This window comes from Ovis aries, chromosome 25 (assembly GCF_016772045.2).
Source record: "Ovis aries strain OAR_USU_Benz2616 breed Rambouillet chromosome 25, ARS-UI_Ramb_v3.0, whole genome shotgun sequence".
Lineage (NCBI taxonomy): Eukaryota > Metazoa > Chordata > Mammalia > Artiodactyla > Bovidae > Ovis > Ovis aries.
This window is the reverse complement of record NC_056078.1, coordinates 11,359,479-12,512,911: the sequence shown is the minus strand read 5'-3', so window position 1 is coordinate 12,512,911 and position 1,153,433 is coordinate 11,359,479. Positions and strand designations below refer to the sequence as shown.

The 1,153,433-nt window shown below is 40.1% G+C and overlaps 7 protein-coding genes, 1 long non-coding RNA gene, 1 other non-coding gene and 3 pseudogenes across 33 annotated transcripts; 4 read left to right on the top strand and 8 right to left on the bottom strand.

Moving 5' to 3' along the window:
* Window positions 1-4,764: 4,764 nt before the first annotated feature.
* LOC114110787 (heterogeneous nuclear ribonucleoprotein C-like) lies at window positions 4,765-22,050 on the bottom strand (annotated as a pseudogene).
* A 3,295-nt stretch (window positions 22,051-25,345) lies between these two features.
* LOC114110852 (junction plakoglobin-like) lies at window positions 25,346-32,756 on the bottom strand. Its single transcript, XM_042241131.2, has 2 exons — window positions 30,386-32,756; window positions 25,346-30,042 (listed from the first exon to the last, which is right to left on the bottom strand). Exon 1 carries the CDS (start codon window positions 32,635-32,637, stop codon window positions 30,400-30,402), a length of 2,238 nt encoding a protein of 745 aa, XP_042097065.1. The 5' UTR covers window positions 32,638-32,756; the 3' UTR covers window positions 25,346-30,042; window positions 30,386-30,399.
* Window positions 32,757-42,416: 9,660 nt separating this feature from the next.
* On the bottom strand, window positions 42,417-72,322 carry ZNF248 (zinc finger protein 248). Of its 4 annotated transcripts, none has more exons than XM_060406401.1 (6): window positions 71,881-72,322; window positions 70,962-71,107; window positions 70,831-70,872; window positions 51,130-51,256; window positions 50,755-50,850; window positions 42,417-45,489 (listed from the first exon to the last, which is right to left on the bottom strand). In XM_060406401.1, exons 3-6 carry the CDS (start codon window positions 70,843-70,845, stop codon window positions 44,000-44,002), a joined length of 1,728 nt encoding a protein of 575 aa, XP_060262384.1. In that variant the 5' UTR covers window positions 70,846-70,872; window positions 70,962-71,107; window positions 71,881-72,322; the 3' UTR covers window positions 42,417-43,999. The 4 variants fall into 4 exon arrangements, with proteins under 4 accessions (XP_060262384.1, XP_060262386.1, XP_042097066.1 ...); XM_060406403.1 differs by having other exon boundaries at window positions 42,417-45,486; XM_042241132.2 differs by having other exon boundaries at window positions 70,962-72,322.
* A 22,265-nt stretch (window positions 72,323-94,587) lies between these two features.
* On the top strand, window positions 94,588-94,659 carry TRNAS-GGA (transfer RNA serine (anticodon GGA)). The gene has a single exon. It is a non-coding gene; the product is annotated as a tRNA-Ser (tRNA).
* A 4,135-nt stretch (window positions 94,660-98,794) lies between these two features.
* LOC101119014 (zinc finger protein 33B-like) lies at window positions 98,795-124,543 on the top strand. The gene is given in 8 exon segments (XM_027962133.3): window positions 98,795-98,873; window positions 103,770-103,828; window positions 106,504-111,847; window positions 112,106-112,201; window positions 121,738-122,001; window positions 122,004-122,133; window positions 122,135-122,818; window positions 122,820-124,543. Coding segments are annotated over 6 exon segments (2,508 nt in total). The 5' UTR covers window positions 98,795-98,873; window positions 103,770-103,828; window positions 106,504-111,672; the 3' UTR covers window positions 123,979-124,543.
* A 3,112-nt stretch (window positions 124,544-127,655) lies between these two features.
* LOC101118756 (son of sevenless homolog 1-like) lies at window positions 127,656-131,426 on the bottom strand (annotated as a pseudogene).
* A 17,290-nt stretch (window positions 131,427-148,716) lies between these two features.
* On the top strand, window positions 148,717-148,807 carry LOC114110883 (U2 spliceosomal RNA; annotated as a pseudogene).
* A 16,790-nt stretch (window positions 148,808-165,597) lies between these two features.
* ZNF25 (zinc finger protein 25) lies at window positions 165,598-193,457 on the bottom strand. Of its 9 annotated transcripts, none has more exons than XM_060406562.1 (8): window positions 192,803-193,015; window positions 192,125-192,323; window positions 191,297-191,368; window positions 191,077-191,189; window positions 172,004-172,130; window positions 171,615-171,710; window positions 169,713-169,776; window positions 165,598-168,937 (listed from the first exon to the last, which is right to left on the bottom strand). In XM_060406562.1, the coding sequence occupies exons 4-8, from the start codon at window positions 191,089-191,091 to the stop codon at window positions 167,884-167,886; spliced, it is 1,356 nt and encodes a 451-aa protein (XP_060262545.1). In that variant the 5' UTR covers window positions 191,092-191,189; window positions 191,297-191,368; window positions 192,125-192,323; window positions 192,803-193,015; the 3' UTR covers window positions 165,598-167,883. The 9 variants fall into 9 exon arrangements, with proteins under 9 accessions (XP_060262545.1, XP_060262547.1, XP_060262546.1 ...); XM_060406564.1 differs by having other exon boundaries at window positions 192,905-193,015; XM_060406563.1 differs by lacking the exon at window positions 191,297-191,368.
* A 12,411-nt stretch (window positions 193,458-205,868) lies between these two features.
* On the top strand, window positions 205,869-208,764 carry LOC105604932 (ral guanine nucleotide dissociation stimulator-like). The gene is made up of 3 exons (XM_027962221.3): window positions 205,869-206,679; window positions 207,609-207,802; window positions 208,079-208,764. Exons 1-3 carry the CDS (start codon window positions 206,486-206,488, stop codon window positions 208,270-208,272), a joined length of 582 nt encoding a protein of 193 aa, XP_027818022.2. The 5' UTR covers window positions 205,869-206,485; the 3' UTR covers window positions 208,273-208,764.
* Window positions 208,765-346,775: 138,011 nt separating this feature from the next.
* On the bottom strand, window positions 346,776-434,068 carry LOC100527962 (KRAB-domain containing protein). Of its 10 annotated transcripts, NM_001348418.1 has the most exon segments (7): window positions 347,950-348,054; window positions 348,056-348,137; window positions 354,471-354,575; window positions 372,210-372,305; window positions 372,962-373,097; window positions 388,596-388,732; window positions 389,824-389,981. In NM_001348418.1, coding segments are annotated over 6 exon segments (468 nt in total). In that variant the 5' UTR covers window positions 388,611-388,732; window positions 389,824-389,981; the 3' UTR covers window positions 347,950-348,020.
* Window positions 434,069-436,015: 1,947 nt separating this feature from the next.
* On the bottom strand, window positions 436,016-444,587 carry LOC132658621 (uncharacterized). The gene is made up of 2 exons (XR_009598486.1): window positions 436,501-444,587; window positions 436,016-436,267 (listed from the first exon to the last, which is right to left on the bottom strand). It is a non-coding gene; the product is annotated as an uncharacterized LOC132658621 (long non-coding RNA).
* A 4,596-nt stretch (window positions 444,588-449,183) lies between these two features.
* Window positions 449,184-1,012,840, bottom strand: CHRM3 (cholinergic receptor muscarinic 3). 5 transcript variants are annotated; one of them, XM_027962271.3, is made up of 5 exons: window positions 1,012,128-1,012,840; window positions 853,921-854,029; window positions 750,754-750,816; window positions 706,872-706,974; window positions 449,184-457,163 (listed from the first exon to the last, which is right to left on the bottom strand). In XM_027962271.3, the coding sequence occupies exons 4-5, from the start codon at window positions 706,967-706,969 to the stop codon at window positions 455,372-455,374; spliced, it is 1,890 nt and encodes a 629-aa protein (XP_027818072.1). In that variant the 5' UTR covers window positions 706,970-706,974; window positions 750,754-750,816; window positions 853,921-854,029; window positions 1,012,128-1,012,840; the 3' UTR covers window positions 449,184-455,371. The 5 variants fall into 5 exon arrangements, with proteins under 5 accessions (XP_027818072.1, XP_060262381.1, XP_060262383.1 ...); XM_060406398.1 differs by having other exon boundaries at window positions 1,011,074-1,012,177; XM_060406400.1 differs by lacking the exon at window positions 706,872-706,974.
* Window positions 1,012,841-1,153,433: the final 140,593 nt, after the last annotated feature.

Here is a 1,153,433-nt window from a genome sequence, read left to right as displayed (position 1 = left end):
CATGAATCCACCACGAGTGTACATGTGTTCCCAATCCTGAAGCCCCCTCCCTCTGATTTAAATTTTTTGACACTCTGCAGGATTGCTCAGGTTCACTGCTTCCAAAGGGCTTTTGTCTATGAGTTTTCTCATTTATGATAACTGACTTTTGGATGAAAGTTCTTTCATATTCATTACTTTTCCAGCATGGGATTTCTTTTGGCTATCAGAGCCTGTCTTGTAAAAATCTGTTCGAGATTCATTAAATCCAGAGTCTGGCTCCAAAGTTTTAAGCTGAGGAAGGTATTCATAATGACTGATATCCTTCCCATTTTTATTATATTCATTAAGTTCAGCAGACAGTTCTCTAAGCTTAGTATTGAAAAGTGACTTCCCACATACAATACCTTCATCAATCATTTCTTAAACAGTTTCTATTACTGATCATTAATTCTGAAATATATTTTAAATTTTCTCACATGAATCACATTTATAGTGTCCTTTTCTTGAACCTACAGGATTTATACCCATAGTAAGTGTTTTTTCACATGAAGTATTTCTCTCTTTAATCAGTATTTTGTTTTTGATGAATATAAGCTGCCTGGATTGTTGATCATGAATGTTCTGGCCTCTCCAGACTTTTTCTAGAACAGAGGAAGATTGACAACATCTCATGAATCTTACATTGGTTTTGAATTGGCTTTCTAATTGTATTTAAATGTATTGTATTTAAATTGTATTTAAATTGGCTTCAGACATGGTTGTCCAGGAAGAAAATGTATATTCCTCTTAATTAGTTGTGTTCTATTTAATTATTGATTAATCTATCTCTCTATGTCAAAGACCCTTTTGTAGTCTTATAAAGGGGGAGATTGGCCTGTAGTTTTCTTTTTATGTGGCATCTTTGTCAGGTTTTGGTGTTAGGGTGATGGTGGCCTCATAGAATGAGTTTGGAAGTTTACCTTCCTCTGCAATTTTCTGAAAGAGTTTGAGTAGGATAGGTGTTAGCTCTTCTCTAAATTTTTGGTAGAATTCAGCTGTGAAGCCATCTGGACCTTGGCTTTTGTTTGCTGGAAGATTTCTGATTACAGTTTCAATTTCTGTGCTTGTGATGGGTCTGTTAAGATTTTCTATCTCTTCCTGGTTCAGTTTTGGAAAGTTGTACTTTTCTAAGAATTTGTCCGTTTCTTCCAAGTTGTCCATTTTATTGGTGTATAATTGCTGATAGTAGTCTCCTATGATGCTTTGTATTTCTGTGTTGTCTTTGTGATCTCTCCATTTTCATTTCTAATTTTATTGATTTGATTTTTCTCCCTTTGTTTCTTGATGAGTCTGGCTAATGGTTTGTCAGTATGGTACTGGCACAAAGACAGAAATATAGACCAATGGAACAAAATAGAAAGCCCAGAGATAACTCCATGCACCTATGGACACCTTATTTTTGACAAAGGAGGCAAGAATATACAATGGAGAAAAGACAATCCCTCTAAAAAGTGGTGCTGGGAAAACTGGTCAACCACTTGTAAAAGAATGAAACTAGAACACTTTCTAACACTATACACAAAAATAAACTCAAAATGGATTAAAGATCTAAATGTAAGACCAGAAACTATAAAACTCCTAGAGGAGAACATAGGCAAAACACTCTCCGACATAAATCACAGCAGGATCCTCTATGACCCACCTCCCAGAATACTGGAAATAAAAGCAAAAATAAACAAATGGGACCTAATTAAAATTAAAAGCTTCTGCACAACAAAGGAAACTATAAGCAAGGTGAAAAGACAGCCTTCAGAATGGGAGAAAATAATAGCAAATGAAGCAACTGACAAAGGACTAATCTCAAAAATATACAAGCAACTCCTGCAGCTCAATTCCAGAAAAATAAATGACCCAATCAAAAAATGGGTCAAAGAACTAAACAGACATTTCTCCAAAGAAGAGATACAGATGGCTAACAAACACATGAAAAGATGCTCAACATCACTCATTATTAGAGATATGCAAATCAAAATCACAATGAGGTACCATTTCACGCCAGTCAGAATGGCTGCGATACAAAAGTCTGCAAGCAATAAATGCTGGAGAGGGTGTGGAGAAAAGGGAATCCTCTTACACTGTTGGTGGGGATGCAAACTAGTACAGCCACTATGGAGAACAGTGTGGAGATTCCTTACAAAACTGCAAATAGAACTGCCTTATGACCCAGCAATCCCACTGCTGGGCATATATACAGAGGAAACCAGAATTGAAAGAGACACGTGTACCCCAGTGTTCATCACAGCACTGTTTTATAATAGCCAGGACATGGAAGGAACCTAGATGTCCATCAGCAGATGAATGGATAAGAAAGTTGTGGTACATATACACAATGGAGTATTAATCAGCCATTAAAAAGAATACATTTGAATTAGTTCTAATGAGGTGTATGAAACTGGACCCTATTATACAGAATGAAGTAAGTCAGAAAGAAAAACACCAATACAGTATACTAACACATATATATGGAATTTAGAAAGATGGATGGTAACGATAACCCTGTATGCGAGACAGCAAGAGAGACACAGATGTATAGAACAGTCTTTTGGACTCTGTGGGAGAGGGAGAGGCTGGGATGATTTGGGAGAATGGCATTGAAACATGTATAATATCATATATGAAATGAATTGCCAGTCCAGGTTTGATGCATGATACAGGATGCTTGGGGCTGGTGCACTGGGATGACCCAGAGGGATGGTATGGGGAGGGAGGTGGGAGGGGGGTTCAGGATGGGGAACACGTGTATACCCGTGGCAGATTCATGTTGATGTATGGTAAAACCAATATAATATTGTAAAGTAATTAACCTCCAATTAAAATAAATAAATTTATATTTAAAAAAATAAAAAGAAAGGGGGAGAAAACAGGCAGTTTGATACATGTCTTTGGTTTCTCCAAATGTGATCTTTAATGCTAGGTAAGAAATAAGTAGACCAGGTGGTGATCCTTGCATCGAGATCAAATATTTAAGAGCTTCATTTTGAATGCTGATACAGTCATTTTGGTCCATCAGAGCTGTTTAATACTACATCTATGCTAATAATGAATTCCTAGTTTTTCCCAAATCAATATTCTAAACTTACCTCATTTTGCAAGGAAGCCTTACTCTTGCAATAGTCGTACTTCTTAACTCAGTTTTACATCCTGGTTAACACATCTCTGATTTTTATTAATTTTAGGATAGCAGAAAAAGGTTTATTTCTCAAGCAACTCTTCTATCAATCAGTTAATCACTGAATATATTGTTCTTTTACACATGAACATTAGGAAGGGAAAAATTGAGGCACTTATCTAACAGGATTATAAACAAGTGAGAAAAAGAAACTCACAAATCAACATACGTAATTGTTAGTAGAGCTCCTAGGAGCAAATGGAAAACAAGAAGGGAGAAAACAACAATAACATTTAATATGAATTAATGCTTAATTGATTTAATCCTCACAACCTTTGAGATTGGTTCTATTTCATCCCCATTTTACAAAGAGGACACTAAGGCATATGAAGATTAAGAACTCATCTAAAGTCATATAGCTAGAATAGTAAAGAATAGTTTGTTGAAAGCAATTAAAACAAGCTTACAATTAAAGATTTAACAAAACTACAACGAAGTTACACTTACATTGGTCAGAATGGCCATCACTAAAATGTCTACAAATAACCAATGCTGGAGAGGGTATGAAGAAAAGGGAACCCTCCTACACTGTTGGTGGGAATGCAAACTGGGGCAGCCACTATGGAAAACAGTATGGAGGTTCCTCAAAAAACTAAAAAATAGAGTTGCCATATGATCCAGCAAACCCACTCCTGGGCATATCACCAGACAAAACTATAATTCAAAGAGAAACATGCACCCCTATATTTATACCAGCACTATTCACAAAGTCAAGACCAGGAAACAACCCAATTGTCCATCAACACATGAATGGAAAAAGAAGATGTATACAAATGTATACAGCCAGAAAAATGAGTGAAATAATGCCATTTGCAGCAACATGAATGGACCTAGAGATCATCATACTAAATGAAGTCAAACAGAGAAAAACAAATACCATATGATATTACTTATAGGTGGAATCTAAAATATGACACAAATTAACTTATCTACAAAAAAGAAACAGACTCAGAGACATAGAGAACAGACTTGTGGTTACCATGGTAGAGAGGAGGTAGGGGAGGGATGGATTGGGAGTTTGGGATTATCAGATGGATACTATTGTGTATAGAATGGATAAATGACAAGTATATATCACAGGGAACTATAATCAAAATCCTGTGATAAACTATAATGGAAAAGAATATGAAAAAGGGTGTATGTATATTATGATAATGGATCGCCATGCTATACAGCAGAAATTAACACAACACTGTCAATCAACTATACTTCAATAACATTTTTTTTCCTGGTTTAATAAGGACTTGTTTATTTTGAGAAAAAAGGTCCCAAACATCAGGCTGTTCACAAAAATAGCACACAGTATCAACTTTAGAAGACAAATCTTAAGACAATTACACTAGTTATTTTTCTAGAAGATGCATTTAACATGACAACTCTTGTTCACAAAAATACATTGTTACATTTGTGTTGAAAAGCCTCACATAGCACTCTTATGTGGGGTATAACACACATACCTGTAACTCAAAGCTGCTCTCAGGGGCTACTCGACTAATGAGAAGTTAGAGAAGCAATTACTGTATGACTGGAAAGAACTGTACTCCCTTTATAACAAGATATTATTTTGGAGACAGTTGATAAAAACCATACATCCTTTTTATTGTTAGGTCATAATGAGGTATCAAAATTAAAAGCAAAAATTACAGGGTAAGACAACATAACTACTAGGAGGGTCAAAGGAAGTGAAGAAGTATGAATTAATGAACATGGAAAGGACAAGGATGGGGAGAACAATGAGCATGTGCTAAAGATACTAGGGGAGAGGATCTGGTGAAAATTTTGATCTTAGACAAGTGCCTAGGTAAAGAAATAATGGGACAAGATTTCTAAAGCCTGCTATGTGCTTAAGAGTCATCCTCGCCATTGGCGCTCTGTCATCCTCTCCTTCCTCAGCCTCTTTTTCATCATCCTTGATCAATTCCAGCTGGTCATCCCCCCAATCTTCATTATCATCATCACCCAGTAGGTTCCCCTCCTCAGCAGAATCTGACCCCTCTGCATCCCCCTCAGACTACATCTTCCCATTAGTCTCATCTTTCTTAAGGGAGTTGCTGCTCTGCTCCTCTTCTGATTTATCATTCTTCATCTCTCTTCCTTGTTTGCTCTGTTCCTTTTCAATTTTTTTCAGGCTTCCCAGTAAATAATCCACTTTTTGTTTTATCTGGGTTAACTCCTTCTTAATAGTCTGAAGGTCATCTCCTTTCAACTTTCCAGTCTTAGAAGAAGATCCCCGCTGTCCGCTCTTAGAATTGAAGCCACTTTTGCCCCTTCATGAGGTGTTTCCTGATACACACTGGCATTTTGAGGGCACTATAGCCCACACAATAGGAGGAGGATGAGGAACATGTGCTGGGTAACTGTACATCCTGTCCTAATAGTCCCGTTCAAAGTCATAGTCCAAGTCAAAAGATGAGCCTGATATCTCTGCTGTAGATCATTTCACACCTGCTTTTCCTTGGTTCACTTTTAGATTAGTATCTAAAAACCTGGCCAGCAATCATACTGCCATTCTCTCCGGCCACAGCATCCTGGGCATTTCTCTCATTAACATACTGAACGAAGGCAAAGCCCTTATGAACAGAGCAACCCACAATTTTGCTGTATTTTGAGAAGATTGCCTCCACGCCAGATTTCTTGACCACAAAGATATTGAGATTCCCAATGGATACATGAGAGTTCATGGAGTGAGGATCTGTCTTGTTGGTAACATTGTTGGCAATTGTCTTTGATGATAAGGTGCCTCACAAAGCTGAAAAATGTAGCTGAAGATAAAAAAAATCTCCCAGGATGGGGAAGGGAGAAGATTCTATTCTGAATCTCCTACCCCTGGATTCTATGTGGAGAAGCTAATTGCTGCTCAAGGTCAGCGACGCGGTGGCAATTGCTCAGTCTTCACCTCTTCACAAAAAAATCCAATAACATTTTTTTAAATTAAAGATTTAAGGTTTCTTATGAGGCAAAATAAACTTTAACAAAAGATCTATATATGTTTCAGGATATGGATCTAGATGAAATTAAGCCTAAGTTTAGGACAAATAGAGAAAAGTAAAATTTGATTAGGAAACACAGGGCCATAATGATAGTCCTTATAAAAAACAGAATTATAAATTTGGAAATTATAGTACATATAGATTTATCTTCTTAGGCTAGTGTCAACATATATTTTACAATTTTGGTAACCAAATCTGTCAAATGCAATAAGAATCCAGATATGTGATAATATGGTTCTGGTTCTAGTTAAAATTCATGACAACTGAGCACACTAAAGGAACTTAGGCATAATAATAACAGATAACCGATACTGAGATAAACTTTATAAGAAAGAATGATAGAGATGGCAGTTTAAGAAGATTCCATACGTGCTAACAGGAGAAAAAGGAGGACCTTGGGCATGTTACTTAGTCTCTGTGGACTTCGGTTTGTTAATCCAGTAAAATGGTAACCATATTTATACTGTTATATCATGGGGTAATTGTGGGAAGTAGATGAATTAATACACATAACCTGCTTAGAATGGTGCCCAGTACACCGTAGGCTATAATGCAAGTGTTGATTATAGTGATTATGAGATTGCCACCAACTTCAAAGTCATAAACATAAAGAAAGCTTAAGTCCTGAATATGGGTTAATAATCACTTAAAAACATCTGAGAAGAGCAGAAGGTAAAAATAGAGCCTTTACAGATATCTCAAATTGGACAAATGACTACATAAGCTAAAATTTATTGATTTAATTAACTGGTGCTGGTTGGTAAAGTAGACAGACAACAGACGGATAAATATTTAGGAAAGGTGAGTGTGATCAAATTAGTTCTACTTGCCAAAGGCAAATTTAAGTGTATTTTAGAAAGGATTTTGAGTGCTATCAAATAAAGTACAGGGACTTCCCTGGTGGTCCAGTGGTGAAGAATCCTCCTGCCAATGCAGGGGACATAAGTTCTGTCTCTGACCCAGGAAGATCCCACATGCCTCGAGGCAATTAAATCTTTGCCTACAGCTACTAAAGCCTGTGTGACTGGAAGCTCATGCTCCACAACTAGAGAAAGCCCCAGTACAGCATCAAAGATCCAGTGCAGCCAAAGATAAAAATAAATTTAATAGTAATAAATATATAAAAACAAAAATAAATCACAAAGGTAAAGAAGGTAATTATCAATTTGGGCAAAAAAAAAAAAAATGGTAATGAAGTCTTTAACAGCAGGGATAACAGCGAAAGTGAGTCAGGATACAGAAAAAAATATGAGGCATTTTACCACAAAAGGAAAGAAGGAATGAGCAGAAAAACTTGAAGGCACAAGAATCACAGATGTTTATAATAATTTCTCAAGAACATATCTAAAAATGATGATGGTCAAAGGACTATGTGAAAATAAGAGGAAATTTGGCAACTGAAAGCGCTACTGAAAGAGGAATTAGGAAGAAATAAATATTCAAGAAGCAGTAACCAAGAATTCAGTTCAGTTCAGTTCAGTCGCTCAGTCGTGTCCGACTCTTTGTGACCCCATGAATCGCAGCACGCCAGGCCTCCCTGTTCATCACCACCTCCTGGAGTTCACTCAGACTCACGTCCATCGAGTCCGTGATGCCATCCAGCCATCTCATCCTCGGTCGTCCCCTTCTCCTCCTGCCCCCAATCCCTCCCGGCATCAGAGTCTTTCCCAATGAGTCAACTCTTCGCATGAGGTGGCCAAAGTACTGGAGTTTCAGCATTAGCATCATTCCTTCCAAAGAAATGCCAGGGTTGATCTCCTTCAGAATGGACTGATTGGATCTCCTTGCAGTCCAAGGGACTCTCAAGAGTCTTCTCCAACACCACAGTTCAAACGCATTCATTCTTTGGCACTCAGCCTTCTTCACAGTCCAACTCTCACATCCATACATGACCACAGGAAAACCATAGGCCTTGGGTAATGTCAGAGCCCGAAGTTTCTCTATAAACACTAAGCATAGAAGGAGCACTTCCTGAGAGGAGGTGACATTTCAAGGTGTTAATTTAAGTATTTGAGGAATGGTGGTTGGATAATCCTCAAACTTTGAAAAGGTATGAAGCCTCTAAAAAGAGATTTCCAAAAAGGTTTCAAAGATCTTATATTGGGTTGACTAATGTCTACTCCAAATTCATGTCCACCCAGGATCTTAGAATGTGACCTTATTTGAAAAGAGGGTTTTTGCAGATGTAATGAATTAAGATGATGTCATAATGGATTAGGGTGGGCCCTAAACTCAATAAGACTGCTGTCGCTACAAGAAGATGACACACAGAGGTCATGTGACAAATGGAAGCAGGGACTGGAGTAATACAGCTGTATGTCAAGGAGGGACAAGTGCTGTCGCAACCACCAAAATTTAGGAAGAAGCAGAAAGGACGCCCTCTTAGAGTCTCTGGAGGGAGTGTGGTCCTGCTGACACTTTGATTTTTCACTTGTAGCTTCCAGGACTGTGAGAGAATAAATTTTCTGTTGTTTTAAGCCTCCCAGGATGTGTTACTTTGTTACAGCAGCCAAAGAAACTGTAAGTGTCAAGCAACTCATGGTCCACTTGAGATCTAATTTCCATTAGCTTCCGCTGCTTTGGTACACAATGACTCACCAGGAAGGCTTTGGCTTGAGATCTCTACCTCTGTTATCCAGGGCTCTATTCCCAGCTTAACTGGGAGATTACAGCAGGTTTGGTTATGAGACACCCTGTCAATGGGAAGTGACACAGGGCTCATATCCAGACACTTGTGCCTCATGGCACCTCAAGACTGTCATGCATGATTACAGTGCTTATATCAACCTCAGCAGAGTAGGACTTCTCACCAGGGGCAAAGACACTGACCTCCTTCCTAGAGCCTCAGAGTAATTAAGTTAATTCTGAAGACTTCCCTGGTGGCTCAGTGGGTAAAAAATCCACCTGCAATGCAGGAGACATAGAAGACACTGATTTGATCCCTAGGTGGGAAGATCCCCTGGAGGAGGAAAATGGCAACCCATTCCAGTATTCTTGCCTGAAAAAATCCCATAGACAGAAGAGCCTGGCGGTCTACAGTCCAAAGAGTGGCAAAGAGTCAGATACATCTAAGTTACTGAGCACACAGCAATGGTGGTCCAGTGATTAAGAATCCTCCTGCCAATGCAGGGGACACAGGTTTGATTACTGGTCTGGGAAGATCCCACATGCTGTGCAACAACTAAGCCTGTGCATCACAATTACTAAGCCCCTACTCTAGAGCCTGCAAGTCGCAACTACTGAGCCCATGTGCTGCAACTTTGCCTAGAGCCTGTGCTCTGAAACAAGAAAGGTCATCACAATGAGAAGCAACAAAGAGTAGCCCCCGCTCACTCCAACTAGAGAAAGCCAGTGCCGCCATAAAATAAATGTTTTATGAAAAGAATTTTTGAACCCCAAACTTTAACATTAAAAACAATTCAACTCTTCAGAGGTTTGATGTTTCATCAACTGAAAGTGGAAATCAGGCTCCAGAAGTAACATGGGAAGCTCGGCTTACTCACTGAGACCAGGTTGCTACAGTTTTCCAGCATCACATCGCTATACAAGATCTTCTGAGTTGAGTCTAGCCACTGCCACTCTGCCTGGATGAAGTTGGTTGACACATCCTTGAATGATACTGGTCCCTGTAACAGTACATTTTATTTAATCTGAATTGTTAACAATTGGAGAATGTGAAAAATACGTATAAGAAATGGACCTTATTGCATGCACTGATACAAGTTATAAAAATTTGATTTGATGCATACAGTATATGATGTTTTCACTTTTATGGGAGAAAGAGGTATTAGAAATAGCTTGTCAACAAGCTTAGTGATTAATTACTGAACTAAAAATCCTTCTATTGGACTTCTCTGGTGGCGTGGTGGTTAAGAATTCACTTGCCAGTGCCGGTGACATGGGTTCGATCTCTGGTCCGGGAAGGTTCCACATGCCACAGGGCAACTACGCCCGTGCACTGCAACTATTAAGCTTTGTGCTCTAGGGCCCAAGAGCTGCAACTACTGAACCTGTGCTGCACAATAAGAGAAGCCTCAGCGATGAGAAGCCCATGCAGTGCAACTAGGGAGTAGCTCCCACTTGCTGCAACTTGAGGAAGACTGCGCCCAGCAATGAAGACTCAGTGCAGCCGAAAATAAAATAAATAAATAATAAAGGAAAGAAGCTTTAGAAAAGCTTCTGTTGAGCTCACTACTCTGTACATGGAAACATTCTAATTGCTCAGAAAAAATCAAGATCAGTAAGCTTAAATTCTAGTAGCAAAATAGATATACAAGCATCTATTTACAATAAGATATTATAGGAACTATGTAGAAACGCTTACAAGATTGTTGTTTAGTCACGTAGTCATGTCCAACTCTTTGCAACCCCATGGACTGTAGTTTGCCAGGCTCCTCTGTCTATGGGGTTTCCCAAAGAAGCATACTGGAGTGGGTTGCCATTTCCTTCTCCAGGGGATCTTCCTAACCCAGGGATCAAACCCACATGTCCTGCACTGGCAAGCAGATTCTTTATAGCTGAGCCATCAGGGAAGCCTGTACAAGGCATATAGTGTAGACATAAGGAAGGAAAAATTAGTTCCATTCTATTATTATGTGGCTGTTATAAGGCTGAAAATCTCTGAGTAGTTGTATTACGTAAAAATATGCATTAGCCTCCACGTGGTCAAATGCATTTTGTAGGCATTTAAAATGTATTTTAGAAGTTCAGAGGAGAGCAACTAGGGTATGTGTTAGAGCAACAGAGTAAAGGTGTAAGGTAAGATAAAGAACTAAACTAGGCCAGACATGGAATAATTCAGAACCAGTTTCTATAAATCAGTGCTCTCCAAACATCCTTTGATCATCACTCCATCATTTGAACTATACTATTTGTATATATTGTATATAAGTACATGTAATTACAACCCAAGCATTATTTAATGAAAATCACTTTCTCAATTTTAGATAAAAATTTAATACAAATTGTAATATCTTATTCAGAGATTCTGATGGACAGTCTTGCGCATCTCCTGGAATGCCCATCTCCCATTCTGAAAGCTCCCACTCCAGAAAATGTGGAATCAGTAAAAAGATGTGAATAAGCCCTGGACTTACATAATTTCAGATTTAACATTCTGGAATGGTGGTTCCCAATTCTGCCTGCACATCTGAGTCACCTTAGAAAGTATATAGACCAGACTCTATAATGTTATATTTTTAAAAAATGTTCAAAAGTGGTCAAACCCACAGAAATACTGCAAAAATAAAATGTGTACAAGGAATACGCACATATCTAGATTCACTTTTTGTTAACCTTTAACCCATTTTGTCATTTGTAGGTGTTCCCTCTTCTTCTTTACCTATGAACACATATCTGCTAACATACACTCACACTTTTTCCTGTACTATTTGAAGCTAAGTTACATATATCATGGCCATAAATATTTCAGTGTGTATTGTTAAGAATAGGGATATTCTCCTATATACCATGGTATAGTTATCAAATTCAGTATATATCACATCAACATGATACTTTTTTTTTAAGTTTCTTAAATTTATTGAGAAGTCTGCATCTGTCTTACATTACATATATTGTTTGAGCAGTTGGAGTTTAACTTGTTATTCATTCAATGTAAATAATGGTTTTTTGGGGGGAGGTCTAGCATAAAGCATTGCTGGCAAAAATCTGATAATGATCTAATTTTCTTTCTTTTGTAAGTCACTTGAACTTTTCATCTCGTTATTGCTCCTTTTTTTCCCCTTTTTTAAAGTCAAGTAATTGTACAAATATGTCTTGCTTGACTTGATATGCTCAGATATAAGTTGTGCTTTTTCTTTTTTAAAATTAATTAATTAATTTCAATTGGGGGCTAATTACTTTACAATATTCTAGTGGTTTTTGCCATACATTCACATGAATCAGCCATGGGTGTACATGTGTTCACCATCCTGACCCTCCCTTCCACCTCCTTCCCCATCCCATCCCTCAGGGTCATCCCAGTGCACTGGCCTGAGCACCCTGTCTCATGCATCGAACCTCAACTGGCGATCCATTTCACGTATGGTAATATACATGTTTCAATGCTGTTCTCTCAAATCATCCCACCCTTGCTTTCTCCCAGAGTCCAAAAGTCTGTTCTTTATATCTGTGTCTCTTTTGCTGTCTCGCATATAGGGTCATCATTACCATCTTTCTAAATTCCATATATATGTGTTAGTATACTGTATTGGTGTTTTTTTTTTTCTCTGACTTACTTCACTCTGTATAATAGGCTCCAGTTTCATCCACCTCATTAGAACTGATTCAAATGCTTTCCTTTTAATGGCTGAGTAATATTCCATTGTATATATGTACCACCACTTTCTTATCCATTTGTCTGCCGATGGACATCTAGGTTGCCTCCATTGACATGGTACTTATATCTGTTATATCTCTTATGTCAGTTTTGTTAATGGACACAATAACCTCTTTTACAGAACTTTCCTCTTCCAAGCAGATTCAGTCTGGGGTCAAGTATTGCATTTAGTTGCCATGTCTCTTTAGGCTCTCTTGTTCTAGGACATTTCCACAGTTTTTGTCTTTTATGACACTGGCATCTTTGAAAAATATGATTCCCAACCCTTTCTAAATGGGCTTCCCTGGTGGCTCAGAGATAAAGACTCCACCTGTAATGCAGGAGATAAAGGAGATACAGGTTCAGTCCCTGGGTGGGGAAGATCCTTTGGAGGAGGGCATGGCAACCCACTCCAGCATTCTTGCCTGGAGAACATCATGGACAGAGGAGACTAGTAGGCTATAGTCCATAGGGTCACAAAGAGTTGGACATAACTTAAGTGACTGAGCACAGCCTTTCAAAAAATTAGAATGCTCACTTTCGGTGTGTCTGCTGTTTCCTCGTGGTTAGGTTCAGGTTATGTGAACTAGGCTGGAAAGTGCATAGGTGATGTTGTTCCCTCCATAGGCATCCCATCCACAGCATATGCTGCCACTCTCCCTCAGTGAAAATGCTAAATCTGACCACTTCGGCAAAGGGTTGTCGAATTTCTCCACCAGATAATTACTGCCTTTTTTAAATTCCCTTGGAACTAATAAGTGATCTCTGGGGAGACTTTAAGACCATGAAAAGCCCTCAATCCTCATCAGATTTAGCATCAATTGATGATTCTTTTTTAAATTTGCAAATTTTCTTTTTTCCTTTGGCCACACCTCATGGCATGCAGAACTTCTCCGACCAAGGGTCAAGCCAGTGCTCCTTGCAGTGAAAGCACAGTCTTAACCCCTGTACCACCAGGAAGCCCCAGTTCATGATTCTTGCCTGATACAATCTTCACTATGATAAATGCAAAATGTTTTTCAGCTTCTGCACTCCTTCCATATTTACCAATTTGCTCTTAATCTACCATAAGCAAGAAATCTCCTTTCTGCCAATTTATTATACATATAGACTCACAAATTCCTATTTTCCCCAGTGGTTTACAATTCATTATTGTACCTAATTATATTGGTGTTCAACTATCTCAAATTTGACTGGTAGAAGCCCCTTCAACCTGACACGCCCTGTGGTTACTTTGAATACTTCTTTCCTTTAGGGCATAACACGATGTCCCAAATTCATCTTACACTCATCCTGCTCCAGCCCTGGAACAGTCAATTCTCCAATGAGTCCTGGTTCCTTTCAGTGAGGAGTGGTATTAGACATCAAGCTCCAGATGCGAGGTGTATGCCAAAATGCTGTTGTTTTTTCTTTTAAATTATTTGGCTGAGCCAGGCCTTAGGGCAGCATGTGGGACCTTTAGTTGTGGCATGGGGAATCTTCTTTTTTTCAGTTGCAGCATGTGGGGATTTGGTTCCCTGACCAAGGATCAAACCTGGGCTCCCTGCATTGTGAGCATGGAGTCTTAGCCATTGGACCACCAGGGAAGTTTTAATCACAATGCTGTTTTTTACCCCTAACTTTTTCATTTTGATTTTCAAACTTAAAGAAAAGCTGAAAAAACTAAAATGAACACTTGAATAATCATCACCTAAATTCTTTTGTAATATTTTTGGTATTTCTTTCTATATATAACTTTTGCTGAATTACTTGAAATTTGCAATGATCATGCCACTTCACTCTTCTATATTTCAGCATGTATATCCTTAGAATAAAGTCACATTCCCATATATCACATTCATACCTGAGGAGATTAATTCAATAATATAATCTAACACAACTCTTATTTATGCAATTTTTCAGAATAGTTCCCCAATCCAGAATTCAACCCAGTCTCACATATTACACTTGGCTGTTGTGCCTCTTCTATCTTCTCTAGTCTAAGAACAAAGTTTATCTTTTTGTTTTGATTTTTTAAAATATCCAGGACTTCTCTGGTGGTCCAGTGGTTGAGACTCCACGCTTCCAGCACAGGGGGAGCGGGTTACATGCGGAAGCAGCCAAAAATAAAATTAATTAATTAAAAAAAAAAACCAGACCAGCTGTCTTGTAAAATATCCCATATCCTGGATTTGTCAGATTGTTTCCTTATGGCTAAATGCAGATCGACTTTTTATATTTTGGAAAAGAACACAACACAGGTGCTTTGCACACCTCTTATGGCAACAGAAAGGGGAACTAAACACCAGATATGTCTCTATTGGTGAAAATGAGTATGAGTATTTGGATAAAGTGATGATCACCAGCAATCTCCATTGTAAAGGTACACTTTCTCCTGGAAGTGATAAGTACTCTGGGGAGAGAGAGGAAGCAATGCTTTAAGGCCTTATAATTATTTAATAATTAACCTGTTCACCTTCAACATTTCAGTCAATGGTTTTAGTACCGATGGATGATTGTCGTAAAGTCAGTTAATACTGTGGGGCTTATAAAATGATGATTTTCTTACTCTAATTTCTTCTGTATTTGCTAGTTGGCATTTTTTTCCATGAGGAAGAGCTTTCTTTCTTTCTTCTACATCTCTCTTCTGTATTACTAGGAACTCATGACATTTTTTTGGTTGTTGTGTAATAATCCATTACCAGTTATTCTTTTTGAAGCTAAGCTGTCTCAGTTTGGTCAATGGTGGCCTTCTGAGTTCTTTTAATCAGGTATTTCAGTACATTTTTATTTATAGCATAAAATCATTTTCCAGAATTACTTTATACTTTCCATGTCCCATCTGCAAACAATACAATTATCAAAGTACAATTATCAAAATCAAGAAATTAACAGCATAGGAATTCCCTGATGGTCCAGTGGTTAGGATTCCTCACTGTCACTGCCAAGGGCCTGCATTCAGTTCCTGGTCAGGGAACTAAAATTCCACAGGCCAAAAAGAAAAAAAAAAAGGAAATTAACATTGGTATGCTATTAACCAAACTAAACTCTTTATTTAGATTTCACCAATTTTTCCATTAATATCCTTTTTTTGTTCCAAGATCTAATCCAGGATTCCACACTCTAAGCTGAATTAATAACTAATCAAATAAATTAGAATGCCCAGAAATAGATGTGTGGAGACATGGTAATACACTGTGGCATCACAATTGCAATTACATTACAATTACAAACAATAATAATGAGTTGGTACAACTGGCTTTATGTGTTAAAAGGTAAAACTAGATTCCTTCCTCAAACTATCTACAATAGTGAATTCCATATTGATTCAAGGCTTAAATATTTTACTTAAATATTTTTAAATAGTATTAATATTAATTAAATAAAATACTATGATCTTGGGTTAGAGAAGAATTTTAAAATAAAATTCAAAAGAAAAAGATCAAATGGGAAAGATCAAAAGATCAGCCTATACAAAAATACAAAACTCTCATAAGGCCAAAGGCACTGCAGAGGGAGTTTGGGAGAGTTAGAGAAAACATACACAAAAAATATAATAGAAAAAGAATTACTGTTTAAAATGTATAAAATATTATTTAAATTAATATAGAAAAATATAATTTAAAAATGAAGTCATTCACAAAAGCAACGAAAAGCCAATATATGTGATGTACAAGCTCATTAGTAATCTCAGAGTGAAAGTCACTCAGTTGTATCCGACTCTGTGATCCCATGGACTATACAGTCAATAGAATTCTCCAGGCCAGATTGCTAGAATGAGTAGCCATTCCCTTCTCCAGAGGATCTTCCCAACTCATGGACCGAACCCAGGTCTCCCACATTGCAGGTGGATTCTGTACCAGCTGAGCTACCAGGGAAGCCCAAGAATACTGGAATGGGTAACCTATCCCTTCTCCAGCAGATCTTCCTGACTCAGGAATCGAACTGGAGTCTCTTGCATTGCAGGCAGATTCTTTACCAGTTGAGCTACATGGGAAATCATTTCTGGAAGTAATCTCAGAAATGCAAATTAAAATTATGAGCTTTTTTCAGAAATGTGATTGGCAGACTTCCCCTGTGGTCCAGTGGTTAAGAATCTGCCTGCCAATGCAGAGGACATGGGTTTGATCCCTGCTCTGGGAAGATTCCACATGCCAAGGAGCAATAAGCCCAGGTGCCACAACTACTGAAGTCTGCAAGCCTAGAGCCCATGCTCCACAATAAGAGAAGCCTGCAGACTGCAATGAAGACCCAGTGCAGCCATAAATAAATAAAACAGTCACAGTCAAATTTCTTTAAAAAAAAAAAAAAGAAAGAAATGAGATTGGCAATACATCTAGAGTCTGACAATACCAATTGCTGATTACTGGCAAGAAAGCAGGGTAAGTGGCAGTCTTATGCACAGCTCTACCATCTAGCTAAGGGAAATACTCATGCAGAGCTATTTTAAGGGCATGCAGACCATTCAACCTTCTTCTGATATTCTAGATCTTACTGCTGGACCAAGCAAGACCATTGGAAAATTGCTTATTCAAACCCTGTAATCGACTGAACATTTGTGTCCCCTCTTCACTGTCCCAGTTTGTATGTTGAAGGCCTAATACCCAATGTGATGGTATTTGGAGATGGGGCCTTTGGGAGATAGTTGGCTCATCAGCATGGAGGCCTCATGATAAATTTAGTTCCTTTAGAAGAAAAGACAGAAGAGAGCCTGCCCCGCCCCCCCACCCACCGCCAGCTCTCTTTCTCAACCAAGTAAGGATACAAAGAGAAGGTGGCCATCTGCAAACTGAAAGAGGGCCCTCAGTTCAGTTCAGTCGCTCAGTCGTGTCCGACTCTTTATGACCCCATGAATCACAGCACGCCAGGCCTCCCTGTCCATCAACAACTCCCAGAGTTCACTCAAACTCATGTACATTGAGTTGGTGATGCCATCCAGCCATCTCATCCTCTGTGGTCCCCTTCTCTTTCTGCCCCCAATCCCTCCCAGCATCATAGTCTTTTCCAATGAGTCAACTCTTTGCATGAGGTGGCCAAAGTATTGCAGTTTCAGCTTCAGCATCAGTCCTTCCAATGAACACCCAGGACCAATCTCCTTTAGGATGGACTGGTTGGATCTCCTTGCAGTCCAAGGGATTCTCAAGAGTCTTCTCCAACACCACAGTTCAAAAGCATCAATTCTTTGGCACTCAGCTTTCTTCACAGTTCAACTCTTACATCCATACATGACCACTGGAAGAACCACAGCCTTGACTAGACGGACCTTAGTTGGCAAAGTAATATCTCTGCTTTTGAATATGCTATCTAGGTTGGTCATAACTTTCCTTCCAAGGAGTAAGCGTCTTTTAATTTCACGGCTGAAATCACCATCTGCAGTGATTTTGGAGCCCCCAGAAATAAAGTCTGACACTGTTTCCACTGTTTCCCCATCTATTTCCCATGAAGTGATGGGACTGGATGCCATGATCTTCGTTTTCTGAATGTTGAGCTTTAAGCCAACTTTTTCGCTCTCCTCTTTCACTTTCGTCAAGAGGCTTTTGAGTTCCTTTTCACTTTCTGCCATACGGGTGGTGTCATCTGCATATCTGAGGTTATTGATATTTCTCCCGGCAATCTTGATTCCAGCTTGTGCTTCTTCCACCCCAGCGTTTCTCATGATGTACTCTGCATATAAGTTAAATAAGCAGGGTGACAATATACAGCCTTGACGTACTCCTTTTCCTATTTGGAACCAGTCTGTTGTTCCATGTGCAGTTCTAACTGTTGCTTCCTGACCTGCATATAGGTTTCTCAAGAGGCAGGTCAGGTGGTCTGTATTCCCATCTCTTTTAGAATTTTCCACACAGTCAAAGGCTTTGGCATAGTCAGTAAAGCAGAAGTAGATGTTTTTCTGGAATTCTCTTGCTTTTTCCATGATCCATAGGCTGTTGGCAATTTGATCTCTTGTTCCTCTGCCTTTTCTAAAACCAGCTTGAACATCTGGAGGTTCACGGTTCATGTATTGCTGAAGCCTGGTTTGGAGAATTTTGAGCATTACTCTACTAGTGTGTGAGATGAGTGCAATTGTGTGGTAGTTTGAGCATTCTTTGGCATTGCCTTTCTTTGGGATTGGAATGAAAACTGACATTTTCCAGTCCTGTGGCCACTGCTGAGTTTTCCAAATTTGCTGGCATATTGAGTGCAGCACTTTCACAGTATCATCTTTCAGGATTTGAAATAGCTCAACTGGAATTCCATCACCTCCACTAGCTTTGTTCATAGTGACGCTTCCTAAGGCCCACTTGACTTCGCATCAAGAACCAAATCTGTCGGCACCTTGACCTTGGACTTTCTAGACCCCAGAACTCTGAGAAATAAGTCTTTGTTGTTTAATCCACCAGTCTACGATAATTTGCTATAGCAGTGTCAATGTTTTAGTACTCTAGAAGACTCCTCTGTGGGTTCTCTTTTGCTGTCAGGAAGATTAGAAGCCAATCCGCAGGTTGACTTTCATGACTCCGGCACATTATAGAACCTGCAGATATCTATACTATGACTCAGCTCAGCTAGTGACCTGATACTCTGTACAGTTTTTTGACATTGATTTTCATGTATTTTTACCTTTTTATTTTAATACTTGTTCCCTTACAAATTGCACAAAGTTCATTGTAAAACAAAGTGGGAATAAACAACTCACCTTGTGATCTGTTCATTTCTTGATTCTCTTGGAAACCTGAAAAGAACCTTAAAGGTACAGCTGGGGATGGAGAGAGAATGAGGTCCTGTGCAACTGAGCCTGCTGTGCAGCTCCCAGAGTCAGCTGCCTATTAAGCTTCAAACAGCAGCTGTCTACAGGCCCCTGTGAGACAACATCCCTTTAGCCCTAAGAAGGGCAGGACAGATCCTGCGGAAGAGCACCCATGTGTCTACGTTGACTCTGATAGGTCAGAGAGAGTTTGGAATGTGATTTTTTCACTGAATGAAGGTACATATTTCTTCAGGAGGGCATGGCAATCCATTCCAGTATTCTTGCCTGGAGAATCCTATGGACGGAGGAGCCTGGCAGGCTACAGTCCATACGACTGCACAGAGTCAGACATGACTGAAGCAACTTGGCATGCATGAATGTACACATTTCTTACTACTTTATAAAGAATTCATCTTTCCCTCCCACTGACTAAAATAAAAATGAACAACAGAGGACTAATTAAACAAAGTACAGTACAAAGAAGACTGCCTTCATTAGAACCAACACTGCAAAAATAAATAAAATCAGGGAAGCAAGCAAGTAAGCCCTGGCTGTACTGTGTCTCTGCATTCTTAGTGACAGTGTTTGGACCTTAAGTTAGAAAATCCTCACCAACATCTCCTGGAAAGAGATAGAGTACTTTATTTACTCTTAGTTTCTCAAAAGGATCTTTTAATAAAACAACTTGATGTCACTTAATTATTAAGAGTGGACAGTAGTGAGTTCTCTGGGCATGCCACTAATAAATTATGTGACTCTACACAACTCATTCATTTTCTAGGACCATTTTTTTTCACCTCTCAAATAAAGGCAAAACAAAAAAACAATCTTCAAAGTCTCTATACATATTGATTTCTTTAACAATCAGAATTAAAGGAGCAGTGATGCCTCTCTGTAGACTGTGTAAAGAGTAAATGCAGGGTGAAGGGAGTGGACTGATTAGGGCCAGCAAGAGGGGCAATTTCCCCTTCTATAGGCAGTAATTCTTTTGCTGAACTGTGTCCTCACAACGCTGCCTCCTAACTGCCCTCAGCTGTGCTGCTGGCCCCTTGCTCATGCTGAGCGTCATCTCAGTTCTGAAAGCTGCTCACTGGACAGTATGCAATGGCTTCTGGATGTAATGACATCACCCAAGCCTTGCTCACTCTGAGTAGGGGAACCAATAATTGCACCCAGGAAATTCTTTCTTGGGCCTCTTTTGCCTCCATTCTGAGCTCTGGTAATCTTCCAGGGAGGGTTTCTATGGATTGCCCCTTCTCACCTCAAGAGCTGTTTCGTTACAAGAAAGCTGGGACCAGGGCCAGAGGGACGAATTAAACTTAGTTGGAACTTTCAAACAGGGCCCCCAATCTGACCCTCATAGAACATACTTTCTCTAAGGTTCATGGGCTGGGTCATCTACAAACTCAAATAAAGGCTTCCAAGAACGAAGACAGAACAAGGCAGACCAGGCTTGGAAATCTCAATTGGGCTGCCTGTTCCAAGGGCTCAGAAGGGTCATCAAGAATCCCCAAGACACAAGGGCCAAGCAATGATTCAGTCCATATGTATTTCACAATTATTTCCTTGGGATCAAGAAAGAGGTATCAGGGCCCAATGCTATGAATAACGATGCTGGGTTTTAAGCAGGGTGGTTTAGTAGAAAGAACAAGAGATTTGCAAAAAAGGAAAAAGAACACTGAAAGTTGAAAATTAGATTCCCACCGCTGCTGACTCTGTGATCTTGGATCACTTCACCTCTCTGAGCCTCAAGTTGTCCCCTCTCTTAACATGAAGACAGTTAAACCCACCTCAGAGATAGTTGTGAGAAATGAAGATCTCTGATGGAAAAAACCCAGTTTGTGTGTGTATTTGTATATTCATAATATATATATTGGGCTTCCCAGGTGGTTCAATGGTAAAAGAATCCACCTGCCATTGCAGAAGCTGCAGATTTGGGTTGGATCCCTGAGTGGCAGAGATCCTCTAGAAAAGGAAACGGCGACCCATTTCATTTCGGTATTCTTGTCAGGATAATCCCATGGATAGAGAAGCCTGGCGGGAGTAGACAGGGTCAGAGGAGCCAAGATGTGGCAGAGTTGGACACAACCGAGCATCCATACACTACTACTACTACTAATACATACATTATATATACAGCGCAGAACTGCATGAGTTGGGTATTACTAATATTCTTGTTTTGCAGAAGACGAAATTGTACCCCCTGCAGTTAACTGTCATTCCCAGGGTTGCTCAGTGAAAGCGCTGGAACTGGAATCCCGCTCAGACCGCTCCAGCCAGCGCTCCCTTTCCTTCCCTAGACGAACACGCACGAACTGTGCACCGCCACGGAGCTCGTGACCCCGGGTCCCCATTGTGGAGGCCGGCCCCTTCCACTGACAGAGGCGCCTCCACCCAGCGGTCCCTTTAGCAAGACAAGGCGGCCTACTCTCGACCTCTCGAGCTCAAGTGCAGCGGGGTCCTGCAGAGAGGTCAGCTGGGCTCCTCCCAGTCCCGCCTCCGCCCGCCCCCGAGCTGCGTCGTACCCGTCTTCCCTCCCCTAACCCTCCCGGGCTCACCCTCTGCTCCCTCGTTGGGTTGCACTGGCTCCTGAGGAGCGCAGACTCGGAAGCGCAGGAATCGCTTCCCGAAAAAGGCGGTAGCCTAGGGAAAGACAATTTACAGCTACAAGCGGAAGTACGCCTGTGCCAGCGGAGCAGCGTCGTCCATTACCCTGGTGAAAACTGCATTTCGCGTAAATCCTTGCTATGGATAATCTCGAGTTTCTCTGTTAAACGTTCCTGTTACCTGGCGCCCAAGATTTGTAAACTTCGCCAGGTTGTAGAATAGAACTCGACTTTACTGACATAGGGCTTCCCCGGTGGTTTGGGGATAAAAAATCTGCCTGCAATGCAAGAGAAGCCCGAGACGCAGGCTCCATGCCTGGCTCAGGAAGATCCCCTGGAGGAAGGCATGGCAACCCACTCTAGTATTCTTGCCTGGAGAATCCCATGGATTGTCTCCATGGACAGAGACTGTCCCATGGATAGAGAAGCTTGGCGGGTTGCAAAGCGTCAGACAAAACCAGCCGACTTGAGCACACACGCACATTACTGACATAACACCTAGGTGTAATGCGTGATTCTTGACTGGATCGGCTTAAATCAGCTGCAAAAGACATTTGGGGAACAAATAAGGGTTAATTTTTACTTATTAAAATTGAACTGTTAATGATATTAGGAATTATTGTTATTTTTAGTGTGATAGTAGTAAGCGTTGTAGGAAATGCTAATTTTTAGAAATGCAATACTGAAGTATTTAATTAAAATACTGTGTGTAAAAGTTATAAAAGGCAAATGTAGCAAAAATTCTCAGCGTTTAATCTAGGTAATGAATATAGATATTCATTTTATTATTCTTACTACTTTAACAAAAAACAGATCAACAAAAAAACATACAACCAGTGTATGTGTGTGAATAACCACATATTTTAGAACTAGCTTTTTCCATAAGGATTACACATTTGACTGGATGTATTTTAACATAAATCTAAAACCACTGTAGTAAATTTATTTTTTAATGCTGATTTTTTGCTTCTGGCATTAATTTGGATATTTCAGATTCACTGTACATTCCATGATGTTGGTAGCATTATTTCGTTCTAACATCAGACTTTTGTTCCTAAGTTAAGGGTTTTCTGCTTTTAATTTCACTAATTTCTGCTCTTATCATTATTTTTTCTACATGCTTAGATTTGATTTTGTTATTCTTTTTCCAGTTTAAGATGGAAACTTCATTTTCTAATATGAATATTTACCACTGTAAAATTCCTCCTAAGTGCTGTTACTTATATGCCACAAATGTTGACATGTTATATTTTCATTTGTTCTATTCAAAATGTTTTGATTTCCTTTGATAGTTCTCTTTGACCTGTAGATTATTAAGAAGTATTTGTTTAATTCCCAAGTGTTTGGAGATTTGCCTATCTTTTTATTATTGATTTCTAGTTTAATTCTATAATGCTCTGAGAACATACTTTGTGTGATTTCAGTTCTTTTAAATGTAATATTTGTTTTATATTGGAGACTATTCTGTGCAGACTTGGAAAAATGTTTATTTAATTATTGAGTTTAATTCAGTTCAGTTCAGTCGCTCAGTCGTGTCCGACTCTGCAACCCCATGAATCGCAGCACGCCAGGCCTCCCTGTCCATCACCAACTCCCGGAGTTCACTCAGATTCATGTCCATCGAGTCCGTGATGCCATCCAGCCATCTCATCCTCTGTGGTCCCCTTCTCCTCCTGCCCCCAATCCCTCCCAGCATCAAAGTCTTTTCCAATGAGTCAACTCTTCACATGAGGTGGCCAAAGTACTGGAGCTTCAGCTTTAGCATCATTCCTTCCAAAGAAAGCCCAGGGCTGATCTCCTTCAGAATAGACTGGTTGGATCTCCTTGCAGTCCAAGGGACTCCCAAGAGTCCTCTCCAACACCACAGTTCAAAAGCATCAGTTCTTCAGCTCTCAGCCTTCTTCACAGTCCAACTCTCACATCCATACATGACCACAGGAAAAACCATAGCCTTGACCATGTAAATCATAGTTGGTTGATGGTGTTATGCAAGTTTTCTATGTCCTTGATGATTTTTCTGTCTACTGTTTCTACTATTGATAAATTGGCATTACCCAATTGTTCCCTCCCTGTGTGCACACTATCATTAGCCATAGTAGTCTCTACCTTAGGTTGGGAAATAGCATTGCTGCAAGAGGGGCTGGAGCAGGAGCCTGATGTAGGCTGGGAGGTACCCTGCGATGGTCATGGCATGCCTGCCAGAGTCCCAGGCAGTTTTCAATCTACTGCCTCTGTGCTGTGACCAGGAGTAAAGCAAAACTGTGCACATACTCCTCAAACTAAGAGGCAGCTAAGAATCTCCTAACAAGCTAAGAAGGCTCATATTTTCTGGTATCAGACCCCCATAGCTGAGGTGCCTAATGTGTAGTTCAAACCTCTCACTCCTCAGGGATGTAGCTCCTCCTCTGTGTCCACCACTAGGGATGTGGGTCCCAACCAGGTCACTCCTTCCTTCCTGCCAGACCCTGTAAGGATCTTTCTTTACAGCCTTGGTTGTAGAAGAGCTGTTCTGCTAGTCTCCGAGTCGATTTGAGGGAAAGTCATTCTATATGTTGTTGTAGTTTTGATGTGTTTGTGAAGGAAGGTGGGCTTGGCATCCTCCTATTTGCCATCTTTATCTTGCTCATGTTCTCTATTTCTTCATGAGTCAATCTCCACAGATCCTATTTCTTCATGAATCAGTCTTTGTAGGTCTGTGTTTCTAGGAATGTTTCATCTATGTTATGCAATTTGTTGGAATAAATTACTCAGTACTTTCTTTTAATTCTTTTTATTTTGGTAGGATGAGCAGCTATGTCCCCACTTTCATTTCTGACTAGTAATTTGAGCCTTCTCTTTTTTAGTCAAGCTAAAGTTTTGTCAAGTTCATTTATCTTTTAAAAATCAATTCTTCAGCTTGCTGATTTTTCTGTTGCTTTTCTATTGTCTATTTTCTTCTACTCTGTTATTATTTCCTTCTTTCTGTTATGTTTGAATTTAGCTAGTTCTTCTTTTCCTAGCTCCTAGTTTGGTTGTTTTGAGCTCCTTTATATTTTTAAATGTAACTACTGATAGGTATTGCTTTCATGGAATCCATAAGTTTTGATATATTGTTTTTGCTTTCATTTGTCTCTAAGTATTTTACAATTTCCCTTGTAATTTCTTCTTTGACCCATTGGTTTTTTAAGTGTGTTTTGTAATTTCCATAGATTTGTGTATTTTCTAGCTTTTCTTCTATTTATGATTTCTAACTTCATCCTGTTGTTGTTGGAGAAGATACTTCTTATGATATCTATCTTTTAAAATCTATTGAGAGTTAACTTGTGGACTAACATAGCCTATTCTGGAGAATGTCCCATGTGCACTTGAGAAGAATGTGTATTCTCCTGTTGTTTGGTAGTTTTCTATATACATTTGTTATATCTAGTTGATTTACTGTGTTTTTAAAATCCTTTATTTCTCTACTTCTATCTAGTTCTTCTATCCCCTATTGAGAATAGAGTATTAAAGTCTCCAAGCAGTATTGCAGAACTATATATTTCTCTTCTTTTCTGTTCATTTTTGCCTCATCTATTTTGATGGTCTGTATTAGGTGCATAAATGATTATTTTTGAAACTTTTATTGGGTTGAACCTTTTATTGGGTCTGATTCCTGGGTTTGGAAGATCCCCTGCAGAAGCGAATGGCTACCCACTCCAGTACTCTGGCCTGGATAATTTCATGGACAGAGGAGCCTGGTGGGCCACAAGTTCATGTGGTTGCAGAGTCAAACATGACTGAGCAACTAACACTTTCACTTCACTATACTTCTTTACAAAATTTATTTTTAATTGAAGCATAAGTGCTTTACAATATTGCCTTGGTTTCTGCTAACATCAACATGAATTAGCCATAGGATACATATGTCCCCTCCCTCTTGAACCTCTCCTACATCCCACCTCATTCCACTCCTCTAGGTTACAGAGCCCTGGTTTGAGTTCCTTGAGACATACAGAAAATTCCCATTGGCTATCTATTTTACATATGGTAGTGTATGTGTATCCATGTTACTCTCTCTATTCATCCCATCCTCTCATCCTCTCCCCACCCCCATGTCCATAAGTCTGTTCTGTATGTGTCTCCACTGCTGCTCTGCAAATAGGTTCATCTATACCGTTTTTTTAGATTCCATATATATATGTGTGTGTTAATATATGATATTTATTTTTCTCTTTGTGACTTACTTCACTCTGTATAATAGGCTCTAGGTTCATCCACCTCATTAGAACTGACTCAAATGCGTTCCTTTTTATGGCTCAGTAATATTCCGTTTTATATATGTACCACAGCTTCCTTGTCCATTCATCCACTGGTAGACATCTAGATTGCTTCCATATCCTAGCTTTTGTAAATAGTGCTGCAATGAACACTGGGGTACATCTCAATGTATTTCTCAATTTTTATTAACATAAAATATAATGCTTTATCTCTTAAAATTTTAAAGCCTTTAAAAAAAACTGATAGTATAGAGACCTTTGCTCTCTCTTGGCTATTATTTGCACATAATATCTTTTTCAATCCTCCCACTTTTAATCCATTTTTGTCTTCAGATGAAAAGTGAATATGTTGTAGGACAGCATACCATTGGCTCATTATAAAAAATCCTTCTGCCAATCTTTGTCTTTTGATTTGAGAGTTTTATCCATTTACATTTATTTCACTTATAAGAAAGGATTTATTTCTGTCATTTTGCTATTTATTCTCTATATGCCTAAGAACTTTTTTCCCCTTATTTTTTACATCACTGTCTTCCATTTAGTCTTTTTGTAGTGAAGTGTTCAGTTCAGTTCAGTCACTCAGTTGTGTCTGACTCTTTGCGACCTCATGGACTGTAGCACGCCAGGCTTCCTTGTTCATCACCATCTCCCAGAGCTTACTCAAACTCATGTCCATCAAGTTGGTGATGCCATCCAACCATCTCATCCTCTGTCGTCCCCTTCTCCTCCTGCCTTCAATGTTTCCCAGCATCAGGGTCTTTTCTAATTAGTCAGTTTTTTGCATCAGGTGGCCAAAGTATTTGGTGTTTTTAATTTTCTCCTAATTTCCTTTTGTGTATTTTCTATAGCTACTTTTATTTGCATTTATTGTCAGGATTATATTTAACACTTTACAGTTAATAACATTCTAATTTCAATTTATTCCTTAACTGTAATAAGATATGAAAATTCCGTTTCTTTACAGCTCTATTCCAACCCCTTTCAGTTACTGATGTCGTAAAATTACATCTTTGCGCATTATGTATCCCAAAACATACACTAATAATTTTCAATGCATCTATATATTAACATAGAAAAAAAAGTGGAGTTACAAAAAGTTATAGTAATACTAGTTTTTATAATTATTTATGTATTTAACTTTACCATAGATATTTATTTAACAGTTTTGAGTTTCTGTCTAGTGTCTTTTCATTTCTATCTTAGGGACTCCTTTTCACATTTTATTAAGGATGGGTCTAGTGGTAACAAACTTCCTCAGCCTTTGTTTATCTTCCTATGTCTTAGCTTCTCATTTTTGAAGGACAGTTTTGTAGGATATAGGATTCTTGACTTGACAGATTGTTGTGTTTTTGTTTTTCCTTTAGAACTTTGAATATACCACCCACTGCCTTTTGGCATCTAAGGTTTCTGGTGAAAAATCTAGTGATATTCTTCTTGGTGATTCCTCATTTGTGATAAGTTGCTTCTCTTGCTGCTTTCAAGGTTCTCTTTTTGTGACTGGCTTTGGACAGCCTTTCTGTGAAAAGTTTCTGAGGTCAATATTTGAGATGCATTTTGAGCTCAGGTAGACACTTATTTGTCTTTTCCTTGCTTCTTTCTAGTAAACTACATGTTCCATGATTTAGCCTAGATCTCTCATGATGCTTTCAGTCTCCTTGGAGAGAGCATAGGACCTCTTGATTCTATGCTCTGCCTTTTCCCCTTTGCAAAAATCTCTGAGCCATGCCCCAGATGTAGGAGTGGAGACAGTGGCATTCTTCTGTGACACCCATAGTTTAGAAGGATAATGCTGTGTGGACATAGTAGCCTCTGGTCTTCTCATTTTCCCTTTTGGCTTGGAACCTCTACCCAACATAGTCAAATTGGGGGTGATTGGGGTTTCAGTATTCTCAGTGTGTTCGGGAATAGAAGCTCTTGGCTTTTCTTCAGGTGCACTTGTCTACAATGCAGGCTGTACAAGAGGCTGCAGGAGAAATGTAAGAAATAACTGGAAGCCTGCCTTTCCCAGACAGATGCCATAGCATGTGACTGGAGCTAGGGAGGCAGGGGTGGGGGTAGTTGAGGTTCAAATACCACAAACTCCTGCTGTGCTTAATGAGCGTAAGTAGATTTTCTTGAATGTTTCCTCTTTGCCATATGCCTTTAGGACAATTTCCAGAGACTTTGCTTAAAAAAAACTTTCATTACACATCATGTAAAGCATCTGCTTGCTTCACATGGGAGTGGGTCTGTATAGTCAAAAGTAACTGTTTTTACATTTGCTGCCATTCTGGGAGTAATAAGTAACTGTTTTTATGTTTGTTGTCCCTGTTAGAAAATAAGCTCTATAAGAAGACAGAGATTTTCCCCAGTTTTATTGAGATATAATTGACATATAATATTGTGTAAGATTAAAGTGTAAAATGTGATGATTTGATACACTTGTAGATGGCAAAATGGTTACCACCGTAAGGTTAGTTAACATATTCTTCACTTCACATTAATTACTTTTTTGTTGTTATGATGAGAACAATGAAGCTGTGCTCTCATACCAACTTTCAATTATATAATACAATAGTATTGACTCTACAGTCTCCAAGCTCTTTTTTAGATCCACAAATTTATTCATCTGATGAATGAATTTGTATCCTTTGCCCCACATCTTCTCATTTCCCCCACCTTTCAGCCCATCAGCATTCTATACTGTTTTTAGATTCCACACATAGATGAGATTATACTGTGTTTGTCCTTCACTGTGTGACTTATTCCACTTGACCTAATGCCCTCAAGGTCTGATAGACCTTGTGTTATCTCATATGGCAGGATTTTCTCCTTTTTTGATGGCTGGATAATACTTCATTGTATATATGTAAAATATGTATATATTATTTCTATTTTTCCCCTTTGTCAGTAGACACCTAGGTTGTTTTTATATTTTGGCTACTATGAATAATGCTGCAATGAACATGGGTGCAGGTATTGAGATTGTGATTTTATTTCTTCTGGATATACACTGAGTGGGATTCCTGGATCCTATGGTAGTGCTGTTTTTAACATTTTGAGGAATTTCTGTACTGTTTTCCTTGGTAGCCTTACCAATTTATATTTCTACCAGCAGTGCACCAGAGCACTCTTTTCCTCACCAACACTTGTTAACTGTCTTTTGGAACCCATACCCCTTGCAGTGAAAGCATGGATTCTTAACCACTGGACTACCAGGGAAGGCCCTGAAATGTCTTTTTTTTTTTTTTTTTTCAGTGTGTTAGTTTTATTTTCTTTGCTTTGGTCTATACAAAAAAAAAAAAAACCAATAACCAAAAACATAAAGCGATCATAATAAAACTCTGCTGGGACCTCCCTCAGCCCCCAACACCCATGTGCAGGAGGTAGTGGTGGGGAGTTTGAAATAGGAAGAGGAAGAGAAAGCCCCTCACCGCACACCAGAGGGGTCAGCCAAGAGCACTTCTCGGGGGTCAGCTAGGGTAGTTGTGTTGGCGGGAGGAGGGTTCTAGGGCACTGTCCCCAAGCTCCCCTAGGAGAGGCCAAAGCCAACTGAGTGTCCTGGGGCGGGGACAATCTCTCCATGTCTCCCCCCCATCTTCCCAGAGGATCCCTGAACTTTCTGGGCCTTTTGGCCTTGAACCTGGGGCCTGGAGATCCCGGGGGCTCAGCACAGTTGGAGTTCAGTGACCAAATCAGAAGCCAGAGCTGTGGGGCCCAAGCCACTGGAGACGGGCACCCTGGGAGGAGGGGGGAGCTTCGGTGGAGCGGGGACAAGGTGGGTGCCTCGAGTCTTAAGTTTTAGTGCCAGGGCCTCAGGGGTGGGAATGGGGTATCAGGCCCTGGACCCACAGCCCAGAACAGAAAAGCAGGAGCAGATCACTATCCCAAGAAAGACCCCAGAGGACCTCTGGAGGCACGGGGCTCGGCAGGAAGTTGCAGCCCTGCTGCCCAGGTTCAGGCACTTGGCTATCTGGCCCCATCACCTGCACGGAGAACCTCTCAGATGGGGAACCGCACCTGGGGGGGTTGGGAGGGAGCAGACACAGACACAGGGGTTAGGCCAGGTCCATGGCCCTTGGAAGCTCGTGCCACTCCTGTGTCACCCACCCGCCATCTACAGAAGGGGCAGGAACTCGGTGCCCAGAGCAAAGATAATAGAACAAGGCAGGCAAGGCATGCCTTCCCTGGGGCAGCTCAGCACCCAGAGGCCCCATGCTTGCTCCCCCTTAAAGGAGCCAGGGTTTCAGGGAAAGCCTGAGAGGCCTCCCGTGAGAAGGAGGTCGTAAGGGAAGGGAAGCCCAAGTCTCAGCAGCCCACAGGGGGAGAGAGAGCTGCAAAGCAGGGGGAGGGGGCGCCATACTAGGGTCCGGGCAGCTAGGCCAGCATGTGGTCTGCAGTTGGGTAGGGGGGCCTGAGGCCGTCGCTGTAGGTGTCAATGGGATAGTCCCCATCCATGTCCATGTGCATCTCCAGTGGGTCCATGGGCACGTCGCTCAAGTACATGGGGCGGTAGGTGGCGTCCATGTCATCAGCATAGGGTTCATTCATGGGGATCATGCTCTGGGCAGCCTCCCAGGCGGCAGGGTCGTGCTTGAAGAGGGAGTTAGTGAGCTCCACAGACACCCGTTTGCGGTAATCTGGGTTCTTGTCCTCGGAGATGCGGAACAAGACGGCAGCGGCGTAGGTGGCGGTGCCCTCATTGCGCGAGTGCAGTAGCTCCATGAGTGGGGCCGAGGCGCCCTCCGCGTCAATGGCGTCCGCCGCCTCCTTGTCCTGGGCCAGCTCGCACAGCACCCCGGCGGCCACGCGCTGGATGTTCTCCACCGAGGAGTAGAGGAGCTGCACAAACAGGGGGATGGTGTTGAGTCGGAAGATCTCCATGCGGTTCATGGGATCCCGGGCGAGGATGTGCAGGGCTCCAGTGCAGCCTTCCACAATCTCCTCCATCCTCACGCCATCCGTGTAGGGCTGCTGTGTGCCAGCAGCCACATGGCGCTGGGCATCCTGGTGGGCCTTGACCAGCAGTTGGACAAGGCGGGGAATGACCGCTGCCTCCTGCAGTGGGGCATGGTTGGCTGGGCACAGGGCCAGATTCCTGATCAGGCCAATGGTTGCCTTAACCAGTGGCCACTGGTTGGGCTGGTTGAGCAGCTTGACGATGGCCGGGATGCCATAGTTGAGACGCACGGAGTTCTGGGCCATCTCAGCCTCGGGGTGGCGGCTGGTGAGGTGGCGCAGGGTGCAGACGGCGGGCTCCGCGATGTCGTCCTTGTCGCCCGCACGCAGGATGGCGTGGATGAGCGCCTCCACACCACTGTTCTGTGTCACCAGCGTCTTGTTCTTGCTGTTGTTGCACGTCAGGTTGGACAGAGTGCCCGTGGCACAGGTGAGGACGTTCACATCGTCCACGCTCAGCTGGTTCACCAGAATCTTCAGCACGCTCTCCAGGCCCTCCTGCTTGGTGGCCACATCCGAGAGGTTGCGCAGGGTCCACAGGCAGTTCTGCACGAGGCGGGGGCTGTTGCTCGTCAGGTGCTTGCCCAGGGCCTGCATCCCACCAGCCTCCACAATGGCAGGCTTGTTGCTGGGACACACGGACAGCACTTTGAGCACGCGGCTGGTGGTCCAGAGCAGCTTCTCATAACTGTAGTTACGCATGATCTGGACGAGGGCCTGGGGTCCTCCATTGGCCAGGATGATGAGCTTGCTCTCCTGGTTACCATAGGCCAGGAGCTGCAGGCAGTCGGTGGTGATGGCCAGGAACTTGGGGTTGTTCTTGTTGAGCAGGGGCACCATCTTCTGCAGCCCGTCTGCCAGGTGCACTGCCATCTTGGCACCCTCCTGGTAGAGCAGCAGGTTGTGCAGCGTGGTGATGGCATAGAACAAGACCGACTCCACAGGGGAGCTGAGCATGCGGACCAGGGCAGGGATGCCACCCGACTTGAAGATAGCAAGCAGCCCCTCGCGGTGGTGGGAGAGGTTGTGCAGGATGCTGGTGGTGCAGTGGGCGGTGTCCAGGTCGCTGGTGTTCTGCATGGTGCGCACGACGGCCGCCACCAGTTGGGGCGAGCCCATCAGCGCCCGCCGAGATGCCTCCTTTTTGGACAGCTGGTTCACGATCATGGCCGCCTTGGTCACCACCACCGGGTCCTCATCATTGAGCAGCTTGGTGAGCTCAGGCAGGGCCCGGGTGGCCAGCTCAGCGTCGTCCTGGTAGTTGATGAGATGCACGATGGCCGACTTGAGGAGTTGGGATGGCTCGGCCAGCCGCTGCAGGTTGGTGGTCTGCCCCTCCACCTGGGTGGCCAGCAGCAGTGAGCTGTCCTCTCCTGTCACACCGGGACACATGGCCTCCCGCACCCGCTTGGCTCTGGCGGTCGTGGACATCTGGTACTCCAGGTCACCTTGGCCCGGGGGCACCGACTGGGTGTAGGTGGTGGTCTTCTTGAGTGTGTACTGGCGCCCGCAGGCCTCGTCCTCCTCCATGAGGCCCTTGCTGCTGACCGAGGGCACACAGGTGTTGGCCCCCGAGTGGATGCCAGAGTCATAGGTATATGTCTGCTGCCACTCGGTCACCTTGATGGGCTGTTCGATCAGGTTCATCACCTCCATGGTGGCTGCTGCGTTTGGAGTCTGGCCGGGCTGGGTAGGGGTCGGGCCGGGATGGGAGCCGGCGCGGGCTGCGAACTGAGATCTGCGCGCTCGGGCGGCGGCTGCTCCAGACTCTGGCCAAGGCAGCAACCTGAAATGTCTTTTTGATAAGAGTTGTTACTGTGAGGTGATATGCCATTGTCATTTTGACTTAATTTTCCTTGATGATTAGTGATGTTATTTCAACATCATTTATGTCTTTTTTGAAGGTATGTCTGTTCAGTTCCTCTGCTCATTTTAAAGCAGAATTATTTCAGGTTTATTATTTTTTTGCCTTTGTGTTGTGTGAATTCCTAATATATTTTGGATATCAACCCCTTACCACTTATATTATTTGCAAATATTTTCCCCCACTCCATAGTTTGCTTCTTCTTTTGTGCAGCTTTTTAGCTTGATGCAGTCCTACCTGTGATTTTTGCCTTTGTTGCTGGTGATTCAGGTGTCATCCAAAAAAATAGTTGCCAATGTCAAGAAGCTCTTTATGCATTCACCTGGGAGTTTTACCATTTCAGATCTTATGTTTAAGACTTTAATCCATTTTAATTTTTGTGAGTGATATAACATAGAGATCTAGTTTCATTCTTTTGCATATGAACAGTCCAATTTCATTCTTTTGCATAAAGTATACTTTGATTCCCCTTTCTTGAGTGAATCTACTATAGGTTTTTATTTTCTGGTTACCATGAGGCTTATTTGAAACATTTTACTGACAAAACAGTTTAAGCTCAAAACAGCTTCCATCACATACATAATCTGTGCTTTTTTAAATCCCCCCATTTTATGCTGCTGATTTACATATGTTTGTATTGTATATCCATTTACTATTATAGCTATAGTTATTTTAATGCTTTTGTCCTTTTAGGTTTATACTGATACTAGAATTAAATGTAGTATCTAGTATCTATTAAATACTATTAAATCTAGTATCTATTAAATACTAGAATAATATGTGGTGTATACTGATACACCACATATTATAGTATTAGAGTATTCCAAGTCTGACTTAGAATACCTATATTTACCAGTCTGTTGTATATTTTCATGTTATTAATTAGCATCTTTTTGTTTCTACTTGAATAACTCCTTCCAGCATTTCTCGTAAGGCCGATCTGTGAGTGAGTGGTAGTCACTCAGTCATGTCCAACTCTTTGTGACCCCATGGACTAGAGCCTGCCTGGTTCCTCTGTCCATGGAATTCTTCAGGCAAGGATACTGGAGTGGGTTGCCATTTCCTTCTCCAGGGTATTTTCCTAACCCAGGGATTGAACCCTGGACTCCTGCATTGCAGGCAGATTCCTTACCATCTGAGTCACCAGGGAAGCCTACTATTAAAGAGACTTTTCTAAGTATAAAGACAGGGCAACTCAAAAAGTATCAGCAGATATATACTTGACTTTATCTTATAATCTATAGACAATATATTAGAATATGTAATGAATCCATACATCTTTTCCAAAGGAATACCCAAGACAGAAGTAGCAATAAAGTTATAAGTGACAATCATTAATCAGATGAAATAATTTAGACGAAGGCCAATCTAGTGGTGATGAATTCCTTCAGCTTTTGTTTGGGAAAGTGAAGGACGACTTTGCTGGGTAAAGCATTCTTGATTAGCAGTTCTTTTCTTTCAGCACGTCAACCGTAACCTGGCTTGCAAGATTGCTGTTGAAAGATCCACTGATAGCTTCATGAGGGTTTCTCTTGCTGCTTATGTGTCTTTGAATTCAGATAGTTTTATTAAAACGTATCTTGGAAAAGATTATTTTGGATTGAAATGATTGGGTGATTTATTGGTTTCATGTACCTGGCTGTCCAAATCTTTCTCTTGGTTTGTTAAGTTTCTAGCCATTATTTATTTAAATAAATTTTCTGTCTTTCTCCCTCTTTTTCTGGGTCTACATGATACATATATTGTTTCACTTAATGGTGTCACATTAGTCCCATAGTCTTTCTTCATTCCTTTTTTCTCCTCCTGTCTGGATAAATTATAAGTGATCTTTTTGTGGGGTTCACTCATTCTTTCTTCTTTAAGGTACAGTCTGCTGGTGAAGTTATTTTTCATTGTGTTGTTCAGCTAAAATCTTGTTTTTTTGTTTTTAATGCTTTCTCCTCATTGAACTTATTTTGTTTTTGTGTTTTCCTGATTTCATGAAATTCTTAATCTGTGTTCTCTTGTAGCTCTCTGAGCATATTTAGAACAAGCATTCTGAATTATCAAGCAATTCATGAATCTCTATTTCTTTGTGGTCAGTTAAGGGAAAGGCTACCCAATCCAGTATTTTGGCCTGGAGAATTCCATGGACTGTATAGTCCATGGGATTGCAAAGACTCAGCCACGACTGAGTGACTTTCACTTTCACCATAAGTTTACTGTTTCTTTGCTATTGTCATATTTCCCTAATTTTTCATAATCCCTGTATCCTTGCATAGGTGTTCATACAGGGGTTGGTTGCAGACACACAGTGGTGAGGACCAGGGCCAGCAACAAGGCCCTGCACCAGCTGTGGGCACACTGGCTGTTGTGGGGGCCCTGGCTGTTGGTGTGTACCCCTGTGGCTGCAGGGTGTCTCCACAGGCCCTTACTTTCATGACAGCGAAGCCAGTGAAGGGAGTCAGGTTAGGAACATGCAGGTGCACAGCTGCAAGGGTAGTTGCCGGTGAGTGCAGTGGTGCAGACCAGTGACAAGAGACAGGGCTGAATCTGGGTCTAGATGCAGTTAATGGGGCCCTATTGCCAAAAATGGTCCATCTAGTCAAAGCTATGGTTTTTCCAGTAGTCATGTATGGATGTGAGAATTGGACTATAAAGAAAGCTGAGCACCAAAGAACTGATTCTTTTGAACTATGGTGTTGGAGAAGACTCTTGAGAGTCCCTTGGACTGCAAGGAGATCCAACCAGTCAATCCCAAAGGAAATCAGTCCTGAATGTTCATTGGAAGGACTGATGCTGAAGTTGAAACTCCAATACTTTGGCCACCTGATGTGAAGAACCAACTCATTGGAAAAGACCCTGATGCTGGGAAAAGATTGAAGGTGGGAGGAGAAGGGGACAACAGAGGATGAGATGGTTGGATGGCATCACTGACATGATGGACATGAGTTTGAGTAGGCTCTGCAAGTTGGTGATGGACAGGGAAGCCTGGTGTGCTGCAGACCATGGGGTTGCAGAGTTGGATTTGACTGAGCGACTGAACTGAACTGATTGCCATGCACTCCTATGGCTGTAAGGTACAGCCACAGGCACACAGCAGTAGATGTTAGTGACATCGTTCAGGCCAGAGTAATGCAGTGCACAGCTGGCAGTGTGTTAGCTGCCAGTGAGTTGAGAGATACAGTGCAGTGACTTGAGATATGGCTGAATCCAGGCCCACAAGCATTTATGGGAAACTTGGCTGACTGCACGCACTTCCATGGCCACAGGACAGCACAACAGGTATGAACATGGCAAAAGAAACTGGTGACGAGAGTCAGGCTGGCAAGGACTTCCGTGGCAGTTCAGTAGTTAAGACTTTGCCTTCCAGTGAAGGGAGTGTGGGTTTGATCCCTAGTTGGTGAGCTAAGATCCCAGTGCTTTGTGGCTAAAAAACCAAAACATATAAAACAGAAACAATACTGTAACACATTCAATAAAGACTGAAAAAAAAAAAAAAACCAGGCTGGCAGTATGCAAATGCACAGCTAAAGGAGCTAACCTCAAGGGTGCCTATGGTGCTAGAGGTTAGTGTGGGGTCTAGGCTGGTGTCTTACACTCTCCCAGCTGTAGAGGTCTTCACTATGTGCTCTTGTGGATCCCAGGCTCTGGAGGAGGGGGTGGAGCTGAAAGGAGTAAAGAAGCACTCAGGCAGCTGGTGTCTGTAAATGCAAATATCTGTTGGGCAAAAACTGGTGAAATCTGCAGGGACTCTGTGGCTGTGCTGGCTGTTGGTTTCTTCAGTGGGAAAGCTGCTGAGATCCTCTGCAGAACAGGTGACTCAGAACTGTGGTTATTCCCACTGTGTGACTGATACTGGTGGCCCCTGCTCTTCCTTGTTCCTAGCTACCTCTGTTCACCTCAGCTGTGCCAGTTTCTGGGTGGAGTGAAACCTAAATGAGTCCTTCATGTGATGCCCTGAAAGGCTGGGGAGGCTGGCTGCTGGCCTGCTCCTCCTTTTTCAAGAAAACTTTCTAGCTGGGTTGTCCTGTCTGGCAGTGAGCCTTGCTGGCCAGGGTGAGTGGGATGATGCAGACAAAATGAAGCAGTACTTCCTTTCCTTTTTGAGTTCTTCTCAGGTTTCTTGTTTTGCTCTGTTACTCAGGCTTAACTGGACTCCTGAGATCTCCCAGAGCTGTTTTTGTTCCTCTAAAATTATTTTTTGATCTTTGTTGGGGGATGCTGGGGTCTCCTACTTCACCATCTTGGTTACATAAGTCTCCAAAGACTTTTTTGTTTGATTTTCAAATAACTCTAATCAATTGTAAAATTGTCTGACTCCTATCTATTGATTGAATGAATAAATTTAAAATTTACTTGCTTATTTAAGTCCTATAACTCTATAAAGTAGGTACTGCTGTCATTCGCATTTCAGAGAGGGATAAACTTAGGTTTTCAGTGGCTCAGTGCAGAATGCCTATGTAGAATCACAGATGTATTATTAAGTAGTAGAATCTGGACATGTATGCAGACATAACTCCAAAGTCCATGCTTGTGAACAGTGTGCTTTACTACACACCACTAACACCCCATAGCCTCAGCTTTTACCAGACAGCCTTTAACAACTCTTCTCAATAGCAGGCATAGACCTCATGCCCTGGCATGTACAGCTCTAGAAAGATCTTCTGGAATTAAGATGTATACATTTTACTGCACACATCTGGCTGATGACATAAGGAGCTTTCCTCAAGGAAAGTAACAAATGCAACCACAGCCCATCCCCTGTTTAATTCCAGTCTTCATCCTCTCTCTTTGCATTGTCCCCATTATGCTGAAACACAGACCCTGGAGCACAGCCTGTCTTCAGAGGCCTTTATCTGAAGGTAAGTCCAGGGTAGGCACAAAAATATTATGGGCATAAATTAAAATGTAAATGGACCCAACTGAGAAGCATCTGGAGAAATTTTGGAATCTATCCACTATAAAATAATCTTCTTTTCTGACTGTCAAACTCCACAGAACCCCAAAGTGCACAAACTTCCTTTCCAGTTCTCTGCCCCAACCAGGTCTCTGAAGGTGAGACACTGGAACCTTAGGAGGCTGGAGGCAGTGAACTGCACATGTGCAGAGCAGAAGGCTGCACCTTGCCTTCCCAGTGTCAGAGGCCCAGTTAGTCACTTTCCTGGATTCAGTGGACATTAGCCTCTATGGTCCCTCCCTTCAGTGCTTCCTAAATAAATAACCTCTTCTCTCAGGAGATGCTCCTCTTTTATAATCCCAAGAAGATGATTCAGAAATGGGCTATAATCACACCTTGACTCTATACTAACATAAAACTACCCCAGATGTATGTCACCAATATATCTACTTCATTTATGAATACAGGTACAACATTTAAATAAAGCTGAAAACAGAGGCCAACAATTTAAAAGTGTCGTATCTATGGTAATCAGGGTTTCTCCTGGGTTGCAAATTATGTTAAATTGGAAAAATTACACAATTATGAAGCAAAAATGAAAACATACAAAAAAACAAATATTACTCAAAAGAAACCCCCTTCTCTCAAAGTTAACTTTAAGTACCAGCTCTTTTTTTTTTTTAACAAATGCTTTGTGACTATCTTTTCATTGAGCATACAGTGAAAATCTTTATTGGTAAATAAATTTTAATAATATAAAGTGTCCCTCTTATGTCCACAATAATACAGTCAAGAGGTTTACAAGTTCAAAGAAAAATATGTAGACATAAATAACAAATATGAAGAATCTATATGAAGGAAATGAACTTTATTAAACAACCATTTAAAAGATTTAATTAGAGGTACAAATCATTTTTCTGAATAAAAAATGAAGTATATTATGGCACAACATTCCCAACAAAATCTCAAGTTACTTATTTCTTTTGGTTTCATTGCTAGAACAAATGTAAATTTTATGTGTAATATTGGGAAGAGCCAAACATTTTGTGAAAATGGAGACTAACGCTTATCTGAAAATGTATCTTTAACAACTATAATAATCTAAATATTTTAGCTTTGAGTGGGGAAATATACATGTTAAGTCCTAAGATTGTGATAAGAATTTAGTCTATGATAGTGTTTCAAAGAAGTGGAGAGAAATGGGCCTATTTAATTAGTGGTGTTGGGATGGCAGAGTAAGACAGTGTGAAAATAACTGGGATTCAACAGGATAAGCCTTCCCCAAAAAACACAGATAAAGGTTCAGGGCAACCTACCAATTGGAAGATGCAGTCTCCAACTGGAAGCAATAAACAGGGTAGTGGCTGAAGACATATAGTTTACCCATGAGTTGAACCCTCCCAGAGTCTATGGCTCTGCAAAGTATACCTTCCCTGTTAAGTATAGACTGGATATGAAGTGATAGGTCGTATCAGGCAAGAGGAGGTCAAGTTCAAGATAGAAAATGGGCCCAATGCCAAAACAAAACAGGTTATACATATATATGCATTATATATACACAGCTTCTTCCAGATATTCAAATGGCTCCTTCCCTCCATGCTGGCCTCCCCACTGAGGTCTTTCCCTTTCCACACTACATAAAATCACTTGTTCTGACAACTTTTCCCATTGTATATAAGTGGGAAAATTTTATACTTATCATCATGTTCTCCCATGGAGATGTATTTTCTTGATATGGCTGCTGACAGCAAGAAGGACACAAGCTATCTGGTCATGATGACTTTTCAATAAAAATACTTTAGAATGGGTTCTCATTGGCTTATTTTTAACAAAGGATTATTCCTGCATGAATACAGACATGGGGCCAGAAGAGATGGTATCATCTGAGGTAAATGCCAACTCCATGTACACAAAAATAGGTTATATTACTAGAAGAATGTATAAGAGTTGCAGTAGCCACTACATAATCTTTTAAAGTCCATAATCTCAAATTCCTTCCTTTTGTCTGAGGAACTAAGTCTCCCCTTTCCCAGCCTGCCCCTCCTTTCACACTCAGGCTTGTCTTCCAGACAATGAGAAACTGGTGTCTACTCTTAGACACACACTGTTCGAGAGCAGGTTCCCCTCAGATACTTGGGGAGGTGGAGAAGTGAGGCTTAATATTTTTCATGCCACCCTGAACATGTTTGGAGTCTAGAGTATGGGATGGTTGATCCTCTCTGGGTTCAGAATCCTCTTCCACAAAATAGGGGAGGTTATCCCTATGTAAAAGAGATGATCTTATCCTGAATTTACTTCCAATAACACACAGGCCAAACATTGTCAGCTGTCTAACCCCTCAAAAAAGGCTCAAGTCCTTAGAGAATAAAGAGGGTTTTCAGAATTCCTTGAAGGCCCTAGTGATGACAAGCTCTGCTCTTGTCAGTCTTTAATTATATTTCTTAAAATGGAAGAACTTGGTGAAGTATGGCAGTGCTGATTTGTAGCTTTCCTAGGACTATGCTGATTATGCCAGGGCCCATACTGTGAGAAGAGCGCATACATACTCTTTGGAGCATAACAGAAGAGTGTTCTTCAATCCCTACACGCAATAGTTATCGCCCCTAAAATAACAATTGGCTTTTAGATCAGCATGTATCCTGGGTCTTTTGCCATGTAATTTCACACATATATGGGCGCCCCCTAGTGGCTCAGATAGTAAAGAATCTGCCTGCAATGCAGGAGACTCAGGTTCAGTCTCTGGGTTGGGAAGATTCCCTGGAGAAGGGAGTGGCTACCCATGCTAGTATTCTTGCCTGGAGAATTCCATGGACAGAGGAGCCTGGTGGGCTACAGTCCATAGGGTCACAAAGAGTCAGACACACTGAGCAACTAACACTTTCACTTTCTTAACCTTATGTATCTACCTACAGAGAATTTATAACACCCCAGTGTCCTATTTTATGGGCACTTGAATTTTACTGATCAGAAATACTGTCAAAATATTATATTTCAATTAAAAATCCCATAAAATGTATTTATTATAATATGTGAGTAAACATCTACTATTATGCTACCTAGAGAGGTAACCAGTTACCCCAGTGGTCATATCAAGCCAACAAGAAAAAGAACGAATTAATCAAACAGTGCAGAGAGGACTTGCTATTTATTTGGAAGAACACAGAGCTGCTAACCTCACACCACATATGACAAGAAATATGTGGGGTTATATGAATAATCAAGTTAACAGGTCTGCTTCACGTATATCAAACGAGACATACCTGCCACAGTGCTCAGTTCCAAAAGGGATTTACTTATGACAGCATAAAAGCACAATGAAGCAGAAATACTTAACTTTCAACTAGAAGCATAACTTTATTTCTAATATTGAGCCATTATATAGGAGTTTACAGGAATCAAAAACACTGTGCTGCTTATTCTCCAATGGCTCCACCCAGACATTCCCCTCTACGTTCTCTGTGCCCATGTGGGCTCACTTGCAGATGGCATCTGATTGGGTTCCAGGAATGTGGTCCATAATTTTGGAGATGACAATATCTCCCATGAGACGGCCCCTCCTCCACAAGAGCAGCAGCTCTTACTGGGCTCTGGTTAACACCTGCTTTCATCCTTTGCCCTTATGGACTTAGAAGGGTAATGGCCTCCTGGGGACACTAATCTCTAGGTGCTTCAATATCCCTTGTTTCTGGCAAACCACTGTAGTTAAGTCTCCCATGAAAGTCTTCTTAGTTGGATCAGAATTGTTTTTCACTAGAACCATGGCTGATACAAACATCCCTCCCTATATTAATTTGTTAAGGAAAATAATTCATCTCTAAAACTGCTGTATAGAATATTAACACTTCTATTAGAAAAGAATTCATTTGAATCAGGTGAATGCCTTTAGTGCTAAATAACAGACATCTCCAACAATAAACAATAAACCTCTTTTGTCCCAGTAATACAAACTCCTAGCAGATAGCAGGTCCAGAAAGAGTTGTGCGGTTCAGTGACAGTACCTCTGAGTCAGGTTTTTCCCATCTTGTGTACTGTTCTCTTCAGGCTATTGCCCTACCAGGCCACAACTATAATCTAGTATAAAATACAGCCATGAAAAAGTTCAGCAGATGAGAGACAATCTCTTCCATGTCATGACAATATTTTGTCACTGAGTTCTTTCCCCAAAGCACTGAGAATATTTTCCAAGTATCTCATTATTCACCTGCCCATCCCAACAAAATCACTAGAACAGAATATTCATGATTAACTTAAGACTAATGTGGCTGCTACTGCTGCTGCTAAGTCACTGCAGTCGTGTCCAACTCTGTGTGACCCCACCAGGCTCCCCCATCCCTGGGATTCTCCAGGCAAGAACACTGAAGTGGGTTGCCATTTCTTTCTCCAATGCATGAAAGTGAAAAGTGAAAGTGAAGTCGCTCAGTCGTGTCCAACCCTCAGCGACCCCATGGACTGCAGCCTTCCAGGCTCCTCCATCCATGGGATTTTCCAGGCAGGAGTCCTGGAGTGGGGTGCCATTGCCTTCTCCGACTAACGTGGATTTACCCCTAAATCATCTGGGGAAAGGATGGACAAAAAGACAAAACATGGCCCAACAAGGAAGAAGCAGGGAATGGCTATTTGGTGGGCAGTGTTTCTTGGAACTTCTTATCAGTGTTTTCCAAAGAAGCAAAGAAAACAGTAGGACAAAGGAGAGAGAGATAGTATATTACATTCTATTAAATTAAATACATAGTTCCTGAGTTACATACAACTTGGGTTACACATATCATGCCCAAATAGATACAGCAATAAAGCACCAAGAGTAGGACAGAAGCATTTCATTATACAACACTACTTTTTATTTGCTGAATACTGTGAGCATTACTGTTCATAACTGATGTTAACCTTTGCAAAATTTATGTAATTATCATTGTTATTAACAGCATTCACATTATTGACTGACCCAAGGCAGCTGAATAACCTCAGGAAAATATTGTTTGGCCTTTTTATCGAAGTGGAAGCTCAGTAATAATGGCCATACTCATTCACATATGCCAGCAAAATTAGAAGAAAGGTAAGCAACAGGTAGTAAAACAGCATATACTGGCGACATTACAGAGTCTCTGGTAGTACTGAAAATAGGGTTGATGCATAGGTAGTTAAAAACCTCCCAAAAAACATATTTTGGCTTCTTTTTTGAAGAGGCCATTCAGCAGTAATGGACAGAGTCATTTATCTATGGAAATGGGAGAAGGGGTATGTGGCTACTATTTTAAATTTGCCAAACGTATTTTCATATATACACAGTGATGTACCACTGTAAATACTCCCACTAATGCCACACTACCAACACGATGGCACTGAACATAGGGCTGGTCACAGATGTATAGTACTACATCATTATATAATATTCACCATGCTGATTTAACAATATAGATAACCTAAAGAACAAAGATAATAGCAAAACGCTGTGAAATAATTAGGAAATGATGAGTGTTGAGTATGTATTACCTTTGTTTTTTTTTAATATTATTTAACTGTAAATTAATACTTTAAAATAATGACTGTGTTTAACAACTGGCTCATAAAATTCCTGAAAATTTATTAGCAGTGCTTGCAAGTTAGTGTAAACTTACTGCAGCACATCACTGTGTATTGGTAAGTGTGTATACATACATTTACATATACATATATACATAATTATTGCAACCTAAAAAGACATTGATGGTATATAGTGTGGGAAATGTTAATATAGACTATAACAGTTAATTAAGAGTTTAGATTTTCTCTTCATAAGCATGTTAGGCTCTAATATACCAATCAAGAATACCTCAAATTTCTATGATATTAGCATACCCACAAAAGGCTTGCAAACATCAAGGACTCTTCATATAAATGTTTAATCTGTTGTCATTTAACGTCTTAAAACTTCAGATTCCACTGTGAATATGACTGCAAATGAGTATCATCTATTATATTAACAACAATAAAATTTTTGTATCACATCCAGAATATGGCACTACACAACATAAATTCTAGACAAAGGTGTTATTTTCCACCATATTATGTAACTGAATTTCCCTTCAATATAAATTTTCTGATGAAAAGTTTTACTTTTTTTTGGAAAGCTTTTACATATTCAAAACATGAATAAGGTTTTATTCTAGTACTAATTATCTGAATTACAACAAAACCTCACTCTCTAAAGGAATTTGTGATATTCTTTGGGTTTCATTCATCTCATTTTAAAAACCTGTATAACATATTTGAAAGTGTGGATGAAGGCTTCTTAATGTTCAGGATGCTGAAAGAGCTTTCACCCTTGTGTGAATTCTCTGATGTTTAGTGAGTACTGACCTCTGACTAAAGGTTTTCCCACATCCATTACACTCATAGGGTTTCTCCCCTGTGTGAGTCCTCTGATGTTTAGTGAGAGCTGATTTCTCACAGAAGGTTTTCCCACACTCATTACATTTGTAGGGTTTTTCTCCTGTGTGAGTTCTTTGATGTACAATGAGGTTTGATTTCACACAGAAGGATTTACCACATTCATTACATATAAAGGGTTTCTCTCCTGTGTGTGTTCTCTGATGTACAGTTAGGGCTGACCTGTGGCAGAAGGATTTTCCACATGCATTACATTCATAGGGTTTCTCCCCTGTGTGTGTTCTCTGATGTTCGGTGAGGTTTGACTTCACACAGAATGTTTTCCCACACTGCTTACATTCATAGGGTTTTTCTCCTGTATGTGTTCGCTGATGGTTGGTAAGATGTGGTTTCTGACAAAAGGATTTCCCACATTCAGTACATTCATAGGGTTTCTCTCCTGTGTGTGTTCTCTGATGCTGAGTGAGGTTTGACTTCTCCCAGAATGTTTTCCCACATTCACCACACTCAAAAGTTTTTTCTCCTGAGTGAGCTCTTCGAAGTTGGGTGAGATGTGACTTCTTGTTGAAAGTATTTCCATTTTCATTGTGCTCATAAGGTTTTCCCATGTGTACTATCTGATGTTTAAAGAGAGCTGACTTTTCCCAAGTTTTGTGACTGACTTTATATTCATGGGGAATCTTTCTTGTGTAAGTTCCCTGATGGATAACGAAAGCTGAATTGTCGTAGAAAATTTGCCCATATTCATTATATTCATAAGGATTGTCCCCCATAAGAGCTCTCTGATGTCCCAATCTTAAATCCATATAGAAGGACTTACCACAAACGCTGCATTCACATGGCTCCATTTCAAAATGAGTTCTCTGAGATAAACTGAGCTTCAAACTTTGGATGAAGGTTCTTCCACATTCATTATATTTACAGTGTGTCTCTCCTATCTGAACTTTCTTATTTGTGAAAAAGGCTGCCTCTCCATGTTTGCCTCTTCCATTTTCATTATACTCAAAAGGCTGGTCAAAAATTGACTGAGTGAGATCCTGTCCATGATTGAGGACATTCTTGTTTTGATTATAAGATTTCCCTCCAGGAGGAGTTTTGTCATGCCCAATATCAAGGAGCAATTTCTCATATACATTAAACTCATCAGGCTTCTTCCTAGAATAGTTCTTTCTGTTAATAATTAAGCCTGAAATATTTTTCAAACTCACTTCACATGAATCACATATTTTATATAGAAAATTGCTTGAAAGAATGGAGTCTGTACCTAGATTTAAAGTTTTCCTTACTCTGTCATCACTATCTGTACTTAATGTTTTGCTGCTGGTGAAAGCAAGTTGCCAAAAATGTTCATCTTGATTTTCCTGGGTGCTCTCTATTAGGTCATCAACTTTCCAGTCTTCTAGAAATGAGAAAAATAACCACATCTTATGAATCCTAGTACACTTCTAATGGAATTTGACTTTTACACAAATGCCCTATTACACAGTCAGTTCTTTTGCTTTAGGCTCAGTTTTCTGGTGTGAGCTAAAATCCAGCATACATTTTCTTTACTTTTCTGGTTTGAGTGGAAAATAAAAACATGCTTCAGTAAAAATAGGGGAAGGAAACTGGCAATAACATTTAATACTTTATTAATACACACTTTAAAACTAGACAGAAAAAGGTGAAATACATTCAAAACACAGGGAACCAGAGAGTGGCTGATTCAGAAATCAAGAATCTCAAGAGAATGGAGTGAGCCCAACAGAGACATTGAACACTGAATATCATTACACTGAAGATTAGTAGACAAGGGCTTTCAGAAAATGAACTATGTTTGGTGGAAACAAAACAGTCCTAACCCCCTCAGACACTGATTACCTGGTGTGATTCCTACTAGATTACTCGCTTCTACTCTACATATCAACACCAGACTAAAGTTCTGAAAACACCAACTACCTCAGGTTCAGAAGAATAGTCTGATAGCCCAGGATTCCTTTAATTCACATGGAATAATTATAAAAAGACATGGTAAGCAAGAGATGGAGATTCTGTAAGAGTTATTCGTTTAGGGAACAGCAAACTCCAAGAACTGAGGTTTTTTGTTTTGTTCATTTGTTTTTAAAGAAAAATAGACTGTTTAAGAAACATATTAGAGGATGAACTCAGTTTGACAGAGGCAGATCATACTTTCTTGTCCTTACCTTCCCACAGCTTGATTACTGTCGTAGGATCCTCACTAATGTGCATGTTGCTATTCCTTTTCCCCATTTGATATATGAACATCAAAACAAATTTCTGAAGGTACCTACTTCCTCATGCTCTAAAGGATTTAATCCAGACTCTAACTCTCTATCAAGCTGTGATTCACAACACAAATGCCCAACAGGAAATACAAAACAGATGATGGACAGACCATCTCTGCAAAAGGACCAGGCTTATTCTGTTTGCTCACAGCTGTTAATGAAGTTGTCCCAACCATAAGACATATGCTTCTTTATTTCAATCTGCTGCCTTACTTTCCCCCAAAACAATTTTGTTCCTGAACCAATACTGATCTTTAAGTCTGCTTTCATATCTAAGTTTTTCATTTACGTCAAGGTTTTCTGCTTTCATATCTAGACTCATCTGTGGCTTTTACTTACAGATGAGACCTAATAACGATCGTATTTTTCTATTAATACATGGTTCTGAGGCCTTCAACAAACTTTACTGTAAAAATTCTTGGCTATTCTTTACTGTCATTACTCAATGAAACTGGCTTCCCAGGTGGCTCAGATGGTAAAGAATCTGCCTGAAAAGGAGGAGACCCAGGTTCGACTGCTGAGTTGGGAAGATCCCCTGGAGAAGGAAATGGTTACCCACTCCAGTATTCTTGCCTGGAGAATTCCATGGACAGAGGCCTGGTGGGCTATAGTCCATGGGGTCACAAAGAGTTGGACATGACTAAGTGACTAACTAGGTGAAACAATATTAATCATATGTTAAAAAAAATCTAAGACAGTCCTGAGCCCATGGCTCCAAAGACTGATAATAGTTACCATCTTGACAAACACAAATTAAAACAAAAACTGAATTCATATTATGAGTTCAAGTCACAATTCTATAAGTCCATTAAAAAATATTTGTGCAGTTCTAGCTGGATATTTAACAAATTACTCATTCTGAACAACACACCTTTTATGTAATTAGTTACACTCCAGCCTTGGCTCTCCTTGGGACCTGAACATCCTCCAGGAAATGCTACTTTAATTTAAAACAACAAACCACAAAAGTAATAATAAAATAACAAAGCCAACAAACTGTACAACATCCCTATCATTTTCAGTCTCTACCTGCTGCCTTTAGAAGTTACTACCTGTTTAAGTCACTGTAAGATGAAACAAGTCCATTGCTCAATGATACACCCTGTGTCATGACCACAGTCTAGGCAGGTGTTAGCAAAATTCTATTTCCTCTAACTTCACTGAGGAGACAGGACATTTATGATTCTTAAAAACTGATGTGCATATGAATTATTTTCCACGTGTACTTCAGGATAAAATAAGGGAATGTGCATTTAGTAAAAATACTATAGAATGCTTTCTGAATGGATGAAAAAGAGTGATCTCTTCTAAACTTGGTTCAACAAAGTAATTATTAAAACATCAGAATCAGGAGAAGTATGAAAGGAAAGTACGGATACTTCTAGTTCTGGCCTCAACTATGTACTTTATACCATTTATGGTGTGTATGTATATATATATGTGTGTGTATGTATAGATATAGATGTATATGTATATATGTATACACACACACACATATATATTACATATATAATATATGTATATATATCTATATATACTGAAAGTGAAAGTCACTCAGTTGTGTCCGACTCTTTGTGACCTCATGGGCTATACAGTCTATGAAATTCTCCAGGCCAGAATACTGGCGTGGGTAGCTGTTCCCCTCTCCAGGGGATCTTCCCAACCCAGGGATTAAACCCAGGTCTCCCACACTGCAGGCAGATAGATTCTTTATCAACTGAGCTGTGAGGGAAGCCCAAGAATCCTGGAGTAATGTATATATGAAACCTCCTATTCCATCTCAGATTCTAATAATTATCTCAAGCTTCTCTTTGGGAAAACAAAATCTCAGCAATGATAGAAATCCTAAGCAACAATCATATCATCAGGTATGAGTTTTGGGGCTACAGATGCTAGTGGGTTAGGGTTATAAAACACAGACTATTTAAGTTACAGCAAAAAAATTGATCACTAACTTAAAATAAGTGAAATAATAACGCTTTACCCTCTGAGCCACCAGAGAAGCCCAAAATAATAACAAGAAGCCATTGTTATAAACCATGCAATGTTTAAACACTTTGCATACCCAATTTTAATTAAGTTACTTAAAAGGCAAAATAAACCAAAGTGAAAATTATAGAAAAAAGAGAAAATATTTAAGAGTGAAATTTAATATATAAGATAGCATGAAGTTTAAAATGAACTCTGGAGAACAGTAAAAAAGATACAGATATGTAAAACAGTGCTAGACTGTGACAGTCACTGAAAGGAGACTCTGATTTCATTTATTAATAAGGATCAACTTTGTTAGGCTACTGAAAGATTAATTGGATACTTTAGGTAGAAGAAAACAACAACTAGGAAGATCAAGTCAGGTATCAGGGACAAGTGAGAAAATGAAGAGATGAAGATGAAGAAGATGGAAAAGAAAATAACATTAGGAATTTGAAAAAACTAGTAACAGGGTAAAAGGTTTAGGACACTGAACCCATGGTTGCCATTTAAGGTAGTAATGGATGGCTGAATGTTCCTTATTTGACCCCTGGGAAACCAGGCTCTCTGATTTTCAAGTGACTCAGGCTGTTCCCCTCAGTCTCCTCTAATGACAAGATTTAGTGGATTTACTCACCTTGTAAAAGCAGTACTGCCCCACGACTACCTCTCTCATTTACAAACAACCACTTTCTAGAAAAGGGGTCAGCAAACTCTCACTGCAAGGTTGTGGGCCTAGAACTAAGGATGTTTTTAAGTTTTCAGAGGGAAATATACAGAAAAGGCAGCAGAGAGGAGTGAGGAGGAAGAGAAAGAAGAGAAAGATTTAAGAGGAGGAAGAGCAGCAGCAGCAACTGAGACCATGTGTGGCCCACAAAGCCTAAAATATTTACTGTGTGGTCTTTTACAAAGAAATTCTATGTATGTGTCTCCCAGAATCTAGCAGTTATCCCAAGCTTCTTGTGACCAACTGTACTAACTCTCCTCTAATCGCTCCTCCAAGTTTTTTCTCTCAGTAAATGGTACTCTAAGTTATCAGAATCATTGGAATTCATGCTCAACTCCTCCTTCTCTCACACTCTATATCTAACCTAGTAACAAATCCTCTTGGCCTCATGTTCAAGATATATGTACAAATCCACTGTTTTTCAGCATTTCCAACATAGCCTGAGCTACTAGCTTCTCTCCTCTGGGTATACAATAGTATCCTAACTGGTATTCTTTCCTTGCTTGTGCCTAAGCACCATCCACCCATCACATGGTCACAACAGAGAAGTCAGAGAGATTCTTTTAAACTGTAAATCCAATCTGCTAGCTTAATTTGGTTTATATATACTGAAAAAAGCCTGAGGATTTCCCACATCACTCAAAATCAAATTAATATATCTACCACAGTCCATGCTACTTATGACATCATCTACCAATCTCCCCCATGCCCACTCACCTCCATCTACCATGACATCCTTATCATTCCTCAGATACTCTAATAGCACACTAGTCTGACAAGTTTAACACCAGGACCTGATGTTCCCTCTGCCTGGAGTATTCAGAATCCACAGAGCTCACACTTTAATTTATTAGAGACTCATATCTATTATGTACCTCATAAAATATATTTTCTCTTGAAATGAAGTGAAAGTCACTCAGTCCTGTCCAACTCTTTGCAACCCCATGGACTATACAGTGCACGGAATTCTCCAGGCCAGAATACTGGCGTGGGTAGCTGTTCCCCTCTGCAGGGGATCATCCCAACCCAGGGATTGAACCCAGGTCTCCTGCTTTGTAGGTGGTTTCTTTATCAGCTGAGCCATGAGGGAAGCCCATTTTCTCTTGAATTCTGTACCAAATAGCATGTTATCATTCTCTAACCCCCTTGTCACTGCTTCAGCTCTTCACAGTACTTACCACCACCCAACACCATGTGTGTGTATACATGCACATACATCTTCATACATACCATGTATGCTTTTTGTCTCTCACTGTAATACACACTCTGATAATAGGGACATTCTTTTAATTATGTATAAACATAATTGGATCATACTGAATGCTCACCATATATTTGTTAAATTAATATATGAAAGTATTACATGAATCATACCATCTAACAAAAGATGTCCAAAGACAATAGATGGAAGGTGGACAATTTTAAAATAATCAAGAAAAATTATCCCAGATGGAGCCAAATGAGTTTGGATTATGGATATAGGTAGATGACTCTAAAATGTCAAAGAACAAAGGGAAGCATTTATGAGTGAAAGTGACATACAGAAGAATGTGATTAAGGAAACATAAGTATGTGGGCCAACTGTCAATCACTTTCAAAGGTCAGGGGTTGGAACCATATACCAATGGCCTAAGATCTCATTTCCTCTGGCTTCCATCTGCCTGTGAACTCACTAACTCACCTGAGCGGCACTGTTTTGGGAATCTCTCCTCTAGTATCCAAGGTTCTTCTCCTTGCTCGATCTTGAAGATCACTTCTGGCTTAGTAATACAATTCCCTGTAAAGAGAGTAACACAGGACTATGGCTGAACAATCTGGCTTCAAGAACTCTAAAAAAATGATGGGGAAGAAAGGTACAGCTTTGGGAGCTATCTAAAAGAGGTGCCTAAATAAACCAATTCCCAAGGGAGGTAGACTGCAGCATACTTTATAGTGGCCAAAAGGGACCAGTCATCTAAGGCCTTGAATCTCCATCAGAAAATTTCACAGGGAGTTTTTACATTTCATCAGCGAAGAAATGCATGCTACTGGTAATCATGTGGAAAAGAATTCTTACCTACTGAGACAAGGTGGCTATAGTTTTCTAGGATCACGTCTCTGTATAATATCTTCTGAGCAGGATCCAGCAGGTACCACTCTTCCTGGGTGAAGTCCACACATACATCTTTGAATGACACTTGCTCCTGTAACAGTACATTCCTTTTCTATAAGAAATTGTCAGAGCTATACGAGTGGAAAATCTTTAAAAGAATGACTTTGCCAACAAAGGTCCGTCTAGTCAAAGCTATGGTTTTCTAGTAGTCAGGTATGGATGAGAGAGTTGGACTATAAAGAAAGCAGAGCACTGAAGAATTGATGCTTTTGAATTGTGGTGTTGGAGAAGACTCTTGAGTCCCCTGGACTGCAAGGAGATAAAATCAGATAAAATCTGAAAGGAAATTAATCCTGAATACTCATTGCAAGGACTGATGCTGAGGCTGAAGCTCCAATAAGCTGGCCACCAGATGTGAAGAACCGACATTAAAAAAGACCCTGATGCTGGGAAAGATCGAAGGCAGGAGGAGACGGGGATGACAGAGGATGAGATGGTTGGATGGCATCATGGATGCAATGGACATGAGTTTGAGCAAGCTCCAGGAGTCGGAGATAGACAGGGAAGCCTGGCATGCTGCAGTCCATAGGGTCACAGAGTTGGACATGACTGAGCAACTGAACTGAAATGAATCTCTTTAAATTTAGGACTGCTTTCTTTAATGCTGGGCTTCCCTGGTGGCTCAGCTGGTAAAGAAACTGTCTGAGATGTGGGAGACCTGCGTTCAATCCCTGGGTTGGGAAGATCCCCTGGAAAAGGGAACAGCTACCAACTCCAACATTCTGGCCTAGAGAATTCCATGGACTTGCAAAGAGTTGGACACAACTGAGCGACTTTTGCTTTTGCTTTTCTTTAATGCTATACTATGTAGGATAAAAGTAGTATCTTGTATAAATTGAGTTTCCATGAGAGGGTGGAAGGGTGGTCCTAGTTGCTACAAATATTATTCTTAATGAGGAGACATATACATTAACATGTATTAAACTGGAAACTGTAGGAGCTAGCACTATACAAAAAGTAGAATGGGATGACCAAGAAAAAGTTATTTCATATTATCTTTTGTATTATAAAGTTAACTTTCACTAAGGAAGTAAAACTCTCAGTTGTTAAAATGAAAAGAAGGATTAAAACTAATATGTTATGGGCCCTAACCAAGCTCACTCATGTCTGATTAAAGTGACAGGTTCTGTATTCTACCTGCCCAGCAGAAAAAAGGATGAATCCTCTCTACTTGAGATAACTTTTGGAGCCTCTCCTAATATCTGTGTTGTTAGATATAATGCTCACCATCCAACAGAAAATTTCATGTTATATGAAGAGACAAGGCCAAAGGAAAAGGACAATAAAAGCATAATCACAGTGGTTGTTTGAGGAGGCCTTACAAAGAGCTGAGAAAAGAATAGAAGCAAAAGGCAAAGGAAAAAAGGAGAGATATACCCATTGAATGCAGAGTTTCAAAGAAAAGCAAGGAGAGATAAGAAAGCCTCCCTAAGTGAACAATGCAAAGAAATAAGAGGAAAACAACAGAATGGGAAAGACTAGAGATCTCTTCAAAAAAATTAAGAGAAACCAAGGGAACATTTCATGCAAAGATGGGCACAATAAAGGACAGAAATGGTATGGATCTAACAGAAACAGAAGGTATTAAGAAGAGGTGGCAACAATACACAGAAGAACTATACAAAAATATCTAAGTGACCCAGATAATCACAGTGGTGTGACCACTCACCTAGAGCCAGTCAAGTGGGCCTTAGAAAGCATTACTATGAACAAAGCTAATGGAGGTGATGGAATTCCAGTTGAGCTATTTCAAATCCTGAAAGATGATGCTGTGAAAGTGCTGCACTCAATATGCCAGCAAATTTGGAAAACTCAGCAATGGCCACAGGACTGGAAAAGGTCAGTTTTCATTCCAATCCCAAAGAAAGGCAATGCCAAAGAATTCTCAAACTACAGCACAATTGCACTCATCTCACATGCTAGTAAAGTAATGCTCCAAATTCTCTAAGCAAGGCTTCAACAGTACATGAACCATGAACTTCTAGAATTAAAGCTGGATTTAGAAAAGGCAGAGGAACCAGAGATCAAATTGCCAACATCTGTTGGATCATAGAAAAAGCAAAGGAATTCCAGAAAAACATCTACTTCTGCTTCACTACGCCAAAGCTTTTGACTGTGTGGATCACAATAAACTGTGAAAAATTCTTAGAGAGATGGGAATACCAGACCACCTGACCTGCCTCCTGAGAAACCTGTATGCAGGTCGATAAGCAACAATTAGAACTGGACATGGAATAATGGACTGGTTCAAAATTGGGAAAGGAGTATGTCAAGGCTGTATATTGTTACCCTGCTTATTTAATTTATATTCAGAGTACATCATGAGAAATGCCGGGCTGGATGAAGCACAAGCTGGAATCAAGATTGCCAGGAGAAATATCAATAACCTCAGATATGCAGATGACACCACACTTATGGCAGAAAACAAACAGGAACTATACAGCTTCTTGATGAAAGTGAAAGAGGAGAGTGAAAAGCTGGATTAAAACTCAACATTCAAAAAACGAAGATCATGGCATTTGGTCCCATCACTTTATGACAAATAGATGGAGAAACAATGGAAACAGTGACACTTTATTTTCTTGGGCTTCAAAATCACTGCAGATGGTGACTGCAGCCATGAAATTAAAAGACACTTGCTCCTTGGAAGAAAAGCTATGACAAACCTAGACAGCATATTAAAAAGCAGACATATTACTTAGTCTACAAAAGGTCTGTATAGTTAAAGCTATGGTTTTTTCCAGTAGTCATGTATGGATGTGAGAGTTGGACCGTGAAGAAGGATAAGCATTGAAAAACTGATGCTTTCAAATTATGGTTTTGAAGATTTAAAGTCCCTTGGACTGCAAGGAGATCAAAGCAGTCAATCCTAAAGGAAATCAACCCTGAATATTTCAAATTACGGTTTTGAAGAAGATTTAAAGTCCCTTGGACTGCAAGGAGATCAAAGCAGTCAATCCTAAAGGAAATCAACCCTGAATATTCACTGGAAAGATGCTGAAGCTGAAACTCTAATACTTTGGCCATCTGATGCAAAGAGCTGACTCATTAGAAAAGACCCTAATGCTGGGAAACATTGAAGGCAGGAGGAGAAGGGGACAACAGATGAGATGGTTAGATGGCATCACAGACTCAATGGACATGAGTTTCAGCAAGCTCCGGAAGATGGTGAAGGACAAGGAAGCCTGGCATGCTGCAGTCCATGGGGTCACAAAGAGTCAGACATGACTGAGTGAATAACAACATAGAGACTCAGATACTGTAACACAAAAGAACTTCAGAATGAATTACAATTAATATAAAAGAGGAAAATATGAACAAAATAAATGAAAGGATGGGAGAAGTCAACAGATACATTTTATGTCTGTTGTAGATAAAGAATTAACAGAGCAGGTCTGAGACTGCTGTCTTCTGAAAGATCTGCTACAAGCGTGTCTCATGGCTGGTATCTGGGAATTTGGAGTTCATGATGGTTCTTACCAGTTCTTGGTAAGAATGGTTCACTGAGCCTGAACTGTTTGTGTGAAGTATATGTTTTTTTCTGCTCATGCACATTCCTTCTGGAGTCTGAGATTTTGTTAATATGTTAAGCAAACAGTACCTACGTGACTAGCCCCTAATAAAATCAAAGCTACTCCATTTTGTAAGGTTCCAGGAAAAGAGCCTTTGGAAATCCCCTGACCTCACCCCCACCACCTGCGAACCAATCAGAACCCTTGGCCAGCCCAGGAAATTCGAGTCAAGCCCAGGAAATTCGAGTCAAGCCCAGGAAAGGAGAACCAATCAGAACTCAATACCTAACCCTTCACCAGAAGGTGACCAATCAGACCCGGAGACTCCCGTTTTTTGAATTTTTCGCGCAATAATACCCTATATAAGCAATGTAACCCAGAGCTCAGGGCTCCTCCCTATAGCTGCTGTGTCGGTATCGGTGGGAGCCCCAGCTCGAGCTTGGTAATAAAAACTCTCTGGCTTTTGCATCGGATATCGGCTCCCTGGTGGTCATTGGGAGATTTCGCGACTTGGGCATAACATTTGGGGGCTCGTCCGGGATCTCCCACTGGCTCCACGGGAAGACCGATCCAGAGAGTCATCTGCAGCCAGTAAGCTTTTTTCTGTCTTTCTTTTCACTCCTGGTAGGGCCTGGTATCTGAGACCGGTATATGACTCAGGCAGATGCGCCGGAGAGTCACCGGTGGGGGTCGTTGGGAGATGTCCCCGACCCCAGCGTGGGGGGATGGAGTGCCCCTGTTCTCTGTAGACGATAGCAGGTCGCTCCCGCTGAATGGCTGGAGGCCGTTGTCGTTCGGTTTTACCTCCGGATTCCTGGAGGTGTATTTCTCCTGTCTCTCTTTCTGTTTGTGTGGCTGTTTGTATTGTCTGTGTTAATTTACCAACATCTGACTGATCCAGGGACGATGGGGCAACACCATTCTAGCCCCACACCTCTATCCTTGGTTACTGATAATTTTAAGGAGGTTAAGATGTGCGCTCATGACCTCAGTGTAGAAATTAAAAGGAATAAATTAATCACTTTTTGCAGTGCAGAATGGCTGACCTTCCATGTAGGCTGGCCCTCAGAAGACACCTCTGACTTGGGAACTTTACACCGGGTTCTGACCGCAGATCGGACACCCTGACCAAGTTCCCTTTGTCAGCACATGTGTCTCCTCGGACAATTCATTTCCAAGTGTTAGACAAGAGCCCAGTTTCGGGCCCTGGAAGGGGTCCCTCTTCCTGCAACAAATGGTGACTCTGGCGGGGACTCTTCTTCACCGAGACTGACATCCTGACCACTCGGGGTACTCAGGGACCAGCTTGCCTGCCAATGGACCAGACCCAGCGGCCGCAACTGGGACCCTTTTGTCCCTGGTCTCCTCCTGACTCGGACAACTGGCCAGAGTGCCCCGACCAGTAAGGAACAAGAGACTTTATTGATCTCTCTCCCCTTCCCTCTCTGTCTCCTCTCCTTAACCCTTCCTGTCCTTCCCTGTTTTTCTAGTCCCCCGGTCCTGGACGCAGGAATCTGGTCGAAGGGCCCTCAGCCTGAGCTGAGGATTGGAGACTGATCACCTCCTCTTGGCAGAGAACTCGAATTCTGGTTCTGATTTCTGGTAGGGCCGAGTTCCAGTCCTCCCTTCTCTGGAGGCCCAGGGAAAAGTCCCGTAACGCCTGGGTATCTGTAGGTGGCAGGAGACGTCTGTAAGACCACCCCTTTTGCCCCCCCCCCACCCCCCGCCTCCTGCCTCCTCTCCCTTCTTCTTCAACCTGGCTTCCTTTCCTTCCTTGAAATCTTTGATGTTAGTACTTGGATCTGAAGTTCTGTGTCTCTATAGGAGGTTTTCTGAAAGACTGTATTTTTGTATTTAATGGCTTCTCTGGTGGAGCCGAGGTTAAAGCGTCTGCCTGCAATATGGGAGACCTGGGTTCATCCCTGGTCGAGAAGATCCCCTGGAAAAGGAAATTTTGCTTTGTCTGGCAACCATGTGGTTTACACCTGCCGCCATTTTGTTAAAACTTGATTTTTTCCCTGTGCCTTGAGACCAGGGCTCTCAGGAACACTTATCTAGACCATCTCTAATTCCTGACACTGAAAAAGAAAAAAAAAAAAGACTTAAAGCTAGATCTTACACTGTGTCTGTCTAAATATGTCTTGGTAATATTTTTGTATATGATCTCTATTTATTTGGCTTAAAAAAAAGGTAAGCGCTTACAAATCAAGTAATTCTAAATTAAACAATAAATTCCAGGTTTATGTGAACTGGGAAATATTCAGTGTTAAATACCTGATATTAATGTTTGTTTGTTGACCTATTTAATATAGACATGTCTTAGAGTACTTAACGTTAAGTAAAATATTTTCATGGTACCTAGGTTTAACATGAGTTAAATATTATATCTGTTACAAGTTTGTCAACAAGAAAATTACCTCAAGTAAGAAAAACTTCTAAAAAATGTAAATGAGATATGAGCATTTAGATAAACTCTACTAAGAATAATTATGCTTTAGGAATGTCTGTCTGAAATAGTCTGTCCAAATTGGGGTAACTTGAATTGGGTTGTGCTAAACTAAGTGATGGAAGTTCACTGACTAGCTAGCTCATTTCCAAATAGAGTAAAATTTTGAAACATTTATTACTAAACATTAGTTTCCTCTTACAAAGAAGCTAAAAAATTTGGGACTGTTAATGACTAAAAATAAGCTGGTGCAAAAACTTAAATTTGGCTTTTCTCTCTGTTAAAAGGACACACTTTCTTCAGATGTTGAACTGCATTTGACAATAGATTTAAGTTCATTTGCTTCTTAAATGGTCTGTTCTGTATTCGCCTCTGAAATCCCATATTGTTACTTTGGCTGAGTGAATAGCTATTGTTTCACAGCGACCTATAGTTCCATCTGACTGAGTGCTCAAAACCTTTCTGATATTCGTTGACAAAACTTCCTAAATCATTCTATGAAGCACTTTTGGCTTCTAGCTAACTTTGGGGTGCTTCAGAGGGCCCCTGAAGCATCCCAAAGAGATATTAAACTGTGTTTATTTGGTTGGTTAAATTACATTAAAAAAAGATTATCAAATGAGTAATAAATCTGCTCATATTATAATATAGGGTAAAGTTACTAATACAGATATCCTAAAAATTATATGGAGTTTTTAACATTCTGATATGTCCTGGTATTTTAATGAAAAACCTGATGACTTCACAAAAGTTAGCAAAAGGACTAAATGAACCAGTAAATATGCTTATAACCTTTATGGTTTCTATCTAAAAAATTATGGGGTTGAATCTTATGTTTTCAGGGAGTAGCGGAAATCTTCCTCTCAAACTAATTATGACAATACTTTGGTAAAATTAAACGTTATAAACAAAACAATTATATTTTCTATCTGACTCCTCCAAAGATTAGAAGTTCTTAGGTTTCCAGTAAGTTTATCAAATGAGTTAGGAAGGTTTTCTAATGGATACAAAAATCTCAAGAAATTTTTGAGACCTTAAAAGGGAAAAATTCACCTAGATTTGTAATGCAAAATCTGTGATAAGCCTTTGGTGTGAGTTTCCCGGCCCTGTTTTATTTTGAAAGTTCAATCTGAGACTCTATAAATGTTTCAGCAAAATAAAAATCTATAATCAATTATGGTTACAGAAATCATCAGACCAAAATTAGTGAGAACAGACCTATTTTGCAAACAAACTAGCCTTAATTTGGTTATATTTAATAAAAATAAGGGTAACTTTAAGGAAAAAAAGATATTTCGAAATGTTAAATACCAGTTTGTTAATGGAGGTCTGCATCTAGTAAGACTCATCTCTTAGATAGTTCTTTACTGTTATGTAATGTTAATGTAAAATTTAATTGAATTCTTGAAGAACAGCCTAAGTTTGTTTCTGAAGCTTATCTCCGTAATCTATCTTTGGATGAAGATCAGATGCCTCATGACCTGCAACCAGGACTGGAAAAAGACATAATTTAAGGCACTGTCGTCTCCAACATGGATGGAAGGACTTTTTTTATCAAGAGAAACTACACTACACCAGGATGAGAAGACGACGACATCAGAGGTAGACAGCTTCCCCAAGATGCGGGACCTGATTCGTATGATCATTTGTTTTCTTGACTTCTTAGACCTTTGCATATAAGTCAAATGCTTTTCTATCATAGGCCTGATCCTATGCTAGTTTCAAAATCAATCCAATTGTTGGGTTTGTGGCCAATAACCTGTGTCTAGTTCTGGGTTACCCTGGTAAATTTCTCTATTACCAGACTCTAACTGGTTGGCCCTGAGAAAATTTACTTAAAAAATTAAATCAAACTAAAGATAATCAGTCTAGTGACACTAGAAAACTGGGCTATGTTCCTTATAGATGGTGCCAATATATAATTTCCCTGGAAGATAAAGATTCTACAGGTCAGACTAAGTCAGATAACCTGAAGATATACTGGGCTACATCTAATGGAAGTTCTTAACGTAAGTCTTACTTGTGACTTTACTAATACTGCTGGCTATGTTATTTGTATTTCACCTGTTTTACAAAATTGCTGTTTCTTACACTGTATGTGTGTGAGACCTCTAATAGAATAATATATAGTCCCGTATGAGATCAATGATGGTAACAGTGTAACTCTAGATATGGCAAGAAGCAACAAGAGGGAATATTCTCCTGGACCAAAAAGCTAGTAAGACAGGTGGTCCAGAGAATTTTAGATACTGTTTTATGGCCTAGTCCAGTAACAGCACATTGAGTGGCCTGTTTACCTGAGAATGGACACTCTCAGCACCATGGGATAAAATGGTCATGAACTGCCCCCCTCATAATATGATCAAGTTTATGAGCAAAAAGGGGCTCTGCCAACTGAAGACTGACACTCGCCATCTGCATCTACAAAGATCAAACCATGGCCGCTGCAACTGCTGACTTTCAACGCCCCTGAAAAAGGAGTTCAGGGTGAAAATCAAGAATGAGGCACTCTGTGCTCTGGGAAAAACTGGCAGAACAGGCCTTCAGATAGTTAGATCTTTTCAGGAAAAGATTTTATGAGTCCCAATTCTTGCATCTTCTCATACCTAGAGAAACTGACGTCATTAACAGTGAAATCTGCTTTGGCTATTAAGGAAAAGTTTACAATTAAAAGTCAAAATAGAATAGCTATGGTTCAGATAATCCTGGGAAATAACTAGGTGATGCTATGAGTGTACTTTCAGATTAGACCTTGTGTTGCTAAACCCTTGAGTTTTCTGAGTCGTGTCAGGCTTGGATGCCACCATTTTCAAAACAATGTCTGCTGGAAGCTACTAACCTGACTTTTTATAAAACTAGGCAACTGGCTACATGGCTACAAGTCTCCCTGATGTGCCAGGTCCAGACTGGGTTTCAGACCTATTCTTCTAAAAAGAAAAGAGATAAAGATTTTAATCATACAAGACTCAGATCTAAAACTTGGAACTCAGAAATACTTCCAATTCAGTGTCTATACTCCCAAGCTGGGGCAGTCCTATGCCCCATTTTGACAGGAAGTTATCACAGTCACAGTTGCCTAGTTCCCTAAAATTAAAACTGAGCGGGACTCTGGGGCTCTGGAGTGCAGATCTGTTCTGTGTTCTCTATTTCTTATCTGTAGGATATAGACTTTGTTCAGCCTCCTTGGCCTTCGCTGAATTCCAAAGCATGGACTCAAACAATTGCTAATCAGGGAAGGGAGGGGATACAAAAACAGAAACCATCAAAGGTTGGTACAGCCTCCAGACAGTCCTGGTTCCTACTCAAAGAAATATGCATAACAATGTCTTTGAGCCCCCATTCAGGTGGAAGATGGTAACTTCAGACTGAACACAAGATTCCTGGAGCACAGCTCTGTTGCCTCACCACCAACCTATCAGAAGGGGTCACAAAGCCTGCAACCCTCACCCCAAATGTTGCCTTCTGTTTCCAGGGACCAGAGATGACCATCCTGTTAGGTCTCCTGTTTGGCCCTCGTCTATTTCATCTCTGAGAGGGGCCAACTAAATTGCTGTTACTACAAGGGTAGAAGCTGGTTTCAGATGTGGAAAACCCCAACTTAGATCAGGTAGAGAGAGACTTCTGCTCTGCTAGGCAGGCCTACGCCCATGCACAGCAGGAAGAAGTTACAGAAGAAAGAGACCTCTGCCCCAATTCCCAAAAAGTATTTTGAGTATGAAGTCTCTCAGAGGGCCTTTGTGCTGCGTTAGGGGAAGAATGTTGTTTTTATGTAAATCACTTGGGAAGTCAAGGAGTCCCTGGCCAAGATAAGAAAAGGGCTGAGTCAAAAAAAAAAAGAGAGACAAATGTCTCAAAATTGGTTTGAATCCTGGTTCAACCCATTCCCCTGGTTCACAACTCTCATATCCTCCTTGGTGGGGCCCCTGATTATCTTGTTACTGCTACTCACCCTCAGGCCATGCTTACTAAACTTAGTGGCCTTCATTAAAAACTGCATCAACACAGTGCAGCTCATGGTACTCAGATCCCAATATGCGGCCCTGCCAACGGTCCCCTTAGCAGGAGACAATATAGAGCTGACCTCAGACCCATGATTGGGTCTGTCCTGGATCCTAGAGAAGGGGGGAATGAAGAATCAAAGCTACTCCATTTTGTAAGGTTCCGGGAAAAGAGCCTTTGGAAATCCCCTGACCTCACCCCAGCACCTGCGAACCAGTCAGAACCCTTGGCCAGCCCAGGAAATTCGAGTCAACCCCGGGAAAGGAGAACCAATCAGCACTCAACACCTAACCCTTCACCAGAAGGTGACCAATCAGACCCGGAGACTCCCGTTTTTTGAATTTTTCACGCGATAATACCCTATATAAGCAATGTAACCCAGAGCTCAGGGCTCCTCCCTATAGCTGCTGCGTCGGTATCGGTGGGAGCCCCAGCTTGAGCTTGGTAATAAAAACTCTCTGGCTTTTGCATCGGATATCGGCTCCCTGGTGGTCATTGGGAGATTTCACGACTTGAGCATAACAAAACATTTTGAATGCTGAGTGTCTAATGAGCTTCCCTGGCAGACATTCCACATTTGTCATCACATCTCATTGCTATAGGACTTAAGCCTGTCCTGGGAAAAGTCTTAGGAGCTTATGCCTGGCATCCTCTACCTGGGACTAAACCCCAAGTATCTTTTCCCTTTGCTGACTGTGCTTTGTATCCTTTCACTTTAATAAGTCACAGCCTTAAGTACAACTACATGCTGAGTCATCCCAGAAAATCACTGCACCTAGTGATAGTCTTGGGGACCTCTGATAAATGTGTATGCAAACATGTACATGTACATACATACATGCATAAAATGGGCATTCCAAAGTAGAAAATTATAATATCTGAAATTAAGAACTCATTAGATGGCTTCGTATGTATCCAACAAAAGTATCAAAATACATACAGCAAAAAGTGACAGAACTGAAAGGAGAAACAGGCAAATCTATAACCACAGCTGGAGACTTCAATACCCCTCCAATTGTCCTGAGAAATCAAGCAGGCAGAAAAGCAGTAAGTATATAGATGACCTGACCAGTACTGTCCATCAACATGATCTGAAATTTCTAGAATATTCCATCCAAAAAAATAAACCACACATTCTATCATTCTATTCTACCTCTTATGAACATTCACCTACATAGGTTATAGCCTAGGACACAAAACACACCGTAACAAATTTAAAACAATAGCTATCATAAAAAATATATTCTCAGACCACAATGGAATTAAAGAGAAATCAATAAGCAAAAGATAGCTGAAAAATCCCCCAAATACTTGAAAATTAAATAGCATTTAGGTCAAAAAAGAAGTTGCAAAGAAAATTTCAAACTACTTTAAATGAAATGGAATAAAAATGCAAATATGATGTATCAAAATTTGTGGGATGCAGTGAAAGCAGTACACAGAGGGAAATTTATAGCATCAAATGTATATATTAGAAAAGATTTCAAATCAATAATCTAACCTTCTATCTTAGTAAACTAAAGGGAAAAAAAGGCAAACTGAGCCCAAGCAAGCAAAATAAAGGAATTTTTATTAAAATAAATCAGTTAAATTGAAAATGTGAAAAAAATAGAAAAAGTCAATAAACTGAAAGTTGCTTCTTTGAAAAGATCAATAAAAATTTTAAAAGCCTCCAATCTAACCAAGAAAAAAAGAAGCAAACTGTGAATCTCAGAAATGAAAGACAGATTGATGCTACTAATCCTAACGACATTAAAAAATAATAAGAGAATACTACAAACAATTCTGTCCCTGAAAAATTGGTAACATAGATGAAATTAAAAGACACAGCTATGAAATTCACACAAAGGAGATACAGATAATGTGAAAAGATTCATTTCTGCTAAAAAAATTAAATCAATAATTAAAATACTTCCCAAATAGAAAGCACCAACCCAGACAGTGTCACTAGTGAATTCTAATAAACATTTAAGGAAAAACTAATACAATTCTCCATAATCTCCTCCAGGAAATAACACTTTCAAACTCATTATATGAGGCCAACATTACCCTAATACCAAATTAGATAAGGATATTATGAGAAAAATAAAGATCAGATTATCTTTCAATAACAGAGATGCAAAAATCCTCAAACATGGGTAAATCAATGTATAAGAAGAAATATAAACACAGCCAAGTGGAATTTATTGCAGGTATGAAAGGCTGGGTCAACATTAAAAAAAACACAAGACAAGAACAACATTATCCAACATATCAGGAAGTCAAAGAAGCAAAATGACACAATAATAGCAACTAATGAAGAAAAAACAGTCATTTATGTTAATGAAAAACAAAAACAAAAACCAACCTCTCAACCTCTCAGTAAACTAGGAATAGAGGGGAACTTTCCCAACTTCATGAAGAAGAGAACATCATACTGAAAGGTTGTTGCTGAACCATGAAAGATGCTGGGATTCTTGGCCTCTGGAGAAGAATTCAATCCGGGGCCAGAGATGAGGCTTGATCGCTCAGAGCTTTTGTGTAATAAAGTTTTATTAAAGTATAAAAGGGATAGAGAAAGCTTTTGTCATAGACATCAGAAGGGGGCAGAAAGATACTCGCCTGTTAGTCTTTAGCTGGATGTTATATAATTACTAGCAGTCTGTTAATGAAAGGAAGCAATGTCTCAAAACTCAGAGAATGGCACCAGGCCCCTCACCCACAGGATGCATTTTGAGATAATCTTGGCACCAGGGGGCTCATCGGGGCCATAAAATGATTGACTTGAATCTTGTATAAAGGCAGATTATCATACAAATAGTTTCATTTACATAGATTAGGAGAACAATGTATGAGGATAGCAGAGCGGTTTGTCAAGTCAGTTCTAAGTCTTTAGGTGGAACCGACTTGAAGACAGAGTCTGGGGTAAATGTATAGCACATTAACATAGCTTAAGACAAACATTTCCATAAGAAAAATGTATTTGTTAGCTCAAAATTTGAGAAAAGTTAAGTTCAGGTGGAACCAGGTGTCATTATGGCAACACAGTATTTTAAGAGAAACCTCTTTTTAAATTTGTGTAGAGAAGGGGAAAAAATATATCACCAGTTTGTTTCCTCTTGCTGCTTAAGAGAGAATTTTTGAAAAAATGTCTGATACTTGCAGGCTATTTCCTCTGTTTGGAGACCCCTGGCCTTCCTGCCTGTTACCCTCTCAATACTTGCTGTTAGGAGATGATACTTTTCCCTGAAGTGCAGGAAAAGAGAAAGGATGCCCTGTTTCAAGACTATTATTCAAGTCCTAGCTAGTACAGAAAGACCTAAAACAAAACAAACAGAAAAACCTGAAATAAAAGGTAGATGATTAGGAAGAAAAAATAAAACTGTCTTTATCTGAAGTCAACATGATTGTCTATGTAGAAAATCCCCAAGACTCTGAAAAAAGGAAAAGAATAAAAATCCTGGAAGTAATAAGCAAATATAGCAACATCATAGGATACAAAGTCAATATAAAAAAACCAACTGTTTTCCCATATCAGAATAAACTACTGGAATTTCATATTTTGAATGAAAAAAAAAAAAAACCATTTACAACACCACCACCACCAAAAAAAGGACTCAAATATAAAAATAATACAATATATTACAGGGATATACAGAAAAAAAAACTGATGGAAGAAATCAAAGATCTAGATAACAGGAAAGACAGTCCATATTCATCACTCAAGACAATTCAGTATTGTTAAGATGTCAGGTCCTTCCAATTCAAATAAAAATCCCAGCTATCTTGGAGATGCTGACAAAATGATTCTAAAGTTTATATAGAAAGGTAAAGCAACCAGAATTGCCAATGGAATATGGAAGAAGGAAAAGGAGGATTTACACATTACCTGATTTCAAGACTTATACAAAGCTACCAAATAACATGTACAAATAACCAGATGTTCAAGCTGGATTTACAAAGGCCAGAGGAACCAGAGATCAAACTGCCAGCATCTGTTGGATCATCAAAAAAGCAAGAGAATTACAGAAAAACATGTACTTCTGCTTTATTGACTATGCTAAAGCCTTTGACTGTGTAGATCACAACAAACTGTGGAAAATTCTTAAAGAGACGGGAATACCAGACTATCTCACCTGCCTCCTGAGAAACCTGTATATAGGTTAGGAAGCAACAGTTAGAATGGACATGGAACAACAGACTGGTTCAAAACTGGAAAAGGAGTATGTCAAGGCTGTATATTGTCACTCTGCTTATTTAACTTACATGCAGAGTACATCACGCAAAATGCTGGGCTGGATGAAGCACAAGCTGAAATCAAGATTACTGGGAGAAATATCAGTAACCCAGATATGCAGATGACACTACCCTCATGGCAGAAAGCAAAGAGAAATCAAGCCTCTTGATGAAGGTGAAAGAGGAGAATGAAAAAGCTGGCTTAAAACTCGACACTCAAAAAATGAAGATCATGGCATCCGGTCCCATCACTTTATGGCAAATAGATGGAAAAACAATGGAAACAGTGACAGACTTTATTTTCTTTGGGCTCCAAAATCACTGTGGGTGGTGACTGCAGCCATGAAATTAAAAGACACTTGCTCCTTGGAAGAAAAGCAATGACAAACCTAGACAGCATATTAAAAAACAGACATTATTTGGCCTACAAAGTTCCATATAGTCGAAGCTATGACTTTTCCAGTAGCCATGTACAGATGTGAGAGTTTGACAATAAAAAAGGCTGAGCTCTGAAGAATCGATGCCTTCAAACTGTGGTGCTGGAGAAGACTCTTGAGAGTCCCCTGGACTGCAAGGAGATCAGTCAATCCTAAAGGAAATCAACCCTGAATATTCACTGGAAGGATTGATGCTAAAGCTGAAGCTCCAATACTTTCACCACCTGACGCTAAGAACCGACTCATTGGAAAAGATGCTGATGCTGGGAAAGATTGAAGGCAGGAGGAGAAGGGGACAACAGAGGATGAGATGGTTGGATGGTATCACAGACTCAATGGACATGAATTTGAGCAAGCTCTGGGAGATGGTGCTGCAGCCCATGGGGTAGCAAAGAGTTGAGCACTTTGAGTGACCGAACAACAACAACAAATATCCAAGACAGTGCGTTATTGGTGAAAGAAGCCCACAGCTTAATGGAACAGAGTAGAGTGTCCAGAATAGAGTGTTCAGATCTACTGAAATACAGTCACCTGATGAAATTAAAAAAAGTATAGATGATGTATAATACCATGTAAGTTTTAGGTGTACAACACAGTGGTTCACAAGTTGTAAAGACCATATTCCACTTATAATGGTTATATAATATTGACTATAGTCCTGTGTTACACAGTATATCTTTATAGCTTTTCTATTTTATACATAGCAGTTTGTACCTTTTAACCCCCTACTACCATGCTCCTCCCCACTTCCCTCTCTCTACTGATAACCACTAGCTTGTTCTCTGTATCTGTGAGTCTGTTTCTTTGCTGTCATATTCATCAGTTTGTTTTAGTCAATTGATTTTCGACAAAGCCCCAAAGGCATTTAAATTGAAAAAAGACAGTCTTTTGACATATGATGCTTCAACAACTCTACATCTATGCAAAAAAAAAAAATGAACCTAGACGCAGACCTTACACTTTATACAAATGTTAACAAAAATGAATCACAGACCTAGATATAAAATGCAAAACTATTAAATTTCTAGAATACAGAAGATGGGAGATCTATGTGATCTTGGGTTTCATGAAAAGTTTTTGAATACAATAGAAAAATCACATTCCATTTTTTAAAAAATACATGGATTGGCTTTCATTAAAAATATTTTACCCTGCAAAAGTCATTTCTAAGAAAATGAAAGGACAAGCCATAGACTGGGAGAAAATATTTGCAACATATATATCTAATAAAGAAGTTGCATGTGAAATATATAAAAGAATTCTGAAAATTTAATAGTAAGAAAATAAATTGCCTAATTAAAAAATGGATAAAAAATGTGAACAAACAGGTCAAGTAAAGACATACAGATAGTTCATAAATTTATGAACAAATGCTCAATGTCATTTGTCATTGTTGTTCTTCAGTTACTAAGTTGTGTCTAACTCTTTGTGACCCCATAGACTGTAGCCCATCAGCCTCCTTTGTGCATGGGATTTCCCAGGCAAGAATACTACAGTGGATTGCCATTTCCTCCTCCAGGGGATATTTCTTACCCAAGGGTCAAACCCACATCTGCTGCATTGGAGGCGGATTCTTTATCACTGAGTCACCAGGGAAGCCCATTATGTGTATTAGGGAAATGTAAATTAAAACAAAAGTGAGACACCACAACACATTTTTTAGAACCATTACATCTAAAACAATGACAACGTCAATTTCAGGTCCAGATGAAGAACAAGAGGAATTCTCATTCATAATTAGAAATATAAAATGATACAGCACTTTTATAAAATAATTGGGCAGTTTCAACTTTGTACAAAGCTGAAGTCTTAACATATGATCAAGTATTTTTAATTTCACACTCTAGCTATTTTAAAACATGTATCTATGTAAAAACCTACATATGTTTCTAGCAGCTTAATTCATAATGACCAAAAACTGGAAGGAACCAAGAGTCCACAGGTTAGTTATTTTGAAATAACTTATATATGTATGCTGGAATTCAACAATTAAGTAAATGAAATGAGGATGGTGGTGGCCAAAATGCTGGAATGGGAGTTATAGACAAGCAAGGGGACAAGGTGAGAATGTTTCAGGTGATAATGATTATAGCAGGAGACATTAGTGTGAACTAATACTTAGCTTAATATAAATACAGATGGTTACACACTGAAATATTCATAGATATATGTTAGTATACATATATATTTTCTTGTTCAGTCAGCTGACAGGATCTATAAGTAATTACAAACCAATAGCATACTCAGCCCCCCAATCTTGGTTTCTAACACCAAGCTCCAATAAAAGGAAGCAGAGCTCTTCAGGGGAAAATGGCTTATTCTAGGGCAGGAAATATGAGCCTGGACTATCTTCTAGCATCAGAAAGTATAGAAGAAATACTCAAACAGAAACACAACAATGGGGTTTGTTGAAAGTGCTCTATTTAATAACCAAGCTGGAACAAACAATTTGAGCAACAAAGTGAACAAGGTAGTACTGGACTATAATAAGTAAAAAAATAACTAGCCATGAGTTCATATTGATATTAAACACTGACTGAGTTTGCTTGCTCGCTAAGTCTCTTCAGTCGTGTCCGACTCTGTGAGACCCCATAGACGGCAGGCCACCAGGCTCCCCCGTCCCTGGGATTCTCCAGGCAAGAACACTGGAGTGGGTTGCCATTTCCTTTTCCAATGCATAAAAGTGAAAAGTGAAAGCGAAGTCGCTCAGTCATGTCTGACTCTGTGACCCCATGGACTGCAGCCCACCAGGCTCCTCCGTCCATGGGATTTTCCAGGCAAGAGTACTGGAGTGGGGTGCCATCGCCTTCTCCGCTGACTGAGTTAATAAATATTAAAATCTCCTGTGCAGAATGCCTAACAGTTTATGTGGATACTCCACTGAGAAGGAGGTGTGGTATAACCCTCCACTTCCTTCCAAATAGTATATTATGAAAACAGAGGGGAAAAAAGAGTGACTTTACAGTGGAGAAAGTTAATACCACACAGCTTCAGGCTGATGATCAATAGTGGCACATCATTTTTTGAAAAGTGAAAAGTCATGTGAGAATTTACCCCTGATAAGACATGACCAAATGACATTTTACCTCTGTGGTCTTTCTCCAAGAAAACAATTACCCCAACATAGTTATAGGACAAACAGTAGACAATTCCCATGTGAAGGACATTCTATAAAACACCTGATTTGTACTCCTCAAAACTGACAACGTCTTAAAAAACAAGGAAAATCTGAGGAATTGTCACAGCCAAGGGGAGCCTAAGGAAACATGATGACTAAGTGAGATGTGGTATCCTGAAGCAGAACACCTGCATGGGGAGGGGAGGGAAACCAGGAACACTTATCAAAAGACAAATGATATACAAGAAAATAATATTCTGTAACTTATATGAAAGATAAGCATTAGGATCACTAACATGCAAAGAGCTAACCAGACATTGAAAAAAAGAAAAAAAAGCCAGAAACCTAAAAGCAAAATGGGTAAAAGATAAGAACAGATCACAGAAACATACAAACAAGACATCTTTTAGATATGTGAAAAAAATCTTCAACCTCACTGAGCATTAGGATAATTACAGATGTAAACTACATAAAATACAAATTTTTACCTATCAGATGTCAAAATCCAAAAGTGAACCACATTATTTTTATGGGAGAAGCGGTGGAGAAAAAGCACTCTCATGCAATGCCAATGTAAATACAAAGTATCTATAATCCCACCAAACAGATCAAGTTTATCAATTGTAGTCAACCGTTTGGGAATTTACATATTCCCAAATATCACTTCTGGGAATTTACCTGACAGAATTAATCTCATTTCTGGGAATGTATATGACAGAATAAACCTAATGTACAAAGTTATTCATTAAAACATAGGTTGTAGTAGCAAAAGGTTGGAAATAGTTAATTACTAGTTTAATAAACTGTGGAACATTCAGAATTGAATTCCATGTGATTATAACAAAGAAAGAAGAAATCTATGTTCTGTTACAAAAAGATTCCCTGGGACAAGCTGAACAAAGAAGTGAAAAAAAGCAACCAAAAAAAGAAAGAATGGGAAACAATGTTTAGACTCACTACTTAGTGTGGTTCTCTGAGCAGCAGAATCAGCTCCAGGTATGTACAGGGACATCTAAACTTAAAAAGCACTAAGTATAATAGATTCCCATTTAAATAAAAGAGGGCACATACTTTCTTTCAACTGAATAAAGAAACATTGGAAGGACAAACAAGAAATCAGAAATAATGTATACCTATAGCTGAGTGACAATACACTGCAGTTCATCTGGGACTGTCCCAATATATGCCAGTTGTTCCAGCATAGTTGTTAATAAAACCTCTCTCACTCTCAGTGAAAGAGATACAGTTTAGATGCTAAATAAATCCTACTTGGAGGAAGCCTAAGGTACAGAGAGGAAGGGATGTGAATTTTTATTTTCTCTGTATCACTTACATTTTTTAAAAACCATGTTAATATACTAACAATTTTAAAGTATTTTAATTTTTAAAGACAAAAGTTGTCAGGAAAAATAGGTATCTGAGAAGGGCAGTTGTCTAAGAACAGGGAAACAATGGATAAGCAATAAACCCAGGGATAAGCAATGTTGAGGCAAAAGGCAAAGACAACTTCATGAGGCACAGAAGTTAGGAAAGGGAGAACTAGGAACTTAGCGTCATAGACAACAGAGGAGACTTTCAAAACAGACTCCACGTAATAGTATCAAATGCTGCAAAAGGGTCCACTAAGACTAAGACAAAGACAAAAACTGGACTTGACTACAATCTGGTGGCTTTTTCAAGAAATGATTCAGGTGGAGAGGTACTGAAGGAGCAAGACTGCATGTATTAGGTTGAAATTTAAGTGGCAATGCAGAAACAAAAGCCAGGACTATCTGCTACTGAAGCTAGAAACACAAATGAGCTGACACACGGTTTAATAAACCTTTAAAAACTTTAGAAAACTCATTTTGGATAAAGTGGGGGAAAAAAAAAACTCACCTGGGATTTGTTCATTTTTCACTCTTAGTGGAGGAGGGAGAGCTGAGGGAGAAAGAAGGAAGTAAGAACTTGGCTTGTCCTGTAGTTTCTAGATTCACCAGCCTACACAGCTCCACACACAAGACACTTACCTGCTCATATGTGGCTCCCATTTATGTTGACCTTAGACCTGATACTTTTCACTGAGTGAATGTAAACTTTTGCTTCTTACTGATTTATTACCGGGTTTCCCTGGTGGCTCAGTCCATAAAGAATGCTGGAGACCTGGGTTCGATCCCTAGGTTGGGAAGGTTTATTACCAATTTAGGTTTTGTGACACAGAAAAATTAAAAACATGAGAGGATGCTTAACAGAACAGTAACCTAAAAGATACACTAGGGATTTGTCAAAACTGAGGTTCTGGGGGGTAAAAACACCTTCTTACTGTTGTTGTTTAGTCACTAAGTCCTGTCTGACTCTCATCTGCTGACACCATTAATCCTATGAGATCAGATAATCAAAGAAACCTCTGAAAAAAGGGATGGGGGTGTTTAAGGCAAGATTTTTTTTTTTAAAGTTTGTTCTAAGCCGCTTACACTTTTCAAAAGGATCTTTTCATAAAAAACTAACTCTGACCTAACAAAATGACAAAATGGGCTGTGGCCCAAGAATCTGCAGACCTGACTTTCAACTGTGATTCTGTCACTAACAAACTGCATGATCAGAGCCAGTCATCTTCTCGGGCTCATTTCTTTTTGCATCTTTCAATAAGAAACTGATAAGCCAAAAAGGACCTGTCTGCATTACCATCCTGTGTGTCTGAGGCTAGGGGGAGCAGGAACCTTAGCATTTCTCTAGATGCCATCAACAATGGAACACTGCTCGAGGACAGCTAACCTCAGCAAAGAATGAATGGAGAGTTAGGAGAGGAAGAGGTGTTAGGGACGGATAACGACAGAATTTTAACTATGGCTGGTGAGCCTTTCAACCCCAACCATGGCTTCACAAATTTATAAAGCGGTGTCATTTCCTGTGTAGCCTGTGTGTCCACCCCGCTCATCTCCAGCTCACCTCTCTCTTCTTAAATTTGTCCCAGACCTTCCACCATCACACAGCCTTCGATGGCTTCAGGACACCGTGTCATGATTATATACAACAAATAACAAATGAAGATATAACAAATAATAACTTAGGATCCGAGTAATGTTAACAGAGCCAGGAAAAGGCTTTGGTGGCTAGGTGGTCCAGCCCCTTCCAATCCATTTCACAAACGACTTAACTGAGGGGCCCAAGCTCCAGCCGCCTATACAGAACAAACACAACAGCAGCTGACAAAACGTGGGCGCTCAAAACAACCCAAAGCGGCAAGCACTATAGAGGTCTGCATTTTACAGATAAGAAAACCAAGTCTCTAGGCGGCGATTTGGTCCTGGAAATTCATTTATTTCGGGGCCCTGCAGGAGACAATGGTCTATAGCCTCCCGGCTCCCCGTAAGCCTGGCGCAGAAGAAACGCATACGTCACTACGTGAAGTGCGCACAAACATGTCACACAAGCGCAATCGCTTTCCCCCTACCTCCTACCCGCCCGCCCCCCACCCCCGTGGGCCCAGCGCACACTTCACGCACGCGCACTCCCCACCCGCGGCCACAGGACAGCGCCGCCCGCTCCGCTGAGGGGCGGAACACCTGCAGACCGAGCGAGCCTGAGAGGCCGCGTTCCCACACGGGACTCTGGCCCCTTAAGGCAGAAGCGCCCCCGCCTGCCGTCCCTTCAGTTCTGCAGACGCTGCAGACTCCCGGGGTCGCGCAGTGTTCGCGGGGCTCCAACCCACCACCCGGCACCGCTGCCTCGGCCGGCTCTCCCAGCCGCGCGGAGCCCGCTCGGCCCTCGCCCCCACCCTCCGGGGCTCACCCGCAGCTCCCTCGCCCGTGGACCTGGAGGCCAGGGATTGTTTCCCACGAGGGGCTGGAGGCCGCGGAAGGACGAGCCAGGCGGAGAAGGCGGGGATGCACATGCGCAGAGGGAGGGAGGGAGCGGCGCGGCGCGGTGCGGTAGCAGAGAGCTGGAATTTAGCTCCTGGTAGTTTGCTTTGGAAAAGTGGCTCTACCTATAGAAGCATGCCTCGCTCCTAAATTGTAAAAGTAAGCTAATAGTAGTACAGTACCTAACTAACGGTTTTTATGAAGATCCAGAATGTTTGTCTTGTAAAAGCACTTAGGATGAGTTCCAGCACATAAATTGTTCAGTATGTTTCTTAAGATTCTTTCCAAATATACACCATGCCCACTCTAGAAATCAGCTGGAGAGTTTCTGCCTTATTGACTGAACTGAGAGATTACTATCTGTTATACTCACTCCTGCTACCTGAACCCTGGATTCTGTCCGTGTCCCATAGATGTATGTCAAAGCAGTGTGCATTTTTGACTAGACACATCAAGTGATACCTGAATTTTATTTATGAAAGTGAACAGATGTTATTTTAGTTTTGATAAACTTATCTTCTAGCAGTTTAGACAGCAAATTTATGTAAACTAAAATGATATCTGTGAGCAGCAGAGTTGTTCTCTGGAATGAGGAAAAAAGCGACCTAGCAGTTCAGTATTAATAAAAATTGTTCATATATGCGAAAGTGTTCATACATTAAACTTAAGGAAGAAAGCACTTTCTCATCTTTCCAAACCAACTATGTTTTCCCTGGAACCAAATATATATTCTTTTATGTGGGCATTCTCATGACATTTTTAACACAGTATAATCATATGAGCCTGTTAGTTTATGATGAACTTTTCATAAAAGACTATGTAGTTAACTCTTTCCGGTCAACGTCGTTTAAAATTTTTTAATAACTTTAAGTTGCTCAGGTTGGTCCCATGTACTCTTCAACCAGTTTTTAACCTTAATTGTTAACATTTTGCAAAACCGTGGTACGTTTAGCAAAACTAAGAAAGTGATATGGGTACAATTCTAATGAAACTACAGAGTTTATTCGTTTTTCCATTAATGTCCTTTTTACTGATCTAGGATTCAATCCAGGATACCACAGTATGTTTAGTCATCAGATCCGTTAGGTCTCATCCAACCTATAATAGTTTCTTGGTCTTTGTCTTTTATTACCTTCAGATGTTTGAAGAATAGTGGTCACATATTTTGAAGATTGTCCCTAAATTTAAGTTTGTCTGATATTTTCTCCTGATTGGACTAAAGTTTAAGATTTTTAGAAATATCTCAGAGAGGATGTGTCCTTCCTGTATATGAGGGGACACATGATTATCAACATAACTTATATTAGCCTTGGTTACTTCATTAAGGTCGTGTCTGATGAGTTTCTCCACTATCTTTAGGATTTTTCCCTTTCCAATCTATGCTTAGAAGTCCAGTGTATACACTGGTTACAAAGTCCAGTGCACTCAGTGGGGGCAGAAATAAGCTGCATCTCAAATTTAGGGTGATATTTTTAAACTGCCACATTTAGTAGTAAATTTGGGTTGAGAACCTTTGAGGTTACGCAGATATACTCTTCCTACTTAGAGTTTTGGCCACTAATTTTACCTTTCATTGGTGGGTCTTGCATGCAACAGTTATTACTGTGGTATTCCAGTTGGTGATTTAATATTTCACCGCTTTCTTCTTTATTAATTGGAAATCTTCTGTAAGGGAAGATTTTCATTCCCCAAATTTATTTATAACATCATTTATTTATATCAGTATGGATATTTGTTTTATTCCCAACTGTCGGGGGAGTGTGTAATTTCCTCGGTTCTGTCTCAGTGCAAAGATTTGAAATGGCAGATCAGTGTTACAGCTTTGTTACAGCCCAGTTTTATTTGGTGAGCAAAGGATAGTACCTCCTGGAGGTGTGAAGACAGGCTGACCCAAAAAGGACAGAGGCTCAATCTTGGCTCCTCTTTTTATAAAAAATGTTTTGTCTCCTTCTGCTGAGCCTGTCCTATGTAAATTGGGCTAGAGGTCTGTTTGTTTCACCTGTGGTACTCACTCTGGTCCTCAGATTTTCTTTTGTTGCATTTTCACGAGCTTTTTCCTTTCTTTGTCTTTTAGCCACTGCCATTTTGGACTCTTTTTTCCATTCTAACTACCTAACATTCCCCCCTCAAGAGATGGGAGGCCCGATTCCTTGGGAATAGGGGTGTTGAGGTCTCTCTGGCTACTTCCTGCTGAGCTGGGATGACTAGGGGCATTGGGCCTCCCTCTCTTGCTAGTCTCAAGCTTCAGAGTCCTTATAGCAGTGTCCATCTAAAGGTGAGTGATATTTTCTGTGGTTGGGTGTAGTTTTCTATATCCTTGTTGAACTGGCATTGCATGTTGTAGCTTGTTGGCCTGGGCAGACAAAATGGGTTAGACAGTTGCTAATACATGGAGCAATCATAAGCAGCATTAATATGGTGATAACATGGGTTAGTAGATGCATTAGCCAACTCCAAATTCCCCTTCACCAGGAGAAGGATCCCCCAAAGAGAGATTATAGCCACCTTGAGGACTCTCCAGCTCGTTCTTTTGAGATCCCATAGGATCTGAATGTTTTTCTTGAGGACTGTGAGACTTTCTTTAACTTGGCTGGAGGTATTTACCCAGCAACAACACGTCTCAATCAAGATGGCTCAAGTCCCTCCTTGTTCAGGGATCAGGAAATCTATCTTCTATCTATTTTGGAGTACAACCTCTGTCAAGCTGTGTTGGCTCTTTAGAGCTATTCTGAGAAACCTTATTCCTGGAAACTTAAATTGAGGATGTTCATTAGAATGACACTCATTTGTAGTCCTGGATAGATATCTCAGATCTCCCAGGGGCTCACAGGTGTACTGAGTGCCCTCTTCTGTTTTCTTCCATGGCTTGACTCGTAAGTAGTGAATCCAGGATTTGTGCCCTGGTACCTTGACTGCTGTGGGGGTAGAAAGTATTACAGGGTAGGGGCCCTTCCATGTGGGCTAGAGTTGAGCCTTTGGAGACCCATCTTTCCAGACTTTAATTAGGACTTGTGTCCCTGGAGCATATAGTGGTGGCTCTTTAGAATCTTTTGGGTCCTGGTTGATACCCCACAAGGGTATTTCTTGTTGGAATTGCCCAGTGGCCATGGTGTAAGACCAGAGGGTCTGAGCCTCTGGATCTAGGAAGAGGTGATTGATATAAAACAAAATGTCTCCAATATAGCATCTCATAACGGCTAAGACCAACCTTTTCCTTAGGGGCAACATGGGTGTGGAGGAGAGCTATGGGTAAAGCCTCCTTCCATTCATGGGAAGTCTCCTGGGTTATCTTCGTTATTGGTGATTTTAAGAATTAGTTGGCTCTTTCTACTTTGCCTGAAGGCTGAGGCCTCCAGGCACAATGGAGGTAATAAGTAATGCCCAATGCTTTAGAGACCCCTTGGGTGACCTTAGAAGTAAATGATGTCCTATTGTCACTTTGTAATAACCTGGGCAGACCAAATCTTGGAATGATTTCATGGAGCAGTTTTTTTTTTTTTTTTTCCTACCTCCTCAGCCTTCTCAGTCCAGGTGGAAAAATCTTCAATCCACCCTGTGAATGTGTCTATCATGACTAGTAGGTATTTATATTCTTGAGAAACTGGCATCTGGGTGAAGTCCATCTGCCAGTCCTCTCCTGGGTATGTCCCACGCTGTTGGACAGGCTGGAGTCTTCTAGCTCCTTGGAGTTGTTTAAGTGGCAAGTGGGACAAGAGGAGACCACTTGACTTATAGTCATTTTGGAGGCCTGTTCCTCTGAAGGACCTTTCTAGTAATCTTTGGAGGGCCTTCTCCCCTAAATGAGTGGTGGCATGTAAGGAGTTAACCAACTTCCCCTGGAGGTTCCCAGGCAGAAAAAAGAGTCAAGAAGTCCCTCCTTTTGGAACCACCCCATATCATCTTCTTGAAAGCCCTCACTCTTAGCTTTAAGAGTCTCACTTTCAATATATGAAGGAGTTTCTGGCAAATTAGTCTGTGGAACTAAGGTGGCAGCCCCTACTAGGTCATTGTTCTGTAATGCTGCTCTCTTAGCTGCCTGATTGGCTGCTTGGTCCCTTGTGCCACTTCCATGCTCCCCTTTTGGTGTCCTCTGAAATGGGAGACTGAAATCTCAGTGGGCAGATGGACTGCCTCCAAGAGCCTAAGGATTTGATCACCATGCTTGATTTGGGACCCTGGGGTGGTCAAGTAGCCTCTTTCTTTCCAAATAGCAGCATGTTCATGTAGCACCAGAAAGGCATACGTGGAGTCAGTGTAAATGACTACTCTTTTTCTTTTTCCCAGCTCTAAAGCTCGAATCAGGGCTATGAGCTCAGCCGATTGGGCTGAAGTACCGGTGGCAAAGGTTTAGCCTCTATGATCTCAAAATCAGAGACTACTGCATATCTGGCTCTTCTTTTTCCATCCAACACAAAGATGCTTCCATCAGTGTGCCAGATTTGCTGAGAATTGGTCAGAACATCTTCTGACGATCTCTCTCAGGGTTTTGAACAATGGTCCAAAGTTTCTAGGCAAGAGTGAAGGGAGAGAGCCCTTGGGGGTAGACAGGAGGATGGCTGGGTTAAGAACCTCACAAGGGGATAGATATAGTGAGGCCTGGATTTTCCATCAGCACTACTTGATATCTGCGGATCCTTTGATCAGACATCTATAAATGGCTTCTGCCATTCAGGAATTATTTCATTTGGTGGCTGGTAAAAATAGTTTGCCCCCAAGAGAGAGTTTTAAAGCATCTTCTATCAGGACTGCAATAGCTGCAAGATTTTGAAAGCAGAGAAAGATCTCTTCCCAATAAGGGAGTAGGACACTCAGGGACCACCAGAAACTGGTGGGAAAATATTTGTCCATCCAAGCAACTAAGAAGTGCTCAGGTGAATCTTTTTGTAATTGTTTTTCCTGTAGTACTCAAAATGGTACAGGTTTGGGAGGAGAAGGCTCCAGAGTAGGAGGTCAGGACAGAGTAGGTAGCCCTTGTGTCAACCAAGAAATTCTCGGCTCTACCTGCCACATCTTGCTGCACCCTTGGCTCCAGCCCCATGAAGGTTATCTGTGACCAGTGGGCTGGCTGGAGTGAGCCACTTCAGTCCTGTCAAACAACCATCGTGAGGGAAAGCTTGGCCCTTAACCCTGAGGCTCTTGGGTCCCAAGGACAGTGTACAGTCCATAGTCCCAGTTGATAGCATTTGTAGCAAGCCATTTTAGGAGACTTGCCACGGTTTGGACACTCTTTGGCCCAAGGTCCCGCCTGTATACAGATTAGGCATTTACCTCATGCCTTGTCCTTCAAGTACTCGGGGTTTGCCATAGGGCTTCCCTGAAGGGCGGCCAGCATCTGGGCACACCCTGTCTCTTTCCTTTTCTTCCTTTCCTGGGCGTTGGCCTCCCTCTCCTGTTCTAAAAGGTATTGGTGGCTGTCTGGACCATCTCATCTAAAGAGGCAGCAGGGTCCTGCTTCTCTAGCTGTTATAACTTTATCCTGATGTCTGATGCACCTTGGGAAAGGAATTTGTCCTTTAAAATCACCTGTCCCTCGTAAGAGTCTTTAAGTCCATATTGGTAAACTTTTGGAGGGCCTCTTTCAGACTTTCCAGAAAGGCAATGATGTTCTTGTTGGACTCCTGAGTTATTGCTGAGACCAGGCACATTCCCACAACTAATAGGCTTCCTTCTATTTCCATGGGTGGACTTCCTTAGGGGTGAGTTTTTCTGAAGCTTATCCTACGCAGTACTGTTGCAACCTGAGAGCTGGGCATCCCTGGGTCAGGTGCAGATCCCCAGGCAGACTAAGGCATAATAGCCTCCTGGAGATCAAATCCCTGGGCAGGCTGAGGCAAGTTAGCCTCCTGAGAATTGGGTCCCTGGGCAGGTCGAGGCATGTCGACTTCCTGGGACCCTTGGACTGGCAGATTCCTGAGCAGGTTGAGGTGTGACAACCTCCTGAGGACCTGGTTCCTAGGCAGGTCGACCTCCTGGGACCCCTGGACTGGCGGATCCCTGAGCAGGTTGAGGTGTGACAACCTCCCAGGGACCAGATCCCTAGGCAGGTCGAGGCAGGTTGACCTCCTGGGATCCCAGGCTGGAGTTGGGCATCCCTAAGGTCGCTAGCATGACTAGTGCTGGGTAGGATTAAGGGGTTGTAATCTTAACTCATTGCCAGTTTCTCCACTGCAGATGGAAATAGGTACCATGATGTAAAGCAATCCAAGCCTGTGGCCTGAGACTGAACCTGGCAAAATAGCCATGAGCCTTATCCTCTTATTGCTCTGAGATAGTATAATTTCCTCACTGATTTCCTCCTCTAGTCCTCAATAAGAGCAGCTTAGGGTGTTTCCAATGGTAAACATTTCATTGTAATAGACCCACTTTAGGTAATAACAGAAGTAATGACAAATGAGTGGGTTTTCTGATCCTGTTAGGGGCATTAAGAATATTTTAATAAGCTTGGTGGATGTTGCCTACAAAGGGGCAGGGTCCTGGTTGTAGGAGTTAGTAAGTGGCTTAAGGACAAATTGATAATAGGCAACAGACAAGATGTTCCATAAAAGTGGAGTGGAGATTTGATCTGAGGGTATGTTTGTAACTTTAGGAGAAGGATGGTAAGGGTTTGGGCCCAAACAGCCTGCAGGGCTAACTCCCAAAGTGATAAACATTGTCCCTGGAAGCCCAATTGCCCTTGAAGGGATGCCACCAACAGATGGACTTCTGGAAGGTACTGTGTGCCTGTCACCCACCCTAGCAGGTCCACTGAGAGGCGCTGTTGTCATACATGTAGGAAACATGGAAGATGAAGGCCTGACTCTATAGAGGGATTGGATACCATATAGTATTTCCCTCCCCAGGGCCAGCTGTTTTCTGGTTGTCCTTCCAGAAGATTTATAGACGCAATATTGTGGGCCCAGATGGGGCTCATGAAAAGAGCATGAAACAGGACTGAAGGGGGCAGGGAACAACTTTTGAAAGAATAACATAGCCCAAGGGCATAGCATAAAATGATTAAAATCAAATGGGTCCAAGATAGCAGACAAGTCAAATTTAACTAAACCTTGATCCTCAATCTGCAAACTAAATAACATACCCAGAGGCACCAGAACAGTTCCAAGGCACTATCAAAAGACCAAGGACTGGGTGGTTCCCCAATTGTTGGAATGATCCTCCCACTCATTAGCATATGAAACCACCCAGCTCACAAAAACTAACCACACATTTCATGGCTGCCATACTCACCTCTGTGATGGCACACACTGTGGACTGTGCTGCTCTCTGAATCCAAACAAATCTACCTCTTACCTATTGCTGTGTCTCTCACTGAATTCTTGTTGCAATAAGACATCAAGAACCTGAGCTTCATTATGTCCTGAAACCAGGCACCGTGGGCTTTGGCCTTGCTCAAGTCCTGGAAGAACCCAACTGAGTGACTGAACATAGCACATAGTACCTGCCACGTGGGTTTGAGTCCCAGTTTTAGGTAAACAGTTTCAAATACAACTTTCAGAAATGGAAAGATGATAACCTGCTCTATACTTTGTAAACAGTGACATACATGGAGAGAGAAACTGAAGGATGGGAGGAAAAAGCAGTGGGAAAAACGTGCCAAGGAACCCCTTTCAAAACTCGCTGGAAAATCTGCTATATACCTGACCTGTGCACACAATTTCCATTGGCCTGATCCTTGGCACAAAGGAGGTTAAGGACAGAAGAACTCTCACCGGCTTGGGCAACAGCTACTAGGGTGCAGGACACAGCAGAGCCTTTGGGACACACTGGGGAGTATCCCCTGCCAGAGTCCCTCAGTTGCACCCACTGCTCCTCGTCTGTTCTCAGGGGGTTTGAGGAAACAAGAAACGAGAGATTGTAAAGGAATTAAGATTTTGTTAGCCATATGTCCTTCCAGACATAGGGGCAAGAACCTCCTACCTTAACTGGAGGTCTTCTGGAATCTGACACTGAGCCACATGAGCTTTCTGCTCTTTGTTCTTGTCCCAGTTGCCAGCACGCTAGGCTTCTTGTCACTTCCACTGCACTGGGTTTCCTTTGCATTCAGCTTCCACCATGTGACTTTTCACCAAGTTGGGCTTCTGCTGTGTTTGGTCTCTGCTCGCTGGGGCTGAGCTGGGGTTGTTTCAGCCAGGTTAAATCTGAGACATGTCGGATTTAAGGCACCAGATATGTTGGGGGGAGTGTGTAATTTCCTTGGTTCTGTCTCGCCACAGCAAAGATTTGAAATGGCAGACCTGTGTTACAGCTCAGTTACAGCTCAGTTTTATTTGGCAAACAAATGATAGTACATCCTCGAGGCGTGAGGGTGGGCTGACCCGAAAAGGAGAGAGGCTCAATCTTGGCTCCTCTTTTTATATGTTTTGTCTCCTCCCCCTGAGCCTTCCCTATGTAAACTGGGCTAGCCAGGAGAGCTGTTTGTTTCAACTGAGGTTCTCACTCCATATGCAGATTTTCTTTTGCTCCATCTTCATGGGCTTTTTCCTTTCTTTGTCTTTTAGCCACTACCATTTTGGACTCCTTTTTCCTATTCTAACTGCCTAACACAACCATGGTTATTCAACCTGTTAATGAATCACAAGTCTCTGCCCGAAACACAGTGAGGCCCATCAATACTAAAATAGAGTTTAGTACACAGAAAGGCTTATTACAGATTCATACAAGGAGATGGGTGACTGATGCCCTCAGAATCCCAAAGTTACTGAAAACTTTCGACAAGCCCCTTTAAAAGCAAAAGGTGAGGGATGGGTGTGGTTGTTGCAAATTTCTTGCTGTAGGATCTTCTTGAGGTCAGGTCATGGCAGATGTTCCTGTAAGTCTCTACCAAATGAATGTTATTCTCTGTCCTGAAAGAAAGGGTAAAATCCCAAGGCATAGCTTTCACCCTCCAAGGTCCCAGTCCTGGCTAAGAGGAGGCAGATCTCAGTTGGTATTTCCTTCAGGCCAGGTTCCCACACCCTACCCAGTTGTCATCCCTGAGGGAGTGAGGCACCCAGCCCAACTGGCCCTCAATCTATTCAGGGTGCCTAAATGGGAAAATCATATCTCAGAGACTGTGACCAAAACAGATGGCCACTGCTATTAGGTCTCAGAGACAGGGATCAGGGAGAGGTTCACTGCTACCTCAATACCTGTGCCAATACCTGGTGAAGGGCCTTAGCAAGGGCTCTGGGGCCCTACAGAACATAGTTCCCACTCTGTTCCCTGGGCCTTTCAACCCAAGGCTGGATGAGCTGGAGGGCCTCAAGGAGAAGACCTGAGTCTGACTCTTACCTCACTCACCACCTGATGACCCCCACACCACTGAGCCTTGGCTGAATCACTTCCCTAACAGTTACTTGTAGGCAGGGCCCATTGCAGCATTGAACACTAGCTGAGCAGGACAACTAACGGTCACTTATTGACAGTTGGCTGCTTGTGGGAGGGGCACCCTGAGGCATCAAACAATGGCTGAGCAAGACCTATTGCCTGGTAACAGAGTGCAGAGTAATGAGGCACAGCAATGGCTGCCTACTAAGGGCTGTGCTCAGCTTGCTTTGGTACACCCTCTGGTATGTTTTCTTTCTGTATTTTACCCTTTTCAGAATGTCACATGGAATTATGTGTATTGCCTGGGTTTGGCTTAGCAAAATTCATGTAAGATTCATTTATGTTGTCACTCCCCACTTTTTTAGGTCAGCTCTTTTGCTCCCACTCTTTTCACTTCATTCAGTACTTCTATATTATTATGTTGTTCAAAGTGTTCTATGTTTGGGCATTGAGAGCTATCATAGGTTAGCTTTTGGATCATATTAAAGAGTCAAGCAAGAGAGTTCCAGAAAAACATCTATTTCTGCTTTATTGACTAGGCCAAAGCCTTTGACTATGTGGATCACAATAAACTGTGGAAAATTCTGAAAGAGATGGGAATACCAGACCACCTGACCTGCCTCTTGAGAAATCTGTATGCAGGTCAGGAAGCAACAGTTAGAAATGGACATGGAACAGCAGACTGGTTCCAAATAGGAAAAGGAGTGCGTCAAGGCTGTATATTGTCACCCTGCTTATTTAACTTATATGCAGAGTACATAATGAGAAACGCTGGACTGGAAGAAACACAAGCTGGAATCAAGATTGCCGGGAGAAATATCAATCACCTCAGATATGCAGATGACACCACCCTTAATGGCAGAAAGTGAAGAGGAACTAAAAAGCCTCTTGATGAAAGTGAAAGTGGAGAATGAAAAAGTTAGCCTAAACCTCAACATTCAGAAAAAGAAGATCATGGCATCCGGTCCCATCACTTCATGGGAAATAGATGGGGAAACAGTGGAAACAGTGTCAGACTTTATTTTTTGGGCTCCAAAATCACTGCAGATGGTGACTGCAGCCATGAAATTAAAAGATGCTTACTCCTTGAAAGAAAAGTTATGACCAACCTAGATAGCATATTCAAAAGCAGAGACATTACTTTGCCAACAAAGGTCCGTCTAGTCAAGGCTATGGTTTTTCCTGTGGTCATGTATGGATGTGAGAGTTGGACTGTGAAGAAGGCTGAGTGCCGAAGCATTGACGCTTTTGAACTGTGGTGTTGGAGAAGACTCTTGAGAGTCCCTTGGACTGCAAGGAGATCCAACCAGTCCATTCTGAAGGAGATCAGCCCTGGGATTTCTTTGGAGGGAATGATGCTAAAGCTGAAGCTCCAGTACTTTGGCCACCTCATGTGAAGAGTGGACTCATTGGAAAAGACTCTATACTGGGAGGGATTGGGGGCAGGAGGAGAAGGGGACGACAGAGAATGAGATGGCTGGATGGCATCACTGACTCGATGGACGTGAGTCTGAGTGAACTCCGGGAGATGGTGATGGACAGGGAGGCCTGGCGTGCTGTGATTCATGGGGTCACAAAGAGTCGGACACAACTGAGCGACTGAACTGAACTGAAAGAGTCAGACACGACTGAACGACTGAACTGAACATATTCTTATCATTTAAAAAAAATAATAGTTTTTTTTTTTCCTTTGGCTGCACTGCATGACTTCGGGATCTTAGTTCCTGACCAGGGATCAAACCCATGCCCCATGTATTGGAAGTGCAGAGTCTTAAGCACTGGATCACCAGGGAAGTGCCAAAAATAGCAGTTTTATTGAGATATAATTCATGTAACATACAACTCATTCATTTAAAGTGCACAATTGTACAATTCAGTCATTTTTAGTGTATTCACAGATAAGAGTGATCATCACCACAGTCAATTATAGAACTGTTTCATCAACTCAAAACAAATTCCATATGCTTTAGCAGTCATCCCGGTGCCTTCATCCCCCACACCCGTGCAACTACTAATCTATTGTTGTTTCTATATAAATGGAATCAAACAATATATGGTCTCTTGTCACTGATTTCATTCACATTAGCATAATGTTTTTCAAAAGTCATCCATGTTTTAGCATGTATTAATACTTCATTCTTTTTTATGGTTGAATAATATTCTGATATGTGGAATAATTTTGTTTTGTACCACATTTTCTTTATCCCTTCATCAGGTGATGGATGTTTGGGTTGTTTCCATCTGTTAGCTATTGTGAATAACATTGCTGTAAATATTCATGTCCTGCCTCTTGAGAAATCTGTATGTAGGTCAGGAAGCAACAGTTAGGACTGGACGTGGAACAACAGACTGGTTTTAAATAGGAAAAGGAGTGCGTCAAGGCTGTATATTGTCACCCTGCTTATTTAACTTATATGCAGAGTACAATCATGAGAAACGTTGGACTGGAGGAAGCACAAGCTGGAATCAAGATTGCCAGGAGAAATATCAATCATCTCAGATATGCAGATGACACCACCCTTATGGCAGAAAGTGAAGAAGAACTAAAAAGCCTCTTGATGAAAGTGAAAGAGGAGAGTGAAAAAGTTGGCTTAAAGCTCAACATTCAGAAAACGAAGATGATGGCATCCAGTCCCATCACTTCATGGGAAATAGATGGGAAACAGTGGAAACAGTGTCAGACTTTATTTTTTGGGCTCCAAAATCACTGCAGATGGTGACTGCAGCCATGAAATTAAAAGTCACTTACTCCTTGGAAGAAAAGTTATGACCAACCTAGAGAGCATATTGAAAGGCAGAGATATTACTTTGCCGACTAAAGTCCGTCTAGTCAAGGCTATGGTTTTTCCTGTGGTCATGTATGGATGTGAGAGTTGGACTGTGAAGAAGGCTGAGCGCCAAAGAATTGATGCTTTTGAACTGTGGTGTTGGAGAAGACTCTTGAGAGTCCCTTGGACTGCAAGGAGATCCAACCAGTCCATTGTGAAGATCAGCCCTGGGATTTCTTTGGAAGGAATGATGCTAAAGCTGAAGCTCCAGTACTTTGACCACCTCATGTGAAGAGTTGACTCATTGGAAAAGACTCTGATGCTGGGAGGGATTGGGGGCAGGAGGAGAAGGGGACGACAGAGGATGAGATGGCTGGATGGCATCACGGACTCGATGGACGTGAGTCTGAGTGAACTCCGGGAGTTGGTGATGGAACGGGAGGCCTGGCGTGGTGTTATTCATGGGGTCGCAAAGAGTCGGATACAACTGAGCGACTGAACTGAACTCAGCTGAAGATTTGTTTGAACATGTTTTTGTTATTCTTGGGTATTTGCCTAGGAATTGCTGATTCTGATGTTAATTCTATGGTTAATATTTTGAGGAACTGCCACTTTTTTTCACAGTGATTGCACCATTTTTCATTCTCACCTGAAGTGTATGATGGTTCCTATTTTTCCATATCCTTACATACACTTTAAAAAAAAATTTATTTTGGGTGTGCCACATGGCTTGCATTCCCAAGTAACTTTGCAAGGATGCTAAACATTTAAGTCCTGACTAGGAGAGCAATGGTCTAAAAGATAATACCTCAGAGGAAATGGTTAAGAACCTGAGGTTTTTATGGGGAATGTTACCTCAGGCAGATGGTGCCAGGCAGTTAACAAGGCCCAGCTCCTCCCCAGGGCCAGGCTCTGAGGGGCACCTTCTGAGGTCCTTACTGGGGATGCACTTCCTGACTGGTGCTCAATGTCTCTGCTTTAAACCAATTATCCATTCCTCCTCTCATATGTGATGGCAGATGTGCCATCATCATTTAATATGGCATCCTTATTAATAAGGCATCATTAATATGGCAATATCTCAGTGGCCATCATTTAAATATGGCATTGAGATCTGAAGATTACCAGTCTGTATTGAGTACCTTTTGCCATATAAAGGTGCAGGTTGTCAAACTGGAAATGGTTCAGAAAGCCATACATGTGAAATGGATTCATGTGGCTGGTGTTGGTTGGTCAGGAACCAGAAGAAAATGTCAGCAGTGGTAAGGTGCAAGATAGTCCCCAGAAGAGGTCAAATATGAAGCTGGCATCTGCCAGGAGTGGGCAGGGAGGGCATGCTCCATGTAATGTGGGCTCACTACCAAGAGACATGCAGGCCCAAGGCTGTTGCTCCTTGAAAGAACTCTAGCCTCACAGACACCCTTACCCCACCCAGCCTGCCTGGCCCGTTTCCAAGGTTGCCTGCACTGCCTTCCAGCACACATGCTCACAGGCATGTGTGTGTCCACAGGCCCTGAAATGGCTGGTCCAAGCCTGGCTTTGACAAGAGTCACAGGTGTGGCATGCAGCCATAGCTTCTGCATTAGCAACAGTCTTTTCCCTTTAGCCCAGTCCGTGGAGGTGGACATGTTGCCATGTTCAGAAAGGCAATGAATCCAGGCAACATTTGTTGCAACCTGGATGCTGGGAGCTGATTCCAGTTGGTCTTAGAGAGGTTATGGTAGAAAGTGAAGAAGAACTAAAGAGCCTCTTGATGAAAGTGAAACAGGAGAGTGAAAAAGTTGGCTTAAAGCTCAACATTCAGAAAACTAAGATCATGGCATCTGGTCCCATCAGTTCAGTTCAGTTCAGTTTAGCTGCTCAGTCGTGTCCGACTCTTTGCGACCCCATGAATCACAGCACGCCAGGCCTCCCTGTCCATCACCATCTCCTGGAGTTCACTCAGACTCACGTCCATCGAGTCCGTGATGCCATCCAGCCATCTCATCCTCTGTCGTCCCCTTCTCCTCCTGCCCCCAATCCCTCCCAGCATCAGAGTCTTTTCCAATGAGTCAACTCTTCGCATGAGGTGGCCAAAGTACTGGAGTTTCAGCTTTAGCATCATTCCTTCCAAAGAAATCCCAGGGCTGATCTCCTTCAGAAAGGACTGGTTGGATCTCCTTGCAGTCCAAGGGACTCTCAAGAGTCTTCTCCAACACCACAGTTCAAAAGCATCAATTCTTTGACGCTCAGCCTTCTTCACAGTCCAACTCTCACATCCATACATGACCACAGGAAAAACCATAGCCTTGACTAGATGGACCTTAGTTGGCGAAGTAATGTCTCTGCTTTTGAATATGCTATCTAGGTTGGTCACAACTTTTCTTCCAAGGAGTAAGCATCTTTTAATTTCATGGCTGCAGTCACCATCTGCAGTGATTTTGGAGCCCAAAAAATAAAGTCTGACACTGTTTCCACTGTTTCCCATCTATTTCCCATGACGTGATGGGACCAGATGCCATGATCTTCGTTTTCTGAATGTTGAGCTTTAAGCCAACTTTTTCACTCCCCTCTTTCACTTTCATCAAGAGGCTTTTTTGTTCCTCTTCACTTTCTGCCATAAGGGTGGTGTCATCTGCATATCTGAGGTGATTGATATTTCTCCCGGCAATCTTGATTCCAGCTTGTGTTTCTTCCAGTCCAGCATTTCTCATGATGTACTCTGCATAGAAGTTAAATAAGCAGGGTGACAATATACAGCCTTGACACACTCTTTTTCCTATTTGGAACCAGTCTGTTGTTCCATGTCCAGTTCTAACTGTTGCTTCCTGACCTGCATACAGATTTCTCAAGAGGCAGGTCAGGTGGTCTGGTATTCCCATCTCTTTCAGAATCTTCCACAGTTTATTGTGATCCACATAGTCAAAGGCTTTGGCCTAGTCAATAAAGCAGAAATAGATGTTTTCTGGCACTCTCTTGCTTTGTCCATGATCCAGCGGATGTTGTCAATTTGATCTCTGGTTCCTCTGCCTTTTCTAAAACCAGCTTGAACATCAGGAAGTTCATGGTTCACATATTGTTGAAGCCTGGCTTGGAGAATTTTGAGCATTACTTTGCTAACATGTGAGATGAGTGCAATTGTGTGGGAGTCTGAGCATTCTTTGGCATTGCCTTTCTTTGGGATTGGAATGAAAACTGACCTTTTCCAGTCCTGTGCTGAGTTTCATGGCAAATAGTTGGGGAAACAGTGGCTGACTTTATTTTTTGGGGCTCCAAAATCACTGCAGATGGTGATTGCAGCCATGAAATTAAAAGATGCTTACTCCTTGGAAGGAAAGTTATGACCAACCTAGATAGCATATTAGAAAGCAGAGAAGAGACATTACTTTGCCAACAAAGGTCCGTCTAGTCAAGGCTATGGTTTTTCCAGTGGTCATGTATGGATATGAAAGTTGGAGTATAAAGAAAGCTGAGCACCGAAGAATTTGATGCTTTTGAACTGTGGTGTTGGAGAAGACTCTTGAGAGTCCCTTGTACTGCAAGGAGATCCAACCAGTCCATCCTAAAGGAGATCAGTCCTGGGTGTTCACTGGAAGACTGATGTTGAAGCTGAAACTCCAATACTTTGTCCACCTGATGCGAAGAGCTGACTCATTTGAAAAGACCCTGATGCTGGGAAAGATTGAGGGCAGGAGGAGAAGGGGATGACAGAAAATGAGAGAGTTGGATGGCATCACCGACTTGATGGACATGGGTTTGGGTGGACTCCAGGAGTTGGTGATGGACAGGGAGGCCTGGCGTGCTGTGGTTCATGGAGTCGCAAAGAGCTGGACACAACTGAGTGACTGAACTGAACTGAACTGAACTGAGAGCTCCTTGTGGGCACCTACATGAGTGAAACAGTTCCATCATCACCTGCAATTTGTTTCCAGTTTCCCAATTTCCTGGCCCCAAAGAGAGTTTCTTTACTGGGTTGAAAAAAAAAAAGAAGGAAAGAAAAGTCTTCATTCTGCCCACAGTAGGAGCAACCCTAAGCCCTTTCAGTCTGTATAGTTGGTCAAGCTGATTCTGAAGCTATTAGTGGACAATATTGAGTTTCAGTTTAGTTGGAACATTAGTAAACCAGGACCTAGCAGTCAGAGAATCATCTGTGAAATGAAAACCCCAAAGAGCTGGTGACTTTGGGCTTTTTTGAGGCAGCACAGAGAGAGATAAAATTTCCTCCACAGAGATAGCTGCAATTAAAGCTGAGATGCTACTGCATTTTCCAGTGTACATATCCATTTCACAAGTGAAGGTTTCTTTGGTCCTTTCCCACCTTATCCATCATGGATTCAAGGTTACTCACCCTCAAAATGGACATAGGAGGCTCACGAGGTCTCTAAGTATCAGGAATTTAATTGGACAACAGCTCAGGAACAAGGTATTGTAATAGCTGTAGTAGCCATGCCAAAACCCAAAGTTCAAAGCCATAAGAAATACCAGTCCCTTTGCCAGAGGTTCTAGTAGGCAAAAGGCATCAGTGTCAGAACCTTGTACCATCGCCAATTCCTAAATAATTCAATAAGGTGAGGGGAACTCGTGTTAAATCATGACCTGATCACTGGTGACTAATGACCAGAAAGTCAGGCCCAACGTTCTTCTCTACCTGCAGTTCTTCAGCCATGGGATGAATATCCTGTGAAACTTATGAGACAGGGAATTAGAGCTTATAATATTCTACTATAATTCTAATGCAAAAACAACAGTAAAAATGTACATCAAGGGACTTCCGGGGTCCAGTGGTTAAGATTCCAGACTTCCAACACAGGGGGCATGAGTTAGATCCCTGCTCAGGCATTCCACGTGCCACATGGATGTGGCCAAAACATTTAAAGAGGAAATGAATTTTAAAAAGTCTTGTTTTAAAATATTGTACATCAAATCTGTCCAAAGGGCCCCACCCACAAAGTCGCTTTTACATTTTTTTCTTTTTCACTGCATTGTTTCTTTGAACTGGCTCAGTTGGACACGTGTGGTTTTCTGTTTGTTTGTTTTTCTCCTACAGGAACACAAGAGCTTAACATCTGCTTGTTGCAGGCGTTAACAGCTTCCAGATCTTGGTACCTCTTGGTTGGGGGTTTGAAGGAGGGGATTGAAGGATGGAGAGTATTGGATGCTAGGTTATGGAGATGGCTGAAGCATTTGAGATTTAATTTTTCTCTTTGGTACATATCCCCAATCTTATCTCCTCCTGTGTGCCTTCCGGCATCTGGGGAGCACTGGGCTCAGGAGCTTTTTCTTTACGCCCCCTTACATGAAGCAATGGCTCTGCCCTATAGTCCACAGCACCTTCTGCATCCCTGTCCAGTGCCTTTTTTCCCTCAGGGGACCAGGTAGGGTGGGGACTAGGCTGCCTGTATCCCATACAGCTCTAAAAGTTTAAGACTCTTCCCTGAGGTCCCCCAGCATATTCAGATTGATCTATTAGGGTCTTTGACCCCCTTAAGGATAGGAAGAACCCATCCCTCATTTGAAGCAGCTGAAGTTAGGGTAGATGGCAGATGAGGAATCAGTGAGACATAGAAAATACTAATATCTCTGCACAAGAGAGACACATTTACTTTCAGGTTTGAGCAGCTGCTTGCAGCTCACTCCTCCCAAAGACCTATAGATGCAGCTCTGGAGACTCCTTAACTCTTCTTCCATGTCCCACACGAGTTTGGTTTTTGTTGTTAGTCGCTCAGTTGTGTCCAACTCTTTAAGACCCCATGGACTGTAGCCTGCTAGTCTCCTCAAATTCTCCAGGCAAGAATACTGGAGTGGGTTGCCATTTCCTTCACCAGGGGATCTTCCTGACCGAGGGATCAAACTCCGGTCTCCTGCATTACAGGCAGATTCTTTACCGTCTGAGCCACCAAGATTTCTTGTCCCATGTGAAGTAAAGAACAAATAACAAAATTGTAATTCAAGATGCTTGTTTCAGTCCTAATTCCTGGTACACGGTCAGCAACCACCTTTCATATGTTGTGGCTTTTGATCTATTAACAAGTTCTGCCTTTCCATTTGTTTATACTTTTGGTTTTCTTTCATAAGTTGCTAGCTTTACATTTACACCTGAATATTTCATTTTCTATGGAGTAATTGTAAATGGTATTGTGTTTTTCAGTTCAGTTCTCATATGCTCCTAGTTAGTATATGAAAATGTGATAGGTTTTGCACCCTATGATCCTTTTTGTACTTGCTTATTAATTCTCAAAGATTTCTATAGATCCTTGGGATTTTCTACATAGACTATATACAATATACTATGTCATTTGCAAACAGGGATAATTTTATTTCTTTTTCCTCCCAAACTGTATGCCTTTTATTGCTTGTGTATCTATATGTATGCTTTATTGTACCATCTAGTACTTCCAGTATTATGCTGAATGAATAAGCATGGTGAATGATGATGTTCCTGACTTTAGGAGGAAAACATTCAGTCCCTCAACACTAACTGAGATGTTAAATGTAGGATGTTTTGTAGATAATCAAGATGAAGTTCCCCTCTACTCCTAGTTTCCTGAGAGTTTTTATTTTTATATCATGAGTAAATGTTGGATTTGATTAGATGCTTTTTCTGAGCCAGATATGATCATATGACTTTTCTTCTTTAGCCTGTTGATATGGTGGATGTCACTGATTGATTTTTTAAAATCTGAACCAGCCTTCCAAACCTAGAATAAACTCCACTTGATTATGGTGTATAATTCTTTTTATACATCATTGGATTCAGTTTGGTAGTATTTTGCTGAGGATTTCTGCATCTAAGTTAATGTGAAATACTTGTCTATAGTTTTAATTTTGTACTGTCTTGATTTGATATTGATATCAGAATAATACAGATGTCATAAAACGAGGTGAGAAGTGGTCTGTTTCTGAACAAGATTGTATATAATTGATATGAATTCTTCTTTAAATTTTTCATAGAATTCTTCAGTGGGTCTGGCATCTTCTTTTTAAAGGGAATTTTTAAAAGTACAAATTCAATTTTAAAAATTGGCTATAGGACTCTTCAGATGTCTATTTCATCTTGGTCGAATTTTGTAAATTTGTTGTTTTTGAGAAATTGATCTGTTTTTTCTGTTTTTGAATTTATGCTTATAAAGTTGTTCACAGTATTCTCTTATTATCATTTTAATGAATAAATGATCTATAGTGAAAGTACCTGTTTCTTTACTCACATTGATGTTTTATGTCTGTTTTTATCTTTGTCAGTCTTGCTGGAGGTTTACCACTTCTATTGATTTTTGGGGGCACCAACTTTTTCTTTCATTGATATTCTCTGTTGCTTTCCAGTTTTCAGTTTCATTGATTTCTGCTCTATCTTCAGTATTTCCTTTGTCTACTTACTTTGGGTATATTTTGTTCTTCTTTTTCTTAAGTTTCTTGGAATAGAAACTAACATAATTGATTTGAGATCTTGCCTTGTTCCTGAAGTAAGCATTTGGTGCTATAAACTTCTCACAACTCCGCTTTAACTATCTCAGATATTTTGATAGGCTGTATTTTAATTTCCATTCAGTTCTATATATTTTTAAATTTTCCTTTGAGACTACCTCTTTTATCGACTGTTATTTAGATATGTTGTTAAAATTTTCAAGTGTTCAGAGATTTTCCTATTGTCTTTCTGTTACTGATTTCATTTTATTACATTGTGATCAGAGAGAATACTATGTATAATTTCAGTAATTTTAAATTTTATGAACTTATTTTATGACTCAGTATGGTCTCTCATAGTGAAGGTTTCTTTGGTACTTGAAAAATATATATATTCTGTTGATTTTGAGTAGTGTTTTATATATTTCACTTAGGTCCTGTTAGTTGACTGTGTTGTTTTTCTGTATTCTTATTTACTGTTTAGTAGTTCTAAGAGTGGGGTGTTGAAGTCTTGAACTATTAATATAATTGTGGATTCATCTGTTTCTCCTTTCATCTCTATTATTTGAGGAGAATATCAATTCAAATGACAGTAACTTTCCAAGTGTCTTTTTCCTCTGTCTGCTTTCAAGGTTTTTCTTTGTCTATAGATTTTTATTTTAAGTTTAATTATGATGTAACTTGGTATGGATTTCTTCAGGCTTATTTGAGATTTGCTCAGTTTATTTTATGATTATGGCTTAATTCCCCCCCCCCCACCCCCATTTATGAAAGCTTCAGCCTTTATTTCTTTAAGTACTTTTTCAGTTCCTCTCTCTCCTCTTCTTCAGGGATGTTAGCTCTTTTATTGTTATCTCAGAGATCCTGAGACTCTGTTCATTTTTTCAATGTCAACTGAGTAAATTCTATTGATCTCAGATTCACTGATTCTGTCCTTTTCATTTCCACTCTACTATTGATCCCACACAGCTATTTACAAAATTTAGTTATTGAATTTTTTCAGTTCTCTAATTTCCATTTTCTTCTCTCTCTCTCTCCCTTTCTCTGTCTTTCTCCCTGTTCCTCCCTCTCTCCCTCTCTTAACTTTTATCTATTTGCTGAGATTTTTCTATTTTTTTCATTGGGTTTCAGGCATATTTGTAATTTTGATGATTGACAGCTGCTTTAAAATCCCAATCAGACTATTCCAGTATTTAATTCATCTCAATGTTGGTGTCTGTCTTTTTTTTCATTCAAGTTGTTATTGTCCTAGGTATTGGTATGATGAGAGATTTGCAGTTGTAGCCTGGACATTTGGGATATTATATTTCAGGACAATTGGACCTATTTCATTTTCTTTTTAAATAGGCAGTCCCATTGTTTAGTTGCAGCATGAAAACCTGGTTGGAAGTGTATGTTTTGCTTCTCACTGGGCTTTGCTGATACTACCCTGGAAAAAGTGGAGTTCTGACTCACTTTGCCTTTTTGTAGATGGGTGGGATATATTGTCAGTCCCTGCCTCAGTCTCATTGACATGTTCTTTGCAGAAAAGGGCCCTGACTCACACCATCTCATTGTCTCCAGCTGTGCATGTAAGCTCGCTCCCTGCTGGGCCTTGCTGATACCAGGGGAACAAGGTAGCTCAGTACCTGCCTTCCACCCATAATTCTTTTTTGATGCTGAATTGTGGAGGCTCAGCTTCTCCTGTGCCACCTGACATGAAAGAAATGGGAAGTGGAGTGTCAACTATCTCTCCCTTGAATCACTTGCTCTGCTTCATTGTTGCCAGTGGGGGTAGATACTTAGCTGCTCATTGGGCTCCCCTGACATTAGGTGGTTGGAGGCACCAAATTAAAAGAACTTATATTGCCTTATTTAATCTTATTGCTGCCAGGTCACTAAATAGCTTCAGCTACCCACTGGGCCTCACTGACACTAAAGATGGAAAGAAAGTGGAGTGCTGAGTTGTATTACCTTGCTCAGTCGGATCAGTGACAGGACTCCTCTGTCATTACCTTTGCAGAGGAATCCAAATACCACTTGCTTCCACTAGGTGAGAGATGAAAAATCAGCTCCTGGCTCAGCCCCATTGACACTTCTGTGGTAGCTTAATCGGAGAACCTTCTGCTTCTTATTGAGTAGAGATGGAAATTCACATCCCTGCTTGTGTTGCATGGCCCAGCAGGGGAAATTGAAACACTGCCTACTTTCACTAGGAAGGAATGGTGAATGAGTAGGGGAATCAGAGCACCATCATCTGCTACCACACAGCACAAAGTGGATGAGTGGGTTCTGTTAGGCATCTCTTTTCTTGGCCCTTTGGCTAGAGGGAAACAGCTTGGCTTTTGTTTTATTTTTGGGCTTCTCTGGTGGCTCAGAGGTTAAAGCGTCTGCCTGGAATGCAGGAGACCCAGGTTTGATCCCTGGGTGGGGAAGATCCCCTGGAGAAGGAAATGGCAATCCACTCCAGTACTCTTGCCTGGAGAATCCCATGGAGGGAGGAAACCTGGTAGGCTACAGTCCATGGGGTCGTAAAGAGTCGGACACGACTGAGCGACTTCACTTTCACTTTTATTTTCGGGCTTCTGCAGTCTGAGATGTATAAGAGGTAACAAGAAAACCAGGGGAAATCATCACCATTGCTCTAGTGGTACTATATGCCTTGGTAGTCCCACAGACAGTTTGCCTTCTTTCCACCTTTCAGAGACTTTCTATGGTTTCTTGTTGTATTATGTTCAGGATATTTTTGTTGTAAGAGAGAATAATTGTAAAAAATGGGATGACTTCACCTTGGCCAGAAACAGAAGTCTGTTTGAATTTTATCAGTGTCAGACATAACAGCAGCAATGAATAAGAGCTTCTTTTAGGGCTGTCATGGAAATTGTCTGGTTCTCACACTGTGATTTTTGCTGAGAAATCTCACATTGTGATTTTGCTGACAGACCTAAGTTTGTTATTTCCTCTTTGTAAATTCCCAAAGGCACTCAGAAGAAATTCTTCCACACCACAATCCTTATATTCATCATTACTGCTACAATAGTCAAGTTCTATAGTCTCTTGGGCCAGCAAGACATACGTTTCAGTTAGTGCTTCATACATGGTAGATTCATTAATTGTGATGTCTCTATATATCATGCATTACAATGGCAAGGAGAGCAGTACTGCATTCAAATCAAAAGGCAGAGCCAAACCAATCCTAAAATTCCATTTTGTGTGAGTGTCTCCTGAGATCACTCCTGATATCAGTTCTGTATTGATCACTCCTGATACCAATTCTGTATTGATCAGAGCCAACATAGCACTTAGTAACTTGAACTGGGAAATTTTAATATAAGGAATTATTAATTATAAAGCAGACTGTAGTATTGAAGGATTAACTTCAATTAGTAAATATTAACTCTCATTAGTAAGAAACAATGAGAACTTTCACATTCTTGGTTGAACTACAATTTTTATTAAAAACATGTAAAACCACTCCCACTTGTGAGTTAGTATATCTATGTTATTACTTTTATATGCCATCTACTGTTTCATGTTATGTATCAGTATAGTTTAAGTTGCTCTCAACTGTTATTATGAAGCAATTTGCAAAATATGCAAGATGGCTAATTGTATGTGATAGCAACTCTGTATGTTAAACCACTTGTATTCCTGGAATGAATTCTACTTAGTCATGGTGTATAGTCTTTTTTGTTTAATATGGTGTTGGATTTATTCAATAGTTCGCTAGTATTTTGTTGAGGATTTTTATTTCCATAGTGATAAGGAATTGTCATCTGTATTTTTTCTTTTTTGATGTCTTTGTATCAAGGATAATGCTAGTATCATAGCATGAGTTAAGAAGTCACCTCTCCTCTGCTATTTTATGGGAGAGTTTGGAAAATTCTTTAAATATTTGATTTTGTTGTTCAGTTGCTAGGTCATGTCTGACTTTTTGTGACCCTGTGGACAGCTGCACAACCAGGCTTCCTTATCCTTCACTATCTCCCGGAGTTTGCTTAAATGAATGTCCATTGGGTTGGTGATGCTATCTAATTATCTCATTCTCTGCTGCCCCCTTTTCCTTTTCCTTCAGTCTTTCCCAGCATCATGGTCTTTTCCAATGAGTCAGATTTTGCATCAGGTGACCAACGTATTGGAGCTTCAGCTTCAGCATCAATCCTTCCAATGAATATTCATGATTGATTTCTTTTTGGAGTGACTTGTTTGATTTCCTTTAAGTCTCTTCTTCACCACCACAATTCCAAAGCATCAATTCTTGGGTGCTCAGCCTTCTTTATGGACCAGCTCTCACATCCATACATGACTACTGGAAAAACCATGGCTCTGACTATATGGACCTTTGTCGGCAAAGTGATGTCTGCTTTTAATACACTATCTAGGTTTGTCAGAGCTCTCCTTCCAAGGAGCAAGCATCTTTTAATTTCATGGCTGCAGTCACCATCCACAATGACTTTGGAGCCCAAGAAAAGAAAAAATTTCCCCTTCTATTTGCCATGAAGTGATGGGACCGGATACCATGATCTCAGTTTTTGAATGCTGAGTTTTAAGCTAACTTTTTCAATCTCCTCTTTTACCTTCATTAAGAGGTTCTTTAGTTCCTCTTCTCTTTCTACCATTAGAATGGTATCATCTGCATATCTGAAACTGTTGATATTTCTCCTGGCAATCTTGATTCCAGTTTGTAACTCATTCAGTACAACATTTCATATGTTGTATTCGCATATAAGTTAAATAAACAGGGTGACAATATACAGCCTTGTCGTACTCCTTTGCCAATTTTGAACTAGTTAGCTGTTCCATGTAAGGTTCTAATTGTTGATTCTTGACCCACATACAGGTTTCTTAGGAGACAGGTAAGGTGGTCTGGTATTCCCATCTCTTTAAGAATTTTCCACAGTGTGCTGTGAGCCACACATTCAAAGACTCTCGTAGCCAATGAAGCAGATGTTTTTCTGTAATTCCCTTGCTTCCTCTATGATCCAGTGAATGTGAGCAATTTGATTTCTGGTTCCTCTGCCTTCTCTAAACCCAGCTGGTACATCTGAAAGTTCTCCATACATGTATTGCTGTGGCCTAGCTTGAAGGATTTTGAGCATTACATTAATAGCATGTGAGTGAGTGCAATTGTATGGTAATTTGAACACTATTTGGCATTGCCTTTCTTTGGGATTGGAATGAAAACTGAAATTTTCCAGTCCTGTAGCCACTGCTGAGTTTTCCAAATTTGCTGGCATATTGAGTGCAACACTTTAACAGCATCATCCTTTAGAATTTGAAATAGCTCAGCTGGAATTTCATCACCTCCACTAGCTTTGTTCCTAGTAATGCTTCCTAAGGCCTACTTTACTTCACACTCCAGGATGTCTGGCTGTAGGTGAGAGACCACACCATCGTTATCCAGGTCATTAATATCTTTTTTGTATGTTCTTCTGTGTATTTTTGCCACCTCTTTTTAATCTCTTCTGCCTCTGTTAGGTCAGAATTGCCTCTGTTAGGCTGGAGTTAATATTGTCTTACAATTACCACTGGTGGGTTTGTCTTTAAATTACATGAGAAACAAAAGAGCTACTAACAAAAACCCCCAAAATACTGGTTTTTATATTTACTTATGTAATCTTCACTGGTATTCTTTATATGTTAATATGACTTTAAGTTATTGTCCTGTTGTTGAGTAGCCTTCCTTCTCAGGCTAACAGACTCAGTTAAGAATTTCTTGTATGGTAGGTGTAGCTTGGGTCAAACTTTAATCAGACTTCTCTCACCCTCATAAGCCCCTGAACTTTCTCCTAGTCTGACCAAACGCAGATATACAGAATATCCCTCTGTCCCTTAAGGGCTCATTCTAAAAACGGCTAATCAGAATCAGACAAATTTCCTGCCAGACTACCCCATCGTGCTGTTTTTTCACCTCCTCCACTCACTTGCCCAATTAGTTCCTGTTATTCCTGTTAATCCTTCTTATTCCTTCCTAGGAAAGAAAAGCCTTTTTCTTTTTAATTTTGAGATGCTTTCTGATATTTAAATCAGGGCATTATTTCTACTGCAATAGTCTTTTAAAAATGTTTCTCTTTACCTGAAGCCTGGATTTATTTTTACTTGATAGCTGAAGTGCCAATCTACGTTTGTCATTGCTGAAAGAAAGGCTTTTATTTATTGCTTACTTTTAAAGAGTACTATCTTATTGATACTATTTCCTAGTATTTAATTCATTTATGTCTTGGGATTTAAAGTAACTTTCCTATTTTTATTCATAATTTACATTGATTTGCAACTTTGCTTCTTTGGGCAACTTGCTCTTTTAAAAGGCACATTGGCTGTGAGACTTTTTCTGAGGTACTAAAAAACCCCAAACAAACAAACAAACAAAACCCCTCAGGGCTGCCTATAGCAGAAGTGATAACCCTAGCCCAGAAACTCTGAATTCCTAAAGAAGGTGTCAGATTTCTAAAATTCCCTCAAGGTCCTCCGGCTTCTGGGAAACAAGAGTCTGGAAGTTCGACAGCTCGCCGCGCGTGGTTATGGGACTTGCTCGTCTGCCGCTCCTTCTGCGCATGTGCAATACCCTTTAGGCTCTACCTCTAAAATGTCTCAGGAGGTATTGTGGGAGACGGTTCCGAAGCGTCTAGGTCTGCGTCCTCGGCTTTGAGTAGGTGCCGCCCGAGTAGGAATGGCAGACGAAGCAGAAAGGTTGGGCGACAGCTGAGGGGTACCCTGCGCGGCTCCAGAGAGCGGGCGGGGGGCGGGACCCTCGGCGTCAGAACCTGAGAAGGCGGACAGGTAGGGCTGCCTAAGCGGAGTCTCTGTCAGGGGAAGTAGCCAGAGTCGGACGAGGGGACAGGGGACCTCGGTGAGGCTGCGGTTCCGCATGTGTCCGGCCTCTCCACGAGGTGGACTGCGTAGATGCGAGCCGGGCAAGTACATAGGCATGATGGGTGAGCCCTGCCTGAAAGAGGGGGCGGGTTTGAGGGACGCTGCAGTTCAGGGCAGAACTTGGTACATAGGAATTATCCGGCAGTTACCTCGTGGCACTTCATTTCCTCATGTGTAAAACTCGAGGAATTAATAACATGTGCCTCGTGGGGGTTGTTCAGAAGATTAAATAACATAACATAGTGCCTGGCAGTAAATATTAGCTGCTGATGTTCATAGAAATAATCATTCTTCTCACTCATTAGTTTGTGGCTCACACCTTCTCATCTAGGATAGTGTAACTCTCCGCACTGTGACAAATTAGGACATTGAGACTGAAAGGACAGTTATATATTGAAAGTCATGAAATTATCTGGTAACTAGAAGACAAACATTTTCTCCAAATGTCATGATCTTCTGCCTTTACTATCTTGATTATGAAAGCCAGCTTTGCCTCATCCGCAGCACTTAGCAGAAATAATTTGACGTGTTAATACATAATTTGAACGTTTGAATATTTCCATGTAGCACCTCTGTATCTGAGATTTCTGAATGCTTTTGGAGTCCTTGGGAAGGGCAGCATAATTGTTTCCGAGTTCTGTAACAGTCTAGCTTTCTCTGTGATCTGAGCAGCATGCGTTTGAGTTTATTCAAGGTCTTACATGATAGTCTGTGGAATAATGTGTACAAAGAGTTGAACTGCGAGCTTTGGTGAAGGTTCCAGTTAAATGAATTTGTCCCTTAGGCGCATTTCTCATCTATTTTGGAATAAAGTGCCTCTTGTGAAGTAAGAAGGAGAAGCCTCTAGGAATAGAATACCACGTGGGAGAGAACTGCTCCACCATTTGAGTGAGTTTCTTAGTAGAGCAGGTCCCAGGTTTGAAGCGCCTGTTCAGAATGAATGAAATTTGGATGATGTTGCCACATTCAGAAGCCATCATAGGCTGCCTAGTGGAACAAAGTCCGGACCAAGCTTTAGAAGAGAGGGGGACTGGGCTGAGAGGAATGAGGGAGGGTTAGGCTACTCAGGAAACTTAACTTCCTTGGAAAGGTTTTGAGGAAAAGGTATGGGGAAAGGAGATTTAAGCTATATTGGAATAAATTCTGTTTTACCAATCCTGGTTTAATCCTCAGTTCAGTTCAGTGCAGTCGCTCAGTCGTGTCCAACTCTTTGTGACCCCATGAATCGCAGCACGCCAGGCCTCCGTGTCCATCACCAACTCCCAGAGTTCACTCAGGCTCGCATCCATCGAGTCAGTGATGCCATTCAGCCATCTCATCCTCTGTCGTTCCCTTCTTCTCCTGCCCACAATACCTCCCAGCATCAAAGTCTTTTCCAGTGAGTCAGCTCTTCGCATGAGGTGGCCAAAGTACTGGAGCTTCAGCTTCAACATCATTCCTTCCAAAGAAATCCCAGGGTTGATCTCCCTCAGAATGGACTGGTTGGATCTCCTTGCAGTCCAAGGGACTCTCAAGAGTCTTCTCCAACACCACAGTTCAAAAGCATCAATTCTTTGGCGCTCAGCCTTCTTCACAGTCCAACTCTCACATCCATACATGACCACAGGAAAAACCATAGCCTTGACTAGACCAACCTTAGTCAGCAAAGTAATGTCTCTGCTTTTGAATATGCTATCTAGGTTGGTCATAACTTTTCTTCCAAGGAGTAAACTTCTTTTAATTTCATGGCTGCAATCACCATCTGCAGTGATTTTGGAGCCCCCCAAAATAAAGTCTGACACTGTTTCTACTGTTTCCCCATCTATTTTCCATGAAGTGATGGGACCGGATGCCATGATCTTCATTTTCTGAATGTTGAGCTTTAAGCCAACTTTTTCACTCTCCTCTTTCACTTTCATCAAGAGGCTTTTTAGTTCTTCACTTTCTGCCATAAGGGTGGTGTCATCTGCATATCTGAGGTGATTGATATTTCTCCTGGCAATCTTGATTCCAGCTTGTGTTTTTTCCAGTGCAGCGTTTCTCGTGATGTACTTTGCATATAAGTTGAATAAGGAGGGTGACAATATACAGCCTTGACGCACTCCTTTTCCTATTTGGAACCAGTCTGTTCCATGTCCAGTTCTAACTGCTGCTTCCTGACCTGCATACGGATTTCTCAAGAGGCAGGTCAGGTGGTCTGTATTCCCATCTCTTTCAGTATTTTCCACAGTTGATTGTGATCCACACAGTCAAAGGCTTTGGCACAGTCAATAAAGCAGAAATAGATGTTTTTCTGGAACTCTCTTGCTTTTTCCATGATCCAGTGAATGTTGGCAATTTGATCTCTGGTTCCTCTGCCTTTTCTAAAACCAGCTTGAACATCAGGAAGTTCACGGTTCACGTATTGCTGAAGCCTGGCTTGGAGAATTTTGAGCATTACTTTACTAGCGTGTGAGATGAGTGCAGTTGTGCGGTAGTTTGAGCATTCTTTGGCATTGCCTTTCTTTGGGATTGGAATGAAAACTGACCTTTTCCAGTCCTGTGGCCACTGCTGAGTTTTCCAAATTTGCTGGCATATTGAGTGCAGCACTTTCACAGCATCATCTTTCAGGATTTGAAACAGCTCAACTGGAATTCCATCACCTCCACTAGTTTTGTTTGTAGTGATGCTTTCTAAGGCCCACTTGACTTCACATTCCAGGATGTCTGGCTCTAGATGAGTGATCACATCATCATGATTATCTGGGTCATGAAGATCTTTTTTGTACAGTTCTTCTGTGTATTCTTGCCACCTCTTCTTAATATCTTCTGCTTCTGTTAGGTCCATACCATTTCTGTCCTTTATCGAGCCCATCTTTGCATGAAATGTTCCCTTGGTATCTCTAATTTTCTTGAAGAGATCTCTAGTCTTTCCCATTCTGTTGTTTTCCTCTATTTCTTTGCATTGATCGCTGAAGAAGGCTTTCTTATCTCTCCTTGCTATTCTTTTGGAACTCTGCATTCAGATGCTTATATCTTTCCTTTTCTCCTTGGCTTTTCACTTCTCTTCTTTTTTTTCTTTTTTTTTTCACTTTTTTTTTTTCACTTCTCTTCTTTTCACAGCTATTTGTAAGGCCTCCCCAGACAGCCATTTTGCTTTTTTGCATTTCTTTTCCATGGGGATGGTCTTGATCCCTGTCTCCTGTACAATGTCACAAACCTCATTCCATAGTTCATCAGGCACTCTATCTATCAGATCTAGGCCCTTAAATCTATTTCTCACTTCCACTGTATAATCATCAGGGATTTGATTTAGGTCATATCTGAATGGTCTAGCGGGTTTCCCTGCTTTCTTCAATTTGAGTCTGAATTTGGTAATAAGGAGTTCATGATCTGAGCCACAGTTTAACCCTACTCTATTTTTCACTCACTGGTCCCAGATTTTGAGCTCTTATTATTGTGAATCTGGCATCTAAAAATATTCTGATGATTTTCTTACACACATCAGTATAAGAAGAGTTTTCTATTTGTCTTGTTAATAAGTTGGGAAAAATTGGTCCTGAGGGTGCAAGTGAATTTCCCTGGTTTTGTCTTAGTGGCAGAGCCAAGAAGATATGTTGAGTCTCTTGATACCCAGGCCAGTGGCTGCTGCATCATCACTGGTAAAACGTTTATTAAAAGGCAACTTTTTGAGGATCTATACATACTTTTTTTACTTTTATCCATTTTAATGCTTTTAAAAAAATTTTTGATTTCTTAAATTAAAATATCATTGACTTACAGTGCTTCAGGTGTACAGCAAAGTGATTCAGTTATATATGTATTTATACCTATATATACAGACATACACAAACACATATATATGTATGGGTGCATCCTTGCTAAGTTACTTCAGGCATGTCCAACTCTTTGTGATCGTATGGGCTGTAGCCTGCCAGGCTCCTCTGTCCATGGGATTCTCCAGGCAGGAATACTGGAGTGGGTTGTCGTGCCCTCCTCCAGGGGAACCTTCTCAACCCAGAACCCATGTCTCTTATGTCTCCTGAATTAGCAGGTGGGTTCTTTACCACTAGTGCTACCCGTGAAGCATATGTATGTAGATATATATATGTGTGTGTGTACACACTTTTTCAGATTCTCTTCCCTTATAGGTTATTATAAGATATTGAATATAGTTTCTTGTGCTATACAGTAAGTCCTTGTTATTTATCTATACATATACATTGGAAAAACTTAAAAAGTAATGTTACCTTAAAGTGCCTCCTTTCCTTTTTTTATAGCTTTGGGTGAATTCTCTGTTTCAAGTAGTAAATAAGAAAATAACCATGTATGTTACAATATTTGCTATATAACTTAATGAAGGCTTAGTGTTCCTTCATTTAGAATATTGTAATTTAACCAATTTCTTTATAATTTTTTAATTTCTTTCAAATAAAGAGCTACATATGTTGTTTTTAAAAAGTAGAAACTAATTTCATTCAGCCAGTGAAAATTTTTCACACCCAATATCTGCATGACCATATCACAGTCACACATAGACATGTGGATACTTTTTCTATATGTCCCTTCTTGCCCCTTCTCCAGGATGTAAAGGATAGTCCTTCACAGAGAAGCATTTTAACCAGGTGATGTTTGTAGCTATTTAAATATGCAAATCCAAGAGTTGCAGGCAATCTGTACCTCTAATGATTTTATTCCTTTTTTTCTATTCCAGCTATACCTTCAGAGATTTCAGCATTTTTCCAAGACCAGCCAAATATGAAGAAATTCTGTGTGAGTTGTTGCAAGTCTTTCTACAGTTTGTTTTATATTGTATTTGAGGTTAATGACTCCTAGACTTGAAACAGAACAGTAGAAATATATCAAATGAACCTGAGGGAAACAGTCTAGCATAATTGTCCTCAAACTTTAATGTGCATTAAAATCACCTGGAAAGTTTGTAAAATCCAGAATGAGGCCTGAGATTGCAGGTGATGGTGATATTAACCTTTCCAGGCCAGTAGCATTGGAATAGTAGGTCACTAGAGCAGAGTTGGCAAGGAGACACACACACTCTCTCTGTCTCAGTCTGTCTGTCTCTCTCTAAGAGGTTATGTGGTTATCAGAGCGAGCTGCAAATATTTCTGACTGTTCTGGTAGTCATGGCCAAAAATTAGACTCCGTGATACATGGCTTTCATTGATCATGTGAATAAAGCTGCCTGATTCCTTTTGGAACCTAAAGACTTTCTGGCATTGAAACCTGAAAAAAAAACAAAAACAAAAAACTTTTGTTTCTTTTCATGTAAATGATGAACAACTTTCTGGTGGCAACCATGAAATAAATGCTTGAAATCATTCTTCAATGGATGCAAATAATGGTCCCAAGTAAAACTCAGTTAATGAGGTTTCTCAGGAGACCATATTACTGATGCTTGTGTAGACAGCTTTCTGTTGTCTATAGGATGTTTTTTTTCCCACTCCTGGATAAAACTATTGTTAGAACATCTACAGAATAAGTTGATTGCATGTCCTTATAATAAACTTATAAAATTCTCAATCTTGCTCCATATGTAGTGTTCAGTTAATAGAAGACATTTCTGCACATAATCAGATTTCAGTCTCCTTCATGCAGAATGAATTCTTCCTCATCATTTGCTAGAATTTGGTCAGTAAAAGTCACCAATAATATATATTGTTTAAACACACATAAACAATTAGCCATTTTAATTTTAGTTTTTAGTTTTTCTTGGCTGTGCTGTGTACACAGCATGCAGGATCTTAGTTCCCTAACTAGGATCAAACCCGTTCCCCCCTGCAGTGGAAGCAGTGTCCTAACCACGGGACCGCAGAGTCCTAACTACGGGACCTCAAAGTCCCCTACTTAGCCATTTTAGAGTGTAAGTTCAATGGCATTTAATACATTCACAGTGTTGTGCAAGCATCATCATTATCTAGTTCCAGAACATTTCCATCATCCCTGAATAAAACCTAATACCCTTTAAAGTCATTCTCTATTCCCCTTTTACCCCAGTGGCAACCACTAATTTATGCTTTGATTTTAAAGACTTGCCTCTTCTAGCTATTTTATATAAATGTAACCATACAATATGTGTTTTTTGTGTCTTCCTCTTGATATAATGTTTTCAAGTTTCATCCATATTGTTGTGTGTATCAGACTTTATTCCTTCCCCCAGCTTTGATAAGGTATAATTGACAAAATTGTAAAATATTTCAGTTGTATATCATGACAGTTTGATATGAAAGGATTCCTCCCATCTAGTAAACACATCTGCCACCTCACATATTTATCTTCTTTTGTGTATGAGATATTTAAGTTCTCTTTTAGCAAATTTCAGTTATATAGTAGTGTTATCGACATAGTCACCATGTTATACATTAGATCCTCAGACCTTTTTCATTTTATAGCTGATAGTATCCTTTTACCAAGATTTCATTTCTTTTCGTGACTCAATAATATTCCACTGTATTGATGTACCTCATTTTGTTTATACAGTTATCAATTAATAGACACTTTACAGCTATTGTGAATAGTGCTGCTGTCATGTTCGAAAACCTGTCTACTCCCTGTATCACTGCATCTTTTCCTGTCTTGAATATTCCCATTAAAGTAATTGTATTTCATTTTTTTTTAAAAAAGAAAGAAAACCTGTTTTCAACTATGGTATTGGCTTAGTAGTGCAAGTGCTGGGTCCTGTGTTAATTATTTTTAACTCCATGAGGAACCACTAAACTTTTTCTGTAAAATGGCTGCACAATTTTACATTTTTACTAACAATGTATGCGAGTTCCCGTTTTTCCTCATCCTCAACAGCACTTGTCTACATTTTTTTTATTATAGCCTTCCTAGTGTATGTGAAATCATATTTTACTTTTCCCTAGTAACCAATGACCACCTTTTTATGCGCTTGTTGGATAGTTCTATATATCTACTTTGTAGACATGTCTATTCATGTCTTTTGTCCATCTTTAAATTGGGTTGTTTATTATCAAAGCATTTTGAGTTCTAGGCTTTCATCAGATATGATTTTAAAGTATCTCTTCCCATTCTTTGACTTGTTTTTTCATTCTCTTGATTGTATATACTTTGAATCAAAAAAGATTTTAATTTTGATGAACTTTAGTTTATATATTTATCTTTTGTTGTATGTGCTGTTGATGTCATATCTAAGAACTTGTTGCCAAATCAGGATCATGAAGATTTACTATGTTTTCTTCTAAAGTGTTACAGTTTTAGCTCATATATTTAGGTCTTTGAGTTAATTTTGCATCTATAACAGGAAGGGATCCAATCTTGTTTATTTGTCCCCACACCATTTGTTGAAGAGACTGTTTTTCCCCTATTGAATGGCCTTGGTACTCTTGTTGAGAATTAGTTGACCAGAGATGTATAGGTTTGTGCTAAATCACTTCAGTCGTATCTGACTCTTTGCAACCTATGGACTGTAGCCCGTCAGGCTCCTCTCTCCATGAGATTCTCCAGGCAAGAATACTGGTGTGGGCTACCATCCCATCCTCCAAGGGAATCTTTCCAACCCAGGGATTGAACCACATCTCTTATGTCTTCTGCATTGGCAGGTGGGTTCTTCACCAGTAGCCCCACCTGGTAAGTATAGGTTTATTTCCAGACTTTCAGTTTCATTCACTGGATTTATATGTGTTTCGTTATGCCAGTTCTGTACTGTTTAGATTCTCTAGCTTTGTGGCAAGGTTTGAAGTTAAGATGTGTTAGTCCTGTGATTTGTTTCTCTTTGTCAAGGTTGTTTTGGTTATTTGAGGTTTCTTACATTTCCGTGTGAATTTAAAGATCATTTCCATTTCTGCAAAAAAAAGTCCAGTGGATTTTTCATCAAATGTGTGAAACCCTGGGAAGTATTGTGATCTTGACTATATTAAGTATTTTATCCCATGAACAAGGAATGTCCTTCCACTTATTTAGGTCTTTAATTTCTTTCAACAAAGTTTTGTAATTTTCAGTGAATACAAGTCTTGTACCTCATTGATTAACTCTATTCTGAAGTATTTTATTCTTTTTGATGCTATCATAAGTAGAGTTGTTTTCTTAATTTACTTTTGGATTGTTCATTGTCAGTGTATAGTAAAAAAACAGTTTTTTTGTGTTAATCTTGTGTTCTACAATTTTATTGAATTTATTAGCTCTAATAGTTTTTTGATGGATTCTTTGGGATTTTCTGTGTATAGGATTATGTTCTATAGATAGAGATAGTTTTACTTTACTCTTTCTAATTTGGATGCCTTTATTTCTTTTTATTGCCTGATTTTCTCTAGCTGGAACTTCTTTTACAGTGTTGAATAGAAGTGCCCAAAGTGAATATTCTTGTCTTATTCCTCACTTAAGTGGGAAAGCTTTCAGTCTTTTACCCTTAAATATTTTTAGCTGTGAGTTTTTCATGCATGCCTTTTTATCATGTTGAAAAATTCACTTCTGTTCCTAGTTTATTGAGTGATTTTATCCTGAAAAGATTTTTGATGTGGTCAAACGCTTTTTCTGCTTCACTTGAGCAATTTCTGGGGATTTTTCATCATTATTTAGTATATTAAATTGATTTTCTCATGTTGAATTGCTCTTGCATTCCTGGTATAAATTCTCCTTCATTGTGATTCATGATTCATTGATAGCTGCACCAGACGACTTGTGGAATCTTGGTTCCTCTACCATCGGGTCGAATCTGTGCTTCCTGCAGTGGAAGTACAGAGTCCTAACTACTGGACTGCCAGCAAATTCCCCATGACCCTTTTAATATGTTGTTTGGACTCAATCTTACAGTATTTTGTTGAGTATATTACATTTATATTCATAAGGCATATTGACCTGTAATTTCATTTCATTGTGATTCCTTTATTTGGCTTAAATATTAGGGTAATCAACACTGGGCTCATTGAATTAAGAATTACAGTTTACCCTTGAACTACATTGGTTTAAACTGCATAGGTCCATTCATGTAGATTTTTTAAGTGCTAAATATTACAGTACTGCACAATCCACAGTTGGTTGAGTCCACAGGTGCAGAAACAGATAAGGAGGGCCAACTCTAACTGCACTGAGGTCATCACCCCTAACCCATGTGTTTTTAAGGGGTCAACTATATTTCTTCCACTTATTTTTGGAAGAGTTTGGGAAGAATTAGTGTTAATTCTTCTTTAAATGTTTGCTAAAATTCACCAGTGAAGTCATCTGGTTCTGGACTTTACTTTGTTGAGAGATTTTTGATTACTGATTTGACCTCTTTGCTTGCTATTCACTTTTTGTATTTCTTCCTGAGTCAATTGGTTACTTCTGTGTTTCTAAGAATTTATTCATTTAAGTTTCTAATTTTTTGACATATAATTGTTTGTAGTATTGTCTTTTTATTTTCTTTTTATTTCTGTTAGGTCAGTAAAAGTATTTTCATTTCTGATTTTAATATTTTGAGTCTTTTCTCTTTTTTCTTTGTCAGTCTGGCTAAAGGTTTGTTAATTTTGTTGATTTATTTTCAGAGAAGCAACTTTTGACTTTGTTTGTTCTATTTTTATACTCCACTTATTTATCTCTCTAATTTTTATTATGTGTTTCTTCTTGCCAGAGACAAGAATATATAATCCTTGCTATATCACAGTATCACCAGGATAGATACAAATGGGGAAAACACTTATGACAGTTAAGCAGAGATTGGAGTATTGCACCTTCAATCCAAAGATTGTCACATATTGCTGGCTACCATCAGAAGTGAGGGGGAGGCAAAGATAATATCTGTCTAGAGTCACAGAGGGACTTTTAAAAAATTCTAATATTTATTTAAGATTGGTCCAATTTGATTAATACTTTGTTTATTAAAGCCATGTAATGTTTTATTATGAGACCATACCACATTTTAGTTTTCCATTTCTTTACTGAAAGACACTTGTCATTTCCTTTTTTTCATTGTCATGTATAATACAGGCATACCTTGTTTTATTGTGCTTTGCTTTATTGCACTTAACAGATACTGCATTATTATTTTTTTAAATAAATTGAAGGTTTATGGTAACCCTGCATTGAGTCTTTGGCACATTGTTCCAAAAGCGTACACGCTTCATATCAATGTGTCATATTTTAGTAATTTTCACAATATTTCAACTTTTTCATTATTATTATATTTGTCATGGTGATCTGTGATCAGTGATCTTTGATGTTACTATTGTAATTGTTTTGGACCCCCACAAACCACATTCATGTAAGATTAACTTACATATTGTATGTGTTCTGGCTGTTCTACCAACCAGCTGTTTCCCAGTTTCTTTACCTTTCCTCAGGCCTCCATATTCCCTGAGACATCTCTCACTTTAAATCAAAAGCTGGAAATGATTAAATTTAGTGAGGAAAGCATGTTGAAAGCCTAGACAGACCAAAAACTAGGCCTCTTGCACCAAACTGTTAATCAAGTTGTGAATGCAAAAGAAAAGTACTTAAAGGAAGTTAAATGTGCTACTCCAGTAAACACACACATGTTAGGAAAGTGAAACAGCCTTATTATGATATGGAGAAAGTTTTAGTGATTTGGATAGAAAATGAAACAAGCCACAACATTCCCTTAAATGAAAGCCTAATCCAGAGGAAGACCCTAATTCTCTTTTCTTCAGTTCCATGAAGGCTGAAAGAGGTGAGGAAAGCGTCAGAAGAAATGTTTGAAGTTAGCAGAGACTGGTTCATGAGGTTTAAGGAAAGAAGCTGTCTCCATACCATCAAAATGCAAGGTGAAGCAGCAGGTGCTGATGTAGAAACTGCAGTAAGTTATCCAGGAGATCTAGCTAAGGTAATTAGTGAAGGTGGGTATACTAAATAGATTTTCAGTGTAGACAAAACAGCCTTAAACCAGAAAAAGGCAGAACTTCCCTGGTGGTCCAGTGGCTAAGACTCCGTCTTCCCAATGCAGGGGGCCCAGGTTTGATCCCTGGTCAGGGAACTAGATTCTGCATGCCGCAACTAAGAGTTCCATGTTGCAACTAAATTTCTTACATATGCAACTAGAAGATCCCATATGCCACAGTGAGGATTCCATGTGCTGCACCTAAGATCCAGCACATCAAAATAAATAAATCTTTAAAAAAAATCATTAAAATGTCAATAAATTTTTAAAAAATTTGAAGATGCCATCCAGGACTTTCATAGCTAGAGAGAAGTCAATGATTGGCTTCAAAGGACAGACTGACTCTCTTGTTAGAAGCTATTGCAACTGTTGACTTTAAGTTGAAGCCAGTGCTCATTTGACATATGAAACGTCCTGGGTCCCTTAAGAATCTTCTCTGCTTTTGCTCTGTAAATGGAAGAACAGAGCCTGGATGACAGCACATCGGTTTACAACATGGTTTGGTAAATATTTTAAGCCCACTGTTGAGACTTACTGCTCAGAAAAAAAAAAAATTCCTTTCAAAATATTACTGTTCGTTGACAGTGCACCTAGTCATCTAAGAGCTCTGACTGAGATGTACAATGAGATTAATGTTGTTTTCAATGCCTACTAATACAACATCTGCAGCCCACAGATCTAGGAGTGGTTTTGTTGTTCACATCTTATTATTTAAGAAATACATTTTGTAAGGTTTTAGTTGCCATAGATAGTGCTTCTTCTGATGGATCTGGTAAAGTAAGTTTAAAACCTTCTGGAAAGGGTTCACCATTTTGGAAACCATTAGGAATGTTTCTGATTCATAGGAAGAGGTTTGTGTATAGACATTAACAGTCATTTGGAAGAAGTTGATTTCAGCCCTCATGGATGACTTTGAGGAATTGAAGACTTCAGTGGAGGAAGTAATTGCAGATATGGTAGAAATAGCAAGAGAACTAGAATCAGAAGTGGAGCATGAAGATGTTACTGAATTATTCCAATCTCTTGGTACAACTTTATTGATAAGGAGTTGCTTCTTATAAATGAGCAAAGAAAGTGGTTTCTTGAGATGGAATCTACTCTTGGTGAAAACTGTGAAACAGTCTGTTCAGTTATGGGAAGTAAATATTCAGGTGCCTACCTACATTTTTTTCTAAATCATAAATTTGTAAATAAATTTCCCAGATGCAAGAGTAACCAGATATTTTGGACACCCCTATTCTCAGGTGTTAGGTCCAAAATTATTCAATAACTCATTCCTTGAATACCTCTATAGCTTTTTATCTTATCATAGTCCTGAATGGCACTCTCTTATGTGCTAATTGTTATTCTTTTAACTATATATTTTAGATGCATACATGGTTATGCTGTGGCCCTATGTTCATGAATGTTACTCTAATATTTTTTTAACCTTCTCAGTGAAACCTACCCTAATAGCAGGAATAGGTCTTTTGTCCCCTTTGTAACCTTTGCACATCTTTTCACTACAATAACCTCTTATTGTAGTTATATGTATGTATGTTTGTTTTCAGATTATATGCACCTTGATAAAAGTAACATTGCTTTGTCTTCAGATTCCCCCAAAGTAGGAGAGTTCTTTATGGCTTGCAGGCACCAATAACTTATAACAATAGTAGGGAATATCTATTATGATGTCTCTCTCTCCAACCAAGTAGAATGCAAAAGTAGACATCACACACATTTTTATTAATGCTGAATAGTGAACAGTATAACCACTTCATGCATATTTTCCATGTCTTCCAGTTATTACTTGAATTTGAACACAAATGTGCTATTTCAGGGATCCTTATCATTTGAGGATGTAACTGTGGGCTTCACTCAGCAGGAATGGCAGAAGCTGGACCCTGCTCAGAGGACCCTGTACAGGGATGTGATGCTGGAGAACTATAGTCACCTCATCTCAGTGGGTAGGGATTGTTTTCCATGTAGATTCCTAGTTGCACATTCTTGCTTATTGCTAAATTCTGTGGGAGCTTTTTTAGATTTGATCATATTTAGGCTTCAGATTTAGGGTGATTAGAAGGATTGTTGAAACACTATAAAGAATGTTTTTCTTTTTCTAGTAAAAGTTTGAAATGGGTGTCTGAAGTTTCATTTTCTGTTTTCTTCAGAAGCCCTAAAACCTGTGAGTCTATCCCAATTCCCATATCATTTCCTGTTCACAGGGTATTGCATCCCTAAACCAGAACTGATCTTCAAGTTGGAACAAGGAGAGCAGCCATGGGTATTAGAGACAGAGTCTCCAAGCCAGAGCTACCCAGGTGAGTTAGGGTGTGTTAAATAGGGCACCTGGTGACAGGTATGAATTCTTTTTTTCTTAATTGTTGCTCATATGTTCATTTTTTCATTCAACAAATATTGAGTGCCCATGAGCATCACTCAGGTTTTAGGTGTTGGAAATACATCAGTGAACTGAATTTCGTCCCTGACCTCATGGAGCTTACATTCTGATAGGGAGAGAAGGACAACCAACAAACAATAACACATGTATATACATAAAATATGCCAGTAAATACCAAGGAAATTGAGAAGGGTAAGAATGATGGAGTGTTATACTTTAGAAAGGATATCAAGAAGGGCTTTCTGATGATATCAACTTGAATAAAATGAGAATGAGAATCATGGAGAGTCTTGATGGCAAAGGTAACATCAAATGTCAGTCTACTAAGGCAGGCATGTACTTGATGTGTTTGAGGACACATAAATATCACTCTGGATTGGGGGAAATGAATGAGCAATGAGTAGTAAGAGTTGGCATTGTAAAGGCACTGGGAGCTCAAATTATGTAGGGCCATTTGGGCCATGATAAGGACTTTGATTTTATTCTGCGTGAGATGAGAAGCCATTGGCATAATTTAACCCAGTAAGCAACATACATTGATATGTCTTTTATTTATTTTTATTCTTTAAAAAAATTTTTTTTAATTTTTTTACTTTACAATACTGTATTGGTTTTGCCATACATCTACATGAATCTGCCACAGGTGTACAGAATTTCCCACTCCTGAACCCCCCTCCCACCTCCCTTCCCATGCCATTCCTCTGAGTTATCCCAGTGCACCAACCCAAAGCATCCTGTATCCTGCATCGAACCTAGACTGGTGATTCATTTCTTATATGATATTATACATGTTTCAATGACATTCTCCCAAATCATCCCACCCTCTCCCTCTTCCACAGAGTCAAAAAGTTCTGTACATCTGTGTCTCTTTTGCTGTCTCGCATACAGGGTTATCGTTACCATCTTTCTAAATTCCATATATACGTGTTAGTATACGTGAGAATTGGACTATGAAGAAGGCTGAGCGCCGAAGAATTGATGCTTTTGAACTGTGGTGTTGGAGAAGACTCTTGAGAGTCCCTTGGACTGCAAGGAGATCCAACCAGTCCATTCTGAAGGAGATCAGCCCTGGGATTTCTTTGGAAGGAATGATGCTAAAGCTGAAACTCCAGTACTTTGGCCACCTCATGCGAAGAGTTGACTCATTGGAAAAGACTCTGATGCTGGGAGGGATTGGGGGCAGGAAGAGAAGGGGATGACAGAGGATGAGATGGCTGGATGGCATCACTGACTCGATGAATGTGAGTCTGAGTGAATTCCGGGAGTTGGTGATGGACAGGGAGACCTGGCGTGCTGCAATTCATTGGGTTGCAAAGAGTCGGACACGACTGAGCAACTGAATTGAACTGAACTGAACTGATACTGTATTGGGGTTTTCTTTCTGGCCTACTTCACTCTGTATAATTGGCTCCAGTTTCATCCACCTCATTAGAACTGATTGAAATTTATTCTTTTTGGTGGCTGAGTAATACTCCATTGTGTATATGTACCACAGCTTTCTTATCCATTCATCTGCTGATGGACATCTAGGTTGCTTCCATGTCCTGGCTATTATAAACAGTGCTTAAATTGATCTCTCTAACTGCTGAGTGAAGAAAATATTGGGGGAAGAGGGCTGAAAGCAAGAACATCAATCTGAATAATATTTCTGTCTGTGTAAATGTGACGGTAGCTTATCCTTGGTTGAAAGTGGTGAGGAAGAATAAAAGTGATTGGCTTCTGGATGTATTTTGAAGGTGGGAACCTATAAGATTTTCTGTTGAATTGGACAAGGAATATGAAAAAAAGAGAAGAGTCAAGAAAGACTCCAAGGATTTCATCCAGAAAAACTGGATCAATGAGCACCAATTGCCAAGATTGGGAAAAAATGGGGAGAAACAGTTTGGGAGGAGTTAATAGGAGTTTAAATTGCACACATCAAGTTTCAGGTGACTATAAAATATCCAGGTTTACTTGTGAATAAGCATTTGGGTATACAAGCAGAAGTAGATTAGGGTAGAGTCCAGGTGGTAGATATTTATTTGAAAAGTGTCAGCTATCACAGTATTTAAAGCTTTAAAACGTAGTATTTAAAGCTTCAAAATGTAGTATTTAAAGCTTCAAAATGTAGTATTTAAAGCTAAGGGATTAGATAACATCTGTCCTTAGGAGGAGGAATGCAGATATTTGAAAGGTCTGAAGGCTTATACCCTGCGACACTACCTTTCAGAAGACGTGAGAATGAGATGGCTCAGCAGAAAAAAGAGAAGAAGCATTTGCAGATTGGGTGGAGAATGTGGTATCCTATAGCTAAGTGAAGATAATATTTAAAGGACAGAGTGAACTTCTTTGAAGAAGGATGTGTGAAGTCAGCATTTTCTCCATCCTTGCCTTCAGGTCATCCAGAATCATTAATATAAATGAGCAATACAAATTCAGTTTATGACATTAGAGAATATCTAAAATCGCAAATCAGCACAAGTATAAAAGTGTCAAAATCACTGAAAAATCCAAGCGGGAGTATATTTATGGCAGATGGATGGAAAACAAAAGCATTTCTCTTAGTAAGAGAAATTGGCAAAGTACTTTTTGGGGACAAAGTCAAGTAAGTACTCTTGAGGTGTGAAACCTAAATCTTTAGATTAACCACAATGTGGCACCCAGGGAGGTAGAACTTTGGATACAGTTTGATTCTGCGAAGCAGACTTATTAGGGCTAAGTGTGGAAACAGATACTTAAACCATATTTTTCAGTAGTACTCTTATTTCTCTAACAATGTAAGAAAAGACTTTCTGTTTGTAGGGGGGAAAAAAACCCTCTCAGAAACCTAAATGTGGGTTAATAAACTTACATGCTATCTTAGTGGGTAATCCTAGAACACTGAATTTAAAGCAAAAAGTTACTTAATAGTAATTAGCTAGGATGTACAGTCAGTTCAGTCACTCAGTCATGTCCACCTCTTTGCGACCCCATGGACTGCTGCACGCCAGGCTTCCCTGTCCATTACCAACTCCTGGAGCTTTCTCAAACTCAAATACAGACCACCTTAAAAAATTGAGAAAATGAGGAGTAAGGCTGGTAAGAGGAATGGTAGGTACAAAGGGGCCATTACCTAGTTAGCTATGGCTCTATGATAAGCACCTCTGGTTTCACAGTCAGCAAGACTTCATAGTCTTCATGTGAGCCACTGTGACCTCAAACAGTCTGCCAGAGAGGTGGAAGGGAAGTTTCTGTCTTCTTGTTCCTCTCCCTCATTAGATAAGACTGGTCTGTAGAGTTTTTAACTCCCTCTCACTTATGGATTACATCAGACATCCTCTCTAGGTAACTGCTGGGGAAGCCAAAGTCTTCATGGCTCCAGTTAGCTCCTTAGGCAATGTAGTCTCTGTGAAGTCAGCACAACATTTGGTGTTCCTCAGTCAGTAGCTGCAGTGGTGCCAACCCTGAATCCATGATTACCAACAGAGCAAGCCATTTGCTACTCTGTTGAGAAAGGAATGGAGATCTGAGTTGATCTATATACCGAGTCTGGTATGTGTGTAAAGCACTTGTTCATAAGGAATTATCCTGTTGGCCTAAGACGTGGCTCTATTCCCTCTCCCAAGTAAATCTCGTCTAGTTGGCTGTTTCTTAAAAAGCTCATGTTCTTTGAAGCTGAATAATCAAAAAGGAACCAGCACAAATTCATTCAAGACAATTACAAGAAAAAAGAGGTGGAAAAGGTAACAAAAGTAGTAGATTAGATAGAGTTGTCTTATCTTAGAGTTGGACATGACTGAAGCAACTTAGCAGCAGCAGCAGTATGATCATAGTAGTTATAAAGTACATAAGAAACATTATAAAATATTAAACCATGAATTTTAAATAGGAGAATGCATCGATTACTTCTGTGATAGAAGAATTCAAGAAATATGCTGCTGCTGCTGCTAAGTAGCTTCAGTCATGTTCGACTTTATGCAACCCCATAGATGGCAGCCCACCAGGCTCTCCCGTCCATGGGATTCTCCAGGCAAGAACACTGGAGTGGGTTGCCATTTCCTTCTCCAATGCATGAATGTGAAAAGTGAAAGTGAAGTCGCTCAGTCGTGTCCGACTCTTCCCGTGACCCAATGGACTGCTGCATACCAGGCTCCTCCGTCCATGGGATTTTCCAGGCAAGAGTACAGGAGTGGGGTGCCATTGCCTTCTCCGAAGAAATATGCTAGTAAGGTAGAAAACAATTATGGGATGTCAAATTCAGAAAACAGTTGAAACAAAATCAGTGAAGTAAAGAAATTGGAGTAATCTTAAGGAAGAATAGGTACTGCTAAAATTCTATTCAGAAAGATGAGCAAGAAGAAACTGACATAAAATTTGAAGTAAATAACAAGGAATAAGAGAGATTCAATATGCATTCCATAAAAGCAATTCCTTCTCCAAAATAGAAAATCTTAATAACAGCCAGAGGGAAAATCACATTGCCTCCTAAGGAATGAGACACTGCTCAGTTCAGTTCAGTTCAGTTCAGTCACTCAGTTGTGTCTGACTCTTTGTGACCCCATGAATTGCAGCGCGCCAGGTCTCCCTGTCCATCACCATCTCCTGGAGTTCACTCAAACTCACATCCATCAAGTCGGTGATGCCATCCAGCCATCTCATCCTCTGCCGTCCCCTTCTCCTGCCCCCAATCCCTCCCAGCATCAGAGTCTTTTCCAATGAGTCAACTCTTCACATGAGGTGGCTAAACTATTGGAGTTTCAGCTTTAGCATCATTCCTTCCAAAGTACACCCAGAACCGATCTTTAGAATGGACTGGTCGGATCTCCTTGCAGTCCAAGGGACTCTCAAGAGTTTTCTTCAAAACTACAGTTCAAAAGCATCAGTTCTTTGGTGCTCAGCTTCCTTCACAGTCCAACTCTCGCATCCGTACACGACTACTGGAAAAACCATAGCCTTGACTAGACGGACCTTTTTGGCAAAGTAATGTCTCTGCTTTTGAATATGCTATCTAGGTTTGTCATAACTTTCCTTCCACGGGGTAAGTGTCTTTTAATTTCATGGCTGCAGTCACCATCTGCAGTGATTTTGGAGCCCCCCCCCCCCGAAAAAAAAAAAAAAGTCTGCCACTTTCCATTGTTTCCCCATCTATTTCCCATGAAGTGATGAGACCAGATGCCATGGTCTTAGCTTTCTGAATGTTGAGCTTTAAGCCAACTTTTTCACTCTCCTCTTTCACTTTCATCAAGAGGCTTTTTAGTTCCTTTTCACTTTCTGTCATAAGGGTGGTGTGAGATACTGCTAGAGACATCTAAATCGAAGGAACAAAAAAAAGCGTCAATCTAGAATAATGAACTCTGGAAACTATTTTTTAAAGAATGAGATTTGTCTAAGAGAAATAAAGCCAGATAAGGCAATATAGATTTTATTCATTAGCTATTGCAGTAAGGGGATAAAGTTTTTTTTTTTAATAAAACTGAGTTCAACTCTGAATACAGCAAAGACAGCTGAAGATTTGTAGCCAACAGAGTGAAGGGGTAAGTGAATAGAAAATTACTAAGAGTTAACATCAAGGGTAGGAGATTCTTGCTAAACTGACCTTATAGAATTCTTGCTAAATTCAGGCTAAGGGTTTATATATCAAGGTTGAAACATGAGGAACTTTGGGTGAGGAAATACCAAGGGTAAGGAGATTCTCCCTAGACTGACAAGGATTCTTGCTAAAACTGCTCAGGAGAAACAGACACGAAAGGCCAAGGTTGAGACCTAGTCAAGAATAGGTCTCAGAGGAGCTTAACTAAAATTTAGTCAAGGAGAGAATCTTTGTCAGGATATATTGTTACATTTGGATTGGTCCTGAAATAAATTATAGAAGCAATACCTTTCATTTTATAATTTTGTTAGTAAAATTCTAACAGAGATACTACAGGAAGAGACAAAAAATAAAACCAAAGAATACTTGAGAGGAGTTGTAAGTAACAATAAATTAGTAAACTTATGGTAAGTCTAAGCAATATATGGGTAAAAATAATTATGATACCTAATTTGTAAGGCTAAAAAGACTATGATATACTAAAACACAGTTTCATAATTGAATTGGGAGTTGATCAAATTGCATTTGATTCTTCTGTTAGAAAAAGAGGTTCAGATTATAGAATCACTTTAGATTTTAAGTTAAATATTAATGACAAAATTTAAGGGACAGCCACCTAAAGTGGAGAAACAGGTGTGTATAACCTTCAAAGTTGTATAGAGGAGAAAATGAAAAAGATAAAAAACCAAATCAGTCTAAAACAAAGGAAGAAAGGTACAGTAGAAGTAGTGGTAAAGCTGACAGATATAAAGCAGAAAGTAAAATTTGACCGACAATGTGATATAATAATGACCATAATTGTATAAGGACTAGATTTACCAATCAGAAGTAAAATTGTCACATTGGATCTTCAAAAATAAAATAATCTATAAGACATCAGGTTTTAGTGACTTGATGTTTGTCTTTAGCATCTTTTGCTTTTGCAATAGTCAGTGTTTTACCTGTCTGCAGAGTATCTCTCACAGGATACTCCAATTCCTCCAGTATGGCAAGCACTACTGTTGAAATCATCATTCACAAAGCGCAATCTTCCCTGGTGGCTCAGATGGTAAAGCATCTGTCTATAATGTGGGAGACCTGAGTTCAATCCCTGGGTTGGGAAGATCCCCTGGAGAAGGAAATGGCAATCCACTCCAGTACTATTGCCTGAAAAATCCCATGGACAGAGGAGCCTGGTAGGCTACAGTCCATGGGGTCACAAAGAGTCGGACACAACTGAGTGACTTCACTTTCACTTCCATGAACCTTCTACTGTTACAACTGACATATCATCATTTTATTTTTCTCTCATCCTTTCTTACAGATATTATTGTTATACTTTTGTAAAAGTGTTAAAAAATATTTTTATTTTCTCATTTTCCGCTGAGACCACCCAAAGCACTAACTATATTCTTTTAGTTTGTTCTAATTTCTAAATGAAATTATATTATGTTATTAACTTGAGTTACCTTTTTCCCAAAATGTAATGTATGACATTTAAGTTTTTCTCTTTTAATCATGCTTAAAATACTGCTATATCTCATCTCTGTGAAACAAAACTGGGAGTGCTAAACTCGCATTTACTCTTTCCTGAATATGATCCATATATATGCTTTCCTTTCCTACAGCTGTGTCTTGGATTCTGTGTACTTAACGATTCTCATGAATTAGTATGTGAAAGTACATGGAGCAGAGCCTGGGTTGTGGTGATAGTTTGTTAATTTTCCTGTTACTGTCATTATTAACATTTTTTAGCTTTTGTTCTTTACTTTCCTTTTTAGATTGTTTCTTGATTTTGATTTTGTTTCCCCAGCTTTTATGAAATATTTCTTGCTTGTTTTGATTTGCCTTATCAGCTATAAATTCTGATTCTTGATAGTGTATGGATATTGAATGAGACTATTTTCTTATCTATGTTATGCTTTTTCCAAAGAGAGCCTATCTTATTTTGTTATATAACTTATGTGTGTTGTGTTAGTCACTCAGTCATGCCCGACTCTTTGTGACCCCATGAACTTCAATCCACCAGGTTCCTCTGTCCATGAGATTTTCCAGGCAAGGATACTGGAGTGGGTTGCCATTTCCTTCTCCAGGGGATCTTCCCAACCCAGGGATCGAACCTGGGTCTCCTGCACTGCAGGCAAATTCTTTACCAACTGAACTACAAGATATTAGATCATTTCTTAATTGTAACTCCTGATGAATGAGAGGCCCTTCATATTGATTCATTCAGAAAACACTGCAAGAAAATAACTTTTCAATTCAGATATTGAGTTATAAACCTCTAGATTCTTGTTCAGAAATTAAAGGTTTGAATAAAACTTGAGATTTGTGTTTTGAAAAACACACAGCTTGTTAAGGACCACTAATTCCAGTACTCAAAGGAAATCAGAGGTAATTACTTGTAATCATAGGTTACAGTTAGAAAAAGGAGAAGAAAAAAAAAGACAGCTGAATATTTTAAATTTTAGCAGTTATTAGAGGGTATTTATGCTACAAAGGAGTATTGTTCAGTGTTGTGACAGAATTAGATGTACAGAATGTAATTATTTTTAAATTTCAATGTAAATATAACTTGAAATTATAGAGATGTTGTAAAGATTTATTTGGAAACAGATATGACACAGCGTAATTTCCCTGATGTTTAATGTTTAGGTTCTGAGCAAAGCCAAAATGGAAATGTAAGCCTATTTACTGAAAGTCTTGGTTGAACTTGAACAATTTCTGGCAACTTAATAGTCTGTCATTTTGAGAAAGAATATATTTATTATGGCTTTATGGAGTGATAGTATAGATATCCAACATGAATATAGTTGGCAAAAAGTATTTTTTCCCCTAGAATTGTACCTATAGTCTATTTAGTCTAATGGTGCTTGGAGACAAAGGGCTCTGGACAGGTTTTTGAGTAAGGTCATTGTTGTTGTATTGGACATACTGAATAGGAAGATAATAAGGTGAAGTCTAGCTGAGAATTCTTAGGGTAAATAAATATAAGTATCAGTAATTATTTTAGGTTAGGTCCTCCATGGTTTTAAATATAAATAAAACCCAGAAATGCAGAGATATGTTTAGAAGTTTTAAAAATGTATTAATGTATTAAATTCATCACAGCAAATTTAAGATGAGGAAAAGTTAGCATTTGATAGTAGGTAAGATAACTTTTGCAGAAACTTAGAGAATCAGATAAATATACCAAAACTGAAAACAAATAGATCTGGCCCTCTTTCAATCTTTTTTGTCTCTTTGATTTTACATTCCTGGTAGACATTTGTAGACTGTAAGTCACATGAGTAGAGGGAGAATAAGTTAGTAGGCTGTTACAGGTGTTCTTAAGCAGGAACAAATTGGTTCTTTTCTATAAATTTAATTTGGAATTAACAGTATAATAATATATTAAAAAATAATTTAAAGAAGAGAATTCAACTAGAAACACTGGAAACATGTAAAGCATAGAGATTTAGCTATAGTATATTAAGTATAAGAAAATTAGATAAAGTCTAATTTGTTTCCTTCAAAAGATCAAGTCAATCCTCTGATATCTCTCCAGGGTACTCTTATATACTAACCTTCATTTCTTTTCTGGTTTTCTGCATTTCCCAGACCTGACTCAGTCTTTTTTCCCCAAAATATGTCTTCCTTTATTCACTGTGCTTTTATTTATTTTTAACCTCCATATTAAGTCTTGAAGTATTTACCTATGTAAACATTGTCAAATGTAGATGTCTTTATTGTGAGTTTTTATTCCCCATTTCCACTATGTCAAGTTTTGTTTCTTTCTTCTAAGCTAAAAGAATGGGGCACACAGACATCTTGTATTACTCTTATTTAAAGAAACTGAGTCAGTCATATAAAAGGGTATTTGTATATAAGGGTAAGTTTATCATAATTATAATAAAATTAATAACATACAGTTTTTTTGTCATTTATAGAAGTCTGCAGGATTGTTAACCAGCTGGAACAGAGTCAGGAAATGCACAACAGACATTTCTGGCAAGCTCCATTTATCAACAACAAAACACTGACTATAGAGAGAAGTAATGTATTAGGAAAAATGTTTAATTTCAGCACATACCCAGTTTCTTTCATAAAAATATCCTGTAAATGTGACACAAGTGGGATGAATTTGAAATATATTTCAGAATTAATTATTGAGAAAAACTATTTAAGAAAGAAGTCTGATGATCTCAGTGCATATGAAACTTATTCCTTCATGTTAACCGTGAAAAAGCTCATGTAAGAGAGAAACCTTATGAATTAATTAAGAATAGAAAGTATGTCAGTCAAAATGAAGACTTCTTTCCATATGAGAAAATTAAACATGTAGAGCAGTCTTGAATATAAAGAATGTGGTGAAAATTTCTGTGAGAAGACAGTTTTCATCACATATAAACAAGCTCACAAAAGACAAGGTCCTTGTGAACATAATGAATGTGACAAAACATTCTGTAATTATTCAATTCTCATGGTCCATAAGATAAGAGAAAGTCTTTATGAGTTTAATGAATATGGCAAAACCTTTGAAAAGGTATCTCTCTTGAAACATTTGAAGCTGAAAGATTATGAACATAATGACAAAGTGGATAATTTCAGCAGATCAAACTTTCTTGACACAGGAGAGAGAACATTTGAATGTAACAACCTGGGGGAACCTTTCTGGAAGTCAGTTCTTAATGTAACTCAGAAAACGTGCATAGGAGACAAAGTCTATGAATGTAATGAATGTGAAAAAGCATTCTGTGAAAAGTCAGAACTCACCAAACATCAGAGAGTACATACAGGAGAGAAACCTTTTGAATGTAATGAATGTGGGAAGTGCTTCTCTAGGAAATCCCTTCTCACTTTACATCAGAGAATCCACACCGGAGAGAAACCCTATGAATGTAATGTATGTGGGAAATCCTTCTCTAGGAATTCACACCTCATAATTCATCAGAGAACTCACACAGGAGAGAAACCCTATGAATGTAAAGAATGTGGAAAAAGCTTCTACCATAAGTCATATCTCAGTACACCAGAGAATTCACACAGGGGAGAAACCCTATGAATGTAGTGAATGTGGGAAAACCTTCATAAGCAACTCAGTTCTTACAATACATCAGGAAACACACACAGGTGAGAAATCCTATAAGTGTAATCAGTGTGGGAAATTCTTCTCCAGGAATTCATACCTTACAATACATTAGAGAACTCACACAGGTGAGAAACCATATGAATGTAAGGTATGTGGGAAAACCTTTTGTCATAAGTCAGATGTCACCAAATACCATAAAACTCACATAGGGGGGAAACCCTATAAATGTAATGAGTGTGGGAAAACCTTCAGTCGCAATTCAGGCCTAAAAGTACACCAGAGAACACACACAAAGGAGAAACCCTATGAATGTAATGAATGTGGGAAATCATTCTCTGAGAAATCGGTCCTCATGGTACATCAGAGAATACATACCGGGCAGAAACCTTACAAGTGTAATGAATGTGGAAAAACCTTTTACAATAAGTCAGATCTCACTAAACACCAGAGAACTCACACAGGTAAGAAACCCTATGAATGTAAGGAATGTGGGAAATTCTTCTCTAGAAATTCATATCTTACAGTTCACCAGAGAACTCACACAGGGGAGAAACGCTATGTGTGTATAAAATGTGGGAAAACCTTCTACTATAAGTCTGACTATATGGTACATAAGAGAACATACAGAGGGGAGAAGTCTTATTACTGTGATCAGTGTGGGAAAACCTTCACTTGCAATTCGGTCCTCAGATCACATCAGAGAACTCACACAGGGGAGAAGCCCTATGAATGCAATGATTGTGGGAAATCTTTCTCTGAAAAATCAGTCCTTATTGTACATCAGAGAATACACACAGGGGAAAAACCTTATAAGTGTAATGAATGTGGGAAGCCCTTCTATCATAAGTCAGATCTCGCTAAACATCAGAGAACACACACAGGGCAAAAACCCTATGAATGTAGTCATTGTCAGAAAACCTTCAGTTGCAACTCAGGTCTCAAAGTACATCAGAGAAAGCACGTAAGGGAGAAAGCCTATGAATGTACTGAATTTGGAGAAACCTCTAAGAAATCAGTTCTCACAGTACATTCAAAATTACATCCAGGGGGAAAATCTTTTAAATATATTAATAGCAATGAGAGAAATCTTAGTACCTAGCTATTCATACCTTGAAGTACTGTGGGAAATTCATACAGGACATGACCCTTATTAATGTAAAGTGGTAAATTTTTTACTCTAAGTCATATTCCAAAGCAAATGAAAGAGTTACCATGGGAGAAATTACTATGAATGTGATGAATATTGTTAATAAGACAACTTAAAATGAATACATGTGGAAGAAACCCTACTAATATATGTAGGGAGTATGTGGAAATATAAATTAAGGCTTATTAAATAAGTAGGAGATAATCTTATGAATGAAATCAAACAGATGTGGGAAAATTTTCTTCCAGAAGTTGGCCACTACTAATAGATACACCACACCTGGGAAAAGCTGTCAACATCTTATATATTTTTTGAGACCTTCATACACAAGTTGTACTTATTGCATGTCAGGCAAATAATAGGGATGATATCAATAATACAGCCTATATTTAAAAAGTGCCATTTTATTGAACAAAGAAATTGATACTGAGATGAAATCTTAAAGATTCTTTGAATGTGAAGGTTTTAACAGAATTCAGATTTTATTATAGCTGAAGTTTGTTTTGAAGGAAGTCTATCAACTTAGGAAATATGGACAGAAATTTTCCTCTTTCTAAATGTTATGTTTTATACTAATTTCAAAATTTTTCATAGAAATGAAACTGAAAATAGACATTTACAAAAATATTAACTGTGGAATGTGAAGCTTTTTAAAAAGCACACATTGAATAATCTTCTAAGTCTCTGATTTTACTTTTGGAGAAACATATGTCACCTCATGGCCCTCCCCATCATGAGTTATTACATATGTTTGATGAATCTAAACCCCAACTGTGTTATTACTCATGCAAATACAGTTTCTGCATGTCTGTATTTTCCTATCTGCGGTTCTGTGGTTGGTTGAATCCACAGATGCAGAACCTGAGGGTATGGAGGGCCTACTGTGAAAGACTTGAGCATCAGCTGATTTTGTTATTTGAAGAGATATCCTGGAGCCAATCCCCAGCAGATGCTGAGGGGTGACTGTACTGCATAATGGTTTCGTTCAGCCCCAGGCCTACCTCTGGGGCATCTCAGAATGGACTAGATACACATCAGAACAATTGCCAGGATCAGCAACAGGTAGCTTTGAGACTGCTTCTGCTTCCTCTTACTATGTTCAGTAACCAGAAACATTGAGTGTGAATGAAGCTGGTGTACTGGCTAGAATACTCTAGTATATATGACCTCAGTGCCCCCCATCCAGATTCACAGGAAGCTTTTCATAGTCCATTCTGCAAACTGTAACCATTGCCATCTTCCACAGATTCTAAATTTGGTTAATATTGATCCCACACATCTTATACTTTTACAATAATGCACATATATCATTGCATGTATATATGTGTAATAACATTGTTTCACAAGTAATATCAGTGAGAATGTTTTATACAACTTGCTTTTGTCTTCAAATGTGTGGTTTTGGTATTTATACATGTGGGTATATTTTGCTTTAGTGGATTCATTTTAATAAAACAACCCAAACTAAAAAGTGGCAAATGATTTGAACTGATGCTTCACAAAATAAGATATGCAGTGGCCAATAAATAAGTGAAAAATGCCTAACGTCATTATTCATTAGGGATATTCAAATGAAAACTGCAATTAAATAAAATAGCTATTAGAATAGCTATATAAAAAGGTGACAATATGAAGCATTGACAAAACCGTGGAACAACTGCAACTCCTGCACACTGCTCACCGAAATGTAAAATGGAACAACCATGTCAGAAAAGTTTGACACTACATATAATAACTGTAACAACCCAGAAATCTTGCTCTTCAGTATTTAACCAATCAATATAAAAACAGATGTCTACACAAAAATACACATTAAGTTCATTACAGCTATTATCAAAAACTAGAAACAACAGATGAATGAATAAATAAATTGCAATATATGCATACAATAGAATACCACTCAGCAATAAAAATGAAAGTGTTCACTGCTCCTTTCAAACTGAGTGACTGCATTTCCATAGTATGGTTAGAGGGACAGCCACGAGCCAGAATATGGAAAACCAGTAAACTTTTGTGGAAGAATGAGGGAAAATGACAATCTAGCATAAGTTAACAGTTTCCTAAATATAAATCATATACTTGGCAGTTACATATTTTTAAAAGTTCTTCTATCATTGTTAATGACATAAAACTTCTCGTTTGAAAGCAAGACCACCACATTTTGTTTGTGTAGGGAGGGTGAGTAGGGGAATGTTCTTAAAATTGGTATCAGTTCAGTTCAGTTACTCAGTTGTGTCCAACTATTTGTGACCCCATGGACTGTAGCATGCCAGGCTTCTATGTCCATCAGCAACTACTGGAGCTTGTCATGTCCATCAAGTCAGTGATGCCATCCAACCATCTCTTCTGTCATCCCCTCTCCTTCTGCCTTCAGTCTTTTTCAGCATCAGGGTCTTTTCTGATAAAATTGGTATAATTATTCTTAAAAAAATAGAAGTACTTCTTTGGTGAAGCCTCAGTACCCATTCAGTTTGCTGTAATAATCTGTAAGCAGAACAGCAATACAGTGCTGGGCCTTGATTCCAGTAATGTCAGGTACCACATCCTTTTCTCACAGTCCTCTGAATGATTTTTAAGAAAATATTCTAAAGGAGGACAAGTAAAAGCAAAGAAAAACAAAGGAGGATTTCAAGATCCCTGTTAAAGATTTATTTTTAAAAAGTGCCTAGTATTTTTGAATTATAAAAGCTGTCATCCTGTGGGCCTTCTGGACACTAGACTATGTTTTCTACCCCTTTAATGACAAAGATCACCTCACAAAAAGAGAATTTCTGCTTACTGGCTGGAAAAATGTCCCTTTACTTGATTTTCAAGTGCAATCAGTTATCCAGTTCCTCTAGATAAGTCTTTCCGTATTTTAAACACATACCATTTCCATTTTGTAATTACATCTAGGTTAAAATTTATTGTCTTATACTGCATCTTGAAGTAGAGTCATTAGTATTTGGAGTTCTCATTTTAAGCCCTCAATGCTGCCACATTCAGTGCATCCACCACCGGCAATGGATTTGGGGCTAGGAAAACATACATCCTGGTACAGAGGAACTTGGGAAAAATGGTCATTCTCCAACAGTGGTAGTCCATCTCTGTGCATGGATGGGTGTGTGCTCCATTTTGTAAGATTTTGGAGGGAGTTTAGGGAATATGTTGAGAAGTGCTTTGTCATCAAGGAACAGGTGACCCAGCAGTGGAATGCAGGTCCACTTCTTGTGTCGGTGGTGATGGCAGATGCCTTCTTGTGGCATGTGAAGAAGGTATTTGAGGAGGAGGTGGTGTTAAGGGGAAAGGGCCCTTTGGGACAAAGACATTACTATGGTCACTTTTTTCCCCAAAGTGGGAGGTTGGAGGTATAGTGGTGAGTTTAAGAAAACATCAGGTGTCCTCATGGGTTCTCTTGGAGGTAACAAGGAAGAGCTTTCAGGAGGGCCTGAAATAGAGGTCTGATCTGATACTGAATATTGTGGTGAATGGGCTTTTGGCTGGGTTGCCCCGGAGGAATTGCTGGGTGACTGTCTAAATGCTTAGACATCATCTTTGATGGTAAAGATTCTGCTGGAGCAGATTCTTGTCATCTTAGTGAAGGAACAGGAGGGTAGGAACAGGCACTTCATCAGTGCTCTTGGTTAAACTTATAGATGATACTGAAGCAGATCTTGAATGAAAGGGCTTAAATGGTCAGAGTCAGGTATGCTGCAAACATCTGTGGTACTGGAAGCACCAGAAGCAGGAGAAGGTATTGATGGTGTTCTTGGAGAATTTGGTGCAGATGCTATATTTTCTGTTTCAATTGCAGGGGTTCTATTTTAACTATTTTTCCTTGGCTCTTGCTGTGGAGGTGTGGGATGTCTCATAGTACCTGGTCTTGGGTTTAATGGACAAATACTGGATTTTAGTGAATGGCTATATTCTTTTGGAAATCTTGGGAGAGGCTTAGGGTTTCATGGTTCTGCTTCTAGGTATTTGTTGAAAAGATAGCCTGTAAATTCTTTTTCCATGCTGTTTCCCATTGGATTCAAGTTTTCAAAGAACTTTTTGATACCTGATTTTAGTCGTAAACAATAAGACTGATTTTGGTATTTCTGGATTTCACCTGCAATTTTCTGCAATGTTCTTCCCTTTACTAAAGTTTATAAGCTCTTTTCCATGCCTTTTTAGGACCTCAGGACTGCCTTCTTCTGTTTTCAAGATATTAGATAAATTCCAAAGAAAGGCACATATGGTGGATTAACAGACCTGAGTTTTGCCAAATATTTCTCTTTTTTTCCCCTCAAATGTTTCTTACAGTGATCTTCCCATAGTTCATGAACTGTTTGTAAAATTTTCTTTTGGCAGCTTTGTATTTGCTCAAACATGTGGTCTAGTCTGTAAACAAGTAATTTAACAGCACAGCCAACCTCAAGGACATCATTGACGTTCAGCTCTTGAAAGACTTGCAGAATCTCAATTATTCAGCTCACAACAGCTACTTTTTCTTCTAAGTTTTCAGCCTTTTTATTTCTCAAACCACAGAGTGAAATTAATGGTATGCTGGATCATTTTCAGAAGGGTAGGAGAATTAATCTCTTTGTTTTCTTTTGCTCACATACTTTCAACTAACTCTGATGACTGTACAGTGTGATATAAATCTGATTCAAATAGAGTGAGCTGTCGAGCAATTTCTGTTGGTTTAAGGAGAGCAGGTCAAAAGTCTCTATGTGGTCAAAATTCTCTCTTTCCACCAGGTCTGCTTATATGCCATTCATCCATGGGAGGTGAACTCTGAAATGTAATATTATGACCTGGTCCATTGTCTCTTGCAGTTCAGTTCTTTTCCTTTTGATTATTTTGGTGATGGATTCAACCCATTTTTTCATTGCTTTACCTCTTACTGTTCCAGTAAATTCCTCCATTAGCTGCAGGTGATCTGAATCTCTTTCAAAATCATAGTGGTGCACTACTCAGTGCCAGCATACATTTAATGCTCACACCTGCACAGGTTGTATATATATTTTTCTAAACCTTTTTCAGTTCTGCACTCAAGGGCTAACCTTCTCTAAAGCTATGCAGTCAGCTTCTGTTGGCTCAGACTCTGGAATTTCAAACCTTTCTATTAAAAGACTCAATAGTTCTTAAGGTTTACAAAAGGATCTATATGTTGTAAGAAATGTCTGAACAAAATTGGAATCTATGTATATTTGGTATGTGAGCCTCTCTGTAAGTTTAATAACAATTCCTGCTTTGATGACTGGAATTCCAGCTTTGGGCTACTTGTTTTCTTCAAATATGATATTTTCTTCAGAATCAGGCTCTGCAAATCTATAAACATCAGCACTAGGGAGCCTCATCTGCTCCTCCTTTTCTTCCTAAAGTATTGTCACATCAACCATCCTTTCCAGTGTTCTCTGATATGATAAAGATATCAATGCTGCCATCCAACTGTTTTTCTCTTCATCTCACTTGGCAGAAAACATAACAGTATTTTCATCTTTTAAATTATTTCAAAAGCATGCTTGTACTCACTCGTGTCATCTTTGTCATTAATTTGTAGCTTTCTCATAAAAAACTTTTCTTTAAAGGTGATATTCTGCATTGCTAGCACGAGGAAGTTTTAGCTACCCATGATTTGATTTACAGCAAATCATTAAGCCATCAAAGAGAAATACATTTTTTTCATGTTTCTCCTACATGTGTAAGAGTTCCTTCCATTGCAAATTCATTGCAGCACTGTCCAGCATCCTTTCCTCCCAACCATCAATATTTTTCTGAATCTCATTCATTTTCTTGATTGCTAGTTGTTTCCCCTTCATTTGCTGACTGTAAATCCAACATGCAGATTCACCCAGTCTACATTTTCCAAGACTTTTAGAACATACTTTTTTCCTATACCACTATGAACATTAAGCAAAGCTGTTATTGCTTGTTTCAAACATTCCTTGTCTTCTTGTTCTTCACTCTTATTACTGCTTCAGAAATTTGAAGTAATGTAGACAGTGGTAAATGGGCTAGAAGTAGCCTGGGTAAAACATATTGAACAGCTTCTTTGAAACCTTTGCCTATTGACTGAGAAGATTGGGGGCAAGAGGAAAAGGGGGTGACAGAGGAAGGTGGTTGGATGGCATCACTGACTCAATGGACGTGAATTTGAGCAAACTCAAGGAGATACTGAAAGACAGGGAAGTCTGGCATGCAGTCTGGCAGTCCATGAGGCTGCAAAGAGTTGGACATGACTTAGCGACTGAAAAACAACAAGAGTGCCACTCCAGGCTTTGATAACTGACTAAGGAAATGATCATGAAAACCAGGTCATAGAATATCTCGAGTGTATGATTCAAATGGATCAAATGCCAGTTCCTCTGCTGTCTTCAAAGCAGCTTCCTACTAATGGATGGTGACTGCCTTCATCTGTCATTTCTACAGTATCTTCTATATGGCCCAGTAACTTTCCATGAGGTTCTTGTATATCCACTATATGACCAAATGTATTTTCTACATCATTAGCTGAAAAACAGTTTTGTGTTAATGACAAAATGCTCTCTAAAATTGTTTATAATTTAATTTCCCTTATGTATGTCAAATTTCTGCCATAAATGCTTTTACAAAATCATAATAACATTGCTCTCCTGAGGTGGAAGGCTCTTTCATAAGTTAAAGATAATATATCTTCTACATCTTGATGAACCATATCCATCAATACTTTATCAGCATATATTGCCACTTTAATATCTTGTTTTGTAATTTTATAATGCTGTATATTTTGCACCAACTTTTAAAATGTCTGCAGAAATCTATTCTAACGCTGTAAACAGAAACCTGGTGGTCAGTTTTATAATCTAGGACCTCCTTTAACAAAAGATGAATTTTTTTTCTACTGGGAGAGAGAAAAAATTTCTTTGCTTCCTCTTTTTAGTATCCAACTGGGCATCAACTATTGCCCATTTATCAACTGGATGAGGAAAACTTTTTGGAACATGTTCCTCTACATCTGAAGAACTTAGGGGCTGAGCTTGACATTGCATATTTAATTGCTAAATTAATTCTTCAGCATACCGGAGAGCATCATCACTAGACTCAACGGTAGGATGAACTTGCCCCTGAACGTTTTTCAACGTAGACACCAGCAGCCCCCACTTGGGCGCATTCTTTTCATCTAAAAACTCAGAGTAGCTGCTGCGCCGGCATGCCCCCTTCTCCGGGGAGGGAGAGGGCCAGCGGTGGCCGGGCTGGAGGAGTCACCAGAGGGTGAGCTCCTAGCGCAGAACGGGGCTGCAGTCTCAGCGGATGGCCTGGACGCCGCAGGGGGCCGAGCTGCCAGGCTAGCCCTGGAGATGAGGCTGGGGGTGAGGCTGGCGCCTGGCCACCCATCCTACTGGCACCGGCTGAGGAGAGAGAATGCAGCCGGTAGGTGGCGGTGGCGGCCTCATCGGGCAACACGACCCAAGGACCCGGCCTCTCACCCATCTCCGGCCCGCCGTCGCCTCCCTAGGTTGCTCTCCACTGCAGTCGCTGGACTCCGGGCTGGTCGGCCCCCGTTGCAGAGCCGGTGGCTGTGGGAGGAGTGCGGAGGGACGGTCCAGCCTGGCCCATTTTCTTTTAAATTGTTTTCTGTTGCCATATACTCCACAGCTATTTCCCATTAAATTCTGAAAGAGATGGGCATACTAGACCCCCTGACTTGCCTCTTGAGAAACCTATATGCAGGTCAGGAAGCAACAGTTAGAACTGGACATGGAAGAGCAGACTGGTTCCAAATAGGAAAAGGAGTGCGTCAAGGCTGTATATTGTCACCCTGCTTATTGAACTTCTATGCAGAGTACATCATGAGAAATGCTGGGGTGGAAGAAGCACAAGCTGGAATCAAGATCGTCGGGAGAAATATCAATAACCTCAAGTATGCAGATGACACCACTCTTACGGCAGAAAGTGAATAGGAACTAAAAAGCCTCTTGATGAAAGTGAAAGAGGAGAGTGAAAAAGTTGGCTTAAAGCTCAACATTCAGAAAACGAAGATCATGGCATCTGGTCCCATCACTTCATGGGAAATAGATGGGGAAACAGTGGAAACAGTGTCAGACTTTATTTATTTATTTATTTTTTGGCTCCAAAATCACTGCAGATGGTGATTGCAGCCATGAAATTAAAAGACGCTTACTCCTTGGAAGGAAAGTTATGACCAACCTAGATAGCATATTCAAAAGCAGAGACATTACTTTGCCAACAAAGGTCCATCTAGTCAAGGCTATGGTTTTTCCAGTGGTCATGTGTGGATGTGAAAGTTGGACTGTGAAGAAAGCTGAGTGCTGAAGAATTGATGCTTTGGAATTGTGGTGTTGAAGAATACTCTTGAGAGTCTCTTGGACTGCAAGGAGATCCGACCAGTCCATTCTAAAGATCAGTCCTGGGTGTTCATTGGAAGGACTGATGCTAAAGCTGAAACTGCAATACTTTGGCCACGTCACATGAAGAGTTGACTCATTGGAAAAGACTCTGATGCTGGGAGGGATTGGGGGCAGGAGGAGAAGGGGATGACAGAGGATGAGACGGCTTGATGGCATCACTGACTCGATGCACATGAGTTTAGGTGAACTCTGGGAGTTGGTGATAGACAGAGGCCTGGCGTGCTGCAATTCATGGAGTCCCAAAGAGTCGGCCATGACTGAGCGACTGAACTGACTGACTGACTGACTGACTGACAGTACATTTGTTACAATTAGTGAACCAGTATTGAGATGTTATTGTTAACTAAAGCTCATACTTTAATATTTAGATTTCCTTAAGTTTTCCCTAATATCCTTTTTCTTTTCCAGAATCCCACTTATTCCCTCATCCTCATCCCTAGCAAGCCACTAAATCTCCTGTCTCTATGGAGTTGCCTATTCTGAACTTTTTATATGTAAATGGAGTCATATGCTATTTGGCCTTTTTTTCTCTGTTTTTTTTTTTTTTTTTTGACTTAGCATGAGGCTTTCAAGGGCCATCTTTTTAATAACATATAAGAATACTTCATTCCTCTTTATGACTGAATAATATTCCATTGTGTAGTTACTATATTTTGTTTATCCATCCCTCAGTTGGTGGACATTTGGATTGTTTCTCCTTTTTGCCTACTATAAATAATGCTGCTATGAACATACATATTATGTATTTTGGGTGAATACTTGTTTATAATTAGAAGTGGAATTGCTAGGAACTGCCAAACTTTTCTACAGTGGCTTCACCATTTTACATTCCCACCAGAATGTATGAGGGCTCCAATTTTTCTAATACTTAACTGCACTTGATACTGTGTATATAAAACATTTACTCATCCTCTTGGATGTTGGTATCTTACTGTGGTTTTGATTTGCATTTCCTTAATAACTTATAGTATTGAGCCTCTTTTCATGAACTTCTTGGCCACTAGCATATCTTCTTTGGTGAAATGTCTATTCAATTGAGTATTTTCTCATTTTTAACTGTTTTTTGTTTTTGTCTTGAGGTATAAAAGTTCTGTATATATTCTGGATTGTATACCTTTATTGGATATATAATATGTAAATATTTTCTCTCATACTGTAGGTTGTCTTTTTACTCTTGATAATGTCATTTCTTTGATGCAGAAATGTTTTCAGTTTCAATGAACTCCAATTTCTGTTTTTTGTATGTTTGGATTCATATATCTATATAAGAAATTGTCTAATTCAAGAACGTGATGATTTTTGCCTGTTTCCTTCTGATAGTTTCATATTTTTTAGCTTTCACACTTAGGGCTTTGTCTATTTTGAGTTAATTTTTGTATGTATTCTCAGGTAAATATCTAACTTCATTCTTTTGCGTGTGAAGAACCAGTTGTTCCAGAATCATTTGCTAAAGAGACTACTGTTTTCCTGTTGAATGATTTGGTATTACCCCTTACCCCTATTGAAAATTAATTGAGCACAGATGTATGGGTTTATTTCTTGACTCTCAGTTCTGTTTTATTGGTCTATATGTCTAGCCTTCTGTTAGTACCACACCATTTTGATTACTGTAGCTTTGTAATCAGTTTAAAACCAGATTGTGTGAACCTTGCAACTTTGTTCTTTTTCTTTATTGTTTTGTCTGTTCGGGATCCCTTGCAAGTTACTTATAAATTTGAGAATCACCTTTTTCATTTCCGTAAAAAAAAGCTTTGAATTTTGATAGGGATTATAAATCTGTAGATTGTCTTGGGTAATATTGTGATATGAACAGTAGTAAGGACTTCCAATTCAGAAACATGAGATGTCATTTCACTTATTTAGGTTTTTTAATTCTTTCTGTGATATTTTGTAGTTTCAGTATTAAAAGTTCTGTACCTCCTTGAGTAAATTAATTCTTGGTATTTATTATCTTTGATGAAATTGGGATAAAATTAATTTCCTTTTTAGATTTTCATTGTGTATAGAAATAATTGATTTTTGTGGGTTATCTTATATAATGCCACTTGCTGAATGTTTTTTTTTTTTTTAGTTTTAATCCCCTTTGTGTGAATTTATTAGGGTTTCCTAATTGTAGCTTCACCTCATATACCACTCATCTCTTCAGGCAGCATCAGTCTGTAAATATTTTTGACAGATTCTCCCTAAGAAGCAGCTTTAATACTGGACCAGTTTTGAATTAGCTGAAATAAACCCAAAGCTTTTGAGCTGTGCTATCAGACAGGTCAGATAAATAAATTATAAGTGTTTGTGAGTGGGGTCTGCTGTGATTCTTCTAATACTGGAAATGTGGGATGTCATTTTGACACTTTATTCCTGAGCTGGAGAGTGGAGACTGTATTGGGGGCAGTTTAGAATGTCCCAAAGTGTCACTGTTCCTACCCAAAATCAGCCATGTTCCTTGAATTAGCACTCTCTGACTTGGTTACAGGGTTTTAATTTAATTAGATTTCATAAAGTTGATTCTGCCAGTTTTTACCCATATTTTTGTTGTTTTTATGGAGTTGCATAATTTTGAATTCCTTATTCCACCATTTTTGCTGAAAGCACTATGATCTGTTTTGCATTAATTTTTATTAAACATGTAGGTCTGTGTCTGTTCTTTTTTTTTTGGATGTGGATTTCTAGTTGTTCATACCCATTTGTTGAAAAGAATACCCTTTTCCCATTGAATTCTGATAAGAATGACCTGGGTTCCTAGAGATGACTCTCTAAAGGTACAGAGAAAGGATATAAGTTCCACCAAGCAGAAATTTTGTTTCCTAAGTCCATATCTTTTACAGTATCTATAAGGCTTTTGAGATGAATAGGGAAGATTTTGAGATTGGTAAAAAGGATAAGTGAGATTTGAATTGCTTTTGCAGCTGCATTTTTGTTCTTGTGAAGACTAAATTTATAAAACAATACCAGTTATTTTTTTTGATTCCTCAAGAAATTGGTTTGCAACTTGAATCACATCAAGAAGCAAACTCATCCATCAGACTACATTATCTTTAGTTTGCTCCTTTATATTAGAGAGAAGATCCTCAACCAAGATGGAAATCAGAAAATTCCATTGGTCTAGATTTACAGCTATTTCACTTTGGATATAATGCTTTTCTTTCCTTCTGGTTACACAGTTTCATTTTAGCTTAGGGGAGAAGGCCTTTAAAAATTTCCTGTGAGGCTCTGAATATCACCTTCCAGTTTGGCCAACTGCTGACAATAGAGCTACTTAAAAGAAAAAAAAGTTATTTTTCAAATAGCTTGCCAGGTTTCAGCAGAGACAAACAGCAACTATTTCTGGCAGTACTGAACAACCTCTTAGTCATAAGAGGCCTTGTCAAAGAGTGCAAAAGATACTACCCTCTCAAGATCCAGAACCACTCCAAAGATAGCCAAGAAAGTTAAGACAGTTCCTGAAAGCTAGCAGTGGTTGATAGGACCCTAGCCACAGATGAGGTGAAACCCACCTTTTCTGTCCTGCCATATTTTTTGGCCCCCAGACTGACAGTTGAGCTGCCTACATATGTAAGAATCAATAGTTTTCATGTCCCAGTGATAGCTTATGGTAAACGATGTCGGATTCGTGATCTCCAAAGAAGAAGATTTAGCTTCCAGACCACGGACTAGTCTTGATCACTCAAGAGCTTTTGTGTAGCAGAGTTTTATTACAGTGGAAAAGGGACAGAGAAAGCTCCTGACATAGACATCAGAAGGGGGATGGAGAGTGCCCTGCTTACTAGTCTTAGGAAGGGAATTATATACTTTTAAAATTGGTTATTACAATAAATCAAAAGAATGTCTCAAGGTTGTAAAGATCTTACTAGACCCACTCCCACAATTTACATTTTAAGATGACAGGATTAGAACTAACAATAGAAAGATTTTACTCAGTTCAGTTCAGTCACTCAGTTGTGTCCGACTCTTTGCGACCCCATGAATCGGAGCATGCCAGGCCTCCCTGTCCATCACCAACTCCCGGAGTTCACTCAGACTCACGTCCATTGAGTCAGTGATGCCATCCAGCCATCTCATCCTTGGTGGTCCCCTTCTCTTCCTGCCCCCAATCCCTCCCAGCATCAGAGTCTTTTCCAATGAGGCAACTCTTCACATGAGGTGGCCAAAGTACTGGAGTTTCAGCTTCAGCATCATTCCTTCCAAAGAAATCCCAGGGCTGATCTCCTTCAGAATGGACTGGTTAGATCTCCTTGCAGTCCAAGGGACTCTCAAGAGTCTTCTCCAACACCACAGTTCAAAAGCATCAATTCTTCGGCGCTCAGCCTTATTTATGGTCTAACTCTCACATCCATACATGACCACAGGAAAAACCACAGCCTTGACTGGACGGACCTTAGTCGGCAAAGTAATGTCTCTGCTTTTGAATATGCTATCTAGGTTGGTCATAACTTTTCTTCCAAGGAGTAAGCATCTTTTAATTTCATGGCTGCAGTCACCATCTACAGTGATTTTGGAGTCGAAAAAAATGAAGTCTGACACTGTTTCTACTGTTTCCCCATCTATTTCCCATGGAGTGATGGGACTGGATGTCATGATCTTCGTTTTCTGAATGTTGAGCTTTAAGCCAACTTTTTCACTCTCCTCTTTCACTTTCATCAAGAGGTTTTTTAGTTCCTTTTCACTTTCTGCCATAAGGGTGGTGTCATCTGCATATCTGAGGTGATTGATATTTCTCCTGGCAATCTTGATTCCAGCTTGTGTTTCTTCCAGTCCAGCGTTTCTCATGATATACTCTGCATATAAGTTAAATAAGCAGGGTGACAATATACGGCCTTGACGTACTCCTTTTCCTATTTGGAACCAGTCTGTTGTTCCATGTCCAGTTCTGACTGTTGCTTCCTGACCTGCATACAGGTTTCTCAAGAGGCAGGTCAGGTGGTCTGGTATTCCCATCTCTTTCAGAATTTTCCACAGTTTATTGTGATCCACAGAGTCAAAGGCTTTGGCATAGTCAATAAAGCAGAAATAGATGTTTTTCTGGCACTCTCTTGCTTTTCCATGATCCAGCGGATGTTGTCAATTTGATCTCTGGTTCCTCTGCCTTTTCTAAAACCAGCTTGAACATGTGGAAGTTCATGGTTCACGTATTGCTGAAGTCTGGCTTGGAGAATTTTGAGCATTACTTTACTAGCATGTGAGATTTTACTAGAGCCACTCCTATAATATACATTTTAAGATAAGAGGATTAGTCAGAAAGTTTTCAGGAAGGAGAAACTGCCCTCAAGCAGGATACATTGTTGTTATATAATCCTTAGTACAGAGTTTGAAATGAGTTGGTCGTGTAATCATTAGTTCCAGGCTTAAAGAAAAAAACGTTTTATGTGACTAAGACTAAGGAATGTAGAGAAGAAAGAAAAATCATTTGTCATTTCCTCCTGAGAACTCCAAACCCCTTTCTCCTCCTTGGGGACCCTGGACTTCTCATCAACCTGCCTAGGGATTGACTCTCATTCCCCCATTTTCTTTCAGGAGAATATGGCTGCCAAGGGAAAGGGGGCATCTCTCTCATTCTGTAACTACTTCCTGCTGTGATGGGGCACTGTCCCTAAGTTGCAGAGGGAACATATTTTCCTAACTCTCATATTGAGGGTCTCTGATCCAGCGGCCCCATGTAATAGTTGGAAGAGACTGTGGCACTCATAGGAGCCTGGACAACCATTTGTAACTTAAAAGCTTTCAGATGGTTAGAAACAAACCCAGTTGTACAGTTACAGACGTAAGGCAAAATAGTCATTAAACCAAGTTAAAACATAATCAAAATTAAGTCATGTTATGTCCATAGTTAAGGTACAGTCTGTTATACCAATCCATCTTAGGATTGTTAGATGTCATCAGAGCAAGAAGAGGCATCGCACATGATTGTTGTTGGTGAAGGTATTTGCAGAGCTGAAGAAAGTCCTTTCCTTGAAGCAGAGAAACACACCATGCAAAGCCTTCAATTGATGAGGAGGTTGAAAAGCTGAAAGCTGAGTCACATAGTTAATTTTAAGGCTTCAGGATCTATGACAATCAGTCAGTCAGTCGGTTCAGTCACTCAGTCATGTCCGATTCTTTGCGACCCCATGGACTGCAGTATGCTAGGCCTCCCTGTCCATCACCAACTCCCAGAGCTTACTCAAACTCATGTCCATTGAGTGAGTGATGCCATCCAACCATCTCATCCTCTGTCGTCCCCTTCTCTTCCCACCTTCAATCTTTCCCAGCATCAGGGTCTTTTCCAATGAGTCAGTTCTTCACATCAGGTGGCCAAAGTATTATCTGTGCACAAAAACAGTCTGCCATAGAGACAGTCCCTTTACATTTCAAGCTTTCATTAAAGCTATGGGTAAAACTTAAAACCAACTGTCTTGTGTTTCCTGAGTTAGTTTACACAGGTATCTTTTAATAACATCACTAGCCTTTTCAATCCTTCCAGAAGATTGGGATCTCTAGGAACAGTGTAAATGATATTCTATTCCTAGAATTTTGACACCCCCTTGAATTATAGTAGATTTAAAGATGGAGCATTGTTGCTCTGAACTTTAGAGTTTAAGATCCCTCTTACATCATGAAAAATCAGTACAGTAAGATTTTGCCCGTTAGTAAACTTATGAGCTTTCAGTTCAGTTCAGTTCAGTTGCTCAGTCGTGTCCGACCCTTTGTGACCCCATGAATCGCAGCACGCCAGGCCTCTCTGTCCATCACCAACTCCCGGAGTTCACTCAGACTCACGTCCATCGAGTCAGTGATGCCATCCAGCCATCTCATCCTCGGTCGTCCCCTTCTCCTCCTGCCCCCAATCCCTCCCAGCATCAAAGTCTTTTCCAATGAGGCAACTCTTTGCATGAAGTGGCCAAAGTACTGGAGTTTCAGCTTCAGCATCATTCCTCCCAAAGAACACCCAGGGCTGATCTTCAGAATGGACTGGTTGGATCTCCTTGCAGTCTATGGGACTCAACAACTGTGGTCTTCTCCAACACCACAGTTCAAAAGCATCAATTCTTCGGCTCTCAGCCTTATTTATGGTCTAACTTTCACATCCATACACGACCACAGGAAAAACCATAGCCTTGACTAGACGGACCTTAGTCGGCAAAGTAATGTCTCTGCTTTTGAATATACTATCTAGGTTGGTCATAACTTTTCTTCCAAGGAGTAAGCGTCTTTTAATTTCATGGCTGCAGTCACCATCTACAGTGATTTTGGAGTCAAAATAAATAAAGTCTGACACTATTTCCACTGTTTCCCCATCTATTTCCCATGGAGTGATGGGACCAGATGCCATGATCTTCGTTTTCTGAATGTTGAGCTTTAAGCCAACTTTTTCACTCTCCTCTTTCACTTTCATCAAGAGGCTTTTAGTTCCTCTTCACTTTCTGCCATAAGGGTGGTGTCATCTGCATATCTGAGGTTATTGATATTTCTGCCAGCAATCTTGGTTTCAGCTTGTGTTTCTTCCAGTCCAGCGTTTCTCATGATGTACTCTGAATATAAGTTAAATAAGCAGGGTGACAATATACGGCCTTGACGTACTCCTTTTCCTATTTGGAACCAGTCTGTTGTTCCATGTCCAGTTCTAACTGTTGCTTCCTGACCTGCATACAGATTCTCAAGAGGCAGGTCAGGTGGTCTGTATTCCCATCTCTTTCAGAATTTTCCACAGTTGATTGTGATCCACATAGTCAAAGGCTTTAGCCTAGTCAATAAAGCAGAAATAGATGTTTTTCTGGAACTCTCTTGCTTTTTCAATGATCCAGCAGATTTTGGCAATTTGATCTCTGTTTCCCCTGCCTTTTCTAAAGCCAACTTGAACATCTGGAATTTCATGGTTCACGTATTGCTGAAGCCTGGCTTGGAGAATTTTGAGCATTACTTTACTAGCATGTGAGATGAGTGCAATTGTGCGGTAGTTTGAGCATTCTTTGGCATTGCCTTTCTTTGGAATTGGAATGAAAACTGACCTTTTCCAGTCCTGTGGCCACTGCTGAGTTTTCCAAATGTGCTGGCATATTGAGTGCAGCACTTTCACATCATCATCTTTCAGGATTTGAAACAGCTCAACTGGAATTCCATCACCTCCACTAGCTTTGTTCATAGTGATGCTTCGTAAGGCCCACTTGACTTCACATTCCAGGATGTCTGGCTTTAGATTAGTGATCACATCATCATGATTATCTGGGTCATGAAGATCTTTTTTGTACAGTTCTTCCATGTATTCTTGCCACGTCTTCTTAATATCTTCTGCTTCTGTTAGGTCCATACCATTTCTGTCCTTTATTGAGCCCATCTTTGCATGAAATGTTCCCTTGGTATCTCTAATTTTCTTGAAGAGATCTCTAGTCTTTCCCATTCAATCTTTTGCCTTTTCAGGCCTGACTCTGCCAGGCTCCTCTGTCCATGGGATCTCAGACCTAGTTGCTTCTAATAAGTTTTTTGTCATATCCTGTTTTTCTTAAAGGTTGTGTCCTCCTCCTCATTCTTCTAATATTTGTGCACTGTCCCCCGATTCTTTCCCGTCTCAGTTTCTCCAGGCAGTTTAAGGAAATAATTGCTAACAGTTTACTGGAAGATTCTTCAGAGTCCTGTCAACCCTGGGAAAGCCCCATATGGGGATTCTACGTTGGGAGTGAAAATGGGGGCATCCAAGTTGTTGTGGATGATTTGACAAAGTTTTCAAGGACATTCTTTTTTCCACTATCATCAGTTCAGTTCAGTCGCTCAGTCGTGTCCGACTCTTTGTGACCCCATGAATAGCAGCACGCCAGGTCTCCCTGTCCATCACCATCTCCCGGAGTTCACTCAGACTCACGCCCATCGAGTCAGTGATGCCATCCAGGCATCTCATCCTCGGTCGTCCCCTTCTCCTGCCCCCAATCCCTCCCAGCAAGTCTTTTCCAATGAGGCAACTCTTGGCATGAGGTGGCCAAAGTACTGGAGTTTCAGCTTTAGCATCATTCCTTCCAAAGAAATCCCAGGGCTGATCTCCTTCAGAATGGACTGGCTGGATCTCATTGCAGTCCATGGGACTCTCAAGAGTCTTCTCCAGCACCACACTCAAAAGCATCAATTCTTTGGCGCTCAGCCTTCTTCACAGTCCAACTCTCACATCCATGCATGACCACAGGAAAAACCATAGCCTTAACTAGACGGACCTTAGTCGGCAAAGTAATGTCTCTGCTTTTGAATATACTATCTAGGTTGGTCATAACTTTTCTTTCAAGGAGTAAGCATCTTTTGATTTCATGGCTGCAATCACCATCTACAGTGATTTTGGAGCCCCCCAAAATAAAGTCTGACGCTGTTTCCAGTGTTTCCCCATCTACTTCCCATGAAGTGTTGGGACCGGATGCCATGATCTTCGTTTTCTGAATGTTGAGCTTTAAGCCAACTTTTTTGCTCTCTTCTTTCACTTTCATCAAGAGGCTTTTTAGTTCCTCTTCACTTTCTGCCATAAGTGTGGTGTCATCTGCATATCTGAGGTGATTGATATTTCTGCTGGCAATCTTGATTTCAGCTTGTGTTTCTTCCAGTCCAGCATTTCTCATGATGTACTTTGCATATAAGTGAAATAAGCAGGGTGACAATATGCAGCCTTGACGTACTCCTTTTCCTATTTGGAACCAGTCTGTTGTTCCATGTCGAGTTCTAACTGTTGCTTCCTGACCTGCATACGGATTTCTCAAGCGGCGGGTCAGGTAGTCTGGTATTCCCATCTCTTTCAGAATTTTCCACAGTTGATTGTGATCCACACAGTCAAAGGCTTTGGTATAGTCAATAAAGGAGAAATAGATGTTTTTCTGGCACTCTCTTGCTTTTTCCATGATCCAGCGGATGTTGGCAATCTGATCTCTGGGTCCTCTGCCTTTTCTAAAACCAGCTTGAACATCAGGGAGTTCACGGTTCACGTATTGCTGCAGTCTGGCTTGGAGAATTTTGAGCATTACTTTACTAGCGTGTGAGATGAGTGCAATTGTGCGGTAGTTTGAGCATTCTTTTGCATTGCCTTTCTTTGGAATTGGAATGAAAACTGACCTTTTCCAGTCCTGTGGCCACTGCTGAGTTTTCCAAATGTGCTGGCATATTGAGTGCAGCACTCTTACAGCATCATCTTTCAGGATTTGAAACAGGTCAACTGGAATTCCATCACCTCCACTAGCTTTGTTTGTAGTGATGCTTCGTAAGGCCCACTTGACTTCACATTCCAAGATGTCTGGCTCTAGATTAGCGATCACATCATCATGAATATCTGGGTCTTGAAGATCTTTTTTGTACAGTTCTTCCATGTATTCTTGCCATGTCTTCTTAATATCTTCTGCTTCTGTTAGGTCCATACCATTTCTGTCCTTTATCGAGCCCATCTTTGCATGAAATGTTCCCTTGGTATCTCTAATTTTCTTGAAGAGATCTCTAGTCTTTCCCATTCTGTTCTTTCATTGTTAGTGTATAGAAATGCAACAGATTTCTGTGTATGAGTTCTAGTAGTTTTCTGGGAGCATCTTTAGGATCTTCTACGTATAGTATCATGTCATCTGCAAACAGTGACAGTTTAACTTCTTTTTCCACTTTGGATTCCCTTTACTTCATTTTCTTGTCTGACTGCTACTAGCTAGAATTTCCAAAACTATGTTGAGTAAAAGTGGCAAGAGTGGACATCCTTGTCTTGTTCCTGATCTCAGAGGAAATGCTTTCAGTTTTTCAGCATTGAGTATGGTGTTAGCAGTAGGTTTGTCATATATGGACTTTATTATGTTGACGTATGTTCCTTTTGGGAAGCCCTGATGGCTCAGCAGGTAAAGAATCCACCTGCAATGCAGGACCTGCAGGAGACATAGGTTCGATCTCTGGGTCAGGAAGATCTCCTGGAAGAGGAAATGGCAGCCCACTCCACTATTCTTGCCTGAAAAATCCCATGGACAGAGTATCATGGTGGACTACAGTCTGGAGGGTTGCAAAGAGTCGGACACAACTGCGTGATTAAGCGTACATGCATGCATGTTCTCTCTATGCCCACTTTCTGGAGAGTTTTTTTTTTTAATCATAAATTAATTAGAGCTTTTGTTCTTTGTAGCTCCCCCTTCTCTAGAGCTCTGCCTCATGAATCTCTGCTTTGACTTGGTATTTGTGGTCCTCTGCCTCTTCAACTAAACAAGATCTCTGTGTTCTTGTGTTCAGTTTCAGGTCTCCTTACCTCATCATGTTCTGTAATATGGCTCCAGGCAGAAAGCCGGAGTGATCAGGGATTGCCTCAGTTTTTTCCTTCTCCTCTGGTCAGTGTCTGAAATCAGTTGTTTCATATATTTTATCTTGTCTGTTTGCTTACCACAGTATAGTGAGTTTCAAATCTTTAACTTCATCATAATTAGAAGTGGAAATCCTTTTTTTAGACATTTTAATGTGTGCCTCATGTAGATGTGTAATTCTGTAGAGCAAGCCAAGGTTTTCAGACTTGTTTATCCTTAATACACTATAGGAATACATTTTACTTCTCAACAATATAAATCACAGACAATTTGTTGTATATATTTATTAAGTACATTTTATTAAGTACCTTCTTTCTGCTTGGTAGAATTCTAAGATCAAAGAATATAGCTGTGAACAAAACAGAAGTTCTGCCCTCATGGTGCTTTGATTCAGGGTGGTGGGGTTGTGGATGCACCATAGAGGCAACTGACAATAAGAAGATAATTAAACTACATGGTGAGTTAGATGGTGATAAGTATTGTCAAGCAGAGAAAATAAGTATAAGTAATTGCTAGGGTGGAGATTTATTTCTAAATAGAAGGCTCACGACTTTGGAGACTGACCAGTCTTGGGATCTGCAAAGTGAATGAGCAAGCTGGTGATCCAGGGGAGATGATGGTGTATGTTCTGCTCTCAAAGTCAGCAGGCTCAAGGCCCAGAGAGAGCTAATTTTTTAGGTCAAGTCTGAAGGCAGGAAAAGCCAATAGTCTTAGTCTGAATATGGCTAGGCATAATGAATTCCCTCTTACACAAAAGTCAGCCTTTTTGTCCTAGTCATGCCTTCAACGGATTGGAAGAGGGCTTTCCACCTTATGGAGAGCAATTTGCTTTACTCAGTCTTTTGATTTAAATGTTGGTCTCATCCAAAATAGATACACCAAGAAAATGTTTGACCAAATATCTCGGCATCTCATGGCCCAGTCAAGTTAACACTTCAAATTAATCATCACAGAAACCTAACTGACTAAGTTGACTTCACAGCTCATGAGTAGATGATATGCACTTTTCAAGTTATTTCTATAGTTTGTAAACCTACTAGTGGGATTGTATCATCATAATGTTCCTGCATTTGAATATGCTTTGTCTATTTGTACTCTCAGTTCGTGATAAGATTAGTTTAATAGAAATTCCAAGAGTTGTTTTCCCCATGCTCCAGCGACGTACATTTTCTACCCTGGACTTAGCCTCCCCTTTCCTAGTGTGTCTATCTTCCTCTATGTCATGATTATTCTATCTTGGACTTGTTCAAGAAAAGAAGTGCTATTACCTCTGAAGGACATTATCTCTTGAGTATCATCATGATCTCCTCCTCCTCCCAATAACAGCCTGTCTTTTGCCCACAGTCAGGGTTGTTACAGATCTGGATACAGGATAGGTTATGCTTAAAAATCTTTCACAAATCAGTGCATGGTTTAATGGCAAGTTAGATAAAATTCCAAATTGAAGGACTTTTGAAAATGAAGATTGGAGAAATAAAATGATTTTTTAAAAAACTGATGGGCAAACTGATGGATACATGCAAAACCAAAACTGACTAAAGAATAAATAGAAAGTCTGAATGGATCTGTAGCTACTAAAACAAATTAAGTCAATAATCAAAAGCCTCCCAATAAAGAAAACCCAAGATTAGATGGCTTCACTGTTGAATTCTACCAACGTTTCAGAGGAGAAAATGACTATTTGAAAAATACGAACTGTGAAAGTAGTAAGTTGGGGGAAGAAGAGAATTGGAATGCTGGTGCATTGCTGATAGAATTGTAAAATGGTACAGGTGTTTTGGAAACCAATATGCTATTTCCTCAAAAAATGAAATGACTGGTACCATATTATGCAGCTGTTACACTTCTAGGTATATACCCAAAAGAACTAAAAGCAGGGACTCAGACACTTGCACATCACTGTTCATAACCATGTTATTGACGACAACCAAACGGTTGCAACCCATTGACAGATAAATGAATAAACAAAATAGGGTATATACATACAGTGGAATGTTATTCAGACTTTCAAAGGATGAAAATCTGACACATGCCACAACATTGATAAATTTTGAAAACATTTTGGTAAGTGAGATAAACCAGGCAAAAAATGACCAAAATTGTATGACTGTATCTATATGAAATACCTAAAATAAGAAAATTCATAGAGAGAATAGAATAAATGTTCTTAGGAGTTGGGGGCATGAGGGAATTGGGAGTTATTGTTTAATGGGTACAGATTTAATATTTTGATGAGGAAAAGTTCTGAAAAGTTGATATTTGTGATGGTTGCACAACACTCTGTACTGAAAATCACTGAATTGTATGATTAAATATGGTTAAAATGCTAAATCTAATGTTACATGTAATTTACCATGATGAAAAAAAAATCAGAACAACATCAGAAAATAGACTAAATAACTAACCCTAACCCTAACCCTAACCCTTGATGTCATTTGGTGTCCTTGGGGCTTAGATTCCTTGTAGCCCTGAATGTTGGAACACAGAATGAAGCAGGGCAAAGACTAATAGAGTTTTGCCAAGAAAATGCTCTGGTCATAGCAAACACCCTCTTCCAACAACACAAGAGAAGACTCTACACATGGACATCACCAGATGGTCAACACTGAAATCAGATTGATTATATTCTCTGCAGCACAAGATGGAGAAGCTCTATACAGTCAACAAAAACAAGACCAGGAGTTGACTGTGGGTCAGATCATGAACTCCTTATTACCAAATTCAGACTCAAATTGAAGAAAGTAGGAAAAACCGCTAGACCATTCAGATATGACCTAAATCAAATCCCTTATGATTATACAGTGGAAGTGAGAAATAGATTTAAGGGCCTAGATCTGATAGATAGAGTGCCTGATGAACTATGGAATGAGGTTCGTGACATTGTACAGGAGACAGGGATCAAGGCCATCCCCATGGAAAAGAAATGCAAAAAAAGCAAAATGGCTGTCTGGGGAGGCCTTACAAATATCTGTGAAAAGAAGAGAAGTGAAAAGTCAAGGAGAAAAGGAAAGATATAAGCATCTGAATGCAGAGTTCCAAAGAATAGCAAGGAGAGATAAGAAAGCCTTCTTCAGTGATCAATGCAAAGAAATAGAGGAAAACAACAGAATGGGAAAGATTAGAGATCTCTTCAAGAAAATTAGAGATACCATGGGAACATTTCATGCAAAGATGGGCTCGATAAAGGACAGAAATGGTATGGACCTAACAGAAGCAGAAGATATTAAGAAGACGTGGCAAGAATACACAGAAGAACTGTACAAAAAAGATCTTCATGACCCAGATAATCATGATGGTGTGATCACTAATCTAGAGCCAGACATCTTGGAATGTGAAGTCAAGTGGGCCTTAGAAAGCATCACTACAAACAAAGCTAGTGGAGGTGATGGAATTCCAGTTGAGCTGTTTCAAATCCTGAAAGATGATGCTGTGAAAGTGCTGCACTCAGTATGCCAGCACATTTGGAAAACTCAGCAGTGGCCACAGGACTGGAAAAGGTCAGTTTTCATTCCAGTTCCAAAGAAAGGCAATGCCAAAGAATGCTCAAACTACCGCACAATTGCACTCATCTCACACGCTAGTAAAGTAACGCTGAAAATTCTCCAAGCCAGGCTTCAGCAATACGTGAACCGTGAACTCCCTGATGTTCAAGCTGGTTTTAGAAAAGGCAGAGGAACCAGAGATCAAATTGACAACATCTGCTGGATCATGGACAAAGCAAGAGAGTTCCAGAAAAACATCTATTTCTCCTTTATTGACTATGTCAAAGCCTTTGACTGTGTGGATCACAATCAACTGTGGAAAATACTGAAAGAGATGGGCATACCAGACCACCTGACCTGCCTCTTGAGAAATCTGCGTGCAGGCCAGGAAGCAGCAGTTAGAACTCGACATGGAACAACAGACTGGTTCCAAATAGGAAAAGGAGTACGTCAAGGGTGCATATAGTCACCCTGCTTATTTAACTTATATTCAGAGTACATCATGAGAAACGCTGGACTGGAAGAAACACAAGCTGAAATCAAGATTGCCGGCAGAAATATCAATCACCTCAGATATGCAGATGACACCACCCTTATGGCAGAAAGTGAAGAGGAACTAAAAGCCTCTTGATGAAAGTGAAAGAGGAGAGTGAAAAAGTTGGCTTAAAGCTCAACATTCAGAAAACGAAGATCATGGCATCTGGTCCCATCACTTCATGGGAAATACATGGGGAAACAGTGGAAACAGTGTCAGACTTTATTTTTTGGGCTCCAAAATCACTGCAGATGGTGACTGCAGCCATGAAATTAAAAGACGCTTACTCCTTGAAAGAAAAGTTATGACCAACCTAGATAGTATATTCAAAAGCATAGACATTACTTTGCCAACTAAGGTCTGTCTAGTCAAGGCTATGGTTTTTCCAGTAGTCATGTATGGATGTAAGAGTTGGTCTGTGAAGAAGGCAGAGCACTGAACAATTGATGCTTTTGAACTGTGGTGTTGGAGAAGACTCTTGAGAGTCCCTTGGACTGCAAGGAGATCCAACCAGTCCATTCTGAAGATCAACCCTGGGATTTCTTTGCAAAGAGTGATGCTAAAGCTGAAACTCCAGTACTTTGGCCACCTCATGCGAAGAGTTGCCTCATTGGAAAAGACTCTGATGCTGGGAGGGATTGGGGGCAAGAGGAGAAGGGGACGACCGAGGATGAGATGTCCGGATGGCATCACTGACTCAATGGACGCGAGTCTGAGTGAACTCCGGGAGTTGGTGATGGAACGGGAGGCCTGGCGTGCTGCGATTCATGGGGTCGCAAAGAATCGGACACGACTGAGCGACTGAACTGAACTAAACTGAAGCCCTGAGTGTTGGCTGAATCCATGGATGTGAAACCCAGGGATATGGTGGGCCAACTGTAATTTTCTATACTTTATTTGAAACCATTACCAGTAAACTATGAGCATACACTAAGAAAATGGTACAAAAAATAGGCACTGTTTTTTTTTTTTTTTTTTTTTGCCAAAGGTCACCTTTCAACACGATCTATTCTGAGGTGCATCCTTCAGAATTATTCTGAATCACTTCTCGGCCTTTTGGCTAAGATCAAGTGTAGAATTATTCTGAGAGTTCTCAGAGGTTTTAAACACTGTTTTCCCCAGTGACACTATTAACTTTCCCTCCTTTCCTGTCACATTCTCTTCATTCCCTCGATTTCCCCAAGATGACCTCCAAAATAAACTACACCTAACTCCTGGCCTCAACCTGTGGTTTATGGGGAATCCAGCAATGTGGGAGACCTGGGTTAGATCCCTGGGTTGGGAAGATCCCCTGAAGGAGGGAATGGCAACCCATTTCAGTATTCTTGCCCGGAGAATCCCCTTGGACAGAAGGGCCTTGTGGGCTATAGTCCCTGGGGTTGCAAAGAGTCAGACACAATTGAGCAACTAAGCAGAGCACAGAGCAGTACCATTGATTCCAAAAGTGACTCTAGAAATGAGATCTTCACTTTTGGAATCTAGAACTTGTTGTTCAGTCAACTCAGTCATGTTCAACTCTTCACAACCCATAAACTGCAGGACACTAGGCTTTCCTCTCCTTAACTGTCTCCCAAAGTTTGCTAAGATTCATGTCCATTGAGTTGGTGATGCTATCTAATCATCTCATCCTCTCCTGGCCTCTTCTCTTTTTGCTTTCAATGTTTCCCAGCATTAGGGCCTTTTCCAATGAGTTGGCTCTTCGCGTCAGATGGCTAAAGTATTGGACCTTCAGCTTTAGCATCAGTCCTTCCAATGGATATTCAGGGTTGATTTCCTTTAGGATTAACTGCTTTGATCTCCTTGCAGTCCAAGGGACTCTTAAGAGTCTTCTCCAGCACCACAATTTGAAGGCATCAGTTCTTTGGTGCTCAGCCTTTTTTATGGTCCAACTCTCACATCCATACAGTAGGTCACTTATTAATAAAATGACATTCAAGGTCACATTGCTAATGGTAAGTGGTATGAGGATGATCCTTGTTATTCTATAATGTCACATTTAGTATGTGATATTATAATTCACATTTAATATCACATACCACATTTATTCTTACATGTGGTAGATTAGGATGAGTAAGGGTAGATGTTTTCTGCAGTAGCTCTGTCTCTTAAACAAGATGGGGCAATGGTAAGTTTATGAATTGTGGAATTGCTGACTTTTCTGCCATAGAAGCCTTGAAGACAGGTTCAAGTTAGCTAATTATCTATACAAGACACACAGTGAAGGATAATAGACCTCTGTAAAAGCATCCAAAATATCCATTTATCCTGAGATACAAGCCAAGTCCTGTAAATCATGCCTGGTGTATAATTGATATTCTGCAGGATAGCAGTATTGCAAAGATAATTACAGTGGTGTAGGTCTGGTAGATTTCTTGTACAAAATTCAGAAGTCTCATAAAGGAGTGGCAAATTGAGACCTAGAATGGGGAAATTGGTAGCAATACACTTGAGACTCTTGAACCCATAGGTTTCTTTAAACTCTTTAGGCTGGCAGAAGTGATTTCTCTTTGAAAGGGAGGAACACTGTACTATTTCCTTAGAGACTCTGCAGATACTGAACATGACACAAATCCCTTTCAAGATGATTCTTGGCCTTCTCAAAATCTACTCTACTTATTGCCTCTATTAATGTTTAATGTAATTATTGATATGATGAATTTGGTCCTATAATTTTATTTGTTTCTGTTTGACCTGTCTGTATTTTTTTGTTATTGTTGTTCTGTGACCTCTTGCCTTTTTTTTCCTGTTGAATTTGCTACAAATTAAAAAAAAAACAAACCTATAACTGAATCACAGAGTTGTGTTAATTTCAAAGTGATTCAGTTACACACACATATACACACACATATTCTTTTTTTAATATTTTTTCCCATTATGGTTTATCATAGGATATTAAATCGTTTTCTGTGCTATACAGTAGGACCTTGTTGTTTATCCATTCTATATATGAAAGCTTACATCTGCTAACCTCAACCTCCCACTCCAGCCCTTCCTCGTGCCCCTCCCTGTTGGTAGCCACAGTCTGTTCTCTATGTCCCTGGTTCTGTTTGTGTTTCATAGATAGGTTCAATTCTGTCATAATTCAGATCCTAACTTTTTTTTTTGTTCAGTCACTCAATTGTGTCTGACTCTGCGACCCCATGGACTGCAGCATGCCAGGATTACTAGTCCTTCACTATTTCCCTGAGTTCGCTCAAACTCATGTCCATTGAGTCCATGATGCTATCTAACCATCTCATCCTCTGCTGGCCTCTTCTCTTTTTGCCTTCAGTCTTTCCCAGCATCAGGATCTTTTCCAATGAGTCGGTTCTTCACATCAGGTGGCCAAAGTATTGGACCTTCAGCTTTAGCATAAGTTCTTCTATTGAATATTCAGGGTTGATTTCCTTTAGGACTGACTGGTTTGATCTCCTTGCAGTCCAAGGGACTCTCAAAAGTCTCCTCCAACACCACAGTTCAAAAGCATCAATTGTTCAGCACTCAGCCTTATTTATTGTCCAAATCTCACATCCAAACGTGACCACTGGAAAAACCATAGCTTTGAGTATACAGACCTTTGTCAGCAAAGTGATGTCTCTGCTTTTTAATATACTAAGTTCTTCATAGCTTTTTTTCCCCAAGGAACAAGCATCTTTTAATTTCATGGCTGCAGTCACCATCTGAGTGATTTTGGAGTCCCCCAAAATAAAGTCTCTCACTGTTTCCTTTTCCCCCCATTTATTTGCCATGAAGTGATGGGACTGGATGCCATGATCTTAGTTTTCTGAATGTTGAGTTTTAAGCCAACTTTTTCACTCTCCTCTTTCACCTTCATCAAGAGTCTCTTTAGTTCCTCTTCACTTTCTGCCATTAGGGTGGTGTCATTTGCATATCTGAGGTTATTGCTATTTCTCCCAGCAATCTTGTTTCCAGCTTGTGCTTCATCCAGGCCAGCATTTCACATGATGTACTCTGCATATAAGTTAAATAAGCAGGGTGACAATATATGCTTGGATGTACTGCTTTCCCGATTAAGTGATATCACGTGGTACTTCTATTTCTCTTTCTCACTTACTTTACTTAGTATGATAATCTCTATTTGCAAACATATTGCTGAAAATGGCATTATTTCCTTCTTTTTTATGGCTGAGTCATATTCCATTGTCTATATATACCACTGCTAATTTAACTTCTATGCAGAGTACATCATCCGAAATGCTGGGCTGGATGAAGCACAAACTTCTATGTATTGTCTCTATGTACCACTGCTTATTTAACTTCTATGCAGAGTACATCATGTGAAATGCTGGCCTGGATGAAGCAGAGGTGGAATCAAGATTGCTGGGAGAAATATCAATAACCTCAGATATGTAGATGACATCACCCTTATGGCAGAAAGTGAAGAACTAAAGAGCCTTTTGATGAAAGTGAAAGAGGAGAGTGAAAAAGTTGGTTTAAAATTCAGCATTCAGAAATCTAAGATCATGGCAATGGTCCCATCGCTTCTTGGCAAATAGAGAAACAGCGGAAACAGTGACAGACTTTATTTTCCTGGGCTCCAAAATCACTGCAGGTGGTGACTGCAGGCATGATATTAAAAGATGCTTGCTCCCTGGAAGAAAAGTTATGACCAACCTAGACAGCATATTAAAAAGCAAGACATTACTTTGCCAACAAACATCCATATAGTCAATGCTATGGTCTTTCCACTAGTCATGTATGGATGTGAGAGTTGCACTATAAAGAAAGCTGAGCATCGAAGAATTGCTGCTTTTGAACTGTGGTGTTGGAAGAAACCCTTGAGAGTCTCTTGGACTGCAAGGAGATGAAACCAGTCTATCCTAAAGCAAATCAATCCTGAATATTCATTGGAAGGACTGATGCTGAAGCTAAAACTCAATACTTTGGCCACCTGATGTGAAGAACTGACTCATTGGAAAAGACCCTTATGCTGGGAAAGATTGAAGGCGGGAGGAGAAAGGGATGACAGAAGATGAGATGGTTGGATGGCATCACCGATACAATGGACATGAGCTTGAGCAAGCTCTTGGAATTGGTAATGGACAGGGAGGCCTGGCATGCTGCAGTCCATGGGGGTCACAAAGAGTTGGGACATGACTGAGTGACTGAACTGAAGTAAACTGAACTGATATGTACCACATTTTCTTTATCCACTCACTTGTCGATGGACACTTAGGTCATTTCCATGTCTTGGCTATTGTGAATAGTGCTGCTATAAACATAGGGTGAATATAGGGGTGCATTTTTCTGTTTGAATTTTTTCTAGATATATGCCCAGTAGTGGGATTGCTGTATCATATGGTAATTCTATTTTTACTTTTCTGAGGAACCTCCATGCCATTCTCCACAGTGGGTACACCAGCTTACATTCCCACCAACAGTTTAGTAAGGTTCCCTTTCTCTATACCCTCTCCAGTATTTGTTATTTGTAGATTTCTTAATGATGACCATTCTGACTGCTGGTACCTCATTCTAGTTTTTACTTGCATATCTCTAGGAAATAGATGGGGAAACAGTGTCAGACTTTATTTTGGGGGTCTCCAAAATCACTGCAGATGGTGACTGCAGCCATGAAATTAAAAGACACTTACTCCTTGGAAGGAAAGTCATGACCAACCTAGATAGCATATTCAAAAGCAGAGACATTACTTTGCCATCAAGGGTCTGTCTAGTCAAGGCTATGGTTTTTCCAGTGGTCATGTATGGATGTGAGAGTTGGACTGTGAAGAAAGCTGAGCACTGAAGAATTGATGCTTTTGAGCTGTGGTGTTGGAGAAGACACTTGAGAGTCCCTTGGACTGCAAGGAGATCCAACCAGTCCATTCTAAAGGAGATCAGTCCTGGGTGTTCTTTGGAAGGAATGATGCTAAAGCTGAAACTGCAATACTTTGGCCACCTCATGTGAAGAGTTAACTCATTGGAAAAGACTCTGATGCTGGGAGGGATTGGGGGCAGGAGGAGAAGGGGACGACCGAGGATGAGATGGCTGGATGGCATCACCGACTGGATGGATGTGAGTTTGAGTGAAGTCTGGGAGTTGGTGATGGACAGGGAGGCCTGGCATGCTGCGATTCATGGCGTCGCAGAGTCGGACATGACTGAGCGACTGAACTGAACTGAACTGAACTGAACTGAATAATTAATGATATTGAACATCTTCTCATATGGCTATTGGCCATCTGTATGTCTTCTTTGGACAAATGTCTCTTTGGGTTTTCTGCCCATTTTTCAGTTGGGTTTGTTTTTGTTGTTGTTGTTAAGTTTTATGAGATATTTGTATTAATATATTTTAGAAATTAAGCCCTTGTTGGTCATATCATTTGCAAATATTTTTTTCCCATTCTTTAGGCTGTCTTTTCATTTTGCTCATGGTTTCTTTCCCTGTTAAATTTGAATATTTTAAAATTCCACTTTATCTATTGACTGTTTATGTATATCTCTTTTCAGTTCAGTTCAATTCAGTCTCTCAATCATGTCTGACTCTTTGTGACCTCATGAACCGTAGCATGCTAGGCCTCCGTCCATCAGCAACTCCCAGAGTCCACTCAGATCCATGTCCATTGAGTCAGTGATGCCATCCAACCATCTTATCCTCTGAAGTCCCCTTCTCCTCATGCCCTCAATCTTTCCCAGAATCAAGGTATTTTCAAATGAGTCAGCTCTTCGCGTCAGGTGGCCAAAATATTGGAGTTTTCAGCTTCAACATCAGTCCTTCCAATGAACAGCCAGGACTGATCTCCTTTAGGATGGACTGGTTGGATCTCCCTGCAGTCCAAGGGACTCTCAAGAGTATTCTCCAACACTACAGTTCAAAAGCATCAATTCTTTGGCGCTCAGCCTTATTTATGGTCTAACTCTCACATCCATACATGACTACTGGAAAAGCCATAGCTTTGAGTATACAGACCTTTGTCAGCAAAGTGATGTCTCTGCTTTTTAATATGCTATCTAGATTGGTCATAACTTTCCTTCCAAGGATTAAGCGTCTTTTAATTTCATGGCCACAATCACCATCTGCAGTGATTTTTGAGCCCAGAAATATAAAGTCAGCCACTGTTTCCACTGTTTCCCCATCTATTTGCCATGAAGTGATGGGACTGGATGCCATGATCTTTGTTTTTTGACAGTTGAGCTTTAAGCCAATTTTTTCACTCTCCTCTTTCACTTTCATGAAGAAGCTCTTTAGTTCTTCTTCACTTTCTGCCATAAGGGTGGTGTCATCTGTGTATCTGAGGTTATTGATTTCTCCTGGCAATCTTGATTCCAGCTTGTGCTTCCTCCAGCCCAGTGTTTCTCATGATGTACTCTGCATATAATTTAAATAAGCAGAGTGACAATATACAGCCTTGATATACTCCTTTTCCTATTTGGAACCAGTCTGTTGTTCCATGTATCTCTTTTGCATTATGTATATTGTAATTTCTCTATGAGTTACAATATACATCAACTTTTCACCATCTATTTAGAGTTAATAATGTACCATTTCTCATAAAATATAGAAACCTTGCAAATATAAAAGTCCATTTCCAGCTACCTGGCACTGTTTGTTTTGTTCTTGTTGTCATACCTACATTATAAGCTCAAAATGAGAGATGAGTTTCTTTTAGTTCTGGTTGTTATGGACTGAATGTTTGTCCTCACTCCCAAATTCATTTGTTGAAACCCTACCCCAAGTGTGATGGTGTTTGCAAGTGGGACCTTTGGGAATTAATCAGCATTAGATGAGTTCATTGTACCTCCTAGGTACAATGGGATTAGTACCTTTTAAGAGTCACCAACGAGTTTGCTCTCTTTTCTCTGGTCTCTGCTACATGAGGATATAATGACAAGGGTGTAGTTTTTATCCCAGAAGCAGGCTCTCTTCAGAACTCTACTATGTTGGCACCCTAATCTCAACCTTCCAGTTTCTGGAGCTGTGAGAAATAAGTTTCTGCTGCTTATAAGCTCCCCAGGATATGATACAACTCACTACATTATTCCTAGTATGAAGGTGAAGGTGAAGTCGCTCAGTCGTGTCTGACTCTTTGCGACCCCAAGGACTGTAACCTACTAGGCTTCTCCATCCATGGGATTCTCCAGGCAAGAATACTGGAGTGGATTGCCTTTTCCTTCTCCAGGGGATCTTCCTGACCCAGGGATCAAACCCGGATCTCCCGCATTGGAGGCAGACACTTTAACCTCTGAGCCACCAGGGAAGCCCCTTATTCCTAGTATATGATACCGCATATATGGTACATTTCTCATGTTCACAACTGGAGAAGGAAATGGCAGCCCTCTCCAGTATTCATGCCTAGAGAACCCTGTGGACAGAAGAGCCTGGTGGGCTGCTGTCCATAGCGTCACACAGAGTCGGACACGACTGAAGCGACTTAGCATGCATGCATGCATTAGAGAAGGAAATGACAACCCACTCCAGTGGTCTTGCCTGGAGAATTCCAAGGGCAGAGGAGCTTGATGGGCTGCCATCTATGGGGTCGCACAGAGTCAGACACAACTGAAGCAACTTAGAAGCAGCAGCATTGTTCACAACAAGCAAAAAAACTGAACAAGCATTGAAAAATCAACAATTTTTTTTTAGGTCAGTCAGAACATTGAAGCCACATGACAGAAGCCCAGGAGGAGAAGCCTACCACTGGAACAAGTACTTTACAGCAGCATTCCTGTAATTAATGAATTGTAGGCTAAGTTGAGAGTTAAAAATTCTGAGGGGAGGCAGTCCTTGATCAGTTTGTCCTCCAAGAACATGACCAAATTCTCACTGTGAAAATCATGAAAAAAATCCCTCTGTGCTTCTGGCAGGGAGAAGGGAAAAGTAACCGCTTAAAATATGCCTTTAATTAGGGCAAACCATTTTCTCCTTAACAAGGCCTGACCTCAAGATAAACTGTTAAACCAGAGCCCAACCTGAGAGAAGAGACTCATCCCAGACTCCTCTAAACTTACTATCTCACCGAAGTGTGGCAGGGGAGAACAAAATTGAGCAACACTTATTAAGGTGACATCATAGGCACACATGCTCACTAAAAGACTGAGACTTAATCATAGAACTATAAACACCTCCTTCCTCTCATACCTTATCAATGTATCAATTAACTTCCTATGGAATACCAAGAAACTGAAAGAACTAAAAGCTAAAAGAAGCTAAAATACCAACAGCTGAAAGAACTGCAAGCCTAAGATTTTATTTAAGAAGGAGTCTCTAAGGAAACATAAGGACAACAGAAGAGGGAGACAAAAAGACACTAGAGGGAATTTTAGCCTCTGATGCACAGCTATAACAAACAGTAAACACAGCCTACCTCATAGCCACATAAAATCAAACCTCACATTAAAAGCTTATTACATCAGTTCCTTTAATTGAATACATAATTTCTTGCTTTTAAGCAAAAAATTACAAAGCATGCTAAAAGGAAAGAAAAAGGGTTCAAAAGGCAAAGCATGTTTCAGAACGTGGTTCAGATATGGAAAAGATTTTAGACAGAAATTTAAAATAATTATGATTAATATATTAAGAGCTCTGCTGGAAAAAGGGGACAGCATGTAATAACAGAAGGTTAATGTAAGCAAAGGAATGGAAACAATAATAAAGAATAAAGGGAAATGCTAGAAATCAAAATCACTCAGTAAGAATGAAGGCAGTATGCTGAGTATAACAGGGAAAGAATCTGTGATCTCAGTGATGTCAATAGAAACTTGCCACACTGAAAATTAGAAAAAGGATAATAAAAAGAATAAAGGAACACAATTTTGAAGAACTGTGGAACACTTACAAAAGTTAACACATTTTAATGGGAATATCAGAAGGAGAAGAATGAGAGAAAGAAGCAGAAGAAATATAAAACCACAGATCCAGGAAGCTCAGGGAACACCAAGCAGGATAAATATGGGGGGGAAAATCTACACATAGGTATCTTATATTCAAACTACAGAAAAATAAAAGGTAAAGAAGAAATCTTGAACAAAGCTAGAGGAAAAATATATCATAGCTACAGAGGAGTAGGGATAAAAATTACATTGTTCTTCTCTTCAAAAACTATGCATGTGAGAGTGGAGCAAAATATTTAAAGATTTAAATATTAAAAAATCTAGATTTCTATATCCAGTGAAACTGTCCTTCAAAAGTAAATAAGAAATAAAAACTTTCTCAAGTAAACAAAATTGAAGGCATTTTCCACCAGTAAACCTTGTAAAACATGTTATTAGGATTCTTAAGAGAGAAGGAAAATGATATTAGAAAGCTCTACCTGTGTAAGGAAAGGAAGATATGAACAGGAATTATTAAAGGCCAAGTAATGTCTTCCATGTTTCTTATTCTTAATTAATCTAACAAATAACAATTTGTTCAACTTAATACTAGTACCAGTAGTCTCAGTAATTATAGATTTGTGTAAGTGAAGTGAATGGCTGCAATATTATAAAGGGTTGGAGAGATGAATTGGGAATACTCTGTTATAAGGTACCTGCACCACCTGTGAAGTGATACAGTGTTGTCTGAAAGTGGACTTGAATTAGTTGTACATGTATATTTCAAATTCCAGGACAACGAGTATAAAAATTTTCAAGAAGTATCTCAAGAGATAGAGAACACAAGTCACAAAATGGGAGAATATATTTGCAAAAGGCATGTCTGATAAAGGACTGTTATCCAAAATATACAAAGAACTCTTAAAACTCAAGAATAAGAAATCAAGAAACCTTATTTTAAAATGGGCAAAAGACCTATATAGATACATCACTAAAGGAGACATAAAGATGGCAGATAGCCATATGAAAAGACACTCAACAAATGTATCATAAGGGGATTGTAAATTCAAACTGTTCTCAAACTACACTGGACATCTATTAGAATGGCCATAATTCAAAACATTGACAACAAACTCTGGCAAGGATGTCAAGCAACAAGAACTCTTCTTCATTACTGAAAGCTTTAGCTTATCTTGGAATCCCGGATGAGCCCCCAGGATGGAAGCTTTATGCTTAGCCCCCATGATGATAGCTTACACCTTGTCTTGGGATCCCGAGCGAGCCCCAAGACAATAGATAAAAACTTACAGTGTTCCACCACATCCGTTGCCTCTGAAGGAGAAGATTTAACTCTGGGACCAAAGACAGTCTCAGTCACTCAGAGCTTTGTGTATTATAAATTTTGTTAAAGTGATAATGGCAGAAACATAGACATCAGATGGGGGTAGAAAGATGATCTGCCTTGCTAGTTTTAAGCAGGAAATTATATACTTTTCTGCCAGCTGCTGAGAATAGAAAAAAATATCTCAAGGCTTTAAAAATTTTGCCCAAACCATTTCCCATAACATACATCCTGGGATGACATTAGCACAAGACTAGCCAGAAGGAAGGGTTAACCCAGAGCTCAAGGCTGTGGACCCAGAACTTCTCCCATAACACACATTCTGAGGTCAAAAAAGGTATGTCCTTGAACAAGACTTACTGCTGCCTACAAGGCCCATGTGTCTAAGGCAAAAGAATGAGAAAAAAAGATGTTCACCTCCTCCTAAAAGGGGCCTTAGGCTTGGATACCTTATAAAGTGCCTAAGTTAACCCTCTCCCTACTAGTGGGAATCCAACGTGGTACAACTTTGGAAGATGCTTTGGTAGTTTATTACAAAGCTAAATATACTTCTTTTACTATATAATCCAGCCATTGTGGTGCTTAGTATTTCCCCAGTGGTGCTGAAAAACATATGCTTACTCAAATACTAGCACACAGATGTTTATAATAGCTTTATTCATAATTTCCAAAACTTGGAAGCAACCAAAATGCCCTTCAACAAGAAAAACTGAATATCCAAACTCTGGTATATCCAGACAATGGATTTCGTTCACTGCTTAAAAAGAGGGGCGGGGGGGTGGGTGGGGGAAGGTGCCAAGTCATAAAAAGATATGGAGGGACCCTAAATGCATACTACTAAGTGAAAGAACCCAATAGACTAAATATTGTGTGATTCCAATTATATAAAATTCTGGAAAATGCAAAACTGTGGAAACCATAGAAGAATGAGTGGTTGCCACAGATTGAAGCAGAGGGCTGAATACGTGGAGTACAGAGGATATTTAGGGAAGTTAAACTATTTTATATAATGTAATGGTGGATACATTTCATTATACATTTGTCAAAACCCACAGAAGATACACCACCAGTAGTGAACCCTAATATAAACTGGACTTTGGTTAATAATAATGTCTGTATGAATTGTAACAATTACACCACTCTGTGCAGATGGAAGCAGGGAATGTTGATGGTAAGGGAGGCGGTATATATGTAGAGGCAGGTAATATATTGGAAATCTTCATATTCAATTGTGCTGTTTGCCTAAATGTGCTCTTAAAAAGTCTATAAATTATAAAAAGTTATGAAATCAATAAAAATATAAGTGTAACTGATATGCAAAGAGAGGAGAGAATATGGAATAATATAAAATACTAAAAACCAGAGAAAACATAAAAGAGTGGAAGACAAGAGAAAGAATAGGGTAAAAAATGGAAAACAGTCAAAAATGTGGTGACTGTTACTTCAACTATATCAACAATAAATTTAAATGTGGGTGACCTAAATACACCAATGAAAAAGAACTATCAGAGTGGATAATGAAAGCAAGACCCAACTAAATGTTTTCTACAGAAAGCCCACTTTTAAGCAGTGGATAAAGATATACCATGCTAACACTAATCATAAGAAAGCTAAAGTAGCTATATTAATTGCTGTAGACATCAACACTCTTCTATTAGTAGTTAATAGTTCCAATAGTCAGAAAATCAGTAAGGCTATAGTTAATATAACTATCTAATTGACATTTGTGGAATACTTCATCTAACAGCAGCAGAATACACATTCTTCTCAAGCTTGTATAGATCACACTCTGGGCCGTTAAAATGTACCTTAACAAATTTAAAGGAATAGATATCAAAGTATGCTCTCAGAACATGGAATAAAGCTAGATATCAATAACACAAAGATAGTTATAAAATTCTAAAGTAGTTTGTGATTAAATACACTTCTGAGTAATACATGGATTAAATCTCATAAGAAATTTAAAAATATTTTTAACTAAATGAAAATATGACCTATCAAAATTTATAGGATAAACCCAGTACAATGTCATGTTTTTTGCTTTAAACTGTTATTTGTATCTTCAAGAAATTAAGAGAAAAACTGTTCTTTAATACTTATCCAATTATTTACATTTCTGGTGCTCTTCATTTGTTTTTTAAAAAATCTGAGGTTTTTTTTTTTCTGGTATCATTTTCTTTCATCTGTATGAACTTCATTTAGCATTTCTTACACTTTAGCCTGGTATATAGGAGTTATCTTTGTTTCCCATTATCTGAAAATGTCTGCTTTTAGCTTTCATTGTTTAAGGATACTTCTGCTGGATTGACTCTTTTTTCCTTAAAAGATGTTGCTTCCCTGTTTTCTGCCTGTGGTTTCTGGTGAGAGTTCTTTGGTTATTCACATTATTGCTCCCCTGAGTGTAATATGTCTTGGATATTTTAAATATTTTCTTTTTATTCATGTTTTTGGAAGTTTGACTCTCAAATATCTAGACTTGATTTTCTTCATATTTATCCCATATGGAATTAAATATTGTTTTTGTACATTTCTCTATTTCTAGATTCAAATTTTGCATGTTAGACTTTTGGATGTCATACAGGTCTAGTATTCTATTTATTTTTTTCAGTGTTTTTTTCCCTACCTCTTCTTTAAATACTTCATTTTCTTTTATTTTTTTCCTCTCCAAAATCACTGATGCTTTGCTTTTCCATCTTGTTCCTGCTATTAAATCCATCCAATGAATTTTTTATTTCTGATTTTGTGTTTTTCGGTTCTAAATTTTCCAATTTGTGCTTTTTCATCATTTCTATTTATATGCTAGAATTTCTTATTTTTTCACTCATCATGAGTATATTGTCCTTTATGTCATTGAATTAGTTATAATGGACACTTTAAAGTTCTTATCAGACAGTTCCAACACTGAGTAATCTTGATACTGGCCTATGTTGGTCATATTTTCCCTTCAGAATGAGTTACATTTTTTTTTTGGTTCTTCATATGTTGAGTAATTTTATAATGTATCCTGAACATTTAAAATGTTATTTCTGGAGATTCTAGATTCTGTTAAATTCCTCTGGATGACTTTGTTTTAGTAGGCAATTTAACTTGGTTAGACTCAAACTGAAACCTTATCTTAGTTGCAGATCAATCAGTTCAGATCAGTCACTCAGTCGTGTCTGAGTCTTTGCGACCCCATGGACTGCAGCACACCAGGCTTCCCTGTCCATCACCAAATCCCAGAGCCTACTCAAACTTATGTCCATCACATGGGTGATGCCATCCAACCATCTCATCCTCTGTTGCTCCCTTCTCCTCTTACCTTCAATCTTTCCCAGCATCAGGGTCTTTTCCAATGAGTCAGTTCTTCACATCAGGTGGCCAAAGTATTGGAGTTTCAGCTTCAGCATTAGTCTTTCCAATGAATATTCAGGATTGATTTGCTTTAGGATTGACTGGTTGGATCTTCTTGCAATTTAAGGGACTCTTGAGAGTTTTCTCTAACACCACAATTCAAAAGCATCAATTCTTCAGTTCTCAGCTTTCTTTATAGTCCAACTTTCACATCCGTACATGACTACTGGAAAAACCACAGCTCTGACTAGATGGACCTTTGTTGGCAAAGTAATGTCTCTGCTTTTGAATACGCTATCTAGGTTGGTCATATCTTTTCTTCCAAGGAGCAAGTGTCTTTTAATTTCATGGCTGTAGTCACCACCTGCTGTGATTTTGGAACCCCCCCAAAATAAAATCTGTCACTGTTTCCATTGTTTCCCCATCTATTTGCCATGAAGTGATGGGATTGGATGCCATGATCTTAGTTTTCTGAATGTTGAGTTTTAAGCCAACTTAAATCAGACACATCACTTTCTGTGTAATAACATCAATTTTATTTCTTAGTATTCTTAGCATTCATTCTCTAGCAAGTGAATTTTTAGTCTGTAAGACCTGTACAGTTTAAGCTGCTTTATTATTTGTCCCTAAGTCAGACATAAATAATGGATCACACATTCTGATAATATTCAGCCATGGCTTTATTCTTGTAGCATTTATTTGTGATTAAGAATGTAAATACAGAAAATGGTCCTTTTCAGTGTGATTTTAAGGCTTACATTGGTTGGTGTCTCTTTTCACATATTTAATCTGTTCATTATATAAGCATAAATGTTTCTGGTGACCACTTTTGGAAATGCAGTTTTCACCTGTTGGGCATATGACTGTGTACATGTTATTAGATATTCGATAATCTCAATTTGGAATCTGTGGGGAGAAAATTCAATCCAAGTTTCAGATCATTCAATAACAATTTCATGAGAATTTATAGAGATTTTAAGATATAATCACATTGTCTTTATCATCATAAAAGCTGTAGAACTTTAGCTCTGAGAAATATTAAGCTTTTTCAAAGCATAGTGTATTAAGCATCTTTTTAAATTTTATGTATCTTATGATGTTTTGACATCTTATGCAGCTTGCTGACCAGGGAGACACTTTGTCTCCTAGGGCTAGCCATTTCTTAGAGATAGTAAAGGTATAGAGCCAGGCCTGGAGCATATCTTTCCTGTACAAAATACCAATCTCTCACAGCAACCCAGTATTTTCTCTGCCCTAAATTATCATGAGACCATGTACCAGTTAACTACACACAACTTTATAGCCCACAGCTATAATACTCTATGAAGGAGTGTCCAACAACATCTGAACTTAACAGATAAGGCAAGATCTTATCACCTGTTGAATTTCTTGAGTAGAGTATTGTAAAAAAAAAAGTATGGATAATTCCCCCCTTCCATTGGGGTTTATTCTTTGCTATATAAGTTTCAAGGTCTGGATATAGTTGGGATGACACCATGCAGTATGAAATAGTCTAATTTAGCCAAGATTGCTTCTCTTTCATGGAAACAGGGTGGTATTTGGGAGGTAAGTCCTTTTTAGAAACTAGACTAAATAACTGTCATAGTATTAATGGTGGTAAACTTCTAAGGGATAATTATACTGCATAAGTATTACTGTGAAAGACGAGTCTAACCAACATTTGAAACCAAAAGCTTGACTTACTGCTTTTCTGTTTCAGCCATCTTATTACTGTGTAACAAAAACACCTAAAAGGCTTAAAATAACAACTTATTATTTCTCTATAGATAAGAGTGGGTGATTTTTCTTCTCCACTAGTTAATATCTGTAGCCTCTCATTCAGCTAGCATTTAGCTAGTGATGGGGCTAGGCTGGAAGGTCTGAAAAACTTCACTTATATGTCCAGCACTGTGGGGTTTCACCCCCAGTAGCTTGAGTTTCTTCACAAATTGGCGATCTCAGACTAGTTGTACTTTTTCCATGTTATTAGCTTTGAGAAGTACAGTGGAAGCTGCCACACTTCCTAAAGGGGAGGCCTGACACTTCTGTAATATGCTAATAAGCCAAAACAAGTCACAAGACCAATCCAGATTCAAGAAGATGGGGAAATGAATCTGTCTCTTATGTACAGACTAGCATGAGGGAAGGAATTGATACTGTCCATCTTTGACCATCAAACTAACCAAAAGAGGCCTATATTTGTAAATCAGTCAGAGAAAGAAATGATACAAGGTTTGGGGAAATGGGGGATTCAGGGATTTGTAGACTTTCCAAAGCAGGTATGTTGAGGGACTGACTGGCTCTTTCAAAAAGTGTAGTAGTCACTGGAGTAGGCCGTAGCTGACTTGCTGAGTTTCCAGAGTGTGTCAGAGTGAAAGCTGTTGCTTGGCTTTCAGAAATGAGTTGTCACAACTAGCTGATTTTCATACGTATGTGCACTAGTGAGAAAATTCTCCAGTTAATTGCTATTAGTGTCTGATTGCTTGTCTCTGATTATCAATTTTGGTGGTTACTAGTTCATGTCTTGGGGCTTATGGCCAACAGTGTCTCAGGTTTTCTTCAACTTGGAGACTAGCAACATTTTACTCTTACCAGAGTATTAGTTTTTAAAAGTATTTTTATTAGTACAGGCTTTATTCTGAAAGCACATTTGCATCAGTTATTGGACTGTCCCCAGAAAGTACTAATTTTTATTTAATTTTTGATTGAGAGGCCCAAGGAAGTTATACAATGTATTTGTTTTCACATTGAAATAACACTAAAGAGATTGTTTCCTCTTAAACATATATCAAGATGGTATGCTCATGTAAGAGCTGAATGGAATACTGGTAACAGTAGTTTAGCAGGGAGTATTCAGAAGTTATATAAGCACAAAGTATACATAAGATGTAAGCAATCACTAAATATACTAGGTGTTCATTAATATTAAGCATCAGATGAATCAAAATGGAAGCTGAACATCATAAAAGTCCATTTTATTAGGAAGGGGAAATAAGATGGCAGGATTTAGATTGGAGCAGCATTTGACAATGGCACCCCACTCCAGGACGCTTGCCTTGAAAATCCCATGGACAGAGGAGCCTGGGGGGCTGCAGTCCATGGGGTCGCTAAGAGTCGGGCACAACTGAGCGACTTCACTTTCACTTTTCACTTTCATGCATTGGAGAAGGAATCGGCAACCCACACTCCAGTGTTCTTGCCTGGAGAATCCCAGAGACAGAGGAGCCTGGTGGGCTGCCGTCTATGGGGTCGCACAGGGTCGGACACGACTGAAGCAGCTTAGCAGCAGCAGCAGCACCATTTGACAATTCTATGAAGTATGGGCAATAAAGTAATTTTACTAGTTATGTAGCTGGTGGAGTTGGGTATTCTTTTTGTTGTTGCTCGGTTGCACTACTTAAGTATGACATAAAGATGTATTTTATTATGTGACAGAAAATTAAAAAATGATACAGGGAAAACTGGCCATGGACATAGAAGAAAATATAGGAATACTGTTGAGTAGGGATCAATTAATTTAGACAATGTTTATTTCATAATTTACTGCTACATTCCATCAGGGTATCTGTTTTGATACTATGACAGTCCAGCAGCTAAAACATACCTTTGAAAAACAATTCTAATGCTTGTAGTCTTATAATGCACATAACAAAGATATTGCAAAAAACCTCCATCTACCCACAAACTGATATATGCCTAATTTCTGAAACACATACCATATATAAAAATATACCTCTGTGTTGGCTGTGATGCTTTCAGCTCTAAGAAAACTTGAGTTTGTAAGGTACCAGAAAGTATCTTAGTCCCTGTGGAGCATATGGTCTTCTTCAGCCTACTCAGCTCTGCTACTGTAATATGAAGGCAGCCACAGGCAAAACAAACATTTTTTATTAGTGTTCTAACAAAAGTTGAATTTACAGACACATAAGTTTGAATATCGTATAGTTTTCACATCACAAAATAATCTTTTTCAACCATTCAGAAAGGTAAAACATTGCAGGCAGTGGGCCAGATCTGAATCACTTGCAGAAAAATGTACAACCAAATCAAAGCAAGGCACTGCAGCAGTAAAGTGAGGGGCGAATGCTGGTAGCCAACCTTTTATTTTGCAGAATAATTCAAGAAATACAAATTATTATGATAGTACCTAACATATAGCTCTTCCTTTGTTTCAGACACTATTCTAAGTGCTTTAAAAATATTAACTCATTTACAACTCAAAGCAATCCTATTATCGCTTTTTTATGAAAAAGGAAACTGAGGCACAGAGAGGTTAGGTGTGTGCCTCATACTAGAAACAGCCTGGGCAGTAGGAGTCAAAAGTCCGTACTCTTAACCTCTATGTCATGTTGCTTCTAGTAGAAAGAAAAAGGTAGTGAAGAACATTTATGACTCTCATACAAAATATAAATTCAGACAGCTCTGCAACTTGCTAAAACAACACTAACATAGATATTTCTTCATATAGTATTATTTTTTATTGTATAGGGATTTTCAGCTATTTTAAAAAATGAACTTGTTGTTGTTTAGTTGCTAAGTCATGTCCAACTCTTTTGTGAACCCGTTGACCAGAGCCCTCCAGGCCCCTCTGTCCATGACATTTCCCAGGCAAGAATACAGGAATAAGTGGGTTGCCATCCCAACCCAGAAACTGAACCCATATCTCCAGCACTGGCAGGAAGATTCTTTACACTGAGCCACCAGGGAAGCCTTTTTCCTGTAAATGTATCCCTAGTGTAAAATTTGGCCAACCATAAGAGAGTTGCAAATTTTACAGAAACATTTTTATATTCTTTCTGAAGGATTAGTTCAGTAAAATCCATATCCATTCAGAAATAGGGGGGGAAAAGATACATTATAATTTTAAAAGAATACTACACTTAAATATACACTCTGTTAACAACAGGAGTCCCTGCTGAGACTAAATGAGAGATATCTTCATACACATAAAAGTTACTGAACTAAATAAGGCTACATATTTCACTGTGTACAATTATGGATGGGTTCACATGCACATCAAACATCCACAGTCTGTGTTCTGTAGCACACTGACATTCACACATAAGTCCTACATACTAAAGGACTTTTCACATGTGTTAATGATGTCACATTTTTCAATTTATTTGTGCTTTTTACAAAACTTCATATACCTGACATTTGCAGGTTTCTTTAAAACAACCTTGTAATCAGATTTCTGCAACATGACTCCTAGTATAAGTAGTTCCCTTGTACATATTCTCTCAGAATTTGTGTTTAAAAGGTTTCACATATTTAAAACATTTTTAAAAAAGGTTTATATCACTGATCTGACATTCACTGAAACATCACTTCTTGATAAAGCCTTCCATGTAGGTTGTAATCTTTGTGATTATCTCCTTTTAGAATGTGCTAATGAGTTCAACTGGTATAAAAAGATTTCTGAATGCTCAGGATACTGATAGAAATTCCTCATTTATGATGGCTACCCTGACAGAAATTTCCTGATATTCACTTTTCTTACAGGATTTCTCTTATATGGTTTAAATGTTGTACAATAAAGTATGACTTCTCAAAGAGAGGTTTCCCTCATGTTTTACCATTTGTAGTGTTTCTACCATGTATGTTGTCTGAAATTTAGTAGAAGTCTGACATATGGTGAAAATTTCTCCCTAACAGATTTATAGAATTTCTCCCCATGATGAAAGAATTGGCTGAAATTTTCTCATATTGATGATATGTCTTTGTCTTGTGTTAGTTATCTGATTATTCTGAAGGACAAATTCAGACAGAATTCTCCAATTGATATTGTTTATAAGCTTTTCCCTTCTGTGTGTGTCTTCTGATGTGCAGTGAGTTTTGATTTTTGAAAAAATGTTTCCTTACACTCCTTACATTCATAGGGTTTCTCTCCTGTGTGTTTTCTCTGATGTATAACAAAATGTGACTTCTGAGAGAAAGATTTCCCACATTCCTTGCATTCATAGGGTTTCTCTCCTGTGTGAGTCCTTTGATGTAATCTGAGGACTGAATTCACAGAGAAAGATTTACCACATTCATTACATTCATAGGGCTTCTCCCCTGTGTGTTTTCTCTGATGTTTAGTGAGGTCTGATTTATAGTAAAAGGTTTTTCCACATTTATTACATTCAAAGGGTTTCTCCCCTGTATGAGTTCGCTGATGTACTGTTAAAGCTGACTTCTGGTAGAAGCATTTACTACATTCCTTACATTCATAGGGTTTCTCTCCCGTGTGAGTTCGCTGATGAGTTTTGAGGTGTGAATTTCTAGAGAAGAATTTCCCACATTCCTTACATTTATAGGGTTTCTCCCCTGTGTGTGTTCTCTGATGTACTGTGAGGTGTGATTTCTGGGAAAAGGACTTCCTACATTCCTTACATTCATATGGTTTCTCCCCTGTGTGTGTTTTCTGATGTACCATGAGGTATGCCTTAACATAGAAGAACTTCCCACATTCAGTACATTCAAAGGGTTTTTCTCCTGTGTGTGTTTTCTGATGTTCCATGAGGTGTGGCTTCTGGTAGAAGGATTTCTCACACTGATTACATTCGTAGGGTTTCTCTCCTGCATGAGTTCTCAAATGTCTACTGAGAGATGACAGATGGTAGAAAGTTTTCTTACATTCTTTACATTCATAGGTCTTCTCTCTGGTAGGAGTTTTTGGTTGTCTTGTGAGGTCTCCATTCTGAGAGTCGGATTTCTCACATTCGCTGGGTTTGTCCTTTGAATGAGTATGCTCATGTATCATGAGGATAGACTTCTGGTAGAAGGACTTTCCACATTCATTACATTTATAGGTTTTCTCATTGGTATGAGTTTTCTGATGTTTCTTGAGTTCTCCATTCCTAGAGAGAAATTTCCAAATTTGTTAATGTATAAGACTTTGGGGTGAGGGGGTGGGGGTTGGGTCTGCTGTGTATATTTTCTAAGTAACTCTGAGAACTGGTTTCTAGAGGTTTTTCCAATATTCATTAGATTCATAGGGTTTCTCCATTGTGAATATTCTATGTTGACATATACTGTGGTTTAACATTTGGTAGAAGGTATTTCACTTGCATTATATTCTCCAGGTTTCTCAACTGCCTGAACTTGACTTTGTATAATAAAGCCTCTATTATTATGTAAATAAGAAGAATCAAAAGGCTGTTTGAGAGTTTTAATCTCCTGATCTTGAATTATAAAAGGTCTCTATTATGAAAGAGGGCTTTCCCATTTGGATTATGTTCTTTGGAATTTGCTTCAGTTTTCTCATTCATCGTTAACTAGTGGAGAAGGCAATGGCACCCCACTCCAGTACTCTTGCCTGGAAAATCCCATGGACAGAGGAGCCTGGTGGGCTGCAGTCCATGGGGTCGCTAACAGTCGGACACAACTGAGTGACTTCCCTTTCACTTTTCACTTTCATGCATTGGAGAAGGAACTGGCAACCCACTCCAGTGTTCTTGCCTGGAGAATCCCAGGGACGGGGGAGCCTGGTGGGCTGCCGTCTGTGGGGTCACACAGAGTCGGACATGACTGAAGTGACTTAGCTGCAGCAGCAGTGCTGTTCCACTTCCAGTACCCCTATTAAGACTCCTTCTTAAAAAGCTTCTAATCTCAAAATTGAATTCTTGAACTTGCCTTGAATTTTCAGCTTGGCTTTCCGGGCATCTTGCTCCTTGGTCATGAGTATTGCATAGGTCTTCTACAAAGGAATCCAAAATTTAATACTTTATACATCTTAACACATTATTATGGTCATAGGGTGGATTCTTAGGTTTCAGGCTATTATTCTCAAATGAAGGAGTTCTTAAGTGCAAACTTCCTCTATCTCAGGGGCTTAGAAAAAAATATATAAATAACACTAAAACCTGCTATAGCAAAGAGGGAGAGATCTAGTTATAAATTCAAATAACTTTGACACTACAAATATGACCTTAAAAACTTGGAGGAGAAAGTGAAGACAAAAAAAACCCCCACAAAGAATAGGGAGCAGAAAACAAAAGGTATTCAAAGTGCTGTTGAACAAGAATGTGAGACTCATAGTGCACGATGTGAGCCCATTAAGGACAATGAATAGTAAGTAAGGTGGATAAGGAAAATTAGTAGACAACTGTGTTCACTGGAAATATCAAAGGAAAGATTACATTAGATGAAGGAGCTAAGTATAGGTCTTTACCCACTCAAACTTAGTTTACAGTGTTAGGATTTCTAGTAATTAGACTATAAACTTCCACTTTATTCTTCTTTGCCCATACCCAACAATCTAGATGTCGAACACTAAACTGACCTTCTCAGAACATCCATTTCCTCATGTTTAGAGGAAAATTCTTCTCCTTCTAGTTGGCTGGTTCAGAAGACCCAGAAACACACACATCCAAAAGGAAAGATTTAAGAAAAAGCAGAGTACAAGCCATCCCACAGAATGAATTCTCAGTTGTGGCACCAGAGATTTTCAATACCGCCAAATACTGCATCTGTGACTCAACACTAGTCTTATTCTGCTTTTACATCTTAGCTCACACATCTATGCTTCAATTTTCTACATGATCTTTAAAGGGTAATTATTCAATGTCATTCTAGAATCTTTACAGACCTTCATGTTTATTCATTTTTAAATGCTTGAAAGAAAAGTGAGCTTATGAGTAGAGATTTGGGGTTAGAATTTCATGGCACTTGTAAGGAAAACATAGTTATTTGATAGGGATGTGTGCAAGGTTAACTTGGGATACTCATGAAATAAGATCTTATGTATAAAAAGCATTTAAGAGAGCAGATAAAATGAAGATTAGCACATGTTTTGGGGCCAGAAGGGAAAATAAGATGCAGCAGGCAATAAAGGGCCAGACTAGTTCTTGACAGAAAATTAGGTGTATTTTGTATCAGCTCTGAAATAATATAGCTGATGAAAGGCATAATGATTTATAATCCAATTTCAGAGATTAAAGAGAGAATAGTAAATTTAAATGGGTGCTGAAAATCTAAGACATTTTATTGTTAATGAAAGGAGGAAAAATGGTACTTGAAAATTTTATAAGGTAGATTTTATAAACACTTTAAGATTATAGCTGCATACTTTAATGGCAAGGAGTAACTGGAAATTCTAGCAAAAAGACAAAATGAGAGTTTAAGTGAAAGAGAAATATATCTACTTTAAAAATGTCAAGCAAAAGAGGGAATTTTTTTTAAACAAAAAATCAACTATCTCCATCTGCCCCACACAAAAGAGGGAATTTAGATGGGGAGAACAAAAACTGGAGATGTGATTTATGTTGCTTACATATGCAGATCAAGCATGCTCAATCATTTCCAAAAGTTTAGGGCATTTAAAAAAGAGATTCTTGAAAAAAAAAATTTCAAAAAGTCAAAGGCACCACTTCCAACCCCCTTATGGAGAAAGAAATGGCAATCCACTCCAGCACTCTTGCCTGGAAAATCCCATGGATGGAGGAGCCTGATAGGCTACAGTCTATGGGGTTGCAAAGAGTCGGACATGACTGAGCGACTTCACTTCACTTATACAAGTTATACTTTCTAACTTACCAGGGTTTTTCTGACGTGGAAATTGTACTTCTAATATCCATGGTTCTTTTCCTTGCTTCAACTTGAAGATTGCATTTGGTCTATTTGCACAATAGCCTATTAATAGAAAAGATAAAATAACACAAATTACTTGGAATACAGCAACTCTGAAGGATAAGGAAGTGCAGGTTGGGATCAGAACAATGAAGGTCTCACATAGATTTGGCAAATTTATTCTATTAGGGGAGTGCATGGGGACACAAGTATTTTTCTGGTACCTAAAATGGATTCATCAACTTTGACCCTGAAAACCATGCCAATATTCAACCCTACAGGGGATTTACAAATTCCAGTAAGTGAGAAAGGAAATGCAAACTACTGGAAGTTACAGATGGAGAAGATTTCCTCACCCACTGAGATGAGGTGACTGTAGTTCTCCTGCATTACTTCTCTATATAGGGTCCTCTGAGCAGTGTCCAGCAACTTCCATTCCTCCCGGGTGAATTCCACAGTAATATCCTTAAATGTTACTGGTCCCTGAAACAACATATTTCAATTCAAACTGAAGTGATCAAAATAGAGTACCATTAAAAAGACAGGTAAACTAGCTGTTAATGTGTTAACTACAGGATTTACTCTGGAGAGTTAAGATATACTGCTACTCTGTACCCTGTTTTACACATATATAAAATATCTGTTCAGTATATATTTACTAAGATATCACTCCATGCCTAGAACTCTGCTAGAGATACAGAGATGAATGAAAGCAACTATTCTTGTCATCAAGGAGCTTACATTCCAACAGAGAGGCAAAGATCAAATTCATAAATACAATATGCATAGCAGGTGCTATGACAGAAGTATGTACAAGATAAAAGATGGTCAAAAAGAATGGCCAAGATGGTGAAGGAAGACTCTGAGCTCACCTCCTTCCATAGGCACACTGAAATTACAACTATTTACAGAGCAACTATCTTTGAAAATGATCTGAAGAGTAGCAAGAAAGACTCCCTACAACTGAAGATATAAGGAAGGAACCATAATGACCTAGATAGGAGGAGTGGAGACACCTCTCTAGTAGTCAAGACCCACATCCCTGAGTAGGTGACCCACAAATGGGAGGCTAGTCAAAACTGTAGAGGTTCTCCCCAAAGAGTCAGAGGTCCAAGCCCCACATTGGGCTCCCCTGCCAAGGGGTCCTGCACCAGGAAGACAAACCTCGCAGAACACCTGGCTTTGTAGGCCAGTAAAACTTGAGAGCCAGAGGGCTATAGAAAACAGACACTCCACTCTAAAGGACATATGCAAAATCTCACATGGTCCAAATCATAGTGCAGAGGCAGTAATCTGAAGGGAGCCTGGCTCAGACCCATTTACAGATCTTGGAGAGCCTCCTGGAGAGTCAGCAGGCAACTGGAACTTCTCTTGAAGACACAGACACTGGTAGCAGCCACTTTGGAAGCTTGTTCTACCATAAGGATGTTTGTTCTAATAAGCACCATTTTGGAATCGTCCCTCTATCCTATTAGTGCTGAAGGCTTACTGGCCGACCAGTGAGCCATCACCAATCCCAGTACACTTCAGGCTATTCTGTCAGCTGCACTGGGTCCCAGTCCAGGAACGCCATAGGACATGCAGCCAGCCAGGCAGGGACCCAGCCTCTCCCAACAGTGGGCCAGTAGCCACTGCATGAGGCAGGATCTGGCTTCCAACAGGGCTGAGGGTCAACCCTGGCTGCTAGTTTGCCCATAACAGTCAAGCCCACATTAAGGAAGGATTCATGTAGCCCATACATAAGGAGCCCTTAGAGCTTATAGCTCTGATGATCAGAGAAGCATATACTGCTAGGTTTCTCAGAACATCTCCACTTAAGATAACTTCTCTAAGATTGGGAAATGTAACCAACTTACCAAATGCATAGATATAAAAACAGAGGATTAAGCAAAATGAGACAGAGAAACATGTTCCACACAAAAGAACAGGACAAAACCTCAGAAAAAGGACTAAATGAAGTTGAGAAAGCATTCTACCCAATAACAATATCTTTTATGAATACCTTTAACAAGTTACTAGTAAATCAAATCGAGCAAAATAAAAAAATTAGATTATAATTTACACCTTGACTTTGTGTGATTTATCCCAGGAATTCAAGAATGGCTCAACATACTAAAGTCAATCAATTACATTAACAGAGCAAAGGGGGGAAAGTAGATCATTTCAGATGATGCAAAAAAGCATTTGACAAAATTCAACACTTTCATGATAAAAAACATTTAGTAGACTAGAAATAGAAGGAAACTCCTTCAAAATGATAATATTTTTAATCCACCTCTATCCCAGCTAACTTTATACTCAACAGTGAAAGACAAAACTACATATCCCTTTTGGCAGATTAAAAAAAAAGAATATCCCTAAGAATCCACAAAAATAGAGCTAATAAACAAAGTCAGCACATTTCAGAATTATAAGATCAACACACAAACATCAGTTGTGTTTCTATTTACCAGTAATGAAAACCCAAAAGGGAAATTAAGACAATTCCATTTAATGTAGCATCAAAAAGAATAAAATACCTAGGGATAAATCTACTCAAGGAGTATATAAGACTTACACACTGAAAACTGCAAAACATCACTGGAAGTATTAAAGAAGGCCTAAATAAAAGAAATGATAGTATGTGTTCATAGACTGTAAGACTTAATATAGTTCAGGTGACAGTACTACTCAAAGGAATTTATAGAATCAATGAAATCGCTATTAAAATTTCAATGACTCCTGCACAGAAATAGAAAAGCCAATCCTCAAATTTATACAGAATTGCAAACAGCCTCTAACAGTCAAACAAAATTGGGAAAGAAACAATCTTAAAATCTTACTGTTAAAAGATGACACAAAAAAAGAAAACTACAGGCCAATATCACTGATGAACATAGATGCAAAAATCATTAACAAAATTCTACCAATCAGAATCCAACAACACATTAAAAAGATCATACATCATGACCAAGTGGGCTTTATCCAGGGATGCAAGGATTCTTCAATATCTGCAAATCAATCAATGTAATACACCACACTAACAAATTGAAAGATAAAAACCACATGATTATCTCAACAGATGCAGAGAAAGCCTTTGACAAAATTCAACATCCATTTATGATAAAAAATCCTCCAGAAAGCAGGAATAGAAGGAACATACCTCAACATAATAAAAGCTATATATGACAAACCCACAGCAAACATTATCCTCAATGCTGAAAAACTGAAAGCATTTCCCCTAAAGTCAGGAAGAAGACAAGGGTGCCCACTCTCACCACTACTCTTCAACATAGTCTTGGAAGTTTTGGCCACAGCAATCAGAGCAGAAAAAGAAAGAAAAGGAATCCAAATTGGAAAAGAAGAAATAAAACTCCCACTGTTTGCAGATGACATGATCTTCTACATGGAAAACCCTAAAGACTCCACCAGAAAATTACTAGAGCAAATCAATGAATATAGTAAAGTTGCAGTATATAAAATCAACACACAGAAATCCCTTGCATTCCTATATACTAATAATGAGAAAATAGAAACAGAAATTAAGGAAACTATTCCATTCACCATTGCAACGAAAATAATAAAGTACTTAGGAATATATCTACCTAAAGAAACAAAAGACCTATATATAGAAAACTATAAAACACTGGTGAAAAAAATCAAAGAGAACACTAATAGACAGAGAAATATACCATGTTCATGGAGCGGAAGAATCGATATAGTGAAAATGAGTATACTACCCAAAGCAATCTATTGATTCAATGCAATCCCTATCAAGCTATCAACTATTTTTTCACAGAGCTAGAACAAATAATTTCACAATTTGTATGGAAATACAAAAAACCTCGAATAGCCAAAGCAATCTTGAGAAAGAAGAATGGAACTGGAGGAATCAACCTGCCTGACTTCAGGCTCTACTATAGAGCCACAGTCATCAAGACAGTATGGTACTGGCACAAAGACAGAAATATAGATCAATGGGACAAAATAGAAAGCCCAAAGATAAATCCATGCACCTATGGACACCTTATCTTTGACAAAGGAGGCAAGAATATACAATGGAGAAAAGACAATCTCTTTAACAAGTGGTTCTGGGAAAACTGGTCAACCACTTGTAAAAGAATGAAACTAGAACACTTTCTAACACCATACACAAAAATAAACTCAAAATGGATTAAAGATCTACATGTAAGACCAGAAACTATAAAACTCCTAGAGGAGAACATAGGCAAAACATTCTCCGACATACATCATAGCAGGATCCTCTATGACCCACCTCCCAGAATATTGGAAATAAAAGCAAAAATAAACAAATGGGACCTAATTAAAATTAAAAGCTTCTGCACAACAAAGGAAACTATAAGCAAGGTGAAAGGACAGCCTTCAGAATGGGAGAGAATAATAGCAAACGAAGCAACTGACAAAGAGTTAATCTCAAAAATATACAAGCAACTCCTGCAGCTCAATTCCAGAAAAATAAACGACCCAATCAAAAAATGAGCCAAAGAACTAAACAGACATTTCTCCAAAGAAGACATACAGATGGCTAACAAACACATGAAAAGATGCTCAACATCACTCATTATCAGAGAAATGCAAATCAAAACCACAATGAGGTACCATTTCACGCCAGTCAGAATGGCTGCTATGCAAGTCTACAAGCAATAAATGCTAGAGACGGTGTGGAGAAAAGGGAACCCTCTTACACTGTAGGTGGGAATGCAAACTAGTACAGCCACTATGGAGAACAGTGTGGAGATTCCTTTAAAAACTGGAAATAGAACTGCCATATGACCCAGCAATCCCACTGATGGGCATACACACCAAGGAAACCAGAATTGAAAGAGACATGTGTACCCCAATGTTCATCGCAGCACTGTTTATAATAGCCAGGACATGGAAACAACCTAGATGTCCATCAGCAGATGAATGGGTAAGAAAGCTGTGGTACATATACACAATGAAGTATTGCTGCTGCTGCCGCTAAGTCACTTCAGTCATGTCCTACTCTGTGCAACTGCATAGACAGCAGCCCACCAGGCTCCCTCGTCCCTGGGATTCTCGAGGCAAGAACACTGGAGTGAGTTGCCATTTCCTTCTCCAGTGCATGAAAGTGAAAAGTGAAAGTGAAGTCGCTCAGTCGTGTCCGACTCTTCGCAACCCCATGGACTGCAGCCTACCAGGCTCCTCCATCCATGGGATTTTCCAGGCAACAGTACTGGAGTGGGGTGCCACTGCCTTCTCCATATACACAATAGAGTATTACTCAGCCATTAAAAAGAATACATTTGTATCAGTCTAATGAGGTGGATGAAACTGGAGCCTATTATACAGAGTGAAGTAAGCCAGAAAGAAAAACACCAATACTAACGCATATATATGGAATTTAAAAAGACTGTAACTTTAACCCTGTATGCGAGACATCAAAAGAGACACAGATGTATAGAACAGTCTTTTGGACTCTGTGGGAGAGGGCAAGGGTGGGGTGATTTGGGAGAATGGCATTGAAACATGTATATTATCATATGTGAAACAAATAGCCAATCCAGGTTTGATGCCTGATACAGGATGCTCAGGGCTGGTGCACTGGGATGACCCAAAGGGATGGTATGGGGAGGGAGGTGGGGGGGTGTTCAGGATGGGGATCGCATGTACACTCGTAGCAGATTCATGTCAATGTATGGCAAAACCAATATAATATTGTAAAGTAATTAGCCTGCAATTAAAATAAATAAATTTATACTAAAAAAATAAAATCTTACTATTAAAGCCTCAGTATCAAAACAGTGTGACTGGCATAAAGAAAGACATATTGTCCAATAGATAGAAACGAGAGTCTGAAAATAAAACCATACATCTATGGCCACCTCATTTTCAACAAGGAAGTCAAAACTATTTGATGGAGAAAGAATAATTTCTTCAGCAAATGACACTGGTAACTAGATGACCACATGCATAAGAAGAAAACTTGGCCTCTACCTCACTGCATTTAAAAAAATTAATTCAACATTGATCATTGACCTAAAATTAAGAGCTAAAAATATAAAACTCAGAAGAAAACATAGGAATAAATTTCCTTATCTTGAATTTGACAACAGATTCAAGATATGACACCAAAATGTACAAGCATTAAAAGAAAAATAAACTGACCTTATCAACTTTAAAACTTTTACAGGGACTTCCCTGGTGATCTAATGTTAAGACTCTGTAGTTCCAATAGAAGGGGCATGGGTTTGATCCCTGGTTTGGAACCTAAGATCCCATATGCCACACAGTGTGGCAACCAAGAAAATATAATAAATAAATTAAAATTTGCATGCATCATAGAATAGTACCAAAATAGGAAAAAAATATAACTCACAGAATAGAATATTTGCAAATCATATATCTGATAAAGGTATATTATCCAGAATATATAAAATATACTTAAAAATTCAATAACAAAAACCCCGGCAAAAAATGAACAAAGAAATTGAGCAGATATTTCTCTAAGTTATACAAATGAGCAGATGAAAAGATGCTCAACATCATCATTAGTCTTCAGGGAAGAGCCAAATCAAAACCACGATGATATCACTTCCCATTCATTATGATGGGTGTTAAAAAAAAAACAAACAGAAATAACAGGTAATGGGGAGGATGTGGAGAAATTGTCATCCTTATACATTGCTTGTGGGAATATAAAATGGTACAGCTGCTATGGAAAAGTTCGTAACTCGCAAAGTTAAATATACAATTACCATTCGGTTCAGCTCAGTCGCTCAGTCATGTCCGACTCTTTGTGACCCCATGAATTGCAGCACGCCAGGCCTCCCTGTCCATCACCAACTCCCGGAGTTCACTCAGACTCACGTCCATCAAGTTGGTGATGCCATCCATCCAGCCATCTCATCCTCTGTCGTCCCTTTCTCCTCCTGCCCCCAATCCCTCCCAGCATCAGAGTCTTTTCCAATGAGTCAACTCTTCGCATGAGGTGGCCAAAGTATTGCAGTTTCAGCTTAAGCATCAGTCCTCCCAAAGAACACCCAGGACTGATCTTTAGAATGGACTAGTTGGATCTCCTTGCAGTCCAAGGGACTCTCAAGAGTCTTCTCCAACACCACAGTTCAAAAGCATCAATTCTTCGGCGCTCAGCTTTCTTCACAGTTCAACTCTCACATCCATACGTGACCGCTGGAAAAACCATAGCCTTGACTAGACGGACCTTTTTTGGCAAAGTAATGTCTCTGCTTTTGAATATGCTATCTAGGTTGTCATGACTTTCCTTCCAAGGAGTAAGCGTCTTTTAATTTCATGGCTGCAGTCACCATCTGCAGTGATTTTGGAGCCCCCAAAAATAAAGTCTGACACTGTTTCCACTGTTTCCCCATGTATTTCCCATGAAGTGATGGGACCAGATGCCATGATCTTCGTTTTCTGAATGTTGAGCTTTAAGCAAACTTTTTCACTCTCCACTTTCACTTTCATCAAGAGGCTTTTTAGTTCCTCTTCACTTTCTGCCATAAGAGTGGTGTCATCTGCATATCTGAGGTTATTGATATTTCTCCGGCAATCTCGATTCCAGCTTGTGCTTCTTCCAGCCCAGCGTTTCTCGTGATGTGCTCTGCATATAAATTAAATAAGCAGGGTGACAATGTACAGCCTTGACGTACTCCTTTTCCTATTTGGAACCAGTCTGTTGTTCCATGTCCAGTTCTAACTGTTTCTTCCTGAGCTGCATACAGGTTTCTCAAGAGGTAGGTCAAGTGGTCTGGTATTCCCATCTCTTTCAGAATTTTCCACAGTTTATTGTGATCCACACAGTCAAAGGCTACAACCCATCAATTCCACTTCTAGATACATACCCAAAAGATTTGAAAACAGATACTTGTACACAAAAGCTATAGTGACACTATTCACAAAAGCCAAAAAGTGAAAGCTACATAAATCTCAATCAATGGATGAACTGATAAACAATTGTGGTATAAACATACAATGGAATATTATTTTTCATTAAGTATTGATACAAGGTATAGGGTGAATGAACTTAGAAAACATGCTAAATGAAATAAGCCAAACAGAAAAGGTACATATTATATAATTCCACTTATATGAAATATTCAGAATGGGTAAATGCACAGAGACAAGGGCTGCTGCTGCTGCTGCTGCTAAGTCGCTTCAGTCGTGTCCGACTCTGTGCGACCCCAGAGACGGCAGCCCACTAGGCTCCCCCATCCCTGGGATTCTGCAGGCAAGAACACTGGAGTGGGTTGCCATTTCCTTCTCCAATGCATGAAAGTGAAAGTGAAGTTGCTCAGTCGTGTCTGACCCTCAGCAACCCCATGGACTGCAGCCTTCCAGGCTCCTCTGTCCATGGGATTTTCCAGGCAAGGGCTAGGAGAGGGAATAGGTTAACAACAGGTTTCTCTCTCAGTACCCAAAACTCTGATCGTTAAACACTTACCAGCATATTGACTACCAACCAGTATCTCTCATGATTATGATACAAAAATCTTCAACAAAATATCAGCAAATCCACTACCTGATTTCAATACTTATCACAAAGCTGTATTAATTGTGTTATTAGCAAAAGGATAAACACTCAGGATCAGTGGAAGAAAAATAGTGTGTCCAGTAATAGAACCACACATAATTTTGATAAAGGTTCAAAAGAAATTCAGTGGATAAACAGTCATTTCAGAAAACAGTGCTGGAACAATGGACACTTAATCAAACTCCAGACTTTCACCAGTCCTTTCTTTAATGTCCCTTTTTCCATCCCATGATCTAATTCAGAATACTATATTACATTTAGTTGTCATATCTCTTATGGTTTGTGACAGTCTTTCCTGTATTTTATGACTTTGACAACTTTGAGAAATACTAGACAGATACTTTTTAGAATGCCTTTTAATTTGGATTTTGTCTAGTGTTTTTCCATTTGATTAGACTGAGATTCTCTGGGAGAATAACCCAGAGCCCTTCTTATCACAGTATATCAGGGGGTACATCATATCATAGGTGATTAACCTGGATCACTTTCTAAGGTAGTGGTTGCCAATTTTCTCCACTGTAAAGTAACTATATCTCCTTTTCATACTCTATTCTTTGAAAGCAATCACTAAGTCTAGCCCATATTCAAGAAGGGAGGGAATAGGTCCCATGTCCAAGAAGGGGTAGAATCTAGATATATTATTTGAAATTCTTCAGAGGGCTCTCTTCTTCCTATTTATTTATTCAATCATTTACTTATATCACTATGGTCTCAAATATTTATTGCTTAGGGTTAGAATCCAATACCATGTTATTTATTTTGTTGCTCAGATTGTTCCAGCTTTGTTATAAGTTCAGTGGCCACAGGACTGGAAAAGGTCAGTTTTGATTCTGGTCCCAAAGAAAAGCAATGCCAAAGAATGCTCAAACTACTGCACAATTACACTCATCTCACACACTAGTAAAGTAATGCTCAAACTTCTCCAAGCCAGGCTTCAGCAATATATGAACCATGAATTTCCAGATGTTCAAGCTGGTTTTAGAAAAGGCAGAGGAACCAGAGATCAAATTGACAACATCCACTGGGTCATCGAAAAAGCAAGACAGTTCCAGAGAAACATCTATTTCTGCTTTATTGACTATGCCAAAGCCTTTGACTGTGTGGATCACAATAAACTGTGGAAAATTCTGAAAGAGATGGGAATACCAGACCACCTGACCTGCTTCTTGAGAAACCTGTATGCAGGTCAGGAAGCAACAGTTAGAACTGGACATGGAACAACAGACTGGTTCCAAACAGGAAAGGAGCATGTCAAGGCTGTATCTTGTCACCCTACTTATTTAACTTAAATGCAGAGTACATCATGAGAAACGCTGGGCTGGAAGAAACACAAGCTGGAATCAAGATTGCTGGAAAAAATAACAATAACCTCAGATATGCAGATGACACCACCCTTATGGCAGAAAGTGAAGAACAAAAGAGCCTCTTGATGAAAGTGAAAGTGGAGAGTGAAAAAGTTGGCTTAAAGCTCAACATTCAGAAAACTAAGATCATGGCATCTAGTCCCATCACTTCACGGCAAATAGACTAGGAAACAGTGGCTGACTTTATTTTGGGGGGGCTCCAAAATCACTGCAGATGTTGACTGCAGCCATGAAATTAAAAGATGCATACTCCTTGAAAGGAAAGTTATGACCAACCTAGACAGCATATTAAAAAGCAGAGACATTACTTTGTCAACAAAGGTCTGTCTAGTCAAGGCTATGGTTTTTCCAGTGGTCATGTATGGGTGTGAAAGTTGGACTATAAAAAAAGCTGAGTGCTGAAGAACTGATGATTTTGAACTGTGGTGTTGGAGAAGACTCGAGAGTCCCTTGAACTGCAAGGAGATCCAACCAGTCCATCCTAAAGGAGATCAGTCCTGAGTGTTCATTGGAAGGACTGATGTTGATGCTGAAACTCCAATACTTTGGCCACCTGACGCAAAGAGCTGACACATTTGAAAAGACCCTGATGATGGGAAAGATTGAGGGCAGGAGGAGGAGGAGACGACAGAGGATGAGATGGTTGGATGGCATCACCGACTCAATGGACATGAGTTTGGGTAAACTCCGGGAATTAGTGATGGACAGGGAGACCTGGCGTGCTGTGGTTCATGGGGTCGCAAAGAGTCGGACACTACTGAATGACTGAACTGGACTTGCCATGAGAAGCTCTTTGGGGTTGGTGCCTATGTCCATTTGACATGTTCCCATCACTGCTTTTCAGAAGTCCTTAATTTCTAATACTACAAAGTGCTCTGGGCTTATTTTATGTTAACCTTGCCTTTGCCCTAGAATCAATCATTTTCTCTGTGAAATTCTGGTTCCCTTTATTGTAGAATGATATTTAGAAACAAAGATCTGTGTGCAAGTTTTGCTCATGGTTACTGAGATGTCACTGCTTATAGGCCCTCTCAGCAGACAGTAAGTACATGTAAGTTTGCATATTAACTCATGTACATACACATCTTTAATTTTTTCTGCATCATATTCATGCTAAGTTAATATGTGTTAAGATAACATATATCATTTGCTTTTCAATAAATGGCAATAAAAAAAATGAGGATCCATACACAAAAATGAACCTTAGTCAGTAACTTATTCTTCATAGAAAAATCAAGTACAGATCTAAATATAAAATGTTAAACTACAAAATTTTTTTAAAAGAAAAGTCTTTGTGACTTTAAAGACATTTTAGACATGATACCAAAAGAAATTAAAAAGAAAAGTCTGGAGTTCATCACATTTTCATGAAATACACTGTTAGATGAATAAAAGATTAGCCACAAATAGTAAGGAAAATATTTGAAAATCACAAATCTAACAAAGTATTGTTCTTGTATACAGAATACATAAAGAATTTTGAACATTCATTAAGAAAACAGCCCAATTTAAAAATGAACAGAAGATTTGAAGAGACACTTAACAATAGAAGATATATGGCTAACATAAGCACATCAAAAGATTTTCAGTATTATTAGTCATTAGAAGAATGCATATTAAAACCACAATGGGATAGCAAAGCACACCTATCTAAATAATTTTAGAAAAAAAGCAAACTGAAATACCAAGTGCTGACAAGAATGGGAAATAAGTGGAACTCTGATACACTGCAGTAAGAGCACAAGCTATTCAAGAAAACAATTTGGCAGTTTCTTATAAAGTTAATTATAACAATACCATATGACCAAGTAAGCACATGCTGAAGTATTTACCCAAAGAGAAATTAAAATCTGGGTACACACAAACATCTGAATGCAAATGTTTGTAACAGCTCTTTTCGTAATTGTCCCCCCAAACCAAAACAACCTATATATTTTTCAACTGGTATATGGGGTACACACATACAACTGAATTCTTATTGTTTAGTCAACAAGTCACATCCAACTCTTTTGCAGCCCCATGGACTGTGGTCCACCAGTCTTCTCTGTCTGTGGGATTTCCCAGGAAAGAATACTGGAGTGGGCTGCCATCTCCTCTTCCAGGGGATCTTTCTGACCAGGGATCAAACTCGTGTCTCCTGCATTGGCAGGCAGATTCTTTAAAACTGCTGAGCCACCAGGGAATTACCATATGATCCAGCAATCCCACTTCTAGTTATGTATACAAAAGAATTCAAAGCAGGGACACAAACAGATATTTGTACACCAATGTTCATAATAAAAGCATTATTCACAATAGCTACAATGTACAAGTAACCAAGATGTCCACCAACAAATGTAAACAAAATTATGTATATTACATAAGCAAAATGTAATATGTATCAAACAATGGAATATTATTTGGCCCTAAAAAGAAGGGAATCCTGTGACATGCTACAACATTGGATGAGCCTTAAAGACACTGTTCTGAGTCAAATAAGCCAGGACAAATACTATAGGAGTCTACTTATATAAGGTACCTGGAGTAGTCAAATTCATACAGACAGAAAGTAGAATGGTGTTTCCCAAAGTATGGGGGGAATGGGAGTTATAGTTTAATGTGTGTGGAGTTTCAGTCTGGGATGATGAAGAGAGTTCTGGAGGTGGATAGTGGTGACAGTTGCTCAACAATGTGAATATACTTAATGCTACAAAGCTATACATTTAAAATTTGTTATGATGGTAAATTTTGTTGTGTGTATCTTACTACAATTATAAATAAATCAACTACACTTGAATTTTGAAAAAGAAAAAGCAAAGCAAAAAGCAACCTACCACAAACACAATAAAGGCAGCTATATGAAAGCATCAAATATTAACTTAAGCACTAGAATTTGAAGGGTAAAGATCCAAGGGCTTCCTTGGTGACTCAATGATAAAGAATCCATCTGCCAATGCAGGAGACACGGGTTTCATCCCTGATCTGGGAATAGCCCACATGCCACAGCTCTTCAGCCTGTGCTCTAGAGCTTGGGAACCAAAACTACTGAATCCCCACATGCCCTAGAGTCCATGCTCTGCAGCAAGAGAAACCCACACACCTCAACTAGAGAGTAGCCCCCATTTGCTGCACCTAGAGAAAGTCTGCACAGTAATGAAGGTCTAACACAGCCAAAAATAAATATTTTTAAAAGATCCAAGAAAAAAGTGAAATTAATTGAGATAAGTCCTACCCCTGCTTAGAATTTTCAGGGCATTTTCCAATTTCACAGTCAGGATAAAAATGTAAAGCAAAAGCACCTCAGGGCTAGCATCTCTAAAATAAGGATAAAGAAACAATTCCTTAATAGAATGTAGAGGAGCGAAAGAGAAACTGATCTTACCTTAACAATGAGAACAAGCCCCTAACCTAGAAAACTGTTTTCTAAAGTCAGAGATTTGAGAATCTAAAGGTAAACAAAGGAAAAAATTCAAAAGAGATAAATATTTCAAAAGTGAACAGAAAACCACAGTTTATTTCATTCTTCAGGGCAAGCACATAAGAGAGGAAACTGTTCAACTTTTAATAAACATTTAATGTTTGCTTATGATCTTGTGTGATATATCAGAATCTCTAAGAACTCTGGTCACAAAGCAAGCCAACACCAACTTGCCGGTTGACACTACCTGGTAACTGAATGGGGATTTCATGTTCAAGAGGTCCCCAAACAGAAGCTTTGTATCTGCAGAACTTCTTTACTTCCTATCAAATGTCACAAAGTGATGTTTATTTTAAGCTGGGGAAGCAGTTTCTGGAACCAAAGGAAAGCATAATTTATATGGATGCTCTGAAATACAAATACTATCTCCCCCCATCAGTCAGTTCAGTCGCTCAGTCGTGTCCGACTCCTTGTGACCCCATGGACTGCAGCACACCAGGCTTCCCTGTCCATCACCAACTCCCAGAGCTTGCTCAAACTCATGTCCATTGAGTTGGTGATGTCATCCAAGCATCTCATCCTCTTTCACTCCCTCTCCTCCTGCCTTTGATCTTTCCCAGCATCAGGGTCTTTTCCAACGAGTCAGCTTTTTGCATCAGGTGGTCAAAGTATTGGAGCTTCAGCTTCAGCATCAGTACTTTCAATGAATATTCAGAACTGATTTCCTTTAGGATTAACTGGTTTGATCTCCTTGCAGTCCAAGGGACCCTCAAGAGTCTTCTCCAACACCACAGTTCAAAAGCATCAATTCTTCCGCAGTTCAAAAGCATTAATTCTTTGGTGCTCAGCTTCCTTTATGGTCCAACTCTGACATCCATACATGACTATTGGAAAAACCATAGCTTTGACTAGATGGACTTTTGTTGGCAAAGTAATGTCTCTGCTTTTAAATGTGCTGCCTAGGTTGGTCATAGTTTTTCTTCCAAGGAGTGTCTTTTAATTTCATGGCTGCAGTCACCATCTGCAGTGATTTTAGAGTCTCCCCCCACCAGAAAAATAAAGTCAGCCACTGTTTCCACTGTTTCCCCATCTATAAGTAATGGGACCAGATGCCATGATCTTAGTTTTTTGAATGTTGAGTTTCAAGCCAGATTTTTCACTCTCCTCTTTCTCTTTCATCAAGAGGCTTAGTTCCTCTTCACTTTCTGCCATAAGGGTGGTGTCATCTGCATGGTTGACACCAGGTTATTGATATTTCTCCCTGCAATCTTGATTCCAGCTTGTGCTTCATCCAGCCCAGCATTTTGCATGACGTACTCTGCATATAAGTTAAATAAGCAGGGTGACAATACACAGGGGATGACAGAGGTTGATATGGTTGGATGGCATCACCGAGTCAATGGACATGAGTTCGAGTAATATCCAGGAGTTGGTGATGGACAGGGAGGCCTGGCATGCTGCAGTCCATGGGGTCACAAAGAGTCAGACACGAATGAGTGACTGAACTGAACCAAACTGAATACACAGCCTTGATGTACTCCTTTCCCAATTTTAAACCAGTCCGTTGTTCCACTTCCAATTCTAACTGTTGCTTCTTGACCTGCATACAGATTTCTCAGGAGGCAGGTAAGATGGTCTGGTATTTCCATTTCTTTAAGAATATTCCAGTTTGTTGTGATCCACACAGTCAAAGGCTTTGGTGTAGTCAATAAAGCAGAAGTAGATGTTTTTCCCTAAGTGCATGGCAACAACCCTCCAAAGGTTGGGAGCAGGGCACTGGGGCAGAAAGAGACATCTCAGGTGCTAAAAGCTCTACAGGGCAGGAACTCCTCAGTCACCTGAAAGAAAAGCTGAATTCTACGCTATAAAGCACATCAATGGAGCTTTGGTAGTGTTCACCACCCAATCCCTGCTGAAGGGAAAGCCTTGATACTGCCCTCAAATCATCTGATGTTGGCGAAGAACTGTGTCTAACTAAAGCCCAGGACCAGCTCAGCTACATATGTGATTTAGCAAGCAGAGGAAGGGATGTGCCTTTTTCTGGAGGTATTGTTTACTTCAATCTCTACTGTACTTTCACACATAATGTCTAGCACAAAATAAAGAAATAGGAGACATGCAAAGAAGTAGAAAATTTTGATTCATACTGAACAAGGGAGCCTACTGAAACAGACCTACAGATTAACCTGGATGTTGCGATTAGTAGATAAGGACTTTAAAGTAATTACAATAAAACAAAATAAATAGAATTAAATGACCTACTAAAAAAAATAGAAAATACAAATGAAATAATGGGGAATATTAGCAGATTAAGAAAAACAAAGAGAAAAAAACAGGAATTTTTAGAACTGAATAACACAATATCAGATGTAGATTTTATAGGCTTATGAATGAAGAACACTGACAGAGCAAATGAAGGAAGCCATAAACTTGAAAAAGGTCAGCTGAATAGAAACAGCCAACCCAAGGGACCCCACACACAAAACAAACCTCAACTAGATAGATCATCTGAACATTTGGGACAGTATGTACATAGTTCAATATTTGTGTAACTGGAATTTTAGAAAGAAAAAGAGGATGGGGCAAAGAAAATGTCTGAAGAGTGAGTTCTGAGAATTAAAAAATAATGATAAAAGGTAACAACCCATAAATCGTTGTCATTCTTCAAAAGAGGTAAATACAGAACAAATCATGCCTATGTACATCATGGTCTAACTATTGAAAACTAAAGATAGAATGAAAATCTGAAGCACAGAGGAGAAAACACATTATATTCAGGTGGATAAAAGGAAGATGAAGACAAGCTTCTCATCAAAAACCACAGAAGCCAGAGGACAAAGAAATCCTAAAAATGCAGAAACAGAAAACTCTCAACACAGTTCTATACCTAGCAAAATATCATTCAAAAACCACAGTGAAATAAAGACTAGCTAAGTAGATTTGTCACCATCAGTGCGGAAGTAATACATGAAATAATAAAATAAGCTGCTTAGACTGAAGGGAATATATACCAGAGAGAACCGTAGACCTGTAGGAAGGAATAATGAGCTCCCAAAGCAGATATATATATAAACGGTAAGAGTTAGTTACACATGTGCACACATGTTTCTTTAGAATATTAATATTGTTTAAAGCAAAATAACAAGTATTTGGGGTTAAAAAATATAAAAGATACAAGGACCATAAGGTGTGAGGGTATAAAGAGAATTATACTGATAAAAGTTCATTACACTGTTCATGAGTATAGTATTTGAAGACACCATTATTTTAATGGTGCATGTTGTAATCTCCAGACTAAGGAGTAAACAAAATAACACGTAAAGCTTCAAAGTCAATAAAGAAGAAACAATGCAAAACTCAAAATACTCAAATACTCAATCCAAAGGAAGTACAATAAATCTCATTAGGATAAAAAGAAATATATATAAAACATACTAGAATAAAAGTTATCTTAAAAAGCAGCTAGCCCCAAACAGACAAATTTACTTCAAAGTTAACAGGTGAATTTTCAATAGTACTAGTAGTAGAAGACAGTGAATGCTTTTCAATGTTTTAAAAGGTAAAAACTGTCAACCAAGATTTCCACACACAATAAAAAGCTCTTTGTAGATATTTCATATAGAGAAAACTGAGAATTTCTACCAGCAGACCCTCACTAAAACAGGCAAGCAGAATAAAAACAGTAACTAAAAACGCTATTTTCAAACAGATAAAAGCTGATGCCAGTAGAACTTGAGAGATGCAAGAAATAATTAAAGATCTTCTAATTTGGCGAAAATGCCTTAAAAAATCAAACTCTCTGCATAAAATAAACTTTTCCAAGAGTTTGTAGTGATGACTGCACTTGAAATTATTTCAGAAAATAAAAAGGTTACCAATTATTTCTGTTGTCCCAAACTGACCGTTCAGCAGTAAGTTACAGAGACTAACGTAAGAAAAATGTCACGTGCCACCCCTGAATTAATACTATAAGGAAAAATTTTAAATGTGTTCAATACTGACCAAAGCAGAACTGTAGAATAGGTTAAAATTTTCCCTCTTTCTAGAGTCTCTATTTTTCCCACATTCAAGCCCAAAGGCTATGATTTCTAGTCAATAAAAGAAAATTTCCACACTGAAAATTTATGGCATGGTGGTAATAACACTTCCCAAGTTGGCTGAGAGGACTATGTAAGACAAACTACATCAAGCACTTACCAAAGGGCCAGGAATTTCATTAATTGCTAAGTATACTGTTTTGTTTTTAAAAATTACATTCAAAAAGCAAAGAAATGGTTACCACAAAATTCAGAATTTTCTCTGGTTAATGGTAGGATGAGATCTTAAGGAAGGGCACACAGGGTAATTTTCATTGCTTAAGTCAGACAGGACATAGAGTAGTATTACTTAATTAGTATTCCCTAAATTATACCTATATGTTATGTATATTACTTTGACTGCATAAAGTATGAGTTTTTAAATAATTTAATGAATAAAAAATTAATTTCTATAGCCAATAAAATCCTGCATATTCTACTCCCTGTACCTCTCAGACCTTAAGTTTCACTGCTGTCTCCCAAGTTCACCTCTCTCTAGTTTCAATGTCCTAAATACTGTTTCTGGACCATGCCTCATGGTGTCTGCATCTGCTTTTCCATCTGTGAAGAATGCTTTTCCTCCAGATTTCTACCTGGATATCTCATTTAATTCAAGATATTCCTCAAATATTACTTTTTAGGGTGTTATTCCCTAATCAACTTACTCCTTCTTCCTCACTTTTAACATGCTGTTCTCTTACATTGCTTGAGTTTACCTTTGAGCACATACATCAGAAATACATCAGAAATATTGACACACTTTCTTAACATTAAAAATCACATTCATTAATACTTTTATCAATCTCATCAGAAAAATCTTTATATATTAGCATCTGTTAACTTGGCAAGTTTTCCAACATTCTGATTTTCACTTGAAAGCACTTTTAATGTTAGCAACAAATACAAACAGGTATTTTCCATCATTTGACAGGCTCACTTCACTCATTTTTGAGAAAATGTATGAATACCACGTGAATACCATAGTTTTTATGTCAGTTGCTCTTTCACATAAAAACAAGAGTTCATGAAAAAAAGTGGCTAGGTGAGCTCACATATCTATCACTGTAAGTGCTTTTCCTCAAGACAACCAACCATCATATACCAGTATGCAGGAAATTTATGAACTTTCCATTTCATCCCACTGGGTAAGAAAAAGATGTGTACTCAAAGGTCAAGATTTAATCAAATTAATAATTGTTACTGTTTCATCAAAGACATCCTTAAGTAAAGGTGGCAATTTTTTTTAACTACGCAACCTATTATGGAGGAATATAATGTCATTGGTGTCATCATCCTGATTTATGCCAGACAGGCAGCTGTGCTTTTATACTATCAGTGCTAATTTCATCAGTGTAAAAGCCAATTTGTGCCCTGGTATTATGTTTTGACAGAGAAGGCAATGGCAACCCACTCCAGTACTCTTGCCTGGAAAATCCCATGGACGGAAGAGCCTGGTAAGCTGCAGTCCATGGGGCTGCAAAGAGTTGGACACGACTGAGCGACTGCACTTTCACTTTTCCCTTCCATGCATTGGAGAAGGAAATGGCAACCCACTCCAGTGTTCTTGCCTGGAGAATCCCAGGGACGGCGGAGCCTGGTGGGTTGCCGTCTGTGGGGTCGCACAGAGTCAGACACGACTGAAGTGACTTAGCAGCAGCAGCATTATGTTCTGAGGGGCTTCCCTCATGGCTCAGATGGTAAAGAATCTGCCTGCAGTGTAGGAGATCTGGGTTCGATCCCTGGGTTGAGAAAACCCTGGAGAAGGATATGGCAAATTGCTCCACTATTCTTGCCTGGAAAATTCCATGGACAGGAATATGGAGGGCTATAGACCATGGGGTTGCAGAGAGTCAGGGACGACTGAGCACACACATTATGTTTTGACCTCACAGACTCACTGAAGGGTCTTGGGGTTCCCAGAACACACCTTGTAACTGTTGTTGTATTCAAACAATATCTTCCCCAAAGGTGATTTTTAATGATTTCCACTTTTCTAATTTAATATATGGGCTCTCTCATAAAACTCACTGAAAACTTACACACAGAGTGAAATAAAGAAAGAGGTAAATAAATGACTCACCCTGTACTTGTTCATTTTCTGCTGCTATTGGAAAGTATAGAAACTATGAAGTCAGGACAGGAAAAGCTGAAAGACAGAAGTCCTAAGAGATCTTATCTTGAAGTCAGGATCACCTGTGAGAAATTTACATACAACATTTTAGTAAAAGATAAACCTCTGGGAAAATGTCCCTTTGAGCCACAAGAAGGAATAGGAAGGACCATGATAAAGGAGTACCCACCTGTCCATTGGTGACTCATATAATCTTGATGAATCTGGACATTTTTGAATCTAAACATGTTTTTCCTATTGGCTGTTTCAAAAATTATGTGTCCATTACTAAATAATACAAACAATTGAAAACTTATATGTCCAATAATAGAAAATTAGTTAATCAAGGTATATAACATATCCAAAGTATGGAACTCTATAATGGCATTACAAATAATGTTTGTAAAGAGAAATATCTCTTAATATGGAAAATCTTTAAGTTACATAACAATTTTGCCTATCAATACTATAAACCCCACAAGGTTAGAAAGTCTTCAAAGCTCTCAAAAATAGGATGTTTCTTCTTCCTAAATTTCATTTTCTCCAAAATCACTTTTTCAAAAACTTTGACTATAAATGGTATAGTGACAAGGAGGCTCCAGCTCTGCTAAGCTCTATTAACAAACCTAGTGATGGTCTTAGTTCTATGCTTTTATCTTTAACATGAGAAGGAATTAGGTAATTTTAAACAATCATGTACTATTCTAATTCTGTAAATCTTCAATTCAACACCACAGATACAATAGAACCGGGGAATGCACTGTCCCCTCCAACCTTGGACTGGGGCCTAGAGCAAATAAAGTGCAGATAGGCCTTGATGAATTCTGACATAGCCATCTAATCTCTTCACAGTGACACAAATTTCACTTCTAAAACAACAATTTGGCAGCATAATCCCCAAACAGGCACTTCATCATGTAGCGAGCAAAAGTTAACTAGATGCCATAATGTGAGGTCCTTCCCATATGCAGAGGATACCACTTCCAGCTGCCCTGGTACTTACAAAACATCTACTTACTAAGTCTAGATGCACCATCCAATCAGAGGCCGTATGATATCACCTTCACAATATGGAGCATGGATGAAATTGCAGTTTTCATCTTTTTAAAAAGTCTGTCCCATTTCCGACCTGGCTTGGATACGATTCTTAGCTTCTCCAGTAAAACTTAAAATTCAGGGTTTCAACTATGGTTTAAATTTACATGTTTAACAGCCATCTGAGAATACACAGGTCAGAGAATGCAGAAGGGCCTTAATTAACCTTTTACACAGGGGTTCTAAGGAAAATAGAATACTGTAAAGTAAGATTCCTGGAGAAGGAAATGGCAACCCACTCCAGCATCCTTTTCTGTAAAATCTCATGGACAGTGGAGCCTGGTGGGCTGCAGTCCATGGGCTCCCAAAGAGTCAGCCACGACTGAGCGACTAAGGTAAGACCTAGATCCACGACACGCTGGTGGTACTCAGGGACAATCACAGTATTAAATAAAACTTCAGGGTGGGAAACAGCATGAATACGGAGTAAAACAAATCAGAATTTAAATCCCACCTGCTAATGATGGCTAAACCAGTTTATCTCTCTGAACCTTTAGGATCTGTATTTATTAAATGGAGGTGGTTAATACCGATTCAAAGGATGGTTATTATTAAATGAGCCAATAATGAAAAGAACAGCATAATGAGAAAAGCAGCTCACCTTTATTGAAGCCTTATCATACTTCATATACACTACCTTATTTAATACAAGAAACGACCCTAACGGCTATTGTACTCTTACAGATGAGTATCAGAGTCCTACCGGATTAACCTGCCCATTTACCGGCGGGCTCTGGAGTCGAGCCCAGGTCCCCCTGGTTTCACAGCGCCACGTCTCCAGCAGCCAGCGCCGCCCACGCGCCGGCGCGGACGTGACGGGCTTGGGATACACGTCACAATCGGCCGTTCTCGCGCGCACAATCGGCCGTTCTCGCGCGCGCCCCAGCCCTCCGCCAGCCACCCCTTTCACGCAGGTCGAGAAACGTGGCTCCTGGAGAGGAACGGGGCGGCAGACAACCGTCCCTCCGCCAGGCCCCTTGCCTGGCCTCCTCCCCAGGCCTCCTCGAAGAGCAGTCCGCGCGCAGAATGGGGCGGCCGTCGGCTGCCAGATTTCCCGACTCGGCGCAGCCGCGGAAACCCGGCTTCCCCCCAACCCGGCCTAGCGCCCGTAGTGAGGCCTCCGACACACCTGCAGGGGCTCGGCCTCCGCTCCTGGCCCGCGCAGCTTCCAGGCCCGCCCTCTGCGGCGCCGAGCGGACCTGGAGGCTCCTGAGTCCTCTCCCCCCGGGGGCGTTAGGTGGACAATGGCGACCACTGAACGGAGGTGGAATTGCTCATGCGCGGAAGGCTTCTGCGCCCCACTCGGGAATTGCGCTTCCACTTCGGGTGACGTCACGAGGATCGGCTTCCCGCGATCTGAGCGGGTCCTTTCTTTACTCTCAGTGGAGACGGGTTAGAGCTGGCCATCCCCAGTGTGCGGTTTGAAAACAGGAAACTACCGTGAGGTAGTGCGGTGAATAGCCATAGTAATATTTAAAGATCGTACTCGGAGCTAGGGGGATGAACAATGCGTAGTAAACGGTGTCAAGTTTTCTCACTTTTATCTTTCATCCTAAATTCACGTGGTAATTGGGGTGGCCATCTCTTATCAGTAAATTGCTTTTATCCGGATGAAAAGTAAAGCTTAGCAAGTAGTTACAACTTGTAAACGAAGAGCCTGGGAGTTTAGTACAGGCAGGGGGAGATGGGGTGCTATCTTCCTAGATGTTTGTTTACATTTCAAAGACATGGCTCCAGGGCTTTTAAAGGTATTCCTGGGTGGTAAAACTAACAAGAGGTTTATTTACTTTTTAAAAAGATTTGCATGCATCTCAAAGGGACAGAAAAAGGATTTCAATTACAAGTTTTAACAAGGAAATGCTCTAAGAAAAGAGGGGAGGAAAATCTTCCCCCTTTTTGAACCAGGGAAAATTCAAGTTTTCAATATTTGTATTTAACAGGAAACTCTATAAAACTTAATTTGAGTCAAATGACAGTTTTTTTTTCTGAGAGTTTGGTTTTGTTTTCCTTGACAAGTAATTTTAAACTTCATCAGGAAATGCATAATTTCAAAAGAATAGGTGCGAAATTTTATTGGAAATGCATACTGTTGTAAACATAATTTAAAATTTGGTGCTGGCTTCAGAGAATAGAAACAGATCCAAATACATAAGAACTGAATATGTGTTAAAATTGTTATTTAAAACTGAAAATAGCTTGGAATATTCAGTTAATGATTTGAGAAAATAGGGTTATTAATGGTACATGAATTCAGCATGTAAAGTTAAAAAGCAAACCATCAATTACTTAGAATATAAATAAAAAGTTTTAAAGGACATAATTTGATATAGCATGAAACAAAAAGCAGAAACAACAAAGAATATAACAAAGTGAAATCACAGACTGAGAAAATATATTGAATGATTATGAGACACAGATTTAACACTCGTGCATAAACTACTCACAAATTAATTGAAAGATGAACATCCAATATGTAATAAAAATAGAAAAAGAATATCCTGTTGCAGATTTTCATACAATCTACGATGCAGTGGACTGCCAGATGCTTCAGTATTCTATTTACTGTTGCAAAAGAAAATATATGGACAGTTAAATTATGACAGGCCATTCACTTTAAGATGCATTACAAATCCAATTTCAAAGCTATTAAAATATGACAAAAAGCATGTCTTAGAAACACTGAAATGTAATCATAAGAAAATACAATTAGTTACTATGTATATGAAAACTTTGTAACATCACCAGACATCAAGGAAATCTTAAAATGAACATGAAACACTATTTTGTCTACAGGTTTCAAGTTTCATTCCTTTTAGAAATTACTGCCTTAAGTAAAAACCCACACAGAAATTTCCCGAATTTTAGTTTCTTCATACCACTTACCCCAGTGATTTCTCTTTGACAGGCCCCAGGAAATGATGGTAGAGTAAATTTGTAGAATGATACTATTTATGTGGCCATTTTATGGTCAGGAATTTTTGGCATCTCTTAAGAGCATTTGAGTTTCTCTGCATTTCTCCAGTATCCAGATCTTCTTAAACTATGTTTTGTGCCTATTCAGTGAATTTGGCCCAAGTTTTCTGAAAACCCAGCTTCATATTTTAGAAGTCAGTAAATTTCAAGATAAGTGGCAATTTGGCGTCGTTGGTAAAGACTTTAGATAAAGTGAACTTTTGCTTTGAGCTCAGGTACCAACTGCACACCACAGGACTGAAACTACTCTTCTGAAACAAGGAGGACCACCTAGAAGACATCACCCTGATCTGACACCTTTTACCAAACTATATGAAAGTGTATGTGGTATAATTGTAGTAACAGATGACTTAACAAGAACAAAAAAGGTGAAGATAATCATATAAACACCAAGAATTCAAACAAAATATTATCAACACCTGAAGTCCCTCTTAAGGGACCACTCTATTACTACTCCTGTCCTCAAAAGTAGCCCCATCCTGACTTCTTTCTTTGATTTGTCATAAAAACAAACATAGTTCCCTTGGAAGTACAGTTTTTATAGTTTTTATCCAGATATATGCACAGAAGTGGAATTGCTGGATCATATTTTGTTGTTCAGTTGCAATAGTAGAATGCTATGTGACCCCATGGACACCAAGGCACCAGGCTTCCCTGTTCTTCACTGTCTCCCGGAGGAGTTTGCTTACACTCATGTCCATTGAGTCAGTGATGCCATCCTATCATCTCATCCTCTGTTGCCCCCTTCTCCTTTAGCCTTCAGTCTCCAAGCATAAGGGTCTTTTCCAGTGAGTCAGCTCTTTGCATCAGGTGGCCAAAGTACTGGAGCTTCAGCTTCAACATCCATCCTTCCAATGAATATTCAGGACTGATTTCCTTTAGGATTGACTGGTTTGATCTCTGCAATCCAAGAGACTCTTAAGAGTCTTCTCCATCACCACAATTTGAAAGCCTCAGTTCTTTGGCACTCAGTCTTCTTTATGGTCCAGCTCTCACATCTGTACGTGACTACTGGAACCATAGCTTTGAATATATGGACCTTTGTTGGCAGTGATGGCTCTGTTTTTTAATATGTTGTCTAAGTATGTGATAGCTTTTCTTCTAAGGAGCAAGCATCTTTTAACTTCATGGCTGTAGTCACTGTCTGGAGCCCAAGAAATGTTATATTGTATTACCTGTTATAAAACAAGCCTCTTTTAGGAAAATCAAAAGTTGTATGGTCATACTTCAAAAAGCTAGTAAATAGTTATTTTTCTCAACAAAGATCTTTATCTGAAGTCAAAACAGAGAAAAAGTATTAAAGTCTTGGTTCTTCAAGAGTAGTACTTAAGTAGAACAAATTAGACCATGGAGGCCTTCAATCAATAGGGCCTAATTCTCTCCTTGAGCCCGTGTGTCAAATACTCACAGTTGATAGTACTTTGTGTCATAAAGTCTGGGATAAAACTAAGTTAGTTTAAATTAAAATGTTAAGACTATATTTCATGTGTGAGGGAAGCATCTGAGGTTTTCTGGTAGCAATTTTAGGATGCTTCTCTGTAGGACCTTTGATAGGGAAAGGAGGTAGTGGGTAGCTCAAGCCATATTCAGTTTTCCTTTATGTCCTCTTTCTGGTTAATAAGATGTTTATCCTCCTCTTGAGTTCATTCGCTCAGTTATGTCCGACTCTTTGACCCCCATCGACCCCATGGACTGCAGCACGCCAGGCCTCCCTGTCCATCACCAACTCCTGGAGATTGTTCAGATCATGTTCATTGAGTTGGTGATGCCATCCAACCATCTCATCCTCTGTCATCCCCTTCTCCTCCTGTCTTTCCCAGCATCAGGGTCTTTTCCAATGAGTCAGTTCTTTGCATCAGGTGCCAAAGTATCGGAGCTTCAGATTCAGCATCAGTCCTTCCAATGAGTATTCGGGACTGATTTCCTTTAGGATGAACTGGTTTGATCTCCTTGCAGTCCAAGGGACTCTCAAGAGTCTTCTCCAACAGCACAGTTCAGAAGCATCAATTCTTCGGCGCTCAGCTTTCTTTATGGTCCAGCTCTTACATCCATACGTGACTAGTGAAAAATCCTCTTAGTGAGCGGTTAAGAAACCCTAGAAAGGGAGTTCTAGTTCTGAATAGTTCACCCTGGATTCATATTTGACACCAACCATGCCCCTGGGTTTGAACACTGCAGCAGGTAGATTTTGAAGCTCTTCACCTTAAGAAAAACCATGCCTTGGCTGGTAGAAACCAGAGAGACAGAGAAATAACATTTGGAGGCTTAATACAAATTGTTGAGTGAACACTAATGCAAAATCAGACCTAATAATTCTACCTGTAGAATTTGACTACTTAACATATATACATTACCTCCAAACATTATTTTTTTAAATTCAAAAGGCTGGAGGCCTAATTTTTAAGTGCTTTATTGAGGCATAATTCATGGCTGTGCAATTCGCCAATTTTTATTGTAAACAGCAGTAGCTTTCAGGAAATTCAGTGTTGTAGAACCATCATCATAATCATTTTAGAGCCTTGTCATCATCCAGAAACACACCTTTTACTCATAGCTGTCAATTCCCACTGCCGTCCAACCTCTCCTAATTGTGGACACAATGAATCTACTTTCTGTCACTGTGGGTTTGCTTGTTCCACAGTGGAGAGCTTGTCTACTCCATAAATGGAATTATACAATATATGGTGTTCTTGAATGACTTCTCTCACTTACCATAAGTTTGTAAACCCTAACAGTGAATCATACAGAATTTGGTTTCTTGTAGCTGTAAGACTGTGAAGGTGGCAAGTGTGAAGGTTGACTGCTTTTGCCTACGGATGCCCTAGATCCCAGCAGCGGTTCCTGCCATTCCTCAGAAGACCACCAGAGGGTGGTGTGTAGCTGCTTCTGATAGGCACACTGTCCCATTCGAAAGTGGTTCCTTTCTAAGTTCAGTCAGTTCAGTGGCACAGTCCTGTCTGACTATTTGCGACTTGGTGGACTGCAGCACGCCAGGCTTCCCTGTCCATCACAGACTCCTCTAGCCTCCTCAAACTCATGTCCATAGAGTGGGTGATACCATCCAACCATCTCATCTTCTGTCGTCCCCATCTGCCTTCAGTCTTTCCCAGTATCAGGGTCTTTTCCAATGAGTCAGTTCTTCACATCAGGTGGCCAAAGTATTGGACTTTCAGCTTAGCATCAGTTCTTTCAATGAATATTCAGGATTGATTTCCTTTTGGATGGACTGGTTGGATCTCCTTGCAGTCCATGGGACTCTCAAGAGTCTTCTCCAACACCACAGTTGAAAAGCATCAATTCTTCTGTGCTCAGCTTTCTCTATAGTCCAAGTCTCACATCCATACATGACTACTGGAAAAACCACACCTCTGACTAGATGGACCATTGTCAGCAAAGTAATGTCTCTACTTTTAATATGCTGTCTAGATTGGCCATAGCTTTTCTTCCAAAGAGCAAGCATCTTTTAATTTCACAGCTGCAGTCACCATCTGCAGTGATTTTGAAGCCCAGGAAAATAGTCTGTTGCTGTTTCCATTGTTTCCCCATCTATTTGCCATGAAGTGATGGGACCAGATGCCATGATCTTAGCTTTTTGAATGTCGAGTTTTAAGCCAGGTTTTTTACTCTCTTCTTTCGCTTTCATCAACAGGCTCTTCAGTTCCTCTTCATTTTCTGCCGTAAGGGTGGTGTCATCTGCATATCTGAGATTTGACGTTTCTTCTGTCATTCTTGATTCCAGGTGAAAACCTTTCCAATATAGCCTTCATCAAAACAGTTTTTATGAACTTAGGGGAATTCTTTAAGGTATTTTTGTTTGATTTTGTCTTCAACCTCGTTTGGAAGCTAATTAAAATCTCATCAAGTGATAAATTGAACAACTGACTGAAAGTTGTTTCTTGTGATACAGACAAGCATTTAATTTTATGTGTTCACCCCTTTTCTCTGTCCACCTTTGTCCCTTCCTCTCGATGTCTATATACAGCTATTTATAGGTATATCATATTTCACAATCTATATAGTTTATTAGATATATTTTTCAATCACATTGCCCTTTTTTGTGTGAGTTGGATCTTTGGGTGTGACAAGGATCTGTGTCCTTGAAAATTATGTTTCTAATTGTGGAAGAAAGGAGAAAAGATGTCACAGAGAAGTTAAGTAGAAATGTCGACGTTCTCAGTTTGATTGGATATATCTGTAGACAGCTACCAGAATATTTTAGCATACATGTAATATCTAGCTCTTCCCACTGAGAAGACCTAGAAAACAATGATCAAATCAGAAGTAAGGATTCCCAACATCCTACTGTTCCATATTTAATATTCAATGCCATTTTCCAATAAAAGAAACCAAAGCTTATTGGAGAAATGACTGATTCTAGTCCTAAGCAGGAGATTCACAAGAGTAACTTGAAGCATCTTGCCAAACCAGATAACAGGAAGCATTCAGAGTACAAGGGTCACATCAAAATACTTGAACAGATTTCAGGTGTTGAAGGATGGGGCAATTTCAGTTCAGTTCAGTTCAGTCACTCAGTCATATCCAACTCTTGGTGACCCCATGAAATGCAGCACACCAGGCCTCCCTGTCCATCACCAACTCGCAGAGTTCACACAAACTCATGTCCATTGAGTCAGCGATGCCATCTAAGCATCATCTTCTGTCGTCCCTTTCTCTTTCTGCCTTTGACCTTTCCCAGCATCAGGGTGTTTTCAAATAAGTCAGCTCTTCGCATCAGATGGCAAAATTATTGGAGTTTCAGCTTCAACATCAGTCCTTCCAATGAACACCCAGGACTGATCTCCTTTAGGATGGACTGGTTGGATCTCCTCGCAGTCCAGGGAACTCTGAAGAGTCTTCTCCAGCACCACAGTTCAAAAGCATCAATTCTTCTGGGCTCAGCTTTCTTTAGAGTCCAACTCTCACATCCATACCTGATTACTGGAAAGACCATACCTTTGACTAGACAGACCTTTGTTGACAAAGACTGTCTCTGCTTTTTAATATGCTATCTAGGTGGCTGCAGTCACCATCTGCAGTGATTTTAGAGCCCCCAAAATAAAGTCAGCCACTGTTTCCACTGGTTCCCCATCTATTTGCCATGAAGTGATGGGATCAGATGCCATGGTCATAGTTTTCTGAATGGTCATCGTTAAGCCAACTTTTTCACTCTCTTTTTCAGTTTCATCAAGAGGCTCTTGAGTTCTTCACTTTCTGCCATAAGGGTGGTGTCACCTGCGTATCTTAGGTCATTGATATTTCTCTCGGCAATTTTGATTCCAGCTTGTACTTCTTCCAGCCCTGTTGGGAGCCGCATTAGGCATTACTGACAAAATAGAGGCATGGCCCTAAACCCCCTTCCTTTGTTCTGTAGGCATGGACCCAGAATGAAGGAGTTAGGCTTTGTGATTCTGACTTGTTTTTTCCTTTCCTCAGCTGAATTGACTGAAGAGAATATTAAGGTGCTTATTGTTTTTGAGAGGAGCATGAGAAGTCATAAAGCCTTCTGCAGCCATGCTCAAAGAATAATTCATAAAGTTAATCACTGACATTTGTTCAAGGACTTTTACAAAAGAGTGTTCCAGGGTGAGCATGAAGGCCGCAGCTTGAGACCATGGGAGGGATTCCTCTCTGAAGCCTATTTGTGAGAAAAGTGTTTATGGCAAAAGAGTTTGCTGAATTTAGGGTTTAGGAATAATTAAAATAGTTAGAAGCTAAAGACTTAAGGATTGCTATAACGTTACAATATTCTACTATAGCTTATAAAAATTGGGGACTTTAGAGATATTATTAGCTAGAAGCCCTTTCTAAGAAATAGTGAGCTTAGGATACTAGGGGCAAACAGGACTTAGAAAGATAAGAAATAAACTGAGGGATGTGGTATGCAGCCCAGACATTAGCATGAGTTACAGTGTATTCACAAGGACACATGAGAAGAAGTAGATATGAGAATCGCTGAGGAAGAAACTCCTTTTGAGGGGCAACAATGATTTTTGGAATAAAATAAATCTGGGTCAATGGGAACTAAAAATATCAAACCTCTGACCTAATGCTTTTGTAAAAGTATAAAAGAGAATCATAAGCTTGAAATAAACAGGCAGTCCAAAAAAACTGAGAGGCTGCCTCAGTTTCTCGCCGACACTGCCCATCCCTTCAGGTTGAATCCCTGGCTGCTGGAGCTGGACTCTGGCACAGCCCAGCATTTCTCATGATGTACTCTGCATATAAGTTAAATAAGCAGGGTGACAATATACAGCCTTGACATACTCCTTTTTCTATTTGGAACCAGTCTGTTGTTCCATGTCCAGTTCTAACTGTTGCTTCCTGACCTACATACAGGTTTCTCAAGAGGCAGGTCAGGGGGTCTGGTATTCCCATGTCTTGAAGAATTTCCCACAGTTTCTTGTGATCCACACAGTCAAAGACTTTGGCATAGTCAATAAAGGAGAAGTAGATGTTTTTTTCTGGAACTCTCTTGCTTTTTCCATGATCCAGCGGATGTTGGCAATCTGATCTGATTCCTCTGGCTTTTCTAAATCCAGCTTGAACATCTAGAAGCTCACGGTTCACATACTGTTGAAGCCTGGCTTAGAGAATTTGAAGCATTATTTTGCTAGCATGTGAGATGAGTGCAATTGTGCGGTAGTTTGAGCATTCTTTGGCATTACCTTTCTTTGGGATTGGAATGAAAACTGACCTTTTCCAGTCCTGTGGCCCCTGCTGAGTTTTCCAAATTTGCTGGCATATTGAGTGCAGCACTTTCGCAGCATCATGTTTTAGGATTTGAAATAGCTCCCCGGGAATTCCATCACCTCTGCTAGCTTTGTTTGTAGTGATGTTTCCTAAGGCCCACATGACTTCGCATCCGAAGATGTCTGGCTTTAGGTGAGTGATCACACTATCTGCCATTAGAGCAGTGTTATCTGCATATATGAGGTTGTTGATATTTCTCCAGGCAATCTTGATTCCACCTTGTGCTTCATCCAGCCCAGCATTTCGCATGATGTACTGTGCCTAGAAGTTAAAGAAGCAGACTGACAATACAAGCCTTGATGTTCTTTCCCAATTTCCATGCAGTTTGTTGTTCCACGTTCAGTTCTAACTGTTGCTTCTTGACCTGTATACAGTTTTCTCATGAGGCAGGTAATGTTTTCTGCTATTCTCATCTCTTTAAGAATTTTCCACAATTTGTTGTGATCCACCAGGCTTTCCTGGTGGGTCAGCTGGTAAAGAATCTGCCTGCAATGTGGGAGACATGAGTTTGATCCCTGGTTTGGGACAATCTCCCAGAGAAGGGTAAGGCTACCCACTCCAGTGTTCTGGCCTGGAGAATGCATGGACCGTATAGTTCATGTTCTCACAAAGACTTGGAAACGACCAAGAAAATTTGACTGACAGTCAAAGGCTTCGTTTTATGTAGTCACTGAAGCAGAAGTAGATGTTCCTCTGGAGTTACCTGCTTTTCTATGATCCAGCGGATGTTGGCAACTGGATCTCTTGTTCCTCTGCCTTTGAAATCCATGTTGTTCATCTGGAATTTCTTGGTTCATTTAATGTTGACCTAGCTGGAAGAATTTTGAGCATTAACTTTCTAGCCTGTGAAATGAGCACAGTTAAGTGGTAGTTTGAAGATTCTTTTGCATTGCCTTTTGTGGGATTGGAATGAAACCTGAACTTTTCCAGCCGTGTGGCTACTGCTGAGTTTTCCAAATTTGCTGGCATATTGAGTGCAGCACTTTAACAGTATCATGTTAAATACCTCAGTGGAGGGATCTGTCCCCTTCAGAAGCTTTATTTGTAGTAATGCTTCCTAAGACCCACTTGACTTCATACTCAAGGATGTCTGGCTCTAGGTGAGTGACCATCCCATGTAGTTGTCCAGGTCATTAATACCTATTTTGTACAATTCTTCTCTGTATTCTTGCCTGTTCTTAATACCTTCTCCTTCTGTTGGGTCCACACCATTTCTGTCCTTTATTGTGCCCACCTTGGCATGAAATGTTCTCTTAGTATCTCTAGTTATCTTGAATAGATCTCAGGTCTTTCCCTTCTATTGCTTTCCTCTGTTTCTTTGCATTTTTCTCTTAAGGTTTCTTATCTCTCTTTGCTATTTTTTGGACCTCTGATTTAACATGGTTGCATCTTTCCTTTTCTCATTTGTGTTTTGTTTCTCTTCGTTTCTGAGGTATTTGTAAGGCCTTCTCAGACAAATCAGAACTTACAGCCATTTCTCAAATGGGATTACTTTTGTGTGCTTCTTTGCTTTTAAATTGTGTGCATTTCTTATATATTTTGGATATGAACCCTTATTAGACATGAGGATTGCCAATATTTTCTCCATTTCCTACTTCAGTTTTCATTTTATTGATGGTTCCTCTGCAGACACTTTTGAGTTTGATGTTGTCTCACTTGTTCTGTTTTCCTTTCACTTCTTTTGCTTTTGGAATTGCATCCAAACTTCATCGCCAAGACTGATGTACAGGAATATGGCATCATTTTATGGTTTCAGTTCTTTGATTCAAGGTTTTAATCCATTAGCAATTAGGAAGGCTTAGATCCTAGAAATCGCTTACCATCCCTCCCTATTTAGGGGCAGTGTTCCTCTGGCCTCTAGAGAGTGAGCGCAGGTACACGCACACACCAGAGCACAGTGAATATGAAAAGGACTGCGGGGTGGGAACAAAAGAGGGACAGATATGAGGAAGGTGATAAGAATATACAGGGGCTGGAGGCACTGCCTGCCTGTGACACGGACTCCCACATTTTCCAGGTCTTGTCCCGCTGATGTCTGAGGACCTCCCTAAAGTCCATGTGGGCATCATCCCCGGTGTGCAGGTGGGGACCCGGCCAGGCTTTGAGAGACACAAGGATTCATCCAGGATGGAGAACAGGTAGGAAACGAGGCGGAACTGGACCTAGGTCTGTCTCCTCATGGACCCTGCCTGGGAGCTGTGTGGAGGGCTGTGTGGAGCAACTGTGTGAGACCCGGGGCTGCAGGGATGAGGGATGAGCAGTCAGTATCCCAAGGATTGTGTGCAGAGGTGTCAACTGTCAATTCAAGGAAGGGGCCCCCGGAGGTGAAGTCACTTCCTTGAGGGCAGACCCTAACAGAACTCGGAACCCTGTCACCAGGCACCTCCTAGCAACAGCATCACAGCCAGTTGGGCTCACTTGGCTGGAGAGACTTCATCCAGAAGGATGTTCTCCAGCTGTGTCTCGACTGACCAGGGCTTCTGCTTCAGGAAACCCTGGAGGGAGAGGTTTTTCAGATGTTTCAGGCGGTTCAGTGCTCAACCTGGATGCCTCTGGTCCTTTACTAGGAGGTCACCTAAGGTAAATGCAGGCAACCTAGACCTGGCCACACCAGGCCTGGCCACCATTGGGAGCCTTTCTTGGGCAGTGCCAGCTGCCCTCATCTCCATGTTGGGGGAAGTGGGACTTGAGGGGAGGTTCTCCCTCTGGGCAGGAACAGGTTGGTGGGCCCGAGGGGACCTGGTGGTCCTGTCACGGTCACACCTGAGGACAGGCTGGCAGTGGGGAAACAGGATCCCTGAGGTGCTCTTCTCTGTGCCAGTGTGGATCCAAGGCCCTCAGGTGGTCAGGTGTCTGCATCTTCGGTGGAGTCTGTGAGGAGAATGGTGTGCATGTGTCTGGAGGGGAGATGTCTGGGGGTCTGAGAAGCACCACAGGCAGCTGGCCGGTGCCCTGAGACTTTCTGCCTGGCTGCTGGGCACTTGTTCACAGGGCTCCTCATGGGACTGCAGACAGGAGCCGGTCCATGGAACACCCTGCTCCATCTCCCTGCACGAGGTGCCAGAGCCCCACACCAGCAACAGAGCCCAGGGCGGGCACAGGGTGAGTTTCAGCCGGGAGGAGATCCTACGCCCAGGAGGTTGCGGGTCCCAGAGCCACCCTGGCCCTTCCCTGGGTCCCTCCTAGAGTCCTGCTCCAAAAGGAACCTGGGACTGTCATCTCTGCAAGGCGCCCTCACAGGCCAGGCCGCACCTGTCCAGATGCAAAATCACTGTTCACCTCCATGTGGAAATCTCAGAAGGAGATTGTGATAGGATTTCACTTCATGTTCCCCAAGGAGCCTCTCCGCAGGTTTCTATGGTGTATCCTGTATTAACTCCATCCCAGGTATCCATGTGGGCCTGAGAATCCTAATGCCTCTCAGCCCAGGTTCAGCCCCTCTCACCCCAGTTCTCATCCCCAGAATGGGATGTTGTGGTCACCACCACAGGGATGATGCAATTAACACACAGGGAGCTGTCCATACAAATTGCCCCAAGATGCTAACACACGTAACCATGGCCCAGCGCCAGTTCGCTCGTGATGCCAGGACGATTATTCTACGGAGGGCACTACTGCTCCTCCTCCTGTCATGAGTCCTGGAGGCTTGGGGACTGAGTCTGAGCTCCAGCACGTGCCTTCCTGGAGTCTTTGGTGCCGCCTCTGACTCATGTCTCTGCTGTGTCCCACTTTAGGGGGAAAGTGTGTCCACAGGGGACAGGAATGAGACCTGCAGGGTGTGGAACCTCCAGAGACGCAGACTGGAGACGTTGGTGGGCAAGCTGGTGCCTGCCTTCCTGGGCGGTGACCCTGCCTACCTTCCCACATTCCTGGGCACCTACAGGGCTTTTGGCACCCCTCAGCAGGTGCTGGACCTTCTCTTCATGAGGTGAGCACTTCCCCTCCCCTAGCATGCACCCACATAGTCCCCCCAGGGGGCTGCTCCTCCCTTTCCCCTCAAGTGCAGAGGGGGGCCAACACTGGCTCACAGAGGTGGAGAGAAATTCCCACAACTCAACCTAGAGCTGGTCACACCAGGCCTGGCCACCATGGGGAGCCTTTCTTGGGCAGTGCCAGCAGCCCTCATCTCCACGTTGGGGGAAGTGGAACTTGAGGGGAGGTTCTCCCTCTGGGAAGGAACAGGTTGGTGGGCCCGTGGGTACCTGGTGGTCCTGTCACGGTCACACCTGAGGACAGGTGTGCATGCTAGAAAGTGCTTTCTGGGAACCTGGACCCCAGGAATGGCTGTGGTTGTGCTGAGACATCACGTTCCTCCTCCCCTCGAGGAAGCCTCTGTCTCTGTTGTCTCTGTGCCTTTGACTTGGGCCCAAAGCATTTGCCCAATTGCAAGGTGAGGCGTAAGTGGTGCCCTGTCCTGGGAGAGTGAGAGCAAGTGTCCCTGGGAGTGATCAGTGGCACCACAGGCACTTGGATGGGGCTGGTTGGGCTCATATATTCTTGAAAAATAGAGGAAGGCGCATGAGGTGCAGGCACTTTTCTAGGAAGAAGCATCATGTAATACATGCAGCAGACAGCAGTCCTACCCCCAGGGCTTCAGTATTCCAGGGTGGGGGTTGTGGGAGGGGGGGAACCCTGTCATACTAGCTGTCACATCCAGGCGTGTCTGCAGTACTGTCCATGTGACGCCTCCTGTAGGTATGGATGCATCCTCCCTTACTGCGATGAGGATGGTGGACCCCTGCACCAGCTGAAAATGTGAGTGGATTGTGACTCAAGAGGGAGTGACTTCCTATCCCAGAGAACTGCCTGGAGTAATGGGATTGCTGTTTGGGCAGGGCTGGCCGAATCCTGGATCCCACATAGCTGGGGGCCAAGGTCTGGGGAGCTTCTCCAGGAAGAGAGGAAAGGAGGCCAAGAGAGCTGTTTAGGGGTCTGGGGTGCTGTGAGGAGCATCTGGGAGGTCAGAGGTCAGAGTCTGCCCATGCGAGTCCACACCAGTACCGTGTCCATCCCAGTCCTGCCTCTACGCCTGATCCTGGACCCAGAGCACAGAGCGTGGAGATCATCCAGCTCACTGTCTGGTGGAACCTCGGCGGGGGTGATCAGCTGGTGCTCAGTGGACCCAGTGACACTCAGGGGACAGCTGAGCTCTCGCTGGGGAAGGATGAGTGTCAGTGGCCGGAGGAGATGCAGGTGTGTCCCTAGCGGACGAGGCAGCCTGTAGATGTAGGAGGTACATGTGCAGTGATAAAAGGCCTGCGGGAAACCTGGGCTGATGACAGAGTCTGTGTGTGCCCTCCTTGGACAGATGTTCCTGGGACCCCTACGTGTTCCAGAGATGCAGTGACCAGAGTAGACGCCCTGCCTGCCCTTGCAGTGGTGACACCAAGGGGAAGGGCAGGGGGAGGGACAGTGCGCCGTGCCAGGCTGCCCTCAGGAAGCAGACACATGGTCACACCATGGATCAAGGGCTGTCACTTGAGCAGGTTCATTGGCGGCCCCTCCCCTATGTCCAGGCCTCCTCTGCCTGGTCTGCCAGGTGAGATGGACCGTGGAGGAGAAGTGACCTCTGGATGGGCAGGGGCAGAAGGCACAGAGGACCAGGTCCCCGCAGGGCAGCCCTGGAGTGCAGTGTGGCGGGAAGGCCAGGTCTCTGACTCTCCTGCCCATGTGACTCTCCCCAGGGCCATGACTTCCATCCTGGGCACCTGGCTGCACCTTTACCCTGAGGATTTCCAGCAGTCCCCAGAATATCCCTGCCTGAAGATGCTCCTCGCTTATGTAGAGCTCAACATGCCCGACTCAGACCTGGAGCAGCGAGCCCGCCATCTCCTGGCACAGCTGGAGACCCTGAAGTCCACGGAGGCAGAGGGCAATGGTGAGGAGGACTCAGGGTGGGTGAAGAGGACAGGGACAAATAAGGAAGGGAGGGGGCTGGGCCACACAGATCAGAGCCTCCTGAGGCTGGAACTAGGCCAGGAGCATTGAGGAGGCTCAGATCACTATTCTCCTGGACTGCAGCCTGGGAGGACTTCCTGGGGTTAGGGGGCATCTTGGATTAAGATTTCAGGGCCAAGTAGCGAGTATGTTCCTGTCTTTGGGATCCATGGACAAGCAGTCTTATTGACAGTGTTTTCTCTTCTGGGAAATATAGCACCTCCTGGAGAAGAAGCTCTGGAGACATCACCAGATCTCACACCATCACCACCCTTAAGTAACCCTGCCACAGCTCCACAGTCACGGCAAGCTCAAAGCCCAGCTCCCATTCAAGTTCAAGATCTGCATCAAGTAAGCATGCCAGCTCCAAACCCAGAGCCACAGCATGCTCACGCCCTGGCTCTCACTTAAGCTGAGAGGCAAGGAAAAGTACCTGCAGGCTCCAGTTGTAGATCCAGAGAACGTGCAAGAAACAGCTCCTTTCTCCTTCAGAACCGGTTCACCCGAAAATCCTGTGCCAGCACAGCTTCTACAGCCTCAGTCCCCAGGCTTAAGCCAACCTCAGCAAGGGCACTTCCCGGGCTCTGGAGCCTCTTGGTGCTTTGCAATCAGCTGTGGCTCCGGTGTTATCCAGCTGTGGTTCTAGAGACCCCAGCAGATCCAGCTTTTGCAGCAGCTCAGGCGCTGGAGCCATTTCCTCCCCTAATAACCCTGGAGCTGGTCTCAGATCATCAGCGAAGCCTTGCCTTGCCTGGCAGAAGGTGTGCTGCCCCCGTCCCAGCACCAGGCCTGGAGCCTGTCTCTCCACCCTGATAATTCCCTCTCTTAATATGTGTGTGTGTTTTTTTTAATTACATGTAAAAACTTATTTTTTCTATGAAATAAAGTAAACTTTGATAGAAATGGAATTCTATGACTTTTTCAATTGTACGTGTGAGCCGCACGGAAAACATTCACTGTGTTCCATGACCCCGTCGACTGTCTGTTGCAGAGCATCTGCATCCTATTTGACGCCAACTATTAATTTGGGCTCCAAAGTCACTGCAGATGGTGATTGCAGCCATGAAACTAAAAGACACTTACTCCTTGGGCGGAGTTATGACCAACCTAGACAGCATATTACAAAGCAGAGATATTACTTTTCCCACAATGGTCCGTCTAGTCAGGGCTATGGTTTTCCAGTGGTCACGTATGGATGCGAGAGTTGGACTGTGAAGAAAGCTCAGCACTGAAGAACTGATGCTTTGAAGTGTGGTGTTGGAGAAGACTCTTGCGAGTCCCTTGGACTGCCAGGAGATCCAACCAGTCCATCCTAAAAGAGACCAGTCTTGGCTGTTCATTTGAAGGACTGGTGCTGAGGCTGAAACTCCAGGACTTTGGCCACCTCATGCGAAGAGTTGACTCATTGGAAAAGACCCTGACACAGGGAGGGATAGAGGACAGGAGGGAAGGGGATGACAGAGGATGAGATGGCTGGGTGGCATCACCGAATCGATGCACATGAGTTTGGTTGAACTCCTGGAGTTGGTGATGGACAGGGAGGCCTCACGTGCTGCGATTCATGGGGTCGCAGAGTCGGACACGACTGAGTGACTGAACTGAACTGAACTGAACCCTGCAGTCTGGGAAGGCACTGCTCTCGACTCTCCCTCATCTGTTGATGGACATTAGGACTCTCACCTTGGGCTCTCGTGTATAGTGCTGCTCTGAACACTTGTCTACAGGCTTGGGACTTTCTGCGTTTTCTTCTTTCCGGTGTTGAGGTAGGAGCGGAATGTGGGCGGTGGCTGAATTCTGTGTAGTTGCCTTTTTGAGGACCTGCGGCAGAAGTGTACCTTTAGTGTTTCCGTTTCCCCTTCTTCGTCTGTGTTGCGGTGTCCTCTCTGCCACGCATCCCCCCTCCTGGTCCCTCACTCTGGGGAAGAAGCCTCTGAGGAGGTCCTTGTGGCCCGCCCCTGAATGAAGCAGCTCGTGTCCTAGGTGAGTCCACAGCCTCAAACCCCTGGGAGAGACTGGCCGAGGCCTCTGGCGGAGTCATGGTCCGTTCCTGCTCCAAAGACAGTGTGAGGCCCCGTCTGTGGCCATCGCCTTGCTGCTTTTTCATTAGTTGCCACCCCACATCCGCTCCTCTTTGACCCCATGCCCTGCTGTCACTTCTTCTGATGTTAGTGTGAGTGTCGTGTGGGCACGGTGGAGAGGTTCTGGGATTTTGGCTCTCTAATTCCCAAAGCCAAGCCTGTGTGTGTGGTGCAGCCCTAGCCTAGGATGGCCTGAGTTCTGTCCCTGCCCCGGGCCCTGGTGTTTCCCCCTTCTATCAGGGCCTCAATTTTCCAAATGGACAGTGACCGATTAAGCGAGGAGCTTTCAAAGCCTGCACACAGTCTGCCCAGCCTTCCACGTCTCTGGGTGGATTACGGCTGGGTGACATGAGCAACCCCAGACCTCCCTCATGGTTGGAAGGCACCCCTCAATGGCTCTGTGGGCCTCACTTTGCTGTGGTGAGGAAGAGGGTTCACACTCACTGAACTTCATGCCCTGCAGGATAAGGAACGTTTCTCCAGAACGGCTGAGGCACTGTGAGTGATACAAGATGACTTGGACATGGTCTGCAGATTAGACGGGCGATCTTTCCCCATGCTGCCAAGGGGGGAGGGATCTCTCCGAAACAGGAATTGTCACTTTCTAGTTCACACGGTGTTTTAATGCAGAAGTAATATTTTCCTTGATAGTGGATATTGGCGTTTGGAACACAACTGATATAATAATGTTTGGATCATACAGACAGTCCTGTTATGGAAGCGGATCAGGGAGAGAGTGGTCCAGGGCTTCAGTAAATACAGGGTAAGTTGCCCTGTGGTCTAAGAGGAAATTGACTGTTTGGCCCCCACAGCGGTCATGACCCAGGGTTCTTCAGGTGGAATTACCACAGGAGCCTGTGTGGGGAGCCCCAGGCACCTTCAGTCCTGATTGCCTTGAGAGTCCGATCCTTGGGGCTCAGGACTCAGAGAGCAGCGTTCTCCAGTGTGGATGTCTGCAGACTGGGCATGGAGACAGTGGCGGCTTAGATGCCTGAGAGCAACTCTCACAGGTATCCTCGCTTTCTTCAGTAAGAGAAAGGCTTTTCCTTCCACGCGGTTTCCTGTGGGCATTTTTTTCCGGCTGTTTCAGAGTGGATCTCAGAGCCATTGCTGGGACTTCAGTCTTCCCTGGTCCTTTTCTGCCTCTTCTCCTCTTCCTCCGTGCCATGACAAAGTGTCTGAGCCAGTTGCAACCGGTTATCCAAGAAGGTTGGTGCATACGCCTCTTTTAGTAGCTTACTGTGGATATCTGGATCCGACTGAGTGAGAAATCTCTCTTTTGAGATCATTCCTCCCTCTGCACTTTTGGGATCAGTCAGGGAATCTGTAAAAGGCTTCTGTAGTCCATCCTGGGATTCCCTGGAGCTTCCCTCTCTCCCTGTTCGAGGTTTGTCAACTGGGCATCGTTTAATGTCTTAGCGCCCAGTCGCTTGAGTCCTGACAATGTGACTCTGATCCCATTTTCCTTTAGCCGTGTTCGAATCCCAGTGTGATTCTGTTGTGGGGGCAGTCTGATTCCTAGTAGGGAAGGTGGCTATCTCGCCCTCTTCCTCTTCTGCTGATTCCTTACCAAGCCATTCATCCCCATAGGCAATCCCTCCCCAGGGTGCCCTTGCTGGGTGAGGGGCTGCTGCCTGCCTAGTTGGAGGAACTCTGCCGTGCTCAACTCATAGGTTTCTTATAAATCTCAGAATATCCATGGTGAGGAAAACATCCTGCCACCGAACAATGTCATTTCTGAAGAAAGCAGATTCATGGTTGCCTGGGGATGGGTGGGAGGCGTGGGTGACCAGGGGCATGAAGCAAATGTGGGGAGCAGCATGTATGTCTTAATCCTAATTCTGCTGATGCTTTTCTGGACATATACAGGTGTCAAACCTTACTGAACTGCACGTTTTAGACGAGGGTTGTTTTTTTTTTTTTCCTTAAACCACATCCATAAAGCTTTGATGAAAGCAGCATAGAGTGAAGGGTATGAAGCATAGATTTCCCCGGTCGGTGCTAACATTGAAGCCCCTGGTGCCATGGAAAGTCCATACCCCTGGTCCCCCATGCAGGGTGTCCGTGATGCACCAGGGCAGTTGTGCTTCCTGCAAGGCTGCCAGGAATTCTCAGGCTCTGGAAATGGGAAACCCTCATATCAAATAGGTGATAGCCGAGAACGAGCCTTTCCTCACCTTGACCAAACCATCATCAGGCCAAGTCTTTGAATTTCAAGTGTTTCATACAAGCCCATGATGGGTAACTACCATATAACACAGGTTTGTCACGAGTCTATCCATGAAGGAGTCTTCTCAGCACCCAGCATCTTAGATCATTGGATTAATTGGGAGAAACCTTACTTCCATCTTGGTTAAATGGGTAACATGGGTAAGTGGCTCCTCCATCGGATTCACGTTACTGCAATTATGCAATCAAGGAACGGGCTCTTAGTTATAAAGGTGACTTTCATACCACGTAAGGCATGCTACCATTGAAAAACCTTTCCATAATAGCAACGGTTGAAAGTCATTGAAAACGCTCTTTGTCTTCGGTTTCGGTAAGTTTGGGGGTCTGTTTTGGGAGTTACCGAGCATGGCAGTTCGTACAATGTGAGTTTTTGTTACACACTCGTTTTTTCTATTTTATTTTAGAAGGTTTTCATATTCTTTGTATGTGGCTGCTTTTAACTCCTTGTCTTATAGAGTAGGAAACACATACTTTTAAAAATTAAATGTGCATTAAGTTTTTAAACACCATCGTTGTAGAGAAGGGGGACAAAAAGAAGCAAATGTAGACAAATATGGGAAACGTTCTGAAAATGTGTTCATTTCCCCAGTTCCCCTACCTATCCATCACTCACTATCACTTCATCTCTGCTGTGGGTTTTTTTTTTTTTTTCCTTCACTTTCGGCAGCTGTGCTTTTCCTTTTTCCTTTAGTTAAAGTTGAACGTTTTTCTTTAGATTTCAAGACTGAAATTACACACCACACTTATTGTACCTGAGAATTGATGACAAAATATTAAACAGTGTAAATAGAGGGGGGATTTAATATGGAAATTTTAAACATTAATTGAATGGAATAGAACGTATGGTTGATGGAGTCAAGTAAATTCTGGTTCTGGAACATGAAAGTGTGGTCTTTCTTTCTGGAAATCAGATGGACTGTTTCAAGCCAGTTGAAATGAGCCTATTATGAAAAAGATAAATGTTTTCCCAGAAGGATTATAGAAAAGAGAATGAAAAATGTCATCTCTATATGCTTAACAGGTTAGGCTATGTGAGTAAATTTCTGGAAAGCAAATGCCATCCAAATTCAATCGAGAAAGATTATACACGTATGTACTGTATGCCCATATTTCCATTCATCTACTGCTGGACACGTAGACTGTTTTTGTGCCTTGGCTATTGAAAGTCATGCTGCTATGAATATTCAGATGCGCATGTCTTTTCATATTGGTTTATCTGTTTTCTGTGAACATATATATTCAGTAATGGAACTGCTGAACAACACAGTAGTTTTATTTTTAGTGTTTTGAGGAATCTCCGTACTGCCTTCCATATCGGCTACACCAATTTTCCTTCTGCCCACAGTTTGCGAAGGTTCCCTGTACTCTGCATCCTAGTCAAGACTTCATAACTGTGTTCTTTCTGATGACAGCCATTCTGTATCTCATTGTGGTTTTTATTTGCATGTGTGTGATGATTAACGACACTGACTATCTCTTCAAATGCCTGCTGAACACCCACGTGTCTCCTCTGGAGCAACGTCCTGTTGTTCATTCGCTCAGTAGTGTTCGACCCTTTATGACCCCATGGACTGCAGGATCCCGGGCTTCCTTGTCCTTCACTATCTGCCAGAGTTTGCTGAAACCACTGAGCCCATTATGCCATCCAACCATCTCACCCTCTGTCTCTCCTCTTCTCCTCCTGCCCTCAGTATTTCCCAATCAGGGTCTTTTCCAGTGAGTTGTTACTGGCATCAGGCCACCAAAGTATTGGAGCTTCTGGTTCAGCATCGGTCCTTCCAATGACTATTCAGGGTCGATTTCCTTTAGGATTGACTGGTTTGATCTCCTTGTAGCATGATGGACTCGCAATAGTCTTCGCCAAGACCACAGTTCAAAAAGCAACAGTTCTTTGGTGCTCAACCTTCTTTATGGTCTATCTCTCACATCCGGACAGATCTACTGGTGAAACCATAGCTTAGACTATGGCGACCTTTGTCAGCAAATTGATGTACATGTCTCTTAAGACGGTGTGTAGGGTGTCCTAGCTTTTCTTCCAAGGAGCAAGTGTCTTTTAACTTCATGGCTGCAGCCACCATCCACAGTGATTTTGGAGCCCAAGAAAGTAAAGTCGGTCACTGTTTCCATTCTTTCCCTATCTATTTGACTGGAAGTGATGAACTGGATGCCATGAACTTAGTGTTTTCAATGTTGAGTTTTAAGCCAGCTTTTTCACTCCCCTCTTTCAGCATCATCAAGAGGCTCTTTTGTTACTCTTCCCTTTCTGCCATTCAGTTCCGTTCAGTTGCTGAGTTGTGCCCAGTGTTTTGCGACCCCATGGACTGCAGCATGCCAGGCCTCCATCTCCATCACCAACTCCCAGAGTTTGCTCTAACTTGTGTCCATAAGGACAGTGATGCCAGCCACCCATAACATCCTCTGTGATCCACTTCTCCACCCTCCTTCATTCTTTCCCAGCATCAGGGTCTTTTCCAATGAGTCAGTTCTTTGCATCAGGTGGCCAAAGTAGTGGCATTTCAGCTTCAACACGAGTTCGTCCAGTGACTATTTGGACTGATTTCCTTTAGGATGGACTGGTGTGATCTCCTTGCAGTCCAAGGGACTCTCAAGCATCTTCTCTAACACCACAGGTCAAAAGCATCAATACTTCAGTGCTCAGCTTTCTTTCTAGTCCAACTCTCTCATCCATACATGACCACTGGAGAAACCATAGCTTTGAGTAGATGGACATTTGTTGGCAAAGTAATGTCTTTGTGTTTTAATGTGCTGTCTAGGTTGGTTATAGCTTTTCTTCCAAGGAGCAAGCATCTTTTACTTTCATGGCTGGAGTCACCACCTGCAGGCATTTTGGAGGCTCTTTAGTTCCCCTTCGCTTTTTGCTATGAGAATGGTGTCATCTGCATATCTGAGGAGATTGATATTTCTCCCTCCCACAAACTGGACATTCTTGAGCCCAGTTTGTGCTTCATCTAGTCCAGCATTTCTCATGATTTCCTCTGCACATAAGTTAAAGAACTCGTGTGACAAGCTGCATCCTTGAAATACTCCTTTCCCAATTTGGAACCAGTCTTTTGGTCCATGTCCAGTTCTAACTATTGCTACTCGATCTGCATACAGATTTCTCAGGAGACACGTCAGGTGGGCTGGTATCCCATCTCTTGAAGAATTTCCCACAGTATCTTGTGATCCACACAGCCAAAGGCGTTGGCATAGTCAATAATGCAGAAGTAGATGTTTCTCTGGAACCCTCCTGCTTTTTCGATGATCCGACGGATGTTGGCAATCTGATCTTTGATTCCTCTGGCTTTTCTAAATCCAGCTTGAACATCTGGAAGCTCACAGTTCATGTACTGTGAAGCCTGGTTTGGAGAATATGGAACATTACTTCGCTACTGTGTGAGATGAGTGCAATTGTGAAGTAGTTTTAGCATTCTTTGGCATTGCCTTTCTAAGGGACTGGAATAAAAGCTGACCTTTTCCAGTCCTGCGCCCACTGCTGAGCTTTCCAAACTTGCTGGCAAATTTAGTGCAGCATGTTCACAGCCTCGTCTTTTAGGATTTGAGATAGTTTCCCTGGAATTCCATCACCTCCGGGAGCTTTGTTCATAGTGATGTTTCTTGAGGCCCACTTGACTTCGCATCCCAAGATGTCTGGCTCTAGGTGAGTGATCACACCATCTGCTCTAGGTGAGTGATCATACAATGTGCCAACGGTGGTATTATCTTCATATGAGGTTACTGATACTTCTCCAGGCAATCTTGATCCCAGCTTGTGCTTCATCCAGCCCAGTATTTCGCATGATGTACTGTGGCTAGAAATTAAATAAGCAGGTGACAATATACAGCCTTGATGTTCTCCTTTCCCAATTTTGACCCAGTTTGTTGTTCCATGCCCAGCTCTAGCTGGTGTTTCTTGAGCTGTATACAGTTTTTGCAGGAGGCAGGTAAGGTTTTCTGATACTCCCATCTCATGCAGAATTTTCAGCAGTTTGTTATGATGCACAGAGTGAAAGGCTTTATTCTATGTAGTCAATGAAGCAGAAGTAGATGTTTCTCTGGAATTGCCTGCTTTTCTATGATCCAGTGGATGTTGGCAATTGGATGTCTTGTTTCTCTGCCTTTTCAAAATCCAGCTTGTTCGTCTGGAATTTCTTGGTTCATTTAGTGTTGACCTAGCTTGAAGACTTTTGAGCCTTAACGTGCTAGCCTGTAAAATGAGCACACTTATGCGTAAGTTTGAAGATTCTAATGAAGGACTGGAATGAAAACCGAACATTTCCAGCCCTGTGAATCCTGCTGAGTTTTCCAAATTTGCTGGCATATGGAGTGCAGCACTTTGACAGCAACATCTTAAATAATTCAGTGGAAGGAAGTATCCTCTCCACAAGCTTTATTTGTAGTAATGCTTCCTAAAATGCACTTGACTTCATACTCAAGGATGTCTGGCTCTAGGTGAGTGACCATCCCATCGTAGCTGTCCAGGTCATTAATGCCTTTTTTGGTATAATTCTTCTCTGTTTTTTTGCCTCTTCTTAATATATTCTGCTTGAGGTCCATACCATATCTGTCCTTTATTGTGCCTATTTTTCCACCAAAGTTCCCTTAGTGTCTCTAATGATCTTGAATGGATCTCAGGTCTTTCCCATGCTATTGCTTTCCTCTACTTCTTTTATTTTTCCCTTAAGGTTTCTTGTCTTTCTGCTATTTTTTGGAACTCTGAATTAACATGGGTATATCTTTCCTTTTCTCATTTGTGTTTTGTTTCTCTTCATTTCTGAGGTATTTGTAAGGCCTTCTCAGACAACTCAGAACTTACACCCATTTCTCAATGAGATTACTTGTGTGTGCTTCTTTGCTTTAGAATTGTGTGCGTTTCTTACATATGTTGGATAAGAACCCTTAAGAGAGATGAGAATTGCCAAAACGTTCTCCATTTCATCCCTCATTCTCATTTCATCGATGGTTCCCTCATTTTCTTGATGGCTTTTGAGTTTGATGTAGTCTCACTTGTTCTGTTTTCCTTTCACTTCTTTTGCTTTGGGAATTGCATCCGAACTTCATTGCCAAGCCTGATGTACAGGGACATAGTGCCAGCTTATGTCTAGGAGGTTTATGGTTTCAGTTCTTTTATTCAGGTTTTAGTCCATCAGAAATTAGAAAGCCTTAGATCCTAAAAATCTCTTACCATCCCTCCCTATTTGAGGACAGGGTTCCTCAAGAATCTGTATAGTGAGTGCAGGTACACACACACACTACCAGGCCAGACTTTGGGAGACACAAGGATTCATCCAGGATGGAGAACAGGTAGGAAACGGGAGGTGAGACTGGACCCAGGTCTGTCTCAGATCTGTACCTAGATCCTGCCTGGGAGCTGTGTGGAGCAACTGTGTGAGACCCGGCGCTGCGGGGATGAGGGATGAGCAGTCAGTATCCCGAAGGCTATGTGCACAGATGTCAATGTCTGTTCAAAGAAGGGGCACCCGGAGGTGAAGTCACTTCCTTGACCGCAGACCCTAACAGAACTCGGAACCCTGTCACCAGGCAGCCACCTCCTAGCAACAGCGCCACAGCCAGTTGGGCTCACTCGGCTGGAAAGACTTCATCCACAAGGATGTTCTCCAGTTGTGTCTCAACAGACCAGGGCTTCCGCTTCAGGAAACCTTGGAGGGAGAGGTTCTTCAGATGTTTCAGGCGGTTCAGTGCTCAACCTGGATGCCTCTGGTCCTTTACCAGGAGGGCACCTAAGGTAACTGCAGGCAACCTAGAGCTGGCCACACCAGGCCTGGCCACCACTGGGAGCCCTCCCTGGGCAGTGCCAGCTGCCCTCATCTCCATGTGGGGGAAGTGGGACTTGAGGGGAGGTTCTCCCTCTGGGCAGGAACAGGTTGGTGGGCCCGTGGGAACCTGGTGGTCCTGTCATGGTCACACCTGAGGACAGGCTGGCAGTGGGGAAACAGGATCCCTGAGGTGCTCTTCTCTGTGCCAGTGTGGATAAGGCCCTCAGGTGGTTGAGTGTCTGCATCCTCGGTGGAGGTCGGTGGGGAGAGTGATGGCCGTGTGTCTAAAGGGGAGATGTCTAGGGGTTTGAGAAGCATCACAGGCAATTGGCCGATGCCCTGAGACTTTCTGCCTGGCTGCCGGGCACTTGTTCACAGGGCTCCTCACGGGACTGCAGACAGGAGCCGGCCCACGGAGCACTCTGCTCCATCTCCCTGCACGAAGGCCTGGAGCCCCACACCAGCAACAGAGCCCAGGGCGGGCACAGGGTGAGTGGCAGCTGGGAGGCGATCCTACACCCAGGAGGTTCCAGGTCCCAGAGCCACCCAGGCCCTTCCCTGGGTCCTGCTCTGAAAGGAACCTGGGACTGTCATCTCTGCGAGGCGCCCTCGCTGCCCAGGCCCTACTTGTCCAGATGCAAAATCACTTTTCATCTCCATGTGGGAATCTCAGAAGGAGATTGTGATAGGATTTCACTTCATTTTCCCCAAGGAGCCTCTCCACATGTTTCTCTGGTGTATCCTGTATTAACTCCATCCCAGGTATCCATGTGGGCCTGAGAATCCTGATGCCTCTCAGCCCCCGTCCAGCCCCTCTCACCCCAGTTCTCATCCCCAGAATGGGATGTTGTGGTCACCACCACAGGGATGATGCAGTTAACACACAGGGAGTGTCCAATACAAACTGCCCGGAAACACTAACACACGTAACCATGGCCCAGCACCAGACCACTCGTGATGCCAGTGCGATTACTCTACGGAGGGCACTGCTGCCCCTCCTCCTGTCATGAGTCCTGGAGGCTTGGGGACTGAGTCTGAGCTCCAGCACATGCCTTCCTGGAGTCTTTGGTGCCGCCTCTGACTCGTGTCTCTGCTGTGTTCCACCCTAGGGGGAAAGTGTGTCCACAGGGGACAGGAATGAGACCTGCAGGGTGTGGAGCATCCAGAGACGCAGACTGGAGACGTTGGTGGGCGAGCTGGTGCCTGCCTTCCTGAGCGGTGACTCTGCCTACCTCCCCACATTCCTGGGCACCTACAGGGCTTTCGGCACCCCCCAGCAGGTGCTGGACCTTCTCTTCATGAGGTGAGCACTAACCCTCTCCCACTGGGTACTCGGGGAGACCTGGCCACCATCCAGCTGTGAGTCGTGGGAATGTCTCTCCACCTCTGTGAGCACCAGCTGGCACCCCTCTGCACTTGAGGGGAAAGGGAGGAGCAGCCCCCTGGGAGGACTACGTGGGTGCGTCCTGGAAAGTGGTTTCTGGGAACCTGGGCCCCTGGAATGGCTGTGGTTGTGCTGAGACATGACGTTCCTCCTCCCCTCGAGGAAACCTCTGTCTCTGTTGTCTCTGTGCCTTTGACTTGGGCCCGAAGCATTTGCCCAATTGCAAGGTGAGCCGTAAGTGGTGCCCTGTCCTCGATGATTGAGAGCAAGGTCCCTGGGAGAGATCAGTGGGGCCCCAGGTGCTTGGCTGGGGCTGGTAGGGCTCATTTGTTCCTGAAATATAGAGTAAGGCACACGAGGTGCAGGCACTTTTCTAGGAAGAAGCATCATGTAATGCATGGAGCAGACAGCAATCCTACCCCCAGGGCTTCAGTATTCCAGGGTGGGTGTTGGGAATGGGGTGAACCCTGTCACACTAGCCGTCACATCCAGGCGTGTCTGCAGTACTGTCCATGTGACGCCTCCTGTAGGTACGGATGCATCCTCCCTTACTGCGATGAGGATGGTGGACCCCTGCACCAGCTGAAAATGTGAGTGGATTGTGACTCAAGAGGGAGTGACTCCCTATCCCAGAGAACTGCCTGGAGTAATGGGGTTGCTGGTTGGGCAGGGCTGGCATAATCCTGGATCCCACATAGCTGGGGGTCAAGGTCTGGGAGCTTCTCCTGGAAGAGAGGAAAGGAGGCCAAGAGAGCTGTGGAGGGGTCTGGGGTGCTGTGAGGAGCATCTGGGAGGTCAGAGATCAGAGTCCGCCCATGCGAGTTCACACCAGACCGTGTCCATCCCAGTCTTGCCTCTACCCCCGATCCTGGGACCCAGAGCACAGAGTGTGGAGATCATCCAGCTCACTGTCTGGTGGAACCTCGGCGGGGTGATCAGCTGGTGCTCAGTGGACCCAGTGACACTCAGGGGACAGCTGAGCTCTCCCTGGGGAAGGATGAGTGTCAGTGGCCGGAGGAGATGCAGGTGTGTCCCTAGCGGACGAGGCAGCCTGTAGATGTAGGAGGTACATGCGCAGGGATACAAGGCCCGTGGAGCGCCTGGGCTGATGACAGAATCTGTGTGTGCCCTCCTTGGACAGATGTTCCTGGGACCCCTACAGGTTCCAGAGATGCAGTGACCAGAGTAGACGCCTTGCCTGCCCTCGCAGTGGTGACACCAGGGGGAGGGGCTTGGGGAGGGACAGTGCGCCGTGCCAGGCCGTCCTCAGGAAGCGGACAGATTGTCACACCATGGATCAAGGGCTGTCACTTGAGCAGGCTCGTTGGCGGCCCCTCCCCTGTGTCCAGGCCTCCTCTGCCTGGTCTGCCAGGTGAGATGGACTGTGGAGGAGAACTGACCTCTAGATGGGCAGGGGCAGAAGGCGCAGAGGTCCAGAGGGCGGCCCTGGAGTCCAGTGTGGCGGGAAGCCCAGGTCTCTGACTCTGCTGCCCCTGTGACTCTCCCCAGGGCCATGGCCTCCATCCTGGGCACCTGGCTGCACCTTTACCCTGAGGATTTCCAGCAGTCCCCAGAATTTCCCTGCCTGAAGATGCTCCTCGCTTACATAGTGCTCAACATGCCCGGCTCAGACCTGGAGCAGCGAGCCCGCCATCTCCTGGCACAGCTGGAGACCCTGGAGCCCACGGAGCCAGAGGGGCATGGTGAGGAGGACTCGGGGTGGGTGAAGAGGACGGGGACGAATACGGAAGGGAGGGGACTGGGCCACACAGAGCAGAGCTTCCTGAGGCTGGAACTAGGCCAGGAGCATTGAGGAGGCTCAGATCACTATTTCCCTGGACTGCAGCCTGGGAAGACTTCCTGGGGGTAGGGGGCATGTTGGATTGAGATTTCAGGGCCAAGTAGCGAGTATGTTCCTGTCTTTGGGATCCATGGACAAGCAGTCTTAGTGACAGTGTTTTCTCTTCTGGGAAATACAGCACCTGCTGGAGAAGAAGCTCTGGAGACATCACCAGATCTCACGCCATCACCACCCTTAATTAACCCTGCCACAGCTCCACAGTCACGGCAAGCTCAAAGCCCAGCTCCCATTCAAGTTCAAGATCTGCATCAAGTAAGCATGCCAGCTCCAAACCCAGAGCCACAGCATGCTCACGCCCTGGCTCTCACTTAAGCTGAAAGGCGAGGAAAAGTACCTCCAGGCTCCAGCTGTAGATCCAGAGAACGTGCAAGAAACAGCTCCTTTCTCCTTCAGAACCGGTTCACCCGAAAATCCTATTCCAGCAAAGCTTCTACAGCCTCAGTCCCCAGGCTTAAGCCAACCTCAGCAAGGGCACTGCCTGGGCTCTGGAGCCTCTTGGTGCTTTGCAATCAGCTGTGGCTCCGGTGTTATCCAGCTGTGGTTCTAGAGACCCCAGCAGATCCAGCTTTTGCAGCAGCTCAGGCGCTGGAGCCATTTCCTCCCCTAATAACCCTGGAGCTGGTCTCAGATCATCAGCGAGCCTTGCCTTGCCTGGCAGAAGGTGTGCTGCCCCTGTCCTAGCACCAGGCCTGGAGCCTGTCTCTCCCCCCTGATAATTCCCTCTCTTAATATGTGTGTGTGTGTTTTTTAATTACATGTACAAAATTATTTTTTCTATGAAATAAAGTAAACTTTGATAGAAATGGAATTCTATGACTTTTTCAATTGTACGTGTGAGCGGCATGGAGAACATTCACTACGTTCCATGACTCCGTCGACTGTCTGTTGTAGAGCATCTGCATCCTATTTGACGCCAACTATTAATTTGGGCTCCAGAATCACTGCAGATGGTGATTGCAGCCATGAAATTAAAAGACGCTTACTCCTCGGAAGGAGTTATGACCAACCTAGATAGCATATTAAAGCAGAGATATTACTTTGCCCACAACGGTCCATCCAGTCAAGGCTGTGGTTTTTCCAGTGGTTTGTATGGATGTGAGAGTTGGTCTGTGAAGATAGCTGAGCACTGAAGAATTGATGCTTTGAACTGTGGTGCTGGAGAAGACTCTTGTGAGTCCCTTGGACTGCAAGGAGGTCCAACCAGTCCATCCTAAATGAGACCATTCCTGGGTGTTCATTGGAAGGTGTGATGTTCAGGATGACCCTCCAATATTTTGGCCAGGAAGAGTTGACTCATTGCAAATGACCCTGATGCTTGGAGGGATTGGGGGCAGGAGGAGAAGGGGATGACAGAAGATGAAATGGCTGGGTAGCATCACCAACTCAATACACATGAGTTTGTATGAACTCTGGGAGTTGGTGATGGACACTGGGAGGCCTGGCGTGCTGGGATTCATGGGGTTGCAGGGAGGCAGACACGACTGAGTGACTGAACTGAACTGAACTGAACCCTGCAGTTGGGAAGGCACTGCACTCGACTCTGTCTCATCTGTTGATGGACATTAGGACTCTCACCTTGGGCTCTTGTGTATAGTGCTGCTCTGAACACTTGTCTACAGGCTTGGGACTTCCTGCGTTTTCTTCTTTTGGGTGTTGATGTAGGAGCGGAATGTGGGCGGTGGCTGAATTCTGTGTAGTTGCCTTTTTGAGGACCTGCGGCAGAAGTGTACCTTTAGTGTTTCCGTTTCCCCTTCTTCGTCTGTGTTGCGGTGTCCTCTCTGCCACGCATCCCCCCTCCTGGTCCCTCACTCTGGGGAAGAAGCCTCTGAGGAGGTCCTTGTGGCCCGCCCCTGAATGAAGCAGCTCGTGTCCTAGGTGAGTCCACAGCCTCAAACCCCTGGGAGAGACTGGCCGAGGCCTCTGGTGGAGTCATGGTCTGTTCCTGCTCCAAAGACAGTGTGAGGCCCCGTCTGTGGTCATCACCTTGCTGCTTTTTCATTAGTTGCCACCCCAGATCCGCTCCTCTTTGACCCCACGGCCTGCTGTCACTTCTTCTGATGTTAGTGTTGAGTGTCGTGTATATTTGTGTGGACACCCCCAGACATCAAATCCCGGTAGGTGGAGAGGTTCTGGGGTTTTGGCTCTCTAATCCCAAAGCCAAGCCTGTGTGTGTGGTGCAGCCCTAGCCTAGGATGGCCTGAGACTCTGTCCCTGCCTCAGGCCCTGGTGTTTCCCCCTTCTATCACGGCCTCAGTTTCCCAAATGGACAGTGACCGGTTAAGCAAGGAGCTTTCAAAGCCTCACACAGTCTGCCCAGCCTTCCACGTCTCTGGGTGGTTTATGGCTGGGTGATACGAGCAACCCCAGGCCTCCCTCATGGTTGGAAGGCACCGCCCAATGGCTCTGTGGGCCTCACTTTGATGTGGTGAGGAAGAGGGTTCACACTCACTGAACTTCATGCCCTGAAGGATAAGGAACGTTTCTCCAGAATGGCTGAGGCAGTGTGAGCGATACAAGATGACTTGGACATGGACCACGTGCTGGAATGTGATCTGCAGACTAGACGGGCGATCTTTCCCCATGCTGCCTACGGGGGGAGATCTCTCCGAAACAGGAATTGTCACTTTCTAGTTCACACGGTGTTTTAATGCAGAAGTAATATTTTCCTTGATAGTGACTATTGGTGTTTGGAACACAACTGATATAATAATGTTTGAGTCATACAGACAGTCCTGTTATGGAAGCGGATCAGGGAGAGAGTGGTCCAGGGCTTCAGTAAATACAGGGTAAGTTGCCCTGTGGTCTAAGAGGAAATTGACTGATTGGCCCCCACAGCGGTCATGACCCAGGGTTCTTCAGGTGGAATTACCACAGGAGCCTGTGTGGGGAGCCCCAGGCACCTTCAGTCCTGATTGCCTTGAGAGTCCCATCCCTGGGGCTCAGGACTCAGAGAGCAGCGTTCTCCAGTGTGGATGTCTGCAGACTGGGCATGGAGACAGTGGCAGCTTAGATGCCTGAGAGCAACTCTCACAGGTATCCTCACTTTCTTCAGTAAGAGAAAGGCTTTTCCTTCCACTTGGTTTCTTGAGGGAATTTTTTCCGGCTGTTTCAGAGTGGATCTCAGAGCCATTGCTGGGACTTCAGTCTTCCCTGGTCCTTTTCTGCCTCTTCTCCTCTTCCTCCCTGCCATAACAAAGTGTCTGAGCCAGTCGCAACCGGTTATCCAAGAAGGTTGGTGCATTCGCCTCTTTCAGTAGCTTACTGCGGATATCTGGATCCGACTGAGTGAGAAATCTCTCTTTTGAGATCATTCCTCCCTCTGCACTTTCGGGATCAGTCAGGGAATCTGCAAAAGGCTTCTGTAGTCCATCCTGGGATTCCCTGGAGCTTCCCTCTCTCCCTGTTCGAGGTTTGTCAAGTGGGCATCGTTTAATGTCTTAGCGCCCACTCGCTTGAGTCCTGACAGTGTGACTCTGATCCCATTTTCCTTTAGCCGTGTTCGAATCCCAGTGTGATTCTGTTGTGGGGGCAGTCTGATGATTCCTAGTAGGGAAGGTGGCTATCTTGCCCTCTTCCTCTTCTGCTGATTCCTTACCAAGCCATTCATCCCCATAGGCAATCCCTCCCCCGGGGTCCCCCTGCTGGGTGAGGGGCTGCTGCCTGCCTAGTTGGAGGAACTCAGCTGCGCTCAACTCATAGGTTTCTTATAAATCTCAGAATATCCATGGTGAGGAAAAGCATCCTGATACAGAACAATGTCATTTCTGAAGAAAGCAGATTCATGGTTGCCTGGGGATGGGTGGGAGGCGTGGGTGACCAGGGGCATGAAGCAAATGTGGGGAGCAGCATGTATGTCTTAATCCTAATTCTGCTGATGCTTTTCTGGATATATACAGGTGTCAAACCTTACTGAACTGCACCTTTTAGATGTGGGTTTTTTTTTTTTTCTTAAATCACATCCATAAAGCTGTGATAAAAGCAGCATAGAATGAAGGGTATGAAGCATAGATTTCCCCTGTCGGTGCTACACTGAAGCCCCTGGTGCCATGGAAAGTCCATACCCCTGGTCCCCCATGCCGGGTGTCCGTGATGCATCAGGGCAGTTGTGCTTCCTGCAAGGCTGCCAGGAATTCTCAGGCTCTGGAAATGGGAAACCCTCATATCAAATAGGTGATAGCCGAGAACGGGCCTTTCCTCACTTTGACCAAACCATCATCAGGCCAAGTCTTTGAATTTCAAGTGTTTCATACAAGTCCATGATGGGTAACTACCATATAACACAGGTTTGTCACGAGTCTATCCATGAAGGAGTCTTCTCAGCACCCAGCATCTTAGATCATTGGATTAATTGGGAGAAACCTTACTTCCATCTTGGTTAAATGGGTAACATGGGTAAGTGGCTCCTCCATCGGATTCACGTTACTGCAATTATGCAATCAAGGAACGGGCTCTTAGTTATAAAGGTGACTTTCATACCACGTAAGGCATGCTACCATTGAAAAACCTTTCCATAATAGCAACGGTTGAAAGTCATTGAAAACGCTCTTTGTCTTCGGTTTCGGTAAGTTTGGGGGTCTGTTTTGGGAGTTACCGAGCATGGCAGTTCGTACAATGTGAGTTTTTGTTACACACTCGTTTTTCTATTTTATTTTAAAAGGTTTTCATATTCTTTGTATGTGGCTGCTTTTAACTCCTTGTCTTATAGAGTAGGAAACACATACTTTTAAAAATTAAATGTGCATTAAGTTTTTAAACACCATCGTTGTAGAGAAGGGGGACAAAAAGAAGCAAATGTAGACAAATATGGGAAACATTCTGAAAATGTGTTCATTTCCCCAGTTCCCCTACCTATCCATCACTTACTATCACTTCATCTCTGCTGTGGGTTTTTTTTTTTTTTCCTTCACTTTCCACAGCTGTGCTTTTTCTTTTTCCTTTAGTAAAAGTTGAACGTTTTTCTTTAGATTTCCAGATTGAAATTGCACATGACACTTATTGTACCTGAGAATTGATGACAAAATTTTAAACAGTGTAAATAGAGGGGGGATTTAATATGGAAATTTTAAACATTAATTGAATGGAATAGAACGTATGTTTGATGGAGTCAAGTAAATTCTGGTTCTGGAACATGAAAGTGTGGTCTTTCTTTCTGGAAATCAGATGGACTGTTTCAAGCCAGTTGAAATGAGCCTATTATGAAAAAGATAAATGTTTCCCAGAAGGATTATAGAAAAGAGAATGAAAAATTTCATCTCTATATGCTTAACAGGTTAGGCTATGTGAGTAAATTTCTGGAAAGCAAATGTCATCCAAATTCAATGGAGAAAGATTATACACGTATGTACTGTATGCCCATATTTCCATTCATCTACTGCTGGACACGTAGACTGTTTTTATGCCTTGGCTATTGAAAGTCATGCTGCTGTGAATATTCAGATGCGCATGTCTTTTCTATATTGGTTTATCTGTTTTCTGTGAACATATATATTCAGTAATGGAACTGCTGAACAACACAGTAGTTTTATTTTTAGTGTTTTGAGGAATCTCCATACTGCCTTCCATATCGGCTACACCAATTTTCGTTCTGCCCACAGTTTGCGAAGGTTCCCTGTACTCTGCATCCTAGTCAAGACTTCATAACTGTGTTCTTTCTGATGACAGCCATTCTGTATCTCATTGTGGTTTTTATTTGCATGTGTGTGATGATTAACGACACTGACTATCTCTTCAAATGCCTGCTGAACACCCACGTGTCTCCTCTGGAGCAACGTCCTGTTGTTCATTCGCTCAGTAGTGTTCGACCCTTTATGACCCCATGGACTGCAGGATCCCGGGCTTCCTTGTCCTTCACTATCTGCCAGAGTTTGCTGAAACCACTGAGCCCATTATGCCATCCAACCATCTCACCCTCTGTCTCTCCTCTTCTCCTCCTGCCCTCAGTATTTCCCAATCAGGGTCTTTTCCAGTGAGTTGTTACTGGCATCAGGCCACCAAAGTATTGGAGCTTCTGGTTCAGCATCGGTCCTTCCAATGACTATTCAGGGTCGATTTCCTTTAGGATTGACTGGTTTGATCTCCTTGTAGCATGATGGACTCGCAATAGTCTTCGCCAAGACCACAGTTCAAAAAGCAACAGTTCTTTGGTGCTCAACCTTCTTTATGGTCCATCTCTCACATCCGGACAGATCTACTGGTGAAACCATAGCTTAGACTATGGCGACCTTTGTCAGCAAATTGATGTACATGTCTCTTAAGACGGTGTGTAGGGTGTCCTAGCTTTTCTTCCAAGGAGCAAGTGTCTTTTAACTTCATGGCTGCAGCCACCATCCACAGTGATTTTGGAGCCCAAGAAAATAAAGTTGGTCACTGTTTCCATTCTTTCCCCATCTATTTGACTGGAAGTGATGAACTGGATGCCATGAACTTAGTGTTTTCAATGTTGAGTTTTAAGCCAGCTTTTTCACTCCCCTCTTTCAGCATCATCAAGAGGCTCTTTTGTTACTCTTCTCTTTCTGCCATTCAGTTCAGTTCAGTTGCTGAGTTGTGCCCAGTTTTTTGCGACCCCATGGACTGCAGCATTCCAGGCCTCCATCTCCATCACCAACTCCCAGAGTTTGCTCTAACTTGTGTCCATAAGGACAGTGATGCCAGCCACCCATAACATCCTCTGTGATCCACTTCTCCACCCTCCTTCATTCTTTCCCAGCATCAGGGTCTTTTCCAATGAGTCAGTTCTTTGCATCAGGTGGCCAAAGTAGTGGCATTTCAGCTTCAACACGAGTTCATCCAGTGACTATTTGGACTGATTTCCTTTAGGATGGACTGGTGTGATCTCCTTGCAGTCTAAGGGACTCTCAAGCATCTTCTCTAACACCACAGGTCAAAAGCATCAATACTTCAGTGCTCAGCTTTCTTTCTAGTCCAACTCTCTCATCCATACATGACCACTGGAGAAACCATAGCTTTCAGTAGTTGGACATTTGTTGGCAAAGTAATGTCTTTGCGTTTTGATGTGCTGTCTAGGTTGGTTATAGCTTTTCTTCCAAGGAGCAAGCATCTTTTACTTTCATGGCTGCAGTCACCACCTGCAGGCATTTTGGAGGCTCTTTAGTTCCCCTTCACTTTTTGCTATGAGAATGGTGTCATCTGCATATCTGAGGTGATTGATATTTCTCCCTCCCACAAACTGGACATTCTTGAGTCCAGTTTGTGCTTCATCTAGTCCAGCATTTCTCATGATTTCCTCTGCACATAAGTTAAAGAACTCGTGTGACAAGCTGCATCCTTGAAATACTCCTTTCCCGATTTGGAACCAGTCTGTTGGTCCATGTCCAGTTCTAACTATTGCTACTCGACCTGCATACAGATTTCTCAGGAGACACGTCAGGTGGGCTGGTATCCCATCTCTTGAAGAATTTCCCACAGTATCTTGTGATCCACACAGCCAAAGGCGTTGGCATAGTCAATAATGCAGAAGTAGATGTTTCTCTGGAACCCTCCTGCTTTTTCGATGATCCGACGGATATTGGCAATCTGATCTTTGATTCCTCTGGCTTTTCTAAATCCAGCTTGAACATCTGGAAGCTCACAGTTCATGTACTGTGAAGCCTGGTTTGGAGAATATGGAACATTACTTCGCTACTGTGTGAGATGAGTGCAATTGTGAAGTAGTTTTAGCATTCTTTGGCATTGCCTTTCTAAGGGACTGGAATAAAAGCTGACCTTTTCCAGTCCTGCGCCCACTGCTGAGCTTTCCAAACTTGCTGGCAAATTTAGTGCAGCATGTTCACAGCCTCGTCTTTTAGGATTTGAGATAGTTTCCCTGGAATTCCATCACCTCCGGGAGCTTTGTTCATAGTGATGTTTCTTGAGGCCCACTTGACTTCGCATCCCAAGATGTCTGGCTCTAGGTGAGTGATCACACCATCTGCTCTAGGTGAGTGATCATACAATGTGCCAACGGTGGTATTATCTTCATATGAGGTTACTGATACTTCTCCAGGCAATCTTGATCCCAGCTTGTGCTTCATCCAGCCCAGTATTTCGCATGATGTACTGTGGCAAGAAATTAAATAAGCAGGTGACAATACACAGCCTTGATGTTCTCCTTTCCCAATTTTGACCCAGTTTGTTGTTCCATGCCCGGCTCTAACTGGTGTTTCTTGAGCTGTATACAGTTTTTGCAGGAGGCAGGTAAGGTTTTCTGATACTCCCATCTTATGCAGAATTTTCAGCAGTTTGTTATGATGCACAGAGTGAAAGGCTTTATTCTATGTAGTCAATGAAGCAGAAGTAGATGTTTCTCTGGAATTGCCTGCTTTTCTATGATCCAGTGGATGTTGGCAATTGGATGTCTTGTTCCTCTGCCCTTTCAAATCCAGCTTGTTCGTCTGGAATTTCTTGGTTCATTTAGTGTTGACCTAGCTTGAAGACTTTTGAGCCTTAACGTGCTAGCCTGTAAAATGAGCACAGTTATGCGTAAGTTTGAAGATTCTAATGAAGGACTGGAATGAAAACCGAACATTTCCAGCCCTGTGAATCCTGCTGAGTTTTCCAAATTTGCTGGCATATGGAGTGCAGCACTTTGACAGCAACATCTTAAATAATTCAGTGGAAGGAAGTATCCTCTCCACAAGCTTTATTTGTAGTAATGCTTCCTAAAATGCACTTGACTTCATACTCAAGGATGTCTGGCTCTAGGTGAGTGACCATCCCATCGTAGCTGTCCAGGTCATTAATGCCTTTTTTGGTATAATTCTTCTCTGTTTTTTTGCCTCTTCTTAATATATTCTGCTTGAGGTCCATACCATATCTGTCCTTTATTGTGCCTATTTTTCCACCAAAGTTCCCTTAGTGTCTCTAATGATCTTGAATGGATCTCAGGTCTTTCCCATGCTATTGCTTTCCTCTACTTCTTTTTATTTTTCCCTTAAGGTTTCTTGTCTCTCTGCTATTTTTTGGAACTCTGAATTAACATGGGTATATCTTTCCTTTTCTCATTTGTGTTTTGTTTCTCTTCATTTCTGAGGTATTTGTAAGGCCTTGTCAGAAAACTTACACCCATTTCTCAATGAGATTACTTGTGTGTGCTTCTTTGCTTTAGAATTGTGTGCGTTTCTTACATATGTTGGATAAGAACCCTTAAGAGAGATGAGAATTGCCAAAACGTTCTCCGTTTCATCCCTCATTCTCATTTCATCGATGGTTCCCTCATTTTCTTGATGGCTTTTGAGTTTGATGTAGTCTCACTTGTTCTGTTTTCCTTTCACTTCTTTTGCTTTGGGAATTGCATCTGAACTTCATTGCCAAGCCTGATGTACAGGAACATAGTGCCAGCTTATGTCTAGGAGGTTTATGGTTTCCGTTCTTTTATTCGGGTTTTAATCCATCAGAAATTAGAAAGCCTTAGATCCTAAAAATCTCTTACCATCCCTCCCTATTTGAGGACAGGGTTCCTCAAGAATCTGTATAGTGAGTGCAGGTACACACACACACACTACCAGGCCAGGCTTTGGGAGACACAAGGATTCATCCAGGATGGAGAACAGGTAGGAAACGGGAGGTGAGACTGGACCCAGGTCTGTCTCAGATCTGCACCTAGACCCTGCCTGGGAGCTGTGTGGAGGGCTGGGTGGAGCAACTGTGTGAGACCCGGCGCTGCGGGGATGAGGGATGAGCAGTCAGTATCCCGAAGGCTATGTGCACAGATGTCAATGTCTGTTCAAGGAAGGGGCAGCCGGAGGTGAAGTCACTTCCTTGACCGCAGACCCTAACAGAACTCGGAACCCTGTCACCAGGCAGCCACCTCCTAGCAACAGTGCCACGGCCAGTTGGGCTCACTCGGCTGGAAAGACTTCATCCAGAAGGATGTTCTCCAGTTGTGTCTCAACTGACCAGGGCTTCCGCTTCAGGAAACCTTGGAGGGAGAGGTTCTTCAGATGTTTCAGGCAGTTCAGTGCTCAACCTGGATGCCTCTGGTCCTTTACCAGGAGGGCACCTAAGGTAACCGCAGGCAATCTAGAGCTGGCCACACCAGGCCAAGCCACCACTGGGAGCCTTCCCTGGGCAGTGCCAGCTGCCCTCATCTCCATATGGGGGGAAGTGGAACTTGAGGGGAGGTTCTCCCTCTGGGCAGGAACAGGTTGGTGGGCCCGTGGGTACCTGGTGGTCCTGTCACGGTCACACCTGAGGACAGGCTGGCAGTGGGGAAACAGGATCCCTGAGGTGCTCTTCTCTGTGCCAGTGTGGATAACGTCCTCAGGTGGTCGAGTGTCTGCATCCTCAGTGGAGGTTGGTGGGGAGAGTGACGGCCGTGTGTCTAGAGGGGAGATGTCTAAGGGTTTGAGAAGCATCACAGGCAGCTGGCCGATGCCCTGAGACTTTCTGCCTGGCTGCCGGGCACTTGTTCACAGGGCTCCTCACGGGACTGCAGACAGGAGCTGGCCCACGAAGCACCCTGCTCCATCTCCCTGCATGAAGGGCTGGAGCCCCACACCAGCAACAGAGCCCAGGGCGGGCACAGGGTGAGTGGCAGCTGGGAGGCAATCCTACACCCAGGAGGTTCCAGGTCCCAGAGCCACCCTGGCTCTTCCCTGGGTCCTGCTCCGAAAGAAACCTGGGACTGTCATCTCTGCGAGGCACCCTAGCTGCCCAGGCCCTACTTGTCCAGATGCAAAATCACTGTTCACCTCCATGTGGGAATCTCGGAAGGAGATTGTGGTAGGATTTCACTTCATTTTCCCCAAGGAGCCTCTCCACATATTTCTATGGTGTATCCTGTGTTAACTCCATCCCAGGTATCCATGTGGGCCTGAGAATCCTGATGCCTCTCACCCCACGTTCAGCCCATCTCACCCCAGTTCTCATCCCCAGAATGGGATGTTGTGGTCACCAACACAGGGATGATGCAGTTAACACACGGGAGCTGTCCATACAAATTGCCCCAGATGCTAACACACGTAACCATGGCCAGCGCCAGTTCACTCATGATGCCAGGACGTTTGTTCTACGGACAGCACTGCTGCCCCTCCTCCTGTCATGAGTCCTGGGGGCTTGGGGACTGAGTCTGACCTCCAGCACGTGCCTTCCTGGAGTCTTTGGTGCCACCTCTGACTCGTGTCTCTGCTGTGTTCCACTCTAGGGGGAAAGTGTGTCCACAGGGGACAGGAATGAGACCTGCAGGGTGTGGAGCATCCAGAGACGCAGACTGGAGACGTTGGTGGGCACGCTGGTGCCTGCTTTCCTGGGCGGTGACTCTGCCTACCTCCCCACATTCCTGGGCACCTACAGGGCTTTCGGCACCCCCCAGCAGGTGCTGGACCTTCTCTTCATGAGGTGAACACTAACCCTCCCTCACTGGGTACTCGGGGAGACCTGGCCACCGTCCGGCTGTGAGTTGTGGGAATGTCTCTCCACCTCTGTGAGCCCCAGCTGGCCCCCCTCTGCACTTGAGGGGAAAGGGAGGAGCAGCCCCCTGGGGGGACTACGTGGGTGCATCCTGGAAAGTGGTTTCTGGGAACCTGGGCCCCTGGAATGGCTGTGGTTGTGCTGAGACATCACGTTCCTCCTCCCCTCGAGGAAGCCTCTGTCTCCATTGTCTCTGTGCCTTTGACTTGGGCCCAAACATTTGCCCAATTGCTAGGTGAGGTGTAAGTGGTGCCCTGTCCTGGGAGAGTGAGAGTAAGGTCCCTGCGAGAGATCGGTGGTGCCCCAGGTACTCGGCTGGGGCTGGTAGGGCTCATTTGTTCCTGAAATATAGGGTAAGGCACACGAGTTGCAGACACTTTTCCAGGAAGAAACATCATGTAATGCATGGAGCAGACAGCAGTCCTACCCCCAGGGCTTCAGTTTTCCTGGGTGGGGGTTGTGGGAGGGGGGGAACCCTGTCACGCTAGCATTCACATCCAGGCGTGTCTGCAGTACTGTCCATGTGACGCCTCCTGCAGGTATGGATGCATCCTCCCTTACTGCGATGAGGATGGTGGACCCCTGCACCAGCTGAAAATGTGAGTGGATTGTGACTCAAGAGGGAGTGACTTCCTATCCCAGAGAACTGCCTGGAGTAATGGGGTTGCTGTTTGGGCAGGGCTGGCAGAATCCTGGATCCCACATAGCTGGGCGCCAAGGTCTGGGAGCTTCTCCTGGAAGAGAGGAAAGGAAGCCAAGAGAGCTGTGGAGGGGTCTGGGGTGCTGTGAGGAGCATCTGGGAGGTCAGAGGTCAGAGTCCGCCCATGCGAGTCCACACCTGTACCGTGTCCATCCCAGTCCTGCCTCTACACCCGATCCTGGGACCCAGAACACAAAGTGTGGAGAACATCCAGCTCACTGTCTGGTGGAACCTCGGCGGGGGTGATCAGCTGGTGCTCAGTGGACCCAGTGACACTCAGGGGACAGCTGAGCCCTTGCTGGGGAAGGACGAGTGTCAGTGGTGGGAGGAGATGCAGGAGTGTCCCTAGCGGACGAGGCAGCCTATAGATGTAGTAGGTACATGTGCAGGGATACGAGGCCCGTGGAGAGCCTGGGCTGATGACAGAGTCTGTGTGTGCCCTCCTTGGACAGATGTTCCTGGGACCCCTACATGTTCCAGAGATGCAGTGACCAGAGTAGACGCCCTGCCTGCCCTCGCAGTGGTGACACCAGGGGGAGGGGCAAGGGGAGGGACAGTGCGCCGTGCCAGGCTGCCCTCAGGAAGCTGACACATGGTCACACCATGGATCAAGGGCTGTCACTGGAGCAGGCTCATTGGCAGCCCCTCCCCTGTGTCCAGGCCTCCTCTGCGTGGTCTGCCAGGTGAGATGGACCGTGGAGGAGAAGTGACCTCTGGATGGGCAGGGGCAGAAGGCGCAGAGGCCCAGGTCCCCGCAGGGCAGCCCTGGAGTGCAGTGTGGCGGGAAGGCCAGGTCTCTGACTCTGCTGCCCATGTGACTCTCCCCAGGGCCATGGCCTCCATCCTGGGCACCTGGTTGCACCTTTACCCTGAGGATTTCCAGCAGTCCCCAGAATTTCCCTGTCTGAAGATGCTCCTCGCTTATGTAGAGCTCAACATGCCCCACTCGGAACTGGAGCAGCAAGTCCGCCATCTCCTGGTGCAGCTGGAGACCCTGGAGCCCACGGAGGCAGAAGGCCATGGTGAGGAGGACTCAGGCTGGGTGAAGAGGACGGGGACGAATAAGGAAGTGAGGGGCTGGGCCACACAGAGCAAAGCCTCCTGAGGCTGGAACTAGGCCAGGAGCATTGAGAAGGCTCAGATCACTATTCCCCTGGACTGCAGCCTAGGAGGACTTCCTGGGGGTAGGGAGCATCTTGGATTGAGATTTCAGGGCCAAGTAGCGAGTATGTTCCTGTCTTTGGGGTCCATGGACAAGCAGTCTTATTGACAGTGTTTTCTCTTCTGGGAAATACAGCACCTGCTGGAGAAGAAGCTCTGGAGACATCACCAGATCTCACACCATCACCACCCTTAAGTAACCCTGCCACAGCTCCACAGTCAGAGCAAGCTCAAAGCCCAGCTCCCATTCAAGTTCAAGATCTGCATCAAGTAAGCATGCCAGCTCCAAACCCAGAGCCACAGCATGCTCACGCCCTGGCTCTCACTTAAGCTGAAAGGCAAGGAAAAGTACCTCCAGGCTCCAGTTGTAGATTCAGGGAACATGCAAGAAACAGCTCTCTTGCTCCTCCAGAGCCTGAATCACCCAGAAATCCTGTTCCAGCACAGCTTCTGCAGCCTCAGTCCCCAGGCTTAAGCCAACCTCGGCCAGGGCTCTGGAGCCTCTTGGTGATTTGCAATCAGCTCTACCTCCGGTGTTATCCAGCTTTGGTCTAGAGATCCCAGCTACCCAGCTTTTCCAGTAGCTCAGGCACTGGAGCCAGTTCCTCCCCCAATATCCCTGGAGCCGGTCTCAGATCATCAGCGAGCCTTGCCTTGCCCGGCAGATGGTACGCTGCCCCCATGACTCCACCAGGCCTGGAGCCTGTCTCTCCACCCTGATAATTCCCTCTCTTAATATGTGGGTTTTTTTAAAAAATTACATGTACAAACTTATTTTTTCTATGAAATAAAGTAAACTTTGATAGAAATGGAATTCTATGACTTTTTCAATTGTACGTGCGAGCCACACGGAGAACATTCACTGCGTTCCATGACCCCGTCGACTGTCTGTTGTAGAGCATCTGTATCCTATTTGACGCCAACTATTAATTTGGGCTCTAAAATCACTGCAGATGGTGATTGCAGCCATGAAATTAAACGATGCTTACTCCTTGGGCGGAGTTATGACCACCCTAGACAGCATATTACAAAGCAGAGATATTACTTTTCCCACAATGGTCCGTCTAGTCAAGGCTATGGTTTTCCAGTGGTCACGTATGGATGCGAGAGTTGGACTGTGAAGCAAGCTCAGCACTGAAGAACTGGTGCTTTTGAAGTGTGGTGTTGGAGAAGACTCTTGTGAGTCGCTTGGACTGCCAGGAGATCCAACCATTCCATCCTAAAAGAGACCAGTCCTGGCTGTTCATTGGAAGGACTGGTGCTGAGACTGAAACTCCAGTACTTTGGCCACCTCATGCGAAGAGTTGACACATTAGAAAAGACCCTGACACAGGGAGGGATTGAGGACAGGAGGGAAGGGGATGACAGAGGATGAGATGGCTCGGTGGCATCACCGAATCGATGCACATGAGTTTGGTTGAACTCCTGGAGTTGGTGATGGACAGGGAGGCTCATGTGCTGCGATTCATGGGGTCGCAGAGTCAGACACGACTGAGCGACTGAACTGAACTGAACTGAACCCTGCAGTCTGGGAAGGCACTGCTCTCTACTCTCCCTCATCTGTTGATGGACATTAGGACTCTCACCTTGGGCTCTTGTGTATAGTGCTGCTCTGAACACTTGTCTAAGGGTTGGGACTTTCTGTGTTTACTTCTTTCCAGTGATGAGGTAGGAGCGGAATGTGGGCGGTGGCTGAATTCTGTGTAGTTGCCTTTTTGAGGACCTGCGGCAGAAGTGTACCTGTAGTGTTTCCGTTTCCCCTTCTTCGTCTGTGTTGCGGTGTCCTCTCTGCCACGCATCCCCCTCCTGGTCCCTCACTCTGGGGAAGAAGCCTCTGAGGAGGCCCTTGTGGCCCGCCCCTGAATGAAGCAGCTCGTGTCCTAGGTGAGTCCACAGCCTCAAACCCCTGGCAGAGACTGGCCGACGCCTCTGGTGGAGTCATGGTCCGTTCCTGCTCCAAAGACAGTGTGAGGCCCCGTCTGTGGTCATCGCCTCGCTGCTTTTTCATTAGTTGCCACCCCAGATCCGCTCCTCTTTGACCCCGTGGCCTGCTGTCACTTCTTCTGATGTTAGTGTGAGTGTCGTGTATATTCGTGTGGACACCCCCAGACATCAAATCCCGGTAGGTGGAGAGGTTCTGGGGTTTTGGCTCTCTAATTCCCAAAGCCAAGCCTGTGTGTGTGGTGCAGCCCTAGCCTAGGATGGCCTGAGTTCTGTCCCTGCTCCGGGCCCTGGTGTTTCCCCCTCCTATCAGGGCCTCAATTTTCCAAATGGACAGTGACCGATTAAGCGAGGAGCTTTCAAAGCCTGCACACAGTCTGCCCAGCCTTCCACGTCTCTGGGTGGTTTACGGCTGGGTGACACGAGCAACCCCAGGCCTCCCTCATGGTTGGAAGGCACCCCTCAATGGCTCTGTGGGCCTCTCTTTGCTGTGGTGAGGAAGAGGGTTCACACTCACTGAACTTCATGCCTTGCAGGATAAGGAACATTTCTCCAGAACAGTTGAGGCACTGTGAGCGATACCAGATGACTTGGACATGGACCACGTGCTCGAATGTGATCTGCAGACTAGACGGGCGATCTTTCCCCATGCTGCCTACGGGGGGGATCTCTCCGAAACAGGAATTGTCACTTTCTTGTTCACACGGTGTTTTAATGCAGAAGTAATATTTTCCTTGATAGTGGATATTGGCGTTTGGAACACAACTGATATAATAATGTTTGAGTCATACGGACAGTCCTGTTATAGGAGCGGATCAGGGAGAGAGTGGTCCAGGGCTTCAGTAAATACAGGGTAAGTTGCCCTGTGGTCTAAGAGGAAATTGACTGATTGGCCCCCACAGCTGTCATGACCCAGGGTTCTTCAGGTGGAATTATCCCAGGAGCCTGTGTGGGGAGCCCCAGGCACCTTCAGTCCTGATTGCCTTGAGAGTCTGATCCCTGGGGCTCAGGACTCAGAGAGCAGTGTTCTGCAGTGTGGATGTCTGCAGACTGGGCATGGAGACAGTGGTGGCTTAGATGACTGAGAGCAACTCTCACAGGTATCCTCGCTTTCTTCAGTAAGAGAAAGGCTTTTCCTTCCACGTGGTTTCCTGTGGGCATTTTTTTCCGGCTGTTTCAGAGTGGATCTCAGAGCCATTGCTGGGCCTTCCGTCTTCCCTGGTCCTTTTCTGCCTCTTCTCCTCTTCCTCCCTGCCATAACAAAGTGTCTGAGCCAGTCGCAACCGGTTATCCAAGAAGGTTGGTGCATACGCCTCTTTTAGTAGCTTACTGCGGATATCTGGATCCGACTGAGTCAGAAATCTCTCTTTGAGATCATTCCTCCCTCTGCACTTTCGGGATCAGTCAGGGAATCTGCAAAAGGCTTCTGTAGTCCATCCTGGGATTTACCTGGAGCTCCCCTCTCTCCCTGTTCGAGGTTTGTCAACTGGGCATCGTTTAATGTCTTAGTGCTCACTCGCTTGAGTTCTGACAGAGTAACCCTGATCCCATTTTCCTTAATCCGTGTTCGAATCGCAGTGTGATTCTGTTGTGGGGGCAGTCTGATTCCTAGTAGGGAAGGTGGCTATCTCGCCCTCTTCCTCTTCTGCTGATTCCTTACCAAGCCATTCATCCCCATAGGCAATCCCCCCCCCGGGGTCCCCCTGCTGGGTGAGGGGCTGCTGCCTGCCTAGTTGGAGGAACTCTGCCGTGCTCAACTCATAGGTTTCTTATAAATCTCAGAATATCCATGCTGAGGAAAAGCATCCAGATACAGAAGAATGTCATTTCTGAAGAAAGCAGATTCATGGTTCCCTGGGGGTGGGTGGGAGGCGTGGGTGACCAGGGGCATGAAGCAAATGTGGGGAGCAGTGTGTATGTCTTAATCCTAATTCTGCTGATGCTTTTCTGGATATATGCAGGTGTCAAACCTTACTGAACTGCACGTTTTAGACATGGGTATTTTTTCCTAAACCACATCCATAAAGCTGTGATAAAAGCAGCACAGAGTGAAGGGTATGAAGCATAGATTTCCCCAGTCAGTGCTGACACTGAAGCCCCTGGTGCCATGGAAAGTCCATACCCCTGGTCCCCCATGCCGGGTGTCCGTGATGCACCAGGGCAGTTGTGCTTCCTGCAAGGCTGCCAGGAATTCTCAGGCTCTGGAAATGGGAAACGCTCATATCAAATAGGTAATAGCTGAGAATGAGCCTTTCCTCACCTTGACCAAACCATCATCAGGCCAAGTCTTTGAATTTCAAGTGTTTCATACAAGTCCATGATGGGTAACTACCATATAACACAGGTTTGTCACGAGTCTATCCATGAAGGAGTCTTCTCAGCACCCAGCATCTTAGATCATTGGATTAATTGGGAGAAACCTTACTTCCATCTTGGTTACATGGGTAACCTCGGTAAGTGGCTCCTCCATCGGATTCACGTTACTGCAATTATGCAATCAAGGAACGGGCTTTAGTTATAAAGGTGACTTTCATACCACGTAAGGCATGCTACCATTGAAAAACCTTTCCATAATAGCGATGGTTGAAAGTCATTTAAAACGCTCTGTGTCTTCAGTTTCGGTAAGTTTGGGGGTCTGTTTTGGGAGTTACCGAGCATGGCAGTTCGTACAAATTGAGTTTTTGTTATACACTCGTTTTTTCTATTTTATTTTAAAAGGTTTTCTTATTCTTTGTATGTGGCTGCTTTTAACTCCTTGTCTTATAGAGTAGGAAACACATACTTTTAAAAATTAAATGTGCATTAAGTTTTTAAACACCATCATTGTAGAGAAGGGGGACAAAAAGAAGCAAATGTAGACAAATATGGGAAACGTTCTGAAAATGTGTTCATTTCCCCAGTTCCCCTACCTGTCCATCACTCACTATCACTTCATCTCTGCTGTGTTTTTTTTTTTTTTTCCCTTCACTTTCGGCAGCTGTGCTTTTTCTTTTTCCTTTAGTAAAAGTTGAACGTTTTTCTTTAGATTTCAGGATTGAAATTACACACCACACTTATTGTACCTGAGAATTGAAGACAAAATTTTAAACAGTGGAAATAGAGGAGGGATTTAATATGGAAATTTTAAACATTAATTGAATGGAATAGAACGTATGTTTGATGGAGTCAAGTAAATTCTGGTTCTGGAACATGAAAGTGTAGTCTTTCTATCTGGAAATCAGGTGGACTCTTTCAAGGCAATTAAAATGAGCCTATTATGAAAAAGATAAATGCTTTCCCAGAAAGGATTATAGAAAAGAGAATGAAAAATGTCATCTCTATATGCTTAACAGGTTAGGCTATGTGAGTAAATTTCTGGAAAGCAAACGTCATCCAAATTCAATCGAGAAAGATTATACACGTATGTACTGTATGCCCATATTTCCATTCATCTACTGCTGGACACGTAGACTGTTTTTATGCCTTGGTTATTGAAAGTCATGCTTCTATGAATATTCAGATGCGCATGTCTTTTCATACTGGTTTATCTGTTTTCTGCGAACATATATATTCAGTAATGGAACTGCTGAATAACAGTAGTTTTATTTTTAGTGTTTTGAGGAATCTCCATACTGCTTTCCATATCGGCTACACCAATTTTCATTCTGACCACAGTTTGCAAAGGTTCCCTGTACTCTGCATCCTGGTCAAGACTTCATAACTGTGTTCTTTCTGATGACAGCCATTCTGTATCTCATTGTGGTTTTTATTTGCATGTGTGTGATGATTAACGACACTGACTATCTCTTCAAATGCCTGCTGAACATCCACGTGTCTTCTTTGGGGCAATGTCCTGGTGTTCATTCGCTCAGAAGTGTTCGACCCTTTATGACCCCATGGACTGCAGGATCCCTGGCTTCCTTGTCCTTCACTATCTGCCACAGTTTGCTGAAACCACTGAGCCCATGATGCCATCCAACCATCTCACCCTCTGCTACTCCTCTTCTCCTCCCGCCCTCAGTATTTCCCAATCAGGGTCTTTTCCAGTGAGTTGTTACTGGCATCAGGCCACCAAAGTATTGGAGCTTCTGGTTCAGCATCGGTCCTTCCAATGACTATTCAGGGTCGATTTCCTTTAGGATTGACTGGTTTGATCTCCTTGCAGCACGATGGACTCGCAATAGTCTTCGCCAAGACCACAGTTCAAAAAGCAACAGTTCTTTGGTGCTCAACCTTCTTTATGGTCCATCTCTCACATCCAGACAGATCTACTGGTGAAACCATAGCTTGGACTATGGCGACCTTTGTCAGCAAAGTGATGTACATGTTTTTGAAGACGCTGTGTAGGTTTGTCTTAGCTTTTCTTCCAAGGAGCAAGTGTCTTTTAATTTCATGGCTGCAGTCACCATCCACAGTGATTTTGGAGCCCAAGAAAGTAAAGTCGGTCACTGTTTCCATTCTTTCCCCATCTATTTGACTGGAAGTGATGAACTGGATGCCATGAACTTAGTGTTTTCAACGTTGAGGTTTAAGCCAGCTTTTTCACTCCCTCTTTCAGCTTCATCAAGAGGCTCTTTTGTTACTCTTCTCTTTCCGCCATTGAGTTCAGTTCAGTTGCTGAGTTGTGCCCAGTGTTTTGCGACCCCATGGACTGCAGCATGCCAGGCCTCCCTCTCCATCACCAACTCCCAGAGTTTGCTCTAACTTGTGTCCATAAGGACAGTGATGCCAGCCACCTATAACATCCTCTGTCATCTGCTTCTCCACCCACCTTCATTCTTTCCCAGCATCAGGGTCTTTTCCAGTGAGTCAGTTCTTTGCATCAGGTGGCCAAAGTAGTGGCATTTCAGCTTCAACACGAGTTCATCCAGTGACTATTTGGACTGATTCCCTTTAGGATGGACTGGTGTGATCTCCTTGCAGTCCAAGGGACTCTCAAGCATCTTCTCTAACACCACAGGTCAAAAGCATCAATACTTTGGTGCTCAGCTTTCTTTCTAGTCCAACTCTCTCATCCATACATGACCACTGGAGAAACCATAGCTTTGAGTAGATGGACATTTGTAGGCAAAGTAATGTCTTTGCGTTTTAATGTGCTGTCTAGGTTGGTTATAGCTTTTCTTCCAAGGAGCAAGCATCTTTTACTTTCATGGCTGCAGTCACCACCTGCAGGCATTTTGGAGGCTCTTTAGTTCCCCTTCGCTTTTGCTATGAGAATGGTGTCATCTGCATATCTGAGGAGATTGATATTTCTCCCTCCCAGAAACTGGACATTCTTGAGCCCAGTTTGTGCTTCATCCAGTCCAGCATTTCTCATGATGTCCTCTGCATATAAGTTAAAGAACTAGTGTGACAATCTGCATCCTTGAAATACTCCTTTCCTGATTTGGAACCAGTCTGTTGGTCCATGTCCAGTTCTAACTAATGCTGCTCGACCTGCATACAGATTTCTCAGGAGACACTTCAGGTGGGCTGGTATCCCCATCTCCTGAAGAATTTCCCACAGTATCTTGTGATCCACACAGTCAAAGGCATTGGTGTAGTCAATAACGCAGAAGTAGATGTTTCTCTGGAACCCTCTTGCTTTTTCGATGATCCGACGGATGTTGGCAATCTGATCTTTGATTCCTCTGGCTTTTCTAAATCCAGCTTGAACATCTGGAAGCTCACAGTTCATGTACTGTGAAGCCTGGCTTGGAGAATATGGAGCATTACTTTGCTACTGTGTGAGATGAGTGCAGTTGTGAAGTAGTTTTAGCATTCTTTGGCATTGCCTTTCTAAGGGACTGGAATAACAACTGATCTTTTCCAGTCCTGCGCCCACTGCTGAGCTTTCCAAGCTTGCTGGCAAATTTAGTGCAGCATGTTCACAACCTTGTCTTTTAGGATTTGAGATAGTTTCCCTGGAATTCCATCACCTCCGGGAGCTTTGTTCATAGTGATGTTTCTTGAGGCCCACTTGAGTTCGCATCCCAAGATGTCTGGCTCTAGGTGAGTGATCACACCATCTGCTCTAGGTGAGTGATCATACAATGTGCCAATGGCAGTGTTATCTGCATATCTGAGGTTACTGATACTTCTCCAGGCAATCTTGATCCCAGCTTGTGCTTCATCCAGCCCAGTATTTCGCATGATGTACTGTGGCTAGAAATTAAATAAGCAGGTGACAATATACAGCCTTGATGTTCTCCTTTCCCAATTTTGACCCAGTTTGTGTTCCATGCCTGGTTCTAACTGGTGTTTCTTGAGCTGTATACAATTTTTGCAGGAGAGTTTTTCTTCTACTCCCATCTCATGCAGAATTTTTAACAGTTTGTTAGGATGCACAGAGTCAAAGGCTTTATTCTATGTAGTCAGTGAAGCAGAAGTAGATGTTTTTCTGGAATTGCCTGCTTTTCTATGATCCAGTGGATGTTGGCAATTGGATGTCTTGTTCCTCTGCCTTTTCGAAATCCAGCTTGTTCGTCTGGAATTTCTTGGTTCATTTAGTGTTGACCTAGCTTGCAGACTTTTGAGCCTTAACTGGCTAACCTGTGAAATGAGCACAGTTATGTAGAAGGTTGAAGATTCTAATGCAGGACTGGAATGAAAACTGAACATTTCCAGCCCTGTGGCTCCTGCTGAGTTTTCCAAATTTGCTGGCATATGGAGTGCAGCACTTTCACAGCAATATCTTAAATAATTCAGTGGAAGGAAGTATCTTCTCCACAAGCTTTATTTGTAGTAATGCTTCCTAAGACGCACTTTACTTCATACTCAAGGATGTCTGACTCTAGGTGAGTGACCATCCCATCGTAGCTGTCCAGGTCATTAAGCCTTTTTTGGTATAATTCTTCTCTGTATCTTTGCCTCGTCTTAATATTTTCTGCTTAAGGACCATACCATATCTGTCCTTTATTGTCCCAATTTTTCTACCAAAGTTCCCTTAGTGTCTCTAATTATTTTGAATGGATCAGGTCTTTCCCATTCTATTGCTTTCCTCTATTTGTAGTTTTCCCTTAAGGTTTCTTATCTCTCTGCTATTTTTTGAAACTCTGAATTAACATGAGTATATCTTTCCTTTTCTCATTTGGGTTTTGTTTCTCTTCATTTCTGAGGTATTTGTAAGGCCTTCTCAGACAACTCAGAACTTACACCCATTTCTCAATGAGATTACTTGTGTGTGCTTCTTTGCTTTAGAATTGTGTGCGTTTCTTACATATGTTGGATAAGAACCCTTAAGAGAGATGAGAATTGCCAAAAGTTCTCCGTTTCATCCCTCATTCTCATTTCATCGATGGTTCCCTCATTTTCTTGATGGCTTGTGAGTTTGATGTAGTCTCACTTGTTCTGTTTTCCTTTCCCTTCTTTTGCTTTGGGAATTGCATCCGAACTTCATTGCCAAGCCTGATGTACAGGATCATAGTGCCAGCTTATGTCTAGGAGGTTTATGGTTTCAGTTCTTTTATTCAGGTTTTAATCCATCAGAAATTAGAAAGCCTTAGATCCTAAAAATCTCTTACCATCCCTCCCTATTTGGGACAGGGTTCCTCAAGAATCTGTATAGTGAGTGCAGGTACACACACACACACTACCAGGCCAGGCTTTGGGAGACACAAGGATTCATCCAGGATGGAGAACAGGTAGGAAACGGGAGGTGAGACTGGACCCAGGTCTGTCTCAGATCTGTACCTAGACCCTGCCTGGGAGCTGTGTGGAGGGCTGTGTGGAGCAACTGTGTGAGACCCAGCGCTGCGGGGATGAGGGATGAGCAGTCAGTATCCCGAAGGCTATGTGCACAGATGTCAATGTCTGTTCAAGGAAGGGGCACCCGGAGGCGAAGTCACTTCCTTGACCGCAGACCCTAACAGAACTCGGAACCCTGTCACCAGGCAGCCACCTCCTAGCAACAGCGCCACAGCCAGTTGGGCTCACTCGGCTGGAAAGACTTCATCCAGAAGGATGTTCTCCAGTTGTGTCTCAACTGACCAGGGCTTCCGCTTCAGGAAACCTTGGAGGGAGAGGTTCTTCAGATGTTTCAGGGGGTTCAGTGCTCAACCCGGATGCCTCTGCTCCTTTACCAGGAGGGCACCTAAGGTAACCGCAGGCAACCTTGAACTGGCCACACCAGGCCTGGCCACCACTGGGAGCCCTCCCTGGGCAGTGCCAGCTGCCCTCATCTCTGTATGAGGGGAAGTGGGACTTGAGGGGAGGTTCTCCCTCTGGGCAGGAACAGGTTGGTGGGCCCGTGGGTACCTGGTGGTCCTGTGATGGTCACACCTGAGGACAGGCTGGCAGTGGGGAAACAGGATCCCTGAGGTGCTCTTCTCTGTGCCAGTGTGGATAAGGCCCTCAGGTGGCTGAGTGTCTGCATCCTCGGTGGAGGTTGGTGGGGAGAGTGATGGCCGTGTGTCTAGAGGGGAGATGTCTAGGGGTTTGAGAAGCATCGCAGGCAATTGGCCGATGCCCTGAGACTTTCTGCCTGGCTGCCGGGCACTTGTTCACAGGGCTCCTCACGGGACGGCAGACAGGAGCCCGCCCACGAAGCACCCTGCTCCATCTCCCTGCATGAAGGGCTGGAGCCCCACACCAGCAACAGAGCCCAGGGTGGGCACAGGGTGAGTGGCAGCTGGGAGGCGATCCTACACCCAGGAGGTTCCAGGTCCCAGAGCCACCCTGGCCCTTCCCTGGGTCCTGCTCTGAAAGGAACCTGGGACTGTCATCTCTGCGAGGCGCCCTCGCTGCCCAGGCCCTACTTGTCCAGATGCAAAATCACTTTTCATCTCCATGTGGGAATCTCAGAAGGAGATTGTGATAGGATTTCACTTCATGTTCCCCAAGGAGCCTCTCCACATGTTTCTATGGTGTATCCAGTGTTAATTCCATCCCAGGTATCCATGTGGGCCTGCGAATCCTGATGCCTCTCAGCCCAGGTCCAGCCCCTCTCACCCCAGTTCTCATCCCCAGAATGGGATGTTGTGGTCACCACCACAGGGATGATGCAGTTAACACACAGGGAGCTGTCCAATACAAACTGCCCGGAAACACTAACACACGTAACCATGGCCCAGCACCAGACCACTCGTGATGCCAGGGCGATTACTCTACGGAGGGCACTGCTGCCCCTCCTCCTGTCATGAGTCCTGGAGGCTTGGGGACTGAGTCTGAGCTCCAGCATGTGCCTTCCTGGAGTCTTTGGTGCCGCCTGTGACTCATGTGTCTGCTGTGTTCCACCCTAGGCGGAAAGTGTGTCCACAGTGGACAGGAATGAGACCTGCAGGGTGTGGAGCATCCAGAGACGCAGACTGGAGACGTTGGTGGGCGAGCTGGTGCCTGCCTTCCTGAGCGGTGACTCTGCCTACCTCCCCACATTCCTGGGCACCTACAGGGCTTTCAGCACCCCCCAGCAGGTGCTGGACCTTCTCTTCATGAGGTGAGCACTAACCCTCTCCCACTGGGTACTCGGGGAGACCTGGCCACCGTCCAGCTGTGAGTCGTGGGAATGTCTCTCCACCTCTGTGAGCCCCAGCTGGCCCCCCTCTGCACTTGAGGGGAAAGGGAGGAGCAGCCCCCTGGGGGGACTACGTGGGTGAGTCCTGGAAAGTGGTTTCTGGGAACCTGGGCCCCTGGAATGGCTGTGTTTGTGCTGAGACATCACGTTCCTCCTCCCCTCGAGGAAGCCTCTGTCTCTGTTGTCTCTGTGCCTTTGACTTGGGCCCAAAGCATTTGCCCAATTGCAAGGTGAGCCGTAAGTGGTGCCCTGTCCTCGATGATTGAGGTCAAGGTCCCTGGGAGAGATCAGTGGGGCCCCAGGTGCTCGGCTGGGGCTGGTAGGGCTCATTTGTTCCTGAAATATAGGGTAAGGCAGACGAGGTGCAGGCACTTTTCTAGGAAGTAGCATCATGTAATGCATGGAGCAGACAGCAGTCCTACCCCCAGGGCTTCAGTTTTATGGGGTGGGTGTTGTGGGAATGGGGTGAACCCTGTCACTCTAGCTATCACATCCAGGCGTGTCTGCAGTACTGTCCATGTGACGCCTCCTGTAGGTACGGATGCATCCTCCCTTACTGCGATGAGGATGGTGGACCCCTGCACCAGCTGAAAATGTGAGTGGATTGTGACTCAAGAGGGAGTGACTTCCTATCCCAGAGAACTGCCTGGAGTAATGGGGTTGCTGGTTGGGCAGGGCTGGCAGAATCCTGGATCCCGCATAGCTAGGCGCCAAGGTCTGGGAGCTTCTCCTGGAAGAGAGGAAAGGAGGCCAAGAGAGCTGTGGAGGGGTCTGGGGTGCTGAGAGGAGCATGTGGGAGGTCAGAGGTCAGAGTCCGCCCATCCGAGTCCCTACCTGTACTGTGTCCATCCCAGTCCTGCCTCTACCCCCGATCCTGGGACCCAGAGCACAGAGTGTGGAGATCATCCAGCTCACTGTCTGGTGGAACCTCGGCGGGGTGATCAGCTGGTGCTCAGTGGACCCAGTGACACTCAGGGGACAGCTGAGCCCTCGCTGGGGAAGGATGAGTGTCAGTGGCCGGAGGAGATGCAGGTGTGTCCCTAGCGGACGAGGCAGCCTGTAGATGTAGGAGGTACATGTGCAGGGATACGAGGCCCGTGGAGAGCCTGGGCTGATGACAGAGTCTGTGTGTGCCCTCCTTAGACAGATGTTCCTGGGACCCCTACATGTTCCAGAGATGCAATGACCAGAGTAGACGCCCTGCCTGCCCTCGCAGTGGTGACACCAGGGGGAGGGGCCGGGGGAGGGACAGTGTGCCATGCCAGGCTGCCCTTAGGAAGCGGACACATTGTCACACCATGGATCAAGGGCTGTCACTTGAGCAGGCTCGTTGGCGGCCCCTCCCCTGTGTCCAGGCCTCCTCTGCCTGGTCTACCAGGTGAGATTGACCGTGGAGGAGAAGTGACCTCTGGATGGGCAGGGGCAGAAGGCACAGAGGCCCAGGTCCCCACAGGGCGGCCCTTCAGTGCAGTGTGGCAGGAAGGCCAGGTCTCTGACTCTCCTGCCCATGTGACTCTCCCCAGGGCCATGGCCTCCATCCTGGGCACCTGGTTGCACCTTTACCCTGAGGATTTCCAGCAGTCTCCAGAATTTCCCTGTCTGAAGATGCTCCTCGCTTACATAGAGCTCAACATGCCCCACTCGGACCTGGAACAGCGAGCCCGCCATTTCCTGGCACAGCTGGAGACCCTGGAGCCCACGGAGGCAGAGGGGCATGGTGAGGAGGACTCGGGGTGGGTGAAGAGGACGGGGACGAATAAGGAAGTGAGGGGCTGGGCCACACAGAGCAGAGCTTCCTGAGGCTGGAACTAGGCCAGGAGCATTGAGGAGGCTCAGATCACTATTTCCCTGGACTGCAGCCTGGGAGGACTTCCTGGGGGTAGGGGGCATCTTGGATTGAGATTTCAGGGCCAAGTAGCGAGTATGTTCCTGTCTTTGGGATCCATGGACAAGCAGTCTTAGTGACAGTGTTTTCTCTTCTGGGAAATACAGCACCTGCTGGAGAAGAAGCTCTGGAGACATCACCAGATCTCACGCCATCACCACCCTTAATTAACCCTGCCACAGCTCCACAGTCAGAGCAAGCTCAAAGCCCAGCTCCCATTCAAGTTCAAGATCTGCATCAAGTAAGCATGCCAGCTCCAAACCCAGAGCCACAGTATGCTCACGCCCTGGCTCTCACTTAAGCTGAAAGGCGAGGAAAAGTACCTCCAGGCTCCAGTTGTAGATCCAGAGAACATGCAAGAAACAGCTCCTTTCTCCTTCAGAACCGGTTCACCCGAAAATCCTATTCCAGCACAGCTTCTACAGCCTCAGTCCCCAGGCTTAAGCCAACCTCAGCAAGGGCACTACCTGGGCTCTGGAGCCTCTTGGTGCTTTGCAATCAGCTGTGGCTCCGGTGTTATCCAGCTGTGGTTCTAGAGACCCCAGCAGATCCAGCTTTTGTAGCAGCTCAAGCGCTGGAGCCATTTCCTCCCCTAATAACCCTGGAGCCGGTCTCAGATCATCAGCGAGCCTTGCCTTGCCTGGCAGAAGGTGTGCTGCCCCCGTCCCAGCACCAGGCCTGGAGCCTGTCTCTCCCCCCTGATAATTCCCTCTCTTAATATGTGTGTGTGTGTGTTTTAATTACATGTACAAACTTATTTTTTCTATGAAATAAAGTAAACTTTGATAGAAATGGAATTCTATGACTTTTTCATTTGTACGTGTGAGCGGCATGGAGAACATTCACTACGTTCCATGACCCCGTCGACTGTCTGTTGCGGAGCATCTGCATCCTATTTGACGCCAACTATTAATTTGGGCTCCAAAGTCACTGCAGATGGTGATTGCAGCCATGAAATTAAAAGACGCTTACTCCTCGGAAGGAGTTATGACCAACCTAGGTAGCATATTAAAGCAGAGATATTACTTTGCCCACAACGGTCCATCCAGCAAAGGCTATGGTTTTTCCAGTGGTTTGTATGGATGTGAGAGTTGGTCTGTGAAGATAGCTGAGCACTGAAGAATTGATTCTTTGAACTGTGGTGCTGGAGAAGACTCTTGTGAGTCCCTTGGACTGCAAGGAGGTCCAACCAGTCCATCCTAAATGAGACCATTCCTGGGTGTTCATTGGAAGGTGTGATGTTCAGGATGACCCTCCAATATTTTGGCCAGGAAGAGTTGACTCATTGCAAATGACCCTGATGCTTGGAGGGATTGTGGGCAGGAGGAGAAGGGGACGACAGAAGATGAAATGACTGGGTAGCATCACCGACTCAATGCACATGAGTTTGTATGAACTCTGGGAGTTGGTGATGGACACTGGGAGGCCTGGCGTGCTGGGATTCATGGGGTTGCAGGGAGGCAGACACGACTGAGTGACTGAACTGAACTGAACTGAACCCTGCAGCCTGGGAAGGCACTGCACTCGACTCTCCCTCATCTGTTGATGGACATTAGGACTCTTTCTCCTTTGGGCTCTTGTGTATAGTGCTGCTCTGAGCACTTGTCTACAGGCTTGGGACTTTCTGCGTTTTCTTCTTTCGGGTGTTGATGTAGGAGCGGAATGTGGGCGGTGGCTGAATTCTGTGTAGTTCCCTTTTTGAGGACCTGTGGCAGAAGTGTACCTGTAGTGTTTCCGTTGCCCCTTCTTCGTCTGTGTTGCGCTGTCCTCTCTGCCACGCATCCCCCGTCCTGGTCCCTCACTCTGGGGAAGAAGCCTCTGAGGAGGCCCTTGTGGCCCACCCCTGAATGAAGCAGCTCGTGTCCTAGGTGAGTCCACAGCCTCAAACCCCTGGGAGAGACTGGCCGAGGCCTCTGGCGGAGTCATGGTCCGTTCCTGCTCCAAAGACAGTGTGAGGCCCCGTCTGTGGTCATCGCCTTGCTGCTTTTTCATTAGTTGCCACCCCAGATCCGCTCCTCTTTGACCCCGTGGCCTGCTGTCACTTCTTCTGATGTTAGTGTGAGTGTCATGTATATTTGTGTGGACATCCCCAGACATCAAATCCCGGTAGGTGGAGATGTTTTGGCTCTCTAATTCCCAAAGCCAAGCCTGTGTGTGTGGTGCAGCCCTAGCCTAGGATGGCCTGAGTTCTGTCCCTGCCCCAGGCCCTGGTGTTTCCCCCTCCTATCAGGGCCTCAATTTTCCAAATGGACAGTGACCGGTTAAGCAAGGAGCTTTCAAAGCCTGCACACAGTCTGCCCAGCCTTCCACGTCTCTGGGTGGTTTACGGCTGGGTGACACGAGCAACCCCAGGCCTCCCTCATGGTTGGAAGGCACCGCCCAGTGGCTCTGTGGGCCTCACTTTGCTGCGGTGAGGAAGAGGGTTCACACTCACTGAACTTCATGCCCTGAAGGATAAGGAACGTTTCTCCAGACGGCTGAGGCACTGTGAGCGATACCAGATGACTTGGACATGGACCACGTGCTCGAATGTGATTTGTAGACCTGATGGGCGATCTTTCCCCATGCTGCCTACGGGGGGAGATCTCTCCGAAACAGGAATTGTCACTTTGAAGTTCACACTGTGTTTTAATGCAGAAGTAATATTTTCCTTGATAGCAGATATTGTACTGAGTTTGGAGCACAACTAAAATAATAATGTTTGGATCATGCAGACAGTCCTGTTATGGAAGCAGATTGGGGAGAGTGTGGGTCAGGGCTTCAGTAAATATAGAGTAAGTTGCCCTGTGGTCTAAGAGGAATTGACTGATTGGTCCCTACAGTTGTCATGACCCAGCGTTCCTCAGGTGGAATTACCACAGGAGGCTGTGTGGGGAGCCCCAGGCACCTTCAGTCCTGATTGCCTTGAGAGTCCCATCCCTGGGGCTCAGGCCTCTGAGAGCAGCCTTCTCCTGTGTGGATGTCTGCAGACTGGGCATGGAGACAGTGGCGGCTTAGATGCCTGAGAGCAACTCTCATAGGTATCCTCGCTTTCTTCAGTAAAGCAACGCTGTTCCTCATACCTGGTTTCCTGTGGGCACTTCTCTCCGGCTGTTTCAGAGTGGATCTCAGGGCCATTACTGGGACTTCAGTCTTCCCTGCTCTTTTTCTGCCTCTTCTCCTCTTTCTCCCTGCCATAATAAAGTGTTTGAGCCAGTCGCAACCGGTTATCCAAGAAGGTTGGTGCATTCGCCTCTTTTAGTAGCTTACTGCGGATATCTGGATCCGACTGAGTGAGAAATCTCTCTTTTGAGATCATTCCTCCCTCTGCAGTTTCAGGATCAGTCTCAGGGAATCTGCAAAAGGCTTCTGTAGTCCATCCTGGGATTCCCTGGAGCTTCCCTCTCTCCCTGTTCGAGGTTTCTCAACTTGGCATCGTTTAATGTCTTAGTGCCCACTCGCTTGAGTCCTGTCAAAGTGACTCTGATCCCATCTTCCTTTAACCATGTTTGAATCCCAGTGTGATTCTGTTGTGGGGCAGTCTGATTCCTAGTAGGGAAGATAGGTGGCTATCTCGCCCTCTTCCTCTTCTGCTGATTCCTTACCAAGCCATTCATCCCCATAGGCAATCCCTCCCCCGGGGTCCCCCTGCTGGGTGAGGGGCTGCTGCCTGCCTAGTTGGAGGAACTCTGCCGTGCTCAACTCATAGGTTTCTTATAAATCTCAGAATATCCATGCTGAGGAAAAGCATCCTAATACAGAACAATGTCATTTCTGAAGCAAGTAGATTCATGGTTGCCTGGTGTGGGTGGGAGGCGTGGGTGACCAGGGGCATGAAGCAAATGTGGGGAGCAGTGTGTATGTCTTAATCCTAATTCCGCTGCTTTTCTGGATATATCCGTGTGTCAAGCCTTACTGAACTGTACATTTTAGACGTGGGTTTTTTTTTTTTTAAAACCACATCTGTACATCCATAAAGCTGTGATTAAAGCAGCACAGAGTGAAGGATATGAAGCATAGATTTCCCCGGTCGGTGCTGACATTGAAGCCCCTGGTGCCATGGAAAGTCCATACCCCTGGTCCCCCATGTAGGGTGTCCGTGATGCACCAGGGCAGTTGTGCTTCCTGCAAGGCTGCCAGGAATTCTCAGGCTCTGGAAATGGGAAACCCTCATATCAAATAGGTGATAGCTGAGAACGAGCCGTTCCTCATCTTGACCAAACCATCATCAGGCCAAGTCTTTGAATTTCAAGTGTTTCATACAAGTCCATGATGGGTAACTACCATATAACACAGGTTTGTCACGAGTCTATCCGTGAAGGAGTCTTCTCAGCACCCAGCATCTTAGATCATTGGATTAACTGGGAGAAATCTTACTTAAATGGGTAACATGTGTAAGAGGCTCCTCCATCGGTTTCACGTTACTGCGATTATGCAATCAAGGCCGGAGCTCTTAGTTATAAAGGTGACTTTCATACCACGTAAGGCATGCTACGATTGAAAAACCTTTCCATAATAGCGATGGTTGAAAGTCATTTAAAACGCTCTTTGTCTTCAGTTTTGGTAAGGTTTGGGGGTATGTTTGAGAGTTACTGAGCATGGCAGTTCGTCCCACGTGAATTTTTGTCACATTCTCTGTTTTTCCTATTTTATTTTAAAAGGTTTTTATATTCTTGGTATGTGGCTGCTTTTAACTCCTTGTCTTACAGTGTAGGAAACACTTTTAAAAATCAAATGTGCACTAATTTTTTAAACACCATCGTTGTAGAGAAGGGGGACAAAAAGAAGCAAATGTAGACAAATATGGGAAACATACTGAAAATGTGTTCATTTCCCCAGTTCCCCTATCTATCCGTCACTTTTTCTCACTTCTTCTCTGCTGTTTTTTTTTTTTTTCCTTCACTTATGGCAGCTGTGCTTTTTCTTTTTCCTTTAGTAAAAAGTTGAACGTTTTTCCTTAGATTTCAAGATTGAAATCACACACCACACGTATTGTAACTGAGAATTGAAGACAAAATTTTAAACAGTGGAAATGGGGAGGGATTTAATTGGAAATTTTAACATTAATCAATTGTAATAGAAACAGTATGTTTGATGGAGTCAAGTAAGTTCTGGTTCTGGAACATGAAAGTGTAGTCTTCCTATCTGGAAATCAGGTGGACTCTTTTAAGCCAATTAAAATGAGCCTATTATGAAAAAGATAAATGCTTCCCCAAGAAGGATTATAGAAAGAGAATGAAAAATGTCATCTCTATATGCTTAACATGTTAGGCTATGTGAGTAAATTTCTGGAAAGCAAACGTCATCCAAATTCAATTGAGAAAGATTATACACGTATGTACTGTATGCCCATATTTCCATTCATCTGCTGCTGGACACGTAGACTGTTTATGCCTTGGCTACTGAAAGTCATGCTGCTATGAATATTCAGATGTGCATGTCTTTTCATACTGGTTTATTTGGTTTCTGCGAACATATATATTCAGTAATGGAACTGCTGAATAACACAGTAATTTTATTTTTAGTGTTTTGAGGAAACTCCATACTGCCTTCCATATCGGCTACACCAATTTTCGTTCCGACCGCAGTTTGTGAAGGTTCCCTGTACTCTACATCCTGGTCAAGACTTCATAACTGTGTTCTTTCTGATGACAGCCATTCTGTATCTCATTGTGGTTTTTATTTGCATGTGTGTGATGATTAACGACATTGACTATCTCTTCAAATGCCTGCTGCACATCCACGTGTCTTCTCTGGAGCAACGTCCTGTTGTTCATTCGCTCAGAAGTGTTCAACCCTTTATGACCCCATGGACTGCAGGACCCCGGGCTTCCTTGTTCTTTACTATCTGCCAGAGTTTGCTGAAACCACTGTCCAATGAGCCGATGATGCCATCCAACCATCTCACCCTCTGTCTCTCCTCTTCCCCTCCTGCCCTCAGTATTTCCCAATCAGGGTCTTTTCCAGTGAGTTGTTACTGGTATCAGGCCGCCAAAGTATTGGAGCTTCTGGTTCAGCATCGGTCCTTCCAATGACTATTCAGGGTCGATTTCCTTTAGGATTGACTGGTTTGATCTCCTTGTAGCATGATGGACTCGCAATAGTCTTCGCCAAGACCACAGTTCAAAAAGCAACAGTTCTTTGGTGCTCAACCTTCTTTATGGTCTATCTCTCACATCCGGACAGATCTACTGGTGAAACCATAGCTTAGACTATGGCGACCTTTGTCAGCAAATTGATGTACATGTCTCTTAAGACGGTGTGTAGGGTGTCCTAGCTTTTCTTCCAAGGAGCAAGTGTCTTTTAACTTCATGGCTGCAGCCACCATCCACAGTGATTTTGGAGCCCAAGAAAGTAAAGTTGGTCACTGTTTCCATTCTTTCCCTATCTATCTGACTGGAAGTGATGAACTGGATGCCATGAACTTAGTGTTTTCAATGTTGAGTTTTAAGCCAGCTTTTTCACTCCCCTCTTTCAGCATCATCAAGAGGCTCTTTTGTTACTCTTCCCTTTCTGCCATTCAGTTCCGTTCAGTTGCTGAGTTGTGCCCAGTGTTTTGCGACCCCATGGACTGCAGCATGCCAGGCCTCCATCTCCATCACCAACTCCCAGAGTTTGCTCTAACTTGTGTCCATAAGGACAGTGATGCCAGCCACCCATAACATCCTCTGTGATCCACTTCTCCACCCTCCTTCATTCTTTCCCAGCATCAGGGTCTTTTCCAATGAGTCAGTTCTTTGCATCAGGTGGCCAAAGTAGTGGCATTTCAGCTTCAACACGAGTTCGTCCAGTGACTATTTGGACTGATTTCCTTTAGGATGGACTGGTGTGATCTCCTTGCAGTCCAAGGGACTCTCAAGCATCTTCTCTAACACCACAGGTCAAAAGCATCAATACTTCAGTGCTCAGCTTTCTTTCTAGTCCAACTCTCTCATCCATACATGACCACTGGAGAAACCATAGCTTTCAGTAGATGGACATTTGTTGGCAAAGTAATGTCTTTGCGTTTTAATGTGCTGTCTAGGTTGGTTATAGCTTTTCTTCCAAGGAGCAAGCATCTTTTACTTTCATGGCTGGAGTCACCACTTGCAGGCATTTTGGTGGCTCTTTAGTTCCCCTTCGCTTTTTGCTATGAGAATGGTGTCATCTGCATATCTGAGGAGATTGATATTTCTCCCTCCCACAAACTGGACATTCTTGAGCCCAGTTTGTGCTTCATCTAGTCCAGCATTTCTCATGATTTCCTCTGCACATAAGTTAAAGAACTAGTGTGACAAGCTGCATCCTTGAAATACTCCTTTCCCGATTTGGAACCAGTCTGTTGGTCCATGTCCAGTTCTAACTATTGCTACTCGATCTGCATACAGATTTCTCAGGAGACACGTCAGGTGGGCTGGTATCCCATCTCTTGAAGAATTTCCCACAGTATCTTGTGATCCACACAGCCAAAGGCGTTGGCATAGTCAATAATGCAGAAGTAGATGTTACTCTGGAACCCTCCTGCTTTTTCGATGATCCGATGGATGTTGGCAATCTGATCTTTGATTCCTCTGGCTTTTCTAAATCCAGCTTGAACATCTGGAAGCTCACAGTTCATGTACTGTGAAGCCTGGTTTGGAGAATATGGAACATTACTTCGCTACTGTGTGAGATGAGTGCAATTGTGAAGTAGTGTTAGCATTCTTTGGCATTGCCTTTCTTTTTTTTTTTTTTCATAAACATGAACTTTATTAAACTACACATTACATAAAAGAACAAACATATAAATGGACCTTTAAATACATTCAGTTCTTCTTAAAATTTATATATAAAAAAGGGACTGGAATAAAAGCTGACCTTTTCCAGTCCTGCGCCCACTGCTGAGCTTTCCAAACTTGCTGGCAAATTTAGTGCAGCATGTTCACAGCCTCGTCTTTTAGGATTTGAGATAGTTTCCCTGGAATTCCATCACCTCCGTGAGCTTTGTTCATAGTGATGTTTCCTGAGGCCCACTTGACTTCGCATCCCAAGATGTCTGGCTCTAGGTGAGTGATCACACCATCTGCTCTAGGTGAGTGATCATACAATGTGCCAACGGTGGTATTATCTTCATATGAGGTTACTGATACTTCTCCAGGCAATCTTGATCCCAGCTTGTGCTTCATCCAGCCCAGTATTTCGCATGATGTACTGTGGCTAGAAGTTAAATAAGCAGGTGACAATACACAGCCTTGATGTTCTCCTTTCCCAATTTTGACCCAGTTTGTTGTTCCATGCCCGGCTCTAACTGGTGTTTCTTGAGCTGTATACAGTTTTTGCAGGAGGCAGGTAAGGTTTTCTGATACTCCCATCTTATGCAGAATTTTCAGCAGTTTGTTATGATGCACAGAGTGAAAGGCTTTATTCTATGTAGTCAATGAAGCAGAAGTAGATGTTTCTCTGGAATTGCCTGCTTTTCTATGATCCAGTGGATGTTGGCAATTGGATGTCTTGTTTCTCTGCCTTTTCAAAATCCAGCTTGTTCGTCTGGAATTTCTTGGTTCATTTAGTGTTGACCTAGCTTGAAGACTTTTGAGCCTTAACGTGCTAGCCTGTAAAATGAGCACAGTTATGCGTAAGTTTGAAGATTCTAATGCAGGACTGGAATGAAAACTGAACATTTCCAACCCTGTGGATCCTGCTGAGTTTTCCAAATTTGCTGGCATATGGAGTGCAGCACTTTGACAGCAACATCTTAAATAATTCAGTGGAAGGAAGTATCCTCTCCACAAGCTTTATTTGTAGTAATGCTTCCTAAAATGCACTTGACTTCATACTCAAGGATGTCTGGCTCTAGGTGAGTGACCATCCCATCGTAGCTGTCCAGGTCATTAATGCCTTTTTTGGTATAATTCTTCTCTGTTTTTTTGCCTCTTCTTAATATATTCTGCTTGAGGTCCATACCATATCTGTCCTTTATTGTGCCTATTTTTCCACCAAAGTTCCCTTAGTGTCTCTAATGATCTTGAATGGATCTCAGGTCTTTCCCATGCTATTGCTTTCCTCTACTTCTTTTATTTTTCCCTTAAGGTTTCTTGTCTCTCTGCTATTTTTTGGAACTCTGAATTAACATGGGTATATCTTTCCTTTTCTCATTTGTGTTTTGTTTCTCTTCATTTCTGAGGTATTTGTAAGGCCTTCTCAGACAACTCAGAACTTACACCCATTTCTCAATGAGATTACTTGTGTGTGCTTCTTTGCTTTAGAATTGTGTGCGTTTCTTACATATGTTGGATAAGAACCCTTAAGAGAGATGAGAATTGCCAAAACGTTCTCCATTTCATCCCTCATTCTCATTTCATCGATGGTTCCCTCATTTTCTTGATGGCTTGTGAGTTTGATGTAGTCTCACTTGTTCTGTTTTCCTTTCCCTTCTTTTGCTTTGGGAATTGCATCCAAACTTCATTGCCAAGCCTGATGTACAGGGACGTAGTGCCAGCTTATGTCTAGGAGGTTTATGGTTTCAGTTCTTTTATTCAGGTTTTAATCCATCAGAAATTAGAAAGCCTTAGATCCTAAAAATCTCTTACCATCCCTCCCTATTTGAGGACAGGGTTCCTCAAGAATCTGTATAGTGAGTGCAGGTACACACACAACTACCAGGCCAGACTTTGGGAGACACAAGGACTCATCCAGGATGGAGAACAGGTAGGAAACGGGAGGTGAGACTGGACCCAGGTCTGTCTCAGATCTGTACCTAGACCCTGCCTGGGAGCTGTGTGGAGGGCTGTGTGGAGCAACTGTGTGAGACCGGGCGCTGCGGGGATGAGGGATGAGCAGTCAGTATCCCGAAGGCTATGTGCACAGATGTCAACTGTCTGTTCAAGGAAGGGGCACCCGGAGGTGAAGTCACTTCCTTGACCGCAGACCCTAACAGAACTCGGAACCCTGTCACCAGGCAGCCACCTCCTAGCAACAGCGCCACAGCCAGTTGGGCTCACTCGGCTGGAAAGACTTCATCCACAAGGATGTTCTCCAGTTGTGTCTCAACAGACCAGGGCTTCCGCTTCAGGAAACCTTGGAGGGAGAGTTTCTTCAGATGTTTCAGGCGGTTCAGTGCTCAACCTGGATGCCTCTGGTCCTTTACCAGGAGGGCACCTAAGGTAACCGCAGGCAACCTAGAGCTGGCCACACCAGGCCTGGCCACCACTGGGAGCCCTCCCTGGGCAGTGCCAGCTGCCCTCATCTCTGTATGGGGGGAAGTGGGACTTGAGGGGAGGTTCTCCCTCTGGGCAGGAACAGGTTGGTGGGCCCGTGGGGACCTGGTGGTCCTGTCACGGTCACACCTGAGGACAGGCTGGCAGTGGGGAAACAGGATCCCTGAGGTGCTCTTCTCTGTGCCAGTGTGGATAAGGCCCTCAGGTGGTTGAGTGTCTGCATCCTCGGTGGAGGTCGGTGGGGAGAGTGATGGCCGTGTGTCTAGAGGGGAGATGTCTAGGGGTTTGAGAAGCATCACAGGCAATTGGCCGATGCCCTGAGACTTTCTGCCTGGCTGCCGGGCACTTGTTCACAGGGCTCCTCACGGGACGCCAGACAGGAGCTGGCCCACGGAGCACTCTGCTCCATCTCCCTGCACGAAGGCCTGGAGCCCCACACCAGCAACAGAGCCCAGGGCGGGCAGAGGGTGAGTGGCAGCTGGGAGGCGATCCTACACCCAGGAGGTTCCAGGTCCCAGAGCCACCCAGGCCCTTCCCTGGGTCCTGCTCTGAAAGGAACCTGGGACTGTCATCTCTGCGAGGCGCCCTCGCTGCCCAGGCCCTACTTGTCCAGATGCAAAATCACTTTTCATCTCCATGTGGGAATCTCAGGAGTTTGTGATAGGATCTCACTTCATTTTCCCCAAGGAGCCTCTCCACATGTTTCTCTGGTGTATCCTGTATTAACTCCATCCCAGGTATCCATGTGGGCCTGCGAATCCTGATGCCTCTCAGCCCACGTCCAGCCCCTCTCACCCCAGTTCTCATCCCCAGAATGGGATGTGTGGTCACCACCACAGGGATGATGCAGTTAACACACAGGGAGTGTCCAATACAAACTGCCCGGAAACACTAACACACGTAACCATGGCCCAGCACCAGACCACTCGTGATGCCAGGGCGATTACTCTACGGAGGGCACTGCTGCCCCTCCTCCTGTCATGAGTCCTAGAGGCTTGGGGACTGAGTCTGAGCTCCAGCACGTGCCTTCCTGGAGTCTTTGGTGCCGCCTCTGACTCGTGTCTCTGCTGTGTTCCACCCTAGGGGGAAAGTGTGTCCACAGGGGACAGGAATGAGACCTGCAGGGTGTGGAGCATCCAGAGACGCAGACTGGAGACGTTGGTGGGCGAGCTGGTGCCTGCCTTCCTGAGCGGTGACTCTGCCTACCTCCCTACATTCCTGGGCACCTACAGGGCTTTTGGCACCCCCCAGCAGGTGCTGGACCTTCTCTTCATGAGGTGAGCACTAACCCTCTCCCACCGGGTACTCGGGGAGACCTGGCCACCCTCCGTCTGTGAGTCGTGGGAATGTCTCTCTAACTCTGTGAGCACCAGTTGGCACCCCTCTGCACTTGAGGGGAAAGGGAGGAGCAGCCCCCTGGGAGGACTACATGGGTGCATCCTGGAAAGTGCTTTCTGGGAACCTGGACCCCTGGAATGGCTGTGGTTGTGCTGAGACATCACGTTCCTTCTCCCCTCGAGGAAGCCTCTGTCTCTGTTGTCTCTGTGCCTTTGACTTGGGCCCAAAGCATTTGCCCAATTGCAAGGTGAGGCGTAAGTGGTGCCCTGTCCTCAGTGAGTGAGAGCAAGGTCCCTGGGAGAGATCTGTGGGGCCCCAGGTGCTCGGCTGGGGCTGGTAGGGCTCATTTGTTCCTGAAATATAGAGTAAGGCACACGAGGTGCAGGCACTTTTCTAGGAAGAAGCATCATGTAATGCATGGAGCAGACAGCAGTCCTACCCCCAGGGCTTCAGTTTTATGGGGTGGCTGTTGTGGGAGGGGGGGAACCCTGTCACTCTAGCCGTCACATCCAGACGTGTCTGCAGTACTGTCCATGTGACGCCTCCTGTAGGTACGGATGCATCCTCCCTTACTGCGATGAGGATGGTGGACCCCTGCACCAGCTGAAAATGTGAGTGGATTGTGACTCAAGAGGGAGTGACTCCCTATCCCAGAGAACTGCCTGGAGTAATGGGGTTGCTGGTTGGGCAGGGCTGGCAGAATCTTGGATCCCGCATAGCTGGGCGCCAGGGTCTGGGAGCTTCTCCTGGAAGAGAGGAAAGGAGGCCAAGAGAGCTGTGGAGGGGTCTGGGGTGCTGGGAGGAGCATCTGGGAGGTCAGAGGTCAGAGTCTCCCCATGCGAGTCCACACCAGTACCGTGTCCATCCCAGTCCTGCCTCTACCCCCGATCCTGGGACCCAGAGCACAGAGTGTGGAGATCATCCAGCTCACTGTCTGGTGGAACCTCGGCGGGGTGATCAGCTCGTGCTCAGTGGACCCAGTGACACTCAGGGGACAGCTGAGCTCTCCCTGGGGAAGGATGAGTGTCAGTGGCGGGAGGAGATGCAGGTGTGTCCCTAGCGGACGAGGCAGCCTGTGGATGTAGGAGGTACATGTGCAGGGATACGAGGCCCGCGGAGAGCCTGGGCTGATGACAGAGTCTGTGTGTGCCCTCCTTGGACAGATGTTCCTGGGACCCCTACATGTTCCAGAGATGCAGTGACCAGAGTAGACGCTCTGCCTGCCCTCACACTGGTGACACCAGGGGGAGGGGCAGGGGGAGGGACAGTGTGCCATGCCAGGCTGCCCTCAGGAAGCGGACACATGGTCACACCATGGATCAAGGGCTGTCACTTGAGCAGGCTCATTGGCGGCCCGTCCCCTGTGTCCTGGCCTCCTCTGCCTGGTTTGCCAGGTGAGATGGACCGTGGAGGAGAAGTGACCTCTGGATGGGCAGGGGCAGAAGGCGCAGAGGTCCACAGGGCGGCCCTGGAGTGCAGTGTGGCGGGAAGGCCAGGTCTCTGACTCTCCTGCCCATGTGACTCTCCCCAGGGCCATGGCCTCCATCCTGGGCACCTGGTTGCACCTTTACCCTGAGGATTTCCAGCAGTCTCCAGAATTTCCCTGTCTGAAGATGCTCCTCGCTTACATAGAACTCAACATGCCCAACTCGGACCTGGAGCAGCGAGCCCGCCATCTCCTGGCACAGCTGGAGTCCCTGGAGCCCACGGAGGCAGAGGGGCATGGTGAGGAGGACTCGGGGTGGGTGAAGAGGACGGGGACGAATAAGGAAGTGAGGGGCTGGGCCACACAGAGCAGAGCTTCCTGAGGCTGGAACTAGGCCAGGAGCATTGAGGAGGCTCAGATCACTATTTCCCTGGACTGCAGCCTGGGAAGACTTCCTGGGGGTAGGGGGCATCTTGGATTGAAATTTCAGGGCCAAGTAGCGAGTATGTTCCTGTCTTTGGGATCCATGGACAAGCAGTCTTATTGACAGTGTTTTCTCTTCTGGGAAATACAGCACCTGCTGGAGAAGAAGCTCTGGAGACATCACCAGATCTCACGCCATCACCACCCTTAATTAACCCTGCCACAGCTCCACAGTCACGGCAAGCTCAAAGCCCAGCTCCCATTCAAGTTCAAGATCTGCATCAAGTAAGCATGCCAGCTCCAAACCCAGAGCCACAGCATGCTCACGCCCTGGCTCTCACTTAAGCTGAAAGGCGAGGAAAAGTACCTGCAGGCTCCAGTTGTAGATCCAGAGAACGTGCAAGAAACAGCTCCTTTCTCCTTCAGAACCGGTTCACCCGAAAATCCTATTCCAGCACAGCTTCTACAGCCTCAGTCCCCAGGCTTAAGCCAACCTCAGCAAGGGCACTGCCTGGGCTCTGGAGCCTCTTGGTGCTTTGCAATCAGCTGTGGCTCCGGTGTTATCCAGCTTTGGTTCTAGAGACCCCAGCAGATCCAGCTTTTGCAGCAGCTCAGGCGCTGGAGCCATTTCCTCCCCTAACAACCCTGGAGCCGGTCTCAGATCATCAGCGAAGCCTTGCCTTGCCTGGCAGAAGGTGTGCTGCCCCCGTCCCAGCACCAGGCCTGGAGCCTGTCTCTCCCCCCTGATAATTCCCTCTCTTAATATGTGTGTGTGTGTGTTTTAATTACATGTACAAACTTATTTTTTCTATGAAATAAAGTAAACTTTGATAGAAATGGAATTCTATGACTTTTTCAATTGTACATGTGAGCGGCATGGAGAACATTCACTGTGTTCCATGACCCCGTCGACTGTCTGTTGTAGAGCATCTGCATCCTATTTGACGCCAACTATTAATTTGGGCTCCAAAGTCACTGCAGATGGTGATTGCAGCCATGAAACTAAAAGACGCTTACTCCTCGGAAGGAGTTATGACCAACCTAGATAGCATATTAAAGCAGAGATATTACTTTGCCCACAACGGTCCATCCAGTCAAGGCTGTGGTTTTTCCAGTGGTTTGTATGTATGTAAGAATTGGTCTGTGAAGATAGCTGAGCACTGAAGAATTGATGCTTTGAACTGTGGTGCTGGAGAAGACTCTTGTGAGTCCCTTGGACTGCAAGGAGGTCCAACCAGTCCATCCTAAATGAGACCATTCCTGGGTGTTCATTGGAAGGTGTGATGTTCAGGATGACCCTCCAATATTTCGGCCAGGAAGAGTTGACTCATTGCAAATGACCCTGATGCTTGGAGGGATTGGGGGCAGGAGGAGAAGGGGACGACAGAGGATGAAATGGCTGGGTAGCATCACCGACTCAATGCACATGAGTTTGTATGAACTCTGGGAGTTGGTGATGGATACGGGGAGGCCTGGCGTGCTGGGATTCATGGGGTTGCAGGGAGTCAGACACGACTGAGTGACTGAACTGAACTGAACTGAACCCTGCAGTCTGGGAAGGCACTGCTCTCGACTCTCCCTCATCTGTTGATGGACATTAGGACTCTCACCTTGGGCTCTTGTGTATAGTGCTGCTCTGAACACTTGTCTACAGGCTTGGGTCTTTCTGTGTTTTCTTCTTTCCGGTGATGAGGTAGGAGCGGAATGTGGGCGGTGGCTGAATTCTGTGTAGTTGCCTTTTTGAGGACTTGCGGCAGAAGTGTACCTGTAGTGTTTCCGTTTCCCCTTCTTCGTCTGTGTTGCGGTGTCCTCTCTTCCACACATCCCCCCTCCTGGTCCCTCACTCTGGGGAAGAAGCCTCTGAGGAGGCCCTTGGCCCGCCCCTGAATGAAGCAGCTCGTGTCCTAGGTGAGTCCACAGCCTCAAACCCCTGGGAGAGACTGGCCGAGGCCTCTGGCGGAGTCATGGTCCGTTCCTGCTCCAAAGACAGTGTGAGGCCCCGTCTGTGGTCATCACCTTGCTGCTTTTTCATTAGTTGCCACCCCAGATCCGCTCCTCTTTGACCCCGTGGCCTGCTGTCACTTCTTCTGATGTTAGTGTGAGTGTCGTGTATATTCGTGTGGACACCCCCAGACATCAAATCCCGGTAGGTGGAGAGGTTCTGGGGTTTTGGCTCTCTAATTCCCAAAGCCAAGCCTGTGTGTGTGGTGCAGCCCTAGCCTAGGATGGCCTGAGTTCTGTCCCTGCCCCGGGCCCTGGTGTTTCCCCCTCCTATCAGGGCCTCAATTTTCCACATGGACAGTGACCGGTTAAGCAAGGAACTTTTAAAGCCTGCACACAGTCTGCCCAGCCTTCCATGTTTCTGGGTGGTTTACGGCTGGGTGACACGAGCAACCCCAGGCCTCCCTCATGGTTGGAAGGCCCCGCCCAATGGCTCTGTGGGCCTCTCTTTGCTGCGGTGAGGAAGAGGGTTCACACTCACTGAACTTCATGCCCTGAAGGATAAGGAACGTTTCTCCAGACGGCTGAGGCACTGTGAGCGATACCAGATGACTTGGACATGGACCACGTGCTCGAATATGATTTGTAGACCTGATGGGCGATCTTTCCCCATGCTGCCTACGGGGGGAGATCTCTCCGAAACAGGAATTGTCACTTTGAAGTTCACACTGTGTTTTAATGCAGAAGTAATATTTTCGTTGATAGCAGATATTGTACTGAGTTTGGAGCACAACTAAAATAATAATGTTTGGATCATGCAGACAGTCCTGTTATGGAAGCAGATTGGGGAGAGAGTGGGTCAGGGCTTCAGTAAATATAGAGTAAGTTGCCCTGTGGTCTAAGAGGAATTGACTGATTGGTCCCTACAGTTGTCATGACCCAGCGTTCCTCAGGTGGAATTACCACAGGAGGCTGTGTGGGGAGCCCCAGGCACCTTCAGTCCTGATTGCCTTGAGTGTCCCATCCCTGGGGCTCAGGCCTCAGAGAGCAGCATTCTCCAGTGTGGATGTCTGCAGACTGGGCATGGAGACAGTGGCGGCTTAGATGCCTGAGAGCAACTCTCATAGGTATCCTCGCTTTCTTCAGTAAAGCAACGCTGTTCCTCATACCTGGTTTCCTGTGGGCACTTCTCTCCGGCTGTTTCAGAGTGGATCTCAGAGCCATTGCTGGGACTTCAGTCTTCCCTGCTCTTTTTCTGCCTCTTCTCCTCTTTCTCCCTGCCATAATAAAGTGTTTGAGCCAGTCGCAACCGGTTATCTAAGAAGGTTGGTGCATTCGCCTCTTTTAGTAGCTTACTGCGGATATCTGGATCCGACTGAGTGAGTAATCTCTGATTTGAGATCGTTCCTCCCTCTGCACTTTCAGGATCAGTCTCAGGGAATCTGCAAAAGGCTTCTGTAGTCCATCCTGGGATTCCCTGGAGCTTCCCTCTCTCCCTGTTTGACGTTTGTCAACTTGGCATCGTTTAATGTCTTAGTGCTCACTCGCTTGAGTCCTGTCAAAGTGACTCTGATCCCATCTTCCTTTAACCATGTTTGAATCCCAGTGTGATTCTGTTGTGGGGGCAGTCTGATTCCTAGTAGGGAAGATAGGTGGCTATCTCGCCCTCTTCCTCTTCTGCTGATTCCTTACCAAGCCATTCATCTCCATAGGCAATCCCTCCCCAGGGTGCCCTTGCTGGGTGAGGGGCTGCCTCCTGCCTAGTTGGAGGAACTCAGCCATGCTCAACTCATAGGTTTTTATAAATCTCAGAATATCCATGCTGAGGAAAAGCATCCAGATACAGGACAATGTCATTTTTGAAGAAAGCAGATTCATGGTTGCCTGGGGATGGGTGGGAGGCGTGGGTGACCAGGGGCATGAAGCAAATGTGGGGAGCAGTGTGTATGTCTTAATCCTAATTCCGCTGCTTTTCTGGATATATACGTGTGTCAGGCCTTACTGAACTGTACATTTTAGACGTGGGTTTTTTTTTTTTAAACCACATCTGTACATCCATAAAGCTGTGATTAAAGCAGCCCAGAGTGAAGGATATGAAGCATAGATTTCCCCGGTCAGTGCTGACATTGAAGCCCCTGGTGCCATAGAAAGTCCATACCCCTGGTCCCCCATGTAGGGTGTCCGTGATGCACCAGGGCAGTTGTGCTTCCTGCAAGGCTGCCAGGAATTCTCAGGCTCTGGAAATGGGAAACCCTCATATCAAATAGGTGATAGCTGAGAACGAGCCGTTCCTCATCTTGACCAAACCATCATCAGGCCAAGTCTTTGAATTTCAACTGTTTCATACAAGTCCGTGATGGGTAACTACCATATAACACAGGTTTGTCACGAGTCTATCCGTGAAGGAGTCTTCTCAGCACCCAGCATCTTAGATCATTGGATTAACTGGGAGAAATCTTACTTCCATCTTGGTTAAATGGGTAACATGTGTAAGAGGCTCCTCCATCGGTTTCACGTTACTGCAATTACGCAATCAAGGCCGGAGCTCTTAGTTATAAAGGTGACTTTCATACCACGTAAGGCATGCTACCATTGAAAAACCTTTCCATAATAGCGATGGCTGAAAGTCATTTAAAACGCTCTTTGTCTTCAGTTTTGGTAAGGTTTGGGGGTATGTTTGAGAGTTACTGAGCATGACAGTTTGTCCGACGTGAATTTTTGTCACATTCTCTGTTTTTCCTATTTTATTTTAAAAGGTTTTTATATTCTTGGTATGTGGTTGCTTTTAACTCCTTGTCTTACAGTGTAGGAAACACTTTTAAAAATTAAATGTGCATTAATTTTTTAAACACCATCGTTGTAGAGAAGGGGGACAAAAAGAAGCAAATGTAGACAAATATGGGAAACATACTGAAAATGTGTTCATTTCCCCAGTTCCCCTATCTATCCGTCACTTTTTCTCACTTCTTCTCTGCTGTTTTTTTTTTTTCCTTCACTTATGGCAGCTGTGCTTTTTCTTTTTCCTTTAGTAAAAAGTTGAACGTTTTTCCTTAGATTTCAAGATTGAAATTACACACCACACATATTGTAACTGAGAATTGAAGACAAAATTTTAAACAGTGGAAATGGGGAGGGATTTAATTGGAAATTTTAACATTAATCAATTGTAATAGAAACAGTATGTTTGATGGAGTCAAGTAAATTCTGGTTCTGGAACATGAAAGTGTAGTCTTTCTATCTGGAAATCAGGTGGACTCTTTTAAGCCAATTAAAATGAGCCTATTATGAAAAAGATAAATGCTTCCCCAAAAAGGATTATAGAAAGAGAATGAAAAATGTCATCTCTATATGCTTAACATGTTAGGCTATGTGAGTAAATTTCTGGAAAGCAAACGTCATCCAAATTCAATTGAGAAAGATTATACACGTATGTACTGTATGCCCATATTTCCATTCATCTGCTGCTGGACACGTAGACTGTTTATGCCTTGGCTACTGAAAGTCATGCTGCTATGAATATTCAGATGTGCATGTCTTTTCATACTGGTTTATTTGGTTTCTGCGAACATATATATTCAGTAATGGAACTGCTGAATAACACAGTAATTTTATTTTTAGTGTTTGAGGAAACTCCATACTGCCTTCCATATCGGCTACACCAATTTTCGTTCCGACCGCAGTTTGTGAAGGTTCCCTGTACTCTACATCCTGGTCGAGACTTCATAACTGTGTTCTTTCTGATGACAGCCATTCTGTATCTCATTGTGGTTTTTATTCGCATGTGTGTGATGATTAACGACATTGACTATCTCTTCAAATGCCTGCTGAACATCCACGTGTCTTCTCTGGAGCAACGTCCTGTTGTTCATTCGCTCAGAAGTGTTCGACCCTCTATGACCCCATGGACTGCAGGATCCCGGGCTTCCTTGTTCTTCACTATCTGCCAGAGTTTGCTGAAACCACTGTCCAATGAGCCGATGATGCCGTCCAACCATCTCACCCTCTGTCTCTCCTCTTCCCCTCCTGCCCTCAGTATTTCCCAATCAGGGTCTTTCCAGTGAGTTGTTACTGGCATCAGGACGCCAAAGTATTGGAGCTTCTGGTTCAGCATCGGTCCTTCCAATGACTATTCAGGGTCGATTTCCTTTAGGATTGACTGGTTTGATCTCCTTGCAGCACGATGGACTCGCAATAGTCTTCGCCAAGACCACAGTTCAAAAAGCAACAGTTCTTTGGTGCTCAACCTTCTTTATGGTCCATCTCTCACATCCAGACAGATCTACTGGTGAAACCATAGCTTGGACTATGGCGACCTTTGTCAGCAAAGTGATGTACATGTTTTTTAAGACACTGTGTAGGTTTGTCCTAGCTTTTCTTCCAAGGAGAAAGTGTCTTTTAATTTCATGGCTGCAGTCACCATCCACAGTGAGTTTGGAGCCCAAGAAAGTAAAGTCAGTCACTGTTTCCATTCTTTCCCTATCTATTTGACTGGAAGTGATGAAGTGGATGCCATGAACTTAGTGTTTTCAACGTTGAGGTTTAAGCCAGCTTTTTCACTCCCTCTTTCAGCTTCATCAAGAGGCTCTTTTGTTACTCTTCTCTTTCCGCCATTCAGTTCAGTTCAGTTGCTCAGTCGTGCCCAGTTTCTTGTGACCCCATGGACTGCAGCATGCCAGGCCTCCCTCTCCATCACCAACTCCCAGAGTTTGCTCTAACTTGTGTCCATCAAGACGGTGATGCCAGCCACCCATAACATCCTCTGTCATCCGCTTCTCCACCCGCCTTCATTCTTTCCCAGCGTCAGGGTCTTTTCCAGTGAGTCAGTTCTTTGCATCAGGTGGCCAAAGTATTGGCGTTTCAGCTTCAGCATGAGTCCATCCAGTGGATATTCGGACTGATTCCCTTTAGGATGGACTGGTGTGATCTCCTTGCAGTCCAAGGGACTCTCAAGCATGTTCTCTAACACCACAGGTCAAAAGCATCAATACTTCAGTGCTCAGCTTTCTTTCTAGTCCAACTCTCTCATCCATACATGACCACTGGAGAAACCATAGCTTTGAGTAGATGGACATTTGTTGGCAAAGAAAAGTCTTTGCTTTTTAATGTGCTGTCTAGGTTGGTTATAGCTTTTCTTCCAAGGAGCAAGCATCTTTTACTTTCATGGCTGGAGTCACCACCTGCAGGCATTTTGGAGGCTCTTTATTTCCCCTTCGCTTTTTGCCATAAGAATGGTGTCATCTGCATATCTGAGGTGATTGATATTTCTCCCTCCCACAAACTGGACATTCTTGAGTCCAAGTCCAGTTTGTGCTTCATCCAGTATAGCGTTTCTCATGATGTCCTCTGCATATAAGCTAAAGAACTAGTGTGACAATCTGCATCCTTGAAATACTCCTTTCCCGATTTGGAACCAGTCTGTTGGTCCATGTCCAGTTCTAACTGTTGCTACTCGACCTGCATACAGATTTCTCAGGAGACACGTCAGGTGGGCTGGTATCCCCATCTCTTGAAGAATTTCCTACAGTTTCTTGTGATCCACACAGTCAAAGGCATTGGCGAAGTCAATAACGCAGAAGTAGATGTTTCTCTGGAACTCTCTTGCTTTTTCGATGATCCAACGGATGTTGGCAATCTGATCTTTGATTCCTCTGGCTTTTTAAAATCCAGCTTGAACATCTGGAAGCTCACAGTTCATGTACTGTGAAGCCTGGCTTGGAGAATATGGAGCATTACTTGCTACTGTGTGAGATGAGTGCAATTGTGAAGTAGTGTTAGCATTCTTTGGCATTGCCTTTCTTTGGGACCGGAATCAAAATTGACCTTTTCCACGCCTGCGCCCACTGCTGAGCTTTCCAAACTTGCTGGCAAATTTAGTGCAGCATGTTCACAGCCTCGTCTTTTAGGATTTGAGGTAGTTTCCCTGGAATTCCATCACCTCCGTGAGCTTTGTTCATAGTGATGTTTCTTGTGGCCCACTTGAGTTCGCATCCCAAGATGTCTGGCTCTAGGTGAGTGATCACACCATCTGCTCTAGGTGAGTGATCATACAATGTGCCAACGGTGGTGTTATCTGCATATGAGGTTATTGATACTTCTCCAGGCAATCTTGATCCCAGCTTGTGCTTCATCCAGCCCAATATTTCGCATGATGTACTGTGGCTAGAAGTTAAATAAGCAGGTGACAATATACAGCCTTGATGTTCTCCTTTCCCAATTTTGTCCCAGTTTGTTGTTCCACGCCTGGCTCTAACTGGTGTTTCTTGAGCTGTATACAGTTTTTGCAGGAGGCAGGTAAGGTTTTCTGATACTCCCATCTTATGCAGAATTTTCAGCAGTTTGTTATGATGCACAGAGTGAAAGGCTTTATTCTATGTAGTCAATGAAGCAAAAGTAGATGTTTCTCTGGAATTGCCTGCTTTTCTATGATCCAGTGGATGTTGGCAATTGGATGTCTTGTTCCTCTGCCCTTTCAAAATCCAGCTTGTTCGTCTGGAATTTCTTGGTTCATTTAGTGTTGACCTAGCTTGAAGACTTTTGAGCCTTAACTTGCCAGCCTGTAAATGAGCACAGTTATGGGGAAGTTTGAAGATTCTAATGCAGGACTGGAATGAAAACGGAACATTTCCAGCCCTGTGGATCCTGCTGAGTTTTCCAAATTTGCTGGCATATGGAGGGCAGCACTTTCACAGCAATATCTTAAATAATTCAGTGGAAGTAAGTATCCTCTCCACAAGCTTTATTTGTAGTAATGCTTCCTAAGACACACTTGACTTCATACTCAAGGATGTCTGGCTCTAGGTGAGTGACCATCCCATCGTAGTTGCACAGGTCACTAAGGCCTTTTTTGGTATAATTCTTCTCTATATCTTTGCCTCTTCTTAATATTGTCTGCTTGAGCTCCATACCATATCTGTCCTTTACTGTGCCTATTTTTCTACCAAAGTTCCCGTAGTGTCTCTAATTATCTTGAATGGATCAGGTCTTTCCTATTCTATTGCTTTCCTCTATTTGTATTTTCCCTTAAGGTTTCTTATCTCTCTGCTATTTTTTGGAACTCTGAATTAACATGGGTATATCTTTCCTTTTCTCATTTGTGTTTTGTTTCTCTTCATTTCTGAGGTATTTGTAAGGCCTTGTCAGACAACTCAGAACTTACACCCATTTCTCAATGAGATTACTTGTGTGTGCTTCTTTGCTTTAGAATTGTGTGCGTTTCTTACATATGTTGGATAAGAACCCTTAAGAGAGATGAGAATTGCCAAAACGTTCTCCATTTCATCCTTCCTTCTCATTTCATCGATGGTTCCCTCATTTTTGATGGCTTTTGAATTTGATGTAGTCTCACTTGTTCTGTTTTCCTTTCACTTCTTTTGCTTTGGGAATTGCATCCAAACTTCATTGCCAAGCCTGATGTACAGGATGATAGTGCCAGCTCATATCTAGGAGGTTTATGGTTTCAGTTCTTTTATTCAGGTTTTAATCCATTAGAAATTAGAAAGCGTTAGATCCTAAAAATCTCTTACCATCCCTCCCTATTTGAGGACAGGGTTCCTCAAGAATCTGTATGGTGAGTGCAGGTACACACACACACACTACCAGGCCAGGCTTTGGGAGACACAAGCATTCATCCAGGATGGAGAACAGGTAGGAAACGGGAGGTGAGACTGGACCCAGGTCCGTCTCAGATCTGCACCTAGACACTGCCTGGGAGCTATGTGGAGGAACTGTGTGAGACCCAGGGCTGCGGGGATGAGGGATGAGCAGTCAGTATCCCGAAGGCTATGTGCACAGATGTCAATGTCTGTTCAAGGTAGGGGCACCCGGAGGTGAAGTCACTTCCTTGACTGCAGACCCTAACAGAACTCGGAACCCTGTCACCAGGCAGCCACCTCCTAGCAACAGCGCCACAGCCAGTTGGGCCACTTGGCTGGAAAGACTTCATCCAGAAGGATGTTCTCCAGTTGTGTCTCAACAGACCAGGGCTTCCGCTTCAGGAAACCTTGGAGGGAGAGGTTCTTCAGATGTTTCAGGCGGTTCAGTGCTCAACCCGGATGCCTCTGGTCCTTTACCAGGAGGGCACCTAAGGTAACCGCAGGTAACCTAGTGCTGGCCACACCAGGCCAAGCCACCACTGGGAGCCCTCCCTGGGCAGTGCCAGCTGCCCTCATCTCCATATGGGGGGAAGTGGAACTTGAGGGGAGGTTCTCCCTCTGGGCAGGAACAGGTTGGTGGGCCCGTGGGTACCTGGTGGTCCTGTCACGGTCACACCTGAGGACAGGCTGGCAGTGGGGAAACAGGATCCCTGAGGAGCTCTTTCTCTGTGCCAATCTGGATAAGGTCCTCAGGTGGTCGAGTGTCTGCATCCTCAGTGGAGGTTGGAGGGGAGAGTGATGGCCGTGTGTCTAGAGGGGAGATGTCTAAGGGTTTGAGAAGCATCACAGGCAGCTGGCCGATGCCCTGAGACTTTCTGCCTGGCTGCCGGGCACTTGTTCACAGGGCTCCTCACGGGACTGCAGACAGGAGCCGGCCCACGGAGCACCCTGCTCCATCTCCCTGCATGAAGGGCTGGAGCCCCACACCAGCAACAGAGCCCAGGGCGGGCACAGGGTGAGTGGCAGCTGGGAGGCAATCCTACACCCAGGAGGTTCCAGGTCCCAGAGCCACCCTGGCTCTTCCCTGGGTCCTTCTCTGAAAGGAACCTGGGACTGTCATCTCTGCGAGGCACCCTAGCTGCCCAGGCCCTACTTGTCCAGATGCAAAATCACTGTTCACCTCCATGTGGGAATCTCAGAAGGAGATTGTGGTAGGATTTCACTTCATGTTCCCCAAGGAGCCTCTCCACATGTTTCTATGGTGTATCCTGTGTTAACTCCATCCCAGGTATCCATGTGGGCCTGAGAATCCTGATGCCTCTCACCCCAGGTTCAGCCCATCTCACCCCAGTTCTCATCCCCAGAATGGGATGTTGTGGTCACCACCACAGGGATGATGCAGTTAATACACAGGGAGCTGTCCATACAAATTGCCCCAAGATGCTAACACACGTAACCATGGCCCAGCGCCAGTTCACTCATGATGCCAGGACGATTATTCTACGGACGGCACTGCTGCCCCTCCTCCTGTCATGAGTGCTGGAGGCTTGGGGACTGAGTCTGACCTCCAGCACGTGCCTTCCTGGAGTCTTTGGTGCCGCCTCTGACTCGTGTCTCTGCTGTGTTCCACTCTAGGGGGAAAGTGTGTCCACAGGGGACAGGAATGAGACCTGCACGGTGTGGAGCATCCAGAGACGCAGACTGGAGACGTTGGTGGGCAAGCTGGTGCCTGCCTTCCTGAGCGGTGACTCTGCCTACCTCCCCACATTCCTGGGCACCTACAGGGCTTTCGGCACCCCCCAGCAGGTGCTGGACCTTCTCTTCACGAGGTGAGCACTTCCCCTCCCCCACTGGATACTCTGGGAGACCTGGCCACCGTCCAGCTGTGAGTCGTGGGAATGTCTCTCCACCTCTGTGAGCCCCAGCTGGCCCCCCTCTGCACTTGAGGGGAAAGGGAGGAGCAGCCCCCTGGGGGGACTACGTGGGTTCGTCCTGGAAAGTGCTTTCTGGGAACCTGGATCCCTGGAATGGCTGTGGTTGTGCTGAGACATCATGTTCCTCCTCCGCTTGAGGAAGCCTCTGTCCCCATTGTCTCTGTGCCTTTGACTTGGGCCCAAACATTTGCCCAATTGCTAGGTGAGGCATAAGTGGTGCCCTGTCCTGGGAGAGTGAGAGCAAGGTCCCTGGGAGAGATCGGTGGTGCCCCAGGTACTCGGCTGGGGCTGGTAGGGCTCATTTGTTCCTGAAATATAGGGTAAGGCACACGAGGTACAGACACTTTTCTAGGAAGAAACATCATGTAATGCATGGAGCAGACAGCAGTCCTGCCCCCAGGGCTTCAGTTTTCCAGGGTGGGGGTTGTGGGAGGGGGGGAACCCTGTCACGCTAGCATTCACATCCAGGCGTGTCTGCAGTACTGTCCATGTGACGCCTCCTGTAGGTACGGATGCATCCTCCCTTACTGCGATGAGGATGGTGGACCCCTGCACCAGCTGAAAATGTGAGTGGATTGTGACTCAAGAGGGAGTGACTCCCTATCTCAGAGAACTGCCTGGAGTAATGGGGTTGCTGGTTGGGCAGGGCTGGCAGAATCCTGGATCCCACATAGCTGGGGGCCAAGGTCTGGGATCTTCTCCTGGAAGAGAGGAAAGGAGGCCAAGAGAACTGTGGAGGGGTCTGGGCTGCTGAGAGGAGCATGTGGGAGGTCAGAGGTCAGAGTCCGCCCATGCGAGTCCCCACCTGTACCGTGTCCATCCCAGTCCTGCCTCTACACCCGATCCTGGGACCCAGAGCACAGAGTGTGGAGATCATCCAGCTCACTGTCTGGTGGAACCTCGACGGGGGTGATCAGCTGGTGCTCAGTGGACCCAGTGACACTCAGGGGACAGCTGAGCCCTTGCTGGGGAAGGATGAGTGTCAGTGGCCGGAGGAGATGCAGGAGTGTCCCTAGTGGACGAGGCAGCCTATAGATGTAGTAGGTACATGTGCAGGGATACGAGGCCCGTGGAGAGCCTGGGCTGATGACAGAGTCTGTGTGTGCCCTCCTTGGACAGATGTTCCTGGGACCCCTACATGTTCCAGAGATGCAGTGACCAGAGTAGACGCCCTGCCTGCCCTTGCAGTGGTGACACCAGGGGGAGGGGCAGGGAGAGGGACTGCACTGTGCCAGGCTGCCCTCAGGAAGCAGACAAATGGTCACACCATGGATCAAGGGCTGTCACTGGAGCAGGCTCATTGGCGGCCCCTCCCCTGTGTCCAGGCCTCCTCTGCCTGGTCTGCCAGGTGAGATTGACCGTGGAGGAGAAGTGACCTCTGGATGGGCAGGGGCAGAAGGCGCAGAGGCTCAGGTCCCCGCAGGGCGGCCCTGGAGTGCAGTGTGGTGGGAAGGCCAGGTCTCTGACTCTGCTGCCCATGTGACTCTCCCCAGGGCCATGGCCTCCATCCTGGGCACCTGGCTGCACCTTTACCCTGAGGATTTCCAGCAGTCCCCAGAATTTCCCTGTCTGAAGATGCTCCTCGCTTACGTAGAGCTCAACATGCCCCACTCGGAACTGGAGCAGCAAGTCCGCCATCTCCTGGTGCAGCTGGAGACCCTGGAGCCCACGGAGGCAGAAGGGCATGGTGAGGAGGACTCAGGCTGGGTGAAGAGGACGGGGACGAATAAGGAAGTGAGGGGCTGGGCCACACAGAGCAAAGCCTCCTGAGGCTGGAACTAGGCCAGGAGCATTGAGGAGGCTCAGATCACTATTCCCCTGGACTGCAGCCTAGGAGGACTTCCTGGGGGTAGGGAGCATCTTGGATTGAGATTTCAGGGCCAAGTAGCGAGTATGTTCCTGTCTTTGGGATCCATGGACAAGCAGTCTTATTGACAGTGTTTTCTCTTCTGGGAAATATAGCACCTGCTGGAGAAGAAGCTCTGGAGACATCACCAGATCTCACACCATCACCACCCTTAAGTAACCCTGCCACAGCTCCACAGTCAGAGCAAGCTCAAAGCCCAGCTCCCATTCAAGTTCAGGATCTGCATCAAGTAAGCATGCCAGCTCCAAACCCAGAGCCACAGCATGCTCACGCCCTGGCTCTCACTTAAGCTGAAAGGCGAAGAAAAGTACCTCCAGGCTCCAGTTGTAGATTCAGGGAACATGCAAGAAACAGCTCTCTTGCTCCTCCAGAGCCTGAATCACCCAGAAATCCTGCGCCAGCACAGCTTCTACAGCCTCAGTCCCCAGGCTTAAGCCAACCTCGGCCAGGGCTCTGGAGCCTCTTGGTGTTTTGCAATCAGCTCTACCTCCGGTGTTATCCAGCTTTGGTCTAGAGATCCCAGCTACACAGCTTTTCCAGTAGCTCAGGTACTGGAGCCAGTTCCTCCCCCAGTATCCCTGGAGCCGGTCTCAGATCATCAGCGAGCCTTGCCTTGCCCGGCAGGTGGTGTACTGCCCCCATGACTCCACCAGGCCTGGAGCCTGTCTCTCCACCCTGATAATTCCCTCTCTTAATATGTGGGTTTTTTTAAAATTACATGTACAAACTTATTTTTTCTATGAAATAAAGTAAACTTTGATAGAAATGGAATTCTATGACTTTTTCAATTGTACGTGCGAGCCGCACGGAGAACATTCACTGCGTTCCATGACCCCGTCGACTGTCTGTTGCAGAGCATCTGCATCCTATTTGACACCAACTATTAATTTGGGCTCCAAAATCACTGCAGATGGTGATTGCAGCCATGAAATTAAACGATGCTTACTCCTTGGGCGGAGTTATGACCAACCTAGATAGCATATTACAAAGCAGAGATGTTACTTTGCCCACAATGGTCCGTCTAGTCAGGGCTATGGTTTTCCAGTGGTCACGTATGGATGCGAGAGTTGGACTGTGAATCAAGCTCAGCACTGAAGAACTGATGCTTTTGAAGTGTGGTGTTGGAGAAGACTCTTGCGAGTCGCTTGGACTGCAGGGAGATCCAACCATTCCATCCTGAAAGAGACCAGTCCTGGCTGTTCATTGGAAGGACTGGTGCTGAGGCTGAAACTCCAGAACTTTGGCCACCTCATGCGAAGAGTTGACTCATTGGAAAAGACGCTGAGACAGGGAGGGATTGAGGACAGGAGGGAAGGGGATGACAGAGGATGAGATGGCTGGATGGCACCACCGAATCGATGCACATGAGTTTGGTTGAACTCCTGGAGTTGGTGATGGACAGGGAGGCCTCACGTGCTGCGATTCATGGGGTCGCAGAGTCGGACACGATTGAGTGACTGAACTGAACTGAACTGAACCCTGCAGTCTGGGAAGGCACTGCACTCGACTCTCCCTCATCTGTTGATGGACATTAGGACTCTCACCTTGGGCTCTTGTGTATAGTGCTGCTCTGAACACTTGTCTACAGGCTTGGGACTTTCTGCGTTTTCTTCTTTCGGGTGTTGAGGTAGGAGCGGAATGTGGGCGGTGGCTGAATTCTGTGTAGTTGCCTTTTTGAGGACCTGCGGCAGAAGTGTACCTTTAGTGTTTCCGTTTCCCCTTCTTCGTCTGTGTTGCGGTGTCCTCTCTTCCACACATCCCCCCTCCTGGTCCCTCACTCTGGGGAAGAAGCCTCTGAGGAGGCCCTTGTGGCCTGCCCCTGAATGAAGCAGCTCGTGTCCTAGGTGAGTCCACAGCCTCAAACCCCTGGGAGAGACTGGCCGAGGCCTCTGGCGTAGTCATGGTCCGTTCCTGCTCCAAAGACAGTGTGAGGCCCCGTCTGTGATCATCGCCTCGCTGCTTTTTCATTAGTTGCCACCCCAGATCCGCTCCTCTTTGACCCCACGGCCTACTGTCACTTCTTCTGATGTTAGTGTGAGTGTCGTGTATATTCGTGTGGACACCCCCAGACATCAAATCCCGGTAGGTGGAGAGGTTCTGGGGTTTTGGCTCTCTAATTCCCAAAGCCAAGCCTGTGTGTGTGGTGCAGCCCTAGCCTAGGATGGCCTGAGTTCTGTCCCTGCCCCTGGCCCTGGTGTTTCCCCCTCCTATCAGGGCCTCAATTTTCCAAATGGACAGTGACCAGTTAAGCGAGGAGCTTTCAAAGCCTGCACACAGTCTGCCCAGCCTTCCACGTCTCTGGGTGGTTTACGGCTGGGTGACACGAGCAACCCCAGGCCTCCCTCATGGTTGGAAGGCACTGCCCAATGGCTCTGTGGGCCTCTCTTTGCTGCGGTGAGGAAGAGGGTTCACACTCACTGAACTTCATGCCCTGAAGGATAAGGAACGTTTCTCCGGAACGGTTGAGGCAGTGTGAGTGATACAAGATGACTTGGACATGGACCTCGTGCTCGAATGTGATCTGCAGACTAGATGGGCGATCTTTCCCCATGCTTCCTACGGGGGGAGATCTCTCCGAAACAGGAATTGTCACTTTCTAGTTCACACTGTGTTTTAATGCAGAAGTAATATTTTCCTGTGATAGCAGATATTGATGTTTCTCTGGAACTCTCTTGCTTTTTCGATGATCCAACGGATGTTGGCAGTCTGATCTTTGATTCCTCTGGCTTTTCTAAATTCAGCTTGAACATCTGGAAGCTCACAGTTCATGTACTGTGAAGCCTGGTTTGGAGAATATGGAGCATTTCTTTGCTACTGTTTGAGATGAGTGCAATTGTGAAGTAGTTTTAGCATTCTCTGGCATTGCCTTTCTTTGGGACCGGAATCAAAATTGACCTTTTCCATGCCTGCGCCCACTGCTGAGCTTTCCAAACTTGCTGGCATATTTAGTGCAGCACGTTCACAGCCTCGTCTTTTAGGATTTGAGATAGTTTCCCTGGAATTCCATCACCTCCATGAGCTTTGTTCATAGTGATGTTTCCTGAGGCCCACTTGAATTCTCATCCCAAGATGTCTGGCTCTAGGTGAGTGATCACACCATCTGCTCTAGGTGAGTGAACAATGTGCGAACGGCGGTGTTATCTGCATATGAGGTTACTGATAATTCTCCAGGCAATCTTGATCCCAGCTTGTGCTTCATCCAGCCCAGTATTTCGCATGATATACTGTGGCTAGAAGTTAAATAAGCAGGTGACAATATACAGCCTTGATGTTCTCCTTTCCCAATTTTGACCCAGTTTGTTGTTCCATGCCTGGTTCTAACTGGTGCTTCTTAACCTGTATACAGTTTTTGCAGGAGGCAGGTAAGGTTTTCTTCTACTCCCATCTCATGAAGAATTTTCAGCAGTCAGCAGTTTGTTATGATGCACAGAGTGAAAGGCTTTATTCTATGTAGTCAGTGAAGCAGAAGTAGATGTTTCTCTGGAATTGCCTGCTTTTCTATGATCCAGTGGGTGTTGGCAATTGGATGTCTTGTTTCTCTGCCTTTTCGAAATCCAGTTTGTTCATCTGGAATTTCTTGGTTCATTTAGTGTTGACCTAGCTTGAAGACTTTTGAGCCTTAACTTGTTAGCCTGTAAAATGAGCACAGTTATGCGTAAGTTTGAAGATTCTAATGCAGGACTGGAATGAAAACTGAACATTTCCAGCCCTGTGACTATTGCTGAGTTTTCCAAATTTGCTGGCATATGGAGTGCAGCACTTTGACAGCAACATCTTAAATAATTCAGTGGAAGGAAGTATCCCCTCCACAAGCTTTATTTGTAGTAATGCTTCCTAAGACGCACTTGACTTCATACTCAAGATGTCTGGCTCTAGGTGAGTGACCATCCCATCATAGCTGTCCAGGTCATTAATGCCTGTTTTGGTATTAGTCTTCTCTGTATATTTGCCTCTTCTTAATATTTTCTGCTTCTGAGGTCCGTACCATATCTGTCCTTTATTGTGCCTATTTTTCCACCAAAGTTCCCTTAGTGTTTCTAATTATCTTGAATGGATCTCAGGTCTTTCCCATGCTATTGCTTTCCTTTATTTCTTTGTATTTTTCCCTTAAGGTTTCTTATCTCTCTTTGCTATTTTTGGATACTCTGAATTAACATGGGTATATCTTTCCTTTTCTCATTTGTGTTTTGTTTCACTTCATTTCTGAAGTATTTGTAAGGCCTTCTGAGACAACTCAGAACTTACACGCATTTCTCAATGAGATTACTTGTGTGTGCTTCTTTGCTTTAGAATTGTGTGCATTTCTTACATATGTTGGATAAAAACCCCTAAGAGACATGAGAATTGACAAAATGTTCTCCATTTCATCCTTCGTTTCTAATTTTATTGATGGTTCCCTCATTTTCTTGATGGCTTTTGAGTTTGATGTACTCTCACTTGTTCTGTTTTCCTTTCACTTCTTTTGCTTTTGGAATTACATCTGAACTTCATTGCCAAGACTGATGTACAGGAAGATAGTTCCAGTTTATTTCTAGGAGCTTAATGGATTCAGTTCCTTTATTCAGGTTTTAATCCATTAGAAATTAGAAAGCCTTAGATCCTAGAAATCTCTTACCATCCCTCCCTATTTATGGGCTGTGTTCCTCTGGCCTCTAGAGAGTGAGCACAGGTATACACACACCGGAGCACAGTGAATATGAAAAGGACTGCGAAGTGGGAACAAAAGAGGGACAGATATGAGGAAGGTAATAACAATATACAGGGGCTGGAGGCACTGCCTGCCTGAGACTCGGACTCCCACATCTTCCAGATCTTGTCCCACCGATGTCTGAGGACCTCCCTAATGTCCATGCGGGCATCATCCCCGGTGCACAGGTGGGGACCAGACCAGCCTTTTAGAGACACAAGGATTCATCCAGGATGGAGAACAGGTAGGAACGGGAGGTGAGACTGGACCCAGGTCTGTCTCCTCAGAGCTGCACACAGACCATGCCTGGGAGCTGTGTAGAGGGCTGTGTGGAGCAACTGTGTGAGACCCAGGGCTGCGGGGGTGAGGGATGAGCGGTCAGTATCCTGAGGATTGTGTGCAGAGGTGTCAACTGTCAATTCAAGGAAGGGGCCCCCGGAGGTGAAGTCACTTCCTTGAGGGTAGACCCTAACAGAACTCGGAACCCTGTCACCAGGCACCCACCTCCTAGCAACAGCACCACAGCCAGTTGGGCTCACTTGGCTGGAGAGATTTCATCCAGAAGGATGTTCTCCTGCTGTGTCTCGACTGACCAGGGCTTCTGCCTCAGGAAACCCTTGAGGGAGAGGTTTTTCAGATGTTTCAGGCGGTTCAGTGCTCAACCCGGATGCCTCTGGTCCTTTACGAGGAGGGCACCTAAGGTAATCCCAGGCAACCTAGAGCTGGCCACATCAGGCCTGGCCACCACTGGGAGCCCTCCCTGGGCAGTGCCAGCTGCCCTCATCTCCATATGGGGGGAAGTGGGACTTGAGGGGAGGTTCTCCCTCTGAGCAGGAACAGGTTGGTGGGCCCGTGGTGACCTGGTGGTCCTGTCACAGTCACACCTGAGGACTGGCTGGCAGTGGGGAAACAGGATCCCTGAGGTGTTCTTCTCTGTGCCAGTGTGGATCCAAGGCCCTCAGGTGGTTGAGTGTCTGCATCCTCGGTGGAGGTTGGTCGGGAGAGTGGTGGGCGTGTGTCTAGAGGGGAGATGTCTAGGGGTTTGAGAAGCATTACAGCCAGCTGCTGGTACCCTAAGACTTTCTGCCTGGCTGCCGGGCACTTGTTCACAGGGCTCCTCACGGGACTGCAGACAGGAGCCGGTCCACTGAGCACCCTGCTCCATCTCCCTGCATGAGGGGCTAGATCCCCACACCAGCAACAGAGCCCAGTCCGGACACAGGGTGAGTGCCAGCCAGGAGACGACCCTACACCGAGGAAGTTTCAGGGCCCAGAGCCACCGTGGACCTTCCCTGGGTCCCTGCTAGAGTCCTGCTCTGAAAGGAACCTGGGACTGTCATCTCTGCAAAGCACCCTCGCTGCCCAGGCCCTACTTGTCCAGATGCAAAATCACTGTTCACCTCCATGTGGGAATCTCAGAAGGAGATTGTGATAAGATTTCACTTCATGTTCCCCAAGGAGCCTCTCCGCAGGTTTCTATGGTGTATCCTGTGTTAACTCCATCCCAGGTATCCATGTGGGCCTGAGAATCCTAATGCCTCTCAGCCCAGGTTCAGCCCCTCTAACCCCAGTTCTCATCCCCAGAATGGGATGTTGTGGTCATCACCACAGGGATGATGCAGTTAACACACGGGAGCTGTCCAATGCAAACTGCCCCAAGGCGCTAACACACGTAACCATGGCCCAGCACCAGTTCACTCGTGATGCCAGGATGATTATTCCACGGAGGGCACTGCTGCCCCTCCTCCTGTCATGAGTCCTGGAGGCTTGGGGACTGAGTCTGATCTCCAGCACGTGCCTTCCTGGAGTTTTGGTGCCGCCTCTGACTCATGTCTCTGCTGTGTTCCACTCTAGGGGGAAAGTGTGTCCACAGGGGAGAGGAATGAGACCTGCAGGGTGTGGAACCTCCAGAGACGCAGACTGGAGATGTTGGTGGGCGAGCTGGTGCCTGCCTTCCTGAGAGGTGACCCTGCCTACCTCCCCACATTCCTGGGCACCTACAGGGCTTTTGGCACCCCCCAGCAGGTGCTGGACCTTCTCTTCACGAGGTGAGCACTTCCCCTCCCCAACTGGGTACTGGGGGAGACCTGGCCACCGTCCGGCTGTGAGTCGTGGGAATGTCTCTCCACTCTGTGAGCCAATGTTGGCCCCCTTCTGCACTTGAGGGGAAAGGGAGGAGCAGCCCCCTGGGGGGACTACATGGGTGCATCCTAGAAAGTGGTTTCTGGGAACCTGGACCCCTGGAATGGCTGTGGTTGTGCTGAGACATCACGTTCCTCCTCCCCTCGAGGAAGCCTCTGTCTCCGTTGTCTCTGTGCCTTTGACTTGGGCCCAAAGCATTTTGACTTTTCCCAATTGCAAGGTGAGGCATAAGTGGTGCCCTGTCGTGGGTGAGTGAGAGCAAGGGTCCCTTGGCATGATCAGTGGTGCCCCAGGCACTGGGATGGGTCTGGTTGGGCTCATTTGTTCTTGAAATAGAGAGGAAGGTGCACGAGGTGCAGGCACTTTTCTAGGAAGAAGCATCATGTAATGCATGGAGCAGACAGCAGTCATGACCCCCAGGGCTTCAGTTTTCCAGGGTGGGGGTTGTGGGAGGGGGGGGAGCCCTGTCACACTAGCTGTTACATCCAGGCGTGTCTGCAGTACTGTCCATGTGACGCCTCCTGTAGGTACGGATGCATCCTCCCTTACTGCGATGAGGATGGTGGACCCCTGCACCAGCTGAAAATGTGAGTGGATTGTGATTCAAGAGGGAGTGACTCCCTATCCCAGAGAACTGCCTGGAGTAATGGGATTGCTGGTTGGGCAGGGCTGGCAGAATCCTGGATCCCACATAGCTGGGCGCCAAGGTCTGGGGAGCTTCTCCTGGAAAAGTTGAAAGGAGGCCAAGAGAGCTGTGGAGGGGTGTGGGGTGCTATGAGGAGCATCTGGGAGGTCAGAGGTCAGAGTCCGCCCATGCAAGTCCACACCCGTCCCCTGTCCATCCCAGTCCTGCCTCTACGCCCGATCCTGGGACCCAGAGCACAGAGTGTGGAGATCATCCAGCTCACTGTCTGGTGGAACCTCGGCGGGGTGATCAGCTGGTGCTCAGTGGACCCAGTAACACTCAGGGGACAGCTGAGCCCTCGCTGGGGAAGGATGACTGTCAGTGGTGGGAGGAGACGCAGGTGCGTCCCTATTGGACGAGGCAGCCTGTAGATGTAGGAGGTAAATGCGCAGTGATAAGAGGCCTGTGGGAAACCTGGGCTGATGACAGAGTCTGTGTGTGCCCTCCTTGGACAGATATTCCTGGGACCCCTACATGTTCCAGAGATGCAGTTACCAGAGTAGATGCCCTGCCTGCCCTCGCAGTGGTGACACCAGGGGGAGGGGCAGGGGGAGGGACAGTGTGCCATGCCAGGCTGCCCTTAGGAAGTGGACACATTGTCACACCATGGATCAAGGGCTGTCACTTGAGCAGACTCGTTGGCGGCCCCTCCCCTGTGTCCAGGACTCCTCTGCCTGGTCTGCCAGGTGAGTTGGACCGTGGAGGAGAACTGACCTCTGGATGGGCAGGGGCAGAAGGCACAGAGGCCCAGGTCCCCGCAGGGCGGCCCTGGAGTGCAGTGTGGTGGGAAGGCCAGGTCTCTGACTCTGCTGCCCATGTGACTCTCCCCATGGCCATGGCCTGCATCCTGGGCACCTGGCTGCACCTTTACCCTGAGGATTTCCAGCAGTCCCCAGAATATCCCTGCCTGAGGATGCTCCTCGCTTACGTAGAGCTCAACATGCCCCACTCGGACCTGGAGCAGCAAGTCCGCCAACTCTTGGCACAGCTGGAGACCTTGGATCCCACGGAGGCAGAGGGGCATGGTGAGGAGGACTCAGGTGGGGTGAAGATGACAGGACGAATAAGGAAGGGAGGGAGCTGGGCCACACAGAACAGAGCCTCCTGAGGCTGGAACTAGGCCAGGAGCATTGAGGAGGCTCAGATCACTATTCCCCTGGACTGCAGCCTCGGGGGACTTCCTGAAGGTAGGAAGCATTTTAGATTGAGATTTCAGGGCCAAGTAGCGAGTATGTTCCTGTCTTTGGGATCCATGGACAAGCAGTCTTAGTGACAGTGTTTTCTCTTCTGGGAAATACAGCACCTGCTGGAGAAGAAGCTCTGGAGACATCACCAGATCTCACACCATCAGCACCCCTAATCCCGGCCACAGCTCCACAGTCAGAGCAAGCTCAAAGCCCAGCTCCCATTCAAGTTCAAGATCTGCATCAAGTAAACACGCCAGCTCCAAACCCAGAGCCACAGCATGCTCACGCCCTGGCTCTCACTTAAGCTGAGAGGTGAGGAAAAGTACCTGCAAGCTCCAGTTGTAGATCCAGAGAACGTGCAAGAAACAGCTCCTTTCTCCTTCAGAGCCAGAATCACCCAGAAATCCTGTGCCAGCACAGCTTCTACAGCCTCAGTCCCTTGGCTTAAGCCAACCTCGGCCAGGGCACTGCCTGGGCTCTGGAGCCTCTTGGTGTTTTACAATCAGCTGTGGCTCTGCTGTTATCCAGCTGTGGTTCTAGAGACCCAGCTACCCAGCTTTTCCAGTAGCTCAGGTGCTGCAGCCATTTCCTCCCCTAACATCCCTGGAGCCGGTCTCAAATCGTTAGCGAGCCTTGCGTTTCCCATCAGATGGTATGCTGCCCCCATGCCACCACCAGGCCTGGAGCCTGTCTCTCCACCCTGATAATTCCCTCTCTTAATATGTGGGGTTTTTTTAAATTACATGTACAAACTTATTTTTTCTATGAAATAAAGTAAACTTTGATAGAAATGGAATTCTATGACTTTTTCAATTGTACGTGTGATCAGCATGGATAACATTCACTGCGTTCCATGACCCGTCGACTGTCTGTTGCAGAGCATCTGCATCCTATTTGACACCAACTATTAATTTGGACTCCAAAATCACTGCAGATGGTGATTGCAGCCATGAAATTAAAAGACGCTTACTCCTTGGAAGGAGTTATGACCAACATGTATAGAATGTTAAAGCAGAGATATTTGCCCACAACGGTCTGTCTAGTCAAGGCTATGGTTTTCCAGTGGTCATGTAAGGTTGTGAGAGTTGGACTGTGAAGAAAGCTGAGCACTGTAGAATTGATGCTTTTGAACTGTGGTGTTGGAGATGACTCTTGCGAGTCCCGTGGACTGCCAGGAGATCCAACCAGTCCATCCTAAAAGAGACCAGTCCTGGCTGTTCATTGGAAGGACTGGTGCTGAGGCTGAAACTCCAGTACTTTGGCCACCTCATGCGAAGAGTTGACTCATTGGAAAAGACGCTGAGACAGGGAGGGATTGAGGACAGGAGGGAAGGGGATGACAGAGGATGAGATGGCTGGATGGCACCACCGAATCGATGCACATGAGTTTGGTTGAACTCCTGGAGTTGGTGATGGACAGGGAGGCCTCACGTGCTGCGATTCATGGGGTCGCAGAGTCGGACACGATTGAGTGACTGAACTGAACTGAACTGAACCCTGCAGTCTGGGAAGGCACTGCACTCGACTCTCCCTCATCTGTTGATGGACATTAGGACTCTCACCTTGGGCTCTTGTGTATAGTGCTGCTCTGAACACTTGTCTACAGGCTTGGGACTTTCTGCGTTTACTTCTTTCGGGTGTTGAGGTAGGAGCGGAATGTGGGCGGTGGCTGAATTCTGTGTAGTTGCCTTTTTGAGGACCTGCGGCAGAAGTGTGCCTTTAGTGTTTCCGTTTCCCCTTCTTCGTCTGTATTGCGGTGTCCTCTCTGCCACGCATTCCCCCTCCTGGTCCCTCACTCTGGGGAAGAAGCCTCTGAGGAGGCCCTTGTGGCCCGCCCCTGAATGAAGCAGCTCATGTCCTAGGTGAGTCCACAGCCTCAAACCCCTGGGAGAGACTGGCTGAGGCCTCCGGCGGAGTCATGGTCCATTCCTGCTCCAAAGACAGTGTGAGGCCCCGTCTGTGATCATCGCCTCGCTGCTTTTTCACTTGTCGCCACCCCAGATCCGCTCTTCTTTGACCCCATGCCCTGCTGTCACTTCTTCTGATGTTAGTGTGAGTGTCGTGCATATTCGTGTGGACACCCCCAGACATCAAATCCCGGTAAGTGGAGATGTTCTGGGGTTTTGGCTCTCTAATTGCCAAAGCCAAGCCTGTGTGTGTGGTGCAGCCCTAGCCTAGGATGGCCTGAGACTCTGTCCCTGCCCCGGGCCCTGGTGTTTCCCCCTCCTATCAGGGCCTCAATTTTCCAAATGGACAGTGACCGGTTAAGCGAGGAGCTTTCAAAGCCTGCGCACAGTCTGCCCAGCCTTCCACGTCTCTGGGTGGTTTACGGCTGGGTGACACGAGCAACCCCAGGCCTCCCTCATGGTTGGAAGGCCCCGCCCAATGGCTCTGTGGGCCTCTCTTTGCTGCGGTGAGGAAGAGGGTTCACACTCACTGAACTTCATGCCCTGAAGGATAAGGAACATTCTGCAGAACGGCTGAGGCAGTGTGAGCGATACCAGATGACTTGGACATGGACCTCGTGCTCGAATGTGATCTGCAGACTAGACGGGCGATCTTTCCCCATGCTGCCTACGGGGGGAGATCTCTCCGAAACAGGAATTGTCACTTTCAAGTTCACACTGTGTTTTAATGCAGAAGCCATATTTTCCTTGATAGCAGATATTGTACTGAGTTTGGAGCACAACTAAAATAATAAATTTTGGGTCATGCAGACAGTCCTGTTATGGAAGCGGATCAGGGGGAGAGATTGGTCCAGGGCTTCAGTAAATACAGGGTAAGTTGCCCTGTGGTCTAAGAGGAAATCGACTGATTGGCCCCCACAGTTGTCATGACCGAGCGTTCCTCGGGTGGAATTACCACAGGAGGCTGTGTGGGGAGCCCCAGGCACCTTCAGTCCTGATTGCCTTGAGAGTCTGACCCCTGGGGCCTAGGCCTGACCCCTGGGGCCTAGGCCTCAGAGAGCTGTGTTCTCCAGTGTGGACGTCTGCAGACTGGGCATGGAGACAGTGGCGGCTTAGATGCCTGAGAGCAACTCTCACAGGTATCCTCGATTTCTTCAGTAACAGCAAGGCTGTTCCTTTCTGCTTAGGTCCCTGTCGGCATTTTTTTCTGGCTGTTTCAGAGTTGATCTGAGAGCTACTGCTGGGACTTCAGTCTTCCTTGGTCTTTTTCTGCCTCTTCTCCTCTTCCTTCCTGCCATAATAAAGTGTCTAAGCCAGTTGCAAAAGGTTATCTAAGATGATTTGGTGCATACCCCTCTTTTAGTAACTTACTGTGGATATCTGGATCCGACTGAGTGAGAAATCTCTCTTTGAGATCATTCCTCCCTCTGCACTTTCAGGATCAGTCTCAGGGAATCTGCAGAAGGCTTTTGTAGTCCATCCTGGGATTTACCTGGAGCTTCCCTCTCTCCCTGTTCTGTGTTTGCCAACTTGGCATCGTTTAATGTCTTTGTGCCCACTCGCTTGAGTTCCGACAAAGTGACTCTGATCCCATCTTCCTTTAGCCATGTTCGAATCCCAGTGTGATTCTGTTGTGGGGGCAGTCTGATTCCTAGTAGGGAAGGTGGCTATCTCGCCCTCTTCCTCTTCTGCTGATTCCTTACCAAGCCATTCATCCCCATAGGCAATCCCTCCTCTGGGTCCCCCTTCTGGGTGACGGGCTGCTGCCTGCCTAGTTGGAGGAACTCAACTGTGCTCAATCATAGGTTTCTTATAAATCTCAAAATATCCATGCTGAGGAAAAGCATCCAGATACAGGACAATGTCATTTCTGAAGAAAGCAGATTCATGGTTGCCTGGGGATGGGTGAGAGGCGTGGGTGACCAGGGGCATGAAGCAAACATGGAGAGCAGTCTGTATGTGTTAATCCTAATTCTGCTGATGCATTTCTGTATTTATACATGTGTGAGACCTTACTGAAATGCACATTTTAGACATGTGGGTTTTTTTTTTTTTAAACCTCATCTGTACATCTATGAAGCTGTTTTTTAACAGCACAGAGTGAAGGATATGAAGCATAGATTTCCCCAGTCAGTGATGACAGTTGAAGCCCCTGATGCCTTGGATAGTCCATACCCCTGGTCCCCCTTGCAGGGTGTCTGTAATGCACCAGGGCATTTGTGCTTCCTGCAAGGGTGCCAGGAATTCTCAGGCTCTGGAATTGGGAAACCATTTAACTAAATGTGTGATAGCTAAGAAGAAGCCTTCCTGCCTCTTAACCAAACCATCATCAGGTGAAATCTTTGATTTCAAGTGTTTCATACAAGTACATAATGGGTAAGTGCCATATAACATGGGTTTGTCACTTGTCTCTCCCTGAAGGAGCTTTCTCAGCCTCCAGCACCTGAGTTCACTGGATTAATTCAAGAAAGCTTACCTCCATCTTGGGTAAGATTGGATGGGTATGGTGGCTCCTCCATGGGTTTCATGTTACTGCAATTATGCAATCAAGGCTTGAGCTCCTAGTTAAAAAGGTGCCTTTCATACCACATAAGGCATGCTATCATTGACTAACCTTTCTATAATAGCGACAGTTGATAGTCTTTTAAAACGCTCTTTGTCTTAGGTTTCACTAAGGTCAGGGGTGTGTTTTGAGATTTACTGAGCATGGCAGTTCCTCCGATGTGAGTTTTTGTAACACACTCTGTCTGATTTTCTATTTTATTTTAAAAGGTTTTCATATTCTTTGTATGTGGTTGCTTTTAACTCCTTGTCTTATAGAGTGGAAAACACATGCTTCTGTCCATCAATTACTATCACTTCATTTCTGTTTTCTTCATTAATGACATGTGTGCTTTTTTCTTTAGTAAAACTTAACTTTTTCCTTAAGTTTCAAAATTGAAATTACACACATTTATTGTACCTGAGAATTGAAGACAGAATTTTAAACAGTGGAAATGGAGGAGGGATTTAATATGGAAATACTAAACATTAATCAAACAATTGGAATAGAAACAGTATATTTGATGGAGTCAATTAAATTTTGGTTTTGGAACATGAAAGTGTAGTCTTTCTATCTGGATATCAGATGGACTCTTTCAAGCCACTGGCCTAGATGGAAGAACTCAGCAGAGCTCCCCTCATAGGTTACTTATAAAGCTCAAAACATTCGTGCTGAGGAAAAGCAGCCAGATACAGAACTATGTCATTTCTGAAGAAAGCAAATCAGTGGTTGCCTGGGGATGGGTGGGAAGCGTGGGTGACCCAGGGGTATGAAGCCAGCTTGGGGAGCAGTCTGTGTGTCTTTATCTTAATTCGGCTAATGCTTTTCTGGGTATATATACACATGTGTCGAAACTTACTGAACTGTACACTTTAGACATGTGGGTTTTATTTTATTTTTTTAAACCTCATCTGTACATCCATGAAGCTGTGATTAAAGCAGCACAGAGTGAAGGGTATGAAGCATAGGATCCCCCGGTCGGTGCTGACAGTTGAAGCCCCTGGTGCCATGGAAAGTCCATACCCCTGGTCTCCCATGTAGGGTGTCCGTGATGCACCAGGGGAGTTGTGCTTCCAGCAAAGGTGCTAGGAATTCTCAGGCTCTGGAAGTGGGAAACCTTGGTATGACATGGGTGATAGCTGAGAAGGAGCCTTCCCTCCTCTTGACCAAACCATCATCAGGCGAAGTCTTTGATTTTCAAGTGGACCTGATTTTCATACAGGTCCATTGTGGTAAGTACTATATAACATGGGTTTGTCACCAGTCTCTCTGTGAAGGTGCCTTCTCAGCCCCCAGCATCTTAGATCATTGGATTAATTGGGAGAAATCTAAGGGGATGGGTAAGATGGCTCCTCCATACAATCCATGTTCCTGCAATTATCCAATCAAGTCCCTAGCATGTAGTTGAAAGCAGAAAAAAAAAAAAAGAAAAGAGCTGTTCTTAACACTTCCACTTAAAGGTAGTTGCTGGTTTCTATTGGGAAAGGGGAGCGTTTCATATATGGTAAGGCATATGACCATTTATAAACCTTTCCATAATATCAGTGGTTGAAAGTCATTCAAAATGCTCTTTGTCTTCTGACACGGTAAGGTCAGGGGTGTGTTCTGAGATTTACTGAGCATGGCAGTTCCTCAGATTTCAATTTTTGTAACACTTTTTGTCTGTTTTTCTATTTTATTAAAAAAAATTTTATAGTCCTTGTGTGTTGTTCCTTTTAACTCCTTGTCTCACACATTTAAAAAGACAAAACTCTATCCATCATTTACTATCACGTCATTTTTGGTTTTTTTTTTTTTTTTTCATTTGTGGCAGCTGCACTTTTTTTCTTTAGTAAAAACATGATCTTTCCCCCTTACATTTCAAAATTTTAATTACAAACTGCATTTTGTACCTGGGATTTGAAGACAAAATTTTAAACAATGGAGATGGAGAAGGAAGGAAACACTAACAAGGAAATACTAAATAATGATGAAACAATCAGAGTATGAACGCTATGTTTGATGGAATCAAGTAAATTTTGGTTTTAGAACATGAAATTTAGTCTTTCTATCTGGAAATTAGATGGGTCACTTTCAAGCCAATAAAAATGATTTATTATGAATAAGATCAATACAGTACAGAAAAGAATTATAAAAAAGAATGAAAAATTTCATGCTTATATGCTTAAAAGCCTCTTGAAAGTGAAAAAGGAGAGTGAAAAAGTTGGCTTAAAGCTCAACATTCAGAAAACTAAGATCTAGGCATCTGGTCCCATCACTTTATGGGAAATACATGGGGAAACAGTGGAAACAGTGTCAGACTTTATTTTTTTGGGCTCCAAAATCACTGCAGATGGTGATTGCAGCCATGAAATTAAAAGACGCTTACTCCTTGGAAGGAAAGTTATGACCAACCTAGATAGCATATTAAAAAACAGAGATATTACTTTGCCCACAAATGACCATCTAGTCAAGGCTATGGTTTTCCAGTGGTCACGTATGGATGTGAGAGTTGGACCGTGAAGAAAGCTGAGCATCGAAGAATTGATGCTTTTGTACATGGTGCTAGAGAAGACTCTTGAGAGTCCCTTGGACTGCAAGGAGATCCAACCAGTCCATTCTAAAGGAGACTAGTCCTGAGTTTTCATTGGAAGGACTGATGCTAAAGCTGAAACTGCAATACTTTGGCCACCTCATGTGAAGAGCTGATTCATTGGAAAAGACTCTGATACTGGGAGGGATTGGGGGCAGAAGGAGAAGGGGGCAACAGAGGATGAGATGGCTGGATGGCATCACCGACTCGATGGACATGAGTTTGTGTGAACTCCAGGAGTTGGTGATGGACAGGGAGGTCTGGTGCGCTGCAATTCATGGGGTTGCAAAGAGCTGGACATGACTGAGCGACCGAACTGACTGAACTGACTGACCCTGAAGTAGAATTTCTGAGTCATATGGTAGTTCTATTTTTACTGTTTTGAGGAAACTCCACACTGTTTTCAGTGGATACTGTAAACAATTTTCACTTCCACCAAAGGTGGACAAAGGAACCCTTTTCTCCACATTCCCACCAAATTTGTTATTTCTTTACTTAAGTCATTGTAACAGGTGTGAGGTGATATCCCATGTGATTTTTATTTGTATTTCCCTGATGCTTAGTGATGTTGAGCATCTTTTCATGGGTCTTTTGACCATCTTTATGTGTTCTTTGTGAAAATGTCTGTTAAGAACTTCTACCTATTTTAAAATCAGATTGTTTGGAGTTTTTTGTTTTGTTTTTGCATTGTATGAGATTTTTTATATATTTTGGATTTTAGTCTCTCATCATACATAGGATTTGCAAATATTTTCTCCCTCTGAGCAGGCTGCCTTTTCATTTTGTTGGTGGTTTTCTTTGCTGTGCAAAAGCTTTTTAGTTGATGTATTCCCCTGTTGTTTGCTTTTACTTTTCCTTTGCTTTTGAAATCAGTTCCAAAAAACCACCACCAAGACTGGTTTCTAAGAGCTTACTGCCTATATATAAATACATATGTATTATTTTTTTCTTCTAGGAGTTTTATGGTTTCAGGTCTTACATTCAAATCTTTAAAGTGTTTTGAGTTCACTTTTTAAAGAGAGTAAGAACTTATTTGACTGTCTGCAAACTATACTTATGAATACCATAAGATTTTTGAAATGGAGTCATTAATTATGGACCTCTCAGGGAACTATTTTTCCCCTTAGGAGTGTATTAGTTTATATTTCTGGGTCCATAAAAAGAAGAGACTGTCTTTTGTGCTAAACCAGTAAGCCATAATATCATCGAGGGCAAGGTCACACACTGTAAGATGAGAACAACATCACACATATATAGAATCAGATCAAGCTGGAATAATTTCTCAGCTTTGTTGCTTATTAGCTGTGCAACCTTGAGCAAGTAACTACCTCTCTGAGGGTCAGTAGGTTACATGTTTTATAACAGTTCCTAGTGTCATGAACCATCTGTCTCAGTTTTAGGTAGTGCTCAGGGCAGTTCTCTCTTGAGTTATAAACTGAGCGTTTTCTATGACTTCTACTTGAATTCGTCTTGTTTGGTGAATTTCACGCCTACCACCATAGACTATGGGACTGTTTAGCACACACTTAAGGATTGTTAACTTCTCAAATCCATAGCGCGGCGTGCATCTCTATCCGGCACTGGGGTGAAAATGCAGATTCTGATTGGGCAGCTTTGGAGTTGGGACCAGGCTCTGCACTGCAAAGCATCTCCCAGGTGATGTCTGAGCCAGATTGCTACCACCTCCGCTGGTACTACAGATACTTGGATCTGGCGCATTTGCAGTGACATGGGGCAGTCCTGTGCATTGTAGGAGATCCAGCAGCATCCCTGGTAGTTTCCTCTGGATGCCAGTGACTCCCAGCCTGCAGCTAGGTCACCTGAAACGCCTCCAGACATTGGCAGATACCCTAAATGGGTGGGTGGAGAACCATGCCCTATAGGATGCCATGCCGGTGGTGCACCTCGGGGCAAGCCAGTAGGGATCCTGGACGTTGGTGCAGATTGGGAAACAGAGGCTGGGCTGCGCGTGCAGCGCCCGCGGTCGTGGAGGCTGGACGGAAACTTTCGGCTCCTCTCGGAGCATCGAGCCCGCGCGCACCGCGTCCCCGCGCGCACCGCGTCCCCGCGCGCACCGCGTCCCCGCGCCGCACGGCGCAGCCGCCGGAAGTAGGTACTTGTAGTCCAGTCGATGCTGCAGCTCCTATCCCCTTCTAGTTAGCCTGATGTGGCTCCAGTTTCCCCGTCGTCGCTCGCCGGGAGCTCCCGCACACCTCCCGGCCTTAACTGTGCCTCACACTCCTCAACAGCCTTTGGCGGGGGAGGCCGCAAGCTACCCACCCAGGAGGAGGCCGTCCGTGTCAAAGAGCAGGTGGGGGACGGGCCAGGGCTCAGGCACCGCCGTTGTGCTGCCTTGCAAGCCTGGTGGGGTCAGGGGCATGAGTTCATTTCTGTATGATTGAATTTACAGGTGGTGTAAGATTGTGGTCCTCATTGCTTCTTTGGTGCGTTGCTTCCTAGTTTTCCGAACTCCAGCTATTGAACATACTGTCCTTTCCCCATTGTATATTGTTGGCTGGTTTGTCATAAATTAATTGACCGTACATGTACTGATCTTTCTGGGCTTTCTGTCCTGTGTTTTTTTTATGCGAGTACTATGCTGTTTTGGTTACTCTAGGTTGGTAATATAGCTTGAAGTTACAGAATAGGAGAAAATATTTGCGAACCATGTGACTGACAGGTTAACATCCAAAATATGAAAACAGCTCATACAACTTAATTTCGAAAAAGCAAACAACCAAATGGAAAAATGTGAAGTCCTAAATAGACATTTTTTCCAAAGAAGACATCCAGATGTCCAACAGGCACATGGAAAGATGCTCTACATGGCTAGTTGTTAATTGCAAATCAACACCACCATGAAGTATCACCTCACAGTGGTCAAAGTGGGTCATCATCAAAAAGTCTATGAATGATAAATGCCAGACAGGATGTGGAGAAAAATGAACCCTCCTACTCTGTTGGTTGGAATGTAAATTGGTGAATCTGTTATGGAAAACCATATGGAGGTTCCTTGAAAAGTTAGAGTTACTTTATGACCCAGAAATCCCTCTGCAGGGTATTTATCTGGGAAAAAAAAAAATCTCTAATATGAAAAGATACATGCACTCCAGAGTTCATTGCAGCACACTTTACAATAGCCAAGACAGGAAACAACCCAAGTGCCCATAAACAGATGACTGGCTTAAGATGTGAGATATGTGTCTCTACACACACTCACATAAAGAGGTATGTATATATAAAATATAGATATATGTATATAAATAATGGAATATTATTCAGCCATTAACAAGATTGAAATATTGTCATTTGCCTCAACGTGCATGGACCTAGAGAAAATTGTACTTTGTGAAGTAAGTCAGAGAATGACAAATACTATGTGATATCACTTTTATGTGGAATCCAAAAATAATATAAATTTATTGTTCACACACATAGAAAACATATGTTTACTGAAGGGAAGATGGAAAGAGGATTGAATTGGGAGTTTGGGATTCACATACAAACTACTATACATAAAACACATAAGCATCAAGGATTTCTTAAATAATTCCACAGAGGGCCATCAGTCAATTCTGGGTTTTCAATTGTTCGGAAACAGCAAGTAAAAACTTGGTTAGATTTAAACAGGTTTTGTCTTTTGAGATTTTTGATCAAACTGAAACAGTACCAGCTTAAACTGATTTTGTCTCCTTAAATAGATTGTTGATTATTCAAACCTTGCTGTCGTTTTGTAGAAACGACAACGCTGTGCATGTGTAAATTGGGAATCCCATATCTCTAGTGTTACCCTAGAGCCAGGAACTCAAGGAATAGAAGTATGGCCACCTGAACTCCTTTACGTGTGAAGCCCTTCAAAAGGAAACTCTGGCTTCTAGCACCATGCGTAGCTTCTATAGACTGATTTAAACTAGCCAGAGGATTTCCAACTTTGAAATTCCCCTAACCCTTTACCTTTTGCCCTGACGTGGTATTGGGGAGACAAATTTAACAGCCTTGCCAGTTAACCTTGCCGTAAACCTCTCTTTTTTCTCAAAAGCCAGTGCCATAGTGTTGGCTTCTGGGTATGTCTAGTAGGGAGCCCTTGCTAGATAACAGTTCGGGGAACACGAAGTTTTGTAGGTCTTGTGACCACTTGTTTGAGTCACTGCGGCTCCTGGCAGAGTGTGCATGCACTCTTGCCACTGCCCTGAGTGGCCACCTAAACCACGTTTGTCTAAAGTGTCCGCTGTGACATGCCTATTCAGGTCCTGAGCGCTGCTTTCACTTTTTAGAAAGGACACGGCTTCTGGACCAGAGGCCTTTGGAGTGAGTTATGAGGTTACAGTGCTTCTGTGCCTAGACTGTCTAATAACCTTGCCAGGACTGTGGGTTAGAGTCTTCCACGGGGGAGATTTTTGTCAGGTTATAGTTCTGAGACTAGGTTATAGTTCTGAGACTAGGGTTAGAGTCTCACTCTATGGAGACAAGATGAAAGGTTACAACCAGTGAAGTTCTCAAAAGATTGGGTTAGACTCCTGAACCCTGGGTTGAAGTCCTATTGTTTTGGATTTCTTTGTCTGTGTTTTTCCTGTGCGACTGTTTTGTTAGAATTGGCTCATAGGAGTTGGCTCTTAGGTGACTGTGTCAAAATTCTGTTGAATCTGATATTAATGAAAAAGTTCTCTACCTCAGGAGATCACATTACTCCCCGACTAGGAACACTACCTAAAGGAAGTGTCAGGGGTTTTCACCTGTGCCAAGTATTACTTCCTGGAAGTATTGATAACAGGTGTAGATTCTTCATGGAATCAGCCCTGGTTATCTTGTTGGGGTGAGAGGTAACTCGTGAGCAAGTAACTCCTAAGTAAAAGGCTTAATCAATATTCTAGGTTTAAAACCCAAGAGCTGAGAATGGTGTATGGATTGCAAATCTCTGGAAAATATCTAGAGATATTTTCTCCAGGAGAAATGAAGGAGTGTGAAGCTGGAAAATTGCCCATTACAGAGAAGCTTATGAAGCCCAGGCTCTGTGTCAATCACCACCCCGAAAAACATACTGGGTGCAGAGGGTGGTGGAAGAAGTGAAAGGAGAAATGAAGGAGTGTGAAGCAGGACAAGTCTCTACCCCAGAAGAACATACCTGGTGCCTGGATTAAAGGAATTTTATACATTTTGGTTTTTCCTCACTGAGAATTTTAACCTCCTTTTGTATGAGTCCAACTTGCAGGGAGTTAGCATTAAAATGCTTCTAAGTGTGTGTGTGTGTGTAACATAAATTTACCAGGAGGAAAAAAAAAATGATGACCCTAAAGGCCATGGGCCATATGGAAGCCTCATATGGCTACGTGGAAGTGGCCCAGACATCTAGATCATAGCATATCTGGTATATGATCTCTGCTGGGGAGGTAAAATGTTTTGGTCATCACCAGGAAGATTATACCTGTACATGCTCAGAAAGAAAGGGAGGGCTTCAGTATTTCATCTTGTATACTTTTGAATTCCTCGTCAAATTCAGCTCAGATATGTCTAAGAGAGCCTTGGATTTCTTCAAGGTGATACCGTTACCGCTTCCATCACCCTCCTCACCCAGTATGTTTTTCAGGGTGATGAGGGACACAGAGCCTGGGCTTCATAGGTTTCCCTGTAATAGGCAAGCTTGCGGGTGGGGGAAATTAATAGGAACCTCTGAGAAAAATTGTTACAGCCTTGGAACTGTTTGGACAGATTCCTTGGTAACGAGGTAGCATGTGTGACTTTCAGGGTACAGTGCTTGACAATCATCTCTGATAGAAAGCTTCTCAGTGTTCCCTAAGTAAACCTTCACATCCGAACTGTTCATTGTTGAAACTGGCCATCTTCTGAAGTGGCTTCTCCAGGGAATTCTTACAGCTAAGTTGTATAGAGTTGCTGTACATTTGCTTGCTCTTTTCCAGAAATCAAAGTAGGAGACAGAATTGGTTTCCTAAATCCTAAGGCTTTTGCTCTCTTGTGCCTCTTGAGGTTGTTTGAGTTCCATAACTTTTTTTGGGGGGGGGGCGGGGGCTGGGATATTTTCTAGAGTTTTGCAATCCATAGACTGTTCTGAGCTCTTGAGTTTTAAACCTGGGATCCTAATTAAGCTTTTGACTTAGAAGTTACTTGCTTGTGTGTTTTCTTCCCCCATTTCTCTCCCCTTCTTTCTTTCCATTCTCAGAGAAGCCAGCTAACCCATCAGAACCAGCAACAAGGTCAAGAATAGTTGAGGGGGACAAGCTTCTAGTGTGTCCTGGTGCTTCCTATAAAGCAGAGTGTGTTCTGAACCACCGATTGGCAAACCATGGTGCTTTTCTTCATGTTTCATGAGCTCAAGGATTTTCCAGGTGCAGCCAACACTGCTGCATCACATAGCCCTTAAGTTTCTGGCAAGACTGCTAGTTGACTTTGGGCCCAAACCATGAAGGCTTGAAAGAGGTGGCTGGCCTTTGCTAAAGGCGCTTGTTCTAGGCTCATCCATGTTCTTGTTGGCTGAGAAATAAATTGTTGAGAGCACAACTATGGAGGAGGTCTGGACAGCCAACTGCAGAGCACTGACTTCACCAAGAACTTGTTTTTCCTCAGAGGAGGGACTCCTAGATGGCAAACTCTTAGCTGTCCTCCATCAGCTCTGCCTTGCACTGTGGTTATCAACTTTCCTCAGTAAAGAGTAGTTAGCTACAAGGCATGGGCTCACAACATTTGATCTCAACTTGACTTCTCTAGTTATTTGGTACACTGTTCAGCAGCGACAAGGAGAAACCCTCAGACAAAACCTGTCTTACCTGAGTCAGAGTCTAATGCTCTCCACTATATTTGGCTCCTCCTCTGGTGTTGGCTCAGATGGTAAAGCATCTGCCTACAATGTGAGAGACCCGGGTTTGATCCCTGGGTCGGGAAGATTCCCTGGAGAAGGAAATGGAAACCCACTCCAGTACTCTTGTGTTGGGATTCTTTAATGGACCGGACAGAACCTGGTAGTCCAGAGTTGACAATAAGAAAGTGAAAGAGAGAGCCGGAGGGAGGGAGGGAGGGAGGAAGAAAGAAAGACACAGAAACCCAAGCTCTGATGAAGCAAAGGTATTTTATTAGCAGAAATGCAGGCTTATATATCTTTAGTAAGATGATTACTCAGCTATTACACAGGATGAAATCAATCAAGACATATAAGAAGGAAGAGGAAGAAAGTTCAGGGCATCCATTTGCCATAAAATTCTCTTTCATTTGTCATAAGCCTTTTTTATATTTTTGTATTTATCATTTTATTTGCCATTTCTTAATCTTTTTATTAAAAGCATGTATTTTACTTTTCTTTAGCAACTATGAAGTGTCTTGTATATTAGCATTTTATAGATTGATGAATATATTTATTATATATATATTTATTAATAGTCTAAAATCTCTTTAGTTTTTTCTCTAAGAAAAACTTTTTGCAAGAGGAAGTTAGTGTTCAGTAATTAATGTTTTAAAATCTTACTTTATTTGGAAATGACCTAGCTATTTAACAAACTTTTGTCACTTAGTTTATCATTGCTGCTGCTAAGTCGTATCAGTTGTGTCCGACTCTGTGCGACCCCACAGACGGCAGCCCACCAGGCTCCTCTGTCCCTGGGATTTTCCAGGCAAGAACACTGGAGTGGGTTGCCATTGCCTTCTCCAATGCATGAAAGTGAAAAGTGAAAGTGAAGTCGCTTAGTCATGTCTGACTCTTAGTGACCCCATGGACTGCAGCCCACCAGGCTCTTCCATCCATGGGATTCTCCAGGCAAAAGTACTGGAGTGGGTTGCCATTGCCTTCTCCAAGTTTATCATTACTTAGATAAAATTATCTAAATAGAGTTTATTTAAAAGTTTTCATCTTATTTAAATATTTAAAGAGTTACTTTTTTGTTGACATTTAGTTTTACCTTAAACCTAGGCATAATAAAAGTATTATACAATGTTGATGACTTAAGACATGTCTTAATTAGATTAGCAATTATATTTAAATTATATATTTAAACATTATATTTAATATTGAATATTTTTCAGTTTATGTGAAGTTGAATTTAAATAGAGCTCACTAACTTCATATTACCCCAGAATAAAGACGTACATTGAGATAGATAATTTTAGATAGACAGACAGACATAGTTTTCTGCTAGAAATTTAAAATATCTTTTTGTCTCTCTCTCTCTCTTTTTTTTTTTTTTGAGTTCCACCAGTTTTTTTAATGGCTGGAGTCCCAGATAAGAGTGGGCTGTGTATCCCAAGGAGATGATAAGAGTTAACTTTAGGTTTTTTCTTAGGCTTATTTTTGTTTTCCGGGCAGAATTGGAGCTCCAAAAGAGTATTTTAACAAGTTAACCTTTTCCTAATTGCACGTGTAAGAAGAACCGGTTTTGCAATTTCAAAAAAGATTTTATTTTAATCAGTTTTTTTTCTGGAGTCTAAAGAATATCATGGCCATTCAGTGTCAAAAATATAATTTCTCCTTTTTGTAGTTACAGTATATTATTAATGATATACGCATGAGGGAATTGCTGTCACATTGGATGTAAAGTCTTGGCTACAAAATTTTGACAAATAGTAGGACTGTTAAGCATATCTTGAGGTAACACAGTCTATTGAAATCTTTCATGAGGCCCGATATGATTAGGATAAGAGAGAGAGAAAGTGAATCTCTCCCGGTCTAAAGGGTGTAAAGGTATATTAAAAAAGCAATCTTGTAAATCAGTAATAATAATGTGCCAATTTTGAGGAATAGTAGTAGGTGATGGGATCCCTGGTTGTAATGTACCCATATAGGTTTCATAACTTTTCTAAGGTCTGTTAAGAGATGCCATTTGTTAGATTTCTTTTTTATAACAAAAATAGGAGTGTTCCAAGGAGAGCAAGATTCCTCAATATGTTTTAATTCTAATTGTGTGTCTATAAGTTCTTTAGTAGCCTGTAATTTTTCTTTCGTAAGGGGCTATTGCTGTGTCCAAATAGGCTCGTCATTCTTCCAAGTTATTTTAATAATTGCTTTATTTGTTAAATGAGCAGTGACCCTTAGGAAAATGTGGAATGTTTATCTGAGTTTGTCATTGCATAAGGAAGTCTCTTTCTGTTAGATTAAGGGGTATATCTATCACATAAGGTCTTAATGTTGCAGGCTGGCCTTTTGGTCCTTCGTAAGGGTAGATCTGAACATTTTGATAAATTTCTTGTACTTTGGTTTGAGAAATTCTTGCAATTTGGCAAGAGATTTTTTGTATAGGCCAGAATTTGGGCCATAAGTGTTTGGAAGTAATAGTAATATTAATATTAGATCCAGTGTTGAGAAGACCAGAAAATCTTTTCCCATTAGTTTTGATATTTATATTTGGTTGGGCATATTCAGATACCAATGATGTCCGTAAGGATTGTTTTTGACCTGCACTGCCGAATCTGCCTGTCCATACATTATTAGAGGAATTAATAGAAATGTAAGGTAAAAGAAGTAATTGAGCAATTTTGTCTCCCTTTTTGAATTGTCATAGAATCTGAGATGACATCATAATTTGAATCTCTCCTTTATAATCTGAATCAATTATTCCAGGGTGAATAGTAATTCCTTTAGAAGTCAAACTAGACTGGCCAAGTAAAAGACCAAAGGTTTGTGGGGGCAGGGGTCCAAAAAAGCCAGTAGGTATTATAGAAGGGACTTCTTGAGGGTAAAGGAACAAATCATTTAAGGCTGGTATATCGACGGCAGTACCGCTGGATGTTGAGGGTTTGAGGGAAAAGATAGAATATGCCCCTGATTTTTGTTGAAGGGTACCTGGGCGTTCCTGCTTGGAGTTTCCTGGAATAGTTTTTCTTTCAATATCAAATTTAGATTTACAATTTTTGGCCCAATGTATTTCTCTATGGCAGTGAGGGCAAATTTTTGTAGGTTTTTTATTAGGCTTCTTAGGGCAGTCCCTAAATGGTTTTTATCTCCACATGTAAAGCATTTTTCATTTTCCTTTCTAAAGGTAGCAGCCATTGTCTCAGCTAGCATTTGCATCTTTTGAGTTTCTGATCTTAGATTGCGACAAGCCTTCAAATAATCAGTAATAGTCTTAAAACTGGAAAGATGGAGAAACCATCAGTGTCAGAAACTTGTGATTGCAAAGCCAGTAATTCAGAGAGCCTCTGTTGTGGAGGAGAGCGATTAAGTGTTGATTTTTTGCAAGTATGAGTCTATGCCAAGGACTTATCATTACTGTTCAGAAGAGCATTGCCAGTTTTGGTGTCAAAAAACGTCTCAGGAGAGTCGTTATCAGAATTATTAGGTTCTAACAAAGGAGAGACTTTTGGAGTTGTACCTGTTGGCAGAGGAGGAGCATTTGGAGTAGGATTTGTAGAAAAATTTTGCAAAATTTTATGTTGTTTTAATTGGGCCTTTTGTAAAGTTTTATCTTTTAATTTATATTCATGTAATAAGTGTACTCTTTGTTGTCAAATACCGTGAGGGCTAGAATTACCTTGAAATGGCAGCATTACAGCTTTAGTGAGAGCCCATAAAGGCCAGAAATCAATTGGAATGTTTTTTCCCTGCCTGGCAGCTCATTCAACATTTTCTTTGACCTGATGCCAAATTTCTAAATCAAAACTGCCTTTATCAGGGAACCAAGGATTACATTTAACTACTGTTTGGATGCAAGCCTCTATTCATTGGCAAAAAAACCAAAAGTCCCTGAGCTTTAAACAAATGGTGAGGTAAAGCAGAGAAATGATGGGGCTTTCCAGCCGTTTGACCTGTGTCTTAGTACTTACCGACCTCAATAGTCCTCTTGAGTCACTCTGTCTGAAATGCCACGTATACCAGAGTCCCTATTTGGGTGCCACTTGTTGGGGTCCTTTAATGGACCAGAACCTGGTGGTCCGGAGTTGATGATAATAAAGTGAAAGAGAGCTGGAGGGAGGGGGAGAGAGAGAGGGGAAGAAAGAAAGACATGGAGACCCAAGCTCTGATGGAGCAAAGGTATTTTATAAGCAGAAATGCAGGCTTATATATCTTTAGTAAGATGATTACTCAGCTATTACACAGGATGAAATTTTATCAATAGTCACAATATGGATAGTCTAATACATACAAGGTCGCTGACACTGAAAAGAGTCACTGAAGGGAGTTACTGAAAGGAATCCAAGCAGATACCATTTCTCATGATCTCAGTCCTGAGAGCTGTGTGCAGCACTACTCGTCCTCGGAATAAGAACTGATAAGGAACAGAATTTATGAGAAACAGCACGTAGGAATCCTCCTGTTAAACTTTCTCTGACACTCTTGCCTGGAAAATCCCATGGACGGAGGAGCGTGGTGGGCTACAGTCCATGGGGTTGCAAAGAGTCGGTCACTACTGAGTGACTTCACTTTACTTTAAAGTACTCTGGTGTCTCCTGCAGTTCCCTCACTGTTTGAAGGGGGAATCTCTGCCAACCTTGTGGAGACTTTCTCCAACAGTGCTCCTAGAGCCATGGGTCTAACCTTAGCCCCTTCCCTACCAGGTAGTCAAAAGGGATTGGTCTCTTCTCCATGTACCTGCCAGGTTACTCAGTTCAGCCCGGGGGTCCTCTGCTATAGTCAGGGCAATATCCTCTGAGACAGGTTCCTGCAGGTCTGGATGGCCAAGGTCAACCGAGGGGATTTATATGTGTGAACTCCCCATTTTCTATCCCTGACCTATATAACTGGGAAAAAATTTAAGGTACAGCTTTTTGTATGTGCCTGAATGTCCTATTCTCTTGCTGGGGCAGGATCTACTGACAAAATTAGATGAATTTTACTAGAAAAAGTAGATATTAAACTATTCACAGATCAAGCTTATTCCCTCCAAGTTACACTATTACAGTTGGTAGGTCAGCCTCAACAAGAGTCCCTGAAAAAATTCTGTAAAAGTTAAGAGTGAATATTTGTACTGAAGAAGGCCAGGAAGAACCAAGACAGCTGACCCGATAATAAAACTCTGTTCATGTGCCAAGGCTCCCAGTTTAGAGGAGCTAAATGCTTCTTTATAAAGAGGCATGTTGAGAAAGGTATAAAGCCACTGATAACCACTTTTCTCAAATACCAACTAGTCAGACATTGCCAGTTCCCATATAACACTCCAGTCTTGGTGGTACAAATACTGGAGGCCAGAGATTATTGTTCTGTATGGGATTTGAGAGCCAGTGACCAAATTGTAGTACAACCAGTGGTGTGTACTTGCACTCTGCTTACAACTTTATCTAGAGACTTTTGCTAGTTTACAGTTCTGGACTTAAGATGTTTCTTGCTACATATTCCTAGGTTCTGAGTCGCAGGAATTGTTTGCCTTTGAATGGGCTTACCCAGGTACCAGTATAAACATAAGAATATTGTTGGATGGTACTTCCACAAGAATTTAAGAATGTCCCCACTGTCTTTGGGGAATCCTTAGCTAAGGACTTAAGGAATTTCCAATTAAGTGAGAAAGTCTTACTATGATATACTAATTGCTTGTAAAACTACACAAGTAAAAAATACACTCATCTCTTTAAGCTTTCTGGCAGACCAGGGATATAAAATCTCCAAGGAAAAAGTAAATTTCTCAATTAACTGTAAAGTATCTAGGGCTTGAGTTAGCAAAAGGACAAAGAAGCATATTGCTGGATTGAAGGGAGTTATTAGTTTGGGTTACTGTACCCATCACCAGAAGGCAACTGAGAGGACTGTAAGGCATGACTGGGTTTTGTCTTATTTTGCTCCCTAACTTTAGACTCATAGCCAGACATCTATGTGAGGCTCCTAAAGGAAATGACATTGACCCATTAAGCTAGGCTGCAGCTTGCCATTAGGTATTCCATTGAAGAAGACTATTCTTGTAGATTGATCAACCTTTAGGATATCCAGATATGGACATGTTTATGGATGGGTGCAGTTTCATGAATCACAGACTTTAAAAGGCTGGATATACAAGAGCAACTCATCAGCAAGTCCTGGAAGCAAAAGTACAAGATACTGAATATAGTTTCCTGTGCGATGCAGTAAATTGTGTTGTTTACCTAAATATTTTATATGTAATAGTGTGTGTCTTTGATCCCATACTCCTAATTTACCCCTTCCTCCCCGCCTCCCCCATTTCTCCTTTTAACCATATGTTTTCTATGTCTGCAAGTCTGTTTCTGTTTTGTAAATAAGTTAGGTTTCCCTGGTAACTCAGCTGGTAAAGAATCCACCTGCAATGCAGGAGACCTGGGTTTAATTCCTGGGTCTGGAAGATGTGCTCTAGAAGGGATAGACTACTCATTCCAGTATTCTTGGGCCTTCCTGGTGGCTCAGCTAGTAAAGAATTTTCCTGCAATGTGGGAGACCTGGGTTCAATCCCTGGGTTGGGAAGATACCCTAGAGAAGGGAATGGCTACCCACTCCAGCATTCTGGCCTGGAAAATTCCATGGATGTATAGTCTATAGGGTCACAAAGAATCAGACACGACTGAACTGCTTTCACTTCACTTTCATTTGTATTATTTTTTAGATTCCAAATGTAAGTGGTAAGTCCTGGTCTTTCTGTGTGACTTAGTTCACTTCATATGATCATCTCTGGGTGCATCCATGTTGGTGCAGATGGCAATATTTCATTCTTTTTACAGCTGAGTGGTATTCCATTGTGGGTTTCCCTGGTGGCTCTGTGGTAAAGAATGCACCTGCCAATGCAGAAGATGTGGGTTTGATCCCTAGAGAAGGAAATGGCAGTCCACTTCAGTATTCTTGCCTGAGAAATCCCATGGACAGGGGAGCCTGCCAGAGAGCATGGGATTGCAAAAGAATTGGACATGACTTAGTGACTAAATAACAATCGCATCTTTAGTCATCTGTTGATGATGGACATTTAGGTTGCTTCCATGTCTTCGTTATTGTGAATACAGCTTCTGTGAACATTAGGGTGCATGTATCTTTTCAAGTTAAGAGTTTTCATCTTTTCCAGATATATTCCCAGTAGTGGGATTGCTGGATCATATGGTAACTAACTCTAGTTTTTTAAGGAACATCCAGACTCTTCTCTGTAATGGCTACCCCAATTTACATTCCTAGCAAGAGTATAGAAGGGTCCCATTTTCTCCATACTCTATCTAGCAATTATTGTTTGTAGACTTTTTGATGAGCGTCATTCTGACCAGTGTGAGGTGATACTTCATAGTACTAGTTGTTCAGTTGCTAAGTCATGTCCGACTCTTTGTGACCCCGTGGATGGTAGCACACCAGGCTCCTCTGTCCTCCACTATCTCTTGGAGTTTGCTCAAATTCATGTTCATTGAGTCAGTGATGCTATCTAACCATCTCATCCTCTTCCACCCCTTTCTTTTGCCTTCAGTCTTCCCAGCATCAGGGTCTTTTTCAGTGAGTCAGCTCTTTGAATCAGGTGGTCAGGTTTTGGAGCTTCAGCAACACTCCTTCCAATGAACATTCAGGGTTGATTTCCTTTAGGATTGGCTGGTTTGATGGTCATGCGGTTCAGGGGGCTGTCAAGAGTCTCCTTGAGCACCACAGTTCAAAAGCAACAGTTCTTTGGCACTCAGCTCTCATATCTGTACGTGACTACTGGAAAAGCTGTAGCTTTGTCTATACAAATCTTTGTTGGCAAAATGATGTCTAGGTTTGTCATGGCTTTCTTTCCAGGGGGCAAGCGTTTTTTAAATTTCATGACTGCAGTCACAATCTGCAGTGATTTTGGAGCCCAAGAAAATAAAATCTGTCATTGCTTCCACTTTCCCCCTTGTATTTGACATAAAGTGATGGGACTGGATGCCATGATCTTTGCTTTCTGAATGTTGAGTTTCAAGCCAACTTTTTCACTCCTCTATCCCCCTTATTAAGAGGCTCTTTAGTTCTTCACTTTCTGCCCTTATAGTGGTATCATCTACATATCTGAAGTTGTTGATATTTCTCCTGGCAGTCTTGATTCCAGCTTGTGATTCATCCAGCCTATTATTTCCTATTATGTACTCTGCATATAACTTAAATAAGCAGCATAACAATGCAGCCTTGTAGTACTCCTTTCCCAGTTTGGAACCAGTTAGTTGTTCCCCATTTGGTTCTGTTACTTCTTGACCCTCATATACATCTCTTAGGAGACAGGTAAGGTGGTTTGGCACCCCAACTCTTGGAATTTTCCACAGTTTGTTGTGACCCATGCACTCAAAGGCTTTTGAGTAGTCCATGGAGCATAAATAGGTGTTTTTCTGAACTCCCTTGCTTTCTCCATGATCTAGTGAATCTTAGCAGTTTGATCCCTGGTTCCTCTTCCTTTTCAAAACCCAGCTTGTACATCTGGGAGTTCTTGGTTCACATACTGCTGAAGCCTGATGTGAAGGATTTTGAGTGTAGCCTTATTAGCATGTGAAATGAGCACAGTTGTATGGTAGCTTGAGCATTCTTTGGCATTGCCCTTCTTTGGGATTGGAATGAAAACTGACCTTTTCAAGTTCTGTATCCACTGTTGAGTTTTCCAAATTTCCTGGTGTAGTGAGTGTAGCACTTTAACAGCATCATCGTTTAGGATTTTAAATAGCTCAACTGGAATTCTGTCACCTCCTCCTTTGTTCATAGTAATGCTTCCTAAGGCCCACTTGACTTCATACTTCAGGATATCCAGTTCCAAGTGAGTGATCACATCATTGTCGTTATTTGGGTCATTAAGACCTTTTTTGTTAATTCTGTGTATTCTTGCCACTTCTTCTTAATCTCTTATACTTCTGTTAAGTCTCTTGTTTTCTTCTATTTCTTCGCATTGTTCTTTTAAGAAGGCTTTCTTATCTCTTCTTGCTATTCGCTGAAACTCTGCATTCAGTTGGGTATATCTTTCCCTTTCCCTCTTGTCTTTCACCTCTCTTCTTTCCTCAGCTATTTGTAAGGCCTCCTCAGACAACCACTTTGCTGTCTTGCCTTTCTTTTTCTTTGGGTGATTTTGGTCACTGCCTCCTGTACAGTGTTATGAACCTCCATCCATAGTTCTTTAGGCATTCCGTCTATGAGATCTAATCCCTTGAATCTATTCACCATTTCTACTGTATAATCATAAATTTTATTTAGGTCATACCTGAATGGCCTAGTGGTTTTCCCTACTTTCTTCAATTTCAGTCTGAATTTTGCAAGAAGGTGTTCATGATCTGGCCATAGTCAGCTCCAGCTCTTTTTTTTTTTTTTGCTCTGTATAAGGCTTCTCTATCTCTTGGTGCAAAGAACATAATCAATCTGATTTCAGTATTGACCGTCTGGTAATATCTGTGTGTAGAGTTGTCTCTTGGGTTGTTGGGAAAAGATGTTTGCTATGACCAGTGTGTTCTCTTGACTAAACTCTGTTAGCTTTTGCACTGTTTCATTTTGTACTCCAGGGCCAAACTTGTCCTGTTATTCCAAGTATCTCTTGACTTCCTTCCTTTGCATCCCAATCTGCTATGATGAGAGGACATCTTTTTGGTGTAACATCTAGGTGGTACAGGTCTTCATAGAACCAGTCAACTTCAACTTCTTTGGCATTAGTGTTTGGGGCATAGACTTGGATTACTGTGATGTTGAGTGGTTTTCCCTTAGAAATGAACCATGATCATTCTGTTGTTTTGAGATATTCATGGTGGTATGGATTTGCATTTCTTTAATAATTAGCCCTGTGGAGCATCTTTTCATGTTTCTGTTGGCCATTGGATGCTTTCTGTGGAGAAACGTCTATTTAGGTCTTTGCCTGTTTTTTACTGGGTTGTTTGTTTTTTGATTATTGAACTGTATGAGCTTTCTGTATTTTGGAAATTAATCCCTTATTGGTCACATTTAAAAGTATTTTCTCCCATTCTGTAGATTCTTTGGTTTATGGTTTCCTTTGTTGTGCAAAAACTTTCAAGCGTGATTAGGTTCCATTTGTTTATTTTTATTTCCATTTCTCTAGGAAATGGATCCAGAAAATGTTGCTGTTACTTATGTCAGAGTGTTCTCCCTGTGTTCCTCAGGAGTTTTAGGTATCAGTCTTAAATTTAGGTCTTTAACCCATTTTGGCTGAGAGTTTTAAAAGATGGCAGACTAGAAGGATGTGTGCTCATCTTCTCCTGTGAGAACTCCAAAATTACTACTCACTGCTGAACAACCATCAGTAGGAGAATGTTGGATCCCACCAATAACAGTACCTCACGTCCACGGGCAAAAGAGAAGCCCCAGCAAGATGGTAAGAGGGGCAAAATTGCATTTAGAATCAAACCCCACACCCACCAAAGACGCTCACAGGGCTCAAACTAAAGCTTGTGCACACCAGGAGACCCCATAGAGACTGAGCCAGATCTGCCTTTGAGTGTTTGAGTGTCTCCTGTGGAGGTACGGTCAGCAGTGGCCTGCTGCAGGGACAGGGTTCTGGGTGCAGCAGACCTGGGTATAGCATAAGCCCTCTTGGAGGAGGTCACTATTAATCCCACCATAGACCCGCCAGAGATGCCACAGGACATGACAAAAGTGAACATCAACATTTTAGGAATCAGTGAACTAAAATGGACTGGAATGGGCGAATTTAACTCAGATGATCATTATATCTACTACTGTGGGCAAGGATCCCATAGAAGAAATGGAGTAGCCATCACAGTCAACAAGAGAGTCTGAAATGCAGTATTTGGGTGCAATTTCAAAAATAACAAAATGATCTCTGTTCATTTCCAAGGCAAACCATTCAGTATCACAGTAATCCAAGTCTGTGCCCCAACCAGTAATGCTGAAGAAGCTGAAGTTGAATGGTTCTATGAAGACCTACAAGACCTTCTAGAAAACACCACAAAAAGATATCCTTTTCATTATAGGGGACTGGAATTCTAAAGTAAGAAGTCAAGAGATACCTGGAGTAGCAGGCAAGTTTGGCCTTGGAGTACAAAATGAAGCAGGGCAAAGGCTAACAGAATTTTGCCAAGAGAATGCACTGGTTATTGAAAACACTCTTCCAACAACACAAGACGTGACTCTACACATGGGCATCGTCAAATGGTCAATACCGAAATCAGATTGAATATATTATTTGCAGCTGAAGATGGAGAAGCTCTATACAGTCAGCAGAAACAATAGCAGGAACTGCCTGTGGCTCATATCAGGAACTCCTTATTGCAAAATTCAGACTAAAATAGAAGAAAAGAGGGAAAACCAAGAAATTAAAGATGTTTAATCCTTAGAAGAAAAGCTATGACTAACCTAGACAACATATTAAAAAGCAGAGACATTACTTTGCCAATAAAGGTCCATTTAGTCAAAGCAATTGTTCTTTCAGTAGTCATGTATGGATGTGAGAGTTGGACCATTAAGAAAGCTGAGTGCTAGAGAATTTGTGCTTTTGAACTGTGGTGTTGGAGAAGACTCTTGAGAGTCCCTTGGACTACAAGGAGATCCCAGTCCATCCGAAAGAAGATCAATAATCAACCACACTGTTTTGATTATTGTAGCTTTGTAGTATAAATTTAGGTAGTGTAATTCCTCCAGCTCTGATCTTTTTTCTCAAGATTATTTTGTCTATTATGATCTTGTTAACAATTGAATTTTTTTCCTAGTCCATTGAAAAACACCCTTGGTATTTTGATAAGGATTGCATTGAATCTGTAGATTGCCTTGGGTAGCACGATCATTTTGACAGTATTGATTCTTCCATTCCAGTATGTTGTTGCATACTCAGTTACATACATCAGAATCTTTAAGAGTTCCCAGAGTTCATCTTTTGCCTCCTTAGGTAGGTTTATTGCTAGGTTTATCATTCTTTTTGATGTGATGGTAAATAGGATTGTTTCTTTAATTTTTTTGTGATATTTCATTGCTAGTGTATAGAAATGAAACAGATTTCTGTGTATTAACACATTGTTGACGAGGGGATTTTTGCAGAAACTAATACCTGTGACTGGCAATTTGTTATGTAAGTGAATATTGAAATGTCTCTGGTGAATAACGTTAGGGTTACCAAAGACATTTTAATACATCTCTGGGCTTCCCTGGTGGCTCAGATGGTCAAGAATCTGCCCTCACTGCAGTGCAGGAGACCCAGGTTCAATCCATGGGTTGGGAAGATGCCCTGGAGAAGGGAATGGGCAACCCACTCTATTATTCTTGCCTGGAGAATTCCATGGATAGAGGAGCCTGGCAGGTTATAGTCCACGGGGTCACAAAGAGTCTGACACAACTGAGCAATTAACAGACACACTGGTCAATAAGGTGTTTTGTATCCTGCAGCTTTACTGACTTCATTGAGCTCTACTAGTTTATTGATGTTTTAGGATTTTCTATGTATAGTGTCATGTTGTCTGCAGATGGTGACAAATTTACTTTTTCCTTTCCAATTTGAAATCTTTTTATTTCTGTTTCTTCTGATTGCTGTGGCTAGGACTTCCAAAACTGTGTTGAATAAATGTGGCAAGACTGGACATCTTTGTCGTTTTCCTGATCTCAGAATGCTTTCAGCTTTTCACTGTTGAGTATCATGGTAGCTGTGGGCTCTCACGTTATGTGTTATATTGAGGTATGTTCCCTCTGTGTTTACTCTCTGGAGAATTTTTATCATCAATAGGTGTTGGATTTTGTAAAAAAAAAAAGTCTGCATCTAATGAAATAATTATATGGTTTTTATCCTTAATTTGCTAACATGGTATTTCACATTGATTGATTGGAGGATATTGGAAAATTCTTGCATCCCTGAGATAAATCCCATTTGACCATGGTGTGTGATCCTTATTGTGTATTATTTGGCTCAGTTTACTAGTATCTTGTTCAGGGCTTTTGCATCTATGTGCATCAGTGATACTGGCCTGTAATTTTCTTTTTTTGTGGCATCTTTGGTTTTGGTGTCAGAGTGGTGGTGGCTTCCTAGAATGAGTTAAGAAGTGTTTCCTCTGCTATCATTTGGAATAGTTTCTTCTCTAAGTGGTTGGTAGAATTCACCTGTGTAGTCCTCTGGTCCTGGACTTTTTGTTTGTTGAGAGTTTTAAAATTACTGATTCAATTTCAATACTGGTAACTGGTTTGCCTGTATTTTCTATTTATTCCTGATTCTGTCTTGGGAGAGTATATCTTTCTAAGAATTTGTTCATTTCTTCTAGGTTGTCCATTTTATTGGCTATAGTTGGTTATAGTAATCTCTTATGAACCTTTGTATTTCTATGGTATAACTTTTTCATTTCTCATTTTATTGATTTGGGCCCTCTCTTTTTTTTCTTGATGAGTTTGGCTAAAGGTTATCAATTTTGTTCATCTTTTCAAAGAACCAACTTTTCGTTTCTATTTCATATATTGTTTTAGTTTCTATTTCATATATTTCTGCTCTGATTTTTAAAAATGTTACTACATTTAGAAATATATATTCATGTGTACATTCCCTTTACATTTTGAAGATAAATGTTATAACTAGGCTATATTTTATTATTTGGGGTTATACATTCATTCAGTTAATCAAAACTATTTGGATACATTATATACATTAGGTACAGCAGTGAGTGCTGGTGATATAGGAATGAGTGCATATTGGTGTTGATTCAAGAAGAAAAGGTATAGTTCCAAATAGATACAGTGATTTAATAATAAGCTATACATGGGAATTATGGAAATAGGTATCCAGGTATGCACATTTTAAACAGACATTATTCTTAGCTTGAAATCTTTGAATGAATGAGTTTTGTTAAAGTAGTGTTTACTGGTGTCTAGGTGCTTTAAAAGGTTGTGTCATTAGTATCTACTGTACAGCAAAGTGAATCAACTGTACATATACAGATATCTCCTCTTTTTGTATTTGCTTCCCTTTTAGGTCACCACATTCCGCTCAGATCTTTGATTTCTTTCCTTCTGTTAACTTTGCGTTTTATTTCGTCTTTCTCTGGTTCCCTCAGATGTAATGTTAACAGTACTTGAGATTTTTCTTGTTTGCTGAGGTGACCTTGTATCACTCAAAACTTCTCTTAGAACTACTTTTGCTGTATCCCATAGGTTTTGGTTCATCTTTTTTTTTTTTCTTCATTTGTCTCTAGATATTTTATTTCCACTTTAATTTACTCATTGATCCATTGGTAGTTTGAAAGTGAAGTCAATCGTGCCCAACTCTTTGCGACCCCATGGACTGTAGCCTACTAGGCTCCTCCCTCCATGAGATTTTCCAGGCAAGAGTACTAGAGTGGGTTGCCATTTCCTTTTCCAGGGGATCTTCCCAACCCAGGGATCAAACCCGGGTCTCCCGCATTCCAGGCAGACGCTTTAACCTCTGAGCCACCAGTTTAGTAGCATATATTTAGCCCCCATGTGTTTGTTTTTTAAAGTTTTTTTCTCATGTGGTTGATATTTAGTCTCATAGCATTGTGGTCAGAGAAGATGCTTGATATGATTTAAATTTTTTAAAATTTACTGAGGCTTGTTTTGTGGCTTAGTAGGTGATCTGTCCTAGAGATTGTTCCCTGTGCACTAGAAAAGAATGTGGTTTTCTGCTTTTGAATAGAATGCTCCCTCCCTCCCTCCCTCCCTCCCTCTCTCTCTCTCTCTCTCTCTCTGGCTCTCTCTCTCTCTCTCTCTCTCTCTGTGTGTATAAAATCAGTAAGTCCATTTGGTTTAATGTGTTATTTAAGGCCTATGTTTCCTTATTAATTTTCTGTTTGGATATGTCCACTGACATAAATGGGGTGTTAAAGACCTATCTACCGTTACTGTGTTACTGTCAATTTCTCCTTTTATGTCTGTTAATATTTGCGTTATGTATTGAGGTGCTTCTATGTTAGGTGCATTTTCATTCTTGATGAAAGTGAAAGAGGAGTGAAAAAATTGGCTTAAAGCTCAACTTTCAGAAAACTAAGATCATGGCATCTGATCTCATCACTTCATGGCAAATAGACGGGGAAACAGTGCAAACCATAGCTGACTTTATTTTTTGGGGCTCCAAAATCACTGCAGATGATGACTGCAGCCATGAAATTAAAAGACACTTACTCCTTGGAAGGAAAGTTATGACAACCTAGACAGCGTATTAAAAAGCAGAGACATTACTTTGCCAACAAAGTTCCATCTATACAAAGCTATGGTTTTTCCAGTAGTCATGTATAGATGTGGGAGTTGGACTATAGAGAAAGCTGAGCACTGAAGAATTGATACTTTTGAAGTGTGGTGTTGGAGAAGACTCATGAGAGTCCCTTGGACTGCAAGGAGATCCAGCCAGTCCATCCTAAAGGAGATCAGTCCTGGGTGTTCACTGGAAGGACTGATGTTGACACTGAAACTCCAATGCTTGGGCCACCTCATGCGAAGAGCAGACTCATTTGATAAGACCCTGATGCTGGGAAAGATTGAGGGCAGGAGGAGAAGGGGACAACAGAGGATGAGATGGTTGGATGACATCACCGACTCATTGGAGATGAGTTTGAGTAAACTCCGGGTGATGGACAGGGATGCCTGGCGTGCTGCAGTCCATGAGATCACAAAGAGTTGGACACGACTGAGTGACTGAACTGAACTGAAGTTGGGTGCATCTATCCACAACTGTTATATCTTGTTGGATTGATCCCTTCATCATTATGTAGTGTCTTTGTCTCTTGTAACAGTCTTGAAGTCTATTTTGCTTGAACCAAATATTGCTGTCTGGCTTACTTTCGACTTTGTTGCATGGAATACCTTTTTCCATCCCCTCACTTTCATTTAGTATGTGTCTCTAGATCTGAAGTGAGTGTTTTGTAGGTAGCATATTTATGGGTCTTGTTTTTGTATCCATTTAGCCACTCTATGTTTTGGTTGGAGCATCTTGTCTATTTGCGTTTATTTAATTACCAATATGTATGTATATATTGCCATTTTGTTAATTGTTTTGGATTTGTTTTTATAGGTATTTTCCCCTTTTGTTCTCTTGTGATTTGAGACTCTCTTTAATGTTGTGGTCAGATTCAGTTTTCTTTCTTGTTTGTATATGTATTATAGATTTTTGGTTTATGGTTACCATGATGTGTTTGTTCAGCAGTCTGTGTGTGCTTTTTAAGTTGCTGATCTCTTAATTCCAAATGCATTAAAAAAAAACCCCTGCATTTGTGCTCTTCTACACAAGCAGGGTGACAATATACAGTACAGCCAAGTACTGTATACAAGTACAGCCTTGATGTACTCCTTTTCCTATTTGGAACCAGTCTGTTGTTCCATGACCAGTTCTAACTGTTGCTTCCCAACCTTCATACAGATTTCTCAAGAAGCAGGTCAGGTGGTCTGGTATTCCCATCTCTCTCAGAATTTTCCACAGTTTACTGTGATCCACAGAGTCAAAGGCTTTGGCATAGTCAAGAAAGCAGAAATAGATGTTTTTCTGGAACTCTCGCTTTTTCCATGATCCAGTGGATGTTGGCAATTTGATCTCTGGTTCCTCTGCCTTTTCTAAAACCATCTTGAACATCCTCTGCCTTTTCTAAAATCAGCTTGAACAGACTGATTTCAAATAGGAAAAGGAGTACGTCAAGGCTGTATATTGTTACCCTGCTTAAATTTAACTTCTATGCAGAGTACATCATGAGAAACGCTGGACTGGAAGAAACACAAGCTGGAATCAAGATTGCCGGGAGAAATATCAATAACCTCAGATATGCAGATGACACCACCCTTATGGCAGAAAGTGAAGAGGAGCTAAAAAGCCTCTTGATGAAAGTGAAAGAGGAGAGTGAAAAAGTTGGCTTAAAGCTTAACATTCAGAAAACGAAGATCATGGCATCCGGTCCCATCACTTCATGGCAAATAGATGGAGAAACAGTGGAAACAGTGTCAGACTTTATTTTTGGGGGCTCCAAAATCACTGCAGATAGTGATTGCAGCCATGAAATTAAAAGACGCTTACTCCTTGGAAGAAAAGTTTTGACCAACTTAGATAGCATATTCAAAAGCAGGGACATTACTTTGCCAACTAAGGTCCGTCTAGTCAAGGCTATGGTTTTTCCTGTGGTCATGTATGGATGTGAGAGTTGGACTGTGAAGAAGGCTGAGCGCTGAAGAATTGATGCTTTTGAGTTGTGGTGTTGGAGAAGACTCTTGAGAGTCCCTTGGACTGCAAGGAGATCCAACCAGTCCATTCTGAAGGAGATCAACCCTGGGATTTCTTTGGAAGGAATGATGCTAAAGCTGAAACTCCAGTACTTTGGCTACCTCATGTGAAGAGTTGACTCACTGGAAGAGACTTTGATGCTGGGAGGGATTGGGGACAGGAGGAGAAGGGGACGACAGGATGAGATGGCTGGATGGCATCACTGACTCGATGGACGTGAGTCTGAGTGAACTCCAGGAGTTGGTGATGGACAGGGAGGCCTGGCGTGCTGCGATTCATGGGGTCGCAAAGAGTCGGACACGACTGAGCGACTGAACTGAACTGTTTAACACATGCTTATTATAAATTTTAATATATTTTACATTAATTTTTTAATGTACCCCTTAACTGCTTATTGTGGATACAGATGATTATATTACTTCTGTCATTTAATTTCCCTGTTAGCTTTGTATGTGGTTGATTCCATACCATTACTGTATGTTTCCCTTTACCAGTGAGCTTTTTCATTTCATAATTTTTCGTATTTCTAGATATGGTCTTTTTTTGCCTAAAGAATTTCCTCTGATATTTGTTGTAAAGCTGGTTTGGTGGTGCTGAATTCCTTTAGCTTTTGCTTCCCTGTAAAGATTTTGATTTCTCCACCAAAACTGAATGAGAACCTTGCTAAGTAGAGTGGTCTTGGTTATAGGATTTTTCACTTTCCTCACTTTAAAAATATCATGCCATTCCTTCAGTTTCTACTGAAAGATGAGTTGATAGACTTTTGAGGGTTCTCTTGTATGTTATTTGTTACTTTCCCTTGGTGCTTTTAATATTCTTTTTGTTTTTAATTTTCATCATTTTTGATTATGGTGTGTTTTGGTGTGTTCTCTGGTTTTATCCTTTCAAGGACTTTGTGCTTCCTGGACTTGGGTGACTGTTCCTTTCCCAGATTAGGGAAATTTTCAGCTATTATCACTTCAAATATTTTTTTAGGCCCCTTCTCACTCTCTTTTCTCCTCCTGGGACCTCTGTGTTGCAAATAATAGAGTACTTGATGTTGTTCCAGAGGTCTCTTAAACTGACCTCATTTCTTTTCCTTTTTTCTGTTCGCTGGCCATGTATTCCACTACTCTGTCTTCCAGATCACTAATGTATTCTTCTGTATCATTTAGTCTGCTATTTATTCCTTTTGGTATATTTATCATTTCACTTATTGTTTGGTAATTTTTCATTTTTATATTTTCTAACTCTTTTAAAAGTTAACTTTATTTATTTATGGGCTGTGCCGGGTCTTTGTTGTGGTGCACAGGCTCTTCTTGGCTCTGCACAGGCTTTCTCCAGTTGTGGTGAGTGGGGGCTACTCTCTAGTTGTGGTGTGCAGGCTTCTCATTGCAGTGGCTTCTCTCTTGTTGTGGAGCATGGACTCTAGGGCACGCAGGCTTCAGTTGGTGGTTCACAGGCTCTATAGCATGGGCTCAGTAGTTTTGGCAAACTTAGTTGCCCTGTGGCCTGTAGGATCTTAATTCACAGACCAAAGATTTAACCCATGTCTGCTGCATTAGCTTGTGGATTCTTAACCGCAGGATCACTAGGGAAGTCCCTGTATCTTCTATCTCTTTATTAAAAAACCACCACAATATTATAAAGTAATTAGTCTCCCATTAAAATAAATTTAAAAATCACACCAAACTTCTTGCTCTGTGTATCCATTCTCCCCTTGAGTTCTTTGATTATTTGTGTGATCATTCCTGTGAACTCTTTCTCAGATAGATTGCCTGTCTCCACCTCAGTTGTTCTGGGATTTTGTCTTGTTCTTTCATCTGAAACATTCCTCTGCCACTTCATTTTGTCTAAGCTATTGTTTTTATGTTTATGATAGGTTGGTTATATTTCTCAACTTTGGAGAAGTGGCCTTATGTAGATGTCCTACACATCCTAGAAGTGCACTCCCCTCTTGTCACCCAAACTATATGGTTTAGGGGTTCCCCCTAAGAGAGCTGTGTGGGTCCTTCTGTTGGGACAGGCTCTGTGGGTGGTCCAGTAGGCTCGGTTGTCCTCCAGTGTGGTTGGTGGCAAGATGCTGCCTTGTGTGGATGCTACTGACTGCTGTTTAGTGGGGCCTGGTAGAAGGCAACTGGCTGCAGAACTCTAGGCAGTCCTGAAGCTAGTGCTGGGTCAATGGTGGGCAAAGTCAGGGTCCCAAAGACTCTGGGGCCATTGCCCACCTACTGGCAGGTGAAGCCAAATTCTGGGATTAGTGCCAGACTGTTGGCCGGAAGAGCTGCTTCCTGAAGTTGTGCTGCAGAGTTCAGGGATCCCAGAGCTTGTTTCAGATCATTGGCTTTGAGGAAGGGGCAGTTTCTGACACAGTTGGGTATGGAATCCAGGGTGTACCGAAGGCTGTGCTGGCCTGCTAGTGGGCATAGCCAGGTTTCAGCTGGTCCCAGGGTAGGATCTAGCTTGCTGTTTGCAGGCTTAGTCTGTAGGCTGTGGGATCATAGTTTTCTGCTTCTGGTGTTTGCCCTCTGGTGGGTCAGGCTGGTCTAGAGGCCTGTGTAAGCTTCCTAGTGGGAAGGGCCAGTGCCTGCCCACTGCGGGGTAGAGCTGGGTCTTGGCCCTCTGGTGGGCAGGGCCATGTCCAGGGGCATGTCCAGAGGTGGCTCTGGGCTCAGGAAAACTTTAAGTAGCCTGTCTGCTGGTGGGTGGGATTGGTCCCTGCTCAGTTGTTTGGCCTGAGGCATCCCAACACTGGTACCTATAAGCTGTTGGGTGTGACTCGCTCTTGGCATTAATGAGCCAAGATGGCAGCCACCAGCATCAGTGTTCATGTGTTTGCATATTTCCCAGTATGTGTGCCACCAGTGTGTATGTCCCTAGGGTGAGCTGCAGCCACCTCCTGCTCCTCCTGGAGACTGTCCAAGACCAGGGGGTAGGTCTGACTCATGCTCCTATCAAATTACACTTTTACCCTTAGTCCTACTGTGCGTGGGAGTTTCTGTGTGCCTTTAATAAGAGTGATGTCTCTGTTTCCCCTAATACTGTGGGGCTCCTGCAATTGAGCCCTGCTGGCCTTCAAAGCCAGATGGTCTTGGGGGTCTTCCAAGTCCTGGACCTCTTGGCTGGGCAGCCTGACATGGGGCTCAGAACTCTCGCTCCTGTGTGAGAATCTCTGTAATACAATTACTCTCCAGTTAGTGGTTCACCCACCCAGTGGGTATTGGAGTGATTATATCCTGCGTTCTCTTCCTCCCTTTGGTTCATTCTTTATGTTTTTAGTTGTAGAATATCTGTTCTGGTAGGTTCCAGTCTTTTTCATCAGTGGTTGCTCCGTAGATGTGATTTTTGGTATGCTTGTGAGAAGAGGTGAGCTCAGGGTCTTTCTGCTCTGCCATTATGGGTACTCTCTCTGGTGTGCTCAGCTGCTCAGTCAGGGCCAACTCTTTGCAACCCCAGAAACTGTAGCCCACCAGGTTCCTCTGTCCATGGGATTTTCCTGGCAAGAGTATTGGAGTGGGCTGCCACTTCCTCCTTCAGGGGATCTTCCCAACCCAGGGATTGAACCCATGTCCCCTGCATTAGCAGGCAGATTCTTTACAACTGTGCCATCTGGGAAGTCCTCTCTCAGGCGCATATATGTAAATGAGTGTAATATCATCTTTCTGTATTGATCATTTTATCATTGTGTAGGGTCCTTTTTTCTTTCTGGCCTTTGTTTTAAAGTCTTTTTGTCTGATATGAATATTTCTGCTCCTGCTTTCTTATTGTTTACATTTGTATGAGATGTCTTTTTCCAACCCCTCACTTTCAATCTGTGCATGTCTTCTGCCCTGAAGTGGGTCTCTTGTAGTCAGTATATTCTAGGTTTTTGTTTAATTATCCAGTCTGCCTTTCTGTGTCTTCTGATGGGAACATTTAGTCTGTTACCACTTAAAGTAATTGTTGATATGTTTTTATTGCCATGTTAGACCTCATTTTCCAGTTGATTCTGTATTTTTTCTTTTTCCTTTATGGTTTGATGGTTTTCTTTATTATGCTTGAGTTCTTTTACTGGTTTTTGTCAGTCTGTTGTATGTCTTTGAAATGTGGTTACCTTGATTTTCAAGTATGTTATCCCATGACTGTATTTATTTGCTATAGATGAACAGTCATGTACACTCAAACACATTCTAAAAGATCTCCATTTTTCTTACTTTTCCCTCCCCATTTTGATTCTAATGTCCTATTTTATATCTTACTGTATATCCTTTTTTCTGTTTATTGTAGTTATAATTGATTTCACAGAATTTTTTGATTTTTTTTAAATTTATGAACTGGGTTATTTAAGTACTCTTGAGTTCTTTTATATATTTGCCTTTCCTATTGTGATTTTTCCCTTCCTTATACATTCTTGCTTTTCTATTTAGAAAAGACCTTTTAATTTCCTTATAAGATACGTTTATTATTGCCATATTCTTTCAGTTTTTTCTTGTCTGAGAAATTCTCTCTCTCATATTCTAAATGATCTTGCTGGGTAGAGGATCCTAGATTGCAGGTTTTTCCCTTTCAGGACTGTGAAAATATCTTCTACTCCCTTCTGGTCTGCAAAATTTTCTGTAGAGAAATTAGCTGATAGCCTTATAGGGCCTCCTTGTAATTGCCTCTTTCTTCCTTTAGAATCCTCTTTTAACTTTGGCCATTTTAAGTGATGTATCTTGGTGTGTGTCTATTTGGGACCCTCTTTGCTTCCTGTACCTGGATATCTGTTTCCTTCTTTAGCTTTGGGAGGTTTCAGCCATTATTTCTTCAAATACATTTTTATCCCCATTTTCTTTTTCTTCTGGAAGAAGAAAGAATTCCTATTATGTGTAGGTTAGCATGCTTTATATTACCCTGTAGATCTCATGTATTGCTTCCATTTCTTTCTTTCTTTCTTTTTTTTTTTTTTGGTCTCTTTTAAACCACTTATTCTTCTGCATTATTTAGTTTGCTATTTATTGCCTTAGGCTGGGTTTTTATCTTGGCAGTTAAGTTGTCTAATTTTGATTGATTCTTCTTTATGGTTTCTAGTTCCTTGTTACAGTGATCTGCACTTCTGTCAATCATCATTCTTAGTTACTTTAGCATTAAAAAAAATTAATTTTGGCTGTACTGGGTCTTCATTGCTGTGTGCGGGTTTTCTCTAGTTGGGGCAAGTAGGGACTACTCTTCAGTTGGGATGTCTGGGCTTCTTACTGTGGTGGTTCATTTGTTGTGGAGCGTGGGCTCTAGGACATGAGTGTTTCAGTAGTTGCAGCATGTGGGCTTTAGAGTACAGGCTCAGAAGTTGTGGAACATGGGCTTAGCTGCCCCTCAGCATGTGAAATCATCCAGGAGCAGGGATTGAACTTGTGTTCCCTGCACTGGAAGGTAGATTCTTAATCACTGCTCAAAATTCTCCAAGCCAGGCTTCAGCAATACATGCACCGTGAACTCCCTGATGTTCAAGCTGGTTTTAGAAAAGGCAGAGGAATCAGAGATCAAATTGCCAACATCCGCTGGATCATGGAAAAATCAAGAGAGTTCCAGAAAAACATCGATTTCTGCTTTATTGACTATGCCAAAGCCTTTGACTGTGTGGATCACAATAAAGTGTGGAAAATTCTTCAAGAGATGGGAATACCAGGCCACCTAACCTGCCTCTTGAGAAATCTGTATTCAGGTCAGGAAGCAACAGTTAGAACTGGACATGGAACAACAGCCTGGTTCCAAATAGGAAAAGGAGTACGTCAAGGCTGTATATTGTCACCCTGCTTATTTAACTTCTATGCAGAGTACATCATGAGAAACGCTGGACTGGAAGAAACACAAGCTGGAATCAAGATTGCCGGGAGAAATATCAATAACCTCAGATATGCAGATGACACCACCCTTATGGCAGAAAGTGAAGAGGAGCTAAAGAGCCTCTTGATGAAAGTGAAAGAGGAGAGTGAAAAAGTTGGCTTAAAGCTTAACATTCAGAAAACGAAGATCATGGCATCCAGTCCCATCACTTCATGGGAAATAGATGGGGAAACAGTAGAAGCAGTGGCAGACTTTATTTTTTTGGGCTCCAAAATCACTGCAGATGGTGACTGCAGCCATGAAATTAAAAGATGCTTCCTCCTTGGAAGGAAAGTTATGACCAACGTAGATAGCATATTCAAAAGCAGAGACATTACTTCGCCAACGAAGGTCCGTCTAGTCAAGGCTGTGGTTTTTCCTGTGGTCATGTATGGATTGTGAGAGTTGGACTGTGAGGAAGGCTGAGCGCCGAAGAATTGATGCTTTTGAATTGTGGTGTTGGAGAAGACTCTTGAGAGTCCCTTGGACTGCAAGGAGATCCAACCAGTCCATTCTGAAGGAGATCAACCCTGGGATTTCTTTGGAAGGAATGATGCTAAAGCTAAAGCTCCAGTACTTTGGCCACCTCATGCAAAGAGTTGCCTCATTGGAAAAGACTCTGATGCTGGGAGGGACTGGGGGCAGGAGGAGAAGGGGACGACAGAGGATGAGATGGCTGGATGGCATCACCGACTCGATGGACATGAGTCTGAGTGAACTCCAGGAGTTGGTGATGGACAGGGAGGCCTGGCATGCTGCGATTCATGGGGTCGCAAAGAGTTGGACACGACTGAGCAACTGAACCGAACTGCCTGTATGTTCAGTCATTTACGTCATGTCTGACTCTTTGTAACTGTACGAACTGTAGCCCACCAGGCTGCTCTGTCCATGGGTTTCTCCAGGTAAGAATACTGAAGTGTGTTACCATGCCCTCCTCCAGGGGATCTTCCAACCCAGGGATCTAACCCATATCTCCTGCATCGCGAGTGGACTCTTTATTCACTGAGCCATACTGGACAACCAGAAAAGTCCTCCTTTAGCGTTTTTATTACCTCACCACCTTTTTGGACTTTCGGTCTGGTAAACTGGCAAGATCTATTTAATTGTTCTTTCAGAGGATTTCTCTTGTTCTTTTTTTTTTCCTTTTGTGGCACTGCATGACTTGTGGGATCTTAGTTCTCTGACTAGGGATTGAATCCAGGATGCAGCAGTGAAAGTTCCAAGTTCTAACCACTGGACCACTGGGAAATTCCCTCTCTTGTTCTTTTAAATGGGAGTTATTCCTGTACTTTTAAACTTTATTTACATTTCTTTGGCTCTGTGAATTTAGGAGAAATAGTTATCTACTGTGGTCTTGAAAGGCTGTTTATATGTTGGAGTGTCTCTGTGTAGACTGTGTTGAGTCCAGTATTTTTGGTGTGCGAGCTGTATTTGGTGTGGATACCTGCCACATCTTTTCCCAGGGTGTGCTGGCAATTGTCCCCTTGATTAAGGGAGTATGTTTGGTGTCATGGTGACCAGAGCCTGCGCTGGATGTGGGCTTAGGCCTCCCTTTGGCTCTGTGGTTGTCACAGTCCTGGTGGGGGCAGGGTCTGCTCCCCTTTCGTTGGCTTAGAGACTCCCAGGTTTGATTCCAAACTGCAGTGTGAAGTAGGTGGGGCTGGAATCCTCCCTCTAGGTGAGGAGTTCCTCCCCAGGAGCTGAAACATGCAGTTCTGTGACACTACCCATAACCAGAGTGCACACCCACAGAATCAGACTTGTCTCTGCTGTGGGAGCACCGACAACTGGCTCATGCACCGGCCCCTCCTGATTTCAGCATATGCATGCTTTCAAAGCCCAGGCTAAAGTCTGCCAAGGTTATGAGCTCTCAAATCTCACTGAAGCTGTCCCCCGTTTTGGGAGCACCAACAGTCTGCTCAGATGTCAGTGTGTGCATGCTCCTAAGATCTGGCACGGCCAGAGCTGTGAGCATGACAGTGTGTCTTCTATGACTGACCTCTGACCCACCTTCACATTGATATTGGGGCTTCTGTGGTGGACCAGGGCTGCATCCCATGTTCACCCCAGTTGCAGCCTGGTCCACACTCCAGGCCCTCTGAACTGTCTCTGCACAGCCAAACCAAGTTCTCTCCTGTTGTCTGTGCACTGGACTAAGTTTCATCACCAAGCTGCTTTGCACCAGTATATGTGCATCTTGGGCTGGCAAGTGCAGCAAAGTGGCAGCCGTTAGTGCTGGTACCTCTCTCTCCTGCTTGGCAGCAAACCAGCCCATGCACACTCCTCTCTGGCCGATTCCAGACCCCTGCAGCTCCATCCCAGCTACCAGAGGAGGCTCCCAGGGTGAACCTTTCCTCTTTCACAGCTCTTTCCCAGTGTGTAGGTTCTGTTTTTATTTCCTTTTTTTTCTTTTTTCCTTTAGTCCTGTCTGGTCTTGTGGGGCTCTTTCTTGCAGCTTTGGTTGTTCAAGATCTTCTGCCAGCTTTCAGTTGGTATTCTGTGAGAACTGTTGTAGATGCATTTCCCCTCATCTGCTCAGCTTGCAGGATCTTCGTTCCACACCCCCAATGGTGGAAGCACAGTCTTAACTGCTGGACTGCAAGGGAAGTCCCTGTAAAGGTATTTTTGATGAATTGTGGGGCGAGGTAAGCACCACATCCTTCTACTCCACCATCTTGATTTCCTAAAACTCCTTCTTTAAAGCTAATGCCATAGTATTGAATTCTATGCTCACAGGGTAGTGAGTGAGTGTTTGGTAACAGTTCGGTTGTGAATCACTACAGTTAACCTTTGCAAATATGTTGATAAGGATTAAATGACAATCAGTTACTTTCGTGCTCAAGACAGGATTGACTCAAGTCCTGACAATGACTGTGCATCCCTTGGGACAACATGGCCAGAGTTATCTGTATGTCTGTAGGCCTGTTGTACTGGATGATCAGAAAGGAAAGTTTATGAAACAGTGAAGTACGAGGCTGGCTGTACCACGGATTTTTTCCTTTATTGCTTTTCTTCAGGAGACTACCTGCCCTGAACAGTTCATCTCCAGTCAGATACAAAAGGAGTAATTAAAGAAAGGGAGCTAGCATCTGACCTCAATGCCTGAGACATTACCACAGGTCCACAGAAACTGCTTGCCTTCTCTATTGAAGGTTTTCCTAGATTTATCAAAACTTCCACACAAAAATTCAGAAATGACTAAAAACACACTGCAGTTCAGTGTCTGGTAATAGGGAAGCAAGTCTCTCATATAGGAATGGGAGTCTATCAAGATGGGAATCGGGTACATAATAATCTCCTGACCTAGAAGTGACTGTAGTATGTATCCACTAAAAGGTAACTGTAAATGAGTATTTGTAGAAGGCAATGGCAGCCCACTCCAGTACTCTTGCCTGTGAAATCCTATGGACAGAGGAGCCTGGTAGGCTACAGTTCACGGGGTCGCAAAGAGTCAGACATGACTGAGTGACTTCCCTTTCACTTTTCACTTTCATATACTGGAGAAGGAAATGGCAACCTCCTCCAGTATGCTTGCCTGGAGAATCCCAGGGGCAGGAGCCTGGTGGGCCGTCATCTATGGGGTTGCACAGAACTGGACACGACTGACGTGACTTAGCAGCAGCAGAAGCAAGTGAGTATTTCCCAGGCAGCGTAAGATTTTAATTACTGTTATCTGGGTTTAGTGAATTTTTTACAGGGGCACTTACCAATGTATTGTGTGTTATGAAACAGTACTGCTTCTGAGGACATAAGAGAGACTGAGAAACATTCCTCAGGCATTGACCACAGGAAAGATAAGGCAAAAAGAGCAAAAGAGAGCAAATGAAAGAAAGGGGAGAGGCGGAGACAGACAGATAATGAGGTAGAAAAACAAAGACAGACAAAAACTGGTAGGCTGAGACAATCAGAGACAAAAGCCAAACAGAGAAAGTGGCAAAACTGATGGGAAGAAGATAGAGGGTGTGGCCACAAGCTCACTCTGACTTTCAGAAAGCAAGCATTTCTCCTAAGTCATGGGTATTTGTATACCATCAAGATGGCTAAAGGAGAAATGACTATTTTCTTTGATAGCAGATTATGTATTTTCTGAAATTCTGTACTCTTATTAATAGATAAAAGCATTATTATTCTTTACTACTATCTTTTCAACTGGGGATAGATGGGCCATTTTGGGTTTTCACTAGTGTGTTCCCTTGTTTGACCAATTGTGAATCATTGCAAAAGATCTTTGAAAATATGTTCATAAGCGTTGATGGGTTCCCTGTTTGTGCTTAGGATTGGTTTCAAAACCAGTAAAGAAGAAATCTTAAGGCAGAGCCCGTTGGTGTCCATGAAAACCCCAATAAGAGAAGGGCAGTTGCATCATCATCAATAGCCTCAGATTTGGACTCCAAGAAAGTACCCAGCATTTCCAAATGCATTGCCTTAGAGGATCTCCTGGAGACAGAATCACCTCTGAATATGAATGATAAATGTGTGGCAAAGAATGCTTAGGAGAGAAACCAATGATAATTTAATTCTTGCCCTGTTAGAGCTCCAGATGTGAGCATCATGCCCCTGGTTGTAGGGTGCAATGATGCATGGCCAGGAAGTTTTTTACTCTTGTCCCGAAGCTGCCAAGAAGTCAGAATTCCTCTCCTCCACCACCTTGGCAGTTTTATGCTAGGGCTCCTGAGCTAGGGTTGTTGAGTGGGTACTTTTGAGCACTCAGTGGGGAGAAGGGTGATGAGGAAAAAATACTTATGTATGTATATACATATATGTGTATAAGATAAATTATATAAATGATACTATATATTATATGTAAATGATGCTGTATTACATGTACATATACTATATACTTTATGTAATACATGCTGTATATAAATATAACATATACTATATGTAAATGATACTATACTTCATGCATCCTATGAACTGTATGTGCACTTGGCTAAATTTCTTCTCTTTTTAAATTTATTCTCCTTCAGAATGCTTCCCAAAGGGACTAGGAGAAAGCAGACAGTTCATCTTTCTGTCTCAAACAAGTATCCTTGTGCAAGTTTTCAAGAAGAACCAGTTTCCTGGCATTGCAATTAGGGAAGAATTGGCTTGTCAAACAGGAATTTCAGAATCTCAAGTCTAGGTAAGTTCTCAGTGGGAGCAACATGATTTGTCCCATGTGAAGGGTTATTAAACCCTGGGGTAATACTGGATACATGTAGGCTTTAAGGGGGTTATCCTGCTGATTGAAGGCAAAGCTGTGGGTTTTAGAGTCCTGGCATTGCAAGTGAGAGTCCTTCCAAGGTAAGAATTCCCAAATCGTATTGGCAGCAGTGCATACACATGTACAGAATGGCAGGACAGAAGCGGGAGGAGGAAGCGTTGCTTTCTGTAGTTAATACCTTAAATGCTGTTGGAGCTCAACAGTGCTGTTATATTGCCTGAGAAGTGTCTTGGTATACAAGTGGGAGCACTGAACTGTGTGTGGCAGCATGTTGTCTGCATTGTGTTTTGGGTTTTCAAGGTCACTGAACTTGTGCAGAGCCTGCCCTCTTAAAGGGATTTGTTGTTCAGCTGCTCAGTGTGCGACTCTTTGCGACCCAGACAGCAGCACTCCAGGCTTCCCTGTCCTTCACCATCTCCTAGTGTTTGCTCAAACTTATGTCCATTGAATTGGTGATGTCATCCAACCATCTTATCCTCTGTTCCCCCTTTTTGTTTTTAATTAATTAATTTTAATTGGAGGCTGATTACAATATTCTAGTGGTTTTTGCTGTACATTGACATGAATCAACCATGGGTGTACATGTGTTCCCCATCCTGAACCACCCCCTTCCACCTCCCTCCCCATCCCATCCCTCAGGGTCATCCCAGTGCACCAGCCCTGAGCACCCTGTCCCATGCATTGAACCTGGACTGGCGATCTGTTTCACATATGATAATATACATGTTTCAGTGCTATTCTCTAAAATCATCCCACCCTTGCCTTCTCCCATAAAGTCCAAAAAACTGTTCTTTACATCTGTGTCTCTTGCTGTCTCGCATATAGGGTCATCATTACCATCTTTCTAGATTCCATATATTTGTGTTAGTATACTGTATTGGTGTTTTTCTTTCTGACTTACTTCACTTTGTATAATAGGCTCCAGTTTCATCTACCTCATTAGAACTGATTCAAATGCATTCTTTTTAATATTCCACTGTGTATATGTCCACAGCTTTCTTATCCATTAGTCTGCTGATGGACATCTAGGTTGCTTCCATGTCCTGGCTATTATAAACAGTGCTGCGATGAACATTGGGGTACACGTCTCTTTCACTTCTGGTTTCTTCGGTATGTATGCCCAGCAGTGGGATTGCTGGGTTATATGGCAGTTCTATTTCCAGTTTTTTAAGGAATCTCCACACTGTTCTCCATAATGGCTATACTAGTTTGCATTCCCACCAACAGTGTCAGAGGGTTCCCTTTTCTCCACACCCTCTCCAGGATTTATTGTTTGTAGACTTTTTGATAGCAGCCATTCTAACTGGCGTGAGGTGGTACCTTATTGTGGTTTTGATTTGCATTTCTCTGACAATGAGTGATGTTGAGCATCTTTTCATGTGTTTGTTAGCCATCTGTATGTCTTCTTTGGAAAAATGTCTGTTTAGTTCTTTGGCCAGTTTTTTGATTGGGTCATTTATTTTTTTGGAATTGAGCTGCATGAGCTGCTTGTATGTTTTTAAGATTAATTCTTTGTCAGTTGCTTTGTTTCCTGTTATTTTCTCCCATTCTGAAGGCTGTCTTTTCACCTTTACTTATAGTTTCCTTCTTTGTGCAAAAGCTTTTAAGTTTAATTAAGTCCCATTTGTTTATTTTTGCTTTTATTTCCTTTATTCTGGGAGGTGGGTCATTGAGGATCCTGCTGTGATTTGCCCCTTCTCCTGTCATCAGTCTTTCCCAGGATCAGGGTCTTTTCTACTGAGTCAGCTCTGCATCAGGTGGCAAAAGTATTGGAGCTTCCGCTTCAGTCCTTCCAATGAATATTCAGGACTGATTTCCTTTAGGATTGACTGGTTTGATCTAGTTGTAGTCTAAGGGCCTCTCAAGAGTCTTCTCCAACAGCACAGTTCAAAAGCATCAGTTTTTCAGGGCTCAGCTTTTTTTATAGTCCAACTCTCACATCCATACATGACCACTGGAAAAACCATAGCCTTGGCTAGACGGACCCTTGTGGACAAGGTAATGTCTCTGTTTTTTAATATGCTGTCTAGGTTGGTCATAACTTTCCTTCCAAGGAGTAAGCGTCTTTTAATTTTATGGCTGCAGTCACCATCTGCAGCGATTTTGGAGCCCAGAAAAATAAAGTCAGCCACTGTTTCCACTGTTTTCCCATCTATTTGCCATGAAGTGATGGAACCAGATGCCATGATCTTAGTTTTCTGAATGTTGAGCTTTAAGTCAACTTTTTCACTCTCCACTTTCACTTTCATCAAGAGGCTCTTTAGTTCTTCACTTTCTACCATAGGGTGGTGTCATCTGCATATCTGAGGTTATTGATATTTCTCCCGGCAATCTTGATTCCAGCTTGTGTTTCTTCCAGTCCAGTGTTTCTCATGATGTACTCTGCATAGAAGTTAAAGAAGCAGGGTGACAATATACAACCTTGACGTACTCCTTTTCCTATTTGGAACCAGTCTGTTGTTCCATGTCCAGTTCTGACTGTTGCTTCCTGACCTGCATACAGGTTTCTCAAGAGGCAGGGCAGGTGGTCTGGTATTCCCATCTCTTTCAGAATTTTCCACAGTTTATTGTGATCCACACAGTCAAAGGCTTTGGCATAGTCAATAAAGCAGAAATAGATGTTTTTCTGGAACTCTCTTGTTTTTTCCGTGATCCAGCAGATTTTGGCAATTTGATCTCTGTTTCCCCTGCCTTTTCTAAAGCCAGCTTGAACATCTGGAATTTCATGGTTCACGTATTGCTGAAGCCTGGCTTGGAGAATTTTGAGCATTACTTTACTAGCGTGTGAGATGAGTGCAATTGTGCAGTAGTTTGAGCATTCTTTGGCATTGCCTTTCTTTGGGATTGGAATGAAAACTGACCTTTTCCAGTCCTGTGGCCACTGCTGAGTTTTCCAAACTTGCTGGCATATTGAGTGCAGCACTTTCACATCATCATCTTCCAGGATTTGAAATAGTTCAACTGGAATTCCATCACCTCCACTAGCTTTGTTCATAGTGATGCTTCCTAAGGCCCACTTGACCTCACATTCCAGGATGTCTGGCTCTAGGTGAGTGATCACACCATCGTGATTATCTGGGTTGTGAAGATCTCTTTGGTCCAGTTCTTCTGTGTATTCTTGCCACCTCTTCTTAATACCTTCTGCTCCCATTAGGTCCCTACCATTTCTGTCCTTTATTGAGCCCATCTGTGCTTGAAATGTTCCCTTGGTACCTCTAATTTTCTTGAAGAGATCTCTAGTATTTCTATTGTTTTCCTCTATTTCTTTGCGTTGATCACTGAGGAAGGCTTTCTTATCTCTCCCTGCTATTCTTTGGAACTCTTAATTCAAATGGGTATTCTCTCCTTTTCTCCTTTGCTTTTTGCTTCCGTTCTTTTCACAGCTATTTGGAAGATCTCCTCAGACAGCCATTTTACTATTGGCTTAACCAAGAAGTTCATTTGGGTTTTTCCATAAAAGGTAATGGAAAAACTTGAATGAACTTTTTGGTGAACCCAATAATAATGAGAAAGTTTGAAATGTTGAATGTTATTAAGAAGTAAGCAAATGGTCCTGCAAAAATATCACAATAGAATTTCTTACTGCAGAACTGCCACAAAATTTCAATTTATTTAAAAAAAATCTGCAAAGCACAATAAGATATACCTATATGTACCTTATTTTCAAAGAACTGTGTTTTGATCTGTTTGGGGGCTGTTTGAGGAGAATTCCTACAACTCAATAACAACAACAAAATTTTTAAATAGACAGTGGACTTGAACAGACATTTCTCCAATGAATATATACAAGTAGCTAGCTTATGAAAATATGCTCAAAATCACTAATCATTAGGGAAATGCTAATCAAAACCACTATCAAATATTACTTACACCTATTATGAGAGCTGCTATTTAAAAAACCTGAAAATAATAAGTGCTGGTGGGAATATAAAAGGGTACAGCTGCTGTGAGGAACAGTACGGTGTTCTTAAAAAAAACAAAACACTGAATTACCCTATGACCCAGCAATACCACTTCTTGGTGTTTATTGAAAAGAACTGAAAGCAGAATCTCAAGACATTTGTACACCCATGTTCATAAAAGCATTATGCACAGCAGCCAAAAGGCAGAAGCAAATGTCCATCAACAGATGAATGAATAAACAAAAATGTGATACATGTACACACACATACAACATGGATGAACCTTGAGGATTATGCTAAGCAAAAGAAGCCAGTCACAAAAAGACAAGTCCTTTATGCTTTCACTTCCATGAAGTATGAAAGAGTAGTCAAACTCATAGAAACATAAAGTAGAATGGAGGCTTTCACTGGTCAGGGAGCAGAGAGGAATGGGGAGTTTCTGTTTAATGGGTGCAGTGTTTCTGTTTTATAAGATGAAAATATTTTGGAGGTTGACTGTCACATAATTTGAATAAACTTAACACTACTGAACTATACACTTAAGAACATTAAGATGGTAAAACAAAACAAGAACAGGGATGCCTGCTTTGGCCACTTATATTCAACTCTGCACTAGAAATTCTAGCCAGAGCAATTAGGCAAAAAAATAGATAAATAAAAGGTATTCAGATTGGATGGAAGAATGAAACTATCTCTATTTGCAGATGATATGACTGCATATATAGACAATTCTAAAGAATCTACAAAGCAACTATTAGACCTTGTGAACAAATTCAGCAAAACAGGGTATAAGCTCAACACTCAAAAAATCAGTTGTATTTCTACATGCCATCAATAAGCAATCAAAAAGGGAACTAAGAAAAGACTTCCATTTACAATATCATCTAAAAGACCACTTAATAGTAAATTTAAGCAAACATGTAAGATCTGTACTCTGAAAACTACAAAATAGAAAATCTAACTTATTGGAAAAACATCTCACGTTCATAGATACTATGACTTAATATTCTTAAAGTGGCAATATTTCCCAAAGCAGTCTATAGATTCAATGCAGTCCTTACCAAAATCGCAACAGCCTTTTTGTGTGGAAATAGACAAGCTAACATGAAATTCATATGGACTTGGCAAGGGACCTTGCTGTGGAGCACAGTTTGCCAGTTTCAAAATAAGTTAAACATAGAACTATCACATGATCCATCAATTTCACTCCTAGGAAAGAACTGAAAATAGGTCTTCAAACAAAAACTTGTACATGAATGCTCACAGCACTGTTCTCAATAACCAAACGTGGAGTCACCCCCAAATGCCCATGAAATGATAGATAAACAAAAGGTAGTACAGACAATGGAGTATTTATTTGGTCATAGAAATGACGAAGTAATGATACAAAGTACAACATGGAAGGGTCCTGAAAACACACTAAGTGAAAGAAGTCACTCAGAGAAGGCTACATGATTCCATTTATATGAGCTATCCAGAATAGGCAAACCTATAAGAAGAAAATAGATGAACAGTAGCTAGGGGCTGGGGGGAATGGGAGTAGTTGTTTATTAAGTGATGGTACTGCTTATTAGGATTCGCTGGTAGCTCAGTGGTAAAGAATCCATCTGCCAATGAAGGAGACTCAGGTTCAATCTCTGGGTTGGGAATATCCCCTGGAGTAGGAAATAGCAACCCACTCCAGTATTCTTGCCTGGAAAATCCCACAGACAGAGGAGCCTGGTGGGCTGCAGTACATGGGGTTGCAGAGAGTTGGACAGGACTTAGAGACTAAACAACAGTATGGGGGTCTCCTTTTGGTATGAGAAAAATATTCTTGAAGTAGGCGGTGGTCATGGTTGCACAACATCATTAATATACAAAATGTCACTAAATTCTACATTTTAAAACAGATGAAATGTGAATTTTATGCTATGTATATTTTACCAAAATTAAAAAAGGAGAATCCCTTGCCAGACTCTACAAAGATTCAGATTTTGTCCAGCCCTCAGGATTGTCACAAAGCCTGCCTCCTCCTATTAAATAACCTAGGTCACCTGGTCTATCCAGATTGTCTCTTCTTTGAAAAACCATGAGTCCTAATGCTGGCTCTAATTCACTTGAATTATTTATCATGTATTTTCTTTTGACATCACTTAACTTTTCCTGTGGAATAGACAAGAATCATTCCCTTGATTCCAACCACTTCTTTATGCAACTGAAAGACTGTCATAAGAAGGTTCACAACATCACATAATGAAGTCTATCAAAAAATTTTTTTTATGGCTCAGTTTCACAGCTCAATAAGATCACAGGATCTGCATTAACCTACATGGCATCTGTCCTACTACTGATCTGCTCTTCTAGATCAGAGGTCAGCAAACATTTTCAGTAAATGTTCATAGTAAGTATTTCAGGTCTGTGAGCTGTCTCTGTCACAATCACTCAGCTCTGCCCTTGTAATCTGAAGGCAGTCACAGCCATAAATAAAAGAGCATAGTTGTGTCTCAGTAAAAGTTTTACAGACACTGAGATTTGAATTTCACAGTTTTCACATCACAGACTATTACTCTTGATTTGTTTCTCAATCTTCTAAAAATTCTTTGTGGGCAATAAAAAACCAGGCAACATGCCTCATTTGGCCCATGGGCTGTAATTTGCTGACTTGTGCTCTGTATTTTCCCTGATGTTAACATTTATTTCTACTATTTCAAATAAATGTATAGACATGGTATTAACTTCAAATAATTAAAACTGCATAAATTAAACAACTCACCTGTGATGTGATCATTTTCTGTTGCTTCTGGAGAAATGTAGAGAGCTGAGAGAGTACACCTGAGAAAGAAGGAAGGTCATGAGTGATATCACCTGCCTAAAAAGCTCCACCCTAGTAGCTGGCATAATATCTTAGAATGGGAGATGCCTTGAGAAGGGGCAGAAAGGATAACAGTAAGGGAGGGAGCATTCCATGTCCATGCATGACTCTGGTATGATTATGTAACACTTAGACAATCTAGTTTTCAAATGTAAAAGCATTTGTTTCCTGCTCATTTGTTAACAGTGTGTGCTCTAACATACAGAAAATGTGAACAACACATTAAACTATAAGCCAATTAGGAAAAGCCAAAGAATAGAACATTAAAACTGATGCTGAGCGAAAATATTCAGCACAAAAATTTATAATGTTCATTACAAACCAGAAAATCTCAACAATGTTCTGAAAAAAAGGATGGGGTATTTTTGGAAGGGGAAAAAAGAGTTTACTCTTAATTTGGTTTCAGGTCTCAACAGTATTTTTTAATTAAAAACAATAAACTGGTTTTGATTTCTGTGTTGTTAAGGCAGAAAAGACCTCCCTGGACCATCAAGAGACTCCATGGCTGTCTTTGATTCTGCCATAACAAAATGTACGATTGTAAACTAACCACTTTTCTACCCACTTCCTGCCCACCCCAACCCAACTCCATGCTTTAAATAACACACAAATAGACCTGTCTTAAGTCCAAGTCTTAACGACCTGTCTTGCAGCACCATCTCTGATTCTGCAAGGTCAGGACAGAGGGGACATCAGGTGTTCTCTAGCTGTGCTGAGTGCAGAAGCAGCTCAGAATACAAGTGGAGTAAAGAGAGGGGCGCAAGAAGGTAAACTCCCTCCCCTGTGGCTGGTCAGCTCTTCCTTCCACAGGATGCCTTCACAACCTCCCAGGAAGTAGTACCTTCTGTTCCTTTGTCCAGAAAGTTGGCCCAAGGTTTCCATCATCACTACCACCAGCAGGAGGACCAGAGTCTGCTCCTCTGAGGTCCCAAGTGAACCGACTGTCCTGCTAGAGACTCCTGCTCCCAGAATCACCCTTTCTACTCCACAAAAAGCTGTTTTGTTGCAAGAAAGATGTACCTAAAAGGGTCAGAATATTTGTCCAAGATCTAAAGCTCCTGGAATTTAAGCGGGACCTCCTGTAAAAGCCAACTAGGGCTACTGAGGGCACAGGCATAGGCGGTTAGGCGAGACCCTCAGCGAGGCCCTGAGTGGGGGGAAAAAAAAAAAAACCCAACAAGTTTCTCCGCTGAGAAGAAAAGTGCACATGTACTGGGAGCCCGAAAGCCAGTTTCTGCGCGGTCTTCCAAGGTCTCAGACCACCCCGCACCTTGGAAATCAGAAAAACAAGCTTCACCTGGTAACCAGCGCAGGGACGTGCTGGTCCTCACCAGGAGCATAAAACGGAGTCAGAGCCACACCGAGTCTGGAGACAAAGCCATTTCTTCCTTCACCTACCCCCTGGTCGCCTGTCTCAACTCTGCGGGGCTCCACCGAACCTTCCTGCTCCTCGGCGGTCGGGTCCACAAGCCTGAAGCTCCAGAATCATCTCCTCAAGACTGCAGCTGCAGCCCGGAACCTGCAGTCTAGCAGGGAGAGGAGGGAGAGGAGGGAGCGCACATGCGCGGAAGGCCATAGCGACCGCCGCGTCCTGTCCCAGCAAAGGCACAGTACATTTCTTGAAAGCCTGTTATTGTTCAGTCGGTAAGTCATGTCTGACTCTGCGACTCCATGAACTGCAGCACTCCAGGCTTCCCTGTCCTTCACTATCTCCTATAGTTTGCTCAAATGCATGTCCCGTTGAGTCGTGATACTGTCTAACCATCTCATCCTCTTCCGCCCCCTTCTCCGTTTTGCCTTCAGTCTTTCCCAGCACCAGGGTCTTTTCCAATGAGCAGGCTCTTCCAATCAGGTGGCCAAAGTATTGAAGCTTCAGCAACAGTCTTTCCAATGAATATTCAGGTTGATTTCCTTTAGGATTGACTGATTTGATCTCCTTGCAGTCCAAAGGAATCTCAGGAGTCTTTTCCAGCACCACAATTCGAAAGCATCAATTCTTCCGAGTTTAGCCTTCTTTATGGTCCAGCTCTCACATCTGTACACGACTGCTAGAAAAACCAGTGTTTGACTGTATGGACCTTTGTTGGTAAAGTGTTGTCTCTGCTTTTTAATAGCTGTCTAGGTTTGTCATAGCTTTCCTTCCAAGGAACACGTGTCTTTTAACTGCAGCCACTGTGCCCAGGGATTTTGGAGCTCAAGAAAAAAGAAAATAAAATCTGTCACTGCTTCCACTTTTTCTAGTTCTATTTGCCGTGATGGGATTGGATGCCACGATCTTTGTTTTTTGAATATTGATCTTCAAACCAGCTTTGTCACTTTCCTCTTTCACCCTCATCAAAAGGCTCTGTAGTTCCTCTTCACTTTCTGCATATCTGAGGTTGTTGATATTTCTCCCATCTCAATTAGGATAGGGTCTGCGATAGAAACAAACTTATGATTACTCAAGAGGAAGGGGGGGAGGGATAAATTAGGAATTTTGGATTACTTTATATAAAATAAATAAACTGTATATAAAACTGATAAACAATGACCTACTGTATAGCACAGGGAACTATATTTAGTATCTTGTAATAACCTAAAATGGAAAAAATCAGAAAAAAGTATATATATGGGTGAGCTTAGTCACTCAATCGTGTCCAACTCTTTGCGACCCTATGGACTGCAGGCCAGGCTCCTCTGTGCATGGGGATTCTCCAGGCAAGAGTACTGGAGTGGGTTGCTATGCCCTCCTCCAGGAGATCTTCCCAACCCAGGGATCAAACACATTGCAGTCAAATTTATTACCGACTGAGCCACCAGGGTAGCCCATGTATATATACTTACATGTGTAACTGGATCAATTTGCTATACACTTGAAAGTAACACTGTAAATCAACTATACTTCAGTTGAAAAAAAAAAGGCTCTGAAATTTTGTACATTGGGTAGAATTGCCAGATTTAGCAAATAAAGTACAAGTCATGAGACACTTTTTTATTCGTTGTTCATCTGAAATAAATTTTAAGTATCTAAATTATGTATCTCTCATCAATTAAATTTCTCTGATAATATTGGCTCTCCTTAACAATTCCTTGTTTTTAAGAATTGAGTTACATTATTTATTCCAGAGACTGTCCATTTACATGGTTCCATTTTCATTATATGTTACTTATTTCGTAGTTGTATCTCACTTATTTCATCCTTTGGACATTCATTAATGAGAAAACACATCTAGCTTTATGAACGGATATAATGGCATAAAGTTAACAACTCTGGGAACTGCTCTTCAAATTTGATTTGTTAAACACATAAGACCATCATTCATGGCACAACTTGCCTTTCCCCCTCTTCAGGATCACATTGGATCTCTTTGATTAATAATTTTTTAACATGTCCACTAACAAAAAAACTTTTTGTCAGTTTTTTCCATTCCCTTTTAACACTATAAATGATACTTTCACTTGTCCTTATGTTAGAAAAGCAGTTAGTAACATCCATGTAAAAATATCAAATTAAGAGATGAAACTCATTTCAAAATACAGCCACAGCACGCACAATAATGATTATCCACATAATCATCTTATAATCGTTACTGAAAGAGGAAAAACTGTTCTCTCAACTTCCATAATTCTATTGTTAGAGATATTGAAAACTACAAACAAGAAATAAGCAAATTAGCTTCATTTAATGGAATATTTAAAAGGTTAAATAAGAATTTGGGGCTTTTTCTGGAGGATTAAAATATTTCAGTGCTTTAAATATTAACTGAGAACTCTTCCAGCTGTATTTGTTAAAGAGTGTTGATGAGTTTCTGAATGCAAGAGAAATGAACAATACTGACTACCAACAAAAATCACAAAAGTCCTTTAATAACTCAATTCAAATGTTAATAATATAAATGCTGAAGTAAGAGAACAACTTCATGTCAATTACTTCAACATCAATATAAAAAGTATCTCTATCTGAATAGCAAGTATTATAAAGAATGTGGCGGGACAGTCAACACCTTCCACATAATCTTTCATGCTTTGTTTATCCTTGGAAACAAAAGATAAAGGATAAACAAAGGATATCATATCTTCACCTTTATGTAAACATCCACCAACATTTGTATTTGTATTACCTCCATCAAAAGCAGTGTAGACGGGGATGACCCAGAGAGATGTTATGGGGAGGGAGATGGGAAGGGGGTTCATGTTTGGGAACGCATGTACACCTATGGTGGATTCATGTCAATGTATGGCAAAACCAATACAGTATTGTAAGGTAAAATAAAGTAAAAAAAAAAAAAAAAAAAAAAGAGATGGTAACAGGAAAAAAAAAGCAGTGTAGAAGCAAGGGGAAATATGTATTTTCTACATTGTAATTGCTTGCACCCATGGATATGTTGAAAAAAAAAAGGCTATTATAACACTGATAATCTCTGTATCATAAGTGAAGCTATTATTTTTGTTGTTGCAGTGGACTTTATCTTGGCACTTGAAATTGTGATTGCAACTTTGGAATCAGAAAATACTTTGCCAGTACTATGTTAGGTCATTTGAGCTGAAAGAATGATGATGGTGTGGAGGGTATTTACAGCTTCTGCTTCAATTACTATATCTCAATCTGAATTCGTTAATAAAAAAATTATTTTATCTCTTTCTATTATCTCTATCTCTAGTATTAGTTCCCCTGGAGAAGGAAATGACAACCCACTCCAGTATTCTTGACTGGGAAATCCCATGGACAGAGGAGCCTGGTGGGCTACAGTCCATGGGGTCACAAAGAGTCAGACATGACTTATTGACTAAGCAACAATATCCTATTTGAGGATAGAGGACTGAATGTTTTCCTCCTAAGAATAGGAACAAGACAAAGATGTCCACTACTGGGGAGATAAAAATAAAATCTTCCAATTCAGAAAACCTCTCCGTATTGCACAGAAGGAAAACAAAACGTCATTTCCTAGACCCAGCATGATGCATTGATGTGCTTGCCCTGCATGGTGTGAAAATGCCTCTCTCTGCCATACCTCTTTTTCTTTCAAAGGGCACACCTTTCAAATCAGGTGTCTTTTCCTCAAGAAGCTCCATGGATACTCCATCCAGAGTAGAGAATATGGTAGCCTTTTAGTTGCACAACAGGTCTCTCCTCAACAGGTTTATAGGATTGGGAGAGACCAAGAACACACGTTCCTTAGTTAGAGGACCTAACTGCATGTGAATTGTAGAGGAAAAGGAATAAGTAGACTGATGCAAAATACTAATAGTTTGTAACCATCTGCTGTCACCAGATGGAAAACAAGTAATTCCTGAGGAAACTGCAGGATAAGCAGAACTTTATCAGAACAGGCAAAGAGATTAGCCTGAGGAAAAGTTACTGACACATATGGTTCACCATTTCCCACCTCTGAGAGTCTCTCACTCTATCCATTTTGAGCTGTTTGCCAAGATTTCCTAGCTGGAGGTTTTGTTCTTCTCCATCCTCCTGATTCTCTTGTCCCTGTAGTCAGTCCCTGCCTCCTCCAGACCCTGCCTCCTCTGATCCCTTCATGGGTTGACCAGAGTAGGGATTTCTCCCTTTAGTAAAGAGTTCTGATCAGCCAACACAGAAGTCTTCAATTTCTTTTCTTGGATGTCTTTCTCTAGATTATCCCTACATTGAGTACCTGCTGCTCAGATTTGACTGTCTATTCTTGTCATCCTACCACTTTCCCTAAATTTGGATTTGGATAGTTGAAAGAGAGTCAAAGTTTGCTAAAACTAGAGCATATTTTGATCTGACCCCAGGTTCCAACCAGGGGGTTCTGAGAAAGCATCAGCAAACCACTGATGGAAATCGATGGGGGACCCCCATGTCTTCTAGGTGCATTGCTGCAACATCACCCAGCTCAACATTTGTGGAAAGGCTTCAGGTATAGCTGTCAGCAACCCTTCTCTGAGTTCGTAACTGCCTTGGTTACTCCATAGTTATGAGGGGTGGGGTGCCAGATAGCTTCCCCTGAGGTAGTGATCTTCCAGACCCCAATGTGATTGCTCTACCAAAGGAACAAAATCTCCTAATTGCAGAATTCCATGCATTTGCTGGTTGCTCAATTTCATCTAATAAGTCTGTATATATTCCTATGTGTGGGCTGTAAACTGAATACACACTGAGGTGTACTTTTGCAAATTTCTGGGGCATAGAGGAAAGAAGCCTTTAAATAAGAAACATCAGCTGGTAAGAAAGGCATTTGAATTACATGGGCATCCTGAGTAGCTTCTCAATGGCATTGGTGCTGCTGGTGACCCAAATAGATCAGCTGGCTTTCTTCACATTGAGACCAAAAAAATAAATAAATAAAATACACAAAAAATTGTAACCAGGGCACTTTGGTTTCCCTTCCTGTGTTTACATTATTTCAACACCTTGTTTCTTTGCTTTTTTCCAAGTGACTAGTATAGCTACTCTCCCTGATGCCTTCCATGCAGATCTCTTAATCTTCCCATGATGCTCTATCATTTCTGGCTTTTTATTAATAGCTATGCAGTGTAAATGGCAACCCACTCCAGTGTTCTTGCCTTGAGAATCCCAGGGATGGGGGAGCCTGGTGGGCTGCCATCTAAGGGGTCGCATAGAGTCGGACGCGACTGAAGTGACTTAGTAGTAGTAGCATGCAGTGTGTGGAGCATAAGGGACTCCTGAAGGAGTCACCTCGTCTAAGACATTAGGTGGACTCAGTCTAGGCCAGTAAAGTACATTAACTGCGTCTTCAAATTGAGCAGGTAATTTATTACCAGTTAAAGAAACTGCCTAGATGGGAACCACCCGTCTGAAAGATTATCACCTCCCTCTCCCCGAGTCAGTCTGAGGCATGGAGGGGCAAAGACATCCAGGAAAAGCAGGAGGAGCAGGGCAAGCAGAGGGAGAAGCAGGGTTCTATGAGAGAAAAAATGTATTTGTCTTGCATTTTCTCTTTAATTTTTTCAACAGCTTCTTCTGGTTATCCAAATGATTTTTAAATTTCCTCTTGGAATGGTTAGAATTATATGCATCCCATAAATATCAGCAACTCATTTACTGGGATAGACTCCCTTCTAAGAACCTCTGCAAAACAAAAGAATTGTCCTCTGGCTACTGCAGGACTAGAATCTCATATGTATGCCAATTCCAAATGCGACAGACAGATATTAACTGTTTTTAAAAGAGAACAGCAGGCAACGTTACTGGCTTCCTATATTTTCCAATCATCCAGTGATCATGATGAGATTTTGGAGCCTATTATTATCCATAATTATTCAAAAGTAAAATCTTGAATTTGGGTGGTTTGTTTAGATAGTATTCCAAAAGAACAGAGGGCTAGGAGTAAGAGTATTCATTATTTAGGGTCTTTTACCTGATTGTTGTGTGGCCAAGACTTTCAGCTGATCTGCTCAAACCAGGAACTACCAGACTCATCCCATTCTTATCAAAATTGCTGAAGAAATAATTATAAATTAAACATTTCTCCCAATAAGAAAATCTATTCACAAAGGTAGAAGACAAAAGAACTTTATTACTGAATAATCATAAAAGAAAAATGTGTTGTGCACTATAGGAAGTCTGCTAAGAGATTACAAAGCCAGAAAGAAACGGCACCCTCTTTTAAAGCTAATTGGATACAACTCGTTACATACATGTTCTCAAGATAAACAATAACTAAACCTTAAGTAAGAGGACTTGACACCATCATTTATCATAGTTTACCTTAAATTCATCTGGTAATTGGGATGAGCATCTGTGTTAACTGAAGCTTCTCATATCTATTTGAAAGGAGGTAGTTTTGCAACTTGGAGCAAGGCACCTATAGTAGTTAGGCTCCTACCCTCCTACAGAAACTGAGAAATTGGGAGTGCAAACACCTTGGAAGGGTACACTTCAAAGAGATAACTCCAAGGCTCCTTGAGAAAGATATTATAGGGGTGTAAAACTGCCAAAAGGCTTTTTAAAAGGTTCATATTCATCCCAAAGGGATGGATAAAGCATTTACAGTTACACGTTTACAAAAGAAAATGTTCTAAGAAAAGGAAGTGGGGATATCTCTTCTATCATTTTTTTTAAGACTGTACTAATCCTCTTTTCATTTCTATTTGCTCTTACTCTCACCACTTCTAGGTAATATTGTACTGCAGGTCTTAGGGCAACTAAGAAAGAAAATGGAGGAAGTGGCATAAGATGGGAAATAAAGAGGTAATACTATCACTATATGCAGATGGCTTGACCTTGTATGTAGAAAATGCTCAGGGACTCACTGAAAAATATTAGAACCAATAAATGAGCTCAGTAAAGTTAAGGAATTGTGGTATTGGAGAAGACTCTTGAGAGTCCCTTGGACTGCAAGGAGATCCAACCAGTCCATTCTGAAGGAGATCAGCCCTGGGATTTCTTTGGAAGGAATGATGGTAAAGCTGAAACTCTAGTACTTTGGCCACCTCATGCGAAGAGTTGACTCATTGGAAAAGACTCTGATGCTAGGAGGGATTGGGGGCAGGAGGAGAAGGGGATGACAGAGGATGAGATGGCTGGATGGCATCACTGACTCGATGGACATGAGTCTGAGTGAACTCCGGGAGTTGGTGATGGACAGGGAGGTGTGGCGTGCTGCAGTTCATGGGGTTGCAAAGAGCCAGACACGACTGAGCGATGAACTGAACTGAACTGAAAGTTAAGGATACAGGATCAATAATATAAATATCAATAGGACTTGTATACATTAGCAATGAGCAATCCAAAGTTAAGACAACAGACTCATTTACAATAGCATCAAAAGAAAAAATTCTTAAGAGTGAATTTAACAAAAGATGTGTAATACTTCTACAACGAAAAGTGAAAGATTTGTACAAGATTTGCCCAATGAAAATGTCATTGAAAGATTTTCGAAGATCTAGATAAATGGAAAGTTAGCAAGATAGCAAAAATAAAATGTCAGCCCCCTCTCCCTACAGAAACACCAATTTTAACAACAATCCATGGATGAAAAACCAATATGTGCTTTGCATTATGGAAGTCACTGGAAGAGAGAAAGAGAAAAGGGCAGAAATATATTTGGATGTCAAATGGTGGAAAATAAATCTGAAAAAATTCATTACCTTAGTGAAATTTTTAGGCGTTCAGTGGTGTCAAGATATCCCTTCTATATGCGTGAAGTGACAATGACGGATATGGATGCTGTCGCAAAGAGTCAGACACAACAGAGTGACTAGCACTTTCACTTTTCACTTGGAGACTTTGGCAGTCTTACTTGTGAGCCAATTTCTTTAAAAATCAATCAATTAATCCCTGGAGTTTATGCGTGTTTTGAATGGGACGGGGTAACAATTTTCTACATTTACAGGCAGTTATACCTCTATCATTTATTAAGTTAACGTCAAAACTTTCAGTGACGTAACACTTCATTTACCACTGAACAATATTCCATTGTATAGATGTACCACATTTTGCTTGCCCATTTACCTACTGAAAAGTACCTTGGTTAATTCTAATTTTGGAAATAATAAACCTGCTATATTTTTATGCAGGCTTTTGTGTTAATGTAAGCTTTTAAATAAGTTGAGTAATCACCTAGGAAAGCAATGGCTAGACTGTATAAGACTACGTTTCTTTGTAAGACATTGCCAAAGCTTGCAAGAATCTTCAACTTTAATTTACTTAACAAATACATTAAACTCATGATCCAATACAAACATTCATTCAATACTCATTGAGTTGAAAAACAACATGCCAATTTTAGGCCCTGGATTCATAGTAGTGTGTAAAGTAGATAAAACTCCAAGCTCTGAATGTAGTTTATATTCTATTGAGGAATACAAAATAATGAGACCACATTAAAGTATTTTGTATGCTAAATGATACCTTGACAAAAAATTGCAACATTAAAGTGGGATAAAGTTAACACAAAAGGAAAAACTATGGAGACAATAAAAGGATCAGGGGTTGGGGTGAAGATGGAAGGATGAAAAGACAGCACAGAGGGCTTTTACAGCAGTGAAAACACTCACTATGGTACCACAATGATGGATAAATGTCAACACATGTCTAAACCCGTATGATACATAGTATCGAGTGACATGTAATGTAATTGATAAACTTTTATGACATGTCAATGTAGGTTCATCAATTGTAACATATATGCCACTGCTGGGGGATGCTGATAATGGGAGGGTGTACGTGTGTGAGGGGGAGGAAATGGGAAATCCCTGCACTTTCCCCTCAATTTTTCTGTGACTCTAAAACTGCTCTAAAAATATTATCTCAATTTCTTTTTTAAAAGCTGCCAGAAGACTGATTCAATCTTTAGTACACATATGTACTAGTCTGCCAAGGCTGCTGCCTTAGTCCACTGGGGCTGCTATAACAAACTACTAACAGACCGGATAGCTTATAAACAATGGAACTTTATTTTGCACAGTTCTGGAGGTCGGGAAGTCCAAGACCAATGCAGGAGCATGGCGGCATTCTGGTGAGAGCAATCTTCCTGGTTAACAGATGGCACCTTCTCATTGTGATCTCATGTGCTGGAAAGGCTGGGGAGCTCTGCGGGGTCCCATTCATGAGCATTCCACTCTGCAGACATAATCACCTCCCAATGACCCCACCTTCTAACACCATCTCACTGGAGATGACGTCAACATATGAATTTAGGGGTGAGAGGAGGGGACACAAACATTCAGCTGCCAAAACAAAGTACCACCACAGATGAGGTGACTTAATGCAACTTTATTTGACTCGTTTTTGGAAACTGGAAGTCCAAGGTCAAGGTGTTGGTCGGTTTGTTTTCCCAAACCCTCTCTCCTTGGCTTCCAGATGGCTGCCTTCTGTGTCTTGCATGCCCTTTTCTTCATGCATACTTGGCTCTGGTGTCTGTTTCTCTTCTTGTAAGGATACCAGTCATGCTGGATTGGAGCCCATCCTTATGACCTCATTTCACTTTACCACTTTAAAGACCCTATCTCCAAAACAGTCACATTGGGATAGACTTGGGGGGAAAACAATTCAGTCCATGATAACATACAACTGATTATAAACATATTTCACAAAATACTATTTACCAGTATCTCTAATGAATTCTGACATGTTTTATTTCTTTAAAAATATTAGCTCTGATTCACTGAACTGATTTCACAGTTCCTTTATAGGCCAGTGTAGTTGCTTAGTAATGTGTTACGGAGAAGGCAGTGGCACCCCATTCCAGTACTCTTGCCTGGAAAATCCCATGGATGGAGAAGCCTGGAAGGCTGAAGTCCATGGGGTTGCTGAGGGTCAGACATGACTGAGTGACTTCACTTTCACTTTCATGCATTGGAGAGGGAAATGGCAACCCACTCGTGTTCTTGCCTGGAGAATCCCCGGGACGGGGGAGCCCGGTGGGCTGCCGTCTATGGGGTCGCAGAGAGTCAGACATGACTGAAGTGACTTGACAACAGCAGACTAGGCTCAACTACATTTCCGAGTTCCCTTTTCTGTATGTTTCCCATTGGGGTGGGCCATAAAACATATTCTTGTGCAAGACTTGGAGTGTGTAAGTGATGGAATAGCCATTTTGTATCTTTGTAACATGCTGCTGCTGATCTACTGAGCACCTCACTGGCATGAGACACCACTAGAACTATAACCATTCCACATAGGTCCTTTGGCATCTCTGATGCTTGCACCAGATATGTGTGATCCCCTCACTGACTGAGGGACTCAGTTTCTGAAGGACACCACACCAAGGCCAGAGGCAATAAGATCTGTCTCCAGGTTTAGCCCCTCCTTGTCGGCACTACTCGTGGTTGTGAGTTCTTATATTTTTGCTCTCTTTCATGTCTCATCCATCTCCTTTCCCTTACTGTCTGCCCTGAGCACTTTAGTCAAATGTCTTCAACAGGCATGGAGACAACCTCATAGACACCGCTTAACCAGTTCCCACAGTCGTAGAAAGCCAAAGCCCTGTAAGAAATCCCTTTAGACATACACATTCATCTTATGGTTCTATGTCTCTAATTAAATCCTCTTGAATCACAAATCGCAGATTGGGTGTTGCTTCACCAGGGTTCGATTCCTGGGTTGGGAAGATCCCCTGGAAAAGGAAATGGCAACTCACTCTGGTATTCTTGCCTGGAGAATCTCATGGACAGAGGAGCCTGGTAGGCTACAGTCCATGGGGTCGCAACAGTCAAACATGACTTAGCAACTAAACCACCACCAATCTGATTAGAGTCAGATTTAAAACCACTGAAGATCCTGTTTCAGGTGTAAAGAGGCACTGATAGTCCATGATGTGCAGTGGCAATACAGTTACTCAGATGATTACCTCTAGGTATCTATTATCATGTGCCTACAGAAAGCAAGTTGTTGGGAATGAAAGATTTTCTCTCCTAGGTATTTTAGTGAACAAAAGAGTATGAAACTGGTTGTTTATTCTAAATGTGTTGGACGTTGAGAAACAACATGAGACACTCAGGAATTTAAATTCCCAGCTCAAGATCCACAAAGACCCTAAGGCTTCAATGATATTTCTGAAAGCCCCTCATCCCCTAAAGCTGCAGGGCTGAGATTTATGAAAAGAAACCCTGTTACAAATCTGTTGGGTGGCTTAATTACTATGTACATTGAATTTCCCACCTTACACGGTCTCATTAAAATTAAATTAGGGCACTGATTAGTAAAGAACCCCTGGGATGGGGAAGTAACAGATTTCAGTGGAGATGAATCTTTAATGCCTATAAATACTTTCAATATATCTATCAGGCAACCCCTCACCCCCTTAATCCACTGCTATGGCTTCATGAGGAATTCCCTATGACGAGCTGACCAGTGAAAGAAAAAAACCTCAGGCTTGGATCAAATCATTCTGCATGGTACGCAGCACCATAGCCACACTCTGAGATGGTCTTAAAAGTTGGTGGTGAAATCACCTGATTTATTTTGCCTGGAAGGAGGAATGGCAAAAGTTATGAGTTAACACTTATTTATGCACAGTGCCTAAAGTCAAAGTGAAGTCCTCAGTCGTGTCCGACTCTTTGTGACTCCATGGAATGTTAGCCCACCAGGCTCCTCCATCCATAGGATTCTGCAGGCAAGAATACTGGAGTGGGTTGCCATTTTTCTCCAGGGGATCTTCCCAACCCAAGGATCGAACCCAGGCCTCCCCATTGCAGGCAGACACTTTAACCTCTGAGCCACCAGGGAAGCCCTATGGTTTGGCTAAATGATCAAGGACTAAGGAGGGGTACTTTGGAAAACCTGTGAAAGGGAGTTCAGGGGGAGAGGTGCCCATCTAGACCTTTCCAGATGAGGAGAGTGAAGGTCTTTGTGTACCATGTGAATGCTCACGAAAGGGTGACTGCATCAGAGGACTGAAACATTAAGTGAAGGACACATTCTGTGATGCCAATCTCCTATCAGTCAGCTCCATTACCCAGCCACTTGTCATTGCCAAATAGGCTCATGAACACAGTGGCTACAGCAGCAGTGAAGGAAATTATGCATGGGCTCAGCAAAGTGGACTTTCACTCAACGAGACCGATCTGGCTAAAGTCACTGTTAAGAGGTTAATCTGCCAACAGCAGAGACCAACAATTAACTTGGCACCATTCCCTGGATGGATCAGTTTAGCCATGTTATAGGTTGACTACATTAGACCATTCTCAGCACAAAATGGACTGTATCTTGTACTTTCCATCAAAGATATTTACCCTGTACATGCATTTGCCTTTCCTGCCTAAAATGCATCTGTCAAAACCAACATCAACAGATATACAGCATGGTATTCCTTGTACTCTTGGACTCCAGGAGGGACAAGAGGCTGCTAAAGCCTCCACAGTGAGAGTGTCTTTGAGAGCACTAATGGGAATGCCTACTGATTTCAATTCAGATCACTTCTTAAGGCTGTTTGTGGAGGAGGCCCTATACAAGTTGGGCATTTGAAAGTAACACCATCAGTGAAATTAAAAATTTTAAGTGGAGGATATGTTGCCTGCAGAGCCCAAAAAGGACTAAAAGATGGATTTACATTAACATTGTGTGTATTAAGAACAGAAAACAAAAAGCAGTCTGTAGTTGCTTCTTGACAGCAACAGAGATGAAATAGCCCTTGTTTTACAAGTGATTTTCAGGAACTCAACTGATGAGGCAGATCTCTGTGTGGTGAAATAACTTATGCTTTTTTGGGGAGTATTTATATGCCCTCAATGAATCTGTGAAACGATTTCCTCAGAGGAGGATGTCATCAATGTCATGTCATACCCTGCTCCTGGAGGAAACGGGATGCAGTTAAGACATTGCCTGCAAAGACTGTGCAATGGCACAGTTGTTCAGGTAGCCCATGGGTAGCCTGGTAAAGGTACCTTGCATCCCTTGGAGGTGAAGGTAAACTGTGGCTGAAAGGGTGTTAAAAAGAGCACTGAACAGAACATATTAGGCAAACTGGAATAACAAAATATTTACTACTTGCTATTTGAATGGAAACAGTAATTTCAGTAACACTGGGTACTCAGTTCTTAGCAGATAGGCCATAGCATTAAGGTTTTAATAATCCACTGTGAAGCACCATCATTATTTCCAGGCTAAGAACAAGCTATACTGGATCATCAAACAGAGTAGTAGTGGCGATGATCACTTGTTTTCAGTATGTATTTACAATGGTTTCAATTGAGGTATATGGTACACTACAGTCTCCTTTGTCAATCCAATTTGTAAGTGCCAAAAATTTAATTAATTCTTTGGATCAGAGCATCCATGCTTTCTATGGGATTATGCTAAAATTAAGTCAGTGGGTGTTATGACCATGTGAGACTTAAGACAACAGTTCTGTTGGTTAAGATGAAACATTCTATTTGTTCCTAAATGACTCAGTCTCTCTGGGTTGCTATAATAAAATACAATGGACCAGGTGGCTTATAAACAAAAAAGTTTATTTCTCACACAGTTCAAGAGGCTGGTAAGTCCAAGATCATAGCACCAGAAGATTCCTTGTTTGGTGAGAACTGCTTCCTGTTCACAGAAGGCTGTCTTTCTCTAAGTCCCCACATGGTGGAAGAAGCAAGGGAATTTTCTGGAGTCTATTTTAAGAGCACTAACCCCATTCATGAGGACTCTGTTCTCCTAACTGAATCACTTCCAAAAGCCCCACCACCAAATACCATCATACTGGCAGTTAAGATTTCAACATGAATTTTGGAGGGAATTTCAGTATAGCACTGTATGTTATATTCAATAACACCTCTAAGATTTTAGGGGGTAACATGATTAAATTTAAGGAGGTACCCAGGTATAAGTGTAACTTGAGCCCTGTATTAAGGCTATGAAAATTTACCAATGGTACACATCAGCATTAAAGTTAATATTAATTTGGAAGGTACAAAAGCCAATCACAGCACCCTTGTATCTTTTGTTGTACAAATGATTTTAGTATATTCTGGATTTCTAATTGAGTCAAACTGTGGATATAATTTATATAATATTGTACAGAAACCACATCTCAATTTCAAAAACAAACTATGGACCTATATTTCAGTTATCTTGTTATTTACTCTCCTCGTATCTAAGTCTCTGCCTCCCTCCCTCCATTCTTTCCATTTCTTTTCTTTCTGTGGTTACTTGCTGCACTTCAGGAGGGTTCTCTACTCTGATCAAATTTATAAATTTCTTTCTTCAGGAAAGGGTTAGGGGGGCCTGCTCCATGGCAATGGTTGCTTCACCTGGTGCAACGATCCCAGGCTTAAGCTGCATTTGAATTAACCTCTTTGCTGCACCACAGGATTGGAGTTTTGTACTCTAACCATGAGTGCAGAACCTTTAAAAAAAAAAAAAAAAAAGACACAACAGGTGGTGCTGCAAAAGCACGCTGGGCCCATAACCCAGAGAGGTTGGCTGACTTAACATCCTCTCTGCTATGGCTTTTTTCTGCCATGCAGGTTTCTTTCTCTTATTTCTCTCATACAAATTTCCTCAGTTATTCTGGACTTCTAGCCATGTACATCACCCCTGATGTGGACATTCTGGGTAGTTATAAGGGCAAGTACCACGGTCCAGCAGCCGGCCTCACAGGTAGCTCAGATACCACCTGCCAAACACAATGAAACCCATGGCAAGTCACGCAGGGGGCACAGCCAATGAATCATTCTCTTAGGGACAAGAGCCTCAGAGTGGGAAGAGATAGCAACATCCAAAAAAGAACACAGAGCAGAGCAGGCCGAAGTGCAAGCCTGCCAGCAGTTGGTGGTTCCATCCCAAGCAGCCTCTGCCACGTCACGGAACCTGTTAGACAAGAGCAATTAGCTAAGTGACCAGGTGACCTGTCTTAGATGGACAATCTTGTTCATGCCCAGCTGTACTAACTGCCTCCTAGTCACTCTGTTGGTGGCAGGATTCATGCCCTGGGGTAATGCAGTAGCTGAACATGTGACACCTTACACTGGACAGATGAGATCTACATAAGCTTACTAGTAATGTCTATTCACAGGCCAGGTGAGAAGACACGACACCACCATCCAAGGGTCACACAGGTTATGATGCTTGGGAACAAAGGAAAAACCAGGGATTGTGGGAAATGGCTCTGTAGTATGCAGAGGGTGCAGCAAAGTTTCTGTGAGAAGATGGGAATGGTTTTTCAGAATAATTTTGTGGGCTGGTAGGAAAGTGAAACTTGCCACTGAGGGGAAACCAAGAACTGGTCCACCAGATAAACAAGGAGGACTGTCTGACTACAGTGACCTGGGGGAGAAGAATAGGGAGGGAAACCTGCAGTTAGGCTATCAAAGGTCTTCTTAGTTTCAGATGTGAAGAGACTCTATTACACTGGGCCTTAATTTCAAGCCACAGTTGCTATAATTTAAAGTATTCTGAAGACTATAAAAACAACCCAAATGTTCATTAGTGATTATTATAGCTGCAGGGCAGAAACATATGTTCAGTGCAGAAACAAGATGTAAAGTAAAATAAAGTTAAAATAAAAAAAATAAAAAATTAAAAAAAAAGGAAACAAGATGTTATAATGAGAAGTAAGTAACTTAAGTAATTTCCAAAGAAGATAATAAGGCTTAGAAAAGCAGAAAGCTGTACTTGAAAATATGCCTTAGTGGTTGACAATATATGATTTCTAAGAATGCATTCCCTACCCTACCCTACCCCCACCATGGAAAAACTGGTACTGAATCATGTGAGTTTCAAATTCTGTAAATATATAAGAAAGTAATATGTGGCAGGGTTATTTATTTAATACACTCCATTTTTTCGAGCAGTTTTAGGGCTACAGAAAAAATGAGCAGAAAGCAGAGTTCCTATATACCCCTTTACCTCTACCTCCCTCCACACTTTTCCCTTATTAATACCGAGCATTAATGTGGTACATTTGTTATAACTGATGAACCAATACTGATACATTTTTACAATTGAAGTCCATGGTTTACATTAGGGTTGACCCGTTGTGTTTTACACTCTGTAGGTGTGTTTTACACTTTGTATGTTTTGACAAATGAATGACATGTATCCACTATTGCAATATCCTACAGGATGGTCTCACTATCCTAAAAATTGTCTGTAATCCACCTATTCATCCCTCTGTCCTTCACCCTGAACACTTGGAAGCCACTTATTTTTTTAGTGTGTCCACAGTTTTGCCTTTATCAGACTCCATTACGGTTGGAATTATACAGTATAAAACCTTTTCAGATTGACTTGTTTCGTTTAGCCATATGCATCTAAGGTTCTTCTGTATCTCTGTTACTTGATAGCTCCTTTCATCACCTGCCTGAGCATCATACTCGGTAACCTTTCTGTAACTGTTTTCTAGTGTCAGGAGAATTTTTTGTTGCAGATTCTCTGGAATTTTCTATGTAGACAATCATGTTATCTGTGAACATCAATAGTTTTATCTCTTCCTTCCAAATCTGTTGTACCTTTTATTTCCCTTACTTATCTTGCAGCATTAGCTAGGACTTCTTGAAGGTTGCAAAAAAGGTATGGTTACAGGCACCTCCTTGCCTTGCTCTTTATCTTACTGGAAAAGCATCAAGTTTCTCATCATTAAGTATGATGTCAGCTATAGGATTTTTATAGATATTTTTTACCAAGTTGAGGAACCTTGGTAAAAAGTTCCTGTATTCCTCACTTACTGGTTTTTTTTTTAATTACCATGAATGGATGTTAAGATTTTTTGAAATTTTTTCTGCATCTACAGATATGATCATATATTTCTTCTTTAGCCTGTTGATATGATGGGCTACATTAATTATTAAATGTTGGACTAGCCTTGCATACCTGGATAAATCCCACTTGATCATGTTATGTAATTCTTTTTATACACTGTTGGATTCAATTTGCAAGCATATTGTTGAGGATTTCTATATATTTATTAATGAGATCCTGGTCTGTACCTTGGCTTTCTTGTAATGTCTTTCAGTGGCTTTACAACTAGGGTAATGCTGGCTTCAAAGAATAAGTAAAAGCTCTGCTTTTACATTCTGTAAGATACTGTAGAGAACTGATGCTATTTCTTAATTGTAGAATTGGTAGAATTCATCAGTAAAAACATCTGGGCCTAATACTTTCTGCTTTGGAAGATTAAAAATTGATCAATTTCTTGAGACATATGCCTATTTAGATTTATCCTTCTCTGAGTTTTGGCAGATTGTTTCTTTCAAGGAATTGGCCCATTTCATTTAGGTTATAAAATCCGTGGGTACAGAGTTGTCCATAACATTCCTTTATAACCCTTCTGATGCCAAAGGGATCACAGTTATGGCTCTGTTTCATTCCTGATGTTAGCAATTTGTATCTTCTCTTTTTCTAGCTAACCTGAGTAGAGATTTATCAATTTTATTGACCTGCTCTAATAACCAGCTTTTGGTTTTATTGATTTTTCTCCATTGCTGTCCTGTTTTCAATTATTCTGATATCTGCCTAAGTTCTCATTATTTTGTTTTTGTATAATTTGGACTTAATTTGCTCTTCTTTTTCTAGTTTCCTACCACAGAAGCTTGGACTCTGTATATAATCTAAGATCACTAGATCGTATAATCTTACGTTACTAGCTTAATGTAATTGTTTACATAATCTGATCATACAATTTAGTATATCACCTCTACCCTATTAATAAAAGCACTGCTCTAGTTCCATTCTGGCCATGCTCCAGCCTCAGTCTTCCTCCTCAGAGAGTCAACAGTCATTAAGGGCCAGGATCTCAGGGTACATCAGACCCTTGAATTTACAGTCTAATTTATAGCCCTGAGTGTTGTCTAATCTGAAACTTCCTTCTTGGATCCTGTCTTGGAAAGCAGTTGCTTACTCAGGGTCTGGATAAATTTAGGCTGAAGGCTAGAGTATTTACATATGTATACTCAAGGCACATCATGGTCTTCAATAAGCTATGGGTGAAAGAGAAGGGGTAATAGGACCAGGGCCTAGATATCCCCATGCAGAGAATACATTTTATTGAATGTTTAGTTATTTTGATTTATAAGTTTTAAAAGGTTAGACATGAGCTTTGTGGGCCTCCTTTTAAACTGTTGCTCCAGGCCTTATACACAAGGGAAATGTGCCTAATGTTGTAACAACTGCTAAACCAGGAGTATCTATTTTCTATTCACAATTATGTTAAGTTCCATTTTGTGTAAGAAACATATAGTTTATGTAATGTACATACCTAAGTCCTGTGAACTTAAGGGATGCTTCACTGGTGTTTGATGCTTCTGCCCTAATTATTCAATTTATCTCTGCTTTTAAAAAGATTCATATTTAAATGGTTGCCAGGATTACAACAGCACAAAGGCTATGATTATTAATAATTAATAATATTAACTTCCTGTGGTGAGATCCTGATTCCTTTGTAATCTTCATGTAATACAAACTCTAGGTTCCTTTTTGATTTTATAACATGTGTTGAAGGTTACTCAAATATATAAACCAAAAAATTTCATAGAAATGCACAGACAAACATAAAGATTACATGTAAACACTAGTGAAATCTGAATAAAGTCTATATCTGACTTAGTAGTAGGGTACCATCAATTTCCTGTTAGGGCTATTAATATCTTTATGTAATTAGAGTATGTTATGTAATTATTATTAGAAGCAGCTTTGTAAAGGGCACATCAGAATTCTATGCACTATTATTACTGCAACTTCTTTTGAGCCTATTTTTACTATTCTTTTTAGTCTGTAAAGCTTTACATTGCACAATATGTATCTATAAATTACAGTGTTTCCTAAAAATAACCATAGCATCAAAACCAAAACACAAATTCTAGCTTTTGAAGTTATATTACCTCTAAAGAAAATTGTCAATTCATAAGTCTCAAATGGACAGATTTCTCCCCTATATAAATTCTGATATAACCCAGTATTTTTGTTAGAACATCACAAAATCAAAATCTGTGAGGTTTTATGCCACTACATGACATTCAGTGGAATATTATCTCTTAACAAGACTGCCCTATACTTGCTGCAGTCTACAAATTGGTCCTATGTCATTACTTTGGAGTAAAATATGGCCAGTTGTGTGGATGAAGGTTATTAAACATTCAGGATATCAACAGAGCTTTCTCCATAGTGTGAATTCTCTGAAATGGAGTAGGTGCTGAATTGTGGCTCAACATTTCTAATATTCACTTCAGTCATAAGGTTTTTCTCCTATGTGTGTTCGCTGATGTACAATAAGGTTTGACTTCTGAGAAAAGGTTTTCTGACATGTGTTACATTCATAGGGCTTCTCCCCTGTGTGTGATCTATGATGTTTAGTGAGGTCTGATTTACGGTAAAAAATTTTCCCACATTCATTACATTGACAAGACTTCTCTCCTGTGTGAGCCCTGTGATGTACCGTGAGTGATGATTTGTGGCTAAAGGATTTCCCACATTCATTACATTCATAGGGTTTTTCTCCTGTGTGCTTCCTCTGATGCAGAGTAAGTCCTGACTTCACACAAAAAGATTTTCCACATTCATTACATTTATAGGGCTTTTCTTCTATATGTGTTCTCTGATGCACAATCAGAGCTGACTTATGGCAGAAAGCCTTTCCACACTCACTGCATTCATAGGGTTTCTCCCCTATGTGAATTTTCTGGTGCTGAGTGAGCTGTGATTTCTGGCAGAAGGTTTTCCCACATTCATTGCACTCATAGGGCTTCTCCCCTGTATGTGTTCTATTATGTTTTGTTAGGTAAGATTTATTATAGAAGATTTTTCCACATTCATGACATTCATACGGTTTCTCCCCTGTATGGATTCTAAAGTGTTGAGATAGGGTTGACTTATGGCTGAAAAATTTCCCACACTCAGGGCATGCAAACGGTTTCTCTCCTGTGTGAGTTCTCTGATGTACTGTGAGGTCAGACTTCAAGCAGAAGGTTTTCCCACATTCGTAACATTCATAAGGTTTCAAACCTGTATGAATTATCTGATGCCTGGTAAGTACTGACTTGTGGTAGAAAGTCTTCCCACATGCATTACATTCATAGGGTTTATCTCCTATGTGAGTTCTCTGATGCTGTGTGAGATGTGACTTCTGACAGAAAGACTTCCCACACTCAGGACATTCAAAGGGTTTCTCGCCTGTATGAGTTCTCTGATGTACTGTAAGGTGTGAATTCATACAGAAAGATTTCCCACATTCATAACATTCATAGGGTTTTAGTCCTGTATGTGTTCTCTGATGTTTAGTGAGGTCTGACTTCTGATAAAAAGTTTTCCCACATGCGTTACACTGATAGGGTTTCTCCCCCGTATGTGTTCTCTGGTGTAATGTGAGGGCTGACTTGTGGCTGAATGCTTTCCTACATTCACTGCATTCATACGGTTTCTCCCCTGTGTGTGACCTCTGATGTTTAGTGAGGTTTGATTTCTCCCAGAAAGTTTTTCCACACTCATTACATTGAAAGTTTTTCTCTCCTGTGTGAATCCTCTGATGTCGAGTGAGGTGTGACTTCTCCCAAAAAACTTTCCCACATTCATTACATTCAAAGTGCTTTTCTGCTTTACGAGTTTTCTGAAGCTGTGAGAGGTAGAACTTCCTCCTGAAATTATTCCCACTTTCACCATATTCACAGTGTTTCAAATGTGCCCCATGATGTTTTAAAAGAGAGGACTTCACACATAAGGATTTCCCACAATCACCAAATTCATAGTGATTTTCCTTTGAGGGAGTTGTCTGATGGAACAATAAGGATGAGCTATCACAGAATCTTCTCCCATATTCATCATAGGCACAGTCATTCTCTTCAGTGATCTCTGTCTTGTATGTACTGAGTACTACCTTTTCATTGAAGGATTCTCGATGTATGTTATATTCAAAATTTTGCTCTAAAGTTTGAATCTTCTCAAGCTGAACAGAATCCTCATTATGACTGACAATTTTTCCACTTTTAAAATATTCATTTTTTTCTCTAGTATGAGTTTTCTCATGTTTAATACTGAGTAGCAATTTTCCACAGGCATTAAATTCATCAGTTTTTTTCCCCAAAGAGTTTTTCTTATCGATAACCAATTCTGAAATATAGTTGAAGCTCATTCCACATGAGTCACACTGACAGAGTATTTTTCTGTAAGGAAAAGAATCTGTGTCCAACTCAAGTGACTTTCCTAGTACATTACCTCGTTCTTTAGTCAGCCTTTTGTTATTGATCAATACAACTTCCCATACATATTTAGGCTGGTTTTCTTGGCTCCTTTCTTTCATGTGATCAGTTTTCCAGACTTCTAGAAACAAGAAAAATTTATCTCACCATATGAAAATCAACACATTTCTTATGGAATGAGACCTACCTACAAATGCCCTACTTTGCTGGTAGCTGATTTTGATTTGTTATTTAGTCTCCAGGGATGAAGGTAACTGTAAGTATGTCGATTTTTCTATTTCTAGAGTTTCAGGTGAAAAAACAAACAACAAAGAAACAGCCCAGAGTAGTGGAAAAGGAAGAGTAAACTGTTCTTAGAAAACATACATTTGGTTTTGAGACATTCCTCAGTATGTCCGAGGAGTAAGAGCAACTCTTTAAATCCGAACCTCTCCATGAATTCTCTAGAACTCTTATGGTTAAATATAAGGAGAGAAAATAAAATTACCAACAACACATTACTTGGGCACAACTACAGAATATTATTAACTTCAAATCACCATTAAGTAAGTAAATGAATATTCAAATACAAAAGAATCTGAGATTAGAGTTTCAATTTTCAGAGGTATGCAGAAAGTCACTTAAAGACTGATTCTCTGCATATCACATATTACCTTGTGTTATAAATACAAGTAAAAGATGAGACAGAGAACTTAGAGATGATTAAACACAAATATCACAGTAATCCAAGTCTATACCCCAATCAGTAATGCTGAAGAAGCTGAAGTTGAACAGTTCTATGAAGATCTACAAGACGTTCTAGAAATAACACCCCCAAAAAGATGTCCTGTTCATTATAGGGGACTGGAATGCAAAAGTAGGAAGTCAAGAGATTCCTGGAGTAACAGGCAAATTTGGCCTTGGAGCACAAAATGAAGCAGGGCAAAAACTAACAGAATTTTACCAAGGGAATGCACTGGTCACAGCAAACACCCTCTTCCAACGACACAAGAGAGGACTACACATGGACATCACCAGATGGTCAATACCAAATAAGACTGATTATATTCTTTGCAGTCAAAGGTGGAGAAGCTCTATACAGTCAGCAAAAGCAAGACTGGAAGGTGCCTGTGGATCACATCATGAATGCCTTATTGCCAAATTAAGACTTAAATTGAAGACAGTAGGGAAAACCACTAGACCATTCAGTTCAGTCACTCAGTCGTGTCTGACTCTGCAACCCCATGAATTGCAGCATGCCAGGGCTCCTGGTCCATTACCAATTCCCAGAGTTCACTCAAACTTACGTCCATCGAGTTGGTGATGCCATACAGCCATCTCATCTTCTGTTGTCCCTTCTCCTCCTGCCCCTAATCCCTCCCAGCATCAGAGTCTTTTCCAATGAGTCAACTCTTCGCATGAGGTGGCCAAAGTACTGGAGTTTCAGCTTTAGCATCATTCCTTCCAACACTCAGGACTGATCTCCTTTAGAATGGACTGGTTGGATCTCCTTGTAGTCCAAGGGACTCTCAAGAGTCTTCTCCAACACCACTGTTCAAAAGCATTAATTCTTCAGTGCTCAGCTTTCTTCACAGTCCAACTCTCACATCCATACATGACCACTGGAAAAACCATAGCCTTGACTAGATGGACGTTTCTTGGCAAAGTAATGTCTCTGCTTTTCAATACGCTGTCTAGGTTGGTCATAAGTTTCCTTCCAAAGAGTAAGTGTTTTTCAATTTCATGGCTGTAATCACCATCTGCAGTGATTTTGGAGTCCAAAAAAATAAAGTCTGACACTGTTTCCACTGTTTCCCATCTATTTCCCATGAAGTGACAGGACCAGATGCCATGATCTTCGTTTTCTGAATGTTGAGTTTTAAGCCAACTTTTTCATTCTCCTCTTTCACTTTCATCAAGAGGCTTTTTAGTTCTTCTTCACTTTCTGCCATAAGGGTGGAGTCATCTGCATATCTGAGGTTATTGATATTTCTCCCAGCAATCTTGATTCCAGCTTGTGCTTCTTCCAGCCCAGCGTTTCTCATTATGTACTCTGCATATAAGTTAAAGAAGCAGGGTGACAATATACAACCTTGACGTACTCCTTTTCCTATTTGGAACCAGTCTGTTGTTCCATGTCCACTTCTAACTGTTGCTTCCTGACCTGCATATAGGTTTCTCAAGAGGCAGGGCAGGTGGTCTGGTATTCCCATTTGTTTCAGAATTTTCCACAGTTTACTGTGACCATTCAGGTATGACCTAAATCAAATCCCTTATGATTATACAGTAGAAGTGACAAATAAATTCAAAGGGTTAGATCTGATAGAGTGCCTGAAGAACTATGGACGGAGGTTCATGACATTGTACAGGAGGCAGGGATTAAGACCATCCCCAAGAAAAAGAAATGCAAAAAAGCAAAATGGCTGTCTGAAGAGGCCTTACAAATAGCTGATAAGAGAATTGAAAGGCAAAGGAGAAAAAGAAAGGTATACACATTTGAATGCAGAATTCCAAAGAAGAGCAGAGACAGACAAGAAAGCCTTCCTCAGTGATCAATGCAAAGAAACAGAGGAAAACAACAGAATGGGAAAGACTAGAGATCTCTTCAAGAAAATCAGAGATACCAAGGGAACATTTCATGCAAAGATGAGCACAGTAAGGACAGAAATGGTATGGGCCTAACAGAAGAAGAATATATTAATAAGAGGTGGCAAGGACACATAGAAGAACTATATACAAAAAAAGATGATGGTGTGATCACTCACTGAGAGCCTGATATCCTGGAATGCAAAGTTAAGTGGGCCTTAGGAAGCATCACTACGAACAAAGATAGCGCAGGTGATGGAATTCCAGATGAGCTATTTCAAATCCTAAAACATGGTGCTGTGAAAGTGCTGCACTCAACATGCCAGCAAATTTGGAAAACTCAGGAATGGCCACAGGACTGGAAGAGATCAGTTTTCATTCCAAACACAAAGAAAGGCAGTGCCAAAGAATTTTCAAACTGCTGCACAATTGTACTCATGTCACATGCGAGCAAAATAATGCTCAAAATTCTCCAAGTCAGGCTTCAACAGTATGGGAACTGTGAACTTACAGATGTTGAAGCTGGATTTAGAAAAAGGCAGAGAGGCCAGAGATTAAATTGCCAACATCTGTTGCATCATCGAAAAGGCAAGAGAGTTCCAGGAAAAACATCTACTTCTACTTTACTGACCACACCAACGCATTTGCCTGTGTGGATCACAACAAACTGTTCAAAATTCTTAAAAGAGATGGGAATACCAGACCACCTTACCTGCCTCCTGAGAAATATGCATGCAGGTCAAGAAGCAACAGTTAGAACTGGACATGGAACAACAGACTCATTCCAAGTCGGGAAAGGAATACGTCAAGGCTGTATATTGTCACCCACCCTACTTATTTAACTTATAGGCAGAGTACATCATGAGAAACGCTGGACTGGAAGAAGCACAAGCTGGAATCAAGATTTCCAGGAGAAATATCAATAATCTCAGATATGCAGATGTTACTACACTTATGGCAGAAAGCAAAGAAGAACTAAAGAGCCTCTTGATGAAAGTGAAAGAGGAGAGGGAAAATGTTAGCTTAAAACTCAACATTCAGAAAACTAAGATCATGGCATCCAGTCCCATCACCTCATGGCAAGCAGATGGGGAAACGATGGAAACAGTGACAGCCTTTCTTTTCTTGGGCTCCAAAATCACTGCAGATGGTGAATGCAGCCATGAAATCAAAAGACACTCACTTCTTGGAAGAAAAGCTATGACAAACCTAGACAGCATATTAAAAAACAGAGATATTACTCTGCCAACAAAGGTCCATCTAGTCAAAAGCTATGGTTTTTCCAGCAGTCATGTATGGATGTGAGAGTTGGATCATAAAGAAACCTGAGCGCCAAAGATCTGATGATTTTGAACTGTAGTGTTGGAGAAGACTCTTGAGAATCCCTTGGACTGCAAGGAGAGCAAACCAATTAGTCCTAAAGGAAATCAGTCCTGAATATTCACTGGAAGGACTGATGCTGAAGCTGAAACTCCAATGCTTTGGCCACCTGATGTGAAGTACTGACTCATTGGAAAAGACCCAGATGCTGGGAAAGATTGAAGGCTGGATGAGAAGGGGACAAGAGAGGATGAGATGGTTGGATGGCATCACTGATTCGATCATATGAGTTTGAGCAAGCAAGCTTGGTGATGGACAGGGAAGCCTGGCGTTTTGCAGTCCATGGGGTTGCAAAGAGTCGGACATGACTGAGCAACTCAACTGAACCACAAATAAAATTACTCCTAGAAAGCAAAAGTTCCATTGTCAGTGGGAAAATATTGAATGATATCTCAGTTCTGATAAAGGTCAGACTACTAGGAAACCCCAATGAACGGACCTGGAATAATGAGCAACTAAGGAGGCAAGAGTTGGTAAAAATGGTAAAAAAGACCAAATGACTTCAGGAGTTAAACTGCAAAGAATCTGATAAAGACTGAATTACTTCCCCCCTTCCAAATTCATATGTTGAAGTCTTAATCCCCAACATGGCTGTACTTGGAGATAGAACTTTATAGGAAGTAGTTAAGGTTAAATGAGTTCGTAAGGGTGGAGCACAAATCCAGTGGAAATGTTATCCTTATTAGAATGAGGCAAGGACACCAGAGTTCACTTGCTCTTCATGTGCTGCAGAGAAAAGGCCATGTGAGGACAGTGAAAAGGTGCTGTCCACAAGCTGAGGAAAGAGACCTCACCAGAAACGAATGCTGCTGGCACCTTCATCTTGAACAACTAGCCTCCAGTACTGTGAGAAAATGCATTTCTGCTCTGTAAGCCACCCAGTCTATGGTATTTTGTTAGAGCAGCCCAAGCATACTAATAGACCAAAGAGAAAACAGACTTGAGTGAAAATTTCATAAATGGCAACAAAAAAGGCATTAAAGCAGCAAAAATAATAACCAAAGACTAAAAAAAAAACAAAAAGAAAAAGAAAGAAAGAATGTGTAGACTCTGGATTTAAAAAGATAGTCTAAATGCTGGTGGGAATATAAGTTGGTGCAGACACTACAGAAAACAGTTAAGAAGGTTTCTCAAAAAGCTAAAAATAGAGCTGCCATATGATTCAGCAATCCCACTGCTGGGAATATATCCAGACAAAACCGTAATTCAAAAAGATAAATGCACTGCTATGCTCATAGTAGTGCTAAGACATGGAAACAACCTAATGTGCATCAATTAATGAATGGATAGAAGAAAGATGTGGCACAGATGTACGATGGGATACTGATGATGCTAACGCTAAGTCATTTCAGTCATGTCCAACTCTGTGTAACCCCATAGATGGCAGCCCACCAGGCTCCCCCGTCCCTGGGATTCTCCAGGCAGGAACACTGGAGTGGGTTGCCATTGATGGGATACTACTCAACCATAAAAAAGAATGAAATAGTGCAATTTGCAGCAACATGGATGCACCTAGAGATTATCACACTAAGTGAAGTAAGTCAGACACAGCAAGACAAATACCACACAATGTCACCTATATGTGGAATCTAATATATAATGCAAATGAACTTAACTACAAAAGAGAAACAGACTCACAGACATAGAGAACAGACTTCTGGTTGCCAAGAGTGAGGGAGAGTGGGCACGGATGAAGTGGAAGTTTGTGGTTAGCAGGTGCAAATTATTATATATAGAGTGGATAACAACAAGGTCCTACTATACAGCACAGGGAACTATATTCAATATTCTGTGAAAAACCATAATGGAAAAGAGTATTAAAAAATGTTTATATACATAACTGAATCACTTTGCTGTATAGTCACAAAACAACACTGTAAATCAACTGTATTTTAATGTAAAAATAGATTAAAAAATACAGAAAAGCAAATGAAAAAAAAAAACTTGTAATTTCACCACCTAGAAAAGTAGTAGGAGCAAAAATATAATAAATTAAATTAAAACAAGATTGTATGTATGATTGTAGTCTTTAAAGAGAAAGAATAGAAAATAATGGGATGAATTTAAAATTAAAAACTATAATCTAAGAAAAGGTTTCCCTAGTGGCTCAGTCAGTAAAGAATCTGTCTGCAATGTGGGAGGACCTGGGTTCGATCCCTCAGTTGGGAAGATAACCTAGAGGAGGGCATGGAAGCCCACTCCAGTACTCTTGCCTGGAGAATCCCCATGGACAGAGGAACCTGGAAAGCTGCAGTCCATGGGGTCGCAAAGAGTTGGACACAACTGAGTGACTAAGCACACACACAGCACAATCTAAGAAAACCATACAAAGAAAAAAAGACCTAATCCACATATTCAAAAGGACCACCATGAACCTGGAATGACTGAGTTGGAAAAGTCCTCTCTAAGATATACATTAATAAAACTAAAAGGAAGAAAAATCCTCTGGACATAAAGATTTATGTCTCAACAAAAACTAACATGGAGGTTTGGCCATAGACTTCATCACCAATAAACAAAGCAAAGCTCGGTAGAGCATCATATTTTAGAAAAGAAAGTGGGCTTTATCATTTATTTATATTCCTTTAAGTAGCAAGGCTATGTAAAAAGGTTTAGATAGTCACAAAGTTAGGTAACAGTGTAATCACAAAACCTTCTAGAAGTGCAGAAACTTAGAGCAACCAAGATCTTTCAGGAAACACTGGGAGAAAAACAGAGCAGTAAATACATTTAACTGTAGATCTAAGACCAAAATAAAGATGAAAACAAGAACAGAAGAATAATATATAAATGTTATATAGTCTAATGAAGCAGAAATAATGTAATTTAATAACTGCAGGAAACATGAGAGAAAAAAGCAGGAAATAAGAATAAACTCACAAATAGCCATGTAAATAATGAAGACTTCCAGATGTTGAAGACTTCCTGATGGTGGATTTAGAAGAGGCAGAGGAACCAGAGATCAAATTGCCAACATTCGCTGGATGATAAAAAAAGCAAGAGAATTCCAGAAAAACATCTACTTCTGCTTCATTGACTATGCTAAAGCCTTTGACTGTGTGGATCACAACCAACCGTGGAAAATTCTTAGGGAATACCAGACCATCTCACCTGCTTCCTGAGAAATCTGTATGCAGGTCAAGAATCAGACACGGAACAACGGACTGGTTCCAAATTGGGAAAGGAGTACATCAAGACTGTATGTTGTCACCCTGCTTATTTAATTTATATGCAGAGTACATCATGCAAAATGCCAGGCTGGATGAAGTATAAGCTGGAAACAAGACTGCTGAGAGAAGTATCGATAAGCTCAGATATATACCACCTTAATGGCAGAAAGCGAAGAAAAACTAAAGAGCTTCTTGATGAAGGTGAAAGAGAGTGAAAAAGCTGGCTTAAACCTCAACATTCAAGAAACTAAGATCATGGCATCCAGTCCCATTACTTCATGGCAAATAGATGGGGAAACAATGGAAACAGTGACAGACTTTCTTTTCTTGGGATCCAAAAATCACTGCAGATTATGCCTGCAGCCATGAAATTAAAAGATGCTTGATCCTTAGAAGAAAAACTACAACAAACTTAAGAGTGTATTAAAAAGCAGAGATGTTACTTTGCCAACAAAGGTCTGTATAGTCAAAGCTATGGTTTTTTCAGTCGTCATACACGGATGTGACAGTTGGGACCATAAAGAAGGCTGGGCACCAAAGAATTGATGCTTCTGAACTATGGTTTTGGAGAAGACTTTTGAGAGTCCCTTGGACTGCAAGGAGATCAAACCTGTCAATTCTAAAGGAAATCAACTCTGAATATTCATCGGAGCGACTGATGCTAAAGCTGAAGCTCTGATACTTTGGCCAAAGAATGTGATGAGCTGACTCATGAGAAAAGACCTTAATGCTGGGAAAGATGGAAGACAGGAGGAGAAGGGGACAACAAAGGATGAGATGGTGAAGGACAGGGAAGCCTGGTGTGCTGCAGTCCATGGGGTTGAAAAGTGTGGAACACAACTGAGCGACTGAACAACAAAATTTTATTAAGGTATGTCTTAAGACTATTCTAGGTACATTTTCCCAGGTTTCTAGTGGTCTCTTTGAGTATGTGAAATAGGTCGTCTTTTATTTTTGCAGTTTTCTTAGCTCAAAAGTTAAAGAAACAGAAAGCCAAAAATTGAAAAAATTAAGTAAAAAGGCTGGTTCTTTGAAAAAATTCACAAAAAAGGAAAATCACTGACTAATCTAATCAACAAGTGGGGGAAATCACAACTACACAAAATAAGAAATGATAAGGGAGAAGCAATCATTGAAACAAGGTGTATTATCTTAATAGGCTATTTTTGCACAACTTGCTACAAATACATTTAGAAGAGAAGAATAAATAATTTCTTGGGAAAATATAACTTATCAAAATATACCCTGGTAGAGACAGAAAATATAAACAGAAAAAATGTCCACATAAGCTACAGAAAATAGCAAGTTTGTCTAAGCAGTAGAATGAGTACCTCTAAAATTTTGATCTAGATTCACAAATTGTTGACGTTTTACATCCATGCTTTATCTTTCTCTATATAAAGCCTTCTTAAACATTAACTATTTTAAATTCAAATATCATGACCCATTACTCCAAATACGTCAGCATTCTATCTTCTAAAAATAAAATGTGGATACGGTCACATTCAAGGAAATTATACCCTGATAATATATTATATGTTATACAGGCCATTCAGGAAGAGCAGCATCTCTGAAAATATTACGTGTTTTTCACCTATATAAATCCCTTCCTTTCACTGTAAAATTCTCCAAAGGCAGAGTGTTTAATGAAAGACGTTTAATCAAAAATCTTTCTTTAAAAAATCTCTGTACATTCTGAAATTTACCAATGTTTCTTTGACTTGTTTTTTCACTCTGTTTCCTAAATTCGTCCACACTGTTGCACATAGATATATGATTCCCCTATTTGATGGATAGTCTGGTTGACTATCTAGTTTTTCTGTTATTATGAATAATATAGACATTCCTCTATACATCTGGTGACTACTTGGAAGTGTCTCTAAAGCAGTGTTACTCAAAAGTTGAGAGTTGTATATCAATGCCAGTCAATATGATGTATGTAACAAGTAGGTGATAAAATAAATACATAGAAGGCAACCATTTAGAAACTTTCACATCAATCTCAAAGAGTTTTAGTGAGGTAGACATGAAGAATCAACTGAATACACTCAAACTATATAGTTTGATGCATTCTGATACAATAATATATATGAATAGATTTATTTCGGGTTCTGTATTTTGCTCAACTCCTCTATGTGTCCTTGAGGCTAACACCGCACTGTCTTCCTTACCATAACTTTATAGTAACTCTTGAAATCAGGCAGTTGTTACCCTACAAGTTAGTTTTATTTTTCAAAGCTGTTATTCTAGCTCCTCTGAACTTCTATATGAAGTTAGGAATCAGCTAGTCAATTACTCTAAGAAAGCCTGTTCGGACTTGGATTGGAGTTGTTCTGAATCTACAGACTTTTTTACTGAGAAAAATCTTAACGATATTGAGCACTTGGATAATGACCATATATAAAAGTATATATGTTAAGACATGAAGCTATCTCTCTCCATTTATTTAGGTATTAAATTGCCCTCTGCAATGGTCTATAATGTTCAGTGAGCTCTTTCACATCTTTGCTAGATAGGTCAGCAAAAAAATATTGTTCATGCTGTTGCAAATAAAACTGATTTTTGTATGCTGACTTTTATCTTGCAACCTACATGCACTTAAAAGTTCTAGCCATTAAAAAAAAATTCTACATAATTATCTTTTTGTGAATAGACAGTTGTACTTCTTTTTCCACTACTGCCTCCTTTTCTTTTTCTTCCCTGATTGTACTGGCCAGATTACATTATGTTACTGAGTATGAATGGACTACCTGTCTTGCTCCTGATATTGTTTAGGAAATCATTCAGTTTTAAAATATTAAGCACAACATTAGCTGATTTTCAATAAGAGGCCTTTTGTCTTATTTTCACTTGAGAGTCTTAATCTGGAATGAAAGCTGAATTTTGTCAAATGTTTTTCCTGTATCCGCTAAAATCATCATACAAGCTTTTAATTTTTTTAAACGTAAGTTTCCATGTTACTCTTTCCATACATCTCACCCACTCCTTCCCTCTCCCCATATCCATAAGTCTATTCTCTATGTCTGTTTCTCCATTGTTGCCCTGTAAATAAATTCTTCAGTACCATTTTTCTAGATTCCATATATATATGTTAGAATAGGGTATTTATGTTTCTCTTTCTGACTCACTTCACTATGTATAATAGGTTCTAGGTTCATCTACCTCATTAGAACTGAGTCAAATATGTTCCTTTTTATGGCTGAATAACATTCCATTATGTATATATACCACTACTTCTTTCTTCTTTATCCATTCATCTGTCAATGGACATCTAGGTTGCTTCCATGTTCTAGCTACTGTAAATAGTGCTGCAGTGAACAATGGGATACATGAGTCTCTTTCAATTTTGGTTTCCTCAGGGTATATGCCTAGGAGTGGGATTGCTGGGTCACATGGTGGTTTTATTCCTAGGTTTTTAAGCAATCTCCATACTGTCTTCCATAGTGGCTGTATCAATTTACATTACCACCAACAGTGCAAGAGGGTTCCCTTTTCTCCACACCCTCTCCAACATTTATTCTTTGTAGACTTTTTGATGAGGGCCATTCTGACTGGTGTGATGTGACTGTAGTTTTGATTTGCATTTCTCTAATAATGCTATATACAGGTCAGGAAGCAACAGAACTGGACATGGAACGACAGACTGGTTCCAAATAGGAAAAGGAGTACGTCAAGGCTGTATATTGTCACCCTGCTTATTTAACTTATATGCAGAGTACATCATGAGAAACACTGGGCTGGAAGAAGCACAAGCTGGAATCAAGATTGCCAGGAGAAATATCAATAACCTCAGATATGCAGATGACACCACCCTTATGGCAGAAAGTGAAGAGGAACTAAAAAGCTTCCTGATGAAAGTGAAAGAGGACAGTGAAAAAGTTGGCTTAAAGCTCAACTTTCAGAAAACTAAAATCATGGCTTCTGGTCCCATCACTTCATGGGAAATAGATGGGGAAACAGTGGAAACAGTGTCAGACTTTATTTTTGGGGGCTCCAAAATCACTGCAGATGGTGACTGCAGCCATAAAATTAAAAGATGCTTCCTCCTTGGAAGGAAAGTTATGACCAACCTAGATAGCATATTAAAAAGCAGAGACATTACTTTGCCAACAAAGGTCCGTCTAGTCAAAGCTATGGTTTTTCCAGTGGTCATGTATGGATGTGAGAGTTGGACTGTGAAGAAGGCTGAGCGCTGAAGAAATGATGCTTTTGAACTCTGGTGTTGGAGAAGACTCTTGAGAGTCCCTTGGACTGCAAGGAGATCCAACCAGTCCATTCTACAGGAGATCAGCCCTGCGTGTTCTTTGGAAGGAATGATGCTAAAGCTGAAACTCCAGTACTTTGGCCACCTCATGCAAAGAGTTGACTCATTGGAAAAGACTGATGCTGGGAGGGATTGGGGGCAGGAGGAGAAGGGGACGACACAGGATGAGATGGCTAGATGGCATTACCGACTCGATGGACGTGAGTCTGAGTGAACTCCGGGAGTTGGTGATGGACAGGGAGGCCTGGTGTGCTGCAATTCATGGGGTTGCAAAGAGTCGGACACGACTGAGCGACTGGACTGAATAATGCACGATATTGAGTATCATGCCATCTGCAAAGAGTGAGAGCTTTACTTCTTCTTTTCTGATCTGGATTCCTTTTCGTTTTCTTCTCTGATTGCTTTAGCTAGGAGTTCCAGAACTATGTCGAATAACAGTGGTGAAAGTGGACACCCTTTTCTTGTTTCTGATCTTAGGGGGAATACTTTCAGTTTTTCACCATTGAGAATAATGTTTGCTGTAGGTTTATCATATATATGGGCTTCACATATGGCTCAGCTGGTAAAGAATCTGCTGCAATGCGGGAGACCTGGGTTTGATCCCTGGGTTGGGATCTAGAGCCCCTGGAGAAGGGAAAGGCTACTCACTCCAATATTCTGGCCTGGAGAATTCCATGGACTGTACAGTCCATGGGGTGGCAAAGAGTCAGACACGACTGAGCGACTTTCAGTTTCACTTTCACTATCATATATATGGCCTTTACTATGTTGAGGCAGGTTCCTTCAATGCCCATTTTTTGAAGAGTTTTAATCATAAATAGGTGCTGAATTTTGTCAAAGGTTTTTTGTGCATCTACTGAGATGATCATATGGTTTTTATCTTTCAATTTGTTCATATGGTGTATCACACTGATTGATTTTTGTACACTGAAGAATCTTTGCATCCTGAAATAAAGCCAACTTGGTCATGGTGTATGAGCTTTTTGATGTGTTGCTGAATTTTGTTTGCTAAAATTTTGTTGAGGATTTTTACATCTATGTTCATCAGTGATATTGGTCTGTAGTTTTCTTTTTTGTGTTGTGTTTGTCTGGTTTTGGAATCAGGGTGATGGTGGCCTTGTAGAGTGAGTTTGGAAGTGTTCCTTTGCAATTGTTTGAGAGTTTTAGAAGGACAGGCATTAGCTCTTCTCTAAATGTTTGACAGAATTCTCCTGTGAAGCCATCTGCTCCTGGGCTTTTGTTTTTTGGGAGATGTTTGATGACAGCTTCAATTTCAGTGCTTGTAATTGGGTTGTTCATAATTTCTATTTCTTCCTCAACTGAACTTTCTTAAGAATCTGTCCATTTCTTCCAGACTATCCATTTTATTTGCCCTATAATTGTTCATAATAATCTTTTATAATCCTTTGTATTTCTGCATTGTCTGTTGTAACCTCTCCTTTTTCATTTCTAATTTTGTTGATTTGATTCTTTTTCCTAATGAGTTTGGCTAAAGGTTTGTCAATTTTGTTTATCTTCTCAAAGAACCAGCTTTTAGTTTTATTCATTGTTACTGTTGCTTTTTTCATTTATTTCTGCTTGAATCTTTATGATTTCATTCCTTCTACTAATTTTGGGGTTTTCTTCTTTTTCCAGTTGCTTTAGGTGTAATGTTAGGTTGTCGATTTGATGTTTTTCTTGTTTCTTGAGGTAGGATTGTATTGCTATAAACTTCCCTCTTAGAACTGCTTTTCCTGCATCCCATAGGTTTTGAGTTGTTGTGTTTTCGTTGTTATTTGTTTCTAGAAATCTTCTGATTTCCCTTTGATTTCTTCAGTAAACCTGTTTTAGAAACGTGTTGTTTAATCTCCATGTGTTTGTGTTTCTTACAGTTTTTTTCTTACAATTGGTATCTAGTCTCATAGTGTTGTGGTCAAAGACGACGCCTGATATAATTTCAATTTTCTTAAATTTGCTGAAGTTTGATTCGTGACCCAAGATGTGGTCTATCCTGGAGAATATTCCATGTGCACTTGAGAAGGTGTATTCTTCTGCATTTGGATGGAATGTCCTGAAGAGATCAATGAGGTCCATCTCATCTAATGTATCATTTAAGACTTGTGTTTATTAATTTTATGTTTTGGTTTGAGTGGGGTGTTAAGTCTCCTACTATTACCGTGTTACTGTCAATTTCTCCTTTTATGTCTGTGTATTTTTTTACGTATTGAGGTGTTCCTATGTTGGGTGCATAAATATTTACAATTGTTGTGTCTTCCTCTTGGATTGATCCCTTGATCATTATGTAGTATTCTTCCTTATCTCTTGTAATCTTCTTTAAGGTCTATTTTGTCTGATAACAGAATTGCTACTCCACCTTTCTTTTGCTTCCCATTTGCATGGAATATATTTTTCCAGCCTCTCACCTTCAGTGTATATGTGTCTTGAGGTCTCAAGTGGGTTTCCTCTAGACAGCATTTATATGGGTCTTGTTTTTGTATACATTCAGCCAATCTATGTCTTTTGGTGGGAGCACTTAATCCATTTACATTTAAAGTAATTATTGATATACTTGTTCCTATTGCCATTTTCTAATGGTTTGGGGTTGATTTTGTAGATCTTTTTTCTTCTGTGGTATTTCTTAACTATTTAAATCTGTTTAACATTTGTTGTAAAGCTGGTGTGGTGGTACTGAATTCTCTTTTGCTTTTGTGAAAAGCTTTTTATTTCTGCATCAATTGTGAATGAAGTCTTTGCTGAGTATAGTAATCTTGGTTGTAGATTTTTCCCTTTCGGTACTTTACATATATCCTGCCATTCCCTTCTGGCCTGAAGAGTTTCTGCTGAAAGATCAGCTGTTAAGTGTATGGGGTTGCCCTTGTATGTTACTTGTTGCTTCTCCCTTGCTGCTTTTAATATTCTTTCTTTCTGTTTAGTCTTTGTTAGTTTGATTAGTATATGTCTTGGCATGTTTCTCCTTGGGTTTATCCTATATGGGACTCTTTGTGCCTCTTGGACTTGATTGACTATTTCCTTTTCCATGTTGGGGAAATTTTCAACTATAATCTTCAAAAAATTTCTCATACCCTTGACCCCTATAATTCGAATATTGGTGCATTTGATAGGTCCCAGAGGTCTCTGAGACTGTCCTCAGCTCTTTTCATTCTTTTTTATTTTGCTCTTCAGAAGTTATTTCCACCATTTTACTTTCCAGCTCACTGATTCCTTCTTCTGCTTCAGATATTCTGCTATTGATTCCTTCTAGGGTACTTTTAATTTCAGTAATTGCGTTGTTTGTTTCTGCATGTTTATTCTTTAATTCTTCTAGGTCTTTGTTAATTGATTCTTGTAATTTCTCCATTTTGTTTTCAAGGTTTTCTATCATCTTTACTATCATTATTCTGAATTCTTTTTCAGGTAGTTTGCCTGTTTTATCTTCATTTATTTGGACTTCATTTGTCTAGTATTTCTCTGCCTTTTCATTATTTTTTTTTAACTTGTTGTGTTTGAGGTCTTCTTTTCCCAGGCTTCAAGGTTGAATTCTTTCTTCCTTTTGGTTTCTGCCCTCCTAAGGTTGGTCCAATGGTTTGTGTAGGCTATGGTGAGATTTGTGCTGAGTTTTTGTTTGTTTGTTTTTCCTCTGATGGTCAAGGCTGAGTGAGGTGGTAATCCTGTCTGCTGATGATTGGGTTTGTATTTTTGTTTTGTTTGTTGTTTAGATGAGGGGTCTTGCACAGGGTGCTACTGGTGGTTGGGTGATGCTGGGTCTTGTATTCAAGTGGTTTCCTTCCTGTGAGTTCTTACTATTTGATACTCTCTAGGGTTAGTTCTCTGGTAGTCTAGGGTCTTGGGAGTCAGCTCCCATTCCAAAGGCTCAGGGCTTGATCTCTTTCAGGAAAACTTTACTGATCCACAAATAATGGACACTTGAAAATGCATGCTCCTGTTATGACTCCCAGATGATGTCAGGCTCTGTACAACAGAATTCTCCAAATAAAAGTCTTGCTTGGCGAATAGGAAGTAGACAATCAAAAAATAGAGATCAGCTGAATTCTGCCTCACCTGAGCTTCAGGATAAACAGCAAATACAGTACAATAGTCCTATGGTCTCTTTGATAAGCTTTCCTATCTTCACCAAGTATCTGGAAATTTTAGGATACAGTGAAGGCAGTGCTGAGATGAATATTTACAGCTATAAACACCTGTGGCACAGGAGGGCTCCCCAGCTCCTACTCCCTGAATCCTCTTCCTCCTCCTCCCCTCCTCTTTCTCTCCCCCTCAGTATCTGCCGGGCACACATGGTGCTAGTTGGGCCTGACCTGACCAGAAAGAGAACAGGGTGGGAGGTGATGGTGGCAGTGGTGACCAGCGGCCACCGAGATTGCTTCCATAATTTCTCTTTTTGATAGCCTGTTGTTAGTGTACAGACATGCAACAGATTTCTAGATATTAATTTTGTATTCTGCAACTTTACCAAATTCATTGACGAGCTCTAATAGCTTTTTGGTGGCACCTTTAGAAGTTTCTATGTATAGTATTATGTCGTCTGCAAACAGTGATAGTTTTGCTTCTTCCTTTCCAGTTTATATTCTTTGTATTTCTTTTTCTTTGTTTGACTGCTATGACTAGGACTTCTAATACTATGTTGAATAAAAGTGGTGAGAGAGTGAGCATCCCTGTCTTGTTCCTAACATTAGAGGAAATGCTTTTAGCTTCTTACCACTGAATAATGATGTTAGCTGTTGCTTTATCATATATGACCCTCTGTACACACTCTGCTGAGAGTTTTATTGTAAATGGATGTAGAATTTTGTCAAAAACATTCTGCATCAAATGAAATAAACATTTCTATATAATGTTTTGCAACAGTTTGAGAAGGGTTAAGTGTTAACTCTTCTCTAAACATTTTGTAGTATTTACCTTTGAAGTCATCTGGTCCTGGACTTTTGCTTTTCATGATTTTTAAAAAAAAATACTGATTCAATTTCATTATGGTAGGTACAAAATATTATCTAAAGTATTTGTTTTGAAATTATAAGACATACAAAGAAACAGGAAAATTCCACCTATACTGGGCAAACAGCCAACAATAGAAACTGTTTGTGAGAGGATCCAGATATGGGACTTAGCAGACCTTACAGCAGCTGTTATAAATATGTTCAAAAACTACCAAGCTTAAGGAAGTAAATATTAGTATGAAGGCAGATCATCACATAGAGAGTAAGAATAAAGAGACAAATAAAAATTCTAGATTTGAAAATTATAATAACTGCAACAGAAATTCACTGGAAGGATTCAATAGCAGATTGATGCTTACAGGAAGAATTAGTGAAAGCTCAACCAACAAAAGGCAATCTAAGGAACAGAGAGAGAAAAAGTAAAGAATAAAGCCTCAAATAAGTGAAGGATACCATTAAGTACGTTAACATTCACAATGGAAGTACCAGAAGGAAAGGAAAAAGACCAAGGAGCAAAAAAAGTATTCATGAAATGATGGCAAAAATTTGGCAAATGTAAAGAAAAACATTAATCTGCAAATTCAACAAGATGAACTCCAAGTGGGATAAACACAGAGATGCATCAGAGCAAAAATATTTAAGAAACAAAGAGAAAACTTTAAAAGCGACACTTGACTTCTCATCTAAAACAACAGAGTCCAGGAGGTGGGATGACATGTTCAATGTGCAGGGGGATAATGTGTTCTAGTTCTAACTTTTTAGTGGAACCTGCATACTGTTTTCCATAGTGGTTGAAAAATTTACATCTTAACCAATGGTGTACAAGGGTTCCCTTTTCTCCACATTCTTGCCAACACATTATTATCTCTTATTTTCTTGATGCCAGCCATGCCAACTGGTGTGACCTGATATCTTACTGTGCTTTTGATTTGCATTTCCCTGATGATTAGTGATGCTATCTTTTCAGGTACCTGTGGGCATTAAAAATACTATTTCTATAACTCATTAAGATGCATTAATTTTCCACTACTATACTCTCAGCTCTTAAGAGTACAGCAGGTACTCAAAAATTATGAGTCAAAAAATGAGTGTATGAAAGAATAGCTAATAACAGCATGAATACAGAGCAATGGGGGTTTTAAGGTGAGCAACTGAAACTGCTTTGAGAATCACAGAGTAACCAAGGAAAACAACAATAAAATGAGGTGGGCAAAAATTTGATTACTGGCAAATATAAGAATGATAAATATTCAAAAAGTGAATCAAAAGGAGAACATTTTTACTAAGAGTGGTATTTGGAGACTTCTAAGTTACTTCTAAGTATTAGGACCTTTAAAGTGATATTCTTTAAAAAAAAAGCCTGAAAGTTGTCAACCTCTGGACTAATCAGAGGAAGATAGTAAATTCCCTAATGTTCACTTGTTCAATACACATTAACTCACCTGAGAAGCTTTGGCTTGGGAATTCTTCCTCCAATATCCATGGCTCCTCTCCTTGCTCCAGCCTGAAGATCACCTCTGGTTTAGTAATACAATACCCTGTTAAAGTGAAATAATTTATGATATGGACCAGGTGGCCTAGTTTTCAGGGCCTCTGAAAGAGGAGGAAACTTCTAGAGCTGCTCAATGAAGGTGCCATTGAACATTTCACTGGAGAAGCAAACACAAGTATCTTTCTGGTGCCCCAAAGTGACCTATAAACATTGAGTCTTGAATTCCAATCTTAAATATCATTAAACTTCACATGATGTCCATATTCTTAATTAAAAGAATTTTTTTGTTACAACTTTGTGGCCAAGATGAGCGTTACAAAGAGGATCTGATTTAATACTCATATGCATGTATTATTACTTTATGCTTTAGTCTGTTTGGACTGTTGTAACAGAATATCATAGACCAGGTGGCTTTAAAAACAGAAATTTACATCTCACAGTCCGGAGGCTGGAAACTCGGAGATCAAGGTGCCAGCATGGTCAGAATCTGGTGTGGCCACTCTTCCTGGTTTGCAGATAATTACCCTTTTGCTGTGTCCTCACAAGGTGGAGAACACCAAAAGATCCCTTTTCTTCTCCTATTTTTGTAAATGCATTAATCCCACCATGAGGATCTAATAATTCAATCTAACCATACTTGAGGATTGGGGTTTAAAAGAATTTTTAAATGCCATTTAGAATTGCATAATAAACCAACCTTACCCACTGAGACAAGGTTCCTATAGTTCTCCAGCATCACATCTCTATACAAGGACCTTTGAGTTGAGTCCAGGTGCTGCCACTCCTCCTGGGTGAAGCCCACAGTCACATCCTTAAAGGATACTGATCCCTGGAATTTCTGTTCAATCAGAAATATTCAGAATTAAGATGACATGGAGAAGATGTATGGAACCAAATCCCTACCATAATTATTGTTTACAGATTACCAAACTAGGTTTCAGAATGTTCCTTTTGCTTTATACTCTGAGACAACAAGAGAAATCATAGCAGAAATATTCTGTAAACCAATCTGCATTAATTATTAATTCTCAAGTCTCCACAATGGATCTGGAACTATTCTAGTTCTTGGAAATATTAAGCTTAGCAAATACCATCCTGTAGTCAAGAAGCATATAATCTGGTAAGAAAACATGCAGTTCAGTTCAGATCAGTCGCTCAGTTGTGTCCGACTCTTTGTGACCCATGGACCACAGCCTGCCAGGCCTCCCTGTCCATCACCAACTGCCAGAACCTACCCAAACCCATGTCCATCAAGTCGGTGATGCCATCCAACCATCTCATCCTCTGTCGTCCCCTCCTCCTACTCCACTCAATCTTTCCCAGCATCAGGGTCTTTTCAAATGAGTCAGCTCTTCACATCAGGTGGCCAAATATTGGGAGTTTCATCTTCAACATCAGTTCTACCAATGAACACCCAGGACTGATCTCCTTTAGGGTGGACTGGTTGGATTTCCTTGCAGTCCAAGGGACTCTCAAGAGTCTTCTCCAACACCACAGTTCAAAAGCATCAATTCTTCGGCGCTCAGCTTTTTTTTATAGTCCAACTCTCACATCCATACATGAACACTGGAAAAACCATAGCCTTGACTGGACGGACCTTTGTTGACAAAGTAATGTCTCTGCTTTTGAATATGCTGTCTAGGTTGGTCATAACTTTCCTTCCAAGGAGGAAGCGTCTTTTAATTTCATGGCTGCAATCACCATCTGATTTTGAAGCCCAGAAAAATAAAGTCAGCCACTGTTTCCACTGTTTCCCCATCTATTTGCCATGAAGTGATGGGACCGGATGCCATGATCTTAGTTTTCTGAATGTTGAGCTTTAAGCCAACTTGTTCACTCTCCTCTTTCATCAAGAGGCTCTTTAGTTCTTCTTCACTTTCTGCCATAATGGTGGTGTCATCTGCATATCTGAAGTTATTGATATTTCTCCTGGCAATCTTGACTTGTGCTTCTTCCAGCCCAGCGTTTCTCATGATGTACTCTGCATATAAGTTAAATAAGCAGGGTGACAATATACAGCCTTGACATACTCCTTTTCCTATTTGGAACCAGTCTGTTGTTCCATGTGCAGTTCTAACTGTTGCTTCCTGACCTGCATACAGGTTTCTCAAGAGGCAGGTAAGGTGGTCTGGTATTCCCGTTTGTTTCAGAATTTTCCACAGTTTACTGTTATCCACAGAGTCAAAGGCTTTGGCATAGTCAATAAAGCAGAAATAGATGTTTTATTGGAACTCTCTTGCTTTTTTGATGATCCAGCAGATGTTGGCAATGTGATCTCTGGTTCCTCTGCCTTTTCTAAAACCAGCTTGAGGACATCTGTAAGTTCACATTTCACATATTGCTGAAGCCTGGCTTGGAGAATTTTGAGCATTACTTTGCTAGCTTGTGAGATGAGTGCAACTGTGCAGTAGTTTGAGCATTCTTTGGCATTGCCTTTCTTTGGGATTGGAATGAAAACTGACCTTTTTTAGTCAAGCTATTGCTGAGTTTTCCAAATTTGCTGACATATTGAGTGCAGCACTTTCACAGCATCATCTTTCAGGATTTGAAATAGCTCAACTGGAATTCTATCACCTCCACTAGCTTTGTTCATAGTGATGCTTCCTGAGGCCCACTTGACTTCACATTCCAGGATGTTTGGCTCTAGGTGAGTGTAAGTGATCACACCATCATGATTATCTGGGTCGTGAAGATCTTTTTTGTATAGTTCTGTGTATTCTTGCCACCTCTTCTTAATATCTTCTGCTTCTGTTAGGTCCATACCATTTCTGTCCTTTACTGAGCCCATCTTTGCATGAAATGTTCCCTTGGTATCTCTAATTTTCCTGAAGAGATCTCTAGTCTTCCCCATTCTGTTCTTTTCCTCTATTTCTTTGCATTGATCACTGAGGAAGGCTTTCTTATCCCTCCTTGCTATTCTTTGGAACTCTGCATTCAAATGAGTATATCTTTCCTTTTCTCCTTTGCTTTTCACTTCCCTTCTTTTCACAGCTATTTGTAAGGCCTCCTCAGACAGCCATTTTGCTTTTTTGCATTTCTTTTTCTTGGGGATGGTCTTGATTCCTATCTCCTGTACAGTGTCACAAACCGCCACCTATAGTTCATCAGGCATGCTGTCTATCAGATCTTGTCCCTTCAATCTATTTCTCACTTCCACTGTACAGTCATAAGGGATTTGACTTAGGTCATACCTGAATTGTCTAGTGGTTTTCCCTACTTTCTTCAATTTAAGCCTGAATTTGGCAATAAGGAGATCATGATCTGAGCCAGTCAGCTCCGGGTCTTGTTTTTGCTGACTGTATAGAGCTTCTCCATCTTTGGCTGCAAAGAATATAATCAGTCTGATTTTGGTGTTGAGCATCTGGTGATGTCCATGTGTAGAGTCTTCTCTTGTGTTGTTGGAAGAGGGTGTTTCCTATGACCAGTGCGTTCTCTTGGCAGAACTTTATCAGCCTTTGCCCTGCTTCATTCTGTACTCCACAGCCAAACACATGGAGTAATATGTTACAAGCACTGTGGTTAAAGTACACACTCAATAGATTAATGTAAATAAGAAGCAAAACAACTTCTGTTTTGCGCTTCACTGCGGAAGAACAGCTATTGAACAAAGAGTGACACTGTGTTCTTCGTGAATATAAGGCCACTGCACAAGCAAAGGCTAGCGCCCTCTAACATCCTCAGGAAATGAGTAATGAGGTAAATAGGAGTTGAGATAAGAAAAAGAGCCACAGAGGTACTCAAGGAATGCACTACAGAGTAACTTTAGACCAGTAGACTCCAAAGTATGTGATCACTTTCCATCTTAAAGAATACTTTTGAACACTACAGAAGTTTGTCTATAAACCACAGAAATAAACTAACAAGAAATTTATTACAAACTTTATTCTTATTTAGACTTAAGAATGTAGGTAAAATCTAGTATGCTATTTCACTACAGTACATATCTTAGGTCCTAATTCTTCCATTCAGAGACAATAATTAGGATGTGCAGCAGATGATACAGGAGAAGATATTCAACTAAACTGTTTTCAATGTCATCCAGAGTGGGGGAAAAAAAGAAGGGCATGTTAACCTACTCCACCATTCTTGCCTGGACAATCCTGTTGTCAGAGAAGCCTAGAAGGCTACAGTTCAGGGGATTGCAAAGAGTTAGACACGACTGAGCAACTAACACAACACCAGAGTGCATGCCTCTACTTCAGGCATCACTGTTGCAGAGATAGAGCTGCTGAAGGAGAGATTCATCAGTATACCGAAAATACATGACCAAGTTTTTATTTCAGACCAATTCTCTGTTTTTAAAAAGGAAATGGAAAGCAAAAGGACAAAAGAACCCACTTATATAAACTTGAATCTTGGATGCAAATAGTGAAGTGCAAGCCTCTCAGTTGTGTCCAACTCTTTGCAACCCCATGGACTGTACAGTCCATGGAATTCTCCAGGCCAGAATACTGGAGTGAGTAGCCTTTCCCTTCTCCAGGGATCTTCCCAACTCAGGGACTGAAGGCAGGTCTCCTGTGTCTCCTGAATTTCAGGCAGATTCTTTACCATCTGAGCCACCAGGGAAGCTCAAAAGGTTTAGAAATTAGATACAAGTTCAATATAACAAATATCAGAATATTAAAATTTTTAAAGGTATAACAAACAGCAGGTGTAAAAAATATAAAAGTCTTTACAAAAAATATAATGAAGGAAAATAAGAAGACCCAAATAAATAGAAGGATGTAAGAAATTCCTGGATAGACAGGCTCAGTATTATAAAAATATCAATTCTCTCCATGCTGGTATAAAAATTCATACCAATTGCAAAAAAAATCCCAGACAAGCTAATTCTAAAATATGTGAAAATGCAAAGGGTAAAAATACACAAAACAATCTTAAAGAAAAATTAAGCCATAAGAAGTACCATATATAAAGTATAACATATTATCAATGTATCATAATTAAAATATTGTGATACAGGCACAAGAATTTTCAAATGCATCAACAGAGTGGAAGAATCCAAAATGTATGTATGTCACTTGATTTTTGACAAGGATAACAGAAGGACAACCATTTCAATAAATAGTGTGTTTAATTATAGTGAGCATTTGCTGCTATTTTAACTGTAAACAGAAATCCATTTTAGACAGTATACAGATCTAAATTTGAAAAGTAAAACAGTAAAAACTTTAGCAAATACCATAAGAAATACCTTCATGACACTAAGAATAAGCAAAGACTTCTTAAATAGGATGCAAATTACACTAATAATTCTACAGTATTAAGATCCTATCTTTACCAAAAGACAGAAAGAAAATAAAAGTACAACACAAAGTGGAAAGAGACATTTGGAACACATATATCTGACAAAGAAGTCCTATCTCTAATATAGAAAGACTTTTTTTTTAATTAGTGAGGACAAAAATGCAGGCCATCTTGGTAACAAACCTGACAGCAAATCTCTCAACAGAAACTATGAAAGTGAGAAGACACTGGGCAAAAATTTGAATGGGCAACTTGGGAATGAGAAAATGAAAATGGAATGTCATTTTAAAAGAGCTAGGAAAAATGTCATCAGAAAATTCTAAGTCCAGAAATAATATTCTTCTAAAATGAATATATTTTCCACATAAAGTTTGAAAAAGTTATCAATAATACACACAAGTCAAGAAATACTACAGTTAAGGAAAATGATATAAAGAAAACTGAAAATGGAATTTAAGGCAATAAATATAATGTCTTTTGGAATCCATGAAAAACACTGAAAGTAAAATATATCAAAACACTAGGAATAGGATAATTAAGGTTAAACTGATTAAAGATTCTAGCACTGTCTGTGAAGAGGTAAAGCACTAACTTAAGGTAAATGAAAGCAAGAATTCTGTAAAGGAAAAACTCAATTCCTCTGTTTTACTCTACTCAGGTCACCAAATTAATGGGAACTTTTCCCATCCCAAGCAATTAACTAAATTCTGACATTACAGCATCAGATTCCAGGCTCAGTTCCATGCGACACCATTCCTACTTCAGACACCAACTGTAAACCCAGTGTATCTAACCACTGGATAAAAATCAAGGCTCCCACATCCTCTTTGTTCTGTTCAATAATGACAGAGTGGCTCACAAAACACAGAAAAACAATTTACCTACTAGATTAATGGGTTAATATAAAAGGATACAACTCAGAAACATCCAGATGCAAGAGATACACAAAGCAAGGATGGGTAAAATGGTACAAAACGTCCATGCTCTCTCAGAGCTCACTACCTTCCCAATAATACCTCCATGTTCAACAACCTGGAAGTTTTCAGAATCCCGTAAGTTCACAGATTTTTATGGAGATTACATTACATATGCAAGACTGATCAAATCACTGGTCAACAGTGGCTAATTTAGCCTCCAGCCACTCACACCTCCTCAGAGGTTGGGAGGTGGGGCTGAGAATTACAACCCTCTAATCATACGGTTGGTTCTCCTGGTACTCAGTACCTCATTCTTAAGAGACATTTCAAGTCACTTCAGTAACATAAACTCAGGTATGGTTGAAACAAAAAACACCATCTTAATTGTTCTGGACCTATTTCAGGAACTAGGAAAAAATACTCAATATTATAACAACAGATTTCCCTATAGCTGTTATCACTTAAAATGTTATTAGTTTTAGGGAGGTAAGTTAAGAAACCCTGCAGGAAAATCAACATACACATTTATTATAATAACAATATCACAAATACAAATTGTAGTATCTAGAGTAAAAACTAAAAAGATATGAAACTATATAACTTAAAAGCTACTAGATACAAAAAGAAAATGCCTATCAAAAGGAGAAAGGGTGCTTGGGGCTGATGCATGGGGATGATCCAGAGAGATGATATGGGGGTGGGAGGTGGGAGGGGGGTTCATGTTTGGGAACTCATGTACAACTGTGGCGGATTCATGTCAATGTATGGCAAAACCAATACAGTAAAGTAAAATAAAGTAAAATTTAAAAAAATTAAGTTAAAAACAAAAACAAAAAAAAACAAAAGGAGAATGGGGAAGATGGCAGAGGAGTAAGATGGGGACATCACCAGCCTCCCCACAAATACATCAAAAACTCATCAAGATATGGAACAACTCCTACAAAGCATCCTCTAGGCGACAGCAGAAGACCCCAGCCTCCAGGCAGACAGGCTAAGCTCCCTGAAATGAGATAGGAGAGAGGATGGAGACACAAAAAGGGAAAAGATGAGGACCCCCATGGTGGCCCAGTGGCTAAGATGCTGTGCTCCCAATGCAGGGGGCCTGGGTTCAATCCCTGGTCTAGGAGCTGGATCCCACATGCTGCAATTAAAATATCCCTCGAGCAGCCAAATAAATAATAATAAAAAATTTTTTTCTAAGGGAAAAGATGGAGAACTTCTGGGCAAGAGCTTATGCCCCAAGGGAGGGAGGGAGCCCTGAAACAGCAGGAGTCCCCATGCACAGGGAAACTTCCCTCATAGGTGAACCCAAGGGGGAACTTTCTCGGAAAACTAGGCAAAGCAGGGACTTAAAGGCAGTAAACAGAGAAAACTGCTCTTCTCAGCCTGTTAACAGCTCACTGACTGTGGCCCCAAACAGATGGCAAGTTTGGGGAACCAAGGGTGGTGCGGCATACAAGCCCAGCCAGCACACAGCCCTCGCAGCACAGAGGGCTGGCCCAGGTAGCTGAGTATGATGCCACCGACAAACCCAGCCAGTGCGTACAACCCCTGAAGCACAGAGGGCGGGCCCAGGTGGCCTAGTGTGACACAGCAGACAAACACAGCCAGCACAGAGTGGGACCAGGGCACCAATAGACAGGAGGAATACAAACAGGCAGTGCACACAACCCTCCTGGCAAGCCAAAAGAACACATAACACTCATGACAAAGAAGGCAAGGGGTTGAGATGAAACAAGTGCACATAAACCCCGCAACAGAGTGCATGCATGGGAGCTAAGACAAGTGCACACAAGGAAGCAAAGGGCAGGCCTGGGGAGCCAAAACAAGTGCACACAAGCCCCGTGACACAGAGGGTAAGCTCAGGCGCCAGAGGGAAGCCCGCACAAGTCACTGTGATGGAGAAGGCACAAGGAAACGTCCACACAAGCACCTACCTAGCAAGCTTCAACGAGCAACACAGGGCAGGACAGGGGAACAGAAGCACCATTTCAGGATCCCAGGGACAAGTAGGGGGCTGGTGACACTGTATATATGCTGAGAAGGTCACTTTGAAGCAGCTGCAGAAATACATGCACCTAACACCATGAAAGCTAGAATGACTGCCCAAAGGCATACTGAACCCACAAACACTCCAAAACCTACTACTGGACACTGCACTGCCCTTCAGAGAGGCAAGATCCAGCTCCATCAACTGTTAACAATAGCACAAGCTCTCCTAACCAGGAAACATCACAGGATACTAATCCAACCCTATCCTCCTCCACAAGGGCAGACTCCACAACCAAGAACGACGACCTTGAGAACCTTTTTTTTTAAATATTTTTTCTTTTTTCTTTTCCTCTTATAAATCACACTGTTTATTCTCCCAACGTATGTCCACCATCACACTAGCCTTTAGCAGTGCTGTGGAGTTTTCCTTTCTTTTTCTTGTTATAAAAATAAAAAAAATTCATTTTAAATTCTGTCTTTTAATAAACCACAGTGTTTATTCCCCCTTGTATTTCCACCTTCACATTAGCCTTTCGCGGTGCTGTGGAGTTTTTCTCTGTTTTCCTTGTTAAAGAAAAAATTCCATTTAAAGATTTTTCTCTTATAAATCACACGGTTTATTCCCCCTACATATTTCTACCTCCAAAAGATAAATGTTGGTTGGGTGGTTTGGAGTTTTCCTCTTTGTGTTTGTCAAAAAGAAAAAAAAAGAAAGAAAGAAAAAAATTCATTTTAAGATTTTTTTTTTCCATTTTCTCCTCTTTTACCTTTTTTCTTTTTTCTTGATGAGTTTTTTTTATATATATTCCACTGCTTTTCCTATAGTTCATTACCAGCTGTAACTATTCCTGAATATATATAAATCTTTTCCACATACATCTATTCATCTTTCTATTTTTCTTTTCTTTTTCAATAGTCTCCACCCCTTTCTTCTCTTTTCCCTCCCTTCTCTTTTTTTTCCTCTCTGTTCTTCTTATTCTTCCCCTTTTTTCCTTCACTCTCTTGTCTTTCACCAAGTAAGTTACACTGTTGAGCTCTCTATGCTATATTCCCCAGGTAGCCCTCTGCTCATGCTCAGATTTCCAGATTGAGCATTAGCTAATTCTGCTTTCAACTGCTTGAAATCACCTCTGGGTTCTCTTCCTCACCAAGTCAATCTCCTGTACTCTTCTTTAGAATACTTCGGTTATAACTGTGTGTGTGGAAGTGTGTGTGTATATGTCCCAGTATTTCTGTAATTATCTGCTTGATCCCCTCCTACTAGAACACAAGCACAAGTCATCCCTAACAAGAAGTCAACACCAACCACCCAACCCACATTTCCCTCTGAGGGCAAAAATCAAAAGAAAGAAGTAATACAATCCCAAAGCCTGGGAAAATGAGACCTCAAGTGGAGCAAGTTAGAAGGAAAAAAAAAAAAAGATGAAAAGATAGAGAAATACAGCACAAATGAAACAGCAAGGTAGAAACTCACAAGACCAAATACACAAAGAGTAACTAGTAATCTCCCCGAAAGAGAATTCGGAATAATGATAGTAAAGATACTCCAAGGACTTGAAAACACAAACTCATGTTTGTTGGCGTATGACAGAAAATCACAAAATTCTGTAAAGCAATTATCTTTCAATTGAAAAAGAAAAAAAAGACCAAAAAAAAAAAAAAAAAAAAAGAAAGCAGAGACATTCGTTTGCCGACAAAGGTCTGTCTAGTCAAAGCTATGGTTTTTCCAGTAGTCATGTATGGATGTGACAACTGGACCATAAAGTAGGCTAAGAACCAAAGAATTGATGCTTCTGAACCAAGGTGTTGGAGAAGACTCTTGAGAGTCCCTTGGACTGCAAGGAAGTCCAACCAGTCCATCCTGAAGTCCTGACTAATTCATTGGAAGGACTGATGCTGAAGCTGAAACTCTAATACTCTGGCCACCTGATGCAAAGAACTGACTCACTGGAAAAGACTCTGATGCTGGGAAAGACTGAAGGCAGGAGGAGAAAGGGATGACAGACGATGCTGTGACTAAGACTTTCAATAATATGTTGAATAAAAATGGCAAGAAGAGGAAAAAAAAAAGAGAATGGATAAGTAAATTGTAGCCTTTTTATGTAGTGGAATACTATGCAGTAATACAATAAGTAAAACTACTGGTACATGCAACATGGAAGAATCAAACATATATTGAATGAAAAAAGCCTCATGTAAAAATGTACACATAAATTCTATATATCGAAGTTTCAATAACAGGCAAAATTAATAAAAAATGATAGACAAGCACCACAAAGGGGAAGGAAAGTTGTTCTTAAAGACTGGAAAAGTCATGAAGGAACCTTAAGGGGTGGCGGAAATATTAAATATGTTGACCTAGTTGGTAGTTACTAGGATTTACATATGTGTCTTAAAAAAAGGCTGTATACACTTATATTGAATGCATCTTACACATTTTATTGTATCATGATATAGCACAAAACAAAATTTAAAAATCAGAATTCAAAAAAGGGGAAAGTGGAATATATGAAATAGTGAATGAATTTATAAAATCAGCAATAAATATCTGCCAGTAAGTTGACAGCCAGTAGCTACAGGGGTTTGCAACAAGATAATTTATAGCTTCTGAAAGGAAAGGTTTGAAAATGATATTTTCTTAAGTTGCTAATAGAGAATATGTTGATAAAAATCTTTGTATCTGTTGCTGTAGCTATGTGTCATGAGTACCAAGGCTGAGACTGCTTAAATATCTGAAGAGGGAGAGTACACTGATTGAGAAGTAAAGTAAGTTGATAAGGTGGAGAAGTAAGGTAAGGTGGAGAAACACAGCATCACTTAGGGATCCGATGTTAAAATAGAATATTGCATTGTAAGCTGACTCAGTGTCAGAAAAACAAAGCAAAATAAAATAAATCAATAAAATATGTGTGAACAATCAACAAGAAAGCACAGCAAGTAAATACATTGTGGGACAGAGGGCCTAAAACCAAACAACAATAAATGAAAACAGATTAAATCACCCAACATAAAAACAGTAATCTTAAACTTAAAAGGTCCACTTCTTAATTTTTGACTAGAAAAAACAATCCTAAGCAAAACAAAACAGGGATTTGTTTATATCTCTATCACAGTGAAAGTGTTAGTCACTCAGTTGTGTCTGACTCTTTGTGACTTCATGGACTGTAGCTCGCCCCTCTGTCCATGGAATTCTCCAGGCAAGAATACTGGAGTTGGTTGCCATGCCCTTCTCCAGGAGGTCTTTCCAACTCAGGGATCGAACCCAGGTCTCCTGCATTGCAGGCAGATTCATTACCATTTGAGCTACTGGGAAGCCTCCCTTGATAGGGATACAAGTGTCTATTGTAAGACTTGTAAAAATATAAAAACTAAACGTCCTACATAATTCTAACAATTTCTATTTATAAAAACTATATATATCTCATTCTAGGACACATAATAAATATTCATAAATGGTTGCTGAATGGATGAATTAAGAACCAATTCAGTTACATTAAGTGAATACTAATTACAGTGAAAGGGAGACTCATGTGTGATAAAAACAGTTGCAGAAAAGTGGAAAAGAGAGCCTAAACATAAACTCACACCACACTTAACACAGTTAATTGATTTTTGAGGGGGTGCCAATAACACACAATGTGAAAAGGATAATCTCTTTAGTAACTGGCGTTGAAGAAACTGGGTATCTACCTGCAAAAGAATAAAACTGGACCCTAATCTTACATCACTCAGAACAATTAACTTGAAATAGATCAAAGACTTAAACATAAGACCCTAAAAGAAAACACAGGGAAGGAGCTCCTTGACATTATTCCTGGCAATGATTCTTGGATAAGATACCAAAAGCACAGGCAAAAAACCTAAAATAAACAAACAGGGCTACATCAAATGTAAGAGCTTCTGGGGACTTCCCTGGTGGTCCAGTGGTTAAGACTCTAAGCTACCACTGTAGGAGACACAGGTTCAGTCCCCTGGTCTGGGAACTAGGATCCCACAATGCCACATGGTGTGGCCAAAACAAACATTAGAGCTTCTGCACAGCCAAGGAAACAATCGACAAATTTGAAAAGACAACCTACAGGAAAATATTCCCAAGACATGTTTCTGATAATATACAAAATACATAAAGAACTCATATAACTCAAAAGCAAGAAAGCAAATAATCCAATTTAAAAATGGTCAAAGAGTGTCAATAAACACTTTTCCAAAGACATACAAATGGCCAAAGGTGCTCAAAATCACTAATCAAATGTAAACAAAATCACAATGAGCTATTATCTCACACCTGTTAAAATGGCTATTATCAAAAGGACAGGAGATAACAAATGTTGTCAAGGATTCAGAGAAAAGGGAGGCCTTGTGCACTGTTGGTGGGAATGTAAACTGGTGTAGCAATTATGGAAATACTATGGAGGCTCCTGAAAAAATTTAAAATAGAACTATTTTATGATCCAGCAATTCCACTCTTGGGTATAAACCCCAAAGAAACAAAACCACTATCCTAAAGAGATATCTGCACCCTCATGTTCATTGTAGCATTACCTGCAATCGCCAAGGTATAGTAACATTCAAGGATGAATGAATGTTCAAGAAAAATGAATAATGAAAATGTAATGGATATATACAATCAAATACTATTTGGCTATAAAAAGAAGGAAATCCTGACATTGGGGAAAATGTTAATGGACCTTGAGAGCATTATGCTAAGTGAAATAAGTCACACAGTGAAAGGTATACTATTGGTATCACTTACATGTGGAATCTAAAAACACCACCACCACCACCACCAACAACAATAAAAGCCAATTTCACAGAAAGAGAATGAAATGGGGGTTGCCAAGGGCTAAGAGAAAGGGGAAATAGAATGATGTAAATCAAAAGGTATAAATGTTTAGTCATTATAAGAATAATTTTGCTCAGCCATAAAAAGGAATGAAATCGGGTCATTTGTAGAAATGTGGATGGACCCAGAGTCTGTCATATAGAGTGAAGTAAGTCAGAAAGAGAAAAAGAGACATCACATATTAACGCATATGTATGGAATCTAGAAAAATGGTACAGATGAACCTATTTCCAGTGCAAAAATAGAGAAGCAGATGTAGGAGACAGACAGATGGACATGGGAGGAAGGGGAGGGTGGGATGAACTGGGAGATAAGGGTTGACATATACATACACCACCACGTGTGTAACAGACAGCTAGTGGGAATCTGCTATAAAGCACAGGAAGCTCAGCTCAGTGCTCTGTGATGACCTGGATGGGTGGGAAGGAGGTGTAAGAGGGAGGGGATATTATGTATATATAAAACTGGTTCACTTCATGGTAAAATGAACTGTAATGCAATTATACTCCAATAAAAAAGAATAATTTAGGAGGATCTTAATATACAGTATGTTGACTGTTAACTGTACAGTATTATATACCTGAAACTTGCTGAGAGTAGTAGACCTTAAGCATTCTCCAATATCAAAAAAACAAACCCAATCAAAAAATGGGCAGAAGATCTAAACAGACATTTCTCTAAAGAAGACAGATGGCGAAGAGGCACATGAAAAGATGCTCAACGTCACTAACTAATAGAGAAATGCAAATCAAAACTGCAATGAAGTATCACCTCGCACCAGTCAGAATGGCCATCATCAAAAAACCTACGAACAATAAATGCTGGAAAGGGGGTGGAGAAAAGGGAACCCTCTTGCACTGTTGGTGGGAATGTAAATAAAACCCACATGCCTCTCCATGGATACTTTGTGAACATGACAAAATCTACCCAGTCTAAGCCAGCAGCTTTCATAATGAAGACATGTGGCAGGTATTCCCACTCAGATCTGTTTTGCTAGTGCTTGGTCAGGAAATATTATCCTTTTATTGTTCTATTTTTTACAGATGGATAACAAAATTAGGTCCTTTAATCATTATTTTGCCGACTAAGGTCCTTTTAGTCAAGGCTATGGTTTTTCCAGCAGTCATGTATGGATTTGAGAGTTGGACTGTGAAGAAGGCTGAGTGCTAAAGAATTGATGCTTTTGAAATGTGGTGTTGGAGAAGACTCTTGAGAGTCCCTTGGACTGCAAGGAGATCCAAACAGTCCATTCTGAAGGAGATCAACCCTGGGATTCCTTTGGAAGGAATGGTGCTAAAGCTGAAACTCCAGTACGTTGGCCACATCATGAGAAGAATTGACTCATTGGAAAAAGACTTTGATGCTGGGAGGGATTGAGGGAAGGAGGAGAAGGGGACGACAGAGGATGAGATGGCTGGATGGCATCACTGACTCAATGGACGCGAGTCTGAGTGAACTCTGGGAGTTGGTGATGGACAGGGAGGCCTGGCGTGCTGCGATTCATGGGGTCGCAAAGAGTCGGACATGACTGAGCGACTGAACTGAACTGAATTGAATCACATTATATACATATATATATATATATTTTTTAAATTCAAGATGGCTTAAGGTACTATTAAAAAAATGCTTGGCATTTTTAGACAAAATAAAAAATTTCATTAGACCCCTGGTGTAAGGAAAACAAGAATAAAAAACAGAAAGCACAAAAGGATTGTATCACAATATAGAAGTTTCAGAAAATACACTATTAAATGAAAAGACATAAAGCATACTGAGAAGAGATAATTAATAACAGTTATAATAAAAGATTACCAGTTAAAATACATTGGGAATGCATAAAAACTCAGTGCAAAACCTGAAAAGCCATACACTTATGAAAGCTGCACAACCACAATCAGTCAGAAAATTAAAGTTAAGTTTTTCACCTATTATGGAGGAAGTATTTTTTATATCTGGAGAGATGGGAGGGAAAATAGTCTTGATTTTCATATCCTATAATTCAAACCAATTAATCACAGAACTCTAGAGCAGTGATTCTTAAACTTAGAAAGTATCTGCATCACATGAATACCCTGTTAAAACAGACTGCTGAGCCCACCCCTCCATTTCTCTGCCAGCAGGTTTGAGATAGGCCATGAGCATCTGCAATTTCACACAAGTTTCTGGGTGATGCTGCTGCTTCCAGCCAAAGAACCTCACTTTGAGAAGCACTGCTCTAGAGTCTGAGACACACCTGTAATTTGTGTAGAGTGACAAGAATATTCACAGTAGCACTGTTTATATCACTAAAAATAGAAATTACCTAAATGTCTACCAATAGAATACTGAGAATGGAAAAATATGGCATTAAAAGGAATAAAACTACATATCAAGAGATTTTAAATTATTAGTGAACCAGGAGAAAACTGTATCACAGACACATTAAAATAGTTTATGTATTTTTAAAAAGCACCCCAAACAATATATAGTATTGTTCAACTATCTACATATTTTTCCAATGTGGGGGTAAAATGAGAAGCCTAGTAGAAGCTGGAACTAAACTCAGAACTAAACTCTGGGGCACAACGAGGAGTACCCCAAGAAAAAGCCATCAGAAGAGTGGTTTCAGACGTGAACAGAGGAGACTTTCCAGGAGAGAGCAGTCAGTAAGGCAGCAGTTGTTCAAGGAAGACAACTACAATTAAGTCACTGGTGACTTTTACCTGAATAGATTCTAAAGTGGAGAAGAACCAAGACAGAATGCTACGGGATGAAATCTGACTGAAGAACTCAGAAACATTTACCAGAGAATTTAACTTTGAACCATCTGCTTCAGGACTTCTACACACAGCTCAGCAAAGATAAAACAGCTTTGTAACAGGTATGCAGGCCATTTATTCCTCTAAACATACTCTAAAAATAAGTAAGACTATCATAAAATTCATTATTTGAACCATCTCTTCAACCTTTTTACTCTCAGTAAGGAATGGTTTGAGGCACTCACTTCAGGGCTGTCCCTGGAAATTACTTACTATGTGTCCCTAGGTTAAGAGCAAAAAGGGTATCTTCCAGTAAGACTTTGTTGCCTCTTGCAAGGAATCTTTTTGTATCCAAAATACAGTGTCTCCCTTTCTGCCATGGTTATTAGAAACATCATAAACCTATTTGCAGGTTAACTTAGAAACTGTTATATAAATGATCAGTATATACAAGCCAACTTGGTTGTGCTCTTGATTTGCTATCTTTGTTTCTATGAAGTTCAATTTTTATCTATTACTGATTTCCCATCTTAATGTATGGACTCTTAGAAATCTCACAAAGTCCACTGTTAAACAAAGGAATGAACGAACAAACTCACCTGGGATTTATTCATTTTTGGCTGTTCTTGGGAAAATGTAGACAACTCTGAAGATACACTGGGTTAGAAGAAGAGGACTGGAGTCATGAAAGATCTGGCCTGCGTGGCAGCTCCTGAATTCTCCTTTCCTATTAAAGCTAAACACACCACCAGATAAGGAAAAAAATGTCAATGTCCCTTTGACCTTCAAAGACAGGGATATATATTGTTGATGACCACCTACCTGATACAACTCTAATATTACCATGTAGCTCTTGGGTGTACATTTTTTCAGAGTTAAGTATTTACTGCCTACGGATATTTTATAACGGTTTAAGTCTCCCTTCGTGTTCATAAAATTTTTTACATTATAAAATTGATTAAAACAAAAATATACACAATGAAGGAATATTAATTACACCAAAACTGTTGTTAAAACAAAATACTTAGGACTAAAGAAAGAAAAAGAAGAAACTCAGGACTAGGCTGTTTAACTTCCCTACTAACGTTACTAAACCTTTGCTTAGTGACTCCATAGAAAGCTATAAAAAGCAGTGCTTTAAGCAAAGACCCATGTTTTATCATTGTTGCCATTTCACAGAAGACTCTTCTATAAAACACTTGCTTTTAGTTGTATGGAAAAGTATAAATAATACTGCCTTATGAGTCAGATCTTTTAGTCTTCGCCACTAACTGATCTGAACCAAGGCACTAATCTTCAGAAACAAAGAGAAAGAAATACTATCCGAAGAGACAAAAAAAAAAACAAAAAACAACAAAAAAAAAACACCAGATAATACTTGAATATCTTTCCTGAATGCTAAGGCAAGCAGAAGAGAAACAACATACACAAACATGAAGTAATGGGCATGACTGGAGGGCAGTTTGGAATCCAAAAAGGATAAATGGAGAACCAAAGGAACGGAGTCTGTGTACAAAGCTAAGCTAACTGATGAGCCCCGACTGGCGGCTCTTCTTCCAAGACGACACGCCCCGCACCACTCGCCCCTCCGAGCAAGCATTCGCTCAGCAGCCCCGCCCCGCCCCGTCAGATCGCTGTCTGCATCTTGCCTGTATATTAAGTCCCTCCTCCTGAGCCCTTAGAAACAGGGCCTCTCGCAGAGCAGCGCCAGCTCAGGGCTGGGACTAGTCTGTCAGGGACTTCGGCCCACTCTTCCCAATGGAGGGAGACGCCCCCTTCTCGCCATCCCAGGGGTCTACGGAGCTCCTCCCCACCACGGATACTGACCTTTTCCCTCCTACTCCCTAAAGTGTACGGAACCTCTACGGTCCTCAACCAGCCATCCCGAGCTCACTCGCCTCTCCGTCTCCGAGGGGCACTGAGCCCAGAAGAGTGCATAGACTTATCAGCCCCGGAACCGCTTCCCACGCACGGCTGGGGAAAAACAGAAGCAAAGGCGGAAATGCACAGAGTGAAAAGGTGGAACTAGGCATGCGCAGATGGCCCGCACGCAGGGCCAGACAGTCTACGCGGACCACTAGAACTTTTGTTTCCCTTTAGTCTCCCCGACCAGCGGGTTGGGATTGGCTCAGAGTCCAGCCCACCTGGCAGTGGAAGATTTGGACCTGAGGTAATTTAAGCAGCTAGAGCCGGTCAGGGACTTTCTCCGAAGTTATGGATTACAGACGAGTTCTCTGTGCAGCCAGAATGCAGATTTACATAAAGTCAAGTAAAGGAAAACTGTTCGTCAATTTCACTTTTTTTTTTCTTTTTTAATACTGGGAAATGGGGACTTAGTTGGTGGTTCAGTGGTTAAGATTACACACTTCCAACAGGGAGCCTGGTTCAATCCCTGGTCAGGGAGCTGGATCCCACATGCCACTACTGAGTTCCCATGCCACAACTAAAGATCCAGCTGCCAAAAGAAAGACTGAAGATGCGGCGACCCAGCACAGTCAAATGAAATAAATAAATAAATACTAGGAAATAGATCCCATTAATACAATAAAAGAGTTATATCATCGGAGGGGGGTGGCACACAAGAAAGCAAGTTCATTAAAATCATGAAGCAATAAATGAAAATAGTAGATAAATTAAGTAGACACAATCCAAAGAAAATAGTCTTCCTCTATATATAAACATCTTGGAGAAGGGCCTGGCAACCCACTCCAGTGTTCTGGCCTGGCAACCCACTCCAGTGTTCTCGCCTGGAGAATCCCATGGATAGAAGAACTTGGCGGGCTACAATCCACAGGGTCACAAAGAGTCAGAGGCGACTGAAGAGACATAGCATGCATATATATATTCTTTCATTTGTGACATTGAAATTACTTCAGAAAAAGGAAGATAAATCCTTTCATAGATTCAAGATTTTTGACAAAATTCCAATAAGAATCTCAACTAATTTTTGCATGTACTCCTTTTCTCTTTGATTTTTAAAGTATTGTATACATTACAAAAGCATTCTCAACTTCATCTGGAATAAAATTAAATCTAAATTAAACAGCCAGATGTTCTTAAAGTGCTGCATTCAATATGTCAGCAAATTTGGAAAACTCAGCAGTGACCACTGGACAGGAAAAGGTCAGTTTTCATTCCAATTCCAAAGAAGGGCAGTTCCAAAGAATGTTGAAATTACTGTATAACTGTGCTCATCTCACATGCTAGTAAGGTTATGCTTAAAATCCTTCAAGCAAGACTTCGGCAGTATGTGAACCAAGAACTTCCAGATGTATAACTTGGGTTTAGAAAAGGCAAAAGAACCAGAGATCAAATTGCCAACATTTGTTGACTCAAAGAGAAAGCAAGGGAATTCCAGAAAAACATCTACTTCTGTTTCACTGACTATGCTAAAGTCTTTGACTATGTGGAACATCACAACAAACTGTGGAAAATTCTTCAAGTGATGGGAATACCAGACCACCTTACCTGTCTCCTGAGAAACCTGTATGTCAGTCAAGAAGCAACAGTTAGAACTTGACATGGAATGACAGACTGGTTCAAAACTGGGAAAGGAGTACGTCAAGGCTATATATTGTCACTCTGCTTGTTTAACTTCTATGCAGAGTACATCATGTGAAATGCCAAGCAGGATGAATCACAAGCTGGAATCAAGATTGCCAGGAGAAATATCAACAACCTCAGATATGTAGATGATACCACTCTAATGCCAGAAAGTGAAGCAGAACTAAAGAGCCTCATGATAAAGCTGAAAGAATAGAGTGAAAAAGCTGGCTTAAAACTCAATATTTAAAAAAAACTAAGATTATGGTGGTTGGTCCCAACACTTCATGGCAAATAGGAGGGGAAAAGTGAAAGCAGTGCCAGATTTTATTTTCTTGGGCTCCAAAATCACTGCAGATGGTGACTGCAGCCATGAAATTAAGATATTTGCTCCTTGGAAGGAGAGTGATGACAAACCTAGACACCATATTAAAACGCAGAGACATCACTTTGCCGACCATGGTCCATATAGTCAAAGCTATGGTTTTTCCAGTAATCATACACAGATGTGAGAGGTGGACCATAAAGCAGGCTGAGCACCAAAGAATTGATGCTTTTGAACTCTGGTGCTGGAGAAGATTCTTGAGTCCCTTGGACAGCAAGAAGATCAAACCAGTTAATCCTAAAGGAGATCAACCCTAAATATTCATTGGAAGGATTGAAGCTGAAGCTCCAATACATTGGCCACATGATGCAAAGAGCCAACTCACTGGGAAAAAAACCCTGATATTGGGAAGACTAAAGCAAAAGGAGAAGGGAGTGGCAGAGGATGAAGTGGTTACACAGCATCACCGACTCAATGGACATGAATCTGAGCAAATTCTGGAATACAGTGAAGAACAGAGGAATCTGTCATGCTCTAGTCCATGGGTCACAAAGAGTCGGACATGACCGAGCAACTGAACAACAAACAGCCAGAAATCATTTCAAAAAGGAGAAAACTGTCCAAGAGAAATCTCAATATGCATAATACTGCTCAGTTATTTAAAATAGTTTGGCATCTGCTTCATGGTAATACAATAACCATGATTAAGAGTATTTTTTAAATGTAGTATAGTAAATGTAGCATTTCAAAACAATGAGGGAAGGAAAGGAATATTCTTAACAGCAAGTCATTACCAACAAAGATCACATGTGATACAGGTTCATATGGATTCAAGGTCGGAAATGCTTATAAAGTAAACCACTAAGTTAGTAAAGGAAAATAGAGATGAGAAGTTGTGACATCAAGAAACCCACACATTTAATATGAAACATTTTATAATAAAAATATAGCAAACAACTCAGCTCTAGTTTTTAAAATATGTTAAAAGCAAATAACCAGGAAATTATATTTTTACTATTTGAAAGAAAAGAAGAATTAATAAGATCTTTAAAGCAATAAAAGGAAAAAACTTAAAATGGGCTACAGAACTGAGCAGCAGTGTAATAAAAAGACAAAATTCAAATGAACACGTCTGAAAAAGTTGATTAGGAGAATCAAAAGAAATGCAAATGTTTAAGTAAAAACATGCAAGATATCATTTACTGAGATTTAAATTTTTACTCTCTCTCTCTATATATACACACACACAAAAGTTCACTTCATTTTGTCCATTATCATGAGTTTTGAAAAGTGCGTAGATTTGTGTAACCACCACTCCACTCAAAATACAGAACTGCTGCCCCTCAAATTACTTCCTACTACCCTTTTGAAATAAAAACTTCTCACCACTCTAAACTTCTGGCAGCCACTACGTATTCTTCATGCTTATATGTTTGTTTTTGCTAAAAAGTATTTTTACAAACACATACAACAAATATTATACTTAATGGTGAAATATGGAAAGTGTTCAAATGAAAGGTTAGACAAAGATTAGGATGCATGCTATCTGCAACTTTATTTGGCATTTTTTCCGAAGTTCTTAGAGTAAAATAGCAAAATAATCATGTACACAGAATATTCAAATGAAAGTATCCAAAATAAAAGTTTTATAAATTTGATACGTTCAATATAAAAAATTTCAGAAAATTAATTTTAAAGGTACTGATAGGGACAGAATAAAGAAACAAAGTAGGTGATTAAATAGTTAATACCAATAGGAGATTGTAAGTAGAAAAAAAAAAATACAGTAGATCTCTGTAAGTTAAAGATCACTTAGAAAGCAGCTTTGCTTAACCACAAAACCGAGCAGGCTTCTGAGCCTGCTAATAAACCATGCAGCGCAGCATGAGACGTGCCCTCAGAGAATAACACAATGGTGGTGTGGGACCCACATGCTGCCCAGTGCGCTAAGTTAGTGACCCCCAGGACACTTTTTCTGCACACACACAAAACAATAATTTATGGGAAGGTAAACTAAAGAAAGTAGGGAAAACCACTAGACCATTCAGTATGACCTAAATCAAATCCCTTATGATTATACAGTGGAAGTGAGAAATAGATTGAAGGGGCTAGATCTGATAGATGGAGTGCCTGATGAACTATGGACTGAGGTTCCTGACACCGTACAGGAGACAGGGATCAAGACCATTCCCTTGGAAAAGAAATGCAAAAAAGCAAAATGGCTGTCTGGGGAGGCCTTACAAATAGCTGTGAAAAGAAGGGAAGTGAAAAGCAAAGGAGAAAAGGAAAGATATAAGCATCTGAATGCAGAGTTCCAAAGAACAGCAAGAAGAGATAAGAAAGCCTCCCTCAGTGATTAATGCAAAGAAATAGAGGAAAACAACAGAATGGGAAAGACTAGAGATCTCTTCAAGAAAATCAGAGATACCAAGGGAACATTTCATGCAAAGATGGGCTCGATAAAGGACAGAAATGGTACGGACCTAACAGAGCAGATGATATTAAGAAGAGGTGGCAAGAATACACAGAAGAACTGTACAAAAAGATCTTCATGACCAAGATGATCACGATGGTATGATCACTCACCTAGAACCAGACATCCTGGAATGTGAAGTCACGTGGGCCTTAGAAAGCATCACTATGAACAAAGCTAGTGGAGGTGATGGAATTCCAGTTGAGCTATTTCAAATCCTGAAAGATGATGCTGCAAAAGTGCTGCACTCAATATGCCAGCAAATTTGGAAAACTCAGCAGTGGCCACAGGACTGGAAAAGGTCAGTTTCATTCCAATCCCAAAGAAAGGCAATGCCAAAGAATGCTCAAACTACCACACAATTGCACTCATCTCACATGCTAGTAAAGTAATGCTCAAAATTCTCCAAGCGAGGCTTCACCAATACGTGAACTGTGAACTTCCAGATGTTCAAGCTGGTTTTAGAAAAGGCAGAGGAACCAGAGATCAAATTGCCAACATCCGCTGGATCATGGAAAAAGCAAGAAAGTTCCAGAAAAACATCTATTTCTGCTTTCTTGACTATGCCAAAGCCTTTGACTGTGTGGATCCCAATAAACTGTGGAAAATTCTGAAAGAGATGGGAATACCAGACCACCTTACCTGCCTCTTGAGAAATCTGTATGCAGGTCAGGAAGCAACAGTTAGAACTGGACATGGAACAACAGACTGGTTCCAAATAGGAAAAGGAGTACATCAAGGCTGTATATTGTCACCCTGCTTATTTAACTTATATGCAGAGTACATCATGAGAAACACTGGGCTGGAGGAAGTTCACCTGGAATCAAGATTGTCAGAGAAATATCAGTAACTTCAGATATGCATGACACCATCCTTATGGCAGACAGTGAAGAGGAACTAAAAAGCCTCTTGATGAAAGTGAAAGAGGAAAGTGAAAAAGTTGGCTTAAAGCTCAACATTCAGAAAACCAAGATCATGGCATCTGGTCCCATCACTTTGTGGGAAATAGATGGGGAAACAGTGGAAACAGTGTCAGACTTTATTTTTGGGGGCTCAAAAATCACTGCAGATGGTGACTGCAGCCATGAAACTAAAAGATGCTTACTCCTTGGATGGAAAGTTATGACCACCTAGACAGCATATTCAAAAGCAGAGACATTACTTTGCCACCCAAGGTCCGTCTAGTCAAGGTTATGGTTTTTCCAGTGGTCATGTATGGATGTGAGAGTTGGACTGTGAAGAAAGCTGAGCGCCGAAGGATTGATGCCTTTGAACTGTGGTGTTGGAGAAGACTCCTCAGAGTCCCTTGGACTGCAAGGAGATCCAACCAGTCCATTCTAGAGGAGATCAGCCCTGGATGTTCTTTGGAAGGAATGACGCTAAAGCTGAAGCTCCAGTACTTTGGCCACCTCATGCAAAGTGTTGACTCAGTGGAAAAGAATCTGATGCTGGGAAGGATTGGTGACAGGAGGAGAAGGGGATAACAGAGGATGAGATGGCTGGATGGCATCACTGACTCAATGGACGTGAGTTTGAGTGAACTCTGGGAGTTGGTGATGGACAGGGAGGCCTGGTGTGCTGCAATTCATGGGATCACAGAGAGTCAGACATGACTCAACTGTACTGAACTGAACTGACTTTTCAAAGTAAAGTTCCTTATTGTACTGAGACCTGAAATAATTTTTCCATAGTGCCATGACCTTGAAGGACTATGGACAGAAGTTTATAACACTGTACAGGAGGTGGTGATCAAAACCATCCCCAAAAGAAGAAATGCAAAAAGGCAAAATGGTTGTCAGAGTAGGCCTTACAAATAGCTGAGGAAAAAAGAGAAGCTAAAGGCAAAGGAGAAAAGGAAATATATACCCATCTGAATGCAGAGTTCCAAAGAGTAGCAAGGAAATATAAGAAAGCCTTCCCAAGTGAACAATGCAAAAAAGTAGAGGAAATCAACAGCATGTGAAAGACTAGAGATCTCATAAAGATAATGAGAGATACAAAGGGAACATTTCATGCAAAGATGCGCACAATGAAGGACAGAAACGGTAAGAACCTAATAGAAGCAGAAGATATTAAGAAGAGGTGGCAAGAATACACAGAACTATACAAAAAGATCTTAGTGACCCAGATAACCACCATGGTGTGATCACTCACCTAGAGACAGACATCCTGGAATGTGAAGTCAAGTAGGCCTTAAGAAGCATCACTACGAACAAAACTAGTGGAGGTGATGCAATTCCAGTTGAGCTATTTCAAATTCTACAAGATGATGCTGTTAAAGTCCTGCACTCAATATTCCAACAAATTTGGAAAACTCAGCAACAGCCACAGGACCGGAAAAGGTCAGTTTCATTCCAATTCCAAAGAAAGGCAACTCCAAAGAATGTTCAAACTACTGCTCAATTGCACTCATCTCACATGCTAGCAAAGTAATGCTCAAAATTCTCCAAGCCAGGCTTCAAAAGTACATGAACTGAGAACTTCCAGATGTTCAAGCTGGATTTAGAAAAGGCAAAGGAACCAGAGATCAAATTGCCAATGTCCACTGGATCACAGAAAAAGCAAGAGAGTTCCAGAAAAACATCTACTTCTGCTTCATTGACTATGCTAAAGCCTTTAACTGTGTGACAACAAACTGGAAAATTCTTAAAGAGATGGGATACCAGACTAGACCACCTGACCTGCCTCCTGAGAAATCCGTACACAGGTCAAGAAGCAACAGTTAGAACTGGACATGGAACAATGGACTGGTTCCAAACTGGTCAAGGTTGTCTATTCTCACCTTACTTATTGAACTTATATGCAGAGTACATCATAGTACATCATGCGAAGTGCCAGACTGGATAAAGCACAAGCTGGAATCAAGATTGCTGAGAGAAATATCAATAACCTCAGATATGCAGATGACACCACCCTTATGGCAGAAAGTGAAGAGGAACTAAAGAACCTCTTGATGAAGGTGAGAGAGGAGACTGTAAAAGCTGGCTTTAAATTCAACATTCAAAACCTAAGATCATGGCATCTGGTCCCATCATTTCATGGCAAATAAATGGGAAAACAATGGAAACAGTGACAGACTTTATTTTGGGGGGCTCCAAAATCACTGTGGACAGTGACTGCAGCCATGAAATTAAAAGATGCTTGCTCCTTGGAAGAAAAGCTATGACAAACCTAGACAGCATATTTAAAAGCAGAGACATTACTTTGCCAACAAAGATCTGTCTACTCAAAGCTATGGTTTTTCTAGCAGTCATGTATGGATATGAGAGTTGAACCATAAAGAAAGTTGAGCATCAAAAAACTGATGCTTTTGAACTGTGGTGTTGGAGAAGACACTTGAGAGTCCCTTGGACTGCAAGAAGAGCAAACTAGTCCATCCTAAAGGAAATCAGTTCTGAATATTCACTGGAAGGACTGATGCTGAAGCTGAAGCTCCAATACTTTGGCCATCTGATGTGAAGAACTGACTCATTGGAAAAGACCCTGATGCTGGGAAAGATTGAAGGTAGGAGGAGGAGAAGGGGATGACAGAGGATGAGATGGTTGGATGGTATCACCAACTCAATGGACATGAGTTTGAGCAAGCTCTGTGTGTTGGTGATGGACAGGGAAGCCTTGCGTGCTGCGGTCCACTGGGTCAGAAAGAGTTGGACATGACTGAGTGACTGAACTGAACTGATGACGATCCTGGCTTGACAATGTAAGGACAAAAATACTGCCCTGCTTAATCTGGAGGAAGAGCTGATGATGGAAACATGACATCTAATCAAGAATGAGGAAGGAAGTGGTCATTTCCCCATCTCCACTTTTTCTTTGATTATAAAACTGTATCTTAGTAAGTTCTTGGGGTGCAATACCCCCTCACCCACCTGCTTCTAAGCCTCACAAGTGACTTATTCTAATACATCACTTATCTCTCTCTTTTCCTCTTGCTGAATTCTTTTCTGTGCTGAATCATAAAGGACCAGGCTCTTTAGAGCTCTCTGAAATACCACCTAACAGTTTCAGTACAACAAATTATAGCATGAAAATATGAAAATCTTTACAGAAACTACAAAATATAATGAGGGAAAATTTTTTGTTTGGGAGATCGTGAAGGACAGGGAAGTCTGGCGTGCTGTGGTCCATGCGGTCGCAAAGAGCTGGACACGACTGAGCAAGTGAACAACAACAAAATTTCTCAGTGGAAATTCTATAGACCAGGAGAGAATGAAATGTCATATTCCCAAGACTGAAAGAAAACATATGCCTGCGAAGTTATCATTCACATATGAAGGAAAAATACTTTCCCAGACAAACAAAAGCTGAGGGGTTTCATTACCATTCAACACACCTTGAAGAAATGCTGAAAGAAGTTCTTCAAGCTGAAATGAAAACACACTAATGAGAAACATGAAAACATAAAGTTTACAACACATTGGTAAAAATAAATATACTATCAGACTTCGAAAACTTTAATTCTATAATAAAATGGTATGTTAAACCATTTACCTAAACTATAATGGCTAAAGGAAAAGAGTATTGAAATAATTATAGTTATTATGTGCTAATGAATATATAATATACAGAGGTAAAAAGTGATATCAAAAATATAAAAGACAGAGTAAAAGTATGAAACATTTGTAGGCTATCAAAGTTAAGTTGCTACCAGCTTTAAGTGGACTTTATTAGCTATGAGATGTCTCATGTAAACCTCACATTAACCACAATGTAAAAAACCTAGAATAAATTCACCAAAGAAAAGAAGAAATGAGACACAGGATACCACCACAAAAAATCACAAATTTACAAAGGAAGGCAAGAACAGAGGGGAAAAGAATACGTGGAGATAGAAAATAAGCAGAAAGCAATTAAGATGACTAGTATATGAACTGATTTCACCAATCAAAAGGCTGAGTGGCTACATTGATAAGAAAAACAATGCTGAAGTTATATGCAGTCTACAAAAGACTCATATCAGCTTTAAGGACCTACAGTCTCTAAGTGAAGGAATGGAAAGGCAAATCACATGCAGGCTGACATCAGAAGAAAGCAGGGATAGCTATACTTTATCAAAGACAATAGACTGTACGCCAAAAATGGTAACAAGACAAACAATGTCACTATATAATGATAAAGGGGTCAATTCATGATGAAGATACAATTGTAAATATATATTCACCCAATATCAGAACACCTAAACATATTCAGCAAATACTAATAGATCTAAGAAAGCAGAGTGCTGAAGAATTGATGCTTTTGAACTGTGGTGTTGGAGAAGACTCTTGAGAGTCCCTTGGACTGCAAGGAGATCCAACCAGTCCATCCTAAAGGAGATCAGGCCTGGGTATTCATTGGAAGGACTGATGCTGAGGCTGAAACTCCAATACTTTGGCCACCTCATGCGAAGAGTTGACTCATTGGAAAAGACCCTGATGCTGGGAGGGACTGGGGGCACGAGGAGAAGGGGACGACAGAGGATGAGATGGCTGGATGGCATCACCGACTCGATGCACATGAGTCTGGGTGAACTCCGGGAGTTGGTGATGGACAGGGAGGTCTGGCGTGCTGCGATTCACGGGGTTACAAAGAGTCAGATACGACTGAGCGACTGAACTGAACTGAATTGAACAGATCTAAAGGGAAAAATATATAACAAGGCAATAATAGTAGGGGACTTCTAATATAGGCTATTGCTGAAAATAGCCTATTTTCAACAAGGATAGATCATCTAGACAGAAAATAAAAGTTGGACTTGAACCATAAGTTAGGCCAAATGGACTTAACATATTTATAGAACATTCCATTCAACAGGAAGGAAATTAAAAAATATATTGAAACAAATGAAATGGAAACACAATAAACAAAACCTCTGAGATACCATAAAACTAGTTTTGAGAGGGAATTTTACAGCAATAAATGCATATATTAAGAATTTAAAAAGCACTCAAGCAAACCACCTAACTTTACATATTGAAGAACTAAAAGGAAGAGGAAGAAACTAAGCCCAAAGTTAGCACAAGAAATAACAAAAATTAGAGCTGACACAAATGAGACCACAAAAAACAATAGAAGAAAATCAACAAATCTTAGATTTCTAAAGTCTAGATTTTTATAAAAAGAAAAATGAGAAAATTGACTAATCTTTAGTTAGACTCACTAAGGAAAAGAGAGAGGACTCATATAAATGAAGTAAAAAATGAAATAACCGACACTACAGGGATACATAGAGTCATAAGAGACTACTATGAACAGTTACATGTGAATTTATTGGAAAACCTAGAAGAAATGTATAAAGTCCTAGACACCTAAAACCTACCAAGAGGTGAATCATGAAGAAATAGAAAATCTGAGAAGATCAGTAACAAGTAAGTAAAGTGAATCAGAATCAAAACCCTCTCAACACAGATAACCCCAGGACCAAATGGTTTCATAGGTGAATTCTACCAAACATTTAAAGAGTTAAAGCCAGTCCTTCTCAAACTCTCCCCAAACTGAAGGGGACAGAACACTTCCAAACTCATCCTATGAGTCTGGTGTTATTAAATACCATGATACCCTGATACCAAAGCTAGATACGGACACCACAAAAAGGAAAAGGGTAGAATAAAATCCTTGATGAATATAGATGCAAAAAACTCCCAACAGAACATTAGCAAACCAAATCACAACACAAAAAGATTCTATACCAGGACCAAGTGGTACTCACCCCTGAGATGCAAGAATGGTTCAACAAACATAAATCAAAGTGAGATACCATATTAATAGGATGAAAGATAAATATCACAAGATTATCTCAATAGATGCAGAAAAAAAATTTCATAAAATATGATACCTTTTCATGATTAAAAAAAAATCTGAATAAGATATCAGGAACTACCTAATCCTGAAGGTTTTGTGGTATTGGAGAAGAGAATCAGAGGGTGTGAAAAGATCAGAAATGTCAAATCTGTGCTTTGGGAATTTTATCAGAGGATACACCACCACAACTAGCCAAGAAGGGTGTGTTGAACTATCAGATTTGACTAAAACCTGGAGAAATACATCCCTGAGGCCCTTTCTAACCCACAAACTTTGCAATGTCAAGGGGTCTACCCAGGTCTGCCTAGAACTTCTCTTCCAGAGAGCAGTGTTTTTTAGAAGTGAAGGGATAAAGAATATCACTGTGAAAAGTTTTTGTTTTTATTTTTTTTCTAAGATCCCCTGATCTGCCTAAATTCATCCATCATAAATGCTTCCCTCTGGGAGAAATTACCAGGGAAGATTGGCTCCTCTGACAGCAGACAAGATGTTGGCACACTGGACTTCCCCGGTGGTCCAGTGGTTAAGAATCCACCTGCCAATGTAGGGGAAATGGGTTCAATCCCTAGGCTGGGAAGACTCCACACACCTCAGAGCAACTAAGCAGGTGTGCCACAACTACTAAAGCCTGTGTGCAAAGATCCAGAACGGCCAAAAAAAAAAAAAAGTTGGCACCAGCATAAGAAACTGTCTAAAAAGACATCAGAAAACTATCATATCTTACATCTAATCTTCTAAAGGCCCATATTTCTCTTTCCTAAATTCATTTTTTTCTCATAAGTGGTCTTTTCTTCTTTCCTCGTATTAATATGGTATATATGCCCCAAATTCTACTTCTTTGAATCACATTTTTCTGTGAACATTCCTGTATGTACATGAATAAAAATCCTGTCTTTTATCTAAAAACAGCAACAAAACCTAAACAAATTGGATACTGAAGGAATGTGTCTCGCAACATAGGGGACAAATACAACAAGCCCATGTGCTATGCTTAGCCACTCAGTTGTGTCCAACTCTCTGCGACTGACCCATGGACTGTAGCCCGCCAGGCTCCTCTGTCCATGGGGATTCTGCAGGCAAGAACACTGGAGTGGGTTGCCATGCCCTCCTCCAGGGGATCTTCCCAACCCAGGGCTCCCATATTGCAGATGGATTTTTTTTACCATTTAAGCCACCAGGGAAGCCATCATCACACTCATTGGTGAAAAACTGAAAGTTTTTCTTCTATGATCAGGAACAGGCCAAGGGTGCCTGCTCAGCACTCTTATTCAACATAGAAATGGAAATCCTAAATAGAGCAATTGGGTAAGACCAAAAGAATGAAATAAATAAAAGGCACCCAAAATGGAAACAAAGAAACTGTCATTCAGTTCAGTTCAGTTCAGTCGCTTAGTCGTGTCCAACTCTTTGCGACCCCATGAATTGCAGCACGCCAGGCCTCCCTGTCCATCACTAACTCCCAGAGTTCACTCAGACTCACGTCCATCTAGTCGGTGATGCCATCCAGCCATTTCATCCTCTGTCGTCCCCTTCTCCTCCTGCCCCCAATCCCTCCCAGCATCAGAGTCTTTTCCAATGAGTCAACTCTTCGCATGAGGTGGCCAAAGTACTGGAGCTTCAGCTTCAGCATCATTCCTTCCAAAGAAATCCCAGGGCTGATCTCCTTCAGAATGGACTGGTTGGATCTCCTTGCAGTCCAAGGGACTCTGAGGAGTCTTCTCCAACACCACAGTTCAAAAGCATCAATTCTTTGGTGCTCAGCCTTCTTCACAGTCCAACTCTCACATCCATACATGACTGCTGGAAAACCATAGCCTTGACTAGATGGACCTTAGTCGGCAAAGTAATGTCTCTGCTTTTGAAAATGCTATCTAGGTTGGTCAAAACTGTCATTATTTGCAGATAATATGATCTTATATGTAAGAAATTCCAAAGAATCAACCAAACAACAGTGAGACTGAAACAAATTCAGCAAAGATTGCAAGACATAAAAATCAATATACAGAAATCAGCTATATTTCTATGTACTATTAAGGCAACATCTGAAAAAAAATAAAGAAAACTATCCCATTTACAATATAATCAATAGTAAAGATAAGAATTAAGCAAGGAAGTGAAAGACCTGTATAATGGAAAAAAGATGTTAAAAGAAATTGGAGAAAATACAGATTAGAAAAACTAATATTGTTAAAATGTCCATACTAAGTTCCGTTCAAGATGGCAATGTAGGAGGCTCCTGAATTCTCCTCCTCCCTTGGACGCACTGAACTTAGTCACTTCCTCTTCCCTGTAAGACTGCCACAGCTCCTCTTCCTCTCAACACTATGGCAATTCCAGCCCAGGAACAAAATTCCAGAGACCAGGATCATCAGCTCACAAGTAAACATGGGCACCATTTATGGTTGCCAATCCCAGCTTCCTTTACTGTTTCAATGAATGTGACTCAGAGACCCATGTGTGGGGAAGAAACAAGAGGCCTGAGTACATAGTTACCAGCAGTCCGCTGGGCTCTGAATACATGGGCTTTCTCCGGGTAAGGTTCTCAGAACCAGTTTAATTTTCAACTAAGTCTGTGTTTTAATTTATAGCTTAACATTATCAGCTAAATTAAAGCAGTAAGACTGTATGATTTATTTATTAAGTACAAACTGTTTTATTCTTTGGAAATAAGTCTAACTTAGAAAATTTGCAAGAATAGTACAAATAAACTTTTTTTTTCCCCCTCTGAACCATTGAAAGTAGGTTGCCAACATGATGCTCTATCATTCCCAAATACTTTAGTAACAAGAATAGTCTACACAGTTATATTTCAACCATCAAAACCAGGAAACTAGCACTGTTGCTCACCACCTTTTGACCCCAATTGAGTTTCACCTATTTTCTAAATAATTTTCTGTAGAGCAGAATGGCTCAATCCAGGATCACACACTGTGATTTCCTATCTCTTTAGTCTCTTTCAAAGTGGAACACTTTCTCAGTTTCTTTTCTTAACTTGCAACATCTGAAGGACTTCCCTGGTGGCTCAGTGGTGAAGCATCCGCTTGCCAATGCAGGAGAAGTGGTTTAGTCTCTGGTCCTAGAGGATACTACAGGCTGTGCAGCAACTAAGCTGGTGCGCCACGACTACTGAGCCTGTGCTCCAGGGCCCAGGCGCCACGACTACTGAGCCCATGTGCCGTAACTACTGACGCCTGCACACTGTAGAGCCTGTGCCCTGCAACAGGAGAGGCAGTCACAACAGGAAGCTCGCACACCGCAACTAGAGAGTAACCCCTGCTCTCTGAAACTAGAGAAGGGCCTGCACAGCAGTGAAGATCCTGCACAGCCAAGAAGTAAATAAAAATTTTAAAAATTAGAAGATTATAAGCCAGGATAATCTTTGAACAATATTCCTCAATTTGGGTTTGTCCGATGTTTCTCCTGCTTAGACTTAGTTATGCATTTTGGCCATGTCCTTCTCATTGCATCCTATCAGATCTGTATGCTCAGTCACTCAGTCATGTGTGACTCTTTGTGACCCCAAGGACTGTAGCCTGCCAGGCTCCTCTGTACATGGAACACTTTCCAGGCAAGAATACTGGAGTGGGCTGCCTTTTCCTGCTTCAGGGGATCTTCCTGATCCAGGGATTGAACCTGTGTCCCTCGTGTCTCCTGCACTGGCAGGTAGATTCTCCACCACTGCGTCACCTGGGACTCAATTTGTTTCAATATTACTCATGTTAACTTTAATCACATGACCACGTTGAGTCAGTCCACTTTTTCCATTGTAGAGTTACTTTTTCCCATCGTAACCACATTTCTGTCCGTCCTCCCTGCTTTGTCAATAGTACATGCTTAAGGAAGACTACAAGGATGGAGGCAGGAAAAGGCACATGCCCCTTCCTGTTTAGTTCCTGGGGTCTTCCCATTTGCTTCACATGCTGGCAGTGTCTCTGCAGCAATACTACTTCACCTAGGCAGGCACAGTGCCTCCTCCGAGCAGCAGCTAAAATCAGCTCAATTTTTCTAACGCTTGCAAACCAGCATCATCATACCTCATGAAAGACAGCAGTGTCAGTCAGCCACCACTTGCTCAGTGGCCAATACAGATCCCATTCTCATGAGCCCCCTCTTCTGGGACCAGAGATACTTACATCAGCAATCTTTTCAGAGGTCTGCACTTCCACTTGGAAGGATGTCTGTTCAGTCACCTTCATTTTGTCAACCAAGGGTTGATGGCTGCTGTCTGCTGCTGCTCTCTCAGTGATAATTTGTCTTCTCTGTTTGACCCTTTTGGATACTTGCTACCTTTGTACTATCTCACTCTAGCTGGAAAATAACTAGAACTGGGTCTGCTGTGGTCTCTAGGACTGGAGGAAGATGACACTCTGGTGACAGCTGGTGACAAAGCATAATGGAACAGCACTCTGGCTGAGGCTGGCTTAGCTCTGGAACTGACGGTGCTGAGGATGCTGGCTGAAGTTGTAGAGGAAGTAGCAGGACAGATTTCTGTGATGATTCGGGCTCTGCAGATGGAGCGAGACGTGCTGAAGAACCTTCTCTGGACCCAGAATTGAAAACTGTGCAGATGCTTTTTCTCCATTATGAGCTTAATGAGAGCTAAGGCATGAGTATGCTCTGGCTCTAAAGCTGTGCAGGAGAGGTGTAGTTAGCTCCAAGTCTGGAGATGTTTCCAGAGCTTGTTCTGGAGCTGGTACTGTAGCCACCAGAAGAGAAAATATCATCAATAAGACTGCTTTTCCGTGTGTCTCCCAAAGAGAGGAAATGTCTCACTGCCAATAACCGAAGTCTCAGTCCAAGATGCCATTCCACCACAAGACGGTCCTCCCCGGCTGCAGTCCAGGGGAATTGTGATGCCTCCTCAATGATCCTGGCCTAGTTCCAGCCTCAGGAGGCTCTGCTCTGTGTGGCCCAGGCTCCTCCCTTCATTTTCGCCTCCATCCTCCTCACACACCCAGAGTCCTCCTCACCATGCCCCTCTGCCTCCGTGGGCTCCAGGGTCTCCAGCTGTGCCAGGAGATGGCGGGCTTGCTGCTCCAGGTCCGAGCCAGGCATGCTGAGCTCTACATAAGCGAGGAGCACCTTCAGGCAGGGATATTCTGGGGACTGCTGGAAATCCTCAGGGTAAAGGTGCAGCCAGGTGCCCAGGATGCAGGCCATGGCCATGGGGAGAGTCACATGGGCAGCAGAGTCAGAGACCTGGCCTTCCCGCCACACTGCACTCCAGGGCTGCCCTGCGGGGACCTGGGCCTCTGTGCCTTCTGCCCCTGTCCATCCAGAGGTCACTTCTCCTCCATGGTCCATCTCACCTGGCAGACCAGGCAGAGGAGGCCTGGACACAGGGGAGGGGCTGCCAACGAGCCTGCTCAAGTGACAGCCCCTGATCCATGGTGTGACCATCTGTCTGCCTCCTGAGGGCAGCTGAGAGCTCACTGTCCCTCCCCTTGGTGTCACCTCTGTGAGGGCAGGCAGGGTGTCTACTCTGGTCACTGTACTGTAGGGAACATGTAGGGGCTCCATGAATATCTGACCCTGGAGGGAACACACAGGCTTTGTCTCTGGCCCAGTCTTCCTGCGGGCCTCCTAACTCCTCAGATTTACCTCCTGCACCTGCCTTGTCCTCTAGGGACCTGCCTGGCTGTCCTTCTGCCACTGACACTCATCCTTCCCCAGCGAGGGCTCAGCTGTCCCCTGAGTGTCACTGGATCCCCTGAGCACCAGCTGAGCACCCCCACTGAGGTTCCACCAGACAGTGAACACACCACACCATGTGTTCTGGGTCCCAGGATTGGGGATGGAGGCAGGGCTATGATGGAGAGGGGACACGTGTGGACTCTCATGGGGGCTGACTCTGAGCTCTGGCCTCCCAGATGCTTCTCACAGCACCCCAGCCTCATCCACAGCTCTCTTGGACTCCTTTCCTTTTGTCCAGGAGAAGCTGCCAGATCTCTGCCTTCAGTAGGAACCAGAAGCTATGTGGGATACAGGATTCTGCCAGCCCTGCCCATCAACCAACCCCACTTCTTCAGGCAGTCCTTCAGAAAACAGAATCTCTCCCTCTTGAATCAAAGCACCTCAGGAAGTCTGTTTCCCCACTGCCAGCCTGTCCTCAGGTGTGACCGTGACAGGACCACCAGGTCCCCACGGGCCCACCAACCTGTTCCTGCCCAGAGGGAGAACCTCCCCTCAAGTCCCACTTCCCCCACATGGAGATGAGGGCAGCTGGCTCTGCCCAGGGAAGGCTCCCAGTGGCGGCCAGGCCTGGTGTGGCCAGCTCTAGGTTGCCTGGGGTTACCTTAGGTGACCTCCTGGTAAAGGACCAGAGGCATCCGGGCTGAGCACTGAACCGCCTGAAACATCTGAAGAACCTCTCCCTCCAGGGTTTCCTGAAGCAGAAGCCCTGGTCAGTCGAGACACAGCAGGAGAACATCTTTCTCTACCAAGTGTCTTCAGCCAAGTGAGCCCCAGAGGCTATGGAGCTGTTGCTAGAATGTGGGTGCCTGGTTATAGGGTTCCAAGTTCTGTTGGGGTCTGTTGTCAAGGAAGTGACTTCACTTCCTGGGGTCCCCTTACTTGAATTGACAGTTGACACCTCTGCACATAGCCCTCTGGACTGTTGACACCTTATCCCTCATTCATGTAGCCACAGGTCTCACAAGTTACACCACACAGCCCTCCCCACAGCTCCTGGGCCAGGTCTATGTGCAGCTCTGAGGAGACAGACCTGGGTCCAGACTCACCTCCCGATTCCTACCTGTTTTCCATCCTGGATGAGTCCTTGTGTTTCTCAAGGCCTGTCCGTGTCCCCACCTGCACACTGGGGATGATGCCCGCATGGACTTCTAGGGATGTTCTCAGACATCGGTGGGACAAGACCTGGAATATGCGGAGTTGTGTCCCATGCAGGCAGTGCCTCCAGTCTCTTTTCTTGTCCTCTAATTACCTCCCATGTCTGTTCCTCTTCTGATCTCGTCCCACAGTCATTATTAAATGTCAGTGTGAGTGTGCGTGTGTGTGTGTATCCCAGTGCTCACTCTGGTAGGCCAGAAGAAAACTGCCCCTGTAAGGAGAGATAGGCAACAGCTTCCTAAGATCTGAGAATTCTAATTTCCAAAGCAAACCTGATGAGAGGGGTTTCAGCTTTGGCCAAGGAGGTCACGACACTGTGACACAAGGCCTTAAAGATGGCAGGGGCTGGGGCTGGGATGACAGAGCCACACAGTCTGGCCCCACTGTCCACACCCATAACCACAGTGCAGGCTGTGACGACACAGCTGCCTTCAGGGGCTGTGCCTCAGGGGCTCACAGCCCAGCAGGCTCAGCAGCTCAGGCTGGACACATAGAGGCCCAGGGACCAACTGGTGCTCGCAGCCTGTCATCTGCCACACAGACTTGACCATCTCATCTGTTGTGGCGTTTATGTTCCTGACCTTAAATCACTCTGTCATTTTTGAGATTGCACCCAAGTACAGCATTTCAGACACTTTTGTTGACTATGAGGGCTACTCCATTTCTTCTAAGGGATTCTTGCCCACAGTCGTAGATATAATGGTCACCTGAATTAAATTCACCCATTCCAGTCCATTTTAGTTCACTGATTCCTAAAATGTCGATGTCCACTCTTGCCATGTCCTGTTTGACCACTTCCAATTTACCTAGATTCATGGACCTAACATTCCAGGTTCCTATGCAATATTGTTCTTTATAACATCAGACTTGACTCCCATCATCAGTCACATCCACAACTGAGCGTTGTTTTCGCTTTGGCTCCATCTCTTCATTCTTTCTGAAGTTATTTCTCCACTCTTCTCCAGGAGCATATTGAGCACCTACTGACCTTGGGAGTTCATCTTTCAGTATCATATCTTTTTGCCTTTCATACTGTTCATGGGGTTCTCAAGGCAAGAATACTGAAGTGGTTTGCCATTCCCTTCTCCACCAACAAACAAGGCCAAAATATAAAAGGACAGTAAGGACAGTCTCTGCAATAAATGATGTTGGGAAAACTGGACACTTACATGCAAAACAATCAAGCTGGACCACTATCTTATCTTACAATATACAGAGAACTGAACTCAAAATGCATTAAGCCTTGAGTAGAAGACCTGAAACCACACAACTAGAAAAAAAACAAGTAGAAAGCTCTTTACCAGCTGTCTCAGGAATGATTTTTGGATCTGATTCTAAAAACAAAAGAAACGAAAGCAAAAAGTAACAAGTGGAATTATAGCAGAGGACAACACAACAAAACAGAGAAAGGGAATGGGAGAAAATATCTGCAGTTCATATATTTTGTAAGGGGTTAATACCTAAAATATACAAAAATCCATACACCTGAATAGCAAACAAAAAACCAACTTCATTTAAAAAAGGGCCAAAGGTCTCAAAAGACATTTTTTTCCAAAGAAGACATACAGATGGCAAACAGGCACAGGAGAAGATGTTGATTACATTTGTAATCAACAATGAAATGCAAATCACACCAACAGAAGTTACGCCCTCACATCTACCAAAACTGCCATCATCAAGAACACAAATAAATGTTGGCGAGGATGTGGAGAAAAAGAAACACTTGAACACTGTTGATGGGGATGTAAACTGGTGCAGCCAGTATGGAAAACAGCATGAAGGGTCTTCAAAAACTAAGACTACCTTGCGATCCAGCAAGCCCCTCCTGGACATATATTGGGAGAAAACTGTAAACTGCAAAGATGATGCACTACTAGTTATAATGCCTAAGATGTGGAAGCAACCTAAATGTCCACTGCCACATGGATGAAGAAGTGGAACATATACACAATGGAATACTACTCAGCCATAAAAAGAATGAAATAATGCCATTTGCAGCAGCCTGGATGGACCTGGAGATGATCGCAGAAGTGAAGTCAGTCGACAGAGAAAGACAAATATCATATGATAGTGCTAATATGTAGAATCTAAAAATGTGATACAGATGAACTAATTTACAAAATAGAAACTGACTCACAAATTTTAAAAACTAACTTAAGATTACCAAATGTGACAGGTGGAGGGAGGGATAAATTAGGAGGTTGAGATTAATACACAGACGCTACTACATACAAAAGAATCAACCAGGACCTACTGTATAGCAGAGAATTCTCCACAATATTTTGTAACAACCTATGAGGGAAGATAATTTGAAAAGGAATGGATATATGTATATATATAACTCAATCACTTTGTTGTATGCCTGAAACTAATACAATATTATAAATCAACTATTCTCCAGTATAAAATAAAAATTAAATTAAAAAAGAACTCATACAACTCAATAGCAAACAAAATAAATCTCATTTTTAAAAGGGCAGAAAATCTAAATAGACACGTTTCCAAAGAAGATATACAAATGGTCGACAGGCACAGGAAAAGACGCTCAACATTCTAAATCACCAGAAAAACGCAAATCCAAACTACAATGCAGTATCACTGACCGCATGCCATCATCAAAAAGGTCAGAAATAACATACTGGGGAGTATGTGGAGAAAAAGGAACCTTTAGGCACTGCTGGTGGGAATGTAAAATGGTACAGCCAGTATGCAAAACAGTATGGAGGTTCTTCAAAAAACAAAAACTAAAATTACCTCCTGATCCAGCAGTTTCACTCCTAGGTATACGTATCTGAAGAAAATAAAAACACTAATTCAAAAATATACATGGACTCCAATATTTGTACCACATTATTTACAATAGCCAAGATATGGAAGCAATCTAAATGCCCAACAGCATATGAGTTGATTAAAATAAATTACACACACAATGGAATACTACTCAGCTATAGAAAAGAGTGAAAATTTGCCATTTGTAAAACATGGATACATCTGGAGAACATTATGCTAGTGAAATAAATCAGAAAAATATGAATACTGCATGTTATCATTTATATCTGGATTCTAGAAACTAGAACAGTGAACTCCCTGGTGATCTAGTGGCCAGGATGCCACACACCCACTGCAGGGGCCCTGGGTCTGATCCCTGCTTGGGGAACTAGAATCCTGCAAGCTACATGGCAGGGCCTAAATAAATAAATAAAAATAAAACCTGAAACACTAAGTAATAAAACAGAAACGTACTTACAGATATAAGGAACAAACAAGTAGTTGCTAGAGGTGAGAAGGAAGTAGAGGGACAAGATGGGTTAAAGGATTAAGAGACACAAACTTCTATGTATAAAATAAATAAGCTCTGTGTTGTCAGGAGTTTTCACATGTACATTTTAAACTTAAACAAGGCACAGTTCTAAAAATGGGGATTTTTTTTTATTATTGATGCTAAGGCAAGGGTAAAAGTACCTTTATAAAATAAATTGCAAAAGTTTTCCAGTGGTTCAAAGGAATCAGTTTCTCAGGCCATCCCTAAATGAATATGTGACCAACTGTTAAAATAATTTTATGAAAGTGCTCTGTTTGAAGTTTCTGTCTATTCTAGATTGAAATTTGGTAATTTTTATTGTTCAGAAAATTATTCATGTAGCCTAACATGTCAAATATATAGGTACGAAATTGTTCAGTATCTTTAACATAATTCTGTTTTATACAGTTTTTCTAGTTTTATTCATAATACACTAGTTTTTTATTGGCTTCACAGGGTTCATTTATTTCCATATAGAAAAATAATACTTTCCTTTTCCAAAACCCAGCATTTAGTTGTATCAATGAAGCACAATATGTACTTCCCAATTGGTTATTTTAGGTTTTCCACGTTTAATTCATCCTTCGTTTCCAACGTGTAAAATTTTCACTTCTATTCCTAGGTTGAATGATTGCTCTGTGTAACTTCAATCTTGCTAAATAAATTTTAAAAATTTAAGTTTTTATTGGAAAAACAAAGAGAAGCACAGCTGCCATAAAAAAAGACACCACTGAGGTTACAAGTGACAGATGTGAAAATATATTCTCAACATAGATAAGACAGATAAAAATCAGTGACATATAAAAAAATACCTCAGATAGCAGTGGGTCCTCATTTAGCCCCTGCACCGCACATGCGTGGAGCCCTCCCGGGAAAGGGGCAGGTGTGGGCTCGTCTGTTCCTGTACTGAGCATGTGCGGGGCCCTCAGGTGTCATTCATATGCTGAAATCTTAACCCCTAAGGTGATGGTATTAGGAGGTGGGGCCTGTGGATGTGATTAAGTCAGAAGGCAGAGCCCTCACTGATGAAGAGTGCTCTTGTAAAACAGGCCTGGGAGAGCCCCTCACCCCTTCTGACAGCTGAGAGTGCACTGAAAACAATCCTCCTATGAACCAGAAAGTGGTTCCTCACTAGTCATGGAAGCTGCATTCACCTTGATCTTAGACTTCTCAGCACCTATAACTGTTAGGAAGTAAATTTCTGCTGTTCATATGCTACTGGGTCTATGGTATTTGTTACAGCAGCCCAGATGGAATAAAACAGCCTCTGATTCAGGCAGCCAGTGTCTGATTACAATTGCTACGGATATGACTAAGCAAAGGAAGAAGGTGAAGGCAGGGAGTAGGGGATGTTTTATTTTAACTGGAGTAACTGACATCTTTGTGTTGGGAGGAACATGAAGGAAATGATACTTAAGAATAATTCTAAATGCTCATCTTCACAGGCCTTGGAATGCATTTGAGAAAATTAAAAATCCTTTCCTGATTAAAAGCCAACATAACACTTAACAAAAATGGCAACAGGGAGAAATTTTTAGGTCCATAACATGAGCAAAAACAACAACAAAAAACATATTTATACACATATCAAACCCTACAAACCAGTAAGGATCCACTATCAGCAAAACATGCCCTGATGGGACCAAGAACAAGGGTCAGCAGGGACTACGATGGGAGGATTAGACCTCAAGTGCTTCGTGAAATAGAATAATTTGACGGTCTTATAAAAGAAATTCCTGTAAACCTGTTAAAGTCCTAAAAGGCACTATTGGAACCATCAATGAGTAAGACACTATGAAACACACCCATAATAGAGAACAGCATGGAGCTTCCTCAAGCCTCACCCTGCAGTAATGGACTGTGGAATACTAGAGACAGCTGGAGACTTTATCACAGAGCAGGAAGGCAGAGCCAGTGAGACCCAACAGTAGACCAGTCACCAGTCACAATTTAGGGGGGAACACAAGGGAAAAACAGCTTCAGATGCCAAGGGAAACATCGCAGAAACGGTCTGTAGATTTTTCATTCTAAACTATCACTCAAGAATAAAAGCAAAATAAGAACAGTTTTAGAGGAAAACATTTTCAGACTACGAGCGTTTACCTCTCTCTCAGGCTCTCTCACTGAGAGTGAGGAATGATGTAGTCTGAGTGAGACCCAGAAGGAAGGAGTGCAGTGTGAGACATGGAGGTAGGAGATGGGTCTAAGGAGATGGGCAGGAGATGCAGGTCTAAGTCAGACAGTCATTGACTGTGTGAAGCAACACCCAGGGATCAGCAGTAATAATAATCATGAGTAATTACAAGCAAAACTTCTGTGGTCCAGCGCTGCAGCCTGGCCACCTGCCACCCTACCAGGGCTTAGGAAGCCGGAGCTGAAGTTGTGAGCATATATATATAATCATTTATATCTACACATATAATAAGAATTTATATATATATATATAATCATTTATATCTATTCGTAGAATAAGAATTATACACCATGCACAAGTGGGATTTTTCCTGGAATGCAAGAATGCTTCATCATAGTAAAATGCATTAGTGTAATGTACCACATTGGAGAAGGAAATGGCAACCCACTCCAGTGTTCTTGCCTAGAGAATCCCGCAGACAGAGGAGCCTGATGGGCTGTTGTCCATGGGGTCGCAAAGAGTTGGACATGACTGAAGCGCCTTAGCAAGCAAGCAAGCAATGCACCATATTCACATAATGCAGGGAAAAGCCATGATCACCTCAATTAATGCAGAAAAAGCAATTTTAAAACTTCAACACCTTTTCATGATTTAAAAAAAAAAAAAACTTGACAACATTTGAAGGAAACTACCACCATAAAGTCCCCAGTGGTTCAGCAGTAAAGAATCTGCCTGCAAAGCAGAAGATGCAAGAGACACAGGTCCGATCCCTGGATCAGGAAGATCTCCTAGAGGACGCAACAGCAATCTACTCCAGTATTCTCGCTTAGAGAGTCCCATGGACAGAGGTGCCGGGTGGGCTACAGTGCAAAAGGTCGTGAAGAGTTGGACACAACTGACTACACACACATGAGTAAAACTCACAGCTAACATCACAGTCAGTGATGAAGACTGAAAATTTTTCCTTTGAGATCAGGAAACACATAAGAATACTAGGTTTTGCCCCTTCTATGCAGCACAGCACTGAGTTTTAGCCATAGCAGTCAGGAAAGACAGACATACAGATAGATACATAAATCAGTGACATTTAAATCTGAAAAGAGGTAGAATTATCTCTCTCCACCCATGATATGATCTCATATGTAGAAATTCTAAGTATGCCACAAAAATAATGTTATAAATAATAAATTAATTCAGCAAAGTAACAAGGCACAAAGTCAATGCTGAAAATCAGTGGCATTTCTGTACACTAATGATCAAAGAGAAAAGGAAATTAAAACAGTTTTGTTTACAATTGTTTCAGAAAGAATAAACTACTTAGTGATTAACTTAGCAAAAACAGTGAAGACTGGCACAGTGAAATGTCAAACTTTGTGAAGACATTAAATGACACAAACCCTGTTTTCATGGATTGGAAGACTTATTGCTAAGATCTCAATACTAACCATTGCAATTCACAATTCCAATGCAATCCTGATCAAAACTCCACCCTAAACCAAAATGCCTATCCTGAAATACTTTACAACTAATATACCCCAAAATAGCCAAACAATTATGAGAAGAAAAAGTACTCTGGGAGAACACCATTACCAATTTCAAAACTTACTGCAAAGCTATAGTAATCCAAACAGTTTGGTACTGGCATGGATCACAGCCTTGTAGTGATGAAGGGGGTTTTCCTAAGTCAGTGAAGCCATCAGCTATGGTATGCAGCGTCACTCAAGATGGATGGGTCACGATGAAGAGTGCTGACAAAACATGGTCCACTAGGGGACGAAATGGCAACCAACTTCAGTATTCTTGTCTGGAGAACACCATAAACAGTAAGAAAAGTCAAAAAGATACGACACTGCAAGACGAGCCCCCCAGGTCAGAAGGCATTCAGTATGCTAAACAGAGGAAGAGTGGAGGGCAATTACTAACAGCTTCAGAGGGAAAGAAGTGGCTGGGCCAAAACAGAAATGATGCTCAGTTGTGAATGTGTCTGGTGGTGAAAGTAAAGTCCCATGAAGTAAAAAACAGTATTGCATCAGTTCAGTTCAGTTCAGTCGCTCAGTCGTGTCCGACTCTTTGTGACCCCATGAGTCCCAGCACGCCAGGCCTCCCTGTCCATCACCATCTCCCAGAGTTCACTCAAACTCATGTCCATCGAGTCAGTGATACCATCCAGCCATCTCATCCTCTGTCGGTCCCCTTTTCCTCCTTCCCTCAATCCCTCCCAGCATCAGAGTATTTTCCAATGAGTCAACTCTTCGCACGAGGTGGCCAAAGTACTGGAGTTTCAACTTTAGCATCATTCCTTCCAAAGAAATCCCAGGGCTGATCTCCTTCAGAATGGACTGGTTGGATCTCCTTGCAGTCCAAGGGACTCTCAGGAGTCTTCTCCAACACCACTGTTCAAAAGCATCAATCCTGCAGCGCTCAGCTTTCTTCACAGTCCAACTCTCACATCCATACATGACCACAGGAAAAAACATAGCCTTGACTAGATGGACCTTTGTTGGCAAAGTGATGTCTCTGCTTTTCAATATGCTATCTAGGTTTTTTATAACTTTCCTTCCAAGGAGTAAGTGTCTTTTAATTTCATGGCTGCAGTCACTATCTGCAGCGATTTTGGAGCCCCAAAATAAAGTCTGACACTCTTTCCACTGTTTCCCCATCTATTTGCCATAAAGTGATGGGACCGGATGCCATGATCTTAGTTTCCTGAATGTTGAGTTTTAAGCCAATTTTTTCACTCTCCTCTTTTACTTTCATCAAGAGGCTCTTTAGTTATTCACTTTCTGCTATAAGTATGGCATCATCTGCATATCTGAGGTTATTGATATTTCTCCCAGCAATCTTGATTCCAGCTTGTGCTTCATCCAGCCCGGCATTTCTCATGATGCGGCTGGAGCCATGTAAACAAGATTTATAACAGTTAACTGGAAAATGAATCAAGAGACACATCCAGAGATAAAGCTACACACCTATTTTCACCTTATCTATGACAAAAGAGGCAAGAATATAGAATGGAGAAAAGATAGTCTCTTCAATAAGTGGTGCTGGGAAAACTGGACAGTTTCATGTAAAAGAATAAAATCAGAACATTCTCTAACACCACACATAAAAATAAACTCAAAATGGATTAAAGAAAGACCTAAATGTAAGACTGGGCAGTATAAAAATGTTAGAGAAAAACAGGCAGAACACTCTCTGACATAAATTGCAGGAAGATCTTTTATGAGCCACTTCCTAGAATGATGAAAATAAAAACAAAAATAAACAAATGCAGCCTAATTAAACTTAAAAACTACTGCACAACAAAGGAAACCATCAACAAAATGAAAAGAGCCCACAAAAGGAAGAAAATATCTGCAAATGAAGTGACCAACAGGAGATTAATCTTCAAAATAAGCAACAGCTCATGCAGCTCAATATTAAAAGTAAAGCAAACTAATATCCCCAATCAAAAAATAGGTGGAAGATCTAAATACACATTTCTGCAAAGAAGACATACAGATGGCCAAGAGGAACATGAAAAGATGCTGAACATTACTAATTATTGGAGAAATGCAAATCAAAACTACAGTGAGGTGTCAGCTCATACCAGTCAGAATGGCCATCATCAAAAAAATCCACACAATAAATGCTGGACAGGGTGTGGAGAAAAGGGAAGCCTCCTACATTGTTGGTGAGAACGTAAATTGGTACAGCCACTATGGAAAACAGTATGGAGGTTCTTAAAAGACTAAAAATAGAGTTACCGTATCATATGGTAATCTTACTCTTGGGCATATATCCAGAGAAAATCATAATTTGAAAAGATACATGTTCCCCAATGTTCACTGCAGCACTATTTACAATAACCAGAACATGGAAGCAAGTAAATGTTCCTCAGTGGGGGAACAGATAAAGAAGATGGGGCTCATACTTACAATGGAATCTTACCCACTCCTAAAAAGAACAAAATAATGCCACGTGTGCAACATGGATGAACCCAGAGATTGTCATACTGAGTGAAGTCAGATACAGAAAGACAAACATCATATGATGTCACTTATATGTAGAACCTAAAAGAATGGTACATATAAACCCATTTACAGAAAGAGTCACAGAGGTAGAGAATAAACTTATGGTTACCAAAGAGAGGTGAAGGATACGTTAGGATTGACAAATACACTCTGCTATATATAAAGTAAGTAAAGATCTTCTGCAGAGCACAGGAAACTCTCCTCAATTCTTTGTAATAACCTACATGGGAATATAATCTAAAAAAGAGTGGAGATACACACATATATAAAATTGATTCACATGCTGCACAGTAGCAACAGCACTGTAAATCAATGATATTCCAATTAAATTTAAAATAACAGTAAAAACAATGAATCAAGAGACATAAAAATAAGAACTGAAAACACAGAACCTCATCTCTCTCACACAATTATAACCACTGTTCATTGTTCTGCCCCTGATGCTTCCTCAGGATATACAGGATTTTAGCCAAGTTCCCTGGGGTGGGGCAGATGGGTGGCGGGGGGAAGCCCTCAGTGCTTTGGGGATAGAAGACAATGTAGGCTGGCCTTGGCTGTGCTGAGCAGACCTCCCCCTCAACTGACTCCCACTGAGACCTACGCCCACCTGCGCACTGTCTCTCAGGGGTCAGGGACATACCCAGTGTCATATGAGCAGTGATTTGCTACATAAACATTGACATCACAAGGAAGGAGCAACATGATTGAAAAATATCTCTGATATGTTACATAGATTGTCCAAAGGAGTTTCAGAGAGAGAGTTCTCTGTGGATGGAAGAGGGGGAGAGAAGAAGAAACAAAGGTGGACAGAGTTAAGGGGCTGGCACAGAATTTCACCTCTCGATATCCAGATGGTGTAGTGGTAAAGAACCCACCTGCCAATGCAGGAGACACATGAGACCCGGGTTCCATCCCTGGGTCGGGAAGATTCCTCTGGAGCGGGAAATGGCAACCCACTCCAGCATTCTTGCCAGGAAAACCCCATGGACACAGGAGCCTGGTCTATAGTCCATGGGATCACAAAGAGTTGGACTTGACTGAGCATACATATGTGTCACGAGGGAGAACTTTCAAACAGTGGCTCACCTTCGTGTGTTACTTGTAATGGGTTTTCTCTAGTTTCTAAATGAAACTGGAGATGAAAAGCATGTAAATATATTTTAAAGAAATTCTCTAAGTTTATAAAACATGTTCTGATGAAGTTTAACTTGAAAAGGACTCTTTTGAATGGGGCAGTCAGTCAGTTCAGTGGCTCAGTCACGTCCGACTCTTTGCAACCCCATGGACTGCAGCACGCCAGGCTTCCCTGTCCATCACCAATTCCCAGAGCCTACGCAAACTCATGTCCATTGAGTCGTTGATGCCATCCAACCGTCTCATCCTCTGTCATCCCCTTCTCCTCCTGCCTTCAATCTTCCCTAGCATCAGGGCCTTTTCCAATGAGCCTGTTCTTTGCATCAGGTAGCCAAAAGGAGTTTCAGCTTCAGCATCAGTCCTTCCAGTGAATATTCAGGATTGATTTCCTTTAGGATTGACTAGTTGCATCTCCTTGCAGTATGTTTGCCATAAGCAGCTACACACTGCCCTCTGGTGGCCCTGTGAGAAATAGCAGGAGCACTGCAGGGCTCTATGGTTCTGTCTGCCAAAGAGACCAACAACCAGTTGCCACCTTCACAGTATTCCTGTAAGAGTAAACCAAATTCTGCAAGTCTCAATGTTTGGGGGGGGGGGCCTTCTAGTGGCAATCATTGTCTTGACTAAGACACAACACATCACTTTCCAAGTGCAGAACTTCACAGAGTGATCATTGAGCCCCTGAGTCAGGCCCTGGGACCACAACAGAAAACAGACAGGAGTTGGCCACCTCTTGGGACCTGCAGGGAGAGGGTGAGAACCTGCTGGGTGGGATCACTTGCCTATACCCCAACTCTGTGTGTCTAGCGTAGAGATTAGTCTATCTAACCAAAGAATTTTCATAGCTTTCTTCTGATTATGTTATTAACAAAATGTTTTAGAAATTTGGGAAACTATCATTCAAAATAATCTGCATAATTTCACCTACAATTACCTAGCATTTAAAAAAATGGGATTACCTGATATTACCGGTGACCTTTTCACTTAATATGAGTAATTATTCTATCCATTTATAAATTTAAAAGATGTGAATTTAACAGCTGCAAATATTCCTTAATGATACCTTGTATCACAGGACCTGTTTCTACAACTCCTGATGCCAGCTTCCTCTAAACATATCTTGTTGATCTCTGAAAGAGGGGTCCAGAACCTATCAGCTCCAGGCAACTTCCAAATCTAGTATTATTCCCTGAATTTTCAAAGCAGGTCCTCTTTATCCTTTCTGCTAGGACAGCAGGCCCTTCATACCATGTCTCCTCTCCTTTAAGAGCTCCTCCCAGACCAAGACACTGCTCAATCGATTCTCAGTCTGCTCTACGCACAGTGCACATTGTATGGTAAATATTCAATAGAGATTTGAAACACAATAGGTCTAAATGAGTTACTTGTTATTGTTGATGTCATCCTAAAATTATAAATAAATTCCAGGAAACAATCCGTGGTACCTGAAGCAAAAGGACAGGGTACTGTCTGCAAGGTTTGCAAACTGGGGACACACAATTCTTGCCTGTAACTGAAAGCACATTCCTGGGGCTGTAGGGAGGGAAGAACTTTTAAAGAGCAAGAGCCCCAGAATGCTCAGCTGGGAGACCTGTACGGGGATTAAATAGCCCTGTGCAGCCTGAGCACAAATCCCTGCAGCTGGACCGCAGTCTGCCATGACTGGCTGTCAATGGAACTTCTCCTTCAGAGTGTTCATAGGTAGGACCCTTAGCAGAGTCAGGACTCTTTAGAGCTTTTGTTTGTGGTTTTCTAAGAATGTAGAGAACGTTACTTAATCTCAGGTCTGTTATGACCATATGACTTTTATTTTGGGTCTCTGTTAGCTAGAATGGGTCCATTTCCTGTGTTCTCTTAAGGAATTTCTCTCATTTTTACTTTTCCTTGGGGGTTGCTATTTAGTTTTATGTGGACAAAGTTGATTTTCCATGAAAATTCACTCTCCTTCCTGGGGCACACCACTGGAAGACTTCCCAGCCTCCTCTGTGGCACAGGACCACATCATGGCCAATGAAGTAGGAGAAAAACTGATGTTGCATCCTGGCCTGTTATAACAGGCATTTTTCCAAGTTCCTGCCCCTTCTGCTGACGGATGCAGTGAAGGAGGCCAAGGATAGGAGAAGCCTGGGTTCCTGAATGACCACATAAGGGAGTGCAGTCTCCCCAGGATGAACACCCACTCGGCACTATCATGTGGGAAAGAGTGCTGTGCTTCTGAAATTTTGAGTTATTTTATAATTCAGCATAAACTATTATACCCACAAAAATGTTAGTCATACTGCTGCTGCTGCTGCTAAGTCGCTTCAGTCATGTCCGACTCTGTGCAACCCCAGAGTTGCAGCCCACCAGGCTCCCCTGTCCCTGGGATTCTCCAGGCAAGAACACTGGAGTGGGTTGCCACATAGGATGAACTTAAGTAGCCATCAATCTAATACATTTAAATAACAAAAGTAAATTTTGTACTATTAATAGTTTTAACATCCAGTTTAACCCTGTTAATTCTGACTCAAGTCATTCAAATTCAGAGAACTTCAATTCCTCAACATTTTAAATTCTGAACTTAATAAAACCTGCGATAAGAATTACTATATTTGAAACATAGTGTTGAGAAAGTATTTCCAAGAGAAAACTTCAATAGGAGATTTTAATTCCTTGATCTTGCTTTGAAAACACAGCACAGCAAACTATTTCTGGTTTATCCATGTTTATTTCTAATTGAAAATATTTTAGTTGGGATTCATTAAAAAATAATAAATGACAGGTTTCTTAACCACATCACAGCTGAATGACTATAAATTCCCTTTTGGGGAGATTCTTTAGTGATCTATATTTGTACGTGGTTGACTGACTTGGGTCAAATACCAGATATATGAAATTTTCAAAATGTTCTTTTCCTGTCATCAATTTTCAGTCAATAATACATTTGATCTTATGGAGTTTTATATGGTGTGGAATACTTCTACTGCTAATGACTTCCCTGATGTTGCAAGAGGCCTTAAGATAAAAATTCTGGCATCCAGTCTATTTCTTTGAAGACAGTGATTAAGTTTTGGTCCAGCTTTTGGAACATTTGCCCCCAAGGCTCCACCACCCTCCCTTTCTGCCTAACTCAATAGAGAAGAGGATGTTCTCAGAGCTACTTACAAGGTTCGGGGAGATGAAAGTTAAACAATGGATCTCATCGCCTGCCTAGGAATTGAAAGGATCTTTCCCATTCAAATATCCTGGTAAGGAACCACACTTCTAATTTCTTTGGGAGTCAAGAAACACCAAGGAAAGACAGTCTGTGGTTAGTAAATGAACAATCGGCCAATCCATCTGAGAATCACACCACCTCCTCCCCTTCCTCTGGGTTTGGTGTAGGGAAAGAGCTGTGGTCATCACCAGGTGCTTTTCGTTCTTTTTCCCTTAGAAAAGAAACTCAGTTTTATTGAGGACACCAATGCACCAAACTCAGTACTCAAATTTCTCTTGTGTACATGTTGCCCATCTTTGAAATGTCTGCCATTATCTTCAACAATGAAACAAGGTACTTACTCATCACCAGAGTCAGAACTGCAGGGTTTTAAAAAGTCATTCCTGACTGTTTCAAGTGAAAAATTTGCTAACTCAAGAAACAATTTCGATAGACAAAGCCAACCTATCTCTGTTACAAAGCATTGTACCTTGCACCAATCACTAGTTTCAATTAGATTGTTTTGAAGCCTCCTAAGTAGGTTCCAACAAACAGCACATAAAAAAACCCACAGAACAAAACCCAACTATTCTCAAACAAAATACGCATCTTCTGGAAGCAATCTGAGAATTACCCTGGATTAGATATTCAAAATTGCAAAAAGGGTACACCACAGTTTCATGAAATGAACATTTCTCTGGATTCCAAAATTTTCCCTTCAAGCAAAATTTACCAAACAACCGAGCTCTTGTTAGCTGCTAGAATTTCCAAATACTTGAGCATCTATGATTACTGTGCAGAAATAAAACTTGAAATGCTCATTTAACTTAGAGTAATGCCGTTTCTCCAAGATGAAAGAAACAAAAACTGTTCAAAAAGCCCTCCATACGCAAAAACATAAAAAGGTGGGACTACTTTACTTCAAACTTTGCTTAGGTGTTACCATGAAGTCGCTCAGTCGTGTCCGACTCTTTGCGACACCGTGGACTGTAGCTTGCCAGGCTCCTTTGTCCATGGGATTCTCCAGGCAAGAATACTGGAGTGGGTTACCACTTCCTTCTCCAGGGGATCTTCCCGACCCAGGGACTGAAGCTGGGTCTCCCGCATTGGAGGCAGACGCTTCAACCTCTGAGCCACCAGGGAAGCCCATAGTATGTCACAAATTGCCCTCCAGGAAGCGCTCTGTGAGCTCGTCACAGACAGTCAATAAAGCCTGAAAACGCTGGAAGTGAACTGTACCCTTTTGTAGCCGACCCTCCAGAAGGCTTTAGGAAAGAGCACGGAGTCCCATCTAACACCCGCTGCCGGCGGCCAGCGAACAGGATCCCCGGGCTGTGCGCCCCCAGCACCCGCGCGCATCCCGGGAGCAGAGATCGCTTCACACCCGCGGGCCCAGCGCGCCCGACGCGCGCGCCCGGCGGCGCCACCTTCGGGCTCCTCGGCGGCAGCTCCCGCTCCCGGACGCGCGAGCCCGCGGCGACGGGGCCCGGGGGCGAACGCAGACCCAGAGGCCGCCCCGCGCCGCGGTCGGGGGCCAGCCCCGCCGCCAGGAGACTCGAGGGGCGCCGAGCAGGGAAGGCTGCGAGCGCGCGGGGCGCCCCCCGCTCCGCCGCCGCCTTGGGGCCCCGGCCCGGCGTCCTCACCCTGCGGCCGGTGGCGGCGACCCGGGAGCCGCGGACCGAGGGAGGCCCGCGCTCCCCGGGGCTGGAGGGGTCGGGGGTTGGGCAGGCGGGGGGCGCGCGGTGGGGGGCTGCGGTACAGCTGCACTTACCCGTGTCTGCGCCGCTCCCTGGTCCGGGGCGTCCCGCCGCGGGGACCGACTCAGTCTCCAGCTTCCCTTCCCTCAGGACGCGTCCTCGGCGCTCAGGCTTCCCGGCGCCTCCGCCCTCGCACCTGCCGCCGCGCACGCCTGCGCACTCGCTGGGGATGGGGCGGGACCTCGCAGCCACCTTCCACCCTCAGCACCCCTGACCTGGATAGTCCTGTTTATTTTTAATTTACTGTAAGTGTTTAACTTGGGATCAAAAATTTTAAAATATATAGCAAGGTTTCTTATCTAAATCATAATTTATGATTTATAGATATGCCTTTTGTAAGAGTTTCCTCTTTTTGTAAGATTTCTTTATGATCATTATTTGTACTTGGTCAACTGATGGTCAACTGACCATCGATTTTCAGTTAGTAACACATTTATACCATGTGGAGTCTTCATTGGTGTTGATTATTTTCCCTAAAAATCACCATGATTGCCCATGTGTCCCTAGTTCAAACTGTGGGTGTCCAAAAGGCCTACTTCTTCGATGACAGATATTCTTTTTTTGACAGATACTCAGTTTTGATCCACCTTTTTGAACGGTTTTCCCAAAGAGTCCACCCTCTGGTCTCTCCACTTCATTAGAAAATAGAAAAGGATTTTCTCTCATCTGCTTCCAAGGTCCAGGCAGATGAAAGCAACCAAATGGTTCCCAGTCACCTCCTGAGGAACTGAATCTTTCCCTCTCAAATATCCTGGTTAGAAACCACATCTCTCATTTCTCTGGGAACAAAGACATCAATAAAAAAGAGTTCATGGCGGGGAGATGAACAATTCATCTGAAAATTATTCTGTCTTGAACTCTTCATCCTGGTATTTAGTGTAGGAAAATAGCATTGAATTTCATCTAAGCATGAGAAATTTAACAGGTCAATATTCATATCCATTAAACAATTACTCTAGCACAAGTGGATAACAGCAGTTTTTAGAGTTATACTACTCTATACCACATTATAACGTGATACAATTTACTTATGTTTCTCTTGGTGTGTATAAGGTCTTTTAGAGCATCATCAGAGAAAGGTTGACATTCAGCAACCATGCTGACTTCAGAGGAAAAAACATTTCTTTTTATGCCATCAAGTTTAAAATTAATTGTTCAAGGAAAGCAACACCATTAAGATATAGTCATGGGCTCCCCTGGTGGCTCAATGGTTAAAAATCTCCCTGCCAATGCAGGAGACACAGGTTCGATCCCTAGTCTGGGAAGATCCCATATCCCTTGAAGTAACTAAGCCCATGCACCACAACTATTGAGCCTGTACTCTAGAGCCTGCTGCTGCTGCTAAGTTGCTTCAGTCGTGTCTGACTCTGTGCGACCCCATAGACGGCCTCCTATCAGGCTCCCCTGTCCCTGGGATTCTCCAGGCAAGCACACTGGAGTGGGTTGCCATTTCCTTCTCCAATGCATAAAAGTGAAAAGTGAAAGTGAAGTCGCTCAGTCGAGTCCGACTCTTAGCGACCTCATGGACTGCACCGTACCAGGCTCCCCCGTCCATGGGATTTTCCAGGCAAGAGTACTGGAGTGGGGTGCCATTGCCTAGGAACAGCAACTACTGAGCCCATATGCGGCAACTACTGAAGCTGGAACAAACACTCTGGACCCCATGCTCCACAAGGAGAGGCCACCGCAATGAGAAGCCCACACACCGCAACTACAGAGTAGCCGCTGTTCACCACAACTAGAGAAAAGCCCGTGCGATGCAGACACAGTACAACTATAAATGAATAAGTAAAATTATTTCTACAAAAGGCAGTCATGTCGAACTTATCCTTGTCCATATAATTATTGCCTTGTCGATTAAAGCCCATCATTAAGCTTTAGCTCCAGAGAATCTAATAGTCTGACATTAGATCCTGAAGGGAATCAGAGGTGATCTCTGAGCCCTAGAGTGGAGAGTCACACAGCAGGACAATTAAGGAGGCCAAAGCGCGCAAGAGGAGTCAGAGCAGATGGTGAGATCTGATCTGAGAAATACCTAGGACCAAGTGCATCCTGTCTGAGAGGTACTGTGGGAAGGCCAGCAGGTATACAAGGCCTGGCAGGTGAGGAGGCAGCTGATTTATGATGACCTCCTACTGGGTCTGGGAGAATCCCAGTTTCAAATACATTCTCAAATCTTTTAGGTCCTGATCCCAAATGTATTTATTCAGCAGTACTGGCACATTGCCCAGTACTTTGCCCAGTACTGGGCTGGGGGGCTGTAATAGTCAAAATCAAGGTGCAGTCTCTGCTCCCAGACAGCTGAGCAATGGTTATAATAGAATGAAGGTTGTTGGAGGCAGAGTACCAGGTCATTAACACCATAACCTTCTCTCTCTCCCACAATTATTACAACCATCACTCATTATCTTAACCCTGATGTTCCTTAAAATAAGCAAACTTTTAGCAAAGTTCCTCCAGGAAGGTAGACTCAGTGCTTTGGGGATAGGAGACAGTGTGGACCTTTCCCTGGCTGTGCTGAGCAGGTCTCCCAGTTTGGACGACTCCCACTGAGACCTACTGCTCGCCTTCACACGGCCTCCACTGTCTAATAAGCAGCCCACTTACTACTGAAACAGTCACATCACAAAGAAGTAGGAACATGATTGAAAAATATCTGATATGTTACACGCATTATCAAAAGATAGGTTACACAGATGTTTACAGATGGATACAGAGAGGAAGGGACAGAGGTGGACAAAGAAGGGGATTGGACACATAATTTTACATGTCTATGTGTCACAAGGTAAAACTTAGTGGCTCACTTTATGTTTGTTATTTGTAGTGAATTTCCATTAACTTCCAAATAAGACTGAAGAAGAAAAGCAATTCAATGTACCTTAAAGAGGTCCTTTAAGTTTATAAAACATGTTCTGATGAAAGGTAACTTGGATCAGTTTTGAATGGGACAGTGTGTTTGTCAGAAGCAGCCACACCGTCCTCTGGTGGCTTTTTGAGAAATGGCAGGAGTGCTGCATGGCTCCATTTTTGTCAGCAAAAGAAGCCAACATTTACACTTGCCATATTCACAATCTTACTGTTAGAGCAAACCAAACTCTGTAAGGCTGTGTTTTGAGGATGTCTGTCTTTACACTGTCTTGAGGCCTTGAGGCAGGCCCTGGGTCCACAGCAGAGAGGAGAAAGGAGGTTGCTGCCACCTCATGGGACCAGCAGAGAGAGGGTGGGAACCTGCTAGGATCACCTGTCTACACCCAGCTGTGTGTGTAGTGGGGAGAAATAAGTCTATCAAATCAAAGCAATTTATGAGACTTTTCTGTTTATATTAATAAAATATTTTAGAAAATTACAAAACTATCATACAACATATCTGTATGATTTCGTCTAAATTTACACAGAATTCTAAAAAATGGGATTACCTTACCTTACTGGTCTCTTTTTCACTTAATATGAGTAGTTATTCCACCCATTTGTAATTTTAGAAAATGTGGATTTAATGGCTGCATAATATTTAAGAAAATTGGAGATTTAAGTGAACATTTCATGCAAAAATGGACACAATAAAACACCATAAAAGACAGAAATGTAAAGACCTAATAGCAACAGAAGAGATTAAGAAGAGGTGGCAAGAATACACAGAACTATAGAAAAAAGTCTTAATGACTGGGGTAACGATGGTGTAGATGCTCACTTAGAGCCAGACATCCTGGAGTATGAAGTCAAGTGGGCCTGAGGAAAGCTTACTACAAACAAAGCTAGTGGAGGTGACAAAATTTCAGTTGAGCTATTCAAAATCCTAAAAGACAATGCTGTTAAAGGGCTGCAGTCAATATATCAGCAAATTTGGAAAACTCAACTGTGGCCACAGGACTGGAAAGGTCAGTGTTCATTTCAATTCAAAAGAAGGGCAATGCCAAAGAATGTTCAAACTACTTGTAAAATTGTACTCGCTCCTCATGTTATCAAGATTATGTTCAAAATCCTTCAAGTCAGGCCTCAACAGTATGTGAACTGGGAAATTCCAGATGTACAAGCTGGGTATTGAAGAGGGAGAAGAACAAGAGACCAAATTGCCAACATCACTGAATCACAGAAAAAGCAAGGGAGTTTCAGAAAAACAACTACTTCTGCTTCATTGACTACGCTAAAGCCTTTGACTGTGTGGATCACAGCAAACTGTGGAAAATTCTTAAAGAGATGAGAATATCAGACCACCTTACCTGACTCCTGAGAAATCTGTATGTGAGTCAAGAAAAACAGCTAGAAGCAGACATGGAACAAGGGACTGGTTCCATTGGGAAAGGAGTGTGACAAGGTTGTATACTGTCACCCCGCTTATTTAACTTCTATGCAGAGTACATCATGTGAAATGCCAGGCTGGATAAATCACAAGCTGGAATCAAGACTGCTGGGAAAATGTTAACAACCTCAGAAATGCAGCTGATATCACTCTAATGGCGGAAAGTGAAGAGGAACGAACTAAAGAGCCTCTTGATTCGGGTGAAAAAGGAGAATAAAAAGGCTGGCTTGAAACTCAGGGTTCAAAAAACTAAGATCATGGCATCTGGTCTCATTCAGTTCAGTCGCTCAGTCATGTCTGACTCTTTGTGACCCCATGTATCACAGCAAGCCAGGCCTCCCTGTCCATCACCAACTCCCAGAGTTCACTCAGATTCATGTCCATCGAGTCAGTGATGCCATCCAGCCATCTCATCCTCTGTTGTTCCCTTCTCGTCCTGCCCCCAATCCCTCCCAGCATCAGAGTCTTTTCCAATGAGTCAACTCTTCGCATGAGGTGGCCAAAGTACTGGAGTTTCAGCTTTAGCATCATTCCTTCCAAAGAAATCCCAGGGTTGATCTCCTTCAGAATGGACTGGTTGGATCTCCTCGCAGTCCAATGGTCTCATTACTTCATCGCAAATAGAAGGGGGAAAAGTGGAAGTGGTGACAGATTTTCTTTTCTTGAGCTCCAAAATCACTGCAGATGGTGACAGCAGTCAGGAAATTAAGACACTTACTCCTTGGAAGGAAAGCTCTGACAAACCTAGATAACCTATTAAAAAGCAGAGACACCAATTTGCCAACAAAGGTCCATATAGTCAAAGCTATGGTTTTCCAGTAGTCATATATGGACGTGAGAGTTGCACTGTAAAGAAGGCTGAGTGCTGAAGAATTGATGCTTTTGAACTGTGGTGTCGGAGAAGACTCTTGAGAGTCCCTTGGACTGCAAGGAGATCCAACCATTCAAACCTAAAGGAAAGTAACCCTGAATATTCATTGGAAAGACTGATGCTGATGCTCCAATATTTTGCCCATCTGATGTGAAGAGCCACTGGAAAAGACTGTGATCCTGGGAAAAAGTGGAATCAAAAGGAGAAGGGGGCAGCAGAGGATGAGATGGTTAGATACCATCACCAACTCAATGGACATATATTTGAGTAAACTCCAGGAGGTAGTGGAATACAGAGGAACCTGGAGTGTTGCAGTCCATGCAGTCAGAAAGAGTCTGACACAACTTAGCAACTGCACAATGACATCATAATATTCTTTATGATACCTTGTATCACAGGACCTGTTTCTACAGCTCCTGATGCCAGCTTCTTTCACAATCATATCTTGTTCATCTCTGAAAGGTAGAGTCCAAATGCTATCATTTCCAGGCAGTTTTAAAATCTAGAATCATTCTCTGAACTTTCAAAGACATTCTCTTAACTCCTTTCTCTTGGGATGGCAGGCACTTCATACTGTCTTCTCTCCTGGGGATTCAGGACTCCTCCAAGACTGAGATGCTGCTCAATCATTTCTCAGGTCACTCTTAGCACAGTGCTTGGGGTATGGCAAACAGCCAATAAGGATCTGAAAACTAATTAAATCGAAATGAATTACTCACTGTTGCTGACAACCTTAATTGTTTTCCGTTCCTGGGGAGAACAGCTGGAAGACGTCCCAGTCTCTTCTGTGGCCACAGAAACTGATTGTGGCCAAAGCAGCAGCAGAGAAACCGTATCCTTCCAGAGCTGGCTTGGAGAAGGCAATGGCGCCCCACTCCAGTACTCTTGCCTGGAGAATCCCATGGACAGAGGAGCCTGGTAGGCTGCAGTCCATGGGGTCACGAAGAGTCAGACACGACTGAGCGACTTCACTTTCACTTTTCACTTTCATGCATTGGAGAAGGCAATGGCAACCCACTCCAGTGTTCTTGCCTGGAGAATCCCAGGGACGGGGGAGCCTGGTGGGCTGCCATCTATGGGGTCGCACAGAGTCGGACACGACTGAAGCGACTTAGCAGCAGCAGCAGCCAGAGCTGGCTCATTATAAGCTTCCATATGCATTTCTACATATTCTTGCCCCCTTCTGCTGATGGATGCAGATGGGGATGAGGTCTTAGGGAATGGAGACGGTATAGGATGGGAGGAGTCTGGGTTCCTGAATGACCACCTTAAGGAGTCTCCCCAAAGGGAATACCTACCCAGCACTGTGATGTGGGAACTATAGTGTTGTGCTGCTGAAATTTGGGGAGTTGTGTGGTAATTCAGCATAAACCATTATAATTATACAAACAACTTAAATTGCCCTTAATCTAGTACATTTAAAATGACATACATTAATTTTGTATTATTGATAGTTTTACCCTCCAATTTAACCTTGCTCTTCTGAATCAGTCATTTGACCTCAGAAAATATCATTTCCTCAACATTTTTTACTCTGAGCTTCATACACACTGCAATCAGAATTACAATAGTTGAAAAATAATGTTGAGAAAGTACTTTTCAGAGAAAACTTCAGTAACTTTTAATTCTTTGATTCTGCTTTGAAAACATAGCATAGTAAACTACTTGCAGTTTATCCATATTTATTTCTAATTAACAAAGTATTTTAGTTGGGATTAATTTTTAACAAATAGCCAGTTTCTTGTCCACATCACAACTGAATGACTAAATTCTCTCTCTGGAAGATTTCTTTACTGACCATTGTTTGTACTCAACTGACCTGGGTCAAATACCAGGTATTAAAGATCTTCAGAATGTTCTTTTACTTTTCAGCCAATAAGCATTTGACCACGTGGATTTTTCTATGGCCTGGATTATTTTTACTAACAACAAGCTACATGGTGTTGCAAAAGACCTTAAGGTCCAAATGCTGGTATCTAATGAGTCTGTTCCTTTGAAGACAGTGATTCACTTTTGCTCCAACTTTTGGAAAACTTGCCCCAAAAAGCTCCACCACCCTCCCATTCTGCCCACTTCATCCATTAGAGAAGAGGATTTTCTCAGTGTTACTTCCAAGGTACAGGCAGATGAACATTTATACAATGGATTCAGGTACCTGCCTGGGAACTGAAAGGATCTTTACCATTCAAATATCCTGGTTAGGAACCATGTTTTTAATTTCTCTGGGAATTAAGAAACAGCAAGGAAAGAGGGTACGTGGTTGATAAATGAACGTCAATTCATCTGAAAATCACTCCATCTCCTCCCCTTCCTCTTGGTGTTCAGTGTAGGGAAAGAGCCCTGGTCATCACCATGTGGTTATTGCTCTTTTTCTCTTCAAAGAGACAAGCCATTTCATTGAGGGCACTATTTCACCAAACTCAAAGCTAGAATTCCTTTTATGTACCAGATGCCTATCTTTATAATATATGCCATTATCTTCAACAGTGAAATGATATGTTTTATTCCTCGTTAAAGAGACCAAACTGCTATAGCAAAAATCACTCCTGAGAGTTTTATGTGGAGATTTGCTAACTCAAGAAAAAATTTCTGTAGAAAAAGACAACCCATCTCTGGGTTACAACGCATTGTTCCTTGCACCAATCACTAGTTTTAACTAAAATCTATTATGATTTGTGTTATGCCCAAATCGCGAAATCTCCCAATGACCACCAGGGAGCCAATATCCAATGCAAAAGCAAGAGAGTTTTTATTACCAAGCTGGAGCTGGAGCTCCCACCGTTACCGATGCAGCAGCTAAGGAGAGGAGCCCCGAGCTCTGGGTTATATTGCTTATATAGGGTATTCTTGCGCGAAAAATTCGAAAAACGGGAGTTTTGGGGTTGGGAGACATCTAATTGGTTACCTTCTGTGGAAGGGTTAGGTGTTGGGTTCTGATTGGTCCAAGGTAAATCACAAATGTAACTCATTACTTCACAAAGGTAAACCATTACTTAATCACAAATTCTTGAACTTAAAGTCAGGAGGTTTAACCTAAGGGCTGATTGGCTTGCGCACAGTGGGGCAAGTTTAGGCAATATCCAAAGTCTAAGTCTGTTTGCCAGAACCTTTACAAAAGGGAGTTCTTTTACAAGATGGAATAGCTTAGGCTCTTCATTTGAAGCATGCTAAATAAGCAGATTGTACTAAAAAAAATAACACATAAACCCACAGAACAAAACCCAAACTATTCTCAATAAAAATATTCATTTGCTGGAGCCAATCTGAGATTTAACAAGGATTAGGAACTAAAAAGCCTCTTGATGAAAGTGAAAGAAGAGGGTGAAAACGTTGGCTTAAAGCTCAACATTCAGAAAACGAAGACCATGGCATCTGATCCCATCACTTCATGGGAAATAGATGGGGAAACAGTGGAAACAGTGTCAGACTTTATTTTTTTGGGCTGCAAAATCACTGCAGATGGTGACTGCAGCCATGAAATTAAAAGACACTTACTCCTCGGAAGGAAAGTTATGACCAACCTAGACAGCATATTCAAAGGCAGAGACATTACTCTGCCAACTAAGGTCCGTCTAGTCAAGGCTATGGTTTTTCCAGTGGTCATGTATGGATGTGAGAGTTGGACTGTAAAGAAAGCTGAGTGCCAAAGAATTGATGCTTTTGAACTGTGGTGTTGGACAAGGCTCTTGAGAGTCCCTTGGACTGCAAGGAGATCCAACCAGTCCATTCGAAAGGAAATCAGTCCTGGGTGTTCATTGGAGGGACTGATGCTAAAGCTGAAACTTCAATACTTTGGCCACCTCATGTGAAGAGTTGACTCATTGGAAAAGACTCTAATGCTGGGAGGGATTGGGGGCAGGAGGAGAAGGGGACGACAGAGGATGAGATGGCTGGATGGCATCACCGACTCGATGGACGTGAGTCTGAGTGAACTCCGGGAGTTGGTGATGGACAGGGAGGCCTGGTGTGCTGTGATTCATGGGGTTGCAGAGTCGGACACGACTGAGCCACTGAACTGAACTGAACTTTGATACTTCAAACTGCAACACTGCATACCAGAATGCCATGAAATAAACATTTCTCCTGATTTGGATATCATCTCCTCCTAATGCAAAATTTACCCCAACCCCCACCACCCCCCAAAAATAAAAAAATCCCAAATCGAGCCAACAACAAAAAACAAAGAAAAGCCCCCAAACCAAACAAAAAAACCAAAGAAACCACGCCCATTACTATAACTAGAATCCTCAAACATTTTAGCGTCTATGGTAACTGCTCAAAGAATTATTTTTTAAATGCTCATTTCACTTAGGAGCTTCCCTTGTAGCTCAGTAGGTGAAGAATCTGCCTGCAATGCCGGAGACTCGGGTTCGATTCCTGGATCGAGAAGATCTGGAGATGCAAATGGCAACCCACTCGAGTATTCTTGCCTGGAGAATTCCACGGACAGAGGAGCCTGAAGGGCTACAATCCATGGGGTCGCAAGAGTTGGGACACCACTTAGCGACTAAACCGTCACCATTTAAGTTAAGAGCAGTGCAGCTTCGCCAAAAGTCGCCCTGTTGCTTGAAAAACGTAACGCAATCAAGAAAAACTGTTCAGCATACCCCAAAACATAAAAAGGCGGGAACAGCTTTATTTCAAACTTTGCTTAGATGTTAGTATGTCACAAATTGCCCTCCAGGAAGCGCTCTGTGAGTTCGTCACAGACAGTCAATAAAGCCTGAAAACGCTGATAGTGAACTGTACCCTTTTGTAGCCGACCCTCCAGAAGGCTTTAGGAAAGAGCACGGAGTCCCATCTAACACCCGCTGCCGGCGGCCAGCGAACAGGATCCCCGGGCTGTGCGCCCCCAGCACCCGCGCGCATCCCGGGAGCAGAGATCGCTTCACACCCGCGGGCCCAGCGCGCCCGACGCGCGCGCCCGGCGGCGCCACCTTCGGGCTCCTCGGCGGCAGCTCCCGCTCCCGGACGCGCGAGCCCGCGGCGACGGGGCCCGGGCGGCGAACGCAGACCCAGAGGCCGCCCCGCGCCGCGGTCGGGGGCCAGCCCCGCCGCCAGGAGACTCGAGGGGCGCCGAGCAGGGAAGGCTGCGAGCGCGCGGGGCGCCCCCCGCTCCGCCGCCGCCTTGGGGCCCCGGCCCGGCGTCCTCACCCTGCGGCCGGTGGCGGCGACCCGGGAGCCGCGGACCGAGGGAGGCCCGCGCTCCCCGGGGCTGGAGGGGTCGGGGGTTGGGCAGGCGGGGCGCGCGGTGGGGGGCTGCGGTACAGCTGCACTTACCCGTGTCTGCGCCGCTCCCTGGTCCCGGGCGTCCCGCCGCGGGGACCGACTCAGTCTCCAGCTTCCGTTCCCTCAGGACGCGTCCTCGGCGCTCAGGCTTCCCTGCGCCTCCGCCCTCGCACCTGCCGCCGCGCACGCCTGCGCACTCGCTCCTGGGCACGTGGGGGCGGGGAGGGGCGTCGGTCAGCCTCAGGACTCCTGCCTAGAATACCCTTATTTTACATTTCCTTAGTGTCTGACTTGATATCAATTTAAAAAAAAAAAGTCGTTTTCTTATCCTAATCATAATTTCATGACTATAGATTCTTTGTAAGATTTCTTTGATAATAGGTACCAAAATTATATATTTCTTCTGTAAATTTTCAGTCAATAGTAAGTTTTACCCTGTGGAGTTTGATTTAGTGGTGTGTTGTTTTTTTTTTCAGCCTTGGCAGGGACAGAGTCTTGAGATGAAGGGAGAGTTAGGATCCCCTAGGCGAGGGCTGCCTCCCTGCCACATGGTTTGCCGTAGGAACTAGAGGTCCTAAGACCCCAGGATATTCTGGCAGTGTGGAGTAGATTCTCTGGGTGTGCGCACAAGTGTACACTGACGCAATCAGAGGAAGGGACCATGAGGAGTGGGATCAGGGGAGGGGTGGACCCTGGGGTAGCGACAATGACAAATGTGCATCATTTTTCCCTGGACTAAGGCAAAGACCACCTTGTTGGACCTCATATGGAATCAAGGTCAGAACATCTGCACTGGCTATGGTGAGGAGTCCTCATACGGGAACTAGACACTCCACGGCTGAAGTGGACAAGAGGAGGTTGAGGGTCCTCTTCAAGGTCCTTCTCAAAGCCCCTGGTTCCTATGAATCCTGTCACATTCTCTCCTGGGGCCCAAGGAATGTTGATGTCCTGAAGTCTCTCAGAGGTATGGTTTGTGCTATGGTTTCCCTGCTTGGTGAGTAGTATGAGTGGTTCCCATCAAAGGGGTGATGTGTCTACTGGGGCGAGGAGAGTGTCCCTTGCACTCCTACACATTCCCCTGCCCCTGACCTGGCCTACACCTCCTTCTGTTAGCATCTGAGCTTCTCAGTGGAGGAATGGAGCCTCTTATCTATTCATTTACCAGCTGTGCCCTGAGCACTCAGTGGGGGCTGTGATGAAAAGAACCACCAGGGTCACAGTCTGGAGAGGGAAATGGAGAAACACAGAAAGAAAAGACAGAAAGGAGCCAAGTTCTGTGTTGAAGAACAGTAGGTGCCACAATGGGGTCATGGAAAGGCTGCACTGAGGGGACATGTCTGTCGCCAGCAGTGTAATGAGAAGGCGCCAGCCATTCACACATCTGGGGATAATCATCCTAGAAGAAGGCACAAGTGTATGGACACACAGAATGTGTTTGTCCAGAGATGAAACCAGAGGGAGCTAGTGTGGCTGGTGGGAGCTTGGGAGGAGAGTAGGGGGACAGTGGGGAGGGAGGGGCCAGGGCCCGATGCTTGATGGCGGTGTGAGTGATCCATTCTGTGTGACAACATTAGCCAATCTTGAGTGACGTAAGCAACAAACATTTATTATCTCACACTATCTGTGGACCAGGAATTGACCATGATTCACCTGGAGGCCTCTGCCAGTGTCTCCTGGGGGTCTGGGACTGTGGGCTCAGAGTCAGGACCCAAGAGCTCCTCTGTCTGATGATCTCAATGCTAAGCCATAGATGCCTCTTCATATAGCAACTTGTAATATACAGGCTTGTTCCCTAGAGTGAGGGACCAGGAAGAGAGAAAGACAGAGAGAGAGGAAACTGCGATACAAATGAAGAAGTGGAAATTGTACACCTAAACTCTGGGGGATTGTCAAATGGTATAACCACTGTATAGAACACTTCAGCAGTTTCTCAAAAGGACAGGCCTATAGTTTTCAGCCAATCCCCAAATTCTGCTCCTACATCAAAACCCAAAAGCATGGGAACAGAGATATTCGCATGACTGTATTCAGAGCACCACTGTTCAGACGAGCCCAAAGGTGAAGACCCTAATGTCCATCAACAGATGAAAGTCAAATGTGCTGTTTCCCAAATGGAATATTAGCCATGAAAAGAGTGCAAATGTTCTCAACTAGACATTTAATAGGGTTATGTAACATTGTGAATGAACTTACTGCAATTTACATGTACAGTCTAAGATAATCGAACTATTAAATTCTAAGTGAACTTTATATCATAGAATAAACAATTTAGTATGCATTAAAAAAATACCAAAAATGGACTTGCTCTAACTCTGGAGCTCTGGTGGGCAGTAGAGGTGTAGTTGGCTCCAGGTTTGGAGATGTTTCCAGAGCTTGTTCTGGAGCTGGTGCTGTAGTTCCAAGAAGAGAAAACATCAGTAGGACTGTTTTTCCAAGTGTCTCCCAAAAACAGAAAAGAAAGCTTCTCACTACCCCTCAATGATCTCTCAAAGATGCCAGCCCCTGCAGTCCAGGGCAATAGTGATCTGAGCTTCCTCATTGCCCCTGGCCCAGTTCCAGCCTCAGAAGGCTCTGCTCTTTGTGGTCCAGCTCCCTCCCATCCTCATTTAACCCCATCACCCACCTCGAGTCCTCCTCACATCCCCCTCTGCCTCAGTGGGCTCCAGGGTCTCCAGCTGTGCCAGGAGATGGAGGGTTTGGTGCTCCAGGTCTGAGTCAGGCATGCTGAGCTCTATTTAAGCCAGTAGCATCCTCAGGCAGGGAAATTCTGGGGGCTGGTGGAAATCCTCAGGGTAATGGTACAGCCAGGTGCCCTGGTTGGTGGACATAGCCCTGGGGGGAGTCACGTGGGCAGCAGAATCAGAGACCTGGCCCCTTCCTTCCACACTGAGCTCCAGGGCAGCTCTATGGTGTCTGGGTCTTTTTGTCTTCTGCTCCTGTGGATTCAGAGGCCAATTCTCCTCCATGTCACATCTCACTTGGTGGTTCTTTGGAAAACTGAGTCCCTCCCTCTTGAATCAAAGTCCCACTCACATTTTTCAGCTGGTACAGGGGTCCACTGTCCTCATCAGAGTAAGAGAGGATGCATTCGTGCCTAGAGAAGGCCACAAAGGCATCACATGGATAGGACCGAAGACATGCCGGATGTGATGGCTAGTGTGACAGTGTGACTCCCAGGAGAACTGAAGCCCTGGGGGGCAAGACTGCTGTCTGCTCAATGCATTACATGATGGTTGTTCCCAGAAAAGTGCCTGCACCTTGTGGGCCTTCCTCTATATTTCAAGAATGAATGAGCCCAACCAGCCCCATCTGAGTGCCTGGGGCACTACTGATCACTCCCAGGAATCCCTGTTCTCACTAACCCAGGACAGGGTACCTCTCACAACTCACTTTGCAAATGGGAAACAGTTTGGCCCAAGGTCAAAAGTCAGAGACAGCTGAGACAGAGGCTTCCTTGAGGGGAGGAGGAACATGATGACTAAGCACAACCACAGCCCCTCCAGCAGACCTTTCCATGGGGCCAGGCCCCCAGATGTCACTTCCCAACTTTCCAGGAAGGACCCACTCAGTCCCCACATTCACCCTGAGGGCTGGTTCTCCCTTCACCCTCATGTGCAGAGGTGGGCTGCCATCTATGGGGCCACACAGAGTCGGACACGACTGAAGCGACTCAGCAGCAGCAGCAGCAAAGGGGCCAACTGGGGCTCAGGGAGGTGGAGAGATATTGCTGTCACTCACAGCTGGAGTGGGGCCAGCTCCCCATGTGTCACAGGTGGGGGAAGTGCTCTCCTTGTGAAGAGAAGGTCCAGCACCTGTTTTGTTGTTCAGTCACTTAGTCCGACTTTTTGCAACCCTGTGGATGGCAGCACCCTGGCTTTCCTGTGCTTCACTATCTCCTGGAGTTTGCTCAAACTCATGTCCGTTGAGTCAGTGAAGCCATCCAACTGTCTTGTGCTCTGCTGTCCCCTTCTCCACTTGCCTTCAATCTTTGCAGTATCAGAGTCTTTCCCAATGAGTTGGCTCTTCGCTTCCATCAGAATATTTTCCAGTGAGTCAGCTCTTCCCACCAGGGGGCCAAAGTATTGGAGATTCAGCTTCAGCATCAGTCCTTCCAATGAATATTCAGGATTGATTTCCTTTAAGATCGACTAGTTTGATCTCCTTGCAGTCCAAGTGACTCTCAAGAGTGTTCTCCAACAACACAGTTCAAAAGCATCAGTTCTTCAGCACTTAGCCTTCTTTATGGTCCAACTCTCACATCCATACATGACTACTGGAAAAACCATAGCTTTGACTATATGGATCTTTGTTGGGAAAGTAATGTCTCCACTTTTTATATGCTGTATAGGTTTGTCATAGCTTTTTTCCCAAGGAGCAACTGTCTTAACTTCATGGCTGCAGTCACCACCTGCAGTGATTTTGGAGCCCGAGAAAAAGTCTGTCACTGTTTCCTTTGTTTCCTCATTTATTTGCCATGAAATGATGGGACCACTTTTTGAATGTTGAGTTTTTCAATGTTGAGTTTTAAGCCGGCTTTTTCACTCTCCTCTTTCCCCTTCATCAAGAGGCTCTTTAGTTCCTCTTTGCTTTCTGCCATGAGGGTGGTGTCATCTGCATTATCTGAGGTTATTGATATTTCTCCCAGCAACCTTGATTCCAGCTTGTGCTTCATCCAGCCCCATATTTTGCATGATGTACTCTGCATATAAGTTAAATAAGCAGGGTGACAATATACAGTCTTGATGTACTCCTTTCCCAATTTGGAACCAGTCCATTGGTCCATGTCCGGTTCTAACTGTTGCTTCCTGACATGCATACAGGGATCTCAGGAGGCAGGTAACGTGGTCTGGTATTTCCATCCCTTTAAGAATTTTCCACAGTTTGTTATGATCCACACAGTCAAAGGCTTTAGCATACTCAATGAAGTAGATGTTTTTCTGGAATTCTCTTGCTTTTTCTATGATCTCCAATGAATGTTGGCAATTTGATCTCTGGTTCCTCTGCCTTTTCTAAATCTAGCTTGAACATCTGGAGGTTCTCAGTTCATGTACTGTTGAAGCCTAGCTTAGGGAAGTAATGCTTTTGAGCATTACTTTGCTAACATGTGAAATGAGTGCAATTGTATGGCAGTTTGAACATTCCTTGGCATTGTTGTTCTTTGGGATTGGAATGAAAAAAGACCTTTTCCAGTCCTATGAACACTGCTGAGTTTCCTTAATTTGCTGGTGTATTGAGTGTAACACTTTAATAGCATTTATCTCTTAGGATATGACATTGCTCAGCTGGAATTCCATTACATCCACTAGCTTTGTTCTCAGTGATGCTTCCTAAGGCCCACTTAACTTGCACTCTGAGATGTCTGGCTCTAGGTGAGTGATCACACCATTGTGGTTATCTGGGTCACTAAGATCTTTTTTGTATATTTCTTCTGTGTATTCTTGTCACTTCTTCTTAATCTCTTCTGCTTCTGTTAGATCCACATCGTTTCTGTCATTTATTGAGCCCATCTTTGCATGAAATGTTCCTTTTGTATCTCTAATTTTCTTGAAGAGATCTCTAGTCTTTCCCACTGTATAGTTTTCCTCTATTTCTTGCATTGTTCACTTAGGAATGCTTTCTTATCTCTCCTTGCTATTCTTTGGAACTCTGTATTCAGATAGTTATATCTTTCCTTTTCTCCTTTGCCTTTAGCTTTTCTTCATTTTTCAGCTATTTTGTAAGGCCTCCTCAGACAACATTTTGCCTTTTTGCATTTCTTTTTCTTGCGGCTGGTTTGATAACTGCCTCCTGTACAATGTTATGAACCTCTGTCCATAATTCTTCAGGCACTCTATCAGATCCAATCTCTTGAATCTATTTGTCACTTGCACTGTATAATCGTAAGGGATTTGATTAGATTTTACCTGTATTGCATAGTAGTTTTACCTACTTTCTTCAATTTAAGTCTGAATTTTGCAATAGTTTATGATCTGAGCCACAGTCAGCTCCCAGTCTTGTTTTTGCTTACAGTACAGAGCTTCTCCATCTCTGGCTGGAAAGAATATAATCAATCTGATTTTGGTATTGACCATCTGGTGATGTCCATGTGTAGAGTCATCTCTTGTGTTGTTTTAAGAGGGTGTTTGCTATGACCAGCATGTTCTCTTGACAAAACTCTGTTAGCCTTTGCCCAGCTTCATTTTGTACTCCAAGGCCAAACCTGCCTGTTACTCCAGGTATCTCCTGGCTTCCTACTTTTGCATTCCAGTCCCCTATGATAAAAAGGATATCTTTTTCTTGGTGTTACCTCTAGAAGGTCTTGTAGCTCTTCATAGAACCATTCAACTTCAGGTTTTTCAGCATTAGTGGCGGGGGCATACACTTGGATTACTGTGATAGTGAATGGTTTGCCTTGGAAAGGAACAGAGATCATTCTATCATTTTTGAGACTGCATCCAAGACTGCATCCAGACAGCCTTTCGGACTCTTCTGTTGACTATGAGAGATACTCCGTTTCTTCTAAGGGATTCTTGCTTACAGTAGGTGGCAAAAGCCCTGTAGGTGCCCAGGAATGTGGGGAGGTAGGAGGGGGTTGCTGCCCAGGAAACAGGTACCAGGTTTCCCACCAGCATCTCTAGCCTATGTCTTTGGACACTTCACATCATGCAGGTCTCATTCCTGTCCCCTGTGGACACATTTTCCCCCTGGGGTGGAACACAGCAGAGACACAAGTCAGAGGCAGCACCGTGGACACCAGGAAGGCAGGGGCTGGAGCTCAGACTGAGTCCCTGAGCCCCCAGGACTCATGGCAGGGGGAGGGGCAGGAGTGCCCTCCTCAGAATAAACATCCTGGCATGACGAGTGGACTGGCGCTGGGCCATGGTTATGTGTGTTAGAGTCTTAGAGCAGTTTGTATTTGATAGCTCTCCATGTGTTAACTGCATCATCCCTGTTGGTTATGAAAACATCCCATTCTGGGGATGAGAAGACAGAGGCTGATCCTGGGGTGAGAGGGGCTGAACCTGGGGTGAGAGGCACCAGGATTCTCAGGGCCACATGGATACCAGGGATGGAGTTAATACAGGACTAACTGTAGAAAAATGCAGAAAGGCTCCTTGGGGGAAATGAAGTGAAATCCTATCACAATCTTTTTTTGAGATTCCCACATGGAGGTGAACAGTGATTCTGCATTTGGACAAGTAGGGCCTGGGCAACGAGGGTGCTTCACAGAGCTGACAGTCCCAGGTTCCTTTGGGAGCAAGACTCTAGGAGGGACCCAGGGAAGGGCCAGGGTGGCTCTGGGACCCAGAACTCCCTGGGTGTAGGGTCCCATCCCTGCTGGCACTTACCCTGTGCCCACTCTGGGCTCTGTTGCTGGTGTGGGGCTCCAGCCCCTTGTGCAGGGAGATGGAGCAGGGTGCTCCGTGGACTGGCTCCTGTCTGCAGTCCCGTGAGGAGCCCTGTGAACAAGTGCCCAGCAGCCAGGCAGACAGTCTCAGGGCACCGGCCAGCTGTCTGTGGTGCTTCTCGGACCCCCAGACATCTCCCCTCTAGACACACGCCCACCACTCTCCCGACCGACCTCCACCGAGGATGCAGACACTCGACCACCTGAGGGCCTTATCCACACTGGCACAGAGAAGAGCACCTCAGGGATCCTGTTTCCCCACTGCCAGCCTGTCCTCCGGTGTGACCATGACAGGACCACCAGTACCCACGGGCCCACCAACCTGTTCCTGCCCAGAGGGAGAACCTCCCCTCAAGTCCCACTTCCCCCCATATGGAGATGAGGGCAGCTGCCCAGGGAGGGCTCCCAGTGGTGGACAGGCCTGATGTGGCCAGCTCTAGGTTGCCTGGGATTACCTTAGGTGACCTCCTCGTAAAGAACCAGAGGCATCCGGGTTGAGCGCTGAACCGCCTGAAACATCTGAAGAACCTCTCCCTCCAGGGTTTCCTGAAGAACCTTGGTCAGTCGAGACACAGCTGGAGAACATCCTTCTGGATGAAGTCTCTCCAGCCGAGTGAGCCCAACTGGCCATGGCGCTGTTGCTAGGAGGTGGGTGCCTGGTGGCAGGGTTCCGAGTTCTCATCCCTCATCCCCGCAGCCCCAGGTCTCACACAGTTGCTCCACACAGCCCTCCACACAGCTCCTGGGCAGGGTCTGTGTGCAGATCTGAGGAGACAGACCTGGGTCCAGACTCACCTCCCGATTCCTACATGTTCTCCATCCTGGATGAGTCCTTGTGTCTCTCAAAGCCTGTCCGTGTCCCCACCTGCACACCAGGGATGATGCCCACATGGACTTCTAGGGATGTCCTCAGACATTGGTGGGACAAGACCTGGAAAATGTGGGAGTCCGTGTCTCAGGCAGGCAGTGCCTCCAGCCCCTGTGTATTCTTATTACCCTCCTTGTATCTGTCCCTCTTCTGATTCCACCTCATAGTCTTTATTATATACACTGTGCACCTGTGTGTGTGTGTGTGTGTGTGTGTGTGTGTGTGTGTGTGTGTGTGTGGAGTGCTCACTCCAAGAGGTGAAAAGAAAACTACCCCCACATGGATAGGCATGAGCTTCCTAAGATCTTCCCTGGTGGCTCAGATGGTAAAGCATCTGCCTGCAGTGCAAGAGACCCAGGTTCAGTCCCTGGGTTGGGAAGGTTCCCTGGAGAAGGAAATGGCAACCCACTCTAGTATTCTTGCCTGTAGAATTCTATGTTCAGATGAGCCTTGGTGGCCTACAGGCCATGGGGTCAGAAACAGTCGGACACAACTGAAGAATTAACACTTTGTCTTTTTCACTTTCCTAAGATCTTAGGGTTCCTAATTTTCAAAGCAATCCCTTCATGGGGCTCACAGCCTGGTAGACTGGGCTTCTCTGGCTGGACTCACAGTGGGCCAAGGACAGATTGGGAGATGACAGGCTGCCAGCATCAGACAGACTTGACCATCTGACTTGCTGCTGCCTTTATGCCCCTATCCTTTAATGCCCCTCCTCAAGACTGAGGCTGGCTGTCTCATTTTATCCAGGCTCAACTCCAGTATAAAGAGACCACTTCACCAGGATGAAGAGGATTTTTAGTAAGCTGGAGGAAAAAGCTCCTCAGCCTCACCCAAAAATCCCGATAAGTAGTTGCTCCCAGTGACTTCATTAGGAAAGGGGGCTTCAGTTCAGTTCAGTTCAGTCACTCGTTTGTGTCCGACTCCTTGCGACTCCTTGCAGCACACCAGGCCTCCCTGTCCATCACCAACTCCCGGAGTTCCCACTCTTATCTAACTTTCTAAGTGTCTAAGTTTTAACTGGCCCCAAATTGCCCTGTGGACATCCCTCCGCCACCCCCCACATCCATGCAGCAGCAGCTCCATCTCACCACATGCTCAATCCAGGACCCCAGGGCTCCATCTGCTCCCTCTTTCCTCCTCACCCCCACATGCAATTACCCCATCCCCTGGCCTTGGAGTCCAAGTCTAGAATGCATTCCTCACCTCTATGCCCTTCCCTCCCCTCTCCTAGTCCAGGCCACTGCAAACAGTCCCTGATTCACTTTCTTCTGTTTCTCACTCTCTCTGATCCAGGAGAGATCAGAGATTTGAACAGACAGATCTGATCCTGTCACTCTGCTGACAAATGGGAAACCTATCAGCAGCACTCTGGGGAAAAGCTCCAGTCCTCAGCCAGACCTCAAGCCCCTCCTCCTGCCAGCAGACCCCTAGCCTGCTCCCCTCAGTCCAGCCGCACTGGTCTCTGGCTGTTCTTCAAAGATGCCCCCTCCCCAGCCTTCAAAACCCCAGACTGGAACCCCATTGAACTCTTTACCTGGATGGACTCCTCCTTCAGGTCTTGCTGGAGGTTGCTTCCAGTGCTCTGTTCCTCCCCCAGGGCTATTTCCATAGTTCTGGGAGTTGTCCTTCTGGCCTGCTGGGCCACAGTACTTGCCAGAGGATATGGCAGGAAGCTGGGACAGAGGCGACCTCAGGTGTTCAGACCTGGTAATGCTTCAGCCACTGGTGGGCAGGTGAGAACAGAGGGCTCTGTCGCTGCCTGGTGACCAGGGAGAAGAAGCCTCACAGCGCTTTCTGAGCCTTGCCACCGGACTGGTTTTCCAGTCGTAATTTAGAGATCAAGAAAGCAAGCCAGAGCCGGGGTGTGCCTCCAGAGCCCCCGCTCCTGCCCAGGCCTCGCCCCCTTCAGTCTCTGGGGCTGGTCTCTTAAGGATCAGTGCAAGGTGCAAATCCTGGCTTCTGCTCTTCCACCATGTGGTTGGTATGGATCATTTTAATTCTTTTATTAAATGTGCCTGTCTATTCCAGAATCCAAGAGTGCCTGCCAACTTGGAGCTTACAACCTAGTGTGGGGAGACTGATTAGCGATACATTTACCTGGATCTAGACTCTCCCATCTGTCTCCAACCACTGCCCCATCGCTCCTTGTCCTTAATGCAGACACTGTCAGATGCATGTCTTGACTCCCCTCCCACTGCTGTGATGGAAAGACCTATCTGGGAGAAGAACATTCTGGGTGGAGCAAATAGCCGGTGCGCAGGCATGTTCAAGGGATTCAAATAGGCCAGTATGCTGGGGTGGGTGAGAGGGCAGAGTGGGATGAGTCCCTGGAGGAAAGTGTAGTGGGAGGTGTGCGTTTCCTCCCAGGGAGGCGAGGGCAGAAGGGCTCCTGGCCCAGGAGTGGCAGGATGGACACCTAGTAACTGAAAATCTTGGCTGCTGAAGCTGAGAAAAGACTGCAGAGAACAAGAGATGAGTCTTGGGACCATTAGGGGCTATTGCAATGGGCTGAGAAGAGGCTGGATTCTGGTTCTAAGTGGAAGACAGAACAGACAGGATTTACTGTTTTGAGGGGATGTAGGGTTCAAGGGGATCTCAGAAGTTTCTCACCATCAGAAAGGCTGGCATTATCCAAGTGTCAAAGACAGTTGGAGAAGCATGTTTGGGGAGGGGGAGATGAGGAGCTCACCTTTGAACATGACCACTTTTGAAGAGAGTAGATGACCTCTAGCAGTGATGCTGGTTACATGCTGAGGATACAAGAGCCAGGAATTCACAGGAGATCTGGCCTGGAAATCAAGGTTTGGGAGTCACAGGCAGATGGCATTTAAAGCCCTGAGACTAGCGGAGACCATCCAGAGACTGAAGGTGAAAACAGAAGAGTAAAACAAGGGGCTGTGTTGTGCGTGGGAGGGATAGTAGAGTAGACTGAGCTGGAGAAGCCGGGAGGTAAGAGGAAAAGCGGGCAGGAAGCTGGAGGCGGGCAAGTGAAGGGAGTGTTTTCTGGAGAAGCGGATGGCCATCTGGATCAGATGCTGGTGGGACAGGATGAAAACTGAGGTGGGAATCCGCGGTTTCAGCAACATGGAGGCCACGAATAACCCCGACAGGATGGCTGGGTGAATGGTGAGGGTGGAGTCTGAGTGGAGTGGATTCTAGAGAGAACCAGAGGAGCAGGTGAAGGGGAGTCTAGACAAGTCTCTTGACAGTGTTTGTTTTAAAGAGGAAGAGAGTGGGGTGGCAGCTAGAGGGAGGTGAACATATTGATGCAGGACAGAGGAGAGGGGCTGGAGCCATGTCCTAGAGTGGAGCACTCAACTTCCCAGGAGCTGGAGCCCCTCACACACAGAAACAAGAGAGCGAATAGCCCGGGGCACAGATGCAGCTGCTGCTGGTGGTGGGTGCTTGTCCCCACCCTCTCTCTCTATTATTTTTTAACTTGTGAAGTATATTTACAGAAAGGCACACAAAACACTTATATACCACTTTACCAATGATGTAGGTACCTGTGTAACCATCACCTGGGGTTAAAAAAATAGTAACACCTCAAAAAAATCTTCCTGGTGCTCCTCTCCAGTCAGAATCTTTCCCTTCTGCCCTAGATGTATCACCAGTCTGCCTTCACTGACGTAATTTTAAAAATAATTTTGCCATCTAAATGTACTCTGGAACCATTTGGGCTGTTATTTAACTTTGTTTTTTAAATTTTTAGTTATTTTTTCCAGCTTTATCAATGTATAATTGATGAATAAAATGTAAGCTATTTAAAGTGTATAGTGTGATATTTGATATGAGTATACATAGTGAAATAATTCTCATTTTAATTAATACATCTATTACCACACATATTTACTTTCCTTTAGGTAAGAATATGTAAGTTCTACTTTCTTCGCAAATTTTAACTATATAATATAGTGTTATCAACTATATATAGTCACCGTGTTATACATTGGATCCTGAGGCCTTATTCATCTTATAACTGAAGGCTTATATCCTTTTACCAACCTCTCCCTATTTCTCCTACCTAAGCCCTGGAAAGTGAAAGTGAAAGCGAAGTCGCTCAGTCATGTTGGACTCTTTGCAACCCCATAGACTGTGCCATTTCCTTCGCCAGAGGATCTTCCCGGCCCAGGGATCGAACCCGGGTCTCCCACATTGTAGGCAGACGCTTTACCGTCTGAGCCACTAGGGAAGCCTTAAACCACTGTTCAGAACTTTCACTCATTTTTAAAAATTGGGTGGGTTGCTATTTTAATTCTTTACTGTTGCATAAAAGCACCCTAAAACTTAGTGGCTTATCACCAACAATAATGTACCTTGTTCACAAATCTTCAATATGAGCAGGGCTTGGCCTCAGCTGGGATGATTCAAGGCTGGGATCTGAATTAGCTAGACAAGGGCTTCCTCACAGCGTGGGGGTCCAGATACTGTCAGATTTCTTACAGAGCAGGCTGATCCCCCAGAACAAGCACTGCAAGACATCCGGCTGGGAGCTGCAAGTCTTCTTCTGATCTAGTCTTGCAAGTGCATGCTAAGTCACTTCAGTTCTGTCGATTCTGTGACCCCATGGACTGTAGCCCACCAGACTCCTCTGTCCATGGCATTCTCCAGGCAAGAATGCTAGAGTGGGTTGCCATGCCCTCCTCCAGGGGATCTTCCCAACCCAGGGATCCAACCTGAGTCTCTTACATCTCTTCCATTGGCAGGCAGGTTCTTTGCCACTAGTGCCACCTAGGAAGCCCTTGCAGGTCCCAGATGTGTTCTGTTCATCAGGCAAGTCACTAAGGCCAGCTAGATTCGAGGGAAGGGAAATTAGAGGTCACCTTTCACTGTGAGGAATAGCAAGGAATGTTTATTTCCTGCAGTTGCAGTTTTTTTTTCCTATTGATTTATAGAGGTTCTTCATATATTCTGTGTTTGCCTAATGTCATTATATGTTTTGGAATACTCTCTTCCATTAGCTTTCTTTTCACTCTGTTGATATCTTTCCCCACTTTGTGGCTAATGCTTTTTGAATTTTGTTTAAGAACTTTTTTTCTCCCTCAGGGTCATGAAAAAACTCTCTTAAAAAAAGCTTTCCAACTTCTATCTCTAAAGGCTTTCTATGCCTTTTTAATTTAGGCCTTGAATCCACCTTTATTTTAGTGTGTGGTGAAGTACAATCTTTTTCCCATATACATGTTTAAGTGCCACTGATTCAGAAGAATATAATTTTTTCACTGTCCTAGTGTGCCACTTCTGGCAGATATCAACTGTTTGTGTGTGTAAATGTCTTTTTTTATTAGTCTGAGTGTTTCCTTGATATCTGTTTTGGCAAGATGTTTCAAGCTCATCTTATACATTGCCTGCCGAAATCTAGAATCAGCTATTTCTTCAAGATGCCTTGGTTTCCTTTATTAAGAAAGGAATCCTCCTTGCTACCGGCTTGATCACTGTTTTTAGTTCTTTCCCATGGGAAGAAATAGAAATTACATGTATGGTAAAATACTCTTGAGTGTATATTGATACATCCAATTCAAACAGAAACTATATAGCTTTTACTTAATTTCTTCTGTTACATCTGTATCTCCTTTCCTCTACACTGACAATTCTGATTCTCAAGGACACCAGAAATAATTAAATTTGAATATCTAGTTAGTCACTTGTTTTATCTCAACTTATGCACACACAGGTTCAGAATAATAACATCCCTAATACCACACAAGACATAGGATATACAAATAAATGGAAAGATATTCCATCCTTATGGATTGGAAGAATTAATATTGTTAAAATGTCCATACTATTTAAAGAAATCTATATGAGTCAATACAATTCCTATCAAAATTCCAATGCATTTTTTCACAGAAAAAGGGACAATAATCCTCAAATTTATGTGGAAACACAGAAGACTCTGAACACCCTAAGCAATTCTGAGAAAGGGAAACAAAGCTGTCAGCATCACATCCCTACTTTCAGATTCTATTACAAAGCTGTAGTAATCAAAGCAGTATGGCATTGTCATAAAAACAGATGCACAGATCAATGCAATGGAATAGAGAGCCCAGCAATAAACCCACATGTATATGGTCAATTTACAACAAATATGGCAAGAATATACAATGGGGGAAATGACAGTCTCTGCAATCAGTGCTGCTGGGAAAACTGGACAGCTACACATAACACAATCAAACTGGACCACTATCTTGCATCATACACAAAAATAGATTCAGATTGTTTAAAGTCTTGACTAAAAGACCTGAAATTATAAACCAGCTGGTAAAGGACCAGCTCTTTAACATGTCTTGGCAATGAATTTTTAGATCTGACTCCAAAAGCAAAACAAACTAAAGCAAACATTGACAAGCTGGGATTTCATCAAACTGAAAAGCTTCTGCACAGCAAAGGAAACCAAAGGAAACAGCCATAGGGGAAGGGGGAAAGATAAACATTTCTTTTAAAAAGAGAAAAATAAAATCTTCTTCAAAGTATTATAAAAAGTTAATAAACAGAAACCTCAAAGGGAGTTGGGAAACCAGAAGGGGGTGCTCTCAAGCTCTGTGAAGCCAGCAGAGTCCAGCAGGAAGAACTCTCCTGGTGAGGACTTGGCCTCTGAGAAGCCATGGGCTCTGTTTACTGGAGCCCACCCAACTTTCTTTGCCCCTCAGGAAAAGTTTTCCCCTTCCCTTGTGTCAGAGGGCTTGCATGAAGCTTGCCAAGGTTGCAGATCCCAAATAAATCCATCTTTGCTGTAGAAATAACTGGTAGTCTATTTGTGTTAGATCCGCAGCATATATCTAGAAATATTTTTCTTCATGTGCAGTCTGAAAATTAGGATTGTGTGTGCATAGATAGTTAATACATGCTCCTAAATACAGGGTATCGCTTTGAGTTACAACAGCAGCAATGTTCATGATGAAAGTTCTAGTGCATGTAAAAGAGAGAAGTCAATGCAAATAACGGTATGTTTCAGAATATTCCCTTCAGTGTAAACACTCCATCCTTTTATACAATAAAAAGCTGTTGCTGTATTATAGACCTTGGATTAAAAAGAAAACCAACCACATTCTTTGTTTATTTATAGTTTTATTTCCTTATTTCACTATTAAACTTAGGGGATAATATCACCATAAAGTTGCAGGCATCATTTTATAGTACAGACAATTGACTTGTTTTTAGGAGAAGGAATAAAAATGGCATATGACATATCTAAAAAGACTACTGAGGAAGTGCTGGACACTAGGAAATAAAAACAGGTAAAATTCAGTGCCTTTGATAAAGATGGGGACACTAGTTTTAGATGCAACTATGATACATGCCTTTTGCTTACAAAGCAAATATATAGCCATCTCTTTGGACAGTGGTTTCTACATCCTCATGAATTATAAGGATGTGAGCATCACTGAACACTTCATAGACATTTTCCAGAAAGCTTTCTGCCAAAAAATATCAATGTGCTAATTCACTGCCTTGGAAGCCTATTTTAAATATTCTTCAAACCTGCACCAAACTTAGAGACAGTTCCCATGTGTTTGAAAAGAGGTGGGGCATTCCTGAAAATGTCACCTTCCCATAGCCCTAACCACAAGCCCCAAAGAAGTTTCTCTGGAGTGTTGTATGTAGGAGGCTGAAAATACCCATGTGTTATATAAGGAATGAATAGTGGATATGAAGAGAGGGCTTTTGTTCAATGCTTGCAGAACAGAATAGATTCTGTCCTAACTTTCATGCCAAGCAAAACTACATGCAAGGATGTTTTAAGCCAAACTACAGAACGTCACCTGTACAAACAGAAGACCTATTTATAGACTCTCCAGCTCTCCCAATATTTCACTTACTAGGACTAAGTAGAGTTGACTAATCTGGTAAAAAGTTTCTGAATACTAGGGATCAAGAGTGGATTTTCTTTCTTCCCTGTCCTCTTAATTATAGTTATTACTTCAAATCTATTAAAATGTTTCTCCTTGTTGCTTAGTAATATTTTATTAGAAAATCATCATCTGAATGAACCATTTTTCATTTAATTCACTTTCCCAGCCCAGTGACCTCTGGCTGCAGTTGAAGCATGGGGCATGATGTGCACGTAATTCTGATAACTATTTGCTGTATTAATCATAAAGAGTTTATTAAACATTCAACAACATTTATTGAATGTCTACTGTCTGACATATACTGTGCTAGCCACAGGATGAATAAGACCCGCTTTCTCTCATCAAGGAAATCACAGAATCTAGGATAAAAATAGTTTGGGATTTGGAATGTAAATTACAGAATTAATAAGTATTTTGGATTTCAAGAAAGAACAAAAATAAACCTTTATAATCTGGGGATAATATTTTAGGATAAGGTTATTTGGGTAAGTGAAGTGTTATTAATACTTCTCTGCAATTGAGGGTATGGCCTGCTTTTCCCTTTACTTTTGATGCAGAATTTCTGATGCAGCTCAGATGAGAGCCACTTTGGATTTGGGTGATTATTTGGGGGTATTCCAAGCCAGGATAAGAGTGGTAGACTCTATTAAGTCTCCTGATTCTATCAGGGCAACTACAGTCTTAAAAGTCTACTAAAGTGTTTGGGGGCCCACTTCCATATGTCCAAGTGCACTGTCCACCTCTGTGTGATGCAGTGAATGTAACGTGTGTCCAATTAACAACAAGACTAACATTCGCCTACTTTGAAATGCAGTGGCAAAATATTATGCATTTACAAACTTATGTTGAATATAGTTATTTTATGAACTTGTTTTTCTTTATCCATTTTTATAATCTTAACATGAGCCTCCTTTCTCAGACACAAAAAGGAAATGTAATTCCCAATTCTAAAGAGCTCTCAGCTACCATTCTGAAACCAATCTCTTGGGTGTGGAATACAAGGCATGAATCCTGGTAGAGACTGAATTCCTACAATATAGAGTCATGAAAACACAAGGAAAGTCAGCCTAACCTAGGACTGTAAAGGGAAACAGAAAATACTCTTTTAGAGGAGGTGGTATTAATACAAGTAGAGATGTCAGATTGAAGAAACAATCACTGTTTTGGGTGTTGTGTTCTACACTTTCAGTCCATTTCGAGAAATGCCACCAATAAAACAAAACAAACATCAGCTACCCAGCAACTCTGCTTTTAAGGTTGTCAGGCCTTAGGTGATCATCCTGGACTGAGGTATTTGCAATAAAATTCTAGATTTATCCACAAATTGTGAGAGTTCCTTACAGTTCGCTGTATTGAAATATAAGGAAATAACTCTGATGGATATATAAAATCAGAATGCTTCAAGTGTTCATCAGACAAAGAATTTACATTCATCATGGTAGTTATTTACCTAATGCCCTGCCTCAATTTGACCTGTTTGCTACAAGAAGGCAAATTAAGACGTTTTTATGTTGCTAATGAGTAGGAGCAGATGGAGATGACCCAGTGAGTTTAAGGGTAAGTGACAAGCATGGCAGAGGACACGTAATTACTTGTTGACAGAACTGGGCCAAGAGTTCAGGGTTCCTCATGCCAAGTTCAGAGCTTCTTTGAGGACCTTCACTTGTCCTCTGAAGCTGCTGTGATGAACTGTTCAGTTTATCAACTATATGTCCCCATCTGGGAATCTTCTCTACTTGGATAAGTCTTGGGGCACCCAGAATGATCCCCAGGCTCTGCCTCTGTCTCACAATGTCTCCATCAGGCTTCTCCCCTGTGCCTGAGCCTTGGTGTCCTTTCCCTTCCTAAGATAGACCTGAGGCAGCTAACTGCATCAGAGCTGTGCACCCACCTTCTCACAAGTGATGCACAAAGGGCTCTCACCCCATCCCAGAGCAATGAACTTGCATATCTGTACACAGAGGGGGTTGACAGAGAAAGCTGCCATGCCTTCTAGATCTTTAGCTCCTGCAACTTCTAAAGCTTATGCTTTCTTTTTTTTCCCCTACCAGAATCTAGAACTATTATATGTGAAAGAGTGAATAGAAATGGAACTTATTTGGAGACTCAAGGCTAGATTTGAAGTCAAAGATGATTCAGGATAATACAGAGAACTAGAGAGGCCACAGGTAGGTGATGGATAAAAGAGAGCAGTGAAAGTGAAAAGTGAAAGTGTTAGTCATTCAGTTGTGTCTGACTCTGTGACCCCATAAACTGTAGCCTACCAGACTCCTCTGTCCATGGAATTCTCCAGACAAGAATACTGGAGTGGGTGGCTATTCCCTTCTCCAGGAGATCTGCCTGACCCAGGGATTGAACACAGTTCTCCTGCATTGCAGGCAGATTCTTTACCATCTGAGCCACCAGGGAAAAGGGCAGAATTAGGGGGAATACAGGATCATAGAGCTCACTTCTCTTATCCAACTGGTAGACCCTGGAGAATACAGAATGGAAGAACACATGTGTGTATGTTGGGGTGGGGGTAGATTCCTCACATGTAGTTTATTTAGGTTTTATTCTTTTACTCTCTCAACTTTACATAATCATGAATTGCAAACCTCATTCTTACGGAATGAAGCAATTTGATTCCCATTTTGGGGATGATCCTATGTAAATGCTGAATACCTTTGCTGGTGACAAGTCCTTTGAGAAATGCACGGTCTAGTTTTAAACATTTCACTGCATCTTTGATTATACTTCTAAATTCTTTGTGTTCAAAATAATTTTTCTTAGTTACCTTTTCTGATCATGATCTAAGAGTTGGACATACATTTCCGTAAACAGAGTCAGTGGGACATACATTTCTCTAAACAGAGTCAGTCAGTATTTAAAAGCAGTTTTCAACCACAGGAGATTTAAAAATAATTCTATAATTAAACCAGTAACACAAAAAGAGAGCTGACGTCTTTCATTTCTTCCATTATCAGCATCATAAAGGGACAAGATTCAGGAAACAATCATGTTTAAGTAGACCTGTTATTAAACTTCACATTTCCACTAAAGCTTAGGGTTTCTCCGTGTGTTAATTTTAATTATATCTTTTTAAAATACAGGTAACAGCCTTTCAAGAGGGAGGCAAGATAGGAGTTTCAAAGAGAATGGGAATTACTGATGTACAGGGAGACTTGAATCAGCATTCACAAATTTATTAGTGCCAGGCCAACGTGAGTAATAAAATAAAGATGCACTTGCTCACTAGACAATTCACAGGTTGATAACATAACATTCTGCAGTCTGCTACACACATTAGAAAATAGTCTCTGTGTTTTCTTACTCTTTGGTCAAATGTGGGCCAAAAAAAACCACTCTTTCAATTATGCAGATTTGCTTTTTTCCCCTTGTCATGCGATTTCAAACACACTGGTGGAGGGTTGCTTTGATCAGTTCCCATCAGGTTTAACTAGAACAGTATTAGACCGTTACAGTAAAGTTGCAGTTGATTTTTTACTACCTAGACAGAGTTAGGTACCTCCTGACACCAACAGGATGACCTTTTCGTCTTCTTAGCAACAAGAAAGCACAATATACCCTACTCATTGCTCAAGTGGACCTTAACAATCACTTTCGAGGGACATACCATTACTGAAGACTGAAGAGTAATATTTATCAACATTAAATAGACACTTGGTGAAATATGCATAAATATGTCTTCTTATAAACATAACACGAAATTAAATAGTTCAGGAACACAGACACCACAGAGTACAATTCCACTGTTGTCAAAATCTGCTGTAAACACCAGCTCACACTGAACACAGAAGCAGCTTCTAGCCTGGCTCCGGGTTCACGACAGAGAGACCCTGTACAGACAGAAGATTTCTCCTCAGCCCCCCGCCTCCCACCCCTCCCACTCCCCACGCAGCCCCCACAAAGGGAGAAAAGGAACCTCAACAACTATAGCAGCAACACAGATGACAGCCACAGCAGCGCCCCTCCCCTCCCCCAAACAGAACAGTTAGCATTTGGGTCAATTCAGAAGAGAACACAAAAACCACTTTTTAGAAATGTACTAAAGAAATCAATTTGCAGCAATACTTTTCAGAGTGTAATACTTTCTTCCGAGGATTTGGGACTTGCCAACCCCCACCTATTCTGGGTGAAGGTCACACAATGAACACCAGAAAGCATTGGTCACAGCCAAGTGACTAGAGGTTTAAGCCCTTTCGCATTTAAAGATGCTGAGTAGCAAAAAATCGAATCCTGTGTTCCTCTCTCACCCTCACGAGGTCTCTTCTGCTTCGCCCCAGATAATGTTGTGCATGAAATTCAAATGTGACACTATTATTAAATTTTAAGCAGGTAAGATAGCAAAGGTTTTGGTTGGAAACATTCAGATTTGGACCATTAAATTCAAACCCACAGATTGACTCATTCTTTGGGCACAGAGGGGGCCCCCATTTGATTTAGCTTTGTTGAGGGTGTCAACAAAGGCAACAACTTACTCAGAATCTGGTCAGACCATGGTGCTCATCTGACTCACTAGGCTGACTGTCCTACACTGTCTGCTGCCTGTTCTCCAGGAAAACAGCCCTGGTTTCCAAAACACTACTGGGTTTATTTCACTTTGACGTGTTAGGATCCTAGAGAAACTTTAGTCACCAAACTACTGAAAGCATCTATTGCCGGAGTAATTTGCCAGTTCATTAATTCCCATTATATTATATACATTATGTGTGTGTGTGTGGAATTCACACACATACACACACACACACACACACACACATATATATACATATATACTTATATATCTTTTATTTGTACGAAACTTGAACTGCACAAAACAGTACTTTGCAAGAATCAAGTCCACAGAGAGAGTTTAATGACACACCGATGAGAAGACAGGGAGCTCTACTGGGACAAGGAGGTGCGGTTTTGCAACGTATGAAAGAATTTCAGAACCATGGGTTCACTAGCCTGATGTGTTCCACGTGGGATCCAATGGACACTTTGGGGATCCTTGGAGAGCATGTGACAACTGGGCCATTTAGTTATGCTCACAGGGATTCCAGAGCTAATGGGAATTAAAAGACCCAGGCAGACCAATCTGGGTGTGTAGTTGCTACGAAAAAAATTATTTCCTTCTCTTTAAGAAAAACCAAAGTCTATTTCAGAATAAATTCCTTCATATTCAGTAATAAGCTTACTTATTTTTGGCTGAACAGGTATTTGACTTTTGACATTAAAATGGGTTTATTTAATGGACCGGGAAACAGGCAGCTTCTTTCACGTCTGGGTGATAAAAACATGTTTATCAGTGCCAGAGATGACCCCCACCCTCGCCTTACTCCCTCCTAAGGTTTGTGGGTTGATGTGTGCGTATGGTGACGGCTATTGAACGCACCCCATTCTACAAGGCCTGCTCAGGCACCCGCTTGTGGAAAATGACCGACTGTCTCTGCTGGTACTGCTGCTTGCGTCTCTTCCTCTTGTCACACTGACACAACAGCAGCATCTTGAAAGTGTTTCTGAATGTTTTGTTGCACAGGGCATAGCACACGGGGTTCACGGTGCTGTTGATGTAGCACAGCCAGTAGCCCAGATTCCAATAGGTTTTGGGGATGCAGCTGTCACAAAAGGTGTTCACCAGAACCATGATATTGTAGGGGGTCCAGGTGATGATGAAGGCAAGCAGGATGGCACTGAGGGTCTGGGCCGCTTTCTTCTCCTTGATGAGAGACATCCGTTTCCGCTTAGTGATCTGGCTTCTGGTCTTCAGAGCAAACCTCTTGGCCAGTGTAGCTTCCTTGAAGGACAGAGGTAGAGTGGCCGTGGTCTTCCCCACTGAGGAGCTGACATCAGAGGCCTTGGCTGTGTCCACGGCAGACTCTAACTGGATGGGAAGCTTGGAGAAGCTTTTCTGAAAGCTGCCTCCATCATCCATGCTCTGCTGGGCCTGAAGTTTGCTGGGTTTCCTCTCCAATCCCACCGTCCCCAGCTCCTCCTCCGGCACCTGCAGGTTGTCTGATGAAGGTAGTTTGGTGGAGTTGAGGATGGTGCTGTGACCTGGGAGCTTGAGCACGATGGAGTAGATGGCTCTGGTCTCTGAGCCAATGTCCTCCTCGTCGGAGGAGGCGGAGTTCTCCAGGGAGGCGGCAGCATCGTTGTTATTCCAGCTGTCACTGCTGCTGTGGTCTTGGTCCATCTGCTCAGCGCTTGGCTTCCAGCTCTTGGTCGTGAACCAGAAGTGGCAGCGTCCATACTTCCTCCTGGCTGAGCGTTTCATGCTCTGCTGCTGGAGCTCATAGCTGCTGCAGCTTCGAGAACTGCCCGTGGGGTGGACAAAGTTCTCCGCCTCGGCCTCTGTTCCAGAGGCTTGTAGCCCAGCAAGTTCTTTGGTACGTTTTTCAGTTTCCTTATAGATCCTCCAGTATAAAATAGTCATGATGGTGACAGGCATATAAAAGGCAGCGATGGCCGTACCGAAGGTGATGGTGGGCTCACTGAGGAACTGGATGAAACACTCCCCTGGAGGCACAGTTCTCTTCCCAACAAAGTACTGCCAGAACAAGATGGCGGGAGCCCAAAGGATGAAGGAGATGACCCAAGCCAAACCTATCATCACACCAGCTCGCTTTGTTGTTCGTTTGGCTCGGTACGTGAGCGGCCTTGTGATGGAAAAGTATCTGTCAAAGCTGATGACCAGAAGGTTCATGACGGAGGCATTGCTAGCCACGTAGTCAATGGATAGCCAGAGGTCACAGGCCAGGTTCCCTAACGCCCATCGGTTCATGATGATGTAGGTAGTAAACAGATTCATCGAAATGACCCCAATAATCAGGTCGGCACAGGCCAGACTTAAGAGGAAGTAGTTGTTGACTGTCTTCAGCTGCTTGTTGACCTTGAATGCCACTATCACCAGGATGTTGCCAATGATGGTCACCAAGGCCAGGACGCCCGTTAAGAATGCAATGAAGACCACCTGCCAGATGGTATGACCTCCGAGAGGGTCACTGGTGGTGCCATTTGGAGAGGAGAGATTCCCAGCTGCCCGAGAAATGTTGTAGCTGCCAAAGTGAGTAACCGTTCCTGGGGGCAGCCCTGTATCCGAAGGGCCGTGAATCCAGGAAGAGCTGATGTTCAGAAACAAGGGTGAGGTTGTATTGTTATTGCGCAAGGTCATGGTGACTCTCTGACATAGTCTGGGGAGAAAAGAGAAAAGATGGAGTCAGGACCATTACTGCCCTCATTGGATTTGTTTTCTGCATTGCATCCTCTAAAACACATGGAAGACATATCACTGGATGATGTGTGTGCCCCCAAGGACTGTAGCCCGCCAGGCTCCTCTGTCCATGGGATTCTCCAGGCAAGCCTACTGGAGTGGGTTGCCATTTCCTTCTCCAGGGGATCTTCTGGACCCAGGGATGAAACCTGGGTCTCCTGCACTGCAGGCTGAGTCTATATTCTGAGCCACCAGGGGCACCCTGTTAACATGAACCTGAGGCGACCTGCACATCAGGTTCATTCTCTCATTTTAAAGGTCATGAGCTGTCAACTTTATCTCGATAAAAACAAATAAATTAAATCAAGGTGAGGAGCACAGGGCAGGCACAGATTGATTTGTTCGAGGTAGCACAATTAGCTGGTGGCAACGCACTGAGCTTTGTGTTTTTTCTCCTCATTTTCCACATTTCTACAGACCACAAATACTTCCACATGATGGCGCTATCAAACAAAACTTCCTTCCTTCTCATATTTTGAAAAGTAGGGGAAATATGGTAGAGGCAATTATGATATCAGCACCGCTTTATTCTTATGCTGCATGAGAAGTTGATTTTTTTTTTTTACTCTTTTGCATTTTATCCACATGGGCATTTACCTATTCCAGGCTTTAGACATAAGCAACTCTAAGGCAGTTCCAGCCATGTAAGCCTCAGTGGAATAAGCAACAACAGCAAGGGAGGAAGTAAGCATATAGCCACGTCACTTTATATTTTCTCTTTGACACACAGTTAGAAAAAGGAATGTACTGGTTCTTTGTAATGGTTGGGAACAGTATACAAGACAGCTATCTTTTGCTTGATAATATGCAGAACCCTGACGAGACTGTTCTGAACCTAACAGTCTGAACCAAACCAGTTCTGAATATTTCTAGTATTTAGATACGTTATCTCTAGTTATGAAGAAGCATTTAGTACCATATGCAATAAACAGTTGCAAAACTAAAATTAGTTCTTTGAAAAAAAATTTTTTTTTAATTTGGCAGCACTGGGTCTTAGTTTCAGCACATGTGATCTTTTTCAGCTGTAGCTTGCAGAATCTTTTTTAAAGTTGTGACTTGTGGGATCTAGTTCCCTGATCAGGGATCCACCCTGGAGCTCTTGCATTGCAAGCAGAGTCTTAACCACTGGACCACGCGGGAAGTCCTAGTTCTTTTTTATTTTTAAATTTTATATTATAGTTGATTTACAATGCTGTGTTACTTTCAGGTATATAGCAAAGTGATTCAGTTATGCATACACATATATTCATTCTTTTTCAGATTCTTTTCACATAGAGGTTATTATAGAATATGAGTAGAGTTCCCTGTTTGATATACAATAGATCCTTGTTGATTGTTTATTTTCTATATAGTACTACATATATTGGAGAAGGCAATGGCACCCCACTCCAGTACTCTTGCCTGGAAAATCCCATGGATGGAGGAGCCTGTAGGCTGCCATTCATGGGATCATGAAGAGTCGGACATGACTGAGCAGCTTCACTTTCACTTTTCACTTTTATGCACTGGAGAAGGAAATGGCAACCCACTCCAGTGTTCTTGCCTGGAGAATCCCAGGGACGGGGGAGCCTGGTGGGCTGCCGTCTATGGGGTCACACAGACTCGGACACGACTGAAGCGACTTAGCAGCAGCAGCAGCAGCAGCCATACATATATATTAATTTCAAACTCCTAATTTATCCCTGCCCCACCCACATTTCCACTTTGGAAACCATAATTTTTTTTCAAAATCTGTAAGTCTGTTTCTGTTTTGTAAATACATTCATTTGTATCACTTTTTCTTTTTTTTTTTTGCAATTGGTTCTGTCAATCACTTGTTACCAAAATAAATAAATGACCAAGAATGGTTATAATGAATACATCTCTAGTAAGACCCTCTGTACTGTCAGGAAAAGCCTTAGGTTGAGACCTGTTTCATCCTCTTAGAACCCCCAGGCTTGTACTTTCACATCACAGCTGACTCTGGGATTCTTATACCACCAATCTTTGTGGATTTTATTCAGTGAATCATTCCTCAATGAGTGTCATACCAAAAATTTAACATTTGAGAATCACAACAAAAATCTATTGAGACCACGGTCTACTGTGTTGCGGCTCTTGGTTAAAAGTGTTCAACTGTAAACGTTTACAGTGCAAATATGTTGACGCATGCAAACAGTAAGAGTCCAAATTAAGCCTTTAGATGCTGCAGGCAGGGGCAGCTCTCAGAGGAGTTCATGGCACGCCTTATGGAAACAGCTTAAGGAGTAGCAGGAAGATTCTGGAGTCCCAAACACATAGATTCAAAGCTTAGTTCCAAAACTTCCTGAGGGTGAGATCTTGGGTATTATTTAACCTCTTTGAGTCCCAGTTTCCTCCCTGAGAAATGAGAATGAAACATTTTGTGTAATGGAATAAATTAAACCTAGAATCCAATGGTAACTGGTCAAGAGAGTTTCTCTCTCATCAAAGTTGACTTAAAACTCTACATTCAGAAAACTAAGATCATGGCATCTAGTCCCATCACTTCACGGCAAATAGATGGGGAAACAGTGGAAACAGTGACAGACTTTATTTTTTTGGGCTCCAAAATCACTGCAGATGGTGACTGCAGCCATAAAATTAAAAGATGCTTGCTCTGTTATGACCAACCTAGACAGCTTATTTAAAAGCAGAGACATTACTTTGCCAATAAAGGTCTGTCTAGTCAAAGCTATGGTTTTTCCAGTAGTGATGTATGGATGTGAGAGTTGGACTATAAAGAAAGCTGAATGCCAAAAAATTGATGCTTTTGAACTGTGGTGTTGGAGAAGACTCTTGAGAGTCCCTTGGACTGCAAGGAGATCCAACCAGTTCATCCTAAAGGAAATCGGTCTTGAATATTCATTGGAAGAACTGATGTTGAAGCTGAAACTCCAATACTTTGGCCACCTAATGCGAAGAACTGACTCATTTGAAAAGACACTGATGCTTGGAAAGGTTAAAGGCAGGAGGAGAAGGGGACGACAGAGGATGAGAGGGTTGGAAGGCATTACTGACTCAATGGACATGAGTTTGAGTAAACTCTGAGAGTTGGTGATGGGCAGGGAGGCCTGGCGTGCTGCAGTCCATGGGGTCAAAGAGTTGAACACAACTGAGCGACTGAACTGAACTGAACTGAAAGTACTTAGACCAGAGCTTGCTTATAGTACATGTTGCATTGAATTTACTTTGCTTTGGTGGTCATAGAGCTCAACTTGATGCAATAATAAATGATAGAAGGAAATATTTATTAGATACTTTCTACATGGTACACATTTTGCAAATTGTCATATGCACTATCTTATTTAATTTTAAAAATAACATCATTTTTAACAGGAACTTGAGACCCAGATGGTTAAGCAATTTGTCTAAGAATCAAGCTAACGAGTAAAGGTAAAGGGACAGAGATTCATCCCCAGGTAATCTGAGCCTATTGCCTCTTTGTTGAATTGTGGTATTCCTCTGCCTCACCATCAGGTCATCCACATAACTGTGCTGGGCTTAGGTACTCAGTCGTGTCTGACTCTTTGTGACCCCATGGACTCTAGCCCCCCAGGCTCCTAACTTGTCCCTCCTAACTGGGTGCAATTCATTATATATCTCTTTAAAGTCTAATTGAAGACTATTTAAAGTGACTATATGTGGTATATATGTGTCATGTGTACGCATATATGGCTGGACATATGCAAGCCCACACACCTATACATTCACAAATACAATTAGATGCATTCATTTCAGCACCATTTGCAATAGTAGAATTTATTTTTGGGGCTCCAAAATCACTGCAGATTGTCAATTTCCAATGACAGGTAATTGCTGCGTTTTGTTTTTTTTTTTCCTTCATTTCCTTTTACTTTTCTGGGTTTTATTAGGTGCTGTCAGCTCATCTATATCTCTAGCTCCCTCTCAAAGGGATATCCATATTTAGGAAGGGCTACATGCTGTTTGGGGTACTCAACAGCATTTATGATTTCTTCCAAGGTATATAGGGATTCCCTGGTAGCTCAGCTGGTAAAGAATCTGCCTGCAATGCGGGAGACCTGGGTTCAATCCCTGGGTTGGGAAGATTCCCTGGAGAAGGGAACAGATGCTCACTCCAATATTCTGGCTTGGAGAATTCCATGGACTGTATAGTCCATGGGGTCACAAAGAGTCAGACATGACTGAGCGACTTCTGCTTTCACTTTCCAAGGTACATATATGGAAAGTCAATATGCTCTCCCTTCTCCATGCAGATCCCAATTTGGCATAGTTCTAAAGGTTTTTGCCTTGGTACCTCCTCCACCCCACCTACAGCTACATATATGAGATCAGCCTTGTCTTTAGTGAGACACCTTTGCTCAATGACCTGCCTCAGAAATTAACGACCACTCTTCTATTAGGGGGTTGAGGATGCTTCTCCAAAGTCCTCCACTACGTTTGTTCAGATAAAGATTGTTTTTATTCTGTCACTCTTACTCCCCATTTCTCTTTTTCAGACACCATACCCTTGCTAATTTTTTATATACAGACAACCCTCAGATATTTGACTTTATAATGGTATAAAAGTGATATGCATTCCAGCAGAAATCATACTTTGAATTTTGATGTCTTCTCCAGGTAAGTGATATGAGTTATGGGATTTTCTCATGATACTAGGCAGTGGTGGAGAGCCACAGGTTTGTCAGCCGCACGATCAAGAGCGTAAGCAACTGACATACTAACAACCATTCTGTACCCAGACAACCATTCTGGTTTTCACTTGCAGTACAGTATTCAGTAAGTAATATGAACCACTCAACTTCATTATAAAATAAGCTTTGTATGAGGTGTTTTTGTCCAACTATAGGCTCATGTGAGTGAGTGTCCTAAGTAGGTTGAAAGTGAAGTGAAAGTGAAATCGCTCAGTCGTGTCTGGCTCTTTGCAACCCCGTAGACTGTAGCCCGCCAGGCTCCTCTGTCCATGGAATTCTCCAGGCAAGAATACTGGAGTGGGTTGCCATTTCCTTCTCCAGGGGATCTTCCTGACCCAGGGATCGGACCCAGTGATCCAACCCGGGTCTCCCGCATTGTGGGCAGACACTTTAACCTCTGAGCCACCAAAGAACCCCCTAAGTAGGTTAGGCTAACCTATATGTTAGGTAGGTTAGGTGTATTACACGCATTTTCAACTCAACATTTTCAACTTACAATGGGTTCATCAGAAGTATCCTTATCATAAGTTGAGGAAGATCTGTGCTCTCTGAACAGCTTTTATATTCCCACCACCTTTCACTCCACAGCTTCCTGAACACAGCAGCTAAGCCCCCTCGTCAGGGCTTCCCTGGCGGTTCAGTGGTTAAGAAGCCGCCTGCCAATGCAGGAGATATGGCTTCGATCCCTGGTCTGGGAAGATCCCACACGCCACAGAGCAGCTAAGCCTGTGCACCACAATTACTGAGCCTGTTCTCTAGAGCCTGGGAGCTGCAACTACTGAGTCCACATGCTACATCCACTGAAGCCCTCACGCCACAGCCAGAAACTGCTGCAGTGAGAAGCCTGTGCCACAGTGGAGAGTTTCAGCCCCTGCTAGCCACAGCCAGAGAAAAGCCAGTGCAGCAACAAAGACCCCACTCAGCCAAAAACACACGCATAAAAAATACAGAAGAATGTCTCCTCGTCCACTGCGAGGGTGTGTTCAGCTGATTTTACATTCCTTGCTTCATCTTACTCCCACCTCACTCCAGTCACTGGTGTGCTCTGAATCTCATGTAACTTTCTACAGCACCTTTTAACGTGCCTTAAATACTGTTTCCACTCCCATGTCATATGGAATTGATCACATCCTGCAGAACTATTTTCATCACTTGTGCCATGCTGATATTATTATAAATAAATACCGAGGCTAATAATCCCAGTAATATCTTTTTATATAAAAAAGATAGTATATCAGTCTTCTTTCTTTCTCTTTTTTTGCTTTTTATCGAGACCATGCAATGGATGTCTATTATTTGTCTTTCCTTCAGTCCTTCTCTAGGAAGTGGCCTGTCATCTACAGAACATACTTCTGGATGGGCATCAATCACATGGTTCTGATTCCTCTACCTTAGTTATGGGCCTGAAGAACATGCAAACAGGAGCAGTGAGAATAAATTTGGGGAATTGATAGGGATGCTGGCAAGAAAGAGGGTAATTCTCTGTTCCTTGGGATTCTTGGGTGCTGCTAACTATTTATACCCCACATGAAAAGTTGGTGAAGCACCTAAACATATTGAAGGAGAGAGACGGGAAGGAATGTGAGGGAACAGAGATGGTCATGGTGGCCTTTCAAACCTGGATCAAGCCATTCCTGAAGTCAGCCCACCACTTTGAATTTGCCAGTTATATAAGCTAACCACTTCCTTTGCTGTCTGGTCTGCCTGAGAAAGGTTACTGGCAGCTGCACCTGAAAGAGTCTTTATTAACATAACAGTCATGCGCAACATCAACACTTTTCACTGGACCACTACTAGCTTTAGGTCATTAAGATCAGCGCTACTGAATTCAATAAGTCAAGGCTCTGCCTTCCATGGACTCACACCTTAGATGAGAACCAGGACATGGATAAAATAATTTTCAAAAGCACATCATTTTTAGGCAATGTCAAATTGCTCCCTGGAAGTAACACATTATGTTTAAATTCAATATCAACTCATTTTGCTCATCTGATACAATGGTAAAGAATATAAGTAGGAATTTTGGAAATCAGCCAGAGACCAATTCTCTCTTTCAATTCATTTCTGTGAATTGTCAGGATCACCACAAGTTGTATACTATTCCAGTCCAATTATGCTTTGTTGGAATACGGAATATAAAAGGAACAAGAATTGAGGAAAGACACCTACAGTTTGGACCAGCTATCTATAATGTGTTTGTTAAATACCTGCCCTCGTGTTCCAGGCATTAGGGGCTTTTTGTCTCGTCATTAGAAAGCCTGTGAATCATAAACTGTTACGTGATCTTTGATCTGAATTATTTGGCATACTTAACAGTGGTAATTGTTCTTTTTATAATTCAAGATTAATTCAATATCTAATACCACTTAAAATTTCAGATACTGTGTGTACTAGCACTATGCCTGAAAAATCAACGTGCATACCTCAGTTGAAAAATAACGCTATCGGAAAAATGACTCTGATAGACATATTGATGCATGGTTGCTACAAACTTCCAATTTATAAAAAATGAAGTATCTATGAAGAAGAGTAAAGCTAAGTACAATAAAACAAGATACACCTCTTCCGGCCTAAATGGAGACTAATGTAGCCAGAAAAGCTAAGAAAGCTCAGAAATAAATCCATGTATGTACGGTCAATTGATCTTTAAATACTCTTAGTAAAGACAGAGCTTTAGAGATAAGGTCTACTGAGCTGCAGACACATCGATCTTTGAGCATTAAGGGATGGTATAGAGGCCTAAACATTAGGCAAATGAGAAAGATCTTCTCCCAACCTTCACTCAGGTCCCTGTACCTGAGACATTGTCTATGATCTCTCTGGACTCTGTTCCAGATTCATCTCCTAAAAGGGATCGTTCTGCTCTAGGAGGATGTCTTACTGGTGTACAGTTTGACATCAGAAAAACCTGATCAAAAGTTCATAAGGAGTATAATAAAAATATTAATAAAAGTCCTTATTAGATATGGCAGTCACCCAATCCCTTTCTTCCTGTATAGCTATCATTTTATGAGTAACATGTGACTTTCTAAGAATCAGGGGTTCTACGTGAGACTCAAATGAAACAATGATAAACCTGGACTTAACGTCTTCGGTTTAAGGTGCTTTTTCTGAGAAGAGATGATCACTTCTATGCTCCATACTCTCTTCCTATTCCTGACTCAACAGCTTATATGCTGTATAGGTAATAAATTTTGAGTCAAGAGAGTTCAGAGCCGATTCTCACTGAAGTGACTTCTGTCGGAGAGGAGGCGAGCTAAGGGAAACTTTGCTTTTGAATGCTCGAGAATAAACAGATGTTGGGACCAGAGATGCCTGTAAGCCTACTGCTTTAATACTTTATAAGTGGTCCCAGGCAGGAATTCTAGGAGTGCAGCCTGCGTAAGGGCAAACAGGGTCATCCAGTAGGAGCAGAAGTGGGCAGGGGGCAGGCTCTAGGTCCCCTCTGGGATCTATGGCAGGTTCCTGCCCTGTTCAGGTGGGAGCTGGTAACTGGAGTCCTGGGACATTTAGAGCGTTTCTATTGGAGTGGTCCAGGCCCCAGACCCCAGGCAAAGGAGTGCAAAACAACATAATCTGCCCATGGGTGAGACCACCACCTTCGAGAGCCCTCTTGGATTCTGGGTGGAGGACGGTTCTTTCATGTGGGTTAGTTCCAACTGTACACACAGGATGGTTCTTGATTTCCTCTCTGAGTGCGTATTTTTCTAGCTCATTTTCACTACATTCTATCTAGGAGCACAAGCAGAATGGATTCACTTAGTTTTTAAAAAAGTCAGGAGTTATAATATTAAGTGGGCCAGCATGAAAATAAACAAGAAAATAAATAGAATTGAATAGGATATACCAGAGCACGAACCACATAATGACCTCAGTATTGTTTCACAGAAGTTCTGCTTAGCATGTGCACACACACACAAACACACACACACACAAACACGTATTCAATACATAGTCATGGGGTGAGATGTATTTTGTACTGTGGGTCATGATCAACCATGTTTGAAAACCACTGCAGTGGATAATTTGACATCTTTTATTTAAATTTAAAATAAGACTGAAAGAGAAAACATCAAAGAACAATTTGAGAGTACTAAGTTTAGGGGAAAGTGAAGAACAATCATAAGAAATTTCCTCCCTTCCCCCTACTTGTGGAATAAAAAATATTTGGGGTTAAACATCTGTAAAATATACAGATGACTTTTAAAAATTAAAAAAAATACATGTTTTAATATTTGATATGAAAACACACGTGAAAGTTCTTAGAAAATCCTAAAAGGCCAATATAAACCTTAAGACTTTTAAAATAATGGATTCCAAGGAGACGAACTTTATTTTCTCCAACCATTCTGGCAGCTCATTCTGAAAAAAAGACTGAGGCTTCTCAATTTTTAAACCTCCTGAACTCAGAAAAAAATGTGTAACTTACTTTTTAATATAAGTCTGAATGAGTTCGACTATTATTATTGTTTTCATCATGAACAGAGGAAACCAAAAATATCTTTGCAATTCACAACATGCTTTTCTTTAAGACCAAATATTTAGTGCTTCTTCCATATTTGGAATCCAGTACACATCATGTTGCAGGGCTTGTTTTGAGTCTCTCTTGGACTGCTTTCTTTGCTAAGAGTGTGTCTCTGCTTTCTGTCACAATTACCACAGTATTCAACAACTGAAATGACTTTTCCCAAAGCGAACTTGGTCGCACACAGGAACTGCCATCGCTGACCACTAGGTGGCAGAGCTGACTTGGAGAACAACCACTCCTGCAGGCGCCAAAGCGCCGCCTGTTTCCCCAGGCTGGTGACAGGGAAACTTCAGCTTAGTTCAGTCACGCAGTCCGTGGAGGATATCAAACAGGATCAACACACGCTAGGCAATCAAACATGTCTTTAAAGGGCATCCAACCTTTTCAGAAGCGCACAGTCAGAATCAAACTCTGTGAACTTAGCTCGTGTGATTCATTTCAAGCCGCAGGGAGGACAGATGAGCCCTAATATGGTGCAGTCGCTCCTGGTGCAAACAGAACATCTCAGAAGCCAAAACTGGAACAGAATTTCATTTTAAAAGGACAAAGCTTGTTTTCAAAAAGTGGATGCATCGTGCTGCTTCCCTTGGTTGCCGCCTTTCATAGGTTTTATTCAATTTGACAACAAAAATGAAGGATGCTTGGAAAAGTTCTTGCATCAGCACTGCCTAGGCATAGCAATTGCTACTAAAATAACATGATTTTACCTCAAAAACAGAAGCTTAAGCGGGACTAATGGTCGTCTGCCTCAGTACTCCCAAGCCTAAAATCTCTGTTGTTAGAACTTCTAGAGATATGACAAGAAATGAGAAAACATAGGTGAAGAAGTTCTTTTTAAATATCTGTAAGCCCACTTTGCCCACTGGAGTCCACACACTCCCCATGTGGTCCTTTTCTGAGGGAAAAACAGGGACAGTGTACAGCTGCTGGATGTGTTTCCGCTGCAAACCTTTATGACTGCAGATACATTCAGTAGGGTTTCAACATTCTGCAAATTCATTGCTATTTACTTCAAAGACTGTGCTTCTGTAATGCTATTGGAGCTAATATAATTGTAGAAATAATCCTGATTGGAAATCTTTTAGTGAAAACCGTCATTTGGGCTAAGTATTTCTGACATTTTGGTTTACATTTGGAAAGGACAGTTGGGAAGAAAATGCTTTTGGCTTGATTTTGATGTCTAATGATTACTTTTGGGGCTTCCCTGGTGGTTCAGTTGGTAGAGAATCCACCTGCAATGTGGGAGACCTGGGTTCAGTCCCTGGGTTGGGAAGATCTCCTGGAGAAGGGAATGGCAACCCACTCCAGTATTCTCGCCTGGAGAATTCCATGGACAGAGGAACCTGGCGTGCTACAGTCCATGAGGTGGCAGAGAGTTGGACACGACCAGGCAACTCAGCACACAGCCCATGATTAAACTGGAGGAGTTATTATTTTTTTTCAAGGTCCACATTTATCAGAGACATTTGGTTTTGCATTTGAATACAGACCATACATCTGATTTCCTTTTAAACTGCAGCCTGTATGCACTACCACCCCCTCATTCATCCATGTACAGAAGACTGTTTGCAAAAAAGCAGAAGTAGAGGACATGTGGAGAACACTGTAACGAGTCCTGCAACAGTGCCTTAGGGCCAGAAACAGACTGATTCTGCCGCGCAGGCAAGCTGCCTGAGCACTCTGATCCTGCTTTCTCATCTATAAAATGAGGATTATCATTCTTGAGGATTGGATAGGATAGTAGAAAGCACTCGGGATAGGCAGATGGGTCCATGAAAGTTTCTCAAAAAATGGTTAAGACTGAATAATTTTCTGCGACTGTTTGATTGTATAGATTGGCTTTTCTCAAGGCTAACAAGAGCTGGCATTTGTTGAGCATAAAACATTTGTTGGTTGATTCCTCAAACCAGGGTGACTCTGCTCTATTTGGCAACATCTGGGGACATTTTTTGTCACAGTTTGGGGAGAACATGTTACCAGCACAAGGTGCGTGGAGGCCAGGAGATGCTGATAAACATCCTACAATGCAGTGGACAAGTCCCTACAATACAGAATCATCCAGCCCGAGAGGTCAGTAGTGTAGAAGTTGAGAAACTCTAGTATAAAGAGACAAAAGAGATGCAGAAGATGTTGCCACATTCCATTTGCCAGGAAAATCTGGAAAACGTCCTGGCACTTACACACCTGGCAAGCTCTAAGTCTCTTCTCGAATCAGCTCCCATTTCCTTTCTCTGGAAATCACACTCTCCACCTCTCCCCACCAGGATGCATCTCATATTCATTTATGCAGCTCTTCCACTGTTATTTCAGATAGTGTGTCCGAAGGCTTACTGCAGGCCTTGCACTGGGGACAGAGTTCTTGTTGTCCAGGAACCACTAGGAGACACCATCAACTAAACAAAATCACTGCCACACAGGGAGAAAGGCGAGGCTATTTTGTGAATATGAGGAATATGAACTCCAGGCTGCCAAGCACTAAAAACAGAACACAGCCTTCTGAAGACATGGCCCAGCCTATGCCAAGTCCACCGCTCAGTGGTCCTGCATGCCCTGCACAGCCTGCCATCCCAGCACACAGTGATTCAACCTGTCTCCCTCACTGCACTGGGGGTTCCATCTTCTGCTACTTGACTTCTTACTCTGACATGCAGCATAATTTCTTTCCCAGAGTAGACCCAGAACTACTGCCTCCACCCAGCATCATCACTGAGATTGATAACATTATTGGACAGGCGAACTAAGAACAAGAACAGAAGGGCTCAGGGGATACGCCTGGAGAATGTGAAGGAGGTAGGAAGGAAGAGATAGACATTGTATCTGCAACAGGCTCAGGGCTCCAGATGTAGAGAGTGCTGAGAAACTACTCTGGGATTCTCAAAGTGACCTTAGATATGGTGGCATCTGGCTGGGACTGACCCCAGAACACGTCAGCCTCTCCCACCTCAGAGAAAGAGAGACGGGTTCCCAAGTAACCACACCCTCTCTTTCAAGGTTCATCCGGCAGTCAGCACAGTCCAAACGCAGAGTTCTCTGGAAAACCAGCTTCACATAATACACAATTATTGTAATCCCTCTTTGCTGCTCGAGCATGTACTCTTGACCTCACACCCTTCACACCTGTCACATACCCTGACGGCATTAGGACTCCTGCAAGGTGACAGCCTGGGTTTGAGTCCTTGCTCACTGTTTACCAGTTGTTGTGCCTCTGGTTAGTGATAAAAGCTCTGAGATCCTCAGTCTCCACAAAAGAACATTAAGAATAACAACAATAGTAAATTGCAACCCACTTTAGTATTCTTGCCTGGGAAATGCCATGGACAGAGGAGCCTGGCGTTAGTCCATGGGGTCACAAAGAATTGGGCATGGCTGAGCAATGGATTTCAGGTAATAATAGTACTGCTGCATGGCTGTGGAGCAGATTAAGTGAGAGAACAGGTGAACATCTAATACAACTGCCATCAACAGATGTTTTGTAAGTGGGAAACTCTGCCTCTCCCACCTCATCCTCACACTCAGAACTGGGGACCCTGGAATATGCCGACAAGGTGGCCACGATGAGGTGACCACTTGGACTGGCAGCCACATGTGCCATTCCTTGTTTTTAAATATTTGAAATATCACTCTGTGTATATATGTATTTTCATTTGACTATTAGGTTATAAATCTTCAGGGACAGTACCAAAGGTTTACTTTTGCTTTCCTCTTTTCTTTTTTTTTTAAATAGTTTTTTATTTTTTAAATTTTAAAATCTTTAATTCTTACATGCGTTCCCAAACATGAACCCCCCTCCCACCTCCCTCCCCATAACATCTTTTCTTTCCTCCTTTCTTTTTTTCAAGTTTCCAAGTCTTTCTTAGAACTTCTAATTGTGATTAAAGTCAAATGGCTTCTCAATAGATAACATGCTTAGTGGATGGATATTTGATATGCATGATTTTATCAATAAAATTTATTTTATTAATATAAAACAAATTTTATTAATATAAATATTAATCTTATATAAAATATTTATTTATATTTATTAATAAATACTTTTTCTTCTAAAAGCAAGTCAGGCAAGAAAAAGACATAGTGACCATGATTTCTCTCAATAACTTGAAAGCACAAAGCCCTGAAGATCACAACAAATTCTGCGGAAGAAGATGCATTGGAGGATGGGGACAAGGAGACAGAATACAAAGTAGAAAAACTCTACCACTCGTCAGAGTAAAAACCTAGCAAGATGGCTTTAGATACTCAGTGAAGAATTTTATGCATGGTTAAGAGATTTAAAAGCATTGTGGGAAACTAAGACAACATTTTAAATCAACAATACTTCCTTTGTAGCTTAGTTGGTAAAGAATCTGCCTGCAATGCAGGAGACCCAGATTTGATTCCTGGGTTGGGAAGATTCCCTGGAGTAGGAAATGGCAACCCACTCCGGTATTCTTGCCTGGAGAATCCCATGGACAGAGGAGCCTGGCAGGCTACAGTCCGTGGGGTTGCAAGAGTCAGATGCGACTTAGCAACTAAACCACCACCCTACTTCAATTTTAAAAAAGCATTGGGGGAAGAATAGGAAACTAGGGAAATGAAAGCAAGACATCACAATTTCAGTTTCTTTTGTCCTTCCAGGGACATGCTTTCTAAGTTTTTTTTTTATGACTTTGAGGAGAAGCATCATGATGACCGCAGGATGCTGCAGGTTTTGCTCTTGCTGTTTGCTTTTTGCTATTGTGATAACATCTGTCCCTCAGGGAGCCACGTGCTTTTCTAAGTGATGTGCCTGTGCTAACTCATTGACGCCTCGGCACAATCACGTGAAAGTGCTAGTCATCAATCATGTCCAACGCTTTGCAACCCCATAGACTTTAGCCTGCCAGGCTCCTCTGTCCATGGAATTCTCCAGGCAAGAATACTGGACTCAGTAGCCATTCCCTTCTCCAGGGGATCTTCCTGACCCAGGGATTGAACCTGAGTCTCCTGCACTGCAGGGAAATTCTTTACCATCTGAGCCACCAGGGAAGCCCCATAATCATGTGAGGTGGAGACTATTGGGCTTTCCACTTGAAGCTGAAGAAACGGATACAACAAGTTGTTGAAAAACCTGCCCCGAGTTTACACAGCTACTCTGATGCAGGTGTGCTGGCTTCTATCCCTAACCTCTACTCTAGCAGTGGACTTGTCATGAACAAGCAATATTTCCACACAATACCTAAGTGTATAAAGCAGAAATTCAGTCCTCTTGCCCTTGCCTCTTTCATTCTCACGCCCTTGAGGTAACCAGCGGCAACAGTTTACTTAGTAAGTAAATATTTGTTAGATAAATGGATATGTCCTTCCCAAATGTGCTCTTTTACAAAATTACACATGTGTATTTTTAAGCACTCACTATGCACCAGGCACTGTTCTCTGTTTACACACATTAAAACTTTATCTGCACAACAACCCTGTGAGTTAATTGTCTTTTACTTAACGTCCTGATGAGACAATGGAGGCACAGAAAGGTTAAGTGACCGAATCAGGTCACACAGCTCCTCAGTAGCAGAGTTAAGGATGTGAAGCAAGGAAATCTGACCCCAAATTTTATTCCCAAACAATGTATATTATGTCCCCTAGCTTGCAACGAACTAAACAACGTAATGAGGGGCTGGTGCAGATTCATGTATTGGCACATCATGCTTTTTGGCTCAAATAGAATTTTCAGGGCAGGAAAGTGCATGAGATGCTGAGTCTGCTGAAGAGTCTTTCTTTGAAGTGGAATAGTGTGGAGTCTTAGTGAAGCCAATACAAATCCCTAAGATACTGTAAAAAATAAAATAGTAAGTATCTGACTCATTTCCCCCTGATAAGCTCTACTGTAATTTTATAAGGCCTTAAAGGGCAAGCCTCAGTTTACCAGTGTTTAAAAGACCTATCTATTGACTACCTAGCCCCCATCACAAAATTGTGTATAAAATCAAACAAATGAATAAATATGAAAGTACTCTGATAAAGTACATGATGGATTCAGAGCTTAAAAATTTCTTAAAACACTAAACTCCAAGGGCATTTTCAGTTTCTGATTAAAATATAAAATGGAAATGAAATTATTGAAATATGATATATAAGTATGAAAAAGAGATTATTTTTATTGAAAGTACTACCTATCTCTTAAAATAAAACAATGAGAACAGAAACTGTGAGAATTGAAATAAAATAATAATAAAATGTATACTTTGGCACAGCCTGTATAATTAAATATTGGAAAACAATGATCTCTTGTTTTGAATTTCCTGAACCCAAATGGAAACTAAAGCTCACATCACTATTAATTCTGGCTCCATGGGATGAAAAACAAAGAGGCCAAGGAAGAAAGTTGAGCTAGTCCAACAAAATGGTGTGAATCTGCGAATCCTTACTCTAAAATACCAGAGGAACATGAATTAAAAATTAAACCCTGAAGTGTGAAATCAGTAAAATGGAAAGATTTATTCAGGAAGAAAAAAAGAAATTATACTGGAGATTATGAATAAAAACAAACAAAAAATAACTTCCGGTTGAATATTGTGGTTTTGTGCCTGGAATTACTTTCAGAAGGAATTTGCTCTTCCTCTGAATGATACACTGGCTGCCCGGGTCTTGCCTGAGGATCTTGACCCTGATGAGTTCAAAAGTATCATGTCTCACCACCTGCCTCTAAGCTCCCAGAGGTTAAGAAATGGGGCTCATATGCATATACAATCCAGCCAGTGGATTATTCGGAGACAGATACACCTGATGGCAAGCTGTCCATGTACACCTAAGTTACCTGGACAGGTGACTTCACCCTTGGAGGTGAGGCTTGTGTTTCTCTTTCCTGGGATAATATAAGAAAAGTGTTGGCCTCCCAGGTGGCACTAGTGGTAGAGAACCTGCCTGCCAATGCAGGAGTCTTAAGAGATGCGGGTTTGATCCTTGGGTCAAGAAGATCCCCAAAGAAGGAAATGGCAATCTGCTTCAGTACTCTTGCCTGGAAAATTCCATAGACAGAGGAACCTGGGGGGCTACAGTCCATGGGGTTGCAAAGAGTCAGGCATGACTGAGCTCTCTCTCTCTCTCACACACACACACATATATAACTCAGTGGTTCAGATATGAAGTGCCCATCTGTAGTAAATATTATTATAAGCTCTATCTTACTGTTGATAACATGCATCAAACGCTTCATAGAATTAATATGCAACAATGGGGTGACCATAATTCACCAAAGGAATTCTTTTAGCAATTGCTAGCCCCAGATTCAAATGATTTTAAGGTCTTCAAGATCTAAGTGACCTAGCATGGAATACCACGTTCATATTGGGGATTGTGCTGCATATTGCGAAGAGCTACGCATACTGCTGGACTGATATATTTCAGGGTCTACAACATGGCCAATGATATAGCCAGTTCTATAATAACCAATGTGATTACTATGTGCCATTCCATGTATGGCATGTATGTCTCCATAAATACCATATATATAACACTCCATATAATGTTGGCTGTCCACTTGTTGTTAAAGAATGTTGCCTACGGCCTGAAATATACATGACAACCCATTCTCAAGGCTTTGATCTTTAAAGGTTTAACATTTTTACACTCATATAGAGATAAAAAGTTGGAGAACAGAAGGTAATAATTGTCTTGTTGGAGGTTTATAGGAACACTGTTGCTGGACCTATAAGGACAGCTGCAAGAACCACATCTCCTCCCCTTCTAGTACAAAAGAAGCCTGAGTTTTAACTTGGGGAAGATGGTTCTTTGAGACACTAGTCTACCATCTTCTCAGTCTGCTGGCTTTCCAAATAAAGTTGCTGTTCTTTGCCCCAACAACTCATCTCTCAGTTTACTGCCCTGCATGCAGGGTGCAGTATAGGCTTAGACTCAGTAACAGCACTAAGATGGCCTGAGACCTCTGAGTCAGTGTCACATGCCAGGGGAAGCAACACTGAGATCACTGCATTCTTCCCCTGATTCTAGCACATTGGGAAACCTGGCTGTAGGAAGTCACTGATGAAAACTAATTGTTTGGAGAAGCTCATTAATACACTGGTTGGCTTCTTTGTGAGGGTATTGACATGTCTCAGCTTTATCCAGTTCATTTTTCATTGCCATTCTTAATGATTTACAAGTGTTGGTATCACAATGCAGCTGCCTCCAGAGAAATACATCACAATGACCATCAACACAACAACAGCCGCAACAAGAAACCTTTCAGCTCTATGTGTCGGTCACTCAGTTGTGTCTGACTCTTCGTGATCCCACACCAGGCTCCTCTGCCCATGGGATTTCCCAAGCAACAATACTGGAGTGGATTGCCATTCCTTTCTTCAGGGATATTCCTGACCCAGGGATCGAACCTAGGTCTCCTGCATTGCAGGAGGATTCTTTACTGTCTGAGCCACCATGGGAGATTTTTCATCTCTAAAAGCAGGTTATATAAGAACAGGCTTTTTATAAAACTCATATTTCAATATATCCCAACTAGAATGCAGACTTTGTAGAGACTGGAGCTTCTCTAAACGTATTTTTCTCCTTTAACAAAAATAACACAAAATGACGAATATAAAATGCCCTCACTCCCACTCCTCTCTCCCCCAGGGGTCCTGTGCAAGTGAAAGAACTTAAAAGTTTTTGCCTTATTAGACTCAAGTAAATTTTCTCCTGATTCCAATAAAAATTGAGATGATCTAGTTATGATTCTGATATTGTTTAAAAACCTCTGCACATAACTAAGTACTCAATAAGTGTATTCTCATATTTAGAGGTAATGAAAGTCTCTCCAAAGACATATCAACAAACACGTGCAAATAGAGTGGCTGGAAATCCTGATGTTGTGAGGAAGGGAAATTCAGCTTGCCCAGGTATAACGTATTTCAAGGAATTCGACGTCTGATGGCATTATCAGCTTTTTAGATTGTTTGAGAACCCACGAGTTCCCACTCTATACCATCAAATGATCCCATCAGAAAAGAGGAGAATAAGGAAAAAAGGAAGAGTGAATTCCCTCTGATGGTAAGCTGGTATCAGTGCACAGCCAGAAGTAAGAGGACCCGTCCCACAACACTGTGAGTCACATAGGCAAGTCCTTTAAGGACAAAGCGACAAATCAAGATATGCAAATATCACATTTGTGGGATTTAGTATCTCTGAGAATAATAAAGAATAACAAGTAGGAGGTCATTTTGATACGACAACATGCCAAAGCAACATTTATGGGACAGTTTTCTCCCTGTATTTGGTACAATCTCATGCACAGATGCCCAGTAAGGCTTATTGGAGCCCAGCTGGACTGCAACAGCATACCTGTGACAAATGAATGGTGCTATCTCCAGCTGCAGGCAGGTGTCTACCGTATTTCCTGAAGGAATGTGAGGTTCAGCAAACTTAAAATTCTTAATCACAGATCTGGAAGTGAATGGTAATGTGGTTTTCACATGATATGAGATCTGCAACTATTGTAAGCAGACCTATGGAAATTGAAGGAACTGCCCACAATTATGCAATTTATTTAAAGAACACCGCTGACCAGATGTTAGGCTATCCATGGCCACTGAAGAATACATACAGAAGGATTAAGTGAAAACTGATTCCAGGAAATATTTAAATAAGATATGATAATAAGATAGACGAGCTGGTCCTGAGAAAATGTTTCCATGGGAACGTCTATTTTCTCCTCCCTGTGATATTTTAAATTAGAATACATATCCATCAGTGTTGGAAACTCTCAGAGCACATACCCGAAAGTAGTATCATTGGTCTTTAGCACATCTCCCCACTCTGCTGGCCATCCATGGCTCCAAATCAGTTTGGGGCTGCCTTCAATCTCAATCCAAGACTTTCTTCTCTCGCCAAAGTTTGGATATGAGAAAAGATTCAATTCAAGGCTTAGACTTTGTTTCAGCAAGCATCAGGAACCATTCTTACCTTCCTTGCTTACTTAAAAACATCCCCATCACATGACTTACTCTGGCTTGACATAATAAAGCATACTTAAGGAGAAATTATGGGAGCAGACTGTATGGTATTTCTTAACAGAACTCTGTGGATCACTTAGAAATGGTTACAAGATCATGCAGAAACAGTTTCAGGAGCTTTTAAATTAGTCTTCCCCTCAATAATACAGTGGGGAACCAGAGAGAGGTTAGTTTCTATTTGACATGAGCGGACGGAGAAGGAGCAAGATGTAGGACCAACTTCAACCTAGAGAACTTGTATCAGTTATTTAGCTTAGTCACCTTCCCCTCTATCGGAAGGACCTGCTAGGGAGCTAAAGCTTCCCTATGGGACCTTCAGGGCTACCCTGGTGGCTCAGAGGGTAAAGCGTCTGCCTGCAATGCGGGAGACCCGGGTTCAATCCCTGGGTCGGGAAGATGCCCTGGAGAAGGAAATGGCACCCCACTCCAGTACTCTTGCTTGGAAAATCCCATGGATGGAGGAGCCTGGTAGGCTACAGTCCATGGGGTTGCAAAGAGTTGGACGCGACTGAGTGACTTCCCTTTCACTTTTGTGGGACCTTTAAGGGAGAAACCACAGCAGGTGTCACATTTACAGAGGGTTAATGGCTTAGTCACTGTATGGATGTAGGAAGCACCGAGCAGGTGTGCCGTCGGCTTGATTAAAGTACAATCAAGTACCCATTTTAGGAACTCATTGTTTAGTACCAACTTAGTCTCCACATAAACTCAGCTGCCGCTAAAAATATACTGAGGGCTTTAGTACAAAAGCCACGTAGTCAGGGTACAAAAAGTGATTGCCAGTAACTGTCAACAAGACAATTGGTTTACTTAGATGAGTATGGACTTCACTCACATGAGTTTCCCCAACCATTGGTTCTCAAGAACAGCAACTGAGTTTATTTAGTGACAAAGTTGGAACTAAACCATGATTTCCTATTTCAGAGATATCAGTTATTTTTCATTTCTTCTAAGGCATCTGCTGCCTGTTACACTTTTTCCAATGATCTCTATAAAAATTCTCTTCAGGCATTCCTTCTGGCCATTTCCCAAGCTACAGGTCTTATCATCAGATTCTAAATAGGCAGTTAGACTACAAGCACTTTGACAGGAAGAAGGAATCAAGACCAGTAGCCAGACCCTGTCTTCTAGCTGTAATACATCTGAGGTGGGAGGTAAGCATACTTTACTTGTTTCCCACCAGCCACTGAACAAGAATTCACTCGGCACCTTTCCTACAGATTCAGCTTGCTATGGCTTTGAACAATATTTAACAAACTTCAAGACATGTATTCTTAACTCAGGGGTTTATAGTCCAGTTGAAAAGAATGAAACCATCAGAACCATTCAAGTCATAAGACAGGTTTCTGTTTTGCTTTCCCTCCACAACATCCAATAAAGCGATGGGCAGATCTTCAACAAAGACATGCTGAATGACTACCTAGGAAGAGTAATATTTAAAACTTACTACTATGCACTGTAGGACTGATGGATTTAACGTGCATGCACAGGCATGCACAGTAAAACCAGAGTTACTAAAAGAAAGACGATATTTCAAGATGCCTGTGGTAAGCTATTTCTCTTATGCCTTATCATCCATTTACACAAAAGAGATGAACCAAATCAGCCTCAAAAAGCTTCATTAATGAAACCAAGAAGCATTTAATATAATCATCATGTATCAGTGTATTAAGTTTCCTTTTGCTGCCGTAACAAATTACCCCAATTTAAATGGCTTAAAACAACAGAAATTTATTCTTTCGCAGTTTTAGTAGTTAGAAGTTCAACAAGGTATTGTAGGGCTACAGGCTTCTTCCAGTTTACGGTAGCTCAGGCATCCCTGGCTTCTCTGCCTCCATGTTCCCTTTGCTACCTCCTTTTTGTCTTCCCCTCTGGATATCTTTTATAAGGACACTTGTCATTAGGTTTGGGACCCTCATAGATCACCCTCCAGGATGATCTTCCCATCCCAAGCTCTAAATTTCATCTCTAAAGACCCTTTTTCCAAATAAGGTAAAATTTCCAAATAAGGTAACATTCTTATGTTCTCAGAGGTTAGGATGTGGACATATCCTTCTGAGGGCTAAAGTGAGCATAGCATAAAGCAGGCAAATTTAGCTCTCCTGACAACAGAACTTCCATCAAACAGGTTGATGTTTGTGTTTGTTGATGGGGTTCTCTTTTCATATGATGAATATATTTCCTTGGGAACACTGGCTTCATTAGGGTGTTTTTTATTTGCATTAGAAAAATTTTAAGAGGAGCACTTTCAATAATACTTCAAAAAAAGGGGGACCCAATGATTAGAAGTGTCGATAAATGTATACACAGATGTAGGAAGTAAAGTGGCAGGAAAGCAGACAGGTTAGCATACATTTCATCCTCTGCTGCTTTACTTACATTTCAATTTCATTTATTCATATGTTTGTAACAGGGAAGAACACATCTGACTCCATATTAGTTCTGTTCCTTTTACTTTAACCTTTGTCCTGTTGCCTGTGCTTAGTCACGCTGGCTCTGTACCTTTCATAAAAGAATGTTGCCCAAAGCCTGAAATATACAGGAGACGCCATTCTCAGGGCTTTGACCTTTAAGAATCCATCCATATAGAGATACAAAATTACAGAACTGAGAATAACATTTGTCTTGTTGGAGGTATAAAGGAACATTGTGAGCTGACCTACAGAGACAGCTGCAACAACAAAGGCTTTCAACACCAAGAAGTTTGCAACAACTAATCACACTCCTCCCTTGCTGGCCTTTAACAAGCCTGCTGAAATTCTTTGAGGGTTTGGGGTTTGGGGGGCACAAGCCACCCTCTCCTTGCATGGCCCTGTAATAAACCTTTCTCTGCTCCAAACTCTGATGTTTTGGTTTGTTTGGCTTCACCATGGATTGGGCACATGAACTTGCATTTGGTAACATGTTCATACGTTCAACAAGAATTCAGTGTGTATAGACTGGTTAAAAATAATGGCTGAACACAAACCCAGAGTTAGTGTGAGTTCAAATTCTTATACATGTTTTTTCTGGAGTTCTGTAATAACCTAGAGGGGTAGGAAAGGGTGGGAGGTGGGAGGGAGACTCAAGAGGAAAGGACATATGTATATTTATGGTTAATTCATGTTGATGTATGACAGAAACCAAACCAATATTGTAGATAAAAAAATATCTTGTGATAAACCAACCATAATGGGAAAATATGGAAAAGAATATACATATATATTTATAAGATATGTATATAAAGGTGTATATATATAGATATATAAAATGGAACCATTCAGCTGTATAGCAGAAATTAACACTGTACATCAACTATACTCAAATAAAAATTTTTTAAAAAGAAAAAAAAATCCTTATACCAGCTTTGTGCCTTTGGGTGAGTTACTTAATCTCTTCTCCATGCCTCAGTTTCCTTATCTATAAAACATGGAATGAGTGCCTGAGTATGGGGTTAAATAAATTCATTAAGCACTTCAAATGCAGAACACATATGGAATAGATCATGTTTGCTAAAGACAGAAAAGTGCCAGATTCTGTGCTAGGTTTTGGGATGAATAAGACAAGTGAAAGGTTACATTCTAATGGTAAGGAGAATCCTTCCAAAAAATGGATGGACATAATTGTGTTGCAGAAAAGAAATAAAGGTCTGAGCTGCAGTTAAAGGGCATGTGTAAACTGGAAACCCAATTTTAGAAAATATGGGCAGGGGTCAGGTCTCTAAGGAGATATCATTTAACCTGAGAACTAAAGCATAATATAGTGGAGCCATGCAAAAAAGTTGGTGGAATAGCATTGTGGGCTGACAGATGTGGCTTCCTGATAAGACAATTTTCTTTTACATTAGTATTTTATAATGATGAGTCAAAGGGGGACACACTTATTCTATTCAGTAACTGGTTAAATGTTGTCATTTGATGTTTCAACAAAACCTATAGAGAGAACTTACCTGGTGGCTCACACGATAAAGAAACTGTGTCTGCAATGCAGGAGACCGAGACCCGGGTTCGAGCCCTGGGTCAGGAAGATCCCCTGGAGTAGGAAATGACAACCCACTCCAGTATTCTTTCCTGAAGAATTCCATGGACAGAGGAACCTGGCAGGCTACAGTCCATAGGGTGGCAAAGAGTCGGACATGACTGAGCATAGCATAGCAGTCTATAGCGGGTGGAGACAGGCAGGAAATTCTCCAGAGCCACAAAGAAAACATCCCATGCAGAGGGGATACATGAGTATGTATTTTCTAAGCTACTGCAGCAAAGTGTTAGTCGCTCAATCATGTCCGACTCTTTGTGACCCCATGGACAGTAGCCCAAAAGGCTCCTCTGTCCATGGGATTCTCCAGGCAAGAATACTGGAGTGGGTAGCCACTCCATTCTCCAGGGCATCTTCCCAACCCAGGGATTGAACCCCGGTCTCCTGAGGTGCAGGCGTATCCTTTACTGTCTGAGCCACCAAGGAAGCCCTCAGCAAGATGCTCCTCAACAATCTTGGAGAGAATCCTTCCCATTGCAAAAAGTAGCCTCAAAATTGTGGAGTACCCTAGAACAGAAATTCCACCCTTTGGTAAATTTCAATTTGCTGTAGGTTTATTGGACACTGCTATGTGGGTGCAGCCAATTTGCTTTACATAAGGGGCTACTTTCGAGTAGCTCATAGCCTGTGACAAAAGACTCGGCCGCAATGGCCTTGTTGTATAAAGATATGTACCTATCAGGTGGAAATTTAGCATAGATTAGATTTTCCTTAAAATTTACTTTCTTATTGCTCCCATATAAATTAACCATTGAACAACTCTCAGTGTTTCTTAAATATGCATTAATATGAATTATTGCTGTACCTCAGTTTCCTAAACAGTTAAGTGGAGAAGAGAACAGCACCCCCTGTCCTAGGACTGTGCTGGAATTAAATGAATTAATTTGTCATTTGAACAGTGTCTGCACATGGTAAGGACCCAGAAAGTGCTGAATGATTATAGCTATCCTTTACTAGTGTCACCAGGAGACTTCTTAATTTAAAACCCCTTAATTAGTAATAACAAGCCAAATGAACAGTTAAAATCACCAGCATTTGGAGCCAGTTTGCACTAATTAGGAGATGATTTGGGGCAAGTAATCATTCCCAGCAGGTTTCGTTTTCTCCAAGGTAAAATGAGGACAGTGGAAGGAATAGTTGTTCTCTACCTGTAACTTTGTGTCTCTAAATCCCTCAGTGCTTTCTTGCTGTAGGACTTCACTAACAGTCCATCAAGAGAGGGATCTTCTGCCTTGCAGGGAAAAGAACCATAAAAAGGTTTTCTTCCGCTGGTGAAACTGGCACACAAACAACCTCCTTTAAATAGTTATTCAAAGGGCACAGGAAGCAGATGGTTGAGGGTGAGTTCCAAATCAGTGGCTTCGGGAAGAACCCTGGGAAAATTAAGGTAAAATCTGGAGATGTGGATTTTTCTGTTTGATTTCGGCTATAGGAAGCTTTTGGGGAAATGTGATGGAGGGCAGCATGAGGCAGCTGACAATGATCTGAATAAGAACCCAAGTATATTTGTAGTGGAGCCCTGATCAATTTGCACTCTCTTTAATTCTTTCTCATTGCTTTCACTTTTTTTCCCTTTCATTTTTACTCCTCCCACTTTCCTGTTAGGCGAGTTGGCAGCAGCTTCAGCAACCAGCACAAACTTCTGGCTGAGAGTTCTTTTATTGGGCACTTGCTTGCCACCTTCATTTCGAAGTATCTTACCCTCTGCTTCCTCAGCTGAGAACTAGGATTGCTGCTGTTTCCTTTTCTGAACTAAAGGAATATCAGACAGATTAACAACAGCAAGAGATGTTTGAAACTCTCCATTGCATCTTCATGGCCACCAGAAACAGATGTCCGTCCAATGCTGTTGTCATAACTGGGAAGCAGAGATTTTAACTGCAGCAGAGGGACCAGACAAGAAGCTGTCTGTGAGCCTGGAGGGTTGGTGGTTGACTGGTTCTGCTTTGAACCAGAGAGTACTTCTCTAAGGGCACTGGAGGGTGAGAAGAAAGGGAGCAGCTCTCTCTCTCCTATCTGGATTCCATCCCTCTGGCTTTCTGCTCACCAGGCACTGCCAGCCTGTAGCCTGGTGCTTGGACCAACCAGTCGATGGGGTGCCAGATTTTCAATTTGATGATTCATGGCTTCCTGCTGGGGAGTCTTCAATTGAAAGCAGAAAACTTGGCAGATTTGTAGACGCTTTAGTAAACGTTTAGTGACACAAAATTGGTTTCTGAGGTAACATGGCTATAAACACCAAATTGATAAAACCTGGAAAGCAAAGCTCAATTTGAATGGCCTATAGAGTGTTGGGATGTTTAAAGCAGTGCTTCTCAAGTCAGGGTAGGGGGAGGGGTCCAGTAGCTGCAGAGTCATTGGGGGGGCTTGCTGAAAGTGCATGGTTCTTGGTCCTCAGGCTAGACCTGCTGAGACAGAAGCTCTGGGGGTGACATCCAGCAATGAGGGTTGTTTTCATCATTTCTCTAGGGGATTCTGATGCTCATTCACGTTGGAGGACTGCCTGTTTTCTTCCTGCTAGTATCTCTGCACTCGCCACTCTGTGGGTCTGGAAAGTCTTGCTTTACCCTCGAGGGTCACCTGGTCAAGCCCAGAAGATGCTGATGGAAAATCCTAGCCCACCCCTTCCAACCCAGCCTTGCTGAGTTGGGTGCCTCTGTTGGGCAGTCACAGAAAACCCAGCACATGCTCTCACATGGCAGCGATGAAATCCGCTGTACTTCGGCTAGCTGCCCAGCTGACCACCCACTTCCCTTAGCACCTGTGGTCACCTGAGGGCAGATTTTTTTTTTTTAAGTCTAACAACTAAAAATGCTGAGAAGATAGTCATCACATAAAATTTTCCATGAAAAGAATCTGGATTTTCTTCTCGCAAGAAGAAGCATATCAACTGACCCCTGGGTTTGAACTCCTTTACGAAACTGAGTTTCAGTGTCTTCTTCTGTAAAATGGATCAATTACCTTTCTGCAGCAGTGGTGAAAATTTTATTCTTAAAAAAAAAGGACTATGGTTTTCCTAAAGTTCCCAACTTCCTATAGGATTTTAGTGAGAAATGCTTTTAGGTTTCAAGATACAAATCTTTGGAATAAGTTCTGAAGGAATGAGTATGATAGACTCTGTAAGTAGAAACTAAATTACCTGTGAGTGCCTTTTACATATTAAAATTACAAGCAAGCACAAAGACTCTTTGTAGGCCTGTGTTTATGAGAGAGAGAGGGAGAAGTCCTAACATAAATTTGCTTCATTTTCTGTAAGCCTCTTCTGACAGAGCAAATTTCTGGACATTTTGTATTTGCTCTCTCTGTTGACGATATTGATGATGACTTGTGGAAAGTGAAAACAAAGTGATGTTTGTCTTTTCCCGAGAGCTGTTCAATAAGCAAATGACTTTTTGCAAATTGGCCTGGTTTGAACCACTTTAGTGACCCCCAAAGTGAAGCCAAAAAAGGGTCATGAGCATAGAGAAGAGACTTATGGTTGTTAAAGGGGAGGGAGGTTGGGAAGGAGATGGATTGGGGGTTTGGTATTAGCAGATGCAAACTATTATATATAGGATAGACAAACTACAAGGTCCTACTGTGTAGCACAGGGAAATTTAATCAATATCCTATAATGAACCATAATGGAAAATAATACAAAAAAGAATATATGTATATAACTGAATCACTTTGTGCCAGAAGCTAACAAAACATTGTAAATCAACTATATTTCAATAAAATAAATTTTAGAAAAGGTTATGAAGTGAGTGTTGAATATTCTAGAAATATTCTCTCTCTCTCTCTATATATATATATGGGCTTCCTTGGTAGCTCAGATGGTAAAGAATCTGCCTGAAATGTGGGAGATCTGGGTTCGATCCCTGGGTCAAGAAGATCCTCTGGAGAAGGGAATGGCAATCTGCTCCAGTATGCTTTCCTGGAGAATCCCAAGGACAGAGGAGCCTGGTGGGCTACAGTCCACGGGGTTGCAAAGCGTTGGACACGACTGGGTGACTAACACTTTCTTTCACCTTTATATATATTTATACATATGATACCAAAAGTAGAGTAACTTCAATAGGAATCCCTCTGGTGCCCTAGTTTCTGCTGTTTATGTGCTGGCACAGATGATTGGCCAGGGTGAGCTGACCAGAGCAGGTTGATAACATTCTCTCTCCCAAGAATGTGTATTTGGGACTGAATGGCAGGCAGTGGGTCAGTGAAGATGTACCTTCAGGCTATGGATGTTGTCTTTAGGTCACTATTTACATATGTGTAGAAAAGCTTGGAGAGAGTTGGTCTGCCTGAAAAACTGGGGCACAGCTGAAGACGCAGTCCTTCTTGGGGTCCTAATGGCTTTCCAGGTCCTAGTTAGGGCCCCACACAAGTCTGGCCCTTTCCCGGCCCTCAGGTTTCCTGTGATACTCGCCATCATTTCACAGCTTCTTTGTTTTGCTTACACTACCTCCAGCCACTTTGAAGCAGGAGCTGTAACATGTCAGTCATAACGCATACCGATATCTTAACATTTAGAGATCAGATCAATTTTAAGGATGTGGGGCCTCTTTATCTCTGTATATCACTATTTTAAGTTATGCAAGAAGACCCCTTACATTGAAGCTGGCTATTTAAATAATTCCTATTTGTTAGACTAATACTACTAACGGCCAAAGGAGAGGTGGAACCAGGAACAAGTGCTGGATTGCCATTCTTTCATTGTGAATAATAAATAAAAGTGGAGTCATTCAGCATGTTACCAGTGCAAAAGGTATGGAAACCAGCTTTTTGAGGCCTTCCATCTCCACAATTTAAGGATTAAGATGCAGTCAAGTACTGGGAATGCTAGTTACTTCTATAACAATGTATAAACTACCTTCAAGGGGGAGAATTTGGGAAGGAGGTTGGGGTGGCAATAAGTGTTCTGATTTGGGGATGGAGGGAGCAACTCAATATAAATTTCTGTCCTTTAATTCATTTGAAATTGTCTTGGAAGAAACAACAGGAGAGATGATAAGAAGCATTACATAGAACAATTCTAACTTCCAGTTAATTTTGACCAATTGCTACTCATTTTTCCCAACATGCTAAATCAAAGACAATTAATCAACTGTTAATTGAGATTAACAATCTGAGACTGAACGAACATAAAAAAACACAATGGCTACACAATACTGTCTGAAGATTCAGCCCCTAATATAATCACTGTCCATAAAAAATACAATTCAGCTAGGTCTTAATTGTCACACTGTTCCATAGATCAGGGGCTTACTGTAGACTAGATCTGGCAAGCCCCCCTTATTTTGTAAGGTCTGTTAAGAATGGTTTTTACCCTTTTAAGTGGTTCAACATAAAATCAAAAGAATAACATTTTGCAATGCATAGAAGGTATATGCAATTCCATCTTCAGTCTCTAAAAATAAAGTTTACTGGAACAACCAGCCCCGTTTGTTTACACTTTCATGCTATGACAGAGTTGAATAGTTGCAACCAAGAGAACAGGACAGTGAACCCTACAGTATTTGCTTTCTGGCCCTTCACAGAAAAGCCTGTGGCCCCCTGCCATGGAAACCTGTCTGTCCTTCTTTGTACACGCATCTACCGTCCAGTCCTATGGCCCTGAAAGGCGGGAATCTTGTCTTATTACTACTATGTATCCAGCATGTGGCACAGGCTTCTCACACAGTTTGCGTTCAGATATATACGTCAAACGACTGAACAGCGAACTACTACTTTTTAAGGGCATTCTGCTAGAGAGACAGATACAAAGACAGAATATACTGACCCTGTCCTCTGTTGTTTAGTCATTAGGTTGTGTCTGACTCTTTTATGACCCCATGGACTGTAGGCCCACCATGGGAAAGGCTCCTTTGTCCATGGGATTTTCCAGACAAGAGTACTGGAGTGGGTTGCCATTTCTTTCTCCAGATCCTGTCCTTAGGTTTGAATGTAACCAGGGACACTGAACACATACATCTGCGTATGTTCTAAATGAATGGCATACAACCTTCTGGCCCTAGATTCTGCATGCGGTTCCAGAAGGAAAAGTAAGAACCCAAGGGCTGTTCTGCAAATCTTTCAAGCTGAACCAGAGACATGTTGACTAAAGCACTGTTTTGGGCAGGTGGCTTATACGCTGAGGGACTCAGAGCCTGCTGATTCCTGAGGTCTGTTCATGACATCAATCACAGCATGTATATGACTGGAAAAAACAGACCCATGATGCCAAAAATACTCCACAGTCTAGCCTGACTGCAGGCTGTCAGAATGTTATATTCTGATTTTTATACTTCCTGCTGATATTTGGACATTTTCACAAGTACAATGTTTACCTTTTTTGTTGTTGTTTTTTCTTTATAAAAGTTGACTGTGTAGACTCAGGCTTAAAGAGGGCTGCCTAAGGAAAGGATGCTTGTCAAAGCCCGCCGTTCCTCAGTTGTTCAGGGTAAATCATTTAGCCCCTGTTGCTTGTCTGTGGAGCTGATTTTGAGACTGGGCCCCTCTCACACATAGGCAGTGAGCTAGTTCTTTGTGGGAGGACCCCCACCATAGCTACTCTTCTTCCTGGCCTACCCATCCCTGAAGGTTTGTTGGGTATATAAAACTAGAGCTTGGATCTGTCACAGAGTATCTGAGTTGGAAGATATATCAGCTTGCCAACCTCAACAGACATGCCAGTTTCTCACCCATTTTTCACACGTGAAAACAGGCCTTTAGGGTTTCAGTGTAAAACTGAGAAATGGCAACATGACAAAGGTTCGGGTCTTCTGACTCACAGGAAATTGTATTTTGACCACACCATGCAGCTGCCTTTCTAAACACTCAAGTCTCCCCATGACCTGGTGTTTAATGAGCAGCTCCAGGTCAGAGTGGACTGGGAACCCAGGCCTCATCTATTTAACAAACAGCAGCAATTTCCAAAGAGGCCAGAGTGGGTGGGGTATATTGGCCACCTTGCAAGTTTATCAGAATAACCAGAGACCAGTTGTGTGTGTGTGTTTTCCTATTTTAGAATTCAATCACTGCAACTGTCTAAATTAATTAGCAAGATGTAGAAAGGCTACATATAAACATTGTGGCCCAACCACTTTTCTCACTCTTGACTCCAGCTAAAAGTTTTAGTACACCCTTCATATTTGGCCAGTCTTTGGGAATGCTGCCTTTTACTGATGAGAAAAGGAGGAACCATTCCAGTTTAATGTCCTTATATAAGTCTAAGACACTAAGCATTAGAGCTCCAGAACCCCTCTTAGGCTGGGAAGCCCATGGAACTACAGGGATCTACCCAAAATATGACAGCAGAGATACAGTATAAACAAATAGATCAAAATGAAGTAAAGAGAAGAAACAAACCACTACTCATATATTCTGATTCAGTTTACTACAGCACTTATTTCCATCCATACAGGACATAAAACACAGGAAGTAATAGTGCCATAGGCCTCTCTGTAGTGCATTCCAGACAGCCTCTATATAAGTAATATGTGTTTACATAAATGCCATTATAATTCCAACTTTCCACTTTTCTTGATAGTCTTCTCTCATTAGCAATCTTGGGAGTAATTCCAGAATCCTAGCTTTGCAGAACCCCGTGGGACCATCTCTCTGCAGAGGTAGGTCAGATATGGTACCTTAGATCAGAAGGGCGGCACATTCACGGTGAGTAGGAGAAATACAAGGAGAAGGAAAGCACCGTATCACCTCTGTAATTGTTATTATTTCTGTCCTTGCTCCCCTGAAGTGAAGCTAGCTTTCAGGAACGCTGCAGGCGAAAATGAATGAATGTCTCTTTAGTCTAAAGAGGATAAACACACCCAGCACTGTGATCACTCATCTATTTAATGCACTGGTGAAAATGGATGGACAGCAGGATCTTCTTGGAGCAGTTCTGCTTTAAGACAGATTTTAATATTAAGGAAAGTGGCTAACAAAGTGGACAGCTATCCTGGAAGCATAATTGCAGAGTAATTGCCCAACACAGTACACACAGCAGGGGTTTCACTCCTCTCCAGAACACCAGGTGAAAACTTGGGGGAAAATATCTCAAGAACAAACAGCAAAAACCAGCCCTCAAAACCCTGAAACAGCTCACCTCTGAGATGGAGCCATCTCGTCAGCTGATCCATCTTGCGTTTGAATTGTTCGTCTGTCTAGCGCTTGCAGGAAGGGATGGTGTCAGATGTCTGGCACCTTGCTGACACTCAACAAACAATATTAATCCTTATCATATGACTTAATTGAAGGCCTGCACAGGAAACTAACAGACAAAGTTTCATCTGTCCTCCTTGCCCGGAAGGGGTAATTCCACTTATTTGGACAACTGTAAGGTGCCTGGGAAATGGACATGTTCAGCTCCTTGCTCCTCACTTCTCCTCAAGTCCCTAGGTCTAAACACGTGACTGTTCAGAGTATGTGACTTCTAGGTCTACTTCCTTCAGTCAGCCTTGCATACAAATGCCTATTCTTTCCTTCTTTAGATAATAAACTCCTTGTGTGTAAAGACTGTGTGATTTACACACTGCGAATCTTCCCAGGATCACCTCATAGAATATTTCCTAATCCTGTTCAGCTTTGGGAACCAAGGAGTAACTGGCCCACAAGAACACCAGAATGGCCCACAGCATGCCCATTTTGAGTAGAAGACAAGGTACCTGGAACCAAGAAACAATGAGTTGAATGTGACTGTAAGTGCTATTTCCCTTCTTTTCCCTTCTTTCCAGATGCCTGCAACCAACTGCACGCTCATAATCAAGGCTGACGGGCTTCATATCCCATCAATGAATATTTTCCAAACACCCAGGTAAAACAAGCCATATACAAAATTTAGACCCAGCTCTTCCCTACAGGTATTCAAAATTTAGGCAAATGAAGAGATATGCACAGAAAGAGATAACACCTACTAAGAGGTGATAAATGCTGTAGTAAGTTCAAATTCAGAGCTCTGGGGGTGAGAGGGAGGGAGCAACCTTGGGTATGGATGCAGGTCTGAGTTGTGCATGCTCTGGGGAGTGTAGTCTGTTACTTCAGATGAGCCGGGAATGGGGACTTGACTGTGGTTGATTGTGTGACCCAGGGAGAGGATTGCCTCCCCTAAGGAAGCTGCAGGCCTTCAGTCAAGTAAATTCACTGTTTTACCTAATTGCCTAATTATCATGTTCCAGGCTACCAGACTGTTCCAGACTGCATATTCTTCTCCAAAGGAGAGGTTAGAGATGGAAGTGGGGGGGAACTGTTGGCTTGTCCCCAGGGATGGAATAAGCCTACCTCTGACTTGCCTTCCATCGTTTCAGGACCAATTCTCAACTCCTCCATCTACCTCTGCATCCAGCTTTCAGTCTGCATCACACTCCCTTGCACGTGGCTGACAGTCTGTATTGTCACATCCTATGGCTCCTTTCTGTGCACGCTGCTGGGGCCCCACACATCCCCTTCTTGCACACACCCCTTCGTATACCAGGGTTGCACAGGTCCACTCTCACCCCTACTCCAGGTGATGCATCCTTCTAGCTACTTGGACCAGACCAGCCACTGATCTCTAAAGTCCTGCTGGGTTCCTCTGCCTTCCCCTTCCTTTTTTAATTTACAGTTTATTCATTTGCTTTTGAGAAGGTAATAAATTCACATGGTTCACAATTTAAGAACTCTAAATGGAAGTGTTTCCCTGACATCCTTATCTTGCAGACACCCAGGGTTCTATCCCACAGGCAACCAATGTTTTCAGTGTCTCGTTATTTCTTTTAGGGATATTTTATGCACGTGTAAGTTTATAGATTCTGCTTCCTTCTCTTCATACAAATGGGAGCATGCTGTAAACACATGGGAGTTTATACTATAGATATAGTTCTCCACCTTGCTTTTTCTCATGTAAAATACCAAGGAGGAGAATAATTCCATGTCTTTTCACAGCGAGATTCCTTATTCTCTTCTATTGTATGGACGGATCATACTCAACTGGGACCATTTAGATTTTTTCCTGTATTTTTACCATTACACAAAATGCTGCAATGAACATTCTTCACTCTGTACTTATGTAACACATGTCAGTATTCCTACAAGTGGACTTGTAATTGTGATAGATGTTGTCACATTCTTCATCTTAGAAGATGCATCAATTTATACCCCCATCAGCAACACTCAGAGGTGCCAGATTCTTATCACCCTTGACAACATAATGTGTCTCCATGCTTGTTAGTTTCTTTCAACCTGATAGGAAAAAAATGAGATCTTGGATAGTTTAATTTGGATACAATTCTATGCTTAGAGAATTCAAGAGAATCCACTAAAAATCCTTCAGATTTCTGGATTCTTTTTGGACTACAGTAACTTTAGAACTATTTCAGTATTAATGGGGATAGTGACTCCATGTTTTTCATGTTCCCATCTTTAGGAACCAGCCAATAGTTATTCTATTTGCTACCCTGGTTGTTACTGATTAGACAAGAATCCTTCTGTTTGGTAATGCTGAGGGGATGGGCTAAGGCCCTTCAGGGCAAGGTTCTGGCCAATGAGGTCAATCACACTGCAAAATGACACAGGACCTGATGTTTTTTGCTCTTGGGGAGTCTCAGTCTGAGCTGCCCACCCAGAAGGAATAAAGTGGCCCTAGCTTCTGAGGGTCTCCTAAGATGATGGCTGGGTCACTGCAGGTGCTGCTATCGTAACCGGATTAAAGCCAGCCACTATCCCCCTTCTCTCAAATTATAGCTGAGCATGTCATTCTGCTTTCAGGGCAAGAAGGGTCCAAGCTTATATGCAAAGTGTCTCTTCCCTGCAACTTGCCTACCTACATAATATGAGATGCTGTGGTTTAGCCATTAGGAGTATAGGGTTTGGAGTTCAATAGCCCAGGTTTAAGTTCTGGTTCCATCCTCTTGTAGCCTCCCACCACCTACTCCAAGCCTCATCAACTGACTGCAAGTTCCCTCCAGGCAAAAATAGCTCCTGACATCCTGAGACTCAAACAATTTATACAAACATTGATTCTAAACATTGAACCTAAAACTCATCTTAACGATCAAGCCTAGGGAAATGTTTCTGTGAATTTTTTTTCACAAGCACTTTATTTAGAATTATAAGGTTGAAAATAAATTAGAAAACTGTTGTGATTATTTTCCTAAAATTGTCCCTTAGTTTCATGGGATCATCTGCTTTGACCTATATAGCCTGATGGAAAGAAGGTTCTGTGAATGTGGGCTGCATTTAGGTGACTCAGAGCCTATGAGCTCCTGGTTTTGTTCTCTGCTTTATGAACCAGTGTGTGCCTTAGTTATATTTATTCTCACAACATGTTACTAACTAATAGGACACTTATAGAAATCAAATTTTGCTGCTGCTGCTAAGTTGCTTCAGTCGTGTCCGCCTCTGTGCGACTCCACAGACGGCAGCCCACCAGGCTCCCCCGTCCCTGGGATTCTCCAGGCAAGGATACTGGAGTGGGCTACCATTTTCTTCTTCAATGGATGAAAGTGAAAAGTGAAAGTGAAGTTGCTCAGTCGTGTCTGACTCGTAGCAACCCCATGGACTGCAGCCTACCAGGCTCCTCTGTCCCTGGGATTCTCCAGGCGAGAATACTAGAGTGGGTTGCCATTTCCTTCTCCAAGAAATCAAATGAACAGCTGTAAAAACATTAAATTTAATTATTTGCCTACAGTTCAAACACACTCTACCTGGAAATCTCTATGTCCAAGAGCTATGTTTAAATTTCAATTCTCTGTGCACGTGCGTGTATGTTCTACCACTCTCTTGGGACTTAGCAAAGAAAAAAAGGAAAAATAACCATGTCAATGGAATTGTCACTTAATGATTTCCAAAGCCATCATTGTACTGATTTTGATAAACCTGTAATTATGAATGTTTTCTTTGATTTATTCTGCTAATAAGTCAAAGTGATGATGATTGTCCAAGAAGCTATGCTGCAAAGATGTTTCAATTTTCTCATATAGCTTCCTTTTCAATATCCTAGATTTCTCAGATAAGAGGAAAATAAATTTGCATAAAAGTTGTTTTCTCTAAAAGTCTGAATAATTATTGAGAAATTTAGCAAACTTCCTCTTATGTTTACATAGTAGAAAACATTCCCAAAATCATGAGAGAACTCCAAGGACTTCAGAAGGCAGTCTCTTCCTTAATTTTGCAGCCTTCATTGAAACAAGCAATCTTGTCTAAACCTAGAGGCTGAGGGTCTGGATACTGTCATGCCATTCCCCTACTGCAAACCAGAAAACTGGAGATCAAGGCTGATTTACTGTAAGCTGTTTTATTGGATTTTCCTGATGGCTCTGTCTGGGCTCCACACAGAGTCTCAAAAGAGAGGCCTATTTCAAAGAATTCAATGTCCCATCTACAGAATTGTTCATCTCTCCCCAAAACATTTTTTTTCCTCCTAAAACATTTATTCACTTAAAAAAAAAAATGACTTGATCAGTTTAACCCCTTACTATAATTACATGAAGAAGTTCCAAAAGAAGAAAACAAAACGAAACACTGGATTGGAAGATCTAATTTCTCAGGGATATTTTCCAAGGGTTCTAGAGATGTGCTTCCAGTTCTTAAGAGCTCAGCTAGGTCTCTATGGGAAGGGGACAAAGAAGTCCATGTGATCTTGAACACAGTGTGTCTTACCCCTGCCATGCTCCACTTGGTCACATGGATAATTACAAGGTCTTTGTGATCCTAGGCGACGTCTCCAGCCTCACCTTGGACCTTTCTCTGTACCATCCTTGCACTCCAGTACCTTGGTTCTCTTTTCAGTCTCTCACACTGGCCTTGTTTCTTTTCAAAACAGGCTTTTCATACTGTTTTCCTCTGCCTGGAATGAGCTTTCTCTGTTTGGTCTTGCTGAGTCAACAAAAATTATCCTTTAGATCTCAACTCATTATCACTTCCTTGGGAAATCTCTCCAGGTTCCCCATCTACATCAATCTCCCACTGCAGTCTCCCCAAATACCAAAATAATTGTTTTTCAAAGACATTTCTGCAACTGCATTTTTTACGGGATTTTTTTTGGGGGGGGGATTTTATGTTTAATTGTGTAGTTATTAGATTAACAGTTCCTTCTCTTTCATAAGCTCCACAGCTCCTTTCTCTGCACATTGAATCCCTAGGGTCTAGCCGAGGGCCTGACTCATAAAATATACTCAACAGGACATAAACTGAATGTTATTAATAAAGATACTAATTATAGAAAGAAAACAACTTTCTAAATTTTAGTCATAATTACTATACCAAGTGACTTATGAAATATTGGAGACTACCTTTATTTGGCCTTTAATTTTCTTACCTTCTGAATATGAATAATAGTGCTCAAAGAACTATAAGAACAAAATAACATATGTGACTATAACTTCTAGGGATTAATTATAAAGATATTTGAAATGTTTCAAATATCTTAGGTAAACTCTATCTCCTCCAAACTATTTATAATAGCCAAGACATGGAAACAGCCTAAATGTCCACTGACAGATAGATGATGTAGATATGGTGTATATATATACAATGGAATACTAGTCAGTCATAGGAAAGAATAAAATAATGCTATTTGTATCAACATGGATGGGAAAGACAAATATTATGTGATATCATTTATATGTGGAATCTGAAATATGACACAAGTAAGCTTATTTACAAAACAGAAACAGACTCACAGTCACAGAGAACAGACTTGTGCCTGTCAAGGGGGATGAGGGGTGAGGGAGGGTTGGACTGGGAGTCTAGGATAAGCAGATGCAAACTATTATATATAGGAATACATATAGTAGTTTTAACAACATTCATATTTAATATATGGTAATTATATTTATCATGTTGTACATTACATGGCTTCCCTGGTGGCTCAGATGGTAAAGAGTCTGCCTGCAATGCGGGACACCTGGGTTCACTCCCTTGGTTGGGACGATCCCCTGGAGAAGGAAATGGCAACCCACTCCAGTATTCTTGCATGGAGAATCCCATGGATGGAGGAGCTTGGCAGGCTATAGTCCATGGGTTGCAGAGTCACACATGACTGAGTGAGTAACATTGTACATCGTACAGTCCTTATAGCTTTTATAATGGAAAATTTCTCTGCTTTGACTATCTTCCTCTGATTTCCCCTCCCCATTCCCTCCAACCTCTGGTAACCACAAATCTGATCTCATTTTCTATGAGTTTGTTTCTGAGGCATAATTGAACTACAACTCTATGTTAGTTCCTGTTATGCAACACAATAGTTTGACATTTCTGTACATTTCAAAACAATTACCAAGGTAAGTTAGTTACAATGTCACCATACAAAGATATTATATAATTACTGACTGCATTCCTCACACTGTATATTTCATATCATGACTCATTTATTTTGCATCTGAAAGTTTATACCTTTTAATCTCCTTCACTTATTTCTTTCCTCTTCCCACCTTCTTCCCCTCTGGCAACCACCTGTTTGTTCTCTGAATCTATAATTCCGTTTCTGTTTTGTTATGCTTGTTCATTTGTTTTGTTTTTTAGATTCCACATATAACTGAAACCATACACTATTCATTTTTCTCTGTCTGACTTATTTCACTTAACATAATACTCTCTAGGTATTGTTGCAAGTGTCAAGATTTCATTCTTACTTAAAAGTGAGTAATATCCCATTATATGTATCTCTACTTTATCCATTCATCTAAATAGATGGATCTACTGATGCCCATCTACTGATAGGCACTTTGGTTGCTCCCATATCTTGGTGATTGTAAACAATGCTGTTATGAACACAGGGGTGCATGCATCTTTTTAAATTAGTGTTTTTATTTTGTTTGGACATATACACAGAAGTGGATTGCTGGTTATAAGGTAGTTCTACTTTTAATTTTTAAAGGGATCTCCATATACTTTTAATATCATGCTTATTTTTAAAGGCAGAAATGTAGATATTCATATATTTAATAACAATAGTTTTTGTACAATACATTGTAGCTTACAATGAACTTTCACAGGCATTATGATAGTCCCATTTTATAAATGAGATAACAGGCTTCTGTTTATGTTAAGTGACTAGCTTTCTCCTCATTGTGTCTGCATGTGAGTTAGAGTAGATAGATTTTCTTTTCCACTGCTGAGTGTCAAGTTCTTTCGGCTGCACATTTTGTCCATCTCATTTTTTGGGCCTAGGATTTAGAGTCTTTATGAAGTTCTTGTAATGATCACCTGAGGCCAGAGGCTATCAATCACAGTAACCCCAGGGACAATCACTACCACTGTAATGTACTGAGTGCCAACTCAGTTTCAGGTACTGTCCTGGATCCTTTTCAGTTCAGTTCAGTACAGTTGCTCAGTCGTGTCCGACTCTTTGCAACCCCATGAATCACAGCACGCCAGGCCTTCCTGTCCATCACCAACTCCCGGAGTCCACCCAAACCCATGTCCATTGAGTCAGTGATGCCATCCAACTATCTCATCCTCTGTCATCCCCTTCTCCTCCTGACCTCAATCTTTCCCAGCATCAGGGTCTTTTCCAATGAGTCAGCTCTTCCCATCAAATGGGTGGCCAAATATTGGAGTTTCAGCTTCAACATCAGTCCTTCCAATGAACAACCAGGACTGATTTCCTTTAGGATGGACTGGTTGGATCTCCTTGCAGTCCAAGGGACTCTCAAGAGTCTTCTTCAACACCACAGCTCAAATGCATCAATTCTTTGGCGCTCCCCTTTCTTTATAGTCCAACTCTTACATCCATACATGACCACAGGAAAAACCATTGCCTTGACTAGACAGACCTTTGTTGACAAAGTAATGTCTCTGCTGTTTAATATGCTGTCTAGATTGGTCATAACTTTCCTTCCAAGAAGTAAGCGTCTTTTAATTTCATGGCTGCAATCACCATCTGCAGTGATTTTGGAGCCCAGAAAAATAAAGTCAGCCACTGTTTCCACTGTTTCCCCACCTATTTGCCATGAAGTGATGGGGCCGGATGCCATGATCTTAGTAGCCTGAATGTTGAGCTTTAAGCCAACTTTTTCACTCTCCTCTTTCACTTTCACTGGATCCTTTTAATCTACATAATTTTTTACAAGGATCTTACAAAATAGTATATACATTTTACAGTAAACAGATAGCCTTGTCCAAGGCCAGACTGCTTGATGCCTGAAGGATGAATCAAAACCAAGTCTGTCTGGATTGAGTCCTTCCTAATATACTCCTGCCTCTTTAATCCACAGAACAGGATCTAAGTATGGAAGAGAGTGACTTTAGATAAGCATGCATCTGGCTGTCATGCACTGTCGTGGCCACACAGCTGTTCAAGGACAGAATCTTTGCGGATTGGTTAGTGATAACCAAGCCATGTCTGCTGCTAAATACTTTTAGACTGACCTTTGATGTTAGGTACATACTTGGCACCTGTTTGCTCAGAGTTGAATCAGACACTTCTGAAAAATCATGTTGTGCTGGTTGGTTGAAATGTCTCTGCTAATGGCAAAGCTTATATTTCTAGCTGCCATCAATGGGCTGTGATAGATGGAGCCACCAAATCTTTGAGTCATATACAGACCCTAAAGAAAAAATATAATAGTCATGTTTTTACTCTTCTCAAAACTACAATTGGGTTTGAGAAATAAAGTTGCAAATTTTCCCCATAGCAGTTTAAGGGAGTGAGTGAATTTAAAATGAGTGAAGTTCATCTCTGGATCTTGACTGGCTAAAAATAACAATGCCACTAGAACATGAAACCTTAAAAGCATTCTGACCCACCAGAAGAACAAAATCCTCACTGCTGATGGACCAAAAACAATCAAGTAATTATCCTACTTCCGGTATATTCCTGTATGACACAGAGAGTAGGAGGAATAATTTTGATATCTTTGGGTAGTCAATTTTAAGTGTTAATCAGTGGTGTAGTAAAAAAAGGAAGATATGGTATTCTTCCCTATGCTTGTTCTGTCTTTCCCTTCTAACTCATATTTATTGTCTGCAAAGTACTGTTCTAGATACTTTACATATAATAATACTATACCTATTTTGAGATTCAGTGATTATATATATCTATGTCTGTGTGTATGTGTGTGTTTTAATATACATGCTGCTAAGTCGCTTCAGTCGTGTCCGACTCTGTGTGACTCCATAGACAGCAGCCCACCAGGCTCTGCCGTCCCCGGGATTCTCCAGGCAAGAACACTGGAGTGGGTTGCCATTTCCTTCTCCAATGCATGAAAGTGAAAAGTGAAAGTGAAGTTGCTCAGTCGTATCTGACTCTTAGCGACCCCATGGACTGCAGCCTACTAGGCTCCTCCACCCATAGGATTTGCCAGGCAAGAGTACTGGAGTAGGGTGCCATTGCCTTCTCCTTAATATATATAAACACACACAAAAAACTTAATACAACATGGTATGTACGATACAAGTTATTGTTCAGTCGCTAAGTCATGTTTGACTCTTTGTGAACCCAGGGACTGCAGCCTACCAGGCTTCTCTGTCCCTCACTAACTCCCAGAGTTTGTTCAAATTCATGTCCACTGAGTCAGTGATGCTATCTAACCATTTCATCCTCTGTTTCCCTCTTTTCCTTTTGCCTTCAATCTTTCTCAGCATCAGGGTCTTTTCCAATGAGTCAGCTCTTCACATCAGATGTCCAAAGTATGCTCCAATATTTCAGCAGCATCAGTTCTTCTAATGAATATTCAGGGTTGGTTTCCTTTAGGATTGACTGGTTTAATCTTGCAGTCCAAGGGATTCTCATGCGTTTTCTCTAGTACTACAATTCGAAAGCATCAATTCTTCCACACCCAGCCTTCTTTATGATCCATCTCTCACATCCATACATAACTACTGGCAAAACCACAGCTTCGCCTATATGGACTTTTGTCAGTAAAGTGATGTCTTTGCTTTTTAATATGCTGTATATATAAGTATTATCTATTATTTACTCATTCAATTCCTACTTTAAAATAGTACAAAATCAACAAGCATGTGAAAAGCAGGCTCAGCCTCATTCATTATTAGAGAAATACAAATCAAAATCACAATAAGTTACTACTTCCTGGCCATTAGGAAAGCCATAGTAAAAAAAAAAAAAATCAAAATAAAATGGAAAACAACAAGTGTTGGCAAGGACATGAAGAAATTGGAATCTTTATACATTGCTGGTGGGATATAAAATAGTATAACCACTCTGGAAAACAGTCCTGGGGTTTTTCAAATGGTTAAACATAGGGTTGCAATATGATTCAACAATTCAGAGAAATAAAAACACATGTCCACACAAAAACTTGCACACAAATGTTCTTAGCAGCATTATTTATAACAGTCAAAAGGCAAAAACAACCCAGATGTCTAGCAACTGTTGACTGGATAAACAAATGTGGTATTTCCATAAAATGGATTATTATTCAGCCATAAAAAGTAATATAGCACTGATACATGGTACCATGTGGACAAACGTCAAAAATATTATGCTAAGTGAAGAAAGCAAGACACAAAAGGTCACTCATTGTATAATTTCATTCATATGAAATATCCAGAATAAATAAATCCACACAGACAGAAAGAAGATTGGTGGTTGCCAGGGGCTGGGGGTAGGGGTAGGGGGAGTGACTACTTAAGTCATAAAAGGTTTCCTTTTGAAACTTGATAGAGGTCATTACTAATATTGTGCATATATGAAATGTCACTGAATTGTATACTTTAAAATGGTTAGTGATTAATTTTATGCTATATAAATTCTACCTTGATTTAAAAATCCTACAAACTGTATGAAGCAAATACAACACAATACAAGCAAATACAATCTCCTTTCTTTTTTCCAAATGAAAATACTCAGGCAGGTTAAGTAACTTGTTGCAATTTTCAAAAGTAGTTAATGCAACAGCAAAAACAGAAGTCTCGGCAGTCTGATTCTAGAACACATACTCAAACAAACAGCTACTTACTAATGTTCTTCTTACTATTCCTTTTGAATGTTCTTTGATTTGATTCAATGAGAATAAAGTTGGTGACCTAGAGGGGTGGAATGGGGGTAGGTCTGACTGAGGTTCTAGAGGGAGGGGATATATATACACACATATGGCTGATTCACATTGGTGTACAGCAGAAAGTAAAACAACATTGTAAAGCAATCATACTCCAATTAAAAACAAATTTTTAAAAAAGGTAAGAGCACTCTAAAGAGGAATATGTGGAGAAGGAAAGGGATGATCTAATACATACTTACAGTGAATGTATTCATGTGTATGATTAAAGAACAGCACCACTTGGCTGTTCAATATTGTGATATCAAAACAAGGATGCCAGTTTATGAGAGCTCTTGAAAACCAATCAATGAATTTAATGTTGGTGCTTTCTTGCTGTCTAATAAAATGACTAGGGCATCACGGAGTGAATTAATTTGAAGTCTTCTTGCTCGTAGGCAACCAATAAGAGTTATGATGTACACAGTGTGAACTACATAACCTCTACCTTGTACACATATTTATAGCCATATTTCTATGACATATAAATGGTTTAAACAGAAACATCTTAACATCTAGATCACTTAACTGACTAGGGACCACACTAATTAATGTCCAAAGCAAGTTCAGATCATGTTATAGCATCTAAGATTTCAGACAGATAGCAATGGGGTAAAATATGATGAAAGACTTATGGATAATTAAGTTCTTTGTCAGCTGATAAATTATTTTAATCTTTGTGTCCAACTGAACTGGAAAATCTGACTGAGCTGCCATTCCTTATGCTTGTCTAGCTACCCTCCAGGTCTCTTCACGACCTGGACAATTAAAAAAACAAAAGGCACCTCAAGTAATAGCAGAAATTAAAAATTACTCAAAGAGAGCCTCTGGCACCACTAAATAATAAGAGTAATTTAAAATAGTAATAAATAAGAACAAATGGCACATATTAGTTCAGTTTCCTTAGATCTAGTTTGTAACTTCAAAATCTTTTGGAATTATAAATTTAAGAAGGATGTTTTACTTATGTTTTAATTTTTATCTTTTGTTCACCATGGATTTTTTTGCATTCGTTTATTAAAATTTATTTTTTGGCCGCTCCCTGTGTAGCATGTGGGATCTTGGTTCCCCAACCAGGAATTGAACCCATGCCCCCTGCAATGGAAGCTCAGAGTCTTAACCACTGGATAGCCAGGGAAGTCCTGGATATTTTATTTTTAACTTGATTTTTATTATATACATACAATTTAAAAATCCAATTTTTGGGGATTACTTAAAATGTTTCATCTCGAAAGCAATAAATCTCATCTCATCTTTAGGAAACAGACGAGTGTTTTGCCTATTTGTCAGAGCATCATTATAAATCAATGTTGGAAAGGCACCTTAGTTTTCATATCCTAGATTTAAGGAGATTTTTGTTCCAAATAAAAATGGTTTTTACCCTTTGGAAGGAGTGTTAAAATACTATGTTTTTTTAAGAAAATATTGGGATCAGTAACTGAAAGTTCTCTGTCTTGCTTTAGCAATTGTCTGTCTGTCTCACACTCACTACACATTCATTTCTACCCTGTGGCTTCTGATTTTCAAAAGATTTAAACAGTCTCCTACAAAATCATCTCAGTTTTAAAGACAGCCCTGGATGCTAGCTGTCTTCAGGAAGCTTTTTCCAACCAAGTTGATGCCCAAAGAAACCATTGGCCAGCTCTACTTTTAATTTAGCAAGTGATTCATTACTTTTAATGTGCTATAGAGATTATGTTCAGCTGAAGGTTTGCTTAAAATTTTGTACTGAGATGGGCCTTGCCTACTCTCTTTATGAAATGTCATTCAAACAAATGTCAGCTCTTCCAAGGAATCTTCACTTACTATCTAAGCTCGTGGTTTCCCTTCCTCCCTCTCTCCTTCCAACCTTCCACTCATAAATGTTAATCAAGCACCATCTAAGTGTCACATACACTGTGCCACTATCCCTGTCTTTCATGGATATTTCATGCAATATTATATACTGCCAACTGTCTTTGCCAGTAATGATCTCATATAACCTACATGGCTATGAGCATCTTGGTTCAAGAACTGTGATTCATGGTTGCTAAAGAAATCAGCATGGTGAAGGGGAAGGAATACAGATGGGAACACAGAGTTAGGACAATTAGCATCAGTTTCAAGGGAGCAGTGGTTGAAGCCAAAAAGAGAACAGAGAATATTGGATCTCTGCTGAAGCTAGAAAAACTAGACTAAAATTTTCAGTAGTTTATAATACTTAAGATCACCTGAAATGATTCCCTCTTAGAAAATGTTAAAGAAAAACACCCACAACAACATAAAAATGAGTTACAATGATATGCTTCCTGAAATATTTAGGAGAACATGTACTGATGTCTGCAACTAACTTCAAAATCTACCAAGAAAACATGACAAATTGTTGGATGGATGTAAGAGCAGATATGTGCTATAGCAAATGTAGCACAAAACTAACTTGATTCTAGGAGGTGGGTTTAGGGATGTTGTTGTTGTTTAGTGACTAAGTCATGTCCGACTCTTTGGGACTCCATCGACTGCATGAACCCACGTCTCCTACACTGGCAGGCAGATTCTTTGCTGCTGAGTCACCAGGGAAGATATTTACTGTAAAATTCTTTCAACTTTCCAGTATGTTTGAAAACTTTTATAATCAACGTTGGGAAAGAAAGATAGTTATAATGTAAAAAGGCAATGTAAAGAGATGTTCTCTTATTTTACCCATTGGTCAATCTATAAGCAGGCAAGTTTATCTGTGAATAAAGGAAGTTGATATGAGTGTGTGTGTGTGTGTGTGTGTGTGTGTGTGTGTGTGTGTGTGTGTGTGTTGTTAATCTAAAAAAAGATTCATTTGCTAGTAAAAACCCACTAATGTTGACTAAGTTTCCTAGGACACAGTGAAATATTCAGTTCAGTTCCGTTGCTCAGTCGTGTCTGACTCTTTGTGACCCCATGGACTGCAGCACAATGGGCTTCCTTGTCCTTGACCAACTCCTGGAGCTTGCTCAAATTCATGTCCATCGAGTCGGTGATGCCATCCAACCATCTTATCCTCTGTCATCCCCTTCTCCTCCTGCCTTCAATCTTTCCCAGCCTCAGGGTCTTTTCTTGTGAGTCAGTTCTTTGCATCAGGTGGCCAAAGTATTGGAGCTTCAGCTTCAGCATCAGTCCTTATAATGAATATTCAGTACTGATTTCCTTTAGGATTGAGTGATTTGATCTCCTTGCTGTTCAAGGGACTCTCAAGAGTCTTCTCCAAAACCTCAGTTCAAAGGCATCAATTCTTTAGTGCTCAGCTTTATGGTCCAACTCTCACATCCATACGTGACTACTTGAAAAACCATAGATTTACTAGATGGACCTTTGTCGGCAAAGTAATATCTCTGCTTTCTAATATGCTGTCTAGGTTTGTCATAGCTTTTCTTCCAAGGAGCAAGCATCTTTTAATTTCATGGCTGCATCTACCATCTGTAGTGATTTAAGAGCCCAAGAAAATAAAGTCTGTAACTGTTTCCATTGTTTCCCCATCTATTTGCCATGAAGTGATAGGACTGAATGCCATAGTGTTAGTTTCTTGAATGGTGAGTTTTAAGCCAGCTTTTTCACTCTCCTCTTCCACTTTCATCAAGAGGCTCTTTAGTTCCTCTTCCACCATGCCATAAGGGTGGTGTCATCTGCATATCTGAGGTTATTGATATTTCTCCCTGTAATCTTGATTCCAGCATGTGCCTCATCCTGTCTGGCTTTTGCATGATGTACTCTGCACATAAGTTATATAATCAGGGTGACAATTTACAGCCTTGGCATACTCCTTTCCCAATCTGCCTGAAGACCTATGAATGGAGGTTCGGAAGTGAAATATTAATGTGAGTTTATCTTGCTGATAGCCTGCTTTGTCTACATGCAGTGAAGGAAATTCTTGCCTAATGTGGGGAGGGAGGGAGTAGTGTTTTTCACAACAGTAATTCATCTGATGCTTAAATAAAAATATTTGCTGTAAAACTGAGTTATGTAATTTTTTAATGGATTTCACAATGAAGCTGCTAATCAAAAAGGTCCATCTCAAACCTAAAAATCCCTCTGTACTTTTTTTTTTAACTCAAATACTAAAGAATGTTTGGGAATGTATGATGACTCATAATAATTTTGACCATTTCAAAGCCATAATAATGGGAATTATCCCTTCTAATAGGAAGGCAAGGGTTTATTCAAGGGACACTCATCAATTATGTTCCAGTAGGCATTCCCAAGACAATGGCGAGCAAGGTGGAACATGCTAAAGCGTGTCTGAAACACTTAAGGCATCTGGATGAATAAAACACATTTCGATTTGCAAAGTCAAGAGTGAAGGGCATTGCCAGAAACAACTGTATAATAAGTCTGTTCAATCTTTGCAGATTTTATGAATGAAGTGACATCTGATACATAGTGAAAGAAGTACCTGACAAAAACTAGGAAATGGCTTTTATTCTTGAATCTGAGCAATGCAATTTGTAAAATGGAGCAATTAACTTTAAAATTCCTTCCACTTATCTGAATTCTTTTGACTCATTCAGTATTAAACCTTAAAAGAGTGAAGAGAAAATGCTAGAGCTTAAACTTTTCATGTTTTCCAAACAGGAAAATATTTTTGAAATCTCTAATGGCCGAAGTGATTTAGAATGAACAGATTGGTAAAAATTTTGGACTTATAATTCTTCCCTGTAAACAATAATGGCTCGTGTTTCATAGTGGATATGACTCCTTAGGCACAAATGCAAGGCAACAGGCAGTTTGGAAGGGATTTCATGTTTTTCCTTATGAACCCAGGTGGCATATGAGTCATATCTTCTGCAAATCACCTACAGGCTAAATAGAGCCCATACAAGTTGAGTATTTAGGCATCTGCCTGTTTTTAAAACATGCCCAATTTTTTTGGGGGGTGCATCAGACAAAGAACAAATGCAAGCTTAAATGCTTATGGACTCAATATATCTTGCTAAGTTCCCTCACCATAGGGACACGGGCACCCTAATAGATGGTGTTGTTTAATGCTCTCAAACCATAGAGATGTAAGCGACTGTTTAATAAGAGACCAGATGATTTTTAACAAAGTCTTCAAATGAAATTACTAGTTTTTTAGCTTCTTTATATTTTGTCTTAAAGGTTATGACTAAGAATTTTCCAGGTGTTATCAACAAAGAGATTTACACATAAAATAAAATGTCCTCTCAAGAATAACCAGGAAACAGTCCACTTAAGCCTTCACAAATCACTGACAGCTCATCTCACACTGCATGCATTTCATATGATCAATAATCAAGTGGGCATTAGGGTCAACTCTGTGCCCTATGGTGAAATGTAAGAGAAGTAGAAAGCACATAGCCTCCACATGGCTTTGCAAGAGCTTGCAGTGTGGTTGCAAATAATCAGCAAATGACAAAAGATCCAGTACAAAGCAGTGTTAATGACAGTAGCATAGGTTATATACTTGGATTACTGTGATGTTGAATGGTTTGTATTGGAAACAAACTGAGATCATTCTGTTATTTTTGAGATTGCACCCAAGTACTTACTGCATTTCAGACTGTTTTGCTCACTATGAGGGCTACTCCATTTTTTTCTAAGGGATTCTTGCCTACAGCAGTAGATAATGATCATCTAAATTAAATTCTCTGATTCCTGCCCATTTTAGTTCACTGATTCCTAAAATGTTGATACTCACTCTTGCCATCTCCTGTTTGACCACCTCCAATTTACCTTGATTCATAGAACTAACATTCCAGGTTCCTATGCAGTATTGCTCTTTACAGCACTGGACTTTTACCACCAGACATGTCCACAGCTGGGCATCATTTCTGCTTTGGCTCAACTTCTTCATTCTTTCTGGAACTATTTCTCCACTCTTCCCCAGTAGCAATACTGGATACCTACCAACCTGGGGGGCTCATCTTCCAGTTTCATATCTCTTTGCCTTTTCATACTGTTTATGAAATTAGAAGATGCTTGCTCCTTGGAAGAAAAGCTATACAAATCTAGACAGCATATTAAAAAGCAGAGATATCACTTTGCTGACAAAGGTCCATAGAGTAAAAGTTATGGTTTCTCTAGTAGCCATGTATGGATCTGAGAGTTGGACCATAAAGAAGGCTGAGTGCCAAAGGACTGATGCTTTTGAACTGTGCTGTTGGAGAAGAAGGGACTCTTGAGAGTCTTGAGAGTGCCTTCGGCTGCGAGGAGATCAAACCAGTCAATCCTAAAGGAAATGTGTCCTGAATATTCATTGGAAGGACTGATGCTGCAGTTGAAGCCCCGATACTTTGGCCATCTGATGCAAAGAGCCAACTCACTGGAAAAGACCTTAATGCTGAGAAAGATTAAAGGCAGGAGGAGAAGGGAACAACAGAGGACGAGATGGTTGGATGGTGTCACAGACTCAATGAATTTGAGCAAACTTCAGGAGGGAGTGGACAGGGAAACCTGTTGTGCTATAGTCCGTGGGGCTGCAGAGAGCTGGACATGACTGAGCGACTGAACAAGAACAACATAGGCTAAAGAAGTGTGTTATTCATGAAGCACAGAAAGTATGTAGAATTGATAAAACTGTATTAAATTCTCCTAACAGTTATCAGGACATTGTTGGCCTTTTTAAGTTAGATCTTTATAATATGGAAAGAGTGTGAAAGTTCATGGAAGAAAGAGATTCAACTGGGCCAATTAAATTCAACATACTTATTAAAAATCCTACACAGGAATTTCATTGACATATGCCCCTTTTGAGAAATATCTCTAGTCTTTAGGGATGGCCAACAGGTATATGACTAGTGATGCTCAACATCACTTATCATCAGGAAAATGAAAACCAAAACCACAATGAGGTATCATCTCATGTATGTGAGAATGGTTAGTATATAAAAGACAAGAAATAAGAAGTGTTTGTGAGGATGTGAAGAGGAAATGATTGAATACTATTGCTGGGAATGTAAATTGGTGCAGCCAAAATGGAAAATGGTATGAAGGTTCTTCAAATAATTAAAAATATAGCCACCATAAAATCCAGCAATTCCACTTTTGGGTATTAATCCAAAGGAAACAAAACCAGTAACTGGACAAGATTTATGCACCCACATGTTCACTGCACCATTATTTACAATAGTCAAGACATGGAAACAACCTAAGTGTCCATCAATGGATGAATATATAAAGATAAATATATACACACACAACAATGGAATATGTAAAAAATGGGACATTATTCAGCCACTAAATAGAAGAAATTCTTGTTATTTGTGGCAACTTGGATGAACCTTGGACCTGGAGGGCATTATGTTAAGTGATATATAAGTCAGACAGAGAAAGAGAAAATTTTAGTTTTATGTGGAATTTTTTAAAAGCAACAAAAAAAATGAGCTTATAGAGTCAGAGAACAGATTGGTGGTTATCAGAGGTAGGGAGTGAGGGATGGGTGAAAGAGGTGAAGGTGGTCAAAAGGTATAAACTTCCAGTTATAAAATAAATAAGTCCGGGGGATATTATGTACAGCACTGTGGCTATGGTTAATAACACTGTATGAATGTTGGAAAGTTGCTAAGAGTGCAGATCTTAAAAATTCTCATCACAAGAAAAGAAAGTGTAAGTATGTGTGGTAATGAATGTTAACCAGATTTATTGTGATGATCATTTTGCAAAATATACAAATACTAAATCATCATGTTGTATACCTGAAACTAATACAATGTTAAGTCAATTATATCTCAAAAACTGTCAAAACCTCAATGAAAAAAAAAATTCAACTCCCTTCTCACATTTTCTCCTTATTCATTCTATGTCTATATTGATTTATGTATGAATTTACCATCCTAAGAACACAAAGTTATATATTTACTACATTGATTTATGTCTTGACCTAATGTTTATTAAAGATTCATATTGAAAGCATTCTATTTTATCTAGAAACAAATGTACTTGTGTCTCAAATATTTTAAACTGCCTTTTATCATAGGTTGCATTGATGTTTTAAATAATTTTTTCTCTCCAGATGTGTATCTCTATATACATATATGCATATCTTTATCTCTATATTGGTAATTTTATTTTCAACCTTTCTCCTGAAGCACCTTTCTCTTAAAAAGCATATGAATAGCACCTTTAGTTTGTCTTCTATACCATATTTTAATATTAATAGCTCACATCTTGTTCACCAGGATTCAGTTAAATACCTTCCACTTTATCCATTTTAGGATTTAGGGAACAACAATAATTTAGGTTGATATTAATAACTCCCCAAACCAATGCTCTGAATGAAAGCATGTGAAGAGAAGAAACAATTCATTTCCATTTTCTTACACCCCCAGTTGTTTCCTTATTTGCTGTACTCTGACCCTACTGATCATCTCTTCTCAGAACTCTGCTGCCTGGGGAACGTTTACTACTAGTTCATCACACTATTGCTAGTGATTAGCACTCCTTCTTCCTCTTAAATTGTTTTTCTCACTTGTACTTTCATGGGTAAAACACGTGATGCTGGGCTTTCATGCCCCTTGCCATTCTTTTCTACTTATGTTACCACCTATCAGCCCCAAGAGGGAAGGGATTTTGTTGCAGTTATTTAGTGCTCCACCTCTTGTGTTGAGAAGCCTGCCTGACAGGGGCTTAGCAAATATTTAATGAATGAAGGTCTAAATGAAAAAATGCCTATTTTTATGTCTTTATGTAAATTTCATAATTCTAAAGAGAAGAATGAATTTACCTTAATCGGATATTTTTAGATTTCACATGACTCATATCTTAAATAAAATATATATTCCCCTTCCCTGAGAAGCTACATACACAAAAATCTTTAAAATTCTAGAAAACAGAGAGTAATGTATTTCTTACTTTCTCTACCAATGTGAACCGTTATCAAAACTTTAAGAAAATCAGGTAGGATCCTTTCTTTATATTTTTTTAAACTCTTCTTTTCAATTTAGTTCTAGTCCTTTATGAGGTATGTAAAGGATGGAAACAAAGATCAGGAAGATTACTTTTACACTTAAGTGTTTTATGTTTTGAGGCAACATAATTCCATCCATTATCCCTTCTCCTTTCAACTTAATCTAATTTCATAAATACCAATTTTCTATTGAGCTTAGTATAAAGGAGATAAAAAAGAATATACTGGTGATTCAGACATGTTCTCCGAAGATAAAGCATCTGCTGTCTAACAGACACACACATTGATTAAGTTTTTACACAAACAAACAGTGGAGGTACAAAGAGTATTCCCTTCTTCAAACTAAAAAAGCATTTAAATTCTACAGAAAAGGCAATTCTTTATGATGTTGGAACTTATGAATATATTTTATTTTCCAAGTTACTTACACCTTTTTGGCAATGAAATTTAAAAAGTGTTTCAAAATGTTGGATTTACTTTTAGTTTCTAAAATTTAGAAGGGTGTCAAATTACATGTCACAAAAGAATCTGCCTTTACATTTAGTCTAGTAAAAGTAGAACATCACAATAAAAACAACTTAACATTTTTAACTCTGTAAGTATTTTAAACCACTTCCCCAAATATTGATTTGGTTGTGAGGGAGATACTGAGATATAAAAATATAAATAAAAACTCAGAGGATGAGACCAAACCTTTGCAATAAATTACTTTTTAGTCATAAAATATTTCATTATATTCAGGGAAGCCCCATATTAATAGAAGCAAAGAAAATAAACATCTTAGTCTTTCATTTAAGAAGTTGTAAGAAAAACAAACATGAAAACCTCAAGGAGTAAAAAGAAAAAAGAATATGAAAATAAATTGATAAATTAATCTGAATACACAAAAACCAAGTATAATAATGGCCTAAAATAATCCACAACAGAACATATTCATTTTTTATGAGAGATCAGGAGAAAACAAAATAAAAATTACCGTGTAATTCTTGTCAATACATAAACTAGAATATGTACAACTTCACATGCATTTTTTTTAGTAATACTACCAAGTATAAAGTTTTTTCATTTTCATCTAATTTCTTGAAAATATTTTTAAGCATGTTAACTTTCTTTTATTTATTTATCATTTGTCCATCACTGTTCATTTTTTCCAGTTTTACTGAGATGTAATCATTATATAGCACTGTACAAGTTTAAGATATCTGGCCTAATAACTTGACTTATATACATTGTGAAATGATTACTACAATAAGTTTAGTTAACATCCATCATCTTGTAAAGATTAAAAAAGTTTTTTTCCTTGTGATGAAAACTCTTTGGATCTGCTTTCTTATGAACTTTAAAATACACTGTATAAGGCAGTGCAAGTAATTTCTTGAAAATACATCATCAATTCAAAGTACTGAATATTTGCTGAATAATTCTAGAGTATATGAAAAATTGATAAAACATGGGCAATTGAAACAGTTTAGATTGGCTGCTCATAATCCAAAATTATGGGCGATGTTTTCATTTGCATATAATTTCCTGAAGAATTTATTGGTAAGAATAAATTTATTCGAATTTATTGATCTGAATGATAAATCAAGAGACCTGGATTCTAGTCTTGGCCACTATCCATGACTACATGGTCTTTGTGAAAAATGAAAAATTCTCTCTAGAAGGACTCGGTAGTTCTTGTATCTGAAATCCTGTACAAAGAATATAATTGAAGATTTTAAAAAGATGCCTGTTGTTATACTTGCACAAGGGCATAACATTATATTGAAAGGGATTTGAGAAATTTTCAGAGGCAGAAACAGGCTCAGAGTTATAATGACTAGACCAAGCTCACATTCCAGTTAATGTACAATTAAGTAGTGTCTAATTCATTGCTTTCTCAGTTTTATCAGACTGCTCCATTTTCTGCCACATTTCTTTCATGAAACAAACCTAGATTTTAATAACAAGCCATTCTCAAAGAGTGATTCCTTGACTTAGTGAGGGAAGAACTTTCTTTACAACTCTGCAACAAATTCAGTGTAAATAAGATCCGAGCAAGTTAACTAAAGTTGAATTAGAGTTTTTGTCTTATGTTTCTGCTGATAAGGGTAACAGTGAACCAAATCATCTAAATCAGTACTTTTTAAAACTTCAGTGTGCCTACAGGGATTTTGTCAAATACAGACTGTGCTCCCATGAAGAATTGAACTTATTCGTCAGTTCTAGCAAGTTCTCAGGTGGTACTGATAGTGCTGGTCACTTTGAGAAGTGAATGTCTACTATAAAAAAGGAAAGCCACCTGGGGGAAAGGTTTTCATTCTGCAACTAATTATATAAAGACTCATCCACAAGCTGGAATCAAGATTGCCTGGAGAAACATCAATAATCTCAGGTATGCAGATGACACAACCCTTACAGCAGAAAGGGAAGAGGAACTAAAGAGCCTCTTGATGAAGGTGAAAGAGCAGAGTGAAAAAGCTGGATTAAAACTCAACATTCAAACAACTAAGACCATGGCATCCGGTCCCATCACTTCATGGTAAATAGATGGGGAACCAATGAAAACACTGACAGACTTCATTTTCTTGGGTTCTAAAATCACTGCAGATGGTGACTGCAGCCATGAAATTAAAAGATGCTTGTTCCTTGGAAGAAAAACTATGACAAACCTAGATAGCATACCAAAAAGCAGAGACATTACTTTGCCAACAAAGGTCGGTAGAGTCAAAGCTATACAGAAAACTACTGTTTTTTTCAGTAGTCATGTATGAGTGTGACAGCTGGACCATAAAGAAGGCTGAGCACCGAAGAATTGATGCTTCTAAAGTGCAGTTTTGGAGAAGACTCTTGAGAATCCCTCAGACTGCAAGGAGATCAAACCAGTCAATCCTAAAGGAAATCAATCCTGAATATTCATTGAAAGGACTGATGCTGAAGCTGAAGCTCCAATACTATGGCCACCCGATGCAAAGAGCCAACTCACAAGAAAAGACCCTAATGCTGGGAAAGATTGAAGGGGAGAGGAGGAGGGGATGACAGAGGATGAGATGGTTGGATGGCATCACCAACTCAATGGACATGAATTTGAGCAAACTCTGGGAGATGGTGAAGGGCAGGGAAGCCTGGCATGCTGCAGTGCATGGGTTCGCAAAGAGTTGGACATGACTGAGTGAATGAACATCACTAGAGGTAAGGAAACTATACCTTTCCTAGGTGAGCTTTATGGAAACAAGCCAACAGTCAATAGCTAAACAGTTTCTATAAATTAAGTCCTAGGCCAGTGCTGAGAGCAGCACATGCTTCTTCCATATCTATATTATGACAATCCTGGGTTCCTAAGAACGTGTCAAGTTTTGCTAAATATTTCCTATCTGAAAAGGACTGTGGGTCTTTAACATGTTTCAAGAAAGTTGTTTTTCTTTTTTTTTCATCAAACATGGTTGAAATCAAATTTGGATTCTATTATACCTAAATTTCATTTGTTAGACAATTGCATTAGATGGAATAGCCTCTTCTCAATTAGTGAGTGTTAAATAAGAGGCTTAAAAATCTTTCTATGGTTCTACCTGCTCCTGCCATATAATATTAGAAGATAAAAACACTTTGCTTAAATATGCAATAATTTAGCAAAATATATGGTTCTTCTGGAATAAAAAATTAGAAATTATTTTTTCTTTGAATTTCCTTGACATCTCAGAGTGATCACATTCCAATTAAAGTATGAGTCATTTCTCAATGAGGGATTAAAAAGCACTAGATTGCTTCCTTTAAAGTTTGGTTAATTTTTGAAATCAATGAACAAATTTGCTAGGTAATAATATTCTCCAAAGTGAGTTACACCTTTTCATTCATTCAGTTCATTTTGTGTTTTTCACTAGAAAGTAATAATAGTGAGGTTTTCTTTATCAATCTTGTTTTTCTTAAGCCAAATCAGTCTTGGTTTTATACTCACTTTTCCCAGATTTTCACTGCTTTATTTGGATATAGGATCTGAATCTTATGGTCTGCAACAGATCCAAGAATGCCACAAGTGTCATGGAAGCCCACAGTTTGGGAAACAGAGGTCATTTCCCTTCTGCTTGACATAAATATGTGAGATGGTAGTACCATTTAGTTTCCTATATTGGGTGGACAGCATTTTATCTCTTACCAATAAGAGCATATAGCAAAAAATATTGTTAGAAGTTGGCATATCCCATAATTGAAAACTTATTTTTTATAGATAGCTGGTTATAACATACTTCCCAGCAAATGATGTCAAAGTTCAAAAGATTATACATTTCCTAAGTATTTTCCAAGGAATTTAAACACATTTATATTAAAAGCATATGCTAAAGTGTCAAAAAAGGGAGCAGATACATTTCAATAAAACCAGAGTTCATGAGCTGAAGACACCAATTACACCTATTATTAATATTAACAAGAATAGCTAACATTTATTGATGACTTACAAAGAATTTTACCCATGTTAACTGTCTTATTTCTTAGAAAAACCCCATGAGCAAGTATCTTATCATCTCATTTTATATATGAAGAAACTGAGGAAATAAGAATTTAATCAACAAAGTACACACAGTGAGTGAAAGAAAGAGCTTCTTTGAACAAATCAAGATGAATTTACATCAAAAGTTTGTGCTTCTATTTATAATAGCCAGGACATGGAAGCAACCTAAATGTCCACTGATGAGAAAAGAATAAAGAAGATATAATACATATTACAGAATGGACTATTTACTCAGCTATAAAAAAGGATGAAATAATATCATTTGCAGGGAAATGGATGGACCTAGAGATTGTCACACTGAGTGAAGTCAGACAGAGAAAGATAAATATCATATGATATTGCTATTATGTGGAATCTAAAATAATGGTACAAATGAACCTTTTACAGAAGAGAAACAGAATCATAGATGTAGAGAACAAATTGATGGTTACCAAGAAGGAAAGTGGGGGAGGAATAAACTGGGAGATTGGGATTGACATATACCAGTTCAATGGACATGAATTTGAGCAAACTCTGGGAGACAGTGAAGGGACAGGGGAGCCTGGCATGCTGCAGTTCATGGGGTTGCAAAGAGCTGGACATGACTTGCTGCCTGAACAACAACAACTACACCCTACTGTATATAAAATAGATAACTAATAGGGCCTACTGTATAGCATAGAGAACTCTATTACAGAGAACACTCTATAATTACTTCCATGGGAACAGAATCTAAAAGAGAGTGGATATATATATATATACATATATAAAACTGATTCACTGTCATATAGTGGAAATTAATTCAACATTATAAATCAACTATATGCCGATAAAAATTATAGAAAATTGTGTCTTTTACTACCTTAGAATATGGGAAGAATGTAAAAGTATTTTATTAGGGTCTGTTTATATGTTGCTGCACAATAAATACCTGTGTTTTGCTTCTTATAAGTTATATCATCTCATATGACAATTTTTCTAGTATTTAAAGAGGTGAAGTCAACAACACCTATATACAGGCAGGATTTTAGGTCTGTCTTACACTCAATCACCAGTCGTGCACTGCACTTATAATAGGAAGTATCCATAGATGGAAAAATGTAGCCGTTGGTCTTATCTTTGTTCTGCAACGATACTTGAATCATCACCAGTAATAAAGACTCCTGGGACAGGGAAGTAAATATGCAAAATCAGAATGGTATTCAGCGTCTTCCTCCATTCATGTGTTGGCTTTGCTAAAAACAGCCCAGATTTTGCTTGAATTGTAAACTAAGCAAATATGACTAGAGGATACATAGGGAACAGATGTTGATTTTTAAAAGACTACTTATCCATCATCACTTTTTTATATAATCAGCTGAAACTAGCATTCAATCCCTTTTCTTAAAATGGTTGAAAGTTTACCCATAATGATCAAGTCTCAAAGACTCCATGGTGAAAATGGAACCATTTATTTTGAAAACTCTATACTGTAATGATGGTCTGGTGAAATTTATTTTTTATGATCAAATTATTTTCAATTTTATAGGATCAAGAATATTTAGAATAGTATTCCTGTACGTGTTGTGTAAATACTATGGCACATTTATACCATAGTTTAATGAGTCAAAGTTTATTATTCTTGATAATAAATAATAGATACGTGTAGTTCTACTATGCCTAAACATGGTATATTGAGATGCCCTTGAAGAAACAAATTCAAATAGATATAATAAGTATTTCTGAAAAGATGAATAATTTCTTTCTAAGTTGGAAAAATACAGCATAGAATTTAAAAATTAAGACCAAAAAGCTTGCACCTGCTGATTACTTGATGCAGACATCGGTCTGGTTGTTCAACCTCCCTGCACCTCAGTTTTCCTTTGAAAAATGGAGATAAACTGCTACGAGGATAAAGGGGCATAATATATACAGACCACTTAATGATATCTAGCAGTCAGTAAATTGCGACAGTTTTTCCTAATTTTTTGGAATCATTAACATCATATAAAACTAACTGTAACACCAGGATGTTTGGAAGCTATTGAAAAGTACTGCATATTTTATATGGGTTTGAACTTAGCAGAACAGACAACTGAGCCAACTAGGATGATTCTGAGAATAACTTTGAATGATGGAAACATTGACCATAACTCCTCCTCCTCCCTTTCTAAGCATGTGTGATTCCTTAGCTGAGTCAGAGCTAATTTTATTATTGGACAGTATGAAAAATTTCTGAATTTAGACAATGCCTCCCTTGCCATGGATGGACATATCTATTACAATTAGTCAAACTTATGCATAAAATCTTGACAAAAGGATATTTTAATATGAGGGTGAAGCAAGGGTGAATATGAGCAGTTATCTCATATATTTACAATAGTGAGATCTGCTTCTCAATACTATGAATCCATGGAGTTATTTTTCATTTACTTATTTTTTCCATGTAGTTCAACCTTACATCTACTTTTAATCTTTCTTTTTGATTATGAGCTCACAAAATTCATACTAGTAACAACATTAAAGTCACTGCAAATAATTCTTAAATATGTCTAAATCAAATATATTTGTTATATACTATTTTATATATTTTAGTGATTTTTGAGGCATGACATAGATTCTAACAGCCTACAAAATACTCATTCTCCTTATGTCTCTGAATTTCTATTTTTACTCATGTATATAACTACTTGGCTAAAAGACTACATTTCTAATATCTCTGGCAGTCAAGACTGAATCTTTGCCACTGAGAAATAAAAGTAAATGTTGGCTGCACTTTCAGAAAGTCTCCTTAAACGACAGGTGGTATATCATCCTCATTTTCACCTTATTTTTGAAATACAGATGTAATGGGTGGAGTTGCCGCAGAAATCCTTGATCATAATAAAGAAGACAGAACAGAACACTGGAGGGGGTTGTTGTTCAGTTGCTAAATCATGTCCAGCTCTCTGTAACCTTGTGGACTGCATCATGCCAGGCCTCCCTGTCCTTCTCTATCTCCCAGAGTTTGCTCACACTCATGTCCACTGAGTCAGTGATGGCATCCAGCCATCTCATCATCTGTCACTCATGCTGGAGAAGACTTGAGAGTCCCTTCGACAGCAAGGAGATCAAATTAGTCAGTCCTAAAGGAAATAAACCCTGAGTATTCATTGGAAGGGCTGATGCTGATGCTGAATCTCCAATACTTTGGCCATCTGATATGCAGAGCCAACTCACTGAAAAAAAACCCTGATGCTGGGAAAGACTGAGGGCTGGAGGGAGATTGAGGACTGTATAAAACATGGAGCCTTGTCAATTCTGGCCTGGCTCCTAAACTTCTTTTACATGTAAGAGAAACAAGTCACTGTTACTGAAGCTTGGTACTTTTCTCCTGCAGCTAGACATATTCCTAGTCAATATGAGACAGGTCTGGGACCTGAGACACTTTGCTACAGTGCTGCAATGCTTGAACCTGGACACACCTCTTCCTGAGTAACAAAATACAAAGAAACTGTATGAGACTAAAAATAACTGCTTGCATGCACAGTTAGAGAAAATTCTGAACAAAAGATACAGAGAGACCCAAAATCCCCACTGCCACTTTGGAAGAGCAGGGAGCAAAAGCAGGGTATTACACATGTCCTCTACATACAATACTACCTAAAGGGTAGGCAAACCATTTAAGCCACCCCTTTGGCTCGACCCCTGGACACACCCCTACCCTCACCCCATACAAGGAACAAGCTTGACCCCCTCTGAGAATGAGCAAGCAAGGGAACCTGTTGTTTGTTCTCTCTCCTCCTTGCTACAGCAGGGGCCCCAGTTAAACCTTGCCTGAATTTCTTGTCTGGCCTCTAGTCAATTTCTATTGATTGAGGAGGCCAAGACCCCTGGTGGGTTAGAAATAGACAAGGTATAGTATATGGAGTACTTATGCAAAGAGATGTTCTATCCAAACTGGATACTATATGCCACATATCTTTCCTTAGAATTCACCTTCATAGTAACACAATAACTATAAGAACTCAGCGAATCCTATAATAAAAGAAAATGCTTGACTTCATCAACTCATTGTTTTCAAGACACAGATGATCATAGCTTTTTAAATTGTTGCAATAACACCTTTCAATACCCTGGGTTAATAAATACCCCTTTCATACAATGCACCTTGGAAAGGCTGTTCAGTGCTGCTGTTCCTCTGAATTTGTATTTGACATAAATTGTCCCTATCGCTCAGCCTTTTGCTAACCTGCTGCTTGGGGAGACCTCTCTTTTTATTCTTAGACCTTGGCCAAAGTAGCATGTCTGGAGTATATTTCATTGCGTTGTCCACTGGTGAATTAGACTGAGAATCCTTTCCATATGTGAAATGGATGCAATTAGTTTGACTGAGTTTAGATAAAGTCTGTTGGATTTTTCTTGGGTTTATAACAAAAAAAATCACTAGATATCTACTAGAAGTAATAATTTTTCCTTTACATCTAGATAAATGTCCAAGTCTCAAATAGACAATAACTATAGTGGTCCCAAGAACATAATTTTTCTTATAGGCCTTTCAAGAGAAAGCATTTTCTGAAATTTACTTTAAAAATGACATTGACATTGCCATCTATGTCAGAAAGAAAATTTACAAGGAAACAAAGCAGAGATTTATTACATCAGCAGGAGCCCTATCCCAGAAAATGTCTATTAAATCATAGCTTTTTAAAAAAGTTAGAAGGTTAACTTTAAAATCCCTGAACCTGAGATAAGTATGTTAAGATACATTTTCTTTTTTAGCAGTTAAAATTTTATTAGGGTGCATTTAAAAATCGTTCCCTCCTAGTCCTCTGTTGATAAACTACTTTCTACCAAACTTTTATTCTGCAAAATCAATACAAATTTAAAATTCATTTTCATAAAGGCAATGCTTAAGGGTGTTCCTTCTTTGTAAAAGCAAACATAAAGGAAGATTGACCATAGTAAGCAAGGACCCATGTGACAGTATATGGTTTACAGTGATGTATGTGTCCGCTCTTTTTTTTAACTTTTATTTTTATTTACTGTATTTAGTTGCAGCATGTGGGATCTAGTTCCCTGACCAGGGATCAAACCTGGGCTCCCTGCATTGGGAAAATACAGCTTTAGCCACTGGACCAACAGGGAAATCCCTAAGTGTCCACTCTTGACATGTGTTTAGCAGGCATCTGTAATTCAAGCTATAATTTGATCACAAGCTATAATTTGATATGGAAGGCCAAAGCTTTGAACTGTTTTGTTGTTGCTGTTCTTCAGATTTACTTAAAATTTTCTTCTTTAATGCCTCTTTATGCAAAATGGTTTCAGAAACAAAATGATGCTTTATTTACATAGTGAATTCCAACAACTTAAAAAGTACTCTTAAAGTTGAGTAAAGTGTGGGTCCATGCTCAAATGACTACATGAAATGGACAATATACTGAGTGAAACAGACTAGGTATAAGACTAGAAGGTATGGTAGGAACCTTCTGGAAACAAGGATTCAGGTCTGGCTGTGCCAGATTTGACTTTTCAAGCAAAGCATGTAGGTAAACATTATGGTTTTAAAATGTGTGTGCTGTGCTCAGTTGCTCAGTCATGTTGGACTCTGTGACCCTTTGGACTATAGCCTGCCAGGCTTCTCTATCCACGGGATTTCCCAGGCCAGAATACATGGCAACTGATTATTTGAAAAGCAAAAACAGACACAAAACATAACCCAAATTAGCAGAGTAAAAGTCAACTAAAAGCTAAAAAACAAACAGGGTCTAATTTTTGATTTGGCCCAGTGGCTGCCAGCTTGCTACTTCTTGTTATGCCATCTCTTTTCCTCACTTATCATCTCAGTGAGGAAGCATTTCCTACAGTTTTCTAGTATCTCTTTGTTCACTAGCTCTTTTGTAGGTATTATGTAGCTTCTTAATACTGTGACTAAGTAGAGCTTAAGGGAAACTCACTGACTACAACCTCTTCTCTGCTGTACCATGCTACTCAACCCATCTTTGATCTTTACCTTCAAAAGAGTACATCTTTTGGAGGAGGCAGATTAAATCTCCCCTGAGTCTGGAGGTTGGAAACAATTTCTAAGACATCTTCTATAAGCCCCTTCTCTTTGTTTGCACTGCATTCCATCTACGACTTTCTCAGGCCATCATCTCCCCATCCTTTCCCCCTTCTCTACCTTTAATTACCAAAACGGGTATCAGTATCTTGGTTGAGAACCTGGGCTTTGGTTTCCCTGGCTGTCTAGTGGTCAAGACTTTGCCTTCCAATGCAGGGGGTATGGGTCCTATTCCTGGTTGGGGAGATAAGATCCATCATGCCTTGCAGCCCAAGACCCAAAACATAAAAGAGAAGCAATATGGTTACAAATTCAATAAATATTTTAAAATGTTCTACATTAAAAACAAAAAATTTAAAAAATAAAAAGAACCTGGGCTTTAAAGTCAAATGCATTGGGGTAACTACCAGGCCCTGCCACTCACTCACCAAATAATTACTTAGTCTCTTTGTATCTAAATATTCTTATTGGTAAAATGGGTTTGATAGGTGGGAAAGCTGAATGGAATAAGGAATCAGAGTCTGCTCTATCTTTAACAGCAAATATTAGCAAGAGGTACTCATTTTATCATTATATGGTTCTAACTTCCAGGGAATTCTCCCTGAATTTCAGGTAAAATGTCATCCGTTGGCCCCAGTATTACTTCTTAGGACTGAAGCAATCATGTTTCATCTTAAATGCAATCTCAGAGTGAATAGTGTGGCTGGATCCATGTGGAAAGGGGATTTACTATCACCTCTTTTGTTCTGGATACTGCCTGCATTTCTTTTCCCATTGTCTGGGATCATATGCCATAGAAAATAGTAGTGACTGATATTCAGTTCAGTTCAGTTCAGTTGCTCAGTCGTGTCCAACTCTTTGCAACCCCATGAGTCGCAGCACACCAGGCCTTCCTGTCCATCGCCAACTCCCGGAGTTCACTCAAACTCATGTCCATCGAGTTGGTGATGCCATCGAGCCATCTCATCCTCTGTCATCCCCTTCTCCTCCTGCCCCCAATCCCTCCCAGCATCGGGGTCTTTTACAATGAATCAACTATTCACATCAGGTGGCCAAAATATTGGAGTTTCAGCTTTAGCATCAGTCCTTCCAATGAACACCCAGGACTGATCTCCTTTAGAATGGACTGGTTGGATCTCCTTGCAGTCCAAGGGACTCTCAAGAGCCTTCTCCAACACCACAGTTCAAAAGCACCAATTCTTCAGGGCTCAGCTTTCTTCACAGTCCAACTCTCACATCCATACATGACCACTGGAAAAACCATAGCCTTGACTAGACGGACCTTTGTTGGCAAAGTAATGTCTCTGCTTTTTTAATATGCTATCTAGGTTGGTCATAACTTTCCTTCCAAGGAGTAAGCGTCTTTTAATTTCATGGCTGCAGTCACCATTTGCAGTGATTTTGGAGCCCCCCACAATAACGTCTGACACTTTTTCCCCATCTATTTATCATGGAGTGATGGGACCGGATGCCACGATCTTAGGCTCAGACAGTAAATAGTCTGCCCACAGTGTGGCAGACCCGGGTCCGATCCCTGGGTAGGGAAGTTCCCCTGGACAAGGAAATGGCAACCCACTTCAGTATTCTTGCCTAGAAAATACCATGGATGGAGGAGCCTGGTGGGCTACAGTCCATGGATGGGGTCACAAAGAGTTGGACACGACTGAGTGACTGATATTAATGACTCATATTGAGCTCATTGATACATCAGATCTCCTAAACTTTGATTTTTGAACCTAAGTGTAGAATCTTACATGTTTTCCTCCCCAAGTCTAGTGAAAAAATATAATTTCATATAAAAGTCAGCAAATAATCTCCTCTAGATATAAATTACCTGACCATGATGTTGAAAGGGAAACTAAAAGTAACATCTTTATGTCCTTGTTTAAATATTTTATCCAGTTCTTTCTGTTTTTTTTTTTTTTTTTGCAGGACGGAGAGGGCCCTGATACTTTTATATGGACAGCTAAAGTTTTTCAGCTTGGTAACATGTGGACAGGCTAAGGGCACTGGATTAATTGAAATTTTAGTATGGGAAACCCTTGTTCTTTTATTGATAACTAAATTTCCTGCTGGATTTCTTCCTCTCTCCACGTATGATTGCTGAATCATTCATGCTTCCAGCTAACCTCTATAAAGGCAAATGATAAGGCCTCAAAGGAATGCCAAGAAAAATGAGAATCCAACAGAATTTCTAATAGAATTGGTAAGAAATACCCATCAATAGGCTATGGTTTTTCCAGTGGTCATGTATGGATGTGAGAGCTGGACTGTGAAGAAAGCTGAGTGCCAAAGAACTGATGCTTTTGAACTGTGGTGTTGGAGAAGACTCTTGAGAGTCCCTTGGACTGCAAGGAGATCCAACCAGTCCATCCTAAAAGAGATCAGTCCTGGCTGTTCATTGGAAGGACTGATGCTGAAGCTGAAACTCCAATACTTTGGCCACCTCATTCAAAGAGTTGACTCATTAGAAAAGACCTGATGCTGGGAGGGATTGGGGGCAGGAGGAGAAGGGGACAACAGAGGATGAGATGGCTGGATGGTATCACTGACTCGATGGACATGAGTTTGGGTGAACTTCGGGAGTTGGTGATGGACAGGGAGGCCTGGCGTGATGTGATTCATGGGGTTGCAAAGAGTCGGACACGACTGAGCGACTGAACTGAACTATAACTTAAGTCAGCATGGGTCCTTGGTTGTTATAAAGGTACTGTCATTTGTGCCATGTTCTTAAGGAAGGCCAAAAGTTTGGTAAATGGAGGTAAAGAGTACAATGATGATGAGCTAGTGGGCAGAAGGATTAATCCTAGTAAAGCCACCATGTCACCAAAGCACAGTCCTTGTTTGGGGTCCCAAATGTATATTACCTGGAAAGTAAGAAGTAAAAAGGCTGAAAAAGCAACAGAAGTAGCTTGGGCCAAGAAAGCCACATCAGAAGTTTGTCGTTAATTCAGTAAGTGGTGGGATCGTATCTACTGAAATTTATCATGTATACTGAAGAGAGGAATTGTCAGTGAATTATGTCTACTGAAGAGAGGAATGAGATGATCACCACAAAACTTTAGGCTCTGATTTAAAGGATGGTCAAAACAACAGAGGTTCCAGAGGCAAGAAGACCATCTAGGAGTCTGATGAGATAGTCTGAGTGAGAGGGGATGAAGATCTGAATCCCTCATAGTAGCCCCATGAATTCCAAGATATGGTGATAATATTCCAACATTTTTCTAATCTGCTGGTATACTTTATGTTTAAAAGGTGTGTCTGTGTGTGTTTTAGAGTGGCTTGGATGGTCCATCTAATTTTGGGACTTTATGAAGACACTTGAATTCCTGATATTTCAAAGTGATCAAAAATGTGAGACGAAAGATGCCTATATAGTTCTGTAGTGTTCTCATGTATTTATCATTCTTCATCTCCCCTTCTCTTCTTCTCTCATTCTAGCTCTCCCAACCCAACATCAATAAGGAAGAAGGAGAAAATGAGATTTTATAATTTGATGATATGCAATAACCATAAGGCATGCAGATGGGTGGCATGGATTAAAATTTTAATTTTGTTAGAAGCTGGGTAGCCTTAAAGAAATCTTTCAGTATCCTTGAACCTCATTAGTAAAATGAGTGGCAACCCATTTCTGGGGCTTTTGAGGCTATCCTTTGGGACCACCTTCCCATTGGAGACAAAATAAGAAGCTGGTTATGCCAATGCCTTGAGGGCCTTATGCAAGAATCATATACTACTCTTGACTCCAAACGGCAAGTGAGGTAAGTCTAGTCAGTTCCTGGGGCCTTGGCCATCTGACTCCTAGGATTCATTTTCTACCTTAACTGCCAATGGATTCAGGGTACCAAATCCCAAAGACTTTCACGTTTCTAATCATGTGAAAAATCTCATGGTGGAAAACTCTGGCGACCTGTGAGGCTAATGAAACATAGCAATTCAACAAAGAATAGAGCTTTATTTTCTTTCCCCCCTCCCCCTAGAGACAGCTAGAAGTTTGTGAATCTGCACACAATAAAATACTACAGTGAATCCCAACAGATCACCAGAAATGAATATAGTTATGTTTTACCAAATGCAACATCAGGTTCAGACATGCCTCACCAAATCCCACATTTCTTCTAAATTCATCTCCAGAGCATACTAGCTCAAGGCTCATATTGAAAGTTTTAGCAAATTGGCCCCTCAAAGGCCAATATCTGACACATACTACATTGGTATCACTCAACAAGAGGCTGATTCCACAAGAACATTCAGAGTTAAGTGTTCTGAACTTTATCGTATTTGAAGTCACTGCTCAAGCTTCAAGGATCAGTGAAAGGCAACACTACACATTCTCATGTAATCTGTGCTCATTACTGAAGAAGACACCCCGGGTCAGTTTCACAGCAGACAGAGAGGCAGGGTGTCTTGAAGTACAATGTAGGTGGATGACCTCGGAGCACTCTGTTCTGGTAGCTGGGCCTTTGTAAATGGCCTAAAATTATGATGCTTTCTGTGTCTGCTGCTGCCCACACGTGCACCATGAATCGATACATTCACTTCATATGCCAGAATGACAGCAATGAATGTTAATCACAATGAAAGGGAATAACCAGTGACTGTGCTCAATTGCTGAAGAGCATACAAATTGAAGTAATCTGAAAGTTTTGAAGAAGAAACACCATGGTAACTCTTTCTATTATTCTGCTGCTGCTGCTGCTAAGTCACTTCAGTCGTGTCTGACTCTGTGCGACCCCATAGACAGCAGCCCACCAGGCTTCCCCGTCCCTGGGATTCTCCAGGCGAGAACACTGGAGTGGGTTGCCATTTCCTTCTCCAATGCATGAACGTGAAAAGTGAAAGTGAAGTCGCTTAGTCGTGTCTGACTCTAGCGACCCCGTGGACTGCAGCCCACCAGGCTCCTCCGTCCATGGGATTTTCCAGGCAAGAGTACTGGAGTGGGATGCCATTGCCTTCTCCGTTCTATTATTCTAACTGATGTTATCTGAATTATGGGAGGAACACACAAATACAAAAATGAGATTTCCATTGTCCAGATAGATTTTGTTTGGTGTGACTTGTTTTGTTGTTTGTCTGGTTATTGTTGTTTTGGCAGTACCACACAACATAGGGGGGCTTAGTTCCCCAACCAGGCCCCGCAATGAAAGTATGGAGCTCTAACCACTGGATAGCCAGGGAATTCCTTGTTAGGTGTGACTTTTAAAATCACATCTTTAAAAATATTTTCTTTTTATCCCAGGATAACAGTCCATCCTTGGTCAGTAAAAATTAGAAATTCGGCATCCTGCCACAGATGAATGGCGTTTGCTTCTGCTGCCTGTGTCTTTTTCCTCAGGCCAGAAGACCACATTTTGATAGTGATATTTGCTTCTTTATAGAATTTTCTTTTGTATATTATCTGTCACTTTCCTCCAAATATCAGTTTTTCAGGAGTTCAACTGGAAATGCAGACCTGACTGCTTCTTTGGGCATGATTAAGAATAGGAAATCAATGCCCTGTCAAGTGGCCAAGGGCTGTCATCTAGTGACAGGTTCTTGAATAAATTATGGGGCATAGAGAACAGGTTAATGGGGTGAATTCTTTAATTTACACCGTGTCCTAAGGTAATTGACTTCTTAATATCTCTAATGGGCTACAAAAAAAGAAAAAAAGAAATAAAAAACCACAACCGAAAGAAACCCATGTATTTCTGAATACACACATAAAAGTAAATTTATAGATAACTAGATGGATACACCCAACATTGAAGAGTGTGGTTACATCCAGGGAGGAGTGTGATACTAGCGTGCTGGTCAAGGGAGATGTTCATTCCCTCTTTACTGTTTAAGGTTTTTGGAGTAAGAATGTATTTCTGCAATACTGTCAAAATTAAAAATAAATAAAATGTGTAACAATTTCGGTAATGACTTTAAAACTGAGGCTGAGGCTGGACTGTGCTCTGCACCAGAACATGCTATTCTTCTTCGAAGGCTGGAAGGAGAGCCCATGTCTGTCTCCTTTCATCTCTTTTTCCCTCTTCTCCTCCAGCTCTGGTGCACTGTGCAAAAGGACTGCTCCCATCCCCCACTGAATTTAGTATCAAACCTCTCAAAGCATTTATGGGTTAGCTGGCCCCTTTGTAAGTCACTTTACCCATGCCTCTCTCTTTAAAGGATAGATATGAATGACTGGACCCTCAGGAGGTTCTCATCACTGACCCTGAAAGTTTCAAAGCATTTAAACAGCTAGGAATACAAATGTTAATGTTGCTCCCAAGCATCCTATTCTGACTGAGATAGCACCTCCCAAAGGCCAACAAAGAACTGTCCCTGGAAAACCTAAAAGATGTGGCTGATGACCATACAGGACCACTGGAATAAATATTTCCCAAACTGAAATAGTCTATGAAAGTGAAAGTGAAGTCACTCAGTCGTGTCCAACTCTTTGCGACCCCGTGGACTGTAGCCTACCAGGCTTCTCCATCCATGGGATTCTCCAGGCAAGAATACTAGAGTGGGTTACCATTTCCTTCTCCAGGGGAATCTTCTCGGCCCAGGGATTGAACCCAGGTCTCCTGCATTGGAGGCAGACGCTTTAACCTCTGAGCCACCAGGGAAGATGAAATAGTCTATAATACTTTATTATTTAATCATCTCAAATCATCCTTAATTATAAGTCAGATCTAAGGACAGTGAAAGTGGCTTTGAATTAAGAGCCACCCAAACTACCAGCAGAATTTTTTTTTCAGTTTTTGTTTTATATAGCAATATAGTTGATTTACAATGCTGTATTAGTTTTAGATGTATAGCAAAGTGAATCAGTTATACACATATCTGTTCTTTTTCAGATTCTTTCCCCAAATAGGTTATTACAGAGTCTTGAATAGAGTTCCCTGTACCAGCACAATTATTTACTAACATGATCTGGGGCAAGTTAATTAGCCTTGATATTCTTATTTAAGGAGGCATAATAATACCTAACATGCCTTTCCTGGTGGTTATTTGGAGGGTCAAGTGTTTTGAAAATACTCTGAGGAGTGATCAGAGGGAAAGGGTATTTACTTTGCATTCTATATTTTTAAGGATGAATATAACACTCCCTTAATTTTGCTCCTCCTCTTAGAAAATAGCTTTAATTTTCTAGATGACATGACACTTTGCTTGCATATTCCTTAGTCTAAGTTGATTTTTCTTAATTCTTCTCTGAATATATAAAAAAATCCAGCTGCATTTTTTGAAATGTCAGTTGCCCAGAAAATCCTTTCCGATTTCGGCAACAAGAGCTCTCTCCCTTACTTATTACACATATATTTTACACATAAAAGGACCCATAGTATCTTATAGGGCTCATGGTTAACGGTACAATAAGAACAATGTGCGTGTGTTGGGTGCGGGGGGCGGGCTGTCATACAATGGGAAATTTCCTGGTTCTGGAGGGAGAAGACTCCATTGTTCATGCAGTTACTAACTGTCTATGTGACCATATGACAAATCACCCAACCTCCTTGAGAGCGTTTCCCTTCATCTGTACATTGGGATAAAGCTTCATTGGCTCCTGTGTGGTAAGGAACAAAAGAGATTAGTTGCACACAAAATGGGTGTGGCATTTTTAAAGAGTTTACATATGTTCAGGGGAACAGTAAAAAAAAGGAGTGTGTCTACCATGTGTTCTGTTCCAATTACAGCCAACATGATCTCTACACATTGCCATGTTATCCAAAACTGCAAGAAAACAGATGGTATTTGTGTAGCTTGGCATCTTTAACCACAAACATCTGTTTCTGATCAAATCTTTCTTCTGCCCAAACACCTTCCCTGGTCCCCACAATCTAGAATCAAGTTGAAGCTCTGTTGCCTATGATTGTCAGACTCTAAGCTACCCTTCTAACTTTATGCCCTATGCTTGTATTAATTATGCCCCATTCTTTAATCAAAGCAAACTGTTTCTTGTGCACTTAATAGTTTCTGAAATTTCCTACATCACTGTTTATCCATCACTTAGCACACTGTCTTCCATTTTTAAATGCCCTGGTTTTTAGGACAAAATTCAAATATTACTCTTTCATGATTTTTGAGTCCTGCATTCTGAAGTACTCTCCCTGTTCTTCAAAACTCCACAGAATGTTGCCATTTTACTATTTCTACCTTCCAACATTATTATATATGCACACAATGCATCTTCCCAATGACACTTAATTCGAGGGTATAACCCAGTCTGTTCCAGTCTCATAGTAACTATATGGTATGGGGCACTGTGTCGCTTAACAGAGACTTAGCAAATGGAGAATATTCATTCTCTGAGGGAGTCAGACAGACAGACAGGGACTGCATTCAGTGGATACAGATAGGAGATTATCAAAAGGAGACCTCCAATTCTAACCCTCTTTAGGAGATTGGGAACTTGAGACAAACAAGTGAAATCAGCAATCAATGAAATTCTAAAGGAGAATTGTCTAGTAATGGTTATGCAATTGTATAGTTAAGTGCTTAAGTGCAAAAATATTCTGCAGGAACTCAAATTCACTACAATCATACAGGTCTTACTGCTGTGCTTCACAGCAGTGCTCTGAGGAATCTAACCTAAAACTTATGTAACATCATGGAGCCATTAAGTCTCTGGAATTAACTGGTTGCAAATGTCTGTCAGGGTTTGCCACTTTCTAAGGAGCAAGGTAGGGCTAAGAGAGGGAAACAGCAAGGACTTGTACCTGATCCCCTCTCCAGGGTCCCTCCTAGTTCAAAACTAATTGGCAATGTCAGGTACAGGACAATTTGGCGAGAAGATGCTGGGCTAATGACCTGTACAGCTTCATCCTAATTTTGCAACTCTGGAGCCCTGGGGATTTTTCTTTCTTGGGCTATCATTAAGGGATGTGTCAAAGGTATCATTTTATCGGTTCTAAACGGACTCTTCAAACGGTAAGCATGGAAATGAAAGAAAAGCAAGATGTGTTCCCAGGACTTCATACACCCTGAGGCATGACAGACCCTTAATTCCTGGCTTAGCTGGCATTTCAGTGGGAGATACATGAAGCTCTGGGCAAAAATGTTCCATTTCTTCTCCCACAACCCTCCCACAATGCATCTCTGACAGCAGGAAATGACATTGACTAGGTGTTCAAAAAGATTCCCCACCCCTCTATCCATCTTACATTTTAAGAAACTTTCCTTTTGTTACTGATCTCCATACACATCCATGGTGTTCCTTCCAGGAATCCTAGGAGATTCTGCTCTCAGGTGAAAAGGAGCTCTGAAGTTTATGTCTGGGGATGGTGGGAGTGAATTTGGACCCCATACTTATAGCAGAGGAGGGTGTTAAGGACAGACTGGCTCCTATCTCAGCTCCAAGGCAAGAAAAATACTGGAATAGGAATCACATAATCACAGGGTTTCTTATATTTTTATCAATTGGAATATATTTATATTCTGAGTGTTTAAAAAAAAAGAGAGAAAAAAAATGATTTGATATGGCTTCATTCAGCAAACACTGTGCCAGGCTCAGATGCTTGGCCAGGCAACAGAATGGAGAAAAGCATACTTCCTCTAGAGCTGCACCCTTTCTTGGTCTGAGGATCAGATTTTGGTTTTGAAATAGCTGAGAGAAACAGGACTAAAATAACTTGCATTTCCTGATGCTTTGTGAAGTCTTCTAATTCTCACTTGTGGATTTGCTGGCTGGGGAACTGGTCACCTGCGCTTTATCATGATGAAGCTGGGGACTTCCCTGGTGGTCCAGTGGATAAGACTTCATGTTCCCAATGCAGGGGGCCCACCAGGTTCATTTCTTGGTCAGGGAACTAGATCCCAAATGATGCAGTTAAAATTCCTGCATGCCGCAATGAAGACTGAAGATCCTGTGTGCTGCAACTAAGGCCTGGCACGCCAAATAAAATAAATATTAAAAAAGATGAAGCTAATATTCCCCTTGGTTAAAACAAGAGGTAATACTAGGTGACTGGCTGGAATCTGTAGCCAGTTCTATCCACAAAATGCCATCCGTGCCTGTGCACACATGGCCCTGAATTCCTTCTTCTCCTCTAATGTACCTCCATCAGCTCAAAAGAAGCTGACCTCTAAATAACCCTGCCTGAGTACATTCTTTCTGCACTGAATATATTATCGTGTATGCATGCATGTATCCTTTTGCACTGACGTTATGGGCTATACATGGTATTATTTCCTGGATATTTTGATACAGTTTTCACAGGGAAAACAAATGGGTTTCTGGGGACATTTCCAGGGCTCCATGAATCCAAATATAAGATAAAGGAGACTGATTTAATCCTCTCATATTAGTTGGTTCTTCTTACATAGTTTTAAACTTTGTCCCTAGAATGGGAAATGATTCTTGCATCGGCTTTTTAAAAGGTAGATTCCCTGCCTATCTGATAGCACCTCTCTTTCTACCCAGGTTATGTCCTCTGGAAAGTTCCCGGTGACGCGCCTCAGAAAACCTGCTTTCTTTTTTCCCATGCATGTGATGCTTAATTTTTAAAATGAGACTTACTGTATCGCTCTGCTTTGTTTTCCAGTGATTTAACTTTTTCTTATCCCTTACTAGATTACAAACCCTTTAAGGGCAAGGAACATGTTTATATACCTGCGTTCTCAGCGATTGGCACATAGGTGGTTGAGTCATATTTGGTACATTCAATTTGAAGAGAAGACTCTAAAGATAATTTTGAAAGTCTTTAAGGTTTTCTTTCAGTTGATGAAAAAGATGTGTCAGGGATATGGTTGGTTATTTCTCTAAGAAGACTGAATACATGAGGTTTCCTCAGAAACATTTAGACATCCAAGAAAGTGATCTGTGTATAAATGTATGGTATTTGATATGTATAGAAAATGACTTCAAGGAAAATACTAAAAGTGATTATCTCTGAGATGAGGTTATAGGTCATTTTTCTAAAGACTGTGGTGTTATATGATGAATATGTATCTTTGATATAAGAAATGATGATAAATTTTAGTCGGAAGACAGATACAAGTTCTTCCCATCAGTCTCCCTCCCTCTTCTTGTTATGAATACTAATGGTTGAAAGAGGACACTCAAAGAGTTAGTTCATCTATTCCAGTACCTCTATTGGAATACCATCTATTCCAATACCTCATGATGGAATTCTTAGAGGTAACCATTTAATGCAGAATTTACTGGTCCTAGAAAAGAAGCTATAAAGTGGCACAAATGTGATGCCGTTTTGGCAGTTGGAATCCTTGAAGCTTACAGATTTGACATTGAGTCCACTTACTCCCATTTCTCATCTTCAATTTCTTAAAACCTGAATTGCAGTGATTTATACACATGTTCACTGATTCTGTATCAGTGGGCTTTTAACTTTTTAGACTATGTTTCACAGAAAAAAAATTCTACTTTGCTATTCAGTGCACACACATACCAATTTTATCCTCGCTTTGTGGGAGGTCTTCTAATGTTTTCTATTCTATACTATCTAAATAAATAAAAATGCTCCTCCAAATTTACTAAGTTGATTTCATGACTTGACTTGTGAAAACAACTGTTCTCATGTGGACATGGAGGGGGAAGAGGAGGATGGGATGAATTGGGAGATTAGGACTGACATTATATACTACCATGTGTAAAATAGACAGCTAGTGGCAAGCTGCTATATAGCACAAGAAGCTCAGCTCAGTGCTCTGTGATGACATAGGGGGATGGGATGGAGGTGTGTATATACACACACACACACAGCTGATTCACTTTGTTGTACAACAGAAACTATCATAACACTGTAAAGCAATTATACTCCAATTAAAAAAAAAAGAAAACCACTGTTTGAAACGCTAAGGACTTTGAGGTCAAGAACCAGTCTTTATTCACCTCTATCTCATAAGGCACCTTCATACATAGAAGAAAGTCAAGAAATGTTGTTATATAAACATTTTTTTCTGAGTAAAAGGAATAATCTCTTGGACAGCACTGCCCAAACCATCTTCTGATTTCTCCCTCTGTGTTTTATGTGCCGCAAAGAGCATAGTGGGAACTGGACAGTTGCTTGCTGTCCAGAGTTTCTAGACCACAGAAACCAGAAAAGATTCATACTTCATTGTCTTCATTGAAGGAAGGAAGAAGAAAAGATTTTTTTTTTTTTTAAGAAAGAAAGGCAGCCAGCTCTGTTCATTCTCAAACAAAAGGCATAGGACTGAGCTGGCAAGGAGAAGCCAGAAAGACTGAAGATCTGCCGAGTTTCATGTTGGCCCTTGAGAGCTCCATGTGATTTATATTTCATCATTGCTAGACAAAACACTGCTAGCAGGGAAACATGTTAAATCAAAATGGCAATTTAAGGTAAAAGGGTACTTCTTCCTTGATCCCTAGCCCCACCACCTGAATCTTAACAAGAGATGGGCTCAAACATCTCCAAGTGTGCATGCTTCAATCGTGTCTGATTCTTTGCGACCCTGTGGACAGCAGCCCACCAGGCCCCTCTGTCCATGGGATTCTCCAGGCAAGAATACTGGAGTGGGTTGCCGTGCCCTCCTCCGGGGAATCCTCCTGGCCCAGCGATCAAACCTGCATCTCCGCTTTGAAGGAGGATTCTTTATTGCTGAGTCACCAGGGTAACCCCTTTCCAAATAATGAAAGCCAACTAATTTGCTAGGAACTGAAGCATGCCCATATCTTCATTTGCCCTTCCTAAATCTTGACTTTAACTATACAACCGTGTGTACATGTTAAACTTTAGTCTAAACAGATTATTTTAAGAACCTTTCATATTCAAGCTATATTCAATGAGTGTCACTGAGAACTTGCTCCATATCAGGCACAGTGCTAAATATGACGAAACCTTAACAGCTCTCAGACTATTTGGTTCAGGCAGCCATGTACACAGTAAGCTTTACTATGGTATTTCAAATGCAGGACCATACATCTGAGCAAAGGGACATGCATACACAGATAAGAAACTAGAGGATTATGGTAGGGAGTTGGGTATTTACTGGGCATTTAACCATGTACCACTGTGTTTATTCTCTAATTGTTGTGTGTATGTAAAGCTTGTCTTCCTCAGTGCTTGTGATGTGGAATTAAATAGCTGGAAGGAAACGCAGGTTATTTACCCCTAAGCCACTAATTTTATACATGAAGAAACAGAAGTATAAGCCATTTGGTTAAAAGGGTCTTTTCCCAAGGATTGGAGAGAATTCAGCCTATTTGCATATAGATAGAAAGCAATCTTCCTGCTGCTGTTGTATAGACTGGCACTTAGTCAAAAAGAAAAACAGCTCACTGTTTATTTAAATCGAGCAGGAAGGAAGTGCAGGAGCAGGTGGGTGGACCCGATAATCTCACTATTCAGGACACAGAGGAGTTTAGTGTAAAGGTAGCTTTGATTTGGACCCCTTCCAAGGGAACTGAGCTACAGGAGTACCAGGGGGAGTTGGTAATAAGGCAGTTTGATGCCAAAAGTCATCACAAACCAGGGCCTCTGGACCCCCCCAGGGTGCTTTAGTTCAGTCACGAACAGCACATACAGAAGGTCTTCCCCCTTCTCTATGTTTAAAAGAAAATTCTCCTTAGTTGGTGAACCAAGGAATTCCTCTGTTGGTAACAATAAATTTGGGGGTAGAGGCCACCCCATGAATAATACCCTGAGTCTAAGGGTATCAGGGGTTTCCCAGGTGGTGCTAGTGGTAAAGAATCTGCCTGCCAGTGCAGAAGACATAAGAGATGTGGGTTCAATTCCTGGGTTGGGAAGATCCTCTGGAGAAGGACATGGCAACCCACTCCGGTATTGTTGCCTGGAGAATCCCCATGAAACAGAGGAGCCTGGTGGGCTATAGTCCATAGGGTCACACAGAGTCGGACACAACTGAAGCAACTTAGCACGCAAGGGTATTGGCCTCCTCCAAGGGGTCTTGTTTCGACCTCCTCTGGGATAAAGATCATAGCATAATGTAAGAGTGAAAGAGGGTCTGAGAAACCACTGCCTGGAAAAATTTGAGAAGCCTTTCCTCTCAGGCACTAGTTCCCAATTTCCTTGGACATCAAACTCTGGGTTGTAGGGCCCCACTGAGCGTAGGGCATATTCATCCTAGTAAGAGAACAGGCCTGGGTATCTATGCACGAACAGTCAAGAAACTCACTGAGAAAGAGCTCATCCCGAAGGAGGACAGAATCAAGGTGATGAGCTCAATTCAAGGAAAAAGCTTCACTCCCAAGGGGAGGGAGCAAGTCATCTAACTATGTCTCAACCCCACTCAGTCACACAGCGAAGGTGGACCCAAATCATGTCAATACAAAAGCCGAGTTGCATTAACTTTTTCGGGGAGGCTTTGTAGCTTTTGCAATTGTATCCTGCACAACGGACCTAGTGGCAATGTCCCTGTTTCTCAGGAAGGTCAGCGTACCTTTCTTAACACGCTTGTAGCAAGGAATGGATCCAGTGGAGGGTTTTGTCTAAGAGTGAAGACAAACGCTAGCGGTTTTGCAAAGGAAAAAAATTAGTCAAAGTTGAATGAGTAGCCATGGAAATCCAGATGTTCTCACAGGCAGCATGGACACTAATAATCATTTGCGATGTGGCAGCTTTTGTCTCCATTTGACAAAATTATAATTGAAGAACAAGAACAGGACAAAAGGTAATTGGCTGGAAGCTAACCCGTGGAGAGGCATTGCTGCTTCCAGAAATCAGGAGGTGGGCATTACAAGGGAAGGACTGCACGGATTCACATGCAGCGGGTTTAAGTGATTTTACCGTAAAACATGAAGTGACATATTCTGTCCAAGACCACAAGCAGGTAGAGTTAATTTTCTCCCTCATTTCCATAAAGGTCATGAACAGAAAAAATGAGCGAGACAGCTGAAGCAAAAATGTAATGGCCTTGTCGTAAATACATTGAGAAAGTGTATCACATAAAGAATGCTGATGTCCATTTGCTTCTGAGGAAGGATGCTTCTAAGAGGAACAAAGAAGTCTAGCTATTTATTTCTTTAAAAGTTTTACTGCTTATTTCTGATAAAATGTACAAATATTGCCTTCAAATAGTTCTGATGATCACAGGACACTTAGTAAATTATGTCCCTAGAATGCTGTGAGCATCCCACAGGTGGGCTTTTGCTCCAGGTCAGGGCACCTCCAGACCTCACCTTTGGTTCAAACTTCCAACTTAATTTCTAGAGAATGGATATTTGCCAAGGTAACTTTGGAATGATAAATTATCCCCTTCCTTGGGACTTGCAACAGTATGGATTCCATAATCTCTTTGATACGCCTTCTGCATTGGAGACAAAATTGTGGTGGATGCATGTTTCTGCTCACGTGTGTTAAAATTGCCAGCACGTCTACCATCATAATTGGGAGTAGCAATATATTTAAAAAATTCTTAAACAAAGGAAAACTGTTCCTTCAGGTATTCTGATAGTGTACCTAGTTCCCTCAGGGCATCAAGAGGATATTTATAAAACACCTGATGCCAAAAGGCTTTCTTGAAGGCATGGACCTCAGAGACCGATGGCCTCCCACCCTGCCTTCCTGGCCCATTCAGGCCCTGCAGTGTAACCATGTCTGAATGTCACCTCCTGAATAAACTACTCATGGAATCAAAGGATTACCGATGGAGAGAAGACCTTAGAAAGCATTTGAGTCGCTATCTTCCATTGAGAGTTGAGAAAATGCAGAGATGAACTGATTCCTTCAAGAGTTTCCTGGCTCCTGTAGCGTGTTGTGGGAGCAAGCTCCTTCTTATGATTCTTGGCCCAGGCTCTATCGTTGGAGCTAAGCTGCTTTTACCCACCTCTCTGGCTGACATGTGATGGGGAAGTAACTAATGCAATACTGTATAGCTCTGATGTTTCTTAAATGCGCTTTTAGAATACAAAGCCCACGTCGAAAAAGAGAAGCACACAAACCAACAAACAAAACTCATCAAACACCAAGAAAGAGAATTTAGAAAAATCCTCATGCAGTGAACAGGGGAACTTTCTGCCTCCTCAGTCTACCAGTACTAAATGTTCTGAAATTGGGACAGAAGCAACACAAAATAAAAACACAGTAGTTTCAGGGCAGCGAGAGGCTATAGAATGGTCCTGCAGAGATCACATGTTGGCAGTGCCCACAGTCCATATAGAATGGTCCTGCAGAGATCACATGTTGGCAGTGCCCACAGTCCATATAGAATGGTCCTGCAGAGATCACATGTTGGCAGTGCCCACAGTCCATATAGAATGGTCCTGCAGAGATCACATGTTGGCAGTGCCCACAGCCCATATAGAATGGTCCTGCAGAGATCACATGTTGGCAGTGCCCACAGCCCATATAGAATGGTCCTGCAGAGATCACATGTTGGCAGTGCCCACAGCCCATATAGAATGGTCCTGCAGAGATCACATGTTGGCAGTGCCCACAGCCCATATAGAATGGTCCTGCAGAGATCACATGTTGGCAGTGCCCACAGTCCATATAGAATGGTCCTGCAGAGATCACATGTTGGCAGTGGCCACAGTCCAGGTGTCTCACCCGTCCCCCATCACCCACACGAGTCACCATATATATGGCCTCGCTTTCTTGTAAGCAATTCTCATTTCACTGTGTTCCATGGAAACATTTCATTTCTGAATCTTGGGGATGTAACATTAAATTTTACATATGCTGTTTAAGTGAAGCAGGTTTTGACTGAAGGTGAAGGATAAAATAATACAATAATAAAAAAATACAATATATTTCCCAACACTTAACATACATTATCTCCTTTAATCTTTACAACAACCTTGAGAAGCACATACTTTAATGTTTATGCGACAGATGTAGGAAAAGAATCTCAGAAAGAATCTCCCCCAAATACATGGAGCCAATAAATAAGCAGGATGGGAGTAACTGAGTTCTTTCTGATTTGAAAATTCATGGTGTTATAAAAGGCACATTTCACAGTCTGTCTTAAATCACAGTTTCAGGGCATGGGCATCATTTTACCATTAAAAAGAATTCTTGGAAAGAGACACAGATATTTAAAATATTAAACCTTTTTCAAATTCTTTAAAAGGAGAGGTACCGTATTTGAGCAGGGAGAAGGAATGATAATTATAAGAAAGTCCTATTCCGCTTTCCACATGTCAGGCAATGCCCTAAGTGCCTATCAGACATGACTTCATATGCTCTTCATAGCAATCCTGTGAGGGACATTCTGTTGTCTTCTCCTTTTCAGAGATGAAAAAAGCGAACCCAGTGAGGTTGTGTTCCAGATCACACAACTAGTAAGAGGTGGACTTGGGTTTGAAATCCAGGTGGTCAGAGACCTTGCTATAACCACTCTGTTGGCTGCCTTTCCCAGCCCTCCCCAACCTGCACGCAGCCAAGGCAGGTTGGAGGGATTATAAGGAAGGCTGGTACAGAAAGAAACACCAAAGACTGATAGACTGAAATTGATCTGAAAATAAATGCTTTTTAAATATGGAAAGTAAAACACTGTATTAGATAACAGGTGTTTTCAAACCCCAGCGTTGCTGGAATAACTCTTGACCTCAGTGGAAACTAAGCTAATCAAGTTTGAAAGTTGTAAAGTTCTTTGGTGACAAGAAAAAGAAAGAAAGAAGGAGTCAGGGGAATGGAGGGAGGGGAAGATGGAGAGAGGATAAAGAGAGGAAAGACAGGATGGAAGGAAGGAGGGAGGGAAGGAAGGAAGAAAGAAAATAAATTAAACTGGCCCTTTGAACAAGCTGTTTCCATAGCTTCTGGAAGGAGAATCATATAGATTCTCAGAGGCAGCAATTTTTCTTACCTTATAATGAAATAAAGCAAGACTCAGAGAAGCTAAGATTCCCACTGTTGGAATTAGAATTGCTAGTTCCATGCATAGCTACAGTTAAACAATCCAATTCACCACATAGGTTCATTTCTTTCACAAAAGGATGGAAATAAGCTCACACCAAACTAAATCAGGCAACAACAAAAGCAAACTGGCATAAAAGACATTTCAAGAAAGTAATTCCGCATACCTATTGTGGCAAATCACACTTTGCTTGTCCACAGAATCTCAACCATCATCTACTGCCCTTAGTATCTCCAGCCCATTGGCGGATGCCCACGGCTCGACTTCAAATATGCCCAGAAACCCAGTCAAAGCTGTGATCATCTCCCACAACAGTTTCCTGTGTCATCTACTTCTCTCACCTTAGGCCTCACACCACGCATTACACAGCAGCCAGACGGGGCACTTGCAAAACATGAGTCACCTCCTTCTTCCGCATAAAGTCCCTCCAATCTCTTCCTATTCCACACAGCAAAATCCAAATCCCTGTTACATCTCCTAGGCACCTTCCTGAATATCCCCCACACCATTCTTCCCCTACCACTGCCATATAGCCTGTATATACTGCTCCGTGATCCTCCAAACATGTTCCCACCACAGGGCCTTTGCATCACCTGTCCTCTGTTTCCTGAACTAGTCACTTCCTATACAGCAGCATCACATCATTCTTTACTTAAATGCCACTGCATCAGAGTCCACTCCTAATTACACTAGATAAGTCATCTTCTTCATGCTATGCCCTCTTGAACCATTTTCCTTCACAGATGTTGCCCCATAACATTATGTGTGTGTACATGTGTGTATATGCATGCATGTATATTTATGTATGTGTGTTTGTGTACATGTGTGTGTATATATATGTATGTTGTGTTTGTTTTTACTAACAGAAACACAAGCTCCATGAGAGCAGGGTCTTTGTTTAACTCATCATCACATCCTTTGTGTCTAGAACAATGCCTGAAACATCATAAGTGCTTAATAAAAATGTGTTTGATGAGGAATAAATAATTTATGACTGTAACAGTGAATTTGCAATGCAAAGAGAAAATTAAATTACCTCCTACATATTATAACAGAAAACCTAAAGAATTATATGGTGCACTTTATAATGTTTTCTTATTTAAAGCACATTAAACTTATCCTAGCATTTAATACTTAGGTACCATAAAAGTCTTTTGCAGTTCAATGTGATATACTGCCAAAAATTTATGGACAATTGAGGTTTTATTGTTAGGTGGAAATTATGTTGAATATTTTTTTAGTGGGTTAAGTTTGTACTGAAATTTTTAAAAATTCTTTACTCACAGTGAAATTTATGATGGCCTCTAGGTTTATTCGGGCTTCCCTGGTGGCTCAGCTGGTAAAGAATCTGTCTGCAATGCAGGAGATCTGAGTTTGATCCCTGTGTTGGGAAGATCCCCTGGAGAAGGGAAAGGCTACCTACTCCTATATTCTGACCTGGAGAATTCCATGGATTATCCACAGGGTCACAGAGTTGGACACGACTGGGTGACTTCACTTCACTCGGTTTATTCAATCACTTAGCAGGAATAATATGAGAAATAGCTAATATTTACTGAAGCCTTGGTCTAAACCTGTCACCTTTTCTAATTCATTTTATCTCAGTTCTAACATAGGAACTATTACGACTTTCAGTTTACCATTGAGGACACTGAAATACAGACAGTTAAAATATCCTAGGGACTTCCCTGGTGGTCTAGTGGCTAAGACTCCACATTCTCAATGCAGAGGTCCTGGGTTCTAGGCCCTGATCTAGTTCTCTGATCAGACCACATGTTGCAAGGACGATCAAAGATCCTGCATGCGGTCACCAAGACCTGGCACAGCCAAGTAAATAAATAAATAAATATTTAAAAGAACAAAATATCCCAGTGGAGGCCACAAAGCTCATTAGCAGTGGAGCCAGGGTCACAACAATGTCTCCACACTTCTATATGTTTAGTCATCCATTTTTAAAAGCTTTTAAAATAACATTTCTTCAAAGTTAATGTGTGCATAATAGGAAATCAAAAAACATAATTTGTAGATATATCCTTTTGTTAGGATTCATATGAAATACTCTTAGAAATGGAATGATAAAAATAATCAAACCACCTCTCTGAGCAGTCCATATTATTTTATTTGTGTTGGTTCAGGGAGAAAGTGCAAGGGGTTTATACCAGTATGTTTATAGTTAGGCAAGATTAAGCATTGTCCCATAGGTGTCTCTGCATTTTGTTTTACTTAGCTGTGTATATAGTGTACAGAAGTGTAAATCTGTACAAATGTCCAAATTTATAACACCTAGTCTTCCTAGATGTTAAAGAGGTTGCCAGTGTATTACAAAAATAACCAATAAATACATTGTGTATGCTTGATGCTAAAATTCATAGGAAAGACTTCTGAAAACAACTGGTGGAAGTGAAATTGTTAAAATCTAGTCTAAGCATTACAGATGCTTATCAGACTTGTCCACCGGGTTGATGGAGATGAGAAAGGGAAGGATTCTTGGCTAGAGTATTCCTGTTTGGAGGACACTTGGAGACTGTAGCCGTTGTGTGCAGTGTATTCAGTGCTACTACGTGTGTGCAAAGTGGACAAACTTAAATCCTTATTTGAAACATCTAGCCCTTCTAGATGTGTAAAAGTACACAACCTATTTTGAAAGCAGAGTGTGAAACACCTTTTAAATATTTTTTTTTTCTGTTAATTCATAGGAATGGTTGTATTTGAGGAGTGGAATAGTCATCCATTTTTAATTTAAAAACATCTATAACAAAGCTACCTGGAGTACGAAATGGCAACCCACTTCAGTATTCTTTCCTGGAAGATCCCATGGACAGAGGAACCTGGCAGGCTGGGACCTGGCGGACCAGGTCACAAAGAGTTGGACCTGACTGAGCAACTAAGCACTTTACATAGCTACAACGTGTCAGGCACTGAGTAATAAAATGCGACACAGTGATGTAGCTCCTACCCTCACAAGAAACAGAGGGGTGGGCGAGACGCCAGGCTGCTCGAGAGGTCAGCTCTACGTGGGGTGATGCTTCACTGGACAAGGACTTAGTCCCTTTTCAATTTTAATTCCCATTTAGTGCTGGGGTCATTAAGGATCATGGAGTGATCCGGGTTCTCCCTCATCATTGCCTAGAGTCTTCTGAACACAGAGAAGAAAAGTGTTATTTCAGTAATAAGCTGCCTAAATCTCTCGGTTTGGTTCTGTGGGTGGCCTTGAATCTGTAACTTTGCAGTGTGCCACTTTTGCTGCGCTTCAGCCAGGATTTTCTTGACATCTGAAGAGGCAGTGTCTCTAGGGAGTATATTTTTGTATTTCTTCATATGCTGCTTTTTGTCTCCTCACATATATTGCCAATAAAACTGTGAGCTCCACCACAGGCCAGCTCTGCAAGTTGTGTTTAGTGTTGGCCCGGAAAGACATATATTATTATTATTTCCATTGGTTCACGTCTTTCCCTGTGCTGCGGAAATGGTACTTTCTTTCATTTCCCCTCAAAATATTGGTGCACTTTCTTTTTATTTTATCTCACTCATATATCTTGTATGTCTCATGGGTTTCTTTTATTCATGACTGTGCCTGATCCTACCCTGTTTCAAAAATCTATTTAATAAAGTGTCTTGCTTCTATATTTATCTCAAAGCTTTTCTATTGATTACTATCCCCAATTCTTTTCATTTTTCCAATCCTGTAGATTAAGGCAATTTTATTGCTGTTGTTTGGTTCTTTGCCATGGTCCTCTCCTTAAAATATCTGCTACGTTGACCTTGGTTTAATCAGACTATGACTCCTGCATGACACTGAAAACAGAGGAGGGACAGAGATGCTTTGATGTTGAAAAAATTTCTCTCTCTCAGGTAATATCATTTTGCAACCCTATTTAAATAAATCTATTGAGTATATTTGTTTGTTTGAAAGTGTCTAGAGAACACCACAAATGACATTGACATTATAAGTCAGCAAGAGAGTCTGATTCACAACTGATTAAGTATGAATAATGAGTGTAAAACAAATTTTTAAATTATGATAAAATACACATAAAATTTACCATCTCAACAATGTTTAACTATATATTCAGAACAGTGGTATTAAGTACCTTCACACTGTTGGGAACCATCATCCATCTCAAGAACTCTTTTCATCTTGCAAAACTAAACTCTGTACCCACTCAATGATCACTTCTATTCCCACTCCCCTCCCTCATACCTGACAACCAACCACCATTTTACTTCTTCTCCCATGAATCTGACTTCTCTGCTGCTGCTAAGTCGCTTCAGTCGTGTCCGACTCTGTGCGACCCCACAGACGGCAGCCCAACAGGCTCCCCGGTCCCTGGGATTCTCCAGGCAAGAACACTGGAGTGGGTTGCCATTTCCTTCTCCAATGCATGAAAGTGAAAAGTGAAAGTGAAGTCGCTCAGTCGTGTCCGACTCTTAGCGACCCCATGGACTGCAGCCTACCAGGCTCCTCCATCCATGGGATTTTCCAGGCAAGAGTACTGGAGTGGGGTGCCATTGCCTTCTCCATCTGACTTCTCTAGGTCCCCCCTATTAGGGGAATCATACAGTATTTGCCCTTTGGTGGCTGCCTTGTTTCACATAGTCTAATATTCTCAGGGTTCATCCACATTGCAACATGTATCAAAATTCTATTCCTTTTGAAGGCTGAATAATATTCACTGTGTGAACACACCACATTGTGTTTCTCATTCATCTGTCTATGGAAAATGCAACTTAGGCTGCTCCTTCCCTTTGACTACCGTGACCAAAGCTGCTATGAACATGGGTGTGCAAATACCTCTTCAGAGTGTGCAGAGTCTTAAAAGGCTTAAAGTCACAGAACAACACCAAGATGGGATGAGAACAGGGCACAAGTGCTAAGCTTACTGAAACCACCGAAGTGAGGCGGGAGCTCTGTAGAAGAGGGAATTGTTGATAAGTGCTTTCAAGGTGGCAAGAGATGAGTTTTGAAAGCAGTAGATATGGAGAGCTCTTGGTCTATTAGTGTTTTTCACAGGATAATCATACAAGTTGAGAAATGAGTGATGTGGGGGATGGAATGGGGGATGGGCCATCCTCTAGGCTAGAAGGCATAGTACTGGTCAGAACAAATGAGGAGAATGCTATACAATGGATATAAAACATTAAACACCGCAATGTTAATGCTTCTGCAAAGAATGATGACAATGAAGAAACTGCGAGTTTCTCAGAACTAACGAGCCAGCCATTGGACTGTACACCTCTTGAGGGCAGGTCTAGCCTATCACTGTGCCTCAGTGCCCAGGGAACAGTACTTGCCCTTGTACCCAGGGGCACTCAGTGAACAGCTGTCGACTGAATAGTTTGGCCACCTCATGTGAAGAGCTGACATATTGCAAAAGACCCTAATGCTGGGAGAGATTAGGGGCAGGAGGAGAAGGGGGTGACAGAGGATGAGATGGTTGGATGGCATCACCAACTCAACAGACATGAGCTTGAGAAAACTCTGGGAGGCAGTGAAGGACAGGGAAGCTGGTGTGCTGCAGTCCATGGCGCTGCAAAGGGTCAGACACAGCTTAGTGACTGAACAACAAAAGGCACTTCATGTTCATACAACTGAAAAAGATGCCTGTCGCTGATGAAGATAGGCTAAAAGAGAAAGCTTGTGCTGCTGGTTTCAGTTGAAGGAATTAGGGATGACTGGCATAGCTGTAAGAAATGCCAGAAGTACCAAATGTATCAGATCTGAAAAGTTAAGAGGAAGAGTCTGTGAGACAAAAATGGTAGAACTCCTTGGCGAGGATTTTGTTTATATCTATTGTCAATATTCAAACATGTTAGCTTTTCTAAGTTACTTTAACTTTCTACAACCAATGGATATTTTAATAAGGTATGAATTTCTTTCCTTCTGCCCTGAGTGTGTTCTCAATCACTATCTTTCTTTTGCAAGGCTCACCCTGTAGTCAATATTTTCTTATTAAGATACTTGCAGTTCTAAAGGAAATAGAAACAGACTCACAGACAAAGAAAACAAATCTATGATTACTAAAAGGGAAAGGGATGGAGGAGGGGTAAATTAGGAGTTTGGAATTAGCACATACAAAATAGAAAAGATAAACAACGAGGTCCTACTGTATAGCACCTGGAACTACATTCAATATCCTGTAATAAACCATAATAGAAAAGAATATGAAGGAAGTATATATATATATGTATTCTGAACCACTTTTCTGTATACCAGAAACTAACACAATATTGTAAGTCAACTATTTTAATAATAAAAAAAGAAACACAAACATGATCCTAATTAAGGACATACTAATTTTGTTTTCTTAGATTATCCTATCTTTTTAACAATGCATTCATTATCTTCTGTTTATCCACAAACACTAAAGGTTTTATTTATTTATTTATTTTCATGTAATTGTGACTACGCGCCAGCAATAAATGGATGTCACTGCACTAAAACTGAATACTAAGATTTGATGATTTTGCACGTTAAGTAAGTCCAGGAAGAAAGTTTAGTCCATGTTTCCACATTGGAAATGCCCTAGCTAAAGACGCCGAGTCCACCTTGTGTATTCTTGTGGCCTAAATGGAAGATGATAAATATGTTTGCTGCCTATTTCTAGCACATCTTATCCTCAGCATGGTGATGAAATGATAAGGATTTTCAATCTTAGTCTCAGGAGATAAAACAAATGTTTACAGACTTGTGATTCCCAAGGGGGACGAGGGTGGGGGAGGGATGGATTAGCAGATGCAAACTGTTATACATAAAATGGGTAAAAAACAAGGTCTTACTGTATAGCACAGGGAACTATATTCAATATCTTGGGATAAACCATAATGGAAAGAAATATAAAACAAGTGTATGTGTGTGTATGTATAAAACTGAATCACTTTGCTGTATAGCAGAAATTAATACAACATTGGAAATCTACTACTATACTTCAACAAAATACACTAAAAATGTTTTAAAGACCAAAGCTATTTAATAAACATGGCATGAGAAACTGGAGTGAGACGAGGCATTGCCATCATGGGCTGGGGCACCACCCCCTGCCTGGCCTTCTGTGTCTGGGAAGCAGAGGGCCATGCACATGCCTCCAGGCACCGGCCCCGGCACGCGGCAGCCTCCAGCTACTCTCAGCATTTATTATTTGGGAGTTGTTTTCTTTAAATGTTTGTGAAAGGTCAGCGTCTGATCTGGTTCCACCTACAGTCACACAGTTATAGTTTCCCTCACTGCATTTGCACTCTTTTAGTATCATTTGACATTCTCTTTGCTTGCCAGTTTTCAATTCCTTTTGGAAAACTATTTTTTCCCAAGTTTGTCATTTTAGTTAAAAAAACGTGTTCGGGAACTGTCTACTTTTTCTGTCTTTCCTATTTGAAACACCTTCCGTAAGCCACTTACTTATGAGAAAAATAATTCATTTTATCAGCATTGTAAAGTTATAACTGTTTTTTGAGCTGTTTCTTAAAGATGACCTCAACTCTAAGTAAGCTATTTCACAAGGAATCTTTTGAGTGATCAATTAGAATATATTCTCTTGATGATACTGACTTGAGGCTGAGAGGGAAGGGAGTTGGAACAGAGGCCTAACAGTCCACTTGCTGGATATACAGAATGCACAGGAAGTAAGCAAAAGCCAGGCTCTGCCTTGAGCATCACGTAAGTGGCCTTCCTGGAGCAAGGCTAGGGGAATTTGTCATAATCTGCTTGTCAACTTTCTTGGGAACATTAGCTACCTGCCTCCTTAAAGGCACCAGGCATGACCACATGGTGCCTGGAGGCCTTTTCTGGTTCTGTTATTCTATAAGGTTGTTGGTCTTTAAATTCTCCGCTGAATATCATTATTTACTGATTCCAAGTCTCAGTTTCTGGAGGGCTGATCACCTTATCTGCTTCCTTCATCAAGGTTTCTGAAAAATTAGATAACATGATATAGGAAACAGGGCCTTGAAATTTATAAACTGCTGAATAAAACTTTGAGTCTATTAGGTTATGTATAATGGCAATGATCTGACTTTGACACATATCTGTGATAAACCTTCCACCACTGGTTTGTAATATTTCATTCCCAAACTTCTGAGTACCTGGCCAAACAATTCTTTCAGATATTAACTTCTCTTCCTCCTCATTATTATTTTAAATTATTATTTTTTGATGTCAGAGTTCTAGTCTATTTCTTTGCCATTTTATAACTGTGGGGAGATGACAACCTTGGGTTTATTTCTTCATGCATGTCCTTTTTATCTTTTTCATTATTATTATTTTTTTTTTTTTCTGTTTGATTGCTACTCTGGGTACCTATGTTAGGTAATAATGCAAACAACGCAAATTTCCAAGGCTCCTCAAAGGCACAACTTAATGAAAAACATTTCTACGTCTCATTTATCAGCAATGGTATTAGTATTCATAATACAAGTTTCACTCCTATTGATTATTTACACGTTATTTTTGTCTTGCATGTTATGGTACACATGGGGATAGATAATAGGAATCACTGCTTACTAAGGCTATATAATAATTTACTTAAATATAACTATAAAATTTCTTTCCTAGACTGATATTGAAAAGCAGGATCTGGGTCTCAGTCTGAACTTTTTCTTCTGTGTTGGTAATTTTTCTAGTTGCAAAAATTATTTGGAGAACTACTCACGGAGCTTCTAGAGAATAACAGTTCTTCAATATGCTCACGTGTCATGCTGGGGAAGTCATCGTCACTGTACACCCACCTTTATATGTGTCGAAACAAATCCTGGTTAAACAAATGCACAGTCCCTGGAAGGTAGCAAAAAGTTTCTCTCCTGTGACTCCTAGTACTCAGCTACCTCTGTGTCAGTTTTCTATCTTGATTTTAGAAACTCAAATACAAGTTATAAGACACTGTTTAGAAATCCCACAATCAGAATTAAGTTATATGTACTGTTTTTTGGTTATAAAAGGGCAATGATTATTTGTGTTGGTGGCTGTCAAAATTTTTGAATGACATTATAATTTAGCAGATTAGATTTCCATCCAGAAATATTTCCGTTAATATTTTTCTTCTAGTACTTTCCTAATGTTCAAAGCACAGTTTTAGAAACCTGTATTCTAATTTTTGGATGTAAAGATTCTTTTCTTAACCTTTAATAGAGTAGTTTCAAATGTGCCCCTTTTGGGATTTCCCTGGTGATTCAGTGTAAGACTCCATGATTCCAATGCAGAGGAGGTGGGTTCGATTCCTGGTCAGGGAACTAAGATCCCATACGCTGTGTGGCCAAAAACAAAAACAAAAAAATATTGTCCTTTTTCTACTCCACAGTGTAGTGAGCCCTGGTGTGCATGTCAAGAGTAATGTCTGGGAGATGGCACAGATAGGGTCTGTGTTCCACCCCCACCCCTCTGCCCTTCACCACTGACACTCCATTGGTATCCAGCACCTGGTTTTTATTTCCCGCCCAGCACCGCGTAGTGCAGGGTGGAAAGTGGCTATAATCAGAATGTGCGCCAGAGAATTTCTGGGAATATCTTAATAACTGAAGTGAGTTGGGGAGTCACTTCAAGATTCAAAGTAAAGGAAACAGAAGGGCCCCACTGCCTTGTTTTCTTGGAGACGACTCAGATCTGATCCACGAACTAAAGTAGATTAACTGGGGCAGAGGATGGGAAAGCAACTGTCTTTAAATCAAACAGAGATTAGTGTTTATGGGACACTATGATTATAGACTTTAAGCACACTCTCACTGAAAGAGCTGGCCGACATTATCCTGAATGATGGAAATACTGAAAAGTAAATAAAGCTGCTTGAATTTTAAGAACATAGAGATCTTTTCTACTAGAAACTATAGATCCTTTACTATAGATCCTTTCTGCTAGATTTAGGATGACCGTCTAACCTATTAAGTCAGAACAGGTAGCTCTTCCTGCTGTTTGCCTCCTTTCATGGTCTGGAGGGACATCATAAGACAATAATAAGCCCACTTAAATCACCATGGGTTATGCCTTTTCTAGTTTGCCTTCAGTTTGATGACATAAGAGAATGTAAAGAAAGAAAAGAAGAAACCTCAGTCAATGCCCCTGTTGTGTGAATCCCAAGTGAACAACATACACATCCCGCTGGCTATAGTGTCAATGAAATTTTTCAAAGAAATACATAACTGCTTCTGAAATACAAAGCAGAGAAAGCAGACATTTTTGCCACTTGTTTTGCTGTCTGTCTTGAAGATCAATGAGGTATCTTCCTATTTACTGTGCTGTAGAACTGCTGGTTCTTCTGGGGTTGGGAATTCGAAAATGGATTCTCTGAACACCCTGGAGGTCTCTCCCATCTGATAAATACAAGGTGTGGCCTTGTCCATGTCCTGGCTGCCTGATGAGCTCAGAGGCAGGTAGATGTCTTGGGGGAGGCCCCTGATGCTGTGCCTAGGAAGTGAGGTCTGTGAATGAGCTTTGAGCAGGGTGGGGACCAGGGTGGGAGGGGAGTAGGCCCCAGAGCAGTCACAGAGCTCTTCATTTATGAGGACCAGAAGATGACTGGTAGGGCAGAACACCTCTAGCTTTCTCTGTACTCTAAGTTTCACTGTGAACAACACACTCACAGGATGACAGCATTCTGATTTAGCAGGTCGATGTATGTCTGATCTCATGGTAACAGGACCTGAGTGAGATTTTTTCCATACATGGTTCGTCAATGAAAGTGAAAGTGTTAGTCACTCAGCTGTGTCCGACTCTTTGTGACCCCATGGACTGTAGCTCACCAGGCTCCTCTGTCCATGGAATTCTCCAGGCAAGACTACTGGAGTGGGTTGTCATTGCCTTCTTGAGAGGATCCTCCCAACCCAGGGATCAAACCTGGGTCTCCTGCATTACAGGCAGATTATTTACCATCTGAGCCACCGAAGAAGCCCCAGTGAAACAAATACTTATTACAGCCATCTTATGTCATTATATAATCTCTATACTACAGACTTTTGTACATGCATTTAACTTTCCAGTCAACTCTCCCCAGTCCTTTAAGTGTGTACATACACATCTCAATGCCTTCAACTATCTTTCTCATCATGGCCAGGAAATAGAAAATTGAGGTCAAATGCAGGCTGAGCTAGGAAAGGACTATAGACCCATCTGTTTGCTATTCTCCCTCTGAAGGAACAATAGGTCCCAGGAGAATACCTGATCTCTGGAAATATAAGACAAGTCAGCTGTAGAAAGTGTTGACTGCACCCTTTTCCATGAACGTGATGAAGGACCTGACCACTTGCCTCCCAGGGGGAGCCTAAGATACACTCCTGCAACTGTGGGATCCATGCCCAGCAGCCTCCTTTATTCAAGGCGACACTGGTTGAAGGGCAGATCTCCCACAGGGGTACTGCTACTCAGCTTGGCCCTGAGCTCTGGTTGGGCAGGTGTGCTGAGTGGCAGGGGGCAAGGGAATAACTGATACGGGGGAGCAGGCATTCCTAGGAAATGAGATGCTCTCAGGGACACAGATGGCCCTGGCCACTGGGAGCCTGGCTCCACCTATGATACAGGACCGTGACTCTCAGGCAGTGGGTTACATTCGAGTCAGGACAAGAGGGACACACACACTTGATTTAATAGTTGGAGATCAAGGTGCTGCCAGGGGGTGGGAGGAGCACAGGAAAGGCAAGACTATTATCATTATTTTTTTGGCCATGTTGCCTGGCATGTGGGATCTTAGTTTCCTGATCAGGGATGGAAACTGCACCCCCTGCCTTGAAAGCACAGAGTCTTAACCACTGGACCACTAGGGAAGTCCCATGAATATCATTTGCTGCTATAGACTGAAATGTTCCCCACCTCCCTCCCAGTTCTTACGTTGAAGCCCTAACCTCTAAGGTGACCATATTTGGAGATAGTACAGTAAAATAGGTAATTAAGGTTAGATGAGGTTATAAGGCGGGACTCCTAATCTGATCAGGTTGGCGTCCTTATGGGAAGAGGAAGAGACAGCAGAGATCTCCTTCTAGGCATGCACAGAGAAAAGGGCATGTGAGGACATGGTGAGCAGGTAGCCATCTGTGAACCAGAAGGAGATCTCACCTGAGACCAACTCTGCTGGCATCTGGATCTTGAACTTGTCCTCCTGAAACATGTGAGAGAACAGATGTCTGCTGCCTAGGCCACCCAGTGTTGTTTGTTGTGGCCACCAGAGCTGACAGAGACCGTGTGGCAGACACGAGATGTACTATTAGTTCAATAAAATTTCAAAACCCCTGTGTGAGGCAGGCCTTATTATCACCATTTCAGGCATGTAGAAACAGGCTCTGAAAAAGAAAGCCATGTCTGTTAACGCTCGAAGTGTCTGTTGACATTGAACAGGGAAGGGGCACGGTAACAGAGGAGCTTATTTTTCGACTGAATCATAGTTCCCTGAGTCTGGAGAGGGAGGGTCTAGTTATGATTTAAAGATCTGAACTTAGAGATCCATATGAGCTTGTGGGGGCCAGTGGGTGGCGTAGTGGGCTTGGGCTGAGGGTGGAGATTGTGTATGTGAATGCTTGTGTGTTCAGGGGAAGCATCAGCTGAGAAGAGGTGGGGAAAAGTTAAGGCAGAGGGAGCCAAATTCAGTGCCGCCAACAGACCGTTGGAGGCTTCTACATGCCTTTGAAAGATTCTGGGTGGTTCCAGGGACCCAGAGGCAGCTCTGGCCCATGATGATCCCAGTGGGGCTGTGTTCTGTCTTGAAGATCTGGGCAGTTCTGGGGCTTCCCAGGTGGTGCTAGTGGTAAAAAAAAAATCTGCTTGCCAGTGCAGGAGACATGAGATACTCGGGTTCAATCCCTGGGTTTGGGAAGATCCTCCTGAGGAGGGCATGGCAACCCAATCTAGTATTCTTGTCTGGAGAATCCCATAGACAGAGAAGCCTGGTGGGCTACGATCCATGGGGTTGCAAAGAGTTGGACATGCCTGAAGTGACTTAACATGCAAAGCACAGGGAAATTAGAAAATATGACTTACATCAAACTGACTGAGAAACCCCACAGGAAGGGAAAAGGAAGGAGGAAAATATAGTTCAGCAAAGCCTCAGGGAAGGAGACCTTGAAGGAAGAGCTAACCTGGATTAAAGTAGGTCTTCAGGATGTAACAGGGAGTTTTAGTGACAGGCATTCCTGGCTCCCCAGGGGGTCATGGACGCAGCAAACTCTTAGGCGGTACTTTCTGTGTCCAAGCATTGTGCAAAGCTTTCGGCATTCCTCATCTCAACTATGCTCACACGTGCTTTGTGAAACCAGTGCTCATATCCTTAGTTTATAGATAAAGAAAGTGACGCACAGAGAGGAGGGATGTAGTTTCCCAGGTCACGCAGCCGGTGAAGGGGCAAGGTTTGAACCCAGGCAAATTCACTCCCTCTTTCTTGACCAGTAAATTCCACCACCTGGCGAATTCCTGAAGAAATGTATCTCTCTGTGTACTTCCTGGACCAGGAGAAGGACAGGCAGGCATGGCCAACAAAGTTTTAAGCTTGGTATTAGAAAGGCTGAGATTGACGCTTTTCTTCCTCCTCCTGTATCTCAGTTTTCTTTTCTTTAAACAGTGTCATTCACTATAGATCTTACTTATAGACTCTCTGTGGGGTTAGTGAGGGAATTCTTAGAAGTTATTAATAATTCTACTCAGGAAAACAGGATTATACGGATTAAAAAAAGAAAAAAAAAAAGAGCAGCCCTGCTGGAGTAGTAAAGCAAGACTGTATTAGGAAAGACCATCTCTTTGAAGCAAGACAAACACATTCCCTTAGCCTGAATCAGCCTCCTGGGAATGGGCAGCAGCAAATATCACTCATACTGAGGTGTAGCCTTTCTGCCTTCTAGAAGCTTCTCTGCAGCCTGACAGCTCTGCCAGCTACAAGAGCATCAAGACAGCACCAACCAGCGAGTCCTCTGGATATGTAACACTGGGAGGAGAGTCTGAAAGAAGAAAGCTGACTACAAGTCTGGCTTATTTTTATTTATTTATTTATTTTTGGCTTCCTGAATGACAAAGTCTTAGCCAAAATGAAACAGAAAATAAATGCATGCCAGGATGAAAGGTATTGATGTCTGATGAACTGCAATGACCTACTGTCCAATTTGTCATTGAGATAAAAGCGTCACATTGATTTTGCTGAAGTGCTGTCACCACACATCATTCATCTGGGGAAGAGTCAATTAAGAGTGCAATTCAGAAATACATAAACCTTGGAAGGAAGGTGCAGTGAGAGAGAGACCCAGGCAGCATGTTCCTCAAGATCAAATATAGGTCCCAAGATGAAAACACCTTCCTCCTTCTCCCAAAGTCAATTTATCTCTATTCAGTATTCAAAACACACTTTGTTTCACATTTGATTTAATTGCCTGTAGGTTGAGCTAGACCTACCTGCTGGAAAATATTCTGCAGTTTTCTTTATACTTGGGTCTATGAGCTCACATCCTCCTACTTTTAAAATTAGTCTCTCTCTCTCTCTCTCTCTCTCTTTTTTTTTTTTTTTTTTGCAGAATTTAAGCTTTCAGAAAGACTGTACTATATTATTGGATTTAATTACTGTAAGTTCTGAAATGAGTACTGTTTCAATGAAGATACAGACTTATACATAGTTTATGGGATCAGATAAAAAAACAGAGGGTTCGAACAATGTTTTAGACAAATCTCTTCATTTTACAAATAAAGAAATTTGGTTAAAGATGGAAGAAAAAATTTGCACATAACAAAGTAAAGAGAGTTTAAATGCCCAGTTTAAAAGCACATATTCCCTTGACTGGGTAAGTCATGAAAATGGGTATGCACTGACTTGCTATGATGGTACAGAGAAGAGTACATAGAAATCAACACAGCTCCTTTCCATTTTATTCATGGGTCCTTTTCTGTGACCTTTGACTGGCAAAACTGACTTTTATCTCTGCCTTCTTAGAACATGATAAGGTGCTAAAATGCATAAAAGGGATTGACAGATGGTTTGCCAGAGGAAAGAGAAAGAAAAGTGAGTATATAGTAAGCTGAAGGATCAGGAGGTTCAAAAACTAAAAATACAGTTGTCATATGATCCAGCAATCCCACCCTGGGGCACAAATCCAGACAAAATTATAATTTGATACATGCATCCCTATGTTCATAGTAGCATTATTTACAATAGTCAGGATATGAAAACAACCTATATATCCATCAACAGAGGAATGGGTAAAGAATACATGGTACATATATACATACATATATATGGTACATATATACAATGGAATACAATGGACTGTGAAGAAAACTGAGCGCTGGAGAATTGATGCTGTTAAACTATGGTGTTGGAGAAGACTTTTGAGAGTCCCTTGGACTGCAAGGAGATCCAACCAGTGCATTCTAAAGGAGATGAGCCCTGAGTGTTCCTTGGAAGGAATGATGCTAAAGCTGAAACTCCAGTACTTTGGCCACTTCATGCGAAGAGTTGACTCATTGGAAAAGACTTTGATGCTGGGAGGGACTGGGGGCAGGAAGAGAAGGGGACAACAGAGGATGAGATGGCTGGATGGCATCATTGACTAGATGGACATGAGTTTGAGTGAACTCCAGGAGATGGTGATGGATAGGGAGGCCTGGCATGCTGCGATTCATGGGGTCGCAAAGAGTCGGACATGACTGAGCGACTGAACTGAACTGAACTGATATACAATGGAATACTATTCAGCCATAAAAAGAATGAAGTAATGCCATTTGTAGCAACGTGGATGGACCTAGAGATGATCATACTAAGTGAAGCAAGTCAGAAAGCGAAAGAAAAACACCAGATCATATCACTTGTATGTGGAACTAAAATTTGGAACAAATGCACTTATTGATAAAGCAGAAACAGACTCATAGACATAGAGAACAGATTTGTGGTTGCCAAGGTGGATAGTGTGGCAGACGGAGGGACTAGGAGTTTGGGATTAGCAGATGTAAACTATTACATATAGGATGGATAAACAACAAGGTTCTACTGTATAGCACAAGGAAATATATTTAATTCCCTGTGTAAACCATAATGAAAAGAAGATGAATGATATATATATATGTATATATGAATCACTTTGCTGTATACCAGAAACTAGCATAACATTCTAAATCTGCTATACTTCAATAAAATAAGTTAATAATAGAAAGAAAAGAATCAAGAGGAGCCAAAATCCTGTTCCTATCTCTGAGGTCAACTGAGTCACCCTCAGAAACTTCTTGCTGGGCTGAAACACAATGCCTCATTTACAGCAATGCTGTGTACTGCCTTCCATTGAGTATCTTTTTTTCCAAGCTCAGTCACTCATCAGTGTGGGATGACAGAATCAGCATTACAGGCAATTTCACTGACATCCGTAATGCTGAAGGTGCCAGTGGGTACACGTGGCAGTTACCACAGGCAAAAGGAAAACAGGTGCATTCTCTCCTGCGTAGGGCTGTGGGAGGGAAAGGAAGCTTTGGGTGCCTCTGAAATGCACAGTATATTTGTCTCCAGGCCCAGGCAGATTTGATGTGACTCAGGACTATTTCTTTCACGAGTGACTAAGAGGACAAGCAGGCAACAATGCAAAGCAGAGATGGCTGGGTCTGCTGAGAAACACATCAGATAAACTCTATACTGCCTTTCTTAGATCCTATCAGCAAGACTTAGATAAGCCATATGCATTTTGTGATACTGAGAAAATGAGAGAATGAACGAGTATGAAGAAAGAGAATCAGAAGGAGAGAATGAAAGAAAGAGATTTAGAAAGAGAGCAGTGAGTGGGAGAGAAACCACATATTGACCTTCATTCTCACTTTGATATTTACCATTTGATCCCTAGACTATGAGTACCGAAAAGGATTACAATTTTTCATTTAAATACAACAAAAAAAATCTCAAATTGGCCTTTGAGATTGTTTCATCAGTCTTTTCCTAAGGCAAGTTAATATCTTTCACAGGATTGTTATGAAGTTGAGTGTGAATAAAAGGAAAGGATTTGTCACTGGGAAGGCCATCTACGACTCAAGTGTGACAGCTACCTTTACTTCATAGTGGAAAGAGGGCACATTATAGAATGTGGCAGAAGAAAATACATTGGTCCATGACTGTACCACTTCCTAAAGAGTTCTTCAGAAAGCTAGTTCCATGCAATTTTCTTTAGAAAATGGATTTAGCTTTCTCAGCACCACTTATTGAAGAGAATGTCTTTTCTCCATTGTATATTCTTGTCTCCTTTGTCATAGATTAATTGGCCGTGTGTGAGTTTATTTCTAGTTTTTTGATCCTGTTCCACTGATCTATATATCTATTTTTGTGCCAGTACCATACTGTTTTGACTACTATAGCTTGGTAGTATAGTTTGAAGCCAGGGAGCCTGAATCTCTGGCTCAGTTTTTCTTTCCCAAGATTTCCTTGGCTATTTAGCATCTTTTGTGTTTCCCTACAAATTGCAAAATTACTACTCTGCCATAAAAAAAGTATGACATAATGCCATTTGCAGCTCCACGGATAGGCCTAGAGATTATCATACTAAGTGAGGTAAATCAGATAGAGAAAGGCAAATATCATAAGACAGAGATAATAAACTTCATAAGACAGATAGACATGGAATCTAAAAAGTGATACAAATGAAATTACTCACAAAACAGCAATAGACCCACAGACATAGAAAACAAACTTTTGTTTATCAAAGGAGAAAGAGAGGGAGGCATTAATTAGAAGTTTGGGATTAACAGATACATGAAAAGTGAAAGTCAGTCACAGAGTCATATCTGACTCTTTGCGATCCCCCTGACCATAGCCTGCCAGGCTCCTCTGTCCATGAAATTCTCCAGGCAAGAGTACTGGATTAGGTTGCCATTTCCTTCTCCAGAATATCTTTCCAACCCAGGGATCAAACTCGGGTCTCCTGCATTGCAGGCAGATTCTTTAGGAACTGAGCCACTACTATATATAAAACAGATAATCAACAAGGACCTACTGTAACATGGAGAATTATACTCATACTTTGTAATAAGTTAAGCTACAAGGGAAAAGATACTGGCAAAGTGTATGTATGTATATATAACTGAACCACTGTGCTGTACACCTGAAACTAACATGATATTGTAAATCAATTATATTTCAATTAAAAATGAGTTTTAGCAAAGGATGCCTACTATATTCTCTTCTTCAGAGAGTCACAATACCTATCAGTATATTAATTGTCCTGAGAAGTAAAACCTACATTTTAAAAGCAATTGGGGGGGGGGGCTGGTAGGAAGAAAAAATTCTAAGTTCAACTAACCAACATTTCAAACACTTATTTGACCAAAAGAACTTCTCCATGAACTAAATTTGACAAATATTCATCTTTCTCAACTGCTTCAGCAAACAGTTTATCTCCTCCTTCCCGGCCTTATTCCACATAGGGGAGAAGGCACTGAGGAATCCCGAACAAATGAAGTAACAGCCGCACCGGTGTTAAGTCCCCAAGGTCACTAGCAAAGGACGTGCTGCATATGAAATGTTTAACAATAGACTCTATGGTTTCTAGGAAGCCATATCACATGCATCTTATAAGCAAACATGTACATGTTTGTGGGAATATTCCCAATTTGGTAGGGGAAATTCAGACAAATGATTAAGGGAATTGCCCCAAGTTTCATCATGAGTTCTGGGAATACCTCAATGAGACCCAGGCTCTGTTGCTCAGCAATCACCAACACCACTGGATACAATCTCCCATCCTACTGCTGGCGAGTCATCGTAATAGCAGGACCAGATCATCTTTCTTCTACAAGAAGTGATGATTTCTATTAGACGCTAGATTATAGCAAGAGATTCCAGGGGACATAAATCCTTCCCCAGGATGGTGGCAATCAGCCAGTCCATGCATGCCTGAAAGGAAATCAAGCTTTACTTCTGGTGTTGATTTCAGGATCCATGCTGCTGGGTTGGTAGCCATGGTTTCAGGCTCATACACAAATCCTAGGTGTACTCTATATACAATTGATATTCAAAGGTCTAAGAAATGGACTGAAAGATAGTAAATAGATACAACTGCAAAGAGATTAGTATTATCAAAACTTGTTCATAAAATTTCCTACTACAAACATGAAACTTACAATCACATTTAAAAAAAGTATACTTTAAAGGTTTACATGGGGAACCCACTATAGTTTCTGTCCCCGCTGTACTTTATATGTCCCTCTTTCCTCTAATGGTAACTTGAGTCATTAGTTTTGTAAGGCAGAGACCATATTATTTTTTGGATTTCACCTGAAACATATCAGGCTCTTGATATATTTTGTCAAACAGATGAATGAATGAATTTATAAATGGTTGTGGATTAAAAAGTGATCTGTATCTTATACTTCGTTCCATGCTGATCACTTGCAAAATTTATTCATTGGTCACTGAATTGATTCATCTTCTATTCCTTTTGGTTGTCTCCTCATTTGTGACACTTTCTGCTGCTATCATGCCTTTAATTGGCTTTAAAACATCCTTAAACTGTGATTACAATAATACAGAAGGGTTCCTTTTTCCTCCTGAAATTTCTCCTAGAGTGACTTTGACATTGCATGCCTGAAAACCATGTAAAATATGCAAAGCATGAATCAACATGCAGGTCTCACGCTCATGTATCCTTCCCTAACTTCCAAAGGTTAGGAACCCAATGGAACTAACACATGCCTTATAGACTTTGGTTTATGTATCCTTGTTCTATTTTGGTAAGCTGTGCTAGTGAAAACAAGGTATCAAAAATGTCAGATTGTGTCAAAAGAATCTGAGAATAGCTTTGTTTGGCTGCAGCAAAGGAGGTGACAGGAGATCAGGGGAAAATCTGTGGTTCAGGGAGGGCCGAGCTGCAGCAGCCAGAGCAAGGAGGCTGAGGCTAATGTGAAGGGCTTCAGGAAACAGTAAGAAGCTTTCAGTGCCAGAGTGACAAGATCAAAGTGGCTGGCAAAGAAGATAATTTTCACAGCGGTCTTGGATGGCCTGAATGGGAGACAATAGGTCCTGTTGGTCAGCATGCTATCTAGTGCCAATTGAGCTGCCACATCATAAGTGCTAAAATAAATCTAATCACAGACTACCTGGGAAACACAAAAGGCAGAGCCTCGCTGTAGCCACCCTCTGCTCACAGTTCATAGGCAGAGCATTCTCAATGATATCCTGAAATGCTACCCAGACTGTGAATCAGGATGGCTTTTACCAACAAAGTCTAATCACGAGCAAGTGCAAATCCATAAAGCATGTCTTGCTTCAAAAAGAGAGGAAACTTTCTGAAAAATCGCACATATATATTGAGTATGCTTACGCCCTGAATATGCAAGATATCAAGGTTGCTATATGCTCTCAGAAGCAAAACTTGGATTGATTCTAAGGATATCCTTGGAAACCACGGCTCAAGTTAGAACCATACACAGGTACACACACAGTGAACTTGACAGTCACAGATGGCCATTTTTAGAAATGCTACCAGGGCCATATTACAAGGTGTGAAAGGTTACATGAGGACACTGTTTGCCTTAGCCTTAAGGGTTGATAAGCAAGTGGCAGTGTTTAATCACAACTCTGTGGTCCAGCTCCCTTTGTCAGCTCTTTCTATCAAGTGATCAAGGTGTCTCTGAATTTGGCCAAGGACACACTAAAGATAACTGCAAGTGCTCTGAAATTTAACATGATATGCTACTGAGAAAAAAAACAACTTCCAATCAATTTCAAGAAAATGACATTTGAAGTGACATGGGCTTAAATTCTGAGATCCTAAGCACATGATTTGGAAATCCTCCCCCTTCCTAGTCCTCCAGGCATGTCCCCCTTGAAGCTCCTGGGATGTGTTTCCCTGACAGGGCCTTTCCTTCGATCTCACAGGAGGAAGTCAGTGTTTCTCTGGGCCAGCCTTGCTTTCCTCTGGAAGATCAGCAGAACAGTCCCCAGGGCCACGGTGAAGCTACAGGCTGTGACTTGGCCTCCAAGGGTCTGTAGGCTTTTCATCAGAGCTTCAGCAGCACAGCACAGCATCCCTTTCATAGCTTGGGAATCCAAAGCAGGCCAGATCCCTTTTTGGTGAGGATTACCTCACAGCTGGCATTTCAACCCAGCCCCAGGGACTGCAGAAGATATTTGGAAGAACAGACATTACATTCTGGCAGCAGCAGCACACAGGTCAGCTTGAGTTCCCTCAGCCTGTGGCTTGGCCCAGACTGATAAGCACAAACAATGCGGCCACGTAAGAACTAACAGTAGCCACATTCCACGTATGGGCCTCCTGAGAGTCCACTACATCTCAAGCAGAGGAGGAGCCTTCCCGAGTCCCAAGATCGAATGGCCACAAACACCTGCTCCTCCTTGAGGCGACCTTGGCCTTTCTTGAGCCTGTCTACCACCTAGGTGGAGAAGTAAGTTGTTTCTTTATCTTCTCATGTGGTAAATCAGATTTGCTGAAGCAAAAAGGAAAAAGAACAAGTGGGCAGATGATGTACTCCGGCCAAGGGCCAGCATAGGGACGGTGGGCAAGACAAAGTGGGGTGGGAGACACACTGGTTTCAGAGCTGAAATCTTGGATCTTTCTAAGATATTTGGAGAAAAGAAACGGACTTTAGAATCACAGACCCCTAGTACAGACTGCCTTATCTCCTCCTTTTGTAAAGACTAACATGCAATGCTTAACTGGGAGCTTGTCAAGATACTACTGATAGGAAAAGACAGTATTATAAATAAGCCTTTTCAATAACTGCCTGTCCACTGCATCAACATGAGCAGTCATCTGTGCTGTTTTATAGAAGACCTGGTTAATTCTTTTTGGAATCAATTTCTAGGAAATGCAAATACTTTAGACAATTGTCTAAAAGGCTTACAGAGAGTCTATGCAAAGTTAAAGGTTATGAGGAAAATCAGTGGTTTGCCCTGAATCTTTCATCCTGATCCATTTTGAGTTTTAGGAAACGGAAGGGATGCTAGTCTTATCACACTTGATTAATCAGCCCAATAGACACAGCAAGGATTATCACTAGGTACTTTTCAGGTGACAAATAAGAGACTTCTTTATTCCTCTAGGTTTGATATATCATTAGACCTTGAAAAGATCACCTGTATAAAGAGTGAAAATAGTTCACACAATATGTAATTAAGGCAGCAAGAGGTTGTCTCCTTATCCATAGCATGATTCTAGGGCAAATTCTTATTTGCCTCCCTTCATTTGAATGGCCAACAAGAATTCCCATCTTCTCTGATGCAGATTAATCCTGCCCATAAAACAGCTTAGCATTTTATTGGGTGATGAGGGCTATACTGATTTACCTTGCTGAAGGTTGCACAAGGGGAAAGACACAAAATAATAGACTTGCAATTCCTTTCTGCTTATCTGATTTTCAGCTATGAATTGTCATGGATGTATGCATGCATGAGAGCTTTCTGGAAGGCTGTCTTTATTGAACTCCCATGGAGTGAATACTTCAGAAGAGCCCAGTTGCAACTGGACATTGGGGCTATTGAGATGTGCATTAAAAGAAACCAACGTCTTGAGAAAGATGAATATCATACAGTATCACTTATACCTGGAATACAAAAAAGGGTACAAATGAACTTATCTACAGAAACAGAAACGGAGTTAAAGATGTAGAAAACAAACTTATGGTTGCCAGGGGGTAATGATGGGAAGGAGGGATAAACTGGGAAATTGAGATTGACATGTACATATTACCATATAGTGTCCCTGGTGGCTCTGCTGGTGAAGAATCCACCTGCAAATGCAGGAAACCTGGGTTTGATCCCTTGGTTGGGAAGATCCCCTGGAGAAGGGAATGGCTACCTACTCCAGTATTTTGGCTTGGAGAATTCCATGGACTATATAGTCCATGGGGTTGCAAAGAGTCAGACATGACTGAGCGACTTTCACTTTCACATTACTACATATAAAACAGGTAACTAGTCAGGACCGCCTATATAGCACAGGGGACTCTACTCAGTAGTGGCTACTCTATTCAGTAATGGCCTATATGGAAAAAGAATATTAAAAAAGAGCATATATATATATATATATGTGTGTGTGTATGTATAACTGATTCACTTTGCTGTACACATCCTGACCCAGGGATCGAACCCGGGTCTCCTGCATAGTTGGCAGATTCTCTACCATTGAAGCCACCAGAGAAAGCCAGGGAAACTAACACAACATTGTAAATCAACCACACTCCAATAAAAATTTAAAAATAAGACAAAACCAAACAAAGCCCCTAATCCTCTAAATAACCATTGTCTCACAATGGCAAAACATTCATTTGATAAAGAATTCAAATAAATTTTGGAATAATTCTCTTTAAAAGTCTTAACTTTTAAAGTCATTTATAGTCATATGCATAGTAATGCACAGCCATTGTAGAACAGCTTGAAACTAGAGGAAAGAAAAGAATAAATGAGATCATCATAATCGCTCATGATGCAGCCACTAAGCATCAACTACTTTATCATTCCAGTGTATTTCAACATTGAGGAACATGCATGTATAAAGTAAAAAACCTCAATTATGTGTATTTCCAATCCCTTACAGCAAATCTGCCTCTGTGATATGCACTAAAAGAAATAAATTAGATTTTTTATTTGGTGAAGCTGATGAGTTAAAATATAACAGGGCACGTAAAGATCAAAGACGAAGTGAGGAAAGCCAGAAAATGTTTCACTTAAATATTTGAATGCAATGCATGATTACTAAGCCAAAGAAAAACTATTTATCTGGCCTGAAGAATGTTATTTAAATCCCAGGCTCATTCATGCTAAACAGAGGCAACATTTTCCATTCACGTCTCCAAGGCTTCTCTTCTCCTGGAAGTAACTCCCTTTTCTCCCCATCTAGCATTCCTATTTATGGGCTTAATGCCCACAATTGAGAATGATAAAGTTTAGAAGGTGTTCATTGCCAAAATGATGATATTTAAATGGTAGGACAATTTAAACAAGGTGATTTTTTTAAGGTTGTGCCAACCTATAAATGTTACTCTTGCCATAAAACTATAAACGAAAACCCACTAATAAAAAGGCCAGAAGAATAATTATTTACAATGATGTATTAGAGAGTTTGAGCTACTTTTCTTCTCCGAACAAGTAAAAAGGAACTGATTTTTAAAGGTTAAAAATGCCGCATGATCTCTACCCAACTAAGACTTTTGCTTCTTTTCTTATATTCTCATTGTGTTAACAACTCAAATCTGCAAAAGGATGTATTGGTCACACCCTGGCACTTTGCTCGATGCCATCATCTAATACCTCAAAGAAAGTGTATGAACTCGAATTTTCATCATCATCACCTTCAAAAGTCAAGTGGAGTCACAGCCGTTTGACATATTCACTGATCGGGGAGCAGCCTACAGAGGATGACAGAATGCATGCCTCTTTTTGGTTCTTCTGTGAACTATTACCTTTACATCTTGAAAGAAAATGGATATTAGTACATCTAATATTTCTAGAGGCCTTATATTTCTAGCTTTTCTTTCAGCATTTAAATTTCTGAGCCAAAACTGCCTATATTACTATTCAAAATAGATATAGATATATAGATACAGAGAAAAAATTGGTGGTTATCAGTGGGGAGAAGGGAAGGGGAAGGACAAGATAGGGGTTGGAGATTAATAGGTACAAACTACTATGTATGAAACACAGAAGCTACAAGGACATATTGTATAGCACAGGGAGTCTAGCCAATATTTTAAAGTAATTTCAAATGGAGTATAAGCTAAAAAAATATTGAATCACTATGCTGTATTCCTGAAACTAACATAAAATCGTAAATCAACTATACTTCCCGTTAGATAACCCAACCAAAAATCCTCTACCTATTCTGAACCATGAGAAGAAAGTTACAATTTGTCTAATTTTTTAGAAGGAGAAATAGCATGCAGCTATGTATTTGTTTTCTATGACATATACGAACACAGTAATGGCCCATTTCTCAGAGGGAGGCTGGCCCGATGGCCCGTGAGCACACGTGAGGTAATGTGACCTGCAATGCTGTACGTCCTTACTCTGTAGACCTACTGCCTCTGGCCCACTCATGCACTTACTGCTCTCAGCTTAATGCCTGCAGTCAATCCTATTTTCTTGCTAAGCATGCCCATCTGTTCCTGATGAACTCAGCGATTACAATCTCTGGAGGCCCACAGATGTGCACATGGGGTATAACTCCATTTCAGATTGCAGGGCTCTGCTCAACACCTGGCACAAGCTTTTTTTTTTTTTTTTTAAAGTGAATGAGGCCAAGCCAATGGTAAGCAAGCAGGCAGGACACTGGAAGAGCAGAGTTCTGAGATTTTCTTTCAGGTTTCTTCATGAGATGGTAGCTCAAAGCTGGGCAAAAGCTGCCACTGAATTGGATGCTGGCAGTTGAGGGCTCATTCCATCTCAGAACCTCTAACTGGAACCTGCAGACAGCAGTGGGTAAGGGCTTTATGTGGAGCCAAAGGTGTCCAGGGCAGGCTGGGTTCCTTGACATCCTGGCCCAAGAAATTAAAAGCTTTCAAAACACAAAACAAGTTCAGGAGAGATTCTGCTTTTTAAAAAATGTAGTGCTGAAGTACCTACCCATTGTTAAGATGCTGGAAAGAAACAGTGGACGGAAAGTTATTTAGAATGAATCAGCAAGGGAAGTCAGATACTTTGAAGTTAGTGTGTGTGTTGTGTATGTGCGCGCGTGTGTGTGTGTGTGCACTCTCAGTTGTGTCTGACTCTTTGTGCTTTGTGACCTCATGGACTGTAGTCCGCCAGGCTCCTCTGTCCATGGGATTTTCTAGGCGACAATACTGGAATGGGGGGCCATTTCCTGCTGCAGGGGATCTTCCCGACTCAGGGATCGAATCTGTGTCTCCAGCACTGCAGGTGGATTCTCTACCACCAGCGCCACCTGGGAATGCTAATTACTTCCTTCCTTGCAGAGTGTTTTACATTTCACAAAGCATTTTGAAGTACCCCAGTTCATTTAGCTCTTACAATCCTATGACAGGCTACATGGCACAAGTATTCCCATTATTCAAAACATGTAACTAAGATCTAAATATATGTATAAAGAGATAGGACCAATGGGGCTAGAATCAAACCCAGGAGTTTTTTCCATTAATGCTCATCCTGCTCCTAATCCCCTTCCTCTCTTCCTTTTACCTATTTCATGATTTTATGATGGATTTGGTGTTTTGCTGGGTGATATTATAGCTGAGGGGAGGAGAGCCCAGAAAGGTACCCTTTCCACACTGGTTAGGTCAGTTAAATATGATTTTGACTTACATGTGCATGCTGTACATTTGGACTGAAAACTAGGAGTGTGAATTTTTATACTTAGGTAAACCAACTTTTGGCTCAGACGGTAAAGGGCCTTGCTTACAATGTGGGAGACCTGGGTTCGATCCTGGGTCAGGAAGATCCTCTGGAGAAGGAAATGGCAACCCACTCCAGTACTCTTGCCTGTAAAATCCCATGGACAGAGGAGCATGGTGGGCTACAGTCCACTGGGTCGCAAAGAGTCGGACACAACTGAGTGACTTCACTTAAACCAGCTTTACAGTTGCAAAATGTATCTGTAGTTTTCTCCTTGGCAGGAAGAAATAGCCTTCAATTTTATGGGAAGGGGGTGAGTGAGACCAAGATGAACTCATTCATTCCTTGTCCACCCAATTTAAGGCTCTGATTCCTCATTTCACCTTCCAACATGCTCTGGATTCCTGGAGAGCTTAGCTGGAGCGGGGGTTCTAAAAGCATAGACAAAGCCAGCTCTTGTCTTTTTTCTTCCAGCTGCTTCTGTTGTCCCTTCCTCTCCTTTTACTCCTCCTGAACCTCTACTGTGTCTACCTATAATACCCAAATTTATGCCTTCTTAAATACTCAATATATAATTATTGATATGTTTGCAGTAAAAGGAATTTATCAGTATCACTGGATACAGGTCAGTGAATACCCTGACAGAAATGGCATAAATATTTGTTCCAATTCTCCAGAAGCCTATGAGTTATAGCTCATAAGCAAGCCACGGCTTTTTTTGTGTGTGTGACTCAGATAAATGGCACTGGACTAGCAACTCTGTCAGGCAATCATTGTATGAACCTCATTGATTTTCATCAGTTAAAAGAGCATGATACCACCCTCTCATTTGCAGGGATTAACTGAGATGCCAAACGTGAAGTATGTAGCCCAGTGTGTCCTGAAATATAGCAGCTTCAGCATGCAATACTTACTACTCTCATCATTGTGACTTCCTTTAAGTCTCTGTGTGTGTACGCTCACTCGACTCCATGAACCGTAGCCCTCCAGGCAACTCTGTCCATGGGATTTCCGAGGCAAGAACACTGGAGATGGTTGCTATTTCCTACTCCAGGGGATCTTCTCGACACAGGGATCAAACCCATGTGTCTTGCACATGGGCAGGTGGATTTTTTACCATTGTGCCACCTGTGAAGCCCCTACTTTAGGTCTAGAAGGGACATAACATAAAAGGGAAGGAAATGAGCAAAGAATGACTTTAGGATAGTGGAAGAATAGAGGATGGAAATGAGTTAATAATCTCTGGGAAGAATGAGAAGAAATGAATCGTAGGTATATTAATACAAGGAAATGTTAAAGAAGAAAATTTTTAGAGGGAAGAAAAGAGTTTACACAAATCACAGCCAGAGAGAAATCAAGAGGAAAAAAATATGGGAGTAAATGGACACAGAAAGGAAAAGGATCAAGGTGAGAAACGAAGGAAGATTTTGAAGAATGATACAGCTCCATCTCTGCTGCCTTGTCAGCCCCAGTTAGGAGGAAGGGACTGTATTTCACTCACGGTGGGTCACAGGATTTGAGGATGAACTTGGACATGCCCTGTGGACCACATGATGTATGAGAAAGATGCTGTGGAGGTCAGGATCGCCATCAGCTTGTTTCCCTTAGAAACCTGACTGCAAAGCAAACTCCCTTCAAAACAAAAGGCAGTTCTGATTGAAATGAGGATAAGATTCCCAGCAGTGAGAAGAGGTGGAGTGGCTCTCCACCTATGCCAAGCAGGAAGAATGCAGCTCGAAGCCTTGGAACTTTGAGACTTTCCCAGAGAATGTCAAACAGCAAGTGCACAAGTCTTTGGCAGAGGAAGAACAGTTCCCACAGTGCGGCCCATGCTGAATAAAGAAATGCAATGGATGATATGTGAGGATGCAATGGGAAGAATCAACTGAAAAAAGTCAATTTCCCTTCATGGTAACGACATCTCATTTTTCACTCCCAAGTTTTATTCAGCTTCTGCTTTAAAATATGGTTTCCCTTTCCTGTGCCATTGCCCTTGGAAACATCTCAAAAGACAGTTGATTTTGTAAAAGCACCTTCCATGGATTTTTTGCAGTAAAATCATAAAGCTGTCATCACCCAGGAGAGATAAATGTTCCCTGAGAAGGGGAAGGTTGCCTTTCTGCCATTAGCATAATGCCTACTGTTCTTGGAGACTATAAATCCTCTAATCATCACAGTTTAAAAAATAAATTGCTTTGGTTGGCAAATTTGGCAAGTCTTAGAATGGCAGTCTGTCTGATGCTGTACCCTGGTCTACCACAGCAGAGTTAAATTCAGACAAATGCCACTTTGATGGCATTTGAAGGTAGTGACTGAGAGCTTCAATAGACAGTTCTGAAAGGGAGAGATGGTGCCTTGCTTCTCTGCATCACCCAGTGAGAAGTCCACTCTGCTTGGAATGTGGTCTATACCCTCAGGCTGCCTTGCATCATTTAACTTGTTAACCACGTACGGTGTTTAGTCGTTCAGCCGTGTCCAGCTCTTTGAGGCCCCATGGACTGTTGTCTTCCGGGCTTCTCTGTCCATGGAATTTTCTAGGCAAGAATACTGGAGTGGGTTGCCATTTCCTTCTCCAGGGGATCTTCCTGATCCAGGGATCAAACCCATGTCTCTTGAGTCTCCTGCATGGGTTCTTTATCACTTTCAGATTTTATCTTAGTGGCTTATCTTAGTGGCTTATCTTAGTGGCTAAGACTAGAAAATTCGTACTAAGGAAAAAAGTAGATCTCATGTTTTTGAAAAGAGTGTGGTGATGAAGATGGTTACCCTGTATTCTTTAAGTACTTTATTCTATTTCCCCCACTATATCCAAGTTAATAAGTGATAAAGCAAATATGTACCTAAGTTCATGGGCAGGATGTGCTTTAAAAAAAAGTGTTTTCTGAGTTTGCTGCCAAGTGTTAGGCTTTGTGTTTCAATAACATGCATGTGTGTGTGCTCAGCTGTGTCTGAGGACTGTAGCCCACCAAACTCCTCTGTCCATGGCACTTTCCAGGCGAGAATATTGGAGCGTGTCCTTTCCTCCTCCAGGTGATTTTCCCGACCCAGGGATCAAACCTTGTTTCCTGTGACTCCTGCATTTGCAGGTGGATTCTTTACGGCTGAGCCACCCGGGAAGCCCATTGTAATAAGAGATTATATCAAAATGGCTCAAGTAGAAAGGATACTTCACTGACCCCATCCTGTAAGGAAGGTAGTAAGACCTTATGTCCCTGTGCATTAGGAAAATACAGCTTTCCACCCTGTTATACTATGAAGGAAGAGTCTGAAAATGTCTTCAAGGTGTGATCTGAGGAACTTACTGTATTATTTTTTCTTAGGGATATTTGTATTATGAAGACAATGGGAAGAGCAGGAATCACAGTTTACATAGGGTGGATTTTAAGCTTCATTAGAGGACATAATTTCCTATGGGGCAGCTTCCCTGTGCCTCTCAATTAAACCTCAAATTAAAAGTTAGAGCTGACTACCCATGCCGTTCACATGTAGAGTGAGTCCTAGGACCCTCAGCTTTGTACTCTCAGAAAGCCTATACACTGCTTATGGCTGCTAATAAACAGATGACACCACTAAGTTGGACAGGGTGGTTAGCATGTAATTCACAGGCATGGAAGTGTTTGGTTTTTTAAAATCTCTTTTATTTTTTAAAATCGTATATAGAGCTTATTTATTTGCCATACTATGTGGCATGTAGGCTCTTAATTCCCTGACCAAGGACTGAACCCAAGCCCCCTGAAGTGGAAGCGTGGAGTTTTAACCGGAAGTCCCTGTGGAAGTGTTCCGAACTGCTTTGCTGTGTGGTGTTTCAGTTCCTGCTGCATTTCCTGCTTAATGAGCTGTGTTAAATTTTTATATATTCTTGGCCATCAGTATGAAATAAGTTTCAAAATGATGATATCATGTGGTTCAGACTCATATTTTTCCTTTAACATATACTTAATAGTTATTAGTTTAATGAGAGAGAAACAAAACTTTATGGCTTCCACTTACCCTGGGAGCTACAGATGATCTCAGTAATGTCAGACTGTCTAATTTCAAGGTGACTTGTCTTCATTCAAACCTAGACCTCTACAAAAATCTCACTTCACAGAAATGACCTGGGGTTTATCACTTTTGGAAATATCAAGGATTAGAAGGAAGAGGAAGAAAATCTGGTCTATTTTTATAGGACGAGAGAACCATAAAACACTGGGGCTGAAGTTTCCACTGCACCCACCCCTGGTCATCAGGTAGATCAGGGGGCAGGAGGTGCATCTGTCCTCATTCCAGGATGTTGCTGTTATTCAGTCGTTAAGTTGTGTCTGTCTCTTTGTGACCCCATGGACTGCAGCATGCCAGGCTTCCCTGTTCTTCACCATTTCCTGGAGCTTGCTCAAACTTGTGTTCATTGAGTTGGTGATGCCATCCAACCATCTCATCCTCTGTCATTCCCTTCTCCTCCTGCCTTCAATCTTTCCCAGCATCAGGGTCTTTTCTAATGAGTCAGCTCTTCACATCAGGTGGCCAGAGTACTGGAGTTTCAGCTTCATCATCAATCCTTCTAATGAATATTCAGGACTGATTTCCTTTAGGATTGACTGGTTTGATCTCCTTGCGGTCCAAGGGACTCTCAAGAGTCTTTTCCAACACCACAGCTCAAAAGCCATCAATTCTTCGGCGTTCAGCCTTCTTTATGGTCCAACTCTCACATTCATACATGACTACTGGAAAAACCAGGATGAGCTCAGTGCATATTTGTAATCCCAGAATGAGTTCAGAGCATATTTGTTACCACAGACATGGAAGGTGCAGTATGCCAAGCATGGAAAAATCTAGATGATGTCTCTGGATAGCTTCCAGAATGCTGAGTTGAAATGCACAGAAGTGGACCAGTCACTCTTTATAGCACTCTGGGCACTACTCTTTTTAATCCCATTTGTGTAAGTAATGAAACCAATTAACTGTCACCTAGTAATGCAATTTATAAAAGCTCATTATAGACACTCTTTTCCTTTAACACTGAAGGCTGCTTGGCAGGAAAAGTACACATTAGTGAGAAAGTACTGATTTCTCTGAGCCTAGAACCAGGGCTCAGTTACTGAACAGAAAACCTAGTCAATCTGCTGTTATCATGAAAGAAACCGGAAGGAATAAGTATCCTGATTCTTACTAGACACCATTCCATAATTGTCAAAGGCACTCTTTAGAAAAACTAAGCAATGCCAAGCGCATCTCTCTGCTTTATCCCAGCCTCTCTGTGGTGTCTGGGACAGAAGTGAAACAATCCGGTTCTAGCCCCAGCTCAACATACTTCAGGAGGCTCTGAAACACCATTCTTGACAGCAGGGACTTTGAGGTAAGTTCTGGGGCAAACTCTCCAGCTTCTTGAAGCCTCAGTTTCCCCAGATACAAATAGGAACAACAGTGACTTGAGAAAACTAGCCTGATATTAAATGTGATACAATATGTTTTCTACACAATGCATGGCTCATATGTAGTAAGAGTCCAATAAAAGTTAGTTATTATATTATGTAGGATGGACAAACAACAAGGTGTTACTGTATAGCCCAGGGAACTATGTTCAATATCCTGTGATAAATCATAATTGAAAAGAATATAAACCATATATACATATACACACACATATATATTTAGATATGTATAACTGAATTACTTTGCCATACAGTAAGAATTAACGCAACAGTGTAAATCAACTATATTTCAGTTAAAAAGCCACTTCCCTGGTGGCTTAGTTGGTAAAGAATCCGCCTGCAGTACAGGAGACTGGTGTTTGATCCCTGGGTTGGGAAGATCTCTTGGAGAAGGAAATGGCGACCCACTCCAGTATTCTTGCCTGGAGAATCCCATGGACAGAGGAGTCTGGCAGGTTACAGTCCATGAGTTGCAACAGTCAGATGCGACTTAGCCACTAAACCACCACCACCACCATGTATGTATAACTGAATGACTTTGCTGTACGATGAGAATTAACACAACATTGTAAATCAGCTATACTTCAGTTAAAAATAAATACGATTTATTATTATTCAACAAACTAGCTATTTGAACCTCCTTGGGGGCCTATTTCCCATTGGTATTATATTAATGGTTCTCAAACTTTCCCACTAAAGTGCCCCTAAGAGCATCTGGTCAGACTGCATCCCCTGGAGGCCGGCTAGCAGTGTAAACTGAAGAGAGAATTCTCAAGTGAAAAAAAGTCCCTTCCATTTGTCTTACATTTTTGTAACAGCTTACATTTTTCTTTTCTTACAAATTTGCTTAATCACATTTTGCATTCTGCTTCACGTTAAATCTTTATCTAATTTTTTTTTTAATGTCATAGTTCAAATTCTCTTCAACCACATTTTAGGAAGAAGAACTTTGATCATCTTGTGGCTCTGGGTCCCCTCAGCCCACCCACAGGAGTAGGTGGGCCCCATGGGAAATGCACTCCACGGATCCCTGCTATGCAAAGTGTGGTAGAAGCATCCCTAGAAGCTGCTGGGAAATGAAGAATCAGGGTTCACCACAGACCCACAGGAGCTGAGCTGCATGTTTGAAAGATCCTTGGGTGATTAGTATGCATGTTAAAGCTGAGAAGCATTGAACTTGATCATCTCCAAGGAACTGCAGGCTCTAACCTACTGTGATTAAGTAAGATGGAGAAATCAGCGAACAGTCATTGAACATCTAATGCAAGCTTGACATTGTGCTAAATGGTGTGAGGAACTCAAAGATGACAGTGATATGTCCTCCCTCTCCTGAGGCTTTTCTCACTGGAAACCAGGGAGGAGCGAGCAGTGAGCTGGTCCTACAGGAACCTGCCAGCTGCTCCGTTAGAAATTTACTTAGCTATTCTTTAGAGATCATCCACTTGAAAGAGAAGTGAAAAATAGAGGAGACGGATGCTCTTTACCTGGAAATCTTGAAAAAATGACCTTAATTGCCTATCTATTCCCTTCTCTACTTCTCTACCTATCTCCAGCCCAATTAAAAATTTCTCGGTGTTCTAATATATTATGCTTAGATTCCTACACATATCACTAGTGTTGAAAAAAAATAAAAGACTTGGTGAGAACAAGAAATAAAAATCCATTTTCAGAAGACCAGCAATAAGCAGTTTTCTTGTGGCAGCGCTTAGGGTGCGTAACGAGTTGTCTGTGCTCTGCAGACACCTGTGTGCGGCTTCATCTTCCATGTGCTCATTTGACTCTGTCGCTAATAATTCATGGGTTCGTTGGAAGCTGCCAAGCAATGAATACTGTTCTGTACTTTACAGAGCTCTTATTTTCTCTCTAGGACAGTGTCATGCTGAGCAGTATTTTCACCTGAATGCAATAGGATATGCATTGTTAGGAAAGATGGTCAAGCAGAAAAGGCAAAAAGTCAATGTAAGTCCAATCGGACTGTTTCTCCAGATTTCTACAAGGGGGCCTGTGTCACTAAAAGGGACAAAGGCGGTGGAGCATCTTCTATAGTATGGCCAGATAACAATAGAACTGGTGGGCTATCTAAGATGATGGACTAAGATATTCTTTTTCTTTTTGGGGGCCATATGGATGTGGGATCTTAGTTCCCTGATCAGGGATTGAAACTGGGTCCCCTGCATTGGGAGTACAGTATCTTAACCACTGGACTGCCAGGGAAGTCCCAAGGGCTGAGGGATTCTGTGAGGAGGTTTCTCTCCTGCGCCTCCTAAGAATAGTTCCCTCACTTCTTGATCATCTTTATAGCTCGGTCCTTTTCCTGCCTAAATTCCTGAGCCTGTTATCAGTACCAGCCACCCAGCTGTCCCATATGCTCACTTTGAAGCCCATCCCATCTAGCCTGCATCCCTTCCCATCACTTAAATGGCACACACAGTCTACCCATGGCCTTATAAGCTTTAAGTCCAATGGCCTTCTAAGAGTTCTGCTTCTACGAGACTTTTCTTCAATATCTGAAATGGTTTTGTCTTTTAATGTCTTCTCTTCCTTTGGCACCTCATTATTTGGCTTCTTTTCAACATATCTGGCTTTCTCTTTTGTTTTGCCTTTCATGATTTAACCCCTCACCCTGTCTGTTGAACACAGCCACTTTCTGAGGCCCAGTTTCTGCCTTCTTTAGCTACACTCTCATTTTTATATACTCATCTACTCCCATAGCTTCAAATGAGGCTCCACTGAAAATACCTCCAGGATATAGACATAAGCATCTGTGGTTTCTATTCCTCAGAATCTAGTAACGAATCTCCCGCTGTCTCCCTGGCATTTGCAGATGACCGACAATCTCTCCACTGACTTGCATCTAACTCTCGCATCTACCTATTATCCTGGCCTGAGCCCTGGTCTTATCTGGGCCGTGAAGCCTTCAATGACTTCTAAGGCTGTAACAATCCCCCTCTTCCTACTGATATTTGCCAGTTAGGATTTGCAAAGTTGTCTTTGCTCTTTGGCAGTTTTTTATTTTTATTAAAATTTTTAATGTATGTATTTTTTGGCCATGCCACATGGCATGTGGGATCTTAGTTCCCCAATCAGGGATTGAACTCATGTCCCCTATGGTGGAAGTGTGAATTTCTATCCACTGGACCTCCAAGGAGGTTCCTGTTCTTTGGTATTTTACAGAGCTACTTTTCTCCCCAAGGAGGTACAGCATTGAGAAACATTTGACATTGTACACAGTAAGATTTCTGCCTTGCATTACTCATTCATTTAACAATTATTTATGGAGTGTCTGCTGTGTGCCAGGCACTGTTCTATGTGCTAGGAACAGGAGTTGACAAACAGGGTTTGCCATCAAGAAGCTTCTATTCTGCAACAGGAGGGGGACCTGGCCAATAAAATATATATTTATTTTATATATCTATTTGTGGTATTGATAAGCACCATGAAGGAAAATAAATAAAAGTCATGAGGAAGGAAATGACCTGTTTGTAGAGAAGAGTTACTTATTTAGGGGTTGCCCAAGGGGGCCTCTCCGAGAGCCTGATAGTGGACAGAGGTCCAAGGGAAGGGACGGCAAGGCATGACAACAACTGTAGGAACAGTATTTCATGTGACCTACCAAAGAGCTTGTGTACCTTGTAGGAAAACAGAGATGAAGCCACTGTGGGCCAGGCAGGGAGGGGAGAGGATGGTTGTGAGAGGCGACATTGGAGAAGCATCAGGGGGCACATCACCTGGTGCTCAGGGGCCAGCAAAGCTTTTAGATTTTACTCTGGATGAGAGAAGAAGCGGATGTAGAGGTTTGATTAAGAGTGTTGAGAATGTAACGGATGTAAGTGTAAGAACTGTGCTCGCTGCCACATTGAGAATATGGAAAAACCTGTGTATTCAAAGATGGAAGCGGGAAGTACAGGGAGAAGATGATTAAAATGACTCAAATGAGAGCTGAGGGTGAACTGGACTGGGAAATAGGTGTGGGGCTGGTAGAATTGGCTTTATTTTTCTTTTTAAAAGAAAGAACCAACAACAATAGGAGAGAAAGGAGAAAGTAGGATAACCCCGAAGTTTTAGACCTGAGCAAATGGGAAAAAAAAGAGGTTGTCAAAAGACAGAAGGAGCAGGTTTGGGGCTATGGGAATATGGAATTTGGGTCTGGACCTTTTAATTTTGAAGTGTGTGCATCAGGCATAGAGTCAAGGCAGCAATTTGTTATATGTGCCCTAGTTGCCCCTCTCTTAGTTGACTAGTGCACTGAACATAGAATTTTTAAAATGCTGTGTAGCAAAAAGAGATAGATCCCACAGGGGAAGAAATGAGGCATATCGTACAAGCTGCTACTGTTGTTTTGCACACTACACACTGCAAGCAGCCATCTACTATATAAAGAGGTTCCTATCATGTAATTGAGGTATTCCTTCCAACAGGCCTAACCATTTTCATATTTTTAACCCCAATTATTTAGGTAAAATTCAGGCCTCTTTGTCTTACTTTTATTGCAATAACTATCAGTGTAATGTGAGAGGAAATACTTATGTAGTTGATGAATTCATGAAATAGACTGCAGTATGAAGTGATGGATGCTGAGAAAGAAAAACGGGAGCATGTCTTTCATCAACGCAGCAAAGGGGAGAAAGCCTCTGAGAGGTGGATCAGCTAAGTAATCTGACCACAGACCCCTGCCAGTAGACAAAAGAGCCTAAAGCAAATAGCTAAGTGCACCAAACTGTACACGGAGTCCACACGACTGATTTCTAGTCTCTGTTCATTATTTATGGGATAACGGGAAAGTTACACTGAAAGCACTTCTTGTGATGCTTGTTCACTGTGAGACCCCTGTCTCTGAAAAATGTGTCCTGACTTTCTTTCCCCTGTGACACACAGGTAAAATCACTGTTTTCTACTCCCTCGCACTTTTTTTCCCCTGTGATCGCTTTCCTCTACTTCATCTTATTCTAGTTTATTTCTTCAATTCTAATAGAAAAAATAGAGTACAGAGGAAAGAGGAAAAACATCAAAACTTACACATATGTAACATTAGATGTTCTTCTAGAAAGATGAGGTTCCATCTGGGTACATATTTAATACATATTTGTTCAAAGCAATAGTAGTATTAACAAATGTCCTAAAACAAACTACAATAGCGTTAGGATTTTCAGCATTTGCATTTCTTTGATGAACTTAAAAAATATGCGTAACTAGAAGACTCTATTTAAAAAGTCTCTTTTCTGCTCCTCATGCCAGAATGCAAATGTCACCAAACAGACAATATAAAAATATCAGCATAAACTCCCCTTACACCTTATCATGTGGAAATAATAGTTTATTTATACTCAGCTCAGACTAAGACAAATTGGTCAGATCTAATGTGCTGCCAGATAAATAAACAAACTTTTCAGTTCTTTCAAAATGCAATTCTTCTAAATCTGGAAAAGGAAAAAAAAAAAAAAGCTGCTGCTCTTGAAAACACAAGAAACATCAACTTTTGGTAAAAACTGGGACTCTTTTCAATGTTTTCCCCATTTCTAGGTTACAGTAAACCCACTCAAGGAGTCCATTATTATCATACATTAATAAAGCACTTTACAGAGGGTGGAAATAAACAAAGAAATTAAGAGAAAGGCCTTTGTCTTTATTCTCCTGATTCTGCTGATTCCAATAAGCATGTACTTGGACAATTAACAAGGACTGGATGAGAGCCAACTCAGACAGCAGGCATGAGATCATGAGATCAGCCTCAGAAATGATTAATCAGAACACACCCTCTAAGAACCGATGTGCGAACTCACAACAAAAGGGGCTAAAACCTCCAGTGCTTATTCCAGTCACTCTTGATGCAATTAAACTCCACTGGTGAAAAAAATTAAAGTCACCTAGTCAACAGTATATTTTCTCTTGGAGGATCTCAGGAAAAATGACTTTTAAGATTCCGCAATAAAAGTATTCATTAAACCCATTTACTTGAGTAAAATTATTCTTAAAGACCATCAATAAAAATATTCCTTATTTTCTACCTCTTTATGCCAGTTCATTTTCAAAATGCTGTTCATCAAATCAAAGAACTGTGGATAAGTTAAACATCAGAAAAGCTAATATTTACTTAATTTAGGGTTTTCCAAAAAAATGGTTGCTGCAGCAAGATATTAATTGTTTTTATATAAAAAGTATAAAATAATTATTAAAGATGATTGTACACTCTTATGAATAATCCGTATAATACTGTAAAAGTTTGGAATATCAACAGTTAGTTTGCAAATGTGAGTTAATGAACAGATGAGTAATCTGTTCTCAGATAATGATAATGTAAGCAACACTGGAAACTATCCAATATTAGTTATTTACTGAGATGTGATAACAAATTAAGTACTGTTATCTGGTAAACACAATGGCCATTCTGCTGTTTAATTTCATTGATATGAACAGAAACATCTTAAAAATATAGAATGGAAGACAAAAATGAAATGGAGACCCAGCAATGTATTATTATCAATTACTGATTCATCTTAGAAATGGCTTCATATCTTATAAAAGTGTGCAAATTAATAAACAGAAACACTACTGCTTGTTCAAAGGGTGGTAATTATAACCACCAAGCTAGAGCTGAAAGAAACCTTCAGATTTGTAGAGTCCAACTCCCACATTTTACTAGTAGGAGATTAAAAACACTTATAGAAATTAGTAGAGTAGAGAGATTAGGGATCAAGTGCCCAATAAACAGTAATTAAGACAAAACACAGATTGTATACAACATATTCTTGGTTACAACTCCTTTTGCCCTAAAATCTGAAACCTTGCATGTTACTGATACGTCTGTTTGAGTTATATGATGGTCACACAATCAATCTAATACAAATGACAGGTCAGCCCAAGGGGAAATGACAAAAAAGGAAGAAGCTATTAAATAGGTGAGACAAAACTCAAGTTCGTGCTAAAGTGTTTGCTACATTTGTAAGGTTTTCCCTCAACCATGTACACACCATCATTACAGCAAATATGTAGCCTACCATTTATTTTCCTGTGCATTCTGTATTGTCTCCTGTCAGAAATGTTAGAGCTAATAGCTGGAGTATCATTTATTTTACCGTAATCTCTATATTTTCCATGTAGAAATATTGGCTGCACAGAACAGAAAAATGTTCTGACCTAAACAACTGACAGCAGGTAATTGGGGGAGAGATTACATTTCATGTCTTGCAAGTTATACATTTGCTCACTCCTAACCTGGAAGGTGGTAATGAAGTAAGAACTCCCTAAACTCCTCAAAAGGCTAAGGGGATAAGCCCTTTCCACCATTCAGGTTCCTTTGCTTAATCCTAGTAGAGAAAATGTTTTTATGCTTAAAAGCTCAAAAGATAAGAGTGTTTACAGGAGTTTTCACTCCATGATTCCCAATCTGATATGTTTAACTTTTCTGCCCAGGGCACAACACTCAGGTTTTAGACTTGACCCTGTGGCCCACGATGCGAATGTCCTTTTCTGTTAGGTAAAATTTTGGATGTCTCTTGGAATCATTTTGCTTCAGATTTTGGATCTGATTGCTTACCATCAGTTTTTAAAAAGTCCCTAATATGGGTAAGTTCCCTTTTACTCTTTTCTGGAATTGTGATAACCTGGTGGAAAATCTGAGAGGTGATTCTCATCAAAAGGAAGCCCACTGGTCTCACTAGAACCCTCCCCATGACTCCATCCTAGGAAAAGATGGTGAGATCATCATGATTTTATTAACCCCTCTTCCACAGGCAGACAAAATCTTAATCTCTTGAAACAGAAGATTAAAAACTACACTGAAACAAACAATCCTGATGTAATCCCTAGTGAATTAAGAAACCAGTGTTATAATATCTCTAAGAATGGAGATTGATTTTAACACAGAATTTTAAAAAAAATTCCGAGGCAAATTTTTTTTAAAAAACACTGTTTTATGGAAGCTCAATAAGTCATATTCTAAAATTTCTAAAAATTCTAAAACACAGCCAAGCATAGGACACAGGACAGAAATGACCAAAGCATACATGTAGTGTGCCCTGAAAAATGACTGTGAGCAAGTCAAACTCTCTCTAGCTAAGAACAGCCAGCAAGTTCAGGATTTGAACTATAATACTTGTATTATGATTAATACTTGTATCATGAAAGACAGTCATTTTCTGTTTAATGACATCTGTAACATGGCTATTCACAAACACAGGCTAAGTCTAGCTATAGAATGCCAATCATAGCTGTGTCATTCAAGCATGTCATGATTTACTGAAGACTCTAGTAACACTGCAGCTTAATGAACAAGCCTCAAGCCCAGGGCACAACACTCAGGTTTTAGACTTCACCCTGGGGCCCACAATGCGAGTGTCCTCGGAAAGAACTAGGTATTCTCTGTGAGCCATGAATTTCACCATCTCTAAAATTCATTCAAGTCCTAACATCCTGTAGCTTCATACAAATGCATTTTGGTTTTAACAAATTGCTATAAACAAGGGGAGAACATGCATTTGGAAGTCATCTAATTTATAGATTTGAATAAGAGTAAAAAATAAAGAATGATCTTTTTTAATAAAAAAGTGAACATTAAAAGACACGTTGCTAGTGAAAGTTCCTCAGGGTTTGTTTTGACTAGGATCTATGCAAGAGCAGGAAAGTGACTTTTATTTCTATCTTTTCGAAGGTTTTACTAGGAGAAGGTGGGAGGAGAAGGGGACGACAGAGGATGAGATGGCTGGATGGCATCACTGACTCAATGGACATGAGTCTGAGTAAACTCCAGGAGCTGGTGATGGACAAGGAGGCCTGGCGTGCTGCAGTCCATGGGGTCGCAAAGAGTCGGACATGACTGAGCGACTGAACTGAACTGAAGGCAGCAAGGCTTTCTTTGGCTGATGTCGGAATATTAATTCTGCATCTCAGAAGCTTTTTGCTGAATAAAATGAAAGCTCTCAATGGGCAGAGACATCTGTTCATCATTATTTCGTTTGTGTCTGGTACAATGCCTGGTTTATAGCAGGTAGTCAGTAATACATAAACACATATATAAATAGCAGGTGTTTTTTTTTTTTTTTTCTTCCATGATCTTGGTAGGGAAAATCAGGGAGAAAAAAGAGCACAGGAAAAAAAACAGGATTTTTTTTCTACTAGCTTGATGACCCAGTGGCCAAGGAGCTCAGAGAGAGAGGCGGGAGGGTAGCCAGAGTTGTGGACAGCAGTGACAGTGAGATGCAAGGAAGGGGAAGTGAGAAAACCTCTTCTGTATTTTGACCACCCAAGAGCTTCTTCTTTACACTGGACCCTTCCTCTTCCTCTTCTTCAGACCACTATGTGGAGTAGGGTTTAAAAGACTAAATACATTGACATATACACACTACTACATAAAAAAGAGATAACTACAATGATAAGAATCTACTCTATAGCACAGGCGTCCCCGGTGGCGCTAGTGGTTAAATAACCCACCTGGCAGTGCAAGAGACATGAGAGATGCGAGTTTGATCCCTGGTTTGGGAAGATCTCCCAGGGTAAGAAATGGCAACTTACTCCAGTATTCTCACCGAGAAAATTCCATGGACATTGGAGGCTGGAGGGTTACAGCCAACAGAGTCGCAAAGAGTTGGACTTGTCTGAGTGTCTGAGCATGCGCTCACGCATATATCACCGGGAACTTTACTAAACGCTCTGCAATGACCGGCATGGGAAAAGATGCTAAGAAGCTGGATACCTGTGTATGTATAACTGATTCACCTTGCTGTATCCCTGAAACTAACACAACATGGTAAATCAACTATACTTCAATAATTTTTCTTTAAAAGACTAAACACACACACATACATATTATTAAAGGTCTTCCTGTACCTGCCCACACACCCAGTGTGGTTCTGGCACCCCCATTACTTTCTCATCTTCATATCTGAATCCATAGACTTTTAATCCTGTCTCCTCACCCAACTTCACAAAGACCCATTTGTGAAGACCCATCTTTTCCATACCGTCTTAGCATCTGTATTCTAATGAATTCTAATGGAATACTTTTTTTTTTATCTCCTCAAGTTCTCAGAATGAACAGAGATTACATTCAAGTTTCTATTTGGTTCAAGATCTCCAAGAGCAAAGCAAGCCTCAGGATGGCCAGCAAAATGTATCATGACCTTGAACCTCAAAAAACATAACTGATGAGAAAAACTGAAATACCACCAATCACATTTCTACAGCTGCTAGAGATGCAGAGATTCTCAGATGTGTTCAACACAATGCTCCTTGTCAGCAGATCTTTAATGATATTACTAAAATTGCTAAATGTGCCCCTTCTAAAGAAATGCTATTGATCTTGACAAGCTGTAGGACATGCTAGCTTTTCTTCAGGAGAGACTCCTGCACATATTTGTCTATTTTGTGTGTGTGTGTGCATGTGGAATTTTGCTAGTAAAAACTATACAAAGCAGTTTGTGGATAATTTTACTGTACGTTTTCCTTTAAACTGTTCTTTTCAGAAAGTTACTCATTTTGTATAACTGCTGAATAGATGACTCTCTACCCTCCAACTAACTCTGATGTCAATAAAGTTGTATTTGGAGGTACAAGCTGGGTCTTGGCTCTGTCATGTTTATGCTCTAGGAGGTTAATGCGATTTAGGAACTAATATTCTGTGCAAGAGGTCAGAGAACTGATCTTCCCACTTTTAGTTCTGCTGCTAACAATTTTGTGTTTGCCTCTGTTGCACGATCACCAGGCTAGAGAAAAGATATTTATCTTAAGTAATCCTCAGAAGACTAATGAGGAATTATCTCAGGTAATCCTCAAAAGACTAAAATGGAACTAACTGCATATTTATTCAGTGTGGCTGGGAAAGTGGTATTCTGGCTAATAACAGTAAAAAAATTTGTGCCTTATTTCTTATTGCTTACATGCTAGGCATACACTGGCTAATTATTACCAAATTCATTCTCTCTCCTTCTGAGCATACAGCTAGATGACTTTCTCCGTCTCTTTTGTAACAGGTAGGTCTGAGTGCTATCAGTGGGACATGGACGGAAGTAATATGCGTCACTATAAGCCCAGCCCACAGTACCCCCTCCCATGCCCAGTCTTATATGTTCTTTTCCTTCTTCCAGTGGTTGTGATGGAGACATCCTTAGTGGTTGTGAAACCATAGCAGACAGGATAAACCCAGAGGATGCAATAATCCTCAAAGCACTGCTTAGGGAAGAGACTGCTGACCATAAAAATCCAAAGTGGATTCTTGCATAAATGTAATATAAGTTAACACTGTTGTAATTCACTGAGTTTTTGGAGTTTATCAGTTACATCACTTAGAATTGTCATAAAGAATACGTATTTAATATCTTCAAATAATTAAAATAGCATGTGAATGAAGTTTCATCCTTCTTTGGTGATTTAACACAGATTTTCATTTGGGGTCATTCAAATAAAACATGTAAAAAATGTCTACCTGCTGAAGCTCAGTGGTTGTCTGATTTTCTAATATTAAAATATTTTTTCCAACATGAGATTCAAAGGAAGAAAAACACTTCACTATTTAATGTAAGAATTACAGTTAAAAGTAACAACTATTCACATTAACAAATTAAATACATCTATGCAAACATAATATAGATTTTATGTTATACATTTGTTATAAATATAAAATAAAGAAAATGTTATAAAATGTGTTACATATAGATAGATATATGACCTATATCACATACAACAGCTTTTATATGTAAAAGCCTTTTATTTGCATCGGCACATTTAATCCTCCAAGTATTCCCTGAGATGCACAGTATTAACTTCACATGTCAGAAAACTGCTGGAAAGGTGTGTTCTCACCTAAGACAGGACAACTTGTAAATGATGGGGCTATAGTGTGAACTCAGTTGTGCTGGTTATCATGTTCTTTCTCCTTAGAAGGAGGTGCTGTCCCCTCGTCCTCCGAGCATGGGCCAGCTGGCCCATACTGCAGTCTAGGACTGTTTGACTCTCACTGACCTGTCCTCGCGCCACAAAGACCTCTGAACTGCTGAATCTACTGATCTTTTTCCTACTCTTATTTGACTTCTCTCTTAGGAATCCAGGTTATTGAGCATTCCTGCCACTGGAAACTCCTGTTCTAGCTTCTAAGATTTAATTCTCTCCTGGTTTTCTTTCCTCCTGGCAGGCTCCTTTCAAGCTACTGTACAGCTTCTGCTGTATTCTCTGCCTTGTGGGCTTCTCTCTCTGTATGGGGATGGCTTTATGCAACTGCCTGAGCTCCCTGCCTTTACCAGCTATCTCAAGGGGAACTCTGTTTCTTCAAATCAAACATCCTCCGACTTTCAGACAGGGTTCTTCAGCTGCCTGGTAGATACCATGATTTGATGACTCTGGCACTTCAGATTCTAGAGATCCAAAATTGAGCTTGCCTTCTCTCCTTTCCTGCCTGGTCTTCCCACATTTTCTATATGAATTAGTGCCATTCTCTTTACAAAAGCCAATACCCAAGGTTTGAACCTTTTCACTTTTCCTGTGGTTTATTGCAACTGCCCACTAATTAGTCATCCTGCCTTCTGTCTGGCCCCTCTGCATTTAAATGCAACCATCTCTGCATTTAAGCCAGAATGGTCTTTCTGAAAAATAAATCTGAATTATTGAATTTACTTGCATAATATCCTTTAATAGCACCTCCCACCCCAGGCCCTGCTGTAACTTCAAACTGGTTTAGCTAAGAGATATTCCACAACCTGGCTTACTGCTCTCCAAACTCCTGTCCTGCATTCTGCTTACCCAGTTCCTACCTTGACTTCCACTGTGAAAATGATGCCCTAAGTTGTTTGATGTTATACTTCTGTCTCTTTTGCCTAATAACAGTTTCTGTCCCAGGGGAATATGAGGATTAAATGAGGCAATACCTATAATGAACTTAAAATGACACTCAGCACACAGTATTTTATAAGCATTGGAAATAATTACAATTTGCTTTTGCCAAAACACAGCTTAGCAGAGTGGGCAGAAAATGTTAATATAATGAGCTATGCCTAAATGAAGGCGAGATGGCTCTTAGGATGTGTTTCAAAAATAAACTGAAATCAGACTTCATCTTGATGATAACAATGCACAGTCCTCCTAAAATTAAATGGACATCAGGAGTAGTACAGGTTAAAGCTATCATAGAGGAAACAGAAGATGGATTAAAGGGGCAGGTGATGAATCCTTTAATGTATTTCAGTAACCTGAGATAATGTTTAAAATATCATTAATAGATCAGTTGATATCACGCAAGCCCATGGACCTACTATCTAAGATCACTTACCCATATGTACATACATACACAAATACACACAAACATAATTTTTCAGTGCATTTTTACCCCCCTCAAAATATTTGCACTCCCTTGCATAGGAAAGGCTCCTAAAGGCCAAAGTAGGAAGGATCTACAAACTAAACTCTTCCATGAAGATTAAAATAAAAATTATAGGCTCTTGGTGACAGTTGTTCCCATAATCAATTTAGTCCCCATTTCTTCCTGAAGGAACTAACCCTTGTCAATCCCGGATAATACCTGTGGGATCAGGAGAAATCATCATCCAAGGCAAACATGAGATGAAAAATCCACAAATATCACAGAGATAATAAGAAATTACATAAACATTAAAAAGAGAGAGAGAAAGAAAACCTCATGCGGAAAGAAGACAGAGGAGCACGGCAAACATCTCAAGGAACGTAGAGACAGGGTGAGACTGTAACAAAGAAAACAGCTATGTGTCTCCATGCAGGCGGACAGAAAGCCAGGGGCTTAAGTGATTTATTTTTCTATTTTTACATCCTCAAATGCTCATCTCAACTAAATTCCAAAATCCATTTAAAATCATGCAGGCTTTATAACTTAACATTTAACTAGAAGAAGTCACATAACTAGATTTTAGTTTTCCCAACTCATTAGGTTCTAAATTAGGTCACAGGGGGTTCATCTATAATCATGGGCCAAGAGGACACTGGACGTGTCCTACGCGGTTTCCAGGGGAGCAATCACACCGGCAGGGGCTGGAAGGCTTCCCTCTGCCTCCCTGGTTCTATTTATACTGAGACCCTCATATCATGCATAAGGAGCGGCAAGCTTTGCTGAGAGGTTGCAAAGCTGGCACGAGGGTGGTAGAGATATTGCCAAGTCAGCAAACGGACAGATGGCAAATTGGAAAGAGAGCAAGGGAACTGAGGAGACAATGGAAACGCTTGACAACTGTGGGGTGCAATGCTGATCAGTTTTAATTAACAATTTGGTATGCAAATCTAGTAAGCAATAAAAGAAAAAGAGACTTAATGAAAATCACTGAAAAATAGAGCTGGAAGAGGTATTAGAGATAACTTAGCACCTCTTTCCCCTAGCCCCCACTCCAAATATTTACACAGCGAGGCTCAATTTATATAAGGCATTGTTACTAGTAAGTTAATTCTGTCCCTAAAAATGTGAAAAAAAAAACAAACAAAACAAAACTCACAAATACTGATTAATAAGTGATCACTGTAAATAGAAAGAAAGGAAAAAACTGTCCACTTCTCCTTCTGATAGGTGACACCAAGTTATTGTTCGTCTACACTTTTTGAAGGAAGAAGGGTGGACATGGAGCTGCACTCGGAGACATCACCTTTCTGAAACTATAAGTGAGTATCCTTTAAGGATAGGACTTTATATGGTCATGGCAAGTGTTTATAATCAGAGAAGAAAAAGTTGGACAAAAAAGGCCAAAATGAATAGGACCTGGCATCCCTTATAATTGTGGCTCTAAGGAGAGGAATTACAGGATTGCGTGTGGGTAACGTCCAAGTCATTTCTGAACCCAGTCCAAATCCCCTCACTGCTATCAGGAAAACATTGTATGCAAACCAACAATTCACAACCATCCACCTCACCAGAAGGACTTGAGTTCCTCATTACTGCCCAGGGAGAATCCTATAAGGTTACTGGAGTGGGGCCAGAGCAAAGGAGTAGGAATAATCACAGCTGGGAGGGGGTTGTTAAATCTGCATAAATTCTCATCTGCCAAGAGGAATGTGGAAGAGGGAGCTGATGGAAGCCCACAGAATCAAAAGGAATGGAGAGGGTAAATATGGAACTTTAATAGCCAGATGCTATTAGAACCTGGAGATGGAGAGAGAGGGTGGTGAGGTGATGTTTTGGAGATTTCAGAAGTTAATTTAGCCCAGGATACATAAAAGTACTGCCTAATCAGTGTATAGCAAACTTTTGTCACTTATTACTTCAGGAATCGGTAAAGGTTGCAAATAGATAGAACTCTAAAAGACTTGCATAATGTCAAGTCTGATTGTGCAATTTTATGTTTTGAAGCTATTCCAGTAATGTTTAAGGATACAGTCTTTGCTTGCTGCACTGCTCTTAGGCAGAATACCGAGGCGGACGATCAAAAGCAGACTCAGTTCTGTGTTTCTTATGCTCCTCTGAAGAAAAGAAACTGGCCAAGGGTATATTATATAGGTATCTAGAAACACACCCTCCAACTATTTGAGGGATTTAAGTTAGTTGCGAATGTCTTACATAAAAATCTAAAATACAGCTGGCTCTCTACAAGCTTGCTTTTTTTTTTTGCACTTCATTTGCATCTAAATATCATAAATCATTAGTCAGCCTTATAACCTAGCTGCACAAAGAACAGGAGACGGTTGTGTTTTTTTCACCTTTATGTAGCTCTATCCCCCAATTTCCTTAACAAAAACTTTGTGCCTCACCCAAATTTGGGGCTTAAAGTTTACCAACTTAAACCGGATAGCGTAAATGTTCCATCTGCTTGAAGTTTTTTGTTGCAGTTGATTATAATTATCTCACCCCATGAAGCACAATTTCCAGAAAAAAGTTTTATGAAATAATGTTAGTTTTCTTTTTTATAATTATTGGTCTAATTAATCATCCATCTCTGTGTATTATTAAGCAATCTGTACTCTCTTCAAGCACTGAACCCAGAGAAACAGTATCAAATATCTTTCGGTAGTCAAGATATCCTCATCTGAAGTCAAGATGCCCACTGTTTAACTCTACTAATCTCTTCTACTAAAAAAAAATGACGATGTTGGTTTGGCATGACTTTCTTTAGGGGAATTCTTATTCATTCCTAGGGATGTCTTCTATTTGCCCACTGTGTACAATCATCTGTTCAACAAACCTTTCTAGAATGCAAATAGTACAGTGTAGTATAGACTACATAGATAGTCAAAAAACTCTGGTTGAGAGAATTATTGTTCCAGCTCTGAGATGAAGGAGGTGCTGCTTTATACTTAGGTCTACCGTCAGTCCCCTGGCACGATCTTCATTTAGCATATCCTTTCCCAAGGGCAGAGTGTTGCTTTCTTCTCCTCCTCCTTTCCTTTTAAAAAATTTTGTGAAATTTTATCTATCTGACAGGGGGTGACAGAGATATGGAATTTGGCATCTAGTTTTGAGAGAAATTAGAATGTGTTGAACAATCTTTTGTATTATTATCTTATTTAAAAACAGGTACTATGTTTTAAAAATTAATTTAGGACATACTTATATAGGTGTTTAGTATGCTTCAGACATGTTTTAAGGACTTTACAATCATTAATTCATGTAATCTTTATAACAACTTTGTAAGATAGGAATTAATATTATCCCTATTTTACAGATGAGAAAATTGAGGCACAGTGCTGGTAACAATTAGAGCCCGGATTCAAACCCAAGGAGCCTGGCTCCACGGTCTGTGCTTTCAGCCCCTATGCTACGCTGCTATGGAAATAACAGAAGAAACATCTCCAGACGTCAAATCATCATTTGATGCCCCTTTTAACAGAGAAGACAGTGCAAAGAAAACGAATGGAGAAACAATAAACAACAAACACAAAAGAAAGGAGGGATGCAAAAAACGTATCAGACTTCTCTTATTAAGACATGCATAAAACATGCTATGACTTCGGGTGTACCGCTGAGTGTACCTGGTAAAAGTCTCTTAAGGTTGAGACGTTTCACCAGGGCACTATAGCCAAACTAATCCTTCCCAGAAATCTCTCTTCTTCTAAACTCACCTCTACTGAACTGAAACCCTTTTTGTTATCACTAGCAGTATCCCTAAACCTCAGACTGCTTCTCCTCAAATTCTGCCCTAGGATAGTCTGTTTGACCTTTCCACTGATTGTATAATGACAAAACGCAATACCCCAGACGTGTGTTTCTCTCAGCACGTGAAGATATGTTACAATTCATTTTGTACAATGCCTGGTGCTTTCTTTCACCAAGCAACCTAAAATGGAATCTTGATCAAACACTACAGGAATTGTTGCATGTATACAGCCAGACAAAGGAAATAGCAGCTGCTACTTTGAGAAATTTTGGAAGTTCTCAAAGTACAAGTTAAAGCTGAACTGAATTTTCTATTGATGTTTCAGGAGACTAAGGACACTTTGTTCATATTACAAAAGATAATATATGTTTTTAAACCTTATTCACAGCAGGATTCTTTTAGGTAAGGTTTTGAAGACAGAAAATCCCTCCCATCTGGGTAGAAATTTAACATTTGTCTAAGACAGTCCTGCACTTTTAAAAAAGATGACTATATTAAATAAAAAGAGTACCTGGAGTTTCCCAAATAAGTACTTTTCAGAGAGCAATACTTAATTGTGCAGGGCTGCAGTTCAAATATTCCTGAAGAAGTAAGTAGGAAAACTTTCAAGCTTCAAACTATTTCTTTAATAATAAATAGAAGAGTGTGACTGGATTATTAATGTGGGTGTCAAAGATAAAGTTATTGTTTGATATTTTAGTAACTCTCAAAACTATTCTGAATTCTTTTTTTAAAAAACTTACCTAAAGAAATAAACTTTTTTCCAGAGCCATGACCCCAAATTAGAACAGATATGGAAGGCTGTCAGACAAGCAAGGGATATAAGACAGCACTTATTGCAAAGTTCAGTTCAGCAGAGCTCCAAAAAGACAGAATCCATATAATGAATACATGGGAGGTTTTTTGCTTTTGAAATTGGAAGATAATTGCTTTACAGTGTTATGCTAGTTTCTGCTCTACAACAACGTGTACCATCTATAAGTGATGCCTCCCTCTCAGGCCTCCCTGCCACCCCACCGCCCTCATCTCACCCCTCTAGGTCATCCCAGAGCTGAACTGGCTCCTTGTGCTATACAGCGGCTTCCCACTAGCTGTATTTTATACACGGTAGTCTATATATGTCAGTGCTACTCTCTCAATTCGCTCCACCCTCTCTTTTCCACCCTGTGTATACAGTCCATTCTCTACATGGGAGGCTTTCTGATTTTTGAATTTTTTCCAAAATCTTTTTCCTCCATGGAGTTGACTCTCTCTCTCTCTCTCTCTCTCTTTTCTTTTTTTGGCAGGAAGCATTCCAGAACTATTGCACACTAAGCTTTAAGGAAGCTATTTCCCCTTCCCCAAATCCTTCTCTCTCAGCACCCTGCACCACGGCAGCTGTTGCGAAACGTCTGGGTGGTGCATGGTGTATTTTTCCTCTGTGAAGGGAAAAACTTTCCTGGTCCTTTTTATTAGTAAGGGTTTCTGACAAGGGCAGTGTGGGGCGGGTGGGCGTAAATCTGATAATTCTTGTTTCTAAATTGAGGGACTTTAGCCACATCCTTCTACAACGCAATGGATCCCCAGTGTTTGGAGAAGTTGCCAGAAGGAAAGGGTGGGTGAAGAGTCCTGGATGGTCAAGACTATCTAATCTGAAGCGCAAAGCAATCCCCGAGACTCATTATTTTATTTAATGGAACAGCTGTCATTGTTGATGAATAAAACATTTTATTTATTCAAAGCTATGTCTTCTAAGGACTTCAGATTCAAAAGATACTTCATTTTGCGTTGGTTCCTAAATTAAATTTTCTTCTTTTACATCCTGATTGTACAAATTTTTCTTCTCCCCATGTTGAAAGAGTATTTAACTTTCACGATTAAGTAACACAGGAACTGCTCTGTGTTGTGAGCACCTCATCACTCTCCTTAAATAAACAGATTGCCAAGGTATTCCTACTTTGACTATTTAAATACATACTTAGTGCTTTAAAAGCACCTAATTTATATCTAGCCTGACACAGTCATGACTATACAAAGAACAGTTATACCAGTGGCCTCAGATGGAGACTGAAACTCGAAGATAAAGAAGAACCTACCAAGTTCAATCCCTGTGCCAAGACTAATAAAGGGACCTGGCATTGCTGGCATGACAGCCATGTGGTACACTGCATCAGGCTTTGAGGTAAGCTACCTTGATAGAGCCCTCACAATCATCCCATGAGACATATAGTATTCTCTCCTATTTTATATATGGAGCAAAAAGTCCAGAGAAGTGAAGTAACTATTTCAGGTTCCCACAGCTGCTAAAGGTAGAATTCTACTGTATAACTGTAAATCCCATGACATTTTTTTCTAATATTTTTTTTTGAGTTCTGTCATCTACCAGTCTGACAATGGCTAAGCAACACTAATGTAGTTCTTTGACTCATCCTCCTGTCTTCCATTCTAACAAAATCCTCACATATTGAAGCCAAGACATAGAAGCATCCTAACTGTCCACCGACAAGAAAAATGGATAAAAATGTGGTACATATATGCAATGGAATACTATGCTGCCATGAAAAAGAATGAAACAATGCCATTTGCAGCAGCATAGATGGACCTAGTGAGTGTCATACTGAGTGAAGTGAGTCAGACGGAGAAGGAGAAATAGCGTATGACGTCCCTTATATGCGGGATCTACAATAATGATACAACTGAACTTATTTACAAAACAGAAAAAGACTCATAGACTTAGAGAATGAACTTATGGTTCCCTGGGGGGAAAGAAAGGGAGAAAAGATAATTTAGAAAGTTTGGGATTGACATGTACACACTCTATATTTAAAATGGATAACCAACAAGGATCTACTGTGTTGCACAGGGAACTCTGCTCAGTGTCATGTGGCAGCCTGGATGGGAGCGGAGTTTGAGGGAGAATGGGTACATGTATATGTATGGCTGGGTTGCTTTGCTGTGCAGCTGAAACTACTACAACATTGCTAATCGGCTAATACTCCATGTTAATCAGCTAAACATGCTAATTGGCTACACTCCAATATTGTCACCCTGCTTACTTCCCTTATATGCAGAGTACATCATGCAAAATGCTGGGCTGGATGAAGCACGAGCTGGAATCAAGATTGCAGAGAGAAATATCAATAACCTCAGATATGCAGATGACACTACCCTTAAGGAAGAAAGTGAAGAGGAAATAAAGAGCCTCTTGATAAAAGTGAAAGAGGAGAGTGAAAAAGCTGGCTTAAAACTCAACATTCAAAAAATGAAGATCATGACATCTAGTTCCATCACTTCACAGCAAATAGACAGGGAAACAATGGAAACAGTGACAGAACTTTTTTACTTGAGCTCCAAAATCACTGCAGATGGTAGATGTAGCTGTGAAATTTAAAGATGCTTGCTCCTTGGAAGAAAAGCTATGACCAACCTAGACAGTATTTTAAAAAGCAGAGACATTACTTTGCCAACAAAGGTCCATCTAGTCAAAGATATGGTTTTTCCAGTAGTCATGTATGGATGTGAGAATTTAACCATAAAAAAGCTGAGTGCTGAAGAATTGGTGCTTTTGAACTGTGGTGTTGGAGAAGACTCTTGAGAGTCCCTTGGACTGCAAGGAGATCAAACCAGTCCATCCTAAAGGAAATTAACCCTGAATATTCACTGGAAGGACTGATGTCAAAGCTGAAGCTCCAATACTTTGGCCACCTGATGTGAAGAACTGACTCCTTGGAAAAGACCCTGATGCTGGGAAAGACTGAAGGCAGGAGGGGATGGGAACAACAGTGGATGAGATAGTTGGATGGCATCACCAACTTGATGGACATGAGTTTGAGCAAGCACCAGGAGTTGGTGATGGACAGGGAAGCTTGGCATGCTGCAGTCCATGGGGTCTCAAAGAGTCGGACACGACTGAGTGACAGAACTGAATTGATATAGCAATATAAAATAAAAGGTTTAAAATAGGTGGGAAGGGTTTAAGGGTTAAATCATGACTGATTCAAACTAATCATCTTCATCTCACACCCCTTGACTAGATTGATATGAATGGCCCTCAGTAAGGGCCCAAATGAAATGAAAGGCAAACACTGTTAGTAAAGACTGCTCTTTCAGAATTAAAAGACAAAGAAGTGAAGGTCTTTTCTCTTATAGTTTAACTTCTTCTTGAATATGGATGTGATTCTTGGTGGTGGAGTAGCCACTCTGCAACCATGTATCAATAAGGATGGGGAACAAAACCGGTGTGGTAAGAAATAGCAGAAGATGGAAAGGGTGTCTAGCACTGAGCAGTTAATTCAAGATCAACACACCTGCCTTCCTCTAGACTATTTCATATTGGAGACTAGAAAGTTCTTAATATTCTGTCATTTGCTGCTGAATATGTTCACTACAAATATAGCCATAAAATTAACATTTTAGAATAAAGTGTGCTGTTTGACTTATACTGCAAAAAGCTTTTGTTTATTTTGGTTGCTTAGATGATGCTGAAAACACCTAAGTACGTTAAGCCCTAAAGCACAGTTGAATGTGTACTTTTCTGTTACAGATTATTAACAAAGAACCCTTTTCTAGGTGGGGATATTTAAAAATTTTTGCCATATGAGTCTATGTTGTAGGCTTTTTGAAATATTTTAAATTTCATTGAAAAATCTCCATATTATATCACTAAGATACTCAAAACATTTCCTTAACTTGAAGTCTTCATCGGCATAGGTAATGAGTAAATACTGGGTGCTGAGCTCTGTGCTGAGTGTGTGGATTCAGAAATGATAATAGACTAATAGCAGATATGGGAAATGGGACCAAGTGTCCATTAACATGAAAGGTTGGGAGCAACTTCTGCCTGAAAAGACAGGAAAGCTGTGAAATCAGGGGACATCCAGGTGGGGCTGTGAAATATAAGTATGAGTTTGCCTTGGAGGAGAAGCAAGACAGAAGTCATTTAGAGGAAGGGAAGTGGTCTTTGTAAAGAAAGGGAGTCATGGAGAGGCATGGCAGTCTTGGGAGTAGGGAGATTTTGCAGAGGAGGCAGGAGGATAGGAGATGAGACCAGAGCAGACAGCTGGGCGCATCGTGAACTGCCTTTGATGCTCTGATGAACTTCTTGGAGTTTATACTACAGATGAGGCAGAATAATAGAAGGTCTTCGAACACTGGAAGTATCGAATCAGATTTGGGAATAGAATTCATTATTTCAATGTTTTTCTATAACAAGAATATAATATATAAATCATGTAAAAGTTTAAATAATACAGAATATATTAAAATGTAAAATATATAAAAATGGAAAGTTTCCTTGCCTTCACATATCTTCTATCTCAGGGGAATTTTTTAGTAATATCTGGTATGTATTTTCTGGATTTCTCTTTTTCACACATACTGTGTTATCTAGTTTATCTATTTATTTCTCTGTTGCATGTATCTTCTTCTGTCTGATATGTATCTATCTTTTTAACAAAAATAGAATCACAAACAAAGACAGGATAAGAAAGAGAATGTATCTGTAGCGTGCTGAATTATGGGCTTCCCTGGTGGATCAGATGGTAAAGAATCTGCCTGCAATGCAGGAGACCCAGGTTCGATCCCTGTGTCTGGATGGTCCTCTGAAGAATGGAATGGCAACCCATTCCAGTATTCTTGCCTGGAAAATTCCATGGACAGAGGAGCCTGGCAGGCTACAGTCCATGGGTTGCAAAGACTCAGACACAATTGAGCAACTAACACCACCACACCACACATACTGTTAGCACTTGCAAATTAATCTCATTGTCCTTAACATCTGCGTGGTAATCTACAACAGGCTTGGCAGCCCATAGGCTAACGGGCCAAATTAGCGCAGCTCTCTGTTTTCATAAAGTTTTATTGGAACACAGACAGACTCATTTGTTCACATGTTGTCTATAGCTGTTTTCTTGATACAAAAGCAAAGTTTGGCCTGAGAAGCCCACAACATTACTATTGGCCCTTTACAAAAAGAGTTTGCGGCTGGCTAGTCTACAATGTATACGTACTAGAACAAATTTCATCATTTCCACATTGACAGTGAGGTCACCCAACTGCTCTGTTGCAAATAAAACTGAAATCAACATTTTGATACATATGTTTATCTGTTTAAGTGAGTGTTTCTGTAGAAGTTCTCTAGAAGCAGATTTGCTATATTTTTTTCTTTTTTCTCTTTTTGGAGAGAATCCTGGTGGTAGTATGAAGAGTCTGGAGTAAGTAGTTCTTACAGCAAATGGATCAACTAGAAGGCGGTTCCTATCATCTAGGCTAGAGATTAGGCAAGTCCAAAGGTGGGAATGGGCAGAGAAGTTGGAATTGAAGAGATTCAGGAGGGAATGCTGAGAATGCCACACTGGATAATGTCAAGGTGAACAGGTGGTGTTAAATGCTTCTGAGGCTAAATGCTTCTGAAATCAAGAGGTTAGGTAACTCATCCATTGAAAAGAAGCACCGTTAGAAATGTGAATGTACAGAAATATATTTCACTTGAATATCACTATTATGACAAATTGATAGAAAATTCACACAATTACTTTCATTTGGGGACAAGTGTGACTCTGAACAAAGGTTTGGATTCTTTATATTACTCACTTTGACAAAATTCAGTTTGTTTGTATTGAGGTCTAGTGGAGTCACAGTATTTCATTAATTGCAGGTGTACAACCAACACTAGTTATTTTAAATCCAACAGTTTCTGGTGTGGTCATCACCCTGCTGTCCTTCCAATGTCCTTCACTAGCCTTCCCTTGGTCACCTAGGCAGCCACCTCCCCTGCAGTCCTGTCCCGTGTCCACCCAAACAGTGAAGAAAGCTTCCAAGGCAAACATCCTTGAATCCTTAAATTTGAGACCTCTGAAATGTTTATCCTGGCATCCAGTCCCATCACTTCATGGCAAATAGAAGGGGAAACAGTGGAAGCAGTGGCTGACTTTATTTGGGGGGCTCCAAAATCATTGCAGATGGTGATTGCAGCCATGAAATGAAAAGACGCTTACTCCTTGGAAGGAAAGTTATGACCAACCCAGACAGCATATTCAAAAGCAGAGACATTACTTTGCCAACAAAGGTCCATCTAGTCAAGGCTATGTTTTTTCCAGTAGTCATGTATGGATGTGAGAGTTGGACTATAAAGAAAGCTGAGCACCGAAGAATTGATGCTTTTGAACTGTGGGTTTGGAGAAGACTCTTGAGAGTTCCTTGGACTGCAAGGAGATCCAACCAGTCTGGAGACCAGTCCTGGGTGTTCATTGGAAGGACCGAAGTTGAAGCTGAAACTCCAATACTTTGGCGTTTGAAAAGACCATGATGCTGGGAAAGATTGAGGGCAGGAGGAGAAGAGGACGACAGAGGATAAGATGGCTGGATGGCAGCACTGACTCAATGGACATGGGTTTGGGTAGACTCTGGGAGTTGGTGATGGACAGGGAGGCCTGGCGTGATGCGGTCCATGGGGTCACAAAGAGTCAGACACGACTGAGCAACTGAACTGAAATGTTTATCCAGGCGCCTAACTTTCTTCTGAATTGCATTTTCATAGGAAGTCACATATTTCCTGTTAATATCTTCACATTCCAAGTTAAAGATGTTTTTACGTTTCACTGAGATTATGTCTTTCACTTGACTGATGAAGCTAAGATTGCCAGAAGGTCACAAACTCACATGAACATATAATGCAGATGCTGCCTAGGAGCCCTCCCTAGTCCCACAGCCCGTTCAGATCTAGATGTGCAAAGTCATGCAGGACATATTCTGCAGAAAAATAAAATCACTGATATTCTAGCCTGGCCCCATGGAAAAGTAAAGCAAAGAAGAAACTTAGGATTCAGGAAAAGGCTAAACCTGAAAAAAAAATAGTAAGCCTTCTCTATCTCTCTGTAAGCAATCCCTACCGTGTCTAGGATTTCAATAAAGGAAGCATTAGATAAAGAAAAAAAAAAAAGTAAAATTCCAAAGTACTAACGAAAGCTTAAAATTAACAATTCCTCCTATTATTTCTTACAGCATGTGTTTTTTTTTTCACCCTGCACTTAGAATTCATTTAATCCTGCCCTGCAGTTAATTTTTTACGCATTTATTTTCACCATGTTGATCTCTCCTTGAAGGCACAAGTCATGCTTTATTCATCTTTGTATTCCCTATTCACCCATCCCTTCCCAACTCTGGTAACTACCTGGCTTATATTAGGCATAATAATGGTTATATAATTTTACCTTCTCCTGACTACTGTTTTATTTCAATTTTTTCAGGAAAAAAAAAAAAGTTACCTTTAGGCAGTCAGCCTGATGGAATGCAATGCTTCAGAAGTGAACATTAATCCTGTGCTATGCTTTACAAGAAAAAATTCCTACTGCCAAAAAAACCTGAAAAATGGGGTGTATACCATTCACCTCTGGAAGTCACATTCAGTTCAGTTCAGTTCAGTCACTCAGTCATGGCCAACTCTTTGCGACCCCATGAACTGCAGCACGCCAGGCCTCCCTGTCCATCACCAACTCCTGGAGTTTACTCAGACTCACGTCCATCGAGTCGGTGATGCCATCCAGCCATCTCATCTTCTGTCGTCCCCTTCTCCTCCTGCCCCCAATCCCTCCCAGCATCAGAGCTTTTTCCAATGAGTCAGCTCTTTCCATCAGGCGGCCAAAGTATTGGAGTTTCAGCTTTAGCATCAGTCCTTCCAACGAACACCCAGGACTGGTCTCCTTTAGAATGGACTGGTTGGATCTCCTTGCAGTCCAAGGAACTCTCAAGAGTCTTCTCTAACACCACAGTTCAAAAGCATCAATTCTTCGGCACTGAGCTTTCTTCACAGTCCGACTCTCACATCCATACATGACCACTGGAAAAACCATAGCCTTGACCAGATGGACCTTTGTTGGTAAAGTAATGTCTCTGCTTTTGAATATGCTATCTAGGTTGTTCATAATTTTCCTTCCAAGGAGTAAGTGTCTTTTAATTTTATGGCTGCAATCACCACCTGCAGTGATTTTGGAGCCCCCCAAAATAATGTCTGACACTGTTTCCACTGTTTCCCATCTATCTCCCATGAAGTGACTAGTACTGAAAACTAAGGGCTCTGAAAAAATCTACATTGAAGTGATTGGTTCAGTCCTGGTAGCTCCAGCTCTCCTGTTATGTTGAAAGGAGTACTTTTGATTTAATCATTTATATTAACATACTCTGGAATGATCCCACTTTAGAACCTTGCTACTTGAGGTGTGGCCCATGGACCAGCAGCATTGACATGGCCTGGGAGCTTGTCAGAAATGCAGAATCTCAGGTCTTTCACTCCAACCCTACTGAACCTGAGTCATAATTTTAACAAGATATCCAGAGTGACTCACCTATACATCGATATTTGTAGGACACACTTAAGGAAATTCTGGTATAACTAAAAAAGGCTTTATCTTTGGAACCTGATGAATCTGATTACCATGCTACCTCCTGAAAGACAGTATGTATCTTGCACAGTCATTGTGAAGATACGGCAAATAAATCACCTGGCACATAGAAATAGTGAATTACAGTTATTAATACTACTATGATTATTATTCATACTCTATATACACTCCACTCACTATATAATGTATAATTATTCATTTCAAATGAGCACCAGAAGTGATCTGTTGATAGTTTTAATTCTATAAGGATAGCATAATGAATGTTTATTGCAATGAAAGAGGAATTTCATAACCTCAAAAGTTCTCTTTTACTTCTCCAAAGTAGTTGTTTTCATTTCAGGGACCTACATGTTCAGAGAAATAGGAAGTTGTTTTACATAAGTCTGAGATGATTCTCATTAGGTTGCTTTCCTTTTCCGGCAGGAGAAATGGAGGACACAGAATTGGAATTTAAGTCTCAGGTCTGAAATGTGTAGATTCCTGAAGACACGTTTTATGCCATTAGTTTTTAAAAACCTTTTATTTTATATTGGAGTATAACTAACAATGTTGCCATAGTTTCAGGCCCACAGCAGAGCAACTAAGCCCTACATATACATGTATTCATTCTCCCCTAAACTCACCTCCCATCCAGGCTGCCATGCCATTAGTTTAACACCCTAATATTTAATCAGCAATGTGACTTCAATTTATCTTAGGAATGTACAGAAAATACTCATTTTTAAAATAATCACACTAGTTTGCTTTCCATGTTGCATGTAGTAGACTTTTATTGAGATTTTGTCAGAAAGAAAAGTCTATAAAAGTCAGTTGGTTAAGAGGTGAAACTTAACAACAGAAATCTGATCAGCAAGCTTAAATCCTTTCTGCCAACATTTTCTATTTTTGATACATTATTTAATATATATCCTACGAACTCTATTTGTATTTTGTACCCACATGAACTTTAAATGGCCAACACTTCACACTTTTTCTTAGAATTAGAAAGTCCTAGGAATTACGTGTTTTGATTTCTCCATAATCTTCTCTTTCTCTCTCTCTCTCTCCATACACACACACACACACACACATATGTATCATGTATCAAAAATAACACACACATACACATAATATCTCCTTTTAAATGTTCAGAAGGTCCTTTCCCATATCTCTCTTTATATCTCACAGTATTTTCCTAGAAAAGACAAAGTATTTTTTTCTTTTAATAGGATGCTTTAGACCCCTGAAGGATTTAAGAAGCTTAAAAAAATATCAATTTTTATTGGAGTATAGTTGCTTTACAGAGTTGTACTTGTTTCTTCTGTACAGCAAAGTGAATCCACTATATGTATACATATATCCCCCTTTTTTTGAATTTCCTTCCCATTTAGGTCACCACAGAGCATTGAGTAGAGTTCCCTGTGCTATACAGTAGATTCTCATTAGTTATCTATTTTATACATGTATATATATATTCACAGTATATATATTTTAATCCTAATCTCCCAATTCATCCCCCCCTCAGTTCCTTCCCCTTTGGTGTCCATATGTTTGATGTCTACACTATGTCTCTATTTCTGCTTTGCAAATAAGATAACTTATACCATTTTTCTCGATTCCACATTTATGCACTAATATGCAATATTTGTTTTTCTCTTTCTAACTTACTTCATTCGGTATGACAGTCTCTAGGTCCATCCACATGCCTACAAATGGCCCATTTTTTTTCTTCTCAATGACTGAGTAATAATCCATTGTATACCTATGTAACAGACTTCTTCACCCATTCCTCTGTTGATGGATATTCAGGTTGTTTCCATGTCTTGGCTATTGAAAACAGTGCTGCAATGAAACTGGGGTGAATGCGTCTTTTGAATTATACTTTTCTCAGGGCATATATGGGCTTCCCACATGGTGCCAGTGGTGGAGAATTTGTCTGCCAATGCAGGAGACATGAGAGATGCAGTTTTGATCCCTGGGTTGGGAAGATCTCCTGGAGGAGGGCATGGAAACCCACTCCAGTATTCTTGCTTGGAGAATCCCATGGACAGAGGGAGCCTGGAGGGCTCCAGATCATGGGGTCACTGAGAGTTGGACAGTACTGAAGTGACTTAGCATGCACACACGCACTGGGTATGTATAGCTTTCTATGTACAAGTCTTTTAAGGAACTGTTAAAGAACTTTTAAGGGATACAGGGTTTTATAGGCAGAACTAGAATAAGACACCAGGGTTTTTGTGAATTTGTTATTTTTGTTGGTTTGTATTCCATCTCTTTTCTAAATCTACTACTGAATCAATATTAAGCCTTCTAGAAGTTTCTGTTCTAAAGTGTAAGAGTCTGTATGTTCTTAAAGTAGTTTAGCTGGTTGAAAGCTTGACTGTTTTGCTTATGTAAGAACCACTTCACCACCCACCTGGCCAGGAGGGTGAGTGAGATTCATGATCTGAGGTGCATGAATGTCCTTCCTTCTGGATTTTCCATATCTGATATCACATGGAGAACACTTTGTAAGAGGACAGGTCAGATACTTCAGGAACTCTCTATAGCTCCCTATGCATGCTTACTAAAATCAAGAAAACAAGAAATGACATTAAGGCTTCATTACATTCTAAAGGGGAAGATTTTTAAACGTCTTTATCTATAGTATTGGTAAATAAATCTTTATTTATAATATTATGCTTAAAGGACCCTTTTTATTCAACCTGTATTTCAATAAGCCTTGGCAGGACAGTGTGCTGTGACAGCTCTGTTGTTTTTCCTCTTGTTTTCCCTTCATTTTATTATTTCTTCTATATGACAGCATATCCATTTGTGGTAATTTGACGATAAGCTCTCAGAATTTCAGTTATTTATATATACCACTCCTTACTTATCTCTCCCACTTCTAGCATATATTTTTGTTAAGAAAATGCTCATTCATTTTATTAAATTTATTTTCTTTCCAGTTTAGCTTTTTTTCCTCAGTTTGATTATGTACATGCATCCTGAATGTACTGACCTCTCGAGGGCCTTTCTAATATATTTTATACATTCATACATCAAATAAAATACATAAAAGTCAGAAGTTGGGCTCTTACCCAACAAAGCCACTTTTTGAGCAGGGAAAGAAGTAGACTTCTGCTTTTATGACCAACCTGACACCAGCAACATCAAGAGGAGAAACTACTGATCTTTTGTCCTCAAAATGTTGTTTTCAGCTTATTTCTGTCAAATGTCACAGACTGTCAAAATAATGTCTGCATAAGTTCCTATTTTCTGTTGCTATAAGCAATTAGCATTACAAACCTCATAACTAGAAAATAATAGAGCATTAACCGGATTTTACCCTGAACAGGACTTATTGCCATAGTGATGAGAACTTAATAGTCAGCAGGGCCCAGGGGCCAACAGCAAAGGGATCTCCCTGCTTCCTAGGAGGCCATGAAGAGCAACAGGGGGACAGAGACAGATCCCAAGGCTCTCCGAATAGAGAGCAAGCAGTAGAGAGGTTGGCTGGCCCCCACTGTGAAAGATCAGCATTTTCTTGGAGAGGCCTGGGCAGTGGAATGACAGCATCACTAGTATCAACACCTCCTGGACCACTGAGTAAGGCACCCTGTGACTGGCAGAGTCTCCTCATCTCTAAAATGAGGGAATAAAATGATGAGCTAGGTCCCTTTCCATTCTAGCCTGTTTTAAGTCTATGATTCCAGAAGAGCCCTGAAAAAAATTTTTTTCTAGAATATTCTGAGTTGAAGACTATGAAAAGAAGCAGAGGAGACTTTCTAGAGTCATATAATGTTATCTCAGTGGTAGCCAGTCAACTGCATGACTAAATTCCTTCATACAGTCACACCTGTTATTCAATCAAAGGCAATTTCAGGCTCATCTGGATAAGACTCTCTTCAACAGTAACTACGTGGATATGTCTTTACTTGTTCAAAATTTGTCAACTTTAGAGATAAATCTTGATGAGAAGTGTCTAGAGAGTCATCTCTTCTTACCAAAATTATTCTGCTGAGTTAATGTCACCTAATTTATTAACCCATTATGCTACGTTTGGACATTCAGAAGGTACCAAAATTGCTTTCTCTTATGAAAAACTGCATGCACATAGAAGGGATATGAAAATATTTTGAGAAATGGGGTTTTCCAGGCAGCTATTTAAAACTCCTTCAAAGTCAGAAAGGAAAACAATTATCATATTTTAATACCTATATGTGGAATCTAGAAAAATAGTATAGATGAACTTATTTGCAAAGAAGAAATAAAGATACAGATGTAGAGAACAAACATGACTACCAAGGGGGATAAGGAAAGTGGGATGAGTTGGGAGATTGGGATTAACATATATAAATCACTTTGTACAAAATAGATAACTAATGAGAAACTGTATAGCACAGGGAACTCGAGGAAGAGGGGATATATGTAGACATATAGCTGATTCACTTTTTGTACAGCAGAAACTAACATTATAAAGCAAATATATTCCAGTTTAAAAAAATAAAAAGGGTGAGCACATGAAGCTTGTCTTGAAGACAGCTATGCTTACCACTATACCACTAACACTACCTGAAGCTGGTCTGAAACTTTGGGTCAACCTCAACCGGGATAGGCAGGAGACCTTGGTTCGATTCCTGGGTTGGGAAGATCTCCTGGAAAAAGGAATGGCAACCCACTCCAGTATTCTTGGCTGGAGAATTCCATGGACAGAGGAGCCATGGGGTTGCAAAATGTCAGACTAACACTTCCATGGAGGAAATATAGTTTTAGTAAAGCCCCAATGAGATAATGGCCAAATTCTGTCTTTATCCACCCCTGGTGTTTGTGTACACATCTGGATAAATCACACTCGACCTCTCCTCACACCTAGCTCTTCTCCAGTGTTCACATGTGGAGAGAGCGCCTTGTTCCCATCAGCTGAATTGGTAAAGATGGCAACTTGAGTACCTATTTTAACTTCAATCTGAAAAGTAAAATAAATTGTGTGACATTATACTGACAGAACAAACAAAACAAAACAAAACAAAAAAACCTCCAATTCAAACTCCTATTCCACTTCCTCATCTCTCTTATACCCAAGTCTTAGGCCCAACACACACACATCTGGGCACCTGATCTGCTCCAAAGAATTCACTGAGGAAGACCTGCCACACAGCCTCTGTGCTAATTCATCATTCTTTTATTTTTGTTCCAATGGAAGAGGAGTCTTCTCAAAGAAAAGGATAATTCTTTGGACTCAGCATCAATTTTACCCTTTTACATCCAGATTTTTGACATTCAGTTCAAGAGGCATTGTTATGAACTTAACATTTTTAAAGAGGAATACAAAATAACAATATAACAATAAAACAAATGAACAGAGGTGGTACAGTAACATGAATGACTATTTTTACACAGTGGGAAAGAAGCTGGCAACATCATCAGCTTGTGCTATTAATGGCCACCATACCCCAAAAGGGTCAATGAAATCAAGCCTCTCTGAGGACACAGGTCTTAGGTTTTTTGTCCCTTCTATTTCTAGTGCCAGATATGGAAAATAATAAGATTTTTTTCTTTTGGAATGTTGAAGGGATTCACTGAAATTCACAGGAGTACTTTTTCAGGAGGGCATGATCTCCAGACCACAGACAGTTATTAATAATATTTACCAGTTAAAAAAAATACATATTAGTTGCAGCAAGTTGCAGCAAAATACATATTAGTGCAACATTTTTTTTTTTTTTTTTAGTTCCAGCATGCAAACTCTTAGTTGCATTATGTGGGATCTAGCTCCTTGAGCAGGTATTGAACCCAGGCCTCCTACATTAGGAGAGCAGAGTATTAATCACCATTGAAGCTCCCATTTTATACCACTTTGATGTGTTCAGAATACTTCCACATATATTCAACCATTTGTTTGATACAGTACTGTAGAGACCTCTATATTTGTCTAGACTAGACTGATAGCCGCTACTGCTACTGCTAAGTCATGTCAGTCGTGTCCAACTCTGTGCGACCCCATAGATGGCAGCCTACCAGGCTCCTCCATCCCTGGGATTCTCCAGGCAAGAATACTGGAGTGGGGTGCCATTTCCTTCTCCAATGCATGAAAGTGGAAAGTGAAAGGAAGTCGCTACCTGACTTGAAATACAATTCATTTCTCTGAAACTACTCAATTTTATTTTCTGTAAAATAGAAATATTTCACAGAATAGCTGTGGGGCTGAAGTGGGATTATACATTCATGACATGCTAAAAACACATCAGAAGAGCTACTGGATTGCTAGGTTGTGCTTTGTAATGCTTCAGAAGCAGTTAGTACAACAACTGAAAACCTAGAGAGCGTTAATGACAGTTTGCCATGTTTTCTTTGCTGACTAACTAAGGCCATTGCTTTTGTTTCAGTTAAAAGCAGCGGTTGTTCTCTTTTGTTTGCGTGTTTGCTTTGTTACAACATGCTAATTTTCTTTACACACACCTTGGTCTTGCAGAAAAACGAAAAAGCAAAAGGGAAAAAGGTAGGTATCTTTTCTTCTTGGCATCTGTCAGCAGCATTTTAACAGCCCTCTTCTTAAAACCCTATATTTGTTAATGCTCTCAAGATAAAAATAGACCTCAAAAATGCCACCGAATTTTATAAGTGTTTCATAATTATGACTATAAAAGGATCTTTGCCACTCTTACATAGCATCTTAAAACAACAGGAAATTTCTTTTTTGATGCATTTTCAACTTGTGGTTCACTGTAGTTCTTATTATCTCACTAGGTTCCAATCATTTCTATCATATCATGCAGCTTAGTTTCTTTCTAAAATTTAATACCTGGTAGTTTCATTTAATTTTACATATTTATTTGTGATCATTCATCCTACTTGCCAAGGATATAGTTAGCTCTAATCTTATATCTAGAAATTTAATGAACATGCTTATTATTCTCTCATTCCTGTCACTGGTAAAACTGTGCAGAAAGACAAATGGGGAAGCAGAGAGAATGCAAATATAGGCACATGGATTTCATTCATCTGCTATGTTGAACACAGGCCCAAATTCTCATATTTTAATTAATGTAAACATATTATCCAAGGGGGTGGGAGAAGGAGGAAGGCTGGATTGAGAGTTGGGGATTAGCAGATGCAAAATACTATATATGGAATGGATAAGCCACAAGGTCCTACTCTATAGCACAGGGAACTAAATTCAGTATTCTGTGAAAAACCATAATGGAAAAGAATCTGAAAAAGAATATGTGTGTGTATAGATATATATAATGTATATATAATATATATATATATAACTGGATATATATATATAATACACACACATATATATAACAATCACTTTGCTGTATAATAGAAATATATCATAAATGAACTATACTTCAATAAAATAAATATAAAAACATATTACACATACATTTGAGACAATTTATCAATCATTCGATTGACTTTTATTAAGCACTCTCTGTGTACAACACATTTTGCTATGTGCAATGGGAAATTTAAAAAAGAATGTGTCATGGATTCTGCTTTCAAGAAGCCTATAATTTACTGAAAGGTAATTTGTGAACCTTGAAGAATAATATAAAGTAGAACTGAGACGTGCAGTAATGCTGGAAGAAGTAAAAAACTAGAAACCTGTAGATGAAGTCACAATTATTTCTCTTAGGGATAAAAGGGATTCATAAACTTTCATCAGGGAGGTAATACAAAACTAGACAAAATATATGACATCATGGTGACATTGGACAATAGGGAGCAAAGGCAGGGATCCCCAGGAGAAGAGAAGTCCTGTTACAGTCCCTGTTTATGGCCTGGAGAACACTTCCCAGGCTGCAGTGCAGGAAAGAGAAACTCAAAGAGGCAGGGTTTTCTCTGAGTTGGAGAAACCAAGTTGAGAATTCCTGAAGAGAAAAGTGAAAAGAGTCAGCAGTACAGTGAAGAAACAGCTGCAAAAAAAGAGAGCTCCAGAAGTCTGACAGGCATGACTGATGGATGCAGGAGTGTGAACAAACTACCTGTGGCCCAAGAAAGGCCTGCCTGAAAGGAGCATCAAGATCTACCTCCAGAGCACAATAGGCCAGGAAGAGTCCATATTCCCTCCAGCCAGAGTGCAAAGGCCCCCTGACCCTCTGGACACCTGCAGAATACTTGGAATGGCATTGACTTGGCAGCCTTAGACTAAAGGAACTTTTGGTCCTTCTTAACAAATCTTAAAAACAAGCCTCATAAAGATGGAAATGTCTCCAATTTAAATGCATCCCAGGACAATGATAAAACATTTACAGGAATACAAAAATAACCGTACCAATGGTGTAAAATTCACAATTCACAATTTGATCTGCCATCAAATTTTTAAAAAAATCCTCAGACATGCAAACAAGTAGGATCATACAATCTATAAATCAGAGAGAATGAAAAGAAATAAACTTAGCTATGACAATGATATTAAAAGAGCACAGACATGCATGCACACACAAATGTATTCTCTCTCTCTGTTTCAAGAAGTTAAAGGAAAGTATCAACGTGATAAGAGAATCATACAAGATATGAAAAGAATCAAATCAAATCAAATATACAGTGTCTGGGACAAAAACAAAGAATGGAGTATATTGAGCAGTGGGACTTCATCAGATAACCATATAAATGGGTAACTGGAATGTCATGAAAGGAGAGAAAAGAGGGAAATGGATAAACAGTCTGAAAAAATACTTACTGAAATATGTCCCAATCTGTGAAAACTATATCCATCAAAAATGCCAAGCAAAACAAATATGGAGGAAAAACTACACTCAGGAACATTAAAATTCAAATTGCTTAAAACTAGTGATAAAAGAGAAAATCTTAGAAGCACTCAGAGAAAAAAGCTGAAATTATATAGAGGAGTAAATGTAAGAACAACAGCTGACTTCTGGTTGGAAACAATGCAAACATAAGTAAGCAGAGGAACCCCTCGAACTCAAAGAACATCGCCTGCCAACCTAAAGCTCAAAGTCAGAGACACTATCTCACAAATACAAAGGTGGGATAAAGAGAAGAGAGAATGCACAGAGGGAGAAGGAGCTAGTGCAAGAGAAGGTGTGTGGGTGGAAGCAGTTGTGTAAATTCAGGAAACAGACAGGAAAGGGGTTGCACCAGGGTTGTAAAGAGAGGCACAGGTATCGACACAAAGAGGAAAAGACAGGTCACCTGCAGAGCTGAGAGATCTGTGACTTTCAAGCTACACTAAAAATACTGTTTTTTTAAAGTAAAGTGGGGACTTCAGTGAAAATTTTTAAATGGAATAATACTAAAATGTGTCCTTTCATGTCTATTTTTTTTCATAGTCATATTTAAAATAATCCTGTGTATCTTCTGTAATATGTAACACAGTTTTATAATATGTAACTTTATATATTTACATCGGTCATCAACAACCCATGGTGTTCAGTTTTGGAGCCTAAGAACAACACCACACCATTGTTCAGTATGTTAGAGACCTTGTTCTGAATAAAGACTGGAGAACCAAGTGGTGAGGTGAAATTTTTAGAAATTATATATATATGTGTGTACTTCCTTGGTGGCTCAGATGGTAAAGAATCTGCCTGCAATGCAGAAGACCCCAGTTCGATACCTAGGTCGGGAAGATCCGCTGGAGAAGGGAATAGCAACCCACTCCAGCATTCTTGCCAGGAGAATTCCATGGACAGAGGAGCCTGGTGGGCAACAGTTCATGGGGTCGCAAAGAGTCAGACACAACTGAGTGAACACTTTTACTTTCAGTAGATGAAAATATATAAAGTTACATATTATATAACAGTGTTATATATTACAGAAGATGCACAGGATTATTTTAACTATGGCTATGAAAAATAGATAGACATGAAAAGACATATTTTAGAAACTGGTTAAAAATTACTCACCTACACTTTCCTAGGTATTTAGAAAGTGATGTCATATTTACTACTTATGTACTATTTACTATTACTGCGGGCTTCCCTGGTGACTCAGATGGTTAAGAGTCTGCCTGGAGTGAAGCAGACCCACTTTCCATCCCTTGGTTGGGAAGATGATCCCCTAAAGATGAAAATGGCAACCCACTCTAGTATTCTTGCCTAGAGAGTTCCATGAACAGAGGAGCCTTTCAGGCTACAGTCTGTGGGGTAGCACAGAGTCAGACATAACTGAGTGACTAACACACACACAGAGAGATTGAAATTACACTGTAATCAACTAAGTACTCAAAATTTTGTTAAACAAGGAATAGCAGGGGCCTGCACGCATTTATTCTGTTCCTTCCTGGCTGCGTAAAAATGGGTGAAACATAGCACAGCCACACCTATTTTTAAGTTTCAAAATCTCTTAATTTTACAGTTTACTTCAAAACAAATTTAGAGGAACAATATGATTATTTTTTGCTATTTTATACACAGACTGAAAAAACAAATTTAGATATTAACGAACAAACAAAAAGCCACAGTCAATTTTATTTCATTTTGGATGCTACAAAGGCTAGAAAATGCTGTAGATTAAATCCCCTAGTCCCTTTTGTTTTGTGGTTACAAGGCCAAGATTTATGCGGAATACCAAAAAGCCTATTATTTCTTTTGCTTGCGGCTCCTTTTTAAAAGTATGAATGGTATCCCTATTCATCCTCACTTCCTCTTTGATAAATTAATATGAAATGAAATCCCAGGTAAAATTAAACAGATATCAAAGAGCTTGCTGCAAAATAACGTATTTTTTATTGAGTTAAAATTCAGCCCAAACTGTGTATGCATATATTTTAAAATATGAGCTTCCTCTCTGCTAAAGCCCACAGACATTCTGGATAAGCCTCTTAAACTAAACATCGAGTTAGGAGGAAAACGTCCAAGTTTTGATTGGTCTTCCACTCCTGCTCTGATGATTTAGGTATGGAGCCGTAAATCTGATTGCTCGACCACAAACACTGTGGAAAAACTTACAAATTTAAGCATCAAGTACCTGACTGTGAGACAATCTGGACGGCTGATTCCCTGACTTCTCAGAAAAGATGCCTGAGGCTTAGAGTTTCCTGGCAGAGCTTAAATAGATGCATGAGAATGAGGAATCCTATTCATCAAGCCCGAACTCTATTACATGAATATTTACAAAACAAAGTTGTCCACTTCTGAGCTCAATCAATAACCACAATAATTCACCACAAGAAACACAATGTCAGAGTTTTCTTAGGGAAAATGAAATCATATGAAATCATAAAATAGCCTTTCCTTTGAGCCAGTAATGTTCAGAAATGCTATTAATAGACAAGGCAATTTTTTTAAAAAGTTCAGGCATTTAACAATTTCTGTTACCTCAAAATGAGGAAGCACAGAGACAACTCCTAAAAAGTTGGGTAAATCTGGAATCACCTATATAAATGGTTTTAGATAGTCATGTCCCAATAAGCAATTGTCAGCCATTTTCACGTAAACTTGCTGCTTCTCCTATAGGGTCATTATAATCGTTACACACCACCTTGTATGCTGGGGTGGTGGGGAAGGCATCATGTAGAGTACCATTCAGTGACTCATTTAGCATTTACTTACCAAGAATGACTCTGTGCAGGAACAGAGCCAGAGGCCTGGGACAGCACTCAGAGGAACAAAAAAATATCTTTTCTCCTATCTAGGACATAGTTATTAAGATACAGGGTATAAAAGCCTCTTTCCTGAGGATGATTTTGAGACACTAAGGTTTCAAGAGCTACAATTCTTCATTTCAGTTCAGTTGCTCAGTTGTGTCCGACTCTTTGCGACCCCATGGACTGCAACACAACAGGCTCCCCTGTCCATCACCAACTCCCAGAGTTTACTCAAACTCATGTCTATTGAGTCAGGGATGCCAGCTAACCATCTCATCCTCTGTTGTCCCCTTCTCCTCCTGCCTTCAATCTTTCCCAGTATCAGGGTCTTTTCCAATGAGTCAGTTCTTTACACCAGGTGGCCAAAGTACTAGGGTTTCAGCTTCAGCATCAATCCTTACAATGAATATTCAGGACTGATTTCCTTTAGGGTGGACTGGTTGGATCTCCTTGCAGTCCAAGGGACTCTTAAGAGTCTTCTCCAACACCACGGTTCAAAAGCATCAATTATTCGGTGTTCAGCTTTCTCTATGGTCCAACTCTCACATCCATATGCGACTACTGGAAAAACCATATCTTTTTCATACAATTCTTGGAAACATTATATAATGATTACTGGAAAAACTGTATCTTTTTCATACAATCCTTGGAAACATTATATTAGGTCATTGCAAGTTCTTACCCCTTGTTTTGAACTGTGATCTTAAATCTGATGTTTAACTTACTGTATAAAAAAAATATGCTATTTGCTAAATTTTTATATTAATTTTAAAATATTTGGGGGAACACAGCCAGAGTCTAACCTTATACTAGTGACAAGTGAAAGAAAAGGATTCCTCTGAAATCAATGATTCTATTATGTCCAGGGAGCCTGGGCAGTGTGAGGCATCCCTGTTAAGGTCAGGCGAGCTGTATAAGGTACTCAGTGATATAAACCAATATTGATAATTATTATTCATGCAACAAACAGTTAAGATCTAGAACTGCTTTGTGGGGGCACTGCTTGGAATTATTGAATTCTACAAACTAACTTAGATTTCTTAACCACACATAAGATGTTTGCAGTTGAACTGACTGCTTCTGACTTAGAGTCACTCAGGAAGAGTTAGTTGCATTTAAACATCTTTCTATCAACAGGATTATGTGCGTCAGTCACTGCTGCTTTTATTAAGGTACCTGCTTCCTTTTGTCTATTTCATGAGATGGGAAAACAAAATGCATTAACATTCAACATTCATTTACCAAATGTTTATTGAGCTTTAAAGTCAGAGCAGCAAAGGATTAAAATGGATTGCTTATATTGAACTTCTACTTCATAAAGCTGCTGGGTAAGTATACAAAAAGTACCTCCATACCTACCACTCAGACATTCTTAATAAAGAAGTCTTCCCTACAATTATTTTAAAAGAGGCTACATATAATGAAAGCTATGGTTTTTTTCAGATGTCATGTACGGATGTGGGACCTGGACCATAAAGAAGGCTGAGAGCCTAAGAATTGATGCTTTTGAATTGTGGTGCTGGAGAAGACTCTTGAAAGTCCCTTGGAAATCAAACCAATGAATCCTAAAGGAAATCAACCCTGAGTATTCATTGGAAAGACTGATACTGAAACTGGAAGGAGGGCAACAGAAGATGAGATGGTTGGATGGCATCACTGATTCAATGGACATGAGTTTGAGCAAACTCTGGGAGAGAGTAAAGGACAGGGAAGCCTGGCGTGCTGCAGCCCATGGGGTTACAAAGAGTTGGACGCAAATGAGCAACTGAACAATAATGTATACTGAATGGAGACATAACATGCATTTATTAACTAGACAGGAAAAGATAAAGACATATGAAGTTGATCTTTCAGTATCTCACTCCTCGAATTAACAACTAGATGAAGATTGGGATAAACAGGAATTTAGACTACTTCATGAATGAGGAAGATAAACTATGAACTGCAACAATGTTCATTTCTGTACTGAAAAACCTTTTAGCACTTTTGTCTTGAAATTCTCAAAGTCCTTTTCAAACAATATTCAGAATATGATCACGTAAGGCAAAGAAATGGTTATTTTATTTTTAAATGAGAAATATGAGGCTAAAGCATTGTATATGTTCTATTTTAGATTCCATTAACTAGATTATGTATAATTATACCTCTTTTCAATGATTATAAGTCAGTTGCCTAATGCTTAAAAATGCATGTGATAACCTACATCTCAGGATTTCCTCATGAGCAGTCTAAAAACTTATCTCTCTGTAGTAAGAGGTCAGAAATATTATGTCAAAAACTCAGGAAAGAATAAGACAAGTGTGGCGACATTTGGGAAGAACAACCATTTACCTATGCTGCCTACTTTGGACATCTAAAGGTAACTGTAACTGGATGGTTTGATAATGAAAAACTTTACATGGAAAACAGGTCAGCCTTGCTCCCACCATTTTTTTCCCCCTAGAGCATTCTGTTCATTGTCTCAAAGCACTCCCACTGTTCATCATTTCAGTAACTATGACATGTGCTCATGCTCCGTCACTAAGCTGTGTCAGACTCTTGCAGCCCTATGGACTGGAGTCCACCAGGCTCCTCTGCCTGTGAAATTTTCCAGACAAGAATACTGGAGTCGGGTGACATTTCCTCCTTCAGGGGATCTTCCCAACTCAGGGACTGAACTTGCATCTCTTGTGACTTCTACTTTGGCAGGCAGATTCTTTACCACTAGTGCCACCTGGGAAGCCCAACTAAGACATTATCTTCCTTATTATACATTGGATAATAGAACAACAGTGATCCAGTATATACAAACATTTGATATCTATGCATTTTACTCTATCAACAATGATTAGTCTTTCTCAGAATTAAACTGATTTCACAGAAATCATACTCCACAAATGCAAATGCAATTATATTAGTCTGAGTGTTATAAACAAAAATATAAAAGTAATGTAATATGCAAGCTTTAGTTATTATGTACCAGCTATCTTCTACTTTGGTAGCATCTAATTTCAGTCCAGTTCCTCAATCCTTTCTAACTATACTAGTGCAAACCCAACAGGAGAAGCACTCTCCCTCCACTTTAATAAATGTTAGGAAATGACCATCTCATGCGTGAACCAGCCTGACCATACCCATTCACATGAGAATGAGCTGTGACAAATCCAAGTGTGCATATCAAGTGAACTACACACAGTATTAGGACGTCTGTAGGTCAGAAACACACCTTTTCTTTGAGGGACATAAGAAAATACAGAATTGGCTGTGTTTGGCTCTGAATCCTTTCAACTTCCAATGGTGGGTTTCTCAACTGAATTTCACTTGTAGCTGCCCCCTCCATCCAATTTTATTAAGAAATAAGACATTCTAAATAAGTATTTCCCCCCCAGATCACTAGGAAGGTGTGCAAGTGTTAGTTGCTCAGTTGTGTCCGACTCTCTGCGACCCCGTAGACTGTGGCCCACAAGGCTCCTCTATCCATGGACTTCTCCAGGCAAGAATACTGGACTGGGTGACATTCTCTTCTCCAGAGGATTTCCCCCACCCAGGGATTGAAGCCAGGTCTCCTGCATTGCAGGCAGATTCTTTACCATCTGAGCCACCAGGGAAGACTCTAGACCACTATAGCTTAGTCTTTTAATTAACACAATGTAAAAAATTATAAATTTGAGGGGAACTTTTAAAAAATATGCTACAAACTTCTCTCATTTCTTACAACATGGTTACTATGATCATCAATGACTCTCCCTAGCTAGACACTAGCCACACTTCAGGAACCACCTGGATGGGATGGTTCCTCTGAACATAACAGCATGGTCCAGACTCGTGTGCTTTTGAATGTCCTTTATTGTTTCCAAATGTTTGAAACCATTTTTTTTTTTTTTTCCTACCTTTCCCTTCCTAGACTATAGGCAGTCTCTGGCTCCAGTCCCCAACTTGAACTAAAAACTACTCTGGCTGTTCATTTTCTAATCTGTTGTAAGGTAGAGAACCTTACAACCTTAGAGAACTAAGTTTATCGGAACTACATGTAGACTGAAAATGAATTGACTCCCTGGAGAGGCCAAAAGTTTTCCATTTGGGGCATAAAAATCAGGAACTTTGTTCCCTGAGTTTACCATGTCCTAGATATTTGAGGCTCACAGATAAGGCACTTCCTGATAAGTGAGTTTTATTGTGTTACTGAAATAAAACACAATGGCTTGCAAAATTAAGCCTGGGGGCTGCCTGACATACTTAAGGTAAATGAAACCTTTTAGAATGTTGATCACAACATCCCCAGTGATTCTGAACAGATTTCCTTAAAAAAAAAAAGGAAGATAGAGTCCTCTGGAATATTTAACTTGTGTAGTAGAAGCACTGATAAGGACATGTTTTGGATTTAGTTTTAAGAGAACAAAGAAAGGATAAATCTCATTAAGATTAAAAGAATTCTACCTCAATAAAGTAGGAAAGTTCTTATAAGCTTTGATGGAACAGAAAAGTCCCTTAATCTGATCCATAATCCTTTTAAGACAGGGTAGGATAGCCTTGAGTCTGCACATTTAAAATTCATTAATGATCTTAACCTGAGAATTAGACTGGACATTTTTTTCCACAATCAGGAAAATTATTAAAGAAAATCTTCCTTTTTCCTTCTGCCTCTTTAAGCCTCTGGAGGACTAGCCCATAACTCATTGCTTTGATGGGCTTTGATGCTTTTTCTCCCTTACAGCCCTTTGGTTAGGGTTAACCCTGGAACCATAGCTCCCCTTATAAATAAAGCATTAGTCATCACAGATTCTGGTATGATTCTTTTGTCCTGTGCCTAGTGTGGGAATAGACTGCCTTTTTTATATGCTTAGCCTAGGACAGATATCTAGAGCAGGATCTTCAGACCACAGAAAGGAGAAAGAATGACTTGATCTCTCCCAGTGCTTCTCAGCAGGGAACCAGTGACATTTCAGGTACAACAATCCTCTGCGTTAATGAGTTGTAGGGAGTCTAGGCATCCTGGCCTCTGCCCAGTCTCCCCTTTCATTGTGAGAAATGGAAATGCCCCAACATATTTCCAAAGGGCTTCTGGAGAGGTCATACTGGCCTCAACTGAGAACCACATTAGTCTTTGTGCTGTGCTGAAATGTATGTAGAAACCACCACCACCACCATCTCAGCAAACAGATTAAAATTAGGCCAGCACTCATATTCCCATTAAACAGTTGCTAAATCAATATGCAGATGTTTAGGTTCTAAATTATTTGTTCACATGGAACACAAATATTTGTACCTTGTAATTGTGGTTATCAGACATATTTCCTCCGTACAAACAACTGCTGTTGGGGAGCCAGACCGGAGCCATGGCAGGCTCGACAGGTTGAACTAGGCCTAGGTTTTGATTCCTTGTAAACCTGGGTCATGATTCCGGGAGACTACCCCCTAGGAGGGTCCCACTCACCCTAGGATGAAAGGCCTGAGCTACTCCATCTTGTAAAAGAATTCCATCCCGCAAGGTCCCGGGCAAAAGAACTTTGGACGTTACCCAACCTGAGCCCACTACCCATAGCCAATCAACCCTCAGATTACCTAACCTAGCCCCACTGTACACGAGCCAATCGGCCCCTAGGCTAAACCTTCTGACTTTACGTTCAGGAGCTTGTGATTTACCTTGGAAGTAAAAACCAATCAAGGATCTACATACAAAGCCTACAGATAGAAGTAACCAACCAGTTATCTGTCAACTTAAACACCCCCTAAAGTGGCCAATCAGTTGTCCTCTTGCCTGAACACCCCCTTTTGTACCCTTTTACCTGAATAAATTCCCTATAAAAGCAGTGCAGCCCAAGACTCGGGCCTCCCTCCCTATAGCCACTGCGTCGGTGCTGGTGGGAGCCCTAGCTCGAGCTAGCAATAAACCCCTTTATGCTTTTGCATTGCCGTGGATGTCTTATTTCTCTCAGTTTTGGGGACTCGGACTTCGGGCATAACACTGCAAATGAAAGACCTTTGCTTGGACCACCCCAACCTCACCAACCTCAGCTGAAACACATAGTCAGCATATACCTAATAGCCTGGTGACTTGGCTATATTTACCTCTGAACTATAGACCCATTTAGAATAGGTTGTTATATCCCTCCTTGTTTGTAGCTGTAATCACAGTGCTAATAAGTACAAGGTCTGGCATAAATACTAAAATAAATGAGTATATAAAATAAACAAATACTAAAAACCAATAGTAAATTAGAAAATGAATGAACACAGCAAGGTCTCCTCCAACCACTTCACACCTAAGCAGGAATGAGCTTAGTAACACATGATTTATGATGTTCAAAACATCAACAGAGGAAACTGCCTTCTTCCATTGAGTTAACTTTTTTTACTCTGTCAAAAAACATCTTTAAAATAATCTCTGGGGAAATATCCACTGTTGTGCTCGTAACAAGTGCAGTCACTTGGTAAACGACATCGTCCCAACCTGCAGTTTGCTTATACAAGCCCGGAGTCAGCTGGGGTCTCCCTGAAGCTCAGACTTCCACAATCATCCATTCATTCAAAAAAATATGAAGACTTATGGTCTCTATCATCTGTATATGCACCTATATCTGTATCTGTATCTATATCTATCTCTACCATCATCTATGTGATAGATATAGATATAGGCACCCTTCCAGATCCTGGAGCTGTCCCGCTGGCAAATAAGACAGATATAACTCTCACCTTCAAGACACTATAAAGAGGGACCTCTAGTGGCTAAGACTCCACTCTGTGAACACAGGGGGCCCAGGTTTGATCCCTGGTCAGAGAACTAGATTCCACAAGCCACAACTAAAAAGATCCTGCATGCTGCAATGAACATTGAAGATCTTGAGTACCCGACTAAGGCCTGGTGTAGCCAAATAAATAAATGTTGCTGTTGTTGTTTAGTCATGCAGTCGTGTCTGACTCTATTAGAAAACATATAGTTCATCAAGCTTAGTTTAAAAAAAAGAAACTATAAAGAAATTTCTATGTTTTTGATCTACAGTCATTCCAAGTGCTAATATCTCTGGGAGAAGTTCATATGCTCACTCTAGATTTCAGAAAGAATAAAAATGATTCTAATCTTACACACAGTAGTTTATGTCTTTGCAGCCTTGCCCTCTAGCTTAAACAGCTTATCAAAGCATTTTTTCCAAACAAATACTCTGCTGCTTAAAAGAAGAATGAATTTAAAAAACATTACCCCAATGTTCATTGCAGCACTGTTTATAATAGCCAGGACATGGAAGCAACCTAGATGTCCATCAGCAGATAAATGGATAAGAAATCTGTGGTACATATACACAATGGAGTATTACTCAGCCATTAAAAAGAATACATTTGAATCAGTTCTAATGAGGTGGATGAAACTGGAGCCTATTATACAGAGTGAGGCAAGCCAGAAAGAAAAACACCAATACAGTATACAACGCATACATATGGAATTTAGAAAGATGGTAATGATAACCCTGTATGTGAGAGAGCAAAGAGACACAGATGTATAGAACAGTCTTTTGGACTCTGGGAGAGGGAGAGGGTGGGATGATTTGGGAGAATGGCATTGAAACATGTATAATATATATGAAACAAATTGCCAGTCCAGGTTCGATGCATGATACTGGATGCTTGGGACTGGTGCACTGGGACGACCCAGAGGGACAGTACAGGGAGGGAGGAGGAAGGGGGGTTCAGGATGGGGAACACGTGTATACCTGTGGCAGATTCATGTTGATGTATGGCAAAACTAATACAATATTGTAAAGTAATTAATCTCCAATTAAAATAAATACATTTACATTAAAAAAATAAAAAAACATTACCTATTAATATTGCACATAAATAGCAATTAAAATGATGCATATTGTAGATTTCACATTCTCTTTACCAAAATATGATGAGTCTAACCTTAAACCTGACCCTAATCCTTTTCTCCTCCTCTAATTTCGGATATGAGTCCCACAACAGGTGAAGCCTAGTGAAAGTGTATTTTAAAATATAATTATCACATCAAATAGAGAGGAATTTCAGGATTTTCCAGTTCATGAAAGCAACTTAGAAAAACCAGCATGATTATACTATCCTATTTGTTTCTAAAATGTTTGAATTGCTAAACTGGCAGTTGTTTGTCATAACTTCATACTTAATGTTATTCACATGTGAGAATGGAAAAATAAATCCATATAGTACTTATCGTATATTTTTGGCAATAATTTTTCAATTAGGAAAAATATTTAACCAAGGTGATATTTTGCTAAAAGTCAGTATTCTCTAAATCTGTAATACCAAGAACTGGAAATGATCCTGTAAACAAATTTATTTCCACTCCCTCATTTAATAAAAGGGAAATCACAAAACTATAAACAGTAGACAGGCTGGCTTATAAACTCTAAAGGTAGGCAATTTCCTTAAGACTGGTGTGTGCCCTGCCAATCTTCCAAAAACTTCAATCCCCCACAGAAAACTAAGAGCTCAAGAAAACTTCCTCCTCTTCTTCTTCCATGGAAGCACATGGCTTCCCAGCTACATGTTTTTCCCATCCTCCTTTACAGTTGTGAATAACTTTGTGAATATTTATTCCCCCAGTGCAATCTGAGTGGACCTGAGAGCTGAAATTTCCCTGTCTGACCCCAAAGCTTCCACATTTGCTTTCCCATGTTCTTGTGTCCTTTCCACGTGCCTTTGAAATGAGGCTAACCACAGAGACTTTGAAAATGATCATATAAAATAGCACCCACTGACTTTGAATACTTGTTAGGAAGGATTAAGTGAACAATCCATAAACTGCATTCCTTGAGCCCCTGGACTACAAGGGATCCTGTGTTAGGACAGTGTAGCATTCTCTAACTAATACATAGTCCTGATGGACTCTTTTTTTGGAAATTTTTTATTGGAATATAATTACTTTACAGTGTTATGTTAATTTCTATTGTACAACATCATGAATCAGTCATATGTATAAATATATCCCTCCCCTCTTGAGCCTTCTCCACCATTCCACCTGTCTAGGTCTTCACAGAGCACTGAGCTGAGCTCTCTGGGTATGTAGCATCTTCCCACTATCTATTTTACTCATGAGAATGTATATATGTCAATGCTACTCTCTAAATTTGTCCCTTCTTCTCCTCCCCAACCCCAGTGTCCACAAGCCCATTCTTTATGTCTGCATCTCTACTCCTGCCATGCAAAAAGGTTCCTCAGTACCATTTTTCTAGATTCCATATACATGCTGGGCATATACCCTGAGAAAACCATAACTCAAAAAGACTCATGTACCTGAGTGTTCACTGCAGCACTATTTACAACAGCCAGAACGTGGAAGCAACCTAGATGTCCCCTGACAGATGAATGAATAAAGAAGACGTGGTACATATATATAATAGAATATTAAAGTGAAGTGAAGTCGCTCAGTCGTGCCCAACTCTTTGCTACCCCATGGATAGTAGCCTGTGCCAAGCTCCTCCATCCATGGGATTTTCAAGGCAAGAGTACTGGAGTGGGTTGCCATTTCCTTCTCCAGAGAATCTTCCCAACCCAGGTCTCTCACATTGTAGACAGATGCTTTACCGTCTGAGCCACCAGGGAAGTACTCAGCCATAAAAGGAATAAAATTGAGTCAGTTGAAGTGAGGTGGATGAACCTAGAGCCTGTCATACAGAGTGAAATGTCAGAAAGAGACAAAAACATCATATATTAAGGCATATATATGGAATCTGATGGACTCTTTAGCAAATTATCTTTTGTGTCTTCTTGCATCTTTTAAAACAACACATTAATATTATTATAGCACCTCTTTTTACAATGCTTAGTTTGTGGTTCACCCAGTGTTAAACACGTTACATGGATATTATTTATTACAAATTCTCAGGTAGATTCTATTTTCTCCATTCTGTAGTTGAGAATACTGAGGTTCCTTGAATAACTTGGTGGATCTGAGATCACAGTCCCAATGCATCCGACTATCTGTGCTCTTTCTTCTAACTTGACAATTCTTTGCTTCTCTGGAATTATGCTAGCTAGTTATGTACATGAACTGCGACCCATAGTCCATTTCCAAAAGAAATGTTGTTATGAGTAAAAGCATTTTAATAAGAAAGCTTATAAGAATCCCAACAATATGAATTTTATTTAGATGTCCAGTGTCTACTTGTTCTTAACAGCACAAGTTAGTTTAAAACGACCGTTGCAAATTGCAGATTTACATTGCAGAAACTGACTGGGAGGTTAGCACTTTTAGCATAGACACATTAGCTTTGTTTTGCCTTAGAGCAACACAAAAGATGCAAACAGGAGGTGGCAATAATTATTCACTGAATATCCCTTCAAGGGATAATTATTTTACACAATTATTTTTGATGCAAGCAAGAAATCCCAAAGGGTTCCTTTATCCTTTGTTAAGGATAAGATGTAACATTGGGAGATACTTGGCAAGAAGAACATTTTGGGGTGATGGCAACACAAAATCTTTGAATGAGAATTCCTCACGTGGAAAATGGAATCTGAAGTTAACTGAATGATGGCAGTAACACGTTATCAAAGAAAGAAATTTCTGTATAAATTGGAAATGTGCATTTGACTACAATAAATACGTATCATTGGAGACTTCCTAGAAAATTCATTTACCACAGGTATGATTTTTACAAATTCACTATTATAGCCTTTCATGTACTTTCTTTCAAACTTATATCTAACAATCTATCATTTTCCATTTATATCCTGTACATACTTACTAAATCTTGGGCCAGTCAACTAATCAAGTAAGCTGCAGATTCTAATGCTAAGTTGCAGGTAAAAGATGGAGATAAGTAAAAGTCAGGACAGTTAGGGAAAGGAAGGCTCCACAAGAAAGTAGTAAGAGAAGGTATTGCAGAATGGGTGATATTTAAGATAAAACCTGATGTAATAGGGTAGTTATTATCTGGATTGAAAAGAATTCAATCTATGAATAACTATTTCTTCAACAGCAGTCATGGAGTATTCTAACCTTAACAGAGACTCTATGTGACTTGTTACTATTTTGTATGATTCATGCAGATCCTTATAACTCAAAGTATCTACTTACCATTTGGGTAGGCCTGCTGCTGCTGCTGCTGCTGCTAAGTCGCTTCAGTCGTGTCCGGCTCTGTGCAACCCCATAGACGGCAGCCCACCAGGCCAGTTCTTCCTAAATGGACTATTTAGTAATCTGAGGTCAGGATGTCCTAAATTTTAATTTGCTTACAAAAGAAATTCTTATTTAACCAAATGCAACCATTCTGGTTGGGCTTCCCAGGTGGTGCGGTGGTAAAGAACGTGGCTGCCAATGCAAGAGTGATCCCTGGGTCATTCCCCTGGAGGAAAATGGCACCCCACTCCAGTATTATTGCCTGGAGAATCCCATGGACAGAGGAGCCTGGAGGGCTACAGTCCATGGGGTTGCAAAGAGTTGGATACGACTTTGTGACTAAGCACAGCAGTACAACCATTCTGGTTAGTGATTAAGTTGCTGTTGTTAAAGTGGGTTTTCAGCACCCTGAAACTCAGCTCACACAATACACAAAGCCATCCTTGAAACTTCATGTCCAGCTCTCAGAGTGTGGAGGGATAATGAAAACACATCTGCTTTCTCACTTCAGGGTTTATCTGTCCCATGATCCCCCAAAAGGAAAAAAAAAAAAGACCCCGTTTCACTACTGCAAAGTTGTTACGGGTCAAAAGGTAAGGTTTCACCACTGCTAATGATTCCTTTCTCTAGCACATAGTGTCTAATCCAAATTTTACTACCAGAGAAAGCAAACATCAAGGGGTGAAGCATAAATGTGCCCATGGCCTTCTGAACGCGTGATAAGCACAGTCCGTGGCCTTGGTAACAACCTGCTCATGGGCCAGGTACTCCTTCCCTACACCTTAATGAGGGGCCATCATTACTGTGCATTTCAGTACTGATGCTCGTTCCAGCTCTTGTTTTAAACTTCCTTCACAGAGCCACCAGTGCAGCCTTGGTGTTCCACACACACAATTTTCCCTCAAGAAAGCCACCCCCTAAGCAGGAAGGTCAAGTCATCTCGATGCTGCATACATCTGGAGAAGGGCTCACAAAAAAGACAGGGCACACCGAAATTTGCAGGCACCTTTGTTTTCTGCAAATTGTTCCCTGTTTAATGAAGTTGGTGACTTACGGCTAATTATATTTATCAAATGAATTCAGTTCTTCCATTTTGGACTAATCACATATTCCCTGGCTATTCCTTCTTTCCTTCCTGACACTGAGCTAACAATGAAGTGAGATATATGCAAATTGATTCCAGTTAATAACTTCATCGTTGAAATTTTTCTGACCTCAAAATCAACTTCTGTACAGAATTTACTACTTAGCTGTCCAGACATTCTATTAACTGAAAAACATGTATTTTTAAATTCTGTGAAATTAAAACGTGTCAAGGACTGGTGGGTATTATGATTTATCCTTTAAGAGAATTATGGCTGAGCAAAAGCACCCTAGAGGATGGGAGACTGATCAGGCTGAAAATTAGAAAGAAATGCCAATAAAACTCAGTTCTCGTAACAAGAGAGCACTGATATTTGGAAAACCAAAATAAGACAGAAATGAGGAATGTGACTTTCAAAATTAGAATTAACAATAAAAAGTAGTCAATACTCAATACAAATATTTTAGATTAGTGCCGATAATAGGTGAGTATATGTACACTTTCTCCTGGATTATAGTCTTTTAAGATAACCCAAGAGCTGATAATCCAGAACAATTTTATGAAAGTGAGATCTAGAGGTGTCTGTTCAAATTAAAAAAAGATAATTTTCTCATTCTTATTTTGATATTGTTCCTTTACACATCAATATTCCTCACAGATTAAAAACATTATCCTACTTGTAAAACTGATTTATAACATTTAATCAGTGCATTTAAAACCTGAGCAAATCATACTTTCTCAAAACAAGAACTCTGTGCCTTGTATTTTCTTATATTCTCTCTCTGTTTGACCAAAGGGTGGAGATTTGATAAGAAAAGAGAGCAAGAATGGTTTCAATGGAGGAAAAATGTGAGCATTGCCACTTCTGTCTACAAACGTCTCTTAGTCTAAGGGACCTAATCAGAATCCTCTATGAATTTTTAAGACATGTGAACATCCTTGGATTCTGATGGTAGGTACTCTGCACCTTTAAACTGCTCTGTGGGTCATTTTGATGTACATCTTTCATTGAAAATAACACAAACTTAAACTGCATGCCTGCTCCCAAAAGGCACAGATTGCTGTTTATTTTGTTTACTGTTCTACATTATTCAGTTTCCAGAACAATGCCCAGTAGGCAGTAGGTGCTCAAAAGTACTCAGACTGTGAATGATATTTATAGAGTTCCTCGATGAGAAAATGATCATAGAAATCGGTCTGTTTCAATGCAGGAAAATTCACATAATTTATTGTTTTTTTTTACATGACAGAAGAATACATTTTGATTTTTCTTTTAATTTCATCAAGTATTCATCCAAATTAGCCAAACATTTTGCTAATGGATTGACATATTTACAGCAATAAAGGCTAATCTTTTAGTAACACTTTTAAGCCCTGGCAACCCACTCCAGTATTCTTGCTTGGAAAATCCCATGGATGGAGGAACCTGGTAGGTTACAGTCCATGGGGTCACAAAGAGTCAGACACGACTGAGTGACTTCACTTTCCCTTTAAGTCCTGAAGGGTAAACAGACAACAACAACAACAACAAAAAACCCTCTAGATCGAATTTGTTTCAACCCTTCATACCTATACCTACATGATGACCAGGGACAGGAAGAAATACTTAGAAAGAAAGACAATCGAAATTTATTAATGAGATGGATGGATCTTTAAAACAGCACTCAAACCCTTCTCTACGGAAAATATTCATGAGACCCTTCTATCTCTCTGTGGATATTTTGCTTTAGACATCAAGTATATTTTCTCTTAACGAGGTATGCAGAGGTGAAATGGAAGTAACAATCACTTCAGATAAGAGTTGCAGCCCTTTTAGTCAAGTTATTTAAATCTCTGAGCCTCAATTTTGTCACTTGTAAAATTATACCTAATCACACTGTTTTAAAACTTACATGAAAATTCATGTAAAAGTTGCCAGGCACAGAATAGACATGCAAGAAATGTGACTTTGCTCTCAATCTCCATCAAGAGGGAGAATAGGCTCCTGTCTGATAATGCTGCTGCTGCTGCTGCTGCTAGGTCACTTCAGTCGTGTCCGACTCTGTGTGACCCCATGGATGGCAGCCCACCAGGCTCCGCCGACCCTGTTTGATAACGAGGAATCCCTTTTAGCAAGCTTCATGGGATATGTATTTCTGGCTCCTACAACTTTTATTTGGGCTAAATGCTCCATTGTTTTTCCAGAATGAAATACTGCAATTTGACCAGCATTACATGGCTAATGGGATCCTGGAATAGAAAGAACGGAGGCATTTCTCAGTTGCCATCTTTCTTTTTTTCACATATCCAATTGAAATGGGATTTAATCACAAGTCAGTTGGATAGGTTTCTTTAGGAACCAAGTAAAAATAATGAGCTAATTGTGACACCGGAGAGTCCAGCCCTGTGGTCAGAGATGTGAATACTTACAATGTACTCAATATAGATTATAAGTTTAGAAGGACAGTTGTCAAGATAAGCCTTTAGGAAAAAGAAGTCAGTCACAGCATATTATCCTCTAACAAAAATTATAATAAAGTGTAACATCATTTTGCTCTAACCAGAAACTAACACAATATTGTAAATCAACTATATTCTAATATAAAATAAAAATTAAAAACTATAAAGCACCCAGGTTGATATTTTCCTGATGGGTATAAAATAAACTGAAATAAATATATTTACATATTTTAATTGGAAGGCAACACAAATCAAAATGAAATGAAAAAGACTGATGCTGTAATTGTTATAAACAGAGACCCCTTTAACTTGTGCTTGGAATCTGCTTTCTAAAGTTCATTTTAAATTAGACTGTAAGATGAAAAATATAAACTGAACTGACATAGAAAAAAAAAAGTAGCATCAAACACATTGTTTGTCCTTTCAGAAATATTTTTCAGCATGAAAGAGGTAAATATAATCTTTCCATAGCACTTCACGTATACATCGTGTGACCAGCACTTTCAACATCGACAGCTTTTATGTACATGAATTAAAGTTTTCTCGTTTCCAATTTAACTTTCATCAGTCTGACAGTTATTTTCCTAAACAATGCAGCTGATCATGTCACATTCCTGTTTAAAAGCCTTCAATGGCTCCCATCTTGTTGCAGAACAAATATTAAATTTCTTAGCAGGCCCTATAAAGATGCTAGCAATTTGGCTCCCCAGTCTGTTTCTCTAACCTCTTACCAGCCCCTCTCACATCCTTTCTTTCCTCTAGGTGTTGTGTCCTGCATGTGGCCACATCTGACATTGCTCCCCACACTCCAAACCTCCCCTTGTTCAACGTCCTCGTACAAAGCTGATCCCTTTCCCTGCCGGTCCTCTTCCTCAATTTCTGCTCCTTGATCTCATGTGACTACTTCAGGATCCTACCCAGAGAGCAACTCTTCACAGACAATTTACCACAAGTTTGCCATTTTTTTCCCTCTCTGAGTTGCCACAGATTCAAACGCTCTATCAATCCTTGATTTCCACAGGTAGGTACCAGCCCTACTGTCCTCCTGCCATTCTGGATTCTTTACCTATGGATCTCTTCAACATCTCCCCATGGATGTTTAATAAGCATCCATGAAAATTAAAATACCTGAAACAAACCCTCCCCTCCCAACATGCCCTTCTTCCCAATCTCAGTTAATCACCCTTTACTGGCAGCCTTCCAGCCATGCTGGCCTCCTGGTTCTTTCCTCAATAAGCCATTCATACTCCTGCCTCAGGACATTTGCAATTTTCTTTGCCTCTGCCAAGAACATCCTTCTCCCTAGCTACTGGGCCCCTCCCTCAAGTCCTCCAGGCTTTGACTCATCACTCAGAAGGCTTTCCTTTTTCTGTTTAAGATGGATTCAATGACTCCTGCATCGCCACCCGTGCTCCACGCATCTTTCCCTTTCCTATCTTCCCTACAGTTTTTTATCACTTACTTATAGGCTGTATGTTTTATTACAGGCATGATGGATGAGCTCTGCACCCAAGTTCAATTCAGTGATGTTGACTGAGGAAGCTTGTTAGAAGGTGTAATGCCTGCCCTTATTTATAGAAGTGAGTAGGAGTCAGGAATCCCAGTTTCCAAGCTCCTTTCTGTGTAACTCTGAGCACATTTCATAGATTTTCAAGATCCATCTTCTATAAATTAGCATTAAAGAGGATAACTGATTAAAAGTGCAATAGACACTCAAGGAACCTTAGTGCAATAGCAGCTGTTGTTACCATTTTCATCATTAGCTAATTTAATTTTTAGTTTTTTAAAATTATATTTTAAATTTATTTAGCTGTGCTGGGTCTTAGTTGTGGCATAAGGGATCTTCAGTCTTTGCTGTGGCATGAAGGATCTTCAGTTGCAGCATACAGGATCTATTTTTCTGACTAGGGATGAACCTGGGCCCCCTGCATTGGGAGCTCACAGTCTTAGCCACTGGACTAAGGAAGTTCCTCTTTAGCTAATTTTATGGTAGCATGTGATTCAGGGGGTTACTCCCTAAATACTTCAAGCCTAGAAAGAAACTTGCTGCTAAATGTAAATATATGTGTGTGTGTGTGTGTGTGTATGTGTGTGTGTGTGTGTGTGTGTATCTTTTCTTTGAAAACCAATTTCAGTTTTGAATTCAAATTATAAGTAAAACAAGTAGTAAAATGAAGGCATCCTCATTAGCTAAACAATTGATTGTTTCTGTTTAAATAGAAGTCATTTCTTTTTCTGACTGGTCTTACTTTTAGGCTCCAAGGCATGGCTTCATTAAATATAACTAGATGTTCAACATATCCCCATACTGCTTCTTCTTTCAATAGATTATAAAAATTTGTAGCTTTTTAACTTCTATATTCATTTGAGGTTTAGATAGAGCTAGATGGTGGTAAGTATCAGTAAAATGGAACGTAGCATTAAAATTTTTTAGTTTTCTTTCAACTATCACAGGGCCATAGTTTGTGAATGAACCTTATTAGAGATTTAAAAATGATACCAGATGCTTGTTTCTTTCAGTCTTGCAGCATGAAAATCTTATTTCTCTTATTTGCATATTTACTACTAATTAAATGAAATGGATACAAATTAAGATGATGGTAGATTAAACATGGTCACAAATTATTTCCTGTTCTTCCCCTCATGGGAGTATACTTCCTTTCCTTCCTTGAATCCAGGCTGGCCTGTGGTTTGCCTAATATTCAGTCTTGGAACATTAAAATCTTATTTCTCTTATTTGCATATCTACTGCTAATTAAATGAATTGGATAAAAATTAAGAAGATGCTAGATTAAACGTGGTCACAAAGTACTTCCTGCTCTGTATTGTGGAAGTATATATCCTCTCTTTCTTTGAATCTAGACTGGCCCTGTGACTTGCCTTGACCAAGAGGATATGAAGGTCTCGACCAAGTGTAACTTCCAAGTCTGTTGCTTCTGCTCTTCCCCTCCTGGACTGGCTAGACTGCCACAAGAAAACAGGATATCCTGCCACATCAGCCAAGTGAAGGAGGGCTGAATCACCTGTAGACAGCCCTGCCAGCTGTCCAGCCAGGTTAGTGAGACAATCTGGGACCACGTGATCCCAGCAGAGACTCCAGGTTCATGAGTGACCCTTGGGGGGACCAATCCAAAGCGCAGAAATATCATCAATAAGGGCTTCCCTGGTGGTCTAGTGCTTAAGACTTTGCCTTGCAACGCAGAGGGCGTGGGTTCATTCCCTGGTCGGGGAGGTAAGAGCACATAAGCCTTGCAGCCCAAACACCAAAACATAAACACAGAAACAATACTGCAACAAATTCAATAAAGACATTAAAAATGGTCCACACAAAATATCTTAAAATAACAAAAAAGAAATGTCATCAATAGATGCTTATGGCTTTAAGTCACTAAATCTTGGGGTGGTTGTATAGCAACTGATAACTGAGGCAGCAGTTCATAAAATATGTTAAATCACAAACATACTTTCTTAAATATGTCACTTTAATGTAAAATTTCTCTTGTATCAAGTTTAGCCAAGGCCATATAAACAGAAAAGGACCAAAATATGTGTGCCTGCTGAAGCAGTAAGATGAAAATTGTAACATTCTGTTCAGGCAAACACACATGGCAATTGTTTTCATGTATCTTTTCCTTTTTTTCCCCTGAAAAAAACTGGATTCATCATATCACAGAAGAAATTTAAAAGCTGAGAGACATTACTCCAGAAGTGTATTATAAAGCCAACTTTTACGTTAGTTCTCGACTAAGTGAAACTATGAAGTGCCTTTGGGTGCCTCACATTGTACTTTGATCTGTGACTCGTGAGACAGAACTCATACATCCTTTTACACATGACATAATTCGGAGGCAGAAATATCAAATTACTTAAGGGATAAAGAATTCTAACCTCTGATACCTATAGGTCAAAACTGAAATGTAATAGATCTTCAGAAGAACAAGAAAGGCCTGGGATTTGGAGGAGAGTGAGAAGGTCTGGGACAGGGCAAAGGTGGCTGGAGAAGATGGTGATATGGTGAAGAGCTCAAGAGATGAGCAGAAGTCACGACTGTCACAGTGGATGGGGCTGGCTCTGCCCCATGCAGACACTATTTGAGGGGCAAGCAGAAAGGAGGCTGATAGGCAAAATGAAATTAGATTTAATTTTTAGAAAAGAAGTCTTACTTTTTTTCTCCTAATCTGCTACAACTCTATCTTGTGGAGCTAAATATATCTTTGACTATGTGGACATGCAAATATGAGATTGTGTGAGTGTGAGAATACAAGTGTATGTGAGAGGGTGTGGGCGCTTATTTAATTGCAAACCACCATCACCACCACCAAGAAGACTTTAACTGATTGAATTCAGCCAATATTCCATTGGCTTCAGTGATGAAATTCTTGCATTTGTTCAAACTCTGATGTCTTACTAAAAGGATATGAGATGGCTTACAGAACACACACAAAGAACTGAGAAGAAAATACACGAATACAACAAGAAAGAATAAAAACAGGGAGTGGTAATAAGGTTAAGCTGGGGAAGTCGTTTTTAAAAACAACAACGATTTATTTAACTAAATTTAACCTTCACCAGCACCTCAGTGCATGTTGTCAAAACATCCTCAATGTCAACTTCCTTGAAAGCCAGCGGCACCTCAGAGCAAGCAGCACTCAGGTTTCCTGCCTGAGCGGCTCTGATGGAGCCTAGGACATCTTGTCAAAATTCCAAACTTTCAGCTTTGAAACTCAGTAAACAATTGTAAGGAAAAAAAGAAATATTATTTTTCCCCTTAAATCCTAGGCAAAACACTTCATGGTATTATTTTCAAGAGATTTCCAGTTGTTGTTTTAAAAGACAATAGTTTTCTTAACTTGAGTTTTAACCTCTAAAATTCCTGGCCTAGAGAGCATCCTATTTCCTGCCTGGAAGAAGGAGGATGTAGCATGCAAGGTGACCTTTGCAAGAGGCACCCATATATCTCCCAGCAGGATGGTTTTGCCACTATTACTAACCATTAAAATGCTTGCTCCTTGGAAGAAAAGCTATGACAAACATAGACAGCATTTTAAAAAGCAGAGACATTACTTGCCAACAAAGGTCTATCTAGTCAAAGCTATGGTTCTTTCATTAGTCATGTATGGATGTGAGAGTTAGACCATAAAGAAAACTGAGTGCCGAAGAATTGATGCTTCTGAACCGTGGTGTTGGAGAAGACCTGCGAGAGACCCTTGGACTGCAAGGAGATCAAATCAGTTAATCCTGAAGGAAATCAGTCCTGAATACTCATTGGAAGGACTGATGCTGAAGCTGAAGCTCCAATAGTCTGGCCACCTGATGTGAAGACCTGATTCTTTATTAGAAAAGGCCCTGGTGCTGGGAAAGATTGAAGGCAGAAGGAGAAGGGGACGACAGAGGACGAGACGGTTGGATGGCATCACTGACTTGGTGGACATGAGTTTGAGCAAGCCCCAGGAGTTGGTGATGGATAGGGAGGCCTGGCGTGCTGCAGTCCACGGGGCGGCAAAGAGTTGAATAAGACTGATCGACTGACCCAACAGCAGCTGACTCATTATTGTAATCATCATGTAGAATATTTCTACCATCCCAGAAAGTTCCCTTTTGCCAATTTGCAGTTAATTCCTTTCTTTTACCTTAACCTTTGGTGATCACTGACCTTTTGTTCATTATTTCAATTTTGCCTTTTCTAGAATTTCATACAAATGGAATTATTTATTCTGTACTCCTTGGTGTCTGACATCTTTTATTCAGTGTGGTGCTTTTGGGATTTATCCACATTGTTGCAAGAATTGATGGTTTGTTCCTTTTCCTGGCTGAGTAAAATTCCTTTTTGGGATATGGAACAATTTGTTTATCTATTCACCAGTTGACAGACACTCCTTCCTTTAACCCTAGTTTTGGATATAACAAATAAAAATAGTATGGAAAGTCAGGTAAAAAATAAAAATATTAGATTACTAAAAAAAGAAAAAATCAGACAGTAAGTTTGTTGACATCACTTTCAGTATTTTTCCCTGAGATAACTGGAACACACTCTGTTTTCTCCTGTTATAGTATTTAAAATAAGCCAAGAAAGTATCTATATCTACACTGATACCTATATCTCCTTCAGCACATGACTGTTGCTATCTGGGTATATAATATGGTATTGAGCTCTTCAGTAGTATCATCCAACACCATGGCATTGCCCCTGAACTGGCTATTTCCCTGGCTGGGTGGGGAAGTCTGGCATTCACCACCTTCATTCAGTGTGAATCCTGTAATATCTTCTGCACAGAGGAAATATCTTGCCTGTTGGGAATGTGATTCAGCTCACCTGACTTCAATTTTAAGAGTTACATGATGTTATGTGGAAAGATGGCCGCAGTTGGCTTGATTGGTACTCTTTTGGAAAAGAAAAGCTCTTGGAATTTTTTTTCAAAGACAAAAAGGGCAATACAAGCACAAGTCTTGAACTCCTATTAATAGTCCCTGCAAGCACAGCAGCAAAGCCAGTGCATGCCTGTTTCCAAGTGCTTCTGAAATGACAGGGTGCTTTCAAACAGCACCGGGCAGTGCATTTTTCCAATGCCAATGCATGCTGGTGCTGCTGCGCCCTGTCAAATACGTAATATTGAAAAGCCCCACTGGACACCTATTTGCTGCAATGTTCTTGGCTGTTCTCCACCCATCGTGTCCCGATATAGAATCCGCTTAGAGTAGCAAGTCTGTTCTTAGGTGCTTCTTGCAGCGAACATTAACTAAATGATTGGAATGTATGAAAACAGGTAGGAATGGTGAGAGGATAATGGGGTGGAGGGGTGTGTAAAATCCCCCAGGAACAACCTCTGACAAGACAGGATACCTTTCCTTGCTTCAGCAGTGACCATGATGAGGATTTCTACCTGAAAAACAAGCCTTAAATGAAACCTACCCTTCCTGGAGCCCTTTATGGGTGGTCATTTTCAATCCTTTCTGAGTAATATCTATTTTGTACACAGTGATTTTCAAAGCATACTGCAAACCTTCTGAGAACAGAAAGAGTGCCCGAGTGGTTAATTTTCTTTCTCTGTTCCCAGCGCACAATAACTAGAAAAAGAAAGTATAGATTGGGCTTTTGCTTTCTCTTTCTCATTTTACTCCTCACGTCCAAACCTCTGTTGATCAGGTTTCTAATAACAAACTGACCACATACCCCATCCCAAGACACTTTCACTTTTCTGGTGAAGAAACATTTTCTTCCCCACCCTAGTATTAGTGTATCCCCAATCTCCCATTTATACACAATCACTGGCTCCCCAAACCTTCCTGAGCCTGACCCTGGATGATAATCCCCATCATTAAGCCAGCTGGGATCACCCTCTTTCCCAACTGTCAAGCCTCAGTGCTGACTACAAGCCAGGGCTCTCCATATGGGGTGTGGATACATACAAAACTAAGGAATTCAGCTCTTTTTCTAATTCTGTGCAAAGAGAAGTAGATCCTACAATCACAGATGGCATCAGAGTGAGAAACGAAGAGCACACGGTTCTCAGGGATGAGGATGGGACCAGAAGCTGATTTCCAAAATGCAGGTACAGAGTATGATTAAAGAGAACGTCCAGTCACATGGATGCTTTCCTGCAAAATTGTCATGAAACAAAACTTGTAACCCTCATCACTATTCGTTATTGAAAGCAGCTCTCTTAATTCCTGCTAGCAATTAAAGAAATGGGCAAACTAAAGAAGCTAAGTCACTTCAGTTGTGTCTGACTCTTTGCGACCCCATGGACTGTAGCCCACCAGGCTCCTCTGTCCATGGAATTCTCTAGGCAAGAATACTGGAGGGGCTGCCATGCTCTTCTCCAGAGGCTCTTCCTGACCCAGGGATCAAACCGGTGTCTCTTATGTCTCCTGAATTGGTAGGTGGGTTCTTTACCACTAGCGCCACCTGGGAAGGCCAAGGAAACTATACCCATGCATAATTACTATCATTTATAATTGACCGTGAGAAATAAATACAGTTTTCACATGTGTTCTGATAGATCAGTTTACTTCATTTGTGGATTCTCAAAGATGAGATCTCAAAGGTACCTGGACAGGCATTTTTGGAATCCAACATGATTCTCTTCTAGTCAAGGTATCTTACGAAGAATTTCTAAGTTTTCTGTTACTTCAAACAAATCTAAACAGCAGAGACAGAAATCTCATGTGATGAACAAAGCCAGCTCAACTCTGGAAAACACTTCCCTGCCCGAAGTCAACCAACAGTGCAGGTCTAAGCTGCAAAGAATAATGATGCAAATATGAGAAAAGAAAGTGGTTATACCTTCAGGGTGAAGAGCAGAGGATATATGAAAGAACAAGCAAGGTCAAAGCTATTTGGCAGAGCTCTAGCTTTGAACTATGTGCTTGGGACTTTGCTAAATGGTATTTGAATATTTAAATATCTGTACCTATGGTTAGTTGTATTTTGCCTTTTCCTTAGATAATCTGTGGCAATTGTCCCAAAAGTAACATTATCAGTTTCTTTGAGGAATCTTAGAACTAGAGATTAGATTTAAATTCGTTTACTCAGATTTTTTGTGGAAAATCTTTTTTCCAAAGAGATCATTACAAAGTAGCTATACCCCTTACATATGGTGACAGAGGACAATACAACTTAACAAAAGGAAAAAAAAAAGTCAACAAAAGTTATTTCATCATTTTATTAAAATGTGGCTAAAAATACTGGTAAACAACATACTAACCTAAATGCTCCCTGGATGACCAATGATTGTAAATAGACTCAGGTTCATCATTCTCAACATTCAGAGTGCTATACTGCAGAGTGAATTAATATGTGGAAAATGCAGATATCAAGTCAAATATATATTTAATTTCCCAGAAGTTAGTGCTATAGGGGAAAAAAAGAAATCCCTGAAAAAACTCCAAACAATAAACTATTTAAAAACACTTCAGCAGCAGTAATACAAATATACAAATACAAATATAAATGTGTTATATAAGTGTATTCACACACTTTTCAGCAAGACTGAACTTTCAGGCAAAATTATGTTAAAAGCAGAAAATCAATTTGTGTGATTAGTCAATGGAATATTTTAAGTGGATTCCAAGTTGCAGCCATTTTAAAAGGCAATGTCTTTACAAGTTACTTTATTACACTTTGTTATGGTTAAAGAAAAGGGACATTAAGGACTCAATGCTGCCAATTCAATGCTGGAGATGTGAATTTTGTTGGCATCATCTGTTACGGAACTAACATCAGCAAGATCAGCAATTAATCTTGGAAAAATTCCCTAAACAAAAAAACTGACATGGAGTTTCAAATCTATGACAGAAAGCAATATCTGTAGCATTCTGTATTAACCTGACAGTCATTAGCTTCAACATCTGATAAGATACGCTGAAAGAAATCCTTTATTTCCACAGAATTAACTGCGGCACACTCATGTCCCTATGTATAATGCAATTGAAGCTGACGTCATTGGTGTTTACTGCTGCTACTGCTAAGTTGCTTCAGCAGTGTCCGACTCTGCCCGACCCCATAGACAGCAGCCCACTAGGCTCCACTGTCCTTGGGATTCTCCAAGTAAGAACACTGGAGTGGGTTGCCATTTCCTTCTCCAATGCATGAAAGTGAAAATGAAGTCGCTCAGTTGTGTCGGACTCTTCGCGACCCCATGGACTGCAGCCCACCAGGCTCCTCCATCCATGAGATTTTCCAGGCAAGAGTACTGGAGTGGGGTGCCATTGCCTTCTCCATGGGATCTTCCCAACCCAGGGATCGAACCCAGGTCTCCCACATTGTAGACAGATGCTTTATCTGAGCCACCAGGGAAGATAGAGCTAAATAACGATATATCAAGTTTTACATTTTTCTTCCTCTCCTTCCCCTCCTCCCTTTCCTTTTTCTCCTCCTTCTTCTTGTTATATCACTTGGTGGTTGGTTATATCTTTAACTATACATTATTTGTTGTTGTTGTCATTTATTTGCCAAGTCGTGTCCAACTCTTACAACCCCATGGACTGCGGCCTGCCAGGAGTCTCTGTCCATGGGATTCTCCAGGCAAGAATACTGGAGTGGGTTGCCATTTCCTTCTCCAGGGGATCTTCCTGACCCAGGAATTGAATCTAGGTCTCCTGCATTGCAGGAGATTCTTTACTGGCTGAGCTACAAGGGAAGCCTGTATATTATTTTCTAGTAGATATTTTGGTTAAAATATAAAATAGTCATTCTCAAAGTAGATGTATTAATTAGATATTAAAAGTGCAGTGTTCAGAGCAAAATGCAGAGCTCAACTCCTTGTTTTCTAACCTGTTGGCTTCAGGGCAGTTTGTTTCCTGGACCTCAAGTTCCTCCTAAGACATATATAATATATATTTATAATAATAAAGAATAACCTCCCTATGGGACTTCTGTGCCATACCAGCTTCCCTGGTAGCTCAGCTGGTAAAGAACCCACCCACAGTGCAGGAGACCCCGGTTTGATTCCTGGGTTGGGAAGATCCCCTGGAGAAGGGAACAGCTACCCACTCCAGTATTCTTGCCTGGAGAATTCCATGCACAGAGGAGCCTGGTGGGATACAGTACATGGGCTTGCAGAGTCTGATATGACTGAGTGACTAACCACAGCATAGGGACTTCTGTGAAGATTAAAGGTCTTGATATACAAAAAGCACTAGAGCTATATATGCTACATGGAAAGAAAGCAGTTTCTAATAGCTGCTCTCATTTAGTGGAGAACATCACAACACTATATTGTGTTTAGTTCTTGTCCTCTCTCTCAAGAGGAAGTATTAGAGATGGGGATCAAGAGGTTATTAATTTGTCCACAGTGTTTATAGAAGGCCTTGATGCTGAAGGTGTAACCAGCAAACCATATGGCACATCCATGGATCTCCAAGGAAATTCTCCTGCATGGTCTCAGCAACTAAATTATTTCCACATAACTGCTTTTCTGATGTATTTTGCTTGTGTGAATTATGCAATAGTGTTAATTTGTCAGCATTCATCTTAGGGGAGGCAGTTTTCTCTTGTGGCACATTTCAGGGACAAAAGAAAAACTAATTGAATGAAACTCAGTCTTCCAGAGGTAATGATCAATCAAATGATGTATGTATACATGGTCAGGAAAAAGAAACGTGACAGTAACTTATGCCTTAAGCCAAAATACTGTGTCATTAATTATTTATTATTTGTATTCACTGCTTTTATTTTATTCAAAAGTAATAAACCCATGTCTGGGGAAAAATGTGACAGTGACTTGTTTTGATAAAAAACATTCAACACTACTCCATGATTTTTAAATTGGCTTATCATTTTTTGAAAATAATAAAAGCAGGGAAAATTTGTCTCTCATTTAAAACTTGTCAGCTACAGGAAACATGTTGCTGAAGCAGATAGACAGTGCTGAGCAGGATTATTTGGCAGTGCAGGAAACAGACACACGCCCTGTGCTCTGAATACCCAATTTACAAATCAACCAAATCAACAACATCTATAACATGATGGTAGAAACTATCTGACTTTTGCTTTGACAGAAGACCCATATGGGGGCCTCTGGAGACTGAGATCAGTCACAGCAATCTCAGCCAGGGTGACATCAGAGATGATAAACTCATGTTACATTGATTTTATAGTAAAGATTTATGTTTCTGTATCAAAGGTCTTATATTCAGTCTGCTTTCTCTCCTAAAAAAATAGGTAAATTAAAAGTATGAAAATTCTTTTCCTATTCTAACATAACCACCATTTTGAAGAAAATGCAAATGTCGTGTATTTCAAATGAGTATACTCTTTAGAATAAGAAGTGTTTCTTTTTATGTTAAATAATGGAAAATTTCCAATATACACAAAAGTAGAGATAATGAACTCCATTACATAGCTTCAACAACTGCCAATGTAAGGCAATCTTATTTCATCTAAATCTCCGTCTACTCCTCTCTATTTTGGACTGTTTTGGAGCAAATCCCAGTTTGCTTAAATAACCACTTATATATAACCACTATATCAATATCACATCCAAACAGTTAACAAAGATTCCTAATGTTTGTTTATGACATTTCTCTGATTATATCATAACTGTTATTTTATGGTTGGTCTGTTCAAGTCAAACATGCATTTGTTTGACCTTTAAAAATGGGCTCTCCCTTTTCCCTGTTTTTTTTTTTTTTTTGGTAGATCTTAATTTATTTATCACATGTAAATTTCTCATGAGCTTTTCTAGTAATGGTTTTTGACAGTGATTGATGATCCCCACTCAAGTTCATTATTTCATTTACAGGTTAAAAAAGGAGAGATTCCAAATTTATCATTTTTCCTAAGTTAGCTGGATTTCTTCTAAAAAGAACATTTCTCTTATCAATTATGTGGTACAACCCAAGGTATAATTTGCAAAGGAAAGGCAGAAAAAAATTCTTTCCTTTATTTACCAGTTTTCATAATATTAAGTTGAGTACCTGGCATTCTTTGGAAAGTACTAATTTTTTAGTATTATCACAAATCCATAGAACTGTAACACATTTAATATATTTCAATTACATGTGAATATACTTTTTGATTTTCAAGTTGTTCTATCTCTAACTAGTGGAAGTCCATTCAAGTTGAATCCAAATCATTTTGACATGACCCATCCTTGGATTCCTCAGCACAAGATACTCAAGGCTCATTCTGAACATTTCCGGTCCCATATCTGATGCCAGCCATTTCTATAGGAGTGATTCTGTTCCTTAAATGGCAGATGATTTTTGGAGATCAGAATCTGAATGCCTGAGATGCTCATTGCTATTAGGTTAATTGTCTTTCATGAATAAGTTCTGCTTTGCAGAGTCAGAGGTAATAGTAATGTTACCAATAAAAGTAACATTTGACTAGCACCTTCTATGCTGTGTAAATGTGTGAAAAGTCTGCAGAGTACAATAGTTTCTGTTATTTGAAAAAACTGCCTATATAAAAATAAAATTTGAATTCACATCTCAAGTCAAGTTCAACGTAATTTAATAACACATGAAGAAGTATATGGAAATGCTTTATGTTAAATTTAATTAAATATGAAATAAGGTTTGCAAAGGAAAGGACCTAGCAATGCCTGAAATATGATAGATGTTTAATAATGTTGATTGTTTATCTCCTTTCACCTTTCCCTACATTTGGAAAATATACTGGAGCCATACTTAGAGTAATATTTAAGTTTAATTCTTGATTTACCCCAATTTCCTATTTAATCCTCATCTTCAACTTCAGTTTTTATAATCTGTAAAAATACTGAATCATTATGCTGTACACCTGAAACTAATATAATACTGTAAATCAACTATACTGAAAAAAATGAAAAGTTAAATAAATGTGCTTTATGATGATACTAAAGTACCTTTACGAGCACCTACAGAGAGAGTGGTAGCAAACCAGGAACTTATTGCTAATCTATAATGTGAGGTTATCTATCTTGAAGATGACTAAATGATAACACAAATGAGGAAATATTTCTTGGATGCTAACTATATATGTTGGGCACATATTGGGTTGGCCAAAATTTCATTCTGTTTTTCCATAACATCTTACGGAAAAACTCAAACAAACTTTTCTGCCAACCAAACATCTACAAATAGCAACTTGCCCACTGTTCATAGAACCTTTTGCCTCAGTTCTCTCCAATTGTTCCTAAGTCTTTGAGGCACCTGGAGAAACCTTTGGAGTCCTCATTATAGTTCTCCTTCGCATCCATCTTGCCCTTGGAGCCTCGTCCTAGCATACACATCTGGGGGAGCTGTCCAGATGCTGAAGCTGTCTCCACTTTGGCTCATGGCTGATTGAGGCAGTTGGTTTATGGTTTGAGATCAGAGACCACAGTAAGGTAATTAACCTGAAGAATTTGAGGGATAGAATAATTTGGTCAACAAGATTAAATGATCAGGAAAACAGGATGAAAGGATACGGATGCCGTGAAATCTTAACTGAATAAAATAGCCTATAAACAATGGAGACTGGGGGGAGGGGACTATCACTTCTAAGAATGGAAGTAGTGTTAAAAAGACATTTGTTCCTTTTTTTGAATAAAGCCCACTCAATCAAGCAAAATGAAACATTGTGATTATTTAAATGTGATATGGTTTAATTAAACAACCATCTGAATCACTGAATTTCACCTGCATGTGGGTAGGGGCTAACCAAGTATAAATTTTTGGAAGAAAGGCCTCTGTTCAAGCAAGCTGTGTTCCATAGCTGAGCATTTTCTAGACTCAGAGAGGCTTCTGAGTGAGAACTGAAATTTACAGGTTCCTAAACAATTGTACTTGAGCCTAATTGTTTATATTTTCTCTTTATAGTCTAGAAATACAATCTTTATAAACCAATCTAATAGACATTTAAAAATGCAAAACACAAGCACAAACGACTAATTATTGGTTATTTTTTTTTTTTCAATTCTGGACCATCATTTCTGCCAAATCACTGAGGCCAGCAGTAAAGACTTTTGAATGTTTTTTAGAGAGAACAATCTTCAGCTATTTGTTATGGATCACAAATGATTGGCAAAAGATGTATTTGAATCTAGACCAAAACTGAAACATTTTCTATTATCTAAATGCTGCCAAATATTTAAATAGGGAAGATTTATACTAGAGAGTATTATAGTTTTCATACACATTCACTACACTCTAATCACCTCCTCCTTTCTCTCTACTCTCTTATTCTTGCTCACACAAGAATGTATACAAATAGCAAAATATTAATGCCATATACAAACTAACTGTGATAGAGAATCAATGGCTGAATTCCTCAATTACGAAAACATCACTAACTGAGATCTTCCTTAAACTTAACCTTAGGTTAACTCAAATTGAAAACAAAACTATTAATATAGCCAGTGAGGCTAAATGAACTATTGATACAATAGCCAATATCACTGGCAGTATTAATTCCTTCTGCCTTGTTCATCTTTTCTATGTCAATGCCCCTCAGATTTCCTCTGTTCTCATCCTATACCTACTGTCTGAGTGATCTCAGTCCAACCCATGGATTTGGCTTACACCTATATACTTCCCTTGTGGCTCAACTGGTAAAGAATATGCCTGTAATGTGGGAGACCTAGGTTTGATCCTAGGGTTGCGAAGATCCCCTGGAGAAGGGAAAGGCTACCCATTCCAGCATTCTGGCCTGGAGAATTCCATGAACTGTATAGTCCATGGGATTGCAAACAGTTGGATATGACTGAGTGACATATATATATATATATATATATATATATATATATATATATATATATATACACACACACATACTGATGGCTCCCACATCTTATTTTCAGTCTCTCTGTTTCTCTTAAGAGATGTGCACACTCAGCTGCTCATGGGCTTTTTCTGATTGATGATCCATAATCATATATAGCTCAAAGTACTAAATTATATTTACCAACAGCATCCTTACCCAACATTTTCCCTCCTTCATTCTCTCACTCAAAGAACGACATTATTGTTGTCCAACCACCTAAGCCCCAAACTTAGCTATTGTTTTCACCTTCCTCATTCTCTTTGGTATTCCGCTGGCTCCCAAGTCCATAATTCAGTCTCATTGGGTGAAGGGTGAAGTCGCTCAGTTGTGTTTGACTCTTTGTGACTCCATGGACTGTAACCTACCAGGCTTCTCTATCCATGGGATTCTCCAGGCAAGAATACTGGAGTGGGTTACCATTTCCTTCTCCAGGGGATCTTCCTGACCCAGGGATCGAACCCGGGTCTCCCGCATTGGGGGCAGACGCTTTAACCTCTGAGCCACCAGGGAAGCCTCATTAGCATGGCTCAAATCCACTCCTTCATTCTCTCCACCCCCGCCACGCTTCTGCCTTAGTACAGGCTTTTATCAATCCTTCTTCAGACTGTTGCAACAGTCCTAAATTACTTCTCCCTCTCCCAGTCTTTCATGAAACCCACATGAGCATCCATACTACCGTGAAGGTTTATCTTTCTACCAGGGGACTCTTTCAGTTGCTTCCCACAGTTAGAACCACAGGCAAGTTCTATAGCTCCAGCTTCAGTACCCGTGGCTCATTCATGAAACATAAATGTGCAGAAAACTCTGCGATCAGGAGTTCATCTGAACAGACTGTTCTTTCTGCAAGAATGCCCACTCTCTCCTTACTGGCCTAATATGTACTTGAACTTCAAGATTCAGATGAACTTTTAAACTCAGATACAGTGATATTTATTTCAGGAAGCCTTTCCTGTCTCACCTGTGAGTTATAAGCCCTGCCCCTCTCTTCACTGCATTCTTACAAATTTCGATTTTAATATCACATGAAATATAATAACGGCATTCCTTGTTCTGCTTCTCTATTAAACCACGAAGAGGGTGGCTTTGTATCTTTGATTCTGCATTCCCATGTCTAAAAAACTCAAAATTTCTGGTCTCAATTCCTACTATTTCTGGTCTCAATTCCCTCAATTTCTACTATTAAAATTACTGAGTACACAGAAGATTATTTGTTTATGGGACTATATATTAACAATATTTACCATACTTAAAGTTAAAACTGATAATTTAAAAATAATAAGCCAATCATATGCTAACACAGATAACATATTTTTCTTTTGCTGAAGAGTGGTTGTATTTTCTAAACAAAATCTTATTGATAGTAGTAGCATTGTTTTATATTTTTACAGATTGCATGAATGTCGGACAAGAAGACAGCTAGATACTTATCTCTGTTTCTGAATTCAACACATTAATGAGATATGTAGTTTTGCTTCATATATATGTAGAAAATATACCTCCATAAAGATATAATTAGGATAGTATTATTTTAATACCTTTTTTCCAGATAATTGTAGCTATTTTACTTTGAAACTATATCTAAACTTAACAGAAGTAGTTCCTTAAATATGAGATGCAATGTAAAATCTAAACTATAGTTTTATTACAATGTGATATCAAAACCCATGGTATTTTGAATGGTTCTTTTAACCAATGCATAATTCTGTACTATCTTGCACTAAAAAAAAAAAAATTGGTTCATTACCTTATGTAGATCTTCCACGTTTAAACATTTTTTTCAATACAAAATAGTTACACTAATATCACCACCAGTCTCATTATATCTGTCTCAAACCTTTAAAATATTACTAAGTTGTCAAAGTCATGTGATGGATATAATTCTTTGAAAATTTTAATTTTAATTGAAAGCTTAAAATTACCATTAGCAACAGGTACTGTCAGCTATTTTCCTTTAAATGACAGCTCATCTCATTCATTTTTAAGAAAATATCCATAAAATATTCAAGTCTGAATAACCAAAGTTTGTCTGTTAGTCATTCCTTCAAGTACAAATGGTGATCCAAGAAAAAAGTAGTTTGTTCAGCTTGCATCTGAAACAAGCACCTGTTTTTTTTAAAGCCAAACATCATGCTTCAGTATGAGACAATTTTATGCATATTTCACACTGTGCACACAGAATATTAAACTGATGTGTCCTCAAGGATGGAGATTTAACAAAATTATTTGGCTTTAGCTTTTTAACTGCTTCATTGCACTCAGTGAAATCCGTGTGGGCAAGAGGTGGTAAAGTATACAATGACTGGTACAGTTTTGTGTCCCTGCCTTGATTCCTGCTAAGGAACCAGTAGTTCCTTAGCATCAAGGGCTACCAGGTGGCACTAGTGGTAAAGAATCCACCTGCCAATGCAGGAGACTCGGGCTCTATCCCTAGGTGGGGAGGATGATCTGGAGGAGGAAATGGCACCCCACTCCAGTATTCTTGCCTTGAGAATCACATGGACAGAGGAGCCTGGTGGGCTATAGCCTGTGGGGTTGCAAAGAGTCAGATATGACTGAGCGTCTGAGCAGCAGCAGCTTACACCATCAATGTAAATGTCAACATAGTGTAATTATAATCTTAGTATCTTAAAAGAGTTCTGACCTGGTGTACTCTGTTCTGGGTGGAAAAAAAATACATCTCAACATGAGACCATACTTGGAGAACTGATCTAGACAACACCTTAAACATGATGAATACACAAAACATTTCAAATGAAGAACGGAATGAACAAACTTGTGCTGGCTTTATCTGTAACAGTGAGAGTCTTTTTGGTGGCGCAAAGAATATAAATAAATATGTATGCGTGTGTGTGTGTACAATGAAGACCTGTCTGCTTGATGAAAAGTAGAGCCTCAAGTCAAAATTAGAATGAAAAACAGACTGTGCCAAAATTTCCATTGCGATTTGGGCATATCCTAAAGTGAAATGATTAAGTGATTCCATTAATTGCACTACCATCAACTACAAGGGAATATAATATTTCTTCATTTCCTATAAAGACTTGTCAACTTATGCCATTTAAACTATTTTGAAAAAAATTATCTACATAATACATAACTGAACTACTATTGCAAACATAAAATAGGGGACAAAGATGGAAAGATTTTAGACTTAAAACTGAGTCAGAAATATTGACAAATGGACACATTGCTTTCTAGGAGATGTAGTTTTCTACATTATATCCTTAACCAGAGAGTTGGTCATAAAATAGGTATGTCTTAATGTTACATAAATCAGAAACTCAGGATTTCTGGCAGAATCCCTAAAGTCTCACTGTCTTTGATCCCAATCTCATCCAAATGGCCTGTAATCCTGACCATCAGTGTTAAATTTCTGTCAGTAGAGGGGCTGTGACATGAGCGTGTACATATTCAGAGAAAGGCAAACTGTTAGTTTCACTTAAATGGGAAACCCTTATCAACAACAGGCAGAGAGGTGGTTAACTATAATTTTGCTGACATTGTGTGAAGAGGAAGTAAGTTATGTAAATGGATTTGGTTGGGGTATCTAACACCTTTTTAAGAAAGATATTTCTTTTCTTGTACTCTTCCAGAGTGACAAGTGTAATCTTGGAAAATTTTAATGAGGAAACTTCAAAGGCAGAAAGCGTTCCTGACAAGACAGTGAGTAAGTATATTAGGTGTAGCGTACATGAGGTGTCCTTGTCCCAGGATTTTCAAATTATGCAGACAGAAACTAAACAGATGTGGGGTGATTAGCTGTCCACTCTAGGAGCACAAATGTGGAGAGCTTGTCTGTCAGTGGAGCAGGTTTGCAAATACATAACATGGGAGACTTACCAATGGCCTTAATGAAGCATAAGCAATTCAGTGCTGAAAGCAAGTAGGAAGACTATTTTTTTCCTTTTTTCCTCCTTATGTAATACTTCTCTCATGTACTCTTAAAAAGTCATTTGACCCTTGCTGATCTGTGGAGGCAGAGTGCCCAATTAAATTACTTCCATTATAAAAGCACATACAGCCAAATACTTTTTATAGCACACGATTCCAAACCTATAATAAGGATCAAGGAAAAGTAGCACAAAAGCTTTTTAAAATTTAATAGAGACTTTTAAACAATTGGTAATACCAAAAAAGGTCAGAGAAAGTGCCTTCCTGTCAAGGGCTCAATTGGCAAAGAAATTATGAAACTGACATTTTGAAATGAGAGAATATTTTAATATTCATTCTATTGGGGTCAGGGCCAGACTACTTAGAATAACAATTATATCCAAACAGAAGATGAAGACCTTCCAGGAAGAATTACCTTCAAGACAGGCTATATACCTCTTCCCTTGAGATTCACACTAATACATGATAATAACATATATATACAGAGAGCTGTCCATGTACCAAGTACGTTGTTAGCTCTATATTTGGATTTTACCATTTGATCTTCACAATAATTCTATGAAATAGGTACTGTTATTATCCATATCATGCTGCTAAGCTGCTACTGCTGCTAAGTTGCTTCAGTCGTGTCCAACTCTGTGCGACCCCATAGACAGCAGCCCAGCAGGCTCCCCTGTCCCTGGGATTTTCTAGGCAAGAACACTGGAGTGGGTTGCCATTTCCTTCTCCAATGCATGAAAGTGAAAAGTGAAAGTGAAGTCACTCAGTCGTGTCCAACTCTGTGCGACCCTAGGGACTGCAGCCTACCAGGCTCCTCAGCCCATGGGATTTTCCAGGCAAGAGTACTGGAGTGGGTTGTGGCTTATAGTTTAACTAATGTGTGTAAAGTGATTGAGTGGTGCAGCCAATATCCAAATGCAGGGTTGCTAACTCTATATGCTACACTCTTAACTATTGTTCTGGTAGCCTTCCAGAACATCTGCAACTCCCTATATCATTGTTATTAATTTAGATAATAAATAACTAATAAGCACTGTTATCAGGCACTGTGAGATGCTGACATCATAATAGTAAATAAATCATTCTTATTTATTGAGAAAAGCATAGTTTCATCAGCAGATCATTTCTTGGAACTGGTTCCATAAGACATTTATTGTCACATCTGTTTTTCTAGAACGAAAACTAAAATAGAGATTGCCCAGGATTTTATACTCAATGGAAAGCAGAAGTACTGCCCATTGATTTCAGACAAGTATTCTGTCCACTAAATATTACCATATGTCTTTTAGATAATCAGAAAAGTAACTGTTGAGACCATAAAGATAAGTTATACCCCCCCAAACTTGACAAACCGCTTGATAAATCTCTAGATATAATAGGAGCTACATTAATATTTTTTACTTTGAAGTCTATGGTAGTCATATTTTTAAAAAGATAAACTGAAATCAGTGAAAACATAATAGAAAAGACTAAATGTCTAACAAACGGAGTCTAGTTTAGTAACATAGGGCACATGAACTCCGTGGGTATTGTGAAATTACCATTGATTTATTTTGGCCATGTCTTGCAGCCTGTGGGATCCTAGTCCCCCTGCACCAACACCCCCCAGGGATTGAACCCAGACCCTTGGAAGCGAAAGCAATGAATCGTAACCACTAGACCACCAGGGAACTAGTTAACATTGTTTTTTCAAAAGTTCAGTGCCAAGATGAACATTATCATAATTCACAGATAAAACATAATCACTCACAAGGTATAAAAATTACATATTAATATAATTAAATCTAAACAAAAAATTGAAGAACTAGTATGCTAGATCGAGTTAGGAAGCTTTTCATTAAAGGATCTGAGAGTTTCTATTCTATCTGTGCAAATGAGTGAGCATGGCTGTGTTCCAATAAAAATTTTACTTAAGAAACAGCCAGTGGGGCACATTTTACTTGAGGGCTATGGTTTGCTGACTCTGGTGCCAGACTATGGAAGTATGAAAGAGTTTAAAGACATTTACAGTAGTGTTTTTAGTCATATTTTATAATACTGCTTAATAAATTTTAAAAAGGGGAAATCGTGTACTCTTCCTCATTTGAATTCAAACTAGTAACCATTTATTATTTTAACCCAATTAACCTTTACTTCCTCAAAATAGTTTGCAAATCCAAGCTAGATTTTAGGGCAAGCGATCTTTATATTTATCAGATAGCAAAAAACTGTCCTAATTATTGGGTAAAGTAATTCAAAATTCATGATCTGACCCTCAAGCTGGTCAACAATCATTTACAGACTGGTTACAAAGTGTTTTGTTTTTTCTAAGCATAGTGGGAAACACCTTTTAAGAGTTTCCCTATTGTCAAGAAGCTTAAAACCTAATAGATGAGGCAACTAACTACATCACCTTAATTTATGCCGTGGGGCATCTGGCATAAAAAGTATGAATATCCATAGAAACAACTGTCATGCCTAGTAACAAGAAACAAAAAGCACATCAGTTTGCAGAGGGTGGAATTACTCTAGTATATAAAAACATATGCACTCTTGTAGATTTTAAAAATTACTCTAATATATAATCTAGGTGGCTCAGTGGTAAAGAATCCACCTAGCAATGCAGAAAACGCAGGACACACAGGTTCAATTCCTGGGATGGGAAGATCCCCTGCAGTAGGAAATGGAAATCCAGTCCAGTACGCTTGCCTGGAAAATTCAGTGGACAGAGGAGCCTGGTGGGCCACGGTCTACGGGGTCGCACACGCGTGCGTGCACACGCGTGCGTAATCCAGTATGTCAGCGTCCATCTTAAGTAGACGTATGTTCAATTTTAGTTTACATTTGAATATTTCTTGGAGAAGGAAGTGGCAAGCCACTCCAGTACTCTTGCCTGGAGAATTCCATGGACCAAGGAGTCTGGCGGGTCATGGAGTCACAGAGAGTTGAACACGACTAAGGACTAAGCTACACACACATGTACATTTCTACCTTAATGTGGTGTGCATTTAATTTACAATATCTTAGAAACAAATGATCAATACTTTAGGCTATTACTTAAAATTCATTTTTCCAAGCTTCAATTTAATGGTTACAATGGCAGAAAGATGGCCCCATTACTTGGTAAAGTATACTAGCATTATACCACAAAAGCAAAGAAAATATAGGGCCATTATTCTCCAGACAATGTTAAATCTGGACTTTTTCTAATAGCTAAATTATTAAAAAAACAATCATTTTGTAGGTAACTTCCAAAGTGCAAAGTATGTTGAGGAAGGAAATTATGTTAGAGAGGGAGGTAGGAACCAGATCAAAAAAGATGCTGTCCTAAAATGCTCAGGTTACAGTTACAGGTGATGGGAAGAGTGCCACAGTGAGCATGTACTGTAGAACAGTGCAGGGGAGGGTACGATGGGGACATCTTAGGCAAAACTGAACGTGAGAATAAGTGATTGCTGCTTTAGTCATCAGGTCCAGAGAAGACAAGGGCCTGAAACAAGGAACTGGTATAAAAAAGCAGAAACTTAAGAAATATTTACATGGCAAAATAATCAGGCCTTGGTAACTGATCACATGTGGGAGACAGGAAAAAATTAGTAAGCAACTAGAATTTCTAGCTTACATGATTAGGTGAAAAGCTGAAATATGGCACACTGAAAGAAGATTAAGGTGTTCTATTTGAGATAAGTTGAAAACATCCATGTGGAAAAAATGCCAGATTAGTGAATCATTACTAGATGATATTCTAACATTAGCATTTAATATATGTGTTCTTTGTATCAGGAACTGTGCTAAGCACTTGACTACACAAGTTCACTGAATTCTCCTGATAGCCCCACTGTAATACACATTCTACAAGTAACGGACCTAAAGTTTAGTGAGGTTAATAACCTCCCAAAGCACACACAATTACATAGATGGTAAAACCTGGTTTTTAACCCATTAAATCATACTTATCACATTGACTCTTAGCCACTATGATATTTTGTACTAATAAAACATCTCAATTTGAAGAACACTCCAAAAAATGATCCCTTTTTGCCAATGCTAGCCCCATAAGTGTCTCATCAACAAGTGACTTGATAAAGAGAGTCACACTTTACTACACTTCACTAAGAGACCAAGGACGGTTTCCCAGGTGGCTCAGCAGTAAAGAATCCACTTGCCAATGCAAGCAGATGCAGGAGATGAGAGTTTGATCCCTAAGTCAGGAAGATCGGTTGGGCTGGCAACCTAACCTAGCATTTTTGCCTGGGAAATCCCATGGACAGAGGAGCCTGGCAAGCTATAGTCCATGGGGTTGCAAAAGACAATTTAGTGACTAAACAAGAGCTTAAGCTATTCTTCTGTTAACTGGGGAAGTTTATAAGAACTCGAACGTATCCATGCCCTCCTAAGACAACATTTTAGCCAGAGTGACCACTGTTCCAGCATCTAACAATATGGCCAGCAGAGGCATGGCTTCTGGCTTTGGTCAACACTGATCTGGATAGAGACACGGGCAGATTTGTGAGTTTTCAAGTTTTCAACTATATTTGAAAATAACAGAGATTGTACTGCTTGCCTTTAGTGACTATCATCACTACATATTTATTCATAAAATGAAGCTTGTTTCCTGACATTTTGTGGTGAAAGTCCCTGAATTTTTGGCAAGCTCTGCAGAAGATATTAAGAAGAGGTGGCAAGAATACACAGAAGAACTGTACAAAGATGGGATCACTCACCTAGAACCAGACATTCTGGAGTGTGAAGTCAAGTGGACTTACGGAGCATTACTATGAACAAAGCTAGTGGAGGTGATGGAATTCCAGGTGAGCTATTTCAAATCCTAAAAGATGATGCTGTGAAAGTGCTATACTCAAGATGCCAGCAAATTTGGAAGACTCAGCGGTGGCCACAGGGCTGGATAAAGTCAGTTTTTATTTCAATCCCAAAGAAGAGCAATGCCAAATAATGTTCAAACAACTGCACAATTGCATTCATTTCACATGCTAGTAAGGTAATGCTCAAAATCGTTTAAGCTAGGCTTCAACAGTACATGAACTGAGAACTTTCAGATGTACAAGCTGGATTTAGAAAAGGCAGAGGAAACAGATCAAATTGCCAACATCCACTAGATCATAGAAAAAACAAAGGAATTCCAAAAATATACCTACTTCTGCTTCATTGACTATCCTAAAAGCCTTTGACTGTGTGGATCACAACAAACTGTGGAAAATTCTTCAAGAGATGGGAATACCAGACCACCTTACCTGTCTTTTGCAAAACCTATATGCAGGTCAAGAAGCAGACGTGGAAAAATGAACTGTTTCAAAATTGGGAAATGCGTACATGAAAGCTGTATATTGTCACTCTGCTTATATGCAGAGGACATCATATGAAATGCCAAGCTGGATGAATCACAAGCTGGAGTCAAGATTTCCAGGAGAAATATTATCAATAACCCCATATATGCAGATGACACCACCCTAACAGTAGAAAGTGAAGAGGGGCTAAAGGGGTGAAGTAAAGCTAAAGAAGGTAAACAGGAGCTTCCTGAAGGTGAAAGAGGAGACTGAAAAGGCTGACTTAAAACTCAATATTCAATAAACGAAGATCACGTCATCTGGTCCCTTTACCTCATGGCAAATAGATGGGGCGAAAATGGAAACAGTGACAGACTTTCTTTTCTTGGGCTCCAAAATCACTGTGGACGGTTACTGCAGCCATGAAGTTAAAAGATGCTTGGTCCTTGGAAGATAAGCTATGACAAACCTAGACAGCATATTGCAAAGCAGAGATACCACTTTGCCAACAAAGGTCTGTATAGTCAAAGCCATGATTTTTCCAGTAGTCATGTACAGATTTGAGATTTGGACCATAAAGAAGGCTAAGCACCAAAGAATTGATGCTTTGAATTGTGGTACTGGAGAAAACTTTCAAGGGTTCCTTGGACAGCAAGGAGATTAAAGTAGTCAATCCTAAAAGAAATCAACTCTGAATATTCATTAGAAGGACTGATGCTGAAGCAGATACTCCGGTTTTTGGCCACCTGATGTGATGACCTGACTCATTGGAAAAGACCCTGATGCTGGGAAAGATTGAGGGCAGGAGGAGAAAGGGACAGTGGAGGATGAGACGGGTGGTGGCATCATTGACTCAATGGACATGAGTTTAAGCAAGCTCTGGGAGATAGTGAAGGACAGGGAAGCCTAGTGTGTTGCAGTTCATGGGGTTGCCAAGAGTTGGACACAACTGAGTGATGAACAACAACAATGTGGCACTCAATGGAACTGGGGCTGTACAGATGAAAAATGCTACTGGTCTACATACTGTGGCCTCATATTTAAGTTGCAGAATTAGCAGAGGCTCAGTGGTAAGACCAGCGCCCCAAAAGAGCTGCAGTAGCCTTGGGTCAGTCATACTGACAACAATAATTTCCAATCTAGTTCTAGAATCATCTCATACAATTTTTCCCAAAGGAAAAAGATCATATGTATTCACTTGACATCCTCTATGTAATTGGTGTAGTGAGATACAGCATATAAAGTAACAAACACTGGGCATGGTGCACACAAATTGTTCAATATATGTTAGCTATTATTGCAAGTCATAGCAGTATACTCTAGTAATAACAATAGGGAAGCTTAATAAACATTTGCGCAGTTGTTGAACTTGCTAGTCCTTATGATCCATAATGCACTTTAAAGATAAAGTTGAAAATATCAAGTACAAAAAAGTAAACAATGTAATTCTGTTAATGTCATTGCTATCAAAGGTAATATAAACTATTTATCCTTCAAAGAAAGATTGTGACTACTATTGTACTGCTTGCCTTTAGTGACTATCACCACTACATATTTATCCATAAATATGTAAACTGGTTAAAACTGTAACACTTTAGAAAACTATTTTATCCTTATAATAAAGTATCTAGAATTTACTTAGACCCTGTTTTATGCATACTGAAGGGAACTGTCCCATGTGTTTGGTAGTTCTGATAAATAACTGAGGGATGTTGCTTTGTATGTGGCTATAAAAATTGAAATAATGGTTCCTTTCTTATGAAAGATGGCTGGATGGCATCACTGACTCGATGGACGTGAGTCTGAGTGAACTCCAGGAGTTGGTGATGGACAGGGAGGCCTGGCATACTGTGATTCATGAGGTCACAAAGAATCAGACACAACTCAGCGACTGAACTGAACTGACATTGCAACTCAGCAATATTTTTCACATTACACAGAGCAAATAAGAGAAAGCAAAGGTATTGAGTTAATTCATACATTTCCATTGATTCCAAGTGCTCATCTAGGTTCTCTCTTGCTGTCTTTCTCTCTCTCTCTTTTTATCTATCTATATATATATATCAATAAAGAATTGTTAAGCCTTAATCAGAATAAATTAATATAGTGATGATCAACCAAACCTAATCTGATTTTTATTACTTTAAAATTTTTATAACCTCTTAAGTGATATCTGCTCTATATCTACCCTGCTGCTGCTGCTGCTGCGTCACTTCAGTCGTGTCTGACTCTAGAACGTACTTAAGAAACCACATTAAAAAAATATAGGATTCAATAAAACTCAATTGTGTTTATAAATGTTCTTAAATAAATGCATAGTTTTTCTAGACTTAGAAATAAGTCATTTGAATGGTCATCATAAATGCAACTCTTGCATATGTTGGTTTAGCTCTAAATGAAATCTATTACTTATACATTGGTTAGCTTAAATATTGAATGTTCTTAACTCCAATATACTTGCATTGCAGACAAGGCATTTGTACTGCTCAGTGTCATTAATGAATAGTAATTCAATGAGGAACTTCCCTTGTGGTCCAATGGTTAAGAATCCGCCTTGCAATGCAGGAGAAGCAGGTTTGGTCCCTGGTGGGAGAATTAAGATACTACATGCCTCCGGGCAACTAAGCCTGCAAGCTGCAACTATGGAGTCTGTATACCTTCTCAAGAGAGAAGTCCACATGCCTCAACAAAAAGTCCCACATGACACATCAAAGATCCTGCTTGCTGCAGCTAAGACAAAATACAGCCAAATAAATAAATACTGAACCAAAAAATAGTAACTCAATGAAAGAAAACTAAGATGAAAATAAGGTAAATGATTTTACCAAAGTCACAGCTAAGAATAACTATAAGATAAGAATCTATATCTTCAGATTTTGTGTCCTTTTAACTATTAAACTGTGAGAGAAAAGATTTTGTAAGTTGGTAAACATAATACTTAAATGAGGAGGGGCAGATAGCAATATCATCTGTTCATGCAACTAACTGGGTACCTGTGAGTGGTTAGCCCGATATGGCCAATGGGTGCTAAGAAACATACAGTGGGTTTTCTTGGTTTTCTCAGCTATCAAGTCAACTTGACTGAAACAAAGGCACATTTCACAGGCATGGAAGACAATTGATTTTGGTCAATCTTTTTTAGCATTTTCCAGGTGACTACGTCTTCATAAATTGCCAGCAAAATCAAGCAGTTAAACTGCCTCACAGACTTTGGCTAGAACATTAGAGAAATTGAATGATATATGCAGGAGAAGATCAAGTAAGTTGCACTGTTTCTAAATGCTTGTACCTTGAACCAAAAGCTCAGTGTGAAGTAAGAAAATAATTATTTTTCATTTTCTTCTAGAATCTCATGGTCTGGAATACCCTTCCCTATCTTTTGTTGAGAGTACAAATTTCACTCATTTTTCAGGTCCTGGAAATTTCCCGCATCAACTCCTTTGCCTTTCCTCACCTTCTGCAACATTTACTTTTTCATGCTACATCTTTATATTTCTTGTTTGTATTTTTTTCCAATTGGTTTATAGGTGCATATAATACAAATGAGTGCAAATAATCTCCTACCAGATTATATAACACTGCTTTTGTATTTTGCATACTGTACAAAAAGAATATTATGTATAGATTACCCCATGATAAATTATCGGTGTAGGAACCATTTCACTGAAATGTTCTTTATTGGAACTGGAATATGTAAAGACTTTTTTTTTTCATTCTTTGTAATCTGCTATGAAGGTACTTCTGTCCTTCATTAAAATATAATCTCCCATTTTGACTTACACTTAGTTTGAAACTTTGTGCTACCTGTTAGTGAAATGCATTTATGTTATTCATGGATGACACATTATTGTGTTTCAGAAGCCCTGAAAATGGGACTTCCCTGGTGGTCCAGTGGTTAAGACTTGGTGCTCCCAATGCAGGGGGCACAGGTTCGATCTCTGGTACTGGAACTCTGCACCAGAGATCTCTGTACAGGAATCTCTGGTAAGATCCCACATGCTGTGTGGTGTGGCCTCAAAACAAAACAAAGAACCCCAGGGCTTCTCTTGTGGTTCAGTGCTAAAGAATCCACATGTCAACCCAAGAGATATGGGCTCAGTTCTTGACCTGGGGGATGACATGCCATGGAGCAGCTACGCCTGTGCCTCCCAACTGCTGAGCTGTGTTCTAGAGCCCAGGAGCGGCAACTACTAAAGCCCACACACCCTAGAAGCTGTGCTCTGCGAGAAGAAAAGCCCCCACAGTAAGAAGCCTGCCGTCACAACTAGAGAGTAGCCCCGCTCGCTGCAACTAGAAAAAAGCCCTGGCGGCAATGAAGGTCCAGCACAGTCAAAAAATAAAAATGCAAATATATAACAAAGGAGAAGCCCTGGGAAAATGAATGATTACTCAATAAACTGCCAACCGTAAGGTTTAATGCTAGGCCTATCATTTAAATGTGTTTCTTCCCACTTGATCCTGAAAACTCCAGGATCATGATCTAAGGAGAGAGAGGAGAGCTGGGGGAAAGGTGGTCCTATTGTCAGGTGAGCTTTCTTACCTATCACTAACCTCATCTTTTGTATTCTGCATTCTCTTTGAAGAGAATTTCACTCACTGAATTACACAGGGACTCTTTCACAGCGTCTGTTCTAAGAACTGAAACACACTGGGTGTTCTGAGAAATAGACATCCTTACACAGCACAGAGTTTGGGCTTTTGACATATTCCCACTTCTTCAAAAGAGTGCTCCTTTAACTGGACTGTGTGTGCGTGCATGCCCAGTTGCCTCAGTCATGTCTGACTCTGTGACCCTATGGATTGTAGCCTGCCAGGCTTCAGAGGCCAGGTTCCTCTGTCCATCACCTGAATACAATTATGATTATTTAAAATATCACAATACATAATTCCCATATTGTAATAATTGATGGAAACCTTTCCTTAAATATATATTCTTCTCAAATCTACTTCAGTTGAATGTAAATAAAACAAAAATAAAATTTAAAAATCCATACTGTCTCGCAACAAAATCACTCCCTGTCACAGATATTTCAAGAAGGAAATTTAACTCACAAAGAAAAAAAATGCATTCAAATAAATCTAAGGGGAAAGTATCTGTCTTTATTTTCATTATATACAAGGAGATGGCCACTTTGATGTAAGGATCAAATATAATATTCATGATTTCCAACATGAATTTCATAAGACTTTGTTTTCTCTTTAAATCATGCCTATTCTCGAACTTTATAGTAAAAGCTGTAGAGAATTATGTAAGAGAAAGATATAAAAAAGAAAAAAATACAAATTTCCATATCTCTACAGACAAAACCCTTGAAGACTTGGGAGTAAGCATCTGAAAATATCAGGTGCATTTAACATGTCACACTCTTTGTTTACTTGGCAACTGCTTGCAACATGGAAAAGTCCCAATTTTTGCCCTGAGAAAATGGGAGTCAAATAGCATTAGAGAAGTAATGTTTCATTTTAATAATCTAAGACTAATTTGTAATATAACATTCGATTCTATTAAAAATCTTTTGATTGGGTATTCCTCTGTCTCTGAATAAAAGACAAGATTGTTAATTGCCAATGGCTCTATGATACACAATACAAAGAATATAAGCAAAGAAAATAGGCAAAGCAAAGTTTCCAGTTTCAGCAAAATAGATGCTTGTATTCTATATATTCTGCATCACCTTCACTGAACAACAAGCAGTAACTCACTTCGCTACGACAACATGGCTCATTAGTCTGCAGGTTGGATACACAGCCTGTCAAATCCCTTCCCCTGAACCATAATAATGAGAGTAATGACACACCTATAACATAGTTTGCAAGTCTTCATTCTGCTTCCAAAACTTAATGCTATCATAGGTCTCCTGTGTATGTATTTTTAGTACCCAGTTCCTAGTTCAATGTTTAAAAACCTTGCTGATCCTGGAGTTGGAACAAAGCTTTCGGAAGCAATCAACTGCTCTTGCCATCACAGGTGCCAAACACACACACAATGTCCTTTTATTTATGGAAATACACACAGATCTATTCTGCATGTGCTCAGAGCCTGACACAAACGCCACCTCTTTCCCACAGGCAGCAGGAAGGATGTGGTTTGAAGGACACGGTTGCTTCATCCAAGCGTTCAGTTTTTCAAAGAACTCTTGTTTTACACAGAATTGCTGAATGACTATCTAAATCTAAGAAGATACAACTGGGCCATGCCTGACGTCCCACTTTTATTTAACTAAAATTGGCATTAAAGCAGATAATGAAATAGTTTTCCCCTTACCTTGAATGGACACATGCTCAAAGTGCGTTCATAATCAAAAGACATTTCTGTGAGCTGGTGACCCAGTAATTCCTTATGTCTAAAGGTCTGCTGCAACAATACAGGACTAGAATTGCCAGATGAAATGGTCAGAATTACCCAGTGGCTCGATAAAATCAGCTTACTTTGAGTCTAATCCAAGGATAAATATATAGAAATCTCCAAGTAGTGGAAATTGTAAACATTGTACATCTGCCCCCAAAACAGTAACACAGGAAGGTCCATCATCACCCGGAAAACAAACATTTGCTAAATTCTAGGGCATTATCTTGATTCTATCTGAATGCAAACAAGGACTAAATAATTACAAGCTACTGTCTAATGGAAATATGGTTTAGTGGAAAAACGTAACATGTAGTACAAGGGACTAATTTCATCCCTCCAAGCAGCAATAAACTCAGAACAAGCAATCCATCAAACCTGATTATCCAGCATTCCTGGAGCTCACCGACTTTATCATCTCACTTCCGATACTCTCGAACTCTATGAACCTTTAATTTACAGCCCCTCAGTCTTTTTCTTTTCTCCATTTTATGGAGGCAGTCCCCTTTTCCAGTGTATTAATCTACAGATGATCTCTCTTTTGAAGTTTAGCACCTTACATTTCCCCGGAGCCTTCTCTGGAGTCTTAATTCACCTGGTATTTCTAAGCTCCTAAGAGAGATGCAGGTTTTTTTACTCCACAGATTAAGTCTTCTCATGACTTAAACTTACCTTCGAAAAAAAGATGTATTGTTAGTTACCAACTGCTTCTTCAGCTTTGCATACAAAGTCCGGTCTCCTTTACAATTCCCCCGCAGAGTTCTGAGCTCACGAGAATCAATAATTTGAGAAAACAGCTTTGGCAACAAAACAGGTAAATTGCTGCTAGTGGTTTCTCCTGAATTACTGGAAGTTAATTCTTTTTTTTTTTCTCCAGCCACTTCTCCTTTTCTCTAACTAGTTTTTAATATATGTGATATATATTAAATATACTTAGAACTACTGGAGTAGACATCAAATAATAGAAAAATGAAAACTGGTTGAAAATATTTTATTGGTAACACAAAGCTAAAAATAGCACCTTCTGAGAAAGCATACACAATTCCATCCACCAGGTGGAATATTACTCCCACCCCAAGGTATCAGATAATCAGCTTCCATGTTTCTTCCCCAAGTAGAAACAAATCGTTCTGGACCAACTGTCTGTGCCCCAGTCCTGCAGAAATCCATATCTGGCTCTTCTAAGATGCCAGGAAAATTTCACCTTGTGTCATGTTTCATGCTGAGAAGTTTGTGTAGCTCTTGTATAAACCTTGGTCTCTAAGACACATTCCAAGCTGAATTTATTTCAAATTCCAAACCAAGTTTATTCCATTCCACTCACTTAAAATTCCAATTGTGATTGGAACATATACACTTCATTTACTCTCTGTGCAGTGTTCAATGAACCACTTGCCATGTTTCAACTTTGTAAGCTGCATTTCAATCCTGAGTGTGTCTGATTATCAGTTAATTAAAGCTTTGCCATTATTTGAAAAGAACGTTTTAACATGCAGTTATTTTTCTCAGCATTTTTTGCTGCCCTAACATAAGAATTCTGGCAAAATAATACGGTGGTTGCTATTCTTTCCCCTACACCTATGCCATTTACTTGTCAGTACACAAAATCATGCTTCTGATGAAGCAGAAATAAATGTAGAAAAATCAGCTTCCCTGTCCTATAGTGGCTATGTCACTCAAGGCACTGACATGGCATAACATGAGCTTGTTTGATAAACTGCTGGAGTCAAGAACAAATTACTACCATTTAGCCAGAGCAGGACAAGTCGTTTCAGGACATTGCCTCAGGGGATGTCAATTTTAGAGGAGGAAGGATAAAACTCAAGTTAGGGAGCTGGTTCTTTGTTCAGTGTTGGTGAATTTCCTGGACAATGTTTAAGCCGGAAGTGACAGGTAGCATAGAAGAGTAAACCACACTTTGAGAAAGCAGACGGTGTATAAGCATCCGCAACTTCGTATTTTTGCCACAAAGGACATTACCACATAAGCCACTGCTCACATCAGAAGAGATGTCACTTCAAGCCCTAAGCAATGGGTAATCTTCAACAACCACGTTTAGTTACTCTTTAGTAACATAACTATGGAACTGATAAACATGTGAACCTGTTCCTTCTTAAATTCTGTACTAGGGTTTTCCAGTGGTGATGAACCCCTTCATGGACCACAGCCTTGTCATGAAGAAGGCGCTTGTGTAACTCAATGAAGCCATGAGCCATGCAGTGCACAGCTGCCCAAGACGGATAGGTCATAGTGAAGAGTTCTCACAAAATGTGGCCCACTGGAGGAGGAAATGGCAACCCATTCCAGTATTCTTGCCGCGAGAACCCCACGAACAGTATGAAAAGGCAAAAAGATATATGACACCAGAAGATGAGCCCTCCAAGCCAGCAGGTGCCCAGTATGCTACTGGAAAGAGCAGAGGGCAATTACTAATAGCACTAGAAAGAATGAAGCAGCTGGATCAAATTAGAAATGATGCGCAGTTTTGGATGCGTCTGGTGGTGAAAGTAAACTGTGATGCTGAAAATGACAATATTGCACAGGAATCTGGAATGCTGGGTCCACGAATCAAGGTAAATTGGACGTGGTCAAGCAGGAAATGGCAAGACTGAACACTGACATTTTAGGAATCAGTGAACTAAAATAAATGGAAATGGGCAAATTTAATTCAGATGACCATTATATCTATTACTATGGGCTAGAATCCCTTAGAAGAAATGGAGTAATCTTCACAGTCATCAAGAGAGTCTGAAATTCAGTACTTGGGTGCAACCTCAAAAACAAGAGAATAATCTTGATTCCTTTCCAAGGCAAACCATTCAATATCACAGTAATCCAAGTCTAGGCTGTATATTGTCACTTTGCTTATTTAACTTACATGCAGAGTACATCGTGCAAAATGCCAGGCTACATGAATCACAAACCAGAAACAAGAAAAATATCAACAACCTCAGATATGCAGATGATACCAATCTAAAGGCAGAAATTGAAGAGGAACTAAAGAGTATCTTGATGAGGGTAAAGAGGAAGGTGAATAAGCTTGCTTTAAATTCAACATTAACAAAATTAAAATAATGGCATCCAGTCTCATCGCTTCATAGCAAACACATGGGGAAAAAGCGGAAACAGTGAGAGACTTTATTTTCTTGGGCTCCAAAATCACTGCAGATGGCAACTGCAGCCATGAAATTAAAAGGCATTTGCTCCTTGCAAGAAAAGCTATGATAAACCTAGACAGCATTTTACAAAGCAGTGACATCACTTTGCCGACAAAGGTCAGTATAGTCAAAGCTATGGTTTTTCCAGTAGTTATGTACAGATGTGAGAGTTGGACCATAAAGAAGGTTGAGCCACCAAAGAATTGATGCTTTCGAATTGTGGTGCTGGAGAAGACTCTTGAGAGTCCCGTGAACAACAAGGAGATCAAACTAGTTAATCTTAAAGGAAATCAAAACTGAACATTCATTGGAAGGACTGATGCTGAAGCTCCAATACTTTGGCCACCTGGTGAGAAGAGCTGACCCATTGGAAAAGACCCTGATGCTGGGAAAGACTGAAGGAAAAGAGAAGGGGTGGCAGAGGATGAAATGGTTAGATAGCATCAACCATTGGTTGGTTAGATAGCATCAACCATTGGTTGGTTAGATAGCAACCAACTCAATGGACATGAATTGGAGCAAACTGCCTGAGATGAAGGAGGACAGGTGAGCCTAGTCTGCTGCAGTCCATGAGTTTGCAGAGCCGGACACGACTTAGCAACTGAACAATAACAACAACAATGGTAATGAAATTGTCTGGTAAGAAAAATACTTCTATTTCTGCCAAAGAAACGGCCCCAACTCCCTTCTGTGATACTGAAATGTCCAGCAAGGCTTCTATCATTCAAAAGAGTTTGTTCCATGTTTTCCTGGTACCAGCATAACAAAGTCAATACAACTGGTTGCTTTTAAGGCGAGTAGCTACCTCCTCAGCGAGCATATAGGTCCAGAATAGGTATAAGACTTCCTGAGAGCCTCAATTCATCTCTGTTCTTACCCTTGAACTTTTTCTGTTTTGGAAGATGCAGTCATGACAGATTTATTCGTGCAAAAAACAGTGAAGGTGATTAAGAATACCTATGTCTTTCTGGAACTGAAGACATTTCAATTATTATCCTGAAAAGATCTTAAAACTATCTTCAGAAACATATCTTTCAAACATGTGTGTGTGTGTGAATAGTGAAAACCAAAGTAAAGTAACAAACCTAGAACAGGTCAAACAATCCAAACCCTCTTGGGCATTCTCATCTTAGAAGAGAGCTGCTTTCCCCTGATAACCACCTTGGCTGCACCTGGGCTTTTTGCTGTGCCTACTAATGTTTACTGAAGTGCAGGATCTTAATTTTTAAAAAAATGTTACCATCTCAGGACCCAGTGGCTAGCTTTCTTCATTGTCCAATGAAGCATGTTCTCTTTTGAGGCCTAAACTCTTTAACTATTCCCCATTTTTTCTTGCAACTGGCTGCTATCCCAGGGACCTCCTTATATCCATCAGAGACTTTGGCACATGGTTTAAGATCTTAATATTTGATCCAAGATCCTCAGTGACTATAATGTCCTCTGGAATGAACATCCAATGCCCTCCCTTACTCAGTGCAATGATCTTCACTTCCAATCAGCTTCAGTCACATGCATGGTCACCAAAAATCTGTTCCCTCTTTACTTGTTCACTCTGTGATATTCCCTCACCAGCATCCCTCCCCCCGCCGGCATCTTTTCAGCTCTCTCCATTTCATAGTCCAACAACCTAAGTAAGACTTTGACTCTCTGAAAAGTACCATTTTCTTTGGGTTGAACAAATCCTTTCGGCTTTATTCTTTTCTCTCTTCATTCTAGACATCATAGCCTATCTCTTTAAACATGCTGTTGTTAATACCCACCGCTCCCCTAAATCTTTGCCCACCCTCCACATTCTCCTGCAAAATTTTAACCCAAGAACAATGCAGTGCTTTTCATTTCTATGCTGCTATATACCTGTGCTAAACTGGGGAAATCCATGTGACTGCAGAATGGTGCTGATACCAAGTTCTGGGATCAATATCATTGGCACCTCAACACTGTCCAACTCTCCTACCACATCCACTTTTCCTTCAAATATTACCTATTCTTTCCAATCTAATATTATATACCAACCACCACTTCCTTCCTCTCAGCAAAGCCCTCATTGCCTAATTTACATGGGCTTATGTTTAGCCTGTGGAGAAGGCAATGGCAACCCACTCCAGTACTCTCGCCTGGAGAATCCCATGGATGGAGGAGCCTGGTAGGCCGAAGTCCATGGTGTCTCAAAGAGTTGGACACGACTTAGAGACTTCATTTTCATTTTTCACTTTCATGCATTGGAGAAGGAAATGGCAACCCACTTCAGTGTTCTTGCCTGGAGAATCCCAGGGATGGCAGAGCCAGGTGGGCTGCCATCTATGGGGTCGCACAGAGTCGGACATGACTGAAGTGACTTAGCAGCAGCAGCAGCAGCATGCTTAGCCCATGAAGTGAGAACTCACTCAATATCACCTCCTCCACTATTAACTTATTCCAACCCAAACGTCTGCCCCCCAAATTATTACAAGTGGTATATTTTCTCTGTATTCTGAGTTTCCCCTGTATTCTTGATTCTGCTCTCACCCTCCTTATATACTTTATTAGATATTTCATTTTGCACACAAACCTTTAAGCTTTCCCATTCCACTGGCTTCTACGCAGTGGTACACTGGAGTTGGTGCCTGATTCTAGGTATCTATATCTTTTATCTGCATTTAGTACTATTATACTTACAGCTTGACTTCAGTCATGGTGGGATTATGGTAACCAAGACAATGGCAAAAGGTACAAATCAGGGCTTCGGTTTCCCTTCCCTTCCCAGTGGTGCTGGTACGTCAGGGCACCATTGCACACAAGCCTGCTCAAAACAAAACAAACCAAAATGCTGGCAAAAATCCTTGCATTGAGCATATCTCCTCTTCTAGTTATACTGCCCTCTCTCTCCTTTTATGTTCTAGCTACTTAAAAATGTGCAGTATACTCGATCATTCACTCCTAAGTGTCTTCAATTCTTGTCAGTTCTTCACTGAAGTTGATATTTTCAAGGCAATCAATAACCTCCTAGTTGATAAATCTAGCAGATATTTTTCAGAGTTTACTAACTTAATCTGTGGTGTTTGACACTACTGGTCATTCCCTCCTTATAATTCTCTCTTGCCTTAGCTTCTAGAATATCACGATTTCCTAAATTGCCCCTTACCTCTCTGGCCAAATTTTTCTTAGGTTTTATTTTCAGGGACCGTTCATTTGCCCACTTTAAACAAGTTCTTCTCTAGTGTTCTTTCCTCAACCTTTCTTCTCCTTCATTTATTTAATACCTTACTCATTTGAGTCTGACTCAATAGTCCGTGGCTGTAACTACTGACAGAATTCTGATCACTCACAAAGTCATCTCTCCCCCACATGTACTTCATTTGTTGCATTTACCAGTGTACAGTTGTCCATTTAGATGGTCCAATACACCAGGTACCTCTAACCCCAAACCCACCGAATTCAGCCCTTCAAATTCCTAGCTCAACCTAACCCTTAATTCTGTGACAGGTAACAAAATGTTCTGGAAAATGATCCCATTTGATCCTTACAACTATTTAATAAAGTAGGTATCATCCTTCTCACTTTATAGATGAGGTGATTGAGATTTGAGATATTAAGCAATTTTCTCAGGTCACATATTCAATACATAGTAAACCAAGTCTGGAAACTAGATTTGGTGTCTGTAAAGCCTTGACTCTTAACTACTATGATGCATTGGCCTTTTGGCTAAGATCAAGTGGTGGCTCAGACGGAAAGCATCTGTCTACAATGTGGGAGACCTGGGTTCGATCTCTGGGTCGGGAAGTTCCCTGGAGAAGGAAACGGCAAGCCACTCCAGTACTCTTGCCTAGAAAATCCCATGGATGGAGGAGCCTGGTGTCCATGGGGTCGCAAAGAGTTGGACTCGACTGAGCGACTTCACTGTTAATGATTTTAGGCTTAATGGTTGTTTTTCCTTGTCGCTTCATCACCACTGTCACTACCTGGTTCAAATCCTCTTCTCATGTTGGCTTTGCTGCAGAAGTCTCTTTCTTACGTTCACATACCTCGTCTTGACTCTCTCTAGTCCATCTTACACACTGCGGCCAAAGAAAGCTTATGAAATCTGCTCATAACACACACCACTCAAAAGTTTAACTATAGGAGGTAATTTAAGTCTGACTATCCCAGAATGTCCTGATTTTGTGTTCTCCTCTCACTGTCCTATTGAGATCATAAGCTAACAAGACACTCCTTTGCTGGGAGGTTGTTTGTTTTCCTGTTAGAAGGGTTATCTGCATAGTCAATTATGGGGAGAAGATCATCTCAGAAAAGGAAATGAGGGCCAAGAACTTTATAACTGGGGGAAGAAAGACATGATCTTACTGCAGAATTTTGGACCGACCTTCATTTCAAAAAGCATCTACATGGGTAAAATCACTCTTGTTGGTGAATATAAGCCAACCCTTGAAACCTGGTGGTATTTTTCAGTTAAGTAGTGATACATCTTGTTATAGACTCTGTGAGGATGAGTATGGGTTTTGGGGCTCCAAAAGTAGTTACTTTGGGGTAGTTTCAAGTTCAGTTCAGTTGCTCAGTCGTGTCCAGCTCTTTGCAGCCCCATGGAATGCAGCACTCCAGACTTCCTATCCATCACCAACTTAAGTTACTCTCTGTTAGAATTCTCTTTTCTTTCCCCTGAACTTCAGTATAGTCTTCTAAAAGAGAAAAAATGTCTCAGTTATCCTTCTAGGGAATTAAGATTAAGGTCTCTGCCCACTCTTGAGGATAGCATCCCAGTCCTGGCAGTAGAATGAACACACGATTGGTCAGATGGACAGTTAAAGTGGAAGATGAAAGGCAGTCAGGATGCATTTGTGAACCATGAAGTTGCCCAAGCTAGAACTGGAAGTATTTTTTTTTTTTCAATTTCTGTTGGGGTATAACTGATTTACAATGTTGTGTTAACTTCTGCTGTACAGCAAAGCGAATCAGCTTAACATACTCATATATCCTCTCTTCTCTGGATTTCCTTTCCATGTTACTGCAGGGCAATAAGTAGAGTTCCCTGTACTGTTCAGTAGGTTCTCATTAGTTATCTATTTTATACATAGTATCAATAGTGTATACATATCAATCCCAATCTCCCAGTTCTACCTACCGTCTATTCCTGCCCTTGGCATCTATACATTTGTTCTCTACATCTGTGTCCTATTTCTGCTTTCAAGTAGGTTCACCTATACCATTTTTCTAGATTCCACATATATGTGTTAATATATGGCATTTGTTTTTCTCTTTCTGAGAAAGAGAAAAGTTATTCTTGGTATGTGATCAGATTTGTGCTTGAAATATATCAGCTCAGCTAAATTGTGTAAAATAGACTGAGCGGCAAGGGAACCAAAGTAGGCAAGATTACAAGGTAGGAGGTTTTGATAGTGGTCCTGGCTGGAGATGAAGTTCAGACAGATTACTAAAGGAGAGACATATGCTGGTTGGATATTCAGGAGGTAAAATCTGTAGGTCAAGGTGATAGGTAAGATACGGGAGTGTGACGATTAGGGTGGGACCAAGAATGACTTTCATATGGAATATCAAACCAGCATATCTTTATCTTTTTGTAATCTGTCTTTCTTCATCTCCAGCCAGGACTGCTATGAAAGTCTCTACCTTGGAATCTTGCCAGGACTGCTATGAAAGTGTTTACTCTTGTTCACTTGCCCCTCAATCTATCTTATATAACTTGACTGAGTTGATATATTCCAAGCACAAATCTGATCACATACCCTTGGTTTAAAACATTCCAGTTTTTTCCTCTCTCTTGTGATACTGCTGCAGCTTCATTTCCCATGAGGCTTTACCTGACTTCTATATTGTGTTTGTGTAAGTTCTGGCCTTTTTTCCCCTCCTGTCTTGCGCCCATAGTCCCCTCCCACCCCAGGACCTTGGCACAAGCTTTCTTCCACATCTGCTTTTCTTTCTTCACCAAGGTAATGTAGACTTAATCATCCTGATCCCAAATCAAACGAAGCTTCCACAAAGAAATATTCCCTGAATATTCCTGATTACTCAAGTCCCCAGCTTTCAGAGAACCCTACTCCTCCACCTCTCTTTTGAACATTATAAAAAAATGCAGCTTTATGTTTGGGTGATTAGTAACATTTGTTTCTCTCTTTAGAAGGAGACCTCCATGAAGGATGGTCACCTTCTTGCTCACAATTACACTCCCGAGCTGCATATGTCATGCTAGCTGTGCTGGTCCTATAAATATTTACTGAATGAATGAATGCAGACCTTGGGAACTTCCAGTTTTTCAGGCAGGGAAACTGGTAGACTAGATTCTCTTCAGCAAGCAAAGGACACTTCTAAACCAGGAAATTAAGGCCTTGACAGAGCTACAGTTTGATTTAATAAACACTGCTGGTTAGATACAGCAGACGAGTTACTCAAGTGGTATAAAAGAAATCTGTTGTTTTAACAGTATGTACAGTCTCAACATCAAGAGTTAAAATCATAAAGAGCTGTATATATTTCGCCAGTTTTGTGCTTAGTCCATGTTCTATATAGAATATATCAGAACATCATCATTTATGCTTAAATAGAGTGACCATATAGTTTTTCATCCAAACTGGGGCATTTGTTGGTGAAAAGGGTAATATTAATAATTATATCAGGATAACATGGGTGGATTGTGGAGGTCCTTGGCAAAGTAGGACACATGGTCATCCAAGTTTTAGCTGACAAAGAATAAAATAGGTAAATATTGAATTCTCTGAGTGTGTGGAACTATGTTTGGAGTCACAGAATGGACAAATCCATTACACAAGAAGGCTTCTTACAATATGCTGTTGGCAGCCATAGAAGCAAACTCATGGTTACCAAGGTGCGGATGAGGAGGAATAAATTGGGAATTTGGAATTAACAGATACACACTACCCTACATAAAATAAACAACAAGGACCTACTGTAAGAGAACTACATTTAATATCTTGTAATAAACTATAATGTAAAAGAATTTTAAAAAGACATATATGTATATAACTGAATCTCTACTGTACATGTGAAACACTTAAATCAACTATAGTTTAATGAAAAAAAATAACAGGAAAAATCATGTAGTGTGGGTGTTCATGCAAACTACTGAATAAGTAAGGTATTTCCAATAATGCATTGCTGATAACATAATTGCATTAATCATTCTATATTTTATCTGGATCTTGTTCTTTTATTTGATCACCACAACAAACCAGTTCCTCAAAAGGCATTTAACTGAGTACTGGACCAGGCACAACTGCAGATGTGAAGGAAGCACAAGATACTGATCACTCTGCAGCGTGAACAGTTTAATGATAAGGCAAGTGGCACTGCCCGCATTTACTGATGGAGAAAGTAGCACCCAGGACTCAGAAATGACTTCGGTAGAGTTATGCAGACAGTAAATCACAGAGCTGGGATTGTAATTCAATCTCTGACTTCCAGTTCAGAGTTCAGTTTATTCTGCTAAACTACCGAAATAGAGACAGCACCCTTAAATGTGTTTTATGCTTTTGTCCACTACCACACAGAAATGCCCATGAAGAATGTTTACACAATCTCTGCAGAAGCAGTCTGTGCCCAGGCTCGGCAGGCAGAGTTTGTATTGCCTGTGTAGACTTCCTTTCTAGGCACTGGGAACCGGCCCTGTGACAAGGATTTAAAGGGGCTTTAGAATGCCAAACACATTTCTGATTGGCTCGTCATGTATCATAATCATGTTTAAATCCTGGGTAAATTAAAAGGCCAAAAATATGCCCTTTTATTTTATGGTCAAATTCCACTTCAGGGGAGTAATGAAATAGTCCAGATTTAGCTACCCTTGGGGATCCAACCACGTCCACCACAAAAAACAAGGTTATCTGTCCATGATGGAACATTTTACTTTATCATTAACAGATGAATTCTAATTTACTGGTGCTTTGGGGGTATCCTCAGTCTTTACAAAATAGATTTATCACTGTTGTCAGGTTCTTAAAGGAAACTGGTTTTGAGATTGCGATTGTGGCGAGAGATGCAATATGCCATCATGCTTATATTCTATATGTTGGCAAGAGGAGCTCATTAAAATGCTAAGTATTTTTTAATAATCAGACATATCCTCCCACTTACAAAGACCTTTAGGTTTTTATTCATTCTAACCATAGAGTGCTATTAGTCTATGATCCTACTGATCAACTCAAAGGTGAATTTTGATATTTTTAGTTTTTTAGAATCATGTATTTCACTTATTTTACACAAGTATTTCCAAGTAAGAGATGACTTTCAGACAATCTAGTTTTCTTATCTGAGGAGAATTTTGTAAAGGGCAAAGGGAAAATTAAAATAGCTCACAAATCAATTAAGTCATTCAAATCACAACCAAGGATGCCCAAAATAGACTTCTAAAGTTGCCTGAAATTGATCAGGGACCAAGTTAACTGAGACAACAGAGTCGATTAAAGTATTTTCTGCTAAGCATCTACAAAAATTTTGGTCCTGTGCTCGTGACAAAGATAAATAAGACTTGAGATAAAGGCAATTGCTCCCTTTCTGGATAGTCTGAGAGTTTCTCTTAAAGGGAGACCTTTGTTGGGAATATTTCTGAATAAGCTTGCTAGGGATAAAAACTGAGATCCTGAGGAGCCCAAGTCTAGCAGGAGCTGCCCTGAGTGAGCTCCGGGGAAGGATCCGGCTGTAGCTTTAAAGGGGGATAGGGAGAAACAGGGAGAGTGGCAGGGCACTGAGGATTTGTTGTGTTTTGTGACCCTTTCCTCATAATGCCTCAAATCTTTGATGAGTCATTAACTAAGCTCATCCAATTCTGAAGAAAGTCAATTTTTTTTTTTTTTCCTGGAAAATTGAGAAGGCGCTGAGTGGTGAGTCTGGTAGGGAATTACTAAGACACACTGAGCTTGGAATGAAGACATTGGTGGCTGAACAGAAATTAACTCGAATAATTCTCAGGACTTGTGGGGAGAACTCTGGACTCTAGCACAATGCAAAGCTAGATATGAGTGAATCAAGTTTACCAAATCTCAGAGCAGCAGAAAAGTTTCAACTTGTTACAGATATAATCTACACATGGTTCCAAAGCCTCATGAAGTAGAGGGAAAAGACAGACAGGTGGGCAAGCAATGAGCTAAACTGAAATAATCTCACCTGTGCCAAAGTGATCACTTTTACACAGTGCAATGGGGGTCCCCAACAGGCAGCTGTTTGTCTCACCTGAGGACTCAGATGGCATTTTTGGAGCATGAGTGGTTAAATAATTGTGAAAACTGAGACCACTATTACTTCCATCCCCTAAAATAAAGTCAAACGAAACCAGAAAAGAAAAGGATGGGCTTTCCCAGCAGAGGATAGAGCATGAATGAGGCTGAACAGGAAGACAAATAGGTTGTCTGGGGAATAGTGAAAAATGCTGCTTATATGAATGAGAAGTGCTCAGAGACAGGCTGTATTTTTTGTCTTTATGCATAGAAAGGAGTGATTTCTCAAGAATGAGACACAAGAACATTTTATTAAATTACTTTATCTAAGTGCAATATTCAGTTATAGTTATCAAATTCACTGCACTATACCTGGCTAAATAATTAAATAATATGCAGTAAATTATTTGAATTCACGTGCTTAATAGAGGCCTGTTTTGGAAGTGAACCTCAGGACACCCCCTTCCCATCTCCTTTCCTACATGTCACATAAGACCCACAACACATCTATCTCTGTAGTGTTAACAATCGTAATCATTCACAATGTTACGGTATTTCTTAGTTGTGGATGTATTTTCTTTCATTATCTGCCTGGGACATGGACGTGAAATTGCTACGACTTTATAAAATCTGTCCAACTTAGATCAGGGAATTTTGCAATGACTGATCTTCAGTGATTTGAATACAGTTATACATGATATATAGATATAGAGAGAAAGAGTGTTTACCTTTTAGCATTTAATTGGGCTATTAAATTGTTTCATTCACAAACTTGTCCTGAGTTCCCATGACAAGTTCAACAACATTAACGAGCCTTCAAGGTCGATGATGATGAAAAGTAATTGCCGTTATAAGAATCATCATCAGCTTCCTTTTCATCTCGCCATGGTAGAGGACTGCATAGTTTGTTTTATTTGCACCTCATGGTACAATGGCATTTCATGCCAAATGCCAATTAACATCATTTTAAACTTGATATGAATATTGTTTTGACTTATGGTATTGACTTTTTTAAACAATTATGTTTTTAAATTTCTCTTTTTGAAAATTTATTTATTTTTAATTGGGGGATTATTGCTTTACAATGTTGCATTGGTTTCTGCCATATATCAACATTAATCAGTCACAGGTATACTTTTGAACTTCCCACCCACCTCTCATCCCATCCCACTCCTCTAGGTTGGTACAGAGCAATGGGTTGAGCTCCCTGCATCACACAGCAAATTCCCTCTGGCTATCTCCTTTATGGGCTTCATTTTACATATAGTAATAAACACTTAGGCGTTAAAAATAAAATTAAACAAACGACTTTGCTACCAGGCAATCATTTGTCAATAATAAGGAATTTAGATGCACCATTGGTTATCTTTTTAAACTTATTTGAAATATAGTTACTTATCTAGAACTTCACAACAAATTTTTTTTTAAATGCCAGAAATTGCCTCTTAAGTTAGAAAATTCTTAAAAGCCTGTCCTTGTCAACAATTATTCCCAATATCAGCCAATACAGTTTAAAGGGTTCCTTAAATGGAGGAGCCTGGTGGGCTGCAGTCCATAGAGTCGCTATGAGTGGACACGACTAAGCGACTTCACTTTCACTTTTCACTTTCATGCATTGGAGAAGGAAATGGCAACCCACGGCCTGGAGAATCCCAGGGACGGCAGAGCCTGGTGGGCTGCAGTCTATCGGGTTGCACAGAGTCGGACACAACTGAAGATACTTAGCAGCAGCAGCAAACCCCTCTTAGCAGCTCCAGGTCTATAAGATGGATTTCATTCATTCATTTATTCACTTATTCACTCATTCATCATTATTTCAATAAATATGGAGTCCCAATCACACAACAAGGATTGTTCTATCTTGGACTATAGGGATAAAATAATGGATTAAAAGGAACTGTATTCTAGAGGGGAACACAAAATTGCAGCAAAATTAATACAATAACATTAGCTGCTTTACTGAAAAAATAAAGCAGGGAATGTGTGTAAAAGGAGCAACTGTCTGGAGCATGACTATTTTAGACCTAGTTGCCAGTGAAAGCTGCCTGAGGGTGCAGACGTTTGAGCAGAGCCTTATTCACCAGGGGGCAGTCTGTAAAAGCATTCCAGACAGTGGGACCTGAGAGAGCAAAGTCCTGGGGTGAGAATCAGCTTCACAGATTCAAGAAGCTGCAAGGTCAGTGTGACTGTACTAGGTTTGAGTGTTAAAACTTTTGATGAATATTGGATTCAGTTGCAGAAAAACAGAATGCAAGAAGAAGCATTATATTCTTAAAGATATAAAAATAACTAGGCAGGACTAGATAGAAAGGAGTTTTGGAAACTTTATTATTTTTTTAAGTTGGAAACTTCTTTCTGGCAACGTGGACCTTGAAGGCTGGTTGATGTTACTGAACTTGTCATGGGATCACAGGAATGAACTATTATGAATGGAACAATTTAACAGCCCAACAAAAGATAAGGATAAATAAGCTCAAGTCTATCTTTAGCCTTCAGGCTCAGAAACCACTTCTACACCCAAGGTGGAAGACAAACTAAGAGACTCTAAAAGTTATTTCATTAACTACTCTAGCGCTTTTGCCTCTGAGGAGTAGCTACCTACTTAAGTTACCTTGCATATTTCATAAAAGGAACTCAAATATGTATCTTACAAGTTCATAAACACCACTTCCAAGAAGCAGGAAAAACTTTTTTTGTCTATTTTTTGCTTAAGTCCTCAAAGTAATATTCATTTGGATATCCTAATTTCTCATAAAATTAATTTTATCCTTTCTTTATAGAATATTTAAGCTAACATTGTAGGTTTATTTTCTTAAGAAATCCAGACACAGTCTTATTAACTCTGCTAAAATGTCTTTCTAATTTGAAATATATTTTCTTTCTTGGTTCCAGGAAGTGGAAACCTGAACAATCAAACCTCAGGAATTATATTCTCAGGCAAGACACAGAACATGAAATCTTAGTGAAGATAAGAAAGAACCTGCTGCATGGTTATTTATAATTCTGAAAATACAGAAACACTGAGATTACTACACATGCCTAAAAATAGAGAAAATTTAATAAGATGAAAGACTATTTTCTGAAATATAACTAATAAAAGAATTATAAATTTAATTAAGCAATGTAAAAGTCCACACCATAATGGGAAATTTAAGGTTTCCAAATACAATGTCTGTAAACGTTTACACATACTCTGATTATAAATAGGAAAAAGGATAAAAATGTCAACAGTGAGGGAAATCATGATTTCTTTCCTATTTTCTAAAAAAAATTATATAGTGTTATATTGCTAGGATTGTTTCTTTGCTTTGTTTTGTCTCCTGGTTATTTTTTTAGTCCATAAAGAAAGGAATTATTACATAGACTCACACATCCTGCAGGCCACATTCTTTCCCACATTCCAGAATTACTACATTCAGATGCTGCTATGGTATATATTCGTCAAGATGAGTATTTCATTTAACAAAATATTCTAGAGCATTTATTTACCAAGTTAGAGACAGATCGAAAGAAAAACTAAAGTTGTACATATAAAAGCACTTACTGTCTATAATTGCATGAAAGATTATTTCAAGGGCAAGGTTACCCAATACTTTCTATATTAAGTTATCCCAAGGTATGTTTATCTATCTATGAGTAAGTTTAGCTTCAGAGTCAGGGATAAAGTGGGATAAGTGAAGGTATTTAATTACTGTTTTGTTTTCTACACTCTCAACAGCATAATTGCTGACAAACTCTGCTGCCCAGAAAATGTCTGTTGGAACTCTGGTGTACAAAAAAATTCAAAAGCAATGAAAAAAGGAGGATGTTTTATTTCCGCCTTATTTCAAAACCAGTGCTTCCTTGTTAGTCTGTCTTTGCAGGCCCAATATTATACATCTGCATTAAAAGTTTAGGATCATTTCTTAAGTTCTTCCAACAAACAATACTGGTATATGCATTTGAAAATGTCGACTTTATTTACAACTAAAACAAGTATTAAGATCTCATTGTTCAGAACTTCTGGGTTTGCAAAGCTAAACAAAACTGCAGGAAACTTTACACAAGCAACAGTTACCATTTCTGCTAAGACTCATCACAGTGCCACGAAAGCTGTGGGTTTTTCTATCCACAGATTCAGATGAAATCTTTTATTATCTAGTTAAATTTTTTCAGCTTAAGATGGCACGTCAGTCTAGGCACATGTTTAAATCTACGGGGAATAACATCTAGAATCCTTTTGCTTATGAAAATTAGAATTCATAATAATGAAAGAGTTATGTAACACTGTGCTCTTTATATAGCTTATTCCACCTAATCCTCCAAATAACTAGTTGACATATTTATCCCCACCTTACATAGCACATTAACCCAAGCATGTAGGATTAGTTCATTTGTCCAAATTCACCCAGAAAATCGCTTGTGGAGCTCTGTGTAAGGCTGCCTGCCAGACTCCAAACTCTTTCCTCCTTCAACTTCTTTATGCTGCCTTCACTTTCCTCATGTATGCTGAAAAATATCATTTGGTTTTAATACATTTTTACAAATTACTTATGATAATAAATTTAGTTTCTGTATGTATCCCCTTAAGTGAAAGTTGCTCAGACATGTCCAACTCTTTGTGACCCCATGGAATAGTCCATGGAATTCTCCAGGCCAGAATACTGGAGTGGGTAGCTGTTTCCTTTTCCAGAGGATCTTCCCAACACAGGGATGGAACCCAGGGCTCCCGCATTGCAGGCGGATTCTTTACCAGCTGAGCCACAAAAGAAGTCCAAGAATACTAGAGTGGGTAGCCTATACCTCCTCCAGGGGATCTTCCTAACCCAGGAATCGAACCAGGGTCTCCTGCATTGCAGGCGGATTCTTTTATCAGCTGAGCTACCAGAGAAGCCCCCTTAGCATTTTTCTATATCTGGCATATGAGTGCTAGCATGCCTGTTGGTGCCTATGTGTGCGTGTATGTATGGGGCAGAGAAGTAATTACTTTTTTCTTAGATGCTAAGTTTCAAGGAGTTAGTGTAAATCCCACCCAATCTGCTTCATGGCTAGGAAATCCTACTCCTTCTAGCCTTTCAAGAAGACAGCCCATCTAACCCAGGAGATGGTATCAGATATTAGCCTAATGTGCACTGGGGAAACAGTCCATACACTGGGTCATGGACGGCCTTGCTGTGTTCAATGTCTTGTCCATCTCTTGGAAGTTGAAAGAAGGCATTATTTTCCTCAATGAAATTTCCATCCATCTTATGATAAACTGACCATTTTCCCTATCCAAATTCCTCATCTCAAGAGTTAAGTTTTAAAAAATCTTTATTTCTTGTTGCCTTAAAAATCATTTACATCTATTCTTTCTTTTACAATTTTGCATCCCAATTACATATATTAGCTTATTAGCTATTCTATCCCAAGGTAATTAAACATATTCACCCTGAACATACTGGTCACAGAGCTTCCCTCTGAGAATAATGTCTATGAATATCAAGGCCTCTTAATACATAAAGAGAATCTCTTTTCAGCCCAAACTGTCATTTTTAACTTCTTTACATACTGTCATGGTATATAAAGGACAAGGATTTGCATCCCTTCCAAAAGATATGTTCAAGTCCTAGTGTGTCATAATCTGACTTTATTTGGAGACAGAGACTTAACAGAGGTAATCAAGTGAAAAATGGGGTCATCTGGGTGGGCCCACATCCAGCGACTAAGGTCCTCATAAAAAGCGAAAATCTAGACACACAAACATGGGAGAATACCATCCTAAAGATGAAGGCAGAGACTGAAAGGATGCACCTACAAGCACAAGAACATCAGGTTGTTGGCAGACCTAAGAAGCTAAGAGCAGGCATGACACAGACGATCCCCTCCAGCACTCAGAGCCATCAACCCTGCTGACACTCTGATGTTGGACTTCCGGCCACCAGTATTCTGACACCATCAATCTCTGTAGTTTAAGTCCTTCAGTCTGTGGTTAGTTTTTACAGCAGTCTAGGAAACTAAGACAAATATTATTTGTTACTTAAGTTGCTAAGTTGTGTCTGACTCTTTGCAACCCCATGGATTGTTGGCCTCCAGGCTCCTCTGTCCATGGGGTTTCCCAGACAAGAATACTGGAGTGGGTTGCCATTTCCTTCTCCATGTGATTTTCCCAATGGAAGGATCAAACCCAAACACAATCACTGCAGGCGAATTCTTTACCATTGAGCTGCCTGGGAAGCCCTACCTTGAACTATATTCATAGATGGTCATTTGCTTTTCCTCATACATGTTCCACTCTTTTCTCTCTTCCATTTTTATTTGGAGAGCCTTTTCCTTTCATATATGTGTAAAGAATTTCTCATTAATGTTTATAATGAGCACGAAGATCATCTCCACATAAATTCTGTAAAACTGTAGCTGGAGTTAAGTTTATTTTCTCTATGTCCTCTCTAGCACTTTATTTGTATCTTTATAATAAATATTATTAAATTCTCTCTTGCATTTTGGCTACTTGTATACATATCTCATTTCCCTGTAATAAATAAACCATGTATTTTGAGACAAGGGCTACCTCTTCCTCCTTCTGGTATTGCTCATGATGTTGATCAAAGTGCTCTGTAGAGAGATGGTGCTTCATATTTATTTTGCCACTTCAGTTGCACAAGAGAGATTTGGCTACTTGGGAAAAGGTTGCAGAGAACCATTTTCCTGCTTCTGTGATAAGAAGTTAAAATATAACTTTGATTATTCATTGTCTTTTCAACATTCTTTCAAATTATGTCTTCTTGGATCTGGTTTACTAAAATTTCCCTTTCTGTAATCCATTCAGTTCAGTCGCTCAGTCATGTCTGACTCTCTGCGACCCCATGAACAGCAGCACGCCAGGCTTCCCTGTCCATCACCAACTCCTGGAGTTCACCCAAACTCACGTCCATCAAGTCAGTGATGCCATCCAGCCATCTCATCCTCGGTCGTCCCCTTCTCCTCCCGCCCCCAATCCCTCCCAGCATCAGAGTCTTTTCCAATGAGTCAACTCTTCGCATGAGGTAGCCAAAGTACTGGAGTTTCAGCTTCAGCATCATTCCTTCCAAAGAAATCCCAGGGCTGATCCCCTTCAGAATGGACTGGTTGGATCTCCTTGCAGTCCAAGGGACTCTCAAGAGTCTTCTCCAACACCACAGTTCAAAAGCATCAATTCTTTGATGCTCAGCTTTCTTCACAGTCCAACTCTCACATCCATACATGACCACAGGAAAAACCATAGCCTTGACTAGATGAACCTTTGTTGGCAAAGTAATGTCTCTGCTTTTGAATATGCTGTCTAGGTTGGTCATAACTTTTCTTCCAAGGAGTAAGAGTCTTTTAATTTCATGGCTGCATCAGTTCAGTTCAGTTCAGTCGCTCAGTCATGTCTGACTCTTTGCAACTCCATGAATCACAGCACGCCAGGCCTCCCTGTCCATCACCAACTCAGATTCACATCCATCGAGTCAGTGATGCCATCCAGCCGTCTCATCCTCGGTCGTCCCCTTCTCCTCCTGCCCCCAATCCATCCCAGCATCAAAGTCTTTTCCAATGCGTCAACTCTTCGCATGAGGTGGCCAAAGTACTGGAGTTTCAGCTTTAGCATAAGACAATTCAAATCACCATTCTGCAAAAAGTTATTCTCTGACTGATTCATCAGTTAAATGGAAGAAAGAATTCCCTCATTTACGTATAACTTCCATGGCTAGCTCTTCATTGCTTGTTTTACCCCAGACTTCCCCACTGGCACAAGATGCAGAACCACTCTTAAGTTTGTACATTCTTCTGATGTGTATGTGCAGCTCTTTCTACTTTTTGTGTTATCTTCAAAGTTACTTGTGCAGAAATCACAACTGATAGGGACTATTTCCAAAAAAGCTGTGAAATGGTGTTTCAAAAACATTATCTACAATCCTTCTTTAGGATGAACAAAGCTAGATAAAGCCTTTGAAACCTTCATAAAATGTCTAAAGGACAAATGTTTATTACCGTTCTGAAGAACTATTTTCCCGAAGTTCTTCCACTTCTTTCCAGCTGAAATGTCAAATTTACACAAAAGAGTTGCTCCTGCATTAATTAATTAATAACTAAATTCTGAACAGAGGTAAATCTAACACATTTCAAGTGGATTCACCAATTAATTCTTACAAGATGACATTGTTACTTATTAAAGTGATATATACTTATACACATACATATCAATTTGTGTTATAATTTGATTAAACTATTTTCAGCCTAAATATTTGAACACAGGTATACTAAAATTTGAATTTAATTATTATGTTTCCTTCTCAAAAAAGCAAGAAGACTTTGCTTTCTTTACCTGGAATAAGAGGACATATAATTAGGAAAAAAAAAAAGAGAAAACAAAAGATTAATAGGTAATAGCCATCAACTGGCAGCCCTGATGAATTTCTTGATTTGTACTGTAGTAATTTCTCACATCTCTACCAAAAACAATAAAATCAAATCACATTAGTAAATATTACTGTTTTTATGTTTTCCTTAACCTGACACCTCCTAAATGTGACTGGGTCTGGAATTTCCTCACACTTTGCTTTTTGCCCACAGGCACAGCAGCAGAGAAAGCTAAATCATCCAGTTAAGAGGATTTCAGTGTGTGGGAATATGTAATCTCCAGACAATTTAGATACTTCCTCTGTCATTCTAGGAACCAGAAACGGATGTAAATTTGCAAGAGAATCAAGCAACAATGAGTTTCCCAAGGGAATAAAAAATATGGCTTATCTATTGCTCTTTTTATGTAAGATGGAACCTGATGTTGTGGCTAATTAGGGGCCTAATCAATATATCAATATTTTGGGGAAGGCGATACAACTTTGAATTATTTATAACAATATAAAACAGAGGTAAGTGGTGTAAGACTCTGGAATTTTGAAAGCATTTTAAGATTTTATCAATTCAATAACAACATGATAACTATTCAACAGTGTAAATGTTATTGAAATAAAAATATTGTAAATCAGGACAAACAAATAAGTTACAGACTGCATGCTACTTTTTGGGTGGAGACTCAGGTCTCCATAGTAGTATATAACTCAAGTGTTGTTGCTGTTCAGTTGCTAAGCTGGGTCCGACTCTTTGTGACCCCATGGACTGCAGCAAGCCAGGTGTCCCTGTCCTTCACCATCTCCCAGAGTTGCTCAAACTCATGTCCATTGAGTTGGTGATGCCATCCAACTATCTCATCCTCTGTCGCCCCCTTCTCCTCCTGCTCTCAATCTTTCCCAGCATCAGGTTCTTTTCCAGTGAGTTGGCTCTTCACATTGGAAGGCCAAAATATTGGGGTTTCAGCATGAGTCCTTCCAGTGAATATTCAGGGTTGATTTCCTTTAAGACTGACTGGTATGATCCACCTGCAGTCCAACGGACTCTCAAGAATCTTCTCCAGTGCTTTGAAGTCAAATCTTAAAAATGTTACTGTGCACCAAATGAAGAGAATTTTGTTTTTGTAAATGTTAGATATTGATTTAGTATGTGATAGAAGTAAAAAAAAAAACAGAAAAAGTCACTGTTTACTTTTCTAGACTAAAACTGAACACACACACAATGTGTTGTGAGTGAACATTTGTGAAAGCTCAGAGAAGTGACTGTTATTCAGCAAAGGGAAGAATTTACATGCAGTTTTTAAAAGAAGAACTACACCCAGTGTGGGTTTCAGTAGTAACGAATCTGAACCCAGGTGGTTCAGTAGTAAAGAATCTGCCTGCTATGCAGGAGATGTAGGAGACACAGGTTCAATCCCTGGGTGGGAAGATATCCTGGAAAAGGAAATGGCAACCCACTCCAGTATTCTTGCCTGGGAAATCCCATGGACAGAGGAGCTTGGCAGGAAGCAGTCCATGGGGTTGCAAACAGTCAGACATAATATAGTGACTAAGCAACAATAACAACTCACAGTGTCCTCCTTTGATAGGAATGCCAGAATTGAATCAAGATAGCCATGCTTGCGGAACAAGTAGGCAGCTCTTCAGAAATATTGTTAGAAGAGTGGCAAATAAATCGATGACTCCCAAATATTGTCCTCAGCTTGAAATTTCACAATCAATACATTAATCAAATTAATTCCACATTTAATCAGTGATTCATTTAAGCACTGCATTCCCTTGCGAGATAATTGTATCAACCCAAGAGCAACATTTACCAAGCATCAACTAGAGGTTTAATGTTATTTCAGGAAAAGTAGTTTAAACCCAAAGTATTAATTGACATGGCCCCTTCATGGCATGGCTGAAGCCCCTTGCTTCAGCCCAGAAGCAAGGAATATAACACACGTAGAACTATTAAGAAAATGATAACAGAATAATCACGACCGAGACATCAGGAGTTGACTTAGAGTTGGCCAGTGCGGACCAGGGTAGATAAATTATAGAGGAAAAGGGATTAAATCTGTCCTTTAAATAATAGGTAAGAACTGGATGGTCAATAAGGAGAATAAAGAATATTCTAAGCAAAAGAAAGAGCATGAACAAGAAAGGAGTAAGCATGAGCAAACATATTTAACGATACAGAAGTCTAGGCTGCTTAGGACAATGGGTGAGTTTGAAAGAAAGGGGACCATGGAGGCCATGAACCCCACAGAGAAGACTCTGCACTGCTAACTAGAGCCCCTTAAAAGATCAGAAGGTTTCCCTGGTAGTCCAGTGGTTAAGAATCCTCTTTGTATGCAGGGGATGCAGGGTTCAATCTTTGGTGTGGGCACTAAGATCCCACATGCCTTGGAGCAACTAAGCACAGACACCATAACTGGAGAGTCTAGGCACTGAAACTAAAGATCCCACATGACTCAATGAAAATCCCATCTGCTGCAACCAAGACCCAATGGAGATCCAAATAAATAAATAAACAAATAAAAGCAATTTTTAAAAAGATCAGGAGTAGAGCAGACATGATGAGAGTGGTATTTTAGGAACATGGCTGGGTAATGATATGAAAAATGGACTAAAAGAGAAACAGCCAGCTAGCCAAACCAGTTGATTACAAACAAGGTATAGGCTTAATTAGATGAGGAACCACTCCTTCCCAACCATGAGAATGAGGAGAAGAACCAGATAGCCATTTGAAAGTCAGACGTCCCACACCTCAGTGTCAAGTTTTGGTAAAGGAGGAAAGACTCAAAGATGAGAAGGGAGAGCTGAATTTGGGGGAGAAAAGAACATTTGCAGATCGCTGTTTCTAGGTACCTGCCTCAGTTTGGTCCTGTTCACCAGCTTATCAGCACATGACAGAGACAGCTTTCTCACAGATAAAATAACCCTATATAGGACTGACAGAACCAGGACCAAAACATTCTCCAGTTTTGCCCTGGTGGACTGAACTGAGGAAGAGATGAGCAGCTGTAATAAATGCACAGTCTTCAGCTTAGGTTCAGAATCCTAACTGCACAAGTAAAAGACAGCAGAGACCAGAAGAAGAGCATATTAATGCATAGACATGGAATCTAGAGAGATGGCACTGATGACCCTATTTGCAGGGCAGGGATAGAAATTCAGACATAGAAAGTGGACTTGTGGACACACCGGTGGAAGGGAAGGGCGGGATGAATTGAGAGAGAAGAATCGACATATTTTACACTGCGATGTGTAACATAGCTGGCGGGAAGCTGCTGTATAGCACACGGAGCTCAGCTTGGTGCTCTGTGATGACCGACAGAAGTAGGATGGGGGTGGTGGGAGGGAGGCTCAGAAGGGAGGGGATATATGTATAATTATAGTTGATTCAAGACGTTGTACGGCAGAATCAAACACAACATTGTAAAGCAATTATCCTTCCTTTAAAAATAAATTCAAAGGCTTCCCTGGTGGCTCAGTGGTAAAGACTATGCTTGCCAATGCAGGAGACACGAGTTCGATCCCTGGTCTGGGAAGATCCCACATACTGTGGAGCAACTAAGTCCATAAACTGAGAAGAGCAACTACTGAGCCCTCATGTTGCAACTACTGAAAACTGTGTGCTCTAGAGCCCATGCTCCACAATAAGAGAAGCCACCGCAGTAAGAAGCCCACACACCACAATGAAGGAAAAAAAAAAAAAAAAAAAGCTCATGCAGGAACCAAGACCCAGCACAGCTACTTAAAAAAAAAAAAAAAAAAGACAGCAGATAACTTACTCAAGAGGAATGTAAAGAGTGGAAAAAGGTCTTAGGGATTTAAGCTATTATTAAGAAGACAAATGAAGAGTAAACAAAAGCTGAGAGAATAAATGGCTGATGAAAGTTCTGCATTGATTTTAACCCACTAGTGACATGTAATGAAATACAGGAGGTGACAACTCTCTTTCCCCCAACTGTTCAGATCACCTAACAATACTGAGGTGAGTTGAGGAATCTACTCTTGAAGACAGAGGCCACAGAAATGTTTCCAAAAGTTGGCAGGTAACTTAGATGACTCATGACATCTAGGCATAAGGAAATAGGGGAGAACATGCCAAATTAATGAAATAATGCCACTTGTATCTTTCCTTTTTTCCTTTCAAATGTGCAAGGATCAAAAACTAGGCTGCAGGCTATGGGTTTATGACATCTACTTTCATAGGAACAGGCCCACAGTTGAGAGCTGAGGGTGACAGGATTGCTAATGGGACTCAAAGTCATATCCCACAGGGAGAGGGGATGGACTGATAACATTTATCCATGAGAAGGTGGATTCTATAGCTGTTTTCAAATTTCTGAAGGTTTTTAAGTCAAAGTGGAATTAGATTTGCTCTTCATGATTCCTCCAGAAGGTAATACCAGTATTAATAGGAAAGGTGTCAGGGTTTGGGGCTTGTTCTTTGCGGCAATTTTCCAACAGTCAGAGATGAATATCAATAAATGAGACTGGCTGTGAGATGGTGAGCTTCCTATCACTGAAGGTTATTTAAGATTAACTGAACACTTGCTAAAGATGTTACAGAAGGAACAACATATATTAGATGGGATGATAGGTTAATAGCCTCGGAAATCCTCTGCACATCTAAGATTCCAGCATTATATAACATCAAGTCTCAGGTAGGATAGAACGGAAAAGAACATTGGTACCCTGATAAAAAGGTACAGAATAAATTAAAAAAACTGAAGGCGTATGGATCCAAGATTTTTTTTCCTTCTAGAGTGAAGCGAAATACAAGCCTGCTGAATGGGAAGAAAATTAAGAAAAGGGAAAGGAAAGATAAAATAAATTAAATGTCTTCCCTATTTTCCTAAGGCTGGTTTCAAATTTAGCTGTGATATTCTAACTAATATTTAAAGAGTTGTGATCATGTTTTTCTGTGCAGTGCTGTAGGTTGAAGACATTCTTTTTTTTCACATTCTGTTTGGCTATATCAGGCAGTTAGTCGCTCAGTCATGTCCAACCCCATGGACTGCAGCACGCCAGGCTTCCCTGTCCATCACTAACTCCCGGAGTTTACTCAAACTCATGTTCATTGAGCCAGGGATGCAAGTCAACCATCTCATCTTCTGTTGTCTCCTTCTCCTCCTGCCTTCAATCTTTCCCAGCATCAGGGTCTTTCAAATGAATCAGTTCTTCACATCAGGTGGGCAAAGTATTGGGTTTCAGCCTCAGCATCAGTCCTTCCAGTGAATATTTAGGACTGATTTCCTTTAGGATGGACTGATTGGATCTCCTTGCAGTCCGAGGGACTCTCAAGAGTCTACTCCAACACCACAGTTCAAATGCATCAATTCTTTGGCACTCAGCTTTCTTTATAGTCCAACTCTCACATCCATACATGACTATTAGAAACACCATATCCTTGACTAGATGGACCTTTGTTGGAAAAGTAATGTCTCTGCTTTTTAACATGTTGTCTAGGTTGGTCATAGCTTTTCTTTCAAGGAGTAAGCATCTTTAATTTCATGGCTGCAATCACCATCTGCAGTGATTTTGGAGCCCCAAAAGATAAAGTCTGTCACTGTTTCCATTGTTTCCCCATCTATTTCCCATGAAGTGATGGGATTAGATGCCACGATTTTCGTTTTCTGAACGTTAAGCTTTAAGCCAACTTTTTCCCTCTCCTCTTTCACTTTCATTAAGAGGCTTTTAGTTCCTCTTCACTTTCTGCCATAAGGGTGGTGTCATCTACATATCTGAGGTTATTGATATTTCTCCCAGCAATCTTGATTCCAGCTTGTGCTTCTTCCAGCCCAGAGTTTCTCATGATTTACTCTGCAAATAAGTTAAGTAAACAGGGTGACAATATACAGCCTTGACATACCCTTTTCCCAGTTTGGAACCAGTATGTTGCTCCGTGTCTAGTTTTAACTGTTGATTTGTGACCTGCATCTATATTTCTCAGGAGGCAGGTAAGGCGGTCTGGTGTTCCCATCTCTTTCAGAATTTTCCACAGTTTGTTGTGATCCACACAGTCAAAGGCTTTGGCATAGTCAGTAAAGGAGAAATAGATGTTTTTCGGAACTCTCTTGCTTTTTTTGATGATACAGTGGATGTTGGCAATTTGATCTCTGGTTCGTCTACCTTTCCTAAGTCCAGGTTTAACATCTGGATGTTCATACAGCTCTAGTGGCTGTGAAGTCCAAGAACAAGGTATCAGCCAATTCAGGCTAATGAACACTCTATCATCTTGGATTGTAGATGGACATCTTCTCATTAAGTCTTCCCAGGAGATCAGTCCTGGGTGTTCATTGGAAGGACTGATGATAAAGCTGAAACTCCAGTACTCTGGCCCCCTGATGCGAAGAGTTGACTCATTGGTAAAGACCCTGATGCTGGGAGGGATTGGGGACAAGAGGAGAAGGGGACGGCAGAGGATGAGATGGCTGGATGGCATTACTGACTCGATGGACATGAGTTTGAGTGAACTCTGGGAGTTGGTGATGGACAGGGAAGCCTGGCGTGCTGTGATTCATGGGGTCGCAAAGAGTCGGACACGACTGAGCGACTGAACTGAACTGAATGTTATGAGACCAGAGCCCCACTCTCAGGACTTCATCTAACCCTAATACCTCCCCAGAGACCTTATCTCAAAATACCACTAGGGTATGGAATTCGCTATAGGAATTTGGGGGGAAACAAACATTCAGCCCACAACACTATTCAACTATGTGTTTTATAAAACTATATAATGAACAAACTCTTGATATATTAAGTCAAAAAGAGGATTAAGCTAGAGATTTGTCATACAGAGTGAAGTCAGAAAGAGATAAACATATATCACATATTAACACATATGAGGGATCTAGAAAAATGGTATAGATGATTATTTGCAAAACAGAAATAGACGCAGACATAGAGAACAAATGGATAGACACCAAGGGGGGACAGAAGGGGTGGGATGAATTGGGAGACTGGGATTGACATATATACACTACTGATACTGTGTATAAAATAGACAAATAGGAAGCTGCTGTATTGCACAAAGAACTCGACTCAGTGCTCTGTGGTGACCCAAATGGGAAGGACATCCAAAAAAGAGGGGATATACATATGCACAGGGCTGATTCACTTTGTTGTACAGTAGAAACTAAAACAAAATTGTAACTATACTTTTAATAAAAATTAATTTTTAAAAGGACACAGAAATTATACACGTAATATTATTAAAGTCATGCGGAAAAAAGTTAGAAAAAGAACACTTTAAGGAAAAATACCAATATGCTAGTTGTGATTGTGTTGTGTGATAGGACTGAGTTGAAAAAATTTTTATTTTCCAGGCTTTAATAAATAAGTATGTACAGCTTTAAAATTATGCTAGAAGAATTAAGTTTGTGAGAATACATCTGCTAATTAACTCTCAAGAATTAAGTCTCTACAACCTGTGTAATACAGAGACTCCCAGGAGCAAGAGAGACATGAACAAGCAAGATCCTGGCCATGTGGAAGCGGCACCCATACACTGCAGTCACAGCCCAGAAAACATATGGTCCACCCTCAGCAACTGGTTATTTAACTTACTGTTTTTGCAATAAGACAGTCTGAACACAATAGCGGCAATGGGAGACTCACAGTGGTTCTTCCCCAAACAAGTTTGTGTATTCTAGTTAACTAACCTTTTTGTTTGGAAAAATTAACTTTTGCCAAATGCATATATACTTGGCTGGAAATACGTTATATTTATATGATTTAATTTATGGGCTTCCCTGATGGCTCAGCTGGTAAAGAATCAGCCTGCAATGCGGGAGACCTGGGTTCGATCTCTGGGTTGGGAAGCTCTCCTGGAGAACAGAACAGCTACCCGCTCCAGTATTCTGGCCTGGATAATTCCAGGGACTGTACAGTCTATGGGGTCGTAAAGAGTCTCACATGACTGAATAACTTTCACTTTTTACAATCTTAGGTACTGCTGAACAACTGAATGGCCTCATAGAAATGTATAATTTATCCCCCACCCCCAAAATGCAACCAATTCACTTCACTCTTTGTCAGTGAAGTACTGAATAGAATTCCAGAATTTCAGGCATTTCAGGTAGGCATGATTCTATCTCTTCAGGGGTTAACAGGTGTAACTAAATTACTGCCCCATGTAAAGAATAAATCTGCTTTGAACTTTCAAGTTGTCTTTCATACATGCTACTAAAGCACTGTAATAGTTCAGATTAATGGTTTAGGACTAATGACCTTTAAGGAGGAAACAGGAGTGATTTCTCAGGATTTGAAATGATCTATTCTTAATTGTGTAGTAATGTCAAGTACTGACATTGTAGTGTTCATACAGCTGTCACTGTGCATAGTTTTACAAAATAGTAATTACCGCTTAATGCCTGTTTTTAGAAAATGAATTTGACAAACTTGGTTTGTCATTTCTTTCTTAGAATCTTTTTTAAAAGTTGTTCCTGTGTATGAATAATTTGCTAATCCATCTGCATAAAATCAGGAATGTCAAATTTCCTTCTCGTCCTTGTTTTTTCTTCTTCCAGTTCTCACTCACCATCCATCCACCAGGACAATGGCTTTGGACACCATAAGGATTCAGTGATCTTTCCTCTTCCTATTTCATTTTTCTTGGGAAAGGACTAGAAAGTGGTTTATATTCCTGACCCATCTCCCTCTATGTGGATAACTCTATAAACCAGCTTTGGAGACTTCCCTGATAGTAGGGCTGTCAAATACCATACAAGTGCTAAAGTGTTACTTGCTCTGTTGTATCTGACTCTTTGCGACCCCATGTACTGCAGCCCTCCAAGCCCCTCTGTCCATAGAATTCTCCAGGCAGGAATACTGGAGTGGATTGTCATTCCCTTCTTCAGGGGATTTTCCTGACCCAGGGACTGAATCAGAATTTCTTGTATCTCTTGCACTGCAGGCAGATTCTTCACTATCTGAGCCACGAGGGAAGCTCAAAGTATTATGGAGGCAAGAGTGAAATCAGTGAAATCAAAGCAAGGGCAAGCGCTTTACTTATTTAGTCTTTGGCATATTGGAGTGATTAACAGTCCTTGTAAGAACTACCACAGTTTTAAAAGTCTTTCTTTTTTCAGGATACTATAATTAAAAAAAATTCTTATTGGAGTATAGTTGCTTTACAATATTGTGTTAGTTTCTACTGTACAGCAAAGTGAATCAGCTATATGTATACATATACACTCCTTTTTTTGGATTTCTTTCCAATCTAGGTCACCGCAGAGCACTGAGTAGAGTTCTCTGTGCTATACAGTAGGTTCTCATTGGTTATTTGATTTATACATAGTATCCATAGTGTATATATGTCAATCCTGATCATTGCCGACAAAGGTCAATATAGTCAAAGCTACAGTTTTTCCAGTAATCATGCACATATGTGAGAGCTGCACCATAAAGAAGGTTGAACACTGAAAAATTGATGCTTTCAAATTATGGTGCTGGGGAAGACTCTTGAGAGTCCCTTGGACTGCTAGCAGATCAAACCAGTCAATCCTAAAGGAAATTAACCCAGAATATTCATTGGAAGAACTGATGCTGAAACTGAAGCACCAATACTTTGGCCATCCAATACTGATGTCAAGAACCAACTCATTGGAAAAGACCCTGATGCTCAGAAAGATGGGCGGCAAAAGGAGAAGGGGGCGGCAGAGGATGAGATGGTTAGACAGTATCACCAACTCAATGGACAATGAATTTGAACAAACTCTGGGTGATTTTGGAGAAGGCAATGGCACTTCACTCCAGTACTCTTGCCTGGAAAATCCCATGGATGGAGAAGCCTGGTGGGCTGCAGTCCATGGGGTCGCAAACAGTCGGACACGACTGAGCAACTTCACTTTCACTTTTCACTTTCATGCATTGGAGAAGGAAATGGCAACCTACTCCAGTGTTCTTGCCTGGAGAATCCCAGGGACGGGGTAGCCGTCCCCAGCAAAGTCTTTTGCTTCCTTTTTTCTTATACTTCCTGAATATCTGCCTCCCACCCTGTCCTCATGCCACTGGTTTCCATTCTAGGGACTGGTTTCTCTGCAACCCAAATTCATCCCCTTTCTATTGCTGTCACCTATTTACCTTGGTTTTCCCTGAAATCACATTTGCTCACGTATTTTTCCTTCTGAAGCATGCTAAACAGTGATTATATTTTGATGGCTGGATGGCTAGTGGCTTTTGTTTGCTCTTGATGCTTTTCTGTATATTCTGAGCTTTACTGTACATATGTATTATCTACCGCAGAAAAAGAAATAGTACAAAAAACCATTTTTTCTTCTAAACATAGACTACACTGAGCATGTACTACAAATGCCAAATACAAAAATGTGTCATTATGCTGTCAAATATGTGCATTTTAAAAGAAGATAATAATGATTATGATTTATTTTATACTCAGAAACTGCTAGGCTCTTCTATAAGTGCTTTACATACAGTTGCTTGTTTTAAACTTCATTTTGACCAGGGAGGGGAATGTTTCCATAATTGCTGTTTGGAAGATGAAGAAACTGAAACTCAGGAAAGTGAAGGATCTTATCCTAAGTCAGTAGGCTGGTAAGAGTGAAAGGAATGAGGTGAACTGTACAAGGAGTTCATGAGTATTTATGTTTCCACCAAGACACCTACTCTGTTTCCCCAATGAGAGCCCAATGTTCATCGCAGCACTGTTTATAATAGCCAGGACATGGAAACAACCTAGATGTCCATCAGCAGATGAATGGATAAGCAAGCTGTGGTACATATACACAATGGAGTATTACTCAGCCGTTAAAAAGAATTCATTTGAATCAGTTCTGATGAGATGGATGAAACTGGAGCCGATTATACAGAGTGAAGTAAGCCAGAAAGAAAAACACCAATACAGTATACTAACACATATATATGGAATTTAGGAAGATGGCAATGACGACCCTGTATGCAAGACAGGGAAAGAGACACAGATGTGTATAACGGACTTTTGGACTCAGAGGGAGAGGGAGAGGGTGGGATGATTTGGGAGAATGACATTCTAACATGTATACTATCATGTGAATTGATTCGCCAGTCTATGTCTGACGCAGGATGCAGCATGCTTGGGGCTGGTGCATGGGGATGACCCAGAAAGATGTTATGGGGAGGGAGGTGGGAGGGGGGTTCATGTTTGGGAATGCATGTAAGAATTAAAGATTTTAAAATTTAAAAAATAAAAAACTAAAAAATAGAAAATAAAAAAAAATAAAAAAAAATAAAAAATGTAATAATATATTTTATTTAACCCTATATGAAGTTGAAAGTTGTTAAGAGAATACACCTGAAATTTTATCACCACGAAAAGAAATATAATTGTATATGAGGACGGAGGTGCTAGCTAACTGTATTGTGTTAATTGTTTTGCAATAGATACATGAATCAAATCATCACATTGTACACCTGAAGCTTATGTAGTTACATGGCCATGTCTCAATAAATCTGGGATATTTTTAAGTGAAAAGGAACAAATAGCAAAAAAGACATTACAGGAAATAATATAAAATTATGACTAGAAAATTATCATCTGTGGCTAGAATATTCACTAAGGGAGCCGCTTGCCACCTGTGGCCATTCAGTGCTTAAAATATGCTGTAAAGTGGGAAGTCAACCATGTTATGAGGACTTACTGTGAAAAAAAAATGTATAAAATCATATTAGCAATTTTATTTGACTACATGTTGAAATTAGAATTTCAAAAAATTGAAAATTAAATTTAAACATTTATATAGAAATAAATTTACAAAAATAATTTCAAAATGTAACTAATATTACTAATATGATTTTACAAATTTTTTCCCACAATAAGCCCTCATAACAAGATTGGCTTCACACTTAGAGCTCATGTTAAGTGCTGAATGGCCATAGGTGGCAAGTGGCTCCCTTAGTGGATATTCAAGCCACAGATAATAATTTTCTATTCATAATTTTATATTATTTATTGTAATGTCTTTTTTGCTATTTGTTCCTTTTCATTAAAAAATAATCCCAGATTTATTGAGACGTGGACATGTAACTACACAATAAGGTTAGCTAGCACCTCTGTCCTCATATACAATTACATTTCTCTGTGTGGTGATAAAATTTCATATCTACTCCCTTAACAACTATCAACTTCTACAAAGTGGGAGCATACAGGAGCTTGCCTTTCTATTTCAAGTTACAGTTTACAAAAGATAGGCTCATATTTTTGACCTGAGATATTCATGCAAGTCACAGAGCAGGTACTATTATTTTTATCTTAATGATACACGGAGCTTAGGGAGGTTAAGTGGCTTACCCACATCCAGAATTTTTGCAAGTAACAAAGATACTTGGCAAGTAACAAAGATACATACTTGGCATCTGGTCCCATCACTTCATGGGAAATAGATGGAGAAACAGTGGAAACAGCATCAGACTTAATTTTTTGGGGTTTCAAAATCACTGCAGATAGCGATTGCAGCCATGAAATTAAAAGATGCTTACTCCTTGGAAGGAAAGTTATGACCAACCTAGATAGCATATTCAAAAGCATAGACATTACTTTGCCAACAAAGGTCCGTCTAGTCAAGGCTATGGTTTGTCCAGTAGTCACATAGGGATGTGAAAGTTGGACTGGGAAGAAAGCGTCGAAGAATTGATGCTTTTGAACTGTGGTGTTGGAGAAGGCTCTTGAGAGTCCCTTGGACTGCAAGGAGATCCAACCAGTCCATTCTAAAGGAGATCAGTCCTGGGTGTTCTTTGGAAGGACTGATGCTAAAGCTGAAACTTTAATACTCTGGCCACCTGACACGAAGAGTTGACTCAATGGAAAAGAGCATGATGCTGGGAGGGATGAGGAGCAGGAGGAGAAGGGGACGGCAGAGGATGAGATGGCTGGATGGCATCACTGACTCGATGGACATGAGTTTGGGTGAACTCTGGGAGTTGGTGATGGACAGGGAGGCCTGGCGTGCTGTGATTCATGGGGTTTCAAAGAGTCGGACATGACTGAGCAACTGAACTGAACTGAACAAAGATAGGGCCAGAAATTCTGGCTTCAAATCCGAAGTGTGCTTTCCACTATTTACTTGATAAAGATGGTTTACACACTTTCTGTGTTGTAAATAATATTCTTAAGAGATAATCTGTTAGTGCAAAGATGGAAAGGTTGAAAAGGATGTTGAAGTTAGAGGTAACACTTCCCATATATTTTTATGCTTCTGGATGTAATACATGCATTAACATGAAAAAAGATAAATGATTTTGTGTTAATTAGGTCACTTGAATTGTAGATATTTTCTAGTGTATTTTCCAAGTAAGTGAAATTAAATAACTGTGTAAGCCTAGTTCAAAATCCAGTTAAAGAACAGTGAATCTGAAATATTTCAAAGATAATGAAAATTCTTTCCCTGGTTCTCAAAAATAAAAATGAGTTTCCTTTCCTTTTCATTTTATCTAAATATGCCTACCCTGAGGCATATGAAGGAAAAATTTCCTTCTTCCTAACTACAAAAATAGTTCAAAAATTTTATAGCATACATTGAATTTTCATCACTTGAGCTCACAGCAGGAACTTCAACCTTTATCATGTTATATGTAATAACTGTAGTTGACTACACAGAGTTCAGGTAATGATTTTAGGCACTGGTTTCTCAAGATCTCCCACATTTCTTATTCAAGTAAGAAAAAAGTAAATTTATGAATAATATAAAAGTACCAACATGTCAAAGCAGTAAACTAAATTTCCCTAAATAAAAATAACCTACAAAATACTATTTTGTTAGTGCTGTGTATAGTAACATACTTTGAAAATTTATCAGAAAAATTCCAAAAATAAAATTAAAATATCCTTTAATAATTAATTCCAATTTTATCTGTGTTGTCATTTCTATGGTTCCTTTTGCTTATCTGTTTTTGCTTGCAGCACAAAGGTCAATGAAAAATACACTTATACCTCTAAAAGGTAAATAAAAGTAAAAATGAAAGCAGTTTTTATTAAAATTACCTGTTCATTATTAATAAAATTGAGGACTTTTTTTTTTTTTGCATTGATGATGCAGATCAAGATTAGTTTGATAATTTTAGGATACTAAGTTTATGTTAAAAGACAAATGATGACTCAATTTTTTCTTCAGTTCCATTTTTATGTGTTCACTAATGTGTAAGAGAATGGAACATTTTAATTCCTTTGATTTTTAAGCCCAGTTTCAAAGTAAAAATGAAATAAAATAGTTTTAAAACAGAGGGAGGGAAATCTCTAATGCTCTAACACCAGTCAGAAAAAAAATGAATTTATCACTATTCAAGAGCGAAATTACATTATATAAAGCACTTTACTCAATTGTGCCAGAGACCTTTTCTTATTCCTTGGAACATCTAATCTCATTTCAAAGATTCAGAACTTAGATGGCTCATTTACACAAGGCCACCGTGTGGGAGCGCAGAGATAATCATATGCCTAGTTTGGCTGAGGTCCCTATAACCTGTGACATGATTTATACCTTGTTCTTTTTGAACTCAGGGAAGCTCTCATGTGCCCTAGTGGTAAATGAGGCAAAAGCTCTTGCCTGTATTATGCGACATCATATCTTGAGATAATCTAAAGTTACCTTGGGACTTCCCTGGTGGTCCAGTGGTTAAGAGTCTGCCTGCCAATGCAGGGGACACAGGTTCAATCCCTGGTCCGAGGGGATCCCACATGCTGCGGGGCAATAGTGCCAGCGGGCCAGAACTACTGAAGTCTACGCATCCTAGAGCCCATGCTCCACAACCAGGGAAGACACTGCCATCAGAAGCTGTACAGAAGCTTCCGCTTGCCGGAACTAGAAAAAGCCCAAGCGCAGCAATGAAGACCCAGAAGAGGCAAACACAATGTTTTTAAAAAAGAGTAATAACCTTTAAAAAAGATGTCTTCATCTGACCATAAGTTTTGGTTACATATTGATCTAAATTTTAAAGAATAAAACAAGTTTGAGGGGCAGAGAAGCTCAAGGTGAGGCAGTATGGACTCTACGGAGAACAGAACTGATGAGCAGTATATAGACCAGTTAAGGTATGAACACAGACTGCTTAGTTCAGCTGCCATTCCGGAGACCTGCACGAACAACATCCTTTAGCCTTAATTTCCTCAACTGAGAAGTGGGCACAATATTCACAGTGCCTACCTCAAAGAAGGGCTGCTATGAGGAAGAGAGAAATTAGTAAGTGCAGAATTCGTAGAAATTTCTATGGCTCAAGGTCTTCTAGGTCTGAGGATTGTATAAATTTGCCAGGTCATACTGAATCCAAACAGTATCATGAGAGGTTTCTACACTCAATTATAAGCTTCTGTAGGGCATCACCTATCTTTGAGACAGTTCTTAGATTAATATCTATTACTGGTTTCAGTCTTTCATTCTGGATGTTCATTCTTTCAAGAGCAATTCTTATCACTTATATGAATACATGAATATAAGAATGAAACAGTTTTTGTTCAGTGACATTTTAAAGAATAATTATCTAAGAGAAAACATGACTAAGTTCAAGCCTTCCTAAGCTGAGTATAGGTATCAGATCACTTGGTCTTCAATTGGCAACCATAAGTCTTCAACTGTTTTTCATATAGGGCTCTCCTCTATATTTTACATTTTTGAATGTTGCCTAATGTCCTTAAAGGTATTTTTTTAAAATTTTTACTTGATTTTACTTTACAATACTGTATTGGTTTTGCCATCAGTTCAGTTCAGTTCAGTCGCTCAGTCGTGTCCAGCTCTTTGTGACCCCATGAATCACAGCACGCCAGGCCTCCCTGTCCATCACCAACTCCCGGAGTTCACTCAGACTCACATCCATCAAGTCCGTGATGCCATCCAGCCATCTCATCCTCTGTCGTCCCCTTCTCCTCCTGCCCCCAATCCCTCCCAGCATCAGAGTCTTTTTCCAATGAGTCAACTCTTCGCATGAGGTGGCCAAAGTACTGGAGCTTCAGCTTTAGCATCATTCCTTCCAAAGAAATCCCAGGGCTGATCTCCTTCACAATGGACTGGTTGGATCTCCTTGAAGTCCAAGGGACTCTCAAGAGTCTTCTCCAACACCACAGTTCAAAAGCATCAATTCTTCGGTGCTCAGCCTTCTCCACAGTCCAACATCAACATGAATCTGCCGCGGGTGTATGTGAGTTCCCAATCCTGAACTTCACAGATGCCTAAAGATCTGAAACCTGCATGCCACACATAACATAAAGCTTGTGCCATCTCAATACATAGATTATATATATATATATATATGAAAAGAAAACTACCACTATGGGATAAGGATCTAAATATCATCCTTCTGAAATACAGCGTTCTGTTATTCATATATTCATCATAGGCCAAGCCACCTTGTAATGATCCTGTAATCCAAGCCTCTATTTTCACCTTAATAAAAATTGGTTGAAGATACACCGGCCTCAGACTTTTCTCACCATCCTCATTTTACCAGATACCTTGAGTTTCCCTGCCTCTCACCTCTCATCATTTGAAACAAATGAAATGACAGTGAAGCAGGAAACATTCTTCTGCATATCAGTGTGCGCAGGCTGCCATAACCGAATGCTATACACTAGGAGGCTACATAATATAAACATTCATTTCTGACAGCTCCGGACATCAAAGATGAGGGTTCTGGTGGATTTGGTGGGGACAGAGGCCACCAATCCTATGCTATTAGGACCTGTATTTGTGAGATCACTTAACCTTAACTGTCTCCTGAAAGTCCTGTCTCCAAATAAAATTGCCTTTGGGGTTAGGGTTTCAACATGGGAATCCGAGTATAGACAATTCAACCCAAAGCACCCTGAAAAGTCAAAGAACTATTGTAGCTTTGCGAACAAAAAGGAGGTGAAAGTGTGTTAGCTGCTCAGTCACGTCTGACTCTGCAACCCCAGGGACTGTAGCCTGCCAGGTTTCTCTGTCCATGGGTCTCCAGGCAAGAATACTGGAGTGGGTTGTCATTCTCTCCTCCATGGGGTGTTCCGGACCTGGCATTTAACCCAGGTTTCCTGCATTGCAGGTGGATTCTTTATGATCTGAGCCACTAGGGAAGCCCCAAAAAGGAGATGGTGTGAGTTTATTTTGAACTATGTGGCCATGATTTTGTAGAATGCTGAGGGTAGCAATCATTATACTTTTCTTACAAAGCCATGTGAGGAAATACAGAGGAGACATAGGTGTGTATGAATGCAGAGCAAGAACATAGATACTCGGCATGATTTGATGATCTGATCTCCTACTCCTCAATTTTCCACTTCAGATATATTTCTCTGAAGTACATGAATAAACTCCCAGAAACAGTTAGCAAAGACAAGAGAATCAATCTGGGTCAGAATTTACTGAAGCCAAGAAATAGATGAAAATGTATCCTCTCCTCACTCTAATCCTTCCAACATCTCAACTTTATGATCACTTTTGGTTCCCACTCCTGCTAGCTCCCAAGTTTTACCGTCAGGGAAGTGTTCTCTTCCTGCAGTGGGAAGCCCTCCAGCCAGGACGAGAGCAAATATGAACACCATCTTCCCTCAAGGAGCTGCTCATGAGTTTCAAGATTGTTGATGTTGACAAGTTCTTCAGTTTCCCTAACTTATCCTACCTTTTCTTCTGTTGCTCATCTTTGTGATTATCCTTCAAACCCTCTTCAAATTCACCTCACTTCTCTTGAGTTATGGAACCAATATACTCATTTGGGTCTCATCAGTAGTGAGCATAACAGCAGGATAACCTTACTCTTTTTGAAAATAGCTGGCAAAATTTCAAAACAGAGAGGCACAACACTTCCTCACATCATCTCAGCTGCTATTTCTTATTCCAGGAGAGCCTGTCTCTCAAAACTGCAACCACAAGCCTTCAATTATTTTTGACATACAAATCATCTTGAACTCGAGTTTAAATCCCAGAGTGTTGCTTCTTGAAACTTTAGTTCTCTTAAACGCCACAGATTTACTGCACCCCTCGCAATTGCTGGGCCCAGGCATATGCAAAATTCTCTGCAGGATGAATGGCACCACCATCACAGAGCCAATTTCTTCAAAAGAAAGATGCATCATTTTTTCCCCTGCTCGACAAATTCCAGTCTCTAAATATTAATCTAAGAGATATTAAATGTTTTGCTCCAGATGCCTAAAAGTTTGGTCATCTTTCAGATTCAAGAGCAAGAACCTGGAACAGCTTCCAGGGAACTAGCCTAGAGGAAACTGACATAAGATACTGGTGACATTTGAAACTCCTAATACATTTTGAGATAGTTGCATCCCCTGGGGTCTCTTGCCTCAGGATCCTTGTCAAAACACTGGAATAAGTACCCTTTGATTTCATTACTTCACAATTGATCTTTCCAGACACTTGGTCTTGAGGGAAAATCTTCAAATGGTGTGCCTTAGCGGGCTGTAAACCCTGAGTCTAAAAGGGGACCTTTCATTTCTCATCAAAATATGGAGAGAGCCGATTCTTCCACTGCTTATATGCACCTCCAAATTAGGAGACATCATCATGACTGAATATAAAACATTTAGAGTCCTTTCAAAATTATGACTATTTTCTTCATAGAAGCAATATTTAAAACTTAAAATGTTTAAATTACTATATGATGAGATCCCCAGGTAGACAGAAGGAACATGGCTTAATGTCACTCTAATCTATCTTCAGATAATTGCTTAGTAGTTACACCCTCAAGCTGACATTTAAATTAAACTGAATACATGGACCATATTATCTATGTCTCTTGGCTAAATGATGAAAAGCTTGTAGCCTCTGCCCTCTAAAATATTTTCTTTTTTGGGGGTTAAGACTCAGGAAATGTTCAAACAACATGTTGAATAACAAAAAAATTCTCTGAGCAAACACAAATCATATTCATAATATTTTTAAAAATTACTCTTATAATTAAAACCTTTCAATGTCCTTAATCGCACTTACCAATGCCTTTCTTTACTAGGATGTGGGCTCCTAGAAGGACTTCCTGGGTGGCTTAGTGGTAAAGAATCTGGATGTGATGCAAGAGACGCTGGTTCAATCCCTGGGTCTGAAAGATCCCCTGGGAGAGGGCATGGCAACCCCTCCAGTATTCTTGCCTGGAGAATCCCATGGACAGAGGAGACTGGCAGGCTACAGTACATAGGGTCACAAAGAGTAAGACATGACTGAAGCGACTTAGCATGCATGCATGCGTACATGGGCTCCTACACATTTACAATGAAATCCAACTGCTTCCCGGATATCTTGAAGTGGCCCTTCAAGCCCCTCTGCCCAGCTCCATGACCTTGGATGATTCCTCACCTGAATGGGATTACTTCCTGGCTTTTCCTACCCCAGAGTGGCTTCCTGTAGCCCTTGACAACCCCCAACTGAGTCTGATATACTTTCCTGAGTGATGCTGGTTCCTTAATTCTTTAAGTCCCCTGGAGGAGGAATGGCAATCCACTCCAGTATTCCTGAATACTGGAAAATTCGGTGGACAGAGAACCCTGGCAGGCTACAGTCCATGGGCTTGCAGAGAGCTGGACATGACTGAGTACAGCAGAGGGACCAAGAAACCACTTGCTAACAGAGGGCGTCTGCTTTTATGGCTGTTCTCAGCTGAGGTCTGAGCATCTTAATGACTTCAACCTCATATCCTCTGCAGCTTTCCATCAACTCTCTGGATTCCTTTCACTTGTATTTATATATATTTTAGTATTTTGTTATGAACAGATAAATTAGTAATAAATACATACTAAAAAGTTTCAGCCACTCACTACGTGTCACACAAACATTTTGAATTTTTAGGAATACTAGTAAAAACAACAATATGCAACTCTTTTCAATGATGGTACGTTGCCAAAGCAGGAACAAATTATTTACTGTGAATTTCCATATAAGGGGTAATTTTTGAGAAACACAGTCCTATTTTAAGTGCTTTTTTTAAAGATGAGAAAGTAATTTTGCATGAAACCTGCTCAATTTATGTTGAAGTAGCCCCCCCCCCTTTTTGGGTAATCATTTTGCCAAGCTGGGATCAATTTAGGAATTTCAACTATTATATCTCCTAAAACTAGCTTTCATGTTAAGTTGGAGAAACAAACTGGAATGCGAATCCATGGGATGCTGGGTGTTATGGTAAAAGGTAACGTACAGACTTTGAAGAAAAAGAGAAGTTCACCCAGTAGCCCCTCTTCTCCCTCTGAGGGGTTGTTGGGTGAACTTCTCTTTTTCTTCAAACTCACATGACCCTCTGAGCATTTTTTAGAACCAAATGAGCTTAGAAGCACCAGCAGATTCTTGTCTTGTCTCCCTTTACATGCTCTCATTTCCAGAACTTGAACTGCTTTAAAATAATACGAAATGCCACCAAATCTTCACCAGACAACTCCTGAAATCCAGACTACCTCGGGCCTTCTGGAGACCCCTCCCAATCATTTCCCTTGGAGACCATCTAAGAACCTTAGATTCTTCATGTTCAAATCCTATTCATGACTTCCCTTCCATTACCAAGTAGAGGTAGTGGAGGTAACCCCACTATCCCAAGCCCCACTTCTAGGAGCAATACCAAAACTGCTCTTTACATACGTAGATCCATTCTCCCTTTTCCTGGAATAATAAATCCCTCAGATATCTAGCTGGTCACATGGTTACCTTCCCTGTAGTGAGGTGTGACTATGCAAGAAAGAGAAATGTTCCCTTCTATGCTCATTCTTTCCCATTCTGTTGACAAAATGTAATCCTTTCCTTTTCACAGAAAAGCCAAATTCATCCTTCTAAAAAAATCCTCAGATTAGGTCACTCTGTTGCTCTGACAGGGTTCAGGGGAGGCTGCCCCAGAATGTGCCACTTTGGCACATAGATTATGTTCATTTGAAGACAATTAAGGCCTAACAGTCTCACGAAGACTTTTTTACCTCCCACTTAATCACCTAAAAGAATTTAGATGGACAACTCGGTCCAGGAAACGAACCATCACTGGGATAGTGATAAGAGTGTGTGCTGGTATAAGAAGCTGGGGGGAGCCTGGGAGGGCTTATTTGTTCAAAATTATTGCCTCCACTTGGCATGGTAAACACTTTTTTACCAAACATTTGCTCTTTCCACCCTCCTGTGAATAATCTTCCTTCCCTTTGAAGCCCTAGACCGCTCCTCTCTTCTACTGAGCTCAGGGTGGCACACAAGTATCAGCTGCCTGTCTGAGAGCTTCTCACATCTACATGAGATTTCTATACATATAAAGTTAAATTTGTTTTTCTCCAGTTAACCCATGTTATGTCAATTTAATTACTAAACTAATCAAAAGAACCTAGAGGGGTAGAAGACAAATCTTCCTCCCTTCCAGTTCAAGGTCTTACAATGGCTTCCCAGGTCCATTAGTAAAACATCCAAAGTTCTTACCATGGTCTACTTGGCCTCACTAATTAGCACTAGGGCCTTTTTGATGCTGGTTCCCCTGGCTGGGCTTCTTCTGATTTCTCTTCCAATATGACCTTAACAGACCTTACTAAAAAGGACTTTCTTGAAAACACTCTATAGAAGAACATTGCCCCTTGCCACGATTCTCTGTTTCCTTAATACATTTAATAAGACTGATTTCCCTTGACATTGTATATTTCCATATGTTCCTTCTGTCTGCCCCTTAACTAGGATATAACCTTTAAGAAGGCACAGACTTTTCTATTTGCTGTCATAACCTCAGCACCTAAAAGACTGTCTGGCACAGAGAATGCAGTCAATAAATATTCCAGCTTTAGGATCTCTCAGAAAGAGGAAGCATATTCTTTTTGAAGACATAGTACATGTTTGGTAAAGTGTGAAAGTGAAAGTCACTCAGTCATGTCCGATTCTTTGCAACCCCATGGACTATACAATCCATGGAATTCTCCAGGCCAGAAAACTGGAGTGGGTAGCCTTTCCCTTCTTCTCCAGGGGAATCTTCCCAACCCAGGGATCGAACCAAGGTTACCTGCATTGCAGGCTGATTCTTTACCAGCTGAGCCACAAGGAAAGTCCAAGAATACTGGAGTGGGTAACCTATCCCTTCACCAGCGGATCTTCCTGACCCAGGAATTGAACCCAGGTGTCCTGCATTGCAGGTGGGTTCTTTACTGAGCTATCAGGGAAGTCCTTGGTGAAGTGCAAGAGATTCCAAATACAAAATAATGTCTCTATATTTACGGAGTGAGTTGAGGTTTTTTGTTTGATTTTTATACCCTTTTTATTTTCTCTCAAATGTTTTTTTCTCTTTTTGGCAGCACGATCTTAGTCCTCTGACCAGGGATCAAACCCATGCCCATTGCATTGGAAGGGCAGAGTCTTAACCACTGGACTGCCAGGGAAGTCCCAAGTTTCTGTTTATTTTTAATGTAGCATTTTCAAAAGTCTAATTCATGAGTGCTGCTATTTCACAATTTTTTTTCCACTAACTGAAACCACTCTAACCAGAGATATTTATTTACATTTTTATTCATGTTCTTATCACTGTTTTATACAAATGTTTACTTAACCTAAACTTGAATGCAAACCTCTCTGTACAACAGAAGTGCTCAAAGTCAAGGCAACAATTGGCTCTATAAATATTTTATTACTTATCATTCCTCTTGCGACTAAAATTTATGACACTTCAATACAGAATCCTCCCTTGGTGGGGGGTGGTGGTGATACTGAGAAAAATCTCATTTTTTAAATTTTTCAACAAGGCAAATTAGTGACATTCAAACAAATCACATTTTTATTCTAATTGTTATTAAAAACTCCCATGGAGAGAACTGGTGAGGTCTACATTATTTTGAAACAAATAGAAAAGTATCATCTAAATATATCTTCAGCCTTTATTCTTTGAGCTAAATTTTTAATTATGACTTAATCAATGGTGAATTTAACATAATAGTGGGACCACAGTCAGAGGGTCTTTAATTATCAAAAACATGAGAGTAAATAAGGTTTCAGGGCAAGATTAACTGTCCTAAGAACACACAATGACTTAAACGACTTTAGTCTGTGTTATTGCAACTTACTATGCTCAGTGAGTATCATTCCTTTTTCACCTTGTAACACAAATCCCTCAGAATACCATCAATACTTTTCCACCTGAATTTTTGTTATATACCGTGTATAAATCAAAACCAATAAATATCTACAAGTCATGACTTTCTATTAATTTAGTACACATGAGTAGTTTTATATTATTTTAGTGAAAGAATCTTATGAAAAGGGATTAATATTTTTAAAATATTGAGAAAAGAAAGATCACTTGTTGATTAAAAAAAAAACAACAAAGAGAAGACTTAAAGTAACTGCAGAATTTTAAACTGAATGTAGAAAAGACTACAGTAAGGCAGACCCCTAAGACAAAACACACTGAAAGACATCCCTTCTTTCCAAAATGTAGTGGCAAAATAAGAAAAATAACAGCTTTTTACAATTAAAAACATATAAATTAAAAATGAATTCTCAGCTTTTTGAGTTCATCTATTTACTTATTCAGTAATTAAACAAAGATGTATTAAGTGTCTACTCGAGGCCCCCTCTTAAGTATTGGCAGCATAAAAACAAATATTATAAGATTCTTGCCCATGGGCTGTGTAAACAACACAGCCTCAGCAAAAAGATTATCACGTGGTACACGAGTGTAGCTCACTCTCCATGCACTTATCTATGACTTTAGTTCTCTGCAGGAATTCTTAAAACTCACTTACTCATTGTTTCCGGAATGCTTCCTGTGTGTCAGAATGCGGAGTATGTAAAGATGAGTCAGGTCTCCTGTTGGCCTGTAGGTGGGGAGCCCTCACTCTGGCATATCAAAGCTGTGTGACCTGAAGTTAGACATTTCTAAGTTTCTGGGGACGTCACTTTTTTTCATTTTTCCATTTTATGTCCGTTTCTTTGATGTAAATTTGAACCAGTAAGGGCCTTGGTGAGGTCTGAACTAAAATCACCATTCTCCAAACTCTTACCATACCCAGGCATTCCTCTTATATCTCATTGAATCCTTTAAGCAGAGTCTGTTCATAAAGTGGGCCTGATGACCCTTATTGGCAGAATGAATGGGAAAGCAGAAGCTAAGATAAGTCAAGAGACAGGGAAACACAATTTGTAGGTTTTAATCCAGGTCTTGAATCCAGAGCTGCTGAGTGCAAAACTGCTTACATCAACTGTACTACTTACTATGTGGAAGTACTGCTAAACCATAGATACACCAACATAGAACACTGTAAGTCTTAAAGGATAATCTTAGAATTCAAATAGACAGCAAATAAAACATTTAATATTGTTCTGAGAATGGAGTTTCAATAAAATTGAATAAAAGGTCTTTGGATCTTTGTATGGTAAAATATTTTAGGGAAAAACCCAAGACAATATATTTGAGTTAATGGGAAATATACATACATATACACACACTAATTATATACATTATTACTTACCAGTTATACTAGTCCCTTCTGCAAATAGCTCTGTGAAAAAGCATTGCAATATATATATATTTTTAAGTAAAAGAAGATATAAAAACATTTTTTTTCCAGACTGGCAACCACTTTAGAAGCAGAGAATTTATGGATTACTGTAAAGTACTAAGTATGGCATGATGCACTAACAGTAGTATCTGATGGTGGTAAGAATATAAGGTGGCACTAGTAGTAAAGAACCCATCTGCCAATGCAGGAGACATTAAGAGATGCGAGATCCCAGGGTCGAAAAGATCCGCTGGAGGAGAGCATGGCAACCCACTCCAGTATTCTTCCCTGGAGAGTCCCATGGACAGAGGAGCCTGGCGTGCTATGGTCCACAGAGTCACAAAGAGTCAAACACGACTGAAGTGATTTAGCATGCATGTATTTATATTTCTTGAGTGCAATTGATTAAAAGAGGTCACATTTACATTACTAAAGACAGGTTTTTATAACTGTGATATGAAGACCACAGATTTGTTTCCTGTTCCATACTAAACAGTTTGAAACTTAGAATGGATTTAACTATGTAGTGAAATTTTTTTTTAAAGTATATCTATTATAAATATCAATATGTTCTAATTTACTCATAAGGATATGTTCTGACATTACCACATGATGTTATTGTTCTGGAACATTCCTTCTCATAACAATACTGATGAATAACCTCTGAAGGCAATATCAGGGGTACACAGGTAACATTAGCTTCCATTAAAAAATTGTTAACAAATAGAGTCAGAGATCAAATATAAAACATGTAGATACTTTCTTAGCAAAAGCAAACCAATTATTTATTCTAGGGCATTAGAAAACACATCTCGAAACTCATTGATTTTCCTCCAAATTACTATAATTTTTAAAATACAGTATTAGTAAAAAAAAAAAATCCAAAATAATGTTCCTGGTAACCCAGCACATATCAGGCAATCAATACAAATTTATTTAATAAATGGACAATATTTGACCTTAAGTGATTCCAACCAGTCCATTCTGAAGGAGATCAGCCCTGGGATTTCTTTGGCAGGAACGATGCTAAAGCTGAAACTCCAGTATTTTGGCCACCTCATGTGAAGAGCTGACTTATTGGAAAAGACTCTGATGCTGGGAGGGATTGGGGGCAGGAGAAGAAGGGGACGACCGAGAATGAGATGGCTAGATGGCATCACTGACTCCATGAACGTGAGTCTGAGTGAACTCTGGGAGTTGGTGATGGACAGGGAGGTCTGGCGTGCTGTTATTCATGGGGCTGCAAAGAGTCGGACACGACTGAGCAACTGAACTGAAGTGAACTGAACTGAACTGATAGCTTTTTTCTTAATACCTTAAATTTTTCCAAGTTCCTATATTAATAAGTAAAGTGGAATGTGAATGACACTACATCTTTTAAAAGTATTAAAGGTTTTGGAGTCACCTTCTGAAACACTACATTTTTCTCTATTTGGACTTTTTCCCAACTAAAAAGGGTGAGAGTGTGAAAGCCCAAGTTAATGAAACTCATTCCTAATCTTTTTGGATGCTCCAGAATACTGGGCAAATTAATTTACTGCATCATTTCCCTAGCTGCTAGGAAATGATAAATCAGGAGGGTTTCATGGATCACTTAGTATTTATTCAACATACAATAAAGCATTTGCTTAGTGACTCTTTGTACTGCCATTAGGAAATACTATGATGAATATGATGTTGGTGCCAGTACTCAAGGAATTCAGTCTCAGGGGAAAACAATCAAGAAAATCAATAAGTTGCAATACAGAGCTATAAGTGCTGGGTAACCATGAAGCTAGCAGGGGTTTGGGGAAGAACATGGTGAACTTTGCCTGGGGAGAAGATGAGCAGGGCATGGGGGAAGGTATCAATGAACCATGGAGATTTCATCTGGATCTTGAAAATGAATACACATTTGGCAGGAAAGGGGGTTCAGTGTACTCCAGGCAGAATGATGAGTAGATGCAAGCAATTTCCTGTATAATTTTAGGAAACAAACAGTGGAGTGTGGAGTATATACAGGAGTCATGGAAGAGAGTAGTCTATATGACGTTTCATAGAAACTCAGTCGTGAAACCAGTTGAGTTTCCTCCTCTGTTATGAGCAACAAACACGGTTTCAGACATTGCCCAATATCCTCCTAGGGAACAAAATCATTCTCAAAATCGTTGATAAGCACTGGTTAGGAGGAAAAGGATTATGCTTTAAGTAAGAAAAAGTTCTGGTATCACAGTTTACCCTTCTTATTAGTAAGCAGATAGGAATGATTCATGACATTCTTTTTCTCTAACACATTTTTCCTTGTTATATGTAAAGAAAGGCTATTACTTATCTCACAGGGCAACTGTGAAGATTAAATAAGATATTCTGAAGAGATGATATGTGTTAGGGGACTCAAAGAGGGACTGGCTCATGACAGTGCCTTGTAAAATGTGAGATGGGCCAGCAGATTAAAGGGGAGACTCAACTGTGTCAATTGCTTTGCAGTGTACAGATAATCAGATTAGTTTGAGACAGTTTTTGTTAGTTGAAAAATGTCCCAGAAAGATAGCTTTCAGCACCACCAGGATCATGTTTTGTTCACAACTCTTTTTAAATCTCTTTTTTCCTAAATAGGAACTACATGTATTACAACCAGAAGTTAATTCAGAATGACCTCAAAGTCATAAGTAACTCATGGAAGTATAACATAAGTTGAGATTTTGGCCACTCATTACTTGGTTCTATTTGCCATCATTGTGTGTGTGTGTTTTTTTTTTTTTTTACTACAGTGTGTAGTTTATAATGCAGTATTTGGAAATAAGCTATATGTTAATATAATTATATAAGTCATTTACCAGGAAGATAGAGCTTTATTTTTTAAATGACATTTTAAAATAGATCTATATCAGCTGGTTTTTCAAACTGAAAATGTCTTCAATCTTTTAAGACCAGAATTCATGGTACTAGGCATTCTTAACTTGCAAAATATGACTCCTTTTAAAATAATTAAATTGTGAGCCATGCTTTTAGAAGATCAATCATGACAAGTTTTATATTGCAAAGGATTTGATAGAAGATTTAAAATGGGGAAGATTTCAAGAATAGGACGATATAAAGCTTGTGCCATGAATCCACAAAATTGCTATCTCGGAAAATAAGCAGCACTTAAATGGCAACCCACTCCCGTATTCTTGCCTGGAGTATTCCATGGACAGAGAAGCCTAGTGGGTTACAGTCCATGGGGTCACAAGAGAGTCAGACACAACTGAGTGACTAACACACTTATTCTCTTAGTTCAATGGTCTCAAATAAAATATAGACTTATTTTTTCCCCAAAGCTCAAAGAGTAAGAAATTAAAGATACATCTATAAACTAGTAGCTAATCTAATAAATAAAAACAGTGAAGACAAATACATAATTTTATGCCAAAGGAAAAAACTACCAAAATTTAAATCACAGCAGGATCCTCTATGATCCACCTCCCAGAATTCTGGAAATAAAAGCAAAAATAAACAAATGGGATCTAATTAAAATTAAAAGCTTCTGAAAGATGTTATGGGGAGGGAGATGGGAGGGGGGTTCATGTTTGGGAATGCATGTAAGAATTAAAGATTTTAAAATGTAAAAAAAAAAAAAATAAATAAAATTAAAAGCTTCTGCACAACAAAGGAAAATATAAGCAAGGTGAAAAGACAGCCTTCTGAATGGGAGAAAATAATAGCAAATGAAGCAACTGACAACTAATCTCAAAAATATACAAGCAACTTATGCAGCTCAACTCCAGAAAAATAAATGACCCAATCAAAAAATGGGCCAAAGAACTAAATAGACATGTCTCCAAAGAAGACATATGGATGGCTAACAAACACATGAGAAGATGCTCAACATCACTCATTATTAGAGAAATGCAAATCAAAACCACAGTGAGGTACCGCTTCACACTAGTCAGAATGGCTGCGATCCAAAAATCTGCAAGCAATAAATGCTGGAGAGGGTGTGGAGAAAAGGGAACCCTCCTACACTGTTGGTGGGAATGCAAACTAGTACAGCCACTATGGAGAACAGTGTGGAGATTCCTTAAAAAATTGCAAATAGAACTACCTTATGACCCAGCAATCCCACTGCTGGGCATACACACTGAGGAAACCAGAATTGAAAGAGACACATGTACCCCAATGTTCATCGCAGCACTGTTTATAATAGCCAGGACATGGAAACAACCTAGATGTCTATCAGCAGATGAATGGATAAGAAAGCAGTGGTACATATACACAATGGAGTATTACTCAGCCGTTAAAAAGAATTCATTTGAATCAGTTCTGATGAGATGGATGAAACTGGAGCCGATTATACAGAGTGAAGTAAGCCAGAAAGAAAAACACCAATACAGTATACTAACACATATATATGGAATTTAGAAAGATGGCAATGACGACCCTGTATGCAAGACAGCAAAAAAGACACAGATGTGTATAACGGACTTTTGGACTCAGAGGGAGAGGGAGAGGGTGGGATGATTTGGGAGAATGGCATTCTAACATGTATACTATCATGTAAGAATTGAATCGCCAGTCTATGTCTGACGCAGGATACAGCATGCTTGGGGCTGGTGCATGGGGATGACCCAGAGAGATGTTATGGGGAGGGGAGGTGGGAGGGGGGTTCATGTTTGGGAACGCATGTAAGAATTAAATATTTTAAAATTAAAAAAAATTAAAAAAAAATAATAAAATCTTCTCAACTTTTATGAGACTCTAGTCAACAATTTTGCAACTATAGCTTCTACTTGATTTCATAAAACAGCATTTAAAATTTAGTGTGGATAGTGGTAAAGAACAAAAAATAAAATCAAGCTCTCTGAGCATGCTGAGGTTCAAAGGCCGATGGAATTCACTATATAAATTCAGACTTCAATGGTTTTGTTTCAATCGTCTGTGAAGCACAACCATAAATATAAATAAAAAGAGGCTGATGATAAATACACATAGTTCAGGACAGCCGTATCTCATTCCTACATCCATGACCCTCAAATGTGAGTCCAATGGTCCCATAGTATGATAAGTACTCTTTTCCCTTCCATTCCTGTCAGGTATGTAATTTCTCTGTTTACAGAATGAGTATTTAAATGTTGGGCAAATATATCTTTTTTCAGATAAGAGAATTGTTCAACAAAATTTGGCTTTAGCCCCCAATACACCTAGAGTCAAGTCTGATGATCATCACAGCAACTGTTGTTCTGCCTAATTGTGATTGATATTTATTTCTCTTGATTCTGCAGTTTTATTTATATTTGTTGTTTCTTAATTTTCTATTTCATTGATAATTATTCTGCCATAATTTTCTATTTCATTCATCTTTTCATAATCTATCTAAAATATTTTAATGTATAAAGAAGCAGAGTACAGATACATTAGTCACAATCACAAACAAGTGAATAGTGGAGAATGAAAATGTTTAAAGGATAAACAACTAATAATATAAAGAAAGACGTGTTTGAACATTAAAGTGGCTAAGTTAAATATGAGGATGTTTCCAATTTAAGAATACTTATAATTAAAGTTATCATTGATCATATTATTAATATTCAGATAAAGTAAAATAATGTAAGTATCTCTCCAATATGGGAATATAATTGAAGGATCCTAAATATATGAAATTACTTTTCCTTGAGGCACAGTACGTTGTGATACTAAGAAAACAACTTAATTTCAAAGTGAAATTTCATATCCTTCTGAGAAAAATAATTTTACGTATGAAGGGCTTATATTACTGTTGGCTAATATGATCATCACATCCATTTGGACTATCTAATCAGTTTCTAAAATGCAAAAGTGAAGCAATGTAAAGCATATGGACTTTAACTGGGTTTGAGCTTTGCCAAGAAAAGTCAAAGATTGAATAGATAAGTAGATGGAGGCATAGGAATAATTCAAGCTCTTCCTAGAGAGTTTACTTGGGCAGCATATTGCATGATCAGACAACATTAGACTCTGTTCAGTTATAAGTGCAGCTGTTTCTGTACTAGACTAATATTTATCAAAATACTGTAGTATTTTACCTTAATGTCCCACATGCCCCTAGCAAAGTTTTTAAAGATAAGGTACCTGAACCAGGAGTCTTTAGACTAGAACACCCTCTTAACATGGCAGTTAAAAAAGATTTTAAAGATGAAAACTTCAGTGAAGGAGAAAGGGAAGCGAACAGCCATGCCTTAATGAAATCAGGATGAGCTGCTCACCAAAATATTAGATTTACTGGCCCTTTGACTTTGTCCAAATCCTTTAAAAATGATGCCCATCTCTCTCTGCTTCCACAGAGCATATCAGATATAATATCAACTCTGATGAATTACCATTTTTATTTGTCATTATTTTATATATCTAGTTCACTGGCTAAGTCAGTTCCTAGCTTCAGCACAATTTCATCTGCTTGTATCTAAAATTAAAACACATTTGCATTATTCATCATTCATTTCACAAACATTTACTAAAGTCTAATATGGTTCAAGCATGCAGGATCCTGGAAGAATATATCTTTTGTTCCAAAATGTTCATTCTCAAAAGTCAACACAAAGTGCTAGAGGAATGATAGAATAAGAAAAAGTCTGATATAACAGTAAATATCTAAGACAAACATGCATAGTTTTGAAGCCATTTGATGTATACATATAACATAATACATATCTTCACAATCAATTCAGCATCCTTATTGTTCCTGCCTTAAAGTAAATATAGGATACATTTACCTTTTACTTTAGATTTTAAAAAATGAATCCTAATTAGTTTAGGGAACTTCTCTGATTAAAGTGAATTAATGGCAAGTGAAAAATAATAGTAGAAATATAACATGAGCTACGCTTAACCCAAGGTTCATTTCAGACACTATTAATTTCCTTCTCGACAGCTGTTTCATGTGGTGACAATAAGATTTTAATCTTCCTCTGTCCATATCCCAGGCACTCAGTGATACAAAGAATTTAGAAAAATGGATTTATCTTATTAGAAAAGCTTTGCATGTCCTAATGTAAAACCTTAAAACCTAATGGTCATCACTGCCTGAATCCTTTCAAGCGATTTCTAAAATGGCATGAAAAGAATCTGTGGCCCCATTACAAACCTACTCACCACAAAGAAAAATTATACACATGGCCAGTTCATCTTGATTTCCAAAGGAAAAACAAAGGCATCTCATTAACAAAAACTATTTCCCTGATGGCTCAGACAGTAAAGAACACATTTGCATTATTCTTCGTTCATTTCACAAACATTTACTAAAGTCTATGTTCAGTCCCTGCAGGAGGGAGGAGGCCTGGGTTCAGTCCCTGGGTCAGGAAGATCCCCTGGAGAAGGGATTGGTTACCCACTCCAGTGTTCTTGCCCGGAGAATTCTGTGGACAGAGGAATTTAACTCTAGGGATGCTCAGTGAGTATGTGCTTGTGCCTCTCTCTGTATTTTGTTTGCCACTTGTCCTCCAAAATAAACATTTAGGAAAGAAGTGAAAATGTCAATTGTTTCTTTAGATGTAAGACAGCTCTGCCCAGACATATATTTGGGTAAGCTAGGACCCTAAGGTAAAGTGGATAACTGTGTCTCAGGCATTAATTCAACACCTCAGGCTATAACATCTTTATTGATCTCCATTACCTGAATGCCATAGGCACATTTTTGTCTTAACACAACTCCTTGAACTTTTTATAATGTCAGTAGTGAAGCACTGATGGTTTTATACTCAAAAAAATAATTGTCACCTGTATGAAATAAAACTTGATTACAGTGTGCACAAGGGGTACTGACATGGACACAAGTTCCACTCAGCTTCAGAGCAGTTTGCATTTATTGATTTATTTTTAAACTCTGAATAAAATAACATCACTATATGTCAGAAGGTGTCTTTTATGAAAAGTTTCTGATGCCACCTTATCTTCTTCCCTCGCAATGGGAAGCATATCCTCTCCAGTTACGGGGTGGGTGGAGTCTAAAGGAAAGTCTCCAGCAGCTACCTCTATGGCCCACACCACCTCTACACAGTCATTTTGAAAAAGAAAAGTCTCTACTGCAGCTCAAGTAAATAACTGGATTTATGTTATTTGTTGGTGACATGGAGGAACTGTGTGTCACAGCAGCAAGAGAGATGATTCCATGTATAACTACTAACCCTGACAAACACACACCCCTAATTCAGTCAGTCCGCCTAAAATTTTACTAGCTTCAGCTTACTTTGCTGGGTGGATCATGCAACTAGGAAGAAGTGACATTTAATAAACACTGATGGCTGTGCACTAACATTAATCTTATAATAATGTCACTTCCAGGCTATAACCCCCCTTTGCTCCTGACAGCAGTGTGACATCAGGACACTGACTGGGTGGCAATTTGTAGAAGTCAGGGATGCTTTTGGCCCATGGGTCACTGCCTGTAGGAGTAGGCAGGCAGAAGATACTGTCAGATTAGGCAATAGGCCTCATGTGCAATAGGCCCCCCATTTGCTTCTGATATTTAATGCTCCAATGACTTAATCCTTCAACAAAGCCTCAACTCAGATTCTTCATTCAACCAAGGTATCAATGATCATCATCAGCTCTTATCATTATTGTTATTATTATTGAAGAGGTTCAAGCATGCATTAACTAGGTATGTTCAATTCTGAAACAGTGACTCTGGCTGTTGGGTGGGGATGGAACTGAACAAAGACGAGAACAGAAATGAGAAGGTGATTTAGCGATGATGGTACAAAACTGTTAAGACCAGAAAGTGGTGAGTGTGACTTGGACTCGGGGCATGGCCATTGCCATACAGGGACAGAGGAAGATGTCAGGGCAGCGGTTCTAAATCTTGGTTGCATATCAGGATCATCTGAAGAACTTTCTACAGTTTTGAAGCCCAGTTCTACACTCAGAACTATTGGTTTAATTTTCTGGGTACAGCCTGAGCACCCAGGAAATTGCCTTTTCACACTGAGGCTGAGAACCACTGGGTGGTCACAGCAAGGCTTTGGAGGACTTGATGGGTAAGATGTGGAGAGGTTAAGATGAGGGAGGTAATTTGTATGACAGCTAGAATTTGGGCACAAGCAACTAATTTAATTCATTTCCAGAGAAAGAATATGGGAAGCCCAGATTTTTATGTGAACTCTTCTGATTTTTTGATTTGGCATTTTAAAAAATACATGTATTGATATATTAATTTTGTGTTAAGCAAAAAAGTAAAAGTGAAAAAAAACTCTATATAATAAACACCCTAAGAGAGCTGGAACATGCAGATGACTAGTTTCAAATTCTGCCTTAAATCAGGAAGGTTAAACTCTAATTATAGATTTAAGACTTTCAGAGAATGTAGAAGATAAATTCTCTGGAGAGTCAGGGAAACACGTCGATTAATTACTTGATACCTTATTAAGAATAAAGGTGACCTAGAGTATTTGGCACATGGCAACTGTGAATTTATTTTCTCCCTCCTTACCTCTCTTTCTCCCTCCTTCTCTCTCTTCCCCTCCCTCTTTCTAAGGAAGCAAAACATTTTTTTTCAAGGTCATGGGTTAAGGAGTACAGCATAACATTTTTTCCCCAGGGTCATAGGTTATATCTGATTAAGTCTCAAGGCTATGCTACTTCCCAAATGTGGTTTACAGCACACATTTTGGGAAGGAGGATTGGGCCGGGCAGCTATACTTTTGAAAATACAATTTATATAGGCTGGACGCTTTTCTAAATACAAACCAAAATTTCAAAAAGTCTACAATAGTCCCCAAAATATTTTGAAAATTGAATACAACAAAGCAATGAATCTTATAATCAAGTATCTCTTAGAGCTAACATACCACTCCCCACCCCCCGCACACACAGAGCACTCATCAAAGTAGACTGAACTGAATTAAATCAGGAGCTACACAGCTTATATCCCATGAGAATCTTATTTCAGAATGTCCCCTTCAAGATAACTCATAAAACAATAACACCTTCAAATACTGTATTTTTTGCCTTTATGTCATATTTATGTCATTTTACACCATGGGAATACTTGTCGCAAAAACTAAGAGGATCAAATAATCATTAATTAATTCCCATGTGCAGTCATTTAGTTTAAAATTTGGTACTTAGGTTTGTCTAAGATTGAACTATTTTGGAAAAAAAAGTTACATCTTTCTGTTAGATGTTAGACTTTTAGATACTATATTTATAAACATACCAGGGGATCTGTCATATTTCATATACTTGAGTTCCAAAGATTTATATATTAAATTCCATTATTTTCAGAGCCATATGAGCATGGAATTTCCATTCTCTACTGGCATGAATGTATTCTTAATTTGTATTAATCACACAACAAAGGAAATGAAGGGTGTTGGGAAGTCTTGTAGGTCATATTATAAACACATGCTCTAAGCAGAAAACACAAAGATCACCTCTAATACATGAACTTTACTCTTCAGAACAAATTCCACTCTTAATCAACAACAAGAAAAGTGGAAATGGATATAACATCCATGGGTACTCAAACGATGAGAAAGCAAACACTTACATACCTATTCCAGGTAGGATCCTCAAACCAATCCAATGTATCAAAGACTGTGCTGCGTGCTGAACTTTCCTTGTAGAAAGAAACCAGATGCCATGTCACCATGAAAGCTGAAAACCAGAGAAAGGAGGAGTAATCAAATCTAAAACAAGATAAAAGAAGCAGCAGGAAACTTGGGACCACTGAATTGTGAGATGGCATTTTAATGAAATCACAGGTTTCATAAATGGAGATTTATTCCAGTGTTTCCCCAAATGAATTTCCTCCAGAAACCTTTTCATCCCACAATACCTGTTAGTATCCTGCCACAGGAGTGATCCTCAGCAGTTACCGGGACAACGACTTGTGCACCGTACTTCTCCACAAGTGACACATCTCGTAGACTGTCATACGGTCACATGTTCTCAGTGTGAAACTTTCAATAATTAGGAGTACTTTATAAGCTTCCCCATTAAAATATGCACATAGGGCGCATGTATTTATATCACATACCGAGTGCTGAGTGTCGTTTCTTTCACAGGTTTCATAGCAAAGTAGTGAAGAATCATGAACCTGACCAGTACAATTTCTTTCATGGCGGTCAGTATCTGACATTCACTCATCATTCTGATCAATATTCACCGAGGAAATAACAAGAACCAGACATTGGGTTGAGAAAATGAATAAGATTTGGTCCTGCCCTCAAAAATCCAAGTCCACTCAAGTAGGAAAGGCCACACTTGGACCCACAGCAACCCTGACGATGAAGTCATCGTGTCCACGGTGCAGACAGGACCCACGGGTGTGACGCAAAGCAGAGGGTCGGCAAGCCAAGCCTTGAGTGGTGAGTAGGAGAGGAACAGACAGACAAAGGGAGACGGGGGCGAGGTGGGGGGAGGAGGGTGTTATTCAGGCAGCATGTTCAAACACAGGAAGCTGTGAGGGAGAATGGCATGTTCTGAAAGCTGCCTTATATCGGGTCTACAATAACGTGAGGGAACAGAACATGCACAAAGGAAGCGGCAGAACATCCTTTTAGAGATTTAAATAACCATAAATCAGCCCAACAGTACAGACACAAGCACCCACCCAAATAACTGTATACAATTTGAAACTATTCCCTAACTCCTGTACACATGTCATCTCATCCTGGACTCACAAGGTTGAGGGGCCCACCCAAGACCAGAAAGTGATTTGTATAAATAAGCTCACTTTTTTAGATTCTGAATGTAAGTGATATCATATGATATTTGTCTTTCTCTGTCTGACTTACTTTACTTAATGTGACAATTTCTGGGTCTACCCATTGCTGCAAGTGGCACTATTTAATTCTTTTTAATGACTGAGTAATACTGTTGGTGTTTAGATGCTAAGTCGTTTCTCACTCTTTTGCAACCCCATGGACTGTAGGCTACCAGGCTCCTCTGTCCATGAGATATCCCAGGAAAGAATATTTGACTGGGTTGTCATTTCCTTCTCCAGGGGATCTTCCCGACCCAGGGATCAAACTTGCCTCTTCTACACTGGCAGGCAGGTTCTTCACCACTGAGCCATCAGGAAAGCCCATGACTAATATGCTTATTTACAAAACAGAAATAAGACTCATAGACATAGGCAACAAACTTATGGCTACCAAAAAGGAATAAAGGGGAGGGATAAATTGGGAATTTGCAATTAACAGATATGAACTACTATATAAATTAGTTAGTTAAACAAGGACATACTGTGTAGCACAGGGAACTTTACTCAATACCTTGTAATAACCTATCATGGAAAATAATCTGAAAATTTTCATATATATATGTTTTATATATATATATAAAATGTGTGTATACATATATATGTAAATAAAACATAATCACTGCTGTACACTGAATCACTACAAATCAACTATATTCAACACAAAATAATAATAAAAGAAACGAAAAGAAAACTTCATATAATTGGGGAAAAAATTGATTCACGTAGACAAGTCTAGTGCCCCTCTATGCAGGGAGAGGGGTGTAGCATGTGGTATGACATCCTATTTCGTGACATATGTTTTCCTGATTGCACTGCAGTTCAGACTCCAGGCACAAACAAAGTGCTGCCGCCATCACCTTTCCTGTTTCCAGTTTTAGGAAAGCAAGCATGGGGTAGAAAGATTATGATTAGTCCATGTGTTTTCACCCCCTGGGTTTTGATATGTTTAAAAAAGACTTCTTGGTGCAGCCATATTGAAGGCAAGACTGGCGACTGTGTACTGTTCAGCAATCGTGGCGAATCTGGTGGTTGTCTACACTCAGCTCTGATCCTCAGATGCCCTCTTTGTAACTGTTACATATGTGCCTTGCTCAGGCCTCCTGGATTTTGCTTCTGACTTCATCAGCACTTTAATAACTTTGCTGATGTAGCGTGTGGATAAAAGGGCTTTGCACTGTGGTCAGAGGTTGGATTAGTGCATCTATTCAGAGAGGAAGAGAGGCCAGCACTCATTTGTAACATATGAAAATGGGGAGAGCCAGCACAAGATGGGGGAAATGCAGGTTTAGTAATATAAAAATGGAGAAACCTTGTCTACGACACATAGCTTATGTAAGAAAAAAATCTAAAGAGGGCCTGTGATGTTCCCCAAGGGACAAGAAATATAGTTGCTGAGGTCGGAAAGACTGGAGAGGGATTTTTTCCTTCCTCTTCTTCCTCCTCCTCCCACTTTTCCTCTTCTAAACCCCTAAAGTGAAACTGTTTAGAATACATTTTATTCAGTTCAATTTCTCATCATTAGCGTGAGACTGGAAAATCTTGTGGTAGCCCCCAAATCTCCTCACCCTCATGAAATAGGCTATAAGCTTTTATTTTCAATGCTTCTCCAATTGAGAAACTGTATGCCTGTTATAGGCTTCCTGAGACCTTATAACATATTAGGAATTATTTTAGCTTTAAAGAAGCGTGGTTGCTTAAAAAGGCAGCTTCTGCTACAGAGGCTTTCGAGACAGAAACCAATTCCAGGCAACAGATGAGCAATAATGCCTAGAGAACGGACAAGCATTAGATGTAAGACAGACAAAATCCAAGAGACACTACCACCCGGATATGCAGCTTGCAGCTATGCTCTTGTGTTGCAGTTGCTTGACAAACCACACTCGTTATCACAGAAGTAAGCTTGTTCTTGGGCACTGGCAGCAGAGAGCAGATGAAGCAGAGACATCACCCGAAACCAAAGCAAAGAAGCAAATAAACAAATCAAAATATCTCCGAGCAACCCAAAGGAAGAAAACTTGGACAAGTCATGTAAAGAGAAATTGAACTATGCACAAAATGCTAAAATGAGCAATTTACGGAACAATTTTATTCTGAGTATATTTCCCACTTGTTTGTATGGACACTTAAATTCAAGGGGTCTGATAGATTTGACCTCCGTGATTTGTGGTATAATTCAGCACTTGCTGACATGGTAGAGACTGGTTCTCTGCAGAAACCTGACAATTAGCTCCTGTAAACTCTGGAATGAGAAATCAGGTTTTATGGAAATTTGCACAAAAAGAACTTGAATGTTTAATCCACTGAAGAAGGAGTCAGGAGCAGGAGGGTTGATGGACGAAATGAAGGAGCCACAGACAGAGGGAAGGAAGATTAATAATTTCCTTTGTGGCGCAAACACACGAGGCATTGATGAATTCATCTGATCATTTCAACAGCTTTGTGAAGAAAATATTACTGTCACTAGTTTACAAATAGAGAAATTATAATTTTTTGATAGGCTAACCTACTTAATACACAATAAGAAGTGGCCTTCTTATTGCATTAACTAGATTGCATTAAATACAATTTTAAATAATAAAATGCAGCTGAGATTATTGGGAAGACAACTGATAGACTCACATATTTCAGTTGTATTATACATATGTAGAGCCCACTGAATCACTGCCTCACCCATACCTATATTTAGAGTCCTTAAATATATTCATATCTTTGGGCCTAGTAATCCACTAACAAATTATCTCAAGCAAACAATTCAAAATCAGGAAAATGTCATTGCAGCATTATTCATAATAGTGACTAATAAAACTATTTGTATATCCCACAGCAGGGCACCTAAGAAAATATGGGCATGTTGACTCCATAGTATATTCAGTTGCCATTAAAGTAACAATTAAGTCACAATACAGAGAAAGTGGTATATCAAGTTGTATGTTCTGATTATAAATAGATACAAAATGTATATGTGAATAAATACTAGCCACAGGACCAGAATAAAGAAAATTGTGGTACTAGGGTAGAGCAGTTATGAATACATTAAAAAATCTTAACACCATTGTCATAATATATTTTAAAGCTTTACTCATTTGAAATACCCACTCAGTAGAAATACAGACTCACAAACACGACATATTTAGAATATGTGTTTACAAGGTTAAATGGTTTCCAGCACACACAATATTATTTTGTTACACTGTTAACTATTTGATAGTGGAGGAAAGAGTTTGGAGATGGAGATATACTTAGGATGATGCTGAGATAAAATACATATATATTTTAGCAGAAGGTGGAATTCAGTTTCTTATAATGATGGTCCATGGACAAATTAGGTAAGATTACAAAAACAAGACTTGTTAACATGATCACTAATGTACATGATTTTAAACAGATCTATGATCAACAGTCTTTTCCCGTTGTGCCATAGCTTTCATCTTCTTACATTCCCTCTGTCCCATTTCCTAAAATAAAAAAAAAAGCTAAGGAAAATTGGCTAGCTGCAGAAATCTCCCATTTCTTCATTTTCTTCATTAAGACATCACCCATCTCCCCAATAGGATCTCCTCCACCCCTGGGAGGCCATTTAGTCTTACCAGGGCAGGGCAATGCTTCTGAAGAAGCAACAGCTAATCTTTGCTTGCTGACCTCTATCTAAGAATAAGGGTGAGCCAGCAAGTGTTCATCATTTGTCTCACGTGGTATCATGTTCATCTCTCTCTAGTCTTGGTCTCACTCCTGGCTTTAGGCAGTAAATTTCTAGCATTTGCTGCTCCAAAACATCTCCTACCCTCTAGAAGTAAGATTAAGGGGTAAAAGCTACAGTGCCTATCTCCTCCTGGCTCTGTAGCTCTTAGAAAGCAAACGAACTTCCCACCTTCCTATGTCTGTAAATCTCACAAATCGTTAGGTTAACAAACCACATTCCCTGCCCCTCCTCCTGCAGTTGTTTATACATTTGTACATAAAGAGAAATGCAAAATTCAATGTAATTCAAGTACTGTTCAATCTCTTTTGGATAAGCCAGCCTTTCTATTACCTCTTCTCTCCCACTCTTTCTCTCAACATGCGTGCACACACACACACACACAGAGAAGTGTGGCTTTAATAAATGGAGAGAGAAGAACACCGTTTACATTTCCAAACGTGACTTTGTCTGTTTCCTTTGACTTGTGGGGTAGATCTCCTTATTTATCTGGGTGCTCCTAACCCTGTTGACACAGTAAAGTTTACCACTGGCATGCATGTCATCTGTTATTTCTTGACCAATTCAAGTTGGGTAGACATTTCTGTTTAACTTGACCTCATCTTACCTCCTGCTGACAGTGTACCCGTCTCAGAGGTCTGACCGTGATGCACCTTCAGCCTTCGGGTGTTGCAGCCCTCAGATCAGAATCATCTTCTCCTATGGGATGGCACCCCAGCCCACATTCTCCAGCTGTTTCAGGGTCCTATCCATGCCACACTAGAACTTAAGGTCCAAGCCGTTCTTCCCATTGACCTTGTTACACTGCTAAGTTCACTATGATGCTGGCAAAGGGCTGCGTATGAATTAGCTGCCTGTCTCAGACACACCTCCTTCTCACGAATACAAACCTCATTCTCTGGACTGAAACTCCAAAAAAGAAAGTTGGGAGGCACCTATTAGATTGTGTCACTTTCCTTTCACAGTCATTTTTATTTTGCAGAATTCCTCGGGCTCAGTAAGGGGGCATGTCTTCCTTTTCTTTCTTGGTATCATAATCTCAATATCAGAGAGTGAGCCTACATGTAATAAGTTGAAGTGTTTCCCCCCTATACAATAGGACTTCAGTTTTTGAGGCTGACGCTTGATAATCTAATCTTTATCAATCTACCCTTGATAAATCTAGAGGGTGTTTTCTCAAAAAGTAATGGGGATTTCCTCTCATAACCATGACAAAATACAAGGATGGAGTATAACTTACAGCCTAGCACTCTCCTATTTCCCCCCAAACCCTAGAAAACTATGAAAAATAAATGAAGTAACTATTATGAGGAACTGGAATAGGTAGTACAGGGCTGTGATGACAGAGAAAGGAAACCAATAAGAGAAGAAAAACCTATATCTGGGTTCTTTGTTTGGAAGAGGTTTCTGGAAAGTGGGCACAGGAAAGGGAAAATCAAACACATCCTGATTGCCTCACTGAACTGAGGAAGTGGTGATCACTAAGGATTCCAGGAATACGATGAAGAAGATGCTCAACAGCATTAGTTACTAGGAAAATATAAATTAAAACCACAATAAGAGGCCACAATACCACTAAAACAACTGATTATAGAATGTTGGCAAGGATGTGTGGCAACTACAGGGCTCTTACCCTGCTGGTGGGAATATAAAATGATACAACCACTTTTGAAGACAGTTTCACAGTTTATTATGTAGGTAAACATATGTTTAATATGCAGCTGAGCAATTTTACTCCTATTTATCCAAGAGAGATAAAAATATATGTCTACACATAAACTTATACATCAATGTTCATAGCAACTTCATTCATAATTGCCTCAAACTTGAAAAAAAAAGTCCATCAGATGGACTGGAGAAAGCAAAATCTTGATACTGTAAAACAATGGAATTAAAAAATGCAAGAGAAAGGGAAGAATCACTGAAACCATTACAACACCATGGAAAAATATTATGCAGAGCAAAAGGAGCCAGACACAAACGTGAATATTGAGGGATTTCATTATTAAAACTCTAGGGAAAAAAAATCTAAGGGTCAGAAAGCAGAACAGTATTTGCCTGGGTTAGGGTAGGGCAAGGGGGTGTTAGCCGACTAGGAAGGGCAATAGGCGAACTTTGTGCAGTGAGGGAAATGTACCAGGACTTGGTTTAGTGGTAATAACACAGCAGATAAATTTGTTTAACCTCATCCAAACATGTAGTTAAAGTGAGTGCTTGTTATTGTATATACATTATATCTCAATATAATATTGAGATTAAAATGAAATTTTAATTGGTGGCTTATTCTTTTATTAATATCAGAACTTATCTCTTAAAAATATTTTGTCATTAAAATTTTTTTTAAGCAGGACATTAGGTACATTAGGGAACGCGCAGATCTTGCATTTTTAAAATAATCCAAAAAAAAAAAAAATTCAGTATTGGGACTTCCCCAGTGGTCCAGTGGCTAAGACACTCCCAATGCAGGGGGCACAGGTTTGATCCCTGGTCAGGGAACAAAGATCCCACATGCAGCAAGTAAGAGTTTGCACATTGCAACTAAGACCCAGCTCAGCCAAATAAATTAATTTAAAAACAAATCCAGTGTCTTTGGGAAAAGGGTATCCTAGAAAGTAATACGCTGCCCATGTGCTGCTAATTCCCGAAGGCAGGTGGTGAGCACAGGGGGTTGATTATGCTTTTCTACTTTTGAATATGTCTGTAATTTTTTAATGTAAAATGTTTTCCACATCTAGTGGATTGCATTTCTTTAAGACATTATTAACATATTAGTTAGCATTAGATGTCTACTTTACTTACTCTCCACATCCTTATCCCTTGATTATGTGTAGAGTCTTTCTGTGTCTTTGTTACACTTTTCTGTTGTCCTTTACTTTTCTCCCTTCATCTCTTAGCCAACAACAACTTTCACAGAATCAGCCTGCATGGCACATTTAAGCCAAGACCTGAGTAATTTGAGAAAATTAGTTAAACTTCTGAGTCTGGTCCTTTACATTCAACAATCATGAATTTCAGTAAGCCTGGCTTGCAGAAGAAGAGAGGCCCCTTCAGGAACAAATGAAACAGCCAGGTATGGAGAAATGCCATTTTGTTAAGAAGTCTGCTTAACAGGATGATTGAAACAAACGGAACAAAGAAACAAATTCAACACAGTGAACACAAAGAGACAGTTTGAAACATTTAAAAGGGAAAGGAAACTGGACTTATTTTGATCCTACCTTTTTTCCCTTTTAGGACATTCGGATTCTTGCCAACTTCAGGGAAAGTTGGCTCCAGGCTCCTAGTCACAGGAGTGGGATTCTGGTCCACAGGTGCTGAGCCTGGTTCTGGCTAACACAGAGTGTGCATAAGCTCCATGCTGACATTATTTTTATAGATTTTATGGATCATTTTATAGATTTGCCAGTGAGAATGAAGCCCAAGATGAAGTCAGTCAAAGTGGAAATTGATTAAGGATGTAGACGGCAGTGTTCAACTATGTAGGCAAGAATGCTCTTTAGAGAAATTAATGTCCCCTTCAGCTTCTTAGTGATGTATTAAACGGAATATAGCGCTTTCCCCCTGTTCCTATTACATCTAGAACTACCCGTTCTTTCTATGAATAAGACCCCATACTGATTTTCTAATGAGCAAGAGTGGACCAAAAACATGTGTTAATTACCAACAAAGAACATAAGCTCTGCAATCACACTCTGATGGGATAAATTAGAACTTTGTTCTCCAGAACCCAGCCTATTATGGACAAACTGAGAATTGTTCTTAATGTTAAACTGGAACAATAAGGTATCAGGATAAGAGTACACGCTGTACAGGGTTGACACACAATCCTACTATTATAGAACCCTCATTTTCCTTTAGACACGTTCCTTTTCCAAATATATTTTCTTGGGGACTTTTCTGATGTTCCAGTGTTCAGGACCCTGTGCTTCCAATGCAAAGGGCGCAGGTTCAATCCCGGCTTCGGGAACTAAGATCCCACATGCTGTGTGACATGATAAAAAAGTAAAAATTAAAAAAAAAAGCATCCTCTTATAAAACGTTTTACCTTAGGAATTAAAGAATAAAAATTTTAAAGAGTCTGACTACAGATAAAGGGACGGAAAAATTCCTAACATAGAAACACATTACACTCGTTTCTTTACCAAGATGCTTTCTATTTATTTATTCCACAGGAAATAACAGGTAAAGAGCACAATACACAGTATACTAACACATATATATGGAATTTAGAAAGATGATAATGATAAGCCTGTATGCAAGACAACAAAAGAGACAGACGTATAGAACAGTCTTTCGGACTCTGTGGGAGATGGAGAGGGTGGGATGATTTGGGAGAATGGCACTATAACATATATAATATCATATATGAAACGAATCACCAGTCCAGATTTGATGCAGGATACAGGATACTTGGGGCTGGTGCACTGGGATGATCCAGAGGGATGGTATGGGGAGGGAGGTGGGAGAGGAGTTCAGGATAGGGAACACGTGTACACCCGTGGTGGATTCATGTTGATGTATGGCAAAACCAATACAATATTGTAAAGTAATTGGCCTCCAATTAAAATAAATAAATCTATATTTTAAAAAATAAAGAAAAAAGAGCACAATACATACACTAGTGTGTTTCTGGGATGTGGAGAAATGTAATTATCTTCTTTGCTTTGGGGAAGTTTATGTTATCATTTATGCAAAAAGATAATCATGTCATAAATAAAATGATATAAAGTTTTTTTTATATATGTATGTATATTATATACATAGTGTGAGTCTATCGATCTATCCATCCATCCATCCATCCATTTATCTAATGTGGTGCTCAAGTTCTTGGCAGTGAGGACCACAGGGCTGTGGGAGATGCATAAATGTATAAAGGATAAACTGAGAAAGAAGGAAATGCTTTGTGAGAGCTAAGCCAGATCTCAAAATATGAATACAATTCATAAAGTAACAGGAGGTAAATGCTTCTGGGATGGGGAACAATAAAAACAAAGGTTAAAAAACGAGATGATCTACTGTGGGACTAAGGGAGAAAAACACTGGGCTAAGTCAGGGGAAATTAGGGTGGAGCCTGATTTGGGAAAGCCCTGAATGCTGGTCCTTAGGAACGTACACTTTATTCTGAGAGCAAGGCAGCCTCAGAAATGTTCTGAATAGAAGGTGGACATGATGGAGACGGTTTTTACATAAAGGAGATATAGAAACGATGCTGACTAGACAGAGGCCAAGAGACTAAAGAAACAGAGGGTAAATCAAATTTTAAAAGTGTATTGACCTCAGGACTTCCCTGGTGGTCCAGCAGTTAGGACTCTGTGCTCCCAGTGCAGGGGGCACTGGTTCCATCCCTGACTGGGGAACTAAGATCCTTCATGCCATGTGGTGTGGTTAAAAGCAAATAAATAAAATAAGCCGATGTTTAAAGAAACAAAACAAAATAAAAAACAGTATCTGACCTTAAGTGATGAATAAAGAACATGTCTAAGTAGTAGGAAACTCTTAATAAGATTAAGTGCTTAGAGTCTACATACATTGGTGAATTTGGAAGCAGTTCAACATGAAACATTGACTGCATATGGCTTTAAGTTGTCTGAGAAAGACAGCAAGTTTTATCACAGGGTTGCAAAGCTACAGGCATCAGAGCAGGATGAGTTTGGTGTCCACCAGGCCCTGGAAAACACTGAAAGAAGACACACAAGAAGTTCATTCATGTTAGATCCTGTGGAGTGGGTTGGGTTTTGACAGGAAGACACTGAATACAAGTAGATTCAGGCAAAGAGAAATACAGGACAACGTTAGAGGAGGCCAGCAGCAGAGAACACATCAGGGGACTCTGCGTGTGCCTGTCCCTGCGTTTATAGAAAGTGGCTATCATGTAAGAATCGAATCGCCAGTCTATGTCTGACGCAGGATACAGCATGCTTGGGGCTGGTGCATGGGGATGACCCAGAGAGATGTTATGGGGAGGGAGGTGGGAGGGGGGTTCATGTTTGGGAATGCATGTAAGAATTAAAGATTAAAAAAAATAATAATAAAATAAAATAATTAAAAATGGTAATAAAATAAAATAAAATAAAATCTTAAAAAAAAAGAAAGTGGCAAGTGCAGAAGAAGAGAATGATGGAATGGTTTCCTTGAGAAAATTACTTCTACCCTTTTGGCTTCAGTTTCTTCATGGGACTGTTGGGGAGCTGCTGACAGAAAATGCCTGCCTTAGCCAGGAATGACAATAACCACTTGCCTGAGTTGCCTCACAACAGGGGGTCTAGATAAAAAAAATTACAGTGCCTCCAATGAAAAATAACTGGGAGAATGTGAGACTGGCTGAGAGGAGGGAGGACATGCCAGCCCATAATATGTCTGCTAGTCTCCCAGAAGCCTTCACACTGGAATTCATCTTGGCTGAGAGATGTCTGCACCACCAGGAAGGACTCCAGTCAGACTAAATATGAGAGAAGCAAGATGATTGGCTAGAGACAACCTGGAAACTCACCCCATTACCGTAAAACCCGAGACTGTGAGCAGAGTAGTTCTCCTGAGTCCCCCTATCCTTCTGCTCTCCACCCAGGCATCCCTTCCCAATAAACTCTCTTGCTTTGTCAGCAAGCGTGTCTCCTTGGACAGTTTATTCCTGAGTGATAGACAGGAGCTTGCTTTTGTGCTGTGGAAGAAGTCTCCCTTCCTGCAATATAACTTTATACTTTTATCGTTAAAATTCACACTGAAGACCTGTCCCAAAGTTGAATGATAAATCACTCTGTAGCTGAGAACATTGAAATAGAGAAACTGTGGGGAGCAGTTACTATGGGAACCATGAGAAAAGGTCTTGACAGCACTTTAGAGATGACTGCAAAGTACCCAGCACAGAACCACAGACAGGATGCTCAGTGAGGGTGGAATGTAAGGGACACATGCTGAAGAAAATGTGTCACCAGACTTCTGACTGTAAGTGCGTGACTTTGAGCTTTTTGATTGTAGTATAAATGCCTGGAATCAAGCTTTTGATTGCCAAGACATCCATCTCAAAGACATCCATCTCAGTAAACATTGCCAGGAGACTTTCCTGGTGGTCCAGTGGCTGAGACTCCATGCTCCCAACACAGAGGGCCTGGGTTTGATCCCCTATCAGGAAACTAGATCACATATGCTGCAACTAAGACTCAGCAGAGTCAAATAAATATGTATATTTAAATATATATATATATGTTGCCAGCTGTGTGCTTGCTAAGTCACTTCAGTCATGTTCAAGTCTTTGTGACCTATGGATTCTAGCCCTCCAGGCTCCTCTATCCACAGGACTCTCCAGGTAAGAATACTGGAGTCGGTTGTCATGCTCTTCCCCTCCCTCCAGGGGATCTTCCCGACTCAAGGATTGAACCCAAGTCTCGTATGTCTCCTGCATTGGCAGGTGGGTTCTTTACTATTAGTGTCACCTGGGAGGCTGTAGCTGTATGACATAGCTCCTGAAAAAGCAAATAGATAAGAAACTACACTGTCCCACTCATGAAGGTTCCCTTCTAGAAAGCACTGGGTGACGTAGATAACCACAAGCTTGAGTGATCCTGCTTTTCCTTTCTCCATCCTGCATCCTAATTCTGGCTTTTATGCTATAAATTTGCTAATAAAGAATAAACCTGTGAAACCCTAATCACCTCTGCCCCCCTTGAACCCCATAAGGATGGAGTCTCAAGGTCCATACTTTTTCTCCCTCTATCTACCCTTGACCTCAGTGTCTGGTTCTCAGGAGTGCCATGTGCCTGCCAGGACCTGTGAGTAATAAATCGATTCTTCAAAGTTTCCTGATGGTTTTTGCTAAGATGTATCTTGTGATCATAACAGGTCAAGCCACAACTCTGGGTCCAGTTGGAGTAATGTCTGTGGGGGCTCAATACAAGTAATTATACAGGTCCAGACATTCTTAGCCTATCAATTCACTATCAGTCACTATAAGTCAGCTGAGACCAAACAAGACAAATCCCCAGAAGACTGGACAGAAAAGTAAAAGGTGATTATTCTCATATTTTTATATGGTCAAGGGATCAGGAGAAGAGTACTTCCTTTGAGATAAAAAGGGAAAGGTGTGTGTATATTTCAGGAAATACTGTAAATAGATACGTGTTTCAGAGATGCTGAATTTTGTGTGAGCGGGACTCATTCAGCAACAGAAACAATAAGTTACATAGAAATTAAGGTTTGGAGAGAATTTAAAGATTAAAATATAAAGATGACCTATCTGAGCAACAGCTGGGAGAATGACTTGAGAAGAAAGATGTAGAAAAGGAAGCTAAGACAGTATAAGAGAGGAATTGAAGACTCAATTTTAGGGAATAACGATTTCAGGAGGCAGGAGGTAGAAAAAAAGACTCCAGCCCAAACCTAGGAACCAGCAAGAGAGAGAAGAACTCAAGGATGCTGAGATATTGACAGCAGTGTTAAGAAACTGCCTCAAATTCTAAGATGCTTTCAGGTAGAAAAACTAGGGAAAAAAAAAAAGCTCAGGTTAGGAAAAAGAGGGGTTCATTGATAACCTTTAAGACCAATGTTTCAGGATAATGAAAGAGAAGGAGATGCTAATGATAGTGAATCAGGGATGAGAGGACATGGAAGGTAAGGGCAGAGATGCTGATGAATCTAACAAAGAAGAGGAAGGAGGAAAACACATGGGAGCTGGAGGAGACAGTGCCAGGCATACAGCACACAGATGGCACTGGAACCTTTCTGAATGAGTAAAAGGAGACAGGCAGGTGAGCTCAAGAAAATATTTTATACTTCTTAAGAAAACAAATTTGATTAAAAATTTTTATTGAGGTACAGTTAGCACATAACACTATATGAGTTTCAAGTGTACAATATACTGATGCAATATTTGTAACCACTGCAAAATGACCACCACAATATGTCCAGTTAACATCTGTCACTATACATACAAACTATTTTGTTTTGGGCCGCACCATGAGGCTCCTGGGATCTTAGTTCCTTGACTTGGGTTGGACTCAGGCCCTCAGCAGTGAAAACACAAAATCCTAACCACTGGACTGCCAGGGAAATACTCCCCCCTAATTTTTTTTTCCTGTGGTAAGAAAAAATTAAGTTTAAATGCCTAAAATACGAGGATTAGAAATCAGGAAATAGGCTAAAAGGGCATATGTCAAAGACCAGAAATAGGATGGGAGTCCAGATGGAAATGTGAATGTGTTATCTCAAGGGGCATTTCTTCTCCAGAGACAGAGAGAGGGATCAGAAAAGGGGCAGAATAAGGATAGATGTGTTAAAGAGACCCGAGGAAAGATGTGTGGGCTCTAGGTTTCTCAGAGAAGCAGATGATGGGATATTCACCTTTGATCAGAAAGACCATGTACAGGATTAGGGGTGGAAAGTGAAGGGAATCTTCTGGGAAAGCTTCGGTGAAGAGTGGACTAAGCAATGATGAAAGACAGACAGGAAGCGTGCTGAGGAGCCAGGAAGAGCCACAGTTACAATGAGTCTTGTGTACAAGCCTCGAGGGTTTGTCCAGTGGTGTCTCGTGACACTGAAACATGAGAAGAGGAGGGCTTCAAGGAGATGAGAGGGCATATCCACATGGAGGGGCAAGAGTGGCTGGGGCATCAGAGAAGGTGGGTGGCAGAGAGGGGTCTGGACAAAATGCCTGGTGTGGCCAGAAGGGAACCCACAGCAAGGACTCCATGGGAGACAGAGAAGAGAAAGAGTTCAGAATTCACGAGGAGAGATTTTGAAGATAAGGGATGTGGGAGAACAAAATCTCTCTGCCCGGTACAGGTCCCTCTGCCAAAGGAACAGGGATGGTTTTGCTCCCTGTGTTGCAGAAGAAAAAATGAAAATGTTTGGAAAATATTTTGGATATATATAAAAGGCCCCATTTAGTTCTAAGAGGCAAGACCAGTGTGCTCGTAACTTTCATTGTAGACCACAAAGAACAGGGCCACACAAGCAGGAATTTAAAAAATGCTTTTGATACTGTTGAATCAGTGATAAATCAAACACGGAATAAAAGCTACTTTCCTTTCCAGGCTGTGTACATGAACTAATAGAGCGGATTGAACAGAATGATTTAAGTGAAGATACTGCTTTATGCTCGGAAAGAAAGGGCTCTGTAAATATTTACAGGCAAAGAGCATTCTCAGATCAGTGAATACTTATCTATTGCTTCCTGATGCCATAAAAATTTTTTTTCCAAATGGAGACAACATTAGGATTTTGGTAGCTTTCGATCCTTCATGGAACTCACAAGCAAGACCCGGAGGATAAATTTGAGCATCACATTTGTGAAACTTGGTTTCATGACTAAGAAGAAAATGTTATCTTTATAAGTGTTTCATGTATATATATACACACACACATTAGAAAATTGTTCTGATATGTAAATGACTTCAACATATCACCAAAAATTCTACTAAGATTTTATCCCACTGGTTCTCTAAGCTGATGAACTTACTGAAATTCTCCAGAAATTTCTTCAAAGGGAAAGAAAGATATTTGGTATATCTCCAAAGATTCTAATTCTAGAGGCCTAAGACTGAGCACAAGAATCTGTATTTTTACAAAAAGTCTCTAAAGGAATACTGAAAGAGTCATCTGCTGGTAAGGATTCACTATAATTAACAAACTGCAGAATAAATATATTTTGATTGACATTGTACAAAATTTAAGGGTAAACTGGCATTGCTCAACTCCAGTCCCAGATATAAAACTAGCTTGTTATTTCATTTGGAAACCTAACATACATGGCTTTGGTTCTATTTATTCCTCTTTAAGAATATAAATAGGACTAAAGATAATTAGACCATAAACTAGAAATTAACTTACTACTTTATAGTCTTCCTTTCTCATATGATTTCATTCCATCGACCACAATAGCATTGATATGTGCTGAGATCACCTTCAGTATACTTGCCACAGGAAAGAATTCGCATTTCCCTCTCTTGGAATGGGCAGCAAGGGAAACAAATGCGAGAAAAGAAGTGTGAATTAAATGGGATCTGGGAGTTTAGCAAACAGTGGACAAAATTCTTTGTGTTAGTTCTTTTGATACTCTTGTAAGTTTGCTGAGATGAAAGTGAAAGCTCTCAGGGTGACCTGTATTTTTAAAAGGGGCAAGAAAAAGGAAGAACAAAAGAGGTGAGGTTGAAAAGCTTGAAGAGGCAGAGCAGACAGGACAGCGGGCCCTTTCAGCTCAGTTCAGCGTTGCCTCAGCACCAGCTCCATGCTGGCTCCCAAACTACAACCTTCTGCTTCTTAGACATGAGAATCCACGTGAGATACAAAAAAATTAAAAAGAAAGAACACCATAAAAACCCAGAAAGAAAGAAAAACCATAATGAAAAAATCCAGCCAACCTATAACAAAAAACAAAATCATGAAATAAACACTCCAAAAACTGCTAACTTGAATCAATCTACTTGTATTTATTGGGCACCTATCCTGAGCAGCGCTTCCCAGGTGGCTTAGTGGTGAAGAATCTGCCTGCCAATGCAGGAGATGCCGGAGACACCAGTTTGATCCCTGGATCGGGAAGATTCCCTGGAGAAGGAAACAGCAGCCCACTCCAGTATTCCTGCCTGAAAAGTTCCATGGACAGAGGAACCTGGTGGGCTACATTTTATGGGTTTGCAAATGTGTTCATGGGACACAACTGGGCACACACACATGCAGCGTTCTGAGCAATGTTAGGGGACAACAGGGGGAACCGAATAAATACAGTCTCTATGCTTATAGGTTACTTCAGATATTTTGTAAAAAAGTACGCCCGATATTGTTTTGAGGTTATAATTCAGTTCTGGCATATTGAAAAGAAAAACCAAGAAAAGATAATCTACATACTGGGAGAAAATATTTGCAAATGATGCAAACGTCAAGGGCTTAATCTTCAAACTATACAAATAGCTCATACAGCTCAATAACAAACAACAACAACAATAACAAAAATCAAAGAATAGGCAGATCTAAATAGACATTTCTCCAAACAAGACATATAGGTGGCCAGTAGGCCATGAGAAGATGCTCAACATTGCTAATTATTAGAGAAATGTAAATCAAAACTACAGTGAGGGTACAACTTCACAACAGTCACAATGGCCATCATCAAAAGTCTGTAAATAATAACGGTTAGACAGGGTGTGGAGAAAAAGGAACCTTCCTACACTGTTGGTGGGAATGTAAACCGGTACAGCCACTATGGCAAGCAGTATGGAAGTTCCTTAAAAAACTAAAACTAGAGTTACCATATGATCCTACAATCCTACTCTTGGGTATCAGTTCAGTTCAGTTCAGTTGCTCAGTCGTGTCCGACTCTTTGTGACCCCATGAATCGCAGCACGTCAGGCCTCCCTGTCCATCACCAACTCCCGGAGTTCACTCAGACTCACATCCATCCAGTCAGTGATGCCATTCAGCCATCCCATCCTCGGTCATCCCCTTCTCCTCCTGCCCCCAATCCCTCCCCGCATCAGAGTCTTTTCCAATGAGTCATCTCTTCGTATGAGGTGGCCAAAGTACTGGAGTTTCAGCTTTAGCATCATTCCTTCCAAAGAATTCCCAGGGCTGATCTCCTTTAGAATGGACTGGTTGGATAGATCTACACAAAAATCTAAATAAAAAAGACATATGCAACCCTATGTTCACGGTAGCAGTATTTACACTTGCCAAGGCATGGAAGCAACCCAAATGTCTACCAACAGATGAATGGATAAAGAAGATATGGTACATACACACAATGGAATATTATTCAGCCATAAAAAGGAATGAAATAATGCCATTTGCAGAAACATGGATGGACCTGGAGATTATCATACTAAATGAAGTATGTCAGACATAGAGAGACAAACACATGATATCACTTAGGTGTCAAATCTAAAACATGATACAGGGGAATTCACTGGTGGTCCAGTGGTTACAATTCAGTTCTTTCACTGTTATTGGCGTGGGTTCAATCCCTGGTCAGGGAACTAAGATTCTGCAAATTGTATGGGGTTGCCAAAAAAAAAAAGATACAGATGAACTTATTTATGAAAGAGAAACAGACAGACTCACAGACATAGAAAACAAATATATGGGTATCAAGGAGAAAGAAAGGAGAGGGGTTAATTAGGAGGCTGAGATTTACAGATACAAATGACTACATATGAAATGGATAAACAACAGTGTCCTACTATATGGTACAAGGAACTATATTCAATACCTTGTAATAACCTATAATGGGAAAGAATCTGAAAAAGAACACACACACACATATATGCATAACTGAATCACTTTGCTGTACACCATAAACTAACACAACACAGTAAATCAACTATACTTCACTGAAAAAAATCAAGATACTCCCAATATTGTGGGCTTCCCTGGTGGCTCAGAGGTTAAAGCGTCTGCCCCCAATGTGGGAAACCTGGGTTCGATCCATAGGTCGGGAAGATCCCCTGGAGAAGGAAATGGCAACCCACTCCAGTATTCTTGCCTGGAGAATCCCATGGACAGAGGAGCTTGGTAGGTGCTAGTCCACGGGGTCGCAAAGAGTCAGACACAACTCAGCGACTTCACCTTCACCTTCACCCAATATTTTACTAAAACCTGAATAAGTAGCTATCACACCCAATTGGAAAGGCTGAAAAGAGTCGGACACGATTGAGCGACTTCACTTTCACTCTTCACTTTCATGCATGGGAGAAGGAAATGGCAACCCACGCCAGTGTTCTTGCCTTGAGAATCCCAGGGATGAGGGAGCCTGGCGGGCTGCCATCTATGGGGTTGCACAGAGTCGGACACAACTGAAGCAACTTAGCAGCAGCAATCAGCAGATGGGGGATAGTACTTTTAGACACCTCAAGTTTCCCCATCTGTAAAATTTATATATTAGTAACATTATATTATGTTAGTTATGCAAATATTAGAATATATATATTAGTAATATATTATTAGTAAATACCAATAACAACATTAGTAATATATATTTATAGAAAATATTACTAATATATTTTTATATAAATATTAGTTATATATAATTCATAATATTATATTAGTAATATCAGAGAAGTAATATCTTCTCCGATGGCTTAGCTGGTAAAGAACCCACCTGCAGATACAGGAGATGCAAGAGACATGAGTTTTATCCCTGGGTCAGAAAGATCCTCTGGAGAAGGAAATGGCAACCCGCTCCACTATACTTTCCTGGAGAATCCCATGGACAGAGGAGCCTGCCAGGCTATAGTCCATGGGGCCGCAGAGAGTCAGACATGACTGAGTGTGCATGTGCGCGCGCACACACACACACACAATCTATTGCACTGAGTGCTTATGAGAAATAAATGAATCCTGCACACACAGAGCTAAGAAGAGGATCTGGCACATAAGACTTCAACAAATATTAATCTATTATTATTATCAGCCACTCTATCTTTGCTGGAATACAGAAAAACCTCAATACTTGACATCAGTTCAGTTCAGTTAAGTTCAGTCGCTCAGTTGTGTCCGACTCTTTGCGACCCCATGAATCGCAGCACGCCAGGCCTCCCTGTCCATCACCAGCTCCCGGAGTTCACTCAGACTCACGTCCATCGAGTCGGTGATGCCATCCAGCCATCTCATCCCCTTCTCCTCCTGCCCCCAATCCCTCCCAGCATCAAAGTCTTCTTCAATGAGTCAACTCTTCGCATGAGGTGGCCAAAGTACTGGAGTTTCAGCTTTAGCATCATTCCCTCCAAAGAAATCCCAGGGCTGATCTCCTTCAGAATGGGCTGGTTGGATCTCCTTGCAGTCCAAGGGACTCTCAAGAGTCTTCTCCAACACCACAGTTCAAAAGCATCAATTCTTCGATGCTCAGCTTTCTTCACAGTCCAACTCTTACATCCATACATGACTACTGGAAAAACAAAAGCCTTGACTAGATGGACCTTTGTTGGCAAAGTAATGTCTCTGCTTTTGAATATGCTATCTAGGTTGGTCATAACTTTTCTTCCAAGGAGTAAGCGTCCTTTAATTTCATGGCTGCAGTCACCATCTGCAGTGATTTTGGAGCCCCCCCCAAATAAAGTCTGACACTGTTTCCACTGTTTCCCCACCTGTTTCCCAAGAAGTGATGGGACCAGATGCCATGATCTTCGTTTACTGAATGTTGAGCTTTAAGCCAACTTTTTCACTCTCCTCTTTCAGTTTCATCAAGAGGCTTTTTAGTTCCTCTTCACTTTCTGCCATAAGGGTGGTGTCATTTGCATATCTGAGGTCATTGATCTTTCTCCTGGCAATCTTGATTCCAGCTTGTGTTTCTTCCAGTCCAGCGTTTCTCATGATGTACTCTGCATAGAAGTTAAAGAAGCAGGGTGACAATATACAGCCTTGATGTACTCCTTTTCCTATTTGGAACCAGTCTGTTGTTCCATGTCCAGTTCTAACTCTTGCTTCCTGACCTGCATACAGATTTCTCAAGAGGCAGGTCAGGTGGTCTGGTATTCCCAGCTCTTTCAGAATTTTCCACAGTTTCTTGTGATCCCCACAGTCAAAGGCTTTGGCATAGTCAATAAAGCAGAAATAGATGTTTTTCTGGAACTCTCCTGCTTTTTCCATGATCCAGCAGATGTTGGCAATTTGATCTCTGGTTCCTCTGCCTTTTCTAAAACTAGCTTGAACATCAGGGAGTTCACGGTTCACATATTGCTGAAGCCTGGCTTGGAGAATTTTGAGCATTACATTACTAGCATGTGAGATGAGTACAGTTGTGCAATAGTTTGAGCATTCTTTGGCATTGCCTTTCTTTGGGATTGGAATGAAAACTGACCTTTTCCAGTCCTGTGGCCACTGCTGAGTTTTCCAGATTTGCTGGCAAATTGAGTGCAGCACTTTCACAGCATCATCTTTCAGGATTTGAAACAGCTCAACTGGAATTCCATCACCTCCACTAGCTATGTTCGTGACATACATTTTTCAAAAGCTGGAGGATTCCACTTTTCATAGGCTTAATTTGGTTTGTGGAAGCTTCCTAGAAAATCCAAGATGTGAACCTTGAAGAACATACATAGTTTGAAGAGAGGAATAAGGACATAAAAAACTGAGGATATAGCACAATACTGGGCTGAGAAGTAGAAAAGTAAAAGGAACATTTGGAGGACAGTGATTAATTTGATTCAAGTAGAGAGTTAGGAGGCAGGAATGAGAAATGGAAGCTGACTGCCTTTTAGAGATGCTGGTGACCTTTGCAAATGACAGATATTTCAACTTCGTCTTCCAATGGGCAGGAAAGGAAGACTTCAGTTACCTAAGCAGAAAGAATAAAGTTCTAATACCCTCAAGCATCTACTGTATGTAATGACTTAACTTCTCTTCCACGTATTTTGGAACAATACCAGTTACACTTGGAGAACTGAGACAATAGATTCAAATAAAATTCTGTGTTCTGTGGGTAAGAAAGTTAACCCATTGTCTACTAGTGTAGTCATCTTCCACATAGGAATGGTTTAATTTTAAATGTAAAGAATTAAACAATAATTTCTTCTAGTCATATTAGTTAAATTTCAAGTGTTTAATTACCACAAGGGCTTAATGGCTACTGCACTGATGTAGAACATTTCCATCATCATATAAAGTCTCTTGAGGGACTTCCCTGGTTGTCCAGTGGTTAAATCAATGCAGGGCGTGTAGCTTACAGCCCCGGTTGGGGAACTAAGAGTCCACATGTTGCCTGGCTGGCAAAAAAAACAAATAAAGGCTCTTGGGAGAAAGAAGGTTTAGAGGCTAGTGAAGCACCTATAAGAAGGGAAAAATAGGATGAAAGGTGGAGGTAAGACAGAGCTAGTAAGGTGAAGTACAGTTTATACTGAAATAGGAGAGACTGGTAGATGTATACAGAGAGCGGAAGGCTCCAGACAAGAGGTCGAGAAAGGCTCCAGAGGATGAGAAAGGGTCCAGAAAAGAGGAAGAGAAAGAGAGCGGTTATGAGAAATCTTAGGAACAATTGAGCTACAAGAGCCCAGGAGGGACACAGGATAATGGCAGAACAAATGCTGATTTGGATACATAAGCAGCAGAGGACAAGTACAAAGCTAAGAATTTGAAACAGAAGATGAAGGCACACCTGTGAAGTGACGATAAGCTTGAGCAGAATCAAAAAACAGCCATGCAGAAAAAAGAAGTTAGAGTGGACTAGTGTTTTCACACAGTGGATTGAGAATAAATGTACTTAACTGAAAATCAAAGTCAGTAAAATTATTTTGAGGAAGCCAACTTGACCATTTCTATGTGCCAAAACATTTGATAACTTTCACATCCATTAATCAAATAGCTATTATTTATTGGATATTAATACACCAGGTTTTCTGAGCAAACATCATGAAATTGAAAGTCTCAATTTGTAGAAAGAACCTAGAAAACACCACAAATACACGCTCAGTTATGGAGTGCGCTTAAACATGTTATCTCAAATTAGGAGTGGCAACCCTCTGGCACTCAGGCTGATACCTACAAGTTGGAGTAGATACCATGAATCAATCTTGACATTCTTTCTGGTTGAGCCCAAAGAAGCCTCAGGATGCCTTTCAACACAAGACCCATTATTCAATCGACTAGTTAGTATGAAAAATAAAAACTATTTATAAATCCAGCACAGACGGTATTAGAATTGTATAGTGAAAGAGGAAGCCCGTGGTAAAGCTGCAGATTTATTTTACTATAATATATTCATCTCACTGTTTGAAAACTAGAGTTAATCACTCATCTGAAAAAAAGAGTAGACTGCAATAGGTGGTCTCAGCACTTTTAAATATTTAACTCCTAATCTAGGAAGTTTTCCTGATTTGAGCAACCTATAAACAAAGCATATTAAGAACTGCAAATTAAGATTAACTAAGAAGCACATACTAGACCCCTTAAAATAACCCCAATAAAGTATATTCCATTGTTCTCAGCTTTTCAGTAAGTATGCAATAACAAAGCTGTCAGAGTAAGAAGATAAATCTTGCAATTTCTCTCCAAGGAATGTAGGAGGAAGAAAATAGATATATTAGTTATTTAAAGGACACATTAAGCCCACAAAGCAACCAAGAGTAGTGGAGACAGATGATATTTTTCATGTAATTTTGCTTTATTTTAATAAAAGGCAACCTACCACTGTGAACATTTTCTGAGGTCCAGTGTCCATACTTTAAATCACAGAACCAAATGGGAGTTAAAATGGTTTTATCATGAAATTTAGTACCTAATACATATTTCTGATCAAGAAAAAATATTGGAGTATAAAAGGCAATTAAAGAAGAAAAGGGATTCTTAAATGCCTATTCTGGTAGCAATCTTGAGGAACAGTTCATATAAGCTGCTGACCTCTCTGTGTTGAATCATCAGGGCCCATAACTGCTAAGCCCACCTTGTTAGTTAGTCATCTCAGTTCTTAATTCAAGGCTCTGCAGTGGAAAAATTTGGCAGGGTGGTTGGTGCACCTTGGTTTCTCTCAATTTACTGGAAACATTCCAAATTGAATGTAATAGTATAAGAGTCTATTGTTTCCATTTTCTCAACATCCTGTATAAATTTGGATAATTTTATGGCAATAAAATTATAGAAAGAACATAATAGAAAGAGACTTTTAGGTATTCCAGCTCCTCTTCATGTTCCACTGTAAAATGGTTGGTTTCAAAATAATTTATCTGGTATAATGTCATTAAATAGAAGTTTAATGGATTTGGAATAGTATTTTGTTGTTCAGCTGCCCAGTTGTATTTGACTTGTTGTGACCCCAATGAACTGCAGTATACCAGGCCTCCCTATTCCTCACTATCTCCCGAAATTTGCCCAAGTTCATGTCCACTGCATTGGTGGTGCCATTCAGCCATCTCATATTCTAATGCCCTCTTCTCCATCTGCCCTCAATCTTTCCCAGCATCAAGGACTTTCCCAATGAATTGGCTGTTCGCATCAGATGACCAAAATACTGGAGCTTCAGTTTCAGCATGAGTCCTTCCAATGAGTGTTCAGGATTGATTTCCCTTAAGATTGACTGATTTGATCTCCTTGCTGTCCAAGGGGCTTTCAGGAGTCTTCTATAGCACCACAGTTCAAAGGCATCAGTTCTTTAGCACTTAACCTTCTTTATGGTACAACAATTATGTGTGATATGTTTATACATGTATATACTTGAAGTTGATATACTTGAAATAGTATATACATATATAAATACATCATGCATAAATGTTGGTTCAAATATACCTGGCATTCCTTGTGAAAGGGCCCATTTTATTCCTAAATCCTTTAAAATATAAAAAGTATAGTATTATAATATCCTTCCCCTGCAAATGTTGTCAGCAAAGGTTAGCAGCTTTAAGGGATTGCCATTTTCAAAACTGCAAATTCATAATTCTCTCTCAGGTTCCTAAGTTATTTTGAAATCCTAAAATTTGAGAACCATTGCTACAGAAGAAAATAACTCTGATGTAGGCAATCATCAAAAAACATTTCAAGGATATGTCTTTTAGAAATAAAGCAAAGAAGTTATAAAAATGAAGTACAATGACTACAATTAGACAAAGCATTTTAGTAATAGTTTTTTTTTTAATTCAGGTGAGTAATAATTGTTCATTATAGATTCTAAAATTTAAAAAAAATCACTTATAATCCCAACATCAATATTTTTATGCATCAGTTCTTTTTCTTTACAATTTTTACTATTTATTTTTCCCTAAAAGGGGTGGCATTAAATCAATTGTTTCATTTCATATTACTCAGGAAGCCTTTAGAAAGACTGTCTATACAGAGAAGATATTTCAAGATGATGGAGATATCATGCCTGATTTTGCAAATTAATGAATTAACTTTAGAGATGAGAAGGCAGCCAGGTACAAAATTCTGAGAGTAAAGTGAGATGAAGGCAGATATCCTCACTCTAAAGCATTACATCAAGGCTGAAACGGGCCCATGGCCATGTGTATGAGTACATCCGAAGTATATTTAATCTTTGACTCTACAAAAACATCTTGAAACCAAGGAGCTCAAAAAACCTTTCTTAGAAAGGCAGGAAGAGATGAAACTATGATTATCCCTCATTTAACAGATGGGAAATAACCAGGCTCAGCCAACAGTCCAGGAGGTTAAAGGGATCAGAGTTTCTGAAGCTGACTTGAACTCTATTGTTAGATCCTGCAAATTTTCAAGAGAAACAAGAAACAGTTTGACTTGACTTTGCTTGGCCTTTTGGCCTGCAAAAATACTAAGGCAGTCTGACATTTCGGCTACAAATTTTGCAGCTGGGTAATAAGTGGGGTCTGGGAGACCTTACTATACTTGGTTCAGCTCTTGAGTGCCTTTTGAGATCAAGACAATAGAACTTATAATTAGCAAACCACCATAAGTCTCAAGAGTATGACACATGAATAGAATTCTTCCTTTTTCTTTTTCCCTGCACAGGAACATAAAAATAGAACAAGTAACTAGTATATTTGCACATCTACTCACACTAACTTAAAAAAAAAATACACCGAGAGATGGAACTTGGCAAGAACAACGCCTACTATGAGATGAATCATTTTTGTTTTTCTCCTAATATTGAAGTTTCTTGCTGACATGAAAGAGTCAACCTAAACCTGTAAGAAAGGCATTGGTTCCCAACTGTTCTTTCCTTTTCATTCCCAGTGTAAAAAATCCAGCTAGGGTCTTATTACTTCTCCTGGGCCACAAGATAACTGCTCTGAGTTACTCTCCCTACCCATTCCTGATTTAAATCAACTCATCCTTGGATTCCAGGTAAACATTCTGAGACACCTCCCTGGTCATGTCAATTCCCACCTCCAAAATAATATATGACTTACCATGAAAAGAGAAATTGGGAATTGAGCAATCAAGGTCCTTCAAAATCTGACCCACACCTACCTTCACCATTCATTTTTCCTTTCCAATCCTTTGTAATCTGGACTTCCCAAAGTAGATTTTTTTATCCTTCCTTTATGTGCTTCAGGCTTTTCTGGTTCTGTTTGTTCTCATGCTACTCCCTCCATGAAAACTGTACTGCAACTGCCTTTCAAGATTCTATCTCCACCAAGGCCAGCCATAAAAGTCTGTCTCAGAAGCCCTGCTGACATCCAACCAGATGCAGCAGTTCCCTTCTCTGATCCTCCTTTGAAACCTTCCTTGACGCCTGGTTGTTAAAGTTTGGCTTACTCTTTAAGTAAATGTGTCTCATTTTCTGCTGCTACGAAGGTAAAGCACAAAATGCTTAAGTGTACCCGTTATAAATCTAGATCATTTTTTGGCAATAGATTTTCTGGGATCTATATACAGAGGCCACTGTCTCTAATGAGGGAATCAATTTCATCTCCTCCTCATCTGCAACCAGAGTCCACCTCTTTCCCTAGCAAAGAGGGAATGGCCTCTATCAGTCACTGATACCAAGCATTATTATAAATGATCTAATTCAGCATCATATGCTACTTAGCCTCTCATCTTCAGATGAATCTGTGAGGTGTACTATGACAATTTCTACAATGAACAAATGCTGTCTTATGAATCACTTCAGTTGATTTTCACAAGTCTGATAGAGGATGATGTGGCTATCCCATACTACTGAGGAGAAAAATGAGGCTCAGTGAAGGTAAGTGCTTTGTCTGTAGTAATGCAAGTAGAAGAAACTTTTAGTAGTGGAAGGGAAAACAGAAAGATGATCGCATATATCTGCAAGTTTATGCTGAGGATAAGACTGAGAAAGCAGAGGGAAATAAAGAAAAATATCTAAAATGTATTGAATGCTTACTAAAGGCCTGGCACTACATAAAGACTTTGTATGTAACAATCTAATTAACTTTACATAATAGTATTTATGGGGTGCTTCTAACTACAGAGTACAAATGATGAAACAAGATCAGAAAATTAGCTTGCCCATGGTGGAATGGGGATTTGAATTCAGATCATATAGCATTAAACCACATTTCAAATGTCTATACAGAGAAGGCAATGGCAACCTGCTCCTGTACTCTTGCCTGAAAATCCCACGGATGGAGGAGCCTGGTAGGCTGCAGTCCATGGGGTTGTAAAGAGTAGGACACGACTCACTGACTTCACTTTCACTTTTCACTTTCATGCATTGGAGAAGGAAATGGCAACCCACTCCAGTGTTCTTGCCTGGAGAATCCCAGGGACGGCAGAGCCTGATGGGCTACCATCTATGGGGTTGCACAGAGTCGGACACGAATGAAGTGACTTAGCAGCAGTGGCAGCAGCAAATGTCTATGCCGATACTTTCCAAAATTTAATTTGTGATTTAATGTGAATTACTTGCAGAATTTGTTATCTACCAATTGTGATTCAGTAGGGATGATAGACAGGGGATCTGAGATGCTGCACATACAAGTCCCCAGGTGATGGTGATGAACAATGGACCACAGTTTGAGTACTAGTATCTCTACTCCTCTCAGAAAGTGCTGGAGTTAGCAACTCGAGTCTCTGATGTTCCAGTTCTGGGGACCAGCTGAGGGACAAAGAAGGATGGATAGAGGCTCTTGCCTCTGTCTTAGCCAAACCTACTGCTGAAGCTTCTCTGAATGTCCCTCCCTGTACCTTGTGCTATGCTTCTTGGCTTCCAGCTTTAACTCCTCCCTTGGTTTCTCATAAGAGTATTCTCTTCTTGAAGCACATTACACATGGCTTCAGATGATACTTAATGATATTCAGTACCACAATATTTTCTTATCTGGAACACAATTCTATCTACACTTACCTTACATGCAATTTATAATGCCTTGCCTTTATTCTTTGATTAGATACACCAACTCATATGAAAGTCCCTATCTGTATTTCCATCACAAAGCACCATCTTGTATTACATTTGTTTGTAAGGAAATAAATAGAATGTGTTAGCTACTTTTTTATAGGAGGAAGATCTCCAACATAAGTCACACAAGTTGTAAACATGGTATTTATTCATCCATTTGTCCACCCATCATTTCCAGCAGCTATAGTGCACCAGGCGCTATGCTAGGTTTACCCTTATGATTCTTGTGTTTCATTTGGAAATCAAAACCTAATGGATATATATCTTAATACATTATTTTTAAATTGCATGCATGATGCTACAAAACACAGTAATTTAAATAAATTTAGCTTATTTTTAACTGTTCTAGTGTACTTGTTCAGATACTCTGATATAATGTGGTAATTAATGTCACTTCCCAACATAAAAACTCATTACAATAACTGAACCTCTGCAGATATTTGTTTTATAATGTGCCCATGCACACACACAATCTCCCCTCACCTTTAGTGAAGTGAAAATGAATCACTTTTTATTAAACTTATCCGCCTCAATTGAAAGGCTGGCCCTGGCCAATAATCAGCCTTTAATTGAGTTCCATTCTGTTACAAAATAAGGCCTAAAAACTGCCTTCTAATCGCAAGTCTATTTCTCTCTCCCAATCTTCACTTGAAAATTCCCTATCTCTGAAAATTTTCAGTTGTGGATGTGTCTGGTGGTGGAAGTAAAGTCCAATGCTATAAAGGACAGTAGTGCATAGGAACCTGGAATGTTAGGTCCATGAATCAAGGTAAACTGGAAATGGTCAAACGAGATGGCAAGACTGAGCATCAACATTTTAGGAATCAGTGAACTAAATGGACTGGAATGGGTGAATTTAATTCACATGACCACTATATCTACTACTGCGGGCAAGATCCCTTAGAAGGAAAGGAGTGGCCCTCATAGTCAACAAAAGAGTCAGAAATGCAATAAAAGTGAAAGCTAGTCACACAGTCGTGTCTGACTGTTTGTGATCCTTTGGACTGTAGCTTGCCTGGCTCCTTTGTCCATGGAATTCTCTAGGCAAGAGTACTGGATTGCACTGCATTTCCCAGTCCTTGGGTGAAATCTCAAAAACAACATAACGATCTCTTTTTCTTTCCAAGGCAAATCATTCAATATCAGTAATCCGAGTCTATGCTGCAACTACCAATGCTGAAGAACCTGAAGTTGAAGGGATCGATGAAGACCTACAAGACCTTTTAGAACCAACATCAAAAAATTATGTCTTTTTCATCACAGGGGACTAGAATGCAAAAGTAGGACATCAAGAGATACATGGAATAACAGGAATATTTGGCCTTGGAGTACAAATGAAGCAGGGCAAAGAATAACAAAGTTTTGCCAAGAGAACCCACTGGTCATAGCAAACACCCTCTTCCAACAACACAAAAGAAGACTCTACACATGGACATAACCAGATGATCAATACTGAAACCAGACTGACCATGTTCTTTGCAGGTGAAGATACAGAAATTCTATGCAGTCAGCAAAAACAAGACCTGCGGCTGACTGTGGCTCAGACGATGAACTCCTTATTGCAAAATTCAGACTTAAATTGAAGAACGTACAGAAAAACACAAGGCCATTCAGGTGTGACCTAAATCAAATCCCTTATGATTATACAGTGGAAGTGACAAATAGATTCAAGGGGTTAGATCTTATAGACAGAGTGCCTGAAGAACTATGGATGGAGGTTCATAGCGTTGTACACGAGGTAGTGATCAAAATCTTCCCCAAGAAAAAGAACTGCAAAAAGGCAAAATGGTTGTCCGAGGAGGCCTTACAAATAGCTGAGAAAAGAAGAGAAGCAGAAGACAAATGAGAAAAAGAAAGATATACCCATCTGAATGTAGAGTTCCAAACAATAGCAAGAAGATATGAGAAAGCCTTTCTAAGGGAATAATGAAAAGAAATAGAGAAAAACAATAGAATGGAAATGACTGGACATCTCTTCAGGAAAATTAGAGATACCAAGGGCACATTTCATGCAAAGATGGGCTTGACAAAGGAGAGAAATGATATGGACCTAACAGAAGCAGAAGATATTAAGAAGAGGTGGCAAGAATACACAGAAGAACTGTACAAAAAAGACCTTCACGACCAAGATAATCATGATGGTGTGATCACCCACCTAGAGCCAGACATCTTGGGATGTGAAGTCAAGTGGGCCTTAGAAAGCATGACTATGAACAAAGCTGGTGGAGGTGATGGAATTCCAGTTGAGCTATTTCAAATCCTGAAAGATGATGCTGTGAAAGTGCTGCACTCAATATGTCAGCAAATTTGGAAAACTCAGCAGTGGCCACAGGACTGGAAAATGTCAGTTTACATTCCAATCCCAAAGAAAGGCAATGCCAAAGAATGTTCAAACTACTACACAATTGCACTCATATCACATGTTAGCAAAGTAATGCTCAAAATTCTCCAAGTCAGGCTTTAACAGTACATGAGCCGAGAACTTCCAGATGTACAACCTGGATTTAGAGAAAGCAGAGGAACCAGAGATCAAATCGCCAATGTCCACTGGATCATAGCAAAAGCAAGAGAATTCCAGGAAAACATCTACTTCTTTTTCATTGACTACACTAAAGCCTTTGACTGTGTGGATCACACAAACTGTGGAAAATTCTTAAAGCCATGGGAGTACCAGATCACTTTACCTGCCTCCTGAAAAACCTGTATGCAGGTCAAGAAGCAACAGAACTGGACATGGAACAACGAACCGGTTCCAAATTGGGAAAGAAGTCTGTCAAGGCTGTATATTGTCACCTTGTTCACTTAACTTATATTCAGAATACATCATGTGAAACGCCAGACTGGATGAAGCACGAGCTACAATTGCCAGGAGAAATATCAATAACCTCAAATATGCAGCGGAGAAGGCAATGGCACTCCACTCCAGTACTCTTGCTTGGAAAATCCCATGGACGGAGGAGTCTGGTAGACTGCAGTCCATGGGGTCGCGAAGAGTCTGACGTGACTGAGCGACTTCACTTTCACTTTTCACCTTCATGCACTGGAGAAGGAAATGGCAACCCACTCCAGTGTTCTTGCCTGGAGAATCCCAGGGACGGGGGAGCCTGGTGGGCTGCCGTCTATGGGGTTGCACAAAGTCGGACATGACTGAAGCGACTTAGCAGCAGTAGCAGCAGATATGCAGATGACACCACTCTTATGGTAGAAAGCGAAGTGGAACTAAGGAGCCTCTTGATGAAGGTGAAAGAGGAGAGTGAAAAAGCTGGCTTAAAATTCGACATTCAAAAAATGAAGATCATGGCATCTAGTCCCATCACTTCCGTGGAAATAAATGGGGGAAACAATGGAAACAGTGTCAGACTTTATCTTTTTGGGCTCCAAAATCACTGCAGATAGTGACTGAAGCCGTGAAATTAAAAGATGCTTGTTCCTTGGAAGAAAAGCTATGACAAACCTAGACAGTAGATTAGAAAGCAGAGACATTACTTTGCCGACAAAGATCTGTCTAGTCAAAGCTATGGTTTTTCCAGTAGTCATGTATGGATGTAAGACTTGGACTATAAAGAAAGCTGAGCTCTGAAGAATTGATGCTTTTGAACTGTGGTGTTGGAGAAGACTCTTGAGAGTCCCTTGGACTGCAAGTAGATCAAATCAGTCAATCCTAAAGCAAATCGACCCTGATTACTTATCGGAAGGACTGATGCTGAAGCTGAAGCTCCAATACTTTGGACACCTGATGCAAAGAGCTGAGTCCCAAGAAAAGACTCTGATGCTGGGAAAGATTGAAGGTAGGAGGAGAAGGGGACCACAGAGGGCTAAATGGTTGGATGGCATCACTGACTTGATTGACATGAGTTTTAGCAAGCTCTGGGAGATGGTGAATGATAGGGAAGCCTGGCGTGATGCAGTCCATGGGGCTGCAAGGAGTCAGATGGATTGAGTGAACAACAACAAATCTCTGGTATCCTGATCTTCACTCACATTTCATTTTTCTCTTACACTTGCTTGCTGTAACGCTGAGACCTTGTATGGTACATCTTTTCTATTCTCACAACAATCCAATATTATAGATGGAAGTGAAAGTGTAGAGAGTGAAACAATAACCAACATTGTGTAGGCAAAAATATATATATTCTACACAATTTATAGTGTCTCAGTTATTCCTTATCCTGCCTATGAGTAGGGTCATCTTTAATCTCCATGTTGCACAAGAAATACTTGGGCAGAAAGGGCCAAGTGCCTGATCCAAGTTGATACAGCCAGTTGGTGATGGAGCCTGGGTCCCAGCATCGGAGTCCAGTCTGGAGCCTGTGCTCTTACCCACCATCAGCTAACCCTATGGGGGTCCCAGAGCTGATAGAAAGTTTCAGATCCAGAACACAAAAATCTGTCTGAAAATAAAGCCCCTAAAGTTGGTCACTGTGCACACGGCTTACTTTCTTCAGAACCATCCTTCTCAATCTAAAGGACAGACTTAAATCTGGAATTTATCTGAACTCAAGGGCACACAGGAAAGGAATAATGATTTGAGAATTGCTTCCTTTTCTGACCATCATCATCTGTACACTCACGGGCATCTGTGCTCATGCATCTACCCAGGGCCAGCCCAGTTCACTGTTCTCATTCACACAAGGTCTTTACTCCTGAAGTGTCCCCCCTTTCCCATCCATTGTCAGTTTATCCTTCCTTCCTTTCCTTCCTCAATTATTTGCATCGTTTTATAAGTGGGCTGTAAAATCTCTCATATTTAGAAAGTCCTCATTTAGTTTCAGGTCCTGCCCTCCTCTCTCTGGATGACAATCACTACCTCACAATGCTTCCTCTTACAAAGCCTACAAAGTCAACTAAACCATCTACCTCCACTTCCTTACCTCCAACTCTGTTTTTAACCTCATTTCATATCAGACTTATGTTTCTCTGACTCCTAATATTTATATAATAAACATTGTGCTACTCTTATTATCAAAATACATTAAAATGTATATACAGCATGCTTTCATATAGAGCACCACACACACACACACACACACACACACACACACACCTTAAACCAAAAGACACTGTGACTCATTAAGACTGTGTATATTGATACTACATATAAAATAGAAAACTAAGGAGAGTCTACCCTATAGCACAGAACTCTGCTCAATGCTCTGTGGTGAGTTAATCGAAAAGAGGAGATGTATGTATGCCTATGGTTGACTCACTTTGCTGTACAGCAGAAACACAATATTGTAAAGGAACATACTCCGATAAAAAGAAAACTGTGTATATATGCCAATTCTACAGCTCAATTTTCTATATATCACCAATTTATGTGTCAGTATTATCCTTTCCTCATGCTTGACACTGAAATCTTGCCCCAGAAGATTTTGTACAAATTTATCAACAGGTTAATATGAACTCTCCTCTTTTGCCAGCCACCCCGGTGTTGGTCCCTCCACTATGGTTCATGAAATCTCTCATCTATTGTGAATTGTCTATTAACTGGCTTTCATTTTCCCCCTCACACCTTGGTTTTTGCTCTACCTTGATAGCCCCAGGTTGCCTTTTGCCTTGTCCTTTTCAAAGTTGCCCCTTTCCTGTTATCTCAGGCTTAAATGTTGGAGGGGAGAGGGCTGGCTCTATTCAGGGCCAATTCTAGGTGTACAATTGATGCATCCTACTGTGTATTCTTTTGTGGTCCACACGCTAGGGTTAGAAGGTCTCTCAAAACCACTTGCACATAAATGGTGCATCCTCTCGGAGAAGGCAATGGCACCCCACTCCAGTACTCTTGCCTGGAAAATCCTATGAACAAAGGAGCCTCATAGGCTGAAGTCCATGGGGTCGCTAAGAGTCGGACACGACTGAGCGACTTCGCTTTGACTTTTCACTTTCATGCATTGGAGAAGGAAATGGCAACCCACTCCAGTGTTCTTGCCTGGAGAATCCCAGGGACAGGGGAGCCTGGTGGGCCATCTATGGGGTCGCACAGAGTCGGACACGACTGAAGTGACTTAGCAGCTACCACAAAGAAGCTGCACACACAATGGCCACACAGAATGAACCACCTCTAAGATCATGGCTCTCTAGGAGAAGAGTGTTTCTCCTCTCATGGAGGAAAAACTAATTTAGACTTGGGGAGAAGAGGCCAAGTAGAGGTCTCCCCCACACACTCTGAAGGTCAGTGGAAATTATGGCTAACTCATGATCCAGTAAAGGGAAGAGACACAAGTGAGCTCAGAGGAGGGGAGGAACTGACAAGAAATGAAGCTTGAAAATTAAGCAACAAAACAAATCATATGTTATGAAATCTAGGGGTTTTCTCCCTTTCTTTTTAAGTCAGTGAGGAATCTGCTCACGTCAAATAATCAAATAGTTATTATTTACTGAGAACTTACAATGTGCCATTTATTATTTTTACAACACCCCTGTGAGGCAGATGCTATTATTTTTTCCATTATACAAATAAGAAAACTGAGAGACACAGAAGTTAAGTAATGCTGAAGGTCAGACAGCTAGGAAGTGGCTCAATTTGAATTATAATGAGATTTTCATTTCAGAAAGGGAGAGGGATGCATTTAGTGTCTGGGTAGATCCTGCATAATACACAGAAGGCTTGGACAGAGACTTGGAGAAGTGGAATGGGGCAGAGGAGTAAGGTTCTGCCATCCTGACTGGGGTCGAGGGTGAAAGCCCACAGAGTAGAGTAGTCCAGTTGGATGTACAGATGCGGACTAGGGAAAGATGTCTAGGCTCGAGGCAGAAGAGATCTTAGTCACTGGGCTGAAGACTGTATCTTAATCCTGGAAATTAAGTGAATTAAAAAGAAAAGAACTCTGAATAGAATTTTGGTGGAGGGAGGGAAGGGGGTTTGTACCTAAACAACAGACAGAAGGAAAAAAAAAAAAAAAGAAAGCAGGAAAGGAGGGAGGGAGAAAGAGAGAAAGACAAGGAGGGGGAAAGGGTACCAGGAGATTTAATCAGATTGAAGTTCCTTGGAAGGTAAGGAAAGAGAGAATTTCAAAAAGGTCAGTGGGAATAAAATTGGCAGAGAAGTCAAGAGAGTTAAGGCTCAAAAGTTCTTGGGGTTTATCAGCCAGAGGATCTCTGCTCATTTCGGCAACTGTAGTGCCAGTCAAGCGGCCAATCACAGGCCAAACTGCAGCTCTTTGAGGAGTGCTAGACACATGAGGAAATTGAAAGAAAGAACGTGGTCAAAGAAGGTGAGAGACAGAGAAGGAGGAAGCCATAAAAATCAAAGGAAAAGTTTCTTTAGGTAGATATATTCCTAAGTATTTTATTCTTTTCATTGCAATGGTGAATGGAATTGTTTCCTTAATTTCTTTTTCTACTTTCTCATTATTCGTGTATAGGAATGCAAGGGATTTCTGTGTGTTGATTTTATATCCTGCAACTTTACTATATTCATTGGAAGAATCAATATAGTGAAAATGAGTATACTACCCAAAGCAATTTACAAATTCAATGCAATCCCTATCAAGCTACCAGGCACATTTTTCACAGAACTAGAACAAATAATTTCAAGATTTGTATGGAAATACAAAAAACCTCGAATAGCCAAAGCAATCTTGAGAAAGAAGAATGGAACTGGAGGAATCAACTTGCCTGACTTCAGGCTCTACTACAAAGCCACAGTCATCAAGACAGTATGGTACTGGCACAAAGACAGACATATAGATCAATGGAACAAAATAGAAAGCCCAGAGATAAATCCACACACATATGGACACCTTATCTTTGACAAAGGAGGCAAGAATATACAATGGAGTAAAGACAATCTCTTTAACAAGTGGTGCTGGGAAAACTGGTCAACCGCTTGTAAAAGAATGAAACTAGATCACTTTCTAACACCGCACACAAAAATAAACTCAAAATGGATTAAAGATCTAAATGTAAGATCAGAAACTATAAAACTCCTAGAGGAGAACATAGGCAAAACACTCTCAGACATAAATCACAGCAGGATCCTCTATGATCCACCTCCCAGAATGCTGGAAATAAAAGCAAAAATAAACAAATGGGATCTAATTAAAATTAAAAGCTTCTGCACAACAAAGGAAAATATAAGCAAGGTGAAAAGACAGCCTTCTGAATGGGAGAAAATAATAGCAAATGAAGCAACTGACAAACAACTAATCTCAAAAATATACAAGCAACTTCTGCAGCTCAACTCCAGAAAAATAAACGACCCAATCAAAAAATGGGCCAAAGAACTAAATAGACATTTCTCCAAAGAAGACATACGGATGGCTAACAAACACATGAAAAGATGCTCAACATCACTCATTATTAGAGAAATGCAAATCAAAACCACAATGAGGTTCCACTTCACACCAGTCAGAATGGCTGCGATCCAAAAATCTGCAAGCAATAAATGCTGGAGAGGGTGTGGAGAAAAGGGAACCCTCCTGCACTGTTGGTGGGAATGCAAACTAGTACAGCCACTATGGAGAACAGTGTGGAGATTCCTTAAAAAATTGCAAATAGAACTACCTTATGACCCAGCAATCCCACTTCTGGGCATACACACCGAGGAAACCAGAATTGAAAGAGACACATGTACCCCAATGTTCATCGCAGCACTGTTTATAATAGCCAGGACATGGAAACAACCTAGATGTCCATCAGCAGATGAATGGATAAGAAAGCTGTGGTACATATACACAATGGAGTATTACTCAGCCGTTAAAAAGAATTCATTTGAATCAGTTCTGATGAGATGGATGAAACTGGAGCCAATTATACAGAGTGAAGTAAGCCAGAAAGAAAAACACCAATACAGTATACTAACACATATATATGGAATTTAGGAAGATGGCAATGACGACCCTGTATGCAAGACAGGGAAAGAGACACAGATGTGTATAACGGACTTTTGGACTCAGAGGGAGAGGGAGAGGGTGGGATGATTTGGGAGAATGACATTCTAACATGTATACTATCATGTGAATTGAATCGCCAGTCTATGTCTGACGCAGGATGCAGCATGCTTGGGGCTGGTGCATGGGGATGACCCAGAGGGATGTTGTGGGGAGGGAGGTGGGAGGGGGGTTCATGTTTGGGAATGCATGTAAGAATTAAAGATTTAAAAAAAAAAATCAAAGGAAAACTTAGGCAGGGGTGCTGTTTATTTTCCCTTTGTGACTTGAGCCCACTTTCCACTTACATATGAAAGACAATCTTACAAAGAATTTCAAATCTTCATGAAAAAGTATGAAGACCCGAGACAGTCAACATAAAACTGACATAGGGAAGGAGTAAGGTCCAGACTTCATGCTGTCTTTTTTAATTTTTTTGATGCGGACCATTTTTAAAGTCTTTATTGAATTTGTTACAACACTGCTTCTTTGTGTGCTTTTGTTTTTTTGCCCATGAGGCATGTGGGATCTTAGTTCCCTGAACAGGAATTGAACCCACATCCCTTGCGTTTGAAGGTGAAGTCTTAACCACTGGACTGACAGGAAAGTCCTCCTGCTGTTTTTTGAATCTATTCTTTCCTCCTGCTGACAGTTTCCTTTTCTGTCTCATATCACCCTCTTCTTGTAGAAGGGTCTCTATGCCCTTAAAGCCATATAAACATGCTACATTTTCTTCCACCTTGGAATGTCATTATCCCACATCATAAACATTGTATCACTGTAAAAAAGTGATATACCGTAAAAAAAAATCAAGAATGTCAACAGGCTAAAGATATAGCCCATGCCAACCAACAAGTCATAATCTGGTATTTAAACTACTTGGTCTCATTACTTAAATCTGGCCTTAGCTGTAACACTCACTAAAAAAATGCATGTAGCTTGTCATCAAAACTGGACTGCAAGCTCTTCATGAGAGAAGTTGTGTATTAAAGTATTAGTACAGAAGATGTGAAATTTCATCTCAGGAACATACAGCAGGAATTGAATAAGTATTCTGCTGAAAGGAAAACTGGACAGAGTTTGCAATCTTAGAATAATAAGAAACTGTGTAAATTGAATTTTCTTTTTTCTCCCCTAGGATATGCTGGAATGTAAATATAGCATGTCCACAGCTTTTGCCTTTTATCACATTATGAGATCTGTTTTTTTTCTCAAAGCATTCTTATATGTGCTTTGAATTTCTCTCTTCTTATACTTGCAGCATGGTGCATGTTGTTTGATGTGAAGATTGAGCCTCTCATTTTCACATTACTTTATACAATTTTTACTATAAGCCTATGAGTTTCCTCATTTCTCTCCAAATGTAATTTAACCTATCCATGTTATGGAACAGTGTCTAAAACACTCTTTCTTTAAAAAGTATAAACTACTAACTTCAAATTTGGATTTTTACAAATCATCTTTATTACTTTACCTGATCACTCCTAGTTTTCTATAACTACTCTTTTGTTACAATTTTTATAATTATCCCATAAGATTTATTTTATTTTTAGGTCCATATTCTGATACTCTTTCTGTGAATTTTATGTTCTGTGCCTTAAATGCTACTTTGTGATATATTTTTGATCATTTGATCAATTTACTTTGATTTTTTTGCATTTTACTTCTTTTGTGTATAGCATAACACCCAAATGCTCTTTTTATTTAAAAATATTATCTGTGATTTTCTGCTTTACTTTGTTCCTGATCTGGATTTTCTATTTCTTTTAGTTCAAATGTTCCACTGAGGATTTAAATATTTTTGTTTGTTTTAAGAAAAGGGGATTGTTTTCATTTTGGGTCATTTCTGAAAATGAAATTGCTTTTTCATCTATTCCCAGGTAATATATTAAAATCTTGCTAGAGAACTATTAGATTTTCTACCTTCACTTAAAGTGCCTTTTTAAACCTAACTGTGGAGCATTCCATGTGTTGGGCAGTAGTACCCCAGTGTATAAGATCCACACTGGAGCCCTGAGACCCCCGTGTGGCTAGCAGGGCCTCAGTAGGGGGCCCCAGTCCTCAGGAGTCTGATAATGAGCCTTCAGTCTCAAGGCTGCAAGGATAATGGGGACTCCTAGTACCTGCTGCTCCTCTGAGATGCCCTAAGCACAGCTGGGATAGCTTCTGCCACCCAAACATCAAACTGAGTGTCTCGCCAAAGAGTGATTTGTTGGCTTGCAGGGACCAGGGGCTGTGAATGGATGAAGGAACAGGGACACGTTGCCAAGGGATCTGGTGCAGAATAGGGAGGAGTACCAGGAGTAGATCCAGGCTGGGGGGCTCCGGGGAGGACAGCTCTCCACAGCAGGCCCACATCTTTGTCTTCACCTAAAGCTGGTACTTGTGTTCAGTACCCACCCTGAGATCCAAGCAGGGACCCCTTGGCTTGTGCATTACAGTCTTGCTTCTCAGAGTGCAGTCAGCAACAGCAGCAGCTGGGTATGCGGCCTAAATGCAGAAGGGTAAGTTCACCTTAGCCCTTATGAACCAGAATCTGTATTTGAACAGGAGATTGCACACACGTTTGTGCTTGAGAAGCACTGAGTCAGAGGAGCCATTCTGGCTTTTCTCTCGACATCATCCTTTGTAAGGGATATGGCCAAGGCAAACTGGCTTCCTTTTTGAACAGGCTTCATATACTCAGGTTCCCAGAATCCTTTGTCCAAAGGCCCGAGTCTACTCACTGCTAGGGTACACAGGGGGTCTTCACCAGATACATCCTCCCCTGCATCCAGGACTGAGCAGGTGGTCAGGGAAGCACTGTGACACAGTGGGAGCAGGTGGGTAGGGCTTCCAGGCTGAATGTTCATGTAAGGCACGGAAGGAGCAGAAAAGAGGCAGGGGTTGTGGGGGGGAGTGGATCCAGGGCCTCCAATTATACTTTAGCTCCTGGTCCCTTAGAGAGGGTTGAGGCTACTTCTGTTCATTTATAGCTGATATACCCTTCTAGTGAGGTCCAAGCAGTGGGCAGGGTGAGGCTATAAAAGAATATATGATTTCTACAAAAATTTTAAATATTTGATATCAAATGTTAGGTTGGATTCCAGAATCATTTGCCTTATCCTAAGAAATTTCATCATTACAGTTTTCAGTGGAAGAATGCAATAGCTGTCATATTCTTTAGGTGTAATTTCAATCCAAGGAACCTTCTGAATGGCTATAAAAATCAGTTTTAGAATTTTTATCATCTTCTTTTTATTACAAAGCATCCCACAAAAAGCAACTATCAAGACTTTGGAGAGAAAACTGATTTAAAATTATCAATACAAGTCATCGTGTCTAACAGTATCTTATAAGGAAAAGTTACTTGTGAATTTATGGTTTTCATTAAAATGTTTGACAATATTCCATTTGGAAATTCAATACTTATTCTTATTTCCAATACTTTTTATTTTTTATTCTTCTCTTTAAAATTTATTTTTCTGAAATATAGTTGATTTATAAGATGTTAATTTCTGCTGTACAGCAAAGTGATTCAGATATATATATATATATATATATATATATATATATATATATATATATATACATTCTTTTTCATATTCTTTTCTACTATGGTTTATCACAGGATTTTGAACATAGTTCCCTGTGGCATATAGTAGGACCTTATTGTTTATCTATTCTTTACATAATAGTTTGTATCCATTAACCCCAAATTGCCATTCCATCCCTCCCCCACTGACCTTGGTACTCATAAGTATGTTCTCTATGTCCTTGAGTCTGTTTCTGTTTCATTAATTTCTCTTCACTTAATACCAAGTATATGTATTGAATTTTTTTCACAAAAGTCCATACAGATGTCCTCAAATCCTAACTAATTTACCCATGTACCTATCATAAAAATATCACATCAGCATAATTAAGTGAAAAAAGGCGAGAAGCATGTATACTCAGCTAGACAAAAGCAAAGGGACCCAAAACAGGCAAAGCGGAGAAGGATACTCCTTCCCATCACATATAGTATTCCTGGGTCCCAAATGTCTATCATGTCTGACTTTGATTAAAAGTTTATCATTTTATAAAGTGGATTTCCTTCCTTCGTAAAATTTTTCGAAGATTTTTCCCCCTCAACAGATCAGCTTTAAACTTTTTAAAACACTTTCCTAACATACAATTAACATCTTCCAAAGATCCAAAAGTACTGTCAATGTGACTGAAATCAGAATGTAAATATTTTATAAACAGCTGTCAAATCTCAATCAGCAGAAAACAAAAAGCCCCCAAATTGCTGTAATCTAACCACAAGGCTATATCATTTAATTGACAGATAAGACATTTTTTGAGCTTCCGTTTTCCCATCAGCATTTTAACACATTTCCATAGCGTGCCATCCTGGATTGTCCCTGTGACAAATGACTGGAAGATGGGATAACTGAAGCTCTCTAAGAGTGAAGCTTAGCACAGTAATTGAACTCAGTTTCACGGAACATTTTTCATACTCACTGTATTTGGAATTTCAGTTACTAACAGGGACTAAATATTGGCATCAAGGGAATATTATCATGGCTATTAAAAAAAAAGCAAACTTTTGCTTTTAGCAGTTTGATAATTTATTATTTCATTCTTTTGGGTCTTCATTCAACAAAGATTTCTAATCATCTATGTGCCAGGCTTAACTAATACAACTATGCAAGATCCAAAGGACTGGGCTCTTTCACCCATTACAACTGATAAGAAATGCCACTAGTGGGCTTCCCTGGGGGCTCAGTGGTAAAGAATCCACCTGCCAACGCATGACATACGGGTTTGATCCCTGATCTGGGAAGATCCCACATGCCACAGAGCAACTAAGCCTGCGCGCCACAATTACTGAGCCTGTGCTCAGCATGTGAGCCACAACTAGGAAGCCCAAGTGCTGCAGCTCCCTACAGCCTGTGCTCCACGAGAAGCCACCGCAATAAGCCCAGGCACTGCAACTGGAGAGGAGCCCCTACTCGCCAAAACTAGAGAAAAGCCCACACAGAAAGGAAGACCCAGTGTGGCCAAAGTAAATAAATAAAATTAAAAAAAAAAAAAGAAATGTCACTAGTGAAAATACCACAAGTGGTCCCTCCAAACAATTGACTGCTCTTTTCTGTGTGCAATGCTATCTGTCCCCATTCCCAGAATTTGTTTTTTCATCTTTTCCTCTACTTTTCTCTCTCCACTCCAACCGCCATCTAAAGCAATAAGCCTTTCAGGGACATCTATAAGCACTGCTTATTTTATTTCATTTTTGAGATATTTTACCCAAGGCATTTTCTGACTCTATATTCATTCATTCAATAAATATTTACTAAGTTTCTTGCAGGGAACCGGCTTCTTTAGAGGTACTGTAGTTCACACAGTGAGGAAGAGACTAGGGAATCCCTGCCCTCAAGGAGCTTAGACCATAAAATAAACCATAAACACATGTGAGAATTATTCATATCTTTCCTAAATCCCTCAAGCTACACAAATAAGTATTTTTTCCATATGGGAATATTTGAATGTGCCTTAAAAATAAAACTTCTCATTTTTAAAAGGAATTAAATTTGGGTAGCTGGAACAGTGCTCATTTACAGAGAATAGTTAGTTGGATTCTTGTGGTGGCTCGGCGGTAAAGAATCTGCCTGCAATTCAGGAGACGATGCAGGAGCCTAGGGTTGAATCCCTGGGTCAAGAAGATCTCATGGAGAAGGAAATAGCAACCCACTTCAGTATTCTTGTGTGGGAAATCCCATGGGCAGAGGAGCCTGGCGGACCCCAGTCCTTATGGTTGCAAAGAGCCCCACATGACAGCATGCACAAGCATGAGCGCACAGAATAACAAGCTCTAACCCAGGTTCCCCCAGACACTAGTCTTGCACACTGAACGGATTTTGGTGCGGGAAGAATAGAAGCCAGGAGACCATCAGGAAGCTTACACAGTTGTCCCAGCAAGACTGAATGATAATCAGGGTGGTAACAGAATAAAAAGAAATTAAGACTTTCAGGATGTATTTAAAATAAAGAACAGGAACAGGAAAATAGCTGATAACTCTAGTTCAATGGCCATAAAGAAAAAAGTTGACTTTAGTAGACATAGCACTTCCGTACATTAGCAATGGACATCCAAAAGACAAGTTATTATTTTATATTAAGAGAGTACCAGTACAGTCTCCATTTACAAATAAAGAACAAAGGTCCAGAGAGGTAAAATAGCTTTTTTAAGCCTTCAAGAGCTGCTGTCACCTGCATTTCCCGTTTCCTATTTTCCAGCCCAGGGACTTTTCCATTAACCAGCACCTTCTTCCCCCGACTCAGCTCAGTACCTTATTCAATATCTTGCATGACTTTCTTTGGAAAGGAATTTTATTATATAATTTATCTTTAACCTGCATTTTTTTCTGAGCCTAATGAGTGTAAAGTATTTAATGTCAGGACTATAGTCTAATAGCTTAGTTTTGGTAGCCATACTTGCACCATTACTCTTAAACCTTTATTTTAAAAGAACAAAAAGCAAAAGAAGAAACTTGGAATTAGTATTTCCTTTATCTGCTTTTACAATCAATTTCAATTCATCCTGAGTCCCCCAAACCAGATTCTTCTCTTTTCTATATATGAAATAGCCTCGGTTCACTTTGTTTGATAAATGGATAATTTGGTGGAATGTCTATATTACTGAAGAACATTCAAAGGATTAGTGTATTAACAATCCCACAGCAACAGTACAGGCTCCTGGCATCATAATGTGAGGACTAGCATTAAGGGAGCAGCGTACAGGGAAGGGCATCTGACATGTCTAAGATCAAACCTTGCCTTTGACATTAAAGTTCTTAACATCTCAAAGCATCGGTTTCCTCATTTGTAAAATGGGAATCATAACACTTAACCCTGATGGCACTATTTGTGAATACTAAATAAGGTATAGAAATACGTCCAGCAACTTGACCAGATATGAATACTAGAACCAGCTAATTCTCCATTTAGATTTGAGAATCACAAGACCTAACAACCTTATTGAAGTTCAATATTTGTCTCATGCAATAATAAATCTAATGGCATTTTAAAAACCCTTATGTTACTACAGTTAAGATACAAACAAGCTTTTGAAATAAAATCAACTTATCTCATATTTCAACAAATGCCTTCATTGTAATTTTGAATCTGATGAGCAAATAAGTAAAAAAAAAAGCATCTTTATTAAGATACACAAAATTGAGCATGATTGTATATTTACATTAAGACATATACAGTAATGATTATAAATTGTATTAAAAAGCATCAAACAGAATTCCTATTCCTTCTTAATTTCTTCTCATAAATCAAGCCATAAGCCCCCCTCTTAAAGCAAAGATTTCAACTCATGAAAGGATCTTACCTTATAGTACCTTAGTGGAAGTTCTGAATGTCATTTATTTCGCCTCTAATGAGAACACAGGTGCTAGAAGAAAATAAGAAAATGGAGCTTACACAAAGCCAGGATCCTGGAACAGGGAAAGTCAACTATTACACACAATGATTTGAAGAAACATAAGAAAATTACAAAATTTTGTAGAAAGTGATTTCATATATCATGACACAGGTGGTCAGAGGGTTAAGGAACCTGTTATTGACAAAGGAAACCTACCTATTGACTTTGGATGATAAAAGGCTTTTTACAGTTTCACCTCTCATACCTGCCAAAGCTCCAGACACAAAGAAAGGCATCAAGTAAGAAGGAAACAAAAGAAGTTGTTTATCCCTTATTTTATGTGTTAGTGATGGTATCTCACTTTTTCAGTAAATGAGTCAGCACTGTCTAGTTAGAAGTTCTAGTCCATTATCTTCTTCCAGACACTATTGGGAATATATACATACTATTATCTTATGACTAGCTAAATTCTAACACAGAGATAGAACCAAATCTTTATAAACTGAACTATAATTGACATACAATATCCTATTAGTTTCAGGTGTACAACAGTGATTCACTATTTATATACACTATTTGTACATTATCTATTTCATTAAGTATAGATACCATCTGTCATGGTATCTAGAATTGATACCATGGTATCTAGAATTGATGCTTTTAAACTGTGGTGTTGGAGAAAACTCTTGAGAGTCCCTTGTACTGAAAGGAGATCCAATCAGTTCATCCTAAAGGAAATCAGTCCTGAACACTCATTGGAAGGGGATGCTGGGAAAGATTGAAGGTGGGAGGAGAAGGGGACAGAGGATGAGACGGTTGGATGGCATCATCGACTAAATGGACATGAGTTTGAGTAAACTCTAGGAGTTGGTGATGGACAGGGAGGCCTGGCGTGCTGGTCGCAAAAAGTCTGACAGGGCTGAGAGACTGAATTGAATGAAACTGAACTGAACTGAACCACCTGTCATGGTACAAAGTTGTTACAATATTATTGGTTGTATTCTCTATGCTGTACATTGTATCAATGTGACTTACTTATTTTGCAATTGGAATTTTTAACCTCTTAATCTCCTTCACTTATTTCATCTGTTTTCCCATCTCTCTCCCCTCTTGCAGCCATCAATTTGTCTTCTGTATCTATAAGTCTATTTTACTTTGTCTGTTTACTTGCTTTTTATACTCCACATGTAAGTGCAATCATATGGTATTTATTATATTCTCTGTGGCTTATTTCCCTTAGCATAATACCCTCTAGGTCTACACATGTTGTGACAAATGACAAGATTTTATTCCTTTTTACAGCTGAGTAACATTCCAGAATACTGCATCTTCTTTATCCACTCTTTTATCAGTACAGAGTTCAATTGCATCTATATCTTGGCTATTGCAAATAATAGGGGTGCATATATCTTTTAAAATTAGTGTTTTTGTTTTCTCTGGATAAATATCCAGAAGTGCAATTGCTGGATCATATGGTAGTTCTGTTTTTAATTTTTTGAGGAACCTCCATATTGTTTTCCATACTGGCTGCAATTTATATTCCAAGCAATAGGGTACTAGGGTTACTTTTTCTACTCATTCTTGCCAACACTTGTTATTTCTTGTCTTTTCGATAACAGCTGTTCTGACAGGCATTATGTCGTATCTTAGTTTTTCTTTTTCTTTTTTTTAACATGGACTATTTATTTACTTTTGACTGTGCTGGGTCTTTGATGCTGTGTGTGGGCTCTCTCTAGCTGGGGTGAGCAGGGGCTACTCTCTAGTACAGTACACACACAGACTTCTCATTGCAGTGGCTTCTCTTGTTGCGGAACACAGGCTCTAGAATGCACAGGCTTCAATAGTTGTGGCACACGGCCTCAGTAGATGCAGCTTGCAGGCTCCTGAGCATGGGCTCAGCAGTTGTGGCACACAGACTTTGTTGTCCCACAGCATGGGAGATCTTCTCAGACCAGGGATTGAACTGGTGGCCTCTGTATTGCAAGGTAGATTCTTAACCACTGGACCAACAGGGAAGTGCCTCACTGTAGTTTTGATTTGCACATTTACCTGATAACTACTCATGCTGAGCATCTTTTCATGTGCCAGGTGGCTACCTGTATATCTTTGGGGAAAATGTCTCTTCAGGTCTTCTGTCCATTTCCTAATCAGATTACCTTTTTTTTTTGACATTTAGTGGTATGAGTTTTTAAAACATATTTTGGATTTCAGTCCCTTATCAGATATACCGTTTGCAAATATCTTGGGATATAATCAAATCTGAAAGAAAATCCCATAACTCCATTTTGGACATGGATATTCATAATTTTAAAGAGCACAGAGCCTAAGAATTGGGCCCTGAATCTTAGAAAAGCATCTCTCTTGGAAAGTTGGCCGAGAGAAAGAAAAAGGCACCAAGTTTCACGAGAGGAGAAGGAGGGAAATGCATTCTTGTGAGGGATGTCCTTGAGGATAGAGCATCCATCCGGAAGGAATAAGTAAGCACCAGAGGAGAACTTGAGGATGAAACCTGACAAGATATTATTGGATTTTTAAAAGGAGGACCTTGCAGTTTCCTGAGGGGTGAAGGTTAAGTCAGATGACCAGAGGATGAGAAGAGGCTGCAAGGTGAGAAGTAGAGGGATTCTAGGGGCATGTGTGGAGGGATTTCCTCAGCAAGGATGAGAGAAGCTCTTCTGAGATTGTGCAACAGGATAATCTGAGAGATGGAGAAAGCCTGATTAATAATGTACAGAGAGGTTTGTATCTTACATGTCTTTTTTGAAAGGATCAGTTTGCAAAGGACTGGGGAGAAAGAAAAGAAGAAGAGCCACTGGCCCTTCATAGTTTGAGAAGCACTGCCACTCTGCCAGCTCAGCACCCCTCCCCCTCTAGGTCCTCTCCCTCTGCTGAGGCTCCCAGGGCTGAAACTGTCCATCAAGGGGCCCTCTCCTACTTGCAGCAAAAGGAGGGCACCTGACCCAAGGGAGGCCTCTTAGATTGCTCTCCTCTGGGGAGCCCCAATCAGAGGAACGTGTCTGAAGGAAGGCAATGGTAGAAGCTAATCTTTAATGAGACCCATTCACTTTATGCATGGGGAGACTGAGGCTAGTGAGTCAGTGAGCAGAGATCACTTGAGCCCAGGCTATCTTTCCCACTAATGGCTCTGCTCTATCTAGATTCTGGCATCTCTTTAGGAAACAGTATCTCTACAGTGGGAACTTCATGAGAAAATTCAGTAGTATAGTAACATGCTCATTCCTACTAGAGGAAGTGATGGGTAAGTCATCAAACAAGGAAAATCAATCTTGCTGCCAAAAATGCAATCCATGAGTCTAAATTAAAGAAAGTATAATCAAGGAATGTAGAGGCCTCTTTAATACTGCTTTCTGTCTCTCCTCTGAAAACAGACATTTTTCTGCTGTACGGGACATATCAGTGAGGCTGGAATTCATATTTCATCATAGATTCTTCTTTGAATCTAATGGGCCAAAAGGCAAGTACTCTGTGAATTCCACTGAGGCATAGGCCAGTCTTCTCATAGTAACTTACTAAGTGTCTTGCACACAGTAGTTTCTCAGTAAGTCTTTGTTATATGGGTTTTATCATTAAAGCTAATAAATATCCAGAACACACTTGCCTAATTTACAATTGGGGGTCCCAACACACCTACATATTGAGATTCACATCATTTAAAGTATGTAAATACATAGCTCTCAAAAATTAAGTTGCATGATTAATAACCAAAAGAAACAAACATCATTCAATCATTAAGGTATCTGCTAATAAAAAGACCTTCTGTGCTAAATGAACCAGAGAACAATAAATAAGATTGAACATCCTGAAGTTTATCTAAGTTCCTCTAGTATTAGAATGAGCAAAGTATTCATTTTGAAAACCAGCAAGGGAACTGGCTTTCACCCTGGCTTCACATTCACTCTATTGAAAATTAATTGTATATGACACTCATTAAGGAATAAGCTTCACATCTCTTAGTATAAATGACAGGCTCTTTCAAATGCTGGCCAACATGGCTTAAAAGGTTTCATTATCAAAATATGATTGGTGATTCCAGAGACTGTCATTGTAATTATGCAGTGAGCTAAATAATTTGGAAAACAAAGAGAGAGACAGAATAATAATTATAGAAGACCAGGTATCAGGCTCTTTTAATAGGTCAACAAAACATGACCTTGATTTAGGATGTATATAGAGAATGGTAGGCTATTTTGATAGTATCTTTAAAGAAGCAGTTTCTTTCTATCAGCTAATCAGGTGTTTCTGGAACACAGACTCTGAGAAGACCACTCAATGAAGTAGTAGTTTTGGAGGCTTAATATGATAATTTGAGCTGTTCCATTTCCTTAAAATTCCAAATTTCCCTATTTTCTAACTATTTTGAATGTGTATGTTCTCCCATGCCTAGGAAGATGCAAAGCATTTTAATGGATGTTTCGCAGTGTAAGTGGATGATAAATGAATCTGTAGCCCTCTAATTTGGACAGCATTATACAGTATTCTTGCCTGGAGAATCCCAGGGACAGCAGAGCCTGATGGGCTGACTTATGTGGGGTCACACAGAGTTGGACATGACTGAAGTAACTTAGCAGCAGCATACCTGCTCATAGTTTTGAAACAAATAAATGAAGAGTAATTAAAAAGCCTCTTGATGAAAGTGAAAGAGGAGAGTGAAAAAGTTGGCTTAAAGCTCAACATTCAGAAAACGAAGATCATGGCATCTGGTCCCACTTCATGGGAAATAGATGGGGAAACAGTGGAAACAGTGGCAGACTTTATTTTTTTGGACTCCAAAATCACTGCAGATAGTGACTGCAGCCATGAAATTAAAAGACGCTTACTCCTTGGTAGAAAAGTTATGAGCAACCTAGATAGCATATTCAAAAGCAGAGACAATACTTTGCCGACTAAGGTCTGTCTAGTCAAGGCTATGGTTTTTCCTGTGGTCATGTATGGATGTGAGAGTTGGACTGTGAAGAAGGCTGAGCACTGAAGAATTGATGCTTTTGAACTGTGGTATTGCAGAAGACTCTTGAGAGTCCCTTGGACTACAAGGAGATCCAACCAGTCCATTCTAAAGGAGATCACCCCTGGGATTTCTTTGGAAGGAATGATGCTAAAGCTGAAACTCCAGTACTTTGGCCACCTCATGCGAAGAGTTGACTTATTGGAAAAGACTCTGATGCTGGGAGTGATCGGGGGCAGGAGGAGAAGGGGACGACAGAGGATGAGATGGCTGGATGGCATCACTGACTCGATGGACATGAGTCTGAGTGAACTCCAGGAGTTGGTGATGGATAGGGAGGTCTGGCATGCTGTGATTCATGGGGTTGCAAAGAGTCGGACACAACTGAGCAACTGAACTGAACTGAAGCTTAACTAATTAACTTCTAATACTTGGATGAAATTAGAGCCCAAACTCTCAGAGAAGACCTAGAATATTTCCCCACTTAATTTCAAAATATCTTTATTTGAAGACCAGATAACAAGTGCTTTGACAAAATTGAGCCTGACAATTTGTTTCATGGGAATAGGATAAATATAGTTTCAAAATGTAGATATTATGCTAGGTCTGGTTTGCATTCAGTATTCATGAAAAAACAGCATTCACCAAATATCGTTGTTCATTCAGATTTGTATTCTGATTTGTTTCCTTCAGAGCCCTTCTCACTTTAGCCAGCCCATCCCATCCAGAGAGAGAGAGAGAGGACTAATGAAAACATGCAACAGTTCTTATGAATAAAATTATTCCTTCCTTTGTAACTGAAGGAAAACAAAAATAACAGCAGGTGAAAGAGGTTAAGAGAACAAGTTGTTTCTTGTGCACCAGATTCGTTATGTTTCCCATTTGCAGAGGAGGTTCAGGGATCAAATAACTGTCTCCAAATTGACCAGTCAGAAACCGGTAAAACTGATATACAAAAGCTTGGATCTTTTCCATTTTAAATTCCACTTAACAATAGAATCAATACTAACAGCAACAACAAATATTTACTGAATGCTTGCCATATTCCAGGTGCTATTCCAAGGCCTTGACATATATCCAATCATTTCATCTTCACAGCCCTATTGTTACTTGCATTTTATAGATAAAGAAACAAATGTCTGCTCGCTTACTCTGTAGAACCACAGCTCTACAGAGATTATTGAGACAAAAACTTGGTGCTGAGTCATCTTTTGCCATCTACATTCCTTCGCCTTTGTCCATCTTGATTTTAGCCATCCAAGTAAATTAATGTTTAACACATTAATTTAACACATTAGCACAGCTCCTGGTTTGAACAGTAGAGGTTCCCTTGGCCCATTATTCTCTACAAGGATTGTGAGAAGAGGTTTAGCTGTTTTGATTAATGGGCGTTAGAGCAGCACAGCAAGAGTTTTTGGTGGATATCACGTGCTCTAAAATAGGCTCTACCTGGGTATTCCAGGCAGCACAACACTGTGGAAGGGAAGAGACAGCAAATGAGAATGGCACTGCAGAGAAAGAAAATCACTCACTTTGGCAGTTTTTTTTTTTTTTTTTTTAATCAATGAGTGCTGTGTCACCCTTGACTGAAGCTTGTGAATGAAGACTGTTCCTGTCACACTAGTAAACAAAGGATGTTGTGGCCATCAGGCCATCAGCCACTGCAGCTGCCCCTTAACAGTGTACCCTGAGGGGATTCAGGAAGAAGAAGAGCAGAACACTAGCGTGAAATAGTTAAGGTGCATATCAAAGGAATGATTTTAATAAGCTCAGACTCTTACAACTTCCTATACATAGAAGAGTGCTAAATGCATTAACTAGAGATGTGTATTTCTCTTTAATTAACAATAATCATTTGATGTTCTGAGTATCGAGTTACTTTTCAAAAATGCCTTTGTATCCTGGCTCCTCCGTTACCTCTTCAGAGCAGTCCAACAGTGGCTGTCTCCTGGGCTGAAATCCTCAGTATGTCTGCCCAACAAAACACAATTCTCAGCTTTTAGACAGTGCATTGTTTTCAGCTGACAAATGTCTGAGGAGACGCTACAAACCCAGAAGGATGGCCACTGTGCTAGGCTGGGCTGATGGAGAGCACAGTATCAGAAGTCTGGGTAGGTTCCATATTTGTTATCAAGATGGTAGCCAACTTGTTGGCTCATATAAGCTGATAAGCCCTCAGCCAGTGATTGGAAACATGGGCAAAGTTCAGTATTCTGGGGTAAGTGGACTGGTTAATAGTGTAGCAGGTCAGATTATTAAATCTCTTACCTTCGGAGGAGGTGTGCTGGGGTGGGGGTGGGTGGCATCTACGTTTAAGAATGAGGAGAGCAAAATAGGATCTGAAGAAGTTAAGCTAAAGACTGTCTCTTGCCAAGACTACTCCAGATCTCTTGAGTGTTCTCCCAGAAGCCACGAACAGAGGAATGAGTCCCGTTTACTGCACAGAGACAGGGTAGGCTTGGGACTGGTAAAGTGATAGTTTTAAATTCTTACAAGTCCCTGAGCCTGAGGCCTACAGGAGTGGATACTGAGACTCTTATAAAGTCTCATTACACCAAGAGTTCAAGAAATTCAAGGCAGTATCAAATGACAATTCAGTGGGAAGTATTATTTTCCATTTCAGTTTTGGCAGAGAGTTGTAATGGGAGAAGAAAATGTTACCCTCATTTGTAGAAAAGGACCACTTGTCAATCCAATTTCAGCAAACCTAATCTCATACTGCTGAGATAAAAGTTGGAGGCTGAATTCAACTTGATACACAAAACAGGGTGAAGAGTATTACTCAAACTTTGTAATTTCACTTTTTGTTCTATGGACATAGAAAAGTGACTAAAAGGAATTTCACCAATAATATTAATGTTTATTTGTTGGTTCTTTCTGTAATTAGATGTGATTTTTGTGTTCTTCTATATTTTGATTTTTTTTTAATAAATCATAAAAAAGTATTTAACAACCAACTAATACTTCTATAGTGGCAGTTAAATAATAGAAACTGATGACTTCTAACATCTAACTGAGATTTAAACAGTTCTTTCCACACTAAAGCTATTTTAAAAGGAAAAGTTTTTTAAAGACATATTTTTAAACATAACTCTTTAGAAAGATATATGCATATATTCTGCATAAAATGTTAAAGACATTTTAACAATTTAACAAAATAATGCATGCCTTTATAAAATTAGACTTTAAAGATTATGACTGCTGGCTGGAAAAGGCAGTTAAATGTCACTTAAATTTACTGCTTTTACTAAAAGATGGAATGAAAACTTAGAAAGCAGAAACTTAGCATAAAATGAAACATATACAACTTTAGTATCCTATAGTATCCCAGGCCTATTTTTCTCCCTGTTATGGACTGAATTGTGTCTTCCTCAAAGTAATAGGTTAAAGCTATAAGTCCCAATGTGATTTAAATAGGATCTTAAGGTTGTGACTGTAATTCAACAAGAATGGTGTCCTTATAAGAAGTACCTGAGTGCACTTGAGAACATGTGCTCTCCCTTCCCCTCCTACCCCAAACCCCATGCATACAAAAAAGGCCACAGGAGGACACACTGACAAGGCACTGTCTGCAAGCCAAGGACAGAGGCCTCCCCAGAAACTGACCCTGATGGCACCTTGATCTTGACCCATCAAGCTCCAGAACTAGGAAAGAAGAAATGTGTGTAGGTTAAGCTACCTAGTCTGGTATTTTGTTATACCAACCCTAGACTAGTACAATTCCAATGTTATATTCAATTCTACAGTGAACAAAAGCCTACAGATTATGTTGAGCTTTATCTGTAGTTTTGGCTTCTACTTTTCCTTAAAACTCATAAATTTATAGAATGTTTAAGCTGAAAAGAATTAAAGAATCACTTAGCCCAAGTCCTACCATTTCTGAATTTTGTCCTTGGCTTCCAAGTGGTAAATTTAAAATGAAATATGACCTTTGAGTAAAACATGTATGATGCCAAAAGAGAAATATCCCTCTTTGCTAACTAACACCTTTCAGTATAAGGATAAAAATCAAATGAGGACATTCCAAAAGCATAGCTCCTTTCATAATACAATTAATTTGAAGGCAACCCATACTACTGGATATAGTGTAGGAACTATTATATCTTTAATTCAAAGAATGAAGGTTATTTATTGCATATGATTCACCACAATATTAAATTGGTAAGATAGGGTGATCAAAAAGTAGTTAATCTGTATAACTGGTAGAAATGAGGTAGGAAGAAAAGCCATAGGTTACAAACTTACACTTTTTCTTTTATCCAGAGAAATTATTAATTTTTACCTTTTTATTCAGGCTCCAAAATCACTGAAGATGGCGATTGCAGCCATGAAATTAAAAGACGCTTACTCCTTGGAAGAAAAGTTATGAGCAACCTAGATAGCATATTCAAAAGCAGAGATATTACTTTGCCGACTAAGGTCCATCTAGTCAAGGCTATGGTTTTCCTGTGGTCATGTATGGATGTGAGAGTTGGACTGTGAAGAAGGCTGAGCACCGAAGAATTGACGCTTTTGAACTGTGGTGTTGGAGAAGACTCTTGAGAGTCCCTTGGACTGCAAGGAGATCCAACCAGTCCATTCTGAAGGAGATCACCCCTGGGATTTCTTTGGAAGGAATGATGCTAAAGCTGAAACTCCAGTACTTTGGCCACCTAATGCGAAGAGTTGACTCATTGGAGAAGACTTTGATGCTGGGATGGATTGGGGGCAGGAGGAGAAGGGGACGACCAAGGATGAGATGGCTAGATGGCATCACTGACTCAATGGACGTGAGTCTGAGTGAACTCCGGGAGTTGGTGATGGACAGGGAGGCCTGCCTGGCATGCTGTGATTCATGGGGTCGCAAAGAGTCGGACACGACTGAGCGACTGAACTGAACTGAACTGATTCATAGTGGAGACAGGGTTATATATGAGTTGATATATGCATTTGTGGATATGCTTAGAGATCAACTTATTTCTAATGCTAAAGTACCTATGTTAACAGAGTGGGAAGAATACTAAAGAGAAGGAAGCTGCTTTGCTCACCCTGGTTCTGTCATTAATTTTTTGTTCTTACATCTCAATCTCTGTCAGCCTGAATTCTAGGCTGCCTAGCAACTTAGAAACAGAATTAAATGACTATCCCTGTATAACAATACATAATAAAATAGTTTCTTTCTAAGTAATAAAGCTCATTTAATAAATGAAACAATACTCAAGTTACATAAAAGGAAAAAATGATTTTATTTCCTCTCATTCTCACTCCCAAATTCAGTCCCATAAATGTTAAATTTGATGTTTATCATTCCATGTGTTTTCTCTTTTCATTCAAAATTACCATTTCCTTGACTGTTCTCTGTCGCTATATCATAATGCATATTCTCTTCTCAGTAAACAATGCAGCACAACTTCCTCATCCATCCCGGTAGATCTAACACATGCTTTTTAAAATTTTTTATCTATTTATTTTAATTGGAGGCTAATTACTTTACAATATTGTAGTGGTTTTTGCCATACATTGACATGAATCAGCCATGGGTGTACATGTATCCCCCATTCTGAACCCTCCTCCCACCTCCCACCCCATCCCATCCCTCAGGGTCATCCCAGTGCACCAGCCTTGAGCACCCTGCCTCATGCATCAAACCTGGACTGGTGATCTATTTCCCATATGGTAATATACATGTTTCAATGCTATTATCTCAAATCATCCCACCCTCGCCCTCTCCCAGAGTCTGTTCTTTACATCTGTGTCTCTTTTGCTGTCTCTCATGTAGGATCATCGTTACCATCTTTCTAAATTCCATATATATGCATTAATATATATTTTGCTGTTTTTCTTTCTGACTTACTTCACTCTGTATAATAGGCTCCAGTTTCACCCGCCTCATTAGGGCTGATTCAAATGCATTCTCTTTAATGGCTGAGTAATATTCCATTGTGTATATGTAGCACAGCTTTCTTATCCATTCGTCTGCCAATGGACATCTAGGTTGCTTCCATGTCCTAGTTATTGTAAACAGTGCTGTGATGAACATTGCGGTACATGTGTCTCTTTCAATTAGTGTTTCCTTGGTGTGTATGCCCAGCAGTGGGATTGCTGGGTCGTATGGGAGGTGCATTTCCAGTTTTTTAAGGAATCTCCACACTGTTCTCCATAGTGGCTGTACTAGTTTGCATTCCCACCAACAGTGTAAGAGAGTTCCCTTTCTCCACACCCTCTCCAGCATTTATTGTTTGGAGACTTTGATAGCAGCCATTCTGACTGGTGTGAAATGGTACCTCATTGTGGTTTTAATTTGCATATCTCTGATAATGAGTGATGTTGAGCATCTTTTCGTGTGTTTGCTAGCCATCTGTATGTTGTCTTTGGAGAAATGACTGTTTAGTTCTTTGGCCCATTTTTTGATTAGGTCGTTTATTTTTCTGGAATTGAGCTGCAGGAGCTGCTTGCATATTTTGAGATTAATTCTTTGTCAGTTACTTTGTTTGCTATTATTTTTTCCCATTCTGAAGGCGGTCTTTCCACCTTGCTTATAGTTTCCTTCATTGTGCAAAAGCCATTAAGTTTAATTAGGTGTCATTTGTTTATTTTTGCTTTTATTTCCATTACTCTGGGAGGTGGGTCACAGAGGATCCTGCTATGATTTATGTCAGAGAGTGTTTTGCCTACATTTTCTTCTAGGAGTTTTATAGTTTCTGGTCTTACATTTAGATCTTCAATCCATTTTGAGTTTATTTTTGTGCATGGTGTTAGAAAGTGTTCTAGTTTCATTCTTTTACATGTGGTTGACCAGTTTTCCCAGCACCACTTGTTAGAGAGATTGTCTTTTCTCCATTGTAAATTCTTGCCTTCTTTGTCAAAGGTAAGGTGTCCACAGGTGCATGGATTTGTCTCTGGGCTTTCTGTTTTGTTTCATTGATCTATATTTCTGTCTTTGTGCCAGTACCATACTGTCCTGATGACTGTAGCTTTGTAGTATAGTCTGAAGTCAGATAGGTTGATTCCTCCAGTTCCATTCTTCTTTCTCAAGATTGCTTTGGCTATTCGAGGTTTTTTGTATTTCCATACAAATTGTGAAATTATTTGTTCTAGTTCTCTGAAAAATACCATTGGTAGCTTGATAGGGATTGCATTGAATCTATAGATTGCTTTAGGTAGTATACTCATTTTCACTATATTGATTCTTCCAATCCATGAACATAGTATATTCCTCCATCTATTTGTGTCATCTTTGATTTCTTTCATAACTGTTTTATGGTTTTCTATATATAGGTCTTTTGTTTCTTTAGGTAGATTTATTTTTAAGTATTTTATTTTTTCATCACAATGGTAAATGTAATTGTTTCCTTAATTTCTCTGTTTTCTCATTGTTAGTGTATAGGAATGCAAGGGATTTCTGTGAGTTAATTTTATATCCTGCAACTTTACTATATTCATTGATTAGCTCTAGTAATTTTCTGGTGGTGTCTTTAGGGTTTTCTATGTAGAGGATCAGGTCACATGCAAACAGTGGAGTTTTACTTCTTCTTTCCCAATCTGGATTTCTTTTATTTCTTTTTCTTTTCTGATTGCTGCGACTGAAACTTCCAAAACTATGTTGAATAGTAGTGGTGAGAGTGGGCACCCTTGTCTTGTTCCTGACTTTAGGGCAAATGCTTTTAATTTTTCACCATTCAGGATAATGTTTGCCGTGGGTTTATCATATATATCATATATGGCTTTTATTATGTTGAGGTATGTTCCTTTTATGCCTGCTTTCTGGAGGGTTTTTTTTTTTTATCATAAATGGATGTTGAATTTTGTCAAAGGCTTTCTCTGCATCTATTGAGATATGATAAAATCATATGGATTTTAGCTTTCAATTCTAAAACATGCATTGTAAGAACTGATGAATCCATTTCAACATGGATATGCCATGATTTATTTAATCCATTTATGTTTATGGGATTAGAATCATTTCTTTTTAAATTATAAACAATTTAGCAATTATAGTCCTCTTGTCTCTGTACATGTATGTTAATTTTTGTAGTTATATAGTTAAAACTATAATTTATAGGTCCTAGGGTCATCACATTTATTTCAGTAGATAGTGTTAGTGATTTATCAAGAAGATTTAAAAATTTGTTTCCCACTTTCCTCATCATAATTGGACATTATCTCTATTGATCAATCAATAAGTCCATCTGATTTTTGGAAAGAAAAACAGTATCCTCAGAAAAATCTCTTTATTATTTGTAGGTTCTCAGGGTCAGTCTTGTACCAAGGGCAGAGTGGAAACAATCTTTGGCCAATGTTCCAGAGCTGAGTCATAAAATGGAAATGTATGCTGAGGCACTTCAGTCGTGTCAGACTCTTTGTGACCCCATGGAGTGTAGCCCGCCAGGCCTCTCTGTCCATGGGAATTTCCAGGCAAGAATACTGGAGTGGGTTGCCATTTCCTTTTCCAGGGCATCTTCCCCACTCAGGGATGAAACCAGTGTCTCTTATGGCTCCTGCATTGGCAGTTGAATTCTTTACCACTAGTGCTACCTGGGGAAATGGGAATAATCCTTGGAAAAATATATTGCAGGAAAACAATAATAACTATTATTTGGAAAAAGGATTTTTTTAAAGGTTGTGTTGTAAAAAGTTAAAATGATAAATGCTCCTTTCAGTAAGCTGATCTACAGTAAAAAAATAAAAATCTAATTTAAAAGTCACTGCTATTATTTTCCCCACAAAACCATAATTTTAAAAAATGTTTAACCCAACAAAGGGTTTCCTGTATTCTTGAAAAGTTCAAAACAATCCAAAACAAAGGAAAAGGTCCAATCTTGAGTTCCTTAATTACATAAACAATACAGTATCTGTAAAATACTATTCTTTAGCCAGACATGATTGGGTTTAGCTGCTTGGAAATGTTAACCATCATTTCTTTTTTTCTTTGAAGGTAACATTTCAGCAGACCCAATATAGGGGACTGCATTGAATCTCTCTATCTAAAGGTAAGTTATAATATGAATAAGAAAACCAGGAAGGAGTATTTTGTAATTTTGATCAAAACAGTGTTACAGAGAATGGTCAAATTATAGTGTTTCTAGTGTTTCAAGGATCCAATTTTACTTATTTTTTTGAATACTATTATTGTTATCTTTATTATAGTTTTTTAAAATTAATCTTTATTGGAGTATAGTTGCTTTAAAATGTGTTAGTTTTTGCTGTACAACAGAATGAATCAGTTTTATATATATATATATATATATATATATATATATATATATATATATATATATACACACTCTTTTTTAGACTTCCGTCCTATTTAGGTCATCACAGAATATTGAGTAGATTTTCCTGTGCTATACAATATGTTCTCACTAGTTATCTATTTTATACATAGCAGTGTGTATATGGGAGAAAGCAATGGCATCTCACTCCAGTACTCTTGCCTGGAAAATCCCATGGGCGGAGGAGCCTGGTAGGCTGCAGTCCATGGGGTTGCTAAGAGTTGGGCACGACTGAGCGACTTCACTTTCACTTTTCACTTTCATGCACTGGAGAAGGAAATGGCAACTCAATCCACTGTTCTTGCCTAGAGAATCCCAGGGATGGGGGAGCCTGGTGGGCTGCCGTCTATGGGGTCGCACAGAGTCAGACACGGCTGAAGCAACTTAGCAGCAGCAGTGTGTATATGTCAGTTCCAATCTCCCAATTCATCCCACCTTTCCCTGACCCCCTTGGTATCAAGGATCCAATTTTAAAAGGAAAAATATACCTGGAGTTTAGATTTGTAAATTGATATTCTTTGGAGACCCTGCTTCAATTCTTAGGTCAGGAAGCTCCCCTGGAGAAGGAATAGGCTACCCACTCCAGTATTCTTGGGCGTCTCCAGTGGCTCAGATGGTAAAGAAACTGTTTGCAATGTAGGAGACCTGGGTTCAGTCCCTAGGTTGGGAAGATCCCCTGGAGGAGGACGTGGAAACCCACTCCAGTATTCTTGCTTGGAGAATCCCCAGGGGCAGATGAGCCTGGTGGGATACAGTCCATGGGGTTGGAAAGAGGTGGAGATGGCTGAGTGACTAAGTACAGCACAGCACATTCTTTGGAGTGTTTCCATCAGGAATAAGAGAAACACCTTAAAGGATCACTAGCAAATTTGTAGTCCAACATTTCCTCCTGGTAATGACACAGCCAAAACTCATCAACTAAACTTTGGAATTGATTAGATGATGAATAAATTAGTAATTATATTAGTTTAGTTTAAAGCATCTAAGGTGGATATATATGTTTTTAAAAATTAAAATAAATAATAATAAAGGTATATCTTTCTTTATGTCTATAACTTGCTTGTTTAGAGAACAATGCTTTTCATTTTTTTCCCCCCAGTTTTCACTTTTCATTTCAGGACTCAGGAAATTTCCATTTTGGGTCTTCAGCAAAAGTTAACCTGGACTCTGGGCAGTTGCTTCATTCAGTGCCTTGGTCTTCTCATTCAGAGCCTAAAGTTAAAGCCATCAACTTATCTCAAAGGAATGATAAAAATAACTGCACCTTATAAAAAGAGAAAGGAAATACTACAGCTAAATGATAACATGGCTGTATTTATTTTTTTTAATGGAAAAATAACTTGAAAACAAAACCCCTATACTATTTAAGTCTGAGTTCTTGTCCAAGTCAGACAGGACCTCCACATCTGATGCCCTGCTGACGTCTCTCAGCTTCTTTCTTCTCCACATTCCCTCTTTGGGATGCTAGGTGCTTCAGAGACTCCTAAACTCCCTGTAGTTAAATGTTATCCCTATTCATTTATTCATTGGTCTGTCTCTTCCACAAGATTGTAGGTAAGGATTACGTGCCCCAAATACACCCTAAAGTCCACACTGCTGCCAAAATAGACACACAGCCAAGACCAGAGCAAATAATGAGGCCCTGCCTGGTCAACTCTTAACTGCAGGCACTTCTCAGAGAGAACTTCAGCTAAGTCAGACTCCTTAGGAAAACAGGTGATTAAAACAAACAAGCAGGTAACAAACTTAACAACTACAGGCAGAAACTTAGAAGATTTATAAATGCTTCTAGAAGATACAAGAAAGCAGGGCATTCAGGGATACTGTCATGAAACAGTAAGAGTGTGGGGACATAAAGGGGACTGTCACAAGTCATTCACCAGATATAAAAGGAACCTCAGCGGACCATTAACACAATCATTTTATCTATAATTGGCATGTGTGTGTGCATCTGGGATACAATGGAAATTAACATTAGAACTCTATATCATTTGCAGTGCTGTATGCCCGTGTGTGAGCTAAGTCGCTTCAGTTGTGTCCAACTTTTTGTGACCCCATGGATTGTAGCTGGCCAGGCTCCTCTGTCCATGGGATTCTCCAGGCAAGAAGTGGGTTGCTATGCCCTCCTCCAGGGCAGTGTTATATATTACGCTTATTAAAAATATTGATATTTAAATACATTATAGAGTCAAATTTCGACACAACACTTTACCATTTTTATAAAAAGTAACCCTTGCTGGCATTACAGTAGAGAGCCATCTTAACTGTCTGGATTTTAATAAGTGACCAAGATGACAGTTTCCAGAAGGCAAAATCAAGCAATCGAAGGACTCTTTATAGGTGTTTACGGTATTTTTTAGACTTTACTTGATCCCAGGAGCGCCACAAGATTCCAGGAAGATATCTGATGCTCAGATAAATCTGGGAAATATTGGCTTAAATACTATGTTATCATTATTTTTACAACAGAATTAGTTAGAAATGTTAAAACTGAACCTTGCCTTTGAGTCTCCTCAAAATAGATACATCCTGACTAGTTTTTCCCCATCTTGTTTGGCCAATTGAGGTTTTCTGAGGGGAACCAGAGTAAATGCTGTATAGCACAAACAGCTCAGGATCCTTTTCTACTTAAGAACAGGAAAAAAACAAAAGGATCTATTCTTCAGTGTCTAGCCTAGCATGAAAATGAATTAGCTCAAGTCTAGATAAGTATTTCTCTCAAAACTCATAGACTCCACAACATCATGAAAAATATATTTATCTTCCTTAAAAGGGAATAGTGCAAGCTACATTGCAAAACAAAAATGAACAGATCTGGGGTAGAAAAAAATTCAATAATAATATTTAGAAATATATATTTTCAAATACCACAATTTGAAATGAAACCATGGCATTCTTAGATAAACTCTTGAAAATCAAATGAGCTCCTGAAACTGTATTTAGCTAAAATTCCAATCTCTTAAATATTTGGAAAGGTCAATTTTGATATGATGAATTACAATTTTGGCAATTCCTATAGTACAGCTGTTCTAAGGAAATATAATACTGTTGGTGGTGTAAATAACATATCTAACTGGTTTCCCTGGAGTTTTTCTTGTTAAATACCTTTTAGAAAATTCTCAAATGTCCCAAATTAATAGCTTTTCTTTCCTACTAGCTTAAGCAATGCTTTTAGTTGGTAAATGTTTAACACATACTGCAGATAACAGTCCTCCTGGAGCCCAGGACCCCCAATCTATGAAGCAAATACACTGATAAAGGAGCTCCTTAAAGGAAAATCTCATTTAAAAATTATATTTAAAAAAAGCAGTTGCATGGCAAAAAGTACTCTATATTTGCTGTTGTTTCAGTTGCCCAGTCATGTCTAACTCTTTGCGACCCCATGGACTACAGCACGCCAGGCTTCCCTGCCCTTCACTATCACCTGGAGTTTGCTCAAACTCATGTCCATTGAATTGGTGATGCCATCCAACCATTTCATCTTGTCACCCCCTTCTCCTCCTGCCCTCAATCTAAAAAGAAACAAACAAAGAAAACCCTAGATATAATATGGTCTGGACAATGTGTCCACAACCTTATAAGCACAAACACATAATCTTTAAAAAAAGAAAGAAAATTTAGGTTTAACCAAATGAATTTGCTGATTAAGCAGGTCCCAAACAGTCACTTTTTAGCAATTTCATACAGTTCAACTTGCAGATCAAAATGTTCACACTGTTTGTAACTTGGGAACTAAATAATGGTGTATTTTTATACTTTTGTGTGTGGATGTATGTATGTATATACCTTCTCTTATTTTCAAAATTTCACAGTGAGCATTCGTTTTAAACAACATACTTTTAAACTTTTACCAGAAGACACACAGAAGCACAAATATGTAAATGAAGGGATTAAATTGTTTTATGGAGGGGAAGATAAAGAAAATGAAGAAAGGGTCTGGACTGTGGTTTAGATATCATTTTCAAGAGTTGTATGTGGATTCCAACATCTCATTATAAACTGACATGTAAGAAGGATCCTGGTTTCCCAGAGTTTAGGGAAAGAAATGTTTTCTGCATACACTGTTTAAGGATTACCCTCAGTTTGGGCCCAAAGTAGGAACACAAGGATGCCATCCATTATATGAGGGAATAGGCAATATGGTAAGGAAGCTATCTGTATTATTCATGTAGTATCATTCTTTTTTCCACTTAAGACATTTGACTCTCCTTAGTTCATTTGTGAGTACCTAGATTAAAATCCTGAATATATCCATTGAAGTTACATTTTCTCCTGGGCTGTGTTTGTAGTTGAACAACCAATGCCTTCTAATAAGCAAGGATTTACCCCGGTCTTCATGAAACAGAAGTAGTCCAAAGGATGCCTACAGTTCTAAGGCTAGAGAAGCAAAGGGTTCTTATTTATTTTAATTGAAGTATAGTTGATTTACAATACTGTGTTAGTTTCAGTTGTACAGCGTGGTGATCCTTTTTTTTTCAGATTAGAGTCCGTTAGAAGGAAGTGTCACTTCTTCCACCTGGAGGACACCCCAAGTCTGGGCCAGGGGAGGAGCTTATTTCTGGCTGATGGCTGACAGCATAGAGGGGCCCCTGTCTTCCCTTAGAAAGGTCCATCTGGATTTCACAGAAATGGTCTCATGCTGGTTACAGCCATTTTTCTGGGATCACTCTTGCCAAAGTCACAGGCAAGATAAGTAAAAAAATAAGACTCTAACAAAACTCTACTTGTTAATCATAAGTTTGTTTTCTACGTCCATCAGTTATTTCTATTTTGTGAATAAGTTCATTTGTGTCATAGTTTAGATTTTACATATAAGCAATATTGTATGATATCTTTCTCTGTCTGATGTCATTTAATATAATAATCTCTAGGTCCATCCATGTTGCTGCAGATGGCATTATTTCATTCTTTTTATGGCTGAGTAATACTCCATTATATATAGCTCATCTTTATCCATTCATATATATGTGTAAATGAACCTTTTTGCTGTACCCCTGAAACTAACACAGCATTGTAAGCCAATTACATTACAATTAAAAACAAACAAACAAACAAAACCTCTATTTGTTGTTAAAAACCAGCAGCAATAACTTATTTAGGAAACAGTCAACCAAATAATTAATAACACTTAAAAATAAATACTGACTTTTCCCATCTTGATATTAGAAAAAAGTGAATACTTTTCAAACTAATGGTAGAGCATTTTTATTTGAATATAAAACCTTGTATTCCATCTTGCTTTTTACAATACATTAATTCTGCTATGTTTGAAACCGTCATTGCCTTGAAAAAGATTACTTAAATTTCTGGCAATCAGGCACTCATTTAGGGATTCAAAAATACTCTAAATGTAAATATTGCTATAACCCATGAAATATTCCACCTTTGTATGTATTAAAGCACACTGTTGGTACTTCTGTGGTGGCGCAGTGGCTAAGATTTTATGCTTCCAATGAAGGAGGCCTGGGTTCAATCCCTGGTCAGGGAACTAGAACCCATATGCCACAACTAAGTGTTCTTACACTGCAACGAAGATCAAAGATTCCAGGTGCAACAACTAAGACTTGATGCAGCCAAATAAACTTTCTTTTTTTTAAAGCAGACTGTTTTCCTTTAATCACAGAGGTATACTGAGAGGATACAAGTTTTGTTGGATGAGGTAACAGGTTGGCATTGTGATAACCTACAGGGGTGGTAAGAATTATGGGAAATCTGAGGTACAGGTTAAAAAGGATGTGGAACTTAATTAAAGATTTATATTTCCTAGGCCTAGTATAAACCTGTTCTGTGAATAAGCATTAAAATTACAGCAATTATTTCCATATCTTCCTAGCATGACTGACAATCACTATCCCATATACATAACATGATGGATCATTAAATGCAGATTTTTGTTTTGTCAAAAATGTCATATATAACATTGTTCTTTTGCATCTTTTGCTTGTTTATTCAAAGAATATTATCTAATTGATGTTTTTATTTGATCCTTTACAACTAAACAGTTGCCAGGGATCTATATGGTTGCAAAACTGTTTTCAGGTAAGTGGCCACTTCCCCAGCTTGTGCATTGCTTCATAAGTCAGACTCATGAGAAATTAGTTTTTGATGTGTAACTAGTCAGTTTGAGATACAAAACTTGATCTTGAAAAATGCACCGGCCAGATAAAGGGATACTTCACTTCCCTATTCTTACCCATTTCAGTTACAGAGAATGCCGCATCTTTGTTTAATTATTGGCCATCCCCTGAGGCATATGGACTTCTGTGGGTGACTCAGACAGTAAAGGCTCTGTCTGCAATGTAGGAGACCCGGGTTTGATCCCCGGGTCAGGAAGATCCCCTGGGGAAGAAAACGGCTACCCATTTCAGTATTCTTGCCTGGAGAATCCCCATGGACAGAAGAGCCTGGCGGGCTAGAGTCCACGAGGTTGCAAAGGGTCAGACACGACTGAGTGACTAAATTTTTTGAGACATATAAGATCTTAGTTCCCTGACCAGGGATCAAACCCATATCCGCTGAATTGGAAGGTAGAGTCTTAACCACTGGACCACCAGGGAAGTCCCAATCTTTCTTCATTACTGCTGTCATGATATCACATTTCTGAATGATCAGAGTCATTAACATGTGTATCTGTACACATGTGTAGGACAGAAAGACAGAATGAAAGAGCCTGAGACAGAAGGACACAGACAGTAAGAAACATACACACGAAGACTGACAGAGGGAGAGAGACAAAGACAGACACGTATACAGATACACAAATATGCAGGGACAGACATTGGCTTTTCCTCTCCTTATGGTCTGTTTTCATTTCTCTTGTACTTACAGACCTTTTGGCAGCTGACATTACTCATTTTGATCCCTGGAGCTACTTAGGCTTCGCCTTTGTGTGCCTGTATGAGACTGACAGTGATTGAAATAGCTTATGTTATATCATTCTGAGGGTGAGAGATTTAAAAAATACATTATCTGTGTGATTCTCATTTTTCTATAACTACAAATCTTATATTCAAATATGCATAAAGTTGCACATTGTCTTAATTCTATTTTTAAAAAATCACAGCAGTGGAAATTGCTTATTCTTCTCCAAGTCATAAGTTACTCCTCAGAGATAATTTGTAACAGGCAGAAAGTTTGTAGGAGGAGTGAACCTTTAGCCTTTGCTTGTGAGGTCAGTGCAATTTGAACTTGGCTTAGCAAAATCGTAGGCTATGTGAATGTCACATCACTTCTTCACTTCCTGCTTAAGTCACCCGAGAAGTGTTGGAAGTATTGTACTAAGATGACGAAAGCAAACCCCAAATCACATTTACCTATTCTGCAATATAGTTTTAAGTTGTTGTTTAGTCACTAAGTCATGTCCAGCTCTTTGTGACCCCATGGATTGTAGCCCACCAGGCTCCTCTATCCATGGGATTTCCCAGGCAAGAATACTAGAAGGCGTTGCCATTTCCTTCTCTAGGGAACCTTACCAAAACAGGGATCAAACCCATGTCTACTGCACTGCAGGCAGATTGTTTACCACTGAGCCACCAGAGAAGCCCTAGAAAATACGAATAAAATATTTCTAAATGTACTAGCTCAGTTGAGTTCATTTAAGTCGCTTAGTCGTGTCCGACTCTTTGCGACCCCATGAATCGCAGCACATCAGGCCTCCCTGGAATTGGAATCACCAACTCCCAGAGCTGGCTCAAACTCATGTCCATCGAGTTGGTGATGCCATCCAGCCATCTTGTCCTCTGTTGTCCCCTTCTCCTCCTGTTCCTAATCCCTCCCAGCATCAGGGTCTTTTCCAATGAGTCAACTCTTCGCATGAGGTGGCCAAAGTATTGGAGTTTCAGCTTTAGCATCAGTTCTTCCAATGAACACCCAGGACGGATCTCCTTTAGGATGGACTGGTTGGATCTCCTTGCAGTCCAAGGGACTCTCAAGAGTCTTCTCTAACACCACAGTTCAAAAGCATCAATTTTTCGGTGCTCAGCTTTCTTCACAGTCCAACTCTCACATCCATACATGACCACTGGAAAAATCATAGCCTTGACTAGATGGACCTTTGCTGGCAAAGTAATGTCTCTGCTTTTGAATATGCTATGAAGGTTGGTCATAACTTTCCTTCCAAGGAGTAAGCGTCTTTTAATTTCATGGCTGCAATCACCATCTGCAGTGATTTTGGAGCCCCCCAAAATAAAGTCTGACAGTGTTTCTAAGTTTCCCCATCTATTTCCCATGAAGTGATGGGACCAGATGCCACGATCCTAGTTTTCTGAATGTTGAGCTTTAAGCCAACTTTTTCACTCTCCTCTTTCACTTTCATCAAGAGGCTCTTTAGTTTCTCTTTACTTTCTGCCATAAGGGTGGTGTCATCTGCATATCTGAGGTCATTGATCTTTCTCCTGGCAATCTTGATTCCAGCTTGTGCTTCTTCCAGCCCAGCATTTCTCATGATGTACTCTGAATAGAAGTTAAATAAGCAGGGTGACAATATACAGCCTTGATGTACTATTTTTGCTATTTGGAACCAGTCTGTTGTTCCATGTCCAGTTCTAACTGTTGCTTTCTGACCTGCATATAGGTTTCTCAAGAGGCAGGTCAGGTGGTGTGGTTTTCCCATCTCTTTCAGAATTTTCCACAGTTTATTGTGATCTGCATAGTCAATAAATCAGAAATAGATGTTTTTCTGGAACTCTCTTGCTTTTTCCATGATCCAGCAGATGATGGCAATTTGATCTCTGGTTCCTCTGCCTTTTCTAAAACCAGCTTGAACATCTGAAAGTTCATGGTTCACGTATTGCTGAATCCTGGCTTGGAGAGTTTTGAGCATTACTTTGCTAGTGTGTGAGATGAGTGCAATTGTGTGGTAGTTTGAGCATTCTTTGGCATTGCCTTTCTTAGGGATTGGAATGTAAACTGACATTTTCCAGCCCTGTGGCCACTGCTGAGTTTTCCAAATTTGCTGGCATATTGAGTGCAGCACTTTCACAGCATCATCTTTTAGGATTTGAAATAGCTCAACTGGAATTCCATCACCTCCATTAGCTTTGTTCATAGTGATGCTTTCTGAGGCCTACTTGACTTCACATTCCAGGATGTCTGGCTCTAGGTGAGTGATCACACCATCATGATTATCTTGCTTGTGAAGATCTTTTTTGCACAGTTCTTCTGTGTATTCCTGACACCTCTTCTTAATATCTTTTGCTTCTTTTCGGTCCATACAATTTCTGTCCTTTATCGAGCCCATCTTTGCATGAAATGTTCCCTTGGTATCTCTAATTTTCTTGAAGAGATGTCTAGTCTTTTCCATTCTGTTGTTTTCCTCTATTTCTTTGCATTGATCTCTGAGGAAGGCTTTCTTATCTCTCCTTATCATTCTTTGGAACTCTGCATTCAGATGTTTATATCTTTCCTTTTCTCCTTTGCTTTTTGCTTCTCTTCTTTTCACAGCTATTTGTAAGGCCTCCCCAGACAGTCATTTTGCTTTTTTGGAACTTCTTTTCCATGGGGATGGTCTTGATTCCTGTTTTCTGTACAATGCCATGAAACTCTGTCCATAGTTCATCAGGCACTCTATCAGATCTAGTCCCTTAAAACTATTACTCACTTCCACTGTATAATCATAAGGGATTTGATTTAGGTCATACCTGAATGGTCTAGTGGTTTTCTCCACTTTCTTCAATTTAAGTATGAATTTGCCAATAAAGAGTTCATAATCTAAGACACAGTCAGCTTCCAGTCTTATTTTTGCTGACTGTATAGAGCTTCTCCATCTTTGGCTGCAAAGATCATAATCAATCTGATTTCGGTGTTGACCATCTGGTGATGCCCATGTGTAGAGTCTTCTCTTGTGTTGTTTTAAGAGGGTGTTTGCTATGGCCATTGTGTTCTCTTGGCAAAACTCTATTAGCCTTTGCCCTGCTTCATTCCATATTCCAAGGACAAATTTGCCTATTACTCTAGTTGTTTCTTGACTTCCTACTTTTGCATTCCAGTCTGCTATAATGAAGAGGATATCTTTTTTGGGTGTTAGCTCTAAAAGGTCTTATAGGTCTTCATAGAACTGTTCAACTTCAGCTTCTTCATACTGGTTGGGGCATAGGCTTAGATTACTGTGATACTGAATGTTTTGCCTTGGAAATGAACAGAGATCATTCTGTCATTTTTGAGATTGCGTCCAAGTACTGCATTTTGGGCTCTTTTGTTGACCATGTTGGCTACTCCATTTCTTCTAAGGGATTCCTGCCTGCAGTAGTAGATATAATGGTCATCTGAGTTAAATTCACAAATTCCAGTCCACTTCACTAAATACACAACAGATGTTAAGTAAGCAACAGGAAAAGATGCTCAAGATCATTGGCCATCAGGGAAATGCAAATGAAAATCAGCATCATGAAACATCTGCTGAAAAAGTAAAATTAAAGGCACTGATCATAAGCTTTAGCGAGGATGCAGAGCAACTGGAACTCTTATCTGCTGCTATGTAAAATCTACAGCAACTTTGAAAAACAGTTTGGGAATATCCTAAAAAGTTAAATGTACACCTACCATGTGACCTAGACATCCGAATCCTGGATATTTACCTAAGAGAAATGAAAGCACTTTCATACAAGGACATGGACACAAACATTCAGAGCAGATTTCTTTTAACAACTCAGGGCTGGAAACAAGCCAAGTGTCATTTAGAGGTAGATATCTATCTAGAGGATAGATAGTAGTGTATCAGCATAGTGGGTTAATAATAAGCAACAAAAGAAACCATTGACATACACAAATATGAATGAATATAAAAATAATTATGCTTGGTGAAAGAAGCTAGATCAGAAAAAGAGTATCCATTGTAGGATTCCATTTATATCACTCTATAAAATGCAAACTAGTCTATACTGACAGAAAGCACATCAGTGGTTTCCTGGTGATCGGGAATGAAATGTGGGAGGTGAAGGGAGGGATTACAAAGAACTAAAGTAAAGATTTCCACTTTATAATACATTAAAAAGTAATGAGTGTACTTATTTTCTTGCTTTTGCTGACAGTTTCATATATGTATACATTATAACATAGGAAGGTACACTCTGCTGCTGCTGCTGCTGCTAAGTCGCTTCAGTCATGTCCGACTCTGTGTGACCCCATAGACGGCAGCCCACTAGGCTGCCCCCGTCCCTGGGATTCTCCAGGCAAGAACACTGGAGTGGGTTGCCATTTCCTTCTCCAATGCATGAAAGTGAAAAGTGAAAGTGAAGTCGCTCAGTCATGTCCGACTCTCAGCGACTCCATGGACTGCAGCCCACCAGGCTCCTCCATCCATGGGATTTTCCAAGAACGAGTACTGGAGTGGGTTGCCACTACATTATAACTTAGAAAGGTACACAGTATATAATTTATAGATAAAATCATGTTTTAATAAAGCTGGAAAATAATCAACTGTACATTCCACTTTACAGTATGTTTCAATGTCTTGCAATTTATGAAAGCAGAAAATAAAGAAAAATGGGGCTTTGCAAGAAAAAATAATTTTGAATTAAAATGTTATATAAAGCATGTTGAATCTGTAAAGTTAAGATTCTTTGCGTAAACATTCTATCTAATAATTTCACATTTAAAACCTTTGTTCTACTGAAAATTGACACATTTCCCTTAGAATTGAGTCACAGAGATGATAAACTCTGCCTTTTATTAATGTTTCTGCATATGTGGTACTGACTAGTGGTGTCATTATCCCTTTCTGCATTTGTGAGATCGTACTCAAAAGTACTAGACGAATTTGTCCATGTTCTAAACCACAGAACTATCAAGGTTTATTGCTTTATAGTTTGGCAAGAGAACTATGGTTCTTCTTTGGATGTAAATGCATCCATGAGCTTATTTTAGGGCATACAGAACAATTAAAACAGATGGCAGTATCTAGCAGGAAATATTCTTGCCAACAAGAATTTTGTCAAAGCAACTCTTTTCAGAAATTATAATTTATTAAAACCTACAAAAGTTCATTTCGAGTAACTACACGGAGAATATTTTTGACAGTAACCTATGAACAAAGGAGTTATATGTGATAAGCACTTAAAGATTCAGATGGCAGAAAAATTGAGTTAAATCTTGTGTCTACTATGATGTTTATAAAGAAATCTCAATGACAAGTAAGTTTGATTCATTTATAACAACGATTTCAAATTGAAATTATACATACACTTTAAATTTTTTCTATAAATAATAATATACATAACCAAGGGCATGTTTGAAATTAATTGTATTTATTATAATACAGGATTGGCCCCATAAAATAAAGGAGCTTAGAACTCCAGAGAGATGAAAACTACTGGGCTTATTAATAAATACTTGTGAATTTCTTCCAGTGAAAATGTACCCTCCTCTAAAATTACGTAAACTCCTGGAAGGCAATGGGAAATTGCCTGCGTGTGTACTAAGTCACTACAGTTCAGTTCAGTTCAGTCACTCAGTCATGTCACTCTTTGCGGGCCCATGAACCACAGCATGCCAGGCCTCCCTGTTCATCACCAACTCACGGAATTCACTCACTCACGTTGATCAAGTTGGTGATGCCATCCAGCCATATCATCCTCTGTTGTCCCCTTCTCCTCCTGCCCCCAATCCCTCCCAGCATCAGAGATTTTCCAATGAGTCAACTCTTTGCATGAGGTGGCCAAAGTACTGGAGTTTCAGCTTTAGCATCATTCCTTCCAAGGAACACCCAGGACGGATCTCCTTTAGGATGGACTGGTTGGATCTGCTTGCAGTTCAAGGGACTCTCAAGAGTCTTCTCCAACACCACAGTTCAAAAGCATCAATTCTTTGGCGTGCAGCTTTCTTCACAGTCCAACTCTCACATCCATACATGACCACCAGAAAAATCATAGCCTTGACTAGACGGACCTTTGTTGGCAAAGTACTGTCTCTGATTTGAATATGTTACTTAGGTTGGTCATAACTTTCCTTCCAAGGAGTAAGCTTCTTTTAATTTCATGGCTGCAGTCATCATCTGCGGTGATTTTGGAGCCCAGAAAAACAAAGTCTGACACGGTTTCCACTGTTTCCCCATCTATTTCCCATGAAGTGATGGGACTAGATGCCATGATCTTCATTTTCTGAATGTTGAGCTTTAATCCAACTTTTCACTCTCCTCTTTCACTTTCATCAAGAGGCTTTTAAGTTCCTCTTCACTTTCTGCCATAAGGGCAGTGTCATCTGCATATCTGAGGTTATTGATCTTTCTCCCAGCAATCTTGATTCCAGCTTGTGCTTCTTCCAGCCCAGCATTTCTCATGATGTACTCTGAATAGAAGTTAAATAAGCAGGGTGACAATATATAGCCTTGACGTACTCTTTTTCCTATTTGGAACCAGTTTGTTGTTCCATGTCCAGTTCTAACTGTTGCTTCCTGACCTGTATACAGGTTTCTCAAGAGGCAGGTCAAGTGGTGTGGTTTTTCCATCTCTTTCAGAATTTTCCACAGTTTATTGTGATCCACACAGTCATAGTTTTGGATAGTCAATAAAACAGAAATAGATGTTTTTCTGGAACTCTCTTGCTTTTTTGATGATCCAGCAGATGCTGGTAATTTGATCTCTGGTTCCTCTGCCTTTACTAAATCAGCTTGAACATCTTGAAGCTCATGGTTCACGTACTGCTAAAGCCTGGTTTGGAGCATTTTGAGCATTCCTTTACCAGCGTGTGAGATGAGTGCAATTGTGTGGTAGTTTGAACATTCTTTGGCATTGCCTTTCTTTCAGATTGGAATGAAAACTGACCTTTTCCAGCCCTGTGGCCACTGGTGAGTTTTCCAAATTTCCTGACATATTGAGTGCAGCACTTTCACAGCATCATCATTTAGGATTTGAAATAGCTCAACTGGAATTCCACCACCTCCACTAGCTTTGTTCGTAGTGATGCTTTCTAAGCCCACTTGATTTCACATTCCAGGATGTCTGGCTCTAGATGAGTGATCACACCATTGTGATTATCATGGTCGTGAAGATCTTTTTTGCACAGTTCTTCTGTGTATTCTTGCCACCTCTTCTTAATATCTTCTGCTTCTGTTAGGACTATACAATTTCTGTCCTTAATCGAACTCATGTTTGCATGAAATTTTCCTTTGGTATCTCTCATTTTCTTGAAGAGATGTCTAGTCTTTCCCATTCTGTCGTTTTCCTCTATTTCTTTGCATTGATCACTGAGGAAATCTTTCTTATCTCTTCTTGCTATTCTTTGGAACTCTGCATTCAGATGCTTGTATCTTTCCTTTTCTCCTTTGCTTTTCACTTCTGTTCTTTTCACAGCTACCTGTAAGACCTCCCCAGACAGGTATTTTGCTTTTTTGCATTTCTTTTCCATGGGGATGGTCTTGACCCTATCTCCTGTGCAATGTCATGAACCTCTGTCCATAGTTCATCAGGCACTCTGTCTATCAGATCTAGTCCCTTAAATCTATTACTCACTTCCACTGTATAATCATAAGGGATTTGATTTAGGTCATACCTGAATGGTCTAGTGGTTTTCCCCACTTTCTTCAATTTAAGTCTGAATTTGGCAACAAGGAGTTCATGATCTGAGCCACAGTCAGCTCCTGGTCTTGTTTGTGTTGACTGTATAGAGCTTCTCCATCTTTGGCTGCAAAGAATATAATCAATCTGATTTCAGTGTTGACCATCTGGTGATGTCCTTGTGTAGAGTCTTCTTTGTGTTGTTGGAGGAGGGTGTTTGCTATGACCAGTGCATTCTCTTGGCAGAACTCTGTTAGCCTTTGCCCTGCTTCATTCCGTATTCCAAGGACAAATTTGCCTGTTACTCCAGGTGTTTCTTGACTTCCTACTTTTGCATTCCTCTCCCCTATAATGAAGAGGACATCTTTTTGGGTGTTAGTTCTAAAAGGTCTTGTAGGTCTTCATAGAACCATTCAACTTCAGCTTCTTCACCATTTTTTGTTGGGGCATATACTTGGATTACTGTGATATTGAATGGTTTACCTTGGAAACGAAGAGAGATCATTCTGTCAGTTTTGAGATTGCATCCAAGTACTGCATTTAGCATTCTTTGGTTGACCATTTTGGCTACTCCATTTCTTCTAAGGGATTCCTGCCCGCAGTAGTAGATATAATGTCATCTGAGTTAAATTCACCCATTCCAGTCCATTTTAGTTTGCTGATTCCTTGAATGTCGACGTTCACTCTTGCCATCTCCTTATTTGACCATTTCCAATTTGCCCTGACTCATGGACCTAACATTCCAGATTCCTATGCAATATTGCTCATTACATCATCAGCCCTTGTTTCTATCACCAGTCACATCTACAACTGGGTATTGTTTTTGTTTTGGCTCTTTCCCTTCATTCTTTCTGGAGTTATTTCTTCACTGATCTCCAATAGCATATTGGGCACCTATCAACCTGGGGAGTTCCTCTTTCAGTATCCTATCATTTTGCCTTTTCATACTGTTCATGGGGTTCTCAAGGCAAGAATACTGAAGTGGTTTGCCATTCCCTTCTCCAGTGACCACATTCTGTCAGACCTCTCTGCCATGACCAGCCCATCTTGGGTGGCTCCACAGGGCATGGCTTAGTTTCATTGAGTTAGACAAGGCTGTGGTGTTAGTGTGATTATATAATCCTTACTAGGCTGCAATGGCGCACAAGCGCGGCCAACAGGAGCTACTCTACATCCGAGGTCGGGGCAGAAGCCCAGAGGACCCCATGCCCAAGAGGTGGCAGCCAAGAGGAGCTACCCCACGCCCGAGGTCAGGGGTGGCAGCCAGGAGGAGCTACCCTGCATCTGAGGTCAGGGGTGGCAGGCGAGAGTGCCAGGCTGCAATAGTGCAGGAGCAGTCGAGTGGAGCTACCCCATGTCTGAGGTCAGGAGCGGTGGCTGGTTGGAGCTACTCCCTGCCTGAGGCCAGGGGCAGCAGCTGAGAGGAGCAACTCCACGTCCAATGAGCTGTGGATGCATGGGCACAGGAGGGCCTAGAGGAGCTATTCCACATTCAAGGTCAGGAGGGGCGGCGGTGAGAAGATACCCCTTGTCCAAGGTAAGAAGCAGCGGCTGCACTTTGCTGGAGTAGCCGTGAAGTTACCCCACGTCCAAGGTAAGAGAAACCCAAGTAATATGGTAGGTGTTGCAAGAGGGCATCAGAGGGCAGACACAGTGAAACCATAATCACAGAAAACTAGTCAATCTAATCACACTAAGTCACTATAGTCGTGTTCAACTCTGCAACCCTATGGACTGTAGCCCGCTGGGCTCCTCTGTCCATGGGATTCTCCAGGTTAGAATACTAGAGTGGGTTGCCATGACCTCCTCCAAGGGATCTTCCTGATTCAGGGATGGAACCCATGTCTCTTATGTCTCCTGCACTGGTAGGCAGGTTCTTTACCGATAGCGCAACCTGGAGATTTTCCAAACAAAATAATGCACATGTATGTCCCAATCTTAGAACACAGGGTATAATTTACTTTCTATTGCTATTTTCTCTGGCTAGGACTTCTAGTACTGCATTGAATAAAAGTGTAAGAGTAGGCATTCTTTTTTCATTACTGATCTTAGAGAAGGCTTTCAGCTTCTCAGTGTTGAGTATGTTAGCTGTGGGTTTGTTATATATGGCCTTTATAATGTTGAAGTACATATTCTTAGCATTATTATGAAAATAGTTTTGACCACATGAAACCCCTAGATCACCTCTGGGACCCCATAAGGTACCAAGGCACGTTTTGGAAACTGATCTCAGGATGACCTTGAATGATGCTTGTTAGCAATTAATATGTCTAATCTGTTTTAAGTGTTATAAATGCTTGAATGAAGAGCCTCCCTAAGTATTTAAGTAGTTCTCATAACCTAGCCTTACAAATGCCAGAAACCTTTTAAATATTCTAATGGAAAATATAAATTTAATGAGTTTTATGGTCAAAATCTCAGCTTTAAATGATTATACATTTTAAAGTAGAATTATTGAACTGTAACTCTACTAAGCAATCTTAAAGTTACATGTCTGAAAATTACCAAATATACATGAACTATCCTTAAAACACAAATATTAATATTCTGGTCTTGATTCTTTTAAACACCTATATTTTAATTCCATATCTTCTTAGAGTTGCAAGATGTTTGCTTTCTCAGCCTGATTGTGATTCCTTTTGACCTGCTCCTTTGAGCAGGGCTCTCATGGGATTTTGTTGGTCTATCTTATAAGAGGCACTGAACTCCACATGGTTACTATATCAACAGCTTCATCCATGACCATTGAGTGGGGAAAAACACATTGCCCCATAAGAGTAAATTCAGTTATGGCATGACCTAGCTTTTTTCTTCTACTAAAACAGTTTGAAACACACACAGAGAGTGATGATGGCTGATGGCCTGATCAGATTTTGAATGCATCTGGATCTTGAGACATATAAATGTTTTCTTGCCTAAAGACTTCTGAATGTGGCAATAATTCTTCAGTCATTTATATTATCTGGACCACACAGCTGTACAGATATTTTAAATGTTACCTGATTAAATTCTGGATAGCTCATGTGGTTCTTCTGGCATAAAAACCAGTGTAACTGAACCCATAAACACTCTCATGAGATATACATTTCATCCCAACTTTTAGAAATATATATTATCAATTCCAATTTTTCTATTAAAATTTTTAATCATTAAACAGGGCATTTTGACTGAAAATAAAGAGACCTTAATGAAATGAACTCATATAATCATAAATTAAGAAAGCAACACAGAACAAACTCTGTAATTAATCATCCAAGAAATAGTCTAACAATCTTTAAAAGGTACAGAAATTTTAAAATATCAGTTGGCATTCTGCTTTCCCCAACAGCACCTCTTCATAGGAAAGATATCTGCAAATCCCTAGATGAAAGGAGCAATGCAAGTATCTAAAAATTCTCAGGTTGAAATATTTCAGATGACATTGATGCCAGGACCTATTTCTCTTGGATTATTTGTAAGCCACAGAAAATGACCCCAGTCTCTGGAGATCCACAGTCTGCCAACTTCATTAGAGGTCAAGGGCCACCTGACATGCTCGGTGTACAAGGCAAAGAGAGCCAGCCAAGATTCACTTGGCTCTAGATATAAATCTCAGAGAAGTAGGACTATTGCTAGACATATTGTCAGAGACTGTAGAGAAACTTTCAATTTCCTAATAATTTAAATCCTATCCAAAAATAGGTGAAAATATATTCAATAATTTATCTAGCTCAAGTAATAAAGCATTGGGTAGATGAAATAATTGGAATAAAGGAATATCATGAAAATATACCAAAGCTGTATTTAGAAAACTGAATTTTTTTCCAGATTGCTTTTGTCATTAAAAAAAAAAAAAATCCAGCTTCAGTTTTCCCAGATAGGCTGATCTTTATAATCAATTTAAAATTTGATTAAGTTTCCAACATAAGAAATGATACTTCTTAAAGTGTAAATAAGCACAGTCTTTCAATTACAGAGCACAGAGCACAAAGACAGTCAAGAAAGATTTAATCCATCATCTTAAATCTCAAACTCAACAACAAAGAAGATGCCTACATCAAAGAAAAATGGATTATCTCAGAAGAGAAATTCTTAAAGCTATTTTGAATTTTAAAGGTATAATTTATAAGTCCTCTTCATTTTTATTAACATATAACTAGGTATCTCCTTGTTTCTTTTCAAATTTCATCTTTTAGTGTATGGTTGAAAATTCACAATACATCTAAGAACATCAAATAGAATTTGAGCCATAAAACCACTCTCTCCAGTAGCAAATGACTTAGCTACAGAAAATGTTTATAATCTTCACTCCAAACAGACTTCATGTAAAGCTATTCATTTTTTACTGTGAAATTTAACATATCTATGAACTATCCAAAATGAGTCTATGTCTATATGTGTGTATAAAATTGTTATATATATATATAATGTAACTGCTTCATAGTATATAACTTTATATATATATATATATATAAAACTTTAACCATATATATATATGTAAAGTTTAAAGAAACAAATACATTAAGGTTAAAAGAAATATCCATGCACCCACAACTCAGCTTACCTCTTAGGTTCCCTGTAAGTTCTTGCACATTAATCATATAAGGCTCTTTTTCATGGGCTATTAATACATTTTCTCTGGCAAAACAGAGGGTCAGTTTCAACACGCATATTGAAAAATCCCTGACTATCAGTTCAGTTCAGTTGCTCAGTTGTGTCCAGCTCTTCATAAGCCCATGGACTGCAGCACTCCAGGCTTCCCTGTCCATCACCTACTCCCAGAGCTGGCTCAAACTCATGTCCATCGAGTCGGTGATGCCATCCAACCATCTCATCCTCTTTTGTCCCCTTCTCCTCCTGCCTTCAATCTTTCCCAGCATCAGGATCTTTTCCAATGAGTCAGTTCTTTGCATCAGGTGGCCTAAGTATTGTTTGAAAAACCCTTGGCTAGAATAAAGGTCAAACTCAGAACTCATTGGCTTTTACTATACATGCATATTTTACAGACAACTTTTTTCCAAAGGCTAAGACAGACTGAATAACCAACCCCAGGTGAGAACCTGGTGATGAATAGTCCATGAATAGCATGGACCTGTTTTGTCTAAGACAACTGAATACCCACCAGGATACAGGATTCGTGGCCTTGCCTGTCACTGAATAGTAGTAGTAGTTTAGATAGTAATATCTGTTTAGAATAACTCAGATATTCTTGAAATATTGTTTTATTATTTATTTTTTTCGTATCTATCTTTTCCAGAAAGTTAACCTTGTCTAAATTCTTGCCCTTAATTGCTGGAATTCCTCATACAAATTTTGAGATGAAGATAAGTACTATACTTCTTAAAAATGCTATCCTATTGTGATAAGGAGCTATTAAATATTTCCATGTTACTTCTTTACCATAACAAACAACAATGAACTACAGGTATTATAATACAGCTCTGTAGTCATTCACTCTGTATGAAGATTTATTAAAAAACAAAAATTAAAAAATAATTCTAAAAATTAAAGAAACTGAACTGTATCAAAATTTAAAACTTCTGTGCAAAAAGCATAATCACCAGAGTAAAGCGGCAACCCACAGAATGGAAGAAAATATTTGTAAATCATATATTTGATAAGGGATTATACACAGGATAAAGAACAACTGAAACTCAACAACAACAAAAACAAACAACTTGATTGAAAAATGGGGAAAGCCTCGAATACACATTTCATCAAAGAGGATATACAAATGGCCAATAAGCATATGAAAAGATGCCCAATGTCACTAATCATTAAGGAAGTGCAAACCAAAACCACAATACAATACTACTCCAAACCCATCAGTATGGTCACTATCAAAAACTAGAAAATAACAAGTGATGTTGAGAAGTGGGGAAATAAAAGTACACTGTTAGTGGAAATATAAAATGGTGCAGCCACCATATAAAATAATATACAGCCTCCTCAAAATAATTAAAAATAGAATTACCACACGATGCAGCAATTCCACTCCTGGGTGTGTGTGCGTGTGCGTGTGTGTGTGTGCGTGTGTGTGTGTGTGTGTGCGTGTGTGTGCGTGTGTGTGTGTGTGTGTGTGTGTGCGTGTATGTGTGTGTGTGTGTGCGTGTATGTGTGTGCGTGTGTGTGTATATATGGATTGAAAGCAGAATCTCAAAGAGGTATTTACACACCCAAGTTCATAGCAGCACTATGAACAACAGCCATGAAGCAACTGGAAGCAGCTGGACGCCGGCAGCACTCAGTGTCCATCAGCAGATGAGTGGATAAGCAAATGCGGCACATACAAACAATGGAGTATTCATTCAGCCTTCAGATTTAGGCTGCAACATGGATGAACCTTGAAGACATTACACACACCAAATAAACCAGTCACAAAAAATCGACTACTATATGATTCCACTTATAAGAGATATCTAAATGGTAATGTATACAAACAAAGAATGGCATTTGCCAAAGACTGGGGGAATTGGTGAGCTGTTGTTTAGTAGGGATAAGGTCTCAGTTTTGCAAGATGAAAAATTCTGGACACTGACTGGACAACAATTTGTACATGCTTAATGAAACCTAACAGTACATGTAAAAATGGTGAAAGTTCCTTACACTATCATTGCAAATAGCTCAAAGAAGTTTCCTACACATTTTTAGAAAAGTGCTTCCAGTCCTATATGGACATACTTCTAGCAGGCTACATAAATAATTATTTGCACACTGAGCATTAATTTTAAAAGTATGTATTAAACACCTACTGTTTATATGTTATTTATTTTTAATAATTATGTTTATTTTACTTTTTTATGAAGGTTTTTTCAAAGATTTTTTGATGTGGACCATTTTTTAAGTCTTTATTGAATCTGTTGCAATGCTGTTTCTGTTTTATGTTTTGGTTGGTTTTACGGCCATGAGGCGTGTGGACTCTTAACTCCTGAAAAGGGATTGAACCCACACACCCTGCACTGCAAGGTGAAGTCCTAACCACAGGACTGCCAGGGAAATCCCTGTTTACATGTTATTTAAAATGCTACCTCTTATTGTGTAAAGATCTTTCAATGAACATTTTTACTTATTTATTTTTTTGAGTTCATGATGGGCTTTTCAGGACAGATAATCTGTTTTCTCCTATCTAAATATATTACTAATGAAAACCCCTTGTTAGGTCAGTATTTCAGACTCCCAGTTATTCAGTTTCTTTTCATAGCGAAATTCATGATTTTATATGGAGACCTCATCTCTAACAATACTGAAAATGGTCCAGGATTGTTACTAGGATTAATTTTTTATTACAAAATCATAATCTTAAAGGCGGGCATGATCCTTCTTTCTCAAAACATAATTTTTTTTTAAAGGACCAAACTATTGGCATTTGGAGCACTTATATATTAAAGGTTTTATAAGAAGAAAAGAGGCCACTATAAACGCTTTAAACTGAAGGCTAACATAGTGGGAAAGTTAATGCACTATTAGGCATAAAAGGATTGAAACCAAATTGACATAAAAAGCATAGATACAGACAACACTGAAAAGCCCAAAAATGTGCAAAGAAGAATGATGAAAACAGCCATCGGAACAGAGCAAGAGCCATCATTTATCCACTTAGCGAGCATTCAGGCTTTGTACTCTATTAGACATTTTTCTAGGTTCTCTCTTTTATTGACTCATCACAATAAGTACATGTGGTAGACTATTCCCCCTTGTTTCAGAAATAAGACTGAGGTTCAGTGAATTTAAATCATTAGTCCAATGTCACACAGTCGTGGTTTCATGAGCCTACTGTTCCGCCCCCCGCCCCTGCCCCCCAGCTGGTCGAGGTACTACAAAGCTTTAACCAACCCAGAGCTTTCTCTAAATGCATTCCCTTTTTCTGGCTTTAAATCTTCCCATTTATTTCTACTTTATTATTCAATACTCTCTACCAGATTTTCATGCATGCTGACATTTCCTTTAAGAAAATACACTTTAAAAATCACTTCTATCCCAGGGGATCAATCAGATCACAGAAATTATTTGCTTGTTTTATGGATCAGGAAACCACCCAACATTGTCATTACTTGTATCACCACCACTCAGAGTCCCTGCTTCTCTAAAATTCCCAATCAATCACCCAACAGCCAGACCTCAGCAAATTAACTGAGGGAAACACAGGATCTGAGAGTGGAGGACAGTGGTGGGGGAAGGAAGGCGGGAGTTGCTGAAAGGAATGATCCAGCATGAGATTCACTCCCTTAGGAAAATTAATACCTTTCCTGAAATATGAAGATCCACTTAAGATATTACATAATCCTCTCCATTGGATTCTCAAAGGAATATTTCAAATGAGAACAATGACTCCAGCCTCCTATCAATGGGCTTTAAAATTACTCTTCTCCCTCGTTCCCATCCCACATAAATTAAATCAATGAGTTTAAAAATCTAAATATACTTCATATAATGTAGGAAAACATGTCATGTCCACAGATTGTTGCTAAATGAAACATGAAGAATAGAAAGAGAGAAAGATGGAATGAGTGAAAACAAAAGCAGAAAGAAAGAAGAGAGGAACAGAGGTAGAGGAAAATGCTTCTTTGATCTATTCAGAGGTTATTGCATAGAGGGCAAAATATCTCTCTCTCGAGCTTCCGTAAGTAACCCTCATTTCATCATTCTTGTTTTTGTGAAAAATAAAATATGCCTTATTTCCAATTTAACATCTTCCAAGGGGGGGGGGGAAGTCATCCACTGGGGCGGGGGGCAGGTGGAAAAGCAATCTTTCCCATTTTCATTCCTTTTCTTGGATACTAACCTAGGTGGCAAAATCTGAAGAAAAAAAAAAACAACCAAAAAAACCTATTGGTTCACCTGGTGGGAGCACTGGAAGAGAAGGACCAGCAGGTCACAAAGAGCATGGCCAGAGTCAGTCTCTCCAAAGCTCAGGGCTTTCCTTACTTGGGTCATTAACACTTAGCCTTCACTAGTTCCACCCTGAGAAACGATAGCTGGTATGGGAGAAGACTGGAGAAGCTGCAGGTCATAGAGGACACTGCCATAGATGGCTTCATTCTCATTCTTGGAGCAGAGGAAGTCCTTGTGGGGTTTTAAGCAGGTAGGTGATTTCTGTTTTATATTTAAAAAGTTCATTCTGCAATAAGAGGGTGGAGGACTAGTTAAAAGCTGCATCCGTCTGAGTCCTGGCAGGCAACAGACTGGCACACCTGAAGGCTTTAACGGAAGACACTTTACTGAAGGGGCTATTTACAGAGGTGTGTGAGTAGATATAAAGAACCACAAAAAAGGGGGAAGCATCAGAGGCCAGCAACAATAAAAATCTGTTACCAGCACAAAGTAGAAAGGGGCAGAAGGGAACCATGTCAGAGCCTGGAGAAAACGGGATGGAAGGAGGGCTCCCGGGAGACGTTGCATCCCTAGAAAAAGGCAAACAAATTGGAACCCAGCCTCTCTCCTCACTCCCATCATCCTCCAGTGCCTCCCATGGATGCAGCTCAAGAGAAAGAGCCCAGGGACTTCCCTGGTGGTCCAGTGGCTAAGACTCTGAGCTCCCAATGCAGGTGGCTGGGATTTGATCCCTGGTCAGGGAACTAGATCCCACATGCTTCAACCAAGACTTGATGCAGCCAAACAGATAGATAAGTATTAAAAATAGAAGAAGAGCCCACATAGAAGTCAGCCTCCCAGGGCTCAATCCTTCAGTTTTGGAGGACGGGCAGAGACTGTATTGACATGGGGGAGTGGCCAAGGGAGATGAGCCATCAAAATGGTTACTGAGATCATCACTGTGGCAGCGAGGATGGAGAGGAAGAAGAGGAGGAAGATACCAGAGGTAATTTGAGAGTTAAACTACATATGAGTTAGCTTTGAATCAGGTGCGAAATGGGGGAAAAGAGGAGCATTCACAGATGGCTTTGAAATGTTACTGGTTTTGATGGTGAGTGGTATGGCTTATAACCAGAAGTTAAATAGACATGAACACATAGGTTTAAGGGAAAATTCGCCCTTACGTGTGCATGCTATGTCTGAGAAGCGCCAAAATGATCATACACTGTATGTTACTGGGTGTGGGTCTTGCACTACCTCAATAGGAGGTAGTGCTGATTATGCCCAAAGTTGATACTGGGCAAATGAGTAGAAGTTAAAGCCATGGGAAAGGGCAAAAAGCCCTTAGGTATGATGTCAGGAAACAAAAATGGAGGGTCAGCGAGTAACCCTGTAGAATATTATATAATGTTTAAGGATCCAAGAGAGGAAGAAAAGTCACCCAGAGCCTGCAAAGGAGATGACAAAGGATGAGAAGTAGGAAAAATTCTGGGAGGAGAGAGTTGTACAGAGAGTCACCGAAACTGACAGCTGAAATGGGAGAAGATTGGAGAAATGGAGTGTCCAGTGGGTCTGGTGATGAGAAGGTTTTTGTTCATTTAAGAAAGAGCAGCTTTATTGGGTGAGGAAGGGACCATCTTCATGAACATTAGAGGAGCTGAAAATGGGAGATAAAGCCCAGTGCCTCTCAACTCTGAAGAAGTCTGCAGGTGATGGGAAGGTGTAGAGTAATGTCTACATGGAAGGCAGAATGAAAGGAAGGATATCATCTCAAAAGAAAAGAAAGTTGAGTCCAGGCTATGGAAAGGAGCTAAAAGAGAGAGAGGGGTTGAAAACACAGAGGAGAAATAAAATCCCCCAGAGATATGTCACAACAGGAAGGAGCAGCTGAGACTGGATGAGGCAAGAGCCACAACATGAGCGAGGGGTGCCTAGAAATGAGGGTGGTGGCGTGGGGCTTCTTGGTTGTGTTTGGGGACCTCTCTGCAGACACTGGTGGCAGCATGCATTTGGGTTGGGGAGTGGGGAGAACATGATCAGTCCACAAGCTCATCTATTCTGACTTCACAGCCCATTTTCTCAAATTTGGAAAAAGCACTCTGAATTTTGGGGAAGGGAAGAAAAAAAGAGAAAAGACATGGGGATAGACTAGGAGCACTTTGATGTGTAAAGGAGAAAAATTAGTTCTGAGCAGTTGGCATCCACTCAACACCTGAGAGCCAGTTAAAGTGTAAAAATGGAAACATTTGGCACTGCTTCCCCAAACAAGTCAGGGGGCACCAGCCCTGCTCTGAGTCATCTGTGACTCCGTCCTTGAACCATAGTCATGTCTTATCCTTAATCAGGAACCTTTAAGCAAGTGACCCTACCTTTAAATTTGGGGGCATGGATACAGAAAACTCCACTTAACATCACTTCAGTCTAAATATAGTTATCAAGGTGTTGATGGCCCAGGTTCTACAAAGATGAGGTTGCAATCCCAGGCTTAGATTCAGAGTTTCCTGAGCCTGTGTCCAGTGAGTGTCCTTTTCATTACACCAATTTCACAAGAATATAAAAGTAATGGATCCGGATGTGTCTAAGGGGACATTCAAGATGCAAGGGAGCCAAGAAATAACACGCTTCTTATTTTGTCTGAATCAACAAGGATCCAACTTGAAGACTCTCTTCTGCTTGGCTGGGCAGGGAAATCTAAACAATAACAACCTGACAATAACAATCTCAATAATGACTGAGGCCTTTCCCAGGTCCCAGTGCAAGGGAACCCCTCGCCTACCCTAGCCATCACTTGTCTGCTGTCCACTTTGGGTTTTGCCTTCAAATCTCTAGTTCTGTGTGATGGTGATACACAGGAATTAACTATGCAATTAAGAAACTAGGTGGCTAAGCCTAGATTCTTGCTAGAATGTCCTCTGAAGAATTGCCATGTTCCCCACTGAATTAGACAAGGTGCCCCTATTCTCAGAGACCTCAATTGTCAGAGTTGAATTTTGGGGGAAAGGAAAGCTCTAGCAAATCATTTTTTTTTCTTCTTATTGCGCTCACAAGATACACCATGGAAAGCAACTCTGTCAATAAGCTTAGGTTTTTCACAGAAAATGAGAAATGCTCCTGACAGAAAAACGACAAAAACCTAAGCAGAAGCAAGAAAATACTAAAGTATAGCTATATGCTTGAAGTGGAGTCAAGGACAGCTGGGAGAATAAACACAAGTTAATATTCTAATCATTTGGCCTAATTTTAATATGAGGTTAAAAAAATCAAAAGGTATCATTAGAAACAATTCATGACGAGAAACTTAACTTGCAGTCATTTCATTAAAAACAACAAAAGCCCACTAGACCAGAAAATTCTAACCCTACCATTTTTACTGTGGTTTCACTTTACATTTTGGAAAAGATTTCTCAGTATATGCTACAGGTTGCTGCTAAGTTGCTTCAGTTGTGTCCGACTCAGCCCACCAGGCTCACCCATCCCCGGGATTCTCCAGGCAAGAACACTGGAGTGAGTTGCCATTTCCTTCTCCAATGCATGAAAGTGAAAAGTGAAAGTGAAGTCGCTTAGTCATGTCTGGCTCCTAGTGACCCCATGGACTGCAGCCCACCAGGTTCCTCTGTCCATGGGATTTTCCAAGCAAGAGTACTGGAGTGGGCTGCCATTGCCTTCTCCGATATGCTACAGGTTAGCTACTGGTAATTGTACTATTATGCACCATTTTAGCTTGCAGAAATAAATTCCCTCTTGATAAATTCATTGAAAGAAAAATAAAGGTGCAATTATTTTTCTCTAACACAAAAAGTGAAAACAGATTGAAATCACTAAAGGACAAAGAACATACCATACACCTTCCTGTATCCCTAGGGCCCTGCTCCTAAGAAATGTCAAAAAATGCATTGCAATGATGATAATAAATGGTAGGATGATGTAAAAAGTAGAATATTACCCAATTATAAGCTGAAGTTGAATTATAATTGAATTTTCACCCATAAATCTTTTGGTTTAATTTAATTTTACTTAGGTGTTTTTATTTTACTTTTTATTTTGATTCTTAAGTTTAAACTCAGCTATTTGGAAAAATTAAAAAAAATAGCTATTATCTTTGTGAAAATGTTTTGATTCTCAGATTCTTCTTCCTTCCCTCCCACAGAAACACACAGAAACATGAGGCTTCTTTTGCTTTGTGTTCCCTGCATCTTGCTAAAATATTGTGGTCACTTGTGTCACATTAACAAATATATAAAATATCTGTATTTATATGCAGATACTCAAAGAAAAAAAAACCAGTGCATTCCTGTCCATTAAACAACAGCCTATTTTAGAATCATCAACAGAGAGTACATCTGCCTCCTTGGAAAATGTTGCATACTCTGGAACACCGGGACACAGATGCATTGGCCTAGGAAAGCCTTCTTCTCAAAAAGTGTGATGACTAGAGGTGGAGTCCATCCTCTGATTTAAAATTAATCCATTCCTTTATAAATTAAAATTTAGTATTATGAGGTAGTACACTTATTGCTGATAAAAATTTGTTATCCATCAAAAAGAAACTGCACCGTTATGCAGCTGTTTCTTTTTTTAAAGTTGTCATATTCTCTAAGGAGTAAAACAATGGCTTGTTATTTTGCTAAGAATTGTTAAACACTAGAGGCTCTACTTTGGTTCTCTTATCAGGACTTTCCTTATGAACGGGTTGCTTGTTGACTCTCCATTTGTACTTGCAGCAGTCTTTCATTAAAATAAAATAAAATAAAATAAAACTTTCAGGGACATATGGCTTTTCTTCCACCTCCATGTTTCAAATTTACTTCAAAACACCTACACAGAGTTGGAGGTTCCTAAAGTGTCAACAGCTGAAATGTCCCAGGAGCTGCAAATGCTTTTCTTGTAAAAAGTCAGAGATGGAAAATTACTAGATTTAAAGAAGGCATTCTTAGAGGGGTTATCTCAGCATTGCTTTATTTCTAGAGACCTCAAATGGTCTAGTGAAAGTTGAGAGAGGAAATAAATGTTGCACATCAAATTTTTAAGATTTTGCATTTTATACATCCATCTAGGTGAAATGTACGTACACTTTTTTCTCTAATTAAAACTAAGAAGCATGAACAAACACCAGCTCCTAGTAGAAAGAGACTAGGCAAGGCTCTGTCTCTTAACTATAACACATATAACAACATACAGTAAGGAAGACTGGTGTACGAGTGTTCAAAACTATGGGGTTCTCTGCAAAAAGCTGCAGTATTCTAAAAATCAACTCTAAAATTAAGGAAGGAAAGTAGAAACACAGGAGTGAATTTTGACAATGATGTTTATATCGAACAGATTTCCCCTGGTAGACAATTCAATTTTCAATAAGCAGTGGAGCTAGTTTTACCATTTTATAGCAAAAGAGTTAAAGTAAGTTTAGATTTGTTTGTCTAAGGAAAATTAGAATCTCTTCCACTCAAATGAATAAATATGAAACATAGTTTCAGTGATTACTTAAAATGTTCAAAATCTTGAGGAGCTGGGTAACTGAAAGAAAAGTTTAGAAAAATGCTTTAATATAAGAAATGTCTTGGAAATACATGAGTTTCAAATCCTTAAATTCAATGATTTTGTGCTTCATAAAAATAAAATATAGATAAATGATTACAGTAGAGGTCAACTTGTATTATGTCAATACCTTAATTTATGAAAAATACTTCTGAAGACATAAGACTTTCTTCAGTTTAACAAATAATAGTACTTCCTTTCTTTAAAATACTTTAATCATGCATTCTGGCAGTTTCCTGTAGTCTCTTGGAATTCTACCTATCCAAAATGATAGAGTGAGACTTTGATCAAACTGAGAAATGCCACAAATGCGTCTGAAATTATACTTTCTCAAAATACTATCAAAGTCTGAAACACTGAAGAAAGTCTTAAACGGACTTTGAACTTGTCTGAGCCTTTCCATCAATGTCAAGTGGATTCCAGAACAATAAATTCACAGCTTTTAGACAGTTATCTATAGGTACAAGAGTATGAGTGCTATATTCACAAGAAAGATATTCCTGTATGGATACAAACAGTGTTTGTTATAAACACAAACATCTTGCAAAATATATTCTCTGCCAGAGCATCTCACAATCCCATACCCACATATAGAAAGTGAACCATTTGGGGAAGAGTTTTGTTACTGCCACTTTTAGTCTCTTAAAACAAAAGTCAACAAACTCACTGTAGTACAACTGTGCTTATCAAATTTGTCTAATTTCAGAAATGCAGTTTTAGCCCTTTGCCTGTAAATCAAATGAGTCATTTGAAAAGTACTTTACTTAATTCTGATTTCCAAATGTTAAAACTAGTAACATTAAGTGGTGTCAGAACACCAAATACAGAAATACTTTAAGCCTGAAAGTGAAAGTTGCTCAGTCGTGTCCGACTCAAAGAGTCAGACACTCTGCGTGTCCGACACATGGACTGTATAGTCCATGGAATTCTCCAGGCCAGAATACTGGAGTGGGTAGCCGTTCCCTTCTCCAGGGGATCTTCCCAACTCAGGGACTGAACCCAGGTCTCCCACATTGCAGGCGGATTCTTTACCAGCTGAGCCACCAGGGAAGCCCATTTTGTACCTAGCAAAATGATTTAGACATCAAAAGGGAGAAAAACATTAATCTACTTACATGTTTTACAATACCTCCTGATATATTCCAAGCCCAATGGTAATCATTAATAGTTTCAAAGGGGAAAAAAGATGCCCATGATATGGAAAAGTACCCAACAGCACAGTTAAAGTGGTTATGTAAAGCAGTGAATGACAAACTTGCTTATCAGAGGATTTGAACATCAGGGCTTAATTACAATCCTGAAGAGATTTACTTACAATTTACTAGCAATTGCTTTTGAGTAAGGATTATAGGTGCTGGGGATTGCTTTTGAATAAGCTGGTTGCTTTTATAACTAACTGGTCAACTGTGGTAATATGTCAGGTAATATTAATGACTTCTGTTCTCCTTAGGCCTGAACGAAGGTCTATTTCAGTGATGTTTTCTGCACCTGTGGCTCACTGAGGGTTTGACTCTGAACCCTCTAGTTGAGAAACACTTTCTTATCGAACTTGTCATAGTCCAGAACTACTCAGGGTATTATTGATCTTTTAATCAAATTACTTCAAGTTGTGCTTCTAGAGAAATTCTGAGCCTGATAAAGAAAAGTCTGTATTCTCTAAGCTGAGGTTACAAATAGGCAAACAATTTGAAATTGCTCTTCTGTTTATGAGCTGGCTCACAAACACATAGTTTTAAGGAAATCTGTAAAAATAACAGGAAAAAAAAAAAAACCCTAGCCATTTGTTCTTGGAAATGGAAAGGGAAAAGTTTTGGGGCAGCTGCTGAAGTTAATGTAGTTATTATCATTTTAAATACAAGTTAATACAGTTTTTCTAGATGGCATGAACTCAATATTGAAATATAAAAACCTAATAAACAGATCACAGAATCGATCTCAGCCAAATGAAACATTTGAGCTTTTTTTTTTTTAAAGGAACATTCTAAAGTAAGAAATAAATCAAGTGAATCTAATTGTTACTTTGGTCTGACACCCAAGCAAATTTTGGAAACTAAAGGAGAAATCAGGTCCTTCAGGTGCTAGAATGGAGATTAAAAAATAAACAAACACACAAAAAGCAAGAACAAAACACCTGACAATTTCTGTAGAGGAAAAAAATGTGATACGACTACTATGGATGCAGAATAACATTTTAGTTTTAAGGTTAATCATGGCAGATCATTTCATGCTCAAATAATTATAAGGACATAAGTTTCTAGATTAGCTGTATGTCAAGGGGGAAAAGGCAAAACCTCTTTACTACAATGACGCTTTCTAAGACTCAAATTCATTTTTCAATACAGCTCTGTCATTATAACAATCTAGGCTACGAAGGAATGCATTGGTGTCATATATCAGGGACTTCCATCTATTTTTAATGAAAACATGGTGAGAAGTCCTGATTCAAGTGAATAAGCTCCGCTAACAGAAAGCCAGCTTCTTTGAAGGAGAGAAAATAAAAGACTGGCACTCTGCAATTTTGGGACCATTTGTTCTGCCAGCTGCGAACTCTGGAGCAGGGATCTGGGGCTTGCCAACTAAGACCTTTGAACTCTGACTTCCCAGGCCCAAGCCGTCTGCCATTTCACTCACTGCATTTTTCCACCCTAGAAGAACAGGGGGTGGAAATGGCACCCATCATCCTTGCAAAAATAGACAGGACATATTTTTACGTTTTATTTTGTTATATCTTATTTTTTAGGACATAAAATTTGTTAGCATTCTACTTAGATATGCTTCAAACCATGTTACTTCGCTATATTCTCAGACACATGACTCTAATAGCATCTTGGGCAGGGAATCAAATTATTCTCAGCTTCCAGTTGATGTTCAGTACATTTACTTAAGTGGTAACAGAATTTTAGTTCAGAATATTAATTCAGAGTCATCTTCTTGCTTCTTGTAATTTTTTTAAAATACAGGCCACATGTAGGGTGAATTTGGCCATCACCTTTATTTTAAAATGAAAAAAAAAAAATCCTTTTTCAGTAGTGAGCTTAAGAACTTGTTTTAGCATTTTTAAGCCAGTATGACCATATTCTTTCCCCTTAGCTGTGAACTGAATAGAACAGGAGGATTACAGCTAAAGGAAGGACAATGAAGTTCATCAGTCAGGTCTCTGGTACCAGACAAAGTCAGAGAAGCAGAGGGAAAGAAATGGGAGAAGTTAAAAAAAAAGAAACCCAGGGACTTCCCTGGTGGTCCAGTGGCTAAGACTCTGTGCTCTCAATGCGGGGAACCCAGATTCAATCCCTGGTCAGGGAACTAGATCCCACATGGGGCAACTAAGAGTCTGTATGCCACAACTTAAAAAAGAAAGAAACCCAAAGTTTTCCATGTAGGTGGATGTAGAGAAGGGAGGCTGAGAAGGGAGGCATGCGTTGCAGAGAGAAGGCTTGTGGAAGGGAAGAAGAGCAATTCAGTGTTAGAGAACTGATTGTAGCTCATCTGCACTGAGGAACTGATCTATTAGAACAGCTCAGAATTGTTACTAACTAGGTGAAATAGCCACTCAGCAGGTGGTTGGAGCTGAAGACCAGGACTGAGGCCAGGGCTCCTCTAGCGATGCATACGTGGATGGTCCTCAGAAGCATCTTTCACATTTTCCATAGTTATCAATGTGACACACAAAACCAAACCGATTATTTTTCAGATGTTCTGCCCAATACCCAGCATGGTGAGCATAATTCTGACCGAAGACAGTTTCCATGAATGTCAACTGTGAGCAAGAAGGTGAGTTAGATTTTAGCAGCTACATCCTGCAATGGACTTATATTTAAATTTGTAGCCAAGTAAAATACTAGACTTTTTTTTCCCATGTAAAACTGTGCTTCTCTTATCTTTTATATGTATGATAACATTTTAAATTTAAATATAGGATTTTATGTTTATTTCAGTTATATTTAATCATTTTGGTTTTGATCCAGCAATTCAGACTGCCAAAAATTCAGACTGCTAAAAAAAGGGATACCAATCCGTTATTTTCTATCCTCCCTGGAGAAACTAAGGAACTTCACTTTAAAATTGCATAATGAAGAATTTGGGTAAGCCATAAAGAATTTTCTGATGGGAAGAACAGAGAAGCTAGAATAGATACAGGGAAATATTCCGGTTTGTACATTTATTTAAAAAGGGTTAAAACATAGTCCTTTAAGTAAACTTTTATCCCAGCCTCAAGAGAAACCGGCCAACTCTTCTTTGTGTTTCACATGCATCTTCTTTTATACGTATATCATAGTACTGGCAAGATGTATTGCCTTTCTTCTCTTATGCGTGCTCTTTTTCAGGCTAGACTGTAACATCTCTGAAGATAAGAAACATATCAGTCTTTAAATCCCAAGATATATGATGGGCATTTAACAGATTTTTAATAGTTAACTTAATAACTCACTGAATGGACTGAAGGTAGAAATACTAGGAAAAAGGATTCAGTCATCTCATCAACACCTTCAGCATCTATTATATTACAGGCAATATCTATTATATTACAGGTAGGGACAGAAATACACAGGGGCAAGGCCACCATATCTTGGCCTCCTCCAGGACAGTAAGAATCAGACAGACCTGTTGAACTGTGAAGATGACCATGGGTGTTGTGGATCCATCACATTCGTAATTTGAGTCTAAGATCATTTACAGACAAACATTACAATATGTCTCAGAGAGAAATCTAAAATGAGAGATTTTTTTTTTAAGTAGTGACATTTAAAATGTAGGTTTCCATATAAAAATAAAAGGTCCCACTACTTTATCAGTAAGGCATTTTATGGTATTTGTAAGTAAATGGTCTTGTATCTAAAGTCATACATTTAATGGAGAATTATACAGTACAATACTTTAGATGCAAAGTCGGAAATATATAGTTTTAGGCAATTTTCATGTACTGATACATGATTTTTTTTCACGAACGGTGCTTACATTCGTACCTTGAATTATCTTTGGCAGGGAGATGTCTATACATGTAGGAGCCATTTTCACTCAGCTGAGTGACTTAGTAGATTTTAAATTTGGTTTCTCATTATAATCAGTACATTGACTATTCATAAGTTAATCCATTTTTCAGTTCTCATTTATAATGATGTTTCAGTAACTCACTAAAGATAACACTTTTGCTTTCTTGTAGCACCTGGAGGCCTAAGCTGGATTTCTAAACCCAAATTCCTTCTTCACAAAGTGCTCTGGGCATTTTTGAAGCATCATAAGCAAGTGCACATACTCCTTCCACTGCTCTGCAAATTTAACGACTGTGCAAGTTACTCTAAGATGATATTATGAGCAGGATTTTTTCCAGCTTGTTCACCCAGACCTGCTGGCAGTCATGAGTTCCTCTGTCATAGAGCAGGACATTGGCACACATGATGGTCCAAAAAAAAATTATATATATACACACATATATATATATGTATTTTCTTTTTTCAAAGTCTCTCGATGATCTATTTTTAAATTTTGCTTTCGATTTTCAAACTAGTCTTTCGTTCATAGGATAATTATGCACTTAATCACTGCAACATTATTAAATCTAAAAATGTAAAATGCAAAGGACAACTGAACATTTCTTGTGGGGGCTTGACTGTGGCCACACACTGAATAAAAGGAGCATTTATTCAGGCAACAAGTTTTTGGTTGAATTTCTCCCAGATGCTATGCAATGTGCTACCTAATGGAGGGCCATAAATTCTAGAGAATAACTGTGCCTCCATATGGCAGACAGGCACTTGCAGATGCATCACTTCATCTTCAACTGGACAGTAGAAAGGTTGATCAATATTCTAAACTATGGTTTCATAAATATTGTTCCCAGGCTCATCTAGTCCCTGCAAGTGGCAGGGGTGGTATTCTAAGTAGCAAATGAACCAATCTGCATACATGCTTAAATCAAGTTTGTTTAAAATTAGAAATGGCATAATGTATTCAAAAGTTTTTATGCAGGATTCACATAGAATTAAAAATATGCTACATGATTTGAATTGAGACAGCAAAGATGTGAAGCTCATCTATGGGTCTAATAGGATATCCAAAATCCAAATTTCAGAAACCTTTGCACTTAAATAAAAGAAAAAAGAAAATCAGAATGCATTAGCCTGGTTATTGGTCTAATAAAAATAAAATTAGCATGAGTGAGAAAACTATATTGGTTATATCAGATCTATAGAATTAAAGAAATTTTGGAGCTTCTTTTGTTCCTTGGCACAGGAGAAAATTTCTTTATATATGAATCCGAGAAGATGTTTCTCTTTGCCAAAACATGTTTTTGTAACCTTGACTATAATTACTGAATTAAGCCCTAGAGAAATTATTTTGTTGCTGTTTAGTGGTAAGGGAAATGGAGAAAAGAGAAAGAGCAAGGCAGAGAGACAGACATATAAACAGAAAAATAAACCAGAGACTAGTAAGTGTCTGTAGGTAATTTAAACAATTTTGCCAATCTCACTATCTTTAACTGCACAGCTGGCTTAAAATTCCCCTGCATCCTGCATGGGTGACCCTCTGGCTCTCCAGATGCCTACTTTGCCTATAAATGCAGGAATCTCTTGATAAGAAGCCAAGTCTTTTCCAGTGTGTGTGTTTGCGGGGTGGGAATAGGATTGGGAAGAGGAGACCCTTTTTCAACTTTATATTCCTCCTTCTATCATGTTTTTCATCAAAAGGAAAGGACTGCAGTAAACTGATTGGTAAGAGACTGGCTTCTATGATGAATAGCTGAGCTCACTCCCCAAGTGAGGAAGGGCTGCCAGTCACTGTCTCTGTGGGACCATCACCGATCTGCAGGAAGAGGCACCAGGACCCAACTGGGTGCTTTCTTCAAAACCAGCAGTAAGGTCTGGGGCCCACTTTCCTGAGGCTGGCCAGGAGAGTCACCCTGCTGACTCTGGTCTGAATGTGCGAGGTAGACAGACCTGAGGTTGAGCCTCTGCTGGCTCAGGTAAGGGAGGTACCCCAATTTCTCAACAAGCTTGGAAAGGGATAGCCCTGAGTGCTTAGGAGAAGCCCAGATTTCTCCACCAGCTGTGCTTTTCAGTCTAGCTCTACTCAAAACATCTGCCTATCAAGAGATGTCAATACTCATCCTAAATAAAGCTGAACCTTCAACCTTCCTATTCATCTCTGCCAGACAGAATCTAAAAAGAAGAGACAATAAACAGGAACTCCAAACTTCCAGTACCAACTCTGGAACTGGCTGTTCATGCAGGGTGTATCATATAAAGTGCAAGAAAATAATTTTAGCTTACTCAAAAAATTTAAGGAGTTTCATAGCACATTTTTCCCCCTGAATGTCAAACTCGTAATTTTCACACAGAAATAAATGGAAGTGTATGACATATCTGCTTTATAACATCTGAATATATATAATGAAAAGAACTGAAATGTTTCTCAAAGAACACCTGAATACCTTACAAATAAATTAATGGTGAATTTAAGAAGAATCTCTTTCAGACGTTGAAGAATGAGAAGGGGATTACATTCTGGCCTTTAGTTTTGGTTCTAAGAAGGACCGAAAACTTTATTTCTGTCTGTGTTTTGATTCATGAGTATCCAAAACCTTGACATTTGCTTTGAGAAATTTCCATGGTGCAATAAAATAGGCCACAGTCCAAGCTCATCTCTGCAGTTGTCACATAAAGACCCTTTCGGCTGCGTGGACCACAGTAATATATTAGGTTTTGGTGCAAGTCCAGAGCTAAAATCCACTAAGAGACAGTAACAAAAAATACCTATATAACTTTATGTCAGGTCTGACTTGGCTTGGCCTCGGACACCATCTCATGAAGAATCTAAACATCTTTAACATGTTAATTCACAGACTTTGGAGGTGCTAGGGATGTCTGCTTCCTAAGGAAGAACAAGGTAGATAGAAATATTCTTCAGAAAGACAGTATGAGGGGTAGAAAGCACATGGACTGCTAAGCTATCAGATCAGGCTTTGCATCATGATTGATTAGTCGAGCTCCAGTGTTCTTGCCTGGAGAATCCCAGGGACGGGGGAGCCTCCTGGGCTGCCGTCTATGGGGTCGCACAGAGTCAGACACGACTGAAGCGACTTAGCAGCAGCAGCAGCAGGGTTACTCGACTGTACAGAGTATTCTCATCTCTAAAGTGGGCAAAAATAAATAAAACTGACATTACAGAATAAATGCTGTTTTGTTTTTTGTTTTTGTTTTTGCAAAAATGGGAGCAAACTGCCTAGTAAATAGCAAGTGTCCATTAATATCTAATTCTTTTTCTTCTTACACACTATCCAAAATTCAATACAGGATGGTTATCATAGTTTACAAACCAAGTTAATCCTGAATTGGCCATTTAGAGTTCATATTTTCTCTCTTCTTTTGAAGTACAAGGAGTTATTGAAATACAATGCCTCATTGGCTTTTGTAAGATTCAGCCTGAAAAAGATGGTAGTGATATGCCTGCCAAGCATTTCTAGCACCTTCAACTGTGATCATTAGACACAGGCTGTCCCAGATCCAAGCAGCTCTGTGTTTATTCCTGAATACTATTTAGGGCAAGGCTGAGGTATGATTTCTATGGCAAAATGAACAGAAGTGAGGTTTCCCCTAAACTTCTCTGAACTATTACAGGTTAGGGGTTCTGTTTCATGAATGTATCACATGATTACTTCCTTTACTAATCTGAGTCACTTCCCTTGATTATGTTAGACAAAACTGGTCAAAATCTTTCCCTATTGACTTCAGCTTCAAATCTCTCTCCACCCTCACCAAACTGATACACCCTTTCCCCCTGAGTAGCAAGTTGATTCTCATAAAGGTTTTAAGCACCAAATGTTTTTTTCTCCCAGATAACTTGTCTGTATAATCCCAAGACAGGAAGGGCAACAACCCTTTATTCAAATGGAATTTTCATTTTATCATCTATTTAGCATCTAAGACTTTAAACTTTGACTATATTTTATATATGCGAACATGGGTCCTAAGCTATGGACAGATTTATATGTATTAATTCTATCTCCAAATGATGAGTAACATACTTTTTCAAGTGTTTTTTGGTGTTGTTGCTGTTGCTTTTGTGAAGAACTACTGCCTCTAGCAGAAGTATCTCATGGACATATTTGAATACCTCAAGCTAGTACCTAGTGCAAAAGTTCATACAATTAATTTGACTTTATAATATGGATACCTCAGTCAATATGAATTTGAAGTCTTAATGAGCTTCAAGAGTATGAGACTACAACTGACATACTGCTGGTCAACATAACTGTTGGTTATGTGGTCAACACGATGACCACATAACCAACAGATGTATATCAAACATCTTGGCATCCAGAATGAGATCATGAGAAAAACATCCCAACAGAGGAGAGAAGACATTACTATCCTTGGCTTTGTGGAAGGCTACATCTGGACGTTCATGTGAATTAATCCCAACCCTCCTCGACTCTATTCTCATCAGAAGATTTTAGCTACTCTCATCAGCTCCCAAAGAATCATCATTTCCATCATCATGGCATTTTTTTAGTCTATGTTATGTTTACCGTAACCTCATCTCTCTTTTCTTACTTGTGTTCTTAAATATACCACTAAAATAGTTGAATTCAGCTTAACAAAACTATAAAGGAAAACAATAGGGGGAAAAAAAAAAGAACCCAAGAGTTTGAAATAGACACAAATCATCTGTATCTTTGTTTTCTATCTCAGTCACTTGAAAGGGTTATTCCAATTAAACTTGAGGGTTATACAGCCTTGCTCTGACATTCTGTGCTGGTATAATGGGACTTTGGGGCCAGGAAGCCCCAGTTGACAAGGAGAGAAACAGATCTTATCAATACTCAGGCTTAATCTAATGAAGTCATGAGGTTTAAGTCTGTGGTGTGTTCACTGGTTAACAAGCCAGGAGAGAACCCATCATTTAAAGTGTTTTTTTTCTAAATAGTAACTAGACTTTTTACAAAACTTCCCCAGCTAGAGTAAATAAAAATGAATGATTAGTAACCATTATGACAATAAAAATGTGCTGGGTGATAAAAAGTAAAACAAAGTCCTCTTATGGTGATTACACTGATGACTTTATGTTGTCAAGATGCCAAATGAAGGGAATTAAATAAATCTTGCACTTCTGCTTGGAAAAGTGGGTGTTGGGGGCGGGGCAAATGGAGAGGAAAAAACAAGTCAAAATTACTTTCAAAGTAATTCCTAGCTAAGTAATTCATCAGTAAGAATAGATTCTGAGACCTAGTACCCTTACACTAAATTGGCCTGAATTACCATAGTTCTTTGTGTCTGAGTCCTAGTTAGTCCAAGCAGACTAACTAAAACTTGGAAGACACAGACTGTGCCTTTTATCTCTTATATTTAGCATACTTTCAAGGCAAACAAAAGGTGTTTACTAAGTATTTATTGAACTAATGCACTCTTTCTTCTAACATTTAGTAATAAGCATAATAATAATAAACATAAATATTTTGAGACTGATACATCTTTATCCATGTTTTATATCCTCAGTGCATTATTTATAATTAAGCTATAAACAAATGCATATGCATATTTAACACAAAATACACAAACAGTTATTAGCATACTGACTTCCCATATGGTTCATTCATACATGTGACCTGCCTTCACAGTATTTCACCCTCTCAAGGAAAATATATATTACGCTATCACTACTGTGGTATGGTGAGTGGTGGTGTGGGAAATTCATCTGGTCCACAGTGAGCAGAGCTTTAGTGAATGGTTGTCAGGGAAGACATAAGCCAGAGCAATGAGCTAGCTCATGAGAACACATGGGTGTGAGTTTAACTCTCATCCAGAAAAACCGAGAGACTTGCCATCTGGTTGGAGGGCAGCAGGGAAAAAGGAGAATAACTCAGATGGACTGCAGAGAGTTCATGCAGGATTATATCTTGCAAGGCAAGAGGAGAAGGGGACGACAGAGGATAAGATGGTTGGATGTCATCACCAACTCAATGGACATGACTTTGAGCAAGCTCTGGGAGTTGGTGATGGACAGGGAAGCCTAGCATGCCCCAGTCCATGGGGTCGCAAAGAGTACGACACGACTGAACAACTGAACTGAACTGACTGAAGTTAGTTAACTTCTAACTGAAGCAACAGTTAGAACTGGACATGGAACAATAGACTGGTTCCAAATAGGAAAAGGAATACTTCAAGGCTGTACATTGTCACCCTGCTTATTTACCTTATATGCAGAGTACATCATGACAAACACTGGGCTGGAAGAAACACAAGCTGGAATCAAGCTGGAATCAAGATTGCTGGGAGAAATATTAATAACCTTAGATATGCAGATGACACCACCCTTATGGCAGAAAGTGAAGAAGAACTAAAGAGCCTCTTGATGAAAGTGACAGAGGAGAGTGAAAATGTTGGCTTAAAGCTCAACATTCAGGAAACAAAGATCATGGCATCCGGTCCCATCACTTCATGGCAAATAGATAGAGAAACAGTGGAAATAGTGGTGGCTGACTTTATTTTGGGGGGCTCCAAAATCACTGTAGATGGTGACTGCAGCCATGAAATGAAAAGACATTTACTCCTTGGAAGGAAAGTTATGAGCAGTCTAGATAGCATATTAAAAAGCAGAGACATTACTTTATCTACAAAGGTCCGTCTAGTCAAGGCTATGGTTTTTTCAGTAGTTATGTATGGATGTGAGATTTGGACTATAAAGAAAGCTAAGCACAGAAGAATTGATGCTTTTGAACTGTGGTGTTGGAGAAGACTCTTGAGAGTCCCTTGAGCTGCAAAGATATCCAACCAGTCCATCCTAAAGGGGATCAGTCCTGGGTGTTCATTGGAAGGACTGATGTTGAAGCTGAAATTCCAACTTGGCCACCTAATGCAAAGAGCTGAGTCATTTGAAAAGACTCTGATGCTGGGAAAAATTGAGGGCAGGAGGAGGAGGGGATGACAGAGGATGAGATGGTAGGATGGCATCACTGACTCAATGAACATGGGTTTGGGTGAACTCGGGCAGTTGGTGATGAACAGGGAGGCCTGGTGTACTGCAGTTCATGGGGTCACAAAGAGTCGGACACGACTGAGCGACTGAACTGAACTGTACTGAAGTTAAAGCCAGTGGACGTGATTGCCATGGAAGACACTGACTAGTTCTGCATGAATGTGTAGGTTGATCCCACCAGGAAGATCCCATGTGATTTTGGGAAGTTCACATTAGTTGTTGTGTAAAAATGGATTACAGAGGGGAGAGATTAGTTAAGGGACAGGCTGTGATGTTGTTTCAATAACTCAGCTGAGAGAATATAGCATCATGGATGAGAGATGGTTTTGGGGGAATTGGAGAAAACAATGTGGTCAGTTTCAGATGCCTGAAGCATACAAGAGGCATATGCAATAAAATGTAGGATGTATCATTCTGGACCTGAGGGATCCCCTGCTAACCAGGGAAATTATTTGAGAGCCACAAATACCTGCCTAGTAACTGAAATCAGGCTGCTCCATGGGTCTCAGGGAGTCAATGTCTTGGGAGAATTTATCACTTGAATGAACAATTTTTCTACAGGTAACAAACTGCATTACTGATAAAATAACACTCAAAAGATAGGTAACCCAGGTATACATATTTACACAATGGTTCACTTTTTCCCAGTGAGATGATAATATAGATTAGAAATAAGCATTTGTAGCAACCCACTCCAGTACTGTTGTCTGGAAAATCCCATGGACGGAGGAGCCTGGCAGGCTGCAGTCCATGGGTCACGAAGAGTCGGACATGACTGAGCGACTTCACTTTCACTTTTCACTTTCATGCATTAGAGAAGGAAATGGCATCCCACTCCACTGTTCTTGCCTGGAGAATCCCAGGGACGGGGGAGCCTGGTGGGCTGCCGTCTATGGGGTCACACAGAGTCGGACACGACTGAAGCGACTTAGCAGCAGCAGCAGCAGAAGTGAAGTCAGCCTGCAAACTCTCTGACTCTACAGTGCAGTCTGAGTCCTTTTTGATTTGATGTTGTTAAGTTAACAGAGCACAAGAAAACTTACAGTTAGAAGGTTGGCATAATTTATCTTACCCAGCAGCCTCCTAAGTTCCTGGTACATAAATTATGGTTTTACTCAGCACACAATTTAGTGTTGCTGCCCTCTTGCCAGAAATTCAAAGTTTTAGTTATTTAAATGACATGTATTGGCAAAGTGGGTATGTTAAAAACATTCTACCAATATTGGATATTTATATGTATTCTTTGATATTTTTGTCACAACATTACAGCAGGGATGATGAAGGGATAAAAAGAAAGACATCTCAAATGACGTAGAACTTATTTTTCTCTGCTCTGCTTGGTTCAGTTCAGTCATTCAGTCATGTCCAACTCTTTGCAACCCCATGGACTGCAGCACGCCAGGCCTCCCTGTCCATCAACAACTCCCAGAATTTACTCAAACTCATGTTCTTTGAGTCGATGATGCCATCTAACCATCTCTTCCTCTCTCATCTGCTTCTCCTCCTGCCTTCAGTTTCACAGCATCAGGATCTTTTCAAATGAGTCAGTTCTTCACATCAGGTAACCAGAGTATTGTACTTGGACTGATTTCCTTCAGGATGGACTGGTTGGATCTCCTTGCAGTCCAAGGAACTCTCAAGAGTCTTCTCCAACACCACAGTTCAAAACCATCAATTATTCGGTGCTTAGCTTTTTTTATAGCCCAACTGTCATATCCATACATGGCTACTGGAAAAACCACGGCCTTGACTAGATTGACCTTTGTAGACAAAGTAATATCTCTCCTTTTTAATATGTTGTCTAGGATGCTCATGACTTTTCTTCCAAGGAGTAAGTGTCTTTTTATTTCATGGCTGCAATCACCATCTGCAGCGATTTTGGAGCCCCAAAAAATAAAGTCTGCATGGTTTCAACTGTTTCTCCATCTATTTGCCATGAAGTGATGGGACCAGATGCGATAATCTTTGTTTTCTGAATATTGAACTTTAAATCAACTTTTTCACTCTCCTCTTTCACTTTCATCAAGAGGCTCTTTAGTTCTTCTTCACTTTCTGCCATAAAGGTGGTGTCATCTGCATATCTGAGGTTATTGATATTTCTCCCAGCAATCTTGATTCCAGCTTGTGCTTCATCCAGCCCAGCATTTGTCACGATGTACTCTGCATATAAGTTAAATAAGCAGGGTGACTCTATATAGCCTTAACATACTCCTTTTCTTATTTGGAACCAGTCTTTCGCTCCATGTCCAGTTCTAACTTTTATTTTTTGAGCTGCATACAGATTTCTCAAGAGGCAGGTCAGGTGGTCTGGTATTCCCATCTCTTTAAGAATTTTCCAGCGTTTGTTGTGGTCCACACAGTCAAAAGCTTTGGCATAGTCAATAAAGCAGAAGAAAATAATTTTCTGGAACTCTCTTGCTTTTTTGATGATACAACAAATGTTAGCAATTTGATCTCTGGTTCCTCTGCCTTTTCTAAATCCAGTTTGAACATCTGGAAGTTCTCGGTTCACATACTGCTGAAGCCTGGGTTGGAGAATTTTGAGCATTACTTTGCTAGCATGTGAGATGGGTGCAATTATGCAGTAGTTTGAACATTCTTTGGCATTGCCTTTCTTAGGGATTGGAATGACAACTAACCTTTTTCAGTCCTGTGGCCACTGCTGAGTTTTCCAGATTTGCTGGTATGTTGAGTGCAGCACTTTTAAAGCATCAGCTTTCAGGATTTGAAATCGCTCAGCTGAAATTCCATCACCTCCACGAGCTTTGTTCATAGTGATGCTTACTACACCCCACTTGACTTCACATTCCAGGATCCTTGGCTCTAAGTTGGTGATCACACCATTGTAATCACACCATGTCTATTCTGTACACATTTGAAAGTATGAAAAGTTTTCTCCTAATTTTTCTTCAAAATGATGTGGTTAGACACACAGGCTTGGAATCAGACAACCTAGGTTCAAGTCCTGGCTTTTCTGTGTACTTGCTAAGTGACACCTTAACTGTCTAAGCCTCAGTTTCATAATCTATCAAAAGGGAACATTACCAACCTTTTAGGATTACTATTAAACATTAAATGAGACAATGCAACCAAGACATTTGCACAGTGCTGGTCACTCTACCAACCTCTCCACACACAGCCAACCATGGTAAATTATCACTTTGATTGGGCCTTAATCATCTCAAGACCTAGAGGTGACCAGCGCAAGAAGTTCAGTGTTGCAGGTCCTCAAGAAATGTTTGCCAAGTGGACACTTTGTAAGCATTGTACACATAGGTGTGTAAACACATATACAGACAAGTCTCAGCAGCAACCTCCCTAAGAAGAGAGAGCGATGGCATTAGACTGGCCTAGATTTGAATTTTAGCTTTGCCACTTAATAGCTGTGTCACCTTAAAGAATTTCTTACCTTCTAAGTTTTTATTTTTTCCACCCAAAAGAGAACAGTAACAATAACTAGTTCATAAGGTGCTTTAAAATTTAAAAGATAACTTTTTTATTATACCATATTCCCTCTCCTCATTCATATTATTAACATTCCCATTTGAGAAACAAAACCATACATACAAGAGTACAGGTTATGCAGTGCTACTATATGACTCATATACTAACTTCCTGCCAAGAAAACCTAAATTGAAATGAACATCAATGCTATCTTGAAAAGATTCAAGAAAGGGGGACAAAATGCAACTTTGGAGTGTCTTGAGGTCTGTGTAAAGGGCTATGTTTCCAGATCACTGTCAAATGCTCAGAGTAAGATCCAGTCAGCATACTTTTGGGTAGACAAATACCCTAAACAGAAGGAATCATCTGCTTCCAAAGTGGAGAGATATACTCTCCAGAAAGTCCATCCGAAGAAGCATTTTCACTGCAAACATCTGTATGATAAAAATCACATTTCTAAATGATTCATGTATATAACTAACATGAGTATAACAATAATACATACAACTAATATATGCACATAGCATATAACTATTCTGACACTAGGTCTGGAGGTCAGAACAGAAACATTCAATTGTATTATCATTTTTATTAAATTCTTGAGGACCACAATTCAGTCACTTAACATTTTTTCCTCTGCTGAGGGAGAATAACAGTGACTTTTCAACAAAGCATAAACAGCTGCTAAACTATTTGCCAAAATAGAATATTATATAAATAGTTGAAAAGTGTGAACAGCATGGAGGGATTTTAGTTTTTATTCCTTGTTAGATAATAGTATTCTAATTAGGCTAAAAGAAAATATGGAAACTGATCATAATACTCAGTCAAATATGTTAATCAGTCTCTTTTCAACTTATGATGTGTGTGTTCATGTATCTGTGTGTGCACATGTGTGAGTGTGTGTGTCTTTTACATAGTCTAGTCTAGTTCCAAGAGGCTTGGGAAAACATAGGGAGAAAACTAATGTCATTGGTATATTCATAAGTTTTTAGTGATAGAAGGGGTAGGTAATTAAGAGAACCAATGTGGATATGAATTAATACAGTATTAAGTGAGAGATGAAGTATACGGACCAAATGGTACATAACAGAAAAGAGCTAAGTAATGACACAGACTGCCACAGTGGTTAATGTTTGGGGCCAGGCTGCTTAAACTCAAATTTCAATTCAGGTATCTTTGAGTTGTAGGACCCTGGGCAGATTATTTAACTTCTCTGTGCTCTGGCTTCCTTCTCTGTAAAGTGATTATAAAATTAGTGCCTCCCTCACATAGTTTTAGTGAAGATTAATCAGTAAGTTAACATAGGTGTATAAAATGCTTATTACAGAAACGCCTAACATGCAGTGAGTACTAAGTAAGCATTAACTATTATTAAGGGCAAATAACACCACTTAACACCTGTAGCAGTGGCCACAGGATAGGAAAAGGCCAGTTTTCATTCCAATCCCTAAGAAAGGCAATGCCAAAGAATGTTCAAACTACCGCACAATTACACTCATCTCACATGCTACCAAAGTAATGCTCAAAATTCTCCAAGCCAGGCTTCAACAGTCCATGAACTGGACTGTTCAAGCTGGATTTAGAAAAGGCAGAGGAACCAGAGATCATATTGCCAACATTCGTTGAATCATCGAAAAAGCAAGAGGTTCCAGAAAAACATCTATTTCTGCTTTATTGACTATGCCAAAGCTTTGACTGTGTGGATCACAATAAACTGTAGAAAACTCTCAAAGAGATGGAATACCAGGCCACCTCACCTGCCTCCTGAGAAATCTGTAGCAGGTCAAGAAGTAACAGTTAGAATGGGACATGGAACAATAGACTGGTTCCAAATAGGAAAAGGACTACGTCAAGGCTGTCACCCTGCTTATTTAACTCATATGCAGAGTACATCATGAGAAATGCTGGGCTGGATGAAGCACAAGCTGGAATCAAGATTGCCAGGAGAAATATCAATAACCTCAGATATGCAGATGACACTACCCTTATGGCAGAAAGTGAAGAGGAACTAAAAAGCCTCTTGATGAAAGAGAAAGAGGAGACTGAAAAAGTTGGCTTAAAACTCAACATTCAGAAAATTAAGATCATCGTATCCAGTCCCATCATTTCATGGCAAATAGATGGGGAAACAATGAGAGACTTTACTTTCTTGGGCTCCGACATCACTACAGTTGGTGACTGCAGCCATGAAATTACAAGACTCTTGCTCCTTGGAAGAAAAGCTATGAACAACTAAGACAGCATATTAAAAAGAGACATTACTTTGCCAACAAAGCGCCGTCTAGACAAAGCTATGGTTTTTCCAATAGTCCAAAATGGATGTGAGAGTTGGTCTATAAAGAAACCTGAGTGCCAAAGAATTGATGCTTTTGAACTGTGGTGTTGGAGAAGACTCTTGAGAGTCCGTTGGACTGCAAGGTGATCCAACCAGTCTATCCTAAAGGGTATCAGTCCTGGGTGTTCATTGGAAGGACTGATACTGAAGCTGAAACTCCAATATTTTGACCACCTGATGTGAAAAACTGACTCATTTGAAAAGACCGTGATGCTGAGAAAGATTGAAGGCAGGAGGAGAAGGGGACGACTGAGGAAGAGGTGGTTGGATGGCATCATCAACTCGATGGATATGAGTTTGAGTAAGCTCCAGGAGTTGGTGATGGACAGGGAAGCCTGGTGTGCTGCAGTCCATGGGGTCGCAAAGAGTCAGACATGACTGAGAGACTGAACTGGACTGAACACCATTTAAAAAATCTAAAATTCACATTAAGTGTACAACAGTTATTACAGGCAAGAGAGTTTATTTTAGGATTACATAAGCTCACGTTTACTACTTTTGTGCAATGGTGTTGTTATTGGATTAAAAAGTGAAAGAGAAATAAAAAACGCTTCAACTCTTCATCCATTTTTTGTCTTCTCTGTCAAAGAAGAAGAGCATCTAAGTGAAGATGAAAACTGCTAAGGTAAAATCTACACTCCATTACATGAATGTGGGGCTTATACAGGGCTGCTCTGAGTGAATTCTAGTATGTTGGCCTCAGGGAAAATACGTTTATAGGTACTGAAAGAATCCATGAGTAAGAAAACTTCTCTATGGCCTGAAATCTTTAAAACAATATACAAAAGAAGAGTTCCAACAATTCTGGAAAATGACCTATGCTATTCTAAATTCTAAAAGCAATGCCATTTCCAAATACTTGAATTAATATGCTTAATACTCCAGAAATTGCTCTCTAATAGATCAGCATGGCAATGGACATCATGAACAGACATTTGGGAATCCCTAAGAACCAATATGGATTTCTCTGGTGGCTCAGACAGTAAAGAATCTGTGTGCAGTGCAGAGTCTTGGGTTCGATACCTGGGTTGGGAAGATGCCCTGGAGAAGGGAATGGCAACCCACTCCGGTTTTCTTGCTTGAAGAATTCCACTGGCAGAAGAGCCTGGCGAGCTACAGTCTATAGTCATATGAAGAGTCGACATAACTGATTGCCTAATACACAATAGATCAGTATGGCAATGAATGTCATGAAGAGACACTTGGGAATCACTAAGAACCAGAATGGATTTAATAAAACCAGTATATGTCACACTAACTTCATTGTTTTCTTTGGTAGGGTTGGTAGATTAGTAACCCAGGGAAATATGGAATAATATAAAACTGATATCCAAAAGGCATGTGATAAGATCTGTCATAATTTCTTTTATTCATTCTCTTCATTGTTAATTTAATAAATGCTAAAATTAAGCTAGAATGGAATGTAATTCCTTTATTTGAGAGAAATGATAATACTATTATGTAAATAAATGTAAGAGCTGGACAGTGATATATTTAAAATATAAAGTCAATAGGATCTTTTTACTTAATAGAGGGAGGATGAGAAACTCTGAGGTTGCTCCAAGTTTTATGAAATAGAACCACTGAAATCAATGATTCCCAGTGGTCCATCAAAAGGTGACCTGGCTACAGAGGAATCACTTTGGGGAGCCAATTACAGTTATGTATTCTGAGCTAGAGACCTGGAGATGCTGGGTCGGGGAACTGAGCAGCGTCCAGGTATAAAATGCTTTCCAGTGGTGTTGGTATTCATCTAGGCTTGGGCACCACTGAAAAGGCAATATTTAATAAAGAGCTCAACCTGAGATAATCATACTCATTTTATAAAATCTAACACACTCCAATCTATACATTCTAGTCAGTCAGATTATCTTCAAAGTAGTCACATAAGATATCATATGCTAATGACAAAGAAAATATCATTGAATACAACATGATAGAGTGCCTTTTTTGAAGTGTCTTTTGGATTCTGCAGTGTGATATATATTTTTTTTTTTTTAGTTTTTTATTTTTTAAATTTTAAAATCTTTAATTCTTACATGCATTCCCAAACATGAACCCCCCTCCCACCTCCCTCCCCATAACATCTTTCTGGGTCATCCCCATGCACCAGCCCCAAGCATGCTGCATCCTGCGTCAGACATAGACTGGCGATTCAATTCACATGATAGTATACATGTTAGAATGTCATTCTCCCAAATCATCCCACCCTCTCCCTCTCCCTCTGAGTCCAAAAGTCCGTTATACACATCTGTGTCTCTTTCCCTGTCTTGCATACAGGGTCGTCATTGCCATCTTCCTAAATTCCATATATATGTGTTAGTATACTGTATTGGTGTTTTTCTTTCTGGCTTACTTCACTCTGTATAATTGGCTCCAGTTTCATCCATCTCATCAGAACTGATTCAAATGAATTCTTTTTAACGGCTGAGTAATACTCCATTGTGTATATGTACCACAGCTTTCTTATCCATTCATCTGCTGATGGACATCTAGGTTGTTTCCATGTCCTGGCTATGATAAACAGTGCTGCGATGAACATTGGGGGTACATGTGTCTCTTTCAATTCTGGTTTCCTCGGTGTGTATGCCCAGAAGTGGGATTGCTGGGTCATAAGGTAGTTCTATTTGCAATTTTTAAGGAATCTCCACACTGTTCTCCATAGTGGCTGTACTAGTTTGCATTCCCACCAACAGTGTAGGAGGGTTCCCTTTTCTCCACACCCTCGCCAGCATTTATTGCTTGCAGATTTTTGGATCGCAGCCATTCTGACTGGTGTGAAGTGGTACCTCATTGTGGTTTTGATTTGCATTTCTCTAATAATGAGTGATGTTGAGCATCTTTTCATGTGTTTGTTAGCCATCCGTATGTCTTCTTTGGAGAAATGTCTATTTAGTTCTTTGGCCCATTTTTTGATTGGGTCGTTTATTTTTCTGGAGTTGAGCTGCATAAGTTGCTTGTATATTTTTGAGATGAGTTGTTTGTCAGTTGCTTCATTTGCTATTATTTTCTCCCATTCAGAAGGCTGTCTTTTCACCTTGCTTATATTTTCCTTTGTTGTGCAGAAGCTTTTAATTTTAATTAGATCCCATTTGTTTATTTTTGCTTTTATTTCCAGAATTCTGGGAGGTGGATCATAGAGGATCCTGCTGTGATTTATGTCTGAGAGTGTTTTGCCTATGTTCTCCTCTAGGAGTTTTATAGTTTCTGATCTTACATTTAGATCTTTAATCCATTTTGAGTTTATTTTTGTGTGCGGTGTTAGAAAGTGATCTAGTTTCATTCTTTTACAAGTGGTTGACCAGTTTTCCCAGCACCACTTGTTAAAGAGATTGTCTTTACTCCATTGTATATTCTTGCCTCCTTTGTCAAAGATAAGGTGTCCATATGTGTGTGGATTTATCTCTGGGCTTTCTATTTTGTTCCATTGATCTATATGTCTGTCTTTGTGCCAGTACCATACTGTCTTGATGACTGTGGCTTTGTAGTAGAGCCTGAAGTCAGGCAAGTTGATTCCTCCAGTTCCATTCTTCTTTCTCAAGATTGCTTTGGCTATTCGAGGTTTTTGTATTTCCATACAAATCTTGAAATGATTTGTTCTAGTTCTGTGAAAAATGTGGCTGGTAGCTTGATAGGGATTGCATTGAATTTGTAAATTGCTTTGGGTAGTATACTCATTTTCACTATATTGATTCTTCCAATCCATGAACATGGTATATTTCTCCATCTATTAGTGTCCTCTTTGATTTCTTTCATCAGTGTTTTATAGTTTTCTATATATAGGTCTTTAGTTTCTTTAGGTAGATATATTCCTAAGTATTTTATTCTTTTCGTTGCAATGGTGAATGGAATTGTTTCCTTAATTTCTTTTTCTACTTTCTCATTATTCGTGTATAGGAATGCAAGGGATTTCTGTGTGTTGCTTTTATATCCTGCAACTTTACTATATTCATTGATTAGCTCTAGTAATTTTCTGGTGGAGTCTTTAGGGTTTTCCATGTAGAGGATCATGTCATCTGCAAACAGTGAGAGTTTTACTTCTTCTTTTCCAATTTGGATTCCTTTTATTTTGCAGTGTGATATTTTGAATGCTGACTGTGGTAGTAAATTTTGACCTTTATCGATGGATTTGATTTTTGGAAAATGTCCAGTTTTTCAAAGCTAAATGATATCAATAAAGTACACAATCAACTTGTTGATAATTATCATGAACAAAGTGCTATCACTGAGATATATGTATCATTGTAAAACATAGCAAATATTTCTGGTAAATATAATATGTAATATACAAAATATTGACATAAACACAAACTTCTCTTGTACAAGAAGCTGTAAAGACACATATTCATGAATATATTTACTACAACTGCACACATAAATGAGCTGTAAATGAACAGAATGTGCCCAAAGACTTAGCTGCTGCTGCTACTGCTAAGTCACTCCAGTCACGTCCGACTCTGTGCGACCCCATAGATGGCAGCCCACCAGGCTCTGCCATCCCTGGGATTCTCCAGGCAAGAACACTGGAGTGGGTTGCCATTTCCTTCTCCAATGCATGAAAGTGAAAAGTGAAAGTGAAGTCGCTTAGTCGTGTCTGACTCTTAGCGACCCCATGGACTGCAGCCTACCAGGCTCCTCCGCCCATGGGATTTTCCAGGCAAGAGTACTGGAGTGGGGTGCCATCGCCTTCTCTTGGCCTTCTACAATGACAATCATGTGCATGATAAGTGTTTAGGGGTACTCAAGAGACTATCTCTAACAAAACAAACCTCATTTTCTTGGCCACTGTAGGCATTTAAGACCTAACCATTAGTATTCTGCTCCTCAGGCTTATAGCATAGATTGTTACAAAAATGCACATACCCTTGGGAAGAACGACATAATAAGCCCTCTCAGATATTAATATCTTCACACTAATAAGTCTGTCATTTCCTTTAGGAACAGGGTTTCGTGAGAAGACAAATGATTCTTATGAGGCATCAGAATGCCTATGATGGTCACTTTACGAGAATGTAAACAAGAAAGTAAATGCGAATGCTGCAAATAGGACTTCCTTCCTTCAAGATAACGTACGGCTTGGGCATATTTGAAATAACCACCAACACAGAAATCTGACAGAAAGTAAGATTAGGAAAAAATTTAGAATGTTATGTTCAAAACGGACCAATTTCATCCAGAATTTTACAGTGGAGTAGGTACCAATGTATATTTAGGAGGCAGTTCATACTCAGAAGCAATCATTATTCCAAAACTCAAGTGTATGTTTTTAACAGCTGTAAGGATTTATATAACCAATCATCCTGTGACACCAGCCAAGGCAGGGGGTGGGGGTGGGGGAAATGCATGGTGTGATGAGAACTCATGCTGTTTGGGCCCCTTGCAGGAGAAGATCACTTGTCAATCTCAACCATGCCAGCCATCATCATCTCAGGGGAAGAACCTTATTCATTGTGAATTTTCTCTGACCAGTTTGTTCTCTATTATGTTTTTCAAAATGTATTTGAAGAAATATAAAATAATTTCTGATTTTAAAATTACAAGGACTAAGGTCATAGCATAAATTTATCAGTGAATAAACATCAAAAGAAAAAGAGAAGGAAAGAAGGGAGGGAGGGAGAAGGGTAGGGAGAGAGGGAGGGAGGAAGGGAGAAGGGGCAAGACCAGAATAATGTCTAGTCCTTTAATATTTTAAAGGAGCAATCGCAAACAGATAAAGTTTCTAATATTTTTCACTTTCAACTTAAGGACCTCAATGGTCTTGAAAATTCTAAACTGTTTCTGAACATTTGTTCTACTTTTTTGGTAATATTTGTGTATGGAGAAGTAAGTAACCAAGCTTTAAAGCTAAAATTTCTATGTGTGAAGAAGGCTGAGTGCCGAAGAATTGATGCTTTTGAACTGTGGTGTTGGAGAAGACTCCTCAGACTCCCTTGGACTGCAAGGAGATCCAACCAGTCCATTCTAAAGGAGATCAGCCCTGGGATTTCTTTGGAAGGAATGATGCTAAAGCTGAAACTCCAGTACTTTGGCCACCTCATGCAAAGAGTTGACTCATTGGAAAAGACTCTGATGCTGGGAGGGATTGGGGGCAGGAGGAGAAGGGGGCAACAGAGGATGAGATGGCTGGATGGCATCACTGACTCGATGGATGTGAGTCTGAGTGAACTCCGGGAGATGGTGATGGACAGGGAGGCCTGGCGTGCTGCGCTTCATGGGGTCGCAAAGAGTTGGACACGACTGAGTGACTGAACTGAACTGGACTGAATCTTTACCAAGAAGTATTGGGCATGTGCATGTTTGTGTGTACAATGGATGTTTTCCCAAGTGACACAGAGAGGAGTTGTTGGTTAACTCCAGAAATGGTGAACTTTCATATTTCGTCATCATGAGCCAAACTGCTCATATATTAATTACTACTTCTCTCTTCCTCGCTTAAAAATAGGAGTCATTCTAGACAATCAGTGGGAATTTGCTGTATGATGCAGGGAGCTGAAACCTGGTGCTATGTGACAACCTAGAGGGATGGAAAAGGGTAGGAGGTGGGAGGAGGTTCAAGAGGAGAGGACATATGTATACCTATGGCTGATTGATGTTGATGTGTAGAAGAAACCAACACAAAATTATAAAGCAATTATCCTCCAATTAAAAATAAATAAATAAAAAACGGGATCCTTTCTAATACTCTAAGAGGCCACTTTCAGAACAATCTCAAGTACATTCTATAAGTACTATAATTTCATTTACAAATGCTATTAACTATGAACCTTACAGGAGGTACTAGGTGGAGCCAGAGGTCTAGCCTCACAGGATGAATATAAACGAAAAGCGATATATGCACATAAAGGGATACTCAGTTCAGTTCAGTCACTCAGGTGTGTCTGACTCTGCTACGCCATGGATGCAGCACACCAGGCCTCCCTGTCCATCACCAACTCCCGGAGTTCACTCAAACTCATGTCCATTGAGTCAGTGATGCCATCCAGCCATCTCTTCCTCTGTCGTCCCATTCTCCTCTCGCCTTCAATTTTCCCAGCATTACGTTCTTTACAAATGATTCAGCTCTTCCCATTAGGTGGCCAAAGTATTGGAGTTTCAGCTTCAACATCAGTCTTCAATGAACATTCAGGACAGATTTCCTTTAGGATAGAATGGTTGGATCTGTTTGCAGTCCAAGGATCTCTCAAGAGTCTTCTCCTACACATTAGTTCAAAAGCATCAATTCTTTGACACTCAGCTTTCTTTATAGTCCAGCTCTCACATCCATACATGACTACTGGAAAAGCCATAGCAAGGTAATATCTCTGCTTTTTAATATGCTGTCTAGGTTGGTCATAAATTTTCTTCCAAGCAGTAGGTGTCTTTTTATTTCATGGCTGCAGTTACCATGCGCAGTGATTTTGGAGCCCCTCAAAAATAAAGTCTGCACTGTTTTGAACTGTTTCTCCGTCTATTTGCCATGAAGTAATGGGACAGGATGCCATGATCATTATTTTCTGACTGTTGAGTTTAAGCCAACTTCTTCACTCTCCTCTTTCACTTTCATCAACAGGCACTTTAGTTCCTCTTCGCTTTCTGCCATAAGGGGGGTGTCATCTGCATATCTGAGGTTATTGATATTTCTCCTAGCAATCTTGATTTCAGCTTGTGCTTCTTCCAGCCCAGCGTTTCTCATGATGTACTCTGCATATAAGTTAAATAAGCAGGGTGACTATAAACAGTCTTGACATGCTCCTTTTCCTATTTGGAACCAGTCTGTTGTTCCATGACCAGTTCTAACTGTTGCTTCCTGACCTGCATATAGGTTTCTCAAGAGGCATGTCAGGTGGTCTGGTATTCCCAGCTCTTGAAGAATTTTCCACAGTTTATTGTCATCTGCACAGTCAAAGGCTTTGGCATAGTCAATAAAGCAAAATAGTCAAAGTAGATATTTTTCTGAAACTCTCTTGCTTTTTCTATGATCCAGAGGATGTTGGCAATGTGATCTTTGGTTCCTCTGCCTTTTCTAAAACCAGTGTGAACATCTGAAAGTTCTCGGTTCACATACTGTTAAAGCCTGGCTTGGAGAATTTTGAGCATTACTTTGCTAGCGTGTGAGATGAGTGCAATTGTGTGCTAGTCTGAGCATTCTTTGGCATTGCCTTTCTTAAGGATTGGAATGAAAAGTGACCTTTTCCAGTCCTGTGGCTGCTACTGAGTTTTCCAAATTTGCTGGCATGTTGAGTGCAGCACTTTTAAGCATCATCTTTCAGGATTTGAAATAGCTCAACTGGAATTCCATCACCTCCACTAGCTTTGTTCATAGTGATGCTTCCTAAGGCCCATTTGACTTCACATTCCAGGATGTCTGGCTCTAGGTGAGTGATCACACTATTGCGATTATCTGGGTCATGAAGATCTTTTTTGTACAGTTCTTCTGTGTCTTCTTGCCACCTCTTCTTAATATCTTCTGCTTCTGTTAGGTCCATACCATTTCTGTCCTTTATTGAGCCCATCTTTGCATGAAATGTTCCCTTGGTATCTCTAATTTTCTTGTAGAGATCTCTAGTCCTTCCCATTCTATTGTTTTCCTCTATTTCTTTGCACTGATCATTGAGGAAGGCTTTCTTATCTCTCCTTGCTGTTGTTTGGAACTGTGCATTCAAATGGGTATATCTTTCTTTTTCTCCTTTGCTTTTTGCTTCTCTTCTTTTCACAGCTCTTTGTAAGGCCTCCTCAGATAGCCATTTAGCTTTTTTGCATTTCTTTTTCTTGGGGATGTTCTTGCTCCCTGTCTCCTGTATAATGTCTTGAATTTCCATCCATAATTCATCAGGCAATCTGTCTATCAGATCTCGTCCCTTAACTCTATTTCTCACTTCCACTGTATAATTTTTAGGGATTTGATTTAGGTCATACCTGAATGGTCTAGTGGTTTTCCCTACTTTCTTCAATTTAATTCTGTATTTGGCAGTAAGGAGTTCATGGTCTCAGCCATAGTCAGCTCCCAGTCTTGTTTTTGCTGGCTATATAGAGCTTCTCCATCTTTGGCTGCAAAGAATATAATCAATCTGATTTTGGGTTTGACCATCTGGTGATGTCCATGTGTAGAGTTTTCTATTGTGTTGTTGGAAGAGGGTGTTTGCTATGACCAGTGCATTTTCTTGGCAGAACTCTATTAGCATTTGCCCTGCTTCACTCTGTACTCCAAGGCCAAATCTGCCTGTTACTCCAGGTGTTTCTTGACTTCCTACTTTTGCATTCCAGTCCCCTATAAGGAAAAGGACATCTTTCTGGGTGTTAGTTCTATAAGATCTTGTAGGTCTTCATAGAACCGTTCAACTTCAGCTTCTTCAACCTTACTGGTTGGGGCATAGGCTTGGATTACTGTGATATTGAATGGTTTACCTTGGAAATGAACAGAGATCATTCTGTTGTTTTTGAGACTGCGTCCAAGTATTGCATTTCAGACTCTTTTGTTGACTATGATGGCTACTCCATTTCTTCTAAGGGATTCTTGCCCACAGTAGTAGATATAATGGTCATCTGAGTTAAATTCACCCATTCCAGCCCATTTTAGTTTGCTGATTCCTAAAATGTCAGTGTTCACTCTTGCCATCTCCTGTTTGATCACTTCCAATTTGCCTTGATTCATGGACCTGACATTACAGGTTCATATGCAATATTGCTCTTTACAGCATCAGACCTTGTTTCCATTATGGTCCAGCATTGGAGCAGCGAGTGACCAAGAGGATATACCCCACGTCCAAGGTCAGGAGCAGTGCCTGCACTTCGCTGGAGCAGCCGTGAATAGATACCCTATGTCCAAGGTCAGAGAAGCCCCAGTAAGATAGTAGGCACTGGAATGGCTGTGAGGAGATACCTCACATCCAAGGGCAAAGGAGAAGCCCTAGCAAGACGGTAGGAGGGACAAATTTTTGTTTAGAATCAAACGCCATTCCCACCAGAGACGCTCAGAGGGCTCAAACAAACCTTGTGCGCACCAGGACCCAGGGGTCTCACAGAGACTGAGACAGAACTGTGTTTGAGCGTCTCCTGTGGAGGTACGGGTCAGCAGTGGATGGCCGCAGGGGCAGGGGTTCTGGGTGTGGGTATGGCATGAGTCCTCTTGGAGGAGGTCGCCATTAATCCCACCATAGAGCTGCTAGAACTTACAGAGGACTGGGAAATAGACTCTTGGAAGGCACAACAGAACACTGTGCACCAGGACCCAGGAGAAAGGAACAGTGACCCCCACCAGAGACGGTCCCATACTTGCCTGTGGATGTCTGTGAGTCTCCAGCAAAGGTGTGAGTCAGTGGCGGCCTGCTGCAGGCCTGGGGGCATGGACTGTAGCAGTACATGTATGGGATCTTTTGAGGGAGGTCACCATTATCTTCCCTGGTGGCTCAGATGGCAAAGCATCGGCCTAAAATTCAGGAGACCCAGGTTTGATCCCTGGGTCGGGAAGATCCTCTGGAGAAGGAAATGGTAACCCACGCCAGCACTCTTGCCTGGAAAATCCCATGGGTGTAGGAGCGTTGTAGGCTACAGTCCATAGGGTCGCAAAGAGTCAGACATGAGTGAGCGACTTTCACCACTATCTTCTTTACCTCTACCATAGTTTTAACATGTTGTTGCTCAGTCGTGTCCGACCGTTTGCAACCCCATGGACTGTAGTCGACCAGGCTCCTCTGCGCATTGGATTTTCCAGGCAAGAGTACTGGAGTGGGTTGCCATTTCCTTCTCCAGGGGATCTTCGCGACCCAGGGATTGAACCCGGGTCTCCCACATTGCAGGCAGATGCTTTACCCTCTAAGCCGCCAGGGAGAGAGGGAACCCAGCTTCACCTATTAACAGAAAATTGGATTAAATATTTATTGAGGCTGGAAGAAGTACAAGTTGGAATTAAGACTGGAGAAATATCAATAACCTCAGATATGCAGATGACACCACCCTTATGGCAGAAAGTGAAGAGGAACTAAAAAGCCTCTTGATGAAAGTGAAAGACGAGAGTGAAAAAGTTGGCTTAAAGCTCAACATTCAGAAAATGAAGATCGTGGCATCTGGTCCCATCACTTCATGGGAAATAATGGGGAAACAGTGGCAACAGTGTCAGACTTTATTTTTGGGGGCTCCAAAATCACTGCAGATGGTGACTGCAGCCATGAAATTAAAAGACACTTACTCCTTGGAAGGAAAGTTATGACCACCTAGATAGCATATTCAAAAGCAGAGACATTACTTTGCCAACAAGGGTCCGTCTAGTCAAGGCTATGGTTTTTCCAGTGGTCATGTATGGATGTGAGTTTTGGACTGTGAAGAAAGCTGAGCACTAAAGAATTGATGCTTTTGAACTGTGGTGTTGGAGTAGAGTCTTGAGAGTCCCTTGGACTGCAAGGAGATCCAACCAGTCCATCCTATAGGAGATCAGTCCTGGGTGTTCATTGGAAGGACTGATGCTGAAGCTGAAACTCCAATACTTTGGCCACCTCATGCGAAGAGTTGACTCATTGGAAAAGACTCTGATGCTGGGAGGGATTGGGAACAGGAGGAGAAAGGGACGACAGAGGATGAGATGGCTGGATGGCCTCACCAACTCGATGAACGTGAGTTTGGGTATACTCCGGGACTTGGTGATGGACAGGGAGGCCTGGCATGCTGTGATTCATGGGGTCACAAAGAGTAAGACAAGACTGAGTGACTGAACTGAACTGAACTGAGCATTGCCTGCCCATCAGAACAAGACCCAGTGCCCTCAGTCAGTCTATCCCATCAGGAAGCTTTCATAAGCCTCTAATTCTTTTCCATCAGAGGGCAGACAGACTGAAAACCACAATCACAGAAAACTAACCAATCTAATCACATGGACCACAGTCTTGTCTAACGCAATGAAACTATGAGCCATGCTGTGTAGGGCCATCCAAGATGGGTGGGTCATGGTGGAGAGTTCTGACAAAATGTGGTCCACTGGAGAAGGGAATGGCAAACCACTTCAGTATTCCTGCCTTGAGAATCCCATGAACAATATGAAAATGGGATATTATTTGGCTTTAAAAAGTATATTCCTGACACAGAATGGATGATCCTAAGGACATTAAGCTAAGTAAAATAAGACTGTCACCAAGAATACAAAGTAAGGCATAAAGGACAAAGAAGTTGGATTCCACTCATATGAGGCACCTAGAGTAGTCAAATTCACAGAGACAGGAAGTCGAGTGGGATTTCAGCTCAGACCAATGCCCTGAACAAAACTCGGAAGAGAACAGGACAGTTGTAATGAGATTTGACCAGGAAACCTGAGTGTCACCTAAAGAGATCTTGGCCAAAATACCTACTAGCAGCAGGAGGGCTGAAGGGAATGAAAACCATAGTGTACCAGGACCTATATTATACTGTTAGACAACATTACGTACATTCCATATAAGTTCTTCAATACAGAACAAAGTTAATATAGAATAATATTAATATAGAACAAAAGCAATATAGAAAAATTAATGTAGAACAAAATTAATATAAGAACAAAACAATATAGGTTATGTACATTTAATTTTGTTCTTATCCTATGTACTAAAATTACTAAAGAACTTTAGTGATCACTTTGGGAAGAATATGGCTTGGAAAGGAGAATTTCCTGGGATATGCCAGGGAACCAGGGCCAAGATAAATGAATCAAAGAAACTTTCTACAGAGAATATTTTCTTGAGTATCAAGATAATACTGCTCACTATCCTCATCTCTTTGATCTTCTTCATCTAGAGGGCACTCAATCAAATTGTCTGGTTAGCTAATCAGCATAGCACTGGAAGGGTGGAGCTAGAGATTAGAGATGAAAAGGGAAAGTGATGGCTAAACATGGGGGAAATCTGGCACTAAATACAAGTAAGAGAAAGGATGCTGGAAAAGAAAATGAGCCTTGTAATAGAAAGAGTAGGAAATGGAAGAAAAGATATGAGGGTTTTTTGAGTTATACATATGAACTATATACCAGTGGTCCCCAATCTTTTTGGCAATCTTTTCTGGAACATAATTTTTCCATGGACTGAGGGTGGGAGGAATGATTGAAGCACACTACATTTATTCTGCACTTTATTTCTATTATTATTACAAAAGGAGTATGCAACCTATATCCCTCACATGCACAGACCATAGTAGGGTTTGCGCTCTTATGGGAATCTAATGTCACTACTGGTCTGACAGGATTTGGAGCTCGGGCAGTTATGCAAGTGATGGGGAGTAGTTATAAATACAGATGAAGCTTGTCTGGCTTGCTTGCTACTCACCTGCTGTGTGGCCTAGTTCCTAACAGGCCACAGAGCCGTAACCAATTCGTGGTGCAGGGGTTGGGGACCCCCGCTCTATATGGTAGATGTAGAGTCAAGTACGTTGAAGAACCCCTGGAAGCTTGGGAGAAATGGGAAAGTATAGAATACCCATTCAGTGAAGCAGAAGGTAAGAATGTTTAATGAAGAAAGATACTTGATGTGAAAGCCAAACTCAAAAGAGGGTTATAAATAATCATAGGCGAGAGAGGGCTACATATAAAACATACAGGCTCATTTTATCTCTCTTTACTTTGAAATGTATTGTGGAATCCTTAATAACATGATTTTGTTTGTTCTCTGAAATAAAACGATCACTGTGAAAGAAATCTGAAACAATGCTACGTATATATCATATGTACCAGATCACATGCATTAAGAACAGGCATCCATTGTCACTATTTACTTAACTATTTCACCAGAGTAACATCCTGGCACCAAAATGATGTACAAAATCCAGTAATTCTTGAGAACAAAGATTTGATAAATTAAGTATAGAAATAGAAGCCATCATTTAATGAAATGGTTTAAAAGAACAGTGGAGACAAATACAGATTAATGAGTTTGTTCATTGCTGATGATTGCCCATTATGAAGAATACTTGCTGGAAACTGTGCATTATCCTGATGCCAGTTTATACTGAATTCGGAAATCTCATTCAACATAATCCTCATCAATATCAGAGGTCTAGCTGATTTGTTAGACATCTAATATTTAGTGACATACAGTCAAAAATAACCAAAGTTTCTCATTTTCAGAAAGGAAAATTAGCAGTAATTGTTAGCCACTTAAGTGCCTAAAAAAGAGGATTGAACTTGTGAAAAAGTTATCCACTGAAATCTCTTCTCTATCTTACCAAAGTGACCCAGGGATTCTTTACAGTCATAGAAAACTCATGAGGCTCAAGATCTTTCTGGGTGAGGAATACTCCCCCAGCTCCTGCGCCTATAATCCTGTGCACATGTGTAAATCCTAGTTGGCAAATCATGGGAGCTTTGGGTGGAAAAATGGCTAATAACGCAACTTTAGGTCAAGTCCAAGTTAAAGTAACTTGCCCACAGGATGCTTCTAAAGGTAATTGAGATATATACATTACATGGCTTCTGACCCAAAGTGATTTTAATAATTAAAAGGTAGTTGACAGGATATACTGGCTGAGCTTTTATCCTTGGAGAAAAAAGTCAAAGAATTCAGCTCTGCTCCAAGGCACTGATCAGCATCAAGATGTTGAATCCGAGTGGAAAGTAAGAAGCAAATGTCCAATGACCAAATATCTATTCGCATTTACAAATTAATACAATGATTACTTTTAATATAAAAGGAGCTGGTGCTCTAACCATTCCCATTTGGAGTAGGGCACATCAAGGACCTCACTGATAGGCTGGAGAGAGTAATAAAATGTGGGAGACAGAGATCCCTGAGAGGAAATGGAGTCCAAAGCAGTGTTCAACACTATACAAAGGTGGAGGGGCCACAGGGAAGGCTAACCATGGGAATAAGGGTTACAAAGGATCACTAGGAGACCTGTATCATTAAAGATCTCGGAGTCTTTATTTCCCCTATTAAGACCTGCTTCAAAAACTATTTTACTTTTATTTATTATTTTAAGGGAAGGGATATATTTATATGTATGGCTGACTCATTTTGCTGTACAGTAGAAATTAACACAACATTGTAAAGCAACTATAATAAAAATTAATTTAAAAAAATAAATAAGTTTTAAAAGCCATTTAAAAAATCATACGATATATATACTTTTTTATCCACAACTCAGAGCAAATTCAAGCTTACAAAGTGAAGCAACTTTCCTATTGTCATGTAGCTAACAGATGACAATACTATCATATTTATATACAAAGGTTTGCACATGCATCACGTATATAAATACTAGAAGTAATACGATTATGTTAGACCAACGTATTCCACTTTTTTCCTTTTAATTATGTTCCAGTGCATAATTTCCAGACACAAAATGGAAAGAAAGAGGTACAGCCATGTGAAAGGGAAAGTGGCTGGCTGGCATGACTGAGCAGAGGAGACCACACAACTTCCTGGCCTCCCTCCGTTCATGTGAGATGGAGATGGGCTCGGAAGCGGCAGGAAGGCTGCCTGCCAACTAGCCAGGGCAGTCCACAGAAGCAGCGGGACGGGACTGCAGAGTGTCAGTCCAACTGGAGCCAAGTGGGATAAAGTGAAGGCCCCTATGAGAGCCCAGAGAGAACCCACTAGCAGGTGCCAAAGACAGGGGAAATCTGCTAGGGAAAGCCACTAAAGGCTCATGCCAAAACAGACCAGCCTCTGTGTTTCCACTAATCCACATTGCATCCTTAAATGCCAACAGGGCAAGTGAGGCAGAGGCACTGGGGGCAGCATCCTGGAGCCCAAAGGAGATGACAGCCAGAGGATCCTGGTGCCCACTGACCTAAATCACACCCTTCATGATATAATGGAAGCCACACTCTCACTCCACACACAGAAGCTGTCTCTACCTGTATTCTGGGCACTGTTTAAATTATTGCTTCAAAAATAAATTCTCTATGTCTGTTATATTTAACAGACACACACACACATATACTTATTTATATTTATATGATAAATATAACAGACATAGAGAATAGACTTACGGACATGGGGAGAGGGGAGGAGAGGGTGAGATGTATGGAAAAAGTAAATGGAAACATATTACCATATGTAAAATAGATAGCCAATGGGAATTTGCTGTATGGCTCAGGAAACTCAAACAGGGGCTCTGTATCAACCTAGAGGGGTGGGATGGGGCGGCAGATGGGAGGGAGGTTCAAGAGGGAAGGGATATATGCATACCTATGGCTGATTCATGTTGAGGTTTGACAGAAAACAACAAAATTCTGTAAAGCAATTATCCTTTAAAAAATAAATTAAAATAAATTCTGAAAGTATTTAAACCAGCAGCATAGAGTTAACATAAAGGAACTGAATTTTATCCACATATCTGTGTTGCAGAGAGAATGAAAATCTTGACCGCATCACAAAGAACTCTTCTTTTAAAATTAGCATGTATATAAACAGCTGTTATCAGTTTTAATAAGGTCATAGATAATTTGTGTTGTGCGGCACTGTCACTTCAGTTGTGTCCAACTCTTCCCAACCCCATGGACCCACCAGGCTCCTCTGTCCATGGGATTCTCCAGGCAAGAATGCTGGAGTGGTTTGCCATGCTCTCCTCTAGGGGATTTTCCCGACCTAAGGAATGAACCCACATCTCCTGTCTCTCCTGCATTGGCAGGCAGGTTCTTTACCACTAGTGCCATCTGAGAAGCCTATAGATAACTTAAGTAGCCCCTGACAGTAATTCATGAATAATCCATGGACATGAGTTTGAGCAAACTCAAGGAGATAGTGATGGACAGAGAAGCCTGGTGTGCTGCAGTTCACAGGGCTGTAAAGAGTTGGACATGACTTAGCGACTGAACAACAATTAACTCTTAAATGTTTCTTTGATAGGTTAATTACTACTATGTTTACTGTTGAGAAAGGCCAATTATAAAATTTTAGCAAATAAGTGTCTGAGATAATTATGAAATAAATGACTATTCCATTCAATCATTCTAATACAATGATGCTTTTCTTAGAATAACATTTTTTAGTCATTCTGGAACAAAGATCTTGAGCTAGTTAATTTAACTCTATACAAATATGGTACCTCTTTGCCAGGAATTTTTAATCTATCATTAAGAATACGCTTGCACCCAGACATATTATATGTATTTGTGATCAATGAAAGTGTTAAGTCACTCAGTCGTGTCGAGCTCTGAGACCCCATAGACCGTGCTGTGCCAGGCTCCTCTGTCCATGGAATTTCCCAGGCAAGAATACTAGAGTGGGTCACCATTTTCTTCTCCAGGGGTTCTTTCTGACCCAGGGATCCAACCCGGGACTCCCACGCTGCAGGTAGATTCTTTCCTGTCTGAGCCACCAGGAATCATATTTATTTACCTGGAGAAAGCTGTACTTTGCTGATAACCCTTCATCGTGGAGTTGCTGCTCTGTCACTGGAACTACTGTTTCACAAGGCTAGGAGCCTGGCAGTGCTGATGAGCTTAAAATTCAATACTGGACTGCCCTAAAGGAGAGCAGGGAAACTTCCTCCAAGTTCTCTTCCAATCTATATTCCTAGGAAAAATCTTCGCGCTCCAAGGGGAATTTATGTCCCATCCTACTTGACAGTGGGGCTTCGCAGATGGCTTAGTAGGTAAAGAACCTGCCTACAATGCAGGAGGCGCAAGTTCGATCTCTGGGTTGGGAAGATCCCCTGGAGGAGGTCATGGCAACCCACTCCAGTATTCTTGCCTGGAGAATCCCATGCACAGAGGGGCCAGGAGGGCTACAATCCATGGGGTGGCAAAGAGTTGGACACAACTGAAGTGACTCAGCATGCACGCATGCCTATATGACAGCAATTTAGGGTGAAAAGTAAATAATTACCTGGATCCAAAGAATTCCTCAAAGGTAGTAAACATAAACAGAAGAACAGGAATCAAAGGGAACTGAAATGAGGCATCTAAGTAAAGATGAACAACTCTGAAACAAAAGATATAAAGTGTTCTAACAACTACAGCCTCCCTTTCCATTAGCAGGTACAATTGCTGCCACTTACGGAACTAATGTCTTCCCTACCTCTTATTACTATGACAAATTGCTAGTGGAATGCCTTGCAAAGTGAGTAATGTCTTGCTGGACATCTGTAATTCACTTAAACTGATTAACATAATAACAGACCCGATGACATAATCTCCGGATTCACATTAATAACGATAGCTTGGCATGCTCTTGAGGATGTGCAGCTGAATCAAAATGAAAGATGCTTGAAATGAAAATAGTGTTTTGTCCATGTGGTGCTTTAACATACATCATTTTCTTATTTGGACATGCTATAAAACAAAGCCAAATCAGAGCCTGCCATCTTCTTAATTTCTTTAATCATAATAACAGATTGCCTGAATGTGAGGAAAGTTATCACCAGAGAACAAGAGTGTTATTTACCCAATTGTGGAAATCTTTGTCGTTGTGTGTGGGCGCTCAGTCGTGTCTGACTCTCTGCAACACCATGGACTGTAGCCCGCCAGGCTCTGCTGACCATGAGATTCCCCAGGCAAGAATACTGGAGTGGGTTGCTATTTCCTTCTCCAGGGGATCTTCCCAACCCAGGGATCAAACTCACATATCGTGCATCTCCTGCATTGCAGACAGATTGTTTACCACTGAGCCACCAGGTAAACCCATGGAAATGAAAGAATGCCTAATAGCAAGTATTCCAATCTACTTTCAGTAAACGTCATGAGGGATATTTAAGCAAGAAATTCTTTTTAGGAATTTAGACATTTAAGCAAACCATTAGGCAATGTTTCCTTACAAGAAACCTTGTAAAAAAATTTTTATAGTAAATTAAATCACTTTTTACTGAACATTAAAACTTGATTTCTACAGCATTTAGTTGGCACAGAACAACAGACAGCTTTGTATTATGCTCTAAGTAATTGAGAATACAGTAAAAATTGGAGGTGAAAAGTAATTTGGGTAAAAATATATTTTATTTTCACCCAAAACACTTCCCATTTTACACTATTACAGTTATGTTGCTTTGACTAGCTTTAGTTAACTAAAAACTCTGGCTAACACCTACATTCCAATATATTCCTAAACTGCATCAGATGTTAAGCTACTAGAGAAAAGAAATCTACACACTGTAGCATTCAGTAGGAGGAATTATGCCCCCCAGAGATATCTTAATCCCTGGATGAGGATGAAATTCCTAATCTCTGGAATCTGTAACTGTTACCTTAACTGGAATAAAGGGTCTTTGCCAGTGTGATTACATTAAGGATCTTGAGATGGGGGGTTTGGATTGTCTAGGTGGACCCTAAATGTATTACTTGTCTAGAAGACAAAGAGAGATTTGACTCTCGGAGGAGGAGGTGATGTGAAGATGGAGACACAGACAGTAGTGCTGTGGCCACAAAGCAAGGGAGAAAGGCAGCTACCAGACGCTGGCGAAGCTGGGAACAGATCCTCTCTTCTAATTTTCAGGGCAGTAAGACCCTGTCAGCACCCTGATTTTGGACTTCTGTCCTCCACAACTGTGAAATAATACATTTCTATTGTGTAAGTCACAAAGATATTTGGTTTTGTTGTTTTAAGAGTGGTAAGAGAAAATGAAAACACATTTGATTTTTGTTCCTCTCGACTCCAATAAAGTTTAGAATCAAGAAGACTCTTATACCAAGAGACTTATACCATTTTAAAAGTCTCTCTCTCTCTCTCTCTCTCTCTCTCTCTATATATATATATATATATATATATATGTAATATATTGTCTGTGTGAGCATCTTCTTAATGATCCTGGAACAAGAAAAAGGCAAAAGTCCCAATGAAAATATATTTCTGCTAAAAATATAGTTACTTTCATTAGTTAACAACTGCAATAGATATTTTAGGAAATATGATTCTGTGAACTATGAGAATAGAAGATGGTTTTAAGTGTTTAGATACTATTTTTAATGGAATAAAAAATTGAATTTTCTGTTTCAGTATGTACAATGGAAAGAGAAGAAAATGTTTTTTGCTTGTGTGTGTGTGTGTGATGAAAACACTTACGATCTACTCTCTTAGCATATTTTAAGTATGCAATACAATATTATCTAATGCTGTATATTAGACCCTTAAAACACATTCAGTCTTATAACTGAATATTTGTACCCTTTTCCAAACATCTCTGCATTTTCCCTATCTTCTATCCTCTGGAAGGGAAATCTCCTTCTTTACAGGGACTTTATAAAGAGACATTTAAATCTCTTGGGATGATTTTTTAAAGTATAAAACCTAGTTACAGGTAATTAGTTCCATTACAATATTTTTCCAGGTTTCCTCTAGATATGTTTTTATATCATGTGATCTATAATGTTTTCTTTGTGTATTCTTACTCTTGAATCTTTTGGGATTTTAACTAATTTTACACTGGTCTTTCTATCTCCTTATCTGGAACAATTAAGCATAGTTTTTAAAAATGTTATACATATTTTACTTGTACTAGGTCACTGGATTACTTTTTCAAAGTTTAGTTACAATCTTCATTAGTCTATAAAACTAATTCTAAGTGTTGAGTTCAACACAGTGTACTTTATACAAATGACATAAGCAGAAATTTACCTCCTCTTCATTCCACTTGAAGTTCTTCATTCTAGAGTCATTTCTAAGTAACCAAAGCTAGAAATATAGGCATTATCTCATTAAAGAGTCCTTGACATGGCTAAGCATTGAGTTTCTAAAAATCGTTTTCTGTTATTAAATGTTTACAAAATCTGTGACAGGAATGTCAGCATGCTTTTTGAACCATTTCCTGCCCTTGTTCCAGTGCTTATGAAAAAGAGGAATGCTTTAGATAAACCAGCTGCTAGATTTCCTAGAACAGTAAATTACTCTAACACTCCTATTTGATGTGATCCTGCCACATTTTTTTTCCAGCAGGATTTCCTCATGTTTCACAACTATTTGTTTCCACTTTAAATTAGCTCCCTACAAACAGTCTCTTGTCAAATGCATGCCTAGCTATCCACACCGAGTATCCATGATTAAAGAGACCCTCCAATTCATTACAACCATCTCCCTTTAATTAAAAAATCACAAAACACAACTTTTTCACTAACATTTTGACTCCCTGCCTTAAAACAAGTCATTGCTATAGTTAATATAAAACTTCAATGGACTCATTTGGAATCCTTCATGATTACTGAGGTACTACATGGTAACATGTTTTGGATTAAATAATGGCAATAATGAAAAGTCATTCAAATATCTGAGGAACTAGCGTAAAAGTAATTCAAATTTATTTCTAATTTCTTAGCTTAAGCCATTCTGATCTCTTCTACTTTACTTATTTTCTCCAATATTAGTTATTTTGTTTTATTTTTTTTACTGGAAAAATACATGTTGCTTTATTTGTCAGGTACCTATCTTTTACTTTTTGTTGGAGTATAATTACTATGCAATGTCGTGCCTAGAATCTCCCTCTCATTCCACACTCCATCCCTCCCACTGAGGTCATCACAGAACACCGAGCTAAGCTCCCTGTGCTATCTGGCTATTCTAATGACATCCTGATGATTCTTTGTTAAGGCAGCTATCTGAGAATCTAACAATTTGATGCATGCTCATCTTCTTGAGCTAAGCCATGTTTGTGATGATCAACTTATTTTTAGAAACAAATAAATATTCATAATTTTGATTCTACAAACTGAGAGAGATAATGTACATCTGGATAGATCTTTTCCCGGTCTCTTGTCTTATTGCTCCACATCCAGCTTGGAATAAAACAAAGAAACAAACAAACAAACAAAAAAAAACACCTGTCTTGAGAAGATAGGTAAGTCTCTGAGGTGGTAAGCATTTTTAGAAAATAGTATAAATTCTACCAGTGCAAATTACAATGATGTGATTAAGTTAATGCTATAAATAAAAGGTCCATTGAGCCGTTTACTGTTTCTTTGCCTTAAATAATGAGTTCCAGTCTCTTCCATTTCACTACCTGTTAAAATTTCCTTTACATAGTTAAATAAATAAATATTTGTCTGTGGAAATCTTCTAAAGGAATGATTCTTGTTCCTTTTTAAAATGCTCTGAACAGAACACTAATATCCAACATCTACACTAAATTTAATCATTAAGTCCCAGGAAGTTTGAATGACAGACACAAACCTTTTCTTTTGATGATGTTATACTAACAGTTTTTGGGTTTGGGCCTCAGCCAGTCTTGGGTATAGACATCAGTTCTATAACTTATCAACTTCACAAACCATAAACTCAGAGGCTGTCTCTGCATCTGACAGAAGGGAATAATATCTATTCTATAGAGTTGTTATGAGGATCAAATGACTAAAATGTAAATATATAAATGAAAAACTCCTGGGCACATATCCTGAAATGATGAAAACTACAATTCAAAAAAATACATGGACCTCAATGTTCATAGAAGAACTCTTCACAATAGACAAGACTTGGAAACAACCTAAATGTATATAAACAAATGAACAGGTAAATATGTGGTACACATACAGCATAGAATACTACTCAGCACGAAAGAAGAATGGAGTGATGTCATTTGCAGCAATATGATGGACCTAGAGATTATCATACTAAGTGAAGTAGCTCAGAAAGACAAAGATAAACACCATACGCTATAAATTCTATGTGGAACCTCAAAATTGACACAAATGAACTCATTTATGAAATAGAAACAGACAGACAAACAAAATAAATTTATTGGATACCAAAAGATATATACAGGGTGAGGATAAATTGAGAGTTTGGGATTAGCAAATAAAACCTACTATAGGTAAAACAGATAAACAAGTTTCCACTGTACAGCATAGGGAACTATATTCAACATCCGTAATAAGCTATAATGGAAAAGAATCTGAAAAATAATACATATATGAATCACTTAAGCCTTTTGCTCTACACCAGAAAATAACACAAAACTGTTAATCAACTATACTTAAAATTTTTTGACTGAGAAATTCTATTTACACAATTTGTAGTAGTAGTAAATCTTCATCAATTGTTTCATTCATTTCATATTTAGTGTCTACCACACAGTGAGTTCTGTTCTTGGTTCCAGGGCTAGAGGTGTGTGTGAACAATACAAGGTTTTTTCTCTGCTTCCATGGAGCTTTCACTCTGATGAATAGATGGATAATAAGCAAAGCCATGAGTGTTTAAGAAATGATACATATATGACAGAAATACAATGTAGAGGTGTGTTTTAGAGTAGCTGGAGTGCTCCTTTTGCACTCAATAGGCAGGAAGCCACTAGGAGAGGTGACATTTACAGTGAAACCTGAACAAAAGGGAAGAGGCATCTGGAGTGTGAGGGGAGAGAGTTTCAACCCACAAGAGCAGAACAGATGCAAGCTTGGCAGATAGAGCAGCATATCCTCCTCCTGGCAGAGCAGGATGGTGGGCAGAGGTGAGAAACAGGGGCAGGTCATGGCCACAGGGAACCCTGAGAGCCATAACAATATTTAGATTTTATTCAGGTATTCTGAAAAGCCCCTGCAGGATTGTGAGCAAGTGAGGGACAAGACTGACACAAGAGCGGTCAGGGAAAAGCAGGAAAGAAGGACCACTTAGAGCACCCTGGGTAAGACTGCTGACTAGATTGGGACTGGAAAAGTTGGAAGAAAGAGGACAGAATTACAATGTGTTTTGAAGACTGAGCCAATAAAACTTATAGATGAACTGAATGTGGAAAATGAGAAAAGAAAAAAAAAAAAAGAACACTTAGCCTTTGGTTTGGATCTCCCGGAAATAGTCTGGAAAACAGAGACGAGACAGATGAGGAAGAAAGAAGTTGTGGTAGGACACAAAAAATCTCCAGTTTTATTTTGGACAAGTTTTTTAATTTTTAACTTTATATTGGAGTATAGTTGATTACCAGGCTTCCCTGGTGGCTTAGTGATAAGGAATTGACCTACCAATGCAGGAGACATGGGTTCCATCCCTGGGTTGGGAAAGTCCCCTGGAGAAGGAAATGGCAACCCACTCAGTATTCTTGCCTAAGAAATCCCATGGACACAAGAGCCTGGTGGGTTACAGTCCATGGAGTCACAAAAGAGTTGGACCTGACTTAGCAACTAAACAGTAGTTCACTAACAATGTTGTGCTACTTTCAGGGGCACAGCATGGATATAAGAGTTGGACTATAAGGAAAGCTGAGCGCCGAAGAACTGATCCTTTTGAACTATGGTGTTGGAGAAGACTCTTGAGAGTCCCTTGGACTGCAAGGAGATTCAACCAGTCCATCCTAAAGGAAATAAGTCCTGAATATTCATTGGAAGGACTGATCTTAAAGCTGAAACTCCAATACTTTGGCCACCCGATTTGAAGAACCAACTAATTGGAAAAGACCCTGATTCTAGGAAAGATTGAGGGCAGGAGGAGAAGGGGACAACAGGGGATGAAATGGTTGGATGACATCACTGATGTGATAGATGTTAGCTTGAGTAGGCTCTGGGAGTTGGTCATGGACAGGGAAGCCTGGAGTGCTGCAGTCCATGGAGTTGCAAAGAGTCGGACATGACTGAGCAACTGAACTGAACTGATATATAGATACATACACATACATACACATATGTGGGCTTCCCCAGTGACTCAGTGGTAAAGAATCTGCTTGCAATGCAGGAGACACAGGAGACTTGGGTTTGATCACTGAGTCAGGAACACCCCCTGGAGGAGGGCAAGGCAACCCACTCCAGTATTCTTGCCTGGAGAATTCTATGGATAGAGGAGCCTGGTGGGCTACAGGTCGCAAAAAGTCAGATATGATTGAAGCAACTGAGCATGTATGCACACATAGGTATATGTATAGGGAAAGGAAAGTGAAAGTCACTCAGTCATGTTTGACTCTTTGTGACCCCATGGATTGTAGCCTGCCAGGCTCCTCTATCCATGAAATAGTCCAGGCAAGACTATTAGAGTGGGTAGCTATTCCCTTTCTAGGGGATCTTCCAAACCGAGGTATCGAACCCAGGTCTTACACACTGAGGCAAATTCTTTATTGTCTGAGCCAACAGGTATATGTATATATACACCCTTTTTCAGATTCTTTTCCCATATAGGTGATTATAAAGTATTGAGCAAAGTTCCCTGTGCTATATAGTAGGTCCTTATGGATTATCTATTATATATCTAGTAGCATGTATCAAGAGAGTTCCAGAAAACATCTATCTCTGCTTTATTGACTATGCCAAAGCCTTTCACTGTGTGGATCACAAGAAACTGTGGAAAATTCTGAGAGAGATGGGAATACCAGACCATCTAACCTGCCTCTTGAGAAATCTGTATGCAGGTCAGGAAGCAACAGTTAGAACTGGACATGGAACAACAGACTGGTTCCAAATAGGAAAAGGAGCACGCCAAGGCTGTATATTGTCACCCTGCTTATTTAACTTATATGCAGAGTACATCATGAGAAACGCTGGACTGGAAGAAACACAAGCTGGAGTCAAGATTGCCGGGAGAAATATCAATAACCTCAGATATGCAGATGACATCACCCTTATGGCAGAAAGTGAAGAGGAACTAAAAGCCTCTTGATGAAAGTAAAAGAGGAGAGTGAAAAAGTTGGCTTAAAGTTCAACATTCAGAAAACGAAGATTATGGTATCTAGTCCCATCACTCCATGGGAAATAGATGGAGAAACAGTGGAAACAGTGTCAGACTATTTTTGGGGGCTCCAAAGTCACTGCAGATGGTGACTGCAGGCATGAAATTAAAAGACGCTTACTCTTTGGAAGAAAAGTTATGACCAACCTAGATAGCATATTCAAAAGCAGAGACATTACTTTGCTGACTAAGGTCCGTCTAGTCAAGGCTATGGTTTTTCCAGTAGTCATGTATGGATATGAGAGTTGGACTGTGAAGAAGGCTGAGCTCTGAACAATTGATGCTTTTGAAGTGTGGTGTTGGAGAAGACTCTTGAGAGTCCCTTGGACTGCAAGGAGATCCAACCAGTCCATTCTGAAGGAGATCAACCCTGGGTGTTCTTTGGAAGGAATGATGCTATAGCTGAAACTCCAGTACTTTGGCCACCTCGTGTGAAGAGTTGACTCACTGGAAAAGACTCTGATGCTGGGAGGGATTGGGAGCAGGAGGAGAAGGGGATGACCGAGGATGAGATGGCTGGATGGCATCATTGACTCGATAGACGTGAGTCTGAATGAACTCCGGGAGTTGGTGATGGACAGGGAGGCCTGGCGTGCTGCGATTCATGGAGTCACAAAGAGTTGGACACAACTGAGCAACTGAACTGAACTGAATTGAGCATGTATCATGGAAAAAGCAAGAGCTGAACCTAGCATGTATATGTTAATCCCAGCCTCCTAATTTATCCCTCCCTTCACATTTTCCCTTTAGCAAAAGGGAATGTTTTTTTCCAAGCTTGTTTTTGACAAGTTAATTTAGATCTACTATGAGGCATTCAAGTAAAGCATACCATCTTAGTTGCATGTAGTCTGATTGTCAGAGAAGGGATCAGAGCTGGAATTGTTACATGAACTGTTGAGTCCTGCCCCAAGGCCACAGGTGCAAGGCCTTGTACCAAGGCCATACATGAGGAGCCCAGAACCAAGGCCACCTCCTAAGCCCTTTCGTAACTGTTGCCAAAAGTCCTCTTGATCATCACCAGCAGGCTTCCTGATCCCAAATCAGGCAAAAATGTGCATCCTGGTAGTCACTCTATAGCGTCCTAACCAACCGCCTAATGTCAACCTTGCAGCAGGAATTTTCTTTGTCTTGAGGCCATAAAAATTGGCTGTTAAGCCATGAATACCGTCAACTTTACCTGGCCTGTCAGGATGTCAGCCCACTATGCTCACAGCACTATCATTACTTCTGCTCTTTGTTCTCAAAAAACTCACTTCCTTCCAAAATGCTATGTCTGGAAATCATTTTCCAACCCATGCTCAGACTGCCTCAACATGAACATATAGTCAAAGGTTTGCTTGGAAGGATATTAAAGAAAGTTATAATACAGAATGATCACCATAATATACCATAAATTACAATAAAATGTTATGTTTCCCGTAAATTTCTTTTAAAGTAATACTTTGAGACATGGAAAATGAGAATGCATTACTATACTTTGAGAGGAAAAAGGTATGAATAAGGTGACTCTATATTTGTATAAATATATATAAATTTCAGAAGACAAGAATATAAAACTATTTGAAGAGTTACCTTGAAGTTTTACAGTGTTAAGATTAGAAGCGTTTATGTTACTTTCTGTATCTTTGGTTTTGTGTTTTCAAGTTTAGAAAAAATGGAAAATTAATGGTAATAAACACAAATTACTGTAAAAATATCAATCAGTCAGTTCAGTCGCTCAGTCATGTCCAACTCTTTGTGACCCTATGGATTGCAACACGTCAACTTCCCTGACCATCACCAAATCCTGGAGTTTACTGAAACTCATGTCCATCACGTCGGTGATGCCATCCAACCATTTCATCCTCTGTCATCCCCTTCTCCTGACTTCAGTCTTTCCCAATATCAGGGTCTTTTCCAATGAGTCAGTTCTTTGCATCAGGTGGAAAAAGTACTGGAGTTTCAACTTGATCATCAGTCCTTCCAATGAGTAATCAGGACTGATGGACTGGTTGGATCTCCTTGCAGTCCAAGGACTCTCAAGAGTCTTCTCCAACACCACAGTTCAAAAGCATCAATTCTTCGGCACTCAGCTTTCTTTATAGCACAACTCTAACATCCATACATGACTACTGGAAAAATCATAGCTTTGACTGGATGGACCTTTGTTGGCAAAGTAATATCTCTGCTTTTTAATATGCTATCTAGGTTGGTCATAGCTTTTCTTCTAAGGAGCGAGCATTTTTTAATTTCATGGCTGCAGTCACCATCTGCAGTGATTTTGGAGTCCAAGAAAATAAAAGTCTCTCACTGTTTTCATTGATTCCCCATTTATTTGCTTTGAAGTAGATAGGACAGGATGCCATGGTCTTAGTTTTCTGAATGTTGAGCTTTAAGCCAATTTTTTCACTCTCTTCTTTCACTTTCATCAAGAGACTCTTTAGTTCTTCTTTACTTTCCACCGTAATGGTGGTGTCATCTGCATATCGGAGGTTATTGATATTTCTTCCGGCAATATGGATTCTAGCTTGTGCTTCATCCAGTCCAGCGTTTCTCATGATGTACTCTGCATATAAGTTAAATAAGCAGGGTGACAATATACAGCCTTGACGTACTCCTTTTCCGATTTGGAACCAGTCTGTTGTTCAATGTCCAGTTCTAACTGTTGATTCTTGACCTGCATAGAGATTTCTCAGGAGGTATATCAGGTGGTCTGGTATTCCCAACTCTTAAAGAATTTTCCACAGTTGTGATCCACACAGTCAAACGCTTTGGCATAGTCAATAAAGCAGAAATAGAAGTCTTTCTGGAACTCTCTTGCTTTTTCAATGATCCAGTGGATGTTGGCAATTTGATCATGGTTCCTCTGCCTTTTCTAAGTCCAGCTTGAACATCTGGAAGTTCTCGGTTCACATACTGTTTAAGCCTGGTTTGGAGAATTTTGAGCATTACTTTGCTAGTATGTGAGATGAGTTCAAGTCTGAAGTAGTTTGAACATTCTTTGAACAATCCCTTTCCTTGGGATTGGAATGAAAACTGACCTTTTCCAGCCCTGTGGCCACTGCTGAGTTTTCCAGATTTGCTGGCATAGTGAGTGCAGAACTTTCACAGTATCATCTTTTAGGATTTGAAATAGCTCAACTGGAATTCCATCACCTCCACTAGCTTTGTTCACAGTGATGCTTCCTAAGGCCCACTTGACTTCTCATTCCAGGATGTCTGGCTCTAAGTGAGTGATCACACCATCGTGATTATCTGGGTCTTGAAGATCTTTTTTGTACAGTTCTGTGTATTCTTGCCACCTCTTCATAATATCTTCTGTTTCTGTTAGGTCCATACCATTTCTGTCCTTTATTGAGCTCATCATCTTTGCATGAAATGTTCCTTTGCTATCTCTAATTTTCTTAAAGACATCTCTAATCTTTCCCATTCTATTGTTTTCCTCTATTTCTTTGCACTGATCAGTTATAACAAAGCCAATAAATGCACTAAGAAAGATTTAGCAAAAACAGTTTTAGCAACACTTCATTCTGTAACATTACAGTAAATTTATTAGCTAATAAATATTGATATATTCTAATTAATTTGCACATAAAAATATGACTTCATAATTTTTACAGAGTAAAAATTGTCTCAGCATTTCTTCCTGTTCTTTTCATATGTACATTTTTGGTTCCAAAGAACTTTGCATACAATGTGCCATACTTCACCGTTTTCACCTTTTACTATGAATAAGTGGCATGTGGTGAGTTCATCCATCAGTCTTAAATTTACTTGGGAAAATGCAATGTGATAACCACTCCTATTAATTCCAAAACAGACAGACTAGGGCCAAGAAATGTTTTGTTTTCCCTAAATGGCCGATGTAGCTGCCACCCTGGGAATGATCAATTGTGTGTGAACTGGGTTGCACAAGGACAAAAGGGGGAAAGGATAGACAGGGTATATCATAGACATTGGATATTATTATACAGATCTGCAATTGAGGGGTTAATGCAACATCTTCCTTTATCAAATATACATCCCGATGATCATCTACTGAGATGCAACAATGTAATTAACTCAGGTGTAATAAATATTATCTTTCTGTACTAGACAGTAACATCTTATTTACCAAATTAAATCAATCACTGTGCTGTGCCCTGAAATTCTACTTAATTTTTCCTGAAATCTTATGAAGGAAATCTAATATGTGTAAAAGTCAACCCCTCAGAATTTGGTGTTAAAATTTGATGCAATAACTAATATGTCAGCAACTTGCGTTTAACTAAATGTTTGCCTGTAACAAAGAAATTAGGGAAATATGTTATATAATGGTATTCAAGGTCAAGATTAAGACCAAAGCTAAGCTGAAACCCAAGATTTTATTTTAAATATGTCTTTAAATAAGTATTCAAGTTCATCATAGAACATTCCTTTAGGAGATATACTGCAAGGATACTCTTCTCAGCCCAATGAAATGGTGAATCCATGTAAAAAGACCATAATCCAAGTTCAGAGAAATAAGTGGTTATCAATGACTTTCTACAGACAATAATGAAGACAAATTGCTACATTTACAAATTAATAAGCAGAAGCATCATTAAATTCCACTAACATTTATTTACTTCTACATGCCCTGCTTTGTGCTAATTTTGTAGGAAAAACTGTAACAAAACTGAAATAAACAAACAACCTACTACTCTTTACATAGAATGGTTTTTCTTTGCCTTAAACTTATCACCTCTACCTTGCAATTTATGTGCCTCTTCCTTGAGGAAGGTGTAGATATATCCAGCTTAGTAAGGAAGCCTGAGACATTGCCATAATCTGTTTAACATATTTTTAATGGGTTTAATATTCAGAGCATTCAGTTGATTTATTTTTCTGCATTATTTGGTATAATTATACAGTTTTGACATTTTAATTACTCTATTATTCAAATGCTACATTTTTCAGGTAGTTAGTACCTAGGGTTGGGACCCAATGGTAATTACTTTGTCAACACTTTTTCTTTGGCAGATTTATTTTTGCTCCCTACAATGAGCAATGGAAAAAGGCAAAATTAGCACTGAGGCACCACCTCAACACTCTTTCAACTCACTGTCAAAAGTTATTAGAGAAACTTCTCTGGTGGTCCAGGAGCTAAGACAACATGCTCTCAATGCAGGAGGCCTGGGTTTGATCCCTGATCAGGAAACTAGATGTCACATGTCAGAATTAAGAGTCCACATCCCACACACTGCAGCTAAAAGGTCCTGCATTCTGCAACAAAGATCAAAGATACCTCATGCTGCAACTAAGACCCCATACAGCCAAAAAAAAAAAAAAAAAAAAAGCTGTTAGATATTATCATTTGACTATATTATTAACTATATTTTTTCATAAAAGCTAAATTCAAAAATGAATTAAGAACAATTGCAAAATCTTCTGTGGCATATTTGTGTGTCAAGCACTGATTTTTACATCATTTGGGAAAAATCATGAAAACCATATATTCAGAGTTAAAAAGAAGGTGAGTTTTCAAACATGAACCTGTGCTTCATGGGAAGAAGTATTTTTTAAATGATTGCTTTGTTATAATGTTTTCATCTTATCCCAGAAGAATAGCCTACTTTATCTATCATGGCAGTCAAAGTAAACAGAGTTTAACATCCACTTACTCACTGAGCTTAATAAAGGAGTCATTATATTATATCCAAAAATCACTAAAAACGATTGGCTCACTGTTGAGCTGGAAAACCGGCTTATCACAGTGCATGCAAGGCTGACACTTTGTTTTTCCAGGTTTTGAATTGTTCCTTTTGTCACAAGCTCTAAGTACACATCTGATATTAAATTATACTTCTTATTAAATAAAGCATTTGAATCAATAACTGGTTCTATAACCAATTTTCATGTGATTAGGTAACATGCCCATGCTATTTCACAGTTCAACAACACAAAGAGAACTTTAACTTGGATTTTAGAAATTGCTCCTATTCCTTCAATTTAATCTTCTCCCCACCACCCGCCCCACTTTATGTCTCCCAGGGCTCAAGTTTTCCGTCCCTCATCAGCTGATTGCACTCTCAGTGCAATCTGATGGTGTGCAAAAGTGTCTCGGGAGTTTCTCCTTCAGATTCTGACACATCTACAGATATTCTTAAAGGGATAAAGAAAATAAGATAGCAAACACACGAACCATTTTAAAACAATGACTGAGATAGTTTATAAAAATTTCCCATTCCAGAAAAGATTAAAATACAAACTTTTGGTGAGTAAGAATTTCAAACTCTGTAATCTAAAACTATGCCTTAGAAAAACTTTAAAGCAAGAATTCTTTTTGCTATAAAAAGGTCATTCATTTAAAATTAAATTTATTACTATTTGTGTATATATATATTTAATGATACATATCACCATACATTTATATGTACACACAGACACATATATATGCATAAATACACACATATTCTACTTCCTTTCTTTCCACAACTCCTGCCCTTCACTTCCCAATTGCAACCTAGAAATAAAAACTCCACGAATATAGGAACTTTGTTTACTGTACATAACTCAGGGCCTACTACACTGAAACAGGTCCATTAATATTTATAGCATGAGTACATGAGACGCCTGAGTTCTTCAATTTCAAGTATTTAACTAACATAATTTAAAACATGATGTTCTTTCCAGGTAATTTAATCTCCTTAAATTTCAAATGACTTCAAAATACTGTAATTATCTTCTTTATTAAACAACAGGTATAAAAAAACATGGCTTCTTCAAAACTATCTCTGCTTCCTAGGCTTATTTGTTTCTAGACTGTTTTTTTTTCCTTCAGATCAGTTGAGTGGCACACATAAGAGACAGTAAAACACTTGTGATCTCTGTCTACCATATAGATAAGCCAAATGTAAGAGAAATCAGAACAATTTTTTGCAGATAACTGAGCTAAAAAGAGAAAGAATTTGATGGGATGCCTGGTGGACATACGGCTTCCCTGATGGCTCAGCAGTGAAGAATCCACCTGCCAAACAGGAGACACAAGATAAATGGGTTCCACCCCTGGGTCAGGAAGATCCCCTGGAGAAGGAAATGCAGCCTACTTCAGTATTCTTGCCTGAAAAAGCCTGTGGACAGAGGGGCCTGGTGGGCTACACTCCAAAGGTTTGCAGAGTCGGACATGATTGAGCACACACGCTAGTGGATATAATATACTTATTAAGGCCAAGAATGTTAGTTTTCACCTTGTGGAATCAATTAATTATGCTACCACACACACTCACATTAATGTGAAAAAAATAAGATATAATAAAACATGTTAAAGATATCTGACTTTAATGGTAAACCATTCAATCTTAAAAACGGTCAATGCATTCTCCTGAAAGACACCTTCCTGTATCTGCTTGAGGACTTGTCTCTAATAGATCCAGATTCTCATTTTTATCCATATCAATTGCTGGAGAAGGATAGAAGGGGAAATCTTTAATTATGTTATAATTACTTTTCAGGATATAAAAAAAGGCATGGTTTAAAATGTGAAGCATATTTGTAATATATAATTAATATATAATTTACTTTTTGAAAGCAAAATTAGTTTTCTAATTCCACATATAAAATATAATGTGCCTCCATATTTACATGCCATTCTACAGTGGTAGGCTGCCACAAATTTAGGTTACATAAATACGCATATAAATTGGTAGTGTACCCTGCTCCTTATGCATTTCCTCCTTTGTAAAAAGAAGACAAAGCCATGCTTGCAGAGATATTGTGATATTAAAGGATGTTGTACAGTGAAACCCCACTGCACAGTTACTACTTTAGTATATGGTAGCCATTATCAGCATTATCATTAAATTTCAACATGCAACTCTAAGTCCTTCAGCTAAAAAGAATGTCAGAAAATGGTCACCAAGTTGCTACAGTTTGAAGACACTAACAAAGCTATCAGGGAACAACCTGGAATTCACTCAAGTGTTACCTTTGGACATTAAAAACAACAACAACAAAACCTGAGTCTTTCAAATATATTATTCTTGCTGCATTACTCTACTTACTTGAGTGTATCCAAGCTTTAGTTCAGGGATGATGCCTACATGACTCCATTATATTTCTGCTGACACAACTGGATGAATATTCTTAATATAGGATTCATTCAAACATTATCCCTTTTTGCTTAAAGCATGTCAATCTAAAATAGCTCACATATTGAGAACTGGAGTACCCTGTTAACCCATTTTCCTCTCCTCAAGATGTCTTTATTAGCCTAATGCTTCCCACTTATCTCTCTATAGCCATCTGTGAAAGCTGAATAGCTTGAGATACCCTGTGCTACTTATAAGCCTTAGCCTGTATCGACTCCTGTGTCTATGACTGAAGTACAGTAAGTAACAAAGATGAAAGTTGAGTGTTTCCATAATGATTTAGTGGACTTAACAGTCTTTCCTGTTAAAATGGTACTATTTGAAAATAAATAGTTAACCTAAATAATTTTAAGTCCTCTTCCAGGTGATATACAGTTACTGAAATAAATTTCAGATAAAATTTCAGTTGGCTATGTTACAAAGCCTTTTGCTGATTGACAGAGAGGGGTTTTGGGGATTTGGTTATTTTTCCCTCTATTTTTTTAAAAACAGTTTGAACCTATAGGAACCTACTATTTCTGCTTTCTTGACTACGCCAAAGTCTTTGACTGTGTGGATCACAAGAAACTGGAAAATTCTGAGAGAGATGGGAATACAGACCACCTGACCTGCCTCTTGAGAAATCTATATGCAGGTCAGGAAGCAACAGTTAGAACTGGACATGGAACAACAGACTGGTTCCAAATAGGAAAAGGAGTATGTTAAGGCCGAATATTGTCACCCTGCTTATTTAACTTGTATGCAGAATACATCATGAGAAATGCTGGACTGGTAGAAACACAAGCTGGAATCAAGATTGCCGGGAGAAATATCAATAAACCTCAGATATGCAGATAACACCACCCTTATAGCAGAAAGTAAAGACGAACTAAAAAGCCTCTTGATGAAGTGAAAGAGGAGAGTGAAAAAGTTGGCTTAAAGCTCAACATTCAGAAAATGAGGATCATGATATCCGGTCCCATCACTTCATGGGAAATAGATGGATAAACAGTGGAAACAGTGTCAGACTTTACTTTTGAGGGCTCCAAAAATCACTGCAGATGTTGACTGCAGCCATGAAATTAAAGGACGCTTACTCCTTGGAAGAAAAGTTATGACCAACCTAGATAGCATATTCAAAAGCAGAGACATTACTTTGCCAACTAAGGTCCATCTAGTCAAGGCTATGGTTTTTCCTGTGGTCACGTATGGATGTGACAGTTGGACTGTGAAGAAGGCTGAGTGTCAAAGAATTGATGCTTTTGAAGTGTGGTGTTGGAGAAGACTCTTGAGAGTCCCTTGGATCCAACCAGCCCATTCTGAAGGAGATCAGCCCTGGGTGTTCTTTGGAAGGAATGATGCTAAAGCTGAAACTCCAGTACTTTGGCCACCTCATGTGAAGAGTTGACTCATTGGAAAAGACTCTGATGCTGGGAGGGATTGGAGGCAGGAGGAGAAGGGGACGACAGAGGATGAGATGGCTGCATGGCATCACTGACTCGATGGATGTGAGTCTGAGTGAACTCCGGGAGTTGGTGATGGACAGGGAGGTCTGGTGTGCTGCAATTCATGGGGTCGCAAAGAGTTGGACACGACTGAGAGACTGAACTGAACTGATTATACTTAATAGATACATTCCTCCCTTCTCAAGTGAAATTAATGGTAGATACTTTTCATGAATATATGATACATATACACACAAATGTGATGTGCATTATAAATATAATTAATGCAATAAAATCTCCAGGAATTGGTGAAAGACAGGGAGGCCTGGCGTGCTGCAGTCCTTGGTGTCGCAAAGAGTCAGACATGACTGAGCGACTGAACTGAACTGAATAAAGCCTTGAGAACTACTTTATTTTTTCTTACTAATTTACATGGAGGAAATCATGCTAGCCTCAGTCAAGAAGAGATTAAGTATTTTTATCAGTTTTGAAATGTTGATCTAAAAATAATATGCTTAATGATAAACTACTAAGGAAGTTACTATAGTCAGTTATATAACTTATACAAACGATATAACCATCATGGTACATTGCAAGTAGCCACTTTTCATTTTTCTGGTTATTTTTAACCATGTAAATTAATAATAATCTTACTGAGGAAGATAAGGACTACCCTCAATAAGGCAAGAATGCAATAGGAAAGATGCATGCTTCTGTAGATTGAATGCTCCTTTGTCCCCCAAATTCATATGTTAAATCCTAATGCCCAGTGTGAGAGTATTTGGAGGTTGGGCCTCCAGGAGGTGGTTATTAGGTTATGAGTGTGGAGCTCTCATTACATTTAGGATACAAAGAAGAGGCTCAAGAAATTGCTTTTGACACTTTCACCATGTGAGGACACAGCAAAAAGATGGCTTTCTAGGAAACAAGCCTGTACCATACGTGAAATCTGCCAGTGCAGAGATTGGATTCTAGACTCCAGAACTGTGAGGAATAAGCTTCCATTGTTTATATGAGCTACTTAGTCAATGGTGTTGTTTTAGCAGCTTGCATGGACTGAGATAGAAATATCAACCAATAATTGGAAAAAAAGTGAGTGTAGTCTACCAAAGAGGCGTGTGCATAATACAGGGGTGAAAGAAAAGAGAGTAGTTAATTTTAAAAGGAGGATTAAGGAAGTTTTCATAGAAGGGAGAGCATGTCAAATGAGATTGGAAGGACAAATTGGAGTTTGATAGGCGGTATCCACAAATAGGAGGAGGCTTGTGGTGTCACATACGTTAAGGCTGGGGTGCTTCTAGGTTGGGCTTGGCCAGCAAAAAGGTGGAGGAGATCACAGTAGACAAATGAAAGGGGGCCAGGCAAAGCTCCTTGAGGCATTCACAACTCATCTTATTCCACTTCTGGTTACTCTGCAGTAGTTATTCAATTTTAATCAACTCTTCTGCTTGTCCCTGAATACCTTCTGCTCATTCACAACTGTGAATCAGAGGTTTACACTATTCCCCTTATCACAATGATGTTATGATGACTGAGTAGACCTATTCTTAAAGATCCACTGATAACCACTTCAATCTCCTGTCTCCAATTTAGAGGAGACTTCAGTTCTGAATGGACTTCCTTGGTGGCTCAGATGGTAAAATGACTGCCTAAAGTGTGGGAGACCTGGGTTTGATCCCTGGATCAAAGGGGAAGATCCTCTGGAGAAGGAAATGGCAACCCACTCCAGTACTTCTGTCTTCTGAATACCCCATGTCTCCTCAAAATTCTGGCACTTCTGTCTAGTTTTTAGAGATACCTTTTTATCAAATAATAGGCTGACATCATGGCATCTGGTCCCCATCACTTCATGGGAAATAGATGGGGAAACAGTGTCAGACTTTACTTTTGAGGGCTCCAAAATCACTGCAGATGGTGACTGCAGCCATGAAATTAAAAGACACTTACTCCTTGGAAGCAAAGTTATGACCAACCTAGATAGCATGTTGAAAAGCAGGGACATTACTTTGCCAACAAAGGTCCGTCTAGTCAAGGCTATGGTTTTTCCAGTGGTCATGTATGGATGTGAGAGTTGGACTGTGAAGAAAGCTGAGCACCAAAGAACTGATGCTTTTGAACTGTGGTGTTGGAGAAGACTCTTGAGAGTCCCTTGGACTACAAGGAGATCCAAACAGTCCATTCTGAAGGAGATCAGCCCTGGGATTTCTTTGGGAGGAATGATGCTGAAGCTGAAACTCCAGTATTTTCACCACCTCATGCGAAGAGTTGACTCATTGGAAAAGACTCTGATGCTGGGAGGGATTGGGGGCAGGAGGAAAAGGGGACGACAGAGGATGAGATGGCTGCTTGGCATCACTGACTTGAAGGACGTGAGTCTGAGTGAACTCCGGGAGTTGGTGATGAACAGGGAGGCCTGGCGTGGCAATTCATGGGGTTGCAAGGAGTCGGGCACAACTGAGTGACTGAACTGAACTGAGACTGACATCTAAGTCAGAGTCCTTTAGAAGGAGGCTTCTAAATTCACGAAAAATGTTTAATATAAACATCACAAATCTATAAAGATTATGAAAATAAGTAAGGACACATGAGCATCTGTCTGTCCAGTAGGGCTGGTATTCCAACACCATGCTGCTGCTTTTTTTTGTTGTTACACGCAAAATCCTAATATGAGAGTTCAAAATATGAATGGTGGCTGCACTGAAGGACTGAAAGCATGAGATAAGGCAGAGCCCAGGAGAAGCAGGACAGAAAAGCACCAGAGACGTCAGTGTATCTGGTCATCTAGGGTCCCATGCAGAGACAGCAAAGCAACAGCCAAGCCCAATCCCACATCCATGGTTGTGAGCTCTGACCTAGGAATCTACTTCCAAAACCTTTACCCTCAAATGCTTTCGCCACAAACATGATTTTCCTAGTCAGGTGCAAACTTGATAAAAGCTAAAGTTATTGAAAAAATAAACAAGAATAAAGGAGACTGTGTACAGAAGCATTCAGTAATGTTATAATCCACGTTATGGACAAGTCAGGTTCCATTTACTTTGAAATACTCTCTGGAGGCTGATATGGATGGATACAGAGATGGACTGAGAGAGCATCACCATTGTTTCAGATGGTTTATAACTAAGACGTGAGGGAAAGAGACTCGGCTTTCTGTTCTGAGTGATACACACCAGCCAGCCACAATCTACTCCTGGATTACGGCCCCAATTTATCAGTACTTCCCACCTTGGAAACAAATCATGACTCATTTGAAAATCGTCACCCATTTCAACCACTGAATTTTGTCCAACACAAGTCCAAAAGAAAATATTATAAATTTCTTCATAATAAGAACAAGTATACAATCTGTTCTAGAGCATAGGATTATGAAAATGAAAGTTCAAACTCTCCTTCTCCATCACTTTGTGACACGTATTTTATTTTTCCATCTCCTTTCTTTCTTCCCTGTCTGGAAAGTCATTTTAAATGTAGTAACAGCCGAATCTGCCTAACAAATAAGGACCTGAGGAACCAGAGATCAAATTGCCAACATCCGCTGGATCATGAAAAAAGCAAGAGAGTTTCAGAAAAACATCTACTTCTGCTTTATTGACTATGCCAAAGCCTTTCCCTGTGCGGATCACAATAAACTGGAAAATTCTGAAAGAGATGGGAATACTAGACCACCTGACCTGCCTCTTGAGAAACCTATATGCAGGTAAGGAAGCAACACTTAGAACTGGACATGGAACAACAGACTGGTTTGAAATAGGAAAAGGAGTACGTCAAGGCTGTATATTGTCACCCTGCTTATTTAACTTACATGCAGACTACATCATGAGAAACGCTGGCTGGAAGAAGCACAAGCTGGAATCAAGATTGCCGGAAGAAATATCAATAACCTCAGATATGCAGATGACACCACCCTTCTGGCAGAAAGTGAAGACGAACTAAAGAGCCTCTTGATGAAAGTGAAAGACGAGAGTGAAAAAGTTGGCTTAAAGCTCAACATTCAGAAAACTGAGATCATGGCATCTGGTCCCATCACTTTATGAGAAATAGATGGGGAAACAGTGGAAACAGTGGCAGACTTTATTTTGGGGGGCTCCAAAATCACTGCAGATGGTGACTGCAGCCATGAAATTAAAAGACACTTACTCCTTGGAAGCAAAGTTATGACCAACCTAGATAGCATATTCAAAAGCAGAGACATTACTTTGCCAACAAAGGTCAGTCTAGTCAAGGCTATGGTTTTTCCAGTGGTCATGTATGGATGTGAGAGTTGGACTGTGAAGAAAGCTGAGCACCAAAGAACTGATGCTTTTGAAGTGTGGTGTTGGAGAAGACTCTTGAGAGTCCCTTGGACTGCAAGGAGATCCAACCAGTCCATTCTGAAGGAAATCAATCCTGGGTATTCTTTGGAAGGAACGATGCTATAGCTGAAACTCCAGTACTTTGGCCATCTCATGCGAAAAGTTGACTCATTGGAAAAGACTCTGATGCTGGGAGGGATTGGGGGCAGGAGGAGAAGGGGACGACAGAGGATGAGATGGCTGGATGGAATTACCGACTCGATGGAGGTGAGTCTGAGTGAACTCTGGGAGTTGGTGATGGACAGGGAGGCCTGGCGTGCTACAATTCGTGGGGTTGCAAAGAGTCGGACATGACTGAGCGACTGAACTGAACTGAACTGTTTCCCTGTTAGGCCTAAAAAATAGTCAGTGGATTTCTGTTACTTTTATTTTTTTCTTCTTTTTTATTTTTTTAAATTATGAAAGTATGATAATTTGTTTATAGAAGACTTGGAAAATACAGAACAAAGTTACATATAGTTCTACTCTTTATTACAATTATTTTTAATTAGAAAAATTAAGATTTTTAGTTGGAACTGCAATATCAAGCTCTCAAAACTTAATAGAATGAATGGACAGAAAAATAGAAGGATACAGTAGACCTGTAAAGCACTATGAACCACTTCAACATAATTAAGATTTATACAATTTTCAAACAACAGCAGGATATAAATTCTATTTAGGTTCCCAGAATCTATAAACCAGGAGACAAGGAACCTATCCAGGGATATAAAACAAAGGGCAAAAACTTCATGGTCTAAGGATATTGAAATAATACAGAGCCTGCTCTCTCATCACTGTGGAAGTTATGTTAGAAATCAATATCAAAAGATATTTGAAAATAACCCACATATTTTCAAATGCAGTGGGTCACTTTCGCTTTTTAATCATGATGTCATATTTGTTGCTTGTACTTATAATTTGATTTAAATTATCCGTTTGTCTTTTTTGAAATTCTGGATCAGACAGAGCAAATCATGTAACTGGACACATTTCTTAAAGTCCCCTAAATATAGCATATGGCAAGATACTTTCAGAAACAGAGAATCTCTGATGCATGTTATTTTACAACTGCATTAGATAGTAATCTGTGAATATACCTTCAAAATTCCCAACCCAACAAAGGTGCCAAACCATCCTAACAAAAGCATTATGGAGTATATTTTAATTATTTCCATTTTATTTCTCAGAAACTAAGAATGCAAATAGTTCAGTTACTACTTTAGATTTCACCATTAATTGGTAAATGGTTTTGAATCTAGGGCTTTCTGATTCCAGAACCTATAGTTGGCACGATAATCCCATGCTTATCCAGTGAATAAAAATCACTAATGCTGACTGATTACCTAACAAGTGTCACACAGTGCTGCTGCTAAGTGCTCAACCAAATTAACTCATGTAATTCACACAACAATCCTATGAAATAAATATTCATTATTAGACCCATTTTACAGATGAGGAAACTATGGCAAAGAGCAGTTAAATGACCTATCCAACACTGCAGAGATGGAAAATGATGAATCTGGGTTGCAACCCCAGGCAATCTGTCTTTAGCCCCGCCTCACCCCACCATACTTAAGCATTATGCTACAATACAAGCAAGTGACCGCATGTTACCTGTTAATTAAGATTTTTGTCTCACTTATACGTAAAAATTTTATCTGCGTAGTAAACCATTGCCTCTTCAATGGTAATCATATCCAATTTCTGGAAAAAAACTTGCAAACCACTTTTATTGTACTGGCTTGATTATATAATAATTCATTCAACTTTAGTGGAAGTCTTTCTCTGTATTACTAAATACATGTCAAAATTTTCGTTTTCAGTTTTTTATTTTAAGCAGACTAGTGCTGCATTCTGTTGGCTAAATGGATGATCAGATGAGGTGTTAAAGAGATTTCAGGAAACAAAAATTTTAACATATTAAAACTGAATGAGTAATATCTGACTGCATTTCTACATTGTCCTCTTGGTATCCTGAAATGAAATTACACATGAAAAGTATCTTGTATTTTGTCTCATCTAAGTATGAAACACTTAAAAATAAACTCTAATGGAGTAAATATTCTGGAGATCAGAACTAGAAGCCTAATTATTATGATTGATGGGGATTTGTGTGTGCAAGTATATATGAAGAACATGTGCTCCTTAATTAATCATAATTTTCTCAAATACAAAAAAATTGGGGTCATTAATTTAAGTATAATCTTCTCATTTATCTCAGGTGAATAACATATAAAATGTTTGACTCTATTAGCCAATTTTAAAAGAAAATTGTGATTTTTTTTCCCACCTTCCTACTAGTGGTGTTAGTGAGCCACAGATATCATCTATTTTTATGGGGTTTTACTGTTGATAATGTCACATTCAGGATCTCAGTTATCCTTTAAAGCAATCTTATGAATTAGGCAAAGCAGAATGTCTACCTCTCATTTCGTAGATGAAGAAACTGGGTCCTAAAGATTTAAGGGACTAGTTAGATGATAAATGTTGGGGCTGGAACTAAAATTAAGGGAATTGAGTAGAATTTCCTTTCAATGACACCATAGATATCCCATGTCAATTACCATATGATACCTGTGTAAGTGGAAGTATATCAGTTACCCTATTAGGAGCAACTGCAATAAAATTGACCTTTTTCAAAATATTAAGCTAAATAAGATACTTCTGTCTTACACTGCCAGATTTATATGAGATGACAGAACCAAAAGTCACTGAAACTTTCCAGTGACTACTTTCATTCAGTTAAAAAAGAGGTAAAATTCTATACTTCTGAATTCTGCCTATTTAGATATACTTAAATTACCATATATATCAAAAAGTAAAAATATATGATAGATGCATCTAAATGTACTTTTTCATTTTTCAGTTGGTTGGTACATAGACTGTCTAGCCATGTTTCATAATAGTAACACCAATGCACGTGTCTTACATATTTTTTGCAAGATAAATGCATACTGTGTTGAAAATCTCAATATATAACCATACAAATGATACTGAATAGAGAATGACTTACTAGTGAGGAGCCTTGGTGGTATACATCATGATGGGAATGGGTATAGTTCAGTTAATACACAGTCCACTGAGAAACTCGTAACAGAAATAAGTGCCATCACTGTTCAGACCTAAGCAGACACACACAGAAAAGACAGTTAGTCAGCAGATATCATTTTGTACCATTTGCACAAGAGCATCTTTACAACCTGCAGCATTAAAAAACAAAAAGATGCCTGACAAGCAATCCAACGAAAGGGCTTTAATTTATATAAACTCTGTTAATGAGTAGTATAGCAGTGGAACCACACTATGTAAATCAGTAAAGAAGTAAAAAGTTTAGTGATTAGACATTATATAGTGATTAAGAAGTAATATTTTAGTAGTAAACTGTATCACATTACTGGAAGGTTATAAATTTACCAATAAAAATCTAACCCAAAACATCTAACATTCCGTTGTAAATTTGAGGGGGGAAGTTATATGCTAAGCACTTATAGCATGTCTGTGTATAAAATTTCATTTAGTCTTGACAACAGCATTGCAATGCAGGCAATCCCCTCATTTAACAATATTTAAGGCTGCGAGTAGGGCCCTATTCTGTAATCTATTCTTCTTTTTCATATCACTTGGAGTATGCCAGGCACACACTTTTTCCTATGCTAACTTGTGCTCCCTATGACTTATGGTATGAATAACAAATATCATCCGGTCCCATCACTTCATGGGAAATAGATGGGAAACAGTGGAAACAGTGTCAGACTTTATCTTTTTGGGCTCCAAAATCACTGCAGATGGCGATTGCAGCCATGAAATTAAAAGATGCTTACTCCTTGGAAGAAAAGTTATGACCAACCTAGATAGCATATTCAAAAGCAGAGACATTACTTTGCCAACTAAGGTCCATCTAGTCAAGGCTATGGTTTTTCCTGTGGTCACGTATGGATGTGAGAGTTGGACTGTGAAGAAGGCTGAGCGCCAAAGAATTGATACTTTCGAACTGTGGTGTTGGAGAAGACTCTTGAGGGTCCCTTGGACTGCAAGGAGATCCAACCAGTCCATTCTGAAGGAGATCAGCTCTGGGTGTTCTTTGGAAGGAATGATGTTAAAGCTGAAACTCCAGTACTTTGGCCACCTCATGCAAAGAGTTGACTCATTGGAAAAGACTCTGATGCTGGGAGGGATTGGGGGCAGGAGGAGAAGGGGACGACAGAGGATGAGATGGCTGGATGGCATCACCGACTCGATGAACCTGAGTCTGAGTGAACTCTGGGAGCTGGTGATGGACAGGGAGGCCTGGTGTGCTGCCATTCATGACGTCGCAAAGAGTCAAACACGACTGAGAGACTGAACTGAACTGAACTGAACAGATATCAAGAGGATTATAAAAACAGGTATCACCGTTTCACATTTAGTATCCTAGAAAACAAACATGGTATTCTACTCATCTTTGTATGTCAAAATGTAAGATCTTTTCGGTACACATAGATATCTGTTGATTAAGTAAATAAGTGACAGCAGCAACAAAAGTAGAAACTGAAAAAGAGAAAGTCTCAAGTCACACTTTTGTCAATTATTTCCTTTATTTACCAGAATTATGTTCCTGTTTGCAACATAATCTCAAGAGGAAAGATTAAGAATAATAATCTAAAAATGATGTGAATGAAGTTCAAATATATATCATTAAAGAAATACAAACTATTTAGCAGTCAGTTTAATTTAGTTCAGTTGGAGAGGTTTCTGAAGAACAAAAAATGTAAAATAACAAAAATTTTCCAGAAAGAGAGAGAAAAAAAAACCCCACAACCCCTCTCTCATTTCTAGATCAGATACTAACTGCTAACAAAGTCTAAGCACCTTGCCTGTGACCAGATCGCAAGGGGGTAGGACCCACAGATAGAGGAGAAAATTGGTAGAAACTGCACGATCACAAGAAACTATGAAGCGCTGTTCTGCACTGGAGATGCTGTAGTGAAAGCAGTCAGACTGGAGACCATGATGGTCAGATTCCAGTTTACCCTGCAGAAGAAACAAGCATCCTGCCTGTGTAGAGCAAGGGCTGGCAAACTGTAAAGACTGCTGCCTGTGAGCTAAAAATGGCTTTCACATTTTTAAATCGTTGGAGGAAATCAAAGGAATCATTTAAGTGTAAATTATTTGAAATTCAAATTTCAGAGTCTATAAATAAAGTTTTATTGGAATATAGCCACAACATCTCACGTATATATTATCTCTGGTTACGTTTATGCTATAACAGTAATGTTGAGAGGTTGTGACTTGAAAGGCTAAAATATATTTACTATTTGACCCTTTACAGATACCATTGGCTGATTTCTGGTCTAGAGAATGATTAGTTCTCAATTTGGAAGGGATGATATTAAAGAAAGGGGATGCTTTACAGCAGATTGGAAGCAGGGGCTGGGAATCCATTTCCCTATATAGATCCAGGGCAATGCAGTATTATGAGTATAGCAGGGCTTTTTCTCGGGGCACTGGGGTGCTTCCCGGAGGAAGTACCAGAAAGGAGGGTAGATTCAGCCACAGTCTGGCATACAGGCTGGACCAATGAGGATGGATGGAGAAATCCGGCCACCAGAATAAATGTTATTTTTCAGTATGACAGAATGAATTTCTCATGAAGCAAATCAAATCTCCAGGCTCTGATTCTCTGCCTGTATGTGCCAGCCTCTAGGAAGCCAGATAACCAGTATTTTTTTTTTTCTTTTTTTGGTTTGTTTTTTGTTGTTTTCTTGCTGAAGATCTTAGAAAGATTATAAGAGAAAACAGAGACATCCTAAAGCAGGTAAAAGACACTCCATTGATCCCATAGAAAAGCAAATAGTGGGTCATATCTAATAACAGATAAACAGGGGATGAAGCAAAACAAAACAAAGCATAAGAACTATATTAAAAAGAATCTGCTACATAATACATGAAAATATACGGAGAGGAAGCATTTTCATTTGAAGGATATCAAAGAAAAGTTAAAATAAGTTTTCTAGAACAACCACTCCATGCTTTTGATGAAGTTTGAGACAATACAGAATAAAATTCCAAAGATTTATCTTCAGAGAAGTTAATTAAACCGAAACAAATGAAAAGATACTTAAGTGGTTTCCCATTTAAATATTAATTGCATCTTGATGACAAGAAAAGGGGTTTGATGTCAAAGACTCGGGTCTGAACATCAATTCCACTATTTTTCTTGCTGCATGACCTTGGACAACTGACTTTCTATTCAAAGACTTATTTCCATCACTTCTTAAATAGGGTTATCCTGAGAACTGTAGGACCGAAAATGCATAAAATGTCCAGCATACTGCCTGTCACATAGGAGGCACAGGATATTTCCCAGCTTCCTTTATACTTTCTGACCCTGCTTACTTTCTCACCCTCTTACCCTAACACTAATCATCTACCACAGTCATTACGGCTGTAGGACAATGGTAGGTCTCTTTCATGTTGTCATATTTGACTTTGCATCTTGTTTTTGCTGGGTGGACTATACCTTTTAAACTTTGGACTCCTCTCTCTTTAACTGGTAAATTGGTATTTACTTAAAAATTTAATTCAGAAATGAATCCTGCAACCTCCTTAATCACTTAGACAAAAAATATACAGCCACAACATTTTGTGTATAAACCTATTTTTATGATTAATACTGTATTCTTTTTTATTTACATGTGTCTTTCCCAGGAGGCTATCGTGCCAAGTGCATTGATGTGATACATCAAGATGACCAACTACGGCCTCCTGTAGAAGACAGACACGTGAACACATACACCTGCCTACGTTTCTGCCTATTCACTGGCCTTACAGCAGAGATTGTGCCCTGATGCTAGTTGAACAGATAGCATCTCCTTCATGCCAGATGCAACCTGGAGTCAAGAAGTGACTTCATAAATGCTTGGTCATAATAGGCTTTATTATTTTTTTAAAGAACAAATAAAGAATGAAAAAAAGAAGAATGATGGAAAGATGGTGAGGATTTGATTTAAAAAAAAAAAAGGACACTTAGCATATAGTTGCTGATCCTGACTACTTAATTATCCTGGAAATCCATATAGAAATATGCACAAAATCATACAAATATCTTCAGTTTATACGGTTGGTTAAATCATTTTTAGAAGTAGTTCCCAAGAACAATCTTCTCCCATATCTTGAACACTTACCATGTGTTACACTCTGGTAGATACAACCTATAAGTCAGTTATTATTATTCTTATTTTTTTCAGAGGAGAAAATTGAAAGTTAGGAATCAAAATAGAATTTTTTTCTTGATTAATCATCACACAGGAAGTTGAGACCTAAGTCTACCAAATTAAAGTCAAGGTGTTCCACATAACAAACTAGGCATGGTCTCTACTTTGTAAAAAGATGCGCTTAACAGAACACTCATTGTGTAAACAGTTGGTAAGTGGTAGGTGTTATAACTGCTATTATTAATACCATAACCTAACAAAAGGGAGCTGTTTTAACACTATGGAATGCTGGATTGTTAAATATATTATGCTCTATTGCTATAATAAGTATGAAAGTTATGCTAATATAAGGAAATGTGTACATGAATGCAGAATACAAAATGTTATATATAGGCTTATTAAAATTATAGGCAGTTTCATGTAGGGTAGGTTAACAAAAATTATAAGACAGTGTGATAAATATAATAAAATTGTGCAACTATAGGTAACTTATTTGAACTTCATCAATTTATTTGAGAAGATGCAAATCTGCTTGAGTTCAAGCTTATGTTTTAAAAAGCAGATAATGTATATACATTTCTGAAAGTGGTGGTAACATCCTAGACCTGCACTTTTGAAATCGCACTTTTTTCTGTAAGTAAAATAATATATTACTGCTGTTTGTTAGTCCATTTATTTATTTTGCTATTGGGAATGGAAATATCTAGAGGCAGATTTAAAAATAAGAATGACTGAAGTGAAGTTGTCTTTGAATTGGAGTCATTTAAACCACCTACTCTATTTAAAGGGCTTCCCTTGTGGCTCAGCTGGTAGCGAATCCGCCTGCAATGAGGGAGACCTGGGTTCTATCTCTGGGTTGGGAAGATCCCCTGGAGAAGGGAAAGGCTACCAACTCCAGTATGCTGGCCTGGAGAATTCTATGGACTGTATGGTATATGGGATCGCAAAGAGTCGGACATGACTGAGCAACTTTCACTTTAGTTAAAATACACAGCGTTTACCTTAATATTTCCCAATTAGCATAAGCAATTAGCACATAATGATGCTAATTCTATACACGAAAGTTTTATACACACACACATGAGAGAGAGAACCAGCTATTTCGGCAGAACCTCAAGAAGAATAACGTCAAAATTATCCAAAAACGAGTAAGAATATTTGACAAGAGCAACAGTTGAGATGCAGAAACGTGTTGAATTATGCTCAGCTGTCTGCATGCAAACCCTACCATAGCCATTTAGGGCACTGCTCATCTTAGTTTCAGACTTTCCTCTGAAGGCTGTTCTAACCACTGTCACCCACTCACGAGGCAACTAACGTTCCTTTATTCTCATTGCATTATAACAGAACAAAGTACAAAAGATTGAAAGAATTCTGTTTGATCAAAAGAACTGTCTATCAAAGAAAGTGCAGGCAAGTGACCCTGACTGCATAGCTATGAAACCTACTCAATGAGGAATCAGAAACATCTCCTCCTGAGTGTGTGGGTGGCTCTTCCCTACAATAGTATGCCCAGAGACTCATGCCTGCTTCATCCAAGGCTTGAACAAACTAATGGTTAGGCCTGAGGCAAAAAAGCGATATTCTGGATGAAAATACACATTTTAACTAGGTTTTACATAATTTGAAAGTTATGTGAAAAGTATTTTTTCTTTCTTCATTGACTCTAGAATTATTTTGCACCAGGCATAACTCTTTTAGTAACTATATATTCGATAGCCACAGTGCTAAGGTAGGAAATAATAAACCAAAAAGAAAGACAGTCTTTGTGAAAAAGGCTCAGGCATAAGCAAACTAGGAGGTTTTATCTCTTGGTTTGTTTTAAACTGCTGCTGGCTAAGTTTCTTTGTGTGTTTACATTTGTAATGAAGAAACTGTCACTTCATGTTTACGTTTACTGGCTATTAGAGTTTAAAGAATACTTGTGCTGAGAATTAACTTCTATGTTTATTCTAAATTTGCTCGCTCAGTGTTCCAGTTACTCTTTTCTCTTAATTTTAACTTAGGACAGTTAAATTAACTAGACAAAAATCAGCGGGATTTTTTTTCCTTAACATGCAGTTTACAAAACAGAGACAGCGGCCTCCAACTCTATTTAAATTTCAAATCTAACTCCAATGTTATCTAACTGGACTGAGACAACCTTTAGACAGGCTGGGGATAAAGGGTTCTCATGAATCAGGAAATCCTGATGGTAGAGAAGCTCTCAAGCTTTAGGATGGAGTGGTGCTGGGGAGGTGAACTAATGCAGAAAGGAGGTCAAAAGATGGGGCAAAGCCAGCACAGAAAAAGTGAGAAGCAGCTTTCCTGGGCTTCTCCTGGGGGGAGTGGGGGAAGAGGAAACAAAGTCTCTCAGAGTCTCATTACGCTTTGCAATCGCACCAAAGATGAGAACTGGGTAGATGAAGGAAAGAGATACTTGGAAAGAGCTCGCAAAATAGTACAATCTCATTATTTCTCCCATTACGCACTCCAGCTCTTCCCTCTTTTTTCTCTTATTTCTGCTTCTCCCCCTACTCTCAATTCTCTTCCTTTTTCCTTTTCTTTCTACCTGTCCTTTTTCAGCAGGAACATTATCATAATCAGTGTTACTCATGTGCCTACCTGTGTGTATACACTTTGGTGGGTGCTTTATACACGTATCTGTTTTCTTTTCCCAGTCTTCTGAAATTGCAATTATTATCTATCTTTTAAAAACCTGTGTTTTTTATCAAGTGAATTTCACAGTCAAATAGCCAGGGAGTGAACAAATGTAGGAATCAAATCTATTAATAAAGGAAAGTTCTACTCCCAGGGAACTCTCTCTTTTAAAAAGAAAGTTCTATTCCTGGGACAAGAACTCAGTGTAAATACAGAATTTAGCATAACATCACAGACTCTGAGCATCTAAGGATGTGAGTTGTGGTGGTGGAATCTGAGAGCTGAATTAAGTTATCCTTCAAAACACAATTCCACATCAGAGAGCTATCACTTTGTTGTTGTTCTTTTGACAAGCTGTGTCTGACTCTTTTGACCCCATGAACTACCACATGTCAGGCTTCTCTGTCTTCACTATCTTCCAAAGTTTGCTCAAATTCATGTTCATTGAGTCAGTGATGCCATCCAGCCATCATCCCCTTCTCCTCTTGCCCTCAATCTTTCCCAGCATCATGGTCTTTTCCAGTGAGTCAGCTCTTCACTTCAGGTGACCAAATTATCAGCTGCAGCATCAGTTCTTCCAATGAATATGCAAGGTTGATTTCCCCTAGGATTGACTGGTCTGATCTTGCTGTCCAAGGAACTCTCAAGAGCCTTCTCCAGTACCACAATTCAAAAGCATCAATTCTTCAGTGCTCAGCCTTCTTTATGGTACAACACTCACATCTGTACATGACACTGAGATAGTCTCAAATAACAGCAATAAATTAAGTTAGGGACCAAATGAAAGCAATTTCTGAACCTTAATATTACTTCAGTTCAGTCGCTAAGTCATGTCCAACTCTTTGCGACCCCATGGACTGCAGACAGGCCTCCCTGCCCATCACCAACTCCTGGAGTTTACTGAAACTCATGTGCTTGAGTTGGTGATACCATCCAACCATCTCATCCTCTGTCGTCCCCTTCTCCTTCTGCTTTCAACCTTTCCCAGCATCAGGGGCTTTTCAAATGAGTCAGCTCTTCGCATCAGGTGGCCAAAGTTTTGGAGTTTCAGCTTCAACATCAGTCCTTCCAATCAACATTTAGGACTGATCTCCATTAGGATGGACTGGCTGGATCTCCTTGCAGTCCAAGGGACTCTCAAGAGTCTTCTCCAATGCCACAGTTTAAAAGCATCAATTCTTTGGTGCTCACCTTTCTATATAGTCCAACTCTCACATCCATACATGACTACTGGAAAAACCATAGCCTTGACTAGACAGACCTTTGTTGGCAAAGTAATGTCTCTGCTTTTGAATATGCTGTCTAGGTTGGTCATAACTTTCCTTCCAAGGAGTAAGCATCTTTTAATTTCATGGCTGCAATCACCATCTGCAGTGATTTTGGAGCCCCCCAAAATAAAGTCTGACACTGTTTCCACTGTTTCCCCATCTGTTTCCCATGAAGTGATGGGACCAGATACCATGATTGTAGTTTTCTGAATGTTGAGTTTTAAGCCAACTATTTCACTCTTCTCTTTCACTTTCAAGAGGCTCTTTAGTTCTTCTTCACTTTCTGCCATAAGGGTGGTGTCATCTGTATATCTGAGGTTATTGATATTTCTCCTGGCAAACTTGATTCCAGTTTGTGCTTCCTCCAGCGCAGCGTTTCTCATGATGTAGTCTGCATATAAGTTAAATAAGCAGGGTGACAATATGCAGTGACATACTCCTTTTCCTATTTGGAGCCAGTCTGTTGTTCCATGACCAGTTCTAACTTTTGCTTCCTGATCTGCATACATATTTCTCAAGAGGCAGGTCAGATGGTCTGGTATTCCTATCTCTTTCAGAATTTTCCACAGTTTATTGTGATCCACACAGTGAAAGGCTTTGGCATAGTCAATAAAGCAGAAATAGATGTTTTCCTGGAAATCTCTTGCTTTTTCAATGATCCAGTGGATGTTGGCAATTTGATCTCTGGTTCCTCTGCCTTTTGTAAAACCAGCTTGAACATATAGTAGTTCATGGTTCACGTATTGCTGAAGCCTGGCTTGGAGAATTTTGAGCATTACTTTACTAACGTGTGAAATGAGAGCAATTGTGCAGTAGTTCAAGCACTCTTTGGCATTGCCTTTCTTTGGGATTGGAATGAAAACTGACCTTTAGTCCTGTGGCCACTGCTGAGTTTTCCAAATTTGCTGGCATATTGAGTGCAACACTTTCACAGTGTCGTCTTTCAGGATTTGAAACAGCTCAACTGGAATTCCATCACCTCCACTAGCTTTGTTTGTAGTGATGCTTCCTAAGGCCCACTTGATGTCACATTCCAGGATGTTTGACTCTAGGTGAGTGATCACACCATCTTGATTATCTGGGTCCTGAAAATCTTTTGTACAGTTCTTCTGTGTATTCTTGCCACCTCTTCTTAATATCTTCTGCTTCTGTTAGGTCTATACCATTTCTGTCCTTTATTGAGCCCATCTTTGCATGAAATGTTCCCTCGGTATCTCTAATTTTCTTGAAGAGATCTCTAGTCTTTCCCATTCTATTGTTTTCCTCTATTTGCACAGATCACCAAGAAAGGCTTTCTTTTTTAAAATTTAATTTTATTTTTTAATATAAATATATTTATTTTAATTGGAGGCTAATTACTTTACAATATTGTATTGCTTTTGCCATACATCAACATGAATCCTCCACGGGTGTACACATGTTCCCCATCTTGAACCCGTCTCCCACTTTCCTCCCCATAGCATCCCTCTGGGTCATCTCAGTGCAGCATACGGGATGCTTGGGGCTGGTGCACTGGGATGACCCAGAAGGATGGTACAGGGAGGAAGGCTTTCTTATCTCTTCTTGCTATTCTTTGGAACTCTGCATTTAAATGAATATATCTTTCCTTCTCTCCTTTGCTTTTTACTTCTCTTCTTTTCACAGCTATTTGTAAGGCCTCCTCAGACAGCCATTTAACTTTTTTGTATTTCTTTTTCTTGGGGATGGTCTTGATCCCTGTTTCCTGTACAATGTCAGGAACCTCTGTCCATAGTTTATCAGGCACTCTGTCTATCAGATCTAGTCTCTTAAATCTATTTCTCATTTCCACTGTATAATCATAAGGGATTTGATTTAGGTCATACCTGAATTCTCTAGTTAGTTAGTTAGGAGGTCTAGTTAATGTTAGTTAGGAGGGGCCGTTTTTAGGATCAATTTACCAGTTAACTTATGGATGATAAAAATACAGATGGACAATTATTACTAGGTCAACAGATATCTAACCTGGAAGGGTAGTTGAAGAGGTGTTTCTTTACCAAACTGAAACAAAATTAGCAGTCTATTCTCTGGTGGCTCAGATGGTAAAAGATCTGCCTGCAATGCAGGAGACCTGGGTCCAACCCCTGGGTCGAGAAGAACTCCTGGAGAGGGGAATGGCTACCCATTCTATATTTTTGCCAGGGGAATTTCATGGACAGGGCAGCCTGGCGGGCTACAGTCCATTGGGGTTACAAAGAGTTGGACACGACTAGGTGACTTCTGTTAGAGGAGTACACTGATTGAAACCGCCCACCCTGGCTAGGCACCATAGTAACCATTTGCATGAGTTGTTTTATAAGAGGAGATCCTTATAAGGAATATGGAACTAATAAGCCACCACCAACCAGAAGAGTTCCGGAAAGGTCGAAAGGAGACACCACGTGTCTGTCCACTTCCCAGAATCCCTCTCACTAGCGTCCATCTTGGCTGAGCGATGCGTGCCAATCAAGAATGACTGGCCAAAAACCACCCAGAAACTAATCCCATCACCATAAGACCCGAGACTGTGAGCCACGCAGCAGAGCAGTTCTCCTGGGTTCCCTTACCCTACTGCTCTCCACCCGGGTGCCCTTTCCCAATAAAGTCTCTTGCTTTGTCAGCATATGTGTCTCCTTGGACAATTCATTTCTGACTGTTAGACAAGAGCCCAGTTTCGGGCCCTGGAAAGGGTCCCCCTTCCTGCAACACTTTCACTTCACTTCATGACTACCTCATCCATCTGAAATATTCTAGGGATATTAGAGATGGAATCCAAGAAAAGCAAACTTAGACGTCATCTTTGAAATGTAAAAAATGAAAGAAAAATACAAAAAACAGAAAAGCAAGCTTAATTATTACTTTAAGACCTAACAGGGCATGCTATTGGAATGAGGAAGCTTTCTGCCAGAATACATCTACAGAGGTGAAATATGCATTTACATTGAGATGGAAATGGTTCCCTTACAACTTCCCCTAAGCTGTCTGGTAGAATGCATAATTACTTTCAAGTATTTGAAAAGCCAGTGCACTCTTCATTCTGAAACCTGAAAAGGCCTTGGTTTCCTGGAAGCACAGCATGAAGGAAGACAGCCAAAAAAGCATAGAAAATACTTTTTTCACATTATTAGCCTGGACGTTTAGATGGTTATCTTTGTGACTGTCTCTGGATATTTTCCTAGTCCTGTCTTGAAAGGAAGCGATTTATGACTCAGCAATCACAGTTACCTAAAGTGGATGTGAGAGAATTTTCAAAAAGTTGAGAGCTTCCTAGTATTTTGGGTATAGAGATGCCTCAGGTATGTCTGGAGTGAAAATATTTACAGATTTCACAAATTCTGTTTAGTCTCTTGAGGTATTAGTACTTCCTTTAATGTCAGAGTGGAGTTAAAGCCAAAAGCAGTAAGGATTCCTTAGTACTGATATTCTGGATCTCTTTGACTAAGTAAGAAAGACTACAAGCAAATAGGGCAATAGGATACTGTGCTCTTAGGGTAAAAAGAGGACAATCTTATTGCTTAAGATGGTAGCAAGTGTTGCTTATGCATTCAGTACTTCAGTGTATCATTTCAGGCAGCTGTCTCTTAGCCCAAGCTCCCTCTAATCTCCACAGTTAAGCAAGGGAAGTATCATTTGAAATGAAGATAAAATGAGGGCTTTTCCACTTACATATTAGAGAAAGTACATTTTTAGGTTACTTACAAATAAAGAATATTATTAACAAGCAAAGAACAAGCAATAATCCTAAAGAAGAGGGCAAAATTAAGGCTTTGTATAGGAAGTGTTCTGGGGATTCCCAGGTGGCTCAATAGTAAAGACACTGCCACCAGCCAATGTAGGATACATAGGAGATGCATGTTTGATCCCTGGATCTGGAAGATCCCCTGGAAGAGGCAATGACAACCCACTTCAGTATTCTTGCCTGGAAAATCCCATGGACAGAGGAGTCTGGTGGGTTACAGTCCATAGGGTTGCAAAGAGTTGGACAAGACTGAATGACTGAGCATACATACATATGTTTAGGAACTCGTCTACAATACGTGAATATGTATAGATTATTTTTAAGCTATGCATTTATACAGTGAGGTTTACAATTAAGATTATCGACCTTTTTGACAGTTATCTGCTGAATTACATAAGCTTATAACTTTTTGATGGACATGGTATTGACTTAAAAAAAAAAAAACTCACAAGATGAGAGTTGTGAGTTAAATTATATTTGGGGGAAAATGAGGACTATAGCCAGGAAGATAGAGTTTCAGATAGCTCTGAGAAACTGCTCCAAAGATGTAGTGGGAAAAGGACAGTAAATATGTGATTTTGGTGAAGGGGCCGTACATGCAACCAAGTACATATCTTTTGCAGAAGGCTTCTGCTACTCATGAGGAACAGTCACCACCATGAAGAATTTAAGAGCTTTTCTAGATGTGAGGAGATACAAGAATTGGGCTCATAAAATATACTCCTGAAAATATCTAAGTACCGGAGGGCCTGTTCCACCAGTTCTTTCCAGAGCACAGAGTGCCTCATTTCTGCACTCCACCCTGAACTCCTTTCAGGGGTTGTTAAAAACCAGCAGCTGCAGCAGTACCTGATTTAATCCTTTTAGAGATACATGGTAAGTACCCATGGCAAGCACCAGTTTGTAGCTGGCATGAGAACACTCTGGTTGGCAGGCCCATTATTTACTGCCGAGACCAGTTAGTAGGATGCTCTCTTCACAAAGTTGCTTTTCTCCCTCAGTCTCAGCTCATGAGTATTATTAATCTTGGAGAATCCATCTCAACAGAGATTGTTTGCCATAGGAAGAAAATGGCTTTAGCCAAGATTATGCCAATAACTCTGTCTTCCAGCTACAGCTATAAATAAATTATTGAGCCAGAAATAAGTTATTGACATACAATGTGTGTGTGTGTGTGTGTGTGTGTGTGTGTGTGTGTAGGTGTGTGTTGGGGGGGAGCTACTTAAACCATATTCTCCTCTGGACATTGTGGGAATTGGAAAACTAAGTTAAAGTTAGAATGTTAGAATTTAGGTAATTTATCTAACCAAAGCAAACTTGATACCAAGAGGATTAGTCATGTAACTCTGAACCCAATGTTATTCCTGACTTCTGGACTCCAAACGCAAAATGAAATTGGGAGCAATAGTCTCAAGATGTTTAGCAGGCTTAGAACTAGCAATGCCCTGATGGATCCTGAAGTGTGCTTTTCCACACATTCAGCAAGCTTGCAGCTTGGTAACAGTGCATGATGTTCAAGATACCTAATCTGCCTCAGCCTCATCCTCAATTCCAGATGAGGCTGCTTGCCTCTGGCTCAAGGTCAAGCTGCAAAAAGCCTGCACCCAAAGGCCTGGTTCACAGTCTCTTTCACAGCCCTTGCCTTTACTCAGGCCTAAGCAATGGCCCTGCCCCCTAATGCCATTGACCTCCATGAAGCTGACTTCATGATGCTAGGGAACAAGCTTCAGAAGTACCAATGGGAGGTCCAGACCAGGAAACTGCTAAGATTTCCAAACAAAAAAAACAAATGTAGGGATAACGAGAAAAAAGGCTTTGCAGCAGGATAGGATTCTTATGTCTAAACAAAACCCAAAGGCAACATGTGGAGCCTGAAGAATTTGCTGAAATGAGTGTGAAAGTGTTTTAACGAGGTAGAGCCCCCACTCAATGTGGGTTTGGCGTTCTAGAAACACAGAGCCCAAAGTGGGGAAAAAAAGAAATGGGAAGCTCTGAAAACATACTAGCTAGGAAAGGTTCTTTAAGTAAGACCTGGTGACTGGGGCTCCACTGAATGTTCTTAACTTGGTAATATGGCAGCAATATGATGAACTTCATTCACTCTTAAGGACAAGGAGACAAATGGATTGAGAGCTTTTTACCCCAGAGGTGTTGAGTGCATATTGCCAATATTAACTATCAGAAAATTTCTCCCAGTGTTTAATCTATCTTCCTCTTCTCAACAAAGATTTGGTGCTGAATTAATTCTACTACTGAAGTTCTGCTAAAAGTATAATCATTTGGTGGAAGAAAGTTGTAAAAGTAGCCCAGGCTGCGAATGTGAAAGATCCATCTAAGACGTCAGCTGCATGAGAGCAGAAACTCTCTCGCTGCTGCCTCTACAGCATGCTGCACAGGGCCTGGCAGGTAATGGCTTAGTTTTTAATGGATGAGCATTCTTAGAGGAAAACAGCATCTTCAAAGTAAGTCTTTACTCAAGTTTAGCAGCTCCTAGCAATGGTATGACACCTTTCAATTAATGACAGCCTTATTATAATCACAGGTTATTATTTAAATTATTCTCTATCCTTCAGTGAGGTTCTCCCATGATTTAGGTAAAGTGCTGGTTGTTCCAAATATGTACTGTATCATATAATCCTTATCACAACCTTGAAAATGTATATTAGCCTCATTTTCCAGATTAGGAAACTGATGATTCAAACTTAGGTTGAATGTTGCCAAATATCATTCACTTTCCACCATGTAATATCTTGTTTATCTTCTGTCACTGAGAATGCTCCTGAAATCAGAAATAACAGGTAGACTTCTGGAGGTGAGAGGCGCCAGCTAATTCTGACATCATCATGACATTATATAGTAGTAATCTAGCCAGGGATTCACCTTGCAATCTAGGAAATGGGATAAGATAAGGTAATATACATGTGAAAATGCTTTGAAAATTAAAGACGTAGAGGCGCATACCAATATGTGTGTTCTCCAATGAACATATCCTTCCTGACACTCATGTGATGGTGAGGGAGGGGAGCAGGGGACCACCAGCTAAGCACCCAGAACTGCCAAGTCTTCAGTGGGGCAATGGAGGTAGAGAACCAGATCAGCCTTACAGTCGATGTATGAGTTTACCATCATGGAAAACTCAGCTTAATTATGGAGGTTATACTCAGTATATTTTATTATCATATTCATATAAAAATTGAGAGACAGGAAGAATAGGATGCTTTTGTTTTTAAAAAATAGAGGAATTTGGCCTTTTCCCCCCGTCAAGGAGAACAAAGGTGTTTCCAAATATATCATTAGAGTTTTAATAAATGAGGCATTTTGCAAAAATCTTTTTTTTTCCCTATGAAACAGAGTAAAAATTTTAAAGACAAAAATAATATTTCAGCTGAATATGTTCTGTTTTCATGTTATTAGAGGTGATTTTGCACAGATTTATAGCCAAGGTTATACTAACCTTCACCAGACAGTCCTTCCTATTAGTCACATTTTTCTGGCATACTCTTGATTACGTTCATATTTAACCGCCTAGTTTTCATTAAACTTTGGGTTTTTTTTTTCAGGATCTGAACATTAAACTTTATCAAGTACAGGGCAACTCCTACATATCTTGTGAGAAAAATTCACCTTAGAAGTCCATTCTAGAAGTTCTTTTCTACAAGACAAAGTAAATATATAGTCAACATATTTTCCTTAGAATTAACCAAGCACATACCTTATAACACTTAATCCATAACAATTTCATTAGAAGTAGAGTCACAAAAAATGCTTCTAACATTTTATGACACCTGGCATGATAAAAAATATGAGTTATACTTACTCCCTAAGTGTAATCATTGTCTCCATTAAACTATTTTATAAAGTTTCTTTTCAGATGTTCTTAGGATCCTCTAACATTTTCACATGCACTTTTCCTGTACACCTTAACCCACGAGTGATATATTCAATTATTTCTCAATAGAACTGGGGAAAATGAAATTTTTCTCATCTAAACTCATCATCTCTACCAAATATGTATTTTTTTTCCCTTGGTTTTGTCCCCAAAGTTTTTAAAACATAGTGTCCAACTACACCAATGAGAAACAAATTCTGAAATGAATCCTAATTATTCTTGTATCATCACCATCAAACACATGAACAGAATGATTCTTCTATAAAACTTGATTCTAGGCACCATGGTTCATATGGTTTGGGTAGAGGAAACCTTACTCCTTCAAGAGTATGCTTAGAAATGGAATGAGTAAATTTTGATACAATTAAGTGAAACAGGAGACAATTATTTCAATGTATAAGAGAAATCACATGCATTCAAATTTCCATACATTTTAATGAGAGGGCTATGGAATAAATAAGACGATATATATGTCAAACTAAATTGATTAAAAAATTTTTCCCACAATACATCTCTTTGAACTTGGACTAGAGGAGAGCAGAAAAACACAAGAAAAAGAGAGACAGTGCTGTACATGGGACACAGGTTTTTGTTTGCAATGGCAAGTTAGTAAGTCTAGTGTAGAGAACTAGGTTGTCTGCATTGGAGAATACGGTTTGTTCAAGAGGATAAGCAAAGGGAAAATAAATGCACTCCTTTTAAGTACTTTATCTTCGAAATGGCAGGAAACGAAAAGGCAAACTAAAAATAAATAAATAAATAAAAAATCCCTCAACTTTCAGTTGCTGTTTCTATATGCTTCCCTGGTAGCTCAGCTGCTAAAGAATCTGCCTGCAATGTAGGAGACCCCCATTCAATCCTGGGGTCAGGAAGATCCCCTGGAGAGGGATAGGCTACTCACTCCATTATTCATGAATAATGAGGGCTTTCAAATAGGAAAAGGAGTAGGTCAAGGCTTCTATGTCATGAACCTCCACCCATAGCTCTTCGCACTCTATCAGATCTAATACCTTGAATCTATTTGTCACTTCCACTATATAATCATAAGGGATTTGCTTTAGGTTTAAAGATAATGTCCATACAAAAGAATTCACCCTTTTTAGTATATGGCTTACTGAGTTTCATAAATGTTCACTGTAGTGTATCCATGTCCACAATCAAGATATAAATTTCCATCACCCTAGGAAGGAACCTATGTCACTTTGGGTCCGCACCCTTCTACTTCCCCATCCCTGGCAACAACTGCTCTGATTTCTATTCTTGAACTTTTTCCAGAATGCCTTACGAATTAAAGCCTTTTGGGCCTCCCTGGTGGCTCAGATGGTAAAGCGTCTGTCTACAATGCAGGAGACCCGGGTTGGAGCCCTGGGTTGGAAAGATCCCCTGGAGAAGGAAATGGCAATCCACTCCAGTACTATTGTCTAGAAAATCCCATGGACAGAGGAGCCTGGTAGGCCACAGTCTATGGGGTTGCAAAAAGTCGGACACAACTGAGCGACTTCACTTTCACTTTCTTTTATTGAGCATATCTGATATGTGGGAGACACGTAATTGTATGAGTTTATCTCTAGATTCTGAATTATGTTTCATTGATCTATAATCTATCTTTATGCTACTATCACTGTTTTGATTACTGTAGTTTTATATTATGTTCTGAATCAGGAAGTGTGAAGTCCTCCACCTCTGTTCTTTTTTCAAAAAAACTTTTGATTATTTTGGGTCCTGTGAATTTCCACACAAATTTTTGGATTAGTTTATCAATGTCTATAAAAATCTGAATGAGATACCAATAAAGTTTAACTGAATCTACCGATAAAAGTGGAAAGAACTGTCATCTTGACAATATTAAGCCTTTTAATCAATGATCAGGAGATGAATTTCCATTTATTAAAATTTAAATATTCATTAATTTTTCTTAGCTAACATGTTCCTTCTCTCAGAAAGTTATCTTCCCTTAGCAGTGTTTTGTAATTTCTGATGCATAAGTATTTTACTAAATTTATTTATACATATTAATTTTTGTTAATAAAATAATTTAAATTTCAATTGCAAAAGTTCATTGGTAGTATATAGATATGCATACATGCATGCATGCTAAGTCGCTTCAGTCACTTTAGTGTCTGACTCTTTGTGACCCGATGGACTGTAGCCTGCCTGGCTCCTCTGTCCATGGGATTCTCCAGGCAAGAATACTGGAGTGGGTTGCCATACCCTCTTTCAGGGGATCTTCCTGACCCAGGGATCAAACCCATGTCTCTTATATCTCTTGCATTGGCAGGCAGGTTCTTTACCACTAGCACCACCTGGGAAGCCCAAGATATGCATATTGATCCTATATTCTCTGATTTTGCTGAACAGTTCACTAGTTCTAAAACTACTTCTGTGGATTGCTTAAGATTTTCTACCTATAGGATCACATCAACTGCCAATAAACATAATTTACTTCCCTTCTAATCTGGATAACTTTAACTTAGTTATCTCTATATTTTTTACAACACCAAGTATTAAAATTGAGCATCTTGTGTTTTTCTTTTTTTTCTATCACAGGGAAAAAAAGATTATCTTTAATTCTTTAGCATAATGCTAGCTGTAAGGTCCTCTGTAGACACCCCTTAATAGATTAAGAAAGTTACCTTCTGTTTCTAGCTTGTTAAAAGTGTTTAGTTTTTATTTTTAAAACAGGAATGGATGTTGATTTTTTTTTTTGCATCTACTATGAAGATCATGTGGTTTTTTCCCCTTTCTTCTCTTATTTTGGCTTATCACAGTAACTGATTTTTTCCCATTAAACCAATTTTGCAAACAACTACTCACAGAATTTATACACATTGACCAATTTACATAGTGATTTGGTTTGCTATTTCTAACAGAAGAAAAGGGTTGAGATTAGCATCCGAAGTTAATACTGAACCTGCATCAAGTAACTTCTAAAGACAGATGACTATAATGTTGATGTAAAGATGAATGATAAATGGACTGAGGCAGGAAATAGATAATCTATGAAAGTAACAGAAAATTAACAAGACATCTCTTAATTATCAGTAAGCTAAGCTTCAAAATGGAAGAATTTTAAATTAGGACTTTTTTATATTCACTCCTCAGACTACCACATCAAAGCAGTTGGTACTCACTAAACAAGATATGCTATATTCCGTGATGTATCAGTCCCTGCTAACAGAGCAAGACGTGCAAGTATTCCTTCAGCAACAATTTTTAAAGTCTTGTTTTCTCTCCTCATAGGGAACCCTTGCTGAAACACTTCAAGTACTAGAAAAAGATATCAGTGGGCTGAAAAGTGAATGGAAGATGAGGAAGAGGATCTAGCAACTATCAACTACTCTTTTAAGCCTGAATAGGAAGGAGGATATCTGTAATGGTTTCTCGAGTTATTCCAGAATACAACATGTTGCTATGGTTGTCTCCGTCCCAAATAAATCAATGTACTTTTATTTCCATCTCTAAACTCTGTTGCTACATGATCTATGGATTCTATTGTCAAGTACACTCTTCGAGTCATGTCTTGGCATTTACTGTAGCTGGATTACTAAAATTTAGAGGAGGGCACCTTGCTCACTCTGTCATTCTGATGTAATGCACCTTCAAATTTGTGGTCAGCCAAAAGCCCAGTGCAGAGAAGACAGGATCTACAGAGAGTGTTTATCCTATTGTCACAGGAGAGTTTCAACAAGACGTGCCAGGTTTCTCACTGATGAATACATCACACCCTCCCTGCACAATGGCAGGAATCAGTCCTGCTGAGTATTAATAAGACAGAAGTCTCAAGACCTGTCACATCCCATCACACAGTGAGGTCTAGCTAAGTGATGGCTGACACAGACAGCTGTGATTTGCCATCATCTCAGTATAAGGAAAAGAAAGTAGCAACATGAAAGGGTTTTACTCCCTCTTGAATTCATCCATCCATTTACTCATTTATTAAATAATGACAGCTGACATGTATTAAAGGCATTCTATGCTAATCAGTGTTACATTTTCTCTTAATCCTCACAGCAACCCTATGAGGGTTTTCATTTTGGAGATAGAGGAGTTTAGGAACTTAAAGAGCTCGAAAGTTTCCATTAAGTGCTGAGCAGTTTGCAAAATACAAAAATACGAAATATATGTCATCATGCTTATCACTGTAGACATTAACAGTACAGAATGAGAAAATAGACTTTTAAGAAAATGTATTATAATGAGATATTAAAAATAGTCAATATTATTTTAAAATGCTTTATGAATACCATGCAGTTGTGTGTATCTTATATTCATTATCTTTTACTATTCATAAGCCTCTGAGGTAGGCTCTTTGACCGATTTTTGATTCAAAAATCTTGAATTTTATAGATGAGGAAACTGAGGCTTACAGAGGTTAATTAAATCGTCAGAAGTTATTAGCTAGTAAATGATGAATGCTGCGATTGAGACATTTTTCCATATGCTGTAAGAACACAGAGAAAAGAGCAATTAACCAAATTGGATGCTCAGTTAAAGCTTCAAAGAGAACTGTTTGACACTGGAACTGCAGCTTGAAATTTGTGAGTGGGAGTTCACGTGGAAAGACAGGAAAAATTTCAGACTTAAGGAACAGCTCAGGGAAAGACATGCAGTTGCCACAGATTCGGGGAACAACCAGAAGGCCAGTAGTGCTTGAGGCAAGGGTAAGTGAATGTGTCAGTGAAAGCACAGAAGGCTATAAATGGAGTTTGGGAATAAGTTGTTTAAGGGCCTTGCATAATTTTTAAGAAGTCCAGTTTAAACAACACAATGGTTAACAAATCAGGTTCTCGAAATTCAACCATTCTAGGTAAGAATCCACTTAGCACTATCATTTATTAAATACATTAGCTTGACTAAGAAACCTTATCTAATCCACTATTTCTTCATCTGTAAAATGGGAATAAGTATAGTAACTATTCTGTAGGTTGTTAAAGCAGTAAATGAGATATAGCACTTCTACAAGATGTTGTGGTATACAGATGTAAAAAGACTTCAGTGAAAGTTATTCTCATCATTATTACCAAGCTTATTATCATTATGGTTGAGACAGACTTAGATGGTGGCCGGTGGAAAATATACATAACAAAGGAAAAGTCTAATAAATGAAAATAGGTCCTTTTACCTGTTCCCTGCTATTTGACAGGAGTTGTTCCTATCAAATACAGAGTCAATATTTCACTTTCACTTAACTGCATCAAAGGAATCAGAGCATGAATATACTTGCTGAAGCCAGAAAATGTCTTGATCATTAATGCTATGGGAGAACAACCCAGCTAGGGGCCGCTAGCAAGTACTGATACATGGACCAGCCACTGAGGTCAAATCCAGGGTTCAGGGTGTGCCTTGGCAGCTGGTAAAAACACTGGAATGAAGTCAAGTTGTTCTGACTATAATGTAAAAAATACCAATTATCCACACTACAACTTTAATGATAATTTGGAGGTTCAGGAAGCAATACCTAGCTCTGCAAAGAAAAGGATTAAAAAAGAAAAGCAGACAAGCAGAAGATGAGACGTATAGCATACTGACCGTAGAGGAAGAAGGACTATAGAGTAAGGAGCCCTGTCTTACGGGTTATTCCAATATGGAGCCTAAATAGCTGAGGATGCAGAGTGCAGGTCAAAGCGGGGTTTGCTTCAGCATAAGAGAAAAATGGATAGCACAACTTAATTTTGATTGCCCCATATGACGGAGCTAAGGTTACTTCTCTCCTTCCTATCCTTCATTTAAACAAGCTGAAACTCCTGATTAATGCTTTCCTAAACCTGGCTGAGAAGATTCAAAACATATTGATGCCTGAGTACCACTTCTAGGTACCCAGGGACTCTCACTTCAGTGGAACTGCAGTGCCTTAAACATCAGGTTTCTGATAGGTCCCTGGGTTGATTGTAACTTGCAGCCAAGGCTCAGAACCACTCGGGTGCGTAATATGTTACAGACAACATTTCATCCCCTGCCTACGTACGGTTATTCCAAATAATGACAAAACAATGAGCTGTCCTTTGGAAGAATGCATCACCCTGAGAGTGATTAAACAGCTACAAGCTTAATCTATTTTCAGACATTAAAATAAAAAAAATACACACAGTCTTGAGATAGAGGGTTGGAGGAAGGTAAGGTGGGATATATGTATATTGGCAGTTCATCATTTTCTCTAAAGAACAATCTGGGAATATGTTATGATTTGCATTACTCTACTTGAGCTTTTGAATTAAAATTTAAATAGCGGGATCTGCCTGTGCTCAGTCACTAAGTCGTGTCTGACTCCTCGTGACCCCATGGACTTGCCAGGCACCTCTGTCCATGGGATTTCCCAGGCAAGAATCCTGGAGTGGGTAGCCATTTCCTTCTCCAGGGGATTTTTCCCCACCCAGGGATCTAACCCATCTCTCTAGCATTGGCCGGCAGATTCTTCACCATTGAGCCACCAGGGAAGCCCTGATGGGTCTGTATATAAGTATTAATACTATACATGATTAAAATTTTTTAGGAAAAAGAAAACCTAAATGTTTAACAATATCGTCACTGGCAATCAACCTTGGATACAGCAATACATCATGTGGCTAGGAAAGTAAAAATTAGGTTGACTATCTCACTGCTTGAAAATCTACATAAGAAAAATGAAGCAAAATGCACAATAACATGCTTTGAAATGATTAAACTTGCTCTAATTTTCACTTTACAAAATTTAGTATTAAAATGTTTTTACTTTATCCAAGTACTAAGATAAAGGATAATTAGATTTTTTTTAAAAAAAATGACAGATTTGAGAAAAATCAAAGAATAGTGACTGGAAGTAATCTTGCTTGATCAGGCCTCTGAACTAAGCCAACCTACTAGGAAGAATGCTAAAGAAGCTGCAACTGAAAGAATCCATTTAGATTTTATCATTTTCTTTTTTCAAAATTTTACATTCAGTTAATCATTTAATTTTATTTACTTTTACTGTTGAGGCAAGACATGGTTTACTCTGATTAACAGACAAGACATGGAAGCCATGTAAATGTCCATCAACCGATGACTGAATAAGATGTGGTACACACATACAATGGAACACTATTCAGCCATTAAAAAGAATGAAACAATGCCATTTGGAGCAACATGGATAAACCTAGAGATTATCATACTAAGTGAGGTAAATCAGACTGAGAAAGCCAAATATCATCTGATATCACTTATATGTGGAATTAAAAAAATGACAGAAATGAACTTGTTTATAAACAAAACAGATGCACAGACATAGAAAGCAAACTTATGGTTACCAAAGAGAAAGTGTACAGAGGGATAAATAAGGAGCTTGGGATTAACAGACACATACTACTATGCATAAAATAGATAAACAATAAGCTTTCACTGTATAGCACAGGAAACTGTATTCAATACCTTGTAATAAACTGTAATGGGAAAAAATCATATATGTGTGCTAAGTCGCCTTAGTTGTGTCCAGCTCTTTGTGACCCTATGGACTGGAGCCCACCAGGCTATATATATATAAATCACTTTGTTATACACCTGAAATGAAGACTGTAAATCAACTGTTACTTTAATTTTAAAAATATATTAAAAAATAAAATTTAAAAATAGAAAGGAAACTTGATTTTCATGCTCAGGTTATAAATTCAGTCTGTGCAATTCACTGATTATATTTAACAGAAAAAGCCCTATGGTAACAATTTTCTTGGTTATATTTATCAAATTTTACCTAGGTAATAGCCAATCCTAAGGATGGATTTGAAAACAAAGAAGTTTTTGTCCATGTTTTCAACAAAACCACAACTCTACAGAGACAGACAGCAATATTGCTGGGATGATGGTTGAAGTATAACAAACTGGAGAGGAAGTGACTGAAATCAAATGCCATATTGCTAGAAAGAACAATGACAAGGAGCTGTCTCCTTGAGAAGATAAAAATACATGCTGTCAGTAAAATCTGCACTTAGTTTGAAAGTCACAGAAGGCCTGCTTTTGAAAAAAATAGCAAATAATAATATGCAAAAGTGTTTTTTATATATATTCTTTAAATCAGTAGGAATCTAGAATTATAACAGGTGGGGTTATTAGATTTTTAAAATTGATGAAGAGTGGGTGCAGGCATAATGATTTGGGTGGTTTAAACACTTAAAAGTTAACAAATGTGGCTTGAAATTATACAGGAGTTCCAGAACTCAGACCCTCCTGTTAATCAGTTCTACCCTACAGATCCTACTTTCTAACAGACTTAATAGATTTAATATAATTATCATGAATATCTTATTAACTTATTATTTTATTTATTCAATTTCTGGATCTGAACACTCCTTTTCTGATTGTAACTTCTGTCCTAAATCACAAAAATGAACAAAAAGGTTTTATGTGACACAATCATCACACTGTTTCTTCCCATTAATTTCGCTTCTGAAATGCTGTTCTACCAAACACACAATAGATTCTTGCTAATTGTTACTGGATGCATCTATGGTACCTTTTATGTTTTGGTTCTATTTTAATAAGAAAACAGACTGAAATCAGAATTTCAGAATTATAACATTAATAACAGAGACACAAAGAATATAAAAAAATAAACATTTTCACATATGAGGGACAATGGATTCAGATTTTATTTTTATCTTAAATCACATCTGTCACTCTGATTATTTGCTTTCATCAGCTTACTTGAAATGATATTTTTATTTGCAAAACATCACTACTGAGAAAATCAATTTTCTATTGCACTGTTAGCATCTAGACCAGTGTGTTTAAGCCAGACTTCTTGTTTGGACACATGTTACTAAGGCTGTGTAATCCTGGGCATTATCTTTACCTCTAATCAACTATTAAATGACAGAGCAGGACTAAAGAGATCAGAAGATTACTTCAAACTTCAAGTGTATAAATTTCAAGGATTCTTATATGTTGCACCTTCCTGAGTGAAAAGGAACAGACCAAAACAAAGAAGAAGTGACTTGTTTAGTATATTCTAAGTAACTAGTTGATGAAACAATAGGATGAAATAATTCACCAAATATTTAGTGGCCATCTGGCTACCTACCATGTGCCAAGTCCTCTGCTAGGAGCTAGGAGTATATGAATAAAATGCACACATTCCTGCTTTTGTGAAGCTGAGGTGCCAGTGGGAAAGACAGACAATACCCAAGACAACAAATACATCAAGTAATTACAAGTGGCAAATGCTAGGAAGAAACTAAAGCAGACTATGCAATCAAGCAATGGGGGATGGGATGATTTCTCTCCTAAGGGGGTGACTTCTAGGCAGGATCCTAAAGGATGATGATGAGCTAGAAATGAGCTGGTCATGAGCAGAAATGGAGGAAAAACATTTTTCCAGGAAATGGAAATTTGGACCAGTACACACAGGTATGTGTCTGTTTCTATGATCCGACATTCACACACTGTCATTTAACTTCCAGATCTCAGGAAAGGCTCCCAAGTGAAAGGCTTAGAAATGTAGGCAATAAAGAAAATTAACTACATCAGAAGAACTGCATTTAATTTCTTACAATTAACTTGATCTCATTTTAAAATGCTGAATTTATTTAGACATTCCAAATTTAAGTGTAGTGAGATATTCCAAATAAAAGTGTTTAACAAACTCTTTAACTTTTCTAAAAGTTATCTTCTATCATGTTTGTGGAAGGCAAAAAATGAGAACTCCTAGAGCAGACTGAACTTGCTGGATGGCAGCAATGATGATTTGCAAATGAAAAGAGCACAGTCTTTTCATTCAATAATATCCCATGGAATGCATGGGAGATTGCTGTGGCAAATTCTGAGGCAGTTTTGAATTGCACTGTGTAGACACTATTCATATTTCTGATAAACTGTTGACAACACACTTCTATTTGAAATCGCCAGAGAAATGTTTCCAATCAAATAATTCATTAATAGCAAGTGAAATATAGATCAGTTCACTTCAGTCGCTCAGTCATGTCCGAATCTTTGCGACCCCATGAACTTCAGCACACCAGGTCTCCCTGTCCATCACCGACTCCCAGAGTCCACCCAAACCCATGTCCATTGAGTCGGTGATGCCATCCAGCCATCTCATCCTCTGTTGTCCTCTTCTCCTCCTGCCTTCAATCCCTCCCAGCATCAGGGTCTTTTCCAATGAGTCAACTCTTTGCATCAGGTAGCCAAAGTATTGGAGTTTCAGCTTCAACATCAGTCCTTCCAATGAACACCCAGGACTGACCTCCTTTAGGATGGACTGGTTGGATCTCCATGCAGTCCAAGGGACTCTCAAGAGTCTTCTCCAACACCACAGTTCAAAAGCACCAATTCTTCTAGATATTCTCTTTTCCAGTAATGTATAAAACCTGACCACAGGAAACAATACAACTAAATGGCATAAATCCTTTGATACTTTTGAAAGAACCCCTGAAAGAGCATTAAGAATGTCATTATCAATGTTCACTCAATTAACAGGTATGACTGTGGGATAAGATGCTGTCTATGGTTTACTCTCTAAGTGTTAAGCCTAGGTTATTGCATGATTTTGCTGCACAACTTTCCACCATGTGTGTTTTTAAATGAAGTCAACCCCTCCATAGGTGTTTTTTGGATGCCTGCTGTGTGCTTGGCACAATTACAATACTGAGTTCCTTAACTGATTAGAGGAGACTAATACAATTATTTCTTGATGCTGTGTGATACATATTTCTGAGACATAGTGGGAACATATTAAAATCAGAGTTGTTTCAAATTTTCATTCTGAAGTTAGTTCTGGTATGAGCCTAGAGCAGATAATTTCTTTAGCTGAAGTTGCTTCATCTAGAAAATATATGAATAATCATAATGAAGATTTTTGAGAAAATTCAATGAGGTAACATCTCTGACTTGACACATTAGAAATGGCTATTTGTTGTATACTGTAAGTGGTCAACAACTGGTTAGAACATACGTATATACATGTGCATATATACATATATAGTCATATATATGTTTCTACATGCCTGTACATAAAACACATATATTACCAACGGTGATAAAGAATTTTGGGTCAACTTGACAGTCACAAAATGCCCGATTCTTGGTTAAACATTATTCTGGGTGTGTCTCTGGAAGATGCTTCAAGATAAGATTAACATGTGAATTGGCAAATGCAGAAAGGAAACTGGCCTCCCCAGGGCTTCCCAGGTGATGCTAGTGGTAAAGAACCCACCTGCCAATGCAGGAGACATAAGAGACACAGGTTAGATCCCTGGGTGGGGGAGATCCCCTGAAGGAGGGCATGACAACCCACTCCAGTATTCTTGCCTGGAGAATCCCATGGACACAGGAGCCTGGTGGGCAGCAGTCCATAGGGTTGCAAAGAGTTGGACACAACCGAAGCAACTTAACGTGCATGAGTGCAGTGTAGGAAGGCCTCATCCCATCCTAGAGACCTGACAAGAGCAAAAGAAGAGTGAGAATTTACTCTGTGTGTGAAGGTATGGGCAACTGTCTTCTCCTGCCTTTGGATCCAGGCTGGAACTCGCACCATAAGCTCCTTTGGTTTTCAGGCCTGCACTCAGATGGAACACACCATGGGCTCTCCTGGGACATAAGCTTGCCAGCTTCAGCTCTTGGGGTTTCTCAGCCTCTGTAATGGGTGAGCCAATTTCTTATAATAAATGACACAGTTGACCCTTGAACAACACAGCTTCAAACTTCTTAGTTCCACTTACACGTGGAATTTTTCCCAATAAATATGAACAAGAGTACTATAGCTTGCATTTGTAGATGTGGAGCCACAGGCACAAATGGGGAGGTGAGGACTGGTTCCCCTAAACCCAGCAATATTATTTTTTAATATTTATTTATTTGGGTGTGAGAGGACTTAGTTGCTTCACTGGAAATCTTTGTTACAACATGCAAGATCTTTAGTTGTGGCATGTGGGATCTAGTTCCCAGACCAGGGATCTAATCCAGGCCTCTTTCATTGGGAGTGCCGAGTCTTAGCCACTGGACCACCAGGGAAGTCCTCATCTAATGTTATTCAAAGCTTCTGATTCTCTGGAGAATCCTGACTAGTCCATCTACGTATGCAACCAACTTGACTTTTGTCGTTTCCTGATTTTTTCACTGCTGCTTTTTACATGGGTTAGATAGGTGGAAAAGTTCACACAATACTACCCACTGAGGGCTAGATTGATTCTCTGCTCCCCTTAACTACTATGTCTGACCTTATGAGGCAAGGCTAGAGCTGACTCAGCCTTCTACAGCAGAGCCTTCCTGAGTCCTGGAGACCATACGGACACCCACAGATGTTTACTACAGGGAATACTCAAGAAGGGATGTTACCAGTTTTGAAAGGTTCAAGTTTCTGCTAGAAAGTCACCTTTTCTTCTGTGAGCTTATATAATCTTTAAAGATACACTTAAACTAACTCCTTGGAAGGAAAGTTATGACCAACCTAGATAGCATATTCAAAAGCAGAGACATTACTTTGCCAACAAAGGTCTGCCTAGTCAAGGCTATGGTTTTTCCAGTGGTCATGTATGGATGTGAGAGTTGGACTGTGAAGAAAGCTGAACACCGAAGAATTGATGCTTTTGAACTGTGGTGTTGGAGAAGACTCTTGAGAGTTCCTTGGACTGCAAGGAGATCCAAACCAGTCCATTCTAAGTAGATCAGCCCTGGGTGTTCTTTGGAAGGAATGATGCTAAAGCTGAAACTCCAGTACTTTGGCCACCTCATGCGAAGACTTAACTCATTGGAAAAGACTCTGATGCTGGGAGGGATTGGGGGCAGGAGGAGAAGGGGACGACAGAGGATGAGATGGCTGGATGGCATCATCAACTCTATGGACGTGAGTTTGAGTGAACTCCGGGAGTTGGTGATGGACAGGGAGGCCTGGCGTGCTGCGATTCATTGGGTCGCAAAGAGTCTGACACGACTGAGCTACTGAACTGAACTGAGACTAACAATGTATCAACTATTGTAGGGAAATGTCTAGAAACGCTAAAAATGCCTTGTTCTTAAATCAAGTTTAGCATTTGCAAGGCCACCTAACTCTTGAAAGGAGAAAGTGAATATAAATGCCTTTATCTGAATAATGTCTTTGCCTCCTGATTTTCAGCAGTCAGAAAACTGATTTTTCTACGCTCACAAAAAAAAGAACATATAATGAGCACATATGACCAAAAATCAGTGTCTGCTATCAACTGCTACAGAAAGCAATACAAAATAAAGTGGCGGCCCAAAGCAATAATAATGGTTTATTATTCTTCAGAGCATCTGTTGAACATGAACTGGAGTAGAGTGTGACTGGGTATATCTACTTAGGGTCTCTCATGCAGTGTAGTCATGTGTTGGTTAAGACTTTGAACTGGGGCATCAGCATCCCAGAAGGCTCATTCACATGGCTGGCAAGTTGGTGCTGGCTGGTGGCCTATGGCATCAGACCCTGTACATGGTCCTCTTGCTCCAAGGATGCTTCAAGGTTTTCATCATGGCACCTGGCCCCATAATTACAACAACCCAGGAGACCAAAGATGAAGCCTGTGAAGTCTTTGATGACACGGCTTAGAAGTCAAAACCTCTTACTTTAAGAATTGAGGCGGTAACAACAGTCCATCTGTATTCAAGAAAAGAGAACATATTCCCATCTTTTAACAGAGGGTTTTCAGCACCACACTGTAACAACAGTACTATGTCCAAAACAATATACAACCTTCCCACATAAAAAAACAGAGAGTAGGTATGTATGTCCAGCTGTACAAAAAAGTTCCCTGTCTTTTCATAAAATCAATGCACTGAAAAAATCCTTTGACAGTTTAGCAGAATTCACCTGGTATATGATTTCAATATTAGAAACTACTTTAAACATTTAGTGACTAGCCAAAAAATGCATAGTAGGTATTCAATTCTATTTACGGGAACCATTATTACTATATCAACACTGGAGCATTTTTGAAATTTATGTGAAGCACAAATTTTCAGAGTTATCCTAGAAGGAAGCTGTCTTCCATGAGGATGAAGAAGATCCACTGTCTACCTGTATCACTCAAGAGAGCCACTGTCTTCACAAAGCAACCTGGAGCCCTCTGGCTTTACTGGAGCCATAACTCAAAGGCCTATTGTCCAGGAAAATAGTTTTCATGTCCTAAGACAGGTGGTCACAGGCAATATTGGATTTAGCAATGATCATCTATCAACCACAGGAAAGCTTCAAACTGGTCTATGTATCAACTATTAGAGAAGAAGATCTTTGGTTGTCAGCTGATGGATGAAGTCTAGGTTATAGGTGTGCTTAGAAGTAAAGCTAATTGATTTTTGGATATTGCTACAACATGGGAAGCCCATCTAATCCAATTATTTTAATAGAAATCAGAATAAGCAAATACATTCTAAAGGATTTCCTGCAGAGGTCTGTTTTTGCACTCCCACTGACAATTTGATTTCTTTAAGTGCATATTGGGTCAGATGTCTTTTTCTGTGCTTTGTAATTATGTAACTCAAAAAAGACAGTATTTTTACCAGGATACACTTGAAACGCTTCACAAGTTTGTACTAACAGTATGTCATGTATGTACAAAATGCTTTGCATTGAAGTTGCCTTTGAAAGTCAACAAATGCCTCAGCAAATACATGAAAGCTTCCCTAAAACAGGGTCAATATTAGATCTGCTCAAGAGAGCTTACTGCTGCAAGGCCTAGAAGAACCTGGAAAGGTTGCTATTTTAGTTATTGATTTGACTTAAATTACAACAGACCTGCTGTACTGTTGAACACTAGAGTACTTGAAGACCATAAAACATTTCTATCCCCAAATTGTCCTGATGTCAGCTTAAATTTCTGTGTGCATTTCTTGGATGCAAGAAAACTAATACACTATGAGAATTAAAATAGTTTTTCTTGGTAATAATTGAGCACATTTATAGTTAAACATTTGGTATTTGACATGGTAGACAATATACTTTTTTTTTTTTTTTTGACAATATACTTTAAACCTAAGGAGATAAAGAAAGCTAAAGAATAAGAACTAAGGAACTGGTTTTAATCATGAGAAAATGAGGAAGTTCAAATGACAAGGAAACTGGGAGGACAGTTCTCTTGCAAAGAAATATTTGAGATGTTGAAATAAATTTGATGAATGCTGAATACTGTCTGTTAAAAATCTCTCTGCTAGTAACTGTTTAGAGTTATTTATACATAGGTCTTGCTTTGATGATAAAAAAAATACTTATGTCTGCTGCTGCTGCTGAGTCGCCTCAGTCGTGTCCGACTCTGTGCGACCCCATAGACGGCAGCCCACCAGGCTCCACCATCACTGGGACTCTCCAGGCAAGAACACTGGAATGGGTTGCTATTTTCTTCTCCAATGCATGAAAGTGAAAAGTGAAAGTGAAGTCACTCAGTCATGTCCGACTCTTAGCGACCCCATGGGCTGTAGCCTATCAGGCTCCTCCGTCCATGGGATTTTCCAGACAAGAGTACTGGAGTGGGGTGCCATTGCCTTCTCCAATACTTATGTCTACCTTCACCCAATTAATGAACTCTTTAATGTAGGAATCCCTAACATTTCAAGTTTCAAATGCAGAAAATCAAGATTTCTAATATCAGTGTAAAAACTACAAAAAAAACCCTTGCAAGTTCGTTCTGGTAGGTCTTCAAACATACAGAAGATGCCATATTTGTTAACTGCCTCCTAAGAGATGTATTTTTAAACCACAATATGTAATCATGGAGTTTGAACTTAAATTATGACATAGAAAAATCTGTATAATTTTTTATTTATGTAGGTAAGTGTGTACCACATACTAAATTTTTATATTATTTACATTGAAGAAATTACATTTCAGTTATCACTAAATTACAGTCAAACAAAAAATACAAGCTAATGACTTTTGAGAGGCATATCATTCTAACACAAATACCACTAGTCTACTGTTCCTTGGTCACAGAACCCTCTATATCAAATGCAGACTGGGTTAAACTCAGAAGGAGAAGCAATGAGAAAACAGTCTTCTGTCTTCCTGCCTTCAGCAGCCCAACCACTGTCCCTCTGCCTTTTAGGGGAGGGGATTCATCTGGAACAACTGAACTTAAAACTTCCTCCCCATAAGTAACTGTGAACACATTTTCTTATTAGGACCCTGCTGCTTCTGCTGCTGCTGCTGCTAAGTCGCTTCAGTTGTGTCCGACTCAGTGCGACCCCATAGACAGCAACCCACCAGGCTCCCCTGTCCCTGGGATTCTCCAGGCAAGAACACTGGACTGGGTTGCCATTTCCCTCTCCATATTAGGACCCTAAATCGTGCTATTGTCTTCACTGCATTTAAGTGTTCATTTCTAACACCCAGTTAACTTCTTCCAACTAGCCTCTGCTTATTTTCATCCAAACTTCTGATTTTTAAAAATCTCAGTCCTGCAGAAAATTGAAAGAGTCTTCACCCAGACTGATAACTCTGTACATCTACATTTTCTTGGCCAGATCTGTGTTCTCCATCTTCCACCAAGACCACCACATGGGATATGTCCTTTGTGAACCTCAGTTTGGAGACTGAATAGCATAAAGTCACTGAAACCAATCAACTGTTCTTGTGCTTATTTTATGTATCCACAATCTAGCTGTAAAGTGGAGAATGATTTGGATTGACAAAGGGGGGCAGTGGAGTTAAATGATTGGACCTAAGTTCAACTCCACATTTATTTGATTCTCTTTTATAAATGGGTGAAATGCTTCATCTGCATTTACTATTCCACTGCATATATTTAATGAGTTTATTACTTTTGCTTATTACAGATAGCCTGGAAAATTTGACTATTTATTTTCCCTTATGCTCTTTAAAAAGTGATTAAATTAAAACACACACGGAAATTGTTGTTATGTCATCAGATACACTGATTATTCATCGCCAGTTTGCTTTAGTTAAAGGCTGCAAGAAGATCCCATCAGTCCATCCTAAAGGAAATCAGTCCTGAATATTCATTGGAAGGATTGATGCTGAAGCTGAAACTCCAATACTTTGGCTACTTGAGGCGAAGAACTGATTCATTAGAAAAGACCCTGATGCTGGGAAAGATGGAAGGCAGGAGGAGAAGGGGACGACTGAGGATGAGATGATTGGATGGTATCACTGACTCAATGGACTTGAGTTTGAGCAAGCTCTGGGAGTTGGTGATGGACAGGGAAGCCTGGCGTGCTGCAGTCCATGAGGCTGCAAAGAATTGGACACAAGTGAGCGACTAAACTGAATTGTAAAGTAGAACACATGACAATCAAAATAGTGCTTTCTGAAATGTGTCCTTCAAAAATGCTTATTCCTAAAGACAACAGTATTCCCTGGAGAAAAATAAAAAATAATTCAGAAGATAAAACCTTACTAACTCCATTTTGTTCCTGGAAGATCTGAAGGACATTCTTTGGTTTCATTCATATCAGCTGATAATTGAACACCCCATGTATCACACTTTATAAATTCTGGAACAACTTTACAAGGTATAGAGTTTATGATAAACCCAAGTTGATAATTTGTTTATGGTTTAAATGGAAAAAAAAAAAGCAATGGAAACATGTAACACAGAAGGAAAAAGTGAAGATTTTGGAACTATGGAAACTAACACTTAACTTAGTTGCTTATTAACTGAGTGAACTTAGGCAAATTACTTAGCCTCTTTTTACTTCAGCTCTTTAATCTATGAATTGAGAGAAATGATCTTAATCTAAGTATCAAGGTTTTATTGAGATACAGTAGTTAGTGATAACAACAGCTAGCATTTCTCAAGCACTTATAATGTGCCAAGGTTTATATACATTTTCTCCTCTAATTCTCTCAGATGTTCTAGGAGGTCGTTGTACTTGTTTCCCCCAATTCAGAGGAACAGAACTGAAGGTTTAAGAGTTTATAGAATTTCTATTATTTCACACACTAGTAGAAAACAATCTGGGTTTAGCCATAAGATTATCAAAGTCTTTGATATGAGAATAACAGCTCAAAAAATACTCAGAGGCGGCTGTCATTAATATTTATAAGGCTATTTTATTTGCAAAACACGTTTACAGGTCATACCTGCCCTAATTCTCATTGTAGCCTTGCAAGATAAGTTTGATGCCCATTTTACAGAAAAGGGAGTTGAAGGACAGAGTTTGTGTTATTTTCAAGATTGTTGAGAAACTACTTGCAAATAAATATCTTAGCATATTTCTCTTTACATAAATATGTTTACATAATTGCTTAAATTCTTTCTGCTAGGAATGTCCTTTTACACATGGTGAATATCTGCTAAAATAAAGAAGGAAATAGTATCCTAGAAGGAATAGCCTACAAATGGCTGTTGCAAATAAGCACAAAATTAGAAAAAGCATAAGCAAAATTAGGTCAGCTGCTGCTGCTAAGTTGCTTCAGTCGTGTCTGACTGTGCGACCCGAGAGAAGCAGCCCACCAGGCTCCTCTGTCTCTGGGATTCTCCAGGCAAGAATACTAGAGTGGGTGGCCATTTCCTTCTCCAATGCATGAAAGTGAAAAGTGAAAGTGAAGTCGCTCAGTTGTGCCTGTCTCTTAGCGACCCAATGGACTACAGCCCACCAGGCTCCTCCGTCCATGGGATTTTCCAGGCAAGGGTACTGGAGGAGTGGGAGGCCACTGCCTTCTCCAAAATTAGGTCTGAGCTTTCTGCAAACCTAGACCAAAAAATGGGAGGTGAGGGAAGCAATGAGTTATCCAGCTCTTAAAAACTATTTTAAGAAGGTTATCAGGAGTAAGGTGTCCTGTGGTCCTATTCGACAACCAGGCCAACGAGTAGCAATTTTTTATAGTTCATGTTCCTAAAATGTTCAAAGGCTTTTTTAAAGTTACTTTTCTTTTCTTTTTTTTTTGACCCAGCCAAGCTGCTCGTAGAATCTTCGTTCCCTAACCAGGGATCGAATCCATGCCCACAGCAATGGCAGCATGGAGTCCTATCCCTAGACTGCCGGGGAATGTCCTCCCAAAGGCTGCTAGTGAGCTTCTATTTTAATAAATATAAAATGTCATAAACATTTTAAATATGCATGTCTTAGATATCTAACTGGTTATCAATGGTATTGTACTTGAAATCATTGTGTGAATAAGTCACAATCATTTTGTACCATCTTGGCGAACTGATGACAGAGTTCCGTGTATTCCATCATATTTTATTCACTTGAGATACAGACTCTGGCCTGCCGAAAAATATGGTGCAAGACATTAAACAGATTGTCACTTTCCATTTCTCACAATAATTGTTTGTCTGAGATAACTTTGAAGCCATGCAGCACATTTTAGAAAAATAAATACATTAAAGCCAGAGAAATAACTCTCCCTTTGTTTATGGCAGAAAACTGGGTTTGTAAGAGACACTGCTCTTCATGTAGAATAAATATTGTGAAATTCTTTAACCTAAGAAAAAATATTGCCCCTACCCATCCTTATCCAAGAATTTTTTTTTAAAGTACACAAAATTTCCTAGATGTTCCATTAAAAGTTACAGTGATATGACATTTTCTGCCTTGTGATTTATATGCATTTTTGTAACTTACTGTTTCTGTGTAAAGTCAATATATGATTTAGAAGCCACTGAGACTCTTTCCCAAGTTTTAGACAGAATTTTATTTTTTAATAAATACTTTAAAGAACTTTCAATTTGAATATTTCGTTTATTTTCAGGAAAATACATATAACTATCAAACAGTGGCAACATTTTAAGCATTAAAATATGGCCGGTGAATACACATACTGATAGAGAAAACCACTGTACTTCCATGAGCGTTTTTTACTCACATTTCTTTTATATATTCAAAAATTGATGATGTTGATAAAGGGAAGTATTTGTAAGTTCTCAAAAATTCGATGAAGTGATTTTATCTTCATTTTTAGGTGATATTTGGGTGTAGAGAAGATTTTGTGATAAACTGAGTCTTGCAAATTTCACATTTATAATTCTGCAGTGGATCAACATGAAATAATGGAATACCTCCTCCTGCAAATTTTCTTCTTGATCAAGTTTGGCAGACAGTAGTCGGGTTTGAGAACTGGAATTAGTGATGCATGTAAAACACTCAGGTTCTGCACATCGAATATGCTCAAAATCTAGTTAGCTGTGAAAAGGGACCTCATGAGGAACTAGCAGCCTTCCCAGCAAGACCAGGAACAATCCAAGGACACACCCTCCAACCACACCTTTGTAATGTTCCATGGGAAGTTCTAGCTACTGCAATTTAAAAGAAAAGGAAATAAAAGGTATACAGATGGGGAAGGAAGAAATAAACTTGGTTTACATATGCCATGACTATCTATGTAGGAAAGTGAAGTCACCCAATTGTGTCTGACTCTTTGCGACCCCAGGGACTGAAGCCTATCAGGCTCCTCTGTCCATGGGATTTTCCAGACAAGAATACTGGAGTGGGTGGCCATCTCCTTCTCTCTCCAGGAGATCTTCCTGACTCAGGGATTGAACCTGTGTCTCCCGCATTGTAGGCAGACGCTTTACCGTCTGAGCCACCAGGGAAGCCCATCTATGTAGTCCATGTATGTAGTCTGTCCAACAGAATAATTTAATTTCTGAATAACAAGTGACTCTAGCAAGGTTGCAGAATTCAAGGTTAATACACAAGTCTATCATTTCCCTATACACCAGCAATGAACAAGTAGAATTTGAAGTACAAACAAAATTTACATTAGCATCCAGAAATGAAAAATTTTGGTACAAACTTACATAAATCTGGTTCTACCTGAGAAAAGCACAAAACTCTGGGTGAATGAAATAAGAAGAACAAACAGATACTTTATGTCATGGATTGGAAGAACCCATGTTTGTCACGATGTTAGCTCTTCCCAACTTGATCTATAGACTCAACACAATCCCAATCAAAATCGCAGCAAGTTATCTTATAGATACCATCAAACAGATTCTAAAGTTTACACAGTGAAAGGCTAAAGACACAGAATAAATAGCTAAATATTGAACAAAGTTGGAGAACTGACAACTACCCAACTTCAAGACTTACTATAAAGCCAAAGTAATCAAGACAGTGTGGTATCTGAGAAAGAAAGAACAAATAGATCAATGGAAGAGAATGAAGAGCTGAGCATTAGACTCACATACAATCAACTGACCTTTCACAGAGGAGCAAAAGCCATACAATGGAGCAAAGATTATCTTTTCAACAAATAGTGCGAGAACAACTAGGCATCCACATACAAAAAAAAAAAAGAAGAAAGAAAAAAATCTAGATAGATTTAACACCCTTCACAAACACAAAATGGGTCACAGACCTAAATTTAATACACAATACTGTAAAATCCTAGAAGATAACAGAGGAGAAAATCTAGATGACTTCAGGTATGGAAGTGATTTACTTTTTAGACATGACACCAAAGGTATGATCCATGAAAGAAATAATTGATAAGCACAACTTCATTAAAATTAAAGACTTCTGCTTTGTAAAAGGCTGTCAAGAGTATGAGAAGATAAATGACAGACTGGGAGAAGATGTTTGCAAAAGACACATCTGATAAAGCATTGTTTATCCAGAAAATACAAAACAAAAACAAAATAAAAAAACCTCTTAAAATGCCAAATAAATTAAAATGAACAATGCAATTAAAAAAAAATAGGCAAAAGACAGGAACAAACTCCTCACCAAAGAAGATATACAGATGGAAAATTAGCATATGGAAAGATGCTCAACATTCCACAAGATTGGGGAATTGCAAATTAAAACAAGATACACACCAATTAAAATAGCCAGAATCCGAAAACATTGACAACACTAAATGCTGACAAGGATGTGGAGCAACAGAAAGTCTCATTCATTGCTGGCTGAGAATGCAAAATGGTACAACTGCTTTTGGAAGAAGGCTTAGCATTTTCTTACAAATGTGATCCACCACTAACTCTCCTTGATATTACTCCACATCAGTTGAAAACTTACAACCTTGAAAAAAATCTGTTCAAGAATGTTTACAGCAGCTTTATTCATAATTTTCATAACTTGGAAGCAACCAAAGTGCTTTCAATAGATGAAACGTATCAATAAATTACGGTCTATCAGACAATGGAATATAATCCAGTGCTTAAAAGAAATGAGCCATCAAACCAGGAAATGATTTGGAAGAATCGAAAATATGTATTATTAATTGAAGGAAACAAGTGAAAAGGCTACATACTGTTTGACTTCAACTATATTGCATTTTTGAAAGAGTAAAACTATAGAGACAACAAACTTATTTGTGCTTATTGGGGTTAGATGGGAGTGAAGGATGAATAGGCCAAGCACAGAGGATTTTTTAGGGCAGTGAAATTGCTCTCTAGGATATTTAATGGTGAATAAATTATACACTTGTCAAAACCCACAGAACATATAATGTCAACAGTAAACTCCAATGTAACCTAAGTACTTTGTGTGATAATGAATAAGTGTCCATGTAGGTTCTTGCAATCAATACACTGCTCTCACGGGGAATGTTGATAACGTTAGAGAAGGGTCGGGGGTATGAGGGACCCTCTGTATTGTCCCTTCAATTTTGCTGTGAACCTAAAACTTCTTTAAAAAATAAAGTCCAATTAAAAAAAAACCAACCCAGTGCCTTGAAGTAAGCTGTACTTTACTTTAAGATACAATTTCCAAAGTTATCTTTATTATCATTCACAAAAGAAATTCCAACTGAAATAAGTACATAATGTGTCTGCTCTGGAAGAATATAAATGCTGTGATATCAGGAAGTTTATTAACAACTGAATAAACAAAAATATTGTGCCCAGAACAGCATCTGCCCACTGCCATGAATATTTGTGAAACAATTGACCAGATTAATTATCTTACAAACAGGGGTAAATGACTTATATAAAAATATAACTTAAAAATTTAGAATTTTGAATATCTACCTCATAGAAAATATTCTATTTCCAGTTGTTAAAAAGTTTGTAGAAAATAGGGAGGGAAAAAAAAAAACCAGTATCAGTAGACATTTAAATAAATGTTATTTAGAAAAACAAAGACAAAATTAAAAGAGATAGATTTAAGCTAATTTAATCAATACAAACCAAAACATGCATCAGGTTAAGATGCCAAAAGTCTAACTGTATGCTCTTTTTGTTATCTTCTATAGTATTTTTACAATACCTATAGAAAGTCTAAAACATATCATTGGAAAATCAGCTTGTATTAGATTAACTTCCCCAATATAGATTTCTGATTTCAGAAGTATGACCTAAAACAGAAAATCCCTTTCAATATAAAATACCTATCAGTGTTGGAAAGGGGACGAGAAAGTGCATCACTCAACTGCACGGCTCCCCTTACAACAACATGAGAAAGTCACCAGAGCCAAGGGTGGAATGGGCTCTGACAGCCAGCTTTTGGGAGGCTACAGAACCATAGATACTCAGAGATATAGACCCCCTCACTGTTCAGCCAAGAGTTTTGATTCTAATAGTTCTTGGGGAAAGAGGTTAAGCCTTGGAGTCAAATAAAATGCAGAACTGACACACTCACATTTAGCTAGGTCCTTTAGAGGGCTGAAAACACCTTTAAGAAAACAGGGCACCAGAAAAAAAAAAAAGTCCATCAGCAGAGGGATGTGGAAGAGGAAGATGTGGGGAGGGGAAGGAAGGGAGGGAGGGAAGAAAGAAAGGAGAGGGAGGGAAGGTTGGAGGGAGGGAGGGAGGGAAGAAAAGAAAGCAACTATAGGTTTCTAAGGAGAATAAACACCCTGAAATTATTACCAAACGCTAGTGGAGTCAATAAGAGACTGAGGAGGGGTTGGAGGTGGGGTGATCAAGGAAACAGTTCTGAGGCTCAAGCCTCTGCTACTTCCTGCACCTTCACTTTTAGTCACTTTCCCACATATCTCTGAAATAGATTAGGCATTTTCAGGCAAAGTTTGTTGAGCTGAATTGAAACCCTTTAGCTATCAGCAGAACTCAGACAGCCCCCACAACTGCACGCACCTGACTAGAGCCCTGAATTCTACCTGCAGCTTGAAAGCCTGGACTTCTTGGCCAACCCATTTTTTACATCATGACTGTCTTGAGAGCAAACTAGTTTTCCCACCAAAACCAGGCGCCCTTCCAGATTGGATTGTCTTTTACTCCATGAAATCAAATTTAATAAAAATATTTAATTTGTTGTCTGCCAAGCAAAAATTCTCCAAACTCTTCTCTCAGTATAATTTGGTCCAACTCGTAAGTAATTGAGCCTGACTTATTTTTTAAATCTCCCGTGGTTGAAATCATTTAACAAAGTAAAGATAAAAATGGAATAGACATAGTTAATCTTTCTGGAAATTTATTTTTAAGGAGAAAAATAACTATAGAAATCAGACTTGACACTTTCATTTTTGAATCCTTTAAAACACTTAATCTCACCAGAAGAAAATGAATTTATTCTCAGTTGCAGAGTCACAAAATTACAAAACAAATGATTAATCTCACCCTTATAATGATCTGATCTTAAATACATCTGCAATATAACAACTATGAGAAAAATGGGAAAAGGAACCAATAACCTCACAGCTGTAGATGATTTATTTATTCTATGTGCAATTAATTTTTCAACATATTATCCATAGTATTAGAAGTAACATCCTTGGTTTTAACCTATCCTCATAGCAGTTAATAAAATAAAATTGCATGGAATTCATTTGATTAATACCTCTCTCCAACATCTCACATCAGAGTGCAAAAGCAATAAAGACCAACCATATTATGCTCAACACTGAACACTGTTCAGTTAACTGTATATGGTACTTTCTTGGATTAAGCCTTTGGACACTTCACTCTTCTCGAATTTAGCTGTTTCTCTCTTTAACATTCTATCTTGGCTCTAGCTTTATTTTGTTCTTTTGGACTATTCTATCTCACCCCTAAGGTTTCATTATCTATTTTTTATTTGCTAGGCAGTTTTCAACTACAGGCAGGAAAAAGCAGACTCAGATTAGCTGAAATTTACTATCTCACATTGCAAGAAGTTGACTGTGTTAGCCTGGGATGCAGGCACCATCCAATCCAATGATGCCACTAGAGATGCAGGTTCTCTTCATCTCTCAGCTGTGCCACCAGCTTCTCAGGATAGTCACAGGTCAGCTGCAGCATTTTCATGCCTCAACACCCAGAGAAAGAAGAGGCAATGATTTCTTCCTATGTCTCTTTCTAATGAACAAGAAAACTTGGCAGATGTCCCCAGCTGACCCTTCTCATGTCTCATAGGCTTGGATTACTGTATTTCCTCTATACCAGTAATATTCTAAACAAATATTTGGTAGGAGAAATAACTACCCTGCTTGGTTTCAACTAATAATCTGGGAATAGGATATATTTTGACAAGTCAATCTCAGTGAAAACTATAGCTTTTTCTATCATACCTCAGAATTCTTACACAGGATAAACAGCTTTTACTTCTTAAAACTTTTAAACTGTTGACTAAGCAAATAAAACCAGTCCATCCTGAAGGAGATCAGTCCTGGGTGTTTACTGGAGGGACTGATGTTGAAGCTGAAACTCTAATACTTTGGCCAACTGATGTGAAGAGCTGACTCATTGGAAAAGACCCTGATGCTGGGAGGGATTGGGGGCAGGAGGAGAAGGGGGCTACAGAGGATGAAATATTTGGACGGCATCACCGACTCAATGGACATGGGTTTGGGGGACTCTGGGAGTTGGTGATGGACAGGGAGGCCTGGCATGCTGTGGTTCATGGGGTCACAAAGAGCTGGACAACGACTGAGCGGCTGCACTGAACTGAAGAAAATAAAACTCATGAACATATACAATTTCAAAGGAAAATGCATGTTCAGAAAGACACATTTTTATGCACTGAATTTATTCTAAAACACAAAGAAATACTTACTGCTATTCTTATTGACAATACCATAAATAAAGTTCAGAACAGTATATCATCCAAGAAAAAGCCTGCTTCTGCTACCTACAGTATAAACATTTCCCCATTAACAGTAATGGTTTCACATGATCTCAGAATTTCGTGAATTTCTGGCTGGAGTGGTTATATGGAAACTAACTCCAGTTGCACCTTGAGGGAAATCTTTGCAAGTATTTCTCATACAGATTTTCCCAGATTCAAAAGCATGGATACTGGAAGAAAATTTCAGGTTAATTTCTTCTTTGCATAAATGAAAATATCCTATAACTGGGTATTCCCATTAGCAGAATTTACTAAACTGATTTCAAGATCATAATAGGATATGTAATTACTCAAGATAGGAATAAAACTACCATATGATCCAGCAATCCCATCACTGGGCACGTACCCTGAGAAAATCATAATTTAAAAAGCCATGTGTACCCCAATGTTCACTGCAGCATTATTTACAATAGCTAGGACATGAAAGCAACATAGATGTCCATTGACAGAGGAATGGATAAAGTAGTTGTGGTGTATATATATACAATGGAATATTACTCAGCCATAGAATGGAGCAAATTTGCGTGAGCTGAATGAGTAGATGAACCTAGAGCCTGTTACATAGAGTGAAGTAAGTTGGAAAGATAAAACCAAGTATTAAATATGCACAGAATCTAGAAAAATGGTACAGATGAAGCTACTTGCAAGGCAGGAATTGAGATGCAGACGTAGAGAACAGACTTGTAGACAGAGCAGGGGAAGAGAGAGTTGCATTGAGACATATACATCACCATGTGCAAAACTGATAACTAGCGGGAAGCTGCTGTAGAACGCAGGACGCTCAGCCTGGTGCTCTGTGAAACAGAGGGGCAGCAGGGAGGCTCAAAAGGGAAGGAATCAGCATATATACATATAGGCTTTCCTGGTGGCTCAGATAGTAAAGAATCTGACTGTAATCCAGGAGACCTGGGTTTGATCCCTGGGTCAGAAAGACACCCTGGAGAAGGAAATGGTAACCTATGCTAGTATTATTATCTGGAGAATTCCATGGACAGAGGAGCCTGGCAGGCTACAGTCCATGGGGTCACAAAGAGTCGGACACGACTGAATGACTAAAATACACACGTATATATTATATAATATATACACACACACACATACATACTTATGGCTAATTCACGTTATTATACAGCAGAAACCAATACAACTTTGTAAACAAATTACCCCTCAATTAAAAACAAATCTTTTTAAAAAAAGTTTAAAAATTTTGCTGAAACATATCTAAGAAGAGAGGGTAATAAAAGAAAGACTATCAAGAAATAATATTCATCAAATATATTTATTCTTCTCCTGAATATTTTCACTGGGTGGTTTAGTTAAATCAAGAAAGTTAACTAGTAGCTCAATTTGGAGAAGGCAATGGCACCCCACTCCAGTACTCTTGCCTGGAAAATCCCACAGATGGAGGAGCCTAGAAGGCTGCAGTCCATGGGGTAGCTGAGGGTCAGACATGATTGAGTGACTTCACTTTCACTTTTCACTTTTATGCATTGGAGAAGGAAATGGCAACCCACTCCAGTGTTCTTGCCTGGAGAATCCCAGGGACAGGGCAGCCTGGTGGGCTGCCGTCTATGGGGTCCCACAGAGTCAGACACGACTGAAGTGACTTAGCAGCAGCAATTCTGAATAACTTGTGTTGAAACTAAAGTGACAAATTTCTTAGCACTAAAATACTTGGTTCAGACAGAGTGATTTAAGTGTTTATTGCACTACAGCAATTTTACACAGTGTGAGGTGAAGGCCCAGTTTAACTGTTCATCCAGCATATTTATTTGGGATTGTTTCCTTTGAAGTAAAATACTGCTTCTTCTAGTTTTCTCCACTGCTGACAATTCAGGAAAAGCTGATTTTTTTTCCCCACATTTTTCAAACCATCAATCTCACAGCACAGAGCTGCAAGGGCCCTCAGGTGTACACAGTTCGACAGATGAAAAAGCCAAAGTTGAAGGAGATTGAGTGACCTGTCCTTTATCACAATACAAGTCACAGCTAGCACTGGGTTTATAACAGAGCTTATGTGATACTGGATTCATGGTTCAGCCAATCAGTAATATATGCTGAAGACACACTATGTCAAAAACACTTGGCTAGGCTATAGAACTGGTTTTGGGTGCACCACACACATGCTTGTGCATTTATGGAATTTACATCAGATACAGAGAGAATACAAACAGAAGAAGAAATATTTTAAGATAAATAAAAGAGCCTGCTCAGGTTCATACTGGATTAATTTGCAGATCGGTTGCGAAGTCCTTAGGTACTAACAATTTAGAGGAGGAAAGAGTCAGCTATGGAGCAGAGAATTAAGTTTACAGGAAGAAGAACTTTGAAGAGGCATATTATGAAGAGCAATACACACATAGGTAAGAGGGAAGTCTGAGCTCCTTATACTAATAAAGAGGAAGAGCACATTCAAAGGCTTCATACGGCACTAAGATTCTGGAGCCCCAGTGTGAGAACTGCCTGTTCTCCTGACTGACCTCAGCACAGGTTATGATGCAGGAGATCTGGATGGAGGCTTAGTAATCCGAATTTTAAACACACAGCCCAGGTGTCTTTAATAAACATCACATTTTTAGAGTACCCAAATATTAATTCCAAGACAATAAGGACCTCATCTACTTTGTCAAGGATTATACATATCCCATTGTATAAAAACTGTGCTAGCATGTACTAAGGTATCTAATAAATGTTTTTGGAATGACAGTGTGCACAGGAGACAGATGATTTAGACCATGATTAACATAATTCTTGTTGCTTTTGTTAGTAAGAGGACCTATAACACTTTTAACTTTTATGCCCTAAAAATAGTTACAAATACAAGAAACATTCTGGACCTCTTTGTAAGCTTCTTTTCCATAAGAATGTGCCAACCGAAATTTAAATAGGAGGTTACGGCGATTATACTTGAATTGAAATCATAAGGCCAGATCATACTAATCATAAGTAAAATAGGAAGCCAGACTTTGGTGAGTTAAGAAAGAGACTAGGGGCCATTTTTACCCTAAACCTTAGAAGATTAAAGAATACTGCAAGTATTAAATTGAGAACAACAAAAGCAAAAATAATAAAAACATGGCCAAAGCAGAGGTGGTGTTAAAAAGATAAACAATAATAACAAAAACAACACAAGGAATTCATTCATGTCCATATTTGGTGCTTAGACATTTATATTTTAATGAGAACTTCTAACATTTATGATAATTCCAGAAAATTCCTGAAAATATTGAGGTTCACAGTCTGAGATCCCATTTCATTGTACAGAATTACCCAACTTCATACAGCTCTTCCTTACCAACTACTCCAAAACTGAAAATGTGTGGCTTCACTTCCCATTCATCTCTGAGTACTAACCCGGGGAGATCTGATCTAATTCTTTTCTTTGGAAAGTAAATTTGAATAAAACAGATAGTCACTTCCAATGAGTCTCCAAGATTTAAAAGAGAAACTTGTCTAGTATCACCACCATCTTCTGTCTTCTCACTCAGAATTAATATCCTCAGCCTCAGGCTCTGTAACTTATACTTGAAAAAATTACTGCATTCTGCCTTGTACTCTTATCAGACATACACCACAGAGATTTTCTCAACAGTGTCTACAATTATCATTCAATTCCCTGCTGTTTTTTCATAGGTACAAAGCTCCTACTTCCAGGGACTTTTATATAAGTTATAGAGATATCCCCTTCACATCCTAAACCCCAGAAGTCCAAAACAGAGTTTATCTTTTTCACTCTACTGCCTGTTCTTCCACAATCCAACGAGCACATCGTGGTTGACATACAAAAATAAATGGGACAAATCCCCCAAACTTCTGAGTTTTAGTCTATTCACAGAAACTGACCCATAAAAATAATATTGAAAATATAATACAGCAAACAAGCAGACCAGGTAAAAGTGATATCTTTGCTTTCATCTTCCTTATCAGCATCATTACCATCATTGTCATTATCATCACAACTAATAGCTACTGAGTTCTTACTACATCTCAAGCACCTTGCTATACATTAATTCCAGTTATTACCACATCATTAAGAGGCAAATATTAGTATGATTCCCAATTTCAAAGCTGAAGAAACCAAGGCTAAGAATTTTCAAAAGGTCAGTAACTTTTCCCAAATAGAAACTTGGTAAACAGTGAAATCTTCAGTTATTGTTGAACTATGATCTATTAATATTATCAATTATAATATCATATGGTATAGTATTTACTTTTTCCAGTAGTCATGTATGGATGTGAGAGTTGGACTGTGAAGAAAGCTGAACATCGAAGAATTGATGCTTTTGTACATGGTGCTGGAGAAGACTCTTGAGAGTCCCTTGGACTGCAAGGAGATCCAACCAGCCCATTCTGAAGGAGATCAGCCCTGGGATTTCTTTGGAAGGAATGATGTTGAAGCTGAAACTCCAGTACTTTGGCCACCTCATGTGAAGAGTTGACTCATTGGAAAAGACTCTGATGCTGGGAGGGATTGGGGGCAGGAGAAGAAGGGGACGACTGAGGATGAGATGGCTAGATGGCATCACTGACTTGATGGACGTGAGTCTGAGTGAACTCTGGGAGTTGGTGATGGACAGGGAGGCTTGGCGTGCTGCGATTCATGGGGTCACAAAGAGTCGGACACGACTGAGTGACTGAACTGAACTATTAACTAATTAATATTAGTGTTAATAATTAATATCATATAATACATGATAAATATTAAATTATATATAAATATAAAATGTAGATGAGTTTAATATAGATTGATAATGATTAATTAATAAAGCTTAAAACTATTTAATTATCATTAAACTCCATTATAATACAGTTATTGAACAATAACAATCCATTCTCTTAGTTTGGGCAGGGCTCACTGGGGATGGCTCATCTTCACTGGAGCATCTCCATGGAGGACTGGAGGAGCCACATTTACGGTGCCTCACTCACAGGGCCAGCATATTGGTTGCCAACTGTGAACTTAGTGGAGGTTGAAGGCATGGGGTCTTGCTTCCTCTTCAAGTGGGTTTCATCTTAGGCTGCCTTAGGGCTCCTTCACAGCACAACAGACAGATTCCTAGTACGAGCATTTCAAGAGAAGAAGATGGCAGCACATGTCATTTTTATGCTGGGTCTCTGAACTTACCTCCACTCTAGCCACTGGCCAAAGCAGTGACAAAGATCTCAGGTGCAAGGGAATTGACACAAACTCTACCCTGAGATGGTGCTGGTGGTTGTGGAGTTCAAGAAGAGCACATGGGATGGAGACATCTTTCCTTCTCTCATTTAAAAACACAATCTTTCACCCTATCTTGCACATTAAAGCCCCAATTTACCTTTCCTCCCACCCTCCAAGTCACTAATAGCTCCTTGTTAGAGCCTTGCATATCTCAACATTGTTTCTTTTGCCTAACACATAAAAAGTATTCTATATGTGCTTACTGAATGAGGTCATGAGTAACTAACTCATCCCTCTTCCTTAAACATCTATCACATGTATCTCTTAAATGTGCTTTTGAATAATAACTCCTCTGAAGGGCTGATCTTCATCTTCCTGCTAGAAACAATCTCCCAGCCTGAACTATATAAGTTCTTTATTTGTACCTCCTTAAACACTCCATCTAGTCAAGGCTATGGTTTTCCAGTGGTCATGTATGAATGTGAGAGTTGGACTGTGAAGAAGGCTGAGCACTGAAGAATTGATGCTTTTGAACTGTGGTGTTGGAGAAGACTCTTGAGAGTCCTTTGGACTGCAAGGAGATCCAACCAGTCCATTCTGAAGGAGATCAGCCCTGGGATTTCTTTGAAAGGAATGATGCTAAAACTGAAACTCCAGTACTTTGGCCACCTCATGCAAAGAGTTGACTCATTGGAAAACTCTGATGCTGGGAGGGATTGGGGGCAGGAGGAGAAGGGGATGACTGAGGATGAGATGGCTGGATGGCATCACTGACTCGACAGATGTGAGTCTGAGTGAACTCCGGGAGTTGGTGATGGACAGGGAGGCCTGGCGTGCTGCAATTCATGGGGTCACAAAGAGTTGGACGCGACTGAACTGAACTGAACTGAAACACTTGTGATACTAGTGTGTACTCTCCTAAATTCAGTAGTCAAATCATGGGACTATCCAAGTTAACAGACCAAGTTGAAGAGGATCCCACTTTACTTCTAGTCATTCCTCAAAGTGATCTTCCCTATTACAGAGCTAGAAGATCCTAGCCATGAATGAATTTCAGTTTAAACAGTTCTTCAGAGCCTTTTGCATTGCTTGGTACTGAAGAGGTTACAAAGATAAAACTTTTTGAATGTATCTTTACATTTACTAGGGAAGGTGGATCTCCATACAAGTTCAGTTCAGTTGCTCAGTTTTGTCTGACTCTTTGCGACCCCATGGATTGCAGCAAGCCAGGCCTCCCTGTCCATCATCAACTCCCAGAGTTTACTCAAACACATGTCCATTGAGTTGGTGATGTCATCCAACCATCTCATCCTCTGTCGTCCCCTTCTCCTCCCACCTTCAATCTTTCCCATCATCAGGGTCTTTTCAAATGAGTCAGCTCTTCCCATCACGTGGCCAAAGTATTGGAGTTTCAGCTGCAGTATCAGTCCTTCCAATGACTATTCAGGACTGATTTCCTTTAGGATGGACTGGTTGGGTCTCCTTGCAGTCCAGGGGACCATAAAGAGTCTTCTCCAACACCACAGTTCAAAAGCATCAATTCGTTGGTGCTTAGCTTTCTTTATAGAAAAAGAAAGAGAACTCTCACATCCATACATGGCTATTGGAAAAACCATAGCTTTGACTAGATGGACCTTTGTTGACAAAGTATTGTCTGCTTTTTAATACGCTGTCTAGTTTGTTAATAATAGCTTTTCTTCCAAGGAGCAAGCGTCTTTTAATTTCATGACTGCAGTCACCATCTGCAGTGATTTTGGAGCCCAAAATAATAAAGTCTGCCACTATTTCCACATACAAGAGATCTCCATACAAGAGACTGTGCTAGAGAAACAGACACAGCATAGGGAGAAGGTAGGGATCAAACTATGTCTGAGGTGTAATTGCATAGTACCTTGTAAGTGCCTAGAAGCTAGAGCTTATTTACTGAAGTTTTATTAGCTATCTGCTCTCCAGCAAGACAAGAGGAAAAAGATACATTTTACATGCAGCTCTTAGAAATTAGTTTATACACAAAATACATAAGTTTTTGCTAAACACCTACATTTCACCTCATGATACCAAGGTGTTGTCTATTATAGCATGGATGAACAATTTATTAGTCAGTCAGAGAAAGACAGTTTTCTTAAAGATTTTCTCAAAGTCTATACTTACAATTTATATTCCCTTATTCTGCTTATTAATAAAGAAATCTTTGGTCTTTTTTGGGTCCACCTGCTCATTAGAAAACTTAAGATTACACACACACACACACACAAATAGCTGTAAGGATTCAACTGGGGGAAATTTAATTTTATTTAAATATATTTATCAAAGAATAAATCATTTCTTCCAATCTATTTTTGCAATTATTAGGTTATCTTGAATAATAAACACAATAAGTATAAAAGTCAAGAATGTATGAGAGTAATCATTAAAACTTAATATTCTAGGTATTTCAAAATCTCTAAATCTTCGACATCTAAGTTTAATTCTTATTGTATATAGTACAACTTCACACTCATCGGATTTTTAGTTCCAGCAGGCAAATGTCTTGACATGGGCATATATGTGATTAAATAAAGGTTGATTTATATAATTCAACAATGCTCAATGTCCAAAACTGACTAGCAGTTTTCATTACTGACCTCAACCTTTTTCCATCTGCAGCCTATGAAGACATTCATAGCAGTAAGTTACTAAGACATGTTTATATCAGTTAGTGTAATAAATAGCTCTACCTCGGTTGTTCCCATGCTGCCCAGACAGGCCTGGTTCATAACCTAAGAAACTCAAGCACTTTCCAACTGGAGATCTAGCGAGTGGACTGGTGAGTTTCCTGCTCAAGCACCATGGCCCCATCCCTTTGACTGGTTGCCATCTCTATTACTCCAGTTGTTTTAAATGATTTACATATCACTCATACCTCGTTTCTCGATTTGGTTCATCTCAAAGCATTGGTGATGGGCCTCATTCCTTGCTCTGTTCTTCACCATTACTCTACGCTGGCCTCACGTGTGTGTGCTCAGTTGTTCAGTCATGTCCAACTCTGTGCGACCCCATGGACTGTAACCTGCCAGGCTCTTCTGTCCATGGGATTTCCCAGGCAAGAATACTAGAATGGATTGCCATTTCCTCCTCCAGGGGATCTTCCCAACCCAGGGATCAAACTTGCACTTCCGCATTGGCAGGGAGATTCTTTGCCACCGAGCCAGCTGGAAAGCCTGTTGTGACCTCAAACTGCCATTTTATTACACCTCTCTTTTATCGCTTTTGGAGAAGGCAATGGCACCCAACTCCAGTACTCTTGCCTGGAAAATCCCATGGATGGAGGAGGCTTGTAGGCTGCAGTCCATGGGGTCGCTAACAGTCAGCACGACTGAGCGATGTCACTTTCCCTTTTCACTTTCATGCATTGGAGAAGGAAATGGCCACCCACTCCAGTGTTCTTGCCTGGAGAATCCCAGGGACAGGGGAACCTAGTGAACCGCCGTCTATGGGGTCCCACAGAGTCAGACATGACTGAAGCGACTTGGCAGCAGCAGCTTATCACTTCAGACAGAGGAGCCTGGCAGGCTTCAGTCCATGTGGTCACAAAGAGTCAAGCACGATTGGGTGACTAACAACAACCTATCACTTGAGGCAAAAGAAAGCACAGACAAAAAGTAAGTTTTATACATAAAGTATTATAGATTTATAATCTCTCTCCACTTTTTATTATTCTTTAAAGACAGAAACTTCCAGACAAGGAAAGGAAGACTTCACCATAACATTGTGCTCTACTTCTTCCTCATCCAACTAACATAGTGGGGAAAAGCTCATGAACAAGTAAAGGCCTAAGAAGCACAGGCAGACAGTCAATCGACATCCTCAGTGTGTTACTGATACTTCATCTCTGGTGCTGCCCTGCCTACTATCTACCCATTATTACCATCCTATGGAAATTTGCTTAATAATGTATTTATTGATATATTTTTTCCAAATTCTGTTAAGCTAGGATGTATATTAATATTCCTACAATCCCTGGAAAACACTGGATAAAATGAAAAGTAATTGCAAAAGCCAGGCCTTGAGCCCTCATCCCAAAGCAACCAGACTGATCCAGATATCATCATCAATGATCCTCTACAAAATTATCACCACTTCACATTCCCTGGAATAATATTTCTCTGTAAGTTTACTCTCCAAAAACAAGATCCTGGTGACTATTTTCAATACACCATTTTTTTGGAACTTCAATGCAACTGTGTTTTCTGGGTGTGCCTAGTCATTTTGGCATACATGCAAACCAGAATATTCCTCACCAAAAGTCTAAAGGGTCAAGTTTAGCAAATATATATACACATGCAGATAAGAGGACAGGCCAGGAAGAGTGGAATTTTCTAAAGCAATGCTGAGGCAGAGAGAATGGATTCAGTAGCAGCTTCTCCTCATCAGAGAACATGAGGGGTTCATCAGAACAAGACCCTGAATGAAGAAGGTTAAAGAAAAAATAAAATGTAAACAAAACTTCAGAGTATATACTTATGGCTCACATATAAAAATTGTGTGATATTATATTAAAATGTATTATCTGTATTGGGTAATTATAAATATCAATTCAAGGAGTTTCCCAGACTTAATTTATGGTATAATCTGGAGGGAAAAAGAGACAAGAGTTGTCACTGCAGGAAAGTCACTATATGCATAATTTGCTTTATACTGATATATATACACATATATGTATATATCATCTGTTATGCAGATAATAATATCTCCTTCAATCTCTAAAATAATCTTCATGGTAAATATTGTCCATATTTTACAAGTAAAGAAACAGGCTTAGTAAGATAAACTCATAAAACTAGCAAGTGTAGGGATGTAATTTGAACATAGACAATCGGTTCTGTCCCTCTAAGCCTTGGAATTTTAACACATGGAATAGAAACAATATTTCCACTCTAGCCTACATAAAAGATGATGAACATTCTGAGATTCCAACACAGCACGGATCTAGGCACTGGTAGTTAACAGGAAACATTGCTACAGAACGCGTGGTCCCTCGGACATCCCCCAAATAGATATATTCTCCACCCCTCTGCCCTCATAATCCTAGTTACTTTATAGGTTGACAAAAGTAAGGAGAGGTGGGTAAGGGCTAGAAGTATGCATACCTTCAGGTAAAAGAAGGGAAATCCAAGACAGGCTGTGCAGGAGTGAACAAGAACAGCAGCAGCAGCACAGTGATCATTAATAATAATAACTAATACATATCCAGTGCTTAGTATGTGTTGGGAACTTTATACGTACTTGCTGATTAATTGCTCAGTATTCTGCAACAGAAAATATTACCACCATCTTCATTTTATACGTGAGGGATCTGAAGCTGAGTGTGACTAAGTGTGAAGAGCAAAATCAGGTTCAAAGGGAGGCAGGTTGTCTCCCAAGTGGGATCTACATTCTCCAGTGACCACAGAGAGCCTAAGTCCCACCACAGAAACAGGTCAGGAGAGGTGAACAGAAGTATTTCAGAGGTGGGAAGGAGAGAATGGTTCAATGAAAAGATCAAATTTGCACAGTGGAGAAAGCGGTAAGGAGGGCTGTAGCTAAAAAGAAGATAAATTAAAAGGAAGAGAGACAGGGTTCAAGTCCACAGCCTGTTTCTTGAGCTGCTTTCTTTATCTTAGCTTTTGCCTAAGAGTTGATGGTTTAATGTACAGAAAACCCAGATATCTACATGAATTCCAGTGAGTTTAATTCTAAAGACAATGACATAACCTTCCTTTTTGTGAGTATCACAGTTGGTAGACAAACTCAGTAACAATACATGAAGTAATATAAAGACTTATGAGACCTGAACCGACTATGTGTATTTTGCAAAACGGCAAGCAGAGCCACTAAGAATTTTGTTGCATTAGAATAAAAGCTGTGATATGAGACACTGACTGCCTCAGTCTAGATAGACATGGAAGATGAAACAGTGAAACATGTCAAAGAATGCTTTAAAGAAAGATGATTTTACCAAAAAAAGGCCCAGGGAGGAACTGAGACAAAGAAATCGTTTGTATCTATTGATACTTGGAAAAAAGTATGTTTTCTAAGGAGAAGGAGATGAAGTAAAAATCTAAACTATGCAAAATATCTTTAGTAACTTATTTTAGTAATATTTAGTAACTTATATATCCAAGCCTATGCTGCAACCAGTAACACTGAAGAAGTTGAAGTTGAAAAGTTCTGTGAAGACCTACAAGACCTTTTAGAACTAACACCCAAAAAAGATGTCCTTTTCATTATAGGGGACTGGAATGCAAAATTAGGAAGTCAAGAAACACCTGGAGTAACAGGCAAATTTGGCTTTGGAATGCGGAATGAAGCAGGGCAAAGGCTAATAGGAGTTTTGCCAAGAGAACACACTGGTCATAGCAAACACCCTCTTCCAACAACACAAGAGAAGACTCTACACATGGACATCACCAGATGGTCAACACTGAAATCAGATTGATTATATTCTTTGCAGCCAAAGATGGAGAAGCTCTATAGAGTCAGCAAAAACAAGACCAGGAGCTGACTGTGGCTAAGATCATGAACCCCTTACTGCCAAATTCACACTTAAACTGAAGAAAGTAGGGAAAACCACTAGACCATTCAGGGATGACCTAAATCAAATCCCTTATGATTATACAGTGGAAGTGAGAAATAAATTTAAGAGACTGGATGTAATAGACAGAGTACCTGATGAACTATGGACAGAGGTTCATGACATTGTACAGGAGACAGGGATCAAGACCATCCCTATGGAAAAGAAATGCAAAAAAGCAAAATGGCTGTCTGGGGAGGCCTTACAAATAGCTGTGAAAAGAAGAGAAGCAAAAAGCAAAAGAGAAAAGGAAAGATATAAGCATCTGAATGCAGAGTTCCAAAGAATAGCAAGGAATGATAAGAAAGCCTTCCTGAGTGATCAATGCAAAGAAATAGAGGAAAAGAACAGAATGGGAAAGGCTAGAGATCTCTTCAAGAAAATTACAGATACCAAGGGAACATTTCATGCAAAGATGGGCTCGATAAAGGACAGAAATGGTATGGACCTAACAGAAGCAGAAGATATTAAGAAGAGGTGGCAAGAATACACAGAACTGTACAAAAAAGATCTTCACGACCCAGATAATCATGAGGGTGTGATCACTCACCTAGAGCCAGACATCCTGGAATGTGAAGTCAAGTGGGCCTTAGGAAACATCACTATGAACAAAGCTAGTGGAGGTGATGGAATTCCAGTTGAGCTATTTCAAATCCTGAAAGATGATGCTGTGAAAGTGCTGCACTCAATATGCCAACAAATTTGGAAACCTCAGCAGTGGCCACAGGACTGGAAAAGGTCAGTTTTCATTCCAATCCCAAAGAAAGGCAATGCCAAAGAATGCTCAAACCACTGCACAATTGCACTCATCTCACAAGCTAGTAGTAATGCTCAAAATTCTCCAAGCCAGGCTTCAGCAATATGTGAACTGTGAACTTCCAGATGTTCAAGCTGGTTTTAGGAAAGACGGAGGAACCAGAGATCAAATTGCCAACATCCGCTGGATCATCGTAAAAAGGAGAGAGTTCCAAAAAAAAACATCTATTTCTGCTTTATTGACTATGCCAAAGCCTTTGACTGTGTGGATCACAATTAACTGTGGAAGATTCTGAAAGAGATGGGAATACCAGACCACCTGACCTGCCTCTTGAGAAATCTGTATGCAGGTCGGGAAGTAATAGTTAGAACTAGACATGGAACAACAGACTGGTTCCAAACAGGAAAAAGACTGCGTCAAGCTGTATATTGCCACCTTGCTTATTTAACTTATATGCAGAGTACATCATGAGAAACGCTGGGCTGGAGGAAGCACAAGCTGGAATCAAGATTTCCGGGAGAAATATCAATCACCTCAGATATGCAGGTGATGCCACCCTTATGGCAGAAAGTGAAGAGGAAGTAAGGAGCCTCTTGATGAAAGTGAAAGAGGAGAGTGAAAAAGTTGGCTTAAAGCTAGACATTCAGATAACGAAGATCATGGCATCTGGTCCCATCACTTCATGGGAAATAGATGAGGAAACAGTGCAAGTAGTGTCAGACTTTATTTTCGGGGGCTCCAAAATCACTGCAGATGGTGACTGCAGCCATGAAATTAAAAGACGCTTACTCCTTGGAAGGAAAGTTATGACCACCTAGATAGCATATTCAAAAGCAGAGACATTACTTTGCCAACAAAGGTCCGTCTAGTCAAGGCTGTGGTTTTTCCAGTGGTCATGTATGAATGTGAGAGTTGGACTGTGAAGAAAGCTGAGTGCCAAAGAATTGATGCTTTTGAAGTATGGTGTTGGAGAAGACTCTTGAGAGTCGCTTGGACTGCAAGGAGGTCCAACCCGTCCATCCTAAAGGAGATCAGTCCTGGGTATTCATTGGAAGGACTAATGCTAAAGCTGAAACTCCAAAACTTTGGCCACTTCATGCAAAGAGTTGACTCATTGGAAAAGACCCTGATGCTGGGAGGGATTGAGGGTAGGAGGAGAAGTAGATGACAGAGGATAAGTTGGCTGGATGGCATCACCAACTCGATGGACATGAGTTTGAGTGAACTCTGGGAGTTGGTGATGGACAGGGAGGCCTGGCGTGCTGCAATTCATGGGGTCACAAAGAGTTGGACACGACTGAGTACTGAACTGAACTGAACATACATGTAGTAAATATCTACATATATGTTTGACATCAGGGTAACAGTCTACTGATGTGAATGTAGCATGAATTCAGCAAGGAGGAACTTTTGTTTTTATCTTTAGTACAGAGTCTGTATTTAAGAACCCTATTGGATACTTTGAAACAGCAGTAACCTGGATGAGTTGACTTAGACCATAAATAATCTAGGTCTAAATTCCCATTCCTCCTTAAGCATAGTTACTGTGTTAAATCACATTCCAAGTTGGGGATTTTTATTTTCTGCTCAGGAGGAATCTATTAACTAAATGTAAAGCTCTTACTTTTCTTAGTCTTAGTGCTTTTGAAATCCCTACTGTGTATTTGGAAGTCTTCAAATAATTTTTAGTTATTTTTTTAAAGTTTTCAAGAAACTTCAACTATAAATAAATTTCCAGCTTATAAATATGTGGTAAGAGCAACTTCCCACAGAGATTAATTAAGCTGACATATTTTCAGTACAGGATGGACAGGATATTTTTGTAAGATTCATCTAATAATTGGGTTTTAATTCCATGTGATAACCTGGCAAGCAGAGCCTGACCTTTTGTATCTAGTTTAGCAACAAAACCACATAGGAACTGGGGATCTTCTCCACATAGGAACTGGGGATCTTCCAGGTGGATCCAGAGGTTTTACTGAGAAATTGTATGGGTCATCTTACATGAATCTCCATTAAAAACAACACTCCATCAGCAATGCATGGCCCCATCAGATGTAGATTTCTAATGTTTGATTACATGAAGCAATTCCTAAGAGTCTTTTCTTTTAAATATTAGTGGTTCCTTGTAAAATCTTTAAATCACTGGACAAGGACCAAATCTGTGTTCCAGTTTTCAGTTTAGCTACTGAGTCAACTGGAACTAGTTTTTTCAATTTTTGGAACTTCAGTTTCTTCACCTCCATGGGAGGCTTGCCATGATGAGTTTGGGGGACTATTACTTTTCCTGAATAGTATAATACTGGAGTTTTGAGGCAACTCGATAAATAGCATCTGTCTTTTCAGAAGAGTTTTGGACAAATGAACAGTAAGATCAGAGTCAGAATACGGATGCTTTCATCCCCCTGAATGATAAAATTTGACCTGGAGAAGGGGCTAATTGAGGTTGACTTCACATACCTTGCTCCCTCTGCCAAGGCAGGGGCTTTATCTCCCAGTTCACAGCCTGGCCCAGAGCAGGAACCACCCAGCAGGTTATTCTGCCCACATTTCTGCTAAATCACTTTCCCATGGATGGGGTAGAGGAAAGAGTGAGAGGCTATACTGAGGCCAAGTGTGTTTGGGCAAAAATACCTTCCAAGGAATCAGGAGGAGAGAAGAAACAAATGTTAACACATCCAACTATGATTCTTCCTTTATCCAGCTATGAGACAGGAAGTCCTGAAGATACATTGAGGTTTAGATTACATTTATCACAGTGATGTAAGTGATACACAGTATGAGAAGCTGGGATGTTACTAACCTGAGGCATTCTTTCATACTCAAAAATTGTATTCTGCCTTTCTCTAGTACAAAGTATCTAGGCAAAGCTTGATGATCTTTATTTGCAACAAGATTACTGTTACAAAAATAGAATAGGATTAAATTGAAAATAAACACATTGATTTTGATATATCTCATATCAATTCTCATACCATCTCCTAACCTACTATAGACTCTATGCTATAGACACTAATTTCTTACCAAATCTGAAATTTTTATGCATGTCAAATGCAAAACAACATATAAAGTAGAAATTGTAACATGTATAGAATAGTCTACATCTTGCTTTCTTCCCTCTGTAATTTGAAGACTGTTCTATATCAACATCTAAGAAACTATCTAATTCTTAAGAACTACTTAGTCCACAATACTGATTTACCATAATTCAATGTCTCTCTCACTAATGAACATCTAGGTGTAACCACTTTACTTTCAATAGTACCTTTCAAAACTAGACAAGTAGGAAATCTTCCTAAGGAATTTGACTGGAAAAGAGTTGAAGGAGATATGCATTTCACATTTTGACAGCCAAGTTGCCTATCCATAGATCTGTTAACAAATAACACTCTCAATCAAGAGGCCATGAAGAGTGGCCATTTATCAATTCGCTTACTATACTGAGACTTAACAAATATTTCAATCTTTGTCAATCTGGTTGCTTTAAAAGTACCTTATTTTAATGTGCATTTCCTAGTAATGAGGCTGAGCTTTCTTTCCCATATGGTTACTATCTACTTATTCATATTTTTTTAGTTGTGAGTTACTGTGAGCTGCCCTATACTTAATTTTCTACTGCAAGGTTTGTATTTCTTTGTATTTCAAGGATACTTCTCTTTTGTCTACTTGTTGTTATTATTATTTTTTTTGCATCTATTAATGGGCATGTTTGTCATTTGACTTTGGATGTATAGTAGTAAAGATTTTATTGAAAAGAATAATATTTCTCTTTTCTAGATTAAGAACTAGAAATGTGATATGGCTGATAAATTTGATATTATCTTAGGTTCATTTTTCTAGTGTCTCTGTAAGCTTTCCTAAAATATTAATAGTACTTTGTTATTTTGATTGGGGATGCAATGTAGTTATAGATAATTAATGAAGACTCGATATTTTCACAATATCAAATCTTCCCATCTAAAAGCACGTCACATGTTTCCATGCATTCAGTCATTGTTTTATGCCAATAGTGGAGGTTTGAAGTTTTTCATGTTGTTCCTATGCATTCAGAGTGAATTTCTTCCCAGATGTTATCCTTTTTATTGACATTATACACAAGGGCTTTTCTTTCAAAATCGAAGTATTTATGTGTTGTGTGTATGAAAAAAACTTATACTAAGTCCTCTACAATGATTTTTAAAATTAGACCCTTTACTAAATTGTCTTTTTTAAGAAATTTATTTTTACAGAGTTTTTCAGACTTATCATAGATATATTATCCAAAACTACTGATAATATTCTAGACCATTTGAAATGCTAATGAGATTTTTTTGAGTTTATATTTATTTGTTTATGGCTGTGCTGGGCCTTTGTTGCTTTTTCTAGCTGTGATGTGTGGGGGCTGCCTCTTTGTTGCAGTATGCAGGCTTCTCATTGTGGTGGTTTCTCTTGCGGGGCGCAAGCTCCAGAGTGCACATGCTGAGTAGGTTGCAGCATAGGGCTTAGCTGCCCAGTGGCATGTGAAATCCCCCTGGAGCAAGGAGTGAACCCATGTTCCCGCCATTGGCAGGTGGATTTTTAACCACTGGACCACCAGGGAAGTCCGTGAGATTTTAACTGGGAGTGAATGTTCTTCATCTTAGCTGTCATGCAGAAAAATCATAGAAAATAGTTTTGTCTTTCTATCATACTTTACTGTTTTAAATTATGGCCTTTTTCTTACACTTCATTGGAATTTATTGACGCTACAAAATTCAAAATATGCATAGTTTCAATTTTCCTTGTTGGCTTTCAAACTCGAAAGGACAAAAGAGTAGTGTATCTATGACAAGAATTTGGTCTTCCTTGCCTTGGTTCATACTGCTTTATCCAGTAAGATCTGTCTAGACCTTTGGAATTAGGATACATGTCAAAATCCACAAATTTCAGTGAAAAAGAGCAAATGTTTCTTATTAAAAAAAATTAGACCTACTTTTTAAGGTAATGCTTATCTATTATATAATTTTCATGTCTTCATATTTTCATTCACTAAATATTGAATACAGGAGATGCAAAGAATGACATTTGAGCCCATTACCCAGGAATTTGCATCTTTCTAAGAAGGTAACCTCCTTGCTACAGTAGACATGGTAGAGGTGAGTGCTAAATCAAACCAAGAATTCTTTTCTGGTGGTGATGACGACAAAGAATCAGAGAGCAGAAAATTTGGGAACATAGAGGTACAGGGAGACATTCTAAGTCAGTAAACTACATACAGCCTCCCAGCTATCTGTTTTGCAAATAGTTTTACTGGAATACTATTTTCCTTTTACATATTATTCAACTGGTTTTAGGCAACAACTGCAGAGGTAAGTGGTTTCAATAGAAACCATGTGGCCTGTAAAGCCCTAAATATTTACTCTCTGTTCCTTTACATAAAAAGTTTGCCAACTCTTGTTTTAAAACATGTCATGAACAAGTTCCCATAGATAGAAAAAACTAGGTATTTTCCACTGTTTGTGGGGGACAGTTGGAGGGTAAGAGGATGGAGAGCAGATGGGGTTTGTGGAGAAGCAAGTTGGGAGCTAAGTTACAAGAGTGTCATGTCCCCAGAAAGCATTGCAATAAATGAAGCCTGGAGTGCTGGGCAGATCACAGCAAGATGAAGAAAAGCCTTGACTCCTAAGCAATTGAGAATCCATTTGCTAGCAGAAGGGATTTACAGATGTTCAGCTTTGCGTCTCAAGCACATCACACAATGTCCAACACCCACAGACTCAACTGAATTTCTCTCCTTGAATGAGGAAAAATAGTGAAGTTATTTCATTAATTCAGGAGTAGGTTAATGACAATAACCCTAGTACCTTCTTAATGGAAGTCAAAGGGAAAGATAATTTTGAGAGGATTATGAAGAAAAAAATATAGACTTTATCTAACGGTATTGAGGAACTTGAAAATAACATTATAAGGAGTATTGGGGTAGGGATGATCATTAATCAAAATAAAATATTAGGTGGAGGAGAAAAGTTTCTAGTTTATAGGAAATCATCAATTTAACGTTAGTGAAATCAAACTCGAGGTGAGCAGAGAGTGCTCAGTGAAAATGTCCATTACAGAGCTGCAAATGCAAGGCTAGAGTTTGTGGTCAAGGATCTAAATAAAGAAACTACATAAGGAACACACATGTTTTGGGGAGCAATCTTTTATAATCAGGAGTTTTTTTTTTTTTTAAGGAAAATCTAATATCTGTTTTTCCTTGAAATAATTGGGAAATTGGTCTATACTATGCCCTGTTCAGGGCTTCCCTGGTGGCTCAGTGGTAAAGAAACCGACTGCAGTGCAGGAGAGAAGATGCAGGTTTCATCCCTGGGTTGGGAAGATCTCCTAGGGAAGGAAATGGCAATCCACTTTAGTATTCTTGACTGGAAAATCCCACGGACATAGGAGTCTGGTAGGCTACAGTCCACGGGGTCGCAAAAGAGTTGGACAGGACTCAGTGACTAAACATCAAATGCCCTGTTCAAGCATGGCAGTGACAAGTACTGGTTAAAGGGTGGTGGGGGCCTTGATCAGGAGGGGCTGGGTCCCCAGGGGGTCAGAGCTCCATAATCTCCAATGCTTCCCAACACTGAAGCCAAGTTTCATTTGGAATTTATCATTAAGCTGGGATTTAATTCTTTCCCTAGTGGAGGTATATTTTTCTGCTCCCACGTCTCTTATCAAAGGAGAGAAGGAAAAGGTAGATCAAGATGGGTGCATGTTTCAGAAAAGAAATGAGAGGCAACATTTTGTTTGAGAATGAAAGACTAGTCTTGCCCTTTTAATAGCAAACTCTTGGCCTACTTTGTGACTCCTGTGGACAGGCAAGCTCTGTACGGTGTGCTATGCTCTGCATGCATGCTCAGTCTTGCCAACGCTTTGTGATTCCCCTGGACTCCTGCCAGGCTCCTCCACCCACGGAATTTCCCAGGCAAAAATACTGGAGTGGATGCCATTTCCTACTCCAGGGGATCTTCCTGACCCAGGGATAGAACCCATGTCTCTTTAGTCTCCTGCATTGACAGGCGGATTCTTTACTCACTGAGCCACCAGGGAAGCCTAAGCTTTACATTCTAATCCTATAAATTTGAAATACAATGAAGAAACAGGTGACACTGGGTTCCCAGGCATCCTAAGATAATGAAATCTGTCCATAAAGTAATGTTTTCATTGCCAGGTAAAATGGATAAATGTAATAGGTTAAAAATTAATAATGCTCTATTTCAGAATATTAAGAAAATACAAAGGGTCTGCTGATGAGCCTTAATTGAACAGGGAACTGTTTATCAAAAATCAACTTGTTTCAAGATGGCCATGATGGAGGCATGCATCCTAGCACATTTGGATAGGTTTATGAAAGTTCACATGCTGGAGTTATTATTTTATTTTATATGTGATTCTATTTTACAGAAGTTTTTGTCATGAGATTTCCTTTGGCTCTTTGCTTTCTCAGAACATAGCAAACTGAGGATTTAAGCTTCTCACTGAGAGTTTCAGACCATGTCACTGCCTTGGTCAAGGCAGGATGTTCACTCCCTATACCACATCCACTCCTGTCCTCTATCCCCATATTTGACTTTCTTCCATTCTTGTAACTGTGTTGTACCTGTTGGAATCAGATCCTAGGAACATTTTAAACAATAAACTCTTTTGGAGCTCTTGAAAGGAATTTTTAAAGCCAAAGAGACTACACATTTTGTTAAAAACATGTGGTTCAACATCTAACACAATAGAATTATTGCTTTCCTTCCTGTATAAAATAAGCATCCAAGAGGAAGGTCACTAAATTAATAGCTGTGTTAGAAGTAGACAATATCCTAGTCTTATAAAATCCATGTATGCTGTGATACCAAATTATCTTTTTTGCCTTTGTGAGGGTAGACACAAAGTAAGGGCTATGGCTGACCCACAACCTAGGTAAAAGAGTCATGATGGGCCTTCAAACCACCTTCAGTTTATGTCGATTCTGTCTCTGAGGTGCTCAAATAATTTTTCAGACAGTATCCAATTACTCCCTAGCTACATAGGTGTCAGCATTTCAGATTAAATTATCTTCCATTCACCCCTTCATTAAAAAAAAAAAAAAAACGTCCAGCATGTGACAAAGCATCTTGTCAAAACTGATTTCTTAAAGAAGCTTTGCAAAGAGAGCAAACCACTGCCATTTACTCCTGCAAATCCAAGTGTGTGCCTCTCCTGACCACTTTTGTAGAGTGACCCTGTTCAACTACTTGGGCTCAGTCCTACTGGGGAGACAGACAGTAAGTGGTTTCTTTTACGGTGGTGTGCAGGAAATGGAGAACCACAATTGGGAACCCAAGCAGGGTATGATTAGTTAATTTCACAGTTGTACAGAAGAGCAGATTAGAATTAAAATGAAAGCTTATGACAATGAGAGCTTAACAGCTTCTAGAAGAAAGCATTTTTCTACTGGGGCAATAGTCTTAAGTCTCATCTTAGTCAGTAAATTCTTAATGTCTTCCTGTATAATAAAGGTTAGAATAATTAGAGTGTAAAAAGTGTAGAATAGACAGGTAATAGCTAGATCTGTAATACTGACTTACTGTGAGGTAGTCTTTTCAAACACTTTAACAAGTCTGTTAACTGTTTTTATGTTCACACAAGTATCCTTAAAATACTCCCCTTACCCCTCTCAAATTCTTTCAGTGGGCAAGAAACCAAAATTAAAGAGTTCATTTGATTCAAATAATGCCTTTTACAAACATGGTTATGAAATCAACACATATATAAAATAATGTCTTCTGGGGTGGGGCGGGGGGAAGCAATGCTTTGTAATCACATGAACACAAAAAGATGCTTGACAAGAAAAGAGTTGTGAGAAATTGAGTTTCATGAAAACCATAAGGAAATACCTGTCTATATTTTTATATCAAGTTATTCATTCTTTCCTGTAACATTTGCTGAGAGTCTACTAAATTCCAACAACTAGGCTAAGATCTGGTCATAAAAGATGAATATGATAAATTTGTTACAAAAAGATGAATACGACAGATTTGTTACAAAACAGAATGAAATTTACAGCTCAGCAGAGAATATAGAAAAATGAACAAGTGCACCTCAGTGTAATAACAGAAGTGTATAGTTCATGTTTATATAGATGTAACCGAGGTGCGAGATGCCAGGGAAGCCTCCCTGGAAGAAGTGAGTCCAATGTGAGAGGGGAAGGATGAGTAGAGATTAGCCAGGTGAAATGAGGGTAGGGAGGAAAGTGGGGATGAGAAAGGTATTTTAGGCAAAAAGTTTATCTTGAGCCTTCCCTGGTGGTCCAGTGGCTAAGACTCTATGCTCCCAACGCAGGGGACTTGGGTTCAGTCCCTGGTCAGGGAACTAGATTGTGCATACCACAGCGAAAATCAAAGATCCCAGACACCACAACTAAGACCTGGCACAGACAAATAAAGAAATAAAAGTAAACTTAAAACAAAAGTTGTCTTATTCTTGCAGGTAAAAGAAACTGTAGTCCTGGAGGGTATGTGCTGCTACAAGCTTCAGTGTATCACTTTGTGGAGCGGAAATATGAACAATTGCTTTTCTGGCTTTAAGTCTTGTGGGAGTGTTTAAGCCTGAAAGATTCAGTGTTTCCCATCACAGTTGCTTGTCCACGTGGACAGAGGTGAAAAAAAAGACATGCAGGGACTTTCCTGCTGGTACAATGGATGAGAATCTACCTGCCAGTGCAGGGGACATGGATTCAATCTCTGGTCTGGGAAGATTCCACATGTCTCGAAGCAACTAAGCCCACGCATCACAACTACTGAGCCAGTGCTCTAGAGCCTGGCAGCCACAACTCCTGAGCCCATGTGCTGCAACGACTGAAGCCTACAAGCTCTAGGGCCCACAAATCACAACTATTGAAGCCAGTGTCCCCAAGAGCCAGCAAGCTGCAACTACTGAGCCTCATATACCTAGAGCCTCTGCTCTGCAAAAAGAGAAGCCACCACAGTGAGAAATCCGTGCACTGCAGCAAGAGAGTAGACCTCACTCTCCGGAACTAGAGAAAGTCTTTGTGCAGCAACAAAATCCCAGCACAACCAAAAATAAATAAATAATTTTTTTTAAAAGACAAGCAGAAAAGAGAACTGATATATTCAACAGAGGTGTGAAAGAATACTTATTCTATGAGTAAGAAGAGCAGCTCAGAAAAACAGGAGGGTGTCTGTGGGCTGTTACTGTCATGCCCAAGGAGGGACAAAGGTGTCAGAACAAGAGAGCAGAGGAAAAGAAAGTAGGGCCACAACATGGGAGGGGTGGCTGGAAAAGTGAGAGAGGAGAAAATTAACAGAGTTCCTGCAATGGCTAAGAGGACTGACTTTTGCTTCAAAGAACTCCTTGCCAATTAGTCTTCCTAAAACACTCAAATCTGAGGTATATTCTGTTTAAAACCCATTGATGGATCCCCCTTCACTCTTCAATTGGGCACCAACCTACCTTCCTCAGCTCATCATTTTTCTTTTTTTTTTCTTTTTTTTTAATTTTTATTTTTTAAATTTTAAAATCTTTAATTCTTACATGCGTTCCCAAACATGAACCCCCCTCCCACCTCCTTCCCCACAACAAAAATTAAAAAAAGACTCGATTTCAGCAACACATATCTACACCTATCTTCTTCCCCTCTCTTTGTGTATCATTCTTGGAGAAGGAAATGGCAATCCACCCCAGCACTCTTGCCTGGAAAATCCCATGGACAGAGGAGCCTGATAGGCTACAGTCCATGGGGTACAAAGAGTCGGACATGACTGAGCAACTTTACTTTCACTTGCCCAAAGTGATATGTTTCATAGATCAGCCAACAAAGCATTCAGTATCTGTTCAAATGTTACCTCTTGTATTATGTATTATTCTAAGCAGTCCTATTTATTTCTGTGTTCATCCCTTATGCCAGTATTTAAATGCAATTTTACCTTTACCATTACCAACATCCTTCTAATTGAAAAGTCAGTGAATATTAATGCCTAACGCAGGGTAAAAAGCAAAGAAAGAATTAATGGCCTTTACCCCTAATAAGCTTATGTGTGAGTCCTCCATTAAATCAGTGTAGTGAAATGAGCAAAACATTTACTTAAAAACTAGGCTTTTGAAAATTGAGAGAATAATCTTAGTATGCAGTTAAATTTTATAAACATCAAAAGTTACTGCTGTTAAAAAAAGCTCTCTCTTTCAATCCTGACCCTCAAGTTCTAAAGGACTTTTTCTTAAGATTCAAAATCCCTTAGCAATTTTTATATATTGTCAAGAGCTAGTCTCTCTTTGGACTTCCCTGGTGGTTCTGTGGTAAAGAATCTGCCTGCCAATGAAGTAGATGTAGGTTTGATCTCTGATCCAGGAAGATGTCCTAGAGAAGGAAATGGTAACACGCTCCAGTATTCTTGCCTGGACAACCCCATAGACAGAGAAGCCTGGCAGGCTACAGTCCATGGGATCACAAAGAATTGAACACAGCTTAACAACCGAATAGCAAGTCTTTCTCTATATGTGTATGTATGAGTGTGAGTTTGTGCATAAAAGCATCAAAATATGCATATGTATATATATCTATATCTATGTGCATGAGCACACACACACACAAACACACACTATTCTCATTATATTCAACCAGACATTTTCCATTTAAAATTATGTCATGGATATTGCTCCAGGTCAGCCCACTTAGATATCTAACAGTTGCATAATATCCCATCAAATGGACACATAATAATTTATTATTAATAATTTATTAATCATTAATAATTTATTAACCTGTTTCCTATTCATAGAGTTTTCATGCAAACAATGTTAAAAACTTGTTCTTGCATTTTAGAGTGTATGAAGGCAAGGGCCAAAATTCTTATTTTGCAACTTAGAGGCTGTAGGGTGTTATGCAAGTGACTTCACTTATCTGAGCCTTGGCTTCCTAGTTTATAAAATAAGGGCTATGAACCTGAGTTATATGTATAAATAATGGTGCCAGGCACATAGGAGGCATTCACAATAAGTTATACCTCTTATTTTTGTAAGATTGTATTAAGTACTGTGAGATGCTTTTCATGTGCCATAAATCTCACAATGCATTTCTGTATATAAGTTTTGAACAGATAAATTTTATGTAATAAAGAAATAAAATATATATGATGTCAAGGCTGTATACTGTCACCCTGCTTATTTAACTTATACACAGAGTACATCATGAGAAAAACTGGGCTGGAAGAAGCAGCTGGAATCAAGATTGCTGGGAGAAATATCAATAACCTCAGATATGCCTCTGACACCACTCTTATGTCAGAAGGTAAAGAACTAAAGAGTCTCTTGATGAAAGTGAAAGAGGAGAGTGAAAAAGTTGGCTTAAAGCTCGACATTCAGAAAACTAAGATCATGGCATCTAGTCCCATCACTTCATGGCAAATAGATGGAGAAACAGTGGAAACAGTGGCTGACTTTTTCTTTTGGGCTCCAAGATCACTATGGATAATGATTGCAGCCATGAAATTAAAAGACACTTACTCCTTGGAAGGAAAGATATGCCCAACCTAGACGGCATATTCAAAAGAAGAGACATTACTTTGTCAACAAAGGTCTATCTAGTTGAGGCTATGGTTTTACCAGTAGTTATGTATGGATGTGAGAGTAGGACCATAAAAGCTGAACGCCGAAGAACTGATGCTTTTGAACTGTGGTGTTTGAGAAGACTCTTGAGAGTCCCTTGTACTTCAAGGAGACCCAACCAGTCCATCCTAAAGGAGACCAGTCCTGGGTGTTCATTGGAAGGACTGGTCTTAAAGTTGAAACTCCAATACTTTGGCCACCTGATGAGAAGAGCTGACATACTGGAAAAGACCCTGATGCTGGGAAAGATTGAGGGCAGGAGAAGAAGGGGATGACAGAGGATGAGATGGTTGGATGGCATCACTGACTTAATGAGTTTGGGTAAACTCTGGGAGTTGGTGATGGACAGGGAGGCCTGGCGTGCTGCTGTTCATGGGGTCGCAAAGAGTCAGACACGACTGAGCAACTGAACTGAACTGAAGGAGAGACAGATGTACACCATCTTGTTCTTTGTTCTGTTCTACAGATCTAAGTTTTCATCTGGTATTAATACCTTTCAGCCTAAATACTTTCTCAGTACTTCCTTTAGTGCAAGGTAGTGGTCAACAAAATGTCTTAGCTTTTGTCTGCCTGCAGTGTTTTACTGAGTCTTCACGTTTGAACAGTACTGTTTTCCAGATGCGGAATTCTAAATTTACAGGTTCCATCATCTGTTTGGTTTCCATTGTGTCTGACAAGAAGTTAGCTGTTCTTATCTTTGTTCTCTTTTAAGCCATATATCTCTATACTGGCTGATTTTAAGATTTCCCTCCTATCTTTGGTTGCAGCAGTCAGATTATATTGCACATCAGTAATGATTTTCTTTGTATTAAAAGTTTTCCTATGATTCCTGAATTTACTGAGTTTGTAGATTGCTCTCTGTTCAATTTTGCATAAAAAGATATTATTTATTCAAATATTGGGCCTCCCTGGTGGCTCAGAAGGTAAAGCATCTGCCTGCAATGTGTGAGACCCAGGTTTGATCCCTGGGTTGAGAAGATCCTCTGGAGAAGGAAATGGCAACCCACTCCAGTACTCTAGTCTGAAAAATCCCATGGATTGAGGAACCTGGTAGGCCCCATGTGTCCATGGGGTCACAGAGAGTCAGACATGACTGAGCAACTTCACTTTCTTTTCACTTTCATTCAAATATTTCTTCAGCCTCACCGTGTTCCCCTCTCCTAAAGGGACTGCAATTATATTAATATGTTGTTTGATATTGTCTTACAGTTCTCAGGTAATCTGTTATTTTTTTCACTCTTTATCTCCTCTTTATATTTTGGTTTAGATAATCTCTATCTTAAAATGGACTGATTTCATCTTATGCTGTATCCATTCTGCTGTTACATCCATGGAATGCATTCTTTATATCTTATAGTTTTCAAGTGGAGCATTTTCACTGAGTTTTTAAATAGTCTTTTTTTTATAGTCTGAATTTTCATGTGTTGATTCACATTTTCTACCTTTTCTACTAGATGTCTGGGGTTATTTACAACAGGTAATTTTAAAATAATACTAACATCTTTACCATTTCTAGGTTAATGTCTATTGACTGTTTTGACTGTCAACCACCTTTCCATGCTTCTTCAACATTTTACTATTTTATGCTAAATGTGTGCAAAAAACAATCAAGACTGAAGGGAAAAACATATTCTTTCAGAAAAGGCTCACGCCTTCTTCTGTCATGCTGCCAGTGTGGGAATGGTAGTCTTCTCTGAATTTGAGCTTTGTTTGGGCTTTTGACATCTTTGACTCCATTAACCACTGAGGAAAGAACCTGGACTTCCCTCTCAGCAGGACTTGAGAACGCCAGCAAGACTCAGGATATTTAATTCTGCTTGTAGATAAGACACCTGCTTTCCACACTGTGGATGATCTTTCTCTGCCTCATTAACCTTCCTGTCAGCAATTCTTCCCACTGGGAATTCACTTTCTCTCCTGGTCCTTGTTCACTGCTCTCTTTCTGTCCTTCCTTACCTTCAAGCAGCATATGCAGAGCTTGCAAGAAAGGCTGCAGAGTCTCAAGGGAATGGCTCTCAGCACTCCTGCTCCTTTCAACGTGTTAAGAGGTCACTACTTACACTTGGTAAAGACCAGAGTGCTTCCAAGAGGATTCTCTCAGATTTCTTGCTCCTCCAACTACTTTGAACTCAGTGAAAATCTCAGATTTTTCATAACCTTTCTATACATGCCCTCAGCTTTATACTTTAAAGGACACTACAAAATCAGTGAAAGCACATAGGAAAGAGTTGATGCATAGATACAGACCCATCCTGTAGTCACTGTTCCTCAGAATTCCAAACCATCACAAGATCACTCATGTGCTTATTAAAAGTTTATTAAAATTTAACTCAATTTCTTCTTACTCACTCAATGGCAGATTCTTCTTTTAGTACTTCTTTTATACTGAGAGCAGCTGGGGGTAGTGTCTCTTTTCAGCACTCTGGATTTTCAGTTTATTTAAGTTTCTTTGCTTTCTTAGGTCTTGAGTAGGTTTAAAAACCATTATTTTGTAACAAATCTACATCATTCTCATTGTCAGGGTGGTAACAATAGTTTCTTATGACTTTCTCAATCTTAATCTTAAGTGGCAATTTCCCAGCACTTATCTAAGTGCTATCTACGTATGAACTGTTCTACTTCTAATGACTTTATGGGATCACTGCTAGCCTTGCCTCAGTGTCAGAGTTGGAAACTGAGTCACAGAGAGATGAAATGACTTGCTCAACTGACATAGGTGGTAGGTGGCTGAGGCAGGGTTTTAACCTAAGGAGCAGTTAGGTTAAATTATTGACCTTGCTTTAGTCAGAGCTTAATCACACGGAGCTTAGGATCTAAGCTCTTAGTCAGAGCTTAGAATCATGGAGTCAGGCTCCCGTGAGTTTGCCATGGTAATTTCTTTACCCCAGCACTTTTGCTCATCCTGTTTCCAAAGTTCAGATTGCCGTGCCCTGCAAGGTCTATGGGTCCGTTCTACTTCCAGTACTTAAGTCACGGATCCTGTCCTATGAGCAGTCTTCTATACCCTCCACACCCTTGAAAATTACCCTATTTTTGCTGTGTTTCCAGACTGTTTTTGGTTGATAGTGTATTTACTATATTTTTCAGCTTAACAGTGGGAACAACAACCTTCAATTTAGAGGTGTGCTTAGTCACTCAGTCATGTCCAACTCTTTGCAACCCCATGGACTGTAGCCCACTAGAATCCTCTGTCCATGGGATTCTTCAGGCAAGAATACTTGAATGGGTTGGGTTGCCATGCCCTCCTCCAGGGGATCTTCCCAACCCAGGGATCGAACCCAGGTCTCTCACACTGCAGATGGATTCTTCACCTTCTGAGCCAACAGGGAAGCCCAAGAATATTGGAGTGGGTAGCCTATCCCTTCTCCAGGGGAATTTTCCAACCCAGGAATCAAACTGGGGTATCTTGCATTGTAGGCAGATTCTTTGCCAGCTGAGCTATCAGGGAAGCCAATTTAGAGGTACTTCTCCTGAAAAGATACCTGGAGTTTGAAGCAAAACCTATTGAGCAGAGTAAATATCTGAAGGTGTAATCAACATTTATTTTTTTAAAGTAAGTTTATCCTACATAAAGTTTAGTGCCCTTTGACTAACAGCTCCCATTTCTCCCTACCCTTCCCTCACCCCCTGGTGACTACCACTTCCTGCTTCTTCTATGAGTTTGATTATTTATATTCCACATATAAACCTGAAATCTGCTAAGACAGTTAAGCACTCTCACCACGAAGGAAGGAAGGAAAGGGGCAGGTTGGGAGGGAGGAAAATAAGTATGAAGTGGTGGATGTGTTTATTAGCTAGACTGTGGTAATCATTTCATAATGCATACATGGTTTATCACTTGATATTTTAAAATATTATTTATTTATTTATGTTGAAAGGCATGTGAGATCTTAGTTCCCTGACCAGAGACTGAACCCGCAATCCCTGCCTTGGAAGCACGGAATCTTGGCATCTGGACTGCCAGGGAAGTCTATTACTGTTGATAGAATATAACAATGTTTACATTTCTTCTTTTAGAGTATAGTTTTTATTTTTTTCATGTCACAGTCTCACTGGTATATATTGGTACAGATACAACATGGATGGTCTGCTCTAACTCACACAATTTTGTCAACTTAATTTTACTTAGCAAGTAAATCATCCCATGTTCCTTTCTGTTCTACAGTTCTTCAAAGAACTTCCTCTTAGTTGTATATATCTGTCTGGTTTTGGTTTCCCAAAACATATACAAAAGTAAAAATATAGTTTAACTTTAGTAAGTAGGCAATATCACTGGCTCTGCTGATAGCCCAAAACAGCACAGTGTAGGTATTACCAACTTATTATTTTTAATATTTAACTTTAATTTCTTGATGCAAATATGGTCTAAAGTTGTAAAATTTTGTCAGTTTACAAGAAAGGAGTTGCAGTCAAGACTCACCCCAGTTCAGTTCAGTCGTTCAATTGTGTCCAACCATTTGCAACCCCATGGACTGCAGCATGCCAGCCTTCCCTTTCCATCACCAACTCCTGGAGCCTACTCAAACTTATGTCCATAGAGATGGTGATGCCATCCAGCCATCTCATCCTCTGTCTCCTCTTGCCTTCAAACTTCCTCAGCATCAGGGTCTTTTCCAATGAGTCAGTTCTTCACATCAGGTAGCCAAAGTACTGGAGTTTCAGCTTCAGCATCAGTCCTTCCAAGGAATATTTGGGACTGATTTCCTTAGGATGGACTGTATTCCCATCTCTTGAATACACAAGAATACACAGGGTGGCAAGAATACACAGAAGAACTATACAAAAGAGATCTTCATGACCCAGATAACCATGATGGTGTGATCACTCACCTAGAGACTGACATCCTGGAATGTGAAGTCAAGTGGGCCTTAGGAAGCATCACTATGAACAAAGCTAGTGGAGGTGATGGAATTCCAGTTGAGCCATTTCAAATCCTAGAAGATGATGCTATGAAAGTGCTGCACTCAATATGTCAGCAAATTTGGAAAACTCAGCAGTAGCCACAGGACTGGAAAAGGTCAGTTTTCATTCCAATCCCAAAGAAAGGCAATGCCAAAGAATGCTCAAACTACTTCACACTTGCACTCATCTCACATGCTAGCAAAATAATGCTCAAAATTCTCCAAGGCAGGTTTCAACAGTACGAGAATTGTGAACTTCCCGATGTTCAAGCTGGATTTAGAAAAGGCAGAGGAACCAGAGATTAAATTGCCAACATCCGTTGGATCATCGAAAAAGTAAGAGAGTTCCAGAAAAACATCTACTTCTGCTTTATTGACTACGCCAATGCCTTTGGCTGTGTGGATCACAACAAACTGGAAAATTCTTCAAGAGACTCACCCCAAACTATGGCTTGCCCTACTCTCACATAGTTTTGCATAGCTAGCCCTGGTGCCTTCATTCCTAGGTTTGTTTATTAGAGGATCTGGGCAACTGTTTTCTTCAAGGGTCTTTGCCATAACCTCATGTGGAGGAGGAGGGGAAAAGCTTGAGGACATCTCTCTCAACTCTGACTCAGTAACCAGTACTTTTCCTCTCTTTCCCTCTCTGCTTTGCTCTCTCTCCCCAACTCCACAGATCACAAATCTGCCAGAGGCTTTAGGTCAGGCTCCACAGTGAATTATCTGAGGTGACCCACCTAATGCCCCACAAGTTTGCCATTCCATGAGAAAAACAGCACTCTATCCTATTTCACTCCATTGCTTGCATCATCTCACTAAGTGATTAAAGGTTTATTTAACTCCTTCATTTGGGGCTTGGTGGTTTAATCGAGTATTCTGGCAACTCCAACACTTGGCGGCTCAGATCTTTCCCAGTTCAACTCACTTCTCTCCCAGTTCACCTCAGCTCCTAACACCGCTCTTTGATTTAAAAAAATAAAGAGAGTCCAAAAATAATAAAATATCATTGAATCAACTAAACCTTAATCTCATAAATGCAGAAGTTATTTTAAAATTCTTCAAAGTATAATTAATGAGTCACTGAATTATATAATCCAAGTAATGAATGTATGCCCATTTCTTAGGACTATTTATGAGCTTAGGAAAATTTGTAAGCTTTATGTCTAACTGTGAAAGCACGAGACAATACCATGTGGTGTTATTACAGCGCTGGCCTCCACAGTGAACCGGGAGGATACAAAGGACTGAGCTTTGCACGTGTGACGGGTGGTCACTGAGAAGTCCCGGGAAAGAGTGTAGGAAGGCACCACATCGTGGCACAGTCTAAGGAAGGAAGGACGGGGACATCTGGTTGGCTGCTTCGGTTTTCAGTTGGTCAAAACTCGGTAACCAAGGTGCTGACAAGATCTGTTCCCTGGGCAGGCTCTGAGGGCAAATCTGTCCATATCCTCTCCCAGCTTCTGGGGGCTGCTGGCTACTCTTGCCATGTCCCTCCATCCTCTGCCTCCATTTCCTCATCACTTCCTCCTCCATGTTTCTTATCTGTGTCTGTGTGTCCCAAAATTCCCTCTTCTTTCCTTTATAAGGAGACCAGTTATTGGATTTAGATAGATGATTTCATCTCAAGATCCATAACTACATATGAAAAGCCCTATTTCCAAATAAGATCACCTTCAGAGATGCCAGGGGTGAAGACTAGGCCATACCTTTTTGGGGACCACTATTTAATCTACTGCAGGGGAAAATGACACAGAAGGGTGCGGTGAAATAGGGTGCAAGAGCCACATAGCCCAGTGGTGTCACTGCAGGCTCCAGCCTGTTCAATAAACTTGGCAAAGGCAGGGGCAGACACAGTCCCAGAAGAAAAGCTGCTTTAAGGAAAGAAGGAGGCCATGGCAGGAACGTGAGAAAGTGTTCAAGGTTTGCATCCAGAACAAACACCAAATTTATTTATTTATTTAAATTAAGTTTAGGAACTTTGGTCCAGTGGCTAAGACTCGAAATTCCCAATGCAGGGGGGTCCAGGTTCCATCCACGGTTAGGGGACTAGATCCCACATGCCCCAACTAAAAAGAAAGACTCTGAATGTACCAACTAAAAGATTCCACATGCTGCAACAAAAATCAAAGATCCAGCGTGCTGCATATAAGACCTGGGGCAGCCAGGTAAATAAATGAAACAAATAAATATTTAAAAAACAAATATAAAGTTCACTTGAAGATTTTCACATGACAGTAATGATTATGAAAATAAAGTTTATCATACGTATATTAAGAACTTTCAATGTACTAGAGGCTGGAGATACCAAGATGATTCAGAAGCAACTCTTAATGAGCTGACAGTCTAAGAGGCAGAGAGAGACATACAAAATGAATGGGTAGGATAAACTGCATGGACAAGGTATGGGAGGAAGGAGACAGAGACACCAGTATGATCTATTCTAAATGGAAATAGGAAAGCTCAAAACACTTCAATATATACTGCATCATTTGATTCTCCACAATAATTCTGTGATAAATGCAAGTTTAATGGGAGGAGATCCTGACAGGCTGGATAAATTACCCAGATTTCCCTCTGGGATAGATGTCAATTACAGCCTAGATCTAGGGCATCTAACTCCTAGTTGAATTCACATTTCTCTTGATGCTTGCCTTCCATATGAATTAACCACCTCTGTTCCTCCCATATTCATTCTGGCTTTTTATTGTTGTTGTTGTTGTTCAGTCACCCAGTTGTGTCTGATTCTCTGCAACCCATGGACTGCTGCACACCAGGCCTCCCTGTCCCATACCATCTAAGATTGCCCAAGTTCACGTCCACTGCATTGGTGATGCCATCCAGCCATCTCATCCTCTGATGCCCTCTTCTCCTTCTGCCCTCGATCTTTCCCAGCATCAGGCACTTTTCCAATGAGTCAGCCATTGACATCAGGTGACCAAAATACTGGAGCTTTAGCTTCAGCATCAGTTCTTCCAATGAGTATTCAGGGTTGATTTCCTTTAAAATTGACTGGTTTGATTATCTTGATGTCCAAGGGACTCTCAAGAGTCTTTTCCAGCACCATAGTTGAAAGGCATCAATTTTTTGGTGCTCTGCCTTCTTTACCATCCAGCTTTCACAACTGTACATGACCACTGGGAAGACCAAAGCCTTGACTATACGGATTTTTGTCAGCAGAGTACTGTCCTTGCTTTTCAAAACAATGTCTAGGTTTGTCATACCTTTCCTGCCAAGAAGCAATCATCTGATTTTATGGCTTCAGTCACCATTCACAGTGATTTTAGAGCCTAAGAAGAGGAAATCTGTCACTACTTTCACCTTTTCCCCTTCTATTTGCCATGAAGTAATCGGGCCAGATGCCATGATCTTAGTTTTTTTTTAATATTTAGTTTAAGCTGGTTGTTTCACTCTCCTCCTTCATCCTCATCAAGAGGTTCTTTAGTTACTCTTTGCTTTTGCCATCAGAGTGGTGTCATTTGCACATCTGAGGTTGGTGATGTTTTTCCTGCCTGTCTTGATTCCAGCTTATAACTCATCCAGCCCGGCATTTCTCATGATATGCTCAGTGTATAGGTTAAATAAACAGGGCAACAACAGAGACTATTGTGCTCCTTTCTCAATCCTGAACCAATCAGATGTTTCATACAGGGTTCTAACTGTTGCTTCTTGACTCACATACAGGTTTCTCAGGAGACAGGTAAGACGGTCTGTTACTCCCATCGCTTTAAGATCTTTCCGCAGTTTGTTATGATCCACACAAAGGCTTTAGTATAGTCAATGAAACAGAGGTAGATGTTTTTCTGGAATTCCATTGCTTTCTCTATGATCCAGAAAATGTCTGCAATTTGATCTCTGGTTCCTCTGCCTTTTCTAAACCCAGCTTGGACATCTGGAATTTCCTGGTTCATCTGGAAGTTGAAACAAGTTCAGCTGGAAGCTGGACATCTGGAAGTTCTGGAGCCTAGAATGCAAAATCTTAAGCATGACCTTACTAGCATGGGAGATGAGTATAACTGTCCACTCTTTAGTACTACTCTTCTTGGGAATTGAGATAAGGATTGACCTTTTCCAGTCCTGGGGCCACTGCTGGGTCTTCCAGATTTGCTGACATATTGAGTGCAACACTTTGATAGCATCATCTTTAAGGGTTTTGAATAGCTCTACTAGACTCCCATCACATCCATTAGACAGTAGTGCTTCCTAAAGCCCACTTGACTTCACACTCCAGAATGTCTGACTCTGGGTGACTGACCACACCATTGTAGTTACTTGGTTCATTAAGATCTTTTTTGTATAGTCCTTCTGTGTATTCTTTCCATCTCTTGATCTCTTCTGTGTTTACTAACTCTCTATCATTCCTACCCTTTATTGTGCCCATCTTTGGGAGAAATGTTCCCTTGATATTTCCAATTTTCCTGATGAGATTTCTAGTCTTTCTGCTTCTGTTGTTTTCCTCTATTTTTATACATTGTTCATTAAAGGAAGCCTTCTTGTCTTTCCTTGCTATTCTTTGGAACTTGGTGCATTTATAACCCCAGTATAATTTTTCATTTTGTAGGAACATACAAATAAGTTGATATTACTTACTAATAATGCTCTCCTAATGAATTTATTGAACTTGTGACATCTATTTTCTGCTGTACTTGGGTTTCCTGTCATATCTTTTCTAATCCAGCTAAGACACTGGATCTAAGGATTCACACCGTAGATATCTGAATTTCAGTTTTCAATCTGTGCTTGAATTTCCCAGAAATAGAGTTGTCAAAGTAACATGGTCATACTAAATCTTTCCAATGAATTTTTGTACATGAGACTATATAGCTATTAATCTATAAAGAATTGAAAGACCCCTTCTGATACCTATGTCAGAAGCTTCCTCTATCTCCTTTATACTTTAATAAAACTTTATTACACACACACACACAAAAAAAAAAAGAATTGAAAGAATATTTTAAAACTAAATCTGAAGATAAAGTAAAAGGAATGATGTTCAGTTTCTACTGTCTTTAATTTCAGTATGTCAAAAGCTGAACAGCAAAATGGCATTGTTCCAAATGACTGAATGTACCATCTAAAGCACAGAGTTTAAAGATCTTACTGCTGCTTCTAGGAGCTAACAAAAATTCCTCCTAAAACGGCAGTTTTCATTTGCACAGGATTGGCAGCCATCACCCTCATTTTGCTGGAAACACAATGCTAGATATTAACTTCAAAAAATTTCAGCTTTATTGAAAAACTATACTTTAACACTACTGAGTCATTATTTACAGAAAAGTATATGTACCATTTATGTAATGGTAGAAATAAACTGTAATGGCAAAGGCAGCTAAGGCGTCTGTTTATTTTTCATCAAACAACAGAAGCTTCAGAGAAAACTTAGTAAATAGTACTCTCATAACCTGGTATACTTTATATCCCTTCTCAATAAAATTAGGAATCATGGTCTCTTCAGAAGCAGTAATGAGAGTCTATTAAATCATCATTTCTTAATGACTGATTGAAAATGGACATGTGCTCTGGGAAAACAGCAGTGAGTCAGAATAGGGAGAAACAGATTTCTTACTGCCTTACACAAGAATAGAAAAGTCTACTCCATCACTAAGCCTAAGTTCTGGAGCTTTTTAAAGAAGAAAATTATAAGGGGCCATGTGCTTTGAGTATAATTCCATCTGTTTTACCACTCAGCGCTCTTTTAACACCCTCAGAGTCTTAGGAGACAAATGATCACATTTTGTCATTTTTTCTTCTTGAAATGAAGTTGGGAGGGGGTAGAGAAAATTGGTAGAGAAAATGAAGAGTTCTATTTCAAGAATGACACTCAGGGAAATAAAGAAATCAAAAGTGATCCAACCCCCTAAGCAAGAGAAGAGCATGGTATTCATCATAATTCTCTACAACTCAAGATTCAAACACTCAGCAATAGTGTTATCTTTTTGAACTTCCCTGGTGGTGCAGTGGATAAGAATCCTACCAATGCAGGGGACAGGGGTTTGATCCTTGGTCTGGGAAGATCTCACATGCCTCGGAGCAACTAAGCCTGTGCACCACAACTAGAGAGGCCCCGTGTACCGCAACAAAGAGTAGGCCCCGCTCACCGCAATTAGAAAGCCTGTGCACAGCAACCGAGACCCCATGCAACCAAAACTTAAAAAACAAATTATTAAAAAAGTGTTATCTTCTAAAATAAAGTCAGTAAACAAAGTTTATAGAATACATCCAATGTCACAGCAATAATTTACCCTGAAATGTAATTTTTTTCTTAGTGTTTGTGTTTTTCTTATTTAAAATCTAAAGGCATTTCACTCAACAGCCTGTACTCATTCATCTATCATTCAAAAAATGAAGATCATGGCATCTGGTCCCATCACTTCATGGCAAATAGATGGGGAGAAATGGGAACAGTGACAGACTTTATTTTCTTGGGCTCCAAAATCACTGTGGAAGGTGACTGCAGCCATGAAATTAAAAGACACTTGCTCCTCGGAAGAAAAGGTATGACAAACCTGGACAGCATATTAAAAAGCAGAGACAGTACTTTGCCTGTGAAGGTCCGTATAGTCAAAGCTATGGTTTTTCCAGTAGTCATATATGGATGTGAGAGCTGGACCATAAAGAAAGCTGAGCACCAGAGAACTGATGTTTTCAAACTGTGGTATTGGAGAAGACTCTTGAGAGTCCCTTGGACTGTAAGGAGATCAAAGCAGTCAACCTTAAAGGAATGTGAAAGTGAAAGTGAAGTCGCTCAGTCCTGTCTGACTCTTTGCGACCCCTTGGACTGTAGCCTACCAGGCTCCTCCCTCCATGGGATTTTCCAGGCAAGAGTACTGGAGTGGGTTGGCATTTCCTTCTTCAGGGAATCTTCCTGACCCAAGGATCGAACCCGGGTCTCCTGCATTCCAGGCAGACACTTTAACCTCTGAGTCACCAGGGAAGCCCCTTGAAATAGAACTCTTTCCCTTAAAGGAAAGCAAATCTCAATATTCATTGGTATGACTGACTCTGAAGCTGAAGCTGCAATATTTTGGCCACTTGATGTGAAGAGTCTCACTGGAAAAGATCCTGATGCTGGGAAAGACAAAAGTCCGGAGGAGAAGGGACGACAGAAGACGAGATGGTTGGATGACATCACCGACTCAATGGACATGAGTTTGAGCAAGCTCCAGGAGATAGTGAAGGACAGGGAAGCCTGGAGTGGTGCAGTCCATGAGGTTGCAAAGAGTCGGACCTGACTGAGTGACTGAACAACTGAACAAGAATACTTAAAGAAGTGACCATGAGTAGCTGAGACCTTTGGGATCCAGTTTCTTCATTTGTTACTTACAGATAATATCACTGTCCTGTCCATATTATGGGGTTTTTGTGAACTCTCAAAATTGGAATAGAAGTGGAATTTATAATTTAAAATTAAAACTGTTACATACTAATGAACTCAAAGTTAAGAATCTTCTCAGAAATACATTTCACTACTCAAATCTGGAAGTTTGGAATCCTGCAGTCCAACTAAGCATGACCTATATCTAAGTTAGCTGACTCTCAGTGTGGCCGTGACAATATGGAAGAGTGAAAACTGACCCTTAACTTTGCATATCTCCTAGATTAGCTGTGGAAGAGAAGCCACAATTGGCAAACAAAGTTTTGATCACCACGGAGGGAAACTGATAAGCAAAGTGCCTTCAATAGCCCATCTGGATCCCGCTCAGCCATCTGCCAGGCTATATCTCGAATCTTTAGAGGGGAAGCCAAACTCCTCACTCTATCAGTCAACACCCTCTTCTCCCATCTCATCCTTTCAGCTTTAGAGTTTTACTGGACACAGATCCTATGCTGTGAATGGGCAAGTCATTGGCCTCTAAATGTCATGGGTCATTTCCAAACATTTCCTTTCCTTATGCCTCCCCCATAAACCTGGAAAGTTGTCTGTTACTTCACTGCTGTCCAGATAGCCCAGAGTATAGATTTTACTAACAGACTGTGAGCTGAGAAATGGGACCACATCTGCCACATCAGCCCAGTTCTACATAGTCATCAAGGGTCAATACTGATTTGTGCACCATACAAAAACAGAAAAATTTAAAAACATCAAATTCCCATTTGCCATTTTGATACTATTATGAAACATGTTAGAAAAATTATGTAGGCATCTAAATAAACTGAATTGATCTAGGGAGAACAAATCAAATTAGAGGCATAGATCTGGAATTGTATCAGGAGAGGCTTGGGCTCATTTCTCTTTTATTTGCACAGCTCCATATTTCAGGGACTTGTAACACTGCATCAGAAGTAAATTGTTGCTTTTTTTTTTTTTTTTTTAAGAAAGCACAGGTAGGCACATACACACAGATGTCCAGGATTACTTTTAATAATAATATTGAAAGAATGTCAAATAATTTGTGGTAATCTTTAATCCATCACAACCAGAACAAATACAAAATTTCAAATATACTTCTATTATGACAGTCAAGTGTTACACTGGCTTTGGGGATGAAAAAAAGCACTCTCCAGACAAAGGAAGAGATGCCCCCATGGTAGTGGAGGCTAGAAGTTGGCAAGAATGGGAGGTGAAGTCCAACATGGAAAAAGGTAAGTTAAGCAAGTACAGAGGACGCATGCTGATGAAAAGTGGAAAGATAAGACACCTTGGCTTTCAGATTCTAGTTGTAAGGCAGATGGGAGATAACTGAACATTTATTTCCTATGAAGACGTTTGATGAAAGTACTATTTGAGAAACAGGAATATGGCAGTGATATATCAGAACTGGAAGGGACTTTCTCAGTGGTCCAGTGGTTAAGCTTCCGCCTTCCAAAGCAGGGGACACAGGTTCAATTAAGGAACATGCCATGGAATGTGGAACAACAAATAGCACTAGAAACTTGAATATCTCTAGGCAAAAACAAAACAGCAACTGATCATACTCTGCACCAAATATAAAGATTAACTCAAAAAATGAATCACAGACCTAAATGTAAAACCTTAAAAAAAGAACTGAGAGGGCCTGGATTCCAGTCAACTAGTGTGCTAACACTGAAAACACAGCAGAGAAGTACAGTTCTTCTGGGAAAAGAGCAAAGGAATGTGCAAGGAAGAATAACAAGAGGCAGAATGTAATACTGTCACGAAAGCCCTGGAAGGCTTTCAGATTTCACCAAGAAAATTGACTAAAATTAGCTTATATGTGGAAAAGATATTCTCTTCTTGGTTTGAAAATGATGTCTCATATCATTGCAACACTAATATAATCAAATGTTATTTATTTACTTATTCACTTCATTTATTTGTTTACTAGTTACTATTATTATCTATTACATACAAGACTCTCTGCCAGGAGCTTAGGATTATTTCATGCCATCATCACAAACACTCCATGAAGGTGTTAATATTCTCCACTTGTTTTTCAATTAATGAAGCAATCATGCATAGCTTGGAATAATATCAAAATGTAGTCACATATAGTAGATACAAAAAATAAACTACTTTTTCTAGGAATCATGGCAACCCACTCCAGTATTCTTAACTGAGAAATTCCATGGACAGAGGAGACTGGAGGGCTACAGTTCATAGAGTCACAAAGTTGGATACAACTGAAGCAACTCAGCATACAGTAATCATGACTCATAAATTTTCTCTATTTCTCCCATATATATTTGCTGAACTGTGATCAAAAAATTAATTTTGTCAGAGCAAAGCAGAGAGATTAACACAAAATGTTCAAAATGGATTCCATAAAATGTACAGATTAAATTTAGTTCATACTATGGACTTTTAAAATTTTAGGCTAATATAAGTTATTAAGAAAAAAGCTGCAGAAACAGTTGTCAACTAAACTTGAGATGGAAGCTCAAAAACTTCATAAAATTATTTTTAGCTGCAAACATGCTATGTACATAAAATTAAGCTAAGATTTTATCTTATATATTTTAAAGTTATTTCTACTAGAGCATTTCTGAGTAATTTAATATCCATCATCTATGTTATTATCCTAATGTGCCAGAAAAATGAACTTGGAGTCATTTTTACACTACTGTGCAAGCTGCAAAAGTGTAAATGTACAAAACAAAATGCTGACATTTTTTTATATCCCTGGGATGGATTATAGTGTAAAAACAAAACAAAAGTATTTATGACCTAGAACAAAAACTTAAATACAAAATAGACTTTTCTTTTGATGACTATGGGCTTTCAGAGTCTCAGCTTTTGAAACAAACTTTGGGTAACAAAAATTGGTTCTTGTTAACAGGACTAACCTTGTATAACCCAAAATACATTATTTATTTACCCAGTGAAAAACAAAATAACAAATATAGCAATACCAGTAAACAGTTCTGTTCAGAGAAAACTGCTTGTGGAGAAAGGAATGTCTCCTGAATTCTCAAATTTAGTGTATGCCCCTAAATCTCATTTTCCACTTTAAGTAAGTTTGGCACCAAGCATTTTGTGTTTAAAGGAAAAGACAATTTTTTTCACAATTATTTATTAGCTAAATGGATGTAAGAAACAGAAACTCAACTCATAGCTAATTCAAATATAATTTTTAAAATTAATATTTCTATTTACCAGTGAAAAGAAGTGGCAATATTTGGGGGTACAGGGGCCAAAGGATGGTTTGACAAGGGTTTCTTTCTTCTATCAATTTACTTATTTATTTTTGAAAAGGAGTGGAAATTGAGAATGTGCAGTAGAAAGAACTGATAGGAAGGGTTTCCCTTCTGAAGAAAAGAAGGCAGCCTGCATGTAACCAGCAAAGACATCCCCAGGGGAGCTGGGGTACGCTGAGGTCAGGTCATGGTGGGAGTAGGGGAAGAATTAGGGCAGGAAATGGTATCAACGACCTTCTAAGGGAAAGGTCACTTCCATGTGCTGGATGAAACCACATTGTAAATCAACCTGAAACACTACCTGAAGAGCCCATCCAGTCAAGGGACTTTTATATACATATGTACATATGTATACACATACTTTAATATACATATTGTATATATGGAGACAAGCACATTCTCTAAAGCTTGCTTGTATAGAATATGCATTAAACATACACAGAAGAAAAATAGATATAAAGGAACCATGATGGTGTAAAGGAATCCAATCCTCCCATAGTGCAATTTGCTTTAAAAAGTCAAATAAATAATACAAACTTTTGCAAATTCTATTACCTTTAGATGATTTGTAAGACGGTTTGAGATTCAGATGTCGTATCATTTACATATAATAAACAGAACATGCATCAGTTTGCATCTCTTCTCAGAAGAAGTCATATACAACTTATAAATTCTAATTCTTTCATTACACAATAAAGAAAACATGTAATTTTTAAAATAAACAATCAGGATCTATAATTTATAAGTCTATCCTTCTTTATTGGCACACCATATCTAGATTTAAGCATTTGTCAGAGAATATAACCTGGAATTTTCTTCTGTAAATACTCTAAATTTTATCCTTGGATCATGTTAAAGTAGCCAGGAGCTGCCCTTGGGAACCATATCATGATGGACCCCAGCAGAACTATTTTGGCTGGACTTTTCTAGGACGTTATGCTATAGTCCTCAATAAAAGTCATTTTAAGAAACAGCCTGATGTATCTTTTGCATATATTGTTTAATGTACTATAAATATCACAGATGATACTCATTGCTTCATAAAACGTCTCTATGTAAGAACTATGGAAGTTTCTGTCTGTGGCATAGAGATAACTACACTTCTATTAATCATTTCAAACCCAAAGAGCTCTGCATTTTACTTTATAATATCTTTTTTTGTGTTGATTGTTGGGAGACTATAATCCTATTTGTTTCTCATCACTTTTAAGTACATATGAATCGATGTCAACTTACTGCTACTTTTTTTCTATCAGTATTTTCCTTATCACACTCATTTCACTTCATTGCGCTATAGTTGAAACATTCTTGAAAACTGTCTTAAATCTTCTTTTGGGAAAAATGTGTGTAAAATTTTTCTTTGATGTAAAGGAATTTCAGTTAAATAAAGATGCTTTTCTTAGATACAAGGATCAATAATACATAGAGGATAACCTCCCAAAGTAGCCATGAGGAAGTATAAAGACAATACAACATGCAACCTTGTTTTGAAATCAACCTCTAGTTTCCCTGGTTACAAATCATTCTTGAATGGTCCTGAGAAGAGCCCTTCTCTTTTTCCAGGCACATTATTATCTAACCATGTCATGTCTCAATTTCTCCAGCTATATAATGGAGATAACAGCACCTTCCTCACAGGGCTATTCAGAGACTTAATCTAAATGAATTAATATGTGTAAAATCCCCAAGTAGTGGGACGCAGTTAGTGTTCTATTAATAAGAACTGACCAGCACCACCCAGACCATGCATCTAAGCTCTGCTTCCCAACCACATGCTATCTCCCTAAACTTGGCCAGAATCTTAAACTATGGGCCTTCAGAAAAGCAGTCACAGTTTATGATAACCTCTGTCACTTAAAACCAAAGCCTTCACCTCAGTTTTATTTTTCTCCATAGATTTATCACCACCCAACATACTATATATTTTACCCTTTCTTTATATAATTTCTTAGATTATATATTCTATTCTTTCTTATACCAAATGTAATGCAAGCTACTATTCATCTATCCCTTTGGTATGTAATTTCCTGGACAAAACACAGGGGCAGGGGAATGGAAACTTAACTGACACTCACAAATTTATACTTTCACACGAGGAGCAATTTCTATCACTGGCAGAGGCAAGTGATAAAATAGTTTCACAAATCACTTGGTTTGGAGCCACATGATAAACGGTATTGAATGTCACTCTTTATAATTCTCAAAATACTTTTTTTGTAAACTATCCATCAAGTGCATTCTAGAGAAGTTCATCATTTTATGGTAAGCATTTTTCACAAAACAACAAAATGTGTATCATTGTGTGATTAGTAAACCGAGCATCTCTGAACCATAGGTGTCCTGGCCTCCATCCAGACAGGTAACATCTTTGCTTTCATCCACAAGCCTCATGGTCCTTGGCATTTATTTTTGTTCCTCAGAAATATGAGGAACTTGCATTTTGCTTGCAAATAAGCAGAATGTCACATTTAAAATCTGTAGCACTAGACACAGGCCTAATTTGGTACTTTACAGATCTCTGACATCACTTATTCTCTACTAAATATTAAGTTAAAAGATTGAATTGTAGCTTTCAAAGCAAAGCTCCTCAGCCCAAATGGAAGCAAAGTAACATATATAGTAATCCAGACATTTCTGGATAAGAGTATAAAATGCATAACTAACAGAATGATATTTAAAAATTAGCTACAATAAAAACTGCTAAACATTTTACAGTGCTTACTTAACACATGCCAAACATCATCTTCAGTGGTTTGTGTGTGTTCTCTCATTAAATCCTCATTTTGGGGACTTCCCTGGTGGTCTGGTGGCTAAGGCTCCACATTTCCAAAGCAGGGGACCTGGGTTCGATCTCTGGTCAGGGAACTAGATCCCACATGCTGCAACTAAGATCTGGCAAGGCCAAATAAATAAATATTTAAATCCTCACTTTCCATCCTTTAGGATATTTTTACCAGTATACAAGTCAAGAAAAATCAAGGCTTAAAAAGTTAAATAAGCCTCCTAAGATCATACAAAGACAGCCAGCAGGAGAGCTGAATATGAACTCCCACTGACTGCCCTGATTAGAACCAGGAAAGGATGAGACAAACATCAAAGATGCAACAAGCTGGGGATTCCTGTGAAGTAACAGTAGCAGGCTGCTTAGTCCACTGCCAGCCCTCAGAAATAGGAGTGCTGACACTTAGAAACCAAACCACAAAGTCACAGTGCACATCTATAAACAGACATAAAACAGGTTAGAGGTAGATAAACTTTCAAATGCTGCTCATTGGCAAAAGATGGACTTTCATTTTTTACATATTGGCCATCAAGATGGTCATAACTCTGCTTGGGCTTCCCTGGCGGCTCAGATGGTAAGGAAGGTCCCCTGGAGTAGGAAATGGCAACCCACTCCAGAATTCTTGCCTGGAGAATCCCTGGACAGAGGCGCCTGGCGGACTACAGTTCATGGGATAGCAGAGTCAGACACGACTGAGTGACTAACACTCACACACACATCTGTCTGCTCAGAGCCCCCTTTGACAGACCCTGTTTTTGGAAGGGTTGTTGCCTGACAGCCCCTAGTGGTTGTATTTTCTGATCCACTGTGGTGTTTACAGCAGGTCACATGCCCTCCACCCAGCGTAGCCCCTGCTCACTCCCAGCCACTCCCAGGCAGTGGTCAAGCAAGGGCATGTCCTAGAATCGGGCTACTCCTGCTCAGCCCTGTGCCTTGGAGACTTCCTATCAACCTAGCCAAGACTTTCTCTAAACTGCAATGCGCTGAGACCCTCCCATTCTATTCTTCCTTACCGTCCCCACTTCAGAGACGCCTGCCCTGTGGTTAGAAGGTCCTCCTGCCTGCCAAGTCCCTGCTCTTCTTTTTTAGCCCTCACAAGCATCTCCCCCAAGAAATTCCTGGTACGTCCATTTTAGTGCCTGTTTCTGAATTGATACAGTCAGATTTGCTCATGAGTGTAGGAACACTTTAACTGTTTCAGAATTTCTGCAGTACCTAAGATTGCCTGATAGGATGTATAATTAATGACTTATCTAGTAGAAGGCATAATTTATATCTACGAGTATCATTTAATAGCTAAGGTTGTTTATTCATTTCGGAATGAACTGTATCTATTGGGTGGAAATATAAGTGGGCAACATCTTGTCTATAACATGATATAAAATGGAGTTACACAACAATTTGCAAAACCATATGACAATGTAGCTTTGCCATCTAAAATGAGAATGTGGACATTACTGTAGACACTGGTATATATTTAGAGGAAACCACATTAAATAACTAAATCTGTTTCTAAAAGTAGGCATTTTAGCTTAGTTTTTGCTACAAGACATGGGAAAGCAATGAATTCATTTTCATTTATTATTCTGAATTAGCTATGTTTTCATACTGATAAACATTATGAACAGGAATGAAAGATTAATAGCCAAAAGATTTCTTCTTTCTTATTTCTTAGGAGTAGGGCTGAAATAAAATGGAGAGTTTAGATTACATTCATGACAGTGTACTGAGGTTGAACTTAGGAGTTTCTAAGTTCCCTTTTCTCCTCATCTCTCTTATCATCCCCCTTCCCTTGTTTAATTAGAAGCAAGGCTAAACAAAGGGTCTGTTTCATCATTTCAACTTTCACTGCTTTCTGGAATAGGAATGACTTTCTTTTAAAATATAACTGTCAGCTATTAATCTAGAGTTTTCATGCAATCTATACTCCCTTTGGGTAACGTATTTTCTGACATCAGGAAACAGGCTCTGACTGATCCAACATTATTACAGAGAACTTCCATCTTGGTGAAATATCTTGGCTACAGTGAAAATTGATATTAGAAATACTGGAACATATTCTGGAGTTCAGTGTTTCTTTGGGCAGAGACTTTTAAAACAGGAAACTGCTTTTAATATCTGGGCTTAATGAACCAATTCATTTCTAGAATTTCTGAAGTATTTTTCTCACTATAGTTGTAACCCCCTGGAACTGTCATCAGTCACTTATCACTGCAGCTATTCATAACTATCTAATGAGAGTATTATTAACTGCTCAATAATAAAATATATAAACTAAGAAAAACTACATAAACTTTTTAAAGAAACATATTCCAATTAGCTTAAATAAATGGCCAATGATTTTTGTTACATTTATGAATCCAAACTCAGGTTAAAAATAATTTATATATATATGTATTCATAACTATTTTAACTTGTGAATTTTTTATGTGTCCAAATTTGGGTAGAATGGGACTTTGAATTATAACATGTGGGCATCAGTTTGTATTATATAGTTATAGGTAATGGATTAAACACCATCTTTTAATAGCTGGGCATATTATTTTATGGAAAGAATATTTATACAAGAACATTGCATAGTGTAAGAATCATACAAGTTAGACTGCTTAAATTTCACATTTGCATTTTTAAACATATTGCATTCAATTAATTTTATTTCTAAAATCTAATAAAATAGGGATATTAAAATATAATATTCTATTTATAAAGGCAACAGAATTTGGAAACCAGTATCAAGTATTTTATCTATTTTGTTCATTTTGAACTACTTTATTCATATATTTTGCATTCAGTGATATTGCATTGTAAAATTTATTTTTTTTCCCATCTTTTGGCTGGACTTTTTTTATTGGCTACTGTAAAGTTATTAAAAAGATCTTAACGTAAGTTTGCAATCCTAACTCATTAAAAAATCTGATTAGAAAAATATATTCCAGGCACTATTTAACATGCTCCACATGTGTTGAATTCATTTAATCGGCATGACATCTGCGAAGTGAGTCTGTACCATTCTCATCCTTGGTACACCAGAGAGGAAAGTAAGTCTTAAGAGCTGGGGTAAGCTGCCCATGGCCACATCTAAGCCAGCATCTAAATCCCTATTCTGTGCTCTCAACACCATGAAAGGCCAGATCGCCTTGTCTGTAACATTCTCTTAACTCAGTATGCATTCTTGGCAGTAGTCTTTGTATTGTCTGGAATAACTTACAAATTTAAATCTGCAGGGTTATAAAAGACAGGATGTTGTATTTTACTTCAAATTCAGACTGCTAAGGTGTGCTTCCTCCAAATGAGCACCTACTGAGCAGATAATATGCAAAGCCCCTGGGAGCAGTGATACTGCTACTTGAACCCTGATCCCCTCTATTACTCATTCACCACATCCCGTTCACCACTAGGATGTGACTTTTAGGATCAGATCCACCAATGTTCTATTTTATGAATAATCCCTCAACACTGGCTTGAGAAGAACGATTAAAGGATTTAAGGAGAGACACCTAACCAACGATAAATTATCAACCTTTTACAATTCCACATGATACAGAATGAATATAAGCACTGTGGACATTTACAAACCTGAGTAACCAGCAGCATGGAACTCCCATACATTGTAAAGAAAGTATTTATCTTTTTTTATAAGACTTTTTCCATACAGACTCACAGTGTTTTCTAAATACTCATAATCAAAAGTGGGATAGATACAAACTCACTTTTCATGACCGTATTTATTCTTGACACAGTTAACACTGTGTTTGGGTTTTTTTGTTTCTGGGTTTTTATGGCTGTGCCACGTGGCATGCAGGATCTCAGTTCCCCAATCAGGGATCAAACCCATGTTCCCTGCAGTGGAAACCAGGTCCTAACCAACTGGAAGACCAGGGAAGTCCCTAACACCACGTGAGAGAGGAAATTTGTCACAGGTTAGAACAAAGTCAGTCCTAAAATCGGCACACTGAAATCACAGGGTTTTTCAGTAAAGTGGCAGAATTGGCAGAATTTCATATTCTCTTAATATCTTTAACAATTAAGAATTAACTTAGGGCTTCCCTGGTAGCTCAGTGGTAAAGAATCCGTCTGCCAATGCCGGAGACACTGGTTCAATCCCCCACATGCCTCTGAGCAGCTTTTGAGCCTGTGCTCTAGAGCCTGGGAGCTGCAACTATTGAGCCCATGAGCCCTCAAGCCCATGCTCTGCAACAAGAGAGGCCACCGCAATGAGAAGCTTGCACACCACAGCTAGAGAAAAGCCTGCACAGCCACGAAGACCCAGGATGGCCAAAAATAAAAAAAATAAATCAGCTCAGAGGAACACATGACAAGTAGTTTAGAAATAAAAACTGGTAAAGCAGAATTCATTCTGCAGATTTTAACTGGGCACTTCGCTTCCAGAGCAAGGCTGTGTGCTAGTCCCTAGGATTCAAAGTAAGAAAGAAACAGCTCTTGCCATTAAACAGTCCAGGGAGCAAGAGAGACGAGTAATAAGGCATGGCAATGCAGTGTGATGAGTGCTGCCCTCACAGGAAGAGCTCGGGGAACAGAAGCACTGTGCTCAGGGCTGGCAGAAGTGCAAAATGATGCAATCTCACCAGGGGCCCATTTGGCAAGATATTTCCGAAGTATTAGAAATGTACATGCCCAGGAATTCTTTCTCTAGGAATATGTCTGACAGAAATAGTATTAGATGTGCACAAGAATGCTTTGTTTATAAAAGGAAAATACTTTACATACTTTGATGGCCAACAAGAGAGGAACTCTTACATTAATTACACTCTACTTATGTGATGGGCTATTAAGAAAACATTAAAAATGTTTTAATTTAAGCTTTCTAAGAATACTGAAAGGTATCTTTAAAACACATATGATCTAATATTAAGTGGAAGAGAGAATATCAAAGTATGTAAGTTCCCAAGTTGGTTTTGTTGTTGCTGTTGTATCTGCTTGCATTTTGGAGGGGGAGAATAGGTTAGGACAACGTTATATTGGAAGGTCTCTCAGTAAAGAGGTTGCTTGCAATGCAGAAGATCTGGGTTTGATCTCCAGGTTGCTCACATCCCTTGAAGAAGTGAATGGCTAATAATTTGTACTAATGATTCATATTATGGAGTTACAGTTGTTATTTTACTTTTTCATTTCTATATTTTTATACAATATTTTTATATTAATTTTAGAGTCAGTATATATATATTAATTGAAGTATGACTTATAATATTGTGTTAGTTTCAGGTGTACAACAGTGATTCAGTTTTTTCAGACTACATTCTGTTATAGGTTATTACAAGACACCGAATATAATTTCATGTTCTATACAATAAATCCTTGTTGCTTATCTATTTTATGTATAGTAGTTTGTGGCTGTTAATCCCATACTCCTAAATTGCCCCTCCTCTCCTCCTTTTCCCTTTTGGTAATTTGTTTTATATGTCTGTAAATATGTTAGAAGCAGTATGTATTTTTAAAACAAAAGAAGAGATAATTGAAAGTATCTTAGTGAAAAGCTTTAGAATAGAAGGGGGATTTAAGATGGGCACAGAGCTAAAACTCTCAGCTGGGTGAGGAGGAGGGGAAAAAGCATTCTAGACAAAGGGAACAGCACACACAAATGAGAACCATGAGGTGCTTAAGACACGTGGGATCTATTTGACTGGAGGGAAATGTAAAGAAGATTGGCTTGAAAAGGCACAAAATGTGTAACCTGCAATAGTCTCTATATGATTAACATGGCCAGAGCACTCATATTTCTCATTTAATTTTGAGTTTCCAGAATTTTGAGAGCCTTAACTAAGCCTCCGATAATTTACTTAGCATAAGTGGTCACCTACCTGACACATGGCTGAGCAGGGAACTGAATTTACATCTTCTAACCCAAACCCACAACTCCTTCCACTCCATGTTGCTGTCCTGCCTCTTTATGCTACAATTATACATATACAAACACACACATACACATACCAGAAAGTAATAATTCATCCTAAATAGCAGAAAGCTGAGAAAATTAAGTCTGGTGAAACAAACACGGTAATGAACTAAAGTTCTTGTCCTGGTATCTATTCTACTTTACACAGAATAGAATTCAGAACTATCTGCAAATTCCACACCTCCCTTCAACTCCTCCATTTTTACCCTGGAATAAACCAAAGTTGAAACTTCAATCAACTCCTGGGGAGGAGTATGAAAAATTATTTTTATATGTTTACACATCTTTCTGTTTTTCAAGTCTCTTTCAACCTCATCTAGTGACCCTTAAATTCACTTCCTCTGCAAATCTGGTGTCTGTTGACTTGTATTGTTCAGTATTTGGCCCAGCAATTTTTTTCTGTCCTTTTTTCTGAATGATCATCTAAAACATTCTTTCCTTAAAAAAAAAACAAAACAAAAAAACTTTGTTGGTGTTGCATCACTAAATAACTAAATAGAATTAAATATGCTAAAATTATACTAATAATGTCTTGGAGGGTTGACCAGATAAAGTAAATTGAGCTGTCATAAGCTCTCTTAATTTACTTGCCCGGCAGAATTGTAAATGCAGCAGAAAACAGCTTACTGTAATGTAAACAGAGCTTTCCCTGCACTGTGCATGGGACAAGTTTATTTAATGTAATATATTACACTCAGCCATCATTGCTACCTTTCAGTTTATACTTTTATGGTAACAAACGGTTATAATAAACAGAGCCGTTGTGTTAAAAATCAAATGGAAGGCTCAGTGTTCATCCTCTAGTTGAAAAGAATCTGATTTTCTTCAGCTTTATACTTTGTGATACTGAAGACTCATGGAACAGATTATTTTAAAGGTAGAAAGGCTCTCAATTCCTAATATTGACCCATGGAGAAATTTGGTCTAAATCTTGTTACAGGCAGTCCACCTTCTAGTATCCCTTTTCATGGTTTAGCTGATTCATAATCAGATTGAAAAAAGTTAACTATTTGCCTGAAATAAAATTACTTTGTGTTTCATAGTAATGGTTATTGCCAATACTTCTATCTTCTTTTAGCATTGTCTTATAACCACAGCAGTATTTTAGTCATGATCAATTAAGTCTGCTGATATATCATTTTGAACATTTATGAAGGAACATTTATTTCAATTGTTAGGCAATTTTGCAATCTCATAGGAGGTAACACTGGGCTAAATATTTGCTACTAGTGTGATGAAGTGTTCATGTTCTAAAAAAAAAAATCAATTATTTCTACCTAAAGGTCAGAATATTACATATCATTTCTTGGCAAAATAATTCGCTAAACTTGACCTATCTTTTAACGAAATATATGCTAGGCTCTAACCTAATATATTAATACATTGCCAAGCATGTTATTTTGTGTGTAAGTGTTTTAAAAACAAAGTTAACAATTTGGCCAAAACTCTTAGGACTGACAGAAAGTGAGTTATACAGGAACACTGCCTACCTCTCAGAATCGACAGCAGAGTGAACAGCGCCTGCCTGCAGCTCCTTCAGGAGCGACAGATTTCTTGAGCATTTCTTATGTGCTGGACATTTTGCTAAATCTTGTCCCATGCTGTTTCATTTAATTCCCCTCATTCACTTTATAAAGAACCTTTAGTATAAAAACAAGGACACTGAGGCTTAGAGAGTTGGAATCATTCACCCAAGACCTTATGATGGTGACGTGGCAGAATCCAGACTGGAATCCAGGTCTGTCTGACCTGAGATGTGTGTTTCCTCAAGGACAAGGTGCGGGGTGGGGTTGACACCCACCGGTGCGGCTTGCAAGAGTCCAGCACTTACTGATGACACACCAGATCCAGCCAAATACCAAGAAGACACTGAAAAGAGTGTAGAGGCCAAGAAAAACTCTAGTTCATGTCAAATCCGAAGATGTCTTCTTGATAAGTTGATTCCAAATTTAAGTCTCTCCTTTCCTGTTTGAACCAAAAGCTCCTACTTTATAAGATTAAAAATTTGCAAATGCTTTGTTTCCCTGGGACCCAGTTGCTCTCGAAGGAAAAACTTGCATGCATTTTTATCTCTAGAACCTTCCCTTCTGCCCCACCCCCTTTCTCTCCAAAGTCTTGGAAATTTTAAAGAAAATATGTATAGAAACTTTGAAAACTACTTTTACTTACTAATCCTTTTTTACATCGTTTTTTGTATAAAATTTTTAAGACTTGTTCTAAAATGATATTTTTAATGTTGGGCCATCATGAATCCCTCTTTTTTAAATCTCTGAAAAGAAAAATACATTACCAGCCCCATCTAACTTACAAGTTATTCTGAAACATCATAGTGAATTTCTTTAGTGGGTATTTTTAAATGTTAATCAATTTTAAGTTGGTGATGAAATTGATTACATACACACATACTGATGAATAGATTCTAATTAAATAAATTTTGTAAAATGTGGAAAAACCACATTTTACAAAATTCATTTCACTGTACATTAACAGTCACTGAAAATGTCTTAAAAATATGTGTCTAATCTACAAAGGAGAGCTAGCTCATACTTAAGTTGGGGTATCTGTGTTCTTGTTTAGACATGCTGATTACTCTTCAGCAAATGGTTAAGTCATACACTTGATCACTTATCTATGAGATGATTACTAATTTCTTAACAATTTAATTGATACCATTGTATACTATGAACAGTAGTTTCTCTTTTTTTAATTTGCTACAACTTATATTCACAGTTTAATCAGCTCCTAATTTGATTTTTTATTTGGTATAAAAGTTATAAATACAAAGGCATTCAATTCTGTTTGTCTTTCTTATTTCTGTTGTCTTCAAGGCTTAGAAGAAAAGCACATGCCACTTAAGATGCTTGATAATTAACTCAATTTTTAAAACCTTTTTAATGGATCAGTACACTTTGTAGTTGGCTGCTTTGGTTTTCCTTCCCTTTGAATGTTCCCTAATGGCAGGCTCTGTCCTTCATCTCAGTTCCCCAGTGCTTAGTAAACAGCACTCCATATTTACTTGCACTACAGATGGATGAAAAGATGAATGATAATGCTAATAATAACAGTTAATGTTATTGACTTCTTATTAAGCACTGTTCTAATCACTTTTATAAATATTAATTTGACGCACTAAACTTTTTATTCTTAATCACACTTACATATTAATAACAATCTTGGAAAGAGTCAGAAATCTACCTCAAATAGTCTGCTTTCCTAATGAAGGGCTACTAGAAAACAATCACCAAACTTATACCTCCACCCTATGTCTTAGAGGATGGCCACCCAATCCACTAGCAATTATAAAATAAAGGTGTATGTAAAATGATATGAAATATTAATGACATTTCAGCTCCTGCTGTGAATCCATTTCCTCACTTCTAAATTCGGATACCTTAGTCTTGAAACATGACTCTTATAAGGGTGTCACTTTTCATTATGTTCTATGTGCCTTTTTTCCTTCATTGTGTAGAAAGAAACTAGTCACACCATCTCTTTCATGAGAGTACAATGAGGAGGAAAAGGAGAAACACTTAGGACAATGCCTGGTCCCTAGAAGAGCTCAGAAACTCTTAGCCACGATCACTAGCATTGCTGGTATTAGACAAGCTAACATCACCTGCATCTTCATTCTCTCTCCTTTGCCAAGCTAGACACATTTCTGAAAAATCATTATTTCACATCTCTACGGTTCAGCTTCTCCAGCTTGCACATATTCTTCCACATTACAATTGGATATCCCTCATGAAGACACCACCTCCAGTGTCAGTCATTATCTCAGTGCTAGATTTGCTGGCTGGCTGCACAAAATGAAATCATCCTCCATGCCCTAAACCTTCAAAACTTCCCATCCTCCCTGTTAGTAACACCAGAGACCTCAGTATCACCCTTTCTCTTTCTATGTGCCCCTACAAGTAAGTCATCATCAAACAAATCATCATCCAATCCAATGCTTCTACCTTAGACAGGCTCTCCACCCTTTCTACTCGCACTCTCTTAAGTTCAGGTACTTCCTCTATGCCACTGGGAAATATGCAATATTCTCTATTCTCTCTGAATTGTCTTTTTCTTTATCTAAAATACATTATATTCTTTCATCAGAGTTATAATTCTATCATTCAGTTGATCCTCCCCTCCCCTAGATTCTCTGACAGCAACTGAGTTGAACACAAACTTTTCAGCATGGCATTCCAGGCATTCCCTGATCTAGTTCCAATCCACCCTTCCAGTCTTCCATCTTCCTCCTTATTTATTCCTCACACTTGACCTCTCTCCCTGACAAAGGTCTACCCATATTTCAGATCTCAGCTCGCCCATCAGGGCCTCTAATGAAGTCTTTCTTATTCATTCCAGTACAAATTAATTGCTTCCTCTTTTATGAATCCCCAGTATTTTATATCCTCCTCCATTTATTCAAAACATTCTTTTTATTACAGTTGTGTATGAAATGTCTGTCTCTCCTATTACACTGTAAAATGTCTTATTTATCTTTGTAGGACTGGTTGTTCCCAGTAGAATCTGTGTGTGTTTTATTTAAATCTTTTCATCTTATTTTTTCTTTTTTAAAATTAAAAATACATAGAAGCCAGATTGAGTTAAAATATAATGGGTTTTCATATTTTCTCTGGTACATATGAATTGTGCAACTCTTGCAGGAAGACCCATAATCAGTCTAAGGCCTTTTTTTTTTTAACTCATCAGTGAAGCAAGAATATTAATAACTAAGCTGAAGTGTTCTTGTAAGAACTGAAGATGACATACACATGATGTACCTGGTATCAAAGGTCAGAACTGCAAGTATGAACACATTACTGACTGGGGGGTGGGAGGGGTTGCAGAAACAGCCTATGTTGTGGTACATCTCTGACAATGTGTTAAAAGTGAATGTTTCATAAGCTTTTTTTTGGTAGGCATTACATAACAGTAAGTGTAGAATGATTTTCTTAACTATAAAATGTGAAACATACATTTTACATGAAAAGAGCTCAAGTGATAGAATTAAGAAAAAAGGAAGACCTCCACAAATGTTTAATTGATTCTTCTTTTACTCTGAAATTCTCTGAAGTTTCTACTGGGCCAATCTGGGGCATACCCGCCTCTAACAAGTCAAAATATTATATGACTAACACTCAAACAAAGAAAAATTGTTTTCTTGACATTTTCACCCCCAAAGCATTTCTTCAGAGTCTTCATTAAAGTAAATACTTGGTAATGAAGTACTCTGCATTTACTACATACAGCTTTTGATGTCACAGTCAACTTAAAAAGCCCCCAAATCTTAACCTGGCAGCTGTTCTTCCTCACACTTTGATGTGATCTTTGCAATTCCAACTTCATTGGTGCTTACATAAATGTAGTTTACTGCAATTTTTTCAGACTTGATGTTCTCATAATTATTTATTTAGAAAACCTGGTATCAATTTTATATCTGTATTCTACAAAAAGAAGCGCTCCTTAGTCAGCTGCTGAAGACTTCAGTAAGAAATATTCACTTTGGTACCATATTAGGAGACTATATGACTCATGACAAATTATGCAATCATCAGATTATTCCTCAAATACATGACTCTTCCATAAATGACTTTCATCTCCCTACAAACACCAAAAGCTGCAAGTCACATATGGGAGGAGAAAAATATTGTAAATTCACTTCAAACAAACATTTTTATAAGTGAGAACAATTACCTCAGACTTTTGAAATTCACTATTAAATAGAATAAAGTAAGCTTTGTTATCTCACAATAAATTAAACACATAAAACCATCAAGCAATAGTACTTAGCACAATCACATGAAAATGTTAAGGATGGGTGCATCTATTAAACTGACATTTTGTCCTTATTTGTAAATACATTTAAAAAAATCTCAGCCTTGAGTAAAATGTAGCCAAGGGACTTATATAGCCCACTGTTGGGTAGAGAGAGGCAATTGGCACAGAGAACACCAGAAAAGAAACTACACAAGTTCTAAGTAGGGAATGAGTATTTTGATTTTTCTCTCCCAAGCCAGTTCTTGCTGCAGACATATTTGTTTCCAGAAACAGTCTGTACCTCTCAACCTGGAAAATTCATTAACCTCAAGAACACAGAAAGGAAGAAAAAAGTCATGTCTATCCACACCTGCATTAAGAACTAACATTCATTTAATGCCTTCAATGCTAAATGACATACAATCTGAGACAACCCTGTTATGTGAAAGGAAGCATTTGAGAAAACACACACACATATACATATACACTTTGACAATTAGTATATGGGGTACCTCTTTTCCAGGTATACAATGAAATTCAAATAGCACCATATGCTAATAACATAAATTATATATTTGGAGTTTTACCTTAATTTTCTTAAGTGTTTTTTTCTCAAGGATTTGAAAGTTCTTCATCTGAGCACAGTAACTTGAGTTCAGCTAATGAGAAATGTATGGATTCTTTCACACACAAACAGCTTTATAAATAAACTGGTCAGGGCAAGAATTAAAGAGGGGTTTTGTCTTATTTAAAATTATTAATTACAACTATGAAAAATAAGGAAGAACTTCAGCAACCTGGCAAAGCCTTTTCTAGTCTCCCTCACGGACTTACTTGAAAGCATCTTCATTGCTTTATTTCATCACAGGTCACACACAGCTTAACATTTCCACTGTCTATGAATCTTTTTAAAATGTTCTGGCAACTGGTTTGGTCCATTTAGTGTCCGTGCCTCTCCGCTACATTTGAAAGCCAGTCTGGTTTGCAGACAAATGTGCCTACTCATAAATCTACTAATTCTCCTATCCTCCATTTGTAGATTCCATTCTGCTCAAATGTAGAGAAACACTGGAAGTTCTGAATGAAAAATGAAGCAAAAGAAACGTCAACTCACTACTCTGACTTTTTATAGGGATAACAGAATTTAAAATATCTTAGAGATACTGACAAAACATACAAGTATCCAAGGCCTTACTTAGAACGACACAGAAAAGCATGAGAACTAGCTCCGATTTAGGTAATGGTTGTGGTTTTGCTTCCTTTTTCGTTTTGTCTTACTTCTGCTTAACTTGGCTAGGAACCAACAGCTCTAATAATTTTTCCAATTATAAATGTTCTTTCACATTTTGTTTCCATTTCAGATCTATTCATCAGCAAATGATGATGCGTGCTTAAAATAATAACCAATAATTTGGGGAAACTTTATAAACCTTTCCACTAGTTAATGATCACTATCAAGAGAATTTATTTTTGCTTATTTTTCCATTTCTGTCCTCAATCTGCTGGTTTATAAATTTAGCTGTCAATACTCAGAGTGCTCAGCCATGGAATGACTGTCAAAGAGAATCATCACCCAGAGTAACGTCTGCCTTACAAAGAGTAAATGCAAATTCAGTCACCCAGGGGAGACGAAGCTTTTGACGGAGTTTAACCATAAAGATGTCTGAGCTAATATTACAAGTTTCCGGGCAAGGATTAAGAAATGATCTAATTAGATACTCTTTAGGGGTTGTGCTGTTTTAGCATTATTCTAAGGGATACATTTGTTAATGGGCTAAAGGACAACAGAAAAGTGAGACCTATTCTCTGACAAAAAATTTTACATTCAAATAAGTATTAATATGACTATGAGATACTCTGACACTTTAAACATCACTTTAATGATAAAAATGCCTTATGTTCTTCAAATCTCCACATTGGAATAATTTAGCACATGCATATAGAGTTAGTCCAGTCCTCAAGGCCAGTATTTCTCCTAAACAGGATACACACATTGTCTGAGACCAGCAACCAGGATTTTCTGATCTCCTCCTTTTCTTTTTGCTTTCCCTTGTCACTCATTTTTAAGAACTTGCTTCTTTACTTTTCACTCATGTCCAAACCTACCGAGCTCTTGGCTTTATAGTGATGTTTATCTTTTAAACGTCCTCACACCATCTACTTGCACATTATTAAAATCTAACAGGCTGATACCTTGCCCTAGTTGAAGACACAAATGACTGCCTTTTGCTCCCTAGGGAACTTTTCCTGTACTGAAAGCCCCAGCGTCATAGCCATTCCCAGTCTGCACCATTTAGGTGCAAAGACCTAGGTATAAAGATACTGAAATGACTATAGTAGATCGTAATACAATAATGAGATCTGTTTAAAGGCACTTCAATAACCGGGATATCTTCAAGATTAACTCTGAATAGTATGTTGGTTGATTGCCTTTTCCATTATTCTAAGAAAAATAAATAATTAGAATTTGTGCAACAAGTCTTCTCTTATCTTTCTGTGTGCCCAATTTTAATTTTTCACTTTCCTGGCCTTCCTGTCCAGGTGTCCAGTGTTCTGGTGCTGGTCACTAGCAACCAAAGCTCTGGTCCCAATCCCCTAGCAGTTACTGTCTTCAGAAAAACCACAAATGCTTATAAACACTTCTCCTTCCTCAACATTTACATTTTTAGGCAAGTGACTAAACATAAAAAGCTACAAAGTGCTAGTGTTGCTATTAATATCTGCAAAGTCATTTGGATTTAGGTTTCAGAAGACAGCCATCAATCTTGACCTGACTACCTATAACAACTCAGGAGTTCAAATCCAATGCAGACCCAAGGAATATGTTTCAAAACTGTATTGTCATGAACCATTATCTAATGGCCTTCTATGGAATTGCTGGGCTACCTAGGGCCATGTGCCTTTTCAATGAGTTAGTCACTCAGTCATCCCCAACTCTTTGTGACCCCATGGAGTATAGCCCACCAGGATTCTCTGTCCATGGAATTTTCCAGGCAAGAATACTAGATTGGGTTGTCATTCCCTTCTCCAGGGGATCTTCCTGACCCAGGGATTGAACCCAGGTCTCCTGCACTGTGGGCAGATTCTTCGCTGTCTGAGCCACAGGGAAGTCCACTTTAACTGCCACTAATATGTCTGAATCTAAATTTTAACACTAAATATGCCAAGAGGCTTAGCATTATGCTAACTATTTAAGTGAACAACTATTTAAGAAATTAGATAATAAGCTAGGCTTGAATTACACAACTCTTTAGAAGGAGGGTCAGTATTGTTCATTATAGTCAGGGTTGTACTTCAATTCCATATGAGATGTTCTTTGTTTCCAGAGACCCTAAGCTCTGCTGGTTTGGATTTTTTATTCTTTGATGAATGGTGCACATTTGGGCAACCTTTTGCTTAGGTTCTATCAGAATTCTGGAATAGGTTTCATAAGCCCATCACTCCTGAAAAATAGTATATTGTGAAATAACTATGCGTTAGATTGCACACAATCAGAAAGTCTCAATGTTCTTTACCAGAGGTTCTTACCTTCACAAAAATATCCATTATCTCTATTAACATGTAGCTCTTTTAAACCTTTTGTAGCTCAGAAAAGCTTTCTGTATCTCAAATATTGAGTCACTGTTGTGACTGACAGAGCAGCTCTATCAAGTGCATAGTAACTACAGGTTCACTGTGACTCCATGCCATATAGATAATCTACAAGAAGGAGCTTATATAACAAACTTTGGTGTATTACAGTAAAATACAAATACTCAGACTCCACCAGAGTCAGCAAGCCGAGATAAACAGCATAATGCCCTGTTCAATTTGAGCAAATCTAAGCAAAATTTTGGGGGTTTTTATTATTTATTTTATAAAGGGCAGTTCCATTTTCAACTGGATATAAATTTGAAAGCACAGAATTGGCTTTACTTGAATATGTCTGTGTTTATGCGTGTGTCAAAAATCTGCACTATTTGTAACTTTTATAAGTTTTATATATCAAGACTTCTGCTATAGTTTGAGAGAATACATCTTTCTTAACCATTAAGAAACATCCTGGGGTGGAAATAAATGTAAATGTACTTAAAATGTAACATCATGCAAGATGGTTTCAAGGAGAACTTTAATATGTTTTGGTATATTTTAAAATGCAACATGCTTATGGCTGAAGAAGTACAGTGAATAAGTCATTAATCAGCTTTAAGATCTATGGTTATATCTGCTGTTTCTGTTCCTTGTGACCTACACGATGTTGATTCCTCCATTCTCTATTTTGATGTCCCCAGTGAGAGCACAGGTGTTCAGGAAGCAAAGCATTGGGAACATAAGGCCTCAGAAATGTACAAGAATCATTCAAAAATGCTTCCAATTTTCATCTTAAACAGATAAAATACTTTGTACTTTTAGTACCAGAGAAAAAATGCTATCTGTGCTCTCTAGTTTCAGATTTTGGGCTCAGACTTCCTGAGCTGTTTCACTGAACTTTTTGGACTCTCATTTCTCCTTTGTCAATTTTCATTTTCTACCACTTCAGTGGTCCAACCAGAAAGGCTCTTCAAACTACCACAATCCCAGAGATTCCCAAGACCACCGGGGGCAGGGAGAAGCAGTGTCCCAGAGCAGAGAGGATGGTATTATCTCAAACATCTGCATGAGGCATCAAGAATTTAACTGAGACAGAAATTAAAATGTGCATTACTCGTGGATTATAGACTATGTGAGACCACTTACTAAAAAAACAACTGAGTCAATATGTAAGCTCTGTTATGCCTGATGAGTCATTCTCATGGTCTAGAACTGGAAATCCCATGAGAGGTCATTTCATGGGGGCTTCCTCGATGATAAGATCAAATCAAAAATAGGTGAAAGAATAACTCCCAGTAAAGACAGAATAAAAGCAACACTCAAGTCAGGGTTTTATCTGAGAGGGTGCTGGGGGCGGGGGTGGGAGGGGAGGCATAAAGGTGAAACCCTGCCTTGCTACTAAAATTAATATGTTTGCCCTAGAAAAAGTAACCATCTTGGAGGTTTTCACTTGCAAAACCTTTGAAAAAGAAAGTAGCAAGAAACATCACATAGAAAAAGTATTTGAACACAATGAAAGAAGTGAGAGAGGAATTCATAAAGCTCTTTTGCTTTCAGTCAAAACAACAGCAAGGGACTATCTCCTGGCTGGTTTGGAAGGTAGGTAAGATAGAGGAAAGGGAACAGCAGTAGCTACAAAGGAACAGATAAAACTGTGTCATCTCCACACAGACCAAGAGGACAGACTTATGGCCATGGCTGGGGTGGGGGAGAAAGGAAAGGGCGGGATGTACGGAGAAAGTAACACGGAAACATACATGACCATATGTAAAATAGATAACCAATAGGAATTTGCTGTATGACTCAGGGAACGCAAACCAGGGCTTGGTAACAATCTAGAGAGGTGGGATAGGGAGGAAGGTGGGATAGGGAGGAAAGTGGGAGGGAAATTCAAAAAGGAGGGGACATGGGTAAAGCTATGGCTGATTCATACTGATGTCTGGTACAATACTGTAAAGCAATTATTCTTCAATTAAAAATAAATAATAAAAAAGAAAACTGTGTCATCTCCAGACTGAACACACCCCTGGACTGCCCACAGTAAAATGCCATGGGACAGGAGCCACCTGCCCACTCAGTTCATGATGGTCTAGTGATAGCCTCTCAGGACCCACAGCTCGGTTTACTGTGGGGAAGCACGTGTTCCTGTTGGTGCCTCTACCCCATCACTCAAGACCAACTGTCCCTCTGGAACCTCCAAATTCCAAGCGGCTGGAGTCCCTCAGAATTGCCAGTTCACAGATGCCTTGACTAGTTGAAAGTGGTTATCTTTTAAATTAATATGTTTACAACCTGCTAAAAAACTTCAAGAAAATTCTTCCAAATCAACTTACTGCCTTTTATTTATGTGTTCATTTCTAAATTAATTGTATCACAGCATAGTTGCTTTACAATGCTTTGTTAGTTTCCACTGTAGAGAAAAATGAATCAGCCAAATGTAAACATATAACTTCTCTGTTTTGGATTTCCTTCCCAATCAGGTCACCACAGTGCATCAAGCAGAGTTTCCTGTGCTGTATATCGTAGGTTCTCCTTAGTTATCTGTTTTATATATAGCATCTATAGTGTGTAGGTGTCAACTCCAATTTCCCAGTTCCTCCCACCACCCTCTTTAACCCCTGGGGCATCCATATATTTGTTCTCTGCCTCTGTGTCTCTATTTCTGTTTCATAAAGAAGATCATCTATACCACTTTTCTAAATTCCACATATATGCATTAATACACGACATTTGTTTTTCTCTGATTTCCTTCACTCTGTATGACAGTTTCTAGATCCATCCACGTCTCTACAAATGACCCAATTTTGTTCCTTTTTATGGCAGAGTAATACCCTATTGTATAGGTACCACATCTTATTTATCCTTTCCTACTGCCTTTTAAAATTCTAAGCTAAATAGCCAAGATTTTCCTCCCTCTCCCTTTTATGTGCCCATGAGCATACATATACACATATGTATATACAGATTCATTTTTAAAAATCTGTCTCATAATAATATAATTAGAGTATCTTTCAAAATTATTTTTTAAATGCCACATATCTTTAATTCTCAAAAGAGATATGATCTTCCTTACAATGTCTTCTACAAAGCTCTGGCAGTACAAAATGTCACCCTGTGGAAATATTGGGGGGAAAAAAGGCTATAAAATGATTTTCAGGAAAATCAAATGTATATTTGAATTCAACATTAAATTTAGGCACTTAAGAAACATGTTGGAATTCACTACCTCTAGACATTATCTGTAAAGCATGAAAAATAGCTAAGCATATTTTTAAATGTATGGACATTTACCAAAATAAACATGAAACTTCCAAATGCCTACCTCAGATACTGATTTAGAGGATGGCTGCAAATACATACTTTCATTCACTCAGGGTTTTCTTGGGATGATATCGTGGCAATTCCATCAGCAATAGTGGGGAAACTGTTTATGGCATCCTTAAAAGCACTGAGTATTATTAACTAGATTTTTTTAATTTCTAAAAAATATATAACTGTTCATATAACTTTAAGTTTTATAAAACATTTACCAATAGGAAAGAATGGGAACAATACTGCCCTCCATAGGCAGTAAAGTCCTATAAAAAAGCCATAAAGTGGCAGCCAGAATGAGAAGAAAAAAAACACAAGATCTCAAGAGGTCTACTTCCTTTTCTACAGACTGATATTTGGATATCTCAAATTCTCGACCAAAAATATCAATTATTGTTGCCTTTCAAAGTAATTACAATCACATTTCATCTCAAAGCCTGCTTCCTTCCTTCTTTCTCTCTTCTCTCTCTCTCTGCTTTTTCTCTTGATACCAAGCAAATGTTATATGCTAAAACATAAACTCATGTATACAGGGATTTTTTTTTTTAATTGATGTATTACAAGCACTTAGTGCGAAGCAAACAGTAGGCACTCAATAAATATTTGTTGACTTACACTGAATATGCCCATTCCTAGGAAGACAGTGGTAAATAAGACACAGTTCCTGCTCTCAAAACAGTTACTATGTATTTGAGGAAACAGACAAGATTATCATATAAACACATGGGAAATGTGGTAGATAATAAGAGACAGAAACCAAATGTTCCCAGAACATAGAAGGGCACCATAGTAACTATACTGTAATGTAGATGGAGGGTCTTGGGAAATAACCAAGAGAAGATGCTGTTTATCTTAAGGAAAGAGGAACAGGAATTAGCTAGGCAAACACAGTGAGAAATGGCCCTCCAGGAAGAAGAAATAGGACATGTAAAGACACAGAGCAGGAGATCACAACATATTGCCTGCCCAGCTGCTAAGAGACTTGTTTAGAGATGAGGGTGCAAAAGTTACCTGGCATTATTAAGGCTCAAGCATAACTAACGGGAACCCAGTGACAAAGTTTAAACCAAGAAATGATTTGATCAGATTGTGATCTTTAAAAACAAGTTTTCTGTAACAACCTAGAAGGGTGGGGAGGGGTGGGAGGTGGGAGGGAGGTGATCTTTAAAAACAAGTTTTTTAGAACAACCTAGAAGGGTGGGGAGGTGTGGGAGGTGGGAGGGAGGTTCAAGAGGGAGGGTCAGATGTATCCCTATGACTGATTTATGTTGATATATGGCAGAAACCAACATAATATTGTAAAGCAATTATCCTTCAATGAAAAATAATTACAAAAAAATAAGTTGTACAGTCAGGGGAGGAAGAGAGGTAGAAAAGGTTGGAAAACTGAAGCCTATCTAAGGATTCAGTGCATCTGTTTAGGCAAAAAGTAGGAAGAACCTGAATTAAGGCCATAGGGGTGCTTTTAAAATAAACAGAATGGATAAGAGAGATTTAGGAAATGGGATTTGTGTGTGTGCATGTGTGTGTGTGTTTAGTTGCTCAGTTGTGTCCGACTCTTTGTGACCCCATGGATTGTAGACTGACAAGCTCTTCTGTCCAGGGAATTCTCCAGGCAAGAATACTGGATTGAATAGCCATTCCCTTTCCCAGGGGATCTTCCCGACCCAGAACCTGGGTCACCTGCATTGCAGGCAGATTGTTTACCATCTGAGCCACTAGGGAAGCTCAGGAAATGGGACAGGCATACCTAAATGACTCAGGGAGGTAGTGAGAGCAGGGGAATTTAGGCTGATCTGAGTTTTCTGAATTGAACAACTAGAGTCTCTGAGTTCATTCCCTGAGACCATGGATAGAGGTGACTATGGAGCATCTGACATTTGGGGAGGGATAAGTTTGGGTCCTGGGTTTGAGGTGGAGGTTTGGAGCATCTGATGGAGCCATGAACTGGATAGCTGAGAACACTGATCAAGATGAAGACAGAACACTAGGCTGACTGAAAAGCCTTCAGTGATAAAGTCAAGTTTGGGACTAAGGTATCCCAGAGTGTAGTGGAAGAAGATAAAGAAGATGACAGAATTCAGTAAATAACTTGAATTCATAAAAGGACCCCGAATAATACCCTGGCAAGCCCCCAGTATTCAAAAATAAAAAGCAGATGAGAGAGTGATATTTGTGTATTATTTAACAGATTATCTTTGGATGGAAAATGCATTTGACTGGATTCGAGTTTCTCTTTCATTTCTGTGGTATCAAAGAAAACACATCTTCTTTTTAAATTGAAATATTAGATTATACCATAATGATTTTCATGCCTTCCATTTTCATACATGTCCTGCTGTTTCTCTCACTACATCTTCATACAGTGAACATCAAAACCTACTTTTCCAAGTAAACAAAGTGGACTTCCTAGCACAGCACTTATACATGACCTATCATGGGGTCAGAGGAAGCCAAAATCTGTTCACTTTCACAAAAGCAACTCTGCTCACAATTTACATACAGAGCATTTCCCCCATTCACTCTTCTGGTAGCAAACAGCAGCAGCAGCATCGTGGCAGCTAATTAGGTAAGATTAAATGCAAATAAAACCCAGATGACTAGAGTAGGATTAATATATTTCAACATAAATATAGAAGGTGAATTCATTTTCAAATCTATCATGTCAAATCACCGAAGCACAGACCTGCTGATTTAATGCCCCTGAGAAGTTATCAACCAATAACACAATGTTCCCAGGATTTTCCCAGGAGATAACAAACTGCTTCTGGAATGACTGAGTTGATAATCACCAAGAAAGACTACTTCCAGATAGGTTCTGAATTTGAACTTCTCACTTACCTTTTTCCCCTTCCCCCTCTAAATCCCCTGACAACCATCATCCATAAGGGATCTTCAGAGTGTTAGTCACTCAGTCATGTTCAGCTCTTTGCAACCCCTTAGATTGTAGCCTGCCAGGTTCCTCTGTCCATGCCATTCTCCAGGCAAGAATACTGGAATGAATTGCCATTCCCTTCTCCAGGGGATTTTCCCAAACCAGGGATTGAACCTGGGTCTTCAACATTAAAGCATCTTGTTGTCTGCTGTTTAGTCGCTAAATAGTGTCTGACTGCGACCCCATGGACTGTTGCTTGCCAGGCTCCTCTGTCCACGGGATTCTCCGGGCAAGAGTACTGGAGTGAGTTGTCATTTCCTCCTCCAGGGGATCTTCTCGACCCAGGGACTGAACTTACATCTCTTGCATCTCCTACATTCGCAGGTGGATTCTTTACCACTGGGCCACCTGGGAAGCTCATAGTACTTAACAAGCACTAAATGAAGGAAATGAATCATATGCACTCAAGTGGTAACTGATGTTATCCTGACTTTAAACTACAGCATATTTTGAGAAAGGCAGGAAATCTCAGGGAACTTACACTGAGAGTAAGCTTTTCTCCTTGAAAAGCAGGGCCTGACCTTGAATTGTGAGTTTATTTTTGCTCCAACCTAAGTCCACACACAGTACCTTTTAGGGATAATATTTATTTCCTTGTTATTAAAGAGGCTATTGTGTCTTGTAGATCCACTGAACCTTGTTAATTTTACTATTTGGCATGCCTAGTTTTATCCCCAGGCATTTTAATTACTATTTTATAGACTTTAAAAATCCTTTTCCTGAGAATGAAAATCAATGAAGCAGACTGGATAATCTGAGAAGGATTGATTGAACAAAAACCTGTTATGTGATCCTTATAAACCTCATAAATTTATTTTAGAGGATAACTAAACTAGGTTGCATAGATTTATTATGTAAATTAAGTTTATACCCCCAGAGCATTTTATAAGCATAGTGGGTGCCTATAAATATTTTGTGGACAAGAGAATAAATGAGTTAATTTCATTAGCCTTTCCAATATGCAAGGATTGTGAAAGTCATATTCTATCACTCACAGTGAAAACTTTGGCTCAAGACTGTAATGTATGGATCAGAGCCCCAGACTGGTTTAAAAGAAACTCCAAAATCAACCCAAAGGAACACATGGTAATGATGTTGTGTATGTTGAAAATGCTTTTCTATTATTTACTGAATATTCAAAGTAACTAAGATGTCTTTAGTAGCTACCCTTCTCTCATGCTCTGAAAACTCCTATCTTACAATGAGTTTACCTATTACAGAAAAATCAATGTACCAGGCTACACTTCAGTTTGAAAAACAAAATGCTAACAGGAAAGTATCAAGGCGCTACATTCCTATAAGTCATTTGATATATGTGTGTGTGCGTGTATGTGTATGTGCGTGTATGTGTGTGTGTGTATGTGTGTATTTGAAGAAATATACAGACACATATTTGTCCATCTGTATCTGGAGGGTAGAAAGCGTTGTCATTTTAGGCACGGAAAGTGTTTTATAAAATTGAGTCTACCCTGTCATCGTAAACTATCAATGAAATGCAAATTAAAAGAACAGTGACATACCACCATACCCATTCAGTTCAGTTGCTCAGTCGTGTCCAACTCTTTGTGACCCCATGGACCGCAGCATACCAGGCCTCCCTGTCCATCACCAACTCCCGGAGCTTACTCAGACTCACATCCATCGAGTTGGTGATGCCATCCAACCATCTCATCCTGTCGTTCCCTTCTCCCCCGGCCTTCAATCTTTTTTCCGGCATCAGAATCTTTCCAATGAGTCAGTTCTTTGCAGCAGGTGGCCAAAGTATTAGAGTTTCAGCTTCAACATCAGTCCTTCCAATGAATATTCAGGCCTGATTTCCTTTAGGATTGATTGCTTTGATTTCCTTGCAGTCCAAGGGACTCTCAAGAGTCTTCTCCAACACCACAGTTCAAAAGCATCAATTCTTTGGCGCTCAGCTTTCTTTACAGTTCAGCTCTCAAATGGCCACAATCTGGAACACTGACAACACCAAATACTGAAGAAGATCTGGGGCAATAGGAACTCTACTCATTGCTGGTGGGAATATAAAATGGTACGGGCATTTTGGGAGACAGTTTGGCAGTTTCTCACAAAACTAAGCATATTCTTACCCTGTAATCTGGCAATCATGCTTTGTGGTATTTACCTAAAGGAGCTGAAAACCTACATCCATACAAAAACCTGCCCATGGAGGCTTGCTGTTATTGTTTAGGCGCTAAGTGTTGTCCAGCGCTTTGTGACCCCATAGATTGCAGCACACCAGGCTTCCCTGTCCTTCACTATCTCCCAGAGTTTACTCAAGTTCATGTCCATTAAGGTGGTGATGGTATCCAACCATCTCATCCTCTGCCTCCCCCTTCTCTTTTTGCCTTCAATCGTTCCTAGTATGAGGGTCTCTTCCAAAGAATCATCTGTTTGCATCAGGTAACCAAAATATTGGAGCTTCAGCTTCTATCCTTCCATTGAATATTCAGGGTTGACTTCCTTTAGGATTAACTGCTTTGACCTCCCTGTAGTTCAGGGGAAATCTCAAGAGTCTTATCCAGCACCACAATTTGAAAGCATCAATTTTTCAGCACTCAGCCTGCTTTACGGTCCAACTTACACATACATGACTACTAGAAAAACCATAGCTTTGACTATACAGACCTTGGAGATTTATATCAGTTTTATTCACAATTATCAAAACTTGAAGGCAATCAAGATATTCTTCAGGTGGTGAATGGATCAATAAACTTGCGTACATCTAGACAGTGGAATATTATTCAGTATTAAAGAGAAATGAGCTGTCAAGTCATAAAAATACATAGAAGAAACTTAAATGTACATTAATAAATGAAAGAAGCCAAGCTGAAGAAGCTACATACTGTACAATTCCACCCATATGATATTCTGGAAAAGGCAAAACTATAAAGAGAGTTCAAAGATCAGTGGTTACCAGGAGTTAAAGGGATGGAAAGAGATGAAACAGGCAGAGCCCATAGGATTTTTAGGGTAGCGAAAATATTCTGTGTGATACTATATGGATGGACAAATGTCATTATGTCCAAATCCACAGAATGTACAATAAATAACAAAAGTGAACATAATATGGACTATAGACTTTGGGCAATTGTGATGTGTCAATGTAAGTTCATCAATTGCAAAATATGTGCTGCTCTGGTGGAGGATATTGATAACTGGTGAAGGCTATGTGTGTCAGGGCCAGGGGGTATATGCGAAATGTCTGCATCTTCTCTGCAACTTTTCTGTTAACCTACAACTGCTTTAAAAATAGTCTCAATAAGAATAATGAGTCTACCAAGTTTACATGTGTCAATATTTTCCCAAAAGCTGGCTGAACATGGTTTTCTTTTGATCACTTTGATCAATGAATCAAACAGTATCCAGTGGTCACTATACCTGAAAGTGAAGGTGTTATTTGCTCAGTCATATCTGACTCTCTGTGAGCCTGCCAGACTCCTCTGTCCATGGGATTATCCAGGCAAGAATACTGGAATGGGTAGTCATGCCTGTCACCAAGGGATCTTCCCAACTTAGGGATCGAACCCAGGTCTCCTGAATTACAGCAAATTCTTTACTATCTGAGCCACCAGAGAAGCCCATCTATTATCTTGCAAATGTTGAAACTATCTTAGACTGATGCATGGAGGTATTTCTTGAGAGCTGATGAAGGTTTATGTATTTCAGGAAGTGACGGACTTAACTTGGAGTCAACAGTGAAAATTTTTAAAAATGTGTAAAATTCCAGATGTTACCTATTTTATACAGTGCAAACATATTTAAAGGAGTGTCTGGGTGTTTATATAATTTGAACTTGTATTATATTTAATTATACTCACAAGTTTAAGAAACTTAACAAGTAGAAAGATGGCAGAACACACATGTAAGTCGTTTTGGACAATTCAAAAGAACTGTCATAATATGGTAAGAAAAACTCATGATAATTAAGATGGGCAGAAAATACTGACAGACGTGGGGAGAAAATTATATCCAAGAAGAAGAAAACGCCACCAGACTAGCCAAATAAAAACACCAGATAAGAAAAATCAGCACATTCTCAGAAATGTAAAAGAGCAAACCACAAGAAATACGTGCCACATGCATGAGCTCTGCAGTGTTTACTGGGGTGAGAGTGAAACCCATTAAATGGTACTGATTAATAGCAATTACATCCTGGTTTTAGAGCATATGTTACCCTGGGTACCATTACAAGATCTCAGCTAGCCTTTTTAATCTAGTTTGAAGTGTTACAGCAAATCATAATTAGATGGAAATAAATCACAGATAATGATTTAAGAACCATGTATTCAAATTTTATTCAATCTTTAATTTTGTACTCAGGGATGATGAGTTTTTAAGTCAGTTTGTTAATTTCCCTCTTACCCAGAGGTACTACCATTTGAATTCTACAGGTCCAAAGATGAAAAAACCACTAAGTTTACTTAGTTGAGGGAATTGCTAGAGAAGCAAAGGGCTGAAGAAATTAAAACTGTATTTATTCAAAGGTGAGCTTAAGAAACAGTAATATCAACTAGCTGCAAATTGCATCAAGATTCCTCCCAATGTTTCTGCTTCTAGTAATTTGATTTTAGGAACTCCAAAAGATTTCCTAGGGAAATAACCCAATACTTAGGGGGAAATCCTGGGTACCAAGACCTCATCCTAAGCATACTGGTAAAAGTGAAAACATGGAAAAACAGAAACTCCCAGAAACACGGATAAAACTAAGACCATTCTGGACAGACTATTATTAAGCCACTAAAAATGATGCTACAAAGTAATAGAGAGAATGGACATCATATAAAGCTAATAAGGAAAACTATATGTAAAATTGTATACATAATATATAGAGAAAAGCGGCACAGAAAACAACAGTCTTAAAAGGAATTTATCAAAGTGATGGCTAAGATGGTAATATTAACATTTTTGGTGTAGTTTTGTTAATGAAGTTATACTTTGTAATTTAAACAATAAACTAGAAACATATAGGGCAAATGTTACTAATTCTTCGGTGAGATATCACAAAAGGTTAAGAGAAAACAATTCTCGCCTGAAGTATTCTCATGACTAAATGTTTCTGCATCTAAGCATTATTTTGCTTCATTTAAATTTTCAGGGGATGTTTTCTATGTACAGGGTTCCCTTCCCTATACGCATTTCACTTACTCTTCAAAATGCTAGTTTCCTGACATTGCCTACTCAATACAAAGACTTTTATCTTTCTCCTTTAATGTATCCCACGCAATGATTCCCAACTCCTTGTCAGTTCACAACCAGGTCATATTTTGCACTCTGAAATATTTACTCAAACTATGCCAGACCAGGTGTACTACTACTAATCATTTATGTCAAATAACCCACCACCAGTTTTGAAATGGAAAATGCTGAACTCCTGCTCGTGCAGCTGCTACTGTCAGACTCCAAGAGGCTTCTGAAAGGAGTAAGCTACTCCGTTCTTGTTGCTGGAAGTTACCACCGCCTTCCTTTCCTGGACAATGTCATGGTGGACTCAAGGTGATGATTACTCAACTGCCTTTACGTACCTTTCAGACTGTGTGTGTGCAGAGTCGGGGCACACAAGGAAAAGCAGATACTGGAGGGGGAGAGGTCCACTGTTTAGGATGGCAACCTTTCTATCCCTCTCTCCATGTCTGACTCAAGAACAACACATGGGGTTTTATAAATATGTTCCTGTGGCTACCACCAATTTCCAAGCCATGTTTGTGCACATCACCATGTGAAGTAAGAACAGTCATCAAGGACCTTAAGTGCCTAATATTCTGGACGTTTTTTGGACTTTTGTTATTAGATTGTTCCCTTGTATGTAACAACTGTTTCCTATTTCTTAAGTCATTCTCCTTTCTTTCAGCAAAATGACCCGCTCCTGGTTAGCATCTTGTCTCTCTGGATGCTGTTTCTCAGGCTCCTCCTTCTACCAGTCTCTTCAGTGTTGGTGCCTCTACAAGTTCTGTCCTGGATCAGTCTCTTTAGATCATCTTATTGTTGTTTTCCACCTGCAACTCTAGGTCCACTCTACAACACTCTCCACTTTTCTCTACCCTGTACTGTGCCCAAGGCTTCTCTATGGAGCCTCAAGGTGTTTGCCTGCCCTCGGGCTTCATTATGGATTTGGCTAAGGGGAAGCCAAAGGGCAGAGGGAAGGAAGAGAGAGAGGTCATCAGGTGTATCCAGGCTCTTTTCCTGCTGGGCCGAGGCCTGGCAGCGGCTGTGTTCCTCTACAGGACACTATAGGTCCTACTGGGCAACTCTCTCCTGCAGTCACATCTACAGATTCAGCTTCCACTTGTCCGTGTTCTTCCCTTGGGTCCTCCAGGCGTAAGAGTGGTAAAGACTCTCTGCTATTCCTAATCCCACTGTGGTTCACTAACTCAGTTGGTTTCCTTAATCCTTCCCATAACCTTTATGAATAGTCTTCTCATCAAATTCTCCTTAATTACCCATTTGAGTATGACATCTGTTTCCTGCTGGGATCCTGACTAATACCCCATCATATTCTCACTCATCTTTAATTACCACTACATGGTAATTATTTTAATTCACTGGGACCCAATCTCTTTCCAATCTCCAAATACATACATATTTCAAAGCACCATCTAAATATTCTGAAATAACTTCAAATTACCGTGCCCCCAATTAAACCATCTCCTTCACCCACCTCTGCTTGCCCTTCAAACCTTCCTTTAACCCAAACCCCTAACTGTATTCTCATTTTAGAAAGAGACAACCATCCACCCACGTGCACAATCTAGACAATTAGCAATTATCCTCCATTCCTTACTACCTCTCTGGTTACCAAGCACTCTTGGTTAAATCTCCTACATCGTTCTTAAATCTATTTCCTCCTCTTAATCTGCATGGTCTCTCCTTTCATTTCAAATCCATCTTCATTCTATTGAATAGGAATCTCTGCTATCTCTCACCAAATAGGTTGTAATCAACTTGACCAGTAGTGCCCTCGTTGAATGATCAACTGAGTAAATGAAAAACAAGAGGAAGATTAGAATAATTTTTAATCTTCAGTTTTTTCCATATCTCTTAAAAACAGCTTCAAATCAATCTGCATATGTATCCATAGACATACATGGTATACACATGTATGTTTGAGGACTAATTTAACTCACTAATCTTGTTTTGTATTTGGGGTTTTTTATTATTTTTTTTTAAATTTAAATTTATTTATTTTAACTGGAGGCTAATTACTTTACAATATTTTATTGGTTTTGCCATACATCAACATGAATCTGCCACAGGTGTACACGTGTTCCCCATCCAGATCCCCCCTCCGTCTTCCCTCCCTGTACCATCCCTCTGAGTCATCCCAGTGCACCAGCCCTGAGCATCCTGTATCCTGCATTGAACCTAGACTGGCAATTCATTTCTTATATGATATTATACATGTTTCAATGCCATTCTCCCAAATCATCCCACCCTCTCCCTCTCTCACAGAGTCCAAAGGACTGCTCTATACAACTGTGTCTTTTTTGCTGTCTCGCATACAGGGTTATTGTTACCATCTTTCTAAATTCCATATATATGCATTAGTATACTGTATTGATGTTTTTCTTTCTGGCTTACTTCACTCTGTATAATAGGCTCCAGTTTCATCCACCTCATTAGAACTGATTCAAATGTATTCTTTTTAATGGCTGAGTAATACTCCATTGTGTGTATGTACCACAGCCTTCTTATCCATTTGTCTGCTGATGGACATCTAGGTTGCTTCCATGTCCTGGCTATAAACAGTGCTGCGATGAACATTGGGGTACATGTGTCTCTTTCAATTCTGGTTTCCTCGGTGTTTTGTGTTTTGAATTCACAGCAGTGGTGTGCCAGAAAATAATTACTAAACAGCTTCCTGAGGGAAAAGGAAAAAAAAAGACAAATCTCTGATTTATAGCATAAATATCCATGGTGCCAATTTCCATGGTGAAAACAATGTCAGCATTGCCAATTTCAAGCAACATCACTGAAAAAGGAGCTAGAAAAAGATGGGCACAGCTGGCTCTCCTGAACTGGAATGGGGTGGTTCCAGCATGCCACTGAAGGACACATCTGTCATAGGACAGGTCAGACAACCTAAACCATCAGATTTCTGAAATAACATGATTACAGTGAATGGCATATTTTAAGATTCTACATGAAAAAAATAACAAAAATAGCACATCATGCTAGAGGCATCATAGAAATCCAATCATCATTTGGAGGAAATTTAATTTTGTCTCATGAAAAATTCCCCACTTTTGTTTTCTTTCATTTATTTTAACTCAACTGAATAATCATTTACCATGTGCCTATATTCTGTGGAACTCTGTTCCAGTGGAAGAAACTAAAGGTGAAAAAGAAGCTCTCTGACCAAGGATAACTGGTAAAGTGGAATGACTTAATGCTTGAGAGCTGGGCAGTCCCAAGGTGGGGGAAGATAAGTGAAGTCTGTTATTTTTGGTAAGAAATAACTATGATAGATTGAAAGACAGAGGGAAGGGAAATTAAGGTCCGCGAGGGACTCGCATTGTGTTTGACACACGGTAGGCACTCAATAATTTCTGAGTGAATGAAAAAATTAGTAAATGACTGAATAAATGACTGATGAATGAATTAAGAGGGACACATGGGCAAAGACAAGACAGAGAGGCGAATAACATTTGTATTGGGTTTGACCTATTAGGCCTAAGGCTGAGTCATTAGGTACCTGGTCCCAATATTACCTATTCAACCTTGATTCTTAGTGGCCCTAAATCATTGTAATGAGTTATTAGTTCTTCTTTGTCCCAGAATCCATCTACTCTGTCTCCATCACTAGCACTGGGGTCTACAATTCCAAAGATCGCACCAACTCCTCAGAAACCTCAATCAGAATACACCCTGGCCCTGCTGCATTGCATCACCGCTCATGCAGACAGATTATGCTTTTCAAAACACCAAAATGAAACTCTGATATTTCCATCACTCCTTCACTGCTCATTTACGATTTAGTGTCTTTTGTACATACTGCTATATTTACGGTGGATAACCAACAGGGACCTACTGTACAGCACAGAGAACTCTGCTCAATGTTATACAGCAGCCTGAATGGGAGGGGAGTTTAGGGGAAAATGGATACATGTGTATGTGTGGCTAAGGAGCTTTTCTGTCCACCTGAAACTATCACCAAAACACTGTTAATCAGCTGTACTCCAGTATAAAATAAAAAGTTTTAAAAGAAAGATTTAGGGTCTTCCTATAGAGGACAGACTTGTGGTTGCCAAGGGAGAAGAATAGATTGGGAATTTGGGATTGGCAGAGGCAAACTATTATAAGTAGAATGGATATACAAGGTCCTACTGTATAGCACAGGGAACTACATTCAATATCCTGTGATAAACCAAAATGGAAAAGATGATGACAAAAATTATATGTGTGTGTAACTGAATCACTTTGCTGTAGAGCAGACATTAGCACAACCTTGTGAATCAGCTACATACACCTGAATAAAATAAATATAAAAAGAGAGATTCAGGGTCTTTCTATGGTTAGACTCATAAGAAGTCCATACTCCTCCAAGTGACCTACAAGGCCCTACCTGATCTGGTCTCAGTGCCTTTTCAGGCTGACAACCATGACGTTCTCTAAAGATACCTTGGTGCCAGTTCCATAACCTTTAGACCACCCAGTGGTGTCTGCAATGCTGCTCCTTCTGGTAGGAATCATCCCCCTTCTCTCATCACCCAATTGTACATACATTCTGTCCTCTCTTGACCAGGTCAAACACTGCCTTAGAGCTCCATGTATCTCTCCTTTGTGGAATTTATCACAGTTATAAATGTGTACTTACTCTTACGACTGTTTGATTAATGTTGATCTCTCCCACTAGTCCGTAAAGTTCCAGAGGGAGAGGCTATATCTGTTTTTACTCAAGTGTTTGGCACCAAATAGCTGCTTAATAGGGTTTTGTTGAATGAACGAACAAAATGACATGTTCATTTCAACCTCCACATCTCTAAAGATCGTAACCACTCCTGGGTGACCTCATCACCCTGCACCCTCATGTCCTGCTATGAATGCAAATCTAATGTGTCTTTTCATGTTCAACTTAGAACCCATTATTTAATGCAAAGAATATCCATTAATAAAGTCTTATGTTCTGTGTTATGGGCAGAGACTATATGGCTGCACAAGATCTTACCAGCTCACCTGAGGATGTCTAGTGTACTCAGGAGAAGATGCCACTAACTGCATGTCACACATACCCATCACTAATATTTCTATGACTAGAACCTATGGAAGCACAGAGCTATGTGTGTTAAGTCTCCTTCAGCTGTGTTCGACTCTTTGTGACCCTACGGACTGTAGCCCACCAGACTCCTCTGTCCATGGGTCTCCAGGCGAGAATACTGGAGTGGGTTGACCATTTCCTCCCCCAGGGGATCTTCCCAATCCAGGGGTCAAACATGCATCTCTTAGGTCTCCTGCACTGGCAGGTGGGTTCTTACCACTAGCACCACCTGGGAAGTCCATGGAAGCACAGATTAATAGAGAAACAGATGAACAAAGCCTCTGAATATTCAATACAGAGTCACAAAGGAAGAGGCATTTGGCCTGTAGTTTTACAGCTTTCTTTTTGAATGTTTTTCTATTTCTTAGGAAAAAAATATAATAATGACATAAATACATTTTAAGCCTACTACTTATTGGGCTTCTATTTTGTACTAGTCAGTCTTATAGATGGTCTTTACAAATTTACTAATTTTAATCCTACTTCATAGTAGAGTCTAAATTTTAGTAATGAGGTTTTATAATAAAAATCCCACCCAAATATATATTGCATGATTGTTATTTGCATGGTTTCAACTACTTGGCTTGGCTTCCCCAAATACTGCTCAAACAATGTAACCTGATATGGTATTTTCCTTCATCCCCATTCCTACCCTCTTCCACAGTGCTGTGCTAGACACAAACTAAGTGGTTAATGGATACCTTTGAATAAATGGAATCCAGGTGGCCTTTCAGTATGTGCAGTAGACAGTTTCTATTCCAGTTAAAGTTTTCCATAAACGAGTTATCATCATCACAAGAATTTTAACTTTGTAATTGCATATGATTTTCTTTAAAAATACAAAAATACAAGGATCAACACTGCACACCTGCTGTATGTATTTTTTACTGCATGTCCTAAAAAGACCAAGACAAAATGAGCAAGAAGTTTCTTCAGGAATTTCAATTAATTCCCCCCAAATTCAAAGTGTCACCATGCAGGTGACACTAACATACTTCATTTTGTCACAGCTACAGTCTTTTTAGATTGATATTACTATCTCCACGTTACAGATAAGAAAACCAAGGATCAAACAAAAGTTACAAAAATTGGCCAAGATCAAACAGAATTGGAATATCTGAACTTCAGGCCCATCCTCTCCAATCACACATTTTTCTCAACTGTAAAATGAACTCTCCAATGATTTGTTCTCAAGGATCACAGCTTTCACAGGTTAAATGGATTTTCTTCCTATCAACTGTTCCATAAACAAGTTACCATTACAAAAACTTTATTTTCTCAATCGCATGAGACTGTCTTGTGGAGCTCAACACAGTACAACCACAATCTGTATTTTTCTAATGCTTATTCTTAAGGGAAAAAGCAAAATAGAAAAATAAATAAAACAAAAGACTATTTACTGACTTCCCAGAAAATCTCTAAATATATGCACTGGGCAAGTCACTTCCTCAGGATTTACAAGGTCTAAGGCATGAAGTTGAAAATCCTCAGAAAAGAAAATCGTCAACCCTCAGCTGCAGTTTGCAACAGAAAAGAATGCAGTCTATGTCCAAACACTGTAATCCCAACACTTCCTTATGGTAGTATTATTGAGGCCATTCCTTATTTTTGCATTAAAACATTTTGTAAAATATGAAAGGAAGATAAACTCTCCCTTTTTGGCCATAATAGGTAAGCCATTTCTTGCCTCATTTATCATCTTTTGGCTAAGATTTCACATGGCCTTCACTTTTCTTTAATATTCTCTGTGTTATAATTTAACGACAGTAACATGTCATCTACAGAGCATAATTACACACACACATCTTAAAACTACTATGTTTTGCTCATTCCACAGTGTAATATAAATTACTCTCTGAATTCTTCACATGTTAAAAGAATTAAGCATATTCATTGGCCCAATTATAAAAAGTCTGGCATCAGTACGGTGTGATTTGGCATTGAAAACTAGAGACTGTAAAACCAACCTAATATTGAGAAATGGGTGGATGAAAAATATATTAGAGGTGAAGCATTCCACAGGGTAAGTCTCACAATGATGGTTGGAATTTCTCAGTAAAAGGTTAAGAACACTTAATATTTTCTAAACTATGTTCCAGCGGTCAAATCAAGAATGATAGCTCAATTAATATCTTTGGAAAGCAAGGAAACTTTTATAAACAGCAAGTTACATTTAAATATATAAAAGTGATGCATCAATGCAATTTTAAAAGTTAACCTTATTTACAGGGTATCTTAAAGGAGAGTCTAATATTTAAATGTAACTGAACAATAAGTATTAATTAGCAAAAAAGATAGTTAAGCTTATAAAACTCAATGCAAATTTATCCCCCACCCAAGTCATTTTACTCTAATGAAAAGGTCAACGACCCCAAATAAATAACTTAAAATGTTGTGGCATTTCATACAAGGAGTCAAAAAAGAATATAAACAGCTCCTACTTATCACTAATAACACTGTATTTCCAAGCAAACTGTTTAATAAACCTGAAAATGAAAAAGTAGTAACACCAGAAGAATTTGCTTTAACAGGCATCCTACATACAGCATAATCTTGCTCCTCTCATTTCTTGACAACCAAATGTGCAATATGTCTTATAGATTCACAATAGTGTTGAATTATTAAAAGATATTTGGTATAATCTCAAAAAAAGTCAGTAAATTAGAATGCTGAAGTAACCATTTCCTTAAAAATAATAAAACTAACTCTACTTACACACCATCTACCTTAAAGGTTTTATACATTTTCTATAGACAATTTTTCCCCTTTTCACCATTAAAAATATGAATTCTCTTTTTCAAAAAAGGATAATAACTTGTAAGAGGTTAAAGTTATCAAACAGCCACTGGACCCACATGTCAATATGAGAAAAGGAGACAATTTGCATCACAATGCCCTGATGTTTCAAGGTTTTAATATGTTTATACAAGTGTCATTTTCTTTTTTAAAAAATATATGTCCCAGGAGTGTGTAATTTCCTCGATTCTGTCTAGCGGCAGCAAAGACTTGAAGCAACGGATGGACCAGCATTACAGCTCCGTGTTACAGCTCAGTTTTATTTGGCAACCAAAGGAAAACACATCCTCGAGGTGTGAGGGCAGTCGACCCAAAGACTTGAAGAGAAGACCCCACCCCCCGCTGAATTTTGGCTCCTCTTTTTATATGATTTTTTCTCCTTCCCCTGGGGCTGCCCTATGTAAATTGGGCTAGCAAGGAGGGCTGTTCATTTTACCTGAGGTCCTCACTCGGATTCTTGGACTTTCTCTTGTTCTATTTTCACAGGCTTTTCTCTTCTTTGTCTTTTAGCCACAGCCATTTGGGACTCCTTTTTCCTATTCCAACCACCTAACATTTCCCCCTTAAGAGATGGGAGGCCCAATTCTTTGGGAATAGGTGTGTCAAGGTCTCTCTGGCTACATCCTACTGAGCTGGGATGACGAGGGGCATTGGGCCTCCCCCTCTTGCTAGTCTCAAGCGTCAGAGTCTTATAGCAAAGTCCACCTAAGGCTGAGTGATATTTTCTGTGGTCAGCTGTAGTTTTATATATCCTTGTTAAACTGGAACTGCATATTGTAGCCTGTTGACCTGGGCAGAGACAAAATGAGTTGGACAATTGATGATACATGGAGGAATCATAAGCAGTGTCAATATGGTGATAACAAGGATTAGCATTCAGTTCAGCTCAGTCACTCAGTCATGTCCAACTCTTTGCGACTCCATGAATCACAGCACACCAGCCCTCCCTGTCCATCACCAACTCCCAGAGTTCACTCAAACTCACGTCCATTGAGTCAGTAATGCTATCCAGCCATCTCATCTTCTGTTGTCCCTTTCTCCTCCTGCCCCCAATCCCTCCCAGCATCAGAGTCTTTTCCACTGAGTCAACTCTTCTCATGAGGTGGCCAAAGTACTGGAGTTTCAGCTTTAGCATCATTCCTTCCGAAGAAATCCCAGGGCAGATCTTCAGAATGGACTGGTTGGATCTCCTTGCAGTCCAAGGGACTCTCAAGAGTCTTCTCCAACACCACAGTTCAAAAGCATCAATTCTTCAGCTCTCAGCCTTCTTCACAGTCCAACTCTCACATCCATACATGACCACTGGAAAAACCATAGCCTTGACTAGACGGACCTTAGTCAGCAAAGTAATGTCTCTGCTTTTGAATATGCTATCTAGGTTGGTCATAACTTTCCTTCCAAGAAGTAAGCGTCTTTTAATTTCATGGCTGCAGTCACCATCTGCAGTGATTTTGGAGCCCCCCAAAAATAAAGTCTGACACTGTTTCCCCTGTTTCCCCATCTATTTCCCATGAAGTGGGACCGGATGCCATGATCTTCGTTTTCTGAATGTTGAGCTTTAAGCCAACTTTTTCACTCTCCTCTTTCACTTTCATCAAGAGGCTTTTAGTTCCTCTTCACTCTCAGCCATAAGGGGGGTGTCATCTGCATATCTGAGGTTATTGATATTTCTCCTGGCAATCTTGATTCCAGCTTGTGCTTCTTCCAGTCCAGCGTTTCTCATGATGTACTCTGCATATAAGGTAAATAAGCAGGGTGACAATGTACAGCCTTGACGTACACCTTTTCCTATTTGAAACCAGTCTGTTGTTCCATGTCCAGTTCTAACTGTTGGTTCCTGATGTGCATAAAGATTTCTCAAGAGGCAGGTCAGGTGGTCTGGTATTAGCCAACTCCAAATTCCCCATTGCCAGGAGAAGGATCCCTCACAGAGAGATTGTAGCCACCCAAAGAACTCTCCAGCTCATTCTTTGAGGTCCTGTAGCATCTAGAATGTTTTTCGTGAGGACTGTGAGACTTTCTTTAACTTGGCTGGAGGTATTTACCCAGAAACAACATGTCTCATTCAAGATGACACAAGTCGCTCTTTATTCAGGGATCAGGAGATCTATCATCTATTTTGGAGTACAGCCCCTGCCAAGCTATGTTGTCTCTTTAGAGCTGTCCTGAGAAATCTTATCCCCAGAAACTTAACTTTGGGGATATTAGAATGGCACTCATTTGTAGTTCTGAATAGGTATCTGAGATCTCCCAGATGCTCACGGGTGGATTGTGTGTCCGTCCTGTTCTGTTTTCTTCCATGACTTGACTCATGAGTAGTGAATCCAGGAGTCGTGTTCTTGGAACCTTGACTATTGTGGGTGTAGAAAGTATTACAGGGTAGGGGCCCTCCCATGTGGGCTGGAATTGAGCTTTTGGGGACCCAACTTTCCAGACTTTAATTAGCACTTGAGTCCCTGGAGCATATAGTGGTGGCTCTTTAGAATCTTTTGGGTCCTGGTTGACACCCCACAAGCATATATCTTGTTGGAATTGTTCAATGACCATAGTATAAGGCTGGAGGGTCTAAGCCTCTGGATCTAGGAAGAGGTCACTGATATAAACAAAAGGTCTCCCATATAGCATCTCATAGGGACTAAGACCAACTTGTTCCTTAGAGGCAACACAGCTGTGGAGGAGAACTATTTGTAAAGCCTCCTTCCATCCGATGGAGGTCTCCTGGGTTACCTTTTTTATCACTGATTTTAAGAATTGGTTGGCTCTTTATACTTTTCCTAAAGACTGAGGCCTCCAGGCACAATGGAGATAATAAGAAATGCCCAGTGCTTTAGAGGCCCCTTGGGTGACCTTAGAAGTAAATGATGTCCCACTGTCACTTTATAATGACCTGGGCAGACCAAATCTTGGAAAGATTTCATGAAGCAGTATTTTTACCACCTCCTCGGCCTTCTCAGTCTGGGTGGGAAAGCCTTCAATCCATCCTGTGAATGTGTCTATCATGACTAGTAGGTATTTTTACACTTGAGAAATTGGCATCTGGGTGAAATCCATCTGCCAGTCCTCTCCTGGGTAGGTTCCATGCCTTTGGATGGGCTAGGTCAGCTGGAGTCTTTGAGTTCCTTGGGGGTTAATTGGCAAGTGGGACAAGAAGAGATCATTTGCTTTATAGTTGTTTGGAGGCCTGTTCCTCTGAAGGACCTTTCTAGTAATCTTTGAAGGGCCTTTTCCCCTAAATGAGTGGTGGCATGTAAGGAGTTAACCAACTTCCATTGGAGGTTCCGAGGCAGAAAAAGGAGTCCCTCCTTTTGGAACCACCCCATATGATCTTGAAAGCCCTCACTCTCAGCTTTAAGAGTCTCACTTTCAGTATAGGAAGGAGTTTCTGGCAAATTAGTCTGTGGAACTAAGGTAGCAACCCCTACTAGGTTATTGTCCTGTAATGCTGCTCTCTTAGGTGGCTGATTGGCTGCTTGGTTTCCTCGTGCCACTTCCATGCTCCCCTTTTGGTGTCCTTTACAATGGGAGACTGAAACCTCAGCAGGCAGATGGACTGCCTCCAACAGTCTAACAATTTGATCAGGGATTCTCAGGAGGTCAAGTGGCCTCTTTCTTTCCAAATAGCAGCATGTGCATGTAGCACCAGGAAGGCATACTTGGAGTCAGTGCAAATGGCTCCCCTCTTTCCTTTTCCCAGCTCTAAAGCTCGAGTCAGGGCTATGAGCTCAGCTAATTGGGCTGAAGTACCAGGGGCAAAAATTTAGCCTCTATGGTCTCACAATTGGAGACTACTGCATATCCAGCTCTTCTTTTTCCATCCATGACAAAGTTGCTTCCATCAGTATACCAGATTTCCTCAGGATTGGTCAGAGGATCTTCTGACAATCCCTCTTGGGGTTTTGTCCAGTGGTCCAAAGTTTCTGGGCAAGAGTGAAAGGGGAGAGAGCCCTTGGGGGTAGGCAGGAGGGCAGCTGAGGAATCCATTTCCTTGGCCACTTCAGTCCATTGAACCATTGTGAGGAAAGGTTTGGTACTTGACCTTGAGGCTCTTGGGTCCTGAGGGCAGTGTGCTGCCCAGTGTTCCAATTGATGGCATTTGTAGCTAGTCATTTTAGGAGAGTTGTCACGGTTTAGACACTCTTTGGCCCAATGTCCTGCCTGTCTGCAGATTAGGCATTTGCCTCATGCCTTGTCCTTCAAGGACTTGGTGTTTGCCATAGGGCTTCCCTGGAGGGTGGCCAGCATCTGGACATGACTTGTCTCTTTTCTTTTCTCCCTTTCCTGGACCTTGGCCTCCCTCTCCTGTTCTCTGTTATAAAAGGTATTGGTGACTGTCTGGACCATCTCATCTAAAGAGACAGCAGGGTCTTGCTGCTGTAGCTGTTGTAACTTTATCCTGATGTCTGATGCACATTGGGATAGGAATTTGTCCTTTAAAATCACCTGTCCCTCGTAAGAGTCTAAGTCCAGATTGGTAAACTTTTGGAGGGCCTCTTTTAGCCTTTCCAGAAAGGCAATGGGGTTCCCATTGCACTGCTGAGTTATTGCTGAGACCAGGCACAGCCCCACAGCTAATTGGCTTCCTTCTATTTTTATGGGTGGCCTTCCTTAGGGGTGAGTCTTTCTGAATCTTATCCTATCCAGTACTGTTACAACCAGAAAGCCAGCCATCCCCAGGTCAGGGGGCAGATCCCCAGGCAGGCAGAGACGGGATAGCCTTCTGGAGATCAAAATCACGGGCAGGTTGAAGCAGGTTGGCCTCTGAAAAATTGAGTCCCTGGGCAGGTTGAGGCATGTCAACCTCCTGGGATGCTCAGACTGGATTTGGGAGTCCCCAAAGTCTCCAGCGTGATCAATGCTGGGTAGGATTAAGGAGCTGTGACTCATTGCTGGTTTGTCTACCATGGATGGGAACAGATATCATTTTTTAAAATATAAATATATTTATTTTAACTGGAGGTTAATTACTTTACAATATTGTGTTGGTTTTGCCATACATCGACATGAGTCCGCCACAGGTGTACACGTGTTCCCCATCCTGAACCCTCCTCCCACCTCCCTCCCCATCCCATCCCTGAGTCATCCCAGTGGGTCATCCCATGGTCATCCCATCGAACCTGGACTGGTGACTTGTTTCACATACGATAACATACATGTTTCAGTGCCATTCTCCCATGATGATGTAAAGCAATCCAAGTCTGTGCCCTGAGACTGGGAACCTGGTGAAATAGCCATATCCTTATCCTCTTACTGCTCTGAGGGAATGTAAGTGACTGATTTCCTCCCCTAGTCTTTCATAAGAGCAGCTTAGGCCGTCTCCAATGGTAAACATTTCATTGTTATAGAATCAGTTTAAATAATAACAGAAGTAATGACAAAGGAGTGGGTTATCTGGTCCTGTTAGGGGCATTAAGAGTACTTTAATAATAAGCTGGGTGGAGCAATGTTGCCTACAAGGGGGCAGGGTTCCAGTTGTAGGAGTTAGTAAATGGCTTAAGAACAAACTGATAAGAGGCAATAGACCGGATGTTTCATAAAAGTGGAGTGGAGATTTGATCTGGGGGTATGTTTGTAATTTTATGAGAAGGCTGGCAAGGGTTTGGGCCCAAACGGCCTGCAGGGCTAACCCCCAAGGTGGCTAACATTATCCTTGGAAGCCCAGTTGCTCTTGAAGGGACGCCACCAACAGACAGACTTCTAGCAGGAACTGTGTGCCTGTCACCTGCCCTAGAGGGTTCACTGAGAGATGCTTTTGTTGCACACGTTGTAGGAAACTTGGAAGATGAAGGCCTGAATATGTAGAGGGACTGGATACTATACAGTATTTTCGTCCCAAGGTCCAGCTATTTTCTGGTTGTCCCTCAGAGAAGACTGTAAAGGCAACATTGTGGGCCTGGATGGGGCCCAGGAGGAGAGCATGAAACAGGAGGGAAGGGGGCAGGGCACAACATTTGAAAGAATGACATAGCCCAAGGGCATAGCATAAACCAATTAAAATTAAATGGGTCCAAGATGACAAGTCAAATTCAAATAAACCTTGATCCTCAATCTGCAAGCTAAATAACACACCCTGAGGCACCTGGACAGTTCCAAGGCACTGTCAAAAGACTGAGGAGTGGGTGGTTCCCCATAATGATCCTCCCACTCATTAGCATATGAAATCACCCACCCATAAAAAACTAACCACACCACATTTCATGTCTGCTGTACTCACTCACCCTCTGCAATAGCCCAAACCCTGTGGAGTGTGCTTCTCTGAATCTGAACAAATCCACCACTTAACGTATCACTGTGTCTCTCACTGAATTTTTTTTCAATGAGATGTCCTGAGCCTGAGCATCATCAGTTCCTGAAGCCAGGCACCATGGGTTTTCGTCGGGCTCAAGTCCCGGGAGAGAGGAGTTGAAGGATGGGAGGAAAAAGCAGTGGGGAAAATGTGCCGAGGAAGCCCCTTCACAACCTGCTGGAAAATCTGCCAAATACCTGACCTGTGCTCACAGTTTTCATTGGCCTGATCCTTGGTACAAAGACGATTAAGGACAGAAGAACCCCCACCCACTTGGGCAGCAGCTACGGAAGTAGCCCGTGCCAGTCTCTCTCAGTTGCACCCACTGCCACTCACCTGTTCACGAGGAAACAAGAAACAAGAGATTGCAGAGGAATTAAGATTTTGTTATCCATATGTCCTTCCAGCTAGAGGAGTGAGGACCTGCTACCTTAAGCAGAGGTCTTCTGGAATCTGGGACTGAGCTGCGTGAGCTTTCTGCTGCGTTTGTTTTTGCTGTCCTGGTTTCTAACATGCTGGGCTTTTTGTCACTTCCCCTGTGCTCGGTTTTCTTCATGTTCATCTTCCACCGCAGGAGCTTTCGCCGAGTTGAGCTTCTGATGTGCTTGGCCTCTGCCTCACAGGGTCCAAGCTGAGGTTGTTTCATTCAGGTTAAATCTGAGTCATGGTACCATATACGTCCGGGGAGTATGTAATTTCCTTGGTCCTGTCTCACCACAGCAAAGATTTGAAGCAACGGACGGACCAACATTACAGCTCTGTGTTACAGCTCAGTTTTATTTGGCAAGCAAAGGAAAATACATCTTCGAGGCATGAGGGTGGGCTGACCCAAAAGACTCTAAGAGGAGAGAAGCACCCCTGGCCCCTGCTCAATTTTGGCTTCTCTTTTTATATTTTCTTTTCTCCTCCCCCCGCACCCTGCCTCCAGCCTGCCCTATGTAAACTGGGCTAGCAAGGAGGGCTGTTTGTTTCACCTGAGGTCTTCACACCTCTGTTCTCTTCACAGGCTTTTCCCTTCTTTGTCTTTCAGCCACCACCATTTCGGACTCCTTTTCCCTATTCTAACTATGTAACAGAAAGATATATTGAGGTCTACATTTAAACTTAGACCATCTGCATAAAATTTAACTAAAAATAGAATAACTGGAAAAGTTGGCATAGCTGTTTCAGTATTGATACTGAAATCAATACCTACTTCTCAGTCCTAAAATATAGAGGGTATATTAAATAGTCTTATTCAGAATGAGGAAAAACTGGAAAAACCTCATAAGATTTCTTATTCTAAAACTCATTTCTAGATTAAAAGTGTAAAGTTTCCTTAATTAAAGTGTCAAAGCTATTAATACCAAAACTTTTACATCCAGCTCAGTGGATTTCAACTCTGTTGTAAATTAAGATACCCTGTGAAACTTTAAAAAATCTATTGACTCAAATCTCCCAGGTAGAATCAACACGTTTGAATTTCTTAAAAGCCACACAAGAACTTTGAGAATTCCAGTTATGAATGTATTCATCCAGCATATGTGCCTACCATGTAAAACATTAGGAAAGCATGGATGCAGAAAACATTAAGTCCTGTCTTTAAACAGAGGAAGCAGTCGTTTCCAATGAAGTGTGATAACTGTGATAAGCTTACCTTAGATAGAGATAAGCAAACAGAGTGCTTTGAGGCAATGAAGAGGAGGACTAAACCAGATGTGGATTTATGAGAGGGCTCAAGTCTCCAAAACAGAGCAGCTTTCTCACTCATTTCTTCTGACTAAATAAAGGTCCTGCTCCTTAGGGAGCTTGGGAATGAAGGGAAGATGTGTTAGACCCTTGACCATTAGATGGAGTATATCTAATGGAGTCTTACTAAGTTCAGTCCCTGTGTCTGATAGAACATATCAGGAAGTCACTGGACTACTGGATTTTCAAATGTACATGCGTATTCAGTCACTTAGTTGTGTCCAATTCTTTGCAACTCCCTGGACTACAATGCATCAGGCTCCTCTGTCTATGAGATTTTCCAGGCAACAATACTGGAGTGGGTTGCCATTCCCTTTTTCAGAGGCTCTTCCCAACCCTGGGTTCAATCCCTGGATTGGGAAAATCCCCTGGAGAAGGGAAAGTCTATCCACTCCACTATTCTGGCCTGGACTATACAGTCCATGGGGTCACAAAGAGTCAGACACAACTGAGTGACTTTTACTCACTTAGCATTTTCTGACCCAGGGACTGAACCTGTGTCTCTAGTGTCTCCTGCACTGGCAGGTGGAATCTTTACCACTGAGCCACCTGGGAAGCCTGTCTTAATCTTCATATAGGAGCAAGGAAATAATCAGTCTCACTGGGATGACATGAAGAGGCAATGGGAGAAAGATAAAGACAATTGCTTTACACTGGCATCATATTAGTTGTGCCTGTTCAGGGTAATGGTTCCCCAGGTCAGGAGATATAAAATAAGACCAGGAAAAATTACGTGCAAAACAGGGTGAGAAAGATAAAGTTATTTAAATTTTGATCTTTGTAGTACAAAGAGTTGCTTTCCACTTTCATCCAGATGATTACATGTAGATTTTGTTAACATTTAATGTATTGAATTTGTTGAATGCTGGAATATATGAACAATATGGACCACAAACTCAAATCTGAAAACTTTAATCATATACTATCTGCTCCTTCTTTAAACTACCATCCTTTAAAATAAAAGGTTGATGGACTAAACTCCCTTATATATTCTTCTCTTGTGATTTCTTGACATTAAATCTTAATCCAACTCATATAAACTCATAGAAGAATCCAAATGTCAGGACAAATTATATCTCCACTTGGATAAAACAATGAAAAGCATAACATTTTGATCCTGACTCTTCCAAAACAAATAATTTATATGAAAAGGTTGGGTGGGAGCTCCCAATAGTGAAATTTGTTTGACTTTAATAAGTAGACTATACTTATAAGAATCCTCTTGAGAGTTGAACATATAGAATCAGACTAAGACAAATTAATTGAGGCAATACTATGGATTACAGAAAGAATGAATAGATGTCTCTGCCTTCAAAAACAGGATAAGTCAGATGGATATCTAAATACAGAGGTAAACAATCCAAGGACCCTTAGACTAGAATATACAGATACCAAGAGTGACTGTACCAGTATCCCATAAAACAGCATTCAGGAAACCAACCATCCAAATGACTCACTGTCATGGGAGATGTTTTCCTTTTCAACTTAATTGTCTTATAAGCATTTATGATTTGATATCCATTTACTGGGGAAATTTTTGGGTTTTTTAAGTTATCTTTGTTGCTTGAAAATCTTGAAAGGTTTAAAATTATTTCAGTTTTAAAAGTATTTTTATTCTAACCATGTATAGCAAGAACATCCTTTCTTTATAAAGAAGAATTAAAGTATGAGAATTTAGCATTTTGTTAAGGTCATATGTAATGTATATTTTTGCTGTTTTTCCAAAAAATTTGAATGTATGTTACTCCAAAGTGGATGTGGTCATTATTCATCTATTATATCTAATATTAATGTACATCAAAAACCAAAAGTCAGTGAATAGATGCATAAAAGAGTGCTTAGATTTCTTTTTAATGTAGGAATAAAAGTGGCAAGAAAGCCAAACAAAATTAACAATTATCTTACAAGCCACTATTGATAAAATGATGGGCAAGAAAATCTCATTAGAGTATGTATCTAATGCATAAAGGAAAATATATCAATATTAAATGACAGTTATCCAATGTACAGCATTCAATTCAGTTCAGTCGTTCAGTCATGTCTGACTGTTTGCGACCCCATGAATCGCAGCACGCCAGGACTTCCTGTCCATCACAAACTCCCGGAGTCTACCCAACCCATATCCAACGAATTGGTGATGCCATCCAGCCATCTCATCCTCTGTCGTCCCCTTCTCCTCCTGCCCCCAATCCTGCCCAGCATTAGGGTCTTTTGCAATGAGTCAACTCTTCACATGAGGTGGCCAAAGTATGGGAGTTTCAGCTTTAACATCAGTCCTTCCAATGAACACACAGGACTGATCTCCTTTAGGATGGACTGGTTGGATCTCCTTGCAGTCCAAGGCACTCTCAAGAGTCTTCTCCAACACCACAGTTCAAAAGCATCAATTCTTCGGCATTCAGCTTTCTTCACTGTCCAACTCTCACATCCATACAGGACTACTGGAAACACCATAGCCTTGACTAGACGGACCTTTGTTGCAAAGTAATGCCTCTACTTTTAAATATGCTGTCTAGGTTGGTCATAACTTTCCTTCCAAGAAGTAAGCATCTTTTAATTTCATGGCTGCAATCACCATCTGCAGTGATTTTGGAACCCCCCCAAAATAAAGTCTGACACTGTTTCCATTGTTTCCCCATCTATTTGCCACGGAGTGATGGGACCGGATGCACTATCTTAGTTTTCTGAATGTTGAGCTTTAAGCCAACTTTTTCGCTCTCCTCTTTCACTTTCATCAAGAGGCTTTTTAGCTCCTCTTTACTTTCTGCCATAAGGGTGGTGTCATCTGCATATCTGAGGTTATTGATATTTCTTCCAGCAATCTTGATTCCAGCTTGTGTTTCTTCCAGTCCAGCGTTTCTCATGATGTACTCTGCATAGAAGTTAAATAAGCAGGGTGACAATATACAGCCTTACTGTATTCCTTTTCCTATATGGAACCAGCCTGTTGTTCCATGTCCAGTTCTAACTGTTGCTTCCTGAGCTGAATATAGGTTTCTCAAGAGGCAGGTTAGGTGGTCTGGTATTCCCATCTCTTTCAAATTTTTCCACAGTTTATTGTGATCCACACAGTCAAAGGCTTTGGCATAGTCAATAAAGCAGAAATAGATGTTTTTCTGGAACTCTTTTGCTTTTTTGATGATCCAGTGGATGTCGGCAATTTGATCTCTGGTTCCTCTGCCTTTCCTAAAACCAGCTTGAACATCTGGAAGTTCACAGTTCATGTATTGCTGAAGCCTGGCCTGGAGAATTTTGAGCATTAATTTACTAGCGTGCAAGATGAATGCAATTATGCGATAGTTTCAACATTCTTTTACATTGCCGCCTTTCCTTCAGAATTGGAATGAAAATTGACATTTTCCAGTCCTGTAATTCTATCACTTCCACTAGCTTTGTTTGTAGTGATGCTTCCTAAGGTCCACTTGACCTTGCATTCCAGGATGTCTGGCTCTAGGTGAGTGATCACATCATCTTGGTTATTTGGGTCATGAAGATCTTTTTTGTATAGTTCTTCTGTGTATTCTTGCCACCTCTTCTTAATATCTTCTGCTTCTTTTAGGTCCATACCATTTCTGTCCTTTATCTAGCCCATCTGTGCATGAAATGTTCCCTTGGTATCTCTAATTTTCTTGAAATCTCTAATCTTTCCCATTCTGTTGTTTCCCTCTATTTCTTTGCACTGATCACTGAGGAAGGCTTTCTTATCATTCCTTGCTATTCTTTGGAACTCTGCATTCAGATGCTTATATCTTTCCTTTTCTCCTTTGCTTTTTGCTTCTCTTCTTCTCACAGCTATTTGTAAGGCCTCCTCAGACAGCCATTTTTCTTTTTTGCATTTCTTTTCCATGGGGATGGTCTTAATCCCTGTCTCCTGTACAGTGTCACAAACCTCCATCCATAGTTCATCAGGCATTCTATCAGATCTAGTCCCTTAAATCTATTTCTCACTTCCACTGTATTATCAAAAGGGATTTGATTTAGGTCATACCTGAATGGTCTAGTGGTTTTCAGCATGCCAAGTACATAAAGTCTGTTGGCTTTAAAAAAAACAAATTTCTCCCCACTATATCAGATGGACTGAAAAAAAAAATCACAAATATTTCTAAGATAATTTACAGAACACTTTGTGTATACACAATATGAGTTCCTTCATGCAGAGATTGCAAAATGCCTGCTGCCCAGATAGACCCAATCCAAGTAAATATTTTGTTTGCTCACACAACATTTTTTAAATAAATAAATAAATAAATACAAATACATAAAAGGAGGTCCCCAACCTCTGGGGTCTAATACCTGATGATCTTAGGTGGAGTTGATGTAATAATAATAGAAATAAAGTACACAATAAATGTAATCCACTTGGTTGAATCATCCTGAAAGCACACCCTCCCCCAGTCCATGGAAAAATTGTCTTCTATGGAATCAAAAAGGTTGGGGACTCCTGATCAAAGCATATAAATATATACATATAAAGCAACATTTACACATTGTAAGAGTTATGTTAAAAACTTGGTTTTAAGCCTTTGTTACCACATAAAACATCTGGCAACAGAGGGTCAGTATTGCCATATTATAAAGGCAGACTCAGCTAAGCAGTGGGTCACCTTCACAATGATGTGCACAATCTACTGGGCCTGAGTTCCTACCCTCTCCCAGGGGCTACACTTTTTATTTACTTGGCCCACTGCCTCCCTGCTACAGGCGTCTGAAATTTAGCGCCCTTGCTTCAACACCGTAATGTACACATGTTGCAGCAATCATTTATGCAACTTTTAATAGAGTAATCTAGGAAATCTGATGTTTTGTTTGCTTTATTTCTTATTAACATGTACTGGCCCCCTAACATGTAGGTTTTAGCTCAGCAACAAATAAGGTAAGTTAAAGGAAGGTAAATTAAAAAATTTGTTGAAAAGGAAAAATCTGCTATAATTGGTTATCTGCTATTAAATATTTACAACAAAAATCATGACTTGGATTACTTTTTTACTCATTGTATCCATGTATCTGGAATTAAAGATCTGTGCTGTTTTTCAATCTGTACCTAGAAGGAAACCTATGGAACATCAAAATTAGTAAGTCCTAGTCAATTTCTAAAATTTAAAATTAGAAATATCTGAAAGAGATGTCTTTGGACAGTCAAAATCATTTCTGATATCAAATTATATTCTAGAGGATATATATTCTATGTGAAAAATTATGAAAACAAGAAAAATTAAAACATTAATTTTACTTTTTCAATCTCATATGCTGGCTTAAAACATATAATTTACAATGAGTATCTAGGATAATACAGATAACACCAGAAATGTTGTCAGCTCTCTGGCAGTCTCCTAAACAAAAGATGTTACGCCTAGCCAGTAGGATGTGGTGATTCAGAAGGGCGTCAAGGAATAACTATTTATCTTCTTTAAAGAACCAAATGGAACATACATAGAGTTTACGCAGCAGCAGAGTTTACCACTTGTTATAAAATATACTAGAGTATATTTTTCATTCTATCATGAAGTCTATAAATTTTATAAAAATTTTTTTCTATCCAAACTTTTTTTTTCTTTTGAAAACAGCATGTGTGAGCAACACATATTCACAGCTGAAATTGTTTTCTTTACATCTTTGGAGGACAAGGTAACGTTAACATGCATCTTCTTTCTCTGAACTAAGAAGCAGATGTTATGGGTGATTGTAAAATCACCGAGTCAACCTGTTAGCAGGTAGCCTCTAATACCATGGGTTTCTATCGTTTTTGAGCCTTTTTAAATCATACAAATGAACTCCAAACTCTCAAAAAGTAATAATTTATCTCCTTGTTCAGTCTCCTGTATCCATGAATTTGAGAAGCAATTCTGGCAACCACTTTCCTTCCGTTGCTTCTTACTTCATTCTCATCAATAAAGGCATGACCCAGTTCCTCAGATTCCCTAACTATCCATCCTCATCTGTAAAGGGACAGTTGAGACAGCTAACTGGCCTGGGCGGCTAAGCCATATCCATTGATGAGAAGGGTTAAAGATATACACTTCTGGAAGTCTCATAACCTACCAGCTATAAGATGAGGCTGAGATATCAGAGTATAACCTTTGTTAAATCTTTTACTTTTTAACTTAAACTTTCCCTCCTTCCCTCGACTTACAAATTAACACTCCATGAAATCATTTTCTGAAAAGACGAAAACTATTAATTGGCAGCAAAGAGAGAACAGAGTCACACTACTACTGATAACTCACAGTCTTTAGTGTAGGCAGATATGTTTTCATTGGAAAAAAGATACCAGATTATTTCATTCTAGTTCACATTGTTAAATAGTCATCCTTTAAAACAATGAGATTCATTAGAAAGTGAATGGAATGCCTGTCAGAGGTTTTACTCCTCATTCTAGACAGTATTATTCTATAGAGAAAATCTTCTCTACTGTATCACACATGTCAATATTTTGTTTCTCTATTGATAACATGCTGCCATGAGTCTAAACTTCAGAGGAAAATCAGTGATGGAATCAGATAAATTATTCTACATAACAAACACTTAATTAAAAAAAATAACCTAGGATCACTGAAGATCCACAACCATATGAAGTATGGGCTCTATGATTTTAGTTCTTTAAAATGGATTCTGAGGGGCTTCCCTGGTAGTCTGGGGGGCAGGGTGAGGTGGGGGGTAGGGGGTTGGCAGTTTGATCTCTGATCAGAGAACTAAGGTCCTACATGCCATGGGGCCAACAATAAATATACACACCAGATTTTGAAATTCAGATCAAATATGGTTTCCCCACAGTCGTTAATTCTGCTCCTGAAGAGTCTCTCTCAACAGTGTGATCATCAAGGAAGCCAGGCACAACGGCAATATCCTATGAGCACATGTTCATACTTGAACAGTCTGCTCTTCTTCCCTTAATTTTCATCTACTTGGAAAACCTATACCAAATATAGAAATTTAGTATTTCTACTTTCATCTATCAATTACGCATGATGTACATAAGATCACTGAATCAGCTTCCAAGTTGCATAGAGAACATTATACTCAGAGCCCTGGATGATCCTACTTAGATGAATAAAATGACAAGTTATTGGAATCTAGCTACAACTCTAGCTAATTTTTTTTCCCTCTCTAGCTGCTGTAATTACTAGTCTTTCTTGTTCTAGCTTCATTCTTTTTTTAAAAAAATTTTTATTTTTACTTTATTTTGCTTTGCAATACTGTATTGGGTTTGCCATACATTGACATGAATCAGCCACAGGTGTACATGAGTTCCCAATCCTGAACCCCTCTCCCACCTCCCACCCCATATCATCTCTCTGGATCATCCCCGTGGCTTCATTCTTCATTGGTAATGAAAATTTATTATCACAGGTATGTCTCAGCAATGCAGCTAAAGAATCATACTTTTAGATATATTAAATTTTTCCTTATCCAAATTTGGGTCCATTATCTATTTACAACTTTATTTTTTCCTCCAGTTACTTTAATTTTCCTTCTTTTCATATTTTTATTCTTTCCTTAATTTTTTTAAATTTAACAAGCTGTTACTATGACACAGAGAAAGGGATATAAAAAGTATCTTCTATAAAAAGATAATTTTTCTCTGATCAGACTATAAAATCCATTTTTTTTTTGTCCAGAGATTGCAAACATCTTTAACCAGAACCAGAGTCAAACACTCATTTGTCTGAAACCTGATTTGGATAAGTCATTTAACCTATACATATCTAATAAACAGAGATGGTACCTACCTTGTATATTATTTCAAGAATTAAGTGGTGTATTACAAAGGAAGTATTTAGTGCTGTTCCAACACTGAGTAAGCACACAATATTTTGTAAATATTAATATTTATATGGTCAGTGAATTATTCTCCAGAAAGGCTCAAACTGTAGGTTTCCTACAATCTACCTGTATCTACACTAAGAGCCATTGTTCATCAAGGGCAGGAGCTCCAAAGAAATTGATCATGTTAATGAAATAAAACTTCTACTGTATGCATTCAATTAATCCAATTAATCCTCTTTAATCTCAGCTGGACAGAATTTAAGGAACTAGATGCAACTAGGCACACCGTCTGTGCTAGTCCATCTTCTCAAAAAGCCTGTTATGTGATCTAAACTGTTTTGTTCTGTTCCAAACTTTTCACTACGTGCTGTGGAGCAAAGATAGAGGTTGGTGTTTTTGTAATGCCACATAGCACGGGCCAATGGGACGGGAGGGAAGATGGTTCGTTCCAAGTAACTCCAAAGGGCTGTAAATGCCTGCCTCAGGTAGATGACACCTAAGTGAATCTTCAAATTGCTTAGGTTTATGGCAATCCAAGTAAGGGAGGGATTAATCTCTTTTAAACAAGGTAGGCCACTTGTGTGATTCACCTCAGAGGTATTCTTCTCATTATATCAAGGACAAGTATTTAACTATCATCAAAGCATGTGGTTCAATGCAAAATCAACTGTGAATAGAAAGCTAGCAAAGGAGCAGTCGAAACAGCACAGCAGTGATGAGCTGTGCCTATGCCCCAGGATTCGGACACATTTAGGTGCTCAGTGACAGACACCGCCTCTTCCAACGGCAACACGGGAACTGCTCTTTAAATTACTGTGGCATCTCTGCTAGTGACAAGTGTTTAGGAGAGTCTAAAACTCAGATTCTTTTTGTCAAACACCCCGTCTTTTTCAACAAACATCTACCCCCCTTGGGTTTATATTCTTCTGGTATCATCAATAGGATTTAAAACCAACCAAGCAAACATTGGTAATGGAGATAACAACAATGGAAAACAAATTGGCATTTGGTTCTTAATTTTTAAAAATATGTTTATTATGTGTGTATGTGTACCCTCAACATCCCAAAGCCACACTAACAGCAAAGTAACATCTAAATATATTAATACTTGATTTTGAGCCTTTCCATTTAATTAATTAGCTATATATTCTGGACAAGAGAGTTCTCTATTCCAACATAGACACTCACTCTTTCATGCCTCACCATTTTATTCAAATAATATTGTAGCTGATTGAAGTTCATAAAATGTAAAACATTCCTAAAAGACATCAGTACACATCTTAAATTCAGATTAGAGTTCAGTCCTCATATTCACAGAAAATGGGCTTGTCTTGTCAGGGTCAGAGTGCAGGGCAGGGAGGGCATCAGTGGGAAACCAACAAACCTCAGTCACACTAAAAAGAACTATCCTTCTCTCCTTCGGGTGGTATCTGCTCTAACTGACCCTTGAAAGAAGTCCACGGTATGTTGGACCATTAACAGTAATTACTTATTACATTACATACTTATTACATTAACGGTAATAAGTATGATGGCATCATGGGCATCCCAGGTGGCTCAGTTGTAAAGAATCCACCCGCCAATGCAGGAGACGCAAGAGATGTGGGTTTGACCCCTAGATTGGGAAGATCTCCTGGAGGAGGGAACGGCACCCCACTCCATTATTCTTGCCTGAAAAATCCCACAAACAGAGGTGCCTGGCAGGCGACAGTCCAACAAGGTGCAAAGAGCTGGACACGAACGAGCAACTGAGCATGTGTTTGTTGTGGTTCAGTCATGTCCAACTCTTTGCAACACAACGGACTGCAACACACCAGGCTTCCCTGACTTTTGCTATCTTCCAGGAATTTGCTCAAATTCATGTCCAATGAGTTGGTGATGCCGTCCAACCATCTCATCCTCTGTCGACTCAGCATGCCTGCCTGATGACATTACCAGTCTGCAGGGCTCTTACTTATTCCAAAGTGAGCTCCTGTTCTACTCATATTGTCCCACAGAAATGTTCCATTGAGACAGGTAAGATAATAATGGAAAAATAACCATACAGTATACACAGTAGCAATAAGTTGTTATTTAATATTTTGGGGATGTGTACTGTGTGCCAGTACTACTACTATTTAGATATATGCTCATTTAATGTTCCTGAGAACTAGCAAGAGCCGGGATAGTCATTATTGCTCTCACTCTGCAGAAAGTAAAACTGAAGATCTCTGAAGAAAAGAGACAATCTGGGGAAGGGTCTACTGAGGGAAAAATGCTGCTGCTGCTGCTGCTGCTGCTAAGTCACTTTAGTCTTGTCCGACTCTGTGCGACCCCATAGACGGCAACCCACCAGGCTCCCCCATCCCTGGGATTCTCCAGGCAAGAACACTGGAGCGGGTTGCCATTTCCTTCTCCAGTGAATGAAAGTGAAAGTGAAGTTGCTCAGTCGTTTCTGACCCTCAGCGACCCCATGGACTGCAGCCTACCGGGCTCCTCTGTCCATGGGATTTTCCAGGCAGGAGTACTGGAGTGGGGTGCCATTGCCTTCTCCAGGAAAAATGCTAGAGGAAAGCTATCTGGAAGGTCCAGAGAGCATCCAGTTCTGACTGGAGCAAAAGGTGCAAAGACTCTGGAAGAGATGAAAGACAGGAAGGGAGGGAGGGAGATGCAGGGAAGAAAAGGAGACAATGAGACAGTATTAATTCCAACAAAGTCAAAAAATAATATAAGAAGAAGATATCATAGTTCTGTAAATGGTTCTATAGTGAGTAAAACATACAGTCAAAACATGCTTATAGGGACCTCCCTGGTGGTCTGGTGGTTAAGACTTCACCTCCCAATGCAGGAGGTGCAGGTTCAACCCCTGGTTGGGGAACTAAGATCCCACATGCTGTGTGGCCAAAAAATCAAAACATAAAACAGAAGCGATATTGTCACATATATAATAAACACTTTTAAAATGGTCCACATTAAAAAAAATGTTTAAAATAACTTGCTTGCAATGAATATTGATTTGACAAAAATTTTAATGGTTCTCTTGGGAGTAAAAGAAAAGAGATTTACAACAGGGCTACAACTTCATTTTCTGTAGTAAGAAGTAAATCCTTAAAGCAAGTCGAAAAGCAAGACATAGCTGCCAGAGACTGTTATCTAGAGATATAGAGAGTAAGTAACAGATATAAAAAAGGGCCTAAAGAGATAAAAATGGTTGCCTCTCATGAGTGGGGATCTGGGAGTGGTGGGCACCTGAGGATGCTGTCATTTTATCATAGCCTTGGGAACTATGACTTTCTAAATGCCAGGGATACTGTTGTTACTGTTCAGTCGCTCAGTTGTGTCTGGACTCTCTGCGACCCCACAGACTGTAGTCCACCAGGCTCCTCTGTCCATGGGATTTCCCTGGCCAGAATATTGGAGTGGGTTGCCATTTCCTACTCCAAGGGATCTTCCTGACCCAGGGATCAAACCCACATCTCCTGTGTTGGCAGGCAGATTCTTTACCACTAGCGCCCCACCTGAGAAGCCCCCAAGTACTGTGTAAATCATATTAAAAACACAACAGAATGGACATATCTGGGCAGGCTTTTATCTCAACTGCCCTTGGATACTGAGAACAGGCAGTTTTGCCAGGCAGAACACAACCAGTTTAGGACTCCCTGAGCCAAAGGAGCTGAAAAAAGCAGGAAGGAGCAGGAAGATCAAGGGAATCATTCTTAGAGTTTCTCATTTTGCTTAAGAAAAAAAGTATATTGATTTTTTCTACTGCTCAGAAACCAAGTATTAAGGGACAACCCTGCAGACATTTCCACGGAAATCCTTCTTGAGGGACTGAAGGTGAGCTCACTCAAGTACCAGTCCTAAAGGACCAGAGGATTCAAGAAAGAGGTGGCGATGGAGGAAGTGGGTGAGGAGGGATGTTGCAGGCTTAATGAGCGAATTTCGTCAACACTGCAGAACTTCTAGGGAGAGAGTCAAGCAAGGGGACTGGGGAACTGTGAGTGTGAGGTGGATGAAGTCACTCCCGCCTTCGTATCACCATGACATAAATGATTAAAGTATGCATTCCATGGCAGTGATATTGGCCCAAATGGGGTGAAAATGAGTTCTGAGAGGGCAAAAAGTCTTAGAGATTGCAATGATTTCTGACTCTCTAAATGGTCATATTTTATAAACAAATATGCTATAAATATATAGTATTAAAACTTCACGTGGTTGGATTTCCCTGAAGGTCCAGTGGTTAAGACTCCAATGCTTCCAATGTAAGGGGCATGGGTTCCATCCCTGGTCAGGGAACTAGGATCCTATATGCCTCACAGCATGGTCAAACGATTTTTTAAAAAATTATTTAACCAAAAAAAGGAGTCCAAAAAAATTGTCCTTTTCCCATTTTAGAAATATTCATGTGGTAGAGAGATTATTAGGGGGAAAAAAATGTCTAAAAGGCTCCTAAGGGTGGCATTAATGAGGAAAATCCAGTGGAGAAACACTGGATTAAAATAAAAGGTAAAAGAATAAATAATGGTTGGAAACATTTAGAATGTAAATTGGTAAAAACTGAGAAGGACCTTAGAAACTCTGGGAGCTTGAGAGCATTTTGTGATGGAAAACCATTTTTAAGGATAATATCAGACACCTAATACCATATACCAGAAGGTTCTTTAAAAGTTAGGAAAGAACAAGTAGACACCCTCAAATCAAAACTTCCCTATTATCTAAATCACTGATTTTAAACAAAAGACATTATCATTTCAGTGAACTCCCTGATTTCAACTCCAAGGACACCGTTATCTTTTTAGAGATCAATGAGTCAAGCTCATGATTATCCCAAATTCCACTAGACCACTAACTTCCATGTGATCTTGGTAAGATATCTTCTGAACTTTTCAAATATCTGCTTTGAAGTCACACCGGCACAAATACTGTTTTCTGATTTGATTCAGAGCCCAGACTGCCAAAGGTTTTCACATACACATACGATTTCAAGATCTGAGATGGGAAAAACTCAGGCCCAACTGAAGTCAAGATAGTTCCTAAACTTAGGTGGGTGTGTGTGATTTGGTGATGCCCAAAGAGTCAGACACGACTGAGCGACTAACACTTTAACTTTTTTCAGGTTTCAGAGAAATCATGTCTCCAGGAAGTGTCTTCTACCCAACCACTAACACAAATTACAGCACTAGGGATGTTGATCTTCTCATGATTATGTCCACATCAGCATTCTTCAAACCAGACAGTCTGTTACACTATATTAATATATTAAGTAATATTACTATATTACTTTTTAAAGATACTTCTTAACAGAAAGAAAAATTAGTTGATCCACTCAAATCTCAAACTCCATGAAGACAAGACACGGTCTTCTTTCTGTATCACTCTATCTCCAGCATGGAACAGCATCTTGGCATTAGCAGTACTCAATAAATATGTGACAGATGGGAATACAGAAAACATTACCTTCAAGTGTGTTTAGCAATATTTCAAGCCTAGAATTTGTTGTCAAAAAATCTAACAGAATAGGTTGCGTGCGTGCTAAGTCGTTTCAGGCATGTCCAACTCTTTGCCACCCAATGGGCTGCAGACTGCCAGGCTCCTCTGTCCATGGGATCCTCCAGGCAAGAATGCTGGGGTGGGTTGCCATGCCCTCCTCTAGGGGATCTTCCCAACCCAAAGATGGAACCCTCATTTCCTGTGGCTCCTGCATTGCTGGCAGATTCTCTACCACTGAGCCACCGGGGAAGCCCCTAAGAGTACACTATTTAAACAGACGCAGTGTAACTGCACCACTCTAAATCATATTAGCAAAGTCACAGAAAACTAAGAGCATCCGGGGCCAGCACACCTTTGGCTGTGTATCACATTTTGCATAGTGACACACAGCAGGCACTCAACTGTTGATTTCCCAAAGTATGATAAAGAATCCCAAATTCAGATAATCCCTCCTCTTTTTCTTCCATTTTATAACCATAAGAATTTCTTTACTCCCTTTTTAAAAGCATATGTTCACAATTAAGTAAGTGGGCATTTACAAAAATAGGATTGAAAAGAATGAGAAGGTAACAAGTTGCTTCCCTCTTATCTAATTGTAATAGAAAAATGGGGTAAAACATCATGATTGAAAAGAAAGCTAGGCCTGTTCAATTTGACTGAATGTGCTAGTTTATTTCATTGTTCTTCATGTCTACAGTCATTAATCTGTCACCTGTAATTCACTATAAATGATGCTATCAGTAATTATTTCAACATGATTGTTCAAAAGAAAAGGTCCTAGTTCGAAGGACAATATGGGTTAGGTTTGTCAGTTTTCCTTTCTGCAATAATAAAAAGTGGCATTGCATTTTCATTTATTCAGTTAGCGTTTGATAGAAGCCCACTGTGGGTCAGGCAGTGTTCTAGGAACTAGACATTTAACAATTAAAAGGTCAATTCCTCTGTCTCAGAGAGCTCACGCTGTAAAGAATATAAACAGACAATAAATGAAAAACAAAATGTGCACTTTCTTAGTGGTAATAAATTTCCAGGAGAAGGACAACAATTAGGGAGATGATGATAGAAGGGGTGCATGCTTTCATGGGACGTGATCACAAAATGCTGACCTGATAAGGTGACATCTGGGGAGAGATCTTAAGTACAGAAGCAAGCTGTATAGATTTCTGGATAAAGAATGTTCCAAACAGAACAGTAAGTGCAAAGACTCTGAGATGGAGATTGCATGATATAGACCAAAAAACAGTAGGGATTTTTCACATGTAAGTTTTGCCTAAATAGCTTACCTTATATCTCTATCTATTTAAACCTTACTGGTCTTTTAAAGTGAGATCTCTCAAGTGAAATCCTTTAAACCAAGTTCCTGGTATCCCTCCAAAAAAGATCTGGCTTCTCTACCCTTTGAATCCCAAGAACAACTTGGCTCAGAAAATTCTGTTTTATAAGTGAACATCTTTGTAGACTATAAACGCATATCTAGGGTTCAAGACTTGGCTGCAAATTTGTATAACCCCTTCTGAACCTAGCTTCCTCAAAACAATGTTGTCTTTGAAAGTCAAAGACAGTATCTTCAGTTGGTATCACCGACTCAATGGATATAAATTGAGTCCTGAGGAAACTCCAGGAAATGGTGGAGGACAGAGAAGCCTGGCATGCTACAGTCCGTGAGGCTGCCAAATGTTGGACATGACGTAGTCAGACATGAACACAGTTGGTATGGGTGTTTCAGAAATTTAGAAAGTCAGTAGGCACTACTTTTTATAGCTTAGTCTGGTTTGGACTTCAAAAACACATTATATGGCACCTTCAGTCTTCCAAGACATGCTTTGATTCATGCTTTGGTTAGTGATCTCCTTGATAAAAGGGGGAGACAGGCAGGCTGTTCATCAGCAGGATTTGGGCCAGCTTTCAGTTCTGTAACAGTGATGTTGGTCTTGGTTCATACATGTGATTTGCCAGATATAACCTCTGTTCCCACTGCATTTTCTTTGGACTCTTGTAACCAATGGTAGATCAAATGAAGTAGCCAGGCAGAGTACCTAGTATCTTTGTTTCTTCTCTCACAAGAAAATGAAACACTGGTTTCTCATGTTACATCTGTAAAGGTAACATACTCCCTAGATCCATCAACTGTGCTCGTCTATGCCTCAGTTTCAAAGACTATTTTAACTTTTTTGTACAAAAAGAACACTGGTAAAAGTATATTCAAGAGTCTGTTATATCATAACTTCACTAACAAATGTGACTTTCAAAAAGAGTTTAAAAAATGGGTTGTCCTGCATTTGAAAACAGAGTGGGTAGCCACACTGAAAATAGATGCTAGGGAGTTTAAAAATGGTCATAAAGTATTGTATCCATGGAGCATAACAGTCACCACTACCTCTCATTCATGTGAGGCTAACATTATTTTTCATATCAAATGAATCATTTTGAACCTCATTTTAATTTTTCAAAATTTGACTCACTCATTGGACACAAAAGTGCAGATGTCTGCCATCTAGTGGCAAAAATTAGTATTGGCACTCTACTTTTTCTAGGAAAGTGTCAACATTTTGCTGAGAAAAATGTAATCTAAGTCCCATGTTTCCCCATCAGGAGAAAGCCAAGTCTAGGAAGCTAACACATCTAATTGGTTATACTATCCTCATACTCCCATGTCTTCTCTTCTTGACACTAAGTAGGAACAGGCTTGGTTAGAAATCCCTAGGAACACGATTTTAGGATTTATGGATGCTGAATTCACAAAGATATAAGTTCCACCAAAGCAGAATGACTATTCATCTAATTATCTCTAGCATCTACATAAGTAACTAAAACAATTCAGCAACTTGGCAGATTTTTCTATAACATGCTGCTGCTGCTAAGTCACTTCAGTCGTGTCCGACTCTGTGTGACCCCATAGACGGCAGCCCACCAGGCTCCCCTGTCCCTGGGATTCTCCAGGCAAGAACACTGGAGTGGGTTGCCATTTCCTTCTCCAATGCATGAAAGTGAAAAGTGAAAGGGAAGTCGTTCAGTCGTGTCCGACTCTTCATGACCCGATAGACCGCAGTAATCACATTTATTTAAGAATGTATTCTATATCAAATGGCAAAGTTCAACAATACAAAACCAAAATTATTTTTGCACCAACCTAATACTTTTATGCAAATTGAATGTAAACTGTTATTTTCAAAGCTGAAAATAGACCAGACTGTGGATCACCTATCAGAGGAATTTCTAAAGTTCTAAGGAATAGGGCGATTGATAATTTTGTTTAACTCTCTAAAATCAATATAATTTACATTAAATTTATGTAAAAGTATTAAGTGTTGTTGTATATGATTTTTAAAATGTACCCATGTTTGGAATTCTATTGTAAAATTCCCTTTAATTGATGAACAAAACTAATCTATGTCCCTTTCTAAGAACATTCATAATAGTTAAACTACCATGCACATATGCAGCAGTTACAGACTATTTTGTTCTTCCTTTCTTGACATCCTATTGTTTGTATCAATGATATATGTGATGTACTTGCTCAGAAAGTTAATTCCTAAATATAGCATTATACACAGGACAAAATGGGGTCAGCTTCTGATATAGTTTTATGATATAACACTAAAAACAAAGAAAAACTGTTGAGGACTAGATGTATTTGAGATAACTTCTGTTTTTACACCACCCTGTAAACATTGTTATCCATATTAAAAAAAAAATAAGCTATAAATTTAGCTACAGGGGAGCACATTTGATGGAAATGTGCACTCAGCTGCATCTGACTCTGGGACCCCATGGACTGGAGTCTGCCAGCCTCCTCTGTCCACAGGATATACTCCAGGCAAGAATACCAGAGTGTGTTGCCATTTCCCCTCAATGGGATCTTCCGGACCCAGGGATCAAACCGGGGTCTCCTGTGTCTCCTGCATTGGCAGGCAGAGTCTCCACCACCACTGTGCCATCTGGGAAGCCCTTAGTTTCACCTTAATTCTTCACCTGAGATCTTAGTCCTTCCTCAATTGTATTTAAATTCCAATGGAAAAGAGCACTCCACCCTTCCTCAAAGTCTGAGAAACACCCTAAATTGAATGACTCATCTTAACAGAGAACAGCCTAAGACAATGTACCCCTTGCCAATCCAGGCTATTAATCTACTTTTTAAAAAAATACAAAGTGTTTCTCTATCTCATTCAATCTTACAATCAAAATATTCTGTCACTCTCTCTCTCCAATTAGTAGATTTTAATATTTAGCAGACAGAAGCATCATTCAAGGTTATTTATTTAAAATGCAGATGGACAGACCCTGCCTCCATTATGATTCAGCTGATCTGGTTTCAATCCCCAAGACTACAGTTTAACAACTAAACCAGTGATTTTGGTCAAATGATCCTGGACTACAATGGTAGAAATATCACCTTAAGTCCCTGCGATGGAACTCTTTGCAGGGATTACAAAAAGCCCTCAGGAGACCTGGCTGCCTATAGCAGCCAGAAACCAACAAAAATGACTCCTTCAAAGGTCCTGGCCACTAGAACTAGACAGTGAGAGGAGCCCTCATCTGTTAGATGTTCCCTGAAGGACCATGCCTCTCAAAATGTTAGGATCACCAGTGTAATAATTATATCCTTGCAGACAACCCTTCCAGCAAGTGAAACTCTGAGTCCAACTTGTGATAATTCTATTACATTCTGTATCATATTCAACAAGACCATCTTAGTGTTCATTAACATGGAAACTAGTTTGTCATTATCAAAATACACTGACAACTTCTAAACCTCAGATTTCTCTCCTACCCCACAACCCAAAGGAACTCACAACACATACCAGAACAGTATTGCCAAGCACTGTTTTAGGCCTTTGGAATATATCATGAATAAAACATAACATGGACATCTCCACCCTGACAGAGATGTAAACCATCGCTCAATTTGGCAAGCGGCTCATCCCCATTTTACAATGGGTAAGTCCTGGGGGACAGAGAAATAAATAATGGGCGACTCCTGATGTGAAGCTCAAAATCTAAAGGAAAATTCTGATATTTGCATAAATTATTCCAGTGCAAACAAGTGTGGCAAATGTGACAATATACAGGAAAGTAAGACACTCAAGGTGCAGAGGGAATGAAAAGATGAACTGTCTTGGAGGAGGCAGGCAGGCCTCCTCATGTCTGCAGGACCACAACAGCCAAACCTAGACTAGTGCATTTTAAGAAGTATGGAAGGTCTCCATGGAAACCTAGAGGCAGGAAAACAGGCATATTCCAGGATCCTCAAGCAGGCTGGTGTGCCTACAGAGTCACAGCAGAGGGTGGAAGGAAGACAGGATAGAAAGTTATGGAGAGTCAAACTATAAATGACTTCGATCTCCCTGTAGAATAGATAAAAGCAAACAAAGTAAAAAAGACAAGTCAGAGGCCACTGGGACTGTGCAAGGGGGTGGTGGGAGAGAGCCGTATCAAAGAAGTGCAAGTGGGTGTAAGAAGGAAGGACCTGATGAGACAGTTCAGGAAAATCCATTAAGATTTAGGGAGTGTATATAGGAAATAAAGAATCAAAATGGTTCAAGTTTGAGCTCCTAGGATGCGTGCATGCTCAGTTGCATCCAACTCTTTGGGATTCCATGGACTGTAGCCTAGCAGGCTCCTCTGTCCGTGGGATTTTCCCAGGCAAGAATACTGGAGTGGGTTGCTATTTCCTCTTCCAGGGAATCTTTCCGACCCAGCGATCGAACACACATCTCCTGAGTCTCCTGCATTGGCAGGCATTTTTTTTTTTTTTTTTTTTAACCACTGAACCACTAGGAAGTCCACTCTAGGATGACTGTGATGGAATTGATTAAGTTAGGAAAAACAGGAGGAATGGCCTATTTTGGAGAAAAATGATGGATTCCAAAGTCCAAAGGGAACATTACAGGTACCTGATTGATATTCTTTATGGAAATGTCCAGCAGGATGCCGACATGGAAATCTAGCACCCAAGGGAAGAGTTTTGTTCTACAGAATTCACCTACTGACACTTGAAGCTCTAAGTGCAGCTGAAATCACAGAGAGGGCTGTCAAGTGAGAAGAGGTGAGCTGATTCCTGGGAAGCGACTTAACATGAAAGGATAGAGAAAAACAGACACAGAGTCAAAAGATCCAAGCATATTAATTTTGTGGCCTTGGGTAAATCACTTGATAAGATGTAGAAATCTTCTTTATATAATTTCATTGATTCAGACTGCAGAAATCTCACATAGGTTCAGAGTTTTCTCCCCTTACCATCTAACACTCGACTTATAAGTATGTCTTCATAAAACACAACCAGCTCTGCTGACAACTCTATAGATTCCCTGAACATACACCTGCCTTCCCACTATCCAGGGAAATTATCTTCTAGAATTCTACCAAAACTGACTTTTTAAAGTGACAAATAGGGTAGCAATAACATTCATCATCATTAAGATTTCTGTCTCCAAAATTCTTAGGGGAATATTGATTAAAACTTCTAAAGAAATTTCTTTTTCAACAGATGTGTTACACTGTGTCTTATTGGCATTCTAAGACATAGATCATATACTTTATTTTTTCTCCATAATTCTCCCTGATGGTGTTCAGTCTAATTCTCCCTGCTGCTGCTGCAAGTCGCTTCAGTCGTGTCGGACTCTGTGCGACCCCACAGACGGCCTCCCACCAGGCTCTCCGTCCCTGGGATTCTCCGGGCAAGAACACTGGACTGGGTTGCCATTTCCTTCTCCAATGCATGAAAGTGAAAAGTGAAAGGGAAGTTGGCCAGTCGAGTTAGACTCTTAGCGACCCCATGGACTACAGCCTACCAGGCCCCTCCATCCATGGGATTTTCCAGGCAAGAGTACTGGAGTGGGGTGCCAGTGCCTTCTCCAATTCTCCCTAGATTGTGGTTTTATTAAATATATAAGATTTTGTTAAGTCTTTAACAGTTTTCTGTTTTTCATTCCAAACTTACATTCACTCATGAAATAAAAACATACATACACATGTGTGTGTTAGACCAATAAAAATATCTTAGAATTAAAAATTAGACACCTATTCTTTATGGATCTAAATAATGCAAAAGCTTAAACTTCAATATAAAAGGTTAAACGTCAATATAAAATCTGAGAATGCATGTCTTCTTTAATCTAGCATCAAAATGAGTGACTCCTATACCTCCACTGTGCTTTCCTGGTGGCTCAGCAATAAAAATCCCGCCTACCAATACAAGAGATGGGGGTTGGATCCCTAGATCAGGAAGATCCCCTGGAGAAGGAAATGGCAACCCACTGTAGTACTCTTGCCTTGGAAATCCCATTGACAGAGGAGCCTGGTGGGTTACAGTCCATGGGGTCTCAAGAGTCAGACACGACTTAGCGACTAAACCACCACCACCATGCCTCCATTAGTCCATTGTTTGACATTAGCCTGAAGGCACAGGCATAACTTGTGTCTTTTGGGGTAGTATTTCTGTGTTACTCTTACAAATCCAAAGTGTCTGCTACAATTCTAGGGTCAGAGAAAGTGCTGAATACAGACATGCTTAACTAATCAGAAATTCAAAGCAAACATTTTTCTATATTGCATCCACTTTAAGTGGATGGATTTTTATGCAATGAAATCAATCAATCTTTTAGAACACACTGTAGATTAAAAATTAAGAAGGTAGATTTATATTGAAAGTCAGCTCACAAAAGTGTATTAATATCCCAGTTTTGTATAAAGTAAATGTTAGAATGTGTACAGAAAAATATAAGAGGATTATGTTAAGAGTCCCTTGGACAGGAAGATCAAACCAGTCAATCCTAAAGGAAATCAGGTCCGAATATTCATTGGAAGGACTGATGCTGAAGCTGAAGCTCCAATACTTTGGCCACCTGATATGAAGAGCTGACTCATTGGAAAAGACCTTGATTCTGGGAAGGATTGAAGGTGGGAGGAGAAGGAGCTGACAGAGGATGAGATGGTTGGATGGTATCACCAAATCGATGGACCTGAGTTTGAGTAAGCTCTGGGAGTTGGTGATGGACAGGGAAGGCTGGCATGCTGCAGTCCATGGGGTCGCAAAGAGTAGAACATGACTGAGCAAATGAACTGACTGAACTGAATGCATCGAATGTTACTTTGGGGGCACTGGATCATGATGAACTTTTAGTTTTCACATGTTTCTTTCATATTTGAATTTGGTATAACCCATGTTACTTTTATAATAAGAAAAACAGAAAAGTGATATTTTGCACATTGATACATACATTGAGCATTTATGACTGTGACTCTGTTATAAATACTCCATTTCAGACAAATGAAACATGGCATCATTCCAGCACTTCACACTCTAGTCTTATACACACACATGAGAGTCAATTTCTAGGCAGGTTGATAAGAAGTCCAGGATCCCCAAGGAGGGGAGAAAGGGGGGAAGTTCTTGAGGAGGAGATAGGGGTCTGGAATTCTCAAGGAGGAGGAAAGGACAAATGTCTTTTTTTCTCTCTCTCTCTCCACATTCTTTAGTCTTAGTCACATAAAACATTTTTTTCTCTAAGCCCTGAACTGATGATTACACACAAACAACTCAGTTCTATCTCTGTACTAAGGATTATATAACAACAATGTATCCTGCTTGAGGACAGTTTCTCCTTCTTGAAAACCTTCTGACTAATATCTTAGAATGTACATTATGGGAGTGGGTCTAGTAAGATCTTTACAACCTTGAGACATTCTTGTGATTTATTGTAATAACCAATTTAAAAAGTATATCATTCCCTTGCTAAGACTAGTAAGCAGGGAACTCTCCATCCTCCTTCTGATTTCTATGTCAGGAGCTTTCTCTGTCCCTTTTTCACTTTAACCAAACTCTGCTACACAAAAGCTCTTGAGTGATCAACTCTGGTCCCTGGTCCCAAACCTAAGTCTTCTTGGGAGATCAGGAATCCGACACACTGTACACTATTACACACAAGTGAACGTGATCAGTGGTGAAACTGAGAATCTGATACAGTTACTAAAAGATGAATTCATAGTGAAAAGTGTCGCTTAAGTATCACTTCAAGCACTTTGTCCTTGACAAGCTGCTAAAATTTGGACCCATGAGGATGTGGAAGAAAGGGCATTCCAAGTAGCATGAGAACACAAGAAAGTCATGAAAATGGCAGAGGGTATTCACAACAGCAAGTAGGGTGGGTAAAGTCAGGGTAACCTTGAGACTTGAGGCTGAATTAATGTAAATCCAAACCATGGACCATATGGAATGCTAGCTGGATGCTAATTTCATTGCTATTCAATAGATAGCATAAAGGATATCAGTGAAGTTTTTCTCATATCAGGATAGGAGGAAAAAACGATCAGAATTGGTCTTCAATAAAAATAATCTCTAAAGTGTATTTGAAGACAATATAGTCAATAAAATCACCTGGAAAACCCAGAGACTCTAACAGAAAGGTATGAAGGTCTGATTGCACCTGCATTACCTGGGGTTGTTGGGAAAGCAGATTCTCAGGCCCTCACTCCAGAACTCCTGAATCAGAGTCTGCCTTTTCACAAGATTCCCACGTGATCTGACTGCACATAAAAGTTGGAAAAGCCATGAATCAAGTAGGTAGGTAGTAGGAAAGAAAAGAAGCCAAGAGGCTGAGCTATTATTTGGTTGAATTATTACAATTTGGTATCTAAGTGAAGGAAGAGAGTAAATCAAGATTACTCAGAAAATCTGGAGCCATAGGATGCTGACACGATCCACAGGAACAGGAAACCTCAAAGGAGTGTGGTGAGGAGGGAAGAGATGAAGGCTACTATCCAGCAGGCTCATGGACATGCCCCTTCCAGGAGCCACGCTGGGCTTGGAGATGATATGGGTGATCCACATTGAAGAGTACTGGAAATCTTGACAATAAATGGAGTCACAAAAGGAAAGGGGAGCAGGAAAGGCAGGCCAGTCAACCGAGGAGAAAGTCTTTGAGAACCTCATGCTGTTCAGGAGTCAAGGCAGGGAGGCTTGGAGGATAAAGAGAAACCAGAGGGGACGAGAATCAACAAAGTACAATGCTTTGAAAATTAAGGGAGGTTGAAGGTGTTGCTGAGAGATTAAAGGGGATGCCCAGAAAAGGGCCTCTTGTTTTGTGACTAACAGGGGACAGGTCATTTTTGGCCAAGTCATTTCTGTGAATCTGGTGAAGATGGAAGTCACAGAACAAACAGAGTCAGAAATTGGTAAAAATTAAAGACATGTGGATGCTACGCATCGAGTATAAATGAAAAGGTTAGGGATGAACATGAAAATTTAGAAGGGGTGCAAAGGACTAGGTTGACTTAACATGAAGCCGTTGAACTTTAAAGATTTTCTTATGGAAGAAAGATCAGAGGTATTCTCATCATAACTTTCAGAATGATTAGGAAGGCCAACAAGCACAGTGAGGAGGAATTGGATTTCTGGCTCAGCTAAAAGGAGGTTCTGCCTCTCCCTGCTCTCCGAAAATGGAATGAAGTGCATTACGAGTGTTAATTTCTCAAACTGTACAAACTACACAGTTGGATGATCACCAATGGGGAGTCATAAAGTAGAATGCTCTTCACTGATGACTTCTGTCGTGAGCCAAATGACAGCCTCCCAAAAGATATGTCTGCCCACATCCTAATCCCCCCAAATCTGTGAATCTGGCCTAATATGGTAAAGGTGTAAAGCTAAGGCTCTTGAAAGGAGGAGCTTGTCTTGGATTTTCTGAGTGAGCTCTGAATGCAATCACATGTATCCTTATAAGATGGATGCACAGGGGAGAAGACACATAGCCTGAAAGAGAGGAGACAATCTGACTCCAGGGCAGAGACTAGAGGCAGTCACAAGTCAGGGAATGTAGACAGACATCTGAAGCTGCAGAAAGCAAGTACAGGTTCTCCCCTGGGGACTTCAGAGGGTGTGTGTTTGCCAAAACCTTGATTTCAGACTCCTGGTCTCTAGAATTATGAGATAGTGCATTTCTGTTGTTTAAAGCCCTAGGGAATGAATACAATGTCAAACATTACCTTTCAGCTCTGAGATTTCTTGAGTTGTTCTCACCTCATAGTGATCACCTGCTCCCGGAAGGCGGAGTCCCTGACTCACCCTCCTGAGCTTCCAGAAAAACAATGTCCACCATACCCAGTATGTTAGAGAACACCGACAGGGAACTTACCACAGGAATATGCACCCCTGTGTGTAAATGAAAAGAAGAGATAGTAGCTAGACAGGTAGACAGATGCCTGGTAGATAGAGACAGACACAGAGAGAGAGACTCATTCAATTCAAGCAAGTAACTATTGAAATGTACTTGTTAAACACTCTCATGAACTTTCTCAGAGAGAATCATAAATACTACTTGGGTTACCCTTGACTATCAACTTTAATATTAAAAATATTGAGAAAACCAGAACTCAGAGCAAAGATACGTGACCTCCAGTTGCTCAGACTCTAACCCTAACCCTTATTATTAAATGAACTGAGGGACTGAAAATAATTTATCCCAGGGAAAGCAGAATAATAGCCACACCCAAGGAAAGCTGAAAAAGGCTGTTACTTCCTGTGTGACGAGGAGGGTTTGGGGGTTAAGAGGGAAAATGGGAGGACCCCAGGTAAAGGAACCTTGTGGCAATGCCAGTTTCCCTGCAGGGCTCCCCTCCCACCAGGTAAGAAATGTGGTGGGTATTATCATGCATGTGAGAAATCACAGGCAAGGAACACAGAAAACTCTTTGCTTTCACATCATGTATAAGAGGGACTTCCCCAGTGGCTTCAGAAGTAAAGAACCTGCCTGCCAACGAAGGAGACACAGGAGACACGGGTTCAATCCCTGGACTGGGAAGATTCCCTGGAGGAGGAAATGGCAACCCACTCCAGTGTTCTTGCCTGGAGAATTCCATGGACAGAGAAGCCTGGTGGGCTACAGTGGATAGGGTGGCAAAGAGTCAGACATGACTGAGTGGCTAAGCAGTCAGCATGTATGAGAATTTCTTTCTGGTGCAATTGATTTGAGGGATCTCTGCATGACAGTTGTGTTTCTGAACATGACAGCTGAGCTCAAAAAAAGTTGAAAATCACCAAAAACTAATGGGCTTAATAATCCTCTAAAATGACTGTACATAGATACAGAGATGTAGAAATATAGAGATATTTAGAAATATAGAGATAAATAAAGATATATAGATACACAGAACATAGTGACACTTGAAATTTATATGGATTCTTAGAGTCTACACAATACCACTAGATTGGGGTACACTGAGGTGAGAGGTGGCTGGATGAAACTTCAAATGGCAGTGGGCAAGACGCGGTACCTATATAAGCAGGTACTAGGTTTCTCTCCAGACTGGGTCCCAGAGCCAATCCTAATGAGGTAATCTGCTCCAGAGTAATACATACAAAAATACTGACAAAGGCTGTCAGCAGATCCCTTTTCCTAGAGCTTACTGACAGGATATTTTTGAGTGAATCCAATGCCATGGCCATAGCTACCTATGATCAATGAGAAGGCTTCCTTAGGAGAACATCAAAGCACCTCATAACCATAAATGTGCAGTCTTCGCAAGAGACAACTGGCAGCCCCCTCCTCTCTGAAACTGGCTGGTGATATCTTATACTGGTTTAACCTCACCTGAATTTGACCTGAACAGTATTTACTGGAGGATATCCTGCTCAACCCAGGATGTCTAGACAAACTCCACTTCCTGCAATAGAGGTGACTGAAGGTAGGATATGTCATGGCTCAGCTGGTGTGCCAGATTTCAAGGGAACACTGGGGACAGGAAGTAAGCACGGGCTAGGCTAGAACAAATGACCTAATGAAGGATTAATTCTGTAGTGCGAGTCAACAACTCAAATTACAGTGGCCAGGAGGAGTATGGAGAACAGAGATTTGATCCTGCCAACAATGACACACAAGGAGATCTGTCAAGTGGAACTTGGCAGCACAAGTCTCCAGGCAGACATGGTGCAGAGTCACAAGGGTGGCCGTGCCTCAGGCCCAGGCCGTGCCCCTGTCCACTTTAGGGCTGCAGCAGGGACTGCTGCTTCTGGGCAGAAGGTCTTGGAAAGAGGGAGACTAATTGTCAAGGTCATGCTAATCTTTCCAGAATGACTTCAGTCCTACAAAGGCAAACTGAATATAGGGGAGAAGTTCAGTCCTGTGAAATGGCAAATACAAGAGATGCACAAACTGTGAAGTTAGCTAGGCATGGGAATCAGGAGAGTTCACTAGGGTCACGGCAGGTAAACCCATCTCAGGCTTCCCTCTTCTGTGGGCTGCACTGGTTGATGAATCTGGAAGGCCAGACCCCAAGTCTCACCAGAGCAGGGCTGGGGAAGACAAGAGCTCAAAGCCCATAGTGTGTCTGCCAGCTACCATAGCTTTCTTTCACCACTGTTTCTCCTCAAAATGTTCATTCTGGCTGGCTTCAGGATGAGCTGGCACCACTGGTAAGAAGAAGATGGCAGTGGCTCAAATATTCCTCCTGCCTGCTTGCTGTCATCGCCAGTAGATCCCAGGTCCTGTGTCCATGTGGCAAGCCGCAGAGGAAGTACGAGAAGGTGCACGCCAGCCAGAGAACTTGGCCTTCAGGAGCTTGTGAGCAGGAAGTTCCAACAGGTGGGAGAATAAAAACAGCCAGCCTGAAGGGGAGAGCCTGCCAGAGGCAGGGGAGTCTGCAAGCCGCCCAAACTTCTGGACAAAAAGGAACACACAGCAGCCAACTACTGAGCCAGGGGGACACCTACACACTGGCTCTCCAGGCCCCAGGCCAAGGAATATTAAGGAAGGTATGCATCCAGAACATGCACGGAGTTTCACAGTGCTTCAGAGACTGATCACAAAGCCCGCGCACAGGCACCATGCCCTTCAACCACAAAGCCACTCCACAACCACCACCTGATCATCTCCACCTGTGCTCTGGGAAAGACATGCTCTGGAAAAGACATGCTCTGGAAAAGGAACATGCTTTTCCTGTGAGGCCCACTGTGATTGAACATTTGCAACAGATTCACCGCAACAAAACTGTCTTTCTTTCTTTGTTTGAGGACAGTGCAGGTGCAGATCTGTACTGCCCAGGATAGGCAACTTTCAGGGTCCTGCAGACGCTGAGTTGACAATGGAAAAGGGTCCCTGCACAACCTTTCTGTGACGGAAGAAGTGATGACTGATTTAGGATTCAAAGAGGCTACTTGGATTTTGACAGGAACGAGGAACACTTCCTTAATGGAAAAGATACAGACCGTCCCATTCAAGAAACAAATTAATATCTAATTTGACTAGCTTTGCCTCCTGTAAAATTCCTTCAATGATCTCTTCACATTTTCCCTCTAAAGTTAAAACTTTCCATTCACGATGAAATTGTAACCCAAAGTGCTGTTAAGACTAATAACCAGGATAGGGATTCCACTGGACTAAATGAGACTGACAGATGAAAAATCTTGTGGAACATTTCACGGCCATCACACCTAAAAAGCACTGCATTTGAGGACTAAGCATGAGACATATTTGATTATCCTGATTAATTTTTTAAAGCTGTGGAGGGATTTGACTTTTTTTCTTATTGAAGCTACATTTGCCTTTTTGATATTCTTTGGTAAGACAGATGTGTTTTAAATTCAACAACTTATTGTGCAAAATATTTCCAGTCACTCATTAATACTTCAGAGCCACAATGGGAGGATAATGCTATTAGTCACAATACATTATGATATCAAATTAGGTCTCATAAGTGAAGGACAGGCGCATCACTCTGCATCCTGATCAGAGGTGTATGCTTTGGGAGAGCCACAATTCATTCATTTCCTATCTGAGGCGCCACCACAGCACAGCTGTTCTCTACATAAACTTCCCTGCACTGCAAACAAGACCCAGTTTCTTAATAGTTACACTGACAACATCCAGGACATTTAGGGGTAAGCAACTAATTTTGCCAATGTTAACAACTTTATTAGGCAAGAACACTATGTTAGCTTGGGGAATAATAGAGGAAATATTAGGTAAAAACTTGAACAAAATGATTACTTTCTTAAGTTCAAATACATAAGGCAACTTGGCTTTTAATCAGATGATTTAATTTTCTGTTTAATCAGTTTCCTGGTATGGATTCAAGAAGTTCTAGTTCTGTGAATTTTTTTTTTTTCTGGGCTCATGTTCAACAGGTTGTCTGCAATTGAAAGCTAAAATATCATGCAAAGAAGTTCATGTTTTCACACTCTGTAGCTTAAAATAATGAACAAAATTTATTTTTTAGGGAAATAAATCAGTTGCCTTTATAAGGAAGATAAATGAAAGAGTACACCCTAAAGAACTTTAAAGTATGCCTAAATACTCTTCAGAAATAAAATTTTTGAAGTTATACATTTACCTTTTGTCCCAGGAAGAAAAATAAAGTAATATATAGGCACTCATTTCCCTAAAAGTTAAAAAAGTTTCCTAAGTAAGTTTAAATGTAGGTTTAATGCAGCACTACTCATTATTGGAACACTCTCAATCATTCTTTAAATCTTAACCAATTCCATAAGCATGCTTTCCTTTTTCACAAGTTACAATTTTCTCATAATTTGCCATGTGAAAATACACATTATCAAAAAACCTTTTCAAAATCTACTTTTTCTCCAATATTCTTTTTAAAATGTCAAGTAACCTGAAATAAATATTGGTTTCTATTTAAAAATAAGTACTTCAATACTACTATTTTCAGATTAAATTCAATCTTATAGCATCCTCCCAAGCCTACAGAAACAGTCTAAATCAGACCTGTAATTAATTAATTTTAAATTAGTAATTTAAACTCAAGTTATATTTCCATATGGAAACACATTTCAGAATTATTGTGCTTTCTAGCTCAACAACAGCTAATTACATATTAAGCTAATTGCGACAGACCATTGTAAACAAAATCAAAAGATAAGCTATCCAGCGCTAGGAATATATGATCAAGCCCACATTGCTGTGGCATGTTGAGTGCAGGCTGGGGAGGCAGGCATGCTCTATGTATACTCCGCAATACCAGCTCCCATAACCAGAGGGTGCACCCAACGCCATGTCTATCCCACCACATTTGGAACAAAAAGACCTCAGGGTTTTCTTTTGCTTTAATTAATAAGCTGCTACCACAAACCTGTCTATACTCATGGATTTGTTCCAGGGTCAGCTCTCCTCATTCTGAGTGTATGTTTTCATACATGCCTCATAAGTAAATACAGGGGCATTGTTTTAAACCCCAAAAATAGTGATGGATGCTTCATGCAATATAATGAGCTCACCACATAAGATCATCTGGGACTACATAACCCACAGACATACTTTTCACACAGATTATTTTTCAAATCATGACCCCGAAAGACCCCACATGGAGGACTGCTGGCTTGCTGGCATTCTGAGGCCGAGAGAGAAATGAAAGGTCTGTGCAAAGCATACAGTGAAATAATCGGTGTCCTTAACATAAACGATTAGATAAATATATTTACCTCCTAAGGAGAGCCATCGTTTCACACTGCAAACACGGATACCAGGAAGAAAGCATATCCTTACAGCCATCGGACGGGTTCAAATAGCACTTACAGACAAACGAATGTTTGCGTTTTGAAATCTGTCCATATGGATGCAATGCCCAAACCTCTGCTTCCTCTACCACTTCGAATCCGCGTGCCAGGAGAGTCCCACACACGCCGAAGAGGATTACAATTCCAACATGCACAAGTCCGAAGTAGACAAGTGAATTCTGCTGCTCGAAATCAACCCTCCTCCAGCCCCCACCGCTTAAAAATCACACAGAAATTAACCCAGCTGTAAAGAGGCTGCCCTGGGGGAGGGTTCCAGAGAGGAGAGCCGGTGCAATTCAGCGGCCCGCGCTCCGCGAGCGCAGGCTCTCGCTGGATCTGTAAAGACTCGCACCCGGGCTCTGCACCTTCGCCCAGGTGTTAAACTAAGTGCCACATCTGCCTCTTCGCCCCCAGCGAAATGCAATCCCAACTAGCGGCCCCACTGCGAGGGTGGCAGGTGTCTGCTTTAGCCTTCTTAAAAGCGTTAGGAAATCAAATAGACCGACACACACAGCAAACGCGCGCGCGCACACACAGACACACATACATACCGAAGCCAAGAAGCTCCTCTTGTCCGGACACACCGTGCCTCGGATTCTGCATTCGGAGGACAGAGAATCCAAGCGAAGGAGAGCCGGGTTGGGGGCGGACACCCCAGGTTCTTCCCCGGCCACCACTCCTATTATTCCAGTCGCTCTCCCCGCACATGGTGTCACCCCGGCGTTCCCCACCTCCGGTCTTGGAACTCCAACTCCGCACCAGATTCCGCGCTCTCCAGGTTTAAGCCCTCACTCCCAAATCGATAGACCAACTGTCCCCTCCCTCCCCAGTACCCTCTTTAAACTCCCCAAAGAAAGGACATTTCCTACCCGCGCAGAAAACTTTTTCCTGGTTTTGCAATGCGATAAGGCATGAAACCGGGTCAGCCGCTACCGCCACCCGCTTTGCCCAGCGCCGGGCTGGCGGGGGCCGTCCTTACCTGGCCGCTGCGCTCCAGGTGGCCGTCCCGCGCCGGTCGTCCGCGATCCCCCGAGGCGCGGGAGGCGCCCGGTCCACGGTGCGCTGGTCGCCTCCCGCTCAGCCTTCTGGAAGAGAGTGTCCTACGACTGCGCGCCCAAGCCCGGAGCCACCCTTCGGTTCATCACTCGTCTTTCCAGAAGCGCCCCCGCCGCCCAGGCGAACTGACGAGGAGCGCGGGGATTCGGGATGGCACCGGCTTGCCCCGCGGTGTGCGCTCCCGGGTCCGAGTGCGCTCTGCCCGCGGGCAGCTGCGGCCGCGCGTCACATGCCGCCTCCGGGCAGCGGCCGCGGCACCTGCCCAAGCGGCTGCGCTCCCGGCTCCGCACTGCCACCCCCGCGCCCGGGGCTCCCTGCGCGCTCTAGCCCTTTCAGTTCACGTCCTTTCTCCCTGTCTCCCCCTTCACTTCTTTCCCCGCCGCCTCCTCCTTCTTCTTCCCGTCCCCTCCTTTATCTCGTAGTCTCTTTTTCCACAAGCAGACGCCTGGCGCTTCAAGTGGGAGGTCTTCCCTCCTCACTAACTCTTTCTCTGCCTGGTGGTGGCGGTCGTGGCTACTGCTGGCCGCTCCTCCTCCCCTTCCTCCCCCACCCCGGGCCTCCTCCTCCTCCTCCCCGGGCTGCGCGCTGGTGTAATGCACAAGCCGCCTGGGTGAGACCCAAACCTGCCAGCCTTCTGAGCATGCCCAATTGCCCCGCTGGCGTGGCGCTCGACTCCCGCGTGCTCGCTCCGCGCTGCCGGCTGCGCCTGGCGCGGGGCGGAGAGGTGGGTGGGGTTGGTGGCGAGAGCGCCCAGCTGTGGAGGAGCCCAGCGCTCTCCCCAGGTGGGCACCCAGGAGATGGGACACTCACCCACCCAGCGCGGCCACACACTGTCTCCTAATTGTGCCCCCCTCCGGTGCTTCAGGAACAGATTTTAGTCGGTCAGTTGGTTTCGTCGTGTTCTTTTCTAAATTGGTTTGCTTGAACTGCTTGGAAGGATTGGAAGGAAGTAAATTTCTTGGGCACAACTTATTGATGAAAGAACATCAGCTCCATTACAATATACGACACGGTCGAAAACCTTCCTCTAGAGAGCAGCCTGATGCATTTATTTTTTCACACGTGATGAGCGTTTGTTCATACAGAGGAAGGTACTAATAGAGGACTTCTTGGCTTTTCCTTTTCTCGAAGTTTATGCCTTGGGAGTAAATGAGACAAACGTGTGTGAAAAGGACACAGGTGTGTGCGCGCGCACAGACACCGCTTTTTTAACGTAAGAAGAAAACTAGGATCTTGCTAAACAGGCTTATAAATTTCATAACAAGAGGAATGAGAAGCTAAGAAGAAAGTAGGGGAGGGAAGTACAGAAAGGGGGGGAATGAAAGGAGGAAGAGAGGGAAAAATGAGTTTCTTACTCTACTACTTTCAGCTACTAAATATGAACAAGTGGAGAGATCTCAAAGTGACAAAGATGTCAGTGAGGCTGCACCACAGAAGACTAAGGGTATTTTAGAATAGGTAAGGAAAAATTATGGGAGAATCCCGCAAGAAAGGGCAAAGGCCATCAGTAGCGGTAACTGGAAAAAAATAAGAAAAAAAGAGCACAGCATGAAATTAAAGTTTTTTTTAACAATGTTAAAAGAGGCAAAATGATTTTGTTAATTCTGTCTGGAACAAGACAATAAACAGGAAAAGGTAAGTCTCTGGAAAATAAGTAATAATAAGAAAAGAGAGAAATATACACATTCCTTTCTGAGGCTATGTACTCCCTTCTAGGCAGAGCCGTCTTTAGGAGAGAAAGAACTAAACGTTGAATGGAGTTAATTAAGATCATAATAGGAGAAAAGATAGTGAGAAAATATGAGGCTATTTAAATGAGTTCACGTATCCAAGCTCAGATGAATTATATGCAGAATACTACAGCGGCAATGGTATTAATATAGATGCAATTTTGTTTGGATAACTCAGATGGAAATGTAATAGTTGCTTTCATATATTTCCCTAATCTTCAAAGCAAATTTTCAAACATTTTATCTCCATGTAATAAAGGACAGAAGTTTAAAGGTTTAAGTAAATTGCCCCACTACATAGTAAGAGGATTATGAATTAAAATTTAATGTATCTTTCCCATCACATAAAATTGCTATTTGCTATTGCTATTGCTATTTGTAGAAACAGGAATTCTTTGATAATATTTGGTAAATCCATAAATGAGAGATAAAGGGTCAGAAAAATGGGCATATAGAAATGGTCTATTTTTGTAAAGTAGATTCTGTTACCTATACAATGACAAAGTTTGAGATGGATTCCTGGCAAAATTCTAGAGAAGATCCTAGAATGAATTTTTTGGCAGAAGTCAGAAAAGAATAGGAAGCAGCTACCATGTAGTGAAGCTATCTTACCAGGTTGACTTTGTTTCACTTTGTAAATAGCCCTTATACTCATACACAGGGCATTTTCTACTTTCAGCCAACCTTCCCATTATCTTTATGAATAAGGTAAATGTAAACGTACCTTAATATTGAACAAGCTAAACACTGTTTGGACAAATTGCCACAAATATCCTAGTAAGTAGATTCTTGCTAGATCAGAGTAAGATGTTTGATTCTGAGCTTACTGCCCTACTATTCAGAAGATTTATCAAGTTATATTTAAGAGAAAAATATAAAAGGGATACTTGTTAGATTTAAGAATAGACCAATTATGAGGGGCAGTGCTAACTTGTAAGATGCCAAAATCAGAAGCCAAAGGGTACTTTACTTTGGGTGTTGATCTAATACAAAGGAGATAAACTAAAACATATTTTGAAATCCTGCATTTTAGGTTTGTTTTTAAAAAGAACAGGGTGAGCATAAGATTTATTCATTCATGCAATTATTAGACAAGACTTTGGATATGGACAAGATAGATAGCTAATAGCACACTTAAACACTTCTACCATGAAATAACTACAAAACCTGGACAAAATATATAACACTACATTTTCAGTTATCAACAGCAGCAAAAGTGGGGGTGGCTACAATGTTTGAGTCAGAGAAGGCAAGGGAGGAGCCCAGGCACACAGATATTTCCCTTGGGGCCATTTTTTTTTTTTCCAGTAGAAGTACTGGGAGGCTGAGACAAAAGCAGGGAGCTTCACCAGGCAGCAGACATGCAGCTCAAGAGCTTGGAGCTGCAAAGGTAACTTGAGGGCACCAGGGAAATCGGCTGGCAGAGAGAGGGCCATGGAGAGAAAACCCCACGAGTCTCTGTGGAAATTCCCGAGAGTTCCTTAGCTGAATGCCCATGCTGCATAGTCCCAGGGGCAAGATTCTGGAGCCCTGATACAGTATAGTGGCTGAGAACTGGAAATTTGAGATCATGTAAATCACAATTCTGGAGAGAGATTTAAGTTGGGACCCAGCCAGAATGGACTTTGGTAAACAACTTAGACATTTGATTGAGACCCTCCTGAAGGGTACGAAGTGTGCAAATAATGCCATGTGGGGTGTGTGTGTGTGTGTGTGTATGTGTATGTGTATGTGTATGTGTATGTGTATGTGTATGTGTATGTGTATGTTTATGTGTATGTGTTAGTCACCCAGTCATCTCTGACTCTTAGCAGTCCCATGAACTGTAGCCTGCCAGGCTCCTCTGTCTGTGGGATTCTCCAGGCAAGAATACTGGAGTGGGTTGCCATTTCCTTCTCCAGGGGATCTTCCCAACCCAGGGATCGAACCGGCGTCTCCCGGATTGCAGGCAGATTCTTTACTGTCTGAACCACCAGGGGAGCCATACAAATAATGCCCTAGGAAAATGAATAAAACCAAAATAGATTCACCCTAATAAAATTAAAACTAGGTGCTTGCAGGATTAAGATGATCCACAAACAGGTTATCTGCTAGAGCAAAGCTCAGAATTCACTTGAGGAAGAATACCAAAGCTAGAACTCTTACAAAAAGGCGGTATGCAATAAAAATTTACCAGACATGCAAAGAAGAAAAGAGTATTTGATGACAATTAACAATAATACATTAATATAGACAGAGACCAAGAAATGATCTGGAATTAATAGTCAAGGACTTTTAAATAACCGTAAATAACATTAAATATACTACCCTGGAAATACAGTAAATGAGTTCAGAGAATTTCAGTAGATTATTGCATTCTGTGGAAAAGAATTCAATTAAGAATTAAATGAACTCTTTGGACTGCTAAATCAGGAACTAACTAGGCATTTGGACACGAAAGAAGATAGGGCTGATGATCTCAAACATAAGTCCACAGAGACTAGCAGGAAAGAGGAAGGAGGGCCAGAAGCAATATTCAAAGAAATGATGCATGAGAACTTTCCATATTTGATGAAAGATGTCAACCCAGAAATTCAAGAAGTTCAGTGAACCCAAAGCAAAGAAAACCTCAACTAGGTCAGTAAGATTCAAGTTGCTGAAAACCAAAGATAAAAAGAAAATATTTATACCAGTCAGAAGAAAAAAAATGTCACCTTTGGAGGAACAATATGAATGAACACTGACTTCAGCAGAAAATCATGGAAACCAGAAGATAATAGAAAGACACTTTAAAGTACTGAAAGGAACAAAAAAATCCATCAAGCTAGAATTCTAGATCCACTGGAAAAAAAGTTAAAATTGAAGGTAGGAAAAGATACACTCAGACAAAAGTTAAGAGAATTCACTGCAAGCTGGCCATAAACTACAAGGATATTCTTCAAGGTAAAGGAAAGTGATTCTGGAATAAATCACAGCAGTATAAGCCAAAATAAACAGCTCCAGAAAAGGTAAATGTATGACAAGATAGACTGTTTAAAGTATAAATAAGAATATCTGTGGGGTTTAACATTTATATTGAAGTCAAACATATAATAGCAATAACCATTATGTGGAAAGATTAAAATACTGCTCTTGCATTTGGTAGTGATTTAAGATGCAGAGTATTAAGGGTGATTCTTTTTTAGTGTAACCAGTGGAAGAATGATACTATAGGTATAAAAAAGAAGGTAATAGAGAAGATAAAATTGAATCGTCAACCATAGTTGATTGATGTGAGAAAGGCAGGAAAGGAAGAATGAATGAACAAAGAACAGATGAGGTAAATAGAAAATAAGAGCAAGATAGAAAACTCAAATGTGTTATTAATTATATCAAATGTAAATGGCCTTTAAAAAGGCAAATAATTTCAGAATGGATAAAAAATACTATGTGTTGTTTATAAGAAACATACTTTAAACCTAAGAATATAGAAAGGTTAAAAATAAAAAGATGGAAAACTTCTACCATGCAAATACTAAAACACTTTAAGATGTTGAATCTGTTCAAACAGGTCTGTAGTTCCAGCGTGATCCTAGTCAAAATCCTTACATTGTCTATAAATTAACAAGGTGATTTTAAAGTTTTTAGGTAAATGCATAGGAACTAGAGTAGCTAAAACAGTGCTGAGTAATTTTACAGTGGAACTTTCAGGTTTACTACCAGATTTCAAAGCTACAGTAATCAGGATACTGTGGAATTGTCAGAAGGAAAAGCAAATGACTGAAACAAACTCTAAAGTTCATAGGAAGAAACTGTGGACCCAGAATAGCCAATGCAGTGTTGAAGGAAAAGAGCAAAGTTGAGGACTGACGTTGCCCAAGTTTAAGACTTATTATAAAGCTGTGTAATCAAGATAGTATGGTAACTGTGAAAGAACAGAAAAATAGATCAATGGCACAGAATAGAAAGCCCAGTGATAGGCCCTGAAAAAATACAGCTAATTAATTTTTGGTAAAGAACAAAGGCAGTGCAATGGAAAGGTGATAGTGTTCTCAATTAATGGTTCTGGAACAGCTGTACTTCCATCACATGCAAAAACTTGAATCTAGACAAAAACCTTACATTCTTCACAATAATTCACTCAAAATGGATCACAGATCTAAATGTAAAATGCAAAACTGTAAAGCTCCAAAAAGATAACATAGGAGAAAACCTCAATGCCCTTGAATATGGCAATGAGTTTTAGGTATAACATCAAAGGCATGATTTGTGACAGAAATAATTGAAAATTATATTAAAATTAAAATTTTCTACTCTGTGAAAAGCAATGTCAAAAGAATGAGAACAGAAGCCACAGACTAGGAGAAAATATTTTCAAAAGACACATCTATAAAAAGGACCATTAATGCAAAATATACAAAGAACTCTTAAAACTCAATAAGGAAACAAACAATTCTATTTAAAAATGGGCCAAAAACCTTAACAGACACCTGCTGCTGCTGCTGCCAAGTCGCTTCAGTTGTGTCTAACTCTGTGCGACCCCATAGACAGCAGCCCACCAGGCTCCGCTGTCCCTGGGATTCTCCAGGTAAGAACACTGGAGTGGGTTGCCGTTTCCTTCTCCAATGCATGAAAGTGAAAAGTGAAAGTGAAGTCGCTCAGTCGTGTCCAACTCTCAGAGACCCCATGGACTGCAGCCTACCAGGCTCCTCTGTCCATGGGATTTTCCAGGCAAGAGTAATGGAGTGGGTTGCCCTTGCCTTCTCCCACATCCGCGAAATGAAAATTAAAACAACTGTGAGATACCACTATATACCTATCAGAATGGCACAAATCTGGAACACCAAATGCTGACAAGGATATGGAGCAAAGGAACTCTCATTCATTATTGGAAAGAATGCAAATGATAAGCCACTTTGGAAGATATTTTGGCAATTTCTTACAAAACAAAATGTACTCTCACTAAATGATCCAACAAGTGCACTTGTTAGTATTTACCCAAATTTTATAAAAACTTGTACAATTTTCTTTGAGTCAAGAGAATAAAAATAGTAATTTGATTACCTGAGGCAATAATTCATTTGCATTCTGTTTTGTACAGAACAGATTTTTTCCCCTAAATTAAAAAAAAAATATATATATATATACATATATAAAACTGTGTTAGGTCTTAGTTGGGGCACATGTACTCTAGTTGCAGCTCATGGGTTTGGTTTCCCCGCAGCATGTGGGAACTTAGTCACCCAAACAGGGATTGAACCCATGTTCCCTACATTGCAAGATGGACTCATAACCACTGGACCAGCAGGGAAGTCCTGACAGAATAGTTTTGATTCTTCAGAGTTAGTCCATCAGATTTTAAGAAGTGAGAACCAAGGATAGAATGATGGAGATTTGTTTTCTTTTTTTTATGCTTTCCCTTACTCGTTCATTTGGTCTTCCCTGGTGACTCAGATAGTAAAGAATCTGCCTGCAATGCTGGAGACCTGGGTTTGATCCCTGGGTCAGGAAGATCTCCTGGAGAAGGGCATGGCAACCCACTCCAGTATTCTTGCCTGGAGAATTTCATGGACAGAGCAGTCTGGCAGGGTACAGTCCATGGGGTTACAAAGAGTCAGACACAACTAACACTTTCATCTTTTTTTTTTTCCCACTTACTCATTCATTTACTTTAAAGGGCTCATTTAATTTTGCTAAATGCTAAACACTAGGCTATGCTTTATAGATTTTAAGACATGTCAATTAATAGTTAAAGAACATCGCTCTTCTTAGAAGGCTTAGAGTACATGAATGGTTCTTTTAAACTTTTGAATAAAGAGTAAACAGATTGTGTGGTTCTAAAGGAAGTTATGGGGATATGGGCTCCAGCCCATGATAAGGAAGACCTAGGTTAACCTTTATAAATTGTCCATCTGTCCTAAAGAAGTGGTGAGATTTTAATCTCTGGAAATATTCCGATACAGAGCAGTAATAGTAATAATCACTCTTGAACCTCACCTTTGTGCTAGGTAAGTTGCTATGAACGTCTTATTTATTTTGACAACTTCCTTTTTCAGGAAATTCATATTATTGCCCTTTTAGAGATCGGGAAACTGGACAAGTGACAGAGCAAGATCCAAACACAGTGAGCAGTTCACCTCCTTTAGGTGACGATTTCTAAGTACTGTTGGCAGCGAGATTTCTGTAAGTTTGGAGGACACACATGACCTTCAAAGTTCCTTCCAAATGAAAGATGTGTGAATTTATCCTGTATGCATGGATGGACCCTGGTTTGGGGCTGTATTTTCTTTGGGAGAAAAGAACGCACATTTATGAATACTAAACTAGCCTCAAGGCCTTAGACAAGTGCTCATACAAGGAGAGACTTAAGTTGAAGCTTATTTGCTTCCAAGTTAGTCACCCTCTACCTATTTGTCATAAATGTGTTTGGTAAGGAGCCACTAATGACAGGTTTCTCCAGCAGAATTTGGAAAAATAGAGATGACCTCTGCTCTAGGACACCTTGACAACTAACAGGAGGTGACCCAAGAACTGTAGGAGAAAAGGGGTCTGTGACTAGCTGGTGAGAAATATGCTGGTAATCATACATCTCCTTTTCTCTTTGCTTTTCTCTTGGTTTTGCTTTTGCCTCTATTTCTTCTGACAGTACTGTTTGTTGGAATGTGGTTCAACTGGAGCTCTGGTTTATTTCTCTCCCTGAGTCTCTGTGCTCCCTTAGTTCCTCTGAGTCCTTGGCCCTCTTCCTGTTGCTCTGCGTTCTATACTGAGCCATCCCATCCACAGCCAAGATTGCCACTACCTCAGATTTAATGATGACAAATTAAACATTGCCCTGTGGAACTCATCTTCCCTCCTCTCCTCCAGTTCCAGACCTTTTTCCTTCTGAATGTTTCATGTCACCTAGTAACAGATGTCTCGAGCTTATTACATAACAGTCCTATATTCCTTTGACTCATCACTTTACACCTGAAATAAACCACTAATTGTCATCAAATTCATTCTCTAAACATGTTGTAAACTTAAATCTATTGAGGTTCAAAACCCAGAATGTTCATAAGAAATATCAAGATTGAGAACAATTGCAAAACAAGAAAATGACCCTTAGCTTGGTACTTGAGGCAATGTCATAGCTAGGAACAATATGGTAATATTTTGTATAACATTTCTATGTAATGTTTTAATACATTGAATACTTTTATTTCTGTTCTTTTGATCTCTTGATGAAACTCATCTTGTAGAGGTGAAAACACTAGAATAGGCATGAATGTCTTGTTCAATGTGACAGAAATTAATAGATGGTAGAAGTTGGACTCATATTTAGTTTTCCATCACCTCTGAATTCACACAGTGATGATTTCTGCCTACAAATAAGATTATTCTGGTGATGGAGACAGTTGTTCTTAAGTAAAACAAAATGAAATAAAACTTTAAGCTCTTTATTATGAATCAAATGAATCCTCTCATTTTTTAATAATATATAAATTTAACTTTTTATCATGTGTCTCATTTACTGTGGATTATGTATGGTAGGTTTTAACATAAATTTCTTTCTCATCATGGTATAAACTTTAGAGTTTGTGTTACATACTTTCAAAAGTGTGTATCCAGGAACAAAATAATTACAACAGCCTCCTAAATAAGAATTGCATAGTTTAGAAATGGAATGTCCTTGTAAAAATATCATAAAACCAATTTAAAAGATATCTACATATTATTTAATTATCTGTTGAATTGTTAATGCATATCATTAAGACTTAAATACTTATCATTAAATTTACTGACTGATGCTTCCAGAGATGTTAACAGTGTAGATTGTGCTAAAATGACCCATAACCTTGTCTAAACAGTATGAAGATTATATTTTGACTTGTAACAAAATTTTATATTACTGTTTCAATCTCTGTCTATAAACCTTTCATTTGGCTTGGTGTTTTGGAATTTTCATTCCTCCTCCTCCTGCTTTTTGCTGGCATACCTCAATGATACTCTGGATTCTGAATTCCCTTTTCTCCCTCACTTCTTTCCTCCTACCTTCCTTTCTCCCTTCCTTCTTTCCTAACATTCCAAAGCCCATAAATCAATACTTCTCTCTCCCAACATTTAACAGTGATGTACTGGAGTTTATTGGTACCACATACATGTATCTTAGTCTTGATCCCATTTACTCTTCACTACCATCATTCATGTATGTGTGCTAAGTCATTTCAGAAGTGTCCAACTCCTTGTGACCCTATGGACTGTAGCCCGTTAGACTCCTCTGTCCATGGGATTCTCCAGGCAAGAATACTAGAGTGGGTTACTATACCCTTCTCCAGGGAATCTTTCCAACGCAAGGACTGAACTCGCATCTCTTACATCTTGTGTGTCGGCAAGCAGGCTCTTTACCACTAGCGCCACCGTGATAAACAGCTGCATTTCTCTCCTGAACTTTTCTAGGAAAACACTGCTAGTTTCTCTCCCAACTTTCTATTTGAGCTTCCCCTCTGCAGATAGAATTATATTTTGAAGTCTTTCAATAGTGCCAATTCCATATCTGTATTTCTTGGGTGAGGAGAATCCCTTAAAATATTGACTTTTAGCACAAATTATTTCCCACACCCTGTAAGGCCTACTGAGTTTTAGTGTCTGCTTGCATACCTATTGCCATCCTTTTCCAACCTTCATTCTAGCCCCCATAACCCCCAACCTCTCCTCCTACATTTTGTAAGCCATCTCTCTTTCTCAGGGAATTAGCACCGATTTCTCCCTCTCTCAGAACGTTCTTACCTCTCTTATTCTCCTAGATAACTCCTCTTCACCCTCAAGCATTCATATTAAAGACCCTTTTCCAGGTAGGCTCCCTACACGAGGTTGGATTTCTCCTATATCCTATGCTTTTCTTTTGAAAAAAAAAAAAAAAGTATGCTTAATTCTAATGTTCCCGTAGGACTGTGGACCCTGTAATGTCAGGGATCTCATTGCTTTTCTCATCACCCTATCTCTAGTAGCTCAATTTTGTCCTTTGTTGAAACAATCTTGGCTATTCTTAATTTTTCCCATTTCCATAAAACTTTTACAAGCAGTGGTTGCTTCCCACTAAAAGCCTGCTGGATTGTTGACTGGGATCACACTCAATCTACAGATAATTTGGGACAGAACTGACACCCTTGTAACACTGAGTCTCACAAGCTATGAATATGATATGTCTCGTCATTAATTTAGATAGTCTTTAATTTATCAAAATGCAAGATTTAGATGACCTTAATTGAATCTAGCATGAATTGGTTTGAAACTCAGTTTTAATCCTGGGGAGACTTGCACAATTTCCAGTCTGCTATTACATCTAGGCTTTCATCCTATAAGGGACTCCAACAGAATGCCTGGAATGGTCACCAGAAACCTTATATTTGGCCAGGTCTAAACTTCAATTTTGGTTTCCCCATCAAACAGAGGTTGCTGAAAGTCTGCTCTGATGCCTAACCTTTTAGCCCCTTCTTTCTGCTTGCCCATTCAGTCATTGGAGGTCAACAAGAGGACTTGACCACCGGTTGACCTGTGAGCTGGATCCGGCAATCAGAGTCTCCTTACCTTCTCCCCTGTCCTTAGAAACCACCTTCCATCCGCTATTCCTGTAGCCAAAGCTGTTTCAAAGATGCAATGTTCAGAGAGTAAGGTGTTGCTGAGACCATCTGGACTGATATGTAACTGTAGCTCATTAAAGCCTCTGTAAACTTTTCAGATTCTGGCAGAGATCTCATTTTGTAGCTGCCCAAGACAAGCCTTGTATGTAAGTTCCCTTGTTTGTTAAATCTGCTACCTGCCAATCTGGAGTGGTTTGCCTCTTTCTTCAGCCTCTGCTTGCCCTCTGTGTAAGGGGGCCAGCTTCAATTTCACCTCAGGAACCCGGAAGTTGCAAACCAAAATCAGCCATTTGGCTCATAGACACAAATGTCTCTAAGGGAAAAGTAGTGAATCCCCAGGCTCACCCAAATGTGCTTTCTGCTTCTTTGAGATGTTCATCCCTGAATCCAGGTTGCACTGACAGTAGTTTTATACCTTTGATTAAAAAAAATATATCTGCAATTTTTAGTTGTTCTCCTTGGAAAAGTCAGCTTGATAGTAGTTATAGACGTCAATAACAGAGAGCTACATTTGAAAGGTGATGTATTCAACAAGTCCTAAGCCATCCTTAATGAAGAGTTATGGTTCTGTAGGGGAGGCTGAAAAGTATAATTACATAGGGGAGAAGTGGTATTAATACTTTTTAGTGATAGTAGTGGTGTCTTAGGTTCTCCTGTGTTCAGATCAATTTCCTGACTCTTATCTGAACTTACTAGCTGAGTATTTTTAATTCTATTTCTTTATAGGTGCTTTTAAAATTAAATTTGATCCATATAAAAATAAAACTTCAAATTAACCTCACCATTAGAAAGAATTGAGACTTACTTATGTTACTCTTAAAAAAAAAATACTAGAAGCATGACAGCATCACAGTCTTCGGGAAGGCATATTCCCTCTAGCTTTCTGCTTCATTAGAAATCTGGAGCTTTCATCAAGATCTCTCCATGGTCTACACAGTGGTTGCAGGAGTTCGCATAATGATGTCTGTGCTGAAAGCAAGGAAAAGGAGGGAGTGAAGAGGAGGGAAGATAAAAGGATCATCTCTAGCCTGGGATAGTCCACTTTAAGGTCAAGAAAACCCATCCAGTATCTGCCCCTTTATTTATCATTAGCAATTCCATTTGCAAAGGAGGTTATGGACCGTGAACCTTTGCTTAGAATGTAATTGTAATTTTGTAAACAAGAAAGGGGAAATGAATCTCAGATAAAAACACTAACAATCTCTGCAACATGTGTCCTCTTCTCTTAGGATTCATATATGCCATATTTAGAAGTATTATCTATTTCTAGCCTCCTTGGTGACTCAGATGGTAAAGAATCTGCCTGCAGTGCAGGAAAGCTGGGTTTGATCCCTGGTTGGGAAGAGTCCCTGGAGAAGGGAATGGCTACCCACTCCAGTATTCTTGCCTGGAGAATTCCATGGACAGAGGAGCCTGGTGGGCTATAGTCCATGGGATCACAAAAAGTTGGACACACCTGAGTGACCTTTGTTTTCACCTACTTCAAGCCATAAGGCAGTCTCTGACACAGAACACTGTACTCATCCCTTTATAATTCTGCTGCAATCTACATCATTGCCCATATCACCCGCTTTATAAAGTGAATTAACCTGTATAACTGATTGTATTGCTATATATACATCTCTATACCATCCTAAACAAGCCTTATCTAACACTTAGGTGAAGAACATGGCAATATCAGGTACTAAAGGCTCTTTTCATCTTAACTGTAGGGCACTTGTAGGTAGAAAATAAATTTTATTCACTTACATACCCCTGAACTTAGTCAAAACTTTATAAAAATTATTCAAAATGAATAAATGAGAATGCAAATTAACTGAGAAAAAGCAAAAAATCTTCGAGGATTCTCAGAAGTTGTGGCGCCTTCACTGATACTGTCAACCTGACTTAAAAAAACAAACAACTTTTATTAGCTGACTATTTTTTACCTCTGTATTTGTGCCTTCTACAAAGGACTGGGTATGCTTTGAACAAATGTATCTATTATATTTCCTATGGCTACATATAATTTGTCTGCTTTTAATGCATGTTAAAATTAAACTTCCTTCAAACGGAAGATAATACAAAGTACACAAACCCACGGACTCAATGCCTTATCTCTGAACTCTCGGAGCTCATTCAGGCATACCACTTCAGGATTCACAAGTACTCTTGGCATGAGAACTCACCCTACATCATTCCTTCATATTGACTCAAGATTTTTCTTTAACTTCCTTTAGTTTGGTACATCATTAAGTTATTCCTAAGGACATTTAGGTATTAAGCCTTTACCAAAATTTCAACAAATATTTCATTTCTCAAGTTTTTTTTTTTCTGTATGCATTCAAAATTCTATAACCAGCTCAGTCTTCTAATATATGTAAAATGAGTTTTACCACAGACATTATATTATCGGGCTCTTGCCAGTTATAGAATGTGTTTTATTTGGGATTTTTAAAAATGATATCATGATATTCAGATCCATATTTGTTCCACTTTTAAGACTGAGGAATTAATAGGGTCATTGGAGAATAAAATTTACCAGACATTTATTTTCTTGGCATAAAAATTTGCACAAATTGGAGCAGATGAATTTTCAGAATTGTTCCTATGAAAAGTTATTATTTTTTGTTTTACTTTGATGCAGTAGAAATAAGATTATTTAGATGTCAAAATTATTTTATTCAATGGATAGATATTTGTCAGATGTCAGCTGTGCCAGGTCCTATTCTTAGGGATTCTGAAGTGAACACAATTTCTGCTGAAAGAGAGAGAGGGAAAGAGAACAAAATTGGTCATAGTGGTGATTAAGAGCTGATAGTCCCATAGTTACAGAGATGAGTTCAAATCCCATACCTCCCCATTAATAACTGGTTAAGCTACTTAATCTCTTTACATCCCAGTTTCTTAAATTATACCCTAAAATGGAGATATTTCATTTAAAGGAATGTTGAGAGGAATAATTGTTTGTAAAGTTACTATTGTATTACCTGAGACATATTGTATATTTGGAAGAGAATGACATTAAATATTTTTGGTAATTAGTGGAGTGATTGAGATCAAACCATGGTATTTGGAGAGAACTGATAAAGGCTCTGGAGATAGCAGGAGTAATTGTGGTGTGACTGAGTTGATGAGTGATAAAGCAAGGCTTCCTAAGGTAGGTAAAGCTTCTTCTAAATCTGAACAGACAAGTGCAAGTTATCCAGAAAAAAATAGAATAAGAAAGAGCATTTCAGGCAGGAAGGACAGTGGGAATCGGGACATGCTAGCAATATGTAGCAGTGTGTATGGCGATCTAAAAGCTGTTTGGTATTGTCAGAGCAGACTGGTTTTGGCAGAAGGTAAATGCAGGTGTTTGCTAACAAGACAGATAAGGCCAGACTTTTGAAGATTTTTGTGTCTTGGTTACTCCTATAAGGTTTTTGCATTTCATCTTGTGGTTAACAAAGCATCACAACTGAAGAGTGAAATGGCAGTCAACATGTGAAGAAAGAATGAGTCGGTGATTTAAGAGGATAATGCAAGAGTGATTGCTTAGTGATAGGTGAGCTATGATATTTAAAATCCAGGCAGTGAGTTTTGGAGGATGACTTTATTTAAGGGTGTTGATGGTGAGACTTCCCTGGTGGTTCAGTGGCTGAGTCCACGCTCCCAATGCACGAGGCCTGGGTTTGATCCCTGGCCAGGAAACTAGATCCCACATGCAGCAACCAGGAGTTCACATGCCACAGCTAAAAAACATCCTGCATGCTGCAACCAAGACCCAACACAGCCAAATGAACAGTATTTTTTTAAGAGTGCTGATGGTGATTTCAGTGTTTCGTTTGTTGTGTTCACTATTCTATGGGAAATAAAAGTGGAGATGTCCATGAAGCATTTGGAAATAATACACTGAAGATCACTGTGGGTCTCTTGCTAGCTCAATGTGGATGACCTGCATCCATAAGACAGGAAAATATTCAGGAATAATATTTAGATTGAGATGTCAGTGAAATCCTGGGACACAACCACAGTTTAGAAATTAGGAGGGAAAAAGGAATACATACAAAAGAAAGAGAACTCTCAGAAATGTATGAGGACCACTAGAAAACACCAGTGTCACAGAAGCCAGTAGAGTAAAGGAATCCAAGAAGTGGGACTTACCACAATTATCAAAAGTACAAGAAAGCTCAGATAAAATAGATAGCAACTCAAATACCAGTGAAGATCTTGGTGAAGTTGTTTCTCTAAAGTGAGAGGAACAGAAACCAAATTTTAATCGGTTAAGAAGTAAATAGGAAAGCAAGTGTATGAAAATGTTAATAGATTTACTGAGATATAACTGACTTACAATAAAATGTACATATAAAAGTGCAAAACTGGATAAGTTTTGATGCATGTGTATATATATAATATTATAGTGAGTTAGATATTATATATATAATATATATAATGAGAAAATAGGATATATGTAATGAGCTATAGGATATATATATATATATATATATCCCCCAGTTCCTGGCATAGACTCCTAAAACACTTGCAACTTCCTAAGTGATAAAAGCACTGGGAGGATCTTTCATTCTAAAATTTGTTTTTTAACCATGTTTCCTGACAGTGCACTCTTAAATCCTTGGAGTGTCCTGAGTGATAGGACTATCTTTTGTTCTAATGGGGCAGCTCTCAGTAGGCCTCTGGATAGGGGTTGGTTGCCAGAAAGACCCAGACTGTGATTAGAAGCTTGGAACTTTTAGTAGACTTCCCTCCCATTCTCCAGAGAGAGGAGAGGGGCTAAAAGGGGAGTTATAAGCAATCATGCTTACATGATAATACCTCCATAAAAATCCCAATATTATAGGCTTGGAGAGCTTCTGGATTGGTGAACACCTAGAGTGCTGAGAAAGTGGCCCCCAGAGTGGGAATGGAAGATCTATACCCTTTCCCATATCCCTTGCCCCATGCATCTCTTTATATGGCTGTTATCATTTATCTTACATCTTTATTATATTCTTTACAATAAACCAATAAATGTAACTCAGTGTTTCCCTTAGCTACCTAAGCAAATTATTGAACCAAAAGAAGGGTCATCTCTACTTTTAGCCCATTGATCAGAAGCACATGTGACAACCTGGGATTTGTGATTAGCATCTGAAGTAGGAGCAGTCATGTTTAACTAAGTCCTTAACCCAAGGGCATGTATGCTCAGTAGCTTCGGTTGTGTCTGACTCTTTGCCACTCCCTAGACTATAGCCCACCAGGCTTCTCTGTCCATGGGATTCTTCAGGCAAAAAATACTGGAGTGGGTTGCCATGCCCTCCTCCAGGGGAATCTTCCCAACATAGGGATCGAACCCTCATCTCATACATTTCTTGCATTGAGAGACAGGTTCTTTACCACTAGCGCCACCTGGAAAACCCCTTAACCTGTGGAATCTGGTGCTATCTGCAAGTGGATAATGTCAGGACTGCACTGAAATGTGGTACACTCAGCTAGTGCTGCAGAACTGCTCAACATGTGGACAAGTCACTGATCTGGTGTCAAGAGTGTTGTGAGTATGATTGTATCTTGAGAGTAAAGGGAAAACACAGGAATGTTTATATGCATACAGGTAACATCATAACCCCAATTTAATGAATACACATAGTCCCTCAAAAGTTTTCTTCTGGCCCTTTGTAACTTGCCACTGCCACCTCTCCTTATCATCCCCCAGACAACTACTAATTTGCTTTTTGTCACTATAGATTAGTTTTTATTTTCTAAAATTTTATATGAATGAGCTAATGCATACTTTCTTTTTGGATTGGCTTACTTCATTCAGCATATTCTCTTGGGATTTGTTCATATTGTAATGATTACTAGTGGTTAATTTATTTTTTTAGTTCTGTGTATCACAGTTGGTTTATCCACTCACCTGTTAGTGAACATTTGGGTTTAGACTATTACACATAAAGATTCTATGAACATTTCTGTATAAATCCTCTCTGGATATATACTTTCATTTCTCTGAGGTTAATACTAAGGTGTTGAATGGCTTCATCATATAAAGTTTATGTTAATTTTTTAAAGAAACTACCAAACTGTACCATTTTATGTTGCTAGCAGCAATGAATGAAAGTTCCAGTCCCTCCATATCCTCACCAATACTTCTTTTCTTTTTTTTTCTTTTAATTTTAGTTTTTTATTTTTCAAATTTTAAAATCTTTAATTCTTACATGCATTCCCAAACATGAACCCCCCTCCCACCTCCCTCCCCATAACAACTTTCTGGGTCATCCCCATGCACCAGCCCCAAGCATGCTGCATCCTGCGTCAGACATAGACTGGCGATTCAATTCACATGATAGTATACATGTTAGAATGTCATTCTCCCAAATCATCCCACCCTCTCCCTCTCCCTCTGAGTCCAAAAGTCTGTTATACACATCTGTGTCTCTTTCCCTGTCTTGCATACAGGGTCGTCATTGCCATCTTCCTAAATTCCATATATATGTGTTAGTATACTGCATTGGTGTTTTTCTTTCTGGCTTACTTCACTCTGTATAATCGGCTCCAGTTTCATCCATCTCATCAGAACTGATTCAAATGAATTCTTTTTAACGGCTGAGTAATACTCCATTGTGTATATGTACCACAGCTTTCTTATCCATTCATCTGCTGATGGACATCTAGGTTGTTTCCATGTCCTGGCTATTATAAACAGTGCTGCGATGAACATTGGGGTACATGTGTCTCTTTCAATTCTGGTTTCCTCGGTGTGTATGCCCAGCAGTGGGATTGCTGGGTCATAAGGTAGTTCTATTTGCAATTTTTAAGGAATCTCCACACCGTTCTCCATAGTGGCTGTACTAGTTTGCATTCCCACCAACAGTGTAGGAGGGTTCCCTTTTCTCCACACCCTCTCCAGCATTTATTGCTTGCAGATTTTTGGATCGCAGCCATTCTGACTGGTGTGAAGTGGTACCTCATTGTGGTTTTGATTTGCATTTCTCTAATAATGAGTGATGTTGAGCATCTTTTCATGTGTTTGTTAGCCATCCGTATGTCTTCTTTGGAGAAATGTCTATTTAGTTCTTTGGCCCATTTTTTGATTGGGTCGTTTATTTTTCTGGAATTGAGCTGCATAAGTTGCTTGTATATTTTTGAGATTAGTTGTTTGTCAGTTGCTTCATTTGCTATTATTTTCTCCCATTCAGAAGGCTGTCTTTTCACCTTGCTTATAGTTTCCTTTGTTGTGCAGAAGCTTTTAATTTTAATTAGATCCCATTTGTTTATTTTTGCTTTTATTTCCAGAATTCTGGGAGGTGGATCATAGAGGATCCTGCTGTGATTTATGTCTGAGAGTGTTTTGCCTATGTTCTCCTCTAGGAGTTTTATAGTTTCTGATCTTACATTTAGATCTTTAATCCATTTTGAGTTTATTTTTGTGTGCGGTGTTAGAAAGTGATCTAGTTTCATTCTTTTACAAGTGGTTGACCAGTTTTCCCAGCACCACTTGTTAAAGAGATTGTCTTTACTCCATTGTATATTCTTGCCTCCTTTGTCAAAGATAAGGTGTCCATATGTGTGTGGATTTATCTATGATCCATTGTTTTCGGTTCAGTTCAGTTCAGTCGCTCAGTTGTGTACGACTCTTTGCGACCCCATGAACCGCAGCACGCAAGGCCTCACTATTCATCACCAACTCCCAGAGTTCACTCAGATTCACGTCCATCGAGTCAGTGATGCCATCCAGCCATCTCATCCTGGGTCGTCCCCTTCTCCTCCTGGCCCCAATCCCTCCCAGTATCAGGGTCTTTTCCAATGAGTCAGCTCTTCTCATGAGGTGGCCAAAGTACTGGAGTTTCAGCTTTAGCATAATCTTTCCAAAGAAATCCCAGGGCTGATCTCCTTCAGAATGGACTGGTTGGATCTCTTTGCAGTCCAAGGAACTCTCAAGAGTCTTCTCCAATACCACACTTCAAAAGCATCAATTCTTTGGTGCTCAGCTTTCTTCACAGTCCAACTCTGACATCCATACAGGACTACTGGAAACACCATAGCCTTGACTAGATGGAGCTTTGTTGGCAAAGTAATGTCTCTGCTTTTGAATATGCTATCTAGGTTGGTCAACTTTTCTTCCAAGGAGTAAGCGTCTTTTAATTTCATGGCTGCAGTCACGATCTGCAGTGATTTTGGAACCCCCAAAAATAAAGTCTGACACTCATTCCCCATCTATTTCCCATGAAGTGATTGAACCAGATGCCATGATCTTAATTTTCTGAATGTTGAGCTTTAAGCCAACTTTTTCACTCTCCTCTTTCACTTTCATCAAGAGGCTTTTTCGTTCCTCTTCACTTTCTGCCATAAGGGTGGTGTCATCTGCATATCTGAGGTTATTGATATTTCTCCCAGAAATCTTGATTCCAGCTTGTGTTTCTTCCAGCCCAGCGTTTCTCATGATATACTCTGCATATAAGTTAAATAAGCAAGATAACAATATACAGCCTTGATGTATTCCTTTTCCTATATGGAACCAGTCTGTTATTCCATGTCCAGTTCTAACTGTTGCTTCCTGACCTGCATACAGATTTCTCAAGAGGCAGGTCAGGTGGTCTGGTATTCCCATCTCTTTCAGAATTTTCCACAGTTTATTATGATCCGCACAGTCAAAGGCTTTGGCATAGTCAATAAAGCAGAAATAGATGTTTTTCTGGAACTCTCTTGCTTACTTTTAGCCAAATACCTGTATAGTGATATTTTATGGTGGTTTTAATTTGTGTTTCCCTAATGACTATTGAAAGGGAAAGACTGAAGCCAGGAGGAAAAGAGGATGATAGAGGATGAGATGGTTGGATGGCATCACCAACTCAATGGACACGAGTTTGAGGTGAAATTTGGGGATATTTTATGACATCTTGCTCTTTGAATAATTATGTTAGTATTTACTCGGGAAATTCAACACATAGACTTTCATTACTCCAGTGCACTTGATGTAAAAGTTGTGATTCTTTTGGACATAAAGCTCTTCTAAAAGTGACTTTCAGCCAAGATTTACACATGTAAACAATTTGTAATAGGTGGGGACAAATATGGTAAGACATTATGCCTAATGGTAACTAAGCAGAACTCATGAGTTAGGGGGCAAATGATTTTTTGTAGAGTGGAGGAGAGAATTTAAATAGAGAGTGTAAGGAGAGAGATAAGGAAGAGAGATCTTTGAAATGTCATTGAGGGAATTGAAAGAAGAAGCAAAAATAAAAAGTTAAATTTTTACAGGTTGACCTAAGGTTTCAGCTAACTTTAAAATTTTTTTAAATTTATTTCTTAATTGAATGATGATTACTTTACAGAATATTGTTGGTTTCTGCCAACCACCAACACTTTTAATGCCACAAGAGTTTATGGTTAAGCTGTTATTTGTAGCAAACCTCAGCCTGGATGGTGGAAGGGTTAGAATATAAGGGAATTAGGGTGGCAGGGAAGCTGGGGATATAGATATCTCAGAAACAGGCTGGATAGAAGAAGAAGAAAGTTCAAGAAGAAAAGTGAGAGTCCTGGAAGGATGCATATTCTATTGATATCTGAGTGGGTAAATCTTCTAAACGTTATCTTTCAAATTGGTTTGTCAAGAAGTTACCTAGTAAACTGAATCTTTCCAGTTATTGATCAAGCACTACTTAGCACAAATACACATTATGTTAGGAATACAAAAATGACCAATGTTGAGTCTGGCGCTGATAATGTTCTTTCTTAGCCCTTGCACTTCATTTCACAAGCTGTTACATTGCCTCTATCATATCTTCAAAAGAGCCTTATTATATCGATACCCCATAATCATGTAACTGTTAACATTTCTTAGAATGCTTTTTGAACACTATTCCCCTTGGACCTACTGCTGCCTTACTGTTTGCTTCTTTCATAGGATTATTTATCCACTTTATATTTCATTCACTTCAGTAAAACAGGATACCTCTCTGGACAGGAAAAGATGTAAATATACCAGTTTATCTGGTGCTGTATGGATTGCTTACTGTTTGAAATTGTGTCATGTATTTCCTTATCACTTTTTAAAAAGTTAAGCTTCTGGTTCTTTTTCTGTATTTACAGTTATCTTTCATTTTTAATAGTTCACTTACTTTTCCTAATATTATTACAGCCTTAGGATATGAAAGTATGTGTAATTGCTCCATTAACCCACATATTTTGTGCTTGCAAGAAACGAGGCTTCTAGCCAGATATCTTTACCACTCTAGTCATTTATTAATGGGCCAATAAAACATACCCTAAAGTGTCTTCATCTAATAGAAATCACAGAAGACATTTATATAGAGGTTTCCATTCTGTGACATCCAAAGCACTTGGCAGATTTTTGCCATCAAACTTACTGGATTTATGTATAGCAGAGTAATAATTGATTAGGCAAGGAAATGTAGTGATCTCATTAATACAAAATACAAAGAGAGTGGCTAAAGGAGTCAGAGGAAGAATATTTCTGCCTTTTTCTAATGTAACAAAACAACGGTATGTATGATACAGGAGATTATGGGGTGGAGAAAATATACAAAAAAGTGCTCTGAGGTGGGCAGTGATGGGTTTGTAAAGTGAAAGGAAGGAAAGGAAAGAACAAGGATGAGTTTGTGAGATTAAAAAATAAGAATACAGGTAGAAAATGAATGTTTCTGTTGAACATGGTGTACTCACTTTGAACCTGCCCTAGATTTTGTGGCAGGTCAGTTGCCAGCAGCAAAAAGTAATTTCTGGACATTCAGCTGGTGCAGCCATCATGCTAAACCCACACATTCTGAAGCATAAAGGCTCTAAAGCCATAATATCCCCTTCTAGTTTGACTTGGTAGACAATTAATTTTGATCTTTATGTTTCTCTTGCAAGATAATGGAGCTGACATTTGAATTTCATATTTAGACATGATGTAGGATTTCAGATGTGCCAAAAATGCTTCATAATGAATTCAGCTTGAATATATGATACAGGAACAGTTTAGAGGTGTCATGAGAAGAAAGAGATATATTTCTATTTCATCCTCATAAATCATGTAAGAGTAAAGCATAAAATCCAAATTATTCTTCCTTAAACATTCTGATGGGGTAATTAGTAAATAACTTCATACATTATATTGAAATTAATTTAAGCTGAGATTTACTACTAAATTGAAGGCAAATTCAATTCATATGAATTTTTAAGGTGAAGGAGAAAGCTTTGGAGAATTATCATGCATGTTGCTAGAAACTTTGAGCTTCATGGTCATCCCTGAAACTGCATGGTCGTCCCAAGATGTAACTCCATCCTGCTCTATTTGAGGGAGAATTTGGTTAATATGTTTGAGCTTTACTACTTTAAGAGACCAAGTTATCAAAGTACTCTTATAAGACCCTGGCAGCCAGTTTGGAGTTATCAAATTGTTGGTAAATCTAATTAAATTCTTTTTGAAATTTAAAGAATGAGAAAATGGGAAAATGAACCATTTTATTACAACGAAGCAGCATTGGTGACTCCATGTAATGGCCTCTAATAAAGCTTGTTTAATCACCTGCTGTGAACAGGAATTTCCTTTCAGCATGTCTAGACTCAGAACAAAGAGACTATTTTACTTGCTCCTTGTAATACCTTCTGACAGAGCCAGTCTTCAAGGCAGCTGAATTGGCAACCAGTTATATAGGATGATGTGCAAAGTGCAGTAAAGCCTTTCCTGCCTCCAGGCTCCACCTACCACTGGGTATCCACTTCCCTTCTGTCTAGAAACTTCGCCTTTAGAGTCAAGATTGAGTGCCAACACAAAGCCAGGTGACATGCAGGGAGAGAGTTGCTTACATTCATATGTGTTACCTAAGAGGGTTGATTAAGAAAGAGAAAGAACCTGGGGTTAGTATGGGATTCGTGGGTTTGTCTTCCTTGATGAATTTCCTGTTTACATAGTTTATTTTGTTATATTCTGTAGAAGCAGATTATTTACATAAATTAAATATTATGCATGTTTAAGACCATGGGCAATTGAAATGTGAGGAACTATCCAAGCAAGGGACAGATTGGGGTTGGAGGCTGGTGAGAAGTTGCTCCAGGCAGTGTGATGGCAGGCCACAGTTGCAGGTGAGCCTCCAAATCATGACCAACTCACCACCTGGCAACATGCTCAATTGACAGCTTTGTCTAAAGCAGGCCTGTGTCTATAATTTCATGGAATCATAATACTAGTGCCTTGGATAACCTTCTACATCACCTTCATTTTAATAAACAAGGAAATTGAAGTTTTAGAGCAATAAAGATGATTTTTATACCCATTGGCTGATACTAAATCTTGGAATAAATTATGGGTTTTCTGGTTCTTACGTCAGTGTTCTTCCTTTATCACTGATGAATCTCTCTTCTAAATATATCAGTGTAATCAATGCCAACAAGTTGAAAAAAAGTCCATAATTTTAAACTATTTTTCAGTCTTAGATAAAAAGAGAGAAAGGCTAGATGCTTGCAAATTATGCAGAGTTAATAGAAATAGGTAAATAGTAGAGACACATAATTTGTTAAGTATATGTTTTATTTTGATTTCCCCAAAGGCCCAACTTGAGAAAAGAAAATGAGTATAGGTAAATTATCCCAGAGGAAATTTCAAGCAGAATTAAAAGTGTACAAAAAAAGAAAGAAGGAAAAAGAGTCAACTCTATGTTTTCATGATCGGTTGTCACTGCGAGCAAGTGAGTTTCGGTCCCTGGAGGAGAGCATGGCTACCCACTGCAGTTTTCTTGCCTGGAGAATCCTATGGACAGAGGAGCCGGGTGGGGTAAAATCCTTGGTATTACAAAGAGTTGGACACAAATGAAGTGACATAACACATGGTGGGGAACTGTGTAGAACCTGCCTTAGCACCACAGCCGCAGAAGACAGGGAGGCTGGAGCATTTATCGAGACTCCTGTCTCTGGCTTGCGGAAGACTCCTCCCAGGAGATGAACCCTCCTACATTCGTAGCTTGAGCCAGCTTGTAGCTAAATGGCCTCCTGTGGATTAGAAGACCTTGGAACCACAAAGCAGAGGGGGCACTCAAAATGTTGCCCATTGGACTTTTGTCGTGGTCCAGTGTTAAGAATCCGCCTGCCAATGCAGGGGACGCAAGTTCGATCCCAGGTCTGGGAAGATTACACATACCGTGGGGCAACTAGACCCAAACCACAACTACCGAGCCTGCGCTCTAGAGTCCAGAGCGCCACATCAAGAAAAACGACTACAATGAGAAGCCTGCACACCACAACTAGAGAGAGCCTCTGCTTGCCACAACTAGAGAAAGCCTGTGTGCAGCAACAAAGACCCAGAGCAGCCAAAACTAAATAAAATTTAAAAAGCAGATATTGGCTATTGGCAGCATGCTGGGAACTGGCCACCACCAGTGAGCGGAAATCAGCTGGACTCAGGGACGTTTGCATGATGCGTTACAACCAGTGACAATAGCCGTTAAAAAATCAAAAGACTATTTTATGAATTTTTTTTATCAAGTAATAATTCTTATGAAATTGGAATTGAATCTCTTCTAGGGCTCTCTTGAAGAAGATTTGTGGGTTCCTTGTAAACTAGACCATTAAGCATATATTTTATTCACTGAGGAGACATGAAACTCTAGGAAGAAGATGGAATTGATATCCATAAAAATGATGCTTCCTTGAATTTATGGAAGCTTTTTACTTTTCTCAAAATCCTTTCTCATACATTATCTCTTTTTTCTTCCAGAATATCTCATTATTCTCTGAATATGTTGGTCTCCTCTTTCCCTCCATTCGCTTGTGATTTATAATCCCCTCTTTAAACGCCTTTTAAAAAGGTGGGCAAATATTTCAAGATATAGGTGAAATATTAGTTCCTTTATGAAGTCCCTTCTGTTTCACTAGAAAAGCAGAATTAGTTGCCTTCCATTCTGTTCCTGAAGGATTTTTTTTTCTTTTTTCTCCCCAGAAAACAATAACCCTATTGTGATGAGAATTTGAACAGGATGCTATCCTTTCCATACTATGTTTTGATTAATATTTAGAATAAAAGATAATAGCATAGATATGGAAGTACAGAAACTATAAATATTGCTATTAATTTATAGTTTCTAAAAGGCAATATGTTCAAGAATCTTGATTGTTGAAAATAACTCCATTGTCATAATCATCTGTACACATATGTAATCATATGTAAACAGACAGCAATGTTAGCGGCTCAGCAGTGTTGGGCCTCTGCAAGGAAGCAGAAACATTAATTTCTCATTAAACTAGAAGACATCTATAATTCTGAATTACAATATATGAAGATGAAAAGAAAAACTAGGAGTTAAATTATTTAACAAAGTAGAGAAAGGTCAAATGCATGTATCTACAAAGTGGGTTACCAATGACAAGGAGGTAGATTTTGTTCTTAAGAATACTGGAAAGATTTATAAGCTAAGGTGCCTTGACTATAGAAAGGAATATATATGTGGATGGAGTGGAAGCCTGGGGTGGCCTAGAAGTTTACAGAAGCAGCAGTTAGATCCCCAGCTCCACCTCAGCCTCCTGTTGTCAGATAGCTATAGCTTCCAGGCTTTGTGGGGACTGGGAACCGCTCTCTAGAGAAAACTGGACCATCTCAGTTCAGACCACCTCTGATTCAAGTGCTCACTAGTTACATGGTGCTTAGTGGCTTCCATATAGGACAGTGCAGCTTCACATGTGTTAACCCTAATTGCTTCTCCTGCCTCAATCTGCATATCTCTCACCATACTCCAGTCTAATTGACCTTCCTTCTGTTCCTCAGATGTGCCGGGTTTATTCCCATCTTAAGTCTTCTGTGTTGCCAGATCTCTCTGGGTGTTAAGTCACCAGAACTCTCAGAGTGAGCTCCTTCTTAACATTCAGATATCAGCTCAAAAGACCTCCTGGGGAATGTCTTCCCTTACCATCCAATCTAGAGCTGCAGTTCCTCTCTATATCTTCTTAGCCACATTAATCAGGTTTCTCTTTTTTCACAGAACTTATGTGTTTCATTGTTATCTGCTCTCCTTCACTACTACTGCTTTCTTGAGTATTTGGGATTTATGTATCTTGTTCACAGATGTATCCATAGGCCTTCCAGCAGCTTTTGGAACATTTACAGAAAGGATGGATGAATATATAAATGAATGAAGGGATCATCATTAAAATGTTAATAGCAGTAAGATAAACAAAGGAAATTATTCCATTGCATTTATTAAATTTGCTATAGCAAACACATATTACTTTTGGAATGAAAAATACAATAGAAAGCTTTAAACTAATAAACTGATAAAAATAGTAAACCACTGACTGCTGGACTATGTGGACAAACAGTGGTATTAAAGAGTATCCCCTTGCTGATGAAGGGAATATAATTTCCTCTAAATAAGAGGTGTATTAATAGTTATCTTTCAATATAAAGTCAACAGATTTTCTAAAACTTGATCTTGAGTTGACCAAGAGTATAATATATCTTAGAGGTTGTAATGAATGTATAATGTTCATTATTTGATTTTATACTTCGTGATATTTGGCACAAGGCCAAATTATAGCATTCATATAATACCTTGGATACAAAAATCTCTCTAGAGGTTGTGGTAGAAAATAATTAAGGGATCCAAAAAGCCCCTTGCTTGAACCATAACTCCTAAGCTGAGCATGGTGTTTACTCCAGGCAGATCATTCTTATTCCCTAACATCAATCTCAGGAAGTTGTTTAAAGCATACATGTCTGGTACCCTGGAAACCTGCATTTGGAAAAATTCATTCCAAGAGATTCTACTGCCCTTAGTTGTGGAACACTGCCTCAAATCAAGGATCCATTTCCTTTTATGATGCAAGTTCTCTTAAACAGAATAACACTGAACTCCAGTGAGCTGTTATTAACTATTTAAGAGGGTGAGTTTTTTTTTTTTTTCAGATACTTTTTAGTTGGCAGCTTGATGGAAGCAGAGTTTAAAGGGGAAAACGTAAAGATTTTTATAGAAGCTAAGGGCTATTTAGAGAGTGTGGCTGTTATAACAGAATTCTCTGAGCAGCCAGGGATCAGATAGCATAAGAAGACCTGGCATGACCAGTCTAGGAAAGAATGGAAAGGCACCGAAGGAAAGCAGTGCCCATCACACAGTTTTTCCAAGATGCACAGTCACACTGGGAAAAGAAAATCCTATACACAAATAATTCACGTATCAAATATAAAGAAGAATGAAGAAAATATTAGTGCTTTGGAATATAGGCTTATAAGTAGCATAATCATATACACTGTTAGAGGTTTATTTCAGAGATTTACATAACTGAAGTGTGGAACGATAAGTTTTTTGGCATAAAACTCTAGCATCACTCTGCTATCAGTGATGAGAAATGATGACTGAATCAGAGCTCTTAAGGACTCTGAATCACCTGGCTAATAGCCTAAAGTAGAATCAAGAAACTGTTCCATCTCTTCTTCCCCTTAAGCTTTAGGTTTAGTGAACCAGTTTACACCTACTGCTGATGAATCATCTTTCTAAATGACCCTGCTAAATCATACGTAGTTAATTATAAAGATTTTAGTGCTATGTTTTGTGTGTGGGTTGCAGATTACCATTGCCTGACCACATCCTCAGTAAAACTTTAAACTGTCATCAGACCACAAATAAAAGAGTAGATTCTTCATCTCCATAGCTGCAGAGGAAACAAGAAGTGAGAAAAATTTTTGGCAGGGTAAGACCACTCTACCCTTAGTCTCTCAAGAGTCCTCACTGTACACAGCTAAGACCTACTACCTCTGGGTCTCTTTTGTACTGTTATTTTAATTATCTACATCTTTGTGGATAAGCGTGTCCATGGAAAGAATGCAAACATCATGTTTAAAAAGTAAGTCTGACAACAGGAAAGGAGAATGACATAGAGGGAAATAGAGGTTTGTGTGGACAGATGACATGAAGGGCAAATTTTTCTTATCTCTGACAACTTCATTGGCCAATACAGCTGAGCAACGTAACTGTCAGCATTCATCTCAAAGTATAACTACTTTTTCCATATCATAAGAATTAAAAGCTATTAGAGTGTGACAAGTTTAATATTACATATTCAAAACATCTGATTAACTTGGAAAGTTTCTGTGCTTAAAAAAATAATTGCACTCCTTGGTATTTACCCAAAGGAGTTAAAAACTAATGTTCACACAAAACCCCACAGCTGGATGTTTATAGCAGCTTTATTCACAATTGCCAAAACATGGAAGCCACCAGGATGTCTTTCAGTAAGTGAATGGAAAAATAAACAGACAAGGGACTCAATATTGAAAATGAAAAAAGTGAAAGTGTTAGTTGCTGAGTTGAATCCAACTGTTTGTGACCACAAGGACTATAGCCTGCCAGGCTCCTCTGTCCATGGAATTCTCCAGGCAAGAAGACTGGAGTGGGCTGCCACTCTCTTCTCCAGGGGATCTTCCCGACGCAGGGATTAAACCCACGTCTCCTGCACTGCAGGCAGATTCTTTACTGTCTAAACCACCAGGGAAGCCAACACTAAAAAGAAGTGAGCTATCAAGTCATGGAAAGATAGGGAGGAACCGTAAGAAAATATTTCTAAGTGAAAGAAGCTAAGCTAAAGAGGTTACATATTGTATAATTCCAACCATATAAAATTTTGGAAAAACTATGAAAACAACAAAAAAAGATCTGTGGTTGCCATGGGCTATTGGTGAGGAGAGACGAATAGGTGCAGCACAGAAGATTTTCAGGGCAGTTAAAACACTCGGTACAGTATTATAATGATGGATACATGTCATTATGTATTTTTCCAAATCCATAGAATGAACTGCATCAAGAATGAACTGTAATGTAAGCTATTGACTTTGTGTGATTAGGGTGTGTTAATGTAGGCTCAGCAATTGTAGCAAATGTACCACTCTGGAGGGGAAAGTTGAAAATGGAGGAGCTGTGTGTATGTGAGACAGGGTGATAATGGGGAATCTCTGAACCTTCCAGTCAATTTTGCTCTGAACCCTGTTCTAAAAAAATCAAGTCTTTTTTTTTTTTTTTTCAGAATACTGGCACATAGGAAGTGCTCAATAAATAATTAATGAATGAGGTTAAATAAATAAAAGTTGCTGAACTTGCCTTTTTGAGTCTCCTGTTTTCTCATCTTCAACAGACATCAAAGTGTTTATGATCTTCTAGAAGCCTATGGGGACCCAAAGTAATGCTTGATTATCCATTCTTAATGGAGTCATACATCTTTCACACCAACTGAAGAGTTGGTGTGAAAAAAAAAAGCATTAAAATGGCATTAAAAAAATAGTCTTAATTTAAAAAATGCTGTCCATAAATTTTACTATTTACCCACAAACCAAGAAATTACATGAAATATATCATTTGCAATTATTTCATTTTGCATTTTCTCAATTAATGAGGGAAAACACCTTTTTATGCCATTTCCTGTTCAAGAAACTTTTTTGTTTAGCACATATTTTTAAAAATATTACTGTAAAAATCTAAGTATTTTTAAAAAATATTTTTAAAAAGTATTTTAAAAAGTATTTTAAAAAATATTACTGTAAAAATCTAAGTATTTTTCCCTCTTAGCTATATTGTAAGTGTACATGTAGAGTTTTAATAGCAAGCGCAAAACTTTTCCTAATTTTGGGAAGTAAATGCATGAAGTTACAGGGTAGTCAAGACCACTTGCACTTCTATGTGAGAAGAAGCAAACTAAAATGCATTAAAATTCTAATTTTATTTGTCAGAGAACAGAATATGAACAGTAGAGCTTTTCTTCTACAGGAATTTAATTTCTGAAGTTGCTCCAAATTAATTTTATCCTATTTTTATTATTTATATGTTTTATAAAAAATAACTCATATCAATCGTAGAAAGATTAAAAAAAAGCAGAGAACAGAAAAATGCCTCTAAATCACCAATTCTAATTGACTATATAGTACTCCATTGTTGGATAAAGCACTTATATAATTCAATCCTTAAGGGTTGTATATTTCTTCCCTAGCTGTTAATTTTAATGAAGAATGTTATAATAAACATTTTTGTTGAAGTATTGCTTGATCCTTGTCTGAATGGTCTAGAAAGTTTCTACCCTTGTCTAGTTCTATTGGCAATGGTTATGAATGATACTTCCTACTTGGTATCACATTTCTCGATGGACTAGTCAATAAATACACATATAACAGTATTTATATTAATCTGTAATTATTTAATAGTAAAAATAAATTTTATTCATATACTTAATATTTGTATTTCTTAGCTGTTCATTTATGTGTTCATGCCATAGCCTATTTTTAAAATACTGATGATAAATTTCTCGAACTTTGAGTGCACTGAGATAATTATATTCATTAATGGTACGGCGCATTGTCATCATTGGTCTCTGCGAAGTGTGGTTCTGTTTTGTTCCTTTGTTTTGGTTTTATGTTTATTTATATATTCCATTCCCTTTGTTTTATTTTCCATCTCCTCCCACAAGGATATCCATTCTAAAGCACTTAATGTACTATTTTTTGTTTGTTTGTATGTGTTTCTGAATGTTGTCCTTTTGAGCACTTGTAAAGATAGTTTCCATAAATTTTATATGACTCACATTTCATTCTGTTTTAAAATTTGCTAATTCAGTACTGTGTTTATTTGTTTGTTTGCATTAAATAGAAGAGTCCATGTTGCTGGGTATATACCTAGTTGATTACTTTTGATTTCTGCAAGATACTCTGTGCTGTTCATTAATCACAGTGTATGAGTCCAGTCTCCCCAAATGGGCACTCAGAGTGTCTCTAATGCCCTAGCAGTGCAAAAAAATGCTTTTCTTTCAACCTCTGTTAAATTTTACTTAGGAATGTAAGTGCTATATTATTGGATAGGCATATACATTTTTTACTGGGCATTGTTACACGTGTTTGCAAATATTTCCCCTATTCTGTAATTGATTGATTGCTGATTTGGTTGATTGACTATGTAGATGAATCTACCAATTTATTCATAACTCTTTCTGGTCTTGATAGTACTGTTAGAGGGCCATCCCAATCGACCAGACAGAGACCGTTTGTCTGTAAGATTTATTTTATAACATTCATAACTGTAATAAATCTGGAATTTATTTTGCTAAAAAGAGGTATGCTGCTGCTGCTGCTAAGTCGCTTCAGTTGTGTCCGACTCTGTGCGAACACATAGAGGGCAGCCCACCAGGCTCCCCCATCCCTGGGATTCTCTGGGCAAAAACACTGGGGTGGTTTTCCATTTCCTTCTCCAATGCATGAAAGTGAAAAGTCAAAATGAAGTCACTCAGTTGTGTCCGACTCTTAGCGACCCTATGGACTGCAGCCCACCAAGCTCCTCCGTCCATGGGATTTTCCAGGCAAGAGTACTGGAGTATGTTGCCATTGCCTTCTCTGAAAAAGAGGTATAGACTTCACTTAATCCTTTTCAAATGTATAACCAATCTACAAACTAAATTCATTGAGTAGATATTTCTTTCCACACAGTCTTGAAATGATAAACTTATTCAGTTGTATTTGATCTGACTTTGGACTTGCTCTTTACTTTAATTGATCATTTTATCCTAATGAATAACCAATACTTTTCAATAAATATAGAATTATAGTATAGTTTTTTTCCATTTGGTTGATCAGGATAACTTTTTCTTTAGTATTTTTAAGTTTAGAAAAAATTGCTTCTTCTTTTAAATAAAACTACAATGTATATAGGAAAATGTTAATGCTCATAACTTCCTACTTTCCAGAAGTCACCAGTTGACATTTATTCTGTCACATATAACATATCCAAATTTTTCAAAAGTAGGATTCTAATACACATGTTATTCTAAAACTTTCTTTCTTCACGTTTTAAGTACAAAAGGACTTTTTATCAGTTATGATTGGCTAGGTTATGCTTTAGTAATAGGTAGTAAATCATTCCCAAATTTCAGTATTTTCAGTACAAAATAAGTAAATGGTTTTTTTTTTTTTTTTCAAATTGAAATTGCTCGAGTCTCTTCTCTAAGTTATTGTTAGTCTCCTGGAGCAAGTTATATCTGTTCTGAAGGGTAAGAAACATAAATTGTGCGTAGGCTTCAGCCCAACATAGAAGCTGTGATTTAATTGATTAAACCAACACATATGGCCATGCCTAATATCCGCTGGATCATGGAAAAAGCAAGAGAGTTCCAGAAAAACATCTATTTCTGCTTTATTGACTGTGGCAAAGCCTTTGACTGTGTGGATCACAATAAACTGTGGAAAATTCTGAAAGAGATGGGAATACCAGACCACCTAACCTGCCTCTTGAGAAATCTGTATGCAGGTCAGGAAGCAACAGTTAGAACTGGACATGGAACAACAGACTGGTTCCAAATAGGAAAAGGAGTATGTCAAGGCTGTATATTGTCACCCTGCTTATTTAACTTATATGCAGAGTATATCATGAGAAACGCTGGGCTGGAAGAAACACAAGCTGGAATCAAGATTGCCAGGAGAAATATCAATAACCTCAGATATGCAGATGACACCACCCTTATGGCAGAAAGTGAAGAGGAGCTAAAAGCCTCTTGATGAAAGTGAAAGAGGAGAGCGAAAAAGTTGGCTTAAAGCTCAACATTCAGAAAACGAAGATCATGTCATCTGGTCCCATCACTTCATGGGAAATAGATGGAGAAACAGTAGAAACAGTGTCAGACTTTATTTTGGGGGATTCCAAAATCACTGCAGATGGTGACTGCAGCCATGAAATTAAAAGACGCTTACTCCTTGGAAGAAAAGTTATGACCAAGCTAGATAGTATATTCAAAAGCAGAGGCATTACTTTACCGACTAAGGTCTGTATGTGAGAGCTGGACTATGAAGAAGGCTGAGCGCCGAAGAATTGATACTTTTGAAGTGTGGTGTTGGAGAAGACTCTTGAGAGTCCCTTGGACTGCAAGGAGATCAACCCTGGGATTTCTTTGGAAGGAATGATGCTAAAGCTGAAGCTCCAGTACTTTGGCCACCTCATGCGAAGAACTGACTCATTGGAAAAGACTCTGATGCTGGGAGGGATTGGAGGCAGGAGGAGAAGGGGACGACTGAGGATAACATGGCTGGATGGCATCACGGACTCGATGGAGGTGAGTCTGAGTGAACTCCGAGAGATGGTGATGGACAGGGAGGCCTGGTGTGCTGCGATTCATGGGGTCGCAAAGAGTCGTTCAAGACTGAGTGACTGAACTGAACTGAACTGAAGAAGTACTATAAAACATAGTTTAATCCATGTACAAATATAGCATCATGTTTTCAAACACACTTTAGTGATAAGCATTCAGAATGTTTATTTTTCCTTTGGCATACAATACTGTGAGAAATGTAATTTACTTTAAGTATCTTTGTGCGGAATATATCTGTGGATTAATTTTTTACATATCCAATATAATTTTTTAAGTTATATATATTTGATCAAATAATTTTTGCTGAATTACTTCCCAGTGAGGTTAAGGCAGTTCACTACTCAATATCAATACGTGTGCACACTCATTTCCTTACATCCATTCCAGCATTACATATGATCAATATTTTGATATTCATTTTTGTTTTTTCTTTAATTATCAAATTTTAATACTAGTAAGGATGAGGATTATTAAGTGATTATGTGATTTGCCTAATCTTTCAGTTCAGTTCAGTTCAATCGCTCAGTCATGCTCGACTCTTTGCGATCCCATGCACTGCAGCACGCCAGGCCTCCCTGTCCATCACCAACTACTGGAGTTTACTCAAACTCATGTCCATTGAGTGGGTGATGCCATCCAACCATCTTATCCTCTGTCATCCCCTTCTTCTTCTGCCTTCAATCTTTCCCAGCATCAGGGGCTTTTCCAATGAGTCAGTTCTTCGCATCAGGTGGCCAAAGTGTTGTAGTTTCAGCTTCAGCATCAGTCCTTCCGATGAATATTCAGGAATGATTTCCTTTAGGATGGACTGGTTGATCTCCTTGCAGTTCAAGGGACTCTCAAGAGTCTTCTCCAACACCATAATTCAAAAGCATCAATTCTTTGGTGCGCAATTTTCTTTATCCACATCCATATACAACTACTAGAAAAACCATAGCTTTGACTAGACCGACCTTTGTCAGCAAAGTAATGTCTCTGCTTTTTAATAAAGTGTCTAGGTTGGTCATAACTTTTCTTCCAAGGAGCAAGCGTCTTTTAAATTCATGGCTATAGTCACCATCTGCAGTGATTTTGGAGCCCCCCAAAATAAAGTCTGTCACTTTATTTTATAAAGTTCTGATAATATCTTTAGCCTAATTTAAAATTACAATTAAAACCAAAATTTGTGTTGAAGCCAGTAATCTAGGTACCTAAATATACATTAGAGCTATCAAAACATTTGCTAATTAAATCATTAAGATATACCCCGAATTTGGCATTGACTTACATCTCCATTGACATCACTTTTGCCTGCATCACACGTCCCTGCCAATTTCTCAACCTGATTTCCCTGCTCCCAATCTTTCACACCATAAATTCAATTTTGTCACAGGAGTAAAGATTAAGATAAATAAATGACATGAAAACCACTGCCTTGCCTAAAATATTTAAATAGTTCCCCAAGTCACTTAAGTAAAATCCAAACATTTTAACCATGTCCTACATGGTAACTGCATGTATGGTCTAACCTCTGCCTCCACATAGTTGCTTTCATATACTTGAGCCATTATTTTTCTAACTCACTCAAGAAAATAAAGTTTCATTGCCTCAGAGACTTTTCACATTCTATTCCAATTGAAGATTCTCCTCTCCATTTCTCAGCTGACTGGCTCATATTATGCTTCTGTTCCCAGCTAAATCGTCACTACTTCTGCGATGCCTTCTCAGATAGAGAAGAACAAACTTGGCTCCATCCCAGATCAATTCTTTCATCTTTAAGCCTTGTGCTCTGTTGCCTGTACTTAGTCATGTTGTCTCTGCACCTCTCTAAAATGTTGCCTATAGCCTGAAATATATAGGACAGTCCATTCTTGAGGCTCTGACCTTTAAAGGTATAACACTTTTCTATTCATTCTCCAGGCTCTGACCTTTAAAGGTATAACACTTTTCTATTCCTATAGAGATAAAAAGTTGCAGAAAAAACATCTTGTCTCGTTGGAGGTTTATAGGAACACCGTGACCAGACTTACATGAACATCTGCAAGAAGAAAGGATTCAGGCATCAAAAATTTGCAACAGCCAGCCACAGCCCCTCCCCTTTTTAGTATAAAAGAAATCTGAGTTCTAACCTGGGTAACATGGTTCTTTGGGATAGTAGTCTGTCATCCTTGCTGTCTGTGGCTTTCTAAATGAAATCGCTATTAATTGCCCCAACGACTTGCCTCAATTTATTGGCCTGTCTTGTGGCAAGGAGTGTAAGCTTGGTTTCAGTAAAAGTCCTATGTTTTCTTCTGTAATTTTCATGTCAGGTACTTTTGATTATCTCACAATGCTTATTGAACTGCAATCATTTGTTTACTTGTTGATATATTCTCTTATAGAGTAAAAATAGTTTATTCCACTATTACCTAGGTTTTGTGAAGGCAAATGACTCCCTTATTCACAAATGCATTTCCAGAGTCTTTATCAGCATTTGACACCAAGCAAATTCTCAATAAATAAATGCTGAATAAGTGAATCAGTGCTTGAGAAGAAAATTTTATGAATATTATGCATATTAGGAATACCAGTTATCTAGATGTTTATCATTTGTTGCACTTTTCTCCTTCCTCCAATAAGTTAATTTAGTTTTGCTAATCCAAATACTTTAATTTTATTTTGTCAAATTTGTGAATTTTCTTATGTTTACCCATTCTGATTTTAAAATAATCTCCTATACTAGATCTTTAATCTACCAGGAATTAATGTCTTATGTGAGGCAGAGTTTTGTTCTTTTTTTAATTAATGAGAAATTTCACTTATGCAACCTGTTAAGTTGTTCATCATTACTGTACTCATTGGACTATTACTATATTATTACTATACTCAGAGGACTATTTTGGACTAGATGACAGACTAGATATAAAATAACATAGAGAGACAAACCCCAATGAAGAAAAATTTACATAGCATTATATAAAATTGCATTTATTGAAACTGAAGGCTATATTAACTAAAACTAATGATTATTATTTCTTCAACTATATTTAAAATATTGGATTATATAGTATGTGTGTGTATATGTATATGTATATACACACATACACATGCTCACACACACACACAGATGTTCCTCAACTCACAATAAGGTTTATGTCCCAATAAACCCATCATAACTTGAAACTATTGTAAGTCAAAGATGTATCTAATACACCTAACGTAATGAACATCATAGCTTAGCCTACCCTACCTTAAACCTGTTCAGAACAGGTTAGCCTACAGTTGCACAAAATTCTAACACAAAGCCTATTTTATAATGACGTCTTCACTGTCTCATAATTTATTGAGTACTGTACTGGAAGTGCAGAGAAGGCAATGGCACCCCACTCCAGTACTCTTGCCTGGAAAATCCCATGGACGGAGGAGCCTGGTGGGCTGCAGTCCATGGGGTAACTAAGAGCCGGACACGACTGAGCGACTTCCCTTTCCCTTTTCACTTTCATGCATTGGAGAAGGAAATGGCAATCCACTCCAGTGTTCTTGCCTGGAGAATCCCGGGGACGGGGGAGCCTGGTGGACTTCCGTCTATGGGGTCGCACAGAGTCTGACATGACTGAAGCGACTTAGCAGCAGCAGCAGCAGTACTGGAAGTGAAAAATAGAATGCTTGGGAACAGAATGATTGTAAATATATTGGTTGCTTCTCCTCTTGAGTATCTTACTACATATTACGTGCCAGGGAAAAGATCAAAATTTAAAGTAAAGTTTTCTACTGAATGCCATTTCCTTTGTACCATCATAAAGTTAAAAAATAGTAATTTTAACCACAGTAAGTTGGAGACTGTCTATACATGTTTTAAATTTTCTTCTTTTTTCAGATTAATTTTTTATTTTGTCATGTCTCCTTAAACTTTCAGAATATTCTGTTTTTCTGCTTTTAATTTTGTAAACCTTTTAAACATTTGAAATATGCATTCTTTAAGACCTTTTTAAATATCGGTCTATTTTGTCTAATTTTTAGGCCCTAATTCTCCTTCTGGTTTATCTCATGAATTCTCCTTCATGAGAGAGTTTCTGCCAAGATTTGCAATTGTTAACTGCAGTTTTAACCTCTGTAGGAGCTATTCTTCTGGGAATTATGGTGAATCCTAGGCTGTGGATGCCTAGGGCAAAATCATATTAGCCTCTGCAATAGCCCTGTGGATGTCTGTATAGGATTAGACTTAAAAAAAAAATTCTAAATAATTTTAGACTGGGGAAAAGTTGTGAAAATAATGTAAAATGTTTCTGTGTACCTCTTAATATAGCTTCCCTAAATGTAAAGTCTTAGTGACTATAATAAAGTTAATAAAATGAATACATTAAGCATTGTATGGTATAGTTTGTACCCAGATTTCACCTGTTTTTCTACTGATGGCTTTTGTTGTTCTAGGATCCTACACAGAATTCCACCCAATATTTAGTTGTTAGAGCTTCTTATTTCCCTCCAGTCTGTGACAGTTCCTCAGTCCTCCGTATCTTTTATGTCCTTGACAGTTTTGAAAAGTACAGATCAATTATTTTGCAGAATGTCTTCCCATCCAGGTTTGTCTGGTATTTCCTAATGATTAAGTTGAGGTTATGTATTTTTGACAAGAACATCACAGAAGTGATGCTATTCTATTGTAGGTGCTACATAGAGGAGTTATATGATGTCAATAAAACTTATTACTGCTGATGTTAAACTTGATACAGTGGTTAAAATGGTGTCTGGTTAAAGTGTATTTGCTAGTCAAATTTCTTTAACGCTACTGTAGTTTCTTATCTATTCACAGATACATTTGTACATTGTATTTTTAAATACATAGGAAATACTTGGGAGAGAAACTATTGACTATGTAAATGTTTCCTCTTAAACTTTTCCCCACTAATTTTAATATTCATCTGTAGATCTTGCCTGCATAAATTAGTGTGGTGGTCTAATGATTTGTTTAAAAAGTGTTTTTCCTTTCATATTTAATATTTGTAATTTTTATATGAGGAAGACTTAACCTTTCTTCCTCATTTATTCCCTCTATCATTTATTTATATCACTATAGATTCATAGATATTTACTTCTTTTTTCTGGAGATCATATTATTTTTTATTTCATGACTCAATTAGTTTCATTTTTGGCCATTGGAGCTATTTCAGGTTAGATTCTGTGTCTTTTACATATACTTTAATCTGCTTTTTTTTTTTTTAAACTCCTTTTTTAAAAAACAGCAAACTTTCTGGAACCACAGATAGGCCAGATACTTTGTCTGTCTCAATTTTAGAATCAGTGATTTTTCCAAGCATCCTGGGTTGCTTGTATAGAATGTTATTTAGAAATCAATATCTGGGCTTTATGTGTGTTACTTGCTATTGGAGTGTTACTGTTTGTAGGCCTTTTCAGTGGAAATAGTGTATGTATACTAACTCATATACTCACACACACACACACACACATGCAAATCTGGGGATATATATATTTACGTTATATACATATATATATATACATCATATAAATATTTGCTTAAAGTTTACAATTCAAAGTTTAGAGACAAATCAGATAGTTCTAAATTTCTCTAAAGGGCAATTAGTCCAAGTTGATGTAACATTTCACCAAATTTATTTTTTTAATTGAGAAAATCTCTTAATTAGACTTGAACCAATTTAACCAATTTGTTGAAACAGATAACAAAAAATTCATTTCTCTTCTCTACTCCTGAATTATATTTTCCTATCACAAAAACAATGGAGCAGCTAACTAATTTGAGGAATTTATACTTGATTAGCTTCTCAGGTTTGGGACTGTTGAAACCCTGCCCAATTATCAAGCCCTTAAATGACAGAAGTTTTAAACCTATACTGACAGTAAAGACCCACTGTGATTTCAGACCCTTCTTAATGGCAGTCTGCCATGAAAGAATTTCATATGTGTCTTTGGTCAGACATTTTGAAAATCTTGCACATAAATACTTAACAGAGATTAATGTTCAGTGAATTAACTGAATTTTTTTTTGCCTGAAGATCCAGATATGAAAAGAAGGAATGAAAGATAAACTTTATTCTCACAGGTTTACAAAAAATGTTTATGCTCTTTTGTATTATTATTTAGCAAACCTCTTCTCAATGTAATTGCATATTGATTTATTTAGTGTGTCTCATGAAAATGTTATTCTTCTGTCTAGCATTGAAAACACATATAGCTCTTCAGCACTACATCTTCCATGTCAATACATTGCTGCTGCTGCTAAGTCGCTTCAGTCGTGTCCGACTCTGTGCGACCCCATAGACGGCAGCCCGCCAGGCTGCGCCGTCCCTGGGATTCTCCAGGCAAGAATACTGGAGTGGGTTGCCATTTCCTTTTCCAAAGCATGAAAGTGAAAAGTGAAAATGAAGTCGCTCAGTCGTGTTCGACTCTTCGCGACCCCATGGACCACAGCCTACCAGGCTCCTCCATCCATGGGATTTTCCAGGCAAGAGTACTGGAGTGGGGTGCCATTGCCTTCTCCGATGCCAATACATTAGGACTCTGAAACTTTACATTCTATCAGTCTTTGGTGCTTTTCCTTATCTGGTTCCCTACTCTTTGAGTGCCCCTTCCCTTCACTGCCCAGGTGACCTATCATCTTTCAGTCACATTCCCATAACTCTGTGGACCATTATTTAGTCTCCATGCTCTGGTATCACTTTATAGCTTTTTGTTGCTGTTCGGTCACTAAGTCATGTCTAACCCCATGTCTTTGTGACCCCATGGGCTGCAGCACGCCAAGCTTCCCTTTATAGGTAACTCATTGTAATACTTATCATGTTCATGATTATATTTCTCCACAATGTATGGAAGTTTGAGCTCCCTGAAAGCAGAGACTTCCTGTTAATCAAGTTTGTATTTTGAATGCCAACCCACATGTCACTCATTGTAAGCAAAGCCTGAGTACTTATGTGGCTGGATTGAAGGGAGGTCATAGACAGAGGTGCCTGAACACTTAATGGTTGGTTTTTATACTCTTGTCCTTAATGATGAATCAAGGTTGGGACATTTGACTCAAATCCCTTATCTTTCTGTCTCTACCCTTTTTCCCAGAAGTTCTGCCACTCTAGTTCCTAAGGATGGAATTCTTACACCACATTAAAATACTGATACCATGGACCATTCAGATTCTTCCCTCCATTTGAACTTAGTAGTGGCTCTGTAAGAAATACTGTGCTTCTGTGTGAAAGCTAGTTAGAGACTAACTCTGTCTTCTCTCTCCCTTTTACATGTCTCGTGGCCAAGAGTGGCATGGGACATCTATATCTCTCCATTCTACCTTCTTCTTTAAATGGCAATGGAGCACAGGAGAAAAAAAGTGAAAGACTAAAAGCCAATATAGTTTCAAAACAAGATCTATCTGCATTATCTAAATTGGTTTAGTATTATCCAAGACTATAAACTGGAATCTTGCAAACCTAGTTGTAGAAAGAGGTAAAGCAGATGCTGCAAGTGAAGTCATCAGGACCTGGACATATACAGGAAAGAATAGAATAGAACTTTAGGTACATGTAGAAGACACTCTAACTTTTAGTTCATATTTCTCGAAGCTTTGCTTTACCATCACTTTCGTTACAATTATTCAAAGTGCTTTAAAAATCTAGAGCCTTTGGGAAGAGGGGTGAATAGTCATGCTTTTATCACCATCCATTATTATTATGCTTACAGAAGTCTGAAAAATACTGCGGTCTAACCTCACACTTTGTATTTTTTTAATATGCAAAGGGAAATTCTCGGATTGCCTAAAGTGTTTGTGAGAAAATGCTTTCTCTTCCCTAGGTGGGGTGAGGTTTTATAGCTCTAACTCATTACTTCCTGATTTTTTATCTTTATGGGAGTTTTCCATGTCTGCAAAAGTATACTAGGTCTTTACCTATGCTTTTCCAGTTTTGGAAACAAACAACAGTGGTGGTAGAGATATTTCCTGAATTAATAGTGAAAAGGTGACTTTCTTACTCACTCTCACTTCAAAACAAAATAAGTAAGTATGTTATTTCTACTGGTTTTACAAAATCTTTTGGCTAGGAGTAAGATTTTTTTATTTTTCCTTAAAGCCACTCATATCTTCAACTTCCAGGGAAATGTGGGAAATAGTTTGTGTAAATACTGTGTTAGGAAAGCAATCAGCCAACACTCTGTTTTTAACATTGCAATTATCAAAAGACAAGAGCTAGATTTTGTTTTCTACCTGCCTGCTGCCCAGTAATTGCTATGCAGTTTACTAGCAATAGTGTCAGGAGTATTTGATGAGATAAATAAATGTGATACTGGGAAACTCTAGCCATTTATTTACACTGTGGCACTTGACTTCCTAGACTCTTCAATGACAGTTCCATAAATACAACACACATGCCTTTATTTATTTATTGTTGAGACAAAGAAACTGTTGTTTAAGTTCCCAAGGATTAAATTCCAGAATTATGGAAAATGTTTGTTCTCTTTCTTCTCAATCAGGAAGACAGTAAATCGAAAATCATTTGCGGAACCTGCTCTCATTGCTCTTGATAATCCAGTTATGGCAGGTGGCAAATCAGGCAAGTTTCCCAGAGTTTCTGAGAGCTCCACAGCTACAAAGAAATATAAAGCAAGGGAGATTTCCAAGGAAGTTTATTTGAGTGTCAGTTATAATGCTGTGCAAATAAACATCTTTCTACATTATTACCATGTTTAATTATTAACACGTAAGTATAAACTTTCCAGTTAATTACACCTCAGTTCAGAGCTTCAGAAGACCAGAGCTGGCCTTCTTTTATTTTTATCTTTGCTAAGGAGTGCAAAGGAGTGCCTTTGTCTTGCAAAAACTTTTGAACTTTCCTCTCTACTTACTCTCTTGGTGTGGGATGGTGAGAAAACTGCTGAAATCACTTCCTCCTAAAATAAACAAGCCAAAAAAAAAAAAAAAAAAGCTGACCAATTTTCCTTACTGTTGGTGCCTCTTCTGGCTTTTCCTCTTTGCTTTGCCAATAACTTTGATAAAAAGGAAAGCATGTTTTCCTCCAGGTCTCTCTCTTTGATTTTTCTTTTTTGTACAGAGTGAGTTGATATGTTTTGTATTTCCTCTATGTTCATTTTTAAAATTATTTAGTTATTTATGGCTGTGCTGGGTGTTCGTTGCTGCACTCAGGCTTTCTCTAGTTGTACTGCACTGGCTCTAGGGTGACAAGCTCAGTAGTTGCTGCATGCAAGCTCTAGAACGCACATGGGGGCTTAATCGCTTGTAGCATGTGGGATCTTCCTCAATCAGGGGTCGAATGAATCCCTATCCCTTGCATTTGTAGGCAAACGTTAAACCACTGGACCCCCAGGGAAATTCAGTCTGATTTTTCAATGTCAATTTGCCCCACTCTTATTTCTAAAACTTGTGTCTAAGTATCAAATCCAATGACACGCCTTTTCGGCCTTCATCTTTTTTTAATCGCTTCTTTCAGCCTGTGACAAGATGGACCATGTATCTGGGGTTGATTGTTACAGCAGTTGCACTCAATGACTCATGACTCCCTCTACTCTCAGGCTTCGGTGATTGTTTTCTTATGTTCCCTCAGTGCTTGGTCAAGGGAGCCATCAGATACTTGAAAAGAACTTGTTGCAGGGAGATAACCCTCCCCTGCTGCTTTCTTAATGTTTAAAACCAAAACACAACAAATCAAATATCCCAGGCTAGCCTCCTGGAGGCTGAGAGAGCACAGAGACAGGGACCGGATTTTCTTAGCTCTCCTGTCTGAGGGCCACATACTCGAATGAGCAGTAGCATCCTTCCCAACTGAGCACAGCCTCAAGTGCCAATCCAGAGTCGTGAACAAATCCATACTCTAAGCAATTAAGTTTGGGAGCAATTTGTTTATCAGACTAGATAGCACCATTCTTTTGGAAACACAATTTCCTTAGCTTAATTTCATGTTATTTCATGCTCCTGGTTCTTTCTTTTACTCTTTCAGTGATCTCTCCCCCTCTCCTTTTTATTTTTTGTTCTTCAAATGTATTAAGAAATAGGAAGTATTATCTCAGATGGTAAAGAATTTGCCTGCAATGTAGGAGACTCAGGTTGGATCCCTCGTTTGGGAAGATCCATTAGAGCACAAAATGGCAACCCACTCCAGGATTCTTGCCTGGAAAGAATAGACATTTGGGCTATCCCATAGCCTGGTGGGCTACAGTTCATGCAGTCACGAGTCAGACACGACTAAGCAACTAACACTTTCACACTTCAACTTTAGTGAGGCTAGGTCATAAAATAGAAGTAAAAAGACCTTCAGTATCCAGACCATCAGTATCTGTCTTCCAGATCATCTCTGTGGAAAAGTGCAAATGACCAATGGCTTTTAGGTAGTGAGAAAACCACCCTTTTTTGAGTCCAGAGCTTGTAGTCAGAATGGCAGTTATCAGTATCTGCATTCTGCTTATGAACATTAGATTCTCCTAACAGTCCTTTGGGAAAAAAATCACAAAGTTTTCAATGTGTCATCTGTGTGAATTATTGACACTCAATACTGTATCAAGAAAAGGTGAATCATTTGGTTTTTAATTTCCCATATCTATTTTGCATCATTTGTTGCTATTAAGGAGGAAAATATACCTATATATGTGCACATAATTCAGAGTTATTTATATAGCCACGGTGAGTCACTATATAGCACATTTAATTACTTATGCAATCTTCTTTATGGTTATTTATGTACAATAGTAAAAGTCAGAGCTTTGTATATTAAAAAAATGGTATAGTGTGAGGGACATATACTTGACTGACAGGATATTTAATTAAACCTGAAGAATATTTCATTCCAGGGGAAGTGATGTGTCACAGCTTTTACTTCAGTAAAATCAGATAACAAAGATAAATAATATTCTTGCAAGTGGACTTGCCTATATATTTGTTCAGAAATGAAGTGAAACTATATTCCTTTGTAAGCTCTGGGTCTTCCTTTTGGTTATTATGGTAGCATTTCTTCCTGATATTATTATTTTATGTTCGGTTTAAGATATGGAAAGATGACTTTTTGGCTAGTTCGCATGAAAATACTCCATGATCTTACAAACATACTAAATGCATCATGGTATGCCCAGCTTTGAGTATTTCCTTAGTTTATTAAGTATGGACAAATTGCTTTTTTCCCCAAAAAGCAAAACAATATTTATTAAATTATAGGATAAGGATATTTTTACGTTAATAAAAACTGCTACTCATTTAACTTTTCTCTGATATATGTCTGCCTATAGGATAACAGAAGATGTTTGAGCTGGTACTGCGTAAGGAATAGTAAATCAAATAATTTTTAAAAAATATCATTCATTGAATGGGAAGTTTATTTAATTTCCAATGAATTATTGTGACAAATTTGGGGAAAGGTATTTAGAGAAGTTTACTTGTATGTCCTGAGTTTTTATTTCCTTGAGCATGAAGTCGCTCAGAGAGAACTAGATTGATGGTATTTATCATAAGCCAAAAGTAATACAAATGCTTTTACATGAAATATAGTTTATTTTGATCAATCAGAGTTGCATGAATGAGACTATGTTAGTTTCTGAGTTCTTGGAACTTGACTTCTTGAGTGTTTTTGTTTCTTTTTTTCTCTAACTAAAGCAAGCTTAAAAAAAATTATGTAGTAGAGATCTCAAGGCTTGCATTGGTCACATAGCAAGGTCCTCTTCGGTCATCCCTGCTGAGCACGTGACTTTCATTTTCACTGAATTTCTTACCTGCTAAGGCTGATTTTCTTCATTATAGGACTGGCTGGAATAATTTAATTTCTCCAGAATCATTTTGTGCAGCTACTTTTACTTTGTTAGGTTGTTTCTTTGTCTAATTTCAATAGAAACGGTTGGCAATGATACTAGAAATGAAGCTTACATTGACTAACTATACTTCTCCCTGCCCCTTTAGATTTGAAATTTAAAGGCCAAGAATAAGAATTAAGAAAGATATGAAAACTTCAGTAGAATTTTAACTTGAGAGACAGAATTAGTGATGATCAATGTAAATTCTTGATGTTTAATTTGAGGTGAAACCTAAATTAAAAGCATTATAGTAAATGTGCTGTTAAAAATGCAGATTTGCATTAGTTTGGATTGCATTCCTTTTCATCTTTATAAAGAAACTATTCCATTGATTATATCAGAAAGCACACAGAAACAAACCCCCAATAATTAGGTGCTTATGAAAATTCTTACAACCATACATCTTGATATTATTTTAAAATTAATTTTCTGATTGTGAAGTACTTTTAAAGAGAAGTAAAAATGTATTTTAGCAGTCATAATGTTACAAAATACCCCTGTTCACTTCTTTTCCCTCAAGAATAAATAAAAATCAAGACTCATTTAATTTCTTAATGTTTACTTCATTTTTAGAAGCTTGATTCAGGGTTATCTTGCTGTGAAGGTGCAAAGTAGTCAGGCTTTGAATAACAATATTATTGATATTTGAATTATTATTTAAATAACAATACCTATTGAAACCTAAGTAGTGGGTGCTCTAGCATTTGAGCATGAGTGCCTGGGTTTACATCCTGACTTTCCCCTGTGGTTGTGAGTTGTGAGTTGTGTAGCTGTAGTCTGGTGAGTTACATATCCCATTAGTTTCTTTACTATTAAATGAGCGCTGAGTACCAAATCTTAACGACTATGGTATATAGACCAGTGCCCATAATGTGATATGTATTATATAGCTCATATATTGCTATTATTTCTATTTGTTGTCTATTAATTTAAAAAAAATTTATTTATTTGGCTGAGTCATGTCTTAGTTGGGCTTCTCAGCCCAGGTGGGCTTCTCTCTAGGTGCAGTGTTTGAGTTCCCCAGTGGCATGTGGGATCTTAGTTCCTTGACCAGGGATTGAACCCACATCCCCAGCATTGGAAGGCAGTTTCTTAACCACCGGACCATCAGGAAAGTCTGTGCCTAACAATTTAAGATGAACTTTTGTAAATATTAATAATAAATTTGAAACAACAGTTTATCAACAACTTTGGGTTAATATTTTTGTTTCCTGTGAAAGGAACATAGAATTGACAGACTGAAATGGTGGTATGAACAGTGTAGGTCTCCTCTGGATCAATATGATCTAATATACAGTTACATCTCTATTAAATTGAAAAACTATATTTCCTGTGTGATCACATAAAGGCTTTAGTCACAATTACACAAAGTACAGAAGAGAAGCCACAACTCTAGATAAAACAGACCTTAAAGAAATGTGCTGTTGTTCTTTTCTTGCCATTTTGGATGGGAGAGAAGTGTAGTTTCTATTATACATTACACTTTGCTCTGTAACAAATATCAGCAGATAAAGCAATGAAAGAAAGAAAGCTTTAGATGAATTGCAGGGAAAGGAGACTTCTTTTAATTCAATTCTCATATAATTAAAGAGATATTATAAAAGTGTGTAAGAGAAAAAAACGATCAGGTCAGAGTTCTTACTGAAATCCATATTCAAACCACCAAAAGTTATATAAAAATTAATTACCATTTACCTTATTTTTGATATTTTCCTTAGTACCTGCACATATATATTTGGTCTAGCATATGAGAGGAATCCTGTAAGTCTGGCTAGCTGTCAAATAATCAGATTATTGTCAATAATGATAACCATAGGAACATGACAGTCTTCATACTCAGGATGGTCTGACCTATTCTACTAAGAAAGGAACTTTGAATTGATATTCTTGCAATGGAAATAGATTTGAGTCTGTGTAAATGTGTTCTGTTGCTCAATATTCTTTTAAACTGATGGTAAAAGTGTCAGTTTCTCTGTTTGCTCTGAGAGATCATGGCTGCAAGGTGCGTTCACAAGTGCTCTATTGACCCAACATTTACTGATTGTGTGAACCCCCAATTTATTCAATGTTATCAAATGAATGAATACTCAATCACTCAGTCATCAAAAAGATAACACACTTAGCCTTACTCGATTGCATTTTTTCCTACTTTGTTATCTTTGCTAATTTTTTTATTACTATACAACTGAAATTATTTTTTCTTTTTATCAGCTACTTTCCTTATTAATTTTCCTAAAAATATCTTGACTCCAAGCTCAAAGTGCACTGACATCACTCCTGGAGACAATTTTAGAAACAGCTGCAGTTTTATTATAAGAGAAAATTATCCCTAAGTCCTCAAGATATAAGTTTTGTCCTCAGAAGGCAAACTTCATGGAGTTGTGATTTTTTATTTTTGGGTTTTATTTTAGCTTATAGTTGAGTTTTAAGTAGCTACAGAAATGGGTTTACACTTTGGGAAGGAGACGTTGACTCTTCTAATTATTTGCAAACTGTTTTACTATAGACTGAATTTCAGTGCTTTGGTGAATAATTCATGTGCTTTTATTCTATGCTGTCAATCATATCATGTCTTTTTATTGAAACGGTATTCACTACTGATAGAGGATAGAAGCAGACTGGCCTAGAAAATACACTGACTCTACAAAAAGAAAAATGCTTATCCTGAAATGAGTGCAATTGTGAATGTTCATTTGCCTCAATTGCATATGAAGTTTAGCATGTCCTGTATATTACCTTTCTCATTTCCTAATTCTTTTGCTCATCAAAAGGGAAAATAATTTTATTACTCTCAAACACTCATTATTTGAAATTTCCCTATACTTGTTTCATTGTTCTACAGTTATTAAGCTATACTGAATTCTTGCATGGGAGGTATGTACCATTTATTCAATAAATGTTTATTAAATACTCTCTAAGCAAAATTACTGACATGCACATCTAGAAGAAATCTTAAATCCTTAGATCTTTTAGTCAAAAATCCTTCATTATTTAGGTGAATATTTTCAAGGTCAGTGGGGTGAAATGCATTTTCTAGAGCCATAAAAATAGCTCTCTAGTTTGACACACAAAAGCATAACAATAAATGCAAGGAGAGTATTAGGATTAGCCTTTGACACAGCAAGGAGAATAGCAAGGAGAGATAAGAAAGCCTTCCTTGGTGATCAGTGCAAAGAATTAGAGGAAAACAATGGAATGGGAAAGACTAAAGATAAATAAATAAAAAAAATAAAATCCTGTCAATGATACAAAAAAAAAAAAAAAGAAAGAAAGAAAAAAAAGAAAATTAGAGACACCAAGGGAACGTTTCAGGCAAAGATGGGCTCGATAAAGGACAGAAATGGTATGGACCTAATAGAAGCAGAAGATAAGAAGAGGTGGCAAGAATACACAGAAGAACTGCACAAAAAAGATCTTCACGACCCAAATAATAATGATGGTGTGATCACTCTTCTAGAGACAGATATCCTGGAATGTGAAATCAAGTGGGCCTTAGGAAGCATCACTACGAACAAAGCTAGTGAGGTGATGGAACTCTAGTTGAGCTATTTCAAATCCTGAAAGGTGATGCTGTGAAAGTGCTGCACTCAATATGCCAGCAAATTTGGAAAACTCAGCAGTGGCCACAGGACTGGAAAAGGTCAGTTTTCATTCCAATCCCAAAGAAAGGCAATGCTAAAAAATTCTCAAACTACTGCACAGTTGCATGAATCTCACATGCTAGCAAGGTAATGCTCAAAATTCTCCAAGCCAGGCTTCAGCAATACTTGAACCATGAAATTCCAGATGTTCAAGCTGGTTTTAGGAAAGGCAGAGGAACCAGAGATCAAATTGCCAACATTCGCTGGATCATCTAAAAAGCAAAAGAATTCCAGAGAAACATCTATTTCTGCTTTATTGACTATGCCAAAGCCTTTGACTATGTGGATCACAATAAACTGTGGAAAATCCTGAAAGAGATGGGAGTACCAGACCACCTGACCTGCCTCTTGAGAAACCTATATGCAGGTCAGGAAGCACAGTTAGAACTGGACATGGAACAACAGACTGGTTCCAAATAGGCAAAGGAGTATGTCAAGGCTGTATATTGTCACCCTGCTTATTTAACTTATATGCAGAGTACATCATGAGAAATGCTGGGCTGGATGAAGCACAAGCTGGAATCAAGATTTCTGGGAGAAATATCAATAACTTCAGAGATACAGATGGTAACACCCTTATGGCAGAAAGCGAAGAACTGAAGAGCCTCTTTATGAAAGTCAAAGTGGAGACTGAAAAAGTTGGCTTAAAGCTCAACATTCAGAAAACTAAGATCATGGCATCTGGTCCCATTACTTCATGGCAAATGGATGGAGAAACAGTGGAAACAGTGGAAGACTTTATTTTGGGGGCTCTAAAATCACTGCAGATGGTGATGGCAGCAATGAAATAAAAAGACGCTTACTCCTTGGAAGGAAAGTTATGGCCAACCTAGGCAGCATATTCAAAAGCAGAGACATTACTTTGCCAACAAGGTCCATCTAGTCAAGGCTATGGTTTTTCTAGTGGTCATGTATGGATGTGAGAGTTGGACTGTAAAGAAAGCTTAATGACGTAGAATTGACGGTTTGAACCATGGTGTTGGAGAAGACTCTTCAGAGTCCCTTGGACAGCAAGCAGATCCAACCAGTCCATACTAATGGAGATCAGTCCTGAATGTTCATTGGAAGGACTGATGTTGAAGCGGAAACTCCAATACTTTGTCCACCTGATGCGAAAAACTGACTCATTTGAAAAGACCCTGATGCTGGGAAAGATTGAAGGCAGGAGGAGAAGGGGATGACAGAGGATGAGATGGTTGGATTGCATCACTGACTCAATGGACATGAGTTTGTGTAAACTCTGGGTGTTAGTGATGGACAGGGAGGCCTGGTGTGCTGCAGTCCACAGAGTCACAATGAGTCAGACACGACTGAGCGACTGAGCTGAACTAACTGAACCTGACACATTCTTCTTTTTTTTCCTTTTGTTGTTTATTCAACCACACAGACCTGTAAAGCAATTACTTCCTGATGTTCTGCTCCAGTTAGCCTTTATTACCTTTATTACCATATATCATATCCATGTGATGATAACTTGAATTTGGTCTGTTTTACTGGTTACTATGACAACTTTTTGCTTATTTTTGATTACCTATACTAAATTCCCCAGTTGTGTGCTGATGTACCCTATGGAGCTTCATGGGGGTGGAGGGAGGAGCTTCACATTTTTGCTCAAGTTTGGCCTGTATCTATTTCCTACCTATTTGTAAGGGCTCAGTTCATGCTTAGGTAAACTACATATCTCTCTCTTATAATATCTGATGGCATTTACTGTAAATATATCTCATGCACTAAAAAGCAGGACTGTATCCAAAATACTTTTGGCTCAATCTGTAGAAACATATCCATACTACTTTGGTAAAGTACAATAGCCGTTTTGAGCTTGTTTCTTCATCTGGATTATTGGAATAAAAAGACTTATTTTAAAAGGTAAATGGTAGCCTTGAACAATATACCATTTTAAAACCATCTGAGACTACCTACATAGTAGGCAGAATGAAAGTCTATGCTATCATTTGTATTATTACAGTCTTCTATCATTAATTTTATCTTTCTTTATATAACAGCATTATCTCCAAAGCTGACCCTAAAATTCTTATATATATATATGTTTCTGTATTTTTGCTATTTAAAGTTGGGGGATTGGATATAAAGGACTTTCAATTAATATTTGGAATGAGAATAAAACACTAAATTTCTAATTTTGATATTTCAATTAAAAATTTTCAGTTTTACTATCACTTATCCTATGAACTGCTTTAACTGAAGCATAATTTGATTTCCCAGCTAAGAAACTAATTTTATGAATGTATTTATTCAGGAAAATTTTAATTACATCATTTTTATTTTCAGATGATTACAGTGACAGAGAATTCTTAGAGCCAATAATGACTGCATTTTAGCTGCAGTTCCGACATCAAATAGAGTCTTGGCAACAACGTCTGTGGCTTCGGATAACATTATATTAGCCTCTTGCCAACCCTGTAAGATGTACGTAGGCACTGTTGTGCCTCCTGCCCCCTCAGAAGAGGATGTGAGAATAATTATTACTATGCAGTAGTGCATTCATCTTGAATGCCAAGAGGTCTGAGCCAATATCAAAAGTATGTGAGTTTCAGGCTGTTGCCTGCCAGGAATGTGCATCACAAAATCTATCTCTAAACTGCAGAGTAGAACTGAGTAGGTGTTTTTTAAAACTTCTCAGTTTAGGAATTGATCAATATCAGGAATTAAACTATTTTGTCTCAAATGTAGACTTCAGAATAAAAGTTAGTTCCCAGCCCAGTTTTTTCTTTTTTTCATGTCCATGTCTCCACATTTTTGCATAAGTTCTTTAGGTGAGATTTACACATTCTTTTTCAACTTGAGTGCTGAAAGTACTAAAGTTTATAAAATACTGGAGAAATTATTCAAAACTTTTACTTGCTGCTTTTGTTATTCAGAAGTAAAGACAGTCCATTCCACTAGATGCTTATCTCATATCTTCAGTTCTAAACAAATTATATTTCAATTATTTGACAAAAATAATTAGCTAGAGTGTGACACACTACTAAATAAACACAACTTGTCATCTCTATATCTTGCAAACCAATTAGTCTGTTTTAAAAAACAGTATCATGTTTTATGATATAAAAAGCAATAATATTTTTAACTTTGAAAATATATGCAAAAAGGGATAAGTGTAAGATCTCCTAGAGACTTCCCTAGTGGTCCAGTGGCTAAGACTCTGCACTCTCAATGCTGGGGGCCCAGGTTTAATTCCTGGTCAGGGAACCAGATTCAACATGCCACAACTAAGACCCAGAGAAGCCAAATAAATAAATATATATTCAAAAGAAAATGTAAGATTTCCTTCTCTCTTTCCTTCCTTCAATTCTTGTAATAACCTGAAATATAGATATTAAATTATTTCAATGACAATAATATTAAATTTCAGAAAGGTGGAGTGATAAGCTCAGGGTCTCACAGTATATTACTGACAAAGTTGATGTTTCAATTTTATCTTGTGATAATAGATTCAGTTCCTATACTGCCTCATAATTAATGAGTCTTGAAACTTCTTTGCCATTCTCTTGCTAATTACTCATACATCATTTTTTAAAAAATTATGTTAATCTGTTTTTATAGTCATCATATGCTCCACAAATATAAGATGCAATCAAATGTGCTTACTTCTCCTATTCTGTGCTACATGTGCGATGTAAGCCTGGGAGGTCAAGGCATTTTCTACTTCTCTATATATCTCCAAAGGAGGGTTAATAACTTCAACACATTTCAATCATCTGTTGAGAAAAAACACAGAACTTGGCACCCTCATAATTGTAACTGTATCATAAACTATTCTGCAATATGTACCTTTTGGCTACAAACAAGTTAGTAAACTCTCATAAGGACTTTTACTCATAATTGAGTGCAGAGTTCAAATCCCAACTGCATTTGGAAGTCAGCTTCTCATCTTTAAGGTTTGTTATCTCCTTTTACAAAATTTTTTTTATGTTTATTTTTCCCCACTGTATAGGTCACATTATAACTTATGGTTTATTTTCTCAGACCGTAGAATTCTTGAAGTCAAGATCCAGTCTAGCTCATTTTCACCACCAATAGCACTTAATGTAATATGGGTACAGAGTAGGTATTCAATAGATAGTTATTGAACTAAGCAAACACACTTTTATATTATAACTTGTCTTTCAGGAAAGTAAATTCTAAGATCATTGATCTGATAGTCATGTAAGCTCCATTTGCTCAAAAAGCATCCCATTATTATCTGAACTGTACTCTGTAATTAAAAACAATGATGTGATTTTTTCAAGAAAGTGAATGGACAAGGCTGGGCAACACTGCCCATCTCCCAGGTGTTGTGTGCTTTTTTGCAATAACCTCTGGCTCATTCTTTGTCCCATGGTCTATATGTCCTAAACAACACTATACTCTTTGAGTTTTCTTATTTACTGATGCCTTGTTCTCAATACTGGTCTTAAATACAAAAGAAATCTCTATTTTTATTGTTGCAGTTAGTTTTTTTTCAAAACCAAATATATCCTTGAAACATATATCTGGAACGTAAGCAAAAGGACCCTAATATAAAAATAATCTGTCTACATTGAAATCAAGTTCAATATGAATAAGAAAGGAACATGGAGAGAAGATAAAAAAGAGTTCCTCAACAACACCAAAAACTTCTTCAGCTCTATATTTACATGCGTGTTTATATGCATGTAGGCATACACACACACATTTTTAATCACACAATTATTAATTCCAAATATTTCAACTCCAATCTTATCAACTGATTTTTTTTTTCTAAATCAAAGTTTATCATAAGAATTCTTAAGGAAGTGATTTTTATTATTCTACTTATTTATTCACCATATAGAACAGGTGGTCAGGGAAAATGCATAAATTTACCCATTTTGTGTAACAAGACTAAGCACCACTATATTGTTGAGTAAGTCAGATTGACAAAGACTTGATTTGTGAAATCTTGAAAATGTTGAATAATCTTACAATATTGGGGAGCTTCCTACTACAAACTGTATTGTGCCACTGGGTTTAAGCTTGGTCTTTGAGAGCAAAGGAATTTCAAATACCTCAGTTGAATTATATATCCCCCCTACATCCCATAGATTCATAGAGCTTGTAACAATGACTAATCAGTGAGTATTTTCTGAGACTTCTTGCTTTTTTTAAAAACTATTCTCAATAACAATCTTTAATTTTTTAATTTAATCTTTTGGCTGTGCTGCACCAGGCACATGAGGTCTTATTTCCCTGACCAGGGATCAAATCTGTACCCCATATATTGGAAATACAGAGTTTTAACCGCTGGACTGCCAGGGAAGTCCCAATAACAAGCTTTAGAATAAGGCTGATTTAGAGTTAAGTCTTGGCTTTCAACTTCATCATTATGTAAATTTAAGTTGATGACTGACTCCCTCAAAACTTCATTGCTTTCAACCATAAATTTTGAATAATAGTAACAGTTCACTACTTTGCCAACAAAGGTCCATATAGTCAAAGCTATGGTTTTTTCCAGTAGTCATGTATAGATGTGAGAGTTGAACTATAAAGAAAGCTGAGCACCAAAGAATTGATGCTTTTGAACTTTGGTGTTGGAGAAGACTCTTGAGAGTCCCTTGGACTGCAAGGAGATCCAACCAGTCCATCCTAAAGGAGATCAGTCCTGAATATTCATTGGAAAGACTGATGTTAAAGCTGAAACTCCAATACTTTGGTCACCTGATGCAAAGAACTGACTCATTTGAACAGACCCTGATACTGGGAAAGATTGAAGGCGGGAGAAGGGGATGACAGAGGATGAGATGGTTGGATGGCATCACCGACTCAATGGATGTAAGTTTGAGTAAACTCCAGGAGCTGGTGATGGACAGGGGAGCTTGGTGTGCTGCAGTCCATGGGGTCCCAAAGTGTCAGACGTGACTGAACAACTGAAATGAACTGAACAGTTCATTTTGTTTTGGAAAGAGTTGCTGCTAATGTATATGAGCCATTCAACAAGTGACCTACAAATGACAGAAACAGAAGGCTTGAAATTTCTCCCAGGGCATCTTTAGAAAACTGGATCATGTTCAGTCACCTACATTAAACAATTAGTAAACCATACAAGATAAACCATGCAAGATATGGGTGGCATCATTGACTCAATGGAACTGAGTTTGAGCAAGCTCCTGGGAGCCTGGCGTGCTGCAGTTTATGGGGTCACAAGGAGTTGAACACGACTGAGTGACTGAACAATAACAATATATTATATAGATGAATTCTAATGTGCAAATTCTAAGCTCTTAACCACAACAGTTATCTGTGATATGCAGATAATTACTTGAACAGGATTTCAAAAAAGACTGAAAGGATCCTTCTGAGATATTTGAGAAGACTTCATGGAAGAAGGGTTTTGAAAATAAGCATTATTTAAAAGTCTGGAAAAAGAGGAGAAATTTTCAGCAAGAGAACTACATAAGCAAAGTTACAAATAAAAAGGACAAACATAAGATTTTTTTTCCCAAGCATTTAGAGAATTGGCTTTAGAAGTGCAGAGAAACAAAGGAGATAGCAGAAAATATTTTGACAGATATGCTAGGGCCATATTACAAAGGGTATTGAATGTGAAAAACAAAACAAAACAGGAGTTAATTTTAACATCTCAAACAAAATGAATAAAATTTTTAGATGAGTGAAATACCATGAGAAATAAAAATTATATTAATGAAAATTAGAAAGAGGAGAATATAGTCATCTCTTTGAGACCCCACGGACTGTAGCCCATCAGGCTCTTCTGTCTGTTGAATTCTTCAGGCAGAAAACTAGAGTGGATTGCCATCCCCTTCTCCAGTGTATCTTTCCAACCCAGTGTTCGCACCTGGGTTTCCTGCATTGCGGGCAGATCCTATACCATTTGAGCCACTGGAGCCTCAATATAGCCATGGAGGGGACTCAGGAATAGAAGAAGTAATGATGGAGCTGACTGGGGGGAGAAAAGGAGGAGGGACAGGAAGTGCTCGATTTTATTCATATTTATTTGAAAAAGCAGCAGAACTTCTAAGTGAAAACAGCCAGTAGGAAGGACAAGAGATGCAGGTTTCAGTGGCATCTTAATGTTTTAGAATTAACAGTTATCTTACAAATAACTAATCATCATTGACAAATGAAAAATTGAGAGCCAGAGAAGTTGAGAAATTAGTTTGTGAATTGAATTTGCAGATCTGTTCCAGTCTTGATCTAGTATCATTTCCATCATAATGACATCTTAGCAATGAGAATGAATGGAGTCCCCAAAGAAGACTTAGATTGTCTAGAGAAGAACTCAGGAAGCTTAAGTATGTGGAATGCAAGTGCAGAGAAAGAGAAAAGAGGGATATCAGTCAGTAAGGAAAATCACAGGAGTGGTCAGAGATAGAAGGGAAATCATTATATCCTAGTTCATCTGAATTGAGGGAGGAAATATAAGATGGTGTTCTGTTGATTCAGTATTTAAAGAGAAGGATGGCAAATAGAAGCTATTGTATTTGGCAATAGGAAAATTGGCAGACACCTGAGTAAATGAGATTATAAGTGAAGCAGGGAGAAATAAATTAGAGAGGAATTTTCAAAAGGCTTGGGAAAAGGACAGCAGAATGACACTGGTTTATTTATTTCATAATAAAGGAAGTATAGACAAATTTGAAGACAGAGACAAAGGATCTACATTAGTGAGACAGTTCACATTCGCCAGTTGTGGATAGCTATGGGAATAGATGTATTCAAGGATGAGAATAAAGAACTTTAAAACACACAGATTAGCTTTAGCCATGAAAAGGGATTATTTTTTTCAAGATTAAAAGGAGAGATAAAAGCATATATCTGTTACAGAAACACAAATGTTAAACTAGAAATAAAGATAAAAGTGAACACATACCAAATTTATATCTTTATTGGTTGGTCTGTTTGGAGTAAAAGTCAAACTCACTTACACATAAATAATAAGACCATGAGGGATGAGTGAATTATTTCAGAAACAGTGGAATTTCTGCAGAAGTTGGCGTGTGAGGAGAATTAAGGAGATTAATAAAGATATTATATTAGAAATGTTTTAGGGTATGGATGACAAAATAGCAACGCATGTACACCCGTGGTGGATTTATGTCAATGTATGGCAAAACCAATACAGTATTGTAAAGTAAAATAAAGTAAAAAAAAAAAAAAAAAGCTAGCAGTGGCTTAAGACATTTAAATATCTCCCATTACAAGAAGTGTAGAGGTAGGTATTTTCAAAATTGTCTCAGCAACTCAGTAATATCAAAAAGCATTGGATCAACTTCTCTAGATTTCTCTTGGCTTTTCAGCTATGGTTGAATGATCATATCTTCATATGACAACAAGTAAGGTGAAAGGAAGAGATAGTGAAAATAGGAAATCTCCTCATGCTTCCCTGGTGGCTCAGTTGGTAAAGAATCTGCCTGCAGTGCTGGAGACCCAGGTTCAATCCCTGGGTTGGGAAGATCCCCCAGAGACAGGAATAGCAGCCCACTCCAAAATTCTTGAATGGAGAATTTCATGGACAGAGGAGCTTGGTGGGCCACAGTCCATGGGTTGCAAAGAGTTGGACACGACAGAGTGTCTAACACACATATCTGTAGATTTATCTTGGCTTTTCAACTATGGTCCAATGATCATATCTTCATATAACAACAAGTAAGGTGAAAGGAAGAGACAGTGAAAATAGAAAATCTCCTCATACATTTTTCTCTTTTAATACAAAACAAAATTATGTGAAGCTGAGTTTACTTACATCTTGTGAAAGAATCCAGGTGAAAAGAACAAGTGAACAAAGTCTGATCTCTCTTACTTCCTTAAGTGGTCTATATTAGATGTGATGATTACAGTTATTTTTTAGTGACTGTATTGCTTTTAATTACAAAAACCTATTGATAATGTCTGAAGCATGTTACATATAACCTTGCCTGATCAGGGTTGCCACATCATTACTTTGAGTATTATTTAGTGTCAAATACCAAGAATGAACACCATAATATCATGCCAAAAAAGTATTTTACTTAAAAAGACTTTTCATCTTTTCAAACTGTAGGACTGTACTATTCCACCCACTAATGCACACTGAGTCACTTCAATTATGTCCAATTCTTTGAGACCCTATGGACTGTAGCTCTCTAGGATCCTCTGTCCATCGAATTCTTCAGGCAAAAATACTGGAGTGGGTTGCCATGCCCTTCTCCAGGGAATCTTCCACCCTGAGGGATCAAATTCACTAATCTAATGGCCAAATACAAAGTATCACCTGTGACCTGTATTATGCCAAATGTTATAGCATGAATTGTTAAACAAAACAAAACACAACAAAACACAACGCATATGGGAAGGACTAAAAAGTTCATAGTGCCAGTCTAACTTTGGATGGAAAAAGGATCATAGGTGTCTTCTTTCATACTGAGTAAGGCGTATGAATAGCTAACTGATAAAAAGTACAGTATTTTCATATGCTAATTCACAAAACAAGTCATAGAAACTTTACGAAGATTGAAATTATGCCAAGCATTTTTCTGATCCCAATGTATGAAACAAGAATCAATTACAAGAAGAAAACTGAAAAACTCATAAATATGTGGAGATTAAGCAACATGCTACTGAAAAAAAAAATGGGCCAAAGAATAAATAAAAGTATATTGAGACAAATGAAATCAGAAGTACTACATATCAATACTTATAGGATGCAGCAAAAAAATAGTTCTAAGAGGTAAATTCATAACAGTAAATTCCTACACTAAGAAAACAAAAGAGCTCAAATAAGCTACCTAACTTTATACCTCAAGAAACTAGAAAAAGCATAATGAAACCCGAAATTAATAAAAGGAAGGAAGAAAATATCAAAGATTAGAGCAGAAATAAATTGGACAAGAGGCAAAAAAGACAATAAAAAGGATGCATTAAACTAAGAGTCACTGACCTCGGATGCAGGGTAGCTCCTCTCAGCTGCCGCAAGGAGACACCCCTCGTCCAAGGTAAGGAACAGCGGCTGTGCCTTGCTGGAGCAGCCGTGAAGAGATATACCACGCCAAGGTAAGACACACCCAAGTAAGATGGTAGGTGCTGCAAGAGGGCATCAGAGGGCAGACACACTGAAACCATACTCACAGAAAACTAGTCAATCTAATCACACAAGGACCACAGCCTTGTCTAACACAATGAAACCAAGCCATGCCTGCTGGGCAACCCAAGACGGGCGGGTCATGGTGGAGAGGTCTGACAGAATGTGGTCCACTGCAGAAGGGAATGGCAAACCACTTCAGTATTCTTGCCTTGAGAACCCCATGAACAGTATGAAAAGGCAAAATGATAGAATACCAAAAGAGGAACTCCCAGGTCAGTAGGTGCCCAATATGCTACTGGAGATCAGTGGAGAAATAACTCCAGAAAGATTGAAGGGATGGAGCCAAAGCAAAAACAATACCCAGTTGTGGATGTGACTGGTGATAGAAGCAAGATCCGATGCTATAAAGGGCAATATTGCACAGGAACCTGTAATGTCAGGTCCATGAATCAAGGCAAATTGGAAGTGGTCAAACAACAGATGGCAAGGGTGAACGTCGACATTCTAGGAATCAGCGAACTAAAATGGACTGGAATGGGTGAATTTAACTCAGATGACCTTTATATCTACTACTGAGGGCAGGAATCCCTCAGAAGAAATGGAGTAGCCATCATGGTCAACAAAAGAGTCTGAAATGCAGTACTTGGATGCAGTCTCAAAAATGACAGAATGATCTCTGTTCATCTCCAAGGCAAACCATTCAATATCACAGTTATCCAAGTCTATGCCCCAACCAGTTATGCTGAAGAAGCTGAAGTTGAACGGTTTTATGAAGACCTACAAGACCTTTTAGAACTAACACCCAAAAAAGATGTCCTTTTCATTATAGGGGACTGGAATGCAAAAGTAGGAAGCCAAGAAACACCTGGAGTAACAGGCAAATTTGGCCTTGGAATGAGGAATGAAGCAGGGCAAAGACTAATAGAGTTTTGCCAATAAAATGCACTGGTCATAGCAAACACCCTCTTCCAACAACACAAGAGAAGACTCTACACATGAACATCACCAGACGGTCAACACTGAAATCAGATTGATTATATTCTTTGCAGCCAAAGATGGAGAAGCTCTATACAATCAACAAAAACAAGACCAGGAGCTGACTGTGGCTCAGATCATGAACTCCTTATTACCAAATTCAGACTCAAATTGAAGAAAGTAGGGAAAACTGCTAGACCATTCAGATATGACTTAAATCCCTTATGATTATACAGTGGAAGTGAGAAATAGATTTAAGGGCCTAGATCTGTTAGATAGAGTGCCAGATGAACTATGGACTGAGGTTCATGACATTGTACAGGAGACAAATATCAAGAACATCCCCATGGAAAAAAAATGCAAAAAAGGCAAAATGGCTGTCTCAGAAGGCCTTACAAATATCTGTGAAAAGAAGAGAAGGGAAAAGCAAAGGAGAAAAGGAAAGATATACTCATTTGAATGCAGTTCCAAAGAATAGCAAGAAGAGATAAGAAAGCCTTCTTCAGTGATCAATGCAAAGAAATAGAGGAAAAGAACAGAATGGGAAGGATTAGAGTTCTCTTCAAGAAAGTTAGAGATACCAAGGGAACATTTCATGCAAAGATGGGCTTGATAAAGGACAGAAATGGTATGGACCTAACAGAAGCAGAAGATATTAAGAAGTGGTGACAAGAATACACGGAAGAACTGTACAAAAAAGATCTTCACGACCCAGATAATTATGATGATGTGATAACTAATCTAGAGCCAGACATCTTGGAATGTGAAGTCAAGTGGGCCTTAGAAAGCATCACTATGAACAAAGCTAGTGGAGGTGATGGAATTCCAGTTGAGCTATTTCAAATCCTGAAAGATGATGCTGTGACAGTGCTGCACTCAATATGGCTGCAAATTTGGAAAACTCAGCAGTGGCCACAGGACTGGAAATGGTCAGTTTTCATTCCAATTCCAAAGAAAGGAAATGCAAAAGAATGCTTAAACTACCACACAATTGCACTCATCTCACATGCTAGTAAAGTGATGCTCAAAATTCTCCAAGCCAGGCTTCAGCAATATGTGAACCGTGAACTCCCTGATGTTCAAGCTGGTTTTAGAAAAGGCAGAGGAACCAGAGATCAAATTGCCAACATCCACTGGATCATGGAAAAAGCAAGAGATTTCCAGGAAAACATCTATTTCTGCTTTATTGACTATGCCAAAGCCTTTGACTATGTGGATCACAATAAACTGTGGAAAATTCTGAAAGAGACGGGAGTACCAGACCACCTGACCTGCCTCTTGAGAAATCTGTATGCAGGTCAGGAAGCAACAGTTAGAACTGGACATGGAACAACAGACTGGTTCCAAATAGGCAAAGGAGTACTTCAAGGCTGTCTATTGTCACCCTGCTTATTTAACTTGTATGCAGAGTACATCATGAGAAACCCTGGACTGGAAGAAACACAAGCTGGAATCAAGATTTCTGGGAGAAATATCAATAACCTCAGATATGCAGATGACACCACCCTGATGGCAGAAAGTGAAGAAGAGCTAAAAATCCTCTTGATGAAAGTGAAAGAGGAGAGCGAGAAAGTTGGCTGAAAGCTCAACATTCAGAAAATGAAGATCATGGCATCCAGTCCCATCACTTCATGGGAAATAGATGGGGAAACAGTAGAAACAGTGTCAGACTTTATTTTTTGGGCCCCAAAATCACTGCAGATTGTGACTGCAGCCATGAAATTAAAGGACGCTTACTCCTTGGAAGAAAAGTTATGACCAACCTAGAAAGCATATTCAGAAGCAGAGACATTACTTTGCTGACTAAGGTCTGTCTAGTCAAGGCTATAGTTTTTCCTGTGGTCATGTATGGATGTGAGAGTTGGACTGTGAAGAAGGCTGAGCACCAAAGAATCGATGCTTTTGAACTGTGGTGTTGGAGAAGACTCTTGAGAGTCCCTTGGACTGCAAGGAGATCCAACCAGTCCATTCTGAGGGAGATCAACCCTGGGATTTCTTTGGAAGGAATGATGCTGAAGCTGAAGCTCCAGTACTTTGGCCACCTCATGCAAAGGGTTGCCTCATTGGAAAAGACTCTGATGGTGGGAGGTATTGGAGGCAGGAGGAGAAGGGGACGACCGAGGATGAGATGGCTGGATGGCATCACGGACCTGATGGACGTGAGTCTGAGTGAACTCCGGGAATTGGTGATGGACAGGGAGGCCTGGCGTGCTGCTATTCATGGGGTCGCAAAGAATCGGACACGACTGAGTGACTGAACTGAACTGAACTGAACTGAAACTAAGAGCTTGGTTTTTTGAAAAGATAAACATTACAATTGATATCACAAAAATTCAAAGCATCTTAAGAGACCATCATGAACAATTATTGGTCAACAAACTAGGGCATCTGGAAGACATGAGTGAATTTCTAGAAACGTATAATCTACCCAGATTGAGTCATGAAGAAACAGAAAATATGTATAGACCATTTACTAGTAAGGAGTTTGAATCAGTAATCAAAACCCCCTGAACAGCCAATAAGGCCCCTCACTAGATGACTTCACTAGTGGAGTCTACAAACCATTATAGGAGAATCAACACCATCCCAAAATTCTTCTAAAAGTATAAAATAGTAGGGAACACTTCAAAATTCATTTTAGAAGGCCAGCATTACCATGATATCAAAGACAGCCAAAGATTCTATTTGAAAATAAAATTACAGGCAGATGTCCCTTTTGAACATGGATGCAAAAATCATCATTCACATATTAGCAAAATGACTTCAACAATACATTAAAAGGATCATATACCATGATAATAGGGGAATTTATTCTAGAGGTGCAAGTATGGTTTTACATTCACAAATCAATTAATATAATAAACAACATTAACAAAATAAATGATAAAAAAATCATATGATCACCTCAATAGATGCAAAAAACAATTTGACAAAATTCAGTATCATTTCATGAAAAAAAAACTCTCAACAAAATGAGAATAGAGGGAAAAACATGTTCAATAGAATAAAGGCCATTTAGGACAAGCCCGCAACTAACTTCATACTGAATGGTGAGAAACTGAAAGCTTTTCCTCTAAGATGAGGAACAAGAGGATGCTCATTCTCACCACTTTTATTCAAGATAGTACTGGAAGTTGCAGCCAGAGGGATTAGGCAAGAAAAAAAGCCATCTAAGTCAAAAACAAAGATGCAAAACTGTTTCTATTTGCAGATGACATGATATTATATACACTAAACACTGAAGAGTACAAACAACAACAACAACAACAACAAAAACAACCCTGTTAGAACTATTAAACAAATTCAGTAAAGTTTCTGGATACAAAATCACTATACAAAAATTAGTTATGTTTCTATACACTAATAGCAAGCTATCATAAAGAGAATATTCTTTAAATCCCATTTACAATTGTATCAGGAAGAATAAAAAACCAACGAATAAATTTAATGTACACTGAAAACTATAAAATAGTAATGAAAGGTACTGAAGAAGACACAAATAAGTGAAGAGATATTTCATGCTCATGGATTAGAAAAATGTAGCATTGTTAAAATGGTCATGCTACTCAAAGCAACCTAAAGATATAATGCAATCCTCCTCAAAATTATAATGGCTTGTTGTACAAAATACAACAAAAATTCATAAAATTGTATGGAACCACAAAAACTCTTGAATATCCAAAACAATCCTGACAAAAAATAAACCTTAAGACATCACACTTTTTGATTTCAAGTATGTTACAAAACTCTAGTAATCAAAATAGTATGATACTGGCATAAAAAAACACAGGCATAGATGATGGAACAAAATGAAGAACCCGTAGATGAATTCATGCTTATATAGTCAACTAATATTTGACAAAGAATCCAAGAACTCTCAACTGAGAAAAGATAGTCTTCAATTAATGTTGAATGGAAAACTGGACAATCACATGCAAAAGAATGAAACTGGACTCTGATTTTATAGCATACAAAAAGTCAACTCAAAATGGATTAAAGATTTAAATATTGTACCTGAAATGATAAACCTCATAGAAGAAAGTAGGGAATAACCTCCTCAGCATTCATCTTGACAATAATCTTTTGTATTTGATACTAAAACCAAAGACACAAAAGCAAAAACAAACAAGTGATAATATATCATACTAAAAATCTTCTGCATAGCAAAGGAAACCACCAACAAAATGAAAAGGTAGCCTATTGAATGGGAGAAATATTTGTAAATTGTATGTCTTACAAGGGCTTAAAATCTAAATGTATAAAAATTCATTCAACTCAGTAGCACATAAAACAAACCATATGATTAAAACATCGGCAGAGGGACTAAATAGACATTCACCCAACGAAGATATCCAAATTGTCAGCAGGTACGTGAAAAGACGCTCAACATCAATAATCCTCAGAGAAATGAAAATCAAAACCGCAATGAGATATCACCTCACACCTATAAGAATGGCAATTATCAAAAAGACAAGAGATAACAAATGCTAGTGAGGATGTGGAGAAAAGGGAACCTTTGTACATTGTCGGTGGGAATGTAAACTGGTGAATCCACTATGGAAAACAGTATGGACTTGCCTCAAAATATTGAAAATGAATTACCATAGGATCCAACAATTCCACAAAGATACAAAACCACTAATTCTGTACACTCTCACTTACTGCAGCATGATTTACAAAAAAGAAGACATGGAAAACCTAATCCCATCAACTGATGAGTGAATAAAGAAGACGTAATGTATATGTATATATACATAATACACAGTCAGCAATAAACTAGAAGGAGATCTTGTATTTTGCAACACAATGGATAGACTTTGAGGTGATTATGCTAAGCGATGTAACCAGACAGAGTAAGACAAATAATGTATCGCCTCACATATATGTGAAATTAAAAAACAAAACAAGACATAGAAACAGAACAGATTGAGTTGCCAGATGCAGGGGGTGAGAATGAGGGCAAAAGAATTGGGTAAAGGCGGTCAAAAGATACAACTTTCTGGTTATAAGATAAATAAGCTCTGGGTTTATAGCATGGTTATTATAATTCACAAGACTGTATTGTATATTTGAAATTCACTAAGTTTCTCTTTAAAATACTCATCACCAGAAAAAATGCAACTTATGTGAGGTGATAAAGGTTAATAACTTACTGTGGTAATCATTTCACGATATACACATATATCAAATCAGTGGGTTGTGCATCTAAAACTAATATAAAGGTATGTGTCTATTACATCTCAATAACACTGGGAATGAAAAGGAAATTCCAGGAAACAGTATCCTGTATCTGTTGGTATGTGGCTCAATAAACTTAAGCCTGTTGTTTAGTTTCTCAAAAAAAAAAAACCAAAACATTTAAATATACCATTCAAATAATAGTATGACACACACCCCAAACCAGGCAACCTTCCCTTAATTTTAAAAGTGAGAAAACATTTTGTTATTGGAGTTCTTTCTATCTGTAGAATGATAATCACATGAAAACTTTAAAGGGTAGGCATGTTGCATTGATTTAAAAGTGTTTTGAAAGATACATAATCTTTTTTTCCTAAATTGTTACTATTCAGATCCTCTAGTAGGAAAAGAAGTTTCCAGGCATCATTTAACATGAGATTGGTGAATTTTGTCAGAAATTATAAAATCACAAATGAACCTCAACATACCCCATAATTTATTTGAATACCCAAACAAACAGCTTTGATCAGATCTTTTCTGAGTTTTTTTACATTTCTTTTAAATGACATACGGCAAGATTCAGCATGTTATCATACCACCACAATCCATGTGAGAGATCGAGTGGTATTAACTTTGTACAAAGATAAGTAATTAGATAATTAGATATGCGGTTCTTGTTTATGCAGATTCTATCACAGAAGGGAAGCAATACTGTACAATGAACAATGTATATACTAATATATATTGAATAGGGGCCCCTGGGTTAATATGGATCTGGATTCCTCTGTGTAAACTTCCATCAGTGATTCGACTCTCTGACTTTTAGTCTCTTTATGTGTAATATATGGATGTGAGAGTTGGACAATAAAGAAGTCTGAGCACCAAAGAATTGATGCTTTCAAACTATGATGCTGGAGAAGAATCTTGGGAGTCCCTTGGGCAGCAAGGAGATCCAACCAGTGAATCCTAAAGGAAATAAACCCTAAATATTCATTGGAAGGACTGATGCTGAAGTTGAAACTCCAATACTTTGGCCATCTGATGCGAAGAGTCAACTCACTGGGAAAGACCTTGATGCTGGGAAAGATTGAGGGCCAGAGGAGAAGGGGCTGACAGAGGATGAGTTGGTTGGATGGCATCACTGACTCAATGGACATGAGTCTGAGCAGACTCTGGGAAGTAGTGAAAGACAGGGAAGACTGGCGTGCTGCACTCCATGGGGTTCCAAAGGTAGGACATGACTGAGCTACGGAAAAACGACAACAACATGCGTAATATGGGAATAATCACATTAAGTGAGATGGTACATACTTTTCATGGTGCTGGCCATGTTCTAAGTAATCAGTAATTGTGAACTACGAATGATAGCTTTTACACATACTAAAGGTCTTTTTTTTTAAAAAAATATTTACTCAAAAGAGTTGGAAATAGCTTCCATAAGAGTCCAGATTTCTCTTATATGGCAAATTAATGTAAGATGTCGGTAAGAAAAGAAACAACATAAAAATTCCCCTGTGTCATGTAACTGATAGGGTGTTTCTGGAAGAAAGCTGCCCTACCTAATCAGCTATTACAAAACAGCTGATCTGTTAAAGTAGGGCCAGATAGGAGCTTGATTCAATACTCCCTACTTTACTGCAAAACCAAATCTGATATGTCCTCAGTTCATGTTTTTTATTTTTTTCTTAGTTTTCCAGGGCCCCTTTTTGTTCAGTCCCCATTGCCCATGGAGGGGGAGTACGTGGGAATGTTCTGGTTTCTACCGCCATAGACTGGTTTTGCTTGTTCTGACCTTTATATAAGTACATGTTACATGCCCTTTAATGTTTGATTGGCTTCTTTCACCCAGCGTACTAATTTTGAATTTCATCCCTGTTACTGTGTTTATCAGATTAAAACAAACAAACAAACAAACTACTTTGACTGTACATAAAAGTTTTAAGGATAGTTCAAAGAATTTCTGTAAAACCATTCACCCAAATTGCCAATTGTCAGTATTTTACCACATTTGTTTTCTGTTTCTGAGCCATTTGAGTTGAGCTACAGAAGTTACACCTCTTTACCCCTAAAATATTTGCATTATATTGCCTCAAGATATCAGAACATCAGTGCACTTAGCAAAGTCAGAAAATCCACATGCAGATAATACTAACATCTAAACTAGACACCTACTGAAATTCTACCATATTTGCCAACATTTTCCTTTATAGGGAAAACATGATTTTTGGTTCAAGATCCAATCTAAAATCATGTGTTATGTTTACTTTTCAGGTCTCTTTGGGATTATTTAGTTAGGAACAGTTTCTTGGTCTGAATTTGTGTTTCATAGTCTTGATATTTTTGAAAAGCATTTTGTCCTTGAATTTGGGTTGTCTGATATTTCCTCATTATTAAATTCAGGCTATGCTTTATTTGGCAGAAATGTCATGAGGATGATGCTGTATCCTGAGTACCTCCTATCAAGAAGCTCATGATGTCATTTTGCTCCATTAGTTGTGATGCTTATATCAGATACCTGGTTAAGTTGGTGTCTGTCCATTTTTTCTTCTACAAAAGTATTAGCTTTCACTTTGTTATTAAGAAATATTTTGAAGAGGGTTAATTTACTTCATTAAAATAAAAATGCTGAGTAATCTTTCCTTCAATGGCTACACCACAATTTGTTAATTTGTGTTGTTTCCAGGTTTGTGCTACTATGAATAAAACTGCTATGAACATTCTACAGCAGCTGTTTTTGTAGACCTGCGTTTCTGTTTCTGTTGTGAAGATGCTAGGAGTGAAATTGCAGGGGTATCCAGTAGAGATAAGGGTAATTAAAAAACAAAACAAAAGAAAAACACAAAAAACCAGAAAGCTTTCCACTGTTCCAAATCTTGCCAATATTTGGCATTGACCTCTTTTTACAATCTTAGCCATTTGAGTGGGAGGCAAATGGCATCTCACTTTGATTTTTATTTTGATTTTTATTTCCCTGATGACTAATATTGGACATAATTTAATGTGCTTATTGGCCATGCATATATCTTCTTTTGTGAAGTATCTTTTGAAAGTATATTTTGCCCACTTAATATAGTGAGTGAAAGTTGCTCAGTCATGTCTGACTCTTTGTGACCCCATGGACTATACAGTCCACAGAATTCTCTAAGCCAGAATACTGGAGTGGGTAGCCTTTCCCTTCTCCAGGGGATATTTCCAACCCAGGGATAGAACCCAGGTCTCCCGTGTTGCAGGCAGAGGCAGACTCTTTATCAGCTGAACCAGAAGGGAAGCCCCACTTAATATAGGGCTTTATTTATTTATTATTGTTTTGTAGTAAATTTCTTTGCATATTCTAGATATGATTTTCTCTTTTATTATTCTTTTTTATGGATTATTTATTTATTCTGGACACCTGTCCTTTGCTATATGTACTGATTGTAAAACTTTTCTTCCAGCTTCTTGCTTGCCATTTCATTTCTTAAAATGGTATCTTTATATTTGTAAAAGTCCTGATTTTAATGAAATCCAACTTTCGTTAAAAATTATGGCTAATAGTTTATTCATACTAAGAATTTCTTTCCAAAACTCAAATTTGTGAAGATGTTTTTCAATGTCTTCTAAAAGCTTTGTAGCTTTGGCATTAGCTTATCTCCTACCACAACTGACATAAAATGCTGCAGTCACATCAGACCGCCAGTGATCTTTAGGTGGCTCAGGTGTTAAATTCATTTGTTAGAGCGGCACATGCTGCAACTTCCATTGTCTTGTAAACTCTTACTCATCTTTAAATCTGCTGTCTGTTCATGTTATTTCAACTTTCTTAAGATAGATTTACCTCTCTTTCTCTCCCTAGAACTTTGTAGGTCCGTATGACCCAAATCAGATTGATATAAACAGTTGTGCGTTTGCCACTAGACAAGGCGGCTTCCTTGTTACATTTACTAAATGGTTAGTTACATTTTAGATTTAAGTAGTTTATATACACACCACATGACAATCTTTGATGTGGCATTTCATGAACAATAATGAATTATTGTCTTAATGCAATTAGTATATTGGTAAAATAATTATCAAAAACTCCGAGGAGCCTCTACCAAGTTTGAATTGTTGTGGTAGGCACTGATGATACAAAAATGATGAAAAAAAGACAAACTAAAACATACTGCTCTATTTTTATGGCATTTACAGTTTACAAGATAATGTATTGATTATCTTAAGAGAGATATGGAGGAGGCAATTCTGAGGGTCCACAGAGGATATACCTAGAACAAGCTCAGGGAAGATGTGTTGGAGAGAACCGTGTACATAGAGCCAGAAATGTAACTTAGGGCTTGGATTAGTAAAGTCTAACAGGATATCAATTTTTAAGAGTTCTCTGAAAAACCTGTTCAGAAGACTCTTGAGAGTCCCTTGGACTGCAAGGAGATCAAACCAGTCCATGTTAAAGGAAATCAGTCCTGAATATTAATTGGAAGGACTGATGCTGAAGCTGAAACTCCAGTACTTTGGGCACCTGATGCAAAGAACTGACTCATTGGAAAAGACCTTGATGCTGGGAAAGATCTCCAGAGTGCTTATGTTGGTTCTAGGGACCAGCTCCTGAGAGCTCGTAAGAGAACCTTCTCCATATCTCTATTACGATAATCAACATAATATATTTTAATTGTCTGCTGAGTCCCGTTAAATTGTATATGCTTTAAAACACAAGCTGTGTACTGTTTTATCATTTATTACTTTTGTTGTTGTTTTTAAGAAATAAGTATTCTCTTTATCCCATCTGGTGACCAAACTAAAAATGCATGGATTCCCTGGAGGTTGTACATGGTTAAGAATAAAAGAGACTGGATTTCAAAAGGCCAGATGTTAGGAACACGCCGCATGAGGTGTCACTGATGTTGAAAGCCTGTGATTCAAACCAAGCGGATGAGGCAAAATTGGTTCTTTTTATTTGATTACAGCAAGAAGTAAAAAGGCAACTTAGCTAGGGAAAAAGAGAGAATCAGCAGAAAGAAAGAGATGGAAGAATGGAATTGTCATGGTCCTGGTGTGGGGATATATCCACAAAGTCTTCCCTTAACATGGGGGCCTCTAAGGATGTAGCTAGACACTAACGAGGCTATTCTGGTGTAAGGAAATGAAGTTTGGTGATGTTGGCTTGGCAGTGAAAACTGCCTACAGAAAAATGTAGCGATTTGGGAGTGTGGATAGTGTAGAATTTGGGGAGAGATGTAATATGGTGAGAGAGAGCAAAAACAATCCCCAGTTGCCGTGAGAACTGAGTTTGTCTGGCGGAGATTCATAGATTTCCAATAGGCCTAAGGTAGTCTGTGAAAGAATCTGGAAGGATGAGTCATTTCTCTGCCACCAAATGGGGTTACTCCCATTAAAGAGAGCCTAGAACTCCATCTGGATTTTTTTTTTTTAACTGGAAAATTTCTTTTAAATTGGAGTATAATTGCTTTATAATGTTGTGTTAGTTTCTGCTGTACAGGTAAGTAAATCAGTCACCCATATTTATATTCTCTCCTCCTTGGATTTCCTTCCCTTTTAGGTCACCATAGAACACTCAGTAGAGTTTCCTGTGCTATGCAGTTCATTTTTATTAGTTATCTGTTTTATATATAGTACTGTATATATGCCAATTCCAATCTCCCAACCCATCCTACAAACAATAAATACTGGAGAGGGTATGGAGAAAAGGAAACTCTCTTTTGAGTGTGGGTTGCAGTGGTGAAAACACCAGATCCTAGCCACCAGACCAGTGGTCAGTGACAAAGGCTCTGGCCTTTGACTTTACAGAAAATAGTTTCCACAAAGACAAAAAGTAGTGAAGCAAATAAAGTGTCTACTAAGAGGAAAAAATTATAGTACATGTGGATATGTACACATTGATGGGAATAAAATTGGTAGAGCCACTATGGAGAACAGTGTGGGGCTTTCTTGAAAAACTAAAAATAGAAATACCATATGACCCAGCAATCCCACTCCTGGGCATATATCCAGAGAAAATGATAATTAAAAAAGATACATGCACCCCAATGTTCATTGCAGCACTGTTTACAATAACCAGGACATGGCTGTGTACTCAGTAGCTAAGTAGTATCTGACTCTTTGTGGCCCCATGGACTGTAGCCTGCTAAGCTCCTCTGTCCATGGGATTTCCCAGACAAGAATACTGCTGTGGCTGACCAGTACATGAACACAAACTAAATGCCCATCAACAGAAGAATGGGTAAAGAAGATTTGGTACATATATACAAACAAATATTACTCAGCTATTAAAATGAATGAAATGTGACGTTTGCAGAGATGTGCATGGACTTAAAGACTGTCTTAGAGATTGAAGTAAAAAGAGAAAAACAAATATTTTATATTAATGCGTATGTGTGAATCTATGTAAATGGCACAGGTGAACTTAATTCCATCTGGATTTTGAGGGAGGCAGTCATCCTTCCCTGAACTGGGGTTCAGCTGGGGACCTGCAGAGGGAGAAGGCTTCAGATGCTGAGATCAGTTTTGGATGCTGTCCAAGCTGAAAGCTAGCTGGGATACCACTCATCCTGAGGCAGGAAGCAGATGGGCACCCCAGGGTAAAGCAATTGAGGATTCATTCCCTATTGACCAAATCTCTCAGACAAGAATAGCAAGATGATTAAGGGAGAAGGCTGGGCCCTGCCCAGATCGCATATCTCTCACTCCTGATGTCAGGAGACCTTCTCAACCACATGTGCACAGAAAAGCTCCTTGTAGGCCAATGAGGGGAGCAATGTCAAGGGCAAGGAATGTCCCACCTAGGTGCCTTTTTGGTAAAATCCATCTTGGATAAGAGATGCATGCACATACATGGGAGGATCCTGAGATATACTAAATGTGGACTGTGAACCAGGAAACTCAAAATGATTGGCCAAAGGAACCCAGAAGAAATAACCCATAAAAGTAATTAGAACTGCCATGAGGGTGCGACTCAGCGACTCTCTCTCCCTGAGTCTGCCCATATGCCTAGCCACACGTACTGTACTTTTTTTCTCTTACTAAGTTCTTTACTTGATCCACTACTTTGTCTTTGTGGAAATTCTTTTCTGCAAAGCCAAATGCCAGAGTCTTTGTCACTGATGACTGGTTTAGTGGCTAGGATCTGGTACTTTCACTGCCGCGACCCAGCCTCAATCTCTCTTTGGGAATCCAAGCCCTGCTCCAAGCAGGTGCAGGCTGAGGCCACCTGAGATCAATCCCAGACACTGACTAAAGTTCAACAGCAAGCTGCTGCTGCTAAGTCACTTCAGTCGTGTCTGACTCTGTGTGACCCCATAGATGGCAGCCCACCAGGCTCCTCCATCCATGGGATTTTCCAGGCAAGAGTGCTGAGGTGGGGCGCCATTGCCTTCTCCGTCAATAGCAAGAGCAGAAGACAAAAGAACTTCACAGACTGGAGATGCAATGCCACTCCTTGAGGGAGGATAGTTATCTAAGATGACTTCCCCTCTTCTACCTGCAGCTGTGGTGGAAAGGGGCACACAGACCTATAAAAAGAGAAGTGAGAAGCAGGGTTGAAGATCTTAAGACAGGGGGAAGTAAGGCACTGAGGATAGTGATGGAAATGATAATGCTTGAATTTGACTGAATATTTACCCAAACAAAGCATAACTTTAAAAGAAAAAAGAATGACTGGAAATATCATGATTTTGTTAACCTTTAGCCACTGAGAAAGAATGGGGTCTTGAGAAAGGAAACCCAGTTTATATCAAAACAAAGATAGTTTTTTTTTTTTTTAATCATCCTGCAAACATTTGGTTTTGCTGTCCAATTTGTACCTGTGAACAATTGCAGTGAAGGAGTATTTTGATATTTAGGGCACTTTCCCATGGAATAAAAGTGCTTTCACTCTGGGGATTTGCAACATAAATGGTGCTCAACTAATATTATATTCATACTTTATTACATTATTTTTACATGACAATAACTGAAATGGGTAAGGATAGAATTAGTATTTCTTAGTCTGAAGAAACAGCCTCAGAAAAGTTGTGACTTCAGATATACAGGCCAGTGATCAATCTGCTGCCCCAAACTGCCTAGTCAATATCAGTGACAATTACTCTTGGATTGAGAATTCTTGAGGCTTGGTACAGAGACAGAATCAATTGCATCAGAATCAACTGGAATATTTGTTAAAAATGTATATTTGTTGGGGGTGAGAGGGAGGTTGAAGAGGGAAGGTGTATATATATATGTATTATACAGCAGAAAGTATCACAACATTGTAAAGCAATTATACTTCAATTAAAAATAATTTTTTTTAATGTAGATTTTTGCCCTCGGATCTGATCTACTGCATCAAGATACACATGAGTTAATGGCATCTTCATCAGGTTGCCCTGATTATTTACTGCTCCCCCAAATGTGAGAATGGCCATCGACCAATAGCATTGCTTCTTTTACTGAGGTATCATCTTGAAATGGCCTTGGGGTTTAGTTTTGAATAGGGCTAAAAAGGTACCAAATTCTGTTTTTGAAATTTGTAACTGAAGGCAAAAGAGAAGGGGACAGCAGAGAATGAGATGGTTAGATAGCATCACAAACTCAACAGACATGAGTAATTTGAGCAAACTCTGGGAAACAGTGAAGGACAGGGAGCCTGGAATGCTACAGTCCGTCTGTGGGGTAACAGAGTCAGACAGGGCTCAGTGACTGAACAACAGCAATTAAGGGTGCATTTAGAAGTCCTTTCCTCTTACCTCAAAAGAAAAACATATTTAAAAAAATATCATAGATCGCCACTGTGTGAGGTTGTGATTAAATCATTCATATTCTAAAATGCTATAGCTGACAACTTTGATCCCTGCAGACAGAAGTCATTGTAAAGCAGAATGTGCAAATGATTTTTCTTCTTACTAGTGAGATAACTAGCTTTCTTCTTTGTTATTCTTAGCTTCCTTTCCTATTTAGCTTCAGACCTTGAAGTCATCATCTGGCAAGAAATTTTCCTGTGCTTTCTTCATTTACTGCTTCTAGCAACCCTTGCAGTTTATTCAGGTATATGGGTGCACGGCTGACACAAGCCCTATTTTGTTTCTGGTTTTGCGCATGTCTTTCATTTGAAAAATAAAACTATAAGCATCTTAAGAAACTAAAAGAAAGGGGAGGATTATGATATGTGAGCCCATGTGTATTTATTAAAAAGCACACAAGGATGTCCCAGACCTGTGCAGCTGCAGGCTATGCAGCTGGGCTTTTAGAATGAACTGGAACTAGGCTCTGGATGCTCTGAGAGACTGACTTTCTCAGGATGTTCATTTATTTTTGCTTTTTGGAGGTGCATTGTCTCTACCTTTTTCCTCTTTGCACATTAATTTCACTCTATTTTACGGACTCTGTCTCTTCTAAAAGCTTGTGAATTTCCTCTGCTACATATTCTATAAATTCTTACTTTTAAGTAAATGCAGAGGCATTCTGAATCCAAATTCCCAGAGAGAGATTCTGACGAGCCCAGTTTGAGTCAGAAGAATATCTCTATCTACTCAGCGATGGCCATGGGGTAGGAACCTATTGCCAGCAGCATACCAGGTACTCATCCCCATGAAGTCCAACAGGCTGCTGAGAAATGGGGTCATTCCGGCTGTCAGAACCAAAGCAGTTTGGTTGTCTCTTTGCTTGTTTGGCTTTAGTTAAATTATTCTGAAATGTGCATTAACTGAGGCCAGTGTGAGTCAGGGCCTGACACCCTCCTCAGGTGTTGCGGAAGAGATGTTCCTTTACGCTAGTGTCTGGCATGGGAGGATATGGGCCTGGAGGTCCCAGCAGCTATGCTGGGACGACAATGTGCTTGAGGATAAAACTGCCACTTAGACAAGAACAAAGCTGAAAATCAGACCAGGGCCTGATAATACTTGCTTTGTTCCTAAATTTTCAGTTATGCCATCTGATGTACTTTTCTCTAAGTTAATTTGGATTGGGTTTTTTCTCACCTAGCATGGCTTCTTTACGATTTTAAAATTCAACATCTTATGTTTAAAATTCAACCATTCTGCCATTGGTTCAATCCTATTCTGAATTAAGTTTACTTTACTTTCCTTCTACAGTTTGTTCTTTCTTCCCAGAGAAAGCAAGTATATCACAATGTTCTCCTTTAATGATAACATTTACAGCAACAGTAGTACATTATCACACATAATTATTTTTACATTTTGATTTATCCTATTCTCAGCATTAGATTTTTCTTTAACAAAGATATTTGTCTATGTTATTATTATTTTTTAAAATTTAAATCTCACTATCTACTGAATAACACACTGCCTCTTTTGTTTGACAATTGAATCTTTGTTCACCTTTGAGCCTTCTATTATTACAATTTTTTTCTATGGTTTCAGCAATGTAGGTAGCTTCCTAGTGAGTGACTGCATCCTGGATTTTCTTCACTTTGGTCACATTCTTTGTTTTAGATTCCCAGACTTTAATCTCATATATGGAATTCCTAAACATCCTCTCCCTCAAATATCATCTCCTCTGGAAGTGTTCTTCTGATTCCTTATTTAGAAGTTATATTTCCTACATGCACCCCGATGTTCACAGCAGTACTATAGCATATAGATATGGAAGCAACCTAAGGGTCCATCAACAGATGAGTGGATAAAGAAGTGCTGTACACATAATGGAACATTACTCAGCCATAAACAAGAATAAAATAATGTCATTTACAGCAACACAGATGAATTTAGAGACTAAGTGAAGTAAATCAAAGATAAATATTAATGATATCACTTATATCTCTTATATGTGGATATAAGTGGATATTAATGCTATCATTTATATGTGGAATCTGAAATAATACACACGAATTTATTTGCAAAACAGAAACCAACTCACAGATATAGAAAACAAATCTACGGTTAACAAAGGGAAAAGGGGGAGTGATAAATTAAGAGTATGGGATTAACAGATACATACTACTAAATATAAAACAGATAAGCAACAAGGTCTTACTGTATAGCACAAGGAGCTATATTTAATATCTTGCAATGATCTATAATGGAAAGCAATCTGAAAAAAATACATGCATATGTGATTGAATCGCTTGTTGTACACCTGAAACTAACACAGTGTTGTAAATCAACTAAATTGCAATAAAAAAAAAGAAGTTATCTTTCCTCTTCTGTGCTCGGATTGTATATTATTTTGGGTTTGGAAGCAAAGAGGTTATATCTAAAATTTATATTTTGATACATTGTAACATTGTTAGTAGTTGATATGTTCATTGAAATTTGGGATATGTTATGTCCTTTGTGTGACTTCCTAGGTGACTCAGTGGTAGGAGACGTGGGTTTGACCCCTAGGGTCAGAAAGATCTACTGGAGAAGGAGCTGGCAACCCACTCCAGGGTCTTGCTTGGGAAATTCCATTGACAGAGGAGTCAGATGGCTATAGTGCATGGGGTCACAAAGAACTGGGCATGACTTAGCGACTAAACCACCCCCACCTTGTCTTTTGCATAGCTCAATGTACTAAGTCAGTGCCTTGCACAGAATAGATACTAAGTAAATGTTTAAAGATGGACAACAACAACAAAAAAAGATCACACATAAAACACAACACAAATTACCATCCATGGAAGTTCTAAGATATAAAATTCAGCTTCAAGTTTACTTTCGTCAGACTATTTCATAATATTTTTCAATGAAAAACTTAAGAAAGGAAAAGGTAATTTTCATATAGTTGTGGAAATTCAGTAGGTAATCAATGCACTTTGAGAATCATTTTATATGATAGTCTGTAGCCCTGGGGACATCCTACCAAGCAGAAAATTGCTTGTATAAGTGTGTATACCAGCTGTATTTCAAAGTTAAGTAGTCTGTTTTATAAAAGGAATTATTCAAATATGTGGAAAAGCTTTTCCTTGTGGAAATCAGTAACTAAAAAAAGACTATCCTCAAAAACATCCTTCTTTTTTGCTTCTCTAGGGGAAACAAAAAGACAACTTAAAATAAATAAAATGTCATCCAACTTCCCATCTAACATACATAGCAGTTAAAAGAAAAAAACCAAAAACGAAGAATAAACATATATTTCAGTTCAGTTCAGCTCAGTCACTCAGTCGTGTCCGACTCTTTGCGACCCCATGAATTGCAGCACGCCAGGCCTCCCTGTCCATCACCAACTCCTGGAATTCACTCAGACTCACGTCCATCGAGTCCGTGATGCCATCCAGCCATCTCATCCTCTGTCGTCCCCTTCTCCTCCTGCCCCCAATCCCTCCCAGCATCAGAGTCTTTTCCAATGAATCAACTCTTCGCATGAGGTGGCCAATTTAACCAGAGCCAAACTGAACCAAATGCAAAGGGGAAGGCCTTCTAATAAGACTGTTTATTAGAATGGTCTCCTAATAAAAATGTTAACAAGCCACTTGGTGTATGAAAAATTCTAGGGACCAACAAAGCACCGACTGCAGAGTGTGACTACAGAAGAAATGAGAGAGGAAATACAGAGAGACATATGCGTGTGCATGCACACACATACACACACAGATTTTTAAAGAGAGCCACTAAAAACTGCCAATTTGTTGGCATCTAATTGAGTGTAATTGCTCTCGTGGTATTGGTAACTTAACCACCAAGAACTTCCTTTAGCCATTCGACTTCTTTCCTGGGATCAGTCATCCTGAAGGTTTTCCACTCCTTGAACAGAAAGGAGGAAAATGATCAAGGCAGACATCTGAGCAAACACAGGCTATTTATACACAGCGTGTGTTTTCTAGAACTGATCCTGTACCTGATTTGGTATATCAATTATTTGTACCCTTCTGCCTCCTCTTACGCAAACTCAAAGCTGTGCCATGCCTTGCTGATTTACTCTGATAAGCTCTCAATGCCTGCCTCTAAGAGCAGCTTGCATGCCCTTGAGTAATTCACTCACATAGTATCCATATTTGACCTGGAGTGTGTTAACTGAGAATAGTAAATAACAAAAGTGAGTCTTCAAATATGAATATGTGTTCTAAAATAAAATTAACTAACATTAGTGATTTAGACCAATCAATTAAAGAGGAAGAAGCAGGTCTACATTATATGGAGTAATTTGGCATAGTTCCATGTATTCTATAATTTATAATACACCTAAAAATTGTCAGAAATGATTCTTCCCAATCAAAACAGAAACTCAAGTAATTCTAAACCATTCTCTTAACCACATTTTCAGATTTTCTTTCATAGAATCATTCTTTCACAAAAGCAGACCTGTTGCCAACAGGGAGATTCACTTGATACATGAAAAGTAAGAGAAAAGATTGTGGCAACATTATAAATATTAGTTACCACCACTGATAATACACAAAGTGTATTATTGATTTAATGATAATAATGAGAAAATCTAATGCAAAGAGCCAACTCACTGGAAAAGACCCTGATGCCAGGAAAGATTGAAGGCAGGAGGAAAAGGGGGTGACAGAGGATGAGATGGTTGGATGGCATCACTGACTCAATGGACATGAGTTTGAATAAACTCCAGGAGATGGTGAAGGACAGGGAAGCCTGGCATGTTGCAGTCCATGGGGTCGCAAAGAGTCAGACTCGACTGAGCGACTGAACTACAACAACAAAAATGAGTTGGAATTTTTTTTAAATTTATTTTTTAATTGAAGAATAATTGCTTTACAGAATTTCATTGTTTTCTGTCAAATCTCAACATGAATCAGCCATAGATTTACATATATCCCCTTCCTTTTGAGCTTCCCTCCCATCTGCTTCCCCACCCCACCCCTTTAGGTTAATACAGAGCCACTGTTTGAGTTTCTTAGCTATATAGCAAATTCCCATTGGCTATCTATTTTACATATGGCAACGTAAGTTTCCAGGTTACTCTTTCCGTACATCTCACCCTCTCCTCCCGTCTTCCCAGGTCCACAAGTCTATTCTCTATGTCTGTTTCTCCATTGCTGCCATGTAAGTAAATTCCTCAGTACTATTTTTCTAGCTTCTGTATATATGCATTCAGTTCAGTTCAGTTCAGTTCAGTCACTCAGTTGTGCCCGACTCTTTGTGAACCCATGAATCGCAGCATGCCAGGCCTCCCTGTCTATCACCAACTCCCGGAGTTCACTCAGACTCAAGTCCATCAAGTCCGTGATGCCATCCAGCCATCTCATCCTCTGTCATCCCCTTCTCCTCCTGCCACCAATCCCTCCCAGCATCAGAGTCTTTTCCAATGAGTCAAGTCTTTGCATGAGGTGGCCTAAGTACTGGAGTTTCAGCTTTAGCATCATTCCTTCCAAAGAAATCCCAGGGCTGATCTCCTTCAGAATGGACTGGTTGGATCTCTTTGCAATCCAAGGGACTCTCAAGAGGCTTCTCCAACACCACACTTCAAAAGCATCAATTCTTCGGCGCTCAGCCTTCTTCACAGTCCAACTCTCACATCCATATATGACCACAGGAAAAACCAGAGCCTTGACTAGACGGACCTTAGTCGGCAAAGTAATGTCTCTGCTTTTGAATATACTATCTAGGTTGGTCATAACTTTTCTTCCAAGGAGTAAGCATCTTTTAATTTCATGGCTGCAGTCACCATCTGTAGTGATTTTGGAGCCCCCAAAATAAAGTCTGACACTGTTTCTACTGTTTCCCCATCTATTTCCCATGAGGTGATGGGACCAGATACCATGATCTTCATTTTCTGAAAGTTGAGCTTTAAGCCAACTTTTTCACTCTCCTCTTTCACTTTCATCAAGAGGCTTTTTAGCTCCTCTTCACTTTCTGCCATAAGGGTGGTGTCATCTTATAGTACTATATTTATCTTACTCTTTCTGACTTACTCCACTCTGTATAATAGTTTCTACACCTAGTTTCATACACCTCATTAGAACTGACTCAAATGTGTTCCTTTTTATGGCTGAGTAGTATTCTGTCGTGTATACGTACCACAACTTCATTATCCTTTCATCTGTTGATGGACATCTAGGTTGCTTTCATGTTCTGGCTATTGTAAATAATGCTGCAGTGAACAATGAGATACATGTGTCTCTTTCAATTTTGTCTTCCTTAGCCTATAGGCTTAGGAGTGGGCTTGCTGGGTCATATGGTGGTTTTATTCCTAGTTTTTTAGGGAATCTCCATACCATCTTTTATAGTGACTGTATCAATTTACATTCCCACCAACAGTGCAAGAGTGTTCCCTTTTCTCCACACCCTCTCCAGGATTTATTGTTTTTACAATTTCTGATGATGGCCATTCTGACTGGTGTAAGGTGATATCTCATTGTGGTTTTGATTTGCATTTTGCTGATAATGAGTGATGTTGAGCATCTTTTCATGCGTTTGTTAGCCATCTGAATGTCTTCTTTGGAGAAATGTCTGTTTAGGTATTTTTCCCAGTTTTTGATTGGATTGTTTGTTTTTCTGGTATTGAGTTGTATGGGCTGTTTGTATATTTTGGAAATTAATTCTTTGTCAGTTGTTTCCTTTGCTATTATTTTTTCCCATTCTGAGGGTTGTCTTTTCACCTTGCCTATAATTTCCTTTGCTGTGTAAAAAATTTTAAGTTTAATCAGGTCCCACTTGTTTACTTTTGTTTTTATTTCCGTTACTCTAGGAGGTGGAACATAGAGGATCTTGCTTTGATTTATATCATCGAGTGTTCTGCCTATGTTTTCCTCTAAGAGTTTTATAGTTTCTGGCCTTACATTTAGGTCTTTAATCCATTTTGAGTTTATCTGTATGTATGATGTTAGGAAGTGTTCTAATTTCATTCTTTTACATGTAGCTGTCCAGTTTTCCCAGCACCATTTGTTGAAGAGGCTGTCTTTGCCCCATTGTATATTCTTGCCTCCTTTGTCAAAAATAAGGTACCTATAGGTGCATGGGTTTATTTCTGGGCTTTCTATCTTGTTCCACTGCTCTATGTTTCTGTTTTTGTGCCAGTGCCATACTGTCTTGATGTTTGTAGCTTTGTAGTATATATAATATGTATATGTATATGTATATATATATATATACAATATGAAGTCAGGAAGGTTGATTCCTCCAGCTCCAATCTTCTTTCTGAAGATTGCCTTGGCTATTAAGGATCTTTTGTGTTTCCATATGAATTGTGAATTTTTTGTTCTAGTTCTGTGAAAAATGTCATTGGTAATTTGATAGGAATCTCATTTAATCTTTAGATTGCATTTGGTAGTATAGTAATTTTCACAATATTGATTCTTCCTACCCAGGAAGAAATCTGAGTAGGAAGAACATGGGATATCACTCCATCTGTTTATGTCATCTTTGATTTCTTTCATTAGTGTCTTATAATGTTCTCTGTACAGTTCTTTTGTCTCCTTAGGTAAGTTTATTCCTAGATATTTTATTCTTTTTGTTGCAATGGTGGATGGGATTGATTACTTAATTTCTTTTTCTGATTTATCATTGTTAGTATACAGAAATGCAAATGATTTCTGTGTATTGATTTTGTATCCTGCAACCTTGCTAAATTCACTGATTAGCTCTAGTAATTTTCTGATACTTTCTACAGGGCTTTCTATGAAGAGTATTATGTCATCTGCAAACAGTGAGAACTTTACTCCTTTTTTTTTTTTTTTTTTAATCTGGATTCCTTTTATGTCTTTTTTCCTTCTCTTATTGCTGTAGCTTACACTTACAGAATTATGTTGAAAAATGGTGGGGAAAGTGGTCATTCCTTGTCTTGTTCCTGATCTTAGGTGGAATGCTTTTAGTTTTTCACCACTGAGAATAATGTTTGCTGTAGGCTTATCATATATGGGCTTTACCATGTTGAGGTAGGTTCCTTCTATGTCCATTTTTTAGAGTTTTAGTCATAAATGGGTGTTGAATTTTGTCAAAGGCTTTTTCTGCATCTATTGAGATGATCATATGGCTATTATCTTTCAGTTTGCTAAAATGGTGTATCACATTGATTGTTTTCCATATATTGAAGAATCCTTTTATCCCTGGAATAAAATCCAACTTGATCATGGTGTATGAGCTTTTTGATGTGTTGCTGAATTCTGTTTGCTAAAATTCTGTTGAGGATTTTTGCATCTATGTTCATCAGTGATATTGGCCTGCAGTTTTCTTTTTTGTGTGTTGTCCTTGTCTGGTTTGGGTATCAGGTGATGGTGGCCTCATAGAATGAGTTTGGAAATGTTCCTTCCTCTGTAATTTTTTGAAAGAGTTTTAGAAGGATAGGCATTAGCTCTTCTCTAAATGTTTGATAGAATTCTTCCATGTAGCCATCTGGTCCTGGGCTTTTGTTTTTAGGGAGATTTTTTTGTTTAATCACAGCTTCAATTTAAGTAATTGTAATTGAGTTGTTCATAACATCTATTTCTTTCTGGTTCACTCTTGGAAGGTTGAACTTTTCTAAGAATCTGTCCATTTCTTCCAGGATATCCACTTTATTGGCATATAGTTATTCATAACAGTCTCTTGTAATCCTTTGTATTTCTACATTGTCTGTTGTAACCTCTCCTTTTCCATTTCTAATTTTGTTGATTTGATTCTTCTCTCTTTTCTTCTTGATGAGTCTGGCCAAAGTTTTGTCAATTTTGTTTATCTCCTCAAAGAATCAGCTTTTAGTTTTATTAATCTTTACTATTGTTTCTTTAATTTCTTTTTCATTTATTTCTGCTCAGATATTTATGATTTCTTTCCTTCTACTAATTCTGGGTTTTTTTTGTTCTTCTTTTTCCAGTTGTTTTAGGTTTAAAGTTAGGTTGCCTATTTGATGTTTTTCCTTTTTCTTGAGGTAAGATTGTATTTCTGTAAACTTCCCTCTTAGAACTGCTTTTGCTGCATCCCATAGGTTTTGAGTTGTCATGTTTTCATTGTCATTTGTTTCTAGAAATTTTATTTCCCTTTTGATTTCTTCAGTAACCAGTTTTTTATTTAGAAAGGTATTGTTTAATCTCTAAGTGTTTGTGTTTCTTACAGTTTTTTTTCTTGTAATTGATATCTAGTCTCATAGCATTGTGATTGAAGAAGATGCTTGATACTATTTCAACTTTCTTAAATTTACTGAGGTTTGATTTGTGACCCAGGATGTGGTCTATCTTGGAGAATGTTCCATGTGCATTTGTGAAGAAGGTGTATTCTTCTGCATTTGGATGGAATGTCCTGAAGATATCAATGAGATCCATCTCATCTAATGTATCATTTAAGACTTGTGTTTCTTTATTAATTTTCTGTTTTGATGATCTGTCCCTTGGTGTGAGTGAGGTGTTAAAGTATCCTACTATTATTGTATTACTGTCAGTTTCTCCTTTATGTCTGTTAGTGTTTTCCTTATTGAGATCTTGGATTGATCCCTTGATCATTATGTAGTGTCCTTCCTTATCTCTTGTAATCTTCTTTATTTTAAGGTCTATTTTGTCTGATATGAGGATTGCTATTCCAGCTTTCTTTTGCTTCCCATTTGCAGGGAATATATTTTTATATCCTCTTACTTTCAGTCTATATGTGTCTTTAGGTCTGAAGTGGGTTTCTTCTAGACAGCATATATATGGGTCTTGTTTTGTATCCATTCAGCCAGTCTGTGTCTTTTGGTTGAAGCATTTAATCCATTTACATTCAAAATAATTATTGATATATATGTTCCTATTGTCACTTTCTTAATTGTTTTGGGTTGATTTTGTAGATCTTTTTCTTTCTCTTGTATTTCTTGACTATAAAAGTCTCTTTAACATTTATTGTAAAGCCAAATTGGTGGTACTGAATTCTCCTAACTTTTGCTTATCTGAAAAGCTTTTTATTTCTCCATCAATTTTGAATGAGATCCTTGCCAGGTGCAGTAATCTTGGTTGTAGATTTTTCCCTTCCAGTACTTTAAATATATTCTACCATTCCCTTTTGGCCTGCAGAGTTTCTGCTTGAAAGATCAGCTGTTAAATGCATGGGGTTTCCCTTGTGTGTTACTTACTGCTTTTCCCTTGCTGCTTTTAATATTCTTGATTTGTGTTTAGTCTTTGTTATTTTGATTAATATGTGTCTTGGTGTGTTTCTCCTTGGGTTTATCCTGTATGGGACTCCTTGCGCCTCTTGGACTTGATTGACTATTTCCTCTTTCATGTTGGGGAAATTTTCAACTATAATCTCTTCAAAAACTTTCTCATATCCTTTCTTTTTCTTTTTCTTCTGGGATCCCTATAATTTGAATGTTGGCCTGTTTGATATTGTCCCAGAAGTCACTGAGACTGTCTTCGGTTATTTTCATTCTTCTTATTTTATTCTGCTCTTCAGAAGTTATTTCCATCATTTTATCTTCCAGCTCACTGATTCGTTCTTCTGCTATTGATTCTTTCCAGAGTATTTTTAATTTCAGTAATTGTGTTGTTTGTCTCTGCATTCTTATTCTTTAATTCTTCTAGGCCTTTGTTAATTGCTTCTTGAATTTTCTCTATTTTGTTTTCAAGGTTTTGATCATCTTTACTATCACTATTCTGAATTCTTTTTCAGGTAGTTTGCCTATTTCTTCTTCATTTATTGGACTTCTGTGTTTCTAATTTGTCCCTTCACAGCTGAGTGAGGTGGTAATCCTGTCTGCTGATGATTGGGTTTGTATTTTTGTTATGTTTGTTCTTTAGATGAGGTGTCTTGCACAGGGTGCTACTGGTGGTTGGGTGATTCCAGGTCTTGTATTCAAGTGGTTTCCTTAGAGAGAGGTCTCTCTATTTGATACTCCCTAGGGTTAGTTCTCTGGTAGTCTAGGATCTTGGAGTCAGTGCTCTGACTGCAAAGGCTCAGGACTTGATCTTGAGTTTTGTGTGGTTCTGTATATTCTTTTCCACTGGTCAGGTACTTCTGTCCACTGTCAGCTGGTGTTCTGCATGCACTTCTGTGTCTGAAACTGTATTCCTGATGTATCCATGGAGAGAGATGTACTCCGTGTCCACTTACTCCTTTGCCACCTTGTTCTCCTGTGTTTTCCCCTTTGTGCTTTCTAGTTTTACTGGCTCATAAGGTGGCTGGGCCCAGAGGCCTTTGAGTTGGTACTTCAGACCCGAGTCTGTACTGCAAAATGGCTGCTGACAGCCCAGCTGGCAGTCCATGTGCCATGAGTTGGAGTTTTTAGTAGAAGGGACAGTTTTATGGTTTACACCAACATACTAATAGTATAGAAAACACAGTTATTTGACATTATTTGACAGCATCTGGACAATATCTGAATACTAGTTCCCTTTATATCACTATATTGTTTTGATTTCTTTTTTATTTTAATATAAGAAGTACAGATTTGAGAATGGAAAGTAAAGTAGCCTGTGGTGAAAGACAATGATACTATATCATTTGCTCTGTGGTGCAACTAAAAGTATGATATAATATATGTGAAAGCATACTACCTCTCACATTGTAGGTATACAATAAAAGTCTGTTGAATAAATATGATGAGTTAATAAATCTTAAGCTATTGTTTGGTTATAACTTTTGTAACATAAATGTCTGACAGCTCATAAGACAGCCTTTCAGCAGAAATTATTTTACTGGCAATTGGATTTAAGGCCATAGAGATATAGAGTCATTATTTCATGATTTCCCTTAGTCCTGGAAATGGAGTTTGTTGATTTAGCATGGCACAGATTATTTATATTTAAAAGGTCACCTCTTTTCCCCGATTAGCTAGCATTATAAAGAGTTTAATTGAGAAACTCACATTTTAAGCCTATAAAAATGATAACAATGAAGAGTATTTCTTTGTGCTTTTAGCTTCTTCTTTGTAATTTTAGAGAGATGGAAATACCATCTGACCTGTCTCCTGCTAATCCTGTATGCAGGTTAGAAGCCTGCATGGAACTAATTGGTTCAAGATGGAGAAAGGAGTACAAAAGGGCAGTCTGCTGTTGTGCTGTTTGTTTAATCAATATGCTGAGCATATCATGAGAAATGCCAGGCTGGGTGAGATACAAACTGGAATCAAGATAGGTGGGAGAAACATCAACAACCTCAGATATGAGGATGATACCACTCTAATGGCAGAAAGCAAAGAGGAACTAAAGAGCCTCTTGATGAAAGTGAAGGAGGAGAATGAAAGAGCTGGCTTAAACTAAACATTAAGAAACTAAGATCATGGCATCCGGCCCCATTACTGCCTGGCAAGTAGAAGAGGAAGGGGTAGAAATAGTGGCACATTTCCTCTTCTTGGGCTCCAAAATCACTGCAGATGGTGACTGCAGCCATGAAATTGGAAGACGATTGCCTCTTGGCAGGAAAGTGATGACAAACCTAAACAGTGTGTTGAAAAGCAGACTTTACTCTGCCAAGGTAATAGTCAAGGCTATGGTCTTCCCAGTGGTCACATATGATTGCGAGAGCTGGACCGTAAAGAAGGCAGAATGCCAGAGAATTGATACCTTTGAACTGTGGTGCTGGAGAAAACTCCTGAAAGTCCCTTGGCCAGCAAGGAGATTAAACCAGTCAATCTTAAGAGAGATCAAACTTGCATATTCACTGGAAGGACTTAAGCTGAAGCTGAAGCTCCATTATTCTGATCATCTGATACGAACAGATGACTCATTGGAAAACTCTCTGATGCTGGGAAAGATTGAGGGCAGGAGAGGGTGTCAGAAGATGAGATGGATGGGGTATCACCAATGCAATGAACATGAACTTGGGCAAACTCTGGGAGATGGTGAGGGACAGGGAGGCCTGGTGTGCTGCAGTCCATGAGGTCACAAAGAGTTGGACACGACTGGGCAACTGAACAACAACAGCGACATCTGAAATCATCTCGTGTATAAGGCACTGGAATGATACTATGTTGGACTTAGAGTTTCTAAAAATTTAAAAATTCTTTTTAATCAACAGATAGACGTGTTATATTGTAATTGTCTGGGCATTTGGAAGGCCCAAGCATCTCCCATTTATGAGAATTTGTCACACTGGGCTTTGTCATGCCACACCTCCAATCACCTTACTCATCAAGTGGCCTTGTAGGGAGGCAGATCTGCCTACGCTGGCAGTCCCTGGTGCCCCACACCCCTTGTATTCCCTAATATAAGACTTCTTGGTTTTTGGTGACTGTTTCACCCCCTACTGATAAATCTGGCCTTAGCTATCAATCTATGTCATTTCTCCACTGAGGTTCTTTACATCATAGCCAGGTCTTGTTGACAAGGTGGAGTAAAGCAAGCATGCAATTATCTGGGTAATTTAAGCCACCACCATGCTTTGTCTCTATTACCTGGACAATTCACTAGAGAGGAAATCAATAGTGAAGAGATTATTAACGTGCGATTATTCAGGCAATTTAAGTCGAAGCAATGTTTTCGCTTGAATTATCCAGATAATTCCTTCAAATCTTTATTTTGCTTTGCTAATTGAAAGCTAACCTTGATTTAAAAAAATGGCTTAAGACAGCAAGTAGCCTGAGAGATCCCAGTTCAAACCTTCATCCTTGGAACTTTTATTGGTAGTTGATTTCATTATCTTTTTATAAGGTGAATAAAACATCTAACCTCAGGGACTTCCCTGGGGTCCAGTGGTTAAGAATCCACCTTGCAATGCGGGGAATGAAGACGTAATTCCTAGTTGGGGAAGTAAGATCCCACTTGCCATAGAGCAACTAAGCCCACACACCCACAGGCAACTACTAAGCCCATTCCCTCTGTAGCCTGTGTGCCACAACTATCGAGCCTGTGTACTCAGCTAGATTGTCAGTGCACCGCAATGAAAGATCCCACATGACGCAAGGAAGATTTGTGTGCCACTAAGAAGATCTTGTGTGCTGCAACTAAGACCTGACACAGTCAAAAAACAAACAAGCAATTGCAAAAACAAACAAACAAAAAATCTAACTTCACACACAAGGCCCAGGTAAGTTAAGTGCTAGGTAAAGTGTCTATGTGACTGTGGAGAAAGATGAAGCCATATGGTCTTCACAGACCATCATCAAAACACTGCCACTTCCTTTGTTCAATAATAATGGTCCAAAGGAAACTGTGTCAACTAATACAGAACCACTCAAAGGCATTGTTCCTGCCCTATACATCGATGGGAATTAACATATGTGTATTTATACGCATTTACATATGTGTATGCTCACATAGCCAATGACAAAAATCTAGATATAGGGCAGTTCAAGCACTCCAACTGGCTCCCTCGTGGCCCCTCATAACCAATTCCCCACCAGAAGTAACACCTACATTGCTTGTTTTTGACTTCATATATATGGTCTCATACAGTACATATTTTTTTGTGTCTGGGTTTTTTTCCCAGTCAATATTTATCTGTGAGATTCATCCATGGGTGTGTATCTTTCTCATTGCTGTGTACTATTTTTTTTTTTTGTATGAATGTGTCACAATTTACTTATTCATCCTATTGTAGATGAATGTGTGTGTTATTTCCAGGTTGGCGTTCTTAAGAATAAAGCAGCTGTAAGTATTCTTAAATTGGAGAAGGCAATGGCACCCCACTCCATTACTCTTGCCTGGAAAATCCCATGGGCGGAGGAGCCTGGTAGGCTGCAGTCCATGGGGTCGCTAAGAGTTGGATACGACTGAGCGACTTCACTTTCACTTTTCACTTTCATGCATTGGAGAAGGAAATGGCAACCCACTCCAGTGTTCTTGCCTGGAGAATCCCAGGGACGGGGAGCGTGGTGGGCTACCATCTATGAGGTCACACAGAGTTGAACATGACTGAAGCGACTTAGCAGCAGTAGCAGCAGCAGCAAGTATTCTTAAATAAGCAAATAAACAAACAAAAAAACTATTGCCATTCACCTGTAATTGCCCCTGGTTGAGAGCAAAAGAATGTTATGTATGATATTGTATCTTCTGCAGTCCTTAGTCTGTAATTATGCAGATTATGTCATGGTTTTCTTGGGTTCAGAGAAAAGTGATACCTAAAGAAAGATACCCTGATACCTAAAGAAAGAGGGGATTCATTTATTTTCAAGATACTCACAGGCTAGGAGCTGACTTGTGAAGATGCCCCCTTCTGTTTCCCTCTTAGGACTCCCCTGGAGCTCATGCAGGAAACCTCGGCATCTCTCAACACATTTGCTCGTTATTATGCTCTTTTACCAGCCAAAGACCTAGAAGCACTGCTTCTGCACTTCGCCTCTTAATATTGTGCAGCTCAGCTAATTAATTCAATCTGACAGCTTCCTAGTTCTAAACTCTCAAGATATAAATAAGATTGATTCTGCTCATTTTTTTCAAGCTGTGTGGTGTGTGTAGGATGAACATGAACCTGTTGACCACAGCAAGCCCAAAAGTGGGGCAGGCCCTTAGGTTCACATGGAGCAGAACCTTGTTCTAAACATCTTTCTGCACTGGTGGAGGCACTGGCTTCTCTTAGAAGTGTGTATGCTTAGGGCAGGTAATAAGTCACTTCGATAAAGTGAGAAGCCCTTCTGAGAAGCTAAAAGTATGCCTTAAGAGTATTGTTGAAAAGTTCCACAATTCAGCCTTTTCATTCTTCAAGTGATGATAGCATATAAAAATCAAAAATATCAAACAAAGATTACCTTGAATAAAAAATAGGGAGTTCTAGGGACTAATAAATGCTATATGCAGACATGTATGGAGCATTCATTTTATTCCAGGCACTGGTATTTGGAACTCAGAAGCAAGAGAGATGACATGTCTCATGTACTTAATTTATAGTGGAGGAGACAAGATAAATGAAAATACACAATGTCTGCATAGGGTGAAGTCTGTAGGGATGAAGGGAATGAAGGGACAGAGAATGCTTACAGGTAATATTTAGGTGAGATGTTAGAGATTTTTATGAAGGAGTGATATTTGAGCAGAGATTGGAAAGAAGCATGTGAAAGATGTGCCAGACAGGAGTGTTTGCAAAAATTCCCACATCAGTCATTTCATTTTATTCACTAGTTTGTGGTATTTTTTAGATTCCACATGTAAGTAATATAATGCAGTATTTGCCTTTCTCTGTCTGATGTCATTTCACTTAGCATAATTCTCTCCAAGTACATCCATGTTGTTGCTAATGGCAAAATTTGGTTGCCAGTGCAGAGAGAGAAGCAGAGAGGGAAAATATAGGGGTATGGGACTAAAAGGTACTAACTATTAATTATAAAATAAGCTACATGGATATATTGTACAACATAGGAAATACAGCAAACATTTTATAACTATGAATGGAATATGGGCTTTACAATTTTGAATCACTATATTGTATACTTGCTTATAAAATATTGTATAACAAATACACTTCAACAAAAAACAAACAAAAATAACTGCTGCTAATTAGATTAGAGACTGTCATAGGGCAAAGGAGAAAACATGGATGCCATCTTAGAGTCTGTTGCAATTTGTGGGTTTGACTAGCACTGAAGTATATGAATGGTGAGAAATGGTGAATTCACATTTGTATGATATAGTTTGATCTAAAAACTGATAGAATTTGCTGATGGTTTGGATTTGAGGTGTGAGTGAAACAAAGGAGTTAAAAATGATGCAAGCATGTTAGCTTAAATGAAAGGTATGCTATTGGCTGACATGGAAAAGACCCAGGGGGCCAAGGTCTGGGGTGCAGATAATGAAGAGTTCACTTCCAGACAAGTTAATTTTGAGGCTTATATTAGTCACGCAAGCTTGGGTGCTAAATAACAAGATGTCTAATTCTGGAGTTGAAGGGAGAGATTAGACTGGAGAATAGATGAGAAGATATCTTTAACGTGAAGCCAAGATGACTTCATTAGACAGCTGTGCTGAACAGAACTGTCTCTTCCTTAAATCCTGGATTGTCTCACCTCTTTTTTCTTCTATCTATAAACATTAGTTTCCAACTTCATCATCATCACAAACAAATATCCCTCATTATTATACTTAAGGTAGAAGCGTGGCCTAGAGGAGTTACTGCTCACCCAAGGTCAGGGACAGTGGCTGAGAGGAGCTACCCCATGCCCCATGTCAGGGGCGGCAGCCGAGATAATCACAATGGTGTGATTGCTCACCAAGAGCCAGACATCCTGGAATGTGAAGTCAAGTGGGCCTTAGAAAGCATCACTACGAACAAAACTAGTGGAGGTGATGGAATTCCAGTTGAGCTATTTCAAATCCCCAAATATGATGCTGTGAAAGTGCTGCACTCAATATGCCAGCAAATTTGGAAAACTCAGCAGTGGTCACAGGACTGGAAAAGGTCAGTTTTCATTCCAATCCCAAAGAAAGGCAATGCCAAAGAATGCTCAAACTACTGCACAAATGAACTCATCTCACACACTAGTAAAGTAATGCTCAAAATTCTCCAAACCAGGCTTCAGCAATACATGAACCATGAACTTCCAGATGTTCAAGCTTGTTTTAGAAGAGGCAGAGAAACCAGAGATCAAATTGCCAACATCCACTGGATCATCAAAAAAGCAAGAGAGTTCCAGAAAACATCTATCTCTGCTTTATTGACTATGCCAAAGCCTTTGACTGTGTGGATCACAAGAAACTGTGGAAAATTCTGAAAGAGATGGGAATACAGACCACCTGACCTGCCTCTTGAGAAATCTGTATGCAGGTCAGGAAGCAACAGTTAGAACTGGACATGGAACAACAGGCTGGTTCCATATAGGAAAATGAATACATCAAGGATGTATATTGTCACCCTGCTTATTTAACTTCGATGGAGAGTACATCATGAGAGATGCTGGTCTGGAAGAAGCACAAGCTGGAATCAAGATTGCCGAGAGAAATCTCAATAACCTCAGATATGCAGATGATACCATCCTTATGGCAGAAAGTGAAGAGGAAGTAAGGAGCCTCTTGATGAAAGTGAAAGAGGAGAGTGAAAAACCTGGCTTAAAACTCAACATTCAGAAAACTAAGATCATGGCATCCGGTCCCATCACTTCATGGGAAATAGATGGGAAAACAGTGGAAACAGTGTCAGACTCTATTTTTTTAGGCTCCAAAATCACTGCAGATGGTGATTTCATCCATGAAATTAAAAGACGCTTACTCCTTGGAAGGAAAGTTATGACCAACCTAGATAGCATATTCAAAAGCAGAGACATTACTTTGCCAACAAAGGTCCATCTAGTCAAGGCTATGGTTTTTCCAGTGGTCATGTATGGATGTGAGAGCTGGACTGTGAAGAAAGCTGAGCACTGAAGAATTGATGCTCTTGAACTGTGATGTTGGAGAAGACTCTTGAGAGTCCCTTGGACTGCAAGGAGATCCAACTAGTCCATCCTAAAGGAGATCAGCCCTGGGTGTTCTTTGGAAGGACTGATGCTAAAGCTGAAACTCCAGTACTTTGGCCACCTGATGTGAAGAGTTGACTCATTGGAAAAGACTCTGATGCTGGGAGGGATTGGGGGCAGGAGGAGAAGGGGACGACAGAGGATGAGATGGCTGGATGGCATCACTGACTCGATGGACATGAGTTTGAGTAAACTCTGGGAGTTGGTGATGGACAGGGATGCCTGGCATGCTGCGATTCATGAGGTCGCAAAGAGTCTGACACGACTGAGAGACTGAACTGAACTGATGCTACTTAAATTATTGTAGTTAAGTTCTGATTCCTTGATTACATTTTAATAATAGTTCCCTGCTCATAACTACTCCTGTTATTTTTCATTTCACCAAGGCTATTTTTCTTTTCTTTTCTTAAAAACATGTTTTACTCATTTATTCATTTTTTTAAAATTTGGCCTGGTCTTAACTGTGGTATACAGGTTCTTCAGTCTTCGTTTTGGCATAACCTTTTAAAAATTATCTTACTTCTCACTTTCTACATTAATTTCATGACTTTCTCGTTGCTGTTCAGTCACAAAATCATTTCTGACTCTTTGCAACCCCACGGACTGCAGCATGCCAGGCTTCCCTGTCCTTTACTACCTCCCAGAGTTTACTCAAGTTCATGTCCATTAAACTGGTGATGCTATCTAAACATCTCATCCTCTCCTTTTGCCTTCAGTCTTTCCCAGCATGAGGCTCTTACTCATCCTCTATTCTGTACCCACATTCCATTGTGATCCATATAGACTATATTGATTTTATATTTAATTCAACAAATGTTTTTGGAGGATTGTTGTGCGCTGAGTTGTGAACTTAGTTTTACAAATATCCTGATTCTTTTTAATATCCCCTATTTTATGTTTGGAGCATTGTCTTATAAATACTATTGCTAACACTAGTAATAATAATCATCATCATCCTTAATATATATCCAGGGCTGTACTCTTTACAAAGAATGTTCATATACATTGTCTCAATAAAGCCTGTCAATAAGATTATGAGGGAGATATTATTATCTCCATTTTATAGGCATTTATGTGGAATAGATATTATGGCACCTGCTCTAGTAAATAAGGAAGATACAGAGAAGGGTAGAAAAATGACACCTTGTTTCATTGGCTTATAATGTGAAATAATATTTACATTTAATTAGATAGAAAATGAGAACAGATCAGAGGTACAGTTGTTAAGCAATTAGAGGTGCGGTGGCCTCTTTTATAGGAGCAAACACTGTGAAGCACGAGGACAAAAAAACTAGATTTTCAGCAGCTCCAAAGATTAGTCATTTTAAGGGTGTGTTAAAAAAGTTGCCAGTCATTTTTTGTTGTTGTTTTTAGTATAAAGATTAATCTGAATTGCTGCCAGAAGTTGTATTATATCATTTTGAATTATTCTAGGCCAACATACAAAAGGTTCTTTACATTAGGGTATAAACATTCCTCCTATATTATTAGATAACTTAAGTTGTTGAGGAGTCAACAGGAATAAAAAGAACTTTATTTTTTTTCTGTATTCAACACTCTCATTAACAACAAAAGGCCACATAAAGCTGCAAACCACAGGAATTTTCTTTTTCTTTCTCATCATTATCATGAGAAATATCCCTGTGTGGCTGCTTCCAACCAGTGTTGGTCTACTTAGTCCACTCAAAACATTCCTTCCTCATTATGAAAAATTATGTGAAGGAGGGAGTCCACTGGATTCCTTCATCTTCTATATTAAGAAATTATTTTCAACATATTTTAATAACTTGTGACCAGAAGTTGCTGCTTTTGTTTAGGGCAAGTTTCCTTAGGTGTATATATTTTCTTTCTTGATTTCAACTAGCAATCAATCAGGAAACAAGCTGTGTGATTTTAAATAAGTCAACTAATTCCTCAGTCCTTAATTACCCTGGCTCTGTAGTGAGGAAGTTGAACGAAATGACCTCTATTCTTACTTCTAATTTAACAATCTTATGAGTCTGTGGCATGCGCAATAAGCTCAATATAATACTCTGTTTGTCCTAGAACTTGTGGCCTTTTTTTTCAAAGTTCTTGGTCTTGTCTGGTTTTTGTGTCAGCAATCTCATGTAGTCTCAAGGATTTAACTACCACATGAATATTTCTTCCTTACCCCCTGACAGGGATCTACAGCCTAGCTTTCCCCAGCTGTACTTGTGGGGCACTAGGGCTTCCCAGGTGGCGATGGTTGTAAAGCACCCTACTTGCCAATGCAGGAGACTTAAGAGATGCGGGTGCGGTCCTCGAGGTGGGAAGATCCCATGGAAGTGGGCGTGGCACCTTACTCCAGTGTTCTTGCCTGGACAATCCCATGGACAGAGATGCCTGGCGGGCTAGAGTCCATGGGATCGCCATCAGACACGACTGACCACACACGCAGGCAGAGTTCCTTCAGTCAGTAATAGCAATTCAACAGAAAAATAGTTCCATTGGAAATAATGTTTAGGATTCTGCTTACTTGATCCCCTACTTGGAGGTAAACAGACAACACAAAGCACATTAAGTGCTTTGAAAAATCTTGTACAGAAAGCTGCTGAAGTCAATGTTTTAAGACTGTGTAGGATACCAGCAGATGTCTTTATTTACCTATCTTCTCTTGAAACCTGCAAACCCTCAGTCAGCACAGAATGTGAAGTTCCTGGTGCTTGGTTAAGTCAACTGAGGTGAGGGCCCTTGCATATTTGTTCATGTGAGTCACTGGAAGTCTGAATTCTCACACTTTGATTTCTAAAACTGCAAATAATATTTTCACTTATAGTCTGTGCAGTGAAAAACCATTACCATAGTTTAAAATATCTAATTGTTCAAGGCAGACCAATAAAAAAAGAAAGGAAAAATAAAAGGAAACATTGGGTTAGGCAAATTTATTTGCTCATTGAATAAATGCTGCAATATTTATATTTTTTCCTTTTTACTTCAGTAATAGAACAATTGCTTAGATGGTTTGAAATGCTTACTTAATGTGGAATTCAAGACACAACTGATTTGAGGGATATAAAATCTTTCAAAACCCAAATATTTCAGATGTGCTATGCAGTTTAAAAGAGTGTTCCTGAAATCATTTTATAATGACTTATTTTAATTCCTATAAGGAAGTTGGATGGTATTATTTTATGAAATCTAAGCATGCAAAATAAACTTCCCTATGACTGATCCCATCAGATAATAATAAACTTTTTAATAAATATTAGAATAAATTGGTGAACACCATTTTTTTTTTTTTGTATACAAGTATATATTAGGTCTCTTTTAGAACTTATCCTAAGCTTAGAGCTACATAAACTTTGCTGCTCACCTGTGAACTGTGTTATTAAACAAGGTCATTCTTATCAGACGTCACAACTGCAGCTTACCTTAGTTAATTGTTAATAGCCCAGACTTGCTGCTTTTGGTAAACAAGTTATCAGGTCAGTGCTGTGTGGGACAGTTATTCAAAGTGAAAGTAATTCCTCACTATCTTTATGTAAGCATTAAACAAAAATCTTTTGTAGGAAAAAATCAAATGTGTAACTCTTAAGTGTCGAGAGAATATCTTATGTCTTATGCAAATAATACTAGTGGTCTTCAAACATTATTTACAGTAGAAACTCTCCATTAAATTCTATGGCTAAAATATTGGTTTTAATTCTACAATATTATTTTAAAGAGGAGAATTTGTTCTTCCATTACAGTTTCGTTGCTTATTTAATTTTTCCAAACAGTGAGTTTTCAAGAGGGAGAAAGATTTAGAAAAGCAAGTGTAAGATGTCTATACTGTTTAATAAGCAAAGCAAAACATTTAAATAAGTTGAGCACTGCCAGTCTTAACAAATCCCAAAACAAGTTTACCGTTAAAAGTTAACTTGGCCAAAGGTAAAAATTAAAAGCAAAAGGGAAAGAAATCAAAAAATTGAAACTGTGAGGTAAAAATTCAGTGACAATTCTGTATTATAGTTTCTTTTCCCCTTCCCAAATATATACCAAAAGAATGAATCTTATTTAGGAAATACACTAGGTTCTTATACATTTTAAAGTGCTCAAAGGAATATGTGTTTTTTTTTCCTGTTATAAAATCATGAATAAACAAAGGTAGAATTTTCCATATAATTTTCATTAAATGGCCAGACATTTCTTTGGAGGTTAGAAAACAAACCTCAGTAAAGTGAGAATACAAATATTTCAACAAATAATGATGAGAGGTTTCAGGCATTTCTTATTTGTTCTCCTTAAATTCTCAGTATATTTTTTCACAGTCATAACCCAGGACTAAGTGTCCATCTCATTATGCTCTATTCTCAAAGTAAAGGTGACCTTTCCTGTTCAGAAAGTATCTTGGTCTCAGTCAACTAGAGATGGTGAGAGTGGGGGGCCCAGGGAAGTTTGTCTTGGTGTCAAGGTAAAGCAGACCTTTTCTGCTAGGGTATAAACTATGCACATTTCATCAGTTTAAGAAAGGTCTCTGACATTTAGCTAATAAACCCAGAAATACAGGGGTAGCATTTCTCAGGCTGGAAGACAGTTGGATCTCTCAATTAAACTAAGCAAAACATTCAAGAAAATGGAGGATTAGACAGCTCAAGATGGATATTCGAGTCAATTCTCTTTATTTTACAATTGAAAAATCTAGGGCCCTGAAAGTTTGTGTGACATAGTGAAGATCTCACAGCACATTAAAGTGTCAGCTAAGCTTTTAATCACATTCAAATCCAAGTATACTCCCTCATATGTTTCTTCTTCTGAGATATTCAATCAATAAGTGATTAGTGATTTTTTACAGTGTACAGAACACTGAACACTGACTAAGGAAATATACCCAAGAAATTAAAACCAATATAGGTATTTTTCAACAAGAAATAATAACTATGCTACAAAAAGTCAAGGAAAATTGAGGGCTTATCCTAACAGTATTAACATTATCAAAAGTTTATCTATGTAATTCATAGCTAATTGACACAAATAATAGAGTTCGGACAAATGAAGGAAATGATAAATAGTCTCGGAAATTATTTACATTTCTTCTGTACTTGCTTACTTTTTGGGTAATTTGTGAATAAGAATTTCTTAGAATCTATTTATAAACTGAGTCAGAAAAGAGCAGTAGGAATCATTACAAATTTTAACTCTGCTTTGGCTTGGATCCCATAACTCTAATAATTTTATACAGATCCCTATTGGTATTTAGGAGATGCTGTAATACAGCATTCTGAAAATTACCTTTTATTCACTGTAGTTAGGCATAGGGCTAGACAGATGGTTATTCATGTTAATGTGACTGGCATTAGTCTATGAAGAATAATATAAGATAGGTCCACAAACTATTACTAGGACCACCATCTGGAAGACATCTTTAAATTTTATGGGAGAATCTCTTGCAGTTACCTTCACTTGGCTTGAGAGAATAGGAAGGGCTCTTCATTCTTTCCTCTCCCATTTGGAGGGTAAAACTTTGCGTCCGTCTGAGGAGATCTGAGAAGTTCTCCCTTTCAATGTCTCAAACTTTAAAAAAATTTCTGGGTTGGGATGAGTCAAATTTAACCTGATTCATTCTTTCACCTTAAGGTAAGCTTTTTATGTATCAAATTCCAATGTGAAGAGATCTTTTATTTGAGTACTTAACACTTCTTCAGACTTAGTTGGGGAATCATTAAGAATTCTTGAACATCAGGAGAGGATTCATTTAGCGTCCTACCACACAGTCTGTTGATATTAATCCTACTAAGAGTTGTGGCTCTATACTTTCTAGAAAAGAAAGTCTTAATAGTTACAATCTAGTTTAAACTGAGAAATGCTTGGGAGTTGGGTTGAGGTTACTTGTAATCCTTAGCACTCTGGTCTATTCATTTATTTGGGAGGCTGGTGGTAGTGGAGGTTGTGATAGAGATCAAGCAAAGAGTTAAAACATTCTTTCATTTTCCTTAAGTTCTTGCTCTTTATATCCCCTTCCTTAACCTAAGCCACACCTCAGTTGCTGGTATTATAGTTGGCATCTATGATAAAATGAGTGTCTTTGGAATGACCACAAACCTGCTGGTTCTTGCTTGCTGAGATCAGCTCTACTTTGGGACAGACACTAAGGTATGGTTGTGCTGGCATTGCCAAGGCCAAATAAGCTGCCAAACCCCAGTTTGTGGCAAGGACTCTGTTCAGTATGTGGGAACTTGTGTGTGTGTGTGTGTGTGTATGTGTGTGGGGTAGGGGTGGGGGTCTTTGGTATTTACAAGCAAAATTTAAGGGCCCATGTGAGGTATAATGTTTAGAGTTAGAATAATGAGTAGCGAAAAGCTACTTATTTTGTTTATTGTCCAATCGATGCATGAGGATTTTCTGCAGCGTTCAGGTACTATCATCTCCTGTTCAGACCTAGTAACTACCTTTTCATGGACTTTTACATAATGTACACTTCTTGGCTAATTTCATGTCTGCCACAATAATAAGGTAGAAACACTGTTATACAGATATTCCTGCCTTTTCAGTTTCCTGATATCCTTTATTTAATGTTGATTACATTGATACTCATGGTGTCATAACCTCCACTGAACCATCCACATTCTATTGCATTCTAATGACTATCAAAGTTTGTTACTATGCTTTATGAAATATGACTTCAGATCAAATAAGTAAGATGCAAATCTTAGAATAGTCACAATAATGTGAATATTCATGCCATTCATGGGTGTGTGCATGCTCAGTCCCTTCAGTCTTGTCTGACTCTTTGTGACCCCATGGACTGTACCCCACCAGGCTACTCTGTCCATGGGATTTTCCAGGCAATACTACTGGAGTGGGTTGCCATGCTCTCCTCCAGAGGATCTTTCTGACCCAGGGATTAAACCTGTGTCTCCTGCTTCTCCTGCATTGCAGGCAGATTCTTTACTCACTGAGCCTTTACCTGGAAAGCCCACCATTCATCGGTATTACCACTCTAAGATCTGGCTAGGCAGGGTCCTTATTGTCTTCTTGGGAATGCCTTCCTGAAAATATCTTAAGACTCCTTTACTGTGAGGGCCTGACGTATCATCAGGGAAGGTGCCTAAGGGTTGGCTGATAAGTGCCTTTACATCAGTGAATATCACACAACTGTTACCTGGAAAAAAACTGTCATTTAGGGCTCAGATCACCTATTTTCACTCTGATAAAAATGACTGTTAGCAATCTCTTCCTGCTTTTGCTTAGATGAAATCAGATTGAATCTCAGCTCTCTTTGTGCTGTGTGAAGCCCTCTCCATGTCAGACCCTGGATGGAACTAATATTTAGGATTTACCTTCCCTTCACCTGGGGGTATCTAGACTAGGCCAGAGGTCTTTACATTTCTTTAAACCTCAGAGGCCCTTGCTCTATTTGCTCTAGTTCCTACATATAAATGACCCAAATTTTGGTCTTAATCTTTTTCTTATGTCACACGACTGTATGTTCCTCGGTTCTTTGTCTCGTCACAACAAAGATTTGGAGCGACGGACATTAAAGTCCTTGGTGCATCACAGCTTTCAGGTTTTGGACAAACCGTGTTATAGCTCTTAGGCAAATCAATGTTACAGCTCTATTTTATTTAGAAGATAGCAGGAGAATCCATTCTCAAAGCATGAGGGCATGCCAACCCAAAGACTTGAAGAGAAGAGAGTGGGAAGGAGAGAGAGAGAAAGAGTGCACGCACACGGGAGAGAAAGAGAGAGAGAAAGCGCTTTGGCTTCTCCTTTTGTATGTTTTTTTCCTCCACCTGGGCCTGCCCTATGCAAATTGAGCTTAGCCAGGAGTGCTGTTTGTTCCACCTGAAGTCTTCACTCTGGTCCTTGGACCTTCTTTTGTTCTATTTTTGCAGGCTTTTCCCTTCCTTGTCTTTTAGCCACCGCCATTTTGGACTCCTTTTCCTTATTCTGCCTACCTAACACTTATAAGGGGTCTCTAAAGAGAACCGGCTATGATTCTGAGTGTATAGTCCAAGTCAGTTGTCTGATTTCTCTCAAGTTTTTGAGTGAGTTGGGCAGGGGAGAAACTTTCAGATGAAAAAATAACCTTCCATGAAGATCTGAAGCTCTGGCCTCCAATGTTCATAAAGTCTCCTTTACAGGGACAGAAAAGACTGAGTCTGAGGAATTTCTACTGCCTGGACTAGAGACAAATCTATGCTTTCTGCCCCATCTTTTCTTCCCTGGCCCTCACCGCAGTTCCCACTTGGTGCTCCATGGAGATGTCTGTGATTTATCATGTCAAGCAAGAAGAGGCACTATCAGACCCAATAGGAGAATAAACAGAAGCAACCCTAAAGAATCAATGCAAAATAGGAAAGAAGGATTTCAAAAGCAATTGAGCTGAAAGAGATTGAACCCCAAAATGGTGATCCTAAAAGGAACATCCTAAAAGAGGTTTTCCAACTGGGAGTAATAGACTCTTTGCATGTGTATGTGCTAACTCTCTTCAGTTGTGTCCGACTCTTTGCAACCCTATGGACTATAGCCTGCCAGGTTCCTCTGTCCATGGGATTTCCCAGGCAAGAATACTGGAGAGAGTTGCCATACCCTTCTCCAGGGGATCTTCCTGACTCTGGGATAGAACCCACATCTCTTATGTCTCCTGCATTGGCAGGCAGGTTCTTACCACTAGTGCCACCTGGGAAGCCTCAATAGAGTCTTTATTGTGCCCCAAAACCACCCCAAAACTATATGCTTCAAAAGAAAAGTACCAATGGTGTCTTTGGCATTGGTCCAAGCCAATAGCCAGTGTCCTGATCAGAAAAGCTAAACAGATGAAACATTAAGATGGATAATCTTGATCACCTTCTTAGAGCTGGGAGCATGCTTCCTAAAGCTACAAAAGCTTTCCCTCATCAGGGACAGGTAGAACAATTCAAGAGCCTTAATTCCTGGGCTCCAGTGAAATATGTGACCTATTCTTTGTTTTATCTTTTCTCAAGATAAAGTTACTTTTCTTGCTATATGTCAAGAGATAACAAAGGGGAAGCAGTTACAGATTCCTATGTTTTTCTTCCATAAGGACTCCGAGCCTGCTTCTGTTGTTGGGAAAACAAAATGTGAAAATAAATCATTGAGGCTTTTTGGAACAGATTAGTTTATAGGAAAGAAAAATTAGGACAACTGAAATATCAAAATAAAACTGTGACTCATAAACCAGAACTCTGATTAACAGTGTATTATGTAATTTATTATCAGAACCTGGCAAAAAGCAAGAGTACATTATATGAAACAACATTTATGGGAATAATATGATCATCTCATCCCTTTTTCTTAAAAATCTATACCACTAAACTACTTTTTCAGACAAAATTTATTTTTTGACTGAAAACTGTTCTTTGGCACAAAAAAATGATAAGATATTGCCAAGGTGTTTAGTCTCTGGGGTCGCAAAGAGTCGGACACGACTGAGCGACTTCACTTTCACTTTGAATTTTCTATGATATATTCAAGTGATGTAAATATTTCCCCAGTTCTCTGAATATTTCATAGTATTAATTTGATTGAAAAAGATACTTTCAGATATCGATTGAAAGTGATAAGGGAAATTAGAGCTCTCTACATTTCTATGAAATAAAAAATTAAACTAGTTGCTCAGGTATTTGGGTTTTGGCATTACATTGTGATATACAAAGTTTTGTTGCTTGAAGCAAAATAACTATGCAAGAGAAGCATGTTTTTATGTATATTCAGGTTTGCTTTTACTGAAACCATTTATACAAGGGAAAAAGCAACTCCACAATGATTTAAGTAAACTATTTTAAATGCAAAATTCATGGCTTTCAAGTTTAAATACAGAGATAGATTATCTTGGTGAGTACGTCCCTCCTTAGGAATTTATTACAGATTTTTGGAAGCAAATGTATTTCTTTACAGCACTCTCCCTTTCAGATGGTTTGTTGTAGAGCCCAGTTTTCCAAACCAATAACAGTATCTTTCTGCTTCAAGAACAACAAGTACACTGCCCTGTGTTGATGGGCAGTTGTATGTTTTTTGAACACCACCTATTGAACACCTCATATGGGCACTGCGGATGGCATGAAGTAATCCTGCCCATACAAATCTTAGGATTTTGGTCAGAAAATACATCTTGACATAAATATTCACAATGAAAGTAATGACCCATGAGAGACTAAGAAGAGTACAATGAACTTCTACAGAATTACAAAGCACTGAATTGAAGCATTTTGTGTAAACTCTTTTCTTGATAAAAAGTATAAAACATTTTAGCCAGAGAGAACAGAATGGACAAAAGGGTCAAAGGAATGAATAAACTGTGTTTAGGAAGTGGCCAATAATTCATTTTGTCTGAAGCATGGAAGACAGTAGAGACCATGTGATGTCAGGAGTTTGCACATGATGGGGAAGAAATCAGAGTCTAAGCTGTTGATGAGACAATCAGGAAGACACAACTGCTGGCAGCTGGGAGTGCGGACCCAGACAGTGAAGGAATGACAAGGCTGGGCCTGTAGATTCTGAAGTCATCTTCATAGAGGAGATAGTTGGAGCTAACAGGAGGGCATGACTTCAGAGAGCTAGGAATCAAGAAAACAAAGGTGGTGGAAAGAACTCAGGACACTGCTTGCTGCTCAGGGGTTGTAAGGAGGAACAAGAATGATTGGCAAGACAGAAAAGCAGGTTATTTAGCCCTGGTGAGAACATGTCAAGAAAAGGATAATCAAGGAGCAAATGGTACAAAAGACTAATGAAGATGTAGACCAGAAAGGCCTTGGGATTTGGAGATTAAGAAGCTACTGATGCTAACTTGCAGTCCACGGGGTCACAAAGAGTCAGACATGAATCAGTGACTAACATACACACTAAGCTAAGTGGTAGCTCAGATGGAAAAGAATCTGCCAGCAATTCAGGAGATCTGGGTTTAGTCCCTGGGTTGGGAAATCCCCCTGGGAGAAGGGAATGGCAACCCATTCTAGTATTCTTACCTAGAGAATTCCATGGACAGAAGAGCCTGGCAGGCTATAGTCCATGGAGTTGCAGAGTCCGACATGACTGAGTGACTAACACTTGACTTGACCTGGAGGCATTTTGGGGGGCTTCCCAGGTGGTGCTAGTGGTAAAGAACCCGCTGGCCAATGGAGGAGATGTAAGAGACATGGATTCAATCCCTGGGTTGGGAAGATATCCTGGAGGAAGGGATAGCTACTCACTCCAGTATTCTTGCCTGTAGAATTCCATGGATAGAGGAGCCTGGCAGGCTAGGGTCCATAGGGTCGCAAAGAGTCAGGACACAACTAAAGCAACTTAGCATGCACCTAAGGTATTTTTTAAGACGTGCATAATTTGCCACCGTAGAATGATTTACCAATGTATAACCTGGTCACTGTGAAAACTCCTCTTCTTCATGTCTGGAATTAACTACCCCCAAAAATCTGCACAACCAAAGGCAATATATTAGCAGTGACTATAAGCTTAAACTCTTCAGATTTTCTAAGGAAATCAAGTTTTATATTACTGGGATAAACCATCCTTCACTATGTGGAAAGACACATTCCACAAAGATACATGTTCAATCAACTTAAAACAACTGAACCTTTAAGCTCTTTCTAAATTTTGTTGTAAAAATGCAGTATGTGTCTAGAAAACAAATACACTGTACTCTAGATAAAAATAAAAACCTAAGCAAGGATGAAGCCCAAAGATTTGAATATGAGGAAAGTTGAGTAGCTTTTTCTTTTTTTCAAAATCAGAAACCTAATGTAAACAAAGGTGCACATTCTCAGAAACATCTTATCTTAGATGGGCATTCTTTAAAAGCCACCGTGCAAACTGAAAGCATCTAGCTTCCCTACTCATGTTGGTTCTTTGTTCTTTACTGTAAATACACTAATTGTTCATCTGTTTAACTAAGATCTGCCTGGCTAAAAAGCACATTAAAGGTACTTGCCGCTATTGATTTTGTTATGAGCTATAGATTTGTACACAATTAAGAGGCTGCTTCGGAGAAGGCAATGGCAGCCCACTGGAAAATTTTCGTGCCTGGAAAATCCCATGGACAGAGGAGCCTGGTAGGCTGCAGTCCATGGGGTCGCTGAGGGTCGGATACGACTGAGTGACTTCATTTTCACTTTTCACTTTCATGCATTGGAGAAGGAAATGGTAACCCACTCCAGTGTTCTTGCCTGGAGAATCCCAGGGATGGGGGAGCCTAGTGGGCTGCCGTCTATGGGGTCGCACAGAGTCGGACATGACTGAAGTGACTTAGCAGCAGCAGCAAGAGGCTGCTTAGACTTATGCAAGAATATATGTAACGTTATCATTTTTTTCCATAATTGGTGGTTTTTCAAGATGAATTTTCATAAAATGAGGCGTACCCTTGTAAGATTTATGACTTTCCAAGGAAGAGGTATACCTCCCTAAACAGCCATGGAATTTGGTAAAAAAAAAAAACTGCATTATTAAAGTGGCACTTTTCTGATCTTGGTGTTGAAATATTTCTAAAGACACTTTATAGGAATTTATTGGGATAGGTCTTTTCAACCTTATAACAGAAATAAATAAAGGTGTCCAATTTGAAGAATAGATTATTTTTAAAATCTAAAATAATAGTTATATCTTATACTTTTGAATGCTACAAACAAATGTATTTATATAAAAGATTATTAGGTTTAATGGCCAGAAGACGATTAAATGATCTTTTACTATCTACTTAAAAATCTTTCCAGGTTTAAACTATAATTTCTATGTGGTAAATAAAGATTCTTCATATTTTTTCTGTGTACATACACAAGTTTTCTTTCATGAAGAGAACATGAAGGTAAAGGAAATGACATGTGATAAGAAAAGGCTGAGGGAAAGATAATTAGTTTAAAAGTTAATGTTTCCAGTCATAATCATACAATCAAGAACCAAAAACTGAGTACCCTATAATACTTAACATTTTCTATTTAAAAACTGGTGGCATTTATCCATTGTTTAAAATCCCTGAAGTGGGTTCCATTAAATCTGTTATTTAGCAACTATATACATTTAGTAAATATCCTATTATCCAGGATCTAAGTAAATATATTCCAGTTCAATGAAAATCATAATTCATTAGTAACAAATATTAATAGCAAAATGATATCCTTTACAAATTATTTATTTTTAATTGAAGAATAATTGCTTTAAATATTGCATTGGCTTCTGCCATACATCAACATGAATCAGCCACAGGTACGCATATGTTCCCTCCCTCGTGAACCTCCCTCCCACATCCCACAATTTCCCACCTCTCTTGGTGGCTACAGGGCTCCAGTTTGAGTTCCCTGAGCCATACAGCAAATTCCCACTAGTTATCTGTTTTATATGTGGTAGTATATATGTTTCCATGCCACTCTCTCCATTCATCACACCCTTTTCTTCCATCCCCTTCCAGTGTCCATAAGTCTGTTTTCTATGTCTGTATCTCCATGTGGTCTATTTCCTATCTGATTAAAGCAAAACTGAAAATCGATATTGTTTGCTTGAAGGGATTTATATGTTTTCTATGTATCTCTTTACTTGTTTCCAATTTAATCATTCTCAATGCTGTTACAGTATCATAGTTGTCATCTAAGGAAGGAAATTCAGTATTTGCCTTTAGGGGTTTTGGAATTGAGATTTTGTTCAAATGTGAACTCTACTAGGTGATCTTGGCCATGTTGCTTCCTTTTCTGAGTCTTTCCTCTTCTATAAGACAGGGATAATTATACTGAATTCAGAGTTCAGAGGTAACAAAGAGATCACCTGGTCCAATAGCTTGACACTATTTTTGTAACTTAAAATTGATCAGTATACTTGGAGTCTCCCATCTTTTGATGTAAGACCAAGCCTTTTGCTTGATTAGGTGCCTGAGATGGATATCACTTAGCTTTTCTCATGTAAATTGTATTCACAATGCATCATGTAAGGTTTCAATTTTTTATTTTTATTGTCAAGTGGTAGCTTATAAACACAAAGCAAATTAAGGACCGGCCAACATTTTTACATTTTTTACCCATATTTTACAGCTATTTGTCTTACACCTACTTTCACAGATGTTTTGGGAGGCAGAGGAGAGCTTTATAAGTTTCTAAGCTATTTGATTAATTTTCTATGTTTTATTTGGTTTTCTGATGTCTAACTAAAATGCACAATGAATCTAACAAATGAAAGTTATAAAAAACTTAGATCAAAAGGATTATAAAGTTATAAAAAACTTCGATCAGAGATCAGGATTCCTGCATCAGGTGAATAGATCCATATTAATATTTTTACAAGGAAAATGGGGAATTCCAGGTAATTCAAGAGTCAACAGCAAATAAGTTAAAATGCTTCTACAGTATTAGTAAACTAAGCTATCATCAAATACATTTATCAAAGTAAAGTCATAGTCTCACACTTTACACAATCTAAAAAATAAAGCTGGCCTGACTCTTCCATGTTTACAAACACAAAATTTTCCATTCTAAATTTTCTTTGGCAGACATTTTGTGCTCAGTGTTCTAGGTGGGAACAGTTATCAGCCCCTTTCTGCTCTTCTGAGGAGAGTCAGTGGAAGCTGTGGTGACTCTCCTTCTATCTGTGAGCATTTATTCTGAGTTGAATTGATTATAGAGTTTGAGGGTGCTTGGTGGGAAGGTAGGAATTGGAGAACGATACTGGGATATTTCTCTGAGAGTCATGAGGGCCACATAAAGAATTTGTACCATGATGACTGGGGCTTCCCAGATGGCGATAGTGGTAAAGAACCTGCCTGCCAATGCAGAAGACTAAGAGACAGACGTGGGTTCGATCCCTGGATCCGGAAGAACCCCTGGGGGAGGACAGGAAACCCATTCCAGTATTGCTGCCTGGAGAATTCCATGGACAGAGTAGCCTGGCAGGCTCTGGTCCATAGGATTCCGAAGACTCAGATATAACTGAAGCGACTTAACTCACATGCACCATGATGATTGCCATATTCTATCACCTATGTATGTATGTATGTATGTATGTATGTATGTATGTATGTATGTATGTGTCATTTATCTATCTACCCATCTATCCAACCACCCATCATCTGTCTATCCATCCACTCATCAGGTATTGACCATTTCTGTCTGTCTCATTGATGCATCTATTTACTGTAATAGGAGTAGATAGCATTGACGTTTGGGTTTCATATAGTTTATACAAGCACTTTGTTTTTACAAACTGCACTTCTCTTCAATAAAATAGTTGTTCATTTTGTCCTTAAATTTTACATTCAAGTGATGTCTTGTCAAGTACTAGGTTTCTGGTGGTTTTTAAGTTATAACATTTTTAAATTTAAATTTAAAGTGTTATTTAATTCTGCTATATTTGATAGCTCAAATGTCATACATTTCACTATTGTAGAGTTATCCATTTTAATTAATGTACTAAGTGTACAATTTATTAACCATTAAATTTAAAGTTCTAAACAACATCCAGTACAAACTCAGATTTTATTTGGTCTTATTTCTGACTTCTAATGGCTATGGTAGTGGTTTAGACATTAAGTCATCTCTGACTCTTGTGACCCTATGGACTATATCCCACCATGCTCCTCTGTCCATGGGATTTTCTAGGCAAGAATACTGGAGTGGCTTGCTATTTCCTTCCCCTGGATATCTTCCAGACCCAGGGATCAAAACCAGGTCTCCTGCATTGCAGGCAGATTCCTTACCATCTGAGCCAACAGAAAAGCCCCTTCTAATGGTTATAGTGCTGACGATTTTGCTCCTTATAAGTTTATCCATAAAACAAGGATTTAAATATGGACAAAGCCTAATATTTTCATTCTATTATAGAAAAAGTTATGCTTTTCTGCTTAAATACTATGGACACTTGTCAGCATTACAAAAATTAAATAGAGCAAACTATTCTTACTATAGTATCTAGGACTGTGTTCAGCTACACGTAATAGAAAACCAAATGAAAAATCATGTGCACACAAGAAGGATTTGGTTTGTGTGTTTGTTCAACATATCGAATAGTTCAGAGACAGGCTGCCCAGGACTGGAATGGTAGCCTGAAGACTTTGTGTAGGATTCAGCCTTTCATTCAGTCATCCTTCACATATTATACTTGGCACCTCTGGCTTGCCTCCAGTGTTGTACTGAGTTTCAAGCCAGAAGAAGGAGAAAAAAAAAAAAAAAAAAAAAAGGCAATGGGCACATGTCAGCTAAATCTTCCTCCTTTAACAGCAACTTCCTCAAAGCCCCATTCATTGATATGTGTGTTATTAGCCAATGTTCAGTTAGTTCTAATCACAAAGGATTTATTAGTTGTAAATTTTTATCTGAGTATGTTGTAATCCTGAACAGCTAGGAGCCTTTCAGATTGGAGGAAAGGAAGAGTGAATAGTGCATAGATTGACATCAGTGTTTTACACAATCCACTGAGCCCGAGACACTTCCTCATCATAGAGTCCTCCAAACAACTGCATTGTTCTGTTTATTTCCTTGCTGCCTCTGTCTATACTGAAGATGGAAAATGAAGAAGGGTTAGCAATGAAGTGCTACAGTCTCAAAGATGTTCTTCTGAAGTTTAGAATAAAGCCTTGGAAACCACAGGTTCTGTGCATTTGAGAAAGAATAGTTTGCTAAGTGATAGAAAATATGTTATACTTTAACACAAGCTGTGACACTGAGGAGTGAAGCTGGGAATAAGGACAGATGCTGGCTAGATAGATGCTCCCAGAGGGACTAAAGAGAGACTATTTGCAGTTTGGTAATAGTACCACCCAATATTGACAGGATAGCAAATTCTTGTCCATAAATATTTTTTAATTAAAATATCCCATTTAAAAATATCCTTGAAATATAGTTGATTTATAATGCTGTGCTAATTTCTGCTATACAGCAAAGTGACTCAGCTATACATATATTCTTTTTCAAATTCTTCTCCATTACAGTGTATCACATCATATTGATTATAGTTCCCTGTGCTATACAGTAGAGCCTTGTTGTTTATCCATGCTATATATAAAAACCTGCAACTGCTAAGCCCAAACTCCCGATCCTTCCTTCCCTCACCCTCTGTCCTTGTATTTCTTATAATAAAATAGCATTACTGATATTTTCCATGTGACTATTACAGGGAGCCTGTGAAGAAGGAACACTGATCTTTGAACCAAATGATACTCAAATCCTGACTTTTCTCCCCCAAACTATGTGACTTGTTACACCATTATTTAGCTCCTTTGACCCTTAGTTTTCTTACTTGCATAACATATACTCATAAGATTATAATAAGGAATAGATGAGATTGTATAGATAAAAGATTTAGCATAGTATCTGCCACATATTAAATGCTTGATGAATAATAGCTATAGCTTATATTTTTTTTATTGTTGGGATTTTTGTTTCAACTATCAGTAGTAATGAATAAAAACCTAACTGTACTTCAAAGTTTAGACTGCTCTATCAGGTGAAGAGCTATTTATTAAAATGTTCAGTATTTAGTGCTCTCTTCTTTTGAGCTTTGCTGGCTGGGTGAATATTGTTTCTTTAGATTACAGTGCAATCTACACTTTCAATGTATGCATTTAAAATGTTGTAAAACTTATATGTGGCCAAGTATGTAATTTTGAATACCATAATCAGTTGTCAATATTAAAAAAAATCATATGTGTAAACAAGAAGAAATAAATTCCATGTAATATGGTATAGTCTGGAAATATCTGTGATATGCTTTTTTTCATGAGAAGAGATGCATCATGTAATATTGTATTATATTTTAATAGCATAATTTGAAATGATTTCCTATTTACAGATGTATTCTAATTTTCGTGTCTATCAGTAGTGTAGATATTAAAGTGTATCATTTAAAAGTATTATATTTTTTGTCAGTATAAATGAAACCAATTGAAAGTCTTGATATAATTGTTCCAGTTTTGAAAAGGGACAATTAAAACTTAACTGAAAAAAATTCTATCTCTGCCTTGATTTTTGCTATGATGCTGTGGATATCATTCTAAAACAGCTTTCTATGACTTTGAAAACTTCATTGTAGCTTGAAGCTAACAGCATACACCATGTTTGTAACTAAACTTTTCATATGTGCCTTAGGTAAAATTCAATTTTGTTTCTTCATTTTCCTATTCCTAATCATATCTACAAGGAAAGCAAAGACTAGTTCTATGGATATAATAACACAAATTCAATTATCTTCTAAAACTAGGTCCCTCTCTTTGTAAATTGGGTTAGTTATAGCCTTATTCTTTGTGAAAGGAAATAAAATTGTTTATAAGGAGAAGGGGATTTTTTTTTTAAGTTTTTCAAAGGTTTTATCTGAGTATTATGTTTTGATGAAATTGTGGGGAGAAGTTATATATATTTTGAAGAGTTTCTTTCATTAATCTATACAACTTAAAAGTATATTTTTACTTTCACTGGCATAGAACAATAGTCTTGTTCAAATGTTTCACTCCTTTGGTATGTCTACTGCCTCACTGAAGTTACCTGAAATTTCCTGAAGTTCTGAGAATGTCTAGGTTAGCCAGTGTCATGCTTTCTCATGTTCCTGTTTTGCCTTGGGCCTGTTTCTTCTTTTTAACCAAAACTTGCATATCTTACATTGTAATATGACAGACACTGTGTTATTCTTACCCACACTAGACAGTTTATTAGAGTCCTAATAAATTAATGTATCTTAGTGAAAATTTATGTGAGATCCTTTTGAAACAGTGTTATCATTTAATATTTTATAAACTAGCTTCTGCCAAAAGATGTTATATAGGCCTTATTTTTTTAAAAATTAAACATTTTAGACATGGTTCCTTGCAGTTAATTTTCTCTAGTTAACTGGTACTCAATCATATCTGACTAGAGAAAAGATTCTTTTATAGCATTTCTACTGATATCTGTGAATATTTGATTATATCTACATATATTTTCTCTGCAATACCAATTAGGGAAATGGGCTGGCTTAACCCAATAGTGTAACTTGGAGTGGCACCATTTTGACCAATAAAGTAGATGAATGGATCTTTGACAATGACAATGGAAGAATCCCAGGAACTGCAATATTTGAAAGGCAAATGAAAAGAGACAAGGGAGACAAGGAAGACAAGTGAGAAGGAGCCGCTTGAGAATCAAGAGAAGATGGTTTCACATCAATTAAAGGAAGAGAGAGGAGTTCAAAGTGATAAAAACTGCATCGGCCAAATCAGTTCTCATGAAAATAAGGGGCATAAGCCAGATGATAACTAAGAAAGAGAAGATAAAATAGGAGTGTTACTATAAGTATTAATCTTTCATGAGGTTTGTGTATGAAAGATAAGCGAGAAAGAGAAGAAACACAGAAAGGTACATATTTTGTTTAAAGATGAAAAGACTTGAATTACTTGCAAATGATGAGACCAACTAGGCTTAATTTTCAAAAATATACATATGACTCCTACAACTCAACAACAACAAACACTCAAACAATTCCAATGAAAAATGGGCAGAAGCTCCAAATAGACATTTTTCCAAAAGAAGACATACAGATGGCCAACAGGCACACAAAAAGACGCTCAACATCACTAATTATTAGATAAATGCAAAACAAAACTATAATGAGGTACCGCCTAACACTAGTCAGAATGGCCATCATTAAAGTCTACAGATAACAAGTACTGGAGATGGGTGTATAGAAAAGGGAATACTCCAACGCCGTTGGTGGGCATGTAAACTGGTGCAACCACTATGACAAAGGTAATAGTATGGAAGGTTCTCAAAAAACTAAAAGAGAATTGTCATATGGTCCAGCAATCCCACTCCTGGGCTTCAGTTCAGTTCAGTTCAGTTCAGTTCATTTCAGTCACTCAGTTGTGTCCGACTCTTTGCAACGCCATGAATTGCAGCATGCCAGGCCTCCCTGTCCGTCACCAACTCCTGGAGTTCACTCAAACTCATGTCCATTGAGTCAGTGATGCCATCCAGCTGTCTCATCCTCTGTCATCCCCTTCTTCCCCTGCCCCCAATCCCTCCCAGCATCAGAGTCTTTTCCAATGAGTCAACTCTTCGCATGAGGTGGCCAAAGTACTGGAGTTTCAGCTTTAGTATCAGTCCTTCCAATGACCACCTAGGACTAATCTCCTTTAGAAGGGACTGGTTGGATCTCCTTGCAGTCCAAGGGACTCTCAAGAGTCTTCTCCAACACCACAGTTCAAAACCATCAATTCTTCGGCGCTCAGCTTTCTTCACAGTCCAACTCTCACATCCATACACGACCACTGGAAAAACCATAGCCTTGACTAGATGGACCTTTGTTGGCAAAGTAATGTCTCTGCTTTTGAATATGCTATCTAGTTTGGTCATAACTTTCCTTCCAAGGAATAAGCGTCTTTTAATTTCATGGCTGCAATCACCATCTGCAGTGATTTTATATCCAGACAAAAGTTTAATTCAAAAAGATGCATGCTCCCCTATGTTTGTAGCAGCACTCTTCAAAATAGCAAAGATATGGAAACAACCTAAATGTCCATCAACTGGTGAATGGACAAAGAATATGTGTTACACATACATGATGGAATACTGCTAAGTCACTTCAGTCATGTCTGACCCTGTGTGACCCCATAGATGGCAGCCCACCAGGCTCCCCCATCCCTGGGATTCTCCAGGCAAGAACACTGGAGTGGGTTGCCATTTCCTTCTCCAAGGATGGAATACTACTTATCCATAAAAAGAATGAAATGATGCCACTTACAGAAACGTGGATGGACCTAAATATTATCATTCTTAGTGAAGTCAGAGAAAGAAAAATATCATATGAAGTCACTTACATGTGAAATCTAAAATATGACATAAACGAACTTATCTTGAAACAGACTCACAGATATAGAGAACAGACTTGTAGCTGCCAAGTGGGAAGGAAAGGGGCATGGGAGAGGGTGAAAATTTGGAGTTGGCAGATGGAAACTCTTATATGTAGAATGGATAGACAACAAGGTCCAACTCTATAGCACAGAGAACTATATTCAATAGCCTGTGAAAAACTATAATGGAAAAGAATAAGAAAAACAACATGAATATATGTGTATATGTATACATATAACTGAATTACTTTGATGTATAGCAGAAATACATTCTACACTGACAGTTCAGTTCAGCTCAGTTCAGTCACTCAGTTGTGTCCAGCTCTTTTTGACCCCATGAACCACAGCACGCCAGGCCTCCCTGTTCATCACCAACTCCCATAATTCACCCAAACCCATGTCCATTGAGTTGGTGATGCCATCCAACCATCTCATCCTCTGTCGTCCCCTTCTCCTCCTGCTCTCAATCTTTCCCATCATCAGGTCTTTTCAAATGAGTCAGCTCTTTGCATGAGGTGGCCAAAGTACTGGAGTTCCAGCTTTAGCATCAGTCCTTCCAATGAATACCCAGGACTGATTTCCTTTAGGATGGACTGGTGGATCTCCTTTCAGTTCAAGGGGCTCTCAAGAGTCTTCTCCAACAGCACAGTTCAAAACACTTACAGTAGTTGAATAAAATAATTTCTTAAACAAAGATGAAAATACCTGGACTTTTCTTAAGAGAAGGAGAAGGGAAAAAAAAGTAGAGAAGCTAAGGAAGAGAGCTAGGTTGAGTTTGCAGCAGTTTGAAGTGAGTGGGATCCAGAGCCCAGGGGAAGGCATTAGCTTCCAGGAGGAGTGAAGCCACTTTCTCTAAGGTTGCAGAAACAACATGCTGTGTGTAGGGAATAGGTAATGAAAGAAATTTGCATATAGTGGATTCGATTCTCTTTGTGAAACAGTAGAGAAAGAAATGTGAACCAGGACTGTCATTCTTCTAGGGCAGAAGACCTAATAACACAGATTAAAATTAAATATGACCATAAAGGAAATATGACATATTGGGCTTCCGTAGTAGCTCAGATGGTAAAGCACCTGCCTGCAATGCAGGAGACCTGGGTTTGGTCCCTGGTTTGGGAAGATCCCCCGGAGAAGGAAATGGCAACCCACTCAGGGATCCTTGCCTGGAAAATTCCATGGATAGAGGAGCCTGGCAGGCTATGGTCCATGGGGTTGCAAAGAGTCGGATAGAACTGAGTGACTAACACAGAACATTAAGGAAGGCAGCTTAAGGCTGACCAGTGGCATGCAAACACTATGTACTATTCAGACAAATGTGGCTTCAGGTAAGCATTCCCTTTCATCTCATCTCCTGACTGACTACCTTATTAGAATACAAATACTTAAGATGATATTTAGGGCTTCCCTGGTGGCTCAGTGGTAAAGAATCCACCTGCCATTGCAGGAGACACAGGTTTGATCCCTCGGTTTAGAAGACCTCCTGAAGGAGGAAATGGCAACCCACTCCAGTATTAGAATTCCACAGACAGAGGAGCTTGGTGGGCTACAGTCCTTGGGGTCACAAAAGAGTTGGACAAGACTTAGTGACTAAACAACTCCAAGATGATATTTAAGATTAAAAAGCTAGAGGAAAAAGAAAGCTACAGAAACCAAATACTATCTCTCATTGTTTTAAAATATACCAGGATTTAAAAATAAATAAATAAATAGAATGTACCAGGATTTGTTTTAAACCTATATGGTAAGGCAAATAGAATTGGAACTAACTGTCATAAAGGAAGAAATTTTTATGCTAGAAAAGGACACATGGCACAGAATGCAGGGCCCCATGTGGGAGCACTATGGTCAGTCAGGGGGCAGAAGGAGTAAGAGGAAAATGTGGGGAAGAGCCTTTACTGTGGTTTCTGTGGGGAGACTGGGTGAGGCAGGAGGGTGCCCAGACCTAGGGTTGGTGAGTTTGAATAGTTTAAGTGGGCTCTGGAGTACAGGCACTGGCTAGGGTCCTTAGGGCAGGTGGATAACAGCAAGAGTATGAGATTCAGATGAAGGATGTGACTGAACTCTGTGGTCTTTGGGTTGGCTGGTTTGCATACAAGAGTCATGTTCACAGAGGAGTTGTCCACCATCACTAAGAATTGGCTAGCCCTGTAAGGGGCAGCTTCTTACCAGTCAGTGAGGCCCCAGATGCCAGAGTGTCAAGAATATACAATGTAAGGGACTTGCCTGGTGATTCAGTGGCTAAGACTCAATGCTCCCAATGCAAGGGGCCCGGGTTCCATCCCTGGTCGGGAACTAGATCCCGCATGCAACAACTAGAGTTCCTGAATGTTGAAATGAAGATCAAAGATCCTATAGGTTGCAATGAAGACCAAGCCCAGCCAAATAAGTAAAACAATAAATATTTAAAAACAGAATATGCAACATAAAACATTTACAGTTAATATGCATGTCAGGGCTATCATTTACGATTGAGAAAAAAAGTTGGTGGTCTAGTGAATATTGCCTTTTTCTATGCTTTAATAACTCCAGTCAAGAAGGAGGCTGAAAGGTCCAACTTGATTGATGACCCGTGAATCGGTGTCCAGCAGCAAAGCAGAAATGGTGCTGGCTCCTTCAAAAGAAAATAATTTAGTGCATGACGTTGGTAATGCAGGTGAAGAGTGGCTGCCAAGACAAAGAGAAACAGGAAGTCAGCCTATAGCGTAGCTGTACCAGGAAGTCACTATTAGCCCAGGACAGGGAAACAAGAAGCAGAGTTACAGAGCTCAGAAGCTGAGAGATTGTTGGCGGTAGTGACATAAAGGCTGATCGTATGTACTGTGAGCTGAAGCTGCTGAGAAGATGTCAGGAGACTGAGGGGGAGTGATACCCAATACAAGGGCTTCTCCCTCCTTTCAGCCTCACTTCTGATGGACTCATAGTACTCAAGCCAGAGGACAAGGGAGCTTGGAAAATAGTTTCCTGAGATGCAGAGCAGGCAGGAGATTGTCAGGAAATGATTTGAGAGCAAACAGGGCATATCCTGCAGTTCAGAGATGCAGGGTTTAGAGTGACTAGAAAGATGGGAAGTCACATGGGTGTTTGTGCCAGGTGCTCATTTCTGAGGCAGTTACATCGAGGTCATCTGGCTGCTCTCCTCAAATCCATTAAGAAAAAAGGGAGTCAGAAGAAAAATATAGGCAGATTTCCATGCCCTGCAGAATCCTCTAACTCCTGACTCTTCCAAGCCACAGAGACAATACCTAGGGACTGTTGCTGCTAAGTTGCTTCAGTTGTGTTCGACTCTGTGCGACCCCATAGATGACAGCCCACCAGGCTGCCCCATCCGTGGGATTCTCCAGGCAAGAACACTGGAGTGGGTTGCCATTTTCTTCTCCAATGCATGAAAGTGAAAAGTGAAAAGTGAAACTGAGGGACTGTTAGGAGGCAGAATTCCTCAGCATGATCTCTAAGGTGGATCTCCATTCTCGATTTCAACAGCAGGATCCTCTCTGCAGCCTGGTTATTTTGACAGTATAGACTGTCTTCATCTTCCCCTTATTAAGAACTCAGCCTCTTTTAAGCTGTCTTTGGCCCCACTAAACTGTTTAAAGTATACATTTTAGGCTGCATTGCTTGCGAATAACTTTAGGCATGGGTGGGAGTAAAGGGTGGTTTACATACTCCTCCCTGGCTTTCAGTTCACTTCAGTTCAGTCACTCAGTCGTGTCCGATTCTTTGTGACCCCATGAATCACAGCACGCCAGGCCACCCTGTCCATCACTAACTCCTGGGGTTCACCCAAACTCATGTCCACTGAGTTGGTGATGCTATCCAGCCATCTCATCTTCTGTCATCCCCTTCTCCTCCTGCCCCCAATCCCTCCCAGCATCAGAGTTTGTTCCAATGAGTCAACACTTCGCATGAGGTGACCAAAGTACTGGAGTTTCAGCTTTAGCATCAGTCCTTCCAATGAACACCCAAGACTGATCTCCTTTAGAAGGGACTGGTTGGATCTCCTTGCAGCCCAAGGGACTCTCAAGAATCTTCTCCAACACCACAGTTCGAAAGCATCAATTCTTTGTCACTCAGCTTTCTTCACAGTCCAACTCTCATATGCATACATGACCATTGGAAAAACCATAGCCTTGACTAGACGGAACTTTGTTGGCAAAGTAATGTCTCTGTTTTTGAATATGCTATCTAGGTTGGTCATAACTTTTCTTCCAAGGAGTAAGCGTCTTTTAATTTAGATGAGCATAAATTGTCTCCTAATCCTTGTGTTAACAGAAAACACAGTCGGTTAGTTGTTTCCCTTTTGATTGTTTTCTAACTTGTTTAGTTTTGTCTCAGACTCTAAGCTCTGGGAAGAAAGAAGCAGCATGCTGTCTTACTGAAAGTTCAAAAGCAACCTCTGGTTCATGGACCTTGAGTCTACTTTAATAGCAGTGTGCTATGAATCTATGGATGTGTGAGCTGGACTATGAAGAAGGCTGAGTGCTGAAGAATTGATGCTTTTGAGTTGTAGTCCTGGAGAAGACTCTAGAGAGTCCCTTGGACTGCAAGGAGATCAAACCAGTCAAGCCTAAAGAAAATCAACCTGGAATATTCATTGGAAGGACTGATGCTGAGGCTCCAATACTTTGGCCACCTGATGCCAAGAGCCTATTCATTTAAAAAGACCCTATGTTGGCAAAGATGGAAAGCAAATAGAGAAGTGAGTAGCAAAGGATGAGATGGTTAGATAGTGTTACTGACTCAATGGACATAAATTTGAGCAAACTCCAGGAGATAGTGGAGGACAGAGAAGCCTAGTGTGCTGAAGTCTATGGGGTCACAAAGAGTTGGACATGACTTAGTGTCTGAACAACAACAGCAACATGAGCCTGAATACTTTAACCCTGGTTTTAAGTCTGATAATTCTGCTGGATCCTTAGCTCCTTGAAGGCAGAGGCTCTGCTTAATAAGTGATTCTTCATTGATAAGAAATTTTCATAAGTGCTTAGCCAGTCTCCCCAGTATGAAAGAAAGTGGGGAACAGCTAACTACAGAAATTACAATGTTCACCTAGTTACAGAAAAAGCATAGCTCTCAAAATGTAGTGACAATTGGGCTGATAGCATGAGTGTCTTTATCAACTACCATGAAAAGACACAGATGACTTCCTCTTCAGTTTTATTAGAACCCTGATAAACTGACTGATGCGAAAAAAGGAAAAATACTGGGAAATGTTCCTGTTATAACTTGGAGAAAGTGGGATTGATTATATATATATATAACATATGTAAAGACACAACAGTTAAATCTCCACTAATATCTAAACTATTTTTCATGTTTATTCCAAAGCACTGCTACTGCTGCTAAGTCACTTCAGTCGTGTTCAACTCTGTGCAACCCCAGAGGTGGCAGCCCACCAGGCTCCCCCGTCCCTGGGATTCTCCAGGCAAGATCACTGGAGTGGGTTGCCATTTCCTTCTCCAATGCATGAAAGTGAAAAGTGAAAGTGAAGTCACTCAGTCATGTCTGACTCAGTGACCCCATGGTCTGCAGCCTACCATGCTTCTCTGTCCATGGGATTTTCCAGGCAAGAGTACTGGAGTGGGTTGCCATTGCCTTCTCCAATTCCAAAGTACAGTCTCTTCTAAAAGGAACTGACATTTCCCTTTTGATTTATTTAGTGGTTTTAAAGCTAAATGTCTTTACAGCATGGTAGGGTAGGTCAAACAGCAAAATAAGATTGGAACAAATGTCAGGATGGCTGACACAAGGCAACTGAGTAGGTGGGTCATCATTATTTATAAACATAAAGAAAGTAGGTGACAGGGAACTTAAAAAATGAAAAGAAAAATTCAGTGCTTGTGCTAAAATAAAGAGTAGTATAAGCTGTCCAAAATGATTCTCCTTTTCCCACATCATCTGTGAAGACCAGAAAAGAGAATAATATTGTTATTACTTTTGTCTTTCTCCATTCACCTTCAACTTTTTTTTTTTCATTTTAACTTTGTCCTATTTGTCCAAGCTCTCCTTTAAATTTCATTGCATATTTATTATTTATTGAAATGACATTAGGTCATGAGAAATATTAGTTCACTCACTCCCTCATTCATGTTTCATACTTTTGCAATTTCTCTGAATGCTTTTAGAAGGACTGCTGTGTATCAGACAGTGTTCTAAGTGTTTGGAAAATGATGTGAGAAAAGCAGAATTCTTGCCTCTGAGATTTATGTTCTAATGAGGGGAGAGACAATAAATTAACTAAATCGCTAAAGTATATAATAGACTATACCATGGTACATTTTATGAAAAGAAACAAAGCAGGAAGTTGGTCAGAAATTTTTCATTTTTCTAGAGAGAATCAAAGAAAGTCTCCCTAGAAAGATAACATTTGAGTCAAAACCTGGGAGAAACAGAAGAATGAGCCATGTGGACATTTGGAGTGAGTGTGTTCTAGGTTAGAGGAACAGTACGTAAAGAACATTTTGCTTGGGATGTTTGAACAGCAGTAAAGAAGCCAGGGTGGCAGAATGAGCAGGGAAAGGAGTAGATATAATGGGCCAAAGGTGAGATGATACATCCTGAAAGACCCCTGTAGGTCATGTGCTAAGCTTGTCTTTTACTCTAAGTGGGATGTGAAGCCTTGGGTAGGTTTGGGCAACACAATTTCTGTAGCTGTTGTATTGAGGATAGGCTGGAGAGAGTGAGGCTATCAATTACGAGACAATTTGGAGGCTGTGGCACTAATCCAGGTAGAGGATGATGGTGGTTTGGATCAGGCTGCTTGCAGAGAAGGAGGTAGGAAGTGTGTGGCTTTAAAAATATTTATTAAATATATATTTAATATATATTAAATGTGTATATTTAATATATAGATATAATATGATTTCAGTATTAATAAAATACTGAAAAGAGATATGAGAGGATTTGTTAATGGATCATCTATTTTATAGGAGACAAATGAGCCTAGTCAGAAGTGAGTCCAGGGGTTTTACCCTGAGCAACAGAAGGGATGCAACTGTCCTTACCGAAATGTGAAAGCCCATATTAGGAGATTTGGGAGCAAGGAAGACTCAGGGCTCAATTTAGGACAAGTTAGGACTTGGATAGCTATGAGATGTGGAAATGTCAAATAGGCAGATGGATGTAAGAGGATGGGGTTCATGGAGAGGTCTGTGCTGGAAATATTAATTTGAGGTTTGTCAGCTTTGAGACGGTTTTTAAAGCCACAGAAATGGATGAGATAGAGAAAAAAAACCAACAAGAATTGAAGTGGATAGAACATAAATGCTCAAACGGCTGGCTCTGGGGACAGGGCTGCCACATCCAGTGGCACAACCAGCTCTACATGACCCTCTGGGGGATCATTCACCTTAGCCAGAAAGAGACAGAGAAACAGGGACCAGCACAGGCCTAGGAATGCTAAGGGAGGGTGGTGACCTGGCTGTCAGACGAAGGAAGGGATTCAAGGAATAAGGAGAGTCAATTGTGTCAAATGCTGCTAAGTCTTCTAATAAGGTAAGGACTGAGAAGTCCCTGATGACTTTTTCATATGAAAGAAACAGGACATGGTCATACCCTGGGAGTAATTCATAGTCTGGCAGACTCTGACAGGCAGAGTTTTATAACACTGCTATAGGCAAAGTGCCAGGGAAATACAGAGGGGGTAGATGGCAATTCTAACCAAGTGTGATCAGAAATAGTGCAGGGAAAATGTGATATAACTATGTAAGCCCTGATATGAAAAGCTGTTAAGAGCTAAGGCAAATATTTGAAAATATTATGCAGTAAGTGACCAAGAATAAATTATTTCTCTCCAACGGAGGAGACTTAATCTAGTGAAACTTTATCTGGAAGATGTTTCTTTTCTGAAATAGTTAGGGCTGACCATACAATACCTCCCACCCCTATTGGTATCACTGAAGACAGTACAGATAAACTGAGACAAACACCATCTTGGAAGCAACTGACACGAGGCATATGGCAGGAGAAGCATTATATAGACTCAGTTATATAGTTGAGTTTATATAGACTCAGCATTATATAGATTCATTATAGAGTTGCAGTAACAACTAGAGTCAGGGATATTTGAAACAATGTAAATGCAGTTGATGCAAGATGAGTTTTAGGATCTGGATTTTGAGCAGACATAGATATAAAGTTCTGTGAAATTAGTTTAGCAGCCCAAGCACTAAAACTAGTTCATTCTGTCAGTTATTTATAAGGGAGAAGAAAAATATTTAGGACATTATGAATGGGAAATTAACAGGATCTATGGGGAAAAAAGAGACATTTTACTTAACTACACCTAGATAAATTCATCAGTGAAGTGGTTTTAGAAATTCCTATAAGAACCACTGTGTGCTAGTTATAATCCATTGTATAGATGAATGGCAGGGTGATGAGAATAAGAAACATCTCTGAATTTGGACTGCTGCTGCTGCTGCTGCTAAGTCGCTTTAGTTGTGTCCGACTCCGTGCGACCCCACAGACTGCAGCCCACCAGACACCCTGTCCCTGGGATTCTCCAGGCAAGAACACTGGAGTGAGTTGCCATTTCCTTCTCCAATGCATGAAAGCGAAAAGTGAAAGGGAAGTCGCTCGGCCGTGTCCGACTCTTAGCGACCCCATGGACTACAGCCCACCCAGAGTCCTCCATCCATGGGATTTTCCAGGCAAGAGTACTGGGGTGGGGTGCCATCGCCTTCTACTGAGGTTCAAATCCCTGCTTTTCAGTTCATGACCTTTGAGACTTTGGGAAAGTAAAAGTGAAAGAGGTAGTCAGGATCCCATGGACTTCAGCCTGACAGGCTCCTTTGTTTATGGCATTCTCCAGACAAAAATACTGGAGTGGGTTGCCTTTTCCTTTTCCAGAGGATCTTTTTGATCCACGGATTGAACCTGGGGTCTCCTGCATTGCAGATAGATTCTTTACCGTCTGAGCCACCAGGGAAGCCTTAATTTAATTACTAAGTCTCAGTTTATTTGTATAATGCATATAATAAAACGGCATCACTGCAGTGACACATTCCTGCAGTGTCTCAATGCAGTGTCTCATTCCTGCATTGAGAAAATGCATTGATAGTGGCCATAGTATAATAATAACTCAATATTCAGTAAATTCTTCAGTATACTATTATAATCATTCATTCCTAGTGGTGAGTTAATCATTTTCAACCAATATCTTTCTTGCCTTTATTAATTCCAGAGTAAAGAATCATTGAAACTTGGTTATTGATTTGATTGACTTCTACTGGTTTCTACATTAAGATTTTTCACTCACTATATGTCAACTGAATAACACAGGAACAACACATAGTGTTGCCTTATTTTTGGTGTTTTGGTTTTATTTCAAAGTCAAGGGCTTTTGAATTGTACCTTGAAGGAAAATTAGGTATTCTCTAGCTAAAGAACAAAGCCGGCTCTAGGAAGAAGGTCCGGATATTGAGTCATAGTGGTAAGAGATTGTTCTTAGGGCATAGTAGATAGTGAAACCACGTGACTGAAGGATAGAATGCATGCAAATGGAAAGTAGAAATTAAGGCTATGCATGTAAGACAGTGTCTTCTGTAACATGCTGAAGAACATGGATATTGAAGTTTTAAAAAACTGACAGGTTTATTGGAGGTATAATTAATATATGATAAACTGGCATCCGGTCCCATCACTTCATGGGAAATAGATGGGGAAACAGTGGAAACAGTGTCAGACTTTATTTTTTGGGGCTCCAAAATCACTGCAGATGGTGACTGCAGCCATGAAATTAAAAGATGCTTACTCCTTGGAAGAAAAGTTATGACCAACCTAGATAGCATATTCAAAAGCAGAGACATTCCTTTGCCGACTAAGGTCCGTCTAGTCAAGGCTCTTGTTTTTCCAGTAGTCATGTATGGATGTGAGTTGGACTGTGAAGAAGGCTGAGTGACAAAGAATTGATGCTTTGGCCTCTTGAGAGTCCCTTGGACTGCAAGGAGATCCAACCAGTCCATTCTGAAGGAGATCAGCCCTGGGTGTTCTTTGGAAGGAATGATGCTAAAGCTGAAACTCCAGTACTTTGGCCACCTCATGCGAAGAGTTGACTCATTGGAAAAGACTCTGATGCTGGGAAGGATTGGGGGCAGGAGGAGAAGGGGATGACAGAGGATGAGATGGCTGGATGGCATCTCGGACTCGATGGAAGTGAGTCTGAGTGAACTCCGGGAGATGGTGATGGACAGGGAGGCCTAGCGTGCTGCGATTCATGGGGTCGCAAACAGTCGGACACGACTGAGCTACTGAACTAAACTGAAACTATTATATCAATATATATTTAGAATGTACAATTTGATACATTTTGACATGGATAGACATTGATGAGACAGACAAAGCAATAAAGATAATGAATATATCAATCATCTCTAAAAATTTCCTCATGCCCCTTTTACAGTTTTTCATTCGTGCAATATCCATGTCCCCTTCCAGGAAACTACTGATTCATTTCTGTCACTAGAGATTTACATGTAAGTTTTAGAATGTTTTACAAGTAGGATCATAAAATTGAACTTTTCTTTATGTGTCTTCTTCCACTAAACATAAATAGGTGGGAATTCATCTGTATTTTGATTTAGATCCATAATTCATTCTTTTTATTGATGAGCAGTATTTTATTGTAAGCATATATCACAATTTGTTTATTGATCCAACTATGGATGGATATATGGGTTAACTCCAGTTTTGAGCTATTGCAAAGCTGTTAGGAACAGTCATGTAGAAATATATTGTTATATGCTTTCATTTCTCTTGGGAAAATACTTGGGAGAAGGATGGCTGGGTCACATGATAAGCATTTATTCAGTATTAGAAGTCTGTCAACTTATGGCTCAAAGTGGTTGTACCATTTTAGATTCCTATTAGCAGTTCCAGTTGCTCTGCATCCTTGTCAACACTTGGTATGGTCGTTCATTTATTTGAGCCATTCACATATGAGTTGAGTGGTATCTCCTCATGGTTTCAATTTGTATTTCCCTAGTGACTAATGCTATTGAACAGCTTATCATGTGTTTACTTACCTTCCATATATCTACTCTAATAAAATATTTGTTCAAATCCATATTTCTATTTCTCACTTCCTGTCCTTTGTGCACTTTTGGTCATATGGTTTACTTCTGACAAATGTTACAAATACCACCGTGTATTATTACTTTTGCCTTAAACAATCGGTTACCATTTAAAATGATTTAATGCATGAGAAAAACATCTTTTCTATTTACTTGTTCATTTATCATTTCCTATACTCTCCATTTCTTGTGGTATATTAAGATTTTCAGCTTCTGTCATTTTCCTGTCTACTGAAGGACTTTCTTCAGAATATGTTATGATGTAGGTCTGCTGATGATGAATTCTTTCAGCTTTTCTTAGTTTAGAAAAGTATTTTGCCTTTGGTTTTGAATTTTAATTTTTGTTGACTTTTTTTTCTTTCAGTGGTTTTAAGACTTTGCTTTACTGTCTTCTGGTTTACTTTGTTTCCAGTAAGAAATCTACTGTCATCCGTAATGTTGTTTCATCGTATGTAGTTCAAACTTTGTCTCTGACTGATTTATAAATTTTATCTTAATGACTTCTTTTAAGTAATTTTTTTAAGTAGCTGTGGTTTCCTTCATTTTAAGGGATGAAGGTGAGGTTAAGGAGATAAGATTCTTAATGGTAATCATAATCTTGAACTTCTCATGAAGGAGTTACAGACTAGATGAAGTACTTTCTCTGTCCTCTCCCATCGATCAGCCATAGGTACACCCATTTCTCCTCCCTTCTGAATATTCCTCCCATCTCTCTCCCTACCCTACCCTTCTAGATTGTTACAGAGCCCCTGTTTGAGTTCCCTGAGACATACAGCAAATTCCCGTTGGCTATCTATTTTACATATGGTGTTGTAAGTTTCCATATTACTCTCTCCACACATCTTACTGTCTCTCTCCTCCCCTCCCCTCCCCCTGTATCCATAAGCCTGTTCTCTATGTCTGTTTCTCCATTGCTGCCCTGAAAATAAACTCATCTGTACCATCTTTCTAGATTTCATATATATGTGTTAGAATACAATATTTATATTTCTCTTTCTGACTTACTTCACTTTGTATAATAGGTTCTAGGTTCATCCACCTCAGAACTGACTCAAATGTGTTCCTTTTTATGGATGAGTAATATTCCATTGTGTATATGTACCACAACTTCTTTATCCATTCATCTGTTGATGGACATCTAGGTTGCTTCCATGTTCTAGCTATTGTAAATAATGCCGCAGTGAACACTGGAGTACATGCATTTCTTTCAACTTTGGTTTCCTCAGGGTACATACCTAGGAGTGGGATTGCTGGGTCATATGGTGGTTTTATTCCTAGTTTTTTTTTTTTTTTTTAAGGACTCTCCATACCATGTTCCATAGTTGGTATATCAATTTACATTCCCATCAGCAATGCAAGAGGGTTCCCTTTTCTCCACACCCTCTCCAGCAGTTATTGTTTGTAGACTTTTGACGATGACCATTCTGACTAGTGTGAGGTGATATCTCATTGTAGTTTTGATTTGCATTTCTCTAATAATGAGTGATGTCTAGCATCTTTGCATGTGTTTGTTAGCCATCTGTATGTCTTCTTTGGAGAGAGGTCTGTTTGGGTCATTTTTCCCACTTTTTGTTTGGATTGTTTGTTTTTCTGGTGTTGAGTTGTATGAGCTGCTTATATATTTTGGAAATTAATTCTTTGTCAGTTCTTTCCTTTGCTATTATTTTCTCCCATTCTGGCGGTTGTCTTTTCACCTTGCTTGTAGTTTCCTTTGCTGTGTAAAAGTTTTTAAGTTTAATTAGGTCCCATTTGTTTATTTTTGTTTTTATTTCCATTACTTTAGGAGGTCGGTCATAAGATCTTGTTTTGATTTAGATCACTGAGTGTTCTACCTATATTTTCCTTTATGAGTTTTATAGTCTCTGATCTTACATTTAGGTCTTTAATCCATTTTGAGTTTATCTTTGTGCATGGTGTTAAGAAGTGTTCTAATTTCTTTCTTTTATATGTAACAGTCTAGTTTTCCCAGCACCACTTATTGAAAAGGCAGTCTTTTCCACATTATATATTCTTGTCTCCTTTGTTAAGAATAAGGTACCCACAGGTGCATGGGTTTATCTCTGGGCTCTCTATCTTGTTCCATTGGTCTATATTTCTATTTTTGTGCCAGTACGGTATTGTCTTCTTGTCTATAGCTTTTTTGTGTATTCTGAAGTAAGGAATGTTGATTCCTCCAGATCCATTTTTCATAAGACTGCTTTGGCTATTTGGAGTCTTTTGTTTTTCTATATGAATTGTGAATTTTTTTGTTCTAGTTCTGTGAAAAATGTCATTGGTAACTTGATAGGGATTGCATTGAATCTGTAGATTGAATTTGGTAGTATAGTTATTTTCATGATATTGATTCTTCCTATGCAGGAACATGGAATATCTCTTCATCTATTTATGTCATCTTTGATTTCTCTCATCAGTGTCTTATAATTTTCCATATACAGTTCTTTTGTCTCTTTAAGTAGGCTTATTCCTAGATTTTAAATTCTTTTTGTTGCAATTGTGAATGGGATTGATTCCTTAATTTCTCTTTCTGAGTTTTCATTGTTAGTGTATAGGAATGCAAGTGATTTCTGTGTGTTGACCTTGTATTGTACGACTTTGCTAAATGCAATGATTAGCTCTGGTAATTTTCTGATAGTTTATTTTGGGTTTCCTATGTATAGTATCATGTCATCTTCAAGGTGAGAGTTTTGCTTCTTTTCTGATTTGGATTCCTTTTATTTCTTTTTCCTTCTCTAATTGCCATAGCTAGGACTGCCTAAACTATGTTGAATCATAGTGGTGAGAGTGGTTTCCCACACAATAGGGACTGTAACGAAATATATAATTAGACTACTAATGAACTTACAATTATTAAAGTTTATAATTATTTTTAAGTTTTGTGTTTTATGTTAACATCTTTGGTAGTATTTTGGATAATGATCAATAAAAAAGAGGAATTACATGTATGTAAGAGGAACTAGAATAAGGAGACTCACTTAGAGAGAAGGAGAAAATAGCATAATGTCACCAAAGCCATAAAAGGTGAGAATTTCAAGGGCTATAAGAAGCAGAAGGAACTTAAAGAAAATAATACAATTAGCAAGTGATTCTTGTTAACCTTGCAGAGAGAAGTTTTAATAACATGATGGCATTCAAGCCAGCTTATAGGAGCTAGAAGGATGCATAGGAAACTGAGGAAATGAAGACAAGAGAAAATTTTAGAGAAATTTGGCTGTAAGTAGAGAGGAAGTTTAGAATCCAAGAATGGTGGTGGTCATTTGGATAAAGCAAAAGTGAAAGTGAATAAAGTGGATAAAGTGGTGGTGATTTGGATAAAGTGAAAGTGAAAGTGAAGTCGCTCAGTTCTGCCTGTCTCTTTGCGACTCCATGGACTGTAGCCTACCAGGCTCCTCTGTCCATGGGATTTTCCAGGCAATAGTCTTGGAGTGGATTGGATTGCCATTTCCTTCTCCAGGGGATCTTCCCAATTCAGGGGTCGAACCTGTGTCTCTTGCATTGTGACAGCAGCTTCACCATCTGAGCCACCAGGGAAGTCTTATTTGGATAAAGACAAGATAAAAATAAGAAAATGAGATGTTAGAAAGGGATGAAAGGAAAGAAAATCTTTTGTGTCAACATACACAGTTGAAGTTTGACAAGTTGTCGGTTTAAAAGAGGAAAAAGAAGCAGAGGAAGAAAATAAACTTTTATAGGTCTTGTATGTGCTTCCCTGGTTGCTCAGTGGTAAAGAATCTGCTTGCCAATGAGGGAAATATGAGTTTGATTCCTAGGCTAGGAAGGTCCCCTGGGGAAGGAAATGGCAACCCATTCCAGTATTTAAGCCTGGGAAATCCCATGGACACCAGAGCCTGGAGGGCTATAGTCCATGGGGTTGCAAAAGAGTTGATCACGACTTAGCAACTAAACAACATGTGTACATTACTGGTTGCTTAACACATAATTTATAATGTTTAATATCATCATTCAACAAAGTAGCGCTTACTATCTACTTTAGAAAAGAGAAACAAAAGGCATTCAGAAAATTGTAATAACCATTGTTCCATGGTTATTAAGTAACAGAACTGGGATTCATATTCAGGTATATCATCTAAATCACGTACATCTAATACTCTACTCCAGCAAGTCAAGGGGACCAAGGCATTGAACTTGAAAATGGGGTCCTTTTCTTGATCTTTCACAGAAAACAGAAAGTGAATATAAGTGAATGAAGAGATCTTTATGACTGGAGGCAGAGGGAAATCAAAAGGTTCATATCTGATGGTCGTATTTTATGTGCAAGTGAATGTCCATGCAGGTGTATACCTGGGGACTTGGGGCTAATGATAAAGATTTAGATTTATCTTTCCAGGAAATAGAAGAGATGGCTAACTGCAAATAAATAAAGGAATTATGTTTGTTCAATTTTAAAATATATTTAGGAGAACATCTTTGGAGTTTCATTTATATTTCTATTATTAGAAAATGAAGCATATGAAGTTCTTAGTAAGAAATTAACACTTCTGACTATAACTGGAAAAATAGATATAAACTATAATTTATGAATAATATTTTCACTTCATTTTTGGTATAAACTATTTTTGGTATAAACTTCATTTTTGGTATAAACTATTTTAAATTATAAGAACTATTCTGAAAAATGTTTAATTTACTGTATTTTTAAAGTTACAAATCTTCTGGAAAAACAACAAATACACATCAATTGCAGTTATATGTACAAATCTTTTTCGTTAATTTCAGTAACTGCTTTTCTCAAAATTTTATTTTGAATTATAATAAATAGATTATAGTGCAATAAAATGAACTTTTTTGGAAGTATGTTGAAATGAAAAGAAAATTGACTTGAAAAAGTAGATGTGATTTTTTCCTCACTATTCATGAAGACCAGTAATCATTATAAAGGGGATCATTTTCATCAAATGTTTTAAATACACGTATTAAGTAAATTGAGAGAATTAATTCTATAATTGTGCAAAATAAATTTATTCATAAAGCAGCACTAAGATGGTAGAAAAACAAGTGGATTCTTTCACTGCATGTTAAAAACTAATAAACAAATAGGAAAGTATTGAAATGTTTACTAAATGATAGAATGAAAAAAAAATAGTAGCTAAAACTGTGTTAGGTACTTTCTAAGCACTCCAGATATAATACATGAAGTGGGTACTGTCATCATCATTGTTTTGTAGGTGAGGAAACTGAGGCATATGGTAGCTAAACAACTTGGACAAGTTGTCCAAACTAATATATAATGAGGCTGGGATTCAAACCATAAGCATAAAGCATGAAAGAATGAATGCATGAATGCATTCTTATAGAATATTTTTTAAAGGAAAGTGTCAGATAATTAAACATAAAGTTGAAACATTAAGCACCAACCTGTGCAATACAGGATATCTGTTATTATTCTCAGATTATATAACCTCATATCAGAAACAACTTAAGAATTTTAGTTTCAAGTTCAATGTTTGTTCTCTTTTGTTTGTTTGAATGTTGACCATGGACTGCTCAGCAATCATTTATTTGGCCAACAAATATTTATCTTGAATTGATTATGTTCCAGATATTCTCCTAGAAACAGGGGATACAATCTAAGGAAGACTACTCTTTATTAGAGACAGACAACACATAAATACATAACTAAGTATAAATTTGTTGTTGTTTAGTTGCTAAGTCGAATTCAACTCTTTTATGACACCATGGACTGTAGCCTGGCAGGCTCCTCTGTCCCTGGGATTTTCCAGGCAAGAATACTAGAGTGGGTTGCCATTTCCTTCTCCAGGGAATCTTCTTGACCTAGGGATTGAATCCATATCTCCTGTAGTGTAGGCAGATTCTCTACCACTGAGTCATCAGGGAAGCCCAAATATAAACTAGATAACCAAAACATCTCATGGTAGTAGTTTGGGGAAGCAAAAATAAAGCAAATAAATACAGAGTTACGGGAGTGAATTTTGACTGTATGGGCAAGACAGGCTTCTCTTGAGGATGATATTTGCTCTGAGAGATTAATGACAAGGAGAAGATACAGAAGGACAGAGAAATCCATGCAGGAAGAACACAAATGGCAAGATACTGAGTCAGAGGTGAGCTAAGACTGGTAAGAAGCAAAAAGCAAGCCAGTGTTTCTTGAACTAGGAGAGAAGGGGGAACCTGGATCGAGATGAGGAAGCATAATTAATGTGTCAGATTGTCCGTTGTCTAGAGCAGCAGTCCCCAACCTTTTTGGCACCAGGGACTAGTCTTATGGAAGATAATTTTTCCATGGGCTGGGGTGAGGGAATGGTTTCAGGTTTGCCTGCTGCTCACCTCCTGCTGTGTGACTCAGTTCCTAACAGACCACAGATTGATACCAATCCATGAACCAAAGGTTGGGGACCCCTAGACTAGATGCCATGGGAATAAGTTCAGATTTCAGTTGTTTTTTGTCATCTTAGTGGAAACACCCAGGAAATTTACCATTTAGTGTGCAGTTATAAGTCACCATTTCCAGGGGTATATACTAAGATTTTCGTGAAGTCAACGTTAACTATATTCTTCAAGGCTACATTCTTTATAGATTGTTTTTCTTGTATAAATATTTAGGAAACCCCAAAGCAATTTACAAATCATTATCAGTGTACAGAACAGGAGAAACCAAAATGAACATTAGTGGGATCTCCTAGCCCTGGAGAAATTCTAGCAGAGAATATAGAAGGAGAGTAACGCACAGTAATATGAATGTGCATATTTGGAGAAGGAAATGGCAACCCACTCCAGTATTCTTGCCTGGAGAACCCCATGGACAAAGGAGCCTGGTGGGCTACAGTCCACGGGGATGCAAAGAGTTGGAAACGACTGAGTGACTAACACACACATATTTCTGGAAGGATAGTAGGATTTTAGGCTTTAGTGTACTATGAAGATGTAGATTCATAGAATCATAAAGTAACAGCTGCAGCGGAGCTCAATGATCATCTCATTTCATAAATGAAGAAATTGGAGTCCAGCCAAAGTGTTCACTTGCCCAGGGTCATAAAACTCATTAAGCAGAGCCAGAATGAAATTATTCCTGTAAGTAAGATGCCGAAGAAGGGAAATGGAAAAATCTCTCCTCTATATTCATTGACTTTGCCAAAGCATTTCATTCGGTACTGTAGTAACTCATTGAGGCTGAAGCCAGTATCTTGTGCCACTTGATGATCACCCCATCTCCAATGCTTTCCCTGTCCCTCCTCACGCACTATGGAGACCGGCCTTCTCTAAACCATCTTTTACTCCTGCCTTAGTGTACCACCACCATGCAGTACAACCTGAAATACTATGCCTTACAAGCATCGCATATTTCTCACTTTGGTGTGAGAATTCTCTGTGGCCTCCACATGGGTGTCTGCAGGGATCCACTCACCATTCTGAGGTAAGATAAACCAGGAAGTATGGCAAAACTTTGGCCATTGAGGAGGGGGAGGTCAATGGATAAGTATGCCCTGAATCAATAACTAAGGTGAATGAGTCTAAGGACTACTTTACATAGCTCCTAAGAGAGTCCCCAGTGGAATCAGTTCCCCATCGTCCAGAGCAGTAACCATTTAGCCTTGAATTGGCTGTCTTTCCTGGTTTCATGTTTCCCAGTCCTCCACTTTTGTCCCTTATAATTACTTCCCCAAATAAGGTGTCAGAGTATGCTCCCTTGTCTCAGGCTTGGGAAAACTGATGCTGAGATAGTATCCATTTGTTAACATGCCAGCTTACATTATATATTTGGGCTCCTATGGTGGCTTAGACAGTAAAGAATCTGCCTGCAATGTGGGAGACCTGGGTTTGATCCCTGGATCCAGAAGATCCTGGAGAAGGGAATGGCGACCCACTCCAGTACTCTTGCTGGAGAATGCCATGGACAGCGGAGCCTGATGGGATATAGTCCATGGGGGTCACAGAAAGTTGGACATGAATGAGTGACTAAACTTCACACTTTATATCATATTTGGAGATAGACCACACATCATTTGAAGAAAGAAATAGAAAAGTGAATAGTATAGGGAAAAAATGCTACAGGGAATCATGGAGGGAAGCAATAAGACCTTACAGTGATTAGCAAAGAAGACTTTATTATACATTCACAAACGTTAGTAACTACTCAAAACGTGTTTTGGTAAAGACAGAAGAAACAATAACGATCAAATATGCAAAAGATAGAATTACTATCTGAGATGGTTGGTTGCTGTTCAGTCACTCATTTGTGTCCGATTCTTTGTGACCCCATGGACTGCAGCATGCCACTCTTCCCTGTCCTTCACCATCTCCTGGAGTGCACTCAAACTCATGCCCATATGAAGAGAAAAAGCCCCCATGGTAAACCTCTTCTGTAATTAAGGCATCTCCATTGGTCTATCTTCTAATAGAAGGGAAGAGGAGAACTTACCATGTCAGAAATGGACTGCCCCAAAGATAAGAAAAGATGATAAAACGTGACTTATCTTGGCTTCATGTCAACAAATCATGCCTCAGGATGTAGAAAGAACTTGTGTGTGGGACCAACTCAAGCCACCTAAGGGATCATAACAAATACATCATTTCCTTTCTTAATGATTTCTAGTGTTGTACATGAAGATATGTTACAATCAGTCTGTGTTTTCCTTTGTGTATAACAGATCATCTAGCTAAATTTGTTGTGATGTATTTTTGAATAAAGATTTGAGCTATGTAATAGTATTCTTAAGTAAATGTATAGTAAGTTTGAATAGATGAATCTTACAAATGTTATTTAGTGATGCAATTCTTTCTAAAAGAGTATCAAAATTGTTTCATATGTCAGTCAATATTCTAAACACTGGATATCAAAGATGAGTATAACATCTCTCCTGTCAAATTGATCATAGTCCAAGGTAGCACGTAGATAAAAATTATATTTCTGTAATAATTTTAATGAGGAAATGGGAGCACAAACAAAGAACACTTAAAGCACTTAATACACTGAGACTCAGAACAACCTATTCTGTTCCTGGATGAGTTCAATACTCAATAAGAAAGTAGAAATCTCACTGGAGGGAAAACGAAGGTGGTGGCACTCTTGGCGGTAGGAGGGAACATTTTATGATCATGGGAAAAAAGAGCAAAGGGGTTGATAATGTTTGAAAGTAGCTATAATCAGACTAGTATTATTTGACTGCAAACTTTGAAGAAAGAAGAGGTGAGATTGGAGAGCCAGTAGCAAACAGATGAAAGGGACTGAGAATGGAAAAGAAATTGGGAGCAAGAGAGATCATACTCTGAATACTGAAAAAAAAAATCTTCATTGCAAACACAAAGCTAAATTCTTCATTGTGTGGGAAATGGAGAGCTATTGACAAATTTTGTAAGAGAGTGGATATGATCAGTTGGTGTTTCAAAAACCTCACTCTTATGACTGCATGAGATGAATTTGGGGAGGTAAGAGTTTTTATCTTAGGAAGAATAGGTTCTGTATTTTTCTAAAGGTGAAGGCAAGGGTTGAAGGCTGAATGGGAAATGAGAAGTGGAATAAGGAATCTGAATTACTTACAGAGGTGAGGATAAAGATTTTATGGTAGTTAGATGAAAACTCAGGTGAGAGATAGGATTAATATTTTAGGTTAACATTATTATTTACAAAATTATGTTTAATTTATAAAACAATACAATGCTTTACAGTGTCAGTGAAATATGTTGCCTGCTACATCAGTAAACAAAAGCTGTTATAGCCATCTAATTATCACATTACAGGAACTCAGGATGGAAACAGGATGCCCACCATCTAGCAGCCAGTTCCTTACCACCCCAAATGAGGCACCATGAGGATTCTCAGGGTGAGAAAGTGCAGGATACTGGCCCCAGATAGCTGAGGCGCAAACAAAGGAATGATTTCAGTGAGTCTAGATGCTTGCATCTTCCCCAACAGAAAAGTGCTAAATTCATTAACTTGAGATGTCTGGTTTTCTTTAATTAACAATAATCTTTTTAAGTTCCAACTACCTTGTCTTTGTTGCAAAACCTCCTATGGAGCTTGTTTTTTCTCTTACATCTTCAGAGCAGTTATAAAAGATAACTGAGATGCTGGGCTTAAGTCCTCACTTTTGCCCACTGAATAAAACATAATTCTCAACTTTTAGGCTGTATAACCTTTTTTTTTTTAGTTGACAATTGAATAGGTGATCAATGGAGAAAAGAAAAAAAATTGACATATAAACCCTGTAAACCCTGCAAACACAAATTCTTTAAGAACACAAATATATTTCAATCTAACCTTCTATCTAAGCCTATTTATTTCAAATAAATGTAACCACAATTTCCTAATGTTTTTGGACTCTGTGTTTAAGCACATTAACCATATTACAACACAGTATTTTTTTAGAGCAGTAATAACGAATCTATAACCAATTGACTTACGAAACATCTCAGTTACTTTGGAGATAAAAGCATGAAGCATTTTTTTTTGTTTGTTTGTTTGTTTCAATCACTGCTTTCAAATCTGTTGTGTCAAGTCTCCCTTTCTGGCTTGTGTCCTAAGCACCTGGTAGAGAGAACTAATTCTGTAACACTTCTGTCACTTTTTCATCACTGAAATTAGTTCACTCGTTACAATTTCATATCTAATGCAAAGGCATTCTCTTCCCTTTGTGTTCAGTTTAGTCACTCAGTTGTGTCCGACTCTTTGCTACCCATGGACTTCAGCACACTAGGCTTCCCTGCCCATCACCAACTCCCAGAGTTTACTCAAACTCATGTCCATCGAATCAGTGGTGCTGTCCAACCATCTCATCCACTCTTGTCCCCTTCTCCTCCTGCCTTCAATCTTCCCCAGCATCAGGGTCTTTTCCATTTGTGAGGCTCAGCTGTATATTGGAATGGAGGGGCTTATCAAGTCCTCCCCCTTCTCAGGCTTCAGTCCTTCCAGTCTTGGAAGTCAGGGAAGAGGGTTTTGAAGGGCAAATGTCTCTGGAGAATGAGTGAGGTCAAGTCCTCTGCTTCTTGGTTGCCTTTGGTCTTTCAGTGTTTACATGGATGCACCTTGATTAGCAAGTGCCAAAGTGGCAACTCTAGTGTGAGAGCTGGTTCTGACTCTGCGATTCCACTTATTCCATCTTCATCTTCTTAAGTTTTTGCTTTCCCATTACCTGCATTTTAAGAAGTGATAATAAATCTATACATACAGAAATGAATGTTCACTCAAAATATTTTGTTTCAATGTGTGTAATGTCAATTGGGTAGCACTCTTTGTTAGATTAGCAAAAATAATCTGTATTATTTTTTTGAGAGAATTGCCTGAATGTTTTGAAATAAAGAAAACAAATACTGGGAGTATATTTGAAAATGGAGCATGCTAAAATGAATGAGTTATTTTACTGAAAGTATTTGAAACATTTCGTGTGAAAGTAAGCAATTCATAATTGTATAAAAATTGAGAACATTTTTGTTGCTGATGACAATTTTTTATTCCAACATGAGCTCATTACTTGTCTACCTAAAATTATCACCTATGATCTACATGCTTGCAACTGTGAAGGTATGTGCCGACAAACAAACTCTCAAATATGAATCGAGAAACTATTCAGAAAATGAGGTAAACCTCTAAATATAGGCTCATATATAAAACCACCTTTCTATAGCAATGTCAGACTTTCAGAACATAGTTGATTCATAATCAAGGAGAACAATCCAAACAGCCTCTTTGGTTTTGAGGATTTGTGCCACTTCAAACCAAATTCATTACTGATATTGAAAGTACTGATTATTTTGTTCATAATTTTGATTACTGTGTTTGACAGTCAAAGTTTGAAGGTTATATCAGTCAGAGTTCTACCAGAAAAACAGAAATACACGCAGACACATGGACTTCCCTGGTAGCTCAGATGGTAAAGAACACAGCTGCAATGCAGGAGACCCTGGTTTGATTCCTGGGTCGGAAAAGATAACCTGGAGAAGGGATAGGCTACCTACTCCAGTATTCTCGGGCTTCCCTGGGAGCTTAGCTGGTAAAGAATCCACCAGCAATGCAGGAGACCTGGGTTTGGTCCCTGGGTTGGGAAGATCCCCTGGAGAAGGGAACAGCAACCAAATTTAGCATCCTGGCCTGGAGAATCCCATGGACTGTATAGTCCATGGGGTCACAAAGAGTCAGACATGACTGAGTAGCTTTTGCTTTCACATAGACATGGATTTCTTTCCAAGGAATTGGCTTACATGATTGTGGGATCTGGCTGGGCAAGCCTGACATCCACAGGCCAGAGGACAGGCTGGAAATTTATAAGCAGGTTAAAGAATGCAGCTGAGAAGCAAAACTGCTGCTTTTTAGAAAACTTCAGTCACACTCTAAAGGTCATTTAAATGACTGGTTGAGGCTCAACCAGATTATTGCAGACAATCTCCTTGACTTGAAGTCTACTGATTGTAAATGTCAAGCATGCCTACAAAATACCTCAGCAGCAACATCTAGATTAGTGTTTGAATTGCTGGATACTACAAAATAGCCAAATCGATGTGTGACATATTGCCGTGGTTGATTCATATATACATTTAGAGGATAATTTCAAATTTCCAAAAGAATAGAATATTGAAGTTGGACAAAGACAAATTCAAAGTTATTTGAAGCTGAAGTTGAATGGCTCTATGAGGACCTACAAGAACTTTTAGAACTAACACCCAAAAAAGATGTCCTTTTCATTCTAGGGGACTGGAATACAAAAGTAGGAAGTCAAGAAACACCTGGAGTGACAGGCAAATTTAGCCTTGGGATGGGGAATGAAGCAGGGCAAAGACTAATAGAGTTTTGCCAAGAAAATGCACTGGTCATAGCAAACACCCTCTTCCAACAACACAAGAGTAGACTCTACACATGGACATCACCAGATGGTCAACACTGAAATCAGATTGATTATATTCTTTGCAGCCAAAGATACAGTCAACAAAAACATGACCGGGAGCTGACTGTGGCTCAGATCATGAACACCTTATTGGCAAATTCAGACTTAAGAAGATAGTAGGGAAAACCACTAGACCATTCAGGCATGACCTAAATCAAATCCCTTATGATTATACAGTGGAAGTGAGAAACAGATTTAAGGGAATAGATTTGATAGATAGAGTGCCTGATGAACTATAGATGGAGATTCGTGACATTGTACAGGAGATAAGGATCAAGACCATCCCTATGGAAAAGAAATGCAAAAAAGCAAAAGGGCTGTCTGAGAAGGCCTTACAAATAGCTGTGAAAAGAAGAGAAGTGAAAAGCAAAGGAGAAAAGAAAAGATATAAGCATCTGAATGTAGAGTTCCAAAGAATAGCAGGAAGAGATAAAAAAGCCTTCTTCAGCGATCAATGGAAAGAAATAGAGGAAAGCAACTGAATGGGAAGAACTAGAGATCTCTTCGAGAAAATTAGAGACACCAAGGGACTATTTCATGCAAAGATGGGCTCGATAAAGGACAGAAATGGTATGAACCTAACAGAGGCAGAAGATATTAAAAAGAGGCAGCGAGAATACATAGAAGAACTGTACAAAAAATATCTTCACGACCAAGATAATCATGATGGTGTGATCACTAATCTAGAGCCAGACATCCTGGAATGTGAAGTCAAGTGGGCCTTAGAAAGCATCACTATGAACAAAGCTAGTGGAGGTGATGGAATTCCAGTTGCGCTATTTCAAATCCTGAAAGATGATGTTGTGAAAGTGCTGCACTCAATATGCCAGAAAATTTGGAAAACTCAGCAGTGGTCACAGGACTGGAAAAGGTCAGTTTTCATTTCAATCCCAAAGAAAGGCAATGCCAAAGAATGCTCAAACTACTGTACCATTGCACTCATCTCACATGCTAGTAAAGTAATGCTCAAAATTCTCCAAGCCAGGCTTCAGCAATACGTGAACCATGAACTTCCAGATGTTCAAGCTGGTTTTAGAAAAGGCAGAGGAACCAGAGATCAAATTGACAACATGTGCTGGATCATGGAAAAAGCAAGAGAGTTCCAGAAAAACATCTATTTCTGCTTTATTGACTATGCCAAAGCCTTTGACTGTGTGGATCACAAGAAACTGTGGAAAATTCTTCAAGAGATGGAAATACCAGACCACCTGACCTGCCTCTTGAGAAATCTGTATGCAGGTCAGGAAGCAAGAGTTAGAACTGGACATGGAACAACAGACTGGTTCCAAATAGGAAAAGGAGTACGTCAAGGCTGTCTATTGTCACCCTGCTTATTTAACTTATATGCAGACTACATCATGAGAAACCCTGGGCTGGAAGAAGCACCATCTGGGATCAAGATTGCCAGGAGAAACATCGATAACCTCAGATATGCAGATGACACCACCCTTATGGCAGAAAGTGAAGAGGAACTAGAAAGCCTCTTGATGAAAGTGAAAGTGGAGAGTGAAAAAGTTGGCTTAAAGCTCAACATTCAGAAAACGAAGATCATGGCATCTAGTCCCATCACTTCATGGGAAATAGATGGGGAAACAGTGGGAACAGTGTCAGACTTTATTTTTTTGGGCCTCAAAATCACTGCAGATGGTGACTGCAGCCATGAAATTAAAAGATGCTTACTCCTTGGAAGAAACGTTATGACCAACCTAGATAGCATATTGAAAAGCAGAGACATTACTTTGCCGACTAAGGTCTGTCTAGTCAAGGCTATAGTTTTTCCAGTGGCCATGAATGGATGTGAGAGTTGGACTGTGAAGAAGGCAGAGTACCGAAGAATTGATGCTTTGGAAGTGTGGTGTTGGAGAAGACTCTTGACAGTCCCTTGGACTGCAAGGGGATCCAACCAGTCCATTCTGAAGGAGATCAGCCCTGGGATTTCTTTGGAGGGAATGATGCTGAAGCTGGAACTCCGGTATTTTGGCCACCTCATGTGAAGAGTTGACTCATTGGAAAAGACTCTGATGGTGGGAGGGATAACGGGCAGGGGAGAAGGGGACGACCGAGGATGAGATGGCTGGATGGCATCACTGACTCGATGGATGTGAGTCTGAGTGAACTCCCGGAGACGGTGATGGACAAGGAGGCCTGGCGTGCTGCGATTCATGGGGTCACAAAGAGTCAGACGCGACTGAGCGATTGAACTTAACTGAACTCACCTGACTTTAAAAATCCGTGAAAAATCACCAGATAAATAAGAAGGAACATAAAATACAGTTTGAAATGCATTTCTTCCTACTCTATTTTCATTTTAAAACTTTGGTGTTCCCTGAGTTCATATACTTGAGTTAACATGTTCCTCAATTCAAAGTACATTAGTTTGTACAAGATATTGGCTTGCCATTTTATTTTTTCCTTGCTTATTTTCTTTTTGCACTGATTACATTTCTAATCCTCCCCCCAAAAAAGGCATACTTGTCTATAGTATATATTATATATTACATGTACACTATGAGATATAGTCCTCTAGTATGTAGTCTATTTACTAGACTTTTACATACTGTCTTTTACGTAAAGAGCTCCATCTGGTTTATGTATTTTTATTTCTGCAAGTCAGGAGCTAGTGTGAGGAACTATTTGTGATTCCTGTTTCAAAACACAATGGAAGGACATATAACATTTAAACAAATTTATTTTTGAAATCCTTAGATAAAACCTAAAAGAAACCAAGGAGACACTCAACTATGACTTACTATTTTTTAAAGTGACTTCTGAAATCTATTCATGTAAAATGTGTTAAAATAAATTATAGTTCAGAGAACATCTTTCGTATAGGACAACTTACAGAGAGAATACTAGTCTAATTTACTGGTTTTAATTTACTGATTAAAATCACTTCTTAACCCAACTGGTTCAAAATTCAGAGAGGAGAACATCAAGACTGTTTATTGTCATCCTGCTTGTTTAGCTTATATGTAGAGTACATCTTGTGAAATGCTGGACTGGAGGAAGCACAAGCTGGAATCAAGATTGCCAGGAGAAATATCAATAACCTCAGATACGCAGATGACACCACCCTTATGGCAGAAAGTGAAGAGGAACTAAAGAGCCTCTTGATGAAAGTGAAAGAGGAGAGTGAAAAAGTTGGCTTAAAGCTCAACATTCAGAAAATGAAGATCATGGCATCTGGTCCCATCACTTCATGGGAAATAGGTGGGGAAACAATGGAAACAGTGACAGACTTTAATTTTTTGGGCTCCAAAATCACTGCAGATGGTGACTGAAGTCATGAAATTAAAAGACACTTTCTCCTTGGGAGAGAAGTTATGACCAACCTAGACAGCATATTAAAAAGCAGAGATATTACTTTGGCAACAAAGGTCCATCTGGTTAAAATGTTGTTTTTTCCAATAGTCATGTATGGATGTGAGAGTTGAACCATAAAGGAAGCTGAACACCCAAGAATCTATGCTTTTGAACTATGGTGTTGGAGAAGACTCTTGAGAGGCCCTTGGACTGTAAGGAGATCCAGCCAGTCCATCCTAAAGGAAATTAATCCTGAACATTCATTCATCAGAAGGAGTGATGCTGAAGCTGAAACTCCAATATTTTGGCCACCTGATGTGAAGAACCAACTCACTGAAAAGACCCTGATACTGGGAAAGATTGAAGGCAGGAGGATAATGGGATGACAGAGGATGAGAAGATTGGATGGCTTTACTAACTAAATGGACGTGAGTTGGAGCAGGCTCCAGAAGATAGTGAAGGACAGGGAAGCCTGGTGTGCTGCAGGCCATGGGGTCACAAAGAGTAGGACATGACTGAGTGACTGAATAACAACAGTATTTATCTCCTGAGGTTTATATGTTTTAAGAAGATATTTTTATAACTAAAAAAGATGACTCTAGGGTGAAAATGAATGCCTTTTGGGCAGAAAATTCCAATTTCTACTGACTGTAAATCTCCTTTGAAAGTTCAAGGTAAGCTTACCAGGGATGCAGCACTGGAATCAATTGCCCAGAGCCACTACACTCTACATGGCTTGAGACTGGATAAGAAGACTAGAAGGTCAGTATCTAATTTTTATGCTCAACCTCCTTCAGTATTGTATGCTTCAAACTGACCTATGGTCTTTCTGAGAATGAAAGACCTCTCTCACTCACGTCTGTTTAAAATCCAACAATAGGAACTGAAGGGATTTAAGAAAGGGAACTTGGTGCCACATGACACTCAAGCATGTTTGATGAAGAAAAAATGGTCAGACTATGAATGTGCTGTTTGACACCTCTTATGCACTGTTTATACATTTATGCAGGACTTCCCTGGTGACTCAGATGGTAAAGCGTCTCAATGCAGGAGACTTGGGTTCGATCCCTGGGTCGGGAAGATCCCCTGGAGAAGGAAATGGCAACCCACTCCAGTAATCTTGCCTGGAAAATTCCATGGACAGAGGAGCCTTGTAGGCTACAGTCCATGG

Coding starts and splice junctions, on each gene's coding strand:
- CHRM3 (XM_027962271.3), bottom strand. CDS start 706,969: ATGGTGACATGGCATCTGGTTTCTTTCTACAAGGAAAGTTCAGCACGC. Junction 457,164..706,871: donor GAGGATCCTACCTGGAATAG/GTATGTAAGTGT, acceptor TTTTCTCCCCAG/ACTATGTCAGAGAGTCACCA.
- LOC105604932 (XM_027962221.3), top strand. CDS start 206,486: ATGCAGCAGACAGCAGTCCTACCCCCAGGGCTTCAGTATTCCAGGGTG. Junction 206,680..207,608: donor CCCCTGCACCAGCTGAAAAT/GTGAGTGGATTG, acceptor GACTCTCCCCAG/GGCCATGACTTCCATCCTGG. Junction 207,803..208,078: donor CACGGAGGCAGAGGGCAATG/GTGAGGAGGACT, acceptor TGGGAAATATAG/CACCTCCTGGAGAAGAAGCT.
- LOC100527962 (XM_060406330.1), bottom strand. Junction 372,306..372,961: donor TAGGAACCTTGTCTCAGTGG/GTAAGGTTGGTT, acceptor TCACTTTAACAG/GGTATTGTATTACTAAACCA. Junction 354,576..372,209: donor CCCAAGCCAAAGCTTCTCAG/GTGAGTTAATGT, acceptor TCTTGTTTCTAG/AAGTCTGGAAAACTGATCAC.
- ZNF25 (XM_042241182.2), bottom strand. Junction 169,777..171,614: donor TCCACGTCAGAAAAACCCTG/GTAAGTTAGAAA, acceptor ATTCCTTTGTAG/AAGACCTATGCAATACTCAT. Junction 168,938..169,712: donor AGCCAAGCTGAAAATTCAAG/GCAAGTTCAAGA, acceptor ATTTCTCTCTAG/GAATGGAGAACTCAAGAAAC.
- LOC114110852 (XM_042241131.2), bottom strand. CDS start 32,637: ATGGAGGTGATGAACCTGATCGAACAGCCCATCAAGGTGACCGAGTGG.
- ZNF248 (XM_042241132.2), bottom strand. Junction 50,851..51,129: donor TAGCCACCTTGTCTCAGTAG/GTAAGAATTCTT, acceptor CTCTCTTTACAG/GGAATTGTATTACTAAGCCA. Junction 45,490..50,754: donor CCCAAAACAGTGCCGCTCAG/GTGAGTTAGTGA, acceptor TCTCATTTCTAG/AAGACTGGAAAGTTGATGAC.